At 34.1% G+C, this 1153433-nt stretch overlaps 30 protein-coding genes across 61 annotated transcripts; 16 read left to right on the top strand and 14 right to left on the bottom strand.

The window, feature by feature from the left end:
- Window positions 1–43330: 43330 nt before the first annotated feature.
- LOC123711346 (chromobox protein homolog 7) lies at window positions 43331–69116 on the top strand. Of its 2 annotated transcripts, none has more exons than XM_045663885.1 (3): window positions 43331–43422; window positions 51861–52250; window positions 66917–69116. In XM_045663885.1, the coding sequence occupies exons 2-3, from the start codon at window positions 52182–52184 to the stop codon at window positions 67685–67687; spliced, it is 840 nt and encodes a 279-aa protein (XP_045519841.1). In that variant the 5' UTR covers window positions 43331–43422; window positions 51861–52181; the 3' UTR covers window positions 67688–69116. The 2 variants fall into 2 exon arrangements, with proteins under 2 accessions (XP_045519841.1, XP_045519840.1); XM_045663884.1 differs by lacking the exon at window positions 43331–43422 and adding an exon at window positions 51104–51238.
- A 5605-nt stretch (window positions 69117–74721) lies between these two features.
- Window positions 74722–79698, top strand: LOC123711190 (tissue alpha-L-fucosidase-like). The gene is made up of 7 exons (XM_045663641.1): window positions 74722–76298; window positions 76787–77040; window positions 77155–77293; window positions 77380–77846; window positions 78051–78191; window positions 78609–78967; window positions 79580–79698. Exons 2-7 carry the CDS (start codon window positions 76797–76799, stop codon window positions 79670–79672), a joined length of 1443 nt encoding a protein of 480 aa, XP_045519597.1. The 5' UTR covers window positions 74722–76298; window positions 76787–76796; the 3' UTR covers window positions 79673–79698.
- A 3723-nt stretch (window positions 79699–83421) lies between these two features.
- LOC123711369 (tissue alpha-L-fucosidase-like) lies at window positions 83422–86652 on the top strand. Of its 2 annotated transcripts, XM_045663925.1 has the most exons (7): window positions 83422–83473; window positions 83551–83804; window positions 83942–84080; window positions 84167–84633; window positions 84851–84991; window positions 85430–85785; window positions 86535–86652. In XM_045663925.1, coding segments are annotated over exons 1-7 (1476 nt in total). In that variant the 5' UTR covers window positions 83422–83471; the 3' UTR covers window position 86652. The 2 variants fall into 2 exon arrangements, with proteins under 2 accessions (XP_045519881.1, XP_045519882.1); XM_045663926.1 differs by lacking the exon at window positions 83422–83473 and having other exon boundaries at window positions 83512–83804.
- A 2471-nt stretch (window positions 86653–89123) lies between these two features.
- On the bottom strand, window positions 89124–104874 carry LOC123710720 (TBC1 domain family member 9). 2 transcript variants are annotated; one of them, XM_045662847.1, is made up of 19 exons: window positions 104609–104874; window positions 104364–104530; window positions 103964–104131; window positions 103278–103374; window positions 101890–102153; window positions 101189–101453; window positions 99956–100158; window positions 98330–98465; window positions 97832–98111; window positions 97412–97605; window positions 96786–96980; window positions 96017–96166; window positions 94266–94454; window positions 93822–94001; window positions 93372–93577; window positions 92957–93051; window positions 92552–92737; window positions 92298–92407; window positions 89124–91737 (listed from the first exon to the last, which is right to left on the bottom strand). In XM_045662847.1, the coding sequence occupies exons 1-19, from the start codon at window positions 104650–104652 to the stop codon at window positions 91522–91524; spliced, it is 3345 nt and encodes a 1114-aa protein (XP_045518803.1). In that variant the 5' UTR covers window positions 104653–104874; the 3' UTR covers window positions 89124–91521. The 2 variants fall into 2 exon arrangements, with proteins under 2 accessions (XP_045518803.1, XP_045518804.1); XM_045662848.1 differs by having other exon boundaries at window positions 98330–98453.
- A 1860-nt stretch (window positions 104875–106734) lies between these two features.
- Window positions 106735–114388, top strand: LOC123710994 (protein rogdi). The gene is made up of 7 exons (XM_045663367.1): window positions 106735–106970; window positions 107051–107122; window positions 107353–107484; window positions 108029–108186; window positions 108483–108603; window positions 111143–111352; window positions 112007–114388. Exons 1-7 carry the CDS (start codon window positions 106935–106937, stop codon window positions 112073–112075), a joined length of 798 nt encoding a protein of 265 aa, XP_045519323.1. The 5' UTR covers window positions 106735–106934; the 3' UTR covers window positions 112076–114388.
- A 559-nt stretch (window positions 114389–114947) lies between these two features.
- On the top strand, window positions 114948–134565 carry LOC123711034 (sorting nexin-13-like). 3 transcript variants are annotated; one of them, XM_045663425.1, is made up of 24 exons: window positions 114948–115219; window positions 115303–115414; window positions 115496–115710; window positions 115818–116041; window positions 116154–116306; window positions 116850–117022; window positions 118711–118827; window positions 120132–120246; window positions 120465–120590; window positions 121404–121621; window positions 121836–121903; window positions 122596–122636; window positions 122939–123103; window positions 123517–123615; window positions 124377–124490; window positions 125269–125402; window positions 127069–127281; window positions 129590–129686; window positions 130425–130504; window positions 130945–131063; window positions 131533–131601; window positions 132413–132519; window positions 132780–132893; window positions 133134–134565. In XM_045663425.1, the coding sequence occupies exons 1-24, from the start codon at window positions 115107–115109 to the stop codon at window positions 133247–133249; spliced, it is 3102 nt and encodes a 1033-aa protein (XP_045519381.1). In that variant the 5' UTR covers window positions 114948–115106; the 3' UTR covers window positions 133250–134565. The 3 variants fall into 3 exon arrangements, with proteins under 3 accessions (XP_045519381.1, XP_045519382.1, XP_045519383.1); XM_045663426.1 differs by lacking the exon at window positions 122939–123103; XM_045663427.1 differs by lacking the exons at window positions 122939–123103; window positions 123517–123615.
- Window positions 134566–210049: 75484 nt separating this feature from the next.
- Window positions 210050–649344, bottom strand: LOC123710778 (RNA-binding protein Musashi homolog Rbp6). Of its 7 annotated transcripts, none has more exons than XM_045662965.1 (15): window positions 649084–649341; window positions 648967–649007; window positions 498895–498976; window positions 440697–440781; window positions 421024–421065; window positions 352905–352997; window positions 306042–306090; window positions 238532–238614; window positions 226425–226509; window positions 224739–224771; window positions 224042–224122; window positions 216770–216835; window positions 216198–216418; window positions 214775–214840; window positions 210050–214406 (listed from the first exon to the last, which is right to left on the bottom strand). In XM_045662965.1, exons 1-14 carry the CDS (start codon window positions 649314–649316, stop codon window positions 214799–214801), a joined length of 1236 nt encoding a protein of 411 aa, XP_045518921.1. In that variant the 5' UTR covers window positions 649317–649341; the 3' UTR covers window positions 210050–214406; window positions 214775–214798. The 7 variants fall into 7 exon arrangements, with proteins under 7 accessions (XP_045518921.1, XP_045518922.1, XP_045518923.1 ...); XM_045662966.1 differs by having other exon boundaries at window positions 649090–649341; XM_045662967.1 differs by lacking the exon at window positions 216770–216835 and having other exon boundaries at window positions 649084–649342.
- Window positions 580163–662076, bottom strand: LOC123710777. Of its 3 annotated transcripts, XM_045662964.1 has the most exons (11): window positions 661701–662076; window positions 661426–661629; window positions 661244–661312; window positions 660834–660974; window positions 660281–660472; window positions 658929–659069; window positions 657016–657723; window positions 655953–656173; window positions 654548–654732; window positions 604648–604710; window positions 580163–580306 (listed from the first exon to the last, which is right to left on the bottom strand). In XM_045662964.1, exons 1-10 carry the CDS (start codon window positions 661833–661835, stop codon window positions 604694–604696), a joined length of 2013 nt encoding a protein of 670 aa, XP_045518920.1. In that variant the 5' UTR covers window positions 661836–662076; the 3' UTR covers window positions 580163–580306; window positions 604648–604693. The 3 variants fall into 3 exon arrangements, with proteins under 3 accessions (XP_045518920.1, XP_045518917.1, XP_045518918.1); XM_045662961.1 differs by lacking the exons at window positions 580163–580306; window positions 604648–604710 and having other exon boundaries at window positions 652573–654732; XM_045662962.1 differs by lacking the exons at window positions 580163–580306; window positions 604648–604710 and having other exon boundaries at window positions 652573–654732; window positions 661259–661312.
- An 8466-nt stretch (window positions 662077–670542) lies between these two features.
- LOC123711210 (isocitrate dehydrogenase [NADP] cytoplasmic) lies at window positions 670543–673072 on the top strand. 2 transcript variants are annotated; one of them, XM_045663689.1, is made up of 2 exons: window positions 670543–670742; window positions 671692–673072. In XM_045663689.1, the coding sequence occupies exon 2, from the start codon at window positions 671701–671703 to the stop codon at window positions 672925–672927; it is 1227 nt and encodes a 408-aa protein (XP_045519645.1). In that variant the 5' UTR covers window positions 670543–670742; window positions 671692–671700; the 3' UTR covers window positions 672928–673072. The 2 variants fall into 2 exon arrangements, with proteins under 2 accessions (XP_045519645.1, XP_045519644.1); XM_045663688.1 differs by lacking the exon at window positions 670543–670742 and adding an exon at window positions 671587–671621.
- A 2635-nt stretch (window positions 673073–675707) lies between these two features.
- Window positions 675708–724026, top strand: LOC123711344. Of its 3 annotated transcripts, none has more exons than XM_045663883.1 (10): window positions 675708–675842; window positions 696068–696203; window positions 713562–713693; window positions 716593–717195; window positions 717633–717838; window positions 718339–718438; window positions 718811–718958; window positions 721745–721870; window positions 722136–722260; window positions 723318–724026. In XM_045663883.1, the coding sequence occupies exons 1-10, from the start codon at window positions 675786–675788 to the stop codon at window positions 723344–723346; spliced, it is 1662 nt and encodes a 553-aa protein (XP_045519839.1). In that variant the 5' UTR covers window positions 675708–675785; the 3' UTR covers window positions 723347–724026. The 3 variants fall into 3 exon arrangements, with proteins under 3 accessions (XP_045519839.1, XP_045519838.1, XP_045519837.1); XM_045663882.1 differs by lacking the exon at window positions 675708–675842 and adding an exon at window positions 693481–693624 and having other exon boundaries at window positions 718339–718426; XM_045663881.1 differs by lacking the exon at window positions 675708–675842 and adding an exon at window positions 693481–693624.
- A 2391-nt stretch (window positions 724027–726417) lies between these two features.
- On the top strand, window positions 726418–733166 carry LOC123711362. 3 transcript variants are annotated; one of them, XM_045663916.1, is made up of 5 exons: window positions 726418–726478; window positions 730493–730770; window positions 730967–731210; window positions 731381–731675; window positions 731761–733166. In XM_045663916.1, the coding sequence occupies exons 2-5, from the start codon at window positions 730518–730520 to the stop codon at window positions 732964–732966; spliced, it is 1998 nt and encodes a 665-aa protein (XP_045519872.1). In that variant the 5' UTR covers window positions 726418–726478; window positions 730493–730517; the 3' UTR covers window positions 732967–733166. The 3 variants fall into 3 exon arrangements, with proteins under 3 accessions (XP_045519872.1, XP_045519870.1, XP_045519871.1); XM_045663914.1 differs by lacking the exon at window positions 726418–726478 and adding an exon at window positions 727363–727501; XM_045663915.1 differs by lacking the exon at window positions 726418–726478 and adding an exon at window positions 729371–729388.
- Window positions 733167–733446: 280 nt separating this feature from the next.
- LOC123711178 lies at window positions 733447–739366 on the top strand. 2 transcript variants are annotated; one of them, XM_045663625.1, is made up of 6 exons: window positions 733447–733547; window positions 734208–734440; window positions 735614–735779; window positions 736300–736558; window positions 737543–737828; window positions 738172–739366. In XM_045663625.1, the coding sequence occupies exons 2-6, from the start codon at window positions 734423–734425 to the stop codon at window positions 739330–739332; spliced, it is 1890 nt and encodes a 629-aa protein (XP_045519581.1). In that variant the 5' UTR covers window positions 733447–733547; window positions 734208–734422; the 3' UTR covers window positions 739333–739366. The 2 variants fall into 2 exon arrangements, with proteins under 2 accessions (XP_045519581.1, XP_045519582.1); XM_045663626.1 differs by lacking the exon at window positions 734208–734440.
- Window positions 739367–741311: 1945 nt separating this feature from the next.
- On the bottom strand, window positions 741312–744466 carry LOC123711411 (sugar transporter SWEET1). Its single transcript, XM_045663988.1, has 5 exons — window positions 744268–744466; window positions 744116–744193; window positions 743814–744040; window positions 743433–743608; window positions 741312–741998 (listed from the first exon to the last, which is right to left on the bottom strand). Exons 1-5 carry the CDS (start codon window positions 744342–744344, stop codon window positions 741891–741893), a joined length of 666 nt encoding a protein of 221 aa, XP_045519944.1. The 5' UTR covers window positions 744345–744466; the 3' UTR covers window positions 741312–741890.
- An 80-nt stretch (window positions 744467–744546) lies between these two features.
- On the top strand, window positions 744547–776372 carry LOC123711200 (GATOR complex protein Iml1). 9 transcript variants are annotated; one of them, XM_045663657.1, is made up of 27 exons: window positions 744547–744923; window positions 745052–745189; window positions 745406–745575; window positions 746007–746273; window positions 746539–746681; window positions 747177–747364; window positions 747960–748437; window positions 749218–749357; window positions 749635–749814; window positions 750382–750525; window positions 751663–751815; window positions 752792–752806; window positions 754907–755124; window positions 755670–755881; window positions 756660–756834; window positions 757633–757827; window positions 758544–758621; window positions 759448–759533; window positions 761182–761253; window positions 761818–762016; window positions 763105–763210; window positions 764764–764985; window positions 765395–765555; window positions 766621–766789; window positions 772168–772396; window positions 774393–774492; window positions 775073–776372. In XM_045663657.1, exons 1-27 carry the CDS (start codon window positions 744881–744883, stop codon window positions 775274–775276), a joined length of 4485 nt encoding a protein of 1494 aa, XP_045519613.1. In that variant the 5' UTR covers window positions 744547–744880; the 3' UTR covers window positions 775277–776372. The 9 variants fall into 9 exon arrangements, with proteins under 9 accessions (XP_045519613.1, XP_045519615.1, XP_045519612.1 ...); XM_045663659.1 differs by lacking the exon at window positions 759448–759533 and adding an exon at window positions 760159–760199 and having other exon boundaries at window positions 749623–749814; XM_045663656.1 differs by having other exon boundaries at window positions 749623–749814; window positions 759451–759533.
- On the bottom strand, window positions 776370–778211 carry LOC123711202 (caspase-1). Its single transcript, XM_045663665.1, has one exon. It carries the CDS (start codon window positions 778027–778029, stop codon window positions 777142–777144), a length of 888 nt encoding a protein of 295 aa, XP_045519621.1. The 5' UTR covers window positions 778030–778211; the 3' UTR covers window positions 776370–777141.
- Window positions 778212–779535: 1324 nt separating this feature from the next.
- LOC123711176 (protein PTHB1) lies at window positions 779536–788214 on the top strand. The gene is made up of 11 exons (XM_045663624.1): window positions 779536–779789; window positions 781405–781493; window positions 781750–782014; window positions 782350–782461; window positions 783042–783183; window positions 783873–784184; window positions 784872–785318; window positions 786057–786337; window positions 786984–787159; window positions 787635–787764; window positions 787996–788214. Exons 1-11 carry the CDS (start codon window positions 779536–779538, stop codon window positions 788212–788214), a joined length of 2427 nt encoding a protein of 808 aa, XP_045519580.1.
- A 1528-nt stretch (window positions 788215–789742) lies between these two features.
- On the bottom strand, window positions 789743–803511 carry LOC123711048 (obg-like ATPase 1). Its single transcript, XM_045663443.1, has 11 exons — window positions 803352–803511; window positions 802932–803116; window positions 796448–796508; window positions 795117–795244; window positions 794355–794530; window positions 794169–794246; window positions 793492–793589; window positions 793046–793186; window positions 791700–791796; window positions 791004–791151; window positions 789743–790837 (listed from the first exon to the last, which is right to left on the bottom strand). The coding sequence occupies exons 2-11, from the start codon at window positions 803110–803112 to the stop codon at window positions 790752–790754; spliced, it is 1194 nt and encodes a 397-aa protein (XP_045519399.1). The 5' UTR covers window positions 803113–803116; window positions 803352–803511; the 3' UTR covers window positions 789743–790751.
- A 411-nt stretch (window positions 803512–803922) lies between these two features.
- Window positions 803923–805142, bottom strand: LOC123711049 (protein Asterix). Its single transcript, XM_045663444.1, has 4 exons — window positions 804928–805142; window positions 804666–804777; window positions 804338–804453; window positions 803923–804159 (listed from the first exon to the last, which is right to left on the bottom strand). The coding sequence occupies exons 2-4, from the start codon at window positions 804775–804777 to the stop codon at window positions 804061–804063; spliced, it is 327 nt and encodes a 108-aa protein (XP_045519400.1). The 5' UTR covers window positions 804928–805142; the 3' UTR covers window positions 803923–804060.
- A 40945-nt stretch (window positions 805143–846087) lies between these two features.
- On the bottom strand, window positions 846088–884187 carry LOC123710918 (transcription factor Sp9). Of its 2 annotated transcripts, XM_045663226.1 has the most exons (3): window positions 884053–884151; window positions 877148–877189; window positions 846088–847832 (listed from the first exon to the last, which is right to left on the bottom strand). In XM_045663226.1, exons 1-3 carry the CDS (start codon window positions 884125–884127, stop codon window positions 846708–846710), a joined length of 1242 nt encoding a protein of 413 aa, XP_045519182.1. In that variant the 5' UTR covers window positions 884128–884151; the 3' UTR covers window positions 846088–846707. The 2 variants fall into 2 exon arrangements, with proteins under 2 accessions (XP_045519182.1, XP_045519184.1); XM_045663228.1 differs by lacking the exon at window positions 877148–877189 and having other exon boundaries at window positions 884053–884187.
- A 47873-nt stretch (window positions 884188–932060) lies between these two features.
- LOC123710919 (transcription factor Sp5-like) lies at window positions 932061–933302 on the bottom strand. The gene is made up of 2 exons (XM_045663229.1): window positions 933273–933302; window positions 932061–933024 (listed from the first exon to the last, which is right to left on the bottom strand). Exons 1-2 carry the CDS (start codon window positions 933300–933302, stop codon window positions 932089–932091), a joined length of 966 nt encoding a protein of 321 aa, XP_045519185.1. The 3' UTR covers window positions 932061–932088.
- A 6648-nt stretch (window positions 933303–939950) lies between these two features.
- LOC123710792 (endoplasmic reticulum resident protein 44) lies at window positions 939951–946656 on the bottom strand. The gene is made up of 7 exons (XM_045663003.1): window positions 946460–946656; window positions 946252–946327; window positions 945933–946175; window positions 945357–945599; window positions 943985–944251; window positions 943510–943708; window positions 939951–943239 (listed from the first exon to the last, which is right to left on the bottom strand). Exons 1-7 carry the CDS (start codon window positions 946496–946498, stop codon window positions 943101–943103), a joined length of 1206 nt encoding a protein of 401 aa, XP_045518959.1. The 5' UTR covers window positions 946499–946656; the 3' UTR covers window positions 939951–943100.
- A 1404-nt stretch (window positions 946657–948060) lies between these two features.
- On the bottom strand, window positions 948061–950236 carry LOC123711421. Its single transcript, XM_045664000.1, has 3 exons — window positions 949649–950236; window positions 949277–949575; window positions 948061–948653 (listed from the first exon to the last, which is right to left on the bottom strand). Exons 1-3 carry the CDS (start codon window positions 949710–949712, stop codon window positions 948567–948569), a joined length of 450 nt encoding a protein of 149 aa, XP_045519956.1. The 5' UTR covers window positions 949713–950236; the 3' UTR covers window positions 948061–948566.
- A 5872-nt stretch (window positions 950237–956108) lies between these two features.
- On the top strand, window positions 956109–957951 carry LOC123710943 (pleckstrin homology domain-containing family A member 3-like). Its single transcript, XM_045663284.1, has 5 exons — window positions 956109–956257; window positions 956332–956448; window positions 956526–956675; window positions 956754–956878; window positions 957227–957951. Exons 1-5 carry the CDS (start codon window positions 956218–956220, stop codon window positions 957410–957412), a joined length of 618 nt encoding a protein of 205 aa, XP_045519240.1. The 5' UTR covers window positions 956109–956217; the 3' UTR covers window positions 957413–957951.
- Window positions 957952–958162: 211 nt separating this feature from the next.
- LOC123711484 (DNA polymerase delta catalytic subunit) lies at window positions 958163–970169 on the bottom strand. Of its 2 annotated transcripts, XM_045664092.1 has the most exons (4): window positions 969920–970169; window positions 969454–969636; window positions 963563–963661; window positions 958163–961480 (listed from the first exon to the last, which is right to left on the bottom strand). In XM_045664092.1, exons 3-4 carry the CDS (start codon window positions 963569–963571, stop codon window positions 958199–958201), a joined length of 3291 nt encoding a protein of 1096 aa, XP_045520048.1. In that variant the 5' UTR covers window positions 963572–963661; window positions 969454–969636; window positions 969920–970169; the 3' UTR covers window positions 958163–958198. The 2 variants fall into 2 exon arrangements, with proteins under 2 accessions (XP_045520048.1, XP_045520049.1); XM_045664093.1 differs by lacking the exons at window positions 963563–963661; window positions 969454–969636; window positions 969920–970169 and adding an exon at window positions 961613–961744.
- Window positions 970170–982500: 12331 nt separating this feature from the next.
- On the top strand, window positions 982501–1038704 carry LOC123711485 (BMP-binding endothelial regulator protein). 2 transcript variants are annotated; one of them, XM_045664094.1, is made up of 8 exons: window positions 982501–982945; window positions 1005639–1005801; window positions 1011218–1011318; window positions 1025342–1025606; window positions 1032945–1033154; window positions 1033904–1034151; window positions 1034787–1035923; window positions 1036409–1038702. In XM_045664094.1, the coding sequence occupies exons 2-7, from the start codon at window positions 1005714–1005716 to the stop codon at window positions 1035885–1035887; spliced, it is 2013 nt and encodes a 670-aa protein (XP_045520050.1). In that variant the 5' UTR covers window positions 982501–982945; window positions 1005639–1005713; the 3' UTR covers window positions 1035888–1035923; window positions 1036409–1038702. The 2 variants fall into 2 exon arrangements, with proteins under 2 accessions (XP_045520050.1, XP_045520051.1); XM_045664095.1 differs by lacking the exons at window positions 982501–982945; window positions 1005639–1005801; window positions 1011218–1011318 and adding an exon at window positions 1025047–1025217 and having other exon boundaries at window positions 1036409–1038704.
- Window positions 1038705–1041026: 2322 nt separating this feature from the next.
- Window positions 1041027–1049191, bottom strand: LOC123711065 (troponin C-like). Its single transcript, XM_045663468.1, has 6 exons — window positions 1049066–1049191; window positions 1048011–1048041; window positions 1042795–1042938; window positions 1042367–1042486; window positions 1041596–1041727; window positions 1041027–1041260 (listed from the first exon to the last, which is right to left on the bottom strand). The coding sequence occupies exons 1-6, from the start codon at window positions 1049087–1049089 to the stop codon at window positions 1041232–1041234; spliced, it is 480 nt and encodes a 159-aa protein (XP_045519424.1). The 5' UTR covers window positions 1049090–1049191; the 3' UTR covers window positions 1041027–1041231.
- A 14017-nt stretch (window positions 1049192–1063208) lies between these two features.
- On the top strand, window positions 1063209–1076330 carry LOC123711287 (serine/threonine-protein kinase fused). The gene is made up of 11 exons (XM_045663797.1): window positions 1063209–1063483; window positions 1063559–1063818; window positions 1064099–1064267; window positions 1064656–1064811; window positions 1065127–1065314; window positions 1066275–1067041; window positions 1068288–1068397; window positions 1070196–1070336; window positions 1072585–1072673; window positions 1074230–1074357; window positions 1075851–1076330. The coding sequence occupies exons 1-11, from the start codon at window positions 1063373–1063375 to the stop codon at window positions 1076201–1076203; spliced, it is 2472 nt and encodes an 823-aa protein (XP_045519753.1). The 5' UTR covers window positions 1063209–1063372; the 3' UTR covers window positions 1076204–1076330.
- An 11952-nt stretch (window positions 1076331–1088282) lies between these two features.
- LOC123711250 (cytochrome P450 18a1-like) lies at window positions 1088283–1095067 on the top strand. 2 transcript variants are annotated; one of them, XM_045663743.1, is made up of 7 exons: window positions 1088283–1088675; window positions 1089193–1089420; window positions 1090769–1090884; window positions 1091654–1091878; window positions 1092115–1092331; window positions 1093543–1093807; window positions 1094328–1095067. In XM_045663743.1, exons 1-7 carry the CDS (start codon window positions 1088501–1088503, stop codon window positions 1094680–1094682), a joined length of 1581 nt encoding a protein of 526 aa, XP_045519699.1. In that variant the 5' UTR covers window positions 1088283–1088500; the 3' UTR covers window positions 1094683–1095067. The 2 variants fall into 2 exon arrangements, with proteins under 2 accessions (XP_045519699.1, XP_045519700.1); XM_045663744.1 differs by lacking the exon at window positions 1088283–1088675 and adding an exon at window positions 1089044–1089106 and having other exon boundaries at window positions 1089177–1089420.
- Window positions 1095068–1126053: 30986 nt separating this feature from the next.
- LOC123710697 (cytochrome P450 18a1) lies at window positions 1126054–1129359 on the top strand. The gene is made up of 6 exons (XM_045662789.1): window positions 1126054–1126669; window positions 1126985–1127106; window positions 1127295–1127519; window positions 1127588–1127792; window positions 1127874–1128138; window positions 1128242–1129359. The coding sequence occupies exons 1-6, from the start codon at window positions 1126285–1126287 to the stop codon at window positions 1128666–1128668; spliced, it is 1629 nt and encodes a 542-aa protein (XP_045518745.1). The 5' UTR covers window positions 1126054–1126284; the 3' UTR covers window positions 1128669–1129359.
- A 2-nt stretch (window positions 1129360–1129361) lies between these two features.
- Window positions 1129362–1143308, bottom strand: LOC123710698 (cytochrome P450 306a1). The gene is made up of 8 exons (XM_045662791.1): window positions 1143161–1143308; window positions 1142395–1142715; window positions 1134938–1135083; window positions 1132828–1133027; window positions 1132002–1132449; window positions 1130728–1130874; window positions 1130137–1130311; window positions 1129362–1129587 (listed from the first exon to the last, which is right to left on the bottom strand). Exons 2-8 carry the CDS (start codon window positions 1142711–1142713, stop codon window positions 1129406–1129408), a joined length of 1617 nt encoding a protein of 538 aa, XP_045518747.1. The 5' UTR covers window positions 1142714–1142715; window positions 1143161–1143308; the 3' UTR covers window positions 1129362–1129405.
- Window positions 1143309–1153433: the final 10125 nt, after the last annotated feature.

Genomic DNA, 1153433 nt, shown 5'->3' with positions numbered 1-1153433 from the left:
GACGAACCCTAGTTTTTTAGTTTATCGCGGCCAGGTATAACACGAACACGAACGCGGCGCAGTATTTTTTACTTTTAGACTAGATGCAAAATTTATTTATTTACTTATTTTCTATTTTTACAGTAACTTAACACTAATACAAAAGGAAAACTTACCACACATAAAACCTAAACCTTTTTAAAAATAATGCAATTCTTGTAAATTCAGCCAGTGAAACTGAATATATCATGTGCGCAAGACACGCGTAAATAACGCTTTCCTGAATAAATTTGTACGTTCTCAAGGCACTGCACTGCAAGCAACAATTATGACAATTTACATTTACATTTATTCCAATGAACTTATGTCTGAAGTCGAAACTCTGCTACGTGGAGGCTCGGAATACTAGACTATGATCAGTATCTTTAAATAAAACGAATGGACTAATTTTTAAAAAGATGACGCCCTCGTGAGGTTTCTGATCTTGTTAAAAGTCCATGGTCCAGTATTTAACATTATGAGAATCTTATTTGCGTTTCTTTCTTCATGTATATAAATACACACACAGAATTTACTAGGACTGTTTGATAAACAATGATAATGAGTATGACTTTTATTAAATTTTATTTTTGACTTCAATTTTCCATAATTATCATTACGACTCGTTGGCTGTCCCAAAAATAACAGCTCATGAACCGTCGGAATCGCCTTAAATTTCTTTGGAGTTGGAGATGACGTTAAGAACAGTTTTTTGTTTCTAATTTAATATGGTGAAGACATTTTCATAGTTGTGAATAATGCCAAAAATTCGTGATGTTCCCAAATGGTTTAGTGAAATTCTAGTTTGCTACTGCGCGTCAGAAAGCATTTTGAACGCTGAGAGCGCTGACTGCTAATGGTTGTGTATAAAATTATCGACATTTTCTATGAAAATCTTTATTTCTTCTTTGTTTTATAAACAAGCAGTAACACGACGATCCGCCAATGTTTTCCACTTTTTAATCATTTGTTCCGTCATCAGAGCGTCACGTGCGTTAATGGAAGTTCCTCTTTACTTGCTGCTGTTTGCAACGACCTACTGGAGATATGGAGGAGAATGAAACCTTCAAGTCTTGATTTAACAACTATTTTCAAGAAAACTGTCAAGGGAATAATATTAGGTACAGCGCAAGCTTAAATTATACTTATTTTTAAAAACACGTTCCAAAACGACGCAAACAAAGGCGAATTGATATCTTTTTAATATTTTTCTAATATCTGGGCTATGCCTGCCCGTACTGTTTTTCTTTCCAAGGAGATTGAACATCAAATGAGGTTTTGCCCATTACGTCTCATCTTTCAACCTTTTTACTTTAAACCTAGAATAACTTGTTTACGACTCGGCGGGAGACATTATTTCCTAAGTATCGTATTAATACGATCTTCTTATTAATTGTATTAGTATATTTTTGTATTGCTATCTAGTTTAAGAATACTATTAAACTAAAAAAGCATCAATTTATAATGGTATATATTTATGAACACAAATTAGCTAAAATAGCGCCTTTTTATATTAGACTGTGCAGAAAGAAATGTATAAAATTCATTAAATAAAATAAATGATCAAAATAAAGAATATGTTTTCTATTTAATTCGTTAAAGGCGTAAATGTAGAATTATCCAAACCTAGCGTGCGTAATGACCATCACAAATAGACAAAAATAAATAGCAGTTCTAGTCTCCAAGGCCAAGTTTATGCAAATAGGAACTGATTGATTTTAAACGCAATCTTGCTCGTAGATTAGAGAACGACTCGAGATCAAACAAGGCCAAAAAACGGTATTATAAAAAATCAGCCAACTGACATCGATTCTAACGTGCTTCGTAAAAAACGAACAATGCGTTGAGAATACGCGTCCCGCAACCCTCTGCATAACACACACTGCGACAGGGTTCCATGTCAATTGATTTTTTATTTTCAAACTTATTCACATGTAATACAGTTGAATTCAGCCTTGCTAAACGTTTTGGAACTTTTCCAAAGTAATAAAAATAAAATGAAGTCAGCTAGGAATCCGCCGCGCGAGGTTGCCGCACTTACGCGGCCCGAGCGTTGCTTTTCTATGTATATGTGTGTACTTCGGGCACAACTGGCGCCGAATATTTATTGTATACTAACACAATACTGGCGGACGCTTAGGGCGAGACGGACCTAACTCAAGGGACACATTTAATATGCACTCTAAGTCGTTGATATAGAGTTTTGTTTTTTAAATCGCGTGATTTATATCGTTGTAATAGTGAGATGTTTGTCTATGTGACCGTCCAGGTGGCTATGTATAGGTCGCCCGTTCAATATTACTGAAGAGCGGCGGCATTAAATTGGATCTTTAATAATGAATTATTTATAATCTCTTATGCATAACGCATGGAGTTGAACGGAGTTGGAGTTCTTTAGCCAATATTAAGATTGGTGTTAAAATAACGAGGCGTTGGGCTGACAAACGTGATAAGTCTGAAACAATTTTTATTACACCGGAAATCGTACCCACCCAGAAGATTGTGGAATGTTTAATGTTTACCTTTAGAAAATCGTTCGTTACATTGTATTTTTTACAAAACTATTTTTTTTGAAAGCTTGAAAAAATACGATTTTATGTAAATTGCATAAAACGACATTCTTCCTTAAAATAACACCCGATTTAACACTCCCGTTATTTATTAAAATAATAGCTAGTCAAAACATTCGTTTATCAAAACAAAGAGTCGAGATGTGTCTTCAAGGTCTTTTCTTCTTAATTGTGCTCAACCACGCGCCGTTATACTAATCTAGAATTATATAATGTCCATCTTGTAAATGTAAATTTCTTACCAGGTCTCTATTAATTATTTCATTAGCTCAAACTAGTCCAAGGAAGTATTTCGACTCCATAAACTTGAATCTCACGTTTTCTACGTGTTAAACAGTTTCAAATGTAATTCACACCTACAATACAATACAAGATTCAATTTAATGCAAAACAATTTATCCAAAAGCCATTTTATATAACATACTCTAACTTCTCTCATAAGAAAAGCTTAAAGCCGTAAAATTTTAACATTTTTGAAGAAGCGCTCGGATTATTTATTCGATTCCAGCCGATTTTTTTTTGTTAGACGGTACATAGGCCTCTCAAAATCAGTATAATCAACATACCTATTTCGTTACGTTTTAAGTAGGTCCCTGGCATTACCTATTGTCATTCATAAGTTTATATTATCTTGTATAATATGTAATCATAATTCGTTAGCGCTACAACCCCTATATTGGCCTCAAATTGTCTTCCTTTAGCCTTCTGTGTCTGACATTTGTCCTCGGGTAGGTGATATGTCGGTTTCCTCACAATGTTTAGCTGTGATTCAAACGCCTTTAGAGATGAGGTTGACGATTAAGCCACTAGACCACTCACATTATATTATACTATTTAAGATATTTTTACACATATAATTGGATATTCTGTAACTAGCATTTACATATTAATATATCTGCGAATTAGAGCGCAAAGCGAAATTCAATTAAATTTTATTCGAAAGCTGTGTTAATGTAATTTCAAATTCAGTTATTTGTTTTTAGATAAGTAGCTTTGTTTTTGTGAAATTGTGTTAGTTTTTGGAGCGAAGGATAAACAGAAAATTTGTCAAATATAACTTGAAATAGCAACACGACAAATAAACGAGTACGGGCCTTACGCTGATTGCATAAACGCCGTCCGTTATTGGTTCAATTGGTTCAATATTAAATCTGAAAATGTTGAGTTGAAGAAAGACCCTCGCGGTCGGCCGATAACCATTGTGTATAATGACGAATTGAAGGCGATAGTGGAAGCAGATACAACTCAGTCTACGGCTGATCTGGCTGCTGGTATTGTAACTAACAAAACAATATTGAAGCACTTACTTGCATAAAATCGGAAAGATAAAAAAGCGAGCCCGATATACACAAATAAAAGGTGGACTATAAAGACGATCAAGGGGACTTGATCCTTTCCATATAGTCTTTTAGAAGGGTAAGAGGGTGGCCAAAAAAAAGAGGATAGAAGAAATAGAAGGTTTAGCAGGAAGGGAATGGAGAAAGAAAGCCAAGGACGGAGATGATTAGAAAAGGCTGGCCTTTAAATATGATGGGGTTCCGATCAATCCAGGTACCTAATGAAGGAAGCTAGGATATTAGGATAGTAAGAAAAAATGTACAAACAAATCTAAGCTGTATATTCCACTTGTAATGATTGGAAATTCAACGGGGTTTTATTATTATTAATAAAACCTTGTAAATGAATTAAATTTCCACTTTTATTTCTTATTTTCACACGCTCTCCAAGATGGCTTAACCACTTTGACTCCACGGCAACGCACCTGAAATATCATTCCGTTTGTTAATAAAGCCCATTCTTAGATGTATTATCTACCTATAACACACATCAAAATCAACATACGTTTATTCAGTTTAGATACGTTTAGACGCGAGCGCATGCTTTAATGTCAAAAACGTTTAGAAAAATTCGCGAAAGAGCTAGACTACGCCATCCGTTCGCAAACGCTAACGTGATCTGAGAAGAACGAGCAAGAAACCTCCCTCTACATTACAATTATTCTAAGGATAATGCCATAAACCACAACGTCATTTAAGTTACATACGTAAAAAATAAAAATCTTTTCTGTGATTTTACCACATTCACCATGACACACATATTCACAACACTTCAAATAAAACAATATAAGCAGAACTATTACCACGCGTTTTTGTCTTCTACGTAGTCATTAGCTGTGTACACCTTTACACATTAATGTTTTTTTAAATATATGTTTTGAATCTGTTTATAGGCAGTTCTAATATTTCACTAGAAATAATGTATACTTAGGTCCATAAATGAAGTATCTATTTTCTACCACCTGTGACTGATAAGATAAGACTGGGTTATGTACCATATTTTTATATAAATGCTCAAAATACCAATGTTAATAATCATATTAAAATTAAATTGCAAATGATTATTCCGGGTATTTCTGGGTTTATCCAAAGACGGTCTTCCTCGAAAACAATCGTGTTTAACAATTTCAATAGTATTTATTTCGAGTTATAAAAGACGTTTTTAGAGACGGAGACGGCCGAATCCATCACCAACCCGTTGCACGTCTTAGGCTAGTTTCGCAATCACGACGAGTCAAACTAAAATCTTCCGATTCATCATAGAGGCCGTGTTGCTGCATGCTTGTAAAACCTGGAAAGTTACTAATAGTATCGCACAACAATTCCAGGCCGCGTGAACCGCAGCCCTCGTCAAATCCCCAGCATTTTCTAGCCCGAAACAATCTCCAATTATCAACAGTGGGAGGTTTGCACGTGTCAATTGATAGGACTAAATCACTGTTAGTGGAAATATGTGGCCATATGCCATGGGGGATCCACACCACATTATCAAGCGACCTTTCAAGAGCATGCTCCAGAAAAGACCTGGCAACGAAACATCATTGCAGAGCTCGTGAAGGAAGCTGTATATGACATGTAGTGAGATTAAAAGTGCTGCCCGAATCTATCAGGAAGCCCCCTGCCCCACCTGTGGGACACAGGACCATAGGTCATGTCAGTCAATGCCCCATTTGAATATGTATTTAATACATATATAACTAATTAAAGTGTTCAAACTAAGCTTAATCCGACCATCCACAGGCTACTTTCACATACACAGAATATGTGAATGTAGACAATAGTTATATAACAAGCATTTTACAATTTATAAGAGATTAAATACATAAACGTGAATGATGACTGAAAAACCATTGGAGATAAATGTGTTTTCCTAACAGACGCGAAGTGCGGCAACGTCGCACTGTACAGGTTAAGGCCGCCGCCGCTAGAAAGCGCATTTCTAATCTGAACCAAGTATGAGCCGCAGTCATTGACTCCTAACTGGTCGCCGTTGGGGTTTCATTACTTTCAATAGTCACCGTTTCAAATATTTTTAACTATTTAATCAAACATTATATGTGTTTTATATTATATTATATAAGCCCTACATATGAAAAATTAACTAATATTACCACAAAACAGATGTTATCAAAATAATCCACGGCTCTAGAAATTTTATTACAACTAATAACTTAAGAAAGATTTACGTTTTATGAAGTCTTGAAAATTATTTACAGACATTTGTAACTTATTTTGAAATCGTTTATAAGAAATAATAACCAAACACCAGTGTATATCTTTAATAACCAATCCGTGGCAAATTTAATTAACTATGTTTACAAATAAGTATGACCGATTCTAAACGTTAATAACTGCGTTCACAACCATTCAGACCACGCCCTGCCCTGAGCAGTCAAGCATAAAACTCTTACAATTTACCGTTCAACTTCGTTATTTCACTGAGACTAAAACCAAGGACCACCAAAATATTACAAAGTCCTTATTAAAAATGTAATTGGTTAAATAAAATAATAGTAGTACAATATTCTCCTGATTGGAGATCAGAAGACAATATCGTCTTTGCTGTACGTGAATACCTACTACAAATTTAAATAAAAGATAATATAAACAGGAATTAATTACACTATTTATACTTATAATCTTTATTTATCTTATCTTCAAGTCCTGACCACGGTGAAAAGCACTCAAATCATCGAGTTATGTAAATCAAGTCGGTGATCCCTAGGAGGAGGAGCCTTTCCTCCAACGATTTTGTTCCCTTTGGAGTAGAGACTCTTATGCCGTGGCGTTCAGTGTTAGTGTCAGTGTAGGGGTTAAGTGGACAGGTGCTAATTAAAGATTTAAGTTGGCACCCGGTAGATAGTACCGGAGAGCCCAGAGCCCAGAGGTGGGCCTCGCTCCTGCTGAAATGCTGCCAGCGTTTAAGATTATACTGCTACACTTTTTTAATTTATTATTATTTATTATTATTATATATTATATATTATACTATGTAGGTTAAGAAAATTGTAAATACTGTATATTAGTGCGTTGAAAGTCTAGTTTAAAAGTGTGTAAGGCAAACAAAAAGTAATTTCCGTTATAACATAAATTTTATCTATAAATTATTTTATTATATATAGTTGGCTCCTGTCGATGGGTTACGAAGCCAGCAGCAGTAAAAGATTGAAGTAGGCTATGAAGTATGGTCTTCTCGCATTTGTTAATGTTAAAGTATAAGATCTGTTCGAATCGTCGACGGCCAAGCCCTTTCCGAGCGGTTTGGTGTTGGTGTTGCGTAGTTGAGGGACTTTGCATCTTCTACCGTATTTACCACGGAGAGTGTTCAGAGGAGTTGTTCCTATTAATAGCTGCAGCTGAGTTCCGTCATTGGACTTCGAGGATGAAAACGTCCGCCGTCCCACAACTGAAGGTTTTTAAGGAAGTTTTTGCGCACCACCACTAGGAATTAGCTGTCCATTGAAGTATTTCCGAACCAATTTGACTTTAGGGTCCTTCAAGAAAAGAGCGTAACAATTCCTAAAAGGCACTGGCGACCCACCTTTTATTGAGAGCGTCCATGGGCGGTAGTATTCCCGACGTCAGGTGTACTTTCTGCCCGTTTGCACTCTGTTTGTAAAAAAAAATTCTACTCTGGGAGCAAACTTATTCGAGTTATGTTAGCGTTCTATTTGTATATATTTTTATTGTAATTGCACAGTATGTAAATAATATTAAAGCTTTAAGATGTAATAATACAAAAAGAAATATCAAATAATATACTTGTCATATATAATATTCCGTGGCTTCTTGCCAAAGGGCACATTTTTATCTGTCAAACAGTTTGTGGATATATCCAATTTGTTAATTTTATGTATTTTTTTTACTTTTATTGCATAGAAATGTATTTGCTTTGTTTCCTAAATGAATAAATAACGCTATAGGAATCAATCCCGATAAAACCACTAATGAAAAACTCATGGCCGATTGTGTGATATTTATTTATTAACACTTTGCAATAATACAGAAGTAGGTACAATTAATATAATTAAAAGGAGTGCAATCATTGTTAGAAAAAAATAAAATAAGGTGAGACGTGAGACAATATAAGATATATAGTTAATTAGACAAAACTAATGGAAAACAGTAAAGCAATTAAAATACACATAAATAAGATATAGATAATTTCAGATGACATAGAACAAAAGTTACGACAGGATGTGGACAATTATTGCTTGTACAGTGGAGATTTAAAGGATGATAGAGAAGGAGCCAAGCGCATAGAAATGGGAAGTGAACTCCATACTATAACTGCAGAGACCTTCAAAAGATTCGCCAAGAAAGGTATTATGTGATGGGAAGTTCAAAGAACCTATCAGTTATGAATCAAGAAACCCCTATAAATATATTAATCATTGATTTTAATTAACATTTACCTTTTAAGGATAGAAAATCCTTAACACGCAATCATTAATTACAATGTTGTTAATATTACATTGTTTTCAGGTTTTTACTACAAATATTATCGCTGTATTGTTTGTATTTTATTTTTGATCGCAAGCATGTTACAAGGAAGGCAATCACTTATGAAAACATGTTAAAGAAGGATATACCCGTGTGAAAATAACTTAAGAAGGTGCAGTACAACGGAGTAGCTCGGAATATCGCAGCACACAACTCACGAGGGGACTCGTCTTGAAGGAGTCGCATGGGTGCGCCAAGCATCCCCGACCATACACTGTAAATACATAATTATGTAGGAATAAAGAAATTAATAATAATGCAAATATTTAACAGCAGGGTTCCAAAAACATCTCGGCGAAAGGTCGTCGAGGAGTAACTGTTTCCACCAGTAAATTTTCATCACAGTTATTATAAACCCGAATCTGTTATTGCATGCGTAAAAGGGATATTTGTTTCTAGTAAACCGTGTACTGTAACGCCGAGTTGAGATACGAACAAGTAGGTAGGTTCATCCAGAAATATTATTTCGTACATGCGTCAGCTAATTATAAGAGCAAAAATTAACTTAACATGTTTCCTAGGGCTTCTTCTATAAAAATCATCAAACGAAATAATTATGAAAAATGTTCCGTGATAAGCGTGTTCCAACGCAAATTTTTCATTTATGATCTGGCATTAAAAACATATGATACAACTACCATGCGTTAATAGCGATATTAGTACTGTACAATATAAGGCAACACCCTGACCAGGTCAGCCAGTAGGTATATTTAAATGTTGTAACCTAGAATCTCGTGGATACAACATTCTTCTCACTAATCAGGAGGATTAGATTTATTATATATATATATAATAAATATAGATACATCTATTATGTTAAAAAATTAATTGTATCTTTATGTTAATGATTTTTTTTATTACAGTTATTAAATTAATCTATACTTAAACTAATCACTCAGAAAGCCACAATTGGCGTGAATAGCTTAATTGAAGGCCAACGAGTGGCCTTATCGCTACTAATGATAAAAAAATTATTACTAAAATATGAATATTAGCTCTTTTTCTATTGAGCAGAGTTGGCCGTGTGGCTTCAACATGCGACTCGTTTCGACAACGTTCGGTCTCCGGTTATGTACCAATGGACTTTCTTCCTATGTGTGCATTTAACATTCGTTAAAATGATGAAGAAAAACGGCTTTGGAAACCGGCTTGATCAGGCACAGGAGGCTAATCTCCTACTTGCTCTTTAGATTGACGAACGATCAAGATCTAGACCCAAAAAGGTTGTAGGACTGATTTATTTTTAACTGCTTTTCTATAATTAAAGTATACAAATAATTGAAAAGACACTCCGTGATACAAATTGTAATATAAACTTAGTTCCAAACAATTTAACATCAGAACTACTAATTATATAAGTGTGAAACGTTATTTATATGATAATCGTACAGTAATTGCAAATAAACCTTGACTACAAGGCAAACGCACGCGCACTTAGTTTAATTACGTCAAGCGCATTTGTTTTTGTTATTAAATTTTTTGTCGCCGACTGCTTTAATAGAATATTTTGGACAAGCTATTTGTCAAGTTCACTCTTTTGGAAATATTTATTATTACGAATGGTTGTTTCATAGTGCGGTTCCTGGCTCAGCAAGGTGCTTAGCATAATATAGAATTTTATTTTAACTCTGTATTAACCACTCGCGGACAAATAGAATATAATCTAAATAATGTAATGTTAATTGCTATGAAACGAAAGAGTGCAATGTAACAGTTGAAGAGAGAGCCTACGTCTGGCTATATACGTACACTTGGGGCGAAACTCCGATGATTTAGGTCATTGATGAGTTTAGTCAATTTAAATTATATTATTTTACTAAACATACCTTTTCTTCTTCTTCTGGTGCCACTTTATTGCTAAAGGCTATTAACAACTTGATTATCTTGCGCTAGTCTAAAAAGCTTCTCGACGGATGTGATGCCGATCTACTCCCGTACATTCCGCACCACCACTTCTTTGTTCTACCAGACCGCCTCCTGCTTTCAGATTTGCAAAAATTACATTTGCCTATCCATTAATCTTTTCGCTTACGCTTCACAAATAGGTCGCGAAGAGTTGAGTTCTGCTCAATTTAGCTGACTATTAAGGCTGCGAGAGAAGTGGGGCATGGGGCCCAGTTGATGCTGGAGTGTACCAGTAGAATACTCCGCAAAAAGGTTATGTTTCCGGCAGCGGTAATAATTGTCCCAAACGTACAATCTCATAATTTCTCTCAGGTAGTAGGTATCCGCTTTCCGCATGAAAGGTTGATTCGTGCTGCCTTGTTTCATCACCGCACAAACCAAAACTCTAGATTTCATCCACCTTGTTAGCTGGAAGTCCACTGTCCGCTTCACTATGCATTTTCTCTTGCTAAATATTAAACTCACTATTCCAACAAGCTAGCTGATTTCACGGCTCCCGGTGGAGCTCTTGCCTGGAAGATAGACCTCCAATTATTTTAAAATGTTACTCCTGCTTCAAAGACTGGCAACGCACCCACTAAAATAAGTGTTCATGGGCTGTGACGACTGATTGATGACTTTTGGTAACTACCAAACGACGATAACCCTATCTTATAATAAAAATTACGCTCGCTTTCTTACTTGTCCTCGCGTGGGTTTAAGGGCGAGATTTGGAAGCGAGAATGAGTGCCTAGTACTATTATGTCAATGTCAGACTCAGTCAGGGAGTCAGACTTAGCGCTCATAATAAATGAGATGTTCTGAACGAAAGGGAAAATTGGCTTTATTATAATTCGGTGTCTATAGAGAAACTGTTTTTATTTATCATTATTTATCATCGCCCCATCAGACTAACACAATACCATACCATATAATTTAAAACACACTAAATATGAACGAAATAATAAAATAAATTAATAACCGTCTAATTGCATTCTTTAATTATATTAAAAGCCTTTTAATTAAGATACATTATTTTTCATTACCGGCTTTTGAAGTGTCATACCAGGGTCATGAATACACGCTTCAGAAATATTTAAAGTGGTACGTTCCGATTGATTATAACAAAAAGCCACATAAAAATAGACATGCAAATGTTATAAACAATATAATAATAACAGTTATTTATAATTGTTGTCTTATAAAACTTATGGACTTAATACTCTTCCAAACTATAGAAGCAACTGTTTTTTTTTACACATATATTTAATTTTTTTTCTAAATTTGATGGTTGCGAATCTATTGGTTTTTGGCTAAACTAATAACTAATAATAAATAAACATATTATTATTATAAATACTAAATTGGTTTTCCATGATGTAATATGAAAAGTATCTCTGTAGTATTGACATCGAAGTTTCCCAATTTGAAACAAAACCACAAAATACATACAAACTTCAAGTTATGTAAAATTGAAGTCGTAAGTACGCGTCGCTCAAGATGAACGAATTAAGTAGAATTAACAATTCACCATTGCCAAAATATTTAGTATAGTTTTCCTTCAACTCAGTATTTTTATTTTATTTTCACATCAGACATGTTACAAGGAGGACAATCGCATACAATATAATAATATGAGAACTCAAGAAGAATATACACTCTAAATACATAATTATGTAGGAATAAAGAAATTTAAAATAGCAAATAATTAAGAAGGCAAGGTTTCTTAAACGACTCGTAGAATACTCTGTGGAGTGGAAAATGGCCACTGAGAAATTTTTCACACTTCATGGCTCTATAAATAATGTTTAAATCTTTATACTATTATTTTACTTATGACCAAAAATTCACTTCCATATTGTGAAGAGGCTTAAAACAAAATTTCCTGCATGTAGAAATATTTACCCGAATTCATCTCCAAATTCTGCGGGATCCCGCAAATTTCCGCCATAAATCGTGTCGGCAGCTGCGCGCGCCGGAAGCTGATAAGATACGTTATCTGAGCTGATAGCTCTGCCACACATCACCTGGATATGTACCAGATTACGTACGACCGCGAACCTTAATATGTGTCAATTTAAGTAATATATTAATTAAAAAACAAAAAAATGTTTTTTTTTACCTACAACCCATTTAGGTTTGGACCCCATATCTCTGTATTTGTTTCATGATAATTTGTCTACCTATCTAATATGCAAGTATGTGATCAGCATCCTGTGTCGGACACAGGCACAGTTGTTGGGTCTTAGCCAAGTCGGTTCCCTCACGATATTTTCCTTCACCGTTCGAGCGAATGTTGAATGCGCACGTAGAAAGTCGATTGATGATCACAGCAGGTATCAAATCTACGACCTCAGGTATGAGAGTGGCACGCTGAAGCCACTAAGCCAACACTGCTCTCAAGTAGTGTAATCTTTTATAAAAAAATACTGAATTTGAATGATCATAGTATATCAACGATTACGCTTCCCCTGTACCAGTAAAGGAGGGTTAAAAAAATGGTACACAGATACTTAAAAAGAACGTGTTTAGGTGTAAAAGTATCTGAAATAAAATGCTAATCATTAATGTAATAAAAACATTTACAAGTCAAGTAATAAATGAGTCAATGTTGACGTTTCAATTTAATATTATACGTATAAGTACTTTTTATGTAAGTATCGCAATACAGAGCGGAAATGCTGCCAGTGTTAAAAGTACACTGCCACAGGAACCAAACTTTTTACATTTGTTTTAAATTTATTTTTAATTATTTTTATGAAATCTTTGTAAGGCAAGAATTTTTTAATACAAGTTATAAGTATGTTGCTTGATTCAAAGGTAGATATACTATATTATGTATTATTGCATTAGCGAAATATGATTGATTAAAACGCCAGATTGCATTCATCACATTCTGACGCTGTCTCGTGATTGGTAGATATTTTTTTTATTCAAATCGTTTTCGTTCATAAACCTCATAAAAGATAACTATAAAACTTTATTGAAGGCGCCTGCTTATTGTTCCCCGCTCCCTCTGTTTTGCCCCAAGAGCCAACGACAGTTTAACTACGGAACATAAAAAAAAGTTAATTAATGATTGGTATCTTTATTAAGTGTCATAACAAATAAATTAGTTTTTTCTGAATCTTTTTATGCTATCTCAGTGTATAGTATCCAATTAATATAATTCTGTACCTTAATAAGTAATCGCTGAACGAATAAGTATCGCAACACAGCCAGGAAATGTCAGCGTTCAAAGAACACTATCACAGGGACTAAACTTTATAAATTTGTTTTAATTTTCTATTCATGTATTACTACAAATGTAGGTTAAGAATATTGTAAATACTGTATATTTGTGTGTTGAAAATAAATATTTTTTTACCTTGATAAACAGACATACATATATATCTTTGAATCAAAACTTACTACTATTACACATTTATCAATTCTAGATACAACCTGGGCTACAATCGTGTAGATAACTGTTTTAAAGATTTATACATTTTACAATATTTAACCTAAAAATGACGAATTAAAAAATAAATTTATTTTTGTATTATACATTTTAATATCATAATAACGCAAAATCTATGAAATGTGATTGTTTAATCACACTCGCTTATGCGATCCATATATTTATTTTATGTACCCATACGTTAAAATATAACCAGTCTTATTGTACTATGAGCCTAGCGACCGAATTGTCTGTAAAGCAATAAAATCAACAGCTCTCCAACTTGCACAGTCATTGTGCAACGCCACGGCAGCTACCGGTCGCCATTGTTTGAAAATTCTTTTGTCTTTTTGTTTACATTTTTTGTCTTTTGTTTTTATCTGTATCTATATTTGATGGCTGCGTTTTTATCCATTGTGAAAATTTTGGCTATTAGAATTGTTAAATTTTGGGATATTAAAACGAGTTTTTTTTAAGAATACGCGTTTCATACTTTTTTATATCTAACCTAGAAGAATTATATATACCTAAACTATCCTCGTGAATCATTAAATGTTAGTGAAAACTGTAATAAATTCATGGCATTAGTTCCCGAGTTAATCGCGAACAGGCGGGCACATAGACACAGCGCAGAACTTGTTGGATAACTTTTGGACTTTTTGTAGGCATTGTCAAGCTCTACAAGTTTTTCTAGAACCTATCTCTCATTAAGGCCACGTTCATTATGGTCTTCAAGAGTTTTTTTGTCCGACACTGCAAATCTAACTTCAATAAAAAAGTCTTTTAATCTTTTGGATTAATATGACACAGATATCGTGGCGTTGGTAAAATATTTTTCAAAATCGTTTCCGTTATTAGACCCTACAAGCTTTATCTTTATATATATATATATAATATAAGGATAGATACTGTATAAAAATACCTTGAGCGCCATAAAATCAATTTCTTTTTACTTAACACTCGTTTTTTAAAAGGCCAAATCGCCTTACGTAAATGGTAAAAGGCCTATAGCAACAAAAGTTGTGACTCATTGGCCAATTGGTAGCGGGTCAAGTCGGGTCAGCTCCTGTTAACTCCGCGTCATGCTGCACGCCTAATGTTAGTATAATGCTCGAACAGCGCCGTGACGGTATTTGTTGATTGGTCCAATTTTAACGGACCACCTAGGGTTTTTGTTTTTCAATTATTTGAAAGAAGCCAAAGAACAATGACTTAATATTGTTATATAAAAATGTTTCCTGCTAACAAAATTGCCTTTTATAAAAATTATATACCTACAGATGAGGTCAATGACTTCCTCAATCACAGTAAATTGTCTTACGAGTTGCCACTATCACAATCGATAATAATAAAAACCTTAATTATTAGACTCATTACATATTACCACTTCCTAATCAGCTCCATTCCTCTCTGATTCCAGTAACCCTGGTCCATGTTCTACCCTATGTTATGATTTCTACCCATCTTTTTGACTACCTTTATGTTTCGTGGTGGCTGAATCACTCCCGCTTTCCTCTGGCCGTATAATTATTCATTTAGGAAACAAAACACATACATCTCTAAAAGTATAAAACAAAAAAAAAGAGTAAACATAAAATTAACACATTGGATATATCCACAAATAGTTTCACTGATTAAAACTTATTCTTACATGCCTCAATTTAAGGTGTAATAATAATATTGGTTTTAGGAAAAGCATTTTATTTAGTATGTATTTTATTTAATAAAAGAATAACCACCCTAAAACCTAGGCAGATTTTTCGAGCTCAACAGAACCCAAGTTCTTGCTACGGCTCGGTCAGTCTGAACGATATTGTGCAGAACATAATAGAGCGGAAGTCTGCGTTTTACATAAATTATGTACATAGTTTAGACTAATTAAATTATATAATTTTTGCTGTACAAAATCAGATCATTCCAAATATTATATCTTGAACTTGTTTTTTTTTTTAAAGAACTGGGAGCTAACCGGCAGGAGTCTCACGATGTTAAGTGTACCATAGACTCAATGCAAGAAGGCTCGCGAGTCTGTTACCGACCTTTAATTAAGTCATAATAGTCAATGTTCAATTAAGCCGTAGCTTAACAGGTAATCCTAGTTCGGTGGTCATTTACGCAATATCAACTCGTTACTAGAGATTAAGGGATCAAATAGAGCTTAGTTAATGCTGACATGTCTGTGGGTAAGTTTCGGCGCTAATTGTGTATTCAGAACATTCTCTATTATTCATGGCGAATCAGTTTACGACAGGCGTGACTTGTGAGTCAATTTTTTTTATCAAGGATACTGTTAGCCGATATCGGGGGTTTTCTGACACAAAATATATATGAATCTTCAATAGCCTAATAAAGAGAAGTCACCTTCTTGGTGGGCTGATGAGAATAAAGAAGTTGTTGGAGAAGATTGGGAAAAAAATGCTCAATAGGTATAGAGAGATGGAGCCAGTTCGAGGCTGAAATATAAAGATTTCTGTATAAAATGTTAGAAAGTGGAACTCCTTGTCCCATTCCATCTTCACCAGAAAGTTTAATATGGGTTCATTTAAGCGAAGGTTAAATAGGCATCTGCTAGACAGGCATGGACTCCACTAGGTATCTCCTTAGCATCAGGAGTGATTGTGACTAAACGTCTATCCCGTTAAAAAGCTAATCCCGATTTTAATTAAATATAAGATTTCGTTCCGCGGTAACTCGGCGACTCTAAAGGAACTGCATTTCCTCTCGTTATATAAGATACGAAGACTCTTCAGTCCTTGGAGATCACACGCAGAATGTAACACTGTGTCATAAATCTATGAAATGGCATATTTCCATGAATCGGGCTTCAAATTGCTTCCGCCTCCAGATTTTTCTGTTCTCAGACCTCGAGAGAAAGCCCGCTGGACAGAAATTGCTACAAAACTGAAACCCATTTTGAGGCTAAAAAAAATCGTACAATAAAAATGGTATCGAAAAATATAATCTTTGTATCCGTCTCCAAGGCATTTTAAATAATCAAATCAAATTCTATATACGAAAATATTTTTTTCTATTTTAGCCTACGACCTTTTCAGAGCAATTAATACAAATAAACCGTAAATTGTCATGATACAATAAAAACGTTGGGTTTATGAAATACAGCCATCGCCGAGCCTACTGTTTGCGCAATGGCTTCCGGAGTGAGTCATGTAATCAAAGCAAACAAATGTTTCAACAAACGTTATGGCATTCATCAGATATTGCTTTAAGGTTCCATTTAGGCGAAGTTTAAGCTTCTGTTTTTTCAGTTAATTTTTTGTTAAGATTATGTACAAGAACCAAAGAAAAATACAAGAAAGACGTAAGTATTTAATATAACAGGAGTCTAACAGGCTTACCTGATGTTAAGTGATAGTTACCATGGACACTCACATCGCCTGTAGACTCGCAAGTGCGTTACTAGGTCTTGCGGTAGGATCTTTTCTTGAGTCTATATCGATTTCATTCGGAAATACTTCAGTGGCCACTTGGTTCCACACAGTGCGCGCCAGAAACAGTTTAAGAAACGATATGTTGTGAAACGACGGACGTTGAGGTAATAAGATTATATTATATGTAAAGAAATAAAGTATAAATAATTGATGTCAAGTAAACCATCTATCGGCAACGTACACTTATGAGCGTCAATAAAGGAATACATATTAAATGCTAAATGCTTCTAATTTTACATTTACTGCCAGTTCTGAAATCAAGGGCGTAGAACGGACGAGAAGAACTAGCAATAAACTCTCCGCCACTCTTTATCACCAAGTTTTTTGTTTTACAAAATGTTTGTAAGGATCTGCAAACATTACACCATGTTCCACCTGACATCTTTAAGTAATTAGCTACAGTAAAAAAATACTATATTGAATATACTTACTATAATATACTGAAATAAGAGCACGCACTTACATTCTCGTGTACGCAAACACGTAGTCGAAATACCTAATATCACCGCATACACGAATTCAAGTCCGACCAGTCACCACAAGTAGTACCAATCAGACCTTTCAGGAAAGTACAATACCTACTACATTTTCGCTTGTCTTAATAATAAAACATTTATTTTAAGCCAAATAAAAATATAAGAAGATGCTATTATACATTGCTAAACGTTTTTTGTGATCTAATATTATGTATGTACCAACTAGCGTCTAGCGGCTTTTGGCCTCCATATTTACAAGACTGAGCATTTTTTAAATAGTTTTGTAATGAATGTCGCCGTAGCACTCAGGAATAACGTATAGTAATAATATAATAGTGAAAGAATTTTCGGAATCGGTTCAGTAGTCTGATATTATTCGTGACAGCTATTAAAAAAAAACTTTTTTTTATAGTATAGATGCTTTTAATAATATATGTATTATAAAAAATACATTTAAATTCTATCGTATATTTTTTCTAGTTTAATAACAACTATATCTATTCTTATGCATTGTTTGTTAATAAGTGGTTTGTCGGGAATAAAACTCAAAGTCTCTGGCCTGTACACCGTGTAAACATCAAAGCCATTCAGGTGGTTATATGTATAGAAAATATAATTACGGCCTTTATTAACTCGGTCTATATAGCCTAATTAAAAAAATGTTACAATTAATTTATACAAAACAATAGACGACATTATACATGAGTTATAATTAACGATCGGATAAAATGCGAAGAATCCTATCAAAATAGCTGTACCATTATTTACGAGTGGTTTTTGTAAATTAATGGTGGTACAAATTGTCTTATGATGTACGTAATAGGAAAAGAATTTTATAACAGCTGGTTGGAATATACTTTATGGTTATGTATATATTTATGGCCATGGTTGCCACATATAGCCCATTTGCTACTTCTAAGGCATGAAACTTAGTCAGTAAATTTAAACTTAGTAACTTACGACTGACACTCTGCGAGACAATCTTTATATACAAATGTTTACTTACAAACCCAAACCTATTCGCGTTTATAAATCTTATTTTCCACTTCAGAGTCCACTTTTAAAAGGTTTGTTTTAATAAAAATAATTGCCTAATACTCGTAATAGAAACTTTAGCATATATGTACGTATAGTTAAACAGTTGAAGATTAAATTTTTTTGAGAGTATATAAAACAATAATTGTTTCGGGTGGGCACAGAGACCGTGCTCCTTTTATCACGGAAGGTATAAAAAATTGTATTCACCAAAATACTCTTTAGTTGAATTTTTGCAATTTCTCTATGAACTATTGAATATCCCTTCGTATACGAGTAATACTTTAGCCGAAAAAACATCGCAAGCGCAGCTCGTTTAACCAGTTCCCTGTTCGTAGAATGGGCTCGACAGAAAAAGAGCAAACTGCTCTCGACACGAGAATGTCGTCAAGGCTTTCGAGTTTTATACGGGTACTGAAAGTTTGTAATTAAATTATTGTAAAACACCACTAGTACATTGAAGTAAATAAAATAATTTACATATTGTATTAGTGATATAAATCAGAGGCGCTAAACCTTTTTAGGTCTGGGCCTCAGATTTCTGAAACTGTTTCACGATTTGTCAATCTAATAGGCAATAGCAATATGTTTTTCTCTCTATGGTTGCTTCACGATGTTTGCCTTCAACGTTCAAGCGAATAGTAAATACGCACATAGAAAGTCTATTGGTGCACCGGGTTCGAACCTACGACCTCAGGGATGAAAGCCGCAAGCTAAAGCAACTACTCCAATACTGCTCTATATGTATAAAATAGCGTCCGAATATAGGTACTATGTATTTATTGGGATAATTTCTATCCAATTCCTTTATATTCAAATTATAATCGATGTCACCAAAGAATGTTTTTTTATGTACAAATTTCAAAGATTTTTCATAAATATTAATATATATGTGTATGTCAGCATATGTTAACGATTTTAAATCTAGGTAAGTATTTATAAATATATATATCCACGTGATTTCTAAGAATACTTCGATTTTTTAATTATATTTTTGCAATCAGATTCTTATGAATATATGTTATACGAGTCGAGAGGATATATCTATAACCTCTCATGAACTTAAAAATTATTTGCATGAATATATAAATCAATTACGGAATCTTTAGATAAAAGCAAGCTTATCTCGGTTAATTCAAATATTACATTTAAAAGTTTAAACATCGTACATTGTTTTGAACTTGAAAGATGAGAGGGTAAAAGTTGTTAAGGAAATTGCGAAATTAAGTGGTTCGCCGTAATAAACACAGCATAATTATATGCGCAGTATTTTTTCCAGCAACCGATTCCTCAAACACAGAACTTTAATTAACACGAATTACCTAGTTCGTGAAAGAACTACGCAACTTTTGAATTGAAAGTAAAATTTTAACCCTGCGTTCTAGTTATTTGTTAACGAAAAAAATCAACTACATTGTCCGATTTTCTTACATGAAAAACCTTGTCATCAAAGGCTGTGACCATGCGATATGAAGGAAGTTGTTTTCGACATGATGTTTTATATATTGAGTAATATTTATCAGATCTATATGTTTCGGTTTCCATATCCCTCTCACATATTTTCGGTTCGGTAAGGTTTCGAAAAAGTACGCCATATAATTCCGTAAAGGAGCCGCAAGCCAACTCCGATGGGAGCAATGTCACCTTAAAACGTATAAACAATTGTAATATACTTAATTAATCTCACAAAACATTATTCGGAGAATTTGAAATCTCTTCATAAAAGCTATAAAACAGGCTCTTGCGCATTTAAGATAAATGCGTACGTTTATTTTTACGACGGACGCCATTTTTGGTCTGTGACATACTGGCAATAATTACACGTGAATTTATGATCGGACCATATTTGAAGGAATCGTTTCTTTAAAAAACGTCAATTAATTCAAAACTAACGCCGAGGTCGCACTGTGGGTGTAACGCCGCGCTTATATATCGCATGTAATCGAAGAAACCAAATTAAACGCACTAATAATAATGTATTGAAAATAAGGCTTCAGTTGGGACATCAATTTTATAATTACTAAATAATATCTAGAGATTTATTAAGCATACTCAAACAAGGTTTTTTGTAGTATAAATATTTATTTATGATTATAAATAAATAAATCAGTGGCTGCTACCTTTTTAGGTCTGGAGCTCAAATGTCTGTATCTGTTTCACTGGCCGTCGTTTTTGGATTTGAAGCCGGTTTCCTCACGATGGTTTCCTTCACTGTTCTAGAGTATGTTAAATGCGCACATAGAAAGGAAGTCCATTGGTGCACAGTCGCAGATCGAACCTACCACCTCAGAGAAGAGAGTCGCACGCTGAAGCAACTAGGCCAATACTAATAATTATAATTACAAATAATTTATACTTTAAAATAATGTTGTGTATAAATACATTCGTATTTATAGCGGTCACGCGTTAATACTTTGCGGGTACAAGCCACAGTGCGGCTGTACTCTTAGATAAGGGGTATATCGTAAAATATTCAGTTATGAGAGCGTGGTAATGGATTTCGGTACTTTAATGTTGTTCAATCAGAACCAAATCTTTTTAAGATAACTAAGCGGTTTTGACCTCGGTATTATATCAGAGAAAAAATTTAAGCAAACTAAAACATTTACCCAAACTCAAAATAACTTTATTCATATAGGTAACCAAGTACACTTATCAACGTCAGAAAACAAGTTAAATTTAAAATCTGTAAATTTACATTTACTACCAGTTCGCAAGGGCGCGCCAGAAGTACTGGCGATAAACTCCCCGCCTCTCTAATCGCCAAGCTTAGAGTCATACAAATTATTTGAACAAGAGCAAATCAATCCCATCCCCATTTTATCAAGAAATTTACAAATCCCAATTTATTGCTATTTATAAAAATAAATCAGTCTACTTGTACAGTTTTAACTGAAGTACACTTTTATCTCTTTTCCTCACAACGCATACACATTTTGACCCAAACGGATGGAAGAGAAATAAGAGAAGATCGAAGAAATCCCGTCCTCGTCATAGGTGCTACAATTAATGTTGAATTGTTGTTACTTTCGTGTTTTACGTAAAACGAAAAAGATTCAAAATAATTTTTATTTCAAGTGTTACATGAAAATGAAATGCTTAATAATTATAGATATTGTTCTCTTTGGAGAGAAAATAAAAATACTTTGAGGTTTATCAGACATTAGATATAATAAAAATAAAAGTAATTTGTTAAGTTAAAGTTAATATCGGAACGTTTTCGTAATAATTAAATATAAGTTCGCGCGCTGCTGTGCTGTGAGCCGTAAGCGGCTAAAAGAAGACTTGAGAGCAACGTTAGGGATTGATGCTGCACCATATACTAAAGTTGCGCTTTGATGTGCTAATATCAAGGAGGGAAGAACTACCATTACCGCCGCTCGAGACACGGACTGTTCGTTACTGTTTGTTTTATAGCAGAAGAAATGATGATTTCTGTAGGAACTAAGTAAGATAGATACACAAGCTTTTGGGTAAAAGCAGGAGTCAGCGCATTAGGCTTCCAGAATGCTTTGTGACGCGGACAACAAAATTGAGAATGTCACAAAGCTCTCGTTTTTCGCTCGAATCATGGATGACGTAAAATCATTATGACGCGAAAACGAAAAAATTGTCGATGACTTGGAAGAGACCGTCATCTCCAACTCGAAAGAAAACTAAGGCGGTTCCATCCGCCGATAAGATCATGGGCTGTTTTTTATAGGACACCCAAGGTGATCATCAAATACCTTTATACACCACCATTATACCATATTTGGTCCTACCACTGTTGCGTGGATTTCGTACAAATAACAAATTTGCGCAAATACGCAAGCAACTGTGCGGGCAATTGAACTAAGGTAGTTTGATTTCACCAAGATAATTCTCCTGCGTACAAGTTCAGACTGCAATGGCTACCATTCAAGAAGCTGGCTCCAAATTGATGGAACGTCTTCCATATTCACCGGTCATAGCTACTAAGGATTTCTACATACTTCCTCGGATAGCGAAATATTTCTCTATCAATTTGAAGATGATGACTGTATTGTATGTTAATAAACTAGAACTTTGTAGGTACTGATTTATGAGTAATAATTGAATTTGAAAACCATTCATTCTCTACAACATTCTCTAACTAAATAGCTTGATGGTAAAATACTTATTTTCTTATTTTTACCGAAAGATTATTGGGTTTTATAAGCAAATCCAATTTTTAATAAAGCACTTATTATGTTATTTAAAAACATTTAAATTAATTTAAAATCAATAAAAACATTTAAACGTAAGTGTATTTTTCTTAATATTTGTTATGTAAAAGCATTTAATGTTACCAGGGAAGAATAAAATCATTAAAAACTTCAACTTATCATCAAGGCCATTAGCTATATTACAATTTCATTGAAGACGAAAACATATTTATTTATTTAGCATTAAAACCTAACGTAACGAACAATACAGGAATCCATGCAACTCATTATATAAGTTATTGCTTCGTTTACGGTCAGTAACTAGTTAATAGCGTGAATTGAAACACCATTCAATTAATTCGCCTGCCGCATACTAATCGCTTGATTAAAATAACATTATAGCGCACAAACCTTCCACAAATAAACTTGCATATATAACGTGAGCATCATAACATTCTTCCTTATTGGTTAACTATTCACTGGCACTTCCGTTTTGTTAATCTTCTTTATTCTCAAAGATAATTTATTGCGTCTTCTTTATAGAAAAGGGGGTAAACTGGCAAAGGCTCATCTGATGTTGAGTTGCCGTTGCCGGCCTTTAAAGAATTGGTACGCACTTTAAAAGACCTTAAGTCGAATTGATTCTAGAGCAGCTAGTTCCGCATAGTCAGAGTTCGGCAACAAGTTTTTTAACATATATAACAAGGAAAAACGGGCAGGATGATGACAGTCTGATGTTAAATGATATCGATACAGGACACTGCCCATGGACACTTTCAATACGAGGGGGCTCGCGAGTTCCCTTGGAGTCTTTTCTAGAGAGACCCAAGTCGAATTGATTCAGAAAAGAAGTGGGCAGGGCAGGTGATGTGTAGAAGATAGAGCCTCAAAAAGGGGTGAGTTGTGGACGTCGAGGCGTACGGATGGTATTCTGAAATCCGTCCGTGAAATAAGTCCAATGATGAAGCTCAGCTGCAGATATTAATCCGAACAACTTCTCTGAATAAGTTATTACATCTGACAGCCGCAGTGCTTGTCTGCATGAGGATTGTGGATTTGTACTCAATGGGGTGCGAACGCTTGACTTCCAGGTTATAGAGAGAAGGGATTTATGTTGAAGTGTGTATCACTATCAATGTGTGGTATGTGTGTTTCATTTTTGTTCTTAATTTTGATAATGGCGTTATATTATTTTTACCTAAAAAGTACTTTTCGCAGTCAAAGGAAAGCGAAATCTAGGGAATTTCAGAGACTTTTTTTAATCCAGCACCAACGGGTGTTTTCTTATTATTATTTTATATACCTAGACGCAAACGGGCTGGACGCTCAATTGATGTTAAGTCATACCGCTTCCCATGGACACTCACATTGCTGCTCGCTAAGCAGCTAAGTAGGCTCGCCAGTGCGTCTGCCGGCCTTTATAAAATTGGTTAGTCTCTTAGTTGCATCACGTCCAGAGATGAGAACAGTACTCCATGTAGGGCTGAATCTGCATTTAATAGAGTTGCAAGCGATAGCCCGAAAGCTTCTTAGAGGCTAAATCAGCCTTCCCTGCTAAATGACCACAAAACTGACGTCATTTCGGACTGAGACTGAGGCATTAAGGATAGAGAAGAAATTATTAATAGGTAAGCATACAGTCGCTGTATCGTTAATATTTTTCACTCTTAATACATACAGTCGGTTAACGTTATAAAATTTTAACTTTAATAAAACTTTGTTTTTCCATGGCCGTGAACTGGAATACACGATGTCCTGGAATTTAAATCACAAACCGCCCAACCCTATCCAATTGAGCAACGGAATTAATTTCAGATTATAAATGACGCAACTTATATATAAATTATAAATCAAGTTATACAAATCACTTAATTTATACAATTTATGTGCAACATTTAAATAATCTAGAATAAAAACATAATTAAAGTCAAACAAATTTTCCAAAATTAATTCGGAATTATAATTAATACGTATAGAAAACCGTTTACTTTTTGCCGCCAGTAAGATATCGTAAGCTTTAATTAAGTGACGATAAACCTCATAAACATTCATCATACTAATTACATACATTAATCATAAATAATCTACGATTATTTTTCGCAAGGTATATATTTACATTTAATATTCATGATTTAGTATTGATAACACATTGAAAAAATTAAACAAGCAATCACAAAACAAAATAATAACTAAAACTACATAGAAACCTAAAGATCTTTAAGAGTATGATAGACAAAGTTACAGTAAGTTGGAAGATTGTTGGAAAATTTATGAATATTTTCATCAATTACAAATAAAGTTGTAAGAACGAGATAGCCCAGTCATTACGCCATTAAAAGTTGCTGATTATATGTATAAGAATTGAGAATGATATCAGCGATATAATTAAAAATCTCTTGTAAAGTAATCAAACTTATTTCAAAGAGTGAAAATCAACTCAGTATATTCATCAATACAGGCTCCCACAAAATGGTTTGAAAAAGAAGATAAAGCGAATGTCAAAACATGTATTAGCCCCACGTTCTCTAGGGTGAGAATACTGTGTGGCGCGTTTTGTTCAATTGTGATCAGTCAGATCAGTTGTCGGAGCAGTGAGGTTGGTCCGTAATGCCTGCGAAGTGCCCAGGAAACGTCTGAGCTTCTAGAAGGATCTGGGCTAGCTTAGTTAACCACGACTTTGCGCAGAACGGAACAAATGAGCATCAACTTCTTCTTCCATTGGATATTACCCAATCTAGTTCACCCGAAGATTTCATTCACTGATAAAGAAGATAAGCAACCCATATTGTTGTGGTTAATCAATAATTTTAGTAACAACAGATTTGTACAGGTTTGCTTAAAATCCAATGCAGTCTGATCACCTTGATAGATTGAGACATTACAGATCTGACCTTTCGAAACTATGAATAAATGAACGCGTTTATAATCAATGCGAGATTAGAGTCGTGTCAACATGATGTGGTTTCAAAATTAATGAACAAATTCGACATCATTCTAGATTTGATATAGCGATCTCTTCAACAAGACCTTTGGAAGTACCCAAGTTATACCGTCTGCGCTTAGTCAATGATGCCATCAGGTCTTGGGTTCTGGTTCCGACAAACGACATTTGTTTTTGTTTGGTAGATACGGATCGTAAATCATAAAGATCGTTAATGATTATTTGACTTATATCTTAATCTTTTTAATTTATTTTAGCTGTAGGATTACAAAATAAATAAATAAATAAGTGAACACACCTTACTCATACTTGTTGTATAAACAAAAAACAATTACACTAAACATATATCCAAAGATGGAATTATATGTATATACAAAAAGATTCAAACATTTACGTTTAAATCAATATAAAATACATTTATCTGAGTAATACCTGTTCGGCTGTTGCGTGATGATGTTCTTTGAATAACTTATTCTTGCCAGTGCTAACCTAAACCAAATTTTCATACTATTTTTAGATCAATTCATCGTATATGTGAATTGTACAGTACATGCAATCACCGAAGTCACGACATAAGTGTTCACTGATCATAATCGAACCCAAACGTTCGTGACGAGAAATAAGAAACACTTTCCATAAGGAAATAAGATATTATTTAGTCATTCTGTGATGGTGTGCAAGATGGTTGAGTTTAGGCTGGCCAATGGTTCGATGACTCGGCAGAAATGGCTATCAATATGATTTTTTGCTTTCGGCAAGTTTTGGAAGTCATATACCAGCTACCCAGTGATGTATTTCCGGACCAATTCGACTTAGGGTCCTTCAAGAAAAGAAAGTACCAATTCTAACAAGGACGGCATCGCACTTACGAGCTTTCTGGCAATGTCCATGTATCACTTGACATCAGGTGAGCCTCTTGCCAGTTACACTCCTTTAAAAAAACAACTATATTAACATGACACCAATATTGATTACAAAATATCTAACTAAGACACCTATACGATGTTTTTTATTTGAATTTAAGGACCGCTTGTGTTTTGTTCCCTACAGGTTAGCGTGAACCTTTTACCTGAAACTTTTTAATCAAAGCCTGAAAAAGCCGTAAAATATTTTTTTCAGCCTACTTCGTTCAATATATAGTGTCTTTTTATTTCCTGATGCATAAACAAATGATGAGAGTGATTGACGGCTCAAAGCGGAGGTCTACCTAAGGAGGTACGAACTACATCTCCTCCAAAAGAGAGCATGTCTTTGAAAGGTTACCAATGGGAGTTTTGTTGTTTTAAAACTATGCTGTTGGAGTGCCGTCGTAGGAGCGTAATAATAATATCAGTACATTTAGTTGATGAATATACTAGTATCTTGTGTAATAAGAGTTACAGAGATGAATAACAAATATTTTACAAAGTATCAGAAAACTGATAATTTGTTCATTAATATTTGTGGCCGTAATATCTTAAATAACATAAAGAAAACTCTTTATTAAGCCTTTATTTCTGACATCCAGTATATTATATAAACACTTTTTAGTTAAAAAACCAAACTTAATGTAATACATCAGATGTGCCGGTTTTCCGCCGTGTCACATAAACCTCTTCTAGCTGCTTCCATTTTTTTCTAATGTAGGTCTTCCTGTCCATGTTGTGCCTCTTTATATGGTCTACTCATCTCTGTCTCTGTCTTCCTCTTTCCTTTTTCCGTCTCGTAGTTGCCATGCTGCAATAATTTTTGTCCATTTCAGCCTGCTATCTCCCGTCATGAGCCCGGTATTTCAATTGCCTTACTGTCTTTATAATGTCCTCTACTTTAGTTATAGAAAACTTTAAACGAGATACAAAATCTTTTATAAATTAAAAATATGCAAGAACGGGAAAAATATTCCCTTTTGAGAGCTTCCGTTAATCCAACTCAAAAACTATGTTTGATAAAATTGTTTACCTTGAATTTTTTTTATAGTACCGCCCATTGACACTCATTAGAAGGCTCGCAAGTGCGTGGCGACCTTTTAGGATATTGCATACACTTATTTCGAAGGACTTGTTTTAAAGCAGGACCGTAGTAGAAAATATTTTAAGTGCCTTATTAGTATCCTTATTATCGTAATAGTTTGTTCTAATAATCCAGTATTGGCGAAGCTATCTAAGTATTGAATATGGTTGAATTGTCTCTAAACTTCTGGAAGGAACCAGGTGGGCTTAGTTAGTCAGGACTTTACGCACAACGGACCTAGTGAGAGTCTAAGCGCGGAATTTGGATATATATGAAAATATTAGTTTTTTAAACTCACTCATTCATTAATTTCAATTCAACAGCCTATACACGAAAGTTGGTCGTGTGTCCTGAATTCTATGAATTGAACATGAAAAAGACCAAAATGAATTTCGCATTCATAATTTTGACGTCTTTTTAGGTCATGACCAGCTTTGAAATAAGTCTTTTCAATGCTTGCTTACAAGTGTGTCATTTTGTTACAATATTTAGTTGACCAATAAATACTTTATACGAGGTTTTATAATCAAGAAAATCTGACCTATATTTCATGGTATTTGATGAATATTATCTATCACATTTTATAAAGAAAAAAACACTAAGACAGTTTTCGTTAAGTAATCAGCGTGCATTATGTAATACATAATAATATTGAAATATCTTAAACAAAGTGTCTTCTCTTTTTTTAAATAACTAAGGACAAACTGGCAAGAAGCTCACCCGATGTTAAGTGATTGACACTCAATGCTTGAGCTCGCAAATGCGTTGCCGGTCTTTTATGAACGCTCTTTTCTTTAAGGACTTTATGGACTCTCTACTATAAAAGCTTAAGTTGTCGTAGTTGTTAAATAGGAAAATAGATCAACAGACGTTTTAATGCTAAAATTAACCACTCAACCACTTGGCTATACTATTGTTATTATTTTATTAATAATACTATGTACTACTTAAATAGTATTTTCTTTAATTAATGTAGCTTGGAAGAGATCGCTTAGGAGCTCTAAGCCCGCCCAATATTTTTTTAACCTGATTGATAGCTTTTTCAGCTTAGTGTTCATACAATTTTTATTTAATTCTGGTCCACAATAGTGTAAATAAATAAAAAAACTACACAGGAGTGTGTAGGAAACGCTTATATCGAAATCGGTTCGAAACAGTGCAATCAGCTAAAAGCCAAATGATTTTCCAATTCCATTTCCTCAAAGCGTGGAAATGAACAAAGGCAACCCTCGCACCCCCGTATTCGCCACCCCTTTGCCCCTAAACCCCCGGGGGTTACTAATTGCACGACTAACTAGGGTACCTACTCCATTTTATAATAAGCAGGACTCAGCCATTTATTTTACTTAGGGTTTATACGGTTTTTTGTCTTTTATCATCCCAAATTATTATTAATGATGTGATTAAAGTGTGTTAATAAATTACGTAGATTAATACCGTGGCAGATATTTATTATTATCTGCTTATAGAATACAAAAGAAATTCAAACCGAACCATACCTTCCCGAATTAGCGCCTTGACCTAAATCAAGTCTTTGGCTTTATAATTCGAATTAGAATTAAAGTATATAAAGACGAAAAATATCCCGTATTAGGTTCCCGGAAAAAATGCATGTATCTATTTCAATCTGTAACGTAAATAATCGCCGTCCTAAATTTGTCGAGTCACGACTCGGCCTACGGCAGTTAGAGGTACGGAAATCGTACACAATTTATTTCCAAACGACAAACAAGTTAATATAAGCAATATCGGTGCGGAGCTGTCACGCACAGGCTGCACAAAATATGCCGACTCACGAACTAATGCCACGGTACGGAAAACCGACATAAAATCGGATTGAAGCGCCGTAAATAAAACATGCTGTGCCGGTCGCCCTTCAGAGCGTTCGCATTATTGAGTTACGTGATCCCCGAAGCGTTTTGCCGCCAAAACAACGCTGTGCCTCCTGGCGCGTAAAACATAGCCGAGAATGAACGAGAGCGAGGCGAACGAAAAGGGACGGCTGATTAATCTTTTATCAGTCTCAGCGGAACGCAAACGATATTAGCATACAACTCGATGAGTCTAAGGTCGAGAATAGACCGAACGGTTCCGCGAATGCGTGTGTGCCCTTACGTCGGTGAAAGGAAATTACAACCACACCCACGTATAATGTTGCCGCAATAAAAAAAGTGTGAGAAATAATGAGCGGTTACTCGCGAGTCGTGGCTCGGTTTTTTCTCACTAATTGATTAGAGATGGTAACATTCCCGTAATGAATGATGGATGAAGGGATTTACAATTTAAATGATGCAGATCAGATCTTGTTGAAATGCAATGTATGTGACGATAGACATCATACTTGAGATTGCGAGAAATCCTTTGTTAAAGTGTCATTGAACGTGTTGCGATCTGCAATTACTATGTAATACACGCAACACATTAGTTTCTCTTTGTTTCGTGCACGGCTCAATTAATAAATCAACAAAAATCAAATACTGAAAATCATACTTCCCGCGATGTATGTCATATTTCTATGCCAGCTAATTCACTCGAATCCCATTGATCCACTTTTGAAAATGTTAGAAAATGGGTTTTAAAAGTTTAATGAAAATGTTATTTAGATTAAAATGAGGCTTACTTTAGTATTTGATATTATATTAGCCTGCTGTGCCTTTTGGTATTTCTATACTGCTTAATTTATAAAGGTTTTTCAATTTAGTAGTTCATGTGTTGAATATTCATGGTTCAGATAAGCACGTAGCTTGTTTATAATATACTTGGATATCACACATCATTCGTCGTATTTTGTCATCTTCAATCGATCATAGGTATTGAACTAAACCGGTAATCGAACTCTGGACCTCCAACATGTCATGGGCTACAAACTAAGCTATAGCTAAGACTTACAAAGTGTATTGACACCAACTAATTAGATTCTCGAATCACTTTAGGCCCAGCACAAAGATTCCTTATCGAATATGTAAATTGGTTCTACCGGACCACTAAACGAATAGACAAATATTGGAACACGAACCTTACGTAGGAGGGTTAAAAGTTGAATGTAATGCAATTGTCTAGTTAAATTTAAAATTGAAATATTTTTAATAAATACTACTCGTATATATCAGTGGCGCTATAACCTTTTGGTTTGGGCCTCAGATTTCTGTATCTATCTAATAGGCAAGTAGGTGATAAGCCTAAGTGCCTGACAGAAGCCGTCGACGTTTTGGGTCAAAGGCAAGCCGGTTTCTTCACAATGTTTTCCTTCACCGTACTATCGTGTGAATCGCTTAATTAGACAGAAAGTTCATTGTTACAGATACTAATCCAACACTACTTTCAATATCAATATTAATACATAGCTAACTTTCTTTGATTCTCCGAGAGGCTATAATATTAACGTATTCCAAAGAAAATCCCGTAATTTTCTCGTAATAATATGAGCTGTGTAAGTTTAAAACTGCGGTATTCCGTTAGTAATTAGTTATTAACGTTTACTTCGCGATCAGTTTCCCTAGATTTTTATACGCTTCGTCTAGAAGGTAAAGAACGTCTATTTGCTAAGAAAATTATTTTGTTGCAGTGTCAAAGGTTAACATTTGACTGAGATATGAGCGTTTACAAAATATCCTTTCCAGGTGAAGTTTCAGCAATTGAAAATCTTCATTATTATATTTGTGACGCAAACCTTTCCCTGTTTACACACTTTATATATATATTTTTAAAGATGATTCCATAAAAATCGTGTACCGCGGCGAGTACCTATTGTGTCACACGATCATCTTCATATTGATAGACCTTGAGAAGTTCATTTAACCGCGGAAATTCGTATAAATTACTGGGAGCTAGTTATAGAGCTAGCTAGCTGATGGAGGACGTTCTATCAATTTTGCCAGCTTCTTGAATGTCAGCTAGCACAACTGTGGATTTGTTTCGGAGCGTTATCTTGATGAAACAAAAAAAATTTAGCGACTTTACCACGGTGCTTGTGTATTGGCTCATGCAACTTTCTTATTTGCCCGTGTACAAAATTCTCGTAATGGTGACTCCATGATTAAGGTTTTTCCCAGAAAAAAAAACAGCCGATAGTATTACTGCGGATGCAATAGTCTTAAATTTCTTCAAAGTTGGAAATGCCGGTCTCTTCTAAGTCATGAACTTTTTCTTTATTTTCGGGTCGTAATGCTGAAGCCATGTTTTGTCCATATCTGAATCCATATCTCATTTATGAATTGAGCCAAAAGATAAAGATCTTGCAGAAAAGTTATGGAAACCCAGGGCTCATACATAACTTGTTTCATACCCAATGGTTGTGTATTATAGACACCTCCAATAGAAACCTTAATTACTTCCACTATACAATAGAAACACGATAATCCGGCACGGCAATGTTTTCAACTTTAATCTTTTGTTCAGTCACTACCCGTGTTTGGCCTCCCATCGTTGATGGAAGTTCTTCTGTGCTTGAACACAGCACACCAACGCAACTTTAGAATATGAAGAAGCATGAACCCCGAATGTTGCTCACAAGTTTTAATTTTCGAGCTCCGTAGTAAAATTTCCAAGCAGACATATTTTATTACCGCGCAAACTTAAATTTTATCCATTTTTAAGAGCACATTGCGACACAACGCAATCAAATGGCTTTTTTAAATTATTATATCTTATGTCTGGGCTACGGCTGACATATTGTTATTACTTTTCGGAGAGAATGAAGAACCAGCAACTGCGCTCCGAAGCGCTGCCGAGAAACTCCGATTCAGCAGATCAAGTGACGCAAATGGAAAAACAGGCTATACACTCCGTAGGGATCTCAATCATATTATTTGGTAGATTGGAACCCGTAAAGAAAGCCGAACCTTGGCCGACCTAGGCAAAACTGGCATGGTACAGTTGCAGATAGGCAAAGTGAGCCGGAAAGGTGAAATACAAGGAAATTTAATCAAGTAAGTCAAAGAGAATGTATCTCATTATCACTATTTATTAAACACCCCTTGCATATTGTATTCTTTAATAGAAATACATAATTTGTCACAGCTGCGTGGCAGTCATTCGCTTATAGATCAGCAATTTCATATTTATATATCAAAGTAAAATATTATTAGATTATTTCTTAATTCAAGTTTAAATTGTAATATTTCTCCCGAGAAAGAATTACCATATATCCCCAATAAGAATAATAATAATATTTATTTTGTCTATGTCGCTAAATGATTCATCTAATATACATTATACAATTTCTATGTTCATATTCATATTTTTAGCAAATTATAATACCGTTCGACACCATAGTTTGGATTTAAAGCAAACTACTATCGGCTTCACAAAACGGAGGTGACTGTTTAATACCAAGTTAAGGCTTTAGCTTAGATGGGCAACTCACTGGCGAACCCTCTGGCATTGACCATCCATTGTCATTAACATCAGATGAGCCTCTCCATTACTGGAGGTTAGCCGTTAGTTTCTTGAAGCGCATCTTGTCCTATTCCAGATGCAACTCTTCCGCTGTCGCAATATACGGATATTTAGGAGTAGACGGCTACTCCTTGACATTGAGAAGCCATGATTTCTTCCTTCCGTTCATGGCGCAATACATGGCCCAGGTAGGTACGTTTTTGAACCTTCTGAATCCAGCTTATACGAAGCAGGCGACGATATCTCCACATCTCAAGTGCCTAAAGTCCTGGCTCATAGAGCATGCCTAGATCCTTCCAGAAGCTCAGAAGTTTTACTTCACAGGCTTCACGGAGAAAACATCACGGTTCCATTCCAGCACTACGTCACCTACCTACGTACATACGTACTGATTCAGTGTTTTTTCCACCTTAAATTTCCACAGATTTCCTACATTTATGCAGGTCTCTAGATAGATAGATTTAAAGAATTATATTTTTAATTTTGTTTTATAGTGTCAATTGACATCCATAATAAAAATGTAATTATTTAGATTTAAAAATACTTAAACCTTCAATGCCTATATTAAAATGTCTATTGCAAAAGAATTACCAAGAGCTTATATGTAATTCATCTCGCATAATTGGACATATGCCCATCTAAAGCGAATCATGCCCGATCATAATCACTCCGTAAGTCACCAAATACGGTCAAGTGATCGCCTCAAGCAATAACACAAACGAACTAACGAAATACATCACATCTAAAAATACACTTGTTGCTCCAGGGTAAGGCCGCCGCGACCCGATTTGAAATCCGAAGCCATACGAAACACGATAGCGGTTGTGTGCGTGTGTACGAACGCGGCTAGTGCGAGCGTGTGCGTCAACCCGTGAGAGGGTTTTAATAATTTTATTCGGATCGTCCCGGTTTCTCGCTCTGAAAGGGTCAAGTGCGTGAATGGCTTTATAAGTTGTCGCCAGGTGACGTGGGAACGATTTATGATTGCTATTATTTGTTATCCCTTCGATTTACTGCGACGAGAGATTGACAGGATACACTAGGTGTAAGTCTTTGCGTAATATGTCATTATTCTTGGTAAATTTGTCATATCAATAGTCCACCCAATAGCAATTAATTAAAACATCATTATTAGTGAAATGACTGAAATAAAAACCAATTTTTGGCTTTAAACCTAACCGAACGTAATTCATTGAGACCAACAATATCATTTACATAATGCATGTAATTTTTTAAGGGGTCCAAAGCCATGCACCTCTTTAATATTACTTGGAGTACTACATACAAGTCTTAAAGAACGATATAAATAAATTTGGAGCTGTTTTAAGGTGAATTCCGTGCTGTGAATTCCGTGGAGCCGGTGATTTAACAAATTTACCTTAGGTACTCTTTACAACTAATGAACTATTTCTGTGACTCGATGTTTAGGACTTAAATTTATACTTACATTTTATTCACATTTAATTAATGATGTGACACTAACACATACATAATAGTTATTATAAATTTACCAACATTATTTCTTATGCTTGATAGAAGCACGGATACAGCGGCAAATTCTTGCTAAACTTAAAAAAAACCTATGCTATTTGTTACGTCTAGTATTATTACGTAGAGACAAATAAAATCAGCGCTTAAATATTTACTTCTTGAATTATAACTGTCTTAATTGATATATACGCGAATTTAATACATTATTTAAGTACATAACTCCACAATTCGAATACTTTTTAGCGTTTTTTTAGTACTCGTGTGAATGACAGACTACATTGTTACATTATAAATTTTTACTGCCAATTCCGATATCATCTTCACAAGACAAGACTCGGTTAATTGACAATAGCACAAATGGCTTCCTTGTTTTAAACGACTTTCCGGACTATTATGTAAATTGTTCATCTTGGAAAATAGCTCTGTCCTTCGTGGATGTGTCAAATATTTTAATAGCATTAAGTTACTATATAAAAGATTTTTAAAAAGGGCAGGATTGTTTCAGGTATCTCCCGCGTTGCAGTAATAAACACGTAACACGTATTCTTCTATAAAACTATATAATATGTAACGGGTCTAGATTTAACATTAACTTACTACTTATTCTATAGAGTTGAGGTCCAATTTATAGTTTCACCGATATAGACAATTGTACTACGGATAAATAGAAATTAAAAATAACGTCTTTATTAAGTACTTATTACTTTGTTTTTGTTTTATTTATCACCCTATATATACATACACCATAACAATTCCTTGAAGAAGACGATTACAATTTTGGTTAAAGGATTAATAAAAAAAGACAAGCTGTTCATTTAACAATGGCTATAACACATTCTAGTTTTTTTGTATCCCTGGTCTATTAAATTATATCTCTAAAAAGAAAAAGTTTTAAAATATATAAATAAGTCACAAAAAAGTTTCACTCTGTAATATTTGGTTCCGGAAACATGAAGATCAGACATACTGATGTTCATGACTTTACGCAATTTAGACGTGAACAAAGCTAGTAGGCCTGATGGAATACCGGCTTTCGTACTCGAGTCATGGGCACCTGAATTGTCTCTCATACACTTGTAGACGATCCTTAAGATCTGGAAAAGAGCCAAGGTCCTGGAACCTTGTCGACGTTCAGCCTGTGTCCAGGTAAGGAAGCCCTGGTGTCCCTACTTATTATACGACCAATCTCGTTGACCTTTCTCTGTGCAAGATAGTCACCATCTCACGTATTTCAACGGGTCATTAAAGACAATGACCCGTTGAGCGATATGGATTTCGCCGTAACCAATCTATAAATGGCATTCTAATTCACGCATCTCGCCTTGGAATGCCATGGTGAAGCACTTGCTGCATCTCTTGATATTTTTAAGGCCGTTGATATAGTTTATCACGCAAGTCTCCTAGCGAAGTTCTCATTATGTGGGTTACTGGATGCTTTCTGCAAATGGATCACATATTTCTTGAAGATTGCGATAATAAAGCGATATTTTAAGGTGGTCATCGGATGGCTGGTCTTATAATCTAGTGGCTGTTAATGCCGGTGTACTACAAGGAAATGCTCTTTCTACGACTCTCTTCCTGATAAAGATCAACGACAATCTACAATAAAATCAAATACCAACCATTCTGAAAGGGAGGCTATGCTTGAACGTCTCAATTGGACCTTTAAGGAGGTTTCGGGTTAAGGTGATTCAAATTAAAAACAAATAACACCCAGGCCTGTCCAACTAGTTGTAAAAACAGTGCGATTGTATTCAGCCCCACCTTCCGGGGTGTTTGTTTGGAAATAGCGAGCCGTCTTAAGTTTCTTGGCGTCTTGGCGACAGATTAGATGCTATTGAGAAGCGATCTAGGCAAATTACTGACGACGATTCACTCGTTGAATCTCAACTCTTAAGTTTTGAATATCGCCATTCAGTTGCATGTCTTTCAGTCTTCTATAATAGTTTAAGCTGTTGAGAATGTTCCTTGGAACTACAAATCTGATTCCATCATCCCGTTCAATTGCTCGTCTAGAAGAACGCTGGAGTTTCACGCCTTCCTTGTTGACATCTTTAACTGCTGCACTACACGACTTGGATCTTTGTTTCTAAAAACAGCAAAAGAATCGAACTCCTTGCTACTTCAAACTTCCTTAAACAGCATAATATGGGTTCATGCGGCGGCAAAATAGGCATTTTCTAGACAGGTCTGCCTCCGATATGTCGCATCTCATTTCACATCGGGATTATGGCCAAACGTCTATCCAGTTCTGTAAAGAAAATAAAAAGAAAGATATTTTGACCAAGTAGTAACTGACCATTTTAACTTACCATCTAAGTAACATATACATTTTACATTCATTCTTCTTAGATATATATATATATATGCCTACGTCAAGTAAATTTGAATAACTCAAGTAGTTAAACGGTGTGTTAGTGTTCAGCCATACTTGTCCTCAACAATTTGTCATACAACACGATATAAATATTTTGTAAACAGTAAAGTTGTGATATTAAAATTAGGTTCTACCCGTAACTGCGATACTGATGTAAGAAACCTAAAATACCTAATGCTTCGTAATCTCAATTGCACAGTATTCGTTATCAGATAATATAGTCCGTGAAGTTCAATTGTTGTTGCCTGCTTACGATTGCGTTTGTTACTTCATTATAATTACATTTTCTTACAGTATGTCAAGTGACCGGGACCAACCGCTAACAGAAGAGTGGGCAGACTAAAAAGAAGATGATATGTTGGAAGAGCAGGAAAAAACTGGCAGACTATTGGCAAAGATGAAAGAAAGCGTTGAGGAGTCCACATCCACAGACTTCAGGATATGGAAGTAAAAAAGGCTTTATTATTATTATTTATGTCATGTACCGCTCTAGGCTCCAGCCTAGTTAGCTTGCTATTAAGTCCTGTGATTTCTTCCTCCAAATAAATTGCAAAAAAATACATAAGACACAGTTTACTCGAAATACCTAAAAGGATTCCCTCTTATTTTTCTTATAGTGCCATCATTCATATGCCGCGCTCCAAACTATGGCTTGGTGCTTCGACCAAACCATTGTCCAAAGGTTTTCAACCAAGTCGTACGTCTGCGGACAGGTCTCCTTCTGCCTGCCACTTTACCTTGTACGATTAGTTGCTCGTATTTTACATATGCGGTTAGCCTAAGATATTTTAAGCATACGTCGATAAACCCAGGTCTCGAACGCTTCCAGTTTTTTGGACAAAGTCAGTGTCCAAGATTCTACGCCGTAGAGCAGCACGGAGAAGACGTAACATTGGGTTTTAAGCTGTAAGCAGTTTTACTAATTAAATTTACAATTAATTTATCTTCTTTTTGACGTTGAGCGTTCTGCCCTTCTGTTCTGTTCTAGCCCGTTGTTATTTAAAAACATGACTTCCTCCATTCCTCACTTATAAATTATAGGCACCGTAATTCAACAGTAAGTAACTAAACCGCTGACTTAATAGGTTTCCGGCAAAAACAATATTTTTTGGGTTTCGAGGGTAGTTGCAAGATAAATGTGACCAGAGAAGCATATATTATGAAATTTCGAACTCCCAAAGCATTTAACACACTTACCCAATCGTGTTTGATAAAAAATATGATTTCTACAACCATACTGATCTATCCACTAGTACAAAGTAATAAAAATGTTTCGATTATCGAAATTCTACGAAATGCTACCAGCGTGTGCGCAACTCGTTAACGCCGGAATCCTGTCTCAACCGGTCTGGTCGCTCTATGTAGACTTATTTAGGTATCCGTATGTGTACCAATTTAGAAATACTTGTCATGGTACTATCTATGATTGTGGGACCTTGACTCTAGTAAAATGTAAAAATAAAAAGTATACCGAAATATCATAAGGTTTAAAAGTACGTCCATTGATATTTATTTATATACACTTCGTAACATTTATAGGAAAACAAATAACATAATACATACAAAATTATAAGCGATGCAAACGATCTCATCCAGGAAACCAAAAGTACAAAAAGTGCATATCTATTCTTATAAAAAATGAATAACTCAAAAACTAAAAAGCTAATCTCACGGATTCATAAAGAATAAGAAGTACTCGAATTACAAAATCACGATTGAGCTGGATAGAATATGGCTGAGAAATGTTTATGCAGAAGAGTTAGAGATGTTAGAGAGGTAGCCAATCGTATGGAGTTGGGGAGCGTATTCCACAACTTAATGGCGGAGATCCTAAACGCATTAGAAGGACGAGCTGTGAGATCTAATTTCCAAAAAGCATCTATTATAGGAGCGTACCATATAGATAGTAATAAGGACCTGAGAATTTGAATTTTTTTTATAAGATAAGAGGATTTTTTTGGATTGAAAAGAATTGAGTATAGAAGTTGAAAAAAGTTGATCTATAATCGTTATTATACTAGGTACCTATTATTTATAGATCCACAATAAGATACGACCCCATCTTCCATTAAATGTCTGTTGTACAAACATTACTTGACCACATCGTATCCCTACTTCCGTAGTAACTTAAGTGAAACTCATCTAAAATGATCGTGATTCATGTGCACTCTTTCTTTTTCAAGAGTCATTTTTTAGTTTTGTCTAAATAACTAAATGTATTATGTATTTTTACATTTTTGTGTATTTTATCTAATTTTCTTATTCACAGTGGTTGCCTGGAAGACATTACTCAGAAGTGATAAGGCCGCCAGTTGTGCTCATTTAGATTTAATTATTATATTATTACTGCAAGGAAGTCTTAACAAAGAAATAAGAACTGAAAATATATATATATATATATATATATATTTTTTTTTAATTTTTATTGCTAGTTTTATTATTATTTTTAACAAATATAAACTAAAAGTAGAGAAATCCCCAAAAACCCCTGAAGGGCTAAATCACAGTACCAATTTAAATTCCTTATTAAAAAAACTTTATACCTAATACATAACATACAAATAAATCAGTGGCTGGCCTGGGCTTCCGATTTCTGTTCATATTCTGCCAGTTTATGATCTGTCAGTTTAATAGGCAAGTAGATTATCTCCTGTGCCTGACACACGCCGTCGACTTTTTGGGTCTAACGCAAGCCGGCTCCTCACGAGGTTTTCCTTCACATAACATTACAGCATCTTATTAATGGAGCTTAACAATCACATCCCAGGTTAGCCAAAAATACTTTGAGAAGTTGAGAATATCTATACAGTAGGTAATCTTTAACATTAAAACTTCAGGTAAAATTTACACGCAACGCGTGAGAAGGCAACACAGTGTTGGAAACACTAACTGATCTGAAATTATCGTGATTCATGTACTCTTTTTCTTTATCATCCGTCCTGTTTTTATTATTGTACCTGTCACTGTTTACGTATCTTGTGATTGCTTTGCTTTTTCTGTTAGTTTTGTCTAAGAAACTATGTCTTATGTAGTCTTCTTCTTCTACTTCTTCTAGCGGTCATCTTATCATGTTTTTTCTTACAGAGATCGCTTGAAAGCGATAAGGCCATTTGCATTCCTATTATTGTAGTTAACTGCAACGAAGTGTTAATAAATAAATAAAGTGTAGGTGCAAAAGTTTACTTCATATGTTCATATATAAATTATAGTAATCATATAGTTATTATATGTAATGCAGATCTTAGACTTTGTGACGAATTGTGTCAAATATTTTATTAGGTCTAACTAAATTGGAGATTTGTATAAAGATTGTAGAATATAAATATTTTGGTTATTTTTCTTATTCAGCGAATCGCTGCGAAGTGCTGGCGAAAATTATCGATATAATTATGTCAATTTAATAAAAGTTTGTTTATGCTTTTACTGTAAAAGTCTGCTGGACGAGAGGCGATGAAGTCAGCGAAAGGATTTGTACTGCCTCTCAGGTATTCGTTTTTCCCGCTTAATTTTTTTTCTAAATTTTGAGAAAAATAAAAATCTGTTTGGGCAAGGTCCTGAGTCGTGAGTACATTGCAATCGTCAGCTGGCACGGTGTCGTAAAGGAAACCGATTGACCAGCCTTGGTTAGGGAATTGCGAGCTTCTCTATCATTGTTTGTAATTCTTGGCAAGTGACCTGCCGTCACTGTTGTGCCATTCGGTAAGTGGCAACATTGTACAAATCTGGCACTGGTCCTCCAGACCGTCACCACCATCTTTCTATGAGTAACTGTACATGGTTTACTTTTCATTGCGGGATTTAGTAGAGCTATGCTGGCTTCGACGCGCGCGACGTGTCTCGCTGTTGGTCGGTTTGTGTGGTACCCTCTTATCTAGCTGTTTTATCTTTCCGATTTGACGCAAATCCTTCAATATTGTTTTGAAACTAACTCCAAGACCCGCAAGAAGCTCAGCCATAGATTTATTTAGATCCGCTTCCACTATCGCCTTTAATTCGTCGTTTATCCACAATGGTTATCGGCCGACCGCTAGGCTCGTTTTTCAACCCAACATTTTCAGATTTCAAACGATTGAACCAATAACGGACACAAACGGAACGTACACATTGCCGTCTTTCGATCACTTTTAATTATATTCCAACGTTATTTGTACATACGAGAATAAACATAATCTCTATCGCGCTCTATAATCTTGTCTTTGGCTATCGATATACTTCACATTTAAATAATTAATAATAGCAGACATGAACCATATTTTCTTCAAATGTCAAAAGCAATTTTGTTTTCTGTTGACTAAGGCAAGAAATTTGGTGATACCTCCCACCGCCTCTTGATTGTGATGACCTTTGTGATTTGCTCAAAAATATAAAGTTATAACACTTTACATAACACATACTTTGGGTATCATTTAAATATACAAATGAAACATTAGAAAAGCATATGATATTATTAGGTAAATGTATGTAACATTTACCTAATAATAAGTAAAATATATAGTGTCCGAAAATAAGACCGTGTGGTTATTGACCGATAATGGTTTCCTGGATAAAAGTAGGTTGGAAGAGATCTCTCGAAAGCGATGTATTTCTGCAACAAAGTGTTAATAAATTAGACCAAGCCATAAATCTATTAAAAAAATACGAAACGTTTAAAGAAACTTCAACAAAAGCATTCGAACTGAATGTAAATAATCGTTTCGCATTTATATCCGTTACACATTGAATATAGGTTTATAAGTATTGTCATTTATAGCCTGTATTTTATCACGAGTACTTTCGCATCATACCACAGACCACTTTCCACAACCACAGACTATAAATTTCGGGCAGCGATGCATAGACAATTACTATTGTATTAAATCTAATTGTTTGTCGGACACGGGCCACATGGCTGGCATATGGCTAATCACCGTTTATGGCGAATAATAGCGCATTGTAATTCTTAAGTTGGTTTAGATTTCAAGGCGATTATGCGATTTCTTTGTTAATGCAATTGTACTTAGTTGAGGTCATCAAAGGTGTTTGTCGTTTGAACATCAAAACTGCTTGATAGGCTTGACAGATTTATCCTAATTATGTATTATTAGTAATAATAATAGCCTTTATTGCTGTTAAATGCTTATCCTAGTATAAAAAAATGTGAAGTACTATAAATACTAATAACTAATCGACAAGCCGGTTACTTTAGTTTACAACTTGTCCTTGGACTCCTCTACGAGCTTCCACTCTTCTCGGTGTCTAGCTTTACGTAGCCACATTGGGCCAGCTGCTCTACGTATATCATCTTCTTCTGTTTATTTGTCTTCCTCGTTTTCTTTTGTCATATAGAGTGTGGTTACACACAGCGCTGTTTTGGCCTACTGGCTTCCGCGTGCGACTCTCATCCCAGAGGTCGTAGGTTCGATGCCTGGACCAATAGACTTTCTTGCTATGTGCGCTTTTAACATTCGCTCGAACAGTGAAGGAAAATATCGCGAGGAAACCGGCTTACCATAGACCTAAAAAGTCGACGGCGTGCAGATTGACAAATGATCATGAAACAGATACAGACATCTGAGTGTGAGGAATCAGAGGTGCCACTGATTTATTTATTTTATTTTATAGACTTATTACACGCTAAACAATATTGAAAATGCTGGGAGCCCTTAAGAGTGCCCCACGGAGGGGTAGGCTTTCCAATTTCCGGTCCCTTTTCTCCCTCGCACCCCTTCACTGTTGAGTAATTTCATTAAAGTCGAGTGAATATCTTTTGGAGCATTCGTTTTAAAAATACTCTTGGAATTTATTATTGAATTTTTTATTCGAGCTATTGGCAAAATAGTACAAATGCTTTTGCTTCAGAACAAGAAGAGCCTATACGGAGAGAAGCTGCGGGAATCAGCTCCTTTTTTATACCTCCATTTATAAATGCTTGCCTATCATATAAATATTAAAATAGTCATTTGTATTTCTTTAATTATTTTTATTTTATTTTTAAAAAACTACGAAGAGAGAGAATGTATTAATATATGACATTACAAATTTTACACACAGACATTTTACACATCAATAATAACAGAACATATTAAAAGAAAAGAAATAACTAAAACGAAATAAAATAGAAACTTAATCCTCATTAAGAGCGTGATACGAATCTCATGGTTGACATCAGTTTGTTATTCTATTATCCAAGAAGGTTAGGTTATATTAAAACCTTATTTTTAATTGTTACTTTATTATCTATATTCTGTTCAGTGACAGTTACAATGACATATGTCAAGAGTGAGTTGCAAGTGCACATCAGATATTTTACGGTTTAAGATTTTTTATCGTTCGTTAAGGTTAATGAAAAACGTTAAAAATACAAGCTTATGGTAAGCGATTTCCAATTCGTTATTTTTGTGTATTTTACTCTTAGAATCCAAAAGTGTTGAACAAGTAATCTTATAATTAAAAGCACCGGTATGTAGTTAAGTACAAATAACTTAATAAACATCAAAACCTGTTGGTATAGCTTTAAAATCGCATTATGTTATTATTATAACATATATATATATATATATGTATATGTATATATATATAATGACAAATACTTTATTTTACTTCATCTCATATATATCTTTAATCAAAAATAAGCCCAATTCAACTTAAAGATCGGTCTATAATAATATTAAGCGGTCCCCAGCGCAACTAACTTTAAGTATTACTATACTATACCATACTATCTTCAAGTGACAGCTACAAACCAGATAACTATCATTTCAAAAATGTCCCCTAGTTTTGATAGACTTCATACATGTATAGAAGATCTCTTTTTGTGTTGTTAAACATATAATACTTGTAAATATTAAGTTTTGATCACCTAAAATAGCCGTTTTAACAGTAAATTAATATGAAAAAAGATAAGACAAAACATAATCTTACAAGACTGTTTTCTCTGCTTTGTTGGCTTGGCTCTGTTTTCAAATCCATTTTTAACAGAAAAATCGAAAGAGTTTTACAATTTGGAATTTAAAAGTAGATTCAAACTTACCTTTAGCTATTCCTATTTTTATAAAGCAGAGGACAAACGAGCAAAGGGACATCTGATGTTAAGTGTACCGCCGCCCATTGACAGTTTCAACGCCAGAGGGCTCGCGATTGCTTTGCCGGCCTTTTAAGAATCAGTGCACCCTTTGCTTGAGGGAATTGCTTCGTAAATACCTCAATGGAATAGCAAAAATGCAGAAAAAACTGCCTTAAAAAACGCTCAGTTGTGGAACGACAGACGTCGAAGTGATTCGGGTGGAATATCGTGTTCTGCCTCGACGTCCGATGATGAAACTCAGCTGCAGATATTAATCCGAACAACTCCTCTGAACACACTAGATTTAAATGGTCATACATACGTATGAAAACTATATTTGACAGTAAACTAAGCGACCTTATTCGCTTTTAATAAGATCTTGTCAATATATCTCTACGAGTACAATAATTTTGTTACTATAGCTGTTATTTATTACCTTCAGCAGTTAAAAGTAATAAGCCTGACCATAAAATGTAATCGTATTAAAAAACAAGATCAAAACAATTTTATAATGGGTAATTATCTGCCAACAAATCATCACAGAACCGCCTTCGAATAAAGAAGACAATTATTTATGATACACCGAAAAAGTTTCTATGTGCACGCAAAAAATCGTATCAAATTTAAATACCTACCTAATGCCCGGTTTGAATGTCAAAGGAAGGGAAACTTTTGTTAACAATACAGCTGAAAAGCACCCTGTCGATTTAACGACCCGTCGTGCGAGTTACAAGCGCGTAAAGCTTTCGTATTTTATTAGGGAAAACGATGAAGCGCTTACATCGCTGTTTTGTACAAACGTCAGCCCGATCCCGAAGCAAATGACTGACGGCTTCGTAATATTAAATCTCATGCAATGCCAAGGTAAAAGAGCAGTTGTTAGTGGGAAGGAGCGATCAAAATCCCTTGCGAGACACAACCCTTTGTTGCTAGAAGCTTTAATGGGGGAAGCGAGTATGGACAAAATTGCGCGTCGTTATTATTCTGACAATAGGTGTTCTGAGAAAGGAGCCGGTTTTTGCAATGCCTGTGCAAATTTCTCGTCGGGAACCACCATGTGGTTACTGCCTTACAAAGGATCGAGACAACTCTTAGCGATTACCAGGGAATGTTTGGATGGCGAAGTATTTACTGTTACTGATGGCAGGTATTCATTTCATCATTTTTTTACATTCACTGTATAAAATTATTTACTCATTATATAAACTAATTAGTACCGAGCAGCACCCATTCTTTTATTGTTTTCTATTAGATAGAAACATAAAATCACTAGGCCTAAATCCCGTGTAAGTTATGTATAACAGAGAGAAGATAAAAAAAATTAAAAATACACCAATGTAACCTCAAGAAACTTTATGATGAGTAATTTTTACTTCTAATAAATCACTCCAAGCCTCCGCTTGCAACGCTATATTAAAGTTGTATTCTCAACTACTGGGCACCGTCTTAAACAAGGAGGGACTCGAATCGTCTTTACCCAGTCACTTTTAGAGCTTGGGTTGCGTAGAGTTTTGGGGTCTCTGTATCTTCTATATTTACCATGTGCTGAGTGCTGAGTTTCGGTCGTCGACACAGAATACGAGATTGTCGCGTAAACTCGCTACTTTTATATTTACCCTAAAGGTGTTCATTAAACTGCCCTGAGAAAGACTAAAGAGGGTTTGGAACTCCATTCCTACGTCGAGAAAATTAGGTAGGTCCTTTGACCGCTCTGCCTCGGAGTTTATAATTTTCGTTACGGCCGCTTTGTAGTATTACATAACGCATTGCGTGGTTGTATTATATAAAACAGTTTGATACCGTTTTAAAAACAGTAGCTCTACCTTCAGGCGGTAGCTCATGTCTGAGCGTCGTGGTCAGGCCAGTATACATCTGGAGCGGACTGTTTCCACTGGTTTCAATCCAGCGCCTGTCTCATATATGTATAGTTTTAAGGACGATGACTCTTTTAATTGGTCTTGATCTATTGCCTTCTTTGTTACCAACCACGATCAGTTTCTCCAATTTCTGTATAATCAAACCTATAAGTGAATAAATAATAGTAAATAGTTTTAATATCCTTTATAACTGAACCGTAACCGCAGGTAGGATTTATAAATTATGTTTTTTCGCTCCATTTCCTTAAGTTCCTTAGTATTTGACTTCTGTCACCATAACAAATCGTTATGGATTTTCTGGGCCATTAATTTCGCTATCGGAGATAAGAATCAGTGAAATGGTACAGTGGTTTGGAAAACTTACACAAAAACTTAACGATATGGCTAGTTTAGTATTTCAATCGCGCCCCAAGTGTATGTCCAAAGCGTGAAATTTGTGTGAAAGAGGTTTATAATTTCTGGGGTATTCAAACTAAGAGTCTGACATAATTAAAATAAGGTTATTTAGTTTAGTCAAGGTTGATTAGAGGCGGAATTAGTCAATGATGTTTAGTTTTCTTCTTATGGGTTTTTTGGATTCGATTTCAAATTATCGCGTTACTCTTACTGACCAGCATTTGATATCTTCTTATTGTAGTGCCTCCATTACTGGAGGTTGCCCGTCAGTTTCTTGAAGCGTGGCTTGTCCTGTGCCAGATCTCAGCATCTCTTCCGCAGTCGCAATACCCGTCCACATTGCGAAGTCATCATTTGTTCCCTCTACCAATACGTCGTTTACCCTGGATTTTGACCAGTATAATTAATTGAAGAAGGTGGTAGCGGTCATGGCTCAACACATAGCTCAGGTACGCAACTTTCCGTTGATTAATGTTTTGCATAAGTTTTTTCAACATTCCAACTCGTTTATGAATCTTCTTGTTAGACCTTCTGGATTCAGCTTATACGAAGCAAGCGCCGACGGGTATCTTCTTTAATTGTCCCAGCTTCACAGCCTTACATAACCATTGGCCATATGTAACAAAGAAGAATTTGTACTCGGAGTTTAATGGTCATGTGAGGACGGCACTAAAATGACTTCATTTTGTTCAAAGATCCTCGCGCGATTTCAATTCGAGACCTAATTCAGACCTAGATCAGGATTCCACTCATTTGTAATCAAGTTTCCAAATACTTGCAGTGCCGCACTTGTTCCAAGGTCCTTCCAGCTACATATTAATTAGGACCAAAACAGTCGTTTCGAGAAATGACCATCACCTTCGTCTTTACTGCATTAATATGCCGTCTCATTCGCTAGTTTCATGAACTCGAATAACAAGCATATGCAGATCGTTCATTGACGAGGCTATTAAAACAGTCGCATTTCATATATATTGATCTAATCTATATTATAATTCAAGGCAATTATTCAATCATTTCCTTATCAGCAAATTTGACAAGATTGTGGTATTCGTGTATATAAAGTCCTAAAAGCGACTTCTGCGCATGCAAATCCTGCCAACTGAAAATAACTGGAATATATGAATTGCTTCGCGTTTATACAAAATTCTTGTCTAATTATATTTTTATGAACACAATTTATAATAATTATATTTTGTTGTAATTTCGCTTTGTATGATCGAGAAAAACTGTGGCCATTAGGTCTGGACTCCTTATGTACCTATGTGTTTCGTGAGTATTTGTTTAATAGGCGAGTAAGTGATCCGTCTGTACTTGACACCGTAGACTTTTTGGTCTAGGGCATGCCGGTTTCCTCACGTTGCTTTCCTTAATCATACGAGTGTTGATTTCAGGGATGAGAGTCGCAGGCTAAATCCCAACACTGCTTAGATTATTAACTTGAATTTTCACGAACTCATCATTTTCTTCTATAATAAATTTCTTCTGTACAAACATTACCTGTCCACATTGTATCCCTAGCTTTCTTACTAACTACTTACTGACGTGAGACTTATCTTAAATTATCGTGATTTATGTGTACTGTCCTTTTTTTATTTTTAATGTATCATCGTTTTAGTTTAGTAGTTTTTTTTTGTTTCCTGTTTAGTTTTGTTTTAATAACTGTGTATAACATGTATTTTTGCACTTCTGGCCTTCTTATGTAATTTAATACTTTTTTTTCTTTACTCAGTGGTGCCTGGAAGAGATCGCTCGAAAGCGATAAGGCCGCCAGTTGCCATCCTTTTGATTTAATTATGTCCAATTTTTTTATATTGTAATGTAACGAAGTGTTTATAAATAAATAAAAAAATATACGACCAGCTAGGTATCCTGCGTTTGCCATCCGTTTTGTGTCTTTCTCGTCATTTTAAAGTTATTTCTGCTATATTTCATTATTACAACTATATAATATAAAGATAACCTTTATCATTAACAAAGACTATTGATACATTTGGTATTTAAGATGAATCATAGGTATATTCCTGATAAGCTGATGCTTGACATCTATTTGTGGTTTTTTTTAAGTAACAGGAGGCAAACGGGCAGGAGGATTACCTGATGTTAAGTGATAGCGCCGCACTCACATTGCCAGAGGGCTCACAAATGCGTTACATCACTTTTTTTTTATTTTTTATTAATTTATTAACACTTCGTTACATTACAATGTAAAAAAAATTGAACATAATTAAATCTAAAGGAGGGCAATTGGCGGCCTTATCGCTTTCGAGCGATCTCTTCCAGGCAACCACTGTGAGTAAAGGAAAAAATGTATCAAATTACATAAGATAGGCAAGAAGTGCAAAAATACATGTTATACACAGTTATTAAGACAAAACTTAATACAAGGTTTTATTACAAGGTTCTCTAAGGAAATTAATGATTAGATACTATGCCTGAGTCACACATAGCTTTTTTCGTTTTATCGGGCCGTCTTGCTCTTAAAGCGCATCTTCGGCCCTATATACAGTACTGTTCTCACCTCTGGCTTGATCCCTTGGGGTTGCGATTTGATGTGAGGTCTCTTTACATCTTCTACCGCATTTACCATGAAGAGCTGTTCAGATGTTGAAATTAATAACTGCAGCTGTGTTACATCCCTCTACACTCGTCGTTCCACAATTCAGAGTTTTTAAGGCAGTCTTTGCCGTGTACCACTATGTGGGACTAGTGCCCACTGAAGTGTTTCCGAAACAATTCGACTTAGGGTGCTTTAAGAGAAGAGCGTATCAGTTCTTAAAAGGACAGCAACTCGCGACTCATCTGGTATTGAGAGTGTCTATGGGCGGTATCACTTACTAGAGCCTCTCGACCGTTTGCCCCCCGTTCTACATAAAAAAAAAACAAATGTTTTGTGATTTCATTTAATAGTCTATTAATCCGTTGGAGTTGAGAATATAATTATTTTCAATTTATTGCCCTGGAAATATGAATACACCAGCTCTTTCCACTTGATCGCATTTGATTGGGTTGACCAGGTACTTCTCGAGCGGCGCCGTATCACGTCAACGTCTGTCGTATAAGCGTTTTATGAACTTCCATGTGGAACCAGCTGCCCAAGTATTTATTAATAAATTCTACTTAATCCCTCAGGAGAAGATTCGTTTCGATTACAAAGCTTCTCTGACGCTAGATTTTGGTCAGAAATAACCTAAAAACTTCTGCGCAGTTCATGACAGCCATCTTATTGTGTGGGTATACTATCTGCGCGGTAAGAAAAGCGACGCGTTATCCGAACTTATAGTTCCTGTACGTTACGCGTCGTTTTATTAATTCATAAAATTAAATATATTTCTTCCACATCTTACCATTACTCAAAGTAGAGATGAGCCGGTCACAATGCCCGCATTGGTGATAACAAATGGCTCAACCTTGCTTGGAATAGCCCAGTGAGAAGAAAAAGGACTCCCACCAGAAACGTGGGAAGATGAAATAACAGAGAAAGCGAATTGAAAGTCATAATGTCTAGTGGAAAATTCAGAATTTTAGTGCATTTTTTTTGAGGTCATTTAAAAGTAATCGAGGACGCCATTTTTATTCCTTGTATTGACGCTTTGTTTGCCAGGGTACTCAATAATTCATCCAAAATCCTGGACCGCAACTTTTCCCTTAAAACAAAAAAATTGGTTGAAAGTCTCTATTTCCGATTATAGCACTGAATCCTGGACGGTACGGACTGAAGGAAGAAAAATAGACGCTCTGGAAATGTGGTGGTGGAGGCGGATGCTATGATTCCCTGGACGGCTAATTAAACAAACGATACTAAGAGAACAAGGAAAGGTTACAAGTAAAAAATCTACTTACACTTTGTTCCGAACGCACCCTGAGTTTTTTTTAGATATGTAACATACTGAGATCCAAAAGGCTAGGAGAACTCATCTTGACTACCAGAGGCTCGCCGAAGATAGCGAAGAGTGGAAGAAGTTGTGTGGCGCCACTAACACGATCATTAGAAATGAAAAGTGAGGAACTTGTCATGGTTAGATTCGTATGAAGAGAGATTTTAGTCAACATCTGACAAACACTATTTTGACTTAGTATTTCGTTTTGTTTTTAGCAAGGAAAAACTCAAATTTATGTAAAGATGACACACCCTTTATTGAAGACTCTATCTTAATAGGTCTATAAATGTCAGTTTAAAAATACACAAGATAATCAAACCTTAATTATGATAGCGGCAGTGCTATTTTACTTTCAACATTTATAAATTAACTGCGTCGTATCAAAGATACGCCGCGTCGCTATCGGCTCTTGAGTCGGCTAGCGAGTTGAGTATATTTATCTTGCTATATCTCCCTACAACATTCGACAAACAGAATAAATAAACGTGTTTTCCGCGCCCGGATCCAAAGACCCTCGCATGGCTAATCCAAAATGTCGGTTCATTTTTCTATGTGAGGCAGCGATACAAAAAACAACGCTGAATCGAACGAGCCGCTCATTTAGAAAGGGACGGAAGAACGCGGCAACCGGTCTGCAACAGGCGGAGCGCGAATACAACGGCCCCCATTGGCCAGCGGCAATCATCGTCCGCCGCCTGCGTCAGACGGGCCCCCTCATTGGCTGCACACATGCCCCTCCCGCACCCCCCGCACCCCGAAACGCCGACCTTTCACGACTGCTGCTCCGATTCGATACGACCGAAAATGCCTTAGTTACTTCAAGCGAGCAGTGTGGTGTAGACGTTTTCGCGGTCGATTTCAGCAAATGTTCAAAAACCGGTTTCTCGTTGCCACGGACCTAAAATATGTTATCTCTAGTGACATTTGTGGGTGAACTCTGAATTTTACTGGATTTTCTTTATCATATCAGGTAATTTAATTATAATGCACACACTATTGTATTATGATTGGCAGTAATCGAATTATAATGTTATTGTAGCTAGTTCTGCGATAAAACAACTTCAAACGCAACCAGCGAGTGTAATTTATTGCCGGATGATCGAACGTAAAAGCGGTGTCCTCGTAATCAACGTAGGCCGATCGGTGCGGCAACGTCGCGCGTAAATAATAGGGTAGGCGCTCGTCTTTCTCTCGCAGCTGGCGCGGTACGGCAACGTCGCGCTATTAGACAACCGACCGTGCCTCCACCGCGCGCCGCCACTCTGGGACATCGCACCGGGGCCGGGGACTGGGGAATCGCCCGCCAACTCAGCCGAGACGCATTCAACGCTTTGAAATACCTAACTACTGTTCTATTTTTTTTATGGGAATGGCCTGGCTATAGTTAATTACTTCGCGTGATTACTCGCATGATAAAAGTTATTAATATAAATTTACATAAGCTCATTATTTACCGGACTTATATACTATGGGGATGAATGTTTTTAATAAGATTCCAAATTGTTAGAGTAAGAAGCGAAAACGTATACAACGCTATTTTGCTGAAAATTCAAAAAGACTTTACTAATGTTGAAAATAAAACTTGTTTACAGATAATATCGAACGGGTGTTTGTGAATGCGTAGCGCACTCTGTTGGGGACCGGCGGAGTGAGGAAGCGAGACGTGCGGGGAGAGCGGCTTCTTCCCCCTTCCCTTCAGTTTGCTCGAGGATTGAACGGCGAGAGGACGTTTGAAGTTTTGTCGCGCGAAAGGATCGTTCGCGCGGCAACTTTGAACAGTGTTAGTGGAGGAACATTGCATTGTGATAACAAATGTGTGCGGGATTGTAGTGAAACGCTAATTGGATGCAGTGACAGGATCACTTGTTGGATTGCAGTGTTTTATTGGATAATAAAAATCAACCAAACTGGGGATGCACAAGATGGAACTGGGCGACAGCGTGTACGCCGCTGAGCGTATAATGAAGAAGAGAATTAGAAAGGTGAGCTTATTTTTGCGAAAGCGAACGCAGCATATACCGCTTACAACACAGATCACATATCACACGCCCGGTATTTTGTGTATTGTGTTTCGCAATGTCTTGCATTGCCTGAACAACGTAGTTGCATGTTTTTAATACGGCATAATCCGTGCATTGTGATCCCGTAGCAGCTGTTGAGAAATTATCGCAAGGGTTTTGGTATTCAGGCGTGTTCCCCTTACACTTTGTAACTGAGGGCTAAGATGAATACTATGGTTCCCTTCTTGAGATCGTATTTAGTTTGACAGTAAACAAGTTTGGGGGTATTGAAGTTAACCTTGCGAAGATTTCTTTATTATAATATGGCTCAATTTGATGTGTATTTCTTGTGCTTGAAACTAACTTCATTGAATGCTTTATTCCTGCTTATTGTTATACTAAGATATAAAGAATATGCAGTTTTACAAGTATAAAACGCGTTCTTAACGTTTTTTATACACTAGAACGGTAAATTCTTTTTGATGTATCCTAGTCCTGTAAATTTAGATTTGGGCTTATGTTTGACCGTTGTTTTACGCCTTAAGGGATTATCGAGATAAGGTACAATTAAGTAGAATAAATGCGGCTGCAGAAAAGGTAAGTGTAGATAAGAGCTTATTATTTATTGTTATTTAATGACACATGGATTGGAATTACAATTTTTTATCCTTTTTATAAGACATAAATAAATGTATAGGTAAATATTCTTTATCTCTTGTGTTTAAAAGAGTTTTAATTTATTTTAAAAATGGCTGTATTTGACTGTATTTTTTACGTGAAATACATACATTACAAACATACATAATTAATTATTTGTTTCATTAATAAATTTAGTTATTGAAATATTATTATTAAATGAATAATATTTTAACATAAGCTATTACCGTAAACAGTACCTATTTGGTTTCATACTGTTGACAAAACCATAATTATAATAGAAAAGTCTACCATATTAACTGAAAATATTTATTAACTTCTTTTACACTCATTAACCTCTAGTACTTTTTGTATATGCAATAGGTATTTCGTGCTCCTCCTTAAATGTCTTGGAATCTTCTATTTTGGTGAATAATATGAATACTATAAAGCTATAAAGGAAAGCTGGTGGATTACATGCCACAATTCACTATCTCTCAATATGTACAACAACAGAATATAAGCGAAATAATGAAATGTTAATTGCTATGAAACCTTACTCCACCTGGAGAAGTCACAGACGTCACAGTCACATTCCTGTGCTTTCCCATGGCTGCCTTTATCATCTAGTTGTATACTATAAAGCTCCTCAATTTAAAAAATACAACATTTAGAGGTATGACTTACCTTCTTCGGTGCTTCGAAAGAGACTGAGAGACTGATGATATTAATTTTGTTACAAAATTATTTAGTGACTGATTGAGACAAATAAAAAAATATTACACCATTGTCGTCTATTCATTAGATTTGTAATAGAAAAATCTTACGTCATAGTCTCTTAAATTTTGCTAAAAGATATTATTTGTTACTAAGTGACTAAATTCCACATCAGCATCCTGTTTTTTATTTAACACCGGGCAAACGGGCAGGAGGATCACCTGATGTTAAGTGATACCGCCGCTTATAGACAGACATTAACAGAGGGCTTCCATCGCAAGTGCGTTGCCGGAAGAACTATTTGTAAATCCTTATAGTTACCGAAACACGGAATATGGAAAACGCAGCTCTACGGGCGTATTAGAGCTATCGCGTATCACGTTCTGTTTATAGTATTAGTACGAGCCTAGGCTGTAAATTTTGCTCACTCCGATTTTCTTAGTTTTATACCTAAGCGTGGTGATTTCTTTAATCGCCGGAGTTACCGCGACAGTACCTATAGCCAAACACGAAGGCACTATCTTCAACTGTTACATTGCATTCTTTAGTATCATAGCAATTAACATTTCATTATTTCGCTTATATTCTGTTGTTGTACATATTGAGAAAGCTTAAAATCTTCTATTTAAGCACCCCGATGACCCAGGAACCGTATATTTTGATCCTTCGAGCCGGATAGCTCGTGTAAACTATACTATAGAAAAATCTGGGTACGTTACAATCGTATCAAGTACGAATGGGTACAATTATTTCGTGAAGAAGTCGTAGTATTTACGACTGATTTTTCTTTCGATCATGATTCATGAGATTATGATTAAGAAGTTGGACTTTCTTGTTTTTTCTCTTCGATTACATTAAAAATGGTTGACAATAGTAATATCCTGTATCTATATCCAACATTCCGAGTCGTTAGCACCTAGTTAAGATATTTAAACTGTCTAAGTGTGCCACTTGAATAGTTTATAGCTAGATTGGCTATTTATAGTAAACGTAAAAATAGTCTTATTTATAGTTAAAGTAAAATAAACAATCAGAATTGTAATACTACTGACTAATACTGTGACCAGGACACATTCAAGATTTGGAATGATTTATGTTCCAAAACTTCCGAAAATTTCTTCACGTAACTTGTCAACTACGTAAGGATTTGACAGAAGTGTATTGGATAGATCTACGACACTCGCAGTAGAAAATAAATAAACATAAACATGCTAAATTCATGGATGAACATCATGGATTATTTCCTAAGCTAAGATTAAGATATATTATAAACACCGATTCTAAATCTTACATTTGTTTGTCTTTCAAGTTAAGTAAAAAGTGTCCTCATTAAGAATTGGACCAACTTTTAATATAATTCAATTAACACAACCATTTCTATAGATTATTACTAGCTGCCTAAAAGTTTCCGAGACCTCTGCTCGGCTAGCGCCCGTGTCTAATTTGGGAAACTACTTAATAGCATAACATTATACTTATCACTAAAATAAACTTTACGCAAATAAAAATATGGGTTACAATCGAATGAACACGATTCAATTTGTTATCTGCAGCTGAACGACTGAATATAATCGGTTCCTAGAATTTGCACCTTATGATTTAAAGTTAAAGTTCAAATTACTTTGAAAGTTATCTATAGTAGAGCAACTCCTACAGAGCGCTGTGGCCCTAGTATCTTGTACCAAACGCGCCAGTATTTGGTTGTGGCCAAAGCGAACGACGAAGGCGCATGCTCCCCGCCATTACCGCCAGCCAATCAGCGTTCAGCAATTCTAGTGTCCACGCGCCTTGAAAAAATAATGCTGTGCTTGGATTCCTAACTTACGCTATCATTAAAAATGATTAGATAACTTTGTCACTATAATTAATAAATTTAACTAATAATAGTTACTTTTGATAAATATCCTAACAATTATGCATTAAACATCGCGTTCGTTACTCTTTCGGTAAATAATTCTTGCGATTTCGAACAGATGGCGCTATTACAAATTTTCATTTATTAGTACAATTTCGTAAAAAAATAATTTGTGGCTATTGAGCAACTCGCTAACGAATTTGCCAATATCTTGAATCAATCTTATAACGAAAATCACGTAAAATAAATAGTACTACTTCCCACGTGTAATAAATAAAAACTAAGTATTAATAATTCGATATATTTAGAAAGGTGCAACTGCAAACGGTTATTATAAAAAAAAATAACCACAGTTGACACGCGACGTGAATTTGAAACGAAGTTGGAAACGACACAAAGAAACCGAATTTTCTAAAAATAATCGTCTGACAATGCCTCTTCGTAATTTCATCCATCCCGTTTTTAGAAATAAAAAAGTGCAACCGGAACAGGGGACCTTTCGACGCCTATAGACTCAATTTCGTTCTAATTTTATTTTATTTGTTTTATTTAAATTCGTAATTAATCTTAATACAAAAAGCGTAGTTATGGAGACTGTTTAAAAGGCTAGTATAATATAAAAAGTATTTATTTCTTAAATAAGTCTTTCAAACATCTTTCATGTTAAAAGGAGGGTGAAAATGAGCACAATTCATGAGGTGACTTTCGTATTAAAGAAGTTGCATGGGTCTGCCAAGCATCCACTAATATACAATGTAAATAGATTATTATGTGGAATAAAAAAGATAATATTGATAGCCAAACCATTAACACAGCAAGGTTTCTATGACGACTCGGCGAAAGGTCTCTAAGGAGTTGCTGATAATTCTCACTAAGTGATTTTTCGTCACAGTTTTATTGTAAATCCGATCTGTCAACTGTTTTCAAACATCTTAACAAACGTCATATTAAGGATACGAAATGTTATTTTATATATATCAAGGCCTATATTATATACCCATATATATATATATATATCTCTCTCTATACTTGAATTTTCCTTTAGCTAAAATTGATAATACAAGAGAATGATACCGCGTGATTCGTTATAACGAATTTTAGTATTACGCGCGTTCAATCTCTCATATAACGCGGGAATTTCACACGTTATATTTCTGTACTGCGACATTGATAGACTGTGTTAATATAAATATTTCAAGAAAATACATGGCTCTGATGAAAAATTGAGTATAAAATTTACTATTGAGGTAGGTGCACTGCCTATCTCTTTTGTTTTTGACAACATTGTGACGTAATTATAGTTAGGTATTTGTATTCTTGATACATAATAAAAAAGCATTGTTAAGTGACTGGTACCTAATCTGCAGTGTTAAGCAAAAATTATATAGTAAAATTTTTAATTGGAAGTGTAATATATTATTGTTTACCATAATTTCAAACTTGTAACATAAACTGTAGATACAGCATACATGATTTGGTGAACGTTAATAAAATAAAATTCTATAAAAAAAATCGAAAGATACTCCACGGTTCGCGCTGTTCCCTGCGTAACGGGGTCTTATATACCCTTACGTAGGTACTCGGGTCGAACATAAAAAGTTCTATATCAATGGGTCCCCTATATTTAGAAAAGCATTAATTGTGTAGGGAATATCAACGTGACGTCATTGCGACCCCCACCTCATACATTCCGTTGCAAATTCCAAATCGTAGTAATAAAAAATACGGTCATGAACGCGTGATCATTATAGATTTTGAAAAATTTGTACGATAGTCTAAATTGCTAAATCTCTTGTTTCGAAATGCGTGCACGCACAGGTGTACTTTATTCCGCTCATGGGACGAATATCTATCCGACATGATCAGGATACGTGTTCGCAGTCCATAAAACGTCAGCCGAGTAAGGCCTGTAAGTTGGATCAGAATATCTTCAAGTAGGAACCGCATTTCCCCTAAAACCTCACGAAATGAGGGGTCTCAAAAAGGGGTTCGTGCGGTCGTTATGCCATTATGTAAATATATAAAAATGGTCGGCGTTTTTGTCTGCCCCTATCTGATGCAGATGGGAATTGTAATTAGTAAGATATGACGCGACAGGTGATGTTTCCCACATAATTTTAATGGTGTAAATTCGAATTAATTTTACTTAGTCTAAAGTCTACCCTAAGATCGTACCAACTAGTGTCTTCGAAGTGAGAAAATTCTAAAGATATTGGAGGTTCTCCTTTCTGTCAATCCAGCGATACCTAGGCCGACCAACTGGTCTCCGGCTTCACCGCCCGATTCACTATTACTAGCTGAAAACATCTGCCCACTGAAGTGGTTCCCATCATCCCATCAGAAGAAGAGTCTACCGGTAGTCTTGGAAGAGTTCATCTTTAGGCCCACCTTCGCTGACTCCCGGCTTAGGATTATGGTAGCCATATCCTCAGGGTTATCGTCGAATAACTCTATCATCAAATCTCAAATTTGTCAGTCTTTATCATTGTACTATCGCATCTTAAAGACGTTTTCAAGAGCAGCAATGAAATTTTTTGAGGAGATTGTATCTGCCTGTCTTACGCCAGTAGAAACTTATCCGTTTTATCGTGTAACACATGTGTTATTCATCTTCAGAACAATAATGTTCGATTCAGCCCATGGTTCTCGAAAATGTTTAAAAATAAAATAGATCAGTGGCGCTACAACCTTTTTAGGTCTGGATCTGTCTGTATCTGTTTCATGATCATTTTTATGGTGCTCAGTCTCTTGTGCTCACGTCCTCATGATGTTTTCCTTCATCATTAGAGCGAATGTTAAATGCGCACATAGGAAGAGAGTCCATTACTCAGTCTACCTACCTAATGACTTAGCTTTCCACTTTCTTACAGCTGAGTCCGATGTGGCATTTGTAAGCAGGAAAATAATATATGTTATCTTTGGTATAGACAATGACGAACCAAGCTACGAAACAAACTTCGGAACAAGTGTTTGCTTTGCGACTTAGTGAGGGTCGTCCTTTGTGTTTGGAGACCCTTTTTTCCTTCAAATCCTGTAAACATTTTAATTATACGTAAGATCTGATGGTTGCAGATAAAAACCCAAGCTCTCTGTTGCTTGTTCTTTATCGTTTTTGTTATGTGACAAATAAATAGAGACTTGGCGCTAAGACTCTTATCAAAAACGTTGTTAAGACGAAAGTCATTTGTCTCTGAATCCTGGCCATCACGATGTCTTCACGGCAAATATCTATCGGTGGATCCCCTTCAGGTGATTGATCACTCCGCGACGGTCCAAGCCGAGGTCCCAGTCCCGCAATCCACGCGCTAGTCGCGGGAAAAGCCCATTCCGCTGAGCCTTCAAGATCGAGATTCCATACAAAAAAGTGGATGGAAAACGGGATGCTTACCTACTGTCTATGCGGAATTTCGTTCGGAAGTATTTTTAGCGAAATGTCTATGGATTATCTGTTTAATAACAAAGGAATGCAATCAGTGTTATGAGGGGACTAGAGATGAGGGTCCAGACGTCCCTCGCGTCAGAACCACCCGCTTTTGCTATTGTTTTGGGGTTATCCTCCTAATTGAGTTATTAGCTCTTTTTTATCACATTTTAGAGTCATAACAGTTAGTTAAATGTTTAACTTTGATGTCCTTTTTTTCTGAATGGAAAAACCTCCATCGCTCCCTGGCCAGTAGGTACACCTTTTCGTCATTGGCTTTTAGCTGCTGCACGCCCTCCTCTGCTGACTATCCAGTGGCACCTGGCTCACGTATACTTTCCGATTGTGACTCTCAAGGCAAAGAAATCGTGGTATTCTTTTGTTGGGCTACCAATTTGTCTCTTCGACATTCTTTCGGACTCTGCATGACCCATCCTTATCGGCTCTATGCGTAACGCTATTAGTAGTGATCGTCCTGTATATCCTAGATCAAAAAGTATATGGGAAATATTTACATAAGTATAGTAGTCATTCTCGTAGGAGACTAATTAGGTATTTAAAATCAATTAGTTACCTAATCAAAAGGAAATAATAGAATTGACTTTGACAAATCGTCAAAGTCAATTGTCATTTAACCGATAAGGAATGTAAAAATCTACATAAATTGTTTCTATTAATAAATTTGTTTTAATTTTACTAGAAGAAATGGTTTCCTTCGTAAATTCCAGTTACTTTTCTACTAAAGATCTTATTTACACTTTTCCTTAGTACTAATTGGTGTAAATCATTTGGAAATTCTCATAGCTGACAGTGACACGTCCAAAAGTAGAAGTCTAAACGATAAATTTATTCGTCGCCAAGTACTTTGAAATCTTTTTACCCTATCGCTCATGTACCCACCCACATAAAGCTATCTCTGTCTATCGTCCCTACCCACCTCTTCCTGCGGTATATCTCGAACCTTGTCTAACACGTACGTACGCCACTATCTTTCCCCCTCTCACAAAATTATCTCGTCCCACAAGCAGTGCTGTCCTTGTCTGTCATATAAATAAGTTATATGCTATCTACCTACTCTACAGTACTTCTATGCTCCTGGTAGTTTTGTTACGAAAGAAACACTGATTTTGCAACTCAATTGGGGATGGATATTTTCTTTTTTTATTTGGATGGATTTTACGATAGTTTTGTCCCATAAAACTTGTTTTTATCTTTTTACTACTTTAGATAATATGTGCAAACAAACAATAGAAGTTAAAAATAAGTAGTCTCAGCACGCACACCTTCTTGGAGGTCTTTTCGTGCTTCGAATATTTGATGTATTTTGCTTAGAACCACTTTAAAACTATTCTGCATGTCTGCCGAGCATCAATTAAATACAGTTGACAGGCAGTCAAGTTTCAATTTTGCGACAAAATATTATAGGTATAAAAAATATTGGAATATTAATAAAGCATCAAGTTTATTTCTTCGCCCGCGGCTCTTGTCATCCACCACCCATCCTTTTAACCCCTCCTTGCCTTGCGGCGACCGATAAAGTAGAAATTGAATTTTATTTAAATAAATTTACGCGGAACAATTTTAGTAATTATTTTACAGACTCCGAATTGACTTTATTACTCCTGTCAGTAATACCTTTTTTCATTTATTAAGTCCGTGTATATTTTTCAATATAACTAACAATGTACGAAAATGCTTCTAGTGTGCTTGATCGTCGGCCACTGCAAATCCAATTAGTGTGCGGAGCACGCTTCGTGAAAGCAAATTAGTTGCTACCTCGTTCCCTCTCTGTTCTATAGAAATATGTTTTAATAACCAAACTTTGGTAACTGTGTCTACTTGTTAGTTATGTTGACCTAGTTGTCGGGCGCAACGTCTTACGTAAAACGATACCTGTTTATTTGTCTTATATATATATATATATATATATATATATTATAGTTTATTTTATACGAAGCTTAAAAGTATAATATATAATCTTTTGAAGAATTAAAATACAATAAAGCCATAAAAAGTATACAGTATTTTCTCGTACCTATTCATTCAGTCTCAGTGCAAGGTAAAAGAACAATGACTGAGCGTAGTTTAATCTTATACAATCCGCTTACGTTTATTGTGAACCCATTGAACTCGACGTAAGCCATAAACAGACTTATTAATCTCAATACAATGAGGTTTCTTTATAAAAAAGCTACTTTTATAGAAAAACCTAGCTATTTTTGTTGTTGACGCATAATAAAAATTACTAAAAGTTAAAAACAAGTAAGGTTGATTGATGCGATTAACGACTGTCTAATAATATAATACGTAAACTAAAAATTTCAAGTCTCGAATAATGTTCAGTTGAAGAAATAATTGTAAATTATCTTGAATCAATTAATATTTATAAGACAAAAACGCATTAAGATATTGTACTCAATACAGTGTACGGTAAAGCCATAAAAGGTGTGTTAATTGATAGTCGTGTCGTCAGTCGTCACGCTTTCCCCACAGTCACGCGTGAGTGTGCCATGACCTGACTTCACACCATTCAATGACAGATTTCATGTTCATAGAATATTTACTTATCTCGGAAGTCGTTTGACATTTACTAATAATAGTATAAAGGGCCGTGTTGGTCTTGTGGCTTCAGCGTGCGACTCTCATCCCTGAGGCCGTACGTTCCATCCCCAGATGTGCACCAATGGTCTTTGTATATGTGCGCTTTTAACAAATTTGGCAAATTCCAGCAAATCTACATACGTAATGCTTGAATGGCCCCTAGATAGTAGGATAAATGGCTGCTAAATCCCATTAACAATTGTCCATTACACACGTTATATGCTGGAATTCGAGCGAAAACCTTCCCAATATTCCGTACTATTTCTCATGAACGAAACTAAATTACATCACAAACGCCGTAACGAATGACGTCTCCGTATATTGCTAGGAGCAATTTGAGAAGCGCTTAAACGTCTGATCGCTCCCCACGGGCAATCCCGAGCCATTAATCCACCCCCTGTCCACCCTGGATTCACCCCTGGTCTTCTAGGGTTGGCAGTGGTTAAAGTTAAACCAAAATTACTTTACATTTTACATTTTTATACATCTACGAACTTACCTAAACGTTAACGAACTGGTTCTAATAATAACCCTTTATGGATTAAATTGAGATATTTTACTAACGTTAATTTAACTGATTCCGTTACTAAGCTTTCATGATTACATGGCATGGCTTTTTTTATGCAATAGCCAAACGTTTAGGCAAACGGGCACGAGGCTCACTTGATGTTAATTGATACCGCCGCCAATGGACACTCACATTGCCAGAAGGCTCGCCGGCCTTTCAAGACATCGATGTTTGTAAAATCTTTAAAAAGCCAAGAGTGTGTGTTACCTATTAATTTCTCGTCCGTTGGTATATTTTTTTTGTTGCTATATTTTTTGATTTCTTACATTTATATTAAAATCATAAAAGTTATTGAGAATTGTCTGCAAAATTTGCATTTATTTTTTTAGTAGGAAAACTGAAAACCCTACGAAGCTTTGCGAACCCATTTTTCTTCAATACTATGACCTCTTTTTTGTGAAACCTTTTCTGTGTGATAAATGAAGTGAGAAATTACGACGATATCCAAAAAGCATAGTGTTTTCTAACATTAATTGCTAACGTCATTATAAGATTATTTGATAATTAAAACCACATAGAGAGAGCCGTAAAAAATAACACATTTTTTTTTAAGAAAAAAATATTCAGTCACAGATTTTATAAGCTCCGTATCGTTTACAATCTTTATAATTATCACACTAGATATATGTACAAATGTCCTTATAAATTAACCATCAAACACAATTTATTACGAAACGTATAAAGGGAAACGCCCTACTAAATCTCGGTTCGTGCTAATAACAAATACACCTACGTTATATTGCTTATTCCCTGGTAATAAATCTATCGCGCCGCGTCATCCCTCTTTGCCCGCGAGGGATCCGTCTGGACGCAAATTGCCGTTCGACACGAGGCACAGTGACAAAATAAATAGCTTTAAATTGAACCATAAAACTGGTGTATATCGGGAATACTCCTTATAGATGATGAAGTTCTTTATGAAACTCGGCTAATCCATACTTGTTCGTCTTAAATCCAAAGCTTACTTACTAATCATGAACCATCTAAACAGATATTTGAATACCTCTACATCTAGGTACATTTCCCTTTCACCAGTGATATTTATTATCCCAATTTATCTTTCTTCTTCATCATTCCACGTGCCAACATCGCCACACGCTGACATGGCGTTAATTATCACTCGCGGCCTGGCATCTCTCCAGCCTTTGATTAGCGGCGGTTACTTTTCGGCTCGTGTTTGATGATTAGCAAACTGACAATAATACAGTTAAATTAAGAAAGTTAAATAAGGTTCAAAACAGGGAACGAGTTTACTTCAAAATTTAGAAACAGGTGTTTGTTATTAATCAATGGAAGAAATAAACAACGTAATACGGTAGAGACTATAAAATTAATGACCTCATGATAATAAATTAATTGATGTTCACCGATGTTTATAAATTTATATATCGTTATCAAAATAGCTTAACTACATAACTGCGAAATCTATTTTGTTAGAGAATAACGTTTTTTTTTTATAAAACAGGGGGCAAACGGGCAGGAGGCTCACCTGATGTTAAGTGATACCGCGGCCCATGGAAACTTAATGCCAGATGGCTCGCGAGTGCGTTGCCGGCCTTTTAAGAATTGGTACGCTCTTTTCTTGCAGGACCCTAACGGTGCCACACATTGGCTAAAATAGATTTTTCGTTACGCTTTATAGATAATAGATATGAGGAGAGGAGTTTGGCCTAATGGCTTCAGCGTGCAACTCTAAGGTCGTAGGTTCGATACCCGGCTGTGCACCAATAGGCTTTCTGTCTGTGCGCATTGCACATTTGCTCAAACGTTGATGGAAAACATCGTTAGGACACCGGCTTGCCTTAGACTCAAACCGACGTCGTGTGTCTGTCACGTACTTGCCTGTTTTGTTTGTCTTTATTTTTTATTGAACAAAAATATATATGTAATAGGTGATTTATTTAATTTCACGTAGACCATAGCGTCTAATAAATAAAATTACAACTAGTTGGTTTGATTATTTAAATTGTTAAACATACGGGTACCTATTAACATTGATTTGTGATTTACGAATGCCTTTATGGTCTACCTTCAGTCAATTACGTATTGTTCCTTAAATTAATGAGAAATATTTATCACTGGGTTTTCAACAAATGCTGGCAGAGATATAATGAAAGTAGAATAAATGCAGTGGAAACGAGAGCGTTGAGAAGTATGTGAGCGGGATTGGATAAGCAATATATGTGTGGGTTTAAAGAGGACGTAGTGACAAGGATACGAAAGGGAATGCTTAGGATTGTATAGAACTGGTGAATGAGAAGCTGGACAACAAGAAGGATAACAACCGTGAATGGTGAGGTCGGGTTGGGTAAGCCTTGTTGTAGTACATCAGCCAAATCCAGGAAACCCATAACCGACGATCATGCATGGTGTAATGACGTAGAGATCCATGGTTACAATGGACCGGAAAAAAACCGCGTAATAATGTATATAAATAAATATGTTGTATGCATGTAAACGCCTGCTATTTTCTTTCCGTTTTCCCAAACATATATTGATGCATATATTGATGATTAATTTGCAGGCGTTAACGGGAAACCAATGTACAATTTGCTTATATTTTGTGTCTGAAACGCTCTTATACTAGTTTAGACTAATATCTGGTCCGAAAGAAGTAAAAAATCCCAATTGTTCAGCATCAGTACTCAGTAACAATAGCGGCAGCGATTTTGACTTGAATATATCAAGATACATTCTCCGAAAGAGCACTGTCAAATATGGGTCTAAGTCTATGTTATCATAAGACAGGCAACATCAGCGCTACGATCTTGAAAAACAAGTACAGAGTACCGTAATTAATAATTGTTGAAAAAGATCAGTCCCGAATCAATTCCTCATAATCTTCACGAATAAGCTGAGTATAACAATGTTTCCTTTTAGATTTAAGTTTAATCAGTGATCATTCTTCTAGATGTAGCGTAATAATAGACAGATATGAGCAATATTTCCTGAACGTCATAAAAATGTAATATTTGCCACAGAAACAAATTAATTAATTATAGTTCGGAATTAATTATGCATGTTCGAATCGCCTCTAATTGGCGTCTGCGTCGAAAGACGCGTTCCGCCCATGGAGATTATTACCATGACTTCGGCACCGCCCATTCAAAGCAAATTGAATCTTATGTGTACGTGATAGGGCCTATAATATGCGCACGAGTATCGTGGTGTAGTGGGCAAGCCCCGCCCATCGGCCAATCAGAGTGCGCCGCGCAATGCACACTTTGTTAACACGTCCCGAGTGCTTTTTTTGAAGTTTTTTGTTAAGTTATGATGTCTTGGTGTTTTTATTTGGTTTTATTTTTTATTCAGCGATTTGGTGATGCGTGCTTTGTGATCCAATACTTTATTTAGGGAACCTTCATAGGTTTAGTCGGTAACTCAGTCAACACTACTTACTCAATTTGGGTTCAATTCTGCGTTCAACGGTATACGCAAATGTCTATAGAAAAATATGTATACTTATGAACGTCAAAAAGAAGTTAAATTAATTGTAAATCTACATTTACTAGCAGTTTGCAAGTCAAGGGCGTAGAGCGGGTAAGAAGAAGTGGCAAGAAACTTTTCGCCACTCTTTTTAATCGCCAAATATAGTACTCACGTCATATAATATCATAAACAAAAGCCAATTATAAATGTAATAGTTTTCTCTATGTTTAATTTTTAGGAGGATTCCTCGAAAAAGTCCTTCGTTTTTGAGCATAGACAATGTTTGGGTAATGTGTTAAAAATTGAATAATAACTGTTGACGTAATATCCAAAATCAAAGATACAACCCAGATAGTCAAAACAGATAGTGCTTACGTAATACTTGAATTTGATACCCTTTGCCTCAAGTGTTTTCTGAGGTTCCCTTTCCCTATCTCAAATAAACTTCTTTTCCTACGTGGATGGTATTCCTATAGTATATATAAGCCCATTTGATATAGAGAATAGTGATAGTGATGTTTGTTAACATGTTTTCTTCACCTTTTATCTGCTTCTTATATTAAAAAAATTGTTAAACTCTAAAAATAATAGATTCTTAATTAGACGTCACTGCAAAGTAACGCAAACTGCTCTCGAAGCTGACTCACCCTCCGCCAGTAAAACCAATAAGGCGCGAGGGTTTCAAAGTGTAGCCGAGTTCAGTAACGCCCTATCTCACTATGCCTGTATTTAATTATGTACTTTAACCCATTGTTATAAGGTACAAAATAACGAAGCACATATGAGCGTGTGAAGTGAAAGGTCGTTTATAAATATGCAGGAGATTGGGTCTCTGCGGTTTAATGAAATCACAGGTGTACGCCGTGACCGGATGAGACCGTATAACTCCCTTTGGAATATTTCTTTCGTAATGTAAATCTCAATAAATTTTAATTTTAATTAAATAACATCCTTCTATTGTTTGATAGATATGCATGTGCTAGTGTTGCATGTGTATAACGGCATGTTTTTGACAGCATGGGTATGTTAGCCGATCCCGAGGGAGATATCGCGACAGCTGTGTTGAGCAGGTGCGCCGAAATAAACTCGCAAACGGCCCGCCATATCTGCCCGACTTTTTATTCCTTTATTTATACACTATAAATAATCTTAAAGTATTGCTAATGATTGTTAAAACGTAATTGACTACATCTTAGGTTAGCTATATTTATAATATAGTGTCGTAGTAGTGCTTTCCCTCCGCGTTCTTGCCAATTGATGTGCGAAACCCGTTCAGGTCATACGAATCGCAAATTAATCTGCAAGCTCGCGTTCCACCCTCACCGGTCCCCCGCACTCAGTCACGCCACACCGGCCCTCCGCACCACACGCCTCGTAACCGAAATGATACATATAATAACCGACACTTTCTCTCTTTTCAGAACAAAGTCGAGTACTACGTGAAATGGAAAGGCTGGAAACCGAAGCACAACACTTGGGAGCCGGAAGAGAACATTCTCGACCCCAGGCTTATACAGAGCTTCGAGAGAGGAGAGGAGCTGAGGAGACAGGGCCGCAAACGGGAACGAGAGCACTCCCCGGTTGAACGCGCCCGTAGCGGCTCAGAAGAACGCCAACCGCCCCCCGGAAAGCGCAAGGCCGAAGTGCTTTCTAAGGAGTCCGGTAAAATCGGGGTAACGATCACCATGAGCCCGCCGGCCAAAAAGCACGACTTGACAAAACTGAACGGAGGCAGAACGCACAGTCAGCCTCCGCCGCTCGCCGCGCCCCCCGGAGGTGCCGCAGCACCGGCTTCCCCCGCGGCAGAGGCGGCCGCGCCCCGCACGGGGCCAAGAAGGGCGCCCCATTCCCCCGAAGAAGCGGACGCTCACACTCCTCCCGAGAGAGAGCGACGTACCGACACGCAGCCCACGGCGGCGGCTCCGGCCGAGCCGAAGGGAGCCCGACCTCCGCCTCCAACGCCGCAGCAGGAAGACGAGGACTCCTGGGGAGAGCCCCCCGTCACCCCGGCGCCTCCTCCCCCCCCACCCATGAAACGCGGAGCGGCCTTCTGGTCCGCTCGCTCCCCGGTCGCCGACCAGATCTTCATAACCGACGTGACCGTCAACCTACAAACGGTGACCATAAGGGAGTGCAGGACGCAGGACGGCTTCTTCAGAGCACGCGAGGGTCGGCCGCTCGATGTGACGTAAACGCCTCACCAGCCGATTCGCGGCGGAATTGTGTCTAAGACGTTGTTTTTGTGGACAGACCTACGTAGCTAGTATTTATTTCCCTCAGCGTCGACTCGATCGAACCGCGAACTTGTGATGTGAAAGTTTCGAAAGTCGGTGAGGTGACCTGACATTTGTGCGGTTCGGGGTGATTCTCTTTAATCAGTGACGTGGCGAGTCGACATTGAATACGATTGGTTGTTTTTTATCGGCCCCAGAGCCCCATTGTACCTCACTTTTGACCACCTTTTTGTACATAATATAGAAGAGCTATTGTCAATTGTTAAAAATTGTCTATTATTTGTTGAATTATTATAAACAATGACTGGTTTCAGTGCGTACCTGTCGATCGGTTAGCGATTAATATATTATAGTAAATGGTGTGTTTATAATTTTATACTGCATACAAATAGATAGTTAAGTCATACTATGTAAGAATTCTCAGATAAACCCATATATATATATATATATGCAATAGCCAAAACATTACCACCATAGTGTAGTAAAAGTCATACATTAATTTTAAATAAAAAGTTGGAATCTCTATTATTATTATCAATTCGTGTGACGCGCTGCAACAAGTGGGTTCTATAAATTAGCGTGGGAAAGTCGATATTTTTCTCCTTGTTAAATTATACGGGCTATCTCAGGGTTGTAATCCATCGAATAGGGGTTAAGACTTCTTACAGTGTTCTGTTAACCTGGTACCTATGATAGGGGACTTTTCAGTTTAAATGCTTGTGATGACTGCAACTGATTAATTCGTTTTAATTTGTTATTGTTATTTATGTTATTAATTTTGCATTTGATTACAATGTTAGTTAGCACGATGTCATCGAATCGAAGACCTCAATAACTAACCTGTATCTATTGATAGTTAAAACGCTAACATTTGTGTTCCTTATTGTTACGTAACCTATTTTTTTGTTCCTTAATATAAATAAGTGATTTTTATCTGTAGAGGCAGGTAATTTTATTTTAATGATGTATATGAGTAGTCATTTGTCAGCGATGTTTTGTTTTCGCTTACGTGTGAATGCTTCAGAGTTATTTTAATTGTCGGGTTTGAGATAATTTAACGATGGACACAATAAATTCATTTGAAATTTGATCTGTAAACCTGACAATAACTCCGAAGTAATATTATTCGTTTTAAGTACTCCATTGATTTTAATTGTTCGAAGATAATATTCGACAAAAAAACTCAATCTAATGGTTGAAAGATTATTTATTTAATAAATCGTATACACAGTGCAATGGCAATCCACTAGTAATTTTTCTTAAATTACCTACCTGTATAATTTTATTGCATTTTAACTGTGACGATAATTGTAAATAATGTAAATATTTTAATTTTATTTTAAAGAGCACTTGTTCTATATTGTGATAGTTCTCACATACTGTAGTTTGTAAATAAATGAGAATGAATAAGATATCTTTGTTTTAATTTACCACCAATCAAAGAAAAATATTTTTTTAAATCAAACCAATATTAAATTAAACTGGGGACAGCCGTTAGTGATTTGAATTGGCGTAACAGAACTAAATACTACGAATGAATTACCTTCGTCCATTTTAATTTGTAAATTCGCCTGTACGGGATTAAAAATTATGGTATACTGTATTTTTGTCGTTAAAATTAAGAACCAGTTGTTCCATAATTTATTAATAGATTAAATAATCATTTAACAACCTAACACAATATATTGCATTATAAACATTAAAATCTAGGAAAGAGTTTATAAGTAAAAGAACTGATACATCGTCGCTTAGCTAACAATACCGCAGAAGTCATATTTTAGCCAAGTGACGTTTTATACACCAATCGATAGATTACTTTCCCGCGCGTCTAATGAGCTCTCGCTAGAGGTAATATTGTCCAATAAGAGCACGTTATTCAAAAAATAGTAACACAACTCATTGTTTGTCCTAACACCGCGCAAGTCATCATAACGCCATAGAAATTTGAATGTGCCACGTCGCACCATTAGGTTTGTCGTTTAAAAAAAAAGCGGATTTTTTGTAACGGACTGGCCCCTCTGATGTAGTTAAAAGGTAAGGTAACTTAAATATAACATAGTATATAATTTTGTCTATTAATATACTTCATATGATTGAAATTAAAAACATGAATACTTAAGCAGTGTTAGAATGAACAGTTTCGTTGACTTAGGCGGTTTTCTCTTTGCTTGGTTTCGATGTCTGTATGACTTACGCTGTACTTCTGTTTTGAATTTCTGACTGCTGCGGTATTTATCGATATAATTAGCGATGTTTACGGTGTTTTTTTTAATTATTACTACTTCGTAATTATATAATTATATTAGTGAACATTTATTTTACTTCAGGACACGAAAATGGACAAATTGGTCGATAATGATACACTGCCTAATGACTTTTCAAGACTTGACTCTCAATGTAAAGTTACTACTTTACGTGACTTACAAAAGATACGTCAAGTATTACTTGCCCAGAAGATGGTTATATTAAAAGAAAAAGAATTTTTATCGAGTGTTCCTGAAATTACAAATTCAACGTCTATAATTAATTCCCATATTTTACCTCGTGTCCATGCAGCTCCTGTACCCACTAGTTCTGATCAGGAATTAGCTCAGTGTGAAACTTTCGCTATCAGTAACTCCCAAAAAGAATAATTAGATTTAATCTTTACCGATTTTGAAATGGTTGGAAGTTGTATAGAAAACATTGAAAATCAAGATATTAATAATTTACCGTGTATGAATATGATAAATAACCAGTTAATTATGAGCGATAATAATTGTGATTTGATGAATATTTCTACTAGTGAACTAATAAACATTTCTTCAAATAATTTGATACCGACAGAAAATAATTCCAGAGCTATCTATCAGCCTGAACCTCCTGTGGACGTATCTCTTAACGAAATGAATAAGAAATTAAACATAACTTTAAGGCCAACACCAGATGTAGATACTTGCAACGTAGCAGAAAAACATAATTCTCAATTTGATGGAATTGCCATAACCTGTCCAATATCCGATGAGAACTTTAACGATAATTTAATTTCAGTGGATCAGAGCAATATAACAGTTCCTGCCAACGAGCATACAATTTCAACCCTATCAGCAAACCACATAAGAAATAATAAGAATGAACCTGAACATCATGGAGATCTAGCAACAAACAAGAAAAGGAGGAGCACAGTTAATAAAGATACGAGGAAATTGAAAAGAATTATCAATCGTGATTTAAGAATGAAGGGAGAGGAATACCTATATAAACGAGAAAAAAAAGAAAACAATAAAAAAAGCAAAATACACCATGATGTCTTTAAGCCAGCCAGATCCATGAAACCGGCGTGTGAATCAACATTTTGCAGGAAATCAAAATTAAGGAATTGTAATAACATAGATCAAGACAAAAGGAAAAACTTATTCGAATTTTTTTGGAAAACTATGTCTTGGGAGCAACGAAGGCTTTTTATATGCTCTCATGTGACAACTTATGATAAAAAACAAGTAAAAAATCCTGATTCCAAAAGATCCAAAAGCCTTGCGTACTTTCTCACGATTGGCAACGAACGTCATCAGGTGTGTAAAAAAATGTTATTAAATACATTGGGTATTAAAGAATGGTTCGTCCGATACTGGTTGAAAATAACAGACTGTGCTATGCCACCGCCTTCTGTGATTTCTCAGAATGTAGAATGCTCCAATTTTACTATGTACAATTTGTCAACACGTGAGGCTTGCTGCTACTGGTTCGATGAATCAAATGGTTCCCTTGAAGCTTCCGTTTTCGCATCGTGCATTGTGGATCAACTACAGAAAATTTTAAATAGAAAATTACTACCGGTGATATTGTATTCCGATGGCTGCTGTGCACAAAATCGAAATTCCATCTTAAGCAATGCTCTTCTGCGTTTATCCATCGATAAAAATGTTATAATAACTCAAAAATTCTTAGAAAAAGGTCACACGCAGATAGAATGCGATTCTGTGCACAGTGCCATCGAATGTAGATTAAAGGGAAAAGAAATTTACCTTCCTTCACAGTATGCGAACATAACAAAGACAGCAAGAGATAACCCAATGCCATATGAGTCTCGATTTTTAGAATTCTCTTTTTTACCAATTTTAGTAAGGATTTAATTTACAAAACCATTCGTCCGGGCAGAAAATTCGGAGATCCCACTGTTACTGATTTAAGGGTATTAAAATATAAGCCAGATGGAACTATTTGGTATAGCTTAAACTTTGACGAACCTTTGCAGCCGTTGCCTCAGCCTCCAATGAAAATTACTAATATAAAACCTTTAGAAGAGCTGCCGAAATTATTTTCTAAAAGATTGCCAATTTCCCAAAGAAAATACAAAGATCTTCAAGATTTAAAGGCAGTGATACCTTCGAACTGCCACTCATATTATGATGAGTTACCTTACAAAAATTAAATATCTTTTCATTATTAGATCTATAAACATTTTGTATTATTTTTAGAAGTAGGTTCAGTATTCGAAGTATTGTTATACTCATTTTTTGTTTTTGTTTTAACTTTGAGTTTATTTGTCAAAACCAAAAGTTGTTTTTGAGAGTTTAGAATTATTAGGAGTAATGGATTTTTTTTCTAAATTACAAAGCAAACCACCTCTGGTTTCCATTACTTTTAACTTAGATATTTTTTTTGATCTCAGTAGGTCAAACAATACAGTCAGTGAGTTCCTATAATATATATAAGATTTTGATAAAAAGCTAATTTAGCAATCCTTTTTTTATTGTATTAAAGTTAATAATTAGTTATATAAAACTGTTTTCGAAAAAAGTTTTATTGCGATAGTTTTGTATAGAAATAATTTTGTTATAAGCTTAAACTGATTAAATATAAAAGGTATAAACACTGCGTAAGTCTTTATTTTCTTAGAATAAAACTGCTTAAGTCTTATAATTTACTGAAGAAGACGATATTTAGTTTATTTGTTTAATAGTTATCATGCTTAACTAAATATAATATATTAAATTTTTTATCATGCATGTATTATTCAAAATGTTAAAGTAATACAGTTTTTTGTCTCTCCTGAAAACTAAGCAAATCTGACTTATGCGGTCTCTCTGACTCTTGAAATGAGAGCCATCTAGTTTTATTGACCTAAAACGCACTTTTTGATATAAATAAAAATGATTTAAACGCTTAATTTCTATTTATAACTAAATATAATACTGCAATATTAATTAAATATAATGTGAAAATTATCCAATATAAATAACAGTAAAATAGTTTTCAGAGGCAGGCAAACTTCACAAACAACAAATCTTGCAACTAATCAATAAACTGGATCCGAAATCGCAGCCGGATAGGACGCAGAATCAAGTTGTCAAACTGTGTTGTGCAGTATGAACTAAAATTATTTAATACCAACTACAAATTGCTTGATCGATCGCAGGTTGGATCCGTTGTTTTATTAAAGCATTTCAAATGGAATGGTCTCGTGAGAAAACCTTGAAATTAGTCGGATTACTTCAAGTAAATGCAGTGCTTTGGAATCCTAGCAATTGTGAAACTAGGCGCGAGAAACAAAAGCGCAAACAAGAGCTTCGTTCGATTGCAAATGTATTTAGAATATCGGTATTCGACATTACAAAGAAAATACAGCATTTGAGAACTCAATATAACAGAGAATTAGCTCGAGAGACTCTAGCCCGTTCTCAAGATCCAAATGATAGATACGTTACAAATTGGTATGCCTATGATTACTTACACTTTTTAAAGGACTCAAATAAGCCATACAGACTTGTTCATTCGGTAAGTTGTATTCCTATAAAAAATATATTCAAAACAAATTACTTACTGTCACGGCACTGTATACAATTGGCCTAAATCGTAATTAAGTTTAGGTAATTAGTAATGGTTTGTAATTTAATAGTTTACTTAAGATATATGCTATTGCTCAATTTAGGAATGTGACATTTGAAACACAACTTTATCTCCTATTACTTTTCAGGATATTTATACATTTAACAATACATCAACTAATAATCCAATATCACCTGATGAGACCAAAAATGATGCCTTATCACCACCACCTAAAATAGCAAGAACTGATAAGATATTGGATTCCGATTTAGTTTACTCATCAACAGCAAAGAGAGATGAATTTTCAGTATTTGGTGAATACATTGCAAATGAACTGCGTTCACTAAAATGTGAAAGAAGCCTATTACTTGCAAAAAAAAGAATACAAGATATAATATTTGATGTTAAAATGAATATGCTAAGTGAATTCAGTCTGAAACCTACCAATGTCTTCACAACGGCCATTTCTCAAGCTGAGCCAGTGCGGAATGAAAAATTATTGTATACTGTACCTGTTATAAACAATAATGAAGCATTACCAACATCTCAAGCACCTCCAACATCGGCAATTAATGAGATTATTATTAATGGGACCTGCCACTATTCAACATTCAAAGTTGATGAACAATAGCAATATCCACTTCCCAATGTGGAAGTGGATAAACCTGAAGCATATGATATGAGACATTAAGTTATTGTCCTCTTATAGAGATATAATCTCAAGTGATTTGTGAACTTGTCCTAAATTTCTTAGGTACACAAATAACTTGTATTTTAGAAGAAAAATGTAATTCATAACTTGTGTAAATTAATTCTAAATGTAAATAGATATTTGTATGCAAGATCCAGTATTATAGACAGTATTATAAACTTACACCCATATTCATAAAAAAATCAGTATAATTGCACAATCTTAATTAAAGTACTCTTTTTTGAAACATTGTATTAATGTTGTGATATTTAGACAGGTGAGCACTTTAGTTCAAACTCTACAATTACACTGATTTAGTTCTGTAAAGTGATGTGAATATAATTGTACTTAGGACTATGTATTTATTTAATTAGCTTGCCTTTTAATTACCAAGTAATTAATAATTTATAATACAATGGCAATAAATAAATAAAAATCTCATTATACTGAGGATATAATGTTACTCAAACAATTAATGATAGTACTAGGAATATTTTAGTTTTTTTGTTCTACTCCCCTGCTATTGTATCCAGGTACTTTTTTTAATCTTATTATTTAGAATATTTACTACTATTTAATCATTTCATTGTTGAACCGTTCCAGGCACGGTCTGTGGTTTGTTAACATGTCCTATAGGCCGGTTATGGTTTACTGTCATCTGTGTTTGTTGCTCCAGGTCTTGTCTGGACGGTGCGAATACATAAGCACATGTAGTATTGCTGGTACATGTTGGACTGTCTTAATTTTAAATCTATGCAGGTAATGTGCAAAGGCTCTGTGCTCTGTAAGAATTTGGGCTATCTGGGGTGTGAAACGCTTCGTTTTTATTAACTTGTGCAGCTCTAACATTTCTGATGAACATTTTTGTAGTTCAGCTATTTCACCTCCCATTCCGTACTTCGAACGTCTTTTGCCTTATCTGCCGTTTAATATATGCGGCGTATTCAGGTGTTCTCAGTTTTTCTGCCGCTTCTTTACTAACGTGTCCGCCCTCTCGTTCCCCGGCGTACCAACTAGCGTAAAGGCGCTGGAGAGGTGTCTATCAGTTCCGCTATTGTGGTACTCTTCTACGCTCCGGCCGGCTTGGTCATCTGGGGCTGAGAGATCGTCCACTCAAATTTGACCTAGAGTCACTTTATGTTTTTTACGTCACGCTTATTTTTATTTACGTGGTAAGTCGCAATTCGCAGCGCGGTCAATTCTGCTTGAAGAACTGTGTCGTTTTTCTGCCATCATCTTTATAATTATTCCGCCTTCCTTCTTTATAATACCGCCCTCCGGTATTTCCGCACTGACCTTATGGACCAAAGCAATCTCAAATATAAAGGGAATATACTTGGAATGTAATTGTATCATTTGTGAATCTATGATTTTCACAAGAAAAAAATATACTTTAAAGGTGGAGCGTATTCAGAATAAATTTACGAGATACATGTATATGAGGTGCTATGAAGTATCCCATTTTACCCAGTTATGTATCCAATTGTGGGTATGGTAGTGTACAACAAGCTAGACTTGAAGGACCTTACTATCACTTTATATATTTTAAGGTTCTTTAGAGGTAAAAAATATAATGCGGAAATGTTGGAGAGACTGGGGCTGCGTGTGCCAAATAATCGGCGTGTTAATAGGTCGCAATCGCTTGCCACGCGTAAAAATTTACTTAGAGAAGTACCGTTTACGCGGGTCTATAATTGCATATGAGACGGATATTTAGTTGCATACAGGCTTGATTCATAAGAATTGGATTATTAATAATATCTACATATTAAGGTACCTACTGTAAAAATTGTAAATAAGGAAATAATTAAATTCCTTTTTTGAATTTTAGCCAATCAGAGCTGTTTTAGTGTTTTTCTACTCTTTTTCTGGATTCCTTGTCATATTTTCAAATTTTTATGAAAATAATATGGCATTGATATCCTATGAAACCATTCAGTTAAGATAGTTGTGATGTGGCGAACGTGCCTTATCACTAGTTATTTGTTAGTATGATTTAAATAAACCACGGATTGTTGCCCAGTATCAAGTGAAGTCTCAACTACTAAACAACCTATTGAATCTTGAACGGTATGTTATTTATTTTATCTTTTATTTATAACGGTCTACCAATTCTATAAATATAATATTAATTTAGTAGTTAGTTAATTTAGTAAATTAGTAGTTTTCAAATTGTAATATTAATTCTTATTATTTTTAATCGCCATTAATAGATCGTGGATGACATAACAAATCATTTGCAGTACCTAAAATCCTGATAATATATTTTAGGGTCATTGTGTATAACGGTAAATAAAATAAATAGATCCTGAAAATACTTATTATTTATACATAATATTTTATAGTGCCATCTAGTGCAAGAACTAAAATATTGTTATCATTAAACCTTTTCCTAAAATGTATTGGCTATTGACATTAAACTGGCAAAATTTGAAATATCAGTTATCACTGGTTCAATGACATTTTCGAGTTGTAAAAAATGTAAACAAACAAATCGTTTTGAAGATAAGTTTTTCTGTGGTATTCGGTGTTTTTCACACAAACTCTTTTAATTTCAGGGTGTTAAAAATGTTACTTTTATGGTTATGGTGTATAAATATAGTAATAGCTTCAATAAATGGTTTTACTAATAAGCAAAATGTAACTGAACCTTTTAAATTAAACATAAAACGTTATTGGCCTGATTGGGAAGATCTCGATACACGTCCACTACCAGAGTGGTATGATAGAGCTAAAATTGGAATATTTTTACATTGGGGAGTGTTCTCAGTCCCAAGTTTTGGGTCAGAATGGTTTTGGAGTAACTGGGTTGGTAAGTCCAAAACACTAAGTATTATTTATTACTACTCGTAATTAATTAATATGATACACTACACCAGACTTTATATTGCATTAAAATAAATTGACAATTTATATTAATTTATAGGAGGAAACCAAAAGTATATAGATTTCATGAATAAAAATTATCCACCTGGTTTTACATATCAAGAATTTGCACCTATGTTTAAAGCTGAATTTTTTGATCCTGATGAATGGGCTACACTATTCAAGAGAGCTGGAGCTAAGTGAGTAGAGAAGTCATTTGAGATAGTAACGCTATGTCAAATTGTTATAATTCCATACAATTGAACTATATTGTTTGTGCTTTTAGATACATTGTTTTAACCAGTAAACACCATGAAGGTTTTACACTTTTTCCTTCAAAACGGTCATTCAGTTGGAATTCCGTTGAAGTTGGTCCTAAACAAGATCTAGTCGGTGAAATTGCTAAATCAGTTAGAAGACAAGGAATGAAATTTGGTGTATACCACTCATTATATGAATGGTATAATCCCATTTACTTGGAAGACAAGCGGTCATTGTTTTTAAATAAAAGTTATCCAACAACAAAACTGTGGCCTGATATAAAACAACTGGTCAATGATTACCGGCCGTCAGTGTTGTGGTCTGATGGCGATTGGGAGGCATTTGATGCTTATTGGAATTCCACTGACCTTTTGGCGTGGTTGTATAATGATAGTCCTGTGAAAGATGAGATTGTAGTCAATGATCGTTGGGGGATTGGGATCCCATGTCATCATGGAGATTTTTATAACTGCGCTGACAGGTATAATCCAGGTAAAATAATCTTTACTTACAAAAGGCTGAAACTTTATAATATCTGTAAAGCTCTATATGATTATGATCAAGAGTGCTCTACAAGACTTACTTAGGAGTCTTGTGTATGGAGGTGTTTTAAGTGTTTTTTTTTAAATTTGAATATTAAGTCTGTATTAAGGCGCCTTTTTCGTTTATAAATGAAAGGTTTAAATGTTTATACAGGAACTCTCCAACCTCATAAGTGGGAGAATGCATTCACGGTGGACTCAAAATCGTGGGGCTACAGACGAAACATGAACTTGTCCGAAATACTCAGTGACAAACAGTTACTCAAAGAAATCGTTTCCACTGTCAGCTGTGGAGGTACTATAATAATAATATTTTAAGATATTTTAATTCTGTTTATTATTTTAAACAAAAGTACTGCGTTAGTGTTATTGTGTCCTTGATTCTTCTCTCTTGATGTTTCTTCGTTACCTACTAGTTTTACATAATCTAATTATATTATGTTACTCATTTTATAAACAATCTATTTCACTTGTTTCTTACAAAGATTCAATATAATACTTCTAGTATGCTACAGTTCTGTATATTTTCGCGAAAGCTCGTTAATTTGAAACATTTTTATGGTGGTGAGCAGACATTTAAGTCTGTAGCATTCGAAACACTGTAAGTATTGTTAGATTAAAAAAAGTTATGTAATAGATTTTATTGTTTTTAAATATCAATTAACAGTTAAGCTGTTGGTTAAGTTATTAATACAGTTAAATGCAATTCTAGGCAACGCTCTTATCAACGTCGGTCCAACAAAGGAAGGCACGATTACGCCAATATTCCAAGAGCGTCTCTTGGCTCTTGGTGATTGGCTTCAAATAAACGGCGAAGCTATTTACGATACTTCACCATGGATACATCAGAACGATAGCCTTAACAATGATGTCTGGTACACGTGCACAAAACAACAGTATGACGGGGTTAATCCCACATCTAAACCAAAGGTGGAAGATGTGATGGCGATTTACGCGACCTTTTTCGAGTGGCCTAAAGATGATGTACTCTGTATAAGGGATATCGTCATTTATCTACATCGTCATAGCACTTTGCGTGTTACCTTGTTGGGAAGTGATAGGACATTGAAGGTGAGTACTAAGATTATGTGACCTAGGAATGAATCTTTGATAATTGAGATATCTTAGTTATTTGTTATAGGATCTTAATATTTTTCTTTTTTTGACATTTGATTTTTTTTATGCTGGTTTACTCGCGATGGTATTTATTCTGTAAGACTAAGTCTTGAACTCAGGCTAGAGACCCATTCTTAAACATTTAATGACGATTGCAATACGGCATATTAGTGATCTCCTTCAGACTGCATTAACAGAATTTAAATTTGATACTAATAACTATCACGTGATAACTAAATCACGAAAGGAGTCATGTAAACAAAAACAAAGGCTATTGTAAGAAGATGACGCATTTTATCGTAAAGCAGATAGTAGAAATAAATTGATTTCAAATGAAAACATGCCATTGTCCTTTGAGAGTCACTTTAAAAGTAACTCCTTTATTCAGAATAAAGAGATATGTCTAGCTGCACTGATTTTACAACTACACTGTTTTTTTAGGAAACGAAAGATTTACTTAAAATAGTACGATTAGACTTTTTTAAATTATGAAATAACTGCATGAAATAAATTTATATGTAATAATAACAGCAAGTGTAAATACTTTTATACGTATTTCTGTTCCAGTGGAAGATAGCATATGGCGTGACATACATCGAGTTACCCAAGGAGTCTGTTAAGTCCAACGTTGGATGGTCACTTAAATTTTGTAATATTTAATCATTAAATATGTTTCGAATAAACTATGTTGCGTTTTCCTTTCGGTATAGTACCAATAGTGCGCTCGTGATAGGTTTTGTTTAAAAATCTTTAGCTGGTGTCATGGAATGTTAGGCCCTGTTAAGTAAATGTAGTAGAAACTACTTTTAATGGCGCTAAAATCTTTTCGGTCTGGTATTATGTATCTGCTGCATGATATTTTTTTTAATAAGCAATCACCTTATTACCTAGGTCTCACCTGTGGTGGGCGCATAGGTTGCCCTTCGCATCCTAGTGGGCAAACTGTACGCTCAGTAACTCAAAAAAATACGCAGTTCTAAATTGATCCTGGAACAGAAGTAACAAACTATCCAAAGCGCCCTCTTCCACACTTATGGCAAGTGTCTTCTTATGGACGTCACAAATGTTATTCATGATTATGAATTATGACATGATTGTCGTCCATTTGAAGACTTCGGAACCGGCCTTGCTCTTTCTTGAGATATTGTCCACCTCTCTTCGGGAACTCGAGCTTTCTGGTCTCTTGCCAAAGCTGTCCAAGTTCTGTCAGCCCTCCATTCCACCACTACACAGGAGGGTGACTCACCGGCCCTTATCGAGAAGAAAAAGGCCGATTTTTTAGGCTCTCTGCATCGAACCAGGGCCGGGCCGACCCCCGGCAGCGCCTGTGTGCGAAACCCATGAAGCGCCTATTTTTAAGATTTTTTAAAGTTTCAATGTATTTATTATTTGTTAATTTTGAGCGAAAGATAAATGTTCTTTAGTTTAATATAATTACTTAAATAATAATTACTAACTGCTTACTTACTTTGTTAATGATGTTATCTCTGTTTTTAAGATCAGATTTATGACAATTTTAATAAATATAAATATTTCTATAATTCTTGCACAATATTCATAAGCCCAGTCGTGTGATGATTGATTTTGGCAGCGTCGTTTATTATTTAATTTAAACTATGACTAGCGCACGGTATTGAAAAAGCAGTGGGATCTAGATCCAGCAATCTTTTATTGATGACCATTATTATTACCGTGCATATTTGATCCCTTATCATAAGCCTTATCCCCTTAAGTTGTGTATGTCCAAATTAATTTCGTTTAGTTTTATTAGATGTTGTAACCCAGCGCCAGTTGTAAATGGGTATAATTAGACAGAAAGCTAAAAAATCCTCTCATATTTCCAACTTTACAGCTTTTTATTATCATACTAATTTGCTCTACGTGTGAAACGCTAGGAGTATTGAAAAACACTTATTAATTCGACATAAATTTAAAATATGTGATTACCGAGTATAAAAATTAATTAAATTAAATTTATATCAAAGTATATTATTGAAAATCATATGACGAAGTATAAACACACTCAAAACACCTCACGGGCCAGCGCGGCGGCCGTTCTTTTGATTCGCTGCAACTTGCCTTGAGACTTTACAATAAATGCATTATATATTTTGTTATTTACAAGGCATATGTTGCGCCTATTGCACCTATTTTCTTATGGATACTCTTTTTTTTAGGGAGCAAACGGGCAGGAGGCTCACCTGATGTTAAGTGATACCGCCGCCCCCGTAAGAAATGGTACGCTTTTTTCTTGAAGGACCCTAGTCGAAATACTTCAGTGGGCAGCAGGTTCCACATTCGAACACATGTTCCACAAAAATTGCCTTTAAACAGGGTCGGGGATAGGACGCAGCCTTCTGGCACCCCAGCATGCCCGTTTGCATCCTGTAACATAAAAAAAACAATTCATAATTTTCGCCCCGTTTCGTGTGAGAAGCCTAAGGGGCTCCAATATATTCGGGACGACAGTATTATCATCATCTGGAATTTGTATGTTTGGATTGGTTAGTTTGGTTTTGTATTGGAGGAATTCTCGGCAGCTATTATATTAGTAGCACAAATTGTCTCCTCATTTGGAATACTTCGTAGATAATCCCATCAATAGCTACCTAATCTGACTTGTTAGACGGAGATTGCACTACCTATACAAGCCAAATTCAGAACTCAAGTCGAGTTTGGTGAGTATAATTTTGTGATATATTATTATCTATACCTATTAAAAAATATTTGGTTTTTAGGACCAACGACCTAAGGGTTGAGAGTTGCCAAAACAAGGTCAACTGCTATACATTATGCATGTCTTACTAACATTCATATTCATAAAAATCTGTGTAATTACTATCTTAACAAAACTAGTCTCTTCTCTCTTTTTTTCAAAATGTACAATACAACTGCACATTTGCACTGATTTAGTCATTATGAATATGCTGTTAATAATAATTGTGATGTGAATATAATTGTTTTGTATTCTGCATATCAGTGATATGTTGCAACTTAGCAACATTCATTGCTATGCGGATGACAGCACTGGGGATACTTTTTACACGGGTCGGGCAGGTATTTCTCGTTGTCTCGGCTGTTGTCAATGAGTACCGGAACAAACTTGTGTCTGAAGTCTAATCTCTACTACGTGGAGTCTCGGCCTGGGGTAGACTAAACCTAGTCCAATTTAAGACCAAGAAGACACAAGTTTGCGCATTTTCCGCGATAAAAACACCCTTTGTCGCTAATCCTCTTTTCGAAAACACTCTTCTTGAAGTCACAGCCAGCATCGGAATACTTGGCGTTGACGTATCGAACGACGTTCAGTTTCGCGGTCCTTTGGAGGGAAAGGCTAAATTAGCCTCCAAAAAACTTGATGCGCTCAGCAAGGCGAGACGGTACTTCACTCCGGGCCAGCGCTTCCTTCCACTTGACCATACCAACGAAGAGTGGTTCGAATCGTCGATGACCAATCCCTCTCCGAGCGGCTCGATCCTTTGGCGTAGAGATATGGGATCACTCTGCATCTTCTACCGCATTTACCATGGAGACTGTTCAGAGGAGTTGTTCGGATTAATACCTGCAGCTGAATTTTATCATCGGACGACGAGGTAGAATACAAAATTCCACCCGTATCACCTCGACGTCCGACGTTCCACGACTGAGCGTTTTTCAAGGCAATTTTTGCCGCGCACCACCGCTATGTGGAACCAGCTGCCCACTCAAGTATTTCCGAACCAATTCGACTTTGGGTCCTTCAAGAAAATAGCGTACAAATTCTTAAAAGGCCGGCAACGCACTCGCGAGCCCTCTGGCATTGAGTGTCCATGGGCGGCGGTATCACTTAACATCAGCCCGAGCCTTCTGCCCGTTTATCCCCTCTTTTATAAAATATATATATATATATAATTAATTATGTGTGTGATAAATGCACATCGTATAATACCTTGCCTTTAAAGAATCTTATAAATTACAATCCTATGGCAACAAATTAAATTTCTTCGCCCTATACTGAACTAATGATCTTTATGTGACGAATTTTCCTTATCACTGGTTAGTAGGATTTAAAGAAATGACGGAGTTATTGTTGACCAGTATCAAATTAAGTTTCAACTCCTAAATAACCTATTGGAACTAGAACGGTATGTTATTTATTTCCTATTTAATTTTTAATCGTCATTAAAAGATCGTGGATGACATAAAGTTGAAACAAATCATTTAAATGTATTTACGTAAAACCCTAATAATATATTTAAGGGTCTTTGTGTAAAACGGTAATTTAAATAATTAGATTCTGAAAATACTTATTAATTAATAATAATATTTTTGTAATATAAATATTTTATAGTGCCATCTAGGGCAAGAACCAAAAGAACAAATTATCTTGAGACTGTTTCGTATATGTGTCAATGACAACATTTGCTAAATTTCAACTATCAGTTATCACTGGTTCAACGACATTTTCGAGTTGTAAAAAATGTAAACAAACAAATCATTTTTAAGATAAGTTTTTCTGTGGTATTTGGTGTTTTTCACACAAACTGTTTTAATTTCAGGCTGTTAAAAATGTTACTATTATGGTTATGGTGTATAAATATAGTAATAGCTTCAATAAATGGTTATAATGACAAGCAAAATGTAACTGAACCTTTTAAATTAAACATAAAACGTTATTGGCCTGATTGGGAAGATCTCGATACACGTCCACTACCAGAGTGGTATGATAGAGCTAAAATTGGAATATTTTTACATTGGGGAGTGTTCTCAGTCCCAAGTTTTGGGTCAGAATGGTTTTGGAGTAACTGGGTTGGTAAGTCCAAAACACTAAGTATTATTTATTACTACTCGCAATTATATTGAATATGACTCTATTTCTTAAGTGTATGATACACTACACCAGACTTTATATTGCATTAAAATAAATTGACAATTTATATTAATTTATAGGAGGAAACCAAAAGTATATAGATTTCATGAATAAAAATTATCCACCTGGTTTTACATATCAAGAATTTGCACCTATGTTTAAAGCTGAATTTTTTGATCCTGATGAATGGGCTACACTATTCAAGAGAGCTGGAGCTAAGTGAGTAGAGAAGTCATTTGAGATAGTAACGCTATGTCAAATTGTTATAATTCCATACAATTGAACTATATTGTTTGTGCTTTTAGATACATTGTTTTAACCAGTAAACACCATGAAGGTTTTACACTTTTTCCTTCAAAACGGTCATTCAGTTGGAATTCCGTTGAAGTTGGTCCTAAACAAGATCTAGTCGGTGAAATTGCTAAATCAGTTAGAAGACAAGGAATGAAATTTGGTGTATACCACTCATTATATGAATGGTATAATCCCATTTACTTGGAAGACAAGCGGTCATTGTTTTTAAATAAAAGTTATCCAACAACAAAACTGTGGCCTGATATAAAACAACTGGTCAATGATTACCGGCCGTCAGTGTTGTGGTCTGATGGCGATTGGGAGGCATTTGATGCTTATTGGAATTCCACTGACCTTTTGGCGTGGTTGTATAATGATAGTCCTGTGAAAGATGAGATTGTAGTCAATGATCGTTGGGGGATTGGGATCCCATGTCATCATGGAGATTTTTATAACTGCGCTGACAGGTATAATCCAGGTAAAATAATCTTTACTTACCCAACTTAATAACTTTATACTGAAACTTTATAATATCTGTAAAGCTCTATATGATTATGATCAAGAGTGCTCTACAAGACTTACTTAGGAGTCTTGTGTATGGAGGTGTTTTAAGTGTTTTTTTTTAAATTTGAATATTAAGTCTGTATTAAGGCACCTTTTTCGTTTATAAATGAAAGGTTTAAATGTTTATACAGGAACTCTCCAACCTCATAAGTGGGAGAATGCATTCACGGTGGACTCAAAATCGTGGGGCTACAGACGAAACATGAACTTGTCCGAAATACTCAGTGACAAACAGTTACTCAAAGAAATCGTTTCCACTGTCAGCTGTGGAGGTACTATAATAATAGACATATATATACATAAATTTTTATGTATGTCACATGCCATTGAAGTCTTTTTTTATTATTTTAAAAGAAGTATTGCGTTAGTGTTATTGTGTCCTAATACCTTGCTCTCTTGCTGTTTCTTCGTTAATAGTTTTACTTAATGATTGATGTTTATTGCTTTAACTGATGGTTTTGGACAAGTTTATATTATATTAGCAATTTTATAAGAGCAGTAACTGTTAAATAAAGATTCAATATAACAACTTCTAGTGTGGTATATATATTCGAAAAACGCGTAAATTTGTAAAAAAAAAATTCGGTTGTGACATTAGTCTTATAATAAAATAAAAATATAATATCATTTAAATGTTTATATTGTTTTTAAATATCAATTAACTCTTAAGCTGTTGGGTAAGTTATTAATACAGTTAAATGCAATTCTAGGCAACGCTCTTATCAACGTCGGACCAACAAAGGAAGGCACGATAGCGCCAATATTCCAAGAGCGTCTCTTGGCTCTTGGTGATTGGCTTCAAATAAACGGCGAAGCAATTTACGATACTTCACCATGGATACATCAGAACGATAGCCTTAACAATGATGTCTGGTACACGTGCACAAAACAACAGTATGACGGGGTTAATCCCACATCTAAACCAAAGGTGGAAGATGTGATGGCGATTTACGCGACCTTTTTCGAGTGGCCTCAAGATGATAACCTCTGTATTAAGGATGTCGTTAGTTATCTACGTCGAGGCAGTTTGCGAGTTACCTTGTTGGAAAGTGATAAGTCATTGGACGTGAGTACTAAGATTGTGTGACCTAAAAGTTAATCTGTGATAATTGAAGTAGTTACTTTAGTTGTTTATTTATTATTGTATCTAGCGATTCTAAAACCTACCATTGTTGGCAATCAGTCCTTCTGAACCACACATTAGATTTTTAATTCTTTTGCATGATAGTTTACTTGCTCTATGTCTGAAACTCGGGATAAAGAGACGCATACTTACCCATATTATTAGGCATAAAAATTTCAAGATATACACAAAGTCGACGATTGTAACACGTCATATCAGTGATACCTTTCGATCTGTGTTAACAGAGTTTTAATTGATACTACATAACTAAATCAAAGACACACATGATTGCGTTACGGATTCATGAAAACAAAAACATAGGCCACTGTTCGAATGGTGACGCATCGTGATATAGATAGTAGAAATCAAATTGATTTCAATTAAAACCATACTATTGCCGTTTGTTAAAAGACCTTTATTCATACATGTATTTGACTGCAGTGTCGACAGCTAGTGGTCATTTTTAATCGAAGGGTAAATTTATTTTGATAGAAAGAGACGGCTTAGTTACAGTACAGCGGTCAGACTTTTTATAAACTAACTAACGAACATGACAATTTTAGCTAATCACCATTAAAGTGCATATCTATCAATTGACTGCGTTTAGCCCTGTAGGGTTATCATCGTCTCTATGTTTTTGTGTAACGACATACTACAAGTGCATATACATTATTTAAATATTCCTGTTTCAGTGGGAGGTGGCATTTGGCGTATTATGCATCAAGTTACCCAACAAGGCGTCTGTTAAGTCAACCGTCGGTTGGTCGCTAAAATTTTCTAAACAATCTATAAATAAATATTTAGAATAACCTATGTTGTATTATTTCCTTTCCAATAGTGCGTTGGTGATTGGTTTTGTTTCAAAAATATTTATTGTGTGTGTGTGTCATGATATGTTAGGCCCTGTTAACGAAATTTCGTAGAAACTACGAGCAAAATAGTTCGTTTAGTATGGAAAGTAGTGCAAAGCGTAAAATATATAAAGTAAATATTGGTAAAATAATTAAGGACGTTTAATAAAAAATAAACCACAATTTGAGGAACATCTGAAAGTATATTTTAACGTAACTAAAATTCTTTAATGGCTTTACATATCATAAAAAATACAAAAATATTCTAAAAAAAATAACGCAAAAGTATTCGCCTGCCCTTGACACGTAAAATAGTTACCCTTCTACCACCTCGTTGTGTCGCATTTGGTCTCAATGACAGATTTAATGTGAAGAGGCATGGTTGCAACCAACGCTGCACTCTCCTCAGGCGTAGTCGGCTCCCAGACAGCCAAGAGTTTAGCCTTTAAGTCGCTCTTCGATCTTGATGCATTTTTACGGAGAACCTTTTTCATTTTCCACCATAGGAAACCCCTTAACAGTAAAAAAGCTTTTAAATGAAGATCTTGTTGTGTGTATGCTCGTAATACAAAAAAAAGGAGTGGGCACTTACTTAATGCTGGATATCATCCATAATAATGGACATCATCCATTATCAGTAATGGTCTGGTTACGAGTGTTCTATTACGGGTTAACTGAGGTTCATTTTTGCGAAAAGGGGGTCAAAACCAGTGCAAAAGTGTACCAAGAGGCGGTTTTGGATCGGCTTGTCAAAGACCTGCCCAGCACGCTGATTGCGGGACATCACTTCGTGTTCCAGCAGGACTCTGCGCCTGCACACAATGCCAAAACCACTGAAGCCTGGTTTGAGCATCAAAACATCGACTTAATTAGACATGAGGATTGGCCTTGCTCCAGTCCGGACCTTAAGACTTTGGACTATAAAATTTGGAATTTTGCTATTATTCGATTCGATTCTATGCCATTTCTATTTCTTAAATAATGTACTATAAATTGATATATCAGTCATGAAAAACTGATCAGTACTTCAGTTTTTTCATTATTTCCATTTATCACAGAACATTGGGACCGACTATGTAGATGCTGTGGCACCTCAATATCAGTAGTAACTAGTGCTACCGGTCGTAGATTTTTCTTTAGCAAGCGTATTTGAAATGTTCTTAGAAAAATATAACATTATAGGCGGGACAATATCGTGTGTCTGTCTGTAGGACACTTTGGAAGTAGCCTGTGTAAAGATTGAGAATTACAAGATCCACTGCTACATGTATATATAATGTATTTACAGATGCAGAGGCAATGCAAATCTCAATTACAACTAATCTTAGCTCTGATCATTGTGGAAAGTTAGTGGCGCTAAAATGTAAAGTGGTGAAACAAGTAAAAGGAGCAGTGTGTTTGATCCAGTAAATAAAAAGCGAATGGTGTGATTTAGACATAATATAGGTAAACACCTACCTATATTACCGGTAGGTACTACCGTTGATAAACAGTACAACAATATAAGTGATTGTATTAATAAGAAGTTCAACACTATCTTTACTCCAATGAAAGTCTCTCATTCGCAGTGTAAATTGTATAGTGATTGGGCGACACCGGGAATTTATAAAAGTAGACAACGGTTGTATGACCTTTACGCTGAAATGTCATACAATCATAATGAAGAATTTACTCTTTATGCTCGAAATTATAATAAATTATTTAAGAAAGTTTGTTACACGGCCAAGTCCTTAAATATCAAAAACAAGATTGTACCCAATAAAACTAAAATGACTTGGAAGATAGTGAAACTGGAAGAGTCAACGATTGCAATCGAGTCATGGAACTGTGTCGATAACACTATAATCAAATCTAACGAAGAGATTGTTTTTGATAAGTACTTTTCTGGCATTCCAATTACTAAACTGTCTATGTTCCGACTACTAAGTATCTTCAATCATCTCCCGCCCTCGCTGATCACGAAAAAATTCGCTCACTAACTGATGTCGATGCAGCTTGACTTGTTTATTTTAGTTACTTTCACACCTTAATGACTTATGGCTTATTATTATGGACCCCATGCTGCTGATGTCGAAACTATTTTCATCCTGCAGAAGAGGTAGCCCTCCTCATAATCAATCATGCAATCTATAATTCAAAATGTAGGAAATCTCTAAGAGATAAATTCAAGGAAATTAATATACCTTTCCCTCGCAATATATTTATGAAATTATTATGTATATATATAAAAAAAATGTGATAAGTTTACAAGAATAGAACATACGCACAATGTTTGTACTCGGAACAAACGCAGGCTGCAATTTCCCGTATTAGACTATCTAAAGTTAATTTAATGGCGTGGAATAAGTGCTACCTGTATCTTATGTTCTATAATAAACATATTTTTTTAATTAAATTTTTAAAACAAGGTAAAAAACAACAATAATTGTACATAATGTTTATTTTTCAGGCTTACATTCAGTGCTCATAACTATATTATATAAGTCCCTGGTACACAGTAAACTTAACAATTAAAGCGAAATTATTTTTAAGTATTGCACCTCGAAATAAACTCTTATTCACTTTAAAACAGTTTATTTCAATCTAGGATTTTTATAAATTTAACGAAAATCTCGCTTCAACATTATGAATACAATTTTGCACCTTTACAAATAAGTTGTGCCACAAAATACTAGCAAAAATAATTTGAAATTTCAGCGTGTAAGCACCATAACATCGAAGCCCTACAATGCATTATTGTTCAGTATAAGGAATTCTTATAAGCTCGGCACTTATCAGGTACCACAATTTTATTTACATAAATTACATTCACGCCGCACATGTAAAATCGTGTTTGTGGGACAAACGCTTGAAGTCTATTTTTTCACAAAATCTATACAAATTCTCGAATGAAGACATTGACGAAATATTTGTAATAAATATACATATATTTCGGGTGCGACCTGAACGTTTTGTTATAAGTAATAACATAATATTATATAATAGTCAAACATGATTAAACGCCAGATTTTACATGAAGGTTTGGGGAAACTATGCCTTGACTATTTACCTCATTTGTTAAATAGACACCTAAGTACTATTATTGAGAATGAAAATGGAAAAAGCAAACTTTTTTTTCGTCAAATTTCTATAATGTGTTTCCCAATGAATTTCCTCCAAGCCAAAGTTACCGTTACGTGTCGTATCTGAATTGCGACTTGCAAGAGGTGACGTCCTTAAACTTCTGCCGCCCTAGTCATTATTTTTTGGTCATTAAGCTTTGACGGACAGATGAACACATTTAGTTAAAACACCGATTTAGTTAATGAATAAGGAATTGCTTTAAATGTCCATCAAGTCTTTGAAGTCTATATTAAAAAGTACATACCCCAATATCTGTTAAAGTAACAGTTATAACTATGCTATAAAGACACTTCGTTCTGTTAAACAAGACAAACAAGTATTTCTTAATAAACAGTAAGAGAAATAAGTGTTCAAGTTTTGTACTATGCATATAATAAACATATACATACGTATCTAATATGGCGTACATTTTATATAATGTTATTTTTATCACAAAATTAAACTTATCTAGATATCGGAATGTTAGTAATTAGTAACTTTCATAACTATAAGGCATTTACTGATTTAGTGCGGTAATTTGGAAATAAATTTTAGCTTCACTGAAAAACTTATCTTTGTTGCAAAGAATTATTTACCTGATTGACTCGTCAAAATCAAAGAGGCCACTAATCATTTTTATTCAGTGTTTATAAGATAAATATCAATAATGTAAACATTTATTAAACATCATTTATTTTAACTTTTTGCATTATCTTCTTCGATCAAAAGAACTGGATAAATGATGGTGGACCTCAATATTTACTGACACGTATCAGCAGAGCTACTCCGTATTCCGCGACCCTTGCCTCTTTTATTATTTCTGAACAATTAATGTAAAAGAGAAACCTTATTGATTTATCATAGTAATTATATATAAAAAAAAATTCGAATGTCGCTTGCTCCGGGAAACAAACTCGTAAAGCACTATTACGACAGTTTTCATTTTTGTCTTCCTTGGGTGATGAACTCTATTTTTTTCAAAAACACGAGTATGTGTTCATTCTACGGAAATTATATTGTACACAATGTTGGTAATACTGGTTTACCTAATTTCTTTTCCTGTAACCATACAGTTCATGCGACAGTTTGAAAATAAAAAAAAGAATGAAAATAATATATCTCTGTCTCACGAAGGTCAAAATATTTCCGCGATACGAATGTCTCGCACGTAATAATTTGGTAATAAATTAAGGTTAACCAGTATTACTAACATTGTATACAAAATAATTTCCGTAGTAAAAACAAATTATTACGTGCTAGACATTCGTCAAAATTACTGTCGTAATGTTTGGTTACTGTGTCGTCCGTTGTTTAAACAGTGAAACAATCATATAACGAATTTGTTCCTCATTGTAATTAGATATATTACTGTAATGTACATTTAGTTACTTTTTAAGTAATTCCACTAAATACATAACATTAAGCCTCAAATAGAAATTAGGACTAGTAATAGCATTAACTTGTTATTTTTCCTGTGAAAAAAAGTTTTGCTTCTACGATTATGTTCCCCGGAGGAGAAAGCGATATAGTAATGCCAAGTAATATTTTTAAACCGAACGCGTGTTGGAAGCGAGACATAATTTTGTACACAAAAAAATTGCTAAGAAATAATATACCTAATAAGAGTCTGTTAAAGTCGTTTCTGAAATAAAAACATCTTTTGAGATCGGATCATGCCACGGAATGCTGAATAACCCTGCTGCCCCAGAGATGGCATTCAACACGGCTACGAGACGGATTGCAGCCTGTCTCTCTGCCTCAAAGCCTCGAGTTGCGGTAAGATCGAGACCTGCTTGCTGAAGAACTCCTCCAAGGCCGCCTCGGCTAACATTGTGGCTAAGAATTGTTCCAACGTGATAGACCAATCCTCCGTGGGATCTTTTTCGTCTTTACTAGGAGACGGCTGCGCGCACGCTTCCTCCAGATTGCCGTTTCGATCGGGCTAAAATTTACGTAAATTTTAAACATAATGTGATATTTTATGGCTACAAATAATATGAGAAACGAACATAATGATATGACTCATAATGTAATTGTAACATATATTCTGTTTTCTTAAAATTCTTTGGACAATTATAAACTAAAGTCGCTCACACAAAAACGGACTAAGGACTTCTTTTGGAAATAAATGTTTGTGAATAATTGTATTTATTTTTAGTGAGGAAATATGTACATAATAATAATATAGAAATAAAAAAACACAAACTTATTAACTTGGAGTCCCTCTCATAATATAAACTCTTGCTAATTTGCACTTTGTGGTAGTTTCTACTGTTGCCAATTTGAACTGTTGGTAATTTGAACTTTTGATGATTTGTTGTTTCTACTGTTGGTAATTTGAACTGTTGATAATTTGAATTTTGTGGTTTTGGATTTTTGGTAATTTGAAATGTATCTCTGGTCCTTTGAGTTTAATCGAGAGTTGATTAAATATGGCATTTGTTATTAGGGGTGCAAGAATAATTAATTAAATATTTTAATCATTACATATGGATTTCATACCTCGAGTGCCGAAGGCTGAGCGGCAGCCGCCAAGTACAAGCTGTCTTGCGACATCTCTCGGTCCAAATTTGGTCGATGCCTTAATTCGCCCAATTGTAGAAGTAGAGTCTCTGAAATTTTGGAGTTTATTACATTTTGCGTGCATTATAAGAGAAACCATTGGTTTTTATGGTATATATTGTGTATTTCGATGTTTTCGTAAAAAAATACACTGAATAAACATTACATACAGTTTTAAAAACATGTCTCAATACCTGCTCTAGCGACAGCCTCGTACAAGGGCGTGGAGTACTGCGTGAGGTCGTGAAGGGCGGCCAGCAGACGTAGGAAGTGCGGGCGAGGCAGGGCGGGCGGCGGAGAGGGCGGCGGGGGAGTGCCAGGCGAAGCCCCGGGCGGGACACCCAAGGCGCACACGCGAATGGCCTCCGCCGCTATTGCTTCTGCAACGAGGGCGAAAACGGTATTACCAGGGTGACAGACGTTGCGAGAGATGATGTATTGAAACAGATTTTTTTATTCTCATAACTGATACAATTTTTTCCTATTCCTAATTGTCAGTTAATTGTGATAGGACTTTGGTGACATAGTCGTGTCTCATTTTTGATTTAGATTAATTTTATAATGAAACTAGTCAAACTATAAATTCAATATAAACTCACCGTCCGGGGAGTAAGTGCTGTCCGTTGATTTGTCTATTTGTCCGTCACCCATGTCACTAATAGATTTCTGGATAGATTCGGAAGGCCGCTGTATACTGAAAAAGTTTTATATAAATAATGATAAACTATTATAATCTAAGATACAACCACAAATGAAACCTGGCATTGACATTCACATTACCAGATGGCTCGCAAGTGCGTTGCCGGCCTTTTAAGAATTGGTACGCTGTTTGAAACATCCTAAGTCAAACTGTTCCGGGAATTCAGTAGGCAGCTTTGTAGCCTGGAGTGACCATCTTGTCTTGCTGAGCACACCAAGCAAGAGGCAAACTGAGCCCTTGCATCCAAATGACCGTAAAACTGAACCTCATTCGTATATTGCACGATTATTACGTATTAGATTATAAAGAAATACCTGTCAAAAAAGGATATGGCGTCGTCCGCCAACTCCTCGACCTCCGTTAATTGCGCAGACCTCAGCTCCAAATTCGATAACAGTGGCGGCGCATGCGCACAATACAGCGCGCGCAGTCGTTTCTGTGCCTCCGCCCTCGTGCTCAGCCCGATGGCGAGCGACAAGCCGCGGGCGCTTACAAGGCCGTCGTCGTCGTGGTCCATAAGCTAGAAAGATTATTTTTTATAAGGCCCTAAAGTAAAACATATCGTAAACGCAGGACCGAACGAAAGGACGATAATGGTGGTTCTTGAGTCTGAAATTTAACTGTCAAACTTCCTCTGACAATACATTAAAAATAATTAATTCATAAGCTATTACGTTTTTACGTTTACGTTATGCTATGATAATATTTTGAACGTAATGTTATATAGTTATAGTTGACACTGAAACGTCTCCCGTAAAAATTACCTTAAAAATCCTGGCCGTGATCGCCTCCGCGTAGTCGCCCTTAGCCCAAGGGGACAGGGCCACGTATATCGTCTTAAACTGCGCGTAGTCCAGTCTGTACGCTTCATACGGAGCCTCCAACCTTTCGGCCGGGACTCGCTTCGCCCAGAAGAGTTCTTCACGGATTACGCTTAGTAATTCCTGAGATTGGTGATTACGGCAATAGTTATTATTTACTTTTATATTGCTGTAAGATGAATTTGAATGGCATCTTCATTCAGCAAGGGAAATGGAATCTTTATAGGTCTGGGCATAAGGTCTCCGTATCTGTTTCATATTTGTCAATTTATTAGGCAAGTCACCTACTTGCGTGCGTGAGACGGCGTGTCGACTTTTTGGCTCTAAAGCAAATCGGTTTACTCATGATGTTTACCTTCACATATAATGAATAAAATAGTAACTGACCTGCAACTCGTTAGCATCCAGCAGCTTGTCCTGCTGCAGGGCCCTCAGGGTGTTCTTCTCGAGGCTGTCCTCCAGGTGCCGGACCACTCTCAAGCGGTGTTTGAGCCTCAAGTGCTCGATGCACTCGCTGCTGACGTTGGCCCCGTACATCCGGTACGACTGGTACACCAGCTCTTGTATCTTTATGGTCTGGAAGTTTTATCACATTTAGTATGCGAGTTTCATCCGGTCTCCATACTTTGTTTATTTTAATATGTGAGATTCATGAGAACTTTTACTTTTCATGTATCCTTTTTTTTAGTTTAGTTGTTCCTGTTTAGTTTAGTCTTGATAACTATATGTAATATGTGTTTTAGGACTTCTTGCCTATCTCATGTAATTTATTACATTTTCTCTTTTCATAGTGGTTGTCTGGACGCCAGTTGCCCTCCTTATCATTTAATTCTGTTAAATTTTTATATTGTAATTCAACGAAGTATATATAAATAATAAATAAAAAAATAGCTGTAGAAAATATACATACGTTAAATCATTTAAAACAGTACCAATATCTATGCAGATTCTTGCAAATGTTATAAATTAGATTGTAATGTCGACGCAGTCAACCAGATTTATTATTTTTACATGCTTTTCTTAATGGGCTGATAGATTGTTGCTATTGTTAATTTCTTCCAGAATCTCTCCGACGTATGCGACAAGATATTCTCAATTGTTCCATATGCCTCGTACTCACAATCGAATGTTTCGGGCTTAGCTAACTAACAATTTATAAAGATGGCGACATTTGCCACATTGAGGTTGTGAGGAAATATTTTACGACGCCGGAAGACTTTGTTTAATTTAGCAGAGGTAACAACTTCTTTTGTCTTTAAAATATTAAGTTGTCGTTTGTTTAAGGTTAAATATCAGTTTGCTTTTACCTATTTATGTACTTAATTGACTTATGTTTTCTGTTTCGTATAGGTACATTGTTTATTAATGTAATCTGTTTTGGCTTTGTATATTGTAGTCCGATAAATTTAGACCAAAAAATGAGAGTGAAGGTACATAAAGTCCCAACAAGCTGAAAATCAGTAAAATTGTTCAAAACATAATTAATAATATTAAAAGTTACCCATCTTTTCCGTGTATGGAATTTTTTTTATTTAATGTCAAAGGTCACAAAAATAGTTTTTCGCGAAAAGTACCTTTTATGATAAAACTTTGATTTAACTTTTATAACTTTTTTAATCGTTATATCTCAGAAACGGTAGCTCGTAGGAAGAAAAATATTATTATACATTTTTTATAGATCAATTTATGATCTACATTTTTGTTTAAGGTACTTGTATGATAAAACTTACCGTTTTGCTGGAAAGCGCGATTTTGACCTTATGTTTATGTTTTGAACAATTTTACTGATTTTTAACTTGTTAGAACTTTATGTTCCTTCGAATGTCTAAACTGAGCGGGCTATTGTCTAATGTATTCTATTATATATGTGTAGCTGAAAGAATCCGCCGAGGAACTTTTTAGACTAGCACAAGATAGCAACCTTTAGCAATAAAGTGGCACGAGAAAAATATTTTTTTGTATCTTTTATGTTTAATTTTTTAATTGTCATATATTTTAAAATATAGTAAGTAAAAACCGGCAGTATAGCCGGTTTTTCTGTACATATGTTCCTTGCACGCCATTTTAATTTAAGAAATAATTAAACATTATGTATTATTATGTATAATAACAGAAATGAAATAAAATCGAATGAATACCTTCTGAGCGGTCCTTGGCTCGGTGGAAAGCGCCATGGCCTCATCGTTGAAGATGCCTTCGAGATAATCGGTCAGAATTTGCACCGCTTGGCCATCTTCAGTGGATTTGAGAAGCTTTTCCTTGTTCACGTCCAATATGGTTAAAGTCACCTGGAAAAGAGATTGGGCCCTGTCAAAAATATAGCATCACCAGTATTATTATTACTTTGTGTTCGTGAAACAGTGGCGCTACAACCTTTTTAGGTCTGGGCCTCAGATTTCTGTATCTGTTTTTATGACCATTAGTCAATCTAAAAGGCAAGTAGGTTATCTCCTGTGCCTGACACACTCCTTTGACTTTTTGGGTCTAAGGCAAGCCGGTTTCCTCACGATGGTTTCCTTCACCGTTCGAGCTAATGTGCGCAACATGGAGAGAAAGTCCGTTGGTGCCCAGCTGGGGATCGACGACCTGAGTAATGACAGTCGCACGCTGAAACCACTAGGCCAATACTATTCTATTTGAAGCTACGAACATTTAAAAAAAATACTAAAATAACAAAGAATATATAAGAATTTTTGCCAAATCAGTTATTTTGACGTTAAAGATTACGAAGCCAGAAAAATGCTTATTTTACCGGGAATCTAGCCCAAAAAAAGGCCTTCAGGTTGAAAGTAATAAAATAAACTTAACCAATACCACATTATGCTACCTTCTTATGTACCAGGATACCATAAGCATTTAAGAGTAGAATACTAGAACATTAACTTAGGACACTTTCGTCCAATATACCTGAAAAATAACTTTAGCGCCATCATAGAAGAAACAATCCATGACGTTTACGGCGCACTCGTACGGCATCACGCTGATGAACAGCGTCAAGAACCAAGACAAGGAGATCATCTTCATCATCCCCAGTTCGTCCAGCTTTGCGTGGAGATCGGGTAACTGTGACTTCGTCAGCTCTTCTAGGACACCTTGGTCCACCTGGAATTTAGGCACATATACTTTTAATTCCTTTAGTAAACTGCTCATGATCGCTCACCGACCAGTACTGACGACAACGTCAAGGAACTTGGCTCCCAGAGGGTAATCCACTGTATAGTGCAGGACACACTGAAGGAAAATGAAGTAGACCTGCGATGTACCAAATAATGAAGATGACGATGAAAACGTTACAAAAAAAAGTATAAACGAATTCCTCTCATTTGCTGAAAGCACTATAATCTTTGTTTAGCTAATCAGCGTTTTGTCTCAATCACTCTAGTGTCACTTCATATATAATACAATGGTTATTATCGATATTTTTAAATAGAACATAACAAAATTAGAATAATTTTAAACCTAAATTTGTAAATTTATATTTTTTAATAAATGGAATTTAAAGAGAGCATTTCCTATTAAAAAAAATAACTTACCAAAGCACCAACGACCCTGGTATTGTAATAGTCCGGGAGCAAAGTCTCGCAAATGGTCGCAAGAAGCCAAAAGGCCTGCTCTTCCGGGCAATATATTAGGAGAACGGAGGCCACGATGTTCATCGCTTGACAATAGCCGATGGTAGGGTTCTTTAGTGCGTACGCGCAGAGTACGCGTCGAAGAGCTGATATGCCTGAAAAGTTCATTAATTTCGACATACTTAAAATATAAACAAATCTCTATATTTTAAAACTGACGTGTCAATGTTGGAACTCTTCTAACCCAAGAGGATACTCGAGCAGTTAAACTGGCCCAAAGGCTCTAGTGGCTAAAGTGGTATATATACAAGCCTAACTGTTGCAAGAAACACGCCGCAGGACGTCAACCGATGTTGTGACTCATAACATTTCATTACTCACCAACATCGTTCTGAAACGCCGGATGCTCCGGAAGTGATCTATGTAGATCTCTTTCTATCTCATCGTTGGCCTGGTTCTTCGAAGACAGGGCCTCATTCACCAGCTTCTCGTAGAGGCCCTTGCTTTGGACCTTCTGAAGAATGGACCCTGAGAAGACGCTCCACAACTCCCCGCGTAGAGATTCAGGTATACCCTTCACGACCAGTTCACTTCCTTCTGTCGTTCTGTACATACTTACACCACGCCCTACTTCAGCCATGTGATCTTCCCACTGTTTTTCCTGATACAAGCAACAGGTTAAGTTTTTTAAAAGTCGGTAATTTATCAGCATTTATCATAGATATTAGGATAAATTTACTAAATTAATATATAAGTCTAAAGATCATTAAATACGATTCAGTGATTTAAAATGTTATCATTATCAACATTAGTAGATTGTTAGTAAGGCTATTTTTTAATATGACTTATTGAAGTTTAAGTTCAGTTTCTCCTACCTACCTTCTTCTGCTGTATTTGCTTGATGCTGGAAGTCTGGTGGGTCTTGAACAGAGTCATGAGTGGAGGCTGTGGCGTCCATGCTCCTTCAACGCGTTGTCCCCCCACGGCTTTTCCGCTTTTCTCCCTGAATACATCACTGTTCAACATCTTAGAAACGAATTCAGACGACTAACATTGTTAGTAGAATGTTAGTTACCTTTGAACCCGAGTAGAATTATTTACAACGCCACATGCCATCCAACGCCAAGGGCGGATCTAGCATTCACATAAGGGGATCGAAATTATTAATATAAACACACTATTTTGTAGAATAAATATGAATTTGTTATAAGCCCGTTCTGGCTCCAGGTCTATGAATGCCAGATCTGACCCTGATACAAGTTAAGAAAGATAACATTCCAGATCCAGGTAAGAAGATATATTAAAATTTAAACAAATGTTATTTTTATACTTTTATACAATGGAATTCACCAAAAATATTTTCTTTAAATAATAGTATTTGAGAAAGATTTCGATAGCACTGTATGCGATATTCTAATAGATGCAGCAGAAGTGGAACAAATAGATGAGTTGAAAAACTCCAGTTGAAAAGTATGATGATGATATGAAAAGACGAGTGAATGCTGGTAATCTCAAACGAGGCTCCACTGGCCTTACATAGGAGAGTGCTTATTCTGACACACAGAAATGAATGTTGGGTGTGACAGAGAAAGAATGAGAGTAGAACAAATACCGTGGAAATGAAAGCGTTCAGAAGTATGTGCGGTGTAACATTGCGTGACAGGATAAGTAATAAATAATACGTGAACACTTCGATCTAAAAGAAAATGTATTGACAAGGATACGAAAAGTAATGCTTAGGTCGTTTCGTGTAGATCTGATGAATGAGAAGCGGTTATCAAGTACCTGGACCGAATTCAGGACATACTAGAGAAGGGATAAAAGTGCATGAAGCAAGAGAGGACTTCACTACCTTAGCAAGATCCGTGGTCTCTGCCACCGATTCGGGAAAAATCGTGAAGTTTTAAATAAAAACTTGAGAAAATATAATTAGGAAGCAGTCGATTAGACCAATCATAAAACATAAGCAAAGCGATTCAAATTAAGAAATTCAGTTCTGTTTAACGTCACTTGAAAATTACGATTTTAGTTACTGAGTCTAACATAAATCAAATTTAATATAAATTTAGTTTATATATATATTTTTTAACTTAAAAGGATACCGAAATCTATCATTATTAATATTGAGTCATTGTCAAATAATGAAACAATTTTTTTAATCTAAATTTGGATAGCAATATGGAGAAGTTTTTTATTTGAATCGTTTTCCTGATTAAAATTTTACACATCGATAAAAGGCTACAAAAATGAGAAATTAATTACTTTCTAAACTGTTAATTAAATGATAAACGCATATACTGGTTATATACAGATATATAGAATACATATTTTTATAATTGATACAGCGATAAAAATGTTTTAAATTCGATAAGGAAAGAATTAGTTTAACCACATGTTAGAATAAATTATCAATTTTCAACATTTTTCATGTTTCAGTTTTTTCTGTTTGAACAATACAAAAAATGTTTTCATCGGGAGTCGGATCTCCACTGACTTACTACTTACTTGGGCAATTTGGCCAATAACTCCGATATCTTGTGTACTATGAAGTCCCTGTCAGATATATTTCCAAATAAAAAGCTCGTATGATATGACGTGGTGATGAGAATGCTCCCAGACTCGCCGGAACTCCCCGTTCCACCCGAATCAGCCTTTTCCACTTGGTACACATTCCGCAGCGGAATAATAAGCCTGACCAAGTTCGCTACCTGAAAATTAAATTAAAATTATACGAAAAAATATATTTGTTTGAAGTCTTCATCAAAGAAATCTGTAAAGAGATTTTAGGGGCGTTACTAATTTTTAGAAATGCGCGAGATATTTTTTATGTAACAGGTAAACGGGCAGAAGGCTCATCGGATGTTAAGTGATACCACCCATTGACACTCACATTGCCAGAAGGCTCGCAAGTGCTTTTCTTAAAGGATCCTAAGTGGAATTGGTTCGAATCGAAATCAGTGGGCATCTGGCTACACATAGTGCAAAAACTGAATTAAGACACACAAAAAAGCTATGGAAGAGCTTAACGAAGAGACTTTTTTTTATATCGAAGCATATTTACCGTCAAATTATTTCGTTTCGAATTCGTCCCATAGATATGGCTTTGTAATCAGATAATATGAAAAATCTTAGTACTAGTCGCTTTATAAATGAGGTTTAAGATGGTTGATTATGTCAAAATATAAAACGGTTTCAGACTCCCGTCACCAAACATTTTCCTAACAGCAGCTTTAGACAGACATAGACATTTATTACTAACAAATTATACACAGAGAAACATACAAAATAACAATAATCGAAGAAAAAAAAAAGAATGAGAGATAACAATTGTTGTTTCTTTTAAGTGTGTAATGCGTGTGTGCTGTGGTTGTAATTAGCCCTGGCTCAGCATTATGCTGAGGAGCAGAGTTGTTCCACAGCGCTGGTCATTCTGCCAGAGACCACAGCAGCTAGTTTGCGTCTCAGTTGCAAAAAAGGAATAAGAATGTAAAAATACTAATACTTAGTAGAAACAGCAAACTGTAACGAAGTCTTGTGTAAATATGTATAGTAAAAAAATCTTTTAATTATCTGATAATACAAGTAAGAAACACGGTTAATACTTAAGGCGGTAATATACATTTATATTTGTGCGTAATTAGACTTACATCTCATGCAATCCTTGTAAATATAATAAAAAAACTGGGAAATAGATAATTATCAGTAAATATAAATCATTTAGAGCATTGTAGTACTGACCCGACTATCGAAGCAAATGAAATTCTGCGACAAATACATCCTTCCCCAATTATGACGTTTATTATATGGTGTCCACAGGGTGCACTCCTCGGTCCCATCTAATTTCTCAACCTGAGGTAAGCGAAATCGTAGAGTATATAAATTCGACTGCTTCTTCGCGTCCAGATCACGCTTTAGAAATGATGCCTTTTTAGGGACATTTTTGCTCAGTTTTGTGAGCAATTCCTTGTCTATATTGTAGTTGCCCGTTTTATCGTCGATCAACCTTGAAAATAAAATACCTTTGAAGTTAGAATAATAATCGCAATACAGTGAGCAAATGCTGCCAGCGTTAAAGGTACATTGCCACAGGGACGAAACTTGGGTCATTTAGATGCGAATTCGAAACAATATTTGTCTGGAGCAGTGTTTCCCGTTGATCTCACGCCTCACAGGGGGGGCAATTTGATTGTTAGGGGCTACGCTATTCGAAAACTAATAAAATTATATGGAATTTGAATATCAATTTTTCATTGTTGTGAAAATTTACTTACTGTGTTTCGTTAACAATTTCCTAAAACCTATCATTTAAATAATAAATTAATTAATATTAACAAAATTATGACGGCATAAGAATTTCAGAAAGGCTATGGTGGAGCATAGGACAAAGCTTGGGAAACACTGGTCCACATTTAATATAACGATTCAAATTGAAAACTCACTGTTTCATAGCGATGTTAGCCAATTGTTGCATTAGAGCGAATGTTTCATCTTTCTTCAATAACATTGTAAAGCAATGCTCTCCATCTCTTGTAACCACTGTTATTGAATCGGGCAAAAGCAGGCTGTTACTCTTCACGAGTTCGGTGACATCGGCCCAACGAATTTTAAGGGTTGTGTTGCGTCCAAAAATATATGAATAGAAACACATGTAATGCATTGAGAGATAGAGCCAACCCTGTCGTGGCATCTTCCCTTTCCAGTAGCTAAAATAAGAGATATTAGACTAAGATAAAATCCAAAATCATGAAAATTGGACCAGCTGTAAGTGACATAAGTGTATTTGCAATTATTGAATCAAAATATTGTCGATTAAATATATAACTGTGGGTTCAATATACTGTGTCAACTCTTATACCACAACATAATGACTGCATTTTCTATCGGCGAAATAAAATGTAACATTATATAAACGACAAAGCAAAACAACATTAGGAATAGGATAAAGCTGTCGTTTTATCAATCAAAAATAAAATCATAAATGTATTCTCATTATTATTTACTTGGCAAATAATAAAGAAATCTTTTATTTACTTCCATTGTCAACACTTAAACATAAATCAGTATAATGAAGTGTTATGTTCATGACTGCCATTAGCCACAATATACTTGTTAACAAGATGCTAATTCGAACTACAAATTAACATAATATATATTATTCACAAAGCAACAAATATACAATATATCTAACTATACAATTTAGCTATTTTACAACTTTATAACATATTTTTATTATATTGTAAAAAAATACAATGTAAATGCCCAGATATCTTGTAATGATAATTCTGTATAAAAAAATCAATGGCACTACAATCTGTTTAGGTTTGGGTCTGTGCCTGTTTTCCTTCATCGTTTGAGCTAATATTAAATACATAGAAAGAAAGTCCATTGCTACACAGCTGGGGATAGAATCTATGACCTCAGGGATGTGAGTCGCATGCTGAAGCCACTAGGCCAACACTGCTCACATAATTATCATAATGTGTAAGCTTGTTAAATATAAAACAAATAATTCATCATGTGTACACTTTTAATAGACATGAAGCAATGTTAATAGGGCATGTTGAAATAGTATTTGTATGAACCAAAGATGTAAATTTTGCTCACTTATGCTTTCTTAGTTTTGGTCGGATTACCTAAAACGCCGCGAGACTATAGCCCGATGCAGGCACTTGCTTTTACCTTACATTGCATAGTATGAAATTATTTTATATATTGCATTAATAAAGAGTGAAAATAATATCCTCTATTATTTGAAAGACCCAGAAAACATACAGTATGCAATATATTTTTATCTAATAGACATGACACAAACAATAACAACACATACCTGCATGAGTAGTGACAGACAAGTTTTTCATCCTTTGGCATTCCAAATCTTTGGTGGAAATGATAATCAACATTTTTGTAATTTATTGTATCTTCATCTAAAAACATAAAAAATGCTACAGAGTGTAATATCCAGGAACAATACTTATTTTAAAACAAGTAAGTGCAACTTCTTTGTCGGCGTTGGCAAAGAACTTAGCGTCACATTTTTTCGTTATGAGCCACATTTTTCAGTTATGCGCCATATACTGTATGTAAGGGTAATATATGCAGTTTACTTAAATTTCAGATAAATAAATTAAAAACTATTGTTAAATATAAATTAATGAATCAAGCTTTTTATAAATTTGATGATTATTTAAATGATAATAATCCTTGAAATTAATTTGCTCCAGTTCAAATATTTATGGCTATCTTACAAACAATTTGTATGACTCAAAACTTAGCAATTAAAAAGAGTGGGGGAGAGTTTCCTTTGTTCTTGCCTGCTCTACGTTCGTGACTTGTGAACTGGTATTAAATGTAAATTTTGAATCAATTTAACATTTTTTCTGTTATGTTCAAGTGTACTTGGTTACCTATATGAATAAGTTATTTTGAGTTAGAGTATGCTACCTCTTTAAATGGTACAGGAGAGCCTTAAATTATGTTTTAATTTAGACTAAACCATTAAATACCATACCATACCTTCAGTAAAGCTTTCCTGTTCTGTAGCAATAAGCGAATTAATTTTACAACACACAAACTCAGTTATTTCTTCCTCTGTATCAAATGAGTGTAAGGTTGGACTAACATTTTCAAACAGCCATTGCCAGTCCTGTTTAATTTCTAGTTCCGTTAAAGCTGTTGCTATTACTATAAAACAAACTTGGTTAATGATATATAAAAAATAATATTATGTTTTATCCTATAAGCAACTAGTTAAATTAATATAGAAATTATGGCAAAGACTCATCAAGTTTCAAAAGAAAATTCCATAAATCTAGTATGTGCAATGTTTAATTAGATTATTTGTATAGTTTGAAACTATTTTACTTTATATTATGATAAATAAATAAATGAAATGCAAATGTTTATAATTTATTACCGTAATAAATTTCAGAATTAGGTGTTTGATGTAATATCCTATACGGCGCTGGTTTAGTGTCTCTTACACTATCTAAAGTTCCTACAAGAAGGGAAGACAGCCCCTTTGATTTGCCATGTCCTTTTCTTCGTTGAAGTACAAAATACAATGTAGTTTCATCACAGTCCCTTAAAAAAAGTTGGGAGTTTGCAACAAAATCATAACTATTTTGACATAGTAACGAAAGTAGTTAAAGAAAGACTTACCACAGTGCAGTTTTAAGAAATACTTCTTGCGGTTTAACCCACATTTTCACAAGCTGTTACGAACATACAATTAATTCTTTGCCACATTTATCTTTCTTTTCCCAAAAGTAATCACAAATAAAGATGAATAATTAGCCAATAATATGATAGAGTTGAAACACAGCTCTAGCATTAAGTAAAGAATGTGGACCAAAAATAAAAAAACAACGATTTATTTGGCAAATTCCAATACAAAAATGTGAAAACAACAAAGTTAGTTTTTTGACAGTGACGTTAACAGCTCTCTGTTGACAGCTGATAGCGTATTACATAATATATGTATATTCATTATAAATGTAATATATATATATTATTTATAATGAATTTACATAAGGGATGTCAGTATATATATAAAATGTAATATTAATAGAATTAGTAGATCCACGCAACTTCTTTGCCATCATTACAAAATCTGACGTGACTCTTTGTATCCAAGAACTCGCATGATACAAGAAAGCATCCGCAAGTACATAAAATAAATTTATATACGTACTTGACGTAGAAATAATGCCATGGGAGTTGCTGAGGTTGTCCATCGAGTCAGTTTTATTGTAAACCGAACCGAAAAAGACAGAATGATGTGCACAAACTTGTGACAGGTGTAGAAAATGTATATTTAATTCTAGTCATATTCGTAAGTCGTGGAATCTATTATCAATATCAGTAGCGGAAGACTTTGTTTAATGGCGACTAACGTGTTGGATAATGGATTTCGGGTTGACACTACTTTTCACCTATGGAAAGCACTCTAGTCGCGAATGCCGATTATCAGTCTGGGCTGGATGATCTGCCGACGACGGATGAACAACCCACATACCTCAATAATAAAAAAGTATCAAAAGATTAGCAGGTACAATGTGCAAAACATATGAAAACGTAATGGAAAGTTCAAACACAAAATGATTGATGGGTATTTATTTTAAAGTAGTACAAAATTACAAAACAAGGGTCGTTCACGATTCTATCCTAAAAAATAAAAATTTCAACTGTAAATAACAAATAAAATTTCTTTAAGAGAATATTTTAAGTTTATTTTAGCGTCTCCAAAATAATTAACAGTAAGTACTTAAAATTGTATAACTTTTTAATGGTGGTGCTCCTTTTCAGCTATTTTCCTTTGCGATTCAGCCCAAGACTTAACATTGGCTTCAGAATTAACTAAATTATGAATTTGTAAAATAAAATAGGACGATATAACTATTGATGGAGGCATATACATCCATATAATATTATTTTTTAAATAATGAAAAAAAGGAAATTGAGCGATTTTTGCCGATAAAGTGTAGGGATACTTCATATGCCTGCCCGACTTCCTGAAAGAAAGAAATTATGAATGAATAAATATATAATGGATACCGTATTTACATTACTATACGTACGGTAGAACAAATAGAACTACAGGTATTTTACTTACCCGGCTATAAGGCCACTTCCACGTAAAATATTTTCTATTTGCGTATAAAAAGCTCTTAGAATATGAGGATACATTTTAGATGCTTTATAGTTGAATTTTTTTTTATAATAATTTTATGGCCTGGTAACGAGACCTTTAAGCCAAGTCTTATTTACGGTCACTAATTCACATGTTATTCTATCGTTTCTTTATAGTTGAAAGTTATACACCATAAATATTCAAAGCACAAAATTCAAAAGTCTATACTTTTTTAAATTGTAAAAAGTTTCAATTCCAAAAAAATTTAGACTTTAATGAAGTTTGTACTATGTAGTGTACATAGCTTGTAGTTTTAATTATTTTTCAGATATGACTTTTTTTAATTTTTTTCAATTGATATGATATTATTAATAAGAGAAGTATTTAGTATTTAAATTATTTGCTGAAATGCTTTTTAAGTTCTTTTTAGTACGTCCTAGATTGTGATTTGATTAAAAGTCTGATTTTCATATAGGTTTTCACCGCACTTCGTGCTGCTTAGTGTCAGACTTTTCTATATATATCTGTTAAGAATTTTCTTTTGGGGAACATCTATTGTCAGTTAGAAAAATAATGAGCAATGACCATTGTCAATTGTCATTTGTCATACATACCTATTATGTATTGCCTAGTACCTACATTAATATCCCTGAAATAGGATTTTGGTTTCAAAATTTTTATGAATTTTCAATTTTCGGTTTTCGTAAGATTTTGTAATTTGTTGTCTTTTTTCCCTTAATTGATGTGTATTGTAATTTTGTGAAAAAATTGTTATTTACAAGATAATTTCGAACTTAGTACTAATTTGTGAATCATTTAGCAGCAGTACCTTTTAATACCTTATTCTACATAACAATGAACGACAACGAAAAAGAAGAAGCTGCTAATTTGGTATGTTCATTTAAATCATTTTATATCAAGTGAATTCATTATTTCGGAGTCTATAAAATTTACATTAAATTTCATTATAGAAAGAAGAATTCGAATGGGTTCTACGTGAAGAAGTACATGCTATACTACACCAGCTCCACACTGTGTTGGTTGTGAGTTATATTTTATATTCATATTGGCCACTTAAGAACTTTCTGCAGTACAGCCAAGTTAAAAACCAAATAAGAAAATACCTACTTTTACTAGTATTACAGTTATTTAAAGTACATAAATGTTAGTAATTAACAACAAGTATGTATTGGATAGTAGTAATTTAAGTATGCATAGTAATTTATTTAGGTACATTAATAAATAGTAACTAACCATATGGAAAATCTTTCAGGAATGTGCACACAGATTTCCAGTGCCATTATATGGAAATGAAGGACAAAAACAGGATAAGTTTATTTTGACCTCTCAACCAGAACAACTCAAATGCATATTAACACTTACTGGCGACAGCATCACACATGCAGTATGTATTAAAATAGTACTAGAGTACTAATTATTTTTATTTCTCATATCTTATATCTGTACACACTTTTTATTTGTGTGGTCTTAGTTTATTTTAATAATTAAATAGAAAAACAATTACCTAGTGTTATGAAATATAGATGGAATCTTGCATATACTAAATGATATATCAATACTAGTTCTAGTATACTACTGGTTTGAATTAAAAAACTATTTTATGTTGAATAACCCGTATAGAAAACTACTCTACAACCAAATGTGGTGAAAGTGTAATGGCTAGTTACTTATTTGTATAATATGATTTGTTATGTATTTTGATTAAGGTATTTTATATTTACTTGCATTAAATTTATCTTTTTTGTATTAGCTACACTACATTTACAATAATTTCATTATTAGCATTACAATGTAGTGCCATAAATGTCCAGAGTTTTACATAAATCTCCATACTAATAATATTCAATTATATGTTTAGACTAATAGTGAGCTAAGCAAAAATGAATTTAAACATAACTATACAGCTCTACTAAACCATGTTATTTTAGGATATAAGCTTCAAAGTATTAAGACAGATGCACTTAATGTGTCGAACATCAATTAACCAAGATGGTCCATGGAAGTTGCAGCAGATACAAGATGCAGCTAACCATTTGCAACAAGCTATTGGTTACATTGATAATGTAGACAAACATTATGTGTTTAGGTAAATAGAAATTTATTTTTGCTTTCAAACATCATGTATGTTTAAATGAAGACAATACAAACACTTAAGAAAGCAAAGCACTAACCAGATTCATACAATTTAATTATTTACTGAGACATTATTTGTTTTAAGACAAGGGGAAAATATTAGAATTTGGAGTTTAGCAACAACATTGTTCTGTGGGTCCTATATGTGTTATAATAATCCTTATTCCAAAAAGCCAAAACCTTCATGGTAGATTCAGAGGAGTCAAGTATAATATTTTTGTATTATTCTAATTCCTTAATTTGAAACAGGTCATCTGAAGAAGTGTTACATATAATTCAGTGTCTAATTGGATCCTTGCAAAGAGCGCGCACAGCTCTTGTGTTACCAAAGAAAAAAGCCATTGATGAGTTAATGAAAAGTCGAAATATGGTAAGTTATTATTAATGTAAATAGTTCTTATTGTAGGGCAATGTCTTAGTGTAAACTTTATAATGTCTTTAGTCTTTGACATTTATATGTTTATTTATTACAATATTAATTTATATAATATAAAAATTTAAGAAAACACCTTTTGCAGTAATAATCTTCCTTAAAAATCTATGTATCAGAGCAATTACGATTAGAATTTTTGATAGAAAATACAAATTTAGTTAAGTATTTTAATTTGTTATTATGTATTTTATACTAGGACAGCATATAACACAAGTCATGCTTAATTGCATTTTTCATCTACTATATAGTGTCATTTACATATAGTGTTTCATGTACATAAGGAAGACATTGAAAATTCTCAAAGAGAACAAGACTATTCTTCATCGAAGTTAAACCTGACCTACATGCTATAAATAGCAATTGAGAACATTTACACAGATTCAATGTCATTTCAAATTTCTTATCAATGTAGCACAAAGTTACAGTATGAAGTAGACGGGCTTGGAGCAAATAGTTTTTCTATGGTCGTTTTCCGTCGTCGTGACAAATCCGGTACAATTTTGACACACGAACGTCATACTTAGGGCTAAGTTTTGTCTATGAATCTTCCTGATATCCTGATTGCGCTATTTAGTTAATAGTCTAGCCTGTTAATTGAACGGCTTATTAAACCAGTTGGCTGCGACATATATAGTCCCATATGCTTCTCACCCACAATACTATATCACTATGTACATTACTCGATAAAATTATATGTTCTAAATAACTTTATTACATCAATGATCGAGATCAATTGATCAAATTGAACGACGACCGAGCAGACAAATATCATTTGATTATGTACCAAACATATTTCAAATGTCTTAGCACCAAGGATTTATCTACAACAAATAAATATAGTATAAGACGAGACAGTTGAAATTAATTCGGATAATTTATTTATTTATAATCTTATAGCTACATGCACGTATAATTATAGAAACACTTAGACAATATACAAAGCCAAAACAGATTACATTAATAAACAATGTACCTATACGAAACAGAAAACATAAGTCAATTAAGTACATAAATAGGTAAAAGCAAACTCATATTAAACCTTAAACAAACGACAACTTAATATTTTAAAGACAAAAGAAGTAAATAAACTGCTAAATAAAATCAAAGTCTTCCGGCTTCGTAAAATATTTCCTCACAAACTCAATGTGGCAAATGTCGCCATCTTCATAAATTGTTAGTTAGCTAAGCCCGAAACATTCGATTGTGGAAAAATTGAGAATATCTTGTCGCATACGTCGGAGGGATTCTGGAAGAAATTAACAATAGCAACAATCTATCAGCCCATTAAGAAAAGCATGTAAAAATAATAAATCTGGCTGACTGCGTCGACATTACAATAAATCTATCTACTAATAAATTAGCTATAATGTTTATTAATTACATATAAACGTTTAGTATCTCGTACCAATTTACTTAAGAATGTGTTTATACTCGTCGCTTACGTGAGGGGGCGTTCCGATTTGCGTCTCGTGATCACGAGCTCGATGAACGATACTAGGTATCTGGGGGCACAGGATTCGAGTCAAAAATTACCAATGCTAAATGCAATTTAAAATTTTTTTAATTAGGTAATTTTTAAAACATAAAAGATCGCGTCCAGTACTTGCAGGGATGGATTACCATCACTTCTTTTGAATGCATAGACTCCTGCTTCCCATCTTATTTTTAGATTTAGATTTATTGAGCGCTTCGAGCATTTACGCAACGATCCGGCTTAAGTAGATACTGAATTAACCGATTTGGTATTACATGGACAACTTTTTACAGTGGAAGACTTGGTTGTTTTAAAAGTTATGTTTTTGATGTCATATTTACTTTCCAAAATACCTCGACATGATGGCTGACATTTCAACGTCTGTTTTATTGAATTTTATTTCTATAATTATATTCATGTCCTTCTTAAGACAGGGAAAAGTTTTGTTCTCTTTATAGTCTAAGGTGGGTTTAGTTTAGTGATCATAATATAAATCATAATTTATTTGCAAGAATATGGTACATTCTAAACTTCGCATATTCTGCCACATATATGCGTGCAGTATAGTTGCATAGGTATGCAGGTACATCAGTTATTCTAAGCTCAGACAATTATTGCTTTACCTGAAACGAAATCTATAAAAAAAAAACAATGGCGCTACAACCTTTATAGGTCTGGGCCTCAGATTTCTGTATCTGTTTCATGATCATTTGTTAATCGAATAGGCAAGTAGTTGATCAGCCTTGTGTACCTGACGCACGCCGTCGACATTTTGGGTCTAAGGCAAGCCGAGCGAATGTTAGATGCGTACATAGAAATAAAATCCATTGGTGCACAGCCGGGATCGAACCTACGACTTCAGGGATGACAGTCGCACGCTGAAACCACTAGGCCAACACTGCTCTACGAAAACGAAATCTATATGGGAAGTAAAAGACGGCGACGTATTGGAAAGCCTCTACGCAGCGTCACTAATTTATGACTGGATTTTTTGTATTCCAGAAAGCTCTGTCTCCAAATTTACCCGAGGATCTGGCGATATCCTTCTACATACAATCACACAAACTGATTTTCGTGGCTTATCAGCTGAGTTCAGTTCACGGGACAATGCGCATTGACTCTTGTCAAGCTGACTGCGCCGTACCTTGGCTTAGCGATGTCCTTTTTATGCTAACTGCAGCGCTCCATATGTGTCAACAACTAAAGGATAAGGTATGATTTATCTAGAAGAATACAAACACACATTTAAATATATATTATATTGTTGATTTTTCGACATTATCGTATTGGCTTAGTACTGTAAGGATAATGCATGTATTTAGAATATACGTTTGACCTTGGATTCCACCTGACGTACCTTCGTTTGCCTCCTTGTATAAAAAACTGTTATTGTACATTTTTAGTAGAAGATTAAAAAAAACTTGCCTTTAATTAATGTACGAAAGTCTTCCTTCCAGTAAACTTTCTACTGAAATCTGCTTTCCTGGTACTTTTAGCAAAGTTGGGTAAACTTTGTCTCAGCAAAAAACTATAGTTCATTAATTCTGTATTATTATTATAGTTATTGATGGACTTTATCAGCGTATTTGAATTGGCAATTTACTAATCCATACTGAGATTAACTTTACTAAGGATAAAATATAACGATACATATAATTATGTAATAGCATATGCTAATCTTATCTATACTGATAACTTAATGTCTCGGTCAGCATATGAGATAGTGGAAAGTCCTGGAGATATGATGATAGTCGACAAGCGAATTGTATGATTTTCATTTTTAAATTAAATAATTTTCCGAATACCTTCAAAGCTTATTGAAAACATGTCAATGAAACGAGAACTAAAAATGATTTTTAATTTCAGCTGTGCGTCTTCTCTCAGTACAAAGATTTCACAGTCGGATCAAGATCTGCGTCTACAGTGTTTAATTAATTGCATAATAGACATTATATCAATATTTATTCAGTTAAATGCATTTATTAGTATTACGAAAATATAAAACCTTAAATGAGAATTTTCCATTTTGTTTATACTGAATAAGTACTGATATAATGTTTTAAAATCAATATTTACTATAGTGAACTTAAAAATGTCGATAATATCAATTACTCTAAGGTTAGATCCAGAACGAGAACCTAGCGCGACAATGTCAAAATCTGACGTACCTTATACATAGCGCTAAATTTTGATTATGGACTTTACCATCTTGTACTTTGTTAGTTGAACGGCCACGTGATCTTTGGCCTTCTGTGTTACCAACCATGATTAGTTTCTCCAAGTTGTCATCGCCTCTGTGCATAATCATCTATAAATTTTATTTGTGTGTACATGATAAATGACATCCTTCTTTGATGGATACAATTATTTATAATCGTAGTTAAGGGTTTGGATCTCGACTTGTAAATATTTATTTATTAAAGCCGCGTATCGACTACGTGCTCCTGGAGCGAGCGCAATGAATCACCGCGCCTAAAGAGCGTTCCGCGGAACGCGTTCCAAGCATTTGAAGTAGAACTCAGCGGCAACTGTTCCAGTGTTTGACACTTTATGGTTTTTAGTTTTTTAGTGCCTAGTTCTCTAAGCGATTTATTATGATACGAGGTATTCAAAGAAATCGACGACCGTCGGAACGGACCGCTCCGCGTTCGTGCGATACAACGAACATATTGGCGCGCGCTCCAAAGTGTATCCAATTCGCGCGGCTGGAACGCCCGCTTGGAGCGCGTCTTCGATACGCGGCTTAGAGGTGATGTTCAGTATAGTAAATATTGTTTATCACATATTAAATTGATACTATTCGAGTCCATTGTTGATATTCTTGTTGACTTTGTTGTAATGTTTGTAATATAATATAGATTATACCATGTTAATCTTTCCAAGTAAAGAGAGAGCATTACTAAATATACGCTACTTAGGAAGCGGCGATGCTTTATGCGAATGATTTCTGATATCTTAGGTCGCTAGGTAGCTATACGAATCCTATACTGAAAAGTCATTAGTCAAAGTCCAGACTTATATATTAAAAATTTAGCGACCTCATTCATTCATAAAATCAGTCTTATTACGAAAGAAACGAGTGACTAAAGCAGGCCAACGAACATTACGTTCGAATAGTTAACGTAATAGAATAGTAAAGTTCTATTATTTTACGTTAATCATAAAAATAATTAAGGTTTGTGGAACCAGCTGCCAGCTGAAGTATTTCCGAACCAATTCGACTTAACTTAAACCGATAATTTCGTGTTAGAAATTGCATTACACTAAGGCTGATTTTTTAATGAATAAGGTAAGTTTTCAATGCTTGTTCCTAAAGGTTAAGAAATGTTTTCATTGCCTTAGTTATAGCAGTATTGAACGGATAATAAGCCCTTTGAGGCTTCGTACAAAATGCATAGTCATAGGAATCACAAAATCGTTATAATTAATTTAGTTCGCTCATAGATCTGAGTTTTAGTTATAGTTTTTTTATGAACTTTTAACAGAGCCTTTAAAATCACTATATTGTATATTACAATTTAATCATGTATTGACAGAAAAAGATTTCGTCATAGATCTATATTTTCATTTAAATGCTTGTTATTTTCTATATTTGAAAGATGTATTCCTCCATACATTAATAGTTTTGACGTCTCAATTCGGTATTGAAAAGTATAAAATCTGTAACAAGAGGAAACTTACGTGCGCACCCGTGTACGCAGTGATTAAAAAGTCTTTTGGACTGAAAATTATATAATTTTCGTAGTGCACAAATCCAATGGTTGTAATATGTTTACATGCCCTATTAATTTCTGTGTGCTTGGTAATTTGGAATTTTAATTTCTAATTTATCGTATAAAATTAGTTGGTACTTTCTCTTTCATTAATCATGTCTGGAGTCTAAAGTTATATAGTGCATTTTTAGTATATGCAAGTGTAAAATAAGTTTCCTGTGTTCGCCACTTACGTTTTCTTCGCCGATTAAAAGCCGAAACTACTTTATTACTATCGATAGCGCGAAGTAACACTTATTTTGACGTCTGTCAATGATTCTATGTCAGACTGCTGAATACGTTTTACTTATTAGTTATATTTTTAACTATTATTTAAAATCTAATTGGTCACTATCCCGTTACGGTGTTAGGTGTAGGTCATTATGTTTCATGTTTTGACAATAAATTAATAATTTAGTATTAATGTATGATGTAAGGACTTTGTATTTATAACAGTTCTGGTGATCGTGTTGTATTTATTAAATAAATAAAAACTTGTCAACGATGTTTTTTTATTATTACATTTCAGATCGAATTTATGGAACCTAGATTTACTGCCTATAGTTTACGTTTTAGCTAAATACAAATTTGAGGTCGTAAAACACTTTAGAATACTGTTGGCGTGATCAACATTGTATTCACCATTGTCAGTTGTGTATGTCACTAGAGGATAACAGTTATTCTTTGTAGTCTACATCTATGCCTAAAGATTATAGAATACCTTTTCAAATATTATCCTATGCTGTCGTATTTCTTCAAGACTTTTTTTGGGATTGGGATCTCGTTGGTCTGAAAGACCTTGACCGCTCAGCTCGGGTTGTTCTGGCGAGCGTTGATGTAATTTTGCCACAGGATGGCTTGCCCCTAGCTCAGATTTATTTGTAGGCCCCATTTGCGACACCATTGTCCTAGATAGAGACTCCAATTTACTTATATTCTTCTGTTCGTAGTTGTCTCCTTAGACTATAACATTTTGCGAATTGGGTTCTGTGGACGTTATTGACAGCAGACAGGTGTCTCATATTATGTCTGAGTCAGACAGTCAGACAGTTTGTTATGTCGAGATCAAAAGATCAAATGCCAGTTCGGTATTATTTATTTTTGTGTTTTATTTTTATCAGTGCATAATGTTTTTATTTATGCCTCACTTTGTTGCACCAATTTCAATTTAAAATTAAGATATTGCGGTTGTTTTCGTACTTATAATATCTACGATGGCGTATCGAATACTAGCCTGGTTCAGTTTAATTTCTGTAATTACAATAGCCTTACTAGGGTTTGGATTGTACTTGGCTCTACTAACGTTTTTAATATCATTTATAGCTGGGTAAGTTTAATTGAGAATAAAAACGCCACTAATTAATGCATTATCAAAGAGTGAATGTTCATAAACTGACCTTTTTATTACAGAGTTCTTACAATCTTACATTTGAACTTTGATAGTAGGAAGATATTTTCTTCAGATATAGATTGTTTGGATGATCCTCTTCAGCTAACTAACTATTCTATTCAATCTCCAAAGGTAGGTGACATAAAAAAATGTTAGTAACAAGGTGTTTGATTTTAAAATACTTGATTAAAAAAGAGTTTTAATTTATTACAGATCCTGCAGTTATTTCAAAATAATAAACCATGGCCAAAATTTGATAACAGAATTACTGGAAGTGAGACTGTTGACTCATTTCTTAATGAAATTATCACAATAATAATTAATGACTATGTGACACCATGGTATGAAGTTTTAACTGATGATCAAGAGTTCACAGATCATGCAATTAAACAAACAGTAGTAATAACAAGTGCTAACGTTACAAATAGGTATAGTATATTTTTGAAGATTTAAATTGCACTGCCTGTTATTATAATTAGCAAAAATTTGCAAATCAAATTCTATAATTATATGATGATTACAATATTTTTTCTAGAATTAAACTTGTTGACTGGATATACTTATTATCAACAAAGTTTCCAGAAGAATTAACAACTCATTTAAAGTTATTTAAACAATCAAGGGTCAAATTGAAACATATACAATTACTTAGTGCCAAAGAAGTTGCCAATGGGTCATCAAAATTGAGCCCAAAGAAACAAGAGGAAAGAAAAGCTCACAGAAGAAACAAAAGTGATACAGATTTGTCCTGGGCCCCAGGTATATTTGTTGATTGTTTGTATTAACATTTCTGAAGTTTCTGTTTTTAAAAAAAATTTCAATACATGTCTTAGAAAACACAAGACTTTAACTTGCTCTTACAATGTTTCAGATTCACATACATTTGGAAAATCAAAATTTTATGGGAGTTCAGAAAATATAGGTAGCACTAATTTGAAAGATATATTTTTTGACTTGGAGTGTGCAATGGAGAATAAGCTGCTTTGCAGGGACACCTTCTGCTTGGATCCTGAGAAAGAGTATTGTAATTCAAAATAACTGTAATTAAATAAATGTAAATTCATATATATAAAGCAGGTTTTTGTAGAAGAAATCAATTCATATGGATTTAATGTATAATTAAACATTGAAAATTGTATATCTTGTGATCAAGAAATTTTCTGAATACACTAGCAAGTGTTCTGTTTTAATAAGCACAGCAATATGAAAATACTATTTTTATAATAATTTAAAATAAAAATAGAGCAGTGTTAACCCTGGGGTTGTTAGTTTGATCTGCTGTGCACCAATGGACTTTTAGTCTATGTGCGCATTTAACGTTCGTATGGTGAAGGAAAACATCTTGAGTAAACTGGCACACCTTAGACGCAAAAAGTCGGCGGTGTGTGATAGGCACAGAAGGTTGATCACCTACTTGCCTATTGGAAATGATCACGGAACAGATACAGAAATCTGAGGCACAGACCTCAAAAGGTTGTAGCGTCGGTATATTATTGAATTAAATATTCCAGTTTATTTCTAAAATACACTACCTTTATTCGTGATTTAAAGCAATTTAACTTTGCAGCCTTTCTATGTGAAGTATCAGAAGCTATACTATATTTGGTTGCCCCAGAAGAAGCCTGGAAATGCCACGCCTTAAAACTTATTATAATAGAGCTGCTTTCATCAATTGTGCTGAAACCTATATTTAACATGTTGAGCGATCCTGACAATATCAACAGAGCGATCATAAGAACTGTAAGTATTTCTACAGAAAATTAGGTATGATTGACATTTGTGAATAATTTATTTAGACTAGGGATGCATCGATACGCCTTTTTGCCGATACTGATACCGATACCGACGCTTAGTGAAATTAAATTAGGGTAAAATTTATCAATTTTGGTTAAAGTTTTTAATTTTTATTAAATATGACAGACTTTAAATAAGATTAAAGGATTAGTCAATTAAAATTAAGAATTAAGAGAAATAATTAAATTAAAATAAGTGTTAATAATTAAAATAAAGCATTCTCATGTATTGGGAAGAAAGTCGATTACGCAAGTAAAACCTGTGGTGGAAAATAGTCTCTCAGATGCAATAGAACTCATTTTAAAGCCATATGATATGGATAGCAAACAATATTGCTTTGGGATTATCAAATTTGTACATTTCAAAATGATTCCAAATAGCATTTTTTTTTTGTTTTGAAGTTGACATGACAAGATCATTCAAATATTTATTTAATAATTCGTCCAACGATTCATAGTCAATATACACATACAAACGAAATAATTACGATATGTTATTCTGTATTTTATTGTCAGATCCAACAAGATGCACGTTTACATTACTATTTTAAACCGCGTAATTTGAAAAATATTGCCAATGCCTAAGTATCGCCGATATGTTGGTATCGGGATCGGTTTCCGATGCATAACTAATTTCGACATTATCTAAAATATATTAATATATTCTGAAATATATATTTTATGTCTCTCAATATCTCACTTACCCTTTTGGCGCCGAGTGTTATGAATATCTTTACAAAAAGCTTCTTTGGCGTAGTAATGACAACAAGAATAAAGTGAGGAGTTGAACAAGCCATTCCCCAACATCGAACGGCTTCATTTCGTTTGAGTTTTAAATATAGCGCGACAAAATGTTCGAATAATATCCCTCCTCCGTTGAAAAATCTTCAACTAAAATCAAATTTCCGTCGCAATTATAAAAAAAACATTCACTTACTTCTTATTTTTAATTTAATTTTATTTACATTTTTTTCTTCATTGCTTACACTGCTACATTTTACTATTATTATTATTTGTTTCTACTGAGTGTTAGATTCTTATTTGTTTTTTGCGACTGAGGCGCAAACTAGCTGCTGTGGTCTGAATTACCAGCGCTGTGGAACAACTCTGCTCCTCAGCATAATGCTGAGCCAGGGCCAATTACAACCACAGCACACACGCATTACACAATTAAACCTTTTTCTTAAAAAAATTTGTTATCTCTCTATTATTATTCTTTTTTTATTTAGTTTTTGATTATTGTTATTTTATGTTTTCTGTGCATGTGTTTTTGTTAGTAATAAATGTTATGTCTATGTCTATTATGTAAGCATTTTTATTATTTAATTATTTAATGAAATTGAAGATTCTTGACCCCCCCCCCCCCCCCCCCCCCTATGAAATGCGCCGTAATGTTTTCTGTTTCTGTACCCGATAGTAAAATGTTTCGTGACTCAGTGACTCTATATACCTAGTTACCATTATATGGTGTTAAGTACTGGAAAGTCAAAAATAACTTTATCAATAACGCGTAATTCAATGCCCGCCCACATCGTAACGTTTTAGAAGAGGACCCCCCCCCCAGGTTAATTCTTGAACGCCTAATTGTCCCCCCCTAATTGTCAAATGAGTCAAATTTAAGCATTTCTATTTTAGTGTTGCCGCGACTCGCTGTTGCCGTCAGAGTTGTTTCTCTTAGTAATAAGGACATGCGCGGACGCAGAAGAACTAGACGCGACGTTGGAATTGGTTCAGAAGGATATACAGAAACTGGTAAATTGTGTTTTTTTATATAAAAGTACTTGCCGATCCGACAGACGTTGTCCTGTCCTATGAATATTAATTTCGAATTGGTATAATTAAATAAAAAAATATTTCAGAAACATAGTGTTTATTGTTCTAATGCTTTATGATATACAACATTCTTTTTTTGGTTTTCTGGTGCGTATATACATAGATTTGTTGGTATTCCGACATGGGAATAGGCGATGTAACTAACTGGCCATGTGAAAAACATGGATTTTCAAGATTAATGCCACAAACAATTAGCGACTGTAATTTTTTAATATGTATTTTATCAATAATAACTCCGATCGAAGCATTTGTTTTAAACGATATTAATTTATCTTACATCCTCTTTGACGATGTTTGAAGCACGCATTCTGTCAATGTTATGTCGATTACTTAATATGGTAATTCGCGCAATTTTCTTAATTGTTTCTTTCATAAAAACCTCCTGACAATATCGAACACAACAAAAAAATAACTAGCGAAATCGGTCCAGCCGTTCACGAGTGATGCCGTGAGTACGCAATAGGGATTTTTTTCATATACATATATAGATTTACTAGTGGACAGATGTAATGACGTGAAAACGTCGCATGCCGAAACTAAAGTAAAATAAATAATATCGCGAAGCCAACCAAAATAAAAATCAGTACTAATATATCTATAGCTATTACAATTTTTGACTATTCAATTTGGTCGGGTTCGCGATATTTTCACTTTTGTTGAGTTTCGGAACGCGACAAAATCCTCCAACGCAAACACGCACACTGTTTTGATATATATGATTGAATTTGAACTTTGTGCAGCGATAATAAAGTGCAAATAGACTCTTTGACGTTAGGAACACACCTACATTACTTAGACAACAGTGAGTGCTCGTAATTTAAGATGAACTTTATTGAATAGCAATAAAGTTCAAATTGACTCTACATTTTATTTACAAAACGTTTGTATGGGAAAAAAGGGCTGTTTTAGGGTTTTCCCGGAAATAATTCGAATTTTTCTCGCCGTGAAAACCATCCTTAGACTCCAACGAACATTTAAAAAAATAATTAGTACAATTGGTTCAGGCGTTGTAGAGTTATGCGCTTACCAACACATTTTGCGATTCATTTTTATATTATAGATTACTGTTAAAAAAATTTAATTACTGATATTAGTATTTTTTTTTTAATTTTTACAGACTTCTAGGTTTAGCTCTTAATTCACATCGCACATCGCATGAGGTTCAGAGTTCCAATTGAGTTTTTTTTATTTTGTATTTTTATATAATTTGATTCCGATTACAGCATTCCAAAGACAGTGCCGGTGAATGGGAGCTCCAAGATCGTCAGAAGCTGTCTTCGCTGCAGTACTTGGCGCGGATCATTCAAGCGAGAAGAGCTACCATGGGACCACAAGAAGGTACCATCACTTTATAAATACCTATCTTTTTTATTATTATAATGTTATAATATTGTTCTCTGTCAAAATCTATAGAAATAATTGAAATCGATTTATTATGACAATATCGTATTAATCGTCAAGTCCAGCATATGTTTGTAATCCCTGTGACCATGCAATATGGCAAATGGACAACAAAATAATATAGTCCTGTAAAATGTGTTTAAATATTTATTTAGGTACAAACAACGCCAGCACAGAGAAGGTGTCCGAAGAAGTTCTACGGTCTTTGAAGTTCTTGCGGGCGACGGCCGCTTGGAGGTCAAACGCCCAATATCTTCTGGAGATCGAGATGAATGAAACCGGTGAGGGTTTTTGGATGTTTCAACTATTTGTAATAAATGAATTCGAGTAAAGAACTGTCTCAGGGCCGAGCACGTAAGTACAATGAGGGGGGGGGGGGGGGGGCTCTTTGGTTTTCTTATACGGTGGTTACGTCAACAGTAATTATCTACTTTTTTACACATATTACGTACCCATTGTCTATGCTTGGAAACCAAATGCACTTTCGATTCCTAAAGAGAAGTGAAAAATTATAATGTTTATGTACTATTATTTTTAAACAGCTTTGCTCACAAAAGTATGGGTGCGGGGATAAATTTCAGTACATATGCTTACGTAATACTTGGTCGGCCCCTGATCAATTATTATGCAAAGCTGGCACAACTAACAAACGCCAGGTCTTCATAAATTGTAGCTAAGAGTCATCACGTCAGCACTCTAATAAAAATGCAAAATTTGTTCATTCGTTTAACAGCTACGATGCCACGGATTCAGACTCACTTTTGTAGAGCCAGAAGGCCCGCTAGTGCGTTGCCGACCTTTTAAGAATCGACACATTCTTTTCTTGAAGGACCCTAAGTTTGTTTAAGTTTATATAATAGAGGACAAACGGGTAGGAGGCTTATGTTAAGTGATACTGCCCATGGACTCTCTCAATGTCAGAGGGATCGCGAGGGCGTTGCCGGCCTTTTAGGAATTGGTACAAATAATACTAATTGGCAGTAAACATTTTAGTTCTCTAAGTACGGGTTTTAGTTTTAGTAGACTACCCCATACGCTTGTCCAATGTTTAGAAGTTGTACTGCAAATCTGGAATTACTAATTCCAACTTCCAGATGTTCCTCACACCTCAAAGGCTGTAATCGACAACCTGCGCTCGTCTGCGCTTGAGCTTTGCGACCTGTACTTGGCTCCGAACCGTCAAGTGATGGGTCTACCTGAGAATTGTCACTCGGAAATGGTTCGGAAGATCACCACCGAGGGTGAAGAGTTCACGAACAACCCCCTGTCGTGCTTCGACGATGTTCAGAAGTGTGTTTGTAATGCTTTAGAGGTATGTGTATCATATACTTTAAGTATAAAACTGAAACTTCCAAAAAGTACAGCACATTCCACACACATACCCTCAAGTACACACACATTGTAGCGCCACTTGCATATTATTATTTTGAAAAAAAAAATACTTTATTAAACATTGTTATATATATATACGTATACTAAATATAAATTGATTTTAAGTAATTTCTTTTGTCATTTCCTGTCTTAAGGATGACCCGACTTGGCAGGCGGACTTCATGTTAGATACAGAGCAAGATGGAGCAGACAGAAGTACTAGGTGAGTGGTTCATTGGTTTTGGGACATTAAGTTGTTTCTATATATAATTTTTAATGCATTTTATGCCTAACAATAAAAAATTTGTTGATCGGAAATTATAACTTTCTGCATGTTCTGAGTTCCTGGTAGTCAATAGGAGAAACTGGAAACTAAAGCAGAACTTTTATTTTAACTGATGAACTCTTTCTTGTCCTTGCCGTCCAATTGTGTTTATGCTCCGACGAAAAGAAACAGAAACTGGTAATGTAGTTAATTAGCAATTGAACAGATTTTTTATAAGTTAATTTAATTTTCTCAAGTTATGCTTGTTGAGGTAAAGTACGCGGAACTACATTTGAAATAATTGTCCGTCGCGTGGTAAACACGGACGATAGTTTATCGTGAAAACGTCATAACAAAACATTGATGAAATTATTGAATATTTTTTATTGAATTATCTCTATTTTGTATGGATACAAAGGAGTGAATCCTCAGACGCATAGGCCAATCGAGTGGAAGAATGATAGAAGCGGCCCAAGCGTACAATGAGCGTAATGTGACATTGAGTGTAACGGGACAATGTGCGTAACTGTACAATAAGTCTTTTTCGTGCATCTGGCGTTTATCGATTTATAAGACATTGTCACGTAACAACTTGGCCCAAAAGAGAAACGTATACCGTTGTAAGAATTAAAAAAAGTTTTTCTTTACAGTGAATTGAGAACGACAAAAGCCGAAGGCAGAAAATATGGAGGTATTTTAGTGTTTATTTGAATTTGTTTATTAACTTAACTAACTTGGAACTACCAAGTATTTACTAATGTTCATTTAGTTGTTAAATTGCTTCTTAACAAAGCACGTACATTAAGGCTAAGTTTTTCTGGAAGTACTTAACCGTTATTGAAAGTTAGATTATTCCTTAGTCTACCCTACTGTGAAATTAGAATATTTAGGATATTTTTAATTAAATTGCGCTTCTATGAGAAATAGCTGAGAGCTGATTTGTTTTATTATGTATTTGTTGAGTGAATGCCAATGCTATAATAATGCTTACAGAAAAATGCAAGCGACTTATGAAGACGTGTTTTAATCAATTGCCTAAATTGTTCCAAAGATCCAAATATAACTACGAAAGTCCCAACAAATCCCTGACATTCCCACGATCCTTTACTCGAAGAATTCCCGCTTTCAAGAACCACACTATCCCTAAATGTGCTAACGGTATTATGCTAAATATTTGCATAGTAATTAGTGCTTTTGGATAATTATTTATTAAATCATTGATATTTTAATTTAAGAAAGTGTAATATCGACCAGGATGCTCAAAGAAATGACGCTTGATTGTGATTGGTCCAATTATAGACGCGTGATCTGATTTGTTATTCCATTTGACTAATCACAGATAATCAACATTAAAACAAAGTTTCTTAACGTCAAAGGATGGCAATGATTTAATAATTTATTTTAATGTTTATTTATTTGTAGTATTTTTCCTTATTTTTTTATATTATTTTATTTGTATTAGACAAATATTCAGATTTGCTTTAAAGTAGATATAGATATTGCATTTTTTATTATATGCCTTTTGTTGCTAGAAGTTTTCTAAGCTAATTCATGAAGGCAACCATTTCCAGGTGATGTGGTATTGCCCGTACCTGGCTCGAGGCATAACAGATCGCGGTCAGACATTGTAGGCAATTTCGCTCACAAAATGCTCGAGAGCGTAGCAGTAGGTCAGTAAATGTAACATTATTGCTTATTTTGACGACGTATATAAGGCCCGCAACACATACACTAAAACTCATGGGCTGCGATGACTGCACTTGTTTTGCTCCCTTAACAGTTATTTCATATACCATTTATAATATATATGACAAAAACTATAAGCGAAGTAAATGTTTTATAACCACGTATAATTCGATTAGAGGAATAATATGTACTAGGAGCGCAGAATTTCTAAGAGCTATTTCTCAAATAATACCCTTTTATGACAACAAAAAATGTATATGCATTGTAATAATATTATATCCATTAATGTCATATATTAATGAAATAAAAGAGATTGTATAACGAAAGTTTTTTTTTAAATTGTTAAGTAAGAAAAAACTAATCACTTACTAGTCAAATTTAGCGTCAATACATTATATTATACATTTTCATTTATAATTTCCCAGTAATCGTCTTAACGTGAACTAACTCTCATGTGGACTAACTATTGAAGGATGAGGCAGATGTCTGTATTTTATTAATTTTCATACAAGTATTAGACATTTCGGAATATTGGTGTTATTGTATTATAAGATTAAGTTAAGATTTTAAAATTCCAATCACCAACTCCTAAAAGGCCGACCACTTGCGAGTCTATGGGCGGCGGTATCACTCAACATCAGGTGATGCCCGGTTGCCCCCTGTTGCAAAAATACTTCCTTATGAATCTAGAAGTGATGGAATAATATTAAATAGAATAATAATATAAATAATAACTTGTTTTTAGGAGCATCAAGTTTATCAGCAGGGGCCTCGAACAGCCTGTCAATGTCACAAACGGAAATAAGTGGGAGAGCCAAAAATTATTTGTCGCCGCTCTCTGCGTACATTATAGAAACAGGTATGTTGTGTCTAGTAAGGTTAGGCAGTTGTGTCAGTTTTATTGTTGCTATGGACACATGCCTTTTAAAATATTTTACAAAATCCAATTAATAACTGTGAAATGTTAATATTATATAATCTGTGTTAACGGATAGAAACGCAAAATGTATTATATTTTTTTACATTATTACAATCGTTTCAATAATAGGCGGCTAATTGATTGTATGAAGAATATGACACGATGATGGATTTTGGTATGTTAATCACGTGATACAAATCCGTCACAGATTGGTCGAATCGTTAATAACATAGTATGTGTAAATAATATATCTAAACATAATACTTTTTGGACTATAATCGAAACATAATATCGTTAATTGTGTAATTTAAAAATGATAATTGACACACTAACAGTTTGTATACGACCATGGTACATGGATTGATACGACGCCATCTTGTCTAGAGAGTTTTAGCGTGTTCTGGAAATTATGAATATTTTATTTGAGTCCGATACTGAATGGTATTAATTAAAATTTCACTCTCATCCCTGAGATCGTAGGTTCGATCCCCGGCTGTGCACCAATGGACTTTCTTTGTAGCGTCGCCAGGTGACTTTGCCTTAGACCCAAAATGTCGACGGCATATGTCAGACACAGAAGGAGTAGGTCCACTACTTGCCTATTAGATTGATCAATGATCATAAAACAGATACAAAAATCTGAGGCCCAGACCTAAAAAGATTGAAGCGCTACTGATTGATTTTTTATAGGTTAGTTTATCGAGTTTATTTCCAACAGCGCTGGTCCAAGATAAGGGAAGAACATTTGGAATTTACGCTATAGCGGTGACAAGATCCTCGGATAACGAAGTCTGGCATATTTATAGGAGATACAGCGATTTTTATGAGCTGCATTCTGCTGTTAAAGATAAGGTAGGTTTATTATTATTTGGTATATTTCTTTGTTTTGATTCGATCTTCTTGACTTTATAGATTCTAAATTATATTTAAAAAAATGTGAATCGAAGAACATCGTAATTCAATTAATACAAAATAATTCTAAGTTTATGCATATCGCATTAAAATGTGTAAGGTTTGGGAACCCTTTAAGGAAAAAATACCTGATTTTGGAACTGTATTACTGACTTTGGTGTTTTTCCCTGGGGGATGCGACCTTTAGAAAAAGAACATGCCCTGAAAGGCCGTCAACGCGCCGGAATCAAACAGGCAGGAGGCCAGAGGGCTCGCAGTGCGTTGGCGGCCTTTTAAGAATTGGTATGCTCTTTTTTTGAAGGACTCAAATTAGTTCGGAAACACTTCAGTGGGCATCTGGTTCCACATAATGTTGGTGCGCGGCAGAAATTGCCTGAAGAAACGCTCAGTTGTGGAACGACGGACGTCAAGGTGATACGGATCGTATTTTTAATTCTGTCTTTATGTCCGATAATGAAATTCAGCTGCAGGTTTTAATCTAAACAACTCCTCTAAACACTCTTCATGGTAAATGCGGTAGAACATGCAGAGAGACCCCACATCTCTACGCAGCGCCAAGGTATCAGCCGCTTGGACAGTAGTCGTTGAAGATACGAATCGCTCTTCGTCGGTCGAGCAGAAGGATCTGGTACTGGGGAGCTCCAGCCCACAGAACAGTACTCCATGTGGGGTCGAATTTGCGCTATGGCACGGGGTGAAGCACACCAAGCTTCTTAGTGGCTGGCTTAGCCTTCCCTTCCAAATGGCCGCGAAACTGAATGTCATTCGATATGTCAACGCCCAGTATTCCGATGCTAGCTGAGGCTTTGAGGAGTAGCGACAAAGCGAGTCTATTTTTGCATGATTGAAATTGAAATTTGTGTCTTCTTGGGGTTAATTTTGACTAGATTTAGTCCACCCCAGTTCGAGTCTCCACGTAGCAGAGTTTCGACTTCAGACATAAGTTTGTTTCGATACCTACTCATCAACAACTACCCGGCCGGCCAGTGTAAAGAGTATCTCTAGTGCTCTCGTCGGAATAAACAGGTTTGGGTATGGATGGATGCTCCGATCAGTGAGAAAGCTGGAATTCCAGTTGCATAATTTCTCGGGGAGCCCAAAGGCGGTAAGTTTCGAGAGCAGTGCTCTGTGACTCTCCCGATCGAAGGCTTTCGCTATGCTAAAACTTAACGCCAGGGCCTCCCCCTGTAGACTCAATTGCCTCTGCCCACCTTTAAAGTATACAAGGTAACCAGCTGAGCGATCACGGCGAAAGCCGTACTGATCGCTTATCAGCTGGTGGCCGTCTAGATACTTCAGGAGCTGGCCAATAATAATGCTTTCCATTATTTTGGAGAACAAGGAGGTTATAGTTATTAGACGATACTTGAAGGAATCAGAGCGATCGTCATTTTTATAGGCGGCGACTGCTTTATTTGGGCGCCCCAGATACTTTCTTTGACATAAACTGTTATTAACCTTTTATTTTAAATTTTAATTGAAGTCGTGGTTATATTTCGTCTTAAATTGTGCTTGGTCTGACTGGAACAGGAAATAACTTCTGTATGGACTTTTTTATATACCAGTTATGAATATAATTTTTTAACATTAACGAATCTCCTTCCAGTGGCCGGAACTAGGTAATCTGCCGTTTCCAGCCAAAAAGACGTTTCAAAATACATCACGTACAGTACTGGAAAATCGGAAACGGATGTTGAATAGCTACTTGCAGCACTTGACTAGTATCTCAAGGGATTCACGATATATGGCGTTGCTGTCGCCGGCTTATCTTGGTGGCTTCCTCAGTTCCGAGATACAGACCGAGAGGCATGGCAACACTGTAAGTATTTGAAATAATGTTGACTAGGCTTTATAATTATATAAGTGAGAAAATATTATGATCGGAGAAATATCGTAATTACAGGGTTAATTTAATTTAGATTAATTCCTTTTAAAATTACAAATAAAACTGTAGCTTAACTTATATCACCGATCTCACTTTTTATCACGATCTACTCAATCAAATAGACACAATTCGGTCTAAAGTCTTATCACCACAATCCTCCACTGACTCCATTAGTACTGTCCTGTGTTCCCTGAATACATTGTCAAAAGTTAAGATGGCGCCTCGACTGTGTATATGTGTATGTATAATTTATACAATTAACATTTTTTTATACAACCTTCAAAAATCTTCTTTTTATCATTTTTCTTGTGCCTCGTAATTACTCGCTCTTTCGAGTCTTCTGGCAGTGTTAGTGTCCATGGGCGGCGGTACCGCGTAACATCAGGTGAGCTTCTTGCCCGTTTGCCTTACATAAAAAAAAAAAACTTATATTCAAAAAAATCTTTATTTGTTTAGATATATGTACAATAGAATTCAGATTGAGGCCTCCCTAGTAAGTCAGAGACCTGTGACAGGGAAGCTTCGCTCTTCTTTAAATTTACAAAGTTTCATCAAGAGTAACCAACACAATTGGTTTAAAAAAAAAAATGAATATATTATGGTGACTATGTAATGTGTTTGTGAAAGACGAAAGTGTGCGCGTGTCGCATGAAAAGATGGATTAAGAAAAACATTATATTAGAGGATTTAACAATGCTTCTATTTGTTGTAGTTGAGTGTACCGAGCCAATGGTTTAAAGTTGTTTTACATTTGTTGTATGTAAGATTATGAAAGCTAAGGGTTTTATTTAAACTATTATAGAGATAAGCTTAGCGATTGTTGAATTGATTACGTGCAAAGCTAGTCTTGCAAATTGTGTAGCTTATTATATTATGTTGGGTCCTTTTTTGAGGTGTGTCTGTTCTATGTGGAGAGGTTGCGTGTCTCCTAAGGACACAACGGAGAATATAGAGCTGGCGTATGGTCAGTAGTTTGCAAGACTTGTACAACTCTTCAGTTGGAAAACTTTTATTTTTTAGTAACATTATTTTTATAATTGCTCTCTGAGCTCTTTCAAGTGCTAGAACTTTGGTTTTCGCACAACCACCCCACACTGTGATACAGTAGATGATAACAGATTGAACTAATGTTTTATACACGGTATATATGATGTTTGGTTCCGCTATATGACGTAGATTGCAAAAAATCCAACTTAACCTACGTATCCTTTTTATTACTGCATCAACATGGGCGTGCCAGTTTAGATTTTGGTCAATAATCACACCTAAGTATTTAATCTGTTTCACCCTAAGCAGCGTGTCACAGCCGCAGTCTTCACTACAATTGCAATAGTTTGTGTAATTTTATGTTAAGATTAGAGGGGGGTTGGCTCTATAGCATATGGCACGTATAGCAAAAGTTATGAAGTTAGTTTTTGATGGGTTAATAGTTAGCTGACTGCTGGTTAAGTGAGCATTAAGTTTGTGAAGATCCGCTATATATATATATATATATATATATATATATATATATATATATTAATTGTGAGTCAATTAACCTTTGGCAGTGCTTTTACATGTCTATTTATACATATTATTATTTATATTTTTTCTTTGGATATTATTTAATTTAATTTTAGTTATAGTTGCATGTTATTTTGAGTTGAGTTATTTTGTTAATTAATTATGCACTTCTTGTAATTTACGCTGTGTAGGTGTTTCTTTTTTTATTCTCTCATATTAGGAGAATTGAAGAATTGCCTGGAAGAAATCGCCTGTTGCCTAATAACTTATGTAACCTACTTACTTTTTTGATTTTTAATTGTATAATTATGGTAACAAAGTATAAATAAATAAACCTTTTTAGTTTTGGGCCTCAGATTTTCTTCACCGTTCGAGAAAATGTTAAATGCGCACATACAAAGAAAGTCTATTGGTGCACAGCCGGGGATCGAACCTATAGGGATAAGAGTCGCACGCTGACCAACGCTGGCCACTAGACCAACACTGCTCTACTTTATATATATTATCATTATATTTACACGCTTTTGTTATTAATGCAACAGGAAATAGTTACATAATTAACAGTTGCTTCGTAGAAGAGTTAAAATATGTATACTATGTATCAATGTTTACGTCACACCAAATGTAACTTTACGTCGCATATTTGTCAATACTCTGTACAAATGTTCATATTTTATTTTTGAATCGTATAGAACATTCTAGACAGATTTGTAAATACCAATTATTCTACTTTCACCAGATTGATGCTCTCCTAGTAAACTCAATCAAAGCGGGCATGCGGACACTGAAAAGCATGCCTGACCAGTTTGCGAATACCGTGGATGGAGTTATGGATGGTAAATATTAATTTTAACTAGTAGTTAACCGCCTGTGACTTAGTTGTTAACCCATAAGCCAAAAGGCCTGGCTTCGACAAGTTCTCACTGATCACGACTATTGTAAAACACTTCAAGTAAATTGGTAAATAATGTAACATTTTCGTCTTAAACCGTTGGACAATAGACTGACATTGCGATAAGAGACGAAAACTTCAGTAGGCAGGTTCCAAACCGTGGTGAAAACTGCCTTGAAATAACGCTCAGTTCTGGAACGACAGACGTCGACGTTTATTTTCCGTCATTTTGATGAAATCCCATATTGCCTTGGTGTTTTTGAAGTTAAACTTCTTTAGGCACATGCGGGTAAAATTTTGAACGTCACGTCACGAAGATGTGCAGCGTTTTTGTTGAAGAAAAAGGAGAGAGATTGTGAGCGAATGGGAGAGAGAGTGAGAAAGGGAGATCTAGAAAAAATACACACTATTGGTTGATGTATTCGTTTAGTAGTTACATATTAGAACTTTAGATGGCAATTCTGTCGCTTAACGTCTTGTTATTTATTTTTAATATTATGAGCACGTATACAGTTGTAAACAGTGTGAATATAGATATACTGGTACATCTTTTGGAACTTTTACCTTAGTAACAATTAATTTACAAAGAAGTTTCACTTCTGACATGTGCACTAGGTACGCACGCACTTTTTTTTAATAATTGAACTTTACGAATAATACTCGTAAATATTTGTTTTTGCAGGTATATCAAAAGTGTTTCAAGGCAAAAGCATCGATAATGAGTACGATTTCAAAAGAGACGCTGCCTCGGAAGGTCAGGATGTAAGTTATAATTTTATATTACGTATAAGTTAGTTTAACATTAAAAATTAAAAATTCTTGTAAATATTTAGGTCAAAATTATAAGTGAAATAATGCGACCAATAGAAAGTCGACAATTAATTCCGCATAGCGTTATCTCTGTCGCACACTACCATTTTTATATTATTTTTAAATCGAAAATAGTTTTGTAGCTCCGTCGTTAGATTTTGAAAAACAATATTTCTAGTTTATGCAATTCGAAAAGCATTCAGTAAGCTAAATATTGTGGTATCACCTCCTTGCTCATCTACTTCCCTGGTCAAAATAATATTAAAAAAATACTATTCAAGTCTTATAAGGCCGTCAATGCACTCGTGAATCTCCAATAGCAGCGGATCCAATTATCATCAGACATGATAATTTTTGCAAATATTGTTATTTATGTAATAATATATTTATAGGATGGAGATGAGAGCGTACCATTAAAGTTATTGGAAGAAGTACTGGGGATACGCGGCCTTTGGCTCAGGAGGCGTCTTCTAGCTCCTGTTAGGACTCTCATAGCCGATCGAGTTAACAAGTAAGTATTTCTCTTTCCACCTGTTGTTACGTATGTCTACAGATTAACTTGACTATTTGGTAGTTTTTGAAGTTATAGTTTCTTTTGGCGCGTTATGGAAAAATGATGAGAGTAAATTTTTACGATGCACACCGTCACAAAAACAAAACACCGACAAAAACTAACTAAACTTTATAGATAATGTGTTATAATTAAATTTTCAATACCTATACCAATACCACCCTGAATATCTGGTCAAATGTCGGTAAAACAGTATGGGCCGCTAGGTGACGCTTGCTCTGTTTTATCGACAGGTTGATTGTCTGTCATGGCGTAGAGATTTTCAGAGTCGTGTTTATTTAAACCAAAATAATGACAGAGTAGAATAAACATGTCGTAATAAAAATACATACCTTTACGACAAGGTAACTCCTCAAAGTAATTATTACACTCATATAAGTAGCTTTATTTGTACTTGTTTATATTTTAGGAAAGTGTTAGAACTGATTGCAGCGCTAACGTCGCCGCGCAATGTCGTGCAGTATTTGAAATCATTCAAGTGAGTAAACTCTTGTTATTAGTAATAGGATTAACCTTTTAATTACCTTCCCAGTCGCCCTTTCTTTAGTTAATTCCCCGACTATATTGTTGTCTGTGGTATTCAGTAATTTTTGTGCGTAAATATATTATCGTAATCAAAAGCAGAAATTTTTGGAAAGATGTCTCTTAAGCTCTTTGCTTTCTGTTATGTTCATCCTCATAATTTGTTCAGTGTTCTACCTGTGGTAGCCATACATTGGACAGTCAAGACATGGAATACCGTCTCTAGTTGTATTGTTACAAGGAAAGGCAGCACTTTGCTTAACTTTAAATCTGTGAAGATATGATTCCATTGTGACCTGTCAAATCCTGTTGGTTTTATTTGTTTAACTATTGAATACGCCGAAACATTTGCAAGGAATTGCTTAATATCGCAGCAGTATCAACTGTTACTATATCTGTGCATCTTTTTTATCGTGTTTGCACGTAGCCAGTTCTCTCATCTGCAGATGCGAAAATGAGCATCTACTGTATACGGTCGGCTCTTCTAGATGCTTCCTTTGCCAATTGGTCTCTTCACTTATGCCTTAAAAGGAACGATTCGATTTTAAAAAGCACCAAAAGTTCATTAGTTATAGGTTCTCTTAACATAAGTAATATTAGTGCGCAGTGCAGTTCTTTGTAATTCTATTATCTTTGTTATGTCTCAATTTCTTGGCAAATACAGTCATAATTATTTAAAAAAATGGACAATTTTACATTCCGTAACTTCTGAATTTTTTTACATATTTAAGATAAGTCCTACAGATCGTTGAATAATTGCATTACAGACAATGGTTAACCAGCCGTAATAACTCTACTACTTCAAGTAGGGACTCTGCGACCAAAGCCAGGACGAGAGTCGCGGCTAAAGTGGCGCTTCTAGCGGCGGCACCAGGTTTAATGGTTTTTTTAAATATGTATTTATAAGCATGTTAGAAACCATGATTGTTTGGCCCTTATAAAACGTAGACTAAATATAATATCGTGTTAAGATTTGTTTATTAAAACATAGCTGTTGTTATGGCAACAAAAGTAAGTATCTTTAGCTTAAATAAGCCGTATTTTGAATTTTTTTTAAGTACCAGGAACGTATAACCATTTAGAAAGTTTCGTTGTCTAATTACTTAATATAAATGTTTCATATTTACTTTACAGATGATCTTAAACACATTGTTGGAACGGATGCAGCTCGAAGGGGCCTCCTTACAGTTTTCGACTTGTTTCAAACGCAAGAAATTAATAAGCGGCTATTATTAGTATTGTTAGAAGGTAATATTATTTGTTTTAATTTTTGACCAAATTTTAATGAATTTAGCGACATACATAATCTCATATATATGTGTGGACAGAAAAAAAAAATGTCTTGAGATCAAAACTTTATTTTATCCCCCATATTTGTCTTTATTATTTATTAACAACCACTTTTTTCTAAACAACGTGGGTTTAAAATGACTTCCAAGCGTTTTTATTACTTCAAGACATTGCTTTAATGAAAATGTTTTGTTACAGTGGCTCTGTGTAATTTATTCCCTGATAACAATGTACCGGAGATATTTAAAAAATTATACTCAAATTCGACTCGCATTTCACCTCCTAAGAAATCTGTCAACACGAATACCATATGACGTAATTTTACAAAAAAATATAAAGTGCGTTTTTTTCGTACTTAAATTCCGGTGATACGGAATAAATGATTAAAGGAAATACAGCAGAAGGAAATAGAAAATTGCAGCTGAAAGCCCGTTAACCTAACGAACGACTCTGAGCGTAGAAACACGTAAACGTAGTGTTTCTCAGAAGGACGTTTTTATTTTTATACATTAATATAAAATTGATGTGATTTTTTACATAGAACAATTAGTTAGTAGTAGTTTTTTTCTATTTAGAAAATTATAGTTATTATATTAATAGTATATTCAGAAACTTTAAATAATAATTTAGATTTATAAATTTTTAGCCTTGTGCATGTCTGATGATAGAATTTTCTCTTAATTTATAAACTAAGTACTCGAGTGATGTTAATAATTGTGATAAAACATATTTTAACTTATTGCTGTTTATAGTGCGTTTATGGATATGCGCTATACACGTAAATTGTTGCTTATGTGAAAAATTTCATGAGCGATCCTTCCTTGGCGAGCAAAGTTTGACGTATTTGTTCTCGTACATACGTACGTACGTAACGAAAACATCGGGACGTATCTGGAATGCCTTCAACCCAAAATGTCGACGGCGTGTGTGTGACGCCCCTATTGTTTATAAAAGACCTGTAAAAAGTACGCAATTGCAATCGTATTGACGTTTGTAATTAAAATATTCACGTAAAATTACATTAATGAAATAATGTTTAATTTTGAAAATTATTCAATGTTTCTATAGAATCGTGAAAACTAAATTAGTCTAAACTTCTATGGTATGTTTCATTTCTTTCTGACGAATTGTGTTTACGATGTAATGAAAAGAGACGGGTGTGCAGTTGGACAGATTTTGTCTTAAAGATCTTATAGTTGTATGGTGATATTAAAATTAAAAAATATATATTGCTGTCGTTTATAAGATACAAGATTGCTATATATGTGTCATTATTTATAAATATATTTTCATTAAAAAAAGCGTAAAATTGTATTTGTAGTTTTTATCTGCATTCCTTATTTTGTATTAACATTTTTTGTTTAATTTAGTACGTAATCATAGTTGCTAGTTAATTCGAATGTTAGATTATTTATTTTAGCTTACGCCTAGTAAATTTATTTAAATAAACAACGACTCCGAGTGCGGTTAGACACTAAGTAAACTTTAAAGCCATAATTAAAAAAATTAAATTATATATTTAAGATAATTCGTAATATTGTAAATTTCTACATGTACCTGTGGTTGTTGAAATTCGATAGTTTCAAATGTATAGGAAAATTTACGCATAACATTCCAGTTTCTTGTATTTTTGAATAAAATTTTAATATTTATCCTGTTTTTTATTTAATTCATAAATAATGTGAATATTCTACGTTCAATTCCAGATTGAATTGTTTTTAATTGAAGAGCATGCCATATCGTTGTCTATGACCAAAAATCTAAAGGTCTCATGCGGTACAAATTACTGCGTCAACCATATATCCTTTGACACGCATTACGAGAGATGCACAACGGACAATGAGCGTCTAAATGCGGAAATTGAGTACACACATTAGTATTACGAAACCAAAGTCACACAGTAACAACACAATTGAGACTTGTGATAATTTATATTATGTATTTTAGATTACTACCAACAATAGCTAGAATAGAACACACATGTTTCTGGTGCCACTTTATTGCTGTACAACAACTTGAATTGCCTGATCTTGCGCAAGTCTTATTAGTTCCTCGGCCGTTGTGATGCCGTGCCACAGCCATAAGTGAATAAAACCCTCTTGCCTTAATTTAGCCTATTGTCGTGGTGATGATCATGTCCGAGATATGCGACTTTCCGTATTTTTACAGTCTGCACAACTTTCGTGTCGTTTCCTTGAAGGAAACAAGGAGGCACTCTCTAGATCCAGCTGATAGGAAGCATGCGACGGCAACATCACATCTCCACAATATATTTTGTTTTTTTTTGAATCCGGTAAAAATTTAGTAAGTTTTAATAATTATATCATTAATGTAAATACACTTTTACAACATACGTTAAAATTATAGAAAAAGAAATAACATAATTAATGAAAATTATAAGGGAGGCAACTCGCGGCTTTATGGCTAGCAAGCGACTTGTTCCAGGTAAACCTAGTAAGAAAAAAAACGAAAAAAAAAGATAATGGGTAAAGTGCAAGAAATGCATAACCAACTATAAAAACGAACCTTAATCTAAATTAATATAATTTAGTTTTTTACAAAGTTAAATGTAATTTTTTTCCCATTCTTTATTGCCTGAATCCGCAGTAATAATGTTTCTTGTGACTGTTATAAATATTTTCTGATTTTGATTACGCTGATAAAGATAGTAAACTTTGAAATCGAAAATAATTTAAATTAAGGTCGGAGCAAAAAGCTATTAAAAGAAAAACGAGGGCTGGCAAGCAACCAAACCCGTCGGGCGAGCGATCACCGTTACCTTAATTTGGCAATCTTTCCCTGCATTATGCATTTTCAATCCAAATTCATATTTTACATTAACTCAATTAGTTGATTGCTACTTTACATAAGACTAATAAGAAAATGTTTTGTAACTAAAAGCTTTTCCTAATTACAACGCATCATTAGCAACATAGTTTTCTATCTGTTAATAAAATGAAAGATTTCGATCTGGAAGAAGAAAAAACTGCAATTATACGTTGTTCTGAAATTGGTTTCAAAGGAAGGGATTTTAACCTATTTACCATATAATATGGGTTTAAATTACAATTATATGGCTAATTATAATATAGTTTAAAATTGAGTATGTTATAATACACATAGGTCTGCTATCACTTAAAGAAAAATTATAAATGTTATTTAAGCGTCAAACTTCAAAATCTTTGCAGAAATTTGCTTTTGTAACATTGTTTAATAAGCAAATCTTTGCTATTATCACGGAAATGTTAAAGTAGTGATATTCAAGTCCCCTAAGAAATGTTATCTTAGATAATTTCACGAAGATGCTGACGTGGTCAGAAGTGTTATTGTCGCATCCCTCCGCCCGGATAGCTCGAGACACATGTCTGTTTCACTTGATAAATTGGCTTGAAAAATAAAAAAAAACTGCACTTTGTACCTTTCCAAGTCGATGTGATGCGTTGGAAGTGAAAAGGTAAGGTCAGCAATGCAGTTACATTGTTATCGTCACACGTACACTTTTGTTTTAAAATGTCTTGGCATTTGATGCAACTAAAAGTTTTAAAAGCTTTAGACAAATTTCGTCTTTCAGGGTATGTACGTGTTGAAATGTTATAAAAAGCGTGAGCTTTGTCTGCAAAGTCTTATGTGATTTTATATAATAATAGAATGTAAGTGTTATGTAGGAATTATTATGTCACTTAACATGTCAAGTGGAAGACATTGCCCATGACACAGGGAATCCTAGTGCACTTTTTCACTAAACATCGTTTTTATCGTGTATCATAAAGTACTTTTCTTTCTTTCTTTCATTTATTATTTTATTTACATCAAACTATGGAAAGAGTTACCCAGAGGTAAATGTTGGTTTAATGCAAAGAAATCTCGGAGAGGTAAACAATTTCACGGCTAGTAGTTCAATTTAATTGGGATTGTCTTCTTTTCTGGTCCGAAACCGTCGTCAAGTGGCCTTGTGACAGCGAACAAATGATGCATTCGGAATCTCTGCGTTGGGGTTTTAGCATTCCTAAATAGCACTCGAACCTGATTCACTATTGACATGTCAAGTGAGGCGAGGATAGTGAGTGATAGAGGTACGAGGAGGCGATCGTGTTCTAGATGTCAACGCTGTTCGATCTATGTACGTTTGTGTGGGTGGAGACGTGTACACGGTATTACATGGCTTTGCTGGAGATCCCTCAGAATATCTATGCCTATGTGCGATATCAAATGAACGCAATATACATTATTCAATATCGGACGCTTATCTTACACCGTGCATGTCTTAGGTAAACAACTATTGATAACCATTGCTAATTTGAAAAAACCATTCACTGTATATTCTTAATTAAAACCAATTGAATTTTTTACGATAAAAAGTAAACCAATCAAGAAGTCCTAATTAAACATTGTGGGCTGTCTTTGTCATGAATCACAAAAAAATCTCGATAATTCCCAAGTTGCTCCTGCGATTTCAACTTTACGCGTTTAAGAACTTTTAAATTGAATTAAAAGTCATTGATCTGATATTGTTTAGAAGTTTCAACTTCGGATTAAACTCGTGGAATAACTGCTTGTTTAAATACTCTGTATACTATCTAAGACGCGAGATACTTGCAGACAAATGAACTCGTGCTAATTAGTCGCTCTTAACTTAATAACTTTGCTAATTTAAATCGGCAAAAAATACTGCAAGTAAAGTCTTATTCTAAAAGATGTACTCTCCCTGTCCTTCGAGTCCCCGCGCCAATAAATGTAGGTGGGTATTTAGGAGACTATTTACTGTGCGACACTCCATTCCCCGACTCCACTAATGCTCTTAATTATTTTTGCCAGTGTAAGCTGTTTTTCTGACGGGAGAAATGCAATTGCTACATTTTGCATTACGCCCCTCCCCGCCACGCCGCGTCGCTCTCATTACGAACCCCGCTGCCGTCCGCCACGGCTGAGATCTCAGAATAATTAGACTTTAAATCAAGTGTACCAAAGCGGTCAACCGCTCGAATGTGGTATGAATAGTCAATCGTCATTAAATTGTTCAGCTTTGGTAGTCTAATGCGGTCGAGCAATAGAGAGCTCGGCTTAAATACAGAAGGGGTCGTACTTATGTCTTTTTTACAAATCTCACTGGTTGCTTCAAGTGATTTACGGTATCTCTGTAGCCTCGCTGCCAGTTTCGGGATTACGTAAAATAGAAAATCTTTCACACTTGTAATAGTAACATCTAATCAATCTCTCTTAAGCGATAATAGAATATTTGAGAGGTCATACTAATTTAATTTCATTATAGAACCTTTAAAGCTTTTGTTTACTTAGTTTAAATTCATTACGGCATATTACACTACCGCGTAGCGCACAAAAGACGCAAATTGAATTAGCCTTTTACGCTTTGCGCTGCTATAATAATAGTGATTGTTATCATAACAATGTTCACTACAAAAGGCAGTATGTTTCGCTAAAATTAAAATCCGGTTATGTGTGAAACAACAATAAAATAAAATTAATATATACCAGTGATGTTCGCTTCAAATTTAAGCAGCGCGAGATTTAAACGGCAGCTTATATTTCGTAGAGACCTAGGTACGTAATTATGCTGTAGTTCGTAGCCCGTAGCTCGTAGCTCGCTACGGTCGGGCACAATGTGCCAAGTCGCTTATTCGCGTAGTCGTGGTTACTTGGCCTCTACCATCTATACCCTTGTAGAAATAGTGAAAAATTCCATATTTTTAACATAAAAAAATATTTTTACACTGATAACATTGTGTAATAATAAAAATAAATCAATGGCCCTACAACCTTTTTGGGTCTGGGCCTCAGATTTCTGTATCTGTTTCTTGATCATTTGTCAATCTAATGGGCAAGTGGATGATCAGGCTTCTGTGCCTGACACATGCCATTTTTTCGGTCTAAGTCAAGCCGATTTCCTCACGATGTTTTCCTTCACTTTTCGAGCGATTGTTAAATGCATTCATAAACAGAAAGTGCATTGGTGAACAACCGGGAAATGAACCCAATACTGCTCGTAAACATTGTACTAATAAAGAAATTTATAATTTAATAATATCTTGTTTAATAAAAAATATAGTCCAGAATTTTACGTCAGATATCAATAACATTGTTCGAGCGAAGTGCTCCAGATTAGGAGTGGGAAATGTCATCTCCTTGGGGATTTCAATCTAGATTCTTTTATTAGATGGTAATGTTCTCGCTTCAATACTTACCTAATGCGTATATTTCACATAAATATCTTTTGCAATATTTATTTATAATACATTTAATAATCTATATTCAAACTACACCCTCGCAAAATACTAATAAGGTTGCGTAAATCGAGTTCTGATTATCGTCTCATGTCTATCGAGTTCCCCTACTAATCCCTGTGGTCTGAGTCAGCACCTCGGTCGGCTGCCCCTACTTCCTGTCACCTTTGCTGCTTTCAGTTGATTTCATTCTTGTACGCAAATGTCATAGTTAATTTTATACGAGTACAACTTTGCATCTAATCTAGTTACATTTGCACGTTGTCACACTTGGATGTGGGTCATAGCGTATGTAGTTTTTAACTCGTTCTAAGTACTTTTGTGACGAGTTCTCATTTTGTAAATTGCATTACGCGATGGCCTTGCATTAACTATTCGCTGAGTTTTATTTTGAAAATGCATTCAAATATTTATTTAATATCGTGGTCAACTTTGCCTAGTTACAAATATTTAATTAAATATCCAAAAAAACCTTAAATCATTGACAGCATGGGTCCACATTATATCAAACATAACTTCTACTTTGGAACTAGAAAAAACTTACTAATATAAAACCACGATTCATAAAGATTTGAATTTAATTAAGCAAACCTTCCAAAGCACTAAACAGATAATTAATGTGCAAGCCAGCGGCAAACATGAAACGTTACACAATATAACTGATTAGGCCACAAGATCGCGCAATCAAACCGATTCCCGTTTAATAAGCATACCACACAAGTAATAAATCAGACAGATTTGATTATTTACTGCCGGCTACCACGTTCTGCTATAGGATTAGGTTAGATTTCCTGAATTAGCGCGTACTATGATTGTAGATGCCGTACCGTCTTCCAGGGTTGGGAGACTGCAGTTTTATTTAATATTCAAAAGGGATTTATCACTTAAAAACTGAGTTTAAAGATTTATTATTATTATAATGATTAGTAAATTTGAGTTTTTTAACTAATATATTTTAGATATTTTTTAAGACAGTCTTTGCCAAGCACCTGCACTATGTGTAACCAGCTGCCCACTGCAGTATATCCAAACGAATTCGATTTAGGGTCCTTAAAAGGCCGGAAACGTACTAGCGAAGCCTTTGGCAATGTGTGTCTATGAGCGGCGGTATCACTTAACATCAGATGAGCCTCCTGCCTGCTTTTAACTTTATATCTCGTATAGTACGATACAATAAATAAGTGTATTGTCACACTAAGTTCATAGTTAATTCATAGTTTCAATCCCAATTCAATCCCATTGTAAGGCAACGTATTCCTTATATTCTTTATATAATTTACATATACATTCATATCCTTACATATCATATTCAATACATAATATACATTATATATTCTCTTAATTAAAAGTACAAATGATTCGCAGACGTAATAATGAAATTAAACTGTAGCTATTGAATCTTCACAATAAATAATAACACAATTCGCACAGCCCTGAATATTACAGAACGTTGAATTCGCCCTAAATTCATATGATGATCCTTACTCGGCAGCGAGTGTCTGCCTGTGGCTATAACTTGCCAGGGTTTCAACTAATTATAATCAAGTACCTAGTCAGGTCAATTTGACTGCACTTGCCACTGTTTACGACGCTCAACTAGCAACTATTAAAGTATCTTCAATTGAATTCCTGGTGGATGGTCTTTGATTTAGGCTAGAGCTACGTTTAATAAATCTACCCGAAATTGGTTTTAATTATATTCAATCAATAACGTAATTCAAAACAGATTTTCTGTATCAGTATTTATACGCAAGTGACGCAAATTTAAAAAAAAAATGCTTAGCCCGAAGAAAATAAATGACGTTATTTTAAATCAAAATTATTATTAACGCTTACATGTTGGAAATGCAACGCAAAATGTCACTAGAAGTATTGATTATTCAACGTCAAAGAAGGGTGCGTAATAAAACACGAAGTCGAAGTATGGATTATACAGTAAGATGCCGTTATAAATACTTCATAGATTTAAGATGTGAATGAAACAGTCGGTACATTTGAACGAATGATATCTCGTTTTTGAATTCCCGTCTAATATAATATTAAATTTGATTGGAGTGCAATTTCAAAATATCACGCACTAGTTAAAATGTAGATATCACATAGAATAGAAGCAAATGTTGATGGAAATCAGCGCTATTTTCGTTCGCACGTGGAATTTTACAAATCGAATAAAAATGCCGGGCTGTTTGACAGTGGATTTTAGTGAAAAACTAAAATCAACTATTTTCCTCTTATCGCCGCCGGTCATTCGTTGGATTTAAGCTCGACCTGACACTATTAAGTACCTGAATACTCGCTAGTTCACGTAGGTGTACCCAAAATGATTTTTATTCAAATGGGTGTGTTTTTGTAAAAATATATTTGTTATCTGTTGAAAATTTCAACAGAAATAATTCGTAAGCTATTACAATAAAATACGAATTTAAAATTTAAAAAAAACCATTTTGTGCTGTACAGGTCAGATATTGTCACCGATAAATTAAAACATGACCTGTATGTTTGACGTTATTCTATTTATCCTATTTAAGATATTTTATTTTTTGTGCTTCACCGTTGATGTGAAATTCCCTACTTTTAAATTAGACTATATCTCGTAAAAAGGTGTAATTCTTCTAATATAAACGAGTTTCTGAATTGACAATTGCTGAACCATATATTGTTGCACGTTAAATCTTTAAACAATATACAATTTTGGTTGAAGATAAAGTTATATAAAAATATAGGCATTCATTGCGTACCAACGCATATGTTATAAATTAACTGAGATTAATAGGCAAACTGATGAGTCTTATGGGGCCTGTCATAGGTGTCATTTCAATCGTAAATTCCCCGTTCAGTATTGTAACATGGATTTAGTAAAGCTCTCATTTCGCGTTACCATCCACGCAAGAATGAACTGTATTACCGAACAATAAACTTAAATTTTGCCTATTAGAGTTTATTTTTGTAATTTGATAACTTGCGGAGTATCTTCCTAATTCCTCTAATAACGTATATTCGGAAATAATAAACGCTTTCAAATTTGAATCATATGATAGACATGAACACTGCTGACTCGCATACTAACTTATTAAATGTTTGACTACAAACATTGACGATAAATTTTTGTTAATATAGATTATATTAATTAAAAGTAAATAATAAATGTTTAAATTTCACGTATATTTAAAGTACTATTTAAAGAAAGAAAGCACTTACTACACAATAACAGGATATTTCGGTAAAATAAAGTGCACTAGGATTCACTGTGTTGTAGGCAGCCAGCCTCTTCCTTTTGATACGTTAATTGTATTTTACTTCACGATTACTACATAACAAATAAAAATTAATTAAATTATTATTGCATAATAGGAATATACTCATAAAACTGAATTCTATCACTCCTTTATTGTTCAAAGTAAGTAATTTATATGAGATGAGCTCAGTCTGTAAATTTATTTTAAAATCTTTATGATCATTTTTCTTTTGCCTCGTCATTAACTCTACTAAGTTTAGACATTAACTCTAATAATAATATATATAAATATTAATTGTGACTCAATTAACTCTTGGATTAGTTTTGTTTATACACATAATTGTTCATTTGTATATTTTTTCATTTAAAGTTTTATTTTAATAATTATTTATGCACTTCTCGTTCTTTTTTATTGTTTCATATTAGGATTGCCTGGAAGAAATCGCTTGTTACCGATAAGGCCACCCGTTGCCTAATTACTTATGTTACCTGTTTTTTTATATGTATTCTTTTGTTAAAAGTAAAGAAGTGTAAATAAATAAATATTTTCTGTATCAGCATTGGACAGGTTGACAAAATATTTATTTTATTTTATTAATATTATTATTAGTAATCTTACAGATAACATAGACATTATAAAACAAAACACTTAGTCAATACAGAAAGCAAATAATAATTAATATTTTAAATTACTACTTAAACAAAATCAGTCTTCCCGCCTCTAAAACACATCTTCTATGGTGAGGTGGAAAATATTATTATATTTACAAAACTATGTTCAGTTATTGTTTTTTTTCGAAATTATCTATTATCTCTTTAAGAAAAAGAAAACTTTATAACACATAATAGGAGCCTCACCTCTATTAGGTCGTGAGGCAGACACACTTCTGAATCTGTGTCATTGATAATTTAAAGGCTGTTTATCTATACAATATAAATGTGACCGTTAAATCTATATAAAGAAACTATATTATTTTGTCTTCAAACCTTTAAACCAAAATCTATTTGAATGCTGGTTAAATTCGAAACATTCTGAACCTTTTTTAACCATTACTACACGAAGTCTGAAATCGAACTATTACCAGAATATTCCAAGAAAGTCTCGCGTATTTTATATTTACGTCGTGTTTTCAAAATCTACGGCAACAAGTAAATCGTTCGAATTGAAATTCCAACTTTATGGATAGAATTTTAAAAGCATTATGTCATAATTTTTATAACAAAGTCTCTTGTATATGTATGTAACTCCCTTATAATAATTTTAAGCCAATCTTTTTTTATTAATAACATAAGTCTCGAACCTTGGAGGGGGCTTGGGCTCATGCTTTTACGGTTCCCAGTACGACTTGCTTGCATTGCATGGTAGCACGGGTGTAGGCCCACCCTACCACATCCTTGTGATGGGTAGGGAGGCGTGGTCTTGGGTGTAGCGCAAGTCGCTGAGATCCTCAAGGCAAGTCTGGTGGTCTAACCTTCCCGAGGTTACCGACCCCGTTCTTGGTCTATTACCCTATGTAATAGACGCAACTAAAACCACCAGGCGAACCATTGCAGGGATGGAGAGGTCATGTCCCTGCAAGTTCATCGTCCAAAACAACAGGACGATGGACAGTAAATGACCTCCCGCGTGTTTGTGCCGTGCGCGGGGACCCGTACGGGGGGATGAAGGAGTCCTGGTGGTTGAGTGTAGCAGTGCGCCGGTTAACAGTTGTGCACTGCACACAACACACCTCTTTGGTCCGGATTTCTCCTCACACGGGAGGCCATGGGTTAGCTACCCTTGGTCAACCGGCTGCGGTATCCCGTAAGAGGGCTACCAAGCGAGAGTCGGGGTGTGGGGGGGGGGGGGGGGTCGGCGCAGCACGGGACTCGGGGTGAGTTTGCTCCATCGTCTCGTGATGCGAACAGCTCCGTACTTCCTTGCAGCGTGCGGACGCGTCTGTCTGCCCACGCCCTGGCTCTATACCGAAGGAGTAGCTCTGGCGTCTACCTGCTGAGTAGGAGACGTCCCCGACTGAGGACTCCGTGGCGGGTGGAGAGCTCTGACGGTGAAATATTTCCTTTTACCTCATGGATAAAGAGGCTCAACAAAATAACGAACAAAAAACTAAGGGTTGCGTCTCAGGACGAGTCACGGTGCAAGTCACTAGTGGCACGACACTGTGATGCCCCTGCAACTCGCACCGTGATGCACCTATTCGGGCAGCGTCTAAGCTTCCAAAGGAGAGGGAAGCGACTAGGGTTACGCCAAGCCGGGCTGCGCCCAGGACCGTACCCTCTCCGACTGGATCAATAACACCACCGCACAGGAACGCGACCACCGTTGCGGCCGGGTCAACTGTGCCGGCTGAACCAAAGAAGGCCACTCCGTGCGATGCAACAGAACTGTCTGCGTCCGAAGGTGAGGCATCTGCGGTAAGACCGATGCGGAAGACCGAGGCTTCAACGGAGGATTCGTTCAGTGCACCATCCTCATCTATGGACATGACGGCCCTGAAATCCGCAATTCAGGAGCCAACCATGACCACAGTTATGAGTGCATCAAAGAGGCGACGGCTCAAGAAAGCCAGAAGAGCGGCGGATCAGCAGAAGCTGGCAACCAATGCTCAGAGGCTACTTGAGGCCCCAAAATCCACCCCTGGAGCCTTAAAGGCATCTGGGGGAAGGAAAGGGGCACCGAGGCCACTAGGGTCTAATGCCGCGCTAAAGCCAGACGGCTCTAAGCACGACAAAAACCCTAACAATCCCAAGAAAACTAGAGTCAACCAGGAAACGAAGGGCCAAAAACGCGAATGGCCAGAGGATTCCGTGACACCAACGAGCCAACGAAAAAGGATTAAACCTAATAGACCCCGAACGGTGGGAGGGACCTCGGCCAGTTATGCGGAGGCCGCAGCATCGTACAGGAATAATGAATTCTGTGTTGCTGTGATGGCTCAGCCCTTCCTAGACATGACGCACGAACAGGCGGAAAATATCCGCCTACAAATACAGGGTAAGCTTCACGATGAGCTCATGGCGGACTTTGAAGCTTCCCTAACAAAAGAACCCAACGACATCAGGTTCCGGGGTAAAGCGCACCACTCAGATGGTGTCCTCAAAATTTGGTGCGAGGACGCTTTCTAACTGAGCTGGCTGACCGGAGTCTGTGATGTCATCACTAACCCCATACCAGACACCAAGCTGGCTGTTCGGCCTCAATCGGCCATCCCGAAAAAGGTTCCCTGTCTCCTACACGTACCAGAGTACACTGGCACTACGGAGAATCTGATGAGACTGATCACGAGGCAGAACCGCCACCTTAACGTAAGATCATGGACCCTGACACATGCACGCAGAACACAGGACCCAACTGGCGTGTCCCTCTTCTTTCGTGTGCCGGAGTCTGAGATAATAACGATAAAAGCCCAGGAAAGGCGCATATACTACCTACTGGGGAACATATATATCCGACTTCTAGATAAAGAGGAGTCCTCAGTGGTAACTCCCGCCCAACCTCAAACAACAGCCTGTACATCGGGGACGGCGACATCGGGGCCGGTGCCTCCCACGTCTGAGACGGGGAAGACCGCGGACAACCGAGTCGAGACCCCCATGGAGACGGCACAACTAACCTCGGATGATGAGTTATTTCAGGAGACAGGGGGGAGTGAACTCAGCGACAGCTGTCTGCGCTCCTCCCCTACGCCGGACTGACTTTGTCCAAGCAAACCTCCAGCACAGCCAAACAGCGTCGGCTTCCCTGCGCAGACTGCTGGAGACCAACCTCAAGACCATTGCTGCGATCCAAGAGCCGTGGATCAGGAATGGCAAGATATGTGGACTGGGTAACACCGGTAACACCGCGAGAAGGCGATTCAAAAAACTACTACGTATTAGGAAGCAGGAGTGAGTCTAAAGTGACAAACCACTCGATCGGCTGCATTAAAAAACCTGACAATACATTTACAAAAACAGATGAAGAAACTTGTGAACTACTTCTGGCAACCCACTTTCCAGGCTGTATAATTGCTAATGAGCAGACAAAATGATCACGTATGAAAAGGTAGCATGGGCAATCAACTCGTTCCTACCATTTAAAACGGCCGGCTTGGACGGCATTTTCCCTGGTCTACTGAGATGGAGTGGGAACTTAATAGTAGACTATCTTGTCTCAGTCTTCCGAGCCTGCATAGCACATCGCTATATACCTCTGAAATGGAGGGAAGTAAAAATAATATTTATCCCGAAACCAGGAAGAGATGACTATACCCAGGCAAAATCCTTCAGACCCATTAGTCTCACCTCATTCCTTCTTAAAACGCTAGAGAGGTTGGGGGACCTGGAGATACGCAGTCGGGTAACCTTATCAGAATTCCTTCATCCAAATCAACATGCCTATAGTTCCGGCAAATCAACTGAATCATCACTACACAGCGTTGTATCTCGCATTGGCAACTCCCTGAAACTAAAGCAGTCAACCCTAGGCGCATTTATTGACATTGAGGGTGCTTTTGACAAAACCAATTTCACAAGCATTCGCACCAGAGCACTCGAGACATGTGGAGTACCATCGACCCTTACAGAATGGATCAACAACATGTTAAGACAACGAGCTATACAATTTACCGTGAATACCACCACACGCGGTATTGTCAGTAGAGGATGCCCACAGGGTGGTGTCCTCTCGCCGCTCTTGTGGAATCTAGTGGTAAATGAGCTCATCATAAAACTCAACGCTATCAATCTCTACACTGTGGGGTGTGCGGATGACATAGCAATCCTTGTATCGGGGAACTTTGAAAGTATCTGTCAACCCATCAAAAACAGAACTGATCCTTTTTACTAACCGAAGAGCCCTTGGACCGCATAGACTACCAAAACTCTTGGACACAGAATTAAAACTAAAAGAAAACACGAAGTACTTAGGTGTGATTCTAGACAGTAAACTGCTCTGGAATAAACACCTGGAATACAAGCTAAGCAAGGCAACGATTGCGCTTTACCAATGCAAAAAGATGCTTGGCGTGAAATGGGGTCTATCGCCTAAGATTACTTTATGGCTATACACTGCCGTAATCAGGCCAATGCTAGCTTACGGAGCCCTGGTTTGGTGACCGAGAACAGAGCTCCAAACGGCAGTAATCAAACTTGGACGCTTCCAAAGGCTTGCGTTGTCCACTGCAAGCGGCTGCATGAAAACAACGCCTACTGCAGCTTTGGAGATAGCCCTACAAGTTTTGCCTCTGGACCTACACATACAGCAGGAGGCGGCACTGGCTGCCATCAGGATGAAGGTGCTGGATCTATGGGGCAAAAATCACTACAGCACACACACAGCGATTCTTAACAGGGTGATAGAGTACCAACCTCTATTAGCCGCTCCATGTGATAGGATCGCAAATCAGAACATACTTAACAGAACATACCATGTGCAAATGAGGAATGTGATAGATCACCCCTGAATGAGCTGCGCATATACACCGATGGCTCAACAACAGGTTGTGGCTCTGGAGCTGGCATATTCTCTCTTGATCTCAATATCAACATACACCTACCCTTGGGCACATACAGCTCGATCTTTCAGTGCGAATGTGTCGCTATAACTGAAGCAGCCAGAGCCGTGCAGCGGTTAGGAATTAATAACTTTTGTATTAAGTTCGTATCCGACAGTGCGTCTGTGCAGACCGACAGTAGACTGATACTGGAGTGTCACGATGCACTGGAGGCAATAACAGACAGACTGACAAACAGAGTTACCCTGCAGTGGATCAAGGGACATAGTGGATCACTTGGCAACGATGCTGCCGATGAGCTTGCGAGAAGAGGTTCGGAGATGAGGCCTGCAGGTCCGTATCCGCTCCTTCCCTTATCCTTCTCGCAGGTTTGGCGAGCCTGAGTATGCCAGAGATCCACAGAGCTCCAACATCAACGTTGGTCACAAGGTGCGGGCTGCAGACAGTCCAAAATGGCTCTGCCAACCGACAGCTTACCAAACAACTTCTAAACTTGAATAGAATAAATCTGAAAACAATGATAGGGACAATTACGGGTCATTGTCTCCTTAATAAACATCTTTATGTCCTAGGCGCGACAGACAGCCCCCTGTGCAGAGGCTGTTTCAGCGCAGAGGAATCAGTCACCCACGTAGTCCTGGAATGCGAGGCTGTGACTAAGCAACGTGTAGAAATCCTCGGAACAGTGAGGTCGCTCCGTGAAGCCTGCGAGGTGCCCAGGAGACTTCTGTGCTTCTGGAAGGAGTTAGGCTGGCTTAGTTAGCCAGGACTTTACGCACAATGGACCTATTGAGCGTCTAAGTGCGGAAACAGAGTCCACACATACATACATATATAAGTCTCGAACCTTAACAAGGGCAAGATCACAACCCCAGCACATGCTCTTGAATGGGTTGAACCTGAGCGGGTTGGAAGACACCTTTACTAATTACTATAGTTAGAGAATTGTGAGTTGTTCCGATATTCCTAATGGCTTATAAAAAGTAAGACGGTACAGTTCTCTATGACCTAGATATTCTAGTTCATCAAACCTCAATGACTTATTATTCTAATCATCCTGGTACTCAAATAAAATATTGATAACTATAATAAAATATAATAATGGCCATTTTAAATATAAATAGGATTCTAAAACGAGTAATCCTAATTTTTTTACATATTAATAAACCAACCGAAAGTTATCGAAATTTAGTAGTTAAATATAACTAGTTTAGTATTTTATTATTCAGTGAAAATGGTTAACCAGCGTTGCCCCTAGAAACATTCCATTCGGTTTCAACATTCAATAGAGTTGAGTGAAAAATATTCTAGCTTGCGTGATCAATACTAATGAATTTTTGCGATAGCCGTTTACATTTTCTGTTGGTATTCATATTTTCATTAACGCAATTACAACCAAGAGTAGTATACAATAAAAAATGTAAATGTTATTACAATAAGCTTAAGACAATTCTTTTGTTTTTAAATTATGAATATATAGTTTTTTTATGTAATAGGAGGCAAACGGGTAGGAGGCTCCCCTAATGTTGTGTTATACTGCCGCTCTTGAACACCTACATTGCCAGAAGGCAAGCAAGTGTGTTGGCGGCCTTTTAATAATTGGTTCGCTCATTTCTTGAAGGACGATAAGTCGAATAGGTTCGGAAATACTTCAGTGGGAAGCAGGTTTCACATAGTGGTGGTGCCGGGCAAAAACTGCCTTAAGAAACGCTCAGTTGTGGAACAACGGACATCGAGGTGATACGGATGATATTTTGTATTCTGATGTGATGCCCGATGATAAAACTCAGACAGCAGGTATTAGTCCGATCAAATCCTCTGAACGCTCTCCATGGTAAATGCGGTAGAAGATGCCGAGAGACCCTAGTCAATGGTACTATCTACCAGGCGCCAAGATAAATCTTAGATTAGCGCCAGTGCACTTGAACCCAATAGTTTCTAATTAAGAATTGAATATTTTTGTTTGTATGATCGTGTTTGCTACCTATAAAATGTTTCTTTGTTTCATAACTGATGTGTGTTCATCTTGCAAATATCACCTATTCACTTAATACTTCTTTATATATTTAACATTAATATTTTTTAAGAAAAATACCATTGGAACTTATTTATTATTATTATTTGGTTTATTTTTGACATGTATACATAGATTCTTGTATCTGTCATATAATGTAATTAACGATACAATTATTACTACAATAAAGCCTATATTTTTATACGTTCCAAAAACATAAATATGTTTTATTCAACGGGAATGGACAAGTGCCGAAGTAGACATGAGAATAAATTGGTTATGCCAAAACTTAATCTAGAAATGTATTGCAAAAATTTGTATCGCAATTATGGTTTGTAATAATTTACCAAAAACATTAAAAGATCTTCGTACTAAAGTTTTTAAAAATCTACTAAATTTAAGACTTATTTGAATATTCACTATGAAATATATGAATATTCTATTATTGATGATTTAAGTGAAACATATTCATAATAATAATGTCATAAAATAATATAAGAATTGAATATAATTATATGATTCATAATGTAATGCAATATGTAACTTCTAAGTAAGATTCTGCTTTTTAAGACAATTTTGCACGCTATCATATGTGGCAGAATATGCCACATATGATAGCGTGCAAAATTGTAATTGTACCATATTCTTACGAAAAAAATATTATGACAGTATTTATGTATAATACTTTGTTTTGCCCGAGCAATCTATATATTGAAACAAATTTATGTACAGTTTTCATTTCATGGATTACAAAGTCCGTTCAATCATTTCGTTACGGAATTACGTGCTGAACTCACGGACACCCCAAATGTTTTCTCTTGCATTTAAATCACACGGAACAAAGCCTTCAGAAACATCCAACGTTGAGTTATTCAAGTATTTGTTCTTAAGGTAAATGCCTCTTACGAACACCTACATCTTTGATTTTATATTGTTCCTATTGTTATGCCGACTCACTGTTGTAAGCCAGTAGGCGTTAAATGTCAACTTGAAAAAGTTAATTGCGGTTAATATTTATGTCGAGGTATAAAGGTTACTTAAAATGCCACTAGACCCCTGGTTTTAATGGTGTACAAACTGCACTATAATTACCTTCTGTGCGCCTGCGTATTTCATAAGTGTCTGACATTCTTTAGTTTGCCACATAGTGTTACTAACAATGCCTTTTCATAGTGCTTAAAAGCAATGCAATTTGGTACATTTAAATGAAACATATTTTACCTTTTATTATTTTACAGTTTTTACCTGGTTTCCATTTAATTGTCACAGTTTTACTGAGCTCAAAAGGACATCATCTGTGTTCTTATGTTTATGATAGAGCAGCGTCATCAATAATTAAAACGTATCTAGTGTACGCAGATTTGTAAAGGTTTGAAAAACTAAACAATACGAAGAATCGCGGCACTGTGGCACAACGTGTGGGCCGGCACTCTGGTAATTATATTGATAATATCATAAAAAAGTTTTTATCCCCTGAACAAATAACATTCACATAATTTTAACCTATGCGATAACATACATTTTAACTATATATTTTTTTATAAGCAGCCAGTTATTCAGGTTGTTTACGCACAGGCCACACCTTGTTGTTTCCACTCGTCTCGTCGTTACACGAGCCGATCTTCACCATCCTTCTCACAGATCGTCTTTCCATTCGTTTATTGACGGCCATTAAAATATTACATATTAAATGTAAAATATATATTTTCAACACAGAGAGATTAAAAATATCACACAAAGTATATTATTATTATTAAATAACAGGGTGGTACGACCCAGTATGCAATGCCTACACAATATAATAACATTTCTTGTACACATAAGTGATCCTATGATCGCTTTTGATTTGATATTGACAATAACATCCCACAATTCCTATATTGTTAAAAAGTTTAACTGTATTCTAAGTTTTGAAATCAATAAATATATTCCAAGTTTGGGTCCCACTTTAAAAATTTCGCTAAGTTGGTGGGAAATTTTGAAAAATATGAGAGGGTGTAAGGTCGAACAAGTTCGAAGAGGAATAGGTCCCTCGGGAGCTATGATGAATCTTACACACGCTTTATCGCTTTGCATCGAATAGAAATCTTTTGGCGGTCTTTAGCCATCTTTTAGACACAATTTATTACTTTATCGACAAGAGAGTAAATTTGATAAAAAATAAGCCTCCATTCACGAAATGTTACATATCTTCGCCCTACGTTCCAATGCTTTTTGACGTACATACATTCTTTGAAAAAATAATTGAGTTTCTAAATGATCCATTCACGCAATATGGTAGTTATTCTTAGTTGAAATTGCTATTCTTATATTTATAGAACTGTGACTCCAATACAGGATACATTTTTAATTGTTATACGTCTAATATAACCTATATTGGACGTATAACAATTAAAAAACTTGTTTTGTAACAATTTAAAACTAAGAATTTTTGTCCAAGTTACAAGCTATAACGATGCAAGGAACGAAGAAGGTATCAAATAGCCAATCTTCAATGTGTCTTCATCCTTCCGTGTAACATATCATAATAAAAAAAATAGTTTTTGGGCTCAGATTTCCGCAGGTCTTCTGTACCTGACACATATTGTCCATAAATGGTGGTTGCTTGACGATGGATATCTAAGATAAATTCACAAGTTTAACCGCTGGGTTAAGGATTTCGTATAAAAATGATACGTGACCTTGGGAGTTCTCTCCATTAAACCTCTATCGAAATTTAAAGTAGGTTTCAAAGGGACAACTATTCGTGCAGTTTTTTTTATTGGTGTTAACATTAGCTATATTAAGAAGTTGCTTTTTTATTTATTTACGTCGAGTACGGGTCGAGACAACATAATTATAGTCATAAATACATGGTTCTCTGGGCAGTCCTGATAAATAACCAAATATAAAGTATATATAAAGTAATTACTCAGAGAATAAAACTAAGAAAGCGTCTATAAACAAGATTTCTCGTTAATTTCTTTAGCGTGTCGAATTGAAAGAATAAAAAGTTCCTCTTGTTTCATTAAAAACTTTCCAGAAATTACTTAATAACATTTTCTTTCTCACAACAAATAATGCAAAGTAAACTTCACTATTTTCAACATCACTCAATAAAGAGTCCATCGCCATTTCAACTACAATCGCGTTTATATTTATAAATGTTAGCGATTTAAAAAAAAATCATATTGACAATCGTCTGATGTGCAGATCCTGAAATATCCTGTGATACATTCTAGTTACATTGTATCTGCCACTCCAATCTAGAGGTTAGCGCAGTGCAGACTGTAGACTAAGGTTTTGGGTTTAAGCCTCCACGGGGATTTAAAAGTAGAATATTTCTAAGTTATTTTGTTCGAATACATCTGATGAGCTTGTAAATCTGTCATGCTCTCGTGATGCTCCAAGTCAAATGGAAGGTCTAATCAGATTACAGTTTTAGATAAAATTTAATTGTTTATTTACACAAAATTATTCTTTGTATAATGTGTTCTGTGGAAACGCCCTGGAGTAAGCTGCAACATTGTTAATCTTAAAATAATTAGGATTCTTTGTCCGGAGACAATTTGAACTACGCTATATGCACTCTTGTTGATGGGACGGATTAATATCCTCTCATAATTTATTTAGTCTTACCCTTTCTCGCAGCGTCAGCACTTTGATAAGTTTTATTGTTATATTACTCCCGCTGTCTCAGCACAATAAGCTTCAAGTAAGAATTACGTAAGTGTCTCTCCAGTAATTTAGCATTCTGATTTAATTTCTATTATTTATTTGTTTATTTTTTATATTCAACCTACGTTCATTGACATTAGTGTTTATATCTACATATTTTTAAACACACAAAAAAACGAAGTATTTCCGAACCAATTCCTAAAAGGCCGGCAATGCACTTTCGGGCCTTCTGGCAATGTGAGTGCGGTGGTATCACTTAACATTAGGTAAGTCTGCTGCCCGTTTGCATATTACATAAAAAAATGAACACAAAATACGGTAATCAAGGAACTGAGTGAATGGATGGCCTCTTATCATTGCAAGCGATCTCTTCCAACCCAGTGACGTTTACTATAATGACTTTAGTAATACAGAGACGCACAAAAATAACAAAAATAACCTAAACTTAAGTAAGAAGACTAACGCATAAATCATAAAACAAATACGTTCTCGTATTAGTTTAAAATGTCAGCACTATGCCATAAAAGATAATTTTAATACATAAATATTTATAAAAGGTATAGCAAAGTTTATTTTATAACATTTTTATCACTTTATGCGGGTGACATTGAAAAATCTGAGGCATTAAAACTCTACGTGAATATTCTTTTCACTATAAAATGAAGGCGTAGAATTTTTAGAGAGAATATTGTGTCACCATTTTCTTTTCTATTTCACTAAAAGAAGTCGAGCGGAATTTGCAGTAGGTAACTCTGAGAGGTGCTACAGGCGTCGAGAGGCCGCCGGTGTGCAAAGTATGTGTTTGTTTCTCGCACTATGTTTATCCCCCGCTAGATAATTTAAAATGTTACAAACCAGTCATACAGTTTGTTATATCTGATATATATACATCTAACATTTATGTTATTGATATATGTGTGGCGGCTATATAAATATTAACAAATATTTTTGTAAAACTTTACGATAATCTAATCCTAAGATTTTTTCAAATAATTGTAAATTTGCTTTCAATTGATTTACGTATAAATAACGGTAGATACTGCAGGAAAAGACTGGCAGACTATTAGCAAAGAAGTCACTTGGAGAGGGTTGGAGGAGGCTTTCACCCAAAATTTTAATATAAATTTAATTTGTTGTTTCAAATGTTGAATTTCAGTTTACAAAAAATGTAATATATTTTGTCTATTAATGTACTTACTTGTTCTCTGTTTCATATATATCGTTTATCTACGTAATCTGTTTTGGCTTTCTGTATAGTCTAAGTGTTGAGTTTTATAATATGTAAGGTTACTAATAATTAAATTGCTAAATATAAATTTATAGGCTTTACAATTATGATATAAATTACGCATTATATCATCGATACTAATAAGTGATAATAACATGATAATAAGTTTAAAGTATTGTAAAAACATAAATAAAAACTTAGTTCGTTTTAGTTATACCGAGTTGTGGGTCTTGTTATATTCGAAACGATTTAAACTGAACAACTTCTGTAGTGGCGACCTGTAAATATTAATAAAATATTCCAGTCACGGTAAACCTGTAATCAACGTAAAAAACAGTAATATCTTTAGCTCCAGCCACCGTTGTATAAAAAATCTGCAGGCGAAACTTTTACATTAAAAGTTGCCAGTTTCAGAGTTCCGACGAAAGGCTCTAGTTGTAACTTAATATGCCTTCAATTGATCGAGTTTATTGCCGACGGAAAATTTCCAATTCAGATTGATATTTTTTATGTTTTTCAATTTCGGTCACAATTAGAATAATGGTATTGTATTAGACTCTGATTGAGCAACTTCATTTTATAAATGGAATTAGTTTTTCTACTTAGCCTAACGGATTTTATATGGCCATTATAATATAGAGCCCTTGACAATTTACATTACGTAAGTACTCGAAATTAATGTCTCTATAGCAGAGGTAAATGTAAATTTAATATTATATATTTAAATCAATTTACCTTGTAACAAGACTTTACTCGAACTATGCAAGCTTTAGATTGTACCACCATTTTGTATCATATTCTTGTAATTTAATTTTTATTATTCTTATTAAAATATGATTTATCTTCTACAGTAGAATCTGTACAATTATTTCGAATGTTAATACGTGTAAATTTCAAAGTTTTTACATGTTCCTGCGATTTTGTACTAACAAAACTGCGCATCGCGAAATGGATTAATGTTGACAAGAATGAGTAAGGATGACAAGTGTCGTGTTACTCGCTCGATTCACGGTGTCCTAAAAACGTGTTCGTACAAAGAAATTCGCGCAAGGCGGGGCGAGGCGAGGTCGTGCCGCCCGCAAGAGCCCTTCGCTTTGTTAAACCGCCAACAATGCCACTGAAGAACCATCTATTCTATACCTATTCGATGTTTCAACCAAGGATTAGGCTTTGAAAATAATTATCACGGGCTTTGTGATAAGTGTACTTGGCTTAAAGAGGTACCTGCGTTTCTGCTTAGTTTTTATTTTATTAACTTTCATATTTTGTGTAGAACATATACTTTTTATTCGTCTTCGTAACACGACCGGGAATAAGGTTTGATTTATGTTTAAGGTGGTTCTGAATTCCAATTTTGTAGTAACGAAGTTTATCACGTCAGAAGCTACGGATCTTGTCTTTGTATTGTCTGTGCTTCCTATTATTTATGTATTTATTATACAAAACATACATACATAATCTGTAAGGATATGGATTTCTAGTGGATTATTTCGAAAAAAATATAAGAAGATACGCAATATCGCATTATAAAGATGGTGAGAATGTCTCAAAAAGCATTCAGTATGCGTGATTTAAGAAGGATCGGTGCAGCAGCCTGGTTCTGGCCCTTGGTATCGCCAAACAACCTTGCCCTTCGCCGTCATACATATTCCCTAGGTACAAAAGACCCGAGTTCTGAAGAACACTTGGGTTTCTCATCACACCCCGCAAGATTTATGTATATAGTATGGCAAATGTAAGTCCCGTTATGTTTCTAATTTATCATACTTTATCCTAGTCCAGATATATCTGGATATAGTGTTTTTTTTGACATAATATACGAAAAAACAAGTCAAGTGAGAAGCTAAATGATTATAACTGCTGATAAATGGGTCGTATAACATTCAATATGGCTGACGTCGTGTGTAAAGAATATTACTATAATTCTGATTCGGATAATTTTTTGGCAAGGGTTATTAATGTAAGTAGAACACGAGCCAAATTGCATAGATTATCGTCGATTGTGAATTTATCAGCGGTCACATTTGTATGTATTTAAGACTCTAATTTGGCTAACTCTGTGACTTTTACCTTAGGTATATTTTAAATGAAATACGCAAGTGGATGTAATGAATTTCTAACATTATATTCTCAATTTATATGAAATTATAATTTTAAGGAATTTTTAATAAAGTTTCTAACAGAAGAGGTGGGAACATTGACACAGATTTTTTACTTAAAAGGGTTCCTAAGTCTTACAAATTATAATTTGTAATAATTGTCAAATGAATAAACACATTTTGATTATTATTATTTTATATCAAAAGTCCATAGATAGTTTTTGATTGTAAAGTTTTCTTCTTGAATTTAGGATAGATTGCAAATTACATAATCATCGAAAAATGTAACAAAATTGTTCTACTACACCTAAAACGTCTGATATTTTGATGACACGAATAACAGTTTCTTTGTTCAGTATTCGAAACACTGCTTTTTCCATAAAAGTGACTGAATTTCGTCCACATAATACGTTTAAGTCCTGCGAGCCAGGCCACAATGCTAGTTGGTATTCTTGCCGCATAGCACCTCCCACCAAAGCCACAGGTGCCAAGTTAGGCGTCACAGACTAACCACTGGTCTCTTTTTACTTCGTTAAATAGGTTTAAATGTACTTTTAAGCTTTAAGTATTACGGACTTATTATGGCTAATATAAATAGTTAAAAAATGTTTTGTCAAATATACTTAATTCATTCGTTTGTATAAAAATAATAAATACGATAAACTTATAAAAACCTCTTTATTTACCAAATTTATAGGTAAATACAAACATTGATTTTATTTAAATTGCTTTCTGCCTGAAATTCACGGAGTAACTTTGTTTAAAAGTTTGCTTACCTTATTGAAATATGTTAAATAAAATCCAAGATTTTAAATAAAGATTTTTTGATTATGTTGCTAAGGTAACCGTGAGCCACTTGTCGTAAGGGCAAGGGTGTGACGTGCTCTGACGTCATCATTACAATGTTAAGTACATTTCCTATTCCGCTCGCGTCGCCAACCACAAAATACAGCGTTTTGTCACGACAAATATGTCGACTTCGACAAAGCTTTCTGTTCATTTAGAGCAGGTGCCCAACGTACTCTTGTATTTATGTAGTACAACGACTTAGCTTTGATTATGTTACGAAAATTTAACAGCTTTCCTCTATAATAGTTATCACGTCTATATCGTTGGTTAAATAATTATTTGAATCAATTTAAAGTTTTCGTTCTTGTTTGTGTGCTTTAATGCAAATATAAATCAGTGGTGCTACAATCTTTTTAGGTCTGGGCCTCAGATTTCCGTATCTGATTTAATCTAATATCCGGTGATTTTTCAATCTAATAGGCAAGTAGACGATCAGTCTCCTGTGCCTGACATGTCAACTTTTTGGGTTTAAGACAAGTTGGTTTCTTCACCATGCTTTCCTTCGCCATTCGAGTGAATGTTAAATGCACACATAAAGGAAAGACCATTAGTGCACTACCAGAGCTCGAACCTATGACCTCAGGGATGAGAGTCACATGCCGAAACCACTAGGCCAACACAGCTCTAACAAGTTTAATGCATTTAGCGTAAAAATACATGTAAAATATTAATTTAGAACATAAGAAATTGCAGATTTTCTAAAGCGAGAGGTTAAGATAACTTGGCGAAATGATATCACTTAAATATGAGCTAAATTGTTGGGGTTAGTGTATAATATACTACAGCCGACGACAATAATAGTGGCTCTTTGAAAAATTCTTTTGAGAAAACCGCAGTTATAGACATCGTGTGCAATTGTGTAATTCCAGGTAGCTCTATTACAGTGGCCACATTATTTTCAGTGCAACGAGTGTACCGCAAGAAATAAAGGAGCCCGAACAAAAAAGATACTCTTTGAAAGTCCTTTATTTCAAGGGATTGTAGCTGTAAAATGCGGTTTAATTGCGTGGTGGAACTTTAACACTTATTACTTTTATTTCGATGAATTTAGGTATCGTTTAAGAGACTAGAAATCGACGCAATCGCCAATGCGAGGGTCAGCTACGTAACATATTTGAAGCTATGACACTTAATTTCAACTTGTGGCGAGTATTTTCTTTAAATATCAATTGTGGATGTACAACGTCGATGGGTACCGAGAAATTCGCGAACTTTTCGAGTGTGGCATTTGTCGCAAAAATTAAAGTTTCTACTGGGCAGCGAGTATCTGCGAGGGGAGGGGGAAGGGAGGGGCCGAGGCGCACTCACCTATGCCCTCCCCGGAGACAATAGCGAGCCAATAAAACTTTTATTGTGCACTATGATTTTGGAAACATTTGCCGAGATGACTTCTATAAAATTCGCAATTTATACACTCGGTTTAGATGAATTCTTTCAATTTATAGACGTCTACAATATCAACTTTCAACACAGTTTTATATTTGTTTACGTAACCTTTCTTTAGTCGACTGAATTATGTACTACTTGTCTAGTACTTTAAACATTCCTTTTAAAGGACTAACTATTTGTGTCAAAATAAGAGCTAATTTAATGTTGCAATAAAAGGAGCAATCGACAATTGTACTAATTGTTTTGAGGGGTAGAACAGACCGCATTCGTCTGCTTCTAGCATTGCCTAGACTGCATGAAAGTATTTCAAATGCCGGAACCTTGCTGTCTCAGCGAAGCTTACGACTTGACATCGGCCAGCAATCACCAATTCTTTATATAATTAAGCCCGTTTCTTTTACACCAGAACTGGATTTATTTGTGACAGGTTTGGGAAGACTGAGAGATGAAATTTGTTTTTTATTTAAATAAAAATAAATTTTGTTCATAGTTTCAGGCAGTATGTGAAATAATTTTTGTTTTTCGAAACATTATATTACAATTAATTTTTAAACTGTATATTTCTATTTAGTAGTTAAGTATTTTACGTATGCAAGCAACTGTTTTTAGCAGTAAAATCGCCCAACAAGCTTTTATTTAATTTTCTCGTTTTGTGATATTGTGAAATAAAGTGTTATTATCATATTTTTATTAAAACAAATGGTAGTCTCACCTGAAGTTAAGTAATATCACCGCCCATGGACACTTACAATGCCAGAAGGCTCGTTAATTAAGGTTAGGGTACAACTAAAACAATAAATAATAAATATTTAGGGTGTTATCTGTAAAGCCTCTTTGACCTTTGCGTCATTAAGTGTAACAAATGTGGAACAAACATTACGTCCGCAAAACTTTGTACAAATAGCTGTTCATATTTGAAACAAGATAGAGGATCTCAGATGTGTAATGGGGTTTTTCTTAACAAAGACTACATTTTACCTGCCTAGTACGAGTTGAAGAATCATTAAAATAAATTAGTAGCACTACTAACTTTTTAGGTCTGGGTTTCAGATTTCTGCATCTGTTTCATAATCGTGTCACGAAACATTATCGTCACGTTATCAAAAACATTCAAATGTATTGTAATACATATATTAAATGTGTTATTTGATTTCAATGCACCTTGCATTGAAACTAATCGAGATTTTAAATACAATAAAAAAACACATTAAAAACAATGTCCTAACCATGATAACACGTTCAAATGCTAAATGTTGAAGGAATACCTGTTTTTCATATTTCTAGAACACACACTAGGCCAGCTATATACCGAATATTCGTCCAAGCAGTAGTTTCGAGGACAGATAAGAATCAAATGGATGTTGTTTTGGTGCATGCAGCTTTGTCGGCTACAAAACATATGCACGCGGCAACAAATAGTGTCAGCGCCTGACACAGCCTGAGAAATTACGGATTTTAGATTACGATGTTGTGCGAAGTATCTTATCGGGGAATATATTTGAACTATTCTTACGTTGTTTTTAACATAATACCTATATATATTTACTAGTTATTTTGCACAACGAATGCCGAAAAGTTATGGAAACTCAACGTTTCCAATTTCCAAATGAACAATTTGCGTTCAAAACAATACAGATAGCATTGATAAGTAACACAAATGGTAATTAGAAAATTGTTAAATACAGAAATATTTATAATATAATGTAAATTATATCCAGGTTGATGTAAAAAAGATTATTATTATTTATATTTGTTCGAAATACCTACATAAACATAATTTTAGTTTAATCAATTCTGATGTGATGATGATGATGATTCTGGGTAGTCTAAAATATTTGAAGTCAGCCGATCTGCAGATTATTTGTGAGTCACTGTTTAGTTTTATTTTGATTTATACCTTTTGTTAATAGTTACGTCCTAAATTTATAGTTTCATAGTGTGTATTTTGTGCGTTTTGTGAACTATTGTGAACTAATACATTATCTCCAGATCCTTACGATGGACAATTGTGTGCCTTTCTGCTTGGTAAGAATACCTCGTGACTATATTTAGTATAGATAGTAGTGCTAGACTTTACTTTACTTAAATAAACAATTGACATGAACAAACGGTGTTCTTGACCATTTTTCCGACCAAAAATGTGAATATTAATTTCATGGTATTTCAACAATATTCCTCATAGGAATTCTCATTTGAGCGAAACATTTAACGGTTTTAATTTGTTCGGACGTGTCGCCACATGGTGCAATTTTATTTAATTTAAGGGCAAAAACATATTTTAAGCCCGATTGAAACCGACATATAAACACATGCAAAGTGCAATGAATAAACAATATTATATTAAATATTTCTGGTAATACTGCGGTTACCTGCGACAAGCACTTGTGGTGTAATTTCAAAGAGATTTTTGTAAATAATTGCTTTTGTATTGTATTCCGGTTTTTAATGTGCGTACATTTCAACGTTAAAAGAATCGCAGTGGAGTTTTATTCATGGAAATTAAAAGTGCTGGTCGCCGGACGCTCTACCTCCTTTCATGTTTTTACATTACGAAATGAAATTTAGTTTCTTCTTTCACGTAAATTCTCTAATCTTAATACTATTTCATATTTCACGTTGAAAGAGACTTTGCTGTACTTTATTTAACAAATATCAAACCAAGTTTTGACTTGACATTAGCCGTATGTTTGAGTTGACGTAATGGTCATGAAAGCGTATTTTGGCACTGCGATAAGGAAATGACTTTAAGGAAACAAACTACTGTGTCGGCGTATTCGCCGAGTGTCGTGGGAGCGGGAGAGGGGGCGGCGGAAGTAGCGGACGTAAAAGTTGTTAGTTTGTTAGAACACCTTTGCACTGTTTCCTGTATCATAATGTTGCCAATAAAATTATTGTAACATTACTTGCAACCCTCTTCTATCACATCTGACATTATTAGATAAATAATAAGAAAGTTCCGGGTTTAAATTCTTAGTAATAAAAATATTCAGCTTACTTAAATAACCTGCTTAAGTACTTATAAATCACAATTAGCTACTCAATAAGTAATAACTGTGGCAGTATTTTTCAAGTAAAATTATTTTTATAGGGCATTTACATCTTTAAAATGCTTTTTAGTTAATAAAAATGATTTTTTGATTCATCTGTGTATACTTATCACTCTCGTTTCAAATTCTACTACTCCGCTAGCTCTGCGGCCCAAAAATTGTATTGGTCTCCAAAATGAGAACCTCTGTCCTGTGGTGGCGGGACTACCTCCCACGTACCAACTCTTGTATTTCTCATTTTTTTGGAATCCATGACCCGCGTCGGCCTTCCGCCACCAGAATTTATGTGATCTAAAAATAGTTTTTGTACGTATGCCTATAGGAGATTGTGTGTCTACATACTTGATATTTATTATGTATGTAGACACACAATCTTATACAAACTTATCTCTAAAATCAGCTAAATTTTCCGAGTCCCGGCTGCAAAAACCAACCTAGGAGTTCAGGCACCCCTCTTTTAAATTTTTCGCGGTTATAACGGATTAAACAGTATTTATCCGGAGCTGGATATGTTCGGTAGTGAGCTGATCAGTTCTAAGGAAAGCATGGTGTCGCAAGGCTAAGTACCTATCTCGTACCTAATCCGCTGTTTTTTCTGGTAATTTATTTTCTGCTCAACAAAAATTTCTAGTATTTTTATATTATTTTGTATTATTGCAATTTAATTATTTTGTAACATTTATATTTACCTAAATTGTCATACAAGTTTGTAACACATCTCCAAGATATAGTATAATGTAGTAAACTTGCAAAAATAAACAATGGACTAACAAAATTGAATCCGCTACAATATAATTCATAAGCTAGGTTTGGATCGATAACTATTCTATACTTGGAGGCTTTCATATTTCAGTTACATGACGAACACGATTGACGCATTACTGTATTGTCTCAAAATAGCCTTCGAGGAACGATGAGCGCCCATTGAAATCACAATGTATGAAAGTGCACAGAAGCGATTTGTCAAGGGAATGAATTTCAACAAAGGACGTATTTGAATGGCAATGTTGGGCCGTTTTAATTTCATAAGTCGTTTATCATAATCAAGGGGGATGTCCACAACCCATATCACTGTCCACGATGAAGGTTCAAGCCGTGGACTGCGGACATTCGCGTGTCTTTATTGCTATTTCTTTGCTTAAATATTATTTGAATTAGTGCTCTCATAATCCGTCGACGGCGATTGAAGCTGATTTTCTGCGGAACAATGTAACAACAAAATTCATTACTTGAAATCTATTTGTACGGGAATTTATTTAAGATTCAATTGCTTTCTATGTAAAAATATCTAAAGCGCTAAATCAGCTGCATCATGACCCACACTTCCCACACGATCACGTACCCTCATTTTCACACCATCACACAACACGGCAAAGTTTTTAGTAAATACCTGTATATTTTTAGTATCTTTGATTATGTCATTAATATGTTTGTTTTTTGATATATATATTATTTATGTTAGTCGAAGATTACATAATAAAGATATAAAAACTAAGTTTGACATGGCAATTCACGTACTTCATTTCCTTATGAAAAATTGTATTCCCACCGTGAAAAAAAAGACAAATCATTGCTTCAGTAAAATAAGTGTAATATGTCTTCAATTCAAACACAAATGGTAAGAGAATTATTAACTTTTTCATGAGTTTTATAACATTGTAATTTTCATAGATATTAAAGCAAAAACTATAAGCATAAATTTGGTTAAAACTTTGTGCACAATTATTCCTTTAGTTCTGAGCAAAACAATATCTCTGGAATAGGTCAGCTCGAAGTTGGCACTCGGTAGTTAGTAAACAGAGCCAGTTGACGTTTCTAATCTAATATGCTCGATTCGGCATTTGATGTCCGGCGGGCTGCAATCTTCGACCTATTGCGCTGGTGATTGTGGAGCCCCGCCCTCGGCCTGTGTACAACAGGTAAGGCTGGTATCCAGTTAGAAATAGCTTCTAATAGCTTAGTAGTTCATAGCTTGTTGGTTTTGAATTGAATATTATTCTTGCACAAAACCATTAAAAATTTAATTTAAATTCACTCTGTGGTCTTGGGATACGGAAAGCGAAAGGCCAATCTTGTTCTTATCATCAAACTATAACTAATCTACGATTTATAAGTATTACTAAATCATGTCTTAATAATTACATTTTGAACTGACATTCCTGTGAGCTTTTAAATCTCTAACCTACTTCCACTACTTTCTATCTATTTATCAATCTCAAATAAGCTTTATGGTAAACAAAAGGAATGTTTATTATGCGCTCCGTGAAAGGCCCAATTTGCTTACAGGATTTTCTTAGTTTTATAAGCGCGATGGCTGTCGAAATCATTGCGAGTTAAAACCCGAGAGTAATACGTAGACAGTCGTTGAGTGTCTTTGCATATTTTCATTTTATGCGATAATTTTGACTGTGAGTAAATTTATATACTTCATACAATTTACATTTTTAAGAGTTTGCTATGTTTTAGTATTTCTTAATCCAAAAATATCCTTTCATTGAATCAAAAGACGGATTTACGAAATACTAAATAGATATTTCGTAAATCCGTTATGCGGTAATACTAATCACATTTATTATTATTAACGTGACATAAATTACGATTTATTAATTGATTCTGGATTTTTTTTCTTATGTTTCTAGAAACTATTAAATTTTCAAATAGCTGAAGTCGAAGGTACTATGTTCTATTGCCAGAGTATACTGGTGATCCGTGTCATTCTCAACTCTGAGAACGTGCATTTATACCCTCATAGTGCAAGTATTTAACACTTGCCGTACGGTCGATCAGACCAAAAAAAATGTAGCCGGCTGCACGCTCGAAAAAACATGACTCAGGCGGCGTTATCTCGCTCTGCGGCATTACCTCATTCTGAGTTCCATTTAAGGCTTGAAGTGCAAGCGAAAGCGCGGAACGAGCGACAAAGAGGCACAATCGACCTCTGCGTTCGGCAGCGTTCGACATCTGTCTCTCTCCTACTTGAGTGAGCGATGAGAAAAAAAAATTATGCGTACAAATAAATGTTATTTGATTAATTCAATTGTGATTTCCATTTACCTCCTTCTCTATATCCATGAAAATATCTAACAAACAAATAAAATTAAAATTCCATCAGAATTTTCTTATGACGTTGTCACGTTCATTTAAATTATCAAATCAATGTATACACAATATTGTGAAAACTATTTTATAATAGTAAGTATGGAGTTTCTTGCATATTCTTCTCTATATGAAACTATCTTTTGTTAACTTGTAAATAATGTAAAAAGTGCTTAATTGCCTTAAACACTCTTATTTACGAGTGGACCTCAGACCTACACTCAACTGACATAGACGAATAACAACTAACATGACCTTTATAGTGAAATATACAAATGACTCAGTAATATGTTACCGAGAACGCAGTTAAGTCTTCAACATGGCTGCGACGGATCAATTTACCTCATTTGCATCGTTACTGCATTCAATTTGACAATATCGATAGTGCTTTGCAGTTCGAGGAAACGATTCTAAGTTAGCATTGCATTTTACTGCAATTTATGAATGCACTATGATCGACTTATTGTATTGATTTATTCGAATGGACGTAGTTCAAACAGTTCTTGTTTGTTTTTGAATATCTGATTCACCTTTAGTGTATTTTACGATAATTTATATGATTAAAGTCATTTTCGATGACTAAGATAAGTCGGTCACAAGTGTAAGGTTAGTGTAAGATCGTAATGGGTCGTTGAAGAGGTATTCTGCTTTTTCCAGGTAAGGGAGTGGCCACGTTATACCTAAGCCCAATAATAGGTCATACTTAATTTGAATTGTGTATTCACTGTCTAAACTAGACCTGATTTGGACTCAGAGTCCTCACAGACAGGGCCTTAGGTTTGTTGTGCGTTGGATACGACAATTTCCATGATAGGCGAACGTAAATTATTCAAATAAAACCTAAACGTAACAATCAAATATACAGTGGTTACAATTCTTAACCTACATAGTAATAATAAAGATAATTAATAAAAATAAAATTATAACAATTTTAAAAAGGCAGTGGCAGTATCTTTAACGCTGGCAGCATTTTCTCACTGTATTGCGATACTTTTCAAAGAGGAAAGCGCCAGCTCTGGGGTCTCCGGCACTATCTACCGCACTCCAATTATTAATATTTCGATTTTTATGAAGTATATAAGAAATAATATCGCATTTTAGACATTTTATACTTGATAAATATTGCAAGGATTTTTTACGCATGTAAATTATTATATTTACTATGATATTTGGGATATATTTGATATGAAAATCTATTTACAATACAGGTAGATAAGTTTAGTTGAATCCTAAACAATATAGCGTGAACCCTACGGGGTAGGCTTAGCCGTACAAAATTGGAGTAATAAAAGAGAAATGCTTGAAAGTTTTGCAATAAAGCCAACGTATCGACTGTTTAGAAGTAAAGAGTTCTAAAGTAAAATGTTGTATGTACATAAGTCTAGTTAAACTTTCAAATGTTTTGATTATAAATACGTACTTAAAATGTATTTAACAAATATATTTGTATGAAACATATGTGTCAATATCCTTGGATAGCGAAACAATATTAATTATATTTATAAACTTTAACACTTCATTTAGATTACAAATTATGTATAATAAGTCTTAACAATAAAGAAAAAAATACTTAGCTAGCATGGATGCGTAAAGTAATCCAAATAAAGTAATAATTGCAAAATAGCATAGCCAGGTTTAATTTTCAACTTCCGTTACTAATGTAACCCTGTAGTCGAGAAAAGTTATTTTCAATACATATGTCTTTACCAAGTAATCATGGAACATTACGATCTAACCTAAATTAAGACTAATAAGTAATTTAAGTCTAACCTAATTTACTAAGGATATTGAACATAAAAAGTTACCAACAACACTACTTACAGTCTCTATGTTCTTGTGTTCTATTAAGAAAAGTTTGACAGTTTTTATTCTGTTGTGACAGTTCTTTTAACTTTAGGTTTAAAAAATGCTAGTACTTCTTTATATATTATAATAGTACGTTAGCTTGGCTCATTAAGTATGTAGCACCGAAACCAATAGACAAATTAGGGGGCTTGCAAAAGTAGCGTTGTTGTTTTTCGAGTATTCCACGTGAGAAATAATTACATGCCGACTGTGACGTATGAACGCCATTTAACCCGGGCCCAAAGAGTAATCGTTGTGATAAACACTAGCAATTAAAGCATTGCTACGCGACGCACGCCTTTCTTTGCACTTCACTTAATGAAGATTTGTGGCCATCCTCCTTACGAGGGTAAAATTTGTCGGTACATTTCAAAACATGAACCCTTTGTGCGTCATAATTTTAGTAAAACGTCCAGTTAGTCCAGGGTAACTCTTTCACTGACAGTTACAGAACAAAGTAAATTTTGGTTTGATTATACAAACTGACGTCATAGTGACATATGTCGCGTGACGTTGACCGACCCAATCGACATCATTTCATCATGTTAAGTATTGGATAAACGACATTTGACAACCAAATGACAGATGTACGTATGATTGATGTTTTAATTAATTATAAGACTGTGTGTTAATTATGTGAAATAAATGAAGAGTTTTTTTTGATTAAAATCGATGATGACCAAGTAACATATAACAGAAAATAATTAATTTTAACTCTACTCAAACCCAGTATTAGCTCGTCATATATAGAAGTATTGGTATTCATAAAGTAGTCGATATCATCAATATTTTCAGATTAGCGTATGTACGCTTGTAAGCTTCGATTAGTCTAATTGAAATGTAGTGTATTGTGAAAAAGGCTCCCAGGGCTTCGATCCCACGCGGTTTCTATATGTATTGGTCAATTAGGTAAATAACTGTTGGGACTGTATTAGTAATGAGTTAGAAATGCCAGGCAAATTTATGCTTTATGTTATTTATCACTTAAATTCGAATATAAAAGGAAAATGCTTATAAAGAATATACATTATTATTATTATTAAATCTTTATTAATTAATCCATACAACACTGGTTAGTTTATATTTCTTAATATTATTAAAAATGTTGACGACGTGCGTCAGACAGAAGGCTAATCACCTACTTGTCCATTATATTAACAAATGATCATGAAACAGATACAAAAATCTGAGGCCCAGACCTAAAAATAGTTTGTGGGGCTATTGATTTTTATTAACGTTAGGCTTAGTTATTAGATCTAAATAAAATAGCTATGTCGTCACGTTCCACATAAATCAATTGTTTATTTAAAGTTTTAGTTTTAGTACAGACAGAGGTACCTATGGTTCATAAAATACATGCCTCAAAATACAAATGACGAAAATATCTCAATCAAAGGTACGTTGTCCCAATTTGACTGTTGTTCATTGTTTTTCGGGCATTATGAAAACTCCTACGTAGCACAGATTTCCATGTGACATGGTTATTGTTGGATATATTTTTATCTGTATTTTAAGAAATACAGTAGGGAGTTTTCTCACACATTATATTATATTTAAAAAATAATAAAATAAAAAGCCCTTTATTCTCTGACTATTTTAACTTAAATGCTATTCTTATAAAATAGTCGTATTCTTAAAGCACGTAGCAAAATAATACATTTATTATGAATCACATTGGTCAGGTTATCTATCAACATAGGCTCACAATTGTTTCCACGACTCTCTATCCTTGGCAGACCTTCTCCATCCCTTTGGTAGATCGTCCTGCCGATCCTCGGGTCTATTACATTATTTCTTACCTACTTATATATATTAGAAATAAGTTATATAAATAAATTATCGTATATTGCTATATATTTGGCAAAAATCCGCTAAAGGACTATTCAGTAAGTTTCACCGATACCATACAATCATAAATATAGTATAGTTCCCAAAGAATACGCACTATTACTGTCGAAATTTTAAAAGTTGCGCAGTTTCTTCTATGTTTTATACACAAAATACAGCATATTTGGCATAAGTTCAGTTAACGGAATGTTATCATATAACTTCAAAGTATCTGAAAAGTTGACCTACTTTTTATATATCTTAGTCTTTTAAATGAAATTATAAAAATAGTACAAATTTTAATGAATTTACGCTTTAGAACTCGGTCCATTTTTTATAGAATACTTTATGTTGGGTTTTTGAAATGTGATTTAATAGTTACATTTAAATAAATATATTATTTGTTTCTTATGTATATTAATGAGCAGTCATCCTGATTTAGGTGGGTTCAAATCAACGGATTTTTCTTTGTCCGCGACTTGATTGAACTAAAACTGAAATATTTCTAATGCTGCTATCACTATAATCGAACAAGTTGTTAGTATTTGAAGGTCGGCAACGCACTCGCTTTCTAGCATTGTGAGCGGTCGTTGTTTAAGTTGTCCACGAGCGGCGGTATAACTTAATCTACATTAAGCATGTCTTTATCCCTTTGTTATTTTTTAGGTAAAAAGTTACATTGTAAGGTTAATTATAAAATGTATTATATTATCTACATAAACTCCATTTTGAGAACGTCAGGGTATCGTACTCTCAGTATAATTTAAAAGGATTTTTTATCGCTCGAATCAGATTTTTATCTCTGGACGTTTTCTATTTTATAGGAAATTTTATGGGAGACGTTATCACGGAAAGATGATTCTTTATACAACTCATCTGTGTTATATACATTTGATTTTGTAATAATAACGCACACATAGGCAAGAATAGCAATTAATTTGTAGAATAGACAAAGTAAGTCATATAGAAGAATTTAAACAAAGATTAATTGAATATTTAGTTTCTGTAACGTAGCAAATGTACTAGTAACTCTTTCCGAAGCTATGCTACGTTATCGTAGAAGCTCTACGCATTTGTTGTGTAAAAAATAGAAAATCGGCACAAGTTATAATAATATGACGTCACGTTACAGCCACACTAGATTTAGAACCGCCTACACCAGCTGTGCCTGTAAATGTGGTTAGCCATGCAAATTTATTCTAGTTAGCGGATTAACGGTTCATCATTGAAGCACTCGCGGTAATTATGTGTATGTAGATCGGAAAGTCCACGAATTCTGCGGCGTGATTGTGGAACAACTTAGCAAACTTTATGAATGTGTTTTGTATGAAATATGTAAATATTTCTTCATTAAAAGAGTATGCTTTATACGTTTAGAAAGAAGAATACATACGCTAAACCTTGAAGATTTCTTGTCTTTTTGTTGATTATTATCGCAGAATATGCTTAAGGGGTATTAAGAACATCTATAGCGTTAATCACCTGAATTATGAGTAAACTCTCACTTTTACATCATCACAGCACAGCACAGTCGTATTAGCTATTACGTATAATATTTTTTTATATTTTTTCCTTTCTATATTATGTATTCCATCTTTGGCTATATGTTTGGTATATTTCGTTTTTACTGTATATTACTTATATAAACCGTAGAAAATGATATAGGGAAACTGTCATAAACAGTACGTACCAACATACACAACTATAAAGATATTAGTGTTAGTCAGAGGTGAACATCGACAAAAAAATACATCAGTATCTGATAAAATATATTATTGTACACATAAACTATAAATGAACTAGATTAATTCTAATATACTTGACCTATATCCACTAAAATGTCTGTATGTTAGTAATATAACCAATGTACGTATAAAACGGAATAAGTCGAACTAATCAATGAGAGACAGCAAAAAGCTTAATCGAAATGTCGCGACCCACAATAAAATTCGTCCCGAATTGCTGGCTACTTGAAGGCGTTAATAAAAATCGTGGGGCATCGAAATTAAGGGGTCTATACGAGCGTGGTCATTAGGACCGAAATAGGGTTGTATCCTGGTAGTAATAAGTCATGTCTCTCGCAGAACGGCGACCCTTGGCTCGCAATCTCTAACCATTACCCTCCGTCGCTGATAGCCCTGCCTTATCAGTCCCTGGCATTGAACTATATCATTGAAACTAAATATTAATTTCGATTAATCTGTGGTAACAGTTGATAATAAGGATTCAATGTAATTGTCTTTTATTTATTCAGCATCTTTTATTTATGGAAGTGATGGCCTAGCGACTTTAGTGAGCAGCTCTCTTAAGGTTTGTAAGCAAGCTTTGCCTATTTGCGAAATTAAAACTCGTTCGTACGGCAAAGAAAATCTGGCATCTGGTAATAAAGTCGTAAGATGCAAAAAAATTGTGTGTGTTTCATAATAATTTACGCAACCTACATCAGTAACAAACCTGCACAAATTGTATGCTACACTTTTCTGGCTCCCCGGTATCAGTTATATCCATAACCTACCCCTTACACCTCCGGATTTCTTCCGCTCGCTGTCCGCATAGGGAATATAATCTGTGCCATTTTTTTAATGCGTGCTTCGGACCGTCGAGTTCACGTTATATCGACGCTTTGCAGTAACTTTTATTTTCTTCAATGTAGTTTATTTTCTGCTCGAAGTGACAGTGATAACGAATGCTGTGCTACAGTTTTATAGCGTTCAGGTGCCACGTTCAATTAAGTGCTGGCTGGCGCGACTTCAGAAATATAGTCTACAGATTGGTCGCTCGCGCTAAACTACTAAGTTTTATGGCGGTAAAAATACTAAGTGTGGCAATTATGTCCAATGAAAGTATTGAATAATGTCGGTATTCCGAAATTCTTGACCCTCTGTTTGGTATTGTATGGATGATATTACTGTCTAACAGAACATATGAAACACATAAGACTTAGCAATATTTTTGAAGCTAAAGCTTGGAAAATTTACAAGACTTGGACTGTTCCAGAAGCTGTCAGGAAATGCCCGAAGAGTTTTAGTTAAATCATTTCATTGCAACTGTCTTAATGAGATTATAAATATGCTTTTAGTTTGTTCAACAGGCCGTGAATAATTCTTGCAAATAATATTTATTTAAATAAAATCTAAACATAACAATCAAAAATATGGTATTTTCAATTTTCTTAACCTACATCGTAATAAGAAAAAAAATTAAACATTAATAAAAGGAAAATGGAAAAAAAATTAAAAAGTTTGTTCCCTGTGGCAGTGTACCTTTAACGCTAGCAGCATTTCCTAGCTGTATTGCTTTACAACCTATTCGTTAAGCGTGTAATGCACCAGCTCTAGGGTCACTAAACATGATATCAAATATGAGTAATATATTAAGGATTTTATAATATTCAAGCAAAAACAACGCATTTCCTATACCCCACACTTAAGTTATGTAAGCTTTCGTGCGGAAATTAGGGGTACAATTAGCACTGTAAAGTTGTAATTGCAGACCATATTACTTCATATACCAGAACTTTAATCATAAAATAATAATTTCTATTACGTACATTCATTTGGATTAAGGTTTATTTAAAGTATATTTAGCATTGCCTTTATTATGTTTTATTTGTTTAACTACCGCAGATTGTAAAGCTTGGGGAAAATAAAAAAATCTACTCCTAAATGTGCCTCCGCACTTGGCATTTGATTAAAGGACTTCTACTAACTCAACTGTGTCCCAACTCAGCGAAAACAATTCGCTAGTTATTAACAAGAGAATTGAATGTCATTTGCGGCGACAATCACGCTGCAAACGTTTTTTATGTTAGCGCGAGGCTAGACCTTCATTATGGTAAGTAGACGATGTACAAGAGTGGGGAATTGTGTGTTTACGAACGCTAAATGTGTCTCTGTAGATAGTTTTTGTGAGGGCTCTGCGTTGTCGCGGTGAAGGCTTGTGCCCACTTCGACCGCACGAGTGGCATAGAGGAGGGCAATTAAAACTTGCGAATGTCAAGTGGGGACCTGCCGAGACCGAGCTATATATTTTTTTATTTTAAACAAACAAATAATTTAGTAATGTCTCGTATTACGCCACGTACATAGTGTCTATATCGGTATCGCCGTAAACGATAAAGATAAAATTCATACGAATTATTTCGTTCGTGAAACGTTTTTAATTTTCGAATGTTTTGTAACGATCGCAAGTATAAGAACGCGAAACACTCAAAAACCTGCGAGCTATCAACGGCATCATTAACGATTTCATAAAAGGCTTATGGGTTACGCTCCCTTTTCCCTTCTAACATATTTTTCATGGGTGCGGCTATTTCCAAAACTCTTACAAAATGTAAGGTGAGGCGGATAATCTGCAACAAGTTTTTATGTGTAATCCAAGTGTTTTTATGCCTGTAAAAATATTTTAGTGGAATACTCGCATTTCTATGGACCTTCCGGAGTTATTTATTAATATTGAACATTAACAGAAGTTTAGTATAAGGCTCCTAAAACCTCAAATAACTTACCATATGAATAGGATATACAATATTAATCTCGTACTGATTTAGAAAGTAAGATTCCGCCATGTGTTTGCAGTGTTCTTCAAGGAAGGTTTATATTTATAGTAAATACTATATAACATGTCTGTATTTTTAGTGCCATACATTATTTTTATTAAAACTAAGTTTCAACTATCAATGACTATCATTTGCAGGGTAAAGAAATTGCCTAATCACATTGGGAAAAATTAGTTTCGTGTTGTAAGCATTGCGTATTCGAGGCGAACCCAATGGTTATGGCTTAATTAGTATATTACGATAAGGGCGTAGCTTTTACTTCCTGTTTACTGGATTTATTTTTTATTGGAGGTAATCAAGAATAATCTTTAACTTTTACATATATAGAGCTGGGAGAAAATACCTTTTAATGTATCTTTACTTAAAAGGGTTCCCAAATCTTTCACACTGTATCGCATTGTTAAAATGAATAAACACATTTAATATAAAATACATTCTTAATTACTTATTCCGCAAACGCAAAAACCCAAACTGAGAAGTTCTTCTTAGAATATCTTACTATAAATACTCTCCGAGCAAAATCTGTTTGCATGTATTTTTAGATTGTTAGAAAATTTTAGTAACGGAAATTTTAAAACAATCCTTTCTTGTCCTTCTCCAAGTTCCTTGATTTATCATGCTTTAGAGAACTGTGTAGGCGTAGTTGAGTATGAGATTTTAAAGCCGAAGGTAGGGAGTTTGATACACGGGTGTGCACCAATGAATGCAGGAATATTTATATGTCTACTGTCTGTACAATTAAGATTAGCTCGTATAGAGAATACTAAATAAGATCTAAAACCAAGGGCACAGTCGAAAAATAATTGAGACCTAAACAAAGAGGTTGTAACGCCACAATTTTTTTGAATTCCAATTTAGATACGACAGTGTAAACCAAAATCAAAAACCACTTTTCTAAACAGTCAATCTTATTTTTAATCAGTAGATAAAAATCGTATCCTCAAACATAGAAAAAACACATCTAAGCCCATAAAACATTTTATTACGAGCCTTTATTTTTTATTATGTCTCAAAAGCAACGCCTTGAACTTTACACTTACGATTATGTAAGTGACAATGTAATTTTTTGAGCAATAAACGCTGTACGATATGCGGTATATTGGCACAAATAAAATTGTACTTGTCCATATGAAGGAATATATCATTTTTATCGGTCACACGCTCCAGTATTATTCATTGCGTACCATTGCGCCCATGATGACTGGCCGGCTTCTATTGGCAGTTTAGAAAGCTATATACATCTTATTTGCACTCAATGTATGTTAAGAAATGTTGTCTTTATTGTTTATTTTATGGCGTATTAACAGCGTACAAAACAGACGCATTAACTTAAAGTAATAATGTATGGTCTCTAAATCTAGTGGAGATTTATATTCCAGAAGTTTATCTAAGAGAAAATTTTATTAATTTATGACTATACAACTACCGTAACAGTTAATGATTTAATTTGATACAATTCTCTTAAATAACATATATATATATATATATATATAGAAAAAAATTAAAGTTACTAATAATACTGTACATTTCCTAATTTCAATATTAAAACTATAATTATAATTGATTCATATATAACGTATACAGTGTTGGCCTTTTGGCTTCGGCGCGCGAGTCTCATCCCTAAGTTCTATCCCTGGCTGTGCACCAATGGACTTTCTGTCTATGTGCGCTTAACATTCGCTGGAACGGTGATGGAAAACACGACGGCGTGCGTGAGGCACGTTAGGCTGATCACCTATTACATTGACAAATGGTCATGTAACAGACACAATCTGAGTCCCAGACCTAAAAAGGTTGTAGCGCCTTTGATTTATTTTATATACCCTATCCTATATCGTTTGCATATTACGGAAACAGTATTAAGCGTACGCGTACGCAATAGTATTTTTTAATATAATTAAGAACTTTGATGCAGCTTTTGTATTAAACTAAGTGTTGATTCATGACTTTGTTCACTTGAAAACCTCATTTATTATTTATGGACCGTTAATTTTTAGGATAAAAATCAAGACCTTGCTATCCTTAAACAAACCTATGCAATTTTGTTTATCCTTAGTAATCTGATTGAGTAGCAATGCAATGCATATGTGGATAGCTTAGAGTGAGGGTCAATTATGACCTCATATGGAAAACTGCTCACATCTCTGAGCCGGTGAACACCAGAATTCTGCCTTTTGACCGAATTCAGTTGAGGGCTTGTGAGATTGTAAATCTCCAAGCTGATCGGCTTGATTTTCTCTCGTAGCGTATTTTACAAACTGTACTTTGGAGAGTATTTTAAAGATCTGTTTCGGCTGATTCTAGTGTCCTAGTTTCATTGCCGCACAAAGCAAAATCATTTCAAGTTTTCATTCGCACGTTGGCTGAAAGTCTTCCACAGTCCACTAGGCAAGTTCTCTAGACACTACGTTTTGCGAACTGGCGTGGCCGTGGTCCTCATCAGGAAAGAGATACGACCTCAAAATTTAAACACAGAAGAGCATGGTTGTATCTTAAAGAACGGCAATGCACCCACTAAAATGGGTGTCAATGGGTTGCGGCAGCAGCTTTTACCCAGCTCTTCCAGAACTTATGTGGCTCTAGCTAGTCCATAGGCTGTATACTGTAAGCATCAACCAGAAAGTAACGTCCGTCGAAGTATTTGAATTAAAAATAAACAACGTTAAAATTATTTGTCACATATCTCTAATCCAGACTTTCGTATAATCTTAGCTGAGCTGAGCCCGGGATATTTCGTCCTGAAAAACAATGTACGCTTTAAAACATGTTATCCGTGAACGACGAGTTAAGGCATGTTTTATCACAAAATGCGAACGCTATCCGCTTGGATTTCCGATAATAAGACACGCGTGAGTGGCCTCAGGCAATATCTTAAGTTACTCTTGTTCAAGTTTACTTCTGCAATAAAGTTTTTGTTGAAGAAATGGCATTTCACTTAATGTTACCATTTCTATTATATAGAAATACACTGTGCGTAACTTGGTGTATACCTATAATAATAATACCTTAAAACTATAATTATTGTAATCATTTAATTATGGGTTTAATAATAAAACAGACAATAAAATACAAATACTACAATAACAAACGGCCCAAATATAAGAGTCTTTCCTCAAACTTCGATTTTGTTCATGTTTAGAGACTCTTGGGCCGTGCACAGGCGCTAATTAAATTATACTATTTAATGCACCACCATTGACTAATTTATAATTAAATAATATAGTTTTTTTTAATAAAATAAAAAGTAAAAAAAAAAACAGTTTCAAAGCCTTAACTTAAATAACAGACATCGTTACACATACAAAAAAAGTTAAATGGAAATGGGCCGGTCTCGTTGCCGCGTTTGTGATGACAGATGGGTCAAAAAGATGCTAGGTGGAAGGAAAAAAGAGAGGATGTCCACCTGGGAAGAGGCAATGAAAGAGGATAAGAAGAATATGAGAGACAAATGGAAGAATTTGGAGGCCTTCACTCCGTCGGAAGTCGTGTAATAATATGAAATATAATAATAATAATAAATAGTACTATTTTTATATTTATTTATTATAGATTTTTTAAGCAAGAACTGACAAGTTGAGTGTTGAAATTGAAAATTTAGTTTTAAAGCTAAATAACCGTTAAACTTTATCAATTAAGTAAATTTTCGTCTATTCAGTTATCTAATTTGAGTTCTTAAGTTAAAAATGTATGAAAACGTTCAGTTGACATGAGGAAACTGGCATTCCTATAGCCTTACTGTTTCTCGGAATCTAAAAGCACACGAAACATACCTAAAATTACTACCGTAGTTATCACTCGACTACGTATTGTGGCGCAGTTGCATTCAAAGCGTGAACTATTTAATCAACTCATGAAATATGCATTTGCCGAAATTCAGCATCGGCCAGTCCATCAGGAGGGTCTTATCCACCACGTCGCTTATCAACAGGTTCGCTCGTGCGCTGTTATCTCGCACTACAAATACTCAGGATTCAACTGCACATATTGCTGGAGGAATTTAGGACTTATTGTGTTGGTATTAAGTCGAGTTTTATATGTTATTATATCGTGCAGAGTCGCAGTCGCATATATCGACCTTAATGCGACTAATTCACGAAACCAGTCTTTGAATTAAGACTGCGGATTTTTCAAAGTGTTAGGTTTTTAAAAGCCTTATTAATGCCTAGGTATGGGGCCCAAAATATCATTAATACAATTTGTTCAAATTTTATTACGAACATCTGACATATATTTACATAGTGTTAATATGTAAAAAGCTTTTAGTGTCTTCCTGAATCGAATTCGATTCGTCGACGACCAATCACTTTCTGTGCGGCTTGATCCCTTGGCGTTGCGTAGAGATGTTGGGTCTCTCTGCATCTTCTACCGCATTTACCATGGGGAGACTCATTTCAGAAGAGTTGTTCGGTCTAATACCCGCAGCTGAGTTTCATTATCGGACGTCAAGGCAAAATACAAAATAGCATCCGTATCACCTCGACGTCCGTCGTTCCACAACTGAGCGTTTTCTAAGGCAGTTTTTGCCACGAACCATCACTATGTGGAACCAGCTGCCCACTGAAGTATTTCCGAACCAATTCGACTTAGGGTCCTTCAAGAAAAGAGCGTACCAAATCTTGAAAGGCCGGCAACGCACTTGCGAGCCTTAACATCAGGTGAGCCTCTTGCCCGTTGGCCTCCTATTACATAAAAAAACAACTATTAATTTGAACTTGAACAACGACAAGGAAGTGATCTGCCTTTTTGTATTCCTTACTTATTAAATAAAAGAGATATAGACGTCTTCGTTGACTGTTCAGGGTGAAACGGCACATTGTTATGTTTAAATTAAAGAGCAGCAGTTTTGCTGGCGACGGCTTTTAATTGCACTCTCTCGATGCCCGTGATATTGAGCGTAAACCTCTTAAAACTGCTTACAACATAGCCTTCGTAAAAGGCTGTTGTTCAACAGGTTGCTAGATTCCGGTTTATATTATGAAAGAGATTATAACTCCAAATTTAAACAAGTTGCTGGTAACATGAGAAAATGGGCGATATCGCGTGGAACAGCACATAAAAATTTAAACATGCTTATGAGCTCAAGTAGTATTTTATCTGGTACAAGTGCTTGCAGATTTTTTACATAGCTTTTTTGGAAGAAGGTTAGGGATGGATTAAAAGGTGAGAATGTATAGTATAAGAAAACAAAAACAAAAATAAGCATTTATTTTTCTAATACAATTCGTTTCTGGCATCAAAACGTTTGATTGTATGATAATAAAAATCCTAGGCACCACGACCCGTTATTGCTTCAGATTTCTGTTTTTTTTTGGGCAAGGTAATCCTTTATATACCCTTGTCTTAAACATGCTTTGTATCTTTACGATAATTTTCTTTACAATACAAACAAGTATATTTTGTACACATAGGTAAAAACATTGCCGAGCTCTTAACGAACGAAAAACCATAAAGTCAAATCATTTATTTCGAGGCCTATTAAAAAGGCACTAATGAAAGTCAAATTACACGTTAATGTTAAATAAATTACAAGTTAAAATGACTCTAGTTGCCCCTTCCAAAAAAATTCACATAGAGAAGAATGAGCATGGAACTCCATACTTACTTTTTTAAAATAGTTTTTACTATACGTGGGTAACACTGAAAATGCCAGTTAGAAAAATTGCTAATGAAACTTTTTTGGAATTTCAATTTTAGAATTCTTTGGTAATATTGCATTCATTTATCATTTGTTTTTGTGAATTGGCGGCAAATCGAAAACTCTAGTTACACCTGAGAATGAACCTAACTTTGACTCTCGTTGTGGGCTTACTCAACAACAAACATTCTGGGATTAGTATTTCTTAATGAAGCCCCATCTCGTGCCTCTATTTACAATTGGTTTAACGACGTTTAAAGCGTGGGCGTAGAAATCTCAATGATGATCCCGTGAGGGACGTCCTTTAACAGCGACTACTGAAAGCGTATCAAAATGCCATAGAAGAGGAAGAATGGGCCTACTGCTTTTCTCAGTGGTTCCATCGAATGCGACGATGTCTTGAGAAAAACGGAGATTATATATACATTATTGCCTAGTATATATAAAATCTTATTTAATGAATATTATCCAGATTCAGAGGTGAGTATTCCGTCATTAGCGTTTAATTGAAGTGTAAAGGTGAATGTATACAGTAATAATTTAGCAGCAAGGTGTGTTATAAATACAGGGAAGGTCGTAAGATAGGCACAATAAAAGTGAATTATTATCGTCAACATTATTCGTACGTACTCAGGTATTTAATTTTAATAACACTATATACAACTTTGCTTTACGACTGTAGTCAATCTGTCTTATTGTTTCAAGTTGAGGCCACTAACTTTGTGTAATTCAGCGAAAACAATGAACGTTGTTAATTGTTTAATTAATTACTATTGTTCTAATTAACAAGTTGTGAACGTGTAATTCTAGTGGATCGACTTTAAACATATTATTTTTTAAACATGAGTTTGATTTGTATCTAAATACTATCTGTATGTAGAATGCTTCTTAATTCGGACTAATAGCTGAGTTTCATTAACAGACGACAAAGCAGAATACAAAATACCATCCGTATCACCTCGACGTCCTTCGTTCCACAACTGAACGATTCTTAAGGCAGTTTTTGCTGCGCACCATCACTATGTTGTACTAGCTGCCCACTGTAGTATTTCTGAACCAATTTGACTTAGGGTCCTTCATGAAAAGAGGGTACCAATTCTTAAAAGGCCAACGCACGTGGGAGTTTTCTGGCCTTGTGAGTGTCCATGGGCGGCGGTGTCACTTAAGATCAGATGAACCTCCTGCCCGATTGCCTCCTATTTTATTAAAAACAAAAACTACTTATTATTAAGACTTTCGGTTAGTGTTGGTATTAATATTGTTCCATTACTTTTATTTATATAATACGTATGCTGTTCAAACTTTACGAATGGATTTTTATTTGTAAGCAGACAACACTTTATTATACAATAAAGGTAAACACAAGGTAAGCAAACCAGCATGGGGTTCTTAGGGTTCAGGCGTTCATATGTCAAAATACCTTTATATAATACGGGAATTGTGCTTGGTCTTGACTTGAAGTCGGACGAAGATTTATTGGGCTACTGATTTTGCCTTTATTAAGTCAGTGTTCACTAATTAAATTCATTGCAAAGACAACTAATCTCTCATACTAAATCAAATCCCAACAAAATAGCAACTGTGATCCTCAGTAAATATACAACGCAATAATATAGGGTGGTAATTATTCCGCCGTAAATATGGGACTCGCTCGCAGAATCGCAGACAAGGCATGTTCGTCCTCATTTACATGTTAACGAGAGGGGTTCGCAAAGATGGCAGTTGAGGACCTCCGGGCCGATAGTGCATACGTGTCGGCTTCGAGAACCCACTCCTCAAACTTCGGTGATTGCTTATAAAATGTCTAAAGTAAAAAAGGTTTTTTTTGAATTTAGCGATATATTAACATTAATTTTGCTAATTAATGTTGAAATATTATTTACGATATCAATCAAAAATTGTTATAACGACCAATTCTGTTACCTTATTTATGATAAGTAACATTGGTTTTATTTAAAAGTAAAGAAAAAAACAGTTTTTTATCCACTATTAGATTGTCCCAAAGACCAGTAATATTTAGAAGCTATTTTTATACAACGGGGGCAAACGGGCTTGTAGCTCATCTAATGTTCAGTGATACCAGTGATGGATACGCGGTTAGGGGTTGGGAGTGCGTTGCCGGCCTTTTAAGAATTGGTACGCTTTTCTTGAAAGTCAACTCAGAAATACGTCAAAACTTTAAGTTAAACTACACTTATTGTTCGTGAAAAATTTATGATTAGTGTAGTGGTAAGGTCGAATATTATCCCTTCGAAGAGTATTCTCAACGCTCTAAGTATTTTTGCAGGTTATGAACCAAGAGAGGTCTTTATAAATAAGCAAGACTTGGTCGAAAGGTATGCCCCAAACAATGAATATATTGCCAAAAATATAAATTAAACCAACTAAAGGGCGTAGTAGTGTCACTGAATATATAAATTATTTTACATTTAGCGACAGCAGTGTTGGCCTAGTGGGTTTAGCCTTGGACTGTCATCCCTGAGTTCATAGGTTCGACACCCGGCTGTGGAGAAACGAACTTTCTGTCTATGTCCGCATTTAACATTCGATCGTACGGTGCAGGAAAACATCGTAAAAAAACCAACATGGTTGACGGCTTGTGTCAGGCACAAGAGGCTGATCACCTACTTGCCTATTAGATTAACAAAAGACAGATTTAGAAATCTGATTCCTTTATTTGCGTACAACGACAGTTTATTATAAATCTCGTACAGTAACCATGATTAGATCAATTGTAAGACGTGGACACTGTTCCAAAAGCAACTCGAACTCAAAGGGAACAATTTTTCCAACAGCTCCTTTCAATGTACAAATGCGAACGGGAAACATGTCACAATGTTCATGTCTTAATGAACGTTACATCTCTAGTCTTAATTGGAACAACGAATGAACAACAGCTGCAAATACTCGACGTTGGAATTCATAATAAAATAATACTAGGTTGCGCTTATATGCGATTGAGCTGTCTGCTCTAGAAGTTATTTAGAACTATTTATAGGTCTCGTAAAGTTTCATAAATAAAAGCTAGTTTATCATTTAATTATAATAAATATAAGCACTGTTTTAACAGATTCGTCACGGTCATATGCGTGATAATAGAGAAATCGAGTGCGTTCTAACAGTAACGATAAGAAGGATCAATGTTAATAAATAAGTTTCAGGGAAGTATATAAGTAAAAAGAGTTAGTTTTAAATTACTTATAATTATTAAGTTAGGCTAGATCGTAATGTTAAAATTTGTCTTTGTGAGATTATATTTTATAACAGAAGTGTTTAGTACATAAGTACTAAACACTTCACACACTTATAGACCAAAGACAATGATTATTCCTAATAATGCTCATGAGATTTAATCTTGTACCAGTACACACAACTGACGAGCATGCATTGTGAATGTCATGAAAGCGGATGAAGCGAAAGAGATATGTCAGTGCCGTAGCAAGTTGAGATCCTGGGTCTCTGCTCTTCGGGTGTATATGTAATCTATAAGCTTTCTTATCAGCCATCATTATTGTTGGGCTAGAGTGTCATTTGTATAAAATCCCTTATATAGATAGTTTTAATTAGCAAACCAATGCTAAATACACGTATAGAGTTACCGTTTCTAGGTTTGATTACAAAATATTAATTTTCGTGTGATGTTAAAACGGTTTGAATGTTCATAACTTCATTTGCTTCGATATGTTTTGTGATCATCCTACCTAGTTACTAGAATTGTTAAATATTTAGAACCTATAGCCTTCAAGTTGCTGACGATGGTTAATCATTTAGAAGACTAGTAGATAAATATTAAAAGAATTATCGCTTGAATGTTTTGAAAACATCACGTAGATACAAATGAAAACTTCATTATTCTTACTAATTAGGCCTAGATTAGAACTAGGCCAAATTTCTTTATTGGACTGTCACAGACAAATGCTTCTAACAGAAAGATGGACAGGTATGAGGATTGCGCTTTGAAATTTGGTACAAAATTTTCTAATTAATGGAGCTGTAGTCTTCAAAGTAGAATCTGCAGGCAATAATTGGTTGAAATTGGAATTCTCTAACAAAGTGCCAATAACAAAAAATTTGCAATTTTCCAAAACGAAGCCCAGTTTTCGTAGTTCTTGCAATAAATAGTAAATTAGTGACGCTTTAACCTTTGTAGGTCTGGGCCTCAAATTTCTACATCTGTTACAATATAATAGGTTGTCAATATAATAGGTAAGTAGGTGATGAGCCTCCTGTGCCTGACACACGCACATACACATACACAAGTCCACACGATGTTTTCCTTTACCGTTCAAGCGAATGTTAAATGCGCAAATAGAAAGAAAGTCCATTGGGCACAGCTGGGGATCGAACCTACGACTTCAGGGATGAGAGTCGCGTGTTGCAGCCTAGTCGCTGAAAAAAGAACCGAGTAAAGAATTACTCACGCAATAACTTCCAGTCATTTTATGGAACCATGATTGTCTAAGAAGCCCACTCAAAGCCTTCCTTCATATATAAAAAATAAATCAATGGCGCTACAACCTTTTAGGTCTGGGCCTCAGATTTCTGTATCTGTTTCATGATCGTTTGTGAATTGAATAGGCAAGTAGGTGATCAGCCTTCTGTGCCCGACACACACTGTCGACTTTTTGGGTCGAAGGAAAGCGGGTTTCCTCACTATGCTTTCCTTCATCGTTCGAGCAATTGTTAAATGAGCACATAGAAAGAAAATCCATTGGTGCACAGCTGGGGATCGAACCTACGACCTCAGGGACGAGAGTCGCACGCTGAAGCCACAAGGCCAACACTGCTCTTATCTATATACCCTCGTTTAAAAACTGGCGTTATTATCATATTACAATAAAAAAACATATGAATCCTAAAACTGTAGATTATTTTATACTCGTACCACGGTCGATTTGTTCCAGATTAAATATATATCTACATATATAATATATTATAGAACAGGGTGAAAACAGGCATTAGGCTCACCTGATGTTGAGTGATACTGCCCATGTGTTTTTTTAAAGAATCAGTACGCTCTATTCTTAAAGGAAGTAAAAATATTACTTTAAATATATAATTTGACTTTGGGATGATGAGGTACAAAAACTGATTGTTGTCATTGGAATCTCTATAATGTATGCAATTTGATGTAGTTCTCTCAACGGGTAGCGACATCGGAACCTTGAGACCGCGTCGTGCAACCACTTAACATTAAAGTCATAATTGCTTCTGCAATTAGAAATTACAGAATATCGGTGGAAAGCACTATAATATATCACTCGAACCAATTCAACTTAGGGTTCTTAAAGAAAAGAACGTACCAATTCTTAAAAGGCCGGAAACGCACGTGCGAGTCTTCCGGAAATGTGATTTTTTGCGTGTCCATGGGGTTATATCGCTTAACATCAGGTTGGTAATAACCCTTTGAACGAATGGAAAAAGGAACAGAATCTAATTCTATTTTTCCTTAATCAATAAGTGTATTTAATTTACTATTATAAATAAAAGATGTTGCGGAACTTATTGTCTCCTCCCTATCTTTTGTTTTGGATCAATAAATCATGTTTTATGCTGTATACAACTTTAAACATTAATTTTGAGTCATTACGGGTGACATTTCAATATCGGTCATAATTCTAAACCTACTTAATTTTATTACGTTGTTTAGAAATTTATTTTGAGAAATATTAATTTACTCTATGAAAGGGTTACGTGATTCATTGTTTGTCGTTCGTACTGGAAATTTGAATTCCACTAGTTTGAATTCCAATGTTGTTATAAGAAAAACTGCTTTTAAGAAACAAATGATCTAATCTTTAACAAATGCAGTGTTAGTCTTGTGGTTTCAACGAGCACCTCTCATCCCCGAGGTCATAGGTTCAATCCCTAGCTGTGCACCAATGGACCATCTATGAATGCTTGCCTTAGACCCAAAATGTCGACGTGTGTCGGGAAATAGAGGCTGATTACCTTATTTGCCTACTAAATTGATAAATGATCATTAAACAAATACGGAAATCTGAGGCCCAGACCTAAAAAGGTTGTAGCGCCACTGATTTAATTTATTTTTGAATCTTTAGGGAATCGTGAGTACAAAAATCAAAAAGGCTTATATGGACTATGGGCAAATGACCCTACCAGAGCATTCTTTCGAGAAAGACGAAGATCTGATAGGAATCGGACATAATCGTTTTTAAAGCGAAATGATGCACGATTATATAAAAGCAGAGTCGTATTGTATGTTCTATGGAAATAATTAATGAAACTCCATAGTTAACTCAAATTTTCGGTATGGTCCTTGGAGTAAGAGGGTAGGTAGCTGAGAGTCTAAGTGCTAAAACTAAGTCTACCAACCATTTGGCCATTGGACTATACTCAGAAATATTGTGAGTGTCCATGGGCTCACTTAAGATCAGGCGAGCATTCCGTCCGTTCGCATTACATAAAAAATAAGATTGAAAGATTTGACCACCAGGATCTGCGCACTGTAACTTTGACTTGAATATCACCTAAGCATAATTTAAATGTCCAAATTAAATATTAGTCAAAAGTCCAACAAAACAAGTGAAAACCACAGAGGAACGAAGGTTAAAACGGCCACAACGAGGGTGAACCCGTTAAAATAAAGTACATTTCATTAAGCATAACGATGTATTTACATTCATCATAGCCCGTGATTGCGAAATAACAACGGGCCTCTTTGATGTCGACATCCTGATCAATGATGGGTGCCTGGTAATCCGATTAGTTCGAGCGGACCCCAAAGACCTGAACATGGGTTATAATTGAAATAATAGGGACATTGTTTTCGCGCCATTGGTTAAGTAATAAACATGTTGGCCTTTTCTTATATTGCTGATAAATTTTCTGTTATTGACACAGAGATTAATTAATTTTAGCAATATAAGTCGTTTGATTTCATTATTGGCTTACATTCTTACATGTTATAACTACAATACTGCTATGAGAAATTGTATTTTATAAACACTTCATTGCAGGTATACAGAAATATTAATATAATAAATAGGAGGGCAATTGGCGGCCTTATCGCTTTCGAGCGATCTCTTTCACCACTTCCACTTTCGTAAGATTAACATAATTATTATAACCTGTAAAATGTTACAAAAAAGTTGATCTTTTTCGTCTTTTAAAAATAGTTCTATTTAATAGGACTTAGGTTTTTATCATATTCTACTTGTCGTGTTCATATGTTAAATCAAATAGATAACATTAGAATTGTATAGATAGATTAGTTTTAGAATAGTATAAATTTCCATTTGATAAACATCATGAGCGTATACTACTCTTATATATTCGTGCGTCTGAGACTTGAAACACGAGCAATAAGAAAAAAATTGTGCTAAGTATTGAAATATATTTAGAATTCGAATTTGGAATGGATTTAGATGGCGTTGAATTCACAATGCCCCATCTATGTCGATATCATACAGAGCCCATTAGCTGAACTGATCATTATTAGTTTAGTCGCCTATATTCGGTAGGTTAATGGATTTAGTTGATGTTCAATTGTGCTCTTGTAAAGCTAATTGGCCGCAAATGACGCGGCCCTAATGCAGACTGCCTATTAATCATAATTTTTCGTTTATGATACTAATTATCGGTGTTCGTGCTTGTTTTTATTCTGTTTTGAGGGAGTTAAGTTCTGTGGCGGTTGTTGTAGGAATGTTCACTGAAAGTAAACTGTTTATTTAAAGCTTGGTCAACTAGTTTTAATCATTTAAAACATGAGCTCATAACTAACAAAATTGTAGTAGGGTCGCGACGCTGGATTAACCAAAAATTTCCTAGACGTTAAATCAGTGACTTTTCTGTTACCTATAAAGAATATACGTGTACTACCTTTTGGACATTATCGAAAACGAGAATGTTACATTACAATCCGGTAAAAAAGTGTTTTCTTTAAATGTGTAATAAGTATGTTAACAAAAGACAATACTATGTACAATTTATGAGTAAATAAAAACTAAAGGAGACATTTATTACTAAACTGACCTTTTACAATTTATTAGCTACAAGTGTACGATGATTGCTAACATTTGGTTTGCGCTTCTATTTATTAACTAAAATATACAACTTAACTATTGTAAGCTTAACTTGGGTGATGCATAATTTTCGACACGGCCAAGTTTGATTTTTATTGCACTAACGTTTGTTTAGATGCATGTTTTAGAATCTATATATATTGAGAAATTTTAATTTAATATTTGTGCGTACTGTGAACGAATTGTTTTTTTTACACTAAGACAAATTGTGTATTATATTATCAGTCCTTTATTAATTGCCTCATGCCTATTACTGCCAATTGTGCACTTGAGTTAAATTAAGTAAACATTGAGATATGAACTCACTCATATTTATTGTTAAAAATTGTATCCCTCTTTAAGTCTAGGCCTCAGATTTCTCTATCTGTATCATGACCATTTGTCAATATGAAAATTAAGTAATGGCCTGACACACGCTGTTGACTTCTGGAGTCTAAAGCAAGCCAGTTTCATCACAATGTTTTCCTTCATCGTTCCAGCGAATATGCGCACATAGAAAGAAAGTCCAGTCAATCTCACGACAAGACCGTACCGTAAAATCATTAAGCCTACATCGCATGACAATTGCAGCTAGATTAAGCAAATTTTCTAAAGTGATTGTAAGCCCATTGTAACGACAATACGACTTTCATTAATTTGGTGTGCAATTTCAGTAGATATCATAACTAGCGTTGAGCATCACACTAATTGGAGTGCAATTTGCCCGGGTTTAATTACTTCTGTACAGGTTAAATGTTGCTGAGGAAGCCGAATGTTGCGAAAGCAAATGGAGGCTGTTAAGTTTTATACTGTAATTAATTGTAATTTTAATTTAATAATGAAACTCATTTGTCATGTGTCATTTCATTTTAGCTTTGGTTTAAGTGATGTAATAATTTTAGTCGCATTTTATTTATTTTACGTTATACAAATTAAAATGAATTGCGTTTAATTTTAACAGTGTTATTATGTAGCTAAGATTGATTATATTTTGCGTTTTGTATACGATATTAAAGAATTTCTATAATTTGATTTTTATATAAATTTATATCATATTGTTTGTGGTTGCATAATAAGAATTAACCGTAATTTATTAATCTTTACTAGGCATTAGGCATATTAAGCAATTATAAGAAACTAATTACAACCAGCCATGTTATGTATCAAGTTATAAATGATCAAGACATCTTTCTTCACAATAATCATTTCCCGCCACATACCGCAATGTAACCCCATTCCAACAATATTTATGGTATGGGGCTTATTCGGGAATACAACTTAAGCACCTCGTACGCACGTACAAAACGCTATAATTATAATTGTAATAAATTACTCATTAATAAGTAATTAGTTCAAGTTAATGGCCACATAAACAGCATCTTGAACGTACAACGGTGAAATTTATTAGCAAAAATTGGTAATAATGTCAAATGTTTGGAACTATATGGGTACGATTCCCGTTAGAGTAATTACGTAGGTATATACAACGTTACATATGGGATTTGAACGCGTTTTAGTTATCGAACGTCAACAAATATTCTTAGTAGTAAGGTTGTTAGAAATGTCAAGATTGTCAGCAAAAATCGATGTAGAGTGGGATGAAAGGGGAGACGCGCATATTAATCAGACAATCTCAATAGAGACACTAATTAGGTCTGACGGTGACAGTGCAAGGCGCGGTGTTTGCGTGCACCTCCCATTCACTCATTGTCTCCTGGTATTGTGCTACCCGCTTTGTTAAAACAACACAACTCTACTGTTTACTCTTTAGCGGTTTTATAATGGATCCATAATTCGCTTTTGCGTAGACGCCTACGTAATCCTCTTTGAATCACAGTTAAAAATTAGATTTATGGTTGGCATATAAATCGTTGATTTGACGAACTTAGAGACTTTTTACACTAGTTTAACGACATATTAACTGAAGTAGAATTATTTTGCTTGTTTGTACTAAACATAATCAGTTGTAGTTTACGAGAAAAAAAAAGTATAACGTCTGATAAGAAGAATTAGGAGCACGCCCGGATTTTTATAACAGACTACCGCGCAACGAGATTGAATAATTTAAATGCAACTTTAATGAAACAAAGCTTCGAATTAATTTTAATGAGGTGTTTAGTAGAATATCAACGCGTATAATATACACAATCTTAGTATTGTCTTTTGTTAAAATAGCTTTTACACATTAAGAAAAACACTTTTTGAACGCATAAATTTAAAAACTTAAAATTATTTACATCTTTTAGTCGCTAGCAACTTCGGAGCAATAAATACAGATAACACAACTTTCTCTGCATTTGTGATACTTTTGACATTTAACACCTTTTTTCTTCAGTCACCGTGACCAAGCACGCGAAATGTCGGAAAAAAATTAAAATTTAGAATTATGTAAATAATTATAAGTTTTTAATAATAATACATAGCTTTAATCCGTTCAAAAAGTGTTTTTCTTAATACACAATCTTATTATTATTAATCGCTTATAGTAGTTTTTTAAAATTATCCAGCTCAGACACGTATTATGTATGTAGTTGATGTGTCTTACAATACCATGTTGGCGTCAACGCATTCATGTTAATAAATAACATAACATTATTCAGACAATTGGTATAATGTTCGTCGCTTACAGTAACCCTGTCAGTGTCAGGTCTAATTATTGCTATTCAGTTAGCTGATTAATATGCGCGCACTATGGCGATGCTCCATTGTGGAAGCCCGCTAAATTATGCACATCAAGTGAAATAATCTGATTATGCAATATTGTGAAGTATCGAACTATTAATGTACGTTTAGATCACTTAATCGCCGATCTGGTCAATCGTTTAGCTTTTTAATTAGATGCAGATTTGCCTTTAATTTCAAAAAGTATAAAGCAGCTTTAAAGTTTTCTTGGCGTCTAGATAAAGCAATATTTGGTAAATATTTCAGTGATCCTCACGATAAATGTTGGTGTTTAAAAATAAAGTTATTATAACATGAAATTATCTTAATTTTCAGAAGAATCGAATTGAGGTTTTCATAGTACATTCTCAAATCGATTTTTATCGGTCACGTCTCAATGAAGAAGTCCTAATCTCTCTCTTTTGGAGCTGTGCTGATGTATTCAGATCTAAATTATTACTATTAAATAGGAATTATTTAGAAATATAGACAATTTTATGTATTAATTATTACCGTTCAATACGAAGCCTTGACTTTTATTAATAAAAAAAACTAGTTTGTATATAAGCTAATATGTTATTTGGTAACTGTATCTAACTAATATTTGTTATGTTAAATAGTGAGTTTATAACGATATAATGATTATAATAGACGGAATACATGTTAGGGACGTCTAATCACGTCCAGTGTAATCGTATGTATGCGGTTTCTAGACCTATCTATCATCCGTACATATAAACAGTCCATGAAACAATGGGCGTGGAACAAACACTGCTGTCGGCGGCACAGAACTACGCATTCAGATTGATTTGTCAAACGCATTGTTGTATACAATATGTCACGGGAATGAATGGGTTAAGTTCGTGCTAGTTTCTAACGAGTTATCCATCTATTGGAAGTGATAAGTATCGAGAAATGTGTTGCTATCTGAAATGTCGCATTATCAACACGAATTCAGAAATTAATGTTTGCCAGAGTTTACCTGTGTTACATAGAATACTTATAAGAAAATTATGCGGAAAGTCCTGCAATTTCCTTGATTTGCGGAAGTTTTTGATTTAGCCTCAATTTATTAAATTACTTCATTCCAACTTTAAAATGGGACTATTAAGAATTGAAGCGCACTTTTGAAGTAATTAAAAATGGGCGCGTCTTCGACACAATTTGGAGTATTTAAGTGCTTACGCGGCTCGTTGCTGTCCAACTTGTTTGGAATAAAGAATTAATTATGAAGTAGGAGGGCAAGTTAGCGACGAAGTTGAGATTCAACCGGGCACAATTGTGGGAGCGCGCAGGTGCGACACAAGACTGTAAAGTTGCCGACACACGGTTGCCTTCTCAGATGATGAACTTGATTTGAATCGCAGATTTCAGGTGTTTTAAACACAGTACAAACTTGCACTATTGTTCTCCAAGTTTAAATCTTTGTAGATTTAACGGATAATACTTATGGAAAGCTTACAACAGTTTTATATTAAATGTTGAAAAATGTTTCTATGATACTAGTGCCTAAATCTTAAATGTTTCAAGTAAAAAATTATGCTGATGATATGCATACCAACAGATTTCTAATCTACCTTCATTTTGCTTACTTAGCTTTGAAAAATATATAGCTTTTTTTGTTTAAAAACGGGCAGGACTGATGTTATAACGCCGCACATAGACACAGATATTGCCAGAAGGATCGCAAGTAAATTGCCGGCATTTCAAAAATTGATTTCTTGAAGGAATTGGTTCGGAAATACTTGAGCAGCTGGTTCCACATGGTGGTAGTGCGCCTGCCTAAAACCTGCCTTAAAAACACTCAGTTGTGGAAACAAGTTATACGGATGGTATTTTGAATTATTTGGACAAGTGACATCATAATACTAGTCACTGGTATATATATAATAAATTGGTGAAAGATGTATTGAACAATAAGGACTGAAAAGTATTACCTAACATAAAACACTTACGAACGTATAACGTATAACTAACATAACGAATACGGTGTCTCGTGAAACCAAAAACAAAGCACAGTAGATACAAAGAAATCAACGAAACATATTGTAACGTGTTGATCGATATTATATGAAACTTGTGAATTAAAAAATAAATCCGCATGGAACAATTGTATTATCCTACTCCTACAAGCTACCTGAAAACAATACAATTGAAAATGCAGTTATCGATCAATTCGATTCGTGCCTTTGTGAGACAATCCACTTTATGAAGATGCCGGCCGTGGACCTATTAATTCAATTAATTGCTTGTCATCTGTTGATCGTGTTGCTCTTGCACGGGTCATTAGTCAAAACGCACTTGTGTATTTCCGGTTTGGCTAATTTAATTACGATGTAATAAGTCAAATGGTTATATGCATGATTATCGCAACGCGTGTACTTTTATATTGTGTAATACATTGCAATATTGTCGTTAACACAAGGCATTCTTGGTTTATGATGTGCGATAAATAAGCCAGAATTTCGTTATACAAAATATATATGGAATTGAGTATTGCAAATTATATCGAGGAAGTGGGCTTGCAAAGTTGTAATGTATTTATATATTAAAAAAATAAAATTACAACTTACTGCCTCCATGAGTTAAGTGGTTATATACCTCTGTACATATCTCGAATGAAGAAGACATTTTTTTTGCTCATAGACAGTTATTGTATAAAATATACTTGATCTTGATATGAGGACTATAGCTTCTGCGTTATTCATCAGTCTCCCTAAAAGTTTGCCACTGAATCGATCTGAGTCGTATGTAGCTAGTGTATTTCTTTGTGTTTATTACAAAAATGATAAAAAAAATCAATTATTATATTAGTCTATTAATATATATATATACGAAGTTAAAAGACTTCACTATAAACATTGCGTAAAGCTTATATAATTCAGCGGTAATGATTTTACGTTTATATACATAGTTTGTATTGACGCGTGTTAATGTATCAGAAATGATTTATATGAAGCAATCAATACATGGAAGATAGGTATGAGTGAGATAGTAAGGCGGAGTACGATTACGGCTGACAAGGCAATTAATAAGGGCAGATGGCGATTGAGCACGAGTCACTCGCCTGACCGGTATTAATCATAGCGGGCTGATTACGTAACCTAAGTGTCTTAAGTTTTTATGCCTGAATATTTAGTTAGTAAAAATATATCTTAAAGCACCTCTTGGAATGGAATCATTTTTGCCTGACTTTCGATCGTGTATACTTAAGTTTTTTAAAGTAAATTATTTGTCTTAATTGAAGATTATAACGAACTTTAGCTAAACTATGTAAACCAATTCGAGTTAGGTACTTTCAAAAAAAGAGCGTACCTATTCTTGAAAGCCCCGCATCGCGAGCCTTCTGACATAATTATAAGTTTATACATAACTTCAAGCCGTTGAAAAAGTGTTTTCTTTAAATGTGTAAAAGTTATTTTAATAAAAGACAATACTATGTACATGTGTTTATTCAATTTATTTGAAATACTATCACATTGTGCAGTATACTTCTTATTGTCGTGAGTTATGCAACCTAACATTAGTTAAGTTACATATATATTTTAGTTAATAATTACAAGCGCTAACCAAATGTTAGCAATCATCGAACACTTGTATCCCATAAATTGTAAAACGTGAGTTTGGTAATAAATACCCTTTAGTTTTTTATAAATGTTAGTTATAAGCTCATCTTTTACACGATTAAAGTCAGTTGACACCCAACTCAAACAAAGAGTTTCATTTAACTAACATTTTAATATCCTTCCAACAATCGCAATCGAACTTATCTCGTGTCTGGCAAAATTAAATATCAGAAAGCTATTTATCATATATAAAACTTGGTCTTACCATCAGGCATATAGCAAATAATATTTTTCTAAAAAAGATACTGCTATCAATGAATGAGTGGTGTGAGACTAAGTACACTTATCGTTGCTATTGTATCATCGAAACTGAAATATGTGCGAATCTTTGGCGTAAATGTCAGCAACATTCGATTTATGTCACTTAAATGTGTTACTGCGCTGAAAATTGGTCCGTTTTAAACTATATTATACAGATATATTTAACTGTAGAAATTGGGTATTTGATTTCAGTATCATATGCTTTATCTATTTATTATTAGGTATTAGAGAAACAGCTTAGCGATTTACTAGTAGTCTCAACTGGTCTTTTAGTCGTGCTTTCGAAATTTTTGATTACTTTTGTACAGTTAAATTGTATAAAAAAACAATCATACTTAAGATACAGCAAACGAAGAAATGCATATATAAACAGTTATAAACATTTATGAAACAAAGAATTAGATTGATTGATTGCTTGTACAATACATATGTAAAGTTTAGTATTATATATTATACTATATTTGGTGCGTGATTAGTAGGCATGTTGATTATGGATTCACTGTCTATCGATACAATTATTGTTAAGTTTACACCGTTACCAAATTACAAACCATGTTCCAACCAAGACACAGCTCAAGTAACTACTGTAAAAAATACCACTGTAATACATTTACAATCATTTAAAGAGATCGAAAAAAATCCATATTACGATATTAACGATCTGAGTGTCTAAGTATATACACCAGTGGCAATCTCCTTACGTAATAGAACCCTGTAACAGTCTCCTTAATGACATTTTACTTGCGTGATTGTTGCTGTCACTACATCAAACTTGAAGGGAGGTGGTTAATTAAAACTCAGACACGCGTTTTATTTAAGTCAATATAATCTTGTATCTGTAATAATATTACTGAAACTTAAGCGGGAATACATAATTAATTCTAGTATAAGCCTTTAAGATCTTAGGAATGTGCGGGAATGTTTTGTTTAATTATTAGTGGAATATTAGTGATTTACTTATAATAGGGCTGGTGGAAGATACAAGTCGTGGTTGCGGAACAGACGAGGTTGAGAACGCCGAGAACTGTTTAGCCTTTTTTTTGAACACGTCAGACGGCTAGGAGACTCACCTGGTATGGTATGTAATACCGCTGGCCATGGATACTAGTGCCAGGCTCGCAAGCAATACTTCAGTGGCCAGCTGGTTCCACATAGTAGTGGTGCGTGGCAGGAACGCTCATTTATGGAACGACGGACGTCGAGGTCATACTGATGGTACTTTGTATTCTGCCTTGATGTCCGATGATGAAACTCAGCTGCAGGTATTAATCCTAGTCTAGCCGGATACCAGGAAATTCAAGTTAACAGCCAACCTTCAAAAATAAAGTGGCACTTTAAGAAGACTTCTAATACGCCTTTTTTTACATTTTGTCTTTTACGTAAACTTTTAATAAACCTTATTAACAGTTCTAAATGCAAATGATTTACATTATTTATTTAGTTTGACATTTCGTGTTTCGCCGTCTGCGATAAGAATTAATACATTGGTATGTTGTCCATGCCCACTATTGTAGTTTTGCTTTCTTTTTTGTTTTGTTTTCTAACCAATACTAACGTAGCACTAAGACTCGAATAACTGAAACTAAACTAAAATAAATCTTTCAGATTATGGGTAAATCTTGAACGTTTTCACATTACATGTTAAAAAGAGGACAATCAGATACTTTAAAAAATATGCTTTAGAAAGGATATACATGTGTGAAAGTAACATGAGAACTCATGAAAGTGTCGCAATAACCAGATCCATGCAACTTCCTCACAATCGAGTAGCCCGCAATATCGCAGCACTCCTCACGAGGGTGTACTCTACTCTTTGTATTGAAGAAGTCGCATAAATAAGTAAGAAGCAATGTCTAATGTTTAAAGAACTTCATTTCTCATAAAAACTGTATTTTTATTTACATGAGAAACTTAATAGATACGAACGAGGTAAACCTTGCCATCAGCCGTCCTAATCTTAGTGTATGCTGATTTTGATATGTATCTTTTATACCCTTATGAATTGGTTAAACGCGCTAATATTATGAATTTAAGACGGTAATTGATTAAGTAATTGCACGCGCTCATACATACATAACTATTTCAAATAATTTTTACCCAGCTTTGGCAAGCTTTTGATTTCTTTGAATGGTAAGTTACTATGGAGAGAGTTATTTAACTTTTTTAAATTAAGATACAGGTGTTATAAACATATAGTTGTTTAATCGTCATAATTTTTTTTAGTAGATTTTATTAGTCTGTGTTAAAAAATTGTTACAAGTAAATAAGGTTATTATTATAACTACGTTATCCTTTGGCAGGTTTAAAAAAATGCTTCATTACATTTGTTAACACGCAGTGTCTTATGTGGATAATGAAATTTTGTTTAGTCTTAGGGGTTTCAATATACTTTGTCCCTTTCTGAATCTTTTAAAATTTGACATTATCATTTAAAAAAGGAATTGATTGATTTTGTAAGTCTTGATGTCACGCGTTTCTTTGATAATCATTGTGAATGGCTAATCACCCAAACCATCTGTGACGAATGAATCACGAACCATTACTGCCAACACTGACAGTTATCAAATACATTCCCAAAATATTACCAGTTAATTTACAAAAATTAAAAATAAATTTCAAGGATAATTTCGTGTGGCATAAAAGATCCGGATGGAAATAAGCTGGAGTAGCCGACAAGCTTGATGATATTATGCAAGTCACGTGCAACTAATTCCATCAAGTGCAGTGAGATCTTGCTTTACTGGACACCTGTGCGAGACGAATAAAGGCGTCCATTTGAAGAATGGATTCTGAACGCCGAGATAAACAGATTGTGTGCTGGTCTTATCGTGACAGCTTTTAGTATTTAGTATCAAATTGTATTTAGAAAAGTTACATGAATTAATAATAGTGTATATTCAATGACCAAATTATAATAAAATGACTACGGTATTAGTGTTATAATGATATAAAAGAATACAAAGATACTGTACTTTTAATATCGTTTGCAGTCATAGTTAATAAGGATCCAAAAAAATATAATAAATTAAACAAGTAAAAAAGCTTAATATTCAATTCCAATTCGTATTATAGATATTAATCGTTTAACTATAGTAACCACTAAATGATATTTATTTTTGATTAAAGCCATGTCACTGGTATTTAAAATTACACGCAAAAGTTAATAATGTGATTTTAAAACATTTTATCAACACAAAACAACATTTTGGTACTGATTAACCGCTAATAAATCACACGCCGACCAAATTACGGTAATTCATCCATTTATAAATGACATTAATCACTTTTTATTAACGGAATTGATAGAGTATTTATATAAAATAGTTTTAATCCACACGCAGTTAAGTTTAAATCCAATGCTATTGTTCGAGTTTCCGATCGCGATAAAAAGTCCGATATTTTTTCCTATTTTCCGTAATAACAGAGAAAAGTTTTATTTCAGATAAATCTAGTACATCGTATGATTGAATAAAGTAACTTTTCTATAATAGCACTTGTTAAATTGAGGAAATAAGATATGCATTATAATTTATTAACGTACAATAAGTATAGATAAATGGTATAATATTTGTACTTTATCCGTCGTATTCTAAATAAATGTTAACATTATCAGTTAAATTTATGATTAGTTCAACTTTAAACGCTGCGGCTAATACATAAATAATTAAATATGCAAATTACCTATCCCAAATCGAATTTGTAAATACGAAATTCATTCCATCTATCAACAGAATATTAGCAATCACTTTCGTTAATTAGTATATATGGTGATGTTTAACATTATTTTAGCTCAAAAATAAAAGAGAATGTACATTTATGTTGAAGTAAAAATGGATAACATCTCGTAATATGACGCCAGTTAAAAATTTACCCGTTATAATAAAATATAAGGTATTTAAGTAAAATATCGTTACGTCCAGTAGTCGGGAGCAATAGCTATATCACTTTCAAGCGAATATACACGAAATCTGTACACGTCGTCCGCCGGTGGGCCCGCAGCTGCAAATTAATTCACGCCTACAACCCCGTTTTAATTTCGTTAGCTCAACTGATTTACGATGTCCATATTAAAGAGAAGTATGCGTACAACCTCTCAATTACGAGCTGCTGCTTGAATGATACAGCCCCTTTGTCGTCTATATAACACGGGCAGTGGGGGGCGGGAAAGCTCAGAGTAATGGTTGGGGAAACTTTTCAGCTCCATAATGTCGAATTACTTCGCCTATTCGTTTTGTGAATTAGAAATGGTGATTGTTCTTAAGAAATTGCTACATTAAACTTACATATATTATAAAGTAATACGCTGTAGACATTTGCTTAACGTTTGGTTTATTTGAACTCATGAAGACCGATAGTACACAGTTTTGGGTCAGTCGATTGCATTAGTCGATACGATGCCGTTTTTTATTACGCTCGTACGTAAAACAGACTACGATAATTGCAAATTGCATACATTTTAATAGTTGGAGTTTGTCTTCAAGCCAAATGAGGTAAAACAACCATACGATTTACACTCTATTAGATAGACCACGTTCAAATACATATCGTACATTGCGGAACTGCCAATGACCTAGTATTCAAATTGAATACAATATTATAAAACAGAAGCAATGTATAAATTCAGTGACGTGCAAGTGTCTCGATCTAATTCAACTATTCTAACAGAGTTACAAAGTAGAATTGAGGCAGGTTGGCACATAAGGAGCCGACTCGGCATATTTCGATATTGGCTGACTTTAATGCACACATGCAGAAGTTCCTGGCAAACTTTTTAGAATAACAATTGTTATCTGTCACCTTAACTCTAAGGGTCTCAGCATTTATTAGTATAATAATGTTAAAGATGATCTTGTACAACATAAGAAATATATAAATTATCAAAACGTATTTTAAAGATTTTTTTAAATAATACAACCAATAATAATTTCGTTTACATTTCTCAGCGAATACATAGTAAGTAGAAAATCTAAAAATAAAGGTTAGTATTGTTAGTATTCTAATATTTGTATTTGTATAGCCCTTTTAGGTTAAAAACCCTTCTTTAAACTTATTCACGATTATTAGTTAAATAATAAGATTGTATCATTGTCAACGACCACGTGTTTGTGTTTTTCTCCCACTGCTTCTATTTTGACAACTGATGCTAAACTGTACTTTAATATTATGATATTTTATAAACACTAAAAATAGTGGCGAAGAGACTTGCTTGTAAGTTTTGATCTTCCTTTTTTAATATTGTCATTCATGACTAATATAATCGAACATGTAATTTATAAAACGATTTCGACTTTGAGACATATAATGGACGCAGTTGCAGGTAACTTATTTTATTCCGACGATTGTTGAACGAGAGCATCAGACATCTGATGTTCAAGTGTCGATACAATGCTGGACTTTAAAATAATTATCGTCAAAGTATGTAAATGACATCAATGTGGACATAACAGTTAAGGCGTAGGTTTTCAGGGGTTTCACTTAACATCAAATCAGGGGGTGCACATCATTTGATGCTAAGTGATATAGTCGCCTATGGACACTTTACATTCCAGAGGGTTCATGTAAGGCCTTTTAAGAAATGGTCTTCTATTTATTTAAGAACCCTAAGTTGAATTGATTCGGAAATACTTTAGTGGGCAGCTGGCTGCACATACTGGCAGTGCGCGGTAAAACCGGTGATAAAAAACGCTCAGCTGTGGAACGGCTGATGTCGAGTAGGATTTCATATTCAGTCTCAACGCCCGATGCTGAATCATAACTGCAGGTATAAATCCGAACAACTCCTGTATTATAATCTATCCCTAAATTAATGGTTCCCGTAGTGCATAATAAAATAAATCTATTTATATCCAAGCACACGTACTAGCGGTGTACGTAATAATACATTTAAACGGACTATAAAATACGTGAACAGGTGCTTTATCATGAGGAAAGCCGTGTGTCAGAGCGTAGCGCCGCCATGATGTACAGGCTACGAGCTTACCTACATTCTACCCAGGATACCTCTGAAAATTAGCGCTCATTTTAGGAGTATTTGTTAAACGTCTTATGGAACAGGATTTATCGAGTTTAATTTATTTTTAATGTAATCTTATGATCAATTAATCATATGTGTCATATGTCATTATATGGCAAAAGTTTCATATTTAAATAAATTCTGGTTGGTTTGTAACCTGTGAAATGTAAAATGAATGTATTTTTATCTTGGCTTGACAGTAATAATGACGTAATTTCCAACGCTTAAACACAAAGAATATTAATATTTTATCCACCGCAGACATTTACAATGATTACGAAATTACACGTTGAACTCGTAATAAAACATGACTCCAAAGGGAATATATTATAATTTGTACACAATTTATCCGCTAATAGAGTTGAGGTCTTAACAGACAAGATTAAGTTGGAGAAAGCAAGCTTTATAAATTTATGAACTGAACAATCCCTTAATACCCGAAACTGATGTCAGAATTTTAAGTTCCTCTCGCAGGGAGATTGTAGGAAGTTCGTTAATCCACTCCAATGCTTGCGAGTTGCAACACTACGCCAGCCGGCCGGAAGAGTTTACTTACATCGCTTAAAAATGCGCCAATTATTTTCATGCAAATTACATTTCTTAAAAGAATCGTTTGTGGCATTGTTTCAACATCTTTATTTGCATTTTTTAATATCTTTTCCTCATGAACATGTTTGAAGACCGATTAACGGGTGGTGCATGTTTTATGGTATGAATAGATTTATTTAAAATTAATTATTCGTGTACAAATAAACCTTTGTATTTGTACACCAAAAGTGGCCTTGATAGTATTATAATTTAAATTATTTGATTTTTACAAGGTACAATGTATCCATGAAGATATTATTAAGTTTAACATACATGACTAAATCTTACAGTGTAGACACTGTAAGGTATAATGTACGGTAAGGTAAGGTAGACCCTATTTAGTTAATTTATAACTCCGTTGCATGGTATTCTTGACTGCGTATTCCAATCAACAAATTTGATAATATCATGGAGGTTATTTAAAAAAAATCAATCAAGAAAAACCAATACGATGCTATTAAGATTCATAGTGATAAGCTAAAAATAAACTAACACTATTTATAGAATGAAAAAAAATGAATTTCACATGTATATTTTTACTAATAGAACCGCCAATTAGTTTCACATCATTTTATGTTGTCACAAACTGCATCGTATTAGTGCACGCGAAACTTTCTCAAACAAGTGGTAACGAGTGATATACAAATAAATTGCACAATTTGGTACATAGCGGATAGCGTTGCATGTAGCCACGTAGAGCTGTCGTAGCACCGGCGTAGCGCTTAGTTGGGAGTCAAACTCGAATCGGAACTTCAACTCGGATAACTTTCATGTGCTAGATTGTGTGACGTCTGTACATGAATAATTTATTAAAATTATTTCTAGGTTAGCAGGTGACAAAGTATTCAATTTTGTATTTTTATCTTTCTATATTGTATGCATTAATTGACAGTCGTCGTTTTATTGATGTGAGACCTTTATGTTCACCGTTAAACCAGTGTTAGTTTCATAGTCACTTATACATACAAACATTATATTTCTTCACGTCAGCAAATTTATTATAAAACCTTATAATACATGTGTGATGTACCGTGTTTATATATTGAGTTAAAAAGTATGAACTAGACGACACGATTCATTTCAGTTTAACAAAGTATTAGTTTATTTAAGTAAGAATCAAGATGAAAACTTTATATTAAATGGATTTATTTGTTCATAGACTGTAGAGTTCCCAACTATTTCTCAACACATAAGTTATTTTAGTTTAAAACTGTAAGTTAAAGTGACTATTGTACTTCATTTCAGATCTTAAGCTTTATTGGATGTGAAAATGTTTAGTTCAGTCAAGTTTAATATCTATTGAACATAGTATTTGGTTAACATAGCTTTTACACATTGAAAGAAAACACGTCACGTCGTCGTAACGTCGGAAAAAATTAAAATTATGTACATAATTATAAGTTTATAATAATACAAATTGCTTTAATCCGTTTAAAAATTATTTTCTTTCAATCTATTTAACATTTAGAATAACTCAATGTTCTTTAGCGCCAATGAGATTTCTTATTATTAAAGGAGCCTTTTATAAAAAAGTGTATTAAAATGTACGTACCCAGTACATGTTTCAATTTCTTTCACAAAGAGAAATTTATGTTAAGCCATTTGGTTTGATCTTATCCCGAAGGTTCAATCTCCAGCTGTGCACCAATGGACATTCTGTCTATATGTGCATTTAATACTCGGTACGGTGAAAGAAAAACATAATGAGAAAACTGGCCTTATACCCAAAAAGTCAACGGCGTGTACACAGAAAGCTAATCACCTACTCCCCTATTAGACATTTATTTTTTCTGTTAACTGGCTATTATATTGTTCCATATAACTTATCATTAGCCATAAAAAGTTAGTAAAACATTACCTTTTACGTAATATCTGTAGCTTAACCAAATCATAGTAATGATCACTACATGATGTTGTACCTTTGCAACGGTATTGAATGTAATGGCTAGGTAAAACAACTTTTGATAACATTTCAACATAAAGTGATCAACTTTACGATCAGTCCACAATATGTATATTAGCTTAAAACTTATATTTGTTATGTTACTTTCAATATATGTCAAATTTTGTATTACAGTTTTTGTAAATAGTCACTACAGTAATCTGTATAAATAATCATAAACCCAAAACTTTCATACTTAATACCAAAGCTATAATAACTTTAATAACAATAACTTCAGAATTGCAGAATTTCATTGAAATCTTCCACCCGATAAAACATTTCAAACAAATATTACAAGATATTTTATTAAGCTGATAATATTCTCCGGTACAGAAGTTCAATTTGGATTTAGTGAAACAATTTAGCTGTCCAATAGATACAATTGAAAGGTTTTATTATTTTCCCAATTTGGAAAGTGCAATGTTAGGTATATAATGTGGAAATCCTAACATGCTATATAGGATTACTGTGAACACGTTAATGTTATTTGAATCCGATTTGAAATACTAGCGCCATTTTGTAATCCAAATAATGTTCCGTATCAGAATTCTAACAATATAACTTAGCTACAATTGCCGATTAGATTCGCGGAGGATTATTTTATTAGCCTCAGTAATCAATAGAAATGTTATGTTTATTTTAAAATGGACTTGTATATTACGTTTTTTACTATTTTTTCAACTACTAAATTTTTTAGGTAAGATTAATTTAAATATTTTTATGAATTGAATATTGTGTTTTAAATCTCTTTACAAAACGTTTCGGATTTTCTACTAATAAGATGTATATGGGTCTCACCATAAATAATATTATTTTATTTATGAAAATAGTTATTTTATTTCATTAGATTAACACATTAGAAATTAGTTAGCTGTTTCTCATTATTATTACATTAGAAATTAGTTAACTTTCTCTAATAGAAACAAAAACTAAACGGCTTAAATACTTAATCTTCTTCCTTTTAATCAGAAGTGATAGCTTTATTGTTCTCTTACCTAAATATCTATGACGAACTAATTAAAATATTGTAAATGGTTTAAGAAATCGTTAACTCTAAATAAACGTCTCTGTACAGCTGTAAATTGTTTATAAACAATAAAGCCTTAAATTCACGTTATCAATTCCGATGTAAGTTCGGATTCCCACGCAGATTGTAAGGGTATTCGATTCGTAATTTATTACATAATTAAGCCTTTATACATATGACAGTAATACGTTTGAGTACACCTTACACGAAGGCATTATTGTACTGTAATTGCGAACTTATGTTGAGGAGCAAATCGGTTTAATTAACCTCAGTCATTGGGGTGTGAAGATTATTTCGACTGCCAAATGCAATGTCGTTTTATATTGGTGGGCATCTGCCGACAATGCGAAGCGCGAAATCAAATTACTTTATTGAAAATATCTGAAATAAAAGTGACCTATTTTTCAATTTCAAAAGATTGGTCAAGTGATGTCCTTGTGTTTTAGACGTGAGGCTATGTAATAAGATGTAGTCGTGATATAATTGTTAACCTTTGCAGTGTTTGATTCGAATAAGTAATGGAAAATATTGCTACCTTTTAAATTATTATATTAAACATATGCTTACTTTAACTGAGAAGAATAATAATTATACGGCTACTCATGTTTTCAGCAGTCGTGCTCACATTAAGTTAACATATGACATTTCAATATGACAGTGCCCTAATTATGCCTTGTCAAATTTCAAAGCTAATTGAATTACGTAGTCAATTATGATTACTACAAAACATAACTAACATTACCAAAAATTATTGATTTCGGATATCATCTGCGTTCTAAAGAAGGATGTCAAAACGACTTTAAATAAAAATATGAAAATTTATTTCGCTAACTCTAACCTTCCGTACTGATTGATTGATATCAATCAATCAATAACCAAATGCAATTTGGTTTCATAACGTTATGTTAGGTTCGGATTAGACATAGTTACATACTGTTAGTGCGCTGATGCATTCTACGTTGTTAGCTTTAGATTGTGCTTTAATTAAGTTATTGTAAAGTTCAGTTGCCCATTCACTATTCGAACTATAGATATACTAAGGTCTGACAACTTGAGATGATAGACAATACTACAAAGCTTCGGCTTTATACGTTTTACATTTTATTTTATCAGTGAATTAGGCATGATTTCTTTTGCGTTTTACAGGGTTGGGAATGAAGAAACGTCATACTTAACCAAAGAGAAACCACTGCTTTTAATACTCAACCTTACAAACCTTGCAAAATTTACATAAAGTGTATTGTTCATCGGGTTACCGGCAGAGGGTTTTAAGCGAGTTGAATCTGCGTATCCTTGTAGTCAGTGGTGCGGAGGGTTCGTAACGATTTCGATTGTGGTTATAAAAATATAGTTGGTATGAGTGAAATAACTGTTTAAGAACAGCAGGCAAACAAGGTTTCAGTTTTCTCCTCGCTCGCCATATTTCTAAATTATAACTTTAATTAAAAATATTAGATACGCTACAGATTAGTCTGAGTGTGTGTTAGTTTCAGTGTGCGATTCCCATCTCTGAGGTCGTAGGTTCGATCTCCGGCTGTGCATCGTCTAATAAATAAATTTATGCTACTAGTTTCTTTGTATTTAACATTCACTCGAACGGTGAAGTAAAATATCGTCAAGAAACCGGCTTGCCTTAGACCCGAAAAGTCGACGGCGTGTGTCACGCACATATGGCTGATCATCTAATTGCCAATTAGATTGTCAATTGATTGTGATACAGATATGAGGCCCAGACCTATAAAGGTTGTAGCGTCACTGATTCAAGAATATAATTGTTTATTGTTTATTTCATATAACGTTTATTTTATATCACAATAAGTATTTAATAGCATATTAAATGAAACGCAGGAAAGCAATTAACAGACTGTAATAGGATTTTACACTGGAATTACTTTATTACTTTTGTACGTACGTTTTTTATGATAAATTTATTATATACTGCCACCTCAATAGCGTAGTCATCATGAGATGTTTCTGCGTTATTTCGGAAGAAACAATATCGGTTTCTTAACGTTATCTAAAGAAAATTAATGTACTTGTAAAAACTATATATTAATTATTATAATATAAAACAACATCTTCAGCCTGTCCTATGCTGAAACGGAAAATACTTATTGTATAACAATAGCATAATTATATTTTATAAGTGTTTTTAAGTCAAGTACTGTTAAAATGTCAAATGGAAGAGACTAGCTGCCCAAGTTACAGGGAATCCTAGTGTGAGGGATAGTGCTAAAGAAAGTCTTTCTAACTAAAAGTTTTCTTCCTTTCTGTTTAAAAAATGAATAATACGATTCTTAAATGTGTACTTACCCCTTGCTTCATAAGTATACAATCGTAAATTAAAAGCCGTTGTTTGTTTGAGCCATGTAACATATGAACACCAAAAAGTGAGTTTATGCAATGCACGTATTAATGCAAAGAGGCGTCAAAGAAAATGTTTGTGTTTGCGAATCTTTGTGCATAAAGGGTTAAGCTGTTTCTAGTTCAATTAGTCTGCTTTTTGCTCATGTGTATTTGCCAAATGCATTTTTCGTAACGAAATTTTCACATCATTGATTTGTGTATGAGTATCGTTTCAGATTTTCCCCAATGTGTAACGTTACGTCATACAATATTGTTTTTTGTAATAATATTCACACGAGTAAATTAAATTCTCTTTACAATCAATATTTGCATCGGATTCATATTTGGACTTCGTAAATTTTACCATATTTCGGAGTTCCGAAGAAAACCTAAATGGCTACCCATTCGATGGCGGCATAAGATGCATATTTTACAACTTCTCTATAATGTTTTTTTTAATCCTAAAACTCCTATTTACTAAAGCAAAATTTTATGTTCCTCTCTGGCGGTTGTTTTGACTTGCGTTCCTTAGATAATCTTATTCTTGAAACTCCTACTCATAAAACTGATTTCTTTCACTCCTCCTTTACTGTGCAAAGTATCCTACTATGGAATTCCCTACCAATTGATATCAGACGAGCTCAATCTTTTAATTTATTTAAAAATCTTCTTTTTGATCATTTTTCTTCTGCCTCGTAATTAGCTACTATTTATATATATTAATTGTTACTCAATTAACCTTTGGATTAGCTTCTATATTTTTGTTTATACATATTATTATTTATATTTTACTTTATTTAATTTTAGTTATAGTTACATGTTATTTTGAATTTTTTGTTAATTAATTATGCACTTCTTGTACACCTGTAGGTGTTTTTTTTATTGTTCCATATTAGGGTTGCCTATAGGTGGTAGGTAGGTGGTAGTAGGTAGGATAAGGCCGCCCGTTGCCTAATAACTTATGTAATCTGCTTTTTTGTATAATTTTGTATATTATGGTAACGAAGTGTAAATAAATAAAATAAATATTTTTTTCAATGACAATATTTTAAATTGTCAGAGTCAGATGTTTAAGAGATTTTTTTTCGTATACTACGTAGATTCCCCAGGCTTCCCCTTTTAGCTTATTGAGATTGAGCAAAATTGAGCATTCTGATATATGAGCTAGTTCTAGATATCCATGGTTGCTCCCCTCATATTTTGAAATCAATTTTCCTTTTACTTTAGTTTTTATCATTTCCTTTTTTATGTAATCGTGTAAGTAATGTTTGGGATTTCTTGCACAAGTGTATCAGTGTGCCGAGCGTCGGCAAGCTTTTATAATTAAATAAAGTTTTGCATATGTAAGCCTGTGTACAATTTACATAACTAGTCTGGCCACAAATACTGTTATATAAAAACTATTTTTTAACTTTTGAATTTTCAAATTTGGGATATTATTTAAAAAACTTATTTCAATTTTGCGCCATTTCACATATTTTTCGAATATATTTTTATCAAATTACAGCATGGAATAGGGTGTTAAAGAAAATAGGATTGCAGTGATCGCCTTGCACAAAATGGGTATGGAGCCGTCGGTCATATTCCAGACACTACAAAAGCTTTGTAACAGCCGTATGTTCGTATATTGTACTATCAACAGATACAATAACATTTCGTGGTCATCATCCTCCGTCAGTGGATGAACTTCAGGCAAAGTGTATCAAAAGTATTGAATCACGTTGTTGAACTTATCAAAAATACACATTTTAAAATTATACCGTGAACTTTTCAGCAGGATTCTGCACCTGGCACAAGGCACAAACTACCCAAGCCTGGCTTGAAACCAACTTTATAAGGGCTGAAGACTAACCCTGATCTAGCTCAGACCGTAACCCTTTATACTTCAAATTATTGTCAGTTTTAGAGGACATGGCCTGCTCTAATTGACACGGTGACATTGAGTCTCTCTCTTTTTTGCTTTAATAAGTATGTAGGTATAAAATTTTACATTACTTTATTGAAAAAAAACATGCATGTTCATTTGTAATAGAACTTACGGCTGGACTACGTGTTAATGTACTTCTAACTTTCTTGATAATAATAATAATAATTTATCATCATCTTATTGACCTACATTTAACAAAAATAGATATAAATACAATTTTGACTACTAAGATGCGGCCCACGTCCCGGAGAAGGCCCCTCCATCTTTTTGCACCCTATTTTATTTCTTGCCATCGTCATCTTATTTTTTGTTGAGGTGATATATATGCCGTATTTCTTAAAAGTATTGTCCAACGTCCTGCTTATTTTTATCATCAAATAAAAAAGGCTTCAGTGGCGCTTAAACTAATCTTAGTATATGATTTTTACATATTATTTATACATCGTCGACTTTTGCTTCCCAACAATGTTTTCAAAGTTGCAGTCCATTGCTTATATTATTAATAATATATATATATATATATTTACAAATATACATTTTGCTAAATCGTACCTCAATAACTAAGCCTTACCCGTAAGGTAACACCAGGGGAATAGTTCCTTGTTAACTTGTTTTATAGTTGAGAGCTGCTAAGTAACATGTACATTATGTAATAACACGAAACTGATTTGTTGGACCCATGTTTTCATGGATTTTGGTGTTATAATTTCTGAGTTATGGCTTGTGGAAGTATATCCTTTGTCTAGTCTTAGTGTAGTATCTTACGAGTAACGATGATTTGAGCAATACGCCAACGTGATTATTAGGGCGATTGTTATTTGACTGATGATGACGTGCATTACTCTGAAAACTAAATGTACGTAAAGAAAGAACAAATCGGATTAGGAATTTTGATTATTATTACAACACACGAATCGATGAACTAATTATAAACTTGTAAGTAACCTGTTTTTTGTCTATTGTTAAAAAGTAATTATCACAGTACGTTTAATGTTTTTTTAATAATTCGTAAATTGCCAGTAGCCAAATTTTAGTAGTAAAACAGCCATCTGTGCCTGACAATCCGTATAAATTATTCCTTTGTTGACAATTAATAGAATGATTCTGTGTATTAGCCACAAAGCCATAAAATATGTTTTGATCCATATATATAGCAGATCACAATATAGATTTCATACGCATTAAAAAATATTCAAATAATGTCTTTGCATTCCCTGGAGCTTTTGTATGTACCGTAATTCAAGCTTTTGTGCTTAGAAAAATAACATTTGTTACCATTGGTCAAAAGGCTTACACTATTGTTGTAGTACAATGGCTTACTACAAACCATGTGACGGTAAATTGCTGCTTTCCTTTAAATAGCGTCACGTAACATATAAGATGATGTTACTTTCTCTAGTAAGCACGAACGTGGGTTACTCAGGATAAAGGCGATTTCGTTGACGAATATTACCTTACACTGCGTATTAAATGTTAGCCTTTTGGGACAGGGAAATGTAAAAGTTTTCTTCCGAGATTTAGTTTTTGTCTAAAAGACTGAGAGAAAAGAGAGAAAGGAATGTTTCTTCTGGAAAATATATTTTTTATAAATAAATATATATTGATTTCCATTGTTGCAATTGATGTGGTTGAATGTTCGTCTTGAGAGCAAAACTATGTTTTTCAAGACATTCAACACGAAAGCAGTTGCATGTTTAAATAATAAAGAGCAAAGAGTTGGCCTAGTGGTTTCAGTGGTCAAATCTCATCCCTTAGCTCAGTTCAGTATCAGTTTGATCCCCGACTGTGCTCTAATGGACTTTCTGTCTATATGCGTATTTAACTTGCACTCGAACGGTGATGGAAAGCATCGTGAGGAAACAGGCAGACAGGAGGCTGATCACCTACGTGCTACATGAAACAGATACAGAAATCTGAGGCCCTGACCTAAAAAGGTTGTAGCGCCAATGATTAAGGTTTACCCTATCATATAATTATCTTTTAAGATAAGAAAAATACTGTTAATTTATAACTAAGACTTACATTTCTTATTTAGTTAAAATATTAAATTCAGTATCGAACCTTTAAGTTCTTAAAACAATTAGAAGCATTTTTTCTGCTATTTCAATATAATAAACAAAATGCTTGTCTTATGTCCATGTGACTGCAGTTCATGTAAAATGTTATTCAATGGAAAAATTCTGTGGTAGGAACAAAGAACTTTTATAATAAATTTAAGGTATGTTTTGTTACTTGCTAAATGCTCTTTTTTTACAAATCCCATTAACTTCTTAAGTATATCAGTTATAGCTATTCAGAATAATCTCGTCTTGTCTTCCAGGCCAACAATTAAAAGCTACATTTTAAAATATCTGTTTTCCATTAACTGGTGTTTCATAATTTAGACTATAATCATTTTTGTAAATTTACTTTCCCGTCGAGTGTCTTTTGCAGGCCACAAAGGGTATCTCGGGAAAAGGTACCGGATGAATAAATAAAACAACTGGTTATTGTTTGAACAATGTCCATATTATATTTATTATTACCACATACACACGGCACGATGTGAACCTTGTCTTAAATCATTGTATTATAATAGGTATATGTACATTGCACAATGTGTATACATACATCGCCATACACGCGCGCCCCGTAAGGCTGTATGATTATATATCTCATAGTACGTAGTATTACGTTATTATAATGTTATATTCCAATAAGTTAAAGTGCACGGGTGCACGAAATTGGGTGGTGGTCGTTCCCACCACATTTACAAAATCTCTGATATTATTAATAAAGAGATGCCATAAAAACTAATTTCATCATACGATTTATATCCATATTGTATACAGATTCATTGTAACATACTATACACGAAGAAATGACGAAAATACCGCATCGGGACCGCGGCGAATGCGCGGCCCGTCCGCCTATCATTAACTTCTTTCCTAATTTAAATGTACATGACACCAAATTCGAACGTATATAAATCCAAATTTACTTTAATGTAAAATCTTAGGTAATTGATTTTTATTGCTATAGAAAATCAGTCAGCACGCGAAGCACGTAATCGAGAAGTAACCGCGAGAACGAAACGAAGCGGGCGGCGTTGCGCGGGGCGGGGAGGGGTGCCGGGGTTGTATTCGCGAGCGCCGGCCATAGCGGCACCGCCCGTGACGTCACTCTACCCGTAGCTTCTCGTCCAAATTATACCGTCATAATCTATTATTACAAAAAGATGCGATGTATGAAATTGACAAAACTACAGTTAGCCTTATTGATAAATATTGCCATATTTTTATCATTACAAAGATAAGTATCGTAAGAATTAAAAACTATTACAGCTACAATAAGAAATTTAATTTATGTGAAGCGATGGTAAAAGGGTGTACAGAAACGTCCATGACGTCACAGAGGCAGCCGTTATGCCCTAAGCCCACTCTTGATTCTCAAACGCAATTCTCACAGACACGCTCTGTTGCTGCAATGATATCAAACAGTTTGTATCAGTTCGTGTGGAGCCAATGAGCGTCCGGTTCTACGCGAATTAATTTTTAAACTTTTTGGTCCTTGAATCATTAAGTTGGCCGTTGCCGAGTATGCAAAGCTACTGATCTAAGGCCGCCACGGCGACTCTACGAACATTACCAGTCTGACACTTTATTCCTTTAAAATTAATTATTATCTTTAATAACAATATAAGTAGTGTAAATTAATGTAGAAAGTTATTATACAAAATATAATAAATTATCTTTTTAGTTAATTTAATTTTATATATAGATGGATATTATACGATATTAGAATCACATAAAGAATTTTTAAAATTAATTTGAGATCTCGCTTATTAATTATTACGTAGTCTTTACTTTGATATAGAACACATTTCTAAAAACTGTGACTGAAATAAATCAACTAACGCGAATGTTAAAAGCGAGAGGAAGTGGTCGTTGTTGGGTTTGGGAGTAATGCTTTATCGACTGTGACGTCATTAATATTTCCAAAAGGTACAATTGTTGTGGATTCCATGTTTGTGACAAAAGATTACTCGCAAGCCGAACCGCGTCAATGTAGCTCTCTACACTGGTCATAATATTATCATTATTTATTGCTTACACGCATCCCGAGTTTTACTTTCTCTAAACCACGTTACATATAACGTAACGACGACGAAATAATATTATGGCCTGTGTCCGATCTAACCTCTAACTTACAAAAACTTAACGAAAGAATCATAAAAATAATGAAACTAATATCTTTGTCAAGCTAATCCTGATTGCGGCTCGAATGAGTCTAATAATATCGATCAGATGGTATTGACTAAGTCTTTTTACATGCGGCTATCTATGTATATACAATAGTATTATTTTGTCTTAACCGTCTCGTGCAATCGCGGCGAACCGATGGCTTCTCACGAACGGGCGAAACGAACTCACTCACTATAATAATTAAGTATGTTTGTACTCGATCTCGCACGGGGATAAGCGGCCGTGTACGCTTCTCCTACATTAAAAAGGTCGGTAAGAAAATATAATTATAGTGAGGATGTAAATGTGAATGAAAAGCCGACGGCGGAACGGAGCGCGCGCATCGCCCCGCCGCCGGCCCAGGCCTAACAATATAACATTTCATAATAATTAAATATTCTAAGAAAAAATGTCTTAAATACCTACAACACCGTAAATATAAAACAAATGATTACGTTAATTTGTTAGGTATGATATCGTTCTCCGGTCTTATGATAGACTCACACCTTCGTTTTAATTATCAATTTCCTAGCTAACGTTTAACAACATAATCGCGGTCGCTTTTCCTGTGCAGCACGGCACCGACGCACGCGCCGGTGACTGTGCGACGTATTTGAGCGGACTGCGAGCTCCGAGCCGATCCAGTCGTCCGAGAATAGCGAACAATGTCATGCAAATAAAACGCGAAGCGAACGCGGCGAGCGCGCTCAGTTTGTAACATTCCTTTATTCAATTAACTACATACCCATAAGTAATAATAATAAATTACCTTTAAAAAGAATATTGATTAATTTCGTATCATTTTCAATATTTTGTAACAGGAAACATTTATATTTATAACGTATTTATATAATAATAGCATTTAAAAGATTGTTCATTATTATTACCTAAAATTTAATATCTAAATTTATAATATTAATGTAATTGATGTAATGAGTAATAATAGTAAATAACGAATGGTTGCAATCACATGTGCATGTGTAATGAACGCACGAGCGGCTACGTAGCGCGTAGACGATCTACGCGATTGCGCTACATGGGTGCTACGAATACGCTGCGCTCGGCATCCTATAGTGGATTAGACAAAGTCGTCATCAAATGTCTCAGTACCTAACGAATATGTATTAATGAATTGACTTCATATTTTACTCTATTACCTCAACTCTGATCATTAACTGTTGTGTTGGTATTTAACCTGTGAAACTATAATGCATTTTATGTATGAAAATTTATTATTTACTGTTTAATAATTATTTTAATTTAAACTGGAAATAGATCTAAGTACGTTGTGACTCCACGGCCTAGTGGAGGCGTGAATATTTTTCAACAGTGGTCTTAAATTTAAGTTAATTAATACAATGGTAAGAAACAATGGATATTAATTACGTAATGCACAAAATCGTATTTATTATAATTACAATGCCTACATTCAAAGGTACAAGATAGAAATGAATTATTATCTTAATTAGATGAGAGAATATATCGAAATGTTTCGACTTAGTTTCTCAAACTTCCTTATGTAATCGTAAACATGATGATGTTATCCTTAGGATAAAATTTTATATCATATTACATAATATAAGAAAGTATGTATACGAATTTCTATCGTATTCTTATAGGGAAGTAACCGAGAAACTTTAGCTACAAAACAAGACATCGATGCAAAGAGGTGGTTTTATACAATTCGAATTAGGCAAAAATAATTACATTTATAGATAAAATATGCGCAATATAGTAGTATAGTTATTACTTTAATATTTGAATTTTTATTAAAAATAGAATAAAATATGTGTCGGTGGACGAGCGAGGATGGCGGCGGCCGCGCGGGCGCAAGCCGTCTTATTGTCTCCGGCCGGAGCCGGGCGCTCCGCCAGGCCTTTACCAAACAAACTTATTCCACTAGCTACCAAGTCGACTCTTCACGCGGAACACGGAGAAGGGTAGACATTATTGCTATTATAAAATAATGCGCTCCAAACTCTGCCCGATACCCTATTAACACTGAAAAATCTAATCGTTATTATAAACTTCCTACGGAGAATGTTAGAGCACGAAATTCAAATTCGAAGGACAGGCACAAATCGCGCGCCGAACAATTGTTACACTATCTAACGAACTAAAAGTCTCGCGCGTCAAGGGATAGACATGCAAGTTATCTTAACTGTTATTAACTATGAATAATAAAATATTAAAGATACACCTCCCTGCAATTTAACCGTCTAGATGCTTATGAAATGTATTTTATTATTGACAACACATCTACGATACAGTCGAAGCGAGATTGAAAAAATACCTGTTTAATCGATAAACTATGTCTCGTTCACACGACAAAAAGTAGATTATTTACAATAGGGTGTTTTAGGGGAGAGAAATAGAGAGATAGGGGGGGTCGGGGGGTGATTTTGGGGAGAAGAGAGGGGGTGGGATCTATGTGAGATTGAGATGCCGCGGTCGAGGGATCGGTCCGCGCGGTGACCGGACGGATTGGATCACCGTCGCCGATGCGGCGCGCGGCGAGGCGTCGCGTGCGCCGCGAGCACTCGGGCTGTGGACCGGGCGGAGTTGCAGAGTCGGCGCGATGCTGGATGTGGATGCTGCGCGCCACCACGCCGCTCGCCACCTGCGGACAAACAATTTTTAAACTTGTAGTAAATAACATAATCATTAACAAAACCATGATGTTTAATTTATGAAAGCAAGATAATATTGGCAAAAGAGGAAATTTAATGTTTTCTCAGTATGAAACTCAACTTCTTTCACGTTAGAATAAAAGCTAAAAGTACGTACACGTGTATGTAAGCAATTTTAACTATTGCATATTTTAATACATAAACGCTGTGCTTTTAGACTTAATTCTCAGTTTGTGAAAACGAGTATTAGCACTTGAGTGCTCATATTTGCAACAATTACATACGCTCGTTCTTTTAAAAGGTTATTCCGCTAACGACGTTTTAATTATGCACAACGAGATACATTAAAAATACTCACATAAATATTTGTGCTTTTGCGCTTTCAGTGGTATCCGTTGGTGAAGGCCGCAGGAATCAGGGGTCCCTGTATACACAATATACACAACAGTGTTAGCATTTATTGATTTCTAAAAGGCAGGAAATATATATATATATATATATATTAATATAATCGAGCTAAAAATATAACACTGCAGCGGTAGTTTTTAATTATAAACAAAGTTAAAAACAGCAATGTTCCCGTGAAACACTTTTCCATTTTAATTTCCCTTCATTCCCGAATAGGGAGTTTGTATAACGTAATTGAATGAGAGCATAGAACGATCGATTGGTTGTTAACCTCACAGGGGGCAGATTTAAAGGTATTCAGTTTGGTGCCCACAGTCGATAGAGCCGTAGTGGATTCAGTGGCTAACAAAATAAAAACAGCGATGAGTTAGAGCGGCGCGACCGCTCGGCAGTGGTAATTACACCGCTTGTTCTCCTTGATTTATGGTTATTGCCCGTGGGGGCATTCCTGGTATCTAATAAGACCATTTTACACCCGAACACCACATGCGCCGCGGCCTACATAGCACGTCTATTAAGCCATTCATAACTATATTCTCTAGTTACATTTTAAATATCGAATAAATTTGTAACGTAAACGTTCGCATTATGTAAACGAATGGAAGCTTTAAAACGTTTTGAAAAATGTCTTAAGCACGTGAAGAGTTAAGATCTCAGCGTTCGCGGTGTTGGCGTCGACAAGCAATGAAGACTGATGGCGTCGCTTGGAAGCAGTTATGGAGCGCGGTCGCAGTTTTAAAAAGCCATTACCCGCGGCATTGCATCGCGCAGATTGCCGCCGCCGTCGCTCGCATGCTCATATTTCGGAACACTTTATAATCACATCTCTCACGCTTCACTGCCTCGCTAACTTATGGTGATTATGCTTAAGAGCGACAAGGAAGATCGGTTCCCTAATGAGATTGGAACGTCTTGCTAAAATTTCAGTGTCAACGGCTGTTAATTGCGTCTGCGAAGCCTGTCGCCTCACCGAAATGATCCCTTGGCTAACTTAACGTATGTAAAATAATAGTTAATCAATATTTATTATTTAATGAGAATACAGTATCAGTGTAATTAAAGAAGATCTGAAAATCTCTCAATAGGAATCAAAAGTTCACAAAGAAAAACAAAACACAACAAACATTAATTTGAATTTTGTGACAGTTGAAACTTTGTGCGGGACAATTTTATGAATTGCTTTTATTTGAACCTCACTGAAATAGGCATTTTTGAACATGACGTTATAAATGAAAAAAGTTGTAATCGAAAGTTAATAACTTTATCCCATTTATCACGGATAAAATAAGGATGAAACTTTTTATTCCTTTCTAACTTTTATATTATAGTTAATACATATTTACAAAGATCCATATGTTTTGAGGTGATCTTACCGGGGTGTAATTTAGGGGTGCACGGCTCACTGCGATAGCTGGGAATCCAGAGGGCTGGGGACTCGCTGCTTGTACGTATCCGACGCTGTCTGCTGCAGATCCGTAGACGTCTAGCGCTGGTCCTGGCGAACTAGCAGCTGGAAATCCTGCCCGTCCTCCGGCCGTGTGAGGTGACGCTGGAGGCCCAAATCCTGCTGCTGCCGCCTGGTAGTTGTTCATTACTGCAATATAAAATACTAATCTATTAGTGATCGCTACGGTTTGCTATAAACTTTGCTTATAAAGTTCTTTTTTAAATTCAAATTTATTGATTTTTTGTCCGGAATCTGTTATTTGAATATTGCCGACAGTTACTTGAAAATAATAATAATAATAATTAGTAAATGAAATATGTTGAATAATATTATGTATTACTTTAAATTGATTATATAATTTGAGCGTTTTGTGTAACGAATACAAATCAACTTAGGTCAGAATAGAAACCACACTATATCATTACGATAGTAGTTCTGTATGGAATTAGAAATGGTTGGTGTTAGGAATGTTATGTGTGAATGTGGTGGAGGCCTCACCTGAGAGAGCCTGCGCGAGCAGCGGTGTGTTGTTATTCGGTGTGAGTTGGCCGTTCGTCAGGTCCACTGCAAACATACACATGGTTCGCACACTCTGGCCTGAGCACATACTCATGTTACACACATTCTATGACTGAACCATCTCCTATATAAGCCTAATCCTAAATTACCGCATCGAGTGTCAACGTTATCCGTAACAATTCCACACCGGAAGTACGCGTAAATGCATGAATAATTTAGCCATTTAAGGCGGATACAATCCCCACGGTAAGACTATGTTAGCATAAAAATATTGTGTATGTATTTCACGTGCATTCAGATGAAAAAAGGGAGGTCGAAGTTTCGCGCATATAAATCACAGAAGCAGAAAAAACTTTTACAAGATATCCAGTAAATTATCTGACGTGAGTTCTCGCTGGTACCACGGTCTGCTTATTGAATAGGTACATTAGCATACCATGCACGTAGCAAGGCTCCACGCGGCCTCCGTTGCTTTGCGTCCGTAACGTCTTATCGCGTCATTTGCTTATTTATTTACCGTTTTCCACGTACAATAAACATCCATTGTTGCAACTTAGTCACTTACGTTGAAAAGATGTTACGATTTATGTCGACTCATACGTTTACCATTAGCAATATTGGCTTGTAGGACAAATTTTATTTTGTCAGATGTGCGGGTTATGATTTAGTGTGAAAAATGGAGGCCCGTTCTGCACCAGGTGATTACCGGCCTGTGAGTGACTTTGCAAAAAAGCACAATATAAGTAATGGAGGATGAATGATGGATGGGGTAGCGGCCAGTCGGACAGCGGGCTCGTTCGCCAGTGCTCGGACGCGATCATCGCTAAAATGCTGACACATTTTAATAATGGTTATTTATTTTAAATGTTGCTTTGGGAAAATTACGCACTTATAAGACGCTTAGTGATGTTAAGGTGTGATTTATGATCGTTATTATAATGTTAACGTAAACTTGGAATTTTATAGGGTTCAAGTAACTTTACGTGTTTATTTCAGTCACATCTGTATTTTTACTTGGGTGTCCTGTGGGAGTTTTACTTATGAAACTTTCACATTACACGTTTAATTAACAGTAAAAATCTTTAACATAAACTATACCCGTAAATAATTTAATTACACCTGTAAACGCAATGATAAACCAGAAATTTGAAGGATTCGATTAAGATTGATAAGGGCCTAAAATTGGAAACGAACTTTTAAGATAACAGCGCCAATTTCCAGTTTTATTGGCTTAGGTGAGAACTCGTAAGGACTTTATTGAGGTACGGGGTGATTCACACCCCTAGTAAGCCTCTCACCTCTCGGGAAGCACATATTCATCTATAAATTCTGAGGCCGTCTTGCGAGCTATTCGAACTTTCATAATTGCCAAGTTCGGGGAAACTTAATAATTCTTCTTCACAAGTGGGATGGCCGTGCAAAATATTCACAAGGCGTTCGGAGGAAAACTCAAGGAAAAGATGCTGAACGTTTTACGGACGCCCTTTATTTGGAGTTCGATCAATCTCGCGTTTCCTTATCGGTTCATATTTTTGGCGTACAAAATTATTCGTAAGTTTGCGTGTAGGGGTTATATACTAATCACACTGCGAGTTATATGGATTTAAAGTTGAGATAGTTTGTGTTCAGAATTAATGCAAAGCCATAAATTAAATTATTTGAGAGGAACACAAGAATAAATGTTGTAATTATAAGTTGTAAAACGGAATGACGACGAAAAATATAAAAGATATTAAAATACGATTTTTAGATTTGAATTAATTAAGTTTGCGATTGTCCTCAATTTATACCTACATAAAACTCGTACATTTATTACTTATACAAAAGTCATTGGTGTTAAGCCGTCTCAAATCACAAGTGTTAAAACATGTAAAACGTGATAAAAACAGTCCGATATAAATTTTTAGTAGCGTTAATAAATAACAAGATGAAATAGCATGCAAACACGATATTTACAACGTTTTGGAGGGAAACATTATTTACGTATTCAAAAGTTGTAGAGTCACATATCTCATCGGCGTAATACTCATACTTCATTTCTCACTTCGAGATTGAAATGTATTATTTTAGCTTTTACGTGAGTTCTGCCCCTGCGTATAGAAAACGTATATTTAATAGGTGCCATCAATAACTTCCCTCTCTGAGATGATACTGAAGCGTGTTTCGGTTGCGAATATTTCTCACTGGATTTATCGTTAACAGCTTATTTTTAGTCGACGGTTCAGTCATAGATTAAACACGTAAAGCCACAGTTTAGAAGCGGAATTAGTCACACATTAATTAAGGCAAAACTTTCAAAAATTTACTACGAGTAACAACAGTTCTACCCATCAGTAAAACGTGGCATTGCCGCGTTTTCTACATTTAAACTACGGAGAATTATCAATATTTCTATTCTATAATTGATTACAAAATTATACTACTTATTCTAAACTTATTAGTTGATACAATATTAAAAGAATTGCCTATTATTACGTATGCCTAATGCATAATTATAGAAAATATAACTATTCTAGCTTAGATCTAATTATCACTACCATTTTAAATGAGTTTGCACCACCAATATTTTGTATACTTCTACGTACTATATGTTAAGCGTACTCGTACAATTCCACCAGAACTCTCTGTTAATCACGCTAATCGTAAGCTCTACTGTAGAAGGAAATTGCCTGCCGCGACTTAAACCTCTATTCTATACTATTCAGGAAATCCGCTAAATATGATTAATCGCCTGTCTACAACTTTTTTTACAGAAGTTCACGCTCTAATACTAGATTACTAAAATTATCGGCTAAGCTGTTCTAATTTACATTTTTATTTCAATCTTGATCTAATACTGTTCACACTTTACGCACAAATGTTGCCTACTCTAGTCTATCGTTAAACTTTATCAAACGAAGATGGTGAAAATATTACTCGCCCTAGAATTGTCGTGGACGGCACTCTCCATTCACCAGCAGTTTCTTGGATCACTACACTTTTGCGTTCGTATACATAGCCCTATCGTAGACTCAAAGGATAGCAGGATTTCGAATTTCTATTTACAAATAAAATGGCTTAGAAGAGATTTTATTGCACAGTGCAAATATATTCTGAATTAGAAAAATATTCAGTGAGCTTCGAAGTCGAATTTGTAATAAAATACTAAAAATATGTTTCCGTTAATGAACATTCAGTGATTTTTCGCAAAGTACAGAGCCACACTGGCTGAACCATTATTTTTTTAATTAAACCGCCTTCTGTTACGCTCCTAATTTTAACTTCCCCTAGAGTTCGTTACATAATTCGGCTTGTTTACGAGTTTTAGTATCGGATTTCTTGGTGACACCGCTTGTGTAAAAATAATAAACTATGTAAAGTAGTTATGTTTGGTTCGCGGGCTGCATTCTGAGGGCGAGCGTGTTGAATGCGAGGAATCTCGAAGATGCGGCCGCGTTCTCGCGGTCTCACATGCCTCTCCTGGGACAGGAGTCCATGTAGATATAACGACTAACCTTCTTATTTTATGCTCGTTACTCTTGTCTAAGTATACGCAATAAAACACTCCTCAAATGTCACAGTTCTTATGTCACGTTATATCTACTTAACATTATCTCTTCTAGCCACTCTGTGTTGGTTAAAATAAATTGGTCAGTAAGACAAGACGTTTGCATATACATTGGCAAATTCCTTTATTTTTAAAATATAGCGGCTTCACAATAGTATAATAATAGATTAAAATTAATTTAGACGATATGTCGAAATAGTAAGAACAATGTTTTGACTTAATTAATACGTTGACACGATTACAATTTAATTATAAAAATTATGCAATATACCTAAGTAAATGAAAAACATTGGATTACTTCCTGAAGGATACCGCTTATTTAGTTTTTCGAGCTATAGGGGCGAGCCTAGTCGGGTAAAACATCTGCGAAATCGCGTGAATTATTGATTTAACTTTGCCAGCGACATTGCATTCCATAGTTACGTTTCGAAGATGGCGTCGGATTCGAAATTTAAATTCAAAGTTGTAACGCAATGAGTTTCCGGGAGCCGTAATGGGTGTTCAATAACATAAGTCGTGAAGCGTAGTGGTCGTGGCGTGTCGTCCATCGCAGAACCTATGAGCCTTGAGCGAGCCCGTTAGGATTTACATACTCCACACCGACCAACAGACGACTTTCCGGCGGTATAACTCCCACTACACCTGCGACAAAATAAAATGCTACAAACCCGACGGAACTAAAAAGGACTCGGGCAGAACCGCGGCGCTCAAATTAAAACTAAACTGAAAGTATGTCAAAAAGTAGCTTCGTTACGTCGAGTTTACGTTCTCAAATTACAAGAGCTGTTTAGAGTATTATAAAACAAAAGTATAGAGAATGTTGAACATCCCACGGTTCCACTCATCGAATGTTTATGGAGGAACTTAAATCGCTCCTCATTACTATTTGGGTTATTTAAATTACTAGCACGCACATAATGACTACGTATTTTTCGTATTAAGCCAAACCTACATCACGCACAAAATGCAGGAAAGGGAAAGTTATTGATGAGTTATTTTACGCGTGTTTTGGTTATTAAGTTATTTACCCGTACGGCAACATTTAAGAGAAAAATAACGGTTTTTGATCTTAAAAATCGAATTAGTTATGGCCACACTTTATTATTAACATTACGCTTACATTAAATATGACTAGTTTAGAGGATGGCGATTAGGACGGTCGCACAAGAGCGATATGATTGGATCGAAATTACAAAAGCCGTTTTTTACAAAATTTAATTTTGAAAAACAAAGTGCGAGGCGTGGCGATAAAGCGATGGCTAATGATTGTAGATCCTTTGAAGCATTACGCCAATGGTATCATTATTAAAATTACAGAACAATTTAATATTTTTCATACGTGTTGTAGCGTAAATAGTAGCATCCAAAAATATTACACAACAATAATAAATATCAACATTAATGTAACATTATCGCTTAAGCAGTGTAAATATATTAAAATATAATAGACAAATAACTTTGAAACAATAATGTATATACATTTAATTATACAATAGAATTAATGCGAATATAATTAAGATATTAAAATAACATTTTCAAGCTCGTTTATAGTATTTTTCATCAAATAAAATATCTAAACTAATACTAGATATTTTGCTACATAAAGAAAAGATCTATGTTTTTGGTTGATTCCTATTCATCCTCTAAACTGAGTAGTTATTTAGAAATTAATATCTATAACTACGATGAATTTGAAAATCTTAACTGTCTAGAGAAGAAATTGATTATATTATTACTTAGATAAACTCGATATACTGAACACAATTCTTCCTACACATCTACTGCGTATACTTTCTTAAACGGATTTTTATTCATAGCTATTTAGAGCTCAGTGTTAAAACATATTGTTTCATCATGATAAAAAAATCTCCATTGAATCAAAATCATATCATCCCTTATTTACCCAAATAAAGTAATGTAAAAACATAAAAGTTGAATTTCAAAAACTATGGTTAATATATCATTTATACTGTTAATTGAATGGTTGGTGGCTTTCAGTAACAAACAATTGAAGGTAAAAATTGTGCTCAGTGTTACTTTTTAAGTCCTATATCTAAACTAGAACATACTAATAAGAGAATACATGTATCTCTATTAAACTATCTATCATTGTAAGAGAAATCTTTATTCTAACTACACCTATTGTCTACTTGATGAAGACTATGTTAGTCTTAAAATTATCTACTATATCTAAGCATGCTAGAACACCGATTGTTAACTGGTTCGGTATTGATTTATTATTATCTAGCTTTTGTTGTGCTTGAATTTGTAAATACCATCGCTGCGAGTCAAATTGTAATGTAAATCGGACCAGTAGTTTAAAAGCTGACAAATAATTTTGATTCCTTTTTTTTATCTAGTATTATATAATTTGTTGTGTACGTTTTATAAACTGAAAACTTGAGACTGTCAATCTTTGGTAGTACTGTGGTCATGGTAGCTTAAACACAGACACTAAATATGGAAAGAGTTTATGAAATACTTGGATTTAGGGTTTAATATAATTTGCTGGGATTTTAACCGTCGACATCCACGCTTGTGAATTTCATCGGAAAAAACACATAAAACGATAGCCGCCTTTATTGGTTTATCATAACCTGCTATAATCTATCTCGCGTGCTGTTAAATGGAAACATAAAAGTAGTTAATGTGGAGCAAATTGCTCTGTATAATACAAATGAAAAATGCAAATAGTATTAGCCTGACTTCCGATAACATCGATATAATTGAATAACGATGAAAAGATCAACTCGCATTTACGTCATATATTTACGAATGGAAATGGAAATATACGTATATTGTTAACGAAGTCCGTGCAAGCACGAGCACGTAGTTTTGATAAACACTAGTAGTATTTGTGCAGCTGCTCTTTGCATCGCGTTTTGTCGATTAGGCAGCGACTGACGCAGCCTAGTTTCGTTAGTTTTCCATTACGAAAATAAACCTAATCCGTAAGAATAATACTGACTGAAAAATTAACGCCTCGTTTCGCGTTGAAAATACACTCACATTTTATAAAAATACATAAATACGTATTCCGCCAGACATTTACGGAAAGTTACCCAAAAAGGGACTTCGTTTCCTAACTCTTATTTTTCCAGCCCAAACTTGTATAACTAAAAGAGTAGTTGAAAATTTTTCCACTAAGGATAAAAGAGCAAACGGTCACACAAAGAATTTTGCGGTATTCGCGTTTTAGTATTTGTACAGCGCTTACCATTTGAGAATCGTTAGAGGAAATCGCATGTAAACATTCGGTCGTATGCTTGGCCGGATTGTCGCGACAATATTTCGAAGATGAACAATAAATAGTATATCTCAAAAGTTGGACGTTTTGTAATTGACGGCGTGGCAGATTTATCTAGATGGCTCAGTCATTGTTGGAGGTGTTAACTTGTTAGTTGGAGTTCACACAAACTTTTGCTTGGCATGAGTTAGTGAAATGGGAAGTTGGGATATTGTCACCCGAGTTATAGATTACACAAAGCGAATGCATTTTTAAGTTATCAATGAGTTAAGTTAAGCGCTGGTGCTTTTTAGAATCGTTAGCTGTTAGTGGAATGCAGTGTCGCCGCGAGTTCACAGATGCATGGCGTGTACATTGTAAACCCCGCTCAACTCGAGCGGGTGGTATGGGAGAAGTGTCGCCAAGTGATGGTAGTGATTGCCGGACAGTTGGTGGTGCAAGCTCGCCAAGGGATTACCTGCAGGATATGGCAGCCCGAAGCTAGGATAGCCCGAATAGCTACGTCCGGCCGCATAAGCGGCGTACGCTGCGGGAAAACCTGTCAAACAAACAAGCATTGTTAAGTATTTACAAACACAAGATTTAGAATAACATACCAAAGAAGTTTCATGCCTTGGTAATAAAATCTGATTTTCCGAGGCAACAAAAAATTTTCAAATGCCCTACTTCTAAAATAGCCAACGGATTTTAAGGTATGACACGGCTTTGGACATTGTCCAGAGCAGATTATTTTGTAAACATAGTTTAATGTTTGCTCTATAATCGTTAAGACGACCCCAGACTATGAAGACATTCCATGTTTATTAAAACTGCTATTGAATACAACTATGTTACTACTACTAAATGATTCTACAACATTTAAAGCGATACATTGGCTTTTCTACGTTTGGCAAAAATGACTGATAGTGACGTCATCGAATAATTATCCATCCGGATCGTCCATCATATTATAGCCAATCAAAATAGTGTATCTGTCAGGCCACATGATGCATCATTCGTGGACACTCACACTTTGGTAATCCATTTCCCCAACCCATTAGTTCAAAGCAAGTATGTCATAGCAATTAGTAAACATGATTGAAATCGTCATCATGCTTTTCACCAACATTTGAAATGATTACGTGAACATAGATAAATATTATAATAAAACTTACCGTCAGGAAGAGCTCCCAATGACCACATGAAATCTAGAAATGTAAAAACATTTACATAAATTGATCTATTCTTTCACCTTACATATATTTCTGCTAGATATATTTTAGTGTGCCATGAGACACTATTTTGCTTGGCGATTATTGCAGAAACATCAAAGAACATATACATATATATAGCATAGACAACAACTCTAATAGTTCTACACTTATCCATCTATCTATTATGACATGGGGTATGTTAGTCTCTACCACCATATATGATTATTATATCATCAAAAACGCTTAACTATGCTATTTGTTAGTCTAATACTAAACATGTTAAACAAACAGACTTTTTTAAATATTCAAAAAATGATATTTATTAATCTATATTTAAGTATTAAAGACTCTACTTATTAAGTTAATACAATCATTAATACTATTAGTAAATGTACTACACTCGATACATTTTGATAACACAATTCTCCTGTTATACAATGAAAATAAGAGGAAAATACAAACTAAATAAAATCTAATAGGAAACAAAATATTTATTATAAATATATAATAGAAAATATATAAATAAGTTGAAGATTACTATTACCTAAGTACAACTGAATACTTTCAGTAATAGGTAGTTTACTAACTACCTATTCAAACCTAATGTAATTATAAAAAAAAACTATTAAATTCACAAAACTCGTATCAACATCGACTGTTCACAAATACCTCTCTGTTTCCAATGTTAACATTTTTGAAAAGCCGACATCAAGATGTAAAGCTAGCATAGAAAAACTCTAAGGAATATAAATATTATTTACGAAAATATCATTTCAAAACATCTCATCAATTTAGCCGCAACCGATAATGTAACTAAACTTGGTCTTCTAAAGTGATTGAGTTGTATTATATGGATGGAAATGTAGCAAAACTGGCAAGACTCAGCAGAACCGACGGGCTCTTATTTAATTTTCCCTACGAAAAGCTACTCGGAAATCAGGAAAAACCAGGATCAGTTCTATTTTATCTAGCTATTCGTAAATCAAATGAGATTAAAGCACCTACAAACCTGGTAGAAAAATAGTTTCATTCTTTCTCCCTACGTAAAATTGTTCTCGTTCCTTTCTCTACGTTTTAATAAAAATTTTGTCTGTATAAAATTACATTAGCTGACTATGACTCGTCTAAATTCTCTCTGTACATAATATGTCAAAAATCTGCTATCTAACTGAATCGTCTAGTTGCAATTACTAAAAATAAGACACTTCGTATTATTAAGTACATTAAAGGGGATAGTTGAGGAATTTATGAAGATTACAGGAAGAGGAATGTAGGCAAATTATTTCTGGGTGTCAGGTTAGAAGTGATGCGGCTGTTGTTGAAAGAGAATTGCGGATCAAAGAGGGAGAGGCGTAGGGAGTGTTGACGCTGTAAGAGGAGAGTAGATGGTGGGTATATCGAGAGCATGAGCACCTAAAAGTTCAGAGACGGAGTAAGCGAGCGGTGGAATGGTAAGAGGAGTCATGGTGGGACGGTGTGGTCTGGGAGTCGGTCGTAGGGCAGCGAGTGCGCGCCGATACATAGCTGCGTGGGCGCTAGAACTTGCACCTAAACCGGCGCCGGTGACGAGGATTTGCGCCGGCGCATGAACAGGATAAGGAGCATATCGTACGCCACCAGCAGCCACTGCGCTACTTAGCAACTCACCGTAGGCCCCGCGTCCTGCAGCTCTCGTCTTCGCCAAATTCGCTGGCAGCATTACTTCTTTCGGCTGTGCCTTTTTGCATTCCACCTGAAACAAAATTTTATTTATTTAATTATTTAATTTTTTTACCTTTTCCTAATATAATCATTCGAATAGCAAAGCTAAGCTACTTAGTTTACATGAACTATACATTAATTAAAAAAAGTATTACAAAACTTTTTTGCAGGATTGTTCAATATCTAGTAATTCAATATTCAGTAATTTTCTGTTAAATGCTTGTCAATAACTCTAAGAAATACCTTCCCCGTAACTTTCAGATAAAACAATTAAAATTTAAATATTAATGAAGTGTTTAATATTAAAATCGTTCTCGACAGTCCTGAACAAATATCATTACAGAATGAGTTGCAGAATTATGTAAGAAAAGAGGGCCGGAATCGGTTGACAATCCGTTATGCTTCATGGCTGGAGTCTCAAATTGAATTTTAATATGCTTTACCAAGTCAAGTAGCTTATTATACTTATCACACAGAAGAATACGGTATTAAGGCGGCAGAAATAATTGTTTATTCTGAATTTGTTTCCTTTGAATTTTGTATACATCGAGAACGGGGCTGTACTTGTTTTATATACAGGTACTTATAACGAGTGTTTCGTTTAACTTTAATTTATTTATTCATAAAAATAACTAATTATAGTAGATATTTCATTTATACCAATTTATTACCAAAAAACTAAGCATCTCAGTATTATTATTAAACGGTAGTTTGCGAATTAAATTATACAGTAGTCCTACAAAAGTCATATAGTTTATCTTGATCAATTATAAGAAGTCACAAAATGAATGAATTTCACACCAATACTTTAATTCGAATGTACAGTTTTACATGTTATATTATTGGTACTGTATAACATTCGATGTAGCCAGCACTTGTAATTGTCTGTATTAAAACCCAAGGCTTAATCGTTTCATTAAGTAATTTTAACGAAGGCTATGGGTTCCTTCCTAGCTTGTACTTTCCCATTTCTGGGAAGGGCTGGAGGCAAGTATAAATTACCTAATCTACGCTTACGCAATAGAAATTCGCTACAATGTAAAAGGCTTGTTTATAACAATGATAAATTGATTCTTTAAAACAATTTTAAATGAAATATATAATGTAAATATTATTTTGGGTTTATAACCATAACGCATTATAATAATGAACATAAGATGATGAGAATTAGATCAAGAACATATATATTTCTCATCTGAAACAAAAAAGTTCACACCCAACTGAATTAAATATTCCAAAGATCGTTACAAAAACGAGTGTTTTTTGTCATCAAGACGCTTTTTAAAGTGTGGATAATGTGACATCGGAGCTGAATGATAAATTGTAACGTTTAAAACCGCTTGTCAGGCGGACTAAATCTCCCGAGATACATTTTTCATACCCTTGCATAATCGCGACGCGTTGTATGTACATAGAGACTCGTCCACATTTGTCACACGGCCGTCATGAGCCGACAAATGAAGGCTTTACCTCGCTCTGGTACTTTGTGCAGCTTGCACTTTACACAACTTTGTGGAGACACGAAACTACGTGCTTTCGCACTAACGCGGGGTGTGTGAGTTTGCTCTGAGTGTCTTTTCACCAAGTTTTATGTCGAGATAAGTCTTGAATAATCAACATGTAAAAGCTCGCGTCTAAAGTTCAGATTGTTTGTACGTATTAGTTGTGCATAATTAGTTTGCGTGAACATTGACACATATACGTAATAAGATATTTTTTAATTCGTCTTAATCTTTGCTGAACCATTTGAGATAATATTTTTATGAGAAAAACAACATTCAAATGATAATAGCAGTTCAAATATGCCTTACTGATATTACCAATAAAGCAATTGTTAAAGTCAAAAGTTGTGCAAATAACTCACACGACCCACTATTTAATGCTATCTGAATAACGATATTTCAATGAAATAGGTAGATAAATTGAAACTCTCTGCACTGGAAATATATTTATCAGTCAAAATTTTATTATCACGATCGATATTGAATTTAATTGAGAATAATAGAATCAGAAGGTCCGTCGAAAAATCTACGTATAGCCACGAAGAAATTTTAGTCCGGCCCCGTTAATTGATATCGCGTTGGTGAGCGGAAAACAAAAGCTTACAAACAATTCGTATTGGAGTTCGCAGTGCCGATCGAGCGTTCGAAATCGCGACGCAGTTTAATGACACGAAAAATAACAAAGGTAAATTGTATTTAGCCCCGGTAGACGCGCCCTGCCGATCTATCGATCGAAGCGACGCGAAAGATCTCGATTTAACCGAGCGGACTTAAGATTTGTTCAATAGGTCTCGGCTGAGTACCGAGCGACTTAAATTCCACTCCGTATGAGGAATTTAATTGTTTCGCATCACAGCATGTTTCATCACCTTCGATTGATGCGAATTAATCTGAAAGCAGTCATTAAATTTCCGCTCGATATATTCCAATGAAATGCTTTCAAGTGAGCCTACATGTCAACATGTAAGACAGTTAAGGGCACATTGAGTGCTTCGTCGGTATTGTTCAAATATTCGGCACTGATGTTTATTCAAATACGCCATCCTATCGGAATAATCACATTTTTACTTCATCCATTTTTATATTCGAATAAGAGCGTAAGCAGACATTGATGTTATGTTGATCTGTCGTTTCATTGTTATTATCTTTTTTACTTGTATTTTTAACCTAGATGACGAATCAGAGTACAGTTAAAAGGAAAGTCCTGTGAAAGATGTTATGATCGCGTTTAAATGTTATAAGCACGAATACGCAAACGCAAGGCATACCAATATACTTCATTCGAATTATAAAAATATGTTTTTTAATTTCTCAGAGTTGGTTATTACTTACAAATTAAATTCACGAAACAAAGTATTTTCTATAGATTTTTAATTACAATGTGGAAAATAAATTATGTTTTTTTAAACTTCGAACTTTGCTCGCATGTTTGTTTACGTTAACTGCATTTATTCTGCGTTTGAAATTTTTGTTTCGTTTAAATTCTTGCTGCGGACTACGGGCAGATCGCCAAATAGACAACTTTTATAAGGGGATAAAATATTGCAGATCTTAAACCAATATGAAACTATCAAAGCCCTTCTTCATATTCTGCAGTACTCAATTTAAGTTATGAGAAAATGGTTTTATTAGATCTTCGATTAAATAATCCTTTCAATGTCTGCAGAAAAGCTGTGCCCTTTGCAGGGCGTAGTCCTCTAGTATTTAACTTCGCAATATATGTCCGATCTTTAACTTAGTTAAAACAATCTGGGAAAAAAGTAATTTTTTTTAGAGATGAGACTTTTCTAAGTACAAGACCCTCTTGTCTCTTGTTTTACTAGGGATTTTTTAGTAACATTCTTTTATTGGTTGGAAAGGCTTAGTAAAGTAAGACATGCCAACCCGGGGGGGTTAGTGGTAAGGTTAGATAAGTTTATCAAGGAAATCTCTCGCATATTGACAGAGCGTCGCATAGACCTGATTGGCGTTAAATGGAAGCCTCGCCGCTTAAGTCTCATTTTATAAACGTAGAACTAACGTATTTCGGTTTAATTTATTTCTCTTTTCTAAGATATTTCAGTTTTTAAACTATAATGGAAGACTCTAAATAAATTTGCATCTTCATCATCTTCGCTTAGCATCAGGCGAGTCCCCTGATGATTTTTGAACAAATTACTTTTTTTTGTAACTGGTCAAACTGGCAGGATGCTGATATTAAGTGATACCGCCGCCCATAGACGCTCTCATTGATAGAAGGCTCGCAATGCAACGCTTTTTTCTTGAGGGACCGTCGAATTGGTTCGGAAATACTTCAGTGGCAATTTTAATCGAAATAGAAAAAGTAGGTCATGCTACCAATATTTTCTGGAACTTTTTGATGATACAGAAGATATCATCTCCAGTTACACGAAAGATTTACATCGATTCTGGGCTTAAATACGCATCTCGTCAATTTTCGTGAAGCCAGCTCGGCAATGTTCATAAAATTTTGATATAAGAAATCCTTTCGAGGGGCCGGGTTAGGTAAGATGAGTTACAAATCTTACGTTCAACAGGTCACGGATAATGAAACACTTTGCTCACCACGGGAGCACTTTGCATATTTACTTTGTCTCGAAAGAGTTATTATTACATTTCGATTGTCAATTTATGACTTTAAAAGGATGTTTTTGGATGGTTTCTATGACTTATTGTATAGTATAAGAGTAACCTTAGTTACCTAGCTATAACAAGCAGAAAAACTAAGGAATTATAATACAAAATTTTTAGTCTTACTTATTTATAGGACTATGCTATCCTGATTTAGTATGATGTTCATTTTATTATGTCTTAAAATAAACGTCATATTAAGGCGATCACTGGAATTATCGTGTAAGCCAGCTTAATTTTATTTAGTTTAAAATATTTCAAATCTATTTTGATACCATACGCCCAACTATATAATATATAGCAAGGAATAATAATGTTAAACGTTTCAATTCCAGAAAAATTCTAAGGACATGACTCGCAAAACTCCTCTTTAATTTGGGTAAGTGTTAAGTCTTTCAGGCTCAGCTAGTAGCTTAGTCATGTTTTAATTTCTTATGAGTGAAACTTGAGTGGACGAAGTTATAACAAATTAAAATGCGCTTACTTTTTCGCCAGGCTGTTATTAAAGCTTAGGAGAGTGTTCTGGGGACTTTGAATATATTTTTTTTTTACATGTGTCTTTTCTAAGACATCATACAACATTACGATCAGTCATTTAACTCTAACCTAATTTGTTAAAGAGAAAGTTTAACATAAGGAAGAGTCCAATAACACTAATTACAGTCTCTATTAAAGGGAACACACTCTGTTCTTGTGTTCTATTTTTTCACTCAATATTTAGCACTTAAGACAACGTGCACTATCACTAATTCACTAGTTCAAATGGTTTTGTCCCTATCAGTCTTCTCAATAAACCCGTGGTATCTAGAAGTTGACTAGCCTCGACAATCACGTGATGGTGGAGCCTGTGTTCGTAGGCTTCAGCAGGTTATTTATTAATGTGGCGACGTCACATTATGGTTCCGATGGAGGTTGTAATTGAACAATCGCCTGGTACAAACTAGGGAGTATTGACTATTCCCCTGAGTGAATTGTTTGGAATCGTTGGATTACTTGGATGTGGCTATTTCTGGTACAGCCCCATAGCGACATTTTATGTACACATAACTTTTTTCAAGTTCAGTTCAAAAGTTAACAAGTTCAGTTCTACTTAAACAATAATTTTTCAACAGTATGTCATAAATTGTTATTAATTCCTGTATAAATGTTAAAGTACACATATGATATTCTCTTAGTAATAATACGTCCTCCATGCTTTATGAAGGAAATTCATCAAAGACACGAAATGTTCGCGTGACATTGGCCATACATTTTAAATAGCATTGGCATAGCCGTCATAGAAATGTTGGTGGGACATTAAATATTAAGACTGGCGCACAAGCGACTTGTAACATTCATTACACATACTCCGTCTATTCCTGGGTATATCGATCGTAATTGGCAACTAACAGGCGTAAAGTAGCCTTAGAATAATTCAAACCACTGACAAGGTTGACTTTTTTACTATTTATTTATAAGAAAACGACTATCTTGAATTATCAAAAATTCACCAAAGCACGACGATAATTATCAGCCGCATATGTACTAAAATATGATTTATTACTATAAAAGATAGATAAGCAAATATACAGCTATATTTTCTAAAATAAATAACAATTTTTGTAAACACAATGTTACACATTTTTTTCTCTACTATAAAGTCCACGAAAAGCGTACGACTTTACCTGAATTACAATCGAGCCTTTACAATCATTATGGCTAATAAGTAATACCATGTGGACTTAATTTTCTACAATACCAATGAATAGCTTTTTTTTGTTGCAAAAAATACTAGCAAAACAGCGGATTAGGTATCAGTTAGGCACTTAAAAACGCTTTCTAAATCTACCCGCAATAACGAACATACTAGTATAGATAATAAAAGTAAGAAAGTAAACATATGAGCAATACATACTAATTTTATATATCAAAATCAAATACCTTTAACTGAAAACTGGACCATTTCGTAAAATTAAAAGTTGATAATTGCCCAACTTGGCAATACTCGTACTATATGAATCTTAAAAACGAGCTTTAATGCGAGGCAAAACAACTAAAATACGCATTTGCAAGTAGCTGAGCCATGTTAGTGGTCGTTTGCAATTGTAAGTGGACGATTAACGGGAACTCGGTACTTCACTAATTCCTATCAAGCATTAGAATTCTAGAAAAGGCAGAAAAAGGATAAACCGATTGTGAACGGCGAGCAGTGGCATCGTTTAGCCAATTGAAGCGTGGGTATAATGAAATCTGTATAATATTAAACGAGCAACATATAAAAGTGTTTTCATGTATCTAAAACGTTTACGAATCCTCCAATTCGAATTAAATGGACAGTGTATTGCATTTTATTTACTTAGAGTATTACGTTGAAGATTTTACGATGTTTTAGGGTTTCATTTATATTTTATTCTCACCACAATTTACATTAGTTTTTTATTTAAGAGAGAAACGAAGGCCTGCTTGGGAACGTGGGAAGAGAGCAAGTACCAAACTTGTTCTATAATATAATAAAAATAATAGAATATAGAAATGTATAATATTTAAAATAAAGTCGTATTTGAAATTTTCAATACAGCTCTATAAATATAGACTATACCAGACTAAAAAGTCTTAAAGGTTTTACTTCGTATTAAATAATGCTACAGTACAATAGCTGCAACGCCTAAATTGCATATTAATAATTTTAAGTTACAATATTTGTATATAGCGTTGTCTGATCTTTCAAATGTAGATTGTCCCATCGTCCATTTTGCATAAATCCTGTGTTACTTTGTCGGTAGTCTCTTGAGATCAGTTCAGAGCCTAATGTAAATGAAATTGTGCACAAGAAAGCCACTTTCTTGGCTGCTGTTTATCGCCACATGTCTCCTAACTCTCCGAGAGGAGGGTAACGTGATAATTAGATTTTCTATTTACGTATTCTATGTGAATTAACTTTGAGCGTAATCGTAAATTCCGAATATGGAGTCCCAATAGAATTTGCTTGAATTATTATGGATCGTATAAAATAAATATAACAGACAAAATTACATCCAAATTTCAAGTGTTGCCATTTCCGTGTCTAGTAGATTTAAACTGAATCACACATTTATTTTACAAAATACTACAATAATTAAATTTGTTCGAGAATGTTTTGTCACGTTTACACAGTGATACGATTGATAAAGAGAAAATTCAGCTATTCGAGTTGTATAGTTTGTGAACTTTTCTAATCTCTGTATATATTTGCTACAAAGTGTTTATACATTTCTATATTCTATTATTTGAATAATAATAATAATCTCCTAAATAATAAGCGTTTCGTCGCAACGAAGTGTTAAATAATTTGTCATAGAGGTGATTATTTTATTATGAATAAGGTTTTCCTAAGAAACAATATTGTGTGGGTTTGTGGTAAGTCATAACATATGGCGTTATTCCCATGCATGAGGGCAGTACGTGGCACTTAAATCTATTTTTGTTACTTTAATTACACTTCGCTTCAAGTTGTATACGTCTCCGTTCTTTTATCGAACTTTAATTGAAGAGCACTATAGTATTATTTCAGTTTTTAAATGTATTTGATCCGTACTTCATAATTAATAAGAGAATTCAAAAGATTAAACTGTGAACTAAACACAGATAACAAAATAAAAATTCAACATTTATAAGAATCAATAGCATAAACATTTTATTTAATAAACATAATAACATTTAAAATATAGAGTATTCATATACTATTTACTTTACAAAGGTTTTTTTACCCGTTTATTAATCCTTTTATGCGCGTTAAGAAACTGCGTCGCTTGGGCATTGCGTGATGTAGTTGCATTAAAAGTATTAAATATAATGTAGAGTACATAGGAAATTAGGTTGTTCGGCTAGTGATTGCTTCTAGATTATTATCGAAGGATTAAAAGGCTTAACGTAATTTTATTTAACAGTCTTGCACACGTCAATAGCTTTTACGCGAGAATGACATTTTAAATATTTAATTAAATAGATTGAAATATATTTTAATATGAAATCAATTAAAGAAAAACGTTGTAGATATAATCAATAACAATCATCACTTACCACGAGTAAGTAAAGTTGCCAAGACCGTCGAGCTTTTCGTGCTTGTAAAGTACCCAAAATCTAGAAAGTTTTGTTAATATAAGATGTCCTTTAGTCCCGAAATGGAACGTGGGACAGGCATTTTATAGGCGATGAGGTTTTTGTGTCTGACACACGTTTTTTTTTGTAATATATTGTAATTGGGTGATGTGGGTATAATAGTCAAACCGAAATAAAGTCAAACAATGTAATCAACATATCCTAGCATAACAATAAGAATCCATATAATAAGTACTAAAAACTTTTCAATAGAAACTTTTGGGTACTGAGAAGTCTTGAAGAAAAAGGGCTACCCAAATCCTGCCAAATTTCGGCTTACAACTTGCCAATTGCAAGTTTCAATGAAAAGGGACTGTCACAAAAACAGTCTGATATATAGAAGGCGTAAAAATAGGCTCAGGCGAATCGATAAAGCTCTGAAGAAGCTTCGGGTCCGAACCCGGACAACGAGAAGTTTATGGTAATCACGGCCTGTGATTGATTGCCACAGTTCCGAGGCTGAGTATACAACAAACGAACAACCGCCGATTTAGCGTGATCTTGACCGCAATCGAGATTGTATCTGATATAAGGTACTGTGGGTAATGCAATACATTTCCCGAATCCCTTTCTTATCGGAGGCAATAGTCCACAATGTGATCGGAACCTGGGATGATATAAAGCAACGTGTACACGAGGAGGTTGAAGAAGAAAGTAACAAATAACTGGCATAAAAAAGTGTTGTATTTTAACAGAGCATAATGCTGAGCCAGGGTTACAAGCACAACATTACACACTTAAAATGTACTTTATTCCTTAATTTTTTTTTGTTATTTTTATTTTTTGAGTGTTTCTGTGTGTGCGTTGTTTGTTACTTTTAAATGTTATGGTTATGGTTAATACACATGGTTTTTCATAAGTATCATCATTTCATCATATTTTTTGGTGAAATGCTTTGTACAAGGCGACAAATAAAGGCGGCTTGCGTAAAATATCTTAATAGCTGCCGACAAGGGTGCCCCATCTTAAACGAGTCAGTAAAGACACAGAGAAAAATGGCGATCGGGGTTCTCAAGATTTAAGTGGCAGTTTCAAATGTGCCTATTTTTAGTGTTATTCCCTAAACGGGCACCATTTGTTTGCATCATGCACGATTGAGGAGAAAAATGTACGCAATACACAAAATGGTTTCCCAGAAGTGTTTATGCGATTGCTCGAAGGAAAGTGCACTTTTATAACATCGCTCGCGTCTCAACGTAGATGGAAAACAAATTGTCGTGAACGCTTCCAATGTACGAAAGAAATCTTAATGTACTTCAAAATGAATATATTCTTAATGTACGGGATATGTTAATTTTAATGCATAACATTATATATTGTAGCTTTAATGCTTTCTACATCTTGTACTCTTCCCATAACATGCGAGGAAAATACTAATTATGCGTAGTTTTAGTTCAAAGCTAAAATGAAAATGATTGCAATTAAATTTAGTTAGTCGTAATCTTTGTCGAGTGTAAGGTACTTTTGCAATCGGGTAAGAAGGCCTCAGGTGTCAAACGGCGCTCGCTTGCTATTTCACATAGGAAATAATGGTAGTAGGCGGAGTCATACTATATCAACACACTTTGCGGCTGCTTTGTTGTTAAAATTCATGGTAAGCGGAAGCAATTAGGGGAGTAACGTGTAAGGACGTAATGGAGTGACGAGAATTTGCTCTGAGCGTTTTAATGGGAGCCACTATTTATGTTACAAAATACAACAGTGACACAACTCTAACTACGTGCGAAGTTGTGAATTGTGTTTAGACGAATCTATTCAACGTTATTATTGTGAAACAAGCTTTCCATTCCACCTACACACTTCTTTAATTGAGTCCTCCATGTATGTTAGCATCAATGTAATACAAAATATTAAATTTATGAGAGCTCTCAACGTAAACATGACACGACGCCACTGTCTTCTTTATTACCAACATAACTATCAGATAGCTTTATGATAAGAACAAATTTTTAATGGCCGGGTTTGTTTACGATTCACATCTTAGGTTAATCTTAAATACGGTGTCAAAATGGCCGCCATAAATCGTAACATTCAAAACATTGTATATTCGAAATGTAACTTTATGCCTGAAAATGTTTACGAAAACAATGTAAAAAGCGAATTTGCCGTAACATTGATCATTCGCGCCGGCACGCAACGGAAAAGGGGAAAAATAATAAGCGATTACTTTCCCGTTTTATCCTTCATGCTTCGAAGACGCTTACTGAATTTCTTCCTCGACTTTGTAAGTCAAAACATCTATTTTCAAAAATCTGTCGGGTATTGGTTTGTTCTTTAAAGTTTATAATTAATTTTAACCTTTTGTTTGAATAAACACTGTTGGGTTGTTTGTGTTTTAGAAAATTGAAAATGGAATTATAACACATCCGGCGGATATAATTTAGTTCCTTTTTTAAATAGTCACCTGGATTGGAAAGTGACATTTTATTAACGACTGCGACGAATACATTACGTCGCGGCGCTCTTTGCACACCTCTCGTTTCGCACGGAAGCGAACCGTAATTACTCTAAAACTACCCATTTGTTTGATGTCTTTGTTCGTTGTTTGCTCCACTTAGGGCGTACATCACCCCGATTTCTTTCACCCGACACATGCAGCGCTTATACATTATTGCAAGAGACAATACGAGACAAAAACCGGCATTAATAATTCGAAATATGAGTCGACTGAAGTGTTTGATTTTTTAAATGCGTGGGGCTGCATATATTTATATTAGCCAGATTTAAAAAAACAATACACAAGTTATACCAGCATCACACATGCTGGTATAGTTGTAAGTTGGATATTTGTTTAAAATATTTTGGAAATAAATCTATAGGTACATTTTTGAGAACAGATTTTTTGAATTTGATCATTACAAACATATGAAATTAAGTACATAAGAGTGTAGATTTAGAGTATGTATAGTACTTTTGAGATGAACATTTTAAGGAAAAACTTATGTCAAATTCCTGTAGTTAATAATAAACGTGTGGTAATAAACATCATACGTAATTTTTATAATGAAATTGTAGTTTTAATTTATTTGGCTACGTAACAAAATACAGTTCATAACTAAATTTGTAATTTTGTTACGGCTCTGCTAATTACACAGTAATTACTTTTATTAACCCTATCAAAATATATGGTTCAATTGTTTATTTTGATGTGTAAACATTTTTGTTTATCTACATAATGTACGATTTGTTATTGTTTATAAGGTAACAATGATATTTATCACTAGTCTCACGGCTGGATTTTTAAAAATATATGCGAAATAACGATATCGTGATGATGTCATTTTAATGGTGAAGGTAGTTTTTATTTTATTAGTACAAGATAAATCTTCCCCCGTTGTATACAATAGTAAGTGTCTGTGACAGTCGTTCATTCTATTTCACTAGTTAAGAACACACAGTGGCAGAGTCAAATAGAGCCGGAAAAAAATGGACCATTATAAGTATGAAACTTGGACACTGTAATCTGACAAAAATCTAAACATAGAAAAATCGGGTTTGAGTACAATTTTATTGGCTCCTTTGGAACGAAGCCAGCGTTTCTTTCACCTCTAATTGATATCGGACTGAGCATGTTAACATTAAGACAGTTTGTTTTTGGATTTGCTCTGATTGATGTGTCAATAAAAGGAATTTATGTGTCGAGTTTTTTTAAGTTAAAGCGTCTTGTCTGTGGACCCACCTTAATGTCAAATGATTCCGATCAGCAACAAATGATGAATTTTACAAATTTGCGTATGTCACTAGAGTAATTTGAAATATGAACAATCTTTCTATTTCTTATTAAAAAATCGCAAATACACTTACCATTTTGTTGTTGATTTCGTGAAAGTGAATTTCGCATACTTTGTCTACTATATCTTCGCTTTGAAATGTGACGAATCCGAAACCTGAAACAATATAAGCTTTCCATTAATATAATTACAAATTAGTAATTTAATATATATACATCCAAGTTGCATGTGCTTGATTCTAGATACTGGAACATAGTTAGCCTTTTATCTTTTATTAACATAACTTTTACACATTTAAAGTAAACACTTTTATAACGGATTGAAGAATTGAATATAATTATTTTACATAATTTAGAATTTTATAGTAAGCCTTTGTTTTTAAACATCTAATGATTTTTCTATGAAGGATTTTTATATAATAAATCTAGGAGTTGTCCTCGATATTTCTGTAGCAATCAATGTCGTATGACGTCAGTGTGACAGTAAAAAAGGAACATCTCCCGCACAACGGAAGAAGGGGAGAAGCAAATAAAATTGCCTCCCTATTAAAATTTTACCTTTTTAATTTAACTTCGATTTTATTTTTATCGTTGTATATAAAAAAAAACATTTTAAATAAGGCCTTTAAACACTATGCAACAGATACTCAGAGAGAATGTTTGTTATATAATTTTGGAAGTGGAAGTACTAAAAATTTAAATTAAGAATAATTGCCGAACGCTATTAAAATTTATACAAATTCTAAGGGAAGTAAAATGTTAAATGTATAAAGTTGCCACACATTAACATAAACTTACGAACATTAATAAACATTTTGTACACTCGCAATAAAATCAGCTTACGAGCGAAAATTGAATAAGTGGTTCGAAGTATCGACGAGTTCCGTATATTACTTTTAAACGTGGCAAGACATTCACGTGGCCGCTGCAACGACCAACTTCGCTGATACGTTCCCGTTCCGACTCAAAAGACCGCCCAAGTTTTCCTCATGCGATTCATGAGTAACAAATTTGAATTACGTATTCGAAACTCGGAATTGCTTTCCGATATTTACTGAATTCCGAACAACAACTTTAAGCTTACAATCTGTCAAAGAAATAAATCCGTCTAGCGCCTTCCACGTATCACATAATCGCCGACAAGTTTCTTTAACAGGTAAGTGATGAGGTGTATTCCTGCGTGCTAACGATTAAGACACACAAAGTGACTTGTCCCTCCCTGTAAATAGCATTACCCCGCCTTTGCAAACACGCCGTGACGTCATCAGTACACATTACTTCCAATATATTGTTCAACTTCTCACGTATTTAGTCACGCAGTAATTTCAAATCACTTCTTATAAGCGACACAGTGAAGTTGCGTCTGGAGAAGTGTATATACTGGAACAAAGCTATCTTATTATTTTCTAGGCATTATTAATATCGTATTTGTTGTGACGAAGAACAACCTAGTTGGTATTTCACGCTCGACCGAATGTCATTGAGTCGGAATTGAGGATACTATAGTAATACAAGTAATAGCAGTTCTGTGTCGTTATAAGGCTTTATTTTGTTGGTTTTTTTTTATAAAAAGAGGTAAGTTCATAGGTGTAACATTGATAAATAAATCAGCAGGTTTCCTAACAGGGTAAAGAAAAGAAAAGTTTTTTCCGAACCAATTCGACTTAGGTCCTAAAAGATATCCTTAAAAGGCCGGCAACGGACTCGCGAACTATCTTACTTTTGCAGTATACATGGGCGGTATTACTGATATCGGTAATAAGATATGAGACTCCTGCCTGTCTTCAAAAAAATGGAATGACTTGGCCCGGTAAAGCAAGTTAATAATCATTTACTCATTTTCAGTTTATGTAATAGAAATTAACTTCAAACACAGTTTATCGATTAAATATAGGGTTTATGAGGAAGCGATTCCCATTTATGCGGGTCTGTAAATGGATTAAAGTGGTCAGTGAATGTTACAGTTCAAACTTATCTGCGGGTGTGACAATCGCGGAGGCGGGTCAGACAAATAGTTCTAGTCTTATTTCATAGCCTTCGTTCGCACTGCATTTGTTATTTATAGGTGCAGATGCTATTGTAGCTTTTAATATGGCCTTCTGAAATCACATACATATATGTAACTTATATTTTACATACCGATCTTACACTTTCAATTCTTAAGTTACTTTTCCTGAATCACATTATTTTGAGGGCTATAAGTTGGATTATATTTAATTGTTTTATGTATGAGACATACATCACGTGTTTGTTTAGATTTGATGGAAACTCAATACGTAGACGAGCTGAAATGAAACGCTGAGAGAATAGGGGAACAGCATTGTCACTGACCACGAAAAAAGTTTCGGGTTTCACGTTGCCTTTGTATTCTACTCGTAGATAAATGAGGAATTTTCGTGAAATTCGTCCGCGTCACTTCTCGTAACAATGGCGAAGATAAATAATCTCTGCGTAAGAAAAGGATTTCGTAAACATAATTATTTGAACTCGCAATTGTTACTCAAGCTAATGAAAGCCTCTTGGGGACGTTCGAAAATCGACTTTATTCCTTTTGTTATAGTATTATTGTAATATAACTATTTTGTGTTACATGGAATATATTCACAAAAAGTCTTTTTGGCAAACGTAAAACAAAAGACGAATCGTCAGTTCCCTTAATTTTTATTGATCATTATACCCTTGTATATGTAAACAAAATGAGGCGCTGCTGTTTTCCAAAACTCCATGAAATTATGTACGAAAATGTTTAAACATAGTATACAAATAATTCTAATAGGACACTGTTAAAACGTAAAGGTCAAAAGCAAATATCCCTTTGCTTTTTTCGTTATTTGTTTTATGTAACAAAGGGCTTCGCATTACGCAAGACCTTCACACCTGCTAGTTTTTTAATATAAGAAAGGAAAGTGCAGATTATGAATGTGTCTTCGATATCGAATATGAGAGACATCTGTCGGCGCGTGGGGTTGACAGGGGGTGGCCCCCGAGCCCAGTAAGCCCAGACCAGTATAATCTGCTCCGCCACTGTATGAAACACCGGCCGGTGGCATTTACGACGCTATAATAACCATATAAAACGCGGCTCGACGTAGGCGTCGATAACTGACATTATACAAGTGCCTTTTGCCTACAAGTCGACTTACAGTTTGTTTTGAATGTCATTGTACTTTCGCAAACTCAATCTAGCAACGCGAAGCAAAAATTTTCCTTGTTTTGACGAAATAAAAGTAATGTTCAATGGATGGCGTAATAAGCAAGTTTTCATTAAGGGCACAACAGGCACTCAGTGAGCAGCGATGAACTTGCCCAGTGGCCACGCCGGAACAACTTTTGTTATTGTTTAGCTTCATTATTGTTATACGAAATACGCTATAATTAAGAGATGCTAGGGAATTGTCCCATCTGATGTAATAGTTCCACAAAAGTTAGACAACTTTTCTGACAGGATGTTTGCTTCGTAAATAATTGCCGGAGTGCTCCTTCTCATAATTAAGTTAAAGATAATAAGTTATCGATAGTTATCCGCGCGGAATAGATGGCTATAAGTATGAAAAATGGCCGTCGAACGCTTGGCGTTACGTGAGTATTCTAATTTATTATTCACTTGTCAAAGAAGCTTTTTCTATAGTAAATGTGGGTAGCTCAAAGAAATCACATCCAGTACTATGTATTTAAATAATACAACGCTTGACTCAGATAATAGAGATCTCATTTTGTTTAGAGTTGGTTTCATAATATTTGTACTACTTACAGCTTACATTAGGGCGCAGTTCAGCTTTTAAGTAAACATCCTCACAAAAACCTGCGAGGCATGTTTAGGAATATGTTCAAACAGTTTATTGGGCCCGTGCCCCCACCCGAAAACAATGTGCGTGTTGTGTTCCAAAGTAAATATGGCCCACATGCAAACGGAGGTGAAGTCTAAGGTCTCAATGCAAACTTTCGGCGAGCGAAGAAAATAGCGAGTAAAAGCTGCAAAAAGAATTGGCACTTCATTTTCTCTATTGTGAAGTTGAATGGAACGCAAACAATCAAGTTTCTCGTCAAGTTGATTGTGTGGAGACACCCTTATTGTCTATTCTCAGGTAAATAAAGTAGAAACACAATTCACCTGGTACTTTGTGCGTCGGCTTTAACTTTTAAATTCTCTAACTTCAATCTTATTTAGTTCAATTCATGGATTTACTGAGCAAAAAATCACTTTCACTTCCTGTATTTACATTTAAATTCAACGAATACTTATCAGATTTGAGATAGCACTCTCCGAGTTAGGAAATATATGTTAATGCTTGATTATATACTGACGAACCTTATTGGACGAACCCTTTCTATCCTTAGTATATATATGAGTAAAATTACTTCATTTTTTATCTTTTTTTGAATAAACGTTGAAAAAGAATTAAACAAAACTATGTAACAGGAGACGTAGCTCCCACCGTTAGTTAACGGTTTTGGCCTATATAATATTTGGGAGAAGAGTGTGACATTCTGTGCAATCATGCATTTAGGATAGGAAATGCAGAAATCTTCCTGTAATTTTTACGAAGACCTGCACCAAGAAAGCGAGGGAATAAACTGTTTATTGACGGCCCTAGTGAGAAAAAAAAGTTAGGCATCAATATAATCGTGATATAGCATTAATAAATAGAACAAGACATGATAAGGCCCACAATATTTATATTTATTCGAACTTCAGCGGTAAAAGTAAAAAAAGCTAGTTATTTTTAGTGTAAATATTACATTAAAAATAAACAAAATTGGAAACCACATGTGTCACGGGCATTTGTAAATATTCTATTTTAATACGTTTTACACAACCGGTAGCACAAACATTAAATATACACGCAGCGAATAGAATTTGTTTTTATACAAAATTGGTAAAATTTTCATGAATGAGCAAGCAGCAGTCTTCACAATTAAACTTTAAACAAACAGAGTTTTTTCTGTATGTATACACTTTGTAATGGCTATCATATTATAATAGCGGCTGACTAATAGAGGCTGACGATATATGCTCTTAAACTAATAATGCTCGAAAGAGCACTGGCAGCCGGGTGTATCGACCCCAAAAAACATAAACTGTGGTGCAGTAGACAAGGGAAACCAGCTGCAGTATATTCTCTAGAAATTAGTGTAGCTGAAGGTGAAAGGAAGTTGCTGAAGAAAGGGCAGAGAGGAGGAAGTTGTGCGGCACCACTAACACGACTTTCAGAAATGTAGGGTGTGACTAAAGAAGAATCATATAAATATAAATTCCTTTCTGACAGATATAACGTCTGCAGGTGCTCTTGAAGGAGATCGTTTTAATGTTAGTTTAGGACGCTGCGCGAGCTTTGGCAAATGCTTTAGATATTTATCTTAGCAATACTTACCTCCATACCCTTCACTTAAGTAGTTATAATTATTATAAGGGATATTCCGTCCCTAGTAGTGATTACTTAAAGCAATAAATCGTCGTAGCGGTGCTACGAATCATATATTATATTAATTATCGTAGCAGTTTACACTGTTATCTTGGTATAACTTAATGTTTAAATTAAATTAATATAATTTTATTTATATGCCTATAAAGTCATCCAAGAGTAGCGTTGGCCTCAACACTACAGCGTGCGACTAACAACCCTGAGGTCGTAGGTTCAGTCCCCCGCTGGGCGCCAATGGACTTTCTATGTGGGAAATGCGAATGCAACACGCACGAATGGTGAAGGAAAATATCGTGAAACCTCATTAAACAGGTACAGAAATCTGAGGCTCAGACCTAAAATGGTTGTAGAGCCACTGGTCTATAAAGTTAGTTTGACATAAAACAATATGAGCTGTATATACGGCATTGTTGATGTGTCGAAACCAACATCAATGTATGTTATTTATCGCTAATCAGTGCAATTAGCCGTGTTATCAATTTATCATGTTACATCTGAATGGACATATGGGTTGTACATGCGTTTGTAGGACGATTCCAAATTGATTGTTTTAGTAAACATAATATTATCGTGTTACGAGCCGCCATGAAATTTAACAACCACATTATGTGATTTATTTTAACTGTTAAAATATGGTTTATTTAAACTACTTGTATGTGTAGGGTTAAATGTAATGGTATTTTTTATTACTTGCGATATAAGTCAATACGTAAACTTATTGAAACTGCCAAGAATAGTTTAAAATATAAACGTACAAAATTAAAAAAAATACACTTACATAAATTAAGATGCTATGTCGAGATATATCATCACCTTTTATACCTACTATAATAGCTAAAACTAGCCATTTTGTTCTGAAAACTATGCTTAACTATTTTTAAATAGAATTCTCAAATCCACTTCTCTAGCTTCGTATACTTCGATAATCCGGAATAAGTCGGTCCATTTCCTTTGTAGAGCTTCAAGGCAATTTCCCTGATTATTTGTAATCCTTCATAAAGATATTAGTAGAAGAAGCATTGTACAGAGTAATGAGGTCCAACTTGGCATCACAGCAGGGCTTCATTTCTTTAATTACATTTTCTTGTATACATTACGTAGATAGTGAAATATTAATTTAAATTATGTTCACTACATTAATCCTGTTTTACGAGAGTTGTTTTTATAAATTTATCGAAATCCCGATTGCGCTTGAATTAGACTTTGAAGTTTCACGTTCAGGTTTTGGAACAGATTTTTTTTTATTAATTACACCAAGGCTTTATTTTGTTGTTATGGCGTTAAACCAAATAAGTTAGTCTGACCAAAATATGCTCTATAGGTTAAATTTTTTAATGTTATTATGAAATTATTTCTAAATTTAAACACTTACTAGCGAGCTGCTGCTGCAAGAGTCTATAATAAAAGCTATACATATTAGTATCTCAAGATATGGATGTTGTGGTCAGGCGGGATTGCACCAGATCGTCGAGTGAGCTTCGTAATCCCACGGGAAAGCGTGCTCGAGACGAGAGCGTTGGGATTTGTGGAATCATCGGATGTAACACTAGAATACTTGTTACATTTCTGTATGTTTCAAATGTCACCATTTTTATGGTATTAAGAGATGGTTGAGAGAGGCGTAAATTAAGAATAAGTTTTAATGAATTAAGTTTTCGTACCATTTATGCCTAATACTCATATTTTCAGAATGTCAAGATTTTAATTTTTAAGCTTGTTTCTAGAATAAAATCTCTAAAACTACTGAAAGTTCATACGAAATATACTGGTGATGTATAAATCATGACATATATAATGGTAGAAACTGACGCCCGTATTCATAAAAATAAATCAGTCTAATTGCGGTGTTTTAACTGACTCATTTCTCTTTCTGTGTCTTTATAAAGAATATTCTGACAGAAAGACTTATTACAGTCCACTAAATATAGTTCTCTTTTCAGAAATTACAAAACACGGTCAAAAGATAAAACTCAAATAAGCGCAAAGCATCTTTATCCGTATGTCAATTTTATTCATCCTCACATAACGCTTTGTCCCACACAGGATTTGTACACAATATGCACTATGCAGGTAGCAATACAAGTGGTTCACAATAAGGGGAGAATGTATTTGCCGAGCGCGATTATGCGTCTGCGGATCTCGCTGTAAGCGACTATTGTAGGTGGTGGATAATATCCATATCGTATCCTCAGATAATGCATTGCTACGTTTGGTATGTAACACCTACTTAAATGAAATTACACTATGCGTATGGCCTTTTACTGTTTTAGTGCAAAAAGCTGAGCAAATGATCAGAATGGACACGTGGGAATTAATATATGTCTGTGTTTTTAACAGAGCACTATTTGATACTACACTTCTCAATAAATTATCACAGAGGCTAACAGAGTTTCAGTTTGCAGTACCTTCCTATTCTTCATAGTTCACCAGTACTTTGATTATTTAAATACCCCGAAGAATAGACAAACTTATTTGGTATAATTAATTTTACATATGTAAACTAGAAAATTTGAATCTAAATCAGTTAAAAACTTATCTGATTGATCTTCAAATGTTTAAATTGCCTCGGTGTATGATGGTTGTTATATTGTGAAATTCTGTCTAGAAGTTCAAGTAAACATAAGCATAAAAGTATTCAAAAGTATGCATTAAATATATAAAGAATATATAACTTATTAGCTAAACATCTCATAAATTTTCTGTTTTGTTATTTATTGTCAACACAATTTAAATTCTTGTGATACCAGGGTCATAACAATTTGAGGAGATGAATAGCGTTCTATACCTTTATTGGTCTGATTATAAGTTTCGGAAAATGCAATAAAAATTATAAGATTTAACTGGTGCTGTAATAGTCGAGGTAGGTTTTACGATCCGACTTTGCATATCCTGACAGATGTTCGAACAATAAACCAGCCGCGTGGGCATTGTAAACTAACGTCGCTATTTTTATGGCCATGTAAGGTAAGAAGCTTAATCTAAGTATGTATGAACTTGCACCTGACAATATAAAGTTTGCTTTTAATTTATTTTTCTTATATCAAAATTGTTTACTGTACTAGTTAAATGTGCGACTCTCATACCTGAGGTTGTACGATGCCCGGCTGTGCATCAATGGACTGACTTTCTATGTACACATTTAACAATCGCGTGAAATGAAAAGGAAATCATTTGGAAACTTGTCTTAGACCCAAATGGACGGAGCGGGTATCAGGCATAGGAGGCTGATCATTTACTTGCCTATTAGAATGATAAAGGATAATCAAGTCTGAGGCCTAGACCTAAAATATAGCGCCACAGTCTTTTTTTGTAGTGAATAGATACGTTGGTGAGGCTGTCAACAGTATAATTAGTCCAATCGCAGGTAAGTGTGCGTCATTCAGTTAGACCAATCACATTGAAACGATACGCGCCATCTTTAAATTTAATAAATAAAGTTTACTTGGACTTTCAGTAAGATAGTATAATCAAATGTCATTAATATTTACCCATACCAATGATATATACACACTGAAGCCTAAATAGTGAGCAATTTGAACAAATGTTATGGTGTAAGCCAACAAAATCGATTGCATATTACAAAAACTAATGAATTTGCAAGTTTTAGCATGTGGCTTACGCGAAAACGGATGAAATTACTAAAATTGATTTCACAGACATTCACCGAGCGCAGAGCAGAGTCAGTGACATATTTTATCTTCACTATTTATGTGATACGAAAAAGTTTTTGTTATTTTTCAACCAAAATATTTCGTCTGGGCTTAGCCTTCGCTTATAAAATGTAAATACGGGCTATGAAATATTTGATCATTCATAGAGCTTTGTTCTCTGAGGTCTTTGTTTATGTGAAAACGAAAAAGCAATTTTTTTAACTTAATAGGATCGTACCATGTTTTGTTTGTCACGTGGGAATTAATATATTTCGAGTGAATCACAATGTCGATGTTTTTGACGATGTCGAGGCTAACAGAGATTTCAGTTCGCAGTACTTTGATTCCTCCTAGTTCACTAATGCGTTGATTATTTTAAATACTGCGAAGAATAGACAAACTTATTTGATATAATTAATTTCACATATGTAAACTAAAAACTAAAATCAGTTAAAAACTTTTATGCAAATGAAACGCTAATAAACTCAAAAATGTAAACTCAAAGTTGATTTAAAATTCGATGCTCCTTCATTTAAATTTGAAAAGTTGCCCCGTCCATTCGTGCCGACATTAAAAGGGGTATTACTTATGAATCAATACTTAATGAGTATCAATGGAGGCTTTTGAAACTTGAAGGCTCTGTGTGCAGTCTCCGCGCATCATTAATATTGAAACTTACTCCTCAGTCCATTGTCTCTAGAGTGGTCTGTCTTTATACCTAAAGTCCGCCAGCGGAAACGACTGCTCATTTCCTTTGCGCGAAGTTTTCCTTAATATTATATTAGCTTTGAAATAATATTTCCGTTCATTGCATTTAAAATCATGCAGCTTATTTATACTGGTTAAGAGAAAGTACACGTTTTAGTTGCCTTAACATTTCCAGCATTCATTAAATTGTAAATGCTGTGTAATTTTCTCTTGAATGTAAACATCTTTTTGATTAATTTTGTTGAGTAATATTATAAATGGGAATGTCAAGTTACGCCTCTAAACTAGAAACGTCGATCTGTGGATCTCATACAACAATAATAAGTAAACTAAGCTCAAATGCCATTAATTGCAATTATTTATCTGAATATTACAACTATTGTATAATTGTATATTGATACTATTAAACTCACACGTAATACTCAAAGTTAATTGTTTGATATGATGCATTCACCGCCCATAAATGATTTAAAACGATGAATATTGAAGCGTCTAGAAGCTTCATAGTAATTGTTGAGGTCGTTAATATTTACGATAATATCTTGGCTCAGATTGACGCGGTATCGTCTTCGACAGGAGATATCGGTTTAATCCGATCGACGTCTTTACGATACGATACGTCATAAACTGCATACGGACTTAGAAATCCCACTATGCAAGTTTGATTCGTACAAGATACTGACAATTATATCAGTACGATCATGAGTAGTTCTGTCGATTTGTGAAGGTACCGTTAGAAAATCAGCATTTTTAAAACCCAATAACCGACTTCAATAAGTCTATGACCTACTTTCCGATATTTTTTATACGAAATCATCAAGCGATCTAGCTTGCTTGCTCTAGCAAGTAATTTAAGTCTAACCTAATTTACAAAGGATATTGAACATAAGAAAGTGTCCATTAACACTGATTACAGTTTCTATTAAAGGGAAGACACTATTTTCCTGTGTTATAGTTTTTCACTCACTGTTTAGCACTTACTAACGTAAACTAATTCACTAGTTAAAATGGTTTTGTCCTTTTCAGTCTTCTCACTAGGCCCGTGATATCAAGGAGTAGAATAGCCTTGATGTAGATGTGATGGTGGAGCCTACGTTCCTGGGCCTGGTTACATAAATGAAGCCGCCCATAAATGAAGATATAAGCCGCGCCATAAAGGTAGCCAAAGTTGAAGGATATAAAAACAATAATTGTTCTGTTTATAATGAAAGAATATAAATGTATTAAGATACAGAAATTCATGTTTAAACGAATACATAAACACAGCTTGATTCAGGATTTACATCCTCCAAACTACAGTCGTAAAAAAATACGAATATAAAGCTCATTGTAAACCTCAATATTTCTATACCGGCTAGGGTAATATTTGTAATTAAATTCTCTCTAATAAAGAGAACCTTCTACAATAACTGTTGCACGAATTCATAAGTATCCATCGACTCACTCTGAATCAAATTCAAAGGCGCTTTTTGAAAGATACAGTGAATGGGCGTACGTGCTTACATTAGCCTATAGGTAACTTTACACATATAGTGTTAGGCTCAGCGCATACAATGTAGCTATGAAAGCATATATATAGGTAGTCTTTTGTGCTACCTCTTATCTAGCCTCTTGTAGTGTGCCACCTGGCTCTCTTAATGATGCATCAAGAAACACCTAAAACCGGGTGCATTTTTACACTGTTGTTATTTTCGTCACAACTGTGGCTAGTTAATTTTAAATTATGATCGAAGAGTGTTTAAAAATGGTAAAGTGTTGGTTTTCTGTTCCCGGAATTCCATGAAAGTAAAAAATCATTAGGTAACACAATGTACACTTATTAACGTCAAAAAACGAAATATACATTAAATGCTTCTAATTTTCCGCCACTCTTTTTATCACAAATGTTCATTATTTTATTTTTTCTAGGAAAAGAAGTTATTAATCTATAGTTTATTAGTCAGGACCATTACACTCTCAACTAAAGCTGTCAATTAAAGAGCAGAGTTTAAAGAAACGTGTACTTATAATAAAAATGGATACACGCAAGTAAAAGTAGAAATTAAATTGCGATATGATTGATATCGGAATGAATTACTGAACGTAACTGCACGTATTTATGTCGCATTGCATTTGAAATTGGATAACGCATAATGTTGTGGTATAAGGCTATGAATAAATAATGCATTTACCTAATTGATCTATTGGAATAGCTTTTGCATATCTAGAATCTAAAATATTGATTTGAAAATCCAATACTAACAAAATATTTAAATAATATCAATTGAGATACTGAATACCAATCTAGTATGCAATTAGTAAAATGGGTACAAGGTGGTTTGAAAATGAAATACTACATACATTTTGCAGTTTAGTAAATACTTTAATATAAACAAAATAGGCTGTATATAATTTCATACATTGAGTGAAGTTATGACACTTCTTGAAATTGTATTCAGATTTCCGCATATGTTGCATTGATTAATTTTCTATAGGCATCAGAACCATCCATGAACACACGTCAACTCTTTGTTTTTATACATGACGGTTTTTACTCTGTACGATGTTGAACTATTGTTAATTCCATATGAAAACGCTTCTAACGCACAGACGGAGTTCAAACCTATGTACGTAAATACGTACGTACAAGCTGGCATTGTAATAAAACATATGATGAAATTCCATAGTTTGTTTGCATATAATAATATTTTGTAATATTATCACTAAAATATATCCCAAAGCTCGTTCCCAAATGAATCATAACTTCACCAACTAATTATGTTAACTAAATACAGTTTTAAAACACTAAGAATCTTCAATTACGCAGTTATACACGTAATGAAGTTGGAACTTAAGTCAAGTCTCATTATATACACTGGCTTTACTCTCATTAGCGGCAAAGTATTTACAATAAAACTTTCGGAGTTCTACTAGTTCACTTTGTTAGGCGAGACTTATCTAAATACTGGGAATACAACACAAGATAACTAACTATTTACTTTGTTTGGGATTTTATAAAGACATAATGCATTGAAAAAAGCGCCTTTGTTTTTCCATTTACTACACACGATAAGATGTTCGAAGTGTGCATTCCTTAAAGCATTTATTCGCAAGCCCTCTGGCGTTGTCCATGGGCGATAGTATTACTAAGAATCAGGTGAGGGATCTGGCCATTTGCCCCCGCGGCAGTAAAAGAATATTGTCAAATGTATTTGTCTGATTTGTAAAGGCAACGAACATACCTCTTTCATCTCCCATTGAAATCTATGGTGAACTTATTTAAATTTTAAGTAACCGTTTAAAGACTCAGAGTACGTCAAAACTTATTTTCCTTTATTAAGACAAATCTTTAACAGAACATACAAACCGCACAACACTTAATTATCTTATTTATTTATGATGAGTATAAATTAATTATATTTTTTACATGAGTTCATATTGTAGACTACAGTTTGTTCATTGTTAAACGCAGAAGTTTTCTTTTACAACAAAGATGTCCACAGAGTATAATATTTATAAATGTTACGTCAACAAAAGGAAGAAAAATAAACAATGGAAGCCGCAAGTGGCATGCGATTCTCCGGTGTTGCATGGTCCTACTTAATGAGGCCCCTAGCGGCTGTGATATATCTTCTTACGAGGTACGGCTATTTGCAGTAAAAATCTCAATAGGAAATAAAGCATCATTTTAACTCCAACCACCGAGAGACAAATAAACAACAATAATAAGAAAGGAAGGAAATTCTAAAATTTATGATGTTACTTTATACGATGTTTTTGTGTCTTATATCGAGCGTTCACGCACGAAATTGGAAATAGTTACATAGAACAAAAAAAAGTATAACCATCAAGCTAAGTTGTTAGTCAATTAAGTTGTAAATGAATTAACACCTAATCTTGAATATATATATATATATATATTGTTTTTTCCAATGGTGCACTTATAGAGTGGACTAGCGGCTATAAAACGAAGGAAGGTAATATGATCGGAAAAATTGGTTCGGAAATACTTCAGTGGGCAGCTGGTTCCACATAGTGGTTGTGCGCGGCAAAAACTGCCTTTGGTTATTGTGCTGTCAGGTATGATGGCGCATTTACTGTGGATAATCCACCTTAAGTTCATAGTGAATGACTATTGCCAAGATATTTTGAAATAACGCCATAAAATCATATTACATTATCGAAGACATAGATTATTATTCTTAAAGTGAATTTTCGGAGGGTTAATGTTTTATGAAAATAAGGAAAATTGTCTTGAAAATGTGTGTCAAATCCTCTTGATCCTTCGCCTGAAGAAATATAAACATGAGAAACACGTTTTGTTATTTCGCAACGAAGTTAAAACCTACTTTTTTAAGATGTCAACTTTTGTTTGTATTGAAAGTCAACTCTGGGAAAATGAAATATATACGTGAAGAGTTTTTATTAACTCTCTTATTACGTTGTAGATTACTCCCAGTTTGGTTAGCAATATATAACCCACGGATTTAAGACCAAATTACTAAGATCCATGTTATAGGACTTTAAAAAGAACTTGATGTTAACTAAATGATCAGAAATCATGTTATATTTTTATAATTATTAAGTTTAGTTTCACAAATTATGTCAATCATAAATATTAATGTATATGTAATATCATCATAAAACCCTAAATAGTTTTATAATAGCCTTCACTTTGCCTTAACCTTATATTTCGGCATCTATTCATGCTATGAATTCATTCATTTTAGTTGTAACATAGTTTCTGTCAAGTTATTTTCCCTCACCGGTTGTCATTCGATTAACCGTAATTCTAACACTACTCCTATATTTAAAGAGTTAAATTTATATCTATGATTGCCAGAGACATCATTTGTTTATGTTTTAGTAAACACTTAACGATGTTGTACATCAGTAAATATGAAACGATAAACGACTTGTGTTCAGTCGAAAATACATCTTAAAGTAAACTAGAACAGGCAGAATCTGCTAAAATTTGTGAAACTCAGTTTTTGCTCATTTATAATTTTATAAAGCATCACAGTAAAGTACATGCTGTTCCATAGCTGCTTTTTATATGGAAGTATATTTGTGGTACAGGGCAAACGCCAGTTGACACTCCTAATGCCAGAGGCCCTGGGAGTTTGTGCCCGGGTATTTTAGACTTTTTTTTAATATAGAATAGTTATATTAATTTATCCAATAAATACACATTATTAGAGCCATGTACGCAGGACGCGTAAAATACATAAACTGTATATTAATTTTATAGTCCCACATTAATCCAACAAATTTATGAAAAATCTAAAATACCGTTAATATAAGCGACGTCAGAATTTCATCTTACATGTGTACTACGAAATTTATTCCAGCATAGCATTGAATAATATACCTCAGGCATTCCGTGACATAAATTAACTCGTGTAAATTAAATATTAATATCATATACGACATATGGCGCTGTACGTTCTTATTCTAATACTGACGCACCATATGTTACTGCCAATATCTTGTATGTTGCATATTAATGACATCATATAATTATTTATGTTAAAACTCTAATGACTTTATTGCTGGAAGCTTGTATGTTTGTTTTGTGTAGGCGAAAACATCTCCAGTTAATTCTATATATTTAATTGTAACACTTGTATTAATTAATTACTTTTTATATGGGAAATATTTTTTAATACAAAACTTGGTACGTAAATCAATCAACAGTGAAACTATCTTGAGCTTCATAAGTAATTTTGTCAGATATGAGAATTCATGCTATAACTTATCTCTGAATAAACACGGTGTAAATCGTACGCGCGACATTGCCATCAGAATATACACGGAAACGTCTTCATAAAGGAATATGTTTACATGTTCGTCAACAGATCTGAGACAAAATTGTCACGCCGGAGGCTACGGACTATTATGAAAACTTCTCAGGTACAAGTTTGGCACAAACAATTTGTCACAAAATAAATATACCGTTTGCACTTTTCATGCTAGAGAATATTACGTTGCGGCTTACTACAGAGGAATTTTTTTCCCCTAAAATTTGTTGTCAAAAAATTCAGAGGTATATTGTTATACACAATTCTATGTATAAATATATGACGTACTTAGCAATAAGTTTTCTAAATCTGCAGAGTTTATGAGATCCTAGTAATTATTTTAATGTAAATACAAATTTTATTTGGTATGATTAGCTAGAATGAAAGAAGAAGCAGTAATGCATATTTTGATAAATAAATATTGCAATAACAAAATCTCATTATCGTTACTCTTAATTAAAAATAATATTTAAAAAATAAAGCTCAATTATAAATAGATAAAAGGATTTCAGAAAAACTGTATTAATATTTTCCCACAGAGAACTAAAAATAAAGCCATCCCTCTTCAATGTGAAGCTGTAAAGAAAAATAAAATAAGCATTTCGATAATAAAGATACAAATTTCAGATTTAATTAATACAAAATTAATACAGGTTGCGACAAAAACATAAATTTTGCAGTAAGATTGTACACAATTATTTAAAGTCATTATCCAAGTCCCTGAGGGCTCGTAATGACTATCTTGACTCAATTATTAGCATTCAGAGCCGTAAAGCAATTACCCTAATAGTCCACTTAATAGCAACGTTCGAAGTAAATATTACACATTATACTTATTGAGAAATCCTTGTTTATGTACATAATTATTTTAACTAATAGCAGGCCCAGGATACCGACTCCTGTTTCATCACTAATGAACCCAGATGTAACAGATATTCTATGACCCACAATAATATATTCTAATCGTTATTATCCCCGCGGAAATAAACTCGAGAAAATCTTCTAGAAACATCCAATTAATTTTGAATTAATTTATTTTTCGTAGAACGTGATTCGAATATAATTTTGCCAGACGCCGTAATTAAATGATATTATTGGTGTTGAGTGCATGATAAAATGTGGTGTACTGTAATAAATGGAGCCATTAATTATACTTCAGAATAAATTATACAAGATTATCATCAACAATATGTTCGTTTGAAAGGGCTAAGTCTTATGGTTCTCTAGCACGTATAGGTAATTATAGTGCGTTGGAACAATAATTTTATTCACGCAACTTTGATAGGACCCGGTGGAACCGACTTTTCCGTACCCTTACGCACCATAATTTATGTAAAGATAAAATATACAAATGTTTATTATCAACAAATTCTTAGACAAAATAAATGTTCATTCAACCGCTCATGTTACACTGATATTACAGTGATTTGTCTCTGTAACTCAACGATATGACTCACATTTGTAAGGCAAAACATCTCAATCGCTATTTGATTCATTCCATAGCTCGTGTACTGAATAAGAAATAAGTAGGATCTTGATAGTTGTTCTGTTTAAGTACTATCAACTCGTAGAAATGCTAAAAAGCACGTTCGCAGGACTAAAACTGAGTTAGGCAAATACTTCTAATCTTTCGCTCGGAGCGAAGTTGCACGCAAGCTTTGTAAACAGCGGCGAGGTGACTTTATTTTGCATCAACTAACTCGAGTCGGGCAAGGAATGTGATTACACCATCGCGCCCACCCGCGGAATCCTCACCTTTATTCAACTTTTTCTTAACTTCTAGTGGTAACATTGCGAGTTCAAAAAAGCAATTTCCCGCTCCCAACTCTTTATGGTAATGCTCTGTCCCGTCCATAGTTTTATTTAAAATTGTGCAATACTTGTTTGGAACTGTATCTCTGGTTTTCAGGTTTATTCAATGTTTGTCTCAGTATGGTAAAATAAGAGATATTTGGCGTAATATTAGAGAGAATATGATAGGAACAGCAATGAGTATTTGTATGTAACGGATAGTGAGCGCAGTTGCCGGCAACCCGGATACTATGGTTCCGGGCCGACTCGGCTTATCAGGCTCGATAAGGCTGGCTTCAACAGACATTATATGTCCTACCGCGTATTCTCCCATTACAGTAAAAATTTTAACAAACATTTTATTTGAAATTTTAATGAGAAATCAAGTAGGATTTTGAATGGTATATACTAGTTTATACGGTTATAATCTGGGACATTCTGTTTTCTGAAACTAGAGAAATGGACACAATTGTTCACCTAGTAGTATATAATTACTTAAAATGACTAATGCCACGGATTTTTGCAATTTAACTTAATATTCAGCGAGTGTATCGTGGAACTGTTAATCGGATTTTTATGAAGCCGTCGCGTTAAGCGAGATAAGTCGTTATCCGAAATTAGTTCGCAACTACGGTATCGAAACTTGTACACGGCTCGATTGGCCCAATCTGTGTAATATTACACAAGTTCTTGATTAAATTTAATAAAACCAAGACGGTTACCTAATTGCGCGGCGAGTTTCATTAACGACTGTTCGATTCTCACCGAGTTTTGCCTCTTTCCATCGATCTGTCGCTACAATTTCCCGAACACTCGGAATTTTAATGGTATAATTAAGGTTTTAGATTGGAGGATTCGAAGAGGTAACATCCGCGAAGAGTCAGCCGTGGTATCATTAATTTTCTCAAAGTAATTTGGGATGTGTACCGATCTTATTACTTTAACAAATGCTTTAATATCCGAACCAAAAATACATTTTAATAAACTAAATATAGATTAATGTTATGACAAAAACATCAATAATTCCACCGTATAACGTTTAATACAGCGTGCAAAATAACGTAAACTAATTTACATCAAAATAATTGAAGCTTACAATTTTCCAGTGGCATCATAACATGTTTTACAAACTTATCAACCGATCAACATACAACACGGGTCCCTTTAATAACAGTTATTAGGGTTTACACCTCGTTAACTCGAATCAAAATCGCAACACGAAAGCACGACGTGGTTGTTGCTTATTAAACTACGGTGAAGTTTAAGTACTATCTCCTATTAATAATGTATCAGCATTGCAGTGAAATGCTATTGAATTATTGGAAACTTTTCGGAATTTCACTACTACAATTTTAAACTATAGACTAAATATGCTGTTGTTCTAATTAGTTTGCGATATTTGTTTTAAAATAAGTGTTGTTTGCCATAGTCATTTTGTATGATAATTTGCTATTTTAAAAGAGTACCGATAGTTTTTTTATGTCGGCTTTTTCACTCGGTCTACACCCTCTGTCTTCTGTCACGATGAGTAGGATAGTCTGCGATTCAAATGTCATACGTGATAGCTGTATTTTATATTCCATAATAAACATATATTATTTTTATAAAATCAGTGGCACTACAACTTTTTTAGTTCTGGGCCTCAGATTTCTGCATCTGTTTCATGATCATTTGTCAATCTATAAGCGGGGTGATCAGCTTCGCCTCGACTCAGATGTTAAATGCGCACATGGAAAGAAAATCCATCGGTGGATATCCGGGACATCAACCCTACGACCTCAAGAATAAGAGTCGCTGAAGCCAGTAGGCCAACACTATATACTAGAATTTATTAACTAAAGTTCAATTTGTTTGTTTGAGTCTAGGATTTGATTTTTGTATTGTGTAGTGGAAGGCTGTAAACATGACGCTACGACCGAATATAACGCGGCATATACCAGTGAACAAAAACTAACAATTTGTTATTTTTAACCAAAAGTTATATATATTTTAAAATAGACAAATATATTAGTTGTAATGCTTTACTGTGTTTTAAATAATTATAGTCACAAGGTCTACAAGTAGTAAGTGGTGTAGATGCTTTAAAAATATATATTTATTCGTAATACACGAGTGTAGCTAAAAATATTTATAAAGTTGTTATAAAAATTACACGTTGTTCAGTGTAGCAAATATTTTTATATGAGCGAACTTGTAAAAAACATGAGTAAAAGCGAATCGAAAATAAAACCAGTATTAATTTAATCGAAACTTCTCTTCATTAGTTTCAGTCGTGCGGTTGAGTTGGCAGACAAATAAAAAAATGTTTGATCTCGCAATCGTTGTACCATTGGTGCGGTGATACATAACAATTGTTCATTTTACTTCAACCTCATTTAGGAATGTTTTAAACTACTTCGTTATCGGAATCTTTATCGTTATATTTTCGATCACTCAAAGGCACCTTTGAGGTTTTTTATATGAAAATATGGATCGCAGTTTTTAGAAGGAACTGTAATTTTAGTAAAACTTAAATCAATTTGTTTGCGAATGTTATAGGTTTTATAAAATGTATTTTGTATCAATTGTAACTTTCCTTGATTGGTAACGTCTAACGATATATAATCTAACTATATATCTTATTTTATTTGGAATTATTGAAATTCAAATAAACAATTGTGTTGCTCTGAAAATAAAGAATTTTATTTTAGTACTTACACACTATACTAATTAGAAAAAAGAAACGACGTTAAAAGTCTATTATTAGAATTATCAATCCCTTTTTAATATTTTTACTTCTGTCAAACTTCAAACCAATCGCGATGGCTGATAGCGCCATCTAATATATAATAGAGAAACATACAAGTTTCTTTACAAATATATAATGAGTGACTAATGTATTGTATGCTGCCATTTTAACACCATATGACGCGAAGTTGTATATTGCTATTTCAGTGTGATCAATTAACATGGATCTATCTTTTTGTATTAGACTTTCTATGCTATAGAAAACTCAAAATATTGTGAATGATTTTATAAAAAAGTCTCTGGAATATATCCGTTTCAATAGCTCATAACTTTGAAACGGCCCGACGCATTTCATCAAATAAGACTAAAAAGTCAATTGAATTTTTGATTAAAATTGATTTGAAACGGACAATCCGATAAATAAACAAACCAACACGTAACCATTGATAAATATTTATTTTTCCCTATGTGCCCTGTGTTCCTTATTTACTAACATAATTATTTACAACTATCCACAAAATTTATCGTTTGATCTCATGTCAAACAGCACGCTTACCTTAATTCAACAATATTAAGCAAATATAACCATAATCAGATTGAAGCCCTTATAAAACTTTAATTAATATTGGACGCGAAAATTTTTATGCGAAAAATCGTTATTTATAAAGTGTCGCTGCATTTTTTGTCTTCAGCGTGAAAGCGAACTGGGTCGAGATGGTTGAAGTAACGTCATCAAATTAAAACTTGAATAATAACGATAGTGTTTAAAGAAATTGTTAACGTTCGCATTATAATAAGCTGAGAGATAGCTATAGTCTGTATCTATGTAGGGTGCACTCGACTCGAGTGGCCTACCACGTTCGTTAGCGGCCGCGCAGCGAAGGCTCTCTATCCCACTCTAGAGATCTTTTCATTAGGAAGTAATTCAGAGTGCCGGGCACTCTTCCGCTTCATTCCTCCACGTTCCTACAGAGAGTGCTCGTAGCCTCACTAAATCAGGTAGAGCTTTTGTGACAAGATTAAAGCTTTCTTAGAGACGACACGTTTTCTAAATAAATACACAACAACGTTTAAGGTACATACGGCAAAGAGTTAAAATTAACAAATATCTGGTTTTGCTCATGAAATCACAGTCTAGTAGGTTGTGAGAGGGTGGGAAGGGGGTTCAGGGGTGAGGGCAGACACCTGTAAAGCATTGACACCCTTGTGTTGATATTTCATTTCCGGGAGCGTTATTTTTTGCGAAATACAAATATTTTAAAATAGAGAAGTGTATTGTGGAATAGTCGATATTTCACTTTTGATAATGTTAGGCTCAAAAATATCTACCTAAGTCATAAAGTAAAATCCTGCTTTTTTATTTCAAACTAGCAAAGCGAAATTATTTAAATCGCATCATACAAAACAAACACAAATTTTTCAACTTATAATAATTTCGCAAATAGTTTTGTGCGTTGTATCTCTTGTTTCGTTAAGAGATTGCATTAATATTACTACCACAATTTATAAACAAAGAAAGTCATATAAATACAATTTAATTCTGTCTAGAGGTGTTGAGTTATTTTATTTAAGGCTTTTGAAATTTGACGTCGCACAGTATCAACGTCTCCGGAATCTTGTGCCAAAATTATTTCTAGTAACGTCACATTCAAGAACGTATTCAGCCTGTGGATTCAGTCGACTGCAAAAATTGTGCAGGATTTTGTAACGCATTTCACGTTCGCAATACAAGATTTTACGTATCTAAGATAATTATTTTCTTTTTTGATTTTCAAAGTTTAAACTGAATTCTTTTAATAAGTTTTGTATTTATAAAATAGGGAGTAGTGTCGCTTAGGCGATTCTCAACTCTGAGGTCGAGTGTTCGAATTGCTGTCCTTGTGATTTTCATTAAACACTTGCTCGTGTGGTAAAGGAAAATTTAGTGAAGATACCAGTATAATTCACAATATATTTGAGCCCAATACAATACAACCTTATAGTTAGTGACACCGGGTTGTTATGTATAGTTTTGTTATTTGTTATGTGTTTTGTTCTCACTATAATGTAAATGCGCGCTTCTAGTTTGCCCGTAAATAGTAAGTGTTTTTAATACGTCAAGTGAAACATGGTGTAATGGTTGCAGTTTTACAAATTCTTAAAAGGCCGGCAACGCACTGAGCCCTCTGGCATTGAGAGTGTCCACGGGCGGCGGTATCACTTAACATCAGGTTTGCCACCTTTAATTTTCGTGTACACCACAAACTTTATTAAAAAGAGGCGAAAACTTTCTTGCCAGTTCTCGCCCGCTCAGTTTTTGATTTGGGAACTTGTAGTAAACGTTAATTAAGATCTTTTTATTTAATATTGACGTTCATACGTGTACATACATACATGTGTACAAATTTTTGTATAAATTAACCTTTCCGTATCTACAAAAAATACTTAGTATTATAAAAATCTTGGATAAATAAGTAATTTTATTTTGTGTATTAGTAATGAAAGTAAATCGTTATTCAATTTTTTATTTGTATTACTGACCTTAATCATATCAACTCTCTATAGCCTAGGTAGATTTTTTTTATTAATTTAGACTGTGGTTTAATGATTAGACCAAATAATTTTACATCTTAATTAATTACTGTGAAAGCATTCTATTACGTAATTTGTGCAATAACAAACAACGTTTCCGTGACCTTAAGTACATGCTGAGATTAAGCTGGGTTGTATCACTTAAGAGTACCCAAGGCGCGCGGGTCCGATTTAGTACACCCAGAATGGGCAATAAGTGTAATAATTGTCTTAATTGTTACATTTATTTAGAATTGAACAAGAAATATACACTATCTTTAGACATAGACATATAATTTATTACTAACGAAACACACAAAATAATAATAGTCAAAAATAACAAAAAGAAAATTAATGAACAAGCAAGCAAAACAAACGTTTAGTGTGTAAGAGTGTGTGTTGTGGTTGTAACTGGCCCTGGCTTAGCATTATGCTCTGGAGCAGACGCGTTTCACAGCTCTGGTCATTCTACCAGAGACCACAACAGTTAGTTTGCGCCACAGTCGCAAAAAAAGGAAAATAATAATAATAATAGTAAAAATCTTTACAAATCGTGAAGTCGTTTAGAAGTATCGACCTAAATGTAGGTTATGTATATGGATTACCACTTAATAGATGTTTTGAGGTCACTGCATATAATTACTCGAGGCGTACGCAAAAGGCGTATCATAGCGATCAATCTCTAGCTTATCAGCGAAGAATCGCGCGTGTGTCGGGATCGTAGTAGGTTCTGCGTTTTATCGCACGGCCGATCGCACAATGCGATATTAGCGCCATTCGTCTTTGTCGTAGCGTTTTCTCATTTGAATAATCGCAGGTGAGAATACGAAATCATCAAACCATCAACATTAAACAAAGACACCCGAAGCATACAAATAATCAAGCAATTTCCGGATCTATTTGACAAATAAAACAACTGCGCACAAAAGAAGGGAAAAATGAAAACAGTGAGAATTCTCTCATTACGCCACAAATCAACTGTTAAAGCAAATATTTAAAAAGATAAAGGAATTCGCAGACTACAAAACGTTCTTCATCCCTGGCTACTGGGAAACGTGAAATCCGATTTAATTTATTTTTATCGCGGGGCTTTATAATTTCATTTTCACACTTTCCATTTCGAGAGAACGCCCGCGCCGCGGACCGGCGCTCTATCCGAATGAGATCTCTACGAAATCAGGTACAAAAGAACGATAATGAACGCTCACTGCTTGCTACGTAATCTAAATTATTATACGAGTCGAAATTCTTACTTGGCAGCGAAAGAAATCTACTTTATCTTGGGCACTAGGAGATGTTTAATAAAATTAAAACGTCTGAGTCTGAGGAGGCACCTTCGATGTTTACGATGCTCTCTAACAGTATTTCGATTCTAATTTTCTTTCGTCTGTCGGAAGCAGCGTTTTTAATCGACTGTAAGTATTTCAAATTAAATGGCTATTAAGCATCGAGAATACGAATTTAATAGAAATATAGGATGGTAATTTAAATAGAAACTAATATTATACGGCGCTGCGAGTTGCAACGTTCTATATATGATATTTATTGCGAATTTCTGAATACGGCTAATAGGCGCGGGCGCGAGGCGCTACCGTCTGTATGGCGCCACTTTTCGATTCCTTTTATACTGAATTCATATTACGTCTGCCTTTTCCTGTCTGAAACGGTGGACTTGTTAGGTATACTTGTTACTTAACTATTAGCTTAATAGATTACTTCCAGATTTATATATATTTATAATTTGGTTTAATAGGGAAACAAAAACAGCAATTTCCATTGGTGATTGTCAGATAACTGAAGTAATATGCAATTTAACAAATGCAGCATGTAAAGCGCTTATGCCAACAGGAATGAGACCCGTCAAGCGACTTGGCCCGTATTGTTCCCCATAATGATTATATAAACGTACTTTTAGTACACAATTAAATTTTAACTGTTCCTAAAATTGTGCCGAGTAAGCGCTGCACTGTATTTCATTTCAACGAGGCGTAACTAACTCTCTTAAAGGATTACCATTAAATTAGTCTAAATTGTACGAATTCGCATCAAATATTTAGATTCAGATAGGTGAAAGATCCTGATATGAACAGCAAACGGCAAATTAATGTTGAATATGAAAACTCAGAGATTTAAAATATGCTCTTGACGAAGGCCGACACAGAGCATCGAAATAACAACGCCCCGCAGATGTCTAAGTTAAATAAGATTTAATATTCTCATCTTCCAGGAAGTTTCTTCAAGGAGCGTGTGTAATCAAAATCTGCAAGGGGAAACTTTCATCGGGAATCTTCATGCAATTGCAGAACCTTCCCGGTAAAAAACTGAAATGAAGTTCTCGTTTAAACTAATTTCATTCCAAACTTTCTGTTAGAATAGGTTTTTTCATGTTCCCTAGTTTTTACTCGAAACAACTTGTTTACAGTTTAAAAATCAATTTCTTAGAACTTACAGAATAGGTAACTTGCGAGGTGTTTACTTGAGGCGGGCGCGACGCGGAAATGTGAACTGAAACTTAGTTTTTCTTTAAAAATGTTCAGTTAAAATTATATTGCTCGTGCATTTTTTGGTACGACAAGTACAACTAGAATTATAACGAGTAACGAGCCTCGTAGTTCATTGTTGAATTATTATAAATAGTCTTAACTTCGATTTCCAGAAAATTTCATTTAAAAGACCTCTCGACTCGAGGCATAATTGAGCGATATTAAGAGTCCACAATAATTGATACAAATTGTTGCGAAACAAATAGAAATCGCAAAGTGAGTTTAATGTTAAGGCCAAGATACTCAAGATAGAAAAACTATTAAACGTGACTAAGTACATTTGCGACAGAGTGGAGTGGCCCTTGTCCTTCAAGAGCGCAATTAGTTCGCTTTTTGCTGCACTCGGATATTTTGACTAATGATTGGACGCGGAGCGAACAGCGAGGCTATTTTTGTTCACAACAAACGCTGATTTATAACGTTGTACAAGTTTTCCTTATTTAGATATTCTTTATCAACTTGTTTTCATAAATTCCTAATTACCATTAGAGTAAATAAAGCGTGAAAACTTTAAATCTACAAAATCATAAATGAACAGGGATATTTTATAAATGATCCGCAGATTAAATAAACTCATGACGATTAAATAACTCACATATTATTAAACTTGGCAAAAACTTAACTCATTTTAGTAAGTTGAAATGATAAACGCATTTATGGAAATGAGCGTCCATTCGTGGTAAGTATTCACTTAAATCGTACTTAAAGTGAAACTCATTTGAAAGATGCACACACATTAAAACGTAATAACACTAGCACGCGTTCATAACATGCAAATGCGAGGGCGGGGCACAAGAAACTTGGCAGCCAGCGAGCGGTCGCCCGATCCTGCAAATCTGCACACTTTGCTTATCAGCTCTGATTCATAACGACGCGCGTACATACACCAACAATACACACGAACATCGTACAAGTGTGATGTCACTTAGTGAATATGTTTCTCGACATCATTTTATTTTGTGGATAAGCACGCTTCTACGACCGAGGGATTCACCGACGCTTTGTCGGGGAAGAAAAGAATAGATCGTGATGAGAAATGTACCGGAATAATTTATCTTCGGGTTAGTTTAGAGAGCGAAGCCTGTCTCTGGCAGAATTGCGTGGCCTACGGCTTATTTCTAATTCAGGGGCGCATTTTGGAAGGGAAAATAAAGGGCTTCGTGTGAATAACTGAATAGAAACGATGACTAGTTAAGTTCCAAACTGGAAGCGTTGGCGCCATCACCGTTCGACCTATAATATGTCGTACCTGCATCACTCAAAACAAGGAAATAGAAACGTAGCGGCAACAACAATATTTTTTCGAGTGTAAGTCGTTACAAATATACAGATAACCGGCGCACGTGCCGTTTATGGAGGAAGATGTTGAGGGCGACGCGAGCTCAAAGCGTCTGAGATTTATTGGCTCGCCGTTAACATATATAGGAGGAAGTTTGTACTCTCGAGCTCAACAAATCGCAATATTTAACGTTCAACTATTTCCATCAATTTGTACTGGCAAGAAAGGAAAAACTTAAATTGAAGCGATTAAAGCGAGCGCCCCACCGTGATTGATTTGTCCGAAAGAAGCAGCGCTCGCTGCGTGCCTCTGTGCCTCCATTGGCCATTGTGCTCCTAGATTTATTTCTGTTTCCTCATTTTTATTGCGTACTCAGATCTTATAACGAAATAGTTACGGCTGTTAAAAGGTTTTATTGGTTAACCTTCGACGTATGTGGTCATAAAATAGATTCGTAACCAAAGAAGCGTACGCGTTTCGAAAGATTTATAACTGAATCACGTGAAAAAGAAACAAATTTGCCCTATAGAAGAATATAAAACCGAATATAGCATAAATTTATAGGCAAATTGTGGAAATCTCAGTATAATAAAATATATTCTATTGAATATTGTATGAAAAGTGTTTTACGGTTCCCGCTCATTTTCTTCCACTTTACAACCTTTTATACGATACCTTATATTAAAAATAATGACCAGTCCATTTCTGAAATGTATCGACCCTTACCTGAAATAAAGAAGAGGAGAATTAAATTTCAAGCTCATCCAAGAAAAGCCGACATTCACGCACAATTAAAATACTTAATACTCGGTGATTACATTTAAAACGGCGCAGAGCTCCCTTGCTGGCTTAGAAGCAAATTCACTTAATTTACGTTCGTTGAAGATCTACTAAAACTTTACGCACTTAATAAACTGCTGGATGAATTAAAATTCCTCCGGTTTAGTAACAATTGCGTCGGAACGTCGTTGGCTATCTCAGAGTTATTAATAACGCCTCGATTGCGTTGATCTATCAACAAAAATAATGACATCGGGTTTCGCTAATCAAAATTAACAAGTAAATGTTTGAGTGGGTTGCCGCGCTATTGTTTATATATGCAAATTATTTTTGAGTGCGGAGAAGTTCCCTTCTAGGTTGTTGAACACAAATTGGTGTCACCTTCTCGCTGCGTTTCAGCAAGTTTCACTGTTGAGAATAAATAATAACTCAGTCGCTGTTTAGCCGGGAATCGTAAATCAGGGTAAGACGAAATTTTCGTCTAATGTAAATGTAACAATGGCGCATAGTTTTGAGATGTCTTTAACAAACTCGTATCGTTGTTTAAATGAGACTTATTTGTATCTGAGCGACTAAGTTTTAGAGGTTATATTTGCGCTCAAGACCCCACATGCTCGTTGTCTTATTGTAACGATATCTACTCCCATAATTAGGTAAGTTTTACAAGTACTTCAAGCTTGTATTCTCTTGTTGTTTATAAAATTATTGCAGATTTGAGTTTATAAGCTTATAATGTATTTGTTATTTAATTAAGACTTAGGTTTGTAGTGGTTTTTTGGTTCGAAGGCTGATCACCTACTTTTCTATTAGAAATAAATGTGTACGTGTACTAGTGTACACAAGTAAGAAGTGAAACTTCTTTGTGACCTTATTTTTTCAAAAAATGATCTACGATATGCAACTTTATAGAAATTTGTTAAATAAACTTATCTTAGATAAAGTTTAACAAATGGTTTTTATTACAGATAAGATTATTACAGAATTTCATTAATTGTACTATTAAAATACAATTAGTCAAAATAAATATATTTTTATTGCTATTATATAATTTTGTTATTAATGGCTTCGAATCTCTTCAAATTAACCGTGGTAGGGACAAGAAGAAGATGGCGCGTAACGGAAAAATGTGACGAATTTTTTTTCCAACGCCGATGAAGAAGTTTCACTTCAAAACCAATTGATCACCAAATAGATACACAAAACTGAGGCCCATATCTAAGATTTTTACAGTTAATTTACTTACAGTGCCTATTGAATAAATAATTGACTTATTTAACGATTTCTCGTTCACCGTATATACTTCCGAAATAAGTTCAGAATGATTTATTTTATGCCTGATTGCTACAAAAAAATGTTCTAATTATAATAAAACTATCCAAATACGTTTTATTTTTCATTTTAATGAAGAACTATACATATGTGAGCGTTGCGGAATTGTTATTGAAACAATTACTCGATGAAATAAATCAAAAAGCAATTAACAAGACGGCACAAATGTGTTTCTAATAACACTTGAAAGCCTTTAGTTCATTTCTGGGAGAGGTTTATCAGTAATTGAACGAGAGCAGTTACATGGAGTCTGGGATTATATTTGCAAGTTGTTTGACCCTTTTCGGAACATGTAGGATTATAATTCGACTTAAACTATTTTATTTATATCACATTCTAAATGGATTCCTTTGTTTATGTAAACACATTGTTAAGTTTAATTAGAATATATTATTTATTGCTTAGCTGTGTTTGTGAGATAAAATTTGTTTTAAAAATCTTTGTATAAGATACATTTGTATGTGGATTGATCATGTATTCATAATATTGTATTAACATTTTTTTACGTAGTGCTATTCATTATTATAAATATAATTTCGTAGGTCTTCTGAACCCATCACCTGTTTAATGATACAAAAAGATCGACTTTGAACCCTTCATTAAGTTATAAAAAAAATTATTTTCATTATTATAGATAAAACATGAACTAAACAATAAATTTTGAACCTAGTACCTTGAAAGTACATCCATTTAATTAGTTGTAAATAAGAAATTTAATTATTATTCTTTTCTCTATTTCAAATTTTTAAGTTCAATATTATTGTTATTTATTCACCGTTTAAAACTTCAGTCTGAGTTAAGTAAAGTGAAAAATATAGCTCGAATTTAAAAGAAAAAAATATATAATTTGATGATTATTACAACCAGCGAACAGTAATTTACAAATTGACACGTGTAAACTACACGAAATGATACAATTATGACAGTTTTATTACAGCTATTATTACATTGTGTAATCGCGCTTCGATATAGTGCACTCGGACACGCGACCTATTCCCGCACACTTCATAAATATAAACGCATTACAGAAATATTAAAGTGCGATTGTCGTATATTTACTGCTACTTAAACTTACAATAAAAGGCAAGACCCTCAACTTACAGTAAGGAATTAAATCCGGTTATGTTCTAACCGCCTTATGTGTTGCCGGCCTTTAATATGACTAAATAATATATAATTATAATAATAATAATACTATATTTTCTTAATGTTGTTGCTCGGTGCAATGCACAATGCATGCGTGCGAGTGGTGCACATTAATGTGTTCTAGTATTTTTCTACGTGAGTATATGTTTGTGTGTAATATTAATAAGAACAGAAACAAATTATGCAAGGGCGAATTTAGAAAAAAATCTTACTTAACCTAATTCACAATATAAAATATGAAATCCCAGGAGATTATACACAGACGGAGGTTTAAGGTTTAATCAATAACTAAAATCAATGTTTATGTATGACATTATTTATTACACATGTCATCTAGATAGTTATTCATTCAAAGTTATTCACATATACAGAATTGGTAATAATTTAAGAACTTTTCTTATAGAGGGCTATTTTATTCTGAAGCATGTAGACTTCAACATTTCAGAAATTATTTCGTACCAAATATCATATTTTATAAGAACACTCATTACTGATGAAACTTAAAGATGTTTGTGTCCCGACCAAGTCCATTAAAGTTAAAGGAACTCAAAGTGGACCAGTGTAAATAATAACTGAGTGGTTTTAGTCTGGGAGATGACGCTGTTGTGATATTTAATTGAAATTGAGATATTTAGGTGCTAAAGTTCAACTATTTTACTATAGTATTTTGTTGAAGTGGGAATGTTGTGTATTTTGAGGTAATTTTAAAATAATCGGGATTATTAATATTGGATTTAAATAATCCAATATCCTTTAATAAATAAAGCTAATATACAGAATGCTGGTTTGTTAGCTCCACTGCGTAGTATGTAGCTACATGCTACGCTGTAAAAATAAATGTAGAGCACAGACCCTACGTCGTAGCAATACAACTGAACAAAGTAATACTTTGTTTGTTATTAAACAATCAATAGGATATTTTAAGATTTACTCAGCGGGTATTAAAATTATTTCTGCAGGTTTCTTTGAATTACTTTAATTTATTTTGTAAAGAGCTTAAAATAATTTCGTATTTCAGGTGTATAAACTCACTGCATTGTAAGTGACAATTGAAAACACCTCGTGTGACAGCTTGATAAAGGTCTGGCACGCGATTGGAACAAAAAAGATTTTCGCATTTGAAACATACTCGTATGTGTAACTGGACGTACTATCTAATTTACCCAAACGTAATCCACTCAATCAAATCGCATAATCCGTGTAATTGGTATATAATTATAATTAATTCAAAATGTTTACTTTAATTATAAGTAATTGTCCATGCCTTTCAGATTGCGAATTGCTTTTTTTTGTTGTTAAAGATTTGCTTTATAGTATAAAGACGTCACTAAAGTAACACTTTAATAGCCAACCGCAAATTTCACCCAAGATTTTTATTTAAAGAAATTGACACAGGTTCAAATGCTAGAATATAGATGCCGTTATAGAATAACAAGCTGTTAATTAGTTGTGATAATAATTATTAGTCTTAAATTTGAAATCTAGTCTATAAACACTCATTTTATATCAACATTTACGGACGCAATTGCAAATCGAAATATATGTAAGGATTACGACAAGCCTTAATATCTCACAATATAGGGATAAAATAAAGGCTTATTCGACATAAGCGGCGCTCACGGCACATTTCCCCGCTATCTAAGACCAGGCTAATAAAATAGAGACACCTGCCGCTTCCACAGTCCTTCTCACGCGTTTCAACATTTTCACATATAGACTAATTTGTCTTTGTTACGATGAGCAAATTTTGGTTACAGTATAATTTCCCTAATCCTATGTATGCACTTATTGAAAACAATGGAATGGTAAGATTGATACGTTTGTTGATAGGATTTTCTGTGACTCAAGTATTCTGTTTACATTGGCTTTAGTGATAACATGTGTAAATTTGTAAGTTGTTATATAACACTGAAACCGTTTACATTTCTCTCGACGTTAATCGAAATTCTAGCGAGCTCGTAGAAAATGACAAAATTCAATTTACCACTTAGAGTGTAATCGATAACGGACGCGAACCGTATAATCAAAGTTTAACTAATTTTCAAAGATAAGATGAGAGACATCGATTAAACACATCACAGCCGAATGAAACTTCTGCTTGAGTAACCAAGCAAAATATATATAAAGTTAGGTCATAATTCACGATATCATTACGGGATCCCAGCCATCAAAGTTAACGCAATGATATGAAATAATGAAACCACGATAATACGACAGATTTAATGAACCAATGTACTTACTAAGATAACTTTATTATATTTTAGAAAGGTTTTGTAGATATACATTATACAAATATTTCAATGTTGAAAGCTTCTTGATACAAAAGGAAACTAGAAGCTAAACTCATAAAAAAGTATTTTCATGGCTATCTTTGCCATTTTTAGCTCGGGTTGTCTAGATATCGCTTAACCAATAACACCTTCCGTTGTACTCATCTTTTAGATTTATTACCGTGTTTTACCAATAACCTTTGATGTATCGTATTTTCATATGGTTGGGAATAGTACATATATACATTATTACACACAAGCTCACCAACCCTAAGAAGTCCTTTAATTAAGACAGTCTTCAGTTTCAAATCGATCTCGAACTTGGTCATACTAGTTCCGGTTAGGGTTACTGCTGCAGTTAAATTACAAGCTATCGGATTGCATGCGATATTATTTCAACATAATTAAACCCTACCTAGCTGTGAATCGACTTTTATTTGTGCAATAATAAAATTTATTCGACGATAAAGAAAACAGTCATGCAGCAATCAGCGCATGCATTAGCCCTAAAATGCATGTAAATAAATAATTATATTTCTTAGATTAGATTCTTTAGATTGTTTATGTACGTTTTATTTAATTGGTAATATTGAGACTTTGTTAGTATATGAAAAAGACGTGAGTGTGGGATTGTCATTTGGAATTTTTGTTACAACATTTTTGTTTTTAAAGGAATTAGATTAAAATAATTGTTTTGAAGAACTTTTATTAAATAACAAACTCTAAATCTTGTTTTTTGATGATTGAAACTCTAATGTGTTTTAATATTACTTTGCTCTATTTATTAACAAGTGCGTGTTACGAATTTTTTTTTAGTATACTCTTTAAATATACTGACAGAGGATCGACGGAGCTGGTGATGCCAATCAATCAAACCAGGCTAACGCCATCTATCAATACGTCACGGCGGACGCGTCCCACCAGATGGCTTCTCTGGCTGATGGCTGATGAGTTATTAAAAACAAATTTCTATTTTCATCAATATTTTTATACAAGGCAAATTGGCATACTTCCAAAACAAATTTATTGTACATTATAAATATATTTTTATTTGCTTAAGAACTTAGTATATGCAGATGTGTGATATAAATGAACTGTGTGTGTGTGTTCAACTTTTTAATCCCAAAATGAATTTCAGTTGATATTAATATTGATTAAGTCAAGATAAAAGGTGCATCGGAATGTTCAGTCCAATTCTGGCATACCGTGCAAAAACTACATAAGACACTCGGTAACATTTGTTGTGTCAACAAAATATAGCGCAATCGATTTGAAAGGTTGTTGCAGTACACGTATATGGATAAAATGTTTCGTACTTTTTGTATAATTCCTCGTCAAATTGAATTTATTTCAGACATGGATTTAACTTGTAATTACGAAATGATCCTTTAGATTTTATGAAAAAGGGATAAAAGCTTTTATTTAATTTTAAGCAGACACAAAAGGTACAAGTTAATCGCCGGCGTTAACGCCGACGCACGTTGATATCCGAATCGGACACTTTTATGACATCGGACACTGGGCGTTAAATGCGATGGCTTAAAAAGGGTTGAGTAGCCCTGTCACCTGGCAAGGCTTAAAGTACAACGCTACCTTTATCATAGCGTGGCCGGACGTTCATTGATAATTAATGGGTGGTGCCACAGTAACGATAACAAACGACGGGTGGCACGCGCATGATAACGATTAATATCTTCGTAGCAAAAACAAACCTACGCTCGTAGCCTTGGCGTGATAAATCATATCTCTGAGGCGCAAAAATAAATGAAGCTAATGATAAATGGCGACGAATTCGCGGAGCTTCGATCGACTCTAAGTTTCGACTGCTCTCGAAATTAAACCCATTCTTTGTACGTCTATTGGAGAAACTCAGAATTTTCTCCACTTCATATCGGAGATTTTAAAGAAAATTTTAAATGAAATGTCATTTCTTAGACATGTTACCAGAGAGATTTTGTGAACAATCTCCATTGGGAAAGAAGTTATATGCAAACGTGGAACTTGATTAAAATTTTCATGTGGTAAAAAACAAATCTTACAAATCTCAATCTAATTTGAAAATGATTGCACATAATGCGAGACACAATATTATCAAAATCAAGTAATAAAATCTTGCTTTATTAGATACGAAGGGCCTTAATCTAAATAAAGAAACAATTTTTATTCTATTTCTTTTCGCTGCTCTAAATTCAAGAGGCAGTGAAAACTTTTCCAAGTAAATTATCTCATTTCTCCGCATCCCCTTTAAATTTATTAGGAATTTCATTAAGACGTACTTGGGATAATATAGGAAACAATAATCAAATCGTGTCTTCAATAGGATCAAAACTTTTAAAACGTTAAGGATATAAATTAGATTCTCTATGGTAACTTATGTGAAAGTACGTTCAACTGCTAATTGTTGTTTAAAAAGCTTATGTGAAATGTTGGCGTTGTGGTCTCGATTTGCTGGATTTAAAACTAAAAATTAGTAGCTTGAAATTAAACATGCTTCAAACTATGAAAAACATAATATTTAACTACTCGCAACAAGCAAATATTAAAAATTACGGCTAAAAATTCGGACCTCAAAGCTCCTCGGCTTTCCAATTATTATAATTTGAGTGAAATAATTAATCCTTTAAAATTTTATTACGGAAATTTCTTTACAGCATTTAAGTTTTACGAACGGGGAAATGGAGATATTTGGTGTTTTTTACATATCTCACGTTAAAATATCTGGAACTAAGATCTGATTTGATTGGCGTTAATAGTCTCAATGCGATTTCAAACAGTGGCGCAGTTCGGAAATTGCGTTAACCACATTGGAGTACCAGGAAATTAGAAATGTTCAGAGGTGTAATCGAATGTCATCAAGTAACTCATGAAGTCTTGATTTAAAGTATATAGATTTCCAACACATAATTGACTTAATGTGACAGCAAACAACAAAAGAGAATAACGTATTAGTTATACAAGCTACATTTATCTAAGCAAAATGGATATTTGTTCGGCGACTGTACTAATTACATTACTGATCTTTCCCCAAACAACTCTGCTTTCAGTGCAAATAAACTTTGCTTGGAATAACCGAGTCCAAGATCGTAAGGAAAAATTCTTAAACCCACTTAGTTAAGTCCCAAAGGTATATGTTTCGATGTCATAACATCTGGTTTAATATTTGAGCACTGGAGAAATAAATTGTGTTTGTGTCTTAAAACACTTTCTATTTGACGTAAAATACTTTGTGTATAGCTGTTAAATAATCATAAACTATATAAATTTGTATGTTTTTTTGTCTTTCATGTCTTGTCTTAATTATTTAACGTATTTAAGAAAGGAAGAACAATCTTTCTAGTGAAATAGCTTCTTGTAATTTACCCTCTGTAGGACTTTACTTTTTTTTGTCACATATTAGGGTTGCCTGGAAGTAATCGCTGGTTAGCGATAAGGTCGCCTGTTGCCAATAACTTATTTAACCTACTTACTTTTGGTTTTTTGTATGTATATTATGATAACAAAGTATAAATAAATAGCTTTTTAGCTGTATTATATAAGATATGTATCCAAAAATAAAAACAATATATTTTAGAATATTTATTGGACCCGAAGGATAATGTGTCGGTTTCGATTCGATTCAAGTTTTCAATCCCTCAGCGTTTTGGGACTTGCATCAGACAATCTTATCAGAGAGGGAAGGAAGATTTTCCAGTGTCCGGCTTCTCACCTTCAGGGATTTCCCCAGACGCTCTAGCGCGCTTGCCGATTGGATTTCAAATTATTATGCGTGCAGCCCCTTAAAGGCTTTGCATTTTTAAAAATTACCTCTTAGTTCTAAGCTTAGGAAAGGTTTTATTGGATCAGACAGATAAGAGTATTTAACACATACACAATAAAATCTTGCATAATAATGTTAATAACACAAAATTCTAATTTCCCGGAAGTAGTTTTTATACAGTTTCAGATATGAAGTTGGAATTATATTTAAGCGTTAATGTTCATGAAGTTGGCAGTGGAAAAGATTCGCTCTCAGTCGCATTAGAGTCGGCCCACAGTCGGAGATAATGCCACTACAATACCCCAAGATCCGATTGTATTGGGAAATTGGATCGAATGCAGTGCTCCCCATACAAAAGATAAGAGTGCACGTGAAGTTATAGCCTTTATTATTATGTACTTGCTATCAGCAGATTGCCGCATGCTCTTGACTGCTTCTCAATATTTTATATTTTATTTAAGTGTTTATTAATATTTTGATACATTTTTCCCATTTATTTTATATGTATTGTTCAGTTCAGACAAGTATAATTATTATGTTAAGATTTAATACTTTTTAAAATTGTAATGATGCTTAAGCTTTGAATATATAGTAAGATAAGTACAAAGGTTTTGATTTCTCAATGACCCTCTAAGTATTTATGACACAAATTATTATATAATTCTAAGTGTAAATAAATTGAATAGATTATTCACTAGCTAAGTTCACGTTCAAAATATTTGTAAAATCAAAGATAATGTGAGAAAATTTAAGTGCGTTGCAGCAATGCTGGATACGTATGTTTGGATGCAAAAAATTTCTACGTAATAACATGCCATATCAAACGCCATTGCCGACGGCGAGCCATTCGCAGCACTGTTTTTGCGAGGAATGAAAAAATATCGTTCATGTAAATGACAATGCAGATTATAACTGCCCGTCGGGGACACATAAAGAGCTATAAGAAGTGTAATGGCGGCCGACTCGATAAGAAACGATTAGAGCACTGTACATGACAGTTTGATATGCGAAATGTTATTCATTTTTATGCGTCCTTTGTTTATCTTTTATAATATGCAGTGAGTATGAGATTGATTGAGATGAGATTTTACACAAGTTATATATATACAAATGTTTACTTATATATTGTCTTACGACTGTATCTGCGAATACTTAACACAAAGAAGGATTACCTAAATGTTTAAATTTTCAAATAAAACAGTAGTGTGTAAACATTAAAAACTTTTTGATCAAAAATTTGTAACAGGTATGTTAAAAAAATTACATTACTTGTCTATACATCCACGTCAGTTAACAGTTTTACATTTAATTCATAAACACAACTCCAAGTTAAAGCATAATTTAGATATTTATCGTCTGAAACTTCGATAACAGTCACCAAGTCTTGATAATCTAAAGTGACGTAATCTCTTCGTGTCCAAAATGAAAAATCTCAATTGAATTTGACGTTATAAACGCCCGCTCAGCCTTATCTCCCCTCGACGATATCATTACAAGCCCTTCGCAAAAATTACGGTACCAAAACACTCGGCGCGCATACTAATCGTTCGCGGTCAATATATCCCATCCGGATTAAACAGTCACTGACTCAATTTAAAAATCTATTTGCACAGAAACAGAAGTACTAAATAATAATTCAAATTTTCTCTTTATTTGGGCTGAATGCTATATAAACTCTTAAAACGTACCCATATCCGTAGCGAAAGCCTGCTCGGTTATTTATGGAAAGCCAGGATTCATTGTGTTGTCGGTTTTCATTTTAACGTTTAATATTTTTTTTTGTCTTTTTATGGTGTTTTCGTGATCACTGGAGCTTATACGATCATTTGTTTTTTAGTGAGCCCTTTCGAGTCGCTTAGTTCCGGTTATATGATTTATATAGAGCCTACTTGAGCGAATTTTGGTAAATCCGTAAGATATATTATATTATGGATGTCAGTACTAAGTGTGGAAATATGCGTTTTGTTAGCGGATAATATATTCTAATGTTTTTGTTAAAAAGACAGGATATCTTTAGTCAGGCCCTCGCATAACCACTATGTGGAACCAGTTACCCACTGAAGTATTTCCGGACCAATTCGACTTAGGGTCCTTCAAGAAAAGTGCGTACCAATTCTTGAATGGCCGGAAACGTACTTGCGAGCCTTCTGGCAATGTGAGTGTCCATGGGCGGCGGTATCACTTAACATCAGGTGAGCTTGCTACCCATTTGCCTCCTATTACATAAAAAAGGCTTCTTTAATGTGCCTTCTATTTTCAATAATATCTATTGTAAATATAACTAATTTAGTGGCGTTAGAACAATGAACATAATCTTTCATATCTACAGAGCAAGTGTTATCCCCAGTGATTTGTAAACGTAACCGAATAAGGTTGTATTTAGATAAAAAAATTGTAAAGGTCTGTCTTCCCCACTATCCCTTTGAATGAGGTTGGGCAGGTCGTGTTTTTTGTGAGCGCTCGCCGGAAGCATTAGTTCCAATGGAGGGTTGAACCCTTTACATACTTAAGAGCCTCCGTATTAGTATCGTAAAAATGTAATTAAAATTCACATCATCCGACAGAGCTCTCGAAGCGGAGATAACTATCCTATTGTTTTGTGAGGGAGTCTCATAAATGGTCACTTTGTGTACAATGATACTGCAGATTTGAAATTAAACATGCATGTATCTGGGGTAACGTTTAGAGCGTAATATTTTTGTGGTTTTAAAGGGAAGTTCCAAATTTGAAAAACAACACTTGCTCATAATTTTTGGTTTTAATACTGAAATATTTTACGAATAAACATCGCGTATTTTGATGACCGTTTAATATTATAACTTCAGCATTCTTGGCGCAGAAATCAATTTAAAATTTTTCTTCAAGTGTAACAAGCAAACGGGCAGGAGGCTCATCTGATTGTCAGTGATACCGCCGCCCATATAACATTGCCAGCCTTTTAAAATATATAGCCTTATATCCGAATCTAATGTGCAATTATGTGACTAAAATATACAAATATATCTTTCTGTTGATATTATCTACAATTAACGAATACATCGTTTAAAAACTATTCGCGTTCTTAAAAATAATACATCATGTGTCAGTCAACAGACGATTGTTCCACCCTTGCGTTATCTTTACATAGCCGAAATCTGTTAATTTATAAACGAATAGCACGTAAATACCGCACGCAAGCCATTAAAACGATAGATAACGATTCTAAACATAAACCGTGAAAGATGGCTAGGTGCGGTGATAATCATTTTTCATTAGACACCATAATTTACAATACGTAGGTATGGTTAATAGAAAAAAAAATCCTTCATGTTTCATTATTGTATTGTATCTCTTTATATCCATTTCATTTATCTATGTATCATAAATTATACTAAAATTCAATAATGTGCGTGGACTAGCAGTGCATCCAACTTCCTTTAATGCGTGTTTTTACGAAATATTAACACACTATTATTAATACCATATTTGTACATTAAAATTGCTAATTCTACGTAATTCTAAAAATATCACTTGAAAGTACTATCGTCCTATGATAAATCTAGATTATAAAATCTGACATCGTTCATTTTTAACATTTATTTAAATTCTTTATTTTAAACTCGGTCATAGTTCAGATAGATAGGAAATGAAGATAGATTAGCCTCGCGTGGCTGCTTCGCAATCAGATGGTGACAATTTGGTTCGTAAATATTTGTTTAAACAAAGTTTAAATTGAACGCTTTACGCGGAAATTAGTTAATATGAAGTTTATAACGTGTAAATATAATTTTCTATACAATTAATGTCATTGGAATGACATTTTGTCATGCCATGTCATGTGTATTTGTGTATTCACATTCACTATTATAGTCGTTAATATATTTAGGAAATATGGAATATATAAATTACTGTCCGATGGTGGTATAAAAATAAAAATATTACGAATAGAATGAAAATTTTAATTTACAGAAAAATCTATCGCGCCATTTTTCTTATATATAAAGAACTGCAATCGCTTTTTTAACAACTTAATAACTAGGTTTCTTGTTAGACATTTAAATCGTAAATGAACTACAAACTTTCCACAGACTAAAGAGAAGTAAAAATTGTTAAGAAACGTAAACTTCAAGCTATGTACGAGCACTAAAATAAAGCGGTATAAAATTAAACTATAATTTTCATGAAAACTCTCGCTATAGAAAAGTGAATTGCATAGAAGAAAGCTTAAAGATAAATTTGGCTTAAGGACCTCTCCGACCATTGTATATGGAGTAGTAGCTTAAATATTCATTCTAACCGAATTGTAAAGCCTGTTTTAACGCGAAAGAGTTGTTATATTCTTGTTAGGTGGCGAAAAATGTTACCTGAAAACGAAAAAATAAGAGTGAAATACCCAGTGTTGTGCAAGTAAAAAAGGTAGCCATAGTATAATATCTTAATGGTTTTCCTGAATTGTGTGATAATTTAATGGAGTAAGCCCGGTGAATTACTAACGGATTTTCAGACTTACCGACCCATTTTGCATACATTAAAGTGTTTCAAGACTTAAACGTATTAATACGTCTTTAATATTTCGTGTAATTAAATTAATTTGCTGAGTAGTGGGATTTTAAGACATCAAATCATCTTGAAAATTCACACAAAGTAATTTATGTGTGGTAAATTTACATTATAACAATTTAAGTTAAGTTTGCAAAGTGTTTTAGGATAAAATATTGAATTTTTACAATCTTTTTATATCTGAACCTCAGATTTCTATATATATTTCATGATCATATGTGAATCTAATAGGCAAGTAGGTGATCAGCCTCCTGTGTCTGACACACGCCATCGACTGTTTGACAAGCTGGTTTCCTCACGATGTTTTCCTTCAACGTTAAATGCGCACATAGAAAGAAAGGTGCACAGCCGGGGGTCGAACCTACGACCTCATTTCTTTTTATGTATCTTGCATATTATTTTATATTACCTTATTCAGTAAAAATGTTTTAAAGCACCACATTTTTTAAAGCTCAAAACCGAATCTTTTTATCCCATTTGGCGCTGTACATATTATAATAAAAACGTAGAGATAAATATAGTTTAGATATTAGTATCTGTATCAAGCAAATACTTATACATAAACTTTAGAATATAGTTAGAAACAAATACTAATATACAAACTATAATTATCTCTACGTTATTATTATATTATAGAAATAAATTACGTTATTAAAAAGTTATTAGTTACACAGATATTTAGAATAGTATTAGTTATATATAGCGGTGTGCATGATCACCATTCCTCTCGACGATGAATTTAAATTTAATTTTCATACATCCTGAATGTCTGAGTTGATGTCGTCAACTTTTTATCCGCCCAACGTTATCGCTATTACAAAAAAAAGTTGAAAGGTTAAACCTCACAGAAATATTAAAATGTAAATAACCGTGAACCCATGGTATTTGTGGCTCGCTCGTGCTAACGCTCTCGTGCGTGACAATCACGTTTAGATACCGTTTACACAATATAATCCAATTTAATTAATTTGTACTATCTCCGCGTTTGAGGCGCTAATTTATTGCTGTACAAAAAGTTGTTAACAATTTTTTAATTAACCATCACTTTAGATACACAGAAACGCGTGACGCCTTTGTTGTAACAACTCTATTAGACCCTAGTGAAATAACAAGCTTTTGACGTTATGTATTTTTAACGTCATTAAAACTTACGCAATAAAAGAGAACATTATTTCGTGTTGATCAGAATTAAGCTTTACGTAAATCTCAAAAGGAATTAACGTTAAAAAATTACGAAACGCGATCGTCTCGGTTGCTTTTATTTTTGGGAATAATTTATTTTCGTCAAACAATTAGGTGGGTTCGCGAGGGCGTCGTGAGCAAGTAACTTCGCTTCGAATCAGCACAGAGAAAAAAAGGGTAGACATTTTTTGTTTCATAATCCGAGTAAAGTTCAACATTGAGTTCGGATAACGCGTTCATGCGTGCACCGGATCGGCAAAGTTTGAAATGACATTTGCAGAGAGAAGTACACCCAGATTTGCGTGCTAGACTGACTTTCTAATTTCGCACAAACTTTGTGAAACGTATACTATGTTCATGGGCAGCGGTTCAAACCGCAAGTAAACTAATCTGGCTCGAAAGGATTTGGCTCCTTGTATCGGACGTTTTATAAGCGCAAATGTTCAGAACACTGATTAATTCACACCACACACGAACAAAGTTTGATATGCTAAAACGGAACTGTTGTATCAACAGGCTAATCCTATAGGTGGACGCGACGCTCGCAAAGTTGATTGTTAATCTGCACTGTTTTCAGTGCTGTGATGAATGTTATTATTAATGTAGTTTCAGGGAAATTATTATTTGCTTTTGATTATTTTCCTTAAAAATCGGTGGCGCTATAATAGTTTTAGTTATGGGCCTCAGATTACCTGACACACACCGTCGACTTTTTGGTCGAATCGTCGAGTCGAGTTTGGTTTTGGTTGGCGGTATAGTCATGACAGTCGCACGCTGGAGCCATAGGCCAACATTGCTCATTTCTAACATCCTACAATTTATGTTATACAGTTCAGCAAATAAGAGTAAATTAAAAAAATCTTCAATCAAAGTCAGTATTAACATCTATTATTTTTGCACTGTTTTGCTTTATCAGAAACATTATATGAATAAAATATATATATGAGTACAAAATAATTGCGTAATCTCCCAAAGCCTATATGAAATTTAAACAGATCATCCGCTTAATAGTATATGGAAGTAGAAGATTGGATTTCCTATGTCAATTCTTATAAGACTAGAGGTAATTAGTTATAAGTATTAAATTATGCTAGATTAAAATATCCCAGAACGCCCCAATCCAGAGACAATTCATTTAAAAAAAACATGTTTATTTTTTTTGTACGGGATTCAAACCTTCAATGTCAGAGTTGAAAATCAAACTATTAACCACAAAAGCGAGTGACTTGTCTAAGATTACATTTTCATTTGACTTAAAGATGCTTAACAGCTGCTAATGTGAAACTTTACGAAGAAAATAAAGATTTAAAGGAAACATTCCGTCGGCTAATGATAAGCCTAGTCCTCGCATAATTTATAAAATCTGGCAACGTTTTCATGTTGGACAGATGGCATCGTTTTATCTTAGCTATCAAGAATATTGTTTTTGGCAAATAATTTCTTAACTGAATACCGTATCCAAGAAAAAAAGTTACAGTTTAAATATTTTGAATAAAATGCTGCGACTATTCGGGACATATAAGTGCATGATTTTTTCTTTACTATAAGGTTGAACTAGACATAATATATTCCTATTAGTTACCTATTAAGTCTATTAAAAATTAACATAACAATTGAATTTAAAGGAACACATTATAATAAAGGCGCCATCAAGCCTCCTATTCTTAACCTTCAAGAGCTGTGTAAGCTCTTAGTAATAGCACATATCAAGGTTATAGATTTAGGGTATTGGGAAGCAGAATTGCTGGCTTACAGGCCAATCAGTAGCTATAAGGCTTTATTAGGGAGTCTGTGCAGGACAGTGCGGGCTCGGATAATCAATCGCTGCTTGCGTGTCGACCACACTATCTGTCTTTGGCCAATTGAACCAGATAACCAGAGATAGTGGCGGCAAATTGAACCCATCAAATTTATAATTAACTTTGCTGAAAATGTCAGGCTTATTATTCACAGTTTTCCTTATATAAACCTTCGTGACTAAATTGTTAACGCACAAATCTAAAACTTCATTCTAGGTTCGATTATAAAGATATTCTTTTATGTCGGGTAACACTGAAAATGAAACGCGAAAATTTGCCTGCCCTTTATCAAGGCATAGTCTTTTAAATACATATATACATTATATTATTATCACCCAAAATAATTGCATGTGAGACTGATCTACTTAATTGCATACTATCTGAGTTCATAAGGGTCTGATTATTGACATTTTTTATAAAATTTTAGTTTTTATGTCTTCTTGTTTCGTATATATACATTATATTATTTTTGTATTAATAAGTTATCTTACATTACTATTGTTGGCCTAGTAGAGCAGTATTGACTTCAGTGTCCGCCTCTAATCCTAGAAGTCATTGATTCAAACCAGCACCAATGGACTGTCTTTCTATGTGTGTATTTAACATTTGCTCGCACCTTAAAGGAAGGAAGAAAGGAGGAAACCGTCTTGCCTTAGAACCAAAAAGTCGACAGCGTGCATCGATCAAAGGAAGTTCATCACCAACTTACCTATTGACAAATGATCGTGAAATATATACAGAAATATGAGGCCTTAAGATATTGTAGCATCACATATTCTATTGCATTAGTATCAAGTTTATGTAATTGTAATAAATAAATATGTTTGTTATCTAAAATTATCCAGGGTTGACATTTTAGTAATAGTAAAAAGGGAAATGATTATGTCCAATATGAAAAAGGTTATATCTGTATTTAACTTCATTTCATTACGTTGAACTCGAAAGTAAATGGTTCTTTTATTGGGTCTATCTAGGTATAGATAAGAAAAACGGGAGTTCTATCTTTGCATACGTCCGCTGAATGAAGCCAAATGCATTGAGTCGTGAAATACGACGTCATATATTTAATATATTATGGTTGCATATGTAAAATATGTATTGAACTACATTTAAATATGACAACAAAGTTTCTGGTGCAATGAAAAATGCGTTATGCTTCAAAATTCTAGTTTTCATAAATCATCCAGAGCTGAATGGCTGAGAGGGAGAAGTTTTAAAGTCGGGTAAACTCGGAACTTTGTATGAGATTAAAATCATAATTTACTTGATGAGAAGGCATTATGTTGAATATTAAATTCTATTAAAAATTCTTAATTTTAATAACGCCAGAGTCGTGCAAGCGGTTTGAGTCTGTTCCACTAATAATTTTCTTCTATATATCTAATCATTCAATGTATCAAGTGAGTGCCGATCAAGACAAAACCAAACTTACAAAAAGATACTCAAGAAAGAGAAATAAAATAAATAAATCAAGTTCGCCACACTGTTTGATATCTGGGCCTCACATTTCTGAATCGGTTTATAGACAAGTAGGTGATCAGCGTCCTGTTCCTAACACACGCCGTTGACTTTTTGGTTGCAAGGCAAGCAGACTTCCTCAAGATGTTTGGAAGATGTCCTTCACCGTTCATAGACGGAAAGTCCATTGGTGCTCATACGGGGATTGAACCTACGACCTCAGAGATGTCGCAGTCCTCAGTCGCATGTTGAAGCAACGAGGCGAACACTGCTCATCCAGAAAGATAAACATCTTTCAAAGAGTACCATGACGGAATGCCATATTAAGGAATGGATATTGTAAGATTAGGTAAAAAACCTCACAAATGTACTAACGTTAAATTTAACCGTTACGGAAAGAGATAACTCGCAAGGCTGTAAACATAACCGTACGTTTTATAGATAACGAAAGGGACCGCCTCATTAGCGTCTACGCGGATTCACGAGCATTTTATGAGAACCGATATATTTAAGATATTTGCTTAGCTGAGCGGACGCAATTTAGTTAAAAAATACCGACGTAATCTCAAGAAAATACCATAAAGAGGGCGAAATTCCATTTATAACCTCGCAAATCTCCAAAATTACTTATGAGATAAATACATAATTAAAAACAATTTCACTGTTTACATTTATATTATTAAGAGCTGTTTTATTAATAGCCAAAAAAAAAATCAATGGCGCTACAACCTTTTTAGGTCTGGGCCTCCAATTTCTGTATCTGTTTCAATTGAATAGGCAAGTATTAATAGCAAAATAATGTTAATAATATTGCTTAATAACCTATTTGAGAACTTTACAAGTATCGCAATTTTAAGATGAGAGGGTTAAAAATTAGTACACGGTGAGGGAGTAATCACGGTTAGTTAGTAACAGCTGCTCCTCGTTCGCGTAACACTTTAAAGGTACGTTTCACGTAAAACATAAGTTCCACCGCCTCTCGATATAATTAATATGATAAACAGTAGATTTTTTATATATTATTATTAGCTTGCTTGAAGACTTGGTTTATGTTGATTTCATATGTTGGGTAAAGACTTTTAAATATTAGACGAAATTACGCGTAGAAATTATTTGATGAAGTCTATTAAGTATGAGGGTGTGAGATTATTTAATCAATTACCGTCTAAAATTCGTTATATTAGCGCATTTAACCAATTCAAAAGGGCCCTAAAGATACATATCAGAATGTGCTTAGTCGACTGAAGTTGGGACGACGGCTGATGGCAAAGTGTATCTCGTACGTATATACATATTAAGTTTCTCATGTAAATAAAATACATTTTTTGTAATGAGAAATAATATTCTTTAAACATTAATTTAAAATGTTTCTGGATTTCATCTGATTCACAAAGAAATTAATCTGCGCAATCCCATAATATAGATATTACGTATCAATGATTTCCCTTCACAGTTACCTACTTCGAACCACCTCAATGGTTAAATATTTAACTGAAAACAGACTCCGATAGACCTAAAGTTGTGTAATATTAGAAACGTTAAGTGCTTATTGATATTACAAATGTTATCTGGGACTTTATTTAGTATTCTTCCGGTACAGTTAGGTGATTCTTTGAAACGATCCCGGGGGAGTTGCAAACAACATTGTCTAGACTTGGATGAAGTTTATTTTACTTTAAAACTATTACAAGGATTTTTATTATTTTTACTGAATAATGCACATTACTATATAACTGCTAAACTTCCAATTATTTCATTCAAATTTAATAAAAATACCTTCATACGCTATTTCTTTTATGTGAATAAATAATAAGCAATAACTTTGTATTTAACATACCCATTTTGATACCCTTGTTAGCGATAAGGCTGCCTATTTCCCTCATAATTTAAATTTCTGCTTGATCTATGAGCAACTAAGTGATATGAGCATTTAGATAGTATATATTCATAGATTTATATATATTATTACGACCAACCAGGCTGCAGAAGATAAACCACTCCTTATATGGAAATTGTATTCGTTTTTCCAACAAGCGAAATTAGAGAATTATCACTGAATAAATTCAAAACTCTCGTAAAACGTAATTTAATCAATAAAGATTTTTATAAATTTGACGAATACTTAAATGATCCTAATCCTTAGGATTGATTAGCTGCAGTTCAAACAATTTGTATGACTTAAAACTTAAAAGATTAAAAGAGTGGCGGAGAGTTTCTTGCCAGTTATTTTTGTCCGCTTTACTCCCTTGACTTGTAAACTGGTATTGAATATAAATTTAGAATTCATTAAACATCATTTCTGTTGACGTTCATAAGTGTACTTGGTTTCCTACACCTGAGTTTATTATACTGAAAAGTAGTTTTTTTTACAGTTTAGCGTTCGATATAATGAAATCACAGCCACCAAAATAGCGCATCAAATTTTAATTTAGTCATTGTCATTTAAAATTTCCAAAACAATTCACAAAATGGAAGCCTTAATTAAATGAATTATGCATAAAATTAAAAGCCATCGCGTCAAACATGTCGGTGGAGTGGAATGTTAAATGCAACAACGTTATTACTTATTAACAATTTGAAAACAAATAGATGCTAATGATAGCTAATTATTCGTTGTATTAATTAATATTAGTATGATATTGTTGTAGCAGCGGTGTTTGCCCATCTAAAAACCACAAAACAGATACGAAAGCCGAAGACCAAGGTTGCAGCGCTATTGCTTTTTTTGTGACAATGAATTTCGTCAAATGAGTCAACTTTTTGGGTCTAAGGCAATTCGGTTTCCTTACGATGTTTTCCTTCACCGTTCGAGCGAGTGTTAAAAGCTACGAAAGTGCACCAATGCACAGCCGGAAATCAAACCTATGACTTCAGGGATGAGAGGCGCACGCTGAAGCCATTAATTATTATACAAAGGCAGACCAGTAAATGCTCCTTCTATAAAAAGCCAAGTTTCTTTCAGTGATTTTTTAGGTATAGTGGGGCTTATAAACTAAACAAATAACGATACTCAGTAGAATAAAGATGGAAGGTGATACAAGGAAGAAGTGGCTATTTGATACCTTCTTCGTTCCATGTATCTTTGTAGTTAGTTTTGAAAACTGATACAAGGCAAGTTTTTTTCTTAGTGTTACAACACTAAGAAAAAAACTTGATATGATTGAATAATTTACAAATTACGAGCAAGTGATATAAATCTAACAGTTATTCGACGTTCAATATAGCGTTGAGTAACGTACAGAATAATATACTTAAATATAACATAATACAAAACAATACGATTTTCAGTTTAGTGAATTTTGCGTATCAGTCAGAGGCGTAAATGCACCAATAAACAATCTTGCCTGAGTGGCTGTGCTTGTCCTAAATAATTAACTAACTAAGCAATTGCTTACCCGAGTATCATGAGAACATAATGTATGTATTTGATCAATATAAATTACATTTTTATTTAAAAAAAAAACATTCACTTTCCGTGTGTCATGGTTACAATTCATTTTAGTATTGTTGCCTTTACAAAGACAGTGTTAAAACAAACTTTGTATTAAATGTTGTTATCATGCAAGATTTATAAATGTTAAAATAAACAAAATCCCAATACATGTGATCAAAATTTTTACTTTTCGATTCGATTCGATATAGGTTACGGTGGAATTACCGTAGATATTGGTTCGGGTTTACTGAATTAATTAGCGGGTATCGTAGAATCGGAGCAGGTGTTTGTTGGGCTTTATGGCTCTATTACACCACGGAATATGCCGGTTGAAATGCTTGAGTGATTGACCTAACGCGGATTTTACTACGTAATGTATTCCTTTTATATTCAATTAAACCAGCGTAACAATTGTGTGACGCTAATTGAATAAACCAGCCGACGGGCCAAAAAAGACAGTCATCGCAGCCCATGGATTTTATTGCCTGCCTTTGAGGGAGGAGTCTCTTTCTTTCAGCAATGGTAGGTCGTATCTCTCCGGAAAGACCCCCCAACGGGAGTCAATTCATATATGCTTCTTTGTGACTCCTAGTTAATTTGCAGACCTTCATAAGATCCAATTCGAAAAGGTTATAAAATTGACGTGTTATTACTGTAATATTTTGTAATAATACAATATCTGGGATTATGATTATAAAATATTCTAATCGTATCGAGATAGAAACTGTCGTTGTTTAATCAAATAGCATTCCGAATAAATGGAGCGTAGACGAATCAATATCGATTCAATTTACAATTCAGCGTACATCACCGACGTATCAATTGTTCAATCTAAGGACTGATAAACGCATAGATTTGAGCTTGAAAAATAAGATCGATAGGACTCGAGTTTCAAAGTGAAAAATGTACGTTTGGATGGCGTTAATTCGTTTAATTTCCGGCGAGAGGGAGTGCCAGAGTCCGCTCAGATTAATTCAACTGAGGCCGTTGCAGATAAGGATACTGAAATAAATTGAAAATGTTCAGAGATTGATTTGAATACTCCCGAGGATATATCGAAGGTATTGCCAAGCAGAGACCGCACTCCATTACAATTTGCCGATTCAGGAAGAGTAATACTGCAATGAAATAAAACCGATACTGGATAATGGGTTTTTCCTGCAATTATTTATTACTAATTATATGTAAAATCTTATATTTATTGAAGTGAAACTTCTTTATCGGCGTTGGAAAAAATTTACCATCACATTTTTGGGTTACGTGTCAATTTTTTTCGTTACGTCCCGTCTTTTTCTTGTCCCTACCACGGTTGACTCGAAGATATATAATAACGATAACAATCATAGTAATAATTCAATTACACTTAATGAAATTCTGTAATAATCTTAGTAGTAGAATCTTAGTAGAAAAGGGAAAATGAAATAATTGTATTACTTGTATTCAGGTCTATGATAATAAAAACCTTTTGTTAAACTTTATCAAATTTTATTTTATTCAGCCAATTTCTGTAAAGTTGCATATAGTGGATCATTTTTGAAACATAAGGTCATAAAGAAGTTTCACTTCTTACGAGTGTACACTAGTACACCTTTTAAGTGGTTATTCTCTCAAATATAGCAACTTAGTAAAGTTTTAGGAGGTAATTGTAGGAGCAAAATTAACTTAACGATAAACGGAATAGTTCAATCTGCAGATTGTCTATTAAATCGTTTCTAAAATGGAGAAATTAATGCGATCGGCGTGGAAACTGAGATGGGACAATGTTCTACGCGTTCGTGATGAGAATGTCAATTGAAGTAAAGTGGCAGACCCTCGCCGTTGTTTCAACCAGGAATCCGTCTAATAATTTACATTCCATGATTTTATAGATATTATATTAGATGGTTAAATCGACTTAAAACAATTTCAGAGTTGTTTCTGAAAATCAAAACGGTCGAACGCGAACGAATTGATTGCCGTATAGACAAGTCCAACTAGCGTCCGATTGGTAATAGCGCATGCTAAACTTATTAGCCCATCGGAAAATGTCATCAACAGACGTAACAGGCTCGTGTGAAACTTCATTCAAAGGTAAACGTGACACACCTGAATGATTGTTACATCCAATCAGTTTCTTAATTGACAGTGCCTATGGGCAAACTAGTTAACTTAAAAAAGCGTCAGAGTTGATTTCTATCTAGTGAGTGGAATAAAGAGATTTAGGGATTGAGTGAAAAGGCCACTTCGAACGATGAAACAATTTATCCTCGTAATCCACGAGTGTCAGATGATAATAAGAGTGACAGTTAGAGCGGGCCGGCGTCAGTTAATTCTGAAGCGGCAGTGGCGACCGATTGTGACACGTACTAAACCCTGTTGCTACCAGTAAACCCATCAGGTGTAGGTACAATCTAATATCCCCTCGACTCTGAGTAGACGCCTAATTCAATTTGTTTTGTAACAGGATCGTAAGATAATTTCAGTTTATATTCTATCAAGTAATCTGTCATCTACATAAACCGAGCTTTCTAGCATAGTGTATTTTTATTACAACGTCATTTGCTGAGACCATTAGCTAAGAATACAAACAGAGCAATTCCATTAAACTGTGCGATCGATATCCTAACAGAATGAACGTAATTATTCGCATTCAGTCAAAGACACTCTTGCACAAAGAGGCAATTTCATAAGTTAAAGCATACTGACGATAGTTATCTGAGCGCAACTAGTGATGCAGTAAATCCTATGAGCGTACTTCGCAAGTATCCCTCCTCAGGAGTACTTCTTTGGTCTTCTACTACCGGTTCACGATAATTGTTACTCTCAAAGTTTCATTCGAGTAAATTCAAACTACCCAAACTCCGTTCTAGCCTTTAAATTAACGATTATAGATTCAGTTGTTTCTTTAGAAATGAAAGCAAAACTATGTTGAAAAATATAATAACTCACTTTAAAATTGTTCATAATCCGCGAATTTTATTAGTATTACGAGTATTAAAGTCAGTCTAAGCCGCTTTCGGGCGATAGTATATGAAACGGAATGATAGTAGGAGATCGTAACCACACAATTCCCTGTGAGGATTACGGTCGAGAGAGAAAAGTAAGACGATTAATCCCACAAGGTACAGGAGGAATTTATTATATAAAACGATTTTGTCCGTGGCTTTAAAATCCACCAGTGCTTGATATAGTTAAAACCATTTTTAAAGTAAATAATGCAAGAGGTACTCTACTGTATCTGGCATAAATGGTATTTATCAAAAGATATATTTTTAATAAAATAATTGGAATTGAATGCGATAATGTATCCTTTTTTGTCACCAGAACTACATAAAGACTTTGTTTCTCTCTCTTATAGACAATAACCTAACGACTGCGGAGACAAGAAAATAGATAATTATGTAAATTAATGCGTTTTTAAGTAATCGAGATGTAAATAATAAGAAATCTTTTAATGCAGAAAAGAGGTTATATTTGAAAGTACTAGCCAAAGATAATATTATGATAATCGAGGTTTTAAGATATTTGTTAAGTGTACGATAACTATAATGTAAAGATATCTATCAAAAACGAACGAATCCTTAACCCATTACCCCTCGACATTGTCTATGATCGAACTACACAAACAATTTTAAGGGATCGCGTGATAGAGTTAGCGTGTGTTATATAGCGTGTTTATACAGGCTGTTCTGAAACGAGATATCTTTAGATTTGTTTATCTTAAATATATATATATATATATATACATATAAATATTTTTTCAATAGTTTTCCCATATTTTTGTTTTGCTATTACAATGTTTTTTTTTATTTCATACGAATAATTGTAGTTTTTTCAATGTATGTAATTTTTATAACTATCATAGTAAAAAACTTTTAAACCAATTAGTGTTTTTGAAGTGAAACTTCTTTATCGGCGTTGAAAAAAATATACGTTACGCGTCGTTACGTGCCATCTTTTTCTTGACCCTACCACGGTTGATTTAAAGAGATTCGAAGCCATTAATAACAAAAATACAGAATAACGATAATAATGATAGTAATAAATCTATTACCAATAATGAAATTCCGTAATTATCTTAGTATTAATAACGTAAAATGAAACAGTTGTATTATTTGTATTCATGTCGATGATAATAAAAGCCTTTTGTTAAACTTTATCTTATTTTATTTTTTTTAACCAATTTCGGTAAAGTTGCAAATAGTAGATAATTTTTAAAAAATAAGGTCATAAAAAGTTTCACTTCTTACGTGTTTACACTATTAACAGCCTGTATAGTAATATCAAGTCTTAGTATTAACATTAAAGGTTATTCAACGTATCGATTTTACTTCACACAACTGTATTGGGCAAATGTCAGGCCACCTGCGCAAATGTTCAATATTTTATTATTAAGAATGATTTAAAGCAAAAGTTTTTAATATTAAGTATCTGTTTTAAGTAATAACGGTTTTGGGTTTATTTTTTCAACTCTTAAAAAAATATTTGGTTTTAACAACGCCCATTAGATATATTAATTAAAAAAGGAACAAAATTATTACAAAGACAAAAACAATCAAATCACATTTCGTAATATGTAGCTGATATTTTAATATCATAATATGTCACTGTCAAATTGGTGACACAAAACCATAGGCATGTCACCTTCAGTGACATTTCTAAACGCGGGAAATGCTTTTGACATTTCATAAGTATTTATACGGCCTTGGTAAGCTGAAGAGCTTAAATTCCTATTATTCATTGTATGTATTGTTAGATAGATTTAAATAATATTTGTTACTATAGAATCATTTGATTTTTCGTCTGTGTAATATTATCTGCATAATTTATAGAATGATCATCAAAGGGAAAAAACATATTTTACAACATGGCTATTTGCGAAGACTCCACATTATTTAAAAAAATCTCATTGTATCAAAAACTTCATTGGTCGAGTAATAAATAATTTTAAAATGTAATTGCTATGATAAGAAAACTTATAAGTGTAAATTAACAGTTTTAAACTATCTTGAACAGTAGCGATGGTAAAGTTTAGCCGAGGAAGAATATGGAGCGGTGGGGGGTGTGACGTCACGTAAATAATTGCTCTGTCGAACACACCTGCCGGCGAAAGAAAATTAAGCGAAACGCAATTTGACTGAATGATAAAGCACCCTGAGCGTTGGATCAGTTTAATGAGGAGTTACGGACGAAAAATTGCTCCTGATTAATTTATAATCTCATTTCCATTATTAGCGCCTGCCGTTAATTTCTTCATAATTATCTTTTGTAATGTCGGTAATGCTTTAGCGTAATGAAAGTAAATTACGGAGCACTTATAAGATATCTAATCCAAATGTTTCGATAAGGAACTAACATGCGGCAGTGGTCTTTATGCGCTCCTTGCATGATATGCTCCCCTAAAATCTTCAAACTGCATAAAACTGAACTAGACAACCCAATCCAAACATCGCGATACCAACTTGAATTACCGTAAATATAATGAGACCACTTTTTAAAAAACCACAACAAATACGGAACTCAATTTGGTTATGGCAACATCGCCTGGGTGTTTATTGGCAAATTCATAAACATTGACTCGTGAGCGAAATGTTGCCGTTTTTTACTCCCATAACGAAAATGTGCAAACATGACATAGGTATCATATTTTATGGGATTCGAATAAAAATAAAGTTGATAGCCCCAGTCTAATTTGTCCGAGCCGTGCGCATATCGTGCGTAATCATTTCGTTTTATTATGTAAAAAGAGTCGCACGTTTGTCAGCTGTTAAACAGTTGTTATTGCCGGACGAGTCGCTCTATTTGCATAATTGAACGGTCACTTGGAAGCACCACCATTGTTATACTTTGCCGTACCATTTGTCAGATTCGCCGTATCATTTATGCATGTAGCTCATAACGAGAGACGCGCCGTTTTTCTGGACTATTCATTATGTGGCCCTTTGTGTTGTTTGCTATTAAGCGACCACTCGGTTTAAGAACGCAGCTTAGAGAAACATATAGCGTTATGTCAACTTATCTTCCCGCAAAACCGCAATTTTGTCAAAGACTAAACGAAAAGACTCGGAGTTTTTCGTTAACAATTCGTATTTTTGTGCACGCTGTTCATTTTAAATTTAAAAACGTATAACGCTACAAAATGAAGCAGTGATTAAGCTGTTTCTTTTACGCCAATAAAATACCAACAAAGACTATCAACGACTTTTTTAATGAATCACTAAAAATTTTATGCGGCAATAAAATTACTTTGAATTTTAACTGACTAAGTTTTAAACAAAGAAGCTTGGGTCATCCGTTAAATAACTAGGTAAGCAGGCAACTAGTGATCAGAACAAACAATAAAATTGCTATAAAATTCTCAAGTAGCACAGAGAATGTAAGCTTTATCTAGCAGAAGTAAATTTTTAATGGGCTGAGCCATTCTGAACGTCTTTGAGCACCTCCGATTTCAATCGATGACTTGTATAAGTTGTTACGGAAATAGTGAAGCACTCGAGATTACGACTACTAAAATTTCCTACGTCTCGTTACGTATAGGTAAAAAAACAAATAAAGCTGGCGTGTTGAAGTATGTTAAATTAAAATATTAAACGGACAATAAATTAGTTGGAGTTAAAAGTTAATTTAAAAACTTCAACTTTTATTGAAATTTATTACACATATGAACGCGTACTTTGCGTGCAAAATCACTGAAGCGTTTTTATTACAAAAATCTAATATATGCGTGGTAGCTACTAGTATATATTTTTATAAAATATTATGTATAAGATTTTTTACGTATTTTACATAATTGGAGGTAGATCAGACCATGTTTAATAATAAAAGACGACATATAGAAATTCATACATCTTAAACATTTGATAAATAATTTAAAGTCAAAAGCTTTTTGTAAATAGCGGGGTTCAGGTAATGTTTTGATATTTCCCTAAGTAAAAGCGAAATTAATGGAAAGACCCTTGCGGACATCAATACGGCCGGGAGCCATTGTTAGAAATGATTACAATAATGTTTTTCGAGGCAAATGTTAATTTTTATTGCTAGCACACTCATTTACTTCGCACTTTGAAGTGTTTCGTTTATTTCGGACTCTTTTGTCTTTTTATCTATATAGGGTAGAGTTTTCATAAATTAGACGCTTGCTATGAGGGTGGCATGTATAAACGCTTATACATATACAATGAATTATAAATTATATTATTATTATTTTTTTAGAGCAGTGTTGGCCTAGTGGCTTCAGCGTGCGAATATCATCCTTGAGGTCGTAGGTTCGATCCCCGGCTGTGCACCAATGGATTTTCTTTCTATTATATGCGCTCGAACGGTGAAGGAAAACATCGTGGGGAAAGCGGTTTGCCTTAGACCCAAAACGTCGATGTCGTGCGTCAGGAAAGATCACCTGATCATCTACTCGCCTATTCGATTTACGCCGCCATTGATTTATTTTTAATTTTGTTTATTATATATTAAATATAGGAATTTATATATATGGTATCTATGGAATTCTGTTAGGTACTTGAATAATACGTAACGTAATAATATATTTTAATAATAAAACTATATGTGTGATATGACTCATAATGTACCTTCATGTAAAATTACTTTTAAGGCAAATTTGCAAGACATAATGTATGGCCGAATATGCGAACTTTAGATTGTACCAAATACTTTTGTACCATATTCTTGCAAATAACTAATGATTATTATTATAAAATTTGACAAAATAACTCAATACCGTTATTGAAAAATCTGTTGAAACACCTCCTGTCACGGCATATTACTTTAATAAGGGTTATTGATCTATAATTATAGAGCAAGGCCTTGATTGACGTTAAATTTTCATGTAGGCCCAAAGGTGAAGCGCCGAGGCGCCTGAGCCTGTCTGGTTTAGACAGGAAACGACTCCTAAGGGCTACACGTCAAGTTTTGATAGTTTAGCAGTTTTGCTAGAATTTTAAATTATTCAGTATAATGTTAAATCTTAGAGACTGAATAACAGATATTTCCAATATAAAATTACACTAATGTGTGAAAAAATATTGTCTTTTTGAAGAGGTAATATTTAACAATGATTTAACTAAATTATTTATTTATATATGTAGTGAATAAATATCCTATTGCGCTATTTGTTAGCTGTCGACTTACACAAGTATACCAGCTGGCAATAAAAAGAAAATATTTATTTGAAAATAGATTATTAATGATAATACATTTCCGGTAACTTTACAAGACCTTTACAAAAGCTCATTAAACCAACAAAGGGGTAAATATAGTCTGTAAAGGACAAAAGTAGTTCGAAGTTTTGCAATATCATGCTTACAATTATATTTTCCATGACTTTCACAAAAAGACGAAAATTTACGATCTTTAGACATTCCGATATAGTTGCTGTTTTTTGCGTTATTCCAAAAGCTGTGTTTGTATAAGACACGAGTTTCCTCAGTAAGTTTTTCTTTGTATTTGGATTAAGAATTGTACGCTCAAACACACTACTGAAACTTGGTCAAACTTATTTAATTTTATTTCACAAAATATTGACCAACTCCAGTTTTAACACTTGATATACTCAGTTCACATTTCACAGTTTTTATTGCCAGTACATTTGTCACTTTTCATCAGCGATGCCTGTATGTGAAATGTATAAAATGGCACGATACAATATGAATATGCTAACATAAACTGCTACAAATGACGAGTTCCAAACAAATCGACTGTCAACTGAATTGTAGCAAATTCTTGTTCGATAATATTTTGTTTTAACTAAAGTATATTTTATATAATTAAGATATATCGCGCTAAACGCATGGAGATGACAGTCAACTGTATTTTATGCAAATTTCATTCGGGTTGTCGATGTTCGCGATCAACTGGAACAATTCCCAACGAATCGAGTGACTTTTAATTGACACGTCAGTAAAACTCGTTTAATGTACCGTCACTATAACAACAGTACGATTTCGATCCCATCCCTCACGTATTAAATAAACTTAATTCAATTCTTCCATATAAAGGGTTCCGATCGGCTGTGTCGTGTGTAAATAGTTAATCGAAAATGTTTTATAAAATCGAATTGGAAGATTAATCAGCGGTTATTGGATCAACGTTTTTATTGGATAATACAGCCTTAATAATTACAGTTGCATTAAGCGCTTTACTCACTATGATATTATAAACTTATCCTTTTTGTATAGTTAGAAGCGGGATATGATAATTACGAGTCTCGTGCGGGCTCATCTCTTGCACCTGTTGCCGTCGACTTTAACTAAAATTTAGTACTATACGTGTTACTACCCCGCCTTATATGCAACATTTGTGTATAATTTTATTGGATACCCAAGGATAACCGATATTACCGGTTCAACTGAGTTGACAACGCTTTTATGCGCTAACAGCAGATTCACTTAATGTGTAAGTTCTAGTATTATAAGTTTCTTTCTTTTTGTATTGAATAGTTAGGAATAAGACAATATGCGATTTTAATTCACAGATACTAGGAGATCATGTTAAATGAAGTATGGGGTCGTTTTTCCTTAAATAACTTTTAAAATCCTCTTTGGCTGTACTAAGGTGTAAGTTCATAAAAGTAACTTAGAGTTTGTCATGCACTAAAAAGCGCTCAAGTGATTTTGAAAACTATGTTGTCGCTTAAAAAGTTACTTAGAGAAAAGCTTAGAGTTTAAAGTTAAATATAAGTGCAAGCTTCGTGGACAAATTTGTCAGGTTTCATTCCGTAAACCCGCTTTTACTATCTCGTATATGAAACAGTAAACTTTCGGCAAATTGTTACATGGACGCCAACTAAATGAAGGCCCGAGTCTTTTCATGGGCGTCGTCGATTTTATGTTGCATGAGCAAAATATAGCTGTAATTCCAATAGGAGAAAATGTATATTACACGGAATCCTTAGAAACTGACAATGCGAGGATTTCTTAAGAGCCTCGGGCTAGGTGAGGGCAGGCGCGAGTCGTTTTTGTTACATAAAAATCGCGTTATCTCGTCCGAGGCCGACAGATTACTATCTTGTTAAGAGGATGAAACAAGATTACGCATTTGTCAAAAAATATTCACGTTTTATTTAATTTTCAGTTCAAAAATTGCATTACAGTTTTCGTAAATTGTTATTTAGCGTACTAGTTATAAATTTTTAGTCTGAAACTGTCTTTTTGAATTCTCAAATGAATATTTTGAAACTTGTTTTTATAAAGTATATTTTTTTATACATCATAACACATCACGCAGCTTACGTTAACGTGTAAAAAACAAAAGATTTTGCAAAATTTTATCAATTTCGCAAGAACTTACACATCACAGTGAACATTGCAGTCCGATATCGAAATTCACAATAGACGCCGCGTACGATTCACATTATATTCGAAATTGTGCAAAAGTAATCAGCCGATTTATGCCTCTCGGCCCCGGAATGATCTCTCGATTGCGGCGGCAAACATGCAATTTGTCCTGAGCGTTAAATCGACCACAAACAAAACGGGCGGCGGTGCGCACACCATCCCATCATTCACCTGTGGTCACCAATGATAATGAGATGGACCTACTATTCAACATATTAGACTGATTGCAATTGTGCAGCCGACCCGTTGAGGCGTCCACCACACCTAGATAGCACGGGTACGATACGAAAAACATTCATTACCGGTATCATTATTCGAAATAATGTGGTTGACGTTGATAAATAATGATAAAAACTATTAATTATCACAATGAGTTTAATATTGGTTGTCAGTTTTCGTTGATGAGAAAATTGTTCACGCTCACTGATAATTCGAATGTATTACGTAGATTATCTCGCTGTTTTAATTTTTATTTATAATTTATGTTTAATTATAAAAGGCCACTACCAGTAAAGGTGAACCGTAATCTGTGGTATTTTCGTAAGTCTGTACGATGACGAATCAACTCCTACAGTACTAATTAAAAAAAAAACAAATAATATAATGTATCTTACATTAGATTAAAAAGAAGGGGCTCTCTCTACGCTTAATAATGTTTGTCAGTCAGTAGACTAGACTGACTACCATTTACAAACGGGTCGCAGTCTTTAGAATCGTTAAAGAAATTAAGGCATTTAGGAAAGGCACGTAATATCTAATAATATCAAGAGCGTATAAAGGTCATAATAAGTATAATAATGTAATAAGATTTAAGGGGTTTAAATCGCAACACGGCAGCACCTCGGTCACATTACTCTAGTGTGGTCAGCAAGGTAATGAGATGGGACTGTGACCTGGTTCTATTGTCTAGTTGCTATCTACGTTGCGAACATGGAAATAAGTCGACCACATAATCTGTCAAAGTTACGGAAACACTACACGATAAAATATGAACGGCGATTCAATTTCGGAAGTTGAGGTTTTAGTTGTGACAAAATTAGTTTTTGCTGTAAATCTAATTCATTTGTGGATTTTTAATTGTATAATAAAGGTGTTTTTATTGTGAATCATAATAGTAATAATTGTTTTCTAAAGAAAGTGTGCAATAACTTTGTGAAAATATAATTTTAAAAGGTTTTTTGTATCAAAATAAGTAACAAAAGTTGTTTTCTGTTTACGCGTGTGCTACTTATTCTAATACTTTTTTTATATAGATCAGTGGGTAAATGGGCAGGAGACTCACCTGACGTTAAATGATACCGCCCATAGACACTCACATTGCCAGAGGTCTCGCACGTGCAGCCTTTTAAGAATTAGTACGCTCTTTTCTTGAAGGACACTAAGTCGAAATGGTTCGGAAATACTTCAGTGGGCTAGTGGTAGTGTGCGGAAGAAACTGCCTTAAAAAAGCGGAGAGGTTGAGGTGTTTGAGTTTTCTATTCTAGACAGATTATGAAACAGGCTTAAACGCGAATTTATCAATATAACAATATTTATATAACTTGTTACTATAAAGTTTTGAGTTCTTTACAACTGCTTTTCTTTACTGGGACTGCGGCTTGTTGCTAACCACAATTGCTTACAGCAATTACAGCACTAGTCAGATTGTAATACTACTGTAGTGATTTTTTTACACCGAATAATTTATAGGCAAACACGACATAGCAAATAAACCTACATCAATAAAACCCAGAAGTGACTACAGGAAAGCCTAGCACATATATATTTCTAGATTTATTCAGTACACCCCATACCTTTGTCATTTGTCCAGACACAACTGTCAAAAACATAAAAGGGATTGGATTGTACAATTTTTTATTCATAACAATGATATCGGTTTCGAACCCAGTCAGTTGTAACGGATATATTACAAGTTTAAGCAAGATTACACTTTATTCTTGGAGCTTATGTTTTAAATTCGAGTGAACTGAAAGGATAGGTCCAGTTTATAAAGTCTGTTAACTGTCGTGCACAGACAACCGCAATATCAGCGGGGGTATTCGATGCGATTTATTTTATACAACTTTTATATGGCGAATCTGAATTGCCATTATTATATAACAATATATTTTAAATTTCAAATAGATTTAATTCGCGAATGTCGAAAATATTTTTATGAATTCATTTTTGTCGTGCAATTTTTAAGTAAACTATTGATTATTTATTTAGTTTACTAATAATAATAAAAAAACATATTTAATTTACAACCATGACAAAAAAATCATAATATACAGCCTAGATTTTTTACATTTTATTTTACAATATATTTTAAATTTTGAATAGATTTAATTCGCGAATGTCGAAAATATTTTTATGAATTCATCGTTGTCGTGAAATTGTTTAAGTATTGCTTATATGTGTGTAAACTATTGCTTATATATTTGGTTTACTAATAATAATAATAAAAATCATGACAAAAAATCATAATATACAGCCTAGATTTGTTACATTTTACTTTGTTATCTTATATCCTAGCTACCTTCAGTTCCTGCGGAACCCCTTCACGGGTAAAGGCCTCCACCAGCTATTTCCAACTGACTCTGTCTATGGCTTTCTTTCTCCATTCACTCCCTGCTTCTATATCTTCTATCCACCTTTATTGGGGCGCCCTCTGCTGTTTCATCCCCTTGGTCCTTTCCATATAGTCGTATTTAAAGTCCGCTATCCAATATTTGTTAAGTAACGAGCTTATATAGAAAGTTCTGAACTTCCGTGAAACTATAAACATGACTTCAAAGCGCATTGACGTTTGCAAATTTTTTGTTAATATATGTTAAAGGATATAAGTATATATTTCTAGTTATGGATGAAAGCCTATATTAAAGCTCTTCAATCAACCCAGCACTAACTTGTAGGGTGAAACCACATTGCTCCTGACAGTAAATTATTGGAGTCATAAATAAAAGTAATTGTTCCAAGTGGCTGACGGATTTTTCCATAATTTTATTATGAAAATTGTTCGAACGCGGTCGGAATAACATTTGGGTGTCCAACTTCGGTGATAGCCCACGGGAAATGATCAGGGTGATCTCATAAAGAGATTTTCAAGACGTCTTCCTACTAAATTAACGGGATAACGCTCTTTAGCTTAAGTTTTACCGGGTGTAATTAACTTGGCCTTTGTAATTAAGATGGTTAATAAATGGGTGCGTAGTAAGACGCTTTGGATAATTATGTCTGGAATGCTTTAATATAAGTTAAATAATCTCCGGCTTCTGTACTAATGCTGATTTATTTCAAAATAATATGAGAACTAGGTTCATATATCTATATTATAAAATCTTTATAATTTGTCCCCAACATCGACGGTTAAGGGATCATATTATTTTGAAATAAATCAACATTAGTTACCTAGTTCTCAGTGTTGGCCTAGTGTCGTCATAGGTTCGATCCCCGGCTGTCACAATGGACTTACTATGTGCGCATTTAACAAAAAAAATCGATCAGAAATCAAAAAAAATCGACAGGCAGGTAGATTATGAAACAGATGCAACTGTCTGCGAACTTAAAAGTTTGTAACGTCACTGATTTTTTATCCCGAATTCACAGTGGTGTCTTGTTCCTTCTATGTATCTTCAATATTTTTTGATAAATGACTATTCAACATAATATTTTTCTATTTGAACTAGTATTTCATAAGATATACAATTTCAATTTAAACAAATTAAGCTTCGTGTTAATATAACGTATACTTCATTTATTTTGGGACCTAAGTAGTTTTTTATTTTTATATAATAGTTATCATATAATATGCGGCAAGCAAATGGGGTCAAAGTGAATTGTATAAATAGAATTAAAAATTCCTATATAAAGTAAAACCTGATATATAATTAAAATAATATGGCCCTAATAAAACTTGAAGCACCCTCAATGGCCAATAAATCACTGACGGATCTAATACGTGTACCTATTAAGAACGTTTACGACTTTCGAGCATCAAACTTTTTGAGTAACCCACATTTCTTTAAATGAATTTATGAATGTAAATTGCAGGTTTAAGAATAAGTTAATAAATTCTATTTTAACAATAACCTTAACCTACCATAGCTACGTCTAAGTTCTTTTAGACAAGCAAAAGACTGGGGCGGCTTTCCTCTACTTCGAAAGGAATGGCATTTCACTTAATGTTACCATATCTATTATATAGAAATACACTGTGCGTAACTTGGTATAAACCTATTATTATTGTAATCATTTAATTATGGGTTTAATAATAAAACAGACAATAAAATACAAATACTACAATAACAAACGGCTCAAATATAAGAGTCTTTCCTCAAACTTCGATTTTGTTCATGTTTAGAGACTCTTGGGCCGTTCAAGTGCACAGGCGCTAAATTAAGATTCAGTTTGCACCTGGCAGATAGTACGGGTGACCCCAGATCTGATGGGCCTCGCTTCACGAAGAAGTATCGTAATACAGCGACGAAATGCTGCCAGCGTTAAAGACCAAATATTTCAAATTTGTTTTAATTTTTAATTATTTTCATTATTGCTATTGCAAAATTGTAAATACTGTATATTTTACCATTATGTTGTTATTATTACTAATAAACGATTATTTAAACAATAATTATATAATAAAAATTAGAGTAATGGTAACAATTATGTCTACTATATTATTATTATTAGTTTTATATTTCAAATTAAAAGTTTTGTGTGGTGGGTTTGTTATACGCGAAGCAATGTTTGTCTTGAAAAAATTTTCTTCATTGAGACGTCCCGCCATGATTTGCCGTAAAAAGGATCGTAATTTAAGGAAAACAATGTATGCATTGTAATTGAATCAATCAAACGTACATAATTCTTTATCGATTAAGTTAATAGCAGACCAAGGAGTATAATGGAGTTCTGCATTTTAATCGTTATTAAAGTGTACAAACGCCGTATAAATGAACACTAATCATATCTTTAACAGCACCTTTTAAAAATTAATGGTAAATCAACCAAGTAGCGTGTAATTATCCGTTCGTACCACGTAAGTAATAACAATGAATAGTTAAATGGAACAAAGCAGCATGAAACTATTGACGCCATAATTACAACACTATTGCCTTATTTGTTGGAAGAGTGCTACGCTTATTGTTCGAACGCTTGACAATGTAAAGCGCTCGATATTTTCCGGTCTTAGAATGAATGACTTTTCAATAGCTACCACTCTATTGGGAGGTGGGTTTCACTGTGTCATTTCCCGTACTTACGAGTTTTTTAAGCGTTTCTTTTGGGTCGGTCTTAGGAAATGATTATACATATTGTCAATATATATATTATAATCCAATTGTCATCCTTTAATGGCTATTATTCATGTGGAGAGAACGCGAAAACGTCTTCACTAGACTTAGACGTAAAAATAGTTGTAGAAATCAGTACCACGCATTGAAATAATAAATATTCACTCCAGTGGATTCATTGTATATACAGAATCCTTCCTACTGAGGCCCCGAGGTAATACCCATAGATACACAAGTGGACAGTTTCGCAAATGGCTAGGAGATATCTAATGTTAGAAACAGGAACGTGCTAAAATACTCCCCCGTATTTTCTATACCACTTCTCGCCGAGACTCCCCGGGGAGGAGGTCTTCCGCTGATGTGTGAATAGCCTTGTGGCAAAATGTGGATAAATCCTTTAAAAATACGCCTTTAAACTAGCATCTCTAGTTGATATTACAAACTTCGAACACATTCAAATAGTGTTTGGATAAAATGGTTAAAAACAAAAGAACTTAATTAAGCATTCAGTTCGCTTAATTATCTGAAAACTTTTTAAATACTCAGTAATTTATATTCGAATGCAAAGCGAGTGTGATTATGGAGTCTAGCGAGTTTCGAATGCCGATTTATCTCTTACTTAACGTACATTACATTGCCTGCATCTACAGCGATCCCACGAGGCGCCCGTTCAACTGAATTCGATACTGTATCGATGTTCTAAATTTAATAACGCTTATGTTGTTAAAACCTGTTCATAGACTATTCTATCCGTTTATTCGTGAGTTAATATTGGACCAGAAACATATACACTTACCTCTTTTAGTTTTAAGTACAGTTATTGGAATAAATAGATTTGTACTTTTTGTGTAATATTCATGTATTTTGAAACCTATGTGCAATACTTATTAAACGCATAGATTCCCACATTTTCACTTAATTAGAAGTGCTCCTAATACGTACAAATGAATAATTAATGTGATATGTACGGGTGTTGGTTGCCCGCAAGGTGCAACTAATCCCAGAGTATTCTCGTCTCCCGGTAGAGCCACGTGCAGCCACTTAGCGCTCACGAAATAAACTTCGCACCAAATCACCGAACAAGTCTTATTGTAAAAGAAATAAAGATGAAAATGTTTTGTCCTAAAGCTCTCAACAAAACAGCCGAGCTCCCAACAGACAGTTCTACTTCAGAAGCTTTCCTGCTAGGTATTAGAATTGCCTCGACATGTACAAAAATAGTGAATCGGGGCGTCTTGAAAATTGAATTGTTGGTATACAAAGTGCCAAGATTTAAGAACATCGTAAAAGAAAAATTAAATATTTTTACACGATATATATTTTGAACTCGTAAACTTTATTCGTGAGTATAAAATGATGCGTAAAACCATAGACAAAAGCTGTATGGTGTATGACGAAAGCGATCATTTATGATTCACGCGATCCGCGTCTTTGAATGAAATATAAATAATGTCTGTATGCAAAGTGATAGGTGAAATTTACACGGTAGTGCGACACGCACTGGTAGAAATGCGTCCCAATGGCGCCACCTAGTAACGTCGAGCAAATGGAACCCGCCCCGCTGAGATTGGTTCCACTACTTTTTTTCTTTAATATTTATGAACTCGTGTATCACGTGTCGTTTTACCTTTGGTAATTGCATTTGCTTCGAGCTTCGGTTGCGTTTTGAACGAAAATTCCTCGAAAACACGGAAACTTTGATTATTACATTGCTTTGAGAGAGATGGTTTCACGCTGTTTGACTTTCACGAAAACTTCTATATCTGGAGATCTTAAACATAAATAATTGTCTTTAGTTTTTGAACTAACCAAATAAACTAGGTTTAACGCCTCTTGAGAGAAGTGTTTAACGGGAGCTGCATAACCACACGTTTTTTAATCAAAATTCATAATCGACCGTAAATTTCACTGGATGTACCTTGTAGATTACTGAATAGAATTGTGATAAAAATAAAAAATTAACAATATTTCATTCGGGATATAGGTGATACAATTGTCACGGCCGTAAATAAAATAAAAGGTAGATATTAAAAGCATTATTCAATGTGTACTGCTAAAAGGTTTTATATTTTTCCCAATCCAAGGGCTTACCATAAAATAGCCCTTTAAATTAAGCAACCATTCAACACGTGATTTATATGTAAAATTTACCAATTTGATTATAAAGATCGCAAACAAAGAAAAAAATATTTTTATTTTTTCAGACTAAACGAACACGAGATGAGTTTATATAATACACAATATTTATATACTGTTTTTGTGGTCGCATATAAAAGGGCCTCAGTTTGTTTCGTCTCTAACTAATACTGGGACTTTTTGAAATTCATATTCAGAATAAAGTAACGGATCAAATATTCGAAATTGATAAACGAATTTGGGTGTATGATTTGATATTCAAAATTAATAATTCAAATGGACAGAAATCGTCGTCTTATGGGCCGGGCCGACCGTAGCGAAAAATAGATAATAAAATGTATTGAAATGGCAGCGGGCCGGCTTATCCGGTTGAGAGTCAATGAATATTTGATTTCAATTTTTTTCTCCACGTCGCCGTGAAGTATTCGCGCCATACCTAATTTGATTTTCGCCATTCCGGCCGTTGGCTCGGGCAGTTTGCATTCATATTCAGTGCGAATTCGCGTCGGGTTGCCTTTTGCCCAACTCTGATACAAACAGGGATATTTTTACATTACTTACCGAAATAACATCCCAACTGATTATGTTCGGGGATAATAGCCGACACAGCCATGACATTATGAATAAGTGTTATTGTCACATTTCATTTGTATATTAAGTACCTATGTTGAATATTAGCATAACGCACAATAGGTATATATTAAAAACAAGTAGTAGTTGTTAAACTTACGGCTGTTAACGCAGAGTTGCGTTAAGGATTTTAAAAAAATCTACTTTACTTTCGATTAACAGTCAACCAATCCTTGAACCAATCAATTATATCAGATAATAAATCTGTTTTAGGTACGTGATGTATATACCTACGACCTACCAGACAGATACGGGAATTCAGATATTTGATTACTATACTAATTTTAACAATATTATTCTTAACATAAGTTATAGTCAATATAAATTAATTTAATATCTCTGTTGATATTTTTAAGAGTCTTGAAATAAAGAATTCTAATTCACTAAATAAGTTAAAGCTTGTAAAGGACAGACTTCGTTTCAAATACAGTGCAAATCGGCACGTAAAAATGAAGACGTCTTTCATTCCTTTTGTTCAAATAATTACAATGTGAAGGGAACCTCAAACATGATCTAAATGACACGCAAAGGGCGTGAAAGTTAGAAGACAGATCGTTGTCTACAAGAGATTTTATGTCTTCTGTTAAAGCTTTAATACTTAAAATCCCTTGTCACTATAAAAGAGAATTCGTTTTTGCTAACTTGCATAAATGACGCAACGATATTTCACCGAGTCTAAATATTTGGGTCAACCTATTTTTGTATAATGGGAATTACAGAAGTAAATTTAACATTGCATTTGTAAGGGACCTTTGTTAACAAAAGATCATCCTTGATAGCAGTTTCATGGATTTAGAATTTTAATTAAAATCTTACGTCTAAACCTCTGGATTATACACGTCCCGGTTGGTAGTTTGACGTACATCTTATTAACAAATTCAGGTGCGTTTGTGCTACGTTATATTATTTTTTTACGGTACTGAATACATTTGAGGGGCCGCTGTCTCTTCGAATTTCCCTTTTTACTGGCCATTCAAGGGTATATTTTTGGAATTTTAATTATACAGTATAATAAAAATTGTATTAAACTGAGAAGGCACGTTTAGTTAGATATCTGTAGTTTGTTATTGTCCACTTACCTCTGTGTCTATTTGTCTGTTTGTCGAACATCAGCATCGCATCTTCAATCTGAAACAAGAAAAACAATATTAAAAACATGAATATGGGTAGTGAAAAACGTGTTCGTCGCGCGATATGAACCCCGCCCATGCAATAAAACACTCCGGCGCTGTAATAACGAATAAGCACCCGTACAGAGTAAACCACACGCTGGAAATAAACTTTGATAAGCGGGGGCGAGCAGGTAATAACGTATTCATAGAGAAATAAATGGAAAGTCGGCGGTTAGGACACGAACAATACAGGCGAGCAGGTGCGCTGTCACCGCTCATCTAACCGAACGCTATATTTGGCTGCGATTGTACGGTTTAAAAACTCCCCGTCCGCTAGTAAAACGAAAAAGCGCGAAATTGTATTGTAATATTCATGTCTACCTGATACGTAATGTTGTTAAAGTTTCAGCGATCGGCGTGTAAGGACGCACAAATTGTACGCGTTAAAACAGACGTTTGAAAAAAGTGGGCATATACTTTGACAGGTTTGCCCCAGGGCTTTGTCTCGGAGTCGCCGGGCGCCCCCAGGGCAACATTACCCGCGAACCTCGACACAACTCACCCCTGATGATCGATGTCGAATACCCGTGACCTTTCCCTGAATTATTCCTACCTGCAGAAACGTTTGTTTAGTGCTGATTTGTTTGAGCAGCCGCGCTAAGCTTTTATTTACGCGTGACAACCCTTTTGCCATGAATGAAAAATTTTCCGCAACATTGACGAAATTGAGTTAGGTTTTTCTTGTTTATGTGGTAAATTAGCTATTCAAATACAGTCGTTTTGGGCCCGCTTTATGAGCGTATTTTCGTTTGCGCTTTTGCATATGTATAGTTATTATTTTGGAGGTTTTATGTTTAGTATTTTGTCTCATTCAAATCATTTAGAGAGGACATTGAAAATTTTTGGAGTTATACTTCTTTTGGCGCGTTACGGAAAAATGACGAGAGTACATTTTTACGATGCGCGCGCACTCCGTCACAAAAAACCGACACTCGTACACCGTCACACACACCTACAATTTTATTGTGATACTTAAATAAATTTTACCTAGATAATGCGTTATAATAAAACTTTCAATGTATTAAATACCTTTTGTCGTATTTGCTACAGATAAAATAATTTAAAAGATTTAAAAGATCTTGTTACGCCAAAGAAGTATAACTTCTAACGCGTGTACACACACATGTTTTTTTAGTATTTTAGCTTAGCTTTTTTAAGTTACTTACTTAAAGAATCAAGAATAAGCCTCCACTAGTAATGTGATTAAAAATTTAAGTTAAAATAAGTGATCACTTGTATTCAACTTAAAAGTTCTTAAAGGAACTCTCTAACAAAGAAGGAGCACTGTCATTACTATTGTACCCTTACATAAGTTGTACAGCGTCTTCCTAAGAACATAATATAGTAAAAAAATAACAAGAAAGACTGTCTATTGTTGACTAGTACTCCTTTTAAACAACCTGTTTCTTAACTTTATTACTCGAGTAGTTTCTCATTTGATATTTAATCTTGTATTTTCTCGTGATAGTGTTTTAGTTTCGTCATAAGTTACGGCTGCAAACTTTAAGTGGTCTCCTGCTTAATCTTTGTCACCGATGTGGCTTATATGACGTTTATTGCGACACGCTTCGTTGCATTTATGTATTTGGTTATTTCTCGGGTTATTGCGATCCATACATAGATGGATAGCTATTATTTTTACTAGTATATAGCTTTTTATATTACAGGAGACAAAGGGACAGGAGGCTCATCTGATATTAAGTGATACCACCGCCCATGGACACTATTATGCCAGAAGGCTCGAGAGTGCGTTGCGGGTTTTCCCACTCCAGCGCAATTTTGTCTTACTAGGACTGCCTAGAAGAGATTTGTTAGGGCTTCCGTATTATTCAGTTTAAATAATTATTTAGATATAGACATAACATTTATTACTAAAGAAACGCAAAAAATAATAATAATAAAAACAATAAAATTAATTTAAAATAACATTTTATTCTTTTAAAGAACAAGGTACGTTTAAAGTGTGTTATGGGTGTATTGTGGTTGTGTTATTGTTGATGTGGTTATGCATTATGCTGAGGAGCAGGCTGTTCTATAGCTCTGGTGATTCTAAAAGAGACCACAACAGCTGGTTTGCGCTTCAGTCGCAAAAAGATAAAAACAATACTTACAAAATTAGCAGTGTAAGTAAAGAAGTCTTGTGTATAAGTATATACTAAATTAAAAAATAAATTTTGTGAAAAGATTTCGTGGGATTTTGTTGAGTTACTTTAGTTTATTTATTTATTGCAATTGATCTTAATAAAAGGGAAGTTGGTGTGCTGGAAACACAAACTGTACACAGTTTTTCTGTCCACCAGGACGTCGAACGTGTTTAAATCATTAACATATATACTAAGGCCAGTGACATATAAACAATCAAACCATTAAAATTGCACGTAAAACGTCATAAACCAATTGAAACATTGACGCTCCATAGATAGCGAGAAATCTGTTCTTGACGAGAATTCTCATTCGAATACAGGTGTGTTTTTATATTCGAATATGTATTAAATGATGATGATGTCTCAGTAGCTATAAAGAACATAACTACAAATAAAATTTGATTTCAGTTAAAGGTTTAGTATATAATAAAGGCCAATAAAGTGTATCTAATATATTTCACACATGCCTTTAACCAAAATGTGTTAGTGTTCCAAGTTCAAAATGAAATTTAAGAATATTCCTAAAACAATGGAAGCATATATTATATAGTGAAGGTTAAGTGAAACGACCACTCTGTGAATCGTCAACTTTGGAGTCACGTACTCTAAAATGATCCTAAATAAGTTGAGATGTAATGGGCACATTTATGAACACTGCGTGTCCAGTCTAATTCGCATTTTAGTATTCCAACAATGTCTGTCCGCTTTGTAGTAATATATCAAATTATTTTTAACATATAAACTCTAGGTACGTAAAAAAAATGTTGAAATGAGTTAGGTTAAACGTCTCGTATCCACTAGTTTACATTTGGTATTAGCTTTATTTATTAACACTTTGTTACAAGTACACAGAAATGCGTTACAATTAAAATAGAGAATACCGCAACTGACGGCCGGTTTAATAGATACCTGTACTAACTACCTATACGAAATTAATCCCTTACATTAGAGTATATATGTTCATGTCGTTTTCGTTTATAAGACTTAATAATACATGAAATAAGAGTTTAGGGGTATAATCGCGGGAGCGGTACCAATAAAGTCACACTTGTAACAATTTTCTCTAACGCCGGCTCATTCTTACTAAGCAGCCAGCTCTATTATTAAGCATTTTATTTAAGGGGAGAGTCCCGCCACGTCCCGGGAGGTACCTGTCGCATTAATTTGCTACGTAGGTACGCATTTAAGAGCTCCCACTAAACTTTAAAACTCTCTCATTCCTTTGTCACTTACGAGATTTCGTTCGTTACGCTTCCACGGATTTTATGCCCTCAGATACTTTTTATATATTTTTTTAATTATACCTCTATATATATAAGAGTTACTGTTTTACGCCTACGTTAGCATTTCCAACGTAATTACATTTGTGTCTACTCTGTTGGAGTGCTACGCTCGTTTCTTATTAAACTATCTTGATAACTTGAAATAGTAAATGAAACTAAATAGATATGAAAGACAAAACTGTTGTCTCGTTTTACGGTTTGCATCGTATTTATTTTTAACGAGCAGAATAAGAAAAGGGAAAAGTGTTTAAAAATATCCTGAGGAAATCAGCTTTATCCCCTTGTCTCTGTGATAAGCGTAAATATTATCCGATTATTTATTGCTACCGATTTACAGGACTACCCTTCTACTATCTGGAAGGTTTTGCTCCTATTACTGTAGTAATATAAAATAATAAATCACAAACCAGTTATAAACTTTAAATTAAATTCGTCACACCCTTACACCACTCACGCTTTGGTTGTATTTAGTTTATTACTTTGGTTTAGTCATAGTATGTTTATGTATATTTTCTGTGCGCGATGGAAGGCTGGTTACCACAGGTCTTATAATAGTCCTACAAGCACCAGCCTTTCACAAAGATACCTGCAGCATATACACGTGTAAAATGCTAATAAAATTTATTAATGTAACCATTACAGCTTAGACCACAGTGAACGTTTTTATAGTTTTATTTACGTGATTTAAAAATAAACACGTCAACACGCCTTCGAGTTTTGAAGGTAAAACTTGGCTAATACAGTTAAATTGTTTTAACAATATACCAGTGACGCGAAATTTAAATTATGCGAAATTTAAATATCAATTCGATTAAAATTGTTAGGCATTTTTGAATACAAATTTGTTTAATATTTAGCTAAAAGAGTTCGAACTGTAAACAGAGTATTTCCAGTACAAAATGAATTACACATCACATTCTGTACCGCAATCCATCAAACCCGTGCGATATCGCTATTCGGCTAGCATTTGTCAGTGGAACTAATAACTGAACAAACGTTGCTCTAGCGTGTGCTGTACGAACAGCGCAGACACGCTACTTTTAGATTGGACATTAGTGCAATTGGTCTTGAAAGCATTGTACTTAATTGGATATAGAAAGATTTATAACATATCACTAATACATTACAAGCACTATATAGATACTATTATATATAACACTAGCGGACCCGACAGACGTTGTCCTGCATGATATTTTAACCGATTAGGACATAGTATGATAGTACCGACTGCAGAGCCATCTGCCGGGCAGATTTGTAAAACTAAACCATCAAGTGCATTACAAAGCTATACATCAATATTCATTTAAATCGTTCCAGCCGTTAAAGAGGATTTCAGTAACATATACACGTACAGTAAATATGTATAGATATATGTATTAGGAATATCACGCTTGCCGAATTTTATTTCAGAAAATATGTACATGTCTACAATATCGTTCTTGAACAGACTGTTAATGTCTTTTATTTTAATTGTAATAAGATCTTATTACTAATAACGTTTGTGCGGTGTGCTTTAATATTTGTGACGCATTGATTCGTAAACACTGCATGCATGCTTAGATGGTGTAGAATTAATGCGGCCGGTTAGGTCTCTGAGGTACAATGAAATGTTATCAGTGAGTATTGGGTATGTACCTATTATTATAATTACCTAACTCCTATTATAATTGGTTGTGTGCAAATAAAAAAAAAAACTAAACACAAATTTTTGTCTACTGCGATAGTGTTTATTGCATGAAGATGAGAAACTGAAAGAAATGAGCGTATTTTAATTCTGTTTTTTCCCGGACCACTATGTGGAACCAGCCCACTCAAGTATTTCCGAACCAATGTGAACCTCCGTGAGCCTCCAGCCCATGCTTCTATGACACACACATAGATATACAAATGCTTTCTTTAAAGCAAGCTTTTATAAAACACATATATTATTATTTTTGAATAGAAAATATTCCATATATATAAAAATATATTAAAAAAATCTATACTATTATTACCTTTATCGACCACAACGCACTTTAATAAAAACTTTTGAACGAATTGTGAATGGAGTCTGGAATTTCGAATTATCTCGACGTTTTGAGTGCTTTATATGATAGGATTAATCGTTTCGCGACCTAAAACAAAGCTTTTAAAATTTATATCATTAGGACATTTAGATATAACTGGAAATGGGTGGCCTGGCATGGTTATAAGTGGACTGAAAATATATTATTCATATTGATGTATGTATGCAATGAATTTGTAACCTTTTTAAATAAATAATTGTATTGACCCCATTTTTAAATTATTTCAATTAAAAATTATGTTATTTAAGCTGTTCTTGTCAGAAAATTTTCAATATTAAGAACCTAACTAACTTCTCGAATTATATTCATACGAAACGAACCTTAAAAGCAATAGAGAACATTTTCTTCAGACCGCATTTACTTTGGCAGTTGGACAGTCTTGGCCAGCATCCTGTCTCTCAGAGAGAAATCCTTCACTAAATGCATTCGAATAATACGGGTAAGGTTTTAGGCCCGTCGTATTAAAACAACTAATAAATTATAACCCTTTATATTATTCGAACTTATAAAATTATCAATTGTTTAACTGGGTGAGTGTGTGTTCTGTGTTTTACTCCCGGCGCTAAAATTGTTTCTGGTTGGGCTCCAAAACGAATGGACTGATTTGCAAAATTATTTTACCATCAGAAGACTTCTGATGAACATAGGCTATAGAAAATTTTATTAGACATAAAAATTCTACTTACGACTGACTTAATGGCGTTGAAACCGCAAGGAGCAGTCAGTAATTTTATAATTAATGATTATTAACGCATTCTAACTCGTGCAACACGGACGCTTCAAAGAGTGAGTAAACTCAATATAAACAAATCAGATGAGACTCTCCAGGAAATGGTATAAAGAAAAGTTTTAATTTGTTTAAATATTTCCGCAAAGTTCCCTGGTCTTTGAGTTGCCTGCGGCATAAGGGCACCTGCCTTCAAAGACGTCATTACAGAATTGCATGATATAAATTGAGCTTTTTAATGTTATTTATCGATTGTATTTCATTACATTTTCAATTATTTATCTAAAGTCACAAAATATTAATCTGTTTTTTATCCACTATAATTATAGGTATGTAGAAAACTTTTTACGGGTTTTTAACAAACACTTCAGTGTTTAAAATGTTTGCGATAGAATGCAAAAAAAATACATATAAAAAATTCTAAGCGTCTGTAGATATTATATTTCTTCTTATAGAAACTATTTCACAAAACATATTGTTTGAAGAATTCCTATAATGAACAATTAACAATTATAGACAGTCTGGATGTCTTAACTAAGAACGTTCTTAGCTAAATTTGAGAGTCAAGAAAAAATATTAGTTAATACAGCCACTTGAATACACTGCCCTTACCCTCGATAAATAACAACCCTTCTGAAGACAGATCCCCTACAATTTTGTCGTATTTACGTAATAATTCCCTATGGAGAGAAGTCTCAAATAATTTATGTCAGTTCTTATAGCAAGTACCAAAACCATTTGTGTGAAATACAATCATATTGTGTTCTAATTTGGAATGATTTTAGATTTTCTAATTGTTCTATATTTTACGTCTTTAAAATTGCATAGTGATGAAAAAAATACAAATCATTTCGGACTGGACTAGTCAGACGTCACATAATACACATGTAGGTGTATTTAAAAGGTTTTACAAACTTTATGTTTGATAAAAGTCCTATATTTTGACAGTAGCCTTTCGTATCTACCTCCAAAGTTTTTCAAAAAATCGCAATCTTATCTTAACAACACGCTTTGTGTGTCACCACTAATCCAGTTCTACTTCACTATCAATGTTAAAGTGAAGTACATTCAAACGTTTCCATGCTTTCTACGACTTATTACAGAAGGGAATCGTTACCTATCAAAGATCCCGGGTGCAAACACAGGTTAATAAGTAATGAACCAGATTCCGAGTTTTGTTTGTTAAAGTGATTATTCAAATACGTAAAACGTTTTCGGCTTTGCCTAAACTTCTTTCATATTTTATTCATCGATTCTTCACGGTTCGAGACATTCGTAATTGTTGATAAGATTCGAGTATTGGTTTGATAAGGGGAACTTTAAATGGTTAATGAACAACTCCAAAAAGTCTTATGTGTAAATAATATTCTCGTTTTTTTAGTGATTTATTAATGTTAATTAGGAATAGACATTTTAGAATTTGGAGGGTTTTGTGAGCTTTGAGCTTGCAGCAAAATAAGTGTTAATTTCAGTTGGTGATACAGATTGCACATGTATAAATATGAGAGAAACGAATGCATCTGGACCAATCTCTGAAAGGTCTAGTAGACCTTACATTACCTTTTGAGAATAAGTCAAATCAATTATTCATAATTTAAGCCGATTTTCCTTCAGCGTTATAACTTTTGTTATTGTTAAGCTGTAAACAACTTTTATATATATATATATATATATATATATATATATATATATATATATATATATATATTATATCTGTGAAACTATTTTAAGATATATTCAATGTAACTACTATTATTTTATTTCAGTTTTTTTATAGAATAGGCAAATGGGCAAGAGGCTCACCTGATGTTAAGTGATACCACCGCCCATGGACACTGATTGCCCGAAGACTCGCGAGTACATTGCCGGCCTTTTAATTTTTTAATTTTTAAAGTTTTGAATATTTTCTTACAAAATAAATAAATATTTTATGAAAATCAAATAATATAATCTTATGATAACCTAACCAACCTAATATTTAGTATACCGGAACAAAAAAGAACGAACGAAGAAGAGTGTAGTGGTACATCTCTATAGACCACATTGAACAACAGTATTAATTGTTTCGATAGAACTATTGTTAAGGACATTACAATTTAAGTGGTTACATCATCAAAGGAATTATTGTGTTTGAAAACTTCTCAATACATCCGATGTATTGTACTGTATTGATGTGAAATGAATAAGTTATCGAAAGGATGAGCCTACGGCCTTTGTTCACAATTTATCTTTTGTATTTTTTGATCAAATAAAAATCTTTATTAATCTCTTTGTGTTTTTATCATTGTATTTTAGACGATATTTGTCAAATGTGGAAACAATTTATTATAAATCTTGTGTTTTAATTACGATTTAGAATAAAATATCGTGCATTTATTGTAATTAAGCTAAGATTGGAAAGCTCAAAAAGCTTCTATATTTAGTATTAGTATGTGATACAGACATATTATAGTATAGGTATATATAAAGAGAACACAAACGATGATTTTTAAAATTATTTGAACTAGTAGTTTTTGAACTAATTACGAATAAAGAAATTAATTATCTGAACAAGATTATTGTTAATGTGACCCAACACTATCGCAACACAGCTTAATAATAAATTAATGATTAGCACAAATAAAAATAACACTTAAAGTATTGACCTGAACTCCAAAGTTAATTAACAACTTTTTAAAACTGCAATTCATAATAGACAGCGCTGGTGAAAAATGAATGATGTGTTGGCTTTTTCATTATACTTTTCCCCTCAAAACTTTCCAAAAAATAGCCGAACAAAAACAACTTGGGTTTGACAGTTGGGGTTTTTATAAAACATGCAAATGCTTTACGCTTATCCAGCGAACGTATTAAAGAAGAGTTGGGAAAAAATTGGTAAGACAATAATCCAGTTGAGGAAGTAATTTTCTTTGTCTCATCCCTTTTATTCTTTACGAGATGAGATAAATTACTATTATATTGAGATAAAGTTGATTTAAAAATAAAGCTTTATTGTATATACCTACGTTCTGCCATGTAACACGGTATTGTTTTTTTTCTGAACTCTTTTAAAGTTCTACGTTTGTTATTACATTAAAGTAAGTGCATGTACCTATTTTGCCATACTACAGCTTATAGAGTCTGCACGCACTGCAAGCACTGTTTACTACAGCGTATACATAAAGGATTAATACAGCTTATTATTAACAAAGAAATTATAAACTTAACCGAAATTAGAATTTAAGTCTCAGGTATGTATCCTCCTGTAGAAAAAACTTTCTAAACAACATTTCAAATTTAAATTAAAGAAATCTTTATTCAATTGTTAAATAGGTGGAAGCGATTGGTGCAATGTGTGGAATTGAATCTAAATAGAAGTTCTCTTAAGGCTATTGATAAATGAATAGTTTCAAATGTAAACTCTATTTCTTAGGTGAGCTCAGGTGTTAATTGTTCTAGGTAATATATCTTCCTGTTAGATTGCTCAGACAAAATGATAAATACAGTTCGATTGGGAACCTAATTCAACTGTTGTTAACTTACCTTACTTAGATATCGATAGACAGACAGTTACTTCAATATATCTTGAATGGTCAAAATAACTGTATATTTATAGACACTTATAATGCAGGTTTTATCTATATATTTATTTAATTAAATGTATTAAAAATTTATAGACAAAGGAGAAAATATTCAATAGTTATTTGAGAATTAAACTTTTTACACTAGATGAACCTAACAATAAGTTAGCGTCACATATAGGAAAAAAATAACATAACAATTGTTATGAAATATAATATACTCTTGGTTACCTAACTTTAGTATATATTTATCGCTTTCTGTCAAATTGTACTAACGCTTTGATTAAAAAGTAAAACTGTTTTACTATGAATATACAACTGTCTTAATAACTGGTATTTGTATGACTTAAACAAATTTGGGTTTTTTTCCTCCTAAATGGAAGAATACCCTCACGAATAATAAAGTGCTAACTACCATAAACACTTACAAGTGCGTCGCTAGGCATACATTATGGGTTAGTTATTAACAAATAGTACCACGAATAACACAAACAGGCAAGACAAACTACGAAAGTACATTGTTAGGAGTTTTCAAAACCCTTATTACTGAATTTTGCAATTTGATTTCGCGAATGCTACTGACATTCTCTTAGCCACTTGTCGTGAATGACATCCATTGTGATGTTTTATTAATACTCTGTGAAATGCAACCGGAAATTCTTAAACCCTACAATAGAGCCTCTGTCTTCGTTGAGAGGAAAGTTGAGTCGACTACAAAAGTGGCAGAGATTAATGAATTAAAACTTTTTAATACGAATGTCTTAGTTTTATATTGTTCTACCTTATGATTGATTATATATACCTTAGTGCTATAACGAGATTATTTATTTAAAATATCAACAAAATGAAATCGTTTAGAGATTTTTGTAAAGTACATAGAACATACAAGTACATAGTAACTAGATGATATAAAATACCATATTTCACGATTTCTGTAGACATTATTTTTCATGTATTTATAATTTTTTTGCTCTATATAGTGATTGGGGAAAACATGTTATAATTAAAACATATATTAATTTGAAAGACATAATATAATAAATACTACCACTGCGTAGTGCTTCAAGAGCGTCAACAGCACGTTTCGACCTGCATTTCCTAATCTGCATATAAATCGGATATCCATAATATCGCTATCATAAGCAAATTCGTTGGTATAAGGGCGTCTAAAGCACTAATCCACAGAAGTTTCGATGACCCCGATGGTAAATAAACCCACGGTATCCTATTATGCAAATATTCTATGAAACTCGGACTGTGGTAAGTTTACGCTGAAATTTCGTCAATGGAAAGTTAAGTAAAACTTTTTGGTTATTCGCTAACAATATTCGTTATGTATCACTTCATGAGACGTCCGTGGAGTCGACGCTGGAAGATGTAAGTTAAGAGGCCGATTATTATTCTACTTGTTTTTTTTTGGGAATGGAATCTCGCTCTTAGCCTTAAGGGCCTTTACAGCTCAGTTTCCGGCTGTTTTGGCAAGCGTAGCTCGGCCTGGAAGGGTGTTTCTCCCGCGACTAGAGAATCGTACCTCGGTATGGGCCGTCGTGGGCTGGTCAATGGCCTGAAACTCACTGGAGTGAGCGAAGTACGCAATAAAGGTCCTCGCCTTCCCCGGTGAAGGCGTTTTTTTAGCCTCATCTGATTTCTTTTTAATAATATTGACCTCGCGGGCGGCTTTTAAGTTGGCTATCGTGATTTATCGTGATTATTATCCTCCGGATCCGTTAAAATATGATAGTATTGTATTGTGAAAATTTATTAATAGCCACTAAAAACAAGCCTTTAGTAGCTTTGTCTTTTTATACACAAATAATGTGTCATCGTGGCTGCAAGATAACTAGCTGATAATGACTCTGTAAATTTTCGAATCCAGCCTTTGTATTTCGGTAAAAATTTATACTAACTTAGTATGGCACTTATAAAAATGATCTTGTAAAAACTATACGGAGAGTGTTAAATGACACAAGAATAAAAACACCGCGGAACGTACATTACGCTAACAGTTTTTTATTTTATTATTTCTTTATTGTAAAAAGATACTCGTGTATGAACTTCAAGGTCGAAATGCCGCAAGTTTTGATTGCTTTTCTTAATACATGCTATCCTATGGGCCTTGGCCTTTGCGTATTAATATTTCTTCTTTATAGAAAGGTAAAAGTAAATGCAAATGCACATATAAAAAACGTACAGCTGATCATCAACAAAACATATAGTGAGATTCTAAAAGCATACAAAAACAACAATAAGCCGAACGACTTTCCCTGACCTAGTTCCCTCTAATCCATCGCTTACCTATAAGGTTTTATTGGCAATGGCCCATTACAGCGTACATTATCAACATCATCATCCGATTTTACTATTTCCAGTCACGTAATCCTTAACGTATATACCGCACACCCACCAGATTTCGCTAAAATATTTAATCATGAAGTGAGGTACAAAATCGTTCCAAATAAGTTTCAAACATTTTAAGAAGAAATTATGTGAATTTAGTACCCATTTGTAACGTATACTTAATAGCTATTAAAGCAGTATAGAACGATAATAGGATATATAATATAAACGTGGATTTCGATAAATATACTTAAGAGAACATATTATAATAATATAGCAAACAAAGTTACTTTGCTTCAATCTGTATTTATATCAAGTTTGATTAACTTTAAGTGATTGTTCTTTCATGTAAGAAGCGTTTAAGTTGACGTAATATATGACACGCATTTTTCTCCGTAGGCCTTAAGTTTAAGACAAATATGAACGAGGAAATGAATAATACGGAAAGCTGCTTTCGTGTGACGCGTGAGGGATTGTGTCGACCTATGAACATAACCAGTTCTGCAAAACTTGCCCGGAGAATACATTAAGCCGATTGCGAACATCAATCAAAAGTGTTTTTGTACTTATTGGTAATCAGTTACTATTGAAATGTTATTAGAATAGCTGTAACGGGAACGATACAGTAAAGTTTTAAGGCAATCGGTGAACAGCTCCGGCAAATAATAATTGTTGCCGCGGATAATGTTCCAATACCTTTGCCATGCATTACTGTATGGGTTCATTATTAAGTCGTAGCTTAAATCTAATAATATATTTATTTATGTGTTACAGAAATACATACATTATCCTAACAGACTATGTCAATTCGATAATGTCGAGAAGAATAAAATAAAGTATATACTATTAAATACACAATATACACAAGATCGCTATCGTTCACTTTGCGAAAATATAAATATGTCGATAGTGTTAGAGGCAGCATTTAGAAAGCGCAACTTCTTTGATTAGAGGGATCTGTGCAACTGACTGGTTCTAGCCTTCGCCGTCGCCGTCGCACATATCCCATAGGGACAAAGAAACCCAGTTCTTGGAGTATACTGAGGTTGCACACTACCTACTACAAGACTCTCAGCACATATTCGGCCAACTGTAAGTCCAGTCTGGTTTCAAATGTTTTGTATTCCTAAGACAAATAATGTTGGTTACATTAAAGAATAGTAGGGATAGAAGCCATACAGTCTGTTATAAAGGTATCGTGTATCTTTTAAAATATATAATTATTAAATGAATTACAATAGTAATTATGAGCGTAATTAAAAAAAATGAATTGTTTTGTTACACAATTTTTTTCAACGACAAACTTACTTCCCTAACCGATGAAAATACCCACGTATCGCTATCTAAATTTAAATCCCGCATTATAATAATATATCGCTGGAATCTTAAAATAACGGCAGAGTCCATTATCCCATCCACGACCTTCGGCCTATCGGACCGATGTCTGATAAATTGCAAGCCTTAAAACCAGTGGCAGGTAATTCTGCGCAAATTCGAGCTTTAAGCTCTTATGAAACTCAACGATTACTTCTATTCGAAATTTATCTAAGTTTAAGAAAACAACTAAAGACAATATTGGTAAACTGTTTTCTATAAATTAATAAAATTATATTTACACAAGTAACACTAATGTTGGAATTTAGTTGTATATGATATTTTTTTACATAGTGTTTGCATATCAAATTGTTTTGTTGTTATTATCAACAAAATGGCTTATGTAAAAAATATTTTTGTGAATGTTTTATTAGATAAAAAAATCTGCGTGAACCTGCGTTTAACGTGTTCCAACACGTTAAACATGTATCAATATTATTTCTTTCCTAATAATAGCACACAACTGAAACGTGTTATTTTTGTATAATCAATGTCTATCCATCAACATAATAGGATCGAACTGATGCAAGCTCACGCGTGGTGATCAAACATCGGATATGGAAGATTAGCGTTTAATTTTCTCACTTCAGATTTTACTGTCAATTGTTGATACTGATTATTATGATTAAAATATTAAAGTTTCCGACTTAATTTAAATAATCTGTCTTTGTAAGAGAAGCAAAAAATTGTATATTATCACTCATGTATGTTAAGTGTGGTACAAAAATTGGTTAGGTTATCGTTTGAAAGTCATAAGTGTACGGCAAGTATACAAATTGTATTTGCTAAGGTGGAAAGGAGTTTGAATGTAATTTCTTGAATTTTTTTTAAATAAAATTGTTTCTCGCCATTTTCACGCTTTGGGTTTAAAACCACGCAACGGATCAATGTAACCAATATTTATCTGAAAGGAATATTACTTTCTTTTTCTATAGAACAGGGGGCAAGCGGCTCACCTGGAGTTGAAATGAATGAAACACTCCTAATGCTAGTGGGATCGCGAGTGCGTTGCCGGCCTTTTAAGAATTAGTACGCTCATTTCTGGAATGACCCATAGTTATGTTTATGCTTATTAAGAGTATAATACATTCTCGCCGTGCGCCTATACTCTCTAAACTAAGCACGCATTTCTGTACGCAATAAAAATCGCCTTTATTATTTACGGTAACACTTAGCAACAAAACTATTTTTATTCATTTTACTTGTAGTTACCGTATAAAGCTTCCATTTCTCGAATGTCCATTTATTATTCATCACAGAAGACACGGGAAAATTGTCTAAGTGCGTTGAGATCCAACCAATTTCGCCATCTTTATTTCATCACAATAAATGGATTACTTGTTTGAAATGTGTATCAATCGTTCCATTCTTGTTTTTATCGACTTGTTAAGTGGTTATTTATTGTTTTCTCTGATATATTTGAATTTAGAATATTACTTAAAACAATAGCACGATCAGTTTTACTAAATGTTACGAGACTTTTTTAATGCATAATTTGGTACGTTTCTACAACTTTTTTTTACTGTAATGTTAATTTTTTTAGTTTCTTACTATTCTATAATTTGAATTAAAATGATCTATTATTTTCTTATTAATAATGATTTAGAGCGCCCCTTCGCCCTACCTTCGTGCAAATCTAATTAATAGCTTATAGCAATCGGGAAATTATAAGCCATCATAATTAGTATTACTAATTGAATTGCTAAATTATACCTAGTTAGGTATACAAAAACTAGTATTAATATAACATAAATTGTTTTTTTATTAGATTATCTGTATCTAAGCAGCTTCTGTATCTATATAATTTCTTAATTTTAATGTAACTTTTTATTATCATACAATATATTTTAGAACCGTTTATCAGCACCAGACGTATGCAAATCTTTAAACGAGTTCAACACATGTGTTCTTAAGTGTATGTACTAACGTTTCCCACCCTGTTTATTCATCTCTTGACAGAACCGTATTCTTAAAATTGACTCAATAATTTGGAATGTTAACGAGATAAACATTTTATACAAATGTCCGTACTTGATCCAACAAATATATTAAAATTATGCACTTAGCAAGCTGGTCTACTAGTTGCTTAGCGGTGAGTGAATATTTTCATCATGTCAGGTATATATATTACGGCCGGATTGATACTGGCTTCATTTTAACCGCGATTCCCAATCACCAATTGAATTGACACATCGCTATTGAACGGCAAACACGGACAAAAAAGTTCACAGCAATTTCATTACAAAATACGCACCGTTAGAATCTAGAACTCAATGGATCGTATATTTCAGTTGAAATTTCAGCGACAGGTAAAAAGCGATTTTGTATATGGTACAATAAATAAGAATGGCGGCCACATCGTGCAGTTACTTTACGCGAAGTGTGGCGTCGCAACAAATAGTGCGAAACGACGCTTTTGAAGCACATTGAATAGACATAATAATAGATACTTACCGAGGATTTCAGCCCTTTTAAACATCTCTAGCATAAATAGCAATCAATGTTTTGTCTTTATTACTCAACTAAGTTTGTAAATGATAAAGCATGAAAAAATATTTATTAAACGTTTGAGCATAGGACTGTACATAATTGTAATTTTTTAATTGTCACATATACATCAAGATTCATCTCATAGTAATATTATCCTGTAAGGATATAGCAACGCAATGATTACGGTTTCCTAGAGTTATCTTTTACAAAATTTTGCAATAATTTATCATTTATATCTCTCGCTGTTTATAGCTTGTAAGACGTCTGTTACTTTGTGTAAAGTGTTGGTGTTCCTTTTTTTTTAATCTGCAATCAGCCTCTTGGCTTTTATCAGATTTTATGAATGATGGCAATTAGGGAAATCCAATAAATTTTTTTTGCCTCCGTAATTCGCAAACTATCAGACTGCTGCAAGTTTCGTTTCCAAGAGGTCCGAAGCTAGACCTAGATGAAAGCTTTTATCAGTATATTTACATAAATAAATTCAAACAAGACATAATTAAAACGTTTAAAATTTCTGATAAATTTTGTTCGTGGTTTAGTTAAAATCTATGAACTTTGGCAAGATAGATTTTATAATGTAAAGTTAGATTACAGTTTTAGTGTTCACACGTACCTTACGCGATTACTCGCTTGCTCGCAGCAAGTATGGCGTTGCTTTTAACGCATTACCATGAATAATATATGTTCAAATTGAAATGTCGCATTCGCGTCGCTTCGTTCGCCTATCTCAGGCTCACATCCCACCTCAGCCGGCTTCCTATTTACCGCTTCGATCGTTCTTTCAATGGGTTTTACATTTTCGTAAACTGTTTGGGAAAATTCTTACAGATTTTTCTACTCAGTTAATAGCGAGGGCACATTATTCTATTTGAAGTCGTTGATTTATTTACACAATAACCAACAATACAGTAAAATCTCGAAGTAGGTGGTTTTCGTACTTTTATGTAAACAACGAAAATACTTTTCATATAGAGTCTAGTGGAGTAAATCGTTGTCAAATACAAAACATTTTATCAAGTTAACAACTCTTTCGAGGACATAACTGTTTAATCCCCCGCTAAAAATAAGTGCTTGTTAAAGCAGAGCAGAGATAATTATTACAAGATCCTAAGGCGAAATAACAATATAATTAGGAAATTTACTTTCAACGAATAGTCCTCCCTTACCGCCGCAAAACGGAAGCGACGCAAATTGCCGACTTAAATATTTAATTACTCAAGAAAACGGATTAGAGGTTAATTGTAGAGATTTCTCTTACATACAAAAAAAACAGAGAGAATTTCCATAATGACTTTTGGGTGACCAATTAAATCTATTTACAAAGCCCTCTAAAACGCATTAAAAGGATGACATGATCATTATGGGTATTAAGTAAGATCCTTTAACCATTAAAGGCTCGTGACCTCGGCCTTCGGCTCCGAAGAATAAAATAAGGGTCACCTTCAGAAATCAAAGCCGGCTTTATTTATGACCTGAACTGGGGTCTATTTGGTCAAGATAAGTCCCCGGTTTCTACATAACATACAGATTATGTTATTACAGAGCCACCTTACTCCGTCTATGGTAAAGATAAGATCTCCATTAGTGGCTGGACTTATTCAGTGTACAAGTGAGACGAACCGTTATTACGTATATTCAGGGCCTACATGAATGCCTATTTACAATTTGAATTCCAAACGAGATACATTTTATACTAACTACATCTATATGAATACATTTCGTATAGATGTATGAATTCATTTTCAGTTGAGTACAGCTCTTAATTAACTGATAAGATTTATATGTAACTATTTTTATATGCTAGCTATTTGTAGCAGGTACTGGCTATTTTAATAATAATAATAATACCGCCCGTTCATTTTCAATCTCTACATATGTGGAATATACAGTTTAGATGTTTTTTCTTGTTATCCTAATATCTTAACTTTCTTCGGGTACCCCACGGGTAAAATCCTTAGCTTTTATATATATCTCTATCCTTGGCTTACTTTCTCCATTCGCTTTCCGTTAACACTACTATTATATATATATATATATATATATTTTTTTAGAGCGCCATTTTCTCCTTCCTTCCCTTGGTCCTTTCCATATAGTTGTCTTTAAAGCCCACCTATTATTTGTGTATCTTGCTATATGCCCCGCCCAATGCCATTTCTGTTTTTATAGTCTAGTAAATAATATAGCCGAATTTACTGAGAGATAACTCAATCAAATAAATCACGTCAGAAGTTTTTAAATTTATTCAAAAAAAAAACATTTTAAAATGAAAATCTCTCCTTTTTATTATATTAGATAAAAAAAACAGTCTCTCCCAATGTTAATATAGCAAGATGAAGGGCGCCGGGATTTCGTTAAGTTTCCCCTTATCTAAAGAAAAGCCAAGGCACATTTTACTAATCTGGACGGCAGTGCATGGGACAAATAAGTTTGTTTAATACTCAGTAAGCATTAGTGGCGAGTGTTACGTCAGAGCACGGTCCGCCCTAATCAGATTAATTAGATGATTTTGCGGGTGTTATTAAAAGTTGAGCCGGCTAAACGCTACCTCCGTAAGCTTATGCGAACATGGTTAGCGAATATTATACGTGTGCCCGGAGTTCACTTTAATGTTTTAGCATTTTCGACTGAGGTTGTGAACTCGGAGCCGTTTTGTTTGTGCGCTACAGTAGGCGGCCGGAATAATTCACTTAAGCTTAACTAGGAAAGATAATTAGGATTCTACGTCGGTTGATGCAGAATGAACGCAAAAAACAAGGTACAAGATTTTTGTGCTCATTCAGAAATTGAATTTTATATTTGTACGAAAGTTTTAACGAGATGAGCATATATACATTTCTTTCTACATTTAGACACAAGTGAGGCTCTCGTGTTTCCGTAATTAGGCATGTGCGAATAGAAGGTTCGTGTTCAGTTTTCAAGTGGATGATTTTTGTGAATAGTTCGGTGATTTAAAATGTTACGTATAAAAGTATCTGGCAGCGTTGGGGTTTTTGTATTATGCAACATGTGACTCCGGTAGACCGACGGATAGGTTGGTCTCTTAGTAGTGATCACAGTCCACTGGGCATGGATCGCGCGACCGAGCACGGCTCGTGTGCCGTCAATCATAAATAAAAAAGTTGGCAAAATTCGAAGGACTAACTCCCTGTATAGAGTATGGTTTAGAATGTAAATAACACATTGTCCAGATTTCGGTATAGCACTGTGATACGGAGAATATTTTATAATCGTTATATTAATACACTTTTCGATTTACCACATATTAAATAATACAAGTATTTTTATACGCATACATTTAACAAAGAAAATATAATATCTTAAATACACAACATTCATTATTGTCTACCAAAAAGATAAGTTGATAGTTTCTTTTTGTAATAGTAGCTCTAAAAAGTTTCATGTGTGGGTCATAATATACCGCACTACGACTGTAGCGTTTTCTTTTGTTACTTCGTCTTTATTTACCCTGAAAGGCGGCTTTGTTTCTTGTTGGAATGGCTAGAGATTGCGATAAGAGCGTGATTAGAAACAACGTGATGCGTATGTAAGTGACCTAATTTGAAATCACACTAATTCTTAATGTTTATATGCTTAGTATATATAAGACGACCGAGTTAGACATATATTTTACTTTGTCAATTTATATTGAAAATTATATGTATTTATATCAGAAGAGTTAATTTTTAGCTATATTGTTAAGTTTTAGACTGTTTACGATATACCTGAAGTTAACCTAAGTATCTCATTTTTCTTTCTAGGTATATAAATATATACATATGTATATGACCAGCGCTGTGGAACATCTCTGCTCCTCAGCATATTACTGAGCCAGGGCCAATTACAACCAGAGCACATGCATTACACAATTAAAACTTTTTATTTAAAAAAAATTGTTATCTCTCTATTATTATTCATTAGTTTTTTTATTTTTATTTTTTGATTATTATTATTTTATGTGTTTATCTGTGTGTGTTTTGTTAGTAATAAATGTTATGTCTATGACTATATGCTTAGTTTATTCGTATGTATATATTACACTTCAATCGTTTACATGTGTGTTAGGTCTTCAACGTGGCAACTGGAAATCGACTTAAATATATAACTATATAATCAAAAGTTCAATTGTTATTAAATCTAATACAGTGAATACACTGACATAAAATATGGGAAATAATTTTCTAGTTAAGTGAAAGCCTTCCGTGGATATGCACTAAGCACTAGGCTCGTGCGAATTATGCAAGCCCTCAATTGGATTAAAACCGCCCCTGTTACCGGACGTCTAATCGTCACGACGGGTGACAGGCCGTCTCTCCATCTTTGTAACCACCTAGCAATATATTCACGTGTTAAAATGGTGTAGAAATAGAACATTTTAACTTATTTATATAATTTTAGAACACTGAAGCTAATGTATCGAAATATTATCTTTTTAAATTCTTTCATTACATTAACTAACTGACATTTTAAATTTCGTTTGACAGTTAATAATACACGATTTTAAAAATCTTATGTAGAAATTAATAAAATAAATTAAAATAATTATTGTATTTTTTACTTATATTCACAAATTTTCTTTGGACTGATTTGACTGTTAACGCATTTTAACTTATCAAACAAAGTACCGAAACATTTTCAATATACCTAACAAGAGTATTAAGGATAAACGTAAATGTTTAATGTATACCCTCTCGGCGTGGAATGCGACATTATCGCTGGAATGGACAGTCCAGCCCCTCGAGAACCCATAAGGTTTGTAGACACTCAATAATTGAAGTCGTTGAAATTCCAAATGCATCGTTGAGGTTACGCCTTCGTTAAATGCATAACGGTGAGCAATAAATCATTGTTCTATTTTCAAAAAAAAACACTTTACGACAAATACGATATAAGAGTTTTTTTTTTACTTTCTCAAAAGTAAAACCTAAATATCATTTTTTCTTCTAGAAATATCGTTTGATAATTAACATATCCAATACATAACATAGCCAGTACCTTCAAATCTATTGCAATAAAATCCATCAATGTACATAAATAATTCCAATTAATTGTCATTATCATAATCGAATTTCGGCGGTGAACTTACGCACGACACCAGTCAATGTTACTGCATCAAAAGCTTCAATGCGGATTAATTAAAACTTAAACTACTGTAAATAAATTAATGGATTTCACTCGTATTTTATTCAAGCTTATTGGATAAATCCAAAAATAAATTTATCTGTAAATATAACTATTTAAATCGATTTTGTAAAAGTTTCCTTACATTGTGCTTTTACGTTGAGGGCAAGAACTGTAACGCCGTTAACAAAAAAACTTGCCAGTATTTTAAATTTCCTTCTTCGTGTTTTATTAGGGACAGCTGATAAACACAACCTTATATTTAGTAGTTTTAAAAAGTTTTCTGTTCTATGTGAAGTTATAAACATAGTAAATAAAAATTTAATGCATTTCTGTATAAAATTGGTCATTAACTTTGATAATGGAAAAATATATACTTATATATGTTAGGTAATTAATAAGTAATCAATTGAAAACGCTTCAGGGGTGGCGATAATCTCGTAATAATATTATCGGAATAATTATTAATATATTACCCATCCGAAATTGGAATTCTGGGCTTCCTAACTAATCTCGTAATATTGTATTGTTACAACTATCAAGATCGTGGATTGCCCTAACTTTCTTTGGTTATTTATTATTTTTATCTAATACAAATCATATTGATAATTATTTGGTATATTTGTAAAAATAGGTTAAGATTAGATAAGACTGTAAGAAAAGAAGCGGAGTATTCTCAACTCATGCATTATTGATTGATGATTGATGATTTCAAGATATTTGTTTAAGTAACTGTTTTTTGTGAAGTTTACTTCAAACCTAGGTGTATAGATATATTTAGGAAGTCAAGAATTCACCCACTCCAGCTGCAACACGTAGAAAAATATATGGTATTATTATTGCATCAGGGAGTACGTTACTGGTGCTATTGAAAATGAGTTTTAGTTAAACTAATTGCTTTTAATGGATTTAGTTTATTGTATATAGTTTAAAATTAAATTACGCATTGTATCAGTGGTTATTCAAAGAATGTTATTAAAATACGGGGCTGTCTGTTATTATATAAATAAAGGATGGAGGCTTCTAAATGGATAATCGTTCGCACGTGTGCCTTAGGAGGGTTGGTTACCGAATTTATGTGCAAATACGTTTCGGCTGCCCAATGTGCTAATGAAAGGCGATACATTATTCAACCTTTGAATTATACAGTGGTATGTAAATCGATATTCGCAATGCATACCGCACTTGCCAAATCATTTGAAGAATGACCGGAATTGTAACTGAAGGCTCTTGAAATCGCCGCAATAGTAATTACAGATTACTGGCCACCGCGGTCTAGACATATTTGATAAATTCCCCTTTTAAGCTGTTAAATAAGATGAGAGTAGTATGGAATATAAGTGGGTTTGTATTGGATGCGCATACATCGTTTTTTGATTCTGTCCTAGTAAATACATGCGCAAACTTTTTCTCTGACAAACAATTTGGCAAGTTACGCGCTGAGTCTATAATACATATTGCGCATAGTTGATCCTTTTCTTGGGACGTATCTTTTTTTCGGGAGTACAGCCTTTTTATGAATAGTAAAGATTTAGCACACTCGCGAAATGGCCAATTATGTCAATACAGATATATATATATTCATTTATCATTTGTGATATTTATATATCAGAGGACACGGAATCATTTATTTCATTAGAATGGCAACACCACGCAATATCGTAAACATCTCGCAGGTTGTAAATTGTCCATATTAAGTGAAAGTCAATTTGTCTCTCTGATCGGCACCTGCAGTGGACGTGCGCACTGGCCTTGATATTAAAAATTAAATAAACATGTCGGACAATAAAAATAAAAATGTTGATAACAACTTGGCAAATATAATCGCTTCAAATATGCGATGTTTATATTCTTACATACCCACAATATTTGTCACAATCTTAAAAAGTTCAATATGGAATCCATTATATACATTACATATGTATACGCCTATACACTAAACTATTTCATGTAAAATTAATTGCCAAGGTTTTTTAAAAACTCACATCTATTTATATTTAGTTGACCTAAATACATAGTGTTTTAGACTGAGCGTCCGGAGGGACCGAACGCAATCTGCGTTTAGTACCAGGGGCTGTTGTAACTGAAACTGGTACCAACAATACGGGAAGCATTTTATTGAGAATCGCAGAATGGAAAATCTCACTCGGATAGCTATGTACAGGCGTTGATTAGTATGGCAGAAACAAAAACTATTCCCGAACCGAGTGTAATAAACGAAGCGGAAAGTCGATACGACATCTGATTGTAAGATGTAAGTAGTACTCATTTGTTTCGAGTAACAATTAATGAACTCAATTTTATGTCTGTAGGAGACATTCGTAGTCTACGTTAAAAGGTCCAAATATAATCTATAGCTTTGTGGGTTGCCATATACCAATTTCATTGTATAAGCTGTCAAATATTTTACATCTCGAAGATGTTTGACATTACAGATTTTATTTTGAAATGCAAATAGGATTACGGATTATGCACCTTTAATTGGGATGTATTTTTGTGTCTGATTTATTTGAAAGTTACGTTTGAATATAGGCGCGAACATTATAATAATTATGTCAACGCGGAATCTGATTAAAAATATTGTGTTAGATCAGATAAAATGCCAATTGTATGAAACATACATTCCACGACTACTTTGGTAAGTCTTATAAGGGAGAATGCATATAGGCGCGTCTAACATAATTCTCATATCCGAATTTTGAAAACAAAAAACCTCAATGGGCGAACTCGTCATATTTCCCCTTATACGTTTGGTGGTACGCTTTGTAGTCGTCATAACCATTGATTGCTGGAATACAATCGCACCGCAGTACACGCATCACTCCCTTTACAAAGGATTACGGAATCAATTAGATAAAAGAAATTCGAAATAGAAGATTTATGATTTCACCACCGCTTTCAAATTGATAGTACACAATTTGAAAATGGAATTAAAATGTATCAAATAACAACACAGTTTGAAAACGTCCCGAAATGAATTCACTCATCGGATATGTAAAATGTTAAAATATTCATTTTGCCACAGTACTGTGCGCCGGAATTCATAGGTGACTATAGAACACACAAAACTACCGCTACAGTAAACCTCACAGCATCAAAACAACTGGTACATTTGATTAAAATAAATAAAAAATATCGCGCTGCTACGATTCACTGCGTGGGGACTGTGAGCATTCATGAATCGACAACGAAAAAGTTATTTATATTATTTTTCAATCTATAAATGTAAATGTATTTCTTAGGACATTTTCTAATTGGCCTGCTTTATGTGTTTTATACTTAATTATTATTTAATATGTAGCACAAAGGAAAGTTTTGTATAACAGAATTAAAATCACAATACGTTATTGTTTAACGAAATAATTGAAATGACCGAAAACACCGAAAACAAACTTACTCACGAAAAATACTCTTTTCTCATAGAGATACCAAATGGAGGTAATTTTAACTCCCATTAATAAAATATGACATAAAATAATGTATCGCAAATGACCTTACATGTCTATGGAATGGAAACACTATAAAATGGCGTATCTGCTGGAAGTGGAAACTGAAACAGTATCGAGTTACAAATCGCACAGAAAATCCCGACGTTTATTGGCCGGAGTCCAATCGAGAAGTGATCATATCTGTCAATATTCTTCGAATGGGATGCGTTTAGCTGAACCATGTGACTACAAAGCGGTAACAAAGAGCATAAAACCTCTTCCATAGCTCCGTTAAGCCTACAAAAGAATAAATCTTTGTCCAATAGTCTCTAACAAGATTCAATTAATACCTACAGTTACCGCTTCGCAAGTGAGAATTTCTTTTTATAATTGGAACATTAAAATTGTCTACAGCCATTGCTACCTTTTATGGGTTTATTTTGCTGAATCTGTTTTATTGAATTTTCTATATAAAACGGCCTGCTGTGCGTGCGGCTGGTGCGAGAGTCAGAATTGAGAATCACGTATCGTAACTACTAGGCGATGCGTCTAAAAAAACTTTGAATTTAAACATGGCTAAAACTGTCAAGAAGTCATGTTAGCGAAAATAACAAAATCGTGATGTCACCCGTTGACGTGGCATCACCACTAACATGGTTTATTGGTAATTATAGCAAGTGGTTAAACTTAACTTTGTGGCGCGCTCCGCCCGAGAAACTGTACATTTGTGGAGTTTGTAGTCGTGAAATGGATTCTAGTTTAAAACAGAAGGGGTACTTCTGAACGTAGTTAGGTGATATTGCACTCGTTATACTGTTGTGGTATGAGCTTCGTGCACATTATATGAACTGTCTACTTATATGAATCCACGTCCTCTTACATAGATTGTAATTGCAGCATTCCACCGTTTGCATTTATTTGTTCGCTATTTTAGCTGGGACAAATGTTATAGGCGAACTTTTAGATTTGAAATTTCAGTTTAGTGTGGAATTTAAAGGTACGAAAACATTTTAGTTGAGGGCGGTTAATTCGTGATATTTTAACCGATTTATACGTAGAATGAACTACAATATCGCATGTTTTGGTGGAGTCACTGCAACGCTACCCCTATATTTACAACACTGTCGAGTTGTCAAGCTATGCGGTAACATTTAGTCGACATTTACATATAATTTCATATTCATATGGGAATTAGATGGCAGGTAGCTCGAGGTGGCATTTCACGACTGTAACTGTGCGGAACTAAACGACTTAATATAAATTTTTTTTGTATTCAAATAAGGAAAATTTTAAGATATTACTTATAAAATTTATTACAAATATTAAATTAATATTACATGAACTATATTTTTTAATAAGATGTGTACAAAATACAAAACACTTTCAAAATTGTAGAGATCCGACGGATAGTCGACCATTTCCTGGATCAATTAAAAGTTTTGTTTTGAATAAATATCGAGCGGTAATCTTTCATATTAAAATAATTTTATTTATGTGAATAATGAATGGCTACGTGAACCAAAACCTTATTTGTATAATAATCTTAAACCTAAAAATTGAGAATAAGCTATTATACTAAGCGACTATACAACTCTTAAAACCCATTTTCATACTCGTGAAAAGAACTTGTAACAAAACATGCTGAAATTCCTCTTTAAAAATCTACATCTTAGCGAATGTATTCAAGACGGTCTAAAATAAGCCTATCATACAAAAGTGATGTGACGGGTATGAAGCCATCTAGGAGACACGCTGTGCATTAGGCGAATTAAAAACTTCTCATACATTTCCATTTGTCTCTGAATTCAAAGGCCGCACTGGTGCGAGCGATGCGAATGGGAATAATGACGAAAGAGTTCAGATCAAATGTCTAAATAGGCCATCAAATGTTGCGTCAAAGGGCGCGAAATAAACATGTTCAAAGGGAAAAGCATTCGGGTGGTACAGTGCGAGAGGGTAATCGCGACATGTACTAATGCGATTAATTATTTTTACGGAATTACACTTGAATAACTATACAAACCTTTTTAATTGTGTCTGGTATATCTGTTTTGAAGAAGTCTTTATATTAAGTGTGGAGTGTCATTAAGGGGTTTTGAGTAATTTGTAATGATTTATTTTATTATAATTATTTTACCATTCGAGAAAGTTTTAAGGCGTATTGAAAAAATATTATTTCTGTTACATCTCAAACGCAAAACCACAATATTATGTAATAAATGAATCAATGTTAATGAATCTAGAAATATTATAATAACAAACAAGTTTTAGCCAGTTTTCTATGTATCTTAATGGACGAAATAAATTGGATAAAACAAGAATCATTCGGGAAACCCTCAAACCACAAATAGGAACATGCAAAACAAAATGTATTACGTCAGGCATCGGTTTTCAAATATAAGGCTTTGCTTTGAAAGGTTCGACCGCTGTGGTATACATTGAAATATTTCGTGAGTTTCAAAATAGTTAAGAAACAAGTATTCGCTCATTGGTTTAATTTAACTTATCTATTATAAATGTAACGTAATGTATGATTCAAATAGATATAAATGTCACTTTACAAAGTGACATAAAGTTATTTAAATAATTGATATTATGAATATAGATATATTTATTAAAACTTCTTTTTTGTCTTAAACCTGTCGTTATCAAACGTATCTGTAAACGTAATTGTTGCTGATCGTAATGTATATAATATTTCTATGGAATTTTATTCTTGGTTCAAAAGTTTTGAAAATATACTATTTCTATGAATCTCTAACAGTGATATTCTTCGAATAGACTTTGACATTGAGAGCTAATTGACAACTTTCTGGTTCGACATTTATAAATGAATCATTTTAAAACAATTTATATAAGAATAAACTTAACTTTGCCGTTTTATAAAATTTCAAATTCTAGGTTAAAAATATTCATCTATGATATTGAAACAATAATTGTTTAGTCGATTATAACTTTGATTTTAAATAAATATTATATTTTTAGCAATTGTCAACTGTTTAAAGTGAAACAAGTGAATTCTTTTGTGTTTCAAGTTTTGTTTTTTTTGTATGCGACACTATACATATTTTCATGTAAATTACTGGATCAATAAATATACCGGCGGGTTCTCATTGACAGGCCTTAAGTGCCCCGCCTAAGATTTGTACTAAAGGGTAGGACAGTTGGGGTCGAGATGTGGTTTTCTAAAGAGCTATTTGTTATGATTTCCAACAAGGTCCTGTCAGATAAAACGGCTTTTCTGCTTTATTTTATATAGTGGATACGGACCTAAAAGTACACATTTTGTGATTAATGTTCAATTGGGTCGTGTTCGGCTAACAAATTTATTACAATTATTTGTGTTTACCATAAACCACATCCGTAATTAAGTTAAAAGCTTTGTTTATTAGAATCATATTTTTAACTTCATACATTGTATTGTATTAATTTTTTTAACTATGTAAAAATATACTTTAATATCTTAACACTCCCTTCATCATGATAAACGATATTTTGGGTAGAAAGAGATAATTTAGTTTTTAGTAATGGGTTAAACAAAGGAATCAAGTAATCAAGCCCCAGTCAATTACGTCGTGATTTTCTTAAGATAAAACAGTTTCGTATTAAATTATTATCGGTACTTTTATACATTAATTTACATTGTTAAACGCATAAAATAGGCTTTATATCATTTGTATCCCTAATTGGGAGTTATGATTTATGACTACAAAAAGCACACGAAATTTTAATAAACATCGTGAAATTGTTAAAATTTTTCCCCAGTGTACGCTAACAACATGATTATAAAATTACCGTGTATTTGCACGCACACAAATCAAACGAAGCTTACACTTTTATTTATGTAATTATCCTATTGTTAGTAGTATTTATTTAAAAGGTTATAGGTTTGATATGTATTAGTTTTATAGATTAAAACAATGTAACGCCTTCGCCAGCCTAATACGTTTCCCATGTTCGTTTAAAAAAGTGATTGTTATCGAGATCCGACCCCAAGCATACACGCTTGTGTGTTAACAACTTGTTGTCTTGTTATCTATACATCAACTACAAAAGTAATATTAATATAAAAGTTCTATATATGCCTCCTAGAAACAAATTTATCGTAAACGAGATTCTACAATAAAATAACGAATCCAAAGCCCAAGTTAAATTAACGAACTATTTGTACACACGTGAAGTGATTAAGTATTTCCAACATATGTTTGTTCCCTAAAGTCTAATATGTTATGTAGCATAATTACTGTGGCTAAAACGGTGCGTCAGTTTAGGGTAAGATGAAGAAGAATTACAGGTGAAAATGGTCGACTGTGCTCTCCATCACTGTTCTCTTTAGAAAATTTCACTTACGACCTTATACGCTAAAGTCACTCGTGAGACGTGATAATGTGGTCTATTTTGGGATGGCAACAATTGAACATTATCGTAGCAAGTTTGCGGTGTTACTGTGTCCTGGACAACGAGGCATTTAGAGACAATTCCCTGCTGACTTGTTGTATGAACAATTAAGTACCAACCTGCCCACGCGCGTTAAGAAACGAAATTAATGTTTAGAGGCTGTATGTACAGTAATACAATGTTCACTTGTTGAATAAGTCCTTTCGGGGTTTTGATATCATATGTACGATTACGAACTAATGATATAATATGTACGATTATTTCGCTGTCTCATCTAAACTTTATTTATTATTGATATTCCTCTATAATAAAATTGCAATACAGTATTTATATCCGAAACTATTTAAAGGCTACACTATTCTTTCAAAGTGTATACTTGCATTATGAACGCAAGGAAAAAAATCATAAGTTTAAAACAACCTCACTCATTCGCCATTATCCCAAAAGCTCACGTTACTTACCTGGAATGATACAATTTTATAAAAGATACGTTTATCGGGTACAATAATATATTTTCTAAGTCTGAACAAAGGCTTTCGTCGTAATGAGCATTGCGTGCGGCGTCAAACATGTAGGCAAACAATTTTGGTACGCCTGAGTAAATACGTTTGCGAATATCTTCAAAGTGGGTTGTGTAGGTGGCTGTACCTATCACGGAATTGTGCTGGCGTCATCATTTCAAAGCTTTTGTTTATAATGAAATACAAATACTATCCTTAGGTTAACAACGGATTTTGTAACGTTGGAAATATTTACGCGGAAAAGTTGTATGACACTGAATTTCAAAACAAAATTGCTAAGTACAGAGATATGGAAATGGAATATTAACGTGCGTAATTAGATGTTAAACATGATTGTGTGGGAAAATTAATTCAAATTATATCTGACAAGGGAGGGTCGAATTGTATACAAATTCAACACGCGGTTACTTTCATTGCGTCTAATTATTGTACAAGATATACTATATATGTTTAATAGAGACAAGTAAACAGGGATTTCAAATACTAAACTAACCTGAAAATGTAACATGAAATTGATTATATATGTAATTAAATTGTAATTGACGTATATATCTATTGAGGAAAATAAATATAATCCCAGCTAGTTCCTGCTAGCTATTGTAAAATTTAATCAACAAAATAGTTTAATATGTACTAATTTTAAAGTTTGAGTTTATGCTTTAGTTGTTTGTTTATTCATAAAAGTTAAATGACATAAATGAATAATTTATATTGCATTAAAGCCGTCTCCATGCATTATAATCTGATTTAAACCTCAGAATTGAAATCAGGGAGAGTCTCGTACTGTCCGAATTCGTAAATCTGCAAGTGAGCGTGGTCGAGACTGCTGGACAAACTCACAGCATTAAGCAACAATACGTAGAATGCGCATATATTAACGTCCTGTCCCTTTGACGAGGTATCTAGGAAGTTCGCCGTGGCCCACGACGATTTACATTACTTCCGGAATAGCAAGGCTTTCGCCAAAATGTAGAATAAGTCCAAGACGGCATACACCAAATACCGTCGGGTCTACAGTTGTTTTGTTCTTGTTTAGTACATAAATGTTAAACTTATGTAATAAGTATACAATTTCAGTACATTTGCTAAAGAATTCAAGATTATATTTGTAATGACAATAAAGCTAACGTGATAAACGAATGAATTGTAGGATTCCAAACAAAAATACACTTTACAATATCACGACTGGGTTTTAGTCGCGCCGGACAATTAAGGCTTAAAGATTCAACGTAAAATTGCATTAGCGTCTAGCTTTCGAGTTATGTACCTTGTAATAATAAAATTAGAATTTCCCATTACAAGTGCCTAACAAAGCTTAAAAGTCTGGTAATAATATTAGCATGGTGTGCAGAGGTTCAAGTCTCTCATTACGTTAACGAGGCAGAAGCACTATCTAATCACAGCTCAGTTGCCAAATTACGCGGCTCGCTGTTTAAATGTGAGCTTATTTTAATCTCCTGAAACGGTAGAAAACTCTACAACCGACACACGATAACACTGGAATCCGATTTTAAACTTTCTTCAAGTTTCTGTTTAAGTAATACCTACGCATTGAAACGCACGAACAATGTTGGAACGTTGATTAAACAAATTATGAAACATTTCATGCCTTTTATTTAGATATCTTATCTAATAATAATAGTGAAATAAATAATTTACAGTTTTAATAAATACTTTTTATATGTAATGTTACTGTACGCGTTTGAATTAACAGGTCTTATGCCACCACAGGATAAAACAACACGGCTCAATGTCATCAATTTTTATGTTAAAAGACCGTATTACATGTTTAAAAAGAACCGGCAAGACTTTTATTCCAAAATGTGACGCCGTGTGTCGGGTATTGTACGCTTATCATCTTCTTGTGTGTTAGAAAAAAACAAATGACAACTGACAACTGAACTGATACAGACACAGACATCTGATGCCTAAAACGTTAAAACAATGGTAACAAACAAACACTGTCTAAGTCCTCTTTTCATTAAACGAACTTTTATGACGTACCTATTTGTTTTAAATCTCAAATTACAAACGTTCAACAATGGAAACATAGAAAAATTTTCAAGGGATTTCAGATGCTAAGACGGGAAATTATTTGTGAGATAAAACTGTAAAGTCTAAGAAATACATAATATGCAGAGCGTGCGGTTGCACCCACCGGCGATGCATTTATCGTGCGCCGTAAAACGTTGGGATAACTTGTGTTACACAAGCTTTATACCGAATTACGGCTACGTTGATCTGTTGGCTTGAACTAGCTTGCATGACTGTAATCATTTGTTTAAGAGATACCGAATTTTAGCTTTTTTTGTTCGTACTAAAATACGGATCACTCTTGAAACTAGTAATTTTAAATATAGGATTTATTACAAAAGCGAAATAGTAAATAAGGAAAGTCTTAGTAAAAACTAACCCTCTTTCGATGTATTGAACGCGACAAAACAAATATTCAGCAACTTTTCCCGTATTTGCCCTTACAAAGTTGGTAAGTTCTGATTCACGGGACCGTGGCATCTAACTTATCACTTAGCTGTAGCAAATTAATCCAAAATAGCGAACTACGATCAAACATAGTGACCCAACAGATTATTCGAGGCTACTTGTCCTTTATCATTACAGGCCTGATACGACCGTCATTTATTCCACCGAGGGCCAAATTAGATTATCAAACGTTGTGGTGTATCAGTGCTAGTGACTGTGATAAATGAAGCCATTAGTAACGCGAGCTGTATTTTTTTGGTTCATCCGGCATCCGTAAACTGCCTGGGGTTGGCGAGTTGAGTTCTGTGGACAATTTCATTAGAAACAGTTACATGGGGGTGATGTGGGTGACGCTCTAGATGGCGCCAGGATTACAAGCAACACGATAAATTTCGACGTCGCGAGGCATTAGGCTTGCGGCAAAACAGGGGTGGGAACGGCATCTTTAGGAGAAATTAAAACAAGGTGTGTCCACGGTGTACTATAAAAGTGTCCAATAAATTTGGTAAAGACGATGTGTGGACGCCGAGAGGGTCGTATATTTGTAAAACAGGTGCGTGTTTTGAATCTCTCCGCGCTGCAATGCAGGCTCGGTAAAAGAAAAGTATTCCCTCAAAATGGAAATGACAAATGATGTAAATGCTCTCGCGGGGAACAAAATTCTTATTATCGCACCTGAAGTTGTGTTTACTTTCGAGTTGTCATATCAAATTCATTTTTGTATTAAATAACCTAAAAAGCTAAAAGAAGGGAAATTTGTTTATTTTGCTACGTAAGGTGAAACGGCCTCTCATTTTTTGCCACTCATCGCACTCCCCTAGACGGCGACAGTTTGACTGGAGAGGTGTTGACATTTTTCATATTATATAGTCTATCTCTCATTTAAATGGGTTTTAAAAAGAACCCTAATCAAAACGAAAAATGATATTTGGAATATAAATTACACATTTTCAATTCTACTGTAAGCAGCTTTTGTTCGTTACACTGGTATACAAATATATAAATAGTAATAGTTATATATATTTTTAAAATATAAAACAGAACAAATTAAAAATTAAATCTTTTGAAAGCGGCTAAAATAGCGAATAAATTTTTATTGCATAAAACATTTTACCTCGCAAGATTTACTTAGCGTAAGTCTTATCATACCTTAACACGCCTTAAGCGGTGTGTTTACATATTTTTTAGAGTAACTAAACACGTTTTCGTATCTTTAGGGAAAACGTATCTCGAAACAATTCATGATAAAAGCGTCGTTTTTCGAATGCTTTTATTTTAAAAAGCTTTCTTTATATTTTTCGTTACAATTGTACGTTTTCAGAGTAAAACAATGAACGACTGACTAAAGGTAAAACACATAGTGTGGAAAATTACAAGCCCCTAAAAGGCCTATCGCGTAATATACCTGCTATGTATAAAATTATGTTTTTTTGTGCCAAAATTTATGATAAATAACTGTGACTATAACGGAGCTACTCAGAGTCGTTGATTAAAATAAAGTATTACTTATTCCATCCACAATCACGTGAATGTCGAGGCTATTCAACTCCTTGACACAACGACTGTAGTGAGAAGACTGAATATGACAAAACCATTTGAACTACTGAATTAGTGATAGTACACGTTAGTATTAAGTGGCAAACAGTGAGTGAAAAAATAGAACACAAGAACAGAGTGTCTTCCCTTTAATAGAGACTGTAAGTAGTGTTATGTTAAAAATCCTTTTTAGCAAATTAGGTTAGACTTAAATTACTTATTAGTCTTAAGTTATGCTAGATCGTAATGTTCCATGATGTCCTAGTAAATATACATGAAAAAAAATCTTAATCCATATTAGACATTTGAATCAAATTTATAGATATTACTCGACTCCGATGATGATTAACCTAACGTTACGCGTGCTCTCATCACCAGCGTTAATTTAGAAAAAACACTAAGCTGATCGAATTACACCAGCGAAAATCGACTGCATAAAATTGGAACCATCTTGCGGCGTTCCTGGAATTAATATGTTCTACCAAACTAATAAACTTGTCTGAAATGAAGCTCAAAGACTGACATATTTGGGAGTATTTTACCGGATTCATTTAAGAGCAAAGTATTAACATTGCTTACAGGAACCATAATAAGACAGTTGAAAAACAAAGTGGAAGTAAATAAACATTAAACACGAACACTTAAGAGCATTTTCATTAAGGGGCTACAAAGTTGCATGTTTGTATCGTCCGCCGGCGATTACTTTTCCGGAAAAACTAATTAAGGTTGACAGAGGGCGCCAGGATCTGTGCAAAGATTTCTTTAACTTTACAAGAAACGTCAACTGTGATTTATTTATAATAACTATGCTATTTTTCTTTTTTGTTATTAGCAATTATTCGCTATTCGACGTATATTTATAGTACAGATAGATAGATATACTAGGATTATCAATAAATATTCTTATTGTTCATACGTCAAACAATGTTAAACTTTTCAGTCGTGCAAGTGTTCGAAATTAAATCCTGATCAATTGTTTGCACAAATCATTGTAAAATTGGAAAAATACGATTTAAAATATTGTATACCAATCGCATAATAATTGTGGTTTCAAAATGTTATGAGGAGCTTGGGCTGTCATGAAAGTTTCCGAGGAGCGTCCCTTGGGGCTGCTGGGAGTCTTCCCCGAGTGTTGGAACCTCAAACACGCGGCCAGTTCAATCCTACTGCAATATGAATGTAATCGAGTCTTTAGGGCAATACAATGTTTGGAAAGATAATTACAGACAATTTCAAATTTCGAATGATGTTTTCAAAGCCAAAGTAGCCATGTGAATTGCATTGTTTGGTTTTAATGCCGAATAAAGCTTTTAGATTTTTTTGTTATTATATTATGTTCTAAATACATAACGTTATCGTAGCGGTATTTCTAGGATTCCTTATTATAATAAGTCTCCGACACAACACTTCAATTAAAATTTCTTTTTTCAGTTCTCAAAACATGATCTGATTGAAACTTTCGTAAATTAATTGGGAAAAAAATATTTATCGAGGTCAATTAATTGCGGAGTCTTTTTGAGACTGTATTTTATTTTAATGTGGTTTTCTGAAAGACATATTTTATAAATTTCTAACAATAAAAATTTTTTTCCTACGTAGATATTACGACTACTTTAAATATAAGTTGGCGTGTGTAACTTTAATTTTTCTATTAATATCAGTAATTAGGAATATAATTTTAACCAAATACAAAAAAATTAAGCTTCCATATAATATTATTAAACGTAAATATTTGAGAGAATATAATTTTCTTTTTATAAAATATTATTATTTAACAGAAGACATTGTCCAATTCCATTACCGAGGTTCGCAATAAAACACTTTTATTACTTGAGCGTTGATGAAAATAGGCTTTTTATTGATTTTAAATCACCGTTTTAAAAGTATTTAAACTGTATTTTACATAAAAAGTTTGAATTGCTAAAGGGGATTTTGTTAACACAAATTGAATGCTTTATTTCAAATCATTCAATATATTATATTTTTGTGATTAACTATCTAAGCAAGTAAATTGTATCACATGAACTACCTATTTTAAATCAAGTCATTTTTGAAATAAATAATTTGTTTTAAATTTAGATTTGGATACGCGTAAATATAACACTGATTTTAGATAAGCATCTGTCATTTTTCTTTATAATACATATTTATTTATTCAAACTTCATTACCTTATAAAAAAAAAACATATAAAAAACAGTTTACATAAGTAATTAGGCAACAGGCGGCCTTATCGCAACAAGCGATTTCTTTGATGCAACCCTTAATGGACCAAAAAAAAAAGAAACACATACAGAGGTAAAGTACAGAAGTGCATAACTATAACAAACAAGAGCACAAAATAACGTGCAACACTTACTATAACTAAATATTAACTATATATATATATATATATATATATATATATATATATATATAGTTACGTTAAACATAGTAAAATATTATATGTAGTATAACTGCATGATATTTCAAAATTTGAATATAATAATAGAGTAGGAAACTAATGTAATAAACTAATGTCATACAATGGCAGTCACGTGGCACTTAAAATAGCCTTAAAACGGAAGCTCCTTTTTGAAGTCGCTTAAAAATGAGTTTGGCTTTAACTTGATAGAATAGTTTATTGCAGCTTATGTATTGGCAGTTTTGATTTACGGTCTTTTGTTTAATAACGAGCAAGTTTTGGTGGAGCGTGCTCTGATACATTACTTTTTAAGCGCCGTTAACAAGCGTTGTATATCATATAAACTTTCGTTTTTAAAGCTTTAAGCTTATTAATTTAAAAATGCCTTTCTGTGCAATGCCTTTCTGTACACTGGACAACGCATACAAAATAGGTAGGTGGACACACGATTTTTGGTTACTGAGATATTCTGCATTTTTTATTGTTTTCCTTCACCGCAATAGCAAGTGTTTATTGTGAACAGAAACAAAATGTATACACCATAAAGGTTCAAACACATAGCGCTAAGTTTGAAACATAAATTGAAGTATTTCTAAACCAATTCGAATTAGTATTCTTCAAGAAAAGAACCGCGTATCAATTTTTAAAAGGCCGGCACGCACTCGCGATTTCTCTGGCATTGAGAGAGTTGGTATCACATTTGTGTTATCACTTAGTATACAAAAATTCAGACGGCTACAGGTAGGTAAGTTATTATCAAATATTACGTATGAATCTTTTTTAATATTACAATTAAACCCCGAAGCCGTAATAAACTCAATACTTTGTATAATATGAGCACAGATATTCAGTTTTTGCACGTCCTTACAGCTCTCGTCGGGTAATTTCATTAATACCTAACATTAGCATCGGGTAGACAGGCCGGCGCCCTTTTGATATGGACGACTTATATAATCAAAGAATATTAAAACTCCATATTCATTGATTATGTATAAAAACTATTTTTATATTTTAATATTGTATCTTTAATTTGAAATTTAAAAGTTTAAAACCATATAGCGAAAGTGACTGTGAGTTATGTTGAGTCCTATTTTATATAGTCTTTTTTGTGGTGGTAATTTAAGCATTTTTCTATCTATAATAAATAAAATCATTAAATAAAACGATCCTGTAAGCTTTTTATATTTATTTTAATGTATTCGAGTATTAGGTAAGCAATTTAAAATATTTAAAAGTTTCGATAACGAAAGCGATAAGGCCGCCAGTTGCCAAAAAAAATTCATAGCCCTCGTATCTATACAAGAATCTTAAAAAAGTGTAGAGTGTAGAGACGTCTTCAAATTGAGGTTCGGTTATACCCTTCAGAATGTAAATGAATCCAAATTCAGCCGAGTCCACCCGAACAACTGGGTAATCCTCTGAGGGCCATTTTACGTACTCGTTTGTCGAAACGCCAAATCGTAGCGCATTATTCTAATACTCTTCACGATAGCTTTTGAAGAAGCTATTTACTGAATCCACGCTTGTTTAATTTATGGATTGGCCGGGATAAATTTGGTATAGTAATTTAAATCATACAGTCATGATGCTTTTGGGTTTTAAAAGAACTTTCGTACTTATTGAAAGCCTTTAGCCAAAAGTTATAGAAAGTTATAAAAGTTGCGTTGAATTTAACAGATAGATACTAATATGATTTTATTTTAGTAATAGCGTGTAATCAACATATTTCTGTTTTAAATATTTGCAGATTGATTAATTAAAAACAATTTTGGTAGATACGAAAAGGAAATGTCTACGAAAGTACCCACAAGTGTATGTAACTCAATTCTAATAAAGACGAACAATATCGAAAATATATTTGTATGAACGATTTGCTGGAAAAGGGACATAAACGAAAAGAAACGAATGTGGAAATATGGCCGAGTCATATTTTATTTACTGCATACAATTGAACCTTTATCACGGTTGTATCGAGTTAGTGTTTTGTAGTACCTTTGTACCGTTGAGATGTTTGTCGATGTACAATTGTTTTATGAGATGGCGGCAACTTTTTTCAGAATTTCTTTTTTCAGGCCTTTAGCGTTCATTGGATATTATTCTTTGTGCTATATTGTCACTTGCTCAAAGAGAATAATTGTAGGAAATTACAATACATATTTATATTGTGAATTCCATCAATATTGTCAAATTATTTTATATTATTTAATTATGTAAATTGAGGAAACCTTTATTATAATTACAATTTAAAATGAAACAACCTAAATCGTTTAAGTAAAATTTTATAAACCAAATTGGTCAATTTCGTAAATAAAATAGCAACATTGCATTCGAATAAAATAGGAATAGGACTGGCACACTAAATGTGCTCAGTTCGCGTTTTAATTCGAAAATGGCGAAGTATTGGAAGGTCCAAATTTTCAGGGCGATCTATTGTTGAATGTTCAGCGATTATTTGAAAAAAGAATTTTAGTGAAAAAATTCTGGCTAATTTATTAGACGGAAATGTCGACATTGAGTTCCGTCATCACGTTCAAAATGTCCTATCAGAGCCTGAATTTTTTGTTTTTTTTTCATCAAAGTACTTTCGAACCATTTTACTAAGGGTCCAAGAAAAGAGCATACCAGATCTTAAGATGGTAATGATGGCTAACTTTCTTGTAGTGAGAGTGTTCATGGGCGGCGGAATAACTTTATTGCCGGATATTAATCCGGTATGCCTTGTTCTATTGAAAAATTAAGATATACTGTAGGTTTATTACTTTGGAGGACCTTAGTTTTCTTTCTAGTATAAAACAGCACGTTACCAAGTTATTATGGAAGATATTACGCTTCACTAGAGCCCAGTGATAACACTATATAGTACGGGGTATGATAACATGATATTGAATGTGTTAAACTGAGGATTAAAATATACACTATGAAATGTGTTAAGAGCATTAGCATACAGTCAATTTTTTGCAAAAAACAAGATGGTCATGGATGTTCAAATTGATATAAGTTCACTTGAATCGAATACTAGACTACACTAGACGGTTAATACATACTTTTACTAGCTATATATATTTTTCTTTAAAGCCTACAAAACATTTTACAATAGTAGATTGTAATTAAGCTACAACTATTTAAACGAATGGTAAATTCATACATTTCATAAGATTACAGTTTCATAGAAAAATTGCGACCTTATTTTTTGCCCACTACACTTGTTACAAGTATCAAAATAAGTATCGATAAGTCATGCGAAGATATCTCGCAACAAATATACATTAGTTTTGCGCCGCAAACTCTCCGAAAAATACCTTTTCATCTGGGGAATTCGTATAGATTCCCTTATATTTATAAGGAGGTAGGAGAAATAAAGAAAGCCGAATGGAAAAAACAGACGGTCTCGATAGAACTGGCTATACATTTTGCTGATTGTGAGATACGCCGTGCCACACCTTGAATTATTTGACAGTTTGAATTGTCACAGGCACGTATCTGTTTTTATTTCCTACTTTTCGTATAAATGGATATTTTCGGCAGTTTAGGTGAGGTAAACTGGTACGATAGAAATGTTATTATTATTATTATTTTCATTTCATAACTAGTGTAATTATAAAGAAGTGCTTAAGTTAAAAATATTATTCTATTATCTATTCATCAAATCTATCATTGTTGTATGAACATTCGTTTTATTACATAATATTTACATACATGATATATTATATTAATTAAATGTTAGAAGAATTAATGTATAAACTTAAATTTACATCTAATTACAAAATATAAATCCTATATTATAGTTATTATACACGAGTTTAATCGCGTCTAGGAACATAATGTGAAATAGATCAAATGTTGAAGATTATACGATTTAATTTCGTATGACGAAAATCGTTTTCGGCTTAAACATCTCGTCCTCAATCAATTCCGATATCCCGAACTAATTATGTTTACTAAGACCTTCGATTTTCCTTTTCCAACAACGGGGATCTATTTCCGTTTAGCAATAAAAGTGAATAACAGAATTTTCCTGCATTCTTTCTTAGTTAATTATGACACTGACAATGTAACTCTTTGTATACTAGCTTGCGAAATAAAAATCTTTTCAACTGACGTATAAAGATAAAAACACCGAAGTGTACCCCAATCAATTCAAACCCCAGAGAGGGGTTTCATAATTTAACATTCTCTTAAGCGAACTGAATCATATTTAGTAATGATTTAAAAGCAAGTTTTCGTTTGAGGGCTGAACAGGGAAATCGATAGCGTGAGTTCAAACACCTTTCAAAATTGTCAGATTGTATTAGGGTGCAGTATGAGCGTAGGGTTGTCGAGCGAAGGTTGTCATCGAAGAGGCCACACGCACGGACCATTAATTACGACCCAACCGTAGACGTCACCTACCTATAAACTCAATCCTTCCCCCTTACCTCCCATCTCATTAAAAGCCCACAGATCTTGCTCGGCGTTTTTCCTCTACTATAAATGAATTAGCATACCTAATTGTCTCTCGAAAAACTTCGGCACTCTCCAAACCTTAAGATTTTACAAGGCAATCAAAATTGCGGAATAATTTAACAACTCATCAATTTTTATCTACACAATCTTAAAACTCGAAAAGTTGGAAATATTTTAATTAACTTTGGAAAAGAAGGGAAACAATTAGCCAGAAAATCAGGTAGGTTTAGACGCACACATGCGTGTAACGAGATCTATTCGATTTGAGCTTTGAATAAGACTGATGTTCCATGGTACGAATGTTGGTTTTCTCCGGAGCGTAATCCTTTAGGAAAATCGACGCTAAGAATAAATGTACCTATATTTTATGAGGTGGCTTATCATAAGGTTGATATTAAGCCGAAACAAATTACTTGAAAGAATATTTAATGTATATCGGCACTTGGTGTATTTCTTGATTAAATTGAACGGATTTCACACAACTCGAAAACTAATTATGTAAATGTAAAGACTATTAGTATTTAATTACTAATAATAAAATAAAATTATATATGTTTTTTTTGTTTTTATATGGTAAACGGGCCGGTTGCAAAGTGTTTTAATATCGCCCCATGGACGCTCACACTGCAGAAAGCTCGCAAGTGTTTTTTTGCTCATACATAAGTTTCAAGATTAGAATTCGAAATATATGATTATCTACAACAATTGCTTTTAAATGATCGGCTTAAAATGTCCAATCGATTCCAGTATTGTAACAGGATTAACAAGTTGGCGCAGGCCCGTATTTATAGACGTCAATTGAGTTAACTCGGATTAAAATACTTCCAATGATTTTTATGGCATGTAAATGACCATTTGCGTATTTATTTATTGAGTCGCATTTGGCAAGCGGACTTCATGTTAAGAATTGATTCTTTTTATTAACTCGTCGAATACCGATAACTTTTCTCTCATATTGGATTTGAACGTTATCCAAAGACTTTGGTTGTATAGCGATAAAGGCTTTACATTATTTTTTATGTAATAGTAGGTAAATGGGCAAGAGGTCGGTGTTATTGTTATTGGTCGATGGTGTTACTGCCGCCCATGGACGCGCACATTTCCAGAAGGCTCGGAAGAGCGTTGCGAACCTTTTAAGAATTGGTACCCTCTTCTTGAAGGACCCTAAGATTCGGATATACTTCAGTGGGCAGCTGGTTCCACATAGTGGTGGTGCGCGGCAGAACTGCCATAACGCTCAGTTGTCGAACGACGGAACGACGGACGTCGATTACATAAAGTGACGCTTATAAACGAGCATATCATTGTAGATTTATGTTTGGCCAATTTTCAAACATTTTAAAAAGTTTCATTCTTAAAACCTACATCTTTCTACATTACATTGTGGTAAAAAAGTGATAGACTCTTAAGTTCACAAGTCTCGTGTTGCTTTTATAAAAATAAGTAAGTGTAGACCAAAAATCTGTCAATAAATAAACCGAATGTTAAAATCTCGTAGATCCTCAACTTTTGATGTTCCTTCTACTGTGCACGACAAAATAGCTGTGGGCGTCTATTACAACAATAGTACTAGACAGCTAAAACAAATCGTTCGCCTGGGGGTGCGTTTATCCGATGTTCCCCCACCGCTTCGGGAGCTTTAATATCATTACTTCATAATATCATAAGATCTGATTCATTGAAAAATGAACTCTCGAGCGAAAACAATAAGCTCTGAATTTACACTTCAATGAGAATTCCATATTCGTTCCGATTCGATAGAAGAGCTAGATTTTTTCATACCCTTTTTTAGATTATCTTATTTTTATTGAATATATTGATTAAGATTTAGTTTGTTTTACTCTTGAATGTTTTTATAATTCAATTCAATAGCTTTCATAATCTGCAATTTAATTATACAATGTTTGATTACTGACACATTTCGTTCGCTATTAATGAATGTTAATATTGACTTGAATAACATAACTGTTTATTCTAATACAGAAAAAGATATAATAAAAGTATAAACACTAGTTATTTAAGTTTTTCTTTGTTCGGGCTTCTTGAGTAGCTGTTATGTGGTCCTTTAAAACGAAAAAAGGCTCTGGAGTGTAATTAGTTTGCCATTAGGGTAATATATCGGTACTTTAAAGTTGCTCGCTCCATTCGAGAGTAAACAAAGAACGAACCGCTCAATCCTAGAAAAATATTTAGGTAATTTTATAAAGTTGTATTCGGAGTATGTTTCCTGGAAAGCTTTTAGTTTAAATATTTACTTTTCATTGTAACTTTAGTATTAGCTCGGTTACTTTGACTTTGTTATGATTATTATATTATTTTAAATCCAGCTTTTTAAACTAATGTAAATTTCAATTAAATTTCATTCCACGAAAATTTGAACGTTCATAAAATTCATAAAGATGAAATGAATTTATTTCTTCACTTTAGAGGGAGAAAACATTTTCCTAGACCTAAACTAATATAAACGAGTCGATGAATATTGCACGAAAACGTTTTCAGTTAGCCAACGTTTCTAAAAAATTTGTAGTTAAAATTTAAGCAACGGCTGCGAGTCACAAAACGCACGTTACGTAAAGCGGGCCGTGGTCAAAGGTAAAAAATTCCATTTCCTGTTATGCCACGTGAAACTGTAAGAAATAAAACATGAACATGCAAACGGTACGTGGAAATCGAACAAAAATTACAAGCCGCAACCGAATGTCGCTAGTGGCCGGAGCTTTAGCAGCCTTCGATCACCCGTCAGCGCATAACCAAATTAGAGCAATTTATGTTAGGAAATTGGAAACGCTATCGGGCGATGCGCCACGCTGTTGCAGCGGGAACGCAACTACCGCACTGGTATTTCGAACATCCACTGTTTCGGCAACCCTAGCTAATGTCGAAACAATGCACGAATCTGGACAGATAAATCCGAGTGGCCCCGAAGATAAACGACAATCGTAGAGCGTTGTAACAACTGATTGATATACGACTAGCGATGATATCGTACCTATAGTTAAGCCGAATTTCGGACCCGCTTCAGTTACAGTTGGAGTGCCGCTGACAGTAAACGATGTTTAGTTAGTAACGTAAACGCTTAAGAATTTACGAGATATCAAGATTCGACGGTTTGATCGACATTTATACTGTCCATTTACCGGAATATTCAAATATTTTTTTGTTAATGGATAGGTATCACACATTTTTTACGTAATGCTCTGTAACGTAATAGTTTTAGCATTGAGTATGTCGTATCCGTTCTTACGTTATATACGTTCAAGTCTAAGCATCAGACAGATTATTCATAAGTCAACTGCGCTTTGCTGATAATTTAATACAAACAATTGAACAAGTTTAGAGGAGGGCAAGGCATGACTTGCATATAAGTCGGCAGTGATCACAGCGGCTAGTCTTAGCTTGTACTGGTCCGGGAACAATAGCGTATCATAGGAAGTTTGCCAAAGACACCAGTGCGTGCGAGGCTAACCGAACACCCGTTCTCCAACTTTATATTGCTTACCAAACTTGATCCTTGCGAAAACCACGACTTTAATACATCCAGAATGAAACAAGAAGGTACAAAGTTTACAACAGATAATTATTTCGCTATACAATTATAAATATAACGAGGCTTCAGCTCTCAATACAGTTAAGCACTTTACAAACATGATACGGGGTTAAAATGAAAAATTGTGGCGAATAAAAGATACAGTTTTTTTTCCGCTCGTTTGTGAATCTAAAAATAACACTCGGCGGAAGATATTTAACTTAAACTTCGCAGTCGAAATTCTTGCGAATAAAGTTGTCCGCTTAACATTAAATATAAGATCGGTTTAGCGAGCCAGATAGACAGATAAAGACGGAATACATTTCCACGAGAGAGCAAAAAGAATCCGATCCGAAAGTGTGGTTGTGTGCGTTCTGTCGATGGGGCAACAGCGAGTTTCGGGACTAAAAAAGGTCATAAGTGACAAAGTCGTATACTCTAAACTATACCCACGCCTCGCTGAATAAAATCTACATTCGAAAACAACATTCCTTTAATCATTGTAGGCTTCAGAGATTACACCGGTCGTTCGGCTAATTAATTTTAAGTCGGCATCTCGATGCCGCCTGGTGGCTTTTGCTTTTCAACTAAATTTGACTACGATTTGCATATTAATATTGTACACGATGTCATCTATTCCAAGTATGATTTAAATAATAATTTATCTTTAAGTCGAGGCTTTTTATTAATCCGCTTGGTTCCATGCAATACTGTGATTCTTTCATTTTTAAAAAGTACACTGTTTTGAGTCATAATATAAGAAATCTCAGAATATAAGTAAGCATTTCATCGCAATTATTTAAAGAAGAGAAACATTTTCACTAATTTATAGCTAAATATTTGCACCCTTCCCCGTACCCAATTTATCACGTGCAAGTTCATTCAAGCGGTTAGAAACGTTTTGTTGCCATAAAATTTGCTTTAACCTTTTCGGTTATAAATCCAACGCTACCTAAATCCTGGAAAGGGCACTGTCGAGCAGCTTTCGTCAGAAAATTCTCCATTATCTGAAGGAAATCGTTACCGGGGTTGAGCCTCACCCACCCATCGGCCCCGACCCGACAGCCTTTCATTTACGGCGGCGTTGCGTGCACGCGTTCCACAACCTTTGCTTCAGGTGGGCGTTTCATTGTGCTTGGTATTTAAGTGGCTCATTTGATATTCAGAGACAGTTTGCATTCAGAAAGCTCCACGTGGCGTGAGGCGACGGTATCGATGCATCGAAGTCACGACCACACTGTCGTGCACACCCGTTCACCCACAATGGTGATTTTGAATACGACAAACGTGACGCTAAACTTTCGAGAACATTTCCGAATGCTATCACAACTACGCACTCGCGCATCGTACCTGCCCGAGTTTGCGTAATATTTACCCACAAATACACTAATGAAGGTACCTACGAAAGCAACTAGATTGTTAATTAAACTTGCTCAAAATGTGACACCCTTACGAAATGATGCCGAGCCGAGAGCAGTGTATGGTTTAAATTGAATTAATTCGTAATCAAAATTCCCGCTGTGCGTTCTTCGTATATCCAATAATGGTATTAATTTATTTATCTCAACAGAAAATTACGCTAAACTAGATATGATATTACACGTTTTGATAGTTTCCATCTAACGGATTATGGTCTCAATTTAACAGGATCTCGCTCCGATAAGTCATTTAAATTGTCTCTTGGTTTATTATTCATTGGAACTTTACGTTAAGTTATTTAGAAATCCGCAAATTATTGTAATACTCATAATGTCTCAGAATTTATTACAATAATTGAACAAAGACCTTGGTCACATAATTAGCGTTATTTTGCTTGTATTACGCAGACACACAAAAGTAATTCAAAGGACCCCATCATTAGGCTGCCGACCAAAAGGAATAACCATTCCCTTAATCATTATTCTTAAAGACTCTTCATTAAATTCCTTTTATCTCTCCCGGGATATTTCCTTCGTTCCGCATCAATCACATTCACTCCGAAAAACTGGTTCGCTTTATTCTAAACTCTCATAATAGGTAATGAAGGTTTTGATCGTCGCGGGTGGCTGGCTTCAGCCGATTACTTTGAGCTGGTACAATGACTACCGCCTTTCGCCAATGTTCAATTCCGAAAAGTTCCTCAGTCCATGCTAGATACTGGGCTAATTACGGAAAACTTTTGTAGATAGACACCTGCTCTGAAACGCGGCTGCCAGACAATGACTTCAGTTATCGCAGACTTACAGTCGCGTACGCGGGGCCAGACTAAAATAAGCTTTAATTTTAAAGGATAAGGATGAATTTTCTTCAAACCCTATCAGAGATAGATTTGTACTTAAACGAATACTATTTAATATCGATCGTAAAGCAATTGTTCCTCATTGAAAACTTTGATTATACACCAGCTGTGTCTAGTTACATGTTGTGCAACTCTATAATAACTTTCTTGATTGGTTAATTGGATATTTAAAATTGAAGAAAACTGTTACTCGACAATATTAAATATGTCGGACTGCATTTAATATTTAATATTATAGAAGGATATTAATGGAAGATGCGTAGCAGTTTCGTAGAAGCTCGTAGCACCTGAGTTACAAATCAGGAATAAAAATGTTAACAAGCCTGTATAAGCTCTAAGTTTTTTTATAATTTTAAAACTAAAATAATATAACTTTAAATCATTTATTAATTGCATAGTTAATTAAGCTGTTATTGTCCTGTGGTTTAGTATATCCTAAAAGTTCTGGATTCACAGCAAACTAATTATAGTTGGTAGGTACGATAGACGGGTAGTATTTTGCATTAAAAATTAATGAAGATACAGAAATACCCCTATGACCCTTTAGGAAGATATAGAACGTAATACATTTATGTGTTAACCGTTATCGATTTTCCCTGGTTCTATGGTTGAATTATGAAGAAACTTGTCGTATAAAAAATTCAAAAGCACTTACCGGCCCAAACTGTTCAAAATAATTCTTGACATCCTCCAGCGTCGTGGGTGCTGAAAGCCCTCCCACGAAGATTTTCTTTGTCCTGGTCACCATCTGAGACAAATCATAAATATCTTATTAAAAATTGCAACTTAAAACATTTTTATACGCGTTTATAAAAAATTCAACATTATTTATTCCAAATTACAAATCATTAAAAATGGATACTGTTTTAGTTAGATGTGTTTTGATTGACGCGAGTAAATTTAGTTCAAGTGTTTTATCAGTTTACTTGGCAATGATCTTGCCGTAATGTATGATGAATTATTTAAAAGTGCAATGTATGGTGAATATTTTTTTTTTACTTTACTGGCTACCGAAACTCTACGGGAAATGAATGTGGTTTGGGTATCTTCTAATAAGCTATTAACATAGCGAAATATCAGAGAAAATTTATTCGTTATTTTTTCAAAACCAGAAAAAAAAATACAAAACTCTGTATTAACATTTTCTATATGGTTCCGAACTAAATGGACTTTAAAAATATACGCCATCACACTAGTGTTAATTTTAAGACTATAAACGTGACAACTACTCTAAAATTATGTTAGGTTTGCGAATAAACTGAATTTAAAAAAAAAAACTAAAGCTGTCAAAACATAAGAATAATTACGCCGTATATATTATGCAATCCCCCCACGCAGGTTAGGGGATATTCTGCAAGAACCGGTAATGCCGACAAAATTGCTTTCCAAGATAACCGTGGTCGTAGATTTCCGTCATGCTGGTTTTAAACTCTATAAATATTTGTGTAGTTTAAAACTACGGTACGAAACGTAGCTCGTTCTTTGTAAATGTTGTTATTTATTCTAAAACTATATACTAAGGCAGTATGAGCTTGGTAGTTAAGTCTGCAGCTCTCATGCGGTTTGATTTTCTACACAATACCTTGGATGTGTACAATAGATTTTTAATATGCGTTGTAAAAAAATAATATATAAGAAGTATCGTTCTATATAATAATTAAATTGCAACAAGAATCCTATTAATGTATTATTTTTATGTATGTTTCCGAATGTATTATGTAAGTGTAGAGAATAATTTTAGTGAAAGCTCAACGAAATCTCAATTAAGCTTTCTGATAAACGAGCTAAGTTTATATAGCTATAGTTGCGTGTATGTCATATTTGCCTTTAAGTGCTTGTCACATTAAAATGGTGGTTATTTTACCAATGTATTCGTGTGCCGAGGGTTGGCAAGCTTTTATCAATAAAATAAAATAACAAAAACAATACCTCTTTTTGATTTACTACTGAATCGAAAAGTTTTTAAAATATATATATTCTACATTATCGCTAACAAACTTTTCTTTCCGTAATTTCCTGTATCAACGTAGAATATTAGATGTTTAAGTGAATATACAGATATTAAATTCAAAAGAAAATGTAACGACACAATAAAGTATTTAATCCATGCATATTTTATCAATCATAGCGCAGACGTTTAGAGGGGGATTTCATTATAATGTCAATATAGCGACGCAGTCTCAAAGGCTGCGCTGTTTTCTTCTTGAATATTTATGCGAGGTAGTAACGAAGCAAAAAAGTAAACGACACAACAATAGCTATTGAGATGGGCTTCCTACCAGTAATGAAGGAACTTATATGTATATTGATAATCCATTTCAGAGGATTTGATGCGTGATATATTTGTGATTCTGGTAATGAGGCTTTTTCTATACTTATCCATAAACGTTTTTTGCATTTTTGTGAGATATACACATATACGTTAATATTATTTTTATATAATATAAAAATGTAAAGTTAACTTGTCTGTATTTTGAATGTATTTGATAATATTGTTATACACTTAAACTTCGGAACGCACGAGTATATTTTTTCAACTCCAAGCTTTAACTTTTGTAAACTCAGCGAAATGTAGTATAAGTATCGGTTTTTAAATGAGTATCATTCTATGAAAATATAAACGCTTGTTTAATGACATTAAATCAAATGGACGATAAAAAAAATCATATTATGTAAAAGCTCAATAGCTATACGTATAAATAGATTTTTATTAATATAGGACTGTCTATCACAATCCCACGCAAAACGAATAACAGGAAGCTAAGAATAAAAACCATTTTCATCGCTTTAGAACGTTTTAAAGTACAGTTGATACTTCAAATACATTTCATATAATTACACGGTTTAATTAAATTGATATAAACCACACTATATGCGTGGGCGATAATCCCAAAAGATACTAAGCAGATATCAATAATTTACCTTTATCGATGCGATAAACTCACTAGTCCACACCTATACTATTCTAGTAATAGCTTCATAATTCATGTTTTCTTTATTTCAAGTCTGTATAACAATAAATTTAACAATTGACCATCGCCTTTGTACAACTTCGTATTGCAAATTTTTTACGGACATGAAATACCAATATTTGTAATAATCCAATTTTAAACACCGGAAAAGTGAGCGCAGGATTTGAATTATTCATTGAATCTCATAGAATAAGTCATAAAATGAAAATATAATTTAGGTAAAATAAAATTATAAGTGGCATTCATTAATACGATTGTAAAGGGTGATCCCAAGGGGGCGAGTGTCAGGCTCGCAGCTGACGTAGACCAGCCGAAACTGCTAGCAATTACCTTAAACGTGGACAAAATAGTTCATTTCGCTGGGGAACATAATTTTGTGTAAGCAATTTTTGTCTTACTCGAAATGAACACTTAATTTATTTCAAACGGACCCTGGCGTTATAACGTGATAACTTTGATTCTTTTTAGCCGATGTTTTTTAGACATTATGAAAAATATTTTCTGTATAGGAAAGACACATTACGTTACATCCTCTTTTCGTTCCTTCGTTTTTATTTAATCTAACGTTAAATATATGTAATAATTATTCTTTGCGTAAATGTTATGCGCGTGGCAACTCCGAGCTGGATTCATTAAATTCTTCAAATATCTTAACGGCAAGTTATACTATAAGTATAGATTATTAGCTGCCTTGATTAGCGCGACAAATCGTCTGTACATTCCGTTTAAGGGGTTTAATTCGACGTCTAAAAGTCATTTATATTATCACGATAACGAATGTTTGTTACGCGATAGGCCAACTCAAGTTTTAGTAACAAATTACAATAATCAGTTAGTGTTACACGAACGCTTAGTAATGGTATACGAACATGCGGTCCGTATTTATAGATACGAAACGAGAAACTGTCTGTCTAAAAAATCAATTGTGTTAACACTAATATATAACAGTCCTATATGTGGTTGTTACCCGTGTTGCCTTTTAAAAATGTAGTAATAATGTTTATTTGTCAGGTATTGTGACCAAAATTACTTGTTTAATAATTTTTTGTCACTTTAGCGGTTATGGCTTTGAAATTCTCATCATATCTATACTCAATTTGATATGTAAGTAATAGTTTAACAGAGTTTAAGGTTTAAACTATATACAAAATAAGCTTTTTAAGTAATTTATTGAGATCTAGAAAAATTGTATTCGCGACACAAATTTCGAACGTGTCGGGCAAACAGCGAGCTTCGGACAAACGACATTACCGCCCCCTCGTTAACGGACTCCGTTACTCGTAGTCATTTTGTTGCGAAAAATACAACAATTTAATTTAGTCTAACTTGACCGGGCGACTGCAAACACGGAACGGCTATAGCGACAAAAGCTACACACATCAATTACGAACAACAACCGCGGTGTCCCTCGACGACTGGGCTCGTAACTTACTCTAAAAAAATTCATAACGGCGATGAAATTTGTAAAAACTGCTCTTACTAATTACATTTAAGAACTTTAGCTTTACACGTTACAAAAATACGGTGTATTCGATAACATCACTGTTCTGTTATGTTCAAGCAATTCTTCATAACTCGTTAAAAATTGTCGCAATTTTTCCGTCCAATAGCGTTTCTAAATACAAGTTATTAAACGAAATCCTTCCGGGTAAACATAGGTGCCACTTAAAACGTTACGTGCGGCCAACATTAATCAATTTTTACTGAGAGGAAAATATTTTGGGCAGCGTAGGTAACGGTTCACTAAGGTCACCATCTGGATAAGCCGCTGACGTTGCATTTCATTTTTGTCCGCCCACAATCTCTGTTTCACTTGTTCTTTGTCTTTCTGAATAAATCCGCAAGCCTCAATTTTATAAATGCTGTTGCAGCGCAGATAGAATCTACTGCTGTATAATTGTTATCAGTCTTTTGTTTAATATTTTATTTAAGTATCCCAGTTTTAGCTTGACGATAATCATACCAATTTACGCCAAACACCTTTGTATTTTTAATAACCGCTTGAACGCACTGAGCAATGAGAATTTCACAAAGATAAGGGGATTCCGTCTTCTCGTGTGGTTCACCTTATCTCCTTCACAGCTCATTAGCTCTCGCACGGGCTCTGCCAACAGATCTACGCCATTTGTAACAATACAAACCGAATGGATGGCAAATGAAGATACTGGGACTTAGCTTGGCAATGTCGTTAGTTCAAAAGGAGGAGACTCAAGACTTAAAATAATAGGAACTCAGTAAGAATGATGTCAGACGATGCAAGACAGGAACCACGCTCTATTCTAAATGGCAAACATTAATGAAACATTATTGCTTCTCAGCTCCACCGACACTTGCACGGAATTAATCTTTATCTAGTACTGATGCTAGCTGTCTGTTGATTCTTAGACTGTCTAATTCCGAAAATAACATCCACACTTGGCTCCGACATTCACTGTTATAACGTAGAGATTTGAAATACTTAGAAATGTTATAGTTTATCACTGACTTTCGCTCTACAAACAAAGAGAAGACGGCAACAATAAAATCTCTTTGCTGGAAGTTATTTAATTTTATCCTAGATTGAACACTTATAAAAGGTCAAAGAATAAAATAAAAATTCATAGGGGTTAACGTATGTTTTCATTCAATATCCGATAAAGCGAACACAAACAAGTAAATACGAAAGAAAAAAGTCGAATGCATGTAAATGAACGTACTTCTGAGAATTACATCGTGAGGTGAATAAATAACTGTAGATCGATGCGTTTATAACTCCATGAAAAATTGAAAGAAGACATCGCTTCTTAGCAATGTAAGAAATGGGTAAGAAGTGGCTTATATTCTTCTTTCGCTTTTTATATTCGTATTTCAAGCTTTTGACGCGGGAACAAAAGATTCTTTCAAGATCTTCAGTTATCAACCTACACTGAAATATTCTTTTTATCTGGTCACTTAGTGTTCTAGGTCTGTCTTATTATTTGACAAATAGAATTCCTCCAAAGTTGTCTTTAATAATAATTTATATTTAAAGTGTTAAAAACAAAGGCTTTTGTAATAATTACTTAAACGAAAAAAATGCCCAGATGTGAGCATGCCACTCCAGAAAATATACTCTTATGAGCGTTCGCGAAACAATGGGCGCATTTAGTCGTCTAAAAAGAGAAATGGTTTCGCGTACTTGTCATCGAAAGCCATTCAAAACACGTCTGAGTGACGGTATATATTCAAGGGTTGCATTTGTGTAGTGTATAGGTGTACCTATTTCTTTTATACAAACGAGTCTTGAGCTGAAAGCGAGGCGAGGAGTTAGTACATACGAGTCGTCATATATTTCTCGCTTTGGAAGTGTAAACCTTTGTACGCAGGCGATAAGAAGATGACGATTGTTCTGATTGACTACGGTTAAAAACCTACATAAATGCTTTTGATGTGTATCTTGATTTTGTAAAAGTTTTTCTGGCATTCAAAGTGAGTTACAGCAGATTTGAGATATTTTTATTCGAGGTATAATCAAATAAAACTTGATTTTATGTTTCGAGTCAAATTATAAGCGAGGAGGGTGAAATAAAAAGTGAATAATGAATGCGGAGTCCAAAACCGGGACCGCGCGACCGTAGCAATTATTTTGTTTCGAGTACCATCAACATGGTTCTTTCAAATTTTCATACATTAAGCAAATGTCGAGAATTCATAATAAGGACTTAAATGCTGTAAGCCATTGCTGGGTTACTAAGAGCATTTATTCATATTCCAAGGGTCTTTACAAACGGGTACGTTTTGACCTTTGAACCCACTAATCAATACTACGTCCATTAAAGTCTAATTTATTTTGCGTAGCCTCCTCAAGTAAACTCAGAACTCTTACCTTACAATTTATTTTATTACGAACACATTTCAGCCTGAAGCATATTCTTCATTTAAAATATAATCTTGTTTGGAAGTGTAAGATTGTATCCTTCAAAACATGCAATGTAACGATGTCTGAACTAGTCGTAACCGTATTTTTTCGAACCCTAAAGAGATACACAGTACAGTGTAAAATAAGTCGTCGTGCTAACAACCAATAGTTCTATTTCGTATGGCACGTAATTCTACGTGGGCTGAGCCGTTTTGTCTCCGCTCGGGTCGATAGTAGTGACGTATAAAATAATCTCCCCTTTGGGTGGAAAGCGTTAAGGAGCTAAAAGATTAAAATCGGATTTTGGTTTACATATAAAAGGTACTTGTTTTCTAAACAGGTTCAAATGGTTAGAAATTATTTTATAGCCACTTTCAGAGTAGAATGACAAATAGAATTTTAAATTAAACCTGTATAATGCTAGCTTTGAGCTTAATCATTCAGATAAACATAGAAATAAATGTATTTTTTCAATTTGATTCTCCAAAAATGTATATACGAAAATGAAAAAGTTTCTTTGCTCCATTTGGGCTTACCAAGCCAAGTTATGTGTTAACCACTAAACTATAGTAAATAAACAACGGTAAGCAAGTATAGTCACATGCGTAGGAGCATACGTCAAAGGCCAGCAAATTTGTAGTAAATTGTGGTTTCCGTAAAAGTTTTATATTTTTATAGCGAGGGAAGACCAAAGCCAATAAATTTAAGCGTTCTTCTAAAACGAGCTTGGTGAATGGAATAGAACGTTATTTTTCAAGATAACGGGATCGTAATCTCTTGTGAAATTTAATAATGGGAAGTCATAGGAGAGCTGCTCATCTTAAATACTTTTATTTTTATTAAACCCTTATTAGATAAATCTTTAAACCTTGTTTTGCGACGTATATTGGCTGTTTATGTTATACTGTGAGAATTAATTTCCGAAGATTAATCCTACATAAGATAGTTGACCTATTCGATTGAGTTTTCTCTCTTTCCTGTTTTGTGATTTACATCAAGTATTACTATTATATTTCAAGGAGAAGATTACTTGTGGTAAAAATCTTACAACGAATATAATTTCGTATTTTTCCAGAATATTCTATGTTGATCTCAATAACTAGGGTGGAAAACAAAGAAGATGGATCGCCGACTCTAATTGTTTAGCCTATAAGCTCGTGTCGTGATTCAATACAATCTCAGACGACTGAATGGACCCACTTTTGTCCCCCACTGTCATTACTCCCTCTCGTTATGTATGTACTTTGTCAGTTTACAATGTATAACGGACAAAAGTTTAATCACGTTCAATTTATTTGATTACTTTAATTGATATTTTATCAAACTGAACACATAAAGAATTTACTTCGCAAAAATTTCGTAATTATTTTTCAAATACATTAATTAAAATTAGATTATTAATGCGTCATCTTTTAACTCGCCTCGAAAGACAGTTATTTCCGCGGTACTTAAAGCTTCTAACAAAAAATCTATTACTAGTAAAGAATAATTTCAGAATAAATAACATTTTAATTTTAAATCTCGAAAAGTTTCAATTCAAATGAATCACTTACATCTCTGTAAAATCAACATCAAAGAAACAAAGCTAAGTATGAAACTATAGAAGTTATGTTAAACAGTTTTGATAGTGCTCTGAACGACGCCTTTCGTGTTTTACATTTTAGACTCTTACACCTATTCGTATCAAGTTTAAACCAAGTTTTACTGAATTATTCTACGTTTGTGTTATAATTAAGCAAATTTACATTTTAAGTTGAAAATATATTTCAATTCAAAAACACAGACTACGACTTATTGAAAAAATACACTACTGTATTTACACTATTTTATGTCTCATCGTATAAAATCTTCATTTATATTCTACTCAACTTTAAACTATAAATCCTATGACAAATCACTGGCCATTGGATTGATTAACAGAGCGATAAACAATCAAGAAGCCTGAAGATTTTACGAGTATGACTAACATAAAACTGTTTTAAACAGAGCACTGAACATCGCTTGACTGCCCGCCCATCAAGCACTAAGTATAATAGAAAACGTTCCAACTTGAACCGTGAACATATATCTTAAAGTCAACCGTTAACAATATTAACGCTGTTGATATATAACAAAAAGTGTTTACAAACATCTTTAGAGACATCATAAATATAACAGGAAACAATTTTTAATGTAATATAACATTTTCCAGCGAAAAATAAATCTCAAAATAAAAATTGTTTGTAAAAAGTGCACCGTGTTGGATAAATCTGCAGCTAGTGCCAAATTGAGGCTTAAGTCGGGGTTGCAGTTAATTGTAATAACCTTCTGGTGAGTTTGCCTCCCCGTGGGCGGGCGGTTCTGCGCAGGCGCATCGGGCAGGCCACTCGAGCACGCGCCGCGACTCGAGCGCCCTCAAGCGGCCACTCGGCGCCCGCCGCCTCGAATTGAAAAGATACCTACCGACACCGCGCTGAATATTCGCTCACGTATCAAAAACGGTAAAATGCAAATCTATGCAGTGCGGTCGTCTAGAGTGCTTAGCGGATGCGCGCTGGGTTCCATCAAATGCAATCTGCCTTAAATTATCATAGGCAAGTAGTTAGGATGACATTACAATAATACTTTAATTTTTTATCATGCAAAAAGGATAGTTATATCAAATTTAAATATATTAAATTTTATTTATTTCAAATTGTAAGTATTCGTCGTCAAGGAAAAACATTTATCGCTATTAACGATTCATACTTCTTAAAACAACGAAGACTCGATCGAAGTTCGTTAAAAGTTTGTGCTCTTATCCAAACTTCAATTGGGCGTTTATTTACAATAAATTATTTTTAACACGTTTCATAACATCATAATATTCACCTTGTTACAACAAAGTATTCGAAAGAAACGATATATACATCGTGTCTCAAAGATTATTTCTTATGCAGGTTACGTAGTAGTACAATTTATAACGCGGACAAGCCACACTGAAATGGATTTACAGCTGCAAACCTGCTTGTCTTTGATGAGGGATCTATTTTGGGATGAGCCGAGCGCGCCGATACATATTCGATCTGATATATTATTATTTCGTATAAATCCAAATCGATTTGCTGCTATAAAATTGTGTTACGCACTCGCCTTGACGTTTCTTATTTGTAAACAGGCGCTTGAGTAGATGGCGACGAGCGATAATGTTTGATGTATCGACAAAAATAGGTTTTCTCGTAAATTGACACAGTCTTCAAACTAATTTGCCGACAGATCTGTCGAGGGGACGTTTACGAATTTTCAATGACATGTCAACCGGTGGAAGGAAATCGTTGATCAAACTTTAATGAGATTAATGAGGAATTTACGCATCTTAAATTAAATACTTTATATAATTGGAGATAAAATATCTTAAAATTTGTTTATTTACCTAACTCTTTATGGGCAAAACGAAGATTTCTTCATCATTAATAATATTATTTTATTGGTAATGTTGGTTATTTAGTTAAGATATACTCAATAAATTTTCGTCGTACGAGCAGGTATTAAGCTAGTAGAAAGAAAAATTCCTTGCGAACACACGACGTCAGGATTAAAAGTAGCATGATTTACACCTGGTAAGTTAATAATTGTAATGTCTCGCTAATATTAAGAGTTACAAATATTATTTTAAAGTGATTAAAATCAGAAAATGTCTGGCAAAGTCGCATGGGGACATAAATATTTCGGTTGTGTAGATTTGGGTGAAGTAATAAGTTTCATGTAGAACCTAAAATGGACTAGGTCCGCAGTGTCTTTTAGGCACGACTATTCAGTATGCAAGCGTTTTCCTGCACATCCGTTGTATGTGACCACGGAAGGAATACATACAAAATACTCTATGTTTAGTTCTTTTAGAATTCCTCGTTGTCGTCGACTCTTCGTGCCGGCGTATCGCGATGGAGAAATATTGCTGCTATATTTTATTAGAAAAGTCGCTAGTTTAGAACACTTTTGTTATGATATTCGTGAACAAAATCACTGTACACAAGGGCGTGGCTGTTTTAGTATTACGTCCATAAAAATTCTTAGTATCTACCGAAATATAATATTACATTCGTTACTATCCCGTTTTAAGTCGAAAAGAATTTTAAACAAACTGTGCGGGATTTAAAAGTGATTAATAATCAAAATTAAAGAAGAAGAAGACAAATATTAAAGCACGCTGAATATAAGGAAAGTTTTAGAAATTTATTAAAAATAATTGTATTTCATTCGTGTAAGTAACATATAGAGACTAGTATTAGGACTTACACCATATAACTTTAAAAAGAACAACTATATATTTGAGCAAACACTTTTTAAACGGATTGAAGCTATGTATTATTATTATAAACGTATAATTATTTACATAATTTTAAATCTAAATTCTTCAATCCGTTCAATGGCTTCAATCCGTTTAAAAAGTTTTTCTTTATGTGTAAAAGCTATGTGAACAGAAGACAAAACTATATATTTGAATAATCACTGCATTATTGCTAATAAATGGTTTAATAGTGGCTTTATGAGTTTCGGATATCGTAGTTCGAGATATTTGCCTCACTAATCTCCATTTTAAGAACGGTCGTACGATCCCCGAGCCTAGGATTACGGAACTTGCGTGACACTAATTAAGTAGGAATTAAAGGCGAGCCTATATCAAGAGCCGCGGCGGGAGCCATTTAAATTAAAGGGTATTTAAGCGAGTGATTAGAGAACTTGCAAAAATAATGTACGACATTAGAAACTCAATGCCACGTGTTAAGGCGTGATGTTCCTTTCACAGAACCGAAAGATATCAATTAGTAAAGCTCTTAGTCTAATCCTAATTAATATTAACAACGAAGAAAAGGCACGTAAACGATTATCTGTATATATTTTCAAAGATTTTTGTACTAAAATTTAATTATATTTAAAGTTTGATTTTATTTGGTACAATGAACGCGTTTATTAAATTCTTGTTCAATATATTTCTAAGATAATATGGTTTTCATTATGAAATCCTCAACATACAAGCCTCAAATTAATTATATGTTTTGCCACAACAAACTAAGATGTAATAATTTCATCAAAGAAAACTCTCTCTCTGTATAATTACGTTCAGTGAAATACGTTGTCAATATTATGATGTCTCTATAATCCCTTTGGAGCGAGACTAACACAAATCCTACTTAACTGTAACTTCAGCAAAGTAGGCGCTTTTGATGCCTCAAACATCAGCAATGTTCGAGCTTATTCAAACTTTTCTACTTATTAACTTGCCTATTAACGATTTATTAACGGTTCCATTTGCACAGATTTCGTTTGGGGTCAGTAAATGGAATGGAAAAATTGCGTGGGCAGTTAAGCGTAGTATTGAAGTTTCGACTATCCGTTGTAATCTGCTCTGGGTAGCCTAATCCCTGGCCAGCCCGGCATTTAGACGCGCTAGGAAAATTTGAGTAATTTCGTATCTAGGCCAAGTGCCAAGGGATCGTGTTGGTTCGCGGCAATAGTGATTGATATGACGTTCAAGCGATCCGCCTTAGCTCGCCCCGTTCGCCTCTGTCACTCGAGCAAGCTATTAGATGCATTTATAATGACACCACTGCACCCTCCGCTCGACACACAAGATTCGATTATAACCCAACTTGAAATCTAACTATTTCTCGTGTTCTGTACATACGAAATAAGCTCTGGGATAAGAATGGTTAACAGTAAATTAAAGCGATAAATCGCGTCTTAATTTGACGATGAGCATTTTACACAAAATAAGAACGTTTCGAAGTTTTAATCATGAAAATCAGTATAAAATGTTATAACAAGAAATTTCTTTGAAAGTTCTTCGAACTATGAGAAACTCAATTTCAATTTCGCATTTAAAATCTTGCGGCTATTTCCTATGCGGTTTGAAATCAGATCGTTTAAATAAGCACTTACCAGTGAACTGAACAAAATGTCCTTAGTATTTTCTGATATTCGTATTCTAAAATTAAATATCCTACCTTTTCGCCTATTGGTTTCTACTACGAAATTTAGACAAAAACTATCACTAAAAATACGAAGAAAAACATAATATATGTCAAAACATAAGTCAATGACATAAGCGTGTACTTGGAATACAAAAGCCTTTTTGTATTAAGATTCTATGATACAGTGTCACGCAACCTTAATACTAACTTTTCTGAAAAAACATTTTATAATATTATGACATTCGCTCAGGTGACCTCGCCTATCAAAACATGAATAAAGAATGCTTAGCCCAAATGAGACTGACGTTTATAAACGTTGAACGATTACTTTATATCACGCAAATATCTTCGTACACGTAGCTCAAAAGACGTAAGGCAATTTTAGAAACGTTCGATAAAAATTGAATTTTACCAACGTCTTAACGAGAAGGCACGGCTTAGATTTACCTACAAAGCTTCTCTATTTACCGACTGGGAATGTTTGCTCAAACTCGAACGAAGGCAATATTGTGGACGTTCGCGACGCTTGCGGGCGATGCAATAAGCGGGGCGGGCGTGCGGCTAGCGGAGCCTTCGCCAATTTAAAGAAAGCCCACTGAACCGAAAGACAAGCGCATTGGCGGCTCCCGAACGCTGCTCCCGCACCCGTCCTCTAAGGTTCATATAATTTTCAATCCAGCGAGCTTTTAAAATCGATTGCTCTTTGTAAAACAAAACAAAGGTCTTCCGTCGTGCATTAACACGCCATGTCTAAATTAACGCTCTAAAGACAATTTTCACGTGAAAGGATCAAAATTACACACGAGCAAACGCGGGTTGTAATTTTGAAATAATATTTAACGGGGTAACCTCGTCACAATTTAATACAGAAATAATACTATTAAAGAATATATATAATATATAATACTGCAATTACGTTAAGCTGTTAAAAATTGCTGAGCAAATATTTCATAATGTTTCAAGCAACTTTTTGGCGTATTAAAATATAATAATAGGGTAATGAAAAAAACCTTAATAAAGCAAAGCTTTGTGATAACGAGCCTTTACAATGAAATAAAGTTTAAAAGCAGAGATTACAATATTTAGTCTAAATGTTATTACATTTTGTAATTAAGTTTTAGATTTAAGTTGCTCTATAAAATTAACATAGAGGTCGGTTCGAACAATTACAATGGCACGTATGAGGTCAAATGTAAGTTCTAGGTTGTATAAACGAGTGCGTAGTACAGGCTTATCTGCGTAATACCTGTTTAATGAGAGGGTTGATCGTAAATCTACGCTCAAACTTAATATACGCCCTATTGGTCTCTCCCGGTTCGTTATTAATGCGCTACCATCATAGAGGAACTTTACAACTGTATTGAAACTACATAAGTATGAAAGTTTGTTCCGAGGTGAGAGGTGTTTGAGTTTAAACTCTAATACGAGTTAAAATATGTTAAAGCGATTAATTATCTGTGATCATGGATACGTTTGAGCGCACTGGAGCGTTCAATGAAGTTTTGAGCCACGTTTAAGCTAGATCAGTATTAATCTAGATTTAATTTGTAGCCACTTTGATTTGTATTAAGGGACGTTAAGTTATTCTATGTGCATATGATTTTTGATGATGAGCTTTCTTCTTTACACTGATTAAAATAATAATAAATCAGCGGCACTACTACCTTTTTAGGTGTGGGCCTTATTTATGTATCAGTTTCATGATGGTTTGTCGATCTAATAGGCAATTAGGCCACCTGTGCCTGACACGCCGTCGACTTTTTGGGTCTGAGACAGAGTTTCCTCGTGATGTTTTCGTTTACCATTCTAACGAATGTTAAAATGCGCACATAGAATGTTCATTGGTTAACAGCAGGGGATCGAGCCTACGACCTCAGACATGAGAGTCGCACGTTGAAGCCACTAGACCCACACTGCTCTTGTTTTTCATATGTTAAAAATATAAATTTCTATTCCTATTTCGATTCGATTATATGTTCACATTAAAGATTCCTTTAATGTTTTTTTAATATAAAATATTGATAACTTTAGTTAATCATATTAAGTAAATACTAACACTAGTGAATAATGTTTCTATCTACATTTGTTACACAAATTGTAACTAAATATAGCGAGTTAAATTATTCATTTTCTCTTTGTATGTTTATTTATAACTCATAAGGGTATTGTCTTAATGCAACCATAAGAAGTTAGAATCAGTGCCAAAATTCGTTGTCGGTGTTATATACTTAATCTTGGCGCGAACTAAAATCTGCTACGCCAGAGATTAATATTAATATTATGATAGCAAACGGAAAACGTTCCGTGATTTAGATACATTTTAGTTCAATCAAAATTTGTATGAAAACAAAATTTCCGTACTTTTATTTAAATAAAATAAAACTTTTTAAAATTGTGATTGTTTACTTTATCGATTCGGAAGTGAAGAATGAACTCAATACCGATTCCATGTAATCTGCCCAATAGGTATTAAAAATAAAGTATAGTTTTTTCTCCCAAACGCATTTTAATATTTAATAAAAAAAATATCAGCTTTATATGTATTACTTATTTTAAAAAAGAATAGCTATTACTGTACGAACAAGGGACCCTTGAAAATATGATCTTGATTTTTTCTCAAACATTTGAGGATCTTATTTTCCAAGTTATCGAAAGAAGATACTTCGAAGCTGTGAATTAATAAAGAGAACCGCAACCCTACGTCCCAAGGGAAGTAGTGGGCGCGCTATAATAATAAGCTTCTAAACAAACTACAAGTAATTACAACAAGAACAACTGCCATTACTACGTCAAACAAGTTAAGGCGTAATCTTGTATTACAAGTGGTCACTTATGTCAAATGTTTTGACTTGCAGGTATAAAATTTAAACTTGGAACAGTTTTATTTAAATAAAGAATTCCATTGAATTACAAAGTAGTTTTCATTCGTTTTAACGCTGACCACTGGTATGTGCAAAACCACTGTTAATTTTTTACGTTTATATTAATAATGTTTTCTCTGTAAATGTGTATTTGTTTATAGACGATATTTTGAAATTGGAAAACTTCACAACGTATACAATTAAGTTTGCCTTTGTTTTACTTTTGGGACAGCCGTTATTATCACCGCAATAAATTTGAGATATACGAATGACAAAGTCCGAATGACGTAGTAATGATATATGACATCCTTGGTCCGTGCGTGCGACATTTAAGTTACATCTATCATCTACCCGTCCTCAATCATTAGGTGTTTGAAGAGAGACAGGAACATCGAATTGCTGTTATAACCGGAAGTTACATTACCTTGCCGATCCTCTTAGTATTGATTACCTAACTGAGAATTAAGCCTATTTTGAGAGTAACGAAATTTTATAAAAGTAGTTATAAAGTTTTAGCTTTCAAGGATAGTTACGTCTAGCGATATTTATAAAGAAAATTTACCAGATAAATATTAACTTTTCGTATATATCAAAATATTATAGTGAAAAATCTAAACATTATTTTTATTTGAAGGTATGTTTCGTGATGTTATTTTATTTCCTGCAAAAATAATGCGCCGTTTTTTTTATTAATATGACTTACTTATTATGAAAATTATAAATAATTTTCAGTACACCGTTCTTAAACAGCTCATAAGAGTTTCATAACGTTCTCGTGAAACTTTAAAATAAGTTGATTCAATCAACAGGTGAAATCGTTTCAAATGCAGGTATTTTATAGTGAAGTTAGCTTCAGGGGCGTGGTCGCATTGCTACTGTGTTTTAACAAGTACATTTGCGTTCTATATTTCCTATCCCAAAATACCACAATTATTAGTAACTACTAATTATTTTTATTAGAAAATAAAAAATTTTAAAACACTTATAACAAGCTATTTAGTATAAAGATTATTAATAATTCAATTCATGAAAATAAAAATAATCAAGATATTCTATTACAATAAGGTACGCGATGCCGATTTTCATTAATACGAAATTATGAAGGAATTCAACAGAAATTTCTATCGAATGAAATGATAGTAGTTTTTTTAACTATTGCTTAAATTTTCATGAGTTTAGACTAGGATGTAATGCGTAAGACGCGAGTTGAGATATGAAATTATTATTGAACAAATCAAATATATTTTATACATTTAAGTATTTGAAATCCATAATATTTTTTATTGACAGCCACACTGAAACTTTAAAAAGTAATTCAGGATTTTTAGTTCACTTTAATAAATATTTATGAGGTTAATTAAAACATATTTACTTTTGTTGTCATTTCAAACTTTTCATTCATTGTTAATTTCTAATTGCATGACGTTATGTTCATTGTACAATGTTGCTCGGCAATGTATAAATAAAAATATATTCACAATAACACCACACAAGAAAGCTTAATATAATGAGCGACCGAATTTTAAAGTACTATAGATATTTAATGTATTTAACAATCGAATACTTCTATAAAATTAGCATGCTATGCTGGCTAAATCTATTGTCCCTTTCTAATGTGCATATTTCTATGCTATCAGCTATCGACACGTTAATGTGCTTTATCATTTAAACGATTCGTATCTGAAATCTCCACTACATCATAATTAAAAGAAATCAAGTTGTTATTCAGATTTCAAGTAGAAATGTAAATGTGCTCGGAACATACAGTCGTAAATAAAGTTACAAAAACTATTTTTCATGCAACTGCTGACAATGGGGCTCTAGACAATACGTTGCGAGTTCTATGATTGAGTTTTTTTATGAGAAGTCACGCAAAACATGTATTAGGCGAACGATGATTCTATGTTTGCAATTGTAGAATTTAGGACCATTTGTTGTACAATACAGTATTCTGTTTGGAAGGCATTGATGTTGTGAAAATGGAATCTTAAAAAAAAAATTAGTATTTAAAATTAAAAAACTTTAACTTACCACACCAGTCATGGTGATATTTTTATTGGGAAACACAAGTGGTGGGTAAACTTTTACGATATATTATTTGGGAAACCTTTTTAAATTCTGAAATAGACCACTGATAAATTATTTCACAGAATCGTGTCACGAATCTCACTCACATTAATAACAGGTATAGTGCAATGTATTCATGACAGATCGCTGGCGCGTTTTTGAACAATGCAGCTTGCGTCGTTGCAACCGCCAGTATGAACGAGGAACACAAAAGCGATGCACCGAGCAGCTACAGGTGATATTTTTAGCTCATGAGAAAGCAATCAATTAGACATTGAAAATAATTTTTGAATGTATTATTGTTAATCTCTATGATATCAAAACCCTAACCCGGCGTCCCGCGACTTTACATTATTTATTTTCAAAGTTCTAAAATGCAATGCTACATCTCAACTAAATTAGATCTACGCTCTAAACAATTCTATAAATTGTGTTTATTTCATGTTTATACATGAATATTTCACATCATTGCACTGCAAAAAAAACCAATGAGGCGCATAAAAACAAAACAAAACTAAAATACATAGTATATGTCACCTCGATGTGTGCTCGTTCATACTGAGCGAAACGTGTTAATTTAAATTCGTAATTCCGAATTTAGTTTCTCATAAAACAGCCTAGCGACGTACACAAGAAAAGGTAGGTAAACTTGAAACATTCACAGTTAATATCACCGTTACATGCGATCCTACAATTTTATTCCTGGCTATTAATGTTGTGACTTATCTAATTGCAAATTTCGTAAATTATAACAAAACTTTACGGCCGCTTCCCGATGGCTACGGCACGGCGTGGGGAATCTCTTGAGATTAGCAATAGGATTTTGCACGGGGAGGTTGATTAATCTGTTTGTTTTTATCGAAAGCCGGGAGAAGCTATCAGCGACACAACGGCGCCGTACGCCCGACGGCGAACACTCGGGGCTCTGAGAAGTGCATTCGGCGCGCACTCCACTTAAAAAACTTTGCGCTCCCGAAATAAACTTTTATAAACGCGCGCTATCGATCACTAAAACGCTGTACGCGCGGAGACGCTACTAACCCTGAACGGCGTGCGGGTCGGGTCAGGCTCGGAGATCGGCTGGAGCACTCGCGCGGTTGCGATCGGGAGCACTGACTTAAGCACTTTGGACATGTAAAGTCGGAGCGGACACGTGACGAGAACGCGCGGCGCGGCCGGCGTCGGCGCGAGAGGAGCGGCGCGGCCGAGTGAGCGCGAGCTACGAGTCCCCACCAGTGCTGCGACGCTTCGATGGGAAAACGCGCTGCCGAGAGGAAAAGCGCCCAGATATGCTACGTTTGCTACAGCGCTATACTAACTGCCGACCTCAGATATAACCAAAACTATATAGAGTGATCATATAACTTTTTTATGGATTAACTATAGACAAATTATCTATCATATACTGTAAATAAATTGCGAATATTAACGATTTTTCATATAAAACTCTGTAGCCGCCTGAAAAATTGCAGAATGCAAGTAAAAAGCGCTAGATTTAGACTTGTGTCACGTCCCGAAATGCATAATTGTGTCGCTGAAAGCGCTAAATTGAACGAAACGCGCCCCACACGCGGGGCCAGCGCGCGCACGGCCCGCCCCGCATCGACCGCCACCCCCACCCCACCACAACGCCACCCCCCACTAGGGTTGCCATATAAGTGCTCTTCATTTCATGGGCATTTCTGCTGTTGCCTACAAGAAAATAGACCAAGAAAATTTACGTAAATAATCTAGAAAGCTTCACCTTCTATTATTAAAGATATAGAATACATAAATTACAATCATACATAAAGGGTATAAAGTTGTCTTGATCTGTTTTTATTCGATTGTTTTTAAAGAATATATTTTTTTATTACGCATAAATAAACTAATAACTACTCCGCAATTCCAGTAGCCTAACGATAGTTTCCAAAAGTCCCGGAAAGACTTGAGTTTTCCCTACTGGCAGCCCTACAGCCCGCGCCTCGACGCCCGACTGTTTTTCTCTCAGCACCGAGCGGGAGACGCACCTGATTTTTTCCGTGATATTTTTTTCCTCCCTCTCCTCGCGACGCGATCCGTTCGCTTTCATTACGGTTTCGAGTTTGATTTATCACCGCGGCTTCTCAGAAATATTCTTGCGATGGCACCGGCTGTCGAACTCTCACCGCTGATTAGCATCGATTTATAGAAATTAATTGGTCAATTAATATAAAAAAATTAACTTTGTAAGGTATCAAAATTTCATAACACAATAAAAATACATTCCCGTAGAGTGTAACATTGCTTCAGGCTACAGGTAGACTCGTATGTCTTACAATTATTAGGTGGATTGTTTTGTTTGCTGTATAAAATTTTGGAAGCTTCATGAATTAGCTAAGAAATCTTCTGTATCAATAATATTAATTTAAACTCTAATATACTTTATATCATTATAGCTTTTTACGATAATCCATGAGCTGCAATTGCCCTTTTTCGGCATAGGCTACTTTGCCCCTATGCTATAAAAAAAAAACTTTTTCATGTACAGAATGTACATGAAAAACCACCAAATATTGTTAAGGAAATTGTAATTTTTAAATAAAGCTACAAATTGTCCACCAATTGATATGCAGTGATTCCATCGGGTCCATCTTTTAATATTTGGCGGCGATTCAAATTTTAATATTTTCATACATGCATCATAACTTTCCGAAAGGGGAGAACGAAAACTTGACGGTAAAAATAAGTTATTTGTAAACGTTGACATCTCGGTATTCAAGCAATGTATGTAATGTTCTATTTTCAAATAGTTTCAGTGGCCTGTATGTGGATTCGCTTTAGTTTTACGAACAGAGATACGAAGGCTGTCAAGATATTGTTGTACCTATTCTATCGTAATAAAAGTTTAAAGACGCTGACGAATGCAATTTGAACTTGGCGCACAAAGCGTATAAAACTTCTTTCAACTTGTATTTATCATATTGGTATATTTTAAGATATGATTAATACCCTTCAAGCTCGGTACACTGATACAATAAGAAGTCTACGCGCTTTTGTTAAAGTTAAGTACAATGTCGTAAGTTGGCGAGATAAGCTCATTGTTAATAGATTGATAATTTAGGAAGCAGTGCTTACCTTGTAGCTTCAGCGCGTGACTGTCATACCTGAGGTAATAAGTTCGATCCCCGGACCAATGGACTTACTGTCTATGTGCAGATCTAACATACGATCGAACGGTGAAGGAAAACAGGACGTGAGGGAACCGCCAAAAACGTCAACGGCGCGAGTCAAGCACAGAAGGTTGATCTCCCACTTGTCATTATTGAAATGATCATGAAATATATACAGAAATCTGAGGCCCAGACCTTAAAAGGTTGTAGTTCCACTGATTTATTTATTTTTTAATGATTTAAACAAAACAACTTCGTATGAGTTATCCAATAAGCGCATCTATGATATAGTAAATAAAGAAATAATAACACGTTTTTATTTCACACTGAGTGCTCTAGTGGCAGTAACATCAGTTGATAGCTGCAGTGTAATGGCAAAGTAAACGTCAAAGTCGTAACGTCGGCGGCGTTCATTAAAAAAGTACACAAAACAGTTTGTACTGTATGCTTTCCGAGGCCGAAACGGTTGGAATTAAAAATAATCACCAACGTGCTGTGAGCAGAGACATGAAAAATAATAGGCAAATATTTGCGATCCTTGTGGAATGCTACCTGTATATCTAGTTTATACAATAATATTTAGTTCACCTGTGGAACTAACTAAGATATTGATATATTGTGTGTAAATAAACTACCGCTATGTGGAACCAGCTGCCTACTGAAATATTTCCGAACTAATTCGACTTAGGGTCCTTCAAGAAAAGAGCTTTCCAATTCTTGAATGGCCGGCAACGTACTTGCGAGCCTTCTGGCTTCACTAAACATAAGGTGAGTCGCCTGCCCTTTTACAAGAAAATACGACTTTAATAGGCTGGACTTCTGTAAGGAGTCTTGGTATATGATTAGTTTATTAACCATAGCTATTGAGACATCTGAATAATTACTTTTAATAAATAGCAGAATTCTATGAATGAAGTACATTTGATCAATATTTTATTTTATCACCTCAATAACAAAGGTATTTCGTTGATTGTGTTAATGAAATATATATTAAATATTATTTAGTGTTTAGGTATACTACTCATAGTAAACAATATGTGTATTTGTTTCGATTTAAAATACACATCCTACACATTTGTATTATTTAATAAGTTGTGTCTGTTCTACGGTTTACAAGAAAGACACAGCCGCTGACTCTGATTGTTGAAAAGCATTGAAGCAAAATTTATGCACGGATATAAACGCGAATGTATCATAAATTACATAACTTGTCATTTGTAGTGTGCAATCGCAGACCTCCACATCAAGTTGACAGAAACTCAACTTATTTTAAATAATGGTAGAGCCTATTTGTAATACTGCCCATAATAACGACATCTAACGCCGTGGAGTTGATAAAAAATATCAGAGGCGTGGCCCTTTTAGGTCTGGGCCTATCTTTTTCGTGATCATTTGTCAATATAATAGGCAAGAAGGTGATCTGCCTCCTATGCCTGACACACGCCGTCGACGTTTTGGGTTTAAGCCCTCATGATGTTTTCCTTAACTGTTCGAGCAAATGTGAAATGCGCAGATAGAAAGAAAATCCATTGGTGCACAGCTGGTGATTGAACCTATGACCTCAGGGAAGAGAGTCACACACTGAAGCCACTAGGCCAACACTGTTCTGCTGTATCGTGGAGTTGATATATTCTGGATTTAAGAAGAAGGTTTATTCAAACGATTCAGTTAATTAAACGCAATTTTTTATTAAACAAATATTACAGGGTGATAAAGGATCATTTAACAATTGTGAGACCATACATTTATTCGAAAGAAACGCGCCATAACAATACAACTTGTAAAATGAACAATCCGTTAACATTTACAACATTCTGCCATTTTCGGACAATCCTATGTGAGGTTGTTCCATCTTGTTAAGTACGTAAGGGATCGTACAGTGCGTCCTAATCGAATTACAATTGCCAACAGCGACGTAACGACAGGCTTTAGAAACGAATGCCACCGGGACCGAGGTACAGCCTAGCCTTGCTTTTCGTGACGTTTATTTAAATAAAAAGTTAACACTTTGTGTTGATAACGTCATCTTTACTCGCCTTAAGTTCCTAACTTGAATTATAATAATCTTTACATCTCAAATAGTGTTTGTAAATTGTTATTTAAATAAAAAATCTACCGTTTTTAACGTGAATATATTATCAGTTATATATATATATATATATATATATATATATATATATTATAAGTATATATATTATAAGTATATTTTGAGGAAATCAAAAATTAAGGAAAATGGTAGATCATAATGTATACCCATTGGAATGTTTAAAAAGGTATTCAAATTTAAACTCAAAATAACTTTCTTCATATAGGTAAACAAGTACACTTAAGATCGTTAGAAGAGAAGTTAAATTTATTCTAACTTTACATTTACTACCAGTTCGAATGTCAAGGCCGTAAAGCGGGGAAGAAGAACTGGCAAGAAACTCTTTGCCACTCTTTTAATCCCTAAGTTATGAGTCATATAAATTATTTGAACTGGAGCAAATCAATCCCAAGGATTAGGACCATTTAAATATTCATCAAATTTATAAAAATCTTCCTTGATTAATTTACATGTAACGAGAGAATTGAATTTATTCAATGATATTTCGCTTGGAAGTTTGTTGTCCAAACGAATACAATTTTCATACAAAGAGTGGTCTATCTTCTGTAGACTGGTTGGAAGTACGCTTAAATTAAATTAGTTCTGTTTCGGTATTCAACACTAAATAATCAAACACAAATGAAAAATTACATATGAAAATGTTTATGATACTTAATTAACATTTTCATCATAATTCAGTCAAACAATGTATAACTCATACTCGCTATATTTTCGCGTCGTCACGAACAATGATAACAGTTGATAAGAACTTGTCGCATTATTGCGAAAGTCATTAATCTTTAAGTTTTAAACAATCGTGCTTGCGATAATCCAAATATCAAACACAATCAGCCGGCAAAAGGCTTAAACAAGGCCCATCCACAATTTTCTCGAAGCAAATTTCATTATCACTAGGTTGCCCAATAATCCCCACTGGACAAATGGTTTAATCTGCCCACTCGATTCGATTCCAACTTAAATGGTCCACTTACTTCATTTTTACGTATAATCCTCTTTTAATTGCCTCATCACTGTACTGTTATTAAATCTTCAAGCTGAAATTAATTGCAATAACAAATTTCAAAGGCAACAATAGATCTTATCGATGTTAATTCAAGAAAGAGCTGCGAGTTCCGTAATTGATTGATGTAATTCTAGTTTAAGATTTTGGACGAGATGCTGGAGGCTTTTTGATCTATGTTTAATTGCTTCATGTCTAACATTGACGGCCTTTTAATCTGCGTATTTAAGTTATCGAAAGAGCTTCTAAAACGAGACATTTAAATTGGGTATTTTTCTCGCGGAATAGGGAAAAAATCAAAATTGTAAACGGTGTCGACAAAAACTCGAATTTGGTAGTAAAATAGCAATAAATCACCCGGGTCTATAACACACCTGAACAGTTGTACAGTTCCGCACAAAAACCGTTGAACGTTATGAATCGGAGTACAAAATTCCATTTTGTGCCGTCTAGAGGAAATGAAGCAATTAATTCGGCAGATGGCGTCGCCGTGCGAGTATTAATCATCGACTAATCGTAACTTCAGTCTTCGATTAAACCTAGCTCAATACGAGGACAGTGTTGGTATTCATTATATGTATATTATACGGTGAAATAATTGACCGAAAAATATAATTCACAGCTACATTGAAGAAATAACAACAAACAACTAAGGGACATATATAATATACGGGCAGAAGAAAATGACGGTTAAAGAACGAATTTAACTCCTTTGAAAGCATCCAAACTTTCACAAAAGAGGGCCCGCATGATTTGTGAATGCGTGTAATTTTTCAGACGTCATATTTTTTTGTTACATTCTTTTACTTACAAATAAACTTTGCTATTGTGCTGGGACGACTTTTCGGCGTGTGTTCTATCGCTGTCTTGGTTAAACTTTGATAGTGTTTGACAGAACTAGCTAGCTTTTGATTTCCTTTACGGACTTGGTTTGTAACAATTTCAAATCAACTTTTAAAGTTTTCCGAGTTCGCTGTACGCTGTATAATATAATATAATAGAAGTTGACTTGTGACCAAAGAATGCAGGTATGCAGGTCTTTAAAGTTTAACCCTTTTTATAATAAAAAGTTAACCGTCCGCCTGATATGTTTCGTCGCAGTGCGCTTTATTTCCGAAAAAAGCATTCGATGAGTTATGGACAGGTAAAATTGCTTGCAGTCTTTCAGTTAGGTAATCCTTTGTCGCCATACTATGGCAGTACGTCACGGCTGAACCAGCCCGCAGCGATCGGCCATTGATACCTGTCGACGCGTCTATCCCAGATTGACAGCTTTCGCCCGCCAAACTAAACAGAATTTTACAACACTCCATCAATATTGTTATCGTGTCAGATAAGACTAAATAAATGCTTTGGCGGTCTTCAAAACTTTCAATGTTGGATAGCGTATCTGAAATATGAAGGAGCATCGTACTTTACCGAAATAAAATCGATACTTTTATGGTTCTTTCAGGGTTATGAATCCTAGTATCAAATCATAACTGCAATGGAATGAATAAGTACTTGGGTTTGTTTAACTGTTAGACTTAACCTCTAATTTTTTTTAAAGAAAATACACTATTGATATGTCGCAATTATACGAGAGTACAAGCATAACATAACAAATTCCTACTGGAGTGTTACTGTCATGTGTCCTGATCATTAATTTGAATGACAGCAAAAATAATTAAAGTTAATTGATATCTTATAAATAATTACATTGACAATTATCAGAGTACTCCGAGTAACCACAACGGAACATCAATTTAAAATGCAAATCATGTGTTTTTTGCTCGCGCGTCACAATTGCCTGATTTTGATTTCATCATTCAAATAAGTTTATTCAATGCGAGTTACAAAACAAACTGATTAGGTGAATCAACAACTACAGGCGTTTTCGATTACAATTCTACCGTTCGTACGGCAGCTGCTTATTAACATAATCCCATTTGGAAGTAAGCAAAGTTGATTTTGTATAAACTTAACGTCGAGTGTTTTAAAATTCGAATTCGGCGATCGTTTTAAATTCGCTGCGTTGTCATTTTTCAAAAAGCGATTTCGTTACCAACTACATTCATTTACACTTAATAATTGTGTTCGGTCGCGGGTGCTGACTCATTATCATATAAATGAGAGAGAAAAAGCAATGGTCGGCCATTAATCAAGAGAATGGAGCAACAACACTGGCTAATACACTTATCAACTTTAATTCAATAATCCAGGCGGCGCGAGCGCCGAGCTCGACTTTTGTAACGTGAAAAATAACTGGGAAACGCACGAGTTCACACACTAATCCCAATTAATTGTAACGTGCATACTACTTTAAACATGTTTACTTATATGTAGTCACTGGCGTGTATTTTGGTCTACTTGAATAAATTTAATGTTTGAAATTAGGTGTTTATATTTTTATGTAATAAAAGAAGAATTTCTCAGAAGTAATCTTATTCCAAATCATTGCGATAAGTTTATGACTAAATGTTTGTATAAATTAAATAATGAAGAAAAATATTAGACGATTACTTGTTTTCTTTGAATTCGTCCTTTAATCTTATAATCCTTTATTACTAACTAACTTCTTGTTAAGAAATTCCACTGCGAGTATTATTCTTGTAACAGTTTAAAATAAGTGATAATAAATTCTAAAAACTATTCTAAATTATACGGAGCCATAAATAAGACGCGACTACGGCGTAGCTTCGTAGCAAGTAGCGTAGCTGACAAAGGTATGAGCGTAGCACCCGTCGCAAACGATGACACCCCTATTTGTACATCAGCACAATTTAAAATAATATATTTAGTTATAAAATTTTAATTCATTCCATGTAAAACTCATTTCATTTTTGAAATATAGCTTAAAATTAAATGTTAAAGTTATTTTAACCAATAATAATTTATAAAAAAATAATTATTCCTCTGCCTAGTAATTAATTACAAGAAACAACAAGATATTTTTAATTAAAACCTAAGCAATATTTTTCTGTTCTAAATACGTCCGTCGCAACATAATGAGAATGAATAAAAAACATTATTTAAGTTCTTAATTCATCTCGCGCGTTCAAGAGAATGATCGACGCAATTAGTTTTAATATGGAATAAAAAGCACACTTTGTCATAATATCAAAATCAGCGACGCCCCAGTTTTGCAAGTGAGCGTTAAGGTTTCGCGATCCAATTTCATGCCTTCATGAACTTATGCACCAATGGTCTATGTCTACCCACCAGAGAAATTTCACTAACACAAAGTTATGATTAATTGAGGCAATAATATGAAGACTACACCGTACTTAGTCGCGTTGAAACCTCCAGAGACGAAGAGCCTACTTACTTGCATTTATTTCTTCAGAAACTATTTTATACTCCACTCCAGCCGATTTATTAAAGTCAAACTTTGTGCGCTATGTCATTATTATTGTAAGGAACTTAATGTGTAATTTTATATGATGGCAGAAAAATAATATTTTATCTTTTTCAGCGATGATATTTTGCTACAGTTTTTCAATTAAAATACAACATTGTCCTGTGTTTAATATTGCAATTATGATTGCTAATAACGTAGCCTTTTAAGGCCTGTATATAGGTGATAAGTATTACTTATAGATAACTTTTATCTATTCTAGGTTTTTTGTCCTGATTGTTTTTCATTTGTTTTCATGTAATGTTATTTTTGCACTCAATTATCTTCTATTACTTTTGTTGGCTTGTATAATATGATTCTTGCGGTTGATAAAAAACCATTTTTTGCTATTGCAAATTTCTTTATCATAAATGAAAACGTTTTTCTTATTTAAATTAAAATATCGTAATATTGAAAGCGCCTCACTGGAGAAACTTTTTCTAAATCAAGATTGCAATAAGTAGGTCCTACCAGTCGTTATTCGAAATCTGATAAGAAATTCAATTAAAATAAAATTGGTCGAGTGAGAATTGAGTTAGGCGGCTATTTATTAAGTTTATTTGTGAAATATTACAATTTAAGTAGACGTTATCTTTCTTAAATTATTACTTACTATATGATATAGTTGTGTATATGAGCAGCATTGTATTCACATAGATTGTGCAAAATTAACATAAAAATTATCGGCTTCAAACACCTATCAACATTATTTACTATTATTGTTTATATTTATTAGTGCCCAAGCGACTTCGTTTTGCCTGTATATGATTTTATTACTCATCCTACATTTTTATTAGCTACATAATAGTACTAACATTTGGGACCACTAACTGTGCTACACTATAGAAACTATTCGCTTCTCCGGAATAAAAAAAACCTTTTATTTATTTTCCAAGTAGTCCCAAGAGTTCAAAGAATAAATTAAAATTACTGGGATTGTTCCGGCTGTCTTTAAATTTTGTGCTTAGCAACACTTTTTACGATTCATTACTATTTTTATAGATTTACCTACAGAAAGAAGACTATCATATACATAGATAGAGTTCGATTCAAAATGTATATAAACTTTTTTTGAAGTCGATAAAAAACTGATAAAAGAAATAGACGCAAATATATATATATATATATCTAATTATTAATTTAAACGTCCGTCTAACAAAAATCAATTCAAATTAAATTTAGAAAGAGTTTAGTTGTGCTCAGAATTTTCGTGTGTATGTGTGCAAAATACAAATATTTTTTCCAATATTATTCTACCAAATTTTGCTTTCTACTTTTATAAATATAGGCAACAAAGGTCAATGTTCTAAAAAAATATAGCAGTTAATGACTGTAAGGTTTAATAAGATTTAAATTGTACTCAGTAAAGTTAAATTTAAAATGAGGTTCTTGAATTATTTAGTCGTTTAAAATGGCTGTACTGGTAGTATGGAAAATAATATAATATCATTTTTACACTATATTTTGTGATTGATATTAAATAGATGTCTATTCAATTTATAAAAATTAGCTCTTTAGATTTAAACTATTGACTTCGTTTTACATAAAAACTAATATATCTTCTTAAACTGACCACCTTTATCAAACAACCAAAACCATGTATTTACAGCAATACAGCTTGAATTTTGAGCGTCGAATTTTAGAATAACAGACAGACAATGTACTAGACAAAAACTTGAATTTTTTCTCAAAACAATGCCTATTTACTCTACGGAGAGTTGGATATTCCTTACAACTGTTCTTTCATATTAAAGACAAAGAAACTTCCTACATTTCAACAAAAACTGACGCCAGATGATATGTCTATGGCGCGAAATTACAAAAAAAGAAAAGTACAAGTACACTATATGGACGTCTACGCGCGGAATTTAAAATAAGCCATTTTTCCCTGTCGAAGAAAAGTGTGGCGGATGTGAGTGGATAGACAAAAGATGGCTCGACTTTGTTACGTATCTGATGAGAGAGAAAGCGAATGGAGATGAGTCTCGGCCGAGCTCCCTTGCTTAACTACTCGTATGAACACAAAAGTTACATAAATCTTGTCATGACAAACTCGCGCGGCGCCGGCTTTCCTTCGAGGTGCACTTTCCTCTTGTGAACTTAGGAGTAATTCGGTTTTATTGTGTGCGAAGAGTGTATTGAACGTGAAGTACCAAGAGTTAAATAGGTAATACAGGTAGAAGTATGTTGAAAGTATTATAAGAGAAAAAATCGAATTCATAATAAATATCGTTTAGTATATTATTTTCCAAAGACTTACAAACATGTTGTTATTACAAACCGATTTTGTTATGGCCTTGGCATCTACGACCGGCCGTAAGTAGGTTTATTGAAATTGTACGCACAATTTTCTTTTAGTATATTTTTAGGAATGTTTGCAAAATATAAGCTTTTTTATATCCTGTGGTATTATCGTAACTAACCTACTCGCGGAGTTTTGGCCTATTGATATCTTCGTTCGACTTTCATCCCTCAGGTCGTAGATTCGAACTCCGGCTATGCACCAATGGACTTTCTGTCTATGTGCGCATTTATTCACACATTCGCTCGTACGGTAAAGGAAAATATTGTGGTGAGACCAGCGTGCCGGAACTCCTTTGGGAGGCTGATTACCTACTTTCCTATTAAAAATGATCACGGTAGATACAGAATTCCGGGCCAGATATACAAAGTTGCGGCGCCACTGTTAGTAGTTAAAATACTACTAACTTCTTTGATTCTTTATGTGAAAACACATTTGATTTTAATGCTAATTTTGAAGGAAATTTAATAACTTAATGATTTAGTTATATAGTATTAACAATATTCTTAACCTACAAAGTATAATAATCAAAACATATAATTATTTATTAAACATTAATAAATAGAAAATTAAAATAAATTTTAAAAGTTTGGTAGAATCCGGAATATATTCGATTATATTTAATAAGTACAAGGCATCAAACTTGACTTCTAGGCTTACATTGGACTATAGTCGTACGATTTTTGTTATACAAATCGCATACTTTCAAGTGTGAACATTTCTAAACTTTATGACTACAATCGCTTACAATCAGACTATAAAGTCTCAAAAGAGGCAGAATGATTCTATTACGAATATGAAATGTTATTACCTCGGACGGATTATAAGCAGGAGCAGGTTCTCACAAATGAAATTGCTTCCTTTGGAATCCATTTAAAGGATGAATGATAATATAATTCTAAGGAGTAAAGACTTTGTCAAGTGGAATGCATTTATTCGTCTGGCAGTGCATTAGTTACTTAGAGAACACTAAGAGTTGTTTATTTAATGTATAATAATTAATTAATAAAAATAACATATATTGTGTTATTTTTACGGAGTTACGCTATATTTAGCTAAAAAAATATTAATCATTATTGTATAGAATATATTGGTCACTGCAAGGCTCTGGTAATAGACACACATATTCTACAATCAAGGTTTTAACCTACGACCTCAAGTTAACACTGCTGATTTTGTGGTAATCAAATTTTTAACTTATAATTAGAATATTAGATTAAACGTAGTAATATTCTACTATATGATATAAATTATATCATATTATGCTGTAATCCGCTGCTTTGCTGGCAATTCTTTTTATTAAAAAATAAGCAAAAGTTGTAATTTAATTTTATAATAATAATAATAAACTTTATTCATGATAAATATATGTTGTGACAAAATTCATCTATCGCTAGTACCCACTAGAGAGTCGCTGTGTTGTGGGTCACAAGAACAATTAGTCCGTGGTACATGATTAAAACAGTTTCTTGAGAAGTCTTTCACAAAAACTTGTGTATAACACAAGTCTTATAAGACATTAAGTATGCGTGAATCTGTGAGTGTGTGAATGGGTGTGTATACGCATGTATTTGCGAGAGTAGCTGAGAGTCGTTATGAGCGTGCTCTGTCTGTATTAGTTTTTAAAACCTCAACCTCATGCCAGTATAGTAAGTATATATTTTAATTTTTTACAACATTTATGTTTTCCAAAATTGATCGTATACTGTAGATATAGCATTATGTATGATGTAAACTTCAATAAATAAATAAATATATATTCCATATTCAATTAATAAAGTTTGAAAATACATAATATGTATAAAATTTAAAGTGTATTCTAAGCTAAAAGCTTTTCATCAGTATTAGAAAGTTGTGAGGGACTCATAAATGTTTTTGGTTGTCGATGGATTCTGACGGAATGTTTTAGTTTCTATAAAAGCTTAGGTAAAAGGATTTTATGTTAATCTATTTACAGGAATGTATTTGATAATATATGTTATCAAAATATTCTTAAACTTACTTATTTATACATGTATATTATTGTCCTTATGGAATATTGTAGTATTACTTAGTGTATTTAAATCAAATAATATTTTACTCTTTTAAACGTTGCTCATAAAAGTATAATTACACTTGTACTCGAAAGAAACTTTGAAGGTGCTATAGTTGAGTTTAATCCGACCAATAAATTACATTTCACTTAAGCAACAGTTTTATGGCTCTAAAAAGGCGATTTACGTCGGCGCAAAGTAGGTATAGAATTTTCAAATAATGCTTAAGTCTCGTTCGTTTTACGGAATTGTCACGGAATATTCGTTAAAAAAATTAGTTTCTTTGAAATTAAATAATTATAAAATTGTTTTCTTACACTTAAAGTCAATTTAATATTCATATATTTAAATAATCCAACAATGCCAGTACCCAGTTTATGTTTCCTGCACACAAGACACGTTATTCATAGTGAATTTTAGATCTTTATATGCTATGCGTGTTTCCTTACTATGTATCTATATATCTAGTTAAGTGTATAAACAAACACCTAATCTAAAGTAGTAAAATATCCACCAGACAGTTTTACATGTCTCTTTTCATCACAGCGTAAACAAGGTTTGATAGAAAGAGGCAGGTTATGTTAAATCCGAGTAAGAAGATTGATTTTGTATGTGTAATAATATAATACATTACATGGGTGGGTAATTTATTTACAGAAAGTCTTAAATGTACTTACCTTACATGTACTATAGTAAATGTGTCCTATTAAAAGTAAAATAAAAAATGAACAAAATATTTGTTTATTCATTACAAGCACATATGCATTACAATGTGTAAGACGTGGGAACCCTTTTAAGTAAAAAAATACCTGTGTCAGGGTTCCCAGTTCTTCCATACCTAAAACTTAATTATACATTTCTTATATATATTTTAATTACATATTTTATCTTTATTTTTTATTTTTAACTCAACACGCGTGATTGCACGAGTGAGTGTGTGGGTGCAAGCGAGTGAGTGAAAGAGCGAATGAGTGAGTGATGAATGAAATATGTCACTACGTATTAGGTCTCAGAAGCATCTCCAATACTGCGTAAGGTGTGTTCATAAGCCAGTCCTTTAATCGTATTGATAATTAACACCTATAACCTTTGAATGATCTAACAGATAAGTAAATCAAAATAAAAGTACCAAGAATACTATTAAGGCACGCTTGGCTTGGACAAGTGCAACCCCGGTCAAGTGCAGTGAGGCGAAAGGGCCCAAACGACCCACGACCTGTCTGCCGCTGACAGCCCTCCAAACTAATCGTAACTAATATTGTTTAGTTTGCATCTCTTTGTTAAATACATAAATCAAGATATAAGTTTGTAATCGGGTACATTAAAGATCCGTAAATAGCAATTCACGATGAAATGTATTTAATTTTAGTTGGGATTCGTTAATAACTCGTCATTTTTCCACTCGAATAAAACATTTTGAGGCAATTAATAAGATTTAAAAATCAATGTTTTGATTAATATCTGCAGCTGAGTTTCATCATCGGACGTCGAGGCAGAATATGAAACTCCACCCATATCACCTCGACATCCGCCGTTCCACAACTGAGCGTTTTTAAAGCAGTTTTTGCTGCGCACCACCACTATGTGGAACCAGCTGCACGAAAAATATCCGAACCACTTCGACTTAGGGTTCTTCAAAAAAAGAGCATACCAATTTGTAAAAGGCCGGCAACACAGTCGTGAGCCGATAGCATTGAGAATGTTTATCAGTGGTATCACTTAACATCAGATGAGGCTTCTAGCCGTTTTCCCCCTATTCTATAAATAAAAATGTCAGCAATGTAAGTAAGTACCGCTTTTAAACTAATCTATGAATCATACGTAGACATTGTGGCATAAATCTCATTGGGATTTAGAAGACTTCACATCACATATGGGTAATATTTTGAAGTTCTTAATGTACAGTAGAATGTTCATTTCAATTTAAATATCAGTCAATATAACAAGAATAAAAATCGAACGACACTCAAAACTTTAAAGTAATCCCTTTAATGCGAAGCAATTTCAGTGACCGCTACATAATTCTTGACAAATTAGATTTTTGCAAGCGCGGGTAAGACGAAATTAGTGCTGACTTTGAGTCAAGTGCAGGCTTTTAAACGTGAATTAGAGGTCGTGTCGCTCAGGCGTTAATGGTGTATTATGACTGAGTGCCCGCAAAAATTATACAGCCATTCCCTACTGCGATAATTTCAATAGAACGACTATATCATTAAAAACAATTACATTATCTCGTTTCGACTTTAAATTATGCTAAAATCCCTTTTAATTTTTAAACGCAAATATAACAGTTCATGGTTTTGTGGGGTCCAATGAAATCATCGGGTACGTCCAACAGCTGCCGGAAATTTTACAATGTTTATGAGCTCTATCGGGAAGCGAACATAAATTGTGACTAGTGGCAAGCGAGATGAGAATGTGTAAATGTGTGATTGTATCAATTATAAATGTTTAGTTAATAAGTAGTTAAGTAGGTTAATTTTATGACTATATACTAGTATATACTATAGCCAATAGTTTAAAAGACAAACAGAAAAGTGGAGCAAGAAAGTACTAAACTGGTGTGTTGTGCCCAAGGTACAATTAACGAATAATAGGAAGACAACTTATAAGGTGGTAAGAACAAGTTAAGGAAACAGCGGGTTGGCAGAGAGTGGCACAATGCAGAGAGAAATGTCGGGATTTGGAGGAGTAGGAAGACTTTGCCACAAAAGGGAACACAGATACCTAACAAGAATGAGATTATACATATAAATGTGTTAAAAGTATCTGAAAAAAAGAATATTATTATTCTAGTATAATCTGCTATGTAGCAGATTAATTATGTACTTTTTAAAGATATTTTATCCTATTTTTCAAGTTTAAATTAATTTTTAATACATACAACTTTAATAATTTATCAAAATTTATACTTTTGGCCACTTAATTTGTACGTACAAAATGTATTTAGAAATTAACAAAATACAATTATTTATGAGTGATCGTTATCTCTTTTCGATGTTGTTACCGAAAACAAGAGTAATCGATGTATATTGTGCATCACCACACCGTAAGTTAATAAAAGAAAATTCCACGCTCTAGTTTCCAATTCCAAGAATTACATAAGCGACGAGCAAAAATATTTGATATTCAGTATTAATCCACGAATTTTCTGAATAACGTTTCCGTACCTTGTAGGATTTCAAAAAGAAAGCTGCTTGCGAAACTTTTACCCCAACTCTCGTGTAATCTTACTTATAAAAATAAACTTTTGCATTAACTGATTTTGAATCGGCTAAAAGTTTTGTAGAACCCTGTATGGGTCGTTTTCGAATCAATCAGCCAGAAAATAGCGACAAATACGTTAGTTTTGACTCGATAAGAACCTTGTAAACTTAAAGATAAAAGTTCACGTAGGTTTCACTGGCTTACGGTTCGAACTAGATATTGAGCTTACGTGCACTCGAAGTTATCAAGTTTATAGCGATATTGAAAATGCATTAAGTTTCAATGGAAAATTGAGAAATATAGTCAATTATTGGAAAATGTATGCATTTACGTAATCTTTAATGGATTATTATTATTTCTTTAAATTTATTAACACTTCGTTGCACATAATATAAAAAGTAAATATAATTAAATTAAAATGGGAGCAACTAGCGGTCTCATCCCTTTGAGGCAACTCTTCTCTTCCAGGCAACCACTGTGAGAAGAGTAATAGACATGTATTAAATTTTATAAGGTAGGCAAGAAGTGCAAAAATACATATTACACAAAGTTGAGAGTGTTTTTGTTACAAAACTAAACAGGAACAAAAAAATAAACAGACTTAAACTAAAAAGGGATACATGAAAAATAAGAAGTGCACGTGAACAATATTTAACATTAGATAAGTTTTTATATATAACGGCCCGTTTGCGCCGTTATATATATAAATATTTACTTACTAAGAAAATTTAAAAATTTTATTGCTACATTTAAATTACCAAATTTTAGTATAATTATTGTTGTATCTGTTAATGATCGATAAAAGTTGTAAAATTTTGTTGAAATATTATTGTTTAATTATTCCAGACAATTGACCGTCAGCTACTTTCTAAAACCAAGCTGAATAATCAAAAAAATGGTGATTAAATTTCGCCTACATAGCAAAATCAGCAAAATTAAGGGCCACTAGAATTCCGAAAGCTGTTGATCTTTAAAAAAATTTACTCCCTTTTTGATAGCGTTCGAGACTACGTGTCGTTCTTACTGAGGCGGAGTGTAATTAAGGTGCAAAGATATCCGAAGTCTGCCGACAAGGGGGACACAAGGGCCCTTCACTGCGGCTCTACTCAAAACCGATGAGTTGCGTAGGCTGTATTCTTTTTTACCTTCAAAAGATTCTGAATAATGTTAATTGGGTTAACGTAAGACTTTCTCGAGCTTTTGGGGTTTTGTCTTGAAAAAAGATCTGGTAAAAATAAAATGAAAAATGTTCGGCAGTTTATTATGCAATTTAATGTTCTTATGAATACGATATTACAGTTAAATTATCAAATTTATAAAATAAATTACGATTACAATACAGCGTATACAATTAAAAATATAAATTATAGTAACCATGTAAATCCAATTTGGAGTACGTATTCATTTTTTAAGTTTCTCGTAATTTAACATCATAAACAAGGCAAGTTCGCGTTAAGACAAATCTAACATTTGATAAGACTTTAATATGAATGAAATATTAATATTGGCAAAGCATATTATTTCTATGTCACATTTATTTTCTGGTGACACATCGCAAAATAAGCAAATGCCGCTTTTCTTCAAGAGTTGTTATCTCAATCAAAATCTGAACAAAATAGTTTCATGACGAAACTGAAACTCTTAACTTCATGTAAATTTTATGTAGGATGTATTTATTTGACTGTTAGCAATTGTTTATAAATAAAATGATTATGATTGATAAGCCATATTTATGAAAGACTAGCTGTGTCCAGTGAACTTCGTTATGCCTTAATATGATTTTTTACTTTGCCTGCCTTTTTAGTTGCTACATAGCACCACATGGAACATTTTGCTATGTTACTGAGAGACTGTTCGAGTTCATAATTATAGTAAAAGAAAGGTTCTTCCGTGAAAATTTTCTCTCCATAAAATCCCCTCTCAGAGTTTTGTGCTTTACCACACATTTTGCGGTTTATTTTTATTAATATAGATAATTTGACTAATTTAGAATTTTATTTTACACAACAGCGATTTACTCGAAAATAAACCTTTTAAAATTAAATTTAGGTAATACTTTTTATTATACTAACCAATATATATGTTTATTTGCTTCAATTAATAAAGTATTACTATTTGTATGTTACAAATAACAATTATTAATAATAAAGTAAATTTTACCTCATAAACCTAACTAATTTACCAAATTAAGGAAAAGACACATTTTTTATTTATTCTCAAAGGACGGAAGTGCGTACCCATATCAACATAAACGATCACACCCTGAAGGCGCGAAATTACTGTCCAGACTGATCACCCCACCCTATCTGTCCTCTAGCCGCGGGCACGGTTAACTATTTGTGTTTCTCACTTCGGAAAAACATTTAGTACATAAGAAAAGTTTCTTCGATTTCGTCATCGCCGAGGGATCATTCATTAATACTATTCGATTTGCGACTCCGAAGTTGATTCAATGAGACAGCTGCGATTGCCCGAGTAATAAGCTTACATTAATTCGCGACGGGAGACCTGAAACGCTTTTCGTTTTTTGAATAATAAATCTCATTTGAATAAGTTTAAATTTCCATGAGCTTTAAATAGGATAATATTAGTCCCTCTAATAAGTTTTAATCTTAGTTATAGAAAATCTGAACGTTTAAAACCCACACGTATATATATCATATAGATTTATCATAAAACTAAATTAATAAAATATTTATGGCAGATCCCCATCGATTTGTCCTCTAGCCGCGAGCACTTTGAACTATTTGTGTTTCTCTCTTCGGATCACATATTTAGTACGTATGAAAAATTTCTAATAATTCATAATTGCTGATGGATCATTCATGCATACTATTTATTAGTACGTTAAATTAGTTTCAGTAAGTGTATCAACTAAAAAATACTATGTGTATAGAACTTTAAAGGCCGGCAACACACTCGCGAGCCCTCTTGCATTGAGAGTGTCCATGGGCGGCGGTTTGACATCAGGTGAGCCTCCTGCCCATTTGCGCCCTGCTCTATAAATAAAACTTAAGATACATACAAAAATATATAATAAATATGTAACAGATATATAATTTAGATTTCCAAAAAATTCAATGGTTGTGTTAGTTTGTTCATTTTGGATTATTGCGCATTATTGAACAGACCTACATGTCTCTCATAATGCTACATTACTTGTCCAGTGAATAGGCTATCTCGCTCTTACAACTTAATTACTAACATTGATGAAAATATTGATAAAAATATTCCAACTTAACGTAACATTGTTCATCATACTCTTAATGAGGTTAAGGTTTATATTTAGTTTTAGTTATTTTAAATGTTTTCCCTTCGTATCTGGCTTATGTTCCAATAATTGAGGCGTACGTGGGTATAATTGTATGCATACACGTTGTTTTATAGCTTATAAATAAATAATAATTTATATAAACATATATCAAGTATTTTCTTTAGTTAACATAGCTTTTACACATTTAAAGAAAACAGTTTTATTTACTATTATATAGTAAGCGAAACGTCGGGAGAAATTTAAAATTATGTAAAATAATTATAAGTTTATAATAATACATAGCTTCAATCCGATAAAAAAGTGTTTTCTTTAAACATATATCAATTTCAATGATATATAAAAAACCTCTGTTCATTTATTCTTCGTATTGTTTTGAAGTATTACTTGATCCCTATAATGTCGTAAGGGGGAAAATAATGAAGTTCCAATGTGATCGGAATAAAAAAACATGTAAACAATACAGAGAAACTGAAACGAATTAACATTCGAGCAAATGTCATGAACAAATGTTTTAATATACTTCGAGTAGTCATGTGAATAATATCTGGATAATAATCATTTTGAAGAAAGAGAGTAAACTGACCATCAAACTCTGGCTTTACACTAATATATTTAAAAAAAAACTGAACTGAACTAGTAAGAAACTAATTTTTATATCATAATGAAAATTCTAAAATGTTGATGAAGTTCATGTCACGTGACATACTTACCAAACGCACAATGAAATATGTCTATATCTAATTTAAAAAATAAAATTATACATAGAAATAATAATATTTACAAACTATAAATATTAAATTTTTAGATAAACCTTTATAAAATGTTCACATATAAATTAATTGTTAGATGATATTTGTAAATTTTCTTCTTCTATAGAACTTATAGAAGTACCTTAGTGTACAAAAAAAATTACATTACCAATGTACAATATTTGAACTGACAAGAAACTCTCAGCCACACATTTTAATTGCCAAATACTCGTATATAAACCAATAGTTTCAGTATTAAATTAACTTATAACAGATACACTGTACAAAGTGTACAACTAACCGTTATCGTCTACATCGAGTTAGTTTGTTCAAATATTCTGTTCAATATTAATTTAAAATCCCATTCAGATTATGAAGAGATTGGAGATATGGCACGGATTGTAAATGTATGAGATTTATTTTAAAACGTTTGAATTGTGAATTTTTACATTATTAAAGTATTAAGCGTATTCGTAGCGACTGTTTTTCATAACCACTTATTAACATTGATTTCCATATATTTGAGATTTCATATCAAGTCATAGACTCGATGTCTGGAAAATAATTACCGTATTCTAGAACGAATCCATGAGTTTAGTTTTACGAGCTGTCAAAGCATTTTTCAGAACGAAGTTTGACGTATTCGAATGTACTGGATTGGGACTTGAGATATGAATAAGGACCTAAGAACATCCACATACCATGGTATGATAAAAAGTCTAGTAGTCTAGTGGCGCTACAAAGCTACATAGGTCTTGGTCTCGGATTGCATCAATTTCTGTATTTCACTCATGCCATTAAATTTGTTTGTTCAATATGTTCAATTATTTTATATATTATACAATCATTTTAGGCCTTAGATTTCTGTTTAGATTAATGATCATTTGTCAATTTTATAGGTAATAACGTGATCAGCCTTATGTGCCTAACACACACCGTCAACTTTTAGGGCCTAAGGCAAGCCGGTTTTCTCACGGTATTTCCTTAACCGTTCAAGCGAATGTTGAATGCGCACATAGAAATACAATCTATTGGAGCACAGCCGGGAATTGAACCTACGACCTCAGGCATGAGAATCTCACGCTGAAGCCACTACGCCAACAGCCTCTTTAAAAGTTTACAAATCCATCAATGTAATAATATGACCTTAATTGAAACAATCAATCCTCGAAAATACATACAATTTTTTACACAAATAATTTTATTTTTTCCCAAGAACCTCTTATAGAGGGCACTTTTCTTTCTGATTCGTGTACTTTTAATCTTGTACTTTAGTATATAATAAAACTTACACATAATAAACTTTAAATATATAGTTCTACTAACCGCTGAAAAGTAATTTTGTAAATTATTGACTTGGTGCACGAGTGAATGTTAAAAGACGTTAGCAAAGCGTTAGAAGATGGATAACGCGGTAATCAGTTAATGCATTATGCGGTTAAAGTGCAAGCCTGACGTGGCATAGGTCCATAAATCCTAATACCAAATTATATACTATTTTTATTAGTATGTAAAGTGTTGGTACAAGATAAAAAATAGGGTTTCTCAGGAGTATCAGTAATAGTTGATTATAACGTATTGTTTTTATAGAATAGGGGGTGATCGCTAGATCCGCCTGCCAAGGAGGCTCCATCCAAGGTCAATGGATACTCCCAATGCCAGAGGATTCGACAGTGCGTTGCCAGCCTTAATAACCCAATTAATAATGTAATTACTGAAATAATAAAATATATCTGAGTGATAATACATATATCTATTTTATAATTTTGACATGTGTAGCTTGTAGCTTGTAGTGTGTGTAGCAACGTAAAAATATGCCTATGTTAATCTTTTAAATATTTTACGGACAATTCTCTTATCAACGAGTTGTTTGTTCACTTAGCCGACTATTCGAGATGTTGAGTCCCTATAAAGGTGACTTTTTTACTGAAAGACTCCTTTTTGACAAGGTACGCTATTTTCAGAAGGTATGGAAAAATTTGCAGAACTTTAATAGAAATTTCTTACATTTTAAATTAAGCAAATTTCAGCAAAATCGAAGTAATAGTAAAATTGCATTGGTGCCCCACTGATCACTATCAAAGGCCGGCAACACACTTGCGAGCCTTCCGGCAATATGAGTATCACTGCATGTTTACTACTACCTACTACTACTAGCCTACTTCCGTCTCTTACATGAGATAAAAAAAAACGTTTAATAGATCTCATGCTTGGGAGTTATAGATAGATACCCATAGATAGCTTTGTTATGAGACCTGGGGTGACTTGGTGACAAGGCATATTCAACTACACTGACAAGTCAAAATTGGTTCTCCCCACGTTAGTAAATTCCAATCAGAACAATTCATAAGATAGTATAGTTTTATTTATATACATAATAAAAGGTAAAGGTTATGTTATATTAAAGATAACATGTAACTGTGGATCGATGCGAGGCTTGGTTCTATCTCACAAAGTTTAGATTTATTGGCTATCACAAGTGCTCATTCAGCAGCTTCTCGTGTTCCCAATAGTAAATCATACCACACATTTGAAAAACAATGTCGAACAATAGTCCATAAGAAGGACATTGGGAAGAAATTGAGATAAAGTTAATAGACATTACATGTATAAAAAACAGTTGAAAAGTCAATGTAGTGTGAGTGTGTGCCTACAAAACACAGCTGTAGATTGGTTTTCTCTTTTTTTGTTGTGGAGAAAAAAATCGGGAGTAAATCGAGTCGCCTTGGTCCCTAAAGTCCGCTTGCATTAGGCATAAACATCATAAAGAGACGTTACGAAATCTGTACGAAACGATGATATAGAATACGAAGACTATGTGAAATAATTCCAATGATTCCATTGTTCTTTTTTTTGATGTTTAAAATATAAATGAAATGGACAACGCCATAATATATGCAGACGAAAAAGCGGATACTTCTAAATACGTCCGTTATACCAGTTTTTATGTAAGTTGAATGACTAAAAGCATTTAAAAAAGGAACGAAATTGGAGGCTCAGACAAAAATTTTTGCGTATTAAATATTAGAAGCTTCCCGAATGAGATATGGTTCGTTAAGAGAGCATACACTTTTGAAAGAGCGTATCCTCTGATCCGTTAAATAAGACATAGAGAGCCGACTCACGCATATATCTTTTAAGATATAAACATCTGATGCACGCTATACTCTTATTACGAATGTGTTTTTGCAAGTCTACAAATTATAAAGCTTGAGTTTTCATTAAATTACGATTTTCTACGGGTCTTATATTTAAGTTATCTTCTTAAATTTATATTGCTATTTAGTCATTTTAAATTAATAAACCAATTACTTTATTATATTATATAAATATTTATATGTCTTATTGTTAGATATGACCATTACAGATTTGCCTGCGTCTTAAAGGAAACTGTTAGTTGCGAAAGGAAAAGCTTAATTAAACCTAACATCTAACCTAAACAAAATATAAAGGTATATTTCAGAAAGCAATACCTCAACTAATCCGCTCTAAAATACAGCAAACATCATTGCATAATAAAACAAATATATTCCTTTTAAATGTAAATTTTACGTTACAGTTGAGGAAGACAAAAGTTACGAGTTTTCAAGTTGAAATCCTTTAAATTAAAAAATAAATCAGCGCCCTAATAGAAAATTCTGGAGCCTATCAAATTAGATTGTAACCGTTGCAGTACAGAAAGGGCGAGGCGAATTCGTTCCTTGAGTGGCTAGTTACAATGACGAGGCAGATAAAATGGGTCGATAACTTGAAATAGCAACGTGAAAACGTGTCGAGAAAATAGCGTTATTAACCTCTCGGGCATAATACGCGCCAGTGCGCCAGATATGGTAATGATTATGTTAATCCCACTCAGGTACATCGCGAAAACGTTATATACTTATTAAAAGGATTGGCGGTGAAGGGATTCTAACGGAAAAATCGAGTGTTTATCGACTTTAACGTAATAATTGAAATCTTAGGTTTCCTGAAATCGGACCGTCGTTTAAGTCCCACTAGGCGACTCTGTTTTCAATTTTCTTAGTTTCCCGCTCGAAACAGGGAAGTATTGTATGGCTAGATTCTTATCTTTCTCAAAAGCTATTTAGCTAAATGGAATTTACAGAGCCTGCACTGCAGTTCGACGAAGTACATTGCAATATTTAAAATCCAAATTTTGAGTGTTTACCGGCGGTTTCTTCCGGCGGTTCCTTATCGTAATGCTTCTTTATTTCAGCACTTCTCCAAATTAAAATCTAACAGTTTAATATTATTGTAGTTTGTGGCTTATAGGTAGATTTAGTTATGAAATGTACCGTTTACAAAAGAAAATCAATCGATTCATATACGACTAGAAATTTCATTCATACTGGTATAGAACACATGATGATAAAAAGTAATTGTTTAATATCAATAATTTTTAAATTCGATAAAAACATTTAGTTAAGTTACCTTTCTATTTATCTATATTAGCTAGCTTCGACTTTCGTGTGTAATGGTTATATTTCAGTCAAAGTCAAAGTCAAAAATCATTTATTCATATAGGTAACATTATGTTCACATATGAACGCCAAAAAAATAATTATACATTAAATGCTTCTAATTTTACATTTACTGTCAGTTCTCAAATCAAGGGCATAGAACGGATGAGAAGAACTGGCAATAAACTCTCCGCCACTCAATTGCCCTACAAAAATATCCAAATTAACATTCACTGCAGGGGGATTTCATTTTACTCTATGGATTATTATTGTATTCAATATTATAGGTTAAATGAGATTTCCATATCAGGCTTACTTACCAAGAAACATCGTTGAACAATTGCTGTGAAGCGCTTTTGTACACTGTTGAACTTGAATCACCTAATTGAGCTCTGTTAATCAAGACGGCGAAGTTTTCACAAGTTCTTAAATTATTTGCGTTTAACACAAAACATCGAAATTCAAAGCGTTTCTTGAATTCTCGTCGACACAACATTAAAATTGAAGTAATAGGAAGTATTGAAAACAAGGGTAGAAAACATTATATTGACCTCAGTTAATGAGTGAAGTTGAGAAAGACTCGACTGAAACATGTTTCCAGAATCCTGGTACACGCGGAAATACGAGAGAAACTTTACAGTATAATGAATGGGTTAAATAAATATTTTACATCATAGTTTATAAGACAATTATACTTCTATATTTTTACAAAATTTCATCTCATTTCAAGTAATCTCAAAGTTTAAAAATGTATTCGTAACAAAAACTATTTGACTTTTTTCAACTCTGTAACGAATTTTTCTTCTAAAGATTATTTTCTTGTAACCCATTCTTGCCATTGGACAATCTTCTAATTCTGTATCTTTGATCATTTTTATTCGGTCTAGCTAGTGACCTGACCAATACTAATTCTCAAAATTTGGTGATGCTTTCGTACTTCGCCTGCTTAACGTGAATTTTCTTTGTGCTCACGAGGAAACCGCCATTCAAAAATGAATTAAAATTTAAAATACATAGAATATAGGTTAACTATTATTTTTTTATATCCGGATTTGAACCATAAGCAACTGTTATACTCAAATCTACCTGTCGTGTATTACTTTATATGTAATACAATCAATAAGACTATCTATATGGTTTGTAGTATCACTCGATTTAGCAAAGTTGAATAAAGTAAATGGGACATACACATGCGTGGTGGTTCTTGTCGTAAATGGTCCTAAATGTCTTCCGTAAATTTCAGCATCTATAAACACGATGACAAAAGTAAAAAATAAATATTTTTAATAAGTGGAACTTTAAATAGTACGACTTGCGTAACATTGAGTTAAGTAAATAGCGGCTCAAATAATCTTACTGTTGAGCTGTAGTACAGGTTCGGCGAGTGTTAAGCTTTTGGCCGTGGGTACGGCCGGCTACTAGCTTCACGCTAACCTTACGTCAAGTGCAGGAACATTTCTTCCTGTATTTGATGAAGGGTAAGCTCCGAATTGCACCCTGTCTACGGCTTGGGGTCCGGTCGGCGCTCCTCACAAACGTAGTATCAGCAATGTACGTAAGTATGAGCAGTATCTTCGGAACCTTGCCTAAAGGGACTCCTTTATATTTCAGAAAGCAATACTAAAATATATTAATATATGTTAAAGGTTTTTAGCTTTAGGCTTAAAATTTTGTTTGTGGCTTCTTATATATTATAGTAATAAAACGATTTTATAAATTTGTGTGTATTACTTTTTTATTTGCCAGATCCTTGAAAAAACTTTCGGAAGTAGCGTAATTGTTTTCTAAGATATAAACATCATACATCTTGACTTGTAATTTCCGTTCAATTTACTATAATTATTATTTTAATAGAATATATTGAGGAAAGACAAATTACCTTTAAGGAAATTGCGTACATTTAATTCATAATGTAAATCAAACCTAAACCCAACCTTTTGCTAATGGTTTTCCTTATATATACTATATAACCTTAAATCTATTTAAGTAAGTATAAAGAAGTAAATACATATTCATTATTTTATATGTTTTTAAAACTACTAGCCAGCTTTATTTTGATTTTACAATTAGCTTCATCAATTAATCCCATTCTAAAGTTTCGAGGAAAACAATAAATTGACACTCGATGTAAAGAAAAGGGATTGGCAAATAATTCGGACAAAAAAGAGTCTCCAAAATTTACGTCAGACACTCAGTTAAATGAAAACATAGCCGCACCGGCCTTCAGCAAATGGTTTAATATCGAAATGTGATCACTTAGCGCAATCTCTTACAAAAGAAAAATGTACAAAAAGCCTCGATGTACTTGGCTTTACAAAATCGAAATATCGAAATTTCAGTGCATCGAAATAAGAGTGGATTTAAAATTTCGAGATAAAGGATTTGTAATTTGTTATTTTCTAGAAGTAAATCTATTTTATAATAAAGTTTTAAAAAGGCACTGTAAATATAGAAGCAAGCCAAGTTTTCAGTAAGTAGTTTTTACAATTAAATTTAGAATATTATTTTCATAACATATTTTACTTAATTATTTCCAAAGTTTTGCATCAAAATACTCAATTTTAATAAACGATTAACTCTTATAAAGATAGTGTGACGTATAATGGTAAAATACGGTTAACCGTTGCAATTGTAGCTGGGACATATTTTAAAAAATATTTTTGTCAATTGGAATATATCCAAGTCATACCTTTTTTGTTATTTATCAGCTGGCATAGGTCACTGTCAAATGCGAATATCGGAGCATAACGTACTGAAAAATGTTGCCGATAGTTGATATCTTTAATAAAGCAATTAAAAATCGACGCCTGCAAAGCGTCCATTGAATTCTTCAGGGAAAGCACTCGAGAGGAAAATATTTACGGTTTTTCGAAATGCAGAAATCCAGTAACAAGGAACCGATTTTAGCGCAACGGAGACCCTGTTGAATAAAATGTTGCATAGAGCAATAATGGTTGTCTTTTATTTATAGATCTTTACTTCGTCTAGTAAGCTAGTTTAGTTTTAAAGTAAAATAGCCAAAAGGAATTATTTAGACACCAATCTTATATAAATACTGCGTTGATTGTACACGGCGAATACATGATAAATAATATTCGGTCCATTTTGAGGCAATTAAGACATAGGATTATAAATGAGTGGTTCAGTTATTATGGAGTCGAATGGAATGGGACATGGGGTAAAATTGTCTGCGCTATTGATTGATTGCTAATACTCGTTTCACTGGGCATAGAACCCGTGTCAAGCGAACCTGCCTCTTAATCGATATAAAAGCAAATTCATTACTTTATTTACATACTTGACATTGGATTTATATCACTCGTGGTCATTCTGACATGACATCTATCAGACTGCCTGTACTCAGGTATGTAGTGCTTACGTGAAGGGACAAATTTATTCTAATTAAGATAAAATATGTTTAAATATTTAAATTCAAAAGAATACGAAATATTTCCAATATTATTTGACATTTTTATCGAAATGCGTGCATATGGCGGTCTCCAAGGTAATCATAGTTGATACCCGTGTATCGTCTTTTCTATGCTTTGATCTTCCTGCATTTTATAAGTTTAACGATAGGTAATAATAATAAATTGTGTATACCCAATACAACCTTTTAAATAAAAAACTTAAAGTTAGTTTAATTAAGAAAATTTTACTCATCCAATATCAGCCATTTTATCGAAATTGAATATATATTTCATTTAACTTAATGATATGCCAGATATCAAGATACAATTGTAATAGTGGTATTATCACTTTAAATCTAAATATAAAACTTTAAAAACAAAATACACACACGTAAAATATTAATATACGTTCGTAGCACTTAATATTAGCCCAAAATATATAAAAATTAAACAGTCTTTGCATAAGGTTAATCTATTGTTATTTTAAAACAAACGGTTAATGAAGCATTTATGAAAATCATTACTTATTCACACAACAAATTATGAGTATAATAAATAAAATCGCTGAATTTCAGTAAATGCAACGCCAAGTTTAAACAACAATTTAGGGTGGGAAACAAATCTTTAATTATTCAAGCCGCTTCTGGCTTTGTACGCAGTTAATAAACTCTTAAATGCGATTCTGATAGTATTTCATTCAGAATAACTAGATTTTGTTTCGTAAAGTTCTTTTGTATATGAGTATAATGCTCAGATATCCACCGGCGTAAGCTCAATGGTAATGGTTTCGAGAAGCAAGCACTATGCACATCATTGCGATTTTAAATATTAGTTAATAAGTTGTGAGCTCACTCACCACTATTGAAAGATTGGTAAGGAGTATTTGCGTTTGCGTGGTAAGTTTTTTTATCTAGTCACTAAAATATAGTTTACTGTGGATACGGTTTTCCAAGCATTTTTTGAAACGTACAATATTACGAATGTAAAACATAAATATATAAAAATATAGCAAACCTAGATGCTGATAGTTGGAACTTTTATGTACTCTCTCCAATTATTCGTATATATAAAGATGGTTTATTTAAATGTGTACTAATCGCCGCTATATCGCTAGAATATTAGCCGTTGTGTCACAATGTACAAGTAAACCTGTTCTATAACTCAAAACCAGACAGTTATAGGACATAAATCATTTTATTTATTATAAATCATTATGTACGTATGCAATCAGAGCACTAATTGGCGTGTTTATTGATCCCTGACCAAAGCCGATTATATCGGCCATCAAAGGAACCCTGTAAGTTGACAATAGGGTGGTAGTAGAGCTAAGTTTAACGTATATGTAATTGATATTATATCGCTTACTTTTAACATAAATTGAAACCTGATGAATAATTTAAATATGGAACATTTATGTTTTGGATATACTGGTGGAAGTTTCCGCGATCGTCATTTGTTTGATTTAACATTTACGCAAGTTAATAATATCTAAGCTTCTAAGTTTCTCGGCGGTTCTTCTATATCCGGTTTGAATATAATTTAATTTAACTTTGATTGACGCACGGCCCTTGTCGTGGGTAGAGACTACACATCTAACATGGTATATAGTATAGTAAACGATTAATAAGTAAAATTTAACGTAATTGAAACTAAAAGCAGCAGTTTTAAGGTCTTAATCAAGAGTGAGTAATCTTACGTTAAGATTAACTTATATGAATTATAAAAATGCGTTTGTATGATGCAAATTCAATAATCACGACGCCTGGCATTTCATATCAAAGCACTGCTTAAGGCATTTTCTGCCACCACCTCTTTGGAACCAGCTCCCAGTAGATGTTTCAAAACCTCTTATTTACTATGACGACTTATTTTAAAAACAGAACCCTCAACAGCTAGTCCAGAGGTTGCGGATAGCAGTTTATTGAAAGTTAACCTGCTTGTTTGACTTCTGCCTTATAGCATAGACCATAAAAATATATGCACATAATAGGATAGGCAATGTATGTATTTCACAGCTGCATTGTCTATCTTATCGACTTAGTTACCGCATTTAGACGCCCATTTGGTCCGTTGTGCTAACGCACGAACACACGAACACGAATTAACGAACCTAGAAGCTTCTAGAAGCTCAGATGTTTTTTGGGCATTTGCACGCTTTGCGGCACGACCTCACTGCTCAGAGGATTTTATAATGCTTGGGAAGCCACTAAGATAGACAATACAAAATCTTATAATTTTCAGTATTATGTTGCTAGCTTCGGGACATTGTCTTGTGTAATGTGTATGCATATAAATGAGTATCTAAATTGTAATTGATTTAACTTTAAAAATCTTTTATGTTAACATTATAAACTGTACATGAACATTACAACGTAGGTTAATACGGGTACTAAAGCCGTTGCGGTTTGAAACTCGTTCCGTACATAGCAACGAATGCGCGTGTTGACTAAACCAGACGTCATTTCTAGCTCAGCAAATGGGCGAGTGATTAGACTTGGTTGGCATTCGCGTGTACTGCTTTTGATAATTTTTATTTTATATTAAAGGAATAGTTTTTAATGGCTTGTATTTTTTAAGACAGCAGCCTCTCAGCTTATGTGACTGTAGGTAAAGTTTGTATAGATTGATGAAGACGAACGCTATTGCCAAGTTTGGACCATTTATTAAGGATTTTTTTATGAACAAGTTAGATGGGGACACAGGTATAGCGCTAAAGGGCGCTTCAATCAACTACAGAGTTTATATGAAAATATTATTTTTTAATTTACTAAATTAAAGAAAAATATTTGAATTAAAGTGTGCTAGAAGTCTTGATATATGTTCTCGTGTCAACAGGGGTCAGATGTATAACCACCCAGTTAGTATCCGATAGTTATTTTACCGGAAATAGAATTCCAAACGTCATCTACGTTAACCACTAAGTCAGTCAGTAACTGTGACGACCAGTCTTGACAGTTGAGATCCATGCATTTTGTTACATTCATAATACTTTTATAGAAGGTAGATTAAAGTTTTTGTAATTATTAGGATTACAATTTATATGAAACAGTACACGTTTTTTTGTGTATTGCTGAGACAATATATAAAGCTCTCAATGTTTAAAATGTTGAAACTAGTATTCTATCGACTTAAAAGACTTGAGACTAACAATGTGCAATAAAATGTTATATGAGGAAAAACTGCGTCATTCGATATAAAATAGCTAAGAAGATGTACTTTATTATTGATCTACAGAATGCGCGTTTAAGGAAAAGAGAAAACATGCTATAACTTAAATCGAAACACAATCGTTTGAATCACAGCTGTTCAGCAATGTTTTTATTTAGATAGCCGAGTATTAGACTCCTACTTTTCTACCTCCGCATCACTATTAATATTTAAATTATGGTTTACATGTGTAGTAAAATAAAAAATCTGTGTGACTTTTAAGGCAAGGTTACGTCGCGATGTTTTCCTTAACAATTCGAGCGAATTTTAAAAGCACACTGAAGCCACTAGGTCAACACTCATTTAATACACACTTAAATAATACTTAAAATTATATAGACACCAAATTATTACATTAAATATACATTTTAATCGTAACACATATACATATATATATAAATAATGCAATCAATTCGCTATGATTTACTAATCAGTTTTTCACACATTTTAGCCGAGAATTGAATCCTGCATATGCCATATGTATGTACTAGAATACAAAGTCGCTGCAAGATTATATTAATATTATCAGACAGTAATAAGTATTTACCTAAAATCTCCTATTGATAATTTAATTTCCATATAAATAGATGGTAATGTGAATATTATGTGAATTGTTCAAAGTGCAAATTAGAATTATTTAGCGCTATGCCGAAGCTGAATTCCATCACATAACTGATTTTAATATATTATTATGACAGTTCATTAATTGTTTTAAGAGTGATATTAACTTAATAGCAAGTTATCAAAAGATTAATTTATTAACAAACTTTATATACATACAGTGTGTGTGGTGATTTAGCCCTATTTTGTCAACCTATAAATCAATATGCTGATTTTGATGGATTATGCTTATTAAAAATTTCTATGACAATGTTTATAGAACAAACGGCTCACCCGATGCAAAGTGATAACGCCGCCCATGGATAATTTCAATGCCAGAGGGCTTGCGAGTGCGGCTTTTTAAGAATGTATACGCTCTTTTCTTGAAGGACCCTACGTCAATGTGGTTCGGAAATACTTCAGTGAGCACCTGGTTCCGCATGGTGGTATGCGGCAAAAACTGCCTTAAAAAGCACTCAGTTGTGGATCGGTGGACGTCGAGGTGCTACGGGTGGAACTTCATACCCTCGTCGTCCGATGATAAAATTTAGCTGCAGGTATTAATCCGAACAACTTCTCTGAACACTCTCCAAGGTAATTTTGGTAGAAGCGTATCCCAAATATGGACCGTACTTACGAATTACGACTGTGGAACTGATGTAATCAAATAATAATAACTAAAGTCTGTATGATGAAAATCATCGTAAGAATGCATGTCCTAGATACCGACGCAGTAGTTGATAAAGGCTAATAAAAATCACGAAAACCGATATATATATATATATATAAACAATTCACGCAAAGATCAGGTTATAACACTGGGTTTTACTATATATTCATAGATAAACTATATGTTACGCGTACAACTGAAGTTTTAAATAACAAAACTATTAAACCCTAATGAAATTTAGAAACAGGTATATTTCGAAGCAAATCTTATTTAATTGAATGATAACAGCCGCGAGATATAACACTGTTTATGTAAATTTGATTCAATTAATAGACCCCTAGTACGCGATTAGCTGAAGTTTGGAGAGTTCGTTAAGGTCAAAGCATTTAATTGCCGTTGGGCCTAATATAGAAAATTTTAAGAAATCCGATCCGATGAGCATTGTTGAAGCCATGCAAATTAAAGACGTTCTCTAATCCGACTGACAAACTTATTAAAAACTATGTCATTTGATCACGGTTTAAGAAATATCGCTTCTACAAATGCAATATTTCTATATGTATATAGCAAGTAATGTAGTCATTAGAGCATTTACTAAGAATGTTATGAAACTCGCGTTTAATGTTATAAATGAGTAAGGAATGAAATCCTAAGAAACGTAAATTACTTTCTTCTAAAAAGCTGAGGGAATATCTCTTCAATATCAATCATCAAGTTGATCGGTGCAGAGTTATCGACGATTCGAGCCACCCTGCGTTGAATGCGATCAAATGGAAGAAGCTCTCGCCCAAAGGTGAGAACTGTACTACATATGGGGCCGAATTTGCGCTTTATACAGCTAGGTGACCAAGATATATTTAACTTTTCATGCTAATATGCTTCGTATAAATACTGGGCCAATGTTATGATTATGTTAACTGACCATAAAACCGTGAATTCAATTGCATACATTGAAGATGTAGATTACAATATCACAGCCAGTTTTGTCCTACCTCATACTCGGTGAGAGCGGTCGAGACGAAATTTGCATTAAATCCATTTACGACAAGATTATAGGCTTTCAGAATAGTCTGCTTGGCGCCGCAGCCGTATTCCGTTGGCAGTATCGCAACGCACAATACATACGACGATTCGGATTATGTTATCGGTCCCCGTCGAACGTACCTAAGTGGCTACGAAGCCTCAAATAGGTACTTATCGACACCGCAATGAGATGTCTCGCAGCTTCCAACGTTAGATGCACCTCCAAGATTACGCCATCACCAACTATATGAGACGCTTTATGCTGTAATTGAATTATTACTCGCGCTCTTGAAGCTATTCGATGTTTACGACGGCGCATAAACTGTTGATGTCGTAGTCACAAATCACTTACCTTACTTATAGCGACGGAATACTTTAGATACTAAGGCACATCATTTACAATTTCTATCGATCGATACGCTAATAATAAATGCAATACACAATGTCGTAAAGTGATTTTCACTCAATGCCTCTCGTCGAGCACAAACACGCACGACACGTGCGTGGATATCAATAGTATAACAAATAGGCTGATATTTCGTCAGAAATAACCCAAATCAAGTTTTAGTAAGAAAACCTTTGTGTGTGGCAGGTGAAAAAGTGAGGAGCTTGATTTATTCGTATACTGGCGCCGCCTAAATCTGTATGATTGAACGCACAATGTATTTATACGTACGAAATAGTATGGGACGTCAGATTCCGAGCTTTGTTTTAATAGTCGCTGTCAGTACGGGCGGCGATCTTATGAGATTTGTCCCGACTCAACTTTTAATATTAAAAATATGTAGCCGATAGGAATACAGAAATGTGATTTATGCTGGCATTGCACGTTGTATTGTTTCTTATGATATGTGCGGGGCTATTCTCTTCCTGTCAAATGCCTTCGTTCCGTTACGGGCGGGTATTTACATTGTTCGCGTTGTATTCAAATAAGTTTTCATCTATACCCGATTCACGAGGTGTATGAACAAATCTACAATACAAAGCCGGGGATGTACGAAACCAAAGGCTAAGTATTCTTTATTTTTCACCCATTTTTATGATTGAAGTAAGGATTCTTTTGATATTATTCAAATCTCTTTTTACATACACCAATCGTTGAGATATATTCAAAAATACCAATTTCAGTCGCGATATTCACGTTTAAAAATAAGAACTTAAAAATTCCTTCTATATTACGTGAAAATATAGAAACAATGAAATTTGGTACATTTCGTAGCCACAAAGCAATAACAACATTCAGCCTAAATATTTTTCAGAGCGTTGCGTGAACAAAAACAAAAGCTTTCATAGTGGAGTTCGCTGTCATAAATTATATAAACCATCAAGCCTTCAATCCATGTCCCCCAAGAATGAAGATCGAACATGTGTGCAAGTAATAGGCGCTCGCTATAATGCGAGTGGATCAGAAAGCCTTGATAAACGACTTAAGAACCACGTCACACGGTGCAATGCGGTTTCACCTGACTGGTCACCGACAGTCGCCCATCAGCCCAATCCGAGTTTTTATGACAACTAACGGTATATTACCTCCGAAATAGACACTTATGGAAGCCCTTTATTTGTTTCATATAGTTTATTGGAGATAAGTGTGAGCGGTGTGTTTTGTTTTCGAGTTGATTTATTGATAGCAAAAATATTTCTGTAAACATAAGCTAGAATTGTGAATGCATTTTCCGCTACAATTTAGATACGTATACGATAATTATACGTTTATTAGAATCGGAGCTCTCTAAAATTAATCATAATAATCTCTGGGGAAAGTATGAAAAACGGCTATCCTACTGCAGAAATCCTTTGTTATGATTAAGCTCTAACGGAACCGGGCAGAGGCTTTCCGCCACAATCGAATTTGCATAATATCGAAACGGCTCAAATACACCTAGAACTCATTAGCTTCACGATCGGCTTACGATATTCAATGTTGCAGGTGCGACTTGATGGCATTGGTTTTGATTGTCATGTCAGATGCGTAAATTGAGTTCTGTTTTCGGAATTCGTAAGTATACATTTACATAGATATAAGTAACTATATTGGTACAAGCTGTGCTTTCAATGCGCGTCAATTACTATCAATTGTAAAAGTATTAGGAAAGGTAATACTATAATATACTGTGATTAGGAAAAGACTCGTAACAACAGGAGTGCACAGAGACAGAATATTAGTTTGCAAACTATTAGTATTTAAAAGGAAACACTTTTTAACCGGATTGAAGCTATGTATTATTATAAACTTATATATCAACAATCTGCGAAAATAGTGAGTCATTTCTGCAAATACCCGTCATGACCACTTGAAACAAGGCACACAGGTAATCGTCTGTTAAGTTGTTTTGCTATTAATCGAACGCAAAGAACAAGTGAAGTATTACTGATCGTAACTTCTGTTATGACTGAGAAATAAATATAAGTATTTGCATAGCGCTGAAACGTCAGCGATACGGATCCTCGGAGCTCATTAACGTAATTGATCAGCTTTCCGCTAGTCCAGAATCAATCGAACGTCCTGCCATCGATTTGCATTAATTACGGAATCGAATGTCCCATATCGTCAATGTTCTCATAAAGCAAATGATTATTTTGATGGACTCCACTTTGCGTTTGATTATGAATGATTGGCGTTGATAAATATATACAATATTGAAGCTTTTCATCAAGCTAATATTTAATGTTGAACATGAAACTGTATACTGTAATAGGTAATTTCCCATATTAAATGTTTACAAATAAATGAACCTCAATTTTATACTAATTTCAAGACTATTTATTCGGCGTTTATAAGATACGATATGAACGAAATAGTAAATAATTTAAAGTAAGAAGCTGTAAAAAGAACGTATTTTTTCGTTCGATCGAAGCGCGATGTTGCGGCGCAACGTGAAGCAAACAGAGCATCCGCAAGGCGATCCGCTGACGGTGCAATTTCTTCTCCAGGACCGATAACTAGAAAAAAAGATCGAAATTTCTTGTCTAAAAGTCTAGGGATGTCGACCGTCGATTCGCCGCGTAGCATCGTGGAGATTGTGCCGTCAGTTTTGTTTGCTCCTAACATTTTATTTTCGTACAGAAAAATTTAATGAAAACAAAATTGTAGGTACTCCGTAAATATTCCAGAAAATACGCTTGTTCAGCGAAAAATACCTATTCCCTACTTCACCTGCAAATGAGATAGCACAGGCATACGAGTGGAAGCTCGCGAACGAGTGCGCAGTCAAAAACTGTATTAAACGAATGAAGTCAACAGTGCCTAGTTAGTTGTTAAATAGCTCATTCTTATTCTTGGAAACGTTCCCTAACTTAATAAACGACAAGAGTAGGAACTTCGCGCGAAAGTTGAGAGCGTATGCTATCTCATGCAAATTACGGCAGATTTATCATAAGACGTCTCCGTAATTGCGACGTGAGGAGATACGGAGAGAGCGCTTAAAGCCACTGTGCAGAAAAAAAGGCAATTAAAGGGATAAACTGGAGCATTTGGGTCGTGACTGTTAGGTATCTCGGAGGAGCGTTCGGGAGAGGTGCGTGCGTGGGGCTCAACCGGCGACATGTAAAGGGCGGGGAGCAATATCATAGACTACATGAGACGGGGCAGAAACGCCGAGACGCTATTGCACTTGAAGCTTTACAAAGCTAAAAGCAATACAGTTATTTGATTTAAGTCGGGTGTGTACCGCTGCCTTCCGCTGGATTGTGTTTGTACTGGTTTGGCAGATGTCAAAGCTGTATATTTTGAAACAAAAGCTCGTCGTTGTTTGCGATGTCTGTTTTCAGAGAGATATTAGTTGTATCTAGCTTTTATATTTATTATTATTTAGAATTACATTTCGGTGACGCTTTAAATGTAAATAATGTACATTTATATTGAATTTTAACGATCCGAGAACGTTTAGGGATAAACAAATTGTAATCTATGTTATTCGGTAATGACATGCTCTGTGGCCTGCTTTATAAATGGAAAATACCAATTCCCTATGAAATTAAAATTGTTTTGTAGTTAATAACACACAGTATAAATACAAACATAAAAGAAATGTCTGTCCTATGCTCCATTAAGGTTACTTACCTATGACGCTAGACCGACCTCAATTTCATAAAATTTTGGATTTATCCATGAAGCCATTCTAAAAAAAGGTTTTACTTATAATATAACTATTAGAATTTAAACTAAAAATACAAAATACATTTTTGGGAAACTTTTTGTAAAAAACAGATTTTTTGTGTTTTTTCCGTCCCCGATAGTAAATCCAAAAATAGGATGCTTTCAAATTTTGGTTGGTTTTTATCAAATGGAAATGTCATACATAAAATTGGAGGAGGGCCTCTTTACCGGAAGTGCGTGAAAGCGGAAGTAGATGTAGATTTAAATTGAGACATTCTTGAATGTGTCATTTTAATTTAAATACCAAGTATGAAGAATATCGGTTGCCATGTGTACAAAATCGTCAAACAAATTACGTAATCGATACTAAAGTATATCATAAGGGCCACGTACGTCTTAGATTTTTTTTTTGGAATAAGACTTCGTTTTTTTAGGGCAAACAAGGTAAGTGATACCAGAAAGCTTATAATACTTTTAACAACACTGGCCGAACAAAAAAATTGCGGGTATATTATGTACCAGTTATATTTTTGTGTCTATTACATATTTACTTTGATAATCTACTAAGAATGATATTGGAGGGATATGTACAGTTAATAGATGTGTATCCACCCACTAACGTACTAAAATCTTAATTGTATTCAAAGGTGATAATTGTTATAATTGTGTTTGGCTAATTCCGCTTACGCATCATGTATGTACATTACTCAATAATAGTAAAAAACGGTCAAATTCGATTTTTTTTTAAATTGTTATTAGTCATAAGATGATTGTGGCAATTTCACTTTAAATATTAATTTAACTTTGTTGGTTTTTTATATAATAGGAGGCAAACGAGCAGGAGGCTCATCTGATGCCCATGGACACATTGCCAGGAGGCTCGCAAGTGCGTTGTCAGCCTTTCAAGAATTGGTACGTCTTTTCTTCGACCCTAAGTCGAATTGGTTCGGAAATACTTCAATGCCTTAATAAGATTTTAATTATATTATATATTGAGTCTGGGTTAGATTTCTGTATCTTGATCGTTTTTATCTTCTTAATAAGCAAATGTGGTCAGTTTTCTGTGGCTGACACACGCCATCGGCTTATTGGGTCTAAGTTAAATCATTTTTTAAAGATGTTTTCCCTTACTGTACTAGTGCTAAATGCATATACAGAAACAAATTCAATGAATACACAACCATGATTCTAACCCATTTAGGATTGAGAGTCGAGCTTTAAAGCTGAAACTGAAAAGCAGTTTGAAGTCATTTAATTATTATTATTTTGATGAAACTCTACTTTCTGTATATTAAATTCAAGTAGCAAAAATATTAAACTTCACAATACAAACTGTAGAGTTTATATAGGCTATTTGCCAAATCCAAAGCTTTTAAATCGCGTTAAAGTAATGAAACAAAAACGCACGGATTTCTCGCCTTGCATTTTTATGAACTAAATGAGAAAACTGATTTAATATTAATATAGTGTACGTTCGTTTAAAACGGTGTGTTAATAATTTGCAGACGTAGATGAGGAAATGGAATTGAAAAAAATAAAGATAAAAAAATAAAAATAAAATGTTTATCGTTCTGTTGGATAATTCACTCCAGGTAAACCACTGCAGGATAAGCCGTAACAATTCAAACCATCGTGATTAGAGGTATCCGGGCTCGCCCTCTCTTTCTCCGTTGTTACTAAAAAAAACATTCATACATTCATGAGTCTTATTGCACCGTATTAACTATGAAACTCTTCTGACTCTTTTCATCACAACGTAAACACAATTTAATAGAAAGTGACGAAATACTGCAGTTCGTACTTAAAATACTGCAACTGAACTAATGTAGTTTTTGCCAACAGGCTTCGCAAGAGACGATGACAAGGGATGTCGTTGATCCTTTGGAAGATGGGACGGGCTTTGGTATGGGTGGCTGTGTGGACACGTGTGCCCCGTCTCACCTCCCTTGGACAAGGAAAAAAGCTTGCGCGACATAAGTCGTTCCTGCAACTTGGATTTTGTTCCCTTTGTAGTAGAGACTCTTGGGGTTCAAGAGCACAGGCGCTAATTAAATAATTAAATTAACTCCTAGTAGATAGTAAAAGTGACCCCAGAGCTAGTGTCTTTCTCGCTCAACAAACAAATATCGCAATACAGCGAGGAAATGCTGTTAGCATTAAAGGTCCACAGGCCACAGGGAATTAATTGGTTTTAATTTTCTATTTATTACTTTATAATTATTTTTACTATTACTGTAGGTTAAGAAAATTGTATATACTATATAGTTTTAAATAAGTTTGCCAAAATTACTTTAACTGATAAAGTAAGGATAACTTAAAGAGAAATAAATCCCTAATTACATAAATAAACATCAAAACATTCTCTAACTACGCAGTAAAAATTATATTACATTGGTTTGAAAGCCGGATGCGGTCTGCAAACTGAATTTTGATCCGGCACCCGGCTAGCTTACCCTCACTTTTAAAAGGTAAAATTTCTAACCACTTGTTTAATATTTAAACGAACCCTTGTCTAGAATATTAACCAGTCCCAAAATATCTCGGTTAGGTTCAGTTTTTAATCGCCTGGACACCACTTGACGTGCGGCTGTGATGGATGGCAGGCGAGCTCGGGTCACGTTTTGTCATTTTATTAATACTTAAATTGGCCACTGGTGACGGACGAAAAATATAACACTCGAAACAAAATTCCATCATCTTTATACCCACGCGATATACACTTTTACATTAAAAAAAAATATGTTTATTATGGAACATAAGATACAAGTATCACTTATTCCACGTCATTAAATTTGAATAGGTAGACATCTCTACTCATCGGCAAAAAAGACAGATGATGTAGGCCGAGGAAAAAAGCCAGCATAAAAAACTCTCCTACTCTTTCAAAATAGCAATTTGACCAAATGTACAATTAAGTGACTGCAATGCGATAAATTCTATCAAAATATGGCAGTAGCATAAAATTATGCTTGCTTATCCAGAAACTAAAATTTGTTTTATAACTTATAAGAAACATCGGGTAATAGACAATATTAAATAAATTTAAAGTCAATTAAGATCTGTCTATTTCCAACGGCGGTCATTTCCCGTAAGACAGTGTCCAAGACATTTAACGAAGCGGTGCAGGGTTAATGGCGTGTCATCGGTTATGATGAGCTGTCTGCTTCGATATAACCTCATCAGGATAAGACATATTACCTTATTAACAACTTTATACGAAACTGTCAGTGGTTGTAACATTTAAATAAAATTTCAATAAATAATAATCGTAAAAGACGTAGGCCGTTTTCTTGTTTGTTTCTGATTATATGTAATTTTGATCTTTTAACAGCCTCCAATTATTTAAAAGAAGAGAACATTGAAATAATTGAATATTATCACTTATCAATTAATATATATATAACTGCTTACACGTTCTCTTATTTTTTTAAATAATTTATAAGCCCAAACGTAAACTTTTTGGCGTAACCCAAATTGGAACTTCCGGTGCAAATGCTATAAATAATTAAAAAATATTTGTTTACTCGCCTATAATACCGGAAGGGTTTTGACGTGGGTTAAAACCGTATAGCCTGATACAAACTTGAGGCATGTCGTGTGCAAAGCCGATAACACTTTAATGATTGATACACTCATACATCTATGTTCAAACTAATGACAGGGTGAGAGACTTGACTTTCGAGTTATTAATTAATATTGCTATTATTTGGCCGAAAACTATACATTCATGTCTCGCTCAAGAACTTTAGCTTGTACGGATGTCAATGTACCATTAACAACTCAATGTATATCGAGTCAATGATGCTTTATATAACAGAAGGCAAATGGGCAGGAGGATCACCTGATGCAAAGTATTACCGCTGCTCACTACATGCTCAGACCAGTGTCTCTCACATACAATTTATGTATTTATTTAATGGTTTCTCGCTCGACCTTTACACATTTATTATATTACTTTATATATATATAGATAATACGCTATTCGAAATGGGCTATATCCTTAACACCTTAAGTTTGTTAATACTTAGAACAAAGGGCTTAATTTCACGTAATATTGAAGTTTCATGCATAACATGAAGTGGCAAGAAACACGATGAAACTATGTGCCGAGGTGTACCACACCTGATCTGACTGTCAATGCTATTGTACGCAAGGGGATAATTTTCATCCTTTGACTGTTTCAGTCGAGAAATCACTGTTTAATTTTGAATGAGTTGTGATTGTTTTTTAATCGCTTTTCGTATAAAACTCTGAATTGCATAGCTGTTGGAATACGAAGAGATAAAATAATATTTTTAAGTAAAATAAAAAGCCCTAATTAATCTAAAAATAGACTCGTATTTATTAAATCTATCGGTTAAAAATCGCTGAATTTTCTAAGATTTTCAACTTCTCGGACTTTACGGAAACTTTTGCTGCATATAAAATTTTGCAAAGAAGAGGTAATTGCCGAAACTATGGCCTATTTTGAGACAAAAGACAAATCGTACCATAAAATTGACTTCAAATCTGTATGACCGCTATAATCGTTGTATCGTGAAAGCAAATATTGTAAACGACCTATAATATACAAGAATTACATTTAAAAGGGGCTGATATGGTTATATCACTACATAATAAAATAATATTGGTACTTAGCTAAAATTTGTTTTACTTTGTAAATTTAATTATTTTAATTGTTAGCAATTCACAGTTTTTAACGAATCATTATTGGAACACAATAAAGGACTTTCTAACAATTAGTAGCGCGCTTGAAAGGTAAAATTCTTGCAGTGGAGAGAACGTACAATTAATACTAGCGAGGTACAATGAAGCGAGTATTAATTAAACTGTATAGGGCGCTATAACTAACTTAATCAGAAATAAAAAAGCGCTGTAGTACAATACCTAAAATGCAAAAGAAAAATAAGAAACTAAAAGTGCAGGATTGCTTTAAGCGCTTTAAGGGAACGTGTTGAAAACTTTCCCATTAGACATTACGATTAAAATCAAGTTTAACAATGGGTTTTATACGTCCGATCGCGTATACGAAGTTATCTACAACACTTAAAAAACTCAAGTATCTCCTTAAAAGCCTTGCGTATGACACTTTACCCTGATAAAAGTCGATTACAAGATGAAAGGAATTTTTAAGCAATTTATTACGTGAGACGCAACTTTTAACTTGCGAGCGAGTTTCAATTTATTTTATTAAAATAGTTAAGGCCGTAAAAGCGTATGACGAAAGTATTAAAGGTAATTGTTTACGAGAAGTATGTAAGGAATTCAAGAAATATATGAGAGAAAGGCAAGCTATGAGAAGGTGGAACATGATTAAATGCAATTTCTTCACAAAGTATGCTCCGTGTTCTATGTGAAACTTTTGCTTTCAACAGCGGTTTCTAAACTCGATGTGAGAGCGATTGTGGAGGTATTAAAAGGGAGGCATTTTAGTGGGATCGAATCACTCCGAGGTGAGAGATATATCGGTAATATAGATGGAGATTAGTCGCACAGTTAAGTGTGACACATTCAGGTGGGACACGAGATGCTAAAGAATTTTTTAATAAATATTTTTTAATGTTATATGAGGCAAACCGGTAAGGCTCTGCATGGCCGGTCTTACAAGAATTGGTACGCTCGTCCCAAGAAGGACCATAAGTCGAATTCATTCGGAATTTATTGCTTATGTCAAAATTGAAGTAGGTTATTTCATCGAAACTAGGATTACAATAAACGCCCTAATTTACATCAAATACATCCTTCGATGCCAATGTGAACCAAGTTGTATACAATATTTACATTATAACCTCATTTGCCTTTCAAGGTAATGCATGCTACGTTCCATATTTAAAACGAACCGATAGGGGAAATCAGGTAAAGAGCCAGGTAAGTAATGACGAAACAGATGTTGGAAGTGACTTATGAGCGGCTCGAAGCTCATAACTAGTGTCCAGCGGCGCATAAGTCGCGCGACCGCAGAGTGAGGCTGCAACGGACGCCGACGGGCCGACTCGCATTATTCACGACTATGTTATACAATATCTCGTATTTTACCTTTAATTAACGACCTGCTATTGGACTTAGCTGAGCGGCATTTTATGGCTCTTGTTGCCCGTAATTGTTCATTTGCAATGCAATTAATAACCTGAAGTAACATAGGTACAAGGTAATTTAAATGGGAAATTATTATGACGCAATCACAAGTTATAACCTAATTAACTTTATATTGTATGGTTGTTAAAGGAAATAATTGTTTTAAAATAACGTCCCCTTGTGTTTGAATTTGCCTAAGAAAAAGTTACGTGGGTGTATGAATGTATAATGACGGAGTATTTTAGCATTTGGTTCGATTGTGATGTTGACAGGAAGTCTTACCATAGACAAGCGACACGATCCTCATTAGCGGTTAAGTACGAGATTTGAATTACGAATATTTTTTTAATAATAATTGATGACCCGGTGAATCTCGTATCACCTACATATATTTATGTCAAAACTTATTATATTTTAAGAAAAACACTTTTTGAACGGATTAAAACTATGTATTATTTAATATATTATATATGTTAAAAACTTATCATTATTATTGATTATTTTTTAAAACAGACTAAAGTAAATAATCAAGAACATTATTAGTCAAATTGGTCCAGCAATTCTCGAGTTAGCTAGACAAAGAAACAGCAATTCATGAATGTATATTGATTGGTTTTTTTTTTTGAACCTGCTGCAGTCATTTGGTACAAGAGTAAAAATCTGAGTAAAGCAGACAACAATATTGTAGCAAAAGTGTTTAAGGCTAGCTGAAGGTGGGAGGGGTGAACTATAAATGAGAAAAAATATTAAAATATTTTATTAATAAATAGGTTACACGAACCATTCTTTAAACAAGCCCAAAATCACTTGAAAACATTGTTACAGAATAAAATTTGAACACTACTCGAGTAAAAATTTTTAATTGTACATTCAAAGTTTTAACGAGCGACTTACAGGAAAAAACGTCCTACGTCACTACGCTTTCGTGCAAGTAGGCATTGAAACAGTATTATCGCATAAAGGTGAAATATAGGAACTTTGGCTGTCAGTCTACACCAAGTTAAAACGAAGTAATTAAAAAAGAAAATACAAAATACTAAGGAAGTTGGAAGCTCTCTTTAAATTACTTGCGATTACACCGACAAAACGTTTAATGAAATAGGTAGAAAGGCCTGCGAACGCCGAACGGATAGATACTAAAACTAGTTCAACTTACGATAAAATTTTTGAATTTAATTGTCTACAAAATAAAACAGATTAGGTATTTTAAGACTGAAAAAGAGATATTTTGTTTTATTATACATAGTACAATTACAACAACACTTCAATATACTAAACATCAGAGAAGTTTTATATTTAGTATTATCCAAATTTATTATCTATATATATATCTTGCCAATTCGATTAACAAATGATCATGAAACAGATACAGAAATCTGAGCCCCAGTAAAGGGTGTAGCGCCATTGATAAATTTTTTTTAAATATCTAAATCCAATTATTACGTTATTAAAAAATAGTTTTATTGACGTAAAATACGTTGCAAAAGGCCTAGTCTTCAGGGTCTCAAATAAGGTGATCAAATTAAAGATACTGTTAATTGTTAATGCACCACAACCAGCAAGGTTTTAAAGTCTTTGAAAAAATGCTATCTATCACAGATATGATACGTGTACTATTTTATATCCGAGGACAAGTTGCATCTATAGATTCTCCGCTCATTATCACTGAAGATAGAGAGATTATTGATTTCGTAATTCTACATCTAAAGGAAAATATATATAACACCTAACAATTACAATAAAAATATACATCTAACTACTAACTGACGTGGACTAATCTTAAATTTTCATGATTCATGTGCACTTTTTACTTTTTGTTTTTATGTATCCTTTTTTTAAACTATGTGTGTGTATATTTTTGCACTTCTTGCCTACCTTCTAATTTAATACATTTTTTTTCTCTTTTCACAGTGGAAGAGATCGCTCAAAACTGATAAGGCCGCAAGTTACCCTGCTTATATTTTAATTTGGTTCAATTTTTATATTGCAATGCAACGAAGTGTTCATGAATAAATAAATATCATGTATTCCATTTTTCCAAAAGGTTCAATCATTTACAAAAGGGAAAAATTCTTCAAAATAACTAAGTAATACCTAATTTGGCTGTGATGTATGGTGTGTGAAGGTATGGAGGTATGGAGGATATGTAAGGCTTAACTATAATATATAACAAATTTAAGTTATTAAAACTAAGCTAAATATTCGTCTAATGTATAATTTCGAATCAATATATAGAAATAATTTTTTTGTAAGCGAAGTGGACTACGAGTTAACAGAAGCCGTAGTTCACCAAGTACACTAACTGTGGTAGAGATGTGGGTTTTTCCTCAGATCTTACTGTAAAGAGAGTTGAACTACTTTGAAGTCCATTAAAGAGTATGAACTGAGTGTGATTACAAATAGTACCGATTTTGGCGACCATTTCGAGGTCGATTAGAGTGTTTTAATTGAATTTGTAGTAAACTTTGACTGGACATGAGCCTTGGATAGGATTTACTTTCCTTTCATTGTTTAGACTGTAACTATTGTGATTAATGCGCAGTTGTTATATAAAACAAGAAGTGCAACAAGAGATTTGATTCAATAGAGAGTAGTTGTTGAATTTGAAATATGAAATAAAAAACAAATCCTCTGCCGCGTCTATCAGTCTGTTCGCGATAAACTGAAAGAAAATTGCACGAAATTTATTAAGGTTTACGCCAATATCTACAATGATTCATGAGGAAATATATTTTTTCAAGATTTTCGGGTTACGGTATCCCGTGTGTAGCCGGGGCGGATCCGAAGTTCTAATAATACCTCTCATATAGTTTACACATAGTCAATGTTATCACGGACTGAAACATTGGTCTAATATCAACGTTCCTGTATAGTGATTTATTGAATGTTTTACTCCATTTTCAAATATAATATATATATATATATATATATATATATATATATATATATATATATATATATATATATATATATAATATCTTTATTTTTTTTAATAGAAAACAAGATGGTTGGTCGCAATTTGCTGATTCAAAATAGGCTAAACATACTTTTTTATTACCAATTTACGGTATTGCTGGTACGGTTTTCAATATCTTCTCTTCTACGATTTTTTAAATTTAAAATTAGAATTACAGATGTATTGTATAGTGAACGGAATATAAATATGTAACGGGAGGAAACGTTGACGTCTGCGTTCCGCCGCGTCGGTACGGAAACCGCGTCAATTAACTTGCCCACAATGACATATTAGCCTTTGTTCCATGTCTCTACATCTACACTAACAATGCACTGCGACTGTTTATCCTTCTCCAAAGATTGCCGCAGAATTGCATTAAGGCATCATTAAATATTCGATTGATATGTTTAAAGAAGTTTCTCATTAGAAAAAATGTATTTTATTTACATGAGAAACTTAATACCGTACGAGATACACGTTGCCATCGGCCGTCCTAATTTAAGCCTACTAGGATCATTCTGATACGTATCTTTAATGTACTTTTAATTGGTTAAACGCGTTAATATTCCGAATTTTAGATGGTAATTGATTAAATAATAGCAAAATAGACTTCTTCATATAATTTGCACGCGGCTTCGGCAAGATAAGCAAACTCGCTCGACGAGTATTGCGTGCAGTGGTGTGTTTGATTTTTTTAATGATAAGCTACTATAGAGAGAGTTATTTAAATGTTCAATCATTATAGAATTATCAGTCTTAAAAATTATATATTTAACGATTCCAAACAACTTATTAATTTATAGAGTTCCAATAAATTTTGACCAAAACATTTATTTTCCTTTTATCTCCAAAACAATTAAAACTTCGCCGTCACCCGCCAGATGTTAAGCAATTTTGCTTGAACTGATTCTAAATTAAATAGATCTGCGAAAATAAAAAGCCGGTTACTGTCAATGTCAAACAAAGAAGATGAAAAAAGTTTTCTTTCGGGTTCCATTTTCCTCCTCAATTCCTCTTTTAGTCTCTTAAAACTTTTAAAAATAAGAGGTTTTTGCAAAAGTCTCAATTATCGATAAAGGCGATATTAAAAATTCGTTTGTTTTGTCCTTAGTTCGCCGAGAAAGATGTCCCCTTTTTCTATTGTTTGCATTAGACGGGAAACGGCGTACGATAATCACGAATTTGAAATTCACCGCAAGCACAAAATTACAATTTCGCGCGTCGTTTATCATCTCGACTAATTACACTTACAAAAAAGTTATCCCACAAAATTATTCGTCGTAATACTACGTTATGGAATCAAGTTCGTACTTAGGTAGTTACCAGGACTCGATCGATAGAACATGATAATTTACATACGAAGGTGCCGTTTGGTAATACAGTGATGAAGGAACAAGCTCTAAATTTATTCGTGAGCATTATAGTGTACCTAACATGTATGAGCTAGCTCTCCCTTAATGTATTCATGTAATTCGCATTGCCGGCATCCCCTTTGACCGGCCACGCAACGCCACACCGGCCGGATAGAGTAATGTTTTAAAACCATCCATCAAGTATAATGTCCATAGAAAGAAAGAGCGCGCAGGCTCTCGCGGTTTTGTTAATATCGCAAACATTCTACCCATATGTGGTATTCCAATTTCAAATTGTTTCTCATACAAAATGTTGTTCTGTAATAGAGAAATCTTTGTAGTTCAATTTATTTCCCAAATGCTACATACAATTTTTTTCACGTGAATTATTACAGAAGTAATATTTATAGCTGAACAAAAACATTGAACCGATAAGCCTTGGATTCGAAGTCTTAACATTAAATTTATTGGCACGCAAAATCCTTGCGCAGATGTTTGGGTATCGCGGATATTTTGACTATCGTAAAATTGTTAATATGAAGTTACCTTTCCCTTTTAAATTTGAATTGCAAATTGTCCCTTTACTTAAGCTAATACACTCTAAATTTAAACCTGCCTTACTCTTTGAACCAAGGATAAACCTTTGACATCTAGAAAACAACAACGTATAATAAAACCAAATGTGGTGATTTTTTTTAAATAATCAAGTAATTGTAAAAAAACAATAACGACTTTACGTGGGTTGGAAAATTCATTTGATTCAAAGCGCGTCCCCTAGTAGACCCATTATCTAGGAAATTCGTCAGATAGAATTGTCTGGAGCGGAAATTGTGCATTCAACTAAGGAAGTTTGTTTGAGGCGCAAAATAATAATTTAATAAATGTAAATTTTATTGTTTAAAATATATAAAACTTTTATCCTGGTGGTATTTTATGGCTGTGTAAAATAAGACAGGAGTGTTAGACTAGTGGTTACTTGCGACTCTCAACCCTGAGGTCATGCGTTCGAAAGAAATACAGCGTATGTCCGGCACAGAACGACATCGACTTGCCTATATTGAATATATGAAAATATTATGTATGTATACAATAATAGTGATAAGTTTACTAGAATAGAACATACGCACAATGTTAATTCTCGGAACAAACGCAGGCTGCAATTTACCCGTACTAGATTATCTAAAGTTAGTAATTCTTTTTTGGAAAAAGAGATACTCTTCTCTAATTCAATCCCAGAGCCTCTTTTAATAAATTTTAGAAATGTAAAAATAAAAGCTGTGTAAAAGGCTTACTATAAAGTTAACGATTATCCAGTTCACAAAAGGGCCTGGGACTAGTACTAAACAGGCTATTTTTTTGTGTGTGTTGTTTACCATTTTGTATGATGATTTTAAGAGTACCGATTTTTTTTCTATCTATTCAAATTTAATGACGTGGCATATGTGATAACTGTATTTTATGTTCCATGATGAACATATATTATTTTATAAATAAAAGCAACCGGGAACGCACTCATGAGCCCTCTGAAAACTCAAGGGAAGCCCTATGGTGCAAAACATGCATTTGGTTACAATTCTTCAATATTTGTTTACTTTTCAAAGAAATATTAGTTTTTAGAAGAAAAAAATCACATGCTTAATTTATACTCTACAGGTTTAAAATATTAAGCAAAAAATAGTCTTATTAAAACAGTACAAAATACACATTTTCCAAATAAGATCATACGTGTATTATATAGAGCGAAATAGTAATTACGCGATTCAATCAGGTCGTCGCGTCCAGGATACGGTCCCGAAGATCACACTCCGCATACCAAATTATAATCCCCTACTTATTTATGCATCATGAGCCAACATCTTAATAGCGAGCGAGAGTTATGTCCAGCCTAAAATAATATTTTGTGTAAATGTTTGAAAATAAACAATGGTATTTAGCAAAGATATTTTATGTATGTCGTAAGTTCAGTGAAAATTTAATCTTGATGAGGTTAATAAAGCTCCAGTTTATGACTGACCACAAAGATATCATTCGCTTACCTTTGGATGTGCTCTTCTGGGAAATGCCACTTTGGGGTCAATCTGTAAAGAGAAATGTACAATTTTAATCTGGCTAAAATAGTTATAGCTCGTCGTATTTTCTGCATCTATGATATATTAATCTAAGCTAATATTGTTAAATCTAGTTGGTAAGATTGCTAGGCTCGCAAGAGCGTGGCCGGCCTTTCAAGAATTGGTACGCTCTTTTCTTGAAGGACCCTAAGTCGAATTGGTTCGGAAATACTACCACATAGTGGTGGTGCGCGGCAAAAACTGCCTTAGAAATCGTTCAGTTGTGGAACGACGGATTTTGTATTTTGCCTTGACGGCCGATAATGAAACTCAGCTGCGGGTATTAGACCAAACAACTCTTCTGAACACTCCCCATGATAAATGCGGTAGAAGATGCAGAGCGACCTAATATCTCTACGCAAATACTTGTATTACAACTAGATTAAAGTAAAAATGTAAAGCTTAAATTCACATATGAAAATAAAAAACCTGTGTGTATGTACACGCGGTATAATTTATACTAACAATAGAAACAACTAACATTTTGACTATAGCTAAATTCAGGGTGTCGGTTTTTTATGACGGTGTGCGCGCGCCGTAAAAATTTACTCTCATCTTTTTTCCATAAGGCGCTAAAAGAAGTATAACTTCAAAATCTGTATCTTCTACGCTTAGAGGATGTTTAGTAAAAACGATTCAAGCATACGAAAATAGTAGAAAATATTTTATTTTTAAATGTAAACACAATTTGACAGAATGAGAACAGTACTTTAGTTTTTTTTTTAAGAATAACGGGGCGAAATGCTACATACAGTGACATAGAAACTGATTACAGTTTTATAAATTAGAACTTAAAAACTGAGCCTGTAGGAAGGATGTTAAAATTAAAATATTTAATATAAAGAACAAACAACGGGTAAAACAAGTAGACTTTTTGAACGGATAAGCTATCTAGGCTAGGTAAGTATTAAATACTTCAATTAAGGAACTGTGTTCTCACGTAATAAGACCATCATGCGTCAGTACGTAATAAATTCAAATAGTCTGCGCGAGTGCACAGCCCGCCGAAAATCCCGCAAAAAATCCTGCGCCGTGGTCCTGTCACTCGATTTCTCTCGTCTTTTTCATGTAACCGAGCGGCACTATTTCATACGTGGCACTGTTTAAGCTCTCAGATTTTCTCCCGGCAACCAGCGGTCGCTTTGAGACTTTTTTTTCGTATCTCGACGCGTTTGCTGGCCGTTATAAACGCAAAATATAAACCTTTTCGAAGCAAAATGTTTTTTTACTTACGCTGATCACTTTATCGGATGAGTTGTAATTAGAGGATTTAGCCATTTTTCAGAGAGAACATTTTAAATCACGCTCTTACTAATTTCAAATTCCTATTTTCTAATCTAATTATATAGCGCCGCGATTTGTAGCGTGGAAGACAAATTCTAATGTGTAATAAAAAGGATGTACTCATCTACTTGACTGTAATTTGCACTCATTTTAAATACCCTCATACATAGACCACTTTAAGTTCTCGTCTTAGGTAAGTGGATTTACACAAATCTGAAGGATATTTACAATACATTAAGAGCACACAAGTCCCTGTAATTATGGAGTATGAGAGAATAATTTAAAAGATTTCGCCCAAGAGGACTGCATTACTACAATATCAGAGAAACAGCTTTACGGCATCATTCATACATTCTTAATTATTTAATTATCTTTTGAGCGCTCAGCGAAATAACGCAGCTACAGAAAATCCGGCATGATTTGATTAAATTGGATTCTGCCTGAAAGAGTATTTTATTTTGTGAAAATATAATTTTACGCTAATCTTAAGCCATATCTATTCAAGATCGGAATTGCAAATGTTTATTTAATAATAAAATAATAATCCATCGGCGCTTGAATCGGATTTCTTTGGACATTATTTTCTTATTCTAGGCAAGTAGGTAAGTATTTGTGTAAGTGACATGATGTTTATTTAAACGTGAGCAATTTTGTACACGTTGTAAAATCACCAGCAAATTATATGAACAAGCAGAAAAATCATAAAACCCCAGATGTTGGCGTTAAAGCGATTAAGCGGGTCGATGATAAATTTTAACGAGTTATTTTAATGGAAGCGATCGCAGTCAGTGGCTAGCTGGCAGGCTGTGCAGATAGAAAAATAAAAGGGAACCACTAAAGACTGGTCCATTCTGGTACCAACATTACCTTGCTTCAATTACTTTGAAATTATTGCAAGAGACTTCGAGTATCCGCTCTTCCTGCTCTCCCTAATGAGTGTATTTGAAAGAATTTCTTTGAGAACTTTTTCGTGGGATTCTTTACGGAGTGTATTTTTCGTAGAAGTTATTTCAAATAGAAAAATGTCTACTTCTAGTGATTCCTAGTATTTTATACCATAATTAATATAATTTTTTTTTTTTTTTTTTTTTTTATAAAATAGGGGGCAAACGGGCAGGAGGCTCACCTGATGTTAAGTGATACCGCCGCCCATGGACACTCTCAATGCCAGAGGGCTCGCGAGTGCGTTGCCGGCCTTTTAAGAATTTGTACGCTCTTTTCTTGAAGGACCCTAAGTCGAATTGGTTCGGAAATACTTCAGTGGGCAGCTGGTTCCACATAGCGGTGGTGCGCGGCAAAAATTGCCTTGAGAAACGCTCAGTCGTGGAACGTCGGACGTCGAGGTGATACGGGTGGAATTTTGTATTTTGCCTCGACGTCCGATGCTGAAACTCAGCTGCAGGTATTAATCCGAACAACTCCTCTGAACACTCTCCATGGTAAATGCGGTAGAAGATGCAGAGTGACCCCACATCTCTACGCAACGCCAAAGGATCGAGCCGCTCGGAGAGGGATTGGTCATCGACGATTCGAACCGCTCTTCGTTGGATACGGTCAAGTGGAAGGAGCTGGTACTGGGGAGCCCCCGCCCAGAGGTGAGAACAGTATTCCATGTGGGGCCGTATTTGCGCTTTATAGAGTTGCAAGCGGTGGCCCGGAGTGAAGTACCGTCTCGCCTTGCTGAGCACACCAAGCTTTTTGGAGGCTAATTTAGCCTTTCCCTCCAAATGACCGCGAAACTGAACGTCGTTCGATATGTCAACGCCAAGTATTCCGATGCTGGCTGTGGCTTCAAGAAGAGTGTTTTCGAAAAGAGGAGTAGCGACAAAGGGTATTTTTTTCGCGGAAAACGCGCAAACTTGTGTCTTCTTGGGGTTAAATTGGACTAGGTTTAGTCTACCCCAGTCCGAGACTCCACGTAAAAGAGTTTCGACTTCAGACACAAGTTTGTTCCGGTACTCATCGACAACTGCCCGAGAAATACCTGCCCGGCCAGTGTAAAGAGTATCCCCAGTGCTGTCGTCCGCATAGCAATGAATGTTGCTAAGTTGCAACATGTCATTGATATGCAGAAGAAACAGGGTCGGGGACAGAACACAGCCTTGTGGGACCCCAGCATTCACGGGTTTAAGGTCGGAACATGCTCCGTCGACGACGACCTTGATGCTCCGATCGGCTAGAAAGCTGGAGATCCAGTCGCATAATTTCTCAGGAAGCCCGTAGGCTGGTAGCTTCGAGAGCAGTGCTTTGTGCCACACCCGATCGAAGGCTTTCGCTATGTCCAAACTAACCGCTAGTGCCTCCCCCTTGGACTCAATTGCCTCTGCCCATCTATGAGTAAGGTATACTAGAAGGTCACCAGCTGAACGACCACGACGAAAGCCGTACTGATAATCGCTAATCAGCTGGTGGCCCTCTAGATAACTCAAGAGCTGGCCATTAATAATGGATTCCATTATTTTGGAGAACAAGGAGGTTATTGCGATTGGGCGATAGTTGGATGGATCAGTGCGATCGCCTTTTTTAGGGATCGGATGTATCGAAGCGGTCTTCCAGCACTTCGGGACAGTGCCGAGCGAGTACAGGTACCGGAAAAGGCGCGTCAGGACCGGAGCCAACTCAGGAGCACATGTACGCAGCACAATTGGAGGGATACCATCCGGCCCGCTCGACTTATGAATGTCCAAGGAAGATAGTGCTCTGCGAACAGCACGTTGCTGGAATGTGATTTCCGGCATTGAGTTATCACACCGCGAAATCGCCGGTGGTGATCTCCCCCGGTCATCCAAAGTCGAGTTGGACGCAAAGAGACAGCCCAAGAGGTCGGCCTTCTCCTTCGCAGTGTGGGCGAGCGAGTCATCCTCTCTGTGCAGCGGTGGTATCGATGGCTGACAAAAATTCCCTTGTACAGCTTTGGCGAGAGACCAGAAGGCTCGAGTCCCAGAAGGGAGTTGGGCCAATCTCTCGCCAAATCTGGCGATGTGCTCTGACTTTGCCTTAGCGATTTCCCGTTTGAAGGACCTGGAGGCTGAGTTATATGCTTTTTTATGTTCGCTGGTATTGGCATCACGAGATATCGCCGCTTCCGCCCATGCATTAAAGCATTCTCGCTTTCGACGCGATGCCGCCTTGCAAGAACGCTTAAACCAGGGCTGTGACCTGCCACCGATCGGCACCGCAGAGAATGGAATAAAAAGTTCCATGCCCTGCAGAACCACTTCGGCGACAGAGGCAGCGACGGAATCTGGAGCTTCCGACGAAAAGCACATAGGCCCCCAAGGGTAGGACGCAAAGAAAGACCGCATCCCATCCCAATCTGCTGACCGATAGTGCCAAATACGACGACAACCCGAAAAACGGGGCCGAGGAGGGCGCGTAGTAGGCACAGTACTCCGGACCACACAATGATCCGATGAACCCAATGGCGGGTCAACAGAGACTTGATAGGTCTCCGGATGTGAGGTCAGCAGAAGGTCCAACAAAGAGGGTTTATGACCATCCACATCTGGTATTCGCGTAATCGCAGGGACCATTTGTGACAGGTCGTAAGCTAAAGCAAAGTCGTGAAAGGATCTTCCCGCGTGATCGGTGGTTTCCGAACCGAGCCAATCGGCATGGTGAGCGTTAAAATCGCCAAGTATCACGATTTCAGCGGTAGGAACCCCTTCGAGCAGGGAATCTGTAGCCAATTGGATGTGCTCAATGAGTCGCTCAGTTTCGGTATTTCCGCTATGGGACCTATACAGGCATGCGTAGAATCGCGGATGGTCATCGCAGTCTACGCGCAGCCAGAGGCTAGATAGGTCCCTTCCTTCAAGCGACCCGAGGCGACGAGAACAGATATCCTCTCTGACGTACACGCAAACTCCCGCCCGCGGCACAAATGAATGTTCCAATTTGTACCCCGGGTAGGAGAGGTAGGAAGTATCAGCCGGGAAGGATATCTGAGTCTCAGTAAGGAAGAATAAGGCCGGCTTCGCAGTTTCGAGGTGAAAGTGAACCGCGTTAAGATTAGAGTTGAGCCCCCTAACATTGGTAAAGTCCACTGAGAGCGTGGAAGGGGATGCCTTCGGTAAATTCTTCCGTTTGCCCCGAGATCGAAACTTATAGTTTTTTGAGCAGTTTTTGCCCACCCCAGAATACGAAGGGCAGCCTGTGCATCCACCACCGAATACTGATTGTTCCGATGATGGACGCTCAGAGGGGGATTCTCCACAGCGGAAACGTGTGGTACCCCCCTGGGGTAATCTCTGTTTAAACTGCATCTTCATATTCTGGGGGAGGGGGGAATTGATGGGCTCCGGGAGTCTAATAATAATAATAACTTAACTAATAATTATTTATTTTTAGGTTAGTTGCGATTTACTACTACTAATGGCGATTAAAGACACACACACAACTTTTGTTTATTACTTTAGTTTAGTCATGGTATGTAAGTCATCTCTTTGTATATTTTCTGTCCCCGATGGGAGGCTGGTGACCTGTTACCACAGGACTCTCACAAAGATACCTGCAGCGTGTAAACCCATAAAATGCAATATTGTGTGTGTATTACTTAGATACTACGAACATTATCGACGACTGTTCATGTAATAATATAAACCCCTTATCATGGCAGAGTCAAGGTAATCCTCGAATGTAAGAGCTATTCTCATAATTTACTTATTTTTATTAGTGTGAGCAGTTGGCCTAGTGGCTTAGTGTGGTCGTAGGTTCAATCCCCGGTTGCACCAATGAACTTTATTTACTTGTGCGCATTTATATTTCTCAAACGGTGAAGAAAAATATCGGGAAACCGGCTTGCCTTAGACCCAAAAAGTCGACGGCGTTAGGCCGAGATTGACACATGATCATGAAACAGATACAGAATTCTGAGTCTATAAAGTGTGTAAAAGTGACGTTATATATGTATACGGAGTCAAAGCCGCGGAACAATGCATTAAAAGGATATACAAACAACTGGAAAATGGTAAAAAATATAAAAATTTATCGTCTCGCTATAATATTTAACATTGCGGATAAAAACTTGGCCACAAACCTGTGCCACACAGAATTGACAGCGAAACATCGATATACCAGTGACGTTTTGATATGCCATTTGCGTGATTACAATCGACGCAGTGCCGCACCCTCCTTGCCAGCAAACCTCCCCCTGACTTCCCTAGCGATAAAGATTGACATCACCGCTTTTATACTCCAAATTATCCTAAGTCGGTGTAATAAGCATCCTAAAACAAACCCTAATCCGACGCGCTACAGGCCATATTCACCGGGTTGATGATTTTAGCGTGTCATCGAAGGAAAGATTGCAGGAGAAAGCACATTAGTGATATCACTGGTAGGATACGACTATGCTCGGGGTATACGTTAAATTTTATATTAAGTAAACAGTTATTGACGTTGCGTGTAGTTTTTCACTGTATGGCTCGTGGTTACTGCATTTTGTATAACTACGATCCGGATGTGAACATTGTTATTGGAATTCCTCTATATTTTGTTTTAATACATGAGCTGTCAATTCCGTATTGTTTTTTGGATGTAAAATTGTTAGTATTAACCCTTTCTTTAACATGCCAGATGGCAATGGAAAGAAACGTACTAAAAATAAGCAGAATAAAAAACTAAAAAAAAACTAATGAGTTATAGATTACATTACAAAATAGCCACTTCAGTCTTAGTTAAAGACATATAGCAAGATGCACTGATAAAAAGTGGACTTAAAATCAGTGGACAGACATCTTTTTTAGGGAGAGTGCCCTAAAAAAGGTTCATAAAAGATATCTTCTAGAAATCTAGAAGTAGTCTATTATTCGATATTGAAGCGTTACCAGAAAGGAGGAAGAAGAAATGGGAAAAAAAGCTATGAATTCATTTGAAAAAGGCTGGAAGAAGCCTTTACCCATGAGTGGGTTCCTATTAATGCTGTTGAAAGAAGTTAGGATACAGGATAACAAGTAATAATTATATAACAAATCTAAACCGTACAGATGTAATGATTTGAAATAAACGGACTTTATTATTAACACTTATATAATGAATACTTTCCTTCGTTTTGTGTGACCAAAAACAGTTTCATTAGCAAGGCTAATCCCTTGTTTAAATTTTGTAAACTGATTTAATATTTCAAATGCTTACAGATTAATTACATTAATTAACGCAATTTATTTCTATAATAGTTGAAAATAACTAGTACTTAGACTTTCCAACTAAAGCTTCCTGATCCACGCAAAGTGTAGTTTAGTACTATTTTGTATTTGGAGTCCTTCAGGTATAATAATATAAAATCAACAAGAAAGCCAAATTAATGTACCTTCATCAGGATATATAGTAGTACTAGGGCTGATTCTGGCAAGATTGTTGCATCTTTCTTTCTTTTGGTTCAATATCTTCTGCCTGACAGATATTTCTGGATCTAGAAGAAATGACGGTTTCTTTTACCTTCACTGTAGACAAGCGTTAATTGTGTTGTTGTAGACAAGTGTGTGTTGTAAAAGAAACATCAAAAGATGCCCCGTCGGGAATCGAACCGATAGCTTTCGAGTCGTCTACTAGGCTATGGGTGAAATTCAGAAACCAGCCATAGCACGGACTAGACTAGACAAGACTACCATAAGTCAAAATAATTTTTTGTCGCACAGCAGAACTTAGTTTTTAGTCTCAATAAGATGTTTATATTATTCAATACAGGTCTGTCTGGTAAATATCTAAATAGAGACATAACACTGCAATGCATATTGCATGTATAGGATTAGTATTTGAGCCTCGGTGTCGATTCACTGGCACCTTACCGTACACGGTGCAAATGCTTTCAATGATCTTGTCCGGTGATCGTGCATCTTGCTATTCGATTCCACTTTAAATGCATTTGATAACAATACAATATCAAACACGTCAAGGTATTATACTGAATTAATATAATACATTGAACACAAACAACAAATGTAATTATGACACGAGAAACAAACAAAATACAGTGACCTGAGTAATTGTAAATTTCAAAACAGATTGCATATGTAAAGATCTTATGATTCAAGTTAGGGCTTTAATATTTTTTTTTTCATTTGAAGATACATTTTTTATTTTACACCAATGGACTTTCATACTATGTGCACATATAACATTCGCTCGAACGGCGAAGGAAAACATCGTGAGGAAACCGGCTTGCCTTAGACCCAAATGGTCGACAGCGTGCGCCAGGCACAGAAGGCTGATAATATATCTATCTTAAAAATTAACATTGGTATTAGCGAAAGTTTTAACTATTATGTTTTTGCTTTGGAAAAAATGTATTGTGTTAGTTTGTCATTGTAATAAATAAATGCTGATTTTGTATGTACGCAAATATATATAGATTAATAAAGTCAAGCAGGGCAGCTAATAGTAGCTAAAGTTTCTTTTTGATACTAAATAAATTTTAGACAATTTACTACGGATAATGAAAAATTCATTAATGTGATAACTGAAACTGGTCCAGTAAATTTCGTTCCACACCAATCCCTCGTGTTTATAATATTAGTCACTCATACATTTTAAAATAATTACAGAATACATTCTACTATAAGGCTTTATTTGACGAAAATCGGACATTGGAAACAAAGGGTTACGTAATTAATATCAATATTAATTTAATCATAACCAGAAGGAATTCACGGAAGTTCTCAGTTATTGTTTGACATTGTAATGATGGTACGCGATCATGGGAACTATACGCGCACCTATTAGAAGCAATTAAAATTAATTGCATTCGCAGTATTGAAACTATGAGTAAAGCTTAATGAAACTAGCATTCAGAACATGCAATTTCAATCAGCAAGCGTGTTGTAAAATCTCGATAATTAACAAACGTCGCGAGGGTGGCGAAGACAAGAAAGTCTAGCGATGTGAACTCGCTCGAACAACGGTTTATCGAGTGGATCGATGCAACATACATATTAACCATGATATGGGTTTGTAGTATGTATCAACAGCCTTTCCTAGTATTAGAACATAGAGGCCTATATTCAAGAATATATTAAACAACGCTGCTGTTGCCGAATGATACTGTTGAATTTCGTTTCTTAATTTGGCCTAATGCTAAGTTTGCCTTCACAAGTAATAATTGTATTGAAACGTAGGTAACATCTCAGTAAAGACGAACTGATGTAATTTGGACTGTTTGAATGTATTTGTCACAAATTGATTTAAATTTGTGGACAAGTACATAGTTTCAACATTTAGCATACGTTTGGGAGCCGTATACGAGTACATAACTGTTAAAATATAAGTTGTCCATAGTTTATACTGTATACTATATGGTAATCTTCGCGCCTTTCTATGACTGTTAGCAATATCTCTTCTCTTTGCTCTGTGACATAATAAAATACAGTTCGTTGTACTCCAAAACTTTTATTACCCAAAAGCAAATCCACTATGGTGACAATAACATTATTACAAACTGATAAATTCCTTCTTTTTAAAGGTTTTGAACATGCTTTTGAACTATAAATTCAAAGTATAATTATACTGATGTGCGTGTTTTTATTAAGCTCCGTTTGCCTTAAGAAAGCTTGGTTTTGATTACCGACGATATCGAGACACATTTCACTTATGTAGTCAGGTAACGCTAGAAGCTAGACAATTGTTTTCTTTTCAAAAAAAACAACTGTCTACACTAAAATCTAATGTCTAATATTTTCCTGTGAAATTAAATTATATTTATAAAACGCTGAGCGTGCATACGTCATAAGTGTCGCCCGCCCGCTAAGTGGGAACCGCATCATTTACTGTTCAGTCTGCGACGTGTAGTCTGCCTCCTAATTGGAACGAATTTGGCTGCAGGTGCCACTTGACTTGGCTCAAGATTAGTGGCGAGCTATTGCTATATTTCCTCTAAAATATTTGACATTTAACGCGTGGCTCCAGTTTCGTATATTTAGTGCTATTGTTAAGAATAATATTTACCCATTAGCACGGTACTATTAAAGATATTCGTCAGAACTATAGGTGGTATTAGTTTTTTTTGTTTAATGCTCTCGACACTTTATTAATAAATATCTTAAATGATTTATCAAAATATAAATTTTAATTCCCGCTGTCTGTTCGCTTAGAAGTTTTAAAACTATTTTTTCATGTCAATTTTATCAATAGTGATTCAACAAAAGGGATATTTTAAAAACTTCATACGGATAACACTTGTACGAATATATAAACGAGTGTATATGAAATATGTTCAAATAATAAATATTAGTATAGCACAATTAAAATAACAATCTGTAAAGTGTTAAAAATTATGAATATTCATGTTAATTTTATTAATTTACATTGTTTTAATTGCTATAGCTTTCAGTCATTCAATAAAGAAATATGCAAACAGGCCTCGAGATTGGAAAACACTCGACACAGATTGTTTATAAAGGAGGATTTTGCACGGGGAAAGGCTGTAATGAAGCCTCAACGGAGGCTCTACAGACGTCATTACGGGCATAAGTATGCAAGTCGGGTGACGTACATTTTCATGCGACGTCGCAAGAATTTTATCGCCGGTTAATTCTGTGAGAAAAATGTTATTCGGTAAGAGACTGCGTGGGAACCGACGCGTTGTCGAGCCTACTACTAATGCAGGCGTGTATTTTTCCTTCACTCCGTAAGATATTACTTTCCCTTAAATACCGTCGAAAGGGCAAATGGCGGGAAGGAAATGAAACTTATCCGTCAGGACCGTTGAGAATGTAGTGTTCGAGAGAATCCTTTTTAACGTGCATATTTCAAGGAGAATTTCCTATTTCTGTTTTATAAAACGATTAATAACGAGTAATAAAACATTACTTGAGGTGGCGTTTTCACAATATTTATGCACCTCGATGTAATGAAAATTATATTAATAAATATAGCAAAACTTAGGAGTCAATAATATGTAATAAAATAACAGCAAACTTAATCTAACTTTAAAATAATCTCTAAGATGGATAACATAACTAGATTTAGTTTTTTTTTAATTTCCTTTTTATTGGATAAGGCAAACGAGCCTACGTGAGCCTAAAAGGGGCAGACTTCGTTATCCATGGTTACCCATTTTACGGGGTTGCCAGCCTTTTATAACCAGCTTACTATGAAGACTATTTTAAGGCGTAAAAACTCCGGGTACCATTTGATATTTAGTTTGTAATATCTAAATAAAGATCTAAAGCTGGTCCGACAGTTCTGATTGAACAAAAGCTAGATACGATGTGTTCAGTGGTCTCGCGAGACAAAGATTACGCATTACTTGTTCTATGTCCGGGTCTATTTGTATCAAACACAGATGATTGTAAGCTAGATGCGTCGTATTAATGTTTAGTTAACATATAGCTTAGACTAACGACTAGACTTAAGAGATGCCCTATGCCCCAGTCGAGATACACAGAAATTTATGTCAACGACTTGAGATCTATGTAAAAACACTTATATTTAATTTGGTTTGTTAAGTATTTATCAAACTGCATAAGGATTTTAAGTTCATTACGTACAATTATCGTCATTCAATAAGATCTAAGCTACTATAACCAAAGAAGAGGATTCTATTGGACCTTTTTTATGTTATTTTATCAAACTAAAATAATCAGCTTCTAAAATAGAAATAATTCTATATGAAAAACATCCCTTAAAGAAATATTCACTAGATTGTGATAATAATAGCAAGTAAATGGACGGTAGCTCTCGAAAGTTTATATCTACGTACTAAAACTTCTAGATAGGCATCCAACGCAGATATTTGCAGTCAAAACAGACTTGGGCGATCTCTGCACTCTGCGCATGTCACTCTGTATTATTTATTAACTCCAACAAGCTTCCGATTCTACTTTATTCTATTGTGTAACTAAATCTACTGGTTTTGATGTCCGAAGCAAGTTTCGTCTGACAGAGTAGACGAAAGTTTTCCTGCATACAATATGCCTGTCAGGCGAACTGATATATCTTAAGGCGTAGACAGAATAATAGGGGATTTAAATATGAGATAAATAAAGCGAGAAAATCACGAACGAAAAGCTCTATGGTGACGGGTCAAGGTTTCTCGATGCGAAAATGTACATATATCTAGCTTTTTAGACACACTTGAATGTGGATCATCAGAAAAATATGTTACATGTATAATATTAGAATAGAGAGTCGTCTTTGCAGAGTCTGCGGTATTATTGTGGGAGTCCGTGCAGTAAAGTATTCTTTATTAAGCATTCCTGTTCCCCAATCTCGTCAGGTGGGGCGAAGGTATACATTTCAACTTATTATTACGGATTTTATTTGGTACCCACGTTTTTTCTATAATATAATACAAAATATTATAACCATTTTCAAATATATTGGTTTTCTTACCTATGACGGAGTATCCGAAACATATCTTTCATTATTAAAATAACATTCCAAAAATCGACTAAGTTTTTCAAAGTCTAATAAAAATACGTAATTAGTAGCTAAACGTTTATACTAAAACATGCTAACGTGGACGGTTAAAAAAATACTGAAAGTTCCTACTCTGTAAAAGCTTATTTTAAAACGGTCTTTGAATCGTCCATTATTAATGAACTCGTTATAACGTTAATTGCCACAATCGGCCGAGGCGTGGCATTAAAACGACATTAAAAATGTATGCTCAACATTTAAAGATTCACATTTCGCGGCGCTCGCGTGCGGCCGATTTACAAACTGGCCTCGTGCCCGTTAAAGCAGATTACGGTCGAAAAAAAATCAACAACTCTTGGCGTTATGAGTTAATTTTGGAAGAATAACGCAGGCGTCGGTTAGTGCTTCCCTTTATTTGGCGTTTCGCTCGTATTGTTTAAGCGGGTAATCCAGCGCAAAAACATTATATAGCGGGCCACATGTTTGCTACTGTAGCCTTTTATTATCACTTTTGTAAGGGAAGCTTTGTAATGGAATTGTTTAAATGAAATACCGACTGTTCATATATTCAGTCTGGATTCGACTTTCAAACTGTTTCGATCTCAGAGCTCTCACTATAAACTTGGAAATCGACACTATTATTTTTAATATATTTTGTTTCTTATATTTAAAATGTATACATATATTAAATGTAAGAATAAGATGTTTTTGTATTTTAATTAAATTGTTGAATAGAAAGCGATCAGCATTCCATTGTAAAATATCTTTGGGAAATAACGACAATGAATTAATTACAATAAATTCAATAATAATTTACAAACATTTATCAAACAATGAAAATCTTCAACAGAATTTTCCACGACATAATTTCCTTCGTGGCAGTGAGCGTCATTTTTTAAAGGAGTCGATGAAAAAATAAAGGCGTCTGCGTCCCTGGTCTGAGACGTGTTTACAACTTATACAATAATTCAAATAGCGTACAGCAAATTTATGCAGCTGCACGGTAACATACTTGAATGGCTGCATTGAAAAGCATTTTATTTTCATGGCGCCCTGGTACCTAGTATTTTCGAATTCAGCCAGAGAGCCTCGAACGTGTTAGGTGGCAATATGAATTTATGATCATGGCGAATTAAATGCGTTAAAGTCGAACGTGATTCGGCGAAATACGCATCGGAATTTAATTAAGCTTTTGCACTTGACTGGGCATTTCGCCTGTGCTGCAGATGTATGCGAAAGTCACTGGAGTAACGTGTCTAGTTATAGGCTGAAAGTGTATTTCCAATTGCCACCACTTAATCCAGGCTAAGACAATATTTATTGAAGTGAAACTTCTTTATCGGCATTGGAAAAAATTACCGTCACATTTTTCGATTACGCGTCACATTTTTTTCGTTACGCGCCACATTTATTCCGTTACGCGCCATCTTTTTCTTGTCCCTAGCACTATTGATTTGAAGCCTAATTCGAAGATTAATAATCTTAGTAGTAATAAGGTAAAATGAAATATTTGTATTAATGGTCTATAATAATAAAAGCTTTTTGTTAAACTTTATCTAATTAAACTTTATTTAACCAATTTCTGTAAAGTTGCATATAGTAGATCAATTTTCGAAAAATAAGGACATAAAGAAGTGTCACTTCTTACGTATGTACACTAGTACACGCACACATTTTTTATTTAATCATAATATAACTAGTATAGTAGAATCTTACGGGCATCAATCATTGCAATGACCTGTTTAATACACTACAACGGTGAAATTATTCCATTGCATATTTATGTATAATTTATATTGTAACAAGGTTTGAAATAACAAAATGTTTAGACATTGTATATATAATGCATTTTATACAGTATAAGTGACAATCTATTTAAAATTTTACAATTACGGTGATCATAAATTATACAAAAATAAAAAACACTTCCAACTACAAATTATTACGTTATTGGTTTTACAGCAATCATAATCATTTTAATTAAAAGAAAGAGAATATTGCATTTTAATTAAGAAATTTTATTAATTATGACTCATTATTAATTGAAGTGCTTACAAAATTTGTATAAAAAATATTTATCTTAATTATTGAGCTTAACACTAATGCCTTTGAATTGCTTTAAAGTTTCACAAAAGAACCAGAAGTTCATAATCCAGGGTACATTTTAATTTAAGAAAGGAAAATATAAAAAATAATTCATTTTCGTTAGGCTTACTAGATGAAATTTAAGTCTTTAAGTGGCTTCTTCAAGCAGTTCCGGCCGCGACAAAAGGGATCCACAGAGCCCGGGATGGCGGGTAAAGAAATTCTAATTGGCTGCCAAATAAATGCCTATACAAATGAACCTTACTTTGAAGAAACATTAATACCTTTTATAGTGAAAATCAAAACGCCGATATATTTCAATACGCTTATAATTAGGCTAATTTCGTATTATACGCTACAATAATTATTTAAAGCCCTTAGAAGTCCAAGAAAATAACCAAAACGTTTGTTTTGCAATAGCGATATTATAATTTAAAGTAATCTACCGGTGGAGGCATCAAATGTGTTTAGTTATGTAAAATTAGACACACACCGTGGCCGTATATAAAACCAATACTAAGATTTAATGTAATTAATAGAAAATCAGTTGAAATTAGTAAAGCGTGTTGTTCCTACGATGTAAGTGCGTGTACCTATTTCTACATGCCTACTGCTCTTAGAAGACAAATCTCTGTTTTTTATTTTTTTTATTTTCTTAATAATTACTTAAAGTTTTCATGGCAAATGATTTTAAGGTTGTAGCAGCCTAAAAAACATTTTGGCGATTAAAAATAGTGGCGGAGAGTTTATTGCCAGTTCTTCTCCAGCAATCCATTGCCAGTATTCCTTTATTGACGTTAGTAAGTGTACATTGTGTTACCTAAGTGAATAAATGAATTTGAATTTGAAAAGTCCAAAGATTATCAAAAAATGAATATTGTAGCATCTTTATACAGCTGTAAATAACTAAATAAACGTTTTATTGTTTCCAAACATTATGATAATATGTACTACAATTGGGAACTAAAATAGACTTTTAAGAAATAATAAATACTTTAAAGTTAATTTTTATGTCGTATTTTAACTGTTAAACCTACAGCTTACGTTTAGCTCGTATGTGGGATTTGTAATGTGTACATCCGACCTCAATTTGATAAGACATTTTATATCGGTAACAAAATTTATTTGTTCGAGATTTTGCTCAGAATATTCAAGCGATATATTTTAGAAGACGATGTGATTTATTAATGTTCCTAGACGTCATTTAGGCAGCATTTGTGGCACATTTAGGACACATCAATGTTCCTATATCGTTGATGTTGTTAAGCTATTTATTTCGTACTAAGTTTATTTTTACTTATGTATTAAGTGTTTAGTGTATTATTCGTTTGACCATTTCAAACGTGTAATATCCCTATAAAATGTGAAAACCTAGAATAATATTAGCAGTATTAGAAGGAAAATACTGGACTATTAAAATAAGTTTCATTTTAACTCTATTGTAGTAAAATGTATCAGGATCATTTGTCAAACTAATAGGGAAGTTGGCAATCAGCCTCCTCCTGTGCCTGACACACGCTGTGGACTTTTTGGGTCTAAAGTAAACCAGTTTCCTCACGGTGTTTTCTTTCACTGTTCAGGCAAATGTTAAATGATAATAAAGAAGCTCTTTTAGTGCATAGCCGAGTTTCGAACCTACGACCTCAGGAATGACTGAAGCCACGAGGCAGTATAATATAAAATTATCGATTAATTTTACTAATACACTTTCTGATTTGTCCATTTCATATTCTTTAAAATAAATCTTTTAATTACTTTACATATGAACAGTTAATGAAATTACTTATGTAACGATTCAATCGTTTCCAATCGATACGCCTCGAAACAAACTTGGATGGAAAAATAAAGTTTCGATATTTCTTAATAAAATATAAATGGCAGAAGTTTCACACTTAAAGGACGAACAGCAAAAACCGTTATGATAAATATTTATTGGAGACTAAATTTTGTATAAGGGGTTACTTTCATGTACAGATAGACATGTTATAGTGTTTAAGTCCCAAGACTGAAGAGTGTTCAAACTCTGGCTGAGTACCGATATATTTTTACTAAATACCAGGGAAACTGGGACACTCTGGGAGTCAGAAAGCTCTAATGATGAAAGTTGAAGGTAAAGTGAGCTAGAATTTGATGGTAAACATATTTATATAAAGAAATTAGTTAATAAAAGCGTGGACATAGATTTGTCTATCCTATGATAATGATATATATCTAAGGCCAATGCTAAATAATCAAGTATAATGAAATAGGAAACAAAAGAATAACTACAAGTGTAGTTTGAGAGAAGTGTTGGTCATGTGGCTTCAGATTGTTCATGTTCGATCACTGGCTGTGCACCAGGGGATTTTCTATGTGGCATTTAACATTCGCACGAACGGTGAAAAAATCATCAACAGAAAACCGGCTTGCCTTAGATCCAATAAGTCGACGGCGTGTGTCGGCACAGGAGGCTGAGTAAATACTTGCCTATAAATTAAAATGATGATGAAACATAAATTTGAGGGCCAGACCTAAAAAAGTTGTAGCGCCACTGATTTATTATTATGACCTTGGAAAGGAATATTCATGTTTATAAAAACCACAGTAGCGAATATCTATCATCTCTTAGCAAGTAAGTCTTAAAGCACAATACCAATATAAGAAATACTGAATGAATGCCGCGATTTTCGCGTTCATTTTATGTAAATTGAGAAAACGCTCTCTTCTCGCTCGATTTGTGAGGCTTCAGCTAATCTTCCGCCAGTCGACTACAATTTAATCAAAGTAAACAACGCCGGGCTCTGTAATTTATCTAGATTATTTCGTGGCGAGCGGTGGTAATCGTTTTATTTTCTCCATCTGTCGGGAAGGCCCGGGACCGATATAAAGATGAGTGTTTACATAAATGTATGGAAGCTTTTACGGATTATTGAAATTGCTAACTGTACACTCGCAACAGTTGACCGATTCATTTGATGCAGTACATTTGAAGCTAAGATTAATGGGCAATGTACTAAAAAATAAAGCTTCACAGCAATAAATCCAGCAATTTAAATTGTACTTGATTAATTTAAACGTCCCAGGCATATTTAAAAATCGCAGATTTGTCATTCTTCTTATTGTATGTAATGTTATATTATTGGAAACAAGATAGTTAAACGTACGACGCAATCGTTCAAGTCTTGGCCTCAGATTTCTGTATCTATTTCGTGATTATTTCTATTAGGCAAGTAAGCGACTTTTTCGGTCTAAAAAAATCTGGTTTCCTCGCGATGGTTTCCTTTACCGTACGAACGAGTATTAAATGCGCATATAAGGAGAAGGCCATTGGTGCACAGCTGGGGATCGAACCTACGATACTAGGGACGAGAGTCGCACGTCAAAACCAATAAGATAATGATGGCAATGATCTGAAGAGTTTGAATATAAAACAAAAGACGACGACTATTAGAAACTTTATCCTATCACGATTAACTGAAGCTACACCCTAAGTCGTTTTACATTTAATTACTTTTTATATTTCAATAATAAAATAACTGTCTATATACTTATATGTCTTTAATATATATTTAACGTTCTTTCCATACTACATAAGACACGCTTTGTTCTTATTTAAAAACAGATTTTTCATAAGTGACTTTAATAAGTAAATAATATGTTCACGAAATTTTTCACGAGTCGGAGCTAAAAACATTTTCAACTGTTGTTTTTCCCATCACGATTTTACCGTGCAATTTTAAGTAGCCAAGAGAATTAAAATTGTAAAAGTAAACGCAGAAAAATATGAAAACATGAGTATAAAATGATTCTCAGTACTCATTTATATGTACTTAGTGGAGTATTCAAATAAATAGTATGTCTTATATACTTGTCAATATCTAATTAGACTAAATAAGTATACACTGTGTAACGTACGTCAGGGAGGAATAAGTGTTGGTACAGTACTTTGAGTATGCGACCTTCACCTCTGAGCTCCGTAGGTTCGAAGCCCGTGTTCATCAATAGAAAATCTATATATACTTTCTATGTAGACACCAGGTCTTACACGGAGGAAAATATCGTAAAGAAACCGGCATGCCTTAGACTCAATAAGTTGACAGGCCTAGTAACATGAGCGGACGACCTTCCTACTCGAGGTTTTAGGTTCGAAATTGTCTGTACGTTCTATGTCGATATACGTAATATCGCTAGGAAAAACCGGCATATGTTAGTATCAATAAGAGACACAGAAGGCTGGTCACCTACTAGCCTTTTTTTTATAGAACAGGGGCAAACGGGCAGTAGGCTCACCTGATGTTAAGTGATATCCTGTATCGTAGTGACCCTAAGTCGAATTGGTTCGGAAATACTTTACTGCCAAACGGCAGTTGGTACCACATAGCGGTGGTGCGCGGAAGAAATTGCCGCCTTGAAAAACGCTCAGTCGTGGAATGGCGGTCGTCGAGGTGATACGAGTGGAATTTCGTATTCTGCCTCAACGTCCGAAGATGAAACTCAGCCTATTGAATAAAAAAAATGATGACGAAAGAGATAACGATATCTAATTCCAAGATTAAGGGTCGCACAACTATTTCTTCCTTTTGTAGAAACCATAAATTTTAGATATATAAATAGCAATTATTTTTAGCCACAAAGCAAACCAAGTTTATTAAGTACTACAGTCAAATTTCATCCGGGTCCGTTAAGGCGTCAATCATGATTCAATAACAAACATCTGAATTTAACAACTTATACATGCAATATACCCTTATATTATTTATTACCCATTATTATATTATTATTATTACCCAATGCACTTGCAAGCCTTCTGTGGTGGCTGTGTCACACAACATTAGGTGAACCTCCGGCCCGTTTGCCTCCTATAGCAAAAAATTATAATTACGTAGAAATTCACTCACCTTCTTTCCATCTAATTCATGCGTTCCTTGTGCTAAAACTTTGTCTACACTAGCGGGGTCGCCGAATGTGATAAACCCGAATCCCCTGTAACAATAAATTATATTTAAATATATTAATTCATTTGAGTTAGTGCACGTCAGTTTAGTGCTAAAAAGTAAGTAAAAAATAGAACAAAAGATAGTCTTCCCTTTAATAGAGACTTTAAGTAGTGTTATTGGTCCCTTATGTTAAAAATCTTTTTTAGTAAATTAGGTTAGACTTAGACTAGTTAGGACTACTTAGTTAGACTAGTTAGGCTAGATCGTAATGTTAAATGATGTCTTTGTGCAGACAATTTAGAAAACAAAATATATTAATAAATTCTTATATGAATGATTTTATTGAAATGACACCTGTCATAAGTAGGACGTTTCATAGCTGTCATAAAATGATAAATGAAGCTGATGAAGAAAACCCGATTTAGACGTGGTTGATGGTTGACGCACGTGTCAGTGAGATTTTTTTTTTCCCGGTGTTTCTGTGATTTTCCAAAGCTAAAATAGTTGTTATTGTTCTATCTTCACAAAACTAACCCTATTGGTGCTGGTAAAGTATAAAATTTAAACTTATATAGTCGCTGCAGTTCCAGTAAAATGGATCCTGACCCCGAACCTCCCGACCCGGGAACCTTTTCTACGTCTCGCAAACGACAAGGAGAGGAGAGAAATATGCCTTCCTTTAAAAAAACAATTACGGATCCCACTCAGGCGAACCCGTCTGTTCAACACCTATATGTCCACCCCTCCTTTTCCGATGGCCCTTGATCGTACTCTAATGATGATAAAGGTCTATTCATTGTCCAAGTTTCCCGGGAAGTAGAGGACCCATCTTCTGGAGCCTCGTTACGTGCTATTACATTCGGTCAGTTTATGCATAAGCACAAAATTAGTTCTGTCATACACGGTGGTGTAAAAAATGTAGGCCGTAATAAAATTACCGTTGAGTTCTCTTCTGCTGAAGCTGCCAACAACTTTCTGGTTAACCCGATTCTCGCTATGTGTAAGTTTAAAACTATTATCCCTTCTTATAACATAACCAGAATGGGGTTGGTCAAAGGTGTACCGGTGGACTGGTCAATGGACGAACTCGTTGATTCATTAGAGCTTCCTCCTGGATGTGGTGAGGTATTAAAGTCAAGGCGACTGAACCGAAAATCAGTTACTGAGGGTGTCACCACCTGGGTGCCTACCCAATCTGTTGTCCTTACCTTCAGGGGACAAATGCTCCCTTCTAAGATTTACTCTTACCACACTTCCCTCCCTGTCGAAACCTACAAACTTCCAACCATACAGTGCCTGAACTGCTGCCGTTTTGGTCATATCAAATCGGTCTGCCGATCTAAGCCCAGATGTTACAGGTGTGCTCAGCCCCATACAGGTGATACGTGCGAAGTCACCTTAGAAACATCCACATGTCTACATTGCTCAGGTAAACATTTTGCTTCTGACAAGGGCTGTCCAGAATTTACTCGACAGCAATCCATAAAAATGGTGATGTCCCAGAACAATATCTCATACATTGAAGGAGCAATTCAGTTTCCACCTGTCCGACGTTCATATGCTGAGATAACAAAAGAAATGATTACCCCTCCTGTCTATTCTCTAAGATCTCCTCAAAAAGCCCAAACTCCTACCAAAACTTCCTATCGCCAAACAATTTATCGCTCCTCTCGTCCCCAAGCTTCTCTAGCAAAGGGGTACGATATAATAGATCACCAGACTATTGTTGGTGAGTGCTCCTCATCTCTCCCAAATGGTTGTGCTCTCAACAATAATGTTGACACCCTTCCCTCTCAGGGCAAAATGTTAGAATTTATTTCTGAATTCCTTCTCAGTATTGTCGTCCCATGTAGCGAAATTCCCCTACCGCCCAACGTTCCCAAAAACCTATCCCAACTCTTTAAATTATTACAAAACGGACCCAATAGCCCTAATTCAATGGAATAGTAAAAGCTTACTTACGTTCAAGAAAACACGAATTGATCTCCCTCATAAACCTCCATAAACCCACAATTGTTGCCATCTCGGAGACATGGCTGAGACCTGGTTACCGATTTCGGGTGCCTGGTTTCTCCCTGTCTGAGGGATGACAGGAATGATGGGTATGCGGGCAGTGCTGTCTTTGTACGGCATTCCCTCCCTTTCTCCCAAATTCCTCTTCCTACCCATAGCGAACAGATTAATGCTGTTGCTGTTCGTACCTTAGATATTTCTTTTGTATCTTTGTATATTCCTCACCCTTCTCCTTCTGTTCTTCCCGAGATACAATCAATTTTATCATCCCTTCCCAGCCCTATCATAGCCATGGGTGATTTTAATACCCATCACACTATGTGGGGGTGCCACGCTAGTGATAGGTTTGCTCCACTGCTGATTGACTTACTCGACGTTGTCAATCTCTGTATCCTCAATGATGGCTCCCCAACTCGCAGGGTATACCCTAATCAGAATCCCAAATCTGCAGTGGAACTCACCCACTGCTCCCCTAACCTAGCCTCGCAACTAACTTGGAACGCCCTTGAGTCCACCTATGGCAGTGATCATTTTCCCATACTTATTACATTTAACAACAAATCCTTACCCCTCTCTTACCACAACCCCCTTTTGAAATATAAACTCAAAAAAGCAAAATGGAAAGAGTATGCCCAATCCGTTGATTGTATGGTAGACACTCTGCCGGATTTGGAACGTGAAGAAAATGTCTTGTCTTGCTATGACCTATTTTTAATTTCTCTCAGATCTTCGGCCGATTATCAGATCCCCAAAAAGCACTCTCCTAAAAATCTGCTGCTTTCCTCTCCCTGGTGGGATGATGAATGCAGCGATTTGTTTGGTAAGAGAACGGCTGCAGAGAAATCTTACTCAGCCTGTATGTCTCAGGAGAACTTTAATAATTATCAGAGGCTTGATGCTAAAATTAAAAGGTTAGTATCGAAAAAGAAAAGATCTAGTTGGATACAATTTTGTGAATCCCTGAGCCCTCGCTCTCCATCCACTATTGTGTGGTCAAATGTGAGGAGATTCCGTCGTTCCCTGAACCATGTTGATGCTTCTTCAAATAACCCTTCTGACTCGATTAAGAACTTTGCAGACAAATTGGCTCCACCTTTCGTTCCCTACGTGGACTCATTTCTGAGTTCTATGCCAGCTCCAGCTTCCGATGAAATGGATGCTCCCTTTTCTTTCTCTGAGCTTCAAATCACTCTTAATGGTCTCAAAGATTCAACTCCAGGGGAAGATGGCGTTCCATATTCCTTCCTGGCTAGACTAAATGACAAAGCTAAACTTTACTACCTTAAAATAATAAACAAATGTTTTGAAACTGGTATTATACCGGCATCTTGGACATCTCAAATAGTCATTCCCATTCTCAAACCTGGAAAAATCCCTTCAGATTCAAATTCATATCGACCCATAGCTTTGTCATCTACTTTAGCTAAAGTAACAGAACACCTTCTTAAAAACCGACTGGAATGGTTAATGGAAAGTAGAAATTTTCTCCCCTCCTCCCAATTTGGGTTTCGGAGGGGTTTGAGTACCACAGACAGCGTCAGTATACTGACAACAGACATTCGCCTAGCCTTTACAAAAGGAGAGTACCTTGTGGGTGTGTTTCTTGATATTGCTTCTGCATATGACAGTGTCCTACTTCCGGCGCTCAGGCAGAAAATGCTTAAGCTGAGTGTACCTTTGAGGATGGTTCATCTCATATGTAATCTGCTATTTTGCAGATCAATTCTGATAAAGCGTCAGGATACCTCTCTTCCCCCCAGACTAGTCTGGAAAGGTCTCCCTCAAGGCTCAGTTCTCAGCCCTCTGCTCTATAGCATTTATACCCACGACCTCGAATTGTCTGTCACCAGTTTTTTTAACATCTTACAATATGCTGATGATATTGTCCTCTATCACAGCTCAGGCAGTATAGGGGAAGTATCCTGTCGTATCAATTCTGCTTTGTATTATCTAGGCCAGTGGTTGTCTGACCACGGCTTGTCCCTGTCAGCTGGCAAATCTCAGGCAGTGGTGTTTACAAGGAAGAGATACATTCCTACTCTACTCATTTCATTTGAAAATCAAGCAATCAACCTGACAGATAAAGTAAAATTTTTAGGTATTTATTTAGACAATCGGCTGAACGGAATTGCCCACTCTGAACACATAATAAAAAAATGTGAAAAAGGTATTAACGTATTAAGAGCAGTAGCGGAGGTTTGGTGGGGTGCTCACCCCTATTCTTTAAAGTTATTGTATAATAACTTAGTACGTAGTCATATGGATTACTGTATGTTTGTTCTGGATCCCTTTAACAAATCAGCTGCTGGAAAATTAAACAAAATTCAGTATAGGTGCCTAAGAATCATTCTAGGTGCAATGAAATCCTCCCCTACTAATGCTTTGCAGGTTGAGTGTGTTGATCCTCCTCTACACATTCGCCGGCAGTATTTATGTGACCGCTTTGTTAGCAAGATGTTATAGATATCATCCCACCCTCTTTGGCATCGATTAACCCGACTATCACATGCTCCTTGCACCCGCAATTCCTTTTTCCTATCTGCTCGATAGTTATCTAAAGTACACCAGCCTCGCTAACCCCATGATATCTTTTCCAACAAATCCCCTATATTCTACTCCTTATAAAGCCCTGATATACTACCCTCCCATCATTACAGACCTTGGTCTGATCAAAGGAGCCCCAGATACCAACATCAAATTACAAAGGTATATTAATCAAAATTGGTCAAATCATCTTCTTATTTACACTGACGCATCAAAGCTGTCTCCAGATGGCTGTGTTGGTGCTGCCTGTTGGGTTCCTCGGTATAGAATTATTCAGACAGAACCTGGAAGACATTTTGGAATGACTCCAAATCGGTTAAGGGTAAGTTTTATGCTTCCATCCAACCAAACATACCAAGACAACCCTGGTTTTGTTATTATCGAAATGCAAATCGCTGGATTACATCCACAATCTCGCGTCTGCGTCTTGAACATGCTTGCACCCCTGTTCATCTAGCCAAGCACCGGATAAGGGATCACTCTATCTGTGAGTGTGGCTTGGATGAAGGCACTGTATCTCACATACTATTTAATTGTCCCAAACTAACTTATCCTCTTTATGACATTCTTCCCCCTAAAGTCCCACGTCCTTTAAGTGTTAAATGTTTGTTAATGTTTGTGTTTAGTCCAAATTGTAGATTTTTATGTAAATATATATATAAATTATTCATAAATAGTAAACAGTATTTAATAATGCTTTTACTCATATTTGTGTTGTCTGTGCTGTCTCAAAACTAACAATCCAATTTCAACAATTTTTTTGTGTATATTCAAAATTAACTTAATTATTATTTTTACCGATCAATGTCCTTCGTGTCTTCTCCATCTACACGACACTGGAGAAGTACCTTGTGCCCAGTTGGCATAAATAAAAGCCATAAACAAGAAGAAAAAAAAAACCCGATTTATAATTGTTGTTTATTACATGAAAGTCGCTCTCATGAACACTGGCCGATAGACAGGGTAACAAAATTTAAAGGGCGACCAGGGAAATGAAAAAGAGCTCGCCCCTTTGCATGGTGACTAACGAGCTTAAATAAGTGGGGAAGATTGAGAGAAAAATGCTCAAGATAGAGATGCAGCCAGTTGGGGGGCGTCTATACTCTAAAGGAGGTCCTTGAAAAAAATTACTTATATAAAATTTTGAGTGTATCTTTTGTAAAGAGGTAGGTATTACAATTTCAAGGAATACGGGAAATTTTAGATTATTTTCGTAGAACACTTTTGAAGTAATCTAAAATCTCTTAATTGTTATATTTATTTTACAATTTGAAAGTTTATATAAAATTAGGATGCGCAGGTAGAGAAAGTTTCAAGTTGACAGGGTGTTCACTGATTGCGATGTACTCTAGACACGGTGCTACGTGGAGCGTACAATTGTAGTGTACACGTGCCCTAATAACGTTTGTATTTACTCAGTTCACTTACTCGACTTTAACGCGACGATTTAAGCGAGTGTGTACTGAATTTTAATATTCCATATTTAAATATACGTCATTCGAATTACAATTTTATTTTTGTTTCTTAAATGACGTATGGAAATTTAAATAAAGAACGAAAACAGACGAAAATTATACTTGAATTTTTCCAGGGATGAGTTACACTTATATAATGTACTCTTCGATATAAAATACGAATTTAATTGATTTATTTGCCAGATTACTATAATTCACTGCATACTATAATATTATTGGAATTCTAATCTACGAAAGCCTTACTACGTATTTACATAAAAAAAAACTCTCAGTTATACTTTCAAATTGCATGTATTCACATGCGCATGTACACCCATTTACACACTCACACATCCACGCATACTTCATATATTTTATACTTAACACTAAATCCTTTTTTCAAAAAAATCTTTTAAACATGTACCACTCGCTTATTATTATTTAGTTACCCAGTAACGCAGGGACTCCCTACTGTGAGCACTAGCGATAGATAAAAATTGTCACAACCTATTTCTCATTAATAAAGTTTTTATTATTATTATTTTTTCTACTGCAAACGAACGTACGGGACGCCCAAAAAGGGCCCATGGCCACACATTATAGTGGCTGCGTTGCCGGCCATTAGTATACTTTTTCTTGCGTTTTTAAATCAATAATATAGCCAAACCACATATACACGAAGAACATTATGTACTAAACTCAAAAAATTTACGAATAACTTATTCATTGAAGTGTGTGTGCAATGTGTGAGCGTGTGTGAGTGTGTTTTTTATGTAATCTTGAACATCCATTTCATTCCCAGGAGATAATCTTTCGAAAATGACCGTAATCTCAGTATTTAGATATTCGGACCTACCTATAGAAATACGGTTAATAATTATGCAAGAATATTATTAAATAATCTTTATTTTTATACTTTATATATAATAAAATATAATTGCATAAACACCTATTCGATAACAATCACAATCAGGACATCCGGATTACAAGGTCACAATACATTAACAACATTAATTTTCAAATTACTGTTATAAATATAAAAGCTTCCATCAAAGAGCGAAGCAAAAAGCTCTTACCAATTTTTCTGTTTAAAATTTCCATGAGAATAATTTTACTTCAGTACAAACTAAAAATATTATAATCACCAAAGGTCAGCCTGACCACTGAGGTTGCTTTAAAATTACAATTTAAAATAAACTAGCTTTCCTCAGTGATTTCAAACGTATTTGGTTCTCATAAATATTCAGTCATTCCGGTCTATGCAGATCTCTCTTTGTACTGCTGGAAATGAAATAGAGAGTAGTCTAACCCTAACGTGATACACACAATGATAGAAGAGAGCGGTTGTGAGAGCGAAAATATAAGTTCTAATCATAATATTCCGAAACGACACTTAGTTTGACGAAGAAATCTATTGGGATTTTGAGACATAACATTTTACATCTTTGGCCTACCAAATCGAAGATTATTTTATAGAATTATATTTCAAAGTGTAATCTTAATAACGTAAGGAACGCCTACTTTTAACTTCCTTTTAGCTTACTAACAGAGTTAATATTTCTTAAACACATTTGCAAATGTACACAAATTTTATTAGTTATATATCGTTTTAGATAACTAAAATATTAAACTTATTACTATTCGCTTTTGAGCACCTATCTGTGTCTGGAATCAATTGCTTTTAGAAGACCGCTTTCTTGCTTTTAAATCCTGTTTCTTTTATTATTATGTTGTCCTGTTTTGTGCAACTTTAAATATAGTGTTATTATTATTAAAAATAATTACTATATATCAATTAGTATTCATTAACGTAATCCTTTTTAATATTTGTTACTTAAGAGCTAATACAAATAACGATTATCAGTGCTAGCTGCCTATCCGCTCGTCTATTGTTCTTAAAATCGCTTTCGCTTATATTATGGTATTGGTTGATCGCGTCCTAGTTAGCCCAAATCCTACGGTAAAATTTTACACCAACTGTCAATGAGTTTTTTTACCGTAAAAGTTTAATAGTTTAATTAAAATAAAACTGGGTAGGAAATCTGGTCTATCAAAAGTTTTGCTATTGAATTTAATATTTTTCTACAATAATGTTAACAAAAAGTCACACTCTCTTCTCTTTACATGAATTACAAACGTAATATTATGTTGACCTAATTTACTACAATACTACTGAATAGTGTTCTATAATGTTTTGACACTATGTTCGTGTATCCGAGATACCGCACTAGCGCTTATATTCACTAAGTTTATTAACTCAAAAGGTATATTTAAAAGGTAAAGGTTCCTGTCGGATCAAGAAGTTGAAAATAATAAGTTTAATATTTGATATAGAAATACTAATCTATTTTCGTTTTTAAACTATCCGGGACATATCGATAGAAGTTATTATAATCTTGAAAAGCTTAGTGAAGTTTTACAACCATTTCTTCTGAAAAGCCGTCAACACCAATCACAAAAATTTTCCTTCATATCACGGCTTTATATTTGTATTACCTGGCAACTTATCGCGCTTATCGTCTGATTATGCAAACGGCTTCTTAAAATCTTGTATCTCGGTAATTTTAAACAAGCAAATTGAATAATACCGGCGATTCAGTAAGTCGTTGGCCGCGGGCGATAAATAATAAAAAGCGTTCCCCACTTTAGGACTTGCAAAAATCACAATTTATAGAGCATTTTAATTTCACTTAGCCGATCCATATTTTACATGTGGAGCGCTCGGGCCTTAGTCGAATTAATACTAAATTGAAATTGTAAAAATGGAAATACAATTTTCTCGTTGTATCTCATCCGCTCCTTATTCGTGATGCTGATATTACCCTAGTAATATTACATAGCGCTTAACATTTTACACGAATTTTCATTACTATATTTTTGCTTTAACCAAATGTGATTTTAGCTAAGACGATTTTTTTTCAATTTCTTCGTGTTTCTACCTAATTAGTAACGCAATTCTGGTTGTCCAGTATTATAACTAGAAAGCTAAAATAAAAATATACATAAGACATCTCATATCCATAGACATATATATTGGTGTGAAATACATAGGAGACGTATTATTTATTTATTTAATTAATCAGGGCTAGTGATTCCCAGTTATTTGTTTATTCGATTCCCAAGTAATCCATATATTTTTTCAAACAAAATATTCACGTTTTCAATTATTTAGCATTCTCGAAATTCTAAATTGCAAGTATCATAGCATATGAAGCATAAGACTTGGCTCGTAACCAATGTATGAAATTTCCTTAACTAGGCCTTCATCTAAGAATAAATGAAACAATATGCTGTTTGGTAACAAATATTTTACGTTTATTATCGCTTAGAATGATTTATGAAATCGATGTGTTGGAAGTGTATTAATGTATATATAATATATCGCCATATATTTTATATTATACACAAACGTATTACTTAAATATATTTTATTAATACATATAGTTACTTTTTGTAACTTCAAATAGAACTTCTAACACATCGGTTTCATAAATCATTGAATTTTATGTTTTATAACGCTCCTTTTATAAGTATATTAACTCTGTTGATATTAGTAATATATGTACTACCCAGTCGTGGTATAATTGGTTGATATAGGTGGTCATTTCAAGGTTCAATACAAAAAATGTAAATACATACACAGTCTCGTTAATCTATAGTTGGTCTTACGCCTTTTATCTCGCGGCGGGCCAAACGGTCTAGATAATACTCGGCTATTGTGTTTGGAAGATGAAAATAAATATAGGTCCGTCGGGGTAAAACCCTAAACCGCAACGTCAGGAACAAATAGCGGTAACTCCCGTATTCATGGCTCATGGCTGCAGCCCCGGGTGGAAACCGATAGCAATTACTGGCGGAATTAATATCACGCCCAAATGTTGCTCGCACATTTATACGTATTGAGTGCAATATTGTCTCCTTTATTAGTTGCCGGGACAAATGCTGCCGCCGTCGTAATTCCACCCTCATTTCGTTCTTCGATTGCCGTCTTATTTAATCTGGACGATAATTAATAATATCACTTATGACCCCGGTCTGCCCTCGTAAAACAAATTAGCGGATAAACGGGAGATCTGATGATATATCTAGATACTTATATCCGTGTATGGTATGTTGGTAAATACATCTCACAAAATTAAGTTATCCAATAATTAATCTAAATGGACCGTACAGCTGAATGGTTCAAAACAATCAGCCCTGCCGCAAAATACGCGCATTAAATGAAGTGAATGGCTGCCTCCAGGGGATCCCTGATAAATTAAATTGATTAGAATCCCGTCCGATGCTGCCCGTCGATGTTGTACCGCGTAAAAATAAAAGTGTATGAAAAATAGCGTGTCTAGTAACTCTCGATCCGCGCTGACCACGCGTTGGTTAATTTTCTCATTATATTGACTCTTAGACTGGAATGTTCGCAGTTTTTATTACAAACGGAAATATTTGAACGACGCTGTAGACGTAAAATAATAATTTCATTATTAACGGTTATTGCTTTGGAATCTTTGTACCAATTGAAGTATAATAATTTTACAACGTATTTACATGATACCAATCTATAGTATGAGCAGTTTAAATAATAACTGTATAAAGCTTTTCCGTATAAGAACTTTCTTCATACAAATTATGAATAAGTAGGTAAGTGGATAACTAGTACGGAAATTCCAAATTTAAACTCTAAAATGTTTAGAATTTCGTAAACATTATCTATGAAAAGGCGTTTATTCCATGCAACCTTTATCTATGGCTTTAGCGACTCAATGCCTCCGTTAGGTGAGCCTTAAACAGCGATTAAAATTTAAGCCCATTTAGAAGGCTTAATCTCATCGCTGCAACGCTCCACTGCATTTTGTGACCCGACACAAATAAAAGACAATAGGGTTATATTATTGAGTAGCTCGCAATATCTGTGGGAATATAAAATGTATTACATCTATTTAATTATTGATACAATACTTAATTTCCAGCCAGTGTTTTCAATTCATATCAAGAGAGCAAGTACTGTATAAAGAAAGTAGTTTTTATTACGTAAACACGTTTTGTTTAACCTCGTGCAATTTTGAAGCGTCGATCAAGTTTCATTAGTTACTAAATTAGGAAAACTGTCTACAGTTTCGTATAATTCAAGTATGCTACCTATTTTTCCGTAGCTGCATAGCCACAAGTGCTACGCTTATTAATTTTTGTACATATACCATTCTGCTACAAATAAATACTCTTGATAATTAGGAAAATCCACGTGAAATATACTAAACAAATAATAACGTAGGCATTATGTAAGCGGAGTTCACCAAGACTGTAGAGCTGCTTTGAGGACTTATCGACTCCACCATAGCTGTGTTGCGTCCTACTTATGTTTATCGTTCTGTTTGAGTAATATCGCAAACATGAGCTACTTAGATACAACTTGAGCTATTTACCAACGCTGAAGTGACAGTGCAATATACAATAATTAGCTTCTGCTAATTATGCATCCATACACAATTGTTAGTGTAACAAGCTCAATAATTCATAGTATATTATTTGTTTACTGTCTGCATCCGGCATTGTTTACCGAATGAGTACAAGGATACCACGGGATAGGCTGTGTACTAAGTTAATAATTACATAAGCTGTATATGATTATTATCGATTGCTGTAATAAATTCAATAAATCTTTAATATCAATGGAACATATCTGTTTCTATGTTACGCTGTAATGGAATCGATTACATTGAACAATGTTACCCATTTAATACATTTACGATACGTTTTGCACATAGATATTGTGGATATCGTATATTTGTAATGATTTCACTGATAATTTGGAGAGAAATAGGCTAATTTTATTCATCGGCATAGAAAAATCTATGTCAATAAGTTTTATCCACACTTTACTAAAATATACTCCATAGTAGGAATAAATGTTAATTTAAAACAAATAATAAAATCATAAATCACCTATCAAGTATTAACATTCAAAGCGTGACTTCATGTAATTATTTTTGACGGCAAAACTGGTGACAAACAAATTTCGACGTGCCATTCGAATTTAAATGTATTAAATAATTGTCTTCTATTCATAAACGCTTCATCATTTATATTTGTTTGGTAATGATTTTCAATATAATTATTATTTCAGCTTTGGTTTACCCGAGCAAAACACATTTAAATCCTCTTTATGGGAATGCGGCTTTATTTATACTAATCGATTTTTATAACAGTTTTTTACTGAATATTAAATACCCTCGATTTTGAGCAAGAATTGTATAATGGCTGTTTAATTTTCCTAAAAACAAAAGTGGTTTTGAGCTTCTTAGCATATAATAATTATTTCTACAAACGTACATGTTTTCTGAATAAATGTTGCTTTAATGTTATAAAGAAACCAGAACATTATTTTTTTCTATTGATGTTGTATTTTCACACCCATAATCTGCTCTGTAATGTAGTTAATTTGTGGCCAGTACAGAAAGCTCTTTCATAGATTAATGAATTGTATGTTGTAAAAGCACACAGCACTCAATTGCACTATTTAAATTAATCACTAGCTTTGTTCCATGGTTATGTTTTCGTTTATTTTACAAACACATAATTTAACTTGTCAATGCCTGTTTAATTTAACTTATAATAGGATAATGAAGCTGAAATTAAGAGTAATGATTATGTGATTATCACAAGTCTTATCAATATATTTAGAACTTGAATGAAGACTAGTTTTTATCCTATCTTCATCTCTATGCCACATAAATGCGATTAAAACATACTCGTACGGAAAAGAAAATTGTGTGCATGTCGACGTATATCCGATCCATACAATTTTGACATATGGGAGTCATACTTAGTTTTGACCTTGAATTGTGATCCTGATCGTCTCTAAGTGATTTCGAGACTCAGTACTATATTTAAATTTGCTTAATATACTCGCAGCAATATGTTGTATCTGTTTCTGCACGATAATGTAAATTCGAGTTACTATTATTACATTACAGTATAACTGTCATATTTTAACTGTTAATATCAGTAACCACATGCCATCACGGATTATAATTACAATGGAATATTTAATATAATTATGAACATTTTATGTAATGAGTTTCTCACGCAGATTTCTGAGAACACTCTTACCTCTAATTAAGTCTGTGTTAATTATTTTAGACGTAATTTTTACTATAACCTATCGCGTTATCTTAAACTACATTTTATCCAGAATTGCGAAGAAAAATGAACTATTTTCGGAATTTTCTTGAAGTTGATTGATGAATGGTGCTAAAACAGAAAAACGCTTAGGGTTTTCTAGTCATCGTGAATTGTAGGTCACAGTAACGTCGTCTAATAAAGCTAAATTGAATATCAACACTAAGTACCTTTAAATTGCACAGTGCATGAACGGGTAGAAGGACATAGTAGATCTCTGTTCATGACTTGAAGACTCATGATCATTTTATTTTTTTAAGAAAGTATTATTCTATAGGTACTTGTAGTAAGTCTAGTCGGGCTTGGTACTTGGGCATGGATGATCCAGAGATTTCTTTTTAATTCCTTTTCACCTATTTCATTTGTTTCCCCGTTATCTTTTATTGGGAACGAAATGTTTATAAGTCAATTATTGTTTTGTCTTTGTTACTTACTATATAATATATGCATTATAAAAATCTTTGAAAAATTAATTTCATATATTTCAATACACTTTCAAAATGTTATTATCGTGAAATTTGTTAATCACCATATTATTGGTATTATAAATTTTGAATCGCAGACATAAATGTTTCCTTCAGACGAAGATGGCGTGTTAAGTGTCCGTGTCTACAAAAATATTACAGTTACTCGTGTCCAATATTGCAGGTTAACTAGAATCCTTTATACGTCGCCAGATAAAAGTTTACAGCCCATACAAACGATTTTCAAATCATATTTATGATTGTCGCCCGAACATCTGCAATGGCCAGTTCGCGTGGAAATTGAAACCTAGTGCATAACGTTTTCACGAACAATTTAAGTTTGTATTGTGCTGTTTTTGCAGCGGTCAGCGCAACCCACCAAGTTTATTGTTGTTTTGTACGCCTTAAACGTCTTTTGTGGTATAAGTATATCGCTAAAGTTTTCACGCTCAAATTCACACCACATACAAAACAGATTGAATAACTTTAAATGTCTCTAGTGTTTTATGATAATATTTATAATTGTGTCCTGTATTACATGTAAGAACAGGTACAGTACGTAAGACGTAGACGTATTATGCGTATCAGTAAATCTTGACTTTTGTAATAATAAAATTGTTGTAATTATAAATAATATTAAGTATTTTAGAACCTAACATTCATGACTGATAAGATTTTTTTTGATTTTTTAAATATTTTATTTTAGTTCTTAGTTTTGTAAATCTATAAGTCTAAATTGATATATGTGTTTTTTTTTATTTTTCCTTTCTTGGGCTTACTGGAAAGCCGAAAAAGGGCGCCGATTTCTTCTTTAATAATTTATGTTATCTAAATGTATACGTAGTATTAATGCAACGAAGTAATTAGTGAAAAAAATCGTTTCAATCTCCATACACAGATTCTATCTTTGTTTTTTAGTTAGCTAATTTTTTTTATTATTTAGGTTCGCATGTGTCTTCGCGATTATTACTAGATTGTTTACAATAATCTCTGGATTCGAATATATCCTTATAAAATTCATGTGATAAATAAAACTAAGCTCCCATTTTATGCCAATTTTAAAAATTTTACGTAACATACAAACATGTTGTTTTATATGCGGAAATTATATTTATAGAATTATTACATTTATTATGTTTAACAAATTTATTATTATTGTGTATACTGTGTGTTATGTCACATTGTTTTTACTCCAAGATAAGGCCTAAAGAAAATAAGTTGGGCTCTTTGATTAAAGTATGTTTCTTTTGTTTTGTATCTTTTTTTTAATTCAGAACTATGTACTACTAATTTGTACACACTTTCTACTTTTTTTATTATTGAATTGTACACTTGACATTTCGTCAATACCCCCTTTTTACATATACCATATAACCGTGTTACAAAGTTAGAATACAAAGTAATATTTAACCCGCGTTAAACTGCAAACAGCACCTTAATGAAGTGACATACGTATAAAGTGTTTTCATTAGAAATTTTCCACTTAGTATCTGAATAACACCAAATCCCTGAGCAAGAGCGACAAGCTCGAGTTATCTTTCCAACAGTGTGGCTAAGTCAGCGAAACTTGGGTGTAATTTAATTTGCATCTGTGTTGAAATATAAGTGTTAACGGTGGATGAAGCTAGGGGAAAACAAATGAACTTCAATGTCGTTTTTCACTTTGAGTAGAATTGCAACTGGTAGATAGATAATCATCTAATAATGACTCCCTATATTTGCCGCAAGTATATAGCGTATTTAATTAAATACAGAAATTTATTTGACGGTAAAACACAAGTGCCTTTTAAATCTATAATATAATTAAGAATACTTGTTGATGAAATTGTGAATGACAATTAGCCGACATACGTTTAATATAAAATGTAAACACGTCCAACATATACACGCCCTATTGCGCAAGGTTCTCCCGTTAATAATCAAAGTTTTATATAAAGTTTAGGATTTGGTAGACGTACGTTTCTATTTAGTCACCTTTCATTTTTAAAATGTTAACAAAATAAACTACAGACTTCGGGAATAAAATGGGTGTTTTGCTTTATAATAAAAATTGGTTGTAAACATGCTGCTAATACTGGCAAAAAATACAACAGTTTAAATTATTTAAATAGCATGTGGAAGTACGAAACCTCATCATTAAATGTACTGGACTTATAACCGTCGACAACCCATATAAAGACTGGAAACTCCTGCGACAATTATACGAATGTACCAGTAAGAAAATGAACCCTTCTTAAATTTTCTCCGAATTACCCAATTTCGTTTTATTCGACAAAAGAAGACAGTAATCAAAAGAACTAATAGCCTCTCCTACGAGGCATTTCCATACAGGGAAGTCTTAATTCGCAACTGATTAAAATTATGTACAGATGTTATTTTATATGTCATTTATATAAAACTGTAAATACCGTGGGTATGGAGATATTTCGATGACTGTATATGATAAATATTTATAAAAGTTATGTCTGCTTCCTTAAGTGGCAGATAATTTTTAGTCTGCCTGCGGGCCCACAATGTATTATTATGACTAAAAAACATATTTATATACATATATTTTAAGGCAGTTTTTGTCGTGCGTGGCGTGCAGAAGAGTGCAAAAGGCTAAGCGGATCCAGCTCCCCCCTGAAGTAATTACGAACCAAATTGATTTAGGATCCTTCAAGAAAACCGTAGCAATTCATAAAAGGCCGGCACCGTACTCGCGAGCCCTCTGGCATAGATAGTGTTCAGTATCACTTAACATCAGATGAGCCCGTTTGCTGTTGCTGCCGTATGTTTTATAAAAAAATACTAAATTTATATGAATGTACTAAATATGCCACAAAAGTCTATCTATAATGTATATATTTATTTTTGCACAAAAAGTTTTTTTGTTTATAAAGAAATGATACACAATACATAAAGTTTAAACTACTCAAATGACTTCACAAAGTGCACATTATGACAAAGATTGTAAGATACTCAACTTAAAAGCCGCACAAATATGAATTCTAGTCTAGTTAAAAATTATCTTAGTACGCTTATAACACGTACGTGAACACGTGATTATGCTTCTTGAGCGTTTTAGAATAAAATATGTAAAAATCATGCTAAGATGCCTTGCCTGCATGCCTTGAGAAAAGTAAATAGTGGTCCAGCAGAGGGCCTAAAAGATCTAAATCAGTCTTTGTCTCACGTTAAACGCTATTCTTTTGTGAGATTTCCTATCTTTGCGGAAATTCGAACGTGGATTGTATTGGACGTCCAAATTGAAGATTTCACAACGCTTTTGTACATTTACAATTCCATTATTTAGTATCGGAAATTATTAGGTACGTTAGAAATTGCTTAGTTAACGGGATATTTTTCTCTTCTTTAATTCTAAATGTGCGTAGTTGTGTAGATGCTTTAGGAGAAATAATAGAATCCCGAGCATCAGTTTTAAATGTAACTAAACTAACCTTATAAACATAGCTATCTACAATGTGAACGTCTTGGCCTAAGTTTGTGCATCTTGTTTTTTTAAAAGGAATTTGGAGAAGGCATTTACAGCATAGTCCGGGCAGTTTTAGCGGACGTAGCCCGGTCGAAATGCGCAAGGGCGTTGCGAGACACGGACCTCAGCTTGGGACGTCACGGGGTGGTCTATCGCCTGAAGGACAGGAAAGAAGCTCACTGAAGTGAGCAAATCATGAAGTAAGAGGCGATACCATTCTTGTGCATCTGTTTAGATGGCCTGTTATATCGTCTCTTGTGCCACCCCGTATGGCAAGATGCATAAAGAAAAATCCATAACTGACTAATCATGGCTCTTGTTATAAAAGATAAACCCCAATTACGTAGAAATATATATTTTACTTTCGTACATAAACGTGCCATAATCTCATCGATATATTTTAATTATTGAAGACTATAAGCACACACGTAACTACGAAAGTTAAAGTTTGGTATCCGAAGGTGGCTTGTTGACTGTGACAAAATAAGTTTTAATTAATGGATTGGTATTAAGAGACGTGCGTACTGCGTAGATTGGAGACAGCTCCGGTAATAGATTATAAATGGTTACTCATTAATTACTGTTACTTATGCGTGTTATTGGCGTTTGTTTTGCTCACTTCCATTCAATTAATTTGCTCGTATAACCATGGTTCGTGTAAATATAGACTATGTAGAATCAACTACCAGAAAGAGGTTCCGAGACAACGAAAGTTCCATCATTAAAACATCGTTCTTAAGAGGCGTTTTATGGCAGTGTATTCGCTTGTTTGTGCCGTTCTTTAAGTCTAGATACTAATGATATATGTATTAAATAATCGAACTTTGGAAAGAGCATGGTAGGAATACTCAGCTGAGTTTCGCCTTCTGGAAATTATCCCTAAACGTAGTTCTAAAGTTTCCATGTTTTGCTTCACCATACATGGAAACATGAATTTCCGAGGCTAGAACGTACGCGTTACCTCACAGGCTTAACTATAAAAATCTTATTTTTACATTTAATAAACAACCTAATGAATAAAGTGTTATAGATCGTAATAAAACAGTGGTATTATATATAAATCGTAGTAAAAGTGACTCTTAAGATTAGCTTCTATTTGTTTTATTGTTGTTATCTGTAATTTAATACTCTATTTTGTACTTTACTTACTCTACTTAATATTTATTTTTTATTTTGCCATACTGTGGCGTGGCAAAGATCGCTTAGAGATAAGACGGCCCGTTGCGTCCAAAATGTATGCTATCTGTATGTACTAATTATAGAAAGTGTTGATAATAAAATAAAATTAAACAGTTTTATCTTCAACAAAACTTCATATATTTATGCTTTTAATCAAACTGTAAGAGAACAATAAAATAATAAGCAAGTACTAGAAGTCACCTTGTTAGAAGTAAGTACGTAGACTATCTTGTTCACCCTCCACTCTGCTTAATGAATGAGAATAATTTTGCCAAAATACTTCGCAGACACGGAACTACTGTCTAGGAATTTTTCAATTTCATACCGAGTTAAAATTACTATGTAATTTGTAACTATGATAAAATCAACTAATATGTGCCTTTTTGAGAATTAATGAATTAATTATCATTAATATCCTTATTAATATATAAAACGTATATATGTCTTTATTTAGACAAACAATCATTTAAAATAGTTTTTTTTTCAGATAGATTGACAAATATAATATAAAAAACCGATACTCAAAAACACATTTTTTTTTGGATGCAAACAGATAAATATTTTCTTAGTTCGAAGTTCGATTAATAGCAAAAAAGGCCGTTGAACTATGTAATTTTTTTAATTTAATTTTTTCCGATAAAAAATATATATACATCACGACAAACAATATTTTATATAGTAGTATACTTTATTATTCAGTAAAAAGAGTGGCGGAGAGTTTATTGCCAGTTCTTCTCTTCCGTTTTACGCCCTTGATTAAGAACTGGCAGTAAATGTAAAATTGGAAGCATTTAATATATATTTTTTTGACGTTCTTAAGTGTACATTGTGTTATATGAACATATGTGTACATATGAGTAAATGATTTCTGACTTTGACTTTAAGTAAAATCACCAGAGTCTTCCATTTTTTTGATGGCTTAATACCTCCGAGCTCTGAATAAACTGTGTATAGCCAGCGTAGGATTTAATTATTATTAACGTGTAATAAATAGCGAAGCCTCAAAGCTCAGGCTGTGAAATAGTTTGCGAGGTGATAAGTGTGAAGAACGCATTGCAAGTTTCGCGTAACGCGTAAAAGTGTAATAACATCGAAAGCTTGAATAATGTATGCCCTAACGAGATGTTTTTCTTGTGCGAATCTCATTAACCTACATTCTGTTTGTGATTGTACTCATTCGAAACTTTTTATTCTAAGAGGAATCTTTATAATTACGATCGCCTTGAATCATACGTAGTTTTTTTACATTCATTAATACTGGATGTTCTTAGTGAAGAATGCTTTGAAATTGATTTATTTATGTTTTTACGAAACATTTACAAGCTTAAAAGATTAATTTAATCCGACACACGTTTTATACTTAAATTGTAATTAATATCTAGACTATATTTCCTTACATCATCCGTCTTGACTTACTTGACTTAATGTCCTATAACCCCTAGGTGGGGCAGAGGGCGTCCACAGTGAGTCTCCATCGCGTTCGGTCTTGAGCCTCGTGTTTCACCTCGCTCCAAGTCTTTCCGGCTCTCTTTGCCTCGTCCGCAACTGTTCGGCGCCAGGTTTGTTTGGGACGGCCACGCTTCCGCTTTCCTTGCGGATTCCAATCAAGCGCCTGCTTGGGAATATGATTGAGATCCCTTCGGAGTGTATGGCCTATCCAATTCCATTTGCGTCGCTTGATCTGCTGGCTGATCGGGGTTTCTCGACAGCGCTCCCAAAGTTGCTCGTTAGAGATCTTTTCAGGCCAGTAGATGTTTAGAATACGGCGAAGACAGCGGTTAACGAAGACTTGGAGTCGGTGCGAGATGTGTTTGGTGACCTTCCACGTTTCACACCCATAGAGCAGCACAGATTTGACGTTGGATCCGAATATTTTAACCTTGATTCGACGCGTCAACATCCGTGACTGCCATATAGGCCGAAGTTGTGCAAAGGTTGCTCTGGCCTTGGCAATGCGTGAAGTGATGTCCTCTTCTGTACCTCCAGTTTCAGACACGACGCTTCCGAGGTAAACAAATTGTTGAACGCTTTCTATGTCCTCTGCACCCACCCGCATTGGGGTGCGATTCTCAACTCCAACACGCATTTCTTTCGTTTTCCGGGTGTTGATTTTGAGTCCCGCAAATCCCGCCTCGCGTTCCAGGTCGTCCAACTTAGATTGCATGTCGCGGTGCGTGTGACTCAGCAGACAGAGGTCATCGGCGTAATCCAAATCTTCTAAGATGTTGGTTAATCCCCACTCTATTCCGCGACGCTGGTTCTGATGTATGCGATCCATAATCCCGTCGAGAACAACCAGGAAAAGTAGTGGCGAGAGTAAACAGCCTTGCCGGACGCCTGCGTGCACTTGAATATCGTCTGAGACGAGACCATCGTGAATCACTCTACAAGAATAGTTCCTATAGCTGGCCTTAACTAGGTTAATTATCTTTGGCGGGACACCAATGTTAGAGAGTCGCGACCATATGCTGCTCCATCTCAACGTATCGAAAGCTTTTTCGAAGTCAACAAAGGTAAGATAAATCTCTCTCTGCCATTCTGATGCCTGTTCGAGAATGATACGAAGAGTGTTAATTTGGTCGGTACACGAGCGGTTAGGCCGGAAGCCAGCTTGTTCTATGCGAAGGAGAGGCTCAACGGCTGCAGACAACCTGTCCAAGATAATTCTGCAGAAAACCTTGGAAGGGGCCGAGAGCAAGGTGATACCTCTCCAATTGCTGCATTGGCTTAGATCACCTTTTTTGGGCACAGTAATAAGAAGGCCCCTATTCCAGTCCTCCGGAAGCTTCTCGCTGGCCCAGATTTTCCCAATCAAAGGTGTCAGCGTGTCGACGGTAGTAGCCAGGTCCGCTTTTAACATTTCTGCGGCTATTAAATCAAGCCCTGGTGCTTTACCAGTCTTAAGACCCATGACCGCTCTCTCCACTTCATCACGTGTAGGTGGTTCGATATCGATGTCTAGTGGCCTGGGTAGTGGAAATGTGTCTTGCATGCCTCCATGCGTAGCTGTGGGACGAAAGGTTTCCTCGAAGTGTTCACGCCAGCGTCGTAGTTGCCCTTCTGCTGTTACGATAAGTTGACCGTCTTTTGATTTTAGAGGCTTTTTATGCTGACTTATCTTTCCTGCCAAGATTTTAGTCGCTTTATACAGTTCTCCCATGTTGCCGGTGTTAGCGGCAATTTGAGCGTGGTCAGCAATACCGTCAACCCACAACCTTCTGTCCTTTCGCGTGCTGCGATAGATCTTCTTACGAATCTCCCGATACTGCTGTCTGAGGTCGGCTTGTAGTAGTTCGTCGTTGGTTCCGAGCAGTTTTAGGTGGAGTTCCCTACGGTCGTTTATCAGCTGCCAAGTAGCTTGTGACATCCGATCCACGCGCGAGTGCTTAGTATGAACTAAGACAGAAGAGCTGGTCTCTGTGTAGGCCACTTTGATGCGTTTCCACTCTCCGTCTATTGAGTCATCGTCGGCGTGAAGTCCGGTGAAGCGGTTAGGAAGTTCAAGCCTGAACCTGTTCAAAATTTCAGGATCTCGCAGTTTAGTGACGTCAAACCTTCTTCCAGCTCTACCAGGGGCACCAGCTAGTCGCGCAACTGCAATCTTGAGTCGCATTTCGGCTACAACCAGATGGTGGTCGCTGTCAATATCAGCGCCTCTTCGGTTTCGGACATCGAGGAGTGACGAGCGCCACTTCGAACTGATCGCAAGGTGGTCAATTTGGTTTTTCGTGGAGCCATCAGGGGAGTTCCATGTGTACTTATGTACATCTCTATGAATAAAAAGTGTCCCACCGATGGTCAGGTCATGGTGTTGGCAAAACTCTATAAACCGTTCACCATTCTCGTTCCGTACTCCGAGTCCATGTTTGCCCATGTTGCGCTCACAGTTACTGTTTTCGCTTCCCACTTTTGCGTTAAGGTCTCCCATGACGATCACAATATCTTGTTTCTTAATACCTTTAAGTGTGGCATTTAGAGCGTTGTAAAAGTCATCCTTGATGTCCTCCGCAGACGTGTTGGTGGGAGCGTAACACTGCACAATGGAGATCTTCCGTGCTCTTGAGTTGAAGCGGGCCCAAATGATTCGGTCTGAGATCGGTTTCCAGTCCAAAAGACTTTTCTTTGCGGAGTTAGAGAGGAGGAAAGCGACGCCATATTCAAGGTCGTCATCCTCATTTTCCTTCCCGGAGTATAGAAGAGTTAGGCCTTTGGACGTTCTCAGTTCGCCAAAACCATTTCTACGCACTTCACTTAAACCAAGTATTTGTAGATTATATCTTATCATTTCAGCTTCTGCTTGTGCTAGTCGAGTGTCGTTACTTAGCGTTTTTATATTCCAAAAAGCAATTCGTGTCCGTGATTTAATGCCAAAGGTCGTCGGTAAAAGATCGGTCCGGTTTCTCACTGTTTCGGTTTCTTGAATCGTTGGTTTTTCAGGCAAGCAGGAGATTAACCCACTGTGCCCTAGTCTGATATTGGGGCTGCCACTTTAGAGCATCCAGACATGCTCGGTTTTATACGGGTTACCTCCCTAGTGAGTGGATTCTGTTTTAAGGCGCAGAATATTCGCCTTTTGCCCTGCATCCTCAGCTCATCTGCAGCTCTAGGTAGTGGGCACGCGTGAGCGTGGCTGCAGTAGGTCCCAGGGTGGACGACTAGGACGTGGATGACTCGGACTGGTCGGGGTTCTGCTTATACTAGTGTTCCACTACGTAACACAGCAGAAGGTTTTTTTTGGCTTTTTCTAGGCAATGCTGACCTCACTCCATCAGCGATTCCCACCAACACCAACCCCAACTTCCCACCCCAACATCATCCGTCTAGTCATCTAAAAATAAATTTAAATTAATATTTATTTATTAGTGGACTATGTTTACAGATTATATTACGAACTTTATTTTCTAAAATTCATAACAATTATGGAAAACAAAGTGAACAAAAAGTAATAATAATAAAAATATTACATATGCCATATTTAGAGTTGTTTGTAAAACAGCATTTCAAGTATCAGATAGAAACTTAACAATACTTGTTTCAAAATCCGCCCACGACCAAATCTGTCAAGCTTTATTAATATTAAAGCCCAAGCAAAATATAAAAGAAGAGCTTTTAATATTAAAACATTACATATAAAATTATTACCGTATTGGCTAAAACGATATCATTTATTGCACTCATAATAAAACAATATTATCTCAAACGTACCGGAGCTATGAAAGTAATCCATCTATTTTAATAGCTGCATAAGCTGTGGGTGCAATTTGTATAACTTTCATTCTACATATTTTTTTATGTAATAGGAAGCAAACGGGAAGGAGGTGATACCGCCGCCCATGGACACTCACATTGCCAGAAGGCTCACAAGTGTGTTACCGGCCATTCAAGAATTGGTACGCCCTTTTCTTGAACGACCCTAGGTCGAAATCGGAAATACTTCATTGGGCACCTGGTTCCACATAGTGGTCGTGCGCGGCAAAAACTGTCTTAGAAAACGCTCAATTGTGGAACGATGGACGTCGACGATACAGATGATATTTTATATTTTGCCTTGACGTCTGATAATGAAACTCAGCTGCAAGTATTAGACCGAACAACTCCTCTGAACACTTTCCATGGTAAATGCGGTAGATGATGCAGAGAGACCCAACATCTCTACGCAACGCCAAAAGGATCAAGCCGCATGAAAAGTGATTGTCGACGTCGGCAATTCGATTCGAATCGCTCTTCGTTAAATACGGTATTTACTCTACATAATTCTAGTTATATAATTAGTATTTTTTTTAAATTTTCGATTTTAAAAAGCTGAGCTCTTTCACTGCGAGCGGAACGGACCCATTACGGACTCCACTATACTCGTAACGATAATTTTCATCCATATGCTTCCACCAAAGCGGAGACGGCATTAGTCTCCAAAACGGTTGGTGTGTGAGAGGTCACTTAGAAAAATGTTTAATGCTTCATCGGAAGGATTTAGGCATTCATAAGTTCAATAATAGTGATTGTCATTTATTTTCAAATAATTATTCCAATATATTAATGCTAATTCTATAATTACTACAATTGATTCTATGATTAGGAAATAGTCTCAATAATGAGCGTGATATCAGACGGGTTCATTGTCAAAAAATATTCATTTTTTAAACACGTTTTAAAGTAAGCATTTATTTTATTCGCCTAACTCCATGTTGATTTAAAATTCAATAAATAGAACGATTCGAAATCATCCGTTTTTAAACAAAAAACAAATTTCGCCCGCTTTCGCTGAAGGCTCTCAAAAATAAATTTAGAAACAGCGGAAAAGTTAAATGTGTAGATTTCTACTTCATAAATGTTTAACAAACAGATGCTATTTGCAATAAACAATACTGCTACTCCTCTACAGAACTAGAACCGATATAGCAATTTAAATATTCATATATAATCCTTCGCCTCGCGTTGTTTAATCGGCGCGTTAAATTCGAGAAAAGTCGAGAACATATCAAATATTAACACACCTCCAGCGTTGTTACGGAAAATTGGATCGCAATTTTGCATCAAAACTAAGCATAGCACGTATAAATTAGTCACGATAAGCTCTAATTCTTTGGGGTCTAACGTTTCCCCTCAATCCACGATTCACCATTAATCAAGTGGAACTTCAGTTCCACCATGCCTCCCAAATCTAATTTCACAAACAAAGAATGCGAAAACCTGTCTACCTTTATCAATCAAAACTGTTTGAAAATTCTATTCCGTTAGTTCGCACTGCGGAGGCGCGCATCGGAGACAATTGGAAAAATGTATCACGAATAAAAAGTCGTATCGCAATGTAATATTGGGAGGACGCAGCTCGAAATATTCTTGTCAAGTGAAAATAAAGGGTCGGGAAAATACAGTGACAGGTTGTGAGCGGACAGTGGTCATCTGAAAACGGACAAGTTTCGAATAAATAAACTCGGGAAAATAATATCGCCTTCGCGGGACACAGTGGCTGTCAACGGAAAGAGACCTTACATAGATGACCAAAACTATTGGTGTTTCATGAAGGACATATCAATCATAACTTTGCCAACATTGACCAAAATGTTTTTAAAGTCATGTTCGAAGCAACAAACAATTGTTAACTAGAATATTAATATCGTCATCGCAAAAAGGATTTATATTATATTTTACAAACTAAATTTGTTCTCAATAAAAAAGAATTAAATTATTGCAACAGTCATACGATATAATATATACTTCTCATCATGATCATAACAGAAATAAAAATAAATTTACTATTGAGTGAAGGGTTTATCAAGAGCTTTTTCGAAATAACATCGAACTTTGACAAATTCAAAGAAGTGCAAATAAAGCATGCCTGCCTCCATCACATTTGACTAGACAAACATCCAACCCTCAACCTCACTATCTGCCATTGACTTAAATTCATTGACTTTCCTGAGAAAAAAGCAATTTCACCTTTTCCTTTAAGGTGGTCGGCATATTAAAGAAGCAATATTATGCAGATTGAATACCGTCGAGTTACTTTATGACATTTTCATGTAAAGCCTCTTACATTGGAAAACAATATAAGGATTATAGTGTGAAAAAAACATACAAAGTTATACTAGTAATTTAGAACGTATCGTAACGTTTAGAAATATTCACATTATTCAAGACAATTGTATCCATTGTCACACCTGTCACCCTTGATTTTTAAATAAACATCATTTTATATAGAATATTCAATAGAAAAAGTTCGTTCATCAGCCTTGCTAATGTTGTGTAATCCTGGGCATGCAGACGTTTCAGCGGGCAACCAGGGGTTCATGTAAAAGAAGGGATTCCGTTGCATCCCTGAAAGCATTGTACCCGGCCTACCCCAACTTCAGTAATCAGGGCGAATTTTCCAATGTGAATGGCCCTTGCTGCGCCAAGGTTCATTCCTCAGCGTTTATGGCCATAGGGGGACGTGATTTCAATGGCTGATCGGTGGTGGGATGCGGACAAGGCAAGACCATGTTACTGTGTCCTGCATCGGGAGTTTTCTGGTGGCATCGTGGGGTTTTAGTGGGTATGCACAGCAGCGAGACCCACATATCCCTTCACTACTAGGCAGTCGTGCCGCGTGGGATATGCGTAAGGCATTTCCCCACGAAAAAAAGGCAAACTATACATCTTATACTTTTATCAATAACTATTTCAAGTTGACATAGTAATTGCCTTCTGTGTTACCAACTACGATCAGTTAGTTCATGTTCTCATCGCCTCTGCGCATTTTATGGCCGAAGTAAGATACAATTCGCTGTCGGCAGTCAGGCGAGTCCGTATGCGAAGTTAGATCAGGATCAATGTAAAAATAATTATAAAAACATCAATAAAATCTATGACAACAATGACTCAATTTTGTATAGAAGACATTTTATTAAAAATGCATAACGCAAAGAACAAACGTATAGTACTACAGAAGCAATATTATGCAAATTCCGTGGCCTTTTGCAAATATAAAAAGTACTTGTACTTTGCATCTCAAGGATGTGCAACTGAGATGCCCCAGGAGAAAAAATTAAAAGGGTATTTGTAATTCTATGCCATTTATTGTTCATGTAAAGGAAAATTTTTAATATTACCTTTGATACGATATTGCTTTCGTAAGAAGTATTTATATAATTATTCCTGAGTAAAACCGCCTTTAATGGTTAAATTCTGTTTCATTTATATATTATTATAATCCAATCAAGTTTGTGTGGCATTGTTCACGTGAACAATGTAAGCTATAATTTGAAACTTTATAGAACTAAAGATTTTTGATTCCAATGGAAATTTAATGATATTGGATTTTAATGCTTTATTCCATTTACATGCGTATTTAGCCGAAGTATTTATTGATATGCAAAAAATTTAAAAACTTGAATTTTTCATATTACGTCTTCCAACAAAATACCTTGAAAAAAAAACAGTCTTATATTATAAAGATCATTTCTCTCTATCTATCACATAATGATAACGCTTTTATGGAAAAAGATAGAAGAATATTTTGGTAAAGTTTATTATTAGGAGGTAAGTTAAGTTTATACATAGGTATCGAATAGATTGTCTTATGAATGTCATCAGTGCTGCTCCGTCTTACATTGGCTATCGCCACCGGACCACAGGTATTTGCATAACAATGCATTGAATTTCATTTATGCCTAGATATAGGATTAAGCATATCTACATAAATATCCTTTAACTATATTAGTTTTCAGTGCAACAAGACCTTTAAGCGTATCTAGGTTTTAAGATAGATTAGATAGGTAGATAGAGATAAAGTATAAAATATGAAAACTTATCGTGTATAACATTTTAAGAATATATGTATCGAATTTCACTTCAAAGTTTTGAAATTTTCTCGCAAATCAGGTTTCGTCGCAAATAGTTACACTATAACGTATTTATAATCACTGCGTTATACTATATAATTTTATAAACACTGCACTACTGCTGTGTATCATACTTTTATCCATGTGTGCATTAAATACAGAGAGTATTAATGTCTTAGACCCCAAATATGTTAGATCAAAAATGTTAACGAAGTGCATCGGGCACAAAAGGCTGACTAGTAGGTCATGCCTATTAGAAAAAAACTAAAAAATTCTGAGGCCCAGAATACGTATACGAATACAAAGTACGCGAATTTAACACTTCGGCCTAGAGAAGGGCGATTAGTCTTGTGTAGAAGTGTATATATTACTTATAAGGTATAAGGTTCTAACGTCATTTTTAAATATACTAGTATTATTTTAGGTACTCTGTGTACCGTTAATAAAAAAAAATTATAACGTCATTTCTAGGTCGAAGTGTCAAATTCGCGAACTTCAAACGCAAATCGAAAATGTTTCGTGTTAATCTGTTTATATAAAAAAATATTAAACTAAACTACGTTTCAGCTATTTAATACACGAGTAAAAGAAACTCTTTAAACATACATGAAACACAAATACCATTAGTACATTTACACTGCCAATATCCATATCAATCGGATAGAAACTCATCTTGTTGTTCCAGCACACACTGCCCTCTATCGTAGATGAAGCCACTCACATAATAGCCTATTGTCGACTAGTAGTGATGTTATCTCAGAGCCAATTCAAGCAGGCTCGCTACTGACAGTAATTGATTTAAACGTCTGCTTTAACTGAACTGTTAGACTCCCTTTTTTGACAGATTTTTCACCCTTTACTGATAACCGTCTTAATAGGCAATCAGCCTCATCAGTCACATCGGCGATCTTTGGCAGACGATTTTTTCATAGTACGAACAAGTGTTAATCAGTTATAAACATTGTGTTGTATTATTATTGCGAGGTTTAGTAAACAAAACTAATAACTTCTTAAAGCTGTGCAATTGTTATGAATGTTTGACGTTCCATCTTGTAATTACTATTTCTTTAAGAAGCAAATGTCTGTCGTATTTTAAATAAACAATGATTTACGTACATTAACATAGTATTGTCTTAAGTTAACATAGCTTTTACACATTGAAAGAAAACACTTTTTTACCGTATCGAAGCTATGCTTAAATTATGTAAAACTATAATTCAAATTATATAAATAATTATAAGTTTATAATAATACATAGCTTTAATCCGGTAAAAAAGCGTTTTCTTTCAGTACATTAACATATTTATTAGAAATAATTTCATAAATTTAGGATATCGATATTAAATAATTTATACAACGAAAATGTAGTTTTTTTCTTAAAAGTGACTGTCAGGAAGATATCGCTTGAAAGCGATAAGGCCGCAAGTTGCCCTCATTTTCAATTTTATTAATTACTGCCACGAAGTGTTAATAAATAAATAAAAACCTTTCTTTAGCATTCAACATAAATTTTGACATGAAATTTCCCCTTTCCTATATACTAGGTAAATATTAATCCTGGGAAGTCTAGGTTCTATTTTAAAGCAAACAAACCTGACAAACATGTAAAAACAAATATCCTAAAAGTAAATGAGACATCATTATTATACTTAATATAACTTCCATTCCTAGTCCTACCACTACCACAGCGTACCTAGATTATTCAATAATAAACAATGAACAAATGCCTTTAAAAGGTTACAAAAAGAACTTGATTTGCGACTTAACTATCTTGCTTTGGCATTTAAGTCAAGCGTAAAGGCATGGAATAAATTGTAGGTCAGAAGGGACAGATAAAGAGACTTGAGTCTCCGCAAATATTCCTTTAAAGCGATTCGCATTTCGTGGATATTGAGTAGCTACATCTGATTCTCTCTTAATTTAAAAGAAATTCTTTTCATGTTATCTTCTTTTGTTATAAGCCTTTTGATATTCTGATTTATTGATAGTACAATTATAAAACGAGTGAGAACTTTAATGAATTTCACTGTTGACCTTTTAAATGTAATTAATAAAATACTGTCTAATTAGACTTTATCTAGGTTTTATGCACAACGGACCTAATGAGAGTTTAAGTTTTATTGTTTTTTTTAACAGGGGGCAAACGGGCAAGAGGCTCACTCTCAATGCCAGAGGGCTCGCGAGTGCATTACTAGCCTTTTAGAATTGATCTTGAATATTTTATATATTTATTATTGAGTATTGATTTGAATTGATATTTTCTTGAAGGACCTGAAGTCGAATTGGTTTGGTAAAACTTGAGTGGTTCCACATAGTGGTGGTGCGCAGCAAAATCTGCCTTAGAAAATACTGAGTTATGGAACGACGGACGTCGAGGTGATACGGGAATGTCGTATTCTGCCTCGACGTCCGATGATGAAACTCAGCTGCAGGTATTAATATGAACATAGTGCGAAAACTGACTCCACCAACCATTTATCTGGTGCCATGACCTCCCACTCTTTAAACCTAAATTGTTAGTATATTTTATTCAACGCTTAAAAGTGTTAATGTATACACTTTACAGTGTAAATGATTTTGAAATCATCAAAGTCATCTCAATTAAAATTTACGTTAATCACTAAGCCACAACAAATTTTTCATACAATGTCACAAATATTTTTTGTTCTATATCAGTGGTTGTGCTTATTAAGCTTAACCGAAAAGGCACTTCAGAAAGCAATTCGTGACGGTATTAAAATATGAACTTCAACCGAGATTGTTTTCAAACTACTCGACATCAAAATTTTGGAACTACACGAAATTTTAAAATTGGCCCGCAACAATTACACTCGGATGACAACTGCTGTCTTGGAATGAGTATTGGATATTTACATCAAAGTCAACCTTTATTGTAAGCTCCGCAATTTGAATTTGGTCTTTGATATTCAAATTAACCTTCACTTGAGACACTGCCTTAGTTACTCGAGTTTTTGTAAAGCAATCAAGTTGTTTATAGAACCCAAAGTGAATTCCTATTTTAATTCCGTCAATCTGGCCGTTCTCGAACCAGATTTAATGTTTGAAATGTTTATTTATTTAATGTTAGTATTCCTGCAGCTATTCAATAAAACGTTTTTTTTAAGAAAACATTGGTCAATTAGGTTAACAATTCCAACATTTTTGGTGACGTTTCAAAGAGTGGGTGTGATGAGTCATAATTTAGATATCATTTTGATTAGATATACTTCAAACGAAACTAACGGGCGTCTAATTGAAAAGAGTTCATACATACCTTTTTTTACTTTTAAATTCATAACTTTCACTTAAAAAATGTAAAAAAAACTTAAGTACTTTCAAAGGGAATGAAATTAGATTTTTAAATACAACAATTATTGTTCATATAATTATGACGTGATTATTAATCCATATTTTTATGTGGCCGACTGTGCGCTTTTTTTCATAATTAATCTATGTAGTAACACTATCTTTGATTTGCGATTTATTATTAATATTATCCAGATATATTTCTTATTATTTCAATAATTAAACCAGAGCCAATATTTTTAGTAAAATTAATAAAAACAATTTATAGTAATCAATATAGGTTTTGGTTTCAACGGCTCAAAAGTGATTTCAAAGTCAAGGTCAAAAATCATTTATTCATATAGGTAACATAATATACACTTATGAACGTCAAAAAATACATTAAATGCTTTTAACATTTACTGCCAGTTCTCAAATCAAGGGCGTAACACGGGAGGGAAGAACTGGCAACAAACTCTCCGCCACTCTTTTTAATCGCCAAGTTTTTTTTGGATTAAACAACGTTTGTAAGGAGCTGCTTTGTAAGAAAAAAATGCCTAATACTACTACCAAACTTAACCTTTCTTAAGTGTTGAATAAAATATTACTGACAAGCTATTCCAAAACGTTTGTTTGCTCTTATTCGACGTTGCATGATTATTGCCTTCAAATTTCCATATAGGCAGTTCGCGTGCGTACAGTGCATTTTCGTGTTACAAAACTTTTTAGCCGGCCGCCTGTCTCAAGATCGAATCGATATCGAAACGAAATTGACAAGTCACGAATTTGGCTGCAACATGAATACACCACTTCCGCGATGCCTTCAATAGCCTGTCAGTGCCGTAAATATTCTTAGTATCGGTGTATCGATTTTGTTTTTTTTTTTCATTTATTACGAAATGACGTTACAATATTGCGCTTTACAGATACAACTACAATAGTATATTAAACGGTAATTTATTGTAACAGGAGTTATAAATAAATTATTGTTGGATATAATGTGTCGAGACAAAAAGTTAAAACTGTCATGCACAGATTATATTTTATTTTTAAATAAATCATCTGTTTGTAAGTTAGCTATGTGTAAAAAATTTGTAAGATTTGATTTCACGATTGATATACTTTGCTAATAATTCCTTCCTTTAAATGCGAAAAATTTCCAAATTTTTTTACACCCTGTATCTTTTTTATACTATCCACTAGATTGGTACTGATGACTCATTTTGATTTTTGTTTGGATTATTTGATCCACGACTTTTTGGCCTCCTCTATATGTATTTATCCCTTTTTAACCCTGCTTCATTTCAAAATGAATATATAATTATTAATATATTAATTATTCCTTTATTAATATAAATAAGTTGGCACCTAGTTGATATTAACCAGTGACCCCAGAGCTGGTGCTTTCCTCGCGAGAAAATGCTGCCAGCGTTAAAGGTACACTGCCATAAGCACCAAACTTTTCAAATTTGTTTTGATTTTCTTTTTAATAATTTTATTCTTACTTTGTAGGTTACGAAAATCGTAAATACTGTATCCTTGATTGTAATCCATAAATAATAAAAGTGTATTTATTAATAATAATATAATTTGTTTTAATCCCAAAACAATATAGAATCTCCTTTCCAGCTATCAATGACCTATGTTTGGCTTGACTTATGCTATGTCCTATAGCTTACAGATAACGTTTAGTCAGTAGATATGCAGAATATTTTAAGGTCCGCTTAATACCTAAAGATCTCAGCCAGTCCTTTAATTTCTATCATGGTGAAAGTACATTAGTAAATACATTTTATATTTTAATAACATCAATTAAACGCTTAAATTCCGCATTCCACAAGTCTCGCGTATAAATTTAATAGCCCCAATACCCATTACACTTCCACGCAACATATTATAGAATATTAAAAAAATCGTATCATGAATGGGCACGGAGGGTGATGTCGCAGTAATTGCTGGCAATTTGTAATGGCCGTGTGATTGCCGGGCGTAACGTCGACTCTAAACTACGCTATTAATTTCGTACATTTGATTAACGAAACTACTTGCTATGTTAATGAACGCAGGGAAAGAATGCATGCTAACGCGTTACACGACGCCTTGTCGACACGTTGTCGAGCTTGCAATATTTTCGCCTCGCATGTAATTACTGGATATTTTAAAATTTAAAACCTTGTACCGTTTGGAATATTTACAAGGCTGTTGTGGATATGATATCGATTTATGTAGATATTTATAAAGACTGTTTGTACGTATAAGTGGCACATTTCAGCCCTCTTAGCTTGCAGTATCTTAAATCATTTCTTTCATTGTTATAATTATTGTCATCACTGTAAGTGGTGTTTGGACACAGAAAGAAAGTGACAGTGTTTACAAGTTTTCAGTTTTAAAACCAAATTCTTAACTAACTAACTAATTAATTAATTCTTAGACTAACTTATTAATTATTTATTAGTTTTTATCAAAAGATAACTTTTGGTTTTAAATATTTCGAGATAATAACTACTGTTAGCGGTAGTTGATTTAGTTCTTAAGGTAGGAAATTAAACACTTCAATGATGACTTAATTCAATATAATTTACTTCACTGATTTTACGTGAACTGTATAACTTCAAACTTGTACGAAGAAAAGGCCCGTGCAACTCCCTCCTCCGACTCCACCATCCCACTTCGGGAAAATGGTCGAGTCAATTCGTAACAACTCGTAAACAACCGAACGAGTCAAATGAGTAACTATTGCACATGCGCACTTGTAGCAAAATTCTTAAGAATATGTTTCATAAAAATGTTTAGAATTTAATTAAATGAATATTAGAAGCTAACAGTCGGCCTTTCCTGACAATGTTGGCGTCTCGCAAAAAAAAGAATGCTTTGGAACATACAACTCAAATTAGAAACGAAATTTTAACTTTAACTTTTGAATTACATCTATAACTACAGAGAGTTAAATTTAATCCATTGTGACGTTACTAATTATTTATGTTTATTTATTATGGGATATATGAATTTGTCTCGGTAGACATCCCTACTCATCGGCAAAGAAGACACAGGGTGTAGGCCGAGACAAAAAGCCGGCGTAAAAAACTCTCGGTACTCTTTTAAAATATCAAGTCATCAATTTTATCAATAATTTACAATAGTCTTACTAACTAAATCTATTGTGACCTCTTAATATTCACAATAGTTTTACATAACCAAATCTATTGTGACCTCTTCACATTCAAAATAGTGTTACTTTGTGACCAAATCTCTTGTGACCTCTTTACATTCACAATAAATAGTCTTACATAACCAAATCTATTGTGACCTCTTCACATTCAAAATAGTGTTACATAACCAAATCTCTTGTGACCTCTTTACATTCACAATAAATAGTCTTACATAACCAAATCTATTGTGACCTCTTCACATTCACAATAGTTTTAAATAACCAAATCTCGTGTGACCTCTACATTCACAATAAATAGTCTTACATAACCAAATCTATTGTGACCTCTTTATATTCACAATAGTAATTTAATCTAAATTTAAGTAATTTATCATGTAAAATTGATATTCTAGTCCGTGTTCAAAACACAAATTTATAAAATATATATTAAAATTTAAAAAAAAAACTTATTGTAAGCACAACAATTACTTGAAGCACTTTCATTTCTCACAAAATACCTAATTACATTAATAACACCAACTACTACTACAACCCTACTTGTTCTTAGTATTATGTTTCAACAACATATTTCAATTTACTCAAAATTTACTTATTATATTCCATCGCTTTTGTTAGGATACTATTACTTCTGGAGATGACGTAAATTTGACATTACTTTATCAAATAATTTGTCAAATACAAACTCATTGGTAACCGATCAAATTGATACAATAATTTCCTTACATTCAATTTCATTACAATATCTTATCAATTCTGTTGAACGATATTTTTATCATCAGACATAAATAAAATTATTTCATATCTACTATTAAGACCAATAATAAAAAGAAAACTATTGTTAATGTAAGTCAAGTATTGATTATGCACAGGGAATATATATATATATGTAGAAAAGTCATATGTAATTTTACTATAAACATACTACTTTTAATATAAAAATTATAACAGTCTTAATAAGCAAGCTAAATTGTCGACATGACATAACATCGAAGTTTCAGATTTGTTACTTAAATTGAGACTTATTCCGTTTTATGCTGTGCCAAAACGCAATCCTTTGTAATATAATAAACCCAAAGTGAATTACAATCAAATACGACTCCCAAAAAAAACCCATGAACGACTAGGCTCTGCTGAATGTTAACATACTGCAGAGTCCAATTCATCTGAAGTAAATCAAGTTTCTTTATCAGCAGTGCCAACTTTAAGTGCTGGGAGCAATATATATGTAAAATTAGATTTCGGGAGGTTTACTAATTTCCCCTTGAAACCTAAACTTGCGAATGCTTGCTTCCTTTTTATTTTATATAATCTCTAAGCAACACAAACAAAAAATAATAATAATAGTAATACCTCTTTTTGCAGTCTTACGGTGCCGTTGTCCTATAGGGTCATTTTTACAGGTCATTTTTATCACCTTTGCAACCCTTGCTCACTTAAAACCACAAATACCATCAGCTTTCTAATAGTACCCTCTTGCAAGTGTAATGCAACACCCTTATCTGAAGTATTGTCCACTTATTAATTCGCGGTAGAGGGCAAAGTGCACAGCCTAAGACAGTAGGACAGTGTACAAATTACCAGGCCTTCTAATAGTACCCTCTTGCAAGGTCCAGTGTAATGCAACACCCTTGACTGAAGTATTGTCCACTTATTAATTCGCGGTAGAGGGCAAAGTGCACAGCCTAAGACAGTAGGACAGTGCACAAATTACCAGGCCTTCAGTTCTGGATTTTTTTTGTTTTTTGTTTTACCGTTCCCAGTTTGATCTTCTTTCAGGCCGTATTACGGGTAAAAACCTGTCGCTTAGCTCTATCTTAATTTCTGTACATGTTTTAAAACCAATCGCTGAACTTATTTGAAGAACCCAGCTACAAATAAGTATGTATATTTTCATTCCATTTCCTTATTAATGTTAATCTTTAATTGGATTTAGAAATGAACGACTATTCAACGGACTATAGTAATAGCGATTCCACTGTTATCATTATCACTTCATTCATATTGCCGTTTTTCTACTTTATGGACGTGTAATAACAAGTTCTATTAACGGTTGCCTATAATGAAAATAACTCCTCTTAATTTTCAAAACCAGAAAAATCTTTGAGACACTTAAAATATTTTCATTTTCCTTTCGAGGTTCTAGACATCAACTTTGATCTGAATCTTTCTTCAAAGGAACACTACATTTGTCCAATCGATTTTAAGAAATATGTTTTACGTTTTGACTAACGATCTGCTAGTTGTCTCGCCACGGATTTAAATTTGTAGCCTCTCCGTGAGATATACGTAAACAATAATTTAGACCGTACACCGATGCTATTTTGCGTGAATGAAAATAATCGTGATATGCGTATGTCGTATAATGTCGTAGAGTCGTAATATCCCTTAGTGACTTACTATAGACGACGTGATTGCGACGAGCACATATTCTTTGACAAATTGTCATAATTTTGTCCGGATTGAATTCTGGGACCAAGATCATATTTTAAAACTAACAACTTCAATCTGTTATATTGTTTAAAATTTAATTTAAATAGAAAATCTTAACAATAAATATTAGTCTCGTATTCATATCTCGTATTCAAATTTCTCATCCACAAGACTTAAAAATCTTGATCGAAGTTCACACTTACTACAGTCTAACCCATTGCAACAACTCAACAATTATAAACTTTCCTATATACTTATTAAATTTATTTCGACTTCATACAAATGGTAAGTATTATAAAAATATATAATGTAACAGCTCTTAAAAATAAAAAATAACGTAAAATGTTCTTTGCGTTCTAGAGCGTTAAAAGGAAATCGGACAATTCAAGATCATATCTACAATTAAACAAGAAATTGTACTAGTATACGACTTCTTTTCTTTCATATATTTAGGTAGGTATCAAGGCCTGCAGTTGGGAAGCTTTGATTTTTATCGATATAACTAATACGACAAGACAGGGCCGAGATTATAATTGGAAAAGGTTTAGAAATCCTAAAACATAGCACAGTTCCATGCTTCCTACGCAATAGCACAGTCTTCCGTTAATAAAGGAACAGAACTTTATACTCGTAAGCTACTTTTGATAGCATAACAAATGTATAGAGAAAACCTAAAATACGAAACCAACGTTACTTCGTAAAATAATTTCCTTCCTTAATATACTTCTGTGCCACAAAGAACGGTTCTGTGGCCGTCTCTACACAATCTTATACTAGAATAATTAGTCCTGAGTACATACCTCGTTACAATATCTTCTTCCCAGGAAGAAAGGCACACAATATTATCAGCCGTAAGGATTTGGAGAAATTCTATTAATTTCGGAACAAAGAGAGGTTAGACTGATGCTAATACCTTGCCTCACGATAGTTCTCAAAAACGCACTAAACACTCACTATACAATTCTAAATAGTGGACGTAGCTATTATCAATTATAATTAACAAAAATATATATCAAAATAAAAATCTGTCTAACGTAGCCCGAGTAAATCTCAACAATGACTCAACTAACAAATGTGACGGTCGGCCGAGAAAAAATATTTGGGATCACCATCAAAAATTATTAAATTTAAATTATGTATTTCGAACAACTTCCATTGACCTATTTTACGGAATAGTGAAGTCATACAATTGAATGATTTATGTATTAATTTAGATAATATTGTGATAAATAGCTAAAAGTTAATTCCTTTGTTCACTTTTTATACATACGGGTAGATAAAAAAAAGATGCAATTTTGCATTAAATAACAAATTTACGTGCATAAAACGCTGTAAAACTTGTCTAATAACACTTAATTTACTCAAATGACGAACGATTTTGAATATTATAAAAAAAATAGTACCTACATCTTTAGGTTACAAAAATGGAAAACAAAATATTTCGCATACCAGTATCAGTTTCTTCGCTGCATCCCGTTCTTCTGAATTGTTAGCGGTAGTTGATTTAGTTCTTAGGGTAGGAAATTAAACACTTCAATGATGACTTAATTCACTATAATTTACTTCACTGATTTTACGTGAACTGTATAACTTCAAACTTGTACGAAGAAAAGGCCCGTGCGCATGTGTCACACATGCCCTCCTCCGACTCGACCATCCCACTTCGGGAAAATGGTCGAGTCAATTCGTAACAACTCGTAAACAACCGAACGAGTCAAATGAGTAACTATTGCACATGCGCACTTGTAGCAAGATTCTTAAGAATATGTTTCATAAAAATGTTTAGAATTTAATTAAATTAATATTAGAAGCTAACACTACTTATACTACAAAGTACTTTAGTAAACATAATAAACACGAAAAGTTAACGATATCACTAGAAATAAATAAAGAAAAAATGTCGGTCATTGCTAGGCAGTTATTAATAAAAACAATTTAAATTGGAATTAAGGAGAAGTATGCGATATCCAATGTGGCATTTAGCAAAAAATATGCTACGTCAGCCATTGCATCGCAAGAAAGGATAAGCTCAAAAAAATCTACAAAGCTTCTAAATGACTGAATATTATTGCCGTTTGAATCTTAATTTCTTGTTCGTTCGTACAGGTAAACTATTTTAATACAAGCTAAAGACTGGTTAATTGGCTAGCACAGATCTGACACGAGTTCTAGGGCTCGGATCTCGTATCGAAAATAATATACATATAGTAAAAAATTAAAACATTTTGTATCTTCTCCGTAGACAGCTTATCTCACAATATTATAAGAGAAAATTTATTCACAATTAAACTTTAAGGCGGCTTATTCTCGGATGAAGAAGTGATATTAACAGCTTTAAACTGAATTAAGCGAAAAAAGATAACTTTAATTAAATTTCTGAAGGATCATTATCTGAGAACATTATTCAATAATTTTTAATGTTCCTGAGAAACAGCCGATGCCGATAATTTGGATTTGGGGAGAGTATGACATAAATTTATTTTTAAACGGAATTACTTTGTCTCGAGTTGGCAAAGATATGAAAATCTCGGTCGGTTTATAACTTTAGAGGAAATTGTTTTTTAAAGAATTGAATACAGACTTGGCAGTACAACGCTTTTTATGAAGCGTATTAGAGTTATTCGAAATTTAAAATTCGTTAGCTGGAATTTTTTTACGGGTTCATCTGATGATAAGCGATACCGCCCATGGGCACTGGAATTGGCACGCTCTTATAGGACTCTAAGTCGAATTGGTTCGGAAATACTTCAGTGGGCAGCTGGCTCCATATAGTGGTGGTGCGGGGCAAAAACTTCCTTAAGAAACGATCAGTTGTGGAATCACGGACGTCAAGGTGATACGAATGTTACTTTGTATTCTGCCTTGACGTCCAATGATGAAACTCAGCTGCATGTTTTAGTCAGAACAACTCCTCACCGGAAACTGCGGTAGAAGATGCAGAAAGACCCCACAACTCTACGCAACGCTAATGGAAAAACATCGCCTTCTCTCAAACTTCAAAATCTGTTTTTTTTAATTATTGGTCTGTATTCACTTACTTGCCAATAATAATGTCTTAGACATACGTCATAATAATATTTAGTTGTTTGAGACTAAATTAACTTATAAAACAATCTATGGAATAGTCGAACGAAATATCGAACGAACGATAGTGTAAATTGTCAAATTTGCTCAGGCAGTATATTGAAGACTCTTTTATAACCCGTACGGAATATAACGCATTCAAATATCAAGGAAATTTATCAACCTTTTAGCATTGGACCCAATACGTTTGGGTCGTTTATGGCATATTACAGACGAGGTCTCGTCAGCTCTGCGACGGAAAAGTCAATTTGACGCAGATTACAGAACGACGGAGAATTCTTACTAAAATACGAATATTTGTAGACGTTTTCAGTTTTATTCAATGATATTGTATTTTTTATTTTTTTTTTATTTACAGATAATACAATACATAAATTCTTACAATGAAATTCAATGCGAATGTAATAACTGTATTGTATTTGTAATTTTTATACATATTATATGCAAACAATACATCACATTCCTATTAAAAATGGAAAGGACGGTTTTAACGCTCTTAAACTGTATATTCCGAGCATCATTTAATATAACCAATAGTATAAAATAAGTATCAAATTCATTAATATAAATACTGAGAATAATAATTTTATTTCCATGAATGCATAATTGTATTTCTGCCCGCATCAATGTCGTTTCAAATCGCTCTTATACCAACCTTAAGTAGCCTGAAAGTTTATCTACTGGTGAGACACATGACTCAACCCTGAGATCAAAAATTCAAATCCCAGCAGTGCACCATGAATTTCTATATAATTTAACTGCTTGTGTGGTGATTGAAAACATAAGGAAGCCGATCTTAGCCCCAAAATTGACGACGTGAGGTGCAGAATGATGGCTAGTATAAATTATCTTATAAAGAGGTGTAATCTGTAGCTAAAACGCCTCTATATTGTTTATTATTTTCGTCCTTATGTGTTAACCTAGAATTATTTATTCACAGGAGTATGAAACCAATTAATTATTTTGTGATAGTAAAAGGGATCCAATAGAGACCTATTGGGTAAAGTGACAAAACTGATCGCCGACAGTCTGAATCTCTTTGTCCCTCAACGTTAGTTGACGGCAATAGGATTATATGCATATAACGTTACAACTGAAGCCCGAATTAACCCACTGTATTTATCTAGTAAATTTAAATTTTGTTGATTTGTACATCGAAATATGAAAACAAATTGTTAATGCATTTGCCCCTTATTTATTGTGATTTGTTAAAATTTTAGATTTTGAACAATTACGCAAAAACGGTATTTTTCAAAAACAATTTTATAGAATAAACAAACTTGCAGGACGCTCATCTAATGCTAAGTGATACACCGCCCGTGGAAACAATGCCAGAGGGATCTCGAGTGCGTTGGTAGCCTTTAATTTAGTTTAAAGAGTAGGTACGCTCCTTTCTTGAAGGACCGTAAGTCGAATTGGTTTGTATACTGAAGTGGGCAGCTGGTGGTCACGGCAGAAACTGCCTTTAAACACTAAAAAAATATTTCGAGCTTGCTTATTATATATGACAACAGACTCAAAGGTCCTAAGATACTTAAACTAAACTAAAAAAAACTGATTCCGGTTGAAATTGTAAAAACCAATATACCTCGTAAATTTGTTGCTATTTGTAATTCGTATCATTATTGCCACAATTTAGAGAATTATTCGACAACACATACACATTCGATACTCAATTTTCATGAGATGATGGAACGCACTTCGCGCTTGGAATCTTTTAAATCTTCTGCGCCATATTCAATGTGTCATCAATATATCTATCACAAAATATCACAACTCGAAAGATTATTTTCGAATGTTTTAATGAACACGATATACATCCTTTCCCAAATATTTACGGTCATCGCAAGTATTTAATTATGAAAATTTCCTTTAGATCATTTGATTACAAAAAATATTTTCGGAGATATCGTATATTTAAAATAAATAAATCACTGGCGCTACAAGGTCTGGGTGTATCTGTTTCATTATTATTTGCCGATCTAATAGGCAAGTAGGTGATTAGCCTCCTGTGCCTGACACACGCCGTCGACTTTTTGGGTCTAAGGCAAGCCGGTTTCCTCACGGTGTTTTCCTCCACCGTTCGCGCGAATGTTAAATGCGCACATACAGAAAGTCGTTGAGTCGCACGCGTAAGCCACTAGGCGAACACTGCTCTCGTATTCTTCTAAAAACGCCACAAATTAATGGGAAAGTACATGCGCATTAATGCTCACGGGTCTTAACCCGGGTCAATGCGGTTAAGGTAAGGGAATATAGTTTTCGAATCGCGGTATAAAAAACGTCAATGCCCGCTGGACGCAATGTTTATTTGTGATAACGCTATGAAAAACGACGACGATATTTACACGAAATTGTACTACGATATGTTACAATATTTTATCAGTTAATTATCATTACACGTTTTACTTTACGGATTAAACCATTCATTATCCCCTTGCCAATCTTTTAACGGGGCTTTACGCTAATGAGATTTTGTATCATAACATTATTTTTGCAATATTTTATATGGAGATTTTTTTTGAATTTTTATACGTATTTGTACGGAATTTTGTATTGAAATTTATAATATAAAACAGCTCCATATGGCCTCACATATCATCTGTTTCGTGATGATTTTTTAAGCTTTCTGTGCCTGACACACGCCATCTTTTGGGACATAAGATCGAGTGTTAAATGCGCACATAAAAGGTAGTAGTACACAGCCGGGATTCGAATCTACGCAACTAGGCAACACTTCTCTACAAATTTGTGTAATAGACTTCACAGTCTGTCTTAACTTATGCACCCAGTACACCGTGTCATAACCAACATTAAAATAATATTATTTTCAAAATATTAATATAATGACTTTCGCATATCTGTTAAAATACAAACCAATGCTCTTTTTAATTTAAACAAAATACAGTCCTGAGTTATGTAACCTATTAATAGTTAAGTTACATATATATAAGTTAACAATTAAAAGTGTAAACAAAATCTAAAAATATCACACACTTAAAGCCAATGTGTTGTTAAGTTTTTACCACACTCATTAATTACAATGTAACATTCTTGTTTCCGATAATGTCTAATAATAACATAAATGTCATTCAGATTTACAAACTCTTCAATAAGTCAAGTTAGTTACCAAGCTTCAAACAAAGTGTTCAATTTGAACATATCCATAAAACTACCGCCACCGAACTTAATGTCAGTATTTATGGAAACAATCAAAATTATTCCTATTCCAGCAGTACATGCATTACACAATGATTATTATTTTCATATAACATTGATAGCACCAATAAATAGTCGATCGAATGAGATATAACACATGAAGTGCCGCTAAGAGTACACTGAGTAGTGTCCGTTCGCGTATCGCGACGATGTTCTATTACAAAAGGGAATTGGATCTTGATTCATTGGTTCGGAAAATCGGCAGCGTACCTTGATAATTTCATTTCTGTACAATTTGACCGTAGTGGTCGAGGCCTCAGCGGGGCCAACACAATACCATCATCCCTCCGGCCCTCACATAATACTCAGCTTTCATACCTTGCTTTTACAATCTCCCATTACTAGTTCTAACACCATTGGGAATCAGATTCGTTACACTGCTCCTTTATTTTTTCCCTTTGAGTGATTTTTTCCGGACAAACGATATTTTATTTACGAATTTGTTCTTGTTCTGATAGTGTTCTGAGTTGAGAGTCTTTTTGATAACGTGTAGCTTTATTTTTTATAAATTATTTGCAAGAATGTGGTGGTAAAATATGAGGTTCACATTTATACACTGTAATATCAAGTAATCAATGTAATAAGAAACTTATTGAAATGAATTTTGGTTTTTCCACTCAGAAGAATTTACATTTTTTTCATTTTATATGTCTTGTATAGCTTTTCTCATTTGTTACTAAGGTAGTTCCATACCTTACAGATTTGTGTAAGATATATTGAAACTTAGATCGATCGATAGATATCCAATCATTATATGTAGTCCAGCAAGCACTTACATTTTTGTAAAATAATTTAATTCCATTGTGGATTGAAATTTAAAGAACTATTGAACGTCTCTTAAATTATTCTATAGCTTTCGATATTGTCGATATGAATAGAATACAGCGCATTGTCAAAACCATAACGATAGAGTTGGAGGAGTACTAAAATCAAAGCTCGTGTTAGTTGTATAGCTTTGTAGGACTCCCTGTCCAGGTTTTGTATACATATTTAAATTGGAAAATTCGGAAAATACATTATTATGACCGTTATACTATAAACGTCAATTATGCAAAATTTTCATTGAACTGAAATTTGAAAGGTTCGATTCTGTTTAAATTGTAGCAGTTAATGTGCCGTTCTTATCTCGATTGGGGCGTGGTTCAATGTATGTCTGCGTCTGTTTCATTGATACTTGTGGTGAGAATGTATTCACTTTCAAGTCAAGAATCAAACCCAAGATTTTTCTTAACTATATCCTGCTCAATCTTGAAATTTGTAATTCATGTTTTCCTTATTGAAGTTATACTTCTTTTGGTGCGTTAGGGAAAAATGTTGAGAGTAAATTTTTGCGATGCGCGCGTACACCATAACAAAAAACCGACACCCTGTTCACTATAGTCAACATTTTATTTTGTGATATTTAAATAAACTTTGCAATAAAATTTCAATGTATTCAATACCTTTTTTTCTATTGTTAGTCATGTTTTTTCTACAAACGTAGAATAAAATTCTTGAAAATATTTTTATCTTGTTACGCCAAAGAATTACGAGTATAACTTCTAACGCGTGTACATAATTACACACACGTTTTTAAGTTATTATAGTAATTTTAGTCAAAGTTACTTGTAATTTTATTTTTGTTTACGCTTGCACTATACTTGTAGTATATTTTTCTAACTACAGTATCCTGGAACAGAATACTTGTTACAGATAAGCCCGCCCGCTGTATTCCTAATAATTTAGGATACCCGTACGTAGTTTTAATAAAGAAAGTATATTTAAGTAATAAAAGTCTACATATAAATATTTGTCCACTGAGACATACGTACCTACATTACTATTTGTCCACTAAACTGGCTTACTAGGGGTTTACAGTTTGTTATAATAAAATTATAAGATATATTTAAATTCTAACAAACAGGAATTAATCTATATGTTTTAAACAACTTTTTGTTTGTATCGACCAAGTTTAGAACAAAAATAGCAAAAGCTCCAGCTGCCGCCCGACCGTTCAACGTTGTCAACTTCAAATTACAGGGCACAGAAATCGCATACTTGCCTATACTTTAGGAAAACCTCGCTTGAAAATTCTGCATTGAAATTTAGTTGTATTCATTAATCCTTTCGTAAATATTAAACAACTATAACCTTGTTATTTTTAATTTTTTGAGCAGTGTTGGCCTAGTGGCTTCAGAGTGCGACTCTCAGTGCGACCTGGGCTGTGCACCAATGGACTGTCTTTCCATGTTATTCAACATTCGCTCAAATGGTGTAGTAAAACATCGTGAGGAAACCGGCTTGCTTTACACCCAAAAAGTCGTTGGCGTGCGTCAGGCACAGAAGGCTGATCACTTACTTGCCTAGATTTACAGATGACCATGAAACAGATACCGAAATCTGAGGCCCAGACCTAAAAAACATCTAGCGCCATTGTTTTTTTTAACGTTGTTTTTATAAAATATTTAGAATCGTTCAAATTGCGATACATAAACACTCCGACCATTGTATATAATAAGGATGAAAGCTTAATGTGCTGCTGAAAATCTACAGAGATGTTTTTAATAAGGTAGACGTGCAAAACTTTCTAATAAGTAAAAACAAATAAAGTATGTTGTATGTGCCAACGTGCCATGAGGCTCAGCTGACATTTTGTGATGGCATAAACACTGAAACTTTAAAAGAACTTTACTATATTAATTCGTATTATATAATAAATACTTAAATGTTTCAATTATCGCGGTTATATTACAATTATTATTTGTTAACAATAAATAGTAATACGTCACGTCACACACATCTCTATTCCAACGATGAATACATTAAATATTAATTTGAATTACAAATTAGCTGAATTTCAGTACAAGATTATAGCGTCAGGGAAGTCGAGTGAAGGAAGTAAAAACAAATTTCTTTAATGAAGGCTGTATGCTAACAAATGTTTTAAATAATTCACACTAAAGGGTTGCATTAACATAAATATTAGGTAGCGATAGTAGGAAACATAAACATTACATGCGATATGGTTAATTTATTATAATTTATTGTAGGTATTTCGTAATTTAAAAATGAAAATACTGTTATTTTGTTCAAGATTTCACATTCGCGGGCGTCGCACGGCGCATTTTTACAAAGCATCGAAACTAATTTGCATGTTGCCACGAAAATATTACATGGCATTTTTATTTTATTTTATAGGCACAATGTAACGATTTTTAAAATAAACAAGTTATCTTTTGTATCGGATTTTTTTTGTGTAACGTATCTGTTAACTTTCGTTATTGTTGTGTGGCATATTACTATGTAAAGTGCTTATTATTCATACACTTGTCAGCGAGTAGCTGCTTCCCGGCACGTTCCGTCAATAATTTTCGTAGATCGAGATATCTCGCTGGAGAACAAATCGTACAGCAGTAAACACTGTATAAAGCATGTCTATAAAATATCATCTCTTCGGTTTTTGTTTTTCCATCTCGTTCCACAAGTGGGCAATAATTGAAAACGAAACCCTGTTTCAGCGTATCGTGAGACACAATATAAAGGCGCTCAAAATAGATTGAACGTATAAAATTTTCAGTTCAAATTCGCACGAAGCGGCGCCGTGGGTGACTATCTTTTTATTTTGTAACCTTACTTTTTATTCCATTAGCGCGTGAGGCCCCCGTAGCCAAATATCACGGAATAATAGAAGCTGTTTAGTAATGATAATACAGAACAACTCATGCTGGTATAACTGAATTAAAGTTGCCCGCCATGAATTTTGTGTTTACGCTTATTGCAGGAGCGAATTAGGTTGTTTAAAAACGAACGTTCATGTTTAATATAGTTTATGTATGCCGCGGAACCGCGCAGTTTTCTACGAACAAATTGCGAATGCAAAGTTAATCCTTAAACGCCATTGGCAGAGAAGTTTTACAATAGCAGGTCGGTGTAAAAGTTGGTCACAGTTTTTAGTGTTTAAAAATCTTGGAGCGTTTTAAATTGTGATCCCTTGCTTTTTCTTTACTTTATATGCGCAATGTACAACGCTATTGCTCTAACAGAACTTTTTATTTCCGTTTATACCGAGTCAATCGTCCGCGAACATTTTTCAAGCAAACTTTAACAGAGGCAATCGCTCCTGAAATTCGAAAATGAAATCGTTCCGAGCGTCGCCAAGATTTATCGATGGATGTTTGAATTTACTTTGAAACTTTAGGGGCATAAAACTTATGACACGTAATCGTATAGTCTACTCAAATTCCTTCTAATAGGTTTACCTTACATCTAAAACCCCTGAATAAATTTATTCTAGGGTCGGGACCCTAGGTCACAGCGACATCATGCAAATGGATGTCGAACAGAACAATTGAAAATATTCAGAACGGAATGTCATGGACTATTTAAAGTATTTTACTTAGATTCCAATTTTTAGACATATTTCGCATATATATATATATATATATGCTCATTTAATAGCTGTCTAAGATCCCAATAACAGATTTAATTTAATTTTATAGAGGAAGATTGTAAAATGGCGCAATTTATATTCAAATAAAGATAAATCAATATTATTGGTATAAAAAATACCTTTTTAGGTTTAAATCAGTGTCACGATCATTTGTCAATCTAATAGGCAAGTATGTGATCGGCCTCCTGTGCCTGACACACGCCGTTGACTTTTTGGGTCTAGAGAATATATAGAAAGAAATTCTATTGGTGGAAAGCCGGGGGTTGAACCTGCGCCCATGTGGAACATGGTGTGATGGTTGCAGCTCTTTACAAACTTTGTGTAATACAAAAGAAACTTGGCGATTAAAAAGAGTGGCGGAGAGTTTATTGCCAGTTCTTCTCTTCCGTTCTACGCCCTTTTGAGAGATTTGAGAACTGGCAGTAAATGTAAAATTAGAGGCATTTAATGTATATTTCTTTTTTATTGACGTCCATAAGTGTACATTGTGTTACCTATATGAATAAATGATTTTTGACTTTCAGTTTGACTTTGCCCTCAGGGATGAGAATCGCATGCTGAAGCGACTAGGCCAACACTGCTCTCTGCAAAATTAAATAAATAGTTCCTTTAATATTTTGATTAGGATTTTTTAATTAATGATATTAATACGTATATTTTATTTACATTTAATGGGAATGAATTATGAAGGCGAATGTATAATACAAAAACACAACGACGACCCAGAAAATCACTTAACATACATTTTTCTCTTTAAATAATATGTAAGAACCAAATCCAAAATTTATATTTAGGATAATACTAATCTTAATATTTATACAAAAACAAATGCATTGCGTTTAGCGTTTAGTTAGAAATGCATTCAAAAGTTTAATCACTAATCCTTCTGGACAACGTCTTAAACGCTAAATACGGGCAAGTCGTTAAAATTAATTTGGTAACAGAATTTCGCTTAATCGTATAGAATTTTAATACAAACTACTGTTTATCCACGAAAAAAAATGTAATCTGAAAATTCCTGAGGGTCCTTGTTTTATAGTCGTGATAGCTCGAAGGTGGGCACGTACCTTGGCGGTGACAGCCAGTGATATATTTACGGCAATCTACAGTTTCGTAGTTTTAAGAAATATCCTGGCTCCCACTTTTACGATAGCAACAGTTTTGTTGACTTAAATAAGGTACAACAATAATATTTATTCCAAGTTCACGGTTTTATATAGTTCTTTTATTCATTTATAATATATAAAAATTGTTATCATACATATGAAGTCATATATAAATGTGTTTTTGTAGTTTGTAATTTCTTTCTACTACTAATTAAAACCTATCCGAGATAAAAACTTTAAAATTTAGATTTAACTCTGTTAGAAATGTCTAGTCTCTTCGGTATCTAATAAATCTAAGTTCATATTTTAAATGCAAAGTTGTACTTCATAAGATTTTGACGTTTGCATGAATGTACGAAAGTAATACAAGCATGGTACATCAATACATAAAATAAGCTTAATGGAAGAACATTTTAAATGGAATAATAATATACATTCAGTTCAAACTTCTTAGAAAGAGAAATACGCACAGATAAAAAGGGTGTGTCTCTTTGAACTGTAGGCACTTCCATATTCTATTTAAAAAATAATCCGATAAAATTCATTTAAAATTAAAATCCATGCAATCGGAGGAGAAATAAGTAGATATTACGTTATGTGCATCACTTGATAAGTCAATATTTTACTTCGTTTCATTCACACTGCGTCTAGACTGCCAATAGTGAGATTGCTTGTATGTACCGGTATACATAAAACATGAGATGTCCAAGTCTTATATAGACGGGAAAAATTAAAAAGTTTTTACTGGCAACACTCCAATTTAAAATAATCTTTAATTTGATGGAATATTCATGGGTTGCGTCAGTCAGCACTATTCTCACGATACCTCTGTTTTATCAGTGTTTATTTGTTAAAAACTCTAGTAAAACATTGGATTCTATCTTCAAATTAAAAAAAAAGCTTCTAATGTCTTGCATTCGAAATTCAAATAACAATTTCATATAAGCAGTGGCATAAATATAAATTCAATATATGATTTTCAATTTAATAACATAAGAAAAAAGTTTTATGTTTAAAAATAGAAATTCGTTCGCCTATGCCAAACTAACGCTAAAAAGTGTTCGCGTAACAAAACATAGGCGGAGACCAAGTCCAGTCGTTTTGACGCAAGAATTAATAACGCAGTGATATGTAATGGTTTCTATTTGTTCTTGTCCAGAATTGCATCGGTTAATCCTTGGCACGCCGCGGACGGCATGTCCGTGTATATTAATCTATCAGCATGATATCCTCATGCACACACACGAATGTCGCATCTTTGAATTTTCTCTATTCTGATTCCGAATTGGATTGCGGTCGCCATTGATATTTTACGTCCTATTCTAATCTATTTCGCGCACATTTGATATTAATTACATATAAATAGTTAGTTTTTCGTACTGTCGCACTCTGTACCTAACATTAACATTGAAAACCCAATAACATTGCGTTGTTTGATTTTTTATTTTTATTTAATGACAAAACTTTTGTGACTAACTTTTGATGTTTTCTACTGTCACATATTTGTCAGTTTTATATAAAATAAATATAGTTTTAATTGTTATTTCTTCCGGTCCAGTAATTTCGGCTAAATATATATATATATATATATATATAGTTGTTAAATAATTTTTCAGCCGATACCTCCACTGTATTTTTCCTCATCTCTATCATACTATTATAAGTATTAAAACATAGGTCAATATTACATTAATAAATAAAATATTTCCTAAATTATATGGCTAAATTTCAAGTATACTTGAAAAATCTTGAAATATTTCAAGAAGTTCTCAAATCGTTAGTTTGGACAGGACTTGACCATCGCGTTCAGGCGCACTAGATTGGGCGGATCTAACAAGTACCCTGCGGCTTAGCTACATACAGTCATATATCTAGGTAGTACATTTTAACTCAGGTTGCATGCCAACGATTTTTTATTTCTGTATGCGCAATTAATACGTTCTGTCAACGCGACACAATTGTGTACTATAAAAAATATCATTTAGATAGATATTGATGTAAACTTAATAATATATTTAGTCCAGAAATACGTTTAGAAATAACAATTATATACATTAAAGAAAACGTGTTCTGTAAAAGATCAAGTGATGAATTGATATTTATTCAAGTCTATTTACATGAGGTATTAGTTGAATGTTAAAGCGCAATCTTGTATATGATGCGATGTCTCATATCATAATAGCTTCATGCGATAGCCGATTAATGAAGCCAGCGTGTTCAGAACAGAGCAGTAATAGTTTTATGACTAACCCCCTACCAAGGGGGGCTGAACGGCCCAGACTACCACTTGATTATGCATCGCACACTTTCCACCGATAATCGAACTCGTAATGAACCGCAAATTTAAGTTTTTAGATACAGATTTCTCTAATAAACGTGAAGTTTTAATTGGAACGCGTATGGTACTTAAGTCTTCGCGTGTGTTTTGAATGTTACTTTAAAAATAATATGAAATTAACAATTTTTTGTTACATCTGTCAACATCGAGCTCTATCATCAGAGTTGCTCGACTTAACCCTCGTACGCGTAGGTCTTCCAAGTGTTAGATAAAAATATATGTTTAAAAATAAAGTAGTAATGATTCGTTCGGAATTCGTTTGTAAAAAATCCATAGATTATTGAAATCGTAATACATTTATGCAATCAGTTAGAATAATGCCGTGCCGATACAGCACGGTTATTGCGCTAGTCTGTTGCGCACAGATTTAACCACTCGAGCCTACTTCACTATTAGTATCGATCTCCAGAATAATATTGGCATCAGAAATATAATAGACAAATTGCTTTCGCACAAAACTGAAAATCTCATATAAATTTAAATGAGGTGTAAAAATTATCAAGATTAGCATCAATTACATAAACACAAAATGTAACATTTAATTTGTTTAAAAATATTTTTTTCAAACACACGTTTACTGCTAGAAAATGTCTAAGTTTTATTTTAAACAATTCGCATCTTTACTCTCAACCTCTAAGCAAATGTTTTTTACCGATAAAACTGTGTCGTAGTTATACTCAATAACATTATTATACACTGGTCACATTCTCAACCATAAATGTAATCTAACAATTGTCTTTTGCTCAGACTTGACAAATGTTACAAAACAAATTAGATTTCCTGTAAATAATTGGGGTTTTGCATCGATAGTTTTAATTTAATTTTTTTTTATTTAATAAGTTTTAGTTGAATTTTATCTGTATATCATGGCTTATATTTTAGTGTAAGGATTTTACGTATATAGTGTAGATTTTAGTATATCCCAATGTATATATTTATATATTGCAGGGTTGTTATTAATCTCATTGAAGAAAGAATTGGATACAGTTTATTACCCCTGTACTGTATTACATTCTTTCTTCTCCTAGTGGCCGCAAGGCGTAATCGTATTTATCATGTAAATAGGATTTCGGATCAGCTTTGAAATATTTTTTAAACAAATAAGACATCTGATTTCCTGAACATTACCTACTGCATAATATAGACTAATCGTTGACCGTGTTCTTCCGGAATGTTATTAAATATGGACGACTAAAATAATACACTCTTCTAAGTTATATCTGGATTATTTAGCGCCATCGAGAATCACAAAACTGCATTATTCATTTATTCCTTCTGGTCTAGTATTATTTATTTATATTAATTTTTATCGGTTCTTGTTTTTAGAGTCAATAGTGGTATTGCCAAACATTTTGGAATAAATTGAACAATAAGGGGTTTATAAGGAAAGGATGTACATCAAATAACAATTTATGAAGAAAGTTACAAGATGAAAAATAGTATAAAAATATGCATTTAATTTTTGTTCCAAGTGTCAATAAATAATCACCTCTTATAACTGGTTTGTTGAAAAAGCTATTTTCTTATCTCATTAGGAAATTAAGTATCATTATGTGTAATTTTAAGATTACAATAATGTACACAATAACATAAGTTTTCAGATATTCAGCTTTTCCATGGTTTATTTATAGACATGTTGGGTTATCTGTGAAAGTTTAATGTTCTGTTTGTTGTGTTTGGTTTGGTTTTTAGGAGAAAAATATGGGTTTTGATGAATGAAATTTAACAGACAAATATATAGATATATAGAAATTATTTATTATTATTATTTTTCTTCATCAATAAACAAATTCACCTATTAATATCACATTAAGCTCAGCCCTGAGTTTGAGTGTTTGAATCTTAGATGTTTTTTTCTATGTAAAGAATTTTCAGTTCCAAGTACCAACGGCTAAAATAACTTCAGGAAACCGGCGTGTCATAATCAATTATCGAAAATGTACGACATTAATTAAGAATTTTATAAGTATTAACTTAAAAAAATTGTTAGCAATTTAAAGCACTGTTGAAAATGTAATTTAATTTTCTTTGGACTGAAGAAAGTACTAATTATACCTCATATTACCCAGACACAAAAGGTGAGTTGTAATAGGAAAAAATGGCATAAATCCAATAAATGTAATGCAATAATTATTACTTCCATGTCTAATTAAAAATAGATGTATCGATATAGATCTGATTTAAAAAATGTGACAAATAACAAACCAACAATTTATTTTCGACTTAGGGAGCGTTAAAGTATTACGTCACGCAATTTTTTTTCGTAACCAACCCCAGTGACTCTTTAAACCTAAAACTTACCAATATGTGGTGTAAAGTACTGGAAAGTAGAAAATAATATTAACAATAACGCGTAATTCAATCCCCGTCACGCATCGTAACGTTTTACAAAACGAGACCCCCCCTCCCAAAATTCGTTAAGTAATACTTGAACGATTCCTTAACCAAAAATGTGTGGCCATTTAAGTATTATAAATGCTTTAAGATAGTTATTTAAGCAATTTATTATAAATGTAAGACAGATATTTAACGTGTCGATGTGATATCAAGCATGAATTAAATGCCTGATTATCAGCAAAGATATCGCGATGTCTGAAGCGGGGGACGCTCAATCCCTCTCATTTAACACCACTCTATTCCACTGTAGGTGTTTGCCGAAGCGATTGCGAGGAAGGATCTTTTATGGTGCTACTTACAGTCTCATAGTGATTCGCGGTTTTATTTCGGACGCTTCACGTAATGGCGCGTACATTTTTCAAGCCTTGGGAAAAACGAGCCCAGTAATCTTGCATTTATACTCTGATCCTTTATTGATTTTAGATTTTTAGTGGAAAACGAATGAAATGGTTGTGAATGGAGACGCCCGCTGTAAGCCGCTTTGAACTGCGAGACTAATAACATATATTTCTGCGTATAGTGCCAAATTTTAGTACTTGGTCTGACTTCTACAGAAAACTAGTATAAAAAGCATGAAAAACTAGCTTAAATAGTGCAAGCTATTATAATATATAGAATCTACACGGGTGAAGACTTAAAACAAAGTAATCTATATAGAAACCTGCGTGGTGGACTTTATAAACCTTTTAAGGCCTTAAGATTAAACCTAAAAAAAATCATTACAAAAGCCTGATGATTTATTATGACGATGATAAAGCATACAGAAGACAATTGCAAAGTAGAAATATACTAAAATTGCACATTTGTATTTTTTTGGTCTAGTTTTTCTTTTACTTTTAATGCCATTTTCTCTTAGTCATTGTAATGTTTATATGTTGTGCACATGCATGTAACTTTTTTTTGTATGTCATGTGTTTTCTGTAATGATTAATGTGGATTCCTAGGTCGATTTGAGAAATAGTATTGGTAAAAATAATTATGAATAAATCTGAAGTTTAAAGTACGACTACGAAACTCGAAGTAGAAGTTTCACATAATTTTTTATACATTCTTAATTTAACTCATAAAAGTTTTGGTCCTATTCAGTTATAAGTGCCATTTGTCATAAAAACGTCACGACACAAATCATATCATCTACTCAACCCTCTTACAAGAAATGGGCGTTCTAACTTTACAAACTTTACCCATAAAATAATGATAAAGGTCTTTGTTTTAAATTGTTATATATATTAATATTCAGTTTTTTTTAATTAGATTGCGTCGTTAGTCTTAAATATCTCAATATTTTTTTCATTCGAAAATTTTTCAATTGTGCTAAGAAATTTGTATTATAAAGATGTTTAAAAAAGTAAGTATTCAAAGCATGTTACCATAACATTTCCATTATTGACTGATGAATTGGTAAATCAACATATGTATAAAACATTAAGTAACTTTCTTGAAACAATTTTATAACGTTACAATTGTATCGCGAAAACCCAATTTCACGCCTTATAAAAATTATTAATATAACACACGCGCGACCCGCAAATCCGAAGAAAAACCGAGCCATTAAAATAAAGAAAATATTGCTGGCCGCAAATTATTTCACTTACTTTCTATAAAAATGCGAATGGCGCATTAAATTTTGGGGTGAAAGGAACTCCCTTGTAAGCAATATCGAGCAGGCAAATTTTTCAGATATTGCCTTCAGGTAGCGCACATTTATTATGTACCCGAATATATTACTCCTGATTCATTGAGTTCGGGTATTGATTTACTTACACAAGATATAGTAATAGTGGGCAAAGTTCATGCATTAAAGTGCGTGTAAACTTTGATTTTGAATGTTGTTTAGTGCTATCAAACCTCATTTATTGGTTGTTTACTTTTATTATTGTTAAAAAAAACTATCGTATCTTTTGCACAGAACATAACAGAACACAGTAAATATTATTTGACAGAAAGAGCTAAATAAAACTATTTACGTAAAGAGTTTAATGTCATGTCAAGCTGGCAACTAAGAAATATATTTCATTCGATTTTATAAACTGATTTTTAGCGTCACTACATCATCTATTTTGTTGAGGCAAATATTATTATTAAGTTTATATCATATGACCACATTGGAGATTAATATCACAGAAAGTATAATATAGTAGAACATAGTTTGTTTTGTTCTTTTAAGCTAAAACTTATTGGGATTTTGATAATACAAAATTATATAACGTCGTCATAACAACATCCAGTTAATACAGGAACCTTTTTTTAAATTATCTTCTACGACTTCGACTGGAAATCGGTCAAAAGAATTAACTTCATATAGTGTTATTATTTAGAGAGCTGTGTTGGACTAGTGGTTTCAGCGTGCAACTCACATCCCTGAGATCGTAGTTTCGATCCCCGGCGGTGCACCAATGAACTTTCTTTCTATGTGCGCATTTAACATGCGCTTGAACGATGAAGGAAAACATCGACAGTAGGTACGTGTTCATACATCACAGGAGGCTGATCATCTACTTACCTATTAGATGAAAAATTATCAAGTAAAAAAAACAGAAATCTGAGGCCCATGCTAAAGAGGTTGTAGGGCCACTGAATTTTATATTTTTTTAAGAACTTTATGATATGCAATCATAACATCATATTGCCATGATAACCACTTATTTTTAAGGTTATTTGAAGCTTTAAAGAACATCTAACCTCCTCTATTTTTTGTTTGTATGACCTTATATAAGATGTATGTAGCAAAAAGTATTTGGAAATACAAAACAAATCTAATATTTTCGTAGTTTACGTGAGCTTTGTTATCACTTTCGGCACACCGGCTGTACATCTTAACCTTCGGCTATGTCCACTTGATTTACGATAACGATAAGGTGTCGTCCTAAAAACATTTCGCCTCAGACAGGGAACATTGTTGCAAAAGATTTAAAACCGAAAACAAAGGGAAATATTGCTCTCTTTGTTCTTTTTGTAATATTTTATTGCCATTAGAAAGAACACGATAATAAGATTATGTTGCAATAAGTTATCGCCTTCGAGAGTTAGTGGTTTATAAAATCATATCTAATTTTGAAAGTATTTATTTCTAAAGTTAAATGACACACAGACCACCTTCTAGCTCAGGAGGTAGAAGAAACACGTAGGTTCGATTTCTGACGAAATATTAAAAGCAAACAAAAGTTTTATTCCATAAGGACAAAAGTGTGAAAACTTAATATTTTATTATTAATACGTATCGCCTACTGGCATCAAAGAACTGCTCTGAAATATCTGCTTATAAAATAAATAAATAACGATATACTGTACATTACTTTTATGAACTTCAGTAAAATATATTTTAATTTTCAGAGTTATTAATTGTTGAAAAATTTCCAATCTTTGAAATAGCTTTCTAGAGGAAATATCGGTTACATGTTGTTAGCTTATTAATAAAATTAATGTAATATGATTATCTAAATACATTTGTTTAAAAAAAATAAAAATTGTATTTTGCAAGGAACTTAAGTTAATAATTATACCAGAGAAGAAATTGTCAGATCACACGCTCATCTATGAAAATATGAGTTATATAATATAATTCACAGCATGTACCTAAAAGCTCATCGATATCTTCCGTATTCCACTTGAGGCGCATAACGTCACAAAACTATATTTGATTCAATTTTGATCAAATCAGAGACTTGGCTAGGCTTAGCCATTTAATTAACACCACGTTAACCGATACCCGATATAGCAATAAGCATAAACAAAAGACGTTTAGTTACATTTGGCTGAAGCAAGGCACGTAATGGCTTGCAGACTGCATTCAGATTCACAGCTGAGCCGCTCCAATATCGGTTCCAGGGATATTATTTCAGAAGGGAGTGCGGCTTTATTACTGATATAAATGACGGTTCCAATTTCAAATTGCAAATCACAAGGTCATGTATTTTTGTACCATAACTTCCAGTTTTGTATTCGATATATCCGTATTGATTTTTTCTTTCACATTTAATATACATTATAGAAACATGCGTCTTTTTAATAAATTGAACTTTAAATCGAGTAGAATCATGGATTTACTACGTATAACTGAAACTATTATTGTTTCACCGGCAATTAAAGGACTATTTTATTTAAGATTAGCTTAATTTACGCGTTTTACGAATGTATGTATTTGAATATAAGTATGAACTAAGTAAATTTTTTGCAACTGCAAATTGTGCGACTATCTACCGGTTGCTTTCGTAATAACCCTACCAATATTGAGTTGTGAAACCAACGATTTACCTAACTGTACACGATGTTAACAGACAAACTTCACCTCGACACTTTGACAACTTATTTCTTGTCTAGGGAGTTGCTAAGCCACTTCGTTTGTATAGACGCTTGATTGTTCGCGTTATTGATAACTACTCGACAGTGTACAATGCATACCGAAAATAGAATTTCCAGGAAATAATACGACATTGTCAAAGCAACTTAACAACCACTGAAAATACATAGTGGAATTGGTATTGCAACTTTGTTGTTTGGTAATTGTCAAAGACTTGTATTTTCGTAAAGTAATATGGTTTATTTTATAATCACAGACGAAAACAGGCAACGGCAACTCATGGACACTCACGCCTCACAAGGCTCGGGAGTGATTTGCGCGCTTTTGGTAAAAATACTTGTATAATAAGTTTTATTCAGAATTTTAATAACAATACGAATGCATATTGGTTTAAATTCCAAACTTTTATTTAGTAACATACACGAGTACCTATTACAAGTATCATACTTTCACTATAAACAAAAAAACACCTAATAACATTTAAATCCCTGAGGTTATAGGTTCGAACCCCAGCTGTATAACAATGGGCTGTCTATGCGAGCATTTAACACTCCCTCGTACGTAGTGAAGAAACCCAAAAAATTAAAATAACTTTCCACCCTAACTCTCTTAAATGTCTCCTCTACTGTCTAAATATGAAAACTCACTTATAAAGGTGAAATAGTAAACAATTTCTGAAAATCACCATATTATAGGTTTAAGAACCAATCAAATTAAAAATATACTACTACGACATCAAAAAATAAAAGATACGATTAATATTTGCAAATAGCTTACCTCGACCGCCTCGTTGTGGGATCTTTCATAACCATTACTTCCGTGATTTCGCCGAATTTGCCAAAGTAGTCTCGTAGGCTTTCTGTAAATAAAAAGTTGTTATTTATTTGATATTACTGTTACGTGCTGAAAACTAATAATATAATAATTGAGTTACGATTCTTGGGCTGTCGGGTTCCAGTGCACAGGCGCTCATTAAGGATTTCAGTTAGCGCATGGCACTACCGGTGACACCAGAGCTGGTGCTTTCCTCGCTCATCGAATATATGTCGGAATACAGCCAGGGAATGCTGCCAGCATTATATTATATAAGCAGGGGAGGTCTCATTGTACCTTTTATTAGCCCGGTACACAAACATTTTACTAATACCAACTATATATTTTAGTAATACCAAATACCTACTTTGTGTAATGAAATCACAGCGATTCAGTTCTCTTTATCTCTGAATCAAAACACCAATCTTTAGAATGTAGTGAAGCTCCTTAACAATACCAAGTTCAATAAATAACAATGGTCCTTATTTCGGGTCATAAAGCTCGGTCTACGCAGTCTTGGTTGGAAACGAACGTTTCGGACTTCATGAGAGCTGAAGACTGGCCATCGTCTAGTCCCGATCTTAATCCACTGGATTATGATTTATGGTTAGTTTTAAAGAGTACGGCTTGCTCTAAACGCCATGATAGTTTGGAGTCCCTAACACAATGCGTACGATTGGCAGTGAAGAATTTTCCCATGGAAAGAGTGCGTGCTTTTATTGATATCTCAACGTTTAGGACTTTATTGCAGCCATTGGAGACCACTTCGAATAAGCTTTTTATATTTATGTAATTAACTAATACACTGTAAAGTAAATAATTGTTATTTGTAAAAGATTTTTTTTAAATCTTTGTTTTTTAGTATTTATGGCTAGACTAGGTATATTTTTTTGCGGATCGTTTATTAATTGGAACCTTGTCATATTAACATAACGTTATTCTTTAAATTCTTTATACATATTCCGGATGAAGTTACGAGAGCCAGGTAGTTTCAAAATGGTTCCATACGTAAATTAGCAGTTGATAATTGGGATAACTCCGTATTTAATGGCTATGCGCTGCCGTTTTTAGGTGCATTTTACATAATAAGCGCGAGGTGAACGCATTATTTTGATTGCAAATTTTGATGACAAGTAATTGATATTTGGTATTAAATACAGCTATTTTCCTGTGTATAGGAATCGGCAGTAACATTTTCATTTTATAACAACCTAACCAGGCGATTTTTGTATAAAATTATAATAGAAATTTATTGATCAGAATTAGCTGTCAATATTATTTACTACGGTCGAATATTAAACATGTCTTCACTATAAATGCGTGGCCACCCATCTATCTACTCTACTAACTATTTACTCTATTTACGTAACACTAAGTTCCCCAAGTGGGAATAATGAAAAAAGTCTCGAAAATACAAAGTAGTATCGGGATTGGTTGATCATCTTTTAAAATTCTTCAGCTTAAAAATTTCTTAACCTCTTCCTATCCTGATAAATAGTGACTTGTGTAATTCTTGTTTTTCCTTTTCTTTTGTATTGCATTGCTATTCTTGAATCCTTGAGATTAGCTGTTTAAATTTTAGTTTGTTATTAATATTATTTATTACTTTAGATTAAGGCTCTATATTTTTTTATATAACATTTGGTTATGCACTTCACACTCAGCGTTTTAGTTTTCTCTCTTACTGGGCTTGCCTGGATGATATCGCTTGTTAGGGATAAGGCCGCCCTTGATAAGGATAAGGTGTTATTTGTGTATTTTTTTAATGCAACGAAGTGCGTATACATAAGTAATAATATACCAAAGTCACAATATCACACGTGCCTAGAAGTCTAAATAGTATTATAATATTACGTTGTATATTATTACTAACTAAAACCTGTTTATTAAATACAAACGAGAACTTCATTGACTACACTAGAGTATCTTCTCATTACCTTTTGGACGATAAAAATAATTGTATTTAACTAAGTTGATGACCACACACACCGCAGGGCTCCCGATTAATTCTAATTAAGAACAAACAGACCAATCACAAAAGCTTATTGTAGGTTACATTCCAATTTAAAGTTGTTTTCGTGAAGCTTCTAAAACCAAATGTTGGACTATGCTTTTAAAGTCGATTTTAGACTTGTTTGAGTGAACTTTTCTAATCTGACCAACTGGCTCCCAGCTTGGTACACTTTGAAACAGTAATGAAAAGTAACGATTTAATGTTCATTTTACCATTAATCAGTGCGAGATCACAAATGTGATTTAGCTATTTAATGGAACAAATATAGGGATTTTTTAATGTAGTGTGTAAATTGTCTTCTATCTACATACATAAAAAAATCAATGGCGCTACAACCCTTTTAGGTCTGGGCCGTTTCTTCTGTATCTGTTTCATGATCATTTGTTAATATAATAGGCAAGTATGTTATCAGCCTTCTGTGCCTGACGCACGCCGTCAACTTTTTGGGTCTAAGGCAAGCCGGTTTCATCACGATGTTTTACTTCACCGTTCGAGCGAATGTTAAATGCGCACATAGAAAGAATGCCCATTCTAGCACAGCCGGGGATCGAACCTAGGACTTCAGGGATGAGAATCCACGCTGAAGCCATTAGGCTCGATGTCTACATACACATAATGAATGGTTAAAAATAATAATATGTCAAACGAGGTGCAACGGTACCCCGTTTATATCACGTAATCCATCAAACAATTTCAATAGACATCACAATGTGAATAAAAAAATATACTTATAACTTGAAGATACAGTTTTTTTAATCAATCCACCTCACTACACCTTTGGTTGGGCACCACTAATCCATCGAACAATCCAATTGTAAAACAAACATATTACTATAGTGGATAAGGATGTAAGTACTTTCTTTATAAGGGGCTCACTAACGATATCCCGACTGTATGTCATTAATCTACCTAAGTTATAATCTGGCATGCTTTAGATCTAATAATTAATGGCATGTGGCCTTGCTTATCAAAAAAATTGATCACAAAACAGATACTGAAATCTTTTGATCTAGGCTTCATATTCTGTGCCTTACTCACGCCGTCAACTTTTAGGCCTTATCGGACCTACGACCACAAGGATTAGATTGAATAATAGTTAAATTAAATTAAAATGCGTGAAATGGGTACTTCATATAGAAAACAATTCGGGGAATGTACTGGTGAGTAAATCACTAAAGAAATAACTTCAAAATTGCAAAATCCGTTGTGCAGTTTTTGAGTTTATTTATAATACATACAAACAATACGGAACTACAGTATATTAGGCATATTTTTTCAGTCATAGCATTTTACCTTCCATTTTCTGAACACTTGATACCTGAGTTATTCCACCACGCTCAAGGAAGGATTGAAGATTTTTGAAACAGCTAAGATGGACGTTAAGGATTTTCTCCGTTTCTCTTAAGTTCCGTTAGAAACTTTTATAAGCTTCGGATTGCTTATATTATATATTTTCAACTGTTTACGAGTTTCTTCTATATTTTGAATCCGTTGAGTTGTTGCTCTGAGTGCATTTAGTATTGTAATGTTACATACAAAATAATTATTATTGTGTATCTTAAAGAAATGCATTGAGAAAAATCCCGGTAAAAAATAATAATAAGAAGTATGGAAAAATATGGAGGAGGCTTTTACCCTAAAGTGGACATTTCTAAACCACAAAAAAAGTTAAACTCCCTTTTGAAGTTATACTTCTTTTGGCGCGTTAGGGAAAAATGATAAGAGTAAATTTTTACGATGCGCGCGTACACCGTCACCCTGAAGTTAGCTATAGTCAACATTTTATTTTGTGATCTGGAGATAAACTTGATTTAACTAGATAATACGTTATAATAAAACTTTCAATGTATTAAAAGCCTATACCGTAGAATACTATTTTTGACAAGGTCTTGTTACGCCAAAGAAGTATAACTTCTAAGGCGTGTACATAAGTACACGCACGTTTTTTACTACTTATACTAACACAACTAAAACTAATATTAAGAAATGTTAACAATTTTTTTATGGATTCATTAACAAAGCTCAAATAATAATAATGTAAAACAAAACTTATTTACATCATATTCAAAAATTACTTTTTAATGCGTTATAATATATTACAGGTAATTTATATTTTAATACTGGTATGTTGATGCTTGTTTGAGTGGCTTGATATGATAGATTATAAAGTTTTAAAAATTTAATTATGATTTGACATTCATAACTTCATGTTAGAAATCAAATCATATTGGTAAGGCAATTACGAACACTAATGAAATCCATATAAAGAACGCACAGCGGAATACAAGACGCCAATTTTTTGAATGCATGATACTCTGGTTAACGTTGAGCACCTTGCTCCACTTGATGTGTTGACATAGAGTAAAAAACATATGCAGAACATGAAATAGCGGACCTTGCATACCTGGATCCTCTCCTTCAATTTATTATAAAAAAATCGTATACTGGGTAAACAGCGAGGTGGTAGAAGGAAAAAATCATGGCTTCGTAATATTAGCGTGACTGCGACTTGCTGCACCAAGACACGCTTGACGAGACTGACGGCCAACTTCCAAAAGAAGAAGATTATAATAAACTATTAGCATTAGCAGCTTAAATAGTAGCACGTTCTTACATTAAAATGAGAAGAATACACGAATTCAAGCGCGACCAGTCACCCCAAGAGGCACTCGTTCACGAGCACAATGCATGGCCAGGCATCGCCGATAACAATAACACTAAACTACAATACAGATAATTAAAAATGAGTCAGTGAGTTTATAATAATTAAATTAAGCGATATGTAAATTGGCTCGCGATTGTGTTAACGTCGAATAAAAAGGGCGCGATGTAGCATTTGTCATGTCCAACCACCATAAAATTGAACCTTTCCGCCGTAGCCCGAACAATTGCAACTGAAATTCAGCATATATGTATTAACAAAAAATGGTTCGGACACTCTCACGTCAATAAAATATTGTTAATATATTAAATCTGATTAGTTCCAAACACGTCCATGAACAGCTGTTTGAATTTTTCATAGAAAAATATATACTTAGTTTTACTTATATATTACGTAGTTTTTTAATAAAACAGGAGGTTCACCCAGTTAAGTAACAGCGCTGACCATGGACACTCGCAATGCCGGGCGGCTCGCAAGTGTGTAGAGGGCCTTGTAAGAGTTGATACGCTCTCTTCTTGAAGAACCTCAAGACGAATTGGTTCCGATAGTGGTAGTGTATGGCACAAATTGTCTTAAATACCACTCAGTTGTGGTCACGGAATATGTGAAGGTGATGTGTGTGGAATTTCGTATTCTGCCTCGACGTCCGATGATAGAACTCAGCTCCTCTCGTTCGAACTCTTCTGAACGCTCTTCGTGGTAGTGCAGTCGAAGATACTTCGTCCTTGGTTCACTCGATTAAATATCAACATCGCCTCTATGATGATGGCTTGGATGGCTAAGATGGCTTTAATAAGGCGACATTTTAGTAAATAATTTATCGACTAATACTATAAAATCAATATATAAACTTGCTATGGCAGTCTACTGACGGCTATTGCTGAAAAGTTCGAAATATCGAGATATGTGACGTTATAAATTCGCCTTTATGTCCATTAAAGAAATTTTATTTTGACGCTTTTATATAGGCCGTAGCTTAGTATAATTTTGTAAATCTATACAATAATGTCAGCCATTATTGTATTGACAAACATTTATTACACCAGTACTGAACGAGATATATTTGCGTTTCTATTTAGTTTCAAAATGATTAAGGATCGCTGCTCATGTTTTTCATACAAACGTGTTTTGTTACCATTGTGTATTATGGATTGTTTGACAGGACTCGAATATACGTAATGTCCTGGTGGACAGAAAAGCTGTGTCCAGTTTGTATTTCCACCACACTGTTGTAAACGTCTTTCTGAATATGTATCCGTATAAGCATGTATATGAATATGTATGTATGTTGTATATTAAAGAAACAGCAGAGAGTGGCACAGTGCCGAGAGGAATGGCGGGATTTGTATTTGATCTGTTAGTGTGCCTTTGCATAAAAAGGGCACACATATACCTAAAAGACAATTGAACTAGAAACGGGCTTTAATGTAAAAGTATCTGAATTAAATGGCTATTAATTATTATTATATGTTGTAATATTATAACATTTGAATGAGAACATTATTTTGTAATATTTAAATTTCCACAATAAATCAAAACAGCGAGGAAATGTTGCAAATATTTTGTTCCGAACCAATGCTTTTTAATGTCTAAATGTTTGCTTCAAGATATTATAGTTTTCATACTATTATAAGATTTGTACACGTTTATATTGAAACCAAAAATATTTTTATAAACTCTTTCAGTTTTCTTGAAGTTGTTAACAAAAAATACTTTATTTACTGGACGAGTAATTATAATATTAAAGCCCGCTTACTTACAATCTTTACAAATGTTAACAATATATAAATTATATGTTATATACATTTTTTTCTTGTTACTTCCTTTAGCACCATCGATCGGAACACGGGTGAATGCGTTCTCCAGCTATTTCCAAGTTTCTCTATCCATGGCTTTATTCCTTCATTCGCTTCTTTCCACTGGTCCTTTCTATATAGTGGTATTTAAAGTCCATAGTTTATATGTACATCTTGTTATATGTACCCAACTATTTCCACTTCTGTTTTTGGGGATAATGTAATACGTATATATCCTTTGTTTTCGCTTTATTGTTTGATCTCGAAAACTTTATCTTAAATCATATTTTAATTTAAAATTATACAACGATAATTGGGTTGTTTGTGTAAATAGAATATATTATTTAATTAAAAGAATCAAAATTCAAATTCTCCGTCAGACGATTTTGATTCGTAGCAACAGCGACCGCGACAAGTTGTTGCTCACTTTCCGCGAATTTCGCACAAAAGTTAGTAGATTAAAACTGCCAATTAGGAACCATTTCAACGGAGTTGTTTTAGAATTCTCGTAATTATTGTTGGATGAACAATTAATGAAATACCGTTTTAATTCTTGTCTTTTATAAGTCACGTCTTATATAAAAAAAGCTATGCTGTCTGTTTAAAACAAAGGCCAAAGGGAATATTTAGAATATCTATAGCGCTAAACAACCTGCATCCTAGCACATATACAAACCCTTACTTACAAGTAAGGTATTACTTAGACAAATGAATTTTATTTTGATTTCATTTTTTCCTTTCATAAATGTTTGAACCTTTTTGTAAATATTATGTATTCTATCTTTGGCAATATCTTTAGTATAATTATTTCTTTGCTATATATAATTTATATTCGAGTGTAGGATTACGAAATATATAAGAGGCGAGTACATTCATATATTTTTGGGTCGGTGGTCTCAAGTTCAAATCTGGACTAAACTATAATAACAAAATATTATTAGGACTTTTCTAAACAAGGAAACTTTATGGGATGTTTGTGCAAATAACCTTGGGTGTAATCTTATAATATCATCTTGTCTGTATGATGGTGCAAATCTGCCCTTTTGCGTCTCCCGCGTCGATGGTTTATCTCCAATCTCAAAAGAGATTAGCACGGTAGATAAATCAGGTGAACATTAAATGATAAATTAAATACATTTTTATAAAATCATGATATGTTACATTATAAAATCGCTGTTTGTATAAATATTTTTTTTTTTATTTATTAAATTTTTGCCCTACTCTTTATTTAAATATGTTAATTGTACTGTATATTTGTGACTTCAACGAAGTGCTAATAATAATATATTTGTATCAGTATTCAAACTTTAGAATCATCATATGCTTATGAACTCTAAATATAGCGTGATTCGATAGCTTGTAGAAGACATATATATGTTCATAGATTGTATAGTATCAACAACAGTCTAGAAAGAAAACAGAAATATACGAATTAATAGGCTTAAATTCATTAATTAACTTCAATCCGAGAGTTAATTTAATTTATTTATTATGAATATAATCGAGATAAGCTTTAATCATTATGTGAGTAACGACACGGCGTTCATTTTGTCAAAATAATATCAATTATAATAATGATCATTGTTTACAGCTCTGCGATGAATTTTGATAAAAACCAATTGGGACAAGTAAAATTTTATTGAAATAATATTGTTTATTTTCATTATAACAGTTCACTTGTCAGCTTAGTGTTTCACCAAGCTTATTCAACACGTTAAGCTGGGTTCAATTTCCAAATATGTAAAAACTGTGTTTTAATTTATAGATCTTTTTTCTAATTAACTGATTCTATATTTACTAAAACATTAGGTCTAAATGAAAGTCTCATGTAACAGGGTTCAAAACTTCACTTAGATTAAAAACTTAGACCAATTGTTTACCTATATATTAATAAAAATTGTACACCTAATACATAAAACCGCACTAAACACTATAAAATTCTAAATAGTGGACGTAACTATTATCAATTATAATTAACAAAAAGTATATATCAAAATAAAAATGTGTCTAACGTAACCCAAGTTCAGCTCAACAATGACTCAACTAATAAATGTGACGGTCGGCCGAGAAAAAATATTTGGGATCACCCTCATCAAACATTATTAAATTGAAATGATGTATTTCGAACAATTATACATAGCCAAACTAAAGCAACCGATATCGTATCGCAAGCTTTGAAACTAAAATGGCAATGGACTGATCGTATAACACAAAAACTAGACAGCAGATGAACTTTAAAGACAACACCATTGAAGGGAAAAGAAGAGTGGGCAGGCTAAGAACCTCGGCTGATGACTTGATAGAAATACAAGACTGGAAGACTATTCGAATCGTCAACGATCAGTCACTTTCCGTTCGACTTGACTCCTTGGCGTTGCGGAGAGATGTGGGGTCTCTCTGCATCTTCTACCACATCTATCATGGACAGTTTTCAGAGGAGTTGTTCGGATTAATACCTGCATCTGAGTTTCATCCTATAGCATTGCCTCGACATCCGTCGTTCCACAACTGAGCGTCTTTAAGGCAGTTTTTGCCGCGCACCACCACCAAGCTGCCCACTGAAGTATTTCCGAACCAATACATCTTATAGTAATTCAAGAAAAGATCGTATCAATTCCTAAAAAGCCGGCAACGTAATTGTGAGCATTCTGGCAACGCGAGTGTCGATGAGCATATCAATTAACATCAGAGCCTTCTGCCCGTTTGCCACCTATACCGTAAAAAATGGCAAAGATGGAGACGTGTGAAAAGGGTTGGAGGAAGCTCCACCCTAGTGGAGTCCATATTCACAGGAGACTAACATCTACTACCAACTAATACTACTAACATTTAGATATAAGTAAATTCTAGCAACACTTGAAATGGAACTTAAGGATTTGGACATATAAAAGTCTTGAATATATAATAATATAGTTCATTATCTCACAACAATTATGGCAATAAGAAATGAGGTGACTTCCACGTGACATATTCACATACGACCTTTTGACGTAGCAAGTGTTCAACCACCATAAAATTGGAAATTAGCCCGTCGAGCGTGCACAAAATAACCACGGACATATATGAACAGTGGGCACACAAAAATATTCGAAACCTATCGATAAATTAATTCCAACCGCACGCTTTGTGTCACAAAACTCTTTCGTAATCGAAATATTTAAATCACAACCATTTTCAATGACTTTACTTGATTTAAAAGTGTTGGTAAGTTCTTTTATGTATTTCTAACGGCCTAGGCTTCAGCGTACGACTCTCATCCCTGAGGTCTTAGGTTCGATCCCCGGCTGGTGCACAAATGGAATTTCTTTCTAAGTGCGCATTTAACAATGGCTGGAAGGGTGAAGAAAAACATAGTGAGGAAATCTGCTTGCCTTAGATCCAGAAATGCGCAGGCGTAGGCGTGTATCAGTCAAAGGAGGCATATTAGATTAATAAATGATCATGACACATACAGAAATCTAAAGCCTAGACCTAATGAGATTGTAGCGCCACAAATTTTTGTATTTGTTTTTTTATTGTTGAATTGTTTAGCGTTTATTACTCCACTTGGATGGAAGGGATCCAGTCGTTTTTCTTATTTGACTATATTCATACCCTTAAGGTTCTTCATTCAAACAAGTGTAACAATAAAGTAATTTGTCTGACTATGAAATTTATATCAAATTAGATCTCAATAGTCTTAACCACATCAATGACATGGACCAATCAAATTTGACGTAATGAAGCAATCAATCAACGCAAACGGAGATTCGTATATTTTATCTTTAACAATCCTTGCCGAACCAATTAGTGTAAAACCCTCCGTAGTACAGTCCAATGTTATAAATTTGGCACTTAGCCTGACGCAAATTTTCACTGTTGTCAGCAAAAATGTACTGCAGTAATAGTTCCGGCTGCGCTAAATTGACACAAAATAACATTTTTCATTTTAAAGCAATCCTCAACTATACTGATTGTAAAATGTACTTTTATACTGTTCATAAATAAACAAAACGCCTTTTATTTCTAAATAAACATGTGTGTATATTTTTGTTTAGTACGAAAATATATCCACAGTCGTATTTTTATTCAGCCCCAGGAGTAGGATTGTAGAACGAAATGTAACTATAGCGCGTTGCGTATAATTGTGATTGGTCACCGGAATCTATAATCACGGATATGTGACACGATCCGTTTTTAGTCTTTTGATCAAGGCTTGGCTAGTGAAAGTCTAAAGCAATACGTCATGGTTTCAATTATTTTATATTCCTTTGTTTTACAAACGGGTAGGTGGCCCACTTGATGTTAAGTTATACCGCCGCCCATGCACACTCATATTGCCAGAAGGGTCGCAAGTCGTTGCCGGTATTTTAACAATTGGAAGAAAGTAGGTTGGAAAGTGGTTTGTATCTTCTTGGTACACTCCTATCTTATATGCATATTGTTTTAAAAATGGCAATCGATTTGGGCTCTGGTTGATATTGCATTATTTATAATAGAATTTGAAACTAAGCGCTTTTTGTGTGTCATAAATTAGTTATAGATAAATCTCTCAGCCCTGAAGCTATGGATTAGGATTAGGATAGGAGGACCAATGGATTATTTATACGTATGCAATATGAACAAAGGCTCAAACGGTGAAGACAAATATCGTGATGGTTTTTGGGGCAAGGCAAGTGTTCGACGATACGTTGCTGGCGCAGCCGAACACCTTCTTGCCTGTGTTAAATAAATGATCAAACATGTGAAATTTACGGCTGTAATTTTTTTGTTGTAGCGGCACTGGAATTTTATTATTAGATTTAAATGATTAAATAGAAGAGTGGGGTTGGGTAAACTAATTTCATTTTAAACATGTTTATTTTATTTTAGAAAAAACACACAGCTTTTATTGAATAACATATGTAACAATTGAATTAAGCCAATTTTTAATTAACAACAATACTTATTTTTATTTTATTTTTTGCTAATTTGCTAATGCTTTAGTCACAACAATACCGCGTCGAATAATATAAATATCGAAGAAATATAAATTTATCATTTGTATTAATTTTCGACACTTTTAATATTTTAATTACATTTAAATTCAATAAATTCCTAACATATCTTCCTAATTCCTTCCCTTTAAGTCTCGGAAATCAAAAGTTTTAGATTTGTATAAATATGAACCAGACTTAAAAATTTGTTTGCCAAAGAAGTTTCATTTCACTTATGATATGTGTACTTTGAACGCACTTTTTTTTTGAAGCGAAGAAAAGGGAGAGAGCGAGGCGAGAAGTGAGAACTTCTTTATCGGCGTTGGAAAAAAAATTGCCGTCACATTTTTCCGTCACGCGCCATATTTTTCTCCAATAACAAATATATATAATAACGATAACAATGATAGTAATCATTCTATTACAATTAATTAAATTCTGTAATAATCTTAGTAGAAATAAGGTAAAATGAAATATTTGTATTCATGTCTATGATAATAAAAGCCTTTTGTTAAATTTTATCTAATTAAACTTTATTTAACCAATTTCTGTAAGTATAATATTTTCTAAGTATATCTTTTTTTAATGATTGAACAAAACAATCGCTTTATCGATACTTAAAATGTTTATAAACATCTTCAAAATTGTGTCCTGTGTATTAAACCGGCCAATTAAATGTGTATTGTGGTTGGCAAGACTCCAGGACACGTAAGCATATGACCGAGTCTACGAATCTCTGAGTAGCTCCACTCACTCGTTTAGGACGATTTCAACATATCGACACTGCATAATCGAATAATAACAAGTTTGTATAACAATTTAGTGATAGAATTTGATCGTTCGAGCACTTCAAGTTGTTGCTTTATCAATGTGCTGTATTATCTATATATCACTATCTTGTAACGGTTTGGTGACCAAGGATATGACTATAGAATGTTGAGAGGGCTAACACAGAACATCTGGTGCTATGCGAATTAAGAGATATGACGACTTCAACTAACATCGAGGCATCACACACATCACTCTCCATCTTTTACGTAGTCTTTATTACTGAAGGTCGTCTTGAAAAGCACCCCTTTACCCTCAGCTTGTCTCAGTGATAAGGGATGTTGAGTCTCATAATTGTCTTTATTTTTTCAGACCAACAGGTAGGCCATCGACTCCATCACTCTGACTTCTCCTGCCATCACTACTCCCTACCATTTCAGAGCCATACATCATACAGCGACCTAAACATATAGTAGACTACAATTTTTATCAAGCCAGCGATAATTATTTCTCTTCAAGACATTTCATTCATAAGTACTTTAAGTAGAATTTGAAATTGGAATTGAGAGGCATTAGCACAGCTTCACTGAAAGTGAACGCTTTGTACATAACAGGACCCAAGAACATCAAAGAGATTGCATGTAAAAGCAAACGCGAAACATTGTAAAAATCACTGTGTACGTGTGAAGTGTTATTCGAGGATCTGGGCTGAGTGGTGATCGCTTGTTTTTTCCCACTTTTCGATAGGCGTAGGCCTTTGGAGGGCTCTCACCAACGTTTTCACCCCGCAGGCTGTTTTTTATGGGGTCAAGTGACCTCCCACAAAAAAATGCGTTCGGATAAATTACGCACTGACAGGTCCAGAATGAACCATAATGTCCCTGCTTTTGATTTATACGATTTTTACGACTTTATTTCCGATGTGGTTTAATTGGTTGCGTAAAAAAGTAATTAATTAAGAATAGGGAATAGCTTAGAAAACGTTTTTGGTTAGAAAACTAGACATACAGTTTGTTTTATTTTTAAGGCTCAGAATATCGATTACAGATCTGGTTACTAACCAATAAGCCACGATGGCAATTTAATATAATTCGTGTGTTATATTATCACTAGCCAGCAGGCGAGTGACAGCAGACTAACTTTACAAATGTATATCAAGTTATGGAAGAGGATGGGTAATTTATTCTCAATAACTATCAAAGCCAGTGCAGATGTTGTACAGTTTCAATTTAAGGGCACACGCCGGTGGAACTTCACCGAGATGAACTTTGAACGAAGTTTGTATCTGACATTGTCAACTAATCTTACAGCAGCACGAGGCTAACACAGACATCTAAGCTTCCCTCTTCATATAGGCCTAAATTTATAGTGGAACTTGTAAAGTTAAGTCGCATGTAAGCGAGTATCGCCTATTTAAATTAACTTGAAACGTTACTATTATATGCTTGCTTTGGAACTTGTGTTAAGATTTTTTTATGTAACAGAAGGCAAACGTGCAGGCTCATCTCTTGTTAAGGGATACTCCCATGGGCACTCACTTTGTCAGATGACTCGTAAGCCGGCCTTTTAAGAATTAGTATGCTCTTTTCTTGAACGACCTTTATTCGAATTGAATGGAAATAATTCAGTGGGTAGCTGGTACAACATAGTGAAACTCTCAGTTGTGGACCGACGGAAGTCGAGGTGATACGGAAGATATTTCGTATTTTGCTTTGTGTGATAAATAAATGATCCCTTAATCTAATAAATGGATATTTTTTATTATATAATGTAGTATTTAATTATATTTATCTGTCATCTCTCAGACTAGATCACGTATAATTTAGCAAAGTCATCAGCCCAGTACACTTAGTGAAAATATACAACAAATAACTATTTTTGTGAATTAATTTAATAACATTTATGTGGTGATTATAACAATTATGTGACCCCTATCATAATTATTTTAAAGTTACTATGGAAACTACGTATGAATTAGAAAATGTGGCACCAAGTTGATTTGTTTAAAATACGGTTCTACATACTTGATATACAATTATTATTATCAGGCTATTATTAAGGCGGACGTTGCATAATATATTATCAGGTAATAGCAATCGTCGCGATCTCAACACCACAACGCTGAGATACGACCTGGCAGCGATACATAGCTAATTTTGAAACCATTCATTCGCCGAACCTCAATGAAAGGACAGACATTGTGGGATGAACAACACACCTAATAAATTGTTACAAGTGAAATAGAGATATTAATCTATTTGTGCGTCACAGATTTAGAAATACGTCGTATAAGATGCAAAAATTAATACGATATCCGTGGCTCCGTCATTAAGTTAAATGGATTCGCAGCGACATCAACTGATATACATATTTATTTATCTGGACTTCATATGTTTGGTAAACTCAGTATATTACTTACTAAAAAGATTTTATTATTATATAATCTACAAAACCAAGTATTTTACCAAAAAATTATGTACCACAAAGAACGGTTCGGTCGTTGGCCATCGATACACAATCTTATACTAGAATAATAAGTCCTGAGTACATACCTCGTTACAATATCTTCTTACCAGGAAGAAAGGCACACAATATTATCAGCCGTAAGGATTTCGAGAAATTCTATTAGATTCGAAACCAAGAGAGGTTAGACTGATGCTAATACCTTGCCTCACGATAGTTCTCGAAAACGCACTAAACACTCACTATAAAATTTTAAATAGTGGTCGTAACTATTAACAATGATAATTAACAAAAAGTATATATCAAAATTAAAATTAGTCTAACGTAACCCGAGTTCAGCTCAACAATAACTCAACTAATAAATGTGACGGTCGGCCGAGAAAAAATATTTGGGATCACCCTTATCAAAAATTATTATATTGAAATTATGTATTTCGAACATACTATGAGGTCTTTTTAGATTATAAGAAAGACTGATAGATCTAATTCATTAAATCGGGGGTGGGGTAGACTGTTATGATAAATAGTTAATTTTATTAAAATAATACTATTTAGTATAAAGTTTTGAATCCCGGGTAGTGCAATGTTATTATAACACATTATGCACTGAAAATAAACTTTATACCTGTTAATTGCAGGTCACTTCATCACACACTTCAGTCATGCTTTGTTTTATTTTCCCCATATTAGCACTATGCAAAAAAACTCACTGTTGTATCGCACAGATCGGACATAGGACCAATATTTATGACGTGACTTGTTTAATCTGTCGCGGAATATGGTTAAGAATATCCATCACCAGCATCTTGAGAACACCCCATATACACACATTCACGTACATACCCACACTTTTACACCATCACACAACACAGGAAATATTGATTTTTTTTTTATTTTTTTACCCTTTTGTAAATGTTTGAACTTTTCTGTAAATATTATGCATTCCATTTGTGTGATTGATTGTTTTTATATATTATTTTTGTTAGATGCAGGATTAGAAAGAGTGGCAGAGAGTTTATTGTCAGTTCTTCTGTTCCGTTTTACGCCCTTGATTTGAGAATTAGCAGTTCATGTACAATTAGAAGAATTTCATACAAATTTCTTTTTTTGACGTTCATAAGTGTACATTGTGTTACCTATATAACAAATAAATACATACACAAATATGTAGTTAAATTCCATTAAACATTTATTGTCTATCAAATAACATAACCAAAAGCATAATCCACACACAGATAACAGTAAATTATTTTTAACGCATTAAATATTTCTTCACTGAGCCCATAATATGCCATGGATTTGAAAGATACTTAAATATTCATAAACATAAGCCTCCTACCTCAGCTTGAGTCGTAAAGCCAAGTGTAATGTCAGTACAGAATGTAACATACGCAATGTAATAATGGTTACTTAAACGTAGGCCTTCTAATAACACCTGATAACGCAAATAAATTATCCCCTTGAGGTAACCTTATTGAATTTTCAGAAATTACATCTCCAAGAGAGCTTTTATGAAATTTTATAATCATAATTAGAAGTTGAGCCATTATTTATTCGTCCTATATTTTAAAGAGAAAGATTAGTCTTCTTGTTTGTAATGGAGGGCTACATACATGGCCTTGAGGTTCGAACCCAGTCTGGGCAATGTATGGTTCTATGTGCGCAATTAATTAGTACTCGATACGCCTGACTGATACCGGTTGGACCGATTTTTATGTATAAAAGGTATTAAATTATTTTTCATAGGGTTTAGTGATAACCGTTGGTTTTATATTTCTCATCACAGCTGCTATGAAGATGCGGTGTAATTTTAAATAACAACTATTAATCATAGATAATTACATAAATTAAAAAAAAATCTCTAAAACAGAAGTGGCAATGGGCGGGGCATATAGTATCATGCACAGATAAAAGGGGAAGAAAGAGAAGAGGGCCAAAAGAAGGTGGATAGTTGGAATAGAAGCGGTTGAAGGAAGCGAATTGAGAGAGAACCCCTTATACAGAGTGAGATGGAGAAAGCTGGAGGAGGCCTTTACCCGTGAAGGAGTTCTGATCGACGTTACTGGAGGTAGCTAGGTAGGTAGATATAGGATAATAAGATAATGTTTAAATGTACAAAATCCTAGCTGTTTATTATTATGTATGGTCATAATTGGAAATTAAATTAGCTTTTATTATTATTTCTTAGCTGTTGGACACTTTTAAAAATACATGAATATTTATTATATTAATATACCTAGTCCGGCCATAAGTTCTGTTTTGAATGAAGTAATGTAATATTATTAAAATTTATACCTCATATTTATTAAAGTCGAAATGACCACCTTTGGCTTTTATGCAGGCCTTTAATCTGTTTGGCCACTAATCTAATCTATGGATTTACGCACTGTTTCCAAGGGAAATTTCGCCACTGCTTGCTCCAAAGATTTTTTAACAGAGTCAATGACACCGTGTTGTTTAGAGCATGCCATGCCTTTTAAAATTGACCATAATTTTAAGTCTAAAGGGTTGATTGAAGTTTAAAAGCTTGGTCTAAGCTAGATGAGGGCCAGTCTTATGCACTTATAAAGTCTGTTACGTTGGTTTCAAGCCAGGCTTGGGTGGATCGTGCTTGTGACCAGGTGCAGAATCCTCCTGGAAAGTCTACGGTATATTTTTAAAAAGTGTATTGCTCAGAGGTTTCACAACATGATTCAAAACTGTTTATACACTTTGCCTGAAGTTTTCACTCCGTTTTGACAAAAATATAGTTTTGTGACTCCTTGATAAGACACACCCCACTAAACCATCACTGACGCAGGATGATGTCCACGTTATACCTTTCCGACCACATCAGCACTTCACATAAGTGATCTCCATTTATTTATAAACCAAAATACAATGATTACCAACGCAGGGATTCTTGCTAGTATAAAATTCCTAAACGTCTTCCAATAATACTTAGTTTATGTTACAACGGTATAATTTTGTATAAAAAGCAACCGCAACATCTGATAAACTTAATTAACAAGGCTTACATAACACGCGACACGCGGTTTACCCCATCATTTAATATTAATTCACGGAATGGTTTGAAAACATTGAAATATGACTTACAGATTTAATAGACACTGCCACAAGACGGAGTTTGTTCAAAACTTCAGACAAAGTTGGATAAGTTTCTGTGCATGCCCTTCTCTTAAATTGAAATGGATACCGAAATACCGGAAGTTGTTTTGTTATCTGTCAAATGGAATATCTGTTTTATATCCGGTGTGTTATTTTTGAATTTTGGTTTATCAATACGATAGTATTTCCGTTTACCTTATTTGAGAACAGAACTATCGGAAAGATCAAATATTATATCTTTATGCATCGACATACTGTTGATTAATAGTTATTACTCCGCATTATTTTAAAACAAAACGGTTCAAAAGACAGATTTGTATTAATTCGAAAAATAAACATACAGTCATAAATCATAGTTTAAACGAATTCGAAGTCGAATTTTAACATTTGAAAAACCGTATTTTTCTTTTGCAATATTGTCGAACGTTGAACTGGTGTATGAAGGCAATCTTGTCCAGTGCTAGGGAAATATAATTTCGATCGGACAGCAATCAGAGACCGTTGAAGGTGGCGCGTGAGATGACTTTATAAAATATGAAATGTTCCCGCCGAAGTCCCGATATCAGTGGAATATTTTATAATGTAAACATGTAATAAACTAGCTGATGTTAAAGCCCCTTATATCGTTTTATCTCTGTGACGGAACATAATTATTGACAATTTAAACTTATAACTATAATAATTGTCAGGTCGACCCTGAAGTAGTAATTACTCACGTAGTCACTTACTTTATATTATTACAACATCACCAGCTACAGGTATCACATTATAAAAACGTATTTTTAATCAATAAATGTAATATTACACTTATATGTATGGTATATTTAAATAATAGTTATAACAAACACAAATGTATTACATTTCTTTACAGCACTAGTGTTCAGCAAGGTTTTGTTAAATGTAGCATTCGCAATACAACACAATATTGTATATTTGAAACATATCGTTTTTATATTTTTTTGAACTTGAAGAACACGTAAAACTTGTTGACTTAGGTGATCTTTTACCTGGAACAAAGAAAATGGCTTATATAAGTTCTATTTATTGTTACAAGTCTGGAATAAATCTCTTATTAGCGACCTACTAAAATCGGAACCAAAGTTACTACCATTGTCGCCATAGTTACGATGTTTACATGAAAAATTAAAATTGTAAGGGCACCATCTTCAGCCAAGTCATTATTTTTATTTAATGTTAACTGTGGCCATATGGAATTTAAAGTGTAAATATAAATTAAATAGAAGGAATCACTAGAGCCTAAATATTTTAAACCAAAATTCGAGAGAAAATTGGGCTGATTACAATTAGTATATGTAGCAAAATTTATTCTACGTTATAATACATGTCACAAGTCATGTGTAACTTGGTGTAATGGTTGCAGCTCCTTACAAACGTTCTGTAATACAAAAAAACTTTAGGCGGAGAGTTTATTGCGAGTTCTTCTCTTCCGTTTTACGCCCTAGATTTGGGAACTGGCAGTAAATGTAAAATTAGAAGCATTTAATGTATGTTCCTTTTTTTTGACATAGTGTACATTGTGTTACCTATATGAATAAATGATTTGACTGATGACTGTGACTAATAGATAATTATATTCTATATTTAGAACTAATAATAACATAATATATTTATTGCTAAATGCATTTATTTAATTTTGCTTAAAAGTAAAGCACTTAGAATCAATTTTCCTGTCTATTGTAATACATTTCAACGTCAGACTTCTCCGTATCAGAAAAATCCTTTGAAGTGTAGCACTATCATCGAGACGGCAAAATAGATCACTCCCCGTAGGAAAGCGTCAATCGCAAGCTGATTTATAGAGGACGCTACAACAGCATCGTTCGGCTAAACTGGCCGGCGAGGCGATTTGCTCGCGTTGCCGCGCTGGGCCTCGCAAACAAGTCACTCACCTGCAGCTCCCCTCATCGGAAATGCGAACCCCAGTAAATGCTTTTATAAATGAACCTATTTTAAATTTCGAATAGGCTACCGAAAACACGGAACTTCCATGCATGACATGCGTGTTAACGAAATGTTGGCGCCGGGTCAATTTTAACATTTTGAAGGAGAGTTTATTAAATTCACCAACAAATTAAATCCTACCCGCCTAATAGCTGGCTGGATTCACCGAAGTTGGACGTTTTTAGTTTTAATTACGCCAACTTTCATAAAACAAAAATCGTTAACAAGGAAAACTGTTTATTTTCATAAGGTCTTTTATGCAAAACCCAGAGCAAACTTGACCTAAGAATTCAATCAGGACTCGGTTGGCAATAATTGCACGATCCGAGAGCGCACTATTGCGAAACTTTACATTCCGTTGTTGGCGTTCTATTGAAAACATCTTAACGCTCTTCGTAGTTCTACACTCTAAACTAATAAATTGTTACCAAGCAAACTACTTACATCAACTAAACTTATTTAATCTCCAAATGCAAATGTTTTCGAATTACAACTTCCGCTATTTTACGTAAAATGGGTTTTTAAAGGTGCACTACATCATGTTAAAATTATTGAGGCAATTTGTTTTCGGCAAGATTTCACGAAGAAATTTGATTTTCTTTGATAAATTGTACACCATAAAACATGGCATTTGTCTTTTGTATTGTTTGTATAATATAATTGAAACGTTTTGGAAGCATTGAACAAGTTTTTAGTTCAATTTAACGGCAATCAGGGCGGCCGTTGGAGCTGGCGCGTGAGGAGCATTCTTGAGATATTAAATGTGCCAGGACGAAGGGCCGATCAGTACATTCGCACACTAATTCGATATATTTACATTTAACATACTATAACAGCATTGAGTTTGGAATTAAATGAATGAAATTCGATTTGTACGTTTAATACATTTGTACCCGTATAAGGTAAGGCTAACAATTATGTGTTAACATACAAAACGCCATCAATTTTAAAAGAGCATTGTAAGTTATCTGATCCCTCATTATTAAACGAAAAAATACTCGTAAAATCTAACACTTTAAATGTTATATTTGTAATTGTCATTTATTTTACATGTAACTTATACTGTAATGCTGTAATGCATATTCATGGTATCATGAACTCTAATAAATAAATATTTAATAAAATCATTTAATCCAAAACATCATAAAGAAGATAATGTTATGTTTAAATGCATTAATAGATTTATTAATGCATTTAAACATAACATTAGCAAATTACTTGTTTAAAACAAGACTATTAAAACACTATTTTTTTGACATTTTGTCAAACTCCAGCTTCATCCATTACAGTATTAAGCATTTGCATACCTACACAAAACCAAAACGAAATCCTTTAAAAGGTCAAAGCATTCATTAGCCAAAAGGTTATACACAGTCATAACATTTTAAAACATTCAAAAGAACCGCTATATACCGATAGCGCAGAGCAATCATACAATTGTTTACTCTCTGTTTGGAATGTAGGGACATCATCAATACGTGAAAATCTCATTCCACGATTTTAACATTGGTATCATGAAACATTTATGATACGAAACAAGCAGAAACCAAACAATTTTACGAATGAACGTGCCGCGGCATAGAACTGTGCGTTTTTAAGGCGATGAGCCGGTTATAATTGTTCAATAGCGTTGTTCTTTTAGATTTGATTATAGAGACGTTAATTGAATTTTATTTATTAGTTTTATTGAATTTCGAAACGAACAAGGCACGCAATTAACTAAGGCCAGACGAATACCGCAAATGGGATGAGACTATTTTAGAACTATTATTACGTGAATCGACCACTTATTACTACATCATTAACTTTGAATTCTGTAAATATAGATGCCTAAAGAGCATCTCGAAAGCTTAAAGTAATATTGTTTTAGTCTTAGTATCCGCTCTGAAATAAGGTTAGAGTTTATTAGTTTCACGAAAGCGTGTCCAAGCGGCTTGATCACATGACCCTTCGTAGATATGTGGAGTCTCTTTTTCTCGTTTCGTTTCTCGTTGTACGACCTGCAGCTAAAGGAGAAAACTGTCAAAGCCGTATGAACTGAAATTACCTCAAAATTGCAAAAGCATGTTATACTTTCACCCGCTGTAAGAACTAAAAACCTCATAGGCCAAAGAGTAACTTGTAACTTAGATAAAAAGTAAAATACTCGACACTTTTATCCTTGAAACATTAATGAAGTAACCGCATTGTTAAAAAAGATATTGTAGATAAAAAGTTCCATGTAGTGATAATTATACAAAGAAAAAATTCTTATTACTTCGCTAAGATTTCTTTTGTATTCCCACTTCATTTGCATACCTATTTCTAATATATAGAAGTTTTCTTTTTCATGTTTTTATTATAACTTGAAGAGGATGGAGAAGTTACGTAATCAGTGGCTATGCTTAGCTTCTCGGCCAGTGATCTATCTGATCGCGTGGTTCATAGGCTGTTAGGGGTCCTAAGCAAAAAAAAAAATCTGTGGATTGGATATCATAAAACAAAGGACAGGTGTAAATAAAACCAAACCAGTGGTGATGCAACTTTCTAGGCCTCAGGTTTACGTGTTTCGTGATCATTTGTATTTTCTAATAGGCAAATAGGCATGCCAGTTTGACAATGCTTTTACCGAAGGAGCGAGTGTTAATACGCACTCACTCGTGATTCTAATGCACGACCTCAGGTTGTGTTTCGAACGCTCAACCAACTTGGCCAATGCCGCACGTATCTGGGTGTAATCAGGCTTCAAATTAATATTAATGTAGGTATCTGATACTCGCTTGCGTATCGCAATACAACTAAAAAAACATGTGTGTGTAATTATACACGCGTTAGAAGTTATACTTCTTTGGCGTAACAAAATAACTTCCTTTATTCTAATCTATTTAAAAATATTATCTTTCGTTTGTAGAAAAAACGACGCTAACAATACAAAAGAAAGTTTTATTATAACGCATTATCTAGTTAAATAAAGTTTATTTAAATATCACACAAGAATATTTCGTCATAATAAAAGATATTGACATGTTTTATTTTAAAATGTTGACTTAACTCATGGGTGTGATTTGTGACGGTGTGGGCGCTCATTAAAAAAATACTCTCATCTCTAACGCGCCAAAAGAAGTACAACTTCGAAACTCTGCCAGTATTCGACCACAGTAATAAATTAATATGCCGGAATTAATAATTTCATGAACAGCAATTTTATTTGAGGACATTTTAATTTGACGCATAACGTTATTGCCTATCTGTTAGAATAAAGGCTAAAGGAATTTTACTGGAAACTACGTGAAGAGGTAACTGAATCATGGATATTCGAGAAAATCCAATTATCGCTAGTACAATGGGTCACGAAACAATCTAAACTAAGAAAATTAATCTTCAGAGTCCAGGCAGGAGTCTATGCGAACTTTCACAATGGTTTATAGTTCATTGATTTCGGGTTATCTAAAGCGGAGTGCGACCGGTGGGTATCTGAGGGCTACCGATTTTCCCGACGTCAGCTTAGATATTTACCACTGTACACGCTAGTCGATTGATAACAATAGGGGTTTTTAGAACGACTTATACATGTCGGTCTGTTACTTTAGCTAAGAGATTTATTAATTCTCAAACAAATATAAATTTACTTCAACTACAAAATGTATTGATTTTACTTTCATAAATCAGAAGTTAGATTAGCATTAAATTACGCAGTAGAGTCTACTGAGAGTTACGACGACTGAGGTTAAGGTTCAAATTTAGCCAAATAATAATAAATAAAAAACAAAGTGTTTTCTAGACGGAACCTGCAATTCAAATTAAAAATAATTTAATAAGTTTTAACAACTTAACAATCAAATTGACCCCTGTGGGGCGTGGGCCCGACGTTTGGAGACACTGCGTTTATAAAATAGAGAGAATTCTGTTTCTAAAATATATGTTTTATAACAATCACTTTTGTTTTAGATAAAGTAACAGTGAAATCATTTTAAAAGTCTTCTAAGAAAATAACTTTTTTATTGATGTTCAATACTTAGGCTATTACAATTAATTTATATTCACCAAGAATTGCATGGGTTTACTAGTGGTGTGCCAATCTCATCCCTTAGGTCAAACATTCGAACCCCGGTTAATAACGAATGGACTATCTGTCTATGTGCGAACATAGTTCGAAAGAAAACATGGTGAAGAAACAAGGCAAAGAAGGCTGATCACTGACCAAGGCAATGAAGGGTGCTCATGAAACATATTATATATATAGATATAGACCCACATCGAACAGGTTGTACAGAGCTTTTTTCTGTACTTCTATATTCTTCTAGTTTATTTGATGAAATTAATGATTGGATGAAACACATTTTTAGAATTGTATTGGTGTTTTAAAACATAATTAAATAATGACAAACCAGAAAAGCGTCAACTTTTAGAGTTTTTATAAACCATATGTGAATCTTCATCTAAGTTGTACAGAAAAATGTGTATGATATATATTTTAATGAAACAATGCAAATATTATGCTTTTAAAATAAAGAGAGCATAATAAGATTTTCTTGCTTTATTTCACAAACAAAATTGCTTTTCGTGAAACTTTAAAGGAACTGAATTAATAAAGTGATATTGATTTTTCTAATTGGAACCGCAAAGGTCTATTAACGGTTAGTCATTAAATATTAGTAAGCACCAACCGTAAGTAACGTGAACTTAAAAGTTAAGTTTAATTTAACTACTTACTTTTATATTTAAAGTGCTGTATTGTCTTAACAATACTTGGTAAATTATTTATGTTCTTCATGATGAGGGAATAAAACATGTATAACTTTTTACTCAAACTTAGATACAAGATAACATTATTCATATAGATGACCGAGTACAATTATGAATCAAGAAAATATTTTAAATTGATTCTAAATTTACATTTAACACGCAAGTCACGGGCATAGCGGACAAGAAGAACTGGCAAGAAACACCACTCTCTTTTTAATCGCCAAGTTATGAGTCATACAAATTGTTTGAACTGGAGCAGATCAATCCCACGAATTAAGATCATTTAAATAATCATCAAATTTTTAAAAATCTTTAGTGATTAATTTATGTTTAACAACAGTCATTCAGTGATAATTCTCTAATTTTCTTGGGAGTTTGATTTAGATTCGAATACAATTTCAATGGTTTATCTTCTGGGGCGTAGTTGGTCGTGTCTACTTGACTATACTACTTTCTTTCACATATAATAATAGTAATAATCCATTTATTAAAAGCATGTAACAGATAACATAGGTTTGGTTAAAGTCTTAGAAAGATTGCTTACTAGCCTATGAAGGATAGCGAAGGTTAGTTCCATAGTTTAGGGAGGCTGGAGACAATAATTATAACGAAGCAGTTAAGTAAGCAACAACGAAGCAGTCATCAGCCCACCGTGCAAGTTTTCGCCACCACCACTATGTGAAACCTGCCCACTGAAGTATTTCCGAACCAATTCGACTTCACCTTCACGAAAAGTGGTATCAATTATTATAGGCTGGCAACTGTTATTGTAATAATCATTCATTACTTTATTTTAAAAGATATTGCGACGTGTTCTTGCAATTACGCACACGCTTTAGTTAGTACCTAGAGTCTAGTTAAATATGACTTAACGCTTAAATTTAACAGTGTTTAGCTAATAGCGGCTTGTTTAACACAGGCTCTCGTGTTAATAACAACATGAAATGTCAACGGTGTCTATTAGACAAATTTCACGCATTCTGGCTAAGTGGACACCTCGATTAGCAACGGAAGTGTTATGATTAGCTTGCGATATTCGCGTAATGGTAACAAGTGGTAAACACGGAATTTGAAAGGTACAGTTTTATATTTATTTATTGATTACTAATTAATGAGGAATAGGTGGGAATATGTTCCTTGACCTCCGAAGACTGAACCAAGTAAAAAGCACTTTTTTATATAAAACTTAAAATAGGTATTTTCTATTTTTATTGTTATTTGCAAAACTGTTAATATATCACGTTTTATTTTTAAAAGAAGACTTTTGGCTGTCTCTTTCTCATGCGATATACTCGTAAACGGGTGTTACTTCTGAGGACTAGTCGGACTTGAATTCGTTATTTCGACTATGTATTTGCGTGTTGTTCCCACGAAAATGTGCGTGTTCCTATTTCGCCATGCCAACTTCTGATACATTTGTCCTATAGCTTTTTCATTTTTTATTATTATACTTAATTACTTAAAGATGTCATGTAGAACATGCTGTAATGATTGTTCCTTACAAACATGTTGTAAAACAAAAAACTTGGCGATTAAAAAGAGTGGCGGAGGATATATCGCTAGTTCTTGATTTGAGGACTGGCAGTAAAAGTAAAATTAGAAGCATTCATACGTATTTCTTTTTTGGCGTTTATCTGTATATTTAATTAATAAATGATTTATAAATTTGTAAAAATGTTTTCATTGCTTGCTTTACAAACAAATACATCGCGTTTATCAAACCAAAATCTACGGTGAAGAGTCAACCATTAATGTTACAAAGACTGGCTCTTTAAACAATACTTTGAAAATAAAATAATTTATACAGGAAAGCTTAACTTCAAAAGAGTCTTCCATTCAAAAATAAAGCGTGTTATAGTACCTAAACAAGGTGGAACATTGTTTTGCATAACAAAGGGAAAAAAACACCTAAAGGAAAACATAAAGCCACACTTTATTCGTAAAATACTTATTCAAATGAGGCTGTCCCTTCTAAGTTTGTTTTCAATCAAAAACTCTCACGGCTTTGTGCCTAAACTTTATAAATGAGACGATTATCCGCGTACGATGTCGCAAGTTCCGTTCTTCGAGCCCGGTCTGCACCTCCCTGATAAAACCGGTCACCTGCGTTGCATGAGTTGCACCGCTTTTTAACTCCCTTCACTTCATCCGCTTAAGCTCCGCACTTTATTTATGACTTAGATCTTGACGTTGCTTATAAACGAAGGTTTTGCTAATGTGCTACTCTTACTAAGCACGTGCAACGCTAAACTGATGATAAATCTTATCTCATTTATCTCGCGTTACTAGCTTGCCATAATTATAGTGTAATTTCTAAGAAGATAAGGACTACAAATATTCTCTTTATACAAGATAAACACTTTATAATTGAATAAATTGCAACGTACACGTTATACCAGCTACGGCGTAGAACACACCAGGAGCATTGCCAACTGAACTGAACTGTATTTTATGTGAATTGCAAACCGTTAATAGATCATTTAACCAAATCTTCATCAATCTGTTTTGTCTCGTGTCTGGCTAATTATTAAAAGTTAAACTTTATTTAATGTTCGTTACATGAAATCAGAGTCGTTTTATATACAGTTGATACAACGAGAGCGAATATTTGTTCAACGCTGAGCATTATAATACTATGTCAGACCCTCGACGCTTACTCGAAGCACCTACAACTTTCTTTACAATTTCCTAGGAGAAATTTTCCATTCTATTAAATTATTTCAATTCACTTGCTACTTTCCTCTAGTCATATTACGGGTAGAAGCGTTTTCTTTTAATCTATACAAATAGTATAACTAACCAATTATTACTATAAAAGTTGAAAAAAATCTATTCAAGTATTTTTGTTTTTCATACTTTAAGATTTTGTGATATTTTTGTTGTTTATAAGGTTATAATGTTTGTTTTATTTGTTGATTGTCTGATGAGCTTGAATGTTATAACGTTTTGTAAGTTTATGGGCTTTCCTTAAATACATTCGTTCACCTCGCGTCATCTAGATGGCGTCAAAGTGCAACGGCTCGAATCGGAGTTCGAAAAATGGGTAAAAAGCGGACAATAAAATTTTCGCATTTTGGAATTGCAAACAATATTACATTTTGGAAGCAATCTACGTTAAATCGAAAGGGAATGATGTGGCAGCTCTTTATATTGCAATTTTTGTATCCAAACAAAACGAATTTGCCGCGCAATCAAAGCGGGAATCCGATTGATGACATGGCGGAATAATTGTTTCGTGAAATTGAAAATATCGCGGCTCGCTGTAACTCCTTGTAACAATGTGTATTGTTGAATCAATCTACTAGATTCGATAGTGGGTGGCGAGGATCTTGTTTTTCAAAACATTATATTCAAGGCTGACTAATAAAATAAATCAATGGCGCTACAATCTTTTTAGGTTTGGGCCTCAGATTTTTGTATCGTTTCATTATCATTTGTATTTTGAATAGGCAAGTAGGTGATCATCCTTCTGTGCCTGACTAACGCCGTCGACTTTTTTGGATCTAAGGCAAGCCGGTTTCCTCACGATGTTTTCCTTCACCGTTCGAGATAATGTTAAATGCGCACATAGAAAGAAAATCCCTTGGTGCACAGCCGGGGATTGAACCTATGACCTTAGAGATGAGAGTCGCACGCTAAAGCCATTAGGCCAACACTGCCCACGCCAAGGCTGACTAAGACTACTTCAAAACACAAAAAAATAACTACAACATTTTAAAATATTTAACAATCTAATAGACAAGTAGGTTTGAAAGGCTGAATGCTTTTCAGCCTCAGGGTCTAAGGCAAGCCGGTTTTCTTACGATGTTAAATGCACATATAGACAGAATGTACATTGGTGCATAGTCGGTGATCGACGACGAGACGATCTTAGGACAAGAGTCAAACACTGTAACCACTAGGCCAAGAATGCTCGTTGCTGCTGCCAAACATAATATATAGTAGTACAAGTGAAGTGTATGTATAGTCTACCGTATACACGTCACTTGAGCTTAACACACAATAACAAATAATAATTTATTTATAGCATTTCCAATATAATCACTGCATCAACAAAAGCTGGAGGCAACATAGTGACATACAAAAGCATTTCAAATCGTTATCTAAATTTCTGGAATTGTGAGAAACCTTGATGTATCACATGATGTTCGTCGCCATATCGCAATAAAAAATATTTTGTACACTCAACCCGTTTCGCAAGCAATAAACGTATTATATTCGCACAGTAAAATCCTCGATCTCGTCACACCTGTGACAGGGACAATAAAACTTTACCAATAAGTAATATTTCACAGTCGACTTCAATCTCAAATACCAATATATTATGAGACGATTTCAGAAGGTTTCAAAGGAACATACTCTATAGGTGATTCTTGTTACGAATGTAGAATTGTGTTATATCTTGAATTTTATAGAAATATTTATTAAACTAATAACTTGAAGAAAAGATTCTTTGTAATACAGAAGGCAAAAGATCACGTGGCAGTTTACCAAGCGGATGGAGCAATCAAGTGTATCATTGTCCCCAAAACTGTTCACTGTTATAAGAGAGGCGCTGGACGATGACCAGTGGAAACAGATAAATAGAAACTCTTTCTATTTAGAAACTCCGCTCCAGATACTTCCTTACTGACCGCGATGCTCAGACATAAGCTCCCAATTGAAAAGAGAAATATTGTTATATGCAATATTATAATTTGTGAACTGCTAGAGACACGGATTATGAAATAACATACAAAGATAGCGTATACTCTTAAGTATCCCAATAGACACTTGATAAAGATGACACGGGGCAAACATTGGGTTGACTGTCCTCAACACGCCTTAAGACCTACATTAGACATGTTGGTCGAGTATGAAAGAAAAATAACAGAATAGTCTTAGGACGGGAAGGTACATCTCTTACTTGCCTATAAATAAATATTTCCACTTCAGTACCCAGGAGCTAATCTACAATTAATATTGCATTTTAGTTTAACATATAGTAATAACATTATTAGAATTAAAACCAATGAATGCCAAAAATGGTTAGTTATGGTATTAAAAAATATTGTTGTTTTTTCATTAGTTCTATTGGTTTCGTCCTTTTCCGTCATCACACAAAGCCCGTGGTTGTTGTGGTGGTTATTCAAGAAGTTGAATAGCCTCGACAATCACGTGATGGTGGAGTATAAGTTCGTTGGCTTCAGCAGTCATTTTTATTATTGTAGCGACGTCTACATTATTTTTTATACAACTGACATAAACTAATTGCATTTTTACGAGAATGTAATCTAATACGAATTACGTCCAAAAACAGTTAAATAAAAGTATCCCTATCGTCTAAGCTAAGTGTGGAAAGTAAAATATTAATATCCATAGTAGGGTTCATATTTGTCACAGGGCTGTCTCAGTTGTGAAGTAGATTAGTATGAGCTGTCACGAGCGCGGTTCACCTCGACACTCAGGATCACACACCAACTTCTAGTAGGTAAAACTTCACTAGTTACTTTTTGTTTGAATAAATTTTAAACTCGTCCTTGCTATGTTTGTAACAACTATGCAGCTTTTTCGGTGTAAATAAAAGATATTCCGATTACCCAATTACGACGTATAAAAATATGTTCGTGTTTCAAAGTATTTTATTTAAAAGCCTTGTCGTTGGTCTTAAAGTCGTATTCCAGATAATTTTTTATTGGTTTTTTTTCCGAGTGTTATATTGATCACTTCGTAAGAAGAATTAAAAGTAGTTTGGCCAACGCTTTATTTACCTATACCTATGTTCGATTCCCGTAAAACAAAAAACATTATTTATTATTATTGCTCGGATTTAAAATACCATACGTTTCCATATCTAAGAATCAAGATTGTTTATTGTTTCTGTTTCCTATGTGATTCATGGGCGTGTTAGAATTATGGGACCAGTTTAATTACAAAATACTTTGAACCACGCCTGTGTCACCAAAATATCGTAAGGTACAAAATAAATGATTTTTAAAAATTATGCATACAAAAGTAAATTAGTCGTTCCACAACTGAGCGTTTTTTAAGGCAGGTTTAGCAACGCACCACCACTATAAGGAACCAGCTGCCCGCTGAAGTATTTCAGAACCAATTCGACTGAGGGTCCATGAAAAGAGCGAAGACGATTACTCAAAAGTCTCCTTAAATTTAACAATACACAGTACGTGTAAGTACTGTAAACAGATACTGAGCGTGGCACAAGCCACTTAAGAATAGAATAAATAACGAGACTACTTGCAAGGTCACGAATCACAAACAAAATGAAACCTGGTGTAATCCTCAACAAGCGACACTTTAAAGTGTAACGATTTACGCCATTATCATTTCAATTATGCTGAAGCAAAAGCCTCAAATTGGGTTCACAGTTTATTTGCTTGATATTTTAATTGGTTGTAGAAATTACCATCTTTCAATTACAAACTAATTTGTCTTTGATTATTTACAAAACCATAGACCGTTAAACTTGAAATATTCTACTGCCACCATCTCCTCTATTTTAAAAGAGTACCAAGAGTTTTTTTACATCGGCTTTTTCTTTCGGCCTACATCCTCTGTCTTCTTTGCCGATGAGTAGGGATGTCTACCTATTTAATTTTAATGACGTGGTGATACGTGGAATAAGTGCTACTTATATCTTATGTTCTATAATAAACATATATTTTTTTATAGAGAAGCTTACGTAGAAAATCAAATTTGTAATGACAGAAATTATGAGAGCTACATTCCACTTCTTATTAGATTGTCATACATTTGTAGTAGAAGGATAGTGAACAGTAAATCCATCATGCTGTGAGCGAGTTGCTAATATGAAGGAAAGAGGTGAAAAATCCTCCAACTTAAAGGGAGGTTCCTGGATCACCCAATTCTTATCGCTGTATGGGCGGTCCGAAGAAGTCGCCTTAGTGGTGAGAAAAACCTGGATAGTACGTTTCAGGGTATGGCATTATCGCAGTAAGTGTACTTATGCATTAATGTATTAGAGGCTTTGATAACGGTTTTATAAAAATTACTATGATATATTTTTAAGAGACTTACACCTTAGAATAACACTAAAGATTTAGGTATGCAATAATTTGTATAAAACAACTCTGAACTGCCCTTTCATAGAATACACTATCATTGTTTTACTTTCTTTCATTCTTACCTAAAATTTTATCACAGCAATTAAAAATGATATGTATAGAGAAATCGTACATAAAACATTATCTTAAATAAAACTTAAAGCGTTTGGCATTTCACGCCTTCCGCTTGAGTGCAGTATTATAATAATGAAACGTACATTTCACTCCAAAGAGGTTGGGATGCTACTAAATACACAGCGCATTGTTTCCTCTCCATCTTGACACTGCAGTTTACATTGAAAAACATGTAAATGAAGCTATCACTCTCACGTCATGAAAATCGTTGGAAAATAATCGTAACATTTTTAATACTTTATAACGTGTAATATCATAATAAATCTACCGACATGACATGCTATTGAGTATACCCCTTTTGTTAAGTTTTTAATTTTAACGAATACTCTGGTTTAATGTTATATATTAAATTTGTAATGTTGTACCCACCTATACTGGCAGGCGTAGTCTTTCGGTGTATTGTGGTGAATACTTGTATTATGTAATATTTTTTTGTTAACCTCCTTTTTTGAGTAGTGTTTCGAAAAAGTTCGTACGTTCAATGCCCACCAATGGACTTTTGTCTATGTGCGCATTTCATCAAACGATGAACGAAAACATTGTGAGGAAACCTTGTCTTAGATCTAAAAAGTCGACAGTATGTGGCACAGGAGGTTGATTACCTTGTCTATTAGAATGACAAATAATGATCATAAAACAGATGATAGAGTCAGACTATCAGAACAGAAAACTATCTTTCAAACATAAATTTATTTATAGAAAGTCTTGTTTATTCATAGACATAACATTTATTACTAACAAAACACACACACAGAAACACATAAAATAACAATAATCAAAAATAAAAATAAATAAAAAATAATAATAAAAGAAAGATAACAATTTTTTTTAAAGAAAAAGGTTTAATTGTGTAATGCGTGTGTGCTGTGGTTGTAATCTGCCCTGGCTCAGCGTTATGCTGAGGAGCAGAGTTGTTCCACAGCGCTGGTCTTTCTGCCAGAGACGACAGCAGCTAGTTTGCGCCTCAGTCGCAAAAAAGGATATTCATTGTCACTTTACTATTTTACTATTTTATTTTGCTTTTTCGTAGCATTTCTGAAAGGGATTGATTGGCAGCGGTAAGGCCGCCCGTTGCCCTCCGACTTTTTTAAGGCAGTGGCAGGCTAAAGGTTTCTTTAGTTATTGCGCTCCATTTAAGGTGATGACGAAAATGATGTCTCGCCGATATTTCCTTTTAATGTTTGTATGACATGATAATCTAAAAGACCGCTTAATACTTTCAATTCAATTTTTATCAAATAAAGTTAAAATTGTTTAATACTCAGTATTGGTCAAGTGGCTTGAGCGTGGGATTCTCAACCCTGATGTCGTGTGATCGGATCTTGACTGTGCTCTAATGGACTTATTTATGTGCGCAATATAACACTCACACGTAAGTTGAAGGAAAACAACGTAATACGAGACAAGGCTTAGAATAATAAATCGACGCCGTGTCAGGCACAGGAGGCACCTTGAAAATTAACAAATAAACTTTGAGAGACTAAAGAATAAGGATTGTAGCATCATCATGTTTAGAACTTAGACATCTTAATTGTATGTTAATTAATATCATAAAAATTTGGTTAAAAATTTGGTTGTCAGAACAGTGAAGGATATTCAAACGTCGTTATCTCCAATTTTATATTTAGAACATATTAAGAACTGATCCCAGGATATTAATAATCGAATTTGAATCATGTCTATAAGAAGGTTCTTCAATAATTCATGCGGTAGGCACCTCGTGGCCGCCAACCGTACCTAATTGATTCCTGATGCGGTCCGTGAGCTCATCGCATCAATGCTCATATCCTCTAAGGATCTCGCTTCATTATACTTAACGGTTATGAGTGAATACACATATGTGGAGACGATATTTCTTTACTAAGAGACAGAAACAAAGGAATATTCAAAATATTTTAAAATAAACTTCATAAACACTAAAAAGTATTTAACACTGAAATTAAAAATAAAAATAATTTCATTATGTTTTATGAAAACAGCGTAGAAATTGTAAATCTTATCCGTTTTTGGAGTATTTTACTAATTTAATGCCTATTGCAATCAACCAAGCTCTTGTGCGTAGCGACAGGACATAATACATAATCATTTTGACAATACTACAATATTATAAACTATAGCCATCTTATATATCACTTTATGCATAACTTTGTTCTATATATGCTAAAATGTATTTATAAATGATAACTCATTTGGTTTCAAACTCTTTGGTTAGAAGACCCGATAGCTTCATCGTTAAACGGGACTTGTTTACTTAAATATACTTTGATAACAAAGCAACTACACTAGACCTATGCATTTGCCTAATCTATTACGTCACTAGTACATACAAACTGTGTTGATATTATGGGTTCAAAAATTTGTTGGAGCCGGGGCTTGTACATTCTTCTGTAAGTCACAGAAGTTTAATAGTAAGAGATGTAAAAAATACGCAAAACAAATGACTATCGGTGCGGTGAATTCCTCGTAGCAATTCGTAACTATTCCTGGCGTACTTTCGTGAATTAGAGGTCAGTAAATAATACGAGTGAACGCTTTTACTAAAGCTAATGTGACTCGGCTATAGTGGTTTAACGTGCTATTCTCAACCTTTGAGCCCTGTTTGAGCCAATTTTTTTTATGAGCGTTATTAAAAGTTTCTCAGTGAAGTGTTACGCAAGACTTATAAATTTTTATTCATAACATCATTTCATATTTAAATCAAAGTCTGATTTTACTGTTAATTTCAATTGTATATAAAAATACCAGACCGTGGACCTAATAATTACGATGTGAGTAATAAAAAAAAGAATTAAACCAATTCGATTTTCGATTGTAGCATTCGTTATCAAAAATAATAGTTAATTGTTTAATATGAAAGCGTTTATGAAAATAGAGCCATCTTATGAGACACCCGTTCTAGCCCTTAAGACATTACCTTTAAGTCGTGAAACCATCTTTCTAACTTACGTGGTTTCGGCTCCAGACAGCCTCTTTAAGTATGAAAATTATTCATATAGATAGTTAAAGCTTTTAAATGTATTAAAGATTTAAGCGTCTCACGTCAATTACAGGAACATTATCCCTCCTTACGTTATTATCCAATGTTGGCGAAACTTTACGTGACAATAAGTCTCTTTCCACTCGACTCGTACCACGTCGTGAGTGACATTAATGAGATGTGCGAGCAGCAATTTGTTTATGCATCCGTCGCTTGCATCCATATTCACGATGCAGTTTTTATTATACCTTGAAAATGTTGGCTCGAAATAAACTGTGCTTTAACTTTTAGAATGAACACTGGACTTATTACATATTAAGCTTTTCGGTGATTTTATACAGAACTGGACGTTGGCCACAATCCCAGTATGAAGTGAGCTATTGAAGGGTACGCTTGTCCAGCTTGGCCTGTTCAAACGCTGTTTAACCTAAATGAACCCATATTAGACTGACTATGACCTACTGGACCGAAAAAAAGACCAAGGATATTTTAAAACTGGAAAGCAGGTGAACTGCAGCATAATCGCTGCGACACCGCAGCTTGAATTGTGTGTCGAAGAACAAAGATCATCGATATCTATTGACAAATGATATGAATAATAAAATTGACAAATGATCACGAAACAGATACAGAAATGAGGCCCAGACCTAAAAATGTTCTAGCGCTACTGATTTATTTATTTAAATAACACAAAACTAATTTAAAACGAACAATATTTCAAAGGAATAACGATTGCCAATAGACGTCCAACAATACAATTTGAACATGTCCAGAGGCCTTTGCGGTATAAAAGTCGCGATCTTGTAGCACAATAAATGCCCGTCGCAAAATCCAGTTACGATGCGGGCCTCGACAATTGATAGAGAAACTGTGTGCAACGATGAAATTTAAAAAGTCATTTATTTCGAAATGCTTTTTCTCGGTCGCCCGCGGCAGAGCTATATCAATTTTATTTTCTATCTTGGCTTCCCGGGTACGCTGATGTAAGTACACTGTACGGATTAGGTTAGAGTTCAGTACAAAATGTGGAATTAAAGCCCAGGCGATACTTATTGTAACATATTGATTTTAAAACCGAGAGAATGATGTATTCATAAATTCTTTGGAACGTCTAGAACCGTATTGTCTTTGATACGTGCTAACTATACATTTCTAAATTAAAATTTCTTTGACGCGAATTTGTTATATTACATATTTTATATGTAATATGCACATTTAACAATCGCTCGAACGGTGAAGGAAAACCTCGTGAGGAAACCGGCTTGCCTTAGAACCAAAAACTGGACGGCGTGTGTCAGGCACAGGAGGCTGATCACCTACTTACCTATTAGATTGACAAATGATCATGAAACAGATACAGAAATTTGAGGCCAAGATCTGAAAAGGTTGTAGCGCCCCTGATTAATTTTGTTATTTTAAGTGTAACATATGTTGTTTTTTTATATGTATGCTCGTCTAGTACTTTACTCTCAGTTGGTGTTTCTTTTATTTATCCATACTAGGGTTGCCTGGATGAATCGCTTGTTAGCGATGCCTAATAACTTTTATATGTATGTTTAAGTTAACGAAGTTTATATAAATTAATTAATTATTTACAATATCCGATCCGAGTGCTGCACCGAATCGTGGTCAGCAGTCTCTCGCCGATGAAAAGCACTCGACACGTCGAATTATGTAAATAACTTATATGCGTTAAAAAAGTTTTATTTAAACCATTGAGTTTATTTACATAAAAAAACCGTTAATTAAGTTGCATTGATGTTCATTTCTGCAGGAAAAGTAAATATAAATAGAGAATATAGAGGCATATTTGACATATTGATAAAATAATACGCAGAACAAACGTGAATTATGAAAACATACGAAACAGGAATATTCTTCCTAACAATTAATTAATTCAACACAAAACTATATTTCAAAGTTATTCGTTAAATATATGCAACTATTAACTGAATAAAAGCACTTGAACTTGACCGGATTTCTGAGAAGTTCATAATTATCAAGTCTGACAGGATTAAATTGTTTACTTGTATTGTAGCGTTATAGCGTTGACTTAATTTCGCAAATTTTAAGAGCCGTCAGAATTGTCAATCTTCACCCTTCAACAAATTAACGCAACTTTTGACTTGAAGCCCCATCTGCTAATATAAATTGAATAACAATTTTCTCTTTCTACATTATTTCAATTTTGTTTTGGACAGAAAGAGTATCTGATGTTAAGTGACAATCGCCGTATAACCAGACCAGTGATAAACGCTAACACCATTAAGAGGAAACACCCGTCATGTATGTATAGCGCTAACTCTAGGCTCTGAGTTTTGTTCTATTTCTGTTCTGTATCAATAACTCATACCAAAATAACCGTAACTAAATCAAGTAGTATCGAGAGACATGTATGGCTAGAATCACACGTCATACGCCCTAATAAGATTTTCCAACCGCTAAAGATGCGCGCATAGGCGATGAGAACTTAGATTGATCGTGGTTGGTAATACTGAAGGTAAAAGATTCCGTGGCCGTTCACCAACAAGATGGACCGATCAAGTGAAAGACTCATCGTCCTCAAAATTGTACACTGTTATAAGAGACGCGCTGGACCCAAACTGGTGAAAACAGATAGTCTGGTCAAGACGCTTTCTTGCTGACCACAACGCTCAGACATGAGCTGCCGATTAAAGAGAGAGAAAGATATATTCAACTTCTTGACTTTTGCCACTTGGCTTCCGTCAAGTTAGTGGTTAATCTGGTCGAAGATACTCTCTTTGGATCGGAGGTAACACTAGCCTTCATCGACTAGTCCTTAACTTATATTATGCAATAAAATGGATGTTGTCAAGTTAAATATTTTATACAAGTAGATATCATTTTATACACAGTTATTCTTTGATAATCTCTTAAGAACAGTTATTAGAAACATAAGAGCGCTCTCGGTTTGAGTCCATGTAAATTAAAAAGTTTTAGCGCTGTGGAACTCGTCACCTCCTCTAATGCTTAGCCAAGGCCAGTTACAACTCATAGATCGGACTTCGAAACCCCGGTAAGAATGTAAAAAGTTCAGAGATCTACAATAAGACTGAGACTTTTTCTTCCAAATTTCTCGCGACACCTAAAACGACTTCATAAGCCGATCAATAAGCTTTTCCTTTTCGCGGAGAAAATTAAGTTACATAATGATTTCCCAAACAAATTAAAAGATTACATCTTCTCTTTATGCAATGAAAATATTTTCCCCCGATCTTGACGCCTTCTTGTTTACTACAAAAACTCCATTTTAATTTTGGCATAAATTTTGCCATTCAAATAGACTTTTTACGTCTAATTTTGATATCAACTTCGACGATATTGAATTTTGATAAAACAACGGATGGGTTGCTTAGTCCCTTAGTTTTCTATATATCATAGTATGAGATTCATTGTGTACTTTTTGTCTAATTAACTCAAGTAAATCGAGTTAAAAAAAATATTTGTAAGAGCAGATGCTCTTATAGATAGGCTTATAGACAGATGTCTATAAGCCTATATAATTAATAATTCAATTCAAACAATTGTGGTGTTTTAACATGTAATACCTATGTAATAAAATATTATTTTTTAATAACTATTTTTAAACATATTTTTTATGTTTTATTTATATCAGTTTATACATGTAATCCGTATTTTGTTTATTACACTAAATACTTACTATACTTTAAATAAAATATTATTTAAGTTAGATTAAAATAGAAAAATACATATATCTCTCGATAAATATTATAATTGATAACGTTGATGATATATTTTATTTATTAACACTTCGTTGTAGAAATATAATACAATTGACATTATTAAGTTAAAAGGCAACTGGCGGCATTCGAGTGAACTGTATCAGAAAAAAAACATTAGATAAGGTAAAGCCAGAAGACAAAGTTATTTAGACTAATGGAACAAAATAAAGCAATAAGAACTTATGTAAACAGTGATCAGGACAATATTGGAAAAGGGGCACGAATGTTGTTTTTAATTAAGTGGAACATATCTTAAAATAATTATTAATCACATGTAGTTTTAAGTAACCATCATCAAATCAAATAAGCTAGTATTATACTCTCCACAATATATGTTCAAATATTATAGATCAGTAATAAGCGATACCTAATATGAGAAAAATTCAGTAATATCACGGGGAATTGTACTAAACCAACATTAAGACCCTAAACGTTACGAGATATGAAAAGTAAAACGTTTATACAGAATGAAGTATGACTGGTAGAGTTAGAAAGAGAGAAGATAAGAAAATAATGCGCCCCCATATATCATCCCAATCGCCAGAATTCGTTGGCCGGCAGGCTCGCCACGACCCTTTCACCCATTTAAGCCTACAATCATTTTACTAAGACGCACGATACAGTAATTTTAAGCGAAAAATTGATAAAAATATATGAAATTACGTATTTAAATTTATACAGTCATTTATTTTGAGTCTTTATTAGACTACAAACAGTGACGCAACTAGTGGCCCTAAATCACTTGGTCTTAGATTTCTGTATCTTTTTCGGGATCAAATGTTTTTTTCTATTACGGAAATACGTGATCAGCCTCCTGTGCCTGTCACACTTGTGTGCTTTTGCATACGAACTCGGGCTTGGGAGCTAGGCTAGGCCAATACTGCCGCGTCTTAATAAAAACAGAGTTCATGAAGTATATATTTTGTTAATACATATATACGGTCAAAATATATTATAACGACATCGAAGTGACTACTCATATTGGGTCGTAAAAAACGATAACGTTGGCTGATGACGTTGTTATTAAGTACTGAATATGTAATTATTATTGATTTTTTAATTAATACACTCATGTATAAAATAAAACTAAATTTTATTTATTTCACATAAAAATTATAGTAAAAAGACATTGCGTACATATAATTATCATTTTTTACGTTAACAAAATCCGTTATTATTTTTATAAGCCGGTCTAATAGAATTAAGACGGGTACTTTGATTTTAGTCAATATAACCGGTATGGTGTTTATCAGTTTATATTGCATCATCGGACATAACTGTATATATAACTATTATAAGTAGCGGCCTCTCCTTTCCTAATAATTATTACGATTACAAAATAATGTTGGTAAAGAGTAGTGCTTACGATCTTTAAGACGTGCAAGAAGTCTGAGTTTCAAATAAACATGTCTTAAACCTTAAAGAACCATAAGGCTAATTATAATATATATACCAGCTTTACAGTAATAATATAGCTTATGTTACTCTGGCATACTGAAGCATTCGAACGGTTTGCAATCCAGTTCTTTAGAGTTTAATAGTCAATAACGTTAAAAGTAAAATGTGTACATTCAGGTATTTTCCACAAATAATTGTATTCAATTATACGGTTTCCCAACCGCATCATTACTTTTTAGAATCGAATAAAAACTAACCATATTAATTAATAATCCAATTTTCACGGCTACTTAAATTTAATGTTCATTATTTTACACAGTAATCGCCAATAAAGTTTACATTAATAACCGTTATCATTTCAAAACTTAATTTCGGATAAAACTTTAATCGGTATGCGATGAACCATATCAGTTAGAATACATTTGAAAAAAATATATTAAAATAAGTGAAAATGTTTTGTTGATGTCCATCTATGTCAGTATTACGTTTTATGACGCATTACAGTCCTAAAAAGTGGAGTGCGGAGTGAAGGAGCAGCGTTGGCCTAGTGGCTTCAGCGTGCGACTCTCATCCCAAAGTTCGTAGGCTCGATCCCCGGCTGTGTGCATCAATGAACTTTTTTTGTTGTTGATAGGCTTAATAAAGTAAACTGCGACAAAAAATTTGAAAATTTCCAGTCTCCAGAAGCGAATAACTATTTCGCTTAAAGTGAATCCTGGTTTTGCACCGAATACGTTATTATGACAATAAAACAAAATACTAATTAAAATTCTAACTGCCAAATTCCAGATTAAACAGTCCGAGACTTAACATCGAGGTCTTCAATAAGCAATTATTGTTTCTAAGTTCGTAACTAGAATGAATTTCAAACGTCAGCTCAACATCGCCAGTTCCCAAATGACAAATGCCCAAGTCACTGGACTTCCAAGCAACTAATCCCAAGTATGCAAGGCGGCATACTTGTCTAGTTTGCAGAATGTGTAAACAGTTGAAATCGTGGTTGAATACTATTCATTTGCAGGATCTTCCAATTTTGAATTGATTTAAGAACAATTTTAAACTTGGATAACCCTGATTCTTTTGAAAATGGAATTTATTTGTGTACTGTAGACACTGTACTTGTATATTTGAATCGTCGGTAATAACTTTAACTAATACTTTTTAATTCCAGACTTTATGATTGCTATTCTACGGAACAATGCCTTGTTTTAGGTATCCTAACAGCTAAACTGAAACAAAAAATTATGACTATGTTTTTAGGTATTTTGAGTAATAATCCCTTAATATTAAGGAGTTATTGCATCAGATAGCATTTTTTTCTTTGATCATTTTAAATTAATTGAAATTATATGAATCATTTGTGCAAGCAACGGCAAAAATAAATATAGATAATATAGTTTTGTCAATAAATTATTTTAGTTATTAAAAAAGGTATTTAATTATGTTATAAATACAAAATTATAGTAAACATAGTACGGTATACGTAATCATATAGCCCATATGTTTGATGTAGACCCTTGTTTGGTAATATTCTGTTATAGTTGCGAACGCATCTGTGTATGTATTGTATTTTACATGCCAAATAGGTTTATATAAAACCTGGATTATTCTAAAACTCATCTACACGAATTCGAAATTTGAAAAACAACTTGCAATCGCCGAATATGGATTTATTAATCCTATATAGAGCTATTAAAAGGATTTTGTTATCCAATCTAACAGCCGTGCTTAGAAATATTTATAAGAGAGATATAAGCGAATTATAATTTTAAGGATAATGGATCTATTGGCAGATGGTATATTAATATTAAATTAATGTTTATTTCATCATTTATAGGTGATTAGTATTCCTAACATATGTTTATTTGAAACCCAGACAGAAAATAATCCTTGAACGTCCTAAAGATTGATCTCAACAACTACTCTTTACTACGATCATCTTGTAATCCTAATAAATTTATTTTTATCAACATAAAACCAGAAATACAGAAGCTATACAATAAATATAAAATTGTTACAAAATCCATCATGTTTTGTACTACTTGTGTTGTTTTTTTAGATCTAAGAAATATGTTTATTTGTAACTCAGACATAAAATAATACTTTTGCACGTCTTAAAGATTGATCCCAACTACTACTCTTTCCTAATATTATTTTGTAATCGTAATAAATTTAAATTTATCATCATAAAACCAGAAATACAGAAGCTATATAATAAACATAAAATTGTTACAAAATCCATCATGTTTTGTTCGTCTATAATAATAGACATGCAATGAATCGTGTACTATAAGAGTCGCACGGTCGATGAACCGATTTCTTATTTGTTTTGTAAAGACTAACTGTATTTGTAAGATGTAGATAAAGATGATGTTTGATGATGTTTTAGTTTCAAAAGCATATTTTTGTGTGTTATTATTTAGTATTGAATAATTAGAAATGTTAGCTTTAGACGAAATTTCATTCATCGCATTTATTTACACTTCGTTACCTCATACAAAAACATACACATAAAAAAGCAGGTTACATAAGTCATTAAGCAACGGGTGGCCTTATGGAAAACAAGCGACTTTTCCATGAACCCTAAATATTAAAATCAAATAAAAAATAAGATAAATTTGGATATATGTCCCAATCGCTCATTAAGTACTTTTACTTAGAAAGTATCCCTCGTTCGTAGTATGAGTTATGTGAGTTTAACAGTAGGAAATTAGTTCCGGAATCACTGAACTTTTGAAAATTATTTCAGTACAAAATTATGCCTGGCTACGTGGACGATACTGCCATACTTGATTGTTATTAATGTATGTCTTTCCCAGTCTACGGTCACCCCCTACCCCACCTTGGAGTATTATAAGTTTTACAAAAATGAGCATTATTTATTTGCCTTACTAGGCTTGGCTAGGCTTAAAAGCCAATATTTTTTGATAACAATCAATTTGAAGTTGGTGCTAAGTGGGATGTGTGTTGCCATGTAAACATTGGTTAATAAAAGACACCTTTATAAAACTTTTACGCGTTTTTAAGTAAAATAAAAGTATTTTACGCTTGGCTCTTTTACGAGCGAATAAAAACTAAATTTGTAAACACGGTGTTTCACGTTTGCTTAACTTGATGTTTTACACGGTTAAATATTAGTATACTTGCTTTGTTAGGGAATTGGCTAAACAGAGTTTTGTATAGTCTTAATTATTGTTTTATTTCAGATAATACATATTTAGTTAGTTACTGCTTCCAATATGACTAAGTTTTATCAAAACAGAAAACGTACGAAAAGAGTTGTTTTTTTATAGAACATGAGGCCAACGGGCAATAGGCTCACCTGTTAAGTGATACGGCTGCCCATGGACAATGCCAGAGGGCTCGCGAGTGCGTTGAAGGTACCCTCTTTTTTGAAGAACCCTAAGTCGAATTGGTTCGGCAATACTTCAGTGAGTAGCTGTTTCTACACATAGCGCACCACGACCAAAACTGCCTTAAAAAACAGTTCAGTTGTGGAACGACGAGCCAGAATGCGAAATTTCACCGGTATCACCTCGACGTCCGATGATGTTCCCAGCTGCAGGTATTAATGCGAAAAACTCCTATGAATACTCTCCGTGGTAAATGCGATAGAAGATGCCCCCACATCTCTGCGCAACACCAAGGGATCAAGCTGCTTGGAAAGGGATTGGTCGTCGTACGTATTATTACCTGCCTCGGAAAACTATACCATATAAATATTATTACAGTACTAACATAGTCATTTAAAAATAGTGTTGAAAATTGTTTTAATGCCAAATTATGTTTACATATTTTACATAAATTATTCATTCCGTAACTACGATTTCTTCCTTCTACCAGGCCGTCTCATGCCTTGAATTTTGCCCATTATTATAAGCTGCAATAAGTCGTATCGATGACGCAAAACGTGTCCGAAATATGCGACCTTTCGTATTTTAACAGTCTGAAATTAGAGTAAACTTTCAATCAACAATTAATCAAACATAAACACTACAATCGCGTCGCAAAGTTAGCGCATTTTTTCGAAACAGCTTGCTTATACTATAGCTACTACATTCCAAGATGACTTTGTTTCAGCAATCGTATTAAACTGTTTGAATGGATAATGAGTTGTTCTGTATTCGTTAATTGACTCGTAAAGTAAATAAACAGTGATCTGTACTCAATCATTGCCGTCAAAGGATTGTCCAGCGTTTTATTGTCCTCGTTTGTTTACGAGAATTCGTTACAGATTTGATTAAAGTTTAGTCTAATTAATGCTTTTTGAACGTGTACAAATATTGAGATAATAAAGCGATAAGTGACAGTGTTGCAACCCTCGTCATACGTTAAAACCCTGACTGTTTCCGACCAACGAACTGATCCCTGGGTCCCTAGGTCATAGTTTCAATCCCGGCTGTGCAATGGACTATCTTTCTATGTGCGTATTTATTATTCACTCGAACGATGAACGAAAACGTTGTGAGGAAACCGGCTTGTCTTAGACAAAAAAGTCGACGGCGTGAGTCAGGCACAGGGGGCTAATCATCTACTTATCTATTAAATTGACAAATGAATATCAGATACAGAAATCTGGGGTAGACCTAAAAAGGTTGTAGTGCTACTGGCTTTTTCTTCATACGATGTATGTATCTGTGGGGAAATTGGCACGTATTAGAACCAAAAACGTGTCATCAGGAAATGGCGGACCACCTACTTGCTCACAGGGCCAATACCTAACGCAAGGTATCCTTAAATATTAAAGTAAAATATTAAAGAAAATATCCGATAAGAGGTAACAATAGTTTTAGCCCAAAGAGTGAGAAAAGAGTTTAAATAAGTGCCCATAGGTGGAGCTCGACAGTCACAATTAAAATTTCATCAAAATCAGTTTAGTTAAATATAATTATTTTCGAACATAATATCCTTCATGTGCTCTTTTTAATTATCTATGTATATTGTATTTCTATTCTTTATAACTATGTCATTTGTATATCTCATATATTTGCTCTTATTCCGCTCATCTTATTATTATGGATTTTTTTAATTGTACTTTATTTCTTGTTCTCTTCTTAACAAATAAATAACTTATACTAGGTGTATATTTGAGGTTCAGTACTTAAGTATTTAAACAAATGTTTTTTTGTATCTATATATTATTTGTCTATATCTTTAGTATAATAGTTTTGTTATATTTATGTTATCAGTAGGTTTAAATAAAAATACTCCAATATTCGTAATAACTTCGGTATCGAAATCCACAAGGAACTGTTAAACATTGTCATAAAGCGCAGAATTTTAACACGTAAATAAAGGCCTTATTTAATTTATCGTAATGTAGAGGAACATTCTCTATTGCAATTCTTTTTGAAAGTGTCCTGCGCGGACCAGTGTTCGCTGTTAATATAGACTGTTATCAATTAAAACTGTCTCGTGTGATTTATTTTATTGGTTCGGCAATTGATTACATTACGCCAAATTGACCGCAATGGATGGCCGTCTCACGACAGTGCAATGCTGAAAAACCTTTGATAGCTTTTGTTGCTAGGCACAAAAATTTATTGCTTCAGCGTACATGAATGAGGAGAAATTTGGACTACATTTACTGTATCATGCATACCTCGAGTATCGCTTATATTATACGCTTGAATTGTTTTAGTAAATTAGAAGCTGTACTTTAAAATCACAATATAATTATTATAATAACACAATTATATATTATAAAATAATAAATAATTTCAAATTTAAATCCCAAAACTGACTGAATTATGATTACATCCTACGATAAGTTTACTGCATTTTAAATTGCATCTCAACGCATAATAATTTACGCCGCTACAGATAGATGGCGCTCAAATCAACAACTGACTAAAAGGCATAATTATTACCCAACGTGATTTAATAGATGTCGCCTGAGTTACGAGTTTCAGTTATATGAATTAAAACCACGATATCCTCGGCAGATTTTTGCTCGTCAATAAATAACAAATAAAATTGTATATGAAACAATTTTAAAAGTTAGAGTCTAGTGAGCTTGGAAGTAAATATTTTAATTTGTCACCAATTCTTAACATGAATGATCATTGTTCTTATTGTATACATTATAATATATTTTTTATGAGAATATTCTTCATATAACTTTTAGATATTATATTGTTATCACATTTACTTTGCGTACAATATTAAGGTCTTTGTTTTGATTCCCAGTTTTTTGATAAAATTTTCTTTAAAAAAGTCATATTCAAATCAGGAATATAATTAATGTAAAAATGTGTCTCCGCGTCTATCACTCTACTAAAAAAAACGTTGCCTGACATTTTTTGTTGACGTTGAACATGAACACATGCTGAACACTCATTAGAGACAAAAAATGACAACACACAAAGCGTATGTCACCAAGCTCTCCTACGGTCTCTTGATCATCAAAACCGTGTCAATCAATGTCAGGCACGTTTGATTAAAATTAGTTTACACGTGTCACTGTCTACTGGGCAGAAAAGTTCCTTTTAAGAATATAATCTAGCATAAATATAATAATGCGTGGATCTTAAATTTATAATTTTTCCGTATTATTTTTGGTCTTTGAGAACGCGGAGTTTTTTTATTAAACTTCTTTTTCGCGTTACTAATGTCCTTTAACATTCCACACACATGCAAAATCCATGAAATATATTGTTAACATGTATTGTACATAGGTTTGTGAAACTATTATCTATTTTTTTAATTATCTTCTTAATAATAGGACTTTTCTCCAAGTCATAATAAATATAAATGATAGCTTAGGCGGTTCTGAGTTCATATCCCGGTTGTATATTGGATATTTTACTATAAATTAAATAATATAACATGTATATTTGGTGAGTGAAAACAACGTGAAAAGTTCACGTTTTGGACTTAAATACAACATCGGGCTCTGACATATTATTGATGATATACTCGCAAAAATGTGGCTGCTTTGGGATATAGAGGAACATGAAGCGGAAAAAATATTATGCACTTACAATTATTTGCCAACTGCTCTGTATATCAAGTTCAGGGTTCCTACATTGATGCATCGTTCAAGTCTTGCCGATACGACATTGTAACAGTTGTACTATTTATCTGGCGAAGGTTCAAAGGTCTTTATCATTGAGTACGTTCATAGATCATGGAAACAATTTGTCGTAAATCAACTGCGTTGCGGTCAAACGCATGTTTGTGGTCTCCAGCGGAGACTTTATTATTTATAACATATCAGTTATTACTCTTATATGACACTAAGATAATTAAAAAACTAAACTGGAATTGCATTCTGTTAAAACAATAATTAGGTGCTTCGGACATATCTCCTATAGAATATTCAAAACTGGCCAAATTGGGCAGTTACTTCGCGCAATCAGAAAACACACGTAGTTTTTATGATTGTTTAAAATGTGTTTCCAATATCATAGGTCCATGTTAAAAAGTTTTTAAATTTTAGCATGTAAGCTGTGTAATACAGCAGGTACAGCACCTGCTTTTTGCACACTTTGTTGGCTTCAGCGTACGATTCTCATCCCTGAGGTCCCTGAGGCATATAACAGGAAGCCGGCTTGCCTTAGACCCAAAAAGACGTTGGAGTATGTGAAGGCACAGAGATTGACAAATGATCATGTAATAGATACGTTAACCCGAGGCCCAGACCTAAAAAGATTGTAGCGCCACGTATTTACTTTATGTAACAAAACAAATAAAAAATGAAATATTTAATTTAAAATATTTCAAAGCTTTTACTATGTGACACAGTGAAACGAGGATAAAATTTTAATTTTTAACTAGAATACAATTCAAGACACAGTTGTTTCCGACAACGCACGTGACTCAAGAAATGACTGCCCTAAATTAATGTGATGCTATTTTGTAATATTTTATTTGAAAAGAAGATTTATTTAATGTTATATAAAATAAAATTGTTCTATTTAAATAAAATGTTTGATCCTAAATATCAGATTACAATGTGGGTGATTAAAAAAACAACTTTAACGTTGAAAATTTGTATTCTTTCAAAATGTGATTTAGTTACCTTATGATTATTATTTTATATATTTATATAAAAAAAACAATCCTGTCCTAACAGGTGAATTAATTACATTTACATATGTGGAGTCACTCTGCAAGTTCTACCGCATTTTCCATACCATACCCAACACTGAATCGGACGTTGAGTCAGAATACGAAATACTACCCGTTTCACCTCGTCATCCGTCGTTCCACATTTTGCAGCACCACAATGTGGAACTAGCTTCCCACTGAAGTACATATTTCCGAACCTAATTGGATTAAGCTTCAAGAAAAAAAAAGTAGAAAAAAAGCGTAACAATTCTTAAAAGGCCGAGTGCGTTGCCGGCCCCTCTGGAATTGAGAGTGTCCATGTAACACTTAACATCAGGTGAGCTTTCTGCCAGTTTGCCTCCTGTTCTATGAAAAAAATGATTTTGCCTTCTGAATTAAATTCTTAAGATGAGTTTTATTAGTAAAACTGGTTTAAATATACATTGATTAGTAATAAATAGATACACTATTAAAATATGTATATATTTCAGTGACCCAGTAGGTTATAATAATAGTTTGCCTACTAGACGAATTAACTTAATTTTTTGTTTACGAGTACATACTCCGTATTTCTGAGCCAATACTTCCAGCATTGATTATTGTAATTATTCATTATGTTCCGTACATTTTAAACTTAGAATTTTAAGTGCAAAATGGCTGCTTTTAGTCAGTTTAAAGTATTTCCGTAACATTTTCTTAATTTAAAATTGTTCTAAAGTAAAAGTTTCGATCAAATTGACCCGCAAAGTACTGAAAAGCTAATGAAACACTTTTTCATCACTCGTTCCCGCTAAGACCGACGATTGTCAACAAAGTTCGACGTCGCGTTTCCCTCTAATCTTAATTGAAAATTCAATCATTTATTCATCTGATCGAAGTCGTTAAGGTCTCTAATGGCTCGCGTGCCTTTTTTCTTCATTTTTACTTCACGTTAAACTGGCTAATTTTCTCTATTGGAAAATAAAGTTATCACCGAGTGGCTCGTACAATTTATATTGAATAAAGAACACAGTTTATAATATGGGCTATTACAGCCCGACTGACCTGTATTAAGTACACATGTTGCCGGTTCACTTTATTGGATTAGCATTAGCCGCAATTGAGGCATTCATTGCACTGTAAAATAAGACAAGTTTCAACTAATAAAATGCGGTTAAAACTCGCTTTTTTACTATGGAATATTTATAACAGAATTCTGGAACATACAGCAACATATCGTCATAATAATAATTTGATTAAACAGCTAGTTTTTGCTTGTGGTCCCTACATAGGTATTAGTATTATGATTTCGATGTGTTTCTCATTCATGATGACAATAATATTGAATTCTATAAGTGAATAAATACCAATGAATATTTAACAGCTTTCAAAATAATACACAATAATTTAAAATAAATGTTTGTAAAGAATAATAATAATAAAGAATGAAATATACCTACAAATACAATATCCTCGAAATAGACTCATCGGTAATTTAATAAAGTTGTAACCCCAACTCCAATATTTATCCGACCGCACAATAAAATAAGTAATGCTAAGAATGAAATTCATTTATATTCTTATTGAGTTTCCAATAGTGATAATGAGTCTAGCAATATTGTGTCATGGAAGTCATCTGATATTCATAACTCTATACTTCTCTACGTGTTCAATAAAGTTATTTATCGAAAGAGTTCCATCTAAGTTGATAAGTTCTGAACGCCCACGTTCTCAAGACTTATTATTATATTATTATATGTAATGTATTACATATAATATTTGATTTGTGATTGGAAATATAAAATAGTTTTAAAAGTTGAGTTATTTTTAAGGACGTAACTTCAATACTAATAAAAAATAGAGACCGCCCACCAGATTGATGGGAAGACGGAATAAAAGGTATAGCGAGGAAGGATTGGAAGATTGGGGCTATTTTATTTTTGAATGTGTTTCGTTAAACGTCAGTCAATTGTTTGATATTAAGTAAAGTAAGACTTAATATTATATAGGACGTTTTTCTTCGCCGTAGAAGCATGTCTACAGGTGCACAGCCTGCTTCTATGAGCTGACCCTACTTATATACCCTACAATAAAGATAATGACGTAGACATATTTCATCAAACTATAAGTGTCTCAGAAATGTATATTGGATATTTTATTTTAATTAATATTACAATATAGCTCATAACATCAACTAATAAACTACGTTGTAATAACTAATTATTATTACTTATTAGGATATTTATCACACAACTTCATACGAGATAATTTTTCCATCCACCATATAAAACAAAAGAGAAGCGAACGAAAAAGACGCGATTTTCGGCATTAATGCAACTAGAAATACGCTTACAAAAACAAGAATACCAGAGGAGATTTGTGGAGACCCAAAAGATTTTTAGGAGCGCTTCATTTAAATGCTATTCAAGCGGAAAAATCGGACAGCCTGCATAAATGTTTTTCGTAAACTGAACTAGTTTAAATTCTAGATCAAGCAGCTATTTTTGCGGTACGCGACTGGACCGATTGACCGGGACGACCGATACCTGTCACATGCCTTGCCCGGGACATATCTGATTACAGTTATATTTAAAAATGATTCTCGATCGATAATCTCGTTTGAAGATCTGTCAAACAATTTGCCCTATTTAATGTTAATATAGTTGACAGTGCACAAGAAGTGTGACATGAGATACTAATTTTAATACGTTCTCTTAGAAGTTTTTTAATTACTTTAATAGTAGATTAATTTGTTGACGGCTTTGTTTTTCTTTCCTTATTTAGAAATTTAAATTTGTTTGCCTACCCATATGTGTATGTTTACTTTTTGTTACCACTCATGACTTCGCTGTGGGAAGGAAGCCTGCTTAAGCGTGATTCTTACCTAGTTTGGAAACCAGTCTCCCAATACCTTCTTAACTGTAATATTTTTATGTTGCAAATGTTATATGGGAGAAAACATTAATAAAATATCTTTAAAACTATGCAATGTCGCTACAAAGCCGACTTAATAACCACCGATTTAGCACAGTGGAAGATCTAATGGTTAACATTTTAAATCTTTACACGACATACTATTATAATTCAGATATTAAGGTTAGACTACATAATAATTCCACTATATTAAATTAGCTATTATCATGTCATAGATTCTGTCAGAGGTTGAACTTTGCGAGAATTTATCTCGTTCTTATGGTACTATTATACCCGTCTCAGCAACACAACATAAATAATAATGCGGACTGTTATAGGGTCATTATAGTGGGAACGCCAAGTGACGATACAAGGCTTCTAATATCTCACGTACAATGAACATTCTAAGAATATTTTATATATAACAACAACTACATAATGCTGACAAATTTTTTGCTATTTATTGTAATATAGGATCCACAAGTTAACCACTACTTGTATGGAAATTGTATTCATTTTTCAACCAACTCCCAAACGAATTATCACTGAATAAATTCAAAACTCTCGTTAAATAATATAGTACAATTTATAAAAACCATTATTGCTTTAAATTTATTAATTAATTGACGATTATTTAAATGATCCTAGTCTTCGATTAATTAGCTCCGGTTCAAACAATTTGTAGGTCTCAAAACTTAACGATTAAAAAGAGTGGCGGAGAGTTTCTTGCCAGTTCTTCTCGCCCGCTCTGTGCCCTGGTAGTAAATGTAAATTTAGAATCAATTTACCATCTTTTCTATTGTGTCGGTGACTTGGTAGCCTATATGAATAAATTTATTTTGAGTTTGAGTTTATACATATTCACATAATTATCCTCTCGTGGAATGGTAAGAATCGTTACTTATTAGTGGTTAGTTTGAATTTTGTATGAATTGTGTCTTTTAATGTAGTTATATATATATATAGTTTATATAGTTATATATATAGTTTTTAAAGGGCAAGTTCTTTCAATCTATAACAATCAGTACCCAACATACATTTCACAACTAGATAATTTAGCAAACGAGCTGTTGGGCTAGTAGCTTCATCTTTCCCATCCCTGAGATCGTAGGTTCGAATCCCAGTGCTCCAATGGATTTTCTTTCTATGTGCGTATTTAACATTCACTCGAACTGTGAGACAAAACATCATGAGGAAACCGGCTTGCTTTACACTCAAAAAGTCGACAAATGATTATGAAACAGATTCAGAAATCTGAGGCCCATATCTAGAATTGGTTTAGTTTAACAAACATTGTTGTGCATTGACTCGTAATTTTGTCTCCGTTTTCCGATATAGATTAAATTTCTGTCAAAACAATACCTAGTCATTGAAAGATACAGAAGTCGGATGGCTTATTTGTACAGTAAAATGATCAGTTAGTCACAGAAATGTGTCTGCCATATGTTGCACGAGAAATGTACACACGTGTGCTTTTTGATGATAGAGTCTCCTCTATCATGGAAGAGACTAGACAATGGAAATAAAAGAAATTTACGCAATATTAATGAAATAAATGATTCTACGCAAGCTATCATGAACATGACCTAACAATAATCCAATTAAATGTATCCCAGTGGTATATGACAGTTTCTGATTTAATTTTTCACACACAAATATTAGCAATAAATGTGCATACAAGTAGCCACTCTAGTTTCATACATTGAGCCGGGATGAAAGGACGGTCATTACTGGAAACAAAGCGACGTCAAGCTAAGCGTAAATCGTAAGGCTGTTTACCTACGTCGAAGCTTCCTAGGACCGCCAAAGAAAATACAGCCTACTTTACCGGAGATAGTTTGAAAGCTTTTTTATATACACAACAGATTGTATATATGTGTGTGTAGTAGTGTTAACCACGTAATATTTAGAAAAAGACATAATATGAAAAAATATAAAAACATACTTTCCGATTACTTTTTGAAATAGTATCTTATGTAAATAAAATAAATAAATAAAACTCGGAGGTTGCGCGTTTGAACCTCGGCAGTGGACCAATGGATTTCTCTACAACCTTGTTTTCAACAAAGGAAAGTCATCGTTATGTAACCAAATGTCTTAATGTTGACACAGAAGACTACTTCCTGCTTTCCAAAAGATCAATAAAATATATATACTTTGTTATGAATCCCTATAATTACGACTATCTTTCATAGTAGTATATAGTAATTCACACTCGAAGCACATCTAAACATTTTATTTTCATTAAATAATCGGTTTAGCCCTTAACTGCACATACAAAGTGGAGCTATCTATTTGTCGGTGGCAGCTGTTGATACAAGTCCTGCTAACAATTGAATATGGCTGTAAATCAGCGAGATAGCGAGACTGACCCCCAACCACATGTAAATGGTGACTTGCTCCCTCCCTCCGAATTTGGTCTAAGTTCGAAGCGACATTGAAATGACATACAAATTTATTTATTTTAATTCTAGTTCTAAAAACAATGCATAAAATTATACAAGATATATGAAATCGCAAATTTTACACACGCATATATTACAACTTGCTTATACAAGCTAGCAAGGGAAAAAATTAAACCAACAACGACAAAATAAATTTTTTAACTAAATAGAAAGCTAAATCTCATCAAGAGAACGATAAACAAAGTTACGGTTAGTTGGAAGATTGTTGTAAAATATATCAATATTTTCATCAATTACAAATTAAGTTGTAAGAGCGAGATAGCCATTAAAGTAGCAGATAATAATAATAAACCTTTTACTTGTAACAACGCTGAAATACATTGTATTTTGTAGAGAGTAGCACAGTGCAGAGAGAAATGACGGGATTTGGATGAAGCCTTTGCCACTAAAGGGCACACAGATATCTAAAAGAAGATTAACATAGAAATGTTAAAGTATCAGAATTAAAACGCTATTATTATTATTATTGATTTTATTCATAAATATATTATGTTATGTTAGAATAAAGTGTTAGTAGGAATATACAAAACCATATTTTCTTACTAGGATATGTCCTAGTCCATAATCTGATATGAAATATTACTACATCATAAATGAACATACATTGCCTTGAAGAACATATCTACTGCACTTGTAAAAATATCTCAATAAATAACAATGCTATAAATACGATCAAATAATTGGCATTCACAAATCCAATGCGATACTTCATCATACCTGTCGACATTACTATGAAAACTTATCGTAAATTAGAATGAGATTCTATCTGATGCTTAGTTAATGTGACGTATAAAACAAGCCGCTACAGTTGGTTGGGAATACGCCAACTTGCTTATTTTGCTCCACACATCTCAAATGTGGTAACGTCCAGAAACGCGACGTCCAGTACCACAAATACCCAATTTGTTCTTTCACGGTCGCTTAAGTCTTTATTGAACTATTTTAAAATAGTTTAAAATTTATGTAGATTTCAGAAGTTGCCAAAGGAGGAGCAGACAAGATTTACAAACCTAGGATACCTTATGCCAGTGGCCACTTAGGCAATTGGGACACTTTTAAATTTAAAAAAATAACCTTCATTCGAGTACTATAAAATTATTATTATATTTAATGCTACCTTTGACGAAGAGAAGCCCTTCTCCAAATTCCTCAATCTCATATTCGCTACAATCTTCCCCCGCTATCTCTTTCATTTCATCTTCCCAGGTAGAAACCTGGCGTCCTCTGCTTTTTCTTCAAACTAGGTCATTACAAGTACAGTTTGGACCACCTGGCAACATAAACGCAGGCAATGTGACCGGTCCATTTGCACATTGATTTTTTTGGGTTTGTTATTTTTGCGTATTATAGATTTGTGAGACGTTACTGTGAGATGAGATAACATATAATAATACATATTTTTCGGGTAGTTAATTTTAATCCATTTTAAATACACAAAGTCTTTTTGCTGAATATAAAATATACTCTTGTTTTTGGTCCTAGATTCGATTTTGTAAATATAATTACTCTGATGTGGATCCTGAAGCTTACCTATTCAGAATGTGTAGTCGGGACTACATATAGTTTCACCTAAAATAATACTCTAAAAGCATTGTCTGTTATAGTTATTTCAGATTTGCTTTGTTTCTAAATGGGCAAATTGGGATATCAAACTACAAGTACGTTTTCGTGAGATAACTTCGCTCTTCGTTACGTATCAATGCCCGTACAAAGTATTTGTGAAAGTTAGCAAGGCTACGTAAATAAAACTTCGATACAATTTCTTCTAAGTTTCATATTTTATATATTATGCTATAGTAGGTATACCATTAATTATTCGTATTTTAAAAGGATTTACGGCAGTGATGATAACCCTAATAAAGTTCTGAAGAATTTATATTTATGATAAAACTATTATGCTTATATTGGTCTTCAATAAGTAGTGTAGAACTCAATAACATTTTTGGCCCTTTTATTTGCATAGAGCAGTGTTGGTCTAGTGAATTATTTCCCAATGTGGGGCCACAGAGAGGCCTATGTTACATGGGGGTATAAGAGTGCAAGGTGGGGCATATCACAAATACGGTTAGAAAACACTGTTCTAGTGCGTGCGGCTCTCATCCCTGAGGTCGCAGGTTCGATCCCCGGCACCACTGTACTTCTATTTGCGCATTTAACCATCGCTCGAAAGGTGAAGGAAAACTACTCGAGCAAACGGCTTGCCTAAGATCCAAAAAGTCGACGGCGTATGTTAGGCACAGAAGGCTTAACTACTTGCCTATTAAACAAATGATCATGAAACAGATACAGATATCTGAGGCTCAGACCTAAAATTTTTGTAGCGCGAATTGTGATTTATTTTCGACACAAATCTTATTAACACAGTACCCAATGTACTAAACAGCGTTAACTAAGGCGTAACAATCTCTTTAGAATATTAGTGAAGATCGATACGAACAACTCGTATTAATCCAAACGACAAGACTATAGAAAAATGTCTTAAATTATATTGGAGTCGGAAAAGTTGTGCACAATAGACGCTGTAGAACCATAGATTGCTTGAATACGGTATAAATCGACTTTATCTACAGCTCTCAATGCCTTCTATTAGGTATTTAATTTGGAACGAAAGGGATGTTGAATTTTGAAAGACATGTACCAAAATTAAAAATTCAACATCATCATCATTTAGGTAACACAATGTACACTTCTGAACGAAATTTTACATTAACAGTCGTTTTCAAATTAAGGGCGTAGTACAAAGGAGAAGAACTAGCCTTAAACTCTCCGCCACTCTTTTAAATCGCCAAGTTATTTGTTTTATATAATGTTTGCAAGGAGCTGCAACCATTACACCATGACATCATAAAAAAGATAACGTATATAAACGAAAAAAAATTACATGTATATCTATTTATACATTATTTGAATAACTGTATTCTTTTTGAGGATTACCGATAATAAATAAAATAAAAACAGTAGCTAAAAGTATTACTAAATACAGTAATCTCTCCTATAACGCGGTGCCCTATAACGCGGAGATTCCTCAACTTATATTTCTATAGTGTGAAATTTATAATGATTTGTCAAGTCCATAATTAGTTTTGCGTAACTTTGTACCTGTTTCAATTGTGTTGTTATAAAATTAAACAAAATAACTTTATTAAATTCATGTTCCATGTTTTTGAATACGGTTTAGGAGAATACTCCTACAACATTAGGACCTACAAAAATTATATGCCTGTATAGACATCACCATTTCGGCTACCATTCAAACCATAACCAAGTAAACAAGAACAACTGCACCACAGGACACGACCAATAAATAGACTACAATTATATTTACACATGAATGCCTTTTTTCTCTAGACGAGATTCACCAGTGGCATTCACAGGTGGCAGACGCCACCAATGATAGACCGGGTGTACCATGTGCAGGTTATAAGTAAGCTTATAATTAAATTATACATACATATACATGTATGTATATACCTTTATAGAGAGTGTTATATATATGAGTCTTATAACACATCTTAAAAAATCTTATTCATTCTTATGATAAAATCAATATTGCATAAAATCTTTTTACAAATTCGTTTTACGTGACTGTTATATATTAAACGCTAATTGTTTGCCTCAGTTTACACTTCAGTAAACTACACAGTCAAAATCATTATCCTGAATAGAAATCCATTGTTGAATCAAAACTTATATAAGTGTCTTAAAGCCTCAGTGTTCACAGAAACTTATCCTATTCGCAAATGCAATAAATGGTGCGATCGGTTGCATGAACTACTCCGAAAAGAAACGATTTTATTGCAATTTTATTTTATCTCCTCTCTCAATACCTAATAACGCTTAAAACATTTCTACTTTTATATAAAACGCTTTGAGAATCGGGTGGTGAATCGTAAATTGTTGTGTTTGAAGCGCTGTATAAATATGTAAAAGCGAAGGTTTTTTAAAAGAAATTTCTTTATCTACGCTGAGAGTGTAATAGTGTCCGGTGTTATATATTATTTTAGATAACGTAACTGTATCTATTATATACATTTTACAATTTTTTAACCATATATAAGTAAATAAATTGTCTATATTAATATGAAAAACTGTTAAGAATATTTAATTTTGAAAGTGAAACTTCTTTTGTCAGCGTTGGAAATAAACTTACCGTCACATTTTTCCGTTACGTGCCATCTTTTTCTTGTCCCTAGCACGGTTGCTTCGAAGAGATTCGAAGCCATTAATAACAAAAATATATAATAATGATAACAATGATAGGAATAATTCTATTACAATTAATGAAATTTTGTAATAATATTAGTAGTAATAAGGTAAAATGAAATAATTGTATTATTTGTATTCACGTATATGATAATAAAAGCGTTTAAACTTAATCTAATTTTATTTTATTTAACCAATTTCTGTAAAGTTGCATATAGTAGATAATTTTTTGAAAAAATTCACTTCTTACGGTGTACACCAGTACACGCACACTTTTCTTTTCTGTCAAAAATATTAAAAAGTTACCACCCTTTTCATAAAAATGATCTATCTGTTGCATTATTTTATCCAAAGTACTCTTTCGTATCATTTTGTTGATTTAAGTTAACTCTGTAATTTTTAATTAAAATTCTTTCACGATTATTAGGCCTGAGTATTCTTGTCTAAAGTATGTAAGCAATACCCATCCATGCGAGACAGATCACTTGTATAATATGTATATAATATGTTTTGTATATATAATACAAAACAGCCGTTTTTGATTTCTCTCTAATAAAAATCTAGTGTAACTAATAAAAGCAATATAAAACGTGTAATATGATTTATCTTTGAATAATTTAAACCCTTTATACAATGTTCCGTTAACAAGAATGTTTATCTCAAAATTATTACTGTTAAAGAGCTTTAACTGCGTATAACTAGACGCAACAACCAAATAACAAATTGCCAATTGCAATTTCCGACAATTTATAACAAATCTTTGATTCATTGTACGAACAAACATTTTGGTTAATTAAAGTATGAAATGTTGTTAGACGAAAATTAAATAGGCTTCAGTAAATTGAGTTTAAACGACAAGGGTTCAGTTGCGAGCGGCTTTGTAGTAGTGGCGATACTTTGTGAGGTTTTGGTCACTTTTATGTTGCCGGAATTTCTAATTGCCCCTTGCATTTTCCGGGAATTGATGTTTGTATATTAACAATTTTTGGCTTTACTTTGCCAATGACGTGTTAGTCAAAGAACGATATTACCACTACACAATTTAATTTAATAGAATTTACAAGCTTAAATCTGTATTAGCCAATAACTAAAGTCCAGCTTTGTGCTTTTTTTATAGAACAGGGGACAAACGGGCAGGAGGCTCACCTGATGTTAAGTGATACCGCCGCCTATGGACACCCTCACCGCCAGAGGGCTCGCGAGTGCATCGCCGGCCTTTTAAGAATTGGTACGATCTTTTCTTGAAGGGCCCTACGCCGTATTGGTTCGGAAATATTTCAATGGATTATTGGTTCCTGGTAGTTGGATTAACTCTCGGTTCGATTTATGGCGATATATTATCACCATCATTAATAAATAATATTTTTTTGTAGTAATTCGAACTGCGCTGCCGCATTAGACCGCTATCTTCACCTTTCCTCATAAAGAAGATTTTAAAGGTCGTAGGTTCAAACCCCGGCCGTGCGTCAATGGACTATCTATCTATGTGCGCATCTAACAATTCTTGTACGGTCAAGGAAAACATCGTGATGATATTATATATAATCTGAAGCCCATCTAGGGTTGTAAGGCCACTGGATTATTATAATTATTAACTGAAACAGACTGAAATCTGCCTGCCCAATTAATAGGTTTATGAAATCTTAATTCTTTTACATTTTTCACAGTTTTTTTGACGACCACGTCACAATAAAATAAAAAATGTGTGCGTGTCTATTACACGCACATACGTAAGAAGTGAAACTTCTTTATGACCTTATTTTTTCGAAAAATGATCTACTATTTGCAACTTTACAGAAATTGGTAAAATTAGATAAAGATTAACAAAAGGATTTTATCATAGACATGAATACAAATAATACAATTATTTCATTTTACCTTAATACTACTTTACTACTACTGAATTTTATTAATTGTAATAGATTTATTACTATCATTTGTTATTAAATAAAATAGGCTTGGGATCTCTTCGAATCAACCGCGGTACGGACGAGAAAAAGATGGCGCGTAACCGAAAAATGTGACGGTAAAATTTTTTACAACGCCGATAAAGAAGTTTCACTTTAATAATGATTAAAAGAGACAATTTAAATTGAACTAAGGAATAGTTTTTTTTTAAGTTTCTGCACGAAGATAAATTAAAGATATTTATATAATCACAAAATCACTTGAACACTAGGCATCACATCGATACAAAATAACACAAGTATAATGTTAACGGAATTGCATGCGGAAGACAATGTCATAATGGGCTGTCGTAAATCTGCGGAGCATTAGACTCGACAATTATATACAACAAAGAGACTAATCAGACCGAATATCTGTCAGCGACGCTCGTTAAAATCAATTCCTCGTTACAGATAACGGATTTTCCAACGGAATCATAACAAAGGTATTGGAATGACGTCTGTTTATGGACGCTCTGATTCCGATGCGTTTGAAACCGAAATAACTTTAGACGTTGACAAATAATAGTGAGGGAATGTCTTTGAGGATTTTGGGTGCGTTTTGGCGAAACGTAGAGGTTAATGTATCTTTGTAGAAAACGAATTCTTAAACGGCAATGGCAGCTAGTGTTCCTTCCACGAATGCGAGCCTGTGGTTTAAAACATAATTTGATTAAATACTATCCAATAAAAATATTATGTAACCGGAAAGACTTGGAGTGAGGTAACTAAGACCATGCTTGCTGAAAACAACTCGTTTAGACAATTAATAATTTCAAATTCAAACGAAATAATTGGCTCAATTTTATTCAGTTAAAGCATTAATCAAAGGACAATGTACATAGGTTAGAGTTGTATCTGCGGTTATGTATAATAAATTATATTAAGTTAAAGCCATTGTTAATAAATAGGTATAGTATTAATACACCATGCTCGTAAGAGCATTATAGTAATATAAAATAATAATATAAACAATTATAGGTTTTTCATTTAGGTACATTAACTTAAATTTAAACACATTTCTATTTCAATCTTCTTATAAGAGTCTGTGTGTCCCTTAAAGGCCTCCTCCAAATCCCGCCAATCCTCTCTGGATTGTGCCACTTTCTGCTATGTACTACCTGCTCACACTATATATCACTAACTATTAGTACACTGATACTATAGAGAAAAATATTTCACATTCTCTCGAACTTACGAAAAAGGTCTGAACTTGTATGGTTTTATTTCTCGCAACCCTGATGCTTGATATTGATTTCAATTTCATTATTAATTTTGGTAATCTTTATAATTACGTCATTTTGACCATTTTGTCATTTTTGTTGATTTTTCTATAAATAATATAGAATACAGCAACGGACAAAAGACTCATTGAAGTTTAGCGATACAGCCATGGACACACTTAAGGGCATAGGGCTCACGAGTGACGCCGGCCTTGAAGGAACCTAAGTCAAATTGGTTTGTACTTTAAATAGTACACCAGATGCTTTCTTTGTAAGGAAAGCAAATCTTAAGAACGAAACCCGACTACGTATATAATCAAAATACCAATGAACGTTGACTTCTAAAAATCTATGACGAAAATATAACATGAATACATATGTGTAATGCATATATGTAATGCATTCAATAACGATGCACCTGCTCGCATCCTATTTACATACTGTCATATAATATACCGTACGTTATTATTTCGAGTTCGGATTATCTTTGCGTCTCAAGATTTCAACGATAAAGAAGAATGATACATTATTTTGTTAAAGTCAGAATATGTTTGAAAATTTCTTGTAAATGTATAGGGCCTTGTACAGTACTTGTATCCGATGTACAATCGGTAAAGGAAGTGCGATCTACTTCCGTATCTCATAATCCAATACCTTTTACTTAGCGATAAATTTGACTTGTCTACGCATAAGTTCCGGAATTTAAGCACAGAATATTTAAAGAAATATTTTATTTGTTAGATCGTAAGGACTGCATGGCCAATGCTTTAATACGTTAATTTTACTGACGTAGAAACGACACTGAACAGTGTTGGCCTAGTGGCTTCAGACAATGGACTTTCTGTCTAGGTGCGCATCTAACACTTCGTAAAGTGAAGGAAAACATCGTGATGAGACTGGCATGTTTAAAATCCATAAATCGACGACATATGTCAGATAGAAGACTGGTACATAAACCGGTTGCAATCTATGGCTTGGCTATGGGTTATAACCCCACTACATAATAATTATTACGAAACATATGATAGGCTTCCCCGCCCACGGAGGCGGTATCTAACCTTAAAAAATCAAAACATTTTCACAAAGTATTTGCGTCATGAAGCATTCAACATCAGTTTAAAAATCAATCGTATAAGTGTTACGTGTGGGATCGCCTATGCGGCCGCATTACGAGCTAGTACGGAAATAATTAGAGCCCGTTTTATCCAGATCGCATTCAGAGACGAATAATGAATGAAACGTCACTGAGACAGACGTCACCAGGAATGACATCACGGCACACTCGAATACATTTTAAACATTAATTATGGAGTTCGATTTGAAATGGGCTTGAGTTTAATATTTATAGGATTTAATATTCAATTTCTATTGTTAACTAGAAATTGTCTATGCTCTCTTTCTTTCTTCACGTTGTGGAACACGATAGATATATTTTTTAGAAAGGTACGGTGTTAACTTGTAACCAAAGAATTACAATTATTGTTGTATAATATAAGAAGTGAAGTTTATAGACATATTCGTAGATGGAAGCTGTGCGTGTGGTTTATTAGTTATCCCGTACCTACGGTCGTTCTGCCATATCCTGGTTATGCAATTTGGTATTGTCGGTGAAGATTGACACTGGGACAAAGCATATCTTAAAACCAACATTTTTTGACAAAAACGTTACTCATGTTACAAATTGTAACATGACTCACATATAGTGCAACTGAATTAATAAATTTATTATTCTAAACGGTAGATATAATAAGGTACGCCATAAACCCATTTCTAAAATTAAATTTATTACACCAGCCTATTAGGTATAGCCAATATAATGTATGAAATATTAATACCGTTTAGAAATAGAGTAAAATTTTAAAGCTTTTTAAAGCTAAAACCCGTACAATGTATACTTACACGGCAAAGATAAACACGCAGCACGGTATTAACAGAAGTTTATAATTATCGGCCATAATAAGCTACTGCTATTGTACGCAAATTCAATAAATAAATTGAAACCATTATATCTGACCGCCATAACCGAATCCTGTCCAAGCAAAATAACTCGTCATAAATATTGCCAAACCACAGGGCAGATTCGAATATGAGGATGAATAAAAAATATATTAAAATTGGTGCGAATCGAAGCTCGGCTATCGCTACCAAAGCACGTGCAATCAAAACGGAACGTGACAATGAATCAGAACCTTTCGCTTCTGTGAATAGCCTAACTTATTGGCGCCTCTTTATTTGCTGATTGCTGTTTACACCTCCGAAAGCCGCATCTCGTATTTTTATTTAATTAACTTTGCTCGCCCCCAGTGTCGAATGTTGTTACAAATTACGAAAACCGAATTTACACAATCGCGTAGGATTTATTATTTTATGTATTTGTGTTTGAAAGTACCTAGTCTGTACAAGTTCTGTTACAAATAAAAATGCATATTTTTTCTGCTTTTCATTATTTTGAATTAGGAACACGTTTATTATTTTAAAAACTTATTTTGATTTTGCGCCATTTCACATATTTTTTCGTCTTAATTATCAAATTATAATATGGAATAAGGTGTTAAAGAAAATAGGATTGCAGTGATCGCCTTGCACAAAGTGGGTATGGAGCCGTCGGTCATATTCCAGACACTTCAAAAGCTTGGTATCAGCTGTATATTCACACTTCGTCTGGCAAAGACCAGACAAAATCAGGGCGAGCGCCTGCTGCTACAAATACAAAGGTGCTGCTGAAGGGAAATACTGTTAAAGTTCGAATCGTCGAAACGCCATTAGGAAGCAAAAATCTTATCGCGCGAAATGGAAATTCCCGCTCTGTCACATATTATAAAATAAGACCTTGTTGCTATGGCGAGACTAGTTATATATACAAGCTAAAGATGGAAAATGTGTTTAGTTTAAAGACATCAAAAAAATATTAAAGATGTGTAAATTTCAACGCACTTAAAAAATTCAAACTGTCTTAGTAGATATTGACGATATACCTTATGTAATCAAGGATCATTTTCAGTTGCAGATTTAGCAGTTACTGGAGCCTAGGGCAGCAAATTTGATAACCAACTTTTTACCTCATAAAAATTGAAAAGAATTCTGCATAACGGTTTTCTGATATTTTACATATAGAAGTTTGCCCAACATTCCAATCAGTAATCAACTTCTGCGCCCTGAAGTCACACTTTACATGAGTAAGAAGAGATAAATTGCATAAAGTGTATTTCTCTCTTCCCTCTTCCCCCTATCAATGTATACGTTACAGTCCTACTACAAAGGCTACGAACTGGTTTGTGTATAATTTTGTGCTCAAAAATCACACCCAAAAATTATTTTACGTGAAACGAAATTGTTCGATTCTAAAAATAATCTAGGATATGACAATTCTAAAGGCAAGGGCGGCAAACCTTGAAAATTTGTAAATCCACTTGCCACTGATCGTTTGAGATATTTCTACCAAACGTACAAAAATAGAACTCTTTTATAACATTATTGTTATATATTGTATAAAAGAAACTTGTATTCTCACGTACAATACTTACCCAATTTATTGGGTAATACCCGCAAATACCCGCTTTATTAAAGCGAGTAAAAGCTGATTTCCATACAAAATGCCACTTCGATTATAAGTAGTTCCACACGAGTGGAGAGCAAACGAAGGGTTGGTCGGCATTAAGAGGATCCCGGCCACTAAGATAGGACCTTCACTGGAATAAAGCTACGCTCTTCGACACTTCCGCAGTTGGAAATTCGTTATCAATACGGTGATTATTTTTCATTTACTCTGAGTATTGGCTAGACAACATTTTCGAGCAACTTGTTTCGAGCAAATCGTTTCAAATCGAAACTATTCCAAAGTTGGGAAAGATTTCTCGAACAGTCTATAATTGATAATATATGTTATACCTTGTTGTTAATAATATATAATTCATGCTAACGATTATGTATATACACATCATAAACAGACAGCGGACAGAGGATATTTCAGCGCAGAGGAATCAGTCACCCACGTAGTCCTGGAATGCGATGAAGAAATCCTCGGAGAGAGTGAGGTCACTCCATGAAGTGCCCAGGAGACTTCTGTGCTTCTGGATGGACCTAGGCTGTCTTAGTTAGCCTAGACTTTACGCACAATGGACCGAGTACGAGTCTAAGTGCGGAAACTGAGTTCACCAACCATGTACCATACACATAATATAAACATATATGTTTATATATGATTATATGTAATCTATGTATATATGAGAATATGATTCCGATAAACTAAAAGTTTTAAGTACTAGAACTTACTAATATAAATTTCTTATTATCATTTGTATTAAAACCAAAGGCAGGGAATGTCATACTAACTCGAAAATTTTACCAGAGTATTTTGTGGAGACCGCTAAAAAATCTGAAAACGTCGAAAAATAAAAAGATTATAGATTTTGAACATACATTTTGGGAACCCTTACAAAAGTACTGTGTTGGTTTAATAGGTCAAAATTATTCAACAAAATCCCTGCCTTATTATTCTTACTAGAAGCAAAGAAATATTTTTTTGATTTATTATACAATGTTAATTAAAAATGTCTTCAAGCCCTAACAAGTATAGTTACGCCAATGGTTGGCACGTTCCTGAAACTTAAGTATCTTTAATTGAAAGAAACTGCAGGGAACCTAAATACCGGCCAAGTTGAATTCGCCTGCCCGAGAGATAACACGATAATAATTCTTCGCGGAATGTCACGAGAGTTCATAACTGATAAAAGTTTTGTCCCTTTAAATTTTAATAGAGATTTAATTTTCACATTAAATTTACGTTTAATCGTAGCTTAATAGAATGTATCTTTAAAAACGACGTAATTCAGATTATATATTAATGAAACTTCGGCCAATGCATAACAATTATTTTCTATTCATTATTATAATATTATCTAAACGAGTATATAAACTTCGTTGCTCATCTATATAGACTTTACAGCGGGTATTCAAGATTATATAGAGAACAAACAAACGTTTCTTTCTAACTGTCATGTTCTGATACTAAGTTATAGTGAAATTCAAGATGCGTTATTAGGGATTACGAGCTCTAACTACTCTTAAAAACCGTGGACTAAAGTCGTTTGTCACCATGGTTGATATTTTTAACAAGTATTAGAGCATCTTTTATAAGTCAATGTTTAATAATCTCAACAATATTTAAATAAAATATAAATCAGTTAAAATAAATATTTAGTTCTGTGCCTCATATTTCTGTATCTGTTTCATGATCATTTATCAATCTAACCGGCAAGTAGGTGATCACCGACTGGGTCTAAAGCAATCCGGTTTCCTCACGATGTTATCCATCACCGTTGGAACGTAAATGGTAAATGTGCACATAGAAAGAAAGTCCATTGGTGCACAGCCGGGTATCGAACATACGATCTCAGGTATAAGAGTCGCATGCTGAAGCCACTATAGGCTAACTCTATATTTTAATTAAGTTATCAAAATTTATATTTTAATAAATGTCACTGCACAACAAAACCTCACGCAACTTTGTAATTGAAAAAGTTTTTTTATCCAACCTTTATTTGCTTTTCAATTTGTTCCGAGTACACGTATGTTATTGCTAAGTTTTTCATTGAAAATTTCAAAAGTTCCCCTGTGATCCTCTTTACTGCTATTTATGTTATTCTTGAAGATATTTTCAATATTCTTATACGAGGTTTCTTGAACGTAGGATATAATATTTATTTACTTTATTACTTACCTTTGGTGGAACTGTAACAAGTAACAGACTGCAATAGTTGTACATAATACTAGTTATTAATCTTATATAAATATCCATTGTAACGAACACGGCCTACGTTTTTAATTTTTATATACAAAATAAAATTTTAATCTATATTTTAGCACCACATATGTTATTGGGGCCGAGATGTAGTCTAATATTTTTACCGGGGTTTTTTTCATAGGACAGACGAAACGGTCAGGAGTCTCATCTGATGTTAATATATGGACACTTTCATGTTCAAAGGGCTCGCGAGTGCTTTGCCGGCCTTTTAAGAATTGATACACCATTAAAGTCTAATTGCATGTCACTGGATACATGTTGCATATAAGTGGAAGTATAAGTGCTTTAAATTACGCTCTGTTGTGGAGCAGCAGACATCTTGGTGACATGTGGTTAATTTCGTATACCGGCTTGATGTCTGATGATGAAACTCAGCTGCAGGTATTAATCCGAACCACTCCTCCGAAGTCTCTCCATGATAATTTTAGAAGATGCAGATTTGTTGCTTACACATCGTTAATAATTTAATTACTGGCTAATATATAGATATACGCTAAGTGCGTATAGTGGTTGCTTCAGGATGGTTTCATTTTTAAGAAATGGTTGTCTTACGATGGATTTCATCTGCGCATTGCGCACAGAAATAAAAATATAGAGAATCAACGCAAATATTGCAAATCCTGCAAAAACATCCACTGAAATTTATTTATTTTAAAAAAATCAGTGGTACTACAACCTTTTAAGTCTGAGCCTCAGATTCCTGTACCTGTTTCATGATAATTTGTCAATGTAATAGGCAAGTAGGTCCCGTGCGACACATTCCGTCGTATTTTTGGGTCTAAGGCAAGCCGGTTTCCTCACGATGTTTTCCTTCACCGTTCGAGCGAATGTTAAATTCGCACATAGAAAGAAAGAACATTGGCTGAGGATCGAACCTACGACCTCAGGGATGCACTAGGCCAACACTTCTCTGTGAATTTTTTACTGAAATTTAAATTATATATTTTTAGTAGATAGCGTATAATTCAATTAAACCCAGAACAAAATTCTATTTGTAACAATACATTACTGGACTTTAACTGGTCTTAAACGCATCACTTAGTGAATTAATGTTGTGAAACTATAATTAATAGTTTATTATCGGCGTAGGAATCATCGCGTTAGTTTTTATTAGCAGCGTGTCGCCGACAATAGCAGATATTGACAATAATCAGCACGTGTTTCACAATAGTAATATCGTTCATATGTAATTGTTATAATCATACATAGTAAACTCAATAATTGTTTTTGGTTTATTTATTATATTTCATAATCCACAGCTAACAAAAAATATATATACACTAAAAATATAGCCAGAAATGGAATATATATTATTAACCTACAAAAGGTTAAAACATTTACAAAAGAGAACAAACAATAAAAATTCTTGAATAAATTTAACTAATAGATACCTAATTTGGCTGTGTTGTGTGATAGTGTAAAAGTTAGAGTAAGTACGTGAAGGTGTGTATGTGGGAATGCTCATGATACAAGTGATTTTGCGCTATGGATATTCTTAATACTCCTTTTAACCATATTCCGCGATAGCCTAAACAACAAGGTTTATTTAATTAATTATTTATTAACACTTCGTTGCATTGCAATATAAAAATTGAACGTAATTAAATGAAAAGGCGGGCAACTGGACTTATCGCTTTCTAGCGATCCCTTCTAGCCAACCATTGTGCGAGAAAAAATGTATTACATTAGATAAGGTAGGCTAGAAGTGCAAAAATACACATTACACATAGTTCTTAAGAGAAAACTAAACAGGAACAAAAAACAAACTAAACTAAAAAAAGATTCATGAAAAATAAAAAGTGCAATAATTACGATAATTTAAGACGTTCACGTTAGTTAGTAATTTGTTTATTGTAGATATTTTAAGAAAATAATCGGATAAATGTGTGTTATATAATGAGGCACAAACACACAAAATAGTGTTTATAAATAAATGATTCGTCGTACTTTTACAATAATAATAGTAATATTATTTCACCAGTAATGTTTCGTACCAGTAGTTCCAGAGATTAGTGCATTGCCATACCAACAGATTCTTGAGATCAGTGTAGATACACAATTCAAATCACCCCATACATAAGTGGACCAAATATAAGATCCAATATAAAAATAAACACCCATTTTCCGCGTAAGTTTTACTTACAAAACCTGATTTCCCTGAAACGCCTGTAAATATATTTCGATGAGTGACGCAAAATAAAAAAAAATGTGTGCGTGTACTAGTGTACACACGTAAGTAGTGAAATATGCAACATTACAGAAATTGGTTAAATAAAGTTAAATTAGATAAAGTTTAACAAAAGGCTTTTATTATCATAGACATGAATACAAATAATACAATTATTTCATATTTACCTTATTACTACTAAGATTATTACAGAATTTATTAATTTAATATATTTTTGTTATTAATGGCTTCAAATCAGCCGTGGTAGGGACAAGAAAAAGATGGCGCGTAACGGAACAATGTGACAGTATTTTTTTTCCAACGCTTATAAAGAAGTTAACAAAAACTAATTCATCCATTTAAGTTACAGACAAAAGAAAACACCACGCGTGAAAACACCGTTTAAGCTTCGTGTGGTTAAAATATCGTTTACCAAAAAGCAATTTCAAAGCTATATAAGAACGTGTACCTGTGCCGTACTGATTCAGCAACGCTGCGTCAGGAGAATCAGTGAATTGCATTGTCTAGTCTACGCGGGCTGCGGGTACCCGGGTGACGTCATTCGCCCCAAACCCCTTAATTGCTCTATTGTTAATTAAGATACGTTTCATACTGTATTTGAAACTAATATCGAATATTTTTCCTTTGTCGTCATAGCTTTTAGCTTAAATAAAACAAATGCTGTGTATTTTGCCGTTTGAGTTCCGATTTTAAAGTATATTTGTTGTCGCATATCAGTGAAGACACACACTCACGAGCCGTATATAGTGTCCATGGGCGTCAGTATAAGTTAACCTCAGTTGAGCTCACCCATTTGCTTTGTTCTATAAAAAAAGATACTTTTACAACAGCCGTCAGCAAACTAATCCGAAAAAATTATGTCGTAACTTAAAATCGAAACTAGAAATCCGTTTTGTAAGTTACCTATTATTTGTACGTTTTTGTATAAGGCAACGAAGTGTTAATAAAGAAAAAGAAAACAGGTGGCGCTGGAACCCTTGACCTTGAACTCAGATTTCTATATATGTTTTCTTAAGCGGTCTGTGCATACGCACAGGTGTAAGCCACTGATTTCCCAACAATTTTTTCCTTCAACAAGCGCGCGAGAAATGCGCACACATCTTGAAAAATCTGCATTACTGTGATTCGAATGCACGCACAAGGCTAAACTTATTATGTAACAATTTATATCATAAATCAATGGTACCCATAGACGTAAGAAGTCCATGCGCTTAGCCAAAAGATACACAAACACAAGACACGTGATTAATTAAAATAACGAAGCCAATTCGAAACGTGATTACGTCAGCATTAAATGCGTCAAACTCGAATTAAATCAATGTTCAGGACAGTGCATACGCATTTCCTCGCGGTTATATTTAATCGGCCCAGATGACTGAGGAACTAATTCAATACATTACTATCGGTTCATACATTCTATATGCTTATAGTGGGTTTCTCTTATGTATGTAGAGCCGTAATAGTGTAATTAATTTATACTCGTAGTAGGCAGTAGTGTTGGATTGGGCTAGTTTGTTTGACAGCTGTGAACTAATTAGCAGATGAAGGAAAACATTATGAGGTAACCGGAATACATTGGAACTAAAAATCAACTGCGTGTGTCAGGCTCAGAAAGCTATTTACCTATTAAGAAAAATGTCTAACAAACATACTTTTTTTTTATAGAACAAGGGCAAACGGGCAGGAGGCTCACCTGATGCTAAGTGATACCATGGACACTCTCAAGGCTCACGAGTTAACGGCCTTTTAAGAATTGGTACGCTCTTTTCTTGAAGGACCCTAAGTCAAATTAGTTCGGAAATACTTCAGCGGGCAGCTGGTTCCACATAGCGGTGGTGGTGGAAAAATTGTCTTGAAAAATGCTCAGTCGTGGAACGGCGGACGTCGAGGTGATACTTCCAGCTTCGGCCAAGACTTAGAGGTTGTAGCATTATTAATGTATAGAGATATAAACACTACATTATTTTAAAATCATATGTTATTAACTTACTTACATAATATCATATAACCACTAGATGGGGCAGAGGTTGTCCACAATGCTTCTCCTTCGCGTTTGGTTTCGAGCCTCATATTTCAAAATTTATAAGAAAATAATTCATTTCATTGCAATACTAATACTTTTTAGAACAAATAAAGGGAAGGAAGAAAGGAGAGTTTCTTGAGTAATATTGCCGAGCATGGACACATTCCAGAAGACTCGTGTCCACATTGCCAGCCTCAAATGTTATATGTGGTATTAAATATAGCGATGTTTTGCAATCGCCCAGGCTGTTTTCAAAACACAGCAGTTTCCACTGTGAATATCTTTAAAACTTTAAAATTCATCAGAAGTCATATAGCAGTTAACACCTATAGTTAATAGGGTAAACTGTTGTTATAATAATTATTGTTTCAATAAATAATATAAAAGCATATGATACATAGAGTATTTTAATCCCTGTGTATAAATAACTATGGATTAATTTTGTTGGATGACAAGTAGCCACCATTAGTCTGTCACAGGCCCGTCGAAGTTATGATTTAACATCGTGTTTATTTTGCAAGTCACTACATCACATGCATTGATTTTATGTGGATAGGTTTGTATAATAAAATTGACAAGTTAACAATGACTAAAATATTATAGGTTACAAGTACATAATCTTACAAGTTCTTAATCGAGTTCGAATGTCAAGAAACTTTTGCAGATCATTAAGGTAGGTGGGTAGGTAGTAGGTGGGCTAATATAACGGATAAGTTCTAGGGTAAATGGCGTGTTGGTACAAGAGAAAAATCATGGATTTCAAAGTTAGAGAGTGCACGGAACAAAACACGCTTTACGAATCTGACTGTTTGCCTTAGTTAATGGCCTCACCAAACGACGCAGAAAATATTATTAACAGTATCCCTTAGTTTTATTACACCAGATTGAAACCAAGGGCTTCGATATGAAAACAAAACTAAGCAATTGAATAATATCAAATACATACCAAATATGTCACCAAATCAGTACTGGGCGTTTTCCCAATCTGAATGAGATGCCTTTTTAACCGCTGCTTAAATGAACATTGAACCTACATTATACTGTCTAGGGAAGATGGAAGGAAGGAAAATCGTGCAGGCAACACGAAAGGGACTCATGGGCGTTGTTATGAAATATCGTTATAACGAAATCCAACCATATCTTTTAAAGTCGGTTAAAATGCATTTGGTTCATAGATCAGCCTAATTCGAAACGACATATTCTATAAAACATTATCACTTGTGGTTTGGCAGGGATGTAGATGACAATCAAAATTTAGGGCAGTGTTTATTTTGCGGGTGACAACAAGCCGCACATAGCCTATCAACGAGTCAATACTAAACAAAACGTAATTGATTCTGGTCAAAGTTGGATCATTATGTTTAATAGGTGTATAAATTTAATTGGAGATATTTGTATGGAATGGACATTTTACGTATGATTAAGTTATAATAAAGTTTATGCTTGTCTAATGACAACCTATTTAATTGGCGATATATACATATATATAAACATTGTATATATGTTGTATTTACACATTTTATTATCTAAGGATTGACGCATAATTCGAAATTCAAATAATTTATTCGTAAGCCGTATTTTATTTTCAACTACTGTCATTTGTTTTTAGATAGTATTTTGTTTTTGTAAAATTGTGACAGCTTTTGGCGCCATTGATAAAGTAAAAATTCGTTCAATTTTGCGATTTTGAGTTGCTACGTGGAAATACCGCTGCACAGCAAAAAGCGAAACGTTTACGGGCCTAACACTGCTTGCATAAACACTTAATTGCTTTCATCTGGAAATGTTGAGTTGAAGAACGAGCCTCGCGGTCGGCCGGTATTCATCAACAACGTCGAAGAGGAGGTGATAGTGAAAGTGGATTCCACTTAATCTACGGCTGAATTGATTAGAGTATAACATACTAAGACTCTAATAATATTAAGATATAAAATACCTGAGCAAAGCTGCCACTGGCTGACCTCTAATACAACTTATTTTAATATGCACCACGCACTAGCTAGTATTTATGAAAATAATAAAAAATATCCAAAAAACTTGACGCTATATAGATGAGGGATATAATTCTGTTATCAATTTACCCTGATACATTAGAATGACCTTTCAAATCATAAATATTATACACTAAAGTGGTGTGAGTATCCTTTTTCACTGCGTTGTCTAGACAACTAGTTTCCTACAACTATCTAACGCAATAAACTATAAATAAGAAATCCAAATTGTAGGGTTTTAAAAAAAACATTTTTTCCCTTAGGTACATCCAATAGACCATAACTATCACCCAACCAATTCCCAACTTAAACTCATGAAAGGAATGCCACGATGCCCTCTATTACAATATCAAGAAATTGGTATTTCGTGTAAGCAATAAATAATAAAACCACATCGATTCCACCGGCTTTGTAAATAAATAAGTACATATGGCTAACGCTTTGTGTCGATTTTGTTCGATATAATCAGTGCCGTGGTATATTCGATAACTTTCTAAGCTCCAAACTGTTTTCTGAATTCAATAGACATTATAAAAGGAAGTCTCCCGGCCTTTGTATGAACGCGAAAAACTTTCCAACTAGACTGGTTTTTTGTACCAATAGAGAGTTAAGTTCGGTGGCGGTTATTGAAGGGAGGTTCAAATGAATTAAATAGCACGGTCGAAGCTAGATGTCAACTGTTAGCGCATAAAACAAGGCCTAATAACATACAATTGAGAAGGAGTGGAGTTGCGACGCCGAACTAACAAAAAACTGTAATTTGACTTATTTATGGTTTCTTAAAACTAAGTGACACACGTCGACATGTAGATTCTCGGTAGCGAGAATGTTATATAACAATTGATGAATGTACGATAAACTAAAAGGTTCATTTATCACTACCATAACTGACATTTTACAATTTATTGGCTACAAATGTAAGATGATTAACATTTCGGTTGCGCTTTTTATTATTTTTATTATATATATTTTAGTAATTCTTATATCGCGGTTGTAAATTGACTGAAATATAGCATTAAAGTTTAGTGCTGAAAAGGTCGGCGCCAAATATTACAAAATACTTGTGTATTTACAAGATCCACGCGGACGAATCGCAATTAATTTGTCATAGAATTATACGCTAAATAACAAGAAATTTGTTGTTTTATTGTGACATATTAGTCCCAAGAAGTAGATGACAGTTAATAAAGGCTCCATATGAATACCTGGAAATGCAAAGTAGGTACTGTGTGATTATATCACCATCCTTTTTGCAGGTATATACTTTTACCCTCCTTAACATTAATCAGTATTTTTAACCAAATATAGCAATAAAACAAATGTCGACCTTGGAACCCAAGCTTAAACTTACTTTTTAATGACTCAGATATATTAATGAACGTATTAAGTAACAAACAGTGTTGTGAAACTCTCAACCCTGAGGTCATAGGTTCGATCCCCAACTGTGCACCCATAGACTTTCTTTCTATGTGTGCATTTAACTTTCCCACGAACGGTGAAGGAGACTATCGTGAGAAAAACCGGCTCGCCTTAGACCCAAAAATTCGACGGCGTGTGTCACGCACAGAAGGCTGATCACCTTCTTGCCTATTAGATTGACAAATGATCATGAAACAGATACAGAAATCTGATTCATAAAGAATGAAGCGCCACTGATTTATCAATTCAATTTATGTCCATAGAACTGAATAAGACATATTTGTTTATTGAAGACAGTCTTGTTAAATTACTATGCGTGGGTTGCTGTAAATTGACCGAAACGTAAGTCACGAGACGTTACATATAGCAAATCACATGTTCGCTCATATTATACTATCGTAAGATCGTTCACCTGTTAAGAGTTTAAATATAATTCGCCATTCCCTTATACGCAGCAAGTCTCAGTTTTTGATTTTACATAAGATCCAACACGGCTGTGGGTGCCAACACGTTGCACCATTCAAAACATTGTTACGCCATGGCTGTCAAACTATTTAATCAACTTCCTAAAAGTTATATATCACTACCGTGTAATTATTTCAAGGGGAAGGAGATTAAGTTTTGCCTTTTTAGCGTATGCGAATATTAGTTTATATTATAACAATTATAAATAAGTTATTATTATAACATAATGATAATTAATATGACATTTGCATGCCTATTTTTATAGGTTGAATGTGCGGATTTTTATTAAAAAAAATGTAAAATAAAAATATTCTGACAACGATTATGGGGGCTAAAATGTTTTAACATAAACTCGTATGAGTATATTGACAGAAGGCAAGGGTAGATTTCTCATGCCTTAAGAAATAATCCATTAAAATAATAACAGAATTTATTTATAAATCCCAACTGATACCTAAAAAACTTTACATTGTACAACACATTATTTATTTATTTATCATTATCTTCTCCTCATGTCAAACTTAAAATATTAACTGAATCTAAGTTGCGGGCTCGGTTCGGAGAGCTTGCACTAATAAAATGCTTATACCTGAAGTCAACAGTTTTTGAAACGGGAAAGATGGATAGCAAAACGTGACATCAAAAGAATTTTAGTTTCCACAGAATCCTAAAAGCTATCTTTGAGGTGTAGAAGTCCAATATTGCCACTACGTGCCTAAGATGTAAAACCGCAGGCCAGAGGTAGTGACTACAACATGATCATAAATTATGTATAAGTGTCCGCATCTGTATTTTTTAATAAATTCAAGAGAAATTTATTTTTATATAATAAGTTTTTGTTCATAGTTTTCAACTATCATGATTTTGTTATATTCAATTCGATTTAGGGTATTTTGTAAGTAAATTATGTATAATAAATTCAGTTTGATTAGTTTAAGTAAAACGTGCACCGCACTGCTACTCTATCATTAAAACTCTGTAATATTCCTAAAGTTAGAAATAAATATAGGCGTAATAATAATAAATTTTTATAAATATACATCGATCATACAAAAATCCAAAGCTTTATCTGTTATATCTAACTTTTCTAATCCGTATCAATCATGTTATCAACCAAATTGAACTCATAGCAATAATAACGAATCTTTATTTTTCTGACGCAAGGCATATATAATACGAAGTCTCATTGCTTTATCGGTTAGCAGGAGGGTTCAGATATAGGATTAATTTTAAAAGTCTGTGTGTTTTTCTAAAACAAGTCGCCATGCTTGAACTAAACGAACACTTTTACGATACCAGTCTCAATAGATATTAACGGCAGAGTAAACAGCGCTACAACACTTGGTCAACTTACTCTAGTGTTACTGATTCTCAAACATTTTTTACAAACAGGCAAGTAGGTGATCAGCCTTTTGTGACTGACACACGCTGTCCACTTAAGTGTCTAACTTTCTTTCACGGTATGGGCAGGCGCACAGAAACTAAAATCAATTGGAGCACACCTACGAACACTGGGACGGAGATTATAATAATAATAAAGCCCGTTTAATTTCCAATCATGACAAAAAGAGATTATCTTGTTATCCTATACGAGTATATTCTATATCTTAGCTTCCTTCAGTACCGTCGATAGACCCTTCACGTGTAAAGGTCTCCTCCAGCTTTTTCCAACTGACTCTGTCTATGGCTTTCTTCCTCCATTCGCTTTCTGTTACCGCTTCTATTTCTTCTATCCACCTTTATTTTGGGGTGCCCTCTTCTCCTTCTTCCCCTTGGTCAATACAGTTGTCTTGAAAATCCACCTTTTATCTGTGTATCTTGTTACATGCCCCACCCAGTGTCACTTCTGTTTTGTATATCATCTATCAGTTTTATTTTTTTACTTTTAATTTTATGTATTTTTCCTAATTGGAAGAAGATTTTTATGAATAATTAAATACAATTTGTAATTTCGACATCCATTTTGTTTCTAAACACATTTCTCAATGAAACACGAATATCGCGTTTCCCTTGTCGCGCTCCACATCACATGACCATTTTAATCAATGACCTGATGCTCCCAGTTCTCATGCTGAACTCTAGATTACATCTCTTATCTCGCTAGGAATCAATTTCGTTATCTGTTTACGAACCTTTGACTTTAGAAACAGAATTTCTAATAACATTGATGTATTTGAATCTGCTGATTAGAACTAAATCAATAATCACGGTCTTACAGTGTGCCGATAAGTTTATTTAATACCACTACTGAATTGAAATCGTTATTGACTCACGGAGTATGTTAGCTAATCAATTTTACAATACAATGTTACTGTGACACCGGCATCGTATCCGCCAAGGAACTTTTTAGACTAGCGCAAGATACCCGGCAATCCAAGTTGTTAACAGCCAACCTTTAACAATAAAATGGCACCAGACGAAGAACATGGATTCACAGTTCTTCTGTGATTTAGATCATCAAAGCTGTAATACTGATTTTTTTGTGCCACAAATCGAACTCGTACCTACCTCGCACAGCACGTGCAAGACGATTTTTAAAGTACAGTAAAAAGTAACGGAAAAAGCGATTTTAAATAAATATCTAATCTATTAGAATAGCGCAGATAGAATATTCATCTTGTTAATATCAATATACGGATGGCGTATTATCAAATTTTTATTTAATGAAGCGCCATCTGTTGATTGCGAGTGGAATTTTTATAAATCATGTTTATACCGAAGGCCTACAATATTGCAAGTTGCAATCAAACGCGACTCGACGCAAAAAGAGAAAATCAAAGCTAAGCGAGAAAATAAATGAGGTCATAAAATCTCATTTCTGTGTCTCGATTTTATGATGGCTGATGTACACTTTGACATTTCAAATAGGTATACTTTCTTATCAGAAAATTATTTATACAAAATTTGGATATGTATGGAATTTATTACTATAGAAATTACTTTTCATTTCTTAATACGCTATTATCTCATGATATCTTTTCTACGCATTAGGTACATTCGTTTGACGTCATTATGAGTAATTTAGCGTAATGCAGTTGTTTATTCTTATCATAGTAATCAACGTATTCTAACGAATATCTAAGTTGCTAATACTTATTATCTTTTTATTTGGTAGTTATACCAATTTATTATACGCGCTAAAATTATGACCGTTATTTATAATAATTTGATTAATTTGTACTTATTTTCATAAATTGTTAAATATATATATCTATTATAAAGTAAAATGTTTAATTCTTGATGACATTTTACATTAATAATATGGAGTATTGAAAAAATAATAATTAAAAATTGATATTTTTTTTAATCAATTTGAAAAGTTTGGTACCTGTGGCAGTGTAATTTTAATGATTGCATTTCCTCGTTGAATTATAATTCTTATTTCGTATGAAATTTCAAAGAGTGAAAAATACTTTTATTAAGAAAAAATCAAAAACGCGCGCATACGTTTAAGAGACTTAAAAACACTATAAATCATAATTTAATAGTAACAATTAACCTTATTTATTTTTTAGCACCAGGGTCGGGTTTAGATGTCTGGAGGCCTCGCGGCAACAAGAGAGTGGGGCCCCCAATTGAGGCATTATTTTCCAAGCAAAATTTAGTAGAAAAAGAAACCAAGTAGATCCAAAAGAATTATTTAACACAGAAGTATTTAGCAAACATATAAAAATATATCAAAAGGAAAGTTGTTTACTAGAGTTTACTAGCGGGAATTAAGAAGTTTTTTTCCAAAGTCTCTATTGTGAGTGACCCTCTTTTGTGGAGGCCCCGGAACTTAGGGGAGGCCCTGGTTAGCATAGAAATTGTGTCGCTGAATAAGTAACAAAGCTTGCAAGACAAGCAGCTACGCTCATGCTATCGAGTACTCACTCAGGGCCTGTCAAAGATTTTATAAGTGTTTTCGAACACTGAATGCCTGCAGGGCTGCTACCGCCCACTTACACACGAAGTCATTCTTCAACTATTGAAGTATGAGGATTTTTCCTCTATTAACTGCATGATCTAGGCACAGATTGATACTTTGACATTTATAGTGCAAACTGTTAACGAAGTGATTGGCCGGTCACGTCACTAATTCTAAGTACAAATACAGCCTCACGGCATATAACAGTTGTATGTCTGGTAGAGACGGCTGAACCTACATAAACAACAATTATGATGAAATCTAATGCTTTAAGAGCCTTAGGGCGGATCAAGCGTCCGCGCCAGTAGGAGCTAAAAAGATAAAATCAATAAACCTTTACTTAAAGCTAAATTGACAATTAATTCATTATCGAAATATTAAAATTAAAGCACTCATAATGACACGTGCGTTTAAAGGATTATAATCTAAAATATTGTATATATATTTATCATTTAATGAAACTGTATAGGCCACAGGGGAATTATGACTGTTTGATGACATGTATCCGCCCTAGGTAACGCCATTGGATAATTTATTACACATAATAATAGCAAACAAAAACTATTAACTATTAACTTCATATCCCAAGAGCTTATGGAGATTTTAACGGATTATATCTTAATTGCCATGCATCCGCAGGGACAGCACTACAAATTGCTAAATTGTACTTCAATAAAACTTGTTCAAAAATTGTTCGATATTTTCTTCGGCAAAGAACACAAAACAACGTGACAGGGAGTACATTTCAAAAGAGTTATTGGAGCCGATATGAGAACAATTTGAGCGTAAACTGCCGCAGAATGACCAATGGACTTGCCATTACATGATTTCCGATACTAAATTTTAAAAGAAAATGAATATGGAAAATGATTCCATATAAATCGAAGGAGTTATAAAAGTAGGTCGAAGGGGTCAAGTGTTTCAATCTCTCTAGGCTCTTAGCAACCTACATGTAGACTTTTTAAGTCCGACGATCGTGCGACTCAAAGATTCTTACTTTTGAAAACTAGACATCCTACTTAGCACAGATTTCGCTTAAGAATTATTTTAAAAAAGATTTTATTCTCTCTGAAATAAATGTAAAACTAAGAAAAATTACCTTGTATATTTAACTTCCACTTCCGTCTATGTATGTGATATAATGATGTATTTTCATTGAGGCGTATTTATCGGGATTAAAGTTGAACGTGGCATATCAGATATCTTTATTAATTTAGAGCAAGCCTCTATATATACAATAGAAACACGGAGACGATAGTCTTAACAACATTATTATATATACAAATTTTTTTTGTATTATATATTTAATTGTATCTTAATAATATTCAAATCATGCAATCGGCCGGGCATTGCCCTTATTTGTGATGGCAGATGGGTGACGAAGACCCTTACTTGGAATGGTCCAGTGGGAAGAAGAAATAGAGGACGCTCACCAGAAACATAGGCAGATGGAATAAAAGGGACAGCGGGGTAGAATTGGTAAACTGTCGCGAGGATTAGAGACAAGTGGAAGACTTTGGAGGCCTTTAATCCGTCGGAGGTCGAGTACTTGTATGAAACATAATGACATAAACATGGACAGTGTAGTTTAATGAAGTGTTACCTACATAATTATAATTAAAAATGGATAAATGGAACTAAAATAAATTTAAAGTTTGATCCCTATGGAAACCTTTCTGGAATTCTGGCAGCATTTCCTCGTTGCAATGCAATAATTAATTGTATAATTACAAACAAATACAGAGACAAGAAAAATAAAACATTGCAAATTGGTATTCTAGAAACAAAACACAAGGTAACAAATAGTTGAAATACAGTCCTATAATATCGCTAACGGTTTGTTCCAAAACGAATGGAACTCTTCAATCAACGAATCAATCTACGATCGGACTGTCGCCACTTGCCATCGACAGTTCCACTTTATTACTATAAATCGTGCATAGGCCTAGAATTACGAATATTTTAAATCGCAGTCCAAATGTATTATTGTACGTTGAATATTTAGAAGTAGTTTTGTTTCCGTCGTACTGATTGTATTCTAGTTCGTAAACAAATGTGATATGTAAAATATTTCATTTTAATTGGCTTATAAATATAATCACATGTAATTAAATTACAGATCGTAAGGAAAATTACTATCAGAAATAGTTCTGATAGTGTAATTAATAATAACGGTTATGATACTATCTTTTAAATAATCTCAATTATCTACAGCGATACTTCTAACAGATAAAGGCTTGAACTGAAGAAATGTATTCGAAAAAATTTTGATCGTAACTTGTCGAAAGTTTCTCCCGAAAATGTAATATGAATTTCATCAGGGTGTTCGAGTGTGCTCAATCCAATAAGGGCCGTTTAAAAATTATGAAACTTGTGAAAATGATGTTACGGCTCATCGCTCGGACTCATTACAAGTTTGCCAGAAACCTGGTTAAGTTGTAGTGTGATTAAAGCGAACATCGGATCGCCTGCCAAAACCACTTGAGCTACCAAAGTTCCTACCTTCGTTATATTAAAGTATGCACCTTGCACAATTTTAAATCACGAAATCGATTTTGAAACTAGTAAACCTAACGTAATTTAAATTTTAACTATATTTTGATTAACTGGATTTTTTATTAATATTTAAGGTGATATCGTGGTGATGTATTGTGTATATCAGTCTGGTATTATTTTTACTAAACACTACATTTATTTTAATAAAGCTAAGATCTGTTTTATAAAGCATCGAGTGGCGAAGAATACCACCAAAATATTTTTCTATGCGCCTACTTAAAATTTATTAGCAATCTAAGTTGGTTTTGTAAAACAGTATGACCGTGGTACCTACATATAGAGGATTGAATTCAGTCAAAACTAATACATTTAATAATTACTTTAATTTGTTTTTCAAACACATGTATCAAGTGGACATTCACCGTTAAAAGTAATATGTATTAAGCGTTATAAATAAATATACAGCTCCTTCGAAGACAATCGCTGTTGCCGGATATCTTTAGGTGATTTACCTGAAAATAAAAAAAAAACTCGTTAATTTATAGCCCTGGACATTTGCCAAGCATTTCAAACAGTTGTCCAACTTGGTCTAGCCGCAAAATGAATGAAACAACGGCGTTTCACTGCTCGGTTATCAGGGTGATAGGCTTAGTGATAGACAATATAAAACTCATTTATAACCTGTCATGATGAGGCGTACTAAGGCCTTTCCCGATTCTCATTTATAACACAATCCAATGGAGAAGAGTCTCAACAGTTTTAGAGTGTGGAATTCTTCTTAATTCTCAACTTTTAATATAAATTATAATTGTTTTAGAGTGCGACAAAAGATTTTATGAAACATTTTTTATTTATGTAATTACGGCTTATCGAATCTAATCCTGACCTCTCTCGTTTCATCCATTTTTATGACTTCAACCATGCCTGCTCCTCGCTTATATGGACTTTTTATTAATCACGCAACTATTCAAAGAAGAGCCCGTATCTTTTAAGTTATTTTTAAAAATGAAGACGAAGTTTAAAACACCCTTGTCAACTTAAAAATTTAGGTAACATTATTCGAATAAATATTTACCAATATTTGTAATGGTATGTAATTATCATTATTCAAAATACAAGAGAAATGTCGCATTCGTATCTGTGTTGCTCATAACAAAATTAGAGTTATTATGCTGAATCTCATAATACTATCATATTAGATCAGATGTACTGACGCTGAAATATTTTAAATGAATTTTGTATAACTGAAAACAAACTAAAATATTTTGGTTTCTAAAGCATTGATTTTGTGTCATAACCTTGTGGTATTAGTGACACGTATATAAATGTGTGTGCGTGCCTATATATCATCTAACATCTTGCCATTATGTTAAACAAAAACTAAACTTCGATACAGAGTAATGGTGGTCAAAGCGTAAATTAATGTTCTTTAAACTTTCTAAAATAATAAATATAGAAATTCCCTTATAACTAATATTAATGACTTCGTATAATTTAAACATTTATTGTATCTCAACGATTAATACGATACTATAGACTGACTTCATAGTGTCAATGACCTCTTATCTTCGGTTAAGTAATAATTATCATAAGTTATATTTCATAAGTTAAATTCTACATTTGAAATTACCATCAACTCCGCCAATCTATTTTAGTTCTGTTAAGAATATAACAAGAGAAATCACATGACTCCTCTATTAGCCAGCAAACTGACGCAGACGTCGGAAAAATAAATTTAAAGTATATCCGTACATTTCAAAAGACTTTACGCATGAATACTGGCATTTGTCTTTTTCATTGAACTATTTACAGCTAATTGGATATTTCAAATACCGATGTGTCGTGGTGCCGGGTTTATTGTTATATTCTCTACCTAGTGAGATTAATTTATTTAAATTTTAAGATGTAATAAATAACAATGAAGAAATAACAGAGCTATTCTTCAATTTGTTTTAACATAATTAAATCCAATAAAACTGACATCGTATAAAGGTTTTTTATATGGTAAAAGCAATTTACGTAAATTCTCTTTTTCATTTCTTCTTTTTAATGTAGCAATACTGTTACACAGATTACATAAATTATCTACGAAGGGTAATGACCTCACTTAAAAAGTCACTTCCTAACAATAATTTGACAGTTCCGTTTTGTAAATTAATCGTATGAAAAACTAGCTAAACGTATTGCGTCAGCCGACGCTTATCGAAATGATCACGCGGTGTAACGACGCAAGATGCGCGGGTGAAACTGGTGCGTGCCGCGTGACGCTTGATGACGCGTTCACCACAGATCATAAACCTCTATGGTTTAATATTGTGAAAGGTTTCACAACTAATATTAAAATTATATTTCTTTCTTATATTATAGGAAATTATTTGCGATATAATATTATATATTTTGTATTGTAACGATTTAAAATCTTTAAAATCTATTACAATACAAATAAACTAATAATGATTAGATAACGGATGCTTTTACAACAAATGCGTTATTAATGTTAATCATGTACCTAAGGGTAAAATTCAGAGTCGATAAGCGTTAAGTACGACTCCCACATGTCAAAGACACTATTGATATACCTCAGTTTCTTGAGTACCGGCAATCACATGACTACTAAGTCGAACGAATTATTTTTATATTGTTTTAGAAGTAAATATAAAAACGTTCTTAGCCATTTTTTTATTAGTTTTCAATTTATTTGGTAGGCACATACAAAAATGGGATCTTTGCCCATTATAAAAAAGGCCGGCAACGCACTCGCGTACCCACTGGCATTGAGAGTGTTCATGGCCGGTATCACTTAACATCAGATGAGCCTCCTGCGAGTGGCTCGTGTTTTATAAAAAAACCTTCCATATTGGATGTGAACAATATAACTACAGTTCTTTGCTTATTGACTTTAAGAAGATTTAATTAAAGCCTTTGCTAAACGCCTTAAGTGACTGTTAAATCATAATTAAGTCGAATGTAGTAGTCGAAGTAAGAAGTAGACATGGGGAGAAATTGGATGTGCCAAAAATCAATCTGGAACTGTTTAGGAAAACCACCTTTTGTATGGCAATTAAGGTTTACAATAATTTACCAAAAGAAAAAAAAATCTTCCGACTAAAGTCTTTAAAAATCGACTTGGTGTATTATTTTTGGAAAAAAATTATTATTCAATAAATGATTATTTGGGTGAGACACTGTAATTGAAATAAATTTAATAACAAAAGTTTTATATGATATGTACGACAAATAAGAATTGACCAATTCATATTAATAATAATATTAAATGTATAACTCCTTTAAAGACAAATTTGCACGCCATTTGTATGTGGCAGAATATGCGAACTTACTATTGTATCACCTTTTTGTACCATATTCTTGCAATAAGTTATTATGATTATTATTAACTAACTACTCTGAGTACGGCCGTCAGTGTAAACATGTAAGACTTGGCTTGACAAAACCTTTTCAAACTTATTTTAAGATGGAATTCATAACGCCTTTGATTTTCATCTGCCAGAGTTGTTGACTGAATCGCACGATCTAAATGCTTCTCGGAATAAGTAGGTTACAATATTCAAGTATATTAAATAAATAGACGTCGTTTTTGTACCGATTCAGTATTTGAAAGACTTTTTATCACTGATATTTTAAGTAGCTTCATATAACCCAACCATACTTTTTGACGTCTTTATAAGCCTTGTATCTGCTTAAAGAAGCGCAAATAAAACAAGTGCAAATAAAATAAAGATTATTTGATGTATCCTAAAACAGTTTCACAGAAACAAAAAAGATATTTTTTTGCTTGATAAAAGCTTGCCAACTTTCGGTACACTGACACATTTGTGAAAGAATCACAATATACAATTATTAATGCAAACATGACATATACGAAGAGATAATACAAATATTAAACAAAACAATTAAAATTACAAAAACAAAACGAAAATTTAATAGTGTGAGCAACTATGCATATCCAGACCAAGCTTGTGTATCAGAATGCTCAATCTAGTCATCGGTAAGCTTTGACCAATACGCGTTCATCGGAGGAAGAAATGAAATGATAGGATGCCTGGTGTACAAAAAATTTAAATTTTGATAAAAGGTGATGATTTAGGACACATCATACGAGAAAAATACTAATAAACTATGAATATAGAATCTAATGAAGTTACTTTCAAGTAACTAACTAATTTGAATAATTATTATTAACCTAATACGGTCCGCACAAACGTTTACTTTTTATCGTTAAAAAATCTTGTCGTATCATAAATATGAGACGTTTACTTTTAGCAAAATTAACACTTAGCTGACTTAATTCATTACAGCCTCTTAATAAATATTAATTTATATCCTATACTTGAATCCCTAAACAATGTCACGGGCAATATTATTAAAAAGGCCTTTAAACAAAAACTCCATAATTAAAAGCTAATAAAAACTAAGTGGATGCATGCTAAGTAGTCATTATATCCGTTAGCTTTCGTTATGTTCTGTTTAAACTTAAACGGTCCAATTATGAATGAAAATTACATTGTTTTCACTTAAGGCAAAATAATGTTTCATGTCGAAAAACACCTGTTTTCGTATTTATTATGGATCGTGAGTATCAATTAAGAGAAAATACATTATATTGAATTTTACTTGGACGTCACTGCAACGGTATTTATAACGTGACCATGTGTGACATCCGTTATAGAGACACATTTCTGCGTCTATATCGTAAAATTTATTTAATTTGCCTAACTAATAATATTACCGGGTACTATCTGGTGTGCAACTATATACGAATAGTCATTTATATCGTGTGTATCATGAAAGAAACATAAGAAAAGGCGTCACGAAGGATTTACGCGAGCCACCTCTTCCAACCGTAAAAAACGCAATTTCGGATCTCCACATGGAATGGGCCCCACATACTGTTTTTCACCTCTGGGTAGGAGCTCCCCAGTTCTCTTTCAACTTGACCGTATTCAACGAAGATTGGATTGAATCGTCGACGACTAATTCCTTTCCGAGCGGCTTGATCCCTTGGCGTTGCGTAGAGTTGTGGGGCCACTCTGCATCTTCTACCGCGTTTACCATGGAGAGTGTTCAAAGGAGTTGTTCGGATTAATGTCTGCACTATGTGGAACCAGCTGCCCACTGAAGTATTTCTGAACCAATTCGATTTAGGGACTTAGGTAATTCTTAAAAGGCCGCCAACACACTCGCGAACACTCTGGCGTTCAAGGTGTCCATGGGCGTCGGTATCACGTAACATTAGGCGAACCGACCGTTTGCAGGGGGCGGGTTCTATTAAAAAGTAAGCTCCAAGTAGATGATTGGCAAGGAATACTGTGTCGATTTCAAGTCTTCATTTAATATATTGAATACAAAATTAACGTTAAACTGTCATTGTTATTATACACAATATATGTATTTTAAAATCGTTGTATTTGAGCATAATTTACTCTCATATTACAATTTATATAATTCTTAGAAAACTACTATATTTATCAAATTCACAAAAATATCGTCTTATGTAATTTGATACATTTTTTTTTTCTTTACTCACAGTGGTTGCCTGGATGAGATCGCTCGAAAGCGATAAGGCCGCCAGTTGCCCTCCTTTTGATTTAATTATGGTCAATTGTTTTATCGTAGTGTGACGAAGTGATAATAAATTGTTTAATATTTATTACATCCAGCCGAGACAGTCAGGTTGAGATATAGGAAAGATTAAATCTTAAATTAAATCTCAATCTTTAAAGTGTGTTACAACGTATCATCAATTATTATAATAAGCTTTACATGTCGTGTTGTAATCGTGTCAATGAAAGGTCGTTAAGACTTAATGTTAATTATATTATCTACGTATACCTATGAAAGAGCTGTGTCGGCCTAGTGTCAAAAGAGTTCAGCGAGCGACGCTCATCCCTGAGGTCATAGTTTCTATCCCCGGCTGATCGTGAGAAAACCGCCTTGCCTTAGACCCCAAAAGTCGACGGTGTGCCTTACAAGAGGCTGATCACCTACTTACTTATTACATTGACAAATGATCATGAAACAGATACAGAAATCTTAGGCTCATACCTAAAAAGGTTGTAGCGCCACTGATTTATTATATCTATAGAACAAATAGCAATGTTTTTCTAATAAAAAGAACATTAATTACACATAAACGTATAATCATAGGAACGCGCGTTACAAAAATTCAACACCGAAGTTAGAATTGTAAGCACTCTCTTATAGACAGAATTCAATAATATAGGGAAATTGACGACGCCGATGTTTCAAGTTAACGGCTAAACACAGATGGCGGAATTTGCAATTTTTTTTTGTCAAAGCAGATGATTACGTTGGCGATATTTTGCCAATTATTAAGCTCATTATTCGTTTCATGGGAATCGGTAGTGATTACTAAGTAAGGTCAGTTTGCTGTGTTTGAACGTGGTTTTAAAAACGCTAGCCTAGAAACTCAACAGAAAATAGCATTTAAATTCTTGTATGTTGTTAGGATTTTAACGATTATTGTTAAAGAGGTCGCACCTCACAAAAAGTTTGTAATTTTTAATAACTAAATGTTCAGGGAAATCATATAAACGGTACAGTGAGTCCATTCAATATCATAGAATATATAAATAGACCTAAATGTTATTCGTCTCTTTTACCTTATCACTATTTTAATTTTCTCACAGCTTTTTCACGGAAGAAATTAATGGCGTATTTTTATACCTTTATTCAACGGACCCTCTTACTCAAATTAAAACTAGGACCACTCTTTATCTTTTCATTACATAAGACTCAAAGAACTTTATCGCACTCAAAGGCGAGAGCGGAATTATACTCTGTAAAATTTACGTATATTCAAAAATATTGTATATGAATACGCCTGAAAGATAAGCGATAAAGTTGCTGGAGTCCGCGGTAAAAATTCCCCAAACTAAAGTGAGGGAAAATTCATAACGCGCTTACCAGTTCGCCTCACCTGTCTCGTTAAACTTCGGAATTTTTAAATTAAATTCTGAATACCATCGAGTAGACAAAGTTGCGAATTCTTTAAATTCGGTATCATAATTAATCTTGCCTTAGCTTAATAAACAAAGATGGCTTCTAATTGTTAATGGGATGACGAATAATGTAATTGCAGTTGCGCTGAGAACCTTCGGAAATCATACGATCGCTTTCAATACAAAATATTAAACAATTTCCCACGGCAACAGCTAAGTGATTACAACAACTTCGAAGCATTTACTTCGGTTGTAGGACCCACATAATTTAATTAATTGTAACCAAATATTTAATTTGCTTGCTTGTATAACGAACAAGCAACAAGTAAGATTACGAAAGCCTCCAAATCCGACCTACTAATGATACATATGCAGGCAGAAGTGGGAACTGCTTCTCGGCTCTAAGTGAATGTGAGACACATTGTACGTGATTGACCACCACATCGCAGGGAATAAAAACATATAGATCGACGTATTTTATATGATAAAATATTGTTGGAATTAGGTCGAAAAGTGGTCAATGGCTTTGATTACTTGTAAAATGGCATATATCGATGTCGTAACTGACCCTTACAACAGCCCATGGACGACGTCAGCGAGGTAGGACACCAAACGCAATACTGTACTATGTTATTGATTTTTACCGCCCGGTGGGCGGGGCCAAACCTGTGCGAAAGGGATCTCGCGATTGCCCCTTCATTAAATCAGAAGAGAAACCTTGATTTCTATTCGTACAGTTTCTAATTAAGGACGTACCCATTAACCAACTATTTAAAATAGGTAAAGCCTTCAGTTGGCAGAAAAATAATTGTGATCATAAACTCGCTAAAATTATTTTGTGATGTAAATATTCTCCCGTCTGTTAGAGAGATTTCAATGTCTTTGCGTAATTATTGCGGGTTATTGTTTTGTTGGAAATCCATTAAAATTGTCGACTAAACGCAAATAGTCAATTTTACTAGCACTAAAGTCCAGTACCCATGAACAATTACTTTAATCGCGAAGTTTGCGCGAAACTTTTCAATAGCGCAGCTAAGTTCTCATTACTGTACAAACGCAAACTTCTTAGAATACGATTAGTAATGTGTTTTCCTTTGTGTCCACAATCTAGACTTTCAAACGCTTTCGTTGACTATAAATTCTGGAATTTAACTGCCATAACTACGCTGAATAACTTTATTCTAAATATACCAATTAGTTAATTTAAAGATTAGGAAATGAGTTATCTTGTACAACTATCTAGTAATACCAATTTCGTGAAGTGAGTAAAGCCTCACCGAAGCGTGATATCAATGATTTTTATCCTCTCAGCTCTAAGAAATTTCTAAGTCTTCAACTGCAGAAGTGAGAAAACTGCAAATCATGTTCTGGAAAGTTAGTAGATTGTGTAGTTAAAATGTTCTAGTGACATTTCGCTGAGTGCATCAGTTCAGGGCTACAACTTAGGCTGTGCACACGTTTAACATTGAGAGCGGGTTGAGATTTGGATGGATTAAATAGTATGTATATGACAGGTACGTAGTTGTCTTGAAGAATAATAAAAATGCGTGAGTTTATCTAAAAATGAAGAAAGAGAAATTCATTGAATAAAAGTTATAAGGATATCATCTCTTCTCAAAGAGTCATTGTTAAAGTTTTAATTATGTCAAAGTCAAAACAGTTATTTCTGTCTCCAATCCAAATTAACAACAATATTGTTGGGCAAGTTGTTTTGATATTATATAATGGGCATATGCCCATTTAATATAGATTTTTTTTTCAAGTAGTTATATTTGTCTGTATGGTTATTGATACTGATAGATTAACAGAACTTACTTATGTTTATAGTCTATGGTTTTTGTTAGAACTTCTTATGAACTGAAGTTCTGAAAAAATCCGTCAATAAACTCGGTAATTGGCCTAGTAGCTTCAGCGCGCGACTCTCATCCTTGAGGTCGTAATTTCGATATCCAGCTGTGCACCAATGGACCTTCATTCTATGTGCGAATCAAACATTCGCTCAACCGGTGAAGGAAAACATCGTGAGGAAACCGGCTTAGACACAAAAAGTCGAAGGCGTGCGTTAGGCACAGAAGGCTGATCTCCTACTTGCCTATTACTTTAACAAATGATCATGCAATAGATACAGAAATCTAAGGCACAAACCTCAAAAGGTTGTAGCACCATTGTATTTTTTTTTAAACTCGGTAAGTGACTTTCAATTTCTAAATCGCTACGCTTATCGCCTCATTTGAAACACCTCCTTTAGAGGACGCGAATCGAGACGGCCGCGCGCTCAGGATCGTGTCGCGAGTACAATACTGCTCTCAATTCTGACCTAAAACCTGCATAAATATCAACCATTATTCTCACATCCATTTCCTTCTTCAAAATTAAAACTATTCATACATGAAAATTCCGGGAAATTAAAGCATTTCTTTAAATTAAATCACATTCAAAATGTCTCTAAATAATTATAAATATTTGTTACGTCAAGCAAAATGTTCATCAATTGTAGAAACCTAGTCGAATCCGACAGTTGCAGTTAATGAGGCAATTGAATTAAATCTACGACATTCAATTCTCTCTACTTCATGGAATTATTCATTTATCAGCGAGCAATCAAATTTACCGTAAGATCTATTACATTTCAGTAGCTATATTATGGATAGAATATGCACTATTATTTGAAGTAATTTAATTAATTTATTTATCACGTTATTTACAAAACGTTGTATACATCACGACTTGGTTAACGAAAGTAACATTCAGTTTCGGCATTTTATAGTCGTCATTGATATGAAAACATGCAATTCACAGGTAGAAGCGAAACCTTCAAAAGTTCTGGTTTCAAGATAATGAGACGAATGTATTTTGAATTTTTAAGTTGAATATTTTGATAGAAGTTCTTATAATGAATAATATGTAAATAAGACTTTTTACCACTATTATAAAGACTTAGTATTAGACGTTTATTTAAAATATCTTTTTTTCAACTTAATTTATAAATTAAGTTAAAGTTTATACACACTATAATGCTTCCTATTTCATTTTCTTCCACGTTAAAGCTTATGTGTCTGTCTCTTTTTACTGTCGCTTTTTCGTTTCAACGACTTTCATATCACAACGACGCTGAAAAAGTTTTCACTTCAAAAATAAGATTATATTAGCATAAAGTCTTATATATAATTATGTGATTAGTGTGTTTACATAACGGTGCACGTATCTGTGGTCCATTGGAGGGGATATTCTATAAAAACTGTCACTAAATCCGGGATGAAAATACGTAAATAATTATAGGTTAATAGAGAGCTGTCAAGCATTTTCATTCAATAACAGCAAAGAAGTGGGTGGTCCAAGCAATCGTAGCTTTAAAGAGAGGAAGTATAAATGCAGACATTATTTAACCACAATTCCAGTTATTTTCTGCCACCCTTCACCACCCAGCACCCACTTACCGCGTAACCGACATAGGAAAGTACCTATTTATTAATCACGGCGATCCATACCGACTTGTCAACATATTTTTCAGTTTTACAGACCACATTTAGGCCGTGGAAGCGTGGGAGGCTTTGTTAATAAAAACCTTACTAAAAGGAAGTCGGAGTATTCATTTCAATTCATCGAAGAGGTCTCGTTAAAAATTACTTTTTGATACAATCTTTTGTACATTTTACTACATATACATATCAATAAATTACAGACTTGGTAACACATTATTAAAGTGGGCCGGTCAAATTGCCCGGGTTCGTGAGGACAAATGGATCAAAAAGATCCTTATATAATGGCCCAGTGGGAAGAAACCCACCAGAAACCTGGGAAGGCGATATAAAATAAGTATTGGAAGATAATAGCGAAGTTGAGAGACAGTTGGAAGATTTGGGAAGGCCTTCACTCCGCCGGTGTTGATGAACTAATATTGAATAAAATAACAATCTTAATTTTATTTTTATTACGTAAATCAGTGTGTTAACAGTAACTTGGAGTGTTAAACACGAAAAGTCTACATAAAACAGATTTTTTTATATTCCTTTATATATTATCAAAAATATCAAAAATCAAGCAAGCGATAAATTAATCACATTCCCCATATTGCTCATAAATCATCCTCATCCGGGTAAAATCCTTCGTCATTTAATGAAACTTTTTAAACTGCGATTAGTCCATACATTTTTCACGTGAGAGCTAAAAGGGTCGCGCCATCTAGTGAGCCGTATAACTGAAAGGATCGCGGCCGTTTTATTGTTTACCAAAACAATAGTCGACCTCTTCGAAGTCATTAACCTACCTAGAGCCTCGGTTTCGTGTCACTCTTAGTAAAATATGTGCAAGTTTTAACAGGCTCGATATATGGTATTACTTTCATACAAAAAAAAACTGTTTATTGTATAAGAACGCAATAATAAATGTTGTTCGTACTTAGAATTTTAATGTAACTTTTTTTGAGCCTAATATATAAGATTTATGTGTGTGGTAATCATAATAATATATAATATTATTTATTTCCACTGTACATAGAGAATGAACAATATTCAAATTTCAAAATAATTTATAAGTAACACCATGTACATAGCATTGTCTTTTGTTACCATAGCTTTTACACATTAAGAAAACACTTTTTAAACGGATTGAAGCTATGTCTTATTATTATAAACTTATAATTATTTTACATAAATTTAAATTTTTCTGACGTTTCGCGTGCTTTACAGCGTGCGTGGTCACGGTGACTGAAGACAAAAGGTGTTGAATGTCAAAAGTACCACAGCTGTAGAGAAACTTGTGTTATCTGTATTTATTTCTCTGGAGTTGATATCGACTAAAAGATGACTGGTTTTTGCAGAAATGACTCACGGTGTCCTCTATATATATGTATATCCTCTATAATAATTTTCTAAACACCATGTACACTTTTGATTCTCAACATACATATTGATAATAATAATAGAAAATTAAAAAGATTGTGCCCTGTGGCAGAGTACCTTTGAAGCTGGCAGCATATCCTCGCTATTGCGATACTTATTCGTTGAGTGAGGAAAGCACCAGTGACCAGTACTACCACGTGCCAACATAAATGTTTAACTAACTGTTATTATTATATAATATATATTTTAAAATAATAATATTTTTTTATTTTGAAAATAGAATACTTTTAGACTCAATTAATTTGTATATAATTTTATAAGATGCTGTTTGAAATTCTTTTCACACGTTTTGACTGACTCGAAACCAGGACGTCAGGGTTATACACCGTATTCTTTAACCACTCAGATCATCAATAAAACAGTATCTTATGAATTTTGGCTCAATCCGAACAGGCTGAAAACTGTATAATTTTATTATCCCGCAAACACGCGAAGAACATGGCCGTACAACTTTGAAGTTTGGACTCCCATAATAATTATAGAAGACATCGTTTGATCATAAAATATTTATTGATGTGAATTGTAAGCTATTAAAAGTTTTAATGTGTTTAACTTTTATTTATATTTTTGCCTTCTTCTGCCATCATAGCAAAAGTCCTTGATGGGTCATATAACCCCTTTTCTGTGTGTTAATCAGAGTTAGTCGACAGTTAAATATGATGACATGAACGGAAATAACCAAATAATATGATACAAAAATCATTCATTTTCAGGTGTTAATTTAAATTTTTATCAGTAAGCCACGAAATGCAATGCCGTCGCTCGACATGTTGACTTTATAATTTGATACTGGATGTTGATTTTTCTCTGTATTAAAAAGTCCTGACAATACTCCAAATATAAAAAATACATATTTGAAATAGGTAGATTGCTACATTGGGACCAAGGAAAAAAGCTGGAATCGTACTCACAAGCCCTCTGGCAATGAGACTGTCCACGTGCGGTGTTCCAGCAAGCCTCCTGTTGTATAAAAATATATATTGCCTAGAGGTTCACGGGGGTATTGTACGTATAAATGATCACCGACAAAAAATTCGTGAGATTTCAATAATAGATAATTTAAAAGAAACTTAAGTATTTTTTTAAACACATTGTACTGTATTTATAGAACTGTAAAACCTTGAACGAATTTGTACCAAAATTCAACTTTTGCCAACGAAAACATTTGATTTTTAACATGAATTTCTACTTTAAATTAAGGCATGAAAATGGATGGCTCAATTTTGTGTGTCAGAACGTGCTGAAGGACGCCTGATCTGACAATTCTGCGAGTTGCTTGACACCTGGTAACCCTACTCAAGTACCCACCAGAATAAAGGAATAATGTGTACGCTACGGTGTAGGCATGCTTCTTGATAACTATAGTTTTACATATTGAGACTTAAAAAATAAATGCTACTTAATTGAAAGTTTATTATTATAATATCTTGTGGACACGTTGTGGCTATATAATATTGAAACCAGAACACATTCTCTAACAACTAATACAAACGTCAAAGATCACGTTAAAATTACAAAAATGGATGTTTTATATTTTAAGTTATGTACCCATAAAATGATGTTGTAGTGTAAAACTTACATCAAAACATTTATAAGTAAGGTATTGATTTTAATGCTTTCATTTTTCCTATACAGTGTTTTGCGATACCGTCACACCCACATCCGACGCTGTCCGTTACCTTTCCTATAGTGAGGACGAATTCAAACTTCGAAACGAACTTAAACGAAACTATCACTGACATTCCGGAAATAGCTGAGGTTGACATTTGACACCAAGAAAACAATCTTTGTTCGTGCGCCCCTGACAATGTGCACTCGGCATAGCTATGTTTGTAGTGTTTTGTTTTGTTTCAAAAAAAGAATAACCACTTTCAAATATAGAAGACCGCATTAAAGAATATTTTTTAATGTACCTCATTTAACGAATTAGGTACTTTAAATATAAAAAATATGGTGAAAAAGTTGCCGACCATAAAACTAATCTGAAATCACTAATTAAATGAAACTTTCGTAAAATTAAACAAATAACGTTCAGTTTTAGTTTAATCTGTGTCAACCGTATTCCCAATAGTATTCTAAAAAATGCCTATTTTTAAACTGTTAACTAAAAATTATGCTGATGTTATAAGGGAAAGTTCAAAGGCCAAACAAGAGATTTCAATCGCTCTTTTAAATCGCTACGAACTCGACTGTTTTGTAGAATCTACGTCACATACGATACAAAAAGTAAATCTTTTGATATGGACTTCCTTATTTCTATTAGCAATATTACAAGGAAAGTATTTGTATTTTTATTGTTTTGAAACAATTCGACTTTGTATTTACATAACGAATAAAATCAAACACTAGATTTCAAAAAATTATTTACAATAAGACTGTCACATTATGCTTGAATAACATATACTATATTTAGTTCCAAAATATCATAAGTCACTAATATCCAAAACACAATTAAAACATTTAAAGCGAAACAAAATCAACATTATATTGTTAATGATTAAAATATATATTACAATTATTGTTATGTTTGTAATTTGGATTTATGGACGGTTTTGTAATATAAAGAGTAATTTCAGAAAACCTTCATATTAAGGCCGTGCATTATGCGCATTGTATAGTCTCTTGCATATGGATGACTATTGCGACAAACGTAACGCAGTCTGTATAGTTTTGTGACTGTGAAATTTAATTATTTTTAAACCTCATTCACTTAGTATTAAAATATTTTTTTACACCTGATTGACAATTGACGTTACTTATACAACCGGCCAGTACGTTTTAATGTTAAACCGAATATAATAATCTATAATTACCATAGATAATGGACAAATAAAATAAGAATACTACACGATTTAATCTAGATATTGACTATAAACAATAGCATTATATAAAAACCGTCCTTACAATTTAAACAATAATTCTGTCTGCAAACTGAAAGACAATTTAAGGGGTAAAATGAAATTGGTTCGTTGAAAATAGGCCATGTAGAAACAGAAAACCATTTTGATCTCCCACAATACACCTAGTGTCAGTAAATGACGCAAAGCTTTGTAGCTGGACTTGGCGAATGTAATTCGGAACATACCATCCTACCTTTATCGAATTGTAATAATTTAATACGACGCTTACCTATCGAATTGCTGCCAGAAAATGAAGTTATGCATGATTGTACCTACGCCAAATGTATTAATAATTATTAGGATATTAAGTTTATTTTATTAATGATGTCAAGGATTTTCAATGGATTTTCAGTTTATTCATAAATTAACAATGATAATTAATTAATATTTTATAGAATTATTTGCAAAAAATGATATACCACAGCTGTTTTTATAATTGTGTATTTGGCCCAATTTTGATTATATAGATTGACAGCGATTGTCAATCCTGTGGTCGGCGTTTCCGGCTCTAATACAGACTATTAAAATTCCTTTCTCCTACTACTACCTACTAACTATTTCCTCCTTCAATTCTTTGTTTTCGGAAAAAGGACACAACTAAGGCCTAAGAAGGTTTTATCACTTAATTGATATTATTATGTATCTATTAAATACATGTTTTATTGAACTGTAAGTAGCACAGGAGGCAACAGCGTGGGAAGCGTTTACAATGTGCAGGATACAATATGGAGCGCGATACAAAAGATAGCAAACAATACTCATCTGTACAGTGAGCTAGTCACCACGATCGCTTACGTTGCCGTTTTTGTATATAGGGGGCGATATATCGATTGACGTTTTCTTAATTAAAACAGCTTTGTGGAAAAAACAGAATGCTTCTACGTAGTCTGTTAATTAGTGGTGTCATGACAATTGACATTGACAGATTGATAGTTTTTTTAATGTACCCTAATATAACATTAGTTTGCTTATTAGAATTATTGCACCAGTTTTGACATTTGAGATCTTACTACGTGTGTTGAAAGATAGTTAATCAATTAAGTCAGTTGAAATAAGGCGGCAAATATCTATTCAGACAGGTCATTGACGTAAGAGAGAGAAGATTAGTAGCAGACACATATTTTTGTCTCTTATAATAGCTGTCCTGTGGACGCATCTGTTTGAAATTCACGAGATCAGCTATAATTCATTTCATCATCGTTGAGGCAGAATACGAAATTCCAGTTGTAGCACCTCGACGACCGTCGGTTCGCATCTGAGCGTTTCAAAGGAGTTTTTACCGAGCACCACCACTATGTGGACAGCTGCCACACTGAACTTCTTCCGAACCAATTCAACTTGGTTTGAAATTCCTTCAAGAAAAGAGCGTACCATTGGCATTCTAAGTGTCCATGGGCATAAGTAACACTTAATATAACATGACTCTTCTGCACGGATGGACCATGTTCTACATAAAAAATAGTAATTTTACCACTAACAGCTATCGCAATGACATGTGAGCCACACCCAAAACTTAACCCAATCATCAGGTGAACGCGACCACAAGCTTACCTTAATAACGGTTTTTTTTTTCTATTTTTTATCGTAGTCATTGTGGCAAAATGGACTTTTAAATATAGAATACTTGAAATTTTGAAATGTTCCAGGTTCAATAATGTCTATTTTAGAAGGAAGGAAATCCAAGTGCAATGCTCCGGATCGATAGAGTTAACACCTCAGGGCGTATTTATAGAAACTAGTAATTCGATAATGCAGAAAGTGGAGCCGGCCGCCTTAATCTGTCACAACTAGATAACAGAAACTTAGCAGTGATGTAAACTGATTTACAATATTATCGTAGACGCAATATGATTTTAATTTTCATTACAGATGTACTCCTCCTACTAATAATTGTTATATTTCAGTTTAATTTATATAAGGCCATCTTCAGAAATTACACTATTTATGTAAAAAAACTATACAAATTTTTATTTATACTAACAGACAGGCCTATTTTTTTAAACTTAATAATCAAGTTTTACCACTTGAATGTAATAAGTAAACAGTGTCTAAGATTTGGAGCAATACGATTTAGAAGTAAGTTAAAGCGTAGACACAATTACATATAAAGGGTCGAATCGATAAGGAGGTAAGCTAGAGGTATATTCTATATTCAAAAATTTCTTGGACAATATAGATATAGAAACAAAAAATATGTTTTATAAAAGCACCAGGGTATCCAACTTGGCGAGACCTTTATAAGCCGATTTCCTGACTATATTTTCCTTACCGTAAGAGTTACATGCCGTTACATACGCCCATGTCAAGAAAAGTCCACTGGTCAGTACTACATTTTATAAGACAACACTGCTCTCTTTTAAAAAAAAAGAATACCTGTTACACGACAACTTGACGAACATGTAATTCCCCAAATAATTTGATTCATTCCACACGAATAAATCGATTTTACGGCGGAAACCGTAAAGTTGAATCGGAAAGTTTCAACAGAAGTGCAGATTCAAGAATATTTCATGATGTCTCAAGAGTAGTTTATAATTGCTATTAGTAGTTAAATTCAGTAATTAAGCGGCAAAAGAAAATACGCTTTTAAATTAATGGGTGTGTAAAATTGTCGCTTAACGGTCGCGAAGTTCTGCGCCAGACGGATTACGGGAAGATAATTTTGTATGTTAATAAGCCTTTCACGTGATCCCGTAAATATACTCCATTACCATTTACTAAGAAAAACTTCGGCAGATGACACATTTCGCAAGTATATTATAGGTTATACTATATAGTTATACTCGTATATATCTGTACAAATCTATGTACCTGTAAGGTACAAAATTAAACCAATTTTAATGAAACCGAGACTAAGGGGGAATTTGAAATCGACACTATTCTCTACGACATCTATATTTTACATCTCAAGTCAGAATCTCGTCAGGAGCGCTGTCAAAAATGTTAAAAAAAGGTTTGACAGCTCCTAATACTCCTGGACTTCGAAATGTATTTTGATATACGCGAGTATATATACGTCGTGTGTCCTTTATGAGCCTCACCCTGAATCCCCCTAAAATTACTATATCCATGATTACGCTTTCTACGTGGAATTTAAACTTTTAGTCCACGATTTATTCCTAAGAGAACTGTAAATCGAGTTCTCCCAGTCATTACACCACCACTAGAGCGAGACATAAAGATATTCTAATTTCAAACATTAAATTACAGAGCTCCTTAAAAACCTAATACGCTGTTGGAACAATTATCATTAATGGAGTGCCTCTCGGTACAAGATGCAGCCTGTCTGAGACGTGACAGTTCTACGAGGGTTCCTCGCTGAGTGGGAGGGAAGAACCTTTTGAATTATGGCCGTGGTCTGCCCCAGCACTTATCTCTGCATAATGACGCAGAAATCGGCTAAGATGAACCTGTTGTTATGGATCTGGGGGAGGTAATTAGTGTATATCCTCTGCCTTTATTGTTTAATCGTAATCTAGTGTAAAACATACGTTAATTATTTTGTGTTTATGATTGTTTCGTTATATAATATTTCATTTAACATTAAACCTGTCATTTCAAATTCTTGAAAGGTATATTCAAGACATAACTGAGACACACTTGACAATGCTTAAAAGGATAAAAAATATAATTTAATTTAAATGTAAATACCGATTGTACCAAAGGATTTCTTCATAGCAAATTTCCATAGACAGAAGTAGGAAAACATAAATAAAAGTTTAGCTGAACCTAAAAGCGCCCCCTAAGCTTAACATCAAAAGACGAAATTATTACTTTGCAGTAAAAAAATATATCAAAACACCCCAATTATTGATATGATGCATAATTCAATCAAAATCTGTGGAGACATAGATGTTGGTCTTGGCCTCAGATATCTGTTTCGTAATTGTTGTTTAGACAAGTAGTTATGAGCCGTGTCTGCCTGACGAGTGCCATCAATTTTTAGGTCTAAGGGATACGGATTCCACACGATTTTACCTTTACATACTTTTACTTTGAAAAGTTGTGATTAGAACACATGAGCCTGCACTACTACGCCAACACAGCTCATCGCTTGAAATCGCAATAATAATTTCGAATACATGTAATTTATTTAAATGTAGTAATGTCAGAGTATAATGCCCATTTCGTAATTAGAACACACAGTTAGGATATACGTGACGAGAATGTCTCGTCTAATGGTCAATTAGTAAAACTATATCCTAACAGTAAACCCATTAAGCAATAGAATTATTTGTTTTAAAGGTAGTGAATTATCCATACGATATTTGAAGGCATAAAAAGTACAATTGGTGATAAAGCAAAACATGTGTATTTTTGAACGCGTAAATCTCACGGATTGGTTCGAATCAAGATTTTAATCTTGGATAGTTTATTTATCGATACTAATTAGAGAGAATTAATAAAATTTTGTACATTTCAAATATAAACAATTAATTAATAAGATAGTGAATGTAATTTGTAGTTTTCTATTTGTACGTTTATGAATATTTAAAATGACATCCGAAGAATATAACAACGCTTATCTGTAACATAGTTGCTAGTAATAAGCTAATAATTCGCTGGTAATACATGTTATGCTCATTCAGCTAATTAAGGCCAATAAAGCGAAAAAAATCATTTACCTAAGTGTCAAGCTACTACAAAGTACATACGCGTAATAAACTGGCGATTGACGAGTGGTATTAACTGGCGGAAATTGCTTCATTAAATGAAAGCGACAAAACCATCCATGTACATATTTCCCGGTTAATATTTGAAAATCAATAACCTTTGCATTTATAATTGACGAAAATAATATAAATTGTAAGTCTATTTGCATGGCGCGGTCATAATATTTTATTTACATTATCTTAGGGTGAGTACATCGTGAAGATCTATACGAACTATAGCTTATTTTAAGTGTGAAAAAATACATAGATTACAGTTTATTATTCTAGCTGCCCACTTCAAGAAAATAACGTTCTAATTCTTAAAGGCTAAGCACTCAAGAGCACTGGCATTGAGTCTCTGTGGGCGGCGGTAACACTTTACATCAGGTGAGCCTCCTGCCCGTTTGCCCCCTTTTATATAAAAATGATGATGAAAATCGATTTTTTTAAAGTAAGCTTAATAAAAAAATATTACAACTCGTTACATCAGTTTACATATTACAATCAAATTGCGTCAATTTAATAATAAATCATATTCCATCAGCCTAAATAAAGTTAACTTTTGCGTCAAAACCTGCTTACACGCATCGTTAGACAGCCGAAAGTCACAACACGTCAAGGAAAGAAAATATGACTTGGATGTTTATAAAACCGATTATATGACAGCGTAAACAAACAAAATCACCTCGTTCAAACTTGTTCTACGAATATAAGAAGAAAATAACACACTTAATATTTGTTTGAAAACACTTTGTACCCATAAGGGTTAAACTGTTTACTTCCTAAAGTTTCAATGAATTATACTTTATGTCAAATCGGCAGCTTTAGATTTTAAAGCATTATATTAGAACGTAATATTATTGTTCACATATCTTCGTGGTTGACATGTATACGCTTTATATCGGTTTTATCTTTTAAAATAAATGAACGTGAATTAATAAAAGGAACAAATGTTCCAATCATTAACATATTTTCGGCCCCAATCATTAACATATTTTCGGCCCCAATCAGCGACGCTTTCTCTGATGATGTGCTCATACAAACAAATTATTAATTTAAAATCAAATAAAAATTTATATGTATACACTGTATAGTTACATGTTAAGATCATAAATAACTACGGTAAATAATGAGAATTTCCATCGACAAAAATCACGGTAGTATATTTTCGTCCGAGTTGAATTGAATTAAATTCATAATGGCGTCCACGTGACATCAATCAACATCCAACGTTCGAAATTCAAACAATTTCAATGCTCCATTTCTTTTAATTTCCCAGATCACAGAGTTCATGGTAACTTTAAATAAGCCACCGTTATAACTAAATAGATATCGTCGTGTCCACGAAGCGTGAACCACTTGTTTGCACCTTGTATTTACTGTCCACTGTGTCTACATTACGCTTTCTTTGACGCCTCTTTACTTAGCACGTGTATGTGCGGAGCTGTAACAATCCATTGCTGACGTCTTGGATACTTGTCGTATATTCAAAGCTTTACAACTGTACCAAATTATTAAGACTGGCTGCATAATCACGAACATTCTGACTACGCAACGCGATAGTTTCGTCAAGTATAACGTCCATACAATGTTTATTTATTTATTAACACTTCGTTGTATACAGAAATATAATACAATTGACATAATTAAATGAGAATGAGGGCAACTCGCGGCCTCATGGCTTCCGAACGATCTCCTCCAGACAACCACTTTCAAAAAAGTATTAGATAGGGCAAGCGCAAGAAGTGGCAAAATACATAACACATTTTTTGTTAGAACGTTTGTGTATAGAGACATCAAGTATATTATAGAGACTATTAATGTTAGGTGTCAAATATGGAAAATCATATGGAAATCTATCTGGACAATATTAAAAAAGGACACATAAAAAGGAAAGAATGTTTATGTGTTCTATTAAAAAAAACAAAAAACTATCTAATCGCATTAATATACGATAGGAATTAGATGTTACGTACTGACCGTAGGAGTAAGTATACAATCCAATGGCTTAGTAATAGATAAAAAATACACAGAAATTTCCTCGTTTTTTTCTATTTAAAACCGTGTCGCCGTGTTATATGATAAATGTATGTATGACATGTGAGCTGTAGCATATGTTACTGTTATATAGAGATAAAAATACGCCACTAAATAACTGATACATTGCCAAGTAAATAAATAGCCTATATATGATTACTATACGGAATTAGATTCAGTTTGTTATGATTGTATTTAATATTAGTACACGATCTCCGATGGAGTGAAGACCTCCGCCAAATTTTACACTTGTCTCTTAGCTTCGGTTATTCCAAGCTTTTAATCATAGATCATTAATAAATAGTATTTATTTGAGTAACATAATACGGATTACATTAAGTTTATGCTATTAATATTAGTACACGCCTGTGAATGCCTGCCTGCGCAAGCTTTTTCATTTTTCCAATCTTTCGATCATAGAGTATATATTTATCAAAATAATAACTATTTGATTATTATAAAGCCCTTAACCATATACATGAAAAGATATTTAGGACTTCATTAAAAACATATACTTGAGACTTTATCGCAGAGCACTAGAGGCACGCTCGGCTTCTAAAACTCGAGATTAAATGTAGCTCAATGTACGGCAGAAAATAACAATATGCTCGTTCATTACAGGGGCTGTAACCTCGATCGCATTGCCAACACATGAAACTTTTAATCAGCACTTAGTGGTACCCCGCTGAGCGTATGAGCGCGGAAAAATTGGTCGACGCGGGGCGCTATTCTCAAAGCGCTTGTATTATTTCGAGTACATTAACTATGTGTAGTACAAAGACGCCCCATTTCTAGGTTGTAGTAATTTCTCAACTACTCGTTCGTTAGGCTTGGGGAAGATTTTTTTCTTAGAAATAGAAGTAATTATTACAGGCCCAGATATCTTAATATTCGTAATACTATGAATATTTTCCTGTTTAGTACTTTATTTACGGCGTTATTGCTAAGAAGCGATCTCTTTCAGGCAACCCTAGTAGTTGTAATCAGAGCGCGTGTACTTTATTGGGGCCTCTGAAAATCAGGCTGGGGCTTATAGATAAATCTGAGTAAATTTCCTTTTTTTAAAATCAAAATTTTATTTTTAAACGGTTTTTTCCAATAAGTATCTTTATCTTTATATAAAATAGGAAATAATTAACGCCTTTATCAAGCCTTCTATTCTCCCAAAACCAATAATTCCACTATAAAGCCTACATATCGAACAGTTTGAAGATAAGCCCCTAAACTGATTAGTGGCCAGGATCCCCGCCAACTGGCACATGAGCCGCGTGCGCTGGCCAAACTGTTCTGATCTGCCTCAATGAGACGGCTGTTCAATTAACTTCATTCATATCTTCGACTTTTATTTGTTTTTATCCGCCCAGTTACCGAAAAGATAGCTATAACACAAAATCTAATCTACCAAAAACAAGTGTGTTAAATTAATTTGTTTGTTTCGAAATTAACGATTCGTTGAGTGCCTGGAATTTGAGTTTCTCAAAAAAAACTCAAATCTATTATTATTAAAGTATTTTTAAGTTGATTTTAATTCGAAATCAGTTGTTAAACAAAGCTGCAATTATTATTTCATAATCTTCATTCCAAATTGCCAAACACAAAGCAACAAAATTAATTAATTTACAAAAGGTAAATGTAGTTTTATAACATCGTTTAAACTGAAACATATGTCTCTTTCCGTCAAATAGTTTTTACGCTATGATAAATAGAGAATGAGTCGCAAGAGAATCGAATATGAACCTGCACTAGGAACGATATGACATCGGAATCTTCATAAGCTTAATTCTTACAAGTGAAGGTCGTAAAAGAGTCGTTAACATTTTTCAGCGTACTAATTTTATTTGACTCGACTTGAATATATTATGCCCTATTACGTCCGCCCTCAGCAAGCGTTTAATGTCAACAATGAGTAATATTTTCCTTTTTAATTTGTTAAGGGTGAGTGAGATTCGGTAACTGGACGTAGCGAGAACTAAGCTCACAATCCATTTTTGACGTACATGACACCGAAAATCAAGACAATTTTCTTCTTCAAGCCAGTATCTTTCTGTCCTGTATCGGCTACATTAGCTTGCGTACACTATATATACAATATTACTATATGCTATATGACGTCTAAAGAAACAATAGGTGGTACATGGCAGAGTGGCACAGTGCAGAGAGGAATGTCAGGATTTGAAGCCGCTGCCAAAAGGGCACACAGATACCTAAAAGAAGATTGAAATAGAAACGTGTTTAAATGTAAAAGTATCTGAATTAAAACGCTACTATTATTATAACGTCTTACCAATCACTAAACGCCAAAACTGAACATTAAAATCAGTTAATTACATGATCGAAATCGGTCATACCAATATGTTTTTTTTTTTGGAACAGGAGCTGACCAGTGACTTTGCGTCCGTGCTCCTATTTCACCATGCCTCCTGCTGATAGAGGATCTTTGACAATCCGAGACAAATCTTTGTTTTTAATTTATTATATTATTATTTATTACTTAAGATGTCATGTGGAACATGGTGTAATGGTTGCAGCTCCTTACAAACATTGTGTAAAACAAAAGAACTTCGCGATTAAAAATAATGGCGGAGAGTTTATTGCCAGCTCTTCCCTTCCGTTCTACGCCCTTGATTTGAGAACTGGCTGTAAATGTAAAATTAGAAGCATTTTTTGACGTTCATAAGTGTACATTGGGATAAATGATTTTTGACTTTGAATAAAGTGATAACCGCTGCCCATAAACACCTACGACGCTACTGCCGAACTTTATGTTCGGAAATGTTACGCTCTTTCTCCTAAGTCCTGAGTCCCCTAAGTCATATTGATTTGATGGTTATATAAGTATTTAAACTATTATATAATAATCATATGTCGTCGAAGATAAGACTATGTCATATACACCTTTCTTCATGCAGGTGTGCCTCTGCTGAGACAACAATATAATACAAAAGAAGAAAGTGTTTCTTTCGTGATTGTGATCAGTTATATGATAATAAAAAAATTATAGCCCGTGTTGTATGTCAAGTTGTTTTAAATTTACACATTGGTGGCTGTATGGTACAAAATTAAAAGAATAAGAATGGCCAACCTGTTAAGAGGCTTATCAAAGATTGTTATTACATGTAATGTTTTGAATTACTATCAGATAATACTCCTTTGAATAAACTTTAATATTATAATTTGTTTAACACCTAAATAGCCCTGTTATTACGTGAATTAAGTTAATTAAAATAAGGTTTGTCTTAGAATATTTAAGCTAGACCAAGTAGACATTGGGAAGAAGTGACAACCTTTTCAATTACACATTAAGTCGCCAAGACAGAAAATTAACAACAACTTTAAAAGTACTTAAAGTTTAAGTAATTTCAGAAATGTCTTAGCGGACTTACGTTTCTTCCTCGTTCACGGAAACTGACTCATATACCATCTCGTGATTTATTGCATAATTCTACCTGAAACAAAGAAGAAAGTGTATTAGTGATGCTCCAAATACGTCCTTACTTCCAATAACGAATATATTATTGTATTCATATCATGACATCTTAATTCCTATAAAAGAACAGGCATGCGACATACAGATACATCAACCTATGTAACGGCGTAGTTTATAATAAAAAATAAATACGTTTTTATGTGGTAAATAGATTAATAAAACAATTGTAGAATAAATAATAATAATTTTGTCATTTATATTTTATAATTAAAATGGATCACAAGTTATCCTTGTAAACAAGATTAAATCCAAATTCAAACTTTGATCATGACATCAAAGAAATGTCATAATTTTTACGCTTCGCTTTGTCACGGTCGGCGGTCAATCCTAAATACTTCACAAACCATTCGCTGACCCGGTGGGAATTGGTAAACAGACGCAATATTAATTACATGGGTTTAATCAACGAACCGCCACCATGACATTACAGAAAGGCAGCTAAATTTCCGGAGCATTCGGCCGAAACAATCCAATAATAGCGCGTTTCGATCGTTCTAAGTTTAGCTCTGCAAGCGCTGCAACTTTAATTGACAATTTTTATATAGCCGCTGACCCAGTCTGACAACTCCAGACTTACGTATTTTGGGCTTCATATATTATGCCAGAACGAGGGCTGTCTTTCAAATCATCCTATTATATGAAATTCATTATTCAGAGGTCTAAATTACAAATGTACAATGAAAATTTTACTTTTGTGGTCTTGCTCTTTGTTGTGGATAACTTTGCGTATTTACGAATTAAAAATGATGTGGGAATACTTGTCTGCTTAGTTTTATAAAATATTGTTATATTTTTTTCTTTATCTAAAAGTTATAACGGTTCAATATCGAGCTTTTGAACTTAAAGGACAGTATGCTTATAAGAATGGGTCTGGAACTGGGTCCTATTATGTCTATAAGTGCCTAGGCACTTGTGTGATATTTTTTTATAGAATTGTAATTCTAATTTAACTATTAATTTAACTTGTGATTGTATTTACGCTGTAAAACACAAACATCGATCTATGTTAATAATGTAATTTTGAATATTATCCGTTCACCAGATAAGCCATAATACGATAGCCTAAAACGTAAATTGTTAGGATCAAAACGCTTGCCAAGAGGAACTAAAGTGGATATATGTCCCATATCTTACTTCCGTTTGTAACCCACCACAATGGCTCCTAAATAACACGCTAGTCTTAGGAAACATATTGAATACCACGCCACACGATAGGTCCGCGTTTGTGGCCTGAATCACAAATTTAACTGATAAAACTTTGAATAGCTTCCATTTCTCTTTCTGATTATACGTCGTAAATTTTGTTTGTATGATACAAAAGTAAGTCTAACATCACAGCATATTATGTAAATCAATTAAAAATAATAATCTACATATAAAATCAATATTTTAGGTAAAAATCTGTTTTATTTGTTGCTGCTTGCAAATGGAAATAGCATTCATAATAGTAAAGTTTATTTGCCGCTTTACAATATTGCATTTTACAGGTTTACGTGCTGCAGACATTGACCATATTTGTGAGAGGCTGGTGCCTACAATGGACTATAAAATCCTGTGTATTATGAATTGTTTTAATGAATAAAACGTGCAAGAATAACTCAAAGTATAGGCTTAGTCGCTATCTCTACTTTGCAGTCGCAAGCACGGTGCACCGAAGCAATTAACTTTACACACATTAAAATAGAACTGAAGGCTTTGAAGTTAAAATCTATTTATGAAATGTTGGAAATAAACGCAAAAATATACAACAGTACTAGTTTACAGGCTTTTAATCATGTTTTTAGTTTTTTATAGAGTAAACGGGCAGGCGGCTCATTTGATGATAAGTGATACCGCCGCCCACTGGATTGGACACTCAATGACAAAGAACTCGCGAGTGCGTTGCCGGCCTTTTAAGAATTGGTAAGTGAAATTGGTTCATACTTCAGTGCGCAGCTGGTTTCACTGGTGGTAGTGTGCGGCAAAATCGCTCAGTTACTACTATACTACACTAGTGGAATTTCGTAATCTGCCTGAACGTCCATAAATGTTCTACTTTCAAATCCCGGCCAATAGATTTTTGTTTTGAAGTGGGCAACTAACACTAGCTTATACGTTAAAGGTCGCCGTAAAACCGTCATGTTCAAACTTCAAAATCGACACGTGTCAGCCAAAGAAAGCTTATCACCTACTTGTCCTTTAATGTTTTGTTACTAAATAACAAAAAACGCAAAAAATGTATTTTATTGCATATGTCAATCAGAACAAGCAGAAAAAATATGATTGGTTCTGTAATGTCTTATAATTGACGAGCCGAGGAATTATAAAATGTCCGTAATCCAATCAGTACGTGGAAATAAAAAAAAAGAATCTCATTAAACTTATCAATACATAAGTCAACAGTGTGGCAACAACGGACCAGTGTTAAAATTTATATGAAAGAAATAATAAACGTTTGTTAAACAGTATTTGTTTGCGTTTAGGGTACACAATTCTGTTACAACTAAATAAAGAAGAAAAACAATGCTTGATAATGAAATCTTAATAATTTTAATCTTGATAATTATACGATTAAACGCAAAATTATTTACTTTTTTCAAATGTCTTAATTACCTGACTATTCCCGTATCACGTCTCCTAAAGTAACCTAAACCAAAGATGTATTTATTTGCATACTAGAAAATAATGAAGCTTAAAAAATACTACAAAAAAATTTTGATCAGTTTACACAATATTTATACAAATGAAACGTACCGCCTAAATTGCCTACAACCCATTGTGGTATCTGGCTTCCGAACAATAGTACACTTTCAATACGCAAGATATTTAAACTGGGAGAAAATGAAATATGCCTCTCAGACCTAAGAATATGCATAATTTTTCTCAGCTAAGGTTTAAAGGAGGCGGTACACTTGAGCGCCATGAAGTGGCTCTTTCGTTTGCGTAGCGTCTAAATTTATTTTAATTAATGTTTTACCAATGATAATTCTTTATTTAAATTATATTTATATACCAGACGTATTTTAAAATTTATATTTAAATATCACAGGTGTGATAAGTATACAAATCTGTTAGGTGTTTCGATGCCTCTATAAATGTATATTACATTGAACGACCAGATAAAATTTGACACAATTAGGCGCCACACACAGAGCTGACAAATTTTATGACTTTATATACCCTAATCAAATCAAAAAGCAATACTACTGCATAAAAATAATTGATAAAACTACAGCAGAATTATCATTATCAACTTGTTTCTCCTAATCATATCTAAGATATAAGGTATTTATTACACCATATTTGCTCTACCAAATCGTAATTTGATTTGGTGCGATAAACATTATATTCAGTAAAAAACGATAGTATAAGTAACAGCTTTTAAATAGTTAAGAAAGCGATTTAAGAACCTATCCGGGCATCAAACTCCAAAAAAGTTCATTAAATTTTTTTTTGCATTTTTTTTCTATCGAGCGAAGTTATTTAAATTATGTATCGATCTTTCAAATGGAAAAATATATGGTGAAGTTGAGTACTTTATGTATCCATTTGGAAGATCGATACACAATTTAAATAACTTCGCTCGATAGAAAAAAAATCCAAACATAGCCAATTTTTAACACATTAATTTCTTTTTATGACGAAAATGTATATGGAACATGATTTTTAAATTTACACAATATATTTTACCGCAATTACAGAAGAAAATGATAAAATTACATTAATTTAATGTTTTACATAACTAATTCTTATTACGGGCCGGCGCGCCTCAGCACTCCAGCTCTCCACTGCGCACAGCAGTCCACCCAGAGATACTGATACAGCAATTCATGCTGGGATAGGGCCTTAACATTAAAACTCCAATTCAATTAAATAAACACCTTAAGCCAATCCGATAATGTTGAAATTTACGAACCATTTGAAGTTAACTCAATAGTTTAGGACTTATTTATTTATATTTTTTTTATTTATTCAGATCTGGACAGGCGTTAGCCACAATCCCTAATGTTAACTTAGACGTGGCTTATTGGAGAGCACGCCCATCCAGGAGATGCCTATTGAACCACAGTTTAAATGAATCCATATTATATTGTCTAGGGAACACGGAAGAGGGCAAGGAGTTCCACTCTCTTGCTGTTTGTGACGAACCAAATCGTGCAGTGCAGCACCTGGGGATGTCAACAACGAAAGGGTGCTTCTAGATGAGCATTGTTTGAAAGGGGATGACATAATCAGATTGTGTTCCTTTCCAAATTCCATAGAGCATTCTCCGAACCGAACCGAACAGCGATGGCTAATACTCCAGTTGAGAGAGTTGTGATTCAACGACTGAATCGTTGTCTAGAATATCATTGTGTTTGCATATAACCTAGAAGGTAAGTAGTGTAACACTGTATCAGTTTAGTTTTAACTGCATTATGCGCCTAATCCTTTAGCATATTATAGGATTGATACCACTCAGCTGGTAGCTTTAAAATGACACCTACTGCTCTGGGTTTAAGGTCGTTATACAATGCACAAAGATTTCTTCAAGCGCTTATGCTACCAATAACACCAACGGGAAAATGAGGTCAATGTTCGTGAATGATAAACGCATAAGCGACGTTGATGGATGATTGAGGAGACAGTTTTCGCAAACAGTGCAGGTGGAAGTAAAAATCTAAGGCGATAGCGTACGTCAAAGCAAGACGTATATGCTTGACTTAGGATAATGTAAATATTTTAAGACAGAATTTGAATAAATATTTTCATTTCCGTCCTTTTCTGTAATACAAGTCAATGAATTCATATTAGCATTTTATTATAACGTGGTATTATGTTACTGTGGGTTCTTTATGACTCGAGGCTCGGTCTCACACCTGATACTTATATCTTCATAACTTTTTTTGATCTTCTTTCTGAAAAATAGTTTCATCTACAAGTCTCTAGTTGCTTTTTCCTCTCATCACGTATCCTTTTCAGATGACGTTTTGGCCATTTGCATTCATTCATTCATATCTTACTCCTTTAATCTATCTGATTTCTCCTTTATAACATGAATTTAAGACCGTATTATATAAAAATTCCTGAATCGATATAGCTCTTATTACCAACATAATCTTTATACTCTCTATTTACCATTTTCTTTCATTACGTATTCATTTCACTTAATCTTTGATTTCTCTTTAATCTAACTGATTTCTCCTCTTTTATATTATGAGTTAAAGGACATATTTCAAAAGTGGTTGCTAAATCAATGAAGCTTATGCTACCAACACAACCTTGATAAATGAATAACACAGGCCAATAATTTAAAGACGCAACCAAAACATAACCGTAATTCGAAAGGGTAATGTGAGGTGGTAAATATTCAGTGAACCGCGACAATGTATGAACGTCTTTCAACATTTTCCAATAATAATACATCTACATCATAACTATAACCCTAAACTCAATAATAAAATCGATTTGCCTGCGAGATAGACTTTATACTCGAGCAACCACAAAATATCTTTAGATGTCAATAAGACGACTATTGCAGAGATAATAAAATTTTGCGTTATTAATCATACACATAAACATAGTCGGAAATCTTCAATCGAAAAACAGATATAGGGTGTATGTCTTAATGTTTAATTCAGTATCGACATTTAAAATAATGTATCAATACTATGCAATATATCAAAAAATGATTAAGCAAATATATTGTTTTAAATTGTGTTAATTATGACTTTCATTATTTACGTTATTTTTTATTTGTTACTTAAAATTTGCAATTATTATAGTGTAAGCACTATCTTATCGTCTTGCTATTATGAAATATACGCTTTACTTTACTACGATTTATTTTTAACCTTGAATTATACCGATATCAGTTTAATCACGTGATTGTATCACGTGATATAGCAGACATTTCTGGCGAAATTTATAGTAAGAAATAGTAACGAATAATTAGCATGTATAATAAATTTTAATTTTACTTGGTATCATAAGTTTCACCTTCAGGCCTTGGGTGGCGACCTGTCACTCATATAGCTCACATTGCCATGATATGAAAGTTGATATAGACACATCTCTGGTAGACACAACTTGTAATCTGATGTTGGTCAGTAAGCGAAAAGATCTGTAGCACTCAAATGTATGTAATTCTAGGACAAAAATCCCTGTTTCTATTTTTCGTTTACTTTTATATTTCTTTATAAAATAAACATAAAACATGGAAAATCTAAAGGCTGCAATAGCTGTAGTAAGTAATGTGTTTCAGGCTGTCCTGTCGCACCTTATTAATAATAATAATAACTTCTTTATTTCAGATTTTTCAGATTCAGATTTAGTAATGTAGTGTCAAACCAATTTCAAATGCCTAAAGATATATTTAAAATAATATAGTGTCTCAATAGGCACATGAATTTATCTGTAATCATGAATACTGTATACGTAATATACGAAATAATAAAGTTAATTTCACGCTAATTACGTAAGAGTACCTCGGTGTTGTTAGAATAAGAACTTTTAATGAAGTTTAGAGTGTGAGCTTTATACATAAAATTAATTTTAATACAACAAAGGTTCGAACAGAGGGAAGAAGATTAAAAATTAATTTAAACGAAGTCGACAAACGAAATTCGATATTTGAATTTCAGAACAAACACTCACCGCAACGTAGTATTTTCGCAAACACGCCAGCATTGCCTACTTGAAAACGTTATCCTAAACAAACACACGTGTATATTGTACATTTATTATCTTAGAGGAAAGAAATCTAATCCCCTAATTTCACGCGCCACCTCAAAACGTTGAATCAGCTGAGTCCTGTAAATCGTGATCATTTTACTACTCAGCTCTGCGTAATTAATTTTATGAAGGTAAGAGAAAATACGCGTTCAAAATTTGTATGAATATTTTGCTTATTCTTCGGGTTAGCAACGCGTCCTGTGATAAGAGTTATATATAAAGTGAAAAGATATGTTAATCTAATTATAACCAATATATTTTTAATCTACAGTACAACGACAAGGCAGAAGTCTAAGGCACTTGCTAATTAAATTTATTTTGAGTAAAGAGTCAACGCATGCTTTCTGTAAAATAAGGGAAACGCTGAGACTGTTTTAGTAATTTAAAATCAAAATTAGATTTACTCCGCGTCAATTTTTAACGTATTAAACGGCAAAAATGCTTGGAATCGCATTACGTTAGATTGTGGTTAAATTGAAACGGGAAGATATTTGACACCTAACATTAATAGTCTCTATAATAAACGTGATTTGTCTATACAGAAAACGATATTTGTTATGTATTTTGTCACTTCTTGTGCCTAGGGCAGGCATCTAATACTTTTTCTGACAGTGATTGACTGGAAGAGATCGCTTGAAAGCCATAAGGCCGACAGTGGCCCTCATTCCCATTGAACTATGTCAATTGTATTATATTTCTGTATGCAATAATAAATAAATAAAGAAAAATATAATTAAATATTTAAGCGAAATATTTAAAGTCATTTATAAAAGTCACAAAAGCCTTATCAGGATGATTCGTCAATCAGTCGAGTGCTGAAGGATCAAACAAATGATGATATTGATGAAGACTCGTTCGATATAGGGAAACTATAAACCGAAAGTAACTGAGAACGGTAAAGGATAGCTTTATCTGGAAATATACCCAGATATCTCTGGCGAGACTCTGTGTATAGCAAGGCGACTAGAAGCAGTGCAGATCAAAGATGGCGTTCTCTTGAAAAACAAGACTTTGAGTCAAATAATACTTATGCGGTTCCATCGATATCATTTCTATGTTCGTATTCAGCCTTCTATATTCATAATAATTGTGTCGACCATCACATGCGTTAACCACAAAGTAACGAAGGTATGCAGTTATATTATACACTAAATACTAAATTGAAAGTTTTAAAATATTGAACAACATGGGATATTAATAACCACTAAAATCGTTACGAGCTTCAACTCCAGGTTTATTGCTAGCCGAGACTAAATCAACGACCTAAGCATATCTAAAAGCTTTTATTTTAAGCTTTTGTGAATTTATACAAATTTACGACAGTGGCATGAATTTCTCATAAATTTTTGCGTTCCAAAACAATTTGGCATATTGCAAAACTAGGAATTATTCTTGCCTGCTTCTGTATATTAAATATTTGTCATATTTTATACTAGATGAGCCCAATTTATTATTATTTAATGTGTATGGTATTTTATATGATTTATAAAAAAATATTTTCAAATTTCTAAATCATTTTCTAACACATTTTAAGTTAATTCTAACGGAAACAGAAAGATAAATGTGCTGTCCAAAATGCAAAACTAATTATTGTGTACTATGATGATTTTTTCTGACTCGCGTGACGACGAATTTCCTGCCAAACAAAAACTCCACATCTTCATTTGTTCACGTGATCGGGCGTGCTATTACGAAACATTAGTGGGAGATAATCGTAAAATACTGCGTTCTAGTCGCTGTCCACTGAGAAAATAATATGATTAAATATTTGGCTATTTGAACAGGTTACTTTGTAAAACTAATATCCAATAAATTATTAATATGCTTTTTCGTGGTAGCAACACTATATATATATATTGAATATCTGTTACTTAATAATATATCTACTGCAATATGCATAGCTCAGTATTAAAAAAAGTTACCGAGAAGTCATCTCTTCACACTCCTTGCTTGACAGGACATGTCAAAAACAAGTAAGCATGCCACCGGACATCAATCAATTTGGGTCGTTTTTATTTTTAGATTTTCCGGAACGATTCTGTTCAGTTCAGTTCTGTTCTTCTATGTATATAGAAATGCTATATTTCTATATACATAGAAGAAAAGAATACGTCGTATATAAATCTTCTGTGCGTGTTAACTCCTAAATGACTGGGTGGATTTTGATGAATTGTTTTGTGGTTTTCCAGTGGATTGTAGAATGGTTTAAGTTTACAATCATATGATTTTTGTTTTATATTAATACGCCCTTTTACCGGGTAAGCCAGACCACGTATCATTTGCTACGGTTCTGACTTTCCTCCCTCGCTTCATCTACCATGTATGCTTGCTGGTTGTGGGTACTTTTAATTGGTTCTCTAAGGAGGCACAAATTAAAAGTAATGTAGGACGAGGCCTAACCGACTATTTCTCCATCCACGGTCGCTTTGTATATGTTGTTAACCGCTTCTCATTCATCAGTTCTACACGAAACCAGCTAATCATTCCCGTTCGTATCCTTGTCATGACATACTCTTTAAGCCCACTCTCGCTTCTTCTTGAAATAGGCTATTTGATACACGAAGATCTCAAACTATGTAAATTTGACGTACAAATAATTTTGAGCCATTTTAAACACATCGCAGCCACTAAATCATGCGACTAACGTTGTATTAATAAAAGCCATTCCCAACAATCACAAACAAACGTCAGTACGTCCAGCGTCATTATTCCTGGCTGCTGAATATTTATATTCCGGAAGAGCTTCTAGATTTATAGCATTGTTGAAATCATGCTAAATGCTTATGATGGTATCGCCATCGTCTATCATGTCAATGGGTTAGAATACGTAGTAATGAGATGCTTCATTTAGAGGTATTATAATTTATTATTTACCAGAACTTTAACTGCTGCATTTATAAACAACAGAATAAGAACGCAAGACAAAAGTATATAGCGCCACAACCTTTTTAGGTCCAGTCAGAAATCTACATTTGTTTTATGAGTTAGCCTCATGTGTATAGACTTTTTGGGTTTTCAGGCAATCTGGTTATTTCACCATGTTTTCCTTCACCGTTAGAGCGAATGTTAAATGTGCACATAAAAAGAAATTCTATTGGTGCCGGGGATTGAACCTACAACTCTTATAGACGCACGCTGAAGCCACTAGGCAAATACTGCTCTTATAGTAATAATTCAGTAAATAATTACGAATATCTCTATTACGAATAACTCGTACGGTAGTCTATGTCTATCTATCTAGTATGGCCCAAATGTATTCTTTATGTATTTGGACATAGTTATATGAATACTATTTTAAAGTACGTGATTTTTATTCGTTGGAACACGTAACCTCTTAGGGAAGATGGCAACAATATCCGACTCTTTGGCAATCCGCCAAAAATTTGATTTTAATGACGGTTTATACGCACATATGCAAGATTGTCTAAGTATTTCTTTGGTCTGAATGTTTCATGTCATAATGAATAATCTTTATATGAATACCAATATTCAAATATTTGTAGGCGTAATTTTTTATACAGTGTACGGGATTATGATTTTTTATATACTTTAAGGAAGTTAAGAATTTGTTTCAATGACCTAGTCCTTCTTTAGGTACTGTATATAATGTGTAATATATACACTACTGTACTACTGATAGATACTGTACATAATGATATATTCAGGTTGATTATAAATCGACTAAGGTATGTTGGAACTAAATATTTCATCAAAAGTTAAATCATATTTTTCATTTAGTCCTTTTAAAAAGACACCTTTGAAAGTCAATATTACGAGTTAAAGATATTTAAAAAGAAATACTCAAGTTGTCCCTTCCAAAAGGTAGTTTTATTTGGAGAAGATGGGAAAAAACTCCATACTTATTTTTTTAAAATAGCTTTTACTATATTTTGAATGTGATTTGATAATTACATAAAAAAAACTGCTACACTAAAATTATCAACATGTATTAAATGATTAAGCCCGAAAATTAAATTAAAGAAGAATCTTTTACAGCAATAACAGGGTAGGTAATCAGGGAAAGCCTCCAAAGTCGACAAACTCATTTAGCTAAAAATATAGCATAGCGTCAATACTCTTAATATATACGTCGCATACCTATAATTCATCCAACCGCGAACCGAATATTTATAAACACAGTAGCAAAGTAACACGAGCCGACAGACAGTTGCTAAATTTCAATATGTTCCAGTTTTGTTCACTCGGCTCTCACGGCGTCAGAGCTGAAACTTGACGGAACTCTTCACTTAGGACAAATATATTCTGAACCAAGAATAAAGCACTATTCCCGCTGATCGAAATTTCATGTTACAGAGATATTTCCAACTACCTATGAATAAATGGGCTAATGGATTTGAACTAGATTCATTTAGAAGCTGGTATCACCTTAATTGTGATATTAAAATGAAATTATTTTAATAATTGAGCTTAGGAAATTATTAGTTATCAGTTAAAATATAATTATATTGAAAAATACATTTTCGATTTAAGGTACAAAGGGAGCAACTTGTTTTAAGTTTTATGTATTCTTTTTATCCACTTTTAATTATTATTATTATATACAGGAACCAAACTGTTAAAATTTTGTTTAGCATTCTATTTGTCTACTTTTTATTTACAATTTATTATTATTATTAGCTACCCGCAAACTCCGTGAAAATTATTATTTACTTAGACTACCTTTTTAGTAGACACAGTTGTAGTAGACTACATTTTATTATCAGCCTTTTATATAGAGGCTTTTCACTTTTCCGGAATAAAACTACGTACCTAAATAAAACTATATTTTTCTCATTTATTTCTATATATATATTATTTCAGAGAGATCAAGGATATAAAACCAAAAATTACTCAAATTTTATCCATAGTAATAATAATTTATTTATATAAATTATTATTACTATGGATATTAAGAAAATTGTATTAGTCCGTTTCACAAGGCACTTCCCTTTGTGAACTACCGAACTGTGGAATCGACTTCCGGACTTCTTCTCTGAGATTGAATTCCAACTATTCAAAGTTAGAGTGTACTCCTTCCTAAGGCCGGCAACGCACCCACTATTATATGACAAAAACATATACATATACAATACCAACAAAATATTCCTCTAAGGATATGAATAATTTAACTAAAAGCGATTTGGCAATAGATTCTTTTAGAACTTGTGAATATTAATTTATAATAAACTAACCATAACTTGATATTTTTCTAAATGTAAGTAACACCTACGAACTTGTTACAATACAACTTTTAAATTAATGACTAATATCGTTTCAAATATTCTTTTGTTAATTAAGCTTAATTCGGCAGTTAATCCGCCCTAACCGAATATAACTATAGACTATGTTCACGGCTTTTTCTTAGAATAAAAACTCATTAAATTTTATAATGCAGATTTTTCTAAATAACTTTCTAGTTGATACTATATATACTTTAAAGAAGAAACATACTAATATCTTTATCTATATTTCCCTAACATCGACGAACTATTAGTTTTGTCTTTGGTTAACATAGCTTTTACACATTGAAAGAAAACAATTTTTTAACCGGATTAAAGCTATTTGTATTATTATAAACTTATAATTTTATATTATTTCAACTATTAGTTTTCTCATACTGCTTTCAGCCAAATTTTGGTTTATTTCATAAGAAATCGAGGTTCTTTACGATTCCATCCTATTTTCTAAAAGCTCTTTTACGAATCCGTATTGCTATCTATTTGGCTTCGAATACACTTCCGGACCAGTCGATTTATCATGACTCATGAACGAGCACCTTAATTTCCATACAAAATATAATACTTTGTCTACATACATTACATGAATCTGTATAAAATTCTCTCAGTTGTAAGAACTAAATTATTCTCAACACCGTTTATGACTAACACTAAAATAATAGTTTAACGCTAGCCTGAGCGCGGTAAAACTCGTAAATCTTTTGTCGCCAATTTAGTGTCGTAAATCTTGGCTAAAACACGAGCAGTAAATACGGCCTACCTTTTGCTGAGCTCTAAGCGACTTACAAACCGAACAATCGATCCCTACACTGCTCTGAAGGGATGTCTGCAATAAGACGAAAATATTTATCGTTTATTACGTTCGTGAGAGCATGCTCGCGAGCATAATTATGTTCTCTAGGCACTGTGACATCGTTTCGTGACTTTATAGGGCAATTACTGCCGTTATCTGGCATTGATATTGCATATAATTTATTCATGCTGCCATATACATTTGAATAACACATGCCAGCTGCGCTGACCCTTGTATACGTTTCATTCTTGGAGATTTCGCGTCTTTCGAGACGTTCCATTATCATAAGGCAACTATTATGCGTTGGCAAATAAAATGCTTATAAGAGAATATAATCCCGCGGTCGTGGACATTGTGACTATTTTCATGAATAAAATGCTATTACGAAGATTAATATTTCTTCAAGTAGACGAATTTAAGACTGGTTCGTTTCGTTTTTATGTAGAAAAGCTTCCGTATTACAAATTATTGAGATTTTCATGTGATTCAGTCTACTGAGAAGCTGTCACTCAAATGATGATAATAATAAATGTGTTTATCTAGTTAACGATGCAAGTTGTGACAAGTGTTAAGAAAAGTTATTACCTGATCCTTAAATAACATGACTTGTAAGCATCTTGAATAGACATGTCTCTATTTTGCCTAATGAGCGTGTCATTTTTTACACACAACTTTGAGAACATCTCACTTTAATTAATGCTTCTTGTGTACGTTTATTTGAGTAAATGCATTCTGTATACAAATTCTCTAAACGTTGCAGATTTAATGTTAATTTTACTATGTTATCTTCCGTCCTTTATACATACGTAACGTAACGACATAATATAGTTGAATAAAGAAGTAATACTTTCTAGAAATAGTGTCCGCAATATATTATTTAATATCGAATGATGGGAATCACGAATATGAAGTTGCGTCATGAGGTTAAAGGGCCAAAAATATATTCATATTAATAAAAGAAACGTTATGAATAATACTATTTGTTTATTAGAATTCAATCTATCTGATTTTATCATTTGAAAAAATCAGAAACTACATGGTTTGATAGGTTAAAATTGATTTATTACTTTTAGTGTTATAAGAAGGGTTAGAAAAGTGAATGACAGATCAACATGTGTGTGATGCGCAGGAGGCCTTTCACTAGAGACCAGTGGTTAAAATAGTAAATATATGTAAAAAATAATACCCAAAACACGGCAATAATTCTTTAATATTTCGCGTGCTTTACAGCCACTACATTCCACGTTTAAAGACACATACACGCTTTTATTGTGAACTGTGTTTTTTTTAATTTTTTATGATTGACAAAGAGTTCACCCTAAAATCTACGGCAAGGTATGCACTATATACACACATATATTTGACTCTAAAATCAAAACTAACAGTCAAGAAATGTTAAGTTTATTTCGTGATAAGATGTTATCAACAATATCCTGATATATTTTTTTGTCACAGATTTCGTAGTTGTGTCAACACCGAGCGTTATCTTAAACACTCAAACATTTCTTATCAAACGACGCTGTCGTGAAGACAGATTATTTTGACTGCTCTCAAATTAGATTTGTTAAAAAACATTTTTCCCACGTGCTAGCACAATACACCTTTTGTTTGTAATACAGTATAATTACATTCGAGCCATTGATATACTAAAAATCACATTAGCAATAGACACAATACTTATTTTGTTTGTTTTAGTGTAAACTTCGCTCACTCCCGAGGATTCAATCTTCAATTCAATTCAACTCAATATAGCAGAGACTGTGCATTTTTGGGCTTATATGAGAGATGTTAGGAAAAATAATTAATTTTATGGACAAAACAAACTTACCAAAGTGAAGTTTATTTTTAAGTCAGTTTTTGCCGCGCACCACCACTATGTGGAACCAGCTGCCCACTGATCTAACCTAAACTAACCGACTACTACTTAAGGTCTTAAGGTAAACAACATATATAAAAACTATCTCTTACTTATAATTAAAAAAATATCAATAAAATAGTTGCAAATCTACATACAGTCCTACAGCGCATTGGGTTTCATAAATTGTACAATTTAGTCATTTATTTTAGTTTTATATAAAAATGCCACTCTTTCATTGTTCTTGTACTTTTAACGGTACTTATGTTTAGTGTTTTATACCAAAAAAATTATGTAAAATGTCGTCATAATATCTATATTGATTTTTATCTTTCTTTATTACCTGACAATGAACAATAATATAAATCGGTGAGAACGCGTGTAATGTTTTTGTATAAGAAACTATTATCTATATATACTAAAGAAATAACAAATACCAATCGATAAACAAATGACGCATGAATTTTTAAAGTCCGTATAAAAATGGAAAAAAAATATATTCCTTTAATAAATGGAGCAAGAAAAACGGAAGTAACTAAAAAATATGAAATTGCCATTCCAGCTCTCTCAATTACTGAACAAAGCCCACTGCAGCAACTGCACTTATATTCATAAAAAATATTTATTTAATTCAATTTTCATATTTCAAATTGATCCAGATTAATCGAGCAGTAACAACAACTATGGATACATGGATCATTCTAAGTGATAAATTCCGTGCAGTAGTTTTTGAGTTTAGTCGCGGCGGATGACTTGTTTTTATATAATATAGCTAGACATATGTTGTCACTGAGTGGGCTTAATGTATTATTCTTATGGCTCATGTCTCTCATCGTCACGGCAGCGTTCGTAAAAAACGTTTTCGTTCTACCGCTTCTATGTCTTTTCCAAACCAACTGACAACAAAAAAAAATGGGTATACATGTATTTATTATTAAAGCTTTATTAATTAATCCATACAAGTGGTTAGTTTACATTCCTTAATATTAGTAATAGGTATTAAAAATTTTAAGTTAAATTTCTTTGTTAGGTAGATTCAAAGGTATAGAATGGAATAATAACGGTCTCTGGATAAGAAACAAACATCTAACTCATCTTAGATTCGCAGACGAACGGGTTTATACATTTCTCTACTCACAAATAACATGGCTTGCTATTGATAAAAGGATTTTCAATAAGTACATCCTCTAACCTCACAAACTATACTCATTAATAAGATTAGTATAGATTAATCAAATTTTAAAGCTTTTTATTATATTGAACTAGATATGGATAATTAGCCTACGGGACTTATGGACTACGTTGGCTGGGGGGTGGGCCAAGATCGAGCGGTGAAGGAGGCATACCGACATATACTAATCGACATTCTCATTTCGGAGGTCAAGACACTTTTTGGGTTTCAGAGCCAGTGAAGCGAGTGAGTGAGTGAGTTGTACATTCCGCGCTCTTGTCATAACTTTATATCAAGTCTAAGTGATGTTTTTAATACACATAGGTGCGACTAAAAATAACTCTCTTTTCTTTAAAGACCTTAAGTCGAATTGGTTCGAAAACACTTCAGTGTGCAGCTGGTTCCACGGTGGTGGTACGCGGGAACTACCATAATATGCACTCAGTTATAGTTAGTCATAATGACGTTGAGATGTTACGGGTGGAATTTCGTATTCTGCCTCAAGGTCCGATTATGAAACTCTAATGATAATTTCTAACAGTAGGACATAAAATAATATCTCTTCGACGCAAACAAATGATCCGACACAGCCCAAGTTATTTTCGCATACACTGGAACTATCTTAAATTGAGATAATGAAGACGAATAGGAGATGTGACGTATAACAAATTACCCACGTGAAGTATTGAAGTAACCGAATATGCAAGTTAACTGTTGCTTTCCTGTCACGGAAGTGAGCTGTCTGTTAATTTAGTTGTTACCAGGTTTTGTCGGACTGTGGGAGTTTTAATTTTTGTCTAATGAATGTATATTTTTCGCTTTTACAATAGAATTCATATTATGAACTTCTCTTATTCAGAATTTCTACTTTGTTTAATCTGATCCATAAAATTCAGGGCAAACACCGTGTTAGTAGAAGGAATGGGTTTGTAATATTATGGAGTGGACGGGAATTATGACTGGAAGAGTTGCTGCATCTGGCGCGAGACAAGACACGCTTCACGAGACTGACAACCAACCTCCAGTAATAGGAAGGTCCTAAGAATTAAAAGCCGACTTATTTATTAAAGGCTTATAAAAGTTATATACATAATAAAATAACTTTAAATGATGACCTTTGCATCAGATTCTTCGATCAATTTTATTTAATAGACAGAGTGATCAGCCATCTGACTGAAACATTATGACAGGATTTTAGGCATGCCGGTTTCCTCACGAAGTTTTCTTTCGACGTACGAGCAAGTGCTAGAAGGTACATAGACAGAAAATAGAAACCTCAACTTCAGATTTGTACGCTAAAGTCACTAGATCAACAAGCATGTAAACTTAAAGTTCAAACATACAAATGTATATTCTACACTTCCTACACAAGTAAATATTATATCCTATACAGACATCGTAACTTTAAAAAAAGTTAAATTGGAAATTGGACGATCACATGTCAGAAAGACAGATGAATCAAAAACATGGTTGCTTGGAATGGCAAGTGGAAAGAAAAATGAGAGGATGCCCACCAGAAACCTAGGAAGATAGAATAAAAACGATGGCGGAAAGAGAAGTGGAAGAATTTGGAGGAGGCAATCACTTCTTCGGAGGTTTAGTACTATTGTTAAACGTAATGACATGGTACTAATGTAATCCTAGTTATGTACTCGAATTACTATTTTTATTTTATTTGTTATGTCTGTGTCACGCCATGAATACTCCTCATATATTTTTATAGTAAACAGATTTAGCTCATACCACTGTGACGTTTAATCTACACAATAAAAAATCCCTTATCAAGTGTACACTCATCAATCATCCGAGTCATCCATCGTCATATGTCTCTTCTATCAATCGCCGTCTTGACAATTTTACATAGCGTTATGCGTTTTATATTAAACTGTTTATCAAAATGGGGGCTCAATATTCAATATAAATTAACTTTGTATCTAGAGTTGTTTTGTTTGATGATAGCCGAAATTTATAAGAGTAATAATTCACTTGCAAGACTATGGTACAAAAGTGTTGTATGACAATTTAAAGTTTGCGTGAAAATTAGTCTTAAAAGGAATTTTACATAGAAGTTACATTATAAGTCATATCATTATAGTCAATTGTTATACTTCAATTATTTAAAATGTTTTAATACGTTATCAAATTCATAATCATGATCATAATCAATATCTTATTCTATCAAAGTCATTAATAGAATAAGATATTTTTTTTCTAAAATTAGTATATTAAGTCGACTTTTAAAAACTCAAGTAGGAAGATCTTTTAATGTTTTGGTAAGTAATTAAAAACCAGATTTTTTTTGACACAGTCATTGACTTAAAAAATTTATGTTTTCGTCAACAAATACAAAAAGATAACAAAAATGTAACAGTGTTACCGTATGTTATATATTTTTATAGACGTTCATACAATTATCCTACACCAATAACATCTAAACGATGTTCAGTTACGCCAAACATACACTACAAAAATATTATTAATAAGACATTGTGCATATTTTTAAATTAATAGTGATACGAAATAAAAAAATATTGTTGGAAATAATTACACACCAAATATCCAAATTAATATATTACACACACAAGAAAGAACTTAACTTAACTTAACTTTTATCGCTATAAATTGACACAAATATCGTAATAGATTAAACTATTTTAGAATTGTGAGGTCCATTAGTCAAATTGTGTTAAATGTGAGAGATTGGATGGATCAAAGTAACACTTTGTCAATAGGATTTCAAGAGAAATTCACTTCTAAACTGACTGATGATTAATATTAGAACGCCGCATAACGCGTATTATTTTCGAACCATTCGACTTGGAGTCTTTGAAAAGATTGTCAGGCCCTCTGGCAATGGGCCTCCTACCATACCATATAAAAACAATTCAAATGACAAATAAACATTATAATTTGTCTTTTAAAAATGCGGCTATACTACTTTGGGGTGTATGTTTAAAGCTATAAAGTACAGAAATTGTCTTAAATTGTTAAGAGATTTTTTTTTAAAGTACTGTATTTTTATATCCACAAAAATTATCAGAAATGTGTTTAATACCAAATTAATAATAAAACAAAGTGAAAAGCTCTTAAAAGCAAATATATATGTGCAACTCTCATCCATAATGTCATACGTTCGAGTCCACATAACAATATACTTTTTTTCTATGTACGCATAGCAAACACTTGTTCGTATGGTAATTAAAAATCGTGAGGACACCATGCCTAAGACCCAAAAAGTCTATTAAAAACAAATAATCACTATACAGTTACAGCCAATTCTGAGGCCAAGAACGATGGTTGTAACGATAGTGTTTTTTTAATAATCGTAAATTTATTGAGTTAATAAATTCGCGTTTAATCTCCCAAGTAAGTTATTTACTTGGGGATGTTCTGATAATATTGATAACGTTATCAAAACATTTCCTATTTGCTAAAAACACCTGCGTTATAGGTGGGAAAGTTATGAATAACATTTACGGGAATAACATGTAACCAGCAGGTCTACTCAGTAATACCATGTACCAAAAGTACTTGCGAAAGAAAACAGATTCTTCCCAAGATTGGTACGTGAAGCCATTGAATTAAAAAAACACCCCAATTTCAATAGAGAAGACGGCCTAAAATTATCAAACCTAAAATATATTATTTTTGAAGTGAAACTTCTTTATCGGCGTTGGAAAAATATTTACCGTCACATTTTTTCGCTACGTGCCATCTTTTTCTTGTCCCTACCACGGTTGATTCGAAGAGATTCGAAGCCAATAATATATAAAATATATAAGAACGATAACAATGATAGTAATCAATCTATTACAATTAATGAAATTCTGTAATAATATTAGTGGTAATAAGGTAAAATGAATTAATTGTATTATTTGTATGCATGTCTCTGATAAAAAGCCTTTTGTTAAATTGTATCTAATTTTATTTTATTCAACCAATTTCTGTAAAGTTGCATTTACTAGATCATTTTTGGAAAATAAGGTCATAAAATTTCACTTCTTACGTGTGTACACTAGTACACGCACACATTTTTTTATAAGTAGATAATACCTACTCATAAAAGTGAACTTTACTACTTTACTGTGCCAAGTATCCTGCTTTGAAACTTCCGATATCAGTCTTTAAATTTATTTACGAATCTTTTTTTCTTGAGGTAACTTTTCTGCCCCATAACTTAATTATATATATTAATTATGGCTTTTTAAACCTAAGATTAGCTTTTATATCATTATTATTATCTTTAAACTTTAGTTTAGTTTTAGGAAATTATGTATGTACTTCTTGTACTTTACCCTCAGTAGGTATATCTTTTATTTTTTCATACTATAGTAGAGTTAATAAGTTAGATAAGGCCGCCCTAATAACTAATGTAACCTGTTATTATATGTATGTTTAAAGTAACGCATGTAGAAAATTTCGCCTTAAATTTATATGCGGACAACGTAACATCAGACTTCCGCCTTAATCCGATTATGTTTAACAAAATGCTCCATCCTCGATCTCAACTACGAAGACAAGTTTGTACAGCACTTTGTTTTCCGTTATTACATTTTTATACAAAGAATTTTGGACTTCATATGTTTTATTTTTTGTCGAATAACTAGCTGACATTTTTTTCTATATAATTTCATACGGGTTTATATGTAAAAAAAATAACGAATAATTAAAGTCGGGCCTTGTCCTTAGGGGTATGAAAGTTAACGACGTATTTTTAGAAATACACAAAAAATACAGAAAAATCGGAGAAGCCGTTTCGATGGCTTTGAGATGTGGTGCTGGCGGCGAATGCTAAGAATACCTTGAACTGCCAAGCTCACCAGTACATCGTTCCTGACCCAACTCCGCATACGGACTCGCCTGTCTATCATATGCCGACAGTGAATTATATCTTATTTGAGAACTTGGAGAAACTGATCGTGGTTGGTAACACACAAGGCAAAAGGTCACGTGGCCGTTCACTAACCAGATTGACAGATCAAGTGAAACATTCATCGTTCTCAAAACTATATACTGTCATAAGAGAGGTGCTGGACAAAAACTGGTGGATACAGATAGTGCGCTCCAGATGCTTTCTTGTTGACCTCGACACTCAGGCATGAGCTGCTCGTTGAAGAGGGAATACTTGGTAAAAATCTCAAAGATCAAGCTAATGTGTCAAGCTAATCTTACTTACCAATGAAAATTAATCAAGGAATAAATAGAGAAACCAGAGGCAAGACTTAGGGTTGAAGTGTGTATGTATGTGTGCCTTTTATGATATTAAGCCCTGACTATGAACGGATGTATTAGAACCGATCATTTCATAAGCGTGAAATTTAAACCTATAACATCCTTCCAGTAAAGCGACCAACATTATAACGTACTTTTTATAATACAAGCTATATTCATACCTATCTCGTATTTTTGTATATACTTTTAAACAAATAGTTTCAAAGTTGCTATCGTGTTATCTTTGTTAGTAGTTCCAGTGACAATCCCTTCAAAATGCTCCAGTTTCAAAGTAGATAAAAACCTCGAACCTAGTACCCATTTAATATTATATGCATAAAATAAGGAAGCGAGCGACGTCGACTTCCATTACACGGATCAGCTACCTTGCACCCAGGTTGACTGGCTAAAACCCAGCATCTTCAAGATAATATCCGAAATTTTCTAATTAATACAAAATCTAGTCAGGAAAAAACTGTGATATAAAAATATGTGCAACAATGTAAATACTAATCGTGCTTTTATTTTAACCATGCATTGCGTGTCGACATTAGACGCTACTCTAGTAAGCTGAGTGGATCAAGCTGCTAATCTACAAGTGCGAGTTACCGGTGACTCCCGGGAAAGATCTATTTGGCATGATGTTCCGCACTTATAATATTCGTGTCAAGAAGCTGTGTTAACAGGGCACGAGCGGTACAATCGACAAAATATTTCTCTCCGGAATCACGACGGGCAGGCAAATGGAGTGCCCCACTTACCAAACTGGAGGATGGCAACTAAGGTGCTCCACCACAACTACCGCACGCGTAACCCTGGGAAAAATATTTTTCTCCGTGAATCTAACGTGTAAGGTATTCGTATACAGGTGATTTCTCTTATAATATAGATTAATTGTGGATTTGCTTACGTGTAACTTAGATATATCATGCACACTGTTATACAGGGTCTGCATAGAGGGTCTACGTGGTTCGTTACGTGTTAATCTTAGGGAGTATTTATGCTACGTAAATACAACGCTATACCGCTAATCGGCACCTACATTAAAAACACTATGTCCACGCCTTATCTATGTATACATATCTATAACACATTACAGCAATTATTACTTAATACGTAATTTTAACCAGTTTACATACAAAGCAGGGATGTTACGGACACGTTTCGTGAATATTTAAATAGATATTTAAATCAAATCCTTACCTATCTATATTTGCTTTTGACATTTTTTTTGAAAATTATTATTTGACACCGTTTTTTATATCCATAACATCCCGCTTCAATTAAATAAGTGCCATCTCGTAAGTTACGCTTAGATGAGAACCTGGAAGAGATTTTGATTAATATATAATATAACGTATAATTCCAGTAGTACGTTTACACGATATTACCATAGAAAGGACCTGAGTTGGAAGTTCTAGTTTTAATTCTGAAAACATTTAAACAATAATTTGAAATTTGATTAAATTAACTAATTTAGTTCCCTAGTATATTTTTGAAAATATTTCTCTAAAGCGAGTATTCATTGTAAGTCAGATTAACAGTCTAGGATTTCTAGCAACTGAACGCTAAGAATGTAAAATATAGATATGGTAAAAAAATAACTGTTATGTATTTTGCACTCACTACGAATTTATCAGAAGGAGACAGGTGGGTCCTTGTTAAACGTATAATATTATAAGTATAAAGCTGATTTTTGTTTTATAAATAACGGCTTTGTTTGGATTCGGTTCTCTCTAAGGTCGTGAGGCGTCAGCTACATATTTAATAAATAGTTTATATTAGAATTTTGAGACCCTGAGATATGGGGAACATAGAACATTTTAAAAGCCACGGTTTACAGGAACAATCATTGCGCTGAGACTGATAATATAAATTAACTACTTGAATTATTAGCACTTGCCTTCTGGCAATGTGAGTGTCCATGGGCAGCGGTATCACTTAATATCAGGTGAGCGCCCTGTCCGTTTGCCTCCTATTACATAAAAATTATATTATTTGATCTCAACTTTAGGTAATCAGGTTAAGTACTCGTTTTACAACGAGGGACTTACTACACAATTCCGGGTTGCTTTTAGCATAGAGCAGTGCAACTCTCAACCCTGAGGTGGTAGGTTCGGTCCCCTGCTATACACCAATGGATTTTATTCCTATGTACATTCGCTCAAACGGTGACGGAAATACATCGTGAGAAAACCGGTTTGCCTTAGACCCAAAAGGTCGACGGAGTGTGTCAAGCACAAAAGGCTGATCACCTACTTCCCTATTAGATTGACAAATTACCATGAAACAGATAAATCTGAGCCCCAGACCTAAAATGGTTGTAGCTTCGCTGACTTTTATTTTAGTTTCTGCCAAAAATACATTAAGGAATAAGTTTTAACGTATACTTCGTCTGAGGCTTCAGTCAACTCGTGATATCATAAGAAAGACAAGTCACGTGACCACACAACACATAGTTTGGCAAAACTGTAGCAATGTCTGACGAGCCAAATTGAAATTGGTAGGGTAAATGTTTGTAAACCAATTAGAATCCCGACGGCGTATATTAAAATTTTATAAGTAAATAATTACAACGATATCGCAATCATTTGCGCATTCTTGCACAATCAGGTATTATTTACAACGCAATGCAGGAGATAATGTAACGCACTGTTTTGTCGCGTTCAAATAGGCTTTATTTATTCTGTTTATCCTATTATATTGTATATTTTACTTATATGTTGAAATGTAAAATGTTTTCAGACAATTATACCTTTTAAGCTTTGAAATATGGTTACATAGAGAATAATAGCCAAGTAAAAATTAAGTAGTCACATTTTAGAGCCGAAGGAATCCAAAAACCGACACGTTTATGACAGCCACACTTAAATACAGAGGGTATATTAAGCACACACACCGAATAACATACTTAACATTCACACATAATTATTTCTCATAAGACTTGTTTAATTAGACAACACACTAAGACTAGTATTTCATATATTATTGTCACGAATAAGGATTTGTTATATTATATATAGCTTCCAGGTTTTATAATAATAAGCAGAAACATAAATAAAAATAAACAGTGAACTACAATATTTTATCATTTGTCAATCTAATAGGCAGGTGATCGGTTTCCTGTGTGCAAACGCCGTCGACTTTTTGGGTCTAAGGCAAGCCGGTTTCCTCACGCTGTTTTCCTTCACAGCGAATGTTAAATAGGCACAGACAGAAAGACCATTGGTGCACAGCCGGAGCTCTAACCTACGACTGGTATGAGATTCGCACGCGAAAGCTACTATAAATATTATAGAGAATTAAAGCGCGATTTTTAAACTCATTTATTAACGCCGTTTTTTGTTTGTTTAGAAAAATTGTATTTGTAATGTGACTTTCGCAATAGTATCACTTAAATTAATTTTCTATTCAGATTTATACTTGTGCGCTAACAATGAACTAGTTTTCTAAACAATGAAATTTATTGTACAATGGTTTACCCCGCTACTGTATTGTCGACTTTGAAATATCAATGCGAAATATTTATAAGAAAAATGTAAGAAGAGTAGAAAATATGTTTCTTTGGTAGTCTATTATTGATATTTAAAAATGGTGTACCTATTATTAGTAGATATTAAACACTAAATATTAATTTATTTGAAGTAAAACTTCTTTATCGGCGTCGGAAAAAAAATTACGGTCACATTTTTCAATTACGCGTCAAATTTTTCCGTTACGTGCCATTTTTTTCATGTCCCTACCACGGTTGATTCGAAGAGAAGCCAATAATAACAAAAGTATATAATAATGATAACAATGCTAGGAATTATTATATTACAATTAATGGAATTCTGTAATAATCTTCGTAGTAATAAGGTAAATGAAATAATTGTATTATTTGTATTCATGTCTCGCAATGATAATAAACGTCTTTTGTTAAACTTTACCTAATTTAACAAATTTCTGTAAATTTGCATATAAATACATAAAATAAGGTCATAAAGAAGTTTCACTTCTTACGTGTGTACACTAGTACACATTTTTTTCTTAGCTACAATTGGGAGGTCTTTACTTCAAGTAGATAAGAAATAGGTGTTCCATTATGTATCTTACCATGAGACACATACGGTTGCCATACTTGGGCATTATCTCAGAAACATGTGTTAAAGATGAGAACATGCCAAAGAGGAATGGAATGAATCAAGGTGGGTTAACATTGAGACATCGCAAAAGAGCAGAAGAGATAGGATTAACGACAAAAGTAGAGAACATTATAAAGAAAATAAGGCAATTGAAATGGTGGTAGACCGGCCTCATGATGAGACTTATCAGGTTGTAATGAACAAAAATTATTACAGAATAGTAACTACGAGATGGAAAAAGGAAAAGAGGAAGACAGAGCAGGAGATGGGCAGACGACATAAAGATAATATGGACACACCTTGGACATGAGGAGCTAGCATTACAAAATAATAGAAGCAACTGAAAGAGGCCTATGTGTCACATGACACGCTGATCATCAAAACCGGCACATCTCATGTATTACGTAAGTTAGCTAGTTAGTATTACTGTAACAATAAAGGCTTAATAATCATAAAATTCTTTAAACTTCTCATACAGTAAAATTTTATAACTCTGTGATGAAAAAAGCTTTAGTGTGTGGTATAATTAGATTAATATTTATGAATAAATTTTGGGCGTGTGTCAGAAAGTAAATACATTACTTGCCTATCAATCGATAAAATAAATGTAAAAAGGTGTATCCCATGTTCCAGTGGGGGTAATAGGACCAAATTGCGTTATACGGGATTAAGATGTCTCAGTAATTAAAATAGTTTGACAAATTAGAATCTATTTTGTCTGAATTAATAAATTATAACGATATTTGATTCTAGAATCAACTTTTTTCTTTAAAATTTCTTACAGAAATACATTTTTACATGAATGTTAAAATCATTGCTATATATAGAGTAAAATAACAGTAACTGATAGACGTTTATATAAAACGAGTATCATCACAGCTTTTTCCCGAAGGGGTAGGAAATGACTTTGGATCCATGGTCCTGGCATACGAGTACCTCTCGCTTTTTCATGTCATACACCATGCAGGCTCATCGGTTATTGGTTTATAAACTAATATTAGATACCAAATACACTCAAAAACTCACCATTAAAATGCATTGAATAACAGTCTATACATACACCGACCAATGAAATAAATTTGCGTTTATCTATAAAGAAGTTCTAATTAAATGTCAAGAACTCCAGTTATCTTTGTCCGCCTAAGATAACCAAACTGATACACTATTAACAGTTAATGTATATCAAAAATGCCGTCTAAAGGTTTGCGTAACAGGTACGATTTGTGATTTAATGCATATAATAAAGGCAATTGTGTAAACAAACGACTATATAGCGACGCGTGCGGGTGCGGTGTCCGGTGGCGGAGGCCACTCATTGCCAATTGAGATAATGGCTTCAAATGCTGATTACTGACCCATTCATTGGGAACTTCTGCGACATTCATATTCCCCACACAATTAAATTAGGTCCTAGGCTTAGAGAGGTTTAGATCTGTTTTTAAATATAAAACTATGAACGTAGCGAACTATGCGCACGCGCAAGTTGTTTTTATCTCGTATACTCTTACCCAAGTTGATTTTCAAACAGTTAATTTGTGTGGGGTATATTATTTCTGGCATTATATATTTGGGAGCTTCTGCGACATTCATATTCCCCACACAAGGATTCGTAGTTCTCTGATTAGCTGTCAGCAACCTTGGGTATGGTCAAAATCTCAATATTGAAGTTCAGAATCACATGGGGTACCGCTCGTAGGAGTAACCAACTCAACCAGCGCTGACCCCCCGAAATATGGGAATGGAATAGAGCTCCTATATCCCCGCGCCAAGTGTGCGCATGCGCAATTTTTACCGCATGTATAAGCAATCTAGATAAGGCGTCGTAACTGAAATTGCCCAGAGAAAAATACTAAAGATAGAAAATGTTACTTAACCAATCAAGAAATTTTGTAAAAATTACATTTCAGAACATCTATCAACTATAACCTAACCCCTAGATGACTCACTAGTTATATATAATAGATGGCCTACGAGCATACGGGACAGCCGTCATCGCAGCATATGGTCAAGGTTCACGGCTGGCAAAGTACCCAGTGGTGCCGGCTTTTGAGGGTGGAGTACACTCTTATTTTAAGTAGTTGGTGGTCGTATCTCTCAGAAAAGACCCCCCCCCCCCCCCACCAGGATTCGAGGATTTATCTAAGAAATTATGAATTTCAACTCAAAAGCATACAAGCTGAGTAGAACAACTTAACGATTAGGCGATTTTTCTCGACCATTCATCATGTAGCCTAATTTTAAGCTATTTGAAACGAAAACTTTTTCATCGTATTGTTTTCGGTGTCTCTGTTTTCATAAATACGTAAATATAATAAAATAATTGTCTTAGCTGAGACAATTATTTTGTTTAATCCAAGCGTTTAACCGAGTATAATAAATGAACACTAAACACTACACCATGTTTATTATAAATTTAAACCAACGGACAAAGACTTACACGCATTGTTACATTTTATTGGCACGTTAGAAATAGAAATAGGATATTGTTTGATGTTATTACATGTGGTCCGCAATTTATGTTTTATGCATTTGATATATCGAGTTTTAACATGTGCATGGCGCAGGATACTTCAACCATTGTTGTCCATGTTACGACTAATTGCCTCGCAAATTATTTGTACAGGCTGCAAAAAGATTAACCCGTCTCTATTTATTAGGTAATATAAGACAAAGATAGAATTTTAGATTTGTTGAATGTAAACTAAAAGAATCCTTTGAGATACAAAAAGTAATACTTTTTACACTGCACCTTAGATTTCTGATGATTCGTGATCATTTGTTTACTTAATAGCGGTTGCAGAGTCTGTGCCTGACACACGCTGTTGACTTTTCAGTCCAAGCCGGTTTGCTTACGCTACTTTTTCTCAACGTACAAAGACAAAAAGTCTATACACAGTTGGAGTACGAAACTCAGTGACGAGGTGACCGCTCAAGATATAGGTTAGACCTGCAGATCAGTTTTATTTATTGATTAAGTTTCACATAATATATAATGCTTTATCTATAGTATATATCACAAGCTATCTTTTCTAAAATTGAGCAGTGTTGGCATAGTGGCTTCGGCGTGCGACTCTCATCCCTGAGGTCGTAGGTTCGAGGCTGTGCACCAATGGATTTTCTTTCTATGTGCGCATTTAAGATTAGCTCGAACGGAGAAACAAATCATCGTGGGGAAACCGGCTTGCCTTAGACCCAAAAAGTCGACGGCGTGCGTCAGGCACAGAAGGCTGATCACCTACTTGCCTATTCGATTAACAAATGATCATGACATAGATACAGAAATCTAAGGCCCAGACCTAAAAAAATTGTAGCGCCATTAATATTTTTTTATCTTTTCTAAAATATATGACAATTATGGAACCCATAAATGTTACAAAAAATAATATTTCACTTACAAATCTAGATTTTACTAGTAATATTTGCTTAGCAATGGTTTTTTTTAAAATTGGTCAGCCCTCTACTGTATATATCAAGCAATAAGTAGTATTTATTATGTTGTATTGGCGAAGAAGTGTCTTGTTTATCGTACATATATGCTGTCGGTACACACTCTTTTAATTTATTCACTGTATTGGATCATTTAAACATTTAATATCATGTCAAGGTCATGAAACATTCCTGCGTATCATACTGCACTACTTCCTGCATTATATTTTTTTCTTTGCGTCATTAATATCGAATATAGATTTAATTCACCATACATTATATATGAAAAAAGAACAGGAAAATACAAAAAGGCGCAACACGTCACACTAATTAAAATTATACACTATTATCAAAACCTTTTTTTTGAGGTTGTTTAATTCTTTTTCCTTGATAGATTACTTATGTTTTAATATAATTGATGCGTATGTGTGTTAAATTTGTGATGTCATATTTTCTTGTATTTTATTAGGCATAGGATTTAGCACATATAAATAATACAAGAAAAGATCTGAATAATGCATTGATAAATCACAGAAAAAAAGAAAGATAAATGGAAAAATATGGAGGAGGTTTTTACCGTAAATAGGGCCAAACAATACTAGAACACTAAAAAACTTACTTATATTAACACAACAAATATTCTTGTTAAGAATTGTACACAAACCAATTGTTGCATGGAGTCATTAGTACATCTCTTATAAATAAAAAGATTTTATTATTTTTGTTACGACTTACGGAAAGTCATAAATAAGAAATGTTCCGTTTGTTTCACCGTTTATTGTTAAATTTAAATTTATTCTTTATTAGTTAATTTAAGTAAGTTTTTATCGAACGTGTCGTATAGAATTTATTTTTTGTAAGTCATCATGACGATTTTATAAGGTCAAATAGTGATGATTTGTAAATTGAAAAATTTCAATGTAAAGTTTGACGTACCATTCAGTCGGTGGGCTAAAGATTTAACACTTTCGTAACTAAAACTGTCGTAGTTATTTTTGTTGGTCTCTTTGACACTTTAATAATAGAAAAAATATAATTTTAGGTCACGGCTTGAGATACTGTGAGCTCATTTCTAAATTACGACATTTACAGATACTCATAACAATTACAAATTTATTAAAATAATATGTATTATTTGGAAAACTACAATTCTAGTGTTTAATAAAAAATCGCTATTGTATATTTAACGAATATGAAATCTATAAAATACGTGTTTCAATCTAAGTTCTCAGAGTCGGGTTACATAGATATCTTCTATATAAATAAAAATCAATCGCAAAACATTCCTTAGTGCAAAACTCGTAACTCGTTAATTGTATTTAAATAATGAGAAATATAAATCGAAATATATTGGCCCGAAGCGCTTCGAAGAACAGAAATGTCAATTCGAAGTAAACAGATTCAGGCTTTTTAAATCTCACTCCTGCACGTACGATTTCATATGAACGTGCCAAAAAACGACAGAAATAATTTTTATTACCGAATTTTCGTCTGTGAAAATTTGACTGCAATAATGCTTTTATCGAGAGAGCGAGAATGCCCTCAAAATATTAACTGAATGAATGTTTACTGAACTGATATGATGTCGTGACCCGATTCATAGATCATAGAACAAAGTTCAGTATCTTCGTATGTCTAGTATCATAAGTGGATGCAACGGGCTATCGTATGCAGTGCGTGCGCGCTAAACAAAGGTCGGCCATCTTCGTAACAAGCGAGCTCTATCATTTAATTAAGCAGAACATACACTAATAGTATTGTCTTTTGTTTTGTATAAGTTTATAATAATAATACATATCTTCAATCGGTTTAAAAAGTGTTTTCTTAACATACACAAATATTATAAATCACATACCAAAGAAAAAATATAGTAAAACCTTTTGTGATATTAATTTATGAACTACGTTGACGGCCATATTTTTTGCTTATAATAATAATATTAACTCGTTTGACCAATCACAATTAAAATAAACAAAAAAACTATTTAGTTTTTTTGTTTTATATTGAGGTTATGTTGAACTATAATCAAATAACAGTTTCAGTATGAAAATAAACATCTAAGCATACGTTCCAACCAGGCTCTAGACAATAAACCACTCCTTATATGGAAATTTTATTCATTTTTACAACAACTCCCAAGCGAAATTAAAGAATTACAACTGGATAAATTCAAAACTCTGGTAAATTACTCAATAAAGCTTTTTATAAATTTGACGATTATTGAAATGATTGGGATTCATTTGCTACAGTTCAAACAATTTGTATGACTCAAAACTTGGCGACTAAAGAGTCTCGGAGAGTTTCTTACCAGTTGTTCTGGTCTGGTCTACGCCCTGGCTTGCGAACTGGTAGTAAATATAAATTTAGAATTAATTTAAGATTTTTTCTGTTGACGTTTATAAGTGTCAAGTACAATAGTATCTACTTTATATGAATACATTTATTTCGAGTTTGATCCATCCCGCTCAGACCTTGGGCTCTAATAAAGAAACTGCCATTATTTAATTTTAAACGTGAAAAATAAGATATTTTTCAAAAGTGTATTGAAATCCTTTCAATGCTAAATTGCATGTTAACAAGACCTAGTTTAGCATCTAAATATGCCAATTAGCAGTCATATTATCTTTAATGAAAGCTTTCGTTAATAGTTTTATTTCGAATTATATTGCGTATTAAATATGATCGTGTTTGGCGGCAATCCAACACTTTCAGTTTTCACTTAAATTCAGTGGTTTCAACTACAGGTTTGATTTGGGACACGTCGTAACGATTTTGACGCCGTATGACATTAATTCGATAGAAAATTTAACGCAGAAATATAATTATAGTTATAATGATATGAATTTTTTTATATTATTATGAAAGCTACTCGCCAAGGGCTGGAATAAAGTGACCTGAACATTGATGCTTGGATGTGAGCTACATGTCTTCTCTTTTCTAAATGTATTATTTGTACACTCTCTCTAATTTAGCTTCTTCTTACTAGTTTTAGAGGCTAGACTTAGCGATAACATGAGGAGGATCCTTAGTTGTCCAGACAATCCCCCTGAACAACTAAGAAAACAAACGAGTACATACTAAAACAGTCACGGATAATAACTCGTTTGCGACATTCTGTTTCAACGGATCCTGTGTTAGGACGTGTACCACGCAGAGGTCCAGAGAATTTCAAAAACTTTTTGTGACTGGCAGATTGGAGGGCACCAGACCTTGTGGAAGATCGACTGGCTGAGAAAATCAAGTAAAAGCCCTTACAGGTGTTGCCAGGCGCCAGAGCTTGCCGAAGACAGCTGAGAGTGCCAGACACGACGACCTTCAGAACTGAAGAGCGCGACTGAAGAAGATGACAGAGCTAGAACATGGCAACAACCATTCACACACAGTTGTCTATTTGCACTATTAACTGAAATACTCTTTCATCCCTATCTGTCATATTGTGTTTACGCTGTAATGAAAAGAGACAGATAAGTACTGATTTATTTTTTATGAATTGAGGTCGATTTTAGAAATCAACATGAAAATAATATCACGTGATTTAAACATACGTATCATACATTTTGACCGCATTAAATTGTTACAACTTTTGTATATATTTTATTGTTTCGTAATCATACAGCTAATATAAATTATACATAGCAAAAAAGCTTAGTAAAGGTATAGCCAAAGATGAAATACACAATTTACGAAAGGAAAAAACTCATTTAACTGAGTGATACCTCATTCGGCTGTGTTGTGTGATGGTGTGAGTGTATTTATGTATTTGATTGTGGGGTGTGCTCACGTTGCAGCTAATTTTATATTCTGAATATTATATAAGCTCATATAAGTATTGTACATATCCCTCCTGTAACACTGTAGATTGCTTCTACGTTAAAGAAAACGCGTTATAGAAATATTCTCGCATAAGGCGCATGTCCTCTTACAATAGGTACAAATGATACGTGTAACTATTCTCGTTAAAGGGCTTACAAATAATTATAAATCTCATAGTACAGAAATATAACGTACATTTTGCAATCCTCGATTTATATGGGATACCTGTGTTATACGACAGACTGATGAAACACGTTATAAGAGTACCGCGTTATAAGGGGGTTTACTGAAATATACTCATAAGTCTATAGAATGACAAATATTTTTTTTATGTACGTATGTAATACATGTACGACGCATGCGCACCCATTGCAACCAATTACATTTATAGTTTATAATTGCACTGGCGAGATAATACAATGCACGTGAAGATCATTGATATTCTTTTAAATGGATTTTTATTCTCTTTATCACGGAAATATATTGCATCACATTTTACAACAGACATTTCTTGTTTTTATTCACTATACAATGTAAACAGAAGTTACCACACTGTGGACCAGAGATTACGTGTCATTGGGCAATGTTGTTTTACCTAGAACACACCACTGAACACGCGGAGATTAATAAAAACTATATACGAGTATATTGCGTAATAAACACAGAAGACGTGGTAAGCGTCCCTACAAGCTGGAGGTACTGAGTTTATTTTCTAGGACAATAATTATTTCAGATTGATAGGCACGCCGATTTACTACAAATGACAAATCGCCGCTGAATGACGCCATTAAGGAACACGAGCCCAAACACGATAATTCCTTATTAGATTATATCTATAATTTTAGATTATTTTTGTAGGATAGGATAGGAAGCAGGGTTCGCAAGTGTGTTGCCGGCTTTTAAAGAATTGGTACAGTAATTGAAAGTCGAATTGGTTCGGTAATATTTCAGTGGGAATAATATATAAATATGTTATAATAATTTATTTTCTTCCACAAATATCAGACTCCGCAGTCAAGGTCATAGATTGATGGACAAGATCAAGACTCATAAATAAAAATGGGAAGAGGCGACCAGATGTGTTTATAAAAATATTAGCGTTAGGTAAAGAGATTGTATTATTTTTCTTCAAAATAAACGATGAAAATGAAATCCGATTGCTTAAAGGAACATTTGGAAGTTTATAATTTAATAATATTATTTATTTGTATTATTTTTATGTAAGAGGAGGCAAATGGGCAGGAACCCAGAATGAGGCCATACACAGCATGATTTATACAGTCCATCGCAATGACCCACGTACTACCAGTTCACAAGTCAAGGGCGTAGAGCGGGCAAGGGCAACTGGCAAAAAACTTTTCGCCACTATTTTTAATCGCTAAGTTTTGAGTCATACAAACTGTTTGAACTGGAGCAAATCAATCCTAAGGATTAGGATCATTTAAATTTTCACATTTGATAATTTACGTTTAACGAGGGCTATAAATTTATTTAGTGATAATTCTCTAATTTCGCTTGGGATTTGTTGTAAAAACGAATACAATCATCACACTATCAGACATGTCACTAAATCAAGCTGATTTTAACAAACTTTAGTCCACACACAAATACACACCCACTAATATATATATATATTACAATACCAATATATATATATATATATATATATATATATATTGGTTATTGTCGAGAAGAGCCTAGCGGTTTAACAAGGTTATGTCTTATAAGCGCCAAGCGATTCCTCCAAGAAAACATGCTCCTATTTATGACCATGCCTCGGATAATCACAAAAAGCTCTGCTCTAATTGGTCCGCGTTCATCAGAATATGACATTGATGGAACAGAGATTGCGTCTGTGCGCACATATTCGGCCAAAATGGCCAGTCTCGATATAATTCCCCAGCCTCCATTTGGAAGATTATTCTTAGAACCACTAATACATGGTGTATTCCTTCTAAGTTACGAGGGGATTAATACATTTTATTTTAATGTCTGTCTAAATAAAGACGCACACTTTAGTTTTGAATTAGTGTGTAATGCTTTCCGCTTAGTCCATGTCTTGATATTAGAAACGAGTTTTTAATAGGCGTAGCCGGCCTTGCATTGAGACTACGAGAATTTTCAGATCCATTTACTACATATAAAGGCCGAGGGCCTGAGAAAAAAACAGTTTTTGACGGTCAGTTTGTGTTAACTCTATTCTCAACTCAACTCTCGGTTTTCAACTATATACCTACATTTGAATTCACTTTAAGATTGTAAACCAACTAAGTTTGGCTTTTTTGATTTAATTAAAAAAAATGTAATTAGTCAATTTTGTTCTTAAGAATTATTATATTGTAATGACGACGCTTCGACTGAGAAATTGTGATCAACTTCTGTTCCACTCTCAGATTAAATTTGTGTTGTTTTTAAATAAATAAACAAATGTTTGAGATATCGTAAAAATTAATTGAAAATGATAAATATTAGATTGTATTTAAAATGAATTTTAATTCCTTTTACGTATCTATAAAAACTTAATTACGTAAATATTAGATTTCTGTAATCCCTTTGATTATTTAAAAATTATTGTAACTTCCTTATTAGTGAACTTCTTTAACTAATTAAGTCTTACACGAAAGTTTTTAATGCCTAAATGAGCTCAAGGATTGACAAACAACTTTGTTAATGGAAACTAAAATCGAGTTTTAAACCCAATTCTAAAAAAGTAAGAGTTGTTTGTTTAAACGTCAATTAGCAAGTCTTTGGTATGCGTATTCCAAAACATCGCAGCCGTTGCATTCGACATGCTCTTTTAGTGCACGATTTCAGTCTTATTAACACGAGGGTGTTATTACGAATAACCAACGCACGATTCCAGGGCAATTTCTAATATATTAGGAGTAATATGTTTAAACGGGATGTCAAAGAAATTCACATATGTTAACTATACTCTTTGCCCATAAGTTTATAGCCTTCTAGACTGACGGCCAATCTCCTGTAATAGAGAGGAACTAAAAGGTTTAGAGCAGTGTTGGCCTGGTGGCTTCAGCGAGCACCAATGCACTTTCTGGCTATGTGTGCATTTAACATTCGCTCGAACGGTAAAGAACATCGTGAGGGAACCGACTTGCCTTAGACTCAAAAGTCGACGCGGTGTGGCACAGGAGGCTGATCATCTACTTGCCTGTTAGATTAGCAAATAATCACGAAACAGATACAGGAATCTGAAGCCCTAAAAGGTCTACTGATTTATTTATTTAAATTTATAGCTTTCCATAACTACTGATTTAAGGAAGTACAAAGCGGTGCTTGTTACTTTAGAATTTATACAAACTCAGAGCAAGGCTTCTAGAATATATACAAACTCTGAGCAGGGCTTCATGTTATTTATAGGATATTTAATTAATTAAATCGATCATTAGAATGCTTTTGAATGGTCAAATACGATCAAAATAATCTTGAGAATTTCGGATGCTGATTACCGAATATATAGAGAAGCACAAGAAGGAATCTCACCATTACGGTGTCTATACTAAAAAGCGCTATTTTATTATTTTGGTACTAGACTAGTCAGTAATAGGCCCGCGGGTGTATTATGAGACATTTCCAAAGAAATGTCGGTACATGAAGTCGTGTTCGCGACATATGAGTAATGACAACAGCGCAATAACGCGTGTCGTTTGAACCGAACGTTTCCAGATGTGCGTCTGAACTCTGTATGAGAGTTATGCAATGGAAAATTATGTAAGCAAAGATATATACGACTGTAATATATCTTAGTCTTTAACGACTGCACCGTTGTAAGGAAATTGATTACTGAAGATTTTGTAGGTAAATTTTGGACAAATAAGAATATTACGAAAGAGAATATGTCTTTCTCAGTAAATAAGTCCTAGTACGGATTGTTATTTTTCTTTTAGAAATATACATATACATACAATATACATAAAAGCCCTAGTGGCTTCAGCGTGCAACTCTCATCCCTGAGGTCGTTAGTTTAATCCCAGCTGTCCACCAATCCACCCTTTGTCTTAGTGCTCGAACTGTGAAGGATAACATCGTGAGGAAACCTACATAGGGTGTAGCGCCACTGATTTATATTATTTTTTAAACCATATAAAATGCCTGGTTCGATACTATTTTTATATGAATTTAAAGAGCCTGGGTATGTGATATACGGTGCGGTATCTCTTAATATCAGGGATCCTCCTATCCGCTCGCCCCTTGTTGAAAATGACAATATTTCTTCATAGAGCTTAATCCATCATTATATATAAGACGTCGTTGCGTACATAATATACAATTAAATCTTGTCCCTTGAATAGTGAATATTTTCCTGGTAAAATATGAAAAAATTTAGTGCTTCAAAGCCGCACTTACCTACTTCTTAAGGTACGGTTTCATAAAGTTTACTTCTCATTAGAAAAATTGTATTTTAATTCACATGAGAAACACGTCAACATCAGCCGTCCTAATATAATCTCCTAGTGTCATTCTGATATGAACCTTTAAGGCCCTTTTCAACTGGTTAAATGCGCTAATATTACGAATTTTAGACAGGTAATTGGTTCAATAATTGCACACGCTCAAACTTAAAAGTCTACTTCAAATAATTTTTACGCGGCTTTGGCAAGAAAAGCCACCTCTCCTCATAACGTACACTTGTATCATATATATATATATATTTATATTAAACATAAGCTTTGCACTTATTGCACTTTCCCATAATCTCGTTTTATCATTTACCTGAAAGTGTATATAAATTAAATAAACTAATCAGTTTTACAAATAAGTTTTAAATCAACACTATTCTTTTACTGTAGAAATTAATATAGTTATTCAAGTATAATATGGCATTAGTGAAAGAATTTTTGAAATTGCTAAAGGTTTTGAGTAAATACATTGCTCTTTATAAGTAAAGATATAGATGATGATTTTCAAGCACTAGGATTTCCGAGATTTTTGGGTGTTTTTGTACTCTTATTTTTTTTTATATTTAAGCAATAAAGCATGTAGCATTTATACTAAAACCTGTGAATACACTAACAATATGTTGATTGCACGGGATAGTAATAAAAATATATTTCATGCAAAAGCTTCGTCAGTTCGTGAATATGGAGTCTCAGTTAATAGTAATAATGAACAAATACGTCGAGGATTTCGCGTGCTATTTAAATAAGAAATGCGCTTATGTATGTACCGTATAGGGCAACGACACATCTCTAGACACATTGGTCATTCTATTCTGGGCAAGTAGATATATAAATTGACGTTCTCGATTTTTACGTTCAGGGATAAGATTTAAAGTAGAGACAGTGCAAAGTGTTACTGCCGTATAACAAAATCTAACTTGTTTGTCAAACGGGAGACTAATTTTAGCCGAAAGCGGTTCCTCACGGGCTTCATCGTATGCTTGCGTGGTGCTGAAGCTGAATATAAAATGGCTAACACTTAAGAAATGAATACAGGAAGTTAATTATCATAATGGACCATGTAAAAAGAACAAATGCATTTCTTGCAAACCAGCGAACTTGGGAATCGACTCCCAGTGGGGGTCTTCCCTGGGAGATACTACCTCCAGTTGTTTAAAGAAAGAGTGAGATTGAGAGAACCCACTAAAATAGGTGTCCAATAGTTGCGATGACTGCTTCTTTTAAGTGTCCTCTTTTCCCCCCTATCCAATAAAAATAATAAGAAGTCAATTGTCTCATTGTGTTCTATAGAATTACGGAGTGTAAAATTACTCCATTTAATCCAAATAAAAAATATTAAACTGTAATGTTTATCCCACGATATACGTGATAAATTTTCCTTATAGGATAATGCTCTGAACATACGTGCGGTACGTTAAAGTCGTGCATTTAAGCCTCGGAATACTTCAGTGAAGGACATGAAGAACCACATATTGGCGACGTTCCTTAGGCACGCTGATAACACTGCTTAATTGATATCAATGAATCAAATTATGAGATTGGAAAAGAAAACGAAATATTAGCCGACAATATTTTTTTAACCATAGTTACTTGTCTCCTGTGTTACTTAAGAAATCAGTTCAGAATTTAATTTTTGCCACGAGCACACAATAATAATTATAATTTTAGTAATTTATCAGTAATATCGTTAGAATAAAGTTAAACTAACAAAATCATAATCGCGGTTAAAGCGATACCCAAGTATGCTCATAAAACAATAATAATACTTAAGCCAGTATTTTTGGTGAGACTTGATAGTGGTCATTCTCTTTGCGAGTCGGGATTACGGGACGATTTGCGGTAATGTGGTTTATCCTAGTACTCTTTGACAGTTACCTAAGCCTTAGACAAAAGATACTTTTTTAAATTGAAACTACATTGATATACGCTGACAGAAATACGTAATCCGTACACAGTACTCTCATAAAGTATTTTCATATAACGCGATTGCAGTCCCTCCTATAACACGGATATTCCTCCATATAATGGATATCACACGTTATTTTTCTGTTTGGCGAAAATTAATAAACGTACATATTTCAATTGAAATATAGTTTTTTCTTAATATTGGATTTAAATCCCCTTTAAAAGTTAATCGTTTGTACAAAACGCGTTATATGGTTTATACAGTCGCCTTATGCGAGAATACTTCTACAACGCTTTCCTATAACGCGAAACCAATCTACTGGAGGAATTACTGTATTATGTGTTTTTGTACTAAATTCAAAAACTGTAAAGTATGTAGACACATCTATATGTGATCCATAAACAAACTTTCTTAAACATCTTAAATTGGAAGAACATTCCTGGCGATTACACACACAGGTTGTGTAATATTGCGCATATAGAAAAATCTGAGTTAAAAATCACGCAGAACGCTCATCTGGTGTTAAGTAATACCACCTCCCATGAACACACTGCCCGAGGGCTCGGAAGTATGTTGCCAATCGTTAAATATTGATTAAAAAAACCTTCTTCTAGGATCGAACTTCTAGAACCTCTCCTGAGGTTAATTTTCGGACGCAAGACCAATTGCTATAACTATAAATTGCTATGTGGTTTTATCTTCATTCTATACAATAATAAAATACAGGATAAAATAAGGAAAAACAATCGTGTAATTTGATGGATTTATTATTTGATCACGTGGGCTGTTAGGCTGATATATATTCAGATTGTTTGGCAAGCATCGCAAATGGTCAATTAAAATAGTTTCGGGGCGGTTAATAAATTTATCCTTAAGTTCACAAATGTCATAGAAATTACATTCGTTTGCAGCAAATTTTATAACGTGACATTATAAAATTAATTGATGTCAACGAATTATTGCAATATTTCATATTTCTTAGCTTTTAATCTATCAGAATGTTATACTAGTAACATTATACAATATATTGGTCGTATTTTCCAAGAAAACTTGCCCTCTGATGCAGTAATTATTTCAGTATCTGATCGAACCCCACGGCCTTATTTCAATTTATAATTCATGATATGAACTATTCAACAACTACTATTACATTCAACCCAGTAAACTTAACACGTTGAATCAAATAAATAAACCCTTTAACTGTATATATAGTAATAGTAAACAGATATCGTAGATAGATCAAAATGTATACAATTGTCTGTAAGTCAAAATAAACAATGTATTTATCGATATATTATGTTCGTACTGAATCAAAGTACTTACACATCGTTTGAAAAATCCGACAGGATAAAAATCAATATTTTTCAAGTCCCTTTATAATAATAATAATTATTGTTTGTGAAGTACTATAAACTAATAAGTAATCGGCAAGCCGGTTGTTTTTTAGGTTACAGCTTGTCCTTGGACATACGGCTCCTCTAAGAGCGTCCACTCTTCTCAGTGTCTAGCTTTACGTGGCTACGTAACATGTACGTACGTACATTGGACCAGCTGCTCTACTTATATCATCTTCCCATCTGTTTATTTGTCTACCTCGTTTTCTTTTGTCATAGCGAGGAAGCCATTCCATTTTTTTCATCCATTTATATCTGTCTTCTCTCATAATGTGTCCTGTCCAATTTCCATTAGTCTTTTACTAGAAGTAACAGCACTTCTAAACTTTTATTTCTTCTAGTTTTACTTTATCAATTTTGACATACTCTTGGTTTCTTTTCTGTTTATCAGTGAGTGACCAGGTTTGACACGCGTATCAGTATCAAGCACGGTAATATAATATAAGACTTTTGTCTTGTTGAACATTTTCAAGTTTATATTTTTCATTACTTCTAAATATATTTTGAGTTAATACGCATAAAAATAGCTTTGCAGATACTATTTGGATTGGAACATTACATTATGATTTCAATTCATGGTAAGTTGTCCTGAATAATTCACGAGAGTGTTGGTTATATGCTAAATTTACATTTCCTTTGTATACTCGATATTTCCACATAATACGACAATGAACTGAAATAAATAGTTTTTTTTTTTATTTGAAGGTTTTTTCTTTTATTAAATGTGGAAAATGCCGGTGACAAATAAAAGGTAACTTTCGCCCATCAACACCTATTTTATTACGGAGCGTACGCTCTTCTTTTTTAATAAATAAAGGAATCCTTGGGAAGACCTCCACTGGGAAACTATTCCATATTCCGGAGTCAAAAAAAACCTTGTAAAACTAACTATTTCACTTAACGTTCTGTCATGATTTCACAAATAACTTGTTATATAGTGTCACGTGCTTTAAGCAGCAATTTCCTTCAGGCAAGATCCTATTAGAATTGAAAAATTTATTAAATAAACTGAGTTTCACCAAAATAGGCTGTCAAAAAGTTTTACAGATAAGTAAAGTATTACATTATCGTAAAGTCGATTCATAAGTAAGTAAAATGTTATTAACTTCCGGTTTCCGATAAAGTTAGGTCAATCTAGCACAATTTAAGATGACCAATACAATATTGTTTTTCTTATATAGTCAGAAGTATAAAAAGTCTTTATATATTCTGCGCAATCTTATATCTGATACAATGTAGATTTCAATGCCAATACGCAATTAATCTCTAATTTAATTTGTTTTAGTCCTCTAAAAAATAATCATTCAAAGGACAGAAAATTCTGTATGAAAAATATGAATTATACATGCGCATGCGCAGGTATGAAAAATAGGAGGCTTCTACAAATCTATATTCTGAAATCTTCAATATATCGATTGTGCATAACAGATCTTTTTAACATTTTTTCTGACAATGATTAGTTCATATTTATTTATATAGATGTTTTTTCGATTAGATTTTATTTATTTATTGAAGTTTACCACATAATACATAATGCTATATCTATGTAAATGTTACAAGACATATTTTCTAAAATATATGACGATTTGAGTAACCAAAAAAAAACAACCAAAATAGCGGACTAGGTTAAACTCCTTAATTGTTTTTTGAAATGCTCGATATTTCCTGTAGGTAGTCTATAAGCTTGCGCTGTTTCGACCGCGTAAATTTCGTTTTATATATCAAGATTTTATGCGAACTATACTACTATTTAAACTACCAATAAAAATATTTATCACTATATTCAAGTCAATTTACATACAACTAAAATGAATTATATACCCAAACCTTCATGGATTCTCACTATTGAAAGATATAAAAAATCCATTCTATTGTGGTTGTTGTCAGATTGACGTAGCCGTAACTATAAAATTCTTTTTATATTTAAGATTGTAGTATTGAAAATATGTATCTATTAATAATAAAAAATAAATCAGTGGCGTTAAAACCTTTTTAGGACTGGGCCTCACATTTCTGTATCTGTTTCATGATCATTTGTCAATCTAGGCAAGCAGGTGATCAGCCTCCTGTTTCTGACACACGCCGTCAAGTTTTTGGGTCTAAGACAAGCCGGTTTCCTCACGATTTCTTTGCATATAAAAAGTCCATTCGTGCACAAGCGGAAATCGACAATCCGACTTCAGGAATGAGAATCTCACGCTGAAGGCACTACGGCTCGGTTGGCGCAAAAATTTCATGCATATTTTTTACAGTATATTTGCAATAAATTAAACATATATCAAAGACACACATGGTTTGCATGACACACATAAAGTACACATACTTCCGAGAAATTCACGTGTACTCTACAATTGGGGATTCAGCGGGCTTACGGGATCAGTTACCCGAAATAGACCGCACTTATCGACTATTTCAATATTATAATCAGCGCTTGTTTTCTACGTTTATTTCTGTAAATCGGACGACGTGAATATATCAGCATGAAGTTAGCCTTAACCCTTTGTCTTAACGCAATAATTCAGAAAATTATTTTTTTAATTACGTCGAAATTAAATTTAAATAAATCTTTATAATAAAAATATGTAACAAATGTCAAATAATTATAATATTAAAAAGCTTTTACGAACTTTTCAGCCACACACTTTATTTTTATTATTTATTTCTCCGAACTAAGCTATCACCGGTTTTATTTTGTATATTAAACTTTTCCGCTTTTTAAGTTACTCGGAACGGAAGTTAGAAATGTATTAAGGAACTAAAAGCGAGAATCTTTATCTATTGGAACGATTATGTTTCTTGACCTTTGGCATACATTTAAACAGTCAAACCATATATACGTTTAGTTATTTATTTACAGCAAACAAATAGCATAGCTATTAACTATGACGCTTACGTGTATTATATACGTTTATATATCCATATTTAGGATTGTGAATGCGGAATATATAATACTTATCTTATCAGGCATACCTGAGTAAACGCACACGTCATAAGTTCACTGCGCTCGAAGATAGTTGACAGATTTAAATAGACATAACTAATGTCAAGACAAGAATTTCTTTAAGTTTATGAATTTATCACAATTCGTAATACATTTTATGGTTGCTATATTTAGATAAATGTGCTTTCGAGGTGACGGAATACTCAAAAACTTATCACCTGACAATATTTAAACTGATAACAATTTGTACGTTAGAGATGTATAGATATGATTTATAAAAAGAACTTGTTACTTTTTCTCTCAAGCGATTCTCTGGGATATAAAATTTTCGAAATCAAATCGTATTGCAATCCAAAGAATAAATTTGGCATAGACTAAGGATCAAAGTGCAGCGTGGGCGCCGACCCAATACCGCGGATGGCACATCAATCGCGCAGGCGCACCGGACCTTTTGCGATCTCTAGTTATTGTCATTCTATATAAATAAAACATTGATAGAATTCTCATATTTTATTACTATTGTGTTCACAAACTTGTTTACTTCACGAAGATAAACTATCATTACGCGGATATCTAACGGTTATTATATGACACATGCCTAGCGGTTAAATGATGTGAATAGGGAAGAAAAGTTTCTAATAAATTTTTCCTGTAAGATAAACTTCAAATTCACCGGGCATTGCCACGATAGACAGGATTGAGGTTATGTTGTGAAAACTGAAGATTATAAGCCGGCTGTTAAATTCAACCCCACGGTATTCAGCCTAAAGATCCTAGAAATAAAGGCGACATTCGCTTAAAAATATTAAGTGAAACACAACAGAATGGTAACCGAGGATGCGCGCGCATCCGGTATGGCCGCCATCGGACACCTGACTGCCGATACACCTTGACATCTTTACTGAATTACGGCACGTATATCGCTTTTGACGACTGAAACACTACCGGAACCCCGTCTCTGAGCGATAGCCTCTACGCAAACTCTACATACATCGCACATCCAGCCAAAAAAGTTTGACGCGCATACAATCAGCTGATTACCAAACTTTTACCGGTGTTTATAATTTGAATTTCATCACAGAAAGCATGTTCGATTCGTTTCGAACTGAAAGCGTACCGCTCGTAGTTCTACTAATAAAATAAACGCTCTAACTAGTTTAGCCATCGCTGGCGTGTGCATCAGCTACACTTCCGTATCGGGCACGGAAGATCAGCTGCCAAGACGTTGCGTACCTGGACTAGTCTGCCAGCTAAGCCCTCCGACGAACATCTTCCTGGAATATAAACATTACGTTAGGATGCAAATCCCGCCGAAGGAAACTGGAAAACGTTAGCACAGTGGATACAGACACGTACCCGGGGTCGTTTGGCACCTCGCCGGGGCCGTTCGCGACATCCTGACTTTGGGTTTCCATGGAAAAAGCACCGAGTGGCGCACTACGACTACGAACGAGGACGGCGCGGGGCGACTCTCGTGGTCGCTCGGCTTCACTACCGACTACCGGCACAAGAGCCACGAGACTGCCGCGCGGCGCACCCCGCCACGCAGCGGCGCCCGCCGCCCCGCCCCGCCGCTGCCGCATCGATTCATTCACTCCGGCTACAATTATTCATACGAGCACGGCGGATGACATCGCGCTCGGCACCACCACGTGAGCGCGCGCCACGTGCCGAGGCCGGCCGCGCGCCCATCGCCGCCCAACAGCACGCCCATCGCACGCCTTCCACCCCCCGCGCCCTCGCCACCGTAGGGCAGTTTACACACGCTGAAACTCAAAGGTAGAGGCCGTCTCGATGTACTAATAGAACTTGCTCCAAACAATGTAGAGTTCACAATATATTCATAAACCCGTGACACAAAAAAATCTGAACATTTTTTGTTTATGAAAAAACAAAAATATTTAAAGCCTTAACTAACCTTAAGTAGTACTAATATGTGTTACTATATATATATATATATATATTGTTATTATTACGTTATTTTTTCAAGAGGAAAATATATAAAAAATAACTGTTAAAGCTATTATTAAACTTAGATACTTACAGTTTGGGAGTTCGTTTCGATATTTAAAACATTAACGATGCTACGTGATGCTTCGTAGGCCGGATTCCTACGGCGTAGGTATTTTAATGAAGGCATTCTTATACCTAAAAATCTTGGAACAAATTGTATTGGGTTTTACTTTTAAAAAGTAAAATACCACAATATTTCAAGTTGAATTATCAAAAAGTTTAATTTAAAAGAGAATCAGAGAATACACTAAAGTTGTTTCTATTTGTGTAATAATTACTTAAAACTACGAATATTGGTATAAAGTGATAAAAATAAAACATAATATATCATCATTTATTATGTAAAAGCGTACATTACAAGGAAAAAAATAACATAAATGTAAAACCACAAAATACGAATAACACAAAATAAAACAATCAACTATATTTGTACTGTCATAAGGGTTTCACACAATTTCCATTAAATTTATTCACAAAGATATGTATAAGCCGGTTACAAAAATATCTTAGACTTAAAAATTAAGACTTGTTTTACATCAACTTTTATAGAAATTAAAAAAGAAATTGTGCATGTGTTCAATAAAAAGACAGAGCTAAATAATTAAGTCACAGACTATGTTATGGCAACAACAGATGAATTGTCAAAAAACTAACACCACAGAGCACGCTCGACAAACAGCTCTAACATAGCAGCCAAAGTATTAAAATTTAATATCTGCATATTTGTGAGAAATCCTACGAATCTTAACGTAAAACCTGAAAATGACAAACAAACGAAAATCGCTATAACATTTTATACCTTTTAAATTCAGTTAGAGAATCGGAATACGCCATTACGGCGTCTTAATTTATCAGATGACTGGCTCAGCCTTTGAAACACATCAAGATCAATCAAAAGATTACATCTAATGAATCACTATGACAGTAAACTAGAAATCTAACGGAAAATTCTAAGTTTCGCCTACCATTATTACAACGATTAAGCCGGAAGCCTTATTATAAACACAACCGTGTCACAACATGGTCACAACACCAACAAGAAAAACTTTTCAATGTAAACCTAGGGACAATGTCCGATTATGTATTAATACGAAAGGTAGCGGAAATTTTCCTTAAATCAGCGAATACTTATTATTAATAAATATATAGGGCTAGAAGCACTCTTTCACCAAAGTACTCTTCTGTCTCTTTCAGTCAAATTGAATTTACGCTGAGATGATAAGAGACTGTTGAGGACTTTACACAGGACAGTATAAACTGGAGTCCTTAAACTGCTCTTAATAGTCTCTACATGTCTTGAAAAGTGTCTACACATGGCTTTAAAATCAGAGGCAATATCTAAGTAGTGGAGAGCACCCTAGGTCACCTCGTGTGTAGGCAAATCGTACCCTAATAGTGGTGGATTCATCCCCACCACCATTGTCCCGACATAGCCACAGATTTAAGTGCCGTGTGTAGACACTTAAAAGCCCATAAGACAGTACATTAGAAGGACACCCACTGATTTTTTCGACCCAGCCAGCATTCCTTCTGCATGTGAAAACTAGACTAATCTAGATTATGAGTTAGTTGAAAGTAAAAATCTAAATGCTGGCGCTACCTTCCGTATCTTTGTAGTAACTATAAGATTAGAGTTAAAATTTTGACACAGCCATTTTACAAACAATAGGTACGAAGTGAGGCATGTCAATTATGACAGGAATTCAATTGTCAAATTTACACAATACAAGTTAATAGGACATAATATTTTTATAGAAAATAAATCACCTACCTCCGTAGTATACGATCTATTGAGGAATTCATTTTTAGTCTATGAATGAATATGACAAATGACATGTAAGCGGTTTAACGTCAAGTCACGTTATTTGAATTCCGAACGTTTTTCTGATTAACACCGAAATTTGATTAAAAGAGATCAATATTCGTATTCTAATCCTAACTTATACTAAAAAATACTTCAAAATAGCATATTTAAAAATTTATTGCATAGCTAGAATATAAAAATAATAAAGCATTTGCCACTCAAGAATTGCAAGCTTGTGCCAAGCTAAAATTGCACTAAAGCATAAAATAAAAACTCACTGATAGGGAAGTTTTAGAGTCGATACTTAGCGCTAAGTATATCTCCAGTTAAATCTAATAAATTTTGACATAAAGAACACAAACTTAGGCATGTATTAACTTTAAATCTTACTCTATGATCCCTAAACGCAGACTGAATTTTAGACCTGGTTCCGATAAGTCTATACTATTACTCTTTTGACTTATCTATGAAAAATGGGGTTGGGAAAGGCTCACTCATTCCGAGATATTTATAACGTAAAATCCATCGAAAATTTGTATGATTGCTCCTAGTGGTTGTTCATACAAACATATTCTACGTTATCATATACTTTGTCGATCTCATGTACGCAGAAAAAGTACTTCTATAGATAATGTAAGGGAGATAAAAAAATATTAAAAATCAAAAAATAAATTTTCAATGTGTGAGCACTAAGTATCTACATAATAATTTAGTATATAATGCAGATAGCATTGTTTTTTTTATAATTCCATGCGCCTATTTTATTTTAGTAGATTTTGTTTCTAGGTACATGGTCTCACACAAAATTATCAAATCAATATGGAGTTTCTTGCTTATTCTTTTGCATATGAACTAGTCATTTTTATCTAATATTTTTAACTTGTAATTATGACTTTCATAAGTGTCTTTTAGTAGGACTAATTAAAATAAATAATTTGATTTTACAAAAAACGTAAAAAGCTAAAATTATATAAAGAAAATAAACTATTACAAATTTAAGGTCCTTTAAAAAAAGTTTCGAATTGTCCTTGATTTAATACATATATCAAATATTATTTTTTGATATATTATGCATTACATAAAGTATCGTAATAATTTCAATTTGTTTCTATCAAACTAAAAACCGGGAAAGTTAATATACGTTCCTAATCTAGTATATAATAAACAGATGAATTCTATAAATTAGACTCATCATGATAATACCAAATTGTTAGCACAATTTGTTATTACAATATACATCAACACATCATGATTTGCATATCTGTATGAAACAAAGACTAGGGCTTAAAGGTTTGTTGTAATATTTTTAATATTTTAAAACACGAAACGTTGCGATAGTAAAGGCCATGTATGTAAAAGTGTATTTAAAGAATTATATTATCAGACTTCATTATATTTTGGTTTGTTTTTCGAACGCACGAATACATATAGTTTAATTCCAAATATGTTGACGGAGCGCTGCTCAAATACATATAAAAATGTATCATTCCCACTACTACAGTTAGCCTACAACTTTTTCGATAGTTAACCATTCCCTACACAATTGTATTATTAAGTCTAGGACATATTGAAACAAATAAATAATAAATATATATATATTTCATAGCCTATCGAAAGCACATAAAAATAGTATAAAGGAAAAATGCCACTTATAAAAGCTAATTTAACTTACATAAGCGTATAATTATAAAAATAGCACAGCCTTAGAAATTGTAAACAGTTCAAATACAATATAAATCAGTCAAAAATTAAAGCTTAAAGCGAAACACAATTACGTAAAAAAGTAAACTGTCAAACGGAACTTTGGCCTTATAAAACATGCATATTGTTACCATAGTAACGATATACTTAAATCGTCTGAGACGAATGACAAAACGCCTAGTTAAACCTACCAGTGGTATCAGCAACAAGTCGTTTTACTATAGCGCATTTGACACTCTATAGTAAAAATAACGATAGGTCGTAGATATGAATATTTTTAAATAAATAGGCGGATATTAAAACTATTTTCTAAACGAAACAAGCTAAAATAACCATAAACTTAGTCTAGCAGTAACTAATGTATAGAATCAGATAACTTAACGAGGTAGATAACATGAAACAGTCAAAAATGCTTATAAAAATAACAATCTTCTCGCAAAATAATAGCAGGAAATTATTTTGTAAATATTAACTGCTCAATAAGATGCATTATACGATTCAAGTTTCAATCCTACTATAAAACCTTAGCGCTAACACCTATGTCTTGTGATCCATTCATTTTGGCAGTTGACAGTTGTCACAAAATTCAACCACAGATAATTAATACAACTCTATTCAATAAAATTCAAGTAACGATTCAAGTTTCAGTATCTGTAATCCTACTCAGAAAATTGTAATATAGCACTATCACCTATAAGTCTTGACATCCATTCATTTTGGCAGTTGACAGTAGTCATAATACTCAACCACAGATAATTAATACAACACTATTCAATATGGTTTTATGAGGAGGCTGGCTTAAAACTAAGTACGGCGGATAGAAATGAATACGCTTCAATACAAGTTAAATTATAAACATCGCTGGGACACTAACTAAAATAACTTACAAAGACTATATATAATTTCATGAACTTTATAGATTTTAAAATCATTTCTTATTTGCCTGGGCGTTTTCAGCGCTTGAAGCCAAAAGCGCTGACAAAGTTGCGTGAGTCGCACTTAAATTGCCATTAGCGGGGCACACAATAGTCGAATTTCCCAGACTGTTCAAAAGCCCAGAACCAGAACTAACTATGGTCACGTTAGGTGGCGGTGTGGAACCCGTCGCGAACCCGGTAGAAAGAACCTTTTGGGTGTTATGCATTATAAAAGACTTGCCTGAACCCGCACTGCCCAACGTCAAAACCTTCTTCAACATAACCGAGGAATGACAAGCGTTATCAATCATTTCCTTCGTCGTGGCGATGTCGAAGTCCGACTTGGGAGTCGTTACCGGCTGGACTGAAAAGGAAATACCTGAATTCTGGGTTTTCGACATTATCGCGTTATGGAGGATGTTGCCGTTGGGAAACGATTTCGTCACGTTGTATTGTCCTGGAGTGATGATGGTCGAGTTGTGAGTTCCAAAACCGATGATCGTGTTGGCCGTACCCTGAGACATCACAGTACTAATGGTCCCAGACTTGGCGTTGATTGGAATGCTGAAAATTAGATATCGTAAATATTATATAATAAAGTGTTATAAGGGTTAAACGTCGTTTCATCAGGCAGTGTGAAGTCTTTCCGAACCAATGCGACTTAGGGTCCTACAAGAAAAGACCGTACCAATTTTTAAGGCCGGCAATGCACTTGTAAGCCTTGAATATCTGTGACCTGGGCGGCGGCATCACAACATTAGATGAGCCTCGTGCCCGTTTTTCCTCCTAATACATAAAACAATGCATATGTATTTCATTATTTACATAACGTGTTTTCATTCAATCTAAAAGACAGTTATGTCTTAACTTTGCGTTTATATCCGTAGAAGATTAATTAAAGTGTTTTTACTCGCGTAAGCCTAAACCTGAAACATCTAGAAAAATAACTTACTTAACATTTAAAAAATTCAGTTTAAAATATGAACAAATTTAAAAAATTCGCGTTTTATCCAAAAAATATCGTAAGAGGACGTTCGTATCAGAACGTGATATCCCGTTATGGAGAAAGGATCGTGAACATTTCCCCAACCTGAAGGGAGGATCCTCAACCAGTCTATCTACTGACTGGTCCGAGGGCCCCAGATGCTAAGGTTTGAGAAGATTTTTAGGTGTGTAAAGAGCACATTAATAAATGATATATATAAAAAGTTAAAGTTAGCCGTCACTATATTTCGGAATACATTCGCCACTTTGCCATAGAAAGATATTTATTGACGTTACAATTGATGAACGCCGGCTGCACGCACGAAAAAGAGCGTAAATCATTGTCCCGTTACGCTCATTGTACGCTTGCGCCGCATCTATCTCTTTTCCACTCGAAGACTTAAGTATGCAAATGTTTCATCATTGTTTTGTTATGATGTCACGTTAAACTATCATCCGTTAACCGACTTTAGACACACATTTTTTTTACATTCAAGCCTTTTTCTCCGAAGGCAGACCCCACAGATCTTGATTTGCTACGGTCCTAACATACTTCTCTCACTTCATACACATTGACATTCACCATGCATGCTCGTCATTAGTCAGTCGAGTACTTTTGTCCCTTCTGTGGTACAGCCTGCATTCAGTCAAGGTATGTAAACAAGGCCTACCCAACCTGACTTCACCACCAATGGTTTTCTTGTACATCCTACTTGTTAACCGCTTCTCATTCACCTGTTCTACCACCACCTAAGCATTCATATCTTCACACTCCTCTTGACTCTACTTTAAGTACATACCCGCGAATAACTTGAGACGCAGACGCCGGTATGCTTTGTATAGTGACAGTGGCTTGAGGCAAATGATGGATAGTCCTCTGGCCTTGGACCGTGCCACTCGTGTAGTAGTGCACTGTACTGCCGATACGGCCCGGGGCCAAATGGGCCACGGGGACGCTGTGCACCATACCACTGGTGGTCGACGCTACTGTTATGCACTTTGTGTTTTGACTGCCTGAAAACTGTTTCGAAGTGGTTAATTAAGTAATTACAAATTGAAACTTATTAAGCTAATATATAAAATATAGCTACAGTATATGTTACAAGCTATCTTTTCTAAAATATATGACAATTATGGTAACGGACCGTTCCAGTTGAACGTAAGCAGATTTACTGCAATTCCCTCTCCCCCCCTCTCCTCTTGTCGATAAAAGTAAGCAAAGCTCTCAAAAAAAAAATCACATAAACGTATTAAACACTGAAGGGACTGCATTTTATGGCGTTATAGAGAGATGTCGTTAAAAGGTGAGAAGAAAAACGTAGATAATCAATGCCTCCTACTTATTAGTCATGTTGTCTTTTGTTAACATAGCTTTTACACATTAAGAAAACACTTTTTATACAGATTGAAGCCTGTATTATTATTATAAACTTATAATTACTTACATAATTTAAAAAAAATCCCACGTTTCGCATGCTTTACAGCGTGCGTGGTCACGGTGACTGAAGACAAAAGGTGTTGAATGTCAAAAGTCTCACAGCTGTGATAATACATAGCTTCGATCCGTTTAAAAAGTTTTTTTCTTATTAGTTATGGTCAACAACAGTCCACATGCGCAAGCAATCCCAATTTGTAAAAAGAACGAATTTCTCAGAAAGTTGGTATGGATGATGGCGTCAGTTGAGTTTATTAGGGCTAGGATAATAAAGCGACAAAAGAACGCTGCGTAGTTTTTACTTATTTTAGCAACTTAAACTTAATGACTCAATTGTTGTCATTATTGAGAGTGGGTGTAATACTATGTAGAGTGTATCATTGTATGGAAGACAAGCAATATGTCAAAGTAATCAATACAAAACTTACGTTAGTATTAAGTGTACTTCCGAGGTCAAATTCGTCGCCAACCAAAGTGATTGTGTCCGGGTTGACACCTGTCAACTTCTCAATTGTCTTTCTTGCATCTGCATCACTTTCAATATCCCCCAAGTTCCGGCTCAGAAACTCAATATCCGCCTCAAGCAACCCATCGACAAGGCTGTTCTCATCATTATCCTTACACAAATCAAATTCATCATTCTCCAGTTTGATATCTTCAACTTTGATGGCGTCAACATTGATATCGTCTATATTTTCAACTTTTATACCGTTCGCTTCCAGATCTTCCACTTTGATTCCATCAACCTTCATCTCATCCAGATCTTCCATTTTGATTCCATCCACTTTAATGTCATCTATATCTTCGACTTTTATATCAGCGAAGTCGTTATCGTTAGCGACGCCTGCGCCATCTGAATTGTTCATATATTGACTGGCATTGAAGTTGGCAGAATCGAAGTCGTCGTGTGCTTCAATTTTGATATCATCAATTTTGAATTTGTCCTCTTGATTACTTGTTATTGGCTGCGGGCTATCAGCATTTAAATCCCCGCTCAGGGCTCTCTTTAGAACATACGCCTTTATCTTCCTCAACATAAATAGTGGTACTTTGAAACCGGTCAGCTCGCCAAGTAACGGCAATGAATTGTGCTTATATGTTTCACTGTGAGCCAGTTCCTCTATATCTTCTAAAACCTGGAGAGATTTAGCGTTTTATTTATAAATAAATAGTAAATTAAAGCTGTTTGTTTTTTTTATAAACGGGACGCATTTTTTAGGCTTTTAAAGTTGTAAAGACAATACAATAACAGCGAATGTTTATAATGGCCCAGCCATTATCAGGTCAGACGGTCAGGCGTTCAATAAATATCGCGATCCAATATCACGATAGTTGAATCAATATATTCAACTGGTCAAACTACACTTTCAACAGATATTGACTTCAATATCATCAGTAGTCAGAAGATCATTCTTCGGAGTAGACGTGTTTCGTAATAATGGACGATAAAAGTATGGTCTGTACCCAAAATACCCAAACTTTAACTAACCTTAGTTATATTACATCATATTAAGGTGAGTTCATTAGAACAATAAAGTTGCCAAATCAGTCACGTTGAATTTTTTTAATAAGCATAAACACAAAATTTCTTTACGTAGGTTTATTTTGTAAACACAGTGAGCCAACATATTGCTCTGAATGCTCATTCAAATCCACACACTGTCATACAAACAATATTAATGGATCACAAAAAAATCTAGATCAATGTCAATATGCTCATTATTTATTTCTGCCGCGTTTACACATCAATAAATTCTAACGAGATCTTAAGGATCACGATATTGACCGACTGACCCCTACCAATGAAGCTAAACTAATTAAAGTTTTAAAACCTAACTTTCTTACTAACTACTAACTGACGTGAGACTTATCTTAAATTATCGTGATGTATGTATCTTTTTACTTTTTATTTTTAATGTATCATCTTTTTAGTTTAGTTTGTTTTTTTGTTCCTGTTTAGTTTTGTCTTAATAACTGTGTATAACATGTATTTTTGCATTTCTTGCCTATCTTACGTAATTTAAATTTTTTTTCTTTACTCACAGTGGTTGCCTGGAAGAGGCAATAAGGCCGCCAGTTGCCCTCCTTTTGATTTAATTATGTTTAATTTTTTTATATTGTAATGTAACGAAATGTTAATAAATAATGAAAATAAATAACAAAATATATTTCTATAGTAACTTTTTTTCTATTTGCACAGAATTTCGGACTTATAATATTGTTAAACATATAAATATCTGTAATCTTGGATGTGAAAGATTAGTAAATAAAGGTTTGCATCCCTTTATAAAGTCAAATATGAACTATCGTCTACGTAGTTTTAACGACACAAATATCTTACCATGATGTAAGTTTTGCCTCCGACAGCATTCACAAGATTGTGACTCGCAATCCATTCTTTGTCGGCGCTGTCTGCTGGATACCGCAGTAAGTCCGCGTGTCTCGTGTACAAACGACCGCGTGAATTGCCCAATCCGAGTACCTAAAATCAAAATATAAAATACTGTTTATTCATGTATGAAACTGTAGTTATGAACATCAGTTTACATTTACATTACAGAACATAAATTTACATTTACACCAGTTCTGAAATCAAGGGCCATTATCTTTTAAATCGCCTAGGTATTGTTATACCTATCGGTGAAATAGGAACATGCACTATCACAATCAAAGTCAATTAAGGCACTAAATAATTAATAAAGATCTATATATGTATGTCGCAGTAAAGTAGTTAAATCAGAGAGTTAATTGAATCTCTAGACAGTTAATTAAATGTCGATATTCAATCAAGTCGCTAGCATTTTGATTTAAATAAAGCAGCGTCGAAAACGTTTAACTATCGGTCTGACCGAAAGCCAGCGTGTTGATTAACAATGTAAAACAAGACTCCGCCATGATTATTTCATTTTTATTGTTATTTCGGTGTGATCGTGAAGAACTGAGAGCTTAAATATTCCGTGTTTTGCTCTATTGTAAATAGTTATGTTAGTCTTGTTGCTTAGGAAAGCTTAGGAAACTCATTCCACTGATCCAAAAGCAGTGACCACAGAATTTTTGTTCTCATGCAAGATTAAATACAGAGAGCTGTTTTTTTTTAATTTCAATATATTGATTAAACTCAAATATTTATTTTAATATCTCATCAGTCCTGCCAATGAAGCATAGTAGAAGAAATAAACGCATCAGGTTCAATAAAAAAAATTTATAATTGCAAGGGGATGATTATCCTACTTCAGGATTGCCATGCTTATAGCATCCTGAAACTTCAGTTTTGTCAAGAATAAAATCAGCAATGACTAGATAGATTGGCAGTTTAATTATTATACCCGTGTAAGTAATAAAATCTGTTTGAGGTATCTATTCTGTTTTATATATATCAAATCAATATGTATATATGTAGCAAAATAGAGGTGGCCTTTACCCATAGAGGAGTACATAATGATTTATGATTTTGATGCTCTTATAATTTATTTATCATTTAAAATGTATATACATTAAAATTATTCATTATGATTGGAATTTAAATTTAAGGATTATTAATAGTAATATTAGTTTTTTTAATGCATGCATTACTATATAATAATTAATCATCTGATCATACTTGTTTAAAATATATTATTCATTATGGAAATAAAGAGGCTATAATAATAATAATATATCAAAAACATTTATAAACTACTTGGTAATACTGACTTTGTGAGCATGAGAACCCATAATGAATAAAGTGTCCTGGGTTAATCTGGCCGGGTTCCATTTATCAGGGTCTCTGACTGCTGGTGAACAGATTGGTGATGATCGTCCACTATCACCACTTTCCTCCTGTTTAATTTTTTTAATTTTTGGATCAGATTCAACTTCAACATCTTTTCTTTTCTGTGAGGGACCCTGAAAATATGTTAAAGTATAATAATATATAAAATTAAGATGATGATTGTGGTTTGAGATTGTCAAATTGTTTGAATATTAAGAAAAACACTTCTTGAACAGATTGAAGCTATGTATTTTTTTTTACATAATTTTAAATTTTATTAAAATTTTAAAATTATGTAAATGATTGTAAGCATTTAATAATAATACATAGCTTCAATCCATTCAAAAAGTGTTTTTCTTAATGTGTAAAAGCTATGTTAACAAAAGACAATTCTATGTTGGAATATTTTTAAAATGCCTAGAGATTATGCTAGTTTTATATTTGAACAAAACATCATATACAGGAAACATATTAATTGAACATTAGAGTACTTACAGCAGCATATTTAACAAATTTTGTTTCCACATTTTGACTAGCTTCAAGATCATTTGACTCTTGTGTAGCTTGGGAAGTCCGAGGAGGTGTGGTATATAACAAACGTGTGGCATCCAGCATAGCTCGGCAAACAGCTCTCACCTAAATTCATAAAAAGAACTTATCAAGTTATGTTCCTTGAAATAGATTTCATTCCTGTGACTATCTCTTATTTCATATTAATAATATAACTCTTGAGTAAGTAATTTTAGTTCAGTTAGTAGTAAGCCATAAGCTTCAAAGTACAATAAGTAATATATGCATAATATTTTTAATACCACACATCAAATTTCTTTACATAGATTACTTTGCCTTTAACTATCAATAAAATATTTATTATTAACCAATATTGTTAGCTGTTCTATGTTTACCTGATCTTCACTCACAGATTCATCTCCTAGGTTCAGTCGAATATTATTTACAGCAGGAACAAAGAATTTCTGAAAACATTAAAATTTTTACTATAAATATTCTTTATATATAACCAAATATATTGATCCATGTAGTACAGATACTAATAGGTACTCAAGGATTTATAAAATAAGAACCATACCTCCAAATACTTTTTTATAACTTGGTCAATTTCTCGGGTTACAGATGACTGAATGGTTTGCCTTAACATATCCAGTGACTTATTAGCACTTGCACGAAATTCCGCTATGGGTCGTGAATGCGGTTGTACCGGGCCAGGAAGGCTAAATCTACGATGCATTGCTGCTAGAGTATTTATGGCAATTTGCCGAGTAATTGGCTGTCTCTGAAAAAATTTACTAGACATGTAACTTGTATCGGAATAAACAGAAATTGTAAATAATTACAATTACTCACTGTTTGCATATTGGTGTTCATCCGAATGCTTAGTGTCTTAGGACCTTGCGTAGTCCATGAGTTATTTGGAAGAGCTTCCAAATTCGGATTATTTGAAGAGTTCTCGTTCTGATTAGCATTTTTCTGAATGACCATTTTAGAATGCAAGTTATTTCAATGGGCTCTAATAAATACATTTACTATTACTACACAATTTGAAAGATAGGCCAAGTTATAGTTGTAAGAGCGGAACCAAATTCATATTATTATTTTCAATATATACATATTTAACTTAGTACACATAAGCACTTCATTTTCTAAGTAAGCGCATCATTAAAATATTCTTTTCCTACAAAAACAACGGTCTTAACGAAGTATAATAAATCGGAATACCGATTTATTGGATTAGGAAATCCTTTTTTTTTTTTTTTTTTTTTTCCCTTTCTTGGCCTGCACGGTTTGTGCGTCAGCCATGCAAAAAAGTTAGGAAGTGTGTTATTAGATTTATTTTATTGGTTTGGAAATTGGATCGGAATTTTGAAAAGGATCAGATAAATTAGGTATATAATAAGTACATAAATGATTATAATTTTATATTGTTATGAAAAATGAAACTGGCTAAAATTCTATATACATCAATATTTATATTAGATAGAAGGATAGAGATTGAAGTAGGAAAAGGAATTTTAATGGACAAAAGCGAGGAAATAAAAGCGGAACGGTCATGTTGAGGACAAGCAAAGAATATATGATTAAAATCCCCAACGTCATTGCCACAGTGACATATATCGTTAGGTAAAAGTTTAAGCCTTGCCAAATGCAAGGGAATGCATGCATGGCCAAGCCTCATACGAATAAGGGTCGAAGTGATAGCTTTACCAAGCGTCAGAGTTGAAAACCACGGTTTAGGAGGTATATCGACCTGAATCGTGCTGTAATATCGACCTTTAGTCTGACTTGAAGAACGCCAAATGTTTGTCCAAGAATTCAGTAACCGAGATTTAGGTAGGAGAGCCAAATCACAAGAAAAGTTTTTGTACGGAACCAGATCTCCGTCATTGACCGCAGCCTTGGCAAGGCTATCGGCCTTGGTATTGCCAAAAATACCTGAGTGCCCCGGAATCCAAGCAAAAGAAACTGTGCAATTCTTGATGCAACATCGATACAATAAATCACGACATGCAATAATGACTGGATGATTATTTCGGTTACTGTTAAAAGGAAATCTTTCCAAGGCTTGGAGGGCACTTTTAGCGTCAGTTAAAATTAATGAGTTTTTTAACTTCATGATTAAAATATACTCCAGAGACTTCAGCAGACCAAAACATTCTCCAGTAAATACTGAAGTCTCTGGAGGCAATTTTATTTTCTGTACAATGCCAAACTGTTGATGGAAAACTCCAACTCCCACACACTCCTCGGGTCCGGGTTTGGAAGAATCACTAAAAATTAAATGGCAATGTTTCCATCGGCTGTTACTGTTAATAATATCTATAAATTTGGCATTGGCAGAAGGGTCTTGTTTACATATACCAAAATCAAGCAAAATAGAAGGATTTAATGTTAAGGCATCATAGTTAACACAAAATATAGGAAGGAATTGTGATCTATGTGTTGGAGCTTGAAGAGCTAAATATTTTTGGAGACTAACAATAAGGCATGGCGGCGATTTATGAGCCCAGTACGGATAATCCATACAATCCAACAGAGACCATAACTTAGAGTAAAGAGGATGATTATAGACTTGGAATGCTCTAAACAGGAACCTGTCAGAAAGAAATTGTCGTCTGAGGTGCAGAGGGGCTTCAGAGCATTCGACCTGCAAAGCGTTAATAGGGCTCGAACGCATAGCCCCAGCAATTATTCTCAGAGCTTTAGACTGGATAATGTTTAACTTATAGAGAGCTACTGCATTACAGGGTTCAAGTATAAATGTTCCATAGTCTAAAATACTTCTAATTAGGGCATTATATAAAAGCTTTAAAGAGAAAGGGTGGGCTCCCCACCAAACTCCAGAGAGGCAACGCAGTATATTTAGAATCTTCTCACATTTGGCACTTATATAGTTGCAATGAGGGTTTCCTGTAAGTCTTGAGTCTAAAATTACCCCTAGAAATGTTGCTTCACTTTTAACGGGAACTCTAATGTTATTATAAAATACAGACACTGATGGAGGAAGTCTCATACGTGAAAATAAGACCATAACACTTTTAGGAACCGAAAGACTTAGAGAATTATTGTCAAGCCAGACTTTTAGCAACTTAAGGGAATATGTCATAGTATCAGACATTTTGTCAACAGAATCACCTGAGATATATAGGAGTAAATCATCTGCATATTGGAGTGAGTTAACTTTACCCTTAAGGGAGGCTTCCACATCATGAGAATATATATTGTAAAGTAAGGGACTTAAAACTGAGCCCTGTGGTAAACCTTTCCAGGCAATACGGGATTGGTAGGAGTCTTCTGATATTACTTTAAGCATTCTACCAGAGAGAAGATTTATAGTGAAGCTTATAAAAATTTGAGGGATTTCTAAATTAATCATTTTTTGTTTCAGAATTGAAAGGTTAACATTATCATAGGCTGCAGACACATCTAAGAATGCTGCTAACACAGACTTATTACATGAAAATGCCAATCTTAAGTCTGTCATAAAAATACTGATACTATCCATCGTACATCTGCCTTTCCTAAATCCAAACTGGTTTTGAGATAGTAAGCCTTTACTCTCAATAAACCATTCTAATCTATTTTTAACTAAATGTTCAGAAATTTTGGAAATAACTGAAGCTAATGCAATTGGTCTGTATGATGTTGGAACATTAATCGGTTTGTTGGGCTTATGTATAGGGATAACTTCATGGATTTTCCATGATGAAGGAATATTACCTGATGTTAAGATAGAATTAATTAAACTGAGAAAATAAGAAAGGCATGTGTCATTCAGGTTTTGTAGAAAAGAATATGGAATTCCATCACAACCTGGGGCTGAGTCCCTAAGTTTTGAAAGAACCCCTTTGAGTTCTGAAAGGCTAAACGAAATGAATGAATCGCTACTATCATGCTGGGAGAAGAGAGAAAGCTGTGAGTCAGAAGAAATATTTTCTATAGATGGGACATATGGTGGAGCTAATTTGTCAAGAAACAAATCAACTGTATTGCCATCCATAAAGCGAGACCTTTGAGGTTTAAAAGCAGATCTGAATCTACGAATATTTTGCCAAACTTCAGATGAAGAAATGTCTGGTGAAATTGAAGCACAAAAAGATTTCCACCCATTGAATCGTTTTTGTTTTAATAATTTACGTGTTTTAGTTATAAGATTACAAAGAATATTAAAATGTTGTGTTGTAGAATTTTCTCTGTAATGTCTTTCGGCCATCTTTCTCTCAGCTATAGCAGCAGAGCACTCGCTGTCCCACCAAGGAGGTGATGGAATATGCCCATTGCCACTATTATTTTTAATTGGAAAAACTTCCTCAGCAGCCTGTAGTAGTGCCCGTGTAAAAGCTTCAGCACAAAGATGATTATTGCTGTCATTTACTGGAGGTATTGTTGATAAATTTTGTTGAACTTTATCTCTAAATAATGACCAGTTGGCATCCTTAAGTCTATATTTTAGCCGGGGAGGAGCCTTTGACGTCTTTTCGCCAATTTTTTGAGGAAATGATACAATTAGCGGAAAGTGATCGCTTCCATATGAAGACGATAGAGGCCACCAGTTTAATATAGGAGCAAGGGAAGGACTACACAGGGTAAGGTCTGGTGCACTGATACCCTCATGGGGCTTTGTCCTTCTAGTAGGACAACCAGAGTTTAGAAGGCATAAATTATTATCATCTAAGATGTCTAAGATTCTAGCCCCATAATGATCAGACTTAGAACTTCCCCACATAGAATGTTGTGCATTGAAATCTCCCATGACCAAAATAGGGCGCGGGAGGGAAGATAGAATGCTACAAATATCGTCAAAGACTTCAGTGGAAGGGTGTGGTATATACATATTTACAATACAAATATTATTTACACTAGCAGCAATAATGGAAAATTTATCACTGTGATTAGGCATGGGTATGTGGACAAAGGGCACACTTCCCTTAAGAATTAGTGCAACTCCACCATACCCATCTGTTCTGTCTTCTCTAAGACAGATATATCCTGGGATTCTAAAATTGAATCCAGGACGAAGCCAAGTCTCTTGAAGAGACACAGCAAATGGTTTGTAATTATTCAATAAAAAAATTAGGTCACTTTTTTTACTATTAATACTCCGGCAGTTCCATTGAATCACCAGAGACTGGTTTCGTGGATGGTCCTGTCTGTCCATGAGTTAAAAAACTTTTTGAAGAAGTGGCATCGTTGGACGGTATTTTAATTATGTCAGATTGTGAAAGGTATTGAATTATAGAAATTATGAGATCCTTTGTTATGATTTCTGACAAATCATTATAATTTTTGCGACAACCTGTAGAAAAGGAAGGAATGTTGCTGTAATGTTCAATAAGCTCTGCATGTGCTTTTTGATCGTATCCCTTACTAGTATTTCTGGGACGAGCTTTGGGTTTCATGTATACTGTTTTCCTAAATGACTGTGTGGGGCTTTTAGAAGGGCTTGTTAAATTATAGGGACTGGAATAAGGAGTAGTCGGACCAGAAGGGGCCGATGAAGCAGAAGCAACAACGTCTGCATAGGATTTCGAAACTGGTGGATGTACTTTACTGGCTTCTGAATAAGATATAGAGTTTCTAGCCATTGTTTCTTTGATAGCTTTTTGTCTAGCGTACTCTGGGCACTTTTTGTCTGTTGCAAAATGAGAACCAGAACATAAGATACACACAGCATCATCTCTTTCAGTCTTACAGCTTATACTTGGGTGGTTGTTAGCACATTTGTAACACCTTGGAGTGCCTCTGCATTGCATTTTTGTGTGACCAAAACGGCAGCAATTAAAGCATTGCAGTGTGGGGTAAATATAAAGATCTACAGATAGGGAGTTGAAACATATAAAGACCCTGGGAGGTAACACCTTTCCATCAAAGGTTAAAACTACGGTCTCAGTTGGTATGAACTTGGGCGTCTCGCCTTCATATACCTTTCTGTTTAGTCTCCGAACTTTCAAAATACTTCCACAGTTATGCGGAAGCTCAATATTTTCTATAATGTCTTTCTCGTCCCAGTCACATGGAACACCTCTCACTATTCCCATGCGAGTGATAGTGAAGGCCGGAATAAATGCTTTATATTTATTAATTTCTAGAGATTTGTGATTTAAAAATGTGTTAGCATCCTGAAATGAATGAAATTGCAAAGACAACATGTTCCTTCCAATTTTTTTGATGCTTCCCTCTACTATGCTTTTTATAGAACTTTTTTTCAGGAAAAATCCAAATTGTACTGGGTGAATAGACCCAGTTTGATTTGGTTGTAATATTTTTTGAATATGGACAACATAAGGCGCAGGGTCCGACGCCTGGTAAAGCGACCTAGCAGCGCGAGGGTTACTTGAAGCAGATTGAGCAGCCTCATTATGGTGTATTACATTGATTTTATCATCAAGCACTTTAGAAATAATATTATCCTTTAAATTATTCGGGGAAAGTTGGGATTCTGACGGACTCGTATGTCTATGATTCCTTCTCTTCTTTTGGTTTCTACCTGAAATTCTTTTTCTTTTAATCGATTTCGTGCTATCCGAACAGTCCGTATCTAAAATTGAACCTTCCGTTTCCATTCCCGATGCATCGATTGTGACTACATGAGACACCTGGAGGGATGTCCCTCCAGGGTCTTCAGGCTCCAACATGGACGCCTAAAGAATATTCCTATTTACATATAATACAATTCAATTACTTACCAGGGGAAGAAAACAAACTAAGAAAATAAATAAACAATAATAACTACTAATATATACACTTTACAACTTAACTGATCCTGCGATATCAAATAAAATTTAATTTTCAAAAGTTTGGCGCCCGCCTATTTCAAACACTTGCCGCCTTTTTTTTTTCTTCTAGGAAATCCTTAATAACTTAAAAAAATTAAACCACAGACTATACAATACTCAATTGACCATTAGATCTGCAGAATGTGTCAAGCCAAGGTGGCTTAAGCATAAATAAAACATAATCAAAACTAGTATGTTTAAATAATACGTCATTATTATTTATTTCCAACACGCAAATATACAGAATTTACATTTTTTTTAACCTCTATGGTAATAATAACATTGATAATTAAAAATAGAAAAAAACAAATTTCATAAGTTTTGTCCTTGTTATGTAAATTTACATTTAATTTAACTTCTTTTCTGACGTTCATAAGTACACATGTTTACCTATATGAATAAAGTTATTTTGAGGTTGAGTTTGAAAAAGGGAACAAAATCAGTAAGAGGAAAGATTTATATTTGAGTCGTTTTTTTTTTATTTTCCGCCTGCTCTGCGGCTGTGCCAGCTTTTGTGTTCGAGAAAAGTGAGAGCTAACACATGTAGCATCCCGTCCGCCCGGCCAAGCCCGTCCCATCCTCCAATCCCATCCGGCCGCTTGCCATCGTCTCTAGTGATGCCTGTTGGCTCCAAAATGACTGGAGCATTTCGTTGTGTCGAGAAAAACCGCCTGCAGTCTTTTGGCAATGAGGTTCAGGTTTGATCTAATAAGTTTTTGAATTCAGATATACATGTAGGGATATCACAGCTCCTTTAAAAGTTGACGCAAGAAGACCAACTCAATCCTGGGTCGGATGATAACCATACATTTCTCGCAGCTATTAATCTCGTAGATCGCAGAATAAGATGTAAGGATTTTATCTATCAAACAGCTACAATTGACAGAATGAAAATAAAAAAAAGAGATTTTTATATGTCAAGTATCATCCGTGAAATCAAAGTACGATCTGTCAACCGCTGCTGAGATTTTGTGACTATCTTGCTTAAATTTGTTGTTTTGTGAGATTAGACACACTTCGATATCTAGCGAGAAATATTTTATTTTAAATATTTATCGTAAAATAAAGGAAATCGTAATATAAATTAAATTCAATCTTTGATTTTAAAGCGCGTGGTAGTAAGTAAATAGGTATAGTAGTAGGTAGTTGATCGGTATATTAGACTGATTGATTTTGATACTATTAGTTTATTTCATATTTTTCTACGGTACTTAATTGTGACTTCTTTATAAGGTTTTCCAGTACTACTATACGGCGAATCGTAGCTGAGTGTACATCGAATGATGGTGTGTTTTCCACACCTAGTAAAAGCAAAATGTAGTACCCATTTGTAAATGATAGTTGACAGTCTTGTGGTGATTTTAGGTGGTTGAGTTGACTTATAGGTTTTTTGTTGATATGTTACTTGACTTTCTTGGTCTCTCTTCTGGTCAGAAGCTCTTTTCTTTTCTCAATTGCCTTCCAGGTTTCTACAGATATTTACACCTTTTTTGCACTACTACGCTTTTGCTGTTGGACGTATTTCCTCGTGATCAGTATAATGTTCCTTAGTCTCCTGCAATTTGTATTTGGGTCTGCATTGGTGTCAAGATTCGAGGCTTTGTTATTAAAGACTTCCTCCATAGTAGTAAGACTTTGTGAAGTTGGTCGTCTGAGACTATTAACTGTATGCCTTGTGAATCTCTTGAGCCTTATCTCTATCTCGACCATGTATGATCGCTTCCACAGTCAGCTCCGGGGCATGTCTTTGTATTACTTAAACTAGACTTCAATTGCTTTGCAATATATTCTATCAGATTCCTAGCAATTCAATCCAATGTTCGCATTCAAGTCCCATCAGAAGTGTCATCTGTCTCCTGGGCAGTCTTCTAAGAGTATCTTCCAACACTCGGTAGAAGTATTGGATCTCCGTGTCTGATGATTTGGATGTTGGTGCACACACAACAACGAGATTTAGTAGACAAGGTTTTGTAGTCACTTTCAGCGTCACTATCTGATCACTTACGGGGTTGTACCCTAAAACTGTTATATTTATATAAGGTGTTACACTTATGCCAACACCATTTCTAATATTCATAAGACGTTGAGAAAGATCTTTAAATTTTGATATTGATGAATTAATGTATTCTTCAAAAGCTTCTTTTAAAATCGGTGCCCCTAAGACGATTTTGTATTCATTATTTTATAATAGGGGGTAAAAAAAAATTTTATATTGTGTCGTCGGTGTTTAAATTCTCACCATGGAGATACGTGAAAGTACAACATTTGCGTTACCTGCTAGAGTACCAAGATCAATATAGGTACCACACGTTATAATTTAATTTAAAAAATTGCTTTACAAAAACAATACTGTTTAATATACTGCAGTTACGATTTTTTTAATTTAATTACTTATTTGTTTATTTTCTTAAATCTTTCAGTTAAAAATATAAATCACCGAACTATAATTTTCTCGGCTTCCTCTCGGCTTGTCATTTGGCGATTTAAAGCGAGCTGTTTTTGAATTAGAGTTGGAGATTGGAATAACCTAAAACAAAACAGTTTTGTAACCCCTACACCACTTCGTGAAATATTTTTTTACAAGAATGACGGCGTCAATTTATAAACGCAAGAAATAATAAAACTTCATTTAATATATACCTATGGTAAAATATTTATGAAAATAATATGGTGAAATAAAAAAACATATATAACACCAAATTTACGATAAATATACAATAAAAAGTTATTTGCCGACATGACAATATAGCTCAACCACCTCATCCATTTTTTATGGCGAAATGTATTATTAAATAGCAACAGTCCGATCACGAATTTTTCTCTTACAAGTTGGGAGGTGGCCTAGGTATTTGATATTTACGTAACCCAAGCTGATTATTACTTCGTTCGATACTAGCGCCAAAGCCCAAAACGGAACATTTAGACAACAAGCAGTCGGAGAACGTTACTTTTCCTGTTTTGTGTTGGAATAAATTCTCATCCGTCACATTCATCAGTCATCACTATTTGAATCGAGAGTGGGGCTGTAGCTAGAGTATATTTTGTGAACTGTGAATATTTACTTTACTTAAGTGGTGTAGACGTGGATTCATTGTAAAGCCATTAATAACTCAATGTAAGTAAATTTCTAGTTTAAGTCAGTTTAGTCTGCTCTATTTTACCTCTGCGGTTCTAAATTTAGAATTATTTTCTATTAATACTGTATTCGCAAGGTATTAAGGATTATCACTCAATTTTTCCTTTACATCTGATCTTTTCATTCTAATACAAATTTTTATTCCGAAATGGGCCATATTCATTGGAAATATATTCAATATATCAAATATTATATATATAATATAATATTTTATAAGCCTGGTCTCTATGTATGTTTTTTTTATTGTTTACAATTACACCTAACATTGTGCATAACGCTTTAAAATCCATTTTTTCTAAATCCAAGTTACCTTAATTAAACTTGACCAAAAAGGTTCACTATTACCAATAAAGAGTTATTGAACTTTGTACTTTGAAACTTACGATTTTTTTTTCAACATATAACTTCCTCATAAGGTGATGTATTTCAGAACACTTAGTATAAATAAAAGAAACTAAGTTTCCTAGAGATCTGGTCATTTATTTATATTATAATGTATCAATTGTCTATTATACACTAAACATTAACTCATCCCTAAAATTAAGAAATATGTTACTATACTTATTATTAAATAGGGTAGTCATAAAAATATGTCTTTATTATTAATTAATAATTATTAATTCTTAATAATATCAATACTTTATATATATTTTAAATTAGCTCTGTACCTACCATACTTTGATGATATTACATCTAAAGGTATTTTTGTCAGATAAGTAAATGATAAAGTGTAAATATTAAATGATAAATTCAACAAATCAAGGTTACCTCACCTTATCATATTTTGTAGAATGTAAAACTGTTTAAACCTTCACCCCAGTTACATTTTAGTAATAAAACAACAAAATAAAAATTATGGTGATATTATCATAAAATAATAATTTATCTGTATAAGTATTATATATAATTCCTCTACTTATAATTTCAGACTCATAAAATGTCAAAAATAAAGGCTGGACCTGTTGTTGATGTCCTTGGAGATGAGATGACAAGAATAATTTGGGATTTGATTAAAAATAAGCTTATTTTACCTTTCTTAGACATCGAATTACATACATATGATTTGGGAATGGAATACCGTGATCAAACTGAAGACCAGGTGACTATTGATTGTGCTAATGCTATTAAAAAGTACAATGTTGGTATTAAGTGTGCTACCATCACACCAGATGAGAAGAGAGTTGAAGAATTCAATTTAAAGAAAATGTGGAAGAGTCCCAATGGTACCATTCGTAACATTCTTGGTGGTACAGTGTTCAGAGAAGCTATTATTTGCAAGAATATCCCACGTCTCGTTACTGGTTGGGAAAAACCAATTATTATTGGACGTCATGCTCATGCTGATCAATATAAAGCCACTGATTTTGTTGTTCCCGGTGAAGGAAAGTTAGAGATGGTGTTTACGCCTCCTTCTGGTGAACCAATCAAATATGTTGTTAATGAATTTAAAGGTGCAGGTGTAGCAATTGGTATGTTTAACACAGATGCATCAATTATTGATTTTGCCCATTCTTCATTCAAATTTGCACTTGGAAGGAAATATCCATTGTACTTGAGTACTAAGAACACGATTCTCAAGAAATATGATGGTCGCTTTAAAGACATTTTCCAAGAAATATATGAAAAGGATTATAAGTCTCAATTTGAAGCTGCTGGAATTTGGTATGAGCACCGACTCATTGATGACATGGTTGCATATGCTATGAAGTCTGAGGGTGGTTTTGTTTGGGCTTGTAAGAACTATGATGGGGATGTGCAATCAGATTCAGTTGCCCAAGGATATGGATCTCTCGGTCTTATGACTTCAGTGCTTATTTGTCCTGATGGAAAGACCGTTGAAGCTGAAGCCGCCCACGGAACTGTAACACGTCACTACCGCTTCTATCAACAAGGTAAGGAAACATCCACCAATCCGATTGCTTCCATTTTCGCGTGGACAAGAGGTCTACTGCATCGCGCGGAACTAGACGACAATGCTGAACTGAAAAACTTTGCTGAAACACTCGAAAGTGTTTGCATCGAAACCATTGAGTCTGGAATTATGACGAAGGATCTTGCTATTTGTATCAAAGGCATGAACAACGTCAAGAGGTCGGACTACTATGAAACATTTGAATTTATGGATAAGTTGGCAGAGAATTTAACTAAAAGACTGGGAAAGTGACTAACAAATGAACAAAAGTTATGTCATCTCTAATGGAATGATTTACTACTTATAAGGGGATAATGGTATATTATTTAAACAGCATTTATTTATTGTAATCAATTTTTATATAGCTAATAAATGATCTTATTGTCACAAATCAAAACCGCATTTTTTCTTTTAGACCCTAAGAATTATGTTGTAAACAATAACTGATTATAAATTATTGTTCAATGAAATTGTTGATGATAACGTGTAATGAGAGCGAGAAGAGGTCAGTTACTGAATAAGAGTTATGTATTATGCACTATTTCTTATCGTAATGCAATCTTTATCAGTATGTAGTTACCACTAGTCATATACATGAATAATTAAATATATTTTTGTCGGTTTCAAATAGAAAAATCTGGCCTTTAGACACAACTCTAATTGAAATTATAATGTATGCCAATGAGGTAAATGTGAATAATTTAATCCATTCACGTGTACTAATTTATTTAAAACTATTGACCTAAGACATTAGTTTGGACAAAATTATAAACTAAATACAACATAATGGTTCCAAACTTTTCGCCGTTTAGAATAACGATTTTATTATTTAAATTTTAATTTAACGACTTCAAAATTAAGATTTCGTAAACATGTTCTCAAGGACATGAAACAAAAACCAACTACGAATTAATGTATGAGACGCTAGACATGCCCAATATATAAATTCCCAAGTTTATTAGTAGGGGGCCGTTCAAGTATTACGTAAGTCAAAGACCCTCTCTCAATAGTGTTCACGTAATACTTGAGCGGCCGCTAGTATGATTTTTGATACTAATCACCAGTGGACAATGACTTAATTATGTATTATTTTTATGAGATTATAATTTTAAACGAATAAAACTTGTTGAAAATAGTGTTAACAGTGTAGTCAAAATCAGCAACTAAATTTGCTCCCTAATTACGACTCAATCATAACTTGTTTTTGAAATAAAATATTTCACTGTATTAACCACACTATTACATTGTTTAATATAATATTATATTTATTTTAAACGGACGAGAATACATTATTTATGGCATAAAAAAGCACAGTTTACATATGCATGCACAAGTAAAGTTTTTGCATTATTCACTGTGTTCAGGCATCTGGTCTCAATTCATACCAAAAAAGATTTTAAGAGAACATTAAGACCTTATCAACAATCACGAAAGTGAATACGCAATAATAAACCTGACCTCCAGCTATCATAAATGTGTATAGCAAACAATAATATCAATGTTAAAATAATTAAAATAATGTTGATTAAAATTCGCGTTAAATGTACCCTGAGATCCGCGTTACAACTTCCTAATTCCACCATCTAGTTTATCACTAACGGAAGTTTCAAACATTTCATATATAGGTAAACAAGAAGACTTATGAATGTCAACAGAAAAGGTGTTAAATTGATTCTAACTTACATTTATTAACAGTTTAAATTTATATTCTAGTTTATCATATACAGGTTGGCCAAAAAGTCGTGAATCAAACGCAACTAAGGATTTTATATGTTAGATGGAGTCATCAGATGCAAAAAATTGCTCAACCCGTGCAGAAAATTGACTTCTTTTACTAATTCTTATTAAAATTCAAATAGATCCTGTATAGCTCTCAATCCTGTATCTGATTTGGCAATACGGTCTTGTCAGACTCATTTTTCTCTTGGTGTAGAAAAAAAAATTATTTTTCTAAAATATTTGTGTGGGATATGTGGCCAAGTCGATCAAAAAAAAACACCGAAGTACAATCATATTCCCGAAACAGTTCAGGCCATTTCCGACCCCACTATAACTTCGTTGTGATAAAACTGGAAGCCTGATATACACTAAACAATCTGATTTAATACAATATTTATTGCTTATATACATCAAGTCAATCTATTTATTTAAAACATAAAACTTAGGACAAAGTGTCCCTTAGGAACTTAACCAATTAACTGACTTGGTATTATATGGATCTCATAATTTTGTACGATGGAAGAACTGAGTTTCTTTAACTTATTTTTAAATCATAATAATTATATAGTGCTTATCTATTATATTTTAAAGCGCCTGATAATTTTAAAGTAAATTCTCTGTTAAGGCAATTGCTTCAAAATATTTTAAGTAAAAAATATCTACTAAATATATTTGTTATAAAAATAAAGATTCATTTTGTTTAATAGATAAATATTTAAGGTCTTAATAAATAGAACTGAGTTACAATGTTAACGAAAACATATTATTTATTAATAAAAATATTGTTTGCTTTGTTTTGTATAGTTATTCAATGTATGTATGTTTTTTTTTATTTCCAGTTAGTGTAAGCTGTTGCGTCCTACGTTCGGTTTGCTTGGAAAATATATTTATTTCGTTTTAGATATCGTTTATTGCACTATGTCAATTTTAATACATTATAAATAAAATAAAATAAATAGTGTAAATTTTTAGATTAATTATAACTGTACTTTTGTACTTAAAAACAAAGTAGTCGATATACTTTCAACCTTCGCTGTACAAGGTATAATCAATTTATTCGAATCCATAACAAAGCGAACTCTTACAAGTGTAGCAATTAATCGTTATATGTATGTCAACGCACTATTTACAAGAAAGTAAAGCGTTTTCGCTTTCTATACAATCCCTTTGAATCAAATAAGTTTTCTTGACTGAACGGTCCCCTACAAGATTGTCCCTCTCGAGTCGCGGCTGCCTCCCTCCGTAATGCAATGTGCCACAGAGACTGTTCGCGAAGCTCGCTCGCGTCTTCAGTTTGGCGGGCAAAGCGTCGCTATTAAGTTGTGTTGCCAGTTCTTTCAAATATTTGGCGGGAACTGCGAATACGCGCTTAAGTGACACATTCGTGAAAGATGAAGTCTATGGTGTACGAATTTATATGGTGCTGGGCGGTTCTTAATATATTTATGGTAAGAATTTTTAAAATTATAAAAAACCGAAAATAACGAAATAATTATATTATAAAATGTTTAAATACATTTAAAGGCGAATATTTTTTGGTTATCAATCTTTGTAAATTTAAATAGTCAATGAATTTAAAAATAATAAATATTGAAATCGTCTCCTCAAATATCCATCTTTACCACACAAAAACAAACAACACTCAATTGACATCAAATGCAAATAGCACCCCACAATAGCACTCCTTCCAGTTATCGAACAAGATACTGGGGCGATTGTTTTTCTTCAATTGCATACAACAATCATACGAAGGGCGTGTACCGCTAGCTCCTCATATCAATTGCACCGCTCGGGTGCACCCAATTACCAGCATCACAGATTATGGGGAATTTCAGGAAACACGCGAAGCACCGTCGTAATGTGTCGATTAATTACAGACTACGATGGTTAAGATTAGTTCGCATCGATGGTTACGACAAAATTGCCAGATTAAAGAAAATTATTTACTCATTAATAACCGAAATCATATTAACTGCGACAAGAAATAATTTATTTTGATGATTTATATTTAATTTCATGAAAAAATTATGATTTTATTAGCATGTCTCTAACACAAGCTAATTAAATCTTGACTGCGCTCGACCGAAACTCATGCAATTATAAAACTGATCTAATTTACTCGTAAATCCTATTACATAATATATTAAATAAGTATATAACAATTTATCAATACACTCAGTATTAATAAAGTTGAATCTGATAGTTCTTATATCAACCAAATTCGAGTAGATTCCTTGCCATGAAACCTGCATTAGGCGGATCTAAGTTTTACGATACATTTCTCCTATCATGATTGAGTTTTTTATTGCTTGTCTGATTGCACGGTTTTAACGAGAAAATATATTATTGTAATGTCTTTTACTTGTATTGACCGCATTTCTGTCTATAATATATAATAATAATATGTGATGGATATTTCTATCCATCAAATATTATTATTATATACATTTATATTATCTTGTTTTCAATCAAGTATATCACGATTTTTTTAAGGAATTTAATACAATACAATTCAAATTTAAGTTATAGAACGAAAGTGTTGTTCCATTTTGCATTTACATATTATAGTTAACTATATTTGTTATATTTATAAAAGTTAAATACGGGTTATTGGATCTGTGATAACTAAGTAAGGCAAAACTTAAGAGAAATACAAGAAATTAATTGTTACTAACTAATAATTTCTTTTTTTTGGGGCAAACGTTTCACCTGTTGTTACATGATACTGTCGCCCATGGCCAGAGGGCTCGGAAGCGCCTTTAAAACTAACTTAACATTGTTTTAATACAAAATTAATCACAGTTTTTTTACTTATATATAAGAATTTGTTTATCACGCGGATGCTATTAACAATCCGCTAAAGAAAACCTGACGTAAAAAACCTAAGTAGTTTGCTATATACGCAATACTATAATCGAAAACAATTCGATACACATACATTTTAATTTTTAAGTGCCTGTAGTGCGAATATGAACCCTGACGTCGTGAGATCGAACACTTGCTCTTACAGTGAGGGAAAACATCGTGAGGAAACCGGTATATAAAATATAACTCGCATGTCCCAATAATATCGTTTATGACAAAAATTCAATTACCAATCCGACTTAGGCCTTTAAGAAGATTCTTAAAAGCGCAGTAACGCACTCGCGAGGCATGTGGTGGTGTGTGTCCATGAGGCGGGATACTGCCTCTATCTGATGTTAATTGATAACATAACATCATATGGGCCTCCTGCCCGTTTGCCCAGTGTTATACAACAAAAATAAATGCGCGTAGGCGCGAGGCCCAACTGAGGTCCAGCCTTTATCCTATCTCCGAACCAAGTACTTTTCAACGGCTCACACTAGGAAAAAATAGTACAAAAAACTAGCATGTCTTATTCCCAACAAGAGACGTACGCAGGAGGCTGATCATATCTAGCTATAAAGAAAAATCGTCAACTTACAGGATTTTAAAACCATTTCACGATATTTATTCATGAATACAGAAACTATACATATTATTTTTAAATCCAAATGAAATATTCAATATTTCAAAAACACGTCAAAAACGCTTCTGAATTCAAAATGGCGTTGCACCAATGCTTATGCCGTCCCATGCCAATGTCATTTGTCATTAATGAATTACACAAATACACCAATATTTCGATAAAAATCAGTAGGTACCCCACAAAACAGTACAAATAAGAATGTTTGGATATCGCCAATTCCACTATGACCCATATATATCAAATGACGTGTAAAAATAAATATTTATAATTACGTTTTTATAATAACAATAATTTTACTCCATAACACTTTATTTATTTTTTAGTAATCTTACAGCTAATATACATATTACAAAACAAAACGCTTAGACAATATACAAAGACAAAACAGATTACATTGATAAACAATATATAAACATAACTACATTAATAGACAAAACGAAAAAAATAAAAGAAAACTGAAACTAAACATTTATAAAACGACAATTAATACTTATTTGTTCCTGCTAAACAAAGTCCCAGTCTTCCCGCCTTTTAAAATGTTTCCTGACATCCCCTTTGGTGAGGTGGAAAATATCAACATCCTCATAAGTATCATAAACCCAGAAACATTGGCGAATAATGCAGGTAATTACTGTTCATGACTTTAAAAGCCATTTTTTCTACATTCTTCTCAAATAGTCTATTGGGGTCATAAACAAATACAGAATGAAAAAAATAAAAAGTAATTTTTTGTTTGTTTAAATCGGTTTAAAGAAAAAAGAAAAAATAATCATGGCAAAAATAGTATCAGAGATCAAAGCCTTAATTTGTACTAGGTATTTTAATTATTAACTGTCCACAGAAAAGACTTCAAAATCCACAGAAAAGATAAAATGTGTAATTTCTTAGAATCAAACAATCTGGTTGTATTCACATTAAAAACGACATAATAAAATAAACCCTCTAGTTTAAAAAAAATATTATTTTATTTACATAGAAGAGATTTCTTTTCGGTCGACTCTTAATTAAATATAACTATCAATCAAAGTGAGCTCAGCTCCTATTAATAAAATAAGGGATCATAAAAACAAAAGATGACGAAACTATACTCTAGTGTGTTACAAACGTCATCGCTTATAGTATGCTTGTAGTAAGTACGCTAGAATATAGGTTCGTCATCTTCGCCGTCAAAGAAGTGATTGAAAAATGTTATTTTAGCCTGCTAAGGTTGCATAATCAAGTCGTCGTCATCGCTCCCGTCTGTGCATAATGGCTCAACACGTTGTGGAGGAAAAATTACATCTGAATCATCAGAGTCTGATAGGAACCTCTATCTCTTAAAGGGAAGTGAAGCAGGATCCTGAGAAACTGTTTCTTCTTCAGGTGTAACTAGATTTGACATATAAGTAACTGCTTATATTATATGTAAATGCTTCTAGCATTGGCTGTGTCTACACTTCTCGCAGATATATTTCTTGCGTCAGCTAAACTCGCGTGACTATGTGATCGCGTATCATCAAATGGAACCTTTATCTGACCAATTTCAATATGTGGACTGTCTGTGCTAAAAATACAGTTTGCATGCAAGATACATAACAAAGCCTCCTTACAAGTAAAATATTCTGTTCGTTTTGATTCCAAGAAAGTTGGTGATCTTAAATGTCCATTTTAAGTATTCATTTTATTTTTGGCGACCATTTCTTGAATTTATCGCACAGTTAGATCTTCTATTCCTTAAATATACTATACCTTTATAATTTTCTTTTAAACATGACATAAGAGAATCATAATAAGGTACGTCTTTACCTTTAATTTCGAGACAACGCACACATTTTTTGAATGTTCTGTTTATGACCCATTGGCATTATACTCAAGCTTTTGCGAGTACAAACACTTTTTGTAACATTGTAAGTACTTCTCTCCCGTGAAATTCCACCTTTTGTTAGAATTCATTTGCTTTTTTTACCGATTTTTACAGATTTACCGTCGGCTGATTGACTCATCCAATTAGCTTGGTTCTGGAAAAACAATGGGAGCATTGTTATTTAACTTTGAAATCTAGTTTATAATGCAAAATTCCATATGAAATGTTGATTGCAGGTAAATTTTTGGAATTTCTTGATTTCTCTCTTCTTCGTCTTATTGAGACGAAATAATTAAATTTTTAAACTTAACTATTTCCAAAATTAATGCAAAAGTGTTTAGCACAGAAAATTTTTCTTTTCGTGCTTTAAAGGGGAAGGGGATTAAATTTCAGGCATGATGGCTATAGTGTGAGAGAGTTTAGACCAGAGTTTCGTGTGAGACTCAAATTGCACTCAACGTGAGACTTATCTCACGTTGAGTGCAATTTGATTCTTAAAAAAATATAAAAATATGTTTGTTATGGAACATAAGATATTCCACGTCATTAAATTTGAATAGACATCCCTACTCATCGTCAAAGAAAACAGACGATGTAGGCCGAGAGAAAAAGCCGGCGTAAAAAACTCTCGGTACTCTTTTAAAATATCAAATCATCAAACAACACTTATTTCAAAACAAATATCGCAAATTAATTAGAAGTAGCCTGTCAAGTAGTCCCAGGCCGGTTAAGGGGGACTATTCGAAAATTTATTAAAATTATTTACTTTACATTTAAGTTTCTTACTAAACTATTCTATTTTTTATTATTAAACGTTATGTATGTAACATGAGCTTAGAATTATATAAAGATTGTGAAATATTGATTTAGACATACGTTTTAACAACGACTATAAATAACGTGAGCAGTGTTGGCCTAGTGGCTTCAGCGTACGACTCTCATTCCTGAGGTCGTAGGTTCTATCCCCGGCCGTGCCAACGGACTTTCTTTCTATGTGCGCATTTAACATTGCCTCGAACGGTGAAGGAAAACATTGTGAGGAAACCGGCTTGCCTTAGACCCAAAAAGTCGACGACGTGTGATCCTACTTGCCCATTAGATTAACAAATGATCGTGAAAGAGATACAGAAATCTGAGGTCCAGACCTAAAAAGGAACTAACTGTTCTTATGATTATTATGACATCACGATAATTAGTTTGACATTTGCATGGCTATTTTTAAATGGCTGTTTGTGACGTTTTTTACAATTAATCAATCTGAATGTAACACTTTCTTTGCAAACAAAAGATTCATTATTATTATGAATTTATAAACAATTTAAAAAACATAAGTAATACTATATAATATACAAAAAGCATTTAAAATGAGTAGGTCAAAGATGTGTTAAAAAACTTAACATCTGACAGATTTGGAACATATCGCACACTCAAAGCGATTAGCTTTGACAAGCATCCTGTATATGAAAGCTCTGAAAGCTTAATAACACGGTTTAAAACTCAGCTATCATACCTAGCTTTCGCTGTAATCACTCTAGTTTTTACTGACATTTTATAAAAAATTATATGCCACACATGATCGTTAAATTCTAAAGAGATACCAATATTTTAGATATTTTGTAACTGGCACGTATTAAAGTAATACTGTGTAAATAACTAAATCTTCGCCTTGGATTTCGGTTTAATAATAATGTAAAATGTAAAACTCCTTTAAAGACAAATTTGCGCGCCATTGTGTGTGGCAGAATATGCGAACTTACTATTGTACCACCTTTTTATACCATATTCTAACAATAAATTATTATTATTATTGATCATAATAATTTTTTCTACACGTATGAGGCCTGAAAAGACCAAAATAAGATATTTGTTGCGTTGGTCGAGAAATCAGTGCAGTGTCGTGAGGCGCCGTCTTAGTATAAGATTCAGAAATGACAAAGACAAGTGCGACTGCAGTCAATCATATATTTCGTTTCTGAATCTAAATAATAGATTTTAACTTGTGTGAAAGTAGGTCTTAAAATAATAAAAGCGTAAATAATATTCTGGATAATCACTATCATTCATCTCATCTATTTAGCACAATAAATTGAGATTGACTTTCTTAGAAATGTTTCGGATCGAAACACAATAGTGTTTACGTATTGTTATACGAATCCAAATTAACAACTGTTACTTCACCTGATTTGTTGGGATTGATTTTATCTTTTATTATTTTAACTGTTTTGCAAGTATCGCACTGCTAGACAAATGTCTAGGAAATAAAATTTGCCTAACTTAGGGATACTATCGCATTGAAATCATTTCAAGTTTTTGAGTTTATTAACGAAGAAATGATTTTTTAATTTAATTGAACAACGGCAAACATACAAGAATACTATTATCTTTATACTATGTTTCAGATCAATATATTATCCGACACACACATACATGTTAAGTATAGGGTTCGAAGTGTGAAAACATAAACGGCAGAACGTTTAATTAAAATTCGGGATATTATATTTTTCAATTTTAATTCTAACAACACATAACTTTAATAATGGTATTTGTCAAAGTTCCTTTCAATCTAATCTTAAACCGAATTTTTTACCTTTTATAAAAAATCAAGAAGCCCATAAACCAGGTTCGAATACAGTTATCCTTTGAATTGTTAGATAGACGCATGAATTATGCCATTTTCCTCAACTAAACGTGTATTCATTGCGCCTAACTGCATGCCAAGACTTAATAGTTTATATCAAACAGGCTTTGAATAGGTTGACCATAGTACCGTTGTGTGTGTTCCGTCAATGGTCAGGCTGTGTCTACGACCCTGTTCGCCCTATCGATCCATAAATGCGCGTAATTTACTTGCATATTAACAGTACCCTTGTTTTATTGAGGTCAAATTGTTATTGGGATTTTTAACGGATATAGGCATCTACTTTTGATCTTTTATGTCACGATGTAATGTCTTTAATATCTGGATGGCGCAGACACAGTGAGCCTCCATGTCAGTCTTGATGTGGTAGTGTTTAGAAAATTGGGTTAATTATTAAATTTAATTTAAAGACAAAATGATATGGTAATCATGCAGACGCTAGTCCATACACGGACATCGCTGTTGTGGGTGACCAGATACCGATAGTGACCCGTATTCTTCCGTGGTGGTGGATTAGCGCATCCGACCTGTCAAATTCTTATAGATATATTAGTATAGATTGTACCTTGAGTGGGAAATAAAAGAGAAAGAAAGAGAGATTTTTTTAAAGAAAATAGGTTTGGAGGAACTATTGCTAATGTATGCATTACACACCTGCAAGCGGGACACCTCTTGAACCTAAGCAAACTTAGAGCATTTGAAAAGCTTTCATTTCGACGATATAGGTCAACGGCAATACAGTTAAAAATACTTAATATTATCTATTCTAATTTTTGATATATCGTTTTAACATCTTCAAAAAAGTACGGCCTGTCATAAATAAAAAATCTCTGAAAAGTTGAAGAGTTAATTGGTACAACGTTTTTGCTCGTTTAATTCGATTACAGCAATGACAGGAGCTGTCAGCAATAAGCGGCAAAAACAGTACAAACTAGGATCAGATATAACCCAAGAAAATTATCTATTAATTGATATAACACGACGTAAGTAACGGTTGGCTAATTTTTATAGTAGACTGTAATAATATTTATGTGTTTTTTGTAAATAATCGTTTGCTAATTTAACGGCAGGAATATTGTTATCAGTTTAAGAAAGTAACAGGCAGTCTTAGGTAGTCAATTAGTTAAAAAATACTTTAACTAATTGACTACCTAATACATTTTGTAATTTTTAACCACACAATTCATGTCCAAAAAACTAGCGATTAGTCTTGAAATTAGATTCAGAGTCGAGATTTAGAGCTGAATATTACTCCCCTATTGGAATTGACTAGGCATATTTTTACTTAATAGGCCAGCATTTGTTCTTTCAAATTAAGACCTATTTTTTATTATTATAACAACGATATAGCTAACCACGATATATATAAAAAATGGCTCAATTGGCTAATTGATTATTAAAGCACATAATTGGTGACACATCAGAAACATAGCTGAATTTGTACTGCACAAAATATTGATTTACGTAAAATCGTTGAAATGTGACTCAATAGTCTCTCGTTTCCAGAAATCAATGTTGTTTGTGATATTGTGGTGGCTGGTGCCCCTACGAGGGTGGCCCACCCCCGTTCTATAAATCATTGTCCAAAATTACGTACGAATTCTGTCAGTTACAAATCCTATAATACGGATAAATCTTAGTATAACCATGGCAACCGTTATAAAAAGCTTGTTTTGTAAAGAATTCTTTAACCTGACATATGCAATGGGCACTCATGTGTGAATATGAAACTAATAAAACATACATACCCGGAAAATATATTTCTTATGTTTCATACTTGATTTATAATATAAATTATACAGGATGCCATATCCGTTTGCTATGTGGAGATTTTTATGAAATGCTTTTGCGAGTAGTCATTTTACGAGCCGTAATTATTAAATAAAGAATTAACTTGTAATAATAGTCACAACCAGTGTTTCCCAACGTGGGGCCCACTCCCCACAGGGAGGTTGATTGTTAATGGCTATTCGTAAATTTGTTAAAATTATTTGATATTTGAATTTTAGTTTTTCATTATGTTTTGTACAATTCCTTTCTGTTTTTCGTTATAAATTTCCTAGTAATTTCTTCCTTAAATGATTTGAGTTTATTAAATAAACTTTTTTTCTATTAAACACTATATATGATTTGACAATTATAGAAAGGCTAAGGCATGGCTCAGAAAAGGTTGGAAAACATTAGTAAAAAAACAGTCTATGAAGATAGAAGAATCGTAACTTTAAATAACTTAATTAAGTAGAAGAATTTATAAAAAAAAGCATGGGAAATTAAAAGTAATAATTTTATACATCCGTTACGAGGTACAAAACGCAGTTAAATCAGATATGTTTTTTTTTCAAATATGGCCAAGTTTAAACCAACACTTCAATACTCTAATGTGAGAGTGTCCATGGGCAGCAGTATCACTTAACGTAAGGTAAGCAATGAGTGAGTTGCTTTGAAACGAAGCATTTAGCTGTTTAAATACGCAAGGGTCAGCATTCCATGAAAAAGTATGCTTTTATGCTTACAAAGCTTCAAAATGCCGCCAAAACAGTCTAGACGGATCACAGAGGGTGTGCTCCTTGGGGAGTCTTAACATAATATTCAATAGATGAAATTATATTCATCGACATGAACCCAAATTAGCTTTCTTGTATTTTGACCTTATACGTCTCGATGTAGCGGCAGCTTTTACTTGCTTTGGTCTTAATTACATTATATTACAATGTGTAAGATTTGGGAACCGTTTTAAGTAAAAAAATACTTGTGTCAGGGTTCCCAGCTCTTCCATAACTATAAATTTCTTAAATTTTTTTTATATAATTTGTTACATAACCAAACATAAAAAATAAATCAGTTGCGCTACAACCTTTTTTGGTCTTGGCCTCTTAATGTCATTTGTCAAACTAATAGGCAAGTAAATTCAGCCTCCTATGCCTCACACGCCTGAAATTTAAAAAGAAAACTTTGATGACAATATTTCTATCAGTGCCAGAACAATTCCTGCAACATTTTACGCTTGAAGATCACGGCGGCAGGAGGTATCACTCACTTCAATTATTTCACTTGCCTAGCTAGTCTATGAAAAATAAACAGTAAGTAAACAAAGAAAAGACTATGACAAATTTAATAAGAAAATTTATTTTCTATGTGCCGGAACAATGCCTCCAGCATCTTATGCCTCAAGACAAGCTTCGTTACATATAATAAAATAGCTTGTGTCAATTCGACAAATACTGATTGATTGCCTCATAGAAAGTCGAACATTTTCACCCCCAGTTACGCGTGCTCGGTCGTGACTTAAGTGAGGAAAAGTTATTATAATGACAAGGTTACGGTCTATTAAAAGTGAAATGAATTTGTGTAAAACCGTAACTAATACCGGTTAATTCAATTCGAGTTACCGTAATAAGTTAAGAATGAACGGGCAAAAACCGATAAAGTCAAAGTCGACGTTTAACTTGAATGATCGTTTGATTTTACTTTAAAACGATTACTTTTACTTTTAAAATACAAGCTCTTTGAAGCTTGTGTCTATGATTAAACCGGTGACGTACCAGGGACGCGTTACTGAATACGTTCATAGGTAGTCCGAAGTTCTAAATACAGTGAATACTTCTAGGGTAACATTCGGAGATGAGGCATAGGGATAAGTTTGACTTCTGTAATTTTAAAATGTTTTGGATTTTAACACATCGTTTCGGCAAAGCTCTAATAGTCTTTCTTGGTGGTTTTTCTTAGAAGTCGCGACTCAAAAACCAGTTACCAGCAATTTAAAGTGTTCAAAATAACCGTGACCCAATACTTCGATCTTGACCCAACTCCACATGCAGATTCGCCTTTCTTTCCCGTGACGTTTACCTTTTTTTAACCACCAACCGGAACGCGTTCCACTACTTTATTAGTAGATTTTTTTTTATTTCTAACGAAAATAATATTTTAAATTGGCGGTTTGAAAAACATTTCAATTTTCATCTTTTTTGTGTTCGTTAATGTTTTGTGTAATATAAACTTACATAGAAAAAAATAGTTTGCTCAAAATAGGACTTTTTTTGTTCCCACTATGCGTTCCCTTACTTCTTATTTTACCAGTACAACATTGAGTACATTTCATTTCACAGATAAACCAAATGTAACTAACTACCGTACCGATAAATTATTAGTTAAAATATTCGGTTAACACAAGTCACTGTGTGGTTAATTTAATGGATTGTACTTTCCCAGTATTAACAGCCTACTAACGGTTCAACTTTGACACGAAAGTCAAAAGCGTTTCTGAACTCAGGTTCTCACAAAAATCGGATAACAATGCCCTACACAATAACGAATACTACAAGCCGTACATAGCTAATATTGTTACTTTAAGAAATATTGTTAGATTTTATAAAAATACTTGGCAATTTATTTAAAATCCTCTAAGAAGACAAATATACCATTACAAAGTTATACAAATGTGTCTAAAATAAAATTACTAAACCTACTTTTTACATCTCCTGATTCTAAGTAATAACTACATTATTTATGCCTCAGATTTCTTTATCTGTTTCATGATAATTTGTCAATCATACCCAAGTAGGTGATCAGACTCCTGTGCATGTCACATGCCGTCGACTTTTGGCTTCTAAGGTAAGCCTTTTTATTTATTCTGTAATCCTACAGCTAACAAATATATTTATAAAAACAAATATTCACACTAAAAATATAGCCAAAAATCTAATATTGACAAAAAGGACATTTAGAAAAGGGAAAAAACTAAAAAAAATATTCAATACTAATTTGGCTGTGATGTTTGATGCTGTAAAAGTTTAAGGTTCCTACTGAGGTACCTGATTAGGAACCTTGTATGTAATAATCCTATTCGCGATGATCAACTATTCCTGATTTGAAAGTTAACTATACTCGTGAAATGACACGAGAACAATAATTCTATTACAACTGCATAGTAAGGTCTCAAATCGGATAGGGCGCGAGCGCGGTCAACGACCAAGGCATTGCGTCGCGCACGCCGTGATGCGGTCGTGAGCGCACTTCGACGCATAGACAACTTCATGAAGCGTCACTGAGAAATCTATAAGCAATTATTTGCATAGCTAATTAACGACTCACGTTGTGTTCATGCATTGACGAAGATAGCATACCTAGTAGTTCTTCGTAATCATGCTTTAAGAATAGAACACAAGAACGGAGTGTCTTCAACTTGATAGAAATTGTACGTACTTTTATTAACCCAGGTATCCCATAATTCCATTTGTCCCTCCTTTCCGGAGAACGCGTATTGGTCAAAGTTCACCGATGTACAGATTGAGCATTCTGATAAACGAGCTGGATGCCCACAATTGCTCCCCTTACACTTTAAAATCGATTTCGTTTGATCTTTGTAATTTTAATTGTTTTGTTTAATATTATCTTTTTGTGTATGTCATGTTTTCCTATAAGTGTTTGTCACATTAATAATTGTATATTGTGATTATTTTACCAATGTATCAGTGTTTCGAGCGTTGGCAAGCTTTTATCGATAAAATAAAAATTTATTGGACTTATTAGGTTAGATTTAAACTACTTATTAGTCTTAAGTTATACTAGGTTGTAATGTCCCATGATGTCTCAGTGAAGAAAGTTTAAAAAAATGCTTTATTTCTGTAGGAATTTATAAATGTATTAAAATATACAGATTATTTATTAGTACAAACAATAATAATTATTGATTTAAGAAAACACATTCTCAAATAAAATTAAATCGTTGCATTAAGCTCAGCGATCGCGCCTTATGAGCTTCCGGTGTTAAATGCACTTTACATTTAGGAAAATATGAACCTTATTACAATGTGTTACAGTATTGATTTACGTATACGTCTTTGTATGTTGAATCATAATATTTGTTGTTTTGTGCACACTCGCTGAGAACGAGTCTTAAATACAAATAGCTAATAGTGAGGAGGTCGCTGCGTGAAGCCTGGGAAGTGCCCAGGAATCTTCTGAGCTTCTGAAAGAAGCTAGGCTTGCCTAATTAGCCAGTACTTTACCCACAACAGACCAAATAAGCTTCTAATTGCGGAAATTGAGTCCACACTGCGAGGAGTTTCAAAGTGTTTTTAAGAAGTTGTGCATTAACGCGATTTATCATTACCGTGGGTTTGACGTGAAAGTGTAGCACAACACGAAAGAAATTTCCTAAAGTACATAAAACAATAAATTAACTTGCAATTTGCAAAATGATATGATGAAAAAAATTTCACACAAATCAATCACCCGTCTTAGAAAGCGTAATAAACAAAGGTAAATCAAAAGTAATAAATTATACCACAAACCGAATGGTCACTTGTGGTTCCCTGTTCATGAAAGAATGTAACCACAAACTTCCGCATACCACGGGTAGAATGTTCGTATATCGAAATCCTATCATCATCATCAAATTAATTATACATAGACAGGAAATTATTGCTAAACGATTCAATTTACAATTTACTATCAGACTTCGATCTAAACTTCTTTAAAATAATAAGAAATCAATAGAGAAATTATTCTTGTCTTCCATTTATTAATAATATAAATAAATTTAGTTTATTGTGTGGTAACTGTAATCAACAATGAGCAAACTTCCTTTTAAGAATAAATCTTTACACATACATTCTTTTGTAATATTAGATTTTATTTATGTGTATAAAAAAAACAATGGCGCGACAACCTTTTTAGGTCTGGGCCTCAGATTTCTGTATCTATTTTATAACAGTTTGTTAATCTAATAGGCAGGTAGGTGATAAGCCTTCTGTGCCTGACGCACGCCGTCGTCTTTTTGGGTTTAAGACAAGCCGGTTTCCTCACGATGTTCCTTCTCCGTTCGAGCGACTTAAATACGCACATAGAAAGTCCAAGCCGGGGATCGAACCTACGACCTCAGAGATGAGAGTCGCACGCTGAAACCACTAGGCCAACATTACTCTATTTAAGCATATAAGTATTTTTAAATAAAACATGTCTAGTATAAACTGAAATTATAAAAATTTATTGTGTAGTTTTCTTTGTTAAATTTATGTTCCCCGTAATTGTCATGGATTTTAGAATAGGTTGTAACTCATACCATAGAAATGCATTGTATATGATGTGGTGTACTTTAATAGATATATTACAAATGTTTTGGGAGTTAACGATAGCGATAAGCGATCTTTTCAACTATCGCGTCGGAGTTGTTCATAAGAAAACAATGTCTGGAGTCGAATTTGACGTAAAACCTACAATTTGTCACAGAGTGTGACAATATTTCACGCTCTCGTAAACATACAAGAATCTTGTTAATTATATCATAATTGCTATGCTAATTGGTTTAATAATATGTAGTGTTTGAAGAGGTTGATGTCATCGTGTAGTGAAAACGGCGAATTAATTATATGTCGTACACATATGCGTGTGGCGTGAAATCAAATTATAGGGATAAACAGAAAATATCCATAGCACCGCGACCTACAGGTGTGAATAAGCTTTCAAAGTTTATAGAAAACCTGACTTCTAACGGATGCAAGTTTTAACACTCGTAGCACGTACGATAGCTTTGCTATTTAATTGTGAATACGATATCAGATTTCGACATGTAGGGAGCTTTTCCATAGGTTATTAGGTGTCTTAAAAGGTAAAACATGACATGAATTTACATACATTATGAGTCATATCAATTAGTCAATTCTTATGTTATTTGTAGAGATAAAAAATGACATTATTAAAATATATTATTACGTTATCAAATTAAAATTAATGATAATGTTTCACGTAAATAATCATTAAATGAAAAACTACATTAAGTCGATTTTCAAAAATTTTAGTAGGATGATATTTTAATGTTTTTGGTAAATTATTAGAAATCTTGATTGCCACACAAAAGATATTTTTCTTATACAATTCCAGATTAATTTTTGGCACAACCAATTTCGCCCCATATGTACTTCGGCAGATGTCTATTACCGTTGACTTAAAAATATTTATGTTTTTGTGAACGAATGAATGACATTTCTAAAATATACAATCATACATACAGGGAAGCGTCATTCTAAGCGAATTAAAGGTACGCAACTATCAAGATAGCGTGCTCCACAAATTGGTCCAATACATTTTTTGAGCCTTAAATACATAGAGTATTTATTTCGACTGAATTTCTTAGTTCATTTCGCAGTTTCAAATTAAGCTTTCAATACAAATTTATTTTATATGGTAACTTTTCCCTTTTACGTGTTAGAGATGCCCTAACAACTGGATTACCAGGTGGCATTTACGCAATAGTAATATTTTAATTAAAACTAACATTTCGTAGCAAGTGTTTGCATTTCTTCAACAACTATTAACTTATCAAACATTAAAAAACGTGTAAGAAATTACCTCTAAGTCCTCGAGCTCCATAATATGACCATACCATGGCCAGGTGTATTAGTTTTCGATCACCAATATCTGTAATAAATCAGTGGCGCTACCTTTTTAGGCATTGACCTTAGTTTCTATTTCATGATCATTTGTGAATCTATAAGGCAAGGAGGTGATCACTCATTCACCGTTCGAGCGAATGTTACATATGCACATAGACATGAAATCCATTGATTCACATGCTGCAGGGGTCCAATACCTTTCTTTGTTAGGTTGGTCGAATATAGAAGTCCTGTGCTAACCAGATCAGTAGCCTTCCATTGCGGATTGAAAATATACAATATAATAATAAATTAAAAGAATAAACAAAATAAAACTAAAGCATGCGTGTTGTAGGTGTGTGAATATGTGTAAGAGTGTGTGTAAATGAATTTAAAGTGTCTAACCGCCAAATCGTTAACACGTTTATCAACCATTGTTTCACGTCGCTCCATAAAATTATAACGATGTATTTTCGGTCAATTGAAAAAGAATAATCATCTCAAGAAGAAAGTCATGATGAACAGTATAAATAGTTGCGGTCACCCGGAAATAGTTCTATAATTCACACTATAAAATCTGTTGGGATATTTGTAATAATCTTGTTAACTGATATTAGCGGAATTACAAAGCGTTGAAACTAGTCTGTTATCATGTTCAAAGATAACAGAAGTTTTTAAATTAAGAATTGGAGAATATGTCGTATAATTTTTTAACGCTTTTGTCAATAACAAAAACCATTACTAACAAGTTTGTTCGGTGAAGTCCAATTTTGATGTTTTTGAGCGTTATTTAAGGCAGTTTTGCCGTGCACCTACACTATGTGGAATCAGCTATCCACTGAAGTATTTCCGAACCAACTCGACTTAGAACTAAGAAGAGCGTACCAATTATTAAACGGCCGGCACTGGCGAGGCCTCTGCCTTTAAGTGTCCATAGGCCGATAACATCAGGTGAGCCTTCTGTCCGTATAGTTCAGAAGGCACCTTTATATAATTTTTTTAAAATTAAAACTTGGTAGTTTAGCGCTTTCCTTAGTGATAAATAGTTAGCAACTTAAATACGTAATTCCAATGCTGCTACCGAGGCTTGCAATGAAAGAAGCTACTCAGTAGTAGCTAACTACAGTTAGTTAATATATGTTAATAGGAAATCTTTTATTTCTCATAAGATACACGTCATCTATTCAACCGCCTCCGTGGCTTAGTGGTAAGCGTGCTACGTCCAACCCATTTCTAATATTTTTTTAAAATAATAACATAATGAGCTTTATCGATTGTCTTACCTACGAAACATTTTACTCCACTCCATGCTCTTATCAGTAACTAAATAATAAATTTGTTATGTATACAAAAGATTTCAATATCAAAGAACTCCAAATCAACCTTATATATTAATATAGTTTTAAAGTAATGGGGGATGTACGTGAAATATCAAACACAGCCCCCCTCCTGCACTGAATAATTTCACAGCTGAATAATTTATTGTTTCGTTTCGAACATTTCGATTTTAATTTCAATCGATCCTGAACGGTTCTCCTTAGCACAGAAATTTTAGATTGTGTGTCAAGTACGAACAATGTAATAGTATTAAGATAACTTAATATTCGTAAGTTACATGAATAATATTCGAAATTCAAACCATTTTAGTCTCAAATACATCCACAAAATGTTGCTCAATCCACACTAAGATACGTAAAGCGAAAACATTTGTATTTTTGTTAATTTGTAACGATTAAACTTGATTACTGTAACAAATATCACAATTATGCATTATACCGTATTTATCTTCAAAAAATGTTTGTCCAGCCTTGCGAGGCCGGAGCAAGTTACTAAAATAACTACATGTCAATTGTCAAATGTAGTTGTTGTTTTTCATAGTGACCGTGACAGTTAAGAAAAATACTAGGTAGAAACATTGCAAAAATAACCATTTTCTTTTCCACAGAGATAATAATAATCCAGGGGCGCTTCGATTTAGCGTCTGTTTCGTTAGTCATATAAAAATAATAAGCATGCTTCTTTTGTTTTAGTTGTCCGTTTACGACACTTAGTGTATTTTAGGTATAAACTATTATTTGAAATAAGACTTTTAGTTTACCCTGTATAATAATTGTGTAACAGATCATATGCGTAGGAAAAAGGATATCCTAATATTCGCGTAGACACGTAAGGATTACAGCAATTTACAAGTGAGACGATGCAAATTCTAAAATTAAATAGGTACAAATGCAACACTTAATCAATCTTCTAATACTCTCTTTATTTAACTATAATTTAGTTCAGGTAAAATAGATCACAGTAGACACAATCCGGGCTACATGTATGCTATTGGTAAATTAGTTTTCTTAAATACCTAGTTATGGTTACTTTTTCAATAGAAATAAAAGAAACACAATATACATTTCCTTATTCATTGGAGACGGCCGTACTCATAAGCGCTTCAATTACTAGATACCCATCGAACAGCAGTTAAAAATTTTACGCTGCGTTACGTCAGAACGTAGTTTTTAAGGGCCTAGAAAAATGACATATAAATCTTCCCCCTCAATCACTTGTGTACGCAAACTGTAAGTGAAAATAGCATGATAAATAAAATAACAAATAAGTGTTCCACAAAACTAAGGGTGACATTTAGATTCAAAAATAAGCGCTAAATATGACAGCCGTCAAATTCAATACGTCAAAAACTTACGGGAGGTATATTTTGTCTCGACTGTCAGTCAGTCCGTGAAACAGTCTTTTGTTTTGCGTAGAGATACTTATGTATATTCCTAGTCATACCCAAGTTCAACGAGCTCAGGAGTCGTTTTATTGTAGAAAAGGACAATTATCTCTTTTTTGTATAAAAATAGCACAATGGCGACATAAAGCGAAATTGTCAACCAAGGTATTTTCGTTTATAGATTTTTTACATACTTGATTGATAGCTTGCAGTTGTCGATGTTTCAATTTGTTTTTTGGTTGAAAGAATTTGCTAAGGAATTAGACAGCTTAGTGATTTGGCAAATCGTGAAAAAGCAAGTTTTTCGTGTGTATAGTGGGTGCAAAAAATTACAAGAACACTGGAAGCTTTTTTGGTAATGTAATGTAAAAATATGCAAAAAATATACTCATAGATGATCAATTTAATTAAAAATATACTTCATAATGAACCAAAAATAAATAAAAATGTGTATGTGTACCAGTGTACAAACGTAAGAAGTGAAACTTCTTTATGACCTTATTTTCCCAAAAATGTTCTAGTATATGCAAATTTACAGTATTTTGTTAGATAAAGTTTAACAAACGGCTTTTAATATCATAGACATGAATGCAAATAATACAATTAATTTATTTTACCTTATTACTAATTAGATTATTACAGAATTTCATTAATTGTAATAGAATTATTATTATCATTGTTATCATTATTATATATATTTGTTATTAAAGCCTTCGGGGAAATCTTACGGGTAACCGAAAAATGTGACGGTAATTTTTTTTCCAATGCCTATAATGAAGTTTCACGTCAATAACAATATTTATTTGGTATATTATTGATTGGTCTTCACTTCAAAATTTTTTTGTTTTTTGTTAAGTGATACCGCCCATGAACACATCGCCACAAGGCTCGCAACACACTTGCGCCTTTTAAAATTTGGCACACCCTTTTCTGGCATCACCAATACAATTGAGATCCTTTACAACTGAGTCCAAAAAATCTCAAAGGATGACGGGTGGTAATCAGTTTTTCCCTAGTGTATTAAAGTCTTAAATTTAATACTAATTTTGTCATATAAAATTCTATTGAAAAATTGCAAGACACGTTAATGTATTAAAATGATAAATGCGGATCATTAGCAGCTATTTAAGAGATAACCCCAAGGGAATCTACCCTCGTTTACTTTAACTTAGTGAGGCTGGAGTGTCATCATCATTAAAAACAGGTCCAAGTCGCTGTATTTTAATAGGGTCCAATTTCACACCTATTCTAATTTATATAGTATTTCTTTTCAGACTCGTTATGACCTTATATTTAAATATATATATAGAGCTAATTAACCTAAAAAATAGCTTAATACATTTTTATTTTTTAAAAAATAAAAATTAAAAACAAACATACAAATTAGTTTAGTATTTTATGTTTTTTTTTGTTAATTATTTATACACTTGTAATTTACCCTATGTAGGTATTCCTGTATGAAATCGCTTGTTAGCTATAAGGGCGCCCGTTGCCTAATATGTTTATGTTTTTTTATATATGTGTATGGTAATACGTTTTTTTGTGACCTCACCAATTATGGTATATACAAAAACCTCCCTAGTTTGTCAGGACTTTATTGTTTAGTAAAGATTATATTTGAAAGTATAAATTCGTATGCGATGCTCGACTCTCGGTAATTCAGTCGAATATCCGTATAGGGTTTTTTCTATATAGATAATATTATCGTAAGAGAAAAAACGTCGTGAGGAAACCGGCATGGCTTGGGGTCAGAGTCGAGATTTTGCGCTAACGATTTTAACGACAATAACGATTTTAACATACGGAAGTTCATAACACGCGTACGGTCAACTTGGGTACTATTTACACTGATTAGTATTATAGTATTAGTATTTCCCATACATACACACGTGTGTCTAAAGTCAAAACTCTGCTCTTACTCTGTAACTTCCATTCCATCACGACGTTGTGTATGGAGATCTTGGATCGTGCGTAACAAAAACTCATTGTGATTGAAATCGCTGTGGCTATTGGAAGTTACAAAATATAAGTTAAAAGAACTTTATTCATATAGGTAACCAAGTACACTTATGAACGTCAACAGAAAAGATGTTAAATTAATTCTAAATTTACATTTACTAGCGTACATATGTAGATCTGAAACCAATGACGAATTTTATTATTTTTTATGTATTATTTTTCGTTTAATTAATGGCAAGACTATGTTATTTTTTTAAGTGGGCAAATGAATAACACTCACGCATGAGGCGGAGAGACGAATGGTATGCGCCAACATGGCCCAAGTCAGCGTCTTCGGCACTTGCTAAGTCTATGATATTCTTTAAAGGCTATCTAAAATTTAATTCTGATCATTACAGCTCATCTTATTCATAATTTGATTGTGTTTTTGTTTATATAAAGCGTTGTTCTTCTATTTTACCGAGAATTGAAAACACGACCTCATGACACATTATATACACTGTAACTTAGCGTTATGTTTGAGTCATTTTCAATTAAACCAGAAAACTATTTATACAACATACATCTGAAGACAATGCTTAATTCCCAACCCAGCTAAAATTACGAAGAACAGTATTTCAAAGTTCTTGATATCTTAAATAATTTACAGATAGTGCATGGAGACTTGCTCGGATCGCGATGTCGTCTCAACTCAGACTGCAAGGTGTCCAATTCGCAGTGCATAAGGGGCTCCTGCATATGTCAACCTTACTTTGCACAAGTTGACAACGCCACTTGTCTTGAATGTAAGTGATTTCACGTGTTTATATTATTTATTTCGGTATCCTACAGCTCACTAAAGGGTTACTTTTCCTTAATACCAGAGGCTCTTTTGTGTGTGTGTCTGTGCCTTTAATAACAAAAAATGTATTAAAGAAAAGCTGTGTTAAAAAGCTTATTATAAAGCTAACGATTATCTAGTTGATAAAGGTGCCTGGGACTAGCCAGGCTACTTCTAATTAATTTGCGATATTTGTTTTAAAATAAGTGTTGTTTGATGATTTGATATTTTTTTAAAAGAGTACCGAGAGTTTTTTACGCCGGCTTTTTCTCTCGGCCTACGAAATAAATAAATGACGTGAAATAAGTGATACCTGTATCTTATATTCCATAATAAACATTTTATTTTATAACATAAATTATAATGTTTAAAGAACTTTATTTCTCATTACAAAAAATGTATTTTTAATTACATGAGAAACTTGTACATGAGAATACGAACGAGATACACGTTGCCATCAGCCGTCCTAATTTAGTCTACTAGTCTCAGAGACCTTTAGAATTGGTTAAACGCGCTAATATTACGAATTTAAGACGGTTTATTAAGTAATTGCACACCCTCATACTTAATAGACTTCTTCGTATAATTTGTTCGGTTCGGCAAGATAAGCAAACTCGCTCGACGAGTATTGCGTGTAGTGGTGTGTTTGTATTTTTTGAATGATAAAGTTACTTTGGAAAAAGTTTTTTTTTTAAATTAAGATACAGGTGTTACACACATATATTACACATATAGTTGTTTAATAGTCATAATTTCTTAGTAGATTTTATTACTCTGTGTTAAAATATTGTATTTAAACAGTGCTTTTATTAATTTATTTTTGTAGTGTTTGTAAGTGAGACATTTTGTTTTTGCATGCTGAACTCATATTTCAATTAGATATATGAAATGTGGCTTGACTAAACAATTATAAATTAAATGACGTACACATTGCGGAAAATTCCTATAAGTGATTTTAGTTTGGTAATTATTTGTGATATATGAAACTTCCACTTTAAATATGTATCCATTTTCTGACCCAGATATTTCTCCCATTTTTTATTAGTGATTTCAACGTCTTGAACAACGTATTACATAAGATGTTTTTAAAATATTAATTGTTAGCAGATTTCGTTGAAACCAAGAAGATAAAACAAAAACTACTACTACAGAAAGAACCAAAGATGGAATTATTATATTTACAAAAAGTTTTAAATATTTACAAAAGGACTAACATTTAAAATACATTTAACTAAGTAATACCTTATTTGGCTGTGTTGTGTGATGGTGTAAACGTGTATGTACATACACACCGTATATGGGGTATAACGCCATGGATATTCTTAATACTCATTTTAGCCATATTCCGATAGCTTAAACAAGTCAAGGCTTAAATATTGGTCTTTGTATGTCCGGGCTGTGCGACACAAAACTGAGTTTTGTGCATAGTTGGTGTTGATACGTAAGTACGATTAAGAGTCTGGTAGGCAGGAACATTAAACGCATTTTTAAATATAATAGAATTACACAACGATGTTTTTATAATAATTATTGTATAGTGTACAACGAATTTTAATTTTAATGTCGGCCCTATTTTCTTTCCTTGACCAAAAGGCTTTCTAGCCTAAAGAAAATGCTAATGTTCAATAAGTGATGAAACGTTTATGATAAGTATATAAATCAAATATGGAACTGTTTAAATGGCTTTTAGTTTTTATTATAGAAGCATATAGAGCAAACACACGCTCAATGCCCGAGTTCTCGCGAGAGCGTTGCCGGCCTTTAAATTAAACAAATAATAACTATGGGTTTGTTTAAATTAATTGCGATAGTGATACGGTCTATTTAATATTAAATTATAGAAAGTGATAATAATAATTATTTGTTTGCAAGAATATGGTACAAAAATGTTATGGTGGTACAATCTAAACTTCGTATACTCTGCCACATATAATGACGTGGAAATTAGTCTTAAAAGGTAGAATTTTACATATACATATTTGCATTATTTATTTATTAGTAATCATACAGCTAACATACATGTTATAAAACAAAACACTTAGACAATACGTATACAGAAAGCCAAAACAGATTATATAGATAAACAATATATATGAAACAGAAAACAAGTAAGTACATTAATAGACAAAAATATCTTTTTTTAAACGAAAGAAAACTGAAATTTAACACTTGAAGCAACATAAATACTTAATATTTCAAATTACTGCTTTAACGAAATCAGTCTTCCCGCCTCTTCAAAAACTTCCTCACATCTTCTTTGGTAAGGTGGAAAATATCAATATACTCATAGTTGGTGTCATAGTTAGAAAAAACCCACAACATTGGCGAATTTTGCAGGTAATTCGATTCCGTACGAGGCACATGGAATTTTGTGTATCTTGTCGCATAAGGAAGAGGGATTTTCTATCTATCCGCCCATTAAGAATTATCAATTCTTATATTATTTTATCACATTATTAAAGTTTCTCTTAAATATTCATTAAAATAATAATATTTTCGTATTATAAGTCGTTTTATAAAAACTGTAATAGGAAGATCTTTGAATGTTTTTGATAATTTTGATTTATAAGTTTGATTGCTATACAAAAGCTTTTCCTGTAACATTATTATTAAATATGTACTGAGATATTAAATTGGATAAGCGCTTTTACGGTGCTATCATTTTTAAACCAAGAATTACTAATAGATATAAATACAGTCATCCAATAAAATAAATAAATAAGTGGTGTTCCAACCTTTAAGGTTTGGGCCTCTGATTTCTGTATCTGTTTCATGATCCAATCTATCTAATAGTCCTGTGTCTGACACATGCACGCACACTTTTTGGGACTAAGGCAAGGCGGTTTCCTTACGATGTTTTCCTTCACCATTAGAGCTAATGTTAAATGACCAGCCGAGGATAGAACCTACCTCCCTAACCTCAGAAATGAAAGTCGCACGCTGAAGCCACTATGCCAACACTGCTCTGTAGTCACCCAGTACGTACATAAAAATAAGTACAATTTTTTTAAGTTTCGTATACAATTATTATTGTCGAATAATTCAATCATTTATCCACAAGAATACACCTAACTTGCGCCTTCATTTTCACTTTCACTCGTCCATAACAATAAGCGTCCGCTGAACTTTTTATCTCCGATATCAAAAAACCATTACTCGTAGGCATTACTTAACAAAATCCACTCTCCAATAATTGTCGTTAAATTTCGGACGTAAAATAGTCGAACAATATTTTTAGAAACAACCGAACAGGTAAAGAAGCCTTTAATAACGTAGCAAATTAGGATACGCCTAATTTTATAAAACAACAAACACCTGATATTATTATTATATCCTTAACTTATAAAATTTCTTAATAGGATCGCAATTTTCGACCCCACAATGTTATTGTCCACCCCAATACCACCACCACCGTTAGACGGCACGACGGAGAGACATATGTGCAAATAGAACGAATAGTCGTTCTACAACTTAGGCTTAAAACAATAGCTCTCTGAAGAGCAGTGTTGGCCTAGTGGCTTCAGCGTGCGACTCTCATCCCTAAAGTCATAGGTTCGATCCCCGGCTTTGCACCAATGGACATTCTTTCTATGTCCGCATTTACATTCACACGGTGAAAGAAAACATCGTGAGGAAACCGGCTTGCCTTAGACCCAAAAAGTCGAAGGCGTGCGTAAGGCACAGAAGGTTGACCACCTAATCGATTAACAAATGATCATGAAACAGATACAGGTATCTGAGGCACAGACCTAAAAAGCTTGTAGCACTATTGATTTATTTATTTTTTAAGCTCTCTGAAGATTCTCTCGGAGTATTATATGATGTTGCCTAGAGCGGCCATCGTGCGTTCAAATCCCAGTCCCAATGTTTTTTTTCAATGGATACAAGTGCCATAGAGTTTTTTTAAATATATTTACTAGCTAATTAGGTATTAAATAACATACGTATATGTACAACTTAAATAAATGGTATTGGTAACCCGGATGATTAAGCACAACTGCCTATTTCTCTTAACATCTTTTTGTAAATATAGCAAATTCTAGAATGATGGCTCATAACTTGTTGTTGAACATTATCCATTTTTAGTTCGTCTCTATTACTTTTAGCTTATAGCTTGTTTAGTGTCGTATCCATACATTAGACAGTCAGTTAGGACATGCAACACTTCAACTGCATTGCTGCTACGACGCACCACTTTGTCTAACACTGAAGCTGTAAAGATTCTACCTTATGTAAAGAATCTACCTTAACCTGCTACAGGTTATTATCTCATACTGTAAAGGCTTTCTTAGTTTTATGAGCGAGACGATTACCTTAGTCGTCAGCAATATATATATATATAGAAACAATAATATCCTTTATTATTTAAAACATCCCGTTCCCCTCGTACATATACTAGGAATATTTTCCCAACGACTACAGCAAGATTTAGTAGCAGCGCCTTAAAAAGTAATTCGTTTAGCCCAACAGTATTTTAATTTAATCCTTTTATCGCAAAACAATAGATTAAAGATACTTTAAACCAATAAAATATACAGTTATAAACTATTAGTAACAGTTTGATGGCGGAATATGGGCAATGTATAATAAAATAAATTGGTTTGTGAAAACAATCCCACGCGTTTCGCTTTCTTCGTCCGATTCTTAAAAGGTTCTTGACGTTTGAATTTCTGTGTGAATTAGATCCTGGTGTTTACGAGCTTTCTCCGTGGATATACTTGAACTCTTTAAAAACATGAATTTCTTCTTACATTTATCTCTGTGCTTTCGAAGCTCGTTTCTTTGGGAATAGAACTTCATAGCTTTGCCCATACTATATAACTCAGTGAATGAACGAAGCGCTATTTCCTTGACTTAGATACCGTACTTAAGTCGTACATCAAAAGTTGTTGTTCAAAATTGGAAAAATAATAAATTATTTATTTATTTTACAAATTAAAGCAAGTAGCATAAATTATTACGAGTCAACTTGCGGCCCTATCACTAACAAGCGATCTCTTCCATTCTCTTCTCTTCACGCAGAACACGTACTATCTAGTCCTTTCATTACAACATAATTTAAAAATATACGTTTATCGATAAACGTATTTACCCATTCCTATAAAAAACCCTCAAAGGCGCTAAGAACGGAATACTCTGAGGCAATTTTACACTTTCACCTAATTCGATAAAGATGTTGTAAACATGTTCAATGATAAAGCAACGGCCACGCTAGAGCATTTCCGCTACAATTTACAATACAATATCAATAAATTCTCATTCAGTCGCCATGCGTGCGTTTAACTTCACGTTAAACAATTCAGCAGCGAATCAACTCGTCAGTCAAATGTTATCGTATGATATAGATGTTTCATGTAAATGAAATAAAGACGCCTTTACCAATAAGGTAAAGGAGTATCTATATATATCATACCAGTAAGTCTACAACCTTGTAGGTCTGGGCCTCACATTTCACAGGTGACACGCCGTTAACTTTTTGGGTCTAAAGCGTTTTCTAGTGTTTTTTTACAATGTTTTCTTTACTGTTCCTCTGTATTTTTGTACTGGGCACAGCCGGGGATCGAACCTACGACCTCAGGGATGAGAGTCGCACGCAGTCGTTTAGTGCATGTGTATGTGTTTATAACGTAGTAATTATCAATTTATAGATATATTTTTACGTAAGTACGCGTTAAGGTTGATTAAATTATAATGTTCCATCGTATCGACTGACTAACAACTGTCAACCATTGTCGTTTTCGTAACAACTCTAAATACTTATTCACGGAATAATATACGACTAACTGTTTCTTCATTATTACGAGTATAAGTACTCGTAATTTACAAGTTCAACGTTTTTGGTAGGTATACGAATTATATCAATCTAGGAACAGTAAAAATAATAAAACTAATAGTTATTGAAAAACCGGAATTGTTTTATCGAGACCGATTTTAAATTCCATCAAATTTTGATTTGCTCTATTAATCGAGATCAAGATCAAAGCGTTTAATTTGCATTTTGTAGAGGCTTATTTTAAAGTAAACTTCGATATTAGGTATTCATTAACTTAAGCGATACTTTAAAAATGCTAAACCACCTCTCATGTAAGTAGCTCTTGACGTTAGCTATATATTAGCACTTATAATATGTCATTATTGAACAATTCAATATTTATGTATTTAAATTATTATCGATATTAATATAAGAATATCTTAAAAAAATATATCGTTTCATATGGCTGTAGAGCTTGCCAGTTAGTGGACTGTGAAATGTGTGGTTTAATTTACATATATATATATAGTATGTGTTGTGTATGTATAAGCGAGCCGCACTAGATAACTAAATACAAGAAAGGGTGAGAGATGTAAGAACGTAACAGCCCCACGGATCCCTAAGCCCTACAGATGAACCCTAACCTAAGGTAACATGGACTGGAGGATGACCGAAAAATACCGTCGGAGAGCAAGGAACCCACATGAGGGTCATGTCATCCTTCAAGTCTCACCAAAATTATGGCAAGCTTTGACTAGCGCAGGAAAAGTGCATGTGGACCTACAAAGAGTGTGGGTTGGAGATCAGTCCCCCCTGGTGCAGTGTATGAAATGTCTGGGCTATGGCCATGGGCGCAAGCACTGCACGGAAGAGGACGATCTAGTCTGTGCCTGTGCCCACTGTGGAGGAACCCACATCCGGGAGAAGTGTCCCAAATATAAAGCGGCTGAAAAACCCACCTGTATAAACTGCAAAAGGGGGGGTTTTGAGAGACAAGACCACGGAGCCTTCGACATGCAATGTCCAGTAAGGAAGAGGTGGGATAGCCTGGCCAGAAGCAGAGTAGCTTATTGCTAAGAGCCAGCCAACGGTAAAGTTATTTACGAGGCACAATTGAGGAAAATTACAGTCGCTCTAGTACAGGAGCCATACATTGGAGCCCTGGGTAGGGTGAAAGACTACAGGGGAGTGAGAGTGGTGCAGTGCCAGAATCCTCCAGTGGGTAAAGTAATAAAGGCAGCAGTGTTGATTTTTGACGAAGATATTGGTATTACCCAATACCCCGCACTAACAACGACTAATATAGTGCCTATCAAACTGAAGACCACGGCACAGACTGGCATTGCACTGATCTCATACTAAATGGAACCAGACCCAGCCGATATAGAACCCCCTAGAAGCACCTGGAAACGACGGTGAATGAGCTCAAGAGTAGAATAGTTCTAGGCGGTGACGCAAACGCCAAAAGTCCGTGGTGGGGAAGCCCGAAAATAGACGATAGAGGACAAGCCTTCGGAAGTCTGGTTAATGAGCTTGGCCTGCACATACTGAATGATGGGCAGCAACCAACATTTGAGGTTATAAGGAGAGGAACTAGAATAGTCAGCCACTTAGATGTAACAGTGTGCACGAGCGACCTATTAGGAAAGATCGAAGATTGGGAAGTAGACATAGGAATGATTTCATCGGATCACAATGCCATATTATTCAAAATTAATGCAAAAATACATCAAGGAATCCAGAGAAAGAGTAGAACAAAAATTTACAACAGTAAAAAAGCTGATTGGATAAAATTCGAGGAAGAAATGTTAGTAAATATAGAAAATTCTCAATTAACAGAAGACGTCGTAAGGAAGATAAACAAAATTGAAGAATTGGAACAAATAGTAGAAAAGTTCACAGATGTAGTAATAAAATCAAGTGAAACAGCAATTCCAAAAATTAAAACCGGGAAGAAACCAAAAATGGCTTGGTGGACCGAAGAACTGCACCTGCTCAAGAAACAGGTTGAGACTAGAAAGAGAAGGATAAGATGTGCCGCAGCACGCAGAAGGCAAGAGGTCGTAGGTGAATACCTTGCATCAAAACAAGAGTATGAAAACCGGATCAAACAAGCCCAAACAGAAGTTCTGCGAGAAACAGGAAAGAGAGACAATGTGGGAAGGTATATATAGGGTGATAAGAGGGACAGAGACCAGAGTCCAGGATATACCACTTTGCAGGGACGGTAGATACGTTAGCGAAAGGGAGTCAGCGGAGACCTTGGCAAGAACTTTCTTCCCGAAAGACACAAGTGAGGATGAAACTGAAGACCACAAATTGATAAGAAGCAGAGCAAACACAGTAAACAAAGAGGGACATAACTTAGTCTATGATACCCCTTTCACAATGACTGAACTCGAAACCGCCGCTCTCAGTTTCGACCCGAGAAAGGCCCCCAGAGAAGATGGCATAACGGCGGATATAAGTTGGCGCGCGATAAACGCGGCGCCTAACTTATTCCTAACCGGCCTAAACAAATGCCTGGAGCTAGCGCACTTCCCCAAATTGTGGAAAATTGCTACAATAATTGTATTGCGCAAACCGGGTAAGACCAATTATACAAACCCAAAGTCTTATAGACACATAGGCTTACTACCTCTTCTAGGAAAAGTATACGAAAAGATGCTAATCGCTCGGCTAAAGTGGCATCTAGTCCCGAAAACCTCGAAAATCCAATACGGGTTCATGCCCCAGCGGAGCACTGAGGATGCCCTATATGACGCAGTCACACATATACGCGCAAAGCTGAAACAAAAGAAGATACTAACCATCGTATCACTCGATATAGAGGGCGCCTTTGACAGCGCTTGGTGGCCGCAAATTAGAGTCCGACTGGCAGAAGAACAATGCCCATTAAAACTAAGGAAAATAATGGACAGTTACTTATATGAAAGACAAATAAAATTAACCTACGCTGGACACACGGTTGAAAAAGTAACTAACAAAGGCTGCGTTCAGGGTTCAATAGGGGGACCAACAATGTGGAATCTAATATTGGACCCGCTCCTACAGGACTTGCGAAAAGGTGGTGAGTACGTCCAGGCTTTTGCGGATGGCATCGTTTTGATAGCGGAAGGAGAGACAGGTAGTGAGATCCAGCAGAACCTCAACCTAACATTGAACCGGATACATAGATGGGATATCCTAAACAAACTAAAATTTGCGCCACACAAGACCAAGGTCATGGTGGTGACGCGCAAACTTAAGAATGACACCCCACGACTAAATATGAATAATGTACCGATACAGATGGATAACCACATCCGAATTCTCGGAGTTGATCTGGATGCTAGACTCACATTCAACAGACATGTGGAGAGGGTATGCCGGAAAGCCATTCAGATATATAAGCAGCTGGCTAAAGCCGCGAAGATCGAATGGGGACTAAACCAGCAAGTTATCGCGACCGCGTACACTGCCGTTATTGAACCAATCGTAATGTATGCGGCCGCGGTGTGGGCACCCGCGACAAATAAAATCTGTGTGCGGAAAAAACTAAGTCATCTGCAAAGAGGCGAAGCCCAAAAAATTGCAAAAACTTACAGGACGACTTCGTTACACGCAGCAACCCTACTGCCGGGATACTTCCTCTAGACCTCCGTATTCAGGAAGCCGCTGCCTTATACGAGATAAAAAGGGGGGTCAGCGCGGAAATACTGAAGGAGGGCGAAAAATTAGAAAAGAGAGTGCAATTCGTAGATCTCCCACACCCGGCGAAATGAAACTGTATTACAAGATGCTCACAAATCCGGAAGAAATCGAAAGACACGGCGGCACACAAATCTATACGGACGGCAGCAAAACGAGTATAGGAGTGGGCGCCGCTTGGACGGAATGGAAAGATGGTATGGAACTAAATAGCAATAAGATGAAGATGGCGCCCCACTGCACAGTATTTCAAGCCGAATTGACGGCAATACGATACGCGACTAGCCACATAAATAAAAATAAGCGTGACGCTAAAATATACAGTGACTCTAGGTCAGCACTAGATGCTATTGTGAGTGGACGATCTCTCGATCCCCAGGTAGCCGAGATCTGCCGGAGCCTGGAAGAGTGCCGCATAAGAGGAACTCATGTAAGCTTCTTCTGGGTAAAGGCGCACGTTGGTACGCCAGGGAACGAGAGGGCGGACACATTAGCAAAAGAAGCGGCGGAAAAACTCAGATCAAAACCAGAATACGCCGCATGCCCCCTGTCACATATAAAACATCACATAAGGCATAGGACTCTAGAGGTATGGAACGAGCGCTACCTGGGGGGTGAAACAGCTGGAACAACAAAATTATTTATCGGCAATGTAAGAACAGCGTACAAGTTAATAAAAGAGAAGCGTTTCACTCCCCAGATGGCGCAAATTCTTACAGGGCACGGAGCCTTTGCATATTACCTGCATAGGTTTAAAATTAGGACAAGCCCAACATGTGCCTGCAGTAATGAAGAGCAGACAGTGGAACATGTGCTTTTACACTGCCCTATATTCGCATCGTCCAGGCACGACCTGGAGCAACAAATGCAGATGACTGTAGACTGTGGCGGGCTACTGGACATGTTAATAAAGCACAGATCGTGCCTGGAACGGTTCTGCGAAAAAATTCTTAAATATTTAAAGGAAACAAAACCGAAAGAGCGTGTCTCGCGAGGAATTGCGCCCCGGCTCGCCCATGAATATTGTAAATAAAAATATTACCGATGCAGTCGGGGCGTATTTCGCGACGCCTGCCATTCGCGAACTAGTAGAATTAATTAAATGTATATTGTTTTTATTTTTAAAAAAAATGTGGTATAAAAAGTCCCTGGACAATATGGCAGGGGAGTAGAGGGTTATAAATTAATAAAAAAAAACAAAAAACCTAAGGTAACAGACGGAGCCCTACGTGTAGGATCAAAGGTTCAAGGTGGTGGGATTATCTCAAAGCTATCGGGCAAGCTCACCACGATAATTAAGGGATTGAAGGTGTCTTTGCCACTTTGAGAGGAAGCGAGAAATGAATAAGACAGAGATTCAAAACTGATTTATTGTTATAAATATCTTAAATACTACTTACACCTATTCAAACAAACATAATATTATTCTTGTGAGCTTTTGGTGTGTGAATAGGCGTGTCAGCAGTTGGTCAATGTTCAAATGAAAACAATGGCCCTTTAGATGAACAATAAAAAATAAATAAATCAATGGCGCTACAACCTTTTTACGTCTGGGCCTCAGATTTTTGTATCTGTTTCATGATCATTTGTTAATCGAGTAGTTGATCAGCCTTCTGTGCCTGACGCACGCCGTCGACTTTTTGGGTCCTCGCGATGTTTTCCTTCACCGTTCGAGCTAACGTTTAATGCGCACATAGAAATAAAATCCATTGGTGCACACCCGGGGATCGAACCTACGACCTCAGGAATGAGAGTGGCACGCTGAAGCCACTAGGCCAACACTGCTGTTACGTGAACAATATTCAGTTAAAAAACATGGCCTTGTTGACACAAATTAACAGTTTTTATGATTAAAGTTTTTAAATGTTTTTTGTAATCTCAAAACTCTTTGTGACATCACCGCAGTTTCTATATTTATTTGTAACAAAAAGAACATATAATTTATCCACCTGTTAAATGGTATATACATTCCAAAGCAGTAAAAAACGTCACAAGTACCAGCGAGTTGAAATTAAATGTCGCCACCGCGGCCCAGACTTATCAAATAAATTGATCTTGTCGTCTCGAATTAAATTGCAATAAATTCTTTCACGGTGTAAGTGTAGAATTTTTATTGTTATAATTATGCTGTCAGTGTTTGATTTCAGCTTGAATGAAACTGGAACCCTTTACAGGAATATAGAGAAAAATAGATTTTGTAAAGTATATTTGCGATTTGTATGTTCCCATGAGAATGTAAGTGCGTGCTCCTATTTCACCATGCCTCCTGCTGATGTCATGTGAAACATGGTGTGATGGTTGCAGCTCCTTACAAACGTTGTGTAATACACAAAAAACTTTGCGATTAAAAAGAGCGGCGGAGAGTTTATTGCCAGTTCTTCTCTTCGCCCTTGATTTAAGAACTGGCAGTAAATGTACAATTAAAAGCATTTAATGTATTATTATTTTTAATTGACGTTCATACGTGTACATTGTGTTACCTATATGAATAAATATTTTTTGACTTTAGAACAACCTAGTTCTAAACCTGACTCTACCTGGGCTGTGATACTAATTGAGTATTGAATGCAATTTTTTTAGATTCTTTGTGTGTTTGTGTTAATTTTAAACACGACTACGTGTGTACTAATTCTTAGGTATGGATGCTTCTTGAACGTAAATTTGTTAGATTCTTTGTGTGTTTGTGTTATTTCTAATACATGATTAAGTGTATACATATGTGAACTATTAAATTGCAGCTTTTAAGAATACAGAAAATGTTTGTTAAAAAGAAAAGCTATTAAAATGAAGGTTCACAAAGTATTTGCATAACTTATTATAACGCCATTTTGGCACGAGCGCATATAAGAATCTCAATGTAATTTTTTACACCAAATATTTCGTGGCGTAAAAACTTATTTAATTGTGAACGTAATTGCATTCGAGTTATCAAATAGCGGTCACTGTGACACAAATTCGGGCTAAAGATAAAATCGAAGTATCGCAAAAGTCGAATTATTTCACGGGTGTTAACCCGTTCGAGATACGAAAATCTCAATGTTGAGTTAAGTTATATTAATTTTATGTACGGTAAAATCGTGCTAATGAATTGAAATTAAAAAAAAAAAATTATATGACATGAATTTTTATTCATTGGGTATGTATTTTTCTCCTGTAGTTAATTTGTTTTGGATCGACATGTTGGCGTCTTAAGTCTTACACGTTACGCCCAATATCGCTCTTCAAAAGTTAGGTCTTTGTGTCTGACATAAAAGAGTTCTTCTATTGTTTTGGTTTCTTTGAGGTTTCTTTATGATGGATTATTATATTGAAATATGCACGACTTCTAGATTGACGGTGACTCACATAATCACTCCTATAATGAATAAATAAAGAAAATAAAATAAAGCGTGTTAAACCTACCTCACAAGTACACGCCAAAAATTTGAATCAAAATGTAGACAATTCATAGTTGTAAAGACGGCAACGAGTAAAGGCTTCCTAGAGACATCTTCATTTTTCTCTTTCTACCTCAAGTATATCCAAAATTGACCCCATATTTATAATTCCATTGTACCACCTCTCCAGTAACTTCTCTTTTTCTGGGTGGACCAAGCCTAAACGTTATTTTCTTCGTCCAATTGGCATTGCGTTGTATTCCCTGCCTTTTTAAATTTGGACTTTGAATTTTAGAGTGTGGTAATAGAGTCTATAATATTAGATTTTTTCTTATGTAAGTAATAAGTTTTTTACATATTAAGCTTGTTCTATATGATCATCATCATCAATGGCTTTACAGCCTCCTTAAGTAAACTTTACCATCGCAAACTTTTGTTTCGAGTCCCTTGACAACTTCAACACACCAACGCAGCCTTATCTACCGGATATATTAAAATTAAATAAATCGGTAGAACATACACTGAATATTTATAGCATAAAATGTAAAACAGTTATGATCTTTATCATCAAAACTTTTTCTATTAGCTATTCACTTTGATTATGTCCAGTTGATTAACTCACAGCATGTTTTTGTCGGCTTTAAATGGATTATCTTATCAATAACATCAACATGCACTCCTGTCTTAGTTAATTAACGTTTTAATACCTATATGATTTCCGGAACGATTAATCACTGGATACATTTTTTGTAATAGAATTTCATATATTTTCAATCTAAAGAGTTGGTTTGTTTCGATATATTCATCTCAGAGACTACTGGTTCGAATACGTCTTATTGTGTTGGAAAGACAAAGTGCTGGCGTGCCAACTGTCTTTGTAAGTTTTTTCAACCTTAATAAACTGCAAAGCTGTTTAAAGTCTGAAACAATCTTCTATAGGTCTCATCTGCCCTTTGGTTTTTTTATACGGTTATCTATCTTACTCTAACAACTTGATTACTAACATTGATGAAAATATTAATATATTTTACAAGTCTTCAAACTTACCGTAACTTTGTTCATCATGCTGTTAATTAATTTATATTTACTTTCAGGTTTTATTTTACATCACTTTCTTTATTTTACCCTTGTTAGCATGTTTATGTTCTAATATAATTGATGTGTTAGTGTGAAAAAATTGTGATGTCATATCTTCTTGTATAATTAGCATACACGTTGTTTTTGAGCTTATAAATAAATAGATACGAATTTTGTCAGAAATCGTTCACTGTAGTCACGAATGTTTCAAGTTATTTAAAATATAGGAATGAAATAATAACATTACAGTTACGTACCTACTATGAATTTGGAACTTAATAATTGCTATTCAAAGCACGTGTCTAGCGCCCTTGTATCACAGAACGTTCAAATATTTTAAGAATAAATTACCTTTTTGGGTCACCCTACATTATTCTATTTAAAATAAAATGATAATATGTTATTTTATAATAAATATTTAAAAAAATCAATGGCGCTACAACTGCCTCAGATTTATGATCTGTATCTGTTTCATGATCATTTGTTAATCTAAAAGGTGATCAGCCTTCTGTGCCTGACGCACGTTGTTGACTTTTTGGGTCCAAAGCAATCCGGTATCACGATGTTTTCCTTCACCGTTCGAGCAAATGTTAAATGCACACAGACATAGAAATTCTATTGGTGCACAGACGGGAATCGAACCAACGACCTAAAGGATGAGAGTTGCACACTGAAGCTACTAGGCCAACACTGCGCTGTTATTTTATACCTATACTATAAAATAATGTAGAATAACGTGGAAGAATTTGAACTCTTCCTCTGGCCTAACGGAGGATTCTCGACCAGCCTGACTGACTGGCCCAAATGCCCTAGAGGTCGACAAGTTGTATACATCTTTAGCGTTATCGGAATAACTTCGTTAGCGCGATTCAGGATATGACGTAATTTGTATCTGTAGATTGTAGGTATAGGTACGTTTAATGAAGAGGATTTTTTGTATGTTTGTAAGGAATACTACAAAAGTACTGAACGATTTCTAAAATTAATTTTATCAATAGATTGCTTTTTCACGAGTTGAAAATGCGCTTACGCAGGCTCGCACTATGGATGTCGAGCTTGACGCGGGCACTGCAGGCTGTGTCTACACTTATTCCTCTCTGCTATTCCAAGGGGTACCGAGACCTACCAAATAAAACACCTCAGCCCTCCACACGCCTTTAAATTGAACCAAGGCATTCAACCTAAGAGGCCCGGGCTTATATTCGACATCGAGTTCAATCAAGATCAGCGGTTCCGGGTTGCTCGAAAGCGAGCGAACTATTTCCAAAATATTAAACAAAAGTCTAGCCGTACAAAATTATTCACAGTAACAGTTTGAATTTTTCACCTACTTACATTTTACATGTAAAAACCTCATAACGCATAGTTTCACATCACGATCTAGATTAAATTGCTCATCGTGACTGATATGGACTGGTTAATATACTACAATTTCCCCGTACCATATTTATATTGACAACATCTGCAAGGAAAGAAGAATTGGTATCAAAACCAAAATAAGAATGATCTAGTATTTCCTATCTTCCTGTATGGTGTAGAAACGTGGACTCGTGAATGTGGCTCGTGAAAGGCAAATGATCGATGCTTTCATGTGGTGCTGGTGGCGAATGCTAAGAATACCTTCGACTGCGAAGCACACCAATACATCGATCCTAAACCAACTCTGCATGCGGACTCGCCTTTCTACCTTATATGTATATAATATGTCCACAGCGAATTGTATCTTACTTCGGCTATACAAGGCGTAGAGGCGAAGAGAACTTGGAGAAACTGATCGTGGTTAGTAACACAGAAGACCACCAATCAGATGGTCCGATCAATTAAAAGACTCATCGTCCTCAAAATTTTACACTGTCAAAAGAGAGGCGTTGAACTATAACCTTTGGAAATAGATAGACCGCTCCAGATACTTTCTTGCTGACCACGACGCTCAGACATGAGCTGCCGATTAAAGAGACACATATTTTCCTCTGATGAAACTAACTCAAGCTTCCGTGGTCGGGATTTGGAGGTTACTTTATTTTTACTATAAATATTTTGAATTGTTAATATATTTCTTGAATTTTCATTAATTATTTATTGAACTTATGAACGTTACATTTACCAAATCGAGGGCGTAAAGCGAACAAGAACTGTTAGGACACTCTCCGCCACACTTTTGAATGAGATTAAAGAGTTTTTATTTTGATAACACACTTGTTGTAAAATTAACTATGGATTTTTAAATAAAGCTTCTTTAAATGTTCTTATAAGATATTCAGATTGATTAAAAAAATACTAAAAAAGTACATACAGTATGACTTGTATTTATTTTTAAACCCAATAATACATTAAAAGCGTTTGTTTTTCCGCCTATCGTGTTCAATTGTTATCGTACAGGATCAAGATGATTTCCTAGGGTATCGAAAAACCTAATACACATAATTGCGTGACAAGCCATGAAGAACCGCAAATTAAACTAGCCGGCAAATATTGAACTTGCTAACATCAGGTCAGGCATCACGACCCCGTCACTCAAATTTTGAGGATTCGTAATTGACCTAGGCAACACTTAGTACGTCAAAGTTAGACGAACGCAGGAATATTTTTATAAATAACTGCACACGACATGTTTAATTCCATTGTGCGTTCCCATAACACTTTTTACTCACTTTACTGTATCATAACGGTTCTAGTGCATTAAAAGTTGATAACATCAATGCTGTCATTCAATTAGCCAAAGCCGAGGTTCTTTCTACCGCAGTGTATACCAAATAATTTATTCATATAGGTAACTTTAAGCACGTTAGAAAAAATTGCCCTTAAATGCCAGTTCTCAAATCAAATGTAGAACGGACGCGAACTGGCAATAAATACTCCGTCACACTTTAAAATCGCGTTTTTTTTTACAAAATGTTTGTAAGCACCTGCAACCGTCATTATGCTGCACATGTTAAAGCAGTTCATAATTATAATTAAGAAATGAATACAAAAGAAAAATTCAATTAGAGAATAATGTCAATATAAAATGTCTGTGAATGACTTGTTGAGATGAAATTATTAAAAATAAATGTCGTACCTATTGAAAAAGTTTTACTAGATATTGTCTACATATAACATATTTTTTCTTTTCAATGGTCTACACCATGGATGTGGATAGCTATTATCCCCTTCCCGCGAAAGTAGGACAGGGTCTCACTTCGGATGTGTGTGGATCTCACGACAGAGTTTCTTCTATTCAGAGACTAGGAGAAATACCCACTAAAACCACCTCGGGTAGTTCCTGTCCGCGTTAAAGAGGTTCCAAAGTCGTTCGCACATTCTTCCTAATTGAACAATTTCGCGCGTGCGTTGCTGGCTTTTGCGCGTTTGACAGACATATTGACGAATAAACACGGTATACAATAACAATATTTTCCTTTTTATTGTACATTTTATTTCTTTCCAGCAACCCTACTCGGTTCAGAGTGCGTGGTCTCCGAACAGTGTACGTTAAAAGTTGCGTACAGTGCGTGCTTGGACGGCGTTTGCCGTTGCACAGATGGTCATTTGCAATTCAGAAAACATACATGCCTCTCACGTGAGTAAAGCATTTCCTATTTATATTTATATATATATATATTTCCAGCCTAGTGACTTACCACTTTCATCAAAACGAAATCAGTCAAATTGTACACGTTTAAGTAAAATAATATTTCGTCCTATGAAATTGTTTTTTCGCTGTGAGGAAAAGAAACAAAAGAAGTTGCAACTAAAGTAATACGGGAAAATACTGAAATATTTTTGATTAAGTTATTGTTTGGTTTTTGTGTGATCTTCATATGTTTATGTTGTCATGTCTGCTTTTTGTATATGAAATTAAATTAAATGATTAAAACAAACCCATAAGAGAACTCTACAACATAAAAATGTTGAATTTATTTATAACGTCCGTTTATAAGGTATCCAATAAATGTCTCATATTTTACGCAATTTAAGATACGCTTTTGATCGGTGCTTTCGATTTCGCGATGTCGGGTCTTGATCTCCGCTGATCGAAATCACGATTAGAAATATCACTGCAAATAGACCATCGTGTCATTGAGATGAAAGTTTAGATACGCCTCGTAATTGGGCATCAACAATTTTGAAGGATCAGAATAACATTATTTAAAATTTACAAATTTAAATCAAACTGCCATAATAACTTAGATAGTGGTTGAATTATTTTTTTTACTTTATTTTAGTACAGTAGTTTTTTTATTCTGGCTACATGGTCTTACGTATAATTATCAAATCAACGTATATGTCATCGGAACATAATAACATCCGTAAATTAAATAATTTTCTAGGAAATTTATAAACTTTCATAAGATTCTAGACGAGAGATAATTTGTATTATTTTACACCCATATTTTCGCAAATTTATCAATTTTATAAACTAACGGATATCCGTTCATAAGATTCTACGATTAGGGTAGGTTAGATTAGTGACTTATTCAACCAGTCAGAGCGCACATTCCGTCTGGTTATCGCTTTTATTACTTATTACTTTACGCGAGAGTTCGGTAAGTTCATGAATTTTCGAAAATATGGGCGTAAAATAGTACAATTAATCTCTCGGTTAGAATCCTACGAAAGTTGCTTAGGAAATTTATGAACTTGCGAATTTTCCGAAATTCCGGTGATATATACAAAACATTGTAAAAACTATTTTTAAAATAGTAAGTATGGAGTTTCTTGCCCATTATTCTTCATATGACCTTTCGGAAAAGACAAGTAGACTTACAAGTGAAATTTTAACAGGCCAGAATAAATAATTTGACTTTGACTTATAATCACGGCATCATTTACGATTTATTTTTTATTCAAATGCAGCAGCCTTATGCAATAGGTTTATTTAGAGAATGTGTGTGGCCAATAATACCACGTATACCTAGTTGGGTACATATTTGGGCCAATATTACTGATAAGTAATATTATCCATTTATAGAAATTGGACCTGTGAATATTTCTCAGCCAACTAGCTCAATTAGTCGTTTAATAACCTAGGCAAATATGAAATAACTTGAATCGATTGTTTGCCTAGCGTCTTCAATTCATTTTAATTCTACTAACTGCCACCTAGTATCGAAACTTTCCAAACTGTCAATATGTCGTCGCTAATGATTTCCCAAGAACAGTAATATGTTACATTTAAAAAATATTAAATAAATATTTTTTTATGTCAGATGTTTCATTAGCCAGCCAGTTTATTAAATGTTGTAACAAATACTGCAGCTTAAAGCGATTCTTAGTGAACAGAGTAGACTGTTGATTGAACGACTAATTAAGTTAGTTGGCTGCGACATATATATAGATCACCTTGATGGCTGGAAGTCTTCCATGATCCGATTCACAAGACATTTTCTATTGCGAAATGTGGGGTCTTCCCTGGAAGATACGACATACAATTGCCTTAAAAAAATCAGCGGAGCCTTTCTAGGTCTGGGCCTCAGAGTTATGTATCTGTTTCATTATCATTTGTCAATCTGATAGGCAAGTGGGTGATCAGCCTTCTGTGCCCTTTTGGGTCTCTGGTTTCCTCACGATGTTTTCCTTGAACGTTCGAGCAAATGTTAAATGCGCACATAGAGAGAAAGTCGATAGGTGCACAGCTGGGATCAAACCTACGATCTCAGGGATGAGAGTCGCACGCTAAAGCCCACATTGTTCTAAAAAAAGACCTCCATATAGAAGAAGCTATATATTATAACATTCCAAATAAAAAATAATTCGTATTTCGTCGTTCTCTATTCTAATAATTTTTATTCATACATCAGTATTTCATTCAAAACTTTTAAAGTGATTTAAATTTCATGATAAAATATTACGTTGAGCATGATTTGCTAAACTGCGTGCCGACTTGACTTCTCTTAATCGCCATCCTAAACACATTACCATAAACGGATGTTGTTAAAGTTTATCTTGGTTCTATGGGAAAAAGTGAACTCTTAAACATTGCACGCACTTACCGTGAACGGTTTCCGTACTACGTAATGTGATCATGTTATGGGAATGTTTCACTGATTGTTATGGATGGTTATGGCATGTAGATCCAATTCAAATGACAATAGTATTGTTGGTATTGTAACTGTTATGTCTAAAGTTCGCAAAGGTCTAACTCTTTATTGATTTAACTTCGTTATTTGCGCGGACGAAATACATAAACAAAAAATCTTTGACTTTTTGTTATCGTGATGTAATTATTATCAATTAACACGAGTACAAAGTCGTGTTAATTGGCTGTTTTTTAATTAGGTGTATCAAACTTTCCCATACTTAAGTGACTACTGGATTTAAATCATTTGATTGCAAAGACATCATAATTAGAGCGTGAAATTGTTAACTATGTCTTCATAATCATGAAAGCTACTAACTGTTCTTGATTACTAAGTGGACTTGATAATGGTATAGCAATAAATGTATGGTACATCTTATATAATAAACTTTCATTTCAGCTGCTCCACCATCCCATGTTTGTTACATGAACGAACACTGTCGTCTTTGGGACAAGGATAGCCATTGCGAATTTGTCATACCGAACCTCTTTGGAAGATGTTCTTGCAATTCGTATTTCAAACAATCCGGTAATAAATGCCTTCCAATCAAACTAACCGCGTACGCTACAGAGGCGGTTATTGCAGAGCAAGATACAATCAATGATTCGGGTGACAATTCAAATAATTACGAAGCAGCCAGCTTGAAAGATCCTTCAGGACAAGCCAGCTTAGTCGTCGCATCCGAAGATGTGAAACCAAGTAAGCTACCAATGTTTACAAGCAAGAATGATGTTCTAAGCACTCAAGAGGATAGCCCGCTGATGCAAGCCGTTATGAAAGTACCATTTGTGGAACAAGCGAAACGTCTACCAGTATCCAACAGGAAGGATGGAGAATCTAATGAACTTAAAGTTGATGAAATGACTGCGAATCTACATGCAAATGATCAGCCAGTTTATAGAGTTGTAACACAACCGTCGATTGATAAGAAGGGTAACAAAAAGAGTAGTTCTAAAGAAAATGCAAAACAGAAAGGGCATCAAAAGAAATCGTCACTCAAAGGTAAATCGCAATGTATTGTTTCGTAACTTGGGCCAGTAAGAATTATTGATAAGTATCGATAGACCTTTTTGTAAACTTCAAATCCCCTAAGGAGGTTTTATATGTCATCGTAAAATTGATGTTACTACTGCGCACAATTAAACACAGTAGTGTTCTATAGAAATAATCCATATCATATTCATTGTAATGTTTTAGTACTTAGAGCCTTATATTTCTATATAGAAAAGGCGACTCTGACAGAGTAATGAGATAATTTTCAACAGGATTTTGATAACAGTCACGTATTGATCATCATTAAGGTCAATATTGTAATTCGCATCTTAAGTCATATTGTCTTGAGTGTTGTTAACGTCAACAAAGTCAAAAATAGACGTTCTAAAATCGACGATTTTTTTGTTGACATAATTTTACATTTAGGATAAAAACGTTAATTTCAGATAAGCAACGCGTAAGGGCAGATGGAGTGCCTAAGCTGGATCTGGGGCCAGTGTCCTTGGGTATGCCTTGTTACATTGATAGCCAATGCCAGAAGGTGGACCCTAACACACAGTGCGTGAACAAACGCTGTGATTGCATGTACCGTACCAATTCCACTGCTGCGTGTTCTGCAAGAAATAGAGGCTGTCTCCCGGGAACTTTCCAAGTAGGTTTAAGTGAAACGGACTAAATTATTTTATTCTTATAATAATAGTTATTGTTAAATAGGAAAGGACATTTTTAGGTGCTATGCTGTGGGTAGTATGGTGAATGGACAGCTTAACAACTTTTGCTCTTTAATATCAATAATAATAATATCTAGTCTCTTAGTTGTGAATGTCTTGAATGAATATGTGGGCTTAAGCCCTCGGAAAACGTTATAACCTAAAACACTGAATTATGAGATGCAAATGCTATATTGAGGTGTAACGAGAGGGACAAACGAATGGCCACGTGACCAAGTGTAACATTTTAGTTACCCGTGGAAAAGCCTCAGCCCAGTGATTACAATTCAAACATGTTTAATAATAGTGTTAAATATATATATATAATCTGGAAAAAATTGGATAACGATGGCACAAAATAAAATAGGACGGACAAAGTTATATGTCAATAAGATGTGGCTGGTTAAAGGTTTAGTAATAATATATGAGAATGGTTTTTCAGTGTCGATCCACTGGTACCTGTATCAGTTGGTATTTCGTGTGCGATGGGAGGAAGGACTGCCCCGATGGCTCTGATGAGAAATGCTTAGGTACTGGTAAAGGTAACTGTCTAGCACCTTACTATATCCCTTGCACTACTTGTTACTTGTTTAACTTTCGAAACCTACTAACACTTCACGATTAGTTAGAGAAGATTCTAGATAAGGGCGTATCAGTTCTAAAAAGAACGGCAACTCACTGGTCTTCTGGCAGTGGAAGTTCCCATTGACGGCGGTATCGCTTAGCATGATCGTTTTGCCATTGTTATTTTAAAAATAACGTTTTTCTTGTTGAAACATTATAAATTAATATTTTAAAGTGGAATACTGCTAGTGCTATATTAGTGTTGTTAGATATTATTACATATATTATATTCAGGAAATGTATGTGTATATCTTAAATCAAGATGTGACTGGAGTTTGTTCACTTTAAAGACGGCATGGGCGAGCGCTGTCCGATGCACGCGTTCCGTTGCGGCGGACCAGGTTCGCCGTGCGTGTCCCGCGCGTCACGATGTGACGGGACGCCGCAGTGTCCCGGAGGAGAGGATGAGAGGAATTGCAAGGCGACCAGACGTAAAGGGTATGTTTATGGGTTTTATGTAGAAATACATAGATAATGATAAATATGATTATGACGATAAATATTCTATTCTAAACTTAACCAAATTGTCTATGACAAATTTGGACGCCATTTGTTACTGGCAGGAAATGAGAAACAAACAAATTCCACAACAGCGTTTTCTAAGGCAGTTTTTGCTGCGCACCACCCCTATGTGGAACCAGCTGCTCTTAATTCGACTTAGGGTGCTTCAAAAGAAGAGCGTGCCGATTCTTACAAGGCCGGCAACGCATTTGCGAACCCTCCGGCACTTAGTGTCCTTGTGCGGCGGTATCAGTTAAGGGCCTATACGGTCGCACAACTCCAAAAAAGTACATTGTTTCCTTGCATTTCTTGTCATCGTTTCTTCAAGTATGGTGAATGGATAAAATATATGAAGGAGTTGAGTAGTTTATGTATCCATTTTGAAAGATCGATACAAGATTTAAAGAACTTCGCTCGATAGATAAAAAATACAAACATATTTTGGACACTTTGAATTAATTTTATGACGAAAATGTATAAAGAAGAAGCCAAGTAATTCATTTCTGAAAAAAAAATGATAAAATTACATTAATTTTAAATTTAATGTTTTACATAACTAATTGTTATTACGGGCCGGCGCGCCTCAGCGCTCCAGCTATCCATTGCGTACCGCAGTCCACCTCGAGACACTGACACAGCAATTTGTGCTGGCATAGGGCCTTAACAACAGGTGAGCCTCCTGCCCGTTTGCCTGCTGTAACATAAAAAAAACTTGCACCGTATTCGGGCAAGAAAATATGTATTATTCAAATATTTATTCAGGTGGTAGTACTGAAAATATGTATTGAATATTAAATCCAAATGTTACATTACGTGGCCAAGTCGTTAAGTATCTTACTAAAACTATATCCAACAATTTTATCTTAATAAAGTCCTTTGTTATATACAAGACGAAATTCAAAAAGTTACTCAAAAAAAAATTGATATCAATCGAAAGTAATAAGAAAATGTATAAGAAAATGTCGTTCAATTGTAAGGCTCCTATTTGAAGTCGCTTCAAACCTTACATCAATTCGTCATATGTGGTCCCACATATGACTAAATAAACAATTCCCACGCTTGTAATTACTTCAACGTAATAGATTCTGAACAGGTTTAACCGTTCACATTCCTTCATCGTACATTATGTTATACAATACTTGAGTTTATCAGTTAACCTGCTTTACAAACCCTTTACACGATTCCGAGCTTAGACGTCTATCTGGTCCGTTGTACGCTTAGTCCTGGCTAATTAAGCCAGCATAGCTGCTTCCAAAACCTCAGAAGTTATCTGGGCTTACGGAGCGATTACTGCTCCGAGGATTTCTGTTCGATGGGTAGCCAGATCCACGTTGACTGAATATGCAACACAGCAAAACAATATATGTCATTCTCTTCAAAATAAATTATTTATTTATTATGTCGACCCCCAAAGACCAATTGACTTTCTATCTATGTACGTATCTTAGAGTAGCTCTTACGGCGAAGGAAAACAAAAATCCAAAAATCTAAGATAATTCTAAACGATCTTTATATATTATGAGGATGAAGAAATGATCCATCAATCTGAGGCCATGACCCATTTACACTAGGTCACCGAATTTATTATTAGTGCATAATATATATATATTAAATTCACTTACATGATTTAGTGTTAACAGTTAATACCACCGCGACCTGATCCTGACTTCGTGCTGGATATTAAATATTTTCGAAACCTACTTTACCAAGTATCTTTTGTTGTTTATACTCGTATTTATGTCAAACAGAAATAGTGTTTACAATTTTCTTAACCTACATAGTGATAATAATAATACAAAATATATTTTACCCTATATTACCCTTTTAACATAGTATATTGCTAAATGCTATATTATGTACATATATTAGGACTGCAATAGTATTTTACATCACTCTCTGCAACAAAAACGTATAGGCTGGACTCGCCCATGCATATATAGAAATGTAAATATATATGATGAATGAAACTCAACTGTGTTGCTAAAAATTTATTTAAAGAAACAACATTTAGAGTTTGTTATTTTACTTGGAAACAATCGGTTTCATACTATTTCCTTTATAATCCGAAATGTTCTAACAAAAAAATCTTCAAAATCAAATTAAATGAAATGTAGCGAGTTCTCAACAAAATATGTGTTTAAATTAGGCCTCGCCACAAGAGTCGCGGAGATTTATAATACAAAAAACTGGTATTTATTTATATATTCTTCGTTACATTAAAAGAAAAACAAATAACAACGCTAACAAACTCTCTTCCAGGCCAAAAAAAAACCCTTGTAAGGAAAAATCTAAAAAAAGAAAGTATTAAGTGTAAAGTGCATAACAAGTAACACTGAACAATTATATAATTACCAAACGTAATTTAAAAAATACAAAAAAACTAACAACAAAAAACTAAAATCTAATCTCACGGATTCATGCATTACATTGGCATTATGTAGCGGATTCTAATAGTAAAAGACCTCTTGACATCGCTCCAGAAATTTAGTGTTTACTAACCCAAAGGCCATTCAACACGTTGAAAAGTTTAATTAGAATGTTGAATTCACCGTTAATCTTATTACATTTCATGTGCGTCACCTTTGAGCATTCCATTCCTTAGTTACAACTTTGAATGTTAATTTCGTTAAGCCGGAGTTCTTCGCTTCGATTCCCCGCGTGATTTATTGGGACTAAACCAATGTATATAACCATATATAGATATGATTAATCTTAATTTCCAGTTGTCCACGTCACACATTCCGTTGCAACTCGGGCGAATGTCTTCCTGAGTACGAGTTCTGCAATGCTATCATTTCCTGCAAGGACGCCTCAGACGAACCACCTCACTTATGTAATGAACAATCTAGGTATGTAAAATTATTCATTAATTTGATTTCAGGTTTATAAAAGAGTTTTATATATATGAAGAGATATAATTTTAAATCATTAAAATTTCACGGCATGGAAAACAGAGAAGCCTCGATGTTACGAATAAATCAACATAAATTACTATCATACAAAAAACCCAGAATTATATTTTCATCGTATCTTGAAGCCCAATTAAACTAATATGCTAAAGTTGATTACAGCGCCCTCTCTTACTGACTTATTAAAATACTTTCCGTCCGATAGATGGCGCGCAGCAGACTTCTGCCCGCTTCGCTGCGGCAATGGACGATGTCGAAGCACAGCCGTGGCTTGCTCGGGTCGGGATGGTTGTGGGGATAACAGTGACGAGATAGCCTGCTCAGTCTGCAGTAAGTGTCAAGGATATTAAGAGTACATCTCCAAAAATATACGTATTAGAATGAAATAATAGACGTGACGCGGCGATTGGACGACTTTAGCGACTATAAGTGAATAATTAAATATAGATAAAGAATTACGTATTCTTACCACTAGATGTCGTGCCACAAGCTGCTCGGCGCCCTATTGCTTCGTACACGCAAACAATACCATTTTATAATATGATCATAAAATTAAATAACAATAAACTAATCTTATATATATTATCTATTCTACAAAGTTGTCTTCTTACTCATTCTATAAAGAAACCTTTTACGAGGGTTTTCTTTGATTTTAATGGTTGGTTATTTTGGCAATGTTATTTTGCCATTATTCATATCTGTCTTATACAAAAATAACTTCTGAATCTCCAATAAAACATTTAATCATTCACAAACTAGGCTCTGAATAAAAATCTTTTCACAGTAAAACTAACCTCGTGATATCAATTTTTAAAATATGATATTGCGACATAAGGAGGTACCAAATATAATATAAAACCTGAACAAACCACCTGTTTCAATACTGACACAATATTTAGAACACCATACTTTCACGTGTAGCTCCATATTTTGTAATAATTAACTATAAAGTTTATATACACAAAATAGTTCTTTATTGAACAGTGAAAATTACAGTTCACATCATTCCACAGACTATACAACGTAAAGGCGGCAGCATAAGTTATCGTAATAAACTGAATTTTACTATTTTGGTTACTTTTTTAAGTTATATCTGCTAAGCTTATTGGTACAGTGAGAAATGTTCAATTCATTTTAATAATATCATCAACATGTTCTATGCTAAGTTTGAACTATATATGACTTCATTCCCAATAATTACTGACTTAGGGAACAGTTAAATTTCATAGATATCATTTCAAATTTTTTTTTATGACTACCCATTTGTTTTTAATGTGAACTGGTATTTTACGTCGGTTAACTTTGTTGAATTACTTACATTATTTAAATCTCCTCCCTGCATAGGATACATTAATATATGTGGTAAATAATGAATTAATTATTTCAGGATGTCCATCAGCACCAGAAGCACCTTGAACAGGAAGGATCACATTAGATAATTGCGGTCGTATATTTCTGCATATTCTAAAATTATTTCCTTTTAATAGCAATGTGCCTAATCTTTTGTTTGATATAAGAAGTTCATAAAGGCTCGTACACCGATTATAAACCCCCGCTCATAAGACTGACGAGTTATACTCTATTATATCTTGCATTTCATTTTTATATAGCTGTAAATACATAGATTAAGTCCACCAATTTAAAATTTGCGATACTTTGTCACGTAATTAATGTCGCTTTTCCATATTCAAATTATAAGTAAAATTATTGATTAAAATGACGTGGGCTAGTATTCTGGAATGTCAATGTCATTTTAGTTTCGAGAGCTGTCAAACTATTTTGTGTAAATTAAATTTGACATTATAAATTATTCATGATATTATGATTCGGGATATAATGAATTGGAATTTCAGTATCAAATTTTCAAACCTTCAAACTTTTAATTATATATAAATTTAGTAATTTTTTTAATTTCTTAAATGCCTATGAACCTATTAATTATACACTCTGTGGCTATTATTTTGTCAGCCAGTAGCTTTGTGAATTATTTTTACTGCACTTTTAATTGTAAGGAGAGTCTTCTAGAATCTAGATTTAGTTTAATGAGAGTGTCGATGATGTAACTTATTGTATTATAATGTGTTTGTGTGGATGTGATAAATTATATTTACATTTTTAAGGAAAACTCTAATTTCATTTCGAATCCCTTATAGAAATAATAATATAAACCTATATTCATGACAAAAAGGTTATGACAAAACTCATCTATCGCTAGTCCTCACACTAGTCCTGTATTGTGGGTAACTAGATAATAATTATTCAGTGGTACATGGTACATGCTTAAAACAGGTTTAGTGTTAGAACTAGTACAAACTATCGAACACAAGTCCTATAAGACATTGAGTATGTGTGGATGGATGTGTGTGCGCGTGTATTAGCAAGTGTAGCTAAGAGTTGATAATATATGGCGATGGCGGTTCTAGCAAATTAGTAAAAAGGTTTTCTATATGAAAATAATGTACGCGTGTGTTCTAGTTTACACACGTAAGAAGTGTAACTTCTTTATATCTTATTTTACGAAAAATTATCTACTACATGCAACTTTACAGAAATTGGTTAAATAAGATAAAGTTTAACAAAAGGGTTTTATTAACATAGACATGAATGAAACAAATAATACAATTATTTAATTTTACCTTATTACTACGCGTAACCGAAAAATGTGACGGTAATCTTTTTTCGATCGCCGATAAAGAAGTTTCACTTCATAAATTGTTGCGTTATAACTCATGGGGTGTTGACGTCAGATTTATGTTCTGTTTCGTGATCATTTCCATTTTCTAATAGCCAAGTAGGTGATCAGACTTCCTTGAGCCCAACATACGCCGTCGAAGTTTAGGTTAAGGCATGCTGGACTTCTCGCGATGTATTCCATCACCATACCAGCGAATATTAAGTGCCAACATAGTCAGAATAATCAATAATCAAGACAAGCACACTAAATTCGCTGGGCCAATAGTGCACACCGCCTACCATAATCACGACAAAATTGATAGCTCCAAGATGATGTCAGCCTCTACTCTATTAATATATTTAAATGTCTCCTGTCAGTGTTTTATCGGTATCAGAACTGAGCCACCACATTCTACACCAACAGACCGACGCCTATGTTCCATTCTTCATGGCACGGCTATGCGTCGGGTTGTCTCTCACCCTAAAATATGGCGAGGAGGCCGATGGCTGGCCATGCGTGATACTCGTGAACGGTTGCTACTTGTGGTAACTGGTCCTACTTGAATTCGTGTACGCGGTTATGTTAGCTATTTCGACTATGTATTTGCTTGTTGTTCCCACGAGAATGTAAGTGCGTGATCCTATTTCACCATGCCTCTTGCTGAAAGAGGATCTTTGACAACCTGAGACAAAAAAAAATTGCTTTTAATTTATTATATTTATGTGGAACATGGTGTAATGGTTGCAGCTCCTTACAAACGTTGTTTAAAACAAAACAAAACCTTTGGCGATTAAAAAGAGTGGCGGAGAGTTTATTGCCAGTTCTTCTCTTCCGTTCTACGCCATTGATTTGAACTGAGCAGAGAACTGGCAGTTAATGTAAAATTAGAATCATTTAATGTATAGTTCTTTTTTTGACGTTCATAAATGTAAATTGTATTACCTATATGAATAAATGATTTTTGACTTTGACTTCTTACCTGGTTGACGTTGACGAAGGATCGTATCACTTGTTTTGGTGGTCTTTTTCGAACTGCAGAAGTCTTTAAGAATAGAACAAAGAACAGTTAAGGTAACAAGGCCGATCTGGCGTACCTTATTCTAAACCGAATTATACTTATACACAAATACTATATGCATTCACAATATTCTTAACTTAAATAAAATTAAAAATTAATAGATAAAAAATTTACCGTGGCTTTGTTGTGTGGCCGTTTACACCGTGGCTGGTTGTCGCGAAAAATTTCCTCCGAAACCTTCTAGAAAAATTACTAATAACAAAAAGTATAGAACTGTTAAAGGAGGTCTATGCCAAGATTTTTAAACCTCACACATTAGACAAATACGAGATCAAACTATTTAGTCCTATTTATTTATAGGTAAAAAAATGTGTTTATTATAATTATGTGTGTGTAAGATTTGGTAACCCTTTTTAAGTATTGTCTTATGTTAACATAACAGCTTTTACACATTCAAAGAAAACATTTTTTTAACTGGATTAAAGCTATTTGTATTATTATAAACTTATAATTATTTTTTTATAATTTTAAGTTAAAAAAATTCCGACGTTTTTTTTTCTTTTAACCCTTTTTAAGTATAACATACCTGTGTCAATATAAATATATTAAACACACACATATAAAACATACTTTAGATCTTTAGTGCGCATGTTTTCCCGGGGCTTAGGATAGGACACCTGACCTAGTAACAACATCAATATAATTGATAGCAAGGTGCATGTGCAGTAAATATCGACGGAGCCGCGTCACGCATGCGTCGCCTGCAATTCCCGGCCATCAAAGCTTAGGCTGCAGCCTCCCAGGCTGTACCACTCTTTAGAGACCTTCATTGGGTCCTAGTTGTGCGTACTTCTGGGTATGTATTATTTTCTATTTAATATTAATTGATAATTCACTATTAATTTAAATGATAAGCTTATAAGCAAAGGTTTTTTAACAATCTTGCGCAGCCGCATATTTCTTCTTTGGACTTCAAAAAAGAGGGTGTTAATTTATAATTAATATTATAACTTCTAATGTAATTTCCAATACCGACTAAGCAATTATGATAATATGTCCTTAATATACAATCTCTTCGTACTTGAAATCTCGCAAACACAAACTTTACATTGAAGTCTGGATTTCAATCTCTATTGGGAGTTACATACTAAGATATTTAGAATTTATATTTCTTTGTTTGCGCCACGGCCATAAAGTTGTAAAATAAGTTTATAGAACAGAGAAACGATCTACTCTTTTAATTCGTGTAAGCCATTGATTTTTGTGTGGAAAAGTACCGTTTGTCAATTCGTTACTCGTAGCAATTAGGTACGAGTCGTTATTGTATATGGAGCCCGGTCTTATAATTATTTAACTTATGAGCTTCGCGAAAATTTTATACTGATTATATAAACATACATCCTAATCCTATCATGCAATATTATAAATAATAATTATATCATATGTACCTACTATAAAAACTTATGTCAGGTCAAAATCGTGCTATGACGGAAAAAACTTGGAAAAAAAAACTCGGAAAAATCTAATCTAACTATAACATTATTGTCTAAATTTTCTTTGCGTTATCAAAATACTAGTTATTTATTTTTTTTATTTTTTGTCCTAAACCATAGTCTTTCAAATGATTTACCTATATTATCTATATTTGAGATATATGGCGACACATCTAATATAGGTAAATTACTGGGTGAGGCAGCTTCGCGCATGTCCTGAGTCCTGTTTTTGGCCCCTGGATATCTCGGAACTTCTGCGCATGCTTGATAACCTAGGATAGCTGGAGAACCGTATAATGTCAGGGTTTATACGTAAGTCTGAATATGGACCTGAGAGACTCGTAATATAATAATCAGTGTTACATAAATTTTAGAACAAATTTTGGGTGAGTAATATCTTTTAATACGGTCTATTCAAAATATCAATCATTATTACGACTCGTTGTTATTATTTAGACACGTATGATATAGAAACTGGGCGTTGGCGTTACTTCGTGTTGTACTTATAATATATATATGCTAATAGTCATGAGACATTCTTATTATTAGGGAATTAACACGAAATTAACTTCCGGTATATGTCAGAACATTTTTTTAATATTTTATTGTCTGAAACTATCACGTACGCTGTACGAAGTGTAATTTTCGCATAGAAATCTATTCGTACGCAACCGGGAATTAAACGCATGACTCTTAAGAGTTGGACTCGTAAGCCTCACCACTTAACAACACTGCTCATTAAACTTTTCCGGTATAAATAAATTTAAGCTTTTAACACACAATACAGTATTTACAATATTCTTAACCTAGTAATAATAATAATTGATAAATAGAACAATTTAATAAATAATAATAATGCTTTTTTAAATTTTTTATTAGTTTTAATCCATTAAATATAAGTGATTCATCAAGACAAAATAACTATTTTTTATGTCCGTAAGAATCTTGTAGACTTGAATATATGTCTTAGGCGAAATATATATCGATTTTCGTGTGGAACATTTGGTGTTAATACAGTAAAAACACATTCTTATTTTTATGTGTGTGTGTGTGATTTATATTATAGGTTAAGAAAATTTTATTGTTATGTTTAGGTTTTAATTAACGATTATCGTATTTATCGTTTATCTGAATTTTTTATCAACGCAATCAATCGCAATCGCAATCGATCGCAATCGCAATCGCTATCGCAATCAATCGCAATAAAACGCATTATTATCCTAAAACGACCCCGTGGCTCTGTGGTTAACGAAAATGGCGTATCACCTGGAGATATATATTTTTATAATTGTAGACAAAGAAAGACTGTGTTGTGACTTATGATTTTAATCATTTGAAGGTCTCAATTATATAAAAATACTGTATATCCGGTAGCTTCAAACTAGCGATGCATCGGTACGCCTTCCTGCCGATTCGATACCGATGCCGATAATCTTATAAAAATATCTTCGATACCAATACCAACGCTTATTGAATTCAAATTAAATTAAGGTAAAATATGTCAAGTTTCTTTAAATTTTATTAAAAAAATATGAACAGTCAAAAACTTTGAATAAGATTTAGTTATTAAAACTAACAATTAACCGTTATTATTAAATTAAAATAAAATAAATAACTGTTAAAATTAAAATTTACCTTGATAAGATTTTTGTAATTCTGTATTTTATTTAATTTGGTACCTATCGAAAAAATACTACGCCCGATACCAGTTAAAAGCCAATAAAAGTGTCTAGTGAAATGGAATACGGACAAAGCAAATGAGAGAGACAACAACTGAATAAATAGTGGGGATTCCTTGGGCATAGATAGTCCGTGCCTCGTTTGCAACGAAACAAAATGCGCGTTTACATTACTTATTAAAAGCGCGAAATTTGAAATGTATCGTTGTATCGGCAATATCGGCACACCCAAATCATCGAGATCGGTATCGTATGCATCCCTAGTTCAAACAGTCTGCTATTACTTTTTTAACAACATTCAGATCGGATGTAATTTCCAAATGACTGTTTTTTAATAATTCATTTGAAGAATTAAGACTCGGTTATAAATGAAGATCCGAAAATATCAACCAATACAAACGAACATTTATACATTAGCAATTATATCACCCAGTTACAAGTAAAAATATTCTTTGCTGTCAATTGTTTATTAAACAAAAAAATGAATTGAATTTTCATTAACGAAGTCATAGCCGTGTTTGACGTACACTGCTTAATGGATTCCAAATGTTGCATATATTTTTTCAAAGTGTTAAAGTGTGTTTCACCGTCGAGGTTAGATTTTTTTGTATATAATCGTGACGACCGTGAATCATCAAAGCTTACGTATGCTATTTGTTAATAATTCGTGATTTAATTATAATGGTACAAGGTTTGTATACAACTCACAGACCCTACGTCAAAATTAGCACGAAGAATCTTAAATCTACCCCGCAATATTTGTTATAAATAATTTTATTACAATTAATGAGTAGATAATTTATTTAGAACAACACAAAACATATAATATATTTTCTACAGTACAAGTTACAATATATTTGATCTAAAATGCATGATGACAATAACAGTGGAAATAAAATTTATAAAATAACAGGGGGTTACATGCAGGATGTTCACCTGCTGTTATCAAGGCTCGCAATTGGGTTACCGGCATTTTAAGTATTGGACGCTCTTTCCTTAAAGGATCAAAAAAATAAAAGTTGTTATTTAGTATTAATCTATTTAGTTAAAGTAAGTAACGAGTAAAGTTTAAACTTACGTTTATATCTTATAAAGAAGATCTAATTTACTATAGCGAGTTAATCAGGCTAAGTGTTTTACTATTTGTTTTGAAACCTTAACACGGATCATTGTCTAGACCATATTTTTTGGGATTATGAGATCCATTGTACTCTTTACATATGTTTCAATTGCTTTGCTTCTTTCCTCTAGTTTTCTATAAGTAATTTTATCTTATATAGTTTTGCACTTCTTGCGCTCGCCGTATCAAAAAGTTTTTCACACATGTTACCTGGAAGAGTTCGCTTGAAATCGACGAGGCTGCCAGTCGTCTTCCTTTTTATTTACTGATTTTAATTGTACTGTATTTCTATATTACTGCAACGATAATACAATTTGGAAAATAAATAAATATCTATCTAATAAATAATAATAAAGTCACTTTAATTCCATACTACAAATTACAATCTGATGTGTTAGCTTTGTTGATACACTAATCTACGTTAGTTATTATTATTTCCATCCATTGTTCTACAGTATGGACCCCTATGGGTACAGGCCTCCTTCTCAACTTTTGTATCAGTTTTTTTGCTTTCTCCATCCATTTCCCCCCAGAAACTTTTCCCGATGTTGTCGCATCATGGGATGTTTTATTTCCAGGTTAAATGGGCTAAGAAAATTCAACATGAGACAGTTAAAAACAAGTTTGTGGGTGGTAACCGTTGGGTCGATTTTAATCACATTGATAATCTACCACCTGTACAAAGCACCATATTCGACATCCGTACTGCCCCATCATACGACCTCAAAGTTCAATAAGGACCTGCACCAGGTCGCTGATAAACAGCAACCAGTGCCAATGAACCACATGCCATTAGACGAACTATACAAATTTGAAAATGAATCGGATTATTCTATGGAAGAGGACAATACCAACCGTAAATAATTTAATTTATTCAGACTAGCACAGGCCCCGTTCAAACTTGTATATGACTTACATACAATAGAAATATTGTATGAAAATGTTGGGCGAAAAATGAAGATGTCAGGCTGAAATTAAAAAGCACTTTTAGATGTTTGTAATTTAATTTATCAATTTAAACATAAATACTAAAACTATTCAAAATATTTCAGCCCATATGCTATGGACGCCTGGATGTAAAATTCCCCTCATGATGGTGTCATACAAGAAAAGAGAACGAAAAGTAAAACCTGATGTTTGCGGAAAACGATTGGTATTTTTAACAAGAATTGATTCCAGTAACATACGAGTGTTAATTAAAGATGATTTTTTAAAAAAGAATACAAGCTACAAAAACCATGAATGTTGCTTACGATTCTATATGAAGGGAGATGATGAAATCGAAGATAGTGATGAGTAAGTGAAATCTAAACATAATTCTGTTAGTTCTTAAAGATATATATGTATTTTTAATAATAATAATAAAATTATACACGACTTAATATTTAAACAGGTACAAGTAAGTTGATAGAAATTCCACACCATTTATACTTAAGAAATATAGTAATGAATATTTTTTTATATAGGTATTCAAGCTGTAACAAATGTGAAAATGGAGACACTTTTATGCTACAAAGCGACTTTGTAAACGTTCAATGCTTTGGTTACGATAGTCAAAACGAATCTCATGTGATTTACGATGATGTGTACGCTTTCTGCAAGAAGAAGAAACCCCAAAAGAAAAGGAAATGTGAAACGCGGTTCAACATACTAATGATAGGAATGGATTCCATGTCTTTACCCCGATTTGCTCAGACCATGACCGAAACACTCAACTTCATGAAAAGTAACTTCTGGTTAAGCTACAGGGGATATCATAAGGTACATTGCCTTATCACAAATCAATTATAATTGACAATTATCAGTATTTACTATTCCATGTAATTATTTATCAATATAATTTCAGGTTGATGATAACACATTCCCAAACTTAATGGCGATATTAACTGGTCTGAAGTTTCAAATATTTTCGGACAAGTGTCTGGGACAAATGGACCCCTGCAATGACCTACTACTTTGGACGACATTCAATTCTCTCGGATATGTTACAGCTTACGGAGAAGATTACGTGTCTCTGCCGGATACATTCAGCAAGAATTATACTTTGACAATCAAACCCACTGATCACTACATGAAACCTTTATTCAAAATGGCCGAAAAAACCAAGAATTGCGACGGAACACCATATTTATGTTCAGGCAAAGTTACATCTGGACAACAGTTACTTGATTATGCCTACGACTTCGCTATGACCTATAGAGATGATCCGTTTTTCGGATTGTTTTGGATGAACTCATTTAGTCACAATCCATCGAATCACCCAGAAGACGTCGACAAGATCTACGAAAATTTCTTGAACCGTCTCTTTTACACTGGCGTCCTGAAAAACACATTCGTTATATTTTTCAGTGACCACGGAGTACGATTTGGAAAGGATCGTTTGAATGTAGAGGGTTATTACGATGACCGAATGCCCTTGCTCTTCATCTTGCCACCCACATTATTTAAATCCAGATATCCCGAGAAATACAAGTCAATGATTGTGAATCAGTTTAGATTGGTCACCCCATATGACGTTTACAAAACGATGTTCGATATATATAAACTGTCTGATTGTAGGCCCAAGACAACCACAGAATACGTCACTAAAAAATTTAACAATCACGAAAGTCTTTTCAACATAGTTCCCGGAAATCGCACTTGTCAGGACGTACTGATTGAAGAGAAGTGGTGTAGTTGTCACAAACTGTATCCCCTCGCAGAGCACGACCCTAACGGCCTGAAAGTTGTTCACTTTGTTATGGATCACATCCAGAACAAGACTGACACAATTGTGACCAAACCATGCACAAGCTGCATGAAGACCAGCCTTGAGAGTGTTGAACGCATACACTTCTATTATGACGATGAGAAAGTTAACGTATATTACGTAATTTCAATTAAAATGACACCAGGAGAGATGGTTTATGAGGCAAAAGTATTACGTCGCGGTCTTGAAATGGAGCTTGTGGGTTCGATTAACATTATATCGGGTTACAAAGGCCTCGGATCCTGCACTGTCAGTAACAATTATAAAGATCGTATTTTCTGTGTATGTCATAATGATTGTTAGATGTAATCGCCCTTGAAAATACCTCTTTCGTAATTAATTTTTATCTATATACCTGGATCTTTTAAATTATTTACATTTTTATATGTTTAGTTAATACTATCGATTATTTTGACGAAATTTAATTTCGTTTGTCTGTGATACTTTTAGGTATTTTTATTGATATTTACTAATTGTAAGATTTTGTATGTTTAAAATGTCCGACTTGCATTTATTTTTATATGAGTATTTCCTATTTATCTACTTATCTAGACTTAGGAATTATACTATCGTAATTAACTTATAAATGTGAATTAGAAAATGTTCAAATCAAGTCTTTCTGATCTAATAATATTGGTGTTTTATTTGGACCTTTTAATTCCCCATTCCTTAAGAATTTTTGAGTTCTTTTTAATTAGCGTGACCTCACCTCGGAGTGAGTACAAAAAGTGGTGGTAGGATCGTGTATGCAATCATATTTATCAGTTACTATTCAGTTGGTCAGTTTGATTGATATGAAACGGACTCTTAGCAAAATTGGATTCGTGAATTACTGTTTGAAATGAGTGATGCTCTTTATCTGTGACAGATAATTAAAATGAAAGGTAAGAATTATCTAATTAAATTATTAATATATATGCAGTATTTAGCACTATTTTACAGTATATTATTTAATATATTATTAATTATTAGAAATTCTATCATTATTTCACCAAATTTCCATGTTTTGTAACTAAACATATTTTTTGCATCGGTTAAGAAATTCTCGAAATATATAACTTATATTAAATAACAATTTAAGTTAAATAATTAGTAATACGACTTACAAAATATGAAATGCTTACAATTTCCTATGACAGTTTTCCTTAAAAATTTAATTTCCTAGAATAAAAACTTACCAATAGATAGTAAATTAATTAAGTCCCGCGCTGTATATAATTCACAAACAAAATGTTTCATTTATAATGAAAGTGTATTAGTGTATATGTTAGTAGAGTAGGTATATTCGAAGCCGTTACATAAGTGAGTGTGCAAATAGCAATTAATTTGGAAGAAATTATATTATTAACACAACTTAAAAAATGTTCGAGTTGTGCGTATGGGTTATGCATGTTTATATATTATATAATATATTCATGTTTATGTATTATAAATAGATTAATACGTATATTTCACTTCACATACAATCATAAATATTCTTTAGAATTAGCACTATTCGTGAAACACTGTACACAAATCCGATCATTACTTTTTGTTGTTTCCAGAGTAACAGACGTTTAGGTATTAGGATCAAGAGCGAGTGTTGTAGCGGATTGGTGAGGTCGTAGGGTCGATTCACCTGTGCACCAATGGACTTTCTGTCTTTCTTCATTAAACACTCAATCGTACGGTGAAGGAAAATATCGTGAGGAAGACGTCATGTGCTGGGTACAGAAGGCTGGTCACAAACAGAATACCGACACAAATCTGAGACTCTAAAATGCGCTTCAGATCACAGGTATATCTAAGCCTCGAATGTTTAATACTGCTAAATGGCCGTCAATCTCGTGAAGCGTGACTTGACCTGTGCCAGATACAATAACACTTCTGCAGTCGCAATAACCGTCCACTCGTTGCCATGATTTCTTCCTTATACCAGCACGCCGTTTACGCTGGATTTTATCCAAAAACAGACCATAAAACATTAACTTAAACTTAAAATAGATGACTACAATGTACTATATATTAAATACAAATATAACCATTACAATATAGAATATGTTGCCCATTCAAGGTTGTAAAAGCGTCAAACAATAGAATATGTATTACCACCGACATACAAATGAAGGCTATAGATAAAGTTTATTTTTCACGAAAATTACTTTGTTACACCTACAAACAAATACTTAGAAAAGTTAAAATGTACCGAACACAATACAAGGCAAATAAATGTCTACATGTTTCTTAGATCACTTTCGATAAATAGTATTAATACTATAAATAGCGATAGCAATTGCGATCCCGACGTTTTTGTTCCGCCCACATCTTTTATTCTCAAATAAATATACGTTCGACAGGTAGGTGACGGCAGACCAAGCATTATGCACAACTCTTAAAAAGCCGGCCACGCACCGGCGACCCCTTTGGTATTGAGATTTATTTTAACGTCAGATGAGCCTCCAGCTCATTTGCCCCCTATAAAATTGTATTTTTTATTATCTATCTATAAATTTACAATAATAAAATTGTACGGATCAGATGTACTAGGCAAACATAACATATGAAACAGTCATTGTGTATGCAGGAAACACAATGTAAAAATGTTATTCTATTTCAACTAGAGCACTTACCTACATATCTATCACTAGAAGCATCCGGACACGTTAATATAATGGATATTACGCATACGCAATAAAATGTTTCCACTGGCATGATAATGTTATTTTTCATGTAACATATATTTCACCAAGGCCAAGTTTAACATCGGCATCAGCAGGTTTCCCCACATTACGCTTGCAGCACATTGTTTTATAAGTCAGAATTTTGTTGTGACATCTTGTGCTTTAAATTGAATGTCACATATGCGAGATCATTCAATCCCAGTCTACTGGGAATTTTTTTTATTAATCTCTATTTTTATGCTTATATTTAATGTATTTTGAAGAAAACTATAAGTATTCGGTTGTTTCAGATTGCGATGAACGTACGAAGAATTTCCTGTGTTTTTGTGATAACATCATGGATCACTTTTTCTCTATATTATTATGATACAATATATGGAGCTATCAAGCCAACAATAGAAATCTTAATCAGCGCCAATAAAGATTTAACTTTTGAAGAGATTTTAACATATAATGGTATGTACATTCTATGAAATCTAATTTACTGTTACTCTAAAAGCTTTTAAGGTATTTTTTTCCGCGCACTATGAGGAACCAGCTGCCCATTGAAGTATTTCCGAACTAATTCGACTTAGGGTCCTTCAATAAAACCGTACCAATTCTTAAAAGGCCTGCAACTCACTCGCGAGCCCTCTGGCATTCAGTGTCCATAGGCGGTGGTATGATCTGGGCCTCCTAGTCGCCTTTTATTAAAAAAAAAACTCCATTACCTATTTTTGTCTTTTCCTTATTCACCCGATAACTTGTTTTTTAATGTAACAAAATTCTGACTTTAGTATTGGTAGGTTGTCGTAGTTCTACGTTTGATTGGTCTAACTACAAATCAATAGATACTCTTTGTAATCTATTGATAGCATATTAATACATATTTTAGTTTCAGTCCCAACTAAATGACTAAAGTTTTAGTATGCACATACACGCAACATATATCGTTAGCCAATAAAAAGGAGACGAAAATAGTGTATTATATTTTTAGGTACAGAAGATGATTTAATTAAAACACCAGGATGTTACATACCAAATTACGGAATAACATTGAAATTCCGAGAAGCAAAAATAATTAAACATTTTTGCGGGACGAGAGCTGTTTTCATTGAGAAAATTTCTGAAGAATATTTATTAATCAATATTGATGATACAATTAACGAATACAGTAAAGGAAACGATTACAACTGTTGCTATCAATTTGTTACACCTGCACTCGTTGAAGGCATCACGGATCATAGAAAAATAAGGTTTGTTTACATATTATAATTCTAAATAATTTTGTGTAAATTGACTGATATTCGGAGTAGTTGCCATCTGGGCTCGGCGGTAGACGCCAAGCCTTTTGAGCAAATAAAGCCCTTTTTCAGAAAAATTGAAATTTTACCTACTGCTGAGTAGCTTCTCGGCCACAGATCTGCCTGATAGCGTACTTGAAAAGCTCCTTTGTAGGAGTCCTATAATCAATAAAATGACTAAAATATTAATTATTGTTTATTGATAGGAAAAAGTATTTATAAAATACGAAATAAATGCAGCTGTGGACGGATAATATTAAATACTAAAAATGAATACACATAAAATCATAATATTTGAGGCAAGACGATCTGTTCTATTTGTTGCGTCTGAACACATAAGCAATATAGTAAATACAGATATTTTAAAAGCAATTAACCTTTGATAATAGGTGTTAAAAAATAAAGACTAACACTAATTGAAATGAATTTGCCTTTTCAATCTTCTCACTCGGTGGTGTCAAGAAGTTTAATAGCCTCACATGATGCTGGAGCCTTTGTTCGTTGGCTCCAGCAGTCATTTTTATTATTGTGTCGCCGTCCTCTACATGAAGGTCCCGATGAAGGTCGTTATTGCGAATGTACCAGGAAGAATTGATAGATCCCCTGACCACTTTGTTTTGGCATTAGCTAAAAATTAAGTGATGCCATGAACTATATTAAAACATACTACAACAACTATGTTAATCGAATAGGCAAGTAGGTGATCAGCCTTCTGTGCCTGAGGCACGCCGTCGACTTTTTGGGTCTAAGGCAAGCCTCACGATGTTTTCCTTCACCGTTCGAGCTAATGTTAGATGCGCACATAGAAATAAAATCCATTGGTGCACAGCTGGGGATCGAACCTACGACCTCAGGGATGAGAGGCGCACGCTGAAGCCACTAGGCCAACATTGCTCATAATAAAACATACATTTACTGTAGGTATATTATTCACAGGTATTCATCTTGCGCGCCATTTGAAAATCAAACAAAAATAGAGCTACTAGAAGAAATAATCGTAGTAAAATGTACTACCAAATTAAAAGTAGTTTATGAAGATGCTTATATATTTGTAAAAAAATTAAAAAGAGAGGAATATGACGACTTAAATCATGAGAAACCATGGAACGTGCTAATTCTAGGAATGGACACGATGTCCAGAGCGCGTTTAATCAGTAGTATGCCAAAAACTGCACAATTATTACGAAATCATCACTGGCTGGACTTTCGGGCATATCAGAAAGTAAGTTATTTAATCTATTCAATAAAATATCGTTTTCGTTAACATTTCGATACCGATGGATTAACAATTTGATATGATGTTTATAATACATGAGACATGTACTAGTATTTTAATGTCTTAATTTGATAATCTATAATTGGAATTGTCGTTATTTAAATAAGGGTGTGACAATCAAAGCTAGGGAAATGTCTAATCATGCAACAATTTACTTCACTAACGTGTTTTTGCTATTGGACGTTGCAAGAAAACTAATACACGTAAAAATAATTCTATTTACAAACCGCCCATTGATTTCTTTGTACTTTATATGAGGAAAAATACACACAAATTACAAATATTTCAGGTCGGGTACAATACATTTCCCAACGTGATGGCCTTATTGACAGGAAGAAACCAGTCACAAGTACACACGGAGTGTCACAAGAGCTTGGATCAATGCAATGATATAATGTTGTGGAGTTATTTTAAGAAGGCCGGATATTACACTGCCAGTGGGGAGGATTTCTTGCGTCTCCCAGACACATTTACGAGATATGACGGGTTTAAAAACGCTCCCACCGATCATTACATGCGGCCATTCTTCCTTACAGGCGAAAATTCAATAGGAAACCTTGTTTGTACAAAGAAAAGACCTTCCGCCAATCATTTGTTAGATTACGCACTAGATTTTACGAATACGTATAAAAACGACAAATTCTTCGGAATGTTTTGGTTTAATTCCTTTAGCCATAATTTAAACAACGTACCTGAACTCATCGATTCGGATCTAGCAAAGTTTTTTGAGACCATTCATACAAATGGTATATTAAATAAAACTTTTATTTTATTTTTGAGCGATCACGGATTAAGATATGGCGAAATGAGAGTGCCATACGAATCTTATTACGAAGAACGGCTTCCAATGCTATATTTATGGGTGCCAAATAATTTAAGGAGAAGATACGAAATGTTTAAAAATTTACTTGTAAATCAGAGCAGACTAGTCACCCCATACGATATGTATGTTACCTTATTGAATATTCTAGAAATAGGTAATAACACCGAGAAAACCTCCAACGCATGTCCAAACTGCGTCAGTATTATCAACGAATTGTCTCGTAATAGAACGTGTTCAGATGCGCACGTCCACGAAAAATGGTGTAGTTGCCATCCCTTGACGAAAGCAACTAACGACGCCGCTATCAAAAACGCATTAGACGCAGCCATAGATGACATATATGATATTGTAAAAAACATCAAAACAAAAAACTGTATGCAATGTGCAGATCTCAAATTGAAGGACGTGTTACGTGCCCATAGTTACAAGGCTTCAAATGCGACCATTTTTGTTCTCGCGTTTCAAATGACACCAGGTGATGTGTCGTACGAAGCTAGTGTAGAACATAGAGGAGACAACTTTACAGTATTGGACACAACACAGACGATATCCGTGTATAACACAAGAGGAAATTGTGTCTTGAATCCCGTACATCGCGCCTATTGTATTTGCGTTAAGCGTTGTTAAATAAAAAAAATATATTTAATTTATTTATCACACTCCAATGACTCTTAAATTTAAATAAACTCCTATATAATTTAAAGTCCGTACTTAGAGTCGATCACTAAGACTACGGAAACATAAGATTTAAAGAAGCTCCTTAAATCATAATGGTCGACTCTGGAGTATGTTTTAAATTGTAATATTTAGAAACAATTCGATCTTAATATAGAACACATTGAAGAAAAAAACACATTAGAGGATTCACAATTTTCTTTTATTTTCAAAAACAGTCCCGTCTTGTGGTGCGTTCTAAGCCAGCACGAGTTAACTCAGGCTGTAAAAATTTTTAAAACTGGGGTAATCTGTTTTAATTAGTGCCGGATTAGCCATATAGCAAGAGTAGCAAATTCTACGGGCCGCCCTCCAACGTGCCCGTAATCGTAATAAAAAATATTACATAGGAGTACGTAATATATCTTGCTTCCCCTCCATTTAAAAATCTAAAACTAGATTTCGTCGTTAATTCGTAAAAATAAGTAGGTTTTTTACCGTTATGTTTTAATATTTAATTATAATCGATATATTTAGAGTAACATCTATACCACGCCTTTCAAGTGGGCAGATTTTTTTTTTATAAGAACGTCTTTATCATCTCACTTTGTTGACTATAGAGCACGATTTGCTTAAAGAAGTCTCTATTGTAAGTGTTACTATATCTAAATTTGTCGATCCAGATACTGAAAAATTTATTCTTAACGGCTTTGTTTTATTCAATATCCTAAACTTGAGAACCTAAAGCAAACCAAGGGCCCCTTGATAGAATTTGCTACAGGCCCCCCGCTGGCTTAATCCGGCACTGGTTTTAATCAATAAAATACATATTTTCTTCGAAACGGTACATATAAATTTAATTTTCTAAACTATGACTATCCTGCCCAAAGTCTCAAAATGTAGTATGCAGTATTAGTATATTGCATAGGTTAAAACGTCTAACGTTAAAAATAAATACGTCTGCACTAAATTAATATTTTTAGTGCAGCGTTCTCGTCGGTCACGCCATAAGGCTCACATACCCTTAAGGGTAAGGTTTTGAGTCTCGCTAAGTATAACTGCCGTTTGTCAAAAGTCTTGGACTTGACAAACCGAAGTCATACTTACCTAAGTCGACTCCAAGTGCTAGGGAAGCCTTAGTCATTTTCATTTTGGAAATTAATAACATCGATTACACACATTAAAGGCACGGTAACTATGTATAATACTTATCTTACACTTATTGTAAAAAGCTTATACACACTTGTTTTATTTAAATAGTGAGAAACAAACTTTATCAGACATAGCCAATTTATTTATACATAAAATCATACACATTTCACTTAACTAGTAAATTATATACTATACATTGTATGTATAAGTGTTTTTTGTACTAATTTACCGGTATAATGAGAGATTTGGATATCTTTACATGAATCTATACTTTATAAACTAGAAATGTAGCCCTAGGTGGCCTCATGACTCGCCCTCACATTACTGTACTACGAAGAAAAACGAATGACAAACAAATTTTGGACCGCATATCACCAACTTTGAAGGATTCAACTTTTAAGCGAGGTATTTATTGCGTACTCCCATGGAAGTCAGTATGGAATAAGTTTAAGGAAATAAATATTATGACTGGTCAATATATTCTTAGAGCCTTGCACCAGTAAAATACTAGAAACAGAACTAATCTAAGCGTACGACCAACCAGGCTCCAGAAGATAAACCACTCCTTATATGGAAATTGTATTCGTTTTTACAACAAATTCCCAAATTAGAGAATTATCACTAAATAAATACAAAATTCTCGTTAAACGTAAATCAATAAAGCTTTTTTATAAATTTGACGAATACTTAAATCATCCTTATCCTTGGGATTGATTTGCTCCAGTTCAAACAATTTGTATGACTCAAAACTTGGCGATTAAAGAGAGTGGCGGAGAGTTTCTTGCCAGTTCTTCTTGCCCGCTCTACGCCCTTGACGTGCGAACTGGTAGTAAATGTAAATTTAGAATTAACTGTTGACGTTCATAAGTGTACTTGGTTACCTATATGAATTAAGTTCTTTTGAGTTTGAGTTTTAAATTATTTAGTGAAAGCTTTAGATAATTGAGAACCTGTGTTGATTGTAGCCTATTCAATTACACTTAAATAATAAAAGAACCAACTCATCAAAACTTAGGTCGCATTTAAAACGATAATTGCTCCTGCGTATACACAATAGTTATTTCCGAATTATACATAGTCCGTTTCGAAGGATCAGGCCGCTAGCCGCAGCCAGAATATAAGGAAAATTTAACCACCTTAACAAATATTACTTGATTCTGTGCTTAATATCACTCGCGGGTGTGAAATTCAATAAAATATAAATTATTAACAAATCTAAATAATACTTGTGGATGTCAGTGTTACTCTAAATAAATAACATTAATTATACAAAAATATTTGAAGTTTCATTTTAAATTTTGAATTACATCCAATTGTATAATTTAATTTTCGTTATCGTAAAAAACGTCCTTCTTTGTACAAAAAATATGTCATAATCCTTAAGCTAACAAAGACTTTACTAAAAGTGGGGATGTTGGTTTACTTGGATATATTACGAATAGAGACAGCTGCGCAAGCGCCAGTGACGCGCCAATGAAGTTAGGTATCTGTAAGAAATTTTATTGTTATTTTTTTTATTTCGAATGTGAAAAAATAGAACACAAGAACAGACTGTCTTCCCCTAAATAGAGACTAAGAGGGGCCATTGGACACTTTATGTTACACATCCTTAAGAGTAAATAAGATTTGACATAAATTACTTATTAGTTTATGTTATGCTAGATCGTAGTGTTCTATGATGTCTTAGTATGTATTTAAATGTATTTCGTATAGTACCTATAGGGTGGCAAACGAGCCTACGGGACGATCAAAAAAGACAGTCAATGCAGCCCATGGACATGTATTTTTAGGGGGTGCGTTGCCGGTCTTTGAGGGAGGAATAAAAGAAGTTTATGTTATTTGTGTGAAATGCCTATAAATGTGAAACTAGAAAACAACAAAAAAAAAACAATAAAAACACTACGTTTTCCTTATTGATTGCGTACATACAAAGAAATATCCATTGATGTACCACGGGGATTTCTCAGGGGTTAGTCAAGTCAACTCAAGCAATTAATAATTATCAATTACAAAATATTTCTATATAATAAAGAGTCCATTAGAATTTTAAAATATATTTGAAGAGGCCGTTACGACCGTGAGTGTAATTGTAATGGTCATTACCATAAAGATAATAATTTATTACTGCATGTATTGTTTTTCAAATGAACCAATTGAAATCGTAATAGGATGCCCATAAAATATGCAAATTTTGAGTTTGAGAAAAAATTATTCATTATTTAATAATTAGCAATTCTGATGTCGTGTTGTGTTTTTCAGTGTCGGCTCAGTAAAAAACATATAATTCTCAAAAGTTCATATGTTCGAAGTTGTGAATCAATGTTTCTGTGTGCGCGATGATGAACGGAACTTAGAACAATCTTATAATGAATCACGACAAGGTTATTATCTAAATTAGAATAAAAATTCTGACATTTCAATGTCAATTTCTGCAAATGACGGCGGAAAAACAGCCATCAATTTTTTTTTTAATTCGAAATGTTATATTTATTAATTTAAAATGATAAGAGTGCATGAGGTAAAAAATAAGTAGGAATATGACAAAAAATATTAATGATGTGAAATGTCATAAGAATGCTTTGCATAATGTGAATGACAGGAATACAGGATATATTCCATGTTCAAGCCAAAAAAATATTAATAATATTAAATTATCGATTTCTTTTGTTTTTTTTTAATATTTCTTTTTTGCTTTGAGTAAAAAAAGTTTATTTTACTGTCTTTGGGAAGTCACTGAAGTTTATTGTTTTATGTCTACCTTCATGTATATGAGATAAAACACACTATCAAAGTTGTTGGCGGGTACTTAATAAAGCAGTTAATCTCACTGGCATATTTATTTACAGTATTATTTTATTAAATAAAAATGTTAACTTGCATTTGTGTTGGTAATGAAACCTAGAATATATTAGTGTACTTACAGTAAGATACATGTCCTCTTCAATTATACCATAAAAGAACCACAATGACATAACAACAAATGACATTAGAATCATAGGAAACGGTAGACATTCCGTGCTTCTAGTTCTTATAACATAAAGTAGTTTGCTCATTGGCGAGGCAACAGTCAGTAATGTGAGGCTGCATGCTAGGAGCCCTAAAAATATATTATTATAATATTAAAGAATAGCTATTTATAAAAAAAATAGTACGACTAATCATTGTTAAAAAAATAAAGGTAAACATTATATTTAGAAATATATTTTACTTTATAAAATCTTGTTCCTTATAATAAATGATTGGTAAAAAAATTAATTTTGTTTAAAAATTATGAATAATTAAACATCTGTATGAAAACTTACCAAGACGATTTAAAAGAACTTCATTATCCTCTTCAACATTAACATACCAAATCATAAACATACAGGAGCCAACTGTTATATATGCCTGTCTCAATACCACACTTTTCTTAAATGTATATAAATAAAATACTATTGTATATGCAACCATGAAGATTACACCAACTACATTGACTAAAATCATATTTCCATCTTCCTTCGTCAATCCATAAAGGAGCCATATGCTACAGCTGGAGATAATCAATATTAGAGATTAGGATAAGTTTTAATTAATAATGACGTGGTTTTGGCGTGGGATAACTTACGAAAAAAATCCACAGGTAAAAGGCAAGGGTGAAGCTTCACCAGTCGTACGATTAGAAACATATTGCTTGCAAATTAACCTGAAATGAGAGTTCTTATTCAGGATTTAGTTTTAAACAGAAGATCCCTAATAAAACTTTGAATCTGAACTTACGTGCCCGATAGGAACTGAATAATAGTAGTGACAACGGCAAGACATTCTACCAATTCCTTTATGTCGTATAAATACATTGCTACATTCCATTAGCACTTCGTTTAAAATAGTGTCTTTTCATTTATAAAATTAATTCATTAATAAATTTAATAAGCCTGACGACTTCATGCTCGATTAATAACTTTTGAATGAGCAAAATATTTTTATTCGTTGAGTTGCATTGAATAATGACATCACTGTCATTTTGACTCGAGAGTCAAGCATGATGATTAGCAAGTGTTGTGTTGAATTGTCATGTAAATAAAAAATATAGTGAATTGAACGCATATTTTTCGCAAATTATTATTATATATTATTAATAATTGTTATTCATGCAATAGAAATAGTTCAATACCACGTAAAACCTACCATGATTTATAGGAGTATCAAAAAATTATATGTGGAACGTAAATAGTTATGATAAAGAAATTATTGAGTAAATATTGTTGTTATCTCAGTTGTAATGTTGTATGTTTACCTTTACGATGAATCTAGCATTAAGCCATCCCTGCAAGACTGTTAAAAATTAAAAATAAGGATTTACTCAATAAGGCGTTTTCAAATCGCTTACACAATGAAATCATTCAAGCTTATAGTCCATCAACCCAGCTTTAGTAGTAAGTAGTTAGTTACTTATATAGACTTATCGCCCATATTGCATATTATATTATTTATCTCAAAAAGTTATTTAATGAGGAAAATCATCAAACAAATTTAATATATCATCTAATCTGCATTATTTTAGCTGAAGAACTGATTATAAATATAAAAGATTATCCTGGAATAAAAGAAAAAGATGTAGTGGAAATATACCATCCTGAAAATGATTATCCAAGATTATTACTTCAAGTGTCTAAAGTTGATGCACCGGGAAGAGGTAGAGGTAAGTATTTAATGCATTCAAATTTAAAATTTATTTAATAAAAAATAACTTATATTGTAACTTATACAAGATCCTTTATGTTGTATTGGTCAAGAAATGAGTGGTCTTTAGTGTACCAACCACATTTGGTTTGAATAAATTATTTCTATGCTGTGTGCATAAGTAATTTAACTAACCTAATATGACTATAACAATCATACATTTTTTTAATTCCAGACACTATAAGTGTGGAACAGAGTATTGCAATAACATTTCAATTACGGACATTTGCTGATGTTTATGTTAATATTGTAAATGTAGCCGATGTTGCATTGGACTCAGTGGAACTTACATTCAAGGATCAGTATATGGGTCGTTCAGAAATGTGGAGACTAAAGAATCATTTAGTGAGTATTTACAATTAATTCTTAACAAATTCATTCAGTTACAATTTTTTATAGATATATGGTACTTTACAAAGTAATTAAGTATAGTACTTTATTATGTTACAATCTCTACTATATACAAAAAAAGAAAACCATTCTTTGGGTAGACCATGTTTCTATTAATAAAGGTGTTAGATACATTATAATATATTTAATTTAACAGTTTGTCATTAGATGAAAATCTATAAAAATATATTGCATAAAACTCTAAGCAGTATGTGACTTATTTTTGGCACTTATCACATTGTAAGATAGGATATGTTACATTAATTATAAGTTTAGGGCAATAAAATGATATTTACCACAAAATTTACAAAGAAAATTAAAAAAAAGTTTTTTATGTTTAACACCACATCTTGAATTGAAATATTGATAAATCCTTGTGTATATAGGTAGGCACTTGTGTATATCTTAATAAAAAGATAGAATACTGTGGAGGTGCCATACGCTGTCAGGTATATGAAATGTGGTCACAAGGCGACAGAGTTGCATGTGGCGTTATAACCGAAGACACAAAGATAGTATTCAGATCATCAACATCCATGGTTTATCTTTTTATACAAATGTCATCAGAAATGTGGGACTTTGATATACACGGTGACTTGTACTTTGAAAAAGCTGTAAATGGATTCCTTGCTGATCTATTTGCTAAATGGAAGGTATGTATATTATGATCTTAATATACTATCTGAAGTGTACTAATGTAGTGTGCCTCCTGCACTACTTGGCTTGAAACAATTATTTTTAACCTGGAAATCAAACCCATAAGTAGATTATGTTACTAATAGTTTGCATTGTCTTGGGAATATTAACATGTTGTCATCGTCATGATTGCACTTGGTGGGTAGATTCAATCTACCCTCTTTTTTGTCAACAATATTTATTTAAATTTATTTCGTAAATTTACCTGCTATTTTATTTTAGAAAAATGGAAGTAATCATGAAGTTACAATTGTTTTATTTTCAAGAACATTTTATAAAGCTAAATCATTAGAAGAGTTTCCACAGCATATGAAAGAATGTCTTCAACAAGACTATCGAGGGAGGTTTTATGAGGACTTTTATAGGTATACACACAAATATTAATTTAATGGCCACATATTCTACATGCTTACTACAACTAAAGTATATATTTTTATTAGTAATATAAATTCTAAAATGAGTTATTAACGGACTAAACACAAGGTTATCATTTCGACCTGTAATTCTTTCACTTCTTTAATTTTTTTAAAGTCTATGAAATGAATCCAATTTATGAATCTACAAAAGTTATATATTTTACTTGAAATTGGCATTAAGTTTAACCTATTGCCATTATATTAAAAAAAGTTATATCAATTTATTACAAACGTTTAAAAATAAATATTCAAAATTATATTTATTTCAAAAACGGCAGACAAATTTAAAAGGGCATTAAAAAAACAGATTCTCAGCCTAAAAACTAAAAGTATAATAGTCTGGATTACGAATGTGAACATCATTTAATGATTCACTTCACATATTTAACAAAAATATTATTTCGTTCAAGTTCTTGAACTTTATTTAATAAAATATTTTTTTAGGGTGGCAGTACAAAACGAAAGATATGAAGACTGGTCTAACGTACTTTTGCAATTAAGGAGGTTGTTCACAGATTACCAAAAGATAGTCCTCCAATATCATGAACGCCCCAATATGGAGATACCAACTGCTATCAATTCTACAGCAGCCCAAGGGAACTTTCTCGAAGTTCTCAATATGAGTTTAAATGGTATTAAATATTAATTAAAGCTTAATATAATGACTTAGTAAACTTATATAAGTGATATGTATTTTAAACACTTCATGTGAGGTTATTGTTTTTAAACTAGAAATATTTAGCTCTACTAAAAATGTTGATTGTAACAATAAAAAAACTTTTTTTTGTGCTTAATATGCCGTTACGTAAATGATAGCAGTTGTTCGGATTAATATCTGCCGAGTTTTATCAGGAAATTCCATCCGTATCACCTCAACGTCCGTCGTTTCACAACTGAGCGTTTTGTAAAGCAATTTTCACCACCACACGCACCACTTCTTATGTTGAACCAGCTGCCTACTGAAGTATTTCCGAAACAATTCGACTTACGGTCGTTCAAGTAAAGAGCGTAACAATTCTTAAGGAATGCACTCGCTGGTGTCCATGGGCGGCGATATCACTTATCATCATGAGCCAATAAAAATTGTATCAGATTCCTATTAATATATACTAATGTTTTGAAGGTCTGTTTAAGCCACCTTTGAGCTGATCATTTAGACAGAACAAGGGATAGACCTATATAACTTTGGTAAAAACGTAATTTTCATAATCGCTTTGTATTTTCCAGTATTCGAGAAGCATTACCTAGACAGATGTTTTGATAGGACTGGACAGCTAAGCGTCGTCATAACACCCGGCGTAGGCGTCTTTGAAGTTGACAGAGAGTTGACAAATGTCACCAAACAAAGAATCATAGACAACGGAGTGGGAAGCGATTTAGTCTGTGTCGGGGAGCAACCGTTACACGCGGTCCCGCTCCTAAAGTTCCACAACAAAGACAGCAATTTGAATTCCATAGACGATTACTCTATGCCGCATTGGATCAACCTGTCATTCTACTCGACGAATAAAAAGGTTGCCTACTCGAATTTTATACCGAGAATAAAGTTGCCACCTCGAAAAAGTCAAGAGCCGTTGAAGAAAATGTATGAAGACGAATGCAAAGGGAAGCTGTTGAAGGAGGATGAATATATGCACAATTCGATATTTGATTATGACGCGTACGACGCCCAGGTTTTTCAATTACCGCCAGCTCATAGTACGTGGTAAGTGTTTAGATGTTTCTTGATTTCCAGGTTGTCACATTCAATATTCAGATTTTTTTTAATATAATGGCAATACTTTTTGCTTTATGCCAGTTTCAAGTAAAAGATTTGTAATTTTCAAATTTTATTGAAACATTTTGAAGTAAAAACTTCCTTAGCATCGTTGTGATTTGAAAATCGAAACGAAAAAGAGACAGATACATAAATTCATAGGATTTAGCGTGCGAGACAATGAGATAGGAAGTATTATACAGTGTATAACTAAATTAGTGTGTATTTGATAATTATCTACGTATTTGATTGTCCTCGTTTTAACATGTGTTACATTTAGGCAAAAATACAATAAGAAAATCTTTTAAAGTCTAAATATATTTGTAATATCTAACTCTTTCATATTTAAAAATTTAATATTTGTCATAAATTAAGCTATTTTTTGTATGTAACAGGAGGCAAATGGCCCAGATGTTAAGTGGTATCGCCGTTCATTGACACTCAACGGCCTTTTAGGAAATCATACGCTCTACGAATAAGAAGTGTTGGGGTCTTTTCATGAAGACCTCAACACTGATACTGCGGCGTCTGCAATCTGTAATATTTGCCATTTCAAAGGTAGATATTCCTGCGAATTCTTTTCGTGAGAACTTCGGTGTTCACTAATAATATTCACACGTGTAAAAACATTGGTTAAAGTTCGTTTACTTATGACTAAAACAAAACAAAGTAATATAACTTTTTAACTTTATTTCGAATTGAAAAGAAGAAAAATAATCATTATTTCAGTGTCCAAAGAGTGGCTCGAACAAAGAAAACTTCGATGGCAGGACTCGAAATGAATAGGAAGAGTCCGCCTTCCTCCATCATGCATCAGAGGAAAATGTCCGATCCAGACATACATCACAGTTCCGTGGATCTAAGTATCGGTAAGGGTATTTCTGTTTTATTAAACATTTTGCCCTGTATGTAATGTTAGCTATCTATTTTATTAAAATCTTTGCCCTGAACGTAAAGTTAGCTATCTATTTTATTAAAGAGTTTTCCCTGTACATAATGCTAGCTATATATTTTATTAAAGAGTTTTCGTCATTCTGTAAGAACTCCTCTGTAGGTGAAGGCCTCCTCCAAAGATAGCCAGTCCTCTCTAGATTGGGCTACAACTATTATTTATTTAGGGGTTAAAAATTTCAGGTAAATTTACAGAGGGTGCCGATACAACGGATTCACCGATTTCCATAAACCGCCTGTCTCCCCGTAGCTCGGTGACTGGCCACAAGCCGGTGATCAGGACTGGGAGGGCCTTGATCAACCCGTTCGATCCCTCGCATGTCACTGTTAAACTTACCAGTAACAGACGACGTTGGACTCACATATTCCCTAAAGGTTTGTTCGTAATTCTCTATACATATTTGTGTATAAACAGTTCCTTGCATATAGAAATATAATACAATTGATATAATTAAATGATAAGGAGGCCTCATCGCTTTTAAGCGGTCTCTTCCTGTCAAACGCTCTCAGGATTAAAAGGTCGTAAATGTAATACAAAAATTTGTGAATCTTTATACAAATATTGATTACATTGATAATGGGAATTAAACGTATAGAAAAGGAAGAAATCAAGATAAGATAACAATTACAAAAGGCCGACAACGCAATCGCGAGCGGCGGTGTCACTTAACATCATGTGAGCCTCCAGCCCGTTTGCCTCTTAAATAAAAAAGGCCGCCTTTTTAGAGTTGAAGCGCAATGTACATAAATTGTCTGTGGCAATACGCTCTGCTTGAAGCTATAAAAATGTACATTGTATAAAGATGTCATTTCTATCAAACGAAATCTGAACGAGACGTTCAGACCTTAAAGGATCAGCATCACAGTTTTTCTATAAACTCGATTTGATACGACAGTCAAGAAGTATGGGATTTACTAGAATAACTATTACGATGATTCCAGGTCCAACGGGTGTGTTGATCCAGCAGCATCACTACCAGGCGAGACCTGCCGGTGAAGCTACGCAGACGCATGAGGAGCACGACACCTACGACAGACCCAAAGACAATGGCATCAACAATAATCACTCTGTATACCAGGTTGATGGTGAGTGCACAATCTAAATTTGCGGTCTATTGCCATAATATTAAAAAAAAACTTGCGATCTATTTCAGGAAAATAAAATTAGGTAAACGAGTATTACTAACATTGTGTACAAAATAATTTCCGTAGAAGAAAGACATCCTGATTTTATACAAAAGTGTTGTGCAAAAATTCTGGAAAAAAACGTCCAAAATTAGAAAATATTAAAACAGTTGTAATAGTGATTTACGACTTTGATCCCCGGGGCAAGCGACATTTAGATGTTTCAATTATTTATTTTGTAAGAATTCTTCAAAGATGCATCTTTTAAAAGTGAATTTTTGTATTCTCATGTTCAAAATCAAAATAGGCCAAAAGTCTATCTACTAAATAATTCTTAATAATTGATTTAAAAGCCATTGATCAACTGTGACTAGAAGTTGTTAGTTTTTATTCTTGTGTAGGCTATTCAAATTAAACATTTCCGACCGCCAAAACGCGTCAACAAGATGGCGTCGCACCAGTCCGTATGACGTACCATGTTAACACGTAAACAAATGTCAAGTATTTTACGTGTTAATTATCTTTCTGATTATATTTCGATCAATAATGGTCTCCGACGATTAAAGTCCAATAGTACTTTACTTGAAACTGGTATAAAGTCAAAACTATTGCCATAATAAAAATATTAAAAAACTCTAGTAGTAAAAAAAACTCCAAAACGAATACATTTTATTTACCGGACTTAATCGTCGATTCGATTTATTTGTGATCTTTTTGGTCACGCGATTAGAGATGATCGTTGACATTTTTTGTTCAACTTCGAAGGGGATTTAAGTAACCAGATTTACTACAATTATTTACGCCCGTTCTCTTGTTAGTAAAAGTAAGCAAATCTCCCCATTTTACTCAATGAGCGTAGAAATAAAACGTATTCATTATTTATAGGAATCCTCGAAAATGCATTTCGTATAGCAATAGAATGAATTGTTTGCCATATGTGTAAATTTTTTTTTACTGATGACGTGATCCCCCCCCCTCATGTCATAAAAGTCTCAGACCCTGCTATAGTGCTTACGTAACTGAACGGATCTAATAATGCCACAGTCTTTTTTGTATTAATAAAGAGGTTTTATTGAGACCGGTCTAACTTACTTTCAGGCAATATGACGAGTCGTAAGCGGATGATCAGTGCGTCCGGTGTGTTGAGCGTTCTGGGGACTGTGGTCGGAACACCCACCACGAACAATGCGTCACTGGCCTTACTGTGGGGTGCTACCGGCGAACAGGAGTGGACACCGGCCTTAACCACTGGTAAGGCCTTTTACCTCGATGACAATTTATATTACTAATTGCATTTAAAGTGTTACAATTTTTTTGAAATAATCAAACTTCGACTTTACCTATGACGTATCTTGTATTTATCAATAGGAATTAATTAATGTAAAAAAACATATTTTTTTAAGAAAAATCATTAATGAATAGGCCATCATTAGTTAAAGGAAATTGGCAATATGAAAGTGTGTCTTATCTTTTACATAATAAGACATATTTTCTTTTGATACAATTTGTATATACTTTGTATATTGTTAATATTTTGTATGCCCTATACGTACGCGTACGCTATGAATAAATAAAACTTCTTTAAAGATATAAACGCTTTATCTTTTGCCTTTTTGTAAATAGTTCCACTATCTCTTATCAAAGCTCTCTTCTACCCAACCCTATGAGTTGAAGTTAAACAAAATAATTATTTTCCATTATAACAGATTTTCGACTATTTTGTGAGCTTCATTACTTATTTTAAATAAACAAATTAATATTAAAGAAGTTTTATTTAAATACGTGGCTTTTTTATTTTTTGAAGTGAAACTTCTTTATCGGCGTTGTAAAAAAATGTACCGCCACATGTTTGGGTTACGCGTCACAATTTTCTGTTACGTGCCATCTTTTTCTTGTCCCTACCATGGTTGATTCGAAGCCATTAATACCGATAAAAATGATAGTAATAATTCTATTACAATTAATGAAATTCTGTAATAATCTTAGTAGTAATAAAATATGTCTATACATGAATACAAATAATCATAGGATAATAAAAGCCTTTTGTTAAACTTTATCTAACCAATTTCTGTAAAGTTGCATATAGTAGATCATTTTCCGAAAAATAAGGTCATAAAGAAGTTTCACTTCTTACGTGTGTACACTAGTACACGGACACATTTTTTTTAATATCATCATTTGATGTTTCATGATATCGACGAACATTTCGGAACGTTGCGGCCCAAAGCAAATCGAGAAATAGGTTTGATATCCTTATCATTGGATTTGCATCGTAGTTAGTTCGCTTATTACCAGGTTATGGGCGTTATCTAACTAGATCAAGCATGTTTTTGACACTTGACTTTGACATTTGTTTATAAAATTACATAAGTAAGAAATCCTGAAGAACAATGACAGTAAAATTTAGTGTCTATGAATGATTTTGACGTCATCATCCCACAGATAAAAATCAACCGTGTAGAAGTTTTCCTAAAACTTATATTTATTATTCCGATATAAATAAGGAAAACCTTTTTACTTATTTCTATCATCATATCGCCATTTTCCCGAAGTTGTAAGCAAAGACCACGTATCTACTTGCTACGGTCTTGGGATACTTCTCTCGCCTCATCCACTATCATAACATTTACCAACATGCTTGTCAGTTATGGCACTTTTAATTCTCTAGTACCCAACCCGACCTCACCATTCACAGTTTCCTTGTATATCCTAACCGCTTCTCATTCACCAGTTCTACATCAAACCAGCTAAGCATTCCCTTTGGAATCCTTGTCATTACGTCCTTTTTAACCCACACGTACTCCCACAAGTACGTACGCTAGCACGTACCTAACGTAAACTTCCATTATTATTATTCCATTATTGTTTTGCTTTTTAAAACATGACTAAAATGTCTTCAATCTGTAAAAATGACAGGATCAAGGTAGTATTATTTTTCAAAACACGCACATTACCTGGTAATATGGTAATATTGACGTAGCGAAATCTTAAAAATGCTTTATACGAGCTAGAAATAAGGGTAAAGCTTAAAATCCACCAATATGTATATGGAACAAAAATCCTGTTTTTTTTTTTGGGAATTTGGTGTAATTTGTTTTCTGAAATTATTTAAATTAATAGGATTTTTGTTGTATATTCTGCAATATTTGCTTACTATATGCCGAAACCGCGTAGTATTTAAGACCTATAAGAATTTTTTATAATTTTCTTTTGGTCTGCAATGTTCCTAAAATATCACTTTATCGCTTATTGTGTTAACAATTATATATTAAGTTTATTTATCGGTGTATATAGTAGACGTCAAGCGTTTATGGAATACCTTGGAGCGTTTAAAAATATGAATACATTTTTATTAATCCATAAAAAAATGTTCAAAGCGTTATTTACCCATATGCTAAACGTCTAAGTTAACGAACGTAAACACGTGTTGGCCTAGTGGCGGCGTACGACTCACATCCCTGAGGTCGTAAGTTCTTTCGTATTCGCTCGAATTGTGAAGGAAAACGTCGTGAAGAAACCGGCTTAGACCCAAAAAGTCCTAAGTCCACAAGGAGGCCCAGACTTAAAAAGGTTGTAGCCATTGATTTTTTTAAATAAACGTAACGAATATAAATGTTTCTCGTGTCAAGGTTCTCGATAAACGTTTAGTCGCGTCTGCATGAATAAGGCTTGGGTAATGAAGAGAAACAAACGTGCATGGTTATAATTTTTCTGTGCATTTCTTTCTGTAGGTTTAGCTGTGGAAACGCTGAAAGCTTTTGCACTTTTGATTTTTTTTATAGACGGACGTACGCCGTACGTAAACGGACAAGAGGCTCATCTGATATTCAGTGATATCGCCGCCCATTGACACTCTAAATGGCAGAGGCGCGTGGCCGGCCTTTAAGAATTAGTACGCTCTTTTCCTGAAGGGCCCTTTGTCGAATTGGTTCAGAAATACTTTAGTGGATTTTGATAGCATACGACTTAAATGCCGGTAGCGCATTAGCTTGCCGGCAATGTGAGTGACCATGGACGACGATAGTAACGTCCTGCCCGTTCGTTCTGCTCTTAAAAATACGTCTTTGTGCAAAATAATGAGTCAATTTTTTTTAGATTATATACTGAATTTCATCTTCAGCTTCTACGGTTAACAACAATTTTTTATTCATTTTAAAATATAAACATTACAAGTGTCAAAATTTACTACTTTTAGGTTATCTTAATAAAAACAGTGATCGCTTCATTGCGTAATCATTATTTTAACTAACATTTTAAAGTTAATATCTGCATTAAGCGAGGATGAGTTGGGTAGTTTGGCCGTTAAAATGACCGCAATTATAAATATTATCTTCTGAAACAGGAGTTGACTGGAAATCGTTAACGATCCCGGCCTGTCTGCCAATAACCACAGATTACTTCCCCGATAAACGTTCATTGCAAAATGATTATCTGGTGTCCGATTATAATCTGTTGCCCGATGACGTCAACGCCGATTTTGCACAGAATAGAGCGATATATAAGGAGCCTCTGACCACTATGGAGGTTTTTAAGGAACTCGTCTCGCAAAGATTGGCGCAGGTATGCAAAAATAGTTTCACGCAGTAATGCTGATAATTACCTACGGGCAACAAGCATAACACACACACACCCTTCCGTACATAGCCTTACTTTTCCATTAGTGTATTATCTACTTATACGTAACATTTATTACTAACGAAACACACATACCGAAACATACACAATCATAATAATAGTAATTAAAAAAAACTAAACTAACATTTGTTTTTACTTAGTTTCTTCACTTAAATGTATTTAATATTTTTTTATTGTTTGAACCTTTTTGTATGCCATTCATATTATGTACTGCATCTTTGGCTATTTTTTTTGTTATATATGATTTATGTAATATTGCGAAATAAATGGAGAATTCCCAACTGTTCCGGCAAATTACGGGGCAACTTTTACAAGTATTACGCAAGTAGGACCATTTGCGACAGTCCCACATATACCATATTTTAAATAAAAAATTAAGTTATGACGGAAATCTTATTTCATAAAAAATTGTCTGTAGTCTTGTAAAATATCTCGAAAGTATAGTAAAAAGTAATATTATAAAATTCCAGGGCTTCCAACTAATCGTGGGGGTAAATGAGAACGAAGTGATAGAATCTCACTGCCCGTCTGCGCGTACGCCGCCGCCTTCGAAAGTGGCGCCGCAGTGCGGGAAAAATGTGAACTCGGCGCCTACCAAACGGTATCTGCTGTCCATTGGAAGGATTTTCCATAAGTTGACGCTTGTTGGCTCTACTATTACCGTTACTAGATATAGACCAAGGTAAGTCTCTATTGTTTAATAATATTAAGGAAAAGATTGTTATCGTTTAAAGAGTATACTCCTTCCTCAGAGGCCGGCAACGGTGTCCATGGGCCGGTGAAAAATGCATAAAAAATTTCTTGTTTATTTATCAAAGCCTATAGAGAAATACAATATATATTAAAAATATTTCTAAATGAATTGTAGGCCGTTATTTAAAATATTATATTATTTCATTAGATATCTGTCAACGTACACAAACGTACGGGACGGACTTGATCACGTGACCGTTTTCATACAAACTACCTGGCCATATTGTGTCACATTATCTACGATATAGGGAAATGTATATGTCTTATTTCTATTGCTTGTTTTTCTATTACAAGAGAATTTAATGATTATAAATTTATTACATTCGTCATATGGGACCTATTTGCCGCATTTCCGCATCATTTGAGTTGTCAAATATTCCATAGACGGCAGAGCTTTGCTTAAAAAAATTACACGCTGAATTGAAAAACTTCTTTTGTTTAGTCGGTTAAAAAAGTTTGTCTTACGAGTTCTAGAGGGGTCAATTGTTCGTTCGGATCATGTTCCTTTTTTTTTAACTAGTCTTGGCCCGACAATTAAAACAAAATATTCTATTTACTTTTTGAAGTTTTTCCTAACCAATTCGACATAAGAAAGAGCGAACCAAGGGCACTTACCTGCGAGTCTTCTGGCATTGAGTTTCCCTGCCCGTTTGCTCCCTGTTTTATAAAAATGATGTACAAGAAAAACGTTTATGATTGAATTTCAGACACCCATACCCACCTTTCAACATCCACTATAGATACAGATTTCATGCGCCAAATCACGACACATACGAAGTATCCTGGGTTTCCTTCACCACTGAGAAATTGGAGAATTATAACTGGAACTATATGGACCATTATATATGTACGAGGGGAGATACTGATTTTGCACTTGTCGAGGTAATTATCGGAGTATAATCATACTGATTTTCTAATAATTAAAAACAAAACTGATATTCGAGTACAGAAATCCCCTTTTGGGGAAATTGCGTTGTAGTATTATCGTTCTTTTGAACAATTCAAAAACGAATTGAATAAACTTTTTAGTTTATTTTTATAACACAATTGAAACAGGTGCAAAGGTACGCAAAACTAATGTTGGCTCCGCTTTATATACGTTCATAAATCGCGTTATAAAAGTACCGCGTTATAGTGGGAATTACTGTACTATAAGTTACATTATTATATTTAATAGAACACGGCCTGCGATGAAGTGAAGGCCTCCTCTAAATTCTTAAACTTTAATAAATCACTTTTTAACCGGATTGAAGCTATGTATTATTATTATAAACTTATAATTATTTTACATTATTTAAATTTTCCGACGTTTCGCGTGCTTTACAGCCTGCGTGGTCACGGTGACTGAAGACAAAAGGTGTTAAATGTCAAAAAGTATCACAGCTGTAGAGAAAGTTGTGTTATCTGTATTTATTTCCCCGGAGTTGATATCGACTAAAAGATGACGGGTTTTTGCAGAAATGACTCACGGTGTCCTCTATTTTCGCAGATAGTTTGTCTTGTGGTTTTAATTTGGATATTATTGGATCTCAGGTGTTTGATAATTTTAGGCCGTCTTCTCTATTGATTTATAGACTTTTCTTATCTTCCCTACTGTTTTCTGATTCTTGTGTGAGTGTGTGAATGGGTGTGTGTGTGTATGTTAGAGTGTAGCTGAGAGGTTTTATATATTTATTTTAGCCTTTGAAGTACTGGCGATTCCGCACATTGCTCCTCCCGCTCAACAATCCAGCCACCAAACAAATATTAGAGGCTGAAACGACCCATTGTGACGTGTATCCCGCACCCACGCGCCACGACCTGGATCACCTGACTGAGGGTTTCTTAAAAATGACAGAATCCTATTTTAATAAGGTCAAAAGACCTAATAAGCGGGTAAGTAGCGGTAAACACTATGGTTAGGTTGATCTGTCAAATGTCAGCTGTCATAACTGACACTTACATTCGCTGTCTCTTGTTTTTTGTCTTCTGTGTATAGAGTAAGCGATCGGCGCATTATGTGATGGTGTAACGGATGATCAATTTTAAATGTCATTAGATATTCAATATCTAAGACTCCATTAAAATATTTTTAAAATTTACGGATGGTTATAGCAAGATTTGAAAATGGTCAAGTGCGTGGATTGGACTTGTTTATTTTCGTGTTTCTAGTTCAAAATTTCTTCTAATATTTTTCTTTTACTACAACGCAATACATACATTAAATACTTTCGTCGTACAAATGTATCAGTGGCCGAGCGTATTAAAACTATAATCCATAACATCCGACCCGTTCCATGATGCGTCGCGAGCTTTGTGAAATGTCAGCATGACACTTGAACGAATGACACGTAGATACTGCACTGCATGATGAAATTTTGCACAGAACTTACAAAGCTTCTAAAACACTCACACACTCAAACTAGAAGTCTTAATATCTGAGCATGCCTTAAAAGTTCTCGTTTGAGTCGCATGCGCTAATACCTCGGAAGTCTAGCGCCCATTTGCGATTTTGACGCGCAGATGAGAGGTGACACGGCCCGTTGGAGGCGTTTATTCCAAATTATCTAAATTACCTTTGAGACGGGCGTTTGGAAAGTGATTGTGTGCAGATGGCGACTGCGGGCAACGCGGAGAGCGCGCTCACTCGTCGGAGACATTCCACGTCTATCCTCACTCGGAACGCCCAGGTATAGAGGCAAGGCCCGTACCGGCCGAATACTAAAAAATCTATTTAGTTTTTTTAGTTTTCGGCCTTTTCGTTTTTGAGCAAAATTCATTTTGGCAAACATTTTTTGGTAAGTGATTTTGAAGGTATTTCGAGCGCAGATTTAACGCGTTTCTTTGCCCTTTTGTTTTACTCATTCATAGCGGAAATATAATATTGAATTGGCATTTTTTTTAACAATTTAACATAGTGTATTAATTCCTTAACTTTAAGAGCGTGGGTTTCAAGAAAAGTGTACAGTAGTAGGTAAATGAAGCTTGTAAGTCATTTCATTAGTGAGTCGCTACGCCTATTTATGAGCACCGCTTAAAGTATCAATACTGCACGATCGCACAACACTGTAACTGTTTGTTGGCTTTAGTACTTCGGAGACAAAGAAACTTTCTTGAAACTTTTAGAGCTGCATTAGTCTATTTAGCGCTTGAATACTCTTTTAACTAGTAAACATTTTGACACATTTGAAGCGTTGAAAATTTAAATTTATGACGCTGTGTTCCGCAAATGGACACAATTTTTGTCAAAATTCAATAATTAAGCACGAACTTTACAATATATTCTAGTATTCAATCATATATGATTGTCGTGTATTTGCAAGACAAGAAACGTGTACGTGTCTTCAAACGTACACGCATCCGTTTCGTTACGACCACGGATTCGTTACTAAACGATTTTACGTAAGGTTCGTGCGAATATCGGACTATATAGATAAGATAACTGAAAATAACGACATTTATAATTATCATTTAGCCAATTTATAAGGCTTCTATAACATGAGGTATATAATGTAGCAGGGTGGAGTATCGAGCTCTCCCTTCAGAGAGCGCGTGGGCAGCACCAGACTTCCAGACCGACCGCGTCTACGCATCGAAGCTATGTCAGTACCTTGCGACGAGCTTACCAAATGCTATCCTTATCTTTAAATACGCTTCTGAGAGGGACAAATGAGCTCTAGCAGATCTGGTGCATTTATCTATATTGCGTTTAATGCATTTTCATGTATCAGACCTGGTTTAAAGCTCACATTAACCGTTGTTTCTTTTGACAGCTATTATATGTAAAAAAAATGCAAAGCAAAATATTCAATATTAAATTTTCCTATTTATTTCGGAAAAGATTTTCGAATGACTTTTCTGGGATTTTTATTTGAATTTTGATATAACAATGAAAGTATAGAAAATACAGAAGCTGTCAGGAGTACTGGACGTATACTTCGGAAGGGGTAGAGTTGTAGGACAGCTTGCTTGCGTGTTGCTTTTGTTTCGTCATACAATTTCACCTAACAGCTTTCTTCTTACAGCTTGACTTATGACTTATGTATTTTTATACATAGTAGTCATTTACCTATCTGCTTAAGGGTAACACTTTAAAGACTTAGCTGAAAATCTCGCTACGTCTCCTCTTAATGTTACCCATACATCCTTGTGACTAATTTCAGAGTCTTTCAACCCTTTGACCCAATGCTTCTTCCTCTAGATGCTTGATATTTCTATTCATTTCAGCAAGTATCGCCTACTAAGTCAATAAGTTTCCAAGGGACCAAGTGAGTACCCTCTTTCTTCGCACTGAAATCATTTATTAAAGTTATTTTAAAATTCGAATTAAAAATGGGTGCCTATGGGCTGCGAAGGTGGCCCTTATCAGGACTCCCTTATCAGGCGGCCCTTATTAGGTGTCCCGTAGGCTGCTCTATTCTATAAAAATGTGTGCGTGTACTAGTGTACACACGTAAGAAGTGAAACTTCTTTATGACCTTATTTTTCGGAAAATCATCTACTATATGCAACTTTACAGAAATTGGTTAAATAAAGTTAAATTAGATAAAGTTTACCAAAAGGCTTTTATTATCATAGACATGAATACAAATAATATAATTATTTCATTTTACCTTATTACTACTAAGATTATTACAGAATTTCATTAATTGTAAACGAATTATTACTATCGTTGTTATCGTTATTATATATTTTTGTTATTAATGGCTTCGAATCAACCATGGTAGGGGCAAGAAAAAGATGGCGAGTAACGGAATAACGTGACGCGTAACCGAAAAATGTAAGGGTATTTTTTTTAAAACACCCAGAAAGAAGTTTCACTTCAAAATACTATTCTACAAATAATTAAACTCCTCTGAAACGGCTCGACCGATTTTCGTGATATTTTGTGTGTATGTTCATTTCCCTAAATGTTCCATGTACTAAAAAGGTAGGTTTAGTAAAATCACATTAAAGAGAAACGATGTTCGCGATGCGAACGATGATAAGTAAATATTGATATAGAAATATGTTTTACTTTCCGATTCTTCGATAGCTTTGGTGACGGAAATTTTTTAAAATTCTTGATTTTGCGTAGATTACAAGATGAGATTTTGCTTAAAAACTTTGTAAATAAAACATTTTATACCGATTTTCAGTGTTTTACTTCATAAATGATTTCAGTTATTCTCATTACCTCATAATGCTTTCTGCTTTTGCTTGCGACTGGAAGAAATCTCATTATATAGACTTATTAGAACATGTTTGCAGACAAGCAGCAAAAACTGTTCTAGAAAGAACGCAGTCTCAAACTGGCGAATGTGAAGATGGCTACGATGATGGGTGAGTTCGAAAAATCTTGTCTTTTAAGGATAATTCGGAATGACGGAAATGTTCGTTTAAAAAAAAACTTTTCTTGATATATGTGTATGTACCAATTTTCGAAGGTATTTTGTCAGGCAATTTTAGGCTGTTAATGGGAGTTTTAAGAAAGGTTTAAAAGTGGGAATATTTTTGCGTAGGCATAACCTAGAAGATCGTTATACCAGGTCAGTGACAACCGTATTGGTCTAAGTACTTAAATGTGCTAATCTCAACTCTAAAAACGTTTTTTTCTTTCATTTCAAATGCATTTGCGGATGCACCGAAAGATGCAGGGTATGTGGAACTCTAACCACCAGAAACGCTGCTATTCAGAGACTCGGTATACCCACTAAAATTATCGCGGGTAGTTCCTTCAAGGCGTTAGAGAGGCTCCGGAGACGTTCTAGCATTCTACCGGGCCCAGACTGATCACCTACTTATCAATATTAAAAAAAAAAGTATTCAATCTGCAAAAGATAGCGCCACTTGCCTTTTCTGGACTAAGACTTATCCGAAAATCTATAAAAATGTATGTTTTTACAGAGTCATAGAGCCGAAACTCAAAGCCAATGCAACCTTGTCAGAGATAATAGAAAGGATGCGAAATCCATCTCTTGGCATAGCGTTTCTGCAGCAAACTGTCAGTTTACCTTCACACACATTCGTCTCTATATATGCTATACATTGGTTGCAAGCCAATATGGAGAATATGACGTACGAAAAGGCCACTCATTTTATGGAAGTAAGTATAGAAAAGAGAAATTTTCAGTGTGTGACTCCCTGAGGTCATAAGTTCAATCTCCGGCTATGCACCGATGGATTGATTCTTTCTATGTGTGCATTTAACATTCAATTGAATGGTGACAAAATTATCGTGAGGAAGCCGGCTTGCCTTACACCCTAAAAGTCATTATAACCGTGTATTAGATTGACAAATGATATATATCTGAGGCCAAGACCTAAAGTTGATGACTGCTTTTTTATTCTAGTTTAAAAATGTAAAATGTTTAAAGGTGCCATATTTTTTACCATAAAGATACTTGTCCTATAATAAACTACAACGAATTTTATCGTACAATTATATTGGCGTATTTTGTATTGTTGAACGAATCGTAAAGCGTTTAGCGTGTTAGTACCCAGTTTGATGAAGACTCGAGTTACATCCCTGGAGCTGTATCTCATACAGCATATATATATATATGAAATATTTAATTTCCCTTCGTAATATATTGAGAAATTTTAATAATAATAGTTGCACAATACAATATATAAATAAAGAAAATAATTATATGACCAAACACGTCTGTAATAAATACACTGTAGATTCTTAAAAGTCCGACAACGCACTTGCAAGTCTCGCAGTGTGTGTCTCCGGCCCGATTTTTAATTCTAAGTGGCGATTGTGTATTGAATAAAATAAACAATTATAGAGCAGTGTTGGCTTAGTTGCTTCAGCGTGTGACTGTCATCCCTGAGGTCGTAGGTTCGATCCCCGTGCACCAATGGATTGTCTTTCTATGTGCACATTTAACATTAGCTCGAACGGTGAAGGAAAACATCGTGAAGAAACCGCTTTGCCTTAGACGCAAAAAGTCGACGGCGTGCGCGATCAGCCTTCTGTGCCTGACAGAGGCTGATCACCTACTTGCCTATTCGATTAACAAATGATCATGAAACAGATACAGAAATCTAAGGCCCAGACCTAAAAACGTTGTAGCGCCATTGATATATTTTTTTAATAATTATGGTACACGGAAAGATAAAAACACAAGGTAAAATCTCCAGCCCGTTTGCCCCTTGTTTTATAAATAATACAAATGCTATTTTCAGAAATTACTGCAAGAGAAAATGATATGCCACGCATCGGGTGACACATTGAAGCGCTATGTTGTCGGCTACTACATGTATCATATCTTACCGCAAAAAAAAGATAAAGGTATGCTCATTTGAGACCTTCTAGGAAAAGTGACAGATAATGTGTTGTATTCTCTATCATATGTCATGTATTAGCCGTTCAATTAACAGCCTAATCTAAACTAAATCGCGCTGTTTAACTAGCGGCCTGAAAGTTGTTCAGTCGTAGCGTTTGTTACAACATTTAATAAACTGGCTGGCTAATGCTTAGGCCATTCGTACGATAGAGTCATTATTTGGCATAAATAAAAAAGATGACATTCAAATATTTCTTTAAAAATTCAACTGCCTGAATCACAGCTAAATTTACATTATTATTGTCACTACTCTTCCATTGTGCTTGTTGTTTCTGAATAAACTTTGGAAAATACCATTACAGTTGTGGTTTGCCGAAGCCATATTGACAGTTTGAAGAGTCCCGTTTCGAGTTTGAGAGGCAGATGACGATCGAGTCATTCGCCGAGCTGTTTGATCAACTGGCTGAATATCTTTAAGGCCGCTAGTTAAACGACGCTGTTTAGTTAAAGGCTAAGCTGCTAATTGACCGGCTAATTAAGCTGGCTGCGACAGACATATCGTGTTGTTCTCTACATAATTAAAGTTACGTACTTTTGGTCGTACATACGTACATTGGCACGTACATCAATATTCAGATTTTTATTATTTGAGTGAACCCACAGTAATATTACAAGAAAACTGTGGTGAAAAACGACTTTTAGCAACTGGGAGACGTTTCGCCGAATCGTTTTAGAAGCTTGCTTGTTGTATTCATTATTTTCTTTATTTCTACATAATTATTTAGTATATTCGGAATGCTTAGCGGACCCATGCGACTTCAATACAAAGAGTCCCCTCGTAAGCTCAGATATGGCCGGCTACTTGATTGAGAGAAACTTGAATGGATCATGTTAGCGCTGTGCCTAAAGTTTTCATGTCAGTTTCACACGTGTATATCACCGTACTGATAAAGTAGGTTGTATTTATATTAATTGTAATTATGAATATCTTCAAGTTATCAAGAGCGTCAAATATATTGACAAAAAATTAAAACCAAAAACTTTAAAATTTAAAGAATGATGGAATTGACAGTTTCAGAAAATTAATGTCGACTTTTTTAAACTAATAACATGGTCAAGGATGCAAGTCCTTTACGAATAATAGACTACAAATTGTTACTTAATTCCTAAATGAATTAATATATAACGTGTATTGCGTTTAAAATAAAGAAAATATTCAACTAAGGTACGGTGTGTGTTTTGGTCGACTCACTAAAGCTTATAATAACAAATTGTGCTCGAATATATTACGAAGCACAACGTTTTCCTGCCCGTCCATAATAGCGTTTGTCGGCAGAAAATCTTCACAGTGAACAATTTTGTAAACGAGTGTATAACAAACGCGCAAAAAAGTTACACACAGAATTATCAGTGGACACAGAAGCCAAACGCGATACGCGCTTAGTACGTATATTTTTACAAACAATTTTGTTTTGCATAAAATATTTGTAAACAAATGTGTCGCACCTATTTTGGTGGAATCATGCCTATAGGTGTCAGTATTGAATCGTAATTTCAGAAATGCCAGACTACGTGAAACCGTTAGGCGATTTGCAAAGCTTCGAGAACGAATGGATGGAAGTTGAGGTCTTAGGCCCTCGTTCGCCCATACTCAGGACAGAGTCGAACACCGGCGCTATTGATATATCGGGATCAAGCCCTGTCATTGACGACTCGGGAATACCCGCCTTCCTCTGCGACCATATTGATCCAAATTATATGCAATTGGGAAATGATGATAGTGAGTATCAGTTTTAGTTGAAGCTGGAAAATATCTTTTAAACGTCAATTCCTTGAGACGAATTCTTTCGTCTATGTTTTATTTTTTATATTAAAACGTCAATTCCTTGAGGGGAATTCTTTAGTCTATGTTTTGTTTTTCTCAATAAAACGTCAATTCCTTGAGAGGAATTCTTTAGTATATATTTTATTTTTCACATATAAACGCCAATTCCTTGAGAGGAATTCTTTAGTCTATGTTTTATTTTTCACATATCTTGAGAGGAATACTTTAGTCTATGTTTTATTTTTCACATTAAAATGTCAAACAGCGTCTGGTTCATGAAATGTTTGCTTCATATTCTGACTTGAATAAAAAATACTACCAAAGAAATTATTTACGGTTATCAATCGTATATGTTTGTTTTAAGTGCCTCTATACAAAAATACTCACCTGGACATAGACGTGAACAATAAAAGCGATCGTATAGAATGGGGCCACGCCCGTTATCAGGCCACTTTCAGACCTGACCAGGCGTACGAGATGTGCATACAGTGGGCTGTGGCTAGCGGAAATATTGTCTCCGATCTGGTAAGATTCACATTATTAGATTATACAAACATCTATTTTATTACGAATCCTGTAAAACTTCTTGGAAGAGGAAATTGGCGTAAGCAAAACTTAAATAAAGTTAATGATTATTCAGTGCAGCGTTACGTATGACTTCCGTGTGTCAAAAAACTGTCAAATTTGCTATCATGTTATACTTCTTTTGGCGCGTTAGTAAAAAAGGATGAGAGAAAATTTTTACGATGCGACACAAAAATCCGACAGCCGCCCACCGTCACAAAAAACCGACAACGGAAAATACAAAACTTCCATTTCTTTAATTATGTAGAAATCATTTTTTGTGATATTTAAATAAACTAGATAATGTGTTATAATATAACTTTCAATGTATTAAATATATTTTTTCTATTCTTAGTGTCGTTTTTTCTATAAACAAAGAATATAATTTATAAAAAGATATCTTGTTACGCCAAAGAAGTATAACTTCTAACAAGTGTACATAAGAACACACACGTTTTTTTTTGTATTTTCAACTTTATAAAGCACGAAAAAGTTTGGTTGAGTATTTTCTTTGGGGCTAGACCGCCTCAGTATAGGACTGCACCCTAACCTCTCTATAAACATTAGCTTTAGTCTGAAAACGTATTGCGGTTGTAAGTCTGGGCCTCAGATTTTTATATCTGTTCCGTGATAATTTCTATTCCTGCCACATACCGTCCGAATGTTTTCCTTTAGATGTTAAATGCGCACATAGACAGAAGCCCACAGGTTCATACACGAGGTTTGAACCTATGACCTTAAGGATGAAAGCTCGATAAAGCCACTACGCCAACAATACTTTAAACACATTTATTCAAAAAATATATATATTTTTAATTTTTTCAATCAAAGTATCAAAGTATAATGACAGTGTTGTGGACATTACAACAAAGTTAAGACGCTTTTCTTGTCGCATAGACTACAGATTTTGACAAATCGTTTTGTCTGCGAAGGTTTGGAAACGATAGAACAAATATTAATCACTCTAATTTCTGGATAAATTTCGCTGTTTTTTAAATGTTAAATAAAATAAATAATACTTGGCAGATATTTGGTTGGGCTCGCAAAGCGCAAAGCTGTAGATTGCAAATGGTACCGATTCCCGCCGATCCCCTAGCATTGCCCTTCACGGAGAAATCAGACCCTCTCCGGGGACCCATCTATGTCCCGCTGAATGAAGAACCACTGCTAAGAGGGAAAACTGCCTTGTTCCAAGGTAATTACACTTTTTTTATTACTAGCCATTGAGGTGGTCGATTATTTATATGCATTTTGGCTCAATTAAAATATAGGTATTGGACTCAATTGTATAAAATAATTATTATTTAAAGCCCAAATTTGTACCTGGGCACTTACTGGACAATAGTGGCCCCGACGTATGCGCAAGTAAGATTTAGTTCTCTCTATATCCTTGTACTCCTCTTCTTTCAGTCGCATCTTTTACACCTCTATTCTTTTACTCCCATCTATTCTCCCGTTCATTTACATTCCTATTCTTCACATTTCTCTTCATTCACATACCTCGTGTTTCACACTAATATTCTCTCACTCGCATTTATCACACCCCACTTTATTCACATTACTCTGTTTTCACACTCCTCTTCATTCACATTCCTCTTCTTTCACACTCATCTTATTTCACTCGCATCTTTACAATCCCTCTTCATTCACATTCCTCTTTTTTCACACTCCTCTTCTTTCACATCTCTCTTCTTGCACTCGCATGTTTCACATCCCTCTTCATCCACATTCCTCCTTATTTACATCCTCTTCTTTGACACTCGTCCTCTCTTAACTATTTTTATCAGCTGTCACTACAGCTTGAATTAAATTTAAGTACCAAAATTGAATTGGCTTACTTAAATCTCAAAAGAGTTTTGATATTTTATTATGATTATTGCTATCTTATTTTATTAAAAATAAATATATATATATATTCGAAATACCTACAAAACATTTACATATAAATAAATTAATTACATATAAAGAAATTCACGTGATCTCTCGCAAATAGACTCCACTGTAACAGAGTAATATTAAAATAAAATTATTTGTATATATAATAATTTAAGCAAGTAAGAACAGTTACTTCATACCTTCTGAAAAGGGCTCAGTGATTCGGTTTATAAATTTAATTAAAGTGAACTGACAAACGTTCTGTTATTTGTTAATCAATCAATCAATCAAAATATCTTTATTCATATAGGTAAACATGTACACTTATGAACGTCAAGAAAAACAAATTAAATTAACTGTAAATTTACATTTACAACCAGTTCGCAAGTCAAGGGCATAGAGCGGGTAAGAAGAACTGGCAAGAAACTTTCCGCCACTCACTTTTCAATCGCCAAGTTTTTAATACAAATTGTTTGAACTGGAGCAAATCAGTCCCAAGGATTAGGATCATTTAGGTATTCGTCACATTTATAAAAGGGCTTTGAATTTATTAAGTGACAGTTCTCTAATTTCGCTTGGGAGTTTGTTGTAAAAACGAATACAATTTCCATATAAAGCGTGGTTTATCTTCTGGAGCCTGGTTGGTCGCACACTAAAATTAGTTCTATTACGCGTATTATACTGGTGAAAGTCACCATTTGTTTTAACATCGTTTAAGTTTTTTTGTACATACAACAAGGCTTCAAGAATATATTGACCGGATAATGTCATAATATTTAGTTCCTTAAATCTATTCCGTACCGACTCCCTCGGGGAAACACAACTAATACCCCGAACAGCCCGCTTCTGCAACACAAATATGGATTGAACCTCTGCAGCAGCACCCCACAGTAGAATACCGTACGACATAACGCTGTGAAAGTAGCTATGGTACACAATTTTAGCCGTATCCTTATCAGTAAGCTGTCGGATTTTCTTTACTGCATATGCTGCAGAGCTCAGCCTATTCGAAAGAGTTTCTATGTGTGGGCCCCACTGGAGTTTAGTTCACTGTCCTTAACTTTCAGGTTACCAATATCTCGCTTTACGTTATTAGTTGTAAATCTAATACATTTTGTTTTATTCTCATTAAGCAGTAAGTTATTCACATTAAACCAGTTAACTATACGAGAGATGGAATTGTGTTAGTGCCTATAGTAATTAGTATTATTATCACTATTTTCATATTATTATTATTACTAGTAATTTCCAAAACAGCATAAATATATTTACACCATTCGCTTTTAAAATTAACGTGTTATATTTCAATAAATTTTATTTGTATTTTTGTTATATGAGTGTAAAACTATTATAGTTGATACTTGAAGAGGAAATGTTTGACTAATTTCACTTAAGCAAGGCGTCTGGCTGACCCAAGATGATATTTTATTTACAATAAATATATTCACTATTCTTACAGAACTAAAGCAATACGATATTGTCGAAAAAAAAGATATATACATAATATTAAATACACACGATACACAATAACGCTACTGGGAACATCCGATAGTGTTTGCATTCAGTACCAAAGTCTTTTTTTTTCTTGTTTATGGCTTTTATTTATGCCAACTGGGCACAAGGTACTTCGTGTCGTGTAGATGGAGAAAACACGAAGGAGATTGATTGATAAAAATAATAATTAGGTTAATTTTGAATATGCACAAACAAAAAAAAAATGGAATTCGATTGTTAGTTTTGAGACAGCACAGACAACACAAATATGAGTAAAAGCATTATTAAATACTGTTTACTATTTATGAATCATTTATATATATTACGCTTTAATTTTATTGCTTTCTATATATTTACATAAAAATTTACAATATGGACTAAACACAAACATTTAACACTTAAGGGAAGAACGTCATAAAGAGGATAATTTAGTTTGGGACAATTAAATAAGATGTGAGATCCTTCATCCAAGCCACACTCACAGATAGAGTTTGTTAACGGGGATCTGTGAAACAGGCCAGTGTGTTCTGGGCCCTGGTATTATTATGGACTGTCAGCTGGTCAGTGGCCTTGGCCTTTAATACATTTTTTTTCTTTACTCACAGTGGTTGCCTGGAAGAGATCGCTCGAAAGCGATAAAGCCGCCAATTGCCCTCCTTTTGATTTAATTATGTTCATTTTTTTATATATTGTAGTGTAACCAAGTGTAAATAAATAAATAAATTGAAAAGGCGTAGACAATATACGCGTGACGTCACAATTGACGTGATATGACACGAACATATGTCAGGTTTTAGGTGAATACAGTAATGACAGTTTCTGATAGCTCAAACAAATAGATTTCCTATTTTATGGGCATTGATCTATGGTTGGCCTCTGTCGTGTCACTGCCAATCACCAATGCGCAAGGGGTCATAGACCCTAGATGCGTGACGTCAGATGTGGCGGGATACGACATAATCGGTATAGCCCAAGAGCCCATGACGATGATATGATAAATATTTATAAAATAATAACTTAAATTCCTTAAATTTTTAAGTTCTTTTTCTTTTATTTTCTTTAGGATAACTTTAGCAATCACGTTATCGATTGCCGGACACTGTTATAAATTGTAATTATAATTTCTTTATAGTATACAAGCTCACTTTTATATATCTTACTTGGGAACCTATATATTTTTTTACCTCAATACCGTATAACAGACGGACAGTTTTAATGGTTTTTTCATCTTGCTAGAGCTACATAGGTGCAAGCGGGAGGTAACAGCGTCAAGCGTTTTCGACTAAGATGCGCTTAGTATATGGCGATCGGATTAAAATATCGAATAAAAAAATACGTTCATAGCAATCGCAAAGTATTTTTTTTATTTTAATACAAAAATAGACTTTTAAATCGAATTTTTAAGATTCGGACGTAATTAACATAAACAATTTCCTTTTTTTGGAGTTTGGCGACCGTATAGTGATTTACTCCAGTTTTTCTCTCCCATCTTGTCAGTAAATGTAAGCAAAGCTCTCAAAAATAACAGTACATAAACGTATTCATTTTTTGTAGATATCTTCGAAATGCATTTCGTTTTCAAGCATATACAATGTGTGGGTAATATGTGTTAAAAAGCAAATAATTACTATGGGCGTAATCACCAAATAAGAAAAACAAAGACTCCTCCTTATAGTGCTTACAAAATACTTGTTACTGCATTCATGATACTGTCTCTTAAATTGTGCTCTGCGTGGTCAATGGCCTCCATCTTTCTCAATGCTACTGGTATCGTCACCAACGCGAAGGCGCGTAGATAATCAACGCGTGACGTCAGATATAGCGTGATATGACACGATACATATAAAAAATAAAATACAATATTCAGATCGCCTGATTTACGTTGCATATTTTTGTTTAAATTTCGTTGTTTTTATTTCCTATATTCGCGTAATAACAGGATTTGGTCAAGGCTTGTAATTGACGAGGAAAATGTTTGACTAATGTCTAAAAAATATATTCGTTCGGCGTACGCATTATTCTGCATTCTCTGCAATATTAGGAATTTAATAAGTTTTAAAGGTTGTATAATGTTTATATAGAAAATACGTTGAGGCAATTAAATATTAAATGCGGACGAATTGTAATTTTACTTGCACTTAACAAATTTATAGATAGAAGCACTGCAGCTGAGTTTCACTATCGGACGTCAAGGCAAAATACAAAATACCATCCATATCACCTCGACGTCCGTCGTTCCACAACTGAGCGTTTTCTAAGGCAGTTTTAGCCGCGCACCACCACTATGTGGAACCAGCTGCCCACTGAATCATTTCCGAACCAATTCGACTTAGGGTCCTTCAAGAAAAGAGCGTACCAATTCTTAAAAGGCCAACGCACTTGCGAGCCTTCTGGCAATATGAGTGTTCATGGGCGGACGGTATCACTTAACATCAGGTGATGCCTCCTATAACATAAAAAAAGATATCTATCTATATCTAAAAATCTATTTACTATGACCCGGTGCACGTCGTATTACCGGACCTTACTAGAGCTATAAATCACAAATTCCTGAAGGCATACTAAAATATATGACAGACATGTGTGAGTTTTTTTTTATTTAAATATTAGCTAGGATTTTTTTAATTATTCATGTTTTACCATTATCCAAATATTTCAAGATCATAATTAGACAAATCGGTCCAGCCACTATCGAGACAAACAAATAGCAATTCATATATTACATAATGTAAGATATATTAATACTGTAAAACTATGAATGAATAATTTCTTTTGTAATTCACAATTTGTTTTTTATGTACGGTGTACAGTACTCTGTTTGTAAAAGTACTATTATAAGCTATCATTTTTATCTATAATATGAAAGAGATCCACCCATACTTATTTTGCCTTCATTAGATCCAATATATATATCCAATAGGTTTTTGGTCTCTTTAAAATAAGAGAAGTTTAAAGGCCGGCAACGCACTCGCGAGCCCTCTGGCATTGAGAGGTTCCATGTGTGGCGGTATCAGTTAGCATCAGGTGTCCTCCTTTAAACGTTGAAATTCGCTGGTAAAGGAAAACATCGTGAGAAAACCGACCAAAAATTTAACTGGCACAAGACATACTTGCCTATTAGATTTACATAATATCATGAAACAGATACTGAGGCCCAGACCTAAAAAGGTTTTAGCGCCACTGATTCTTTTTTATTTGTCCAAGGTTTCTCCGAAGAAGAATGGCCGGAGCGCCTCTTCCTCTTCCAAGAGGCCATAGTTGGGAGGTTTGGATTCATCAAATGTACAGTAGAGAGTACATCACACGCTGCAGGTGTTGGAGATCATTTGTATGTCCACGTCACGGGGAATATGTTCATACTTATACCTACAACGGTGAAATCAGAACAACGAGCGCTTAGGAAACCAATAAATAAGCCGTTGAATGCGAGCAGGTACGTAACTTAGAGTCCGTCCTTTAAGGGCGTACCAATTCTTTAAAGGCCGGCAACGCTCCCGAGCCCTCTGGCATTGATAGGGCGGTATGACTCAAAACTTGGAGATTAAAATAGTGGCGAAGGGTTTATTGCTAGTTCTTCTTGCCCATTCTACGCCCTTGACTTGCGAACTGGTAGTAAATTTAAATTTCGAATCAATTTAACATCTTTTCTATTAAAATTCATAAATGTACTTGTTTACCTATCTATGAATAAAGTTATTTTGAGTTACTTAACACCAGGTGAGCCTTCTATAAAAAACTACACAAGTCGCCGATGATTATCTATATAATAAATAAATGGCCCCTAAAGACTAAGCTATGTATTTTTATTAAAACGATATATACATATTTTAAATATAACACGTTACATGACGAGTAATTATTTAATAGAGAAATAATAAAAGGACACTTGACATTCACAGTTTAGTTTGCGTAACACACACAGGTCTCTTTGATATCATTCTTTGCAAAACAGACCGTACGCTTAAGTTTTGACATTTCAAGGTATGACGCATTCAGTGATAGTAGTATCTAAAGCACTGCCATAAAAGTTCACAGCCGTATTTAGAGTTGACCATTAACGGTGAGTTAAGACAATTTGCTTAGATGTTCAAAAGCCTAGAAATCGATTATAGCAGTATTGTTTAGAATATAGATAGATATATTATTTATTAGGGATATGTTTATTATACTTTTGCTCTTGAACACTGTGATACGAGGCTGCCAATCAGATACTTATAAAAGTATGTATCTTTACTCCTACATAAATAAAGAAAATAATAATCATAGAAAATAATTAACACAACAAGGTATCTAAAACGACTCGGCTCTCCGTGGAATTGCTGAAATTCTCCACCGAGTCATTTATCATTACAGTTTTCTTGTAAATTCAAGTCAAACAGGACCATTAAACAATAAGCAGAGTGGAGTGGAAAGGAAAATTTGTGTCTAGTCAATAAATTTATATTAGGGAGGAATTTCTGGAAAACTGTTTTAATTTTTTTTGCACGTTTAAATTCCAGCATGGTAATTATACTAATATAGGGTAAATATTTATCTTGGTTCTGAGTATAGCCTTTGTGTATCGCCGGTCATCTATAAGGGCAAGAGTTCGGTCACTTTTAACGGCATTTCATGACGTAATAGAATTTAATCGATATTTTGTGAATAGCCAGACGCGCCGTGCAATGAACTAAATGCACTCAAAAGTTCGCTAGCCTTCTTATTTAACAATGAATCATTGTATGAAGTGATAAATTGCACTAGCCATGTAGGGCATACGTCACACGCGCCTTTGTTTAAATCATATAGTCAATATTGAAATATCATATTCTTAGAACAATTGTTTAAGCTCTAATTGGAGCTTATCGTAAGCCCACTTGTTACTTAACACATCTTGTCTATATTGGAAGCGCGAATTTTTCTTTTTATTAAATGCTGGTTTTATCTATCACTGTACATAGTCTGTGACCTTGTGTTTCAGTCATAGTCATCTTCTAATATAACCTTTGATAAATTAATTTTAGCCCGTAGTTCCTGAAATAGAAATAGTTGAATCAAACAAGCGGATGGAAGCTCTGAAGGATAATTTTTTTATATCCTTCTATAAGTTGCGCGATGTTATGCTTGTTATATGCTGTACCCAATGTTACTGCAGCTTTTTTTATCGGTTTAATAGATTTCGTTTCCCCATTACAAACAAAATCTGAGCATTCGTTTATAATATTAGTGTAGCTTTATTTTTATTAAACTATTGTGTTTTATAACACGATGTTTTTATTTAATATGTGCCATTCTACATACCGACCTTTGGACTTCTCAGCATAGCATTAGTAGTATCCCTATTGTTCCTGTATATACTTAGCTTGTTGAGTATTCATGTATGAGTATAGTTCTATCGTTGGACTTCATCAGGCGAAATAAAACATTATAATTTTTCGATATCTTGTCAGATATCCTGTCCATTCCGAAGCTGCTCCGAGTCCGCACGAGGGTTACATAACTCGACACGTGAGCGGCAAAAATAAGGACGACTACGACAATAGTCGACGGGTATGTGTTTTAAAATGTCGATTCAATATATACTATTAGAACTACTGTTTAATATGGAATTTAGATCAAGATCCTATATTTTAGAATTTTTTTTCCGAACTGTGAAATCATATCCCGGTGAGGGAGTTATGCCCCCAATTGTTTAAAAAAAGTCCGGCAAAGGACTCAAATGTGCTGCGATGACTGCCTTTTATGGGCGTTCCGTAGACTCCATGGCCTATCTTATAAATAAATATTTTAATAATAAGAATTTAATGTTATAAAAATATAATTTGACAAGTACTGTTTTTAACGTAATTTATTACGAGTTACTTTTAACCGTTATTCATTTCTTCACATTAAAAGCTGTGATACTGTCCGCTAATGACTTTATCAAAATAATAATAGACATTTTATTATAGTCCTATCCTATGTATTTATCTAAAACAAAGAAAAGCGCGTGTTTACACACTATATTTTCCTTGTATAATTCGGCCACAATTGTATCGAGACTAACGTAAACAATAAAAACTTTTTTTTAATAAATGTTATTTAATATGTGTATAATTATTAATAAATATACTACACATTAATATTTCAGATGGGTTTCCTCTGGTCATGGAATCACATGATCTCAAAGAAATGGAAATGGTCACAATCACTTGCTACGGGCGATGAACCCTTTCAAATGAGAATGTTAAGGGACTTCAAACATTTTTGTGCAAATCAAGAACAAAGACTGAGCCAATTCTGGGATCAATGTTGGGAACTACAAGAGAAAGCCAAAGGGATAAAATGTTGCTAGTTTATATTTTTTTAAATAAATGAATGAATTACAATCATTTACTTATCAATCTTCTAGTTTGGTAAGCAGGGGTCGTTGTTTTGCTTATAACAGTCATAGTATAGTAGGTCATGCCTTTTCTTATTGCAATTGTAAATAATATATAGAGGGCCTAACATATTTCTTCAAAATCTTTCTTATATTCTCATAATAGGTGATGTTAATAATAACTAAGATTTCAGAAGTAATGGATATGTTCCTGGTGAAAGAATTATTTGTTTTATATATCAGTAAATAAAAATATTCAGTAAAAGTCTGTCCATAGACAACTTGAATTTTAGTGTAAATATTGAATATTGACAAAGAAGTGGTTCTTAATTATAGTGCCTCAGGCAAATTAACTTTTTTATCCAAAAGTTCTCAATTTAGATTGTTTATTCATGGTAGGTGTACATTATGTGTAAGATTTCGGAACTCTTTTAAGTAAAAAATACCTGTGTAATTTAATTTATGTCTTTTAAGTATATATTCCGGTACTGGATGCCGGATTAAGCCAGCGCGGGGCCTGTAGCAAATTGTATCAAGTAGCCCTTGGTTTGCTTTAGGATATTGAATAAAACAAAGCCGTTACGAATAATTTTTCTGGATCTGGATCTACAAATAGAGAGATTGTAACACTTTCAATATAGACTTCATTAAGCAAATTATGCTCTATATTCAATATAATGAGATGATAAAGACGTTGTTATAAAAAAAAAAACATTTCTCCTTGAAAGGTAGACGTATATAGATGCTAGTCTAAAGATATCGATTATAATTAACATTACGGTACAGTTTGTAAAATACCTACTTCTTTATACAATTTAACTTTGAAGAAATCGAGTTTTCTATTTTTAGTGGAAGTGAAGCAAGATATATTATGCTCCTATGTAATATTTTTTTATTACGATTACTGGTACGTTGGAGGGCGGGGCCCCCAAATTCGCGGGGCCCGTAGCAATTGCTACTCTTGCTATATGGCTAATCCGGTACTGCCTGTGTGTGTGTATGTTAAACAAATCTATGAATTATTGTGTTGAGAACATAATTTTGAAATTATAATAAAAGCTTTATAACTGGATAAGACATGTATTCCTTATAAAATACAAAAATACTTATTATAGGTAACAAAATATGTCACTTTGCTTACCAAAACTAAGAAATTCATTCATAATCCATATTTTTCTAAGTGTCTTTCAAGAAGGCACAATCACTTTCACCAATTTTAATCAGTCCTTAAAACATGCTTTATCTACCCCACACTAATAACATAGAAAATCAATGCTTTCAGTATCAACAAATATACTGAAGCATTTTAATTACATTAAGGAATGGGCAAGTTAGAAAATATATATGGCAGTTCTCCATTACTTAGAAATTTCTTACATTACATATAAATGCTATTAACAGGCCTGTAATTTATGTATGAAATAAATTTAATCATTCCAATAGTTAAGCAATACTTACAGTGTGCAAGCATTTACAATATATGATATGTAGAAAATCTACAATGCAAATTGTGCGTTAGTTCACTTCATTTTAAGTACTTTTTTCAAGCAATTGACAATTTGTGCATTAACATCTAAAAATTTGAGCATAGAGATTCATTTACTTATTAAATCTAAAATTGCTTCTAAATAATTATCTTACATTCTAAATAACACCTACTCAAACAACTATGAGTATCATCTTCATATAAACAATGAAAAAAGAAAAAATACAATGCATCTAGCAGTTATGCAAGTAACTCAAGGTTACTAAAAATTAACAGTATAAAATAGTTTGTTCTAGAAATACTAAAAAATATTACTGTAAAATAACAACAAAGGATTACACTACAATAAAACCTATTTCTTGCCAAATACAAGTAAACGAGTGAGCATACTTGTAATACATGGAACTTGTTTTTGCTGATGCATGGTCAACACATCTGGAGTGTTGGACTCATAATCAAGAGCTACTTTTTGACAAACAAAAGTCAACAGTGTAAGTATGTCTCGTTCTGTTCCTGAATAACGTAACTCCTCACAAAGTGCTTGCATGAACCAAGAACCACGAGTAGTGTTTCTCCAAGAATAAAAACCAGGAACAGTTGAAAAAACAATCAAGAAATCTGCATGTATAGGTATCTTATAAGAGGCACTTGAAGAGCCATCAGTCTCAGATCTGTTAGAGAGTGTTATTCCACCATCCAGTTTGTCCCCTTGACAAGCTTGGATAAAAAATATCTTTGGTTTTCCTGCTAATGTGGGGCATTTGTCAGCTGTAAAGTAATACCACAAATTATCAGGTTTGTAATGGGTGTCTTTAGCATACAGCATGCCCATTTCTCCATGAGTTAGAACTGCTATAAGAACACAATCATAATCAGAATGATCCATCTCTGAAGTTTGTTGTAGGTACCTGTTTACATCTTCCGACTTCAAATTAGTTAGAACCGTGACGCGAAATCCTAGCCCTTTCAAGACTCTGGATAAATTATCACTATCGACATTCGTGCCAGTGCGAGATTTAAGACTGTGGATATCGAAATGTTCATGGTTGAATATTATTGCCATACCACGGTGTTTGTGATTCATATTGTAGAACGGAGCATTTCTATCAACAGGCATCTTAGCGTATCTCCGAACTGAAGAAGACTCATGACTTCCCCAAGCATCACCTTCATCACCTCCTCCGTTGGTTCTTTGTTCATTATCAGTATTGGCATTGTCTTGCACTTCAATGTCGGACATTTTTAATATACGTTAAACCTTTCTACATATAAAAACGGAATGATATCAAACTCACTACGTACACACGCTAGCCGACAAATGGATATTTGAACCTAAATTTCAAAAAACGACCACGAGACAAGTGTAGAGTACCAATAATTGAATCGATTAACAACCAACGCCAGAAAAACAACGCGACTCGATTTATAACCACAGATCTCCACAAATGCACAGATCATTGATTGCTCCTACGGTCGGTCTAGCACATATAAGAATATATTCTATGCCCTGTTGTAGTCAAAGAACTGACGTACATTTTTAGTGCGACGAGGCCCGAGACAAAAAAATTAAATTTTTTTTTCATTTTATTTTTTTCACAGTGTGGCGAGAAAGAATAGATAATTTGGTATCTATGGGTAGAGGACATTGGTAGTTTAGAGAAATATAATTATACTATTCAAAAAAATTACACCTATGCCACTTTTTGGCGCGGAAACTTTAAATGAACAACTTCGCACTATCGTATGTTAACTGTGATTTTTGACGAGTATATATATGTCTGTTGAAACAACGAACTAACTGAAATACTATATTTTCCTAATTTATCCTAAGTTTGATCTAACATGACGTAAAAAAAATATGGTCATATGAGACATGCAAGCAGAACTTTTTATTTACATTTTTTTATAACATTTTATACCGTATCTATCCAGGAATACTATCCAATAAATATATTATTACACAATCTGACCAAAAAGAGTGACATAAGATGTATTTTTTTGAATTTTCGAAAATGTCGAGTATCTCTAAAACCGAGTGTCACTTATTTACTACTTATTACGACTTAGGACTAGCACATTTGTTTTTTAGTGACACAGTGGATTCTCTATAACTTGAATGCTAAGGGAAATGCTAAAGAGTTAACAAGTTTTCGACACACATGATTTAACTGCTGAAATTTCGGCTTGCAGAGGCACGATTTCTATGTGAATATTTCGATTTGTAGAGTCGAGTTTGAATAAAAATTCAACTTAAGTTTTGTGGCCTATATAATATATACCACTAAAAACATCCTACAGTAAAAAATTAAAGCTGTGTTATATGTAAAAAATAATTTTATGAATGAATACATTCAGTATTCATTCATTGCACGTGTATGTGATAAAAGGACGTCGTTATATTTTACTAACTTTGAAATTCAAGATATAGAGTCTAAATGTGTTTATCAATACTTCGTAAGAAAAAAACTCTTTTTTTTCGAGTTTCGATTTTCGAGATTAAATAATTCGAGATACTGCGTTCAGCATTTCCCGTCGCAATTTATATTTTAGATAGCAATTTTTTTAACTTACTGAGGATTTCGCCTTAACGAGGTTCGAGTTGTAGTGTCCCACTGTATTTAATTTGTTTAGTGATTTAGAACCACTACTCAGTAAACATAAGGCATTTACAATACATGGTTGCTATGCCAACATATCATGTAAACAAATTTCAACGCTTAAGCGACTAAATACTCAAAAGTTACCAATGTCCATATTTAAATCGAAACCATTTTGGTCTAACGAGAAATTACAAAGCGAAACATACGATGAAGGTATTCAAAATAGCTGTTGCGTCAAAGTGGATAAATTTAACTCGCACAATGATAGCGACTGCATAATTGCTTGTGAAGGACGACAATTGAAGATCTATAAACCCAGCAAAGAGTCCGAATCTGATATTATTTTAGAATCTGACCAAAAAGATGTTATCCTACAGATTGAGACTGGAAAGTTTATTATGTAAGTGAATTTATATTTACCATATTTTTCCATAGATATACATATTTATATGAATTTTATTTTTTACGTTTAATTTCTACTTACTTATTGATTTTTCAATCCGAATTATGTTAATTGGTCGGAGACGTCAGCGTTAATACTTGTCAATCTGGTTGAGTTAAATGTCTATTGTGCCTAAAATCGCGCCAAAACTATATTTCAATTTCCGAACTGGCAACCTTACCTTTTTGATTTGGCCACAAATGTTGAATATTTATTTAATTATATAAAGAGTCAATATTTATATATTTCTTCAATAAAAAACGTATAACTAATTTGTTTAGTTTATACTGCTGGTTACTCAGTTTTAAGGACTATAAATAAGTTAAGTTACAGTTTTTTTGTGAGTCCAACGTCGCCACCCTAATTTTATGTTAGTATAAATATGTTTTAAACTATTGAAGATAGTTGACACTTAGCATCGAACAAAGTTTTTATACAGTAAAGGAGCTAATTCAATATTAAATTTTATTATAACGAAATAATAAGTCAATAGTAATGTAACTTTACTTTTACTCATTCTCTTGTGAATAACATATTATCATTTTCAATAAAACTCATTCGGGCTTCAAGATGATAACAATATTCTCATATAAGAGAAATTACATTTATTTATATAACACTAGCAGACCCGACAGGCGTTGACCTGTATATACAGGTCTTTAAAAAATCTAATTGTAAATCCGAACGATTCTCGAACACACAAAAACGTAATCAATAACAAATTATAGTCAATTAAAACCTCTATTTATATATCGTATATTTGACAGCAAAACATTATATATGCTTATGTATTTTTTATATACAACTTTTGCATGGCTTAAATCTTCCCTGAACTTCCAAATATTTCAAGTTCCAAAGTAGCCAAATCGGTTCAGACATTATCGCGACATAAACGACGCCTATATAATACCGAATCGATACAGATAACTTATATATAAAACAAAACTATAGTTGACAATGATACATACGTAATGAAATCTTTAAAATCAATAAAAATGAAATAAAAGATCCATTACTATAATACGTAGTTCGTAATATAATACTAGTAATAATACGTAGTATAGTTTATGTTATTTAAAACTGGGACGTGTATCTCGCTCGTATATACATAATGTTTCTCATGTAAATTTAGACATTAATAATACGACAATACCTCCGATGGTGTGAAGGCCTCCTCTAATTCTTCCATGTCTCTAATATTTGCTACTATTTTCCAATCCTTTCCCGCTATCTCTTTTATTTCATCTTCCTGTTTCTAGTGGGCGTTCTCTCCTTTTCTTTCCACTGATTTATCCAAAGTAAGGGCTTTTGGCCCAACATACGCGGGCAATGTGACTGGCACATTTCTGTAACTTTTTTAAGTGTTTTACCACGCCTGTTATATTTGTAAGGGTTCGTATTAACTTAATTTTAACCGAAGAATAGAAACAAACACTGTACTCCAAATAATGTCTGAATATAAATAAATTTCTAATCTTAAATTAATAATTCACTTAATATTAATACAATATAAACTAAAAACATGAAACTTAACCTACATCAACAGTTTACTACATTATAAAATGTATTTTAGGGATTCCAGTGATAGACAAATTCTCATACTGCATCCTCAAAGTTATGCAACATATTTTCTTGAGAAAAAGGATGGACATATTGATGCAGGTACGATTTCCTTAATTTTTTGAAATTAATATATTAAGATACAAAACCGTGAACGTTTCGATATAAGTTGTAACCGATGGATTTAAAAGCGGAGTTTGATGTTCCACATATTATTTTCTTTTCACAAATTTATTACATAGATATATGAAATTACGGTATTCTATATTCAAAATTCCAATAGGAATTTTTTATTGCTAGACGCTTTTTTTATTTTTAGAGAACGAGACCTTTACCCACAGATATCATCATATTTCAGGTGTTCAAAACTACCTTAGACGCGTATTAAATCACTCATTTACAAAAAAAGCGTGTAGTGTGATTGTTGGGCCCTTTGGCGTAACGAAAAGCAGAGACCTTATTTGTATTCAAGCGTTAGATGGCGCTTTGAGTTTTTTCGACCAAGACACATTTCTCTTTATGTGTTTGTTCGATGATATTATAATACCAACACCTATCGGCTATGTGCTTAGCAATGATGTGTTTATTATTTGCAAATCTACGTGGATTATGGAAATATACAGGTAAAACTTACAGGACTGTCTTAGTTCCAGTTTATATTTGGCCATTTAAAGGAGAAATTTACACACACACACATCACACATTATGACCTAGTATGAGTGTTGTCAAGCATATTTCTTTATCAATTTTAAATACACGAAAGAGAAATATTTTTTTTTACTTCATCGGGAAACGAACTCACTTATACTTAAGTATTGTAATTAACTACTTTACTATTGGCAGCTTCACTTATAAATTGAATAATTAAGGAATGGGTGGCCGTAGTCACATAAAAATATGTATGAAAATAGATTTTATAGTGTTATTTCGATTATTTTTTTTCGTATATATATTGTAGCTACCAGCAATTACGCGAGTTGAGTGAACTAAGTGGCCGACAGAATAAGAAAAACATTCCGCAATGGACATATAGTCCTGGCGAAGAAATATCGGCTCTTCAAGTTATACGGGTAACCCCATACACATTAGAAAATTAAGTCCTGCCTCACACACTACGATATTAACAACAGATATATTATTATTATTATATTTTACTAATTTATTTAATAGAATAATATAATCTAAAACTGTTTAGGGTAAATCGTTTATTTTAAACTCAACATAACAATATAGATATATCTTCTATTTACAATTTTCTTTACCTACATACTAATTAAAAAAATTAAAGTGAGACCATGGTAAGCAGCCGAAAGGGATGTCGTTGTTGGGATGCTACTGATGTGGACACGTTAGCCCCGTCTCACCTCTCTCTGACAAGTAAAAGCTGGTGCGGCCGCAGTTCAGTCGAAAAATAATAAACGGCTAAAATGTATCTTATCATGATTTAAATAGTAAAAAGTAATAAAAACAAAATTAAAAACTTTGGTCCCTGCGGAAATGTACCTAACGCTGGCAACATTTCCTCACTGTATTACAATACTTATTCGTTGAGCGAGGAAAGCACCAGTACTGGGTTCACCGGTAATATCTACCAGAAATTTGATTTTCTAACAAAAGCATTTTAGTATTACACATGTAATTCCCTTTCAGACAAGTAGTACCTTTTCCAGTATAATCACTTTGGGAGAGCGATATCTCTATTGTTTCCAGGATAATGGATTGATGAAATTTATGATTCGATTTGATTTTATGCCAGTTTGCTTTTACGCCTACCTTATTGGTTGGTACTACGGTATGTATGTTTAGCTTACAGTTTGACTCCTAAATATCTTTACGGAGAGGCGCCTATTCTAAGAACTCGTGGGAGCAGTACTGCAAGTTTAGATGCAGGACTGACAGCTATTCATTAGAGACACGGGTTCCTGACCTTCATTTGAAATCTACGTTGTTAGAAATCGGAGGTTACATTTTATAGGGATTTGATCTCATGTTCTACCGTCGAAAATTATAATGGAGCCCCAGGCTAGAAACAGAAAACACGTGTGTGATTTTCGTCAGCGTCAAATTTTCGGGAATTGAAAATTGTGAAGGAATTCCCACTTACTTTTAATTAATAATAATTGCGTAATTTTTCATAAAACATAAAACCTTATATTCATGTAATAGAGCATTTACGATATTAGGTATTATTATAATGATATGATATCTAGCGCCATCTCTTTATCCTTTATCGCCAAGTGGCAAAGGACTTTCCCATTCTCTTTTCTCTTCTCCGTGGGTTTTCATTGCGCGCGACGCCCCGCCATTAATTCCCATCATGTTTGTGAATATGTGGCCCCATCTTGTATTCGTCCTCTACCACGCTTTCCGTAACATGGACGCCATTCTCTCAGATAACTGGACCATTTCTCCTCTAACTTGCCCAGTCCACTTCCACTTGATGTAAGAACCAATCAATCGTATTTTTACGTAAATTTTCAGAACCAAATTCAAGATTAATTATAATGGTAGTATCTGACGATGCAAAGCTGTATGTCTATGAAGACACAACGTTGTTGTGGTCGTGTGATTTATTAAATAATACAATAGCGATATCTCGATGTTTTCTCAAAAACTTAGCTGGAGGGATTGTAACACTGTCCACGAATGGAATTATAAGTGTAAGCTATTTGGGAACGGAGCCTGATCTGAATTCGACTATAGTACCGATGACGGCCGCTACTGAACCAGAAGATATTCTAGCAGAGATAGAGGCTGTTGAGGAAGCACTTGAGAAAATTATGGGGAACGAAGGTACGTGCTTCTTCTTCTTTTTCTGTAAAATTGTGTTTACGCTGTGATGAAAAGTGATAGAGTACTTCAGTTATAACTCTTAAACACTTATTCAGTTTATGTTGATAAGATTTTTAGTGTTATCATACATTTAAATATAATTGCTCGCGCAAATGCTATCGTAATGTTGTTAATTTATATCCTACATACACAACTCGGGCTTTACAAAAGTGAATAAGATAAGATTTAATAAATTCGCTAAAGAAATTCTATATTAATATTGCTTGGGTAAAAATAAATCAGATTTAGATCAAGATTCGGGAAAGTGCAAAGCCTTTCCATATATGAAAAAAATATTTGACACGGGAGACAAAGTTCGCGGTAACTGTCGACTCTTGTTTTCATAAGTCGAAACTCACCATTCACTACCACCTCCGTATGTCAAAATCTTACCCTAAGTATATTATTATTACTAAGTCAGTATTGCAATTCCAACCTTATTAAAACAGATAACAACACTAAAGTATATAAAATTGAATTTAGAATTTAGTTTGGATTGGTTGGGACTTTAGTGTAGGTTTGGAATCCAATCTTGGGTAGGCCTCCTCCAGCTTATGCCATTTATATTTGTTTTACGACACTTCCAGCTCGCTCGGCGCAGCTATCTGAACAGACATAATTTGACATAATTTTATTGTCTTCTTTTAGAATCGCTCGAAATGCCCGAGCTTGTCAAAATAAAGATTGAAATGGGAAAACCAATTGAGAGCTTCATCGACGACTTCAAGTCAACACCCAACTGTTCATTAATAATCATCCTTACATGTGAACCTCAACAAATCCAGAATATACAAATAACATACTTCTGCAAACAGCCATTTTCATTCAGCGATTCGTGTGTATGCCTAGACGATATTAATGGAACAGAGATTGTCGAAACGCGAATTTTTCTTAACGATTTCTGTGTTTCAAATAATAAAATTAAAATTATTTTTACAATAACAGATTGCACTGGAAAGATCCATGTGTTGGTTAATAATGTTTTGGTACCGTTGTCATTGTATACTCGTGTAGTTGATGTTATAGAAAATAATTCATTTATTCTGTATTTACAAACTAATCTTGGTTGTATTAGTTTAGAAAATGTATTTGAAGGTGAGCTTTAACAAACTTAGTACGTTAAGAATGTTTTTAGAGATTTAGACAATTTTTTATACATAGTTAGTTAGCTACACAATGATTTTTTTTATGTCCCCAATTTATATTTGCTTCGTGAAGAGAAACATTGTGAGGAAAGTGGCATGATTCAAACCCAAATGACACAGAAGACTGTTAAAACAGATGAACTTACTTGTCACCTAAATAATGATCAAGAAACGGATGCACTCCAAGACTTCTAGGCTTGTAGCGCAGCTCCCAGTAGTCTTGGAGTACTGGAACATTATAACAAATTCTTTAACGCTATATTTTTGAAATTATAGTTATTTATACTATAAGTTGATAAACGCCTAGTTAGATTTTAGGAAATAATATATAAAACAAAACTAACTTATACATTTATACATTTAATCGGTTGAACTGATGGTTAAAATTGTATTGAATTCTACTAAGTATGTCGGGTCGGATAGTATGTATATATAAAATTTTTTTTAGCTTTTAGACATTTAAAGAAAACACTTTTTTACCGGATTGAAGCTATGTATTATTATTACTTATAATTATTTTACATAATTTAAAAAAATTCCCGACGTTTCGCGTGCTTTACACGGTCCCGACGGTTTATAATACTAAAATATTATAAACAGCCTCAATCCGGTAAAAAAGTGTTTTCTTTAAAAATTTACTAACCTTATAGAGAAAAATACTTTTTATTTTAAATATATTTTCTTTCAGATACAATCAATCCAAATAGCATTACGTTTTCATACAAAAATAAAACAGTGACAATTAAAATAATCGCCGATCAATACACACTCGAAGGAAACGATTGTACGGACATATATCCGATTTTAAATTATTTCCTCGATAAATTACAAGAACATCACACAAAAATTGGAATAAATTTGAAAGTAACACTTAAAATTGATCCCGAGCTGTACAAACATATGGTTCATCGATTTTTAAAAACCATCGAAATGCACGCCAAGGAACGAATTGTTTTGAAGAAATTTGAGGTTTGATAGAGTTTTTAGGATGAAGATTTGATTGCTTGTTTGTATTGGCTCCAAAACTACTGGACGGATTTGAATGATTCTATTACTATAACAATACTGCACCCCTAATGAACATTAAAAAATTAAAAATTACTTTATTTGACTCAAAAAACATTACATTTTGTACTTACATTCTTAAGGTTGTAAACATACAATAGTAACGAAACGTTGAGATATAATATTCATTTTGTTTAACCTTATACTTCTATGAGCACTATCGTTTAAACTAGGCCTAGCCTGTATCTTAAACGCTAGTTCCTTCGTGTGTCAATTCCTTATTGATTAAGTAATAATTGGTTAAGTAACATACCTACAAGTAACGAATACGGTCGCAAAAATATAATTTATTTCGGAGCATGTCTTTACAATAGATTGCCTTCTAAGATACGGGAAATACTAGCAGTGGACCTGTTTCGAATACGCCTGCGAAGTTTTTTGATAGATGAACTCAAATTCAAAATTTCTTTATTCAATGTAACTTTTTATTGATTAAAGAAATTTTGAATGCAATACCAGGGCACGACGTTGGCGTGGTATATTTGCTTTTTTTCTAAGTAAGGTACTAAGAATAAACTTCTTTAAACTTAATAATGAATGTTATTTTCAGGCTGAACTAAACGTTTTACAATCACAGTTCACTCTCATTCAAAAGAAGCTGTTGATCCAGTATGGGTCTTTGCCACCGGGTGACTGTGATGCCCTGGAGTTTCTAATGCGAGACACACATTCAATAATTGTTAGAACTACTGAAGATGTCTTAGCATGTAAAGATAAAGTAATTAGGTAAGTTTTACTGTATACAAATCTGACAAGTTTATAATTTTCTGTAACTCAGTCAAAGAATTGTCAATATTATAAACTTCTTTTAGGAAATTCGTAATCTGTAAAGACTTTTATATTCAGTAGTTTAGTGAAGTTGTAAGTTCGGTATTGTATTTTTTTTAATGTTTTCATTTATTTAATTTAAGTTTTCTCATGTTTTGTGTTATTATGACGTAAACAAAGTATTATCGGTTTGAGTGTAAGATGCCTATCTGTTTTGAAATAATTTCTATAATAGGCAAGTAAATGATCAGCCTTTTGTGCATGACATCGGTCTTTCGAATGTCACGGTTTCACGGATTTCCATTACCGTACGAGCGAGTGTTTGCTACAAAACTACATTGATGCAGCGAGGATTCGAACGACAGGATGAGAGCTTGTAATACTGTTTGAAAATTATTAAAAAAAAACTAGATAATATTATATTTTATTATAGTATATCGTGCGAGGTGAGTGCAATTGGACATCTTTTGCTTTGCGTACTGAAACATTCTGGTATTGAAGAAGGTAAACTTCAAATACTCGAAGAAACACTATCATTGGACACATTCTGTGATAATATTCAGGTATTAAATGGCAATAGTTTTGACTTTATGCCAGTTTCAAGTAAATATTATATTAATATGTCTAAATAATAATACTAATTCAGAAAATTTAAAATACTGTAACGATTTTGTAGAAAAAAATACATTTAAATTTTTAGATCCCCCCTTTTAGGTACATGTGTCAGAACCTTTATACCTTCAAATATATTATATATATATATTTTATATAATAGAAAAATTAATTCCTTTCAGGACTGGGAGGAGTCAGTTACTCAAGCGTCCTCCTACATTCTCAACACAATACTCAAGAAGAGCAAAGATAAAGAAAAAATATCTCCCGTTACCGACCAAGATATTCTTTCACAAGTCAATATTAAAAGATTCCTCAAGCAAACTAAGTTTATACTCGAAAATTTAACAGACAAATCAGAAAATATAACACGTATAGAAGAAGTCGTTGAAGTGATTTAAAAATAGAATTTGGAAAAATTTAAACCCATCATAGATATTTACATTCAAATAGTGACAATAGTATTTGACATTTGGTAATAGGCTTGCCATTAAAAATAAAGCGTTGTTAAGAGTAATGTGTAAAACATTAACTTTTTTAATATTATGGTAATAGTTTTAACTTTATGCCAGTTTCAAGTAAAAAAAAACATTACTTTAAAAAGCGTTAATTATGAATATTTTTTATACGCCAGTCACGTGACACAAAACGATGAAGTAGCATACCAGTAAATATGTATTAGCTTTATCCTTTATTGTATTATAATGTATTATCTTCTTTCATAATCAATAATAATATTAAAATGTAATATGTTTATGTATATATTTTGTTTTTAACTAGCTTATCCCTTTGTTTTTTTTTTGATGTCTTTGTTTATTTTTTCTCGCGTGTAGTTTCCCAATCTTTTACTTGAAAGTCAAAACTATTGCCATAATAATAATTTAAAAAAAATGTATCTGATTATCTGAACAAAAACAGTTCAGTCGACAAATTTTCATACAAATTTAGTTTTGGACTTTCTACTTTCGCTACCGTTAAGGCATCTTGACTAAGCCACTTGGAGTTTAATCTTCGAAGACTGTTTTTGATCGAAATATAATATATGCGTATTTGTGATTTAAAAATGATATTTTTTTATATTATGGGAATGGTTTTATACCAGTTTCATGGAAATTACCATTACCAGGGAAACTACACGCGTGGAAAAATGAACAAAGACATCAAAGGGATAAGTTAGTAAATAACAAATATATTAATAAAGACATATGTATATCTGAATTTGCATGGTACGTCATAGGAACTGGTACGATGCCATTTTGTCTAGAGAAGAGTTTTAGCGGTTTCTAGAAGTTACGAATGTATCAAGCCTATTTTTTTATTAAACATCAACTAGTATGGGTTCCATAACCACTAATTGTGTGTTATACACGAGAAACTCGAATAGCGCTCATTCTCGGTAAGTAAGACTACGTAAAGTTTTTTAATACTGTTTAATAATGTGATTGAATTAAACTTATTATTTCAAAATTTTGCTTAAGAAACCTAGGACTAAAAATAGTCAGTGAAATGATTTTGTCAATTTAAACGCAGACGTAATTATTTATATATTTATTTTTATAGAACGGGATCAAACGAGCAGGAGGCTCACCTGATGTTCAGTGATACCGTCGCCCATGGACACTCTTAATGGCAGAGAGCTCGCGTGCGTTGCCGGCCTTTTATGAATAGTTACGCTCTTTTCTTGAAGGAGTCTAAATCGAAATGGTACAATAACAAACAATATAATAAAAAACAGAAAAAGAGCAATCTTACTGCTAACAGTAGTGTCCTCCGGACAAACAAGGCGTTAAACCAAATAATTATTATTAGTAATTATGTATAATTTATGCTTTTTTTGTGAAAAATTCTATTAATTTTACGCAATTGTTTTAAAATTTGTTCAAACATCACTCAAGGGATACCAAGGGATATTAAAATAAAACAAATATATATTATAACGGTTTTTATTTAAGGTACCAAGGTACAACATACCCAGTGTGCTGTCTCATTCTAACATTGTGTATGACAATATGTGAGAGTGAAACAACACGATTAGCAAAATCACACTGAAATTATGTTTAATAAAAATTTACAAATGTTTCATTTTGACGACACAACAATATCTCGGTGTATTAAAAAGCTTATTGAAGAATTCATCAAATTCAACTACAAATAAAATATACGCATTATACAGGATGTGTCCAGTTACTATCAAGCCGAAGTCGGATAATAGGACAGGTCCTGGACCCCAGAAAATTAAAAAAAAATCTATGTCACTTATTTTTTTAATTATTGACATTGGAAAGGTAACATTATAATATTTATACACCCTGTGTTGCAAAAAGTACTAAACAATGTTAGTAAGCCAAAATTGTTTTTAGTACTGTTAAAACAAAAATAATAATTTTCTTAGGTGTTTAAGGCCGTTCACAAACTAGAGGGACTAATCAAGTGAAAGACTCGTCCTCAACCTGTACACTGTCATAAGAGAGGCGCTGGAGACAAATCTGAGGAAACAGATAGTGAGCTCCAGATGCTTCCTTGCTGATCACGACGCTCAGACATGAGCTGCCAGTTAAAGATAGAGAAAGAGAGAGCAGGCCATATCTGGTCTGAAGTCGATATATGGGACACGCTGTATAATGCTAACATTTTTGATATTGAAAATGGAATATATTCTGAGAGGTTCATATTTAATTTAGACTTATGAATTTTTCTACAACTTTTTGAATGCTTTTATTAAAAAATCATACAAAAACCATTAACTAAACTTAAAAAAGGCGTCAGTAGTTATATAGATACCTGTATATAGGTAAATAATGTTCAACAGAGTTAATTCTTAGTTGTTAATATTTCTAACGATATATATATATGTGTCAAATCAAGCGACGTGTAGCAAAGAGTAAAGAGCGAGGTTCATGTATAGCATATGCACTAGAAGTAAGAGGACTTTGTCACGTCATTTCTTCTTAGCGTCCTTTAAACCTGCGCCTGCGTTGAACTTGAAGAAAATTATGTCGCCGTCTTCTACTACGTAGTTACGGCCTGGAAAAGAGATAACATTTATTATTTTCTTTCGTCTCTACTAAAACATGGGACAGACATAGAACAGAGGTCAAACGGGCAGGAGGCAAATGCGTTGCCAGCCTTTTAAAAATTTAAACAATATGACACGAGAATTTAACATAAACTATTGTTAGTAGTTATTTACCTTGCTGCCGGTACTTGCCGGCCCCTTTGCAGGCGGCTTCGGAACCTTCCTCCTTGAAGTCCTTGAAGTGCATCACTTCAGCCATTATGAAACCTTTCTCGAAGTCTGTGTGGATGCGCCCCGCGGCCTGAGGGGCTTTGGTGCCTTTCTGCGAATATTATTGCAAAATTTCAGTTCAATATGGCGAGCATATAAGTATGTATATGCTCGTATTTTGTAATGATAGAAATTAAACTAGGATCAATACGACAAAATTTTCTTAACGAATTAAGGTACTGAAAATATCAGCGTTCTATCTGCGTTTTAGTTACAAGGGTTTAAGTCTGAAAAAAAACGATACTAAATCATTTGCTCATATCTGCCTCTTGTGTTAATTAAAAAAATAATTAACACAGCAAGGTTTCTATGATGTCTTGGCAAATGTCTCTATATGAATATCTAAATGTCCACCGGCAAAGCCCAATACGATATAAAGTACTAAAAGTAAATTGAAATAATTCATAGTTTAAATAAATTTCAATAGTTCCGTAACATTTGCCATTACCGTATGACCCTGTAGTTGATACACCTCGCTAGAAAAATCTATTGGACACGGCGTTTGAACTTACGACGTGTCGAGTCATACGCCTAGCAACATTCATGGTTGGTAAAAGTATTTTACTATACGAATACTATTCGAAAACGATAGAAATGTACCTGAATGGTCCACGCCTTAACTTCGTCCACTCCCGCCGTGAAGAAGTACTCCAATTGCAGGGCTTTGTATCCTTGGACGATGATTTTATCTAAAGCACTGAAAAGTACATTTAATTCATTGTATTTTACAGACACAGACAGACAATATTTATTACTAAAGAAACACACGAAATATTACATTTTATGTGTGTAATGTGTGCGTGTCGTTCAACTGGCCGTGGCTCAGCATTATGCTGTGGAGCAGACGTGTTCCACAGCATAATGCTGCAAAAATAATGTAATAATAATAGGAGAAAAAAAAATGTAAAAATTTAAACTGCAAGTAACGAAGTGTTGGAAGATTTGTGTGTAAATAATATATATAATAATATAAATAAGAAAATAATAATAATTATTACTAAAACTGGAAAGAAATGGATAACTAAATATTTTTGGACAGAAAAAACTTCGTAGTGTTTTTGTTGAGTAGTGTACTTTATAACTGCCGAAGAAATATGAAATTACTTCAAGATTTTTCAGCTGAAGAGAGATATTATATCGCGCTATATTGAAAACCTCCACGATTTGATGATTATTCAAGTAAGTTCTAAGAAATCATTAGGTTTAATCTCATGAAATTTTAAGTAAAAATTGTTTGCTAGTGAAAATGTCTTATTTTCGGTAAGTTTCTTAAATTTTTGAACTCTTTAGACATAGACAACTTTCACACTTAATTTTAAAAGTCGATAATCTGTAAGCTGACAGCTGACTGAACAAACCATAGTAAACACATATTTAGATTAGGGAGCATTCAAGAATCTTGACAAATAGTCAAATAGTTTATTATAATCAGCGTTGTCACAATTTGGCAGAAAGACACAAAGGAGTATTTTAGTTCATTAGATTGAATCCATTTTTAAAAGGGAAATTCTTTTTCTTATAAAAAAATATGAAGGGTATTTACCATTTTAGATACAATTATCGTATTTTTGTGTTCATTAATCAAACAAACAAAATATACAGAAAACTAAATTATTGCACATTATGGATGTACAGTGCCACATACTTCTCTTGGCCGGCAGGAGCGTCGCTCTCTTGGATGTAAGTATTGCCAGTAAATAGTAGTTGTTTTAGTTTAAATTTGACAAATCACCGCTGACGTCTGACAGCTCAATGTCCAAGAGTGACATGCAATGAGGTTCTGTTTTTTTTAAATTTAATTTTATATAATTTCTAACAACATTTTAGAACTATTGTAGCCCGGGAATGCATTAGGGAAACGCAATTTCTTTTTCTAAAGTAGTATAATTGTTTTATTATTTTTTAAGTCCAATTTAAAGTATGATATGTCATGGTTATGACCTTACCTGGTAACATTTTGTTCTTTCAAGAAGGCCTGTCTCTCTTCTGGGTCCATGTCCAGTAGTTTGCTCTCGAAGACTCCGGAGAAGGGGATCAAAGGTGCACCTGGGTCGTTCTTATCGATCCATTCCTTTAGTTTTGGTAACCTGAAAAATTTATTTATTTATTAAGAAGATTAACAGCACAATACAGAAATAGATGTATATAACAATGTGGGCCAATTAAAAATTTTCACATATAGATTTTTATTTTACAAATAAGCAGAATAATATATTAACTTTACAATGTTCAATTCAAGGTACGGACAAGTGTTATATTAGAAACAAAAATGGTTCAGAAAAAAATAGTAGATTATCGTAAAAAAAGAGAAAGATAATAATAAAAAAATTGTAATGCAAAAAAATAAATAAAAGCTAGAATCATATATAAATGCATTAAAATAGAAGATTACCATTTATTTTTCTTCCTAATATAGTCCTTTTCGGATAAATTAACAAGATAAAGCGCTGGCTTCGAAGTGAGGAACAGGTATTTATTTAAAATTTCAATCTGTAATTTAAAAAAAAAAACTTAGATTAGGCAAAATGGCTGAATACTTGAGTTATTTTATTTTAATTATTTACTATAATGTAACGTTCGTTTATAGAAAAACATAATGCTGACAAAATTATAAGGGATGCAACGGGAGCTAAGAAGCGACATCTCTAAGATACGATTTTACAAACCCATTTAAATGAAAATGAAGCCTCGTTAGAAAAACGGATGTTGTCAAAAGTGGAAAATAAATTAAGCATTATTTCAACAAATGCCAAACTTGCACCGAATTCGGCTTTTTTAAATCCAGTATTAACTGGAGCTTATAAGGATGCAGTTTAAGATCCAACTTAAAAATTCGCTGTAAACTTCGTCGCGACAATTTTCACAGCTATATTTAATTTATTTATTAATTTTCTACCATATAACATTTACAACCCCAGAATCATTTATTACCTAATCAGCCTATATTTTATTTCGTACCTTTTATATTTATTTTTTTAGCCTATACTTAATAAATGCACGTTCTATTGCGCCACCCGACATGTATAGGCCAAAGTGATAACTCATTATTGTATTAAGACATCAACTTACATCAAATGAGCTCCAGTCTCCGAAACGGATATGCTTCTTCTCATCAACTAAAATGCTCTTAATCTTCATCAGGGAGTCCTGGAAACCAATTTATACTTTTTATCTACATATAATTATGATTTTAACACAGATTTAGTGTTAATACGTAATAATAATATTGAATTTATCAGTTTTTTAAACACTTACATACTCCGGCTTGAGTTTCTTATCATTACCACGTACGACAACCCGATCCAACTTCTCAATGTTCTGCAGCAGTTGCTCTTCATCTTTCAGACGCAACTCTTCACCAATTGTCTCCAAATCCCTGATAGGGTTCACATCTCCATCGACGTGAATCACGTCTTCATCATCGAAGGCACCTGTAACGCATTATTTCACAATATTTATTTATTTCGTAATCCTAGCTAATATTAATTATATATTAACAAAAAAAATACTGAAGATATAGCCACCATATGGAATACATAAAATATCGCTTGCCCCGGGGAACATAATCGTAAAGCACTATTAAGACTGTTTTAATGATCCCATTTTTAACTTCCTTGGGTGATGTATATCTGTTATGGTTTTTCAGAATTTTTTGCAAAACATTTTAGTATATAATCAGGAGGATGTTCTACGGAAATTATTTTGTACACAATGTTAGTAATATCATTTACCTAATTTTACTATGCTGTAATAGATAGCAACTATTATGAAGATAGAAGATAATCATAAAACTTAATGCGACAGTTTAAACATAAATTATTACGTTTGTTCGTACGCAAATGACGACAGTCGTCATTTGCGGTTACTGTGTCATCTGTTGTTTAAACAGTGAAACAATCATATAACTTTTACTCTTCAATCTAATTCGATTCCCGTTGACTTAAAAATAATTAAGTTTTTGTAAACAAATAAGGACAACTCTAAAATATACATAATTCATTTTGATTCAATACTTACGACATAAGTTGAAGATTGCATCGCATGCCTTGATATGAGAGAGGAAGGCATTTCCCAGTCCTTGACCTTCGGCAGCCCCACGCACCAACCCAGCGATGTCCACCACGTTCAGAAACGCAGGCACTTTACTGGAAATTACCATCTCATAATAAAAACAATAGTATCAGCATGATGAAAGAGTTCGGAACTTTATACATTCACAAAAAAAAATCAATTCAACCTGTCCAAAGCTGAAAAAGAAAATATTATTGTGCAATAGATTTTATAATTAAACTATTATCAAGTAGAATTAACATGTCAAAAGAAAGCGATTGGCTGCTTGACTCAGGGTATCCTAGTGGAGGTCTAGGGGCTAGACTTTCTTACTACCTAAATATCGTTTTTATTGTTTATAATGAAGTAACTTCTTTATTCTTCTCTCATGTAACACGTTCAATCTTCATGACAAAATAATATATCTATAAAAAATAAAATAAATCAATGGCGCTACAACCTTTTAGGTCTGGCCCTCAGATTTCTGTATCTGTGTCATGATCGTTTGTAAATTGAATAGGCAAGTAGGTGATCAGCCTTCTGTGCCTGACACACACCCTCGATTTTTTGGGTCTAAGGCAAGCCGGTTTCCTCACGATGTTTTCCTTCACCGTTCGAGCTTAATGTTAAATGCGCACATAGAAAGAAAATCCATTGGTGCGCAGTCGGTGATCGAACCTACGAATAAATAAACCTACAAATAAAAGATTTTATTTTGTAATACTTTCATAATACAAAAACTATTTTATCCATATTATATAAAATTAACTTCGTCGCCAGCTTGAAAAAATCCATTTCAAAAAAAAATTTCGACCAAATGTAACTCGCAAAAACTGTACTTTTTTATAGTGCTTTTGTTTACAATACTGTTATCAATTTGAACTTCTTTATAAGAACTACTAATAATTTTTAGAGATCTAAAGTCTGGACCTTTATTTCTTGTTTGTTAATTTTGCACAGATCAATTTCCCTTTATGTTGCAGGCTCACTAATGAAATTTTATTTTGAATATCATGTACAATATTCAATGACAACTTGGGATCTTCTTATTTTGTAATAACTATTGACAATATCGTGAAATAGGTTTGTATAAAATTTATTTCGTTTGTTTAATCATTGTCCGTCGACAGCAGTTGCTATTTTAAAAGCCCCCAAACTGACTGTTACATAACGGGATCTACCCATAACACAGGCACTCCATAGTGCGGGGACCAGCGATAAAAGACTTTTGTCACAACTTGTCATGAATTAAATATTACAAAAATATAATTGTTTCAAGGAAAGTCAAAGTAACATACCTGGCAGGTTTATGGTACTGGCAAAGATAATCGTATCGTTCATCCGGTACCGGTACACGACGTGCTGGAAGAAATGATCAGGTTAGACATTTGTATTGAACAACTTTATATAGAAAATACAATTACCTTGTAAATATGAACTCAGCAATTTTAGAAATAAAACGAATGATTAAAAACACAATATATTAATAATTATTTCCAAGTTTCATTAGACTCCGTAGTCGATTGTTTTTCCGTACCAGACTCGGTCCCCATAATACTTTTGATTCTCCCGTAAAACTTTACATAGTCAGCAAACGGATTATCCATAGATCGTAACTTCAAGCCTACATCAATGGGCAGCTTACATCTCGCTTCATAAATATTTAAAGCTTTCTTATATAACATCAATTGTGAGTCAATACGACAATTATGAGTTTTCAAATAAAGTGCTATATAAATAACCCCGGAGATGGAAACGCTTAGTCCAAGATATTTCGGACGTATTACATTAACGGCGCAACACGCAGCTGTTATCATATTACCTATGGTTTGTTCTAGATACCCAAGATTCGGTAACGTCTTTAGAGATATCTCGGGAAATCCAGACGTTTCCTTAAAAACTTCAATGTCGAAATATAAGTAAGGTTTATGCATAAAGGAGTCCAGGCAATCGGAACTACAAAATAAGTAATAACGACCCTTGTAGACTGCCGCAAAGTTATTGTTGCCTTTTATTATATTCTGTGCTGGAAGATTTTCAGCATATGTCACTATACAGACTCCATTTTCATAGACAAGTGAAGGGTAAATTGTTTTTACGATAGCTGGGATTTCAGGTATATCTATTTTCAATTGCAAAGACAGAATGTTTGGTAATTTATCTAAATCCTTAATGTGATTCCTACAAATCCAGTAGTATACATCTCTATACTGAACAACACCAGATTTATCCACAGGGTGATCGCTGTTTATGTATATTTTCTTCATGAAACACATTGGGCAAAAGTTTTTAAAATCAGACATTTTTGATACAAATATTTCATTCGATATAGCCATAACACTGGCACTGACCACTTTGAAATCGTAATTGGATAAGTAGTGATGAACTTTCTTCGATATATCTTCAATAATATTCAGTGAAGTGTGAAAACACTGCCACGATGTACCATTTGCAGGTAATTCGTAAAGATTTTGAATGTCACCGTTAATCCATTTTCGTACGGAGGAGCTGTTTTTTTCCCATTCACGGAAACGATACTCGACAAATGCTTTCGAAAACGTCGGCTTTTTCTTTATAATATCAAAATGTATTTCCCTGTGGGTATTTTCTAAAGTTTTTAACAAACTTGTTTTAAGATCGAAAACAATTGAAGGATAAAGACCATGTTTCACTAATTCAGAAGCTTCAAAAGCTGTTTCTGGAAAACCATCAAACACTAAACCGTATGATATCGATCTATGGTCGATAGCTGTGGTTTGAATGCACTTTATAATGTCTTCTGTGTTTATGGTATCTCCTCCCTCAAGTGATGACCTTATCTTAGAATTAAGTTGGGTCCAATTCATATTCTCCATAATATGTCGAATCGAAGTACCTCTACTGACGCAAAGTAATCCAAATCGATTCGCAAGTTTCGCGGCTAACGTAGATTTTCCAGATTTAGGTGGCCCAATAATGCTTATCCGTAAGGGATATTCTACATACGCCTCGATACGCCTACTTTTTATGTATTTTAAAGGGTTAGACCTGAATTTTTTAACATTATCTTCAGATGAAATAAAATATATGTAGGCACGGTGAATAACAGGAAATATGTTGCCCTTACGTTTTCGAATATAGTATGGATTGTGTAGTATTAACGGATTATCATATAGGAAAACTGGACACATTCTATTAAACTTGCTCAAAAAGAAAAATCCCTCATAAATCAACATTTCAGCTATATCGCCATTTATAATAAACGTTTGTTCTAAAAACGATTCATTTCTGTTTAACAAAGGAGATAATTTGTCTAAGGTATTTCTAAATACTTTTTCTATAGACTTTAAGCCGTTAACAGCAATAATCTTCACTCTTTGTTCTGTCAGTGTATCAATTGCAGATTGGATATTTTCTTCATACACTTCATAGATGGCTTCGATTCTTGTATTTATTCTCTCCGAAACATCATCCGGCTTCTCCCATTCACTTTGATCAACTGGAGCTGGATACTCCTGAATAACCTCGTTATAGGTGTTAAATAAATTTACATCAACATTTGAGGATCCTAACGGATTGGCGTCAAAAATTGTGCTTTGCGCTGACAAATTTTGTAAAAGTTCCTTTTCATTGGGAATCACTAATTCAATCATTTCATCCACAATCAATTTAATAACAGTATTCTTTGTAATAAAGTCGAACCACTCTTGTTTTTCACCTTCAAACTTTGCCTGAGCTTGCAGCTTTGCCTCTTTGTATTGATATCGCCACATTTTAAACATTATAGGTGAAATTCTTTCTATCGCTTTTTCTGTACTTGCTTCTAATCCTATTACTGCGTTTGGAATGCAATAAGAGGATACCATATCCTCTACATCATTTGGCAATTTTGGAAACCCATCAATTACAATTCCCGTTGACTTGTAAGGTTCCTCAAACCACAATATTTTTAAGATTTGTTGCAAAAGTAAAGATGGCATTGGGACGCCCTGTTCAAAATAATTAAAGATTGTTCTTCTTATTTCAGCTTCGTTAAAAAGCAAGTCCGCAACAAGGTTGGCGTTCTCCTCATCCATTTGAAACTCGATAGCATTTTCTTCTTCTACAGCTTTTTCTACAAAACTGTTTTCATATTGCCAACCAACCTTTTTAAAATGTTTTGGAATCACATAGTTATTGATAAAGTCGTCAAAGTTAACATATAATAAGCCAGATTCTTTAGCTAGACGTCTTGATAAGGTAGACTTTCCACTGCCTATATTGCCTACAGTACAAATTCTCAGACTAGGCGTTTTTTTAAAAGGCTTTACTAAGGATTGGAGACGTGTGCTATCTTTTTGAAATTTTTCTATGCACTCTTCTTTGCAAAACATTATAGTTTTATTATTATATTTAGCACTAAATTCGGGTTTACCTTCCCAAAGCACATTATAATCAAAGAAAGCTACTGGACAAAAAATATTTGTATCTGACAAATTGCGGTCGTCATTGTATGTTAATAGATCCTGGTTTATTTCATTATCATAGTCATGGTCTTGACCTTCTCTATCTTCATCAATAATGGAAACAGTACAGTACGCTCTACGCAGTTGTAACAAAACTTCGTCTAAGACATCTATGTCTGTCTTACCTTCGAGTTCTACTTCTCCATACCATTTCGAATTATCGTCTAGTTTGGCTTTTACTGATTCCCAACCTTCTCGAAATTTCTCTATTCCTTCAGTGAGTAACGTTTGTAAATCAGAATTAACATTGCCTTCTGAAGATAAGTCATCAGTCAATATAGTACCTAATATATTATCTATGATTTCATACACAGTTGTTTTCATATTTAAATAAGTTGAATTTAAAGGAAGACCTTTGAGAAGCTTTGTTTTGACTAAGGTGTCATTGCTATTAAGAAATCGCTCTTGGTAATTTTTAATGCTTTTTTCTATTCCCCTGTAATGCTCTAAAAGATCGTCATCAATTTCTCGGTTTTCAGTTAATACAATGGTATAGTCAGGTAGCATGTCAGCTTCAGATAAATATTCCCAATATTCTACTTCAGACGGAAAACCATCCATTATAAATTTACCATAACATGGTTCGAAGTTTTGAGAAAAGTATTCATTTTCAATAGCTTTAAGGTGATTCATAATTTCTGTCATTATTTCTTCACAAGTTGGTTCAATTTCCTTTTGTAAATCATTTGTTTCAATATATTCAGCTATTGCCTTAGTAACATCTTCATCACCAAGAACAGGTATCTTTGGTTTTTCTGTTACTATTAACAAATCAGCTGGAGCATATTTCTGCAGGTTCTCCCCCTGCACGGCTTCCTGACATAGTTCCATATCATTCAAATATGGAAAAAACGGTAATTTTAATTTCAAATTCTTCAATTTTTTCGATAGAGGTCCACTAACAACTTCACCCTGCTTTTTTGACAAAACTTCTTGAAACACTTGTATGTATCTATTTAAAATATTGTGATTTGTATTAAACCACATATTCAAGTCTGATATTCTCTGAATCTCACTACTCTCCCATTTCATAAAGCGAGCATCTTCAATAGAAGTTATAATTTCTGATAAAATGTTCTTTGCATAATAATTGTATTTCTTCTCTATTTCTTTATTTAAAATATCTGAATAACTAATTACTGTTGCATCAAACAACCAAGACAAGCAATTTGAGACAAGAGATTTTCCAGAACATTTTGAACCTATAACAATAATTCTGCAGGTGGGCTCTAGGTACTTAAGTTTTAGAAAAGGACGAGGATTTCTGCAAAATGATATCATATCATTCAGTGAAGACAATAAATAGACATGTTTAAAAAATGATACTGCAAATCTAGGATTTCCTTGTACTGATCTTCTTTTCATTAACTCTACAGGACATCTATTGTACCATGGTGAAGAATATCTGTTAAAATTAACATTCTGAGTTCTAACAACATTCAATTCCTCCACTGTTTTCCAAAATTCATCCATATCTTCTGGTGGCTCCTCTAAGTATAGTGGCTCAGGAAGTAAAACAGGTTTTATAGGTAGTAGAGTTATCCTCTCCATGATGTTATGCATCATGTGATGAATTGAAGCACGACCATCCAATTTCACAAGGCATTTTGGATCATAGCTTTTAATCTTAGTGTCTAAGAATTCAACAAGATGGTCTTTAAAATTACATATTTGTTTCTCGACATTAAAAGAAAAGTTACTTGGATGCTTACAGTTATATTTAGGATTAAATGTATGACTATCAAACGGTTGATTGTAGTCTTGCAAATAATATTTTGATGGCCATTTTACCTCACTATCAGGATTAACTGTAAATGGGCTAAAAGTATTGGAACTAGTCAAGTAGTTAAAATACTTATGACTTCTCTTTGTAATCAAATCACTGTTAGGGCACATTACATGAATTAAAATATCTGGCTTAAAATTAAATACTTCCTCAATCTGTTGAATGATTGTGGCTCTCATAATTTCAAAATAAGGTTTCTTAAAAGAAATTATATTAGAACATGTGTCTAATATGTGTTTTGGCAATTCAACCCGGGGTGCTTCTTCCTCTTCCGGTTCTGGTTCTTGTTCTTCTTCTACTTCTTCCTCCTCATTTTCTTCACCTACTCCAACTCCACTAGTGACTGACGATGTAGCCGACTCCTTTTGGGCTTTCGACTTTTTTTTCTTCAAATTACATATAATGTCATAGAGCATTCCCTCAACAACATCAATAGATTCTTCGCCATGGAGACTGTTGAAATAGATTTGCAAATTTCTTTCATATGATATTAATGGTATTCCTGATATAACAAAGCCTCTATGTTTAACTGCTGGAGATTCCAATTTTCTTTTCATTATAGGCAGAATATTATCAATATGACAAACCTTATTAAGTTTCATATTATAGTCTAAGCAGCGTCCAGTAGGACTTTTTTGGTCAATTTCATCATTTAATACATTTTTTGGACAAATGTGAACACAATTCATCTTTTTAGAGAGGGATTCTCCCAAAGTATACGAATTTGTACCAGATTTTCCTAATATTAAATAGCAGGTTGGTTTTCTTTTTAAGTATGCTTCTTGCGCATCTGCATCTGTCCAAGCATTGAAAAAGTCCAAATGATCTGGAAGAGGTATATTGGTGTTCTCTAACCCAAGAGCTGACGCACCCAATGGTGGTGGATGACATTTACAGACACTTTCATGTTTCTTTATTAAGTTATATTTTCCTCTAAAGCAAACACCATTGCAAATTTCTATTCCATTAATATAGTTTCCATCATTAATTTCTACATTTGAAAAATATTTTTCAAATTGATTCATTTTGCCTTTTCAAATTGATGCATTGTTTATTGACATGTAATTATTTGACAGTATTATATTTTTATTTTTATAAGAGTTAAAAAACAAGTTTTTATGCTTTATACTAAATTTAAATGTGATATATGAAGTGTTTTATATGTAATTCTTATTATTACATTTAGAATAAAAAGTATTTCTCTCAGCTAAGCCAAAATTAATTCAGCTTTAACAGTTTACAAATATAAATGTGCCATAAATGAAATGCCTATTTAACTAAATAAATGACATAGAAACTTTAACGTAACCTTTTTGGTGGTTTGGTTTAAATTATGGTGACATGGAATTTTATAGCTAGGGGTAGATTTTGGTCTATATATAGCCTCTGTTTAAAATAATATTATTTTGAAGTTCTTATAAATACTAATACTTCTAAACAATAAACAAAATAAAATTTCATGTCACCATAATATGAGAAATATAAAATAAGATCAACAAATTGGATACTTATTTTCATTAGGATCTATGGTGCAGAAAGGGAAATTTTCTGCAGCTGCTTGACTCTTGGTGAGAACATTAAAGAATGTTGACTTTCCCACATTTGGTACACCAACTATTCCCACTTTTAAATTTGTTCCGACACGGCCAATTAGTGGTTTCTTTTCAGGTTCTTCTACTTTTTTAGGTGGCATTATACTGAAATTATCAAAATCCTAGTAAGAATACTTATATTATTTAGTTTTGTGTAAATAGAAAACCTCTTTGTAATTTGATAACCTAAATCCAATATTAATCAACCTTTCATTATATTTTGGTTATAGATAAATATTATGTGTAATAAAAATTATAACCCTATTGAGGTGGAATAAATTTAAAAATGAAGAAAGCTTGCGCGGTATAATATTAAAAAAAGTTATTTGTGCATACATACATTCTATGAGGTCCTCGATTTTAAATAATTTATGCTATTTATTTAATTTATATTCCTAGCTTTATCATAAGATATACCACATGCCATGGAAAATTGAACACAACACCGGTTTCTGTAATGTCAACAACACTGTCAATCCGTACATTGACAGCTTTGACGTAAACTTGATGTGTACAATTTACATTGTACATGTACACATGCTTACTAGTTGCCTTCACAAATTGCATAGATTGTATCATCGTTATAATCTTATTATTAATATACGAAGACTGAGACTTGAAATTCGGACTGCGACGAATATTATCATTTATTTTAAGATTTGCAGTTGACACTAATAATTTTAGTAGTACATCTCGTGCAAATGTATTAGTGTAGAGAAGTGACACGGAAGACTGTCCTTTCAGCCACTCCCAATGTTCTACTTAAAGGACAATCTTTTTCGTAACATGCTTCCTAACCTCACTTCACACTAGGATCATTTTAAAGGAAATGAGTCATTTCTGGTATTTAGATCTACCAGTTTAATAACATATAAGCATGCCATCCCTTCTTTAAGTATTAAAATAAGTAATCAGTTTTAGATTTTTAATGGTCTGCTCTACAGATTAACACTAACATTTTAATAAGGTTGAATTAGACTATAAACTCTTTATTTAAAGAATACAAATAAGTTTTAGTAATTATCTTAAAAGCTATAACCATAATTGACCTATGATATAAGTGGGGCCCATGGAGGTGACATGGGAGCTGGATTTTGTAAATAAGACATAACAACTGCAGATACGGATAACATGAACGAGCTGATGATCTGAAATTAATTACAAGAGTTATTGAATATCTGATAGTAGTATATTTCTTCTATAAAATTTCTATTATTGCAATTGTTTACAACCTTTTAAACAATACCAGTATAATATTAAATCAAAGTATTTTTACTTTTAAATATTCATTATTTTTAATCAAGTACGCATAATATCTCACAATACCTGTTTAGTATCATCGGTGATCCGGGAATTGGCAAAACTTACGCTGGAACAAAATATGGCTGCCCAAGCACACCATTTTAACCGCATCATCAGTCCACACATTGAGAATACCATACCTGTGATTTAATATATTAATGATAGTAATTAATGTACATAAAAAAATTACTTTCTATATAAAAATGGGGGTGTGGGAATAAAATTCTACTTTGTAATGACAACTACAATGCATTCCTGTTAGTATGGTTTAAGCCTTAATAAAACAATAAAGGTAAAGGCAAGGTAAAATCTTGGAACAATGTTATTTTAAGCTAAGTATTCTAAGTGTTACCAAGTATGTTCATATAATCTGTAGTAAGATCTTCAGCTGGTGCAGAGGTAGGTGGTGGCGGTTTGTAGTGACGCTCACGATCTGCTCGTCTTGGATCTAAAGACAACTGCATCTAAAAAAATATCGTAATTAGGTCATTTTCATCATCTAAATGAATTATAATTTCCGTATAAAAGTCTTATAATGAATATAGATTCGTGATAGCCTTCATAGTACCAAATTAAGTAGAATCTCTAAATACTATCCTACGCAAATTAATTACCTTTCGTAATGTAATTAATGGCCCACAAATAATTGCAGTTTTTAAAAAACAAAATTAAAAAATATATATGTTCAATGCTGTTCAAAAGCTCTTCACTGCAGTTTTATGATCAATGTAAATATTATATATTTTTCCTATATTTGTAGAAAATAAAACAGCAATTAAAACTTGAATATCACTAATCTTTGGATAGCAATAAAAAACCAAGTAAATTATAATTTTAACACTTCAAACTTGTTTTGTCATCAGCAAGTTAAAATTGGCATTTGTCAAAAGTCAAGTATGACACGACTCCACAGATAGAAATACAAAACCTAATATTGATAAGACACTTTCGTCTCTGTGTCAGCAAGGTAGCTTAATAAAGCACTTATTTAGTTATTGTTTTGTAAAGTGCTCATTGCATAATGCGTTACATGTTATAAAATGTTATACGTATGTTTAAGGAGTTTCAAAGGCAATAAATTATTAAATAATATCGCCTTTAACATTTTTGTTCTAGATGGCGTTAGTAATTGTAGACAATAAATTATGAAATATCGTATAATAACACGTTAGGTACACAGAGCGTGAACGGTCGCTCACTTGTACTCAATGACGGATGTCAAAAGTAATACATGAACAACATTATGAAATTAAATTTTTAGTGCATCAAGAAAACGGAGACTTTTAATAAAATATGCTTGTTTCTTCACGATAAGAGAATTGCATAAACATTTCTTAACCATATCCTATCCTGATCAAACTCGTGTAATTCTTGTAGTTCCTTTTCTTTTGTGAGATTAGCTTTTCAGTTTTTAGTTTGTTTTATTAATATTTTTTTGGTATTACATTAGATTAAGATTCTATATTTTTTTATAAAACATTAGGTTACGCACATCTTGCGCTTAACTATCATATTTTGTGCCAGAGTTTGCGAGCGAGACTACGTCAGGGTCAACTCTTACGGTTTGGGAGCTTGCCTAACCTCTATAAACTTGCTAAGTAGAATAACTATGCTTATCTATTGTAAATGTAGTTTAAAAAAATAGAGTAGTTTTTAAACCAAGAATTTTTTAACTATTTAATTTGCAATGGTGTAATGTTAAAATTATGCAAAACAGCTCAATTACCCAGTTAATAATAATATATATGAAGGTTCGAAAAATCCCTGACTATTGGCTGTTCGCCGCACGCCCACCACCCGAGGCACGCAGTGCCTCGCCCAACGATTTGTATGTGAAATCTGAAATTACATAACTGGTCTCACATATGTAAATGATGTGCACTTAAGACTTGAAACACGAGATTTCACTAAACGTTCCTCATTTTAGTTACTACTTACAATTACATGCTATTGCAGTTATAAGTGTTGTTCCTCCCTGGGCCAATTATTTTTCACACTTTACTGCTTATAATTAAGACCTACCTACCTAGACCTCGGAGGACAATCATATTTCTCTTAACTTTTTAAGTTTTTTTTCTCTGATTGTGACACTAATACCTTATTAAAAAGAAAGACTCCAGGAAGCTAATCGACCAAAATGACAGGACGAAGTGGCGCCATCTCAGTTCCTTATTTAAATTACACTCGTTTATGTTTTATAAAACAGTATTGTCTTTTGTTAACATAGCTTTTCCACATTGAGAAAACACTTTTTAAACCGATTGAAGCTATGTAATATTATTATAAACTTATAATTATTTACATTATTTTAAATTCATTTTTTTTCCGACGTTTCGCGTGCTTTACAGCGTGCGTGGTCACGGTGACTTTGTATAATTATAAGTTTATCCGTTTAAAAAGTGTTTTCTTTTATATAACATACCAACATTTAAGTACGGGGTAGGTAACGAGTCACAAACTTTTCTACCGTAAAATTATTCAGGTTTTCAGAATTAAAAATGTCATCAGGTAGCTTCTGAAAAATAGCTTAGATGAGATTTAAAAACTGCACTTATATTATATACTATAGGTACTTAATTCTGCCTCACTGTACTGACACTAATATGTTTTCAAACTTGAATGAAACTATACGGCGATATTCAGATCCAATATCTGGGCATTCTGATAAACAAGAAAGGTCTGGATGTCCTACTTTTAAATCTTTTCCTTTAGTTTTTATATTTTATGAATCGATGTATGTTTTCTCTTCGTGTTTATTATGTCTATCGAGTACATGGACCCGTCTTAATTTGCTTGTCACAATATATCTTGTTTTTTTATTTTTCTTTATATACCAATGTTAGAAGTGTGTCGAGCATTGGCAAGCTTTTTAAATAAAAAACCCAGTTAGGAACATCTATTATCTCTGACAAGTACCTAGGTATAATATAAATTAATATGAAATGTTAACAAATATGGTTGATTTTTAATTTAATTTTGGTAACATACCAAATTTCTATTATGTAATTTAAGGTCGGTGTTCGGTATTCGTAATAATATTAATTATTGCGATATCATAAACTGAGTAGGTACATATGTAATAAAAGAAGAAATGGTTTCATCCAATTTTTTATTTTAGAATATTACGAGCCCTTAATAATTTTGATTTGCGTTGCAATGTTATGTTATTCTGCTGTGTGAGTAGTGATAGATTTTATTTTCCCTATAACTATGACTTTAGTGCACCAATGTTTTGAAATAAAAGCTTCCTGCGAAAAACCAACACAAAAAAATTACATAGTGGCGCCACACCATAATCAATATTCATACGATTTCAAGTACCTACTATAATTTCAAATCGTATATTAATAATTACCAGTAATATAGACATTCTAATTAATCAAAACTTACTAAAACACCTATGTTAAATGAACTTCTTTCAATTATTCATTAAATATATTTAAAAACCTATTACAATTGTTGCGAATAAATAGTACGGTTATCCGATCGCGAGTGAAGCGTATCGCGGTAGCTACCGGAACGAACATAAAAGGCGGGAACAATTAACTAATATGGCGGATTAATTACTATATTTTCCAAGAAATAATGACGTTTATATTCAAGAAGATGGCAGTTGTTACATTTGAATTATAAGTCTGCATATGTAATTATTAATTGTATAGGTACGGTATAACCTGTTAGCGTCTATGAAAATTTTAATTTTCTTTGCCCTTTATTAGCTTACCAGGCCTTTACTAGGCACATAAACGTTTAGAGGTAAAAATATATTATACGGTTTTAAAACCCACTATGATATCATTAACGCTTCTCATTGGATGCACCAGTTATTTCAATTATAGTATACTGCTCTTATATTTTGAAAATAATTTGTTCAAGTCAGATGTGTTACTTAACTATTAAAATTTGTCGGCACTTTCTACATCCCGCGATGTTCCCTAAAATAGTTCTAAGTATACTTCAAAGTCTCTAACTTTGACTTATATATTATCTTAAGACATTATTGGAATTGAATAAATATTGCTTTAGATTTCGTATCAAATAAAAGCAGTGCCTTTCATGTGTTTATAAAATTAGTTGGTGCACATGTCTGGGATAGGTCCTTGGATGTCTCAGTCTTACGTCAATAGCTAAGAGGATCATTGATTTATGATATAAATTGTTTCCAGAAATTAGTGTGTTGCAGTGTTGGTGGTGCTCTCATTCCTGGGTCGTCCGAACCCCGGCTGAGTACGAACTCGTAAGGCCGACTATGTCAGTCACAGATGGCTGATCAGCTACTTACTTTAAAAAAATCTGATCGTCTTAGTCTGTATTTAAAAATTAAAGGCTGTTAACCTTTTTCACCTGCAAAAGGACTTTGTTCAAAGTTCTAACAATCTGCGTGTCTGATTCAGAAATGATTGTAGCGAATTAAGTCAATATTGTGGTGAACCCAATTTTATTACCGATTGAAGTTAATATGGGTCATTAGTATGGCCTTTTGAAACTGTAACACAATGCTTACGGGCTTCTCGCGGCTTTGTCTACATAATATCTTTAAAATAATAATATAACCTATAAATTATCACCTTGATGGAAGTCTTCCACAGTCAGCTTTATTAGATTCTTTTGCCAAATAGCGAAATGACTCGACTGCCGGTTGGGGTCTTCCTTGGGAGATACAATCTCCAACTGTTAAAAAAAGAGCATAATCCCGGCCTTACGGTATGGCTTTATGCTACAAAAAAAATACAAGGCCTTTGGGTAGGGGCAGTTTTACCCCCTAGAGAGTTAAAAATCTTTTTATATTAAGGATTTTATTATATTTTATTCTTACTGTGTCATATATCTAATTAGTTACCATGTTACCATGTTTACATGTTTTATTTATTATACAGTCGTTTGCTTACTTTATTAAACTCAAACTCATACTCAAACCTTTGAACCTAATCTACTTCCCTTGCTACTTATTATATGAAAATCTAACATAACTATTTCTAAGTATAGAAACTATTACGTTACCTAGTAATTACTTAATAACTAATAGCTTTGGACTTGGATGCCCAAAGCCTAAGGTCTCGATACATCGCTCCCAAATGTCGAAATCCAATGCATTTTTGACGTACGGGAGACACACTTAGCCATCTTGTTTCTGAAACTAAAAGTAGCATAGCAACTATTTCATAAACAATTAATCCATTTTAATAAAATGACGATTGAATGAACGAAATTTGAATCGAAAAGCACATAACAATACTTTTTTTAAAGTTATGTGCTTATCTAATACCTCTCCTCAATCCGCTGTTTTGCTAAATTTTTACTTAACGATGAACAAAGAATGAAAACTAAAATTGGTTGTGTAATTTATATTTTTTAATTATTTAAATTTATTATAATTTTCATATATAGCTTGTAATATATACTGTAGATATATTATGTGGTGAACTTTAATAAATAAATAAAAGTTTAATTTGATATGTTTATAATAATTGGATTAAATAAATTAACAGACATATAGAATGGTCTTATATTATAGTAATACTATTCGATCATAAGCTAAGTATAGCGTTTCCTGCAATAATTCGGTAATGAATGGTTGGTTTCAAGGTCACAAGACTTAATTTTGTCTGTCTTCGGCGTCTCTGTGGCGTGTCTAAATTATAATGTGAAAGAGTTATTTCTCACGAAGTGCCTCAAGAATCGTTATAATTTAATATTTATACAAAACAACATCAAGTAGGTACGTGGTTTTAGACCGCCTGCGACACACTTTTGTTAAAACATTTTTGCGTCATTGTTTTCTTGATTTGAATAATTTGGAATTAATTATAAATATTTATTAAATTAATAAGTAATTACTTTACATTTTAGACACATATTGAATCGATATGAGTACACCAAATTTTATGGTAAATTAATAAATAAGTAAATTTACTTCCAAGTACTTGGGAGTACGTGAGACGAATAATAGTTTTTAATTTTTATCATAGCTCGCTGTTGGCATGAAGGGCCTTGACAGCTCAACTTCGACAGAGTGCCTTCAATAAAATAATGAGCCATTTAATGAACAGTCATCAAGTGATCGGTATGAAAATTAGCTAATTCCGGCTAAATTAACCGGCTTGGTAAATCCAAGCCGGTTAAAGCTTTGTTCATGTATACTAAGTTCACACACAAATAAAAGGATTTTATTATTATAATATAAACACAAAAATGGATTGTCATTTGTTTCAAGTTGCAAACGGGTAAATAATCTTTGAAAAATACTTAAAACACATTATATATCAATTCTAATGTGTTACTTTCTAATATCTTAAATATTAGATATACCAAAAATTCATCTGAAATTTCTGTATGAAATCACGATATATAATAACTTACTAAAAACATTCGAAGATCTTCCTACTAGAGTTTTTTCAAATCGACTTACGTGTTCCAAATTCAAAATAATTAAAAGTTGAAAAGTTTTTATGTAACATCAATGGCCAGACTAGTTATTTTAATAATGTGATAATGTAGTGATAAAATAATATAAGAATTGACTATAATGATATAATTCATAATGTTACCGTTAATTCTACCGTTTAAGACAAATTTGCGTGTATATGTGGCAGAATATATGAAGTTCAGATTGGACCACCATATTTTTGTACCGTATAATAAATTATTATTTTGGTGACTGTTTACAGTGCTCACTGCTGCCACACGGGCCAAGTGAACACAGATTTTTTTTGCAGGTCTATTACATAGATTCGTGTAACTGTTTTGGGATAATTCTGGTGTTGTACGAAATGATTGGAGCTATTGAGACTGTGTTAAGTGTCCACATCCTTATACATATTTTTATTTATTTATTAACACTTCGTTACATTACAAAATAAAAAAAAATTGAATATAATGTAGGCAAGAAGTGCAAAAATACATATTACATATAGTTATAAAGAAGAAAGTAAACTAAACTAAACTGATGGCACTAACTAAAGTGATGGCACTAACTGGATGACAGGAAAAAGAAAAAGTGAAAAGTGCACATTAATCACGATAATCCAATTCAAGATCAGTCTCACGTCAGTTAGTAGTTAGTAAGAAAGTTGGGGTTTCGGTATGGACAGTTAATGTTTGTACAGAAGAAATTTAAAGGTATTTTTATGTGAATGTCAATCCATCACAGAGTATGTACAACAAACTTATACCGTACAAAGGAAACGAACTTTACGGGGCATTTAAACAAAACAAGGCAGAAGGTCCTAGCGCAACGAACGAGTCACAAAAGCATATGTTTTGAATGTTACTGCGCACCTTATCATTTACCGCATTACGTGAGCAATGATTATAGTAATCTGCTCATGAGGGAACAATAGCATTGCACTCAGGCCACCGCATGCCTCCATCCACAGGGTGTTTTTGTGAACGGATTCTACTGAAGTGTCTATACAGTTGCGTTTACGATTGGCATTTGTGTATGACACACAATTTAAATTGAATTGTCCACCAATTGTCTTTTCGTAAATCAATATATTATAATTCAATTCAATATTCAATATATTCTTTTAAATAAGAAACAAGTGTCCTATAAGCTTATAAAGTTATGCAACACAATAAAAGACTTACAATTCTATAACATTATCTTTTTATTTATATCTTCACGCCTTTTTTCCGAATGGCAGAGACCATGGATCTCCTCTCGCTACAGTCCTGATGCTCTTCCGTTTACTTTAAACTTGTCCCTTCTCTACGACAGTGCCTACCCATCCCGATTTCATCCACTTGTATATCCTACCTGTTATACCTGTATCTATATTGCTTTAAATTTTACCAAAATAAGCGTGGATATTCGCACATAACCTTACTAAATGTAAAATAAAATCACACTGTATATTAAGTATAAATTTAATAGAAAATATGACCCTTTCAGTGATGTAATTACAGTGAGCACAAAGAACCAATCGCTACTGTTATGGGATCGGTTGACAATGGCGGCGCACGGTACCCTTTCTTCAGCAATTTGCCAAGCAGCAGGCTCCGGAAGTAACCTCGGCGTCATATTGATGTAGGAACTCCGCCCCCTAAGATTGTATTATACGCACGTGACATTAATGCAAACGGTTTGCGAAATATTCGGTTACTACCATTATTATATATACCTTTGGTTAAATAAAAATAGAGCAGTGTTGGCCTAGTGGCTACAGCGTGCGACTCTCATCCCTGAGGTTGTAGGTTCGATCACCGGCTGTGCACCAATGGATTTTCTTTCTATGAGCGCGTTTAACTTGAACGGTGAAGGAAAACATCGTTAGGAAACCGGCTTGCCTTAGACCCACAAAGTCGACGGCGTGCGTCAGGCACAGAAGGCTGACCCCCCCTACTTGCCTATTCGATTAACAACTGATTATGGAACAGATGCAGAAATCTGAGGCCCAGTACATAAAAAGGTTTTAGCGCCATTGACTTATTTTTTATTTGGTTAAATAAGATATTACTGATTCTCTTATAAGATTTTACTATTTTTGATTGTTTAATCACAGGCTGTCTGTTAGTAGACCACAATAATATTAAAGCCCGTTTATTTCCAATATTTACAAATGTTGAATATACACTTCAGATTTGTAATATATATATATATATATTTGTTCCAAGACGACTAGATCCTAACTTCCTACAGAACCATTGATAGGAACCCTTCACGGTTAAAGGGCTCCTCCAGATTTTTACAAATATCTCTCATTAATCCTTTCCTTATCATGGCTTTCACCATTCGCTTCAACCACCATTATGGAATACTTGTATATTTATTCTAGTTCTTTTTGGTAGGTGGTAAGGGGTCTGGTTAGGAAGCCCTGTAGGGGAAGAATGTTAAGCGTAAGATGCAAGACATGATAATAAAACGAATCGTAATAAAACGAAGGGCACAATCGTTTTTTGTTTTTCATTCTCACCTAGTTTATTTGTCGGAAGATATTCTACTTTCTTGATCGTTATAGATAAAAATGAATCGCGAAATATGTTTGCATAACTCGAAAACAGCTGGAACAATTGGAGTATTTTTTATTTATTCCTTGAACTATCAGGAAGGATTTAAAGGATGAAGTTCGCGGGGGCAGCTAATTAAACGTATATCATATTATTACAATGCCTAATAAGTATGCACTATTTTTAAATATACTTATTCTTCGTTATTATTAATTCCTTTTCTGGTAATGGCTGCGTAAAACCCTCAGCATTCAAGTCAATAACTGAATGTATTAAAAAAATATTTCATTCTAAAATAATACAATTACTTCTCTTTATGGCTAAATATAGAATCCTACATTACAGATTTAATTTAATATATTAATCTTAAATTAATAACATATACAATTATAATTTAAGACACTATTTTCGATATAATTAAAATACATATTTTGTTAGGTTATTATATAGAGCAGTGTTCACCTAGTAGCTTCAACGTGCGCTCATACCTGACATCATAGATTCGATCTCGTAAGTATTTAACATTCGCTCAAACGGTGAACGAAAATATCGTGAGGAAACCAGCTTGCCTTAGACTCAAAAAGTCCATGGCGTGCGTTAAGCACAGAAGGCTGATCACCTACTAGCCTATTAGATTGACAAATGATCCTGAAACAGATACATTAACCGAGGCCTAGACATAAACAGGTTGTAACGCCATTGACTTTTGATTATATAGTCATACATATTACAGTACAATATTCAGCTGTTAAAATATTACGATACATTTAGTATATTATATAATATTTATTGTTGAAAGGTCACAAAAATCTTGTTAAATCGGTAACGTCGCAAAACTGCGGGCGGAATTAATAATCAAGTTACGAATCGATTCTAATATAAACGGAACCTTTGTTCTTAGTAATTATTTTGTTTAATGCTTGTTTTGTTTAATATTTTTATGAACTCTACGTTATTTTACCAATGTATCAGTGTGCCGAGCGTTGGCAAGCTTTTATCAAAAAAATAAAACAACAATGACCATGTTAATAAATATATACAGCATATATAGTTACGTTGAGTTCTTGAATTTAAGAATTAACGCCTAACCCACACGCCTAAATAGTATTTAACGTTATATAGGATAGTCGGGATCAAACGGCTCATTATGCAGCATCCACGGACGCGGTCTGTCATTACAACAAATGCAGGTAAATTGCGCATCGAACGCACTGCTGAACTGCTGATAATTCCACTAAAAGCCGGAATCATTTTGCCACATAACGTAAGTAACGATGTATGAATTTATATGTATGGTTCTCCTGAAAGACGTCCTTTTGTAGGCGAGGAGTCTTTTGTAAGCCTCGACTTGTTTAAGCTATCGCGGGATATGCTTAAGAATATTCATAGCGCTAAATCACTTGCATCATGAGCACATACACACCCTTACGAACGTACCTTTTCTACCTTCTTATTATTACTAACATCGATGAAAATATTGATGTGAACAGACAACAGTCTGCCAAGTTACCTTGTTATTCACGCTCTTAATGCGGTTTAAGTTTTCATTTAGTTTATGTTATTTTGTTTTTATCTATTTAGTTTGATTATTTTTTTATTCTGTTTGTTTGTTTTAAATTTCTCCTTTGATAAATTAGTTATGTTCTAATATAATTGACACACATACATAGTGTGCTAATTTTTTTATGTCATATTTTCTTGTACTTTTTAAGACATACAATACACATTATTTAGAACGTGTAAACAAATAAATAAAAATAAATCTGCTTTCACACCATCACTAGGCACAGCCGAATTAGATACTTTTTAGATTTTATTAAATAATTTTTATTGATTTTTTATTTCGTAAATATTTGAATATTTTTGTATGTCAACATGCACCTTTGGCTATATGTTTAGTATAATTATTTTATGTTAGCTGCAGGAATACATCATACGCAACACGTCAAAACTAGTTAGCTCGCGAGTTCCCAAAGTAGATTTGTAAAATAAAAAAAATATGTTTATAATGGAATATAAGATACAGGTATCAATTATTCCACGTCATTAAATTTGTATCGCAGTCATCCCTACTCATCGGCAAAGAAGACAGAGGGTGTAGGCCGAGAGAAAAAGCCGGCGTATAACAGTCTTCTTTTCTTATTCTTTATTATTTTGGTACCTTATTATACACTAGCTATGCTCTTCAGTCATATGAAGAAATTATATACTCTTACCTTAACCTTTATCGGTAAATAGACTACTAAACGCAAAAAGATTTTTTTAGTTTTTTGAGGTATGGCGGACTTTTTGTAGATTGATGTTAAATTTACGTTTTCTTTTATATTTTTGTCAATGAATGAACTTTCTTATATATATATATATATATATTGTTTATCAATGTAATCTGCTTTGGCTTTGTATATTGTCTAAGTGTTTTGTTTTATAATATGTATGTTAGCTGTAAGATTACTAATCAATGTCTATAATCCTCCAAAGTCTATCAAATATTACGTTGGGTTGTACCTAATGGTGAGATATTTTTTTAATATCCGTCCAGTAGTTTCGGAGCTTATATAATGCAATCAATCAAATCTTTTCTCTTTATAATATTAGTTTGGTTGATTTAGTTGATTAGTTCAATTTGGGACGAAATGGATGCAGAATAAAATAGACTTACATCCATTAGTCAAAATAGGTAAATATATATATCTATAGGTAAAAGGATAAGGTTTAAGAAAGACTCCAATTATTTATGAATTATACATTATACGGAGCTTTTATATTTTTAAATTAGATAGTGCTAGCGCGTTTATCATTCGCTGAACGGTGAAGGAGAACACAGAGATCGGATTGCCTTAGACCCAAAAAGTCGACGGCGTGTGTCTGGTCACCTACTTATCTATTAAAGAAATGATCATGAAACAGATACATAAATCTGAGACCTAAAAAGAGTGTAGCGCCAGTCATTTTTAGTAGGGCCAAGCGCTCAAGACGTTATTGAGACTGTAAAGCATTTGAAGGACGAGCTGAGAAGACATCTTTATAAAAAGAAATAAATGCACTCTCTAGATTCTTTCTTTATAAAAATAAAACAGTGGGGCTATGTCTAGGTCTTATTCGCAGTATGAAACTGTTCCATGTATGTGTTTCCTGATACATTTATCTTTACATAGGTGATCAGCTTGACACACGCCGTCGCTTTCTTTAGTCTAATGAATGCTGGCTTACTCACAATGATTTCCTACATCCTACTAGTTTTAATTGCGCACATAGAAATAAAATATTGGTCCAGCCGTAAATCAAACACTCAGAAACGGAACGGAAATCGCCATTAAATATTCCTATCTATTGATATGACCAAGCTTCAATTGTCTATTATTTCTAAGTAATGAATAATGGTGTCATTACACCATAGATAATAAGCCACATCAAACAGTTACCAAGGCTTGCTAATGTATGACACAGAGAAAATTATTTGTAATCGCAACCAATTGGAAGTGTAATCATTGCTTCAGTGCAAACCAAGCGTGACTCTAATTAAATAGCGGTTTCTACTACGGCGTAATAGGAATGAATGTCAAGTGGTTGATGACACTCTTTGTAGCTGTCACATAGACTATACAATACTTTATGATTTAGAAAATGGCGCGAAATATGACGGCTTTATGTCAAAATCCAATACATTTTTGATGGGTCGCATGTAGATACAAAATGTCTTTTGTAAATTATGATTTATACACCTTACCAAAGAGTGATGAAATATTTTAAGAAGCGGGAAGACGTTGACCTTATTTAGCACTAGAAATAATTAAGTTTTATCTTTAAAATATTAAGTATGTAATGTACTTAAGACTTTTATTTTCTGTTTTGTATATTTATTAATTTAATCTGTTATGGCTTTCTATATTATCGAGTGTTTTCTATTATAATATGCATATGTGTAGGTGTAAGATTATAAATAAATATGTAATTATTGTTTTTTTTTATATATTATATAATTCATTTACTTACTTTGTCAGTAGATGTTCATACTAAAAGATGTCTTATACATAGATTAGTGTTGTTTTGATGTAAATTTCAGAACCACAAAAGCAATCTAACCAACATGGTGGAAATTCACCTCGTTTCAGACACGAAAATGATTATTTTGATTGCGATTAATTTGCATATAGGCGGAGAACTCGCCTCCCGCCCCAGGCTACTTGGATACCTGTAGTTTTCTGTAATGTTTTCGCCATTTCCAACAAAATTCCGAACAAATCGTATAATATGTGTTATCATAGTTATTAGGAAGCGTAGTCCGTACATAATTCTTCGGGTAATAAATAGTAACCGGCAGATAATGATTGGATATCTTCAATTATGGGTAATATCGGAGTTTTAAATGTTCTTAGGAAGCTGAATCGTTAGTGGAGGCATTTTGCGGACGTAATATGGGTGAAGATTTGCGCTATTTTGAATAATAATAAAGCCTTCTTTTCCATAATCTTAAATGACATTTCAAATTTTGATAGTATTGTTCGTATTTGTTATAAATGTTAGTCGACTGTGGATATGGACTCCTCTTGAAGGCCTCCAACTCATTCCAAATGGCTCTATTTTTGCCAATAGTCTGAGAATCTTTTCCTGACATTCCATTAAGTTATCAGCCTATCTTTATGGCCTATTCACACTTCTTTTCCCGGGTGGTCCTGTGTGACACCGGCTTGCTTTAGACTCAAAAACTCGATAGCGTGTGTAAGAAGATTACCTACTAGCCTATAAGATTAACAAAAAATATCATGAAACACAGATGTGGGGCCCAGTCCTAAAAAAATGGTTGTATCTCTACTGATTTTTATTTATTTTATAGAAAGTTCAAGGATCGTATAAATAAATAATAGTATACTTTAGCATTGTCTTTTGTTAACATAGCTTTTACACATTGAAAGAAAACACTTTTTAACCGGATTGAAGCTATGTATTATTATAAACTTATAATTATTTTACATAATTTTGAAAAAAATATCCGATGTTTCGCGTGCTTTACAGCGTGCGTGGTCACGGTGTCTATAAAAAATAATTATACATAGCTTCAATCCGGTTAAAAGTATTTTCTTTCAATAATATAACTTGTTTATATAATTTTAGGCTATGTAGACGCTTATGAAGCAGACATATATCGCTTATCACCGAAATACCATACAACAAAAATAATTGTACTAAACATATAGCCAAAGATGGAATATATAATCTACAAAAAGGTTACAACATTTACGAATTAAAAATATCAATAAAAATTACTTAATACTAAATTCGGCTTTGTTGTGTGATGGTGGGAAAATGAGGGTGTGTATATGGGGTCTGCTCATGATGCACGTAGCTCCTATATCGAAGGATTCATAAACCTTTTTGTATTAGAAACTATATCATGGCTGTAACATGTAAATTATGTAAAGAAAAGATAGTGTGGTTTTATAGGAGCAAGCAAAGGGGAAAACCAAGGTGCATACGTGTTAAAAAATATGAAGTTATAGACGGGGGCGTGTCTCTCAACGGCGATTGGAGGCGGAGGCACCAATGCGCGCGCGCTGCACAGTAGTCGTACTTTGCATTTTTATTTATGCAAATTTTGTTACTCATGTGAACTAAGCATGCGATATTATAAAGTCAAAATCAATTGTATTAACAATGTAAAATCCATTCCATTTATTGAATTTCTTTATGTATTTTGTCTACGTGAGACTATCAACAACGTTACTAAATTACGTACATCGAATATATTAACGTATCTTGAGGGTTATTAGGGAGTTCCAATGCAAAGTACAAATAATTGACGACCCAACCCCGATGAGCAGAGTTGTTACTGCCATACAAATATTTTATTTATATTTTTGCTCTCAAGCATAAGAATTTAAAAGGCGCCAGACCAGATTAATGCAACTTCCTGACAATCGAGTAGCCCGCAATATCGCAGCACAACTCTTTGTATGAAAGAAGTTATAAAATTAATTATAAGAAAAGAATTGTTCCTTTGAACGGTACTTAATATACGTTCATGCATTTAAATCTATTTTAACCACAAATTACAGAACATCAAAGACATTTAGCCCATAACGCCCGCCTTATAACTCACGGCTATAGTTGCCTTCAACGGTATCAAAGATTGTCCAGCCTAATAACATAATCAGACCCCCAGGCTTTCGTCTCCTTGTGATAACAGTCATTTGAAAGCGGAAAGCGCAGCGGTCAGCGATTGTTGCAAAACGAATTGTTCCTTGCGGCGCAGTGCCGCACCTGACTATTTTGAATAGAATAATGACGACATTTATCTGCACTGGAAAGTATTGATATATTTTTTGCTAAGGTTTGAATAGTTTTTAAGGGCCAACTAGCCCATGGACACCCATTTGATTGAATGCGTTCCTGACTTTTAAGGGAGGATTTTTATAAACAGGTCGTATCTCCCAGGAAAGCAGTTTGCAGATCACAAAAGTCGCATGCATCAAAGTGATGCGTATAACATTTGGAGTTAATCCGGCTCGTACGATGATTACTTGGATGATTACAATTAAAACACGTTTGGTGTTTCACGACGCGGCTTCCATGCGTTTTTCATGGGAAGAGCGTGTGTTCATTCGCAAACGATATAAAATGTTGTAGCGCAACTGATTATTTTTTTTATTAATAATGTAAGTTATGGTGCAAATATGTTGGCTGGTCTATAATTAATAAACCAATAACCTAGACTAATACTCTTATTGATACGAACGTAATAAATCTAATTATATTACTTTTACTAAAATACTCTTTCAGATTTTTCTGTCAAATTACGTAGGTACCCCTAAGATGTAATACTAAAAAGTCATGTCATCGTAAGTTAAATGAGGTGGACACTACTTCGGTTTAAAGCTTTAGTCGAAATATCAACCAGAACGGTTATTTTATTCAATAATTATTTAACGAGTATCTTGTATTTGTTTTTGAAAAAAAATTGTTAATTGAATAAAATATTATTCTATGTAATAAAAGCAAAGCAAAAATAAGTTTTTTTAACTTAAATCCTACGGACTACGGACTCGTATAACGCTGCATGGATATAGTAATTTGTTTAAAAAGTTGCAATAAGTGTGATAAGCAAGGGGGTAACATAGATAGCTAGATAGACCAAAAGTAACCAGTTCTAGTATTCCCTGCTATGACGAACCTGGTTATCCTTCCTATGTAATATCGCGAGTTTACCGCTTGTTATTTTCTATAACAGAACCTACGAATATATCATAGAAGCTTTTATACAACACCTGTTCTATTAAAAAAGCCAGGACAGGAGACTTACCTGATGTTAAGTGATCGCCGCTCATGGACACTCGCAATGCCAGAGGGCTCGCGAGGTCGTTGCCGTATTGCCGGTTGCCTTTTTAAAATTTGCTACGCTCTTTTCTTGAAGGACCCTAAATCGAATTGGTTCGGAGATACTTCAGTGGGCAACTGGTTCCACATAGTGGTGTAAGTATGTTCGTATTCTGCCTCGACGTCCGATGATGTAACTCAGCTGCAGGGGTATTAATCCGAACAAAAAAAAAATGCTAGAATATTGACTCAAATATAATTATACATATTTCTACAGCTTCAAGCAACAGTCCCAATCTTACTTCGCACATCAGAGCACTCAGTGGTAAACAATAAATAAATATCCATTATGCCTATGCATGCTAAACTAAATGTCTTCTAGTCGAGCTCTTTTTTCGAGATGACATATAAAACGAGTTGAGCAGAACGTACAGAACGAGCTGTAACGTAAATGCGGCTCTATACTTCGAGTGCAAGCACACAAGCAAGCAACGTCTATGCTATAGAACATTGAGCTAGTTACAGCGGCTAATAAATCCACTACCCGTTATTAGATAGCCTAACGTTAACATAAACATATTGAAGAATTCTTAATATTGCTATTATTAAATATAGCGCTGTGGTTTATAATATTACCATTATTTAGATTGTAATCTGTAAAACAAATGAGTAATATGATTATAACTTTATAACACGCTCCTTTTTGCGTCGGCTTAACAACGTTAATGTATAATGTTTTGCAAAAAATAAATGGGGATTTAAAAGTAGCCTAAAGGTAATGTCTTTTGAAGCCTTCAAACAGTGGCGAGTTTACACATTTACCGCTTTTAGGCTATTAATCTTTTGCCGCCGACAACGTTTTTGCCAATTCAATTGTAATTATAAAATTTGTACTTCAACCTCCTATAAAACATCAACTATTTACGATGTGTCAGTTCCTACGTTCTTACAACTTACGATTTTGTGAAATTTACTCAAGAAATAATCTTAAGATATTTAAGCCCTCAACTGTGACGCTCAGGTTAGTTAGTAAATCCGCTACTGTATATAAGCATACTAATCTATGCTAATTTTAAATATATATTGTAATAATAATAATTTATTTGCAAGAATATGGTATACAAATATCATAGTAATAAAGTTCGCATATTCTGCCACACATATCTAATGACATGCAAATTTGTCTTACACAATTAAGAGGTAGAACTTAGAAGTTACAATTAAATTATGAGTCATATCATTATAGTTAATTCGTATATTATTATATCTCTTTTATTATTACGTTATTCAATTAATATTTATAATAAAGTGCCACGGAAATAATAATTAGTAGATTTTTTTTTCAAAAGTAGCACATTAAGATAGTTCTTGCATCGGCTATCTATGGCGCGTCAGTGTTCAAATTGGTTTATGACGTTTTACGTGCAATTTTAATGATCTGAATAGTTATAGTTAGTATATGTTATAGTTTATATGTAACTGGTCTTAGTATATGTATACATATGTTAAAGATTTAAATATGTTCCTGGACGTCCTGGTGGACACAAAAACTGTGTACAGTTTGTGTTTCTACTACACCAACTTCCTTTCTATTAAGATTATTTATACAATAAATAAATAAGTCGATTAAAAAATATTATAATAGGAAGATCTTTGAATGCTTTTGATAAATTATTATAAACCTTGATTGTCATACAAAAGGTGTTTTCCTACAGATTAATTTATGCCACAGCCAATTTCTCCCCATTTCTACTACTTTGTCAGTTGTCCATTCGCGTTGACTTAAAAATATTTATGTAGTTGTGAACGAATTGCAAAGGCTGTCAGTAATGAATGCTTCAAACCTAAATCCAATGAATGAAATATGAAAAATGCAAATTTCTAACCACTTGCAAACAATACCTAGTGGTCGAGGCATAGAAGTTAGCTTCGAGTAATAGCCTGTAATAGCTTTTGATTTTCCATTGCGGGAAATTTTTTAATGTTGCAACCAATGTTTTCTATGCATAATGGCAGCTAGATTATAGAGTTGATGTTTGTGATGGCTGTGTTTGCGGCATTGGTTACGGGAATGCATTAACAAAGATGCAGGTTTATTGTTACACGCTTTTGTCGTTTTCCAACCGGAAAATTATTCGCTTATTAAATTATGAGTTTATTGAGTTGCCTTTTGTATTGTAATTCAAAGGTGCACTTGCAATGCACTTTATATATACAAAAGAATTTTAAATAAATAATATATTTTAAAGCTTACTTTCATGTTATCGCTAACGGGCGTCCCATCTGATGTTAACTGATACCATATACATTTAAATTGCCAGAGGATTTCAAGTGCAGCTTTTTAAGAATTGATACGCTCTTTCCTTGAAGGACCCTAAGTCGAATAGGTTCGGATATTCTTCTGTAGGCAGCTGGTTCCATATAGTGGTGGTGCGCGTCAAAAACTGCCTTAAAAACGCTCATTTGTGGATCGATCGTGGACGTCGAGGTGATACGGGCGGAATTTTGTATTCTACTTCGACGTCCGATGATGATTTTGTTGTGTTTAGTGCACAAGCTAGGTTAGGCTAAGCACGACAACATACAACATTTGAAATATAGTTAATAACTTTGAATATATTATTCAGTATTTTCAATTTTCCTAACCTACATAGGAATAATAAAATAATTAAAAATTAATAAACAGAAAATTAAAACAATTTTAAAAAGATAGTCCCTGTGGCAGTGTGTTCTCTCTTTTTTTCGTGTTTCTTTGAATTAAGCTTCAAAGACATATCTACATATCTTGTCAAGTTAAAATTCTAAGTAAAATAAACACAAATGTAGTTTACTTATGTGTATGAAGAATATAAAATTAAAGTATCTTAAGCTTTTTGCTAAAAAACAAAAAACAATGATGCGTGCTTCCTCCAAAGGCAGGATCCACAATCGAACCAGTCACTGACTAGGCTGCAGGTCCCAGCAGTTGAGAATTTTGTATATAAAGTATGAACTCATATGGAATACTGCTCACTTAGGGTCGGTGCTCCAAAATACCAACTTTTTAAACTAAAATTCAGCAAAGGTCTAGCCGAATTGTCAATCTCTAATGTTCTGGTCCGCTACATTGCTTGTCTATGCGTTTTAATAAATTTTACTATGAGCTTAGAGAAAGCTCTACTCCATCCACTAAAATGGATGTCTATGGGCTGCGAGGGCTGCTCTTTTCAAGCATCCCATAGGCTACTAAAAATATCCTTCGCAGTGGGATAACTTTGTTAGCGTCATTCGCATCACATCGGACATCGGATTATTACTAGGTGTTATAAAAAATCTACTTACAGTATTTCAATAAACAATTGCATAATATATATGATAAAATATACAGCTTTAAGAGTAGAAGGTAATCACCAATCTTCGAGAATCGCATATTAAAGAATAATATAATTTTAATAGGAAACCAAAATAGAGGTTGTCGAAGAAAAGACCTTTTGACTGTTCGTAATTACACGTTGCTATCGACCGCATCAAACTAAATGCGACATAAAACAACCTTTATTGCTCCAAATTGACACAAATTTGACAAAGATTGTATCATTATTATAGCCTACGAAATTAAATGAACATTTATAATGCAACTTTACAGTTAAATGGCCTGAATTATATTTGGAATGGGAATTGACTTGACTAAAGCTGGTTATAAATTAATTGTATCTAGTTATAATTTATACGTTTGTAGATGATTAATGTATATGATTATATATATAGTAATATGTTGAATTATAAAACATTAATACTATAGATATTTATATATATAAAAAAAACAATGGCGCTGCAAACTTTTTAGGTCTGGGCCTCAGATTTCTGGATCTGTTTCATGATCATTTGTAAATTGAATAGGTAAGTAGGTGATCAACCTTCTTCGTCGACTTTTTGGGTCTAAGGCAAGGCGGTTTCTTAACGATGTTTTCCTTCACCGTTCCAGCTAATGTTATACGCACATAGAAAGAAAATCCATTGGTGCACAGCCGAGGAACGAAACTACGACCTCAGGGATGAGCTGAAGCCAAGAGGCTAACACTACTCTAGATATGTATATATATCTAGAGCAGTGTATATATATATAATAATTATTATAATTAGTATAAGTTTCGTCGCGTAACTAAGATTTTGGTAGTGTTGGTGCTGCATGTCTTACTCAATTTCTCCCTTTTTTCGGATAGTATTAAGCTTAGAGCTGTAAGGATTACAAGTTGGTCGGACGATACGGTACGGTACGGTAGATCGGCCTCGGGGCTCGTGCCTTCCACTTTATAGACAAGCTTCTTCAAGTTATATGGAAGGATCATGTCGTTTGGCAACACACTGACGAAAGTTGGGTTGTCATTTGTAGTTGTCTGAGAATTAACAAATTTGTCCTTATCGTTGTCCAAGGAATCGTGAGCATCCCCCTCCAATACCTCTTTTTTTATGGTTATTCTTCGATGTCGTTTAATGACCACGGATGACTAACCCTGACGTTATGTTGATATGATATCAACGGACCTTCCCTATTATACACTATATGGAGGAAGGAAATCTTTAAATTATATATAGGTACCTAATTTTATGCAACGTTTAAGGATTTTTTAAATCTGATGCCCGAGTTTACCAAGATACGTAAATTGTTTAACATATGATAATTCATTTTATTTGTTTTGGGTGTCAAAACCTACTTGAATCGATTCGTTTAGATTTTTAACAAAAAGCTTACAGCTTTTTTATTACAAAGCTCTACCTATCTACATTTTAAATTATTATAAAAATTGTTTCCTTTTATATGAAATTTTTTTTACAATACAATCGTTTTTCGCATACCTACAGGATATGTTCAGTAATTTTTGTATGATGCCTGACCATGCAAATGGTGCTCATAACTCCCCCATCGCGTGCAACCGCGCGTGGGCCACGCATTTTTCTCATCATATACCCGGTCTCTTATGCATTATCTATCTGATTGTAAATTTCCTTCTAAAAACAGTAAAAATGTCTAAAATGAATATTCAATTATTAATACTTGATGTTATGCTACTCGCTAATAGAGGGCGCACAATGGCAAATCATTAGTTTATAAGACTCTCACTAGATGGAGATTGCGATGTGAACGACGCAGTTGTAAATTAATTACAATACTCTATTTTTGAATGAAACCTTCCTACTTTCTGACCTGATTGGTAACAACCTCGAATGTACAGACTTGACTTGACTCCAGATGACAGAATATCTTCAGAATATTAATCTTTAAAAGCGATCAATGAAACAGTCACAAAAATCTTTCTGCTGTTTTTACGGAACATCAAATTTTACATCTAGATTTGTAAGACGTAAATATATATTTATTCCTTGCGTTCTTACGCAAATATTATAAAGTCCGCTCGATTATAGTGGAGTCTATAGTTAGTAGTGGTCCCACACGTGCATGGTCTTGGCACGTTCGGCAGCTGAGGGGGCGTCAGGGCGGCACCGAACCGCCTCGCGGATTCGCTTCGACTTGCATTCAATAAGCTATTAGGCCTTCATTGTTAAGTAAACACTTATAAACAATTTAGAAAGTTCCGCGGGATTCATAAAAATATACCCACCATAACCCTTTGTCTTGATGCACGTCTTTAATTAGAAATCATTTGACATGGTTAGAATCAGTTTTTAGGTAAAAACTTCTAATTAAAAAAAGAAAGACCAGGAATAGAGAAGATAAAGAACAGAAATATATATAATATATAAACTTTTTAGACATTGATATGATCAGTCTGTCTGAACTCGATATCACCAAGTCCTCGGCGTTAGATGTATATGCCACAATTATTAGCAACTACGTTACAACCAATGAAGGAAGGAAGGAAAACTTTTCCTCAGTTTTCCAAGTCATTTGATTATCACAGCTCTAATAGCGCTTTAAAAGGCAACGTTTTAACACAATATAAGTTCTAATCAAGATCTGTTGCGATGCCGAGTTCGCGAAAAGGCTTAGTAACGTTTGTTATCTTCATATCTTCGACCACAATCTTAAAAAACGTTCAAATACACTCATGAACACACTTTACGTAGAGTTGGAGATGCTTCTGAGACCTAACATGTAGTTACACAGAATACTCAGTCATTCACTTACATGAACCCACACACTCACGTGTATAACGCGTCGTGTAATGCTTTATGTTAAAAAAAAATATTTTCAAATATAAGAGTCTTTCCTACAACTTCGATTTTGTTCTTATTGGAGTAGAGAATCTTGGGACTTGGGGTTCATCGGCACAGGCGCTAATTAAAGATTTAAGTTGGCACCTGGTAGAAAGTACCGGTGTCCCCAGAGCTGGTCGTTTGCTGCCAGCAGGTGCCACAGGGAGCAAACTTTTAATTTTGTTTCAATTATCTTTTTATTATGAACATGTAGGTTATATATTTAGTCTTCGTTCTGGTGGACGTAAAAGTATTTGAAATTTCTCCCTCTATTACTGCAATAAAATCTGATTTTGTTAACTATGTGTAAAAGTATAATTTGGAAATGTTTAAGCCACAGTTTGTATAGAACGTGGTATGTTAAACGTTGCAGTCATAAACAATGATAACGCAACAGAATGGATCCGACGTCATCATATGTAATACACGATGTTCGAGCAGTCTCGCAATAAAACTGGCGTAGTATTTTACTGGGATCATAAATTATGGTCAATATGTCGAGCGGCATTGTCGATTCTGACAAATTGCCCCTCTCGCTTGCCGCCACATTGTTGGCTACCGAAGCTCTGGGAACCTTTTGTCGTCATTGTGGTACAATACGATTTTACCAAATCACTTTTGTAAGTGTAATTTTCACCTACAAATCGATTTTATTATATCTTGCGGGTGACAAGACATATCGTTCCCTTTATTTGCCTTACAATTCTTCAATGTTGTTTTTATAGATATGAATTCAAAATTCAATAATAAAGCAAATATATTCTAAAGAAGAAATCATTGTAACATACCGCGTATAAAATATTGATTTAACTTTTGAGGTCAGAATTGTTTATTTACGGCAGTTGAGCGGATTACATCAAAGTAAATATAAAAAGGCAAGCTTCTGGTGAGATTCATAAGCGAGACTTAGCACTTAGTCTGACTCCCGTATGTCAATAATTTCAGTATCGGAGTTTGCAATACTAAGGTCGGATTTAGGACTAATTTTATACTATAAAACTTGTGGTGGTTTCGAGTAACATTCATAAGCGAGACTTAACAATAATTCTTACTTCCACGTGTCAATCATTTAAGTTAAGGCTTTGACATATGAAAGTCGGGCTTAGGCTTAAGTTTACATATCAAATTCTTGTGGTGGCTTCGGGTAACATTCAGAATCGAGACAGCACAAAGTCTGCCCTCCCTTATGGCAATAATTTAAATGTTGGACTTGGACATACCAGCATAGTTCGCACTGTATCCTGGCCATAAAATAATATTACTTAGTAATAAGGTCTGTTTATTTTTTTATTTATTTATTAATAAAAGCTTGCCAACTCGGCAAATATTATATTGGTTAATGTAAAACAAAATACAATTTTTAATTTGAAAAGCCGTGATAGGCTAACATAACATACACGAAGAGATTAAAAAAAACAACACGAAAATCGATTTCAAACTGTTAAACTATGGACAAACCTAGCTTGTTTATCAGAAATCTCTGGACATCGACATTTTGGCCAATATGGGGACAAATGTTATGATGGGTTGCCTAGGTTGGGACAATCAACCTCATTGTTAAATATTTTTAATGCAAATTATATATTTATTAACTTTCTACGATTCTCCAATGGCAACATCTTTAACGCTACCCTGGTTTAAATTAATAATAATAGTCTTTTAATTCAGATACTTTTACTTTTAAACTACTGTATCTGGTGAGTACAGAACTGTGGTATCCGGTGTGCCTTTTTTGGCAAATGCCCCCTCCAAATCCCGCTATTCCTCTCTGTACTGTGTCACTTTCTGCCTTGTACCACCTGCTGTCTTGTCTCCTGCTGTCACTCTGCTTTCCTCTTTTTCGTTTGCTGTAGGTACCTTGGGCACCAGTTTAGTAGTCTTTACTCCACTTTTCTGTTCCTCTTGTCATGTACCCCGCCAATTCCACTTTAGTTTATTTTTTTGTAACACCTTCTGAACGAAACTATGAATGAAAGGAAGAAAATAATGGACAAAATAAAAAAATACCGCTTTAAGAAAAACAACTAAAGTAGAAGTAATTAATACATTTTCCTAATCATATCATAATCTATGAATTTTGAGAGGGTGTGAACCATATCCCCTAGACTGCCTCCAAACTCGTACATATTTGCTTTAAAATTAAACACAATAACATCTATACAAAAATAAATGACTGTGAAAATGCGATAAAAACTCAACGGCCCCTACTATTAGGTGACGTAGCGATACTCTGCGCAGACGCAAGTATAAATTCGTACATCACTATTTATTCTAAAATAAACCTTGCATGATTAGCCCAAAGTTGTTAATCGTATTGCGTACCGCAAAGGGCCCAGTGAATGGTGTATAAAAAAATAATAAATCAAAGTCAAAAAGGCATAGAGAATTGTGGAGTAGCGGTCGCGCTTGCTTCCAGCTGGCATTTTGTCGTCTCACAAAGCATTATTCACTTACCCGATCAATAAGGGCAATTTTGTCACATTAGGAAGATATATCATTGTTAATTTGATATATCACGTCATCGCTATAACATAGTTCTATTGTTTACTTCACTAGTATTTAGGTGTAAACCCCGAACTGTGCGTGTTCTTGAATCTCTGGTAAAGAATAGTTTAATCATTTATAGACAGCGACTTTTGTTAGCATTTTTGAGATAGTTATTTTTTTATTCCTACTTATTTATAGGAAAAAGGGATGGTGCGGAAGGATTGGAAAATGGCGTGGATAAAAGAGAAGTGGAAAAACTTGGAGGCCATAACTCCGTTGGAGATCGTGTACTAATCAATATTGAGATAGACTTCTGATTATATACTCGAATAAAGGTAAGTTTTTTCTGAGTTGGTATCACAAGTTTAAGGTCAAGTGGTATAAAACGTGAGATTTATAATGGCTTCAAGACCGATACAACTATTGTTTCATAGGAAATCGAAATGAAAGGACAATTAAATAAATTTAATAAACGAACCATAAGAATCTACGAAATCAGTCATTGTTATATTGTCTAAGGTGAGTATTCAAAATTAAGATAGACTTTTTTTAATTATCGTTTTATTTCCTTGTTGATTTTCGATTGTAAAAAGCACTCGACTTATGTCAATATTGTAATTTGGACTTATATCGTTAAAGTTGTATTTGAAGAGATGGGGTGCCTCTTATTACATTTTTGAATCCTTTGTCGTCAACATGGTCTTTCGAAACATCTATTTATGAATATAAGCAACACATGTTTTGCCTTTTACACATACATTTATATTTTATAAGCTAGCAAGCTAGACTGGGCAAATATTGTTTTTCCATTTAACGATTATTTCAGTACTAATACTTATTTTATACAATTGAGATTGTTCGGTAGAAATTATTTTATAATGAAAAATCATTTAAAATAAAATTATGAATTAGCAAAATACATAATAAAATTTAGCCTATTGTCCGTTCCAATGTATACAAAAACATAAAAATCGCTCAATCTGTTTCGGAGAATTTTGGTTTCACTATGACACGAAAATTCTATCTATTTATAAACGTTAACTAACCTATTTGTCATTTATAGATGCATTAATATAATCTGTAACAGTTCAAACACAATGTTAAACCATCTGTGGTCGGAGCGTTCGTCACCGGACGAATTGTGGTTAGGTAAAGCGCCATCTGTCGCCATAATTACATCCTACTCTTTGAAACTCAACCCGCTAGCTTTTGTTATGCATACATTACATTTTTAAATGATAATTATGTACCTAATAAAGAAATGAAAGTACAGTCGTGTAGAAAGTTTAGTTATTTCCTTATGGTATTCAAACTGCCGTGAAATTATTAGGTTGTGTCTAACCGCAATAATTTCAAAATAAAGTAATTGTATGTTTAGAATTAAGCTCCGTGACAATGGGTTTGATTGCGGACATATTTCTGTGTCTGTTTCACTAAACTTAGCTGGTCACAAGAGGAATAAATTTGCAGTCTTGAATTCTATGCTACATGGATTATTTTCGAGTGAAAGTTAAATGGGCACATAGAAAGAACATTAGTCACAGCCGGGGATCAAACGTACGACCTCGGAGGCGAGTCGCACGCTAAAGCCAAAAAACATCTCAGGCTTAAAAACAAGGGAATAAATTAACGTTGACACCTCTTTGTGTCGTTAATTAAATTACTTCAACATTAAAACAAAACTCACATAATTAAATTATAACGAATGGCTACGCCTCAAAAAGCATTAATTCTGTTGTCCAAACATTAAAATAACCGCCGTGTCGGTTTCCACTCATGCGATATAATTCAATAAATTTTTCAGTCACCAATTAAGGGAACAATCGGCGCGACCGAGCGGAGAAAAGCCAAACAAAATATTGCTGTAAGTTGGGCGGCGCCCTGGAACAAAGGGTATTCACAAAACAATAAGCTCTTTATTAAAAAGACATTTAATTTATTTTATTCATTATTTACAGAACAAAAGTGTTGAACGCAGGCGTGATAGATAATTTTAATGGTATTATTTGTGAATTAAAAGATTAATTGGTAAAAAATATGATATATAACACTGACCACATTTATAACTATCGAAATACACACGCAGAAAAAAGTTAAATAAAATAATAGTCAGAATAGAAAAATATCCCGTGAAATAGCCGTGTGTGTGTTGTGGTAGTACTGACCCTGGTTTAGCATTATGCTGTGGAGCAGACGTGTTCCACAGCGATGGTCACTCTCCCAGAGACCACAGTGGTTAGTTTGCGCCTCAGAAGCAAAAAAGAATGTTATAATAAATAATAATAGTAAAAATTAACAGTGTAAGTAAAGAAATCTTAAAAGATTTGTGTCATAAAAGTATACATTAAATAAGAAATAGTTGAAGTAATAGACACACCGATCATAGCTTGGCGGCAAATTTGACAACATTACATGAATTACAATCTAGCTTCTACAATAATTATGGCCAATAATTTTTATTATGTTGACTCAATTTTCTATAATAGTATTGTGATTAAACTATGAATAGCTTAAACTAAGGTAATGTTCATTTATTTATTTACATATACATTCTAATACAATGCATACACATCAATTACATTAGAACATAAGCAACATATCAAAAGATTAAAAACTAAACAAACAACCACAAAATAAATAAAACTAAAATAAAACATAACAAAAAATGATAATAATAACTAAAAATTATAAATAACTAAAACTAAAAGTAAAAATAACAATAACGGTAATAAACAAACAAACAAAATGAAAATTTAAACCACAGGCTGCAAAACAAAGTTACGATCAATATTTGTAATTGTAGTAAGTTGTAAGAGCGAGATAGCCTATTCACTGGACCATTATAAGGAGCAGATAAGCGAGCCGTAGGTACGTATAGAAGACTTTTAGTTCGAGTAACTCTAGGATTACAAAGAAATGAAAAAATTGTAAGAAGATTAGTGTGTATATAAAAGTTAAATATTTTATATAAATAAACTAGATCAATGAAGTCACGTCGGAGTTTTAGGGTATCTAATTTGAAATAGTGCAAACGAGCCTCGTACGTTTGCAATACACCACGCAAGTGTAGACGATTGCAAAGCTTTATAAGGAAACGTTTTTGGACGGTTTCAATAGTATTTACGTGCAAATGCACGTAAATACTATTCTGCAACTAATCTAAATACTAATCTGCAATGTGACCAGATTACAGTAGCATACTCTAAACTACTACGAACAAGTGATTTCTAAAGAGTAACTGTACTTTGAACGTTAGTAAAGGATGCAGAGGACCTTAATACAAAACTTAGCATTTTATTAGCCTTGTTGGCAATTGTTTGCGTGTGTAATTAATAGTCTTAGTGTTCTATAAAGTTTTGACACGATGTTCTTATGTCCGATATACCGCACATACACTTATAATCCCTGTACTAGGTTTATTAGCTCAAAAGGTTTAGTTCTCTTTACGCGTCCTATTCCAGTTGTGTCAGTTGAATTGCCGAAAAAGTTGGATTGCCTCAGAATCGACAAATGACATAACATTTTGAAATACTAAGAAACTAATAATTTATATTCATCAATACCCGACAGACTCATTACAGTATCATTCAAGTCAAGTCAAATTAATTTCAAGTAGGCCGATTAAAAAGGCACTTTTGAAAGTCAACATTATGAGTTAAAATTACTGTATTTTCTACCTTTTGGTAATTTTTCATTCATATGAACAAGAATTTACAAGAAACTCAATACTTTTTAAAATCGTTTTTCCAATATTTTTTATACATTCATTTGGTAATTATACGTGAAGACCATGTACCTAGAACAAAACAACTACTATATTACAATAAAATAGGCGCACGGTGTTATAAAACACAATGCACATAACTAATTTATTATATAGATACTCACATATATACAAATATGCAACTATAGGTTTACATTATAAAAATATATGTAATTTGTACTTGGAATAAAATAGGCTGGAAAAAAATAGACCACATTTTGTATGACTCAAGACTCGTCGACGATATACATCGAAGTTTCATCATTGTTTCTGTATTAATTGTGTGATTTTCGCCTAATTGAGTTGAATTAAAGATATATGTACTCAGTATATCAGGGCTTAGTATTTATAGTTAGAATTGTGTGAAGATCATCCTCTTCGCAAACTTACCGAAGGTCGTGAATGTCTTGAAAAGCCCTAAGCGACTTGCTCTACACTATTATATCCTCAGCTTGTCTCGTTTTATTAGGGATGCTGAGAGTACCATTATAATATTCGAAACAAAACTAATTTGAGTGTACGACCAACTAGGCTCCAGAAGATAAACCACTGTTTATAAGGAAATTGTATTTGTTTTCACAACAAACTCCCAATCGAAATTAGCGTATTATCACTAAATAAATTCAAAGGCCTCATTAAACGTAAATTAATAAATAAATTTTAATTTTAATGATCCCTAATCCGTGGGATTGATTTGCTCCAGTTCAAACAATTTGTATGACTCAAAACTTAGCGATCAAATATAGTGGCGGAAAGATTCTTGCCAGTTCTTATTGCCCGCTCTACTCCCTAGATTTGAGAACTGGTAGTAAATGTAAATTTACAATTAATTTAACTTACCTATATGAATAAAATTACTTTGAGTTTGAGTGTTGAGATCCATAATTGTCTATACCTAGTCAGATTAACGGGTCGAACTATCCCGGCTTACCCTGTCAACTTGTCGAGACTATTTGGTTCTCTCATATGGCCAAAGTAGCTAAGCAGTTTGTGATAGTCTTGTGGTGATCTTTAGTTATTTGAGAATAGACTTATCGATCTACATAAAAACATCATAAACTAGAATTCGTAAAGGCAATTAAATATCAAAGTTATATGTTTAATATTCGCACTCGTCAAACGTATGACATGTATTCATGGAATGTTCAAGCGTCTCAAATAGCACACCATCTGCCAGGGGCGGCTTCAGACATTTTTGGCAAATAGTTGCGTAATTACATACTTCCGTGTCCGGAAACGCGTGCGCAGACGTCGTCACTCCCGCCCACAATGCAATGCGATATCTTTATCGCACCTTTAAGAAATGTTACATGTAATTGTTGTTAGAAAAATAAATTGTACGGCGTAGAGCAGGCAGGAAATAATAAACAGCTCAAATATAAGAGTATATTCTCCAACTTCGATGTTGTTCCCTTTGGAGTAGACTCTTGAGCCGTGGGTTACAGGCGCTAATTAAAGATTTAAGTTGTCACCTGGTAGATAGTACCGGTGATCCCAGAGCTGGTACAGGTCCACAGGGACATTTGTAGTGATAAAATATCACATTATTAAAATAAATTATTACGTTAACAAATAAATATTCATTATAATGTTTCATGCAAATAATCATTAATTGAATAATAAATTATTACGAAAGTAGTACATTAAGTTGATTTATAAATTCTAATGGGAAGATCTTTGAATGCTTTTGATAAATTATTATAAACCTTGATTGTCATTCAAAAGGTGTTTTCCTATGCCAGATTAATTAGTGGCACAGCCAATTTCTCCCCATGTCTACTTCGACAGTTGCCATTCCCTTATTCAAGTCTGCACTTTTTTTACATACATGTGTCTTTACTATGACATCATGGAACGAAATGGATGGAAATTACGATCTATCCTAACTTAAGACTAATAAGTAATTTAAGTCTAACCTAATTTACTAAAAAGGATTGTTATCATAAGTAAGTGTCCAATAACACTACTTATAGTCTCTATTACAGGGTTCTGTTCTTGTGTTCCATATTATCAGTCACTGTTTAGCACTTAATACTAACGTACACTATCTCTAATTTAGTAGTTCAAATGGCTTTGTCCTTTTCAATCTTCTCACTAGACCCGTGGTGTCAAGGAGTTGAATAGCCTCGATATTCACATGATGGTCCGAGTCTACACTTAAAAATATTTATTTTTTTGCGAACGGATAAGGACACTTTACTCTCATATGCTATGTGTAGGTAATACTGACAATTCATTAATTTCCATTCAACGTCAAGAATTCACATTAAATAAAGGTCTCGAGTTATTCCAAAGATTTATTTCGACATTCAAAGGAATTTTCGTTTTTGCTTTGACACACGACAGTCGTTAACGCTTATTAAGTGGTTGAACAAAAACTTGTCAAATCTTCTAATTACGTCTAATATTGTCTTATTAGAAATATTCAATTTAAACAAAAGTAGGTATACATCTTAAGTACAATAATACCAGTGGCCTTTTTCTTGGCCACAGTTATAGTTTATAATCATTTTTATACGTAGGTTTTTTTACGATGCCTTTCTTTACCATACGAGTGTTAAAATAGCATATAACAGAGTATTAACGCGAATTTATTACTTTACTCACGCAATATCCTTTCACCTATTTCAACTACTAAATAAAATCAATGGCACTACAACCATTTTAGGTCTGGGCCTCAGATTTATGTGTCTCTTTCATGATCATTTGTTAATCTAATAGGCAAGGTGATCAGCCTCCTGTGCCTTACGTACGCCATCGACTTTTTGGATGTAAAGCAAGCCGATTTCCTCACAATGTTTTCCTTCACCGTTCGAGCGAATGTCAAATGCGCAAATAGAAAAAGAGTCCATTAGTGCACAGCCTGGTATCGAACCTACAACTTCAGGAATGAAAGTCGCACGCTGCAGCCAATAGGTCACACTGCCTTATAATTACTAAGCCTACCTTTTTGTAGCTACATATCAACATATGGAACATTCTGCTTTTCTACCCCATTAGAGGCTTAATCTTTTAAAAACCTTCCTCAGAGTTCGAGGAATAAATCAAAAATTACTCCAATTAGGCCAGCCGTCTTTGAGTTTTGCACTTAGCAACATATTTTGCCATTAATTTTTAATCATATAGATCAAGATAACTCAACCGGTGACCTCAGAGCTGGTACTTCCCTCGCTCAACGAATAATAATAATAAGTACACTGCCACAGGCTGCTTTATCTCTTTAAATTTTTTTCAATTTTCAATTGAATTTTTAATATTATCATTACCATGTTGGTGTATTATTGTAAATACTATATATTTATCTCCCTTAAAGTTTCTTGTATGTAATATTTATACATTTAAAGAACATAAAGTGTATATTAAGTTTAACGAAATCGTCTGCGTGTTGTCAATTGTCAAGTCCCTACAGATTCTGTCACTTTTAAACACACGCGTAAACAAATGAATCATAATGTTGTTGTAACGGAACCGACTTAACATAACTCTAGGGCGGTGAAACATCCTACAATAATATTCACTCGTAGCGTTTGATTGGCGAACGGCGAACGACTTACGACTCGCCGACAAAGCCCAAATTTGCATTCACTTTGTCATTCATGTCGCCTCTCAGGCTCATTCCTATTCTGCGCTTATGTCATTGAATGTGGTATGCTAATCGGGTTCAACTGCTTCCCAATTTCTTTTATAAACGTAATTTCGCATCTTAAGTTTTTATGTTCATTCGTTTTGGGTACGATTCGTAGATGATATTTTGTTTCCCGGTGGTTAACCTCCTTAATGCGTTCTTTTTTAATACAGACAGGACAGACGTCCACAATTCCACCTGCAGTTAAGTAAGATGTTTCCCTTTTTTCCCGGCCCAGAAGACGCCTATTTAAGCACTAAGCTAAGAGTACTCCTTTACTGTTTTTATATAAAACGACGTCCCAAATCAAGCAGTGCGGTACCTTAGTCGACAACGAAGGGGTGAAACTTCGTTGTCGTGCAATAGCGAAGCGAAAAGCGTTCTTCTGCATGCATGTTGGAACTACTCAAGTGCGTATTATCGATTCGGAGTAGGAGAAACTCTGGTAGGTCTGGTAGGTCAATTGGCATCACACACCCTTGTTTTTTTTAGGAGCAATTTCACTGTGAACGCAATTTCCTTCTAGTCTAGATTTATAAGGCTATAAACATTCGTTCTTTTTTAAAATTAGTGATCTATAGACTGATAGTATTTCTTGATTAAATATGTATTATGAAGTATAAAATGACTCATAATTGGTACAACTATTTAATCAATGGAACCGCAAATAACTATAGATTGTATAAAATAATACAGTTTCTACTGTATTTTGATCATAGCGTAATCATTTACAAAAATCAAATACGTACTTCAGATAAAAAATACTTAAATATTCTATATATAATATTTGTAATCTGTGGCTATGAATAAAAAAATCCAAATTCAAAAACGTATAGAACCGTCGTCATTGTTCACGCTTAATTCAAATACCGCGTTGCTTTTATACAAGAACCCACAGTACTAAAATGAAAACGTACACTAATTAATTACCCTTGAGAAATGATTACTGAACGCAACAATAAGCCACTGGGGACTTTACAAGTGATCACATAGAAAAATATTTGCACAAAGTGAGAACATCAAAAAGAGCAAAATGAAGCAGAAACTAATAAAGTGACGCGATGGCTTTAATGTACCCCAAACGAGGGCTGATTGAAACGCTCCCTAACGTATTTGCTGAATGGATAATTTGCATCCTTTAAATATATTGAACTTATGCTAATCTGTGCTCACTGTATATCTTTTGATTCTGTAATTACGCTTTTTCGTTTGGCACATCCAAGTCACAGAATAAGCAATACTCAATTTATTTAAACCGGTTTCCGGTATATATATAATTCAAATATTGGAACAATTTCTGTACCAAAACAGATTATATTTTTCATGACTGTAATTTTATCTATATTTTTATATATTAATATAGATTCAGTTTTATTTTTCGTCCACAACGGAGTTTGTATTGTGTCAAACAATATAAGTTTTAATAAGTTAGATATATGAGTTTGGCTCCGATTGACTTGAGGCAATGGGTTGGTTGAAACAATTACGGTGCCTCCTGTCCATAGCGAGCGGATGGGCTGTTGGGTTTTAGTAGGTTCATTGCACCTCACAGACCGACCCCCACATTCCCCGCGTCACATTTAAAGGTGGCCTGGCGCGGGTTCTGAAAATTGATTTCCCAACAATAAAAAAGGGTGGGTAGTAAGAGTTATGTTATAGTAAAAAAAATGTTTCTCCTAGATGACTTTAACTTAAAACGGCAGGTTTATAAGTGAATTAAAGTTTGAAGACTAGTTAAAAGTAAAACAGTGAAAAGGGGTCGTGAAAGCGGATCCGAGAACAATTTGTTGTCATTATTTTATCACGTCACAAAGAGACGGATTAGTTGAATATTTACAGGATTTAAATTCGCTTGACAGTGTGTGAAAACGACGCCCCTCGCTATTAACACCCAAATCTTATTGATTTTCGTTTGCAACGGAATATGTGTTCCATGCATTTCTATGTTATATTATACATATTATAAATGTAAACTAATTAAAGACAAAAAATAGTGGCGCTACAACATTTTTCCTTAAACCCCGATAGGCTACACAAATTGATAAATCGATAGGCCGATACACTTTGAAGGGATCGCAATTATATTCCCAAGCAGGCGCCGAAGACCGAACGACTCAACGTGGACGCCCACTGCCTCATCTAGGTTATAGGACATTCAGTTTTTATAGAACTGGTGGAAAACGGGCAGGTTCATCTGATGTTAAGCGAACATGAACAATCGCAATACCAGAGGGCTCGCGAGTGCGTTGCCAGCCTTTTATAATATGAAATGTGCTAGTTAATTGTATTCTTATTTATTGTCTCACTAAATGAAAACAGCTCAGATTATAAATGTCATACTATGAAAATAAGGGTTAAGAAATCTTAGGTGGAATTTTGATTACCGTGTGTATATCTATAACTATAGCGTCCTATAACTTTTTTTAAAGTTAAAAATATAAATAGTCCCCTGTCATTCGCGTTCCCATTTGATGGTTCAGATGAAGTCTTAAAACAGTAGCATTCGAGTGGAACATTGTAAAAAGTCATATCCGTGATTGTGACTCCGCGCCAGATTTATCACTTCGGGGTATCGAATGGCGGATATGACGGAGTGCCACACTAAATTATGACGTTTAAACTTGACAGTTGTGTCGCGCATGCGTGTTATAGGCATTTGTCATTTATTTTACACCCGGATTCCAAATTACGAGCCGTAGCTTGGTGTTATATTTGACGAGTGTTTTATGAATGTAATTAAAACGGTCTGTTGGTAATCGAACATGAAACGTAATTATAAGATAATCGGCAAGAGGAATTAATTACATTTATTAATTTATTAAAATTTCGAATCTCGAAGAATAAAAAACCAATTTTCTTTTTCAATACGTTTCAATACAGTTCAGGAGTATATTCATAGTACTGTTTCATCAAGACAATGCAATGTCACAAATCAATGAGAACGATGGCAAAGTTCCGTGAATTGGGCTTCGGATTTCTTCCGCATCCACCGTATTCTCCCGATTTGGCCCTTTTTCCTGTTCTCAGACCTCAAGAGAACGCCTGCTAAGAAGAGGTAATCGCCAAAACTGAAGGCTATTTTGAGGCTAAAAATAAATCGTGCTATAAAAGTGGTACAATAAAGCGACATATACAACAATGGAATCATTGTATCGCTCCCGCAGAAATATTGAATAATCAACTGAAATTATATAAAGATTTTTTCTATATTAGCCTACAAACTATTCAGCCCATCTGTTAACTATATCTTGGTCACTATCACTATCATAAAAATATACTATGAATGTTCGTATTAAAAAGAACTTGCCCTTACAAGTAATAAATGCTTGCGCAGTCACTAAAAATCTGTATAACATTCATTGTATGAGAAATGGCAGATTAATGCGAGTTCGGAGAAGTCAATATTATTACTGAAGGGTCTACAACTCGTGATTTACTGCGAGCGGACTGTGCTTTTAAAAAGTTGTAAACTGCCTGTGTTTCCGTTCTTCGCTTGTTCGCAACAATGTTGCTTTTATCAAGATACACTCACTCCACTGACTCTGCAATGTGTCTTGGCCTTCGAAACCAGAAACATCCAACGTTCCGTTCTCTCTCTTCGATCGGCAGCTCATGTCTGAGCTTCTTTACCATCTATAAACTTGCAGCAGTACATATAGTCTTCTAATCTATAGTCTAATAGTACAAAGAGAAAATGTATTTTTATATAACCACAAAAATTACTGTACAGATTTCGATTCTTCGAAAGATTGCTACATTATCTCGTTTTGGCGTATTTGCAGTCCTCCGTTCAGCATAGTGTTCCAATACGCCGACGGAGTGTTTTACTTTTTGCTCGGAGTGCCGGGCGTATGCCACATAAAATAATTTCGAATAGATTCGACTTCCGAATACGATAACTGTAGTATTCAAAATATAATCTTCAAAGTTAACCCACTGAATGGAACTCACAGAGTGTCGCGTACCACATATCCCTGATTGTAGGCGGCATGAGGGAATTGAGATTCCTAGAAATAAAGAAGCACTAAAAAAGCTACTCTTTTTCGATTAATCATATTCGAACAGGGTTCATAATGGGAAAGTATGAGAGGCTTTTCAAAAAATTATTAAAATAAACATTTTGCACACAGGACGGTCAAAGTTACGATAAGCTGTTAAACAAAGTTAACACAAAAACCAGCTCATTAATGTGAGATGAATAAGTCGTCGTAAATTTTGACCCTCGTAAAGCAAAGAAGCCGCAACACGTGTCTGATCATTTTCTGAGAACATTTCGCAAAAAATCTAGTTTATTTGCTAATTAATATGACATAGATTTATTTGAAACATTTCATATTCGTTTATGAATTTTAATAAGTTTATCGTATTAAAGCAGTGCTGTCCTAGTGGCTTCATCGTGCGACTTTCATCCTTGAGATCGTAGTTTCAATCGACTGTGCACAAATGGACTTTCTTTCTATGCTTAACTCTCGAACGGTAAAGGAAAACATCGTGAGGAAACCAGCTTGCCTTAGACCCAAAAAGTCGGCGTGTGTTAAGCACAGGAGGCTGAACACCTATTGCCTATTAGATTGACAAATGATCTTGAAACAGATGCGGAAATCTGAGGGCCAGACCTAAGAAGGTTGTAGCGCCACAGATTTATTTATTTTTGAGAATAGATAAAAACGTTATGCAGAAATTACAATACCAATAAATTCGGGTCCTGTTGTGTTACTAATTTAATTTCGTAGAGTTTGTCTTTTGCGAGTAATTCTTAGGTTATAAATATTATTATGAGTTTTAGCACAACATGCAATGCGACTTTAATATGCGATTTTCTATAAAACGACAAAAGACCTTTTACTAAAAAATTGCCCAATACAGACGTTGTTATTACCAACTTGTGTTTTTTACCAATAAATTACAATTTCTCTTATATTACAATAATCGTTATGTATAAAAAATAATCGCAAAATTTGTTGCTAAGCGCAAAACACGAAGTCATGAAAAAATTGAAAGTTTAGTTTTTTAGTATCCCGGGATTTATTCCAACAAAGCTAACAGTATCTATTCGGTAACATAGCACAGTTCAGCATATGTATGTAGCTTATAAATAGGTAGTAAATAATCATATTAAGTCGAAACGTAGTTGAAGAGGGCAGTTATACATTTTATGTTTTTTGTCCCCTCTTAAATAGGAAATGATAACCATCTTCCCCACCAACTTCTTAATCTTGTCAGGCCGCGTATGTTAGCAGGCATTCTAGCGACGGAAGATCCACCGCCCTCAGACAGGCACAGGTACGCGTCTTAAATAACTGTTATTACATGATTTACTTTACTAGATAACAAATAATAAGTTTTCACTTTGCATACAAAGTCAATAGCTTCATATACTGCTGTTTTTAAAAACTCCCCTAATACATTCGTAATTGTATTAGGGACGATAAATCTCTCATTTAGAGGGCTCTGTTTCAATAACTGTTTATGCAATTCGATTATAGAGGTTAACAAGTTCGTAATCCAATATATTTCGTGACTTTTACAGTTTATATTAAATAATCGTTGGTATTAATTTAGTTGGGCATGTGATTTTGAACAATACATTTGTACACTAAGTAGAAAATATCTTGTTACACAAAATTTACGTGAATTTACTTTAGTGTGTCTGTTGGGATGGACGGTCAGAAACCTTATACAGGTTTCTGCTTCAAGCTTTCGTATAAAAAACGATAAAATAGAATCTGTGGTGATGCACACCAAATATCTACTTTCAAAAAAAAAAGATTAGAGAAACTAGCGAAGAAAGCTTCGCATTTAGAAGAGGCGCGGTGCACAATAGATCCCCATATGTCATCTGAAAAACAAATACGATTAAAAAATGGAAGCTCAGATGGATCACACAGACGTTTTCAGGTCACGATGGAATCACATCTTATCATCACAGATTTAGAGTTAAGCAAAGTCCTGCCTTTTCTTGATACAGCTAAAGAGACGGTATATGTTCTGACTAAGTGTCCAATGGCAAAGACACGTACAACACTGAACAAATTATGGGAATGAACATAACAGAGACAAACTTCAAAGAAATAATGTTGAAGAAAAACTTAAGAGAGATCTTTAATACAATATAAATATAATTGGTCCTTACATATGAAATTGGCGTTTTGTCGTACTTTGACCTCAAATACCGCCTCTTTGGTTAGGAACTTCAAATTTGTACAGCTATTTACTCATGTATTTGTGCTTCGATGACCGTCATTCATTTTTTTTTTCTGTTTGCGTCACTCATTTTACAAAATGGAAAACTTAAAGTATCGCATTATCTACGAGTACGAGTTCCGCCGTGGCACTAGTGCTGCGGAAACGACTCGAAGGGTGAATGATGCGTATGGCGGTCATGTTGCAAAATAAAACACAGTTCGTTTTTGGTTCCAACGTTTTCGTTCTGGAAATTTCGACCTGCAGAACAAGCCCCGTGAACGGCCTGAGACCCAAGTTGATAATCAAGTATTGAAGGCTATTGTGGAAGCGGATCCATCGCAAACCACGTCCGAGTTAGCTGCAGGCTGCGGTGTTAGTGATAAAACTGTTTTAATTCACTTGAAGCAAATTAGGAAGATTAAAAAGCTTGAAAGCTGGGTATCTCACGAATTGACTGAAGCAAACCGGCAAACGCGCCTCGACTGCTGCATTACATTACTGAACCGGCACAATAATGAAGGTATTTTAAACCGAATCATTAACTGTGATGAAAAATGGATTCTTTACGATAATCGGAAGCGCTCAGCGCAATTGTTGGATCCTGGACAGCCAGCCAAATCCTGCCCCAAGCGGAAATTAACCCCAAAAAAGTTACTTGTAAGCGTTTGGTGGACTAGTGCCGGTATTGTTCATTGCAGTTTTCTCAAATCTGGGCAGACTATTACGGCTGATGTCTATTGTCAGCAATTGCAAACCATGATGGAAAAGCTAGCAGCTAAACAACCTAGGCTGGTCAATCGCTCCACGCCATGCTACTTCACGACAACGCTAGACCACACACTGCACAACACACGGCTACCAAATTAGAAGAGCTTCAATTGGAATGTCTAAGATAATCCTCCGTACTCCCCGGACCTTGCTCCAACAGATTACCATTTTTTTCTAAATTTGGACAACTTCTAGCAAGGGAAAAAATTTAACTCTGATGGGGCAGTCCAAATCGCCTTCACAGATTTTATTGATTCCCGTCCGACTGGCTTCTTCAATAAAGGTATCAATGAACTACCTATGAGATGGCAAAAGTGCATAGAAAACAATGGTTCATACTTTGATTAATTAAATATATTATATTTAAAAATATTCGACTTTTTGTTCCTCCCATACAAAACGCCAATTTCATATGTAAGGACCTAATATATATAATAACAATATATATAATAATACATAAAATACAAAAAGTTGTTAACAGAAGAGTTTTGGAGATGTTCGGACCTGCTGAGTTTCATCATCGGACGTCAAGGCGAAATATCAAGTCATCCGTATCATCCATATCAACTCGACATCCGTCGTTCTACAACTGTTTCTTAAGGAAGTCTTTGTCACGCACCACCACTATATGGAACCCGCTGCTGTCTGCGGTATTTCCGAACCAATTCGACTTAGAATCCTTCAAAAGGGCGTACCAATTCTTAAAAGGCCGACTGTACACTTAAGATTAGATAAACCTCATTCCCTTTTGCCTTCTTTTATTAAAAAAAACAGAAATAAGCAGTGCTTAATAATTCCAGTTTAAGTTAAAATTAAATATAAGTTACTTAATGCGTCCAACGACAATATAGTCGAAGAATTAGCTAAAGAAAATATATACATTTAAAAAAACACAGCTCTTCGATTCCGCTATAATTTTCGATTCAACAGTCGCCATACTTTCGGCATAGATTAATCTTTCTAAATCTTGTAACATGTCAACTTGAAGCTGATCACCAATGATTACCCATATTGAGAGATTACCCGTCAGAATTTTAATAAGACGTCAATAATATGCGACTTTTGGCAAATATAGATGTCAATAAAGGTCGGACCACCGCGAAAACGTCATTAATAAGAGAAGATAAAGCTAGGTTTAATGGGTATGCCGGTGTCGCAGATGAGTTTGGTTTTTACGGCACGAGCTGACGCCACCCGCGAAGCCCTAACCCCACCCATCCCCTTCTCATTTGCGGTTTCAATTTACTTTTTACGTCGGCTTCTTGTGTAAACAAAAGGATTTCATTAAATGTATTAAATTACTGTTTCAATAGGTATTTTTTATAATAATATTGTAATCAGTGTGAAGCTATCCCTTTGGTAGAATTTTTGAAACAAGAATTGTAATCATAAGTTTTTTTATTCATTTAGAGTGCTCCTGTTGGAATAGTGGCTTCAGCGTGCGACTCTCATCCCTGAGGTCGTAGGTTCGATCCCCGGCTGAGGACCAATGGACTTTCTTGCCTATTAGATTAACAAATGATCATGATACACATACAGAAATCTGGAACCCAGACCAAAAAAGGTTGTAACGCCATTGATAAAAAAAGAGAAACGGTAAGCGTAAGCTAGTACAAAGAACTTAGTAATTTATTAATAAATCAAATGAATCGAATATTTTCAAAGAAACTTATACATTAATTGATTAATTATACAAAAAGGACAATCAGCCAAATAACATTCGTGAAAAAACGTAAATCATTTGCATGAATTACGCGAGAAATACACGACTATCCATTAATTGTGTTTTTGTACATGAAGTTCGTTTATTGTTTTGCGATTTGAGGTTTTGAGGATTAATCAGGCATTAAAATGTCATATTAATTATCTGTATATATAGTAATTTTAGTCACAAAACTTCTAGGATTTTATGTACCTACTAATTCAGAATAGATGATATTTTCTGTAACGAAACTGACGATTGTAAAGTTATGATCAGGTTATGTAGATTCGTTTATGAACTAAAATAGGTATTGTGAACCAGTATTATCTACTAGTTTGGAACAAATAGTTGAAGGCACAGAGTATCTTCACGTACTAACCAATAAATATTATTAATGTAATAGTTGTATTCCGTGGCCAAACGAAAGGGGGCAAGCAAAAGAGGGAAGCAAGGGAGAGACCCAAAAAGAGGTTACTCCACTGAATGATAATAGACATTTGAAATAGTGGCACTTTTAGTATATTCAGATTATTTATTTATATATATATATCCTACGATTTTCTACACTAGTCTGTTAAACTAATAAATATCGGTTGAATGTAGATGTGGTTCGATAATTGTTTTCTTCTGCGCCGTCTAGATGGCGCCATTTCAAACAACATCCTGAGAATAATCAAAATTCCCACAAAAGGTTCTAATTAGTTTTCAATGATTGTTGTATGGAAACTAAATAAAAATGCATAAATCCACTCGGAAAATATATTTCAAGTTTACAAAATCAATTTCAGGCATTTGCTTCGTTTTTACACAGTTTGTACAACACATAGCATGCTTTATTATACAAATTTATAAATTTTCATACATTCCAACATTTTACTATTTTGTGCAGAGGAAACCTTATTAGAATATTCTGTGATGTATCGCTATGGTTATTTCTTGTGAATTTTATATGCATCTACTCAAAATAAAATATTAAGAAAGGTAATGGACAATACCATATCAAAACAATATTCTACTTTTATACAAGAAAAATTGACACAAAATGCTTTTATGACCTCTGTACGTAACAATTAATTAGCAATAATCTAGTTAATATAATTTATAAATAAACTCTGATTTTGTTGGGACCATGAGGTATTTTATCATTACAATAAGTACCAACTGCAATTTTGGACAAACGTGTTAACTACTTAAATTACGTTAGTAGGATAATATTATCGTAATTACTAATTAGTATTTTATACTGTACACTTTAACGTCAGACATAGTCCGTCGATAAATATCGAATAGACTTTACACTTTCACGTAACTATTCATGTTGATATGTCGTATGTACAGAGGGCGCGGGCGGCCTGCAGTATCACAGTAGCGACGCGTGATGGTTCACCGGCAGCGCCGCGCGCCCCAGTCACAGCGGCCCAGGCTTCACGTCCAATTGGTGCTCAGGAGACCGCCCACCCACTCCGCATTCCCCTTGACTGTTCTCCTCTGAATCCGAACACGAGTCTGAACTTCCCTTCTTGCCCCCGTTGTGAGTTTTCACGTGCTTCGCTAAATGGTCCGACCTCATAAACCTCTTGTTACACACGGGACATGCGAACCTCTTTTCACCAGTGTGAGTCCGAAGATGTCTTTGCAGTTCATCTGACCGCGTAAATCGCTTGCCGCAGAAAAGCCAATTACATACGAAAGGTCGTTCACCGGTGTGCCAGCGTAAATGGGCCTTTAAGTGTGAAGTCTTTCCGTACACTTTTCCACAGCCAGGAATGTGACAGCTATGAATGTTCTTTTTGCGGAGATGAGCTCCAGCGGGTCCCAGTCGTTCGGCTTCCTGGCAATTGGGACAGTCACAAGTCGCTCGACCGGCGTATCGCCGCTGGGACCTCGGTGAGGGTGCCTGCGCTGGAGGTGCTGGAGAGCCTGGCGCGTGTAATCCAAACGATCCTTGTGTCGGCAATACTGATTTGTAAGCGTCTTGTAAGAGGTGAGGAGCTGGTGGAAGTAAATGCGCTCCACCAGACAGGGAATGGGTAAGTTGTGAATAATCTTGTCCGGCATAATTTGCCATTTGCCCTCCAACATCGAGCCAACCACTGTGAACGTCCCACCAAGTACTGCCGACTGCACTGACGCCCCCCATTTCGGCGGCCTTGAGTGCCCCACCGCCGCCTCCTCCACCAACGTTAAAGGGCCACGATTCATAGGGGTGTCTTGAGTACATCGAACCCAGACTTGCGCTTGATTCACTTTTTCCTAATAATTGGTCTCCAGAAGATGGGAAGTATATGTCATTTCCGTAGGTGGGTGCAGCAGCGCATGCCGTCGGGCCGCGGCCGTAGGGCGTACAAGAAGGTGGCTGTGTACGAGGGGCCACTCCGGCGCCCGGTGGTGAATGTGTTCCTGGGCTTTTCTTCCAAGGATGAAAGCCCTTCCCGACAGCCGCGTCAGCCAGAGGCGGAGGAGATTTGCTCGATAGCTTATTACACTGCGCCGCAAGCATTGCCAAAGGCGTGCCGCGTAAGCTGGGATGCTCCTGTAATGAGAAATGTTTAATTAATAATCATAACGAAATACGATTTTATTATTAACTGAGCCGGTTTCGACCGTGAGAAACGGTTTTAGTGTTGGCGCTGATTTATAGTCTAATTTATATGGGAATCAATGTTGTGTTCCTAATAGCCTGAGGTGCTTTCGGATAGCAATATAAATAAATTAAGAGAAGGCTATAGGTACATATTTACAATTACGTGGATCGGTGACAGCTCCCGACCGCTACCGCTCAACGCCGCGGCGGGACGTCCTAATTAATAATAGCTAACGACTTCATATAAATACAGAAAAGAAATGAGTTTATGACAATCGCTTCTCGAATTAATATTTTAGAATAACTTTGATTTCAATATTAGCAACTGAATATCCTTCAGTTCTTGTGTCTACATATAAAGTTAACCTTTAGCAATAAGGTAATGACATTGCCTAGGATAGAACAAATAAAATATAAAAGCTTGGACAAGCAGAAAAGCTTGTCCGCTGCGCGTCCGAAATGCAGGCGGAAAATGATAAACGGCTCAAAAAGAGTCTTTACACTTAAAGTAGAGACTCTTGGGCCGTGGTGTTCTAGTACCATGATAGTACCGGTGACGGGTGCTTTCTTCGCTCAGCGAATAAGTATCGCAAGAAATACAAGCGTTAAAGGTCCACTGCAAAAGTGACTAAACGTTTTAATGGTTTTAAATTTTGTATTTATTTATTATTTTTACTGTGTAGTTTAAGAATATTGTATATTTGTGTGTTGAAAATACATAGAATAATATATAACCATAGCTCGACCCTATTAAAATATGAATCCTTTCGTATTCCCAGTGAATAAAGATGAGTTGAAACGGTATATCCGACCGGATATTTCACCCCAATACGAGACAATGGCACGATAAAAAAGGTTTCATTGAGAACAATAAAATAATCCGGGGATCACTCGGGAAGTGGGGTGGGGTGCAGCCACGCCCCTTATATTGTGATTGGTGCAGCTGTCGTGTCCTTACTAAATTATATATCTTGCACATCAAGTATGTTTATTTGATAATCTCAGGGAATTAGGGTCATTGAAACATTACTAAGAGATATTTAATAAATTATGTATATTCAATTTGTTATGACGACATACAATCGGTGTGATATTTAGGTCTGGACCTCATATTTCTGTATCAGGTTAGTCTAATGGGATTACCTTTCAATCACCGTTCGAGCGAATGTTAAATTGACACATATAAAGAAAGTCTGTCTGGATAAAATGTCTGTCAGAAATCGAATTCTGTCTTATTAATATTTATAAGTAATTATTAAAAAAAATAGATCAAATCGTCCAGAAAATATCGTTAAGAATTAGGATATTATTCAGAATAGAGACTGTCACTTCCGTATGTCAAAAATGTATTCAATTTTGATGTAAGCTAGTTAAATGTCAAATTCCATTCATGCATGACTAACGGGAGTTTCATTTAGGGCTCAGTTTCTAGACTTTAAAGGACTTAGTCATGGAGACAGCAGAGTTTTGGGACCGTAGGCATACTACATCAACTGAATAATTCCGAACCAATTCAACTTAGGGTCCTTCAAGAAAAAAGCAGATCAATTCTTAAAAGCCGGCAACCGGCGAGCCTTCTGACAATAAGTGTGTTCATGAGCTGTATCACTTAACATAGGATCAGTCACCTGTCCGTTTGCCCTACATAAAAAAACTTACCAGTGAACAAATATATGCATTGTTTGATCATCAAAGTTTGAGCTATCACGACTTTTTACCACAAGTGTAGTGAATTAATTATTTGAATTGGACCAATTAAATTTGAATATTTAGATTCAATTCTCACGATTAAAATTAAACTAAAAAAAATTAGTTTAATCTTCATCATAATTTTAAAAATTAAGACGGGTTTTGTGTTATTCAAAACTTTTTGTGTCGCACCATTTCTCGTACAACCTCTAGATTCTGGATGGCTCGTACTTACTACTTACTTCTTACTTACTACATTGGGGTCATAATATTTTAATTACAAATATAAGACAGCGATATGTGGAAACGTATTAGAGTGTACTAGCAATGAATTCTTGAATCATTTGATTTGATTCGATCGCATTGCGTATTATGAACATTTTGTCGTCTGACTTCAGTAATCTAAAGTACTAAGAAACATTTTTAAGCATGTCGTATTGTGGGTTTCCTTTGGTTGGTTACATAGGCCAATATCTGAAAGATTTAATCACGGCAAATCAAAGGATCATTATGTGTAAAATGAATCCATAATCCATATGTAATTATACCTGTATAATGTGGTTTAGACCAAGTCTAGGATGTCAACTAAGTACAAAGAATAATGCGTCACAAAGCATCAACATGGTTGTATTAAAAGAAAGCAGAAATGACGTCGTCATAATTGCCTAGGCATTATGGCTCATTCGGGTTGGAGCCATGAGTGATATAGGTGGATAATTGGTCAAAGTTGGCTCCGACGGCAGATTGGATCAAAGCGTAGATGAGGCCTGCGCGCCGACAGAGCGGCGCCGCTCCATTACAAATTTGATGGCCTTTTCCTTGTCAAAAAATGACGAAGATCTTTTGTTATAAAAACTCCGCGGAACCGGTGTGTTTTTTTATCTGTGGTTACTGGTTTCAATAGATGCTCTGTATTTAGGTACAGTGTTAATTTGAAAGAACCTTGATATCGCTTTAAATTAGGAATAAGAATTTATTTCATTTAAAAAGTACAGTGTCTTTTTAAAGGATTTTGAAATATAGTTTTGAAAAAAATAATTAGTAATAAGAAATTATTTCATTTAAAAACGTTCAGAGTTTATTTGAAAGAACTATCAAATTCGTTTTGAAATATTTAATAAGGAATACGCAGTTATTGTGTTTAAAAAGGATCTCAACACGACCTTTATTTGAAAGAAAACACTTTTTAACCGGATTGAAGCTATGTATTATTATAAACTTTTGAAGTTTGAAGTTTATAATAATACATAGCTTCAATCCGGTTAAAAAGTTTTTTCTTTCAATGTATAAAAGCTATGTTAACAAAAGACAACACTACTACCTTTATTTATTGCCAAGAAAAAGGAATTATTACAAAAAGGAACCGATGATCAGCCGTGGGTAGTTTATTTAATTGAAAGTACTTTTTGGAATGACTGAATTCACTAATACGGATTAATTCTGCACCAAAAAAAAAACATTGAAATATTTAATACTAATATGTGCTACAGATGAGTTATATAGATATATTGTGCAAGATTTATAATAGTTTATCACAATTAAATTACTCGCAATAATGTGAGAGGTTAATAAATCGCTGCGTGGGCGCATCACGTCTCGAATGTCTTATTGGATAATTTAAAATTATCTACCAAAATTATGATGAACCCAAATGAATATTCAAGAGAAACGCTTACCTCTCCGTGTTATTACGGTGATCGTGAAGTCGTTACTGAGAAAATTGTATTTCATAAAACTCATAACTATAATTATTACCTAATATTTTTCCGAAAACACGTTATTGAAAATAATGAGAGCTATTATCGATCTCTATGTACTCAACGGGCAAGTTAAATTATTTATTACCCTATAATAATGTTAGCGAGATTTCGCACTGATGGGATAATGTAGCATGACGCAGTCCTGCATACCGTCTTAGTCAAGATTGAGCGTTCGCGTCAAAGTATACTTACATCTTGCAGCCACTACCACTACCTCAATAAGCATTTCAATTCACAGCCTAGGCCTTAAACTAAACTGAATCACCGCAACCTTAAGAAGCAACCTTAAAAGATATAAGATCTTTAAATTAGTTAACGAATTGCCGATAGCAAATACTGAATTAATTTCGGTTGAAAATGGTCGTAATGTGTTGCCCTCTCGCTCCCCGACCGTTAGTCTAATGCAAATCAACCTTTGTGGCTCCCACAATTTATGACATATTGTCTGGTTATGTCGTATAAACCAATCTAGTGACGTTAGTGAAAGGGGAGAGGATAATTTCGGTATTTGAAGAGCTTGCCAGCTTATTAAGTTACGTTCACGGATGGTATATATCAGAAGACTATTCAGTAAATGAATTTAGTAACTTTCCATTCAGTATTGTATGTATGGAAAATGTTTATTTATTTATTTTAATCAATTAAATGTATTGAAGAAATGTAGATCATATGAGGATAATCTTTGTAAGTCATCCATACATATTGGTTCACGGCCTACAAAAAAAATTGATAACTTCCTCCTTTTTTGAACACGATGTCTTCATAATAAATGAATGTCCATGTAAATGTGTTTATGGCACTTCAGTAGATAACTCGTTTTATTTTATTTATTTATTGTATAAGTGTTCTTAATATAAAGGAAGATGATGTGGTGGAAACACAAACTGTACACAGTTTTTCTATCCACCAGGACGTCGAACATAATTAAATCATTAACACACACATATATATACTAAGGCCAGTGACATATAATCTGTAAATTTATAACAATCAAACCATTCAAACGGTTTAAAATTGCACGTAAAACGTCATATACAAATCTAAACACTGACGCGCCATAGATAGCCGATGTAAGAAACTTGTTCTTGTCGAGAATTCTCATTCACATACAGGATGAGTTCCTATATTCGAATATATTTTAATGACGTATATGGCATAATTCTTGTTATGCATAATTTATAATTGTTTGACTTATGTAGTATTTTTTTTAATTTAAATTTAATATTGTTTCTTGTTATATTAGTAAGAAGTGTAGCTGGTATCGAGTTTATTAAATTTGGAATGATGTAATCTAATGTTTTTTTCCCATATAATTTATTGTATTTGGGTAATAGAAATTCGTTTTTTTAATTTTCTACGTGTTGAATAGTGATAGTGTGTTTTAATTGTTTTGAGGTAATTTTCTGTAAAGTAGTTTTTATTTAATAATTCTAGTTGCACTTTCTCGTGTATAGGTATAATTTTGAAAAATGCAAATAGCTTTCTATAGTCTTCTTTATATTGTAATTTTAATTTTATGGGAGCAATTGTTTTTAAAATACGTATTTGTATTGCAAATATTTGATTTAGATAAGTTTTGCATGCTCTCCCATAGCTTGAATATGTTATAATGGATTGGGCTAATGCTTTGTATCTAGTAGTAGCAGAGTTTTAAGAGGTATTTTATTTTTTATTAAAGTGAATTTGGCAAGTATCGCTCTTAGCCTATCACAGACAGAATTAAAGTGCATTTTCCAGGACATTCAGTCATCTATTGTAAGCCCCAGGTACTTATGGTTATGAACTAATTCTAAGGCATTGCAGTTGCAGCTTTTGGGGTACGAGTTATAAGTATGTGCACATGTGTGGTTGTGTAAGATTAAGATGGGTGTACGTGAGCTTAGATTGTGACTGGATCGGATATGCATGAACTTTGTTTTGTTAGGATTTAGTAAAAGTCCTACGTCGTTGGACCATTTAGCCAATGTATCGAAATCAGATTGTAGCTTTGTTCGTAATGGTAAACATCGTGAGTGATGAACAATTTTTTTTTTGCTTTCAAACACACATATTACAAAGAGGACGATCAGATACTTATAAAAATATGTTATTCAAAGGAACGAAGGAAGGTCATGCAACTTGGTCACAATCGATTAGCCCGCAATATCGCAGCACACAACTCACGAAGGGATTCTTTGTATTGAAAAAGTCGCATGAGGTTCAAGACCGAACGTGATGGAGACTCACCGTGGACGGCCTCTGATCAAGGACATTAAGTATGTAATTTTTCCGCCATGTATCCACTGTATTATATATATGGCATAAATAAATAAATAATGATAGCAAATAATCAACACAGCAAGGTTTCATAAACGACTGGGCGAAAGGTCTCCATGGAGCTGCTGAAAATGATGGTAAATACATATAATGTAACAGTGGTGTTTGTTGTTGCGCTCCTCCAAAACGATTATTATATATTACTTTTTGTATGGCAGCCATAAAAAAATGTCTTTCCTGTTACAAGTATAACTAACCGTAAATTTAGCTTTTCTCTTTTCATTAAAGCGACAATAGTTATTGATTTATCGCGTCGTTGGCGCCCAATTAGCGATAGTGATGTCAAATTACAAAATAATTTGTTGGTGTCTTCGGTGGAAGCGTAACTCCATAATTGCCCAGGACATTATTAAGGCAAGGGTTTGAAATCCGATTCTATTGGTGGGGGAGCGACGCAAGTTTACATTCGTATCGATTTCTCGTATTGGGAACAAAGTCCTATTTTACTGTATCTTACCTTAGTAGGAAACTCGTAGCGTATCAAAGCTTGCTTAACCCCAACTTCCTTACCTATATATATATATATATGCGCACAAATGCGCACATAGACAGAAAGTCTATTGGTGCACAGCCGGGAATTGAACCTACGACCTAGGCCAACGCTGCTCTTACACAAATGTTTTACTAAAGAGAATAAGAATACTTCATTTTTGTTATTATTCAAGTTCTGTCTTAAATATAAAATTGTTTTTAAATTAAAATTTTGAAATACAATATATTACGCGTTCAAAGTTTGCGTTGTATGGATAAATCGTGTAATGTGTGGGACAAGCTCCTTTCGATTTTGCCGCTGGGCATAAAATACTTTAGACGTATTGAGACCCACAGAACAGGTTCATGTTTGATACTAGCTGATACCTCCGAGTTTTATGCGTGGAATCAATGTTTCGATAATATTTTTAAAAGGTTGTTCGGTATAAATATAACCATTTAAATAATATTCGCTGATGCGTGAAGGTCTGTGCTGCCGGTGTGATAGTTATTCTAACTAACATATTTCTTATTTGCAATCCGTCATTACATTTATTGATACATAATATATTTTTTGATTTTTTAAACTATGTGGACTGTCAAACTTTAATGTAAGAGCGAGGTGAATTTTACAAAAGAGGTAATTTAGCACTGCATATTCTAAAATCCCATAACGCACTTTTAGCACATACTACAGGTTGAATGAGATTGTAAATGTCATTGCAGTGACAGCCGACAGTTTTGCCAGCGTCTTATATTTCCACAGAGTACCATTATAATATTTTTCCTAATAGATCTCTTGATGCATTGCGCATAATTTTGTACATTATTTACGGGACACGGCTTATTAGTCAATTTCTTATGCATTTTTTGTAAAAATGGTGAGCTAGAGTATTATTTATACTAAGCATTCTAAAGTTCTACTAACAGTAAAAATATTTCAAATTTGCATACTAAAAAAGCGTTATTTTACTCACGTAATGTCTTCCTCTACAAATATACTAACCGCCATAGCTTGGCTTAGCTGGCAACACAGTGTACATTCTCAAGGTAAAATTCAGACGAGACTTAGTATGTCAAAAACTACTTTGACATACAGTTGTCATAGTTTGCGCTATGCTCTACGTCCCTTTATTATTTTCGTAACGTGGGAGAGACGGTATTTGTTTAAGAGCCTTCTAGTAATGGAACATATTTTACAAAGTTCATTAAAAGATAAAACAAATTGCAATGTTCCAAAGTCATCCGGTATCGCGTGTTTGTTGGCGCTTAATGTAGAAATAATGTCTGGGTGCCATTATCTTTTACTTAATTCGAACCCTGTTATTACTTTTCGACATCAAACTTTGAAAGATCAATACGGTAATGTAAAAATCCACTTTTCTCAATCCCTTGCTAAACACCAATTTAGTTATAATAATGACATTTTGTTTAAGTTTCCCGCGCTTCATTGCATCAAATACTTCACTGGTAAAAATTCAATCACTTATACCGTTTACAAAATTTCTTTTATTTAATTAATAATAAAATATGCTACCATTAGAGATTACTCCAAAGCGGTAACTATTCACGTCACTTACATACCGATAAATACAGATAGAAAAAAACAACGCAACTCAGTAATAGATTTTTCTTTTACAAAAAGACCAACTATTTATTATATTATAGGTGCTTGAAGCAGATATTTAAAGAACTCAACGGTCAATTAAAAACGTATGTTAGTCTATGTTCATTATAATTAATGTTAACACATAGTAAATATTAGGTCCTTACATATGAAATTGGCGTTTTGTCGTACTGGCCACTTTGACCTCAAATACCTCCTCTTTGGATAGGAATTTCAAATTCAAATTTATACAGCTATTTACTCATGTATTTGTTCTTCGATGACTGTCATTCATTTGTTTTTTTCTTCTGTTTCTGTTTGCGTCACTCATTTTACAAAATGGAAAACTTAAAGTATCGCATTATTTACGAGTACGAGTTCCGCCGTGGCACTAGTGCTGCGGAAACGACTCGAAGGGTGAATTATGTGTATGGCGGCCATGATGCAAAAGAAAACACAGTTCATTTTTGGTTCCAATGTTTGCGTTCTGGAAATTTCGACCTGCAGAACAAGCCCCGTGGACGGCCTGAGACCCAAGTTGATAATGAAGTATTGAAGGCTATTGTGGAAGCGGATCCATCGCAAACCACGTCCGAGTTAGCTGCAGGCTGCGGTGTTAGTGATAAAACTGTTTTAATTCACTTGAAGCAAATTGGGAAGATTAAAAAGCTTGAAAGGTGGGTACCTCACGACTGAAGCAAACCGGCAAACGCGTCGACTGCTGCGTTACATTACTGAACCAGCACAATAATGAAGGTATTTTAAAGCGAATCATTGTGTGAAAAATGGATTCTTTACGATAATCGGAAGCGCTCAGCGCAATGGTTGAATCCTGGCCAACCAGCCAAATCCTGCCCCAAGCGAAAATTAACCCCAAAAAAGTTACTTGTAAGCGTTTGGTGGACTAGTGCCGGTATTGTTCATTGCAGTTTTCTCAAATCTGGGCAGACTATTACGGCTGATGTCTATTGTCAGCAATTGCAAACCATGATGGAAAAGCTAGCGGCTAAACAACCTAGGGTGGTCAATCGCTCCACGCCACTGCTACTTCACGACAACGCTGCCACGCTGCAACCACACACTGCACAACAGACGGCTACCAAATTAGAAGAGCTTCAATTGGAATGTCTAAGACATCCCCCGTACTCCTCGGACCTTGCTCCAACAGATTACCATTTTTTTCGAAACTTGGACAACTTCTTGCAAGGGAAAAAATTTAACTCTGATGGGGCAGTCCAAATCGCCTTCACAGATTTTATTGATTCCCGTCCGACTGGTTTTTTTTAGTAAAGGGATCAATGAACTACCTTTGAGATGGCAAAAGTGCATAGAAAACAATGATTCATACTTTGATTAATTAAATATATTATATTTAAAAATATTCGACTTTTTGTTCCTCCCATACAAAACGCCAATTTCATATGTAAGGACCTAATATTTGCATTACAAGAATTACATTTGTTTATTTATACAAGTCACAGATACTATGATATAACCACGCGTGCATAGAACACACTGTCTATATTTCGCACGTAAACATAGATAAAATTCACAATAGTACTTCTATAAACTTATTAATGGCCAGTTACTTTATGCATTTTAATCTTAGACAAGAAAAGAAAGCCGAATTTCAATAGACCGTAACAATTTAGAAAAAGCGCTCCCCTCTTACACATGTCGATCGCACATGCATATACGTCACAGGCCGATAATTGCCATTTAAATAAATAATTTTCTGAACAATTTCGAGGACCATTGTGGCATGTGGACGCGTGAAGCGGACTAATGATCGTAACTAGCGCGGTTTCACGCCTTCACTCACATCAAGGGGTCTGTGGCCAAATTACAATTTACTTTTTAAAATGATAGTCGATCCTTCTACGATCTTTTTTTCACGGACTAATGCCTTCATGAGGTCTTGAAGCTTTTTTAAAGCTTGTCGTGTCCAAATATAGCAATAATATCTCCAACCAAACTCATCTTTAACGCGATGTCAGATTTTTATGATTTTTTTAATGTATTATATGTAGGTACGTAATTCTTATATCTCTTATGATTTGGTATATAATACATATAACCCTTAATTAAGTTCCTACAATTTAATAGGAATAGTACTGCAATAATAATAATATTGCAACGTTTGCCGGGTCATCTAGGTTATGTAAGCCTACTTTTTTGTTATAACATGTGTTTGTCCTTTTTTTATAGCCCAAAGAAACCCATTTTAGAAAAAAGTAAAGTACCATACTCTAAAATGAGATGCAGAGGCAAAACATCTCTTGTTTCCATGTCCAGTCTCAATAGAGATAAACCATCGTGGCAGAGTCGGCTTGAAGATAATATAGTTTATAGATTAAAGAACTTTATTACTCATTACAAAATTGTATTTCACACATTTTAGTAGCTATAATAAGATGAATAAGAAATTTTTAACGCGTTGGTCAGTTAAAGCTCTCTGGGCAACTTATTAGTATTAGACCCGGAAACTGAAGAACGGGTCTAGTGAAACCTAGTCTGTAGCAAAATAATGTTTTTAAAAGATTTTCTTTGGCATAACGGTCAGTATTTAACTTAGTACTTTTCGTGTGTGCTTTTAAATTGATGTTTTATTATCTAATCTGTGCAGAGGACGCGTAAGCTATACGAAAAGATATTGGTCACCTACATCGAAATTTCAGTAAAAATCGCAGAAATACCGAATTGTATTGAAAATTTTATATTGTTTGAAATAATATTATATTTTGCGTGATGGAATCTGCTCTAAATTGTTAGTGACGACCTTCATAAGTTGGGTAGATAATAAGAGTAATTTTAAGAACTTGTTCCATAAAAAGCAACATTGTATTCGATACGAGTCAATACAAGCTTGTAAAGTTAAATAACCTTCTTAATTCTGTAAAGGCATTGAGACATATATACTCAGAAGTCCTAGTTTCACAACGTACTAATTATATTGGATTTTAAGCATATTGTAACTTAACAGTTTTAATTCTGCTGTGTTGTGTGATGGTGTGATAGTGATATCTGTATAAGCAGGTGACTAATGCTATGGATATTATACACCTTTTAATATTCCGCGATAGCTTAGACTAGTCAAAGTCGATTATATGGTAGTTGTATATTCGCGATCAGCGAGATACAAAACGAAACAAAGAAAACTTAACTCTTTGTAAAGTTGGTGTTGATTTGAGGATCGTGGAACAAGAGTTTGATGAGCAGGATATGGACAATTTTTCTATAAATCAGCTGTAATTACTATATGTATGATGGTATATCGTTTTCTTTTCGTCGAGAGTCTAAAGTGTCAATTTTAAAATGTTACACGCGGTGTTGTAAAAGATAAATTTTATAAATGCGTTTTGAAATTCCTTTGTGTACTGTGTAGGTTACCAAAACAAAAAATAAATTATATATTATATACACAATTAATAAATACTGTATTGTAAGCGCAGACCAGTGTTGCCATTTAAGACGGTACGGTAACAAACATAATAAAACATTATAGTCCTATTCTAAATGATCACTTTTTTCATTTAGATACAAAGTACTGATATTTCTTTCATTATTTCATCATAAACACAATCCTACAGAAAGAGATGAACGAGTTTTGTTACAAAAGACTTAGTAGATTCCTATTAATATTTACCAAATTTAAATTAGTATGGTTGATAGTGAACGAAACAAGACATTTATAAACAAATTTATACCTTTATAAGGTTTGGTTATTGTGATTGTAAAAGGTTCAAAGTTGTAAACCATTTCAGTGAGGATAATATCTCGTTGCGTGCTCAAGCCGTCGCCCAAGGCCTCGACTCCGACAGTTCCGAGAAATAATCGTTAAACTCACGTATTTTTGGTAGCCAGATAATTCCAGTAATTACTGAAATTATAATAATTAGCTCCATTTAAACCATAGTAACAAACAAATAAAATATCTAGAACATAGCCCGAGGCGTGCGCGGGCGGCCTTTTTCACGATTTACGTCATTCATTAATTTATTGACGCTTCTTTGACGCCCGAGTCGTTCTGAAGACCGATATTAATACCATCAATTACCTTAGACATTATATGGAAAAGACCAAAGGGAAACAGGAGATGAGGGCGACCCAACAAAGATGGATAGAAGATATAAAAGCTTTGGCAGAAAGAATGCCATTTTATATGTTAGGTCAGGTTTTGTAGCTCGTACTCCGCTTGAAGCTTTGTATTATCCGGTTTTGGTCGCGGTGACCAGGCACGCTGAAAAACACGCGAACCGTCGGAAAAAAAATTAAAATTATGTAAATAATTATAAGTTTTTAATAATAATACATAGCTTCAATCCGTTTAAAAAGTGTTTTCTTAATGTGTAAAAGCTATGCTAACAAAAGAGAATACTAGAGTTACTTATCTAAGATCATAAGTTTAAAGGCCGGCAACGCACCCACTAAAAATGGGTGTCTATGGGCTGCGATGACTGCCCTTTTTGGGCGTTCCGCAGGCCCCCGGATTATATATAAAAGAAATCTTGATCGACTGTTGGAATGGCTAAGACTAGATTTAAAAAAAATGACGGTTTTATTATACTTAACAAAATGTTAATAAAGTGTTGCTTTTAAGCAGGCGACTCTCATCCTTGAGATCGTAGGTTCGACCCCGGCTCGGGGCACTAATGGACATTCTTTATAATGTTAAACATTCTCTCGGAAGGTAAGGAAAACATCGTAAAGAAACCGGCTCACCTTAGTCCCAAAAATTTCAGGGCGTCTGTGATATGACTTGCCTATTAGATTGACAAATGATCATGAAACATATACAGAAATCTGAGGCCCAGACCTAAACTGATGTATTTTTATTTTACAATCTTAAACCACAACAGCTGTATACAAAAAGCTTGATCGCAATTATACAGCTGGTACATTGACTCCAGCAAATGCATCGTCAATAGATGTGGTTAGATTTTTTTTCCATTTTCTTTCCTGTTATTCAACAAGGTATTAATTGCTGAGAAAATTACTCACGAGCCCCGAGGGGCTCACACACACGTAGGCTCTGGAGCTCATAAAATAATTATACATACTTAAGTTCCTCTAGGATTCCAGCATGTTAGCATTTAATTAGTAACTTGTTGATTTTGATACATTTTAAATTATGAGCTCTAAAACAACAACACTATAATTTCCCATGGAGTGCTGAACAATTGATTCAACATGTTGAGAGTTCCGTCACGTAATTTCGGTAAGAACAAAGGCGAATTGCTTGAAAATCCCATAATTCAATTTGCATAGAAAATGGTCGGCAAGAACTGTACGCGCCGCGGGCTTTGGGAACTGCTTTCGCCACTTCAACACTACGTTGAATCGATTAGTTACGACGCCTGTCGTGACTTACATGGATTTCCAGTACTTGAAGATATCGATAGCGGTGAGGCAAGAGTGACTCGCGCATTATTATAATTCGGGCGGGGCCGATTGTATCGCTATCCGCTCTCGTAACAATTGAATTAGCATAGCGGAGTTGCCGCAGCGGGCGGTCCTAGCCACGCGACCACCAATGTACGTCTCACATCCGATTTCATTATTTTTTCATAGTGTTTTTTCGTGTGTTTTTTAAAACTTGTTTTATTAAAGATTACCATTTTGGAATTAACTTACAGTATTTTAATGAAACTCGAAACATGGACTTTTTAAAATAAGAACACACAATAGAGGTAATTATTTCTATTTATATTTTTAGTTAGTAAGAGGAAATATGCATGCAAACATTGACATCTCTTTGTGGTCAACTGTTCCAAAATTGAAATATAATATACCTTTTCTAAAACCATCATGGCGTCAATTCTTTTTATTTTAACCAGCCAGCATTTAGGTAAAATTTTGCACAGACTACTGTTAAATGTAACCATAGAGACTGTCAAAATAAGGGATAGACCCTCAAGTGATCACAGTTAACATTAGTGCCATCAACGACAGACGTGGTTTAAACCGTCGAAAGTGAAATTCATTGAGGTCGTGTATCGTGAGTTATGGCAGGGGTGACGTCACGTGACCCTCCTAATGGAACGGGAATTTCAAGTACCCAAAAGAAAACAATTTGGCTTTATTTTGATCTGAGGTCTTTTGTATTACGGCGGTTTGAAGGGATGTTTTTGTACTTAGTATTACTAAAAGGTTTGTGTGAGTGTACTTTAGATACGGGTTATATCCGATACGGAGTCCTTAACGTTAAACTTTGTCTCTGAATGCAGACTGGTGTAACAATATTGTCTATAGAATAGAATGTTAATTATGTTAAACTAAAATTATACAACCTCTTTCGTACATGTGACCTTAGGAACGGATGTTATATACTTTTTGATACTCTTGCGAAACTCTTGTACGAAATCTGCGATGTTATAAATTATTCTCTTATCATTTACGATACTATATCCTCCTGAATTCCAATAGGTATACAAGTTTATTTCTGCACAAAAGCATCTCACTTCTAGTAGGTATACATGTAAATCAATGTCCGTTGATATTTGATATGAAGACTTATTGTAAAAGCAGTTAATTTTAGAAAACATAAATTTTAGTATAAAATTTCCTATTTTGCTACATACTGAAAATTTGTAGAATGACAATTTTACTTACAAATTAAGATACATTATCTATTGTGTTATATAAAATTTTGAATGATCGATAACACATTTTTTTAGTACTGTAAAGATAGTGTATGTAATTTTGTGAATAAATAAAGATATTTTTGTCTATAAAGTATATTATATATTACATTATGGCGGCAAAGACATCATACTAATGGAGTATTCCACGGTCCATATACTTAATTTAAAGTACGCAACGACAAATTGCAATCGGAAAATTTACAGTTAAAAGCCGGATGCAGCATTTAATAGTTTGCAATTTCCTATCATTCTTGTTAGCAGTAATGGGGCGCGTGCTCTCCGACATTTTGAGGGATTCGTTCAAAAATTGTATGTAATGTATAAATTATTATTTTGTATTTTTAATACTGACGTCCATGAGTCCATGAGTCCATGAGTCCATGAGACTATTTAAAAAAATATAACATAAAATAATCGGTGAATAGTGGTATCAAGGGAAGACCAATTCCGTTAGCACATTTTCGCGTTTATTTTGGTACTTACTTACCCTAAGTATTTTCTTATGTCGGGACTTATCTTAAAATAGTCTTATGAAAAAAAAAAATGAAGATATACCACCTTATTTATAAATCAAGTTGACTATACTCTTTACATCACAGATTAAAAACAATTCCACAGACTAAGACGAAATAAGAAAAAACAGTAATTTCTACGAATGAGGTAAGTTTTCATTATCTTTTTATTGCTTAATTATTTAGTTTGTCTATACAAGAGTTTTTATTGAATATTGATCTTTTCAGTTTACTCTGATTCGAAAACACACAAACGTTTAATTATAATCTAATCGTAGAAATTTTATATAGTACATTCAAAGTCAGATATAGTATAACAAAATACTGCTGAATCATATAATTTAAAAAAAAAACAATCAATTTGTGGCCATACTTCGTTGATAAGGTGAATAGAATGTGGAGAGACGCTACGGGTGGGACACCACGGGGTGTCTATTGTGTGATAAGTGCTAAACTAATTGTTCATGAGGCAGTTTAGCGACACTTTTGGGGTTTTGCGTCGATGACAGATCAAATATCAGAGATAAGATTTATTTACAAACACTGTTTAATTGTTATAAAATTATTAATTACAATATTAATGGAGTTATGTGTATGAGTCGGTGTTATAAATATTGACGATTAGCTTAGGAAGTTTAAGTTAACGTGTATTTTGTAGTATGTGGAGCGATTTGAATGTGATATAAAAAATATTTTTTATTCAATCGATGACTATAATCTATGACCACGACGATGGTTCTTTGGGATTGCATCACTGTATGTGGTATTAAAAGTGTGACCAACCCAGCTATTTTTTTTTTCAATTATGCGCGACTATTTTAGTATTTGAGTTACGTACCCTAAGTTTTTATGTACGTTACTAAGGTATGTATTACGTAACTAATATATATAAATGTATATTTTAATAGTCTTATGAAAAAATGTACTCGAATTATGTCAGAAACTACCTTAACACGTCCCATATTGACAGAATCGTGTCATCGAAGCAGTAATTTCGACACAAATGAGCACCCGAGGTAGAGTCCGATGACAGAAGAACAAAGGCGCCGATGGAGAGGGTATTAATTAGTGAGTTGCATCTTTCTGTTAGCATTAAGGCAATGGCGCCGCATGACTTGCAATCGGCTAACAAGCCGTCTTAATGCCGTGATTTGCAAAACGCGGCGGTTTTTACTCGCGTTTTAAAGCAAAAACGCTTACGATAACAAAAAATGTCGCCTAACGTTACTGGTAACGATGAACTTTCCAAACAGGACTCGGTTACCTAATGACTTCCAAAATCCAATCCGCCAAGTGGGTCATCTGGCATCCAGAGAAGAAAACCAGCCTTATCGGTCTGGCCTCTCTTAATTTCGCTAGCCACCAGCTTCTTTCTTCTACAATAACGCTTTGCCTGGTCTGTTTTGGTCATATTTCCTTTTGTCTTGAGGATTCCAGTTGCTTAGCAATGTGAATCCGTCAAGGGATCCACCCTCCGGAGCACCTTTACATACTTAAATTCAGTTCTTGTCGAAAAAAAACAGATGTCGCTCACAATTGGTATGATAACTTTTTGTTGGATATGGTCATTAATAGTTCATAGGAGACAACCGTCGATGGTGAAGGCAGGTCGGGTGGTACGTGGATCCAGAACTAGAAGGAACAAGTTAAATGACTGGCGAGCATGCATGGTGAATGCCATGAAAGTGGATGAAGCGAGACAGGTATACGACTATAGCAAGTGGAGATTCGTGGTCAACTTCGAGAAAAAGGCGTGAAGATGAATTGTTAAAAAGATGAATTCTTAAGCAGACAAAGGGCAGTGCGGCCGCTACTCCATTAAACAAGGAAGGCGAGTAAAAACGGTTATTTTATTTCCGCAGTGCGGCCTCGGACCAATATAAAAACCCATTCAGAAGCCGACGACATGACTTATCTTATTCTCAAGGGATGGATTAGTTAATTTCGACCTCAATTAGAGCGGTGAGTTCAAAAGATTCATTTTAAATTGAAAGTAAATAAATATAGAATATAAGAAATCTTAAGACCAGTGTTGGAGCCTCTCAAGAGGTTGTAGGTTCAAGGCCCAGCTGTGAGCCAATAGACTTATTATTTAACATTCGCTCGAACGGTGAAGGAAAACATCGTGCGGAAACCGGCTTTAGGCCCAAAAAGTCGATGGCGTGAGGCACAGCTCATCGCCTACTTGCTGACTACTAATAAATTGACAAATCATGAAACCGATTCAGAAATCTGAGGCTCAAACTTTAAACGATTGCTAGAATCTTATTTTGCCACTGATTTTACTATATATAAAAATGAATCCCTATTTCCCTTGGTCACGGCATCACGCGTGAACGGCTGGACCGATTTCCCTTATTCTTTGTTTGTTGTGTTTGTAATTGTCACGAGGTTTTTATGAAAAAAAGTAAGAAAATTACGCGGAAAATTAGAAAAGTTAAGAATACTTTTGTTACGATAGCTAATTTTTTTTCAGTGCATAGCGACTTTACAATTCAAACTTTTTCCTGTAACCTTATGGTGTTTGACATAACATTGTCAGAATGCATGCTGCAAATATCGTCAAAGAGGATGTAAGAAAAATGAATATCGTTTAAAATAAATGCTTCGATCGGAGTTATTATATTGATAAAATACATAAAAAATAATTACAGTCGCTAATTGTTTGTGACATTCATCTTGAAAATGCATGTTTTTCACATGGCCAGTTATATGACGCCTGTTCCCGTGTCAGAATACCAACAAATCTATTTATATACGCGCCAAAAACCAACCAAAGAATGTTGTTTATCATAAAGCAGAGATAGAGTATATATAGAATAATAAACACTTTGTTTCTGAAATATTGTTTATTATTTATACCAATTGGAAATTAATATTCATAGTTAAGACAGGACAACGTCTGTGGGGTCCGCTAGTTTTAGATATTTAACAAAATTAAGGTACCTACTTATCAGATAGACCATAGAGAAATCAAAAGTGGCGCCTGTAACGCCTTTTTTTGTATCAGCTTAAATTGGATACATTATTTTTATAAAAAACCTTGGATACATTATTTTTATAATTCGCTTGATCACTAGCCTCAGTGTATGAAAAATCCAATACGTTGACATTTTATAGATACCTATATTATACAATACACAAATAATGACGCATCAAAAAATCAAAAAATAAAAGGCCGGCAACGCACTCGTACCGCGCATTGAGTGTCCATGGGCTGCGGTATCCCTTAAAATCAGACGAGCAAGATTCTCTAGCCCGTTTGCCCCCAATAAAATAAACAAACTCAGTATTCAACCGAATTACTTTAATAGATCTTTGATATTGAAAATCAAAATAATTTCGATATCCACGTACCAAACGAGCGTAACATAAAAGGCCGGCAACACTCCCTTGAGCCCCTCGGCATTGCAGGTGTCCATAGACGACGGTTAGCACTTAATTCATAGTGACCGAAAAAAAAACTTAATAATACACTGAAGAGTTTCTAGAGAGAGTTTCAATTGTATTATTTTTAACGCATTTAATATCCAAATATAACACAAACAATTTAATATCCAAATATAACACAAACAATTTTATAATGTTTTTAAATAACTCCGCAACAAAACAAATCAGCCACCATAATATGTATTAATCAAAATTTTTAATTTACTATGAAATTTTCTCAACATGTACTGAGGTCTCAAATATGTTAAAATGAACGTAATCTTATTAGTAATGTTTTTAAAATTTGCGAGAAGTGTATGATTAAATATACATCTTTTTGCAGCCCTGTAACGACTTCTCGCATTTACGTTTCGCACAACTGTCAAAAGAAAACAAACTCAACAACCCAACTTATTTCTTTAACAAATGTGAACAAAATCTTTATGTGCGTTAAAGCTACAATACTTAGAAAATAACCTGAAATTAAATTTGTCTTTCGTTGTCTGATGATATAATACATTTGTTATTTGTTTTCCTTATGTTATACATTGTTGTTGTTTATTTATTTTGTGTTCTATGTCGTAGTAACGTAGTAACTGTAGTCAGTGCAAAACAATAATGTATCTGTGCAAAAAACATTCGAGTGACGAGGTAGGTGGTAGGTAGTCACTGTTTATAAAATTTAATAGATTAAAACAGTTTTAATCTAGTAGAAAGGAAGAAAAATATTCTACATTACTAAATAAAACAGAACTAAACATTAAAATGTTACAAGTATGACGTATTACGTCTATTTTTATCACTATGTTTGTGTTAGTATTGCAGTCAAAATAAAAAGAAGCAATGATGAAAATATATGAAGGAGACACTTGTGTTCTGTTGTGTTAGAAGGTTCACCTTTCAGGAAGGGCCTTTTCAGAATTGGTAAAGAAAGAAGTCCTGGAACGCTCTTTTAATCTTCACGTTTAAGTCCGTTATGTTTAATAAAATAAATAGTCTTAATAAAGTAAACCAAACCCCAGTAGGACACCTAACAAGCTTTATAAAATGGCTGCGGTTGCGGCAGGAAGTGTGGTCAGGCCATTTAACTATTTTTCTATATATTTTAAACGTTATGCATATCCCAATGGAGGTTGAAATTAATGCTGACTGCTTTATTAATTCAGTCAACGACATGTAAAGACGGGATGTTCCTGTATTGCTATATCATTATCGTAATTACCCCTATTTATGGGTTGCATCTAATCGAATGGCAAACCACCATAGACTAATCATAACCATAGACTTAAATCGAAAACCATAGACTTCCACAGAATAATCTCTAATCATAACCATAAACTAAAATCTACTATATAAAGTACTGAATCTAAATGCAGACTTAGCCAAAGTCCTTTTTCTATTACTGTTTATGCTGTGAAAGACATCATCAACATTCCATACTGGCCTTGCTCCTGTGACCAATTGCAAGAGGGCAATTAAGAGCCGAATCATGATCACGAAAATCTCGTAAGTCAAAATCTTTGGATTTACGTAAAACGTATTGACGTTTTTAACATATGTTCTACTTAGCGCCCCATTATGCTTTCTGCGTTTCACGTCTTAATTCCTCTTCTTATAAGAAGAAGTTTCACGTCTTAATATAATTTTAGATTTCTTAGTACATATAGTATTTATAAAACTACATGGATAAGTTCAGTCAAAAAAGCCTTAAATTTTATTTGCTATAATATCCAATATATTCCTAATAGATTTATATATGTTTCATGCGCATACCCCCGTATCTCCTTTCTTAGAGCTGTTTATATTTGAAGTTTAGAAAAAGTCTAGCCTACTTGAAATACATATAATCTTTTTTGCAGCTAGGTTGGATTATGGCTGCTCTGTCTGAGTTTGAGTTTAGGTTGAATTTTTCACCAAAAATAGTCCTTCTTGTAACATGTGTAATGTTTGAGAGCAAAAGTAAAATAAAAGAATATTATGAAATGTTGAAGTACTGTAGGTACATAGCTAAATTTGTGTGGCGGCGGACTCGCGCTGACGGATGTTCCCATAAATAATTCTAAAATAATGAAGACTTTCGTTTTCTAATTTATAGGCATTTATAATTAGATTTTGTTTAAGCTCATTTACGTTTTTTGTGACTACCGCCAAATGTTTGAGTTTTGTGACTACCGTCAAGTGACCAATTTTTGATGCGATTTGTATAAAATTTATATTGCAAAATCAATTCATGTCACTTTACGTATTGGTTAAAATTCCAACTCAAACTCAAAATAACTTTATTCATATACGTAAACAAGTATATGAACGTCAGAAAAGAAGTTAAATTAATTGTAAAAATTACATTTACTACCAGTTCTCAAGTGAAGAGCGTAGAGCAGACAAGAAGAACTGGCAAGAAACTCTATGCCACTCTTTTTAATCGCCAAGTTTCGATTCATACAGAGCTTTATTGATTAATTTACTTTAACGAGAGCTTTGAATTTATTTAGTGGTAATTCCCTAATTCATAAGCCTTACCTTAGTAGATACGTTTTTAGTCATATTAATCAAAGAGCAGCATTTAACAATCGTTTTCTATCACTTTTCATCACAGCATAAATGCAATTTTACAGACAGAGACAAAAGAGTTTATTTAAAAGAGTGGATTAGTTTTTAATAAAAATAGATATGTTTGGTATCCAAAACTAATTATTATCATTATTAATATGTAGGTTAAGAATATTATAAATACTCTATATTTGTGAGTTGGAAATAAATATTATATAACACAGTATCAATATTTTTAACAGAAAAATTAATCATATTAACAACTCAACCATACTCAAGTAATTGTATTATAATTAATAATTAATTAAAATAATAACATTATGTATATAAAGCCCCTTAACCCAGCACCGATATTCTGTAACCCATAACGATAGTGATTGTTTTTTCGATCCCAAAGCGAAATCAGCTTGTATCTAAAAATGTACCACATTACATAGTATTATTCTAAAACTGTAACAAGAACGTTAGCAATGTCGCTTGCGCACTAAATATTATTTCCTGACAGCTTAATTTAAATACCTTTTGTCAATGAACGGGTTAAACACGACGCAGCGGCGATAAAAAAGACAAATGGCTCATCGCTACCGTTCCGGATTTACACATATATGTGACAAATATTTTAATTAGTTTATTAACTTTATTAACGATTGTATCTGTTAATATCACAATAAGAATATAAGAAATCAGTGGCGCTATAACCTTTTTAGGTCCGGGCCTCAGATGGCTGTTATATGATCATTTGTCAATCTAATAGGCAAGCGATCAGCCTTCAGTGACACACGACGTCGACTTTTTGGATATAAGGCAAGCCGGTTTCGTCACGATTTTTTCCTACAGCGTTCGTTCGAATCTTAAGTGCGCACGAACGCATTGGTGCACAGCCAACCTACGACCTCAGGGATGAGTAGCACGCTTCAGCCACTAGGCTAAGTAAATGGTATAGGTTATCAAATATTAGATAATACAGTAGGTATACTATAAGTTCATGTATATGATCCATAGTCTATTACTATATATGCTTAGATATATAAATATACCTAATATCTTAGGATCACAATATTATCAATATCATCGGGAGGGATACAAATCAAAATTCCAAGCAAGCCCTCAAAACTGGCGTCAAAGACAAGATAAAAAAGTTTGTCGCAAGCATTTTACGATAAAAATATTTTTTTTTTAATGTAACAGGAGGCAAATGGCAGGCTCATCTGATGTTAGGTGACACCGCCGCTCATAGATACATTGCCATAAGGCTCGCAAGGGTGTTGCCGGCCTTTTAAGAATATGCGCTCTGATATTGAAGGAACCTAAGTCGAATTGGTTGAGAAATACTTCAGTAGGCAGTTGGTCAGCAAAAAACTGTCTATAAAAACGCTCAGTTGCGGAAAAGCAACGCTACAATACACTCGATGATATAGAGCTCTCCGGAACTGGATGTTTAGCATCGAAAGTGGCCAGTTAATCCCGAAAATCCAACAAAAAGTAAGTGCATTATGTGAAATGTCATTGTCACCATGGATTTGTCGAATGGCACTCGGAACGACAAAGCCGAACTAATCCCCACAACAGCCCTTTAGTGCGAATAAAAGTCGGCTCGTTGCCACAATGCCATTCACACTTGAGGCTTCACGCTGGGCCCGTGAATGGCCAAAAAAAACTAAGACCATAATAGGTTCAATGATAATGCTGATTGATGCTCTTGCAAAACTTAGATGTGGAAAATTTTGTTGAACCTTTGTTGATTTTACAACTCCAAAGTATCTCATTTTGGCTTTTCGCAATAATTGTTCTGATATAGCACTAGTTATGAGATCAACCAGCTTTTCGCTCCAACTAAAATGATAGGAAGTAAACGGCAAAAACAAAAATATCATTTTCAAAGCTTTTTGGAAATAATGGTTTTAAAAGTCTTGTAATATTTTATCCTATTAAGTCCATTTTGTTTCTTTTAAGAATAGCGCTACCATCTTCTAGGTCTGAGCCTCAGATTTCTGAAGGTATCTGTTTCGTAAAAAAATTCTAATAGGCATGTAGGTGATCAGCCTTCTGTGTCTGATGCGACTATTTTGGCTAAAGCATGTTTCCTCACGATGTTTTCACCGTAAGCGAGTGTAATGCGGTACATATACCGGGGAAAAATGAAAAATTACCATGAAAAAGCAACTCATTACTCTTAACTGTATTACCTACTTATCTATTAGATAGGTTCAAACCTCGTTAATAACTTCCCATTGGGGCTTGGGACAAAATAGGTGTTTGTTTGCTGGGCTCATGAACTTGTTACAATAATAACAAAAACCCAAAGCAAGATTATCTGAACTGGAAGTATCAATTACATTTAATACAATTTAGATAAAATCATTATATTTGATAAGATTGTAAGCTGAATAGAGAATTCAATCGATACAGAACAATACAGCATTGTTCTCGGTGAAAACAATTGTTCGATGTGTCAAAATCATTCACGAAATTTGTTCGAAGACATATATTTTTCGAATGAATTAATTTTGTGTTACTGATGTACATACATGATACATTTCTTTATCTGTTTAATTTTATTTGTTGTACTTATAAACAAATTATGTGTGTTTCAGCCGTTTATGGACTTTTTAACTCTATAGTTAAGGAAATATTTGCAAACCTATATCTAAACTACCGAAAGGATTATCACTTAAAAATCTGTAATCTATGTTTTTATTAATACGTATAGATATTAAAATCACCTACTTATTAACGGAAACTAATATTCTACGTCAAGCTAGTATAATTAACTTAAAGTAATATAAGTTTGTTTTTAAATGTAATTTTGTAACCATATCTTGTATTCAATATTTTATAAAGTTATTTTAACCAAATAGCTAGTTTATATGCTAATTTAACGACGTTTGTATAGACAATACATATATAGATAAGAATACGTAAAGTTGTCTTAACATAATATGTAATGAATACTTTTCACAGACTACTAAAATTATAATATAAAAAACTTACAATTGTCTTATTAGGCGCCGGTAGCGGCGCATACATATCGGTGATCATTTTGTCCACAAAACACTAACACATAACTGCCGATAAAATTGACATAAATTCAAATTTGGATTGACTTGACAGATGGTTGCACTGTTTGTGATGGACGCGAGGAGCGCGGCACATGACGTCGGTGCTAGAGCGCAGCGCGCGAACATTGGATTTGTGCGCTTGCGGGCGGTGGGCGGGTCGGCCTTACTTAACCCCGCCCACGCGAAGCCCCGCCCCCAAGGTCGTATCGATCGACCAAGACTCCATTTTATTCGACTCTTGATTTGCATAAACTTTTCTTCTAATTCTTTGTTAGCTTCGTCGATACGTTAGGGGAATACTGTGTTTAAAGTATGTTTATTAAATATATAAAGTATGTTTATTAAGTATATATTAAAATTAATTGAAATGAATTTTTATAACATAAGATTATTTTTCACGATAATAATAATAAAATTAATTTACATCACCCAAAATTCGCTTAGTGGAGTCCATCTTCCACGTAAATTTTCGTTTTTTTACTTTAAAGTAATTAAAAAAAAACATCTGTTCGATCCCTCTAAAGCAACAAGGTGTTAAAGATAATGAAATAATGCTCACACCGACCAAATAATCCCAAATGGCATATAAAAAACGGACACAAAAAAGCGCTTGACCCCTTGCTCAAGACAGCTTGAGAATAGGTAAACCGTCTAATAGTTTTATGACACGCATAACACGAAAATATCATCACTTTCACGCACACTGAATTAGTCTTTATCGTGTATAAATAGAGGGTGAAATTGTCTGTCATAATATTCAAAATGGGGTGATATTTGGGGGCTGAAGGCGGGTTCCTAACGAGATAAAATTCACCCATCGTGCGAAAATGTAATAAACGCTTTAATTTCAACTCGAATCTCACGCTGAGATGCAAAATTACGGTGGGTGTGATCAGCAAATCGAGTTATCTAGGGATTTCATGTGTTTCAGAGAATATACAAAACGTGGCGCACAAGAAGCCCCAAGAGTTTACCAATTATGTTTCGTGATTTTTTTAATAGCCAATGCCTAGTCGTTGATTTTTGCGTTTAAGATGGTTTTCTCCCTATTTTTTCTTTCGCTGTTCGAGCGAGTGATAAATGGGAATGAAAAGTCCATTATTGTACAGCCGGGGTTCGAACCTACAACCCAGGAGAGAAAAACTATGGTAAGTTCTATTATTTTATAGGATTGGGCGGAAAACCAGATCATTAGTCATCGCAGCCGTTTTATGGGTCGAATCTCCCAGAGACCCCATCAGGTGTCGATTCGACAGTTCGCTAGCTAATTATTATTATATTATACAAAATAAAATATTAGATTAGTCACATTCGTGACAGTCGGCAACGTCTACCCAATCCTATTTTATTTTACCCAATTTAAGCTTCCAACTCAAAAACTATTTTTATTAATATTACAGAAGGGAAACGGGCAGGAGGCTCTCCTGATGCTAAGTGATCGCCGCCCATGTACACTCACATTGCCAGAAGGCTCGCAAGTGCGTTGGCCTTTTAAGAATTGGTACGCTCTTTTCTTGAAGGACCCTAAGTCGAATTGGTTTGGAAATGCTTCAGTGGGCAGATGGTTCCACATAGTGGTGGTGCGCAGAAAAAACTGCCTTAAAAAATGCTCAATTGTGGCACGACGGACGTGATACGGATGGTCTTGATGTACGATGACAAATTACCTTGATTATATACAAAACTTAAACATTATATACAAAATTTAACAATTTTCCAGACGTACAAAGCCACTACATGTCTAACTTCAATGGTTTGAAAACAAAACCTCCGCTTTCGAATGGAAAGCCTCATAGACGCTAGAGTATTGGATGTCGGTAAATGACCGGCGGAAATTGAGCTAACTTACGGAAACTGGCGACGCCGGCTTTGCCGACAATCATTCGATTTACTTAACTGTCACTAAAATAAACGCAATATTTGCGTTTCTCAAATCTCAGGCCGTGAATCAAACCTCGGCTGTGTTAGCAATGGATAACCAATTCGACTATGGTTCCTCATACCAGTTTTAAAAAGCCGCCAAGCATCGAGAATTGAGAAGTGTCCTTGGCGACGGTTAACATCAGGAGCCTCCTGCCCGTTTGCCAGGGGAAAAATAAAACTGTCTGTAAATAAGACTGACTCTAAAGAACCTAACTAATTCGACTAAGGGCCCTTCAAGAGCGTACCAATCCTTTAAAGCCTGTCAACGCACTTGACGGCGGTATCACTTAATATCAGATGGGCATTCTGAACATTTGCCTCTGTTCTATAAATATAACATTACCTCTAAGGTGAAACCCCTAAAAGGCAATGTTAGAATTACCCCTAAAGTATTGTTAGACCATTTCCCTAATAATAATCTTTTGTAACATTTGTGTGTGTAAAATTCGGGCCGGCACTGATGATACATACATATGTAAATCAAGATTATCGCTTTAGTTAAAAAAACGAAAAATAATCTTTATCCTTAACTGTTCGAACCAATACATATAGAACCTCTGAAAGCGATATTTCAAGATAAGTAGCCAGGTTTACCCTCGGTCAGGATAACCCTCAATAGTTTACGTTTACATAAGGGTAGCAGGTTTTGACGGCCACTTCGAGGGCCATGAATTCCTCCACAACTTATGTACCGTAAATAGTTTTTAAGGATTTTTTTCAGATTGACTGTTTACTGTAAAATTCCATCACTTATATATAAATTTCCCAATAACTCCGAATGCTGTGGTGCGGGGCCATATACAAGTATTTTGAACAAAAAATTATATTAAGAAATTTTCTTATATGTATTATATCACTATTTATATTCATAGGCGAGTGGGAGCCCGTCGTCTCACCTCCGCTACGCTCTGTACGAGTGACGCATTACTATCTCACTACATAAATCTTCTAGTTGCGATCTGAAGCTTCTTAATATGTCGGGTAAATGCTCGGTAACCTTTTATTAAATTCCTACAGTACATTTACAAAATAAAACTATATACTTGGCTATATAAGTACTGTAATATCAGAATTACAAGGATATATTTTATTATTACTATTAGAAGTAAGACGCCAATTATAGCGAACGTGTAAAATTCGAATTTAAATTTTAGAACTAACGTGTTAACGTTTAAAAATAAAATTCTAACACTTTGTTTTATCTGTAGTCCCACCCTTTTCCTTCGACATTTAAATAATGTATGTTCAAGTTCCTTGAATTTAAAAGTAAAATACTTTGCTTATTTTGGAGAAAAACGCGTACGAAATTGATATCTATATCCGGATTACGTCACCTGTGTAAAACAAACTTCAAGGCGTTGAACTGTGCAATAGAACACGAATTGGCCACACGTACATTGCAAAACGCCTGCGGCGACGCGTGTGCTTTTGCAGTTTCCATTGCGCATTGTATGTAAAATCTTTGTATTAATTCAATTGAAATCAATTGCTTATTGTTCCTTTAGTCTATTAATCGATATCACGCGTTATTTAATCCAGTTAGTCCTTCGCTAAAATAAATTAGATTTTTTAAAATCATAATTAAGTTGGTTTACAAATCCAATGAGTTTTTGACATGCCTGACTGATTTTGACCATGACATAACTTTGTTTCATTGAAACGTCTAGTAGTCCGATTGGGTGAAATGAATAATGTTTAAACTAAAGGCACAGAGCACATTAAAAACCACTAAGGGGCTTTACGATGGTTCCTGAAGGGCTACATCACAGATTTCATTAAATTCCTTTTGTTTTATTATATTACAGAACACACAGGGATAAAAATTATTGTACGTATTACATCTATCTTAAATAGGCGATTATTATTATAGTATTAACTCGACGTTACGAGTTCTGCTCAATTGTCACCGAAAGACATTTCATTATTAATAGCCTAACAGGTTTTCATATTACCGCCAGAATTTCCACAAATTCTCCAAGAAAAAAGTTAAGAAAAGCCCGCGCAAGCGTTGACACCAGTCAAGTCAAGTCAGTACCAACTGACGTACGTAAAACATTGTTATTTTTTAAATTATTAGTACAGAATAGAAAACACATTTATTTAGCCATGTCACATAACATCTCATTTCACGTACTTAGCTCTTTTAGCTAGTAAGCAATAACTGGGGCTAAATGTCGAGACTGCCTCACTTTCCTTTCTTTTCCTTTCTTTGAGACTATTTACTTTCAGTCATTATCGGACGTTGAGGCAGAATACAAAATTTCACCCGTTGATAACGGCGAGTCACCGTCCGGCGTTCCATAACTGGGCCTTTTTAAGGAAGTATTTGCCACGCACCACTACTATGTGGCATATCACTCATGTATTTTCGATCCAATTCAACTTAGGGTCCTTCAAGAGCGTACCAATTCTTAAAAAGCTGGCGACGTACTTGCGAGCCCTCTGTCAATGTGTCTATGTACGGCAGTATTACTTAACATCAGATTAAGCTTTTTTAAACTTTTTCTTTATATAAAAAAAATGTTTTTAATGTGTAAAAAAATAGATATAATAAAAACAGCACCAAGCAAAGCCAGGCATTATATTATTTTATAATACTCAGATAGAGCCGGTCTTGTGGCGTGCCGTAACGAATCAATCACCATCGCCTCTCACAATACATTTCACAGCGTCAATGGAACATCAACACGACAAATCAAACTAAATTATCGATTTTATTATTCGTTCCGATCTAATTTACGACGATCGTGATGTTGTGTTTTATCAAGGATCTTATGCGCTAAAAAAATAAGGTCCAAGTTTCATTTTTGTATTGGCAACGTGATTTTATTTTTGCTCTAAAACATTACAAATTTTACAACGTAGACAATCACTTATGAAAGTATGTTAGAAATATACACGTGTAAAAAAGGCACGAGAACTTAAGAAGGCACAGTGAACCAGTTTCATGCAATTTCCTCACAATGAAACCCGCAATATCGCAGCACTACGAGGGGATTCTTTGTATTGAGTTAGTTGATAATTATGTCTGCGTGGGTTTTTTCCATGCCAAGACGACTTGGGACCTTTCAAAATCGCACCGCTCTCGCGAGCCTTCTGGCAGTGCTGGCATGGGAGCATAGTCAATACACCTAAATGATACACTTAAAGGAAAGAAAAATTTATCATTTTCCTATGATAGTTAGTAGGATAAATTGTTAGCCAAAAGTCCCAAAAAGGCGTTTACAGTGAGGTTTATTCTGAAACGCATTGATACCCTGATATTAGTGAGTACTAAGTAATTGTTTAGAAAATTTAGTACTTACTAAGATCTTCATATCCTTGTGATCCGCGTTGTCGATACTAACCTAGAAAAAAAAATGAATAAAATTTAGTATAAACTAAAATGTACTAAGAAATATCTTTAATGTATCTAATATCAATAACATAAAAATATTACGAAGCAATTTATGCAAGGGAGACATATATACAATTATAGAGAAAAGCTCCTAGAATTTCTGAGATAACCAATAGATGGTCGCTGGAGTCGCGGCTCTAGTCAAAGATGCGTTCATACCTATTGGTAAATCTCTTCGCGTTTGAAAGATAAGCAAATAATAGTATTCAGTGATAGCCTACTGGAAAACCTATAAAATATAAAACAAACCGATGGCAACAAGTAATATAAAAACTTAACAATGACACAATGCCGCTAGTAGTAGGTATCTATTAAACATTAGATCTTTTCAAAAAGTATGAGGAACAGTAAAGTGGAGTAAGAAACGATTAAACTGTTGCAGAAGATAAAATAAACGCAAAAGAGGAGGACAATCCCGAAGGTGGATTAAGGAAACAGCACATGGCAGAGAGTGGCACAGTGCATATAGAAATGGCGGGATTTGGAGGAGGTTCCCTTTGTCGGATCTATGAGATATGACTTTTATTATTATTATTATGTTTACTTTAGCTCAGAATATAAATAATTAATCCTGGTGTACTGTTGCAAAACAAAGGCAAAACAAAGGTTTTTAGGAGTTATCTCGAAGAAATTTGCCAGTTGTTTTTGCTGTATTTAATATAACTGCTTGTTGAGGGATGATATAATTAGATTTCTACTACTATTCCGGTGATGAAAAAAAGGATATGGACCCTTATCATCAGATCTATATATTGCGTGATTTTATAAGCTATTGTTTCTTGTAAGTTGTGAGTCTTGGGAATGGCAATATCTATTAAATGTTCTATTTTGTCGTCTTTATCTAAAACTGTTATATTTGGTCTATTGTAGTTTATTGTTTTGTTTTAATATAAGTCTGTCAAAGTACAACTTATGAGTATAACTATCTAGAATCGTTTCTGGGATATATTTATAACACTGTACGGGTACAATTTTTTTATTACTATTCATTAGATACATCGGAACATAACAAACTTCCTTCAAAGTTGTTTAACGCTATGGGCTTTCTCGCTCTTACAACTAAATTACTAAGGGGTTTAAATTTCTATTTAATTTCAGATATTTTTTTTTGTGGTTGCTTGTTTAAGTTTTCCCTTGCTAGCTTGATTATGTTCTAATATAGGTAATTGATGTGTGTAAAATTTGTCATGTCATATTTTCTTGTGTATGTGTGTAGTTTAAAAGCGTGTAGTGAGAACATGTAAATAAAAACGCATTATTAAAAGTTTGCACAATAATTTCATTAATAAATTATAAACAATATACCATTTTCGGTAATGAGTTCACAATTCGCAAATAATCAAATGATCAGATGAAGGTCTAATCATGAGTAAAAACTAATTAGAAAGCATCTAAAAAGTTAATATCATAAGTCCGAGCAAATTTAATTCGGAACGTTTTTAATTATGGCAAGAGTCGGTCGGTTTCGGCGCCGAGCGGCTGCCAGCCCTGTAATTATGGGCCCCATAATTGCGAGACCTCTCCTCTGCCTTCCCACCCGCAACTAGGGTTGTCGACGGTTATAGAATTTCAGGTTGTATTCGAAAAGCTTTCAATGAAATTCTTTTTACTATAGACTAAGTCATGAGTCTTAGACTTTGTCCTCTCTTTTTTCCTAAAACGTATTTTATCACATACACGGCAATTAGCGTGAGTGACATAACTAATTTTATTGATTTATTTTAATAAGGAAACATGACAGACATAACAAATACAATATATGTAGAAAATATATATATAATTATCATCAAAATTGATACACACGTAAGTTTTTTAAATAACCATAACTAAATCAGAAAATAATAAAAATACACGCCATATGAACATATAATCTAAAGCTTATTCAAACACACCTGGTCTTTGAAAGACCAAAAGACTTTAGAAAGATTGATACCTATATAGAAGAAGATGTGTGTAAGTTAAGTCTCGACTCTGACTATTATTGCCTAATCGAGATTTTTAGATGTCTAAATTAAGGTGTCAGCCCTCGGTCTAGTCTGTTACCACTGAAACAAGAATGGGACGGCGACAGAATTAAACTATCAGGGTAACGTTAATTTTTGGTAACAACTGATGAACGACGAAATTGCCTAGATGTTTTCATCTATTTTCAAGAAACAAAGACTTAATTCTAATCAATTACGTAACAATAAAAGACCTTATACAAGTACCAAAATAAAAATTTCGTCTCTTTATCGTTCGCTTAGGTCGCTCCGCGGAGCCTGCGGAATGCCCAGGAAACTTCTGGAAGGAACTAGGCTGGCTTAATTAGCCATGACTTTACGCACCAACTGGGCGTCTAAGTGCGGCAACTGAGTCCACACTACTTACCTGGTCAATGTTCCGGACATTCAAAGTGGTTTAGACTCTGCGAAGTAGATACCATTTGCGCATACGTTACATTGCGTATGATATAAATAATATTATGAAATGATTATGTAAAGAAATAATTATATTTCTTAGATTAGATTCTGTAGATAATAAATTATCTATTATATGTTAACTGATGTTTCATTTAATTTGTTTGTAAGTCTGTGAAAAAGAAGATGGTACCGGTGAGCCCCTGGTGGTTTCCTCGCTTAAGGAATAAGTATCGCAATACAGCGAGGAAATGCTGTCAGTGTTAAAGGATCACTGCCACAAGTACCAAACTTTTTAAATTTGTTTTAATTTTCTTTTTATTATTTTATGTAGGTTAAAAAATAGTTAATACTGTATATTTGATTGCTATGATACCAATAAACATTATTTATTTAATTATATAGGTAGGTACCTACCTACCCGAATAAAGGGTTGTTTTTAAAAACCACTATTTGTAGTTGGATTTTTGGATTTGGACTCTCAGTATCAACCAGAACATACTCCAAACCAATTACCTAAATTGATGTAATTACAACATATATGCATCAGATGCACTTACGTAACCCGCCTTAAAAGGATTGTATTTAATTGTGATGACTCGACCGACATTATGATAATTGCCTTGTAAGATGTGGTAGGTTCAAGTCTCTAAGTGTTTGAATAATATTTCGGGTACTTGGGACTCGGGACATCGCGCGTACTTCGACTCCTATGTCATACGTACACACACATACGTACGTATACATATGTACGGTCATGACATGCAGCTGTCTTAGTGTTCAAAATTTAAATTAACACACATCCATCTAAATCTACAATAATTAATTATAGATTTGTGTATTATTTGTTAAATTACTTTTATAATTTTGTTGTATCTTCTTTTCTTTTTTGTGTTGTTTAACATGTAATATACAAAGTAAGTATTAGTATATTTCCTATAAATTAGTGTTGTAATTGAGAAATAAATATCAGGTGGAAGTTTCTCGTTCCGGAGATCACGACATATTTTGGGTCGCAGAGTGGAGTGGGTAAAATGTCAATGAAGTTGAAATATATCCCGTGTTTTGGGTTGATCTTATCTAAGCTGCCGCCTCCGGTAAATCTCGTCTAACCGCCTTTAAAAGTCTTCTACATTAACACTTCTTAACTATATCTTATCCTGCTCAATCGTGACTTTTTAATTCATATTTACATATTATTTTGTTTTGTATTGAATTTCATGAACCATAATTAGGTTTTATTTATTATTTTATATTAGATTAAGTTGTTAATTGTAATTTTATTTTTGTTGATTTGGTTATGCACTTATTGCACTTTACCCTTTGTGTTTCGTTTTTTAGTTATTTTCCTTACATTGCTTGAAAAAGATAGGTTGTTAACTTGTAAGGTCGACCATTGCATCCCTAATAATTGTTTTTGTTTGTAATGAAACTGCAACTTAATATTCATTTATTAATACACCACATCATATATATTTTTCTACAGTATAAGTTATAATATATCTATTCTAAGTTACATTGTAATTACGGAGTATATACATTTAAAAAATAATTACACTTCCAATTTTATTTTTTATAGAATTTTGAAGAAAAAAATTTGATAACGCAGATTAAGTACCAGATTTGCACCTAACAACGTTTTTTTTTAAATTGATCACCACCTAATATATCAAGCTCTGGATAAGTAGTGTCTATTCTATTCGAATGCGCGGTGGCCTCACTCCTAGTTCGGTTTTGACAGACGGAATTTGGATAATTCTGATTTGAATCTTGGGAATGAATAAGGGATGAAAATGTTAATATTGTGTAAGAGGTCACTGATCTGTTCTGAATACGATCCGACCTCACTTCGACATATCATAGAAATTACAACATACCTGTATTAGTTTTTGTCTATAACTTTATTAGAAATAAGCCAAATGCCTGGAAAAATCTCTTTCACGTACAGCCTCACTTTCCTATTAATACGTGAAAAATACATATCAAGCTAATAAATCAGAGATCAAATATCAATTTTAGGGCTGTGAGAGGACCACGGGCGGTATTTGTGTGTAATCACACCAATTAAATGTTTTTAATTCCCATTATTTCTTTGTCAAGGTGTGCTTTTGTTAAGATATTTAGCTTTTGTGTATCGTGTGAGCAGGCTTATTATACTATTGTATTTATAAAGGTACGTTATTTATATTTAATTACAGAAATAATGAGCTTTTTGATTGAAAGAGATGAGAAGTTTTAAATGGGAGTTTCCAGTGGCTCAAAGACACTAAATTTGTGTATTTTTGGTTACTCAACAAACAAATATATTATATCGTCGTCGTCGTTCTTATTTTGCTCGTTATATCATTTACATAGATGATGGAATTGTTACAGGAATTAGGAAAAGAAATTCTTGTATTATAAGCAAATTCGGAGTTCTCATAGTGTATATATATAAGTACATAACATTATGTATGAGGTTCTATATCTGTAAAGGGAAATTTGGTGTAGAAGAAATATTCTACGTAATTCCATGCAAACATTTCTTCATAAATGATTAATGAACAAATACAATTTCATTACAGTTGGTAATAAAACTTTAATTGCATTTTGTAAGTACCTATTACTTAGATTTTCACATAAACTGGACAAGTGATTGTACATAATTGTACCTGAAATCACGGAGTACCAAATAACTAGAAATGTAAATCAAGAATATGGGAGAACGACAGTGAAAAGCATAATTAGCCCTAAATGGGTCGTTTTAAGCTACCTAAAGGAGGAAGTCATATATCCAGCGAGGAAAGTTTCGCAACTGTCACCTTCGGCCGACTCACGTCTAGGACCTAACCACATTTCATCTTATTAGTGTGATCATAGACAATATGAACATCGAACTTCGCCCTTACATTGAATTCAAAACTTGAGCTTATTATGTGAGCTTTTTACTAATATATATTATTACCGTATTTGTTCATTTAAAAAGATACTCCTCATTCTGAGCCTAGAATACTGTAGATACAAAATCAGTAAACTTTCCAATGGCCCGATAAAAATTATAATAATTAAGTTCTCACTACTTTACATTATTATTTGAGACACCATATAGTGAAATCTTTCAGTTGGACTGTTAACTTAATTATAATAAAGCCCATAGACACAAAATTAAAAGCTTGTGGCTAAATAACAGTTTTTCAATTTGTTGAGAATCGAACACAATAGACAGCGGTTAAAATAGTGGGAAATTAGGTCTAAATCTGTCTTCTTCTTCCGTCAAATAGGTCAGCAACAGCTTATGCTTATTGAAGTAACTGTCAATCGATTAATTTTCGAACTGACATGACGCAATTCTTTTTGACATTACACTTTTTTATAAAAAGCTCATTATTCATCGTAGATTGTCATCTTCGATAAGCATGAATCGATATTTTATCGATGCCATTTATATGGACAGTATTAAGCACAGCGTCAGACAATTTAAGATTGGCATTCGGCCATAATTCATATGCGCCATTCCAAAGTTAAATAATCAAGATATTCATAATCAATAATTACAAAAGTATATATTAATAACCAAGTATAAGAACATAACGTTATTTATTTATTTTCTTTATTAATAACTTAACACTGATTTGACAGAAATTAATTCTTGCTGACAAATAACGGTTAATGCAACTCTTGTGAATTCTGCTGTATCAATGTTTGCATGAATATAAATACCGAGGCAGTAAGTAAAGTATATTACTTTCCCTTTGGAGTAGACTCTTAGGTTGTAGGGTTCAAGGGCACATGACTAATTAAAGATTTAAGTTGGCGCCTTATAGATTGTACCGGATAGAGCTGGTGCTTTCCTCGCTCAACGAATAAGTATCGCAATACAGCAAGGAAGTGCTGCCAGCGTTAAAGGTACACTGCCACACCAAACTTTAAAAATTTGTATTAATTTTTAATCGTTATTATTACAATGTAGGTTAAGAATATTTTAAATACTGTATATTTGTGTGCTGGAAATAAATAAATAATTACAGTAAAGTATATAAGTCATTGTTTTAAGAATTAGCTAAGATAGTAACAACAACAAAGTTTGACAAGTCAGTCAAACTTATTTGTTTTTATTATACTCTGTGCGTGTATTTTTATATTTAATGAGGTTAAGGTTTTATTAACGAACAAAAAAAACCACCCATTCACATTCCTTCTCATATAATTCATTCCTTTTTTGGAATATTGTTGGAGATGTAAATAAAGTGTTTCATTTATTTGACGTAAAATAATTAGATAGACGTTTCTACGGGACATTTAAGATGACTAAGAAAACGGAGTATGTTGCGCGACTTATCTTAAAGTAAATTAATTAATCTTTAAGGTATATGCGTACGTTTAACACTTTAAAATTATTTATATTAACGAACCGGTTACAAAAATCCACAATTACCTCGTTGAAGTAATTATTGTTGACATTATGAGGCACGGGGCCGCCCCCGTGCTGTTGATAGTACGCACAATTCATCACTGCTCACAGCACACGCGGAAAATCATATCAAGAAAATCCTTCCGTACAATTAACGCGACGAATCGATGCCGCGACTGAATCTCGCCTACTAATTGTAGGGTTCGGTGGTTGAGTGAGCTCACTCAAGTCTCGCGTCCCTTTCTACGTTGCGCGTGTTTGCGTACGCTTTGGGCGGGACGCGCAGCGAGGGCGGGCACTTCAAGTATAAACCGATAACGCACATGTAATCAAGCTCTTTGAACTTAGTGTTTGTCGTTGGAATTGTTATTTGTGCTGATTAATTCATGGTAAAGAGAAGTAATAATAAACGCATCAACCCTAAATGGTCTGCCTGAGATGGCATCCGTTTCAATAATTTTTGGGTTAGAGACGTGTGAATTACGGGAGGGGAAAGAGCTAATTACGCACATAAACACGATGTTTCATCATCGGACGTCGAGGTAGAACACGAAATTTCACCCGTATCACCTCGACGTCCGTCGTTTAACAACTGAGCGTTTTTTAAGGCAGTTTTTTCTGCGTACCACCACTACGTGGAACCAGCTGCCCACTGAAGTATTTCCGAACCAATTCGACTTAGGGTCCTTCAATAAAAAAATCGTACGAAGCCCCCTGTTACATAAAACATAAAAGTGAAATTCCATTGGTGCACAGCCGTGGTTCGAACACACGACCTTAGGATAAGAGTCGTACGCTTAAGACACTAGGCTAACACTTCTAAACAGATGTATTTCCTCTTACTCTCTCATTTTTTAATGATCACAAGCTGGTAAGCAAATAATCGCCAACATAAATGTGAATAACCTGCTTAGTTTAAACTGTATAACTAATATAGATTTGCCTTGACCAAGGCATAATTCGTAACGGAATAAGACAGACGTATCGACTTGTTTCGCCAGAATCGAATCCAGTGTCCTCCGATTTGTTAAAAAATAATCAAATTAAGGAAAAATATGATTTTTTTATTTATTAAGGTAATGTATATTTATGAATGTGAATGAAAATATTAATTGTTTAAGCAACTGTATATTAAATTATTTAAACAAACGTTTGAATCAGTTCATTATAGCGATATTATTATTTTTTCAACATTATCGTATTAGTTTAGTACTTTAAGGATAAAGTATGTATTCTTGTAAAAAAACAATGTCCAAGCAGATTACTTTGAATTAATGTAGATCAAACGCAATATTATGCCTTAACTAATCTTTGTATCTTTCCTTTTTTTAATAAGTCAGCTGGGATACAGAGTTTCACAAAAATTACACAGTTTTTCATTGCACAAAGGTTATAAATGTTTCCGGTTTGTAATAAAGTACGCGTTACCCTAGGACTATTATAAAAATTGATCCATTTTTTACATCCCCAATCTGTGCGTGGGCGGATACGTTTCGTATGACGGGATGCATTTTTGGAACACGCAAATTGTTTGATACAACAGATGTTTTGTAAAATATGAGTTGAACTTACGTGAAAGGGTACCAATGAATGGGACGAGGGTCATTTTCATTGGTCAATCGTAATGCGTAAATCGCATGTTGTCCGTCTTTAAACAACTGAACGTTTTCATGGCAACTTCTGCCGCGCACCACTCCTCTATGGAACTAGCTGCCCACTCAAGTATTTCCGAACCAATTTGACTTAGGATCCTTCAAGAAAGGAGCGAACAAAATCATAGAGCAACCCAAACGCTCTAGCCATCTGTCATTAAGAGTGTCCATGTTAACATTACATGCCTGTTTGTCTCCTATTATTTTTAAAAGAACGACGTTTACTTTAAGCAGCACTTTATACAAAATACTTGGATCCAAGAATAATCTGGTCCAAGTGTATCTTGGTCCAACATCGTATTTGTTAATGGAAAGCTTCCTCGGAAACCTGAAGTAATCGTATCCATGTAGCCCGACCACTGAAGATAAAAGTAAATAAATCAGTGGCGCCACCATCTTTTTAGGTCTGGGCCTCAGATTTCTGTATCAGTTTTATTATCGCTTGGCAAATAGCTGATCAGCCTATGTCCTATGCTAGATACACGCTTTTTACGGGACGGGCGTTAAAGAGTCACTAAAAAAATCAATGGCATTACAACCTTTTTAGGTCTGGGCCTGGTTCTGTGCCTGACGCACGGCATCGATTTTCCAAGGTTTCCTCTCGATCTTTTCCTTCACCGTTCGAGCGAATGTTTATTTCGCACATAGAAAGAAAGGCCATTGGTGCACAAGGATCTCTTATAAATAAAAGTCTTTCTCCGCCCTCTCCCTATTTTGAACATTATACTTATCTTCGCCACCTTGCAAGACGACTCTATTTCGCTTCCCTGGTGACCGTTTCCACCTTGTTACTCCTAATAACCACTGAAGATATTGCTTAAATGTTCTGCGTAAATCTTTAGACGTAGAAATAGAAGAAACTTTAATTAAAAGCTGACAAATGAGTTTGTTAATGTGAACACACATCAGGCGACAATAGATTTTCGCGATAGTTTTGTGACTAGTTCTTAAATGACAGTTATTAGGTCGCAGAGGGCGACGCGTGCGTTCATAATTATTGTAATCTGCGCCGGCGCCGCTCCCGCTGGGTACGCCTTTTCTATTATTGTTCCCATTTTAGGATTTCATCTAGTGTTTATTTCTTTTCTTTAAATTAATTTTAACGGAATTCGTTCTGCGGCTTGGATTTTATAAATGCGAACATTTTATTATGATTTTACTTCTGTTCAGATTTCATTTGAACATTGACCAACTTCTACACGGCTCACGTGTGTTCCAAATATTATCTGCTTAGCTGAAGAGTAATTTTGATTTATATTTTATTCGAATATTGATCAATTGCTGACACGATGTTGCAAAATGTTAATAGCGGAAGGTGCGCAATACACCAACAGCTCACTCAAATAATAGGTATAAGTAGTATTAAGATATTGTCTTTGAATAATAAATCAGATTTGAATATTGCTCTGTCGTATTCATACTATAGATAGGTAAAAGAAATGTGGGCATACCAAAAGGACGGTGATGACTTAATAGAAAGACCAGGAATAGATTGGCAAAGACAGAGCCCTCTGAAAAGGGTTGGAAGAGACCTTCAAGACAAGGCCACAGGTGACTAACATTTTACTACGATCATTTATCAATACTACTAACAAAGAAATCGAAATTAAGATAATATAAATAATATATATATACGTTAATAAACTTCTTGTATTTGCTTCTATAAGTCAATCTAAAGCCTTCTTTAGATGAAAAAAGATATGGGAATGGGGAATGGGAATGGCCTAATTTCTCCTAATATTCTTACTAATAATAATAATTAATTGTTTATTTGTAAAGAAAGTGGTTCATTTAGATTGATTAATTTTTAAAAGAACAACGAACAATTGGCTATATATAAAAATATTAGTCACTATTATTATGAAATTTGCATGCCAAATGTCATAATAATAGGAACAGTAAATAAATAATTGTTGTCAAAACTTACGGTCTAAATACGCTGCACTGGCTACAGGACCGTTCTTTAAAAAATCCCCATCATTATTAGAGATATGTAACTAAAAATCGCCATCAAACTATTTATGATATTGAAATATTTTCCTATTTGTTTAAGAAATTCCCTATAAAAATTTAAATAACACGCGATTCAACGCGTGCGCATCTGTCGTCGCCGCCCAAAACCGCCCAGTCCTGACCGGCTGTAGTCACCAAATATCAAATAACATGCCCCATTACTAAACAACGGGCATTCCTTTGTTACTATTATAAATGTTATAAAGAGTAATTGATGGTTACGAAACAGTCACCCGTTTGCAATTTTTCATAACCATTCGTCTATAGTCTATTATTGTGCTTAAAGAAACAAACTAATAAAGGAATAATGTGCTTTTTAAAAAGCTTGACAATCTCTTGATTAAACACAAATTTTAAACATACCACTAATATTTAAATTATCTAACGTGGCTTCCGAAGAGAAATCCTCGGAGCAGTGAGTCGCTCCTTGAAGCCTGCGGAGTGTCCTGGAAATTTCTGAGATTTTGGAAGGAGTTAGGCTGGTTTAACTAGCCAGGACTTTACGCACAACGGACCAAATCGGCGCGCGGATACTGAGTACCTACTTACTCTATATACATTATTATACTCCTCTTGGGGTTCAAGTGCACAGACCCTTATTAAAGATTTATGTTGCGTCTGGTAGATAGTATCGGAGAGTAAAGAGCTGTTGCTTTCTTCGCTGCCATTGTTAAAGGTATCACTGCCACAGACACCAAAATTTTAAAATTTGTTTTGGTTTTCTTTTTTATTATTTTCATTTATTATTACTGTGTAGTTTGCGAAAATTTTAAATCCTGTGTATTTGATTACTAATTAATAAATTATTAATTACATACATTGTAATTGTACCATCTTAAAAGTTCAATACCCACGCCGGGTTTGAAAACATTATCGTTATTGAGATTGTTTAATATCACGAGATAATTAGTCAAAGTAACAGCTATAAAATCTTTTTAAAAATTGAAAACCAACGTAATGATCAAAAATTTATAGTCAACTAAATTATAAAGTGTTAATATTATATGATAAATAGTCTTTGAACCTGATTTCTGAGAAATAATAATAGATTTAAACGTCAAAGTACTAAGTAACTATAAATAAAAATCGTAACTCGTTTAGTCCTTAGTGAAGGGTGCTGTAATATTACACCGACTTCCGGAGCTTTCATGCACAAAACATTGTTGCAGTGATTAAATTAAGTCTTATTTCGTGAAAGTCCTGTTACAGGACATATGTTTGTCTCTTATTAATAACGATATTCAATTGTTTGCACGTTTTAATAATGCTATAAAGATTTTACTGAATAATAATTTTAAGATTTTCGTCTTCTAAGTATCATATTTATTACTAACAACACTTTAGCTGATATCAAAATTGGGAAAATAACGTAGTCATGGCGATCGCCAACAAATAAAATCTACTATAGAAAATTTACTCGTTAGAACATCGCAGTTTTAATGATTCAGCCGGTATGAAGCGCCAGCCTTATACTCTGAAAATTCTAATATATAAACCGTCTATTTATCAAGAAACTGGAACATTTATATCAATGAAATATAAAAAAAACTGCACTACACATTTTCGTCATAATGTATCCATCCATTATTATTATTAACGAGCTCATTTTGCGTTAAAAGTATTCAGTGAATGATCTAAATGTACAGGGATAATCTCTTGTCAAATAGGCAAAATATTGTCGAAATTTTCTTCAAAACACGTGTGATTCCGATCTTTTTGATACAATACGCTTTGAATAGACAGTTGACGAGCGTTTCCTATGCAAAATTCTCTTTTATCCCGGAACAAAACAAATTCCGAGTTCCGATATTCGCGAAAGTATGGTGTTACATGAAGTGTCAATCATTATCTGTTTTGTTATCGGATTAGTGACACTTAAGTGTATGTTTTGGTGTGAACTTCAAGTGATAAATTTTAGCAAATATTTACGTAAAAAATTAAATATTATATTTCTAAACCATCAGTATTTTACATATTATTATATTAGCTGAAAACTCGCAGGAACCTCATCCAATGTTAAGCGATACTGCTGCCTATAGGCACAATGCCACAAGGCTCGCGAGTGAGTTACCGGCCTTTTTAGAAGTAGGTTCTTTTTTTATTTTATAGAATAGGCAAACGGGCAGCAGGCTCATTTGGTGTTAAGTGATACCGCCGCCCATGGATACTCTCAATACCAGAGTTGCCGTTGCCGGCCTTTTAATAGTTGACCTTAACCAGCTTATCTTGTAACACATGCTTTTTATTTCCAGGTAAATAAGGCGCTTATTATTCATTAAATTGTCTTTGGGTTACAGGATTATAAGTAGAAGTTAACACAGTTACTAAGTAAAGATCGGCATATTAAAACTTCGCGACAATAGATGGCGCTAATACAACATTTCATTACACTTAATGAAAAAGTCAAGTCTGTATTTTAATTTGTAATTAGGCCTATTAAAAAGACACTTTTGAAAGTTAAAAACATGACTAGTTGATCTTTAATCATAATCAAATATGAATTTATTTACTTGATGTACAAGTCTCTCGTTGTCGACAATTGCTGTGTACTACAACGTATAGTTATGTAAATAATGTACTTAAAGTATTCGGGTTCATTTTTGCTGATATATATCTACATATATAAAAATGAATTGCTTTTCGTCTCTCTAAAAGCTCGAGAAAGGCTGGGATTGTGGTAATTATCTTGCAATATTTGCGAGGAGTATAAAACGGAAAACATAAATAATATATAAATAAAAATACCAAAAATGTCGACATTAAAAATTGTCACTTGGTTGTCATATATTTATAGATGCCTTCAGGAATTTATGTTTCAAAGTTCATTACGTCAGTGGTCTATTTAAAAAAAATGTGTATTCGACTGTAGGTGATATGAAGTTCACCAGAGGTTCATCTTGTTCCATATATAATATTAAGTAAACAATTGGAAATCGAGCAACGATCCTTTTAAATAGTTTCTACATTAAGAGATTATATATGAATCGCCAATTATTTATATAATTACAAAAAAAATATATTTACACGAAAAGGTAATTGAAAAAATCGCTTCATTCATTCAACTGCACTGCAGGCTGCAAATAGACGATTCGGGTTATGAACCAGCAAACCCGTGTAATAATGGTGTTTCCACCCCGTAACAATAACTACATAATAGTCGAGAGCTTTTACGAGCTTTTGTGAGCTTGTCGATGCTTCTTTGCGTTTTTTGTTAACTCGTGTTTTTATTGAATGTAAACTGGATATGTATTAAACAATTTACGATTTGCACCATATATTGTAAAATATATCCTATGTTGTCGGAAATCTGACTTTCACTATTTAAAAATATAGTAGCCACATATGATGTTTCGGAGTATATGATATGCATGGTCCACACCATGGATGTTGCACGTTACGAAGTCTAACACATATTTTAGGATGACGAGCCAGTGGATTTAGTGGATGGAACTTCTGGACAGTGGATGCATTAAAAGCTCACAAAAGTGACTTGTATATTCAACTTTGAAAGACACTCTAAACGTAACTAGTACATAAACGTATAAATAAGCGTTAGTGTTTTTATATTATACTTAAAAAGATGAAAATGATTTTTTTATCATAATCTAAAACGGAGAACAAAAAATTAATTTATAGCATTTATTTCAACTAGAGATGATGCGATACGGACAGACACGTCACCGCTCAGATGCCCGCTGTTGAGATAAAATTAATGGTAGCTATTAAACCGCGAAACACTCTACGGAAGACTTCATTAATTTTCCGTAACTGATAACGCCTCTTAATACCGGAGAATAGATTTATTAAGAATTTTGTGTAATATGATTGACCATGCAAGGGCGGATTTAAATTTGCGCTTGGGGGTTAATGGAATGACCATCACCAAGACAATTTTACAGGCATTGTGTGCTTATGATCGTATTCTTAATAGGCTAGTAGATCAGCGATCTGTGACTGACGCTGTAGACTTTTTAAGCCTAAGGCAAGTCAGATTAGCTACCTAGCCCTATGGGCTATCTATTATATATATCCATTGGTGCACAGGGGCTCGAACCTGGGACCTCAGAGATCAGCTCTGGTCAACCACTGGGTAACAATAATGAAGAGGTTACTCCCTAGCGGGAGTCTGGAGACCTCTTCCCCTGGATCCGCCTTTAATGTGATGATAGCTGACATTATTATTTTTTTTTTCAACCATGGTTATACTAGATTTTATCATGTCTTATTCATGTGTACTACACATTTAATAGACAATATATAATAAACAAGAAATTTTATCTTAATTATTTTCATAATATAATACTTAGTATAGAACGATTCTTCTCTAGCCTGATAAACTAAAGTTCTAGTAGTTATTATATAATGAAAATAAGTACACACCTGGCTACAACTATCTAGGTCTGGGCCTCTGATTTATCTGATCCGTGATCATTTCTAAATGGCAAGCTTCTGTGTCTGACACACAACGTTGATTATTGGGTCTAAGCCATGCCGGTTTCCTCACGATGTTTTCCTTCACCGTACGAGCGAGTGCGAAATGCGAACCTACGACCCCATGGATAAGAGTCAAACGCTGAAGCAACTAGGCCAGAAATGCTTTAAACACACTAATATCGTGTAATATTCTTGAATTCAGGAGGCTTAGAATACTATTTATCGTTCAATTACGAATCATTAAACACTTTCTTAAACTCAGCCCAGTTTTTGTGGACCGAAGGTACAAGAATAAAAATCTTTTCTTTTTATAATATAGATAATCTACCACCAATTAAAAAATGTTTTCGTAAAACAGAAAACAATTAAAAAATAATTTGTATCTACTTTAATTACAGTTCTGGTAGAGTTTTAACATGATTCATTAGTCTTACTCTCTATTTCTAGAGATATAAATTAAGGAGATGCCATTCTAAATGTTATAATCAGAGATTCGAGGCTCTATAATTATACAGACTACATCAGCACGCCATGTAACTCCAATTCAGTTTTCAAAATTGAATTTCCATAATTGCAATTCAGTTTTACAGATTGTTTACTCACGTTGTTTTTATAAAATAATTTACGACGTTATACGCCGTCCACAGAGTATAGGATTGAGACGATATATTTCTAATCTAGTTTTAGTTAAACCAAAACAATTATAAATGAAATATGAATTAAACCTCATTGTTGTAGTACCCAAGAGTAGGCTGCTCAAATGCTCCACAATACCTAAATGTTCCGGGTGCCAGGCGTGCACTCTGTGTACAACTGCACAACTGAGTTTACCACTCAGTCATGAAGCCAAATAAAATTGAAAATCTTCTGCACATAAGCCTATGTAGGAATAACATGAATACTACCAACAAAACATAAGTGGGCAAGATTCTTCGGCTATAAATCAGGTTCTTAGGTATTACCTTTTCTAGATAGAGATTTATCCAGTAATAATATGTTGCTTTTCACTAAATCGACGAATTATCCAGTAGAACAATGATTAATAGGTTATGTTGAAGGTGTAATGATGGAGATTGCTATTCTTTTGGCAGCCAAAATATAGCCTTGAAGGGTTCTCTATGATTATCTAGTTTATATTTTATGAGACATAGGGACTTTAAAACATCAGTAATGTTTTTAAACATCTATTTTAATATTTATTTTTCTTAATTGTCATAAGATATTTTTTAAGCCGTATAATATGTAATATAACAGTTGCTATCATTGAGTCCACGGCTCCATGTTTTTTTATGTAATAGCCGGTAAACGGGTAGGAGGCTCACCTGATGTTACGTGATACCGCCCATGGACACTCACATTGGCAGAAGGCTCGCGAGAATTTGTACGCTTTTTTCATGAAGGACCGAACTGGAACTTAGTGGAATTGGTTCGGATATACTTCAGTGGGCAGCTGGTTCCACATTGTGGTGGTCCGTGGCAAAAGCTGCCTTAAGAACTGGTCAGTTATGGAGCGACAGTCGTCGAGGTGTTTCGAATGGTATTTTGCTATGTAATTGAAATGTGTCTGTACGAGTTAATTAAAATCATGATATAAGTCGAATCTGTTTACATTTTAACTATGTAAATAAAAACGCGTGTTACTTATTCTACAATTATTATGAATTTGTTTATATTTATAAAGTAGAACGGGATAACTTTGAATTAAAACGACTGTAGAATTCTATGCATTATTAGTAGTGTTAGCTTTAAATGCTAATTTGATACATATTGCGGTTATAAAAGCCATAAAAGCAGCAATAAACAATAAAAAAACCAAAGACGAAACGATGGCGCGTACATCATCAAACAAGTCCATTCTCAACCAACAAGACTGTCAACTATCACTTACAAACGCGTGCTTAGCTGCCATATTGCCAGGAGTTGGAGTGAGTTGGGGTCGATAGCTACCCGTAGGTCTGCTCAAGTAGGGCATTTCAAGACAGTCAGATAGACAATGACTATAAAGGTGAAACGGAATGACAACTGCGATTAGACAAGCGATGCTGTTGATTCTCATCAGAGTCAAACGGAACCACATTTTCACCATATCCTTCACCAGTACTTAGATATATCCTAGATAGCTATTGTAAGATAGTAAACATACTCTTCCTTACTCTGCTGTATCTGAGACCCTAAAAGTCTTGTCTTATTTGGCTTTCAACTGCATAAGTTTCCCCTCCACTCTGTCTATCCAAAATCTTACAATAAATATGTATATAGATATAAATGGAGGATCTATAACTTATAACGAGAATTAACTTCCTCGATACGAGCATTACTTGCTATTTCTCTTAACTGCAACGATCTCTCAACAGCAATATCAAACGCAATTATTGCAAGCGGAACGCCTAGATAGGTATTTAACGATTAACTTTAATCAAACGCTATCTTCAATTAAAATTTTCATAAAAATATCGCTTATAGGAAGTCTTTATTGAGATTGCGACTCCAAAGAGGCGTGACTATTAACTTGTTTGAGAATTTGAATAATGCATTGGTCTAATGCAGTTGATATATACGTACCGCTGTTGCTATGGAAATTTCGAACAGTATATTTGGATTCAATATTATCAAACTGTTTGACTTATCTTGCAATTAAATGCACCTGTCTTGTTTCATCAAAGCATAAACACAATTTGACGGAAAGAGATAAAATTGTTCTTTAGTTAAAAGACTGCAATGAGACTTGTTTTTATGAATAAAGGGATTAAAGTGTCACATAATATGCAATTTAAAAGTTCTAAAAGTTTCAAACCTTCAATGCTATATAATGTATATAAAATAATGCGTATAAGCTGGATAGTATTACGCATCATTTTATAATAAACGTGTTCATACTGAGACGGTGACAGATAAAAAATCGTCTTTCGACAGTTAGGTAGCTGACGAATCCTGAGTTTTTATCGACACACCTATGGATCCAGAAAGTTTGGGAAACACATCGTAACTGGCAGTGGGGAAGGCACCAGACCTCAAGGTCGATCTTCTACTCGCTGGACCGTTCAAGTAAATGAAGAGGAAAGAAGAATAAGATAAAATAAACCTTTGGCCATTTAGAATCATAACTTAAGTGTTTTTAACAATTAAATTATATTAAAAACTCTCGCTCGAAAGAATCCAGATCCGAAAGGAATATCCGAAATAGTTCTAATAATTGAAACATGGCAAGCCTTGGAGTACGCCTTTGGAAGGTTGCTGATTATGTATCACTGTAAAAGTTATCAACACATAGGATACTTAGATATTAGTGTTACGGAAATTATTTTAGGCTAAAAATAAAATAAAAGTAATGTATACTGCATTACATCTTTACTAAATATTATCTAAAATTTAAATATAAAATTACCTTTGAGAATTAATTATATTCTCCTTTTCTGTATTTAGTACACGACAAATATACGCTAAGAACTATTCTAATGACTTTAATGCAATTCTCATCAGAGAATCAAAAGCTTGTACATATCATTCATTTTCATAATTCCCTGCGAACCGCTGCAATTATATGCGAACCTCTGAAAAAAACTAAAAAATACTGAACTATAATTGGAGCTCTAACAGCGAAAAGAATGTAAAATCTGTCTCGCATAGCGTCTGGCGATTGATAGCACAAATTCCGCAGAATCCCAGTTTGCATACACCTCACACATCATCGTTCATATTTCAAAGATAATGACAGCGGTTTGCGTGATAATAATTGTTATTACAATCCACATCTGCTATTATTTTATAATTGAGGCCTTTTGGGTTTTAACCCTACAATTATATCGAGTGCCTCGAGCCAAAGCAAGATGCATCGGCCAAGTTTGCTCTCCCAAATAAATACCGCTACTTGATCGGGATGATAATTCAAAAAAATCTACGTTTGTCTCATCCATATTGGGGCGAAACAAATGTATTAATGGCAAATCTAAACAGCTAAACATTTTGGAACTTTCCTTATAAATATCCTAAGTAATAAAGTTTTATATTTAGTGAGGAGTGTTGGTCTAGTGGCTTCAGCGTGCGACTCTCATCTCTGAGGCCGTAGGTTCGCGATCGGCTTTGCATCAATGAACGGGGAAGGAAAACATCGTAAGGAAACCGGCTTGACTTGGTCGTCGGTTTGTGTCAGGCATAGGAGACCTACTTGTATATAAGATTGACACATGATCATGAAACAGAAACAGAAATGTGAGGCGCACACCTATGAAGGTTTTGATTGAATTTTTAATAAAGTTTTAAGACTTTTTAGATATTACAAAAAAATATTTTTTGATGGCAGTCAGCATTGACATCGACAAGCACTTACAGTAAATCCATAATAACCACTAAGTTAACTAAAATATAATTAAAATTATATGTTCAACGATATTACCTAATTAGTCAAATTATTGACATATATATAAGTCGAATCAGACCACGTCATACATATAATCGCCATTTTTTAACTATATCGAATAACTGTTTTTTTTTGTTGATACTCGTAAAACCGTAGTGTGTATGGTAGTGCGTTTTTGTTGACCGTAGTGCGTAAAATATTAAACAAACGAAGGACAAAAAACGCAAATATATTTTTGATAAATCATTAATGAAATTAATATCCTCTCAGAATGGAGTTGATTATTTATTGTGAATATTAGTCAATTTTTATTTAGTCAAAAAAGTGAGGGCCGACCGGGCCAACGCCTGCAATTAACTTTGCTAACCCTATAATTATGGACAGTAAATTTCTGAACGCGACCTGAACGCTGTTCTTATATTGTTCTATCTGCGAGCTTATTGGAGATTAGTTGATGTATTTTGTGTTGTGACTTGATTGAATAAATTCATATGAATGTTACATTTTCTTCTACAGTTTGTACAATATATAATTAGACGTTAACATTCAGTAGACCAAGGTAGTGTACTAAAGACATTTATTACTAACGAAACAAATAAAATAATAATTATCGAAAAAAGAAAGAATAATAGCATTTTTTAAAGATACGTTTTATGTGTAATGTGTATGTTGTGGTAGTACTGGCCCTGGCTCAGCATTATGCTGTGGAGCAGACGTGTTCCACAGCGCTGGTCATTCTGCCAGAGACCACAATAGCTAGTATGTGCGTCAGACACAAAAAAATATTCAATAAATGTTTCGACACTGTTTTGTTTTCCTTTAATTCATATGTGGGTTATGAATGTTTATTTCTTTGTATGCCGTATTTTTCGGTGAAAAGTACCGTTTTATTTTTGTTGACATTGTCAGACAAATCTTTCATTCCATAAAACTTTTGAGGAATTATTGTCAAATATGCATTTATCTATTTATTTATTAACACTTTATTGATTGATTTCTTCCAAGAAACCTAGGAAGGAATAAGAAATACTAAGGATGCAAAAACTATATTACTAAATTAAAAAATTACAAATAGCATGTAGACTTATACCATTACAAAACCAATATAAAAAAGCTAAGCTTTCTTAAAAGGCCGACAACGCACTAGCCAGCCCTCTGGCTTTGAGTGTCCATCACTTAACATCAGGTAGAATGTTAAATAAAAAGGTATCACTTAACAGCATCCTGCCCGTTTGCGACCTGTTCTATAAAAAAATAGAATCACAATGCTTATTCTAAAATACATAAAAATAATATATTATCAATACAAAAACAAAGTGTAATTACAAAATTTACGATTAAAGAGATATAGATAAGAGATTGTCAAAAAACAATTGGATTATAGTAGTTCTTCGTCTGATGATCACCAAATCGTAGGTATATGTAAAACATATATTCTCAAGCGGGGGTTAGCAGACAGTTGAAAAATAAACAAACTACATAAAGGTGCAAAAGATTCGTTAAAAATAGCGCGCTATATACATATTATTATAATATTACAGTGACTGGGTCGCAAGACTAATTCACTTAACTTTTTGGTCGCGACGTAAAAATGGTTGAGAAATGAAGATCTAAAACATTTTACTACCAATCAGCGAAATTAGATAATTTTTAACCCAGCTCCTTTACCTGAGCTCTAAATAAATTTATTTAATTATTACGAATATAAAAGATAAAATATAGCGTTTGTGTAATGGATTTTTTGTACACGTCTGTACAAGTAAAAACTTATATCGCATTTATTATCTGTATTCAACGATTATCTATGTTAAATAAAATGTCGGTTATTTTTAAAACTGCTTGTTATCTATAACAATTTCATCGTTCCATTAATAAGGCTAATTATATGGGACACTCTCTGACATTTACAATTGCTTCAATTATGCAGGTGTTGCCTGTCATATCAAACTCCATAACAATGTATTTCGAACAAGATTTAGGTTTTTGGCGATCTTTGACCCTCTTGTGAATGAATACAATGATATGACACGGTATGTTTAGTCGTGATTTGAAACCACAATAGAATTTCCGCTGTGACTCAGCGATTATCGGCCATTCATACTTGTACACATGTTTCGATACTAACACCAACTGATAGGTTAGAAATCTTAAATCCATTCGATTGACATTTTGTTTAATAATAAAAGTTTGAAAATGGAAATGCAGTTATATGTATACGGAAAAGAAATAACTATATGCAGGTATCATTTTGCCATAATAAAAAAATGTAAAAAAGGTTTTAATTTTGTTCCTAATTTAAAATTTCGTTGGGAAACACTGATAGAATTCCGTGAATTCATTTTTATGGCTCAGTAACCTTTTGCTTTCCTGACTGTACATTCTAAAAAAAATTATCTTTATTCTACTATATCCCACTTTTGCTTTTCAGATATTAGGAAGGCTTTATTTATACTATATAGTAGTACCAAGAACTTCTAACTAAGTTAGTCTAGTAACTAACTACTGTCTACTATACTGAGTTGATAATGTATGTTACGTGCTTAAAAGGATCATAATACAAACATCCATAGAACATGAACAGTAAAAAATTTACTTAAGAACTATGTTAGCCAGTAGCAATTCTAACCTTGTGTAAAATGTGGTAATGAAAAATAACGATTCCTTTTGGTATGCTGTTGACGGTGATGTTAATGCAAAATCCCAATAGGGAATTACGGCTTCATACATCAATTCTTTATAAAAAAATATCATCGTAATCGGTCGAAATGTACCAAAAAGAGGACGATCAGGGCCGCCGGCCGCAAAGGCGACCTGCGACCCACAATTTGCATACAATACTAGGCGTGGGCGGGCGCATTCTCCGCGCGTGCCTACATCCTCGCTTTCATTACTCTAATATTTCCAAATGTTTCTTTGTCTTCATAAAAAAAACACGTGATCTGGCTGAAGGCATTCTTTGGTGGTTAATGTCTCTCAAATGGAGCTAACATTATTGGATGTGGCTACACATATGTGATGTTAGTAGTATATTATCTAAGAGTGGTCAATGTAGATGTTTATATCAATAAAAATGGAAATAAAAACAGTATTTTCCTACCCTATACAACAAAGAAATACAATTAAAAGTCCAATTACATAATCCTATAACGATTCTTTAAATCGGTTATAACTATTGCATATGGAGTATAATTAAACAACAATTTTTCTTTTCGTTTTTAGTATTTAATAGCTCAGCTTAGGACTTGAAGTAAAAAAATCTTATTTTTAACTATAAGTGTAAGCTTAAACAGGCTTATAGTAGAATTTAAAAAAAACAATATTAATTGTTAATATACTTTACAATTATTAATAAATATATTATCTCCTATGTGTCTCGACTCTGGCCAAATATAACAAATAAGTCCGTACACGTTTGGGGGCGTGAACAGTGTGGCATGTTTATTTCAATCGGCAATTTTTCAGTGTATGTACCGCAATGCAGTTGCCAGGAAGATTTATTGCATGAAGACTTCACCCTCACAGTCGCGTCGAATCAGCCGCTCGTGATTAATGGTCCATCTATTTACTGCTCGATCTAAGCTGTAACACGCTTTAAGCTCAGACTAAATGGTCTTCGAATGTTGTTTCAACTAAAGTAACGACAACCGCTAGATTGACCGGATTTTTTAATTTCGAGACTAAAACGCCGTGACCCAGTGAGATTTGACCCGTGGCGGATTTACCAGTAACCCAAGAGCTGCAGGTTTTTGGGGCGGCAAATATGGGAAGCGAATTTTTAATTTTGCTACGTCCTAGAAATCAAAAAGGTTTTTGCTTGACTGTTTTCTGATGTGTTACAGAAGTCTACAACCAGTTATAGATCCCTACACTCTCAGCTCACAGGAAAAAGCTAAATTGCTGAAAATGTCCCTTCATGTCAACCCATACATTTCAGTAATCCTAATATTGGTTGGAGACTGCGAATAACATTATTTTACGTGCAATTTCAAATTGTTGGATTGTAAATATAATCTTGGACGTGAAAATTGTAGAGGAAAGAGTGGCAATAACCTCACAGCCTAAAAAACCGTCGCTGGATTTGACTGTAATTCAATCATGATATTTTTAGGCAAGTAATCTGTATATATTTTATTCAACATAAGCGGGAAGAAAAAGGTAATATATCAAACCCGCAAAAATAGTATTAAACTCGGGAATTACGGGTAGTTAAAATCTACTTAATTATCTTAATATCTTACAACTTAGAGTCTGTCATCAACTCTGTTGAGCAAAACTATGATATCCCTTGCGATAGGACATGCCTTATTCAAGCCTAAGAAATACGTCTCTAAGTTGAAATTTGTGTAAGTGGATTTCGTATAAAAATGAAACAGTGACGCTACAGCCTTTATAGGTCTGGGCTCAGATTTCTGTATCTGTTTTATTTGTAAATCTAATAGGCAAGTAGGTGATCAGCCTCCTGTACCTGACACACGCCATCGACTTTTTGGATCTAAGGCAAACCGGTTTCCTCAGGATATTTTCGGATCGGGGATCGAACCTACGATATCAGGGATGCGAGTTGTACGCTGAAGACACTAGGCCAGATCTGCTCATGCATGTGGATTTCGTATACAACTGTAAAATTGACTTGCACACACATCTTTTGAACTTCAATAGCCAAAAACTAAGTAACGAAGATAATCAGGTCTTCATAAGCATTCATCAAACCTATTTAGCTGTAGTGAGATTTAAACGGAGCGTAACAAAATAGGGAAGAGTAATTTCCCAGGCGATATTCCCATTGGGGGAGTCAGCTGACCACATTACGAACGCGACAAAGCATTCCCCCAGGGACAATTTATCAAATAATCATTTGATTTTCTTGTGTTTGATCACTGAACACATTAGAATTTGCAACAGCGACGAATGCAAATATCATAGCTTCACTCTTAATTTTATATGAATATTATTTATTTACAACCACCTTACATATAAAAAACAGTTTACGTAAGTAATTACATTAGTGTGGATAATGAACCAACAGAGGGTAAAGTACACAAAAAATATTAAAAAAACATATAATATTAATCTTATTAATTAATAGTGTTAATCATATTACACCGGTTTTAATAAAGCAGTCGTATTGACAGACAGAACAGACGCTATATTCACCACAGACTAAAAACAATTCAACAAGTTGAAAGATTCAAACTCAAATCAAAATAAATACCAATATAACTGTAAATATATTACTGAATAACTATGTGTATCGCAAATAAATATCTAATATGTTAAAAATGTGTATATATGACACATAAGACGGCTTAGCTATAAAATGTTTTCTATTAGTTAAGATTAAAAAAATAACGTTCGATCGATTAATTAGAATATCCACACAATCAGCCATATAAAAATAGGCATGCATAAGTCATATCATATAAAATTATGAACATAATGTCATAATAATAAGTAATTTTTTATTTGTTATAAAAATAAATGTAACAGAAAAATGTTATGTGGATTAAGACTTATGTTCTCTTTGAGACTATAAGCGCAATAGTGTAGACCACCAATGCACACACTATTCACACAGAGAGATAGACACGAAACGTTCAGAAACGCAATCACCAGAATCGAATCGCAACACCAGAACCCTCAACCACCGAACCAATTGCACAATGCTCCCTCTCCCCCAATAGATACGTCTTATAAAATACGATCTGTTTTGATTGTGGCCTCGGGCTTAAACCAATTAGGCCCCATGCCCCCCGTGACGGTTCACCCGCGACACCAGACCCAGTGGCTCATTTTATGACGCGAATTCATTAACAAGATCAATGGACAATCCAATTGGTTTTATTATAGTTGCCTGTTGAGGAAGCGTTATAAAAAAATATATTTTAAATCGCTATTCAATATTAACGCGAATCCTGCGAACCAGTACTAGTACCCGTATTTAAAATGGGTTGGTTTTAAAGTTTCATTTATTTATGTAAGCTTACCACATCATTCATTGTACTTAATCTACAGCATATTTTATAAAATCTTTCATCTAAAATGTATTACAATTGAAGTAAACGTAAGTGTTTCAATAAAGAAATTAAAAAATACAATTAAAACATATCATACAAAATGACAATGACAATGCTTTCTCTAAAACCGATCAGCCCACTACCGAATATATCCATATAAGCACTATTCAATCCGTTAAAATCGCGAAGAATTCGAAAGAAAGGTGCTTGGAGTTAGTTAGAAAGTTACGCATAGTTGATATTTAACTAAAAAGTATTGTGTGTGTGTTTTTTATAGAAACAGTTAAGAAAATGGAGGCTCATCTGATGTTAAGTGACACCGCCGCCCATGGACACTCTCAATGCCAGAGGGCTCGCGATTGCGTTGCTGTTGTATATGTTTGTTCTAAATAATAGTATTCGATTCCTAATCCGATAATTTGTCTGCCCATGACCAACTGTCACATACAAAAATTAAATTCGAAATTACTAACATTTAACTTGACACACGTATCCTTATTATGTTAAAATAAAGATCTTAATTAACTTGAGTATTGTTATTTACTCTTTAGCTATATAAAGGTACCTAAATAATAGTATTTCAATTTCGTAATGCATATAATCATTGCAAGATGGCTGTTATTGTATGCGCGGGAAATTGAATATTATGACAGTGATAAAGAACGTATAATAATTTTATTTACCTCGCCGACAATTTGTAGATGCCGACAAAACTATTATTTACAATTACGGAGGACAAAAAATAGAAATGCCAGTTTCATTACAAAATACTGAATAAATTACATTAAATATATCTCATTGCTTTTCTCTCTCAGATGCCCTTTTATCTTTAACAACTTTTTCTTAAAAACAACATTATCACTATAGATTATAAACTTTATACAATCGCTAATAATCCTTCACTACAATTTTTAAACTGTCTTAAACGGAAATTATTTTTATTATGCAACAGTAATTATAATCTACATCATTAATATGTCTAAAGGAAAAGCCTAACCAGACATGGAATCCTAGTGCATTTTCTCTTAACTATGTAACATACTTTTTATTATCTGTAATAAAGTTTCTTTCACATTTACATCTAAATTTCCTTGGATAGGAATTACAACGATTTTCCCTTTTACGTGGTCTTTGGTTCAATGCAAGCAAAGTGAATTAGTACAACGATCAGTCAGTCATATGTTACTTCTTTGTATATATTTTCTGGTTAAAAAAATGGTATTTGTATCCCCTCCTGGTTGTAGAAGACAGAAGGACCAGAAAGAAAGATAGATTTTACGCATTTGTGGATACCTCTTTTAGATATTCAACCTTTTTAGTGACTTTATAAACTTTATTATTGCTGGCTGATGGAAAAAATAGTATTGGTAACCATATAGGCTCTTTAGTCCTCTATAGTCTTTGCATTATTCGTGGAATACTTTAATTAAATTTAAACAATCTAATAAAATTAATAACATTAAACGCAATTATGGATTGTTAGCTCTTATCCATATAAATGCTTTATAAATTGAAACAAGCATTAAAGGCGTATCGATATAGAAACATAATCAATTTTTGATTTAATATAAAATCTAATAGTAAATAATGATGTAATAGAGGCCGGCGGCGACAGGGTCGATTCCCACGCCGCGCCGTTAAGGATAATTTTAGTTTTTTAGGAGAGAAAATAAATTAAGTTTTGGTAATCAGGCGCCGCGCCCGACTCAATATCTACCCGTTCCTTCGCAATATCTAAAATGCTATTACAAATACATTTATATTAACCACCAAAAAGTGGTCCCGCAATTTTCGCCACATAATAAGGCCATTATGAAGAATTTTGTTTTACCAACATAATAACTCCGCCGTTTAACCGGACGAACAGGGACTTCGTTTAAAAGACAATATTATTCCTGTCCTGATGAGGTTATCGTGATGAAATTTTGACGCAAAATTGCGCCCATTATGTTTTTCATTATTCAAATTATTGTTTAATGTTTTAAATTAGGCAAGTTGGAATTAAAAACGTATCATAATAAGAATTTTATTTGATTATATTCTATATATTTTAGACCATCAAAGAAAAACAAGAATTTCTGGGCGTCAAATATTTAGGTCTGGTCATCAACATAATAGGCAAGTAGGTGATTAGTCTCCTATACCGGACTCACGCCGTCGATGTTTTGGGTGTAAGGCATGGCGGTTTCCTCATATTTTTCGTTTTCCGTTCGAGCGAATTTTACCGTGTCCGTACCTACGACCTCAGGGATGAGAGTCGCATGCTGAAGCCACTAGGCCAAAACTGCTCTATATATGACATGCTTATCAATATTTTTTTCTATACAATTGTAGTTACAATGTAATATTATTAAGACCCTAAGTATGTAATGAGGGTACAAAAAGAAAATGGCGTCCGTCCGTCCACAGAACATTAAAATTTAATTTCCATAGACATTCGTGGGTAAGTTATTATAATATTGCCACGCAACTTATTCAGATCCAACCAAGCTAGAAAGTGAGATTCGCGCATGAGCTTTGGAACAAACATAAAATGGCTGACTTATTTTTCAGACTACGACCTTGATAGCTGGAAGTCTTCCACGGTCCGCTTTTCAAGACATTTTCTTTTGCGAACTAGCGAACTGTGGGATCGATTCACGGTATCTTTTCTGGGAGATATGACCTCCAATTGTTTAAATAAAAGATAATATACTCCATCAACGACCAGGAACGCACCTACTAAATCCACTAAAAAAGTTTATCGACTGCGATGAATGAAGGAAACGAGCCTACGAGCATCCTACCTTAAAAAATGAAAATAAAACATGTGTGTGTACTTATGTACACGCGTTAGAAGTTATTCTTCTTTGGCGTAACAAGATAAAAATCTTTAAAAAAAAAATATTTTTCTACCAATAGAAAAAAGGTATTTAATACATTGAAAGTTTATTTAAATATACATAATCAAAGAGTTGGACATTTTTTATTTTAAAATGTTGCTGTATGCTAACTTCAGTGTGTCGCGCATCGTAAAAATTTACTCTGATCACTTTTCCCTATCTCGCCAAAAGCGAAAAATTAAACAGCAACAGCGCACTGCCAAGAATAAAAAATACGCAAAACTCTGTTAAACACTCATTTTTAACTTTGAACTCACTTTCAACTATGTGCAAAGTATAGTTTTTTATCTTTAACATCCACGGGATACAAACTATTAGTACATCATTAGTGATAAACTACAGCCTCCAGAAATCACTGTAAGCCATAACATGCAACCATTATACTGTCACCGAGGGCACCCGCTCCTGATCATGATCACGACTTAACATGAGTCTATAGATTATTCTATAAACTGCAATTTACTAAGGCAAATCAGAATAACTATTTTCTATGTAATCATGACTTGATAGTAGATGCCTCCATAGATGAATTGAAAACTTTTTAGTTAGAATATATTTGGAAATCAATGTTGGCCTAGTGGCTTCGAGCGATTCTCATCCCTGAAGTCGTAGCTTCGATCCCTGGCTGTGCACCAATGCATTTTCTTTCTATGTGCGCATTTAACATTAGCTCGAACGGTGAAGGAAAACATCGTGAGGCTTGCCTTAGACCCAAAAAGTCGACGGCATGCGTCAGGCACAGAAGGCTTATCACCTACTTGCCTATTCGATTAAAAAATGATCATGAAACAGATACAGAAATCTGAGGCCTCTGGGCCTAAAAAAAGGTTGTAGCGCCATTGATATTTGGAAATCAGTACACGTTAAAAAACAGCAGTTTGACTCGTACATCACATCACATCACACCAACTATATAAAAAACCCAGTTATGTATCGCGCATCCCGGACGTGCATCGACCACTATCTAAGCCTTAACTTATGTAAATAATTATTTTGTCATATTTAAATTAACTTTATTTAATTAGATAATAATTTATAATAAATCTTTCAATGTATTGTTATTATTATTTAATATTTTAAGCTTATTATCGTGTAATCTAAAGTATTAAGAATACCCGTAGCGCTAAATCACCTGCATTTATGAGCACACCATACATATACACCCTTATATACATACCCTCACTATTGGGTATTACGTAATTAATAATTTATTTCTTCCTTTCGTAAATATTTGAACCTTTTTTTATATATTATGTATACCATCTTTGGCTATATGTTTAGTTTTTGTTGTATATAATTAATGTTAACTAAGTTATTTTATTTTTATTTTATTTACACTTCGTTACACTACAAAATAAAAATAAAAATTAACATAATTAAATCAAAAGGAGGGCAACTGGCGGCCTTATCGCTTACGAGCGATCTCTTCCAGGCAACCACTGTGAGTAAAGAAAAAAAATAAATGTATTAAATAAGATAGGCAAGTAGTGCAAAATACATGTAATACACAGTTATTAAACAAAACTAAACAGGAATAAAATATTAAAGATACATTAAAGAGTAAAAAAGTAAGTTAGTATAAATACGAAATAAATAAATAAATCTATTGTTTCAGACCATAGCTGTTGTATTATGTTAGAATCTCTTTCAGCTAAGCATCATGATAGTAAACTTTAAAAACCTCTTACGAATGAACAGTGTTCTTAGACGAAGTGAATTTTGTGCAATTTATTGCGATGCAATTTCCGAACGACTTTTGAGTTTAACGCAAAATTGCCTCCGAGATTCAATTAAAATTTTATGTTCAAATTACGCACCAATTATATCCCATTAAACAAGATAAATACGATCAAGGCTATCCTCATTTGAATAATGTTTAACGGAAAATTGATTTACCGAGAACCTAAAGAATATATACTTCACTTATACATTGTTATTCTAGAACATTATAATGTACAAAATAATTATTTAAAAACTTTTTTAACCTACACATTCGCCTTTGTGTATGCCGTAGATTTCTGCATAATTTAAAAAAACGACAACAACGACTATATGTCTTTCATTTTTGGTTCTTGCTGGTTAACGATCGATTCTACAATTATAATCGAACCTCTGAACTTCAAGGCATAGATACCACTACAGTATGACCCCCCCTGCCCTGACACGCTACATAGGCCAATGGCTCACAGTTGCGTATAGCCACTACAACACATTTACTAAAAAAAGTGCTGACTTTAAGATGTATCTATTAAAAGCGGTGGAAATGATCGCGTCCGAAATAACCGAAGATATCCGTTGCTCTTATGACGGGCAGATATTTATGTCGCGCGGCCCCGCCCACAGCCGCGGCTCCATTCAGCTTGTTTGTATTTATTTCGTGCCTATTTATTTGTATTTGCCGTCGCTTTTGAATAATGTATGAGTTTCCGACGTGTGTAGGCTGCGTGACGCCGAACCCTCTGGTACCACGTCAGCTATCTCAAGGTTCCATGTAGCTTTTTATATTATATCTGACTTAGTAATGACAAAAGACTGTTAATTTAATGATTTATTTACTAAAGTTCACGACTTCATATATAATGATACATCTACAGTATATGTTATAAGCTATCTAAAATTCATGACAATTATGGTACCTAAACATAAATGTCACAAAAAATTTAAAAATAGAATAAAGATATTACATATTCACTTTAAGATTTTACTTGTTAAAAATTTAGTAAAAAAATTACTTGCAAAATAACAAATTAGATATCAGATAGGCTTGATAGGATAACAATGCTTTTTTAATTGATAAGCCCAATACCGAATAAATCAAGTGTTTATCCTTTTATATGCCAGATGAATTCTAATGAGAAGTGGCTGATCTCCTAGGTTGGTTTTTACAGACGGAATTTGGAGAATTCTGATGATTATGAATCTTGCGAATGAATAACTGTTACTACATTATTTCTGTAACGCTTGAGTGAGTATTTATATTAAACAAAAAATAAATCAATGGCGCTACAATGTTTTTAGTTCTGGGCCTCAGATTTCTGCATCTGTTTCATGATCATTTGTTAATCGAATAGGCAAGTAGGTGATCAGCCTTCTGTACCTGACGAAAGAGAATCCATTGGTGCACAGCTGGGGATCGAACCTACGACCTCAGGGATGAGAGTCGCACGTTGAAGCCACTAGGCCAACGCTGCTCTTATATTAAACAACCTTGAATTATAGTGAGGAAAGTTCTATTGTCGGCTTTTAAATGAATAAAAGTAACAAAACTATGTACGCCTATTAATCTGTTAATATGGGATTTTAATTCCTAAACTTTTCTCAATGCTTCGACTTATCTAATCCATTTATCGATTCGCTCTCATGGAGTTAATTAACATCGAATCGTGAATTATAGTATTAATTATCGATAACGGACTGTATAAACTTTATTATTTGGTGGGTAAATCACGTGTATCGCATTCGTATCGATTGACTCCGCCCCACTGCGATTTACAACTGGTTACGTCACCGCGTGATATCATGTCCTTTTCGTCAAATTCTAATTACAAAATGCTTTGCAGTCTGTGTTTTAATATCTATGCTGCTGTTGGAAGGCTCATCTAGGTGTTGCAAGTGGGTTTAATTAATAAAAAAATCCTCCAAAGGCCCTTCCATCCTTATTTTTCTTTTGACAATGCCATCAATGATTCTATTATAAAAGGCAGTTGGCAAAAATTATAGAACGTTAAATTCTCTGTGCAGTGTGGCTGTATAATGTGTTTCGTATTCCAAATCATTGACCAGATACAATAAAAAGTTTGAGAGTTAGAATTACAAATAATGAACCGCTTAATTTTACTAGGCGCAAAACTTAAGGACGGCTGGACCAATCCGAGTAAATATTGCGAATAATTCCTTGAACTCTGAGGAAGGCTTTTATGGCTTTTTTTTAAATATTTTTATTTAGTATTGAGGTTTTTATTTTGGAAGAAACGAACAGCTATGGATAATATCAGCATATCAATATGTTGCATATGTTGGTATGTGGCTATTAAAAAGGTAGGTAGTAAAAAAGTCATATAAGGGCGAAATGAAGTTTGCGGGGATAGGTAGGAATAGGTAGGAATTAAACAATCATCATAACCACGAAGTTCTGAAATAATGTAAGAATCTAAAACCTACTGTAAATTAAATAAATTATAAATCAACTCGTATTCAGTCCTAAAACCCCAATGTTCAACCCCAACTTCATGAAACCTATCAGAAATCACTTCCAATTTGTTCCAATTTCAAATATCCACCAAAAGCTTGCGCGAACAAAAAGTACCGTACCAATTCCATCACGAGCCGTCGCACGTCAATAAATCACGCGCAGCACGCGAAATAAACGTCCACTTTGTAGATCATTACCGCCTCTACTAATTCTCAAGATTACATAATATGATACCTACAATTATTCAATGACAGCGTACAATTGTTCAGTCATGATCACGTAATGATTAACAATTTATCTTCAGGATTTACATACTGGAACACAGTTTTTGCTATACATTCAGTAAACAAACGTTATATGCTTTATAAACAAGAGTTATTTGTTGTAATTTAGTTTGTCATCATTCTTGTACTGGTTCACGTAAGTTTTCATTTTACAGGTATGGTATATACTAAGTACATGGTAAAAAAATCGGAATTATACATACGGGAAGAAGAGTCATCAGTACAGAACAAACCTACCTATAAGGCTAGTCAATCAAAGTTTCTGTCTTTTTATTCCTTTTTAATAGGCAAGAAGCAGCCTTTTGACCTGACACACGCCTTTTGCTTGTATTCCTTAACACTACGAATGTAAAATGCGCAAAAGGAAAATCCAAAGGCACGTCCCAAAGTCAATTTGTTCCAGGATCAATTCATCTCTCTGGTAGGTTATGTCTGCTCGTGGTCAGCAAGAACCGGAGCGGATTCTGTTACAACCAGTTTCTGTGCCTCTCTTATTAGGGAATTAGTTTTGAGGACGTTGAGTCTTTAATTTGATCGGTCCATCTGGTTGATTAACGGCCACGTGATGTTTTGCCTTCTGTGTTATCAACCACGATGTTTCTCCAAGTTTCCATCACCCCTGCATATTATACTTCTTAATGCATAGTTCTTCATTATCCGTATGCTTCATAAAATTTTATTTGAATGACCGAAGTCTCCGTGACCACGCACGCTGTAAAGCACGTGAAACGTCGGATAAATTTAAATTTAACATTATGTAAATAATTATAAGTTTATAATAATACAAATAGCTTTAATTGTTGAAAAAAATTGTTTTCTTTCAATGTATAAAAGCTATGTTAACCAAAGACAATAGTATGACCGAAGTCTCTATCATATTCTGTCACGGAATGATTGACGGTCCAGCATTCCGCGGCTGTTACAAGTTCATCCTATTTAAATTTAGCACGGCGCGTGCTGCTGGTATCCCTGCGGGAGAAGGGATGGGCGGTCCTGGCTACCATCACTCAAGTGACGAAAATTGACGGAAAATGGGCGGACACCGCTTGCCCGCCACGTCATCAATTAACGTCGACGGTCACACATGCTTGCCAAGACGTGCTATTCTTGTGCCATTTATAGTATTTTTGATTAACCTCATTCTTCGACAAGATTCATAAAAAAATAGTTTGGATTCAGAGGGATTTCCTTAATAACAAGAGTCGAAAGACATCATTTGATGAGTCAGATGTGTAGAAGTAGTTTCTAAGTCTTTGGCACCAAGAATGGATTCAGGGGTGCTCGTGATTGACTAGAACTTGTTCTCTTATTACAAATTTTTCATCGATAAAAAATATTCGAAGTATTTACACATTTCACAAAAAATCCGTAATGAGACAACTTTTTCCGCGAATTCTTGATCCGCATTCTCGTATATCTACTTTACAAAAAATGTGACAACCTTTACGTTCGTTCGTTACGTTGTCTTCCAGTTGAATTTAACGTTGTAATTTTATCCTTTTATTTCAATAAATGTTTTCACTGTTATAACTAAGTCATCTGTCTCTTTGACTCCAGCGAAAACATATTTTGACAGATAATTTGCGCTTATAATTAATAATTTTATAACTAACCATCGCCATTTAACGATACATTAATATGGAAACCATTTATTTATCTACTACCACAAATACGTCCAAACTTAATAGATTTTGATGAAATCTGGAATGAAAGCGCGATTCGAATCGTCAACGTCCAGTCACATTCCGAGCGGGTGATCCCTTGGCGTTGCATCGTGGGGTCTCTCTGTATCGTCTACCGCATTTACACAGAAGAGTGTTAAGACGTTATTCAAATAAATACCTGCAGCTAAGTTTCATCATTGGACTTCGAGGCAGATTACGAAATTCCATCCGTATTTATTGGGACTTTTTGGCCGCGCACCACTACTATTTAGAACCAGATCCCCACTACAATATTTCCGGACGAACTTAAAGAAAAGAGCGTACAAACTCTTAAATGGCCGGCGATGCGTTTGCGAGCCTTCTGACAATGTGAGCGTGCATTACTAAAAAACGGGCAGGAACCTCACCTGATTTAACATCAGGTGAGGTTCCTGCCCGTTTTTATGATTGATATATAAAAGGGTGCAATATGTCTAAGATCACCTTGGTATACCAATAATATAATTACGAAATCATCATACTCAAGTATTATCCAATCCCAACTACATTACATATACAGCTCCACTTACTTTAATTTTCGTTAGATCTTAAAAGTTAGACGTAGAACGTAACACAAAGTTAATTCACGTGAGTACTAACATAATGAATAGCCTAAATTGTAAGAAAGTGCGCCTGCGTAATCGTTTTCAAACAGACATTATTTAGATGCAATCTGGGAGCTATCGAGTCGGTAATTCGCTTACTACGGCAACCAATCATTAGTCTAACATGACATTTTTACGAGGCTTTTGTAACGAACGGAATCATTCTTAGATACGAAGATATTAAGACAGAAGTGTTTCTACTACCAGCATTATAAAGAGTATTTGTAATTCTGTAACATAACAACTATTTAAAATTATTTCTCCTTTAGAATGCGTCTTACGTCTAATTGCATCGTTTTAACTAAAGGACACCTGTCTCCTGTCATAGCAAATAATAAAATTAAACAGAAAATAACAAAAGAGTACCTTAGTTAAAAGAATACAATAAGACTTGTTTCTTTTTATTAACATATAAAAGTAGTACACAATAAGAACAGGTCTTTGGTAAGGTTTTTACTTTGTGAACACCTCTGAAGCTAGTGAAATGAACCCCATATAATCTAATAAAGCTGCGATTCTTTTTTATTTCTACAGATAACACAGACAAGAGGTATTTGTTATGTATATGCAAAAGTGTCATCGTCTTCGTAGTCTAACTCCTCAGAATAATCACTGGTCTGTATCTAACGGTCTCCAGTTCATGTTTCCACCACATTATTGTAGATTAAGTTTTTTCTTATTAATAATTATAAAAGCCTTTAATTCAGATACATTTAAACACATTTTCATTTCAATCCTCTTCTAGTATATATGTGAGCCCTTTTTTGGCAAAGGTCTCCTGCAAATACCGCCATTCTTCTCTGCGCTGTTTCTTTAATGTGGTCTATCCACCTTATAAGTTACCTTCCTCTTTTACCCTGGGGGTCGTCGGTTCAATCCCCAGCTGTGCCGAAGAACTGAAATGAGCAAATTTAACACTCGCTCGTATTGCGTAACCGGCATGCCTAAGACGTAAAAAATGGACAGTGTATATGAGGCACAAAAGGTTGATCACCTACTTAACTATTAGTAGTGATCACGCAACGGATACAGACAGGTCCAGACCTAAAAGTCTGAAGCGCCGTTGATATATATATAATTATATGTATATAGATTCGAGAGCAACTGTAATCTTGTAATACAGTTTAGAAACTCGCTCACAGTCAGAGGAAACGCAGGAAGCCAAAGTGTAAAATCTTGACAGTCGATTTTGAAAATTGCCTATAATTAGCATGCATGGACGATTGCGTTTAAAAGTGGGAATGCAACCACAGGCTAAATATTCCAGTAGCGTTTACCGAGTAACGGCCATGTGACGGACACAAATTGCCCGGAGAGATGCCGTACAAATTGCAGTCTGTCGGATCGCAATCAATTGTTTGAAGATTGTAATGGAGATTTTCTTAACTAAATGGGTGGATTTCTGAAGAAAAGAACGCCTTAATAAAATGTTATTTATGGTATTTCATCGATATTTCATAATTCTACTGTCATCATAAATAATCAGTTTTAATGTAAATTGAACTATAAAACACAGAAAATAATAAACTAACAGTAACCAAGTACAAACCTACGGCGGTAATTATAAAGATTTAATATGATTAATTCCTCTAATATTAAAATTTCCACTTATTTTTGAGTTAGTATTAATCGTTAAATCATTAAATATAGTGGTCATGTAAATATAAGTTATATACTGATAATTTGAGACTTTTTTTTAAATTGAGAATTTATTTATACTCGATCTTGATTTTGGTCGTAGGTTCGAACTCCGGCTGTAATTCAATGGACTTTTTGTCTATGTGTGCATTTTAACACACTTAACGTAAGGAAAACATCGTGAGGAAACCGACATCCATTAGACCCGATTAATCGATGGTGAGTGTCAGGCATAGAAGGATACCTACTTGCCTATTAAAAATAACATATTATTACCAAACAGATGTAGAAATCTAAGGCTCAGACTTGAAAGGTTATAGTGTTTCTCTTTCATACGTTGTGCAAAGATCCTTATCTCCAAGTCTTGCTTAACTGTCTCTTCCAAGCATTCCAAAACTGTAGTACTAAACCAAACCAGAGACAACTATGTTAATGGTTTGAATTTAGAAATACACCAGAGATAATACATATATTCTTACTTAACAGGCATGCCCTTTCATTGGCAAGGCGCCTGGATTCCGAATAATTCAAAGAAGATAATCTAGTGTTGCCAGTCACGTAGGAATTTGTTCGTAACGAGAAGTTAGTTAATCAACGAACTGGTAATTGCAAATTATTGCATATCAAGTGACCCCATTATGGTTGCGTTGCATTCAAGAATTAATTGTGAATATTCATGAACTATTTGATATATTGAATTAAAGTTCTTTTGTCACACATATGCTAAAATGAATTCGTAATATTTGTGTCGTTATCATAGTACTTCTTATATTACAAGGTGTACAGATAAACGATGGACCTCCAAATCCATCCGCTGGAGGGGACATCCAGGAAACGAACAGAACAGAACATGGGAAGACTACTAGTATACTGGGGAGAAGTGGAAGGAGTAGCAGATCTAAATGGTAAGTACAGGACGAGACCTTTACCTAAAAGGGGTCCATACTGTTGCATACGTAGTAATGGAAGTTATAACTAACCATTTGATTTTTAATTTTTAATAGAATGGAATTAAAGTGACTTTCTCGTTATTATTTAATACTCTTCCTACATATAACCTTACTAGCTTTGCCTGGAAGAAATTACCGGTTAGCGATAGTTTTCCAAAACATTTTTACAACAAGTTACACGATTGTTTTGTACTTTTATCAAAAAGATGTTAAATAGATATTTTTTTGCGATATAAATTTCAATTCTAAAATAGATAAAGTCTGCTATGTATTTTGGGTTTTAAATAATACGCATAATACAGCCGATAGCGAATGCACGACCTCAGGGCCTATCCACCTAGCCACTAGCCTAACATAATGTATAAAAATATTTAAATTGAGCTCTGTCGAGTTCAAACGCGCGACAAAATAACAGAGCCATGGCTGACGCCGGAATCTTTGATGTCTCAATTAGTAACGTGAGCGGGTAATTGTGGCGAAAATTAATTCGCACTCGACTGAAACCAGACGAGGACTGACGTCAGCCATCCAATTTGTCACGATGTAAGGTCTAACGACAGAGTTTGAGCCATAGGAAAATTATTACACATAAAATATAAAATTATTATTACTCTCATTCCATCTCTATTCTGTCACCCGAACGAACTGGCTCGCCAACTCACCATCAAGCCGTATCTGAGACGATAAACTAAATAGAGACTAAAACGTCACCATAACCAAGAGCTAGAAGACAGGCAGTAGCTCTATGCAGAAGATGAGTAGATGCTTCCAATGGGAGGCCACTCCACATACCAGCACCACAGAACAGACTCGCTCATACCTTTATGGCTGCAAGTACCCGCAGAAAAAAAGCTTTCATTCTATACTTGCGAGCCTTCTGGCAGTATGAGTGCCCAAGGCAGCGGTATCACTAAATATCTGGTGGCCCGGTAAGCTCGTTTGACTGCATTTTAAAGACACACAGTCTATACTACTCTGCGTCAGCGCAGACTGTTATGGTAATATTTAGGGTCTGTGGCTAAGGACAGACATTAAGGTCTACATAATTGTCATGTTACACACATACACAAGATGTCTATCGTCTCACCTCTTTGTTTTCTTGTATAAAACGTCAGTACATTAAGTCATATTTAATAAGATAATGTCGTTATGAGAACCTACATTTATACATACGCAGTAAAAGGTCCCATTAGGAGATTGGGAACTGATGTGATAATATTCTAAAACCTTTCAGCAAGGAAAATCAATGTGCAGATTTTCAACTTATGTTCTACACATTGTAAATAACTTAATAAATGTTAGTAAATATTAATGATAATTCTTATTCTTCATTTAAATACCGACATAGTTGTTCATAGGATATTATTAAATTAACTCATGATCACATACCGTATTTGTCACGCTAAGAGATAATTGTGAGATACATCTTGTGAGATGTGTGAGATACATCAAGAACAATATTTGATATATGTCTATCACTATGTGTCACAATTTATGGCAATATTAATGTATAAGTAACATCACCTTTATGTATACGAAACACGAATGTCTACTAAAAGCGGAAGAAAGCGTTGACTGGCCATAAGAATTGATATGAATTCCAAATTCAAATTGCTTCATCGGTAATTTGAATTGGGAAGCGGAAGTGACTTGACACTAGAGCGTGTAATTTTCACACTGTGCCTTAACGCCAAAATGAACTTTAGAAGCCTCAATAAAACAATTACGGTTCATTACCTTATGCGAACCGGAAGAGAAATATTACTCGCTCATCATTACAAGACCACAACTCCCCTTGTGTTTGTTAAAGATGAGATGTTAACGGCTCTATCGTAAGGGTGTAGGGTTTTAAGTATTGTATGAAAATGCGAAACGTGGTTGTGGTGAATGGCTGCGGTCATTTCGATGCTCCAGCGCAACATATGGCTCATTTGGGGTAGACAATGCGTGGCAAACGTGAAATTGCTTGTGTGCTGTAAATGGGCGCTTTGCGCTTTATTTTCTATTTAAACTAAATAGAATTAAGCTAATGCACAATTCAGTAGTACCTAGTCTTGAAGTGTGACTACAAAATAATTTAAACGCAAATCTTTTCAGAAGTATTCGAGTAATCTCACACCGTGACAGATTCATAATATGAACCATTCATAATATACCAAATGGGTTGGAGGATAACCTGATGTTAAGCGATACCGCCGCCCATGGACACTCACATTGCCAGAAGGCTCGCACGTGCGTTGCCTTTTAAGAATAGGTACGCTCTTTTCTTGAAAGAACCTAAGTTCGCAAATACTTCAGTGAGACACTGATATCACATAGTGGTGGTGCGCGGAAAAGCTGCCTTAAGAAAAGCTCAGTTGTGGAACGACGCATATCGAGGTGATACGGATGGTAATTTGTTTACTGCCTTAACGTCCGATAGTGAAACTCAGTTGCAGGTCCGAACAACTCCTCTAAATGCGGTAGCAGATGCAGAGAGACCCCACATCTCGCCAAGGGATCAAGCCGCACGAAAAGTGACTGGTCGTTGACGATTCGAATCGCTCGTATCAGTTTATCGGCCTTTAGTGTCGTCACACGTAGACTTTTGTGTTTAAGTTATGCCGGTTTCCTCAGATACTTACCTTCAGTATAAAAGCCAGTGTTAAATCCGAATGTAAAAAAGCCCTTGGTGCACAGCCGTGATTCTTAGACCCGAGAGAGTCACAAACCTTCAGATTTCTGTGTCTCTTTTCTAGTCATTTCTAATAGGCAAGTAAATGGTTTCTGGGTCTAAGGCATGAGGGTTTCCTCACGATGTTTTCCATCGCCGTTAGAGCGCATATGTTAAATGCACAAAAGAACGTGACTGGTGCAGAGCCAGGGATAGTACCTACGACCTCATGGACGAAAGTCGCAAGCTGAAGCCACTAGGCCCTTACAACACTGCACTTAAAAATATAGATAATACCTACAACGAGGTACTTCAGAAGTAAAACATGAATTTAGCTACAAAAGGCGTTATTTACCGGAAAATCACAGAAGTCTCAAGTAAAAGCAATAAAAGTCACATTAAGTTTGAGAGCGCTTTTCCACAAAAGGTTGTGTGATTACATACTTTTTGAACAAACGTGCAGGTTTATTTCTACATGTAACCACCGAAGTTTTATAATCTTTGATAATTTACTTTATTAACTAATCATTTTTTTTAGATAGCAAACAGGCAGCTCACATTGCCAGAAGACGTTACCGGCCTTTCAAGAATTGGTGGTTTTATGTGTCCTTTGACATAGGGTCAAATTCTTATTGGTATTAGTCTTCGTTTACAAATGTAAATTTATTATATTTTTAATAAGTAATTTGATATAATTTGTGTTTCATAATCAGCCTTATTAGACATGCTATAGATTTTTCGGTTGTATTCGTTGCTCGTACTTATTATATTTTCTTTGAATATGAGCATATCTGAGCAGTTTTTGAAGTCGATCAATCATAATAAATCCGAGTTTATTCCACCCTATTCTCTAGATTTGGCCCCCAGCGCTGCGCAAAACTATAGCGCTGATGAAGACATAATCGCCAAAACTGAATCCTATTATAAGGCTGAAGACAGACCGCTATAATAGTATCTTCGTATCGCATCTTTTTGGAACTTGCTGTACAACAAGTTGTTGCTTAATCATCCGGGATACCAATACCATTAACTTAAATTGTACATATACGTAAGTTATAATACCTCTGACGAAAACATAGTCAGGGAATTAGCTAGAAAATATATCCTTAACTATAACGCAAAAGCCTTTCGTTTCAACTACCACTAATTATTTCGTAATTATTAAACATCCGTCTAATTACTAAATACAACTTATACACCACCGAAGCTTATTAAAGGTGCCATTCAATTACTAATATAGAGGTCCAATTAAATTTTCCGAGGACAGTTTTGGAACGGCAAGGTGAATTTTAAATGAACTCTATAATAGACGATAATTCTACCGAACAAATAGGCCAAAGGACATAATAATACCATCGGTGAAAGTAATTATAACTAACTACCTTTACAAAGGTGTTCACATTCACGCGTACGGCGCAAAGTTTAGAAATCTACAAAAGTTTGATTGCAAACCTATGTAATTATTCTAAATTGTTAATTCGAAACACTTAACTTAGTGTTTTAATATTTATTGTGTTCTCCAAAGAATAATGGTGTATTTTGAAGTATTAGTATATAAACGTTTATTGCTGATAGGCGCATAAATTCAGTCATCGCATGGTTTATGTACATACATACTTGTATTTTTTAAGTCTAGCTTTTAATTCTGTTTGGTATAGTTTCTTTTAACACCTTATTATTGTTTACTTCTCGTACAGAACAGGTATTGCAATCATAATTGAAATTATTCTCTGAATTATACACAAATACAATGTCTGGATTGTCTGGAAGTTATTGCTTTAGGCAGTAAGATGGACAATAGTTATTTTAATAAAACAACTGATAATTTATCCTGATTTGTGATATAAATTAAGGATATTATCATAATTAATTGTATGACATGTCAGTATTGTCTTGTAAAACAAAAATACTTGCTTAAAATACTGGCTGAGAGTTTATGATCCATTTTTGAGGACTGGCAATAAATATTAATTGTTTTGACGTTCATAAGTGTACAATTAATTACTTTTAATAATAAATTATTTTGACGTTGAAAATAATTCTAGAGCGATATTGTAGTTTAGTTTTGAAAACAACACTGAGCTGAAAATAATTTAACGACGCCTATGTTGCCGGGATTTTTTTTATAGTATAGCTTATGAACGAGCCTGCGGGACGCCCAAAAAGGCAGTCCTTATTGCTTGAGACATGATACTATACCTCTCTCTCTAGGTCAGTAACATCATATATGAGTATTTGGTACATTGATACGTTAGTACATAAGAACAATAATATACAAGATTAAATGTGACAAGACATAACAAACGCGGAGAGAAAAAAATAGTCTATATACTAAGTTAAACATAATTGTTAAACAATAAAATAAAAAGAAATATCATAGACATAGAAGACACAGATAAAACTTTAGATTTACGCAATAAATCATAACACCGAGCCAATAATTAAATCAGAGATTAAAGAGGAGTGTAATTAAATCCTCTTTTTAACTTTTCGACGATTACATGCATAGTGGATGACGGCGTGGACGCAGATGTTTAGATTATAATTAACATTTCGTACTTAATGATCTTGATCACGACCCTAAAATAACATTTAATTGTTGTCATTCGGAAGAAAATAATCTTCAAGATTTTTTGTTCAATATACTATTCTTACTAGAGCAGTGTTGGCCTAATGGTGTCAAGCACAGAAGGTTGATCACCTACTTGCCTATTAGAAATGATCACACAACAGATACAGAAATCTGAAGCCCAGACCTAAATGGTATATAAACTTTCTTAAAAAAACGAGAAAAATTGAGATGATTTAAAAGCAAATTACACTTGCTTTTTTAAAAGTCACTAACACAGATATTTTTAAAACGCCCTTGCTCTTTACCTAAAGAACTCATCTATTTTCATCACAGCATAAACACAATTGGACTGAAAGAGACAACAGAGTGCTTAAGTTAAAAGTGTGCAGACTTATATTCTTTCAGAATAAGTAAGTATTATATATAAATAAGTTCTGTGACCATTTAGAGAAACAATCTGGTCGTTTTCTCCGTATTCATAAAAACTTATTAAGTTTCTCAAAAAATTTAACTACCACTTTGCTACCACCACTGATGGTTTCATAATATTGTCATTGCTTACGAGTACGATTGGAAGCGGGAGAAAGCGGTTTTGTCTCCAAAAATCAAACCTAAACCCCATGAATAAATCAAGAGCGTAGAGAACTATAACATAAATCTTTAAAGATTGGATTGTAGATTAGAAATTCGAATTTCGACATCAATCATACAACGCCAATAAATCATCACGAATTACTCCATAAAATTGTTTTTCGCACGTCCTCATGAAAGCGATTATAAGAAAATTATAATAATTGTGCGCGCAGTAATTACTTGTTGTAGGATAAAATATATAGCGTTCAATTTGAATTCATGTAAAATATCGCGCAGTAAATTTACATTTTATTACTTTGTGTAATCTTTGTTTTATATCTATGCTTACGAAACATTGGTGCAGTGTTAGCCTAGTGGTTTTAACAAACTGAAGTCATAGGTACAATCCCAGGCTGTGCACCAATAAACTATGTGCGCTGATAACTTCGCTCGTATGAAGGAAAGCATCGTGAGGATGTCGGCATGCCTTAATCCTAATAGTCGAGAGCATATGTTTGGTAGGCGGCTGACCTACTTCCTTAATAGATTACAAATCAGATAGAGATCTGAGTCCCAGATCTTAAAAAGATGTAGTCACTGTTTTTTACGAAACAATAAAATAATGTTCAAATTGTAATAATTTAATTTTACCACGCTATTTATATCCCTATATACGGAAGGGATTTGGGACCGAAATAGAACTACTAAAGCGATATTCAACATTCTCTGAGGTAAAATAATCCCAATTGAATATAAAATGATATGACTTGGTTTCCTAGAAATTTCATAACCATACAAAATATAGTACACGTGCTGGAAATATCACATACATACAGAAAACCTCCTTTTTTCGAAGCCAGTTCAATAACAGTATTATTTTACCTGTAATAGTAATTCTTGACATATAATACGACCCTCGGGCGAACTGACCGACACTTGTCTAATAAATTTATGAATGTTTCATGTCGATCGGAACTCGAAATTAAAATCGTGCTTTGGGGCAAGATATTGTTATATCAACTGTGTCAAACTTTAAAAAATATATTCATAAATCTCAATAATTTTAATATTTGTTTATGACGCTTAATTGTGGTGATTACTTTAATGGGTCTAAACCAATTGTTATATGGCCCGAGCCTTCTGTGAGAGTGTCAATGGAACTGTATGCCCCCGGATAATTCTTCAATTCAAATACAATAAAATATATATATATTCCTACATCTTATAAGTATTAACATAACAAGTAGCTCTTGTGCACTCAACCAGTGCAAACAAATAGGATATATAGATACAGATAATAAGGCTTAGTTTTCTTTTTTAAGATAAATTTATTTCAGGTAGCTTTATAAACATTTATCATGTTCGTTTAGTGGTATCATCGTAATAACATAAAAGAATTAAGAGATTTAAACATACTGCAAAAATCTAAGCGCCGTAAGAGTTGAAAAAAATATGCGATCCCGGAAACGATACGTTACGGGTAATGATGTAGAAACATCAATGATCATGTATTACAACAAATTTTGGGACCCTATCCTAAAAAATGGTTAGCTAAGTTCGTACGTATAAATATAACACTTGCGGATTGTATTTGAGTCAAGGAAATGACAATAAAATCTATTCATTAAGAAAATATAGATGATGAAATTATTGTCAGTGCTTTACGTATCTCAACCCTCAGTTTCAGCGTTTAAGCTATGGATTTTTCTTTCCATGTTCGCTATGAACACTTGCAAGTACTGTAAAGGCAAACATCGCCAGCAAAAAACCAAGGAATAAATTTAGCGCGCCGTGAACAAAAATTATCAAGAAAATGAAATCTGAGGTCAAAACCACGACTTTTAACGCCACTGATTACGGTAATTTCTGATTTAACAAAAAGTTAGTTATAATTTTTAAAGTTAAAAGAAACCTACGTCATAGGATATAATTCATTTAGCAGTAAAAATGTTTCAAGGCAATTTATGCATATTTCCCGCCACGTGCACTCTCAAGCGCTGACGGATATAAAAAGTAAACTGCCATTTTATGGAAATGTTGCCATTTATCTGGGAAAATAAAATATAGTCGACGACAAAACGACTTGTTCTGGAAATGAAACACTCCAAAGGGTGGGGAAGAGTGATCTAACATACCAAATGTGCTTCTAAATCTCTATATTGTAATTTATCTTGGTAAAAAAGAAATTACTTTTAGTGTCCATGTTGAAAATCGATGATCAAGGCTACCTTTTTAGTAAATGTTACATGAAAACGAATACAAAGTAGACTAAATTTAAATGTAAGTAACCTATATATAAATTTGATCAGAGGAGTTGTTTGGGCTAATACAGCTGAGTTACATAATCGGACGTCAAGGCAGAATACAAAATACCATACGTAACACCTCGACGGCCTCCCACAACTACGCGTTCCTTAAATCAGTTTTCCGTGCACCACCACTATATGGAACCAGCTGCCCACTGAAGTATTTCCCACTAAATTCACTAAGGGTCCTTCAAAAAAGCTCCTCCACTTTGAAAAGTTCATCCATAAAAAATAACAATAACTAAAAGTAAATAGAGATTAAAATCTCATCAAACCTGAATGCTGTTGTGGAAGTAGTATTTAATAAAACTATAAATTTTATTTAAGCAAAAGTGTTTAGTGTACCTACAAATTGTTCCAAACAGCATCCGTAAAACTATACAGGTAAAAAATAAAAATAATAGTAAAATAAAACAAGAAAATCAGGATCTTTAACAATTTTATTATAGTCCCTTTCACTGATTACAAGTGGTAATTGTTTTGCTTAGTTCCATTAGTGCTTGTCTAAGTAACTATATGTCTTATTTAGTTTTGCACATCTTTTGCTCACCTTACCTATTCTCACAGTGGTTACCTAGAAGAGACCGAAAAAGCCCTCCTTTTTATTGTACTGTCTGTATTGCAACGAAGTGTTAATAAATAAATAAACATTCCTATAACATACATATTAATGGTTAAGTATGGCCAGACTATCTTAGCAAGTAAAATTTCCCAATTGTTTTAACCATCTTTTTATATGTTAATTGGAAGGGTAAATAGACACCGTCAATAAAAATATTAAAATGACCAAGATAATTTTGCGAGACAATTTTCTTAATACGTGACTTATATTTTAACGTAAACACGATGCGCATAAATGTCAGCCTGACACTTGTCGATCACGAACACGTTTTTACACAGAATAACGCTTTTGTAAAATAAAACTTTCTACAAATAAAAACTCTCAAATTTATGTAAATAAAACGAATCATATTCTGTTAGATTGATTTCGTATTTGACTGGTGAAGTTGGTTGTCCTACGGATGGATCTTTCATACACATATTTTATGCTGAAATAGCTTCAAATACTAATAAGCAGTGTTGGCCTAGTGGCTTCAGCGTGCGACTCTCATTGCTGAGGTCGTTGGTGCGATCCCTGGCTGCTTACCAATGGACTTTCTTTATATGTTCGCATTTAACATTCGCTTGTACGGTGAAGGAAAAAATCAGGAAACCGGCTTGCCTTAGACCAAAGTCGACGATGTGTATTCGACACAGGAGGCTGATCACTTGCCTATTATTGACAAAAGTCAAAATCATTCATTCATATAGGTAACATAATGTACGTCAAAAAAATACATATTGAATGCTTCTAATTTTACATTTACTACCAGTTCTCAAATCAAGGGCGTAGAACGCACGATAAGAGCTGGCAATAAACTCTCCGCCACTCATTTTAATCGTCAAGTCTTTGTTTTGCACAATGTTTGTAAGGAGCTGCAACCATTACACCATGTCCCACATGTCTACTAGTTAATAATAATAAAATAACTTTAAAACAAAGATCAGTAGGAGACATGGTGAAATAGGAGCACGCACTTACATTCTCGAGGGAACAACACGCAACAAACGCACGCAAACCAAAATCTGAGGCTCAGACCTTAAAAGATTTTAGTGCCACTGATTTATTTATTTTTTTGCTTCAAAACTATATGTTTCTTAAAGTAGCCACAAATTCAAATTAATATTTCCACTAAATACATGTTGTAATTATAAAAGGAATGTAAATTCACCAATTAACTTGTATTACAGATACCTCGATACAGATAGGACACACAAGGTCAAAAATAATGTCTAATGGCGCGCAATTTACTTAACCAGCGGATGGTAATTCATAATAACGGATTATTAAAACTTTAGATTCTTGCTTCAAAGATATTTTCACTCTAAAGTACAATACAAAACTAAATCTGTCGAATTACGTGTTAACAATTCCATCTCTTTCATGTCAAATGAACACTGAAACATCTGAAAGAGACAAATAGTTTTTATCCGTTTAAGTAAAAATCATATTTTGGGTTATTACTTAGTGTTTAGAGATTTATTAAAGGCTGATAAGTAATACAGCGTCTTTAAAGACAATTGTTATTTTATTATTTATTATTAGGACAGTGATTTACTTCAACCATCTAATAGAATCTAACATAATGTAGCGTTGGTTAAACATGAAAGATTCTATTGCAAATAAAAACTTGTTTTACCTGTAATCGTGACAGTTATTATTCTTAAAGTATCGAAAATATTAATTACTAATTGATTAAAACTGACACAGAACAGTCAGGTCGTTGAGACACTGTTTCTATCTGTCTATAGAAAAAATAATAATTATATGTTGCTAAGCGTAAAACTCGAAAATGGCTATGCCAGTTCGAGTTTTTTTTCTCTGATGAAGGTTTTTGGAGGGGAAACCAGGAAACACATAAAAATGTTTTTTTTTTAATCTAATAGTAAGCAAACGGGCAGGAGACTCACCTGATGTTAAGTGATACATGGACTTACATTGCCAGAAGCACTCGCATGTGCGTTGCCGGCCTTTCAAGATTTGGTACGCTCTTTTCTTGAAGGACCTTAATTCTAATTGGTTCAGTGGGCAGCTAGTTCCACATAGTGGTGGTGAGCGGCAAAAACTGCCTTAGGAAACGCTCATTTGTGGAATCACGGACGACGAGGTGATACGGGTGGAATTTCGTATTTTGCCTCGACCGATGATGAAACTCAGCTGCCGATATTAGTCTGAACGACTCCTCTGAACAGTCTCCATGGTAAATGCGGTAGAAGATGCAGGGTGACCCCACATCTCTACGCAACGCCAAGGGATCAAGCCACTCGGCAGTTCGACGATTCGAACCGCTCTTCGTTTCTTCGTTTGAAGACGTTTAATTAAAAGAAAACACAATGGCTTCCTTATGTGGTGGATAACTAGTCGCTTACATATGACATATTTATAATTTTAGGTAATAATTGCTACATAACACTTACAACTTTATAAGTAAGCTACTGTTGGACAAGAATAATACTTCAGCATAGGACAGGTTGAGACAGGTGCAGAAGATTGTTAAGAATAATGTTTTGAATCGATAGTGAAAATTTTGCTTATAAGAAAGTGATTAAAAGTGAAAGGGAAGAGAAAAGGCGTATGGCGAAGAAAGCGAAACATTATTTTGGTTTTTTTTTGCTTTTTTTAATTAAAAAACAAAACATAACAAGCGTATCTAACCAAGCGAAACGACAAAGCAAATCAAACATAGCAATGGGCCGTGTCGAATTATGCATTATCCTCAACAAAATTTATAAATGTATCTATTACCAACACGCTTTTACTTGTATTTTTTAGGGAATAGATAAAGATCTTTAAAATAAAATAAATCCGTTGCGTTACAACTACAACCTTTTTAGGTTCAGATCTCAGATTTTTGTATCTGTCTCATGATCATTATTCAATCAAGGTATCGAGTTTTTGTTGCAAGTTGGTTTCCTAACGATGTTTTCCTTCACCGTTCGAGCGGCTGTTCAATGTGCACATAGAAATAATATCCATTGGGGCTGACAGCCGGGGTTCGACCCTACGAACTCTGGGATGAGAGCTGCGTGCTGAAGCCACTAGGCCAACAATGCTCATTTAAATTTAAAGATCTTTATAACTGATTCCTAGTTCGTAGCCGATGATCGACTGAAAAATCTATTATCTTATCTATAATAATTTCAAAAATCTTTCATCTAGATACAATGTCGGTATACCAGGATGGTAATTCTACCAGGCGTTGATAGTAGAAACGTTTTTGTCTGTAATTGTTCAATTAATCTGGATCTTTGACTCAAAGATAAAGGAAAAAGTAATATTCATTCATTGGAGATACATCTGTTGTATCATACATTCAACCTGTTGCTCAAACCATATAATTATGTAAGTACCTTGGCGCGTGACGTCAGCGGACTTGTTCTGAATTATTATTGTGCTGGAATGCATTTGATTCAACTTTCAAATAATTTTATGATACCTCTATATACTTGAATTAGTTAAGTTCTTTATCATATTATGTTTGTTGACATGATTACGCTCTACTCACAACAAGAAAATCAATACAATTTTTAAAAACGTTATCTTCCAGGTACGAAAAATTCAACAAAAATAAAGAAAAACTAGATAATAGTGCCTAGATCCCTACATGTTACCTCATAATACTTATTTGAAATGCATAAAGCATACAGGTCACACAGATAACTTCATTTTTGAAGTCCGCTTAACATGCGAAACTTACCTAAATAAATGCAACAAAAAACCACCAAAACACAGCTTCACGTATGTTATCATTTCAAAGTTCCTTTTAAAAGTTTTACCTGGAGGCAAAGGATAAAGTGTCTTCCTGGCAACGAATCAAATTCGTCTGTTAAAATTCAGCGTAGTTACGAGTCGGCATATAAGTTTATTAAAGTAATGATGTAGTATCCACACGATATGATAAGCCCTCCAGCTGTGCGAATGTCATTTTTAAACAGTAGCGCATGTCCAGGAACAAATTGATGCCTTCAACATCGATTCGTTATTTGTAAATGTCATGCTTACTATTACAGGAAAATAACTAGTGTTATTTAGTAGTTTGGTCGACGTTTCGCGTAGCCAACATCGGCCTCTGAAAACGCGACGGAAGCCTGTCACACTCGCAATTACTGTACCGAGAATCGGTATTAGTTCGTCGAGCAAAACTATTTATGTAAAATAAGGCTCACGTACGGGGAAACGCGATTGCACGCATCTCTCATTAAGTACTTTAGAGCAATTTAAGAAGAAAAAGTTGAACGATATAACATCGCGTGGTCAATTAAAACAAGTGTTTGCGGTCAACGGTTTTCTATGCAACTGGACTTTGAGTTGCCGGCATCTATATGCAGGATATAAGACATATAACAGTAGGTAATATAAAATTTGACTTAGGTGAATGAACCTCGGGAAATGAGCGTTCTTATATTTCAATTTACATATTTAGAATCGGTACGTTTAATTAAGATTAATGTTATCTTAATTAAAACTGAATTCTCCTAGTAGAACCAATTCGACTTAGGCTTCAAGAAAAGAGCGTTCCAACTCTTAAAAAGGCCGGCAACTTGCGAGCCCTCTGGCTATGTGAATATCTAGCCTCCTTCGTAGTTTCACTTAAAAAAAAGGATTTTTTAAGAATGTCTCAATTGACTTAAGTTTAGTTGTTTTTTTAATCTTATGTATAGTTTTATGTATGGTGAATAATATGAGTATTTTATCGTAGTGTTATTTTTATTTATTAAACAATTTATTGAGAATTCAGATTTTTTTAGATAATATTTACAAATTAGCAAAAACGACAACACGAACATTATAAACTAACAACAACAATATACTCATATTTTATTTGTTATCTACCTTAAATCTGAAATCCAATCGGTTTGTTTGGTTCTAACAATGTTGTAATATTTGAGCGCGCCGGCTTCGCGAATTTTGATTTTGATTCAGGAAAAAAAGCCGGCATAAACAAAATTTACTTAAACGTAAATGTCTATTAAATAAACATGTCATACGTAAACTTAGCTTTTTACATTTTACAGATATTCAATTATAGTTGTTGTGATAAATGAAATGGGAAAGGAAAACAACGATGTAACTGTCTTAAGTCATTTAAATTACCGCGTTTTTCTCTATTGTCTATAGAATAAGTTTCACTAACATTTTCGGATTCTATCAGCACATTATGTGGTAAATTATCGACGTTTACCAGGCAGTAAACACACATGTGTTTGCGCTTGGTCTTTAAGTTATGGTTCTTCAAAGAGGTTTGAATGTTATAAGTGTTTATAGGAGCAGATGTTTTCACCGATTAACTGGATAATATTGCAAGCAAATAATGGATGGCTACTTCTATAATAGTTGTAAGTAGGCTATCATGAAGTAACTAGGGGTAGTTACTTCATGATAGCCTGGTACATGTTAAAATCTTTTTCAATATCCTAGATCCATTATAATTTACGATATCGTCAATTGTTTAAGCGAGTCATGCTGGTAGCCGATGCCATTACAAAACAAATAAATCCCTCCATTACACCTGAAGCACGGGCACGTTACATCGTGACTTGTAAAATGTAAAAGCGATGCGCCTACGCAGCCGCCAACCTAGAGTTCCGGTGAAACACGTTTTGAAATATACCTGTCCGAAATTATAGGAAAATTCTTTGTCTTGTTAAATAAACGTTTTAGTTAGACTTAGGTTTACTAATAATCAAACATAATGTGAAGCCTATAATAATGCAGTTTGTTTTGGCACATCGTTTTTATATTTAAAATATAGTATTGTATCTTCTATTTTATGGTATACTTCTAATTTTTATCGTGTAATTGAACTATGTGTATTTAAACGATTTACATAATTCAAAATACATTACATTGTTTGTTACCAAATAGGTACCTACTTTGAAAACGTCTATTTCATTATTTAATATAAAAACATTGAAGGTTTGTATAATATGTATAAATCTAATGATAATTAAATGTAAGTAAATGATTGCTCTAGGATTAACTAGAACTAATCTTCCGTCACACATCAATCAAACAGCCGACGTAACTACGAAAACACTGTTAGTTTTGCCGCCGAATTATTAATTACGTTCTCACAAAAAACACACACGGTGCCGAACGCATAAATTTCTTTATTTTTCATAACAAAGGAGCCGTTCGCCCAACAATATAACACTAAACTGATTAGCCCCGACCGACACGGCCGTCGCGGCATAATTTTTGGCGCCAGTAGTCTCTAGATTAATATGAAAAGGAAATTGAGTAGAAAATGGACGAAGGCCCTGTGTGTCATTAAAAATTTGTTACGGAATATATTGGACGGACCTTTATTTGATTACAACTAATTGAATTAACTTTCCACTTTACGAGGTGCCGGTAACGTTCGGAACTAACTTAAATGGGCAATTCTTACATAATAACACCCATTATGTCAAAAATCGTAAATATATTCCAATTAAACGCTACCTTTAATAATTAATGTTTAGTAATTAAATAAGTAGTTTTACACAGCTGTATTTTTTGTTAAATAGTTTTCGATGAATCATGAAATGTTTGGTAACATTATGTGCGTCGGGTCCGGTCCCTATAGAGGGACAATGTCATGAATACTAATGGAGGTCGAGCTCAAGGGAGTCTATCGAAATCGAAGCTTATAGTGCGTGCTAAATCGACAATACCCAGGGGCGTCTTCTAACAGACCATTTTATGAACTATTTCGTTCAGATTTGTTTTACGGATACGGTTTAACTGACTGTGGTGACTGCCCTATACGTATTTCTACTAATAACGTTTAGATTTCTGGGGACTTTAATGTTTGACTATGTTGTTTATTTGTACACGTATATTACTTGAAGTGGGAGTGAAACGCTTAGCTAAACATCGCGAAAGTTTTATACAATTAAACGAATCGAATAACTTTTCTTTCCATTTTGGACATATGAAGCTTGAAAGCCTTATCTGTGCTGACTCACATTCATGAGCAGGTCCGGTGAGGAAGAACCCTTGCCGCTCATGGTTGGGAGGTCTACGGCGCATGTCACTCAGGCACTGTCACTCGCGAACGGCGCAGGAGCGCGGGCGGTCTGCGTGCGTCGAGCGAGCGCGACTGCCGGCCCCCGCCGTACAGCGCGGCCCCCACCGCTACCGGCTGCCTCATTTCTCACTATAATTTGCGTGTTTCGTTTTTTACCATTATTACTCCCTCGTTTTGTTTTACGTATTATCGAATGCATCCCGCTCGCACCGGCCGCCATGCGCGCTGAGCGCCGCCCAGATAATAGCCGCGCGCAATTACGCCTCGCAGCGCCGTCGCGCGTCACCGCTCGTCTTAAACCTACAACGACTAGCGCCATCTTGTGGCGAGAGGCGGTAATGTGGCTAAAGATATAGGTCACATACATTTATAATACTATTTATAATTTCAATAAACTTATATTTTTATCAACTTCCAAAATAACTAACAGAAACTAGTACAACATTATTACAGAACCAAAAACTATTAAAAAAAATATCATAATTTATTTATAGAGATGAAAATGAAAAATAAATGTAGACTTTATTGAAATAATTTAAGAGAAAGGGGTTTAAGATTTAAGACTCATCACTAAGTATAGCTCCCCAGTGACAAAAACGTATTAAATTTACCACACTAGATATGATATATATCCTTATCTGATAAATGGAATATGGGAAGCTATTCACCAGTATAATACTCGAAATAGAATAAATCTTAGCTTACGACCAAACAGGCTCTAGAAGATAACCCACTCCTTATATGGAAATTACTACTAAAGCATTTTATACATTTGACTATAATTTACATGATCCGAATCCTTGGGATTAATTTGTACCGTTCAAATATTTATGGCTGCTCTACCTTACAAACAATTTGTATGACTCAAAACTTGGCGATTAAAAAAAGTGGCGGAGAGTTTCTTGCCAGCTAAGCCTTGCGAATTGGTTGGAAGTGTAAATTTAGAATCAATTAAACATTTGACGTTCATAAATGTACTTGGTTACCTATACGATGAAAGTTATTTTGAGTTTACGTTAGAATTTGTGTTTGAATTACCTATAACTAAAAATTCCTAATATTCAAAATCTAATGTAATATGAAGGTGCCCAAGGTTTTTAGAATTAACAGACATTAGTGTTGTCTCGGGTTTTTATATAAGAAAAACGTTCCTTCATGCTTCAAAATGCGGTTGTTAAATTCAATCTATGAAATTTATTAAAAATATTAATAAAATTGCTGGGTTCGTTAATTACTACGTGCTACGAACATTAAGCTACCGTTCTCATACCGTAGCTTCGTAGCGTTGAGCTTTTTTAGCTTTTCATTTTAAAACGCACTTTAATCTTAAGAACTTTACTTACATTCTGAATAAATCGAATGTTATCTGCAATAATATATACTTATATATTTTATTTATCTTGGTGCAGGTAGAAATCATTGAAAGCCCACATTTACAAATGAAATAGCCAAAAAAGATTTATTGTTACGTGGTAAAATAAAACATATATTTTAATCAAAGTATTTATTAAACTAGAATAACATTTATCAAGGCACATCTCATTCACATTAATGGTAACTTAACAATACTATATAATACACAATACGTTCCAGTTCTTACAAAGTGTTTAAGCTTTTTATCACTGTCCGATGGCAACTGAAGGCTGTAGGCTGTAATGGCCCTGAAACATTGTATAATTATCTTTCGAGGCACACTGGTAAGCACTTATTGGCGCGTACTGCTGGTAGAAACGTGGGTCTCTGGGTGTTGAACGAGCATACAACGAATCCTGCCGTACATCCGAACACCATCCATTTCCATAAACAACCCCGCTTCCTAATACAGGCCCACTGTGGTAGTTAGTCGTGTTGATGGGAGCTGGTGCTGCATAATTCAACATCGGCTTAGGTGGACTCACGATCGGCACCGTACCACAGTTAACACTGCCCAATTCACTAACAGCTTCACTTTTATTTTCTGGTTTTGTCATCTCCACTTTCTCTTCTTCTTTTGTCTTCGTCGCCTTCTTTGACCCATTCGCGTGGGTCTTCACGTGTTTCGCGAGGTGATCGGAGCGCATAAACCGCTTAGAACATAACTGACACGCGAACCTCTTTTCTCCGGTATGAGTTCGGAGGTGACGTTGGAGCTCATCAGAACGAGTGAATCTCTTTCCACAGAATAACCAATTGCACACAAACGGTCTTTCTCCAGTGTGCCAGCGTAAATGGGCCTTTAGATGCGAAGTTTTTCCGTACACTTTTCCACATCCAGGTACATGGCACACGTGTTCTCTCTTCGCTCCATCCTTTCCGTAGTTTGGGCCAAATCCAGCGGCCTCGGTTAGGCAGTTGGGGCAGCGGCATTTAGCACATCTGCGTTGAAGTTCGCGAGTTTCTTCCGTTGTAGTTGTCGTCGGCCAGTAGGCCGGGTATTGCGGATAGGGTGGTAACTCCCGCCATGTCGATCCACACCAGGCGCCTGATGAAGCACTGCTGCATGACGAGAGATCTGATGCAGGGGATATAGCATCACTACGCCCATATCCACAACCGTAGCCACTCATCATCACCATCTGAAAATGAAGTCAATAAGTTACAAGAATTACAATTAATTACTGTAAATTTATTTTAAAGGTTTCAAATAAAGTTTCTATTAAGAATATTTTACTATTAATAGTAAAGTATTTTATTAATACACTTCCAAGAGAATTAAACTATTGCATATTTTATCTATAATACATATCTATAAAATTATTTTGTCTATTAATTTAATTAGATAAATTCTAAACTAATTCAATCCTTATAGTATCACTGAACATACCTGTTGAGGGGGTGGTTCTACGTATTGCATATCCGGTAAGTTTGGTGACAACAGTACGAGAATCAACTGGATAATTACAGGGCGGCGCACCACTCGCGCCGAGACGTTTTTAATAACTGCCTTGGGATAGACGTAACGAGCGGTTGTCACCTCTCCCCTCGCCCCTTCCCCTTAAGACCCATGAGTCCCGATGCGCGCGCGCAGCCGACCCCCGGCCGCAGCCTCCGACACACCCCGCCCCGCCCGTGAATTATGAGCTTATAATCTTGAGAGAGAAAACTGTGAGCTTTCCTTATGTTCATATAAGAAACGACACCTTTTAAAGCAGAGACGATCTTCATTCTTAAGCGCCACAAATAAAAATATGCAAGACTTAACATATATTTTTCCAAATGTTATTCACGCAATAATATATGAAGACGTTCGGTATTAATCTGTATACCAAATAATGTAGCTAACAGCTAGACATTACTAAGACTTACTATTTGGTTACTGTTTAGCTAATTATTAAATTTAAATAAAACCTTAAATTACAACCCGGATGTATTACATTATTTAACAGTTCAAATACTTAACAGTGTACAGTGTGACAGATAAAAACATCATTCACTATTAACGTGTCCTCGTGTAAAGCCTCGTATAATTAAACCAAAAGACATTATTATGCATTTAATTAGATTTCTTATCTACTAATTTTGAATAGTTATTATGTTTCTCCATCTCCCAGGCTGTGAGTTAATTTTTTCTCTATTTCGGTCGGCAGTTCGCGGCACAGGCATGATTTATGCATATTCGAGTGGAGCCAAACCTTTAATTATACGTTGTTAAAATATGGCAGTTTGTAAATCGTTTCTCTTGCTTTTGTTTCAACACCGCTAGGGAACGTTCCCTTTCTCTGCGCCGACCTTTTCTCATTATTTTTATTTTTCTAATCGCTCTTGTCTACAGTCGGTGGTGTCAAATGTAATAACATTAAATTAAAGATAATATTTAAGACACTAAAAATCGATATCAAATTGTCTTCTCTATCTAGAAATAAAATCAAAATAAAAACGAAACTTTGCAGAAAGCTCGAAACTTACAACACGGATTTGTAAATATGTTTTATTAATGTTTAATAATAAGGATTTTTTGTTAGAAGAAAAAAAGAGTACATTTATATTCCAAAACCCAACTAATTTTTCGGTTTTTAACTCGGATCAAGCATCGATCTATGGCGTTACAAAACACCTACAGTAACGTAATACCTATTTAGATTAAAATTTTAGTCCGGATTTGAATACCATAATTTCTCACACCTCTCCTTAATCCAATGTGTATAATATAAACATAAAATTTAGTTATAACTAGATTTTTCTTAGAAGCAAACCTGTATTACAAGTGAACCTGTTGACATGTTTATGACGATACCAAAATGTCAAAAGAACAACGCAGCAAGCGATAGTGTAAAAAAGCGCTTAAAAGGTCGAACAAAAGCTCGGCTTTCGGCTACTGTTCCAAGTCGGAGTCCTTTGAATACACGACACAAGTACAATTGTAACTACTAATGCGCTATGATCGCTCCTCACGCCGTAAATCTTAGCTACCGTTTTTTTGTTCCGTAAAAATTCACAGCGGGACAAGACAGTCGAATTGTCGTCGGCTCATTCAGTGGAGTCACTTGATAGATTAGATACACTTGTTAATGAATGCGGTAGCTTCGATTGTTTTCGATCACTAACAAAACTGGTTGCCATGGCAACCATTGCGATACTGCGTCACAGGTATTCACTGAAAGTGCTATCGCAATTGTATTTCATGATGCCTGCGTGTTATTATATAAATACAATAATACCTTTCCTTTTAATTGCTTTTAATTCAATTCAAATATTGCATGACTAATTTCGCTATAAAGATCTCTGTTACATATTTATTTATTTTAACATTATTGTTATAAATGTACGAATTAACTAATTTGACTTATTTTCCTATACCCTAGGTGGGACGGAGGGGGCCGGTTAACAAAGACCTGGATTCGCAACGTGGTGTATTTTAAAAAAGTGAATACCTTTATTATTTATATTATTTATTCATTATTATTATTACTTATTATTTGCTTATTACTGATCTGCCTTAATGACTAAATTAGTAAATATCTCATTGTTGGAATTCACTACATCTTCAGGTAAAAACTAATTGATATAACTAATAAAATATTTCGAATGTGACAATGTCAAGTTTATATTATTTGTTAATCTAATAGAGAATTAGGTGATCAGTCTGTACCTAGCACACCGTCATCTTTTTGTGTCTAAGACATGCCGGCCTCACGATGTTTTCCTTCACCGTTCTAGCGAATGTTAAATGCGCACATATAAAGATAGTCCAGTTGTCACAGCGGGGCATCGAACCTACGACCTCAGGGATAAGAGTCACTAGCTGAAGCCACTAGGCCAACAGAGCTCTCTACTTTTTACTTACATACAGACATGGTTTTATTAAATCTAAAGAGATCGACATCATCGTGATGAAAAATAATTCGGTGTACATTTTCAGCAACTCCATGGAGACCTTTCACCTAGTTGTTTTAGAAACCATGCTATTATTATTTTCTATATTCCTACATAATTATGTATATACAGTGTATATTCGCGGATGCTTGCGACTACAAAACTCGAGAGATGTGTGCTGAGAAATTGCGGGCTACTCGATTGTGAGGAAGTTGCATGGATCTGGCTAGCGCTGCTTCTTCTCAGAATGTTCTCATGTTATTTTCACACATGTATATCCTTTTTATAACATATATTCATAATCTAATTATTAGCAAATACAACTGATAACTGACATTCGCGTATAAAGATTATCACAGATCCGAGGTCCGAAAGCTACCAGCATCGCGCTTCCGCTCAGTATATTTTACACTAATTGCTGGTTTCATATATCGAGGGCGGATAATTGGCTTTATCGTACGTTGTCCTCCACTTCCTGTCTTTTGCTTAGCGCCCGAGTTCCCGATTTCTACAAAGTACCGACGAGATGGTGTCAAATTGCATGTATTGTCGCGGTCCGAATGGCACCCACGCCTTGCAATGTTAAATGTTGTGTTAAGGATAAATACTTATTAATTGTCTGTGGTTTTCGCGACAAATATTTTATATTGTATATGGGACAAGATATTATTTATGCGTGTTAAAATTTATAGTATCATTATTTTACTGTCTTACAATACAATATTATAATATTGTGTATGTTATGTTTAATATTATTGTTTTTTTCATAATCGTATTAGCTTAGTACTGTAAGGATGGTGTATTTATTTCTGTCAATAAATAAATAACTGTCATACAGTGTAAAACTACGAGTTATGTAGTTATACCTTTCCGAGGGACTTGATCCCTTGGCATTGCTTAGAGATGCGGGACTCTGCAACCTCTACCGAATTATCCACAGAGAGTGTTCAGTTGTTCTGATTACTACCTGCAGCAGAGTTTCATCATAGGATGTCGAGGCAGAATACGAAACGGCTGGTTCCATATGGTGGTGCTGCGTGGCAAGAACTGCCTTTAAACGCTCACTTGTGGAACGACGGACGTCGAGGTCCAACCGTATGGCAGTTCTTGCCACGCACCACCACTACATGGAACCAGCTGCTCACTGAAGTATTTCTGAAACAATTCGACTAAGGGTCCATCGAGAAAAGGCGGGCATTGGTCCAATTCTTTAAATACGGGCAACTTACTCGCGAGCCCTCTGGCATTGAGTGTCCATGGGCGGGGTATCACTTAACATCTGGTGAGCCTCCTGCCCGTTAGACCCCTTTTCTAAAAAAAACGATTTATTAGAATATTTACTTTTATCTGCGTAAAGCAAGTCTAACATATAATTGCATATCAAATTCGCCGTTTTTACTTTCACAAATAAATTTCACATTTGCAGTGAGATTATTTAATAACGCTACTTCATATTTATCTACTAAGCGAAACATTATGAATAAATGAACACGAACAAACAAACCGGCTCCACTATAAACCTAAATCATGGAATCCATAGAAAATTAAATGAGTAGCCAACAGTAATTTCAATAATGACAAAATAACTAGCTATACACGTTCTTAGTTTCGCTATGTCCTGCGTAATTATTTGATTAAATAGTAATTGCGGAACTGCACGATCTTCTCAGTTGCTACTGGCCGATACAACCTCAGTTACTGTGATTTTGTTCCGTATTTATTAATTCATTTACGATTTCTATTGTAATTTCAAATTGTCTTTGTCAATTATACCGAAATAGGGTTGACTGAGCGATATTGTCGAAAGACTTCAGCCTGAACGTATTGCGAATAAAAAAATATTTTGTTTACTAGACAGGCAGAAGAGTATCATATTAAATATGTAATATATCATATTATATATAAAACTAACGCGATGATGAGCGTTTTATCTCTGCTTCGAAACTAAGTTTCATCAGAAATTGAACCCAACTACACCACGTGCCACAGTGTTGTTGTTGTTACTTTTAACCGATTTAATTTGTTATAACTATGGCCATCAATAACATATTTGTCATCATTGTGTTCGGATTTGCGATAGGAGATCATGAATCTAGGATGTTACAGAAGAAAACAAAACTCACGCCCTCAATTACGATTCAATTCGAGGAATCAACTATTATAATTAGATAAAACAAAGATGGCCTTTTGGTCTTTAACGCTTAATTAATAAAAATGGTAAATGCATTAAATATGCTTCATCTGTCACTTTATAAGTCTACGGATACTGATGTTATCTGATCGGAACTTCGCAAAGTATCAAATTCATTCAAAGGAGTGAATAGATGAATGTGTAACAAGATAACTCAGTACCTGTTCACAATACAGCCTGGCAGGTTCGCACGGAGTTCCCTATTCATATATCTCTATTGTAATAATGTTAAAAGTTGAGCAGCTTATAGGTATCGAATATTGACATAAAAAGTTTCTGATAGGTTAGCATGTGTTTGACTAAGAAATCTCGAGATTTTTTAATCAAATTGTTTAATTGTAGATTTTTCATTAATATCTCAAGAACGGAGTCGAAGGACAGCGTAGAGAAACAGTTTTTTTAGCTTCTTATTCTTGTTACAGGTAATTAAGCTATGTAAGTTTGGATAAGTTAATTATTCACGGCTTTTATGAATGGTGATTTTAGATTTTTGATGATTTTGTCTATAAATTTTGTGTATGTGTTTTAAATTCACTTTTGTATTTATAATGAAAAAAATAAAACGAAATGACTTTCAAATCTTGTCAACTCCTTCTCTAATCTATAATAACAAATATAAGAATAGGTTACAAAATATATACTTATATTTATAAAATAAAATAGAAAACTACTCGAATATAGCAAAATCTAAATAAATAATTTCTTATTTAGTTAAAACCATGGGTAAAAACTTAACTGTTAAAGACATAGTATCGGTAAAAGCAAATACTAGAACAGACTATAGTAGTTCAAAGTTATAAAAAACAATCACGAGAATTTCGCCAAACGACTCCCCGTAGCGTAGCGGCGGTCCACAAACGATTATCTCTTTAGTCACTGACAGCCGAAATAGACCAAATGGACAAAAACTGGCAAAAACTATGTCCCGAACACAGTTTGTTTTACACAACAGTCCATATGATACTCCTAATGACACATTTGACGCCGTTGAATGACCCTCGTCATATCTATGGTAATAAAAAAATTGAATGCATATTCGTAGCTTTACGCCATTTTGGAATATTTTTCTATACTAATTAGATAAATAAATACGACGTTATACAGCCTTCTTGGCTAAAGGGTTAATAGATCACAACGTAAAGTTGGATTCAATTACTATACTGACTCAAAATAAACGTTTCGAATTGCCGAACAATTATGCGATTTTCAATGTATCGCGATCGAACCCATCATCAAGGACTCTTGTATTCACTACCAAGGTACTGACTTCGTTTAGGAAATAATAATTATATATTTTGGTTTTGTAAACATTGAAACGCAGTTCACGAATCAAGATAATTAATAAAATATACGCAAAAATTATATACTTTTTATACTTGTGGAATTATGATATATCAAGTTACTAGCTATTAGGAACGTTTTTGATCTTTTGGAAATAATATCAGTTATCGTCGTTCTTCTGTCAAATTCATTAATTATTCTTTTTTAAATTTTTTAAAAGATTTTTGTTATTGGTTGTCTGTATTACTTTCATATTATTTTATTAATTTCGCACTTGCATACAATTCTTTTTATATTCTATTATCAGGGTTGCCTAAATGAGATCGCTTAATAGCGGCGAGGGCGCGGGATACATAATAAATTTATTAAGTAAATCGTTTTTATTGTACATACAAATAAATAAATAGATAACACTAGAGATTCTACGTTTTACCCTGGTCTGTGCACCATTAAATTATTCTTTCTTTAATTTATTCTTTTATTAATTCGCATATGTAATGCGCCATGACCTCGCTCGCGCTCGTACGGTGTTGTTAGACACGAGAGGCTGATCACCTCCCTTAAGAATGAGGAGGATTTTATATATTTAGTGCCTTTTGCACTTTTATTTTGTTTTTATTTTAATTAAACTGATATACTTAAGTAAGAAATTTTAATTCAATTAGAGGCTAAAATAAAATACCAAAAAAAAAAAGGATTAAAAATTGTATTACACGCTTCACAAAACATATAATTTGTACAATCATTTACACATTGTATTTAAATTTACTGATTACCTATTGCTTTGACACATATGGATATACTCAATCAGTACTCAGAGTCGACAATTTAATACAACGGTCGATTAATGAACATAGACCTTTATTAGCTTCTGAATAGAACTATGGTGAACTGAAGTTACTAAATGCCTTAAGTGACCGTTTATTCATAATTAACAACTCTGAGTACTAAGGTAAGATTTAGAGCCGAGACATGGCGCGAACTGAGAATCTTGGCTCGAGTATGTCAAAATCTAAAAAAGTTTTTGACAAACTTGGTTATCGCGAAGTCTCCATATTCCAAAACGCATTCTAAACCACAGTCTACTAAACTACAACATCGCCTCGAGCTCATTTATTACCATGGCAACGATGTTTATTCCGTGTAAAATGGTTACCATGGTAACGTCTTACCGATACAAGGACAATTCAATAGCTATTGTAAATGAGGGAGATAGAGTATAATTGACAATTCTTACCCCGGATTAATACATTTTGGAATACCTGAGAATCTAGTGAGAAGACTGGAAAACAACTGAAATATTAAAAGACATTGGTACTAATTCTAATGTTAACTAAAGCAGATAATTGTTATAGTGTCTTTTTTCGCGAGCATTGTACATTGCACTGGGATAAAACCGAATCTAACTGTCACACACGTTAATCATAAACTAATACTAACCGGTTTGGTTAACAGCAATCATGGTTCACCGAGGTGTCCATTGCCAGACTTTTTTTAAACAATTGTAAAATACTTGTAATTAGAAGTATTTTTATAAAAACTCTAAACTAGAACTAAAAATACATCAGTATTAGTACCAATATTTTATTCGTGGATATATCGCAAAGAAAATATATTTAAAATCGTATACCAAACCCGAGAACAATTAAAACCTATTTATACTAAAATTAAGGATATTGCAAGTTAACTCTCGCATCTGTCAAAAGTAGCAATGGCTGTCAAACGTTTCAACAAAGGAGGTTTTAAATAGGAATGAGAAGTTTCGGAATGAAGTTATCTCTAATCTTCTAGTCACTACCTACCTTCCGCCAAAATGTGATAGAAATTTGACAAGGGAGGGAAATAACCACACTCAGTTTTGTCTCTGACTATTAACCTAAACTCATCTGTCAACACGAAGACCGAATTATAGATGATAGAGTTAATTTGCAGTGAAACTTGTCTAAGATAAATAACAGAATAAGTGACTCAAATGGAGAAAATAAAACAAACAAAATCCTTTTGAAAACTAATATTATAAATGCGAAAGTGTGGCATGCTAAAACGTTGTTGATATAATCTGTCTTTTGTATATTAATAGCACTAACAGTATCTGTTTTTTCTACTAGATCCAATTAAAGTTTTGCAATTATCTTTGCAAGTACAAACTCATTTACAACATCAGTTGCAATACAAAATGTGCGTTGAAAGATTTTTTAATACATTTAAATCTATATTTAAGCCTATTTTATAATAATTATATTTAATTATACATTATAATTTCTCCTTGGTGTACTGGAGGGTAAATTGATTTGCGAGTTTTAAAAAACATGACAGTTCGTATAATTATTTACATATAATAAAATGTTTAACTGTTTTTACTTAATTCCCAAATACAAAATCTTTTTGTCAAATTCGAGGAATGGCGCCGAATTTCATAATGACAATTGGCATAGTGTCAATTGATTAATTCCGTTTAGAAATCGGCAACCATCAAAGTTGATATAATGATTATATGAAACAGAGATTAGATATAATCAGATTTAATTAAAAAATAATCTTGTTTGTTTTTGATGACTTAGCAGTATATCTTTTCAGCAGATAATTTATTTGTAAGTAACGCCCTTGTATTTGGAATTTAAGTAGAAAAATTAATATTATTTTATAATGATACATTGCCGTAGGCAATTATAAAACATTCCAAATCTTTTCACATATAGTAATGATTTAACTAATACAGCTAACGGGCAGATATAAAATAAAGCATAATAAAACATGAAGAAATAAATATAGTTTAATGAGCATTGACATAAAAGCAAATTTAAAATTATTATGCAAAACCACTGTTAATATAATAATTAAAATTATTCACTCCCTGAAATATATATTTGTAAAATTTATAGAAATTAATAAATTTTAATACATATTTACTATAGGAATCAAATAATCACTTCCTAGCGGATTTTTTTGCATATTTCATTCATAATAATACAAGCAGATTTTCTACGATTTTATTTTAATAATTTGTATACAATTTAACACAATGCAATAAACTAACATTTCACTAATTTAATGTAATTAAACAATCCCCAGATGTATGAACATTTAAGTGTATACATAGGCCAAGTTCATTCGAAGTTCATGTATGAGACTCGTCATATTATTTCATGTACATCGCGCCATTGTTACTTTATCATATTCAAAACTCACTATTAAGGAAAAACCGGTTATTAGGTAAGTGGTTAAAGCGAGCTCTAGTTTAAAAGAATTTAACAGAGTTGGGCCATATTGATTTTGAGTGATTTTTTTTAGGCTAATCGAATTTGTATGAAAATGGTCAAGTGGCCAGTTTGTTAGCCTTTCGATAACGGGTCGCATGTCGCATAGTATCAACGGTATCATACACTGAATATCTTTAATAATGCCATATAACCCATAGGAAGTCGTCATACCAAATATATTTTTTTATACAATTTAAGGAAAAACACGTGTTAAGTTCAATGACCCTCAAACATAATTTTTAATACATTTAGTATTTGAATGTCTTTACAGTTATTAGAGAAATTATTTTAAAAAATTGCAATTATTCGATTTTCCTACCTAAACTTTTAATATTCTATAAAAAGCTATGAACTAATTCATAAAAACCAAAAAATCTAATTGCACTTTTAACACTCTCATCTCTATCTGTCAAATAGTCTTAACGCTCTGATGAAAAGAGAGAATTGGTAAAAATAATTAGATTTTTTTTAATAAGGACTTTAGGTTCTTATAAACAAAACAGCACTTTGAAGGCAATAAAGTAAGTGTATTCACGAAATGAGAACATTTTGCGTTTTGTACATTAAACAAATTATTTCAAATAAATAAGTTAGAAATGAAATCGAATTATAATTCGTCTCTGAGTAGGGTGTACCTGTTTTTGGACGGAGCTAACTTTTTGAAGGTAGACTCAGGAGGTGTGGTCACCTTGACTTCATTATTCACCATAATCACTTGGGGCGATTCCGGGCCGTAGTGGAATTCTCTGTAAATTTTAATGTAATTGTTAATATATAAAAAAATCAAATACCTTAAAGTAACAAACAACTAAGTTTTTAACTATATAATTTATTTACTAGACACCCTATATTATATGCGGCGAAGCGTAAACCTATATCTCAAAAACTACTGAAACAATTTTAATGAAACTTGATTGCTTCATAAATTGGAATTTGCCTGATAGCAATTGCAATTTTAAAAGAATTATTGGACACCTACCAATCACCACGGACCAATCAGTAATTAAAATAATTACCTATGCAATTTTCCAGAATACAAATCTTTCAAATACTCCTTCAGCCTGCCAGGCTTGTCCATCTCCTTGTAATCGGGGAACAGGTACATATGCCTGAAGGAATCGATGGCAATCAGAGGCAGGTCAGCGACTGACTTGCCAAGGTGATGCAGAGGATGCTCAAACCTCACTCCATCCGCAGTCAGGAAGTTGACATTTTCTGTAACATGCGCAATAATCTTTACACTTAAAATACTTAAACTAATAAAACTGCCTGTAAATAAATAAATAATCAATATTGCTCATGGGTAGGTTAACATACTGTGTGTCTATATTATTTATAGGCTAATTAAATTTTGACAGATTATACACTTTCTTAAAGGGAAATATTGAAAGGAAACCGGAATTTCTTAGATCCACAAATCTACATATCAGGTTTATTTGAATTATATAATTATTATTGTTTTTTTTTGGAAATTCTATTTTATTAACATACGTTTCTCAGACTCCAGTTCCAATGAAACAACTTCCTTATACTTCTTAATACTCTCTGGATGATCAGGATGATAGAACAGAATCAGGAATGGCAACCCTTCTTCAGTGAGTTCTTCTGCATTTTCAAATGTTATTTCTCGGACTAATGGTATGCATTTCTTCTGAACCCAGCTATGCAGCTGATCAAAATCTAATAGAGATCCCGTGTAAGTTTCATCGGGATCAGCAGACGTTTTCCTGTCAGTTCTGAAGACAACAATTGGTTGTCCTGGAAAATAAAAATAGTTTTTTAACATTTCAAGCCATGATAAAAATCTTATTACATGCTTGAAGTTGTTCATTATAAGTCAACTTAGTCTTAAGGAAATATTCCATTTGAATCTTTATCCAGTTGTAAGCTTAATGTTTCTTACAAATCAGCATACTAAACATCGTATTCAATTTTAGTTTTGACGCATTATTATTTATATAATTCTATTGTTCGAAATAATTTAAAGAAGATTTATTATGAGTACTGTAATTATTCTTACATTTGGTATTTAAATACCATACAATTTATATTAATATAAAGATCAAAAATAAAAGCAAAAGTAAAAGAGATTTAATTAAAATATATAATAAAGTCAAAGTCAATTATTAAATAATTTCAGCAAAATAAAAAATAACTTAACAATGTTATGATTTTAATTGTCTTTACAGATTTTAAATGTTGTCCTATGAAAGTTTATTAAACATAATGTTTGTAACATAATGCTTGCTACAATTTGTGAAAGGTATTTGTTAAATAATTAGCATTTTTTTAGATGTTGACAAACTTTTGCTAGATACAAATATATAAAATATAACAGCAGACTATATATGTCTATACCAGTAAATAAGTTTTTTGTTTGGTATATGCCTACAACAATACAAATCATTTTTCAAGGTAAACATTAAATATTATGTCATGAATTTGAAAGTGTTGTTAGTTTTAGTTATAAAATTCAATGTCAAATTATTTATTACATTTATTTTTTCTTTATTTATGCAAATTTCAAATTGAAAAAATTATAGAAAAGCAAGTTATTAATAATTTTACCTTATTTCAAAGAAATGCCTATTAGAAATATTTAGATTAAAACAATTATTACTCTTTTGGCTGTACAAGATTAAAGTAAAACATAAAAAGAGATACAGTTATATATCTGTTTGTTGATAGTCTTTTTTTATTGGCAAGTAAGTCTTCTAACACAAATCATTTACTTTTTGGCTTGAAATAAAACTGCCCTATATGCTTTAACAACTTAGTAGCAATCATTTAAAAAAGTTAGTATTATAGAACTTATATTGATTGAAATAAGTCAATAATTTTAAATAAAAAACATATTCCATACCTGGTGGATGCATTTGTTGAGATGCATCTCCAAATCCAGCATGAAATATACACTCATCCTTCAAAGTTGCAGCCACCTTTCGCAATATTTCATACTCCTTTTGGTCCCTTCTGTCCATGTACCCTATAATGTGCCTCTTGTCTTCTGCCAAGCTGTGAAGCTCTTTTAAAGAACTAAATGTTACAACTGAATCAGTTAGCTGCTTCTTAATAAATTCTGCAAAAGCTTCTACAGATCTCTGACCTGAAATAACCATATTTTACCTTTAAAAATAATATTTACAATATGCAAATAAACATCTAAATTATTCAATACCTCTAGCTTGAACTACATTGAGAAAACAATTTATAGCAAATCAATTTTGTTTTAAAAAGTTTAACTATTGATTAAACATTAATATTAACATTTTTAAATACAGAGATGATTTTACTATGGGTTCAAAAATAATTCTTATATTATTTAATTAACTCTAAGATAAATTTTAGGCATCTTACAAATTGTGACTTTTAACATAACACAATGCAAAATCTTAAAGTGGTTAAATTAGTTCTATGGTTCTTGAGTACAATAAAATACCTCTGTACTCTTTTTTAGCTGGTAATCCATTTCGGAATAATTTTAAAGTAGGGTATTTGGTAATATGAAATCTTGTAGCTACAGCAGGTTCCTTGTCACAGTCAACTTTCCCCATAACTACTTGTCCAGGATTATAGCCGGCTTTTGAAACTTCGTCCGCCGCATCATCAAATATAGGCATCAGCATATTGCTGAACTTACACCAGTCAGCATAAAAATTAATAAAAACAATTTCATTTGAAGCTGAAATACAATTAGAAGTATATTACAATTACATAATTTTAAATAAATAAGTAGACACTAAAAACAGCAACCTTACCTAAAACCATATCTAAATTACTTTGAGTAATTTGTACTGCTCCACTATCAGTTGGGTTATAAAAAGTGTGGCATATCTGAAACATAAGTTTTGCATAATTAACAGCGAGAAATTGTTAATTAATTGGCTATAAACTGTAAATCGTTTACATATACGTGTCCAAATTGTAATCGATTCAAAGCATAGAATTAAACAATGTCGTGCTTACCAAAACAATAAGTGTCGCTAAAAGTTTATCTGTATTCATGTTGGATTTTTGCCTTGATAGTTTTATATCAATTTCACCTTTTAGTTTATTTAACGAATCATCTAGAAAATCCACTTAGTACAATCAAGCCGACGTCAATTTTTCAGCTTTCGTCTACCACTTCATTCTTCTATAACCGCCATTAGCTGTCACTCGTCAGTTCATCTGTCGCAGTCGGCATTTGTCAGCATAACAGTGACAATAAACAAATTGTCTGTCGTTATTTCGTATACCATTTTACATCACGGAGATAAATTCATTAGCAGCACAGAGTACCAGAATAATATTATATCCCATTCTAGTAGATACAAGCAGTCAAACACTCCTAGGTGAGAGGCAAGAGCTGAAGAGTCCTCGAGTAGAGATCAATTTGAGAGTATAAGCTACACAGTTAAAAAAAGAAAACTCGGACCACCTAAGTCGAAGCTTGTGGGGTTACTAACGTAGCCTTGGGCCTTGGCTGACCTCTGCGATAATTTGATTTGGCAAATCTTTAGATAAGAAGCGTTACTTTAAAAATTTATTCCTGTATGTAATAAAAAACCATTTCAGTCTTGACAAGTGTTTTACTTCTCTCTCACTGTTATAACAAATAAACCAGTGATTGAATAAATTGGACTTCCATTATTTTTTTTGCCTTTTCCTGATCTTTAAATCAAAAAGTAGATGAAGAAAATTCTTGGTTTATTTGTAATTATAAAAATAATCATAAGCTTGTATTTCAAAACTAAATTCAAGTCTCAATCTTTGTGCGAGCCTTGGCACGTACATAGGGATCATCACGCTAGGTGTAGCATCAGCTGAAGCAGCAGCCGGTTTCGCAGTGGCGTCAGGGACCGGACTCCGATATTTCTTAGTGTTAGTTAGTGCCGAGGATTAGTATAAGAAGTGTTAACATAAGTTTAGAGACTGTTAAACATTTGCTTAAGATAAGCATATAATGGATTCATCTTGTAAAGCACTACATATTCATCTTGCACTTTTTGCCTGGGGGAGTATGTACGAGCCAAGGCTGTACATTTTGCTCACTCAGGCTTTCTTAGCTTATAAGCGTGATGATCCCTATGTACGTGCCATGGCTCGCACATTTTGCTCATTTACAAGCATGACGATTTCCTATGTTTGTACATACCATGGCTGTACATTTCGATCACTTATAAGTGTGACGATTTCCCAAATCATCGTAGTTATGTCCCGAGAGTATAGCCCGACGCAGGCACTCTCTTGTACATACAGTTATTTGTTTCATATCGATTAGCTAAATCATGGGAGTTACACCCCGAGAGCATAGCCAGACGTAGGCACTCTCTTTGACTGTTAAATTGTATTCATTCGGTTCATAGCAATTAGCACGTCATTATTTCGCTCATATTCTATTGTAACACGCGAGTGGTAAATATAGAGTGAATCAATCAATCTCTATTATTTTAAGCATCCCGTTGACCCAGGAACCGTACAATCTTGTTTCAAGTGTTATCAAAAATGATTTCGCAGATCTCAAAACTAAATTTAAGTCTGATACTCAAAAAAGTGCAAATAACTTAAGAGAATGAAATAAAATGAAGAATTAAAAAAATATATTTCACTCTTATATCAATAGTAAAAAAGGACGGAGGTAACAGTCATTTAGTTATTTTAGACAATTATCTTATTACAAAAGAACATAACAGAATTACCGAATGACCTAAGGCTAACTTAGACTTATCTCTGTTATCTTATGAATAATTTATTTATTTAATAAAATGTAAAACAAAAATAAAGTTAAAATGATATACATCATTAATAAAAATATTGGGACGGAATTGCTTACAAAAACATAAAATTAAGCATTGCTTAGCTATAACTTCAGTGGGTATACAGCCAAGAGTACTCAGATGCACAGTGCTGACTGTGTTGGTCAAAAACTTTACTTTACCACAACAATATCTTGCGCAAATTATATCAGTATGCAAGTGATATTCATCATTGTGAAGACATCACTGTTCTAATTAGTTGTCATTATAGTGAAACATAAATAATTTCATATTATGAGCAAAAGAAATGCTCATAATATAAAAAATGCATATCCCTAATATTTGCTGATACCATAAATACTGGTAAAAAGTACTCCAAAAAGTACCACAGTATGGTAGGGTTTCTTACTTGACCCATCATTCTGAAACAGAAATAAATGAAAAATAATTAATTTATACATACAGTGTAACTTCTATATAACAACAATGAATGGACTGTCCGTTTTATGGTGTTATAGAGTTGTTGTTAAATGGAGAGAAGAAAAATGTTTAGATAATCCAAGACTCCTACTTATTAGTCATGGTCAACAACAGTCTACACATGCAATCAATCCCAATTTGTGAACAAAAGAACAAACTTCTTAGAAAGTTTGTATGCGTGATGCCGACAGTCGAGTTTATTGCAGACTAGAATAATATAGCGACAAAAGAATGTACACAGTTACGCTGTTTTTACTAATTTTATTTTATTACTCAATTGTTTTCATTATTGAGAGTGGGTATAATTCTAATGTAGACTATATAACTGTATTGAAGACAAGCTAAGTAAACCAAATCCAATTGATTAGGATGCTTTAGGGAGTTTGTTGTTAAATCAAGGGAGGTTAACTGGAGTTTACACTGTATTTATTTAAAAAAAAAAAACCTTCATGACATTAAATATGCACAGAAAAAATGACAACCCACTTAATTAATATTGTTAACCAAATTGTTCCCTTTTTTATTATTATTTCTAAATAAACTAAAGTAAAATATGAATACTTACAATAATATAATAATTACAACGATCTCCTTGGCAACAATCTGAACATACCCAGTCTTGGTACCAAATGTTAGTGCACAAAGGCATATAGCGCTGTCTTGTCATAGCACATTCTGTTTTATTGGAACATCTCTTAGACACATAATATTGCTTTTTAGCACCTTGAGACCAATAAGGTGTACTGCCCCATTTAATCTCAGTCAAACAAACATCTTGATTATATTCACAGGTCAAAATAGTTTTAGCACATTTCTCGGAGTTGTCTTCTTGGTTTTCGCAAACGTAACATTCTAACGAGTTTACTGAAAATAGATACATTGTGATGTTTAATTTAAGGGTATGAAAACATTCTATTTTTTTCCACTAAAAACATACCTGTACTAACAAAGATATACAATTGTATAAGAGTTAGCATCAATATAGAACTTAAATTAACCATTTCAGGCGGTTTTTATTAAAACCAAATAACTCTTTATAAATCGCGTCGATGTAACTTAATTTCCAAATAATAATAGACAACGAAGTTCTCTCGAAAGGGTAGCTCAACTAAAAATAAAATAAGATGCAATTTTTTTGATTTTTAGATGGAAAGTGACGATATTTTAAATGCGTTATATTTTTTGTTTATAAAGTTACAAAAAACCAGTAAGAACAAGGGCGGTGGTTCAGTTCACAGACTTTTTTTTTTTTTAATAATTTTATGGCCTGGTAACGAGACCTTTAAGCCAAGTCTTATTTACGGTCACTAATTCACATGTTATTCTATCGTTTCACTTGTTTTCTTAAATCTTCCCCACGGTATTTTTGATGTATTTATATAATGCATTATAACACTTTTTGTTTTTGAGCAAATCACACAACTGGCGGCGGGAGGGATCACTAATTTCCATTATTTCACTTGCCAATATTAGTCTATTAAAAATGAATATTTGGTTTTGGCATTTAAAAAAGTTATGGTTGATATCTGCGATCTCGTTATTATTACAGAAAGAACAAATATTGTTAGTTATAATATTAAGTTTAGCGAGGTGCGCGGGTGCAGTGTTATGCCCAAAGCGCAATCTGTTGATTGTGGTAACGAACTCACGACTCACGATACAGCTAGTATTCAACTCATCATACCAGGGTCTTATATGTAAATTTTCCTGTATACTACCATACCATTTTCCTTTCAATTTTTGATCTTCCCATAATGTTGTCCATAATTTTTTTATCGAGTTATTGATATAATAATAATAATCAGTCATAGGAACCTGTACCACATTTCTGACATTAAGAGTGTTAATCCCTTCATATGCAGCTTTGTCTGCTTTTTCGTTACCAGTAATACCTTTATGTGAGGGTACCCACATAAAGGCAACAGTTATATCTTTTTTATGCAACCGCAAGACAGTATCTTTAATTAAATAAATAATATAATTAGTTTTAAAATTATTAATATTAGAATGCTTAAGGCTATTTAAAAGACTCAAAGAGTCTGTCAAAATTAGAAAATATTTACAATTATTTATAGAAATTATAGATTTTAAAGCGGCAAAAACTGCATATGCCTCTGCTGTAAATATGGAGCACTTTTTATCGAGAGCAAAGCTTTGAGCAACATCTTTTTGGGAATCATATACCGCACTTCTCACAAAATCATTGCCTTTACTGCCATCAGTGTAGATTGTATAATACTTGTTATTTTCTTCTATAAAAGCCAGTAAATCTGAATTATTTTCGATTGAATTTGATAAAATCGTAATAGGATGAGTGATACAACTGTATGAATGAGTGTAACACGACCAGTGTGAAAGTTTTTTGATGTTCGAATAATGAGATTGTATTTCTAAGAAGATCTGGCACAGATTTGGAGATGTACCTCTCAGGAGATCATTTGGTGAAGTGAGTGGACCATCTATATTGATTGGGTGAGGTATTATCCTATTTATAATTTGGATATTATTTGATGATAATAGTTTCAGGCAGTATCTTTCTGCAAGCATAAGTCGTCTCAATATCAATGGCATAATATTTGTTTCGACTTCCATGGCCCTTATGGGGGTCGAACACATTGCTCCTGATATGATCCTCAAAGCTCTGTTCTGCAATATATCCAATTTATGTACATGAGTGCTATTTAAATAAGCTAAAAAACTATAATCAAAATGACTTCTTACAATAGATTTATATAATAATGAAAGTATTTTGGGATCTGCACCCCATGTAACACCTGCTAGACATCTTAAAATGTTAACACCATTTAATGCATTTCTAGATACATATTTAATATGTTCTTCAAATGACAATTTCTGGTCAATGATAATACCTAAAAATTTGTGTGAGGTGACTCTTTGAATGACATCACCATTATAGACAACATCCACTACTGGTGTGTCCTTTCCAAATAGCATTAAATTACTTTTGCCAGCATTTATTTTCAATTTTAATGTGTGTTGATAATAATTATTTAACTGTCTTAAGGCAGTGTTAACATTTTCAATGGCTACTGTTAAATTTACATCTGAACTATACAACACTAAATCATCTGCAAATTGAAGTATATTTACATTTTTAGTATTAACATATTTACATATCTCACAAGTATACAAATTATACAACAAGGGTGATAATGTGGCACCGTGTATAGTACCTTTTGATGCAGTTCTAGGTCCATATAAGATATTGTTATGCCTAACATATAGTATTCTGTTATTAAGGAAATCATAAATCCATTTACATAATTGTCCAGGTATACCAGAATTACTGAGTACCTTCACCAGTATGCCAGGATCCACACTGTCAAATGCACCTTGCCCATCTAGAAATACACAAACTGTGTGTAATTTATTGTTTTTTGCATTTTTCAGATCCGATATGAGAGAAATGAAGCTATCAACACAACTTCTTCCTCTGCGAAATCCATATTGAATGTGTGGAATGACATTATTGGATTCTGCATACCAGTCAAGTCGAGATTTCACCATATTTTCAAATATTTTTCCAATACATGATGATAACGAGATTGGACGATAAGAACTGATCTGTTCAGGTGACTTATCTGGTTTTAATATAGGTATTACACATTGAGTTTGCCATGAACTTGGTATGAGTTTTTTATGCCATAGATTATTAAGAACATTCAAAAATAGCTTTTGTACAGATTCAGATAGATGTTTTATTAATAAATATGGAAAATCATCTAAACCAGGACTAGTATTTCTTCTAGATTGTATACTCATTAAAAGTTCAGACCATGAAAAAGAATCCAATAAAAATTTAGATTGAGGATTTTCATTGTTAATATTAAAATAATTGTCTAATGAATTTGGGTCAAGTAAATTGTTACTATCTGATAACTTATCTAAAAGTGGCTCTACAAATTCATCCCTATATGATTTATTACCAATTCTGATACCCTTAAACTTTTTAATGAGATTCCAAATTTTACTGATGGGTGTAGTTCTATTGAAACTATTGCAAAAACCATTCCAACTGATTCTTTTTTGCTCCTTTATAGTGCGTTTTTTTAAAGCATCTAATCTTTAATAGTTGATGTAATTATATTCTGTTGAATCATTTCTATACAATTTCAAGGCTTTGTAAGATTGTATTACGGCTTGTTCACATATACTGTTCCACCAAGGGGCTGGTGGTCTACTCCTAAAGTTAGTCCTAGTGAATCTAGGAACTGCCATGAGTTAGAGTTTATTGAGCCGGTTACAAAACTCGTCATAAGATTTTATTGGACTCTCTTCGCTAACCATCATGTCATGGAAGACCAAACCAGACAATTCACTATACTTTGTCCAATCTGTCAACATGTTTATTAATTGTGTATCTTTCAATGCACATTGTAATGTTTGTTATGGTTGGATAATGATAACTACCCATAGCATCATCATGTACTGACCATTCACAAAGAGGAGCCACACATGGACTAACAAAGCTTACATCTATTGCTGAGGGGTTGCGTGTAGGATAATTTACTGTAGTAAAGCTACCATTATTCAAAATACATAAATCACATTCATCAATTATATTATATAAGTTATTCCCTCGACTTTTCGTAGACATACATCCAAAAGCAATATGATGTGCATTGAAATCACCACTTACAAAAAGAGGCTTCGGTAATTCTCTTATAATATTGTGCAATCTATTCATTCGTATACTCCTACATGACGGAGGACAGTACACACAAAGAATAGACAGTGTAGTATTTTCTGTGTATATACTTATGGCTATAGTTTGAATATCTTCATAAAAAGTAGTATTTATAACATTGTGTTTCAAATATGGTTTAATTAATATTCCTACACCATTACGAGGATTTTTTGAATTTTTATTGTAGAAATTATAACCGGAAATATAAAAAGATTGATGGTCTTTTAACCATGTCTCATTTAGTAAACAAATATCAATATTATTTTCATTTAAGAATTTTGTAAGAAGATGTTTTTTATGATTTGCACCTTGAACATTAAATTGCGCAATACATAGAGATGATGTTGTATATGGTTGTGTATCCATTATATTGACAAATTTTTAATAAGTATATCTTTAATAAATGTTGTAGTTATAGACTCATTATCATTCTTATTACCTATTTGAACCAGTGTTTGTACCAGGGCCATAAGTACATCACTGTTTGCAATTATTTGTGTTTTTATATCATTAATACTTACAGCCTGTGAGACAGGCTTAATATTTACAGATTTATTTACATGTTTGGGTGCATTATTTACACTAATCACTTTTTTATTTACAGGGTTGGAGCGTGGTGGAAGGGGAGGGAACTCATTGTTATCTTTTGTGCTGGCAATGCTTGCATATGTTATTTTATTTTTCTTTTCTAGGATTTTATTCATTTTTATTGGACACATTTTGGATATTGCTAAATGAGGTCCACTGCAATTTACACAGCAAATCTCATTTTGTTTATTGCAGTCTTTATAAGAATGTTCACCTGAACAAATAGAGCAACGCTGTTTGCCATTACAAATCTTAGCATAATGATTAAATTTCATACATTTGAAACATTGTTGGAGAGGAGGTATATATTCAAACACTCTGTAAAAAAATAAATCATATTGGACACTCTCAGGTAAAGAGTTTGCCAAAAATGTGATACTAACAGTTTGTGTTCCGACTAATTCATTGCCTATTTTTTTCATAAATCTCCTAACTGCAATTATTTCATTTGTAGAAGTTAATTTCGTAAATAGTTCTTTATTTGATATACTTGCAGGCACAAATCTGATAATACCAGTTTTTTCAATTTGAGCTGCTGGAATGTATGCTTTCATATCATGTTTCTCAAGAAAATGTATATTGTGTATCAAGTTATTAGCTGTATTATGTTGTTTAAATATGACAACAATTTTATTTGCGCTAATTCGCCTTATTGCCACCACGCCTTTAATTTCGGAGAATATGTGGTTTAAATATATTGGGCTTTTATTTCCCAGCCTGTCCTGAATATTTTTGTTTTCAATAAAAACCTTAAATTCCATATTAATAGAATTTTCAGGATATAGTCTTTTATAATTAGGCTTGAGATATGGGATATACGAGTCTTTCTCACCGCCTCCGCCGCCAGCATCAGAAACATTTTGGGGATCTTCGAGCCGCCGTCGTGGTCTCTTTTGAGTTGGGCGGGTCAAGCCCGCCCCCCTCGTTTCCTTCCATTTTTATTATTTATATACTATGTTTATATTTAATTTGTCTATTAATACTGTTATTTACAAAGAAATAATCTTTATTTTAATTAAAGTATTATTTTAGAAAAAAAATAGTACCACGCTTTTTCAATTTCCCGCCAAGAAAAACACAAGACTTCTTTAAACATATTGCATAGATTTAATAAAGCTAGATACAAGTCCTTTGGACACTTGACGAGTTCTTTGTTGCTTACTTCACAGAACAGCACGGTAATAGCAGATTCTACCGCCTTAGTACGGTGTACAAGTCACCTCATATTTCCTACAAAAAATATAGATAATATATCAACAGATAAAATTAAATCAGGAGTGTACATTCATGCCCGTGGGTAATACTTATACTGAATGATCAATCTCGTAGTTAATGCTACACCCTCCTCCTGTTCGGGGCGTATGCCCCCTTCAGGTGGTGTGTGTGCGGTTCACGCCCTGCTGATACAGGGCGGTACGGGGGCGGTCATATAGCCCTTGATGAGGGCTGGGGCGCGCGGGGAGACGCGGTCTCTACCTACTGCGCGCAGCCGATGAGGTCATGTCCGGGGTGTCAATCCGGTGGTGATGATGGGGGCCAAGGAGTAATCTCGACTTGGCCCTGGTGTCGTGATCGGTGATGGTATCGGGCAGCTTGCGGTCAAGCTCCGCCGGGTGAGACTCCGGTCACCCCGGGGGAGGCCCAGCGAGGCGACCAGCGGTCGAAGCCGCGTTTGCTGCCCTGGTGTCGTCGGGGCCCGCGGAGAAGAGCTCACGCGGGTACTTGTATTGGTCGGGCGGCCTGGAGTGCCACGGCGCGATGTTTTGGAGGTGAGGATGTTGAGAGGGGTCCGCTCGATCAAACATCCTCATCGCGAAAATCTATGCATGTTATTTCCCCCACAATTAGCACCTGAGGTCCGTAAGAAACGGTAACAAGTATGGCGATGTGGGGTTTAAATATATCGTCAACGTGATTTGAACCTAGGACAAGTGATATGCATGGTAAATCCACAGGGAATACAACAAACTAAGGTTTGAATGATCATTGATTTATGGATCGTAAGATATAGTAGGGTTCAATGCATCCCCCCCATTTTATATAATCTGTTCTAAATTAATTTATCCATTCAGTCATGTCATTTGAAATTTGTCAATATAAGATTCACCAAAAATTGAAAATATTGAAGATGGGAAAATAAAAATCAAAATATTGTTGTTGTTTTTGATATTTTATTTCTTGATTATAATAACGATAATTATAGGGACGTAATGGAAGGTATTCTGTGGAAGTGGACAAATTACTGGAACGGTACTCTCTAAAATTAATATAACATCAAATACCCATATGTTTTATTTATTGTAATTCTATCAACTCAATTCTAGGCTGGCAGACGAGATGGTTCGTCTTAGAAAACGGAATATTATCTTATTATAAATCCCAAGATGAAGCTAGTCAAGGATGTAAAGGTTCAGTGAAAGTTTCAGTTTGTCAAATTAATGGTATGTAATTTAACACTTAAAATTGACGTGTGTTTAATCAGTTATATGATGATACTTACAACTTAAAATATTTTCAGTTAATAATATTGATAACACTAGAATGGATTTAGTAATACCTGGCCAGCAGCACATGTACCTTAGAGCACCATCTCCACAGGATCGACAAAAATGGTTGGTAGCCTTAGGAAGTGCCAAGGCATGTTTGGAGTCAATTGTTGATTCAAAAGGTACTCCCATTACATCTTATTAGTCAGAAATTCCATTAATAATGAAATTATAACTGAATCTATGATGAAAAATTTCAGTGATTGGATTTGAAGATTCCTTGAGTGATAAGAAATCAGAATTACATCTTTATTGTGATTTATTAATGCAACAAGTGCATGCTGTAAAAAGCGCAGCTAGCCAAGAAACTGGTCCTGACATGGAGGTAATAAGTCCAGAAATTGCTTATCAATGGTCATCACCCATACAGCCTAGTTATTACAAAAAATGTTTCAATTTGGAAGGTACACAAAAAAAGAAATATTTGACTTTGGTATCAAAAATGGATTGGTAAACATAGAAGAATTTGGCCTTGTTTCTTATTTTAAAAGTATTAATATTTAAAAAAGTTCTTGAACCTAAAATAACACCTTACACATACTAGCATGCTAATGGACAAATTGTACTAGCCCTATGCAAATGTATATTCAACTATAAGAATCTTATTTTTATGAAGTTAGTTTTAATTTATCATTTATTGCACCTTTCCTTGCAAGTGATTTTTTTGTTACAGATGCTTGACGAAGCATCAAGCTTATTAAAATCTACTTGTGACACATTTATTAGGACTTTAGAAGATATAATGAAATACACCACTACTGCCACAGGAAATATAACACCCTTCGAAATTCCAGTACCTAATATTTGCAAAAATACTAAAACGAACCTTAATAGATCTCTATCTCAGGAAAATAGATAAAGTTGTTCAGGAAAACTACCTTTCTATCTAAGAGTTATTGTACAAAGATTTCATCTTCTCTTTAATTATAATTACAAAAAATAGGCTATGGATTTTACATTCATAACTGTAAAATATACTTTATAAGTATATAAAGATTATCTTTAAAATTATTGCTGTGATACCTTTTATGCTTTTTCTCTTAAAATGTTGTTGGCATATCCTTGACACTGAAAAGTATATTATATCTTATGTTTAAATAAAAAGTGTACATTTTAAAATTAAATGCTTCAACTATTAAAAGCACCCGACATTATTTTATTATGATAAAGAAATGATGATTATATATTTTAGGTTAATTCAATACATTTAGATTTTTTTACTGTACCTTAGTATCTTTAACAGAATACTTTTTGTAGCTATAGTGTGCATTCCAATTTTACATTATGATACTACATTTAAGTAAACAATGTATTTATCATCATATTATTATACTTTAAAACATTAATAGCTTAAATAGGTTTTATAAGTACTTAAAGTATTATTTCAGATCTATAAAGATAGCTGCAGCTTATATTTCTTAAAATATTTTTTTATAAATTTAGATTTAATATTAATTATTTATAATTTAAATAAAAAAATCAAATACAGCTTGAACACTATTATGTAATTATTAATGCCTAATAAGTTATTAAATTATTTGTTGTTAGTTTAAGTTGGTTGAAATAAAAGCAAAAATTAAAAAAAACTTATAAATATTTATTTTCAATCAATTTAACACAGTGCATATTTTTATTAGAATATTAATTACCAAAGAGGTTCACCAAATCTCGAAACTCTTTTTTCTTGTGTATCCAGTTCCATACCTACTTTTTTTCTCATATAGAATATAGTACAATCTCTATTTGTGCACAAAACCTCTTCATGTAAACTACCTTGGCATCTTTGACATTCTGTCCAAAGTCTTGAAAACTTTTCTTGAAGATGCCTAACTTTAAACATTTCACTTATGTAAAGCTGGCCTTCCTTATCCAAGCAATGATCACATAAGGCTTTTGTATCATCTGATATAACTACTTTACATCCAATACATTTTTCTTTTTTTCTTGTAAAAGCAGCTAATGCACCAACTTTAGATGTCACCATTGCTTTAGTTCGTGTATGTTCACCTTTTAACAGTAGTGATTCAGCCTTTTCCCCTAGTATTGGTTCAAAAATTCTTAATAATGGCTTAGATAGCTGATTTTCTAAATAATAACTAAAGTCAATGGGCACACTATTTTCTAACACAAATATAGGATCTTCTGCTTTCATGTAAGCTGGTGTATTTTTTGCAGCACAACATATAATATAAGGCACTCGGTCTCCAAGTTTTGGTGCTGTGCCTGCATCTCGTTTTTTCATTTTATTTGCTAACTCTACATGCGCTTGTTTTGCTGAATAGTCATTTTTGGCAAGTTCTTTTGTGATCACAAGTTGAGATATATCAATCCGGTTACATAGTAAATCAGAAATAATTTGCTTAGCATACGAGACAGCTCCATCAGGATCTCTATCAATAAGTAGTTTTTGAAGGCACATGCTCATCATATTTGAAACTAGAGGGCAGTTATCTCTGCGTACAGTTTCTATACCCTTACAATCCATTTTGTCGTAAGTGTCGGTCCTAGTAAAATAAAGACCGGCATACCTTTTTTTATTGATAAGTAGGTATGGGTAGTAGACTTTTTCGAATTCTAACTTAATTGGCTTTACAAATTTAGAACTGACAAAATCAGCTGCTTCTTTTCCCAATTCCATACTTTCTAACAATGTTTTTACTCCAAACTTTACCATTACAGAATCTGTGTCTCCATAAATAACAACAGCATCTTCCTTGTACCCATTTGCTTTAGTATACTTCTTTTCTACTTCGGTTTTAGTAAACTCTATCATAGTTCGACCATAAGCAGTAACACTTCCTGATATTTCAAGACAAGGTAGTTTCCCAACTTGTGCACCTGTAAATCCATACACAGAATTTGCACTTATCTTTAGCGCCAACTGTCGCCCATCTAGTACAGACCTTTTAAAAGGGTCTGTTTCGTTTTTTAAATCTGCTTTTGCTTTTTTTCTTGCAGCCAAAAGTGACTCTAAAATTTCCGGTAGAAGACCTTTTCTTACATTAGATTTAACAAACATGTTATTCATAGGTGTAATTGTAATATTTTCTGGATCAAGATTCAAGTCTTTTTGCATATTTGGAGAGATTAAGGTAGTATAACATAAATTATGTGCCATCATTATACTTGGATACAGTGATGCAAAATCTAAAGTGGATATGGGATCTGCATAATATCCTTTTTTAGGTTCTATCACAGTTGCTCCTTCAAACTGATCATCGGAACCCTGACCATGGTAAGCTGGCATTAAATATCCAGCATCTTTAGCTTTGCGTAGGAGCTGGCTAACAACTTTTATTTGCTGCCCTCTTGTTAAAAGACATAATAATGGTACACCAGTAACCCTAGCCATTTCCATGTAATTAATTATACACATCAATTTATTAAGTAATTTAATTGGCAAATATGCATCCTTTAAGCAATACATTGCTAATCTTCTTCTAGTTTGTTCATTTTCATTTTGTAAGTCTGTAATTATACTATGGTGGACATCCTCCTTTTGTTCTTGAAGAAAATGGTAACTTACAGCATTTAATGTATAAGATCTTAGCTTATAATCTCTTAAAAGTACTTGAAGTAAATCAAATGGAACTCTTCCTTCAAAATTAATGGATTTATTTTCTCTTCGACCCATTTGCCTAGATTGTAGCACAGAATCTTTTATTACTGATCTAATGTTTTGGATACGCCCTAAAAATTCAAAATTTGCTACTTTGAGGTGTTTTGCGCGATTTATTAAGTAGGGCCAATCAAAATTACTAATGTTATATCCTGTTATAATATCTGGATCTAATTCTCTGAAAAAATCTGACCATTTTGACAAGAGTTCTGATTCTGATTGGAAGCTATAAACTTGAGACCCGACTATAGGGGCACAAGTATTTAATGTAAATACATTCCTTAGGTATGGTTCAGTTTCTCCTTGTCTGATTACCATGGAAGCAATTTGAATAACAGGATCTTTTTCAGGTTCAGGAAAGACCCCTTTCCTCCCTGCACATTCAATATCAAAGCTTAATATCCTTACAGGAGCAACTTTAGACCACTCTCCTTCAGGTTGATGAGAAATAAAACTATTCCATGCCACATCAACTTCAATTTGGCAACGGGATTCAGGTGGTAATTTACCAGATTTACTTCTAATTGACCACTTTTTAGATGGTAACACAATCCAACTGCAACCAACAACTGATGTATCAACCATGAAACGGATATCAAAGTCTATATTTGTTTCATAAAAAGAAGGATCACTTAAACTAAATGATGTTGGCTGCCTTTCAATTAGTCTTTTTGCAGCTGCTATTAATTTAGGCAATGCTACTGACACTTTGGCATACATTATTAGATTATCTCCTTTATAATACATTATAGACTTTGCTTTTACTATTTTGACCTCTAAAACAGCTTCTCTTATGCTATCTTTATTATTTCGCAAGTCTTCTAAAATAGCCTTATTGAGGTTTGTCTTAAGTTCTAAACAAGATGATACATCAAAGTTTAAAGGTACAGTTACATAAAAGTAGGGAGTAAAACCATGGACATGACAACATACAGAATTTCCTTGCATAGTAATACCATACATTCTCATTATTGGTACAGGAGCCAGTTGTGAGCCTGGCATACCTGGTATAGGTTTTCCATTATAATGATCAATATCAAACTGCTGAAAAATTAATGATGTTGTGCCTGGATCCATATCTTGTGGACTTGGCCGTGACCATTTGATGTTAGTGTTTTGATTTTCAGGCCCATCTCCAACTATTTCAGGACTGTCAAAGTCACTTTCCATACCTGCCAGTTGGTCTTCAAAACTTGCTGGAATGTCATCTTCATCGTCATCGTTAGATTTAATCCTTTTTGGTGGAGGACCTTTAAATTGTTTTCGTTTATTCATTTTATGGGTATTCCAAACTGCAAAATAGCTTTTCTGTAAAGTAAAATTAATTAATTATTCAAACGTTTATACTTTATAACTTCTAAGAAAACAGAACACATTTTATTAAGTTTGGTGTTTGTTATTCGTTTGTTAAATCAGAAAATTAATCATTAATAAACTTACCCGTCTTAAACGAAATATTTAATTCGCATTTATGAGTGTAGTATCGACAAACAACAAAAGCGATCACAAATCAGTATTTTATGAAATATTTTCACGTTTTAACTTTTAGCATAAACACAATGCACTTACAGTTTCCCGCCTTATTTACAAATGTCAATTGCTTTAAACTGACAACTTAAACTTTATAATGTACCAGTGTATGTCATTGATATGTCAAGTTTTGTAACAGATACTAAAATACTAACGCGTTGTAGGCACATACAAATGTGGATTTAGGTGAGTAAATAATCATTAATATAATATGAATAATTGATTAATCGGCGTAGATCATATAGACACACAAGTAATAAGTCCTAAACAGTATGCTTTTTACATCGAATTAGTTACAGAATAAAAAAGAAACACTTAGATTAAATAAGAGGAGAACAACATCTATTTCTGAATGGGCTTTCAGTAAAGATTATTATTTAGAATGATAACTGTAATATAATAATTATTTTTCCAAATTTTTTCAACACTAAAATATAAAAGCTAAATGAGTAGCTTTTTCTATAGATTGAATTACTTGTTTAAAAAAAAACTACTATATGTTCCGAATATAGTATTATTACATTCTTTAAAAAAAACGAACATGATTTGTTATTAATTACCAGTCAAAATATTTATATTTTTCAGATAACTCAAAAAATACTCAATGCATGTCAAGTGCAGTGGACAGCTAGTCTTCGTTCGTATAGTGAAATAAATTAAAATTGGAATTTATTAAACTTCTGAGCTACCCTCACGGAGAGTGTGGATGCGATGTGGATGTGCGCTCGTGTCTTCCCTCACCTCGCTGTCGCTCCACTTTGTGTGCGACAGGCGAGGGCGTGAGATAAGCGAGGGATCATCATTAATTTCGACGTTTAGCGGACACCTAAGAAGTAAAAAAACCGTAATTAAATTTATATCGGCAGAATATGTTTTTTATTTATATTCGTGAAATAATCTTTGGTATGGACATAAAGTAGCTAACGCAGTAACTCGAATCACGTGCATATTGTAGTAGATGTGTTGATCAATGAAATAAATCAAGTCTGAATAACTCGAGCATCTTCCAGGCTCCAGATTCGTCGAGTCTCGACGAGGCGCCTCGCGAGATTGTGGAGCCGGTTTGAGATTACGATAATCTAATCATAATAATCAGTATATAGCTCCTAAAATTGCTTCGTGTATAAACAATGGTCGAAGTTCGTGTATAAGAATGGGCAAGTTCTGCGTTGAAATGTTTATATTTAAGTGACGCGTAAACTAAAATGTCGACGCTTGTCTCATCAATGACTACTCTTCGCGACATTGGTTCTTGGTATCAATAATTATTGAATAAACTCATTCATTGCTAGTAGGCAATAAACCCGAACACACAACCGTAAGGATTGTTGTGTTTTATGAGTCAGCTGCATTACTTGACTATCTTTATTAATTGCATTGCGGATAGACAATGGTTTCCATTCAAACAAACATAATATAACATATCGCTATAAGTGTTGGGTTAGTGGTGGTTACAATTTTTACGAGTTGGTTGACCTTTTAAGTTCATATATAAAATTAATTTAAAACCGTTTTGTAAATAGCCACAGAGCCATATAAACTGTGTGTACCCTGAGGTCGGGGAAAAATGATTGCTATTTAAAAAAATGCCAGTAAACTATGTCGTATTGTTTTGTATAGTTTGTAGTGATAAATGTTAACATATGCCGCATAGGGGTGATCCGATTATGGCAAGTTATTTGGTGAAATAAATAAAATAAATAGCCTCTCGCCTAATGAAAATTGCAAAGCAAAATGAATCTGTCAATTTAAAAAAAAATTGCTATATAATGAACACTTCTTTACTGTTTTTATACAATGTTAAAATTGCATATTAGATTACTAGTTTAGTTTTTTTATCCTAGGTATATGTTTACGCACCTCTCTCATCAATGCGGCAGGTGTCGGTTTCTGTCGGTCGCTTTCCCACTAAAATCACCTTAGGTAGTTCTGACACAGCGACGTGGAGTCATGGTAGAACTGTAACCATCGTGAACACTCACAATATCTGTTGCACCGTGTCTTACATGCTGTAATTACTTGCTACAAAGCTAATAATAATAAGAAAATTTAGTGTTGCCATATGTTTAAATTTGGGTTTTTGCATTAAATCCGGGTTTGACTCCATAATTTTGTCAAGGAAATTATTAAACAAATCGTTATAATTTTTATTTTAATATATTTAAATTTTTTTAGGTCTGGGCTTCAGAATTATGTATCTGTTTCATAGACATTTATCAATCTAATAGGCAAGTAGGTGATCAGCCTCCTGTGCGTGATACTTTTAGGTTCTAGGACAGAGACAGTACAATGGTTTCCTTCACCGTTCGAACGAATGTTAAATGCGCACATAAACAATAAGTCCTTACTAAACAAACACTGCTTTCATAAATGTGGGTAATAAGGGCCACTTACTGGTCTACTAAAATTATAATCCGTAGTTTTTTAAGAGAAGTTTTTTAGTAAAACTAGAGCATTTAAGAAAACTAAGAATTACAATTCTTATAAACAGACTATATCTGAAGTATTTTCATTAGATTAATTATTCGTACAGGCGTTATTTAGTTTCATAATCTATGATGATGAGAACAGTGGCCTAGTGGCTTCAGCGACTCTCATCCTTAAGGTCGTAAGTTTAATCCCCAGCTACCAATGGTTTTTTTCCTTTGTGCACATAAGTTGGAAGTTGGTTGAAGGAAAACATCGTGAGGAAACCGGCTTGCCTTAGACCCAAAAAGCGTCAGGTAGGAGGTTGGTCACCTACTTTATTGTTATATAGATGACTTCAGTATTGAAGTTTGAAGTTGGGTTCTAGATTAGCTAGCAAACAATTATGACTGATAGGATGCAATGTGTCGATATCTTATCTGGGGAATGTGCCATCCCTCTCAGAACTCGGGTAGCTACTTAGCGGCCGAACTTAATAATAAAAGTCGAAAAAGATTACCTAACTCATTTTAAATTAACCGTTAAATGAATTCTTGACACCGTTTTTTTACAATGCAACATAGACAATGAGTAATTTGGTCAACTTATGTTTATTTTTTTACAGGAATACATACATTATCCTTACAGACTATGCCAATACGATAATGTCGTGTATGTGCTGTGTAAGTATTCGCCGGGAATCAAAATTCTTTTAAATATCGAAAAAAAATATTTTTTATTAGATGATGGTTGCTTACATTATGATGTCCAGGGCCCGACAGTTAATCTGTTTTCAGATAAGCTATGTACGTTAGATATATTATAGTGCAGAAGTCACTAAGCACCAACAACTAAACAGCCAACTTCCTAACTAACTTAAGTCTTCAATTATTTCGTAAATTCCCCATGAAAAGTATTTTATAATATTTTGTAGCCACTTAGGATTCGAATCTGAGACGCCATCTGCAGTCAAATAAAAAATAAATGGCTCTACGCCCATTTTAAGTCTGGGCCTCAGATTTCTGTATCTGTTTCATAATCATTTGTCAATCTTATAAGCATGTAGGTGATCAGCCTCCTGTGCCTGACACACGTCGTAGACTTTTTGGGGTCTAAGGCAAGCCGGTTTCCTCACGATGTTTTCTTTTTTCACCGTTCGAGCGAATATTAAATGCGCACAAAGAAAGTAAGTCTATTGGTGCACTGCCGGGGATCTACGACCTCAGTTATACTATTGTTCGATACCGTTTTTTGGTACGATTTCTCATTAGCTTCAAAATAGACTTCAGTTTCGGCGATTACCCCATCATCATCGCTATATTTCTGTTCAGCGAGCATTCTCTTAAGGTCTGTCATGAAAAAGTCGCTGGGTTCCAAATCTTGGGAATACGGTGGATGCGGAAGCAATTCATAGCCCAATTCGTGGAATTGAGCCATGTTTCATCCATGGTCACAGAAAATAGACGCAAAATGCGAATTTATTACGATAGAGCTTTGAATTCGTTGCTGTTTTTAGTCCAATGTGAGCATATTATAATTGAAATGAAATAATTCTTTAATAACGCAGCTAATGCGACCAACTTTTAAAAATGGAATGTTTTTGTTGTATCTGACATTAATTCTTATATACGTCAATGAATACAAATACAAATGAATAAAATATACGCCCTTGGCCACTTTTTATCACAATTTCACAGACTGTCGCGACATTAGGTATATAATCTAGATATCAATAGCAGTATAGTAGTAACAGTTATTAGGCATCTTTGTTCGCAACCGCAGACTTGTTTGGCGCCGAGCGCAGATGAGTTCTATCAGCCTCATTGACAATACATGTGGTCCGCAGAGTTCAAAGTTTATGTAATACCAGTAGCTACTGAGAAATTGCAAGAAATAAACAGGAAGATGACAAATGTAGGACACTTTTAGAATAATGTATTCATAAATTATCATATGACTAATAAAGTTTGTGGTATTCATTCATAAATATCATTTGAACTTCTGAGCCCTGTGGCTTGTGGTTTCACCCTCGTTAGGAAATTCATCATTTAACATTTGTAATATGGCAGTTCGCTCTTAGGTTTTATAGGTAATAAAAAAAATCTAATAAATCACGCTACTACCAATTTTTAGGTCTCCTCCTCAGATTTCTATATATTTAATGATCATTTGTCAATAATAGGTAAGTAAGTGATCATCCTCCTTTTCAGCTTTGCTCACGATGTTGTCTTTCACCGTTTGAGCAAATTTTTAATGCGCACATAGATAGTCCTTTGGTGCACAGCCGGGAATCGAGCCTATAAGCTCAGGGATGAGAGTCGCATGCTGAATCCACTAGGCATATACTGCTCTGTATATGTAATACAAATACAATAATAATAATCAAATATATAATAAAAAATATATAGATATAAAATACAGGCGATAATTAAACAGACAGTAAGGACCCAAGAGCTTTTGCGCGCTCAAAGAATAAGTTTTGAAATACAGTGAGGAAATGCTGCGTTAGAGACCGAACTTTTTAAATTTATTAAGTGTAACGAATGTAAAATTAATTGTATGTACAAAAGTGATTAATAAAAGCTATATATTCCATTCTCGATTTCAATATTGGGATTGATTATAACTAAACATTTTCGAAATATATTCTAAAGTTCTTGCCGCGAGTCAGCTGTATAAGGTAACTGCTGCAGTAAAAAGCAGCTGCAGCAGGAGACTAAGTTTTTTGTACGTCACAACTTCTTCAGACAAGTTCTTTCGCAAGATCCGACTCTGGTGATGTAATGAAGTGGAGATTGCCTCTTGAGTGGCTATTTTAAACTCGGTTAATAACACCATATCATATAAATACAAATACTAACTTTTTTACACGATCAAAGTACATGATTAAAAAATTATTCAACAGTTAAACAGAAATGTAGTTTTGAAACAGGCAGCCTAACTGTAAGCACTAATTTAAATAAATAGAGTTATAAGAATTTAGTTGAAACTGTATTACGGTTATTGACCTCATTATAACAAAACGGATCTGAAGGAAGTGACTTAATAACTCTTTATCACATAGTGACGACAAAGTCATCGCAATACGTCCGTACACTTTGCCCTCTGTATCTTGATTTTATTACACATAAATTATATTTTAATGTTATACGACAACTTTATGAATAAGTATTTTGAAGTATAACTACCGTTTCCTGTAAAAATAATAATAAATAACAACAATTATATTAAAATTTCACTGAATGGGTAAGCCGCCACACCGCTCGCATGAACAATGGCAGATGGGCAAAAGATAACAAGGTGCAATATGAGAGCAATGAAAGAGCGGCCTTTTGCGTGGTGTGCTGACTACCTTAAAGAAGTCGGTGGAGAAGATTTGAAGAAAAACGCTTAAGCGAGAGCGATCGCCAGTCGTAGGAGACCAATACTCTTCTTCGGAAAAACGACATAAAAATAAATTGTCTGTATATGATTTTAAGTGTCTTTTGTAAAGATCGATGAATGTTTGATTTTATTCTCAACAATTATAAATAAAAGATAATGTTATTATTTATTGATGTATTTAAGGCGACTTAAAATAATAAATAAAAATATAACTTATAAATTATAGACGAAATTTATACTTAAATGTAAGCTGTGCAATTTTATTTGATCATAATCCTGGCATTTGATCAAATATCACAATGATATTTAAATATAAGAATGTAAGCTGTGTTTGCTACGATAATAGTTATAACGCTCCTTATATCTATTATATCATTGTTAAGTAATGACAATATTTTAAAACATATCTGCTTTTCCCGTCTTAATTCAGTACATTACAGTCTTACACTAAAATAATTGAATTCGACGAATCACCAATTCAAAATATCAAAAACAGAGCTTTTACATAAACATATATGTTACTATAACGTAATTTGTCTAAATAGTGAGGTTGTAGTCAAAAATAGATGGTTCACAAGTGCCGTATAAAAATAAGTCTGGATTAACAATCATAGATAATGTACATAATGAAAGTGCGTGGGAACGATCGTGCGTCAATTTGCTTAGTCTATCGTCATTGCAACGTTTTTGCATAATAGAGTAGTGACATCACTGCGATTTATCACTGTTATCACATATAGCTTACGAAAATATCAATATTTAAGTTTCACTATTGTCAAAATATTGCTTTGAACTTAGAACTTTATACGTATCTGTGGACTTATAATATCCATAGATTATATAAGACTAGAACAAAAAAATATTTTTATTACAATTCACTTTTACATTATATATTTATGATGAGGACGGCAACAAACCCACTAAAAGTATTAGTCATTTTTGGGGTCCCGTAGGCTCGTTTTCTATATGTTCTATCTTTGTTATAGGAATAAATCTGAAAAATTAAATAAAGCGTGTTATCATATATGAATATGAGCTTTAGTCATTCTTTCAATCCGTTGACCTTAAAAATAAAAATAAAAGTTGTTTATTGATTTTATTGGAATTGTCTCTATCTATAGCCGAAAAAAATCAAGATATTTTGTATTAGGTTGGTGAAACGAAATGGTTAACATAATAAAATTATTATAAATATATGTTTGGTAAAATATTTTCATTCTATAGTATTTGATTAGTAATGAAAGCACAAATCTCTAAGGGCTGTCGAAATCACATACATTATGTTGTATAATAAAATTACGAAATTAAGCTTTAGAAATCATGATAGAAAGAATGATTAGGGGTTGTTTGTGCCATAAGCCCTTCAATTTTATCCCGTTTTCACTTTGAGTATAACATAGAAGACTTCCTTAGAATTAGGAAAATTGTACTGGAATAGTCAAAAGTAAAATTGATTAACCACAATTATTATATTTGATTTGAGGCAATTGTCACGGAATAAATATTGTCTCTAAATTGTCTTGATGGTCCGAAAATAAGGTGTAGTTTTATTAATAAAGTTTCGGGCCTGAAGTATCTCACATACTTTATCAATTGTTAAAAGCCCTTGTTTATTTGGTATTTGTATGAATAACTTATTAAATAATGGAATAAATCAATGGCAATACAATCTTTTTAGGTCTGGGCCTCAGATTTCTGGGGATCTGTTTCATGAGCATTTGTTAATCTAATAGGCAAGTAGGAGCAGCCTTCTGTGTCGGACTCGTCGACTTTTTGGGTCGAAGACAAGCCGGTTTCCTCATGATGTTTTCCTTCACCGTTCGAACCAATGTTAAATGGCACATAGAAAGAAGTCCATTGGTGCACAGCCGGGGATCGAACGTACGACCTCAGGGATGAGAATAGAGATTAAATAAGTTGTGTATTGATTTACTATTATGATAGTTTATTCACTATAATACCTTTTGTCCCCTCCAGTGTCAAATTTTTTGAGAGCTGGACCGATGTTTGGCAATCCTACCTCATATCAAGTTTGATGTGGCTTATGCGGGCCTGTCTAGAAGATGCCAATTTAACCGCCGCTTGAAAGAACCCATATTATACCGTCTCGGGGAGATGGAAGGGAAAGGAGTTTCACTCCTTTGCTGTTTTTACAGGAAATTACAAGGTGATATTCTGACAGGCCAGGCGCTTATTAAAATAAGAAAAACCTATAGGAGGTGATTTTCTCTTACTCAATACTGTTCTTAAATAATTACTTAAAAATAGCAAGGAAGCCATTGTAAAATGGAACCCAGTTAGTGCGTGATAATATTAATTCACACGCACATCTAGTATTAAAGCCATATAAACATCAACCTTCCTATTAAATATACTTTGTGTTCTAGATTAGATTTCTCAAATATGATATCGTTGACTAGTACAGACCTAAATACAGTCCGCCCTATAGACGCCACTTTGTCGCACAGCCTTCGCACAAGAAAATACTCAAACAAAATTAATAGAGGGTCGCCCACACTCTTAGCACACAATGAAACTGAGCTCATGAAATGGATGTACGGAGTTGATAGCCAAAACGCATTGTTCCGAGTCGTGTTTAACATTTTTATAATTAATGTGCGGAAATGAATTATTAAGTAGTTGAAAGAAATCACTTTTTAACCGGATTGAAGCTATGCATTATTATTATTTTACATAATTTTCAATTTAATTTTTTTTCCGACGTTTCGCGTGCTTTACAGCGTGCGTGGTCACGGTGACTGAAGACAAAAGGTGTTGAATGTCAAAAGTATCACAGCTGTGATAATAATACATTGCTTCAATCCGGTTAAAAAGTATTTTCTTTCAATGTGTAAAAGCTATGTTAACAAAAGACAATACTATATTAAGTAGTTGTCATATGCTATATGTTTCTATATTTTTGCAAGGAAGAAGATTTGGTCGTATTTTATTTACACTGAAATGAACAGAGATTTGAATAACCTATGTATATATTTATATAAATAAATTTCTGTTGGTTTGTCGCTTAAAGAGAATGGCTGGACCGATTTGGCTTGTTTTGATCTTGAAATATTTGTGGAAGTTCAGGAAAGGTTTGAACGGTAAGAAACATGTAATAATAAAAAAATGTGTGCGTGTATACACGTAAGAAGTGAAACTTCTTTATGACCTTATTTTTCGATAAATGATCTACTATATGCAACTTTACATAAAATGGCTGAATAGAGTTAAATAAGATAAAGTTTAACAAAAGGCTTTTATTATCATAGACATGAATACAAATAATACAATTACTTTATTTTACCTTATTACTACAAAGATTAATACAGAATTTCATTAATTGTAATACAATTATTACCGTTATTATTCTATATTATTCATTGTTATCGTTATTATATATTTTTGTTATTAATGGCTTCGAATCAACCGTGGTAGGGAAAATGTGACGCGTAACCGAAAAATGAGACGGTAATTATTTTGGTCCAACGCCGATAAAAAAGTTTTACTTCAAAAAACTTAAGTAATTAAATAATAATAAATAATTAAACAATTATCTAGCTTCAAAATTTTGTTTTTTGTTTTTTTAGAATTAAAAATTATACAGGTATATACATGTTCTGTTCACCTGTTTATAATTATTATATTCATCAACATTTTGTTGAAGCTTTTGTGTGTCAAGTTGATTCGAGATTCGTGTGTGACAACAACGTTTACCGGATCCGATAGTATATCAATAAAAATATCTCTCTTCAAACATAAATAAAATGGGCGTAATACTTCATTATTAAGACTGATTTTTTTAAATCAACGGAATAATTTACAGATAAAATTTAATTATTAATAGATAGCATAACTTAGGATATTTTATTGGCTTTATAGTTAGTTGGTACGTACGGCATTGGCGTCGCTACTAACTTATATTAAAATAGAAGAGATATCAAAATACGAAGCAAAAGTTGAAACAATAAAAGCTTTAAGCAATAACTTTTTTTTGTCCATTAAAATTCCTTTTCCTACTTCAATCTCTATCCTTCTATCTAATATAAATATTGATGTATATAGAATTTTAGCCAGTTTCATTTTTCATAACAATATAAAATTATAATCATTTATGTACTTATTATAACCTAATTTATCTGATCCTTTCCAAATTTCCGATCCAATTTCCAAACCAATAAAATAAATCTAATAACACTCTTCCTAACTTTTTTGCATGGCTGACGCACAAACCGTGCAGGCCAAGAAAGGGAAAAAAAGAAAGCTTTAAAGTTGTAAGGAGTTCTAGCTGGTGAGCCGCCAATTCTTTGATACTACGCGATTTCCTTTGTCACGAATAAGAATTTTAAACACGAAGAAATCTTTATATAAATTTTCTTTTTTGGGACGTGCAGACGGACTCCACTTAAACCAATTCTTTAAGTTCTTCGTCCTTGTCAATGATAATTGCTTGTCGATTTTAATTTTCTTCATACGATGTATCAGTCATTGAAGTTGATTGTTTTAATAAGAATTAAACTTACTCAGAGTCGAAAATTATCTGCCTCTAATTGTAGATGTCTAAGTTTTAAGAGAATTAGTGAAACGGAAACAAAATTTTGTCTATCTAGCTCAAATGTTATCAAAATTTATATTAATTTAAAAGGATTTTGAACATTATTTATTGTTAAAAATATCATGAGTAATTATTATTTTATAAGGTTAGACTTATATGACTTATTTTAAATTAGGCTCGCCCCACAAAGTGGCAATTTGATTGTTAAGGGAGTTATACCAAATTTATTTAGTATTTGAAATTCAGTTTTACATTATAATATGTTTTGAAAACTTACTGTGTTACGTTAACAACTTCCAAGTGATTTCGTCCTAAAACCTATCACTTAAGTTTATATATAAAGAACAATTCAATTTTTTTAAATTAAATTAAGTATGTTATATAAGGCATACACATTTGGCGCAAAAAACGTTGTGTGTCACTGGGCTATTTTTATTTTTTATTTTATTGATAAAAGCATGCCAACGCTCGGCACACTGATACATTGGTAATATAATCACAAAATACTTTTTAATCTGACAAGCACTTAAAGGCAAACATGACATACACGTAGAGATCATACAAATAATAAACAAAACAAACATTAAACAAAACAATTACTAATCATAAAAATTAAATTATCAAAAGCTAAACAATATTCGATTTTAATGTGTTGGGGAGCAATTATGTATATCCAGAGTTAGCTCGTTTATCAGAATGCTTAATAAAAAGGAGGAGGAGGAGGAAAAAATGGAACAATGTGGCTAGATCGTAACGTTCCATGATGACTCAGACATGGTATTAAAAAAATATTAACACTGTTCTAATATGTAATATATGTATATTATATATATCCTGAATCATAATACATATATGAACTAATGGAAAACTTTAATACAAGTTTTCACATGCACTATTTGCAGATTATAGTACAACAAGATTCCACGCAAATGAGCCTTGTTGACCGTAATTATAACTAATTAAGGACATTATTATATGTCATGAACTTGGAATTGGTTTAACCATATTTATTTAAATCTAATGTTTGTAGAAACTTTCATAGACAAGTGAACTGACTAGCTTTTAACATGTCGAATGGTAATTTTAAATTTGGAACAGTGGTTGTAAAATTATAAATATTACGCAAAGTTACGCGGTTTACGTATTTATATTTTTTTATCGATTTTTTGCTTAGTGTTTGCTATATGTCAGGGTAATACTATCGATATTTCGAATCACTATTATTGCTGAACATAGCAACAACGAAGTACTAATTGTTTATTATAACCACCTGTTTATTGAAACATCTGCCTTGCTATAAAAAGCCGTAACTCGCTTACCTACTGCTCCATATTCTGTTTTATATAAGATAACCTCAATTTTGATTGTGATAATTAGTCTGAACGGAATTTTCCGTCTAATTAGTACTTCGAGAGTAAATAATGTCTGAAGTAATTGGTAGTGTTTTGTTTTATAAGCGCTTTTTACGGGATGAGGGGGGGTCAAAGAGTTACTAAAAAAATCAATGGCGCTACAACCTTTTTAGGTCTGGGCCTCAGATTTCTGTATCTGTTTCATGATCATTTGTCAATCTAACAGGCAAGTAGGTGATCACCGACTGGGTCTAAAGCAAGCCGGTTTCCTCACGATGTTTTCCTTCACCGTTCGAGTGAATGTTAAAATGCGCACATAGAAAGAAAGTACATTGTTGCACAGCATGGGATCGAACCTACGATCTCAGGGATGAGAGTCGTACGCTGAAGCCACTAGGCGAACACTGAAAGAGTCACTAAAGGTCTAAAAAAATCTTAGCCCTAAGTACGACTCCTCTATAAAACCCATAAGCTGTTGGGTAACATGCCCTAAGTCTAAGAGATACATAGATATAGATAAAGTACTCACAATTGCCGTTGTCACCTGCAAGCCCCGCTGGTGTGTAACCGGTATTTAAATAAAGCTTGTTGATAGTTTTGTATAAACACAATTTCAGGTATCAATACAAGCCGCAAATTGTAAGCTTCCTTAGTATGTGTTAGTTGTTTAAATACGAAGCTCTGTTGCCAGCTATATCTTAATTATTTATTGGTTAATTGCATAAACATCACCTTCTGGACATTAGTTTCCTATATGATATATTAAATATAAACGCGATTGTCCAGTTGCTCCACTATATAACTCTTAATACTCCTCCGACAAATCTGGAATGATGCTAGCTGGCCGGCACACTTTTTCCCTTGTCCATCTCGCTCGAACCGGGATTTGACGATCCACAGAACTCTAACCTGGCCGTTGGTCACAAAACGCGAACGGCAGACAGTCGAAAACGGCATTAACCGAAAGTAAATCCGCTTCTATACCTCAACAGAATTAATATCAAAATAATAATAGGGTTAATTTGGGGCCACTGTTTACATCTCTTCATCCTTGGCGCGACAGGGCCTTGTGCAGAGGCTGTTTCGGCGCTGTGGATTCAGTCATCCAAGGAGTCCTGGAATGCGTGCCTATATATGGCTTCCCAACGAACAGTGATCCTCGAAGCAGCGAGGTCGTTCCGCGAAGCCTGTGGAGTGCCCAGGAAACTTTTGAGCTTCTGAAATAGCCAGGCTGCCTTAATGAGACTCACTCAAATACATACGCTACACGCATTCTCACTGTTATATTTTTTTTTTGGTCTGTAAACATTTTAATTGTCGTTTTGATTTAAAAATTGTATTGAATAATATTTAGTGAGCTTTTTTAATCTAACAGGGGATAAAGGGCAGCAGTATTATTTATCATCAGGCGAGATGTTAAATGATACTGCTGCCCAATAACTGAGCGTAAATTGTGGAACGCGGACAACGAGGTGATTCTCGTGGAGTTTCCTATTCTGCCTCGACGTCTGTTGACTCTCCTGTCGGTATTAATCCGAACAACTCATTTCACACTCTCTGTGGTAAATGACCCCATATCTCTACTCAACACCAAGGGATGAAGACGCTCGGTAAGTGACTGGTTGTTTTCGGTTTCGATTAGGTTTTTTAAATAAATAATGATAACAATAACTCTAGTTGTGTGTTTTGTGTCATTAATGTTATCAAGTATCTAGTTTTGTGTTTCTGTTTGAAGACTTGTAATGAAGTCTTTATTCATCGCCGTCGCATTCCATGACCGTAAATTCTGTCATCGCGTCTCTATGTCTCATACAAAATAACAACGCTTTTATAGTTTTGTGGTTAGTCACCATTATTAGGAGTTTCGTACGTGAGGCACAGTTTAAATCACCCACTGAGACGTGCACTATATATATATATCTTCGGTAGACAATCTCTATATTTACGCTGAAAGCTTTGCGAATGTCAATTGTCAATGTTGTTTCTTTTGTTTCTTTTCAGCTAGGCTTTTATAAATATTTTGTATTTAAAAAAAACATATGTGACCTACACATAACTTGTTTTGTTTATAATGTACCAACTAGTAAAATTACCGAAAGCGATCATTTTCAAAAATGAACACTAAGTATTTTGTAACCATGATTAAAATATATTAATACACCTAACATGTCCATGCCCCCCAACCTGGATCCGCCTTGAGCTGACAAAAGTGTCAATTGCACATAAGCAAGAATTGTATACAGCAAGAATTCAGCATTCGAAGATTTCACAGAGTAAGCTTTACTTGCATTAATAATAGTCTTCTTGAAAAGACCTCACCTAGAAGAAGTATGAAAATATGTTTTGAATACGCAAGAAAAGAGCGTACCGTATCACGTGCGAGCCTTCTGGCAATGTTAGTGTCCATGTATCTCCTAATATCAGGTGTCCCTCCGTTTGCCTCCTATTAAATAAAAAAACAGCAAATTTTGTTACAGTTGAGTTTATTCGATTTATAGCAAAGCAGTTCTCTAGAAAGTAATTAACTTCGTATCAGACTTTAATTGTTAACGCTAATAAAAAACGGAGATATTCTAGAAACCTAGCTAGGTTTTTACAAACGTTGTGCGTGGAAAGGAGTGACCCAAATAAATGCGAGTCTACGACGAAGATAAATAAAGCCAATATTAATTAATGCTTGTATTGATTAAGGTATCATGTCGTCTACATCTGATTTATTGTATCGATAGATGCAATTAAATTTATTGAATAATGGCTTGGTACTTGACTTTGTCTGTGCAGATTTTATCGTATAATTTTGTCTTGCAATATTTATTAATTACCTTAATTAATGCCAACAAATTATGCGCATGAACAATGGCAGATGGACAAAGTTAAAAGGGCTACCAGGAAAAGGAAAGAGAGGTCACACGGTGGTTAACGAACTTAAAGAAGTTAGTAGAGAAGATTGGGGGAAAAATTCTCAAGATGTTGTTTGTTTGTTTTGTGTAAAAATTTAAGTGAGTGTGTCTTTTGTATGGACGGATGAATGTTTCAAGAAATAAATTCGCAGAATTATTATTATTAATGTCAACAAAACATATATAGAAGACCATAACACGATTCTTTCGAACAGACCAAAATCTTTTCAAATTTTTAGTTCCAATTAAAATTATTTAACATACACTAATGTTAATATTTATAATAATAAACATAGATAAATTGTACAAGAATCTCATGTCAAATGCTCGGTAGTATTTGTAATGTATTACCATAAGTATCTTTTATGAGAAGCCGGCTGTATTGGCGCCGGCCGTCGCGCCAATCATATTAGATTGAACACGGTAAAATTACATACCTTGTTGAGATACTTATAAACATGTGTCTGCAACATAATTGTCCTCGTACCTAGAACGTATTAACGTCGCCTATTTTTTATGTATCACAATTATTATGACGTCTGCACAACTGCGTTTCATTTGCTGGTTTTATTAAAGTTATTAAACATTCGATCACCCAAATTGAAATAGAAAACCAATGTCAGGTTTTTTTTGCATCTGTATCTGTATCAGTGACAGTTATTGTTTTTTTAATGTTATTGTGATCACTATGAACAAGATGTTTAATTGTTAACTATTTCTAACCCCGGATAAATGTGTCAAATAAATGTTCCACAACTGAGTGTTATTTTAGGCAGTTTTGGCCGCGCACTATTCCAGCACACCACTGAAGTATTTCCGAACCAATTCAACTAAGGTTTCTGCTAGAAAAGAGCATGCCAATTCTTAACAGGCCTTCCACGCACTCGCAAGCCCGTATAATAAGTGTCATTATAGCTTTAAATTTAACATAAAATTGAATAAGTTTTGGTTTGACGATCTATGTATCTGCGAAACCAAACTTGCATGACATATTAATGTGGTATACCGAAGCCGTTGTGTATACAATTTAGAAATATTGTTTCGACACCAATTGAGCACCAGACGAGGCAGAACCAAAACCATTTATAAATAAATACACGACATCGGTTACATTACGATGCATAAATTAACCGAATTATGAATTTTAGAAAAGGGATATCACCCAGTACTTAGCTTATTCCGAACATGAAGTCATATAGATAATACACTAATAGTTATTCCATGTAAAGTGATAAATTGAAACAAGGGAGGTATGTAGCAAATGTTGCCAAACGATTATACCTATCTGGCGAGCGATCAAAATAGCCGATTCATATCAGCTCATTGCTTATTAAATGGACAATGGAGAACAAATAATTGAAAAGTGGTTATTACACTGTCTAGAAATCAGTCTACCAATATCATATCTTTCTGTAATTAGAGTGATAATTTGTGCAAATTAAACATTTAGTTTAAAGCAGTAACACAGAGAGGTCAGTAATGGGGTGTACAGTGACCATTTGTTAATTATCGTTCTTTTATTATTTTTGTTAAGTATACAATATTTGTTTTTTAAGTGATGGTGTGATCGTTAAGAATTTGCCGGCTGATGCAAAAGCTCACTGCGTCTACATAATAAATTTATAAATGGTAAATGATAAAATGTGTTTCAGTCAATAGTGTTGTTTTTGCTTTTATCCTCCATAAAGCAGCTGACAATGAAATTATAAACAAAGTATATTCGTGTGAGCGTACGATGATTTAGATAAGACCAGATCCTATATTTTATCAATAATACAAAAAAGTAAATAAAATATTAACGAAAAAAGTTGACCGGCGAAGGCTTAACTAAAGTAAAGCGTATATTAAAATAAATTACATCCACTAGATGGCTTAATACACAATTTCTAGAAATCTTGAGATATAACCCTATTAAAGGTATACATATGCTATGTACGTGTATGCTTGTTTGGATTAATAGCTGGAGCTGAGTTTTATCTTCGGACGTCAAAGCAGAATACGAAATCCCCCTGTATCATCATAACGTCCGTCATTGAACAACTGAGCGTTCTTTAGACGGTTTTTGCTGCGCATGTCGAATCAGCTGCCTACTGAAATATTCCAGAACCAATTCGACTTAGGGTCCTTCAAAAGTATTAAGTCTTAAAAGGCCGGTAGTACACTTGGGAGGTTCTCTGGCAATGTCTGTGGGTGTATCACTTAACATCAGGTGAGCGTCCTACCCGCTTGCTCCCTGTTCATTTAACATTTATATAACAAATCAGGTTGTTTGTAAATAAGCCGCGCTTATATATTCTCATAAAAGGATAATCGACTATAAATATTCAGTTAGCATTTAACGGCTCGAAATACAAACGCAAATTCAAGCGTATAATTCATTGTTAACTCCAATCTTGAACTATTGAATATTGTCGATTATAGTGCCATTAACACTTTAACACACTTAATCACGCCCAACGATATTGTCAGATAGGATCTTTAAAGGCAGTCGAGTGTAAAACCTTTGGTTATTCGGTATTTAGTCTCATTTCCATAATATATGCAAAGTAGTACCGTAAATAGAAACTTAGTTAATGCCCTTCGATGCAAAATGATGTTATGAGTATTATTATAAGTCTGTTTTCTGCTAAAATGACTTAATCGATAGCTAAACTTTCTAAAGCCGATATCAAACGTGCGATAATTCGAAATCAAAACTCTTGTTCTTTCTACTCTGCGTAAACCAGGGAGGAACTATTAGAAAGGTATATTTTATCCCATATATCACTGAATCACTCAAAATATAGATCACTCACAATATTTCTCCTATTTGCTCGTCGCTCGTGTAAGGAAATCATTGCGACCAAAACCGAAGAGGTTGGTATATTTGGCCATCATGCTAATCGTCATCAAATATCAGAGAAGGAAGTACAAGTTTCTTCAATTTATAAAGAAAAGATAACAACGATGGCCAGATTTTTTATTTTTATTTTATCTAATTTCATTTTATTTTTTTCTCGTAGTGAATACCTGGAAGAGATCGGTTTAAAGCGGTAAGGCCGTCAGTTACCCTTCTTTTTATTTAATTATTTTAATTGTACTGTATTCTGTATTACTACAACAAATTTTTAATACATAAATACAATAAATTATGGAATATAAGAGTATGTTTTATGAAGTAAGGTTTCGAAACAAAAAAACTTAGAGATTAAAAAGAGTGGCGGAGAGTTTATTGCGAGTTCTTCTCTTCCGTTCTACGCCTTTGAGAACTGGCAGTAAATGTAAAATTAGTAGCATTAAATGAATATTTCTTTTTTGAGATTTATAAGTGTACACTGTGTTACCTATATGAATAAATGATTTTTGACTTTTGATCGTCTTTGTGTCATAGTAAAACTTGATTTTATTTATTAACTATATTATGATCCATTACTCCTTAGATCTTGTCCTTGTGTCCTTTACGCTTGTCACGTTTCATCTGCTTCCTATGTCCAATTTCCGCAAAATGTAATTACTGTCATTATATTGTGTAATGGCTGGTAATACATAAATACTTACTCTACAAGTAAGTATTGCTCACTTCTCTAGGCCCACAAGTACTTTATAGGAGCCTACCGCATACTTCAAAAGGCGTGCAGTGAGCCTCGATTTCCTTTTGTTTTTCGGGTTCTATATTCCTAATTCTGCGTCCCTGGGCGTCTTTGTTGAAGCATATTCTAGGGAAGTGTTCTGACATGAGTACACTGTTTTGCTAAACCAAATGTACTCACAGTTTTCTTATTTATTCAATTCAAAATGCCAAAAAATCTTGAAAATTCGACAACCTACAACCAAGAATATTGTCTATTCTTCCATTAAAAAGTGGAATCGGTTATCTCATGTTGGAAGGGTTTCCAGCCGACACCTTTATTTTTTCAATTCGTGTATTTTAAAGTATGCGTAAACATTTATAAGACTGCTCAAATGCATAGGTTGTCTATACAATATCTAGACGAATGCAACGCAAATTATTTTTACACTTCCATTTCCAAACACGCACACGGAGCGCTGCTTAACCATCTCAAAAAGTTTCTTTTGATTTAACATTGTATTCTTGCCCATTAATTCTATAAGAAAATATTCTAAATACTCGAAGGTGTTGATTGCTATATATGCAATTCGTAAACAATTTTTTCACTCATTTTTTTAAATCATTTTTTATTTTACACGCGGAAATTAATACATCAATAAATTAGAAATATATTAATGACCTTTTATAACTCGATTTAAAATAACAAATCATTAATCAGCTAACTAAACAAACAGCGTTTTGACATCTATAAAATTGTGTTGAGTTATTGTCGTGTCATCGGGTTTAAATATTGTTCCTTCGTCAAGGAAAAGATTTATCAATCAGATAACAGATGAGATGAATATTAAAACATCGATAAGGTATTGCTACTTAAGAATTAGTAATAGATTAATGGTTGACAAGTATGACGTAGCAAGAGGCGCCGCGCTGATCGGATTTTCTTCATATTTCCATTAAGATTATTGCGATAAATAGTTGAAATATTTGAGAAGTATCATTGCAATAATAATTCAGTGGCGCTACAACCTGGGTCTTAGGTCTCATATTTTCAATTTTTTTCTTTAACAATTTTAATTTTTATGTACAAGTAGGTGATCAGCCTTCAGGCACATACCGATTTATGGATTTAAGTCTTCATTACGATGTTTTCCTTCACGAGCGAGTGTAAGAAGCGTTTTCAAGCAAAGCGGGAGATCGAAAAAACAAAATGTATTGATTGATTGTAGCGCGACTGAATTATGATTATGATTTTCTCAAATAATTACAAGTATTATTAACTAGTATTATTATTATTAATTATTTATTGAAATTCCGATGTCCGCGGCGCGTCTTGCTACGTCACAGATGTCAACCATTAATATATTACAAATTCTTCATTGAAATACAATTCACGCTAAAAGTAATTATTATCTATACCAAAGCTAGCATTTATCATGTTACCTAGAACTGATTTAGTTGTTCTTAATTGAATGCAAAGGCGCACCAACTATTATTTCTTAATAGTTTGTATCTCCCACATAACCTATTGAAGTACTTAGTCAATAGTCAAGGAAAGCTTGTTTCTAAACTGCGCCTTAATGTATATTTTGTATGGTTTTTACAAAAACGTATACATTTATACCATGAGAATGATAGTCTTAGATTTCTGTTACGTAATATTTTTTTAGACAAGTAGGTGAATCTTTTGTGTCTGTCACACGCCTTTCATATGCTGTTTACAGCGGGCAAGTGTTGATTGCGCATGAAGAAAAATTGTGGTCCAGCCGGCATTGAAATGCTCACCTCAAAGTAACAGCCGCAGCTCTTCTACAGCAGTCTGCGTAAAATGGTTGCCTTGCATCTAAATATAGTTTTGCCCGCTCAAGACTCTGAAAGATTCTCTTCTCGCAATGCAAACTTCTATAAGATCCAAGCATATGACTGAACGAAGAATAGGTGATGCTTGCCTTGGTCTCCGAAATGCCTCTTTAACTTAGCAATAAATTCACAAATGCGATCCGCTCCTGACCTCACCCACCAGTGATTTTTAGTTTCATAATACTTTTCCATTTAAAGGGCGTTCATAGGTCTACCTTAAATAGAAATCATGTAAGTCTTACTGATGTGTCATTATTGTCTTGTACTGTGTATGACAATTAAATTGTTAATACTTGATAAGGATTAGATACAAATGTAATTAATTATTTTACAATAGGCGTAAGATTAGGCGCCCAAATATCAAGAATAATACTTGCGTGCCACCACACTGCATTGTCGATCTTTTACAACGCATTTACTATATGGAGTGGTTGCACACAATAGTGGGCCAAATGTATGTGAAATTCCACTTATTTTAATAGGTTATTAAGACTATTTAATTAATATGCAAAAGCGCAGATAATACACGAGTGCAATGTGCAATACCTATATGACAGCTACACATCCTTCAGACTGACAACGACTTATCAATACTTATCTTTGACGTACTTATTTACGAGTCTTAAATATGTGTGGTCGATAATTGTAACTAAACAATGCAAGTGTGTGGTCCGATTGTTAAGCTGTGACAATTAGAATGATAGCAACCATAAAGCAGGATCTTTCTGCTTTAGTCATTATCCTTCAAAATTTTTTACGACCTAATCTCTATGAAAGGAGCAATGCGATCTAATGTAGATTTGTAATTTGAGATGAAGTTGTGGTCGCTCACCTTGACGTTTGCCCAGTTTCTGTTAAGAATTAAGTGTATTCGTTGCCGTTGTACGAAAATTTTGCTTTTTTGACATCTTCGACAGTTCTCAAGACCACCTGAATGTAAGGAGGTTTCTTATAGAGACTTCCTGTACGGCTGGCCATTGGTGCTGGAGAGATTAGTGAAGGAGGCTGTAGGAACTGGTCCGGCGCACGCGCGGGGAGTCGCGCCGCGGCCGGCGAGTTAGCCGACCGGCCACGGTACACTCAGTACTCGGCTCGCCTTGCCGCAACCAACTAGCGTTGGTGAGACCTTGCGATCAAACCTTAAAAAAAATCGCACGTGAGTTCCACTTGCTGCTCGTTTTTGTGATAGTGTCGGGTGTGAAGTTCTGTATTGTATATTGACGGGATTTCTCATTTGTTAAGGTAATATTTTAATTGTTAGTGTTTTTGTATAGTTTATTATTTAAATGGTTTTTGTAAATAACAGCTGTCCCTTAAAAATATATGTTAAAAATACAATATTCACGTTTTGCACAGTAATTCTTTATTCAAGGCTTCGGTAATTTTGCTTGACTTGCTAATTGATCCGGCATATTTTATTTTATAATCTACTTTAATGTTTAGTCATCGACGATAATCATTATAGAAATGATAATATGTTATGAATTAGAAAATAATTTAGACATTAACATAAATTTATTATGACGATTGTAAAAAAAGATTTAACGCAAAAGGTTAGTGTACTTTATAACTACAAAATATAGAAATAATTTTAAGGATTACCACACGTTTATCACAATTATGTTTAGATTAAAAATTGTAACTTCATTGTCCACGTTGTAATTCCTATTTATTTTGATTGGTCTTGTAAGATAATTAAATGTATTAAACTATTATACATTTATTTATATTCGGAAGCCTAATTCGGGCCATTTTATTTAGGGTTATTTAGATGTCGATAGTTAATCCGATAAATGGTGTTTGTCTTTCATTTCTATATTGGAAGCGATGCTATATAGTAAAGATCCTAATTATATATAATAAATAATTATATTTATTAAATTTTCAAATGTAATTAATGGACTTACAAAAATCCGAAAGATTAAATATTTTTTTAATGCCAAAACATCTCACTCCGTAAAATGGAAGCGTCGTGTTGAAACTCTAATATAATGTTTTTAAAAATGTTATATTTTTCATATAAAGGAATGTGTTTAAGCTATCTTCAGTATCAAATATAACGCCAACAAAAGCTTATAATTCTTTTTTGAGCCCTTATGGATAAGTGTCTTTAAAAAATCGTATGTTTTCATGGTAATATTTTAAAGGAATCACTCTTATACACGAGTGCTACAATTATAATTTTGGCGTTGAGTTATAATTGTGATCTTTCTTCAGCATTTTCATTACAGAAATACTTTCGTCGAATTGCAAACTAGGTTTTTTAAACAGCTATTGCAGAGATAAGAGAGGAATTGAATAATATGTAACAAATTTTCCTGTTTTTAATAAGTTCGTACGGCAATTCCAGTTTTTTAACTCTGTTCCTCGAATGAAGTCAAAACTTAAGTAAATGTTAATAAGGAAAACTAGCTGTATGACTTGTTGACTAAACGAATATTTAATAATGCAAAATAAAATCCTTAAACAAGCGCACATGGCTTAAACGTAAGGTCCTGTTTTCTATTTTTGGCAAAACACTACCCCTTGCCGCGAAATATGATTGAAGTGAAATTTCTTTATCGGCGTTGGAAAAAAAAATTATCGTCACATTTTTCCGTTACGCCCCATCTTTTTCTTGTCCCTACCACGGTTGATTTGAGAAGAGATTCGAAGCCATGACAAAAATATATAATAACAATAACAATTCTATTACAATTAATGATATTCTGTAATAATCTTAGTAGTAATGAGGTAAAAATGATATAATTGTATTATTTGTATTTATGTCTATGATAATAAAAGCCTTTTGTTAAACTTTATCTAATTTAACTTTATTTAACCAATTTTCGTAAAGTTGCATATAGTAGATCACTTTTCGAAAAATAAGGTGAAAGAAGTTCATACGTGTTCACTAGTACACGCACACATTTTCTTATAGTCTTAATACCGTATTAATTACCTTAATAAATATTGAAAGGAACTTCATTAAAAGGATCACGTTTATAACTTCTAACTGAAGAATAGTTACATTTAAAGATCAAAATTTAACTTAAGTTTTCCTATTTCCCACATTTTCCTAGTGTATGGTATTATGAATTATTTATATATTGGGAGAGTAGCTTAACTGAAACGTTGGCTGAAGTCCAAATAATATAAAGGCAGTGTTGGCCCATAGCCATGGTTTATTATCCCGTATATGACCCTTTCATATATCTCATAACATATAATATAGAGAAGTAATAAGGTTGTGCAATTAGTTTTTAATGACCTTTGTATGTTTATGGATGTAAGATATTATTGTAATTCCATTTGGAATACCTTTTTAATAAATAAACTTTATTATGAAGTATTTATCAGAAATTTATTGAAAAAAAAAATTTACTAGCTCAGTGGTAAAGCGTTTCTAGTGTGGTCGTGACTTCGGAGCTCCGCTGTGTTTTTCATGCTATGTAATTGACATTTGTTAAGACTAAAAAATCATTAAAATTTGTTAGGCTCAAAATCCTGGATTCAGTGCCTGACGAATTTTGTTGGGTACTAGGTATCTATCATCACCATCAAAATAATTCGGTATAATTGCACATTGGTTCTTTTTTTTTTTTTAATGTAATAGCAGGCAAACGGGCAAGAGGCTCACCTGATGTGAAGCGATACCGCCGCCCATGGACACTCACATTGCCAGAAGGCTCGCAAGTGCGTTGCCGGCCTTTCAAGAATTGGTACGCTCTTTTCTTGAAGGACCCTAAGTCGAATTGGTTCGGAAATACTTCAGTGGGCAGCTGGTTCCACATAGTGGTGGTGCGCGGCAAAAACTGCCTTAGAAAACGCTCAGTTGTGGACCGACGAACGTCGAGGTGATACGGATGGTATTTTGTATTTTGCCTTGACGTACGATAATGAAACTCAGCTGCGGGTATTAGACCGAACAACTCTTCTGAACACTCCCCATGGTAAATACGGTAGAAGATGCAGAGGGACCCAACATCTCTACGCAACGCCAAGGGATCAAGCCGCACGGAAAGTGATTGGTCGTCGACGATTCGAACCGCTCTTCGTTGAATACGGTCAAGTGGAAGGAGCTGGTACTGGGGAGCTCCCGCCCAGAGGTGAGAACAGTATTCCATGTGGGGCCGAATTTGCGCTTTATAGAGTTGCAAGCGGTGGCCCGGAGTGAAGTACCGTCTCGCCTTGCTGAGCACACCAAGCTTTTTGGAGGCTAATTTAGCCTTCCCTTCCAAATGACCGCGAAACTGGACGTTATTCGATATGTCAACGCCCAATATTCCGATGTTAGCTGAGGCTTTAAGGAGAGTGCCTTCAAAGAGGGGAGTAGCGACAAAGGGAGTTTTTTTAGCGGAAAACGCGCATACTTGTGTCTTCTTGGGGTTAAATTGGACTAGATTTAGTCTACCCCAGTCCGAGACTCCACGTAAAAGAGTTTCGACTTCAGACACAAGTTTGTTCCGGCACTCATCAACAACAGCCCGAGAAATACCTGCCCGGCCCGTGTAAAAGGTATCTTGTCGTCTCAGCGTAAACATAATATGACAGGAAGAGTCGAAAGACAATTTTAGTTAAAAGAAAGCAATTGCCGATTTTTGAAACCTAGAATCCGAGCAATTGCTCAGTTAAAATTATTAATAATAAAAGCTAAATTACTATTTATTACCCACTCACGTAACAACATTGCAATGATTTGCCATATAACTCTTATTAAATATAAAATAATTTTTAAGTAGTCGATAAATTTTCTACAAAACTAAATGATTACATAAAAAAGCAATTAATGTTTTCGGGAATTGAACCCAGGATTACAAGCCATGCGTAAACCATTACCATAATATCGAAATGTGGTACTTTGTTTAAATAAATATATAATGACACTTTCTAGGCGCTGATAGGCGACTCAGAAATGTCTGCAATACAACACAGAAACACGTAATATACAAAAAATATCTATGACGAACTGTTTCACCACATTCAGTGAAATTGTATGAGTCATATTTCAGTAGACTTCAGATGTTACCCTTACGCACAATATTAGTAATACACAACACTTTAATCGCATCCGGACTCCATAAATAGAATCTCTTCACTGATACGATTGTTGTGAATATTTAAAAATTCTGACTCACATTTGACAATGCGAGAATTCGTGTGACCATGATTGGTAATGGTAAAGCTCTCATAAGTATTAAGCTTACAAAATATATTTTATTTTTTTTGTCTGATAATAATAAATCTTTTACTTGGAAAGGGAGTGGTATATTTGTAATACAATTAGTCCAGTCAAATAAGCAAATGAAAAAATATCATGAATCATTCTTAAATAGATTATGTTATATTCTACGTCAGTATATCCAAACTTATAACTAGTAGTGCACACATTGGAAAAAAATGTCTTAAATGCCGACTCGTAAACCATTTTTCTTTTGATATTTGTTTTCGCTATTTTACCTTTATCTTTGTTCAAACAGTATTTAGTTCTTAAATAAATCATCATTATTCAGTATTTATATGTTTGATAAATACTAAAGTAATCTACTTGGTTTCACAATAAAATTTTACTAACATTTTTTCATTTTATGTTTAAAATAATATGAATAAATGTAATATTTTAATGTATGTGTTATACACATTGTATAACTATTCGGCTAATCACACTACCACTTGGTACATCACCCTATAGCCTAGTGGAGACACATGTCGTTTTCTATATGTAAAAATACTTAAAATTGTATACAGATGAGACTATCAAATATCAATTTTATAAAACATTGATATACTTTTCCTTTCTGTGCTGACAAACTATTATCATAGTTAAGGCTTAGTGCTTTTCTATCTACCACACGCCCGATTTACTACAATAAATGCAAAAAAAAAATAACAAACTGGGCGATTTACTTTGACAAAATATCGTAAAAAAAATAATATAATATGAAATTATTATCACAAAGATAATTTTATTTTATAGTGATAGTATAATACGTGAGCCTATTTAATAACCTTGTTTTATTATTATTTATTTAACAAACAGCCCCCCGTACTCTACAAGAATCTTTGTACAATAAATTCATACATACTTGTAAGCTTAAAGTTTCAATAAACAACAAGGAACTTAAGCTTTAAGCTAAAAAGTCTGTTTAAAATACACAAATATATAAGTGTAGATTATATATCATAAATATAACGTTTTACTAACATTATTTAAATGGAATTTACATATGGGAAACAGCGTATGAAGCTATTTAAAAAGCTCGTAAAGTTTTCCCCATAAACATTTAAATACTCCGAACATAACTAATTAACGCTAACATAAGGCTAGACCAACTCTTGTTCTGTTGGACGAAGTCATTAATATCTTTTGACAGATTTACACGCCACCTCTTGTCTGGCAAAATGCGGTGAGATTTGCAATTTTATGTAAAGGGAACCAGAAATTTCATCTTTAGTATAGATGCTTTTTGTATCCGTTAATGGCATTTCACAATCTTCTATCTATTATGTTTTTTTTAATTTTTGTACACTTTTTTAATCTGTGTTGAATGATCTTAATTGGTACATAAGGTACTATGTATATAGATTTGAAGACCGGCATTATCATTAGAAATATTGTTATATATATATACTTTTTAGTACAATGCAGCCGAATTTATTAGAAATGCATTTATTTAATAACTGTAAGTATTCTTGTAGACCACATATTTCATTATCCCCTTTGTCTATTATGTTCTGTAATTTCAAACAATTTTGTAATGAACTATGTGCCAAATGCTATCTTGTTTATACAGACCTAGGTCTAGGACGCGTCATGAAATCTTTTCGACATAAATATAGTTAATTCAAGCGAACTAACTATATTTTTTGATAACGATATTGTAACAAGGACTTTTTATTTTAAAATAACAATTAATTTTGAGAAATATAATTTGTATGACTTATGAGACAATAATTTGAAGAATTCGATATTATCAGTGTCTCATCGACTGATTGTGTTTGTTGAAACGATATCTCAATTGCCTCTTGATTACGGCGAAATTCCACAAGTGGGAGCATACGTCATCGATTTAGATTTTTCATAATAATTGTTTGTATTATTCATATTGATAATAAGTCGAATACTTACATAAATGTAATTATAATTAAATTATATAAAATAAAACAGTGGGGCTAAAACCTTTTTAGGTCTGGGCCACAGATTTCTGTAACTGACTCATGATCATTTGTAAATTTAATAGGCAAGTAGGTTAGTACTTATTAGCCTTCTGTGTTTGACATACGCCGACAATTTTTTGGGTCTAAGGCTAGCTGGTTTTCTTCACCGTTCGAGCGAATGGTAAATGTCTTCACAGAAAGAAAGTCCATTGCCACAGCCGGCGATCGAACCTACGACCACAGGGATGAGAGTCGATGCTGAAGCTACTAGGCCAACACTGCTATTTTTTTCATAATCATTTTATATTATGTTTTAAATATTTTGTCAAACATCATCGGGGTAAAATAATAAAAACCTTTTATTTCAGACACTACATAAATACATTGATATTTCTATAATCTAATTCATTGCTATCTGTGTGTTTTTTTTGCCTCGTCCAAATCCCGCCATTTCTGTCTGCACTGTGTCACTCTCTACCTTCAGCTGTTTCCGTCAATTTGAGCCATCCACTTTCTAAGTTGTCTTCTAAGTCTTCCTCCCTTTCGTTTGCTGTACCATGGGCATCAGTTTAATACTTCGTTGCTCCGCTTTTCTGTTCCTTTCGCAATGTACTTATTTCCACCTAAGTTTATTTATTTTTATTCTGACTTCTGCTATCTTACCTATTGTCCTTAATGATGTATTTGTTATTTTATAAAATCTTCTCATCCCTATCATACATCATTTCTTCTTTAGGTATTATTAATGGATTTTCATGAAGTTATGGAGTAATTACGAAAAAGTGGCTTAGAATATGAACCATAGAAAATTTAATAAGAATATTTAAGTGGTTTACTTTGGACATTTCTAGGCTTAAACGCTACCTATCCCGAGGTTTAAGGGTCTTTGAGATGAAAAGACAGAGCGAACTTTGACTCCGTTATGTCCAAATTCTATATATTTTTGACATACTGAAATCATGTGGAATTCAAACTGAAGCCCGATAGGTCAAAAATCTTTACGATGTTGGCAACTCCGCCCAAACGGACAGTCCGTCAATCTTCCGCGTGTTTCAGCCAATGATGAAAAAGTTAAATGTAGTTGGGATAAAAGTTTTAGAGATTTTAATAAATTCAAGAGAACTTCAATAATTTCTAACAAATATGATAATATTTACAATTAGCAAAAAGATTATTGGTTAAACCAGAAATGATATATTTCATGAAATATTTCTATAGGTAGGATTTACCACAGATTACAAAAACTAGTTGCAACTTGATAGAGGAATTAAAAACAGATAAGATAAAAATATATCTAATTTAAATAAATTGGTTTACAGCTCTACAATTATTTCTTTCATTTTCTGTGAGATTTTTATATCCGTATTGATAATTTTGTCACGTGTCCAGATGATGTTTTCTTTTTCTTTTTTATATGTTATTGTCGAATAATTAATTTAAAAGACTTTAATTAGCGCCTGCGAACTTGAAACCCAAAAGTCTTATCCAAAGGGAACAATATGGAAGTTCGAGGCTTGAACGACTCTTTTATTTGCCGCTATTTTTCTATATCTAATTTTGCATTTGTTTCGTACATTCCAAGTTTTCATGATATTTATATGTACATCGAAAGAGCTACACTTAAATTGGATTACGATGTCGTCATTAATGTTCTTTGTTAGAGAGTGGAAGCGCTAAGCAGTAACCGAGTTATTGGAGAGTCGCTCGCGTATGAATATTGTAAACAAAAAAGTGTTACTGATGTAGCCTGGGCGTATTTCGCGAGACGCGTAACAGACCATTTGTTAACTACTTTTTTTATTTTATTAAAGTATTCCTACAGCTACTCATTAAACAATATTTAAACAATTACATTATACACAAAAGCCAAAAACGGAATTATTTATACAAAAAATATAACATAGTACAAATTCATACTAAATTCTAGATTATAAGTTCTAAGATTCATTGTTATAATAAATATTTAACAAAGCCATTTTAATAAAAGATACCAGAGTTTTTAAATATTTTTTAAGCATTCTTTAGTCACATTAAATATATATCTATTTTATTGTTATTAGTTTATTGTTATAAATATATTGCATATTTTTAGTAAAAATTTGAGAGATAGAAAAAGTCCTTGTTACAATGGCAGTAAAGTATTATAAAAAAAAGAAACCTAATTGTTGGACCAATAATTGACTCGTGTATCCAATACATTTTTGACGTAGGTGTGTCATAAGTCCTGTTTCTGAAGGTTATTTTATTTCTCCACTGTTTTAACATCGTGGTAAGTGTCAGTTGTAGTCCAAGTAAACTCCAGTTAGGAAATTTAAACTAGGTGTACCTCGAAGAATAGCTCGTTACGATCATGATTGTGTAATTAACTTGCGACATTTTCTAGTTCATTGCTTATATTTGTGTGAGTTTCGCTACTTGAAATCCATAGAACTTATTATACTTGTATTACATAAAATTCACGTACAATTTATACTTAAAAGTACTCTATAGTAGTAAGTAAGTTGATTATTTTCATGCAATTCATGTAAAGTAGGGTTTCCAAAAATTTAAAGGCATAAAAACACAGTACTAATACTGTCGATAAATTTTTGATTTCACCGAAATAGATTCCTAAAATCTAGGAGCAACTTATTTCAACCACGGAAGGTTTGAAATTCAAGTACAGATATTAAAAACTATTAAATCATATCTTTATTAGTAATCATAACAATCAAATGTATAGTATTTACAATTTTCTTAACCTACATAGTAATAATAAAAAATTGTGTACGCTGGCAGCATTTCCTCGCTGTATTGCGATACTTATTCGTTGAGCGAGGAATTCACCAGGTCTAGTTCGTTCATTTTCTGTAAGATTTTTGTATTGATAATTTTATCATGTGTCAAGATGATGTTTTCCCTTTCTTTTTTGTATGTTATTGCGGAATAATTAATTTAAAAGATCTATATTACATTTAAGTATTTACAACACCCTTAACCTCCAAAATAATAATAAGGAAAATATTTATAAATTGTAAATTAAATCAAATTTAAAAAGTTTGGTTCCTGTGGCAGTGCACTTCCACCCACCAAACTATTCGATGAGGAAGGAAAGCACCAGGTAAGCACAAAGCACAGTAAAGCACATACTATCTACGAGGTGCGAACTTAAATCTTTAATTAGCGCCTGCGCACTTGAACCCAACGGCCCGAGAGTCCGAAGAAATAAAATAACAATAAATTTCCAATTTAAATTTTATTTTCATAGACAAACGAAGAAATATAATCACTTATCAAATTATAATAATCTTGTAACGTTTTATCATAATTTTACACGTGTCAATATCGCGTGTCGCTCAGCTGCTTTTAACACTTGGGTCCATTTTATTTAGAAATGTTGTGAAATATCAATTGTCATACTGTTAACAATCTTTGTTATTTTAAATGTAGGTTTAATTTACTAACTTACATGAAAAGTACAGATACATATACATTACTGTTAACATTATTTATTATGTCTGTAACGAGCGCCTCGAGCAACAAGCGATCTCTTCCAGACAACCCTAGTAAAAAAAGGGTTAAAGTGACTTCTTGCATACATAAATTAAGAAAAAATACAAAATGACAATGTAAATTCTACATTGTATAATTATACAATTCCTAAAATGAAATCTAAAAAAAAATCGAGGTAAATGTTAAAGTTCATGAATTAAAAAATACAATTAAAAAATAATAAAATACATCAATTGCTTACGAATAGGTAAGTTGATGATATTAAGTGATACCGCCGACCATGGACACTTACATTTCCAGGAGGCTTGCAAGTGCGTTGCCGGGGTTTTAATAATTGTACATGTAGAGAGTTTAAGATATTTAAGAGGTCGGGAATGGAATCGTATTTCACTCAAAATGAGCTGGAAGATACAATTTCGTAAAATCATAATTAATTTTATACCGAAGTTAAATCAATGAACTCACCCATAATTTTACGGTGTGGCTACTGTTGAATGGAGTGTAAAAATGTTGGTTTTGGCTCGGCGACAATCTGGCTGCGTGGGCCTATCAGTAGCACCGAGGTCACCCGCTCACCCCACTATCGCTTGTGCCTCATTAACTCTATTAATAAATAATTCATCTTGTGTCCCTATTGTTCTGCAAAATTTTTCATTGAGAACTCGTGCTTTCGACGTATTGTCGCTTGTTTGTTCTTTTTACGTCTCACGCGTGTGTTTAAAGAAGTGCAGGCCAATGAACCGCGGTTCAAGGCAGCTGTAACTGTCTTGATTTTGTACTTATTTATATGAGTTTAAGCTGTAGTGCTTCGGAGTGATTACAGTAGATTTACTGTAATGATTGGGTCCTTGTTAACTGTAAAACATTTGTATAATTCATTGCGGTTGGCCCCAAACAGACAGTATTTTGAAAAACAACCAATCGATACTATCGAATCGATATATTGAGAAGAAAGATGTGTAATTTTGTAATGAATAAACGTTAAATATATAATGGCGCTACAACCTTTGTAGTCTGGTTAGATTTATATTTCTGCTCCGTGATCATTTCATTTTCAACGTGGACTTTTTGATCTCAAACATACCGGTTTCCTCACGATGTTTTCCTTCGCTGTACGAGAGTGTTAAATTCGTGCATAGACAGAAAGTACATTGCACAGCCAGGGATCGAACCTACGATTCGAAGGAGTCGCCGGTGAAACCTCTAGCCCTGTAGCAATTTTAAGCTTTCACAGTTAAGAGGTTATATCAACTTAGGATATATCTCCAAAATAGTTTTAAATTTCAATATATATTTTAAATCCAGCCACGCGAAACCTATAAGACGTCTAATAATCTACTGTATTATCAGGAATCTACAGTACTTTTAAGAAGCAACGTCATTTTATACTCGATCTGTTGCACCGAGGCACAATAACATTCCTGTCTTGAGCTTATTAAAGCGGTGCAGTTAACTTTTAAATGAATATTATCATTGAATGGCCAACATATAAGGAAACTACTAATCATCGAACGCTTTACTTTTATAGCAACATGCGGAATTTATATACAAAAATATCTCGTTTAATCTGTCTTGTTATTAGATTTATACAACGTGTTTCTAACGCGTAATTTATTGCACAATTTACCTTAAATTAGTTTTGTATGTTGCGAGTTGTTTTTCTAATATATATCAACGCATGACTTGTTGCGATACCATCGACTACAAATGACATACGCACATTTTTAGTCTGTGCTTAAAAACCAAATACATTTCATAACCAAATACACAGACAAAAAATGTGCATATTAATTGTAGTATCTGTAATTTAATATTAAAGTATTAATCTGTTGAAATTGAGAAATATTTTCTGGTTTCTTCCTTTTTTGATGTACACAAAATGGAACCTCATTTCCCGGTAAAACATATTATCTCACTTTAATATATAATCAATGTAGTACAAATAATATTACTATGTTAAAGTACTGGATAAATATGCAAAGCTGTTTTAACCTAATTAAGTCATAATACGTTAAAAATTTAATGTACACTAAGGGTGTTCTGTGCACTAAATTTTTATCGTTGGAAATACCTATGAATCATACTTTTTAGTTCTTTGTCTTTCGCAAATGCAATGACTAATGAATTGAATCGGTATTTTAAATGTTATAATTTAATAATGTATAAATTGTGTTTTTGAAAAAACAAATTAGGCTTGTATTCATATGGACAGAAGAACAAAAGAATGGCTGGCATTAATTATATTTATTAACTTTTAAAGGAATATTATTTTCATTGTTTAAAATAGTTTTTCCACAACTAAGCGTGTTCCAAGGCAGTTTTTACCACCACCACTATATGGAACCAGTTGTCCACTGAAGTATTTCCGAACCAATTTAACTTAGGGTCTTCCAAGAAAAGATCGTACTAATTCTTGAAAGGCAAAGCACTTGCGAGCCTTCTGGCAATGAAAGTGGCCATGGGCGGCGGTATCACTTAGCATCTGGTGAGCATCCTGCCTGTTTGCCTCTTATTACATATATAAAAAGAAACATTTCAAGAAAAACCGTACTAATTCTTAAAACGTACTTCCGAGTCCTCTGACAATGTCATTTTGGCCAAAATAAACAACTATAAGTTTGCTACAATATTATACTTTATCACCAAATCTAAATTTATTAATTTATATGTCATTAAACATTAACATTTGCATTTGGGTTAGCGGCTAACTTCACTCACAAATTTTTGTTTACAAAGAACGCTTAATGGATATGTTATGTTCAGTCCTGTTAATTGAATTAGCCACTCGAAGTTGCCTCTCATTCAACAGCTCATTGTTTAACGCAATGAATGCTCTATTAGCGATAATGGCTTTTAATATTTAAATTTGGAAACTGCTTGCAAAAAGGGGTGTGGCTATACGTACTAGCAAATGCCCGTGGTTAAAAAACAAAGCTTTTACTATCCAAGGTCCTCTTTGTTAAATGTTATATTGAATAAAGCTTTTGTTGTGTAAAAACCTTTTGTCCTTACCATTTAGCATTTAAATATAATCTTAAAGTTTCGGTGAACATGTAGCATATCTCATTATATTTTCCTTACTAAGTGAGCGGTTTGCTCGATCTAATTTTGCCATTACAAACAAAAGATAATTATGGATTCTTCTCCAATATTTGCCGAGATAATCTCACTGCAGCGGCTGACGATAGTGGTTATCGTAGTGAGATCAGTTTTATTTTAGGAGAACTCACCACATCGGAACCAGTGTTTTTGCATACAAATGTCTCTTGATGTCACGCGAGTGGCTATATACCGTGATCACAAAGCGTGACTTGGAGCCATGATCCTATAATTGGCAGATCCAAGCCGCTAACCTAACCGAATAATGGGCCGAGCAGGTAAACGAAAACAAGGAAGCGAACACGGAACTACACCCTACGGTGGTCCCGCCCTTCGAGCGAACTTGTTGAGCAAAAAACCCGATCTCGTTTCGAGTACAGTTAGGTGAAGCATTAAGTAATCTGAGCTGAGAGAGCCGAGATAATGTTGCACGTGAAATATATCCGAGAGTTTTTATTGCGGCCGCGTTCCGCGGGACTGGTATGTGCAAAGAAATTCACTTCGACCTTGCGTATTGTTACTGTGAAAGTACCACTTGGTTGAAGCCATTTTTCTTTCGCAATAATATTATTAACTGTGATTTATATATCTTATAGAATATCGATATATTACGTCTAACTGACTCTTGCCAGCTTTTGAAGGATACATGGCTGGAAATAACTATGATCTACTAAACTAATAAAATTGTGTGCTTGCTTGAATGCTATCTCAGGAACAATTGTGTCTGAGAAAGACTACGACATCGCAAAGACCAATAACAGTAATAGTTAAAGGATAAAGTCATTCAGAAGCGTGAAAAATTATAGTAGCTGATCGCCAAACTTCGAAAGGATGACACTTTAAGAAGACCAAAGATAATATTACAAAAACGGTAATTCGATTCAGTTACAAGCGCTGCGTATAGGGCGTTTAAGTAAAAAGGGAAGTAAGGCGGAATTAAAGAAAAACATTACATACTAACATTTTTATGTTCAAAAAAAATATTATGCATATTGTCTTGTTTACGAAAGCGTTTTTAGAAACTTGATAAGATTTTTTGTTCAAATACGTCTATTTCTTGCACGAAAATCGAGGGCGAACGAAACGAAAATTTCTGATAAAATATGGTAAAGAAATATATTTTCTTTATCCCTAATTTACATACAATTTTATTGAATATTAATACCATAAAATACGTGACATGAATTGTGTCACCAGTTGTAAATATTTGTTAAGTTATCAAGTAGGTACGATAAACAAATCAAGCCGGAAACGTATTTTTATCATTAAATATCTATTTTATTTAGGGCTGAACTAAAAATACCTGGAATTAATTTCATATAAAAAATTATACTAAATATACATGCCGAAATCTCGTTTAATTCGCATGTTATGGAATCCTAGGGTTTTTTTTATAGAAGAGCGGGCAAACGAGCAGGAGGCTCATCTGATATTGAGTGATATCGCCGCCCATAGACGCTCTCAATGTTAGAGGGCCCGCGAGCGAGTTGCCGGCCTCTTAAGAATTGGTACGCTCTTTTCTTAGGACCTAAATCGAGTTGGTTCGAAAATACTTCAGTGGGCAGCTGGTTCCACATAGTGGTGATGCGCGGCAAAAACTGCCCTAAAAACTCTCAGTCGGGGTGATACGGGTGGAATATTTTATTATGTTTAGACAGCCAAAACTCAGCTGCAGGTATCCGAACAACTCCTCTGAACACTCTTCGTGGTAAAAGATGCAGAGAGACCCCACGTCTTCATGCAACACCAACGGATCAAGCCGCTCGGAAAGGGATTGGTTGTCGACGATTCCATGCACTCTTTCTTCTATTTAAAAACTTAAAAGATTTTAATGTAATAGAAATATAATATTTGTATTAAAGGTCCTAGCTTTGCAATCGTTAATATTTCGTAGTAGCATTTGCTGCAGAGGCGTACTTGCATAACCAAAGACAATTCATTTGGTTAATTGCCTCTGTCATTACCTTACCCTTCGATAGGACGCTTTAAGATTTCTTATAGTTCTTTTTAATTAGTTAATTTGTGATCAAAATGTATGTGTTATTAAATGTATATCATATAAGATATTTTTTTATAACAATCCTTAACTATACTGTTTTTGTTTTGGAGCTTTTTCGTTTTCAAACTGACTCTTTCATCCGAAGGACCAACATCGCCCCAAAAACGAACTATGCTGAATCTAAACAAAAATAACACGTAATTGTAATTCTTTCGGTTGAAATCCCTTCGTTACATGCATGATTCTATTTAAAAGTTCGCGAGGTATATAGAAAATGAAGATAGCAAATATGATAGAATAAAATAGATATAATAATAAACGCAAGCAAATTTTGAAATCCGGTCTTCATCGTAAGGGCTTGTAAATTTAAACACGCCTTTGCGTGAGTCTGACCTATAACGTGGATTAAAAAATTAAACAGTTATTTCATAATGTCAGACATTAATAATAATACATATTGCGTTTTAAGTAATTAAAGGTACACGCCCACTGCTAACTAAAGCTGTGTCATGATGTGACAAACAACTTTATATTATAAAGGTTTACACATTACTATGAAATTGCCCAAATATTAAAAGCTAACCTCTCCACGCGTAGTTAGTATCCGTTTATGCCAGATTCTGGTAAGATAAACTCCTTCGGCATGATACGAACAATTACGGACTGTCCCCTTAATAAACATCTCTTTGTCCTTGGCGCGACAGACAGTCCCAGAGTTAGTTACAGCGCAGAGGAATCAGTCACGCAAGTATGCCGTGCGTGGCTTCCCACGGAACAGAAATCCTCGGACCAGTGAGGTCACTCCGTAAAGCCTGCGAAGTGCCCAGGAAACCTCTGAGATTCTGAAAGGAGCTAGGCTGGTCTAATTAGCCAGGAATTTACGCACAGTTGGCGTCAAAGAGCGGAAACTGAGTCCACACTACGTACATACTTTTGAGTGACTCCTTTAAGTATAACATATTGTTTATTTTAATTGACCTTAAACGAGAATTGTCAAAAGTTTACTCATATGCCTTGAGGATTCTAAAGGAATTTTTATTTTAGTTAGGCTTACTTTATCTAAACAACATTTTTAACCACTTACTTAAAAATAAAATTATACTATATTCAAAACTTTTTACTTTTACAAACAATCTAAAACAATATGTTCTCAACCTGTATTCTGAAACGGATAGTATTCTTCTTGTAGTAGTAGTGTAATTATAAAATTCTAAGTTTTATGTAGAATATATTGAGACAAGTATATAAAATAATTAATATATCAAATGTAAGAGCTACTCTCTCCCACGACAGTGTAATAAAGATATTATTTTTATTTTCTTTCGAGTAAAAACTACTTTACTACAATGCACTATGTGAACACAAAACTATATTATGGAGTTAATGTGTAAAATAAAAGACGCTTCCCGTTTGTGATTGTTCAGAAACATCTCTAATCATAAACATGATGACATAATGTGTTTCCGTTTTCCTAGTTACAACCAAAAATTTCGCAAATTTCTACTTCAGACGCTTACAATAAATAATATACTAGCTTGTTCTAAAGTAAGAAAATTGGGTTGGAATTTGATTATCAGAATTAATTTCCTAATTGGAAATCATCGAAGGTTTCATTAGTGGTGACTAGTGCTAATTATGTCGTCACGATGTTAAGGTCTTTGTTTATAAAATATGTCTTTAAAATATGCCAGCCAGCCCAGAGTTCGTTTACGATACAAACTAGATTATTGGCAAATATTAGTCGCATATAGTTAGCGATCGGAGATCCTGGGTTCATCGAAAAATTATTAATCACCATTTACAATCATTTAACAGTATTTATTTCAACATAAATTTTTCTATGCCCGAGCAAATATTGTTTAATTATTGAAGTGAACTTCTTTATTTTTCAGTTACGCGTCACAGTTTTCCGTTACGCGCCATCTTTTTCTTGTCCCTACTACAGTTGATTCGAAGCCATTAACAAAAATATATAATAACGAGAACAATGATAGTAATAATTCCATTACAATTAATAATAGTAATAATCTTAGTAGTAATAAGGTATAATGAAATTATTTGTATTCATGTCTATGATAATAAAAGCCGTTTGTTAAACTTTATTTAACCAATTTCTGTAAAGTTGCGTATAGTAGATGATTTGAAAAATAAGGTCATAAAGAAGTTTCACTTCTTACGTTTATACACTAGTACACGCACAAATTTAATATATTGTTAACGAATTCTAGTAACAAGTAGGCAATATATTAATAGGATTAGTACTCTTTGTCTTCATTGTTTTCTTTATTACGTGATATAACTGAATATGAAATATTTATCTAAGCTATGTATGATATCTCTGACCTTAGATTGCCATTGTACATAATAATTCTGCTGTAGTAATTAAACAGTATTTAATTGAAGTTAACTTTGCCACGGCGCATATTTAATTCACTTGCAAAAAGCAGTAATAACAATAGTACTACAAAATGTTAAAGCTAGACGCAAAAATTTCCAGTTCCTGTCCTAAGAGTCAGCATTATATAAATCAACATGCAATTATCTCTTATGTTTAATTGTTTTTGAATGTAGGATTAGTTAGATGAAAGACGTTCATTTGTCGACGGCTCCTGTGAGTGGTCAACAGATAGTCAATTACTGCAATAGTCATGATTCGTCCTGATGTTCATACCATGTCCAAACACAATCAAACGCAGGCTGCAACGTTCCTCTGCCGTTTTATATTTTTCAAGCTCTAGTCGGTTCTTGTGTGGAGTACTTCAGTGATCTCAGGACCGGTGCTGCCAAATGTCATATGGATGTTATTGAGAGAGATATAAGAGTCTGGCTAAGAGAATAATTGACGATGATTTACTCGGTTATTCTCAACTCTTGAGTCTTGACCACCGTTCAGTTGTCTGCCTTTCAGTCATTACACTCCGGAGGATGCTCCCTTGAATCACAAAATCTGATTCCGTCATCTCCTTTAAAACAAGCTCATCCAGAAGCACACTGGAGTTTCACCCTGCTGCACTATTTGGTTGGTCGTTTCTTATAAAAAAAGAAAAAGAGTGAAACTCCTTCCCCCTTCGATCTTCCTTAGACAGTATAATAATGGTTGATTGAAGCAGTGGTTAAACAGGCAACTCCTAGACAGGCATGGCCTCCATTTGGCCACATCTTAACATTAGGTGGGATTGTGGCCAAATCTCTGTCCAGTTCTGTATAAAATAAAAATAATCTCTCACCCCTGTTCTACTCTGCGTGCAATTTGTCTCCTCTATGCTACAAGAAAAAGCCACGTTAAATATAAACAGACAGAGACAAAAGAAACTCTTATAATTACTATAAAAAAATTATTTAGCATAAACAATGAAAATCATTTGAGTTAAGACTACTACAATACTATATTCCTTAAAATAAATTTTCTTTCCGGTTTCGTTTTTAAATGGAGTCTATTGCGATTTAAAAATTAACGATTACTCGATGGAACCTAATCACTTTAATTATGTTCTGCTTAATTTGTAAATCTAATAGTTTTTATTATTAGATATATATTTGTAGTAGGGAAATTTTTCAATTCAAACGTAATATATTGTAATTACGTTATTGCTTTATAATTAAGTCATAATGCAACAATGTAATTAAGAACTTATCAATTGCTTAACGTGTTCGGGGAAGGGGTATTGTATGGAGATTCCGGACACAGCAAAAAGGTTTTAGCGAATGCTTACTATAATTTCCTGGACAACTTGGTGGCCCGAACGCTCAGTTATAAGTTGTGTGTGGCCTGGCCTGTGTTTGTGCAATGGTAAGGGAAATATTTTAAGTGTGATATGTGAACGAAGGTTTTTTTTTAATATAGTGCTTAAAAATAATTTATAATACGTCGCTAAATGTTCAGTTAACGTGTAGTTACTATACAAATAAGTAAAACTTGTTTACAAAATATTAACGCGTATTTATTCAGCAAGTTATATAGGCTAATAAATTTTTATAATGATAATTAAATTTACTTTTACGGTTATTTATTTTTTTGTGGGTTTGAATTGGTTTAACAAGTATAGGATAAAATGAAGCATTGTTTAGTGTTGTTGATGATTGAATTATGTTTTTTAATGCCAAGAATTGGTACATTCATACAAATAGCTTTTCTCTAAGCTTCCGATACAATTAAAACTGTTGTAGTTTAAACAGAAAATGGGGCCTATTAAAACTCATACACAGCGCTTTTAGTTGTCATTATAAATTCCATTGTCCAATTACATTATATTAGTCGTGTGATTGATGGAATAAAAAGTGAAACAATGCATGTAGCGGATGTAGGATCTTCTGTTTTGTGATCTAAAGAAATGTCTCTGGTATTACAGGAAATCAATATCACTTCTTACTGCCCTGTTAATTACTTCTTGCGACGAACTTTCTTGTGCTTTAAAGTTTAACAGGCTTTACCCTGCTAATGAAATAGGGATTTGGATTTAAATGTTATTGACGTGTAGGTTTGGTTGCCATGAAAATAATAAGTGGTGTAATGCTAAATGAAAAAGAACAAAAATTAGTGGCATTACAACTTTGTAGGTATAGGGCTCCGGTTTGTGTATCTATTTCGTGGTCATTTGTTTTTATTTCTAATAGGCAAGTAGGACGCCGTCGTCATTATGGGTCTAAGGCAGGCCGCATTCCTCGCGATGATTTATTTCACCGTACATCTGCACATAGACAGAAAGTCCATTGGGGCACAGCCGGGATTCGATCCTACGACCTCCAGGATGAGATTTGAACCATAAAGCCATTAAGCCAGCGCTAAATGACTCATGACCAACAATACAAAATATTTAACCGTCGAAAAAGTAGTAGCGTAGCGTATTACGTACATACAGCACACTCTTATAAATGGTTGTATTATAAAAGAAAATGGAAAATACTTAAATGAAAAGATTTGTTGGATTATTTACTTAAAAATGTAATTTTTTTTTAAAAATTTGCAATTAAAATTAAATTTCTTATTGAAGCTTTAAAGTATGTTACTTATATACTAATCATACAGTGATAATCACAATATATTAATATTATTAATGAAAACATTTTCATTGCAGAAATATGTGTCGTTTTTTGTAACATTAATTACGTTAACAAAATTACAATAACTAATACAAATAATTCTAGTACCGTTTTAAAAAATGTAGTTGAGCGAATTCATTACGTTTTTTGTTGAATCTAAAACGCATTACTGAGGAGGATCTAAAACCGGAACTTGTCTAATTGACAATGAGCACCTCATGGCACTCACAAAAGCTTAGCGATGGCATCACCCGAATTTCAACAGATTTTTCTTAGTAAACGCGTCTTCCTTTGCCTGGAAACAAGAAAGAATTGTAAATACAAAATATCGTAAATGAAATTACTTATTTTACGTCTACTGGCAGTTGTATTATTTATTTAACGTACATATATATGATCTTACGAATCTTGCACATTCATTCATAACATACAAATTAAGATATAGAATATAAGTAAATAGCAACGTAGTTAACATAAAAACTAAATTCTAAATAAAATCTTAAAATATATTTCATTTCCATAAGAGATAATTAATTTAATGATATAATTAAATAAGTGTCCATCAACATAGCACAATACACAACTCTATTTGTAACTAAACAACTATCGATAAGCTAACCCGAAAGCTATACAAGGCTACACCTGTGATGGTGGAGTTCTGGTTCATAGACCAATACTCCAATATATTTTATCATCACTACATTTAGGCAATTATTAGAAGGTTCAGTTAAATTTATTAGTAATACATAAATAAAAAATTGACTAAATTCAAGATATTTGAACAGCTATTTAATGTAAGTCTAATCAAAATGTTTAACTATAAAATCACTTGACTAAATTCAAGATATTTGAACAGCTATTTAATGTAAGTCTAATCAAAATGTTTAACTATAAAATCACTTGTTTTTTAAATAACAACTTAGTTGGACTTTGACTTGCCATGATGAGTTGCAAAACGTAATATGAATTTGTCATTTCACTACATTTATCTGATTTTATATAATAATCCTTAATCTCTTATGTGAAATTCAATAAATTTATCCCTATGACTCTTGACATTCTTCTTCTTCTTCTTCTCCAATAATTCTCTTTTTAGCTATTGGGCCATCTGATATACGTCGTAGATTTGAGACATGCAAGTCTTAGACGTAATTAGAACAGAAACATGTATTGAACAACTGCGGTGCAGGCACTCTAGGGGTTCGAAGGTTGGTGATCACTCACCAACTAGGCTAGGTGTCAGCCCCATACCTCATTGGGAGGTTACGTAAAAATTTAATTTTAATATAGCGTAAAGAATTTGAAATGATCTAGCCATAATTAGAGGTAAATAATACGAGGCATTAACCTCGTGCGGAATGTTATAAAAAATGCACTAGGACGAAGTTTGGCAGTCAATCGATATTCTCGCGAGCTCAGGGTCACTTTGAATAATTAATTAATCGATCTTGTAAGGCATATATTTGAAATTTATTGTTTTATTAATGATTATTTTGATTTATTAAAGCGATTGGCGCTTAGTGACATTTTTCAGGTTTTGTATAGGTTTTTAATAAACTTTTTGGTAATATTTGTCGGGTTTTAAAGTGAAACTTCTTTCCGTTACGCGTCACATTTTTTCCGTTACGTTCCATCTTTTTCTAGTCCCTACCACGGTTGATTCGATGAGATTCGAAGCCATTAATAACAAAAATATACAATAACGATAACAATGATAGTACTAATTCTTAAGCCTTTTCTTAAACTTTATCTTATTTAACATTATTTAACCAATTTCTGTAAAGTTGCCCATAGTAGATAATTATAAATAAAAGTATGGTCATAAAGTAGCTTCCTACGTGGGTACAGGTACACGAATACATTTTTTTAAACAGATTTTTATGAATTAAAAATAAAAAACAGCTCAATATAAGAGTCTTTCCTCCGATGTTGTTCACTTTGGAGTGAGAGATTTAAAGATTTAAGTTGCCGCCTGCCGCCGCCTACCTTAGTACCGGTGAATTACAAAGAACGGTTCGGTGGCCGTCGATACACAATCTTATACTAGAATAATAAGTCCTGAGTACATACCTCGTTACAATATCTTCTTACCAGGAAGAAAGGCACACAATATTATCAGCCGTAAGGATTTGGAGAAATTCTATTAGTTTGGGAACAGAGGTTAGACTGATGCTAATCCTTGCCTCACGATAGTTCTCAAAAACGCACTAAACACTCATTATAAAGTTCTAAATAGCGTAACTATTATTAATTATAATTAACAAAAAGTATATATCAAAATAAAAATGTGTCTAACGTAACCCGAGTTCAGCTCAACAATGACTCAACTAATAAATGTGACGGTCGGCCGACAAAAAATATTTGGGATCACACTCATCAAAAATTATTAAAATTCGAAATTATGTATTGAGAACAACCGGTGACCACAGAGCTGGTGCTTTCCTTCCTCAACGAATAAGTATCAAAATATAGCGAGGAAATGATGCCAGCGTTAAAGATACACTGCCACAGGGACCAAACGTTTTACATTTGTTTTAAGTTTATTTTTTTATTACTATGTTGGTATCCATTTGCTATCATTATGTGTAGCTTGGCGTGTCGTGAATTGTTACCGGTAATGCATGGAAGCAAAGAAATAAATATTGGAGTAGTTGCTATTGGGAGTTTGAAACTTATCGATTATAACTAACTAAGAGTATGGGTGTGTCAATGATATAAGACGTTTATGAAAATGGTGGAATATTTCCCGCTTTTTATTATAAGGTACCAGAATGTACAATTCTGTCATTTGACTAGAGAACAATCTATACGTTTTTTTATCATTCAAATTCAGAGTCCACTGACTCGGTCGTTACTTAAGATACGAGTTTAATCACGTTTGAAATTATAAACAAAATATTAATTCTATGTTTTACTTAGAGTTTTACGTAATTTATTTGTCAAAACTCTATACATGTGTCCCAAATGCGTTTGCTATTAATCAATAGATTTATTTCGGATAATACAGAAATTAAAATAATAATTCTCTATGTTTTATAAGAAGTGGGGCAACTTCTGGTTGATAATTTTTTTTGTAGTTAGTCTTATACAGATAATTTTATACACCGGTCACGAGAATGATCGTATGCATTTTTTTTTTCAAATTAACTAATAATAATTGTCCTACAGGTGTGTCGGTTGAGTGGCGCGGTGAGAGGGTGTGATGCGAGGGGGGCGGGGCCCGCGCAGGCGCCGGTAGCGACCATGCGGAGACCGCGCGTCGCACGAGTCGTCGCATGGTTTTTTGCAATCGCCGCTACTCTCTCTATTACGACTGCCTCCAGTGTTATCAGTAAGTATCTGGTTTATTTGATGCCATGGAGTCGTTCTAAGTTTCTTGGATAGTACAAAGCTATTACAAAAGAGAAACGATTTCAAAGAAAATTTTATAGCTTTTGATATTGCTATTATCATAGCATAGAAAAGGTATGTATCCTCCGTGGCTCCAAGTCAAGTTGAAGTTAGTAGCTTAGTCCTGCGTGACCTAAATACTAACTAGAGACAAACTGTTATAACCTTAATTTTTTTTTATAATAGAAATAATAATAATAAATTGTTTATTAACAAAGAAAGCGGTATATTCAGATTGATAACATTATATGATAAACGCACATCAGCCAGAACATAGTCATGCAAATGTGATTTTAGTTATCATGATATCATAATAATAAGAACAGTTAAGTGATTTATAGTTATTATCAAAACTTATGGTGTTCTTTTGTAACACAATGTAACATATATAATTGATATAAAATTTTTAATTGTTTACTTAAGAAATGTTATGATAGGTTTTAGGAAGTTTCGTTGTTAACAAAGCAATAAGTAAATTATGAAAACACTATGAAAACCTGAAATTCAAATTCCTAATAATTATTTATAAAGATTTTTCTATGTAAGATCCTTGCGCTTGATCCTTGCTGCACATAGGTTTTAAATAAGGTTTCAATTTGGTTAGCTTCATTCTTAAGTATCCCTGTTGTGTTTTATCCACGCTATAAAAGTACCTTGCCTTAAGAAATGAAACCCTTCCCCTTAAAAGCATTGTACGGCAGTGATCTATAACTACTAGGAAGGTGATTAAATAGTTTGTAAGCTATGGTGTAACAATATTTTGAAATCATCCATCATCATGAAGACTTTTTGAAGTGAAACTTCATCAGGCGCATGAGGGTACATTTTTTACGGATAAATCGCAATAATAATAATATTAGCGTCCCGAAGATGTGCTGCATTTTTGTCGAAGAAAAGGGAGAGAGTGATTGACACCGATTGAGAGAGAGTAAGACAGGGCGAACGTAGCATGAAGCAAATAGCCATGGAGCGAGAGCAGGAAGAGAGAGTGAGATAGAGGACGCCGGATCACGCACAGTGGCATGGAGCGAGAGGTGGGAGAGAGCTATAGTGAGAAAGACTGAGAGTCACAAAGGGACATCGAGAAAAATACACGCTATTGGTTGATGTATTCTTTTAGTACTTACATATTAGACCTTTAGATTGCAATTCTGTCGCATAACGTCTTGTGCAGTAAACGCAGATTTTTTATTTATTTATATTATCATTATCACGTATACAGTGTGTAAACAGTGTGAATATAGATATACAAATACATGAAGTGATCATATACTGGTATATGAACATCTATTTGGGCTTTTACCTTATAATAATTAATTTACAGAGAAGTTTCACTTCTGCCATGTGTACTTTGTAGGTACGCACATTTTTAAAATAAAAACAAGTGCAATGCAGTGTAATACCGTTAAGAAATCGCAACATACCAATGCAACATTGTTGTATGATTGACGTGTCTCTATAAGCTTAAGCAACTTGGTGTATGCAAAGTTCGAAGCGTCGGAGCACAGCCGGTTATATAAAATGTGTACAAGTTTCGATTGCACAAGCTGTACCGTGACAATTCTGCGCTTGAGCAACTCGGATCCCATGCATAGATCACACCGTACACCTGTTGCGATATTTTCATTTAATCTACATAATTTTATATACGCTTGGCATTTTAACGATTTGACATAACGTTTGATTCCTTTAGCATTTTGTTACGTGTAGCCATTTTGTATGCCTAAAAATACAAGAAAAAGGTTTTAAATCGAATGAGCTAGTGTATTGAGCGTGCAACACTCTTCCTTGACGACTTTCCAAACTCAGCTATGTACCAATGGACTTGACTATGTATCAAGCTTCGCTTAATATTGAAGAAAAGCATCGTGAGGAAACCGGCATTTGAGACCCGGATTATCACGGAGCCGATACAGCAATCTGATCAGAACTCAAAGGTTGTAGCGCCATTGGTATTTATTTTACGTTTCTTCATTAGAAAATTACATCCCTTTTTTCTCAGTTTTAGTATTGATTGGTTTTTTTTTTCAAAAGGCTCTCTTTATGTTTGGAGCCAACCGCAACAAATTATTCAATCATATTTTACTACAAGAAATTATAATAAGAGACATATAGATAAGAAGAAAATCTTTTTTTTTTTTTTATGGAATCTCGCTGTTGGCCTTAAGGGCCTTTACAGCTCAGCTCGGGCTGTTTTGGCGAGCGTAGCTCGGCCAGAATGGCGTTTTATCCCGCGGCTAGCGCAAGGGCGTCTCCTGTGAGACTCGAACCTCGGCTTGGGCCGTCGCGGGGCGGTCAATCGCCTGAAGGGCAGGACGGAAGCTCACTGTAGTGAGCGAAGTGCGAAGTAAAGGTCCTCGCCTTCCCCGGTGAAGGCGGTTTTTTACCCTAATCTGTGATTGGCTATTTTTATTATTGGCCGCGCGGGCGGCATCGCGCGGGCGGCATCAAGAAGAAAATCAAGACAGGTACAGCAATTTATGTCAGGTACAGAAGGATGATCACCTCCTTGCCGATTAGAAAAAACAAATGAACACCGCTCTTTTTCAATATGTTTCAACTTTAATTAACTATGATGACACGATCGAACGAACCAAGCAATGCAATAAACCAAAAACCTTCTAATCATTAAGCACATCATAATGTATAAGTACTTACATTTAAGCCAAGTGACGTGATGTGGTAATAAAAACCACTTATATAACATATACCTTAAATACATTGTAAACAAAACCCATAGAAGTGTCAATCAATATGATTTATAAGAAAATATAATTGAATTGCAAAATAATTTATAGAAATAAATAAATCTGTTTTAAGGTTACAAATAGTAATCGAGGCCTTAGAATTCTTATAACCGGACTCAAAGTAGTCTATTAAATTATTTTAATTGTAGATTATAATACCCGAAGATACCTACAATATTTATTGATTAGGTAGTGAAAGATTTTTATTAACCAGCTACATCATTTTGTAGAATCACATAATTAATTATTGCATTACATTATTTTATAATTACGTCATCATTATGTAAAAAGTATTCATTGAGTGCTATATTACTAAATATACCTATATACTATGTAGTATGTACTTTGTCACAGGCAGCCTAGGGAGTATCTATTCTCTATATTCGATACGATAAGGGACACATTCTGGTAGTGTGTGCGACACTGCCAGAATGTGTCCAAAAAAAATGTGTTTAGCAAAAGCGTTGCCAATTTTTTTTTATTATATCTATAATAAATTTATTCAAAACTTTATTCTGAATTCTTAATTGTACGATAATATATACACTTGTAAAAGACGTTAGGTATTAAGTAATAACTAACAGTTAACGACACACACACACATAATGAATACATAATGCACCTGGAGAGTCATTCCGAACGGATAGTTCAGCAACTTCCACAAGTGAAATAAAAATTCAACAGCTTTGCAGCCTGCGGCGGCACCAGGTGGTCCGGCATCCCATGTAATTTAGTCCGAAGAAGATTAAAGTACATATATACATTAAACGTAAATTAATAAAGAAAAAAATGTGTGCGTGTACTAGTGTACACACGTAAGACGTGAAACTTCTTTACGACCTTATTTTTCGAAAAATGATCTACTATATGCAACTTTACAAATATTGGTTAAATAAAGTTAAATAAGATAAAGTTTAACAAAAGGCTTTTATTATCATAGACAGGAGTACAAATAATACAATTATTTCATTTTACCTTATTACTACTAAGATTATTACAGAATTTGATTAATTTTAATAGAATTATTACTATCATTGTTATCGTTATTATATATTTTTGTTATTAATGGCTTCGAATCTCTTCGATGGCGCGTAACGGAATTATGTGACGCGTAACCAAAAAATGTGAGTAAATTTTTGTACAACGCCGATAAAGAAGTTTCACTTCGAAAACTTCATTCCATATATATTAAAAGAAACAAATCTAGTTTAATACGAGCAACGTAAAACTTCTAATATATTTGCAAATAGAAAAATCCACCGTTCTTCACACTTCATATAACACAATCTTTTGCTAATACTATATTAGGAACAATCTCAGCAGCTAGTGCGAAATGTGAAAACAATAATAGTTTGCGAAAGTTTAAATGTTCCGTATTAATTTACGGAATTGCTTCCCTTCCTGTTATTATTATAGAAATGAAATAAACATTTTATTCTTCCGGATGTTTTGTTTCTCAATACGAGATAAACTACATCATATTAATAACATTCATTTTGTTCTGCATCGCATAGCAATAAACAAGTTGTTGATTAAAAAAACAAATGCAATATGTGTCTGATTCCTGTATCACTTTTGTCTCACAATAAGAGTGCCGCAAAGGGCGGTATTTCATCGACGAAAATATTGGTGTCATGTGTACTTAAGCTTTCCCACAGAGTCTATATAAAGGATTATTTTCCCTTTTGCTTAAGTATCCCTGGTTGATGAAACTTAGTATACGGAAAGTAATATAAAACGATATCTAAACAAAGTGCAGGGAAGCCGCGGCGAGTCGTATATTATAATTTATAACCTTGATGAACCGTTGGTTGCTAAGCGAGATAGACGATGTTGTAAAAATAAAACTAATTAGGTATTTTATCATTGAAAATATTGCTCAACATTTCTTTATATATTCGTTATAAAGAATTTAAACTGGAGATGCAGAGATCGATTACCGATAATTACTTTGAAATGTCTATGAAAATGTGACGCACTCTATGTTAACGGGACTACAAACTTGTCATATACACTGAAATTTAACAAAGTCTATAAAGCATATTGCAAACATATATTACGCGATAACTACATTTTTATTTAATTTACTCCGTCACAACAGCTACACGTAAGGCTTTTGTGCGTATTTTACATCACCGGAATGTTTTCGTAGTGTGAGCAAATATTACCAAAATATTTGCGCAGGATATGGTGGCGCTCATATCTGTCCGGTACGTAATAAGAATGCGGATCTGAAGTTTTAAATCAAGGTAAATGATCGTGCGTTTCGACAGGGAAATAAACTTGTATCATCTCTAGAGAGAATTTGTTTATTGTTGGTGAGTTTACAGTGTATGGTATTGTTGACGCGTCGGTGACTGGTCGGTTATAAAAAAAATACGCATAAAGTTAAGAAAAAATTCTTATTTTAAAAATTCAAACCGAATTGTTTTACGTCTTAGGAAATTCTGAGACACAATTGTTTTATAAATGTAATTAAAATAAATCACAGCTTTTATTTATTTATTTTCCAATGACATCCAGTTTGGTTCAATACAAATTAAACGGAAAAGGTTTTATAGATGTGATGACTATATTATTCTTTTTTTTTATAAAAATGTATTTTTACAGAGGGTCAGCGAGCACCGTGCTCCAACGAAGGCGAGCCCGTAAGACTTCAAGACGCGCGGCTCGAACACGATTGGAGTAGCTGTTTCCGTTGTATTTGCAAGGTACGTGCCTTAATTATAAAGCTGGTAAAAATTCACATTACATAGCATACAATAATACCTACCTTAAAAATGTTAATGTTCTTAAAAGTACGATTTTCCTCATAAAACTTTTTATTACGACATATATGACGTATATTGCTTAAAAGATAAACACCATCACAGAAGATAAAAAAGCATTACTTTCTTCTAGCTTTCAATACTTCTGAAATGGTTTTAGCCTCCATTTTGAAATTTCTTAAGCGTACTTTCGTATGTATACAGTGTTCCGAATAAACGTCTTGTGTCGTTCAATTGATCGATAATATGGTAGGCTCTTCACGCCAATTATTGTCTGTGAGGATCTACTTAAAGCACGTTTGTATTCACCCAATGACAACTGTCAGTATACAAATTTATCACGAGCCAAGTGCGGAATTATAATTGGAAGACACGTGCGACTCTCACCAATGGACAGTGTAATATGACCTTGAATGTAATGAATTAATTGGGGAAACCCACTTTGGCATTTGCTTATCAAATGTCTCACATGCATGTTATAAAATTTATGGTAAGTATCTGCTTAAAACAGTGTTATTTTTTTAATAAATCTTATTTGTCACGAACGGTGGCGGTTTAGGTCCGTCACTCTAGCAATACTATACAATTTATTTAGGCTAAAAAATAAACTAAACAAATTACAATAGTCTGCGCCGGGCATTGAAGATATTTTTTTCTCAGTAAAGTTTTCAGTGTCTTCATCCATTTTATATAACTTTTCTCAGCCCTGGTTTTAAACGCACGACGCGTTTAAAACAAGCTTGTGCAAATATAGAAGGAAACGTTTTTTTTCAAAAAAACATCGCAACAAAACTAGCACGTCTTAGAATCAATGACTTTCTTGTAAAGGAAAATTTGCAATCTGAAGAGACGATATAGGGTTCTTATTGATTGGACGCAAAAGTTAATTTCATGACATATTGTTTATGAATAAAATTACAATGTTAAATTACATAATAGCATTACGATTGAAAGCGATCCTCTGACGAGGACGGGACACGTACGGATGTGAAAGTATGATGGAAAATTTAATCGTGAACTTGCAATAATTGTTAAAAGTTGTTTACAACGTTAAGGTAACTTGCGTATGTATCGCGGGTTAGAATTCTCTTTTCAAAATATGAAAGAGCATATCTTTATTTGAGAATATCCTTCATTTGAGAACTGGCAGTAATGTAAAATTAGAAGCATTTTATATACATTTCTGTTTTTGACGTTCATAAGTGTTGTAACCTATATGAATAAATAATTTTCAATTTGAATTTGTGGGTCTATTTCTACGTTTATATTATAATTATTATTTATTTTTGTTTTGAGACAACGAGAAATAATAAATGTATTTAGAACTTTAATAATTTAATTAAGTTTTGCTACTTACATCCAGAATTTGTTTAGCTACCACCTAAACTGTTTTCTTTAACGTTTTAACTATAAAATCGTTTGTTTCTGGTAATTTTAATACTAAGATTAATAAACAAACATACCTGTTGATATATCTATGTGTATACAAGGAAATACATTTAATGGTGAACAGGCCGCCATATTGCTTACAATATAAAAAGCATAATGTTATATCAATATAGTTTTAATATCAGTAATTGTTCGAAATTTAAAATGGCTACAGACTATATATATATAGTATTTTCAAATGACAAAAGAACATTTGAAATATGTTAGTGTTGAATAGTGGATACAAACGCTTGCGTGGTATTTCCCAGTCGATCTCACCTCGCCGGATGACTTGTGCGGAATTTGAAAGCCCATCGGGAGATTAATCGCTCATTTTGTGTTAAAAATTAAATGTATTTTCTTGGCTAATGGTATTTTTTTGTCATGTGCTTAGTATCTAAATAATATTACGTAAGATTTATATTGAGAAGAGTCTAGAAATTTAGGAGTCTTTGCAAGTCCAAATAAAAAGTATTTTTTGATGATATCATTGTCGATCTTCATTTGTTTAAGATCAAAACGTTTTGTTTATTAAATATTCTATGTAATGAAACTTCTCTTTAGTGTGCTTGCAAGTATATGCTTGCCTGGGGTTTGATTAGCTGATTCGTCAGCAAGCCCGAGACAGCACGAGCACAGACTACGTATCATTCATTATCTGATTATAGTGAATCTGTAAAGCCCTTGCGATACTACATCTAGTAAGTTAGCCTGGAGATTTGATAATTAATTTCGATATAATAAGAAACACACGTGCGGTGCGCAAGCGCGGCGTCAGTCTGACCCCATAGTAGTAGCCTTTTTATGCAGTGAAGTAACAGTCCGATAGTATCTCTCAGCTACCGGTCACCGCTTACTTTAATGAGGCATGTCATTTATGGCAGACATTTATAGCAACGATTGCGTACGACTTTCTGTCTGTAAAAATTATTACTAAAATATCCGAGCTCTCTTTTAAGTCTGTTTAAGTGTTTTATAAACAACATCAACTCTGTTATTATAGTTTTAGTTCATTATCGTCGCCCTTCGCCGATTTAGGATTTTAATGATAGTTTATCTCCTGTGTGTGTATAACTTTTATCTTCTGTGTGAGAACAAACTAGTGTCTTTTGATTAAGAAAACAGAGTTTAGGAACGCTGCAGCAATGTCTGCACTGATATAACGGGGCACAATATCTAATAGGTTACACCCTTTATCATATATATATTTAGACTTTAGTATTTAGAAATATTTTCTCTTTAGACATTTCGTAATTATTTTATATATACCATTACGCTGAAGTGTTATTCCAAGAAACGTGTAATCAAAAAACAAAACACTATGCAGCACTCACAGTAATCATGTATCTGGGCTCCTATATGACAGTTTAATTGAATCGCGGCGAGCAATTCCTAGTTTAACATCAAGTCTTGATTGCATATAATTAAATATTTTACACATCCATGCTATTTCTGTACTGTAATTCAGTACGTAAGTGTTGGTTGATATTTTTCCGGATAAATAACATAAAATGCGATATGGTGAAGATTTTATTAGAAATAATGTCTTAACAGTAGAAGTTTTCCCCGTTTGAACATGGGACTAAGCTTTTAATTGTGGTTCATATACCACGTGAAGCGCTAAATTATTGTTTCGGTATAAGATGCGACAATGTTAAGAGATAGTTGTTATGTGATGCCGTGGTACGAGAAAGTGGGTAAGTGGAGAGCAAGCGCAGGTGGCGGCAAGGCCTTGCCGCGAGCGCGCGCCTGGTATGCGGTCGCACCGGTTCTTCTAGTAAAGTTGATTTTTTTACACGCCACACATCAAACACTGTTCGTATATTTTACTATTATGCAAAAAATGTGGTCAATGTTGCCATCGTAAAATAAGTTTTTGTATCTCAGCCGAATGGCATTGAGAAGGGCGTTTTGAAACCGTTGCGCGACAGCTGTTGTTATTATTTTTATATTGGCTCGTGTTCTCAACTTTGACTAAAGTATGATTAAGAAAACACTTTTTAAACGGATTGACGCTATGTATTATCATTATAAACTTATAATTTACATAATTTTAAATTTAAATCCGTTTAAAAAGAGTTTTTTTTTAATGTGTAAAAGCTATGTTAACAAAAGACAATCCTATGTAAAGTATTAGTTTCAATAGTATTTTTTTAATAGTTCTCAGAAGTATTGATTTACGAAAGCTTGCTCTCCTTAAACAATTTCGATTAATAATTGTTTAGAAATTGAACAGGACAAATTTTGACTATGCGTAACTCAGAAACTAACAGCTACTATTATATTAGAAATAGGTCCCGATAAATAGAATAATGTATTTTTCTAACCCAGAAGTATTAAACATATATACAAGCTTCTCCGCCCACGGTTGGCCTTGCCGCCGACCGGGATCATTTACTTCCAATACAATTGGAACGCGAAAATGGCAGTTTCATAATAACAAGTTTAAAAATATTACACGACTTACCTAACTAATTTTAACCTAGCTTACGTATAATCCTAACTTAAAACCGATTTATATTTACCTATAGGAGTCCTATTATTGTATTGTATTTTTAGACCGCCTCGTGGCTAGTTGCGTGTCACTAGAGGACTCAAGGGTGTCATGACCTACCTTGGATAGGGTCTATATTAATCGCATTTTTGACTTTCCAAAGTACACTTGGTAAAAATTTGTTATTTCATAAACAGAAAAGCTTGGTATACGATTTTATTCATCAAAAATGTCACCCTTTAGAAGTCCTGGGATTAATTACTGGCGTAAAAATTGTTGTAGCGAGATGGTAGGCATATATGATACAATCCTCGTAGATGAAACCGCATAGGGGTTTTAATTTTAAATAGGGATATTAATTTCATAATTAGCGCTTATCTTTGTATTGCTCATTGTTTAATTAAGTAATAAGTAATTATCATTTGCCGGATGCAGCGTTACTCCAAGGCTACTTTAATGGAAATATTTTATAGTTTGCAATATTTGATAAATATAGTTAATAAACTTAATAAAACAAAAACGTTGTCGACAAGACAATAGACAAGGTTGAATGTATGAAATGTAATGATTAATGTTAACGTATATGTTTTTCTGTGGTGTTTTAAAATTTCTTTCTTCTTTACAAAGCTCATCACATAGATAGCGCCATAACATATAAAACAAATGACGAACGTTGGCATGTTTCGCTTGATTTTGATTGGCCAACATTGTGATGTTTATGTTATCGGTCGATCTCAACGGCCTCCAGGCGATCTTTAGTTCTGTGGAGGTCGTGGAATGGAGTTCAAGAGGACTTGGAGAAGTCATCTGGTTCGCTATAAAGCCCATCCGTTTACAATCTTACACATCTAAAATGATTCGAAAAAGTAAAATAATTTTCTTGGATACTTCCCTAGAAATGATACGAGTCAAATATAACAGCCATTTGAATTTCAATCGTACTTAAGAACGTATCCAGTTATGTCATTAAACTAATTAATGATGCATATATTAACGCTATATCAAAAATAAAGTATTGATATTAATAGAATTTGATTGCCTCGGAGATCGTTGCGAGAAATATAAATATTGACGGAATTTTTCTACATATCCTTCGCGCAATTCCTGGTCTCACACTTATCAAAAAAAATTCTATTTGTATTATCAAAGAAAAAAAATCTTTGATATTTCTAAGGATAGTCAGCCGAGGCTTGTGCCCCGCAGTCTGAGCTTAAGGTAATTCATTATGTAAATTAAGAGATAAAGCACATTTAAAATGAATATTATATGCTAACGTCCACTTTATAACATTTCAAAGTCATTTTGTCACTGACATAAGTTATTTAATTTCTATAACTAGTGATATTGACTTTTTTATATTTCCCGTTTCGAGTGTGCATAGAGATAGCATAATTGTAGCGTGTTTTTGCTTACCAAAATCAATTGACAGTAATGAATATGCCTTTCAAAACTTCTTTAGTATGCGTAAAATTCTCATATATGTGTCGAGATCGATAGATGTATTGTATTAAATTTTGAATTTTCTAATGGTATAATTTTTAATATTTTTTTACAAGGTATCGATTACAATGATACTAAGGTAAGGTCGTGGTTTAGTTTTTAAGTTTCCTTTAGAATTCTTAAAAAAGCTCGCGGTGGAAGTCTTTTCTAGCAGATACGACCTCTATTTATTTAAAAAGAAAGCTTCAAGCTCTCAAAACCATTGAAAGTCTCCATAAGCTAAACGCCATTATGGGCTGCTCCGGAGGCTTTTGCCCTTCTATATTATAAAATAACAAAAAAAAATTCTTGTTTTTTTTGAATTTGGCAGGATTATATTGACGACCTGAGAATACATACGTAAATTTCATGCTAAGGCATTTGATTTTACTGACTGTACCTCTGATAACGTAAACTTTGTCACTCATTTTTATTACGACTGGAAAATATTGAACGTACAACTACGGTTATCAAACATAGGCGTATTAGGAAGTGGAATTGCGCAATGCTCCCGGAAGTATTTGCCCTCTTTTATCACATAACGGAAACTGGGTTAACTTTGCCGAAATATCACATATTTGAATTAATTTATATAATGAATATTTAATAAACTTTATGTTGAATGAACAGTCTCTCACTGCCATGTTATCGGTAAATGGATTTATATATAAACAAAAATAAAAAGGTATTTTTGTATAAAGTATATCTATCCCCAATTTGCAAATATTTTTTTAAGGTCGTTAAATTACATTTAGTATCAAGAGGATAACTTACACATCATTTATACATGTTTTATCCTTATTCTGAGAAACTAACGTATATATTCCATAAATGATTGAAAATAACTTTAATATGTAAATATTAAATTCATAGAATTATTCACTTGCATGGTCACTGGTAACGAGTGTTGATTGAGGTAGCCCTAAATAACGTCATTTTCTCGGCGATATTTAGGAATACAAAAAATCGAATCTACGCCTAATAAAGAAGAATAAGTACTAGGGTTTTTTTTCTGACAAGTCATCGAAGTAAATAATGTACTTCGCGTTGTATTCTTTAATAATATTTTATATGGCTTATTGTAGATACACCATTTACTCCTCCAGGTTAGGTTTACGATCCTAAAGACTTAATCCTTATAAGGCAAGAATTGTCCTTTCAAACTGTTCACTTATAATTGCCAGGGTTTCTGGGTTTGATTCTCGAGTCTAGCTAAATAAGCGCAAAGGCAAAATAATTTTCAATAAATATTTATTCTACTTACAGCATTTAATTAAGATATTGTTTAATTAATAGTACAGATAATACTATATGTAAACAATGGCAACTTTAATTGCACTATCGCCTGCAAAATACACAAGAAAAGTCAGTACAAAAGTTCGTTGACTTTTGATAAACGATATGACAAAAAATTAACTTGAATGAGTTTTATATAAACAGCGTTGGGATAGTCGATAACCATATTATGTTTTACCTGATTGACATGCCTTTAGTTGCGGGTAAACCAGCTGGAAACATGCAAATTGTAGGCAAAGATTCATGATTTAGCTGCAGTCAAAAACGTATTAGATTTGGCATACTATGCGCAAAGTTTCGACGCTTAATTTTAACATAAACTGTATATTGTTTTAATGATTATGTTTGGTAACTGTTTATCTTACTTTATACGGGTCCAAGCCAAGTGAACACAGGTTTTAAAGGGTTATCTTTCAGAAATTTCTTGAATTAGATTATCGTGATTCATGTGCACTTTGTTTTGTTTTTCATGTATCCACCATGTATCAATTTAGTTTCTTTTTCCTGTTTACTTGCTCCTACTATATAAATATATATATATAACTATATGTGATATGTATTTTTGCACTTCTTGCCTACCTTATGTAATTTAATACATTTATTTTTTTCTTTACTCATAGTGGTAGCCTGGAAGAGATCGCTTGAAAGCGATAAGGCCTCCTTTTTCATTTAATTATGTTCAATTTTTATATTTGTAATGTAACGAAGTGTTAATAAAATAAATAAATAAAATAAATTTGTGGGTTTTTCTCGCTATAGTTAACAGATTTTTTGGATTTTGGGATTTCTATCAATTTAACTAGATAATTTTATTCAATTATTATTATAATGGTTATCCACTTGAACCTGTCTCAAAAAAAAACTTTTTAGGTTCAGAAGCATTTCCCCATTATCACGAGGTGTTTTAACATTTAGTTGTATTGTCAACTTATCTCAATATTCACTCATCGATGACAAATCGAAGAACATGATCTCATGTCGAAACTATTAAACGATTGATAACTCGAACTCCGTAGACAACACGACAATAAACAGATAAAATTATCACTGTTCCCTTTCTAATGCGTATTTAATGACGTAATATAATAAAATTGCCAAGTCATTTATTGTTAAGCATCGTAATATTTTTTACACTATCCAGTGCATGCGTCACCTAGTGGTTGGCACAAGGTAAGTAACCCAGAGGTCCTAGGTTCAGGTACATTGTGATAGGTTGAGGCACAGAAGGCTAATCACATACTTGCGTCACACAGAAATATGGTATGGATACACTTAAAACATAGGTATATATATACTATAAAATTTATTCAAACTTTCAGTACATATAATTTTTAGTACATCATTCTTTTAAAGATGTATCTATTGGTGTTTTCTTTCTTTAAGCACGACTTCAAAATGCACCAAATATAACATATTTTACAATGACACAAAATGTAATTATTGGTTTATTTTTAATTATCTGTCAAGTGTCAGATTGCAGATCGGTCAAATCGATTCGGAAAACAAATTCGCTACCCAGTTTGACATTAATAATTGGATTAGACATTAATAATTAATGAAAACCCAATTTGATATTTATAATTAGATTGTCGCGAATTAATCTTTATCTAAATTCTCGAACGTATTTTATAAGATTTTTGAGACAATGTTTGACGATTCTAACATCTCTCAACAACAGTAACATTAAACAGTTTTTACCTATGTATTTTTTTCAAAGCATTATCACTATAAACACAAAAACCAAAACTCATGCACCTCTCTTTCGAATCCGGAGCTGGATATATTATTCAGTAGTGGGCTGATTTATTTTAAAGTAATATTTTTTCTGTTTCTGTTGTGTTTATGTTAAAAAATTGCTATGTATTTGAGATAAAAGAGCTTATAACATATATAGATATAGTATTATGTGGTAAACTTCAATAAATAAATAAAAACTTAATATAACCTTACCGAAATATTATTACAGGTGTTGAAACTATAATCCATTTTTACACTAAATTAACGATCGGTAGAGTGATTTAGCCACATTATAAATATTTGGGGGTAACATCAAAGAGTTGAAATATTAATAAACAAAGGTGTAACCTCGAGCTTAACATCTTGCATTGAAAATGATCTAATATATTTTTATAATCATATTTTAGTCGTAGTTGAAAGAATTGAGGACATATTTTTATAGTCGTATTTTGATATTCTTATTTTTATAGTCATATTTTGATATCCATATTTTTATAGTCATTTTTTGATAATCATATTTTAGTCATAGTTGAAAGAATTGTAACCATATTTTTATAGACACATTTTTATAGTCATAGTTTTATAGTCGTATTTTGATAATCATATTTTGATAGTCATATTTTTATAATCATATTTTAGTCATAGTTGAAAGAATTGTGAGTAATATGATGACCTAGTTTATTGATTATATCGCTATCAGTAAAACAAGGAATCAGGGCGTTGAAGCTTATGAAATTTTAGCTTATTTGTCATATAGGCGAACTGGGTCAGCGACTTAGTGTTCATATCCTTTCTCAATATTTGCACAGAAATTAATAACAACTTAAATAGTTTAAAAATCTTTTCACCATACTCATCTTAAAATTACGTTTTCATATAACATTCTATACCTATAGATACATATAGATATATAATGTTGATTAATATTGCTTCTTTTTGGAATACTAATCACTCGCTTTTATTAATTATTATGCGACCCCCCTGTCCCATAAAAAAGTTAGTACACGCGTTAGAAATTATACTTCTTTGGCGTAACAAGATAAAAATCTTTATAAATATCTTATTTTGCCCCTTATAATTTCAAAACACTAAATTGTTGACTATAGCTAACTTAAGGGTATCGGTTCTCATGGTACGCGCGCGTATCGTAAAAAAATACTCTCATAATCTTTCACTAACGCGCCAAAAGAACTATAACTTCAAAAAACTACATTGTGGACTATAGCTAACTTCAGGGTGTCGGTTGTGATGGTATGCGCGCGCATCGTAATAATTTACTCTAATAATTTTTCCGTAACGCGCCAAAAGAACTATAACTTCAAATCGTGGACTATAGCTAACTTCAGGGTGTCGGTTGTCATGGTATGCGCGCGCATCGTAAAAAATACTCTCATCATTTTTCCCTAACGCGCCAAAAGAACTATAACTTCAAATCGTAGACTATAGCTAACTTCAGGGTGTCGGTTGTCATGGGATGCGCGCGCATCGTAAAAAATACTCTCATCATTTTCCCTAACGCGCCAAAAGAACTATAACTTCAAATCGTGGACTACAGCTAACTTCAGGGTGTAGGTTGTCATGGTATGCGCGCACATCGTAAAAATACTCTCATAATTTTCCCCTAACGCGCCAAAAGTACTGTAACTTCAAAAATATGTTTATTTTATCAGTGTCTTTCTGTGTTAGTATGTAATCTAAAAGTGTTAACCTAGCCCACGATTCTTGATCCATGTGCGCAATTAATGTATTTGCTTGCTGCTGAATGAAACATCGTCAGCACTACTAAGACCCAAAAATCCTTATCAAGCGACAGGCACAATGATACTTATAAATTTAGATTGGCTTTATCAGCGAAATTATATTGAAAAATCAAGACATCGTTTTAAATATGATGAAATATTAGGCAATTGTGATTCTTTGTTAGTTGGAGCTATGGGATCTATTCTACACAGAGAGCAAGATCATGAATACAGCTTAAATTACTTAAAATGTCTTTATTACTGGTTCGTTTTAGTATTTTATTTTAAATTATCTTAATAAATATTTATTTGACAGTATGCGTGCAGCAGTTCGAACGAACGAGGAAACGAATGAACGAATTAGGACTAATTGTGTCAATTAATGTTTAGTAATATCGACATGAACAGATTTCAAATGGTTCAGCTTTATTCGCCACTTAGAGGTTAATCAGTGATAAAATTAATGGCATTTTGTGTAATTTCAATGGCTTTTGCATAATTGTTACTGGTAGACATTATTGATGTATCTTCAGCAAATCTAGCTATATAATGTAATGTAATTCTAAAGTCTACCAAATTATGTAAGAAAAATCTGCACGACTGGCACGTTACGCGAAGAAAATCACATTGTACTAGATTGTTAACAATAAAGATTTATAACTATGTATCCCGAAATCCCAGGACACTATTAATAAATATTTGTGCCACTGAAATCATAGGTAACTGGAATATTTTGAATTTTTCTTGATTTCACCTTTTCGGTTCCGATACTAGGTTAAAAATAACAAAGTACATGGCGTTATACCGTCATGAAGTCACGCACGCGGCTTTATGACCACAAGTGAAGGCTAAGTCCTCTTGTCATGGCCAAACAAAGTAGGACGCCATTCGGTGTTAAAACGTTTGATAATGTACAGATTTAAGCAAATATTAACCGCTAATATTGATTGTCTGCGACCATTTGCTGATTTTTTTACTTCATTATATTAAATAACGTTTTGTATAGCAAAAAACTATAAGAAATGTAAATATAATGCGAATAAGTTTACACTGGGGTTGTATACACAGTTCATTTTTTTAATTATCCACATGCGATTCTTGGTTATTAAATAATCAATGGCGCTAAAACCTTTGTAAGTCTGGGCCTCAGATATCTATATCTGTTACATGATCATTTGTCAATAGGCAACTCGGTGATCAGCCTCCTATGCCTGACAGACGTCGTCGACTTTTAGGGTCTAAGGCAAGCCGGTTTCCTCACGATGTTTTCCTTCACCGTTCTAGGGAATGTTAAATGCGTAAAAACTGAGTCCATAGGCGCACAGTGGTTAATTTTGGAGAATCTGTTTACAATAACCATTTCCACACTTAAATAGTTAAATTAATTTCATAGAATTAGTTATGAAAACGCTTATTATTCATTCTAATCGTGCGTCCTCTTCTCCGAAAACTAATTAAAATAGATGATTTCCTACAATTTCATAGTAAATAATTCGCATATTATAAATATTTGTATATTGCAAATAAATATATGAATATGAATATTCATAACAAAATAACTAAAAAGGTTGTAGCACCATTGATTTATTTTTTATTTTTCGTAAAATGAACGAGGAAACCAACAATTATTAATGAAACATATTTCGAAATGAAATTTCCCAAGGTGGAAATGCGTTTACGGGTTTTTCGCCCACAAAGCGATGGGACTCCAGGCATTCTGCGACGAACCGATCAAACCCACCTCAAGCAGTTCCACCGTGGCCGCATTAAGAAAGGTCCTGGGGTCTTCATGGACGTCTATCTTTCTTTATTTAGTTATGGTTATATTATATAATAAACTTCATTTATAGTTTTTTTATACGAAAAAAAAATATTTTCTCATTGAAACGCAAACAAAAGGATAGGCATCAAATTCATAGAATTCTTTCGATAACAATGGTTTATACAATAAAGTAATGGATTCGCATACAATTTCAAATGAATCAGATGTTACGCGAAAATATTTAGTAATTTTTTTTTTATTTTCCTTCGTTTAATAATATTGGTTGTTACATTGTAAAAATGTCGACAGGACGACTTTGAAGGCCAAATGTATTAGTAGTAGTAACCTAGTAACATGGCCTTCGAGAGGAAGGCTCGCGCGTATTTCATTATAGTTTGATCTTCAGAATTGGCAGAATACGAAATTCCACCCATATCATTTCGACGTCCGTCGTTCCACAACTGAGCGTTTGAAGGCAGTTTCTCACACACCTTATCGAACCAGCTGCCCACCGAAAATTTTCCAACCAATTTGACTTTGGTTCTTCAAGAAAAGAGTGTTCCAATCCTTAAAAGGCTGGCAACGCACATACGAGACCTCTCGCAATATTAGTGTCTATGGGTATCACTTAACATCAAGCGAGCCTTCAGTCTGGTCAAAATATTACATTGATATCCCAATTGAACGCGTCATACAACATTGTTTGGCTCAATACATTGAATAATAATATAGGCGATATTAATTAATAGTTACGATAGACCGTATCAATTGTAACCACACAATGCGGTTTACCATAATTAAACACAAGTTACGTACTAACTCTGAGTCGGTAGTACCTTTACGACGTTATTCGTAACAAATATATTTTTTATGCAAACATGAACAGCGCTACGTGGATGAATTTGGAACTAAACGTAAGCACGAAAATATACCGTTGTAATAGTTGGTGTAAAATGTAAATATATTTTAAGTAGTTTTCGTCTTCTGTGAAATTGTGTTTACTTAGGGATGAAAAGAAACATTTTAATACTTTAGTTAAAACTAAAACTAGTTATAAACACTATAATTAATAAATACTTTTATGTTTGAAAGATTTTAATTCAGTGTTAATAACATGTGAAAATGATCATTCGTAAGATTACAAGAGATCAAATGTCATGTTGTCTGGGTCGTAATTAAGCAATTAAGAAATGCTGTCTCTCAGTTAACACAACCAATTGACCAACCGCCTACTTCTCTTTAGTTCCCATAATAAATATTTATAAGGTAATCTTTACATATAAGATCGTTGATTCTGTATATAAATGATTTTGATGCAAAGATTCATAATAAAAAGAGCGTAATAACACATTGAACAGAAATTACACACACACACAACAGTAATTATTTAAATCTAATTATCTTTAATTTATAAATCTGCGTAAATATAATTTGACAGAAGGGACAAAAATGTTCTTTTGTGAAAGTAATTGACTGATTTATTTTTTTAAACTTATAAAGGTTGTCTTAGTTTCATCAATCTTACATACCAAATACTACGTTCAAGAACAGCAACAGTAATCCCCAACGTCAGTTGTCAATTGCCACTTTTGACATTTGACGTTAACTTGCGTTTATGCTTTTTGTTAAGCTAAACGTCGCGACATACATATAACCTTAAACTAATTTTTAATTAAATATTTGACTTCATAAAATAGTATTGAGATGGTACTTGATGAGGGTTTTGCTTTATTTGATGAAACAGTTATTTGCCTACCATTTTAATATAAATATAGTTGTCTATATTTACACGTATTTCGTACATTCTTATTAAGTACTCAGTATTATTACTTTATTTTGTTTTTGTGCTTTCATCGCTCAACGAATAAGTATCGCAATATTGCAAGGAATTGCTCCCAGGATTAAAGGTATACCACAAGGACTAAACATTTTAAATTCGTTTTAATTTTCTATTTATTGATTTTTTATTGTTAATATTATGACTACCTGAAGGTAAAAAATACAATATTAATTTAGTTCTCAACGTTCCAGAACGGTTTCGTGGAGTGCCGTAAAGGCGTCGAAGAGTGCGGTCTAATGGAAGATTGTGCAGTTGTGATGCCGCGTGAGGGCTGCTGCGCCCGCTGCAAAGGATGTTGGTACAATGGCACAGACTACGCCTCTCATACAGAATGGGGAGACAGTGGCAAGCTGTACAGATGTGAAGCAGGAGTCGTCACCATCTCCCGGCCCGAATGTTATGCGCCATGCGATAATCCGAAACACCAACGACACTATAATTGTCCTGTTTGTGATGGTAATTAATATCATTAATAATTATTAACTCCTAATGGTCATTTATAAATTTCAATAATTACGCATTACCTATTGAAATTAAATGTAGTTTGTTTCAACTAATCTATGAACTGATTTTGTCTTGCATAAATTTATTCCTGAGAGATAAAATTTGACAAATTTACGGTATACGCTAATTAGTAGTAGAAACTACTGAAGCTTTAAAAGTTTTGACAAGTATTATGAGTAAGGTGATTGTGGAGTTACAGTGTGGCATACATAGTAAGTTCTTAAGTTTGATTCCCGGCGAAGCAATGTTTATTTTCAGGAGGCATAGTAGGCTACCACATACCCCATTTTTCGGGAGTTTATACATATAACAACGTACTTAAAACTAGTTCCTTAAACTTTTATAAAAAATAAAATTTTCGTTTTTTCCGCATAAAAAGCTTAACCTGCCAATACCAAAATTACTTTTTTTTAAATTGTGTACTAAGACGCGAATTACATACTATATATTATTGTAAGGTGCACCAAAAGTATGGTAAAACAATTTGCATTAGATGACATAAACATGTAGCTATATGTATACACTCGGCTCGTAAATACAATATGTATATTCGGTGCACGTGGTGGATATACAAGGTAAACGTACCGTACATGCCTAGACCAAATCCTATACTAGAGGAGGGACAGATCAAAATCATAACCGACTAGAATGGGAAATGTCATGAAAGTGGATGAAGCTAGTGAGGTATGTCGGAACCCTAGCGAGTTTAGATCCGTCTCTAACCAAGGCGTCAATATAATGTGTGAATAAAATAGACAAATTCTGTGTACAAATTCTATAAATAAAATTGTCTAACCAGATAAATTACATAAAAACTATTTTAATAAAAACAGTTCAGAAATAGTTAACAGAAATGAAAGTTTTCAAAGTACATTAGAAAACGATAAATTATACTCAAAGACAATTGTTTGTCTTTGATATTATTAACAATTTCATAAATCTATCTCACACACAAAACCACCTACCAAGTCAAGCAATGATTTCAAGAAAAAGATAAAATATATGAAACATTAAACCAATAAGCTTTGTTTTAAAAGGCTCTTGAACAATACTGAGAAGTTTAATTCGACGAATAAGAAAACAAAGTAATAACTGCAATACCCATTGTATGCTGCATTTTCCCATCAAAGAATGTACGCACACATTCAAGTCATAATGAAATTGCTTCGCTGGCGCGGGTCTGTCTCATGGCATCGTCGTAGGGTTATTACGAAAATGGCTATCGGTAGCTAATCGCACGATTCACTTCTAGCCGTATAATTAGTTACTAGTAGTACCATTTACTTCTAGACGTACAATTAGCTACTAGTTGTACGATTTGCTTCTATCCGTATAATTAGTTACTAGTAGTAGCATCAGTTTTTAGCCGTACAAGAATTACTAATAGCACGATTATTTTTTTCTAGCCGTATAACTTTTTTTAGAAGTACCATTTACTTCTAGACGTACAATTAGCTACTAGTTGTACGATTTGCTTCTAGCCGTATAATTAGTTACTAGTAGTAGCATCAGTTTTTAGCCGTACAAGAATTACCAATAGCACGATTATTTTTTTCTAGCCGTATAACTTTTTTTTTAGAAGTACCATTTACTTCTAGACGTACAATTAGCTACTAGTTGTACGATTTGCTTCTAGCCGTATATTTAGTTACTAGTAGTAGGATCAGCTTATAGCCCTACAAGCATTACTGGTAGCACGATTACTTGTTTCTAGCTGTACAATTATTTTCCAGAAGTACGGTTCACTTCTAGATGACAATTAGCTACTAGTACTACGATTTGCTTCTAGCAGCATAATAAGTTACAAGTAGTACGCTGGCTTCTAGCCGTACAATTAACTACCAGCTTGCTTCTAGATGTTTAAATGAATACTAGTCGCTGTGCTGTAATATAATAAATAGCTATATTATTCATTTAACAATGAAGTGTGCCGTAATTTTGTTTAGAAAACTTGTGTTATTAAAATCAGAATTGTACTTTGTACAAATTACAATTAATAAACCGAAATTAACAGTTATGTATATTATGTAACAAAATAGCGCTATACCTTAATTACAGTCACTTCATAAAACTATTTCTTCAAATTAGGCGATCGCATTAGAATTGTGCACCCATAGCCATATTTGGTAATAAGCCTGCACGCGCCCACCCAGTCGCCACCGCGGCTAAAAAAGCTTATAACCCCATTCAAAAACAAACACGCCGACATGCGAGCTCAATAAAACCAAAAAGTTGGGCAATTTACCTTCCCAGACCTTAACAAGATTATTAATTCAAAATCAAATAATAGTAATTTTCGAGATGACGCTACAGAATCGCTTTTGAGAATAACCGACATTCCTTCCTATGGTTTTATTGCTATTCATTATCCAATACACGCAGTTAGTTTATACCAGTCTAAAGTTTATAACGACTGCCCGCGACTTCCTATATTCAGCTATATACCGAGGATTTTCCTTGAACAATCTTTTTGATTAGAATTTAAGTCTTGTAGTCTAAAAAAGAATCTTCCGTATAGTTTGAAGACCGTACACGACGGACGAAAAATATATAGGTATTTTTGTGTTCCACTTCCAACCTAACGGGTAATTTATTATAGACATAAAATATTGGTAAAATACCTATTTTAACAAAATTGAGCTTGGCAGGAAAACATCGTGAGGAAACCGACATGTCTTAGACCCAAAAAGTCGACGGCATGTATCAGGCACAGGTTGATTACCTACTTGCCTATTACATTGAAAAATGATCATGAAACAGATTCAGAAATCTGAAGCCCGGACCTAAATGGTTGTAGCGCCACTGATTTTTTTAAATTTATCGGTACCAAAACGCGTCATAATATTTTCGATAACATTTTAGTGATTGTAATAGAAATCAATGCCGAAGGTGAATTTAAAGCTTGAATCGGTTTTATAAATAAATAAAAATATTCTATGAAGTGGACGATAAATCTTTTGTATATAGGATCGCCCACGTGGTTTGGTGACAATGGTATAATAATACAAGATGTTACGCAGTAGCCTACAGACAATAGAGCACTCAAAAATAATTGTTACCTTTAATACCAAACGGTGGTCTCTATCGGTTATCATTGATTGATTGTTACAACTTTTGATCACGCAAGTGTTACAGTGTCAACTCTATATAACGATACTGACGAGACAGTGCATTTTATGGCGATATAAAGGGTTGTCTTTAAATGGAGAGAAGAAAAACGTATAGATAATTCATGACTCCTATTTATTAGTCATGGTGAACAACAGTCTACACGTGCTAGCAATCTTAATTTGTAAAAAAGAATGAATTTCTTACAAAGTTCGTATGCATGATGCCCACAGTCGTGTTTATTGCGTCCTAGGATATAAAGCGACATAAGAACGTACATAGCTGCGCTGTTTTTACTAATTTTAGCAATTTAAAAAGTACTTAATTATTCAATTGTTTTCGTTATTGAGAGTGGGTGTAATGCTTATTTCTGAACCAATTCGACTTAGGGTCCTTCAATAATAGAGCGTACCAACTCTTAAAAGGCCGGCAGCGCGCTCGCGAGTGTTCTCCTGTTCTGGCAGTACGAGTGTCCATAGGAGGCGGTATCACTTAACATCAGGTGAGCCTCCTGCCCGGCTGCTTCCTTTAGCATAAAAAAATGTAGAGTGTATCATTGTATGGACGACTAGTTTGTCTAACCAACCAAAGCCAATTGATTTCGCTGTAGCGAGTATGTTGTTAAATCGAGTATGACGTTACATGGAGTTTACACTGTATTTAAAACAACATTGTCAAAGGGTAACTTTGAAATTTCATAACCATGTTTTATGTAAGCGAAATGTTGGAATAGTTTTGCAATTTATTTAGTATTAGTTTTTGTAGGTTACTATTTTTGGTGGTTCAAATTTCACCAAAAAAAAGCTAAGAAATATTAACAGTTGGTTATGAAACTTTTAATCTATTTTTTGTTGTTGCAACAACCTTCCTCAATAGGAATAAGACCACCCATAATTCATTTAGCGTGTTGAAGGACGACTCCCAAACCTTGTTATGGCTAACAGAATCATTAAAATTATATACATTAGTGTTCTGAAAGTCTCCCACGGCGTTGTGTCTCTATTATTGACTATAAATCAAAAACTTAACAACATACTTAAAAGGTTTTTGTCCGTTCAAAGCCGCCGCGCCTGGATGGCTTCGAGGTTGCCCTGTTTGTTTTACGATCCCCACGTTGCATTAGCTTTTTGTTTCTCTTACATCTTATTACAACCTTATCAGAACCTTTTATTTGGTGGTCAGCAAAAATGGTCATCAAGTTTTTTGCTTGTATCTTTAAGGAGTTTTTATTGACGTAAGAGTTGACTTCACAAATCGATCCATTTGACCGATATTTATGCTTCATATATGGTGTTTCATATTATTATGAAAAGTATGTGTTGTATGGTAAAATATTATGAACAAAGCTTGGGAATGTTTTATACACTTAAATAACAACTTAATCGCCTTAATATCGAGCTAAATTTGCTACCAACATTGGCCACGAACAATTTTTAATTTATTGAGTACGTTCTTTCCTTTTAAAATAAAACAAAAGCAGAGAAACAAACAAAACACGCACTTTTCTACATCATAGATAGAGGTTAGAGTTTGTTAATCTTAACAAGATTTTGAATTAGTTATGAATACTTTCAAAATTGAGCTAACTTTGCCAACTTCGTTGCCAATTTTTAATTCTAAGCACGTTTTTTTACCCCCATATATATAGGTAAAATTTAAAAAATCTGTGTTTTCAAAAGATTGTCATATACAATAACTATGATAGAACCTTTATTTATTTCCTATTTCATCTAAGTCGGACTAAAAACTAAATAAAATACAAGTTTTAATTAATATTCTTGTGTCGTCTTAAGTGCTATCGTTATTATTGAGCGAACCGCGACAACGACCCGAGAAATTAAAATAATTATCTTGTGATATACTCGTGCTACGTACATGGAATAACTAAATAGTTACATAAGAAAATATTGTTTTGAGTTCTATGCATGAGATGTGGAATGAAGAAAATGTATAGCGGATTTTAATTGCATTTTTAACTATAAAAGTACCGAGCTATTTTCCTTCTTGTCTATTTTAATGTTAAAGTTGATCAGAATTAGATAGTTTTAATTAAAGAACAAAATTAACCATTAATATAATCTCTATGTATAATAATAATAATTAAAAATTGATAAATAGAAAACTAAAATAAATTAAAATTTTGGTCCCTGTGGGAATAGATTTAAAAAGTACAATATTAATTATACATATTTAAGAACTTGTCAAGTTTTTATGTCAGGAATGTCATACATTGACTTTTATAAGCTAAAGTCTTTTGACAACCGCAAATTACGACTTAGGGTCCTTCAAGACCGTACCGGACCGCGTAGAGGTATTAACATAAATTAGCCTCCTGCCGTATGCTACCGTTCTATTAAATTAATAAAATATACTAAGAAAAGCATTCCATTTCCTTCTGTATTTTGTCTTTAATATTATTACAATGATTTTTATAGAAACATCTAACGGCTACTGGCTAACAAATTGGCTACCGCTGGGAGTGAATACGAAATAATTTGGCTCACCGTCGAAACGTTTCTATTGTTTCTAGTTACTTCAAGTATACAAAGAACAGATCTTCCTAGCATTATTATATGTTTTATTCAATTGTTTTTGTAATATATTAAATAAATATTAATAGATATCTACTTCTTTTCTTTCCTTGAGTTTGAAACTATTGTTGATTTCCAAAAAGCTTTCGATCTAAGAACACACTGTTATTTTGGTAAGAAGACGTAAGGCGTGACCGCTGTGGTTTTGAATATTTAAATATTATTTATGTTTAATTGTTTTTATCCTGGTAGAAGAGAGCATCTTAAATATTTGTTTATGTAATGTTTACACCTATAGTAATTGGTAATTTATTCCCTAGAATTTATAGTCCCAACTATATGTTTTATGAGACGATAACTTATATTATTTTACTTATTATAATGAGCTGTTGGCCAAAGCCGTAAAACATAACTGTTAGTTTTACGTCCCGAATTATCCTGCATACTAATTGGAGCATAATAATAAAATTGTAACTGTATACAAAGTCGTGTACTGTAAGCACAAAGATTTCAGTTAAAATTTCAACGATTCTGATTTGGCTTTTGAATTATTTGTTCACACATTTCTAAAGATTATTTGGCCAGGAATCGGATTAAGGATTTCAAGATGTATATGTGCCTAGGCAATAAACCAAAGATGCGATAGGTAAAAAAGACTATCATCACAAAATTAAAACATTTATATGTATACTACAAACAATTCATGTATGAGGAAATAATTAATATAATAATAATGCTAACAAAAAACAATAACTAACTAACCCATCATATTGCTCTTTTGGTTTATTTCCATACTAACCCTAGCCTGGAAGAGATCGCTTGTTAGCGATAAGGCCGCCCGTTGCATCCCTTATCTTTTTTATATATTATGTTACTTGTGTTTTTATAAATATAACGAAGTATTTATGAATCAAATAAATCACTACCTATTTTTCAAATACAACTTTTCACAACTTTTTAAATTTAATTTCGCAATTAAAATACTTAATTTAATTAATATTCTGCCAGTTTCAAAAATAATGTGACCGTTTAAAATAACAATAGCCTAATCGAGCAAAAACAAAATCGCATTGTTTTCCAAACCGACGTCAATAAATAAGCGCGGTTAACGATGAATCAATCCTGATGAATAAGGTATGGCCTCACACAGCGACCACCGTGGGCCGCGTGCCTTTACCACAGATTCATAATTATACCCTTACAAACCCTTATAATTAACGTATAAAAGATTTTGATTTAATTCCTTGGTACAGCCTTTACATGTTGTTTGTTATTATGTACCCTTTGGATGTATTTTACTTCGACTTCGACTACGAAGTTTTTTCTTAATGTACTATGCCACAAGGCTCGCAACTACTTCCAACTGCCTATGTATAAATATTAAGTATTTGTAGGAGGTTTAGAAAACGGAAGTGCTTAAATACAAATATATGGTCTCCCATTATATGCAATTTTTTTAAATATAGGAACTGCACTCTTCCTATCGATTTCATGCACCAATTTTAGCGGTGATGTATATATTTATATATATCAGCGCTAGATCAATACTAAAATCGGCATCGTTATCGCTAATCGCACTTAGGACAATAATAGATTGATGATCTGTGACAGCATATCTGCTTAACTTTGAAATTGTTCTATAAATTTTCAGAATGTGTGATAAACGGCCAGCGAGTCTGGGAAGGTCGGGATGTACGGATTCCAGAGGAACCGTGCCTGTCGTGTCGATGTGTGCGAGGTTCGTTATCGTGTACAAAGCGAGCCTGTCCAGTACTACCTTGTGGGAAGGCCCAGCAGTTCACACCAGTTGGGGAATGCTGTCCAAGATGTTCTCACCCAACAGCTGATAAGATTCTACCAAGTAAGTAGTTGCTTATTTTAAGATTTTTTTAGTATACCTTAGAATGGTTTAGTCATTGAATATCTTTACTTAAATCAAGGAGAATTTTATATGATGGTATTTCTTAAAAACTCACAAGCACGGTAGTTGTATCACATATAAATGTGGTGGAAGTGCTACCATTAAATTTAATAAAAGATATTAATAGTACTATTAAAACTTCATGACAAAAATATGGGTGTGACAAAATTAATCATACGAAAGTCCGCACACTATGATGAACCCTGAATAACTAGATCACTATTATTCCGTGGTACATGTGGCGGTGGAGCGGTGTTGGCGGTGGTAAGGTCGTAGGTTCGATTCCCTGCTGTGCACCAATGAACTTTCTTTCTATGTGCGCATTTAAGATTCGCTTGAACGGTGAATCGGCTTGCCTTAGACCCATAAAGTCGACGCCGTGTGTCAGGCACAAGAGGCTGATCACCTACGTGTCTATAAGACAAATGATCATGCAACAGGTTGCAGCGCCACTGATTTATTTCAATGCATGATTAAAACAATTTTTGAAACTTAATGTCATGTCAAAATTGGTAGTAAGGTCGCACATAGAAAGAAAGTAGGCCTAAAAACTATTAGAATCCATATTAATACATTGTAATTTTTTGAGTTTTAACGTTTACCAACGTAACCCACGTCCTTAGATATCTTCAATAGACCTAAAGCCCGCTCTTGTTTCAATGAAAATAAGTAAATATAGTTTATTATAGTTTCAGGAAGCTCGCTACCAAAGCCGTGTATAATCGGCAAGGAGTATCACGCGCACATGAGCCAATTCCAAGTAGACCCGTGCACTGACTGCACGTGTATAAACGGGACCGCCGTGTGCGCACGTCACACGTGTCCCGTGTTGACATGCACGCGTGCGCTGCCCCCGCCACCTGACAAGTGTTGTCCTGAATGCCCTAACGTCGAGGAGGCTAAGGCCGCTTGTATTGTGGCGGGAAAGACTTATCAGGTTACGAATAAATATTACAACTTTTTATTTCACATTTTTATGATAAATTATTTAAGTTCACCACAACTTATTTAATGCTATTTGTCAGTATAAGCTCCAAGATGTATTTTATAAAATATATGACAATTATATAACATAAATGTTACAAAAAAATACAATAAAAGCAATACACTTCCAGTTTTAGAATTTACTAGTAATTTTTGCTTATTGTTAATCAAGAATTTACTAGTTAAACAGCGGATTAGTATCCGATAGGCACTTGCTTTTTTTTAATTGAGCAGTCCACTTCCGAACATGTAAAGCTCTCGGATAAGTACTTATTGGCTTATTGAAGGCTTATTGGTTTTTACAGACGGAATTTGGAAATTTCTGTTTATTTTTTTACCTTGAATTGTTTATAAATTATTTATTAGAGATAAAATTAACATAATATTTACATTGATATGAAATATATAATAATGTTTTCCATACTAATATTGCCGTTTCCAATGATATATAATAAAACAATTTTAAATTGTAACGCGGAAAAGGAAACACTCAAAGTTCTATATGTAATTTTAATAAAAAACGAATCACTAACTTCCTAAATAAATGTAATCTTATAAATATGAAATAACGATATTTTTTTATTCCAGGAAGGTGATACGTGGCAACTAGACGCCTGCAAGTCCTGTGAATGTCACGGTGGTGAGCCCAGATGTGCCATGGAAAGATGTCCGACGCTCTCTTGTACCCCAGATCAAACACTTCAACAGTCTCCAGGCCAATGTTGCCCAAAATGTATCGACATAGACGGAATATGTACAGTTTTTGGCGACCCACACTACAAGACTTTTGACGGAAAGTTTTATAGTTTTCAAGGGTCGTGCAAATATCAACTAGTCTCTGATTGTAAGAACCACACGTTCTCTATAAGAATATCGAACGACGCCAGAAACACCTCACATTCCTCTTGGACACGCACCGCAACACTTCGGATCGGTTCCACTAAAATAAACATGGGAAGAAAAATGCGTATAAAAGTAAACGGCCAAAGGATAGCCTTGCCTCATGTTATAAAAGGCATCGCCGAAATCAGTCGCAGCAACGGGTCAGTCGTGCTCAAGTCTGATATAGGCCTTCAGATGCTGTGGGACGGGGATGGGTTTCTGGAAGTAACCGTGTCCAGTTCGTATAAGGGTCAGCTGTGCGGTCTCTGCGGGAACTTTAATTCCGTAGCGAGAGACGACATGAGGACCCGTGACGGCAGGCTGATAAATGATACGTGGAGATTCGGTACTTCGTGGCGAGTGGGCGGGCACAGAGCGTGCACGAGGCGTCAGGAACATCCCGGTCTGAACACGCGGTGCAAAGCGTCGAAGCTGACAAAAGTGCGTCGCCTGTGTCGGGCCTTCGACCGTCACGAAGCATTTTCCGAATGCGGAGCGAAAGTGAATCCGCATAATTACAAGGAAGCGTGCCTATTGGATGCGTGCAGTTGCACAGGTGTTCGGTGCCATTGCGCCGCATACAGGGCGTACGCGAGAGAATGCACTCGCATCGGAGCCGAACCTCAAAACTGGTTACCGGCCGCGTGGTGCGACCCCGCCGGCCCTCAACCGGCCTGGCTGCTTCGCGGACGGAAAGGCTTCGGCCGTGCTGTCAAGTCGAAAGAGCACAGCTTACCAAATCTGACCGCCATACCGAGGCGGAATAATAGTCGTGCGAGGCCGCCACCACTGCATTTAAGACGATAATGTCACTAGTCAAAACTGCCAGTGTGGCTATGTTAGGTGAGTGTTTCATTTATAATTTGATTTAGTAATTACACAAGAACTGCTCAGTTACGGTAATGCCGTCGTTCAGAGCGTTAAAAGTTAACCAAATGAATATCCGTTAGCAGTGAATTTTTTTTTTTTGACAATGGGGTTGCTATTGATGATATTATTAACTGGCAAGTTGGAAATCAGCCTTCTATAGCTTTCAAGTCAAAATGTATTTCTTTTTTATTGGTATAACTTCGGGTTTCGCTGTGAAACTCATACGCTCTGTACGTACTCAAATATTGAAGGCATACTATATTAAATTTGTAAAATGAATTATCTTTCCGGTTTTCGTTGACAATGAATAATTTATAATTATAAGAAATATCGGTATTTTACGCACGCAAGCTAAATAATTATAAATTCGTTACATCAACGACTCAGAGATAACTAAAACTCTGCATCATCTGTAGATATTACAATTTATATTAAATTTAAATAAATAATATTTTCAGCTTGTTACAAAAGAGTTTCAACGCTGCAGCTCAAAGCTGCAACGGCGAAGAGGAATGGAATGAAGATCTTACTTAACAGTATTCATAAACTACTTATAGTTAGAAAATAAAGCTTAGGTAATAATTGTACCACCTATAGCTCAATATAACCTCGCCAAACCAGCTTACATTCCTATTCACTACACATATTTTTGCTGGTCCAAATCAATGGCGAATATTTAAAATATGTGATATTAGCTCTTGATTCATGATATAATAGTTCAAAACGAGATCTCGTAGGTAGTGTTCAAAATAGGTATAGATATTTAAAGACGCTATGGGCCTGCGCAAATCTACCTATAATTTGTTAATGGGCTCCTTTTCAGCTTCGAAGTTACGATAATCATTATGCTATAATTACATTTTTGATTATGTACGTATATTTTAATAGAGTGTAGAAAAATGACAACTGACAATGTACGTTTTAAATTTGGTATTGACATTTGGCAGCTCGACCGATGACAATCTCTACGGTTTCGTGTGGGCTGTAAATGATCTATTATCGATATTCGATATTTGGTTAGTTGACGTCATTTCGTTGTGACTTAATAATCACAGATAGATAAAATTTTCGGTTAATAGAAAATATTAACCAAAACTGCTATAATCTATGTATTGGAATAGTTTAACCGAACTAAAGGCTAATGACGCGCTTGTTAACATTTCTACATTCTATTGGAATAAATTAGTTGCGTATTAAAGATTTAGACGTAATTCTTTTTATAGCCTGTGTATACGTGTTGAATAAAAATATATAGCTTGAAGGTTCTAAAGTATATATTTATAGCTGTTAATATATAGATAGACTAACCAGCTCCAAATTATTTATCTAATTTCACGTCGGTAATTAAAAATACCAAAAATTACTTTTTGAAGACTTAAATTAGACTATGTTACCAATGAATTTTTACTGACTTTTAAAATGTAGTTATAAATACGCTATTCACTTTCTTTGTTCAAATTCCTAAATATATTAAACGCAGTTTATTAAAACTAAATCAGTTTTAATAAGTTTAATATCACTGTTTAACTAGCACAACAAAACACAATTTGACAGAGTATTTAAAACAGTAGACTGATATAGTTTTTGAGTAGTTGCTATTTAATTACAATACTTTTATTTCTAGGAAGGCGCGGACTTTATTTACTCAGTGCCATTTTATAAATTTTATAGAAATAATCAAAATGATTGCTTAAATAAAGATAGCTCTTATTCAGGAATACCAAATCAGTTTATCACACTTTAAACTATGTATGTTTTATGTAGAACTGTGAATTGTGGGAAATCAGTTTTAACGTGTAAAACTGATTTACTTTCAATGAATAGGAGTTAATTCCATCAGTTACTTTTGCGATAAAGTTAATATAATAGTAATGCATATTTTATTGTCTTAGTTACATTTCATTCCTGTATTGTATATTATCTGTTAAGCTTCTGTTAAGTTTAAAGATATTTTATGATGACACGTGTGGCAGATATAATATTACCAATTATTTGTAATAGCGCCTTCTATCGATTCGAGTTTTAATTAAGATCAAATAACGTACAGGCTTAAATGAAATATGTTGAACCTTACCATAGCTGGTTTTAATCTTGTAGAGAAGATATATATTTATTATTTAGCCTATGAAGCATCATATAAAATATATATCTGCCGTATGTATTATTATATGATGGATTTAGTTTAGCAGGGCCTACGTTTTAAGTAGGCCTGTAAGTATGAGATTAACTTTATTTTCACTAATGAAATGCACATTACATAAGGTCTTTAACGTAAGTATATAATAATGTATTCTTTTTTAGTATAATTAATGCTTCATATTTTTAATGACTAAAAAATCCCTAAATACTGGAGTTAATATTATTTTTACTAAAATCTCCTTATTAAGGCTTATTAATTTGATGTTAAAAAATTCAACTACTTACAAAACTTAGCACACTCATTTTATATAAATAACTAGCGCCATCTATACTTCTGAAGGCGTTTCTCAAATAGTAGGTTACGGATTTTCGAACATTTCAATAAATTATCTACGTTCATTTGTTTGTTTTTATATAAACTAAATCTTATCTAAACTATTTTACTATAATGGCCAATTTTCAGCTAAATCAGTAATAAGGATATTACGTAAATCGCTGTCGCTTAAAATTATATAAATGTGAATTTGTATATAATTGGAAATTACTATGTGTAATTATTTATTGTGCATTTATGAAGTCTTGTATTTACTTAGGTTACGTTAATTTAATTGACCATTTTTACGCAAGATTCAACTTGATATAAATCAAGGATTTGTAATTAAAATATAATGTAATATTTATAAATCGTTTTATTTACTACACGTTGTGCTTTTTTCGAATGAAATGTGTTGTTTTTTATGCTGTAAAGGGTAAAATTCGTAAAAACACGGCGCGGAGCAGAACGAATACCATGAGCATTATGGCTTCCAGATTCCATCAAAGGCGATTTGACATACAAAAGTCATTTCTAAGGTATCTAAGCTATATATATATTTATTAAGTATTCTTAAATGTCAATACGATTTCTTCAGGTTTTTTATTATTTTTTAGACAATTTATAAATATATATATATATATATATATATATATATATATATATATACTTTGTAACGTATTCTATATGTCCTGACCGACTGTCCGATGTATGAGTACGACAGGAATAACACTGAAGAAGATTTGGGTAAAAATTAACAGAGACGAACTTAAAAGAAATAATATTAAAGAATAGGTTAAGTTGTGCTTAATCACCCGGGTTACCAATAACATGTACTTAACTTGTACATATACGTAAGTTATTTAATACATAATTAACTAGTAAATATATTAAGAAAAACACTTTTTTAACGGATTAAAGCTATGTATTATTATTAAAACTTATAGCTATTTACATAGTTCTAAATTTTTTCCGACGTTTCGCGTACTTTTCAGCGTGCGAAGTCACCGTGACCACGCACGCTATTTTAACAAAAGACAATAGTAAATATATTTAAAAAAGTATTCCATTTGAACATTTCCTAAGTTTTTAATACATTTTACTTCTTTCATTTGTAGAACGCATAGTTGAATCGCATAAACGAAATGGCCAAAAGAAATATGTTATCTCTCTTTTTTATTATTTTGTGTGTTTGTGTGTGTGTATTTTTTCAATTTTAAATTTAAATTTGTTTTTAATCATTGTATGTCTATGTCTATGATCGACGTTAAAAAACAGGACTGAATTTCTGGTTTCTACGTCGAATTAAAAGCCACTGCGACCATTTATTTAACATTGGCTTCAGGCCAATTCCCTGTATTTTATGACAAAATAATCTAGGACAATTTGGCATTCAGTTTTATTATTTTTGTCTCGTAAAATCTTTGCAAACGATTTCCTCTATCGCTTTAAATACTCATTTAGTTTTAGATTTTAAGTACCTAGTACAAATCCGTAGATTGCTATTTAGTCTGGTAATTAGCTTTTTGGTAGTTTCGCTTGGCGGTCTCACGGGAATTCGATACAAAAAGTCCCCTCGGGATTTTAGTGCCGGGATACTGCGAGGTACTCGATTGTGAGAAAGTTATCTGGTCATCACTGCGCCTTCTTTAGTTCTCATGTCATTTTCACACGTGTATATCATATTCTCTACATATTTTATTATTTGTTTATTAACATAAATACATACATCCTTACAAACTATGCCAACACGATAATGTGGAGAAAAAAATATAAATAATAAAGTATATAATATTAAACATAACTGTGAATTTACTCTGCGAATATATAATAATGTCGATAGTGTCGGAGACAACATTCATTAGGCGCAAAGTCTTTGATAACGGGGATCTGTGCAACAGACTGGTTCAGGCCATTGGTATCACAAACAACCTTAGCCTTCGCGTTCGCACACTTCCCATAGGTACACAGAAACCTAGTTCTTGGAGCACACTTCGCTTCCACACTACCCAAGGCTTTCAGTAAATACATAGTGGGCCAACTGTAAATTTATTGTACCCCATCATAAAATTGAATTACAATAAATTGTCGCTTACACCCTAAAATACTTTATTGCTAAAGCCAATATATATCCTTAAAGTATATTATACGATCACTTGTTTTTTGATTTAATTAGTTTTTAAAACATAATAAAACGTCTGTACTTATGTACACACGTTAGAAGTTATACTTCTTTGGCAAAACAAGATAAATATCTTTTCAGAAATGTTATTCTACGTTTGTAGAAAAAACGACACTAACAATAGAAAAAAGGTATTTAATACATTGAAAATTTTATAACGCATTATCTAGTTAAATGAAGATTTAAATATCACAGAATAAAATGTTTACGGATAGCTAACTTCAGGGTGTCGTTTTCTGCGGTGTGCGCGCGCATCGTAATAATTATCTCTCATCATTTTTCCCTAACGCACCAAAAGAACTTCAAAAAAAAAAATTGTTTTTTGAATGCTTGTGACGCTATGAGTCATGGCCGTTCTATGCCTGTTGCATGGTGATCAGTACTCTATAAACCTAAGATCGGGTACCAATTAATAAATAGTAAATGAAAATTAAACACAATATTACATTAGTAGTAAATGATTTATTTAAAAAGAGATACCATTCGCAGCCACACACATCAGTTTCTATTTAACATAATTTGTGTTTACAAATACATACATAATACCTATAATAGATTTTAAATTTGTATTGTCCAATATCTCGAAATGTTGAAGTACCAAAATGTAAATTATTATAGACTTAAAGTATATAAATAGATAAGCATATTTATTCTCCGGTCATCATTTCCATGAATTCTGTAAAATAAAGAAAAATGTTAATGTTGATGCAACTATTAGAGCAATAAAGTATTACAGTATTAGAGTATTTTCCGTTACACTTACTTTATAATTCTAGAATTAATCTCAAAGAATAAGCTAGGACAGCTAATTACATATTATTAATTGTTTTTGTAAATGATCTGACTATAATAAAAAGTTCTCTCAAAAAGACAGACAGAAAATATCTAAGCGATTTTTGTTAAATAGTTGGTATAGTTTACAAAAACTTTGTCGCATGAGCAGTACGCTTAACTCGTTCTTACAAGTTATCATGAAAGATTTACTTGTACAAAGAACAGATAAGTAGTTACCATCGAAGTCAACTGTTCCGCTGCCGTCTGTGTCAATTTCCTGAATGAGACCATCAAGTTCGTCTTCCGTTAGCTGCTCGTCCAGTTCACGGAGGATTTCACGCAAGCTTGAGGTGGGAATGTAACCGTTGCCTGAACGAACAATTTAAAATTCACTCCTTTAAATATAGACTAACCTGCCTACTACTATCATAAAATTAGTGATTTCAACCGCGCGTCTCCCTCTGCCCAATCTAGAGATTAGTGTAAAATACGTTATGCCTGAAGTTCGCGTGAGATGAGACGGACGATACAGTGTTTCGCGGAACATAAACGAAGTAAATGCCAAATGCTCTTATTAAAATAACTCGTAAAATATACAATATTCAATCAAATCGCTTGTAATAGTTCTCGCCCAAACTTATGTTTGTAATTTAATTATTTGCGTCCATAACTCAAAAACTAAATTAGGCAAAAGTTAGAGGTGACTTTGTGTTTTATTTGTATCGAGGAATTTGTATTATATTGTGTATTTAATTAGAGTCAACCATTGAAATTATAGTGAGGGCTCAATATATATTTAATGTTTTCAATTGAAACGTCACATGTGACCTACGATAAGTGATTTGGTTAATTCCTGCCCTAAACACGACATTTGAATTGTTGAATTTCATCAATAATTGATAGCGAATAGGAGTTCCGGAACCTCGAATGTACCTACATTTATAAACGTCTCAAGTATTATCTAGATCATGATATTGTCAAAGCTAATTAATAGTGCATTGAACTTGCCTTCCTTGTCGTATAATCTAAATGCTTCTCTGAGCTCCTTCTGCATAGCTTCAGCGTCCTCTTCTACGATAAACTTGGCAGCGAGCGTTACGAATTCTCCGAATTCAAGACGGCCAGATTCTGTTAGATAATAAAATTTTACAGAATCCGCAATAAAATCTTAATGTGGCGATCGTCCCATTTCTAAAACGATCAACGAAATAGATGCATACACGAGAAAATCAAGGGCAAATGTAGAAAGAAATCGTTCATGTCTTCTTTTTTTATTTTATGGTACAAACTGGTGGCTCGTGGGTGACACCTGGTGGTACCTATGGACACTCCCAATCGCGAGTGCTTTTCCGAATTTGTCATAAATTTTAATATAATATATAATTTATGTTCCAAAGAACTTTACTATATCATTTGAATTTGAAAAAGTCACTTACTGTCTGCGTCAACTTCCTCAATGAGTTCTTCAAGAATCTTCTTGTTGAATGGCTGCCCCATCATACGTAGGATGTCAGCTACGAAGTCACACGGGATACTGCCAGAGCGGTTGTGGTCGAAGCCATCGAACGCCTTGCGAAGGACTGTAACAGGCACAAAACTTAGCACACTGTTATCCGAAGAGACGATTTGTAGGGAGACGTACCCTCAACGTTTAATCCGCTCATTTTGTGCCTAATTTCGAGAAATTCAGTGCACAGATTATCCCGGTAGTCAAAATGCAGCTGCACTGAATTCTATTCGACTGCACCGGTTGTGGGACGGTAGTTCATTGCACCTAGATGCAGTGCGAATTAGTTGTGCAACAGCTATTTCGGTTACAACGGTGTGTGCATGGCACGGCCTACATGATAACAATAAACTAACAAGCAACTGCAATTACACCTATATATTGTACTAAGAAAAACTATACCATTGCAACGCGTTACAGATACATAACTACTCAGAATCGACGAATTACTTCTAACGGTCAATTATACATATGAAATCCGCTACTAAATTTAATTTAAATATCGTTATAACTGCTAATGCTAATAAAATATTATAAACCCTCACAGTAGTATTATACGTACAATATCTTTGGTCATTGTTTAGTAGAATAACTTAGTAAATATTAAATAAAAATAAATCAGTGCCGCTCTCTTTTTAGGTCTAGGCCTCAGATTTCTGTATCTGTTTCATGATCATTTGTCAATCTAATAGACAAATCACATCACACTCATCGTCGACTTTTCGGGTCTGTGTATTCCATTTTAAATGCGGACATAGAAAGAAAGCCTATTAGTGCAGCCGGGGATCGAACCTACGACCTGAGGAATGAGAGTCGCACGCAGGCCAACAATCCTCAATGTTATGTTTTAAATATTCCTTTGATATTATTTGTGGAACATGATACATTCATGTTAAAAATAAAAATATTTAAACAATCATAACTATGACGTAAAAGATCAAAAGTTTAATTCGTAGGCGTTTCATAATAACATTTATATTATCAGCCATCTGGTTAAATAGTCTATAAAAGATAAAAGAAATATTAATAATCATGAATTATGACTACGCTACATGACAACTTATTACTCTGGCAACTGGTTGTAATAAAATCGTGATTTGCGAATATTATAGTCAGCGTGCGTCATGATATTAAAATAAGCTTTTCACTTTCGATATAAGAGTGCGGAGTTTGTTGATAGATTCCATTGCGGCTAAAATTACTGAAGGGTTTTTTCAACCTAAAATGATTCATGGAACCAATGACGACAACCATGTTGAAAATGATAATTTCCACCTTCAATTTTACAAACATTTCGTGTAATTTGAAAGATGGAAGTCGAGACTAAACGAACAGCTGTCATATATTATACTCTGGCAACACATTCTAAATTTTATCTTTCATGTCGGATTCATTTTTATCAAGATATCTTGGCAGTTGTCTCAAAGTTGTTCGGTTTATTGCGATTTTTTCTAGATTTTAGCTGTTTATTAATTATCATCCCACGATCGCTCCTATTTCGAAATGGGAACGACTGCGTCAGTTGGTTTTATGTTCTCTAAATTTAGAAAAGTTATTTGTAACTTTATTAGCTTTATGGTTTTACTGAAATTTTAATTTTAGTTGAATCCTTTCGTGTCTTTGCTTAGAAAGTTCGCTATTCAAAGATATCATTTATTTTTATATTGTTTTATTAGTTTGTTTGAATTCTATATATTCTTCGAAGGTCTGAGAGTATCTAGTTGATAACATATGTTTAAAGTAAATAAGTATTATAATAAATGTCTGTTGTGTAATCTATTAAATTAATATAAACAGCTTTTTTAAATCAATAATATATCAAGTAAGGTATATAATATATAAATCTCAACATTTTTATTCTCATAATTCACGAATCTTTGCAATTAAAAAGTAAACACAAATTTCGACACAAAATTCAAAAACTCACAAAAACTTATAAAAAAATTCTAAGTATACAATTACTTGGACATTTTATGTAGTTTTGCACTTCTTGCGCTTACTTAGGTTTCACAGTGGCATAGTGGTTCTCTGGAAAAGATCTGTCCAAATCAATAAGGCCGCCAGTTGCCCTATTTATCATTAAATTATACTATATTTATTACATGCAATTGATTAAATAAATCTGTATTACCTTCTCGTGTGCTTGTACATTTATTACTATACACTTCGAAGGAGTTTTACAAAAAATACTTAAATCTTACAAAGAAGAATAAATTTTTAAATTTAACTTAATTTAATGAGGATTTTAAATGATCAGCCAAGTATCTAGAATTTCTAGTCTGTACTTCTGTGTAGATATACTTTAATGTAAAATTGATAAACAATACAACTGCAAAACCTAAATAATTGTTTATAAAATAAACAATATAATAAACCTACGAATATTACACTAAAGTGTTAATGCAACTTATCGAAGTGACTGACAGTACATATGTGCATTTGGCAATATTTAGTGTTCAAAACATAGGTGTTACATGTAAGGATATGATTAATGAAGCCAGACTATATGTGATTGAGATAAATTTGTTTTACGGCGTATTTGTCACTTTCCAGTTGACAATTATGGATAACTTCAGTTGTCATGTGTCAATAATTAATAATTATTAATATTTTTAATTTCAGTAAAATAAAAATTCGTGGAAATTTCTTATGTTAATGATCTACAATTTACTATAGAACTTTAAAACCTTTTTCTTAGTCAAATAACAGAGAATAAAATTAATTTCTGTCAAATCAAATGCTGTCCATTGAAATATTATCATACATATGGCAAAACTGTGTATTTGTTGTCAATTGTATATTGTTTTATTTTTAACCTGTGGTATTTTGCGTTTTTAGTCTCTGTGGAGCGCATGTCTATGCTATGACCAAAAATTATCAAAACCTTTTTCTACTGATCATATTTATTTTAGATTTCTTTGACCTCATTTGATTTACACAAGATAAATATTATATACAGAAATTATATTCGTTTTGTGTAATTTATGAAGAGCTTTTAAGTTTGTTATTTGTAATAACATTAGGTTCGGTGTGAAACGGGTCATGGCGTGGCAACATGGCTGGACGGTTGCCAACGTACCGAAGCAACTGTATATTGTGAAGCCCGCTTATTATAGAGCATTTGAAATTTCAGTCATGATTCTCTTAGCATTCGTTAAAAAGCGTTTATTGATAATGGTTCTTGCATAGTGAATATCCTTTAGTTTGACTTTGCAGATAAATTTAAACAAATAATGATTTTTGTTACCTAATAATTTTTATTTTATTTTATTTCTCTAATTTCGTATTTTAAGGCTTTTATGAATAAATCTGGTTGAAAGGATGTAGTCAATCATCACCTCAATCGATACTAATGTATATGAATTGAACTAAATATAATAAATCCCCCTCAAAAATCGGAAGATTATGAATTTGTGTCTATCTGTAGTAGTGTCTCGGTAGGTCGAAAATTATTATTATATAGTCACCCTAAACATACATTTTATTTGTTGGTCGCATTGACATGCCTCTCATAACAACGACGTATAACTTCGATATCAAGCTAGGCTCCCCTCAAAGTAATTGTTACGGGTTGGTTTGCATGTTATAAATAAACATAACCAATATTAAAAAGCTGGGCAATATGTTGATAAGTGATGTTTTTTATTGCATTTTGAATTAAAAATAATTATTAATAGGTATATGAACTCGACCGCCTTCATTAGCTTGGAAAAAAATAAGGATGGAATCTTGCCAGAATTGATTATTTGACCAACACATTCGACGGTGATACTTGATCTTGTACTCAGTTCTAATCTTAATTGATCTAATATTCAAGTAATTTTAAAGATTTAAAGATGTCTTTGGTTTACGTAAGTATCAAATGTGATTAAAATAAGTTTACTTGAAAACCATTTAGAGTTCAAAGGTCGAACGTATAAAGACAATGTATAAAGTGATTTAATAAAATTTCCTCGTTTAATTAATAAAAGTAGTCATAAATATTACCACTATTATTCCTTTCAACTTACAACATTTAATTGTAAGCATTTATTATCATAATTTAAAAACCAATTTAACAAATGTCTCTTGTATAATTTATAAAACTGAATGATAGATCATTTATCTACCGAAATGTCACTCGACACGACATGACAGCCGAGGAAAGAAACGTTTAAACATATTCGATACGAAATTCAAAATTGACTTTAGTTTACGTTTTTAATATGTTCAAAGTTAGTATTTTATTGCTTCTAGCAAAGCGCTTATCTTGAAAGCATTTCATTGTAACCATTTGGTAGGACTTGATTGTCTTCTCTACGAAGTTTTATATGGGGTAGATTATAAATAGAACCTTTTTGATTAAATTTTTAGGGTTTTTCGCACTTCGGCGTTATGACAATTGTCGTTAGCGAGAGATATTTGATTGTTTGTGAGCTTTATAACTTATTTGAATGAATGTTTTTGACGAATCGTGATTAACTTTTAGTTCTTAGTTAATTATTATACATTAATTTGTTTTTGTTGATTTGGTTATGCATCTCTTCTACTTGACTCTTAATATATCTCTTTTTAGTTGCTTCCTTACTAGGGTTGCATGGAAGACATCGCTTGTTAGCGATAAGACAGCCCGTTGCTTATAATTTGTTTGTTATTTGTTTTTTTTTAATGTAAGTATTAATAGAAATAATAATAAAATCTTCTCAGCCAATATGACATACCACAAACCATTATGAATTATAAATAAAACCTATAGTAGTATAAATCAAGTCGAGGGTGTGTCTGTTAACCTGGTATTGTGTCCTAATTAATCAAGAGCTACGCCTCTTACAATTGCTTTCAGATATTTCGAGCGAACTATATAAAGATTCACGAATTGAAAAATTAATTCACTATGAGTAAGAAGATTTATCCACGCCGTCTATTAACTCTTGGCCTTTATCCAATTTTTTTTTATTGTGCACTTGTAAACAATAATTGTGTTGTACTAATTTTGTGTTTTTCACCTAATAAAAAATAAACTGGTAGCATGATTATTTCAATTAAAAAAAAATTTGGTTGATAAGTAAATTAGATCAAACTTACCTTGATGTTAGCATAGGTTAATTAGTGGTTTTAAACCATATATTCTCGTTATATGTTGTATTATAAAAAACTGTATCTTACCAGCAATCTGTTCTGGAGGGAGTTCATCAGCCTGAAATTAAAAAGATAAAATTTACATACTGACTTGAATCCAAGTATGGTAATAATTGTCAATAAACGATCGTATATCTAAAAGGAATGCCCACTGTTTTAGTTTTAGTTGTCTAAACAGGCGATACAGGGAGCCCTAGTGTGAGGATTCTTTATTATGTGTAATAGCGTTTTTCTTTCTTGATATATTAATGAGATGAATGTATTTCTGTCGCTAATTATACGATTATAATAAGTCATACGGAAATCTGAAGTTATTAGAAATGTAATCAAATTACTACACATACGATGTAAAGTTCAGCGTAATTCATCAAAACGACAAATGAAGCAGATTTCTTTCCTATAAATGCCGTATTTTTCAAATCTTAACCCAAAAAAGCAAAAGCTATATTCATCATAAAATTCTCGTATAATAAAACCAGTAAACCTATAATTGAATATTAAATAAAATATTTCGTGCCATGTATGGAAAACGAAGAATCCCGAACATAAATCGAGCGAAAGAGAAGTCGAAATTATCAAATTACTGACGCTGCTGATAGAATAATGTATATCATTTTCTGATGTGTCTGTCTGATGTGACAGTTTTAACATTAATTATTTCATTAATAAAATAATTGAATGACATAGTAATTTGTCACAATTTTCTACGTTGTTTCTGACATTAATAACACTGCTTCCGTCGGAAAATTGAAACAAATAAACAATAAATTAGTATAATCTATATCATTATTATGTTAGGGAATTTCGTTACTTACTCTTAGACTTGATGTAGCTTATTTTTATATAATTATTATGTATATATTCTTAGCTTAAATATTTAACATAGGTTAAAAAAAATACTTATGAAAGAGATATACTCAATGATTATTAATTAGAATTATGTATTATATATTAATTAGAATGATGTAGAGACAAATTTATATACTACATCAATTAACTATAATCAGAATGCACAATGTCTGTGTGATTTGCAGAAGCTAAGAAATTTTCTTCCTTCGTGATCAGATTTACAAAATACCTACCCAATCTTCAGTGTCCAGAACCATGTTGATATCACTAGTTACCACTTTGAGACGCACAACACGACTGGCCTGAAATCTCTTAATTCCAGCGTTCAGGGTTATTTTCTGTAGTCTTTCGGCGATTTCACATAAAATGTGGCGCGGGGGCGGAGGGGCCAGCTCCACGGTTTCCTGCGTGAGCCAATGGCGTGAGCCTCAAACGGCAGGATTCTAACATATTTTTAGTCGAAAACGTGGTGTAAACGTAAACAGTAAACACCTCGATTTGTAAGCCTTATACTTCATTGAAAAGTTTTACAACGTAGCATAGTAGCTGCTTGCTGTATAGTCGTTTGGTATAACGTTTACACGAACTCTGGGTGCATGATCAAAATCGCGTCCGTATTTAACTACAAATCGTTATGTGAATTCCTATAATATACAGATTGCTCTTTTATATTAAAGCTTTTGATAACTTTAAAATGTATATAACATTGTCTATAATAATGTAATGTTTGATTTTAAACCCTTAGGCAAGAGGCAAACAAATTATTTTCCTTTATTTTAAGGCAAGCAAATGTACCAGCGCCAAAAAAATATGAACTAGTCGGAAATCGAAAAGAAGACTCCAGAATAGCGGGGATCTTAACATAATTTTTTAAATTTAATTTAGATTTAACGCACTATTTTAGTTGAGAAGTTATTTGATATTAATTTATTTCAATACGATTAAAACACGTTCAGAATATTTATAACAATTACATAACCATAGATATAACTAGCTTAATTAGCCGTTCAATTAACAGCCTAGCCATTTAACTTAACAGCGCCATTTAACTTGTGGCCTGAAAGATATTCAGCCGTAGTGCTTGTAATCCATTTAATAAACTGGGTGGCTTAAGCTCAGGTCCATTCGTACGATAGAAAGATCATGTGGCGGAAATAAAAAATATGAAACATCTGAAATAAAAAAGATTTCTTTAAAAATTAAATTGCTTGAGTCTGTCACAGCTAAATTCATATTCTTATTGTCACTAAACTCTACCATTGTACCTATTTATTATTTTCAATAAAAAAAACACTATTGTTGGAAGAGATTTGTTTCGAGTTTGAGAGTTGTAGAAACTAGATTAACTAAATTTTAATTAACAATCAACAGGCTAGACATATAATGAAACGTCATCGGTCCAAGTTATCTCCTGTCTCTGTTGATCAACTGGTTGAATATGTTTCAGGCCGCTAGATAAACGGCACTGTTTAGTTAAGAGGCTCGGCTGTTAATTAATTAAGAATAAAGTTGTGATGTGTTATACTTATGTAGTTTATCAAGTTTTTTATTATTTTGAATTTGGAAGACATATATTATTTTAAACATCTTTCGATTTTGCGCCATTTCACATATTTTTTCGTGTACATTATCAAATTACAATATCGAACTTGGTGTTAAAGAAAATAGCATTGCAGTGATCGCTTTGCACTTTAAAAGCTTGGTCAACAGATACAACAATACTTTGACTGTCGAAGACCAGAAAAATTTGGGCCGGCCGCGTGTTGTTAGAGCTACACAGGCTGTTAATGCTGTTAAAGCCAGAATTCGTCGTTACTCCATTAGGGAGCAAGAAATGTTATCGCGAGAAATGAAGATTCTCGGTGCTTATCGTCGATATACAGGACATGCCCTAAATCAATCTTTACAATTAAAGAGAGTGAATCGATCAAAACGCCTTCTGTCGCGATTCGCATGTGAAATACACAGAAATATATTCTTTACCGATGAAAAAAATTTACGATTGAAGACTACAATAAGCAAAGTGATAAATTCACAGTTCTAAAGAAGGTCTGGTCAAGCTTCAACCTTCAAGTTGGAAAGGTACAACGTGATCATCATACTGCGTCAGTGATGGTTTAGTGGGGCGTGTCTTATCAAGGCGTCACAAAACTAGATTTTTGTGACAAAAGAGTGGTAACTTCAGCTGTATATCAACTATAAATATACAGACATAGATCATGTTGTGAAATCTCTCAGCAATACACTTTTTAAAAATATACCGTGGACTTTCCAGCAGGATTCTGAACCTGATCCACGAGAATGTAAGTGCGTGCTCCTATTTCACCATGCCTCCTGCTGATGTCATGTGGAACACCAGGTTCCACCACCACACCATAAGGAGTAATGGTTGCAGTTCCTTACAAATGTTGTGTAATACAACAAAAAAAACCGATTAAAAAGAGTGGCGGAGAGTTTATAACTAGTGCTTCTCTTCCGATCTACGCCCTTGATTTGAGAACTGGCAGTAAATGTAAATTTAGAAGCGTTTAATGTATATTTCTTTTTTGACGTTCATAAGTATACATTGTGTTACCTATAGGAATAAATGATTTTTGACTTGTGATTGACTTGATCAAAAGGCACGAAGTACCCAAGTCTACCTTGAAACGAATGTTCCGGACTTTATAAGGGCTAAAGACTGGCCTTCATCTAACCCAGACCTCAACCCTTTAGACAGTAATAGTGGTCAGTTTTAGAGGACATGGTCTGCTGTAAATGACACGGCGACATTGAGTCTCTTAAAGAATCTTTGGAGCAAGCAGTGGCGGAATTTCCCTTGCAAAAAGTGCGTAAATCCAAAGATTCGTTCGCAAACAGATTAAAGCCCTATAAGCCAAAAGTGGCCATTATTTTTTGCTGAGACTTTAATAAATATGTAGGTATAAATTTTAAAAATACATATTTTTATTTAATAATATACATAACTTCATTTCAAAAAACTGTATTTTCATTTGTAACAGAACTTTTTCCACAGCCCACAGATTTAACATATTACTAAGCTTATCCTTAATATTATATCGTCATGTAGCATGGCCTGAATTTGCCTAGAAAAAAGTTTGCCCATGTACTTTTACTGAAAAAATATTAAACAAAAACCAGTTCTAGTCATCAATGGCTGCTTTATTTAACGGATTCTGTAATTTAAAGAATATGATAAGTAAGCTATACACTATAACACATTGTAAAACCCATAAATTAAAAAAAAAAACCTAGTTATACCAACTTATAAAACAAATTTAGTGGAAAGTTTTCTGTAGGAATTAAACAGATTGGAATGGAATTTTTTGAAAATTAGTCACTCAAAGCACTACGCCAATATAAATAGTGCAATTGTAATAAATCAATCTGTAAGTGTAGCTGTAACTAGCTATAAAGATTTTTATATCAGATTACGTATTTAACTACGCTTCCGTTCCAAGGAAAAGAGAATTTTTTTTGGACTATGGAAATTTTTTCTTAGCCAATAAACAAACCGGACGAGGAAGTTACTTTAATGGAAAAATATTTAGTAACAGTACAATTGTACTTTTTTTAAATACTATGGCATTAGTTTTAACTTTTGCCACAATTGTACTTTAACAATGTTAATTAATTACTTTAATACTGTGATCTCAGTAAAAGAATTCAGACTGATGAAAACGTAATCCAAATATTTATTCTTACATAGATTTTGCATTCAATTTTACTACGCAATAATGTTCTTGTTTTGTAAAATAGACAGTAGATAGACAGATCTATAAACCCAATAAAAAGTGTTACATATTGTTTTAATTAAACAAAAATGTTTACAACCATAATGTCCACATACCACGCCCACATAGTACGTTTGTTTACAGAATGTGCACGGCTGTGAAATAATATGTTTAAACAAAATAAATGCTACGGCCCTGTTGGTAGGTATTTATTGTACGTGATTCTCGTGCTTTATAACCTACAGCTGCTTGCCGAATAAATGTATAAATAGATCATAGACAACAAAGCATTAACAAATCTCGTACACCACACATTTTTGTGTCGATATACGTCGGTTCACATTATATTATAATGTATTGATTTAAAATTAGCCTAGTACATTATGGCGAATGGCAACTCCATCTTGTACTCCAACTCTACATGAGTAGATTCTATTATGTTTTTTGAGATTTTAACTGGTTCATATGGATCAAATATAGAATATATATGGAAATATGGAAAGATTTGTCTTTAAGATTCAGAGGAAACAAAAGCTTTAATTGATTTATAAAAAAAATGAATGTAATTTATAGATTATCTTATGTATGTATAGCAAATAAAGCGAGATAAATCTGTTCTCTTAAATATATATAATTTACCTTCTATAGAAATTACCTATATTTTCCTGATCAATATATCAAAAATAAATTAGCTAAGTTCCTAATACTAGTTTGCTAAATTTGTATAATATATTTTTTAATGGATTAAGTTTTCCGTACATTCACATTAATTCTAAGATTGTCACCATCACGCAGTCTACACAAATTCAAAATAATAATGCTTAATGTTTGGGTCTTGTCAAAAGGTAACATATATATATAAATAAAACTACATTATAAGATTCAAATTTCTGAATGTTCTCTACACTCAACAAATGAAATGTTCAATATACTTCAATAAAAGCAACATTCGTGTAACTGATAATTTGTAAAAAATATTATATAAATTTTGTAAAGATGTCTATTGGCAGATATTTATTTTTATTGGCAGGAAGAATGTCATTCTGACATTATTGAGCGGCAACGATTCACGGAGTTTAATATTTTGAGATCTTACGAATATGACGGCGATGTTATAAATATTATAACATCAGCTGTTGGCTACTGTTACATCTATAAAAATTTAATGTACAAACCATATTTTTTATCGAAAACTGCGCTTTTCTCAATTCAAAGTATTATGTTTATTAACAATTCGTTCAGCTAAAGCTTTCATTATTGAACTGTAGTTAAAACATTTACATTTGTAACGTATCAGTAACTCTATAAAACGATTTATCAATGTTTAGCTATAATGTGAAATAAGATAATATATATGACATTCACAATACTCAGTGAAATACGTATTGTATGTGTAATTAATTAATGCTGGTTTTGTTGTACTAAAAACAAGATAAAACATTTACTTTATTTGCCTTATGACGAAGTGTTTATAATATTCACAAAAGCAAATTATTCTACAAAAATATGTATTGGTGCGCGCTGTAATAAAGCGCCTTTGCTGTAGCTTCGGCTTCAGTCATATAGCTAAAAAAACTGACTCGAAATTCAAAGTTTCGTGCCTTATGTTATTATAGTAGCAAATCAGACAAAACGTGAGTCGAGTAGGATATTTAGGTTTTCCAATGGAAACTAAAAAACCAGTGGTGTTACGACCTTCTAGGTGTAGGCCTTAAATTATCGTATCTGTTTTATGATTATTTTTCTTAGTAGGCAAGTAAGTGATCAGCCTTCTATGCCTGACACACATCTACGACTCTTTCCGTCTAAGGCGGTATATTCGCTATTTTTTCTTCACCGTACGAGTTAGAATTAAATTCGCGGTTAGAAAGAAAAATCCAAAGCAGAATAGCTGTCATTGGAACGCACGACCGTAGGTTTAAGAAACGCAGGCTCATGGTCAACACTGCTCAATGAATGCTAAGGCACATTTTTCAGTGACATCTCGGGTGCTGTGGTTAATATGTACTAAGCGTATTTACGCTGTATAACATTTTTCAGTTCACACCTTTCTACAACTAGTATAAATATGCACTAATGTGCAATTTGTCCCTTGAAATATTTTAATAACCTTGTTCAGAATATATATACTGTAATTATATTATTGTATTAAGTTTATGGTATTATATAGGTGTCGCAGTAAACTAGTTAAATCAAAGAGTTTTTGTATTTTTTTATTAAAAAGATAAAACTGCTTATTATACAATCCAATTCCATCAAGGAAGCTACTGGTATAGCATTGGTGGCTCACAAACACGCATGTCTCCACAAATCAACCGTGTGAAAGTGCCCTTCTATAGAAATAGTTGATAAAGAAAATTATCTGGGATTAATTATAGACAAAAACATGTTTAGGGTCGTTTTTGGTTTAGGTTGATTGGTCCTTATTTGGTTAAAATAAAACTCCCTAATAATTCGTTGAGAAGAGGTGAAGATGGAATGTGGAATGTGTTTAATTTTTAAAAACTGTAGATTTATATACAAAAGTTATCCTACACTGGCCACTACTGGTAACATGTGGTACCAAGATGCGAAGGGTGGGGCGATGCCTCTACAAATCCTACGTACGCCCGCACCTAACGTACGCGTCTCCGGCCTGGTACGCACTCACCTCGGACACCCAGAAGAAGCGCCTACACGCCGTGCAAAACAAAACGCTGCGACGAATTGTCAACGCCCCGTGGTGCGTGCGTAACACTACCATCGCCAGAGACCGACTGAAGCACCTGGAGCCGGTGAATATAGGAGGGGGCACAATGCGCGAAGACTACGCTAGCGTATGTCATGCACGGTCGGATGCAGGCCTTGTACAGGGTCACCTTGTGTCTGAGAGACATATGACTCCTTTTATTTAGGAGGAAATGGAGGTGAGAGAGGACAAAATAGGCCTTCTTGCGAACGGCGGCTATGTGCTTACGGAAAGACATGCCGCTATCGAGCGTGACTCCTAGATATTTGACGGACTTTTGCCATGGGATGGCTTGCCCGTATAGGGTTACCTCTGTCTTGAGGTGAAATTTATCCCTAGCGTTAGCACCGGGGTTGCCCCTGGCAAAGAGAACTGCTACGCTTTTCTCGGGATTTATTTGGAAGCCCCATTTCCGAAACCATTCGCCTAACGACGTGGTAGCGGTCTGGAATTTGTCCACGATGACACCTCTATCTTTGTGAGTGGTATAGAGAGCGGTGTCATCGGCATAGAGGGCTAGCTCCACATTTGGAGCCCTAGGGATGTCGCCGGTATACAGCGTGAACAGAAGGGGCGAGAGGACCGAGCCCTGAGGGAAGATGGGGCGAGGAGACGATAACGTTCCTTCTACGCGATAGCGCATTGAGCGGTCGGACAAGAAGTCGTGTACGATACGCACGAGTCTTAGTGGCACATTGAGGTGGTAGTGCTTGTAAACCAAGCCGTTGTGCCAGACCTTGTCGAAAGCTTTCGCTATGTCGAAGAAGAGCGCACCCGTGGCTCTCGGTTTCAGGGAGCTATTCATCCCGGAGAGAATGTGCTCCGTGATTCGATGGACTTGATGAACGCACGAGTGGGCCGGCCTGAAGCCAAACTGCTCATCGGGAATGAGCCCCTTATCTAGGGCAAAGTCTAGGAGGCGCTTTTTAAGTACCTTCTCGTAAAGCTTGCTAAGCGTATTGAGAAGGCTGATAGGGCGGTAACTGGTGGGGTTGTTACGGGGTTTGCCTGGTTTGTCAATACCAATGACAATGGCCTCTTTCCACTGCGCCGGGAAGGTGCAGTTTTCAAGGAGGCAATTGAAAATGGACACTAGTAGGCATATCAGATGGGGCGGGAGGCACCGGAGGACCTTGTTCGAGATGGCGTCGAGACCTGGAGATTTACGAGGCAGTGAACTCTTTATTAGAGTTTTGACCTCGGCGATCGACGTAAGAGGGAGCGGCTCGGGAGGGAGGGGCAGTGCTACGATGCGTTCGACCTCGCGGTTCACGTGTTTGACGTGCGCCGGGTCGCTATGATCGAGATACGGGGTGCACTGCTCCACTAGGTTGACGGCTAAGCACTTGGCTTTTTCGTCGTCGTCGAATGCATCAGGCAGATTTGGACGCTTGAGAGGGGGCATGGACGCCACCGTGTCGGTTTTAAGGGAACGCGCGAGAGACTAATGGGCCGTATGCGAAGGTGACAATTCGCTGGTAAGACGGTCCCAGCGTTCGTTTCTAATTTCCCGCATGCGCTCTTTGACTCGGCGCTGCGAGTGCTCCAGTGCTCTCTCCGTGTGAGTCATCAGTGCTGTAGTGCTCTCTCGCTCGCTCCGTGTGAGTCATCGCCACTTGCCGCTGTACAGTGCGCACGCGCTGTCCGATCGCTGCCTTGCTGCCTGCCGCCCTCTCATTGGTCGCTTCGCGTCTTCGGTGTTTGGACATCGGGTTGAAGGCTGCAATTTATGAACGCGGGTTTACCTGCGGCCCTCAGATAGCCACCTAACGGTGCCAAACGGTTATCTGTTGGTTAACGCCTTGTGCGGGAGTATTTTTGTCCGGGGTGCATACACCGTGCCTTTTTCAAGGCGCGTAACAACCCCTCCGCTTCCTTCAAGTCCTGTGCACGGCCGGGCCTCCTAGTAGGCACGTATTGGAGAGTAGGTACTCCAACTACTCTCTAGCAACCGGCTAAACACAGGTCCACTGTTGGACGGGTCCTGTCACATCCGTAGGGGCTCTTATACCCAATCTCCTACGGGCTGGTTAGGTTGGTGACAAACCACACCTCCGCTATCACCAGCGGAGACACACCACATTGTAGGGCAAAATCACTAGCTTAGGTACTCACCACACTTAGGCAAACTAGGTACACACACCCGTCGTCAACCTGTTGGCTTCCCGCCTTCAGAATGGCGTCCGGGGATCCACCCCCTGACATAAGAAAAATTCTGCTCTTTCTCCAAGAGCGCTTACCCGACGCATTGCGGGCTTTTAACGAGTACGTAACCGCGGATTCACCGCGTTCGCCGTCACCATCGCCGCGTAAGGCGAAGAAAAATGCCTCCGTGAAGGCATCGCGACCCGATACCCGCTCTCGCTCGCGCTCGCGCTCACCACTCCCTGAAGTGGGAAGCGCCAGCGATGAGGAGACGGGTCAAAATTCACGCCCCTCTTCGGTCATGTCGACCCAATCCGCCCCGGCGGTAGCGGCCAACGAAGCCGCAATAAACTCATCTCCCGAGAGCGACGGCTTTCAAACCGTCGGCCGGAAGAAGAAAAAGCGTTCGGCCAACGGCGGTCCTCCCGCTAAAAGGCCCACCCAAGCCACGAACCCTCCGAAGAGGGATCTTAGTTCCCTTTTATCGGGAAAACCTGCGCCCCCCGCCCCCGCGGACCGCATCAAAACCCCCCCGCCCGTATACGTTAGGGACAAGGGCACCTGGCCGGCCCTATCAAAAATTCTCGACACTAAGTCGATAACTTACAAGGCCCGAACGTTGAGGGATAACCTTTGCGTTCAGGTCTTTTCATCTGATCACCACCGCTTTCTAACTTCATACCTTCGCTCTGAAGGTATCGGTGGCCACACCTTCCCCCTACCCGAGGAGCGCGTCCTAAGGGTAGTCATTAAGGGCATCCCAAAGGAGATTGACTCCGGGATAGTCCAATCGGACCTTGTCGAGCAGGGATACCCCGTAAGGGATGTATTCCGCATGCTCAAGAGAACAACAAAAGAAGAGTACGACATGGTACTCGTTGTCCTCGATCCCACCCCGAGTGGGAAAAAGATATTTAGCCTGAGAGAGTGTTGCAAGCTCTCGGGGCTGAGGGTTGAAACCCCCCTCAAACATTCCTTCACACGACAGTGTCACCGCTGTCAACTCTACGGGCACGTGGCCCGTAACTGTTTCGCTAGGGCACGGTGCGTAAAGTGCCTAGGCGACCACGGCACGGCGGACTGCAAAAGAACGCTTCCGTGCGCTGAGCCGCCGGCGTGCGTGCTTTGCGGGCAACAGGGCCACCCAGCGAATTATCGCGGGTGCCCTCGTGCCCCAAGGCGCAAAGCCGGCGTCTGGGCGCACGGCGGGGCGCGATGCAGCCCGTCGTGGCGCGGGAGCAAAGCCCACGTACGCGCCGGCCCCACCTCCTAAGAATAGTGCCTGGACCAAGCCCCCCGTTACGGAGGGCCCTCCCCAGCTCACGTCAGAGGCCTTCCCGCCTCTGCCAACTAAAGCGGTACCCGTGACGCCTTCCCAGGCGCCGGCACCGACCCCCGTCATAACGGAGAGGCCCACACTTAAGGTGAGCCCTCCAGCTAAAGTCCTCAGCCACACTGCGGAGGCCGCCGCGGAATCAGAAAAGGTCCGCGACGCCTTAAATCTTGCGTTTAGCATTGTAGACGCGTTAGATATAGACGCTCTTGTCGCCTTCTCCGAGGCTTACAAATCCGCCAATAACGCGGAAGACAAGAAACAACTGGTAATCGAGCACGTCCTGCTACTTAAGTCCGTGCGACAATTTGCAGACTCCACCACACCGCAATAGCTACGACCACGTCTAGGATCAAGGCTCGATCACTGTCCGTAGTGACTTTCAATGCAAACGGTTTCAAGCCGCAGGCAGATTTGGTTCGAGATTTCCTCGTTCGCCACCAAATAGATATTTTCCTACAGTACAGGAATCTTTCCTCAAGCCCAGCGTTCGCGCTCCCAGATTCGCGAATTACAACGTAGTGCGAAACGACCGACCTACGGCAAAAGGCGGTACGCTCATTTATTATAGACGAGCGCTTCACTGCTCGCCGTTAGACCCGCCCTCCCTTACAAAAATAGAGTGCTCTGTGTTGCGCGTAGCCATGACCGACCATCAGCCGATTATTATCGCGTCGGTGTACCTCCCTCCCGCCAAGGACATACTAGAGAGCGATCTCAGAACCCTGTTTGCGATGGGCCCCTCGGTCTTATTAGTCGGGGATCTCAATAGCAAACACGGGGACTGGAATAGCTCAAAACAGAACCCTAATAGGTTAGCCCAATAGGCTTATAGACGTGCTCAATTTCAACGTCATTGCCCCCATACAACCGACTCGCCGTGGCATAACAGGCAACAGCCTTCTCTCAACGGACGTCATAGACGTAGCGGTTTTACGTAACGTGGCACTACAGCCGCGAAGCGTAGAGACGTTACACGAGTTAGACTCGGATCACTTCCCCGTTCACTTTGAATTCGGCCCTCCTAACACTCGAGAGAAGAGGTTCAAGTCCATTGTCGACTGGCAGAAGTTAGACGAGGCCCTCAAGCCTCTGCCCTCCCAAATGTCCCCGACAATTTAGTCTCGTCCGCTCACGCGTTAGACGCGATCTCCTCGGTCACTAGCCACATTCAGACCAAGGTCGCCGAGTCGTCCCGGAAGGTCCCAGATGAGTTCGCTCAACGCTGGGAGCTTCCCCCGGACGCGAGGCGTCTGTTGACCGAGAAGAACGCGGCGACTCGCGCCTTCGCCAGAGCACCGACCGACGAAAACCGCAGAGCACTCCGCGCCTCGCAGCGCCGAGTCAAAGAGCGCATGCGGGAAATTAGAAACGAACGCTGGGACCGTCTTACCCGCGAATTGTCACCTTCGCACACGGCCTATTGGTCTCTCGCGCGTTCCCTTAAAACTGACACGGTGGCGTCCATGCCTCCTCTCAAGCGTCCAAATCTGCCTGACGCATTCGACGACGACGAAAAAGCCGAGTGCTTAGCCTAGTGGAGCAGTGCACCCCGTATCTCGATCATAGCGACCCGGCGCACGTCGAACACGTGAACCGCGAGGTCGAACGCATCGTAGCACTGCCCCTCCCTCCCGAGCCGCTCCCTCCTACATCGATCGCCGAGGTCAAAACTCTAATAAAGAGTTCACTGCCTCGTAAATCTCCAAGTCTCGACGCCATCTCGAACAAGGTCCTCCGGTGCCTCCCGCCCCATCTGATATGCCTACTAGTGGCCATTTTCAATTGCCTCCTTGAAAACTGCACCTTCCCGGCGCAGTGGAAAGAGGCCATTGTCATTGGTATTCACAAACTAGGTAAACCCCGTAACAACCCCACCAGTTACCACCCCATCAGCCTTCTCAATACGCTTAGCAAGCTTAACGAGAAGGTACTTAAAAAGCGCCTCCTAGACTTTGCCCTAGATAAGGGGCTCATTCCCGATGAGCAGTTTGGCTTCAGGCCGGCCCACTCGTGCGTTCATCAAGTCCATCGAATCACGGAGCACATTCTCTCCGGGATGAATAGCTCCCTGAAACCGAGAGCCACGGGTGCGCTCTTCTTCGACATAGCGAAAGCTTTCGACAAGGTCTGGCACAACGGCTTGGTTTACAAGCACTACCACCTCAATGTGCCACTAAGACTCGTGCGTATCGTACACGACTTCTTGTCCGACCGCTCAATGCGCTATCGCGTAGAAGGAACGTTATCGTCTCCTCGCCTCATCTTGGCCGGAGTCCCTCAGGGCTCGGTCCTCTCGCCCCTTCTGTTCACGCTGTATACCGGCGACATCCCTAGGGCTCCAAATGTGGAGCTAGCCCTCTATGCCGATGACACCGCTCTCTATACCACTCACAAAGATAGAGGTGTCATCGTGGACAGACTCCAGACCGCTACCACGTCGTTAGGCGAATGGTTTCGGAAATGGGGCTTCCAAATAAATCCCGAGAAAAGCGTAGCAGTTCTCTTTGCCAGGGGCAACCCCGGTGCTAACGCTAGGAATAAATTTCACCTCAAGACAGAGGTAACCCTATACGGGCAAGCCATCCCATGGCAAAAGTCCGTCAAATATCTAGGAGTCACGCTTGATAGCGGCATGTCTTTCCTTAAGCACATAGCCGCCGTTCGCAAGAAGGCCTATTTTGTCCGCTCTCGCCTCCATTTCCTCCTAAATAAAAGGAGTCATATGTCTCTCAGACACAAGGTGACCCTGTACAAGGCCTGCATCTGACCGTGCATGACATACGCTAGCGTAGTCTTCGCGCATTGTGCCCCCTCCTATATTCACCGGCTCCGGGTGCTTCAGTCGCGATTCATGAGAATCGCGACCGGTGCGCCCTTCTATGTGAGAAACGTCGATCTCCACCACGACCTGGAGCTCCCTACCATAGCCCAATGGATGAAGTTGGCGTCCACACGCCACTTTGACAAGGCTAAACACCATCCCAATCCGCTGGTGCGTAATAGCATCAACTATTACCCCTTCCCGACAAAAAAGGCTCGTAGGAGGCCCCGACACATACTAACGGACCCGGATGATCCAATTACCGTAGCAAACGATAAATTAAAAGCCGCCCGCGCGGCCAAAAATAATAAAAATAGCCAATCACAGATTAGGGTAAAAACCGCCTTCACCGGGGAAGGCGAGGACCTTTACTTCGCACTTCGCTCACTCCAGTGAGCTTCCGTCCTGCCCTTCAGGCGATTGACCGCCCCGCGACGGCCCAAGCCGAGGTTCGAGTCTCACAGGAGACGCCCTTGAGCTAGCCGCGGGATAAAACGCCATTCTGGCCGAGCTACGCTCGCCAAAACAGCCCGAGCTGAGCTGTAAAGGCCCTTAAGGCCAACAGCGAGAGTCCTTCTTCAAAAAAAAAAACGTCGAAGGGTACGAACGTGTTCTTCTCAGAACAGTTCGATATCGTGGTCTTACTATAACGCAATTAACTGTTCTTTTCAGAACAAATTATTGTTTCATGACGATAACGTTTACAACTGTCCTTGTCACGACACATCACTGTTTCATTACGACACATGCATTGGACTCAATACATGGATTACGTTTGTGATAAGCTACGACAATTTTTGACGCAAATAACAATACTCAAAAGCGTATCCCATTTAAAACAAAACTTGCACTTTGCAACGCGCTTTGCGAGTCAGTCATCAATTACGGTCTATGTAGCTATGGTAGAACTTATCCAACGTATCTCAACCGTATATATAACCTCCAAACGTGAATCCTCAAACTTGGTTGCCATTCTGGCCGATATACGCTCGCCAAAACAGCCCGTGCTGAGCTGTAAAGGCCGTTAAGGCCAACAGCGAGATTCCATTAAAAAAAAAACTCGAGAAATGTGCTCGATTCATATAAAAATGAAGAAAGAGGAAATTTTAAACACTGCAAAATGTTGCACATAACAGAAAAAGTAAATAGTCTTCTAGTCGAACACTTTTTCCGAGATGACATAAAAACTAATGGATCATGATGTAAAGATTCGAGCGGTAACGCAGATTCGGCTCTGTACATTGAGAGCAAACAACGTATATGGCGAGAGAACGTTGAGGTATTTACTACCGCGGCTAATAAATGGTCTACCCAATCAGATATTAGATAACCTAACGTTAACCAACATAAACAGTAAATTAAAAAACTACTTTTATATGAAATTGACGCGCTTCTAAACAATACTACTATGGTTACATTGATACAAACCACAGGGGTTTTATAATGTAACATAATATTCTGATTTATTATATTATTTTGTATAATAAAGAGAAAAAAATGTAATCTAGAAATTATCTTTTTTATCTGCAATCTGTTTGTATATCCTATGGTATGGAACTATGGAAATGCATTATTAGTCTGTGCAACAATTTTTCATAAACAAACAAAACTTTCAGCCAAGTTAAAAATTGGAAATAAGTTGGTTCAATTAAAATAAAATCAAAACAATTAAACAATAAATACGAAGAATGTTACGTTAAATAATACTTTGTCAATCATAACGAACTGAAAATTTTGGTTTGCATTTCGTTTATTGACTGACAAAAAGTTTCCTCCATGGAAAACTATATTGTAATATCGTTTATTGGTGAAGGATCATTTGGGAGAGTTTTCAAAGCAAAACAGAAAGAAACTAATGCTGTACTAGCACTAAAAGTTATACGAAAGGTAAGTTATGATATTCCTATCTTTAGTAAATTACACACAATTGTATGTAACATATTTTTTTATTTTAAAATATAGAAAGGCCGATCATCGAAAGATCTTAAAAATTTAAGACAAGAATGTGATATTCAAAGGCAATTAAATCATCCAAATATTATTCGCATGATTGATAGTTTTGATACTGAATCCGAACTTGTGGTGGTCACAGAGTATGCAGAAAAGGAATTACATAGTATACTTGCAAAAGAAGGTTGTCTGAATGAGGACCAAGCAAAGAAAATAACATGGGATTTGGTTTCAGCACTATACTATTTACATTCTCACAGAGTTCTTCACAGGTAGGGTCAATATTTAATTAATAATTTCATACATATTTATGAAATATAAGCAATCTTTCTATTGCTAATTTAAAAAATACTCAATTTTGCCATAGATATAATTTTAAACATGTTGTGCAAGTGGTTTCAAATTCTAGTTTTATTCTATCTTGTCAGGTTCTAGATGTAAAATTATATTCTAATGCATATTTACTGACTATAGCATGTTGTTTGTTCCTATGACACATAATTAGGTTAATTTAAATTAAAGGAACTCTAACTAATTACATTTGCATTTCAGAGATCTCAAGCCACAAAATGTACTGTTAGATAGTACTGGGCGGGCAAAGCTGTGTGATTTTGGACTTGCCCGTATAATGACTAACGCAACTCACATTCTTACCTCTATAAAAGGAACACCACTTTATATGGCACCTGAATTAATTGATGAGAAACCTTATGATCATCAGGTAAATTGAAATTTATAAATGTACAACTTGCAAATCATAACTTAAAAAACAAAGTGTTATCAATATTGTAAATAATTTTGTAATGAAATTCTGGCCTTTTTTCATAAGACTGATTTTGGTAGAGGAAATATATGTATTTACTACTTGCATGTGGATTTCCACATGTATTATATATTATTATTTCCATATATATTTATATATGTAAACTACTTACACCTTTTTTAGACAGAAAGACATTTTAATGTCCGATTCATTGATCATTTTTATAAAGAAACTTGATAATGACTAAGTCAGATAGATGGCCACAAGTATCTATCTTAACCATTAAGACCTTTTAATGTAAGGCTGTAAAAATCTATTTATTGAATTTTGTATCTTATATTTCCAGGCAGATTTATGGTCACTCGGATGTATTGTATATGAAATAATGGCTGGACAACCACCATTTTGCACTATGTCTATATGGCAGTTAGTCAGGATGATAAGACATAAACCTGTGCAGTGGCCAAGTTTCATAAGTCCTGATGCAAGATCATTCTTGCAGGTAACTTTTCGAAACATTTTTCTTTTCAAAGCTTCCATCATTAAAAAAAAATTGGATAATTGGTACTTATAATTGCACAGTTGTATCAATATAGAAATTACTTCCAGACAAAACTTGCAATTTTTTAAATATAACCTTACCTTTATAGTAAAAAATTAATAATGTATGTTATGTTTTGTTAATTTTAATCTAATGCAAATGAATTCCTCCCCGAAAGCATCCACTAATAATATGTATATGGGCTGTGGTTAATGGCCTTAGGTTTGTTTACCCCTTATATTTATATAAATTATTATTATAATTAAACTTTCACAGGGTTTATTGCATAAAGACCCGGTAAAACGAATGACTTGGCCAGAAATCCTAGAACACCCATTTGTGAAGGGACATGTACTCATACTCCCAGAAGATGTTCAAAGTGACTCGCCATTCACAAAACCATTATCTTATAGTCAACAGGAAGCAAAGTTTTTGCAAACTGAGAAAATAAGCAAATGTACAAAGTAAGTTTCATAACTTTTAAATAACATCATATATTAAAGCCTTCAAAATAAATTGATTATGACAGACTATTAACAATATTATAATTCAATTATAGCGGGCTACTCGATTGGGAGGCGCTGCGCCTTCTTAAGTTTGTTATTCACTCAATTATACTAAAATTTCAGCCTCTTGTATATATTTATTTATTTATTATCACTTCACATCATACATTGTACTTAATCTACTGCATATTTTACAAAATCTTTCATTTAAAATGTATGACAATTGCAGTAAACATAAGTGTTTCACAAAAGAAATTAAAAATACAATTAAAACATATAATAAAAAAAACCATGAGCAAAACAGCGAATTAGGCTCGAGATAGGCACCTAACAATACTTTCTCTAATACCGATCAGCCCACTACCGAATATATCCAGCTCCGGATAAGCACTATTCAATCCGTTAAAATCGCATAAACACAACAAAACATACGAAATTAAAAGGAGGGCAACTGGCCGGCTAATCGCTTTCGAGCGACGTCTTCCAGGCAACCACATGAGAAGAGAATTTTTTTAAATTAAATTAGATAAGGTAGGCAAGAAGTGCAAAAATACATATTAAGACATAACTGAATGGGAAAAAAACAAACTAAATGATATTAATTTATCCCTAATGGGAAAGGCAAAGGTGTATACCGCGTTTTTATATGAAAATGTCACGAGATTATCATAATTTTTTTTCGGAATAAAGACAACTTAACTGTCACCAAAGAGGTTTCATTAGTTTACAGAATAAATGTGTAAATTTCAAAGTATGAAATTGTGCACAATTAGAAAAACGTAACATTTATAATCAATTTTTAAACTGTTTCAATTATTAAACTGAATTAAGAAAATTTTAGTAAGATAAAAAATTTCCTCGTGAGTAATGAACTTGAATTTTGGATGTTCTTGATCCGTGAAGTAATTTGGATTTCAGGGCCAAAACGCACTCTCAAACAAAACCAGAAGGACACGATTTAAGAAATATGCGCGGTGTTCAGGCACTAGAATGTGTGCCAATGTCTGATGATGACAGCGTACGAGCAACGAGTGCGTTCAGTGTTAGAGACAGTCTCAAAACCGATGATGAAGACCAATCTCAACCGATAACGGCGACCAACGCGAAACTACTGAGACACGAATTCCACGTTATGAACAATTCTAACCTTGTCGTGTGTAACTTGGAAAGAAACATCGCCCAACTCATGGCGAACAATGAAATGATTGCAGAAGAAAAAGAAACAAAAGACAGAGAGGAGAAAGAAACAAAAGACAGAGAAGAGATAGAAACAAAAGAGAGAGATGAAGTTAAAGGGAAAAGTAAAGGAAGCACAGCATCACAGAGCTTAGAGAATCCAAAGAGTTCAAATGTTGACGTTAGCGCGGGTCTCAGTAAAAGTGTGCCTCCGTCGTATAAGCAGAAATTATTACAATTCTCTAAAGATAAGCTGAGATTTGGAAGCGGTGGAAACAGATTGACCAGAAGTATTAAGAGATCATTCCACTTTAGTAGGAGTTTAGACAAAAATAAGGAATCCCAACGGAGAACGAGCGAACCAACAATAGACACACATACAGATAGAAGCAAATACTCGAAAGAGGATAAAGACGAGGATATAGAGAAAAATGAAGTAATAGAGGAAACGGGGGATGATAAGGATGTCGCTGATAATGATAATAAAATGCATGAAGAAAATCAAGAAGGTAAGTAAAATATTTATAATAGATTATGAAGGAACAACAACATTCTGCTCGACCAATCGAACCGCACTGGTTCGAAGACCACAGTGCCCAAGGTCGTTGTATACGCTTAGCGGATGGTATAAGTTTTCGCGATTCAGGGGATGACGTCTCGTAGAGTTCAAGTTTCATCAAAATTGGTTTAGTAGTTTTTCTGGTGGATGTAATAACAAGGAAATTTGATTGGTTAAACTCAAACTGAAAATAACTTAATTCATATAGGTTAACTACACACTTATGAACGTCAGAAAAGAAGTTAAATTAATTGTAAATTTACATTTACTACCAGTTCGTAAGTCAAGGACGTAGAGCGGGCAAGAATTGGCAAGAAACTTTCCGCCACTCTTTTTAATCGCTAAGATTTCAGTCATACAAGTTGTTTGAACTGCAGCAAATCAATCCCGAGGATTAGGATCATTTAACAGATTAAAAATCATTCAATTGACATTCATTTTTTTATTATAATAAGAATTTAACGGAAGGTTTTATATATATCAAACTTTTGTGCATTGTAAATTCTAAGTGTAAAGACGAAGTAATTAGACGTAAAAATTATACAAAGTTAATAATAAAACAATTTTTTTTATTTAAAAAAACAGTTGCGCTACAAACTTGGTATTTGGTGGTTTGGTAACTTCACAGTTTTATAATTTTTTAATAGGCAAATAAATTATAAGCATTTGGTGTCTTTATTCATCTACAAAAGCATAAATATGGGATATTTGATTTTCTTATTTGGTGATTATGTCAACAGTAATTATTTACATTTTTACACATATTACCCACACATTGTTTATGCTTGAAAACGAAATGCAATTTCGAGTATTCCTACAAACAATACGTTTATGTACTATTATTTTTGAGAGCTTTGCATACTTTTGTTGACAAAGGAGGGGGGGGGGGATAAATTGCAGTAAATCTGCTCAAGTGATACTTAAACGGCCCCTTTAAAAAATCGACTTAATATACAACAATGATATGACTCATAATGTATGTAAAATTTTAAGGCATAATATTAGCAATTTAGACTATACCAAATTTTTATATTGTATTATTATTTTTGTTATTGTGCCTGTGGTATAACTGAGCCAACACTGCTCAATCTTGATATTAGTATCCGTGTTTTATATGTTTTAAACAAATTTTTTGTCCTCTCCGGTAATTAAACTGTCCAAATATATACAATACATGTATTCGTCGTGTTTTTCAGAACTTAAGGAGCCATCCTCTATAGAACTGGAAGAATGGGAGGCATTTTTGAACTCAAATATCACAGAGGTTATGGAGGGCGATGTTGAATCATTGACGCAGTTGAATATGGTAACACTTTACAGTTATATTATTTTCACTAATATTTTTATTTTTATATAAATTAGACAAGATTTATTCCCCTTTATTCAAGAATCACGAATAAGAATATATTGTGACACTGGACGGATTATGAACTCAATAAATCATATTTATCTGTCTGTCTCGCTCGCACTTACAGGTCTTATGGAGAGGTATAGTGATGTGAATAGGAATTGTAGAGGTACATATCGATAATGGGATAGTTACGATCGATATGGTATAAATGGTATGGGATAAATTATGTTAAGTATTAATAGTAACATATATTTTTATATATTTATTTATGTTTTGTTAATGTGAAGAATTTTTCGCTATCTGAAATAATAGTTTTTAATTTGTAAGATATCAAATTATTTTATTTCTTCAATGGTTAGAAAATAAAATCTCCATTGTGCGTATTCCAGAATGAAAAGTAAGTTATAGGTGCGCGTGATGCGAAGACCATAATAATAATAGTTTCTAGACTAGGCAGTAGGGAAACAAAGAAAACTTCTTCAGGTCTTTAGTATGTATAATAAAGTTGAAAGTTTACACCGAAGAAAACAAATTAAATAACGAAAAGAATTGAGAACACAGTAAGAGAAAAAAAGCGTTAAGACAAGGATAAATTAATTATAATTAATTCGTATTTCAGTATTCAGTATTCGTAATTCGCGTGCACACGTTTTACGTTTGAGAGTTCTAATCGCGCTGGTCGCGCTGTCACTGGCTGCAGGCTCCACCCACCGCGCCCTTGTCGTCACACATAGCGGTAAAATCACCGATTATTTGGTCGAATCATTATTTGGTCGCCACAAAGTAACGTAATGAGAGTCAAAAAAAAATTATATATAAAGAAAAATAACAACCATTAGTGGTAACGACCAATCAAGAGTGCGTGCGCAGGTAGCTAAGTATCAATAACGGATTGCATTGTGTGCACATTCCTACTAACAGAGACATTTATTGCCCGATAACTCAGTTTAAAATGCGTCGACTTTGCACAACCATATCAATACTAATCGAGTTATACAAAAAAGGCGAGCATTGCCAAAAACTCGTTAAGAAGACGTCTAGAGTATGCTGACGTTTATGCGAATCTGTTTAATAGCCTATTTTGATTTGACATATGACAGCTGACAGCACAGTTGGCGCCTTTAAGAGATATTTGGCCTGCTGTGACATTTGTTAAATTACTTCTATTTATTATTCATTGTCGTTGTTTTCTTTTTCTGTTGGTTATGCGTTAAACAAAATAGTGTTGTAATGTTTTTAATGAAAAATAAATATCTTAAGCCGTTTTTTTTCGAACGTGTTACTAAAATTTTACAAGGTTCCAACAGATGGCGCTTTTACTATTTAGGTTAAATTCTGAATATACATAGACGCTGTTAAAACACTTTATTATATGCGATAATTATTTCGAATTATGGTGTTAGCCGACTAACCGGTTTTAACCGACTACAAAGAAATTTGAAGGATTTTGTATTTCGACGAGTATTTTTATATTATTTTCTCATGCGACATCTTCAATCTGCACTTGCATTCACTGCGATGACGTAACACCCTAAAACGTGCTAACAAAGTTATTCCTACTAAGGATATATTAAACTTCGGGACCTTACTTGGGGCCTTCGAGCCAGTCACTTTTTAGATCCGTCGTGGACCCTTTTGATTGGAAGATCCCTTTTTTCCTTCCTCCACAGATTCATTACCTTGAATTGAGGCCTTTCGACAGTCTATGGTCAAGATTTTTATTTATTTTAAAACATTTTTGTATAATTTCCAGGTGAGTATGGTGGTGGGAGTGGTAGGCAGTGCGGCTAGAGGCAACAAAGGCGCCAGAGTTTGCGGCGCCGTGGCAGCCTTGCTCGCCTTACCATCGCTATCTCACTCTTTGCCAAGACACACATTGCTCAATATACAGGATGTGAGTATTTTTATTTGCTGTAAATTTTTATTATAAAAGTAATAAAATAATAAAGAAATGGAAATTATATATGCTACTTTATTTACTTACTACTTATTTTAGAACAATCTTCTAACTTACCGTAACTTTGTTTATCATGCTCTTAATGCGGTTTCTACTTAGTTTTAGTTATATTTTTTTTGTGGTTGCTTGTTTTTTTTCCCCTTTTCTAGCTAGCTTATATTCTAATATAATTGATGTGTATGTGTGTAAAATTTGTCATATTGTATAATTTTATGTATACACGTAGTTTTAGAATTTATAAATAAATAATAATAACGAAATATATGAGCAAGCGTTAAAAAAATCGATTCTATACAGATTAAAAGAAATATCCTTAACTGATTTATTTATTTACAAAAGCTTGACAACACCAGCTCTTTCAAAATTTGAAATTTCTCCAGGCAACCCTAGTATGAAAAATAGCTGAATATGAAAAAATGCCTTAGGTTTAGGTATAAGAACAAAAAATTAAATTATAACTAAAATCTAAAAGAATTAATATATTTAGTAAAAATGTATGATCTTAGTGTTATGTATGTTCTTATGAGTCATAATGTATATATATTAATTGTGAAGAATTATTAGTAGTAGATTCTCAAATAAATGTCTGATATCCAGAGGTACACGAAATTAAATTCAGTTATAAGATTGGGCTTATTGCCTAATAATAAGATAATTAAAAAAAGATATTTTACAATCCGTCTACATAAGGGGCTGTCCATTAATCACGTCCATTTTAACAATTTTTAACCCCTCCCTCTCCCATGGTTATATGTGGTGCGGCTTAAGACTATTCCCCCACCCGCTACAAAAAATCACGTGTATTTTTAGTGTCTACAAGGAATCTTAAAATTGTTATAATATTAGTTAAGTATATAGTATAATCTAATTCAAGAAAACTAAGAACCATAATAAAATCTAGACGGAAAGGTTGCATATACTGTACTTTTGCTTTTCGGTTTAGAAACCACACGTATGACAAATAAGTACACGTAATATTTTACCAGACCCCCCTCGTGATATTCCCCCCCCAACCCCCCTCCTCTTTCGAACCTGACGTGATTAATGGACAGCCCCTAAGACAATGTTGGTATACATTCTTATAAACTAATGTCCGCTCTGCTCGCCTTACCAAAGCGGAGACGGCATGTATGAAAATCATCGTAACGAGTGTAGCGGAGTCGGTAATGGGTGCGTTCCGCTCGCAGTGGAAGGTGGGCATTAGCGTATCTTAAGATACGGCAACCAATATTATATTACATAAAGTATTATTTAAAATTTTGTGCGCGATTGTACACTCATGCGCTATTCACATTTTAGTCACTACTGTACTTACGTTCTATAGAAAGTTTCACTTATAAATAGGGACTAAAATGATACGGATAAAGAAAATCTTGACATTATGAATGAAATATATCAACCATTTTCATCTTATAAAGGCCATTTTTAAAAAGGTATCATTAGAATATTAAAGTTTTAATAGCAGACTACAGCCTGGATTTAAAAAATTGGAAATTCTTATGGAAATTGGCATCCCAAGCCTGGTCTACTGGAGGCAAACCTGGACGTGTACGTGTGAAGTCGAAGGTATAGGAACATGTAGCGCAGCATTCTTAAAATCAAAAACATCCACAAAATACTAAGTGACCACATCACAGCGAAAACTTAGACGACGCGCCAACCCATGCTTTACAGCTGAAATGGAACTAGGCAAGGATATTGCAAGGTGTACAGATAAAAGATGGACCGCCGAAGCCACTCGCTGGATGAGACCTGCGGGAAAAAGAAACGTGGGAAGACCATACAAGCGATGTGCTGACGAAATCGTAAAGGCTTAGGGACAAATGGACGGAGGAAGCAAAGACTTCTTTGTTCTTTGCTTCTTCCTGGATCTGTATCCAAATTTTTATATGGAATTAAAGTGACTTTATTACGTGGCGGAGTTCATGTTTTCTAGTATTTCTTCCATATTTTCATTTAGTGTAAATAAATCTAGCCGGGTTCGATTTTCGGTGAAAATATTTTTGAACATTTACATATGATGTATAAATTATGTAACTTACTTTTTGTTTTTTGTTTGTATAATTATGTATATTATGGTAACAAAGTATAAATAAATATGTGTACGTTAAATCAGCGAATACATAAATGTATGTTACATCGGGTAGTACATAAAAATCTCAATCATATTTTTGAACGTTTTCAGGTGTACTTAGAAGCGAAAGTGGTTTACAACTTCATAGCAGCCATAAGTACTCTCATGAAGAATACAAATACAGATGATGACGAAGAGAGGTATTTACCAAATTCAACTATTTAGCTACGTTTAGTGAAATCTAATTTGGAAAATTTACGTAGTTAGGTAGAAGTTTTTTGATTGATTTTCTAGAACTTTCCAATAAATAGAAAGAAAAAAAAATAGTGCGTGCGTACAAAGTACACATGTCAGAAGTGAAACTTCTTTGTAAATTAATTATTACTAAGGTAAAAGTCCCAAAAGATGATCATGTACCAGTATATGATCACTCCATGTATTCATATATCTATATTTACACTGTTTACACACTGTATACGTGCTCATGATAATAAAAATAAATAACAAGACGTTAAGCGACAGAATTGCCATCAAAAGTTCTAATATGTAACTACTAAACGAATACATCAACCAATAGCGTGTATTTTTCGATCTCCTTTTCTCACTCTCTCTCGTTCGGTCTCAATCGCTCTCTCCCTTTTCTTTGACAAAAACGCTGCACATCTTCGTGACGTTTCCGTCAAAATTTTACCCATTAAAGAAGTTTCACTTCAAAATCTTTGTTATACATAAATAAAAGGATTTTAGTGCTGAAGTTGATTGAAGCGCGAGCGGGTCTGATAGGAGCATTACTTTGAATATATTTTTTTGTAGACAGAAAATATAATGTCATTCAATCATATATTATGTCGTTGAGGGCAGTGTTTTTAACGACTCTGATTTAAGAGTCGTGGATTCGGTCTCCGGATAAATGGACTATCTGGCTAAGGGAGCGTTCAAGTTATACGTCACGCATTTTTAGAAATTCTTGACCCCCATGAAACGCCGCCGTAACCTTTTCTTTATCCAATAGTAAAACGTTTCGTGATCACCCCCAGTGACTCTTTATACCTAAAACTTACCATTACGTGGTGTAAAGTACTGGAAAGTGTAAAATAATATTAACAATAACGCGTAATTCAATCCCCGCCCCTCCTCGTAATGATTTAGCCCCCCCCCCAAATTCATTACGTAATACTTGAATGCTCCCTAAGAAGAAAAACAAAAATCGACATCGACAAATATCAATCTGTAGGTCAAGACTTATTGAGGGTATTAGCGGCACGGGATAAAATCAAATATGTCAGAACAAATGTTTTGACAGAATATACAAACGTAACACACAGATTTTTCATTTGTTGTCGGAGTCAAAGCAGTGTTGCCTTTACCGTGTGACTCTCGTCCCTGATATCATAGGTTCGATCCCCGGCTGTACACCAATGGACTTTCTTTCTATGTGCGCATTTAACATTCGCTCCAACGGTGAAGGAAAACATCGTGAGGAAATCTTGCCTTAGACCCAAATCGACTACTGACGTAGGTTGACAAATAATCACGAAACAGATACAGTATGTGAGGCCCAGACCTAAAAATGTGGTGGCGTCACTAATTCATTTAATTTTTGTGGGAGTCAAAATGCGTAAATTTCCCTTAATTAAAAATATATTCAAATATTGCCTATACTTTACATATAGACATACTTTAGTAATATATACTACTTTAGTAATACTAAAGTATGTCTATCTATGTCTATGTCTAAAGTGGGTTTTCTTCATAGACTTCGAGGCGTGAGTCGAATGCTAGAAGTATGTCTATGGCTCTGCGGTCGCTCGTGTCGCGCGGTTCGCCAACTCGCCACCTCACTTGGGAACGCGCATACAGTATATACGGGACTGCTTACTATATGTAAGTATATGTATGATACATTCTGAAAATTTAGTTAAGATAATAAAAAAACAAAATTAAATGCACATAACACTAAAAACTAAATTATTAAATTGGACCCGGAAGTTTTCTTATAAAACGGCAAAATGTTTTTGGTTGACAGTTCTTTTGAGTGGCAGAATCGTTAGCCCTTGGACCTTTACGATATTTGACTTTAAAAAAAATCTATAAATTTGTACGGAATATGGAATAATAAAAAAAAACTATGATTATGTCTCTGAATGGTCTGTTTTTTGGGCATGCATTTTTGCCTCTGAACATTTCTCGTTAAAAAAGGGGGGGGGGATTAGGGGGTTGTTTTGAGGGACTGGTAACTCATATATTGTAAAGAAAGTATATAGGTTATGGTTCAAGCAAGGTTTGGAACCCGCAACTTACGGGTTCGATTGATAAACTACTAGGTTAAACCCACGTCAATCTTTTACGAGTTATTATCGAGCTTAAATTACACAAATATGTTTTTCAACCATAACTGTAGCTCCATATTAGGATTAGACAGGTGTTATGTAAGCTAACATTAGTTAAGTTACATATATATATTTTAATTATTGTAAGCGTAAACAAAATGTAAGCTCACACTTAAAGCCAAAATGAGCTCTTTAGTTTTTCCAAAACTCATAAATTGTATTTTAACATTCTCGTTTCCGATAATGTCCAATAACATAAATGTCAAGTCTCAAATCAAGTGTCAAGTTTTAAATAAGTCAAGTTAGTTTTTTGTTGATTCAGAGTCGCAACACCTAATGTTACCTTAGTTATAAGCTCATGTTTTAAACAAAATCAGTTGTTACCTAAACCAAAGTCTTTTATTCGAACATATCAATACGAGAACCGCCATCGAACTTAAAACAGATGAAGACTGATATTTTTGTTTTTGACATATACTCAAACTCAAAATAACTTAATTCATATAGGTTAACTACACACTTATGAACGTCAGAAAAGAAGTTAAATTAATTGTAAATTTACATTTACTACCAGTTCGCAAGTCAAGGACGTAGAGCGGGCAAGAAACTTTCCGCCACACTTTTTAATTGCCAAGTTTTGAGTCTTACAAATTCTACTTAAAAAAAGTCTTGTCAAAAATCATTTATTCACATAGGTAACGCATTGTAGTGTACATAAACGTCAAAAAAAGAGAAATATACATTAAGTGCTTCTAATTTTACATTTACTGCCAGTTCTCAAATCAAGCCAGTTCCGTAGAACGGAAGAGAAGAACTGGCATTAAACTCTGCGCCACTCTTTTTAATTGGAACAAATCAATCCCAAGGATTAGAATCATTTTAAACAATCGTCAAATTTATAAAAAGCTTAATTGATTAACTATATAATAGTGATACTTCTATAGAGTTTAGGAGTTTGTTGTGAAAACGAACCAAAATTTTGATATAACGAAACACTTTAAATATTTCTAGTCTTAATAATTATTTCCATATTGTTTTTTGTTACAGCCACAAAATCCCCACGAATAGTTCTCAACCTAACCGGCCTCTTTATAACAATACTTCAAGACTTGCCCGAACACGCGGACGTAGTCGAGCGAATATTGTTCGAAGACAGGAGTTTCACCTTCCTGAAGCTTTTGGAACAGCAAAATGATGCCTTAAAAATCAGAATATGTGTCTTGATAAGCCTATTGTGTACTTATTCGTGTACAGCCTTTTCAGCAGCCATGGAGAATGAGTGGAGGAAGAGAAATAGTGAGGTTTTGGAGGAACTCCATTCCCATTGTAATGTTACGTTGAATAGGGCCGCGAGGTTGGCGAGTAAGGAGTTGTGTAGTATGCCATTTTATGTCAGTTGATTGTTTCCTCATATAAAATCGCAATATTATAAGGTAATATTTGTATGCATGTGTCGCAGTAAAGTAGTTAAATCAGAGAATTAATTGAATCTCTAGACAGTTAATTAAATGTCGATATTCAATCAAGTCGCTAGCATTTTGATTTAAATAAAGCAGCGTCGAAAACGTTTAACTATCGGTCTGACCGAAAGCCAGCGTGTTGATTAACAATGTAAAACAAGTCCGCCATGATTATTTCATTTTTATTGTTATTTCGGTGTGATCGTGAAGAACTCAGAGCTTGGATATTCGGTGTTTTGCTCTATTGTAAATGGTTAGGTTAGTTTTGTTGCCTGGGAAGGTTTAGGAAACTCGTTAAACGCTTCGTTCACTCAATTGTCTGACGGAACTTTAGCGACTTGATTGAATATAGAAATTTTATTAACTGTCTAGAGATTCAATTAACTCTCTGATTTAACTACTTTACTGCGATGTATAGTTAATCTCAAAAACTACATGCGCGGTTGAAATTTACATTTACCGAAATTCGTTCGCTATTCGATTACTAACTTTGATGAAAGCTGTTTATTTTCAAAATATTAAAAGAATTCTGGGACAGGTCTGCTTTTTAATTTTTTTACGAAGTAGCAAATACCTTCAGGAGTCTGGAGTTAGAATCTCATGTAAAATTATATATATAGGCCACAGAAATGTGTCTATAATTGGTGAGCGAGATGAAATGTAATAATAATTATTAAAAGGCCGGCAACGCACTTCCGAGCCCTCTGGCATTGTGATTATCCATGGGTATCACTTAACATCTACTGAGCCAGTCCGTTTGCCTCCTATTACATAAAAAATCCCTAACAATCGAGTAATGTGCCTTATATTTTAAATTGTATTTTATTACTTAATATTGTGCTATTATATTTTTATATACAATTTTTGTTTTATTAACACCCTCTGTAGTCTTTAGTCCCAGTAAAAAGTTCGAAGTCAATGTCAAAATCAAATCCAATTAGACCACCTAAAATGGCACTTTTGAACGTTAAATAAAATATAAAGATGATTCTAGTTGCCACTTCCAAAATGAAGTTTCGTCTGGAGGAGAATTGGTAACCACACTTACTCTTTAAAAAAGATGTTTCTATCGAAAAGATGAATTTTAATTTCGGATTGGAAGATATCTCACGCAACGCCAAATCTGTTTGTTTAAGGCTGTTGTGTAATACCTTAAAATATAAATAAATGTCACAAGAAATAGATCGTGCATTTGACATTTGTTTGCAATTCGATCAATAATGGTTTACGTTAGGAGTATTACATATGTAGTAGTATATACATTTGATGCTATTACATAGTTGGTATCTTACAGTAGAACCTCGAACATCAAGGGAGACTAAAAAATTGTGTTAGAGTTTTAGACATAGGCGGATTTTGATTCGACCTGTACAGTGTAATTTCGCTAAAGATAAAAAGAAATCAAAAATAGGTACCCAAAACACTGATACCAAGTAAGGCATGTGAGTAAAAATTACCTTAGTGATAATATTATTTATTGTATAATCCTAAAATGTTTTGTAAGAAACTAGCTTACACTGCCGGCAAATTCTTAGTCATTTTTTTTAATAAAACATAGCTATGTTCGGGATACAGAGGTCGAATTCAATTGTTTGAAAAAGTGTAGCAAAAAGTGTGGTGAATTATTGGGACTGATTGAGGGTTGACATTTTGAGTTATAGAGGTTTTGGTGCTTGAAGAGAAGGTAACAAAAAGCAAAAGGCTCCCTGTGGCGGATTATTGGGACTGATTGAGGGTTGACATTTTGAGTAATAGAGGTTTTGGTGCTTGAAGAGAAGGTAACAAAAAGTGTTTTTAGAGTTTTGGCGGTTTTCTTTGTATCGAGTTTCAGTTAAATAACTACAGTTTGTAATTGCAGGTAATATTTTTTTAATATAGAAGCTACCAGAATTTACCACCTTTAGAACCTTACAGTAACACAATACTGATATTGTACGTCAACAACAATAAATATAAATCAATTTTAATGACAAATGATCATCTACTTGTTTGAAAAACAGGCTTTAGGGAAAACTACAACGAACATGAATATTTAATGTCTGTAAAAAAGTGTTGCCAATATTTATTTTGTATATAACAATTACCTATAAATGATCTTAACTACTTATATGGGTAATATAATCAATTAATCTTTAGAAGATGTTTTACGTTTACGAACAAATTTTCACACTAGTAATGGGTGTAGGAAGTTATTCTAAGTAGTGAAATCGTACTTTTATTTAATAATAAAAGCTAATGCTTTTTACACCAGTATTTTTATCCTTTTTTCATTTATAAAGGTATAAAGACATCTGTCGATAACTTTGATACAAGTTTGCGATGCTGTCGCCATTACATTTACGTGTTTGTGTGCCTAGGAAAAATAGTGGAAATGTACTATTTTGAATATAAAAGTTTTATAACATTTTCTGATTTGAAAAGCACTTAATTATGACGTATTTAGACAGAGAATTTTGAATTCAAAATTAAATTTATAGATTATATTTGGAAATATATTGTTATGACTTAACACTTTTTATTCCGCTAAGAGCGTATTTAACCACCAAACCGGGTAGGTGGGGCTGGCAAATGAGGATTGTATGGTTTCCGAAGATAGCGATAGCTAGCACGCGGCTATGCCAAGGTCGTTCTTCGGGGAGGTACAATATATCGCAAAAGTGCATTAACATCAAAAACGTGGACAGGTTTTGCCCATTTATCGTTTTATTCGTGGGCGTTGCACTTTATGGCATAGGTTACATAAGGAAGGTGATCGGCCGGCCTCGCGCCGGTCGCCTCGTGCATTCACCGCCTATTAGAATATGCATATTCAAATTCTCATTTAACGACACGCCTTTTTTGGCACGTTTGCAAAGTAGATAAAAAGGCATTCGTTTGGATTTGAAAAACGAACACGTAATGATATTTTGTGTATTATTCTTAATTTTCAACATGTCTTGAATTGGATCGATGTTCAATAAAGAGTTTTAGGTTTTATTACAGTAAACTGTTTCGATTTCAAATGGAGACGTTTAAGTTCAGATAAATAACAATGTACACTCACAATATACGGGCCACGGAACAATTATTTTCAATTATGTTTTATGACACTTAACAGAGACTGTAGCAAGTGAAAATTTATTCATAGTAGAAAAAATGCTACATGCATATATCGTCTAAAACATTTTTGTAAATTGCTTTAAAATCGTTGCTTGATTACCAAAGAATATTTTGTACTTATTAAAATATATAATAGCGAAGTAGCCGCCTTTTTGTTTTCCTGCTAAGCCGAAAATGAACTCATAATAAGGGGTTCATATAAAACCCGTAAAAGACCTGACGAGATGCCAATACGCGGGGAATCAAACACGACCCGGATAATGTGTGGGTTTGTGACTAGCGCCCATCACAATATTAAATAGTTTATAGCCACAAATGGTTATTGAATATAATTTAGGTTAATGTAGGAAAATTTGCAATAAATTACGCAGTATGTACTTATCAAGGCGCGATAATATATCTTAAGTAACAAAACTCTCGAAGATAATAAGACGATACTTATGCAGATAAAGTGCATTCAAATCGTTTGCGGTGTTGTTGAACCCAGCTCTATGATCTAATAGATTAGTTACTGACGTAATTTTGCGTGCGCAGTACCATTCACCCATATTTAAGTGTATAATTTAAAATAAGTACACCTACAACAATAGCAAGTGTATAGCTAATATTTTACTGTAGGTAAATCCCAAGGTCGTATATATATCATGATATATATATATAATCTGTGCCCTAGTATTCCTTTAACACTGGCAGCATTTCTTCGCTGTATTGTGATACTTATTCGTTGAGCGAGGAAAGCACCAGCTCTGGGGTACTATTTACCAGGCGCCAACTTATAACTTTAATTAACGCGAGGCACTTGAACCCCACGAGACTAAATGAGAACTAAATGGAAGTTGGAGAAAAGAGGAGTTCATTATTTTCCGCCTCCAGCTCTTTTGCTTGTCCGAGACGAGGCTAACGTCCAAACAAGTAGGTAGCATCAAACAGTAGTATGCTTACTCTTTTAATTAAAAGAGTAAGCATACTACTGCCTTTCCAAATCTGCTTAATTACCCAATGGACATTAGTAAAGCCTCTTAAAAGGTGAGACATGAATATGGAAATATATTTAAGCACCTATTGATAAGTAGTCCGGGTTTTTTTCTTCTAATAACCCATTCTTATAACAATATAATGAAGCCGTACTAAACGTACGTACGTAAAAAAGAATAATAATAGAGAGATAACAATTTTTAAAGAAAAAGGTTTAACTGTGTAATGCGTGTGTGCTATGGTAGTAATTGGCCCTGGTTCAGCATTATGCTGAGGAGCAGAGTTGCTCCACAGCGCTGGTCATAGCCAGAGACCACCGCAGCTAGTATGCGCCTCAGTCGCAAAAAAGAATATAATCTAATACTCAGTAGAAACAAATAATAATAATAATAAAAGTAAAAGTTAGCAGTGTAAGTAATAAAGAAAAAAATGTAAATAAAATAAGAATAATTGTTAAGAAGTAGATAAATACATTTTTTTGGGCGGATTTAAAACTATATTTCGTAAGATTTTTGTTGAGTAAGTAGAGTTAATAATAATAATAACATCTAAAATTGGTACCTTCTGGAGTTGCTTCGAAAACTTTGTCTCACATAAAAAAATAAAACACTGTGCATTGGAGTTCATTGAACCATCGTATTCACTGTACCATTGGGTCATGAGTATTTTGACAACGCAGCGCGGAAATTATCTAATCGGCACGCGGCCGCGAGGACAAGAGTTCGATGACCGCAGACCGTTGACTGGTCCCTCACCAACACAACGAAAGTGAAATTGGTAATGGGCAGCCGATAACGTCCTCTTGGCTTAAATTTGTTTAGTGGGTGTGGTTGCTAAGTTAAGCATGCTGAAATGAGAGCAATAGGGCTGTCACTGTTTTTATCAGAATGGTTGTATGTGGTTCCAGGGTCCAGACGTTTATTGAAGAAGGTGTGTTAAAACTCCCAAGTAGGCAGGATTGTGCGTCTGTTTCAAGTAGTATCTTGTGCTCTCCCATATGGAACGGTTGTTGTTGATATTACGTAATATACATACATACTATGTTTCAGTATTTTCGTTTGCGAAAATCACAGCTGTGTCTTACGTTAAACTAAAGATATAGAATTAATTATAAGAATAAGATATTTTCCATTGCAACATGGAAAGAGTTTATAAATTTATATACGGAATTAGATGTCATTAGAGCTTTCGAGAACCATAAATAGGTAATCTGTCTATAAAACAAAACACTTTGATAATATACAAAGCCAAAACCGATTAAATTTTTAATTAAAATATACGAAACAGAAAACATAAGTCAGTTAAGTACATAAATAGAAACTGAAATGAAACATTAAATACAACTTAATATTTTAAAGAAAAAATAATTTGTTACAGTCAAAGTAACTCGAGAGGACTTCCTATAATATTCCCTACACCATACATGGCAAGGTGGAAAATATCAGCATCTTCATAAATTGTGGTGTAGATAGTTAGCTAGCTAGGTTTCTTTCTAGGACTGGAGGTTTGTTTCTAAGAGGATACTGTTGGATCTATGGCGAACGAAATATGAACTATGATAGCATGCAAATACAGGGCTCTAGGCTCCGAATCTGATTTTGTCCGATTCGGTGTCAAGACTCTTGGTCCGTGGGGTCCTAGCGCTAGAAGGCTTTTTAAGGATATAGCAAAAAAGGTTAGTCGACATCACTGGATACCGAAGAGCTGGCAGTTACCTCGGACAAAGAATTAGTCTAGCTATTTAAAGGGGGAAGACTTCCATATCTTCGGAACCTTGCCTAAAGGGACTCCTTAACAATATATTTTAGTTATTATATTTTGTTATAATTATTTATGTTATTTTTATGTTAAAGAGATCATTTTTAAGGATGACACTTATGTTAATATAATTTTTCAGCATAGACAGATTTCTTTTAAATTACATAATAATAATAGTGATTTAGTGGTAGTCTTAGTAATGTTTACAAAAGTACCTATTATGGGGCATAGTCAGTATACGAACGCCTTAGAGAGAACACCTTTTGACCTTCTCGTAATACAGCTGTATGATTTATTAAAGGATTTTGACAGCCCTAGCAACAAATCTAATGTTTATGGCTCGAGAGTAGGGTTGTTGCGTAATAACAGTAGGGTATATTACTTACCATTATCTTAGTATTATGCAATGATTTAAGATAATTTCCTGAAATCGCAATTAACATAACAGCTGGATAAACATAATTTACAACTATAGTTTTCATAAATCGCGAGATAAATTCGGTGGCGGTTGTTGGAGGGATGTTCAAATGTATATTAAATGAAATTCTATGTGTGAAGGTGTCAACTGACTTTAATCGTTTAAAACATGAGCTTATAACCAATATAAAATCAGGATTAGTCAGGTTGCAACGCTGGATTAACAAAAAACTAACTCGTATAGTAACTAATATAGTAACTTAACATAAAGTTACATAACTCGCACATGTATCAAAATTTTACTGTGTATATATTATTAGCATATAATACACAAAAATAATTATACAATTCTATAAAGCTTAGATGAGATGATGATGGCCTCCTCCAACTTTTTGCGTATCGTTGATATAATGTATATTACCAATTAATAAATAATAATTAAACAGAGATAGTTTTGTCTCTACATTTGCTTTTTGACTAAAAAGAAAAAGAGTGAGGTTTAACATTATATATTATATTAAAATCACATTTATTTCTCTGCTAAAGACTGTTGTTAGGTCGTTTCATATAATGACTCTGTATTTATTATTTTATTCTAATTAAATTATTTTTTTAAGCAAATAAATGTTTAGTAATGCCTGTCCTACCACAATATATTTTAAAAATATTTCACGAAGCGGACACTGGTGTCATTCAACCGACTCGAAACCGGGTCAATGACCGCTCAATATACATACAGCATGCATATTATTGGTATCAAATAGTTCGTAACCCAAATATCGTGATTAGATTTGTTTAGGAAATTCTTAAATTAAAATGACCGATTTTTCTCCATTGTTATTTCATTGTTTTACAAGTCCGTCCTACAGCGTCATAGCAATCTAAATTTAAGAACAAATCTTACCAAATATAACGAAAGAATGACAATTCAGTTATTAGTTAGTATAGTTCCAGTTCACTTAAGTTTTAATAATTGCAATTTAGTAGATGTCTTTGTGTGGCGGTTGAAACTATTCTATAACATCAAATTTTATCTAAAGATTAAAAATGACTTACTTTTCTAATCAGTTATTAACACTAAAGTATTGTACAATTGGAACAACGAAATAAAAACAAAGCGATAAAACCTATGACCAACATAGGCATCGCCGAATTTTTTAAATTAGAGTTTTATATAAAGTACGAATATATAAACATTTTAAAAGATTATTCTGTTTGTTTTACGCAAATACTACAAATATATATTTCCTATACTCACTATAGTTTTACAACTATATAGTCTCTGAGATTTCTGAATCAGTTTCATGATAATTTTTAATAGGCCTTCCGTGTCTGGCAAACGTCGCCGAGGCGTGCTGGTTTCCTAGGACATCAGGGATGAGAATCACTTAAGCCACTATGTCAACACTGCCCGTTACATGTTCCACTAAAATTTTGCGAAGTGCTGTGCTCAGTTGATCTTGTGTGAACAATGAAAGCGATACTTTCCAATTACTATATTGAGAACTAATGTTTAAAGTTGAAATCGGTCGAGTTAAGAGATGAAATGTGATTATAATCAGTAATCATGCTTCATACGCATAATTTGTATTTACAATTTTCTTAACCTACATAGTAATAATAAAAAGAAAACTAAAACAAATTTGAAACGTCTGGTGCCTATAGCAGTGTACCTTTAACGCTAGCATTTCCTCGCTGTATTGCGATACTTATTCGTTGAGCCAAGAAAGCACCAGCTCTGGGGTCACCGATACTATCTACCAGGTGACAAATTAAATCTTTAATCAGCGCCTGTGCACTTGGACTCCACGGCCCAACAGTCTACTCCAAAGGGAACAACATCGAACTTGGAGGAAATACTATATAGGTACCGTCCCTATTCTAAATTCTTGTTTACAACATTTATTTTAGCCAACTAGCTTGACCCAGCTATAATGTAAAATATTCTAAACCAGACATTACTTTTGGTATTTGGTCTAACACATCTTATTTTAATGTAACCTAGTTTTAAAATGTATTTCCAAATTCTGTCCGTCAAGATATTAAATCTAAAGCATCTTCTACCGCATTTACCATGGACAATCTCCAGAGGAGCTGATCGCATAAATACCCCCACTTGAGTTTCATCATCGGATGTCGAGCAGAACACAAAATTTCCATATCACCTCGACGTATGTCGTTCCACAACTGAGAGTGCAATATCGCTATGTGGAACAAGTGGCCTGTCGAGGTATTTCTGAGTCAATAAGACTTAGGGTTCTTCAAGAAAAGAGCGATCCAATTCTCAAAGGTAGGCAACACACTCACGAGGCGAGGTCAGGTGAGCCTTCTGTTCTGTTATTTAAAAAAAATATTTATATGTAGTACATATACATTATTTCTAAATAATACGTATCAAATTGAAACTAACTAATAAGATAGTATCGGTGACCCCAGAGCTGGTAATTTCCTCGCTCAACAAACAATAATACTGCATTAGCAGCACAGCGATGAAATGCTTCCAGCAGTTAATTGCCACAGGGAAAACTTTTCAAATTTGTTAATATTTTCAAATAATCAATTTTTTATGATTACTATGGAGGTTAAAAATATTGTAAAAAGTGTATATTTGTATGTTGGAAATAAATGTGTAAATTAGTTGAATTGATATCCACCAAGTTCTTTAATTTTTGAAGTGTAACTTTAGGCGCATGAGAGTAAAATGTTTACGGATGAAACGTCACGAAGATGTGCGGCGTTTTTGTCGAAGAAAAGGGAGAAAGTGATTGAGCCCGATTGAGAGAGAGTGAAAAAGGGAGATCGGGAAAAAATACACGCTATTGGTTGATGTATTCGTTTAGTAGTTACATATTAGAAGTTTAGATGGCAATTCTGTCGCATAACGTCTTGTGCAGTACACGTAGATTTTTTATTTATTTATATTATCATTAGCACGTATACCGTGTGTAAACAGTGTGAATATAGATATATAAATACATGGAGTGATCATACATGATCATCTATTGGGGCTTTTACCTTATTATAATTAATTTACAGAGAAGTTTCACTTCTGCCATGTGTATAGTGTACTTTGTATGCACGCACTTTTTTTTATAATGTTACAATGTGTTAACTAATTCAAGTCTGGCAATCTTTACATATTCACATGACTAAGTGAAAAAGTGATATGTATAATAAAAATAAAACGATACCAGGTAATAAATTGTTTATATCAAAGTTGCAAACACAGGTGTTAGTGCAACGACCCCTTTAAAATACTATTTACAACTATTGTAGAATTCACACGAACGTCTCCGATACTTACACAATCACGTGTTTGAAAGATCAAAACAATTATTATTATTTAAGCAAATCACTACTTCCAGCCAGTTTCCACTCATAAATTATAGACCAAGTGCAAAGAGCTGGTAAAAAAAATATTCAAGATATATTTTATAAATGTACTGTGTTGCCAGTTATTTAAAAAAAGATCAATTAACAAACAATAATGTTAATCTTTTTTTGCCCTTTGTTGCCATGAATAATGTCCTATCCATGGGCAGATATTTTTTTGCGTTTTATTCAGGCAAGAGATGTTCATACCCCTTCTGTGTCAGTCTTAAGCAACTCAATATTATCGTCTCAATGAAAGTACTTGAATCGAGTGCCGTAATAAATTCAACTTTGGATAAAACTTATAATATAAAATCAAGCAGTTTTTAATATATATAATACAATTTTTATTGGGATTGAACAACAGCTTTTGCAAATTGGACATAATAGCCGATCGACCTAGTTTAGAAAGTAAACCGAAATACGACAGCGCATTTCGTTTGACTGTGATTGGTGATCCATATTGTCCAATCACAGACACGCAACATATCCGTTGAAGGGAATACCTTCAACCGGTGACAATAACGAAGACCCATTCCTTTTTTTTAATTATTAATCTTACGTAACTTATATCGTTGTTGAGCTCCTGCCCTACACGTCCTTGCGAAGTCAATAACCCCGGAATACATAACAATCTTGACGATAATGCAAGATAACATAATCACGAATGCTTATGTAAGCCCCTGATACCTAATCGATAATGATGTGACCTTCACGGTCATTGCCCTATAAAATAGAGTTAGCACACTGACATCATTAGGTACATAAGTGCAATGAACCGATAACATGTGTTGTATAAGGAAATCTCTACGAAAGAATATATACAGGCTGTATGCCCGAGTACATATATTAAAAAGTTTTACATGTATAAATGTTTTTGTATCCAATATCGGTGTTCAAATTTTCATTGATAGTCCTTTTTTGATATTTACTAACATTACGAAATAAAACAAACACAGTCCTGTAGACTGTTAATTTAAATTTAATTAATTGACACTAGTGTGAGTCTCGAAAACTCATTTCTCACCAATGAGGTTCGGCGTTTGAACATCTTCGATGCTTTGATCGTGTAACAGATTTCTTTGAAGTTGTCGTACGTGCGTATAATCATCACCTACTTGGTTATAATGATACTATGTCTAAGATGACATCTAATCCTGTACATACATAATTAGTACTCAAGTTTGCGACGAATTAAATTAAAAACTCAATCGATTCCATAAATTGTTTCACTATTAGTAAGCTGTATTACCCTGAGTACATTATGATATATTTATTTTTGATTAAAAATATATTGTCTATATTTTTATTCGTCTATTGTTTATTGACATGATTGACGTTAGCATGTACAATAATAAAACTGTTAATAATAATAATAATATCCGCACAATCAGCCATATATAAAGATGCATGCAAATGACATATTAATTTTTACAATGTCTTATAACAAGAATATAAAATAATCAGTCAAAGCTAAGTTATTTACAATTTGTGTAAAATCTATGGTCCAAATACCCGCGTACGCTATAAAGGCACCGTGCCTTTGAAACGACGAAACAGACGGCAGTGATCTATAATTACTAGGAAGGTGATTAAATAGTTTTATAGCCAGTTATCGAAACAGGTAGAAACTCCAGGATTTAAAAAAATGAAACTGTTGCTGTCCCTTACGGTACTCCTATTCGACGTACGCTTTAGAATGAAGTACGTACCTACGTTTTGTTGAATAAAATATTTTATTTGGTTTGTAAAGTTGCCTTAAGCCTACACCTTCAGGGCATCATCTACCTCTTAGACGTAAAAACAAACCCACATCTATATAATAAAAAAATATTTTCCTAGAAATTAAATTCCTCATAACAATGTAATTAAATACATATATAATACGTTTTCAAACGTAATCTTTATATACATATATATAAGGTTTGATTATGAAGCACTAATACTAGTAGTACTATTTTATATTTACTATTAGTAGTACTATTTTAAAATTATAATTATTTAATTAAATGTAATAATAATTCTTTAATTTGGATTTAATTAGTTTGATCAATTCATAATTTTTACATGTGTGTTACAATTGTCTGACACTAAAGTCCTAAATTAATTTAAAAATCTAACGAAAAGCTTTTAGGCTTTAGACAAAATATTTTATGAAGGAAAAGATTACAATAAAAAAATATTGCGTAGGAATATTTTGTTAATTAAAGTGTTACTAAACTTAACGAAAGTGACCACCTATAATTATAGTATATTGTTAAATACGTCAGCAATATGAAAAATACTACGCTATTGGTTCAAGGAATTTTATCTGCGATCAACATATTATGCAGATAATTTACTCGCCGTCTATATAAATTCAATGATTTGCTATGTGGTAGCACATTGTCATCTTTGCCCATAAATAACATAGAACCTACTAAGACTTGTTCAACATTAGTTGACCAAATAAAAAAATTGAGGGTAGTTTGCTTAAATTTGCTTTTGTAGTTTTTACAAGAGGAGGGTAGTTTGAAAAGTTTACAGCTCATTCGCTAAGTTTTGAATCACATTCTACCAGGAGCGAGACGGACTCGCGCGCAAAAATACGATCCTTTTTAAAACAAATTTGGAAATATGTATATATTATTCAACGTTATTCCTTGTGTGTTAGATGAATATATTTTGCAATATATTTACACATACGATTGGAATAATTTATTTCGATTGACTGCGGTGGCCGTGCTTGCAACTATTATTGCGCGCTGGGTGATCGCTTTCTTGAAACAAAATTGGTTGTGTCTTCCACCAGGTGAGCTTTTCCTTTTAATTACATTATCACATACGTGTGAATAAATCCATTTTCCTACCCTCACTTTACCACATTCTCGATACCAAACCAGAAATATACGTTTATTTTTTTCTTGGTGATTCTCATATGAAACCCAGAAAATTAAGTAATTACTAGAAAATTCTTGCCCTTCGAATATTAAATTCAAGTAGTAATCGTTGACAATAGAATACATTTAGTACGTTAGTGGGACGATTCTTAACGACAAGGAAAACTGAGATAATAGCATTCAGTGATCAGCGCTGCTATGTTGAAGATGTTTCTATTTTAATTTATCTAGTATCACTTTCGCATAAGAATTACATTCAGCCTTTTCCCAAGGAATTTATCTATAAGCCATTGACATGAACGTGATAAAGTGGCAGTTTTCCAAAGGCCGTTTTTCTAAAAAAGTGCAGTTTCCCCGTATTCACGGTTACACGTTTAATCTTGCGGGGGAAAAACCGCACTACTTTTCAATAGATTGTAATTTTTGCAGGACCTTATGGACTTCCGATCATCGGATGTTTGCCGTGGCTGTACCGAGGCTCCCACCACTCTTGGTACCTCAAATTGGCTAAACGTTATGGGAATATATTTTCCTTGAGACTGGGAAACAGCCTTGTGGTATGCATTTCATCAGCTCATATCCTTAGAGACGTGTTCAACAAAAGTGATTCGATCGGACGACCCAAGACCCCGTTGAACAATCTGCTAGACGGTTATGGTAAGTTTGAATGTGTAAATACTAGCGAACCCGACAGACATTGTCCCGAACACACGTCTTTAATACAAATAATCATTTATTTGTAAATCTAAACCATTCTGTGTGGATTCGCCACACAAAAAAACAACATTATCAGTTCTGACGCTTAGTTAACAGGTGGTTAATTCATGAGTTTGAGTATTAATGTTGAGTTAAATTAATTACAAACACACACATAAGATTTATTTATAAGATTTTTATACTAAGCCAAGATTTATTATATTACTAGGCTTTATCGGGCTTTATCGGATACCTTGGAGCAGTGTACTAACTATTGTGCAAATTATTGGTGTCCACTATACAGTTTATCTCAATAAAAAGTACCCATAATCGACGACATGTGTGGTGATTGTCATGAAATTGTAGCAAGTGGAGATACGTGGTATCTGCTTATCCCTTTGGGAAAAAGGCACGATGATGTAAAAAAATTAAAAGTTTTTCATACTCTTTATTAATATAAGATAAAATAACATTCCACTCTGGAATAGCTTATAACTAAACGTGTATACATTTTGCTTTATTATATAAAATGTAATAAGGACATTACAGTACTCGCTCTAGTAGTAGTAACTTACCATTCTTAGGAAACCTTTTCGCTACTCAACTCCAAAATTGTTAAATGAAACAAAACTTTTAACGGTTAGACAACGATACTTACAAGCAATAACTGTTTTGGAAAGAAACACCGATCACATCACATACACAATCCAACCCTACATATAAGCAACACAAAAAACCCATTTTCTTCGCCCAAAGCGTTTTCTCCTTCCGAGGCGTTTTCATCTTTAACCCCTTATCTAAAACATTCTTTTCAAAACTCACATTAATATATTATGGACTAAAAATCTTTAACAATATCTTGTGTACCTGGCCTATGCTGATACAGTAAACTAAATTCTTATTATGTATCAAATAGTTTGATTATAAATTATGTTATGTACAAAGGAAGAGACTAGCTGGCCACAATCCAGGGATACCTATTGTGGGAGCACTTTATTTTACTTAAATATCCTTTTATTATGTATAATAAAGGCTTTTCTTTTTTTTCAATAATGCTTGACTGGAACTGGCTGACATATCATAGCTACGCGACGTAGCCCGTAGCTTACCATACTAGATAATAATATGATTCCGTTTGTAGTTCAATATTTGTAGACATTGAGCATCATTTCAAAGCCTAACAATAGATTTTATTAAAACTGATTCTAAGATACTTATAATATAATAATAATCACAACGGATAAGTTCTGTGTGCTGAGGAAATATATTGATGTATATTGTGTTAAAAAACTTGCTCCCTCGTTTTCAGGGATCATACTAAGCGAAGGTATCCTGTGGAAAAGGCAACGCCAATTCGTTCTTGACAAGTTCCGTGCACTCGGTGTCAGATTGTGGGGCAGGCAGAAGTTTGAAAAATGCATTATTGTAAGTTTGTTAATTTCGTAATTGTTAATTTTATGTTATACTTCGAGTCCGTTCGTAGGCGGTAATGTTAGGAAATTGTGTATTGAAATTATTCAATATAGTAGTCCTTTTACCAGTTTAATCTTTTAAAAATCAAGAATAAATGCAAAAGTGTGTGGGCAAAGTTGTAGTAAAATTGAGCTTTGGAATGGAAGGATATCTAGCAAGATTAGGTTATTTAGAAAATTTAAAGCATGGTTAAATTAATAATTGTTAAACGAAACTTCTGATACTGTCAAATGTGTATTGTCGAATATTTAAATAAATAAAGATCTATTTTTCTTATTTTATGTAGAATAATGAAGTCTAATACTCGTATAAATAGGAATATATATATTATTATTTTTGATTTTCCTTTAGAATTTACTTTATTTAATTTTAGTTATAGTTACATGTTATTTTGAGCTCTTTTTTGTCAATTACTTATGCACTTGTTGTATTTTGCCCTCTGTAGGTTTTTCTTTCGTTTTTGTTCCATATTAGGGTTGCCGGGAAGAAATCGCGTGTTAGCGATAAGGCCGCCCGTTGCCTAATGACTTATGTAACCTGCTTTTTTGTTTTTTTTATATGTATAATTTTCTATATTATGGTAGTGTAAATAAATAAATAAATATTATTTTAGATAGAGAAGTGCGAATTATACATATTACTAACAAAACGTTTTTTATATTTTTATTGAAACAAGGCGTCGCAGACAAGTTTAATTCTAAAATTTAATGTATTGTTTTAGGACGAAGTGCAAGAGATGGTAACAGAAATAGCCGTTAAAGAAGAAGAGCCCCAAGACCCCATCCTGGTTCTAGGCAGGCACATCCACAACGTGATATGTCAGCTGATGATGAGTTACCGTTTCGTTGACGGAGATCCGCAATTTCAGGCTTTTAATGCGTTGGTTACGCGAGGAATGCAGCTGTTTGGTTCCGTCCATATAGGCGAACATCTACCTATTTATATGGTAAGCAGTCCAATGAAATCTAAATTTTCTCAAAACCCTGTAATAATTAGGAAAAAAATTATTGTATTGTCTTTTGTAAACATAGCTTTTACACATTGAAAGAAAACAGTCACCGTGACCGTAAATTTAAAATTATGTAAATAATTATAAGTTTATAATAATAACACATGGTTACTTCAATCCGGTTAAAAAAGTGTTTTCTTTAAAAAAATATTCCTTAAATCCTTCGCTTTCAGAGATTGCCGGGTAAGAAAGCAGTTCTGAAGGAGATCAAGGAGAACCTGGACAAGATAAGCAGCTTCCACGAGGCGCATCTGATAAGGCGGGTTGTAATGCGGAAGAACTCGTCAATGGACTACACGCCTGGGGACCTGCTGGACTACTACCTGCAGGAGATGTACAAGGACATTGAGGGTGTTGACCTGCAGATGATTTTAGAAGATAAGGAGAATGGTATGTTACGTTGTTCTCATTATTAGGTAAATTATTGAAATCGACATTGGTTTGGCGGACGCTCATATTGTTTTTATTTTAATTTAAGATTGTATTTGATATACCTATAGTTGAATGCATGCAGGTTTCTGATAAAACATAATTAGATGCTAATTTTGGGAATAAAGAATACTTAAAATAACTTAGTCACGCACGTCAATGTTTAAATGTTAAGGAATGAATAACTTCTTATTTGCTTAGTAGAAGAATATTACTCATTTTATTTTAAAGAAAAAACTAGCACAACTTTTGGCATCAGATATATATGACTGACATGATACTTTTTTTCTTAATAGCCCTTAAGTGCCAGCCTTCTGTGTCTCGCCCATGTTCTTGTTTTTTGCGTCGACGATTTTTTTTCACTCGTCAAGTCGTTCGTCGTTCAAGTTTTAAATTGCGCAAATACGAAGAAAACCTATTGGCCGTTTCAAACGCATGAACTCAAGGTTAATTTTTTTTTATGTAATAGAAGGCTTACCTGATGTTAAGTGATAACGCCGCCCATGGACAGTCGCTCAGTTGTGGAACGACGGAAGTCGAGGCTGGTATTTTGTAATCGGCCTTGTCGTCCGATGATGAAACTTAGCTGCAGGTACAATACTCCGAACAGCTCCTACATAACGCTAAGGGATCAAGCCACTCGGAAAGTGGCTGGTCGTCAACGATTCGAATCACTCTTAGTTCGATACGGTCAAGCGGAAGGAGCTGGTAGTGGGGAGCTCCCGCCCAGAGGTGAGAACAGTATTCCATATGGGGCCGAATCTGTTTTTCTTTATAGAGTTCCATTCGGTAGCCCGTACTGCATGCAGTAGCATCTCGCTTTGCTGCAAAATTTAACGTCATTCGTTATGTCAACGCTCAGTATCACGAAGCTAGCTGAATCTTTAAGGGCAGGGTCTTCCAAGAGAGGAGTAGCAAAAATAGGCCCCAAGGGGACGCTAAAAAAGACCGCATCCTTCACGTCAATCTCAGCAGATTGTCGTGTGTACAAGTCAGCACTTGTAGCGGCGATATCTCACGAAACGAGAGGGCGCGTGTCATCCACTCAAGCCAACATTGCTTAAAAAAGTTACATAAACAAATGCAAAAAAAATTGACGTTTATATATTTGAGGTATATATCGATCGCCCTGTTAAAATTCTGATTCTGAAAAACAATTTCTCACGTTACAGTTAAGCAAGCGGTGCAAGTGATGAACGACCTTTTTTCTGCCGGCATGGAAACGTTGAGGACTGCTATCGTGTGGCTGTTGCTGATGATGATTCGGGAGCGGGAGGTGGCTGCTAAGGTTCGAGAGGAGATGTCGAAAATGGTTGAACCTGGGCAACTTGTGACCTTGGAACATCGTCCGCAAATGCCCTACGTGGAAGCCGTCATCTTTGAAACCTTGCGCATAACCTGCATTGTACCTTTGGGCACTGAGCACGTCAACACCTCGTAAGTACTTTCAATTATAATATAAATCTGTAGGTCTACCAAAAATACCGCCTTCATAAGATTTAAAGGCCGCAGCCTTCTTACAGTGAGTGTATATGGGAGGCGGAATCACTTAACAGCAGTTAAGCCGGAATGTCCGCTATTTAGCGGTATTTAAGTTAACAACTAAAAATAGTCATACTCAATATTTTGTTAATTTTAAATTGTACCAGTATTTATGGCCAGACTAACTATATACTATAACTGGCGTCAACAATCAAATCAAAATACCAAATTAGCAAAAATCTGTCAAGAAAAATATTAATTTAAAGAAATCTAGGAAATAGGCAACGAATAACGTTACGTTTTGATGTAGGAACAACTAAGAATTACTGAACTGGTAACTCAATAACCGCAAAGGTAATGATTTAGATACCTAAAGGCATGGATGGGTTGTCTAAATCATTTAAACGACTCATTGAACAGAACTATAGCCTTCGTCGCCGACGTTCAGTAATGCCACCATACTTTATTATATTAGGGACTGGAAGGTTGAGGGATACACAATCCCGGCTGGCACAACACTCATACCCTTGATCAACAAGATCAATATGGACCCCGAAATCTTTCCTGAGCCGGAAAAGTTCAATCCGGAGCGTTTCTTGGATAACAACAGCCTCATAATGCCTGGTCACTTCATACCTTTCGGGATCGGTCGCCGTATCTGTTTGGGCGAGCAATTGGCAAGATTGGAGCTGTTCATCTTCTTTTCGAACCTGATGAACAACTTCGACTGGGTAATACCGGAGGGAGACGAGGTACCAGGCATGGAGGGTACCTACGGTACCATCCACATGCCTCCGCCTTTCGAGGTCATTTTCAAGAAATGGCCCTGAATTAACGGGAGCGAAATTATTTTAACAGTAGATTCAATATTACGAATTAACTAATACGAAGCTAATTTACTGACAGCATCAATAGTCTAAAATAAATATTAAGTCTAAAACTAATATTAAGTCTAAAACTGCAGCTAAAATTCAAATTCCCGTTCAATTTTTACGTACCTTCATCATTAAATTCAACATCTTTCCAACTCAATGAATTAGCTTAGTGTAATTTAATTTCGTACATTTTTTTCATTTTATGCATGCTAATTTTAATACATTTTATTATTTTGACATTTTCTTATTCTTAGTATTAATTAGGCTAGACATTTAATCATGTCAGATTAAATGATTTTTAACGATTTGTGTTTCATTTTAAGTAAGTGGTTAGTGGTAAGTTACATCTAAGTGTATTTTATTTTGTATTAATTAGACTTAAGACATTAGAATGGGGCCGCTGGATGCATTATTAGATTTAAGTTTTTGGAAATGATTTAGATGTCGCCAATTTTTGGGATTGTTTCGAAAATTAACATCTAAATGTTTGTAAACGTTGTGACTAATCCAATTAATCTCCGATGTGAGAATTTGAAGAATTATAACCATTTTTAAGACTGATTAATTTACGCCATATTATGTATAAGACTAACATCTATTGGTTTGAATTAAATTGTTAACAGGCTTAACACCGCAACTATGCTAAGAAAACATGTCGGCAAAGTTACTGAATTATTTCTCTTTTTAAAGAGCATTCTTTAAAATAATTTTTCGGCAATTGCGAATGGCTTAACGCATTTAAATCATTATTTTTAATTTTTTTTATATTTCTGTGTGACATTTCATTTTATTTTTTAGAATAATTAACCTAATTGCATTGCATCGGAAAAAACACTTTGTAATGAACTTCTGAAATTGAATTTTAGGCGAATATTTGACTAAACTGAACTGTCTTTGAAAACTATGACAGACCATACTTGCATTGTATGGTGAAGGCGGAGGCAGATAGTAGTGTGATGGGGCTCCGTGTGCAAGGTTCACTCACGTGCACCTACCGCGCGGAGTCACACCCTACTTCCCTCGCCCTTCGCCCTCATTATTCAGTGTGAGTGTGCTAAAATTCAATTTCCATAATTTTGTATCGCAACATTTGGATTTGCTTCATTAATTTGAAGTAAATTTTAATTACTATTTGCATTTATTGTAATTTAAAAATCAATTCATTCAATTGAATTGATTTTAGATCCATATGTACAAATTTTTCGAGCAATTGCAATCAATTATATTTTTAATAATAATGTTCGTGTTTCATTTTTTTCACGTAACCTATTTACTTTATGTATTCATACTGATTTTGAAAGTTCGAGAGATTTATAAAATAAGATGGTTACGCGTCTGATGACAGCTCAGATGCTTACATAACTTTCTGTTTGACGTTTTACGTCACCAATACGTCGCCTTTAATGGAAGAATAATATTACTATTCGGTCACTATTATTTGCTCATATTATGAAGTGGCCATATTTATTTGCAAAATTGCTAATACTTATTAGTTATGTTATGATTTGACAAATCGATTATGTACGATTGGACCACCCAACTTAATAACGTAATGTAACACCTGCTTAGTTCAGTATGTTTATTCTAGATTTCAAAGATAATAACGAGTTCGTTACCATGGTTACAAGTTTCTTTAAAAAACCCTTTGTTATAAACAAAGTATATTCTTGGATGTAATAAGATCGAATTTTGCTTAACAATCCGAAAAATACCAAGGGAGTTCGTCAGTCACTGACCGGGATCAAAGCCGCGGGCAAAAAAAAGGGCCGCCTGCCTGCCCATATCTGCCCTTCCTAAATCAACGACAATAGAATTCAAATGCCGGTTTTATCAATAAAAATATTCTAAGGGCAAAGCACAGTGAATACATTATAAGAATGAATGAATTAATGGTTGACCTTCGGATTTAGAAGTACCAAAGGGAGGCATTCATTGAATCAACTTTATTTTTTAATCGACGTGACCTTAGATGACAAGTTCAAGGATTTAAAGGGAAACTGTGTTTATATAAAATTTATGATATAAAGTTTTTCTTGCTTGAATTTATATTGTACAATAATTCATAGTATATTTTAAATATTTGAAACTATTATTTTTATTAAATGGTTTCATTCACATTATTAAGTCAATTTAAACTTGTAACATCCGTTAAACAATAATGAACTTATAGCCTGTCAAACATAAGCTCTAATATTATAGACATCTTAGAGATATTCCGCAGTTTTTTATAAAAATATAAATTATTCATTTATGTTTGAACTCTTTTTGAAAATGAAAAAAAGGTTATACATAACTTGTCATATTTATTGACAACGTCTTTAGTGTTATAAAACACGTTAGAGACGTCAGGTAGCCGCAGTTTTTAACAAAATATAAATTATTCACATATGCTTGAACACTTTTTGTAACATAAATATTTTAATTGCCTTTTTTGAACAAAATCACTTCACGTAACGTATATTTATTATAACAATCAAGTAATAGAAGCGCGTCCCCTTAACTTTCCACGTGTAACTCAGCGCCTGGACCAAACAAGGTCGCAAGGGATGAATAGTCCCCGGCCCTGCCAGCGTGTGACGTCAACCAGTAACCTCCATTTTGATTTATCCACTCAAAAATGTTCTTGTACAACTCGGCATTGAAAAAATATTTGAATTACATAACAATTCTTACGCACCATCACTTATTATAACTAAATTACGTACGTTATCATTGCTTTTTAGGCCGTATACGTAAGTAATACTTTTTTCTAAGCTATTCATTTAATGTGCTTAACCGATTTCCTTTCTAAGATTTGTAAGGAAATTATCTAATAGACAGAGTTTGTATCCATAAGTACGGACACACACTATAAATTAGCGTAAACAATTTTTATTTTTCGTAATGTACATTATTACATAACAGTAAAACATCGCCATTTAGGAATAATTGTATAATATCTTTGGTAAAATCGTCGATTATTAAAGACACAGTAATATTAGGAGAATAGTAGCACCTGAATTCTATTAACATTAAACCAGCCGTTATTTTTACGTAGATTTTTACTAAACGCTAGAGAACGGAATCGAACCTGGTTCCTTTGAACCCTAGGTGAAATTCAAATTGTGCCACCTAGTCTTCATTGAAAGTACATATATTTCATTATTATTTAAAAATTATAGTGTCACCGGGTTTTTTAATAGTAGATTTTATAGTATATTGCGTATTTAGTGCGTTAGAGGCTGGACTCCTATTAAATATACACGTGTACTGACAAGATTTTTTTGTTTCTCTCAACTATCAAGTATTTTTGTCTCAAATTTTATTTGTATAAGACAAAGTCTAGACATCATTAAAATAAAATCGTAAAATCTCATATCTGTCTCAAATCTTACAATCAAACTAGTATATCGAATTACGTTTTTGAGCCTCTAAACAAATGGCAATGTTTAGTGATAGGTTTTTAAGATAAATTATTCGTAACCGTTAATTATTTATTCATATCATTGATATATAAAAATAAAGGTGGTCTGAAAGTTTAATTTAAGCTGTTAACGACTGTTTTGGCACATCTTAAATGCTTTCAATAGCTTTTTTATTATTTAATTAATAACCGTTTCTTAATTACCGTATCTATTTTTTTATACAGGAGGCAAACAGGCAGGTCGCTCATCTGATGTTAAATGATACCACCGTCTATGGACACTCACATTGCTAGAAGGCTCGCAATTGTAAAAATTAAAATTGTAGTAAAATGACTTATTATTATAATAAGACTTATAAAAGGACTTATTATTATAGTAAGACTTAGAGAAGGACTTACTATTATAATAAGAATTATAATAGGACTTATTATAATACCGGTCTATACTTATAATATACAGGAAAAATTCGGTAAAGTCCCCGCCAGCTCGATACTAACTTGGTCACCTAAATAACAGTTTCTAGGTGAATATCCAAAATAATATGAAAGTGTGCGAAATTAAAGTGACCTTACGCACCGTTGGGCAACTCGTTACCCAATCTTAGTCTATTGTATTTCGGCAGTTTTAATTCGCGCATTCAAATTCATATATTGTGCTTTGTCGTAACAAGTCCCTTTATATGTTTCAGTGTTAAGGGCCAAACGCATATGTATGAGGTAATGGTGAAATATCAGTTGCCAAACTTAATCGACTTGAAGTCACGGCCATCTTGGCTATTGCAAAATTAGAATCATTATTAACGTTTTGGCGAAATTGTTTTATATTGTGTTTATAAAACAAAAACGGAGAGTTTATTGCCAGTTCTTCTTTTCCGTTCTATGCCCTTGATGAACTGGCAGTAAATGTAAAATTAAAATCATTTCATATACATTTCTGTTTTTTACGTTCTGTATTATACGAATAAATGATGTTTAATTTTAAATTTTGTAGATTCACAAGACTAGACTTTACTTATTTACACTAAGTTAGAGTACCGAATGTACCTTCTATATACGTAAAAATACATAAATGATAGATACATAACTTACATGATAACTTGAAAACATTGATTTGAAGAGTTGAACTTAGACTGTGAATACATCGTGTTCTTTATTTTCGGGAACGACAATTTAATTTTCAAGATTTTATCCTTTAATACACAAGATGGCCTTTAAAGTGTTTATGTCCAGCCAGATACCTAAAATTAGACAAATCGCCACTTATTATATGTTATTTACTAAATGCCAACGTTAGCCCTAAGGCCTTAAATTGAGTTTAAACCAATCATTATTACAGAATAAATGAGTCGTAGAAACCTCCTAGTTTGTGGCCCTTTTCACTTTCAAATAATAGTACAGTACATATTTACGATTTCATGATTTTCATATATTAAAAGTTAAAAATATCAGACACTAAACAAATACATACATTTATATAATTTTAACCTAAGTGATAACATACATTTTAACAAAAATATAATATAAAGTAATCTACAGCTAACATAAATTAATATAAGAAAAAAACACTAACTATAATATATTAAGGAGTGCCTTTAGTCAAGGTTCCGAAGATACTGGCAGCGTTCCCCTTTGAATAGCTAGACTAATTATTTGTCCAAGATATTATTTTTATAAACATAAATATAAGTTTGGGTAAATTATCTTGTCTTCCATATATATATAGGATTTAAAATAAGCTTAAAAGGCCGGAAACGAACTGCCGAGCCCTCTGGAATTGAGAGTGTCCATGGGCGATGGTATCACTTAATTTCTGGTAAGCCTCCTCCTGGCTGTGGTCACCACAACCAAAAAGTGGGTCACCAAAACATCGCATACATTTAATGCGATATTTTAGTAAAATGTGCATAATGGAAAACACAGTAATCGCAAAGGTACTGTAAACAAAAGAACTAAAACTTTTTCAAAGAATAAACTGGGTTGGTGAAAAGCTGGAAGTTATTAGGTGGGTCTACACTACCAAATCCTAAGAAGAATTCCTAAGAAGAATTCCAATAAAAAAAAAAGAACACAAGGATCGCCTGACACAGTAGCGCTCGCCCAAATGTTCACATCGAAACCAGAATATCCATAAATTCATTCATACAGATATATAATATGTATAGATTAAGCAGCTTTGTGATCCTTAACGCAATTATTTATGTGCAACTCACAATCGGGTCAATGGCGTATATTTATCATTAAAGAGATGCTCTCGGGCAGTCCTCAGGGTTCTAGTTGCCTCTAAGTCGTGTGTAATCAATACGCACGTGATTTAACACGTGATTATAACAAAATGCACAATCCGTTTGCATATAATTGCTAACTGCGCATTATAAGCGTGGTAACAGGTCTCATTTATGCTAAATCATCGAGGTTTGAATTATAAGAATATATTTAAGGGCCATATCAAACTAACCAATAGTATTTTCCTATTTTCATCTCAACCGACACACGGTTGAACAAAAATTACGAATTTAACCTAACTAGAGTTGGCCATAGATATTATTTTACAGCTTAAGTGAGATTTTTGAACATGACAATTGTCGTTTTAGAGCTTAGACCAGGGGCTTAGTCAAGATGCCATGCAGTGTATGTAAAATTTGTAGACATGAACTGTCATTTTCACACAAATTTAGTTTTCTACTTTCTACATACAGTACTTGACTTCTAATTAGAGCAGTGTTCGCCTAGTGGCTTCAGCGTACGACTCTCATCCCTGAGGTCGTAGGTTCGAGCCCGGCTATGCATCAATGGACTTTCTTTCTATGTGCGCATTTAACATTCGCTCGAACGGTAAAGGAAAAACATCATACTGGCTTGCCTTAGACCCAAAATAGACGACGGCGCGCGTGAGGCATACAAGGCTGATCACCTACTTGCCTATTATTATATATTATATATTAGATTAACAAATAATCATGAATCTGTTTTATATGTTCACAGAAATCTGAGGCCTAGACCTAAAAACGTTGTAGCGCCATTGATTTATTTATTTTATTTTATATACAGTACTCTTAAGTCATCTTGACTAATCCCCCTGGTCTCATCACGATGTTTTCACTCGCCGTATGCAAATGTTAATGTTTATGTAGACAACTGGACTGGAACATACGATCTTAAAGTTCAGACTCGCTCACTACTACACTATCAGACAGATATAGTGTATACCAACATATATAGATTATAGATTATGAACGAGCGCTGCACTATGCAAGTGTATGACGCCACAAGGATAATAGTTTTTACCTTGACCTTACAATAATGTCGGCGCCTCTGAACGTCTGCGCGTACGCTTATGTAATTTGTTAGTGACATGCTCTCACAGGAAATGCAGAATGCTTTTGTGTCTAACCTTGCGATTGAGTAATTAATATCTTGACACAAATGAAGCTAAACGCTCTTCAAGGCATTGCAACCTCAGTTTTCATTGTCATGCTATATATTATATTTTACATGGTATATTTATTATTATTTCTTATCGCGTCTAATCAAGTTCTAAATAGGGTACCTAGATAGATAAAAATTAGGAACGTGTTGCTAAGAGATATTTTGATAAGGTTTTATTTGGATACCTAATGTTCTTAGGAATTTGAAGTAGTAGGTTCCGAAAGACAAATATCAAAGATTATTATTGAAATTTCAATATTGTTCCGTAGTTTTCATATTCTTTTTGTCGGGTCCAATTAATTACGTTTTTTTTCGTCTTGATCAAAGAATTTAAATATTAAAAGATTTTTCAACGGAAAATATTTTTATTGATTTTTGAAACAATTGTTTTATTGTAAAATGTAAATGTTAGGTAGAAATTATTATATCAACTACTGTTAGTACGTCAAATGAAAGAGGATGACAAGACAAGTGGGGGGGGTAACTGTAGGTACTTTATTTTTAACCTTTTTTTATAATGTATCATACAGTTTGTTATTGCTTTCTTTTAAAGGAGTGCGGGACAGTATGCCTGAGGATCAGTCGGTAGCCAACAGCCCACTGGTGAAATAACCTGTGACAGAGGTTATTTCACCAGTGCAGTCAGTCAACCCCCTTCCTAGTGGGAGTGCCATGCTGTTGCTTTCGGGCTTCAGCCAAACGGGCAGGCACGACCGGGGCAGTACCACTATCTCACAGAAAACCGGCGTGAAGTGATGCAATAGGTTCATCTTATTGTACTCGCGTTTCGTGCGGTGAGTGAGACTCCCGGAGCCCATCAATTCCCCCCCCCAGAATATGAAGATGCAGTTTAAACAGAGATTACCCCAGGGGGGTACCACACGTTTCCGCTGTGGAGAATCCCCCTCTGAGCGTCCATCATCGGAACAATCAGTATTCGGTGGTGGATGCACAGGCTGCCCTTCGTATTCTGGGGTGGGCAAAAACTGCGCTAAAAACTATAGGTTTCGATCTCGGGGCAAACGGAAGAATTTACCGAAGGCATCCCCTTCCACGCTCTCAGTGGACTTTACCAATGTTAGGGGGCTCAACTCTAATCTTAACGCGGTTCACTTTCACCTCGAAACTGCGAAGCCGGCCTTATTCTTCCTTACTGAGACTCAGATATCCTCCCCGGCTGATACTTCCTACCTCTCCTACCCGGGGAACATTCATTTGTGCCGCGGGCGGGAGTTTGCGTGTACGTCAGAGAGGATATCTGTTCTCGTCGCCTCGGGTCGCTTGAAGGAAGGGACCTATCTAGCCTCTGGCTGCGCGTAGACTGCGATGACCATCCGCGATTCTACGCATGCCTGTATAGGTCCCATAGCGGAAATACCGAAACTGACCGACTCATTGAGCACATCCAAATGGCTACAGATTCCCTGCTCGAAGGGGTTCCTACCGCTGAAATCGTGATACTTGGCGATTTTAACGCTCACCATGCCGATTGGCTCGGCTCGGAAACCACCGATCACGCGGGAAGATCCTTTCACGACTTTGCTTTAGCTTACGACCTGTCACAAATGGTCCCTGCGATTACGCGAATACCAGATGTGGATGGTCATAAACCCTCTTTGTTGGACCTTCTGCTGACCTCACATCCGGAGACCTATCAAGTCTCTGTTGACCCGCCATTGGGTTCATCGGATCATTGTGTGGTCCGGAGTACTGTGCCTACTACGCGCCCTCCTCGGCCCCGTTTTTCGGGTTGTCGCCGTATTTGGCACTATCGGTCAGCAGATTGGGATGGGATGCGGTCTTTCTTTGCGTCCTACCCTTGGGGGCCTATGTGCTTTTCGTCGGAAGCTCCAGATTCCGTCGCTGCCTCTGTCGCCTAAGTGGTTCTGCAGGGCATGGAACTCTTTATTCCATTTTCTGCGGTGCCGATCGGTGGCAAGTCACAGCCTTGGTTTAAGCGTTCTTGCAAGGCAGCATCGCGTCGAAAGCGAGAATGCTTTAATGCATGGGCGGAAGCGGCGATATCTCGTGATGCCAATACCAGCGAACATAAAAAAGCATATAACTCAGCCTCCAGGTCCTTCAAACGGGAAATCGCTAGGGCAAAGTCAGAGCACATCGCCAGATTTGGCGAGAGATTGGCCCAACTCCCTTCGGGGACTCGAGCCTTCTGGTCTCTCGCCAAAGCTGTACAAGGGAATTTTTGTCAGCCATCCATTCCACCGCTGCACAGGGAGGATGACTCGCTCGCCCACACTGCGAAGGAGAAGGCCGACCTCTTGGGCTGTCTCTTCGCGTCCAACTCGACTTTGGATGACCGAGGGGGATCACCACCGACGATTTCGCGGTGTGATTATTCAATGCCGGAAATCACATTCCGGCAACGTGCTGTTCGCAAGGCACTATCTTCCTTGGACATTCATAAGTCGAGCGGGCCGGATGGTATCCCTCCAATTGTGCTGCGTACTTGTGCTCCTGACTTGGCTCCGGTCCTGACGCGCCTATTCCGGTACCTGTAGTCGCTCGGCACTGTCCCGAAGTGCTGGAAGACCGCTTCGATACACCCGATCCCTAAAAAAGGCGATCGCTCTGATCCGTCCAACTATCGTCCAATAGCTATAACCTCCTTGTTCTCCAAAATAATGGAATCCATTATTAATGGCCAGCTCTTGAGGTATCTAGAGGGCCACCAGCTGATTAGCGATTATCAGTACGGCTTTCGTCGTGGTCGTTCAGCTGGTGACCTTCTAGTATACCTTACACATAGATGGGCAGAGGCAATTGAGTCCAAGGGGGAGGCGCTAGCGGTTAGTTTGGACATAGCGAAAGCCTTCGATCGGGTGTGGCACAAAGCACTGCTCTCGAAGCTTCCAGCCTACGGGCTTCCCGAGAAATTATGCGACTGGATCTCCAGCTTTCTGGCCGATCGGAGCATCAAGGTCGTCGTCGACGGAGCATGTTCCGACCTTAAACCCGTGAATGCTGGGGTCCCACAAGGCTGTGTTCTATCCCCGACCCTGTTTCTTCTGCATATCAATGACATGTTGCAACTTAGCAACATTCATTGCTATGCGGACGACAGCACTTGGGATACTCTTTACACTGGCCGGGCAGGTATTTCTCGGGCAGTTGTCGATGAGTACCGGAACAAACTTGTGTCTGAAGTCGAAACTCTACTACGTGGAGTCTCGGACTGGGGTAGACTAAACCTAGTCCAATTTAACCCCAAGAAGACACAAGTTTGCGCGTTTTCCGCGAAAAAAATACCCTTTGTCGCTACTCCTCTTTTCAAAAACACTCTTCTTGAAGCCACAGCTAGCATCGGAATACTTGGCGTTGACATATCGAACGACGTTCACTTTCGCGGTCATTTGGAGGGAAAGGCTAAATTAGCCTCCAAAAAGTTTGGTGTGCTCAGTAAGGCGAGACGGTACTTCACTCCGGGCCACCGCATGCAACTCTATAAAGCGCAAATACGGCCCCACATGGAATACTGTTCTCACCTCTGGGCGGGGGCTCCCCAGTACCAGCTCCTTCCACTTGACCGTATCCAACGAAGAGCGGTTTGAATCGTCGATGACCAATCCCTCTCCGAGCGGCTCGATCATTTGGCGTTGCGTAGAGATGTGGGGTCACTCTGCATCTTCTACCGCATTTACCATGGAGAGTGTTCAGAGGAGTTGTTCGGATTAATACCTGCAGCTGAGTTTCATCATCGGACGTCGAGGCAGAATACAAAATTCCACCCGTATCACCTCGACGTCCGCCGTTCCACGACTGAGCGTTTTTCAAGGCAATTTTTGCCGCGCACCACCGCTATGTGGAGCTGCCCACTGAAGTATTTCCGAACCAATTCGACTTAGGGTCCTTCAAGAAAAGAGCGTACAGGTTCTTAAAAGGCCGGCAACGCACTCGCGAGCCCTCTGGCATTGAGAGTGTCCATGGGCGGCGGTATCACTTAACATCAGGTGAGCCTCCTGCCCGTTTGCCCCCTATTTTATAAAAAAAAAAAAAAAAGCATCCATCTTCTCTGTGTCAGGAAAATGGTGGCCCTTTTAATTAGTGTTAAAGCAGTGTTGGCCGAGTGGCTTCAGCGAGCGACTCTTATCTCTGAGGTCGTAAGTTCGATCCCCAGCTGTGCTTCAAAGGACTTTCAATGCATTTAGCATTCGCTCGAACGCTAAAGGAAACATCGTGAGGAAACCGGCTTGTCTTAGACAGAAAAAGTCGACGGCGTCTATCAGGCACAGAAGGCTTATACTATGCCTGTTAGAATCACAAATGATTATGAAACAGATACAGAAATCTGAGACCCAGACCTCAAAATTTCTACAGATTTTTTATAATTAATTACTGAAGTTATTTTTTCTTCAAGAATGTATGGTCGCTTGGTCGCCGTACTGAAATGCACTAAACAAACTATTCTAACCTCTAATTATAATGATCGTTATAAACTGATCCATCAAGACGATGAAGACGGCCTTGCATTCAACAAGGAAGCATTGTCTAGCTCGTGTATCAGTTTTATTAACGGTGACAACTGTAAATTATTGCACTTGATATTTCATTGTCAAAAGTGTCTCGTTTCCACTCGCTTCTGCAAACATTTGTTAGAAGAACGCGATATTTTATTAATATGAACTTGTAAAGAGCTAACACGTTACAAACAATTAATGTGAATATTAATTAGACTTTCAAAAATAAAAATTCTTAGCTGTGTAGTGTTTGTTAAATTATTCATTGTTGTTGCTTTTTAGTTCTCTCTTTTAGTTTGTTTTTTGTGTTGTGTGACTGTTAAAAAAGTTGTTATTTCTGTATCTTGCCTGCTGTTGTTATCTTACTATTGTAAACAATAATCAATAAGTGTAATTGTATTAGAATATAATAAATAAATATCTTAAACTTCGAAACTTATCTTTAACCAAAAACAATATTTTATTTTTCAGCCGTTACATGATATCTACTACTTTTAAATAGTGTTTTAAAAAGAGAAATGAAAAGTATTACAGTTTATAATTACTTACGTAGATCTTAAGAAAAATAACAAACATTGTTTTTCAATTCATTTTATTACTATCTTAGATTGTCCAGTGTATGTGGGTTAGGGCAAGGTTCTTGAGCCAGCAGAACAGTTTCTGGAGAGTTACTTATTGAGTGACTGAGAAGCAGATCCAGTCCAATTGTCTAGATATACTATCCTCCAGGTACGCCATGAAAACCACACCTTCACAGACTGTTTAAAAATTATGCTAAAAATACATTGACTTTATACTAATATACCAGTGAATTCGAGATATGACGTAAAATAATTGACAATTCTGTTATATAGTTAATTAGCAAATATATAATAGTCCTATATATAATAATCAGAGTTGTATCATGGTGATAAACTTTTTGAAATTGATTTATTAATTTTATACAAATATAATTGTTGCATCAATTAAAATTGATGTTGTAACTGTGGCTATTATTTAAAATATTGATTGTATCTAAACTACGTAAGTCGCAGGTAATGGCGAAAGCTTTTACTTTTAGCCTGTAACGAGTTTGGTCTGATCAGTCAGGTCAAGGTCATAATAAGTCACAAAAAGTGGTTTGGCGCCCTGAGCACATTCTTACTGTCACACGACGTCAATAAATTGTCTGCATATGATAATTTAATATTTTTTATTTCGAGTCCTGTCTTAACGGGTGGAAGCACAGGTGTCGTCTACGAAAACAATTCTACGAATAAGGTGTTAGGTGGATGATGTAATGTCGTATTATTAGATTAATTTCCATTGGAAGTTATTCAAATCACGCTATCGAATATGCAAAGTAAAATTGCCAAAATTGAGGGCGACATACCCTTGACCTGCTGTTGCGCAATGTGGCTCCCAAATACTGAAGGTGTGCAGTTTGCCAAGGTCCTGTGAATTACATTTCGTTCTTGCCAAAAATAAAATTTGAATACACGATTATACGAGTCAAAATATATTTATTGTGAGTTGCATCAATTTATTTTTTAGACCACTGCAAAAAGACGGATAAAATTATACTTGTATGTTATGTTTTTGGAATTGCATTTTTTGTATAATGTTCTAGTTAACAAGAATTTGTATTTAATTTTTTAAGTGTAAAAGTATATGACTTTTGAATCAGAGATATCAGATTCATATCTGCCAAGTCTACTTGAGCCGACTGGAATTGCAAGAGACGATGGCAAGAGGCTGGACAGTATGAGTTTGATTCCATGGAAGATGGGCCAATGAACCAAGAACAGAGCTGGTGCGGCTTGCTATGCGGCTGTAAAAGTTAAAGCCGGCAAATACGGGTCTAGGCTCCGAATAAGATTTTGTCCCATTCGGTGTCGAGACCCTTGGTCCGTGGGGTCCTAATGCTTTAAGGCTTTTTAAGGAAATATTAACTACATTTGTCGACACCACAGAAGGCGAAAGAGCTGGCAGCTACCTCGGCCAAAGAATTAGTCTAGCTATTCAAAGGGGGAACACTTCCAGTGCCTTCGGAACCTTACCTAAAGGGACTCCTCTTAATAATATATTTTAGTTTAAGGTTAGTTATTGTTTTTATACCTGTATCTGAAATTCCATTAGTAAAATATGTATTATAGTAGTATTCGAAAAATAAGTCGTAATGATATGTAGTCGTAGAACATGACACACACACACATCGAATAAGTATCGCAATACAGTTAGGAAATGCCAGCTTTAAATGAACACTGCCACAGGGACCAAGCTTTTTAAAGTTGTTTTAATTTTCTATTCATTATTAATTATTATTTAGGTAAAGAATATTGTGAATATATGATGATACTTTGTTTGAAAGTTGACAATATTATTTTAATTCAAAGTCAAAAACGTTAAAGATATTATTTCAATTAGGCCTATTAAACACTTATGAGAGACAAAATCGCAAGTTACAAATATTAAAAAAACGACTCTAGTTGCCCCTTCTAAAAGGTAGTTTCATATGGAGAAGAATGGCCAAAAAACTCCATACTTATTTTTTAAATCGTTTTTACAATATTGTGTATACATTGATTTGATAGTTATATGTGACGTCCATGTACCTAGAACATAAAAAAAATAATATACTAAAATTTAATAGGCGCGTAGTGTTATAAAAAACAATACAGCCGATAACTAAATTATCATGTAGATGGTACACACATATTTACAAATATTGCAACTATAGATTTTACAATGTATGAATTTAAACCGCCTCCAAATACCTGTCAACATTATACAAAGTATCGAAGTAGATGCCAACGAATAAAGTACGAGTAGTGTCGTCGTAGATTTTTCTACAAAAAGATATGAGACATGTTTATCCCACGACTAAGTAGTTTTAATTGCGACTTATTTTTTCGAGGCAACCCAGGTGTTATTTTTATCATATTACTAAATACAGAAGAAGTTGATACATTAACTTTGTGTTTTAAAATCTTTAATGAAATAAATCTATAAGTATTTTTTTATTCAAAATAAACAATATAGTCACTTGGTATATCAATAATTTAATGTTAAAAATGTCTCATATTGTGACGTAGCAAAAAGGTTAGTCGAAATCACAGGAGACCTAAGAGCTGGCAGCTACTTCGGACAAAGAATTAGTCTATCTAATCAAAGGGGGAACGCTGCCAGTATCGTTAAACCTTGCCTAAAGGGACTATTTTAAATAATACATTTTTTTCTTATAATAATTTATGTTAGCTGTATATGAATTTTTTGTGAATATGTATGTTATCACAAAGCTTAAAATTTTAAAAATGTATGTATTTGTTTAGTGTCTGATATTTTTCAAATCACATCTTTTTCTGTCACTCTCTGACCATTTTATTTACAATAATAAAACCCAGGAGGTGTCCTGCGATAATTCATTCAAATGTATTCACGTAACTTTCCGCTGTATCTTGGAATCGCATTGAAACCTTTTAGGGTTAATTTGATATGTAAACAATTGCGTAATGGTCTTTTTTGTTCCGTATTATTTTGTTTACAATACCGGGTTCATTCAACGACCATGAACTTTGAAATCGTCATCCGATAATATATCATAATATAGTCCTTGTATAATAAATTTAATCCAAAAACAAGGTTGTTATTCAGGCATATGTTAAATCCTTAGCGTGTGCGCACATGGAAATGTACGTTTTGTGAAATAATGTTGAAACAAGATCGAATTATTTTCCTTCAAGTGATTCACTTGTTTCACAAATTCGACCCGCGTGTTCCTATTATGGTGAATGGGTATTTTGCAGTCAATGACAACAGAAATATTAGCAAGACACACAAATAAAATAACAAATTAAAATAAATCAGTGACGCTACCTTTTTAGGTCAGGCAGAATTCAATATCAGTTTCATAATTTGTCTATCTAATACGCAGGTAGATCAGCCTCCTGTGACTGATACACTTTGTCGACTTTTAGAGACTAAAGCAAACACTACTTTAAATACAGTAATAAAAAGCGCAATAGAATACATACATATATAATCTATTTTTATTTTAATGTTCTTAATTATTAACATCTGTAAATCAAAGTGTTGTGTAATGTATGGCCGTGAGTTATAATCAAAACTTAAGCGTTAATTAACATAATACTATCGTAATACATAAGTACATTAGATAAGCAAATAACACCGAAAATATTTAATAAATTAACAGCTTATTAAATCTTAAACCAGAACATAAAACGGTAAATTATAAATTAATATTGCAATGAATGTCTTAAAGTTACAAACATAATCAATTTTTTATTTTATTTCAGTTTTCAAACAACACACTTGTTATAAGGAGGACAATCAAATACTTATGGATATATGTTATAGAAAGAATATACTGTTATAGATCAGACAGACTTTTGAAAATGACATGAGAACTTAAGAAGGCGCAGGCTTACCAGATAGATCCACGAAACTTACTCACAATTGAGTACCGCGCAATATCGCAGCGCAACTCACGAAGGGATTCTTTGTATTGGGGAAGTCGCATGGGTCCGCCTAGCATCCGCGATTATACACTGTATAATCAATGTCGAAGTCAAAGTCAAAAATCATTTGTTCATATAGGTAACACAATGTACACATAATTGTATATTGTGTTGACGATCATAAATCGTCAGTAAAAATAATTATGTAGTAATCAATAAAATAATAATAAAAGCAAATAAATTAACACAGTAAGTTTTATAAAAACCTAATGTAGAACGTTAAAAAAATTAATTAAACACATTAAGCGAAATTATATATTTTTATTATTAAATTGCTATAATTAACTGTGAAAACATGTAATGGTTAATGCTTACAAACGTTTTGTAACAAAATTGGCCAGCTTAAAAGAGTGACGGAGTTTAATGCCAGTGCTTCTCGTCCGTTCTTCATTGGAGAACTGTCAGTACATGTAAATAAAAGAGCATAGATATTTTTTTGAGGTTCATAAGTGTACATTAAGTTAAACCTTTTCAGAATTTGGAAAATCATTATAATGGAATACTTACCTCCTTATGTTTGGCGTAAGTAATGTCAGAGTTAAATCTAACTATGTAACTATTCAGACTCGAGACTTAGCACTAAGTATGACTTATGTATGTCTCAAACGTTACGATTATGATAACCGGGAGTTCGTCTTACGAGAAATCTTGTTAAACAAGTACTTAAAGATTCATTTAGGATTACGATTCTTATCGTATAAAATAGATTTTTTGTATCTGTTTCATGACCATTTGTCAATTTAGGCAAGTAGGTGATCCTGAGATCCTGACACCCGCTGTCGACTTTTTGAGTTTAAGGCCGTCCTCGCGACGTTTTCTTTCACTGTTCAAGCGAAAATGCGTACATATAAAGAAAGTCCATGGTGCACAGCAGGGGATCGAACATACGACCTAAGGGATTGTAATTCTGACAAGCCAAAGCCACCAGGCCAATACTGCTTTTTAAAAAAATTCTCATTTGCTTATTAATAAGTTATTAATATGGTCTATTTGGTTACCAATATCAATAAGTCAATAATCAATAATTATATGTGTTTAGTAAGACTGACGATACGACTTTTAAGAATTAACTGTGTAAACCTCAAGTTAATTGTTGTGTTATTGAACTTCAATTCATTCAACGCTAATTACATTATGTAACCCGTGTCATTAAACTTTGATCGAATTTCCACTTATGATGAAAAGCTAGCGTTTGCGTAAAACGAAACGTTGTATCATATCCTGTTAACCGATAGCATCAAGCATTGCCAAATTCGCCGAATATGAAATATTAAATAATTGTAATGTTGTTATGATCTTAATTATGATAGACCTTACTCAAAGTTTTTAATTGTGATCAACAGATTGACTAGATTCTTGATATAATAATATAATGCTAGATTTTATTAACGAATTGCTCATTAAAGGACTACAACGTATGCGGTGACGGGTTCGAGTCCCGGAATTTGTTCTCTGCCTACTTCTCTATAGTAAGAATACTAAAGACTGTGTCCGAAATATCGTATAAAAACATCAGAGTTCGAGGGTGGACATGCAATCGGCAATTCAACATTATTTTGGCTTAGGGGAATGTGGTCTCGGAGCCTTTTAAACGCGGCCTTGTAGGAACTACCCGAGATAGTTTAAGTGTTTACTGGTCGCTACTGAATGACAGAAATTCTGGTGTGGCTCGGGTACCATTTGCCTGTACCACTTACGGGGTCAAATGCATTTCCACCTCGGATAAAATAAAAATAAACTAAAGAAAGTTTTGTCAAATTTAATCAATACTGAGAGTTATTGTAACCTGAGATTAGAGCTAGTTTATAGTAAGTTATTAATTTTGCGATATCTTATACATAAACGTACGCGTGTAGTTTAAATTGATAATAAAACAAAGAAGGTAACTTACGTTTTCCGATTATGTATGACTCTACTACAGACTAGTGGTAATATTATTTTATTCTTATACGTAGTAGTGTAAATAGTCGTGTTGATCTAGTGGTTTAGGCGTGTGACCCTCAAGCCTGAAGCCGTGTGTTTAAATCACGGTATTCAGCACAGCGCACAACACATTACAGAAGGAACCGTTCTAAACCCAAAGACCGTCGACATGTATCAGGCAGGAGGCTGACATACAAATATAAACATATATAAATTGTCTATATAAATATAAACCACCGAAGAAACAGATGAAATCTGAAGCCAAATTTTTGATTAAGGAAAAGAACGAGACAAGAAGCTCATGTTATACTCTTTTTAAACGGTTAAAGCAGTGATGGCCTGGTGACTTTAGCCGGCTGTGAACCAATAGACTTTTAGTCAATGTGCATATTTAACATTCGCTCGAACGATGAAGGAAAATATTGTGAGGAAACCGGTTTAGACCCAAAAAGTCGACGGAGTGTGTCAGGCACAGGAGGCTGACATGCCTATTAAATTTAAAAAAGAACATGTACAGAAAACTGAGCTCCAGACCTTAAAATTTAGTTTAGTTAAGCACTTTATGCTGTATGTCACGTTAAAGTATCATGAGAGTGATAAGTACAATAGATTAAAGCTAATTAGGGCTTACGTACGTACGTTTATGAATGATGACACGAATTATCAAAAGTACAATCAAGTAGACTACGAGCGGAATAATAGGAGATTCCAATACATTTTTGGTAGTTGTTTGTTTGATTTTCTTGTTGAAATATAATGTAAATAAATAAAATTAATTGTAAAAGCTCAGCTAAGCCAAATCTCGAAGACGGTCGGATCAAATTTTTTATTCTTGATCTCTAACGAAGATTTATGGAGTTTAAAATAATTTACAAAAAGCAGCTAGACAGACAGCTAGTTATAGTATTTACAAAATTTCTTAAACGCACGGTGTTGGGTAAAAGTCACTCTTTAATCATAAATACCTAACTGCTTCTTACTTTTATTCCATCTCTTTTTATAGAAATACAAATACAATTTGATATAAAGATAGGAATAAAGATAGCAGTATGATTAAACAGAATTGTATAATTAAACGTTTTAATAGAGATTTACTCGTATAATACTTTTAATCAGATAAAATGTTTTATGTGATAGAGTATGTACGTTTATAGATAAAACACAAATGGGCATAGACAAAACAAAGAATCAGTCCACTTGTCTCTATACTATACTTGTCCCGTTGTTCGATCGATGTGGGAGTTTACAAAGGTAATTCCTGAAAGCAATCAAAAGGCGCCTTGGTGTCGGGAGCTTGGGGTGGAAATCGATAGTTCGTGTCTAGCACTTGGTAGAGTTTAATTCGTTTGTATCCGACGCACGTTTCTTACTGCACTATGCTATATCCGACAACATATATGCAGTAGATATGCCTGTAGCTTTATCTGTATTAATTTATATATAATAACAGCATTGGTACAAGACTGCAGATCATAAGATTAGGTTTCGAAATCGAAAAACCAAAAACATATGCATTTTTTTTGAGGAACTACAGTGTAAACTTTATTACGAAACTGAAGTATTGTATGGTGTTATAGAGAGTAGTCGTTAAATGGAGAAAAGGAAAACGTGTACCTTAGATCTACACGTGCAAGTAATCACAATTTGTGAACAAAAGAACGAATTTCTTAGAAAATTCGTTTGCATGTTGCTGACAGTAGAGTTTATTGCGGGCTAGGATAACAAAGGGACATAAGAACGTACACAGCTGCGCAGTTTTTACTAATTTTAGCAACTTATAAAGTACTTATTTAGTGATTACTAAATTTTTGTCATTATTGAGAATGGGTGTAATGCTATGTGGAGTGGTTTCCTTGTATGGAAGACAAACTAAACCAACCAAAGCTGCGAGGAGAATGCTGCGAATACCATGGACTGCAAAAAGAACTAATAAGTCCATTCTCTACCAACTAAAGCCACCACCAGCCACTAAGATCAACACAAGACTGTCGTCTATTATTGACAAACGGGTACTTAGGAGAAGTCGGTCGCCTATCCGTTGGTCTGAACATATATAATTATGGGTCTCAACATCACTAATGCACTGAGACAGCTGAGGCTGAGCTGAGTGGTGTAGAGACAGCAAGTCGACGTATTGGTTAGGGCTTTTTAATACAGGCTGATAGGTCGTAGTGATAAGACAACGATCAATTAAACAGTTTAGTATTTAACCACAATTGAATATTACTAAATTTCTATAGGATGATGATATTTTCTGGAATTTATTTTATATTTATTAAAAAATACATGTAACCTGAGTACAATAAAAAACTAGATTAACGAATAAAGAAATTCAAAACTAAGATAAGTTCAGTGTTCTAGGAAACGACAATGATTAGCAAATGTTATCATGAATGGAATGCATTCGATAAAAATCATAATACCAAATTCTCCTTTAAAGTAATTATCATAAGACCCATTTGTGTGAATCGAATCAATTATCTTTATCGACAAGGTGACCGTATGTTAAATGAAGCCAATTTAAAGGTGCCCCCTTATTAACTTATCACGCTTTTTGATAACCTTAGCCGTATCTCTCGTAGTAGCGCCGTATTCCACATATATAGTTTTATTATGAGAGTAAAAGGAGCGAGAGAGGTATATTAGGACAGATATCTGTCTCTTTGAAATCTGGACTAATAAAAATCAATATTTTATTAGCTTATGAACTGAAATTTTGTTTCTTTGCAAATATTTATTGTAGATTAAGTCAATATGAAAAATGGAACGCAATTATTTAAAGTGGGTTATCGTGTGACCTATGACGTATAACGTAGATTTAGATCGATGTCGTCACAGAATAGATCTAACGAATTAGTTTTCGTTAGATGTAGTCCAAAAATGAGTTCTGCTTTGATATAAGTATCATTAAAAATACGCAAAGAATGATGTTTAACCTGTTTTAACAAGTAGATAAAAGCCAGTGTCTGCCGTGCCTAGACGTCAACAACAGCTGCTGTCATTTCTTTTTTATTATTAGTCATCTTCCGGCCAGGTAAAACTTTTTAGACCATATCGCCTTGTTTACATATAATTCTCTAGAAAATTCCACAATCTCGTGGTCGCAAGTTTTATCGCCCGTCATTTTTTTTCAATCCACTATTCACATTGTCAATGTACCAGGCCATTAAGAGGCCTTTTGTATTAAAACTGACAAACTGACAATTTGTTATTTGATCTGATTTTTTTAACAGCAACATACGGACAGGGGGCTCACCTGATGGTAAGGTATGGTATGGATACGCCGCCCATGGACGCTCACATAGTCAATAGTCATACAGCGCACATTTGCCCCCCCCCCCCAGAATACGAAGGGCAGCCACCACCGGATCAGCCATACATAGAGACGTAGTAGTAGTCCCAGGTGTACAGTAGTCATTCGTAAGTTGCAATTTAAAACGTTTAAAAGCCCGTGTACAGTGTATTGAGCGTAGTACACAAACAGCGTAGTAACAAACTGCCTAGTACTTGAAACTGTCACTACTTTAGCTATCTCATTTTACACCATTCAGGCAACAAACACCGAAAAAACACCCCGCGTAAAACCCCAATCAGCTCAATAAATAATAGGTTAGCGTAACATACAGTTATTTGTAACCAATGCAATAAATATTACTACTTAATGACATATTGTAATACACCAAGATTTGGTTGTAATACGCCAAGTTATAAATTGCTCATAAACTTTATCTTAAAAGTCCAAAAAAGAATGACTCGGAATCATTAAAAATTGTATATGTGATATAAATATGGAACGTGTTTTGTTCTATTTTAAGAACTTTAAGATTTCAATGTTATTGTATTCATAGTCAAAGTCAGAAATAAATCGCAATAAATAAAGCAAGAATATATCAAAACCTTGAAGATATAACTCAAATAGATAAACTAGTAATTGTGGTCGACGACTATTATGTAAGATACGAGGTGACTTTGTTGTACACAAATATGCTTATAATTTAATAATGAATACAATTAATTAACTCGTATTAATGGTTATTTACGCAAAAATGCCGTTCGCGTATATATATCGTAATAAGTCGTCGCAATAATAACATATATGGAATATTAATACAATGCTCCAAATATCTTTTTAAAGTTTTTTGCTCGTTTTTAAATTTGTAGAGCCTGATTGCCTAGGAAAAAAAATAATAGCTAAAATAACGTCATACCAAAAATGCAATGGCTATGTGACTCTCAACTCTATGTGCCCGGTTCATAAGAGAAACATATTAAACACATACCGACTGAGGCCGATATAATACCACTGATTTAGTTTTGAATTTGACAAGACTTTTAAACCACGTGGCAACATTTACAACGCCTAGGTTACACGATGTTTCGGGTTGCGCTTGCCTGAGAAATCATTGTTTCGACACTTCGATTGATATGTTTCCAGGTACGGACATTCGAAGCTGCAACTGAAACTGCCAGTCAAATAAATACAGCCAATTCAAATGTTCTTAGAATTTATCGACTTCTTATAACTGTTTACTACGTAGTACTTATCTACTTGACATTTAATTGACACTCATGTTTTTATATAACGACTATTAAGATTGCAATTTACGATGGATAAACAAAATATTTCATTCACAGTTGAATAAGATTATATTTATTTTACCAAAATGTCGACGGCGTGTGTGAATGTTACTTGTCTATTAGAAAAGATCACGGGACAGATACAGAAATCTGAAGTCGTAAACAAGAATTGTAAATTATAAGATTAGAAATTATTCTCGTTTTAGAATTACACGAAAACTTTTGCATGCATTTGAACCATTTTATATAATGCAATACCAGCCATTTTTAATTCGTGTCAAGGTTTTATTAATATTATATAATTTCACGGAGTAATATTAATTAATAAGTCGCATTTTTTATCATCCACAGGGTTATCACAAGAGATATGACTGGATGTGGAGAAAATGTGTCGCGTCCTACTTTTTTCACATTGAAGGTCACCGATAATACTTTTACAAATAGATTCATAATTTTTAATAATCGCAAATGAACAGTTCGAATCGCGTGTCATGGACGAAATGATAAGTAACCGCGACGTATAAAAAAATTATAAACAGTATTAATACAAACATGTAATTGAATATACTTTTACTAACTAATATCATATACTGTGAAATAATGTAATAATAATAATAATAAGCCTTTATTCCACATCTTTGACAAACATTTGATAAAAAAAGATAAATTTATAGTTTTAACTAAGATGCGGCCCCCTGTCCGGCAGAAGGCCTCTTCCAACTTTTTCCACCCAAATTTATTTTGTGCCATCATCATCAAATTTCTACCAGCTACCCTCTCGATCCCGTCGGCCCATCGCTCTATTGGTCTTCCTTTGTTCCTTTTTCCTTTCGGACCCGTCCATTCCGTTACTGCTCTAGACCATCTGCCAGATGACATGGTCACGTAGCCCGTCGTACAGATGTACAACGGGCTACGTGGCCTGCCCATCTCCATTTAAGTTTAAGGGCATATTGCTCAGCATCAATAATATTGGTTTTTCTGCGAATATATTGACTATTATGTTTGTCGCGTAATTGAATTCCGAGAATACTCCTTTCTATCGCACGTTGGCACGAACGTATTTCGGCTTTGTTTGTTGTTTTGTTTGTGAAAATCCAAGTTTGTGCTCCATATGTAAGGCAAGGCAGCAAGCAGGAATGCACCACCTTTTTCTTTAACTGAATGGGGAGCTTACCTTTGAGGATTTCTTTTAAGCCCCAAAACTTCTTCCAAGTTGTGGTGACGCTGCGCTCCAGTTCTTTGTCATGTCTTTGTTTCTTAAAAAAAAACTTGTTAACCAAGATAAGTATAGCTACATAGTCTACATACTCGATGGTTGTTTCGTTAAGCATAAACGGGTAAATGTTGTTATTTGTTGCAATTATATTATATATTAACAAACACTATACTAAAAATCCCCGTGTTATATTACGTTACGAAATCTTTACAATTACGAAACAGAATTAAATACAGTTTTTGTCAAATTTTATTGATGTTTTTGGAATGGCCTGATTAAAAAAAGGAGACGCCTACCAGAAATTTGGGAAGATGAAATAAAAGAGGGGGAAGATTGGAAATAGCGAAGATGAGAGACAAATGGAAGAATTTCCAAGAGGCCTTCACTCCGTTGGAGGTCATGTACTAATAATTAAATAATAACATATACTTAAAGTAATCCTAAGTACTCGAATATAAGCTATTTTTATTTATTATGTTTATTATAACTAGTTAATGTAAATTTGCTGGCCTTTAAGATTCAGAGTCGCAAGTAAGCGACTAGTACTTGGTAATTAACTAAGACTACTGTATGTCAAAAATAAGGATTGGTTTTGCTGGATATCAGACGAAATTTTATAGTTTTTTTAATGTAAAATCTAGAAGTTTTCATTACTGTCTCAATTTATAACTTCTTTATTTCAGATTATATACCTATACATGTAGTTTTTAGTAGTACAGTTAGTAACAATTCGGTCTTAGTTGCTATGTTAGTATGAGTTAGTGAACTAAACAGAAAGACTTTAGTGGAGCATGGACAGTCTACCAACGTTCTAAGAAATGCGTGTTCTTTGTAATCGACACATTCAGGATACCATTGCATCAAGAATTACCGAATAATGGCATTAAAACCTATCACGTTCAGTTCGGATCTCGGTAAACACACCTGTCGCACTGCAGAACCCCAGCAAACCCAATAGCAACCTTCCTGTGTTGTTATTAAATGCATATTCAAAGCCTTCTGGGTAAAAATTAATCAACTTAAATGTAGGCGAAAATCATACTAATATTTTCTATAAGAATGAGTCATAGTATGCCATTACAGTTAAAACGTGACTTGGTAATTGCAAGTAAAGAAAGAAAATGCATAATTGATAAATATTGTTACTCAAGATCTTTTGTGAGAGTTTGGGGACAAGAAACTTAAACGGAACCAATTAGCTGTAAAAAACGTGAATTTTATTTTCGTAACAGCACACAAGATGGATACAATTATTAAAAAGGTATTCAATCAATATGTAGTTTTTCTACCAATAACCCTATCATATCTATTTCTTTGTGATAATTTTCTTTCATGGTTAATGTGTTAATTTGTGTCCGTATTTATGAATGTTTTTTATTACATACCATATTTTATACTACCTAATCTGAAGTTAGTAAAATAATAACGATATATTGAGATATTTGTTAAAATATACAACATTTATTAGAAGAAAATCATTTTCTGGCTTATTCGAGCCTTGATACATTAGTTTTTTTTAAATATATACAGATATTAACTTAAAATCAACAAGAAATATATATTTTTTTCTTTCCAAATTATAATTATTAATTCTGCCCAAATATCCTCTATGGCAGGTGGCAAATTCAAGTCGAATTGGCGCCATTGAAGATTTGATGACTTGCTAATTACTAACGAGATTATACACGTTATTGCAAAGTAGAACAAACAGTGGTTTTAACTAATCTCATTTTTATTGTTTGTGATGCAGTATTGTGCATAACGACAAAGTACTGATGACATCAGATGAATGTTTTATTTGTAGTTATGGTGGGAGAAGGCTTCACAGTGTCTTCGGCGTTTATTGACACAATAATGTCAAGTATATTACAATATGGGGCCTGTTTCAACTGTACTTCAGTTCTCTTTCATCTCTTTCGGTCAACTTGTGTTTACGTTGAGATGTTATTTTAAGCAACAGAAGGCAAACGGGCTGGAGGCTCACCTGATGTTAAGTGAAACCACTGCCCATGGCATATACATTGCCCAAGGAGCTGGTATAGGAGAGATCTCGAGAGGTGAAAACAGTACTCAATGTGGGGCCGAATTTGCGCTTTATAGAGTTGCAAGCGGTGGCCCGGAGTTAAATACCGTCTTGCTGAGTACACGAAGATTCTTAGAGGCTAACTTAGCCTTTCCTTCAAAGTGATCGTGAAATTGAACGTCTTTCGACGTGTTCACTTCTATAATAAGAATTACATTAAGTTTATGTTATTATATTTAACATTAGTACACAACCTCCGACGGAGTGAAGGCCTCCTCCAAATTCTTCCATGTTTTTCATCTTTGCCACTATTTTCCAATCATGGAAAAAAATGTCTATAGAAGTCCTGTGGTTTCCATCGTGGTTTAAATACATTCAGCATAGAGATGACACATGATTGTGGCATATGTGTAAGGTACTCAAATGGCTAGGTATAATACAAATTTTCTGGTGTATTGTAAGCTGTTAAGTATTTAAAAACAGCATTTTTATAGGATTTTTCTTTTTAATTTTATATACTTAAGGACCAGTTTGTTTACTAATTATTACTTCAAAAAATACGCTTTCTTGACTTTTTCGGTATTTTCAACTATGTGTTCTTTAATTGGTGTACCGATATTTACGTTAACTGTGTTGGGACTGCTTTGTATATCTTATTAAAATATAAGTAAGAGAATATAAAAAAAACAGTGGCGGAGGGCTTATTGCCAGTTCGTCTCTTCCGTTCTACGCCCTTGGTTTGAGAACTGGCAGTATTTGTAAAATCAGAAGCATTTCAGATATATTTCTTTTGACGTATAAGTGTACCTATATGAATAAATGATTTGGAATTTTGAATATATTGCACCCTTTTGTTGGCGCACAATACGCAACAGAGATAACATTACATAATAGTTATGTAATTTGATTTCATTATGACGTATAAACAGAAGTTATAGTGTTCATTCTCACAATTTAGAAAGTAAAATGATGTATTATTAATAATGCCATATTATTTTGCATTAATCTGAATGTATGTCATGGTTTAATAAGGATAAGTAAATACCCATGTGCATCTGCGACTTGAATATAGGTTTTATCAACTAGGTTGAACTAGAATAATTGAGTATAAGTCTTGCCTCAAAGTGGGGAGCGCCCTTGTTTACTTTCTAAAACTTTTGAATTGTTTTAGTTACTTTTATTTACAAATTTAGACTTTTCATAAAGCTGGAATTGATACTTTTATCGATGTAACTAATCCTTTGAAATACTTTAAATTTTTATTTGTATGTGTATAATTTTAATAGCAGTGGCTCAAGGGTTTGGCATTCAAAACTCGAGTGTTCGAATTACAGTATTTATGTTTTGTTTTTATGGCGCGTTTATCGCATGCTTCTACGGTGAAGGCTAGCATCGTGAGGAAACCATCATGCCTCAAACCCAAAAATCAACGACGCGTAGTAGGTACAGAAGGCAAAAAAAATAAAATCTATCAAATCCTTTTATCAGAGCCCAAAGCCCATACATAGTATTGGGCCACTGGATTATTATTTAACTAATTGTACTTTGGAGTCGCACTTTGTACTTGACTTAAAAATTGTAAACCAATTAAAATAAATAAGTGATTACTAAGTCGAGAAGTTAATTTTGTTTTGAAGGATTATAATAATTTTAATGAATGTCAATGCTTCGGTGGACGGAGAAGTTGTGACTTATTTGTGTTCCTTCTTTTTTTTCTTGTACCTCTACATTACAGTCTTGTGAAGCGTGTCTTGTCCTGTGCAACTCTTCTGCTGTTGCAATACTCGTCCACTCCCTAACGTTACGAAGCCAGATCTTTTCCTTCTACCACCACGCCTTACCAATTAACGGAGGCGGTAGCGGTCGCGGCGCAACATGGCCCAAGTACGCAACGTTGTGATTCATCGCAACACAAATTTGTTTTATTTTAAAATAAAGCAATTAGAATCTATTTACTTTGATAAAAATGTTGTTTATATAATTGTATGCAAACAAATAAAAGGTTCATTGAACCCTTGGCCCAGTGTTTGCGCTAATTTGAACTTAATCTAACGATGCTCTAAACCACAGTTTAAATTATCTTATCGTGCTATTGCGTTTTACTAATTTTATCTACATACTTGTAGAACATGAAACCGATATGCATAGACAAATTTAATAGATATTAGGGTTAATTCTTAGTTTATGCGAAATGTAAAAAATCTAAATCTAACGTTGAAAAGTTTTACCTATATGAATCTACTACATATTATAAATAAGAAATATTTTGTATGTTTATCATCGAATAAAAAAATTAACCCCTGCGCCGATTTCCGCACTTCTTTCATCATTAGATAGCTATTAAATTAAATGAACTTTTAAGATCACCTAATACTCTCACACACACACATTAAATATTCCCACACACATCTGAAGAATGGCGAGTATTTTATAATAAGAGATCTCATCCCTAAGGTCGTAGATTCGATCCCCAGTTGTGCACCAATGGACTTTCTTTCTATGTGCGCATTTAACATTCGCTCGAACGAAGGAAAACATCGTGAGGAAACCGGCTTGCTTTAAACCCAAAACGTCAACAGCGTGCGTCAGGCCCAGAAGGCCGATCACCTACTTGCCTATTAGAATAAAAAATGATCATGAAAGAGATACAATGATTTTTTTTATATTTTACAAATTGTAAATATTATCTATATTTTTAATCTCTAATTATAAATAAGCTGTTAAAATAAATGCATTATGCAATGCATCTGAGTAACATAATCTAAAAAAACTGTCTTTAGTAGACACACTTACCGTCACTAAGACCTGGTAATATACATATCTAAACTTCGCTTGTGCAACAATAGAGTTCTATTAGCGCAAGGAACACATCGTGGGGAATGTCTTTGACTCTAGCTTAAACAAAATCATCATCAAAGCTAAGCGGACTATTGTTAGTATTAACAAAGTTGTCGGTAATAAATAAAAAGAAATCATGTAAAAATGCACGGTATATCTGCTAGTCTTACTAAAGACTCATTTTCATTGTAGGACTCGAAAAAGCAAAATCCTTTGTTTAAATTCCCGGAAAGACGATAACCAACATTGTTAGAGTGGAATTCAACATTCGGCTTTTTATTTGCGAGAGATTTGGAGCTACGATCCATAGATTTTTATTTTCGTCTGGCTCAAGTAGTTGTTTGTTTTGGAATTTATATAGTTCTCTTATGTAAGCCGTCAGGCGTGGATGATTAATGTAGGTGGCCTAAACATATTTCATTAACAATTCGTTACATTACAATATAAAAATTGAACATACTTAAATGAAAAGGAGGGCAACTGGCGGCCTTATCGCTTTCGAGCGATCACTTCCAGGCAACCACTGTGAGTAAAGAAAAAAAATGTATTAAATTACATAAGGTAGGCAAGAAGTGCGAAAATACATATTACATATAGTTATAAAGAATAAACTAAACAGGAACAAATAATAAACTAAACTTATACTGGATACATGAAAAACAAAATGTAAAAAGTGAAAAGTGCACATGAATCACGATAATCCAATTTAAGATCAGTCTCACGTCAGTTAGTAATTATTATAGATAAAATTATTTCAATTTAAATTCGTATATGCTTATTAAATTTATTTATTTATTAACACTTCGTTGCAGTAACATAATAAATTGACAAAATTACATGAAAAGAAGGGCGAATGGCGGACTTATCTTCCAGGCACCACTTCACGATCACAATTTTTTGTGGAAAATATGCCTATGTTTGTCCCTAATTATGACTGGGGATTTCCCCATATTTTAAATTTAGTTTACGTTATATGAGTGGTCAATGTATAATTATGTAGGAGTCACATTTATAATATTAATATTTAGGTAAACTTTATGTGGTATCCAATCAGCAAATGTATTGGCGGGAATCGAATTTTGGAATACTACTGAAGTTAACTAAACATTTAAATATATAATCTAAAAGCACAAATTAACTGTTGAGAACTATTGTTTAGCATAGACTATAGACCTTACGTCTAGACCTATCTTTTCCTTTGTTCTATTATAGACTGGCTTTGACCTAGTTTGTGAGTGTTAAGATTGTTGAAAAAATAGAACTCGTTAATACAATAGAAACAAATTATATTAGAAAATTAAATAAAATGTCTATATAAATCCTAAATACACTTTTGCGATTTTGGAGAAATCGCTTAATAATGTGTAAAAACCAATCTAAACATACAGTATGCACGATTTCGTACTCAAAGCAAAGTAATGGAACTCCTTGCCCTCTTCCCTAGACAATATATACGTAATATTGGTTCATGGCGGCGGTTAAATAGACATGTCCTGGACAGGCGTACCCTACAATAAGCCACATCTTACTTATCATTAGGTACAGCGAAACGCCTCCAGTTCTATAAAAAAAACTAAAGTAAAGTACTCTTAGCGTATACACAATTTAACAGAAACTTACGAGATTAACACTTTCTAAAACGGTGATATTATACTGACAAATGTTTATGGATGAGAGGTTCTTTAAGTTTTATTTTAAATTGTTGTTTACATAACTTGTAGTTTGTATAAGGCTAAGCCCAGTATGACAGTTGAGTATTTCAGGAAGTCCTTCCGGTGTCTCCTGACTGCATACTTGTAAATGGTATCCGGGAATAATTTGGAATCTCACATAAAAACATATGTCTAATTTAATTACAAATATCTGGTTTTTAATGAATAATAGAATACGTTATATTTATGAATTGACGTAATGTTGAGAGAAACAAAAATATAAACATAAAAATTTATGACGCCTTTCCCTAAAATCAAGTAGAAATCTTCAATTTGATTATAATAACGGATGTAATTTTTTTATCAAATTTTACTTTGCACTTGAATGAAAAAATAATTATTTTCCCTTCTTTGTCTATTTCTTTCTTTCAACGAAATTTACCCGTCATTAGGTCTGCAACCTTAAACTAAAAAACTACTTTGCCTTTGAAACTGTCACTTTAATGACGTTAACTATTAACGAATTGGAGCATGAGTAAAAATATTAATTTAATGCGTAAATTATTTGGTACTATGCAAATTAAACCAAGAGTTATTGGTTTATTATTAAAAATATGTTTATTATTTATATTTAAAAAATGTGACCTAAACACGTCTCAGTTGTCAGTGATTTACATTTTGCATTGTCACGTTTCATGTTTCAGTCGAGTATCAATAGAAAAATAAGGAAGAAATAATAGCCAGCGTAATATGTGTGTGGTAAGCGTATTGGAAATCATATTCAAGTGTCGCTTAGAGGTCACAGCTCGTAGAACTTCCCAAGGCTCTCTACTGCGAGTCGTCGACCCGCCGTCACCTTGCTTCGCCAACTTACGCAATTTATTAATCTTATCATCTGAATGTGACCTCGCGCCCCGGTCCCCTCTTACCCCCAAATAAAACTGACCGCTTATTATGTCCCACTTCAGTAATAAAACAGTCTACAAACAAGCGTATTAATTTTACAATTGATCTACAAAGAAAACACTGCCATGTAAATATGCATAATTCCAATATATAACAATCGTAGAGAAAATATCTTGACTTACTGATTTGTGAGACAGAAATTCTCACTAGAGCGCATATTGTTTGTGATCTTCAAGTGAAAACATGAGCTTAGTTAAGCTTGTTAAATATATAAAAAAAACTAATAGTTAAAGTAAATATAGAGTCAATTAAAGTTATGTTTTAAGCGAAAGTTTTACTTATAGATGTCGGCTACGAGTCTAGTAGGGCTACGGATCGTAGCTGCGCGCGCGTCGCAAAAGCGGAGAGAGGAGTGCCGGTGGGACGAACCAGCGCGCGCGACACCCGCGCGTATTTATTCGCAAGGCCACGCCAGCGGCATGCCAGTGCGCTTACGACGTTTGCACGCGCTATACGATTACCAATATTACCTACGTACAGTCGCGATAGCAACGCGCACGATATTATGTTCTGATTTATTCAAAAAAATAATTCAAAATGTTATCAATCATATCAAACTCAAAAATATTATGGGGTCTGTGGCAAGTGGTGACATATTGCACATCGCGGACGACGCTGCCCCTGTTGCTAGCGGCCGGCGCAGCATTTCTGGTGATGCAGGTGATGAGTCTAGTGCGTGAGAGTCGCAAGCTCCCGCCTGGACCGTGGGGTCCTCCTATCGTGGGCTACCTTCCTTTTGTGGGAGTTCGTCACAAGACGTTCCTGGAGCTAGCTCGCTGCTATGGAGCGCTATTCTCCGCACGTCTTGGAAATCAACTGACTGTAGTGCTAAGTGACTATAAGCTGATCAGAGAAGCCTTTCGTCGTGAAGAGTTTACTGGGCGGCCTAGTACGCCTCTAATGCATACTTTGGATGGTCTCGGTAAGTTTTTGCGATTTTATAATTTATAATCTGTATATTTTTATCTTTATTTAGATTGGAAAAATGAAAAATATGCTAAATTTATTTCGCACACTCAACAACTTCGAAAAGTTTATTGTAGGTTTCAGTGTGTAATAAATTATGTTTCAAAACATACAACAACTTTTCGCAATACACGATTTTTTTAAACATCATATAAATACGCTTAAAACATAAAGCTGGACATAACGAAAGCACATGCGCACGGGGCGTCTTGTAAGACCTCCCGTGCCCACAAGACCCGCCCACATATTCAACCCCCTCCTTCTTGTTCAGGTATTATTAACAGTGAGGGTCGCCTCTGGAAAAATCAACGGCGTTTCTTGCACGAGAAACTACGTGAATTTGGCATGACATACATGGGAAATGGGAAAAAAATTATGGAGGAAAGAATTAAGGTGCGTATGTGAAAAATCACAGAAAACGACAAATTCCAATTCACTTTTGTTATACAGAAAATTAGAATTATTCTGTAAGATCCTAATTAAAATATTATTTATATAAGATAACTTCAGATGTCATAGCTTGAATTAAAATCAAAATATTTGTTTAAGTATTAGATAATAAAATCAATATCATATTTTAGACTGAAGTGCAAGAGCTCATGATTAACCTACACTGCGCTGATGGAGTGCCAATAGACGCAAATCCGTTACTAGCTTTGGGCGTATCAAACGTGATCTGTGGCATAACTATGTCGGTGCGATTCAGCCACGGTGACGCACGTTTCGCGAGGCTTAACCACCTAATTGACGAAGGCATGAGGTTGTTCGGTGAAATTCACTATGGAGAATACGTCCCATTATATAATGTAAGAAAGTTTCTTATTAATCAATAAAGTGTCTTTGTGTGCCGTTACTTATAGTCTTGTCTTTTTAGTACCTACCTGGAAAGGCTCAAGTCCAAGAAAAGGTGGCGAAGAATCGTGAAGAAATGTTCGAATTTTACCAAACTTTGATAGATGAGCATCGCACCACTCTTGATATCAACAAGGCGAGAGATCTTATCGATGTTTATCTTATTGAAATTGAAAAGGCTAAAATTGAAGGTCGCGAAGGAGAACTGTTCGAGGGAAGAGACCACGGTTAGTTCACGAAACTTATTTGGTTTTAAATATGTAGCCGTATTTATTGAATGGTATTTAAGTTTTTATTTTTTTTTTTAGAATTGCAGTTAAAGCAGATTCTCGGTGATCTCTTCTCTGCTGGTATGGAAACGATTAAATCTTCTCTTCTGTGGATGATTGTGTTTATGATAAGAAATCCTGGTGTGAAAAGGAAAGTTCACGAAGAACTCGACTCTATCATAGGCCGCGACCGCTTGCCCACTATCGAGGATATGTCCAGTCTTGTTTATACGGAATCCGCTATTTTAGAGACTTTGCGGATGTCCAGCATCGTGCCCTTGGCCACTACCCACTCGCCAACTAAGTACGTATATAACTTTTCTCACAAACAAAATAAATTCCAGATAAGAAAATATACATTTTTTTTAAATTTAAAATTGGAATTCTAACCATTAAATTTTTAACAGGGACGTCAATCTCAATGGCTACAGAATTCCAGCTGGTTCTCAAGTGGTACCTCTCATCAATTGTGTACACATGGATCCAAATCTTTGGGATGAGCCAAACAAGTTCAACCCCAGTAGATTCATTGACGAGAGTGGCAAAATAAAACGCCCTGAATACTTTATGCCTTTCGGTGTGGGACGACGCATGTGCTTGGGTGACGTTCTCGCCAGGATGGAAATGTTCATGTTTTTCGCGAGCATGATGCACCAATTTGATGTGAAAATGGAGCCTGGGGACGCACTTCCTTCACTGGAGGGCACGGTGGGTGCTACGATCTCGCCTCAAGCTTTCCGCGTCAAGTTCATTCCGCGTACGCTGCCTGCGCCCGCGGCGCCGGTCGCGAGCTTTCCCGACCATCCACATCTACGCCATGTCGGGTCGCACTAAGCGATTTCTTGTAATTGCCGACACACACCCACCAGTATTCAAGATCACTCGTTTTAGAGCGATTCGATGACAATTATAATTAAGATTAAGATAAGTGACGACATCGCTCCGGCGAGAGTCCAGGCTGTGCATAACGTGTTCAATTAAATATTAAAACGAACTTTAATTTAGTTAAACTGAAAATTCCCATCGGTGATTATTATTCATTTGTTACAACAGTATTATTTCTAGTTGTCCGATCTGTAAGATCGTCGCCGATCATTTCATGAAATTGATAGGTTTCAGTTCAGTTTTAAGCTCTAGTTTTTTATACCAAATTATCACTTTAATGTAGGTTATTTATTAATTGTGTTGAATGTTGAGAGTGATCTCATGTTGTGTTCTGTGTGAATCAATTAGTGTCTATTTAGGATTGTAATGCATACATTTCTAGTTTTTAACGTACCTATCATGAGTAATATACGTAGTAACATTCCATGGTAGCGTAGAACCAGCAACTAGTCTAAGAGCGGTAAATTGTCGCTATAGGTTTATTATTTACTTTATACAGTTGTCAAACAGTTTTTACAAAGAGCCTACGAGGGTGTAATTCAACACATACGCAGTAACCTACCATTGTACCGCTTTGTAAATATTGCTCTTTTTTTAAAGTGTTTACAATTGATAATTTTATAAATAAAATGTAAAGATTCTTAAATATGCATTTTATTACTTCTAACTACATACACTTCAACGATCTATATGAGATCACATAAATACTTCGTTTCTGGTGGAGAGAGAGTCAATCCAACTTTTCCCATCATTTCCTCCTCTGTCGGTGGGTCAGAAGCGAGTCGAAGTTTGAATGTTTTGAAAAATCGTGCAATTAGGCCAACTGATATCATTCGAGACAACTCGTCGCCAGGACACATTCGTTTACCTGACAAAACAAAATATTATAAATTATGTTTGTTCACGAGAAAGTTGTTTATTCCGGACCGCTTACATTGAATTTTGACGCAAGAGAAGCACAAATACATCAATAACATCAAAAACATGGAAGTATTAATACTGTGTTTATTTTTTTAAAACTATATACAGTATAGTGAACTTATGAAATTAGATTATATTATTCACATTTATTTATAAACTTCTGTAACGGTCTGTATAGGTACTTGGAAACACTGCCTAATTCCTAAAGATTTTGTTAAAAGGGACAGCTTGGTGTTCAATTATGACTTAGTACCTTCCAGCATTATTTTAAGTTTATGGTTAATAGTAAATAAATTTCTTGTGCAATCAGTGAAAATTAATAAATATTCGGAAATAATTCGAATTGTCTAACATACAAACATTATATCGAAGTTGGAACGCTGTGTGGCTTAAACAGTGCTCAGATCTTTTACATTAGCGATCCCAGTTTGGGTATATTTATACATTAAAGAAGTTAAGTATTAATGGTATATATTGTTGAGTATAATAGATATACCTGTTTGAAAGGCTATAAATTCTTGAGGTTTTAATAAATTCCCATCTTCATCCAAAAAGCGCGAAGGTCGAAATTCCTCTGGCTCTTCCCAAGACGAGGGGTCCATATGTACAGCCCATTGCAAGGGGACAACCATAGTACCTTTTGCTATTCTATAGTCACCTAAATTTGTGTCCTAAAACATAGGATCGCTATCAATACTAAACTGGAACATAGAGAATACTTAACTCCAGCGTCGGAGAAGGTTCTCTATTTAAATATTAAATTAATTAACCAAGTCGATTGTCTTTTTTTACAAAGGGCATGAAGATTTTGGATTAAATTGGGAAATATTTTGGATTTGTTAAATAAATACGGCAAAAATCGTAACCATAGTGACAAATCAAGTCCGTCCACTTTTTAACTTCTCTTTTGCATCTTTATTTAAGTAATACCTGAACATAGTATTCATCGGGCTCGGTGGAAGACGCAGAACCCACCAGACCAAGTTTAAGCAAATAAATTCCCTTTTCGGCTGCTGCCTAGCTTCTCGGCCGCAGATCTGTATGATCACGTGCCTATAGACTATTAAGGTTCCTAAGAAAAAAATACCTGAACGCAACCATGAGGTATTCCAACGGGAACTATAGAGCGGACTCTTTGTGTTTCACATATTGTCGCCATCAAATAAGGAAGCTTTGCATGGTCTATATCAGATTCATCAGGGCATACAGTCATTATTTCCTTGCGAAGAAGTTCCTGAAAATCCCGATAATTCAATCTGCTGCAATTTTATATAGAGGCCGCGGTTATTTTACGTGAAATCTTCCGAAATCTGGTTTCAATACCAGCAATAAAGAAGTTACAAACAATACATATAAATTACTGTGTGTATGGTAACGATTTGTACGGTTATAAAGTGAATCGGAATTAAGAGTGTAATTTGACGGGCAGTACTAAACATTTAACATCGGAAAGAAATAGGTGAATTGTCTGAGAATCGCTATTCAAATATCCAGAAGAAGCCCCTAAAATCCCATGGTACCTATAACTCACATTACATACTCTTCCCTGTATGTATATTTTAGAAATGTCCTTATTCGTTCACAAAACTTACATATTTTTAAGTCAACGGGAGTATCTGTCGAAGTAGACATGTAAAAATTTATCTGGAACTGTATAGAAAAAGCACCTTTTGTATGGCAATCAAGGTTTACAATAATTTACCAAAATCATTAAAAGATCTTCCGACTAGAGTTTTTAAACATCGACTTAAGATACTACTTTTAGAAAAAATGTCTTACTCAATAATTTATTATATGCGTGAAACATTATAATTAATATTAATTTGATAACGTACAATATGATATGTAATTTATGAATTGCCTAATTGATATGACTCATAATGTAAAATGTAAAATGACTTTAAAGACATATTTGCACGCCATTATATGTGGCAGAATATGCAAACTTTCGATTATACCACCATATTGTTTGTGTACCAATTTCTCGCAATAAATATATAATTAAATACATTCACAAAAAATCACAATTAATATCTTGTCAACCTGTCCTATGCTGATACAGAAAATATTCTTATCGTGCAAAAATAGTTCAATTATACATTTGTGTTATGTAGATATCATAAAGTTAACACGTCAAACAGAAGAGACTGGCTGCAACGAGAATCCTAGTGTGGTCCCTTTATTTTACCTAAATATCCTGTTTTGTGTATAAAAAAGTTTTTTCTTTCTTTCTAAATAAAGACAACATTGACAGGCAATACATTACTCTACATTTATTGCAATAAGATTTATCTACATACTTTAATCATAAGGAAATCAGTAAAATACTAGTCTACAAAAATTACCTTAATCTTAACGTACCTGTACTTCGGGATATAATGCCATAAACAAAAAGTACCAAGCAATCGTAACTGACGTAGTATCGAGCCCTGCCCCAAACATATCCGCTAAAAGGTACACCAACTGTTCATCGCTCATATATTTTGCGGAATCCTCGTTTGCGTCATACCTCCTTTTTTGCTCTCTCAGAAAATTGTCAAGAATGCATTCGTCTTTAGAAGCGTGAAGAACGTCTGGGTCGAAATAATGCTCGGAGTTAGATGAATGTTTACTGTAGGTTATGCATTTTATGTGGCCTTGTGGGTGTTCATTGAACATGTTTTCGTGCGCAGCATAAGACGCTTTTTCCGGTTGCGGGATCCCGATTAGCTTACGACGCTTTTCTATGATGCTGGCGTATAGTCTGTGGGTCTGCGCTTGCCCACGTGTTAGTACCTCCATCGTCACTTTTATTGATGGCATGAAAAATCTATGTTAAAAGAATTTATTAATATCAAAATGTAATTCAATGTAATCGCGTACAAATGAAATCTCAAGGATACGAAAAAATGCATCAAGATATTGATAAACAGGTTTCATACGAGACTTCTGTTAATAGTTACTATACAACTAATTGAATTAAGATATCGAAATAGTATAAACAAAATATAGCTGTTATTAAATAAATAATAAAGAACTGAAATAAAATTATTATTGAATATAAGATACAGGTATCCCTTATTCCACGTCATAAAATTTGCATCGCAGACATGCCTACTCATCGGCAAAGGAAACAGAGGGTGAAGGCCGAGAGAAAAAGCCGGCGTAAAAAACTGTCGGTACTCTTGTAAATATTAACAATACCTACCGTAGAAATGGTAGAAAGTTCACAACACCAGCCACACCCATTTCGTGGCAGCCTTCCTCTTGTATTTGTCTAAACCAGATCCATGTTTTGTCATTATGTGGATATTTGTACCCAAATATAATATCGTTTATAACATTGCCAAGAGAATTTGTTACCATGTCATCCAAACTTATTGGCTTTCCAGTAGTTTCTTTAACATCCTAAAAGTATTTTCACATATTCAAAATGTTTTTCAATATTACCAATAAACATTTAAAATTCAATAGGATTACTACAGTACATTACTCGATTTAATTTTCATGTGACGAATTTTTTTTTATCTAAAAATTAATCTCATACAATTTTAGTGATTTGAGGTATCATTTCTGAATAATTACATCCGTTTTTGCGACTATCCATTGGGTTTTTGTCATCACGTAGAGGTCATTCGGGTAATAAAGTACGTTTTTTGTGCCCAAAAATTTGTTTGAAAAGTACATATTATATTTTTTGCTATCGTATTATGTTACTCAATTGTAGCAAGAGCGTGACAAACAAATCTTGGCAAGTATTTTGTATTGTCATTATAAAAAGTATTCAATGTAATTAAATTAAATATACGTAATGACTTATTTCCAGGTTTACAAGAGCTACAAAATCTTTAAACTCTGGTTCAGTATCGTAATCTATTTTTCAGTGGTAACCTACAATATAGGCTACAATCACACGATGACGTCATACCGCGATAACAAAGTTGTATATATTCTGAGCGATTGGAATCGCATATATACAACTTTCCGACCTTAGCCACTGGGGCCTTCGGGCCGGTGAGTGGTTATAATCAATTATAAGTTTAGGATCCCTTTAGGTCGGAGGAAATGCACAACATCCTTCCTCCACAGTATAAATTTTCTGCTGTCGAGCGATACAGAAGCCTCGATTTCATATATTAACTATACAGGTAACATGTAATAAAATGATTCGGGATGCCGTTTTATAAGCTATTTATCTATATACTTTGTTCATTCGTATCTTGTGACAATCTACTACGAACAAACTATCATAATCTTATCTTTGTTATAATCGAAAATATTTTACAGATAGATCTAGAGAATGTATAGGACATTCGATGATTCTCATTAACAGCAAGAAAATATTTTTCTCGTTTTCTTAAAATAATTTGACCCCCGCTGTCGCAGTCTCTCGCTGACCACGACAGCTGCAAAACATTCAAAACGTCAAATAATTTTATTTTATAAATTTAAGACGTCGTTAAGAAAAATACAGTACATATTATAATAGTTAAATAACATTAAGGACAACGGGCGTCCTTTTCACTTTCAAACGATCTCTTCCAGGCAACCTTCTAAGGAAAAAAAAGTTCTATCGAAAATTATTATTATTAATTTGACATATACAAACATTATATAATGAGTAATGAGTTATTCGAGAAAACACGGGTGTAATCGAAATAGTTGCGAAGATAGCGCGCATGGACAAGACTACTTGAGATGTCTCCAACGTCAGAACAAAACGAGCATGCAGGCTGCAAATGGTTACAAAAGGCCAGTCGAGTAGGCGAAAAAAACGTTCAAGATGGATCCAAATGAATGGCGGATGATGATCATAATTATATTTTGTTTTGTTATTTGCATATTCTACAGAATAATATAATCTAAATAATGATATATTACATTTGAAAACTACTGTAATTTATATTTATAGACAGATGCACATAAAAATAATTTAATATTGCTTATATAGTGGTGGAGAGTTCATTGCCAGTTCTTCTCTTCCGTTCTACGCCCTTGATTTGAGAACTGGTAGTAAATGTAAAGTTAGAAGCATTTAATGAATATTTCTTTTTTATTGACGTTCATAAGTGTACATTGTGTTACCTATATGAATAAATGATTTTTGGCTTTGACTTTAGACTATCTAATAACTGACCAGGTAGTCTATTATTAGCCGCGGTATCCACCTCAACGTTCTCTCGCCAAAGACAATATTTGCTCTCGATGTACAGAGCCGACCGTTGCAGCTCGGGTCTGTACGTCATGCTCAACTCGATCTTTCCACTTACATCGTAATTACACAATTGAATGAAAAATGCTCAATAACCGATACTTACATGTATCAACTCGTTAACGCCAGAAGCTATTCTGGTCTCCAATCTATCACGAGCGAGGCTGTGCTTGCTCATACCAAAACTTTTGAGCCATGTTGTTATCAGTTTGCGTTGATCTTTCCACAGAGCACCCTCAGCGCAAATGATACCTTAAGCAATTAATATCATTAGTAAAGGTCGACAGAACTGATTTTATTAATCTGATCTACTATAAACAGTATACGTCATGTACATAATATACCGCGCACTTGTTAATGTGGTTTTATTAAACAAACATGTTTGTCTCGTTATAGGGGTGACAATCCTTCTAAAAAAATATAATTCCGGAAATCAAACGCAGTTCTAAGACTAAATACTTTATTTTTTTTTTACTTATACATTATACATTATGTAGTTTATTATTATATAGTTTAGAGCAGGCCATTTTCTCTAAAACTGACCATTATTTGAAGTCCATATGGTTGAGGTCTGGGCTAGATGATGAGGTCTGGCCAGTCTTCAGCTATTACAAATTCCGTAACGTTGGTTTCGCGCCAGGTATATCGTGATTTGTGACTAAATACAGAATCCTGCTGGAAAGACCACGGTATATTTTTGAAAAATGTATTGCTCAGAGGTTTCACTTCATGATCCAAGACTGTATCTTGACATACTTTGGTTAAAGTTTTCACTCCTTTTTTACATAAATGTAGTTTTGTGGCTCCTTGATGCCCCACCTAACCATTACTGACGCTGGATGATGACCACGTTGTACCTCTCCGATTACTTCAGCAACTTCTTTAGAACTTTTAGCGTACATTTTATCATTTTGCTTATTGTAGTGTTCCTTAGTCGTAAAAAATTTTTCATCGGTAATTCACTCTATTTAATTGTAAAGATTGATTTAGGGTATGTCCTGTATATCGACGATAAGCAAGCAGCTTCAGGTCTTGTTTTGTAATACGCGACAGAGTCCTAGCGGGAATCTTTTTTGAATCTCGCGACAAGGTTTTTTGCTTCCTAATGGGGTTTCGACGAATTCTGGCATTTGTAGTTCTAATAGCACCCGAGTAGGGGGGGGGGGGGCTTGGGCTTATGCTTTTACGGTTCCCAGTACGACTTGCTTGCATTGCATGGTAGCACGGGTGTAGGCCCACCCTACCACATACTTCTGATGGGTAGGGAGGCGTGGTCTTGGGTGTAGCGCAAGTCCCTGAGATCCCCAAGGCAAGTCTGGTGGACTAACCTTCTCGAGGTTGCCGACCCCGTTCTTGGTCTATTACCCTATGTAATAGACGCAACTAAAACCACCAGGCGAACCATTGCAGGGATGGAGAGGTCATGTCCCTGCAAGTTCATCGTCCAAAATAACAGGACGGTGGACAGTAAATGACGTGTTTGTGCCGTGCGCGGGGACCCGTACGGGGGGATGAAGGAGTCCTGGTGGTTGAGTGTAGCAGTGCGCCGGTTAACAGTTGTGCGCTGCACACAACACACCTCTTTGGTCCGGATTTCTCCTCACACGGGAGGCCATGGGTTAGCTACCCTTGGTCAACCGGCTGCGGTATCCCGTAAGAGGGCTACCAAGCGAGAGTCGGGGTGTGGGGGGGGGGCGTCGGCGCAGCACGGGACTCGGGGTGAGTTTGCGTCATCGTCTCGTGATGCGAACAGCTCCGTACTTCCTCGCAGCGTGCGGACGCGTCTGTCTGCCCACGCCCAGGCTCTATACCGAAGGAGTAGCTCTGCTGAGTAGGAGACGTCCCCGACTGAGGACTCCGTGGCGGGTGGAGAGCTCTGACGGTGAAATATTTCCTTTTACCTCATGGATAAAGAGGCTCAACAAAAGAATGGAAACATGGCTGCACCTAAAAATGCGCCAACTAACAAAAAACTAAGGGCTGCGTCTCAGGACGGGTCACGGTGCAAGTCACCAGTGGCACGACACTGTGATGCCCCTGCAACTCGCACAGATGCACCTATTCGGGCAGCGTCTAAGCTTCCAAAGGAGAGGGAAGCGACTAGGGTTACGCCAAGCCGGGCTGCGCCCGGGACCGTACCCTCTCCGACTGGATCAATAACACAGGTGCGGTGGGCACAGGGACGTGACCATCGTTGCGGCCGGGTCAACTGCGCCGGTTGAACCAAAGAAGGCCACTCCGTACGATGCTACAGAACTGTCTGCGTCCGAAGGTGAGGCATCTGCGGTAAGACCGATGCGGAAGACCGAGGCTTCAACGAAGGATACGTTCAGTGCACCATCCTCATCTATGGACATGACGGCCCTCCGCAATTCAGGAGCCAACCATGACCACAGCTGCAAGCTGGCAACCAATGCTCAGAGGCTACTTGAGGCCCCAAAATCCGCCCCTGGAGCCTTAAAGGCATCTGGGGGAAGGAAAGGGGCACCGAAGCCACTAGGGTCTAATGCTGCGCTAAAGCCAGACGGCTCTAAGCACGACAGAAGAATACCTCGGAGAACTGACTCAGTAAAATTTTCCAGACTGTTCAGCTCAGAAGTAGCCAAACTAACAATACCAACAACCATAGATGTACAGGACATAGTGCGAGGACACTTTCTCACTGAGCTGGCTGACCGGAGTCTGTGATGTCATCACTAACCCCATACCAGACACCAAGCTGGTGGTTCGGCCTCAATCGGCCATCCCGAAAAAGGTTCCCTGTCTCCTACACGTACCAGAGTACACTGGCACTACGGAGAATCTGATGAGACTGATCACGAGGCAGAACCGCCACCTTAACATAAGATCGTGGACCCTGACACATGCACGCAGAACACAGGACCCAACTGGCGTGTCCCTCTTCTTTCGTGTGCCGGAGTCTGAGATAATAACGATAAAAGCCCAGGAAAGGCGCATATACTACCTACTGGGGAACATATATATCCGACTTCTAGATAAAGAGGAGTGCTCAGTGGTAGCTCCCGCCCAACCTCAAACAACAGCCTGTACATCGGGGACGGCGACATCGGGGCCGGTGCCTCCCACGTCTGAGACGGGGAAGACCGCGGACAACCGAGCAGTCGAGACCCCCATGGAGACGGCACAACTAACCTCGGATGATGAGTTATTTCAGGAGACAGGGAGGAGTGAACTCAGCGACAGCTGTCTGCGCTCCTCCCCTACGCCGGACTGACTTTGTCCAAGCAAACCTCCAGCACAGCCAAACAGCGTCGGCTTCCCTGCGCAGACTGCTGGAGACCAACCCCAAGACCATTGCTGTGATCCAAGAGCCGTGGATCAGGAATGGCAAGATATGTGGACTGGGTAACACCGGCGGTAAAACCTTACTGGACACCTCCGTAAGTAACCCAAGATCCTGCATTATAATACCCAAACATGTACCAGCAATACTAATAAGCGAACTATGTTCAAGGGACCTTACAGCTGTTAGGTTACCCAGGAACGAGTATCCATACATCGTCCTGGCGTTGGCCTACTTACCGGGCGACGAGGACGTGCCCCCTCCGGAACTAAGCCTCCTGGCCGAATACTGTGAGAGGGAAAAACTGGAGCTCGTCATCGCGGCAGACACCAATGCACATCACTTGCTATGGGGTAATGCCAAAACCAACGCACGAGGTGAGGAAATGCTTAATTTTATACTCAGCAACAACCTTATCCTAGCCAACAGCGGTTCAGAACCAACATTTGTTAACGCGCGCGCACAAACCATAATAGATCTAACAATGGTATCAGCAGGTATGTCAGATCACATACATGACTGGCACGTGTCCAACGAGTTATCCTGCTCAGATCATAGGTGGATCCGCTTCGCAATTAAAGAGGATCTACCAAAACCACAACCAAGAAGAATACCTCGGAGAACTGACTCAGTAAAATTTTCCAGACTGTTCAGCTCAGAAGTAGCCAAACTAACAATACCAACAACCATAGATGTACAGGACATAGACACATATGTTAACAAACTACGTCCCTACTCGTGACAAGCTATGAGCAGTCGTGTCCGCTTACCATACCAAGACAGGGTGGCAAACAGAACTGGTGGTGCCCCGAATTGGAGAGACACCGTCGGAAAGTCAGGAGGCTATTCAACAGAGCAGGGAACACACGGCTGCCAACCGACTGGGACAAATATACAATCGCGAGAAGGCGATTCAAAAAACTACTACGTATTAGGAAGCAGGAGTGCTGGAGACACTTCTGCACTAGTATCGAAAATAACAACCAGGCTAACAGAGTGAAATCATGTCTGTCTAAAGTGACAAACCACTCGATCGGATCCCTTAAAAAACCTGACAACACATTTACAAAAACAGATGAAGAAACTTGTGAACTACTTCTGACAACCCACTTTCCAGGCTGTATAATTGCTAATGAGCAATCATGGCAACCTTACTCGGAAAGAGCCACGGTCAGCTCGGACTGGCAAGTAGCAGACAGAATAATTACGAATGAAAAGGTAGCATGGGCAATCAACTCGTTCCTACCATTTAAAGCGGCCGGCTTGGACGGCATTTTCCCTGGTCTACTGAGATGGAGTGGGAACTTAATAGTAGACTATCATGTCTCAGTCTTCCGAGCCTGCATAGCACATCGCTATACACCTCTGAAATGGAGGGAAGTAAAAATAATATTTATCCCGAAACCAGGAAGAGACGACTATACCCGGGCAAAATCCTTCAGACACATTAGTCTCACCTCATTCCTTCTTAAAACGCTGGAGAGGTTGGGGGACCTGGAGATACGCAGTCGGGTAACCTTATCAGAATTCCTTCATCCAAATCAACATGCCTATAGTTCCGGCAAATCAACTGAATCATCACTACACAGCGTTGTATCTCGCATTGGCAACTCCCTGAAACTAAAGCAGTCAACCCTAGGCGCATTTATTGACATTGAGGGTGCTTTTGACAAAACCCATTTTCACAAGCATTACCAGAGCACTCGAGACATGTGGAGTACCATCGACCCTTACAGAATGGATCAACAACATGTTAAGACAGCGAGCTATACAATTTACCGTGAATACCACCACACGCGGTATTGTCAGTAGAGGTTGCCCACAGGGTGGTGTCCTCTCGCCGCTCCTGTGGAATCTAGTGGTAAATGAGCTCATCATAAAACTCAACGCTATCAATCTCTACACTGTGGGGTATGCGGATGAAATAGCAATCCTCGTATCGGGGAACTTTGAAAGTACCTTATGTGACCTCATGAAGAAGGCTTTCAGATTGATTGAGAGATGGTACAGTCAACATGAGCTATCTGTCAACCCATCAAAAACAGAACTGATCCTTTTTACTAACCGAAGAGTCCTTGGACCGCATAGACTACCAAAACTCTTCGACACAGAATTAAAACTAAAGGAAAACACGAAGTACTTAGGTGTGATTCTAGACAGTAAACTGCTCTGGAATAAACACCTGGAATACAAGCTAAGCAAGGCGACGATTGCGCTTTACCAATGCAAAAAGATGCTTGGCGTGAAATGGGGTCTATCGCCTAAGATTACCTTATGGCTATACACTGCCGTAATCAGGCCAATGCTAGCTTACGGAGCCCTGGTTTGGTGGCCGAGAACAGAGCTCCAAACGGCAGTAATCAAACTTGGACGCTTCCAAAGGCTTGCGTTGTCCGCTGCAAGCGGCTGCATGAAAACAACGCCTACTGCAGCTTTGGAGATAGCCCTACAAGTTTTGCCTCTGGACCTGCACATACAGCAGGAGGCTGCACTGGCAGCCATCAGGCTGGACGTGCTAGATCTATGGGGCAAAAATCACTACAGCTCACACACAGCGATTCTTAACAGGGTGATAGAGTACCAACCTCTATTAGCCCCTCCATGTGACAGGATCGCAAATCAGAACATACTTAACAGAAGATACCATGTGCAAATGAGAGAAGAGGAATGTGATAGATCACTGCTCAGCTGCGCATATACACCGATGGCTCAAAAACAGGCTGTGGCTCTGGAGCTGGCATATTCTCTCTTGATCTCAACATCAACATACACCTGCCCTTGGGCACATACAGCTCGATCTTTCAGTGCGAATGTGTCGCTATAACTGAAGCAGCCAGAGCCGTGCAGCGGTTAGGAATTAATAACTTTTGTATTAAGTTCGTATCCGACAGTGCGTCTGTGCTGATGGCGTTGGTAAGCAAAAAGACCAACAGTAGACTGATACTGGAGTGTCACGATGCACTGGAGGCAATAACCCTGACCCTGTTACCCTGCAGTGGATCAGGGGACATAGTGGATCACTTGGCAACGATGCTGTCGATGAGCTTGCGAGAAGAGGTTCGGAGATGAGGCCTGCAGGTCCGTATCCGCTCCTTCCCTTATCCTTTTCGCAGGTGCGAGCCTGGGTATGCCAGAGATCCACAGAGCTCCAACATCAACGTTGGTCACAAGGTGCGGGCTGCAGACAGTCCAAAATGGCTCTGCCAGCAGTCAACCGACAACTTACCAAACAACTTCTAAACTTGAATAGAATAAATCTGAAAACAATGACAGGGACAATTACGGGCCATTGTCTCCTTAATAAACATCTTTATGTCCTAGGCGCGACAGACAGCCCCCTGTGCAGAGGCTGTTTCAGCGCAGAGGAATCAGTCACCCACGTAGTCCTGGAATGCGAGGCTGTGACTAAGCAACGTGTAGAAATCCTCGGAACAGTGAGGTCGCTCCGTGAAACCTGCGAGGTGCCCAGGAGACTTCTGTGCTTCTGGAAGGAGTTAGGCTGGCTTAGTTAGCCAGGACTTTACGCACAATGGACCTATTGAGCGTCTAAGTGCGGAAACAGAGTCCACACATACATACATACAAGCACGCGAGTAGCATGCAATATCGCAGCACACTCCCGAGGGAATATTGTATTGAAGAAGTCGCAATTACATAAACATAGTAACGATTTTACATTATCTCTATCTAAGTAAATTAGGAAACCAAACGATGTTTCTATTCTCGAGATTTTCAAAAATAGTTTTATATTTAGCTTCATTCAAATATCTTCATCAAAATACAAATATTTATGTCAGAAGTATAGCATGATAGACATGATCATTGATTGGGGCTTTTACCTAAGTAATAATTAATTTACAAAGAACTTCACTTTTGACTCGTGTCCTTTGTACGCAAGTACTTTTTTTAAATTTATCGGACCACAAACGAATATATCAGCTCAAGAATTCGAGTGAGAGGTACCGAAACTCCTAGTTTGGTTTTTGCCGACGGACTTTAGATAAATTAGCTGATTATGCGTTTCATTATGTTTCGACATACGAACGTAATATCATTACGCATCATGACTTATTATGACGTATAATGTCGCATATCAAAACGTGTTAGACTAAAGAGGCTGTTGAGGAACCATAATTTAACGGAACGCGGCGTCGTCTCGTCTCTTGTTCTAAAGCCTCTCCGGTTTTTTCTTTTAAATATTTAATTTTGTCAATTGACAGAAAACAGAAAATTAATTGTAATTAAGTAACCGTTCTTACCATTGCCTTTCATGATGCCGTGAGTCAGGTACAAAGGCGCACGACCAGAAAAGTCCTCTTTAGCGAAGGCCTCCCTAATTAATTTGTGGTCCGAAAGAACCACAGCAGGAATACTTCCCATCTTGATTGAATAGATTGGACCGTATTCCCTAGCCAGCTTTGTTAGCGTTAAGTGAGGGCTGTTGCGGTCAAAGTATGGTAGATAACCGACAACTGGTAAGCCCCAAGGCCCTGGCGGAAGATTCTTCCATTGCCTAAGTTTTTTATTTATCCAGAAACCTAGCACAAAACTCACTAGCCAAAGAAAGAGGAAATCCATGTCTGTAATTAATAATATAAATTATCTTTATCTCTTGCTAACTGAGATGTGTATAGCCGAAACATTACACTACGACGCCATTAACGTTGGTTACATATTTAAAATAACGTTCAAACACACAAAAAATCTCAATTCGAAGCAGTTCCTGAGTTTAGACAAAATAACTCTTCTGTTTCATAATTTTAATATTTACATAAAGAATATCTAATTTCAAACAATAGTAAATTAAACAATAAAAAGAAAATTTGAAAACGATATATCTTTAATACGATAAGATTTGATTTACAATATCTTTGTTCGGCGCGACCTTTATATTCCTAAGACCAGTAGTACCAATATTGAAAAAACGCGCGTGAGATGGATGACGCATTGTATCAAAATGGCTAGCCTGTTTATGGCTAGCGCCAGATAATTCTAGTGCTATATACGATGTAATTACAGATTTACCTTGTTTGCTGGCTGTGGGTAATCTTGCTGATTATGATGTTACACTATCGGAGTATTTTTACTATTTGGAAGGCGTAAGATAATACAATTTTTTATCAGACCACTTATCACGTGGCCCGACGCTTGACGAGTGTCGACTGACGCTATCTTCAACCTCTCAACCAATCTGTTTAATATTTTGAAAGTTAAATTCTGAATGTTCCAGGTAGACAAATCAAAATTTTAAATTTCAAAAAGGAAAACATATTTTTTATATGACTGATTTTAACTTTAGATTGACACGAACGCGTAATACGACACCCGATTGAAAGTGATTACATTAGTATTAAAACTTTTATATTTATGTATATTTTTAATTACACTTAAATAACTTACAATAGATAATACGACATATATGCAATGTAATACAATTGTATTGATTGTTGTGTTCCCTTGGCGTAATATTGACAGATAACCTGTAAAAGCTAGTAACGACAATTTTTATGTATAAGTATTATACTCGTACATACTTTTAAAAATAAAATTACAGAGCTTCACGTTTTGAAATTTATCCAAAACATGCTATACTTTTTGTTTCAAAATAGTCAACAAGTCTGCGCCAGGAATAACTCGTAAAAGAAAAATGTAGTCGAGTTATGCAGACATGTTCCATTCTTTTGTTACAGGAACAAAAACTATGACCCAAATAGTTTTCTTTGAATTATTTAGAGACTCCAACGGACCCTCTAACTTCTGGCGGGCTATACTTATGTGTCCCGGTTTTTTAGTTCACCGGTGAAGCGGCAAACAATATTTTTTTTTATTAAAATTATTTGCCGCTGACTATAATTAGTCTATTACAATATTAATATGCTATCTACATTATAGAATAGATATCTTATCCATCTAACAAATTTTTAATTTGTTGTAATGAAAAACTTTTTACAAAAAAATATAAAATTTTCCGGTTTGTTAATTTTAAATTGAATTATGCAAATGTTATTTTTTAAGGAGTGGCGGCTGATATATATATGTTTTTATCAGTCTTAGCACGAATATACTGTAGTTTTGGTAAGTATATATAAATTTGGGCAGAGTTGGCCTAGTGGCTTCAGTATGACTCTCATCCCTAAGGGCGTAGGTTCGACCCCCAGCTGTGCACTTGTGGACTTTCTTTTTGTCAAATTAATGGCTAATATTCGATCGAACGGTGAAGGAAAACATCGTAAGAAAACCGGCTCGCCTTAGACCCAAAAAGATTTTTTTAAATGTCTATCTGATACCTAATCCGCTGTTACTTGCTTAGTTACTACTAATTGGAAGTGAAATATTTTTATAGTAATTTTTTTTGAACATTTATGTTTTTTGTACATTGGAATTTAAAGTATGTGGTGAACTTTAATAAATAAGTATGTCAATTGGATAATTTCAAATGTAAGCTGTCAATACGCGTTACTCTGCCTCCAGAGTATTGACGTATCATACAATTTGTATAGATACACGTATTCTATTCGAACCATGGTTGTTCTTGCTTCCGTTTAATTCCGAATAATTACGAAGCGCTTCATAAATTTTCATACAAAAATATATCATTACGTTTCAAATACGATAGCTTTTCAATATATAATACTAGAAATGTTTAGAACGGTTTTATATTTCAACTTTGATTTTGTGTCTTGGCAAGACTAATATAACTAGTCTTAGGAGCAATAGAATGCTAATTATAAAAATGTTACTTTCATAATTTTTGAATAGTAATGATTGTATCCACTACTACCACTGTTCATTCACAGACAGTATTTTGTTGTGTTCGATTTCTAATAGTTGTATTTGACTTCATGCATTTGAGTGATTTGTATTTAAGTCATGTATTAAGTCGTTTATAGTTGTGTTAGCTGGTCAGCTTGAGACGTACGAGGTCATGCAGTCGCAGGCGCAGGCAACGTGAAGTGTGAAGGTCGGTCAGCGTCCGAGCTGTTATCGAACCAATAATAACTTAAAATATTGCTCACAAAAACATTGAAATGAGCAAATGTTGTCGATTTTTGGTACTTTCATTTGTAATAAACAATATTTTACTTTGTATATTGCGAGTGGGAATCGAGAGTCATTCCCATGCACAGATTATGTGAGCAAGTTAAAAATACACCACAGATTAAATTCTGAATGTCTCTTCTGCGCAAACAAACCTGAAACTATTTCGTGAATTGAACTCCGTGTTTTATGTCACTTGTAAACTATTTACGATAACCATTCAGTCACGATACGGTTGACTACGACAGTTAACAAACTTCAAAATTGTTATATTTTACTGTCAAAAATTAATGTCTTATTATTGGTTACAAATAAAAAGTATGATTAATCGTAAACAAAGCGAAATAACAAGTAATACTATGTAGAAGCAAGTGTTTCATCTCCAGTTTTCAGTTTCTTCGCAAAGATCGTGCCTTTCAAGGGAAGGTTTAATGTACCAAAACACGATGCTTATAAGCCCATCCACGTGCTATTACCGTCAATAATCATTATTTATGACACAAATGTCAACGCACACCGTGGCCAATCTGTGGACCTAAGCATGTCATAGTCTTTGACCATAAACTTAGAGTTAATATAGAGTTGGATTTTTTTAACTCTATTGTTTTGTTATGAATAATAATACTTTTGAAACTTGTCAATGAATAATAATATTTGTGGTGTTTCCCGCGACATGTCAATTGGGTCATACAAAACGTACCCTCAGGAGTTGTATGTAGCGATATTGCGGGCTACTAGATTGTGAGGAAGTTGCATGGATCTGGTTAGCGCTGCGCCTTCTTAAGTCCTCATGCAATTGTTACACGTCTATATCTTCTTCTAAAAATATTTTCATATGTTTGAGAGCCTAACTAAAAACATATTCTTGATGTTTTGAACTCCCAACTACATCTTTAGACACCAATTTCCATATATTCTAAATCTTTGTCCTACTAGCAGGGACTGTATGAAATAATTAAATTATGAGTCGGTTATAAGTAAAAAAAATTACATTCCGACGAATAAAAAAATTAATTAAAAAAAAAATTGTCTGCAAATTTAAAATGTTAATACGTTATTTGAGTGATCGCTGACATTAAACTGGTCATACAATGTAGTTAAATACGCTAAAATTATCCTTCATTAATTATTGATATAAATCACAAACTATTAACTAAATTTCATCATTTTTTCGCTCTTTAAATGTTCAGTTTACTTATTTTCTTTTTATATTAAATGCCTTTAGCTTGGCATAAGATTTTCGTATCTGTTTCTTTTTTTTAAATATCCAAGGAGATCGGCCGCCTGAGCCTGACACCTTTAATTTTTGAGTTGTTTTTTTTCAAGTTTTCCTTCACCATACGAGCCTGTGCATCGAAAGAGAAATACATTGGTGTATAGCGGTGTTGACCGCGGTGAGGGTCGTACACTAAAATCAAAACACTTCGTGAAAACCTTAATATAATTTCATGATAAATGAAGGCTTTAAAAATGCTTAGTGTCTATGTATGGCTATATTCTTCGGCGTATAACTCCAACGATTTAGGTAATCGCCGTGCTTATACGCACCGGATAAAAGACATATTTTTGAGAGTTAAAAAGAGTGGATACGAAATTTTAATAAATAAAAACAATATATTTAAATAGAAAGTTTAGTTTGTTCCCTCCAGTTAAGCTATTTTTTCTTGAGACTCATTCAACTAGAATACAGTTACTCTTCTGGTGTTACTGACACACTGCAAGGCTAGTGCGGGGTGGATGCCCGGACAAAAAGGACCTTACATGGTTACTGAACTACACTGTACAGAGTATTATGACATCCTTTTACTTTCTAAAAAAAGATATTGTATTTATGAGTCATTCGAACATTCATTCCTATTTTAAACTACTTAAAAACACTGTAGGAAGCGTAAATAGTTTTCTTATATTATTACGAATGTTTTTTTCCTAGCATTAAGGTTTTAGCGATGTTACTTTAATTTTGTATGTATATATTTTTGGAATAATTAATTTTGAAAAAAAAAAGGGATGGTTTGAAACATGGACTGTACCCTACCCCTTGGAAAGATGCCTTTTTGCAGAGAAACGACCCAGGATTTTTCTACGAATTGCGTAATCTTTTGACAGCGACAGATGAATGAATACGAATTTCTTTCCGATTCCAAAAACGTTTGTTGTTCCAAAAAAACCTTCCTTAATGCATCGAAATTAGTCTCGTAAACCTCGATGTCTCAAGCTTTCCTAATAGCTTTAGACATAGAAGCGTAATAAAAGTCGTCAGGTACTTTCGAGAGTACAAGGTAAAAGCAAACGTAGGGGCTTCGGTCGTCCACTCTAGGGCCAACGAACGACTTAGATACGTTTAGTTCCTTTTTTAAACTTTATGTTCTGGAATGTCTGAATACTACGCGCTTCCTTCGTTTATTTTTAGTTTGCGCGAAAAACGTCGTTGGGTCAATGCATTCGAGGTTTTTACCCTCAACCCTTGCAGGTGTTGCACAATTTCGAGAAAGTTCCTGGAATAAATTATGAATCATTGTTCTATTTTTAAATTGATAATTAAGTTGTTTGTATGATACAATAATTATGAAAGATTATTGAATTATCTAAATGAGTATTTAATAACACTGTTGGGTTGACTTTGTTCGGTGTGGAGATAAAATCATTTAATTTTACTAATGAACAATGTTTTTTTAATCAGTAGGAATAACGATAGACTAGACTTCGTTGACATATTTAAACCCAAACTCCAAAAAAAGAGCGTATATGTAATCTTGTTCAAGTTGAGTATAATTTAGCTTTTAAGCATTTATCACGTAACTTTCATACGTAAACATGCATTTAAAAAAAATTTCGTGTGTATTTTTTTCTAAACTAAGTCTGGTTCTTTTAAAACAGTCATGTTAAGTTGGATATATATATTAAGTAGATTTGTTATAAAATTTCATATACGCATTTTTAGATACAGATTGTATATGTATTAGGTAGAGGTAGAAACGGATATCCAGTCGATTATATGACGAAGTAGGCGTATGAAACAGGTAAGATACGCTGTTTATTAATAGGTCAGAGTATCAGTCAAAATATACTCGTACATACTCATAATCTTTTTTTTAAATGTAGCAGGGGGCAAACCGGCATGTGGTTTACCTGATGTAAATACCGCCGCCATTATACACTCTCATTGCCATAAGGATCACAAGTGCCTTGCCAGTCTTTTACCTCTTATACATTTAATCTATCTTTAAGGGTTTAAGGGTACCTACAACGATTGGTAATAGGAGTTAAGGTATATTGTAATTTATTAATTCATTATCTATAATATCAATAGTAGTGTCATTGTATTAAATATGACCAGAGGCAATCTTAAAATTAAATTACTGTAAGTGTAGATAGTGCAGAAATGTAGTACCGGTTCATTGAACTTTGACAAGTGAAGGGATAAGGATAAGGCAATTTTTCATATTTATAATGGGTTTAAAGTACATTTATTTAAAACATTAACCTGCGATTTTAATTTGTATAAAAGAACCAGGAATCGGAATTTTGAATAAAACAAGCTCCCATTCAGGCACTTCTGGTAGGTACTATTTAAAATGTACTAAATATTATATTCATTTCATTTCATTTCATTTATATAGGTCATTTTCAAATAAAAAAGAAATTATTTTAATAGTTAAATTTATTGATACCAATGAAGGTACTTCACTCCGGGCCACCGGATGCAACTGTATAATTTGCAAATTCGGCCCACATGGAGTACTATTATCACTTCTAGGAGCTCCTTAGTACCAGCTCTTTCCAAGCGTTGCATAGGGATGTGGGGTCTCTCTGCATCTTCTTCCATGAATTTAGCATGCAGAGTGTTAGGCGGAGTTTTTCGCATCAATACCCGCTGAATAAAGCTGAGTTTTATCATCGGACGTCGAGGCAGAATACGAAATTCCATCCGTATCACCTCGATATCCGTTGTTCCACAACATAAAATACTGCATGGTCCTTAGTATTGTCTTTTATTTAATGCAGGTGGAGAGGCCAAAATATTTAAAACAATTATTGTTTGACACGATCTCCATTATATGTTAGTATAGTGACATTAAGATACTTAATGCCATAAGATGCGCAGTCATTTTTAGGTTATTTCTACTAAAACCACTTGCGCAAACTTTCTCCCGCGCAAAATCCGGCTATGTTATGTGCTGAGACTAACTTATTGTAACTAATTAGTTTGGAGTATATTAAATATTCTGTTTTCATCAAGAATTAAAATTATGGGTAGCAATAGATATGGTATGCACGAATTAGGGTCAAATCTCGTATGTTGTTCACACGCACGAGTGACTCCCAAACTTAAACAACCTTAGAAGTATTAAAACTTGTTTATTTTGACTTTTTTTTTCAAGTGAATAAAGTTGTCTTATATAAAAGAAGTATAATAGAATAGAAATTACAGTCATTTGTTATGCATTATGCTGTTTTAGTGGTTTAAATTGTAATGAAAAAATCTAAACACTTATTTTTCTCGTTTTATTAAAATATTTATTATATTTTTTTCATTTGATTGAGTTTTAGTAATCTGACAGCACTAGAAATTATTTTCTAATCTCATGGATTACAACCCCATTTATATTAATAACAATTATTTGTTGTTGTAAAGCGTTATACCTGCTATTTATATATTATTGCTTTATATATAAACTAAGTGTATACTCAGAACAAAATCCTTTGCTTACTTAGAAGTTAAGAGAACATTAAAACAAAAACACAATCTACCTTAGATTTATGGAGCCAACTAATCACAGCCCAGGTTGTCCAAAAAATGCCTATTAACCTTGCGAGCAAGCCTAATGATTTCAGCCGCGATATTTCGGTCTTAAACTGATGTTATATATAATAAAATATTCAAAAATTACTCAATTCGGAGATGACGTTATCGAATATATTGTAAGAGTAGACAACAAAATAAATGTACAAAAATGTTGAAACTTTTGAAAATTTTCCATCCATTTGTAGGCGGTACTTAAAAACTGACAATCAATGAAAGTCAATAGCGCAATGAATAGCTCGCATATTGACATTTGATTTAAACGGAGGCGAGGTGGCAAAACTCGCATCAATATCAAGGCTGGCGTCACTTTTTTTCTTTCAGCTAAAAGCTCATAATTTTGATACTTTATTGAGATATTCTCTTGTAATTTTACAGTTTAAACGTATTAAATTATTTTACTTATTACCTGCAAGTTTGCGTAGCAACAACGAATCGTAGTTTATAAGAGCGTACCGGTCGAAAGAGACAAGACAAATTTGATAGATAAAAAGACTTTATCGTTTTTTCCCCTTGGCAAGGCAATTACATGATCTGTACCTGACATACTTTGTCCACATTACTGAACCACATGTTTTAGCTAGCCTAAATCTGCTCAAATTTATTACGACTCCATTTTGCAGTTGCATTGGAAAGATTCAATAGAAATGTTCCAAGAAATACAGATTACCGAAGCCTATATAATAAAAAATAAAAATAGCCTTTATATGAGTACTGCACCTATGGATTAGTGTAGTTTACACTAATCCATGTCACACTAGTACTTGAGCTCCGACGGAGTGAAGGCGTCTTCCAAATTCTTCCACTTATCTCTAGTTCTCGCGACAAGTTTCCAATTCTGCCCCACTATCTCTTTTATTCCATCTTCCCAAGTTTCTGGTGGGCGTCCTCTCTTTCTTCTTCCCACTGGGCCATTCCAAGCAAGGGTCTTCTTGATACATCTGCCATCACAAATACTGGCAAGAGGCCCATTTCAACTTTAACTCTTTTCTCTCTTTTCCCAGACCTATTTAAGATAGAAAATTCAATCGTTTTTGACATATGGGAATCATAGTTAGCTAAGTCGCAACTCTGAATCTTACTTGACTAAAGTAAAGAGGGCTACTCTTAAGTCCAATGGATTATTATTATTGTATGTTTATTGCATCGACTATGGACAATAAATGTAATACTGGACTATTTATTCATATAAAGTTAAGATTATATGGCAGTAACCTTTAAAAACTCATTTTAAATATACACAAATATATTAAAAGGTGATCGACCAGAAAGAAACAAATTGATTAAAAACAAAATAAAAATATATATAATTATTAGTATGACAGTTGAACAATTTGCATGCGCTTTGTCATGCATGCACTACCGGTTGGTAACAAGGTAAATTAATAACTATTAATAACAAGTTTAATTTACTTACACTGCTGGTGCAACAACCCAAATTGAGAACGCTACCTTCGAGTCTCCTGCGCAGCTGCCGATCGGCTAGTTAGGTCTAGCCCATGTTCGCCTAACACGGCGTCTTCCCAGCGATATCTGGGCCAGATATGCTCTCTTGACACTCCAATCTTATCCCTCTTCAGTGCAGCGGATCGACTTTGGCATTGCCAGCTTTCATTGATATTAGTTTTAACCGATTATAGTAAACCAAGGTTCTTATGTATGGCAGACAAAACCACTGTACAGAAGTCTACAATAAATTCACACAATAACCTCCCAAATTTGTGTACAATTTGAAATTTACGAAAATAGTTATACTTTCAGACTCACAATCTCGTGTAACACATTCCAAATAAGCCATATATTTATAAGACAAAAATTCAAGGACAAACTTATATTTTTATGAACTTCTCTGTAATCTTGTTATCCAACTATTTACTTTTTACTCAGTGCCGCTTCAACCTTTTTAGATCTGGGCCTCATATCTGTGTATCTGTTTCTTGGTCATTTGTCAATCTAAAAGGCAAATAGGTGATCAGCCTCCTATGCATGACACACTCCGTCGACTTTTTGTATCTAAGGCAAGCCGGTTTCCTCGCGACATTTTCCTTAACCGATCGAGCGAATGTTAAATGTGCACATAGAAAGAAAGTCCTTTGGTGCACAACCGGGGATCGAACCCATGAATGAGAGTCGCACGCTGAAGCATATGAAAGTTTATTAACGTATGCAATCGCACAAAAACACTTTGTATCCAAAAATGGGAGTACCATTTAACTCAGTCGACCCCCAGCTATTGGACTCAATACAAAATTAATTGAAAAATGTCTTTACACTCTCTCTCTCTGTCATAGCCAAAACATAAAATCTTTGGCCTCCCAATCTCATATCTTAAACGTTGTAGGTAAGAAAGTTAACTCGAGTTTCATACTGGAGAAGGCGCCGACGCCATGTTTACAAACAAAGAGATCAATGCACCTCAAGTAGGTTAACGCAGCGGCGCAAGCGACGATGTATGTTGTGCGGGTCGTGGTCTCCAAATATTAATTAATTAACCAAAATTCCACTCGAAGTGCTTTTTAAGTGATGACCCATAGACAAGCACAAATAGGCCACAATCTTTTGATTCATTGTGGTTGTTGTATGTTTTTAATCACACCTATGTAACTTTACAGTCACAAGTATATTATATATTAATTTAATTGTTACTAATACTTATTACAGACCCGTTAAGTAAATTGAAACTATCCATCCGTCATACATTTACTTTACAGTATGCCTATATCACAACAGTCAAAGCTAAAAATTAACCTTATGTTAAGATATAAAACAATTATATTATATTGATAGATGGTAACGTTGATTCATATCTACTAATTTGTACTAATGAGTCATAAACAAAGGTATACAAAGAACTGTAGACATTTGAAATTCGAACCCTATTATTCATAGTAAATACAACGGTTAGCCGGAAGTGACTATTTTGCATAAAGTTATCCCGCGTATGATAGCCTACATAGACAAAAGACTATGGTATTATGTAGACCCATTTCCGTGGGTGCACGACCACTCGACTTGACACACTTCACTATGAAAGTTTCACCAAAGGAGAAATTTACTATATCTAATAACTTCAACATCCGTCTATGCAGATTTCCAGAGCAAACCTCTATAGAAGGCAATGACCCAAATTCAGTACAATGTGAGATGCATTTGTGTCGACTAACGAAATAAATATACATTATGCTCGTTTTAATACAATGTAATAACTAGTTTTTATAGACATCACTTGAATAATTATATTATTCCAGTGATTTGTTAATATAATATAACAATGCGATGCTAATGAAAAGGCCGTCAACGCAATCGCGAGCCCTCTTATATCGAGAGTGAGAGAGAGAGCCCATGGAGGGCGGCCAACATGAGGTGAGCCTCTTGTCCGAGGTGAGTCTTTTAAAATATTATAAAACCATCTTTATGCAGACTATTGACCTATTTATAACAGACATCCAACAGATC

This window comes from Pieris brassicae, chromosome 6 (genome assembly GCF_905147105.1).
Source record: "Pieris brassicae chromosome 6, ilPieBrab1.1, whole genome shotgun sequence".
Lineage (NCBI taxonomy): Eukaryota > Metazoa > Arthropoda > Insecta > Lepidoptera > Pieridae > Pieris > Pieris brassicae.
The sequence above is the reverse complement of the archived record's forward strand: the minus strand, read 5'-3'. Positions and strand labels throughout refer to the sequence as shown.

What these genes read in the sequence shown, in the direction of transcription:
- LOC123711034 (XM_045663425.1), top strand. Translation starts at nt 115,107, where the DNA reads ATGGCGTATCGAATACTAGCCTGGTTCAGTTTAATTTCTGTAATTACA. An exon ending in GATCGAGATGAATGAAACCG is followed by an intron (nt 120,591 to 121,403) that starts GTGAGGGTTTTT and finishes TCCAACTTCCAG; the next exon opens with ATGTTCCTCACACCTCAAAG. An exon ending in TGCGTACATTATAGAAACAG is followed by an intron (nt 124,491 to 125,268) that starts GTATGTTGTGTC and finishes TATTTCCAACAG; the next exon opens with CGCTGGTCCAAGATAAGGGA.
- LOC123711344 (XM_045663881.1), top strand. Translation starts at nt 693,499, where the DNA reads ATGTATATTCCTAGTCATACCCAAGTTCAACGAGCTCAGGAGTCGTTT. An exon ending in AAAACATACATGCCTCTCAC is followed by an intron (nt 713,694 to 716,592) that starts GTGAGTAAAGCA and finishes CTTTCATTTCAG; the next exon opens with CTGCTCCACCATCCCATGTT. An exon ending in AAAGAAATCGTCACTCAAAG is followed by an intron (nt 717,196 to 717,632) that starts GTAAATCGCAAT and finishes CGTTAATTTCAG; the next exon opens with ATAAGCAACGCGTAAGGGCA.
- LOC123710994 (XM_045663367.1), top strand. Translation starts at nt 106,935, where the DNA reads ATGAACGACAACGAAAAAGAAGAAGCTGCTAATTTG. An exon ending in GCGACAGCATCACACATGCA is followed by an intron (nt 107,485 to 108,028) that starts GTATGTATTAAA and finishes ATGTTATTTTAG; the next exon opens with GATATAAGCTTCAAAGTATT. An exon ending in GTCAACAACTAAAGGATAAG is followed by an intron (nt 111,353 to 112,006) that starts GTATGATTTATC and finishes TTTTAATTTCAG; the next exon opens with CTGTGCGTCTTCTCTCAGTA.
- LOC123711250 (XM_045663743.1), top strand. Translation starts at nt 1,088,501, where the DNA reads ATGTATATATTATTCAACGTTATTCCTTGTGTGTTAGATGAATATATT. An exon ending in TTGGTTGTGTCTTCCACCAG is followed by an intron (nt 1,088,676 to 1,089,192) that starts GTGAGCTTTTCC and finishes TAATTTTTGCAG; the next exon opens with GACCTTATGGACTTCCGATC. An exon ending in CAATCTGCTAGACGGTTATG is followed by an intron (nt 1,089,421 to 1,090,768) that starts GTAAGTTTGAAT and finishes CCTCGTTTTCAG; the next exon opens with GGATCATACTAAGCGAAGGT.
- LOC123711287 (XM_045663797.1), top strand. Translation starts at nt 1,063,373, where the DNA reads ATGGAAAACTATATTGTAATATCGTTTATTGGTGAAGGATCATTTGGG. An exon ending in TCTCACAGAGTTCTTCACAG is followed by an intron (nt 1,063,819 to 1,064,098) that starts GTAGGGTCAATA and finishes TTTGCATTTCAG; the next exon opens with AGATCTCAAGCCACAAAATG. An exon ending in AGAAACCTTATGATCATCAG is followed by an intron (nt 1,064,268 to 1,064,655) that starts GTAAATTGAAAT and finishes TTATATTTCCAG; the next exon opens with GCAGATTTATGGTCACTCGG.
- LOC123711346 (XM_045663885.1), top strand. Translation starts at nt 52,182, where the DNA reads ATGCACAAGATGGAACTGGGCGACAGCGTGTACGCCGCTGAGCGTATA. An exon ending in TGAAGAAGAGAATTAGAAAG is followed by an intron (nt 52,251 to 66,916) that starts GTGAGCTTATTT and finishes CTCTCTTTTCAG; the next exon opens with AACAAAGTCGAGTACTACGT.
- LOC123711049 (XM_045663444.1), bottom strand. Translation starts at nt 804,777, where the DNA reads ATGCAGTTGTCTTTAGATCCAAGACGAGCAGATCGTGAGCGTCACTAC. An exon ending in AGATTATATGAACATACTTG is followed by an intron (nt 804,454 to 804,665) that starts GTAACACTTAGA and finishes ATTAAATCACAG; the next exon opens with GTATGGTATTCTCAATGTGT. An exon ending in TCACCGATGATACTAAACAG is followed by an intron (nt 804,160 to 804,337) that starts GTATTGTGAGAT and finishes AATTAATTTCAG; the next exon opens with ATCATCAGCTCGTTCATGTT.
- LOC123711362 (XM_045663916.1), top strand. Translation starts at nt 730,518, where the DNA reads ATGAGACAGTTAAAAACAAGTTTGTGGGTGGTAACCGTTGGGTCGATT. An exon ending in GAAATCGAAGATAGTGATGA is followed by an intron (nt 731,211 to 731,380) that starts GTAAGTGAAATC and finishes TTTTTTATATAG; the next exon opens with GTATTCAAGCTGTAACAAAT. An exon ending in GCTACAGGGGATATCATAAG is followed by an intron (nt 731,676 to 731,760) that starts GTACATTGCCTT and finishes ATATAATTTCAG; the next exon opens with GTTGATGATAACACATTCCC.
- LOC123710792 (XM_045663003.1), bottom strand. Translation starts at nt 946,498, where the DNA reads ATGAATACAGATAAACTTTTAGCGACACTTATTGTTTTG. An exon ending in TAATTTAGATATGGTTTTAG is followed by an intron (nt 946,176 to 946,251) that starts GTAAGGTTGCTG and finishes ATTGTATTTCAG; the next exon opens with CTTCAAATGAAATTGTTTTT. An exon ending in TATTCTGGAAAATTGCATAG is followed by an intron (nt 943,240 to 943,509) that starts GTAATTATTTTA and finishes TAAAATTTACAG; the next exon opens with AGAATTCCACTACGGCCCGG.
- LOC123710720 (XM_045662847.1), bottom strand. Translation starts at nt 104,652, where the DNA reads ATGTGGGTTAAACCGCAAGAAGTATTTCTTAAAACTGCACTGTG. An exon ending in TAATTCTGAAATTTATTACG is followed by an intron (nt 104,132 to 104,363) that starts GTAATAAATTAT and finishes TTTGTTTTATAG; the next exon opens with TAATAGCAACAGCTTTAACG. An exon ending in GGCGTTTCAGAACGATGTTG is followed by an intron (nt 97,606 to 97,831) that starts GTGAGTAATGAA and finishes TGAACTTTTCAG; the next exon opens with GCATATCAGCTCTTCGACGC.
- LOC123711190 (XM_045663641.1), top strand. Translation starts at nt 76,797, where the DNA reads ATGTTACTTTTATGGTTATGGTGTATAAATATAGTAATAGCTTCAATA. An exon ending in TTCAAGAGAGCTGGAGCTAA is followed by an intron (nt 77,294 to 77,379) that starts GTGAGTAGAGAA and finishes TTGTGCTTTTAG; the next exon opens with ATACATTGTTTTAACCAGTA. An exon ending in TTCCACTGTCAGCTGTGGAG is followed by an intron (nt 78,192 to 78,608) that starts GTACTATAATAA and finishes ATGCAATTCTAG; the next exon opens with GCAACGCTCTTATCAACGTC.
- LOC123711369 (XM_045663925.1), top strand. An exon ending in GTTTTGGAGTAACTGGGTTG is followed by an intron (nt 83,805 to 83,941) that starts GTAAGTCCAAAA and finishes ATTAATTTATAG; the next exon opens with GAGGAAACCAAAAGTATATA. An exon ending in AAAGTGATAAGTCATTGGAC is followed by an intron (nt 85,786 to 86,534) that starts GTGAGTACTAAG and finishes TTCCTGTTTCAG; the next exon opens with TGGGAGGTGGCATTTGGCGT.
- LOC123711048 (XM_045663443.1), bottom strand. Translation starts at nt 803,112, where the DNA reads ATGCCACCTAAAAAAGTAGAAGAACCTGAAAAGAAACCACTAATTGGC. An exon ending in CACCATAGATCCTAATGAAA is followed by an intron (nt 796,509 to 802,931) that starts ATAAGTATCCAA and finishes TTCTTCCAGCAC; the next exon opens with GTCGTGTACCGGTACCGGAT. An exon ending in ATTAGGAAGAAAAATAAATG is followed by an intron (nt 793,187 to 793,491) that starts GTAATCTTCTAT and finishes TAAATTTTTCAG; the next exon opens with GTTACCAAAACTAAAGGAAT.
- LOC123711485 (XM_045664094.1), top strand. Translation starts at nt 1,005,714, where the DNA reads ATGCGGAGACCGCGCGTCGCACGAGTCGTCGCATGGTTTTTTGCAATC. An exon ending in GACTGCCTCCAGTGTTATCA is followed by an intron (nt 1,005,802 to 1,011,217) that starts GTAAGTATCTGG and finishes GTATTTTTACAG; the next exon opens with AGGGTCAGCGAGCACCGTGC. An exon ending in TAATTGTCCTGTTTGTGATG is followed by an intron (nt 1,025,607 to 1,032,944) that starts GTAATTAATATC and finishes ATAAATTTTCAG; the next exon opens with AATGTGTGATAAACGGCCAG.
- LOC123710778 (XM_045662965.1), bottom strand. Translation starts at nt 649,316, where the DNA reads ATGCGGCAGCGGCGGGGCGGGGCGGCGGGCGCCGCTGCGTGGCGGGGT. An exon ending in ACAGACAAATAGACACAGAG is followed by an intron (nt 238,615 to 306,041) that starts GTAAGTGGACAA and finishes ATATTGTTTCAG; the next exon opens with GTTTCGGATTCGTCACATTT. An exon ending in CGGGCTGCCATATCCTGCAG is followed by an intron (nt 216,836 to 224,041) that starts GTAATCCCTTGG and finishes GTATGTTTGCAG; the next exon opens with TGGACCTGACGAACGGCCAA.
- LOC123711421 (XM_045664000.1), bottom strand. Translation starts at nt 949,712, where the DNA reads ATGGTTAATTTAAGTTCTATATTGATGCTAACTCTTATACAATTGTAT. An exon ending in GTATATCTTTGTTAGTACAG is followed by an intron (nt 949,576 to 949,648) that starts GTATGTTTTTAG and finishes ATCTATTTTCAG; the next exon opens with TAAACTCGTTAGAATGTTAC. An exon ending in GTTGTAATTATTATATTATT is followed by an intron (nt 948,654 to 949,276) that starts GTAAGTATTCAT and finishes TTTCTGTTTCAG; the next exon opens with AATGATGGGTCAAGTAAGAA.
- LOC123711411 (XM_045663988.1), bottom strand. Translation starts at nt 744,344, where the DNA reads ATGTATTTATACGACATAAAGGAATTGGTAGAATGTCTTGCCGTTGTC. An exon ending in ATTCAGTTCCTATCGGGCAC is followed by an intron (nt 744,194 to 744,267) that starts GTAAGTTCAGAT and finishes CTCTCATTTCAG; the next exon opens with GTTAATTTGCAAGCAATATG. An exon ending in AAGAGGACATGTATCTTACT is followed by an intron (nt 741,999 to 743,432) that starts GTAAGTACACTA and finishes AATTTCTTACAG; the next exon opens with ATACCTAACTTCATTGGCGC.
- LOC123710918 (XM_045663226.1), bottom strand. Translation starts at nt 884,127, where the DNA reads ATGAATTGTGCGTACTATCAACAGCACGGGGGCGGCCCCGTGCCTCAT. An exon ending in ACAATAATTACTTCAACGAG is followed by an intron (nt 877,190 to 884,052) that starts GTAATTGTGGAT and finishes TTTTTTTTCTAG; the next exon opens with GTTAGTATCGACAACGCGGA. An exon ending in ACAAGGATATGAAGATCTTA is followed by an intron (nt 847,833 to 877,147) that starts GTAAGTACTAAA and finishes TTCTCATTACAG; the next exon opens with GAGCATCCCAGCTTACGCGG.
- LOC123711065 (XM_045663468.1), bottom strand. Translation starts at nt 1,049,089, where the DNA reads ATGGTTCTGGACACTGAAGATTGG. An exon ending in TTCTGGACACTGAAGATTGG is followed by an intron (nt 1,048,042 to 1,049,065) that starts GTAGGTATTTTG and finishes TTTTAATTTCAG; the next exon opens with GCTGATGAACTCCCTCCAGA. An exon ending in CGGAACAGTTGACTTCGATG is followed by an intron (nt 1,041,261 to 1,041,595) that starts GTAACTACTTAT and finishes TTTATTTTACAG; the next exon opens with AATTCATGGAAATGATGACC.
- LOC123711202 (XM_045663665.1), bottom strand. Translation starts at nt 778,029, where the DNA reads ATGTCCGACATTGAAGTGCAAGACAATGCCAATACTGATAATGAACAA.
- LOC123710919 (XM_045663229.1), bottom strand. Translation starts at nt 933,302, where the DNA reads ATGCAATACGTAGAACCACCCCCTCAACAG. An exon ending in TAGAACCACCCCCTCAACAG is followed by an intron (nt 933,025 to 933,272) that starts GTATGTTCAGTG and finishes CTTCATTTTCAG; the next exon opens with ATGGTGATGATGAGTGGCTA.
- LOC123710943 (XM_045663284.1), top strand. Translation starts at nt 956,218, where the DNA reads ATGGAAGGTATTCTGTGGAAGTGGACAAATTACTGGAACG. An exon ending in GTCAATTGTTGATTCAAAAG is followed by an intron (nt 956,676 to 956,753) that starts GTACTCCCATTA and finishes GAAAAATTTCAG; the next exon opens with TGATTGGATTTGAAGATTCC. An exon ending in AAACTGGTCCTGACATGGAG is followed by an intron (nt 956,879 to 957,226) that starts GTAATAAGTCCA and finishes TTTTTGTTACAG; the next exon opens with ATGCTTGACGAAGCATCAAG.
- LOC123711200 (XM_045663655.1), top strand. Translation starts at nt 744,881, where the DNA reads ATGAAATCATTCAAGCTTATAGTCCATCAACCCAGCTTTAGTA. An exon ending in ATCTATTTGCTAAATGGAAG is followed by an intron (nt 746,274 to 746,538) that starts GTATGTATATTA and finishes ATTTTATTTTAG; the next exon opens with AAAAATGGAAGTAATCATGA. An exon ending in AGGCCACTCATTTTATGGAA is followed by an intron (nt 762,017 to 763,104) that starts GTAAGTATAGAA and finishes TGCTATTTTCAG; the next exon opens with AAATTACTGCAAGAGAAAAT.
- LOC123711178 (XM_045663625.1), top strand. An exon ending in ACGGATCATAGAAAAATAAG is followed by an intron (nt 736,559 to 737,542) that starts GTTTGTTTACAT and finishes TATTATTCACAG; the next exon opens with GTATTCATCTTGCGCGCCAT. An exon ending in ACTTTCGGGCATATCAGAAA is followed by an intron (nt 737,829 to 738,171) that starts GTAAGTTATTTA and finishes CAAATATTTCAG; the next exon opens with GTCGGGTACAATACATTTCC.
- LOC123710698 (XM_045662791.1), bottom strand. Translation starts at nt 1,142,713, where the DNA reads ATGGATTTCCTCTTTCTTTGGCTAGTGAGTTTTGTGCTAGGTTTCTGG. An exon ending in CGGCATCATGAAAGGCAATG is followed by an intron (nt 1,135,084 to 1,142,394) that starts GTAAGAACGGTT and finishes TAATTGCTTAAG; the next exon opens with GTATCATTTGCGCTGAGGGT. An exon ending in ATTTATAGCCTTTCAAACAG is followed by an intron (nt 1,129,588 to 1,130,136) that starts GTATATCTATTA and finishes TTGTTTTGTCAG; the next exon opens with GTAAACGAATGTGTCCTGGC.
- LOC123711176 (XM_045663624.1), top strand. Translation starts at nt 779,536, where the DNA reads ATGTCCATATTTAAATCGAAACCATTTTGGTCTAACGAGAAATTACAA. An exon ending in TGGATTATGGAAATATACAG is followed by an intron (nt 782,015 to 782,349) that starts GTAAAACTTACA and finishes TATATATTGTAG; the next exon opens with CTACCAGCAATTACGCGAGT. An exon ending in TTTAGAAAATGTATTTGAAG is followed by an intron (nt 785,319 to 786,056) that starts GTGAGCTTTAAC and finishes ATTTTCTTTCAG; the next exon opens with ATACAATCAATCCAAATAGC.
- LOC123710777 (XM_045662961.1), bottom strand. Translation starts at nt 661,835, where the DNA reads ATGGTCATTCAGAAAAATGCTAATCAGAACGAGAACTCTTCAAATAAT. An exon ending in AATCTGTGAGTGAAGATCAG is followed by an intron (nt 660,975 to 661,243) that starts GTAAACATAGAA and finishes TTATGAATTTAG; the next exon opens with GTGAGAGCTGTTTGCCGAGC. An exon ending in GAAGTACACTTAATACTAAC is followed by an intron (nt 656,174 to 657,015) that starts GTAAGTTTTGTA and finishes ACTTCGAAACAG; the next exon opens with TTTTCAGGCAGTCAAAACAC.
- LOC123710697 (XM_045662789.1), top strand. Translation starts at nt 1,126,285, where the DNA reads ATGTTATCAATCATATCAAACTCAAAAATATTATGGGGTCTGTGGCAA. An exon ending in AATACGTCCCATTATATAAT is followed by an intron (nt 1,127,520 to 1,127,587) that starts GTAAGAAAGTTT and finishes TTGTCTTTTTAG; the next exon opens with TACCTACCTGGAAAGGCTCA. An exon ending in ACTACCCACTCGCCAACTAA is followed by an intron (nt 1,128,139 to 1,128,241) that starts GTACGTATATAA and finishes AATTTTTAACAG; the next exon opens with GGACGTCAATCTCAATGGCT.